Below are 1,153,433 nucleotides of genomic sequence, written 5' to 3'. Positions count from 1 at the left end.
CATCAATTTTTTCTGTATGTAATATCTGTATATGCGCCATTTTGAAATTATTAAAAAAACACATCATAAAATATATCAGTAAATGCATTTTGTTTGTTCAGTCTTTCAAATACGATTTTTTTTTTATTTTATTTGCAAACGTTTTAACCTCTGGCTTCTTTGTTACATCATCAGTGCCATCTGACGCTTAGTTATCTAATAATATTATTACGTGACACCTCCAAGGACTTATTGTGGTAAGGCACTCCAACCCACACAACCCACAATGTCACTTAAATCATCCATGTACACACAACGCTGTTGTATCCTGTTGTATCTTTGACTGTATGATCGTTTTAAGCAAATAATTTTAAATATATTTAGAAGAATTTTAAGGCAGCGTAATGAATGTTAAAATAACACTATGTTTGAATAACATATAATTATTATTCTAAATGATAAAAAAAAAGTACGCTGAAAAATTGGATCTCTGAATCACTTAGTTGGATAAATTCCAAATCTTTCTTACACATTTTTTTTTTAAATATATAGTGCTCACTATATGCTCACTATAAAAATAAATCAGATATTTCAAAAAATATAACAGATCATCTTCGGTGAAGTTAGGCCTAAATCATATCCAATCCCATATATACATATAACCCTCGTATAACGCGGATGTTAGGTTCCACAGAAATGCCGCGTTATATAAATCGCTTTATGTGAGACTCGGATTACATAGAAAATGCACGGTTATATTCCGAAATCGTTTTTTTTTTTAAATTATATAAACAACAATGACATATCAAAAAAAAATTATTTAATTCAGGTAATTCATGTAAGTTAAGAAAAAATATTGACTATGAAACAAATACATAGTATAAAATTATAAAAATACGAATTGTGCGCAAACTTCACTGCTCATAATGCATAAATGTTTTGCGTAAAATAAAATAAAGTGCATATTTTAACATCACTGTCTTCAAAAGTAACATTTCGTAGATGTTCTTTATTTACGAGTGGCCAGACGTCATCATCACTTGAAATCTCTCGAACATCATTTGTATAATTTTCATTGCACACTTGATAATATGGAGCTAAACAAATATCCAACTGTCTCGTGAATTTTCCAGAGCCCTGCACTGAGGGATCATTATCAGTGAAGTAACTTCCTAACGTTCTTGCCAAGTTCAATCCTTCTGCTAATTTCTTTAAACTGAATTCATCACAATCAGAATTTTCGGCAGAACTTTGGTTCGACGTCAGCTATTAAAAGTACCAGTTTCTCCTCATTTAAATCTATTTTCCCATCAGTTAATTCACTAATTTCGTTTTCAACCATATCTCAAAAGCCCTCTTAAGTGGCCATTACTATAAAAAATAAAATTTTTACTTAGAAAGCATTACATATTGTATGTAACTCACAGAAAATAAAGTGCTTAGCTTGAGATTAACACACTTACGATTTTCAATTCGCTTTCCTGGCAGAAAACGAAGACAATTTTCAACAATAAACACTTTATATGGTAAACAATTTTTCAATACGGTAAACTTTGACGCCCATACCTGCTAAAGGGGTATTTCCCCTAATATTAATTCGCTACTTATAACTACATGCGAGATACTGGCAGACGCAAATTTAACGAAGATAAAATTTGATTTTTAAGTCGCGGGGTGAAAAATATATGAAAAGATATAGGGTTACTACAATTTGTAAACCGTGTTTTTATCGAAACCGCGTTAAATAAAGACTATTAGCTATTAAAGACTATTTACACTGTAAACAGCGTAAACAGTAGTTTTTTCCTTCTTTTTTTTCAACTACATCTCGCAGTTTACTGTACTGTATTGTACTAGGTTCATACTTTTTAACTGTATGTTGTTATTCTATCTCGTTTGAATTATCTGTCCCGCCCTAATTATTATCTGTTATATTCAGATCGAAATATTTGATTTCATAAAGTGTTATTGCACTTGTTATCTGCGTGCGTTTCAGTTTTTGTTTTCTAGTACGTCATAAGTGCCATTAAAGACTATTTAGTACTTGTTGCATGTTTTTGATCGTTACATGATATATAAACCTCACGTTACAGCTGTTGTGCAAAGAAGGATTCCCTTTGTGTCGATGTTAAGGTCAACGCAGCTGAAGCCTTCTGTTTCTATTGGTCGTCATGCAAAAAAACACAGAGGACCAGTCTATTCTATGCCGCAAAGAATTTTAAATTAAAACACCTCTAAAACCGTAAAAAAAAAAAGTTAAAAGAAACTGTAAAATACGCATAATTGTCCTCGTGTTATTTCCGTAAAAAACATCGAAGAAATAATTTACATTTTTTTTTTCGAGCACTTGAACAGAGTGTTGAGATTTCTCATTAGTTCAATTGAATGCGTACAATAAAGTCTTCAGCTTGCAAAATTCAAGGATTTGGGAGAAATGGGAGTATCCAGTTGCCTGTCTTAAAATCGGATTTTATTTGTCATCATTATCATCATCAAATTCCTGCATGTACCCTCAAGGGGATGTACAGGATATGATAGTACTACATGAAAAATTTACATCATTACTGACTTCCTATCTACAGTTTTCCTCCAAATCAGTCTGATACTTGTCAAGACTCCAACATTATCAAATCTTATATTTCTGTCTTCTAAGGCACTTTGTACTGTATCAATCCACCTATATCTTGGTCATCCTCTGGGTCATTTTCCTCACAACCTGGCAGAGAACACTCGTTTTGCCAATCTTTCCTCACCTATTCTGTTTAAGTGACCATACCACCTAAGATTAGCTCTGCTAACGCATTCCTGGATGCTGACAATGTCAAGTTCTTTCCTAATATCCTCATTTTTAATATGATATTACCATTGATGCCATCTGTTCACGCCTCTAATCTTTCTCAGGACTCTCATATCTGCGGTCTCTAGTCTTTGGTCAAGTGTTTTACTTCTGACCCAGCTCTCAGATCCATAAGTTAAAACTGGTTTGAACACTGTCTTGTATGCAGCTAATTTAGTGTTCCGACTAATTTCTCTCTTATTCCATAAGAAGTTTTTCAATTCACTTCCTACCATACCAGTTTTGTTGATTCTGTTGTCAATTTCCATATTTAATTTATCATCTTCACTAAAAATCGTGCCTAAGTAGCTGAAATGTTTTACTTGTTCCACAGGTTCCCCGTTCACAACACAGGTGACATTTTCAACAGTCCTACATATTTTCATTGTCTTTTTAATGCTGACCTTCATACCATATCTATTACAACAGTTATTCAATTTAGTCAGGGACTCTTGCAAATTTGTAGCGGATTTATTTAGAAGTATAACATCGTCCGGATAAAGCAAAGAGCTGACATTAATATCTCCAATTTTGATATCATGTTTAACACCACTTTCCTTCACGATGTGATCCATATAGATAATGAATAACAGAGCCAATAATGTACATCCTTGTCTCACACCAGATTAAACATTAAACCAATTTCCTGTACTTCCTTCAATTCTAACTGCCAACTTACAACTCAAATTAAGACTAAGTATTGTTTGATATAATGCCCCATTGACACCACACAGCTTAGCGTATCGAATAACTTCTCTCTTGGCACCTTGTCATATGCCTTTTCCAGATCGACAAAACGTAAGTACTCACATGTATTATATTCATATGCTTGTTATATTCACATGCTTTCTCAACTATTTGTCGTAAAGTGAAGATCTGATCCTGACAGCCTCAATTTGGCCTGAATCCAGCTTGTTCTTCACCAAGCTTTTCTTCCACAATTCTTCTCAACCGTTTCTCAAGTATACTTGCATAGATCTTGCCAGGAACACTCACTGGGGAAATACCTCTGTAATTATCACATTCAGTTTTATTTCCCTTTTTATATATGGGTACTATGAGAGCTCTACTCAAATCATCGGGAATTCGTCCCTCAGTCCAGGACTTCTGAACTATGCAGTGCAGCCACTGTAAGACTTTTATACCATCATACTTCAACATTTCTGGTCAAATATCATCTACTCCAGCTGCCTTTCCACATTTCAAGCTTTTGATTGCTTTTTCTACTTCAAGTATGGATATGTATTCCAGACTGCATGCCTGTTGAGTGTTTTTTACCACTGTGCTCTCACTGCTTGTTTCATTTAGCAATTTTTCGAAGTAATTACTCCATACTTCAAGGATATCTTTTTCTCCTGTTTTCATGTCACCTTTATCATCTCTGACTCCTTTTACAACACTTTTTCCTCCATTCCTAAGCTTCTTCAACAACCTCCAGAATATCTTACCACCGTCTTGATATTTATTTTCTATGTTCTTGCCAAAGTCCACCCATGACTTTTGTTTAGCTAGTTTTACAAAGTGTTCAGCATTCTTGCATTTGTCTCTATATTCTCTAAGAGCACAAGCGGACTTACTTTCCAGGAACTTTTGATATGCTTTCTTCTTTTCCTTCACCGCCTGTTTAACTTCCTTTGTCCACCATGGAGTTCTGATTTTTTTATCCTTGCAGACAACCTCAGCACATGCCTCTCTGGCTGAATCAATCTGGGTTTTCTTCAAGGCTTGCCACTGAATCTCCAAGGTTTGGTTCCTGTTCTCAAACTCTTTCATTTTTTCTTGAATAATCTTTGTGTATTTTAGTCTACAGTTCACATCTGAGAGCCGCTCGACTTTTATTCGCTTTAAAACTTTCTTACATGTTATTCTTTTCAATACGAAATTCAATTTTATCCTGCTCAAGACTAAACAGTGATCGCTTCCAATTTCAAATCCTCTGTACACTCTGGTGTTCTGCACCAGGGAGAAAACATCACTATCAACAATAACATAGTCAATGAGACTTTTCTTATTCTTAGCCTCTTCTCTCCATGTGAATTTGTGCACATTTTTATGTTGGAACATGGTGTTAGTAATAACCAGTCCATGTCCGGAGCAGAAATCCCACAGGTGTTTGCCATTATTATTAGCTTTGTTCTTTTCTCCAAATTTTCCCAAAATATTTTTGTATGTTTGACAATCATTTCCTACTCTGCTATTTAGATCCCCAACAACGACCAACTTTTTTCATTGTTTCAGTTGCTTTTTCTAAAGCATCAAAAAATTCCTCCACTTCTACCTTAGTAGAACCTTCTGTGGGACAATATGCAAAAATAAGTGTCATTGTCTAGTTCCCCATTCTGATATTGCCCACATCACTGTACTTGAGACTGCCTGCCATTCAAGAAGATTAGCCTCGTATTTTGTGTTGAATACTATGGCTACTCCTTCTTTTCCTTGATTGTCATTTTCTGAATATAACATTTTGTATTTATGGTTCAGAAAGATCTCACCAGTTTTTGTCTTTTTTGTTTCAGTCACCCCTATTATGTCGATCTGGTACTTATCTAATTCCTCACCTAGCTCCATCTCTTTGCCATTCAGGCTTCTTATGTTGATAGTACTGATCTTTAACTCTGGTGATGTTGAGTTGGGGTGTGCTTTCAGATTTGTTCAAGAATCGCTGTTCGCCTGGCGAAAACAACGGGGGCCTTGTTTACCCGGGCGACGCCCCAGCCGGCATGAAATTTTGTCATATTGTACCATCATTTTCTATATTGGTTTAAGCCAATAAGAATACAATTTGGTTTGCTAAATCCCAAATTGCCAGCCCATCCTCGTTCGTTCAGTATCCAGGTAGATACCCAACAGTGTTCACCACGAGAAGGTGAGGATTGGACATTAGGTCAGAAGCCCTGGTCGGTTCTCCACATTCCTTTAAAGGCTATGTGGAGGTCTCCTCTCAGTTATACAGCTTTGACCCTTAAGCACCCCTGATTTTATTTGTTTATATAGATATAATTTATTAAACCATAATAGTTTAGCGTTAGCTATATAATATAATAATTTAAAATTACAATATTTATTTAAATTATAACATTTGTTTAAAATAATTATATTCATTCAAATTCCAATTTTATATAAAAGTATAATATTACTTAAATTGTAATATTTATTAAAATTGGTATATTACAATCATGCTACATCAAATCACATTGAATTATGATTAAAATTATAGATTAAGCAAAGAAGAAAGACAGTTGACACTTTCGTGTGTGATATCGCTGATTGAAAATAATTCAGTACAAATCTGTATTTATATATTTTAACAGGACTGTCTTATTCTCGCTTCACTAGTTGTTAAAAGGGATTGCAATATACTTTCCTAAACGTTATGCACAAACTGGCATTTATATCACAAAATAACTTTCTTTCTTTCTTTCCACCCAATTACATCATTCATATTCTTATGTTTTCCATTGCATTGCCTAAGCAATCAGTAACACTTGCTGATCTCCTTATTTTCTGCGTATGTTTCACAAAATCAGAGCTTAAAAGACAGCCAGAAGTCCATTAATCTTTGTCCGCTGCAGAAGAGGGCGGGCAGGCAGGACGTGGAAATGGTTTACTGTGTTTGAAGTGGATTGACCAGCCCTACCTTCATGGGGGATTACAGGCGCACCCATTTACTTCATTAGAAACGGATATTTATAGATCTTCCTTTACGAAGCCATTGCAAATTAGACACAGAACTCCGGTACTGTGACGGTTTATTTATCATTTACCGCTTAAAGCCTGGAATGCATTGTCCATTTGCGGTTGAGATGCAAATAATTTGCAGAGACACAGAAAGCAGAGTACGTAGTTGATATGCTTTTGTTTTTGTTTATTGATCGTTTCCTATAGCGGGAACTATAGCTATCAATAAATTTGAATAGCGAGGAGAGCAGTATTTTAACCAGAAAAGACTTAAAATACAATTCACATAAAGTTTGCCAATAATTGAGCAATCCATATAACTGCTACAAATTAACCGTTTATTTGTTCCAATATAGGAATTAGATTTTATTATCTACTCTTTGCTTTGCTGATTCTTTTTTTTTTTTTTTTTTTTTACTTACGAGTTATAGCAGAAACTTAGCACAAGAAAGAACTTGACCGGCTGTGCATAAATCTATAGAAAGATAATAACAATATGTAAAGTTACTAGGCAAAATAAAAAAAAAAAGTTGATGTCATCTAAGCACGAAACTTATGTACATGTTCAAGTAAGTGTTTACGTTATTTATTAATTATTTTTTTTTTTATTGCGATGCGAATGATCAGCTATAGAAAACGATAAAGCCACATATCAGTAGAGGTTTTAGAAAGAATGTTACGCAAGTATAGTCATGAATAAGGTGATATCAATTTAGAATGTTGGCTATAGCAGTATGGACTCAGTGTTGGATTCATAAGGCAAAATTCAGTAGAAACTGCTTCGCAGAACCAAAATAATTTATGTATAAATTAATGTTTTTTTAGTTTATTTTAATGTGAATCCAACCTACGAAATATAAACCTGTAACACATTTAATATTGTGAGTAAACTAACCATTACATAGATAATCTTGAAACCTTGCTCCAGAAACCAAAAATTGTATTTTTTTCGAACCACTCCATACAATACATGTCGAAAGTCATCACGAGAATTTTGGATTATCGATATTTATTATTTTTGAGGAATAATGTTAACCTGACAAAGTTACGTTATACAAAAAACTTTATCAAGCGGTCGTATTGCAAAATTTTATCTGACGAGATTGTCAGACGTCATAAATGCACTTTTAATTCCTAACCTGACTATACATGATCGAATAACAATAATAATTATCATCATCATCATCATGCATATCAAGGATTTAGGCCTAGCATGGCCTGTTCCGGCCTTAGAAATCATCGTTGAATCGTTTAAGAGGACGTCCTGGTTTTCTTTTTCCTAATGGCTTGTACTTTAAGGATTGTTTTGGTAATCTTTCTGTTTTCATTCCTTGAACATGTTCTATCCATTTATGTTTATATTTTTTAAATTTTTCTATGACTGGTTCTTGGTTTAATTCTTTTATAATTTCTTCGTTTCTTTTGTGATCAAATAGAGTATACTTTGCAGTTTTTCTCGTAAACTTAATTTCTGCTATTATTAATGTTTGTTTGTCTTTTTTCATAATTAATTATTATAATTATTATTATTATAAAGGTTAGTCGATTGGTAGAGTCTCTGCTACTAATGGCTCATGCAAAAAGTTAAGCGGTTAGTAGTTGGAAAGGGATCAATCGTTCGATGCTGTTGGCACACTCTCCCTCGATGAGTCTTTGGATTCCCTGGAGGCGTCACATAATAATAATCAAAAATGCGCAAGTCAGAACGGTTAATAATAATCAACTTTTGGATTGTGTACTCCAGAAATGTACTTTTTTTGACACAATACATGCTCTGATTGAAACAAAAACTGGAATGACTCGATAATTTTTTCTTAAGATTCGAAATATTAAATGTAAGTAAAATTCGTCCAACTAGAGTCCTGGAGGAGACTGTTCTTTTTTTCGTCTGCAGTCCGGAAATCGAGGTCAAAAAACATCTTGCATGATCTGTATAGATAGAAGTTTTAACTTCGATTTCCGATTGCAAACTGAAAAGAATTAGTCTAGATTATGGGAGGTTCCAGCTTTCTGAAATTATAAACAATAAAAATGCATAAATTTAATAGAAGTTTATACTTTTAGACCGTTTCCATAAACAACAAAAATAGGCTTCACACAGAGCGTGCTCATATATAGAAAAAGTCTTTTTTTTTTGAAAAAAAAAAAAAGGTCTCGTCTTTTGCTTCAAATGTTTAAACTTCTCGTCTGCAAAACTCTCATTAAATTTAGATTCTAATGAGCATTCAAGCGCTCAAATAAATCCGGTGCTTTCATTCATCACGATAAAGATTTACTTGCCTTTGTACATTTGTCGAACCCTGCCAATGTGCAATAAAATTTTCAACAGACATTCCATTGTTCAAATCCTTCAGCAATGTTTTTTTTTTTTTAGTCAAATTGTTTCGTTTTCACTCTGAAGTAGTAGTCGCCATTTCTTCAGCCTTGCACTTCAGCTTCGACGAAGCTGCAGTAGATTGCGTTGGTGTACTGTAAATCAAGGTTTCCCAAACTGTGTTCCGCGGAAGGTGAATAAGTGTTCAGCGAGAAGTTCTCCTGGAATTTGTCATTTTAGTTTTCTAAGCATTTTTCATGAATAAATGTTTTATAGTGGAAATATTCCGAGGAGAATAATATTCATGAATATGTCGAAAAGCTCAAACCCAGAACGTCTAATAACATCTGTATAGCAAATGTTAGTGACCAAGCCGTGTATTTTTAAGCGTGGAAGTATTCATGAATTATCGTTAATTTTCACACATCGAAATCTTTCAACAATCGGGAAAGAGAATACCGCTGTTTATGACCAGTCATAAAAATTGCCCGCAAGCGGATTATAACAATGGGCGGCGTATCCTCTGTTGAAATAACATCTGTGGTGCAAGTGTTAGTGACCAATCAGCAAGGAAGTATAAAAAATTTTTTTCCAATAAAATTGAAGATCAAGGTAGTCTGTATCCAGTTCTCAAATCTAGTAATACTGAATACTTTCTTCGCAAGTTCATATTGTAGGGTGAAAGTTTCGAAACCGTAATGCCGTGATTTTATAAAAGTAATAGGCCTGCAGATTTAAATTTTAATATGAATAAGAGACAAGGGACTTTAATTTTGGTATTACGAAATCTCTTATTTGAAGGTGTTTGTGACGCAACAGATAGCGAGTCATTCACCACCAGCCTACAGAGCGATCTCCAGGATGTACAAAAGGAGAGAGAAAACTACCACCACACAGGAGGAAAAAGTCTGCATGCATTCATAAGTACTTATAATAATATTATGAATTTTGGTGATCAGAATGGGATATGTCAATGAAAATCAGCACAAAGTAATGTAATGATGTTTATGATTAATTAATTTAAAAAAATCAGCTAACGCCTTTTATTCCCTTATAGGGAGTAGGCAAGACCTTTATACCCTACCTAGCTTTTGGAGACTGAGTGGGCAGTTCAACCTCCACCGGTAGCCAATCAGAGATAGCTGGCCCATGTCCATCACTAATTACAGCAGCCACCGATGAAGAGGCTGGCAGACAAGTGCTGCCATCTCTTGGTACCTAACCCTAACAAGATATGTTACTGTCTGAAATAATGTGGGTACTACGGTCGATTTTCTTGAGTTTACGGGACGAAAAACCCGAGATTCCGGGAGGAAAAACCCGCTTGCCAGTGCCAGAGATCGACTAACTCGGGAATCGGCCGAAGAAAGGCTTAGAAAAAGTTCCTCCAGTCGGTGACTAGAGGAACCTAAGTCTGACTTCGAGCGACCAAGCGTAGAGGACGCAAGCGCCCCTTCCACTGAGCTACACAGGCCTTAATTAATTATTAATTAATAATTAATGATCAATTATTAATTAATGATAAAAATCAGCTAAATTAACAATTAATTATCACTTAATACATTACAAAATAACCAAGGTGTTCCGTGAAAATTTCAGGATTTGTGAAGTGTTCCGTTGTAGGAAAAGTTTGGAAAACGCTGCTGTAGATGATGGAGACGAGAGTTGTAGAGTAGGTGCCTCCCTCGATGAGTCTTTAGATTCCTTAGAGGTGTCACGAAATAATAATAATAATAATAATATGCACTCAATATATTCATTAATGGTCTTTTTCTCGCACTTGCAAACAGCTCTGCAATGCGATTCTGTGGTTGTTATAGGCAGATATGCAATCGGACTCTTGGAGGATATTTGAATTACTCCAGAAGCTGAAGCGTTGTATACTGAGGTTTTACAAATCCGGATTCAGATTTGTAAAACCTCATTACATAGTATAGGACTTTGGCACAGACTGGCAAAAAAGTGTTCGGATTTGCGGGAAGTCTGAACAGATAAAGGTATGGAAATCGAGGCTTGCTGTATTTCCTTTTGCATGCAACCATTTTGAGAAGCTCATAATTAGCATTTTTTTCCGACCAAAAAATACTAGTTGCTCTATTAGTGAATAAAGGCCTGTGATTCATAGAGGGAGTTGTAATCTCCTATATTATGCATTGCATCGGCAAATGCCACGATGAAAAATATCTTGTGCTACGGCAAAAGCATTTCCAATTGATGTACTGTTGTTTGCTCTGATGTACTGTTGTTTTTATTACTGTCATGTGTATTCATTTAAATGCGTGAGTATCGACAAAATACATGATTTGTTGCTAATGAGTAAGAAATCCTGCTGACCTTTTCATGTAAACAAGTGTCAAGTTGAAAACAAAAGAGCCGCTCTTCCCGACAGCTGCATACTAGAAAATTATACCATCACAATGTTGAAGGAATTCAAGTGAGCGCTGCATTTGTTTTTCACAGTTAGGAAGTTCTGCTCCAAAATTATCAAACGTTATCAACTTCCACCAGTAACTTTGTTGTGTGTAAAACCTGCAGCTGTGGCTTTGACTAAATCAGAGGGTTCGCTTGTTGCATTAAGACACACAAGGGCCTCTGATTTCGCCAGATTTATGATCACGGAATTCGCAGAAACACAAAATCTTCAGCCATGTCATTAAGGCATTCACAACGAAACATTAGACTTTAATATTTCTTGAACATTTCATTCATGTTGCTTTATGATTTTTTTTTTATTTATATTTTTACGTATAACTCAGGGTTGGCTGTATACTCTTATACTCCACATTCCAAGAAAACGACTCTTCTTTACTAGAGATTTTCTTTCTTACAGATTCATAAAAATTCTTGCATTAAACTAAGTAATATTGGGAACGCAATAGCGATACCTCATTCATCCATAAATGTCTAACGCTAAACGACATAACTCGAACAGTGATCTTTTGCTTAACTTCTTCTTCCCTTAGGCTAATATAGTACATAAAGATAGCATAATTAGTACTTCACACCTCCTCTGCTTATAAAGAGGAGATGTGAAGTACGTGGATGTTTGCTGTCTGCTGCTCTCATATTATAATCCAATATCGGCACAGGTTTCTCAATTGAGAATAATAAGTAAACGCTTAATTTTGTTTTTACTGACTAGTTAAAGCAAATAACAACATTGGCAACGTGGTTTTGTTAATTAGTTAGTTCTAAATATTTGTTCATTCAATTTAGCATCGTAATATCACAAATACAGATGAAATGAAAATGAATAGAAGCATGTTATAACTATAAAATGATAAGCTGAAAGTGGAAACGGATGTGACGTCGGCTTGAAACGGATGTAGGCTGTAATAACGTTTTTATGTAATGTTTTTGTCAAGTTATTTGAAACGTTTTGAAACTCAGGGGCTACCCTGAGTGTCGAGTCTTCAAAATTCGAGTCATCGGAATTCAAGGAGAACCAAGTAAGCAAACAGACAAACAAGTAAAGTTTGCACCTGCACGTATTGGAAGCCGAGCTGACCCTCAAAGTAGTGCAAGTCAAGACAACTCATGGTAAAAGTAGAATAAGCTCTGATCACTATTCTTAATATTTACCCTTAATGCACAGCCCATCTCCTAGAGGAGATGCATGATGCTATGTATTAAAGGCAAGGGGCCACTACCCAGACCGGTTTCGACCTTTATTGAGGTCTCATCAGTGGGAGCCAGGCTAGAAATACCAAGATTTTAGTAATACAGAGCTTATAAGTATTTTACCAGAACAAGTTACTATAAGGTGTTTTAACCTTATTAAATAAAAAAAAATCTCTGAATGAGATATAAATGTAGAAAGTATTTTTAGTATAATAAAGGTTTAACCAGGTTTAAAATAGCTTGGTATCTTTAACACACACACACACACACACACACACACACACACACACACACACACACACACACACACACACACACACACACACACACACACACACACACACACACACACACACACACACAGAGAGAGAGAGAGAGAGAACCGGGGCTAGGGTCTTTGGCGCCCTCATGCTATTTCTATCTAAGCGCCCCTGTAAGGATCTGGGCGTGTGTGGTTCTTTTACGATAATAAAAATTTAAATTATTTGAAATTTCTTAAATAAATTTTGACAGAACAGCCACACGTTGGTTCGCTAATGTAACGAACCGGGGGTGTTGACTAGGCAGGATAATCGTTAAAAACCCGAATATTCAAAAAAATTCTTAAAAGTTAAAGCAAATTTTGACAAAACCACTTCACTTTAATCGTTGAATATAATGATACAGGGATTATAGCCTTCTCACTGACCCGAATCCCTAACAAAATTAAAATAAATTTTAATTAAAGTTAAAATTTATTTGAACTAAAGTTTAAAAATTCTTTCATTTTACAAGTTAGTAAATTCTTAGTAACTTGTAAAAAATATTTAATAATTTTTATAAGTGGAACTATCTTTTAGGAAAATAAAAGAAACTCAAGATAAATGAGAAAATAAGAAAAGAATTCAGAAATAATTAGAACATTTAATATAAGTATTCAAAAAAATTACATCTTTACAGAATAACAGAAAATAAATTAAATTACATAAATATACTTGAAATTTTTTAAATTAAAATTTTAGGGTTTTTGATTTAATATTCACAACATTAGAAATAATGTTCTTAACGTCTAATTCCGCACATTTTCAATAGCTATTAACGCCAAACTAACAAGCCTTTTTTGTGACATACTTGCTCTTAAGTAGGCTTTAATCAATTTCAACTTGGAAAAGGAACGTTCACCGCTCGCTACACTAACAGGTAAGGTTAATAGTATTCTTAAAGCAATTGAAAAGTTATGGAAAGATAAATTATTGGACACAATAAAATTAAGAATATCGAAAGGGGTTTTGAATATTTAAATTATCCTTTCGAAAAATATCCCGGAAAGCACATAACTCGTCATATAGTTCTATTGCATTTACGTCTTTATTGTCGCCGTCCTTCAAGAGAATCTCTAAATCGTCACAATCTTTTCGTAAATCTTCGTTATTAATTTGTAGAATCTATACAAGAAATTGAAATTATCATAATATGTTTTTAGTTGTTCAAAACGTTCTATTAACGAACACATTGCAACGTCTAGAAGTGTATAAAACACATTCACTCTAAATTTATCTTCTGGCGATTGTGGCGTTTCGTCATGATGCTCGTAGTCAAATTGTCGTGTCTTCTTTCGTCGTCGAACTTCCGTACCAGTTTTAACTTCTTGTTCTCCATCCGCCTCTTCACTCAGTTCTTTTGCTGTTTTTAGAACTTCTTTAAAATTTGTATCTGATCGATACTCTTGTAAGAATATTTTTAAGTTTTCGATAGATTGTAAAGCAAGTGTAATGTTCATATTTTTGTCTTGAAGCATTTTACTCACAGGTTTCTTCTGTTAAGTAAATCATGCAAAGTTATAAGAGAGCAAATAAATTTGTACATTATGTGCTAAAATCCATTACATCTACATTATGTGCTAAAATCCTATATTTTAGCACATAATGTTTGTGCTTCATGCTGAGTTTCTTTATGAAAATTTTCATTATTTAAAATTTCAAAAAGTAAATCGTAAATTTCTCCAAACTGATATCGTAGAAGGTGGATTGCATTAATTTTACTTTTCCATAGCGTTTTTGATGGCTGTTTAAATGTTAAAATTTTTACGAACTTTAAAAGGATTGCCCAATGTTTGTAAGAGAATGAAAAGCAATTGTATATTTCTTGAATAATTGTAAAGAAACTAATTGTATCTGCATTCACTTTGGCTGCATCGTTAATGATTAAATTTGGAGTATGAGCAGCACATGGCACGAAAGCTCGAGGATTTTTGTTCAAAAGCAAATTTTGGAGCCCATATTTTTTTTCCCTTTCATATTTGCCTCATTGTCATGCCCTTGACCTCGCATGTCTTCAATGGGAATGTTCCATTTTTCCAGTTGTTCCATTATTGTTGCACATAAACCACGTCCTCTGGAATCTGATATATCTACAAAACCTAAAACGTTTTTCTTGATCTTGACAATTCCATTGTCACAGGAAACAAAGCGAATAATAATGGTCATTTGTTCTGTTTTACTTGCATCAGGTGTGCAGTCTAAAATTATGGAATAATATTTAGATTTTCGAATTGATAATAAACTTGTATCCCTGATTGCGTTACTTAAAGTTTCCAATATTTCATTTTGTCTGTCTTTACTCAAATAGTGTACTCTATTATTTCCATGTAGGGCCCTTTTAACATGCGTTTTCCATAACGGGATCAAACTTCGCAAAAACAGTTCCACTAATTTTAAAAAAATTGCCGTTATTCCTTTCATATAATTTATCAGATGATCCGCGAAAAGCTAAAGTTTGGCTACCAAGGAATTTTATAATTTCAATCAAGCGTTCTATAACACTGGCCCAATGTTTCTTTTCCGTTTCATACATGCTTTGAGTCTAGCAATCAATAGTAGTTTTGATTATTAAATTTTTATCAGGTTCCTTCCATTTTAAGAAAATTTTCATGTGAGTTAAACTAGTCTCATATCTATAGAAAGTTGTACTTACATTTCTCCAATCGTTATAACCTGCTACAAGACTACTTGATTCAATAGGTGCAAAAAGTTTGCAACAAAAGCAAAAAAAAGAATTTAAAGTTTTGGAATAAATGAGCCATGTTCTTGGCACGAGCTCCCCGTTTTCCATTTTTCTATTATAATACGTGTCGCCAAATTTACGACCATATGTATCTCTGGGATATATTATATTTTTCTTTTGAACAGGCCCCATTTCAATTAAAACATCTCGTAATTTTTCATCAATTCCCCATTCACCTGGATCTTCTAAATTTACAGAGACTAACAGTGTGTTAGTTTCGTAGTCAACTACAACTAAATCTTCTCCTAACTGTTTTTCACTTAAATCATGCGTCTTGTTATCTTGTTCAATAGTTGCAAAAGTACTTTCACGCAAACTGGATGATGTGCACGGTTCTTCAACTCTGATTTCTGATGTATCGAGTTGGTTACAATCTGCATCAGACTATTTTAATATTTTAACAAATTTATTAAGAGCCCCAGTGTGTTTCTTAATAACTGCTTCTTTGGCAACATGACGCTTACGATTTTGTGCACTGGATAACTTTTTTTTAATTTTTGATTCCATTTCTATTTTATACCCACAAGAAATTATTACCTAACACGACACAGAGACGAAATAATAGTCCGCACTGCGCTGCTGTCAGTAGCTTACTGAGATGCGTACCATATGACTGGCTAACTAGGAACAAATATTTTGTACGAAAATTCGTTTCTGCACATAAAAACCGTTCACTGTTTCACTTTAGATAGACTGCAGTAGACATTTTCTGAGACAGTTCTGCCATTCTGCAGTCAAGTTTTGCCTGCTGTCGCTGCAAAATTGTAAACAGCCGGCTGATCAAAGAGGCGGCAATATACAATTTTTTAAAAAATTTTATTCGGTGTATCCAGCCTAATTTATTTTAATATTGATCATTCTAAGAATTTTTTGTTTTTATAATAAAAATTTTATTTCTTAAAAATGAACTTATGAACCGTTCTCCGGTGGCGGCGTCCCCTTCGTAGCGACGCCCGCATGCTCTGCATGCCCGCTTCTGCGGGCCCTGTATATATATACACAGTATATCTAAGAAAAATGAATTCATTCTGGATATGATATCCAGCGCCATCTGTGAATAAAGTGGCGAACTATCATGAATAATCGTATTCATAAAAATATATATAAATAGCTTACGAACAATGCTCTGTTTAAGAAAACTGGTCTGACTTATGTCAGACTTCAGCTTTTTAACTTCGCTCAAGTAAATGACAGCATGAAAAAAAATTTTTTTCCACTTCTCTTGAGAGAGAGAAATATTCTGTTCAAACTATCTGAAGTTAGCTTTTAAGAAAACAAGCGGGTGACTTCCAAGTTAAAATAAGAAAAAAAAAAGTTTAATTAAAATCTTAATTGTTACCGCATACCACTCTCAAGATGCGGGTACATTTGTACACATAAAGTGAAGTTGAAAAAAATGTGTCTTATCAGACCAAGGCATCGTAAATTTATGACATTTCATTAAATATTTTTTCTTAAATGATGAATACCAGTGAAACATCATTAATGTTTGAGCAGCATTTGCTTTTAACAAGGACGACTGAACTGCTATCTGAACAGCACCAAAAAAAAAAAAAAAACAGTTGTATGCTGTAATGTAAGTCAGCGTTTTTTTTTCTTTCGTTTGTAGGACCAACTAAATAACAGTCCCGAAGTTATCGACCGCACGAGTCACGAATGGTACAGAGATACTGATAAAACACGAAAATACAATTCCAATATTAAGTGAGCAAAAAAGAATGAGACTGTGATAATAAAGAAACTTTAGTCAAAGGTGACAAAACATTTCTTATTAATTAATTAGAAACAACCTAATTAATTAATAAAATTCTACTTTAATTAATAACAGAAGATAATTCTTGTATGTATGGCATCTTGAATAGTTTATTAAGTCAACAATCCTTGAACGTATAAGCACTGTTTAGGCTTAACAACATAGTGACTTTATCTTTCATACAGAAAACCAGAGGGGTAGCTAGTGGGGTACAGAGAGGGCAGTCCACCTTGGGCGACACATTGAACATTTTTGAACTTTCGCAGTTAATTCTAAAATACAGTCTCGAGAACTCAGTTCCAAAATATTGTAATACTACTGCGAATTTTTCTCACAATTGCTGTAAGTGTTGCTAGTTGTAAGAGGGGTTTTTCTAAATTAAAATTGATTAAGATTACCTACATTACTATGAAATAGACTTCGAAAATGTCATCGACGATTTTACTAACAGAAAAGCAAGAAAAATAACATTTTAGAATGTTGAAATTAAAGTCTTGCTTCAAAAATAAACATAGTGTTTTAATTTATTTCCCTATACGTCGTTTTGACTTTTTGTAGTATTTTTGGTGTGTATCAAGAGAGGTGGCAAACTCAGGGACCTCTCCACGCGGCAAAAGCTCTAGCTCCACCACTGCAGAAAGCATAATGCCTATCACTGGCAGGAATGTTTTTTTTTTTTTTTTTGTCTCTACTTGTTTGCCGAGTGGAAATAGGTCGTGAGCTTTTGAATATCACTTTTTGAAAGGAGACAGTAGATGAATTGTATCGTCCCTAAGTGAGACTACTGTCCTATTTATGAGAGTTTATTTTTCTAACTTCGCACTGAGACACAGTGCTACATACTATGGTCTCACGTGTACAGGAGTAGATCAGTTAGAGGCCTAGGCCCACAACAGTATCTTTAGCTGTCCAACTCCAGATCGGTGATTCGAGAACTCGTTCTCTGCTAAGTTATCCGTGCCGCCGGTGTGCCCTGCAAGACAAGCATAGAAAGTATATCCTGAAATGAGCCCGAAAGATTCAAAAACTTAGTAAGCCCATATGACTCTGCTGACACCTCGCACCTTTAAAGGATACACTACAGAGGTAAATTTTGGTACAATATGGTATTCCTTTCTAAGTAGCAGTAGTAAGTATTCATTTTCAGCATAGTAGACAGCTTTCTCATGATATAGAGTAGTGAGTAGGGTAGTACCCAGCATCCACAACTTGTATGTCAATAACGACTAACTCGTCTCCTCTCTTTCCTACAAGATCAGGCTTCCTTAATCAAATGATAGTCCTATACTGAGGTTCTACTGCTGTTATCTAACCTGTGTTCTTAAATTAAAGACCATCTCTTTTGTTCAGCAGTCGTAATCAGTGTCCTTCCAGCCCATACAGAGGTACGTCGATTATCATCCTTAAAACATGAAGTCCTAGAGGCAGCAAGACAATTCGGAAGCGGAGATAGAAATTTTCTGTTATCTGGATAGACGTAATCTAGGCACTAATCACTGGAACAAGGGAATCCCAAGACCTCCATAATTTAGAGTGGCATGGGATAGCACATCACGAGGAAGACGTAACCAGGAACAGAGTGCTGTGTGAACTGCTACATCCATCCGGGATAACAGTGAGAGAGAGAGAGAGACAGAGACCCCTTAGCTAGGACTAACCTATGATAGAGCCTAGGGAGTAGGAAATAATTCAGAATGAAAAGCTTCTGTTGAAATCTAAGCGGAACTTTACGGAAAGAACAGAGGAAAAAAGTCGGCGGGAAAGAGAAACAGCTTGTCGGAGAGAAGAGAAAACCAAGGTACCTCTGTTCCTCCAGAAACGAGAGAGAATGCAGAGATATGCTATGCAGGGAAAACTCAAGCTTCTCAACCTTCCGTTTTCTTATCTCCACCTGAGGGAACGAGAGAAAGCATATTTGACTTTGTCACATTGACGTTTAGGTCTCGAACTTGAAGGAAACCTACTGGTGGTTGAAGAGTTTCTGCAAGCCTTCTCTAGTAGAAACTATGAGTATAAGGTCATCAAATGTCATAGTATTAACAGTGGCTGTGTCCGAAGAGTAGCCAATATCACTTGGAAGAGAGCGAAGAAGCCCACTAAAAGAGAGAGAGGATTTCCTTGGTGTATACCCCTAAGCGTTGGGATGGACGTCAATTTGGAGACAAGGGTGTTAATGAGGGCATGTGCAGAGTAGAGCTCTGATACGTAGGTGAGGAAAGCTTCTGAACATTCTGCATTAGACAGGGCTCGAAGTATAACATGAAGTGAGACACCGTCAGAGATCTTTTGTAGGTCCAGAGACGCCATAAAGAGAGGTCGAATTTGACGTCAGGATTTAGAGAGAAGAGAGGAAAAAATGAAGATATTGTCAGCACAGCTATCCGTAGGGATGAAGGCTGCCTAAAATCATGGATATATGATGAAGACGTTTAGCTAACACTTTATGAAAGAGACTTAAGAGAACAACAGCTACTGTAATTGGACAGTAATGAGAGGTAGCTTCTAACCAATAAAGTCACCTGGTCCCACAGATGATGAAGTAGCTGGAAGTGAAGACTTTTATTTCGTCAACAAAAATTTCTTCTGCATGATGTTCTAATGGATACCAAAGTTACCAAGCTGCGTTGTAAATTCATATACTTGAAACAATCTGTCCACTGTGGCACATTACAGTGTGATGTATGATACTGTGGCAGAAACAGTTGAGCAACTTTGACTGCATCTGTGAATTAAAGCTTGTTTGGGACAAGACATGTTATATGGTATAAATTGGTTCTTTGAAAATAATACGAAAGAAATTTTGTTGGCAAACATGTAATTATAAACTGAAACATAAATAAATAAACAATTAAAACCTTATTATCACTGCTTCTTCATCGCTTCAGAAAAAATCCTCTAATGCCTTTTTGTTTCATGAGAGAGAGAGAGAACAACTGCCACTAACAGTCTGAGTTCTATGATGGTGGTTCTGAGCTGTTTGTTGCTGTTTTTGTAATGTGGGATTAAAACTAGAGAGGCATGGGAACTACTTATTCTCTTTAGAAATCAACTAACGAAACAGGTCGAAGGAAGGCATTAAAAAAAGTTCAAAGTTCCTCTATACGGCAACTACTAGAATCAAAATGGTCTTCCATATTTCTTATCAATGGGGTTTCCACACTGCTACAAAATGAAGATTTCAAATAAAAATAAATATAAAATTCTAGAAATAACTCATAGTTATATAAATTAAGTTCCACTTGTCCCCACATTATAAACAAAACATAATATTTTAATTCCCATTTCAATCTGCAGTTTTCTCTATATCTATCTGTAGTTTTCCTCTCTCTTATCCGTGGTAATAGTTTGTTTCCACGAACTATTTTTTGGAGATGTGAAGTGGTTTCTGCCATATTTCATCCTCAGAGTAGGTCCACCAATTTGTATGGTAATGTATTCTCCCCTTTCATCTCCTATGCGGTTTGGGTGATGGTCTTCTTGGGAATACTAATTATACCAATATCATTTTCAGTTAGGGATTCAGTTTCTGCTCCATTTGAGGGCAGAAAAAATAGTTTTCAATAGGCTGGCCGCCAGATAATGCACGGGACCGAACCCGATGGTAACGCATCTGTTAGAGCTTCCTGATCAGCTGGCGAATAATCCTGCTTACCCTGCCATAGCCTACCGCTTATCCTGGAAGCTCGTACCTGGAGGGAGACCGGGTCAGTGATATGCAGGGGTTCTGTCTGGAGGCCACACTTGAACTGGAGTCTGAGCACTCACTTCATGTGAGTCATGTACACAAGTCCCTCACCTAAGCTGCATGCTCCTCTTTGTTATCGGAATCAACCACTCTACACATGAAAGTCAATGATAAAAATACTAGTTTTAACTACGAATACAAAAAATCTCCCGTAAAAAATAACATAAAATTTTAAATATGAAAAATATAACAAAAAATTGGAACAAATAATAAAAATACGTTCCAACCCACCCAAAATAATACCAATTTTTTCCATAAACAAACACTTCTATGTTCATTTCACCAACATTCGAGGCAGTAATACAAACATTAGTGACATATATTACCATTTACAGATATCAAAACCTGATCTCTTTTTTCCTAACAGAACTTCAATTGGCATTCCACCACCACAATCCACCTCAACTATCCCAGCTACATTCTCCACGATGCATTTCGCAAAAAGGGCGGAATATGTGCTTTTATGAAATTTGATATTCCCTGTCAAAGGCTGTCCAATTTTAAATCCCCAATTTTCGATCTGCTCTGGCTCAAGATTTCCTTAATTCACTTCATTGCAAACGAAAGCTGTAAAGTGATTTCCTTCTCTCCCTTTACAGCCTTCATTTGCTGCCTTTACCGTTTTCTTAACTCTGACAATCCTGCTGTCCTATTTTGACTACCTATCATTAAAATTGGTTTCTTACAAAATAATTACCAAAATTTTGAGAATATCCACATTGGAAACTTTAGTGTCCATAACACAAAATGGATCCCCTACTCCGACTTCACAGATCAAGCTGGTAGGGAAGCTGAATCTTTGCATTAGTCAGATTTCCCCCATCAATGCTGGAGTGTCTCAGGGACACTCTTCCTCCTTTACTTTAATGACCTTCTTTCTTTGACTTCAAATCCTATTTGCAGCTTCGTCAATGACAGTACTCTCTATTCCTCTTCATCATTCGATAAACCCTGCAGTACCCTAATGTGACCTTCTCATCCTAAAATGGGGTTAAGGCGACTTAATAAATTTCAATGCCAAAAAAAACAAAAAAAAAAACAACTCAAGGGTGCCTTATTATCCGCAAGAAAAAGCCTACCTTATCCCCTCTTATTTTGATAATGCTCCTGTTTCCTTTAAAGATTAACTTTTCCTTAGGTTGATTGTCACATCCAGTTTAACCTGACACAAACATATTTCTCACATAGCCTCCTTAAAGGCTAAAAAGCTCGGTGACCTTTTCCGTTCTAAACATTGATACTCTTTTTATTTAAATAGTCTTTATATTTATGTCGAATATTCTTATTTTTGTTTTCAGGTTTATTTCTTTATTTACCAATACACAGTTTTCTCACAGTGTAAAGGATTTGGGCGTTTTGTATTCTGTTTTTCATATTATCGTCTGTTCTTTCTTCAGTGTTTACCACCGGTTCCTGATAAACAAATATGTCTACCTATTCTAGTGGTCCTTCGATAATTTTGGGTGTTAGGTTTTGTTTAGGGTGTTAATCTTCATTATTTTGGCTTTCTTTTAGTTTATTTTTAAGCAACACTCGGAAGCTTCCAGGTTTAAATTATATATCTTCCTTTGGATATGTTGGTACTTTGGACCTAGCAAACAGACATCATGTCATCGGCGAAATCTAGATTGCTTAATTTATATGTTCATTGCATATTAATGCTTAAATCTATTGTTGTGTATCGCCTGTGTAGCTCAGTAGAAGTGGCGCTTGCGTTCTCTGCGTTTGGCCGCTTGAAGTTAGACCTAGGTTCTAGTCTAATCGTTGACTGAAGGAACTTTTTCTAAGCCTATCTTCGACCAGTTCCCGAGTTAGTCGATCTCTGGCACAGGCAAGTGAGTTTTAAATCAAGCCTGTGTAGCTCAGTGGATGTGGCGTTTGCACACCACGGCGCTTGGCCGCACTAAGGAAGACTTGGTTTCGAGTGTAGTCGGCGACTAGAGGAAATTTTTCTAAGCCTTTTTTCGACCGGTTCCCGAGTTAGTCGATCTCTGGCACGGGCAAACGGGTTTTTCCTCCCGGAAACTCGGGTTTTTCATCCCGTAAACTCAAGAAAATCGACCGTAGAACCCACATTATTTCAGACATTAAATACATTGTGTTAGGGTTAGGGACCACGAGATGGCGGCACATTTGAGCCGACTCTCTTCACTGTGGACCGCTTAATTAGTGATAGCCTTGGGCTATCTATCTCTGATTGGTACCAGTGGAGATTGAATTGCCCACTCAGTCTCCAAAAGTTAGATAGGGTTAAATGGCCTAGCCTACTCCCCGTATACGGGAATAAAAAGGGGTTAGCTGATTTTTTTTAGCTGATTGCTAATTTCATTTTTATCTCTGCCACTACCCTTTCGAGGTAGTGACAAATATCCTCTTCTCCTGCAACGAGGATATCTATTTATTCGCTTATTGGTATGTGATCTATTTGGTTTTTGCTCTTTCCATCTTGCGAGATCCGGATTTATCTATGTTCTTATGACTAAAGACTGTACTGCTTATGATTAAGTTGCTAAATAGGTAGATACCGCTGAATAATATTCAATTTTCACCTCCTAATCCTTCTTTTCCCATCGCTATTTCATATCCTCTGTCGTTGCCTATCTTTTCATTTTCATCTTTCAGATGTTAGACTATTGTCTCTTTTGTAAATATTGTCTAACCGTCTCTGTAGTAGGTCATAAAAATCTTCTTTTTCCTGATCAGCTCCGTTTTTTTAGCATAATATTTTACATAACATAGTGACATTTTCATACTTTTATTATTCTTTCTGACACTAGGCTCCATTGGAATCATTCTTTGTATTTAGAACTGCTATGTTTCTTTAATTTTAAAATTCCCAAAATAATATTATCTAAGGCAGTGGTTTCGTGCTTGGTTTCAAAGTTAATCATGTTAATCTGCAACCTTATTTTGACAAAAAGGCTTTCGAAATGGGCTTGTTTATTAATTTAGAATCGAACATTTTATTTACATGAAATTGAAGCACATTCTGGTATACTTTTCACTAAATTATTTTATAAAATGAAATTAATATTTCTCGACTGCAGGGATATAGAAGATATTAAAGCAGGCAATGTGTAGCTCAGTGGATGTGGCGTTTGCATACCACATCGCTTAACCGCACGAAGAGAGACTTCATGGTTTCGAATCTAGTCAGCGACGAGAAGAAATTTTTCTAAGCCTTTTTTCGACCGGTTTCCGAGTTAGTCGATCTCTGACACGGGTAAGCGGGTTTTTATTCTCCCGGAAACTCGGGTTTTTCGTCCCGTAAACTCAAGAAAATCGACCGTAAACCCCACATTATTTCAGACATTAAATACGAGTGTTAGGGTTAGGGACCACAAGATGGCGGCACTTGTTGAGCCGTCTCTCTTTACTGCGTGCTGCTTAATTAGTGATAGCCTTGGGCCAGCTATCTCTGATGGAGATTGAACTGCTCACTCAGTCTCCAAAAGTTAGATAGGGCTAAAAACGGCCTCGTCTACTCCCTATATACGGGAATAAAAAAGCGTTAGCTGATTTTTTGATTTTTTGAATTATGACCAGATGATGAGTATGTTGGGTTCTGCTCCATGTTCGAAGTATATATAGAGTAGGAGTGAAATGGGTGTGTAATCTAATTAAGCAAGAGAATCGTAAGAAAAATACGATGTGTAAGGAATACCGTGTTCATAAGAATGATGTCAATTATGGTAATTATAAGCAGAAAGCCAGAAGGGTCTCAAGTGTTGTACGGAAAGCTAAGTTTTACTATGAAAAGAAATTGTCTCTGCAAGTTAAAGATAACCTAAAAGAATTCTATCGTTATGCTACAAGATAGAGAAAGAATGAATCTAAAAGTATAACTGTACTGAATGCAGATATGCGAGTGACTGATGCAGAAGTTGTTGTTCAATTAATGAGTAGCTATTTTGCTAAACGCTATCAACCTGGTATATGCAACAGTGAACTCACTGCTATCTCGTCAATGTACGTGGAAACGCGTGTGTATGAGAAGAAAGTACTAGAGCTCTTGCACAAACCGAATAACAATTTTATAATAAGAACTGATAGGATATCAGAATGGATGCTAAAACAGTGTTCAGCTGAACTGATTATTCCTTTGACATGAATATATGATTTCAGTCTCAGAACAGGGAAGATTCCACAGGAGTGGAAAGAATGTATGGTAATCCTGTTATAGAAGAGTGGTACAAAGAGACCAGTGTATCCAACTATCGATTAATCAGTATCTCAGGAATGGTGGTAAAGATTTTGGAAAAGTTGGTCAGGGTTCACATTTAGAAATGGGTCCACAGAGAATCTCTACTTTGCAACGATTCAAGATGATGACACTAGGAAGAATTTGATATGCGACATGTAGCTATTTGCAGATGATGCAAAGATAGGTGAGGTAATCAGGAGTACTGCTGGAATGCATTAATTGTAGAATGATTTGAATAGGTGGGGATTGTAGGCACTTGGATGTCAGTTACTATAAAACCATGCACTTTGTCTTGATTAGATATCCAATGTCTTATGATATTGGTGGGATTTTGCTAGAAGAAACTGATGAGGCTAGAGATGTTAAAGTTTTAGTAGACAGGACGTTCAAGGATCATATAGCAAAAATTGTAAATACAACTCAGAGAATAATTGCAATGCTGAAATAACCCTTGACATGGAAGGATAAGGAAGAAGTTTTGCCTCTTTACAAGGCCTTGTAAAGAGGCAAAACTATGCAACAGTGAACTCACTGCTATCTCGTCAATGTACGTGGAAACGCGTGTGTATGAGAAGAAAGTACTAGAGCTCTTGCACAAACCGAATAACAATTTTATAATAAGAACTGATAGGATATCAGAATGGATGCTAAAACAGTGTTCAGCTGAACTGATTATTCCTTTGACATGAATATATGATTTCAGTCTCAGAACAGGGAAGATTCCACAGGAGTGGAAAGAATGTATGGTAATCCTGTTATAGAAGAGTGGTACAAAGAGACCAGTGTATCCAACTATCGATTAATCAGTATCTCAGGAATGGTGGTAAAGATTTTGGAAAAGTTGGTCAGGGTTCACATTTAGAAATGGGTCCACAGAGAATCTCTACTTTGCAACGATTCAAGATGATGACACTAGGAAGAATTTGATATGCGACATGTAGCTATTTGCAGATGATGCAAAGATAGGTGAGGTAATCAGGAGTACTGCTGGAATGCATTACTTGTAGAATGATTTGAATAGGTGGGGATTGTAGGCACTTGGATGTCAGTTACTATAAAACCATGCACTTTGTCTTGATTAGATATCCAATGTCTTATGATATTGGTGGGATTTTGCTAGAAGAAACTGATGAGGCTAGAGATGTTAAAGTTTTAGTAGACAGGACGTTCAAGGATCATATAGCAAAAATTGTAAATACAACTCAGAGAATAATTGCAATGCTGAAATAACCCTTGACATGGAAGGATAAGGAAGAAGTTTTGCCTCTTTACAAGGCCTTGATAAGACCTCACTTGGACTATTAAGCCCAGGTCTGGTCTCCTGGTTTCGGTGATGATTCTGATACAGTAGAGAGTGCATCAAAAATAATATCAAGATTCTGGAATACTGATTATGAAGACTGAAAATTTGTGGACTGCAGACACTAGCAAACAGGAGAAAGAGAGATGATATGATTGAGACTTATGTACTTCTGAAAGGGTTATACAGAATTTCAGTAGATGGAATTTTTCGTTTTACTGAGTGGTGGGGAAAGGATGCGCGGTCATCCTTGGAAGTTGAGAATAAATGCTGTCAAGAAGGGGATGAGGGCTAGATTTTTCTCTCATAGAGTGGTGCATGATTGGAATGGACTGCCATTGTATGTTGCATGTGCAAGTAACGTGAATGAATTCAAGAACAGGCATGACGGCTAATGCAAATAGTATGGACTCGTTCGATGAGTTTCTGACTCCCTCGATGATTCTCTTAATAATAATAATAGTATATCTGAAGTTAGAGAGCCTTAGACATGTGTTTTGTAACATCATTGTGTCATTGCACTGAGTTACAATTAGTTACAACTTAGTTACAATGACAATAATAATGTTACCATACAACAGAGCTATTGCAAAATGCATGCTTATATGTTCGCCTCTAATCATTTCCATTATCTAGTTTTTATTTCTTTAGTATATAATTATTCTTTTGAATTTATGGTATGTCATAAATGAGGGGGGTGTTTTAAGGTGTGTTACACTTTCTGACAGAGGAAGTGTAGAGTTAAAAAAAGTCCGGGGAGAGGAGGAAGACATCGTTATCTTTTATAGATTATCCTGAACCTATAAAAATTTACACTTGTCTATAAATCCAATTCTTCACTAGGTAGTAGTTTGCTGAATAGTTAACGTCTCTGCTCTCCAATGAACAACTTTTGGGTTCGAACCTACCATGAAAGGATAGTTTTTGAAAATCTTTCTGTGGTAGATGGTTCATCGCTTAGCGTATGGCCATCACCAATCTGCTTTATGGGTCAGAATTGGCATTAAAAATTATTTCTTGCAGAGAATTGTTACCATATTATCTAACGCACAGTGCAGCAATAAGTTCTGCAGGAGAGCAGGCTTGTGCATTCTGGTCTACTCTCCTGCAGAACACTGGATTCGTCATTATGATCAAGTACTAATTCTGTAAATGTGAGGCTATGGTATCTTAGGTTATGTGCTGTGTTACATCTCTTCCTAGCTAATCGAAAAATGTATTCTGGCTTATTCCACATAATGCAGTGTGCTCAGAAAATAATAAATTATAACATCAATCGCTTATTTGTCTTCCTACACCAAATGGCTGAAGGTTTATAAATATCCATTGTATATGTAAGCAATCGGGTGTTAAATTATTATTTTTTTTTCATTATTCATCTGTCCATTTAGAGTACATAATTTTCTAAAATAAACATGGAAAGTGTTGAAATGAAATTTTATTTTCTGCAGGGGGCTTTTCAAGATTTTTACAGCGGTAGAGGGATGTTGATGTTATGTGTATTTATGGTAGTGGATATTTTTTTTTGAAAGGGCGGATTGACATGTGCATGTCTTGTAACATTTTATTGAAGTGGGATATTTTGATTTTAATGTGACCTTCGTTGTTGATTAATACGCATTTTTTGATGCATTCAGGAATGTGATTTTAGTCCATGAACATATTATCTTAGTAAACACATGCGAGGCGAATGCAGGTGGTCGGTTCAAATCAAAAATATATAGGTACCATCAAAAAGGTACATTAAGCGATTATTATTATTTGTATATATGATATTGGAAATAATGTTTTATATCACATCTCTATGGTGGTTGCCCCATTAATTTTGTGAAGTAGTATGGTAACGTTATTTTTCTTTCTTTCTTTTCTTTTCTTCCCCCCCCCCCCCTCAATCTCTCAGCCAATTTGATTGAATTTCAACACTGATTTTATAACATTTGGCAGCGGTTTAAATATTAAAAAAAAAAAAGAAATTCTCGCGTTAATACACACACACCTCAGATGCCAATTGCTAGGTATAAAGATGGATGGTGTGGTAGTATTCTCTGAAGTATCGTGATATGATGTACTCATGCTCAGTGAAAATGTCGGTCAAACACAGTCAAATTTTTAAAAGTGATACTTTTGTAGGGGGAATTTATCATCTGCTCATTATCATCATCTTTGTATTTCAGTGCCATGAAGGAAACACACTCTTGCTTTCTCTGTGCATGTCATAACTTTACTTAAATTCATTATGCATTCATGTACTCACATACAGAAAATATATTTACGCCAACAGTCGGTATGTGAAGTTGATCGTTCTGTTCCTTCACCAGTTTATATGAAAAAAATTAGTCCATATTTCCTTGCTACTTATACTGTTTCCTAGTTTCTGGGAATGATCTCTTGCCTTCCTCCATTCATGTCATAAAATTATATATGTTCTTGCCAACTTACATGTTTCTATCAAATCTTCTCCTCTCCCAATCTCGCTGTATCCATGTTCTGTAACTTTCACTACCTTTGTTTTCAGTATTCTGTCATATACAGATAGGTGCTTCTTGTAAATTAATGGATCCAGATCTGTGCACAACAGATGAAATTAAAAATGAATGGTTTCTTGTCTCCAAATTTATAATAATCTATGTGTTATATTATTATTGCAGCAGTTCCCTGTTGTCTTTTTCACTGTTATTGTATCTTTCTTCTCAATAAATTATTATTATTATACAGGTATCTCCATGTAGCCAGAAGGCTCATTGCTGTAGATCCATTATTCACGTAGTACATATCATACCTTTCCTTAAACTCATTCACAAAGATGAAGCATCTACAACCATCTCTGGTATCCCATTCACTATCCTCCAAGCAAAAAAAAACACCCTTGCTAACCATACTCTTACCCAACTTCCACTGATGACCCATTGTTCTCTCCCTTCTTGTCATGCACTGAAAAAAAAAGTCTTCATTGTCAATCCTGTAAAACCTCTTCGATAACTTAAATGCTTCTATCATGTTCCCTCTTTTTTTTCCTATGAGCTAATTTTTTGAGGCCTACAGACTGTCAATCTATTCTCATAGGGAGAATTCCTCAGACATGCCACAATCTTTGTCACTGTCTTGTGGGTTCTCTCCAACACTATTTCATCTTCATGGAATCCAGGGGTCTAGATCTGTGTGCAGTTGTCTTGATGTGGTCTTATTAAAGCCTTATATAGGGGAACAATAACCTCTCTCTATCCTTGCATGTTAGTGTATTTTCTTCAACAACCATGTAATCTAATCTGCTGTTTTGGTTACTTTTGCAGTGTGCCCTCTACACACTTCAACTCCCTGTCAACAATCACACCCAAGTCCCCAACCTCATCAGTTTCCTGCAGTTCAGTTCCATCAGTATAGTACACAGTTTCTGATCTATTCACAAAGTGCACCATGTTACACTTGGCCACATTAAACTGGCAGCCATTTACCTTTGCCCATATTGCTAGTCTAAGTCTTTCTGCAGGATCTCTGGATCACCTTCATTTATCATTGCTTTTCCTGTTGAAACTGAGTGGTCTCTGTGAGACTGTTCACTTTCATTTTAAAAAGTTGTTTATAAAGGTTCATTCTATCATGATGAGATTTGAATCCACTCTTACACCCTCCTGATTGTGCTGTAGAGATGACTCTGTATGAATGTATGTACCATAATCCAGAACAGACATTTCTTTTTATGTTATTAAAATGTCATAATTGAATTCCTAATGAGTACCCTCAAAGGATCAGTGGGATACTATGATAGTGCTACATAATAGTCTACATTATTATTAACCTGCTATCTACAGCTTCCCTCCAGATCTATTTGTCAGTATTCCAGTATTGCCAGATCTTATATTTCAGTATTTTAAGTCATTTGTAATTGCATTGAATCACCTAGGGGACATGATAGAAGCATTTAAGTTATTAAAGAGGTTTTACAGGATTGACAATGAAGTTTTTTTTTTTTTTTTTCAGTACATTATACTAAGTATATTACTGTGTACTCCTTCTACTCTATCTAAGGAAGCAGTCACCTTATTGTAATAAGTAAGTAGATTACTAAAACAATCTCCCATTAGCAAATCCATGCTGTCCATCAAAGATAATACCAAAGGTCTTGTTCTCTATATATTTCTTGGCATTAAACATATAGTTTAATTGACATTTCCTCTCTTTTTAAGTGACCATATCACCTTAGATTAGCTCTACTCACATATTTTTGAATGCTAACAATATTAACCTCCCTTGATCAGTCCCTGATTGATCAAGAGAGACCACATATCCACACTAAAGCATATCTTTTTTTTTAATTCATTCACACTATTTGCACTCAAAACCTTCAAAGGCAGTCCATTTTGATCATGCACCACTCTGAGAGAAAACTTTAGCTCTCATCCCCCTTCTTGACTGCATTCATTTTCAACTTCCATGGGTATCCTCTTCTCACCCTCCATAAAATGAAAAATTTCATTCACTGTTATCTACTGCATGACCCTCTCAGAAGTTTGTAAGGTCTCAATCACATCACCTGCTCTTTCTCTTGTTTATTAGTCTGCAGACCAACAATTCTCAGTCTGTCTTCATAATTGTATTCTGCAATCCCAAATATCATCTTTAACACTCTTCTCTTCATTCTCTCCACCATATCTGCATCAACAAGGAGACCAGACTTCACACAAAAGTCTGAGTAAGGTCATATCAAGGCCTTGTAAAGAAGCAAAATGACTTCTTTGCACTTAAGTGTCAGAGTTTGTTTCAGCATAGCAGTTATCCTCTGAGCTGTATTTATAGTCTTTGCTATATGCCCATAAACTTCAGTTAGGATGTTGACTATCTACTAAAACTCCAAGATCTGTATTCTGACAGTTTCTTCCAGCATAATACCACCTATATAATATGACATTGGATATCTCATTACACTTAAAGGAATAACTTCACTTTTGCTAACATTGAACTGACAACTATTTTCACGTATCTAGAATTCCAGCATATTCAAATCGTTCTGTAAACTATTGCACGTCATCTTTATTTTGATTACCTTACCTATCTTTGCATCATCAGCAAACAGCTGTATGTCACCTGTCAGATCCTTCCTAATGTCCTTGTAAAGACTGAATAACAGTTGACCAAGGACTAATCCCTGTTGTACACCACTGGTCACCTTAAACTTACAGCCTCCTATCCTTCATATACCACTTGTTGATATTCCTTTGATTCATTTTAAAACTTTCTTACACACACACTTCTTTTTGATATGCAATTCAATTTTATCCTGCTCACAGCTAAATAGTGATACCTTACCTAACTTTGCATCATCAACAAACAGCTGTATGTCATTTGTCAAATCCTTCCTGATATCATTGTAAAGACATAGGAAGTTTTCTAGTTTTTCTATCCTTGCAGACAGCCTCGACACATGCATAGGCATTTCTTCAGACTTTGGTACTGGATCCCTAAGGTTGGTGCTTGTTTTCAAACTCCTTATTTCTTGAATAATGTTTTTGTATTTTAGTCTACAGTTCACCTCTGAAAGCTGCTCAACTTTGATTCATTTTAAAACTTTCTTACACACACTTATTTTTGATATGCAATTCAATTTTATCCTGCTCACAGCTAAATAGTGATCACTTTCTATTACAAACCCTCTGTATACTCTTGTGTTCTGAACCAGTGGGAAAACATCTCTATCAACTATAACAGTCAATGAGACTTTTCTTATTTCTTGCATCTTCTCTCCATGTGAATTTATTATTATTATTAATACTGCCCAAGAGGTCCTTTTAGCTTTAAACACACTCAAATTCTCTGCAGATGCCACACTTTCAGGTAAGGCATTCCAATCATTCACAACTCTGCATGAAAAAAAACTCTGCTTCTTACTCCCCCTACTCACACCCTCTTTATACAGTTTCCAGGGATGACCTCTGGTTCTCCCCTGATCTCCCACTGTTTTCTGTAGAACCTCTCCAACATTGATCTTAGTTTGTAGGGCTCTATCATATCTCCCCTCTTTCTCCTGTCCACCAGACTCTGCAAATTGCATCTTCTCAATCGTTCTTTATATTTGACATCAGAGGTTAGAAACTACCCTAGTCAGTTGCCTCTGGACCCTTTACCCTTTCCAACATCTCTTCATCCTTCTGAAAACCAGGTGAACAAATCTGGGCACAATAGTCCATGTTTGGCTTAATCAAAGCCTTATACAATGGAACAAGAATCTCCCTACTTCTACAAGTCAGTGTCCTCTGCATCATTTCCAGAAGCCTTTGTGTTGTCTTTCACAATTTTTTTTGCAATGTCCCCCCTAAATTTCAGATTCTTATCCACTATCACTCCCCACGCTCATTTCCTCCACTTCTGACAATATATCCTCACAAAGCATAAATTCTTCATCCCATCTTTGTTTCCCAAATTTTAAAACATTACATTTTGCAACATTGAACTCACATCCCCCATTCCTGTGCCAATCACTTAATTTATTCAAGTCTTTTTATAAGGCCACAGCATCTTCTCTACTCTTCATATTTCATCCCAACTTTGCATCATCTGCAAACAATTGAATATCTCCATCCAAATATTCACTAATATCATTAATATACAAGTTACACAGTAGAAAGTTTATTTTTCACTTGGTTAGAGTATAATAAATTTAGTTTAATCCTTTATCCAAGTGTGAGCAAACAAAGTTTGCGCCAGAAAGTATCTTCAGGACTGTGGTAAGGTGGTACAACACCAGGCAACTTGTTGCAAAGATGGAGCAAGCTAACATCACTCCTATCTCAGTATCTCCCATAATGCAAAACACATCTCCTTGAGGACATGTATAATGTTATGCATTAAGGGAAGGGCCACTACCCAGACTAGTTTCGACCTTTATTGAGGTCTCTTCAGTGGGAGCCAGGCCCAAGTGGAGATACCAGGCAGAAGCATTAGCAGGTCATCTCTACCTACAGGAGTTGCCAAATGGTGTGCCACCCTTTTTTAATAAATTACTCTGGATTTAGAGAAATATGTTGAAAGTTTATTTTTCACTTGGTTAGAGTATAATAAATTTAGTTTAATCCTTGATCCAAGTGTGAGCAAACAAAGTTTGTGCCTGAAAGTATCTTCAGGACTGGGGTAAGGTGGTACAACACCAGGGCAATCCTTGCAAAGGTGGAGCAAGCTACCAAAACTCCTATCTCAGTATCTCTTATAATGCAAAACACATCTCCTTGCGGATATGTCTAATGTTATGCATTAAGGGAAGGGCCAGAAACCAGACTAGTTTCGACCTTTATTGAGGTCTCTTCAGTGGGAGCCAGGCCCAAGTGGAGATACCAGGCAGAAGCATTAAAAAAGGGTCGCACACCATTTGGCAACTCCTGTAGGTAGAGATGACCTGCTAATGCTTCTGCCTGGTATCTCCACTTGGGCCTGGCTCCCACTGAAGAGACCTCAATAAAGGTCGAAACTAGTCTGGGTAGTGGCCCTTCCCTTAATGCATAACATTAGACATATCCACAAGGAGATGTGTTTTGCATTATGGGAGATACTGAGATAGGAGTGTTGGTAGCTTGCTCCACCTTTGCAAGGATTGCCCTGGTGTTGTACCACCTTACCCCAGTCCTGAAGATACTTTCAGGTGCAAACTTTGTTTGCTCACACTTGGATAAAGGATTAAACTAAATTTATTATAAGTTACACAGTAATGGCCCTAAACCAGACCCCCTCCCGAAGCACACCACTAGTGACTTTCCTTTTCCTGGACATCGCTCCTCCATACAAGACTTGCTGATATCTATCAGATAGCCAGTCTCCAATCCAGTGCACCATCTAATATCCAACCCCATCTGCTCTAATTTGACTATCAACTTATCACGTGGTAATCTATCAAAAGTCTTTGTGAAATTTAAGTATATTACTGTGTATCCTTCTCCTCTGTCCAAGGAAGCAGTCACCTTATCGTAATAAGTAAGTAGATTACTAAAACATGATCTCCCTTTAGAAAATCCATGCTGTCCATCAAAGATAATACCATTGTTGTCAACCCAATTCTGGATCCTAATTCTCATAAGCTTCTCCAACAACTTAACAACACCTGACACACAGATAGGCCTATGGTTTGATGCTTGAGTTCTGTCACCTCCTTTATGAAGTGGCATGATCTTGCCCTCCTTCCACTCCTTAGGAACTTGACTGAGTGCAAGACTCGTATTAAAAAAATGTTAAGGCAGGTGTCAACTCCCTGGCACATTATTATTATTCAGGCCTCCATGGAGTCAAAAGACTCATCCTGGGAGGTCCTTCCTAAGAAACACAAAGTCTATCAAGAGTCATCGAGGGGAGGTCCCCCCCCTAAGAAACACAAAGTCTATCATACCACTCCTTGAACTCATTGACCGTTCTCGCTCTCACCACTCCATCAGGCAATGCATTCCATGGTTCAACCACCCTGCACGCAAAGAAACCACTCCTCACCCTCTTGCTCACAGTTTCCTTTCATAACTTCCTGCGTGATGGCCTCTTGTCATCACTCCTTCCCGCTGTTCAACCAAGCGAAAGAATTCCCCAGTGTCACCCCTGTAACCACCTCTCAATAGTTTAAAAGTCTCAATCATATCACCTCTCCTTCTTCTATCCACCAAACTTTGCAGTCCACATTCCCACAGATCCTGATAACTATCATTGTACAGTCCTGAAACCATCTTTGTTATCCACCTTTGTACCCTTTCCACAGTTAATTTATCCCCTTCAAATCCTGGGGACCAAATCTGAGAACAATAGTCCAAGTGTGGTCTGATCAGGGTCTTATACAACAGAATGATAACTGTTTTATCTCTGCAGGGCAGTGTCCTTCTCATTATTGCAGCAATCCTGTGTTACCTTCACCACCTTTGCAATATGTCCCTAAATTTCAGGTTTCTATCAATCATCAACCCCAGATCTCTTGTCTCCCCCACTTCCTCCAGTATAACTTCTCCCATATGCAGTGTCCCACCCTCAGAATAAATGGTGATATATTATCAAGTCCCACAGCCTTATTAACATGTAGTTTGCTCAACTCCCCTTACACCTCTTGCTCACTTACACAGGCTCTCCTCCCTATCATCAACTACTTTCAATCTCTCCATGAAATCACATTCACAAGATTGAAAGACCTTTATGAACTGTTCATTAAGTATCTCCAACCACATCTTCCGCAACAGCTGTCTTTATACCATTTTTCTCCAATCACTGTCATCCTTACATAATCATTCTTTCTTTTGCTGGCTACATATTGAAAGAATTAAAATATGTACATATTTATGTTGGAACATGGTGTTAGTAATAACTAATCCATGTCAGGGGATTAGTTATTACTAGTTATCTAGTAATTACTAGAAATCCAGATATTACTAGTATCTAGTTATTACTAGAAATCCTGCAGGCACTTATCATTATTATTATTTTTGCTCTTTTTTTCTTAAAATTTTCCCTAAACATTTCTATATGTCTGGTAATCATTTCTTTGTGTGATGTTTAGATCTCCAACAAGAACCAACTTTTCGCTTTTCATTGTGTCATTTGCCTTCTCTAATACCTTGAAAAATTCCTCCATTTCTTCCTTGGTAGTATCTTCCATGGGATTGTATGCACAAATAAGTTTTATTGTCCAGTTCTCCATTCTGATATTTGCCCACATTACTCTAATTGATATTTCCTGCCATTTAAGAAAGTTTTCACATTTAGTATTAAATACAAAAGCTACCTCCTCTTTTCCCCTTGTTATTGCCTGAATATAACAACTTGTATTTGTTGCTTAGAAAGATCTCACCTGTTTTTGTCTTTGTTTTGGTAACACCTGTTATGTAGATCTAGTACTTATTTAGTTCTTCTGTTAGTTTCATTTCTTTTCAATTGTTGCTTATGTTGATTCTGCTCTTCTGATATTGATTTTGGATTTGTTCCAGTGGCTGACTTTTCACTGTTCTCCCTGGTTCCCTGACAAAAACAATGGTGAGTTTTATTTAATCAGGTGATAGGAACTTCTGTCATGTTATAATCATTTTGCCAGCCTGGTCAGTTCTCCACATTCTTTAAAAGGTTCTGTGGAAATCTTGCAGTTATTCAGCTCTGTCCTTTACGCAAAAATAAATAAATAAACTAACAAAAAACCAGTTGCAGTTGAATTAGAAAACTGCTAGAAAGGCATTAGTTCATTGCTGTATGTTGAGTTAATCTGGATGGATATATGACCCTATTTTCCAAGCTGTTATTTTGGTGCAAAATTGGCTATTTAGTTAGGAAATGAGTTGATTTATATATGTTTAAAGTGTATAATTGGAATTTATCTGATTTATAACTTATCAACTCTGATAAGTAATGTAATTTTATAAAACTTATGTTGCGTGGCTTATGTTTTACGTTAATGTAAATTCTGATAGGTATTTGCTGATGAGTGACAGTCCAGGACAAGCAGAAACAGATGCTGTAGAATTTGCTGTTAGAGCTGTTAGCTTTGACAAAGATGGCATGTTGGATGCAGCTGCTTATTATTATAAAGTAAATAAATCTTTTAATGTTTTTAATTTCTCTCTCTCTCATGTATGCTTTTGGCAAGTTGAAGTTGAAATATGTTTCCCACTTGTTTTAATTTATGTTTTGCTAGGTCTTCCTTGATATTTAATGCCACTTTCTTACATAATGCAATTCATTAGATGATGAATAATAATGGTTTAGTCTAAGTAGTGCAACCGTGTCTTAAGTCTGATTTTACATCAACATAATTTCCTGAACAACCTCTTTTAGTTCTGACTGCTCTAACAACTTAAATATAAGTTAAAATAATAATTCCATATAATTCTAGCATTTTGAAAAGTTTTTCTCTTGGACTCTTTTTTTTTTTTTTTTCCTAGATCTACAAAACTTAAAGATCCTTGTTATATTCTTGTCTTATGCTAAAAATATGATTATGACAAGTTGGCTGTTCTCAGGTATGCTTGCATAATTCTTACTTGAAACACTCAGCAGTTAGGTACTTGTGTAATTCTCACTAGAGATGCATGGAATATTCAGTTTTGTTTCGGTATTTAGCTGATTTGATGTTTTCTAGATATTTGACTTTGGCCGAATCAATTTGAAAGATTTGGTATTTAGCTGATTTGGTGTTTTCTAGAAAGATTTGGTATTTAGCTGATTTGGTGTTTTCTAGTTATTTGACTTTGACTGAATCAGTAGAAAGATTTGGTATTCGGCCTTCCAAAGCAGAAAAATTCTGTAACATGCATCATAACAAACCCAGCCAATCAGGAAAAGCCTCCCCTTATCTTGTATTACCATTCAAATAGGATTTCTGCAGCTAATGAGTAAATTTATTCTTTAGTACAATTTTTCAGAAAATTTCTTTCACACTAGCTACTAGCATATTCTTTGAAAGAGTTGTTTACAGAAGTCGGACATATTTATGAAGAAAGCAGAAGTATATTACTACAAAAAATGCTGTAAAATTCATTTTCCTAATCATAATTTATTACAAATTCATTTTGATTATTAAATCCTTAATTATTCTCTGTTTTACAATTTAAAATAAGTTCTATTAATATTTTTGTTATTTGAAGAAACTGCAATATTTTTCAGATTTTTATGCCATATCAGTTTTTAAATGTAATATTCTGTATGAAATTAAATGAGGGTTTTGTGATATCAAAATGGATGATATGGATGCATCTATATTTTATAGCCAAATGTAGAAAGAATGTGAAGTTTGGAAAATTTACCGGTGAGCTTATGAGAACAAGACCCGAATCGGAGGCCTTGGCCTGCACTATTTAAAAGATATGAACTCTGGTCACAACCCATGTATTCAGTTTTTTTTAATTTTTTTTTTATTGTATTGAGTAAGTTTCACTAGCTTGAAACACCAGACTACAAATTGACCAAGCTCACAAAATTTGAAGCGAAGGTTATCTCTCCAAAATCACTGTTAAACTCATTAAACTCTAATTGGTGGCTCGATTAAGTGACAAAAAACTCATTGAACAATGTATATAACCTATATCAGAAAGCTAAATTCATCATAAGTGATCTCTCAATTGGTGCATAATAAAAGATTAAACTACAGAGCTAATAAGCTTATATTTTTATGCAAGATATTACAATAGACAATATTACAGATACATCTATATTTCATACCAAAATATGGAAACAAGCGAAAGTAAGAAATGCAGAAAAATGTTCTGTACTTTTGTAAATTTACTAGAAAGAAAGCTTATGAGAAGATTATGTTCTTGCAAATTCTCATAAATTTTTGAACTTTCTTTCTACACTGGTTTCCAAAAGCTAATGACAAACTACATTTTTACCTGTATATAAAACAAAATTTCATGACTTAAGCCAAATGCGAACATAAATTTATTGCCATCATACTAAGGAATTATATTACACGAAAAATTGTAATACATATTTCACAAAAATTACAGATTTCCTAAGCATATATCTAAGAATTAATGTATAGTGCTTACAGAAAACTATGCGGAGAGACATTTCAGTATGGAATATGCCCCCCCCCCCCGGACTGTGATGCAGCTCTCACATGTCATACCATGCTTTGCGCCAAGTGATTCAGGAGCTTTTGAGTCAGACTGGTCCACCACCACTCCTTCAGAGCCAAGATGAGGCCATATTTGTTTTCTGTAGGATAGTTTCGAGCAGCAATGCAGCTCCAGCTCCCTGTTGTTTCTGAAGACCAAGGATATTAATCAAATTATCTCCACTGCTCATGTGTGATGGGGTGTGGCATTGTCATCCATAAAAATGAATTCTTCACCTGCACCACTACGGAGCAATTGAACATGATGTTGAAGAACTTCGTTGCAGTATCGCTCACCAGTCATAGTCCCTTTTTCCAGCACTTGTAGCTCAGTGTGCCTGTTAAGCATAATGCTTCCCTATAACATAACTCCACTGCCATATCTATGTTTTCAAGAACATTCTTGATGGAAAGCAGACCCACTTTCACATCAGATCAAGTGTAATCTAGAATCAGAGGAAAGACTAAAACAACTCTCATCTGTAAAGAGTACATTAGCCTATTGGTGTCTTGTCCTATTTTTTTTTATAGATACAACACTGCTGAAAACATGCTTTACAATGAGCTGTGGACAAAGGGATGCAGACTACAGACCTTTGGACATATAGGCCTACTTGTCTTGCCACTGTTTGTTGAGATATCTGCATACCTGTGTTGAATGGAGCTGACTTTCAAGATGACCTGCTGTGGTGTGTCACTTATGATTTGCTGTTATTCCAAAAAATCTGTCTTCATGCTCCATGGTAGAGCAGAGGACAACCTCTTAGCAAACATCTGCATCACATTCCATTGGTTTGAAACTCTGCCCAGAGCCTGGATACAATGCTATGTGAAATTCCAAACTCTCTGGCAATATTAGTAATTCTGCAGCCTACTTTAAGCTTTCTGATAATACTTCCCCACATGAAATCATCTAGACGATGTCTTTGAAACATTACAAGACATCCAAGTTTGCAACTTTATTCTTTCAAGAAAAGAGCTTCTTTCAAACATAATTCGCTTAGTGCAGTCTTTTATCCTGTTAAGTGCTCTCATCTATACCCTTCCTCTTATAAAACAGTGATCTTCTCTTGCTGACATCCTGTCCTGCTCATTTTTTCAAAACTTCCAAAATCATGCACAAACCTTTTTAATGTCTTTTTTCATATGCCACGCATATATTGAGAGGTCATTTTCTGCCAAGCCACAGCAATATTTTTAATAGCATGATAAATATTGAATGCTTTTTAGAATTACATGAGTCATTTCCTTAAGTGACAGAAATAGCTTGTGAAAAATTTCTCGGTAGGTAATAAGCCTTAAACAATGCAAGAACTCCGTGATCCATCAGTTGGATCAGTGAGGTAGTGTTTGGAGGGAGAAATAGACCTTGAACTTGGTGAAGATCACCGATATAAGATGGCTGACCTGGAACATTATCGAGAATTAATAAAATTTTAAATTCTACATTTTCTTTCACACACTAGCTTTCCATTTCACTCGTATAACAGTTGATAAATTAAGACATCCGCAAACAATTTTTGAGTCATCCACGACTTCTTATAACTCTGATAATGAATTGGAGGAGTGTGCTTCCTAATGTTTTTGAAGGCTCATGGATTCTAACTGTGCCATATCACAAATGATTTCAGTTTATATCCAGCCACATTACCTCCTAACAGAATCGTAATATGGTCTTCAAGAGCTTTGAAACGAGGCATAGATTTTAGCTTTTTTTGTGGATGAATGTCTGCTTGGACATTTTTTTCCAAAACAAGGAGGTCTCATCCATATTAAATATTTGCTGTGGCAAATAATTTTCCTCCGTAATAATTTTATCCAATTTCTCCACAAACTCCTGGTAACCTTCTCATTGGCACTTGCAGATTTACCATACATTTTCACATTATGTAGTGCAAGCTGCTTGAATCTCATCAACCAACTGAAAAAACCGCTGAATTCATAGTCGTAATCGGGTCCTGCTTTCTCCTTCAACATGTTGAAGAGACTTAGTGCCTTAGAGACTTAGTGGTCATTGTGCTAAGAGATATGCACTTTTGGTTCAGGTCCTCTATCCATGATGCAAGTAGCTTTTCCATATCATCGATAGGACCTTGTGTTGCTTCGTCAATATCGTTGATTTAATGCAGATCCTTTCACAGCCTTTACAATTTTATCCTTATTTATCAAAATGGTCGTTGCTGTAGAATGAGACCATCCAAAGTCATACGTGATCACATTGACTGGCTTACCAGTTTTCTTGTTGCTTTATAATTTGCAACTTCGTTTCAAGATTAATTGCTTTCTCTTTTTCTGTGATTCTTCACTAGGCTTTTGATTGGGCATGTAAGGGTCATGTTGCACAAAATATCACAGTATTTAACAATAAATATACAAATAAACTATTTCTCAAACACAAAATCAATAGAGAAGACTGCTGAGGGAGGTTGCTGGTGAATGTGCTGTTACCACTGTGCATGATGCATTGTTGCTAAATAGAAACCTTTCTACTTTATGCTCACGTGCATCTTGTTTGAAAGTATAGCCAAAAATGTTATTCCCTTATGGGATTACAGACGTAAGTCGAGGGATGACTATATATGTGATTAACACAAGAAAATATATTAGCACACGCACACACAATTTAAAGAAAATTATAATAAAATGTGTGTGTGTGTGTATATATATATATATATATATGCTAATATATTTTCTTGTGTTAATCACCTATGTGTCTGCACGGTTGGCCTAGTGGATATACGCTTCACAACTATATGCCTGGGGAAGGAGTGTCCTGGGTTCGATTCCTGTCGACAACGTGAGGAGCTCAAGGATCTTCCTCAGCCATAGCCAAGTTAGCCTGTCTTGGGTGTGGGCAGCAGGTTTTTTTTTCTCCCAGTTTATCTGGAGTTTTTCTTCCCACAAGTCATAGGATACCTCCAGGAATAAGGAGTAACCGACATATTCTGTAGGATTTCGGTTCCGAATGCCTATGCAGTAAAAAGTGAGGTCTACGTATGAGCGTAAATTAGGAATACTAGGAATAGGAATCGCATATGTGTAGATATTCATCTGTTTCATTTAGTTGAATAGCATATCTTCTTGCATGTGTGAAGATTTGTGTTGTAGACACATCACAAGAATCACAAAATTAGTTTTCTCTTTTAGTTTTTCTCTCATAATGTTGCTATAACAAGTGATGAAATATTAAGGCTATTAAATGTTTTTTACCACCTCCTCCTTTGAAGTTTTTATTAGTAAATAATTGCCTGATGCATATTCCATTAACAATAAATTGAATTGCTGAACAGTGAATAGTTTGCCTTACAGAAAAGCAGTTTTTTTTTTTTTTTAAGAGCATCTGGATGAATACATTGAAAGAATTTGTAATGGGGGTATGCATGTTTTGATTGGAAAAGACCTGAGTTCATCTCTCATCACGATGAGAGAAGAGTTTTTTTATGGATATTTTCAATTGCAGGTGAGATCTTATACAGACGTAGCAGGGTGTTTTTGCCTGGATTTTTTTTTTTGGTCTTGCAAAACAGGCTTGTCACCCAAAGAATCAGACATATAATCATATGTATAATCAGACAAAAATACTGTATAGATGATAGTAGATGGTGCATCATCTACACAGTGTGGATCATGTAGTGTAAGATAGTAAGTATTAAGACATCTGTGAAGATGTCATGTAATAATGATGATAATGTGTGACATGTGATCATATGTATAATCAGACAAAAATACTGTGTAGAGGGTAGTAGATGGTGCATCATTGACAGTGGATCATGTAGTGTAAGGTAGTAAGTACTAAGGCATCTCTGAAGATGCCATGTAATAATGATAATGTGTGATTAATTCAAATCTTACTGTGGACACAGAGGTTTGTGAATGTCTTTAGGTGGGAGATATTTGATTTCTATAACTCTAATTGAGTTACAGAAATTATATATGTTGGAGGGGTGCTTAAGGGTCAAAGCTGTATAACTGAGAGGAGACCTCCACATAACCTTTAAAGGAATGCGGAGAACCGACCAGGGCTTCTGACCTAATGTCCAATCCTCACCTTCTCGTGGTGCACCCTGTTGGGTATCTACTTTGATACTGAACGAACGAGGATGGGCTGGCAATTTGGGATTTAGCCGACCAAATTGTATTCTTATTGGTTAAACCAAAATAAAAAATGATGGTACAACATGACAAAATTTCATGCCGGCTGGGGCGTCGCCCGGTTAAACAAGGCCCCCGTTGTTTTTGCCAGGGAACCAGGGCGAACAGCGAAAAGTCAACTACTGGAACAAATCTGAAAACAAACCCCAACTCAACATCACCAGAGTTAAAGATCGGTACTATCAACGTAAGAAGCCTGAATGGCAAAGAAATGGAGCTAGCTGAGGAATTAGATAAGTACCAGATCGACATAATAGGGGTGACTGAAACAAAAAAGACCAAAACTGGTGAGATCTTTCTGAGCAATAAATACAAAATGTTATATTCAGGCAATGACAATCAAGGAAAAGAAGGAGTAGCCATAGTATTCAACACAAAATACGAGGCTAATCTTCTTGAATGGCAGTCAGTCTCAAGTAGAGTAATGTGGGCAAATATGAGAATGGGGAACTGGACAATGAGACTTATTTGTGCCTATGGTCCCACAGAAGGTTCTACTAAGGTAGAAGTGGAGGAATTTTTTGAGGCTTTAGAAAAAGCAACTGACACAATGAAAAAGGAAAAGTTGGTCCTTGTTGGGGATCTAAATAGTAGAGTAGGAAATGATTGTGAGACATACAAAAATATTTTGGGAAAATTTGGAGAAAAGAGCAAAGCTAATAATAATGGCAAATATCTGTTAGATTTCTGCTCAGGACATGGACTGGTTATTACTAACACCATGTTCCAACATAAAAATGTGCACAAATTCACATGGAGAGAAGAGGCTAGGAATAAGAAAAGTCTCATTGACTATGTTATTGTTGATAGTGATGTTTTCTCCCTGGTGCAGGACACCAGAGTGTACAGAGGATTTGAAATTGGAAGTGATCACTATTTAGTCTTGAGCAGGATAAAATTGAATTTCATATTGAAAAGAATAACATGTAAGAAAGTTTTAAAGCGAATAAAAGTTGAGCAGCTCTCAGATGTGAACTGTAGACTAAAATACAGAAATATTATTGAAAAGAAAATGAAAGAGTTTGAGAACAGGAATCAAACCTTGGAGATTCAGTGGCAAACTCTGAAGGAAACATTGATTGATTCTGCCAGAGAGGCATGTGGTGAGGTTGTGTGCAAGGATAAAAAAATCAGAACTCCCTGGTGGACACAGAAAGTTAAAGAGGCAGTGAAGGAAAAGAAGAAAGCATATCAAAAGTTCCTGGCAAATAAGTCAGCTTTTACTCTTACAGAATACAGAGACAAATGTAAGAAAGCTAAACAGTGTGTAAAACTAGCTAAACAAAAGTCATGGGAGGACTTTGGCAAGAATATAGAAAATAAATATCAAGAAGGTGGCAAAATATTCTGGAGGTTGTTGAAGAAGCTTGGGAATGGAGGAAAGAGTGCTGTAAAAGGAATTAGAGATGATAAAGGTGAAATGAAAACAGGAGAAAAAGATATCCTTGAAGTATGGAGTAATTACTTTGAAAAACTGCTAAATGAAACAAGCAGTGATGACAGCACAGTGATAAAAAAACACTGACCAGGCATGCAGTCAGCAATACATGTCCATACTTGAAGTAGAAAAAGCCATCAAAGACTTGAAATGTGGAAAAGCAGCAGGAGTAGATGATATTCGACCAGAAATGCTGAAGTATGGTGGTATAAGAGTCTTACAGTGGCTGCACTGCATAGTTCAGAAAGCCTGGACAGAGGGACGAATTCCCGATGATTGGAGTAGAGCTCTCATAGTACCCATATATAAAAAGGGAAATAAAACTGAATGTGAGAATTACAGAGGTATTTCCCTACTGAGTGTTCCTGGCAAGATCTATGCAAGTATACTTGAGAAACGGTTGAGAAGAATTGTGGAAGAAAAGCTTGGTGAAGAACAAGCTGGATTCAGGCCAAATAGAGGCTGTCAGGATCAGATCTTCACTTTACGACAAATAGTCGAGAAAGCATGGGAATATAACAAAGATCTGTATTTAAGTTTTGTCGATTTGGAAAAGGCATATGACAAGGTGCCAAGAAAGAAGCTATTCAATGCGCTGCAGTTATATGGTGTCAATGGGGCATTATATCAAGCAATACTTAGTCTTTATTTGAGTTGTGAGTCAGCAGTTAGAATTGAAGGAAGTACAGGAAGATGGTTTAATGTTAAATCTGGTGTGAGACAAGGATGTACATTATCCCCTCTGTTATTCATTATCTATATGGATCACATTATGAAGGAATGTGGTATTAAACCTGATATCAAAATTGGAGATGTTAATGTCAGCTCTTTGCTTTATGCGGATGATGTTATACTTCTAAATAAATCCGCTACAAGTCTGCAAGATTCTCTGACTAAATTGAATAGCTGTTGTAATAGATATGGTATGAAGGTCAGCAATAAAAAGACAAAGACAATGAAAATAGGCAGAATCATTGAAAATGTCAACTGTGTTGTGAATGGAGAACCTGTGGAACAAGTAAAACATTTCAGCTACTTAGGCACAATTTTTACTGAAGATGGTAAACTAAATATAGAAATAGACAACAGAATCAGCAAAGCTGGTATCGTGGGAAGTCAATTGAATAAATTCATATGGAATAAGAAAGAAATTAGTCGGAACACTAAATTAGCTGTATACAAGACTGTGTTCAAACCAATTTTAACTTATGGATCTGAGAGCTGGGTCAGAAGTAAAACACTTGACCAAAGACTAGAGACCGCAGATATTAGAGTCCTGAGAAAGATTAGAGGCGTGAACAGATGGCATCAATGGCAATATCATATTAAAAATGAGGATATTAGGAAAGAACTTGACTTTGTCAGCATCCAGGAATGCGTTAGCAGAGCTAATCTCAGATGGTATGGTCACTTAAATAGAATGGGAGAGGAAAGATTAGCAAAACAAGTGTTCTCTGCCAGGTTGGCAGGAAAACGACCCAGAGGAAGACCAAGATATAGGTGGATTGATACGGTACAAAGTGCCTTAGATGATAGAAATATAAGATCTGATAATGTTGGAGTCTTGACAAGTAACAGACTGATTTGGAGGAAAATTGTAGATAGGAAGTTAGTAATGATGTAATTTTTTCATGTAGTACTGTCATATCCTGTACACCCCTTGAGGGTACATGGCAGGAATTTGATGATGATGATGGAATGAAAGTGCTTTCATTACTTGTTCCATTTAAAATTCCCACCAAATATCAAAGCTTTGCTTTTCAAACAAGTGTGCTAAGGCATTCTAAAAAGGAAAAAAAAAGCAGGATATTTCAGACAGCTTAAATTTAAATAGAAATTCTAGCTTTATTCTCAGCCTGCACTAAAGTCAGCAATAATTGCAAAACACCCATCAACAAATTTAGCTTTGAAAGAGCTAAATGCAGAAACTTATCTCCTGCATACATAAGTGATGGTATGCATATTCATTTTACAGTTTGGCTGTTAATATACCAAATCTTCTTCCACTCCTCTTTCATTTCAGACTGTTCCAGAAATTCTATCTCTATCTCAAACAACCTTTCTGTTAAGTATTTCTCAATAACTATGACCTCCTAGTTATTCAGAAAGGTTATTAGATTAATTCTGTTCCATCCTCTTCAAACTCTCCCCAATACCAAATACCACTGATGTAAAAAAAAAAAAATGAAAAGAAACTAATGTTATTATCAACTTGCTTCAAAAGTAGTGTGTTATTATTATTAAGCTTGAATCAAATTAGGTCTTTATTTAATTTGCTCTTTCTTTTCTGTGTTTTATAGGCAATGCGCTGTAAATGTTTAAACATATTGCTTTATAGACAATATGTTTAAACATTTACATATTCTTAAAGATTAATAATGGTAAGCTTCTTCCTAATACAATGGGTGTCTGCTTACTGTAATTAATTGGTGCAGAAAAAATGTCCTCAGCAAATTTCACAATAAGATGAGCAATTGGGACAAGTTTTTTCCATTATAAAATTATCTAAATGTTGTTTTATGCCACTGTTATAATGGTATAGCATGCATATAATGTGATCTAATAAAGAATGTGTGAAGAAATGCTGTTGAGATTTTTTTTTCCCCAAGAGAATATGCATGTTATACACATCTGTAAATTACAGTTTGATTTTTAAAAAAAGAAAAATAAACAGGGAAAATTGAATAAAACAATTTAAATGTAAAATTTATTTTTTGGGGAAACTGCTCAACAAATAAATTGTAATTGAACGCACAAACACAATGACCCATTACATCTTAAAAAAAAATTAAGTAAAGAATTTTTTCTTTGGCAACATGTTCTAAAATAAAACACAACTCTATCAATGAATCAATTTGTTAATTTGATGAACACTGATTCTCCTACATTGAAACTATTGACATTCCCTGTAAGAGAAAGTCAGTCGTTGATCAAACATGAAATTCTTTTGTTATTTTTATAGTTTGATGAGCAGGAGAGCATTCTGCTTATTTTTGGATGGAGAAAATTAGAAGCTGTCCTATCTGGATGTTGTCCAGTTATTATCGCTGTACAACAACAAACAAACAAACAGTAATGTATTTCATAGTCAATCATAGCTTGTTAAATTGTCATGCTTTATATCACCTGAACATTCACTTCTTTCAACTTGTTCATTAATGAGGTTTCATATTCAAATTCATAAGTTTTTTAGGTTTGCTAATCTTGTTTTCCTTTGAAATAGATTCACTGGCATTACATTTCTTTTTGTGGGAACATCATAACTAGGTAATTTGTGGCATTCCCACAAATTCAAAAAATTATTATTATTCATGGCCTTCAGGAGTCAAGAACTCATTTTGGGAGGCTGTAGATTATTCACACCAGCTGTCATAGTTTCTCTTAAACTCATTCACAGTGATACACTCACTAGTTCAAACAAATCAAGCTGTATGACTCGTTCACTGCTTTGAAAAAGAGAAAAATCTAGCTCTCACCCTTTTCTCAACTATACACAAACTTAACTTCCAAGGATGCCTGCTTATCCTCTCCTTGCTTTCCATGCAAGAATCATCTATTGATAACCTATAATACCTGTTCAGGAATTTATGGATCTCTATCATATTACCCCTCCTTTTCCTGTTTATCAGTGTCTGCAATCCACATGCTCATAGTCTGTCCTTGTAATCTACATTCCATAATCCTCATATCATCTTTATTACTTTATTTACACCTTTTCCACAACTCTTTATCCTAAGTGATTAGGCTTAGGTGCTGGTTTACACACATAATTAAATTTGATGGAAAGAATACAGTCATTGTCGGCCATTGTCGATCCACTGCTGGATGAAGACCTGTCCAAGATTACTCCAAAACTCTCTGTCCATGGCTCTCCTTTTCCATGTCACTCCTGCAAATTTGATGATATCATCAATCCACTATGATTTAGGTCGGCATCGTGGTCGTTTTTCCTCTTGTGGAATCCAATCCAGTACTTCTTTTGTCCATCGCTGATCTTGTCTTCGAGCAATATGCCCAGCCCATTGCCACTTCAGATGTTTCACTCTTCCTCTGATGTCAGACTTTGGTTTGATTTCTTATCCATGTATTCCTTTTGTGATCCAATCTTGTGATACCAAGCATACTTCTTTCCATACTAAATTGTGTTGTTCTTAATTTTTGAATTTCCCTTGCATTCAGTGTCCATGTTTCCAAACTATATGTCAGTATAGGAAGAATACACTGGTTAAAAACTTTTCTCTTCAGGCATAATAGTAGTTGACTTTTGAATATTGAATGCAATTTTCCAAATGCTTTCCACCCCATCATCGAGTGCCTTTTAATTTTATCCATGATATTTTGTTCCATTGATATCTATTGTCCTAAGTATATGTAATGATCTACTTGTTTAATTTCCTCATTATTGATTTTTATTATTTCTGGTTGGACATAGCTATTGAACATAACTTGGGTCTTCTTTAGGTTTATCTTTAGGCCTGCTGTTCTTCTAGCAATTTGGAGCTCATGGATATGAGTCTGTAATTCATGCACAGTTGAAGTAAAGATAAACATGTCATCTGCAAAGCGTAAATGGCTTAAATATCTTCCATTTATCTTCAGACCTTTCCCTTCCCAATCAAGAAGTTTGAATATTTCTTCTAGGCATGCTGTGAATCGTTTTGGAGATATCATGTTACCCTGTCTATTCCCACAATTCCCGCAATTCATTTCAATGGAAACATTTCAATGTTTCCATTGAAATGAATTGCTGCTGTGGCATTGGTGTATGCTGATTTGATGGTTCTGATGTAGGGCTCCTCCACTTGTTGGTTTCATAATGCTTTAAGTAGTCCACAAGTTTTAAGTGAATCAAAGACTTTCTCATAGTCAATGAAACCAAGACATAGTGGTAATTGATATTCATTACACCATTCAATAATCTGCTGTACAACTTGAATATGGTCCATTGTACTAAAACCCCTTCGAAAGCCTGCTTGTTCTTTTGGTTGTGCTATGTCCAGAGTCGTGCAAAGCCTATGAGCTAAGACCTTTGTAAACACTTTGTAGACCACTGATAGGTCGGTAGTTCGTCAAATTGTCTATCTCATCTTTTTTATGTATCAGAAGTAGGGGTAGCCTTCTTCCATGTTGTTTGTACATCATTTTTCTTCAGGCATAAAGTATATAATTTTGCCAAGAGTTTGTAGTTTATTTCTCCATCTGTTTTTAGAAGTTCAGCTATAACTCCATTCTCACCTGCAGCTTTCCCATTTTGGAAGCTTTGGAAGCTCTACATAACTTCTTCTGGTAGAATCTGTGGTACTTCAGCTGTGTCATAGTTGTCTTCTTCTTCATTTAATTCATCATCCTGATATAATATTGAGTATAATTCTTCAATTCTTTTTGCTATAGCATATCTATCTGTGGTGATGGTCCCATCTTGTAGTTTGACTGCAACCATCTGTTTGCTGTTCAGCAATTACTGTTTGGCTTTTTTGAGACTACGGTTGTTTTCAATTGTTTGTTGTATGAATTTACAATTGAAATTTCTTATTTCTTCTGTGATATGTTTTCTGATTGTTTTGCACAATTCCGTGTATTCAATTTTATTCTGTAGGTTAATTGATTGTTTCATTTCTCTTCGTTTCTTCATAAGCTGTTTTGTTTCTTCAGAGATTTTGATTTGTTTCTGTTCTGTGGTACCAGCTATTTCATGTGAGCATTGTAGAAGGTTTTGGATAATGATGTCATTACTTTCTGATAGATCAGCATTGTCATCTATAATAAGATGTTTAATTCTATTGTTTAGTTCGTGTTGGAATATATGTTTTTTAATGCTGAGTTTGTGTACATCTGTTTTGCTTTGATTTTCGAAACATTTTTCTTCTTTCTTTTTGGCGGTTTATTTGGATTTTACTGCATACCATACAGTGGTCACTTCCAACGTTGAAGGTGTTTATAACAGAGCAGTCGTGAATGATGTTTTTCTTATTACTGAGGATAAAGTCAATTTCACTAGTTTTTCCATCTGGACTTTTTCCATGTCCACTTTCTATGAGTTTTTTCTTGAAAAAAGAAAGAAAAAGAAAGAATCATCTATTGATAACCTATAATACCCTTTCAGGAATTTATGGATCTCTGTCATATTACCCCTCCTTCTCCTGTTTATCAGTGTCTGCAGTCCACATACTCGTAGTCTGTCCTTGTAATCTACATTCAGTAATCCTCATATCATCTTTATTACTTTATTTACACCTTTTCAACAGCTCTTTATCCCAAGTGATTAGGCTTAAGTGCTGGTTTACACACATAATTAAATTTGATGGAAAGAATACAGTACAGAGAAATAATTAAACAACAAGTGTAATTGTTCTTTTGAACAGGGAACCTTAGGAGAGCTGATAAGGGAATTACTTCCACTTGTTGTTGTGCATGTAATAACACGTACAACAATAAGTGGAAGCAATTAGACTATTTTAAACCTTAAGTCTTATGAAAGGATAGAATACCCTTTTGAGTGCTGTTGGCTAGCCTTAGCTGTTAGGTGGGAGGCCTAAGAATTGAGTTTTTCAAATCATGTGAAGTTTAACACAACCATGTTTATTTAGATTAGTCTGTTTTTTTTTTAATCTGCTTATTTAAAAAACATCTTTCAAGTTTGTATTTGTATTTTCATAGTAGTTTTTTTTTCCATTTGGTCTTGTGCAAAATATCCAAGGCATTTTCAACTAGATCTGACTGACCATACTTGTGGTACTGGATGTATTTCTTGTATTCACCAAGTCAGATGTCAGCATATCTTCCAGTTTGACCATAACATGATAAGTTGTAAGAATGGAGACCCTTGTAAACCCTCTAAAACAGAAAGGGTACAAAGTAGATCCTTAGGAGAGCTGACAAGGGAAGCCTACTTGGATGAGGCTTGAAAGCAGTACAGAGGAGATTGTTTCTTTAAAGTTCTGGCTAGTATGTTTTATCACAGCAAATATAAATTTCAAAAAGACTTTTTTTTTTGAATCAGCAGCAGTTTAAAAAAACCAGCCTCATCTTAATAAATATGGCTTTGTTTAACTTCCCAAGATTTGGGCAACTTTAATTCTTAGGCCTCCTATCCAGCAGCATATCTCACTCCATTTATTTTTGTATGGGTTTTTGTTTGTGTTATTACAATTTTAACTGTGTTCCTGCACGTGTTTCTGTGATAGAGATGAAACATTAGAATGATTAAACCTGTTGTTTTTTGTTAAATTTAATCACAACTGTAAGTCATCACATAAGCCTAAATACATCATTTACTAATTCTGCATGGAGCTGACATAGCATGCAAATCTAAACAGTAAGTGGAAACTATGTTTATTCAGGGACCTTAACTGGTTAGCCTTCCTAAAAACATGCAGGGACATTGGAATTATACCCACTTGCATGAATATTAAAATAAAATTTTACTTATCTAAAGCTCCTTCCTGAATTTATAGCTAGGCTAGCTTTGCTTTGCTTCAAGAACAGATCACCGCCCCTTATACTAAATTATCTGATATCAACAAAGCCTGAAGTGAAACTGAATTAAAATTGCTCTGTCAAGACTGAGAAGTTTTATTCTCAGCCTTGAACTTTGGAGTATTCTCTCCAGTATTTCAGATAAATCTCCCTACAAAGAATTTTGGAAAAGGAGAAATGTGTTACAAATATAACAACCTTGGTAGATCTTTTTTCTGAGCTGCAGAGTTAGCCTCTTCACAATGTCATTAACCTTTCATCGAAAAGGCTTGATGAAATGGCTATTAGTGTCCTGTTCTTAGTCTTGTTCACTTTGCACTAGTGCTTTGTCAAGTTCTTGCTTTAGAAATCACATGGCATTAGAGTGTGTCATCTGCAACTTGCCTCCAAATATTGGCAAAAGAACTTGAGCTCCCCTCCCCTGGATATACAGATTGCCTAAAATTCATAAACCTAATTACCCTCTCTGTTTCATAGATACGTGCTACTTACTCTTCCCCCTTTAAACTAGCCAAATGGATAGGTAAATCTTTAATTCCATTTACTGGCCATACTTAATCTTTTATAAAAAAAAAAATTGCTAATTTCAAATCGAATTCAAAATTTTGCTGTAAACAATGATATCTTAGTTGGCCATGATGTCACCTCCTTATTTATAGATATCTCCCTTTCAGTTGACTGAAAATTGCTCTCACCAGATATTATTGTCCTATTTAATTTTGTGATCCATTCTGGTTACTTCTCTTGGAAGGACAACTTATATAAACAGAATGCATATCTATGGATTCTTCCCTCCTGGAGCTGGAATGGTTGGCTGAGTGGTTAGTGTACCCTCTCTCCAACCAACAGGTTGTAGGTTTGAGTCCTGGTGTGGGCATGGATGGATGTTTGTGATTGTCTTACCTTGTGCACTGCTATAACCTTTGATATGGCACCGTATGACCTTTGCTGTCCTGGTGCCATTAAAATCATACATCATCATCCCCTCTTCTGGCTAATTTCTGTATGGAGCATTTTTAAAAACATGTTCTTTATACTGCCATATTCAAACCTTCTATTTGACTAAGAAAAATTGATGTGTTCTCTATTTGGTTGTGTGGCTCAGAACATTTAGATTCTTTTCTCCTTCTCCACCTCAGTAGCCAGCACTCCCAGAATCCAGTTCACTGTAGAAAATAACAATGGTATGCCTTTTCTAGATGCTTAAGTCACGTCTTCCAAATGGCACCTTTTCTTTCTCAGTTTACAGAAAATCCACCCACGCAGGTAGGTAAAGACATAAGCTTTCCCATCATCTCCCATCTTAACAATATATTAACAGCCTTGTCAACAGAAAATCCAACCTCTGTTCCAATCAGATTTCTCTCACAGTTGAAGTTGTCTTTGTTTTCCAAACCTTCCTGTCCAATAGATATAGTGCCTAAAAGATTAAAAAAAAAAAAAAATTGTTCCTCCCATCTCTCCATCATAACATACTGATTACAGTAATGCTATTACTGCACCTTATTTTTGAGGTACCTCAGCAAAAATGTCTAGTACTTGAATGAAATATAATCTATGTACTGCTTTCAAATGTCATTTGAGACTGGCATCCCTTGCCTACTGTCATAAGGACCCATGTCTCCTCCTCTGTTCCAACTTTATTGTTCTTGAAACATCATATTATGGTCAAACTATAAGATCTGCTACCATCTGCCTTGGTGAACATATGAAATATAGCTGGTGCCACAACTATGGTTAGTCAGGTCTAGTTGAGAATGCCTTGGATACTTTGCACAGGATCAGGTGGAAAAAAAATATTGTGCTTTATCAAGTAAATAACAGTAAATACAAACTTGAAAGACCTTTTTTAGAATCTATTACTATTTCCGATATCTGGGGCACCTCAGCAGAAATAGCCAGCACTTGAATATAATCTCTGTTCTTTCAAACCTCATTCAAAACTGGCATCCCTTACCTGCTTTCCTAATGTTCCACTTCCTCCCTCTCTGTTCCAGGTGTTTACTAGGTTCATTGTTCTTGAAACTTATATTATGGTCAAACTGGAAGATCTGCTAACATCTGCCTTGCCGAACAAGAAATACAGCCGATGCCATGACTATTAGTCAAGTTTAGTTGAGAATGCCTTGGATACTTTGCACAGGATCAGGTGTAAAAAAAAATATTATGCTTCATCACAGCAAATACAAACTTGAAAAACTTTAAGTTTTTCAAATTTGTCAGAAAGGCTTAAAACGTTGATTATACATGCTTACTAAATAACTTAAAGGAAATTACAACTTACAATAGAATATACATTAAATCAAACTTTAATATATTTCCAATATTTCGGCAATGTTTATTTATTTAAGCCTTGATTTAAGCCTTCCAAATTTGGGGCAGTCTCATGCAACCAAACTTGTTGAGGTTTGGCATGTTTCTTAGGGCTGAGGCTGATTCCATGAATAGTCTTTCATATTTGAACTTGCTACAGTGTATTATTGTAGCTTTCTTCCACTGTATTCTGTGGCATGTATCCAGAGCATGGTCTGCAAGATCAGAGTGGCTGTACTGGTGAAACCCAATGTAGTCCTTGTGTTCTGAAATTCGAATATTTGCTGTCCTGCCTGTTTGGCCAAAGTAGGACAACTTACAGCTGCAAGGAACCTGGTATACACCAGGTAGGTCTAGGGGGAGTGGTTGGTCTTTAGTGGAGCGGATAAGGGATGCCAATTTTCTATATGGTCTGTAACAAGAGGTCAAGTCATGTGTTTTTAAGATTTTAGTAATTTTTTCCAAGGTGCCTCGGATGTAGGGAATGGTGATGGATTTAGAGTAATCTTTGTTGTGAAGGGGAGGGAGGTGGGAGGTTGTGGTTTACTGGTTTCAATATTTTTTGGATTTTTCTTTGGGGGCAGGTAGTCATTGGCTGAGAAAATATTGAGGATGTGATTTAGGTCATTGTCATTTGAACAGATTAGTTTATCCCTGTTGTATAGTGTCTTAACAACTCCATATTGTTGTAAGGGGGGGGATGGTGGGATTGTTGGTGAATGTATCTGCCTGTATGGGTGGGTTTTCTATAAACTGAGAAAACCAAGGTTCCATCAGGCTGACGGGTGACTAGTATAAGTCTAGGTCTGTCTTGTTACAGACCATATAGAAAATTGGCATCCCTTGTCCGCTCCACTAAAGACCAACCACTCTCCCTAGACCTACGTGGTGTATACCAGGTCTCTTGCAGTTGTAAGTTGTCCTACTTTGGCCAAACAGGCAGGACAGCGAATATCAGAATTTCAGAACACAATGACTACATCTGGTTTCACCAGTATAGCCACTCTGATCTTGCAGACCATGCTCTGGATACATGTCACAGAATACAGTGGAAGAAAGCCACAATAATACACCGTAGCAAGTTCAAATATGAAAGACTATTCATGGAATCAGCCTCAGCCCTAAGAAACATGCCAAACCTCAACAAGTTTGGTTGCACGAGACCGCCCCAAATTTGGGAGGTTTGCATCAGGAGACCTTCAGCCCAACGGCCAAGAATACCTACATAGCTCGCTAGGGAGCACAATCAAGACTTTTAGGAAAACCATAGCTACCTCACTTAGTTCTCATTTACTGTGTTTAGTGCCTGCATGCACGTCTTTATTGTAAGTTCCTTTTGAAGATGGCTACGTGACGTTGCCAAAATATTGGAAATATATTAAAGTTTAATATAATGTATATATTTAATGTATTTAAAAAAACAGATTAATCTAAATATGGTTGTGTTAAACTTCCCAAGATTTGGGCAAGTTTGATTCTCACACCTTCCGCTCAACAACTAAGGCTAAACAGCACTCATAAAGGGTGTCCCTCGTAGCATTTTAGCCTTAAAATAGTGTAATTGCTTCACTTATTGTTGTATGTGTTACAACACTTAATATTGTATTCCTGAATGTGTCTCTGTGATGGAACCAAATATAAGAATGATTACACCTGTTGTTTAATTATTTGTCTATGTTGTATATCCATTGAACTTCTTTATCATCATCCAAACCCAGGAGACCAAATCTGTACATAATCCAGCTGTGGTCATATCAGGACCTTGTCAAATGCAAAATGATTTTCTTACCTTATATGTCAAGGTTCGTTTTATAAATGCAATTAAGTTCTAAGTTGTACTTTCAATTTTAACAATATGACGGAAGTTTTTTCACTTGGTTATGCTACCAATTATATATTTGGTTTAATCCTTTATCCAAGTCTTATACCACCTTTACCACGAGTTGCCCTAGTCCTGAAAATACTTCAGGCGGAAACGTTGTTTGCTTACACTTGGATAAAAGGATTAAACAAATATATAACTGTTAACAATATGACCTTTGAACTTAAGTTTCCTATCTGCAATAACTTCAAGATCTCTTAGCCTCATCAATTTTTTCTAACATATTCCCCCAATATAATATGCTGTGAAATCTCATCCAGCAAAGAGCATAGCTTTACACTTACTAACATTGATATGATGGCAATTATCATTTGTCCACTATTCCATCTTATTCAGATCATTCTGAAAGAGCTATATCAGTAACATACCTGATTGTCCTGCCTTTCTTTGCAATTGGCAAATAATTGAACATCTCCTGTCAGGTCTTTCCTAATATCATCAATATATAAATTGAACAACAATGTCCAATGACTGATCCATGGGTCATCCTGAATCTGGTTATCACAAAACACCACTGGTCATCTACTGTATACCACTTTCTGATACCTATCTGCCAGCTACTCACTTATCCAAGTCAATAGTTTATATTCCAATCCCATATTCTCCAGTTTATGCAGCAACCTTTTTTGTGGTATCTTATCCCAGAGTTTAACAATACCATAGTGCATCCATTCCATTTTTCTAACATGGATATAATATTTTAAACTATGAGCAAATTGCTAAATTTGACTTCCCTTTGGTAAGCTTGTGCCATTCTTTGCAAAGTATGACTTATCTGTCAACCTATTTCTATATGTGAGTTCTTACCAACTTCTCTAAAATCTTCACCACCACTCCAGTGATTCTGATAGGTTGGTAGTTAGACATATTGGTTGTTATACCCCTTCTACAGCAGAACTATCATACATACTTTCCATTCCTGTGAGATCTTTCCTGAGCTGACATTCAAGTTATACCAACATATCAAGGACCAAGCCAATTCAGCTGAACAATTTCTTTAGCATATGTGCTATCCTGTTATCTGGTCCTGTTACTCAATTGATAGCAAGTTATGCAACAGCTTTTGAATCTCATCCTCGTGCAGCTTTCTCTTGCTCTCTCTTCATGCAGTGTAGTGGTAGCACCTACACCTGGTTGATGGATCTTAGGGAAGTGGGAATCATCTGCTTCTGACACAAGGGGACAGTCTGCATTCACTAAAGCTATTCTTCTACATTCATTTCTTTTTTTTACTTGCAGCATTACAATAAAATTCTTTTGGGTTCCATTTCTCTTGCAAAGTCTATTTCTTTTCATACTCTGATTTAGTTTTCTGTGCAATACTTGTAACTGTTCTGGCCTGCACTTTATAAATTTCATAACTCCTCTCTCGTTTAGTCTCATAATATTCCTTCTAGATCATCTTTTTCTTCTGAATCTCATGCCGAATATTTTGCTCGTAGTCTATTTAATCTTCAAACTCTAGGGACACATTCAGATACTAACTCATTTAAGCACATTTTCGAAGCTTTCCCATACATTGCTGATATCTTTCTCATCCAGTAACTGATACATTGGACTAAAAATAGTATTCTCCTGTATTTCTCATAATTTCCAGCTTTGTAATTCAGCATGTAACCTGTCTTAATTGGAACATTCATATAGATAGCTACTTCCCAAGAAACATTACTCTTATTGCTTTCCTTTGTTCCTACACTAACTGGATACAAATCATCTGATATCATTAGTAGTATCCCTTCCCCTTAAATTCTGTCCCTTCTGTAATACCTAAACATAATATACCATTTACACCCAATTCTAATTACTACATATTCTGATTGCTAAGTTTCATTTCGGTAATGCCAATAATCTTAGACTAAAACATGTTCACCAAAGCAAAAAAACTCAACCTCTTTGTTTCTGATGCTCTTGGCATTTGTGTATAAATTTAACATTTTATCATGTTACAGTACCCTAATGCTAGGGCAATAACTATCACACATCAGTGGCATGCATACACATAGTGTGCACACTATTGATGCATTCTTTACAAGTATATGTCAAAGCCTAACCAACACCTTCCCTAGGCATCTTGTCTGTCATTCGCTGATTCACTCTCCATGTGACCAAGGTACCTTAAGTACCTTAAATTGCTTGGCGGGAAACTATTTCGATGTCCTGGACATGATGACGTAATATGAGGCCTCCTGAATTTTTAATATTGAAAGAGAAGCAAGAGAAACAAAGGCTGAATGGATGAGAACTAATTAACATTGATTAAAATAAAAGTACAGATATTTGGTACTGAAAATAACAGTACATCATCAATGCGTAGAAACAAGCAAATCAAAGAAACAAGAAACATACAGCACTTGGTGGTTTACCAATTAAAAACTGTTGCCACATGCTAAAACGTAATATTAATAATATTATTAAAAGATACTTTTGGTGGTTAAATAAAAATAAGAATCTCCCACTTTTAGGAGAGAGAGCCAGTTGTTCTAATTTAGATTTGGCCAATGTAAAAGAGCTTTGCTACTCTCTTTGAAAAGGCGTTCATGTTTAAACCTACTTCTATGGAGAAGACAAGCTTCATCCCACTGGATACTGTGTTTAGTGCCAATACTATGTTTTGCTAGACCAGACTTTTGAGGTTTCATGTATTCAATATAATATTGATGTTCATTAATTCTTTTTCCACAGAACAGAGTAGGTTTTTGATAAACACTTGTTGATAAATTACTGGAGGCTGTGTGTGTAAGAAGGATGTTCAAGAATGGTAGACTATCAGCTTTTACTTTTTCTATGGTGAATTGAATGCACGGTGAAGGCTATTGATCTGTTGTAGGAAAGTGGCAAGTTCATTTTCAGAATGAGGCCAAACAGTAAAGACATCAACATAACAAAACCAATGAGCGGGTTGGGGATGAATGGATGAGAACAAGGTATCTTCCAGTTGATTCAAAAGATAGTTTGCCAAAGGTTGGAGATAGAGGGCTACCCATGGCATTGCCTTCAACTTGTCTATAGATCTTGTTTTTCCCAACTGAAATATCCTGATTCTATAACAAATTCAAAAATCTTTACGATATCAGGAAGGTAATCATCGTATAGTAAATTCACAATATCATATAATGGAATGTTGGTAAAGAGGGAAAAAACAATGTCAAAGCTGGCTAAGGAATCCGACTCTTGTATTTTGAATATCCTCGATTTTCTCAAAAATGTGTGGAATTCTTGATGAATGATCTGGATTGTCCAGTATGGGCAATTAATAAACGTGACAAATTTAGCAATTCTTTAGATGGGAGAGTCAATACAATTGACTCTCCAATTCTCTAGATGGGAGAGTCAATACGATGGGATACAATTGACTCTCCAATTCTCTAGATGGGAGAGTCAATACGATGGGTCTTACTGGATAAACTTCTTTATGAATTTTTGGGAGGCCATATAAACGAGGAGTTCTTCCAAAATGAGTGAGTAACTTGTCCAAAGTATTCTGATCCCAACTAATAACTTCATCAAGCAGCTTATTTAATTGTTTATTTGTGTTTTTGTAGGATTATAATTAATTCTGAAAATGAACTTACCACTTTCCTACAACAGATCAATAAATAGCCTTCACCCACAATTCAGTTCACCATGGAAAAAGAACAGGCTGGCAGTTTACCATTTTTTGGACATCCTTAGGTGCATAGCCTCTGGTAATTTATCAACCAGTGTTTATCGAAAACCTACCTTTACTCGTAAATATAATCATCAAAAGTCTGCTCATCATGCCTCTCAAAAAATTGGTGTTATCAAGTTTTTAATATTAATAGAGCACATAATGTGTGCTCCTCTCCCTCAAGTTTACAACAAGAAGTTCTCACTATCAAAACACTGATGGAATTTAATGATTACAACCCTAATCAAATCTAGCAGATAATTGACTCCTATGTTCCAACATCTCAAGATTAGTCAACAAAAAATAGGGTTCAAATTCCTTATATTTCTGGCATCTCTGAACTGATTGGTAGAATTTTGAAGAAGTATAATCTCATTCCCACATATTTTCTTAACAAAATTTCTCATCTGTTGCCGTCTACAAAAGACAAACGGTCACCTTTATCATTAGCTGGTGTTTACCAGGTACCTTGTGAATGTAATCTAATATATTTTGGGCAGACAGGCTGTTCTGTGGAAAAAAAAGAATTAATGAACCTCAATATTATATTGGATACATGAAACCTCAAAAAGTCTGGTCTGGTACAACATAGTATTGGCACTAAACACAGTATCCAGTGGGATGAAGCTGCTCTTCTCCATAGAAGCATTTAAATATGAACATCTTTTCAAAGAAAGTTGCAAAGCCCTTTTACATCGCTGAAATCTGAATCAGAACGATTGCCTCTCTTTCCCAATAGTTTGGGATATTCTTATTTTATGTAACCATCAAAAATATCTTTTAATAATATTATTATTTATTAATATTGATTTCTAGCAAGCGACAACAGTTTTTAATTGGTAAACCACTGACTGTATGTACCTTGTATTACTTTTTCTTTGATTTTGTTTCTACTCACTGATGATGTACTGTTATTTTCAGTATGAAATATCTGTACTTTTATTTCATTATTTATTCTTTAATGTTACTTTATATTTATCTATTGTATCCTTGTTTTTCAGTGTGGATATATTGTATTTAATTTTTTGGTTCTTGCTTTTAAATATTTTTTTTAGTTTCATTTTTATTTTTACAATCAATAATAATCCGTAAAGGCATCTGCACCTCTCTAAACTCTTACATCCATCAAAGAGGTTCTCCAAGGTCTGTTTATTAAAATATGGTCTATTTGGTTTTTGGATTTCTTATGAGGTGACATCCAAGTCTGTTTATAGATGTCTTTATGTTTAAATAAGGTTCCTCCTATGATCACATCATTGAAAGTGCCAAAGTCTTTTAGGATCTCCCCTAAAATTTTTACTTTTAGGGGAGAGGATTTGTACTTTTCATTACAGTTTCCTAAATCTTCTTTTCCCATTATTGGTTCGTATTCCACGTCAGTATCTCCTACTTTTGCATTCATATTGCCTATAATTTAAAGCATATCTTTATTTTTTACTTCATCTACTTCTTTTTGCAGCATATCATACAAGTCTTCTTTCTCTTCTGTTTTTGCATTGTCTGTTGATCCATATATGTTTATTATAGTCACATTTCTGTGTTTAGTTTCAAATCTAGCTTTGATGATTCTTTCAGAAACTGGTTTCCATTCAATTAGTGCTCTTCTAGTATCGGTTGTTAGCATGAAAATAAAATGTATTTGTTTATTATTAGTTGGATTTGTCCATTACCGTTCCATCTTGCCTCGTTTAGACCTAGTATTTCTATTTTGTATCTGTCTATTTCTCTGGTTAGTAGATTAGCTTTTCCACTTTCATACAAAGTCCTAATATTCCAGCATTCAATTTTGGTTAAAAGTTTTGGACTAAAGAGGGGTTTTTCTTGGAGTTTTCTGCCTGTCAGCTTCCCCAGTGGGGGAAGCTTGGTTTTTTGTTGGTTTTCCAACAATGATTGAGGTTTCTGTAGCAATATGTTTTTTCCATATTGTAGTTGCTAGCCACAAGTACAACCCTCCTCCTTTCTCATCTGGGCTTGGGACCGGCGGTGGAGTTAATTGACATTCTAGTCAACATAAAAAGAGAAGCGAGGAAGTTGTTCTTGTTAGGCTCCTCATAGGTGACAATTATCTTACACATTCTTATTTACTGAGGACCACTTGTGTGTGAAAAAAGCAACATGCTTCTTATTATTTGTCATATTCTGGTTGAGTGTCAGCACTTTACACAAGAGAGGAATGAAATTTTTACCTATCTAGCCAACCCATATACACTCGGGCAGATATTTCAGACTCAGACAGATGGCAGGATGTTTTTAACCTTTTACAAAGAATTAATTTGTACAGACACATTTGATTGTAATTTTATTTATATGTATTAATAGATACTACATTGCTTAACTTAATTTTTGTACATACACATTACTTACTCATTTATCCTTGATTATTTATGTACTGCTATAACCTTTGACCTTGTGTACTGCTGTAACCTTTGCTGGGGGTGCAGGGTTGTACCCACAAATCAACCAACCAACCACCCATTCATCCAAAATACTGATGGGTTTAAGAGATCAGTTGGAATCATTAAATATGTAATTCTGGACTTTCATTTTCCTATCATGACCTGATGGTATTAGGGGGATGGTAAAAGACTTGTCTTCATTGATAGCAAGACTTCAGGGAGTAAAATATTGAGTCGCATGGTCTAACAACTCTTGAAGATCTATCTCAGTTTCAGTAACAAGTATCAAATTGTCTTCAAATGACATCACATTTGATATTGTTACTCAATATCAATAACATTATCTTTAATATTGTTACTCAGTAACAATATTAAAGATAAAGACACCAAGAAATTTTAGGCTTGGTTTTAATCTTTATCCCAAGGAAGCAAACATTTGGTTTGCTTCTTTGGGATAAGGATTAAAACCAAGTAAAATAACTTGGTGTCTTTAATGTATATGAGGATGAGCTGAAAAGTTCTTGGCCTAACAATGAAAAAACGAATTTATAATTTCAAAATTATTTTTATTTTTCAACATAATCTTCCTTAAGACTAATACATTTATTCCTATGCCATTATCCCTTCCCTGTAGTGGTTCTCAGTAAGATCTGCAAAATACCCCTCTAGAGCTGCTATTGCCTCTTGATTTGAAGAAAAACGTTGCAGTCAAAAGGAAGAGTTTTAGTTTTGAGAAGAGATAGAAGTCAGAGGGAGCAAAATCTGGGGAATAGGGTGGATGCTCAAACACTTCATAGTGCAGATTCCTTATTTTCCCATTGCCAAAACACCTTTGTAGGCAGGCATATTGTCCTGATGAAAGATGATTTTTTTCTTCTGCAAACTGGGGCTTTTCTCACGAACTTTTTCATCTAGCCTGGTTAAAATATCGGAATAATATTCCCTGGTTATTGTTTTACCCTTTTCAAGATAATTACTAAACAAAATGCCTTTAGCATCCCAAAACACTAATGCCATGACCTTTCCTGCTGATCGAACAGACTTTGTCTTCTTTGGAGCTGAACAACTGGCTTCTGTCCACTCTTTGACTGCTGTTTGGATTCTGGTGTGTAATGGTGAATCCAAGTCTAATCCATAGTAATAAATCAATGCGCAAAATCAGTTTTATTCTTGTTAAAACGCTCCAAGCACTGTTCAGAGATTTTCATGCGATTGCATTTTTGATCTGCTGTGAGCAAGTGTGGCACCCATCTTGTGCAAAGCTTTATCATTTGCAAGTCTTCATGCAAAATATATCCTACACGTTCTTTTGAACAATATAGTATCAGCAATTTCATGCACTTTGACTCGCTGGCCATCCAATACCATATAATGCACTTGATCAATGATTTCTGCTGTTGTTACACTTTTTGGACGTCCTTCACATGGATCATCTTCAGGGCTGGTATGGCTATGTTTAAACTTGGCAGTCCATTTTTTAATTGTTGAAAAGGAAGGAAAAGAGTGCCCATAAACATGAACTTCGAATGAATTTCTTTTGGCATTAAACTTCCTTTTACAAAGAATTTTATAACCACACAATACTCAATTTTATCAATTTCAAGGGATACAAATAACTTCAGACAGCTGTATAAAACAAACTACTTGATAGAATAAGATGTACCAACTTAGAAAAAAAAATCGTACCGATAGTGTTGCCATGTATGGTTGAGGCTGAGAACATTTCAGACTACCCTCGTAATAAACCCAAGGTAAAAAACTTTCTACAATATTAAAGATATTCTTCTATAAATAGAAAATTATGTTAAGTGATAAGGGATCTCCATGTCTAACACAACATATAGAAGCAATATGTGATGTTTTTGTTTTGAATACTAATTGCAATAGATGACTTATTATATAACTCAAAAATATAATCTTTAAAATGAAAAGGACAACCAATCCTTGAAAGCACTTCAAGAATGGAAGACACTGTCTCCCATTCTTGGAGATAGTATAGGAGACGCTGTCAAAAGCTTTCAGTAAATCCAATCAAGCAGTCAAAAGTGGAACTTGTGATCGATGAGCTGTGGAAATTAAGGCAGTTACTATGACGATATTTTTGACACATGCATCAGCAGGAATGAAGGCTCTTTTGCTGAACATCATGAGGAAATATCTTCTTTAATGCATTACTAATATTTTGTGGAATAGTCTAAGAAATATAGGGGTTATAATAATAGGTGTGTATTGAGACAGATGATTAGCATTTGATTTTTTAGCAATGAAAATAATCCCTGACTTTTTAAGCAGTGGAGTAGTATGATTAATAAGCAAGAGAAGTTTTAACATCTCCTTTAGTATCTTGAGAGAAACCAGGACCAGTAGCAGAAAAATTTTCCAAAGGCAGCTAAAAGGAAGTTAATGCTACCTGAAAAGTTTATATTATTACCATTGTAGCATCTTGTACCTGTTAGAGGCTTAATGGATAAAACAACACCTGAGAAAGGATTACAAATAATATTCATTTCTTCCAATAAACATGGAGTATCATGTACCCCCCCCCCCCCCTCCATACCAATGGTATGGATATGTATTAGTGAATGGAGAAGACATAACCAAGAGCTAGACATGTGGAAATAGCAGGTGAGGGGAGATTGGCTAAACCAATTGTCAGGATGATCCTGATGGAATACCTAGAGGACGATCACGAGTACATTGGATGGATAATGTCCAAAAAAGACTTGCATGATATGGACTTACATTTCAGTTCAATTCATGAATTGAACTGAAAGAGCTCAAGATAGAAAAGAGTGGAGAAGATGATAAAGCAAAGAACTTTAGATTTTCAGTAAGGTCAATAACAAGTGTGTGTGCATGTGTGTGTGTACATCTTGCCTAGTTGTCTATTTTGGATGGTCAATTCCTTGAGTTTGAAAAGTTCGTATAAATGTTCCTCACATACTAGATTAGACCTGAGTCGTTATAACTAAATGATGTCATTGCTACCCAAGTGCACTGTGAAATTCCTTTTAAATTGTTTACCTTAAAAAAATACAAAAAACAAAAAAACTTTTGTTGTTTTTCAATATTATTTTAAGCATGACAGGTTCTATAATTACTTTCATCTTAATATGTTGTATAGAAAATTTTTGGTTTTGATATTTATTTAATGGAATATAATGCAGATTAGTGTTGCATCTTATGTTACTTCTATTTATAATGTATTAATGAGTGTAAATTAAAAAAAAAAATTTAAACACAGCATTTAATGTTAATATTACTGCTCTCTCAGATGCTGTTAACATCTAAATATTTGATTTTTATTTAGGCAGCAGCCCTTGCTTTACATGAAGCTCATTTAGCAGGTTCCCAATTATCCAACATTCCAGAGAAAGTGAAAGAGTATTTAAATAGGGTAGAAGACTTATTAAAGCTTCGTAAGTTCTTTGTGTGTATGCATACATGTGTTAAAGAATCTTTTTATCATTATAAGCCTTCTACAATTTTCCAGATTTAAAAATTGGAAAAATTCTACACTGTAAAATATTTTTATATCTCAGAATTGCTCCATTCAAAGACTTTCTCTGTCTCTTAAAACATCAATTTCTTATCAAAATTATGTTGCAGGTGTTGGCCAAGTAATAGTTCTGTGTGATTTTAATGATATTCCACAATTTGTAAATTTTAATGAAATTAATGTTGATGTATCTTGTTTTCTCCTGAAATGTATACAAACCATATATGTTTAATCATATTTAATTTTGACATTCATGCATTTTTGTATTATCAGAAACTATTTCCTAAACTTGGAATTCTTTGGAACCACCGTGAATAATTTCACACTGATTTGTTTTGAATAATACAGTACTTTAGCACAACAACAACAAACAGCTATGGAGTAGTCTGAAAATCTGAATTTGCATAAAGGTTTCATCAAGCCATAAAACTGAAAATGCTTTGTCATATGATTTGGTTTGAAAAATAAGAAATTTTCATGTTTATTTTATTTTATTTTATTTATTCATTTATTTTAATCACAAAGCAATAGATTCTTGCTTCTGGTCTGTTAATATCTCAATAAAGGTCATAGATAAGTTTTCATTTTAAAATCAGCTGAAATATTTAATTTTGCTTTTATTTTGAAGTAAATTTATTAACTGTTTAGTAAACAAATGAAGGCACAACTTGTGGACTGTCTTAACATTTGATAATTCTCCTAGTGAAAACGTTGGCAAATGTATCAAAGGAAAAGAAGAAGTAGTTATTCTTAAGTTGTTTGAGCATGTAAAGAATGGGACCCGCTTCATCGTCATTGTTTATCAGTTTTCATCCACTCTGTAGAAGAAAATCTAGCAGAGTAGATGAATATTGACGAACACATGCAGTTTATCACTGTACTGGCTGTAAAATTGTATTATTATGAATCTTGATAAAAACTGTGAAAGAATTTTAGTGTGTCATTTATACTAATTTATTTTATTTCATCACTTAAATCACATTATGGTGCTTTGGAGACATGGGAAAGGTATAATTAGTGGATTAGAGGTGTACTGATGAATTATTATTATTGAGACATTGGTCAAGTAAAACTGCTAATCCAGAAGGCTGTGGAACCAAAGGTGCCAGAAAACTGGTGGGTGTACTTATACCTTGATACTTTAGTATATCTTGTTGAACATCATCTACTTCAGCTGCTTTTTTCCATATTTCATTTTTAACCTCGCATATTGTTAAATACTTCTGATTGCATTCTGCTTGAATATTTTCTGCCACTGTTCTTTCACAGCTCATTTCGTTTAATTACTTGTAAGAGAATCTGAGATTATTCCCTTACAGTACTCTCTCTCCACCATTTCTCCATCCAATATTTATCTTCTGTATTTTTGCCAAAGACGTCCCACGACTTTTTGTTTGCTACTTTTACACACTTCTTCACTTTTCTATATTTTTCTTGGTATTCTCTGAGAGTACATGCTGACTTATTTGCTAGGGACTTTCAATGCACTTTCTTCTTCTCTTGGACTACCTTCTTAATTTCTTGAGTCCACCATGAAGTTTGAATTTTTCTCTCCTAACAAACAACAGCATACCTCACTGGCTGAATCGTGTTTTTGCTCTAAGATTTCATTCTTGTTTTTAAGCTCTTTTATTTATTTATTTTTCCTGAATAATATTTGTATATTTGAGTCTACAGTTCATAGATGAAAGCTGCTTGACTTTGATTCTTTTTAAAAATTTCTTATATATTTTCCTTTTCAAGATGATATTTAGTTTCATCTACCTCAAAACTAAGTGGTGATCACTTCTTGTTTTAGATACCCTATATACTCTTCTGTCCTGACTCAGCATGAAGAAATGACTATCCACAATAACACTGTCAATGAGACTTTATTTCTTGTTTCCATGTGAATTTGTGCATGCTTTTACTTATTTTTTTTCCCCAAAAACATTTTAATGCATATGTCAATTATTTCTTACCTTGCTGCTCCCATCTACAACAAAAACAGCTTTTTTGTTTCGTTAACTGCCTTCTGTAATAACTTGAAAAATTCCTCTGCCCCTTTCTTATAGAGCCTTTTGTGGGACCATAGACACAAATAAGCTATTGTGCAATTTCTCATTGTGATGTTTGCCCCATTATTTAACACTATCTGCCATTCAAGAAAATTATTTCTGTTTTTCGCATTGATTTCTATGTCTACTCATTCCTTTTTTGATTATCAGCCTTGCCTGAATATATCATCTTGTAGTTAGTATTTAGAAAACATCTTTTTTTTTTTTTTTGACATCTTTGTTTCAGTAACATCAGTTAAGTCAATGTGGTACTTTTCTAATTCTCCAGAAAGTTTCACTTCTTGTACATCGATATTTTTTGTATTTATGGTGCTTGTCTTGAATTTTGCTAATATTGAGTTTATCAGAAGCCAGTAAAAATAAATTCTTCCTCGCATACTTTTAAACAGATGTAGTACTAACTCACAATGCTCTGATAGACTAGGTAGGGTAGCAGTGCTTTTATTTTATACTTGTGATCACTTTTTGTATTCTTCACTCAAACATAATCATTTGAACAAAGAATATAGCATTTTTTCTTATTAGTTCCATATTATTACATCTGAATTTAATACTCTTATATCACAACAATAATCTACACTCGTAATATGGTGATAATTTATGACAATTGACAAATTATGACTTATGACAATTTGCTTATCCGCTACTCTTAAATTATGACCATTGCCCATTTATACGGTACTGCATTTGCTCACAACCAATGTGCAGTTTTCGTGAACTGTGTTTCGGTCTTTCATTGTAAATAATAAACTGCTTATACCTGTTCTTTTTTATTTAATTGTTGTTTACAATGACAAATAAAATTGGTGAGATGCTGTTGCTTATAGTGAAAAGAATAAAACATGTAAACAAGTTACATTATAGACTGAGATTAAAATTATTAAATTTAGTGATGATGGTGTATCAAACACTGAGATAGGCCCAGGCTATACTTACCTCACACTACTGTTGTTACAATTGTTAAAAACAAAGATAAAATATAAGGATCTTTCCACTCAAAGGGCTTTTCTACACTACTGAGTACAGAGGCTGTCTTTATATCATATACATGAACAAATCAGGTTAATTATTGGCCTATCATACTAAGGAAAACAGCCTCTGTACTCACTTGGTGTAGAAAAGCCATTTCAGCAGAAAGATCGGGGTTTGAATAATGTGAGAACTCTTAATGGGTCTTTTCAATCAAATGGTTTGTGTTTGTTAACCAGTCTTATGGAGGTAGATTTTTTTAATAATAGTTGCGCTCATCTGTAATGAGTAAATCAGAAGAGAAGTTTTGGTTTAATCACCAACCTGGTTTTTAATTTCTATAGTTCACTACATCTATCAGTGCATAATGTACTCTCTGGCTTCTCTATTTCTTTTGCAGAGAAAGAATTGACACATGGGTTTCCTTGTAAAATAGATAAGCTATTATAAATATACCTCATTCCTTAGTTGCATTTCAGATCTAGGTCTTTCCTAGGTTTGGTAGCAGCAGTGGTGGCTGGTGAAAATTTTAAGTGTGGGTCTGCATATACAAAAAAAACAAAAACAAAAAAAAAACACTTTTTTTCCTAATCAGTAACGAATTTATTAATAAATAAATTTACATATTAAAAATTGCTTTATTAAAAATATTTCATCCTCACCATGAACAAGCCCCAATAATAAATTTCGTATCAATAGCAGTGACAAGTGCAAATGAATATTGGCATTAGATTGCAGTACATTTGTTTCGTGTAACGATAATTGAAAAAATATAATTCTTTTCATATTTTCAACAGTGACACTCGTCATAATTCAGCCTTGTATCTATAATAAATAAATAATTATATGTTATTTTAACAAAGTAAAATAAGATTTACAAAAAAAAAGTTCACCACGAACAGGCGCCGATAATAAACGTTTTATATCTCACAGAAATAGCAAGCGCAGGCATAAGATACACTGCCCATGCGGCAGTGTATCTAATGATGTAACGTGCAATGACAAACGCAAACGAATACCAGCGTTAGATCGCAGTGCATTTGTTTCGTGTAACGATAATTGAAAAAATATAAATCTTTTCATATTTTCAACAGTGACACTCGTCATAATTCTGCCTTGCATCTATAATAAATAAATAATTATATGTTATTTTAACAAAATAAAATAAGATTTACAAAAAATAGTTCACCACGCACACGCACCAATAATAAATGTTTCATATCTCACAGAAATAACATGCGTATGGACACTAAAAATACACTGCTGTTTGGGCAGTGTCGGAATGACGTAACGTGCAATGACAAGCGCAAACGAATATCAGCGTTAGATCGCAGTGCATTTGTTTCGTAATCTAAAGTGTTAATCGAACAATTCCAATTATTAACTATTCAATCAATGTCAAAACATAAGCTGTAACCTTTAACATGTTGTACTGCATTTATATAATGTTGTTAAGCATTGCTATTATTTATAAACACAAACAAAATTTAAATTTTTCATATTTTCCTTGGGGGTGCTGCAGTGTTGTAGTGCTTATGTACGGGCTGCCACTGGGTAGCAGTAACAACAAATGTACCGTGGTATGCTTATATCATTAATAATATTATTTCAGAGCGATAGTAATGTAATTATTGCATCTTTTGTAAACTTAAATCTGGATATTTTGCAAACAGTATATTTTTATATTAAGTTTTAAAAAATGAATGCACTTTCAGAAAAGAATACTATTCAACAAAAGAACTTGAAAAATGAGCAGCAGCAGCAGTTAGAGAGAGCTGAATTTCTTTTACGGCAAGGGTTAGATGAAGATGAAGCAGGAAACAGTGAAGAAGCTGTGGAATTATATTCTCAAGCAGTAGAACTTTGCATCAATGCTGTAAGTTTATATTTGTCCCTTTTTTTTTTTTTTTTTTTTTTTTAGTAAATTTGCTGGATGTATTCTGTGATTGTGTTGTAAATAATTCAACACCATAGTATCAGAAATTTATCAAAATAGACTATATACTTCAACAAATGCATATTGTCTTAGTTGGAGAAAATGCCAGTTAGATTGCTAGATTGTAGATGACTTTCATTACCTGGTAAAACACCACTGCCTTGTTTATTGAGGAAGGGAGGTAGGAGACTGTCCGCAGCGATTTACCATGTTTGGTCCCAGAACCAGATCCCCCCCCCCCTTTTCATATGGTGTTGGTCATGGTCCTTTGGACAGGGTTTCAGAAATGCACTTGTTTGCTCATCTATAATGAGTAAATCAGAAGAGAAGTTTTGGTTTAAATAGTTTTATGTAGGTAATGCCTCTTCTGTTTAGCGTTTTATCTTGTAGTTTTTTCTATGTTTACCTTACATTATTGAGGAATACTGGTCATTATAAATACTTGTTTAGCAGTTATCATTGCTTTTGTTGTAATGGATATGCCTAGTACTCATGCATATATTGCACATACTGCAAGGCAACTAATTAATCATAACACAGCAACCTAAAATAGGTATGTTGTGGACAATGGTAATTAGTTTATTTCTTTACCTAGTGATGGAATATTCAGAATTTGTGGATATTAAAACTAGAAAGTTGAGAAAGAAATATTTATTTTTTCAAAATATTTCATTATATTGATTCTAACCTAAATGTCAGGCCATTGTGACCTACTAACAACTAAAGTAATGAGTGCGAGTGACAGTTTTGTGGAGCAGCAAAATTGAATATCAACCATAAAAACAGTTTTTTCTTTAATTTTATTTTACATATTTTCTTGAATTCAGGGATTGAATATACCCTACCAATGGTCCTGTCTAAGCGTTTTTCAATTGTTTCTAAGTTGCTGCCTTGTCATATGAGATCACCAGCCTTATCTGACAGTTTTTCCTAGTCAAAATTTAGAAATGCATTAATGTTGTTATGTGTAGACTTAAGGATTTTATTTTATTGAGAATTTATGATAGTGAATGTTTCATCATTTGTTTATAATGGCAGAGAAGAAATTGTTTCCTTTTTTCCATAAAAGTGATCAGAAAAAAAATAGTATTATTAATAAAATAATAATAAATACATCATATTGCATGAATTTTTTTCTTCATAGATTGATATTCACTAATAACATATTTGTAATTACATAAGAACTGGAGTTGTTCGATAAGTCCGTGCAAAAATGAAGGAAACAATTTTTTTGGGACAAACATTTTTTATTTTTTAATATAGTCTCCTTTGAGGTCTATATACTTAGTCCGACGATGCTCACGTTTTTTGATTCCATCCATATAATATGATTTGTCCAACTCTTCAAAATAGGCATTGTTTCGGCAATCACCTCATCGTTGGATGAAAATCTCTTTCCTGCCATCCATTTTTTCATGTTTGGAAATAGTAGTCCAAGGGAGCCAAATCTGGAGAGTAGGGGGATGCAAAAGGACTTCATAGCATAAATCGAACAATTTTGCAGTCACAATTGCAGAAGAGTGAGCAGGTGCATTGTTGTGGTGAAAAAGAATCTTCTTTTTTGCCAATTTGGTCATTTTTCCTTTATTTCATTATTTAAACGATCCAGCAAAGATGCATAATACACTCCGGTAATTGTTTTGCCCTTTTCTAAGAAGTCTATGAAGATTATGCCACGAGCATCCCAGAAGACGGTGGCCATAACCTTTCCTGCTGAATAAATGTTTTTCACTTTCTTTGGTGCAGATTCCCTGCTTGCAAGCCATTGTTTTGACTGTTTCTTGGTCTAGGCTGGTGATGAATCCATGTTTCGTTCACTGTTACGAAACAACGCAAAAATTCCTCTGGATTCCATTGAAACAGCTTTAATCTGTCCTTGCAACAGTTCACACATTGATGCTTTTGATCCAGTGTGAGCAAATGCGACACCCATCTTGTAGATAGTTTTCTCATATGTAAATGTTCATGTAAAATATTACGTACATGGTCATTTGAGATGCCCACAGCCTTAGCAATTTCATACACCTTCACTCTTTATCATCCATCATTATATCATGGAGTTTTTCAATAATTTCTGGAGTAGTGACTTCAACAGGGTGTCCAGAATGTTCAGCGTTACTTGTGCTCATATGGCCACTTTGAAAGTTACTAAACGACTTATAAACCATTCTAATCGAAGGTGCAGACTCACCATAATGTTTATTCAAGCTTAGCTTTGGTTTCCTGAGCCGTTTTGCCTTTCCAAAAGTAATGTTTAATCACTATGAAATTCTTTCTCATCCAATTTTCACAAATCACAGTACTTGATCGATTCAAATGAACGCCAAACACAGAGTAATAGATTTATCTGACTGAAACTTAGTGTGTGATCCTCCAACAGTTGCCAGCAACTAAAAATAACCTCAGTATGTACTAGTGGTACCATCTCTTAGACTTTGCACGGACTTATCGAACAGCCCTCATAATTAACATATTTCCTTCAACACTGGTAGTCGTATCAAAATTAGCCATAGCACTAACAAAAGCTTATAATATTGAGAAATTAATACATAACTATGATATCATAGACTACTGGGGTAGAATTCACCCAGGCTAACACCTGAGTGAGATATTTGCCTTATTTGGCTTACTGGCAAACAAGCACAAAATTTTTCAAACCCTGCTTGGGTATGCTGAACACGCTGTACCCATTCAAGGGTACAGTAGTAAAATGATTGTGCAGACTGGCTGGTTGCTAGATAGATGGCACATGGGACTGAACTCAATGGTAATGTATCAAGAATCTTCCTGATTAGCTATCAAATAGTCCTATTGCAACTTTGGCATGTCATGCATGAAGGGAGTCAGAGTATTGGGTGTGCAAGGGACTCTGTTGAAGCCATGCAGTGGACTGGATATAGAATTCTCTGTCTGGGTGGCTTAACTGTTAGTCCTTTACTTTTGCTGCATACTATTATTATCTGACTCATCCTTAACACTAAACAAACGATGAAAGTCACCACAAAAAGTTTCATTAATACTGCTTACCAAAAAATCTTTCATAAAACTATATATAAAAAAAAACAGCAAAACTATAACTCATAAAATATTAAAAAAATAAAGTCCAAACAAATCATAAAACACACACAAAAAAAAAACATTTCAAAACAAAACAAAAATCTACATGATCTTTGCTGTACTTTACTGTCTTAACACCAACTGGAATGATGTGAATCATAATTTAGAGATAATATCTAAATGTGATCCACTATTCTATATCATAATCTCAATTAGCAGCCTCAACCTTCACTCTCCACCTCAACTTACTAACTACACTCTACTTGAATCTTTGTTACAGATACTTCTGGAGAGTCGAGAACTCATCAAGAGAGGACATGCATGACCCAAGCCACCTGTTGTACCTTCTGTTAAATTCATTCACATACATGCACTACCACTTCAAGCAAATTCTTCCACTTGCTCACTGCTCTGCAAGAGGAAAAAATCTCTGAAATAATGCAAACTTTCATCCACTTGTATCTTATAAACTTCCTTTCAGGTTTATTATAAATCCTTCTCTTGCTTACCAGTGCCTGCAGTTCTCATACTCTCGATCTGTCCTTGTAATCTACATTCCATAATCCTAGCATCATATTTGTAACTCCTCTTTGCACTCTTTATACAGTTTCTTTATCCCTCTCAGAACCCAGGAGACTAAATCTGCACACAGTAGTCTAGGTATAGTCATGCCAAGACCTTGTAAAGAGGCAAAATAACTTCATTGTCCTTACATGTCAGTATTTGTTTCGGGCAGTTATACTTTGAGTTGCATTTGCAGTTTTTGCTGTGTGATGTTTAAACTTCTTATCCACTATAACTCAAGATTTCCAGCCTCATAAGTTTTTCCAAGCATAATCCCACCAATATAATATGTTTGTCAGAAATTTTATCATGGCCAGTACATTACTTTACACTTATTAACATTGAATTGACAGCCATTATCATTTGCTCACATTTCCAACCTATTCAAATCATTCTGTGTGTATATTAGCAGCATCTCTGGTTGCCTTGCCCATCCTTGCATCATTAGCAAACGGTTGAACATCTCATGACAGATCCTTACCTGTCTCATAAATGTATAGATTGGACAACGGTGGTCCATGGACTGATCGCACTGGTCAACTTAAATCTGTCAGATTTGCACACACCCCAATATACCACTTTCTGATACCTGTCTATCAACCACTTGCTCATCCACGTCAGTAATATTCCAATCCCAAATTTTGCTGTTTTTTATGTGACCACATGAAAGGCAGTTTATACAAACAACCTTTCATGTGGTATCCCATCAGATGTCTTTGCAAAGTCCAACAGTGTCATAGTGTATCCATTCTCTTTATCCAACTCGGCCATATTGCTCAGACGTAATCTTCCTTTAGTAAATCCATGCTGTTCCTTCAAAAGTATAGCTTGTGCATCAACCTATTTCTGTGTGCAAATTTTCTTACCTTCTCTGAAATCTTCACACTCACTCCAGAAATACTGATATGTTGATAGTTAGATTCATCAATCTTTGCACCACCACCACCACCACTTCTGTGCAATGAGATTACCATGCATTCTTTCTATTCTTGTGTGATCTTTCCTGAGCTGAGACTTAAATTATACAAATATGTCAAGGTCCTGGTTAGTTCAGCCAAACATTCCTGTAACACATGCTAATATTCCATCTGTCCTTATTGCTGAATTCTTATTTAGGTTATGCAACAGATCTTCAGTCTCCTTCTCATGCACTTCTATTGTTTCATCTAATGTAGCGGTGCACTATGCACCATGTAAATACACCAGATTGATAGTCTTAGTAGAGTGAGCACTCTTTAATAGTCCCCACATCTGCATCATTGTTCTTTTACTTGCAGGATAATGATAAAATTCTCTTAGGTAGTCTTTAGTCTGCACGAGGAGTTTCTTTTTATACTCCCACTTTGCTTTTTGTACAATAGTTATAACTTTACTGGTCTGCACTTTATACATTTCATAACTCCTCTCCTCCTTATTCTCACAATATTCCTTCCATATCTTCTTATGAATCTTCTGCTAAAATAAGGCTGCAATTCATTTCATTCCCACCCTATTTTTCAGACTCTAGTGACAGACCTTCTCGTCTGGCCTACATAGCAAATGCCACAAGAGCAATGAATCTCATAGACATCTATGAAGGTCATATAGTCCAGACGGGAAGGTTTGTAGAGATCTGCATGTCTGAACATGTAAAAGACATTGAAAAAAAGAAGGAAGCACAAATCAGGTTTGACATTCCATACAACCACTATTGGCCGTCAAGTACTCTGGCAACAAACAAAAATGCTATCTATTGATAATAGCTGTTTTACAAGAAAATTTAAAAAAGCTGCACAAATGCTTAGGATCCTTACACAGTGCAATAAAAATTAAGGGTCGATTTTACATCAAGTATGCTCTGCTTTCATCAAAAATCTAACTGCCATGGACCTAGGATATAGCACCTGTGAACCACAGAACATGACAACAACTAGCATTGTTCTAATGCTACAACATGCATGCAATGTTCCAACACGCATGTAGTAACGAATATATTTGCATTCTGGTTTATCAATTTGTTTAACAGTTATGAAGTTATAAAAAAACATCTAATATGCATAATTAATCATCAATAAGCTTTTGTTGTGTAAAACTTTTATATACCATTACCCCTGATGATGTCTTATGACGCATGAAACTTGTTGGGTTTTTTAATTGTTTATTTTTAATAAACTCTTTATATTACAACGTGGTCTCAATATTGAAAACTACCTACAGAAGAATAACAGCTGTTGGACAAAATGAGGTGACATTGAATTTAATGGCTTGTAGAAATCTGGCTTTTATTTTTTCTAGAGAAAAGGAATAAAAACCCAATGAATAATTAGCAGGTGATTGATAGCCTTTATTATTGCATTTCTTATTTTATCTATGAAGCCAATGTTGTAACTGTTGCAGAAAAAAAAATTGATTTGACAAACAAATTCTCGTTTTTTTATTATAAGCTGAGTGGAACATAATTGATGTTTGTTGGAGACCAAGGTTTTGATTATGCATATCTGTTAGTTATGAATGGAATTCTTGCATCCCTGTATCTTTTTTTTTTTATTATTATTAGTTTTCTTGACCATAAAGTAAAGTCTTATATCTCAAGTCTTTGTGCAAAAAAGGTAATTTTTAGATTCTACTTTATATGCAGATCTGTTAATGAAGAATTCCAAACAAAGAAAATATTTTCCAGATAATACATATAATCATGCAATGAGACTGATTATGATTGCAGAGGATATGTTTTCAAAATTTTGTTTGAAATATTAGACTCATTATTTTCCAGTATTAAACCACACACAAGAAGTCAAAAAAAAAATAAACTTTTATTCAACTAGTTTTGTGAAATAACTTTGTTTGACTTCATCAGGAAATAACACAAATTAATTAAAAATCTACAAGCAAAGTAAACAGTTGACATTCCTAGTGAAGAATATTTGAAAACCTTTAAACAATGGAAAGCGTGCATTTGCTGTTATGCTTGCTGCTGATTCGTGGGTTGCTGTATACTGTTTGTAGATAGATACAGGTGTGTTATGATGGATTAAGGAAAGCCAGATTTGATGTAAAATATGATATTCAACTATTTGTTTGAAATAGACATTGTAGATCAGCATTTTCCAAATGGTGGGTCACGACCCGGCACCTGGTCACGAAAGCTAAATGCTGGGCTGCCTAAAAAAACTCTCGAAAACCTAGGTGTTTCGTTTTTGGGTTTTCTTTTTTTCACGAAACTACAAGTAAATAGTGTTTAATCGGGACTAATGCATAAATAATTTAATTAATAGAGACGAAAAATCTGCTCTGTCCGTGTCACCATTTCACAGTCTCTTTGTTCGCGGTAAAGTAGCTCAACTAATGGCGAGGGTGCGCGGCAGCAACTACACCACCGGCTGAATCGTTTGGCGGGCTGGCATTTGTTTTACTAGCCCGCCACGTTAAGCATTGAGAGAGAGCATATTTTTTTTTTGTATTTACTGATTACATGTACCTTGCCTCCAAACCTGAAGTTTCTAGTTAACAAACAACATCTCACTTCTCATTAATAAATTACTTGGCTTTAGTTTAATTTCTTTATATTTTTGTAAGAGTAAATGCTTCTTTATTATAATAATAAATGAAAACTCTATGAACATTCAAATCTGTTTTATTTTACCTATTGGCCATAAAAGTTTAGTGGGTCACAAAGATGAAGTATTAAAATAACTGGGCCACGGAAAAAAAAGTTTGGGAAACCTTGGTGTAGATGAAATGGGAGAACCCATAGCAGCACCTTACTTTGGCATGTGAAGTAAGGAAATTCAAATGTTTACAATATCAGTTATTTCTTAACCCCTGCCTTAAACTCTTATCTTTCTTTTTTTCAGTATGGTAAGATAACATTTTGAAGAACAGTTTCCTCATTTTTCATAAGAATATCTTTTTTTTTTCATTTAACCTTATTTTAATAATTAGATCTTCTCCAGGCAAGATTACAATAGTACATTGCTACCACTAATTTTAGTGATAATATTTTTAGAAGGAGGAAGTTTAGCACTGTATAAAATTTAATGGTATGTTCTCTTGTTTACTCAGAAGTGATCAGACACTACCAAATAAACACTTGCTACATGACTCATGTCGATTTTGAATGTTGTCAGCTGATATTCTATTAATGATGCCCTTTTAACAAGGAAGAAATGTATAGGAATTAAGGGAAAATTCTTCTTTTTTTTTTTTTTTTTTACATATTCTAATCCTTATTCTTGTTGAGAGGCTTATACGCTGGTTAAACATGATAACTAATATTTAAGGAATTGACAGCGTATACTAGAAATATAAATTAAATAAACTTTAATATATACTTTCCGATATTTCGGCAAACGTCACGTTGCCATCTTCTTGGGAACTTACTACAAAGACACGTGCACACAAGTACTAATAACAGCAAATGAGACTGAAGCTAGGAAGCTAACGTTTTCCTAAAGTCCTGATGGTGCCCCTCGTGGGCTATATTGGTAGTTCTTGGCCTTTGGGCTGAAGTTCTTCTGATAAAAGTTTCCCAAATTTGGGGCAGTCTCGTGCATCCAAATTTGTTGAGGTTTGGCATGTTCTAAGGGCCGAGGCTGATTCCATGAATAGTCTTTCATACTTGAACTTGCTGTGGTGTATTACTGTGGCTTTCTTCCATCTTATTCTGTGGCGAGTATCCAGAGCGTGGTCTGCAAGATCAGAGTGGCTGTACTGGTGAAATCGGATGTAATCCTTGTGTTCTGAGATTCTGATATTTGCTGTCCTGCCTGTTTGGCCAAAGTAGGACAATTTACAGCTGCAAGGGACCTGGTATTCACCAGGTAGGTCTAGGGGAAGTGGTTGGTCTTTAGTGGAGCGGATAAGGGATGCCAGTTTTCTATGTGGTCTGTAACAAGTGGTCAAGTCATGTTTTTTATGATTTTATTGATTTTTTCCGAGGCACCTCGGATGTAGGGAATGGTGATGGATTTAGAGTAATCTTTTTTGTGAAGGGGAGGGGGTGGTGGGTTGTGGATAACTGGGTTAAGTATTTTTTGGATTTTTTGGAGGGGGTAGCCATTGGCTGAGAAAGTGTCACGGATGTGATTTAGTTCAGTAGTTAGGGCTTGATCATTTGAACAGATTATTTTTGCCCTGTTGAATAATGTCTTAATAACTCCATATTGTTGTGAGGGGGAGTGATGGGATTGTTGGTGAATGCATCTGCCTGTATGGGTGGGTTTTCTATAAACTCAGAAAACCAAGGTTCCATCAGGTTGGCGGGTGACGTGTGTCTAGGAAGGGGAGGTTATTGTTTTCCTCTTTTTCCAGGGTGAACTTGATTCTAGGGTGTTGGTTGTTTAATTGTGTTAGGAAGGAGAGGAGTGAATCCGGGCCATGTGGCTAAATAGCGAAAACATCATCAACGTAGCGAAGCCATATGGTAGGTTTTTGTGGTGCTGAGTTTAAGGCTTTCTCTTCAAACGTCTCCATGAAGAAGTTGGCCAAGGGTGGGGAAAGTGGTAAACCCATGGCTGTCCCCTCTATCTGTTTGTAGAATTTTTCCTGCCAAACGAAATAGCCTGAGTTCATTGTAAACTGAAATAGGGCTGAGATATCGGGAGGAAATTTAGCTTGGATTAGCTCTAAGGTTTCTTTGAGGGGGACATTCGTGAATACGGAGGAGACATCAAAACTGACCATTATGTCATTATGTTGGAGTGTAAGGTTTTCTACACTGGCTTTGAAGTGGGCTGAGTTTTTTTATGTGTGATGGTGTATTGCCAGTATAATGTGAGAGTGCTTTGGTTAAATGCTTGGCTAGTTTGTAAGTGGGGGAATCAATGCCATCCACTATGGGAAGTAATGGCACATTTTCTTTGTGTATTTTTGGGAGCCCATATATGCGGGGGGGGGTCTAGAGTTATAGGGTTTTAGTCTGTTGTTTATTATTTTAACGGTATAATAGAACACAGAAACTAAGTAAATAATTAATTTATTAACTTGATGCTGATATTTCGCTGGTATTATAACCAGCATCTTCAGAGCACAAAAACACTGTTTGTCACAATACGCGAGACTAAAACAACATGGTGTACTTAAACAAAATTGTAGCAGCAACACAAAGACTAGAGTCCTGATTTTGGCGCCCTCTATCTGAAAAAAAAAAAAAAAAACGCTATCATATATTACTAGAGTCCTAGAAAAGTGCTAGTTTTTTCTTAATATGACTGTCTCCCAGATCTTCGGCAAGTTAATACAGCCATATTTGTTGAGATTTGGAGTGTGTTTTAGGGCTTCTGTCACCTCTAAGAACAATCTCTCTGATTTATATGGGTTTCTGTGTAGTACTTTTGTGTTTTTCCAGTTGATCCTGTGTGCAGGGGTATCCAGAGCATGGTCTGCTAGGCCCGACTTCCCATAATGATATTTCCGGACGTATCGTTTATGTTCGCTGATGCGGATATTCACAGTTCTTCCTGTTTGACCGTAGTAGATGTGATAAAGGAGGAATGCTGTCCTTGGGTGAGCGGATGAGGGTGGCTAATTTGCTACATGGTCTGAATGTAGTGCGTAGTTTATGTTTATTGAGAATTCTTGAGATCTTTTCGGATGTGCCTTTAATGTAAGGGATGGTGACTGTTTTGTTGTAGTTCTCTGTGGTGGATGGTGGGAGGGGTTTCTTAGGAGTGTTTAGTATTTTGTTTATTTTTTGTGGATTGTAGCCGTTGGCCAAGAAGGTGTGGCGTAAGTGAGTCAGTTCAGCAGTAAGAGCCTTGTCATTTGAACAGATTGCTCTCGCTCTAAGGGTTAGCGTTTTTAATATGCCATATTGTTGAGAAGGATGATGGTGTGATTGTTTGTGTAAGTATCTGCCTGTATGTGTGGGTTTTCTGAAAACTGAAAATGATAAGGAACCATCTGGGAGACGTGTGATAAGTGTATCCAGGAAGGGCAGACAGTTGTTGGCTTCCAGTTCCATAGTAAAGTGGATTTTTGGATGTTGGCTATTTAAATGTGCTAAGAATGTTTTCAATGTCTCAGGGCCATGTGGCCAAATAGCAAGCAGATCATCAACATAGCGTAGCCAAAGTGTTGGTTTGAGAGTGGCTGTATTGATTGCTTGTTTTTCCAGGTGTTCTATGTAAAAGTTGGCTGGGGGGGGAGAAAGGGGGGAGCCCATGGCTGTCCCATCAATTTGAGCCAACTTTTACATAGAACACCTGGAAAAACAAGCAATCAATACAGCCACTCTCAAACCAACACTTTGGCTACGCTATGTTGATGATGTGCTTGCTATTTGGCCACATGGCCCTGAGACATTGAAAACATTCTTAGCACATTTAAATAGCCAACATCCAAAAATCCACTTTACTATGGAACTGGAAGCCAACAACTGTCTGCCCTTCCTGGATACACTTATCACACGTCTCCCAGATGGTTCCTTATCATTTTCAGTTTTCAGAAAACCCACACATACAGGCAGATACTTACACAAACAATCACACCATCATCCTTCTCAACAATATGGCATATTAAAAACGCTAACCCTTAGAGCGAGAGCAATCTGTTCAAATGACAAGGCTCTTACTGCTGAACTGACTCACTTACGCCACACCTTCTTGGCCAACGGCTACAACCCACAAAAAATAAACAAAATACTAAACACTCCTAAGAAACCCCTCCCACCATCCACCACAGAGAACTACAACAAAACAGTCACCATCCCGAAAAGATCTCAAGAATTCTCAATAAACATAAACTACGCACTACATTCAGACCATGTAGCAAATTAGCCACCCTCATCTGCTCACCCAAGGACAGCATTCCTCCTTTATCACATCCAGGAGTCTACCAAGTACCCTGCTCATGCAATCAAGCCTACTGCGGTCAAACAGGAAGAACTGTGAATATCCGCATCAGCGAACATAAACGATACGTCCGGAAATATCATTATAGGAAGTCGGGCCTAGCAGACCATGCTCTGGATACCCCTGCACACAGGATCAACTGGAAAAACACAAAAGTACTACACAGAAACCCATACAAATCAGAGAGATTGTTCTTAGAGGTGACAGAAGCCCTAAAACACACTCCAAATCTCAACAAATATGGCTGTATTAACTTGCCGAAGATCTGGGAGACAGTCATATTAAGAAAAAACTAGCACTTTTCTAGGACTCTAGTAATATATGATAGCGTTTTTTTTTTTTTTTTTTTTCAGATAGAGGGCACCAAAATCAGGACTCTAGTCTTTGTGTTGCTGCTACAATTTTGTTTAAGTACACCATGTTGTTTTAGTCTCGCGTATTGTGACAAACAGTGTTTTTGTGCTCTGAAGATGCTGGTTATGATACCAGCGAAATATCAGCATCAAGTTAATAAATTAATTATTTACTTAGTTTCTGTGTTCTATTATACCGTTAAAATAATAAACAACATGTTCGACGAACACATAAGTCTGTCCACACGTTTAGGGTTTTAGTCTGTTGGTAATCTCCACAGGCCAAGAAGTGACCTTCTTAAGGAGCCTATGGAGTTTTCTAATTTGTGAGTTGGTGGGATTGTAATCAATGGGGAGGTAAGTGGAACGATCTAATAATAAAGCCTTGAGCTTACCTGTGTAGTCTTTAAGATTGAGTACCGCAGTGGCATTCCCCTTATCCGCTTTGGTGATCACTATTTCTTTGTTTCTCTTCAATTCTTGGAGTGACTTGTATTCACTAATGGATATGTTGGATTTTGGAGGTTTTGCTTTATTGAAAACACAGGCTACATCCAATCTAATATCGTTGGCGATGTGGTTTGGAAGTTGGCGAATCCCGCATTCAATTTGGATCATTAATTCCTCGGCCGGTAATTTCTTAGGAGCAATGGCGAAGTTGTGACCACGTGACAGAGCGTTGAGTGCTTCAGGCTTCAAGGTAGCTGAAGAAAGGTTAACTACAGTGTTGGTTTATAGTTTAGGTTTGGACGCAGAGTTCTTTATTAATTTATCAAACTTGTTGATATGTCGGCTCCGTATTCGTTCAAATTCTTTTTTAGCTGCCGTATACGAGACGTCATGTAGGACTGACCAAAGCTCGTGATTAAGCGTATGTGAAAGCTCATTTTCTAGCGTTAAAATAGCTCTGTTTATGTCGGCTAGGGAACCGCGTGTAGCGGAAATTTGCTCCCGAAATAATGCCTGGCTAGCCCGGTTGTAAATACGGAGAGCTTTCTGTGAGACAAAGCGGTGTTTAAATTTTACACAGTTCGGGATGACTTGATTATCCCGGCAGCGTTTTAGGAATGCCAGACGGTTAAGTTGTCTGGATAACTTCAGCTTCAGTTTGCCGTAATGGCGGGCCTTGCGTGCAAAGAGATCTCCGTGGATGATCATTATTCTTGTTGAGAGGCTTATACGCTGGTTAAACATGATAACTAATATTTAAGGAATTGACAGCGTATACTAGAAATATAAATTAAATAAACTTTAATATATACTTTCCGATATTTCGGCAAACGTCACGTTGCCATCTTCTTGGGAACTTACTACAAAGACACGTGCACACAAGTACTAATAACAGCAAATGAGACTGAAGCTAAGAAGCTAACGTTTTCCTAAAGTCCTGATGGTGCCCCCTGGCAGGCTATATTGGTAGTTCTTGGCCTTTGGGTTGAAGTTCTTCTGATAAAAGTTTCCCAAATTTGGGACAGTCTCGTGCATCCAAATTTGTTGAGGTTTGGCATGTTCCTAAGGGCCGAGGCTGATTCCATGAATAGTCTTTCATACTTGAACTTGCTGCGGTGTATTACTGTGGCTTTCTTCCATCTTATTCTGTGGCGAGTATCCAGAGCGTGGTCTGCAAGCCCAGAGTGGCTGTACTGGTGAAATCGGATGCAATCCTTGTGTTCTGAGATTCTGATATTTGCTGTCCTACTTTGGCCAAACAGGTAAATTGTCCTACTTTGGCCAAACAGGCAGGACAGCAAATATCAGAATCTCAGAACACAAGGATTACATCCGATTTCACCAGTACTTGCCACAGAATAAGATGGAAGAAAGCCACAGTAATACACCGCAGCAAGTTCAAGTATGAAAGACTATTCATGGAATCAGCCTCGGTCCTTAGGAACATGCCAAACCTCAACAAATTTGGATGCACGAGACTGTCCCAAATTTGGGAAACTTTTATCAGAAGAACTTCAACCCAAAGGCCAAGAACTACCAATATAGCCTGCCAGGGGGCACCATCAGGACTTTAGGAAAATGTTAGCTTCTTAGCTTCAGTCTCATTTGCTGTTATTAGTACTTGTGTGCACGTGTCTTTGTAGTAAGTTCCCAAGAAGATGGCAACATGACGTTTGCCGAAATATCGGAATGTATATATTAAAGTTTATTTAATTTATATTTCTAGTATACGCTATCAATTCCTTAAATATTAGTTATCATTCTAATCCTTACTAATTCATAATAATTTAAATGGAATGCAGAGGATATTTTACTGTGTGGTCTATATGCTACCTTGAACTTTGGAAGTAGCAAATTATAGATTAATATTTTAGATTGAAAGTTTTGGAGAAGTTGGCATGCTTTATGGTTAATGGGAAATCCTGTATTAGTAATCTGCTTACATTTTATAATAAAGAGGCAGTGTTGATTAGTGCATCTGCTAATATGTTATTACTAGGCCTGTTAAAAACCTTTGACAGAATATCAATATGGATAAAATGATGGTTGTTCAACAAATATGGATATGTATTTGAAAAGAAATAAAATGGTATACTGCATGGCTCTGTTCTGGCAATATTTCTATGTTTAATTTACATATTATATTGTGGATGTGCTGGAGGACTATACAATTGTTAGGAAGAGTTTTTAAGTTGAGCCCATACATGGAAGGTTGGTTGATCAACCTATAGTACTGTGTATGGGTAGTGGGTTGGGAAAGGAGGAACTTGTTCACATTTGATTTAAATGACTGTATATTGTATTCCTTGTAACACAATAGGGGGAAGACTGTTCCACAGTTCAGTAGTTGCAGGGATGAGAGTGGAGAAAAAGAAACTTGTTTTGTGGGTTTCAAAGTGCACTGTGAAGGGATGTTGAGCAGCAGCTGCACATGTTCCAACGAGCTTAGTAGGAGAATTATTGATGCTATTTCAGATGAACATTTTCCATTGGAATATTTGTAGAATACACATAGTGCGGAGACTGATCATCAGTGCAAAAGTGGGGGATGTGAGTTGGTAAGAGATGGGTCATTAATGAGTCTGATTGCTCTCCTCTGTATTGAGTTAAGCATTTTGAGGGAACTTTTGGGGGCCCCCACGTCATATGTGAGAGCAATATTCAATAGCTGGGGAAGATTTGTGATTTGTATGAGGTAAACAGCTGTTCAGGGGCGGAGCAACATCTTGAACGAAAGAGAAATCCTAGTTTTTTAGAAGCTGATGACGCAATGGTTGTGATGTGTTTATGCCATGAGAGGCCTGATGTCAGAGCAATTCCAAGAAGAGAAATCTCAAATTGTCTAGAAATTTAGGTATTGTCAAAAATAATACTGGGAGAAAATGGTTCTCTTTTATGAGAAATAAGACATTACTGGGTTTTATTAGCATTGAAATTGACTAGGTTATCTGAACCCCATTGAAGGATGGCTTGGAGATTAGAATTGAGGGCAGTGGTGGTTGATGCTCTGTAGGTTCAGGTGAGTTGTGTAGAGTAAGGTTTATCAAATGAAAGGGAGGAGTGCAATGTGCTGTCATCTGCAAAACTGTGTACTGGGTTGAAGGTCAGCTAAAGTAGGTCATTCATATATAGCAGGAAGAAGGTTAGTGAGAGGACAGAACCTTGTGGAACCCCGACACATTAGTTGAATGGTGAGAGGATAAGGAACCATCCACCACCACCACCACACAGGGCGCATCCAGAAAGAAAGCCTGCAATCCTATTACAGAAGTCTTAAGACAGACTGAATGATGGCAGCTTGCTTAGTAAGACTTTGTGCCAAACTCAGTCAAACGCCTTAGAGATATTCTTCTTCTTCCTAACATGGAATATAGACCATGTGGCCTGTTCCAGTCTCATGCCATCTCTTTCTTGGTCTTACGATTGAGATTCGCCAAACTTTTCCATGGCATTTGTCCAGAAATGGGTGACATACGTGAGCAGATCTTAATTGTCGTTGTTGATCGGCAGTGATGGAATCCATACTGGTGGACATTTACTAGGTGGGTACCTTCAAGGTAGTATAGGAGTTGGAAATTGATTTTTCCGTTACTTTAGACAGGACTGAGGTGAGCGAGATAGGGGCAGTAGTTGGAGTGCAGTGACTTGTTGCCCTTCTTGGGAATGGATTGAATGCAGGAATCCAATTCGCTTAACGTGAATTTGATATGTGTGATAATCAGTTAGTGCGATTGAGTGAAATGATACTATTTCCTGTTTTAAGCGAGTGATCAATCAGTTAACATGAATTTTTTACTTATGCGAAATTTTATTATTATTATTACTGACACCTCCAGGGAGTCCAAAGACTCATTGAGGGAGGGCACTTACTCTACAACTCTCTGTCTCCGTCACTCACTCCACCAACTACAACGAACCGCAACTATCATCATCTACCGCCCACCACCAGCACTCGTATTCATTACTAGTATTTTACACAGACAATCACAAACATCCATGCCCACGCGGGATTCGAACCTGCTGCCTTTTAGCTGAAGAGTGGATGCCTTAACCACTTGGCCAACCAGGCCTGCTATTGGTTTCCTTGGTTTTAATAACTCAGCTGATAGCATTATTGAAGAACTCAGCACAGTTGGAAAAGAACTTGAATTTAATGAATTGGATAATGAAGATGTGAGAAACTTGCTCAATTCTTATTAAGACCACTTAAGTGAAAATGATTTCCTTCAACTAGAAGAACAGTGTGCATATGAAGAATAAGATAAGGAGCACAAACAAGAAGATAATGATATGACTAAGAAGCTAACTGCAAAAGAACTTGAGCTAGTTTCAGTCACACTGAGCATGCTAAGGAAATTTTCTTTGATGCTGATCTTGATATGGAACGAACTTCGAAGTCGGCCAAAATCTTGATAAAGCGATCACCAGCTGTCGCATATTGCATGACAAGATGAAAACATTGAGCACAATTCAAACATCTTTACTTAATTTTTTTTTGTAAAAAAAGTAGCTCAATCAAATGTTTAGACATTAAATAAAAAATTAAGCAGTTGATTTTTATTAACTTTGATGATTTTATCCTTTAATATAGCTTATGCTGTAACTTTTTTTCCAAATTTATGCTAACTGATGGATGAATTATAATTATTCTTTTTGTTTATTGTATTCGCTTAACGCGATTTCACTTAGCTTGCATTAATTGATGGATTAATTAATCGTGTTAAGCGAGATTTTCCTGTACCAAAATTTAATAAAAATCTGTGGAATAGCATGCTAAGAAATGGATGAGTAGTCAGATGGTGTTTGTTTTCAAGAGGTACTATAGTATTGTATTCTAGAGGAGATATTGAAGATGTTCTACATATTCTAGAATGGTTTGCAGAATGTTAAATGTTTTTGATAGGTGTATAATCAACTCTCATTATAGAAAACTCATGGGGATCAAAGGAATAGTTTGCTATATCAAATTTCCTCTAAAAAAGTTGTTACAATGGCCATTTGGCCAGGTGCTTTTGAAAATAAGATTATTTGTTTTATTTTGAAGAGATGTGTAAATGGCAAAATGGTTGATCTTGCTATGCCCAGTAATGCCTAATTCTATTCTTTTGTAGTGATGGAATGAAGTTGTTTTTCATGTTTTTGGTGATATGCCAGCTATGTCAGAAACTAGAATTTATATTAGTAGAAACAATGATTTATATAATTGTAAAATAAAACACTAATACAGTGAACTTTCACAACAGAAAATATCATTCTGCAAACCCTATTACACACAACTGAAGTCTTAGCCAAAACCTCATGGTAGTAATGCTATTTTAAAAGTAATTTGTTCTGGCAGATTTGGTCACTGTGAATTGCTATGGTGAGAGTGATTATTTAGAACTTTCAAGTAAAGCTATATGAATGATCTTTATTTGTATAGAAAAAGCAGACAGCTGATACAAGTCTTCAAGTCAAACTTACAAAATTAGCTGAGCAGGCCTTGGATAGGTAAGTTTTGTTAGGATTTTGATTTTTCTAGTTGCACTGTTTGGAAATTTTTGTTATTCATTCTTATTGTATGAATTCCTGTTTTTTTTTTTTTTACATTAGAAATAATAAATTTATAATTTATTATAATAATAATCTTTAATTTATTATTATAAATTATAAATATCATCCAATTTTCTTTGTCCATCAAGGGTGCTGTAGTTCTGCTCTTGGGTCCAGGCCATTTGCTGAAAACCAAAGCTGTAGTTTTGATTTTAAGCCACTTATAACATAATGAATTTTTTTCTTGAACTACCTTGCCATCTTGTTGGAGAATGAAGGTTTGGATAGTGGTAGCAGATTTTTGAGAGGAATGGGAGATGAAGGCCTTCATTCTGGTTGATTATTTGCTGTTTAATTGGAGCAGGTGTTTTGATGAGGAGAACAGAAACATTGTTACAGAAAGGAGTAAGAAATCATAGATATCATCTCATTTAATGCTAATGGACAAAACTGACTGCCTTTCCCTAAGCCAGTTTAAATTTTATGTCCTTTGGCATTACATGGGATGATATTTGTAATTTCTACTCCTTCTTTCTGTGGTCTGACTACAGTTTCTGTTCTCCTCAACCCAACATCTGATTCAATCAGATGTTGGGTTGAGAAGAAATAATTAATAGCATAGAAATAATTAACTGTTATGAAGGTCCTCATCTCCCATTCCACTCATATTTTTTTCTTAGTGGGCCAAGAAAAATAGTTAAGCATATCCAAATTTAATTTTTAAAGAGTAAAATAAAATGTAGAAAGCTTTCCTTCTTTTTAAATGGCAGTTGAGCTTCCTGATTTTTTTCTAGAACTATTGATTGCAGATTCTGTCTTGATAATACTAGTTGTATCAACAACTAAACATAAGACAGACCTTCACAGCAAATTACCTCACACATTACCATTTACTAGCATAGCATAACAGCTTCCAGTTTCTGATGGTATCCCTTTAAATGCACTCAGAACTTGGGCCAGAATTAATACTCATCCTAAGTCACCTTTTTAATCATTCTTACCTATCTAGCATGTCTATAGCATAAAAGTAAGCCTATATATGACCTACCGGGTGATCAAAGTGAATTGCCACATTATATCCAATTTGCTCATGCATTGATTCTCTCAGAAATCATCAAGAAGGTTATCAGTAATTAACTTATTCACCACCTAGAGGTGAATAATTAGTGACCAGTAGTGTGGATTCTGCCACTCTTGATCCATTGCAGCTCTAATCATAATCCATGTTTGGACACAAGTCATGGAAGAATCTGAAGAAACTTTTAATTACTTTACATTTTCAGGGCATTTTATCTGGTCTTGCAGAAAGGCAGTGTTCACCATACTACCGCATTATGGTCTGTCTTTGATCTTTTGCATCTGGCTCACTAACTTGCTCTGTGGTCATTCCCATGATAGATTACTTCCTCTCCTCAGATTTCACCATGGATGCTAGAGTACCACAGGATACCACAAATACTCATTAATTATTTGTTATGAGAATGAAGATCTCTCACTGACTACAGATCCTGTCTGTGGCTCTTTGTTGATAGCAGTACACTGTTTCTCTTTTTCATTTGACTAATCTTTTGAATGCAGAATCATTTGAGACTAAATTCAAGATCTTCTTTGACCAATGCTTTAATCTCCTTGCTGTTCTTCAGTGGATTAAGAATAACCTTGTCAACTTCAGTGCTATAGAATCAGTCCTTTTTTATTTCTCCCAGGAAAGATCTCATTTTACTCTTCTTACCTTTGATAATACCTAGATCAGATCCAAGCCAGTTTTACTCTTTCGTTTCATCCTTATGAGCCTGTATAATTGGTATCAACAATCTTATCATTTGGAAAGACTTGGGTTCAGATCCTGTCCAGAACTTTTATAAGGATTTTTTTATCTGAAGGTGAGTTAACTGTTCTTATAGGGAGGTGGCATGGTTTTTATTCCCCCAAAATGTGGATTTCTCATCCTGCAAAACAGCTCAGTCAGCGAACATGTGCAATTAACAGACATAATACATTGGCCTCATAGCCTTAGTTATTTTGGCAACTTTGCTATAACAACCTCATGCTGTCATTCTAAAGGCTGCAATATCCAACTTTCCCCATCAACAGATTTTTGCTTTTCCCCTTAATTTCTTATCCTTGCATGGCACTGGCCTACTGTAAATTCTTACAGCATTTTGTATATTTGTGTGTATCTATCTATCTATCTATCTAGATATATATATATATATATATATATATATCTGGGGGCCTATATTCAGGGTGTGCTAGGTGTGTGTGGTGCGGAACCACAGAATAGCAGTTTTACTGATATTATGTTTTTGTATTTATTACTGTTAAAGGTTTCCCCTAATTGTTTGCTGGCTTTGTGTGATTACTAAGATTAAACACTGAGGGCTTATTGCAGAAGGACATTATATCCTACACAATCTGCTGTCTGCACTACACCATCTACCATCCACTATACCACATTTTGCCTGACAACTACATGTTTTCAAGAAACTGTTTCTCAAATAAATTGAGGCAAACTAATTACATAAGATCAATATATGTAATATCATATCACAACCACAGAATAGCAGTTTTACCAATGTATGTTTTTGTATTTATTCCTGTTAAAGATTCCTCTAATTGTTTTGCTAGCTTTGTGTGATCAATAAAATTAAACACAATATACTAATGCTCATGCAGAGCATGAGCATTTCAATGTATAAACATTGTATCACATTCATGTTAATAGTCTAGGTGTGCAGTCACAAATGCAGACACCTTTGAGCCCTTTACTCAGGTATGCAGATTGTGCAGCATGTCAAATTCTTAGCATTCCAGTAGTTTTAAATGACCCAGAAGGCAAGGCAGGGTGTGTGCTAAGACAGTAGCACCCAGAAGTCGTTTAGTAGTAGTTGTGATTAGTTATTGTGTGAAGCAATCGAATTGAACCTTGTCATTTGTCGTGAGTTGTTGCTTTTGTTTTCTGAGTTTCATCTGTTTTGCATGCGTGAAATGAGACATGTTTATGAGACTGATATAGACAAGTTTTGAATATATATTTACAATTTTCAATAAATAATTTATTCACACTTTCTACATTCACACTCTCACAATTTTCATGTACAACCTTGCCGTTTCTTGTCATATCCCTATTTCCTTCATTCTGAAGGTTGACAAAAATATCACACTCACGATCCGAAATACACTTCAATTCCTCATTCTCCCTACATTTTCTACACACATTCAAGCCTTTATTATCATCTAACCGCACTTCGACCGCACTCCGCAAAGCGTACATTTCACACCTAGTACACTGACTCATTTCTTTTATACTACCGTTCTTTGATAAGGATGGTGAACCATCATTATGGCACCTGTGCGAAGGAAAATGGCGGCCAGTAATGATGGTTCGCCATCCTTATCAAAGAACGGTAGTATAAAAGAAATGAGTCAGTGTATTAGCTGTGAAATGTACGCTTTGCGGAGTGCGGTCGGAATGTGGTTAGATGATAATAAAGGATTGAATGTGTGTAGAAAATGTAGGGAGAATGAGGAATTGAAGTGTATTTCGGATCGTGAGTGTGATATTTTTGTCAACCTTCAGAATGAAGGAAATAGGGATATGATAAGAAACGGCAAGGTTGTACATGAAAATTGTGAGAGTGTGAATGTAGAAAGTGTGAATGATAGTATAAATGGTTTCTCAGAGAATAAAAAAGATGAGATAGATGCATTGAGTGAGATCGCGTTGTTGAATAGTGCGATAGAAAGAGCAAAACAGCAGCTAGAGTGCATGAACAAAAGTAGACTGAATGAACCAACCAATAATAAAAGGTATGACAGGAAAAATAGACGTATGAATGTGAACATGAACAAAATGAAGGATAGAGTGCTATATGGAGACTCGTTAGTACGAGGTGTGTTAGTAGAGGATTTGACAAAATCGTACCAACCTGGTGCGACCATAAAGGACGTAACTGAGTCTATTAGAGAGCAAAAGGAAAGGGTGAAAGAAATGATTGTTGTGGCAGGTACGAATGATTTGAAAGGAGATAAAATGGAAATGATAGAAGACCTGAATGAATTGTTTGAGGTAGCAAAAGAAAAGAGTGAGAGAGTTAGAATGATTAGTCTTTTGCCACGGTATGACAGTTAAATGTTTAAAAGGAGGGCCATAATTGCGAATGACTTTATGCGTGGGTTATGTATGACGAGTGGTGTGGAATTTGTGGATGTGTGGAGTGAGTTTGATGGGCGAAAGGATCTATATAAGATGGATGGCTTGCATTTGAATGGTTACGGTGTAAGAAGACTTGAGAAAGTGTTGCTGAATGTAGTGGATGTGCAAATTCAGGGAAACTAGATTTGTTAAGGGGGGGGAGTAGATATACAGTCCTTATGGAGGCATTTGAATGTAAGAATGAATATAATATGCCAGAGCAAATAAGGACAACAAATCTGAGTGGGATAGTTAATATAAGGCATCAAGGTAGGGTTGGGGCTAATGGGGGTCTTAAATTCATGTACACTAATACTAGGAGTATTAGGAACAAGAAGGAAGAGTTTTTGGCCATGGTTGGCACTTCCAGACCACAGGTTATAGGTATTAGTGAAACATGGCTGACTGTAGATGATATAACTAGTGGGATTGAATGTGATGGGTATAGTGTGTTCAGGAATGACAGAGAGAATAAAATGGGAGGAGGAGTATTGTTGATGATAGCTGATGAGCTCCAGCCAAGGAGAATAGAAGTTGAATTCCAGGATAGAGAAAAGAGCACATTTGAGGCCATTTGGTGTGAGATTGTGGCTAGCAGAACTAAATATACAATTGGGTGCTGCTATAGACCAGGTGATGGAAAAGATGGTGGTGACAGTATGCACAAGTAAATAGAAGAAATGGGTGGAAGGAGGGTGATTATTATGGGAGATTTCAACTATGGTCGCATTGATTGCCGTGAGGAGAGGACACACGGAAGGAAGGAACTGGATTTTATGTGGTTATTAAGGGATAACTATCTGCGACAGCATGTAATGGAAAATACTAGGGGTCAGAGAGTGCTTGACCTAGTAATTACATCTGAGGATTTGGCTGTAACAAATATGACCACATTGCCACCAATCGGTGAGAGTGATCATAGGGTCTTAACTTGGGAGGTGGCTAAAGGTGTAGAATTTTCAATTAAGACAGGGTACATGTGGAATTATCAGGCTGGAAAGTATGACAAGCTTAGGAGTTTGATTGGTTCAGTGATATGGCATGTACAACTGCAAGGACTAGAAGTTGATAGTGCATGGGAGGTAGTTAAGAAGTGCTTGCATGAAGCAATGGCTGACTGTATACCTAGAGTCCGAATAATAAATCAAGTAGGGGTTAAATGGATGAATAACACCATTAAGCTTGAGCTGCAAAAAAAGGGACAACTATGGAGGGAATTTAAGGAGAAGGGTGACCGGCAGGCACATGAACGGTATAAAGCGCAGGCCAGAAGGGTGACGAGTGTGGTAAGAAAAGCAAAAAAGGATTACGAAAGAACATTGGCCATGCAGGCTAAAGAGAATCCTAAACAGTTTTTTAGATATGTAGCAAGTAAAAGGAAAAATGTACATGGCAGATTGATTTTAAAGAATGCCGATGGTAGGGAGGTAACTGAATCAGTTGAGATAGTTGAGTTACTGAGTGAGCACTTTGCAAGAGTATATCATCCAGGTGGTGACATTGCAGAAATGAATAAACCAGTAGATTATACGGGAATTGTGGTTAATGAAGTGGAGGTGAGTAGTCTATTGCATAACCTCAATGTCAATACATCTGTGGGATTGGATGGTATACCAGCTCGTGTTGTACGAGAAGCAGCTAAAGAATTGTCAGTACCCTTGACCATTTTGTTTAATTTGAGTCTCGGGTCTGGGTTAGTCCCGAGCGGGTGGAAAGAGGGGAAAATAGTTCCACTGCATAAAGGTGGTTCCAAGACTGCTGTTGTAAATTACCGACCGATTAGCATATCAGGAATCATTGTCAAGGTCTTAGAGAAATTAGTCAAGAAAAGAATACAGGATTGGATAGATGAAAATGGGATATTGTATGGGGGACAACATGGTTTTGTGAAGGGTAGATCATGCCTCAGTAACTTGCTCACGTTTTATAACACAGTGACGGCTGAACTGGATAGGGGTAATGGGTTTACAGTGATACTACTGGACCTTGCCAAGGCCTTTGATAGGATACCACATGGAACCCTAATCAGTAAACTGGAGCAGATGGGTATAGATATAGGGTTGGTGAGATGGATAGGAGGGTGGTTGAAGGATAGATATCAAAGAGTGGTTTATTCAGGAGTGGAGTCTAAAAGACGTCTTGTGACTAGTGGAGTGCCACAGGGCTCTGTTCTTGGACCACTGCTTTTCAATTTGTTCATCAATGATATTGGAAAGGATCTGAGAGGAAGTGTTCACTTGTTTGCTGATGATGCAAAGTTGGGTAGAGCAATTGTGAGTGCACAGGATGTCAAAATTTTACAGGATGATTTGGATAGTTTGGAGGACTGGGCTAGGAAAAATGGATGTCAATTTAATGTGGCAAAGTGTAAGGTTATGCACTTTGGGGTGAAAAGAATAGCAGCAGTATATTGCATTGGTGGAACCATACTCCAGGAGATTGATGAGGCGGGATTTGGGAGTGTTGGTGGATAGGGAGTTGAAGTTTAGGGGGCACATTGCAAAAGTAACTAAAACAGCTCACCAAATCACTTGGCTTCTGAAAAATACTTTAACATGCAGAGACGAACAAGTTGTTGTTCCTCTGTATCGAGCCTTGATAAGACCCCATCTGGACTTCTGTGCCCAGTTATGGGCACCAGGGTTTCTTTGTGATGGGGAGGAAGTGGAGAGGGTCCAGAGACGAGTGATCAAGATGATAGCAGGTCTGTGGAATGAACCTTATGAGAATAGGTTGAAGATTTGTGGGTTGCAGAAATTGGACGATAGACGAAGGAGGGGTGATATGATTGAGACATTCAAATTACTGAAGGGTTTTTATAAGATTGATCCAGAAGATATTTTTGAAAATATGACTGGTGGTGGGAGGACTAGGGGCCATGAATGGAAGTTGGGCAAGAGCGTGGTTGACAAGGGTGTTAGAGCTAGGTTCTTTACTTGGAGAGTGGTAAATGAGTGGAATAAGCTTCCAGATTCTGTTGTGGGTGCTACGACCGTGAATGAGTTCAAGGCAAGGTATGATAGATACTGTGTGAATGTTGAATAGTTGTTCTTGACATGATGTTAGGGCCTCCTTCGATGAGTCTGTCGACTCCTTGGAGTTTCCCGGAACAATAATAATAATAATAATAATAATAATTTACAATCGGAAACAGTGTTGACAATGTACTGAATGCCACATTTTCTGCCAGAACTTTTGCAAATTGTATGATTATAGTTGAAGGAGGTTGGAAATTGTGTATAAGTAAAATGAGTTATTTCAGCCTTTCTTTGGTTCAATCTGGAAAAATAATTTTCTAAGCGATTATTATTTCGATTTTTGTGCATATTATATGGCTGTTTTTTTTAAAAATTATATTCATATTATCCGTGTCTCACTCTAGTATTTGCCAATGATAATCTAATCTCACCATAAAGCATAAACTTTTTGTGCTTCTCACATAAATGGCGCATGCATGAAGCATAACTGTTGTCATTTGATCTTTATGCTTTACATATTTAAATTGATAAACTAAAGTATTCAAAGTTATCCTCGGCCAGCCTGGTTGGCCAGCTGAGTGGTTAGTGTATCTGCTCTTCAGCCAAGAGGTTGCAGATTCAAATCCTACCATGGATGTTTGTGATTGTCCTACTCTCTGTGTGGAAAGGGCATCTGCAACCCTAGTACTCATTCCAGCAGAGGACTTAATGTCCAAAACTTTGTGAGGCACAGGAGTTACTATACAGAATCTGCAGATGTCAAGTGTCAACCTATCAACAACTTTCCTCCAAATCAATCTGTCAAGACTACAACATTATCAAATTTTATATTTCTGTCTTCTAAGGCACTTTTTACTGTATCAATCCACCTACATCTGGGTCTTTTTCCTGCCAACCTGGCAGAGAATACTTGTTTTGTTAATCTTTCCTCTCCCATTATGTTTAAGTGACCATACCCCCTGAGATTAGCTCTGCTAACATATTCATCAATGTTGACAATGTCAAGTTCTTTCCTAATATCCTCATTTTTAATATGATACTGCCATTGATGCCATCTGTTCACGCCCCTAATCTTTCTCAGGAGTCTCATATCTCTGGTCTCTAGTCATTGGTCAAGTGTTTTATTTCTAAATCAGCTCTCAGATCCATAAGTTAAAATTGGTTTGAACACTGTATTGCATACTGCTAATTTATTGTTTTGACTAATTTCTCTCTTATTCCATATAAATTTATTCAGTTGACTTCCTACCATACTGGCTTTGTTGATTCTGTTGTCTATTTCCATTTTTAATTTACCATTCTCACTAAAAATTGTGCCAAGTATCTGAAATGTTTTACTTGTTCTATAGGTTCTCTATTCATGATGCAGTTGATGATTTCGATGTCTCTACCTATTTTCAATTGCTATTTTCTACTTATTTGATTATTGGTGATTTTCATACCAAATTTATCACAACAGTTATTCAATTTAGTCACGGAATTTTGCAGACGTACTGTATTTATTTAAGAGCATGACATCATCTGCATAAAGTAAAGAGCTGAGAATAACATCTCTAATTTTGACATCAGGTTTAATACCACTTTCTTTCATAATGTGATTCATATCTATAATGAATAACATAGGAGAAAATGCACATCCTTGTCTGACACCAGATTTAACATCAAACTATCTTCCTGTACTTCCTTCAATTCTTACTGATAACTTACAGCTCAAATAAAGAACGACATTGCTTGATATAATGCCCCCATTGACACCATATAACTGTAGCATTTCGAATAGCTTTTCTCTTGCCATTATGTCATATGCCTTTTGCAGGTCTGCAAAATTTAAATACAGATGTTTGTTATATTCCCATGATTTCTCAACTATCTGTCGTAAAGTGAAAATCTGATCCTGACAGTCTCTATTTGTCCTGAATCCAACTTGTTCTTCACCAAGCTTCCCTTCCACAATTCTTCTCAATCTTTTCTCAAGTATGCTTGCATAAAATCTTACCAGGAATACCGTTAGATCTTGAATGGGGACTCTTTCAACAAAAGAGTCATTCATTCAAGATTTAACAAGAAACACAATTCTGAGCTAGAAATACTTGTACTATTAGTTAAGGAAGCAAAATATAAAAGAAAACCTGTTACAATTACCTTAGAAAGAAGTAAAGTTGAGGAGAAAATTGTATGTCTAAGTAGAATTATATTGTTGAAGTTATTGATGTCAAAATTAAAGCGAATAAAAGTTGAGCAGCTCTCAGATGTGAACTGTAGACTAAAATACACAAAGGTTATTGAAGAAAAAATGAAAGAGTTTGAGAACAGGAATCAAACTTTGGAGATTCAGTGGCAAACTCTGAAGAAAACATTGATTGATTCTGCCAGAGAGGCATGTGGTGAGGTTGTCTGTAAGGATAAAAAAAATCAGAACTCCCTGGTGGACACAGGAAGTTAAAGAGGCAGTGAAGGAAAAGAAGAAAGCATATCAAAAATTCCTGTCAAATAAGTCAGCTTGTGCTCTTAGAGAATATAGAGACAAATGCAAGAATGCTAAACACAAGTCATGGGAGGACTTTGGCAAGAATATAGAAAATAAATATCAAGAAGGTGGCAAATATTCTGGAAGTTGTTGAAGAAGCTTAATAATGGAGGAAAGAGTGCTGTAAAAGGAATTAGAGATGATAAAGATGACATGAAAACGGGAGAAAAAGATATCCTTGACGTATGGAGTAATTACTTTTAAAAACTGCTACATGAAACAAGCAGTGATGACAGCACAGTGGTAAAAAACACTGACCAGGCATGCAGTCAGGAATACATATCCATACTTGAAGTAGAAAAAGCCATCAAAGGCTTGAAATGTGGAAAGGCAGCAGGAGTAGATGATATTCGACCAGAAATGCTGAAGTATGGTGGTATAAAAGTCTTACAGTGGCTGCACTGCATAGTTCAGAAAGCCTGGACAGAGGGACGAATTCCCGATGATTGGAGTAGAGCTCTCATAGTACCCATATATAAAAAGGGAAATAAAACTGCATGTAAGAATTACAGAGGTATTTCCATACTGAGTCTTCCTGGCAAGATCTATGCAAGTATACTTGAGAAACGGTTGAGAAGAATTGTGGAAGAAAAGCTTGGTGAAGAACAAGCTGGATTCAGGCCAAATAGAGGCTGTCAGGATCAGATCTTCACTTTACGACAAATAGTCGAGAAAGCATGGGAATATAACAAAGATCTGTATTTAAGTTTTGTCGATTTGGAAAAGGCATATGACAAGGTGCCAAGAGAGAAGCTATTCAATATGCTGCAGTTATATGGTGTCAATGGGGCATTATATCAAGCAATACTTAGTCTTTATTTGAGTTGTAAGTCAGCAGAAGGTTCAAAGGTTACTAACTAGCTGCCTACAATGACGTAATACCCGCAACGGAAGCGTTCGTGGAAGGTGAGCTGATCTCGCGTTTGGAGAAATGAACGCTCTTCAAGGAGCAGAAGTGTGATGCAATTGTGTAGGGGCGAATAGGAGAGCATAATGAGAGATCCTCCAATACAAAAAGAGGACGCTACAAAGAAGAATAAAAAGCGAATTCACTCAGGTTTGAACCCCCCCATTTTTTCTCTTCCTGTTTTCTCATGTGGTCAAGCAGAGTACTGACCAACCAGAAGTAATCTCCTTCCCGGTTGCTATCTGAAGGAGTCGGGCATGCTATACATGAGCTGACAGCAGATACCAACTAGAGCCATCTGTAAAAGTTTACCGATGCGAGACAGCGGGAAAAGTTCCCCAAAAGGACGGCCGAGATGCCATATCTATCTGGTAGACGAGCGTTTGTGCGGCAAAGTGCAAGGAATTGCGATTTGCGTCGATCAGCCTAACCTTCACGTGGATGCAACTCGATAAAGCAGAAAGACTGACTACAAAGGACGGAGGAAAGAAGTGCGATATCCTCTCAGGACACTGGTAATGTACAGTTAATTCCTTATTCTTGTAACAATTAGTATTGGGGCAAAGAGAGAAGAACAGATTTCTAATTGAGAAGAAGGAGAACTTTTAAGTGACTTTTGTGCTCAGTAACATGTTAATCATATTGGACTAGTAGTCTGAAAGCCTGAGAGTATGCAACACTTAGTTGAATGTGAATTGATCTTTGTTAGCAAGTTTTACTTAGAATTTTGAACTAGTGTTTTATGATGAATGTGTACTTATTTAACCTAGAGATGTAAATAGAGTATTTAATAATTAGAATGTTCCTAGAATTTTGATATGAACATACCCTTGATGTGTGGAAGGAAGTTTATTGTATGTAATTTGATAATTAATAAACATGTTTTTTCTATGTAAGTCTGAGTTTGTCTGAGCACGAGACTGATTTATTTTACCACTCGCGAAGTTCAAACCTATGAATAAGGGGAAATTAAAGAAAGTTATAGGCCATGACTGCAATGTTGAAGTTTCTATAGGCACTTAATACTTTAACAAGATTAGGTAATACTTGAACTCTAGGAAGGTTTCTTTGTACAAGAATTCCTCTGTACTAGGACTCTGACTGGCGCAGCTATATCAAACAAATTTTGTCAGAGTTCCGAAAGGAGAAGTGGCCCCAGAGAGAGAGAGAGAGAGAGGTTAGAGATTTCAGGCTTAGTAGGCACGACAGGGATTTAGGATAGAGAAATAACAGAAAAGTGATGCCATAACAATGGCACAGCCGACGTAACAATGAACTAGTCGACATAAAGAATCATTCATAGCAGCTGTAACAATAGCGCAGTCGACATAACAATACTCAGTAGGGAAATACCTCCTGTAATTCTTGCATTCAGCTTTATTTCCTTTTTTATATATGGGTACTATTGAAAGTTCTGCTCCAATTATCTGGAATTTGTCCCTCTGTCCAGGCCTTCTGAACTATGCAGTGCAGCTACTGCAAGACTTTTATATCTCCATACTTGAGCATTTCTGGTCGAATATCATCTACTCCCGCTGCCTTTCCACATTTCAGGCTTTTGATTGTTTTTTCTATCAAGTATGGATATACAATCCTGGTTGTATTCTTGTCGAGTGTTTTTTACCACTATGCTGTCACTGCTTGTTTCATTTAGCAATCTTTCGAAGTAATTACTCCATACACCAAGAATATCTTTTTCTCTAGTTTCATGTCACCTTTATCATCCCTAATTCCCTTTACAGGATTCTTTCCTCCATTTTTGAGCATTTTCAACAGCCTCCAGAATATTTTGCCATATTCCTGATATTTATTTTTCATGTTCTTACCAAAGTCTTCCCATGACTTTTGTTTAGTTAGTTTTACACACTATTTAGCTTTCTTACATTTGTCCCTATATTCTCGAAGAGAACAATCTGACTTATTTGCCAGGAACTTTTGATATGGTTTTTTCTTTTCCTTCCCTTCCTCTTTAACTTCCTGTGTTCACCATGGAGTTCTAATTTTTCGAAAAATCTCACCAAATTCTTCTCTGGCTGAATCAATCAATGTTTTTTTTTTCAGGGCTTCCCATTGAATCTCAAAAGTTTGGTTCCTGTTCTCAAACTCTCATTTTTTCTTGAATAATGTTTGTGAATTTTAGTCTGCAGTTCACTTCTGTGAGCTGCTCAACTTTTATTCACTTTAAAACTTTCTTATATGTTCCTTTTTTGAATATGAAATTCAGTTTTATCCTGCTCAAGAGTAAATGGTGATCACTTTCAATTTCAAATCCTCTGTACACTCTAGTGTCCTGAACCAGTGAGAAGACATCACTATCAACAATAACATAGAGACTTTTCTTATTCCTTGCCTCTTCTCTCCATGTGAATTTGTGGACATTTTTATGTTGGAACATTGTGTTAGTAATAACCAGATTATGTTCTGAGCAGAAATTCAACAGGTTTTTGTCAATATTATTAGCTTTTCTCCAAATTTTTCTGAGAAAAGTTTGACAATCGTTTCCTCTTCTTCTATGTAGATCTCCAACAAGGATCAACTTTTCCTTTTTCATTATGTCAGTTGTTTTCTCTAAAGTCCCAAAAAATTCCTCCACTTCTACCTTCGTAGAACCTTCTGTAGGCCCATAGTCTCAAATAAGTCTCATTGTCCAGTTCCTCATTCTCATATTTGCCCGCATCACTCTACTTGATATTGTTTTCTGTTGAAGAAGATTAGTCTCATATTTAGTTGAATACTATAACTACTCTTTCTTTTCCCTGATTGTTATTGCTTGAATATAACAGTTTATATTTATTACTTAGAAAGATCTCACCCGTTTTTGTCTTTTTTTTGTTACAAGCACCCCTATTATGTCAATCTGGTACTTATTATATTCTAGTTCTATTTCTTTGTCATTCAGGCTTCTTACATTGATAGTACTGATCTTGAACTCTGATGATGTTGAGTTGAGATGTGTTTCAGGATTTGTTCCAGCGGATGACTTTTTGCTTTTCGTCCTGGTTTCCTGGCAAAAACAACAGGCCTTGTTTAACCAGGTTTAGCTTTTCCCAGGTGGCATGAAATTCTGTCATCTTGTACCATCCTTTTATGATGTTTATGTTTTAAAATGTTTTTGTAAAACATAAACATTTTACACACACTCTTAATACAGTACCATAAATTTTCACTACATTAATTGTTTGTAAATAAAGATATTATTTTTGATTTTCTTTGTTACTCACCCAGTCTCTTTAGTTAACTTATAATAATAATATCCCAGATCAAAATCTGTGATCTTAGCCACTCATGCAGGTCAACTCTGTGTATAATGATAGCCAGGAAGTAGATACACAAAATATCTCTTGTTTTTCATACTGCACCATTACTGCTAGTATTGCTTTATTTTTTGCAGAATAAATATATTAACAGAGAAGGCGTGCAAGGTTCACCATGAACTGTAGACTTGCATATCGCTGTGTCTGCAAAATTCCACAAGCTATGAGGAAATTAGAGTTACCATGAAGTCATTATTATTTGTGACACCTCCAAGGAGTCCGAAGACTCATCACGGGAAGACACCTGCTGTACAACTTTCCGTCTCCACCACTACCGAACCACTACTACCAATCAACTACGTCAGCACCATCTACTGCCCACAACCACCACAAGTATTTTTTGTCTGAAAATTGCGTGCGTTCTGAAGGGCCGATTTGTCTGTATGCAGGATGAAAAACCCGAATTTCTGGGAGAAAAACCCTGCTACCTCCATATGAGATCGGCTAACTTACCTTCAATTGAAAAAGTCCATATAAAGATTCCTCCCATCATGATGGGAATCGAACTTGGGCCTTTTCCAATGAAAGGGTGCAATGCACCATCGTTCTTCCAATTGTGCTACGGAGGCAATTTTATATTATTAGTTAAATATTTAGCAAAAATCATTTTCTTCACTATGCATTTCTTTTAGTGTGTGATGGTGATTGATGGCAATCTGTGATTTGGACATGGACTTTCATTTGTTTAACTTTAATTTAAATATGTTCAGTTACTATTCTGTAACCCAACTAAACAAAATATTAAGCAGCTCACTCCTATACACCCCTTGAAGGTCCATGGCAGGAATTTGAGGTATCAAATTCTTGTCTAATATATTTGTATAATAATTGTCTAATAATCTTGTCTAATATGAGATATCATATTAGACAAGATTTCCATATTGAGAAAAAAAATTTAGGAGAGAAATGATGCAGGGAGAAAATATTGTGAATAACAGTTTGGAGTATAATGAACTTTTTATTTGGGCTGAATGCAGTGGGAGCTCTGACATTTATAGACTAGCTGTAACTGATGGGTTGCTAAGTTTGTCTTTTACTTGAGAGGTGAAGTCACTTTTGATATCTTTACGATATACTTTTTTAAACTTCTTAGAAAAAATCCAAAGATTCAAGATCAGGACTATAAGATATATGGATAACTGTCTAGATACAGTTGATTCTATTCTGCCTAGTTCTCTATCTGGGAAATGGGCATCCATGGTTCTCGAGTGTCTTGTAGACTTAAACACATCAATTTTTGCAGATGGCTTTAAATATGACTATCTGCACTTAATATATTTATCTTGTAAAACAGATACATTGATCAATGAATACATGCAAATGAAATCAACCTAGACTTGCTCTTCTTCAGATAGCAAAACAAAAGAGACTCTGGCCAATTATGTTTGTAAAGGATTTTTTCATAGAGACAGAACTATGTAACATTTTTTAAATTAGAAAATGCAGTTTGTAGATCAAATTTGCTTGGCTGGATAAATGGATAGCATCTCCATTTTACCATTGGAATGAGGGGGAGTTAATTCTGACTAATGAATGATAGGAAATGGGTTTCATTGCCTAGACCAGTGTTTCTCAAAGTGTGGTATGCATACATTTATGTTTTGATTGGAAAGGTTGTGTTGGAATAAGCAACAGATGGAGCAAAATCTTTCCATGAAAATATCATTATCAAATACCTGATATCTAGTACATCCCCCCCCCCAAGGGGGATGTACTAGATATTATAATATTGCTACATGAAAAAAGTTAAATCATTACTAACATCCAATTGACAATTTTCCTCCAAATTAATCTGCTATCCCTCAAGACTCCAATATTATCAGTTATCTTATATTTCTCTCTTCTAAGTCACTTTTTTACTGTATCAATCCATCCTTATCTTGGTCTTCCTCTGTTTTTTTTCCTGCTAGCCTGGCAAAGAATACCTGTTTTTGCTAATCTTTCTTCTTCTTCCATTCTGTTTATGCTTTGCTAACACACTCCAGAATGATAACAATGACAAGTTCTTTCCTAACATATTCATTTTTAATATGATACTGCCATTCATTGATACCATCTATTCACTATCCTAATCTATCTCAGAACTCTCATATCTGTGGTCTCCAGTCTTTGATCAAAGTGTTCTATTTCTAACCAAGCTCTCAGATCCATAAGTTAAAAATTATTTTGAATGCTCCTACTTATACAGCTAATTTAGTGTTTTGACACTAATTTCTTTCTTATTCCATATAAATTTTTTTTGCTGACTTCCTATCATGCACCATCATTTTGTATTTTGGTACAACATGAAATTGTGGAAGAAAAGCTTGGTGAAGAACAAGCTGGATTCAGGCCAAATAGAGGTTGTCAGGATCAGATCTTTACTTTACGACAAATAGTTGAGAAATCATGGGAATATAACAAAGATCTGTATTTAAGTTTTATAGATCTGAAAAAGGCATATGACAAGGTGCCAAGAGGGAAGCTATTACTTAGAGAAACTGTAGTACACTACAGTTATGTGATGTCAATGGGGCATTATATTAAGCAATACTTAGTCTTTATTTGAGTTGTAAGTCAGTAGTTAGAATTGAAGGAAGTACAGGAAGATGGTTTAATGTTAAATCTGGTGTCAGACAAGGATGTACATTAGTACATTATCCCCTCTGTTATTCATTATCTATATGGATCACATTATGAAGGAAAGTGGTAAAACCTGATATCAAAATTGGAGATGTTAATGTCAGCTCTTTGCTTTATGCAGATGATGTTATACTTCTAAATAAATCCGCTACAAGTCTGCAAGATTCTCTGACTAAATTGAATAGCTGTTGTAATAGATATGGTATGAAGGTCAGCAATAAAAAGACAAAGACAATGAAAATAGGCAGAATCGTTGAAAATGTCAACTGCGTTGTGAACGGAGAACCCATGGAACAAGTAAAACATTTTAGCTACATAGGCATGATTTTTAGTGAATATAGTAAATTAAATATGGAAATAGACAACAGACTCAACAAAGCTGGTATGGTGGGAAGTCAATTGAATAAATTCATATGAAATAAGAGAGAAATTAGTCAGAACACTAAATTAGCTGTATACAAGACAGTGTTCAAACCAGTTTTAACTTATGGATCTGAGAGCTGGGTCAGAAGTATATCACTTGACCAAAGACTAGAGACCGCAGATACGAGAGTCCTGAAAAAGATTAGAGGCGGGAACAGATGGCATCAATGGCAATGTCATATTAAAAATGAGGATATTTGGAAAGAACTTGACATTGTCGGCATGCTGGAATGCGTTAGCAGAGCTAATCTCAGGTGGTATGGTCACTTAAACAGAATGGGCAAGGAAAGATGAGCAAAACACGTGTTCTCTTCCAGGATGGGAGGAAAATGACCCAGAGGAAGGCCAAGATATAGGTGGATTGATACGGTAGTGCCTTAGACAATAGAAATATAAGATCTGATAATGTTGGAGTCTTGACAAGTAACAGACTGATTTGGAGGAAAATTGTAGATAGGAAGTTAGTAATGATATAAATTTTTCATGTAGTACTATCATATCCTGTATACCCCTTGAGGCTACATGGCAGGAATTTGATGATGATGATGACTTCCTATCATACCAGTTTTACTAATTCTGTTGTCTATTTCCATATTCAATTTGCCATCTTCACTAAGTATTGTGCCTAAACAGCTGAAATGTGTTACATGTTCTATAGATTCTCCATTTAGTATATAGTTGTATCCTGAATGTTTTCAATGCTTCTGTCTTGTTTCATTGTCTTTTTCTTTTTATAGTTGATTTTCATACCAGATTTATTACAACAATTATTCAATTTAGCCAAGGGAATCTTGCAGATTTGTACAGGATTTATTTAGAATTTTAACATCACCCATTTTGATATCAGATTTAATACTACTTTCTTTCAAATGTAATCCATATAGATAATGAAGGATTAAACTAAATTTATTATAATGAATAACAGTGGAGATAATCTGCACCCTTGTCACACACCTGATTAAACATCAGACCATTTTCCTGTACCTCTTTCCATTCTACCTGTTGACTTACCGCTCAGATATAGACAATGTATTGTTCTATATAAAGTCCCATTTATATCATGTAATTGTGCCGTGTCATATGCGTTTTTTGAGATCTATGAAACTTAACTACGAGGTGGGTTCCAAAAGTTTCCGGTCTAACATACAAAATTTGCACCAATTTTAAGATGCTGTGCATGACAGATAGCACTATCTATGGGGAGCTTAGTGTACCAACTTCAACTGTTTACCTGCGTCATTCAGTTGGAGGAACTCGTTTGATTGACACGTGGCATGCTAAGTGGCTGTAATGTTAAAAACTGAGAGTTCCACACTTTGATGAAGGTTTTCACCAAAGAGCTTTCTCTAAGTGCTATCAAACAGCAATTGGATAGTGATCATGGGAAAGGTTCTCCTTCATATTCCACTGAAGAAATGGGCTAAACCAGAGGTCAGCATCTCAGTGCCTGCAGGCGCCATGGTGCCCGCAGTGAATTTTTAGTGACCCCTCAGAGAAATTATTGTAAACTGCTTTGGAGGTTGTTATTAACAAAAATTAGCAGCGGTAATTTTTGCACCGTAGATTGCAGTATATCTTAGAGATACATTCATTACTAGTATATGCTAAAATGCAAGAAAACATAAAGAAAAAAGACTGCAAATATAATACATGATTGTACAAATTAAGTGAATATTGAATCCAACATTATTTCACAGCCAAATATAGAAACTGCAAAAGAGTTTTGTGCCGAATATATAGAAATTAAAAGTTTCAGCAGATGCAAGCATAAGTAGTGCCTTATGGGCAACTCGTAGTAAAGGTGGAGCAAGCTCCAGACCTCTTTCCTTAGTATTTTCCATAAATGTAAAGTACATCTTGCAGAGGTCAGCAACCTTTTTTATATGAAGAGCACAATATAAAATTTGAAAATTACGGAGCGCTCATGACACGGGCATTTTTTCTTTCATTTCAGGCTTAGAAATTCTATGATTAGTTGTTTTTAAGAAAAATGAGATTTCAAATTTTAACATTATTTTATTTATCTCACTTTTACAACATATTTTTGTCACATACGAATGAATATAACTATAAAAAATGAATACAAAAAGAATATTCATGTTAACAATTAACCGTCTGTCAGATCAGATGCGAGCTCCTTGCTTTATCAATCATAATTGTAAATGTATTTGTTTATTATGCAATATTAGTGTGGCTATTTCAAAACCATTCATGCCAATTGTAATTTTAAGTTTAATTATTTAAATCAGAAGGATTGGCAATGCACCACCCACGAGCGTCCTGGCGATCGCAGTATTGCGCCCTTCATATTAAAAAGGTTGCACACTGGGCTAAACAGTTTCACCTAGAAAGAGAGAGAACGTCAAAGACGATCCTTGAGATGGTCGGCCCGTGGAAGTGATGACTGAGGAAAATAGCTCTCTTGTTGAGAAGGAACTGCTCAGTGACAGAGTCAGAAGCTCAGAGAAATCTCAACAAGATTGTCGCTTTCTATAACCACCATCTTTCGTATCATTCGCGAGAAGCTTCACATGACAAAAGGTCAGTGCAAGGTGGGTGCCCCAACTTCTCTCTTCAATTCAGGAGCATCGTGTGACCTGTTCCCACAAGTTTTTAGAGATTTGTTAGGGGAATGGGCGAGAAGTGCTGGAATCTCATCTTGTCATCAGGGATGAAACCATGGTCCTTTATTATGATCTTCTTTCTAAAAGGAAATCCATGGAGTGGTGCCAAACTAGGCGAAGCACCACCAAGAAAAGCCAAGGTCACTCAATCCACCCAAGATCATGGCAACAATCTTTTGGGATTGTGGAGTATTCTCTTGATTGACTTCAAGAAAAAAAAATACCACTGTGAATGCAGAATATTATGCTTCATTCCTGCACAAACTGCACAATGCCATAAAGGAGAAGAGACGAGGAATGCTGAGTCATGGCGTTCACCTGCTTCATTACAATGGTCCAGTCAATGGATTATTGACTGGACCATTGTCATTTCAATGGTTTATTGTTGTGAAGTTCTGTGGCTTCCAGGAGATTGAACACCCACCCTACAGCCCAGATCTAGCACCCAGTGACTACTACCTTTGTCAAAACTGAAGAAAGACTTTTGAGAAAGAAAATTTGCAGATGACAATGAGGTGAAAGATGCAGTTTTTGGCCATTTTTTCAGACAAAAGTACAGACTATTTTTTCAAGGGCATAGAAATGTTAATACAAAGATGTGATAAGTGTGTTGAAGTAAAGGGAGATTATGTTGAAAAGTGACCATTGTCATTTCAATGGTTTATTGTTGTGAAGTTCTGTGGCTTCCAGGAGATTGAACACCCACCCTACAGCCCAGATCTAGCACCCAGTGACTACTACCTTTGTCAAAACTGAAGAAAGACTTTTGAGAAAGAAAATTTGCAGATGACAATGAGGTGAAAGATGCAGTTTTTGGCCATTTTTTCAGACAAAAGTACAGACTATTTTTTCAAGGGCATAGAAATGTTAATACAAAGATGTGATAAGTGTGTTGAAGTAAAGGGAGATTATGTTGAAAAGTGACACAGTTGTTTTCTTTCTATCACCTCTTTTTAGAGGTGATAGAAAAAAAACAACAAAGAAAGAAAACAAAAGAAAAGTTAGCCAGGCTGGAAACTTATGGAACCACCCTTGTCCTTGTTATATTCACATGATTTCTCACCTATTTCGCTTAAAGTGAAAATCTGATTCTGACAACCTCTATTTTGTCCTGAATGCATCTTGTTCTTCACCAAGCTTCCCTTCCACAATTTTTCTTAACCATTTCTCAAGTATACATGCATAAATCTTACCAGGAACACTCAGTAAGGAAATACCACTTCTCATTCGCTTTAATTTTCCTTTTTTATAGATGGCTACTATGAGAGTTCTGTTCCATTCATCTGGAATTCAATCCTCTGACCAGGCCTCGTGAATTATGCAGTGCAGCCAATGTAAAATTTTACACCTCCATATTTCAGCATTTCTGGTAGAATAGCATGTCAACCGCCTTTCCACATTTCAGATTTATGATGGCTTTTTCTTCTTGCAAGTATGGATATGTATTCTTGACTGCATTTCTGTCTTTCTAACACCGTACTCATTTAGCAATCTTTCAAAGTAATTGCTGCAGAATCTAGAATATCTTTATTTTCAGTAAAGATGACATTGCATACAGTGTATGCAATGTCATCTTTATCATCTGATTCCTTTTACATTATTCTTTCCTCCATTTCTATGTTTTTCAATAACCTCTAGAATATTTTGCCACCTTTCTGATATTTATTTCTATGTTTCTGGTATATTCTATATACCAAAGTTTTTCCTATCACTTTTTTTAGCTAGTTTTACACAGTGCTTTCTTTCATTTTTCTCTGTATTTGCTAAGAGCACAAGGTGACTCATGCTAGGAATTTTTGATATGCTTTCTTCTTTTCCTTGACTGTTTCTTGTATAACTTCTGGATCCATGATGGGATTCTGATTTATCTACCCTTACTGACAACCTCACCACATGCCTCTCTGGTTGAATCAATCAATGCTTTCTTCAGGATTTGCCAAACTCAGTCTCCAAAGAAATTTCATTATATTATGAAATAAAAAGAAAATATATAAAATGAAATGATTGTGTTTATATAGATTAGATGTTCTTTGATTATAATTTGGTATATGCTTTTCAGGGCAGAAGCATTGAAAAAAAGCCATGAGAGAAGTCCATCACCCAGACCACCTCCAAGTCCAAAATCTTCTCGCTCATCACATTTAGTTATTCCAAATGTTGACATTACGAATTTGAATTTGAATACTCAGGGACCTACAAATAAACCAACAGGTGATAATAATCCTCCTCAGAAGGCAAAACTTCATGTTAGTGGTCATAATTCATATACAAAAGAGGAAATAGAAGTTTTAAGGTATAATGTAAAGTTTTATTTTTGATCAGCTTTGCATCAACTCATACTGTCTAAACTCAAGGATCATTTAATAAAAATTTTACTCTAACAATCTATTTCTTTGGTTTCTATGGAATTGCTATAGTGAAAGTGGACTGTATCTCCTACCCTGTTTTATATTGTCCATTGAAAGATGTGTGTGTTGAGTTGCATCATCTACACAAAATACATTTTTATATATATAGAAATGTATTTTATATAGATGATGTAATTCAAATTTAATTTGCAATAAAATCTTGTTTAAATGGATTTTTAAATATGATACATGTATAACTTATTTCATTTCTCACTGCTGACTGAATTTTTTTCAGTTGAATATTAACAGTTTACTTAGCATTTACTGTAAAATATAATTAATTCCTGGTATAGTGATCTTTCAGTTATCAGATCTTAACCAAACTTTTATTTACGCTGTCTTTGTATAAGTTAGTATGTATAGTGACTCCTGAACAGCAGTATGTAATTCTACATTCAGGTAACCATATCCTCAGTTAATGGGCCTGCAAATTGATCTCTCAGTATAACTGTTAATTGAGAAGTCACTATATTCAGTATTTTTTTCAAGATCTGTCATCAGTATGAATACTTTGTTCTATCTGATTTCCACTGTTGGTTTACACATGTGATATACTGTTAGAAAATATCTTCATTTGAAATACTTTATGGGTAAAATGTGACAGTCATTTTCTTTCTTGGTATAGTTTTACTGTCTGATTTGGAGGCTACAAGTTGAAGGTACAGTACCTAGTTCATATAAATTAAAGATACCGAGAAATTATATACTTGGTTTAATCCTTTATCCAAGTGCAAGCAAATAAAGTTTGCACCTGAAGTATTTTCAGGACTGGAGCAAGTTGTATAAGGAAGCTAAGCATTCACATCACTTGCCTTAGTATCCCATAATGCAAAGCACATCTCCTTGCAGACATGTATAATGCTATGCATTATTGGAAGAGTCACTACCCAGACCAATTTGGACCTTTATTGAGGTCTCTTCAGTGGGAGCCAGACCGAGAGGTGATAGCAAGGTTGAAGTAATGCAGAAGTCATATTTTCATATATGATTTGCAAAAAGTGTCACACCTTATTATTAAATTACTCTGGAGAGAAAGTTGTTTGAAGTTTTTTTTCACTTGCTTATACTATAAATTAAAGATACCAAGAAATTATATACTTGGTTTAATCCTTTATCCAAGTGTAATCTGAAGTATTTTCAGGACTGGGGCAACTCATATAAGGAAGCATTATGCAACTCATATAAGGAAGCAAAATACTTCAGGCACAAACTTTGTTTGCCTTTGCTTGGATAAAGGATTAAACAAGTATATAATTTCATGGTATCTTTAATTTATAGTATAACCAAGTGAAAAAACTTCCAGTACCCAGTTCATGTTTAAGATAATTTTTTTTTTTCATGTAAGTTCAATCTGTGCATTTCTTTTTGTGATTATAACTTGTAGTTCAGAATGTTATCATGGTCCTCTCATTAGTGATATAGAATCAGTTGAGATGGTTTCATGAGAAAACCAGCACTGAGCATACTGAAAAATATGACCACAGCTAGACTTATATGTTCAATAAAATTCACTGATTATTTTACATGTAAAAATCTAGAATTTTGATTTTACATAGCCTAATTTGTGAATGCAGATGACGGTATACATTTGTATCAAGATAGTTGTTTTAGAGATGGGACACACATACACATTAAATTACTCAAAATTACTCATTTTGAGTAGTTTAAACTTCTTTCACAGCGCTTTCTTCCTCATATCGACATTAAATAACTTCTGGATTGATATTGTAGATTCTGGACGGGCTTGTAGATATAATAATAAATTTAGTTTAATCCTTTATCCAAGTGTAAGCAAACAAAGTTTGTGCCTGAAGTATCTTCAGCAACTTGTGGTAAAGGTGGACTAAGCTCTCATCATTTGTCTTATCAATATCTCCCATAATGCAAAGCACATCTCCTTGCAGATATGCATAATGTCCGCAAGGAAACTTCCAACATCTTTCTCTAATCCAAAGTAATTTAATAATAAGGTGAGACACCTTTTGGTAACTCATATAGTAAATATGACTTCTCCATTACTTCCACCTTAGTATCACCACCTCTGGGTCTGGCTCCCACTGAGGAAACCTCAATAAAGATTGAAACAGGTTTGGGTGGTGGCCCTTCCCCTAATGCATAGCATTCTACATGTCTACAAGATGTGCTTTGCATTATGGAAGATACTAAGACAAGTGATGAGAGCTTAATCCACCTTTACTACAAGTCGTCTCAGTCCTGAAGATACTTCAGGCGCAAACTTTGTTTGCTTACACTTAGATAAAGGATTAAACTAAATTTATTATAGTCTAACCAAGTGGGGAAAAAACTTCCAACATGGCATGTAGATTCTACTTACAAATAATAGTTTACACCATTTCTGGTATGCAAGTATCTATTAGATATGATCTGTTATACCTGAGGCATGCCCCTCTCTAGGCACTTGGTGATGGAGGGGGGACCTCCCAATGATGATACCTGCCCTGAGTCTTTTAAGCTATCCTGTTTTCCAACCACCATCACTAGGATCCAGTATCATGAACATCTGGAAAGGGGGGGGGGGGAATCCTGGTAGTCTTGCACTACTTCAGCCTCTCCTTCGGCAAAACCAGTGGTGCTGGATTGCTCAGCCAGGATCAATCGATTGGTGGGCTTGGCTGCAAAGGTCAATGGTCTTACAGTAAGTCTCCTACCCTGTGGGCTGGGGATGGGACCCCAGGCTTGCTGTAGTGTTGGTTTAGCATCTAGGGTACCTGACATTACACTCTTGGCCAGTCATTACTTGCTGGTGAATGGACATCCATGTGTGGCTTCATGTTGGATGGGTGGGCTCTGGCACTAAACAAAAAATCTCTTCAGCATGAACTCGTCATCCTCATACATTTCAGGAGCCCTAAAATTCCAATGAAGTACTGATACCATAGATACATCACTTGATAAAAAAACAAAAGACACCAATGTGACACCACTATAAATGTATTAGTGTTTCTCATCATCCATGCAACAGGTGGAAAGCCAATAGGGAAAATATTACCCTCCCTTCTTTATTCAAAAGGTTTAGGACTTGCAAGATCTTTCCTGAAACAGTCCAGAAACTACATTATGGTGATATCCTTGTGAAATCATCCAGTCAGCAACACTCAGCAAAGTTACTAAAGGCAACATCAGTGAATGCAATATCAATTGCAGTGACACCTCAATAATAAACCAACATTATAGTAGGCCTTGGGCTCAATGTTTTCTCATGAAACTATCTCAACTGATTCTATGTCACTAATGAGAGGACCATGATGACATCCTGAACTACAAGTTATAATCACAAAAAAAAATGCACAGGTTGAACTTAAATGAAAAAAGGATCCAGTACCATGTTTGTTGTGCAGTGCAACCATGCAACAAAAAAATTATGTTAAACATGAACTGGACTACTATATTTTCAACTTGTAGCCTCCAAATCAGACAGTAAAACTCTACCAAGAAAGAAAATTACTGTCACATTTACCCATAAAGTATTTCAAATGAAGATATTTTCTAACAGTATATCACATGTGTAAACCAACAGTGGGAATCAGATGGAACAACGTATTCATACTGATGACGGATCTTGAAAGTACACTGAATATAGTGACCTCTCAATTAACAGTTGTACTGGGAGATTCAATTTGCAGGCCCATTAACTGAGGATATGGTTACCTGAATGTAGAATTACATACTGGTGTTCAGGAGTCACTGGCCATGCTATTTGATTACTGCAATTCTGATAACTGAAAGATCTTAAATAACTTAAAAGATCTTTTCACTGCTCATGTGGAATGTCAAAGAGAACATTTGTATAATGATAACTGTCCTGTTATTTGCACTGTCTTCACAGGAACCATGCTCTTCTATATAGATGCCTGTGTGGAAAATAGACTAGGCTGACTGAAGTATGTTTTCTCATCTTGTAAAATTTAATGCTGAAGCAGTCAGTCAGATATCTATCAATGAAGCATTTCAGTATATAATGTATGATCTGATGAGGAGATATGTTCAGAGTTTAAAGATCAGGAAGTGACAGGTATGAGTCACAACCTGATATCTAAGGATGGTCACCTTGTTCTGACCAGCAAGATCATCCTTACTTTTGATATACCTGAACCTCCAAAATATGTAAAAGGCAGAAATATAGACATACCCAAACTGTTTGTTGTGGCTCTACCACTCATGTTGTAGTAAAGAGCATGATAACAAATCTTGTTTGCAAAGAAAGCTAAATGTGTCAACTCTTAGAGACATCATCCAACTTACTCCCTTGTTCGTCAGAGGTGGAAGGATAAGGATGAAAAAGAAATACAAAAGATTAAGGCAGAAAAATATATCAGGATGCCAAAAAGGAATCTACCACCATACCTATTCTGAAATCTTATTCTGAGTAGGTTGTAGTTAAGAAAATAACAGCCCCTCATATGACCATTCCACTATCTGATAATTTCACCATGCCTGAACTATATGGTCATGAGTGCTTCACTATGGAATACATGAGTCACATGACTATGGTCTCACTTCAGAAACAACTCCAAGAAGAGTTTCTGGATTCTTGGTATAAGTTTTTGCCATCCCAAAACCAGGAAAGGACCCAACACAAGCAAACAGTTATTGACGTATTGTTCTGACCAGCTGTCTTTATAAGATATTGGAGAAAAGGGATAATGCCAGACTTCTCTAGTATTTAGAAATCGGCAGTTTTCTTTCCAATATGCAATGTGGCTTTCATAAACATCATTCAACATTGAACCATTTGGTCTGTTTAGAAACATGTATAAAAGATGCATTCCTGAAACAAGAATATTTGGTTTCATTGTTCTTTGACTTGGAAAAGTTTGACACAGCATGAAAATATGGCATATTAAAAGACCTGTACAGCGTATGTCTCAGGTGGCAATTTTAAAGGTGTGTGTGTGTGTGTGTAACAGAGCAACAAGCGAAACAGTGGCTAAACTTTTCTACTGGTGGGCCAGAGCCATATTCACATTCATTAAGATATATTATCTCATTCAATAAGACAAGAGAATTGTAATACAAAAGAAACATTGCTTAATAAATTATGCAGACTAGTACCATGTTAAGAATAATTAAAAATTAATTTAATTTTTAATAATTCTTAATAATTAAAATGATGACCTTAATAAACATCATAAAATTAATTTAATTTTATGATGTTTTATTAAGGTCATCTGTAGTGTGTGTGCGTACATGCGCGCACACACACAGAGATAAGCTACATTAAGGAGTAACTAAAAAGAGCTTTTACTGTGTTATTTAAATAGTGTGCCAAAGTGATTCTAATTTGATCAACTGTTATTCTACTGGCCTGACCTACAGTTTGTGTGTGTGAGAGAGAGATAGCATCTACATCAAAGCTGTATCCTATCTTTACATGACCAGAGAACAAATTCATATTATTTTTTAATACAGTGATAGTGGTGGCCTAATAAACAATTTAACATACGTGTTTGTTATATTAAGGTTAAGATACTGGAGTACTAAAGTTCTGATTATAATTTATAATGATCTCTTAGAACAAAATTATGTGGAGATCCGGCCAAGAATAATGGTTGATCAAATTAATATCGCTTTGGCATACTGTTTAAACTGTAATGTAGCTTGTCTCTGTATATGTACATATTCTTCAGATGACCTTAATATGAAGGCCAAAACATTGGGAAATTAATCTAATTACTCTTACACGATAGTATTCTCTATAATTTATCAAAATGAATGCTGATCACCATGTAACATTAAAAGAAAGGGTTGTTTAATAAATATAGTAATGTACAATATAACTTTACGAAAGGCGTATGTATTCAGTAGAAGTTGTGTTTGCATCCACAGTGCTAGGCTACCAACAGTGTAATTTCAATTCTAGTTGCCAACAAAAGGAACTTTTTTTCAAAACCTTTCTTCAATTGGTTTCTGAGTTAATCGATCTCTGGCACAGGCAAGCAGGTTTTTTATTCCTAGAAACTTAAGAAAATCAATCATGGAACCTACACTATTTCAGACAATAAGATATTGGGGACCATGAGCTGGTGAGCACTTGTTTACCATCTCTTCACTGGATGCCACTTAAAATTAGTGTTAGGCTTGGGCCAGCTATCTCTAATTGACTACTAGTGGAGAGTGAACTTCCCTGTCTCCAAAAGTTAGATAGGACTAAAGCAGCCTCACCTATTCCCTATAAGGAATAAAAGGCATTAGTTGATTTTTTTTTATATAATTTTAATAATTTACATAAAAAATTTGTAAGAGATACACTTTCTCATTCTTAGACACATTTAATTTCAGGAATTAAAAAAAAAACCTTCTAACCATAAATAAAGGAAATAAATTTCTTTATTCTATAGGAATAATAAGTTTGGCTTTCCTTGAAGTAACTGAAGTTACAAAAGTGTTTTATTAACAATATTTTACAAAATGATTTGTTAATGTAATTCTTTATTCTTTTCATGGAGAAGAAGACAAGTGAATATAATTTTAGCAATAAATTTTATGGCAGAATATTAAAAAAAAACATTACATTATAGTAAATGGATGGGGAGAGGAGAAATATACATTTAATTATCCCAATTTCCAATTTTTTTTTTATTAAGGCTGCTTAATTCCTAATTCACCTAATTTATAAAAAAAAGTGTGCAATGTATTTCAGTGAAAGTCATTAGATATTAAATAACTTTCCTAGCCGAGTCTTCCAGGTCCAAGTGGGAAGTATGCCTTCTCAGCCATATCATAAAGAAGAGGGTGTTCTCCCAAAGCTCTGTCTTAAGTGCGACATTCTTTGCTGTCAAAGTTAATTCAGTCACTGAACAGCTGCCTCCCACTGTAGGCAATGCAGTATATGCTATGTTGATGACTTCACAATTTACTGTCACTCTTGTAGCATGAAGATAATTGGAAGACAACTTAGCAAGCAGTATGTCTTTCTATGGGCACTTTGTAATGAATTCAGGTATTCAGCAGAAAAAAAGTGTCTGTGTACACTTCTGTCAAAAATGCACTCTTCACCAAGATCCTGATTTAAGAATGGGACAAACTATTATTCCAGTAACTAGAGTCCAAGTTCTTAGGATTCATCTTCGACAGAATACATTGATCATCTAAGAGAAAAGTGCAAGAGCACATGGAATCTTCATTGCTTTGTCTTTATCTTACACTTAATACATTCAAAGCTGGATTATGGGATCCCTTAATTTTCCCATTGCCAAAACACCTTTGTGGGCAGGTGCATTGTCCTGATGAAAGATGATTTTTTTTTTTCTGTAGGTCTTTTCTCACAGATTTTTTTGGTCTAGTCTGGTTGAAAGATTGGAATAATATTTCCCAGTTATTGTTTTACCCTTTTCAAGATAATTAATAAACAAAATGCCTTTAGCATCCCAAAACATTGATGCCATGACCTTTCCCTGCTGATGGAACTGACTTTTTTGTATTCTTTGGTGCTGAACAGCCGGCTTTTGTCCACTGTTTTGACTGCTGTTTGGATTCTGGTGTGTAATGTGAATCCACATCTTATCCATGGAAAAAAATCGACACACAAAATCAGTTTTATTCTTGTTAAAACGCTCCAAGCACTGTTCAGATTTTCATGCAAGTGCGTTTTTGATCTGCTGTGAGCAAGTAGATCAAAATTCATCCTGGCACCCATCTTGCGCAAAGCTTTTTCATTTGCAATTCTTCATGCAAAATATATTCTACATGCCCTTTTGAAATGCCTATAATCTTAGCAATTTCACGCACTTTGACTCATCGTCCAATAGCATATCATGCACTTGATCAATGATTTCTGGTGTTGTTACACTTTTTGGATGTCCTTCACATGGATCATCTTCAAGGCTGGTACGGCCACATTTAAACTCGGCAGCCCATTTCTTACTTGTTGAAACCAAAGGAGAAGATGCCTATAAACGCTTATGAACTTCGAATGAATTTCTTTTGGCGTTAAACCTTCCTTTACGTAAAATTTTTATAACTGCACAATATTATCCATTTCAAGGTATACAGACAACACTTTTGCTTCAAACAACTTTATAAAACAAACTACTTGATAGAATGACTTGCAATTTCACATGGATGCTTATGACAGATGTGCCAACTTGGAAAAACAATCTTACCGATAGTGTTGCCATCTATGGTCAAGGCCGAGAACTTTTCAGACCACCCTCATATGTTCATAATATTCTGATTAATCCAGAGTGATTTATAAAAAAGGGCAGAAGGTGTGAGGAAAAGAACCAGGAAGTTATTTAGGAGTATAGTGAAGAGCGGTATGAGGAGTAGATGTTTATATTTGGAGAATTGTGTTTGAATGGAATGCATTACCAAAGTATGTTGATAATGCAGAAAGTGTTAAGGATTTTAAGATTGAGTATAATGCATATTTTATCAGTTGAATGAACTTCTAATGATGAGTCTGTTGACTCCATGGAGGATGTGATGATAATAATAGTAATATGTGCAAGTGTAAATATTAATCAGGGTTTCGTTCTTATATTCAGTCAGTTTAAAAAATTAAATTAGTTAATTTTGAATTACAGTTGCTATTCTTTGAACACTAATAGCACATTCTCCTGTTATATCAACTCTGACCAAGACACAATATGGTAAGCATGTTTTCAGGTAAGCAACTTTTTCTTTTATGTGTATTAACCAATGTAAAATGTCTAGTACACAGGTTCCTTTAAAATGTCTAATTTTCCCTTCTTGTTTCAGGCTAACTTCTAATATAAATGGAAGGGATTATGTGCCATTTATGTCAGTGGATCTTAAAGAAAGGTTTGCTTATCCTATTCCATTCAGTGATAAAGATGGAAAGTTAGCTTTATCACCTAAGCAAAGAAGTGCATTTAGTAAATGGGTCCGTCCTGAAGATATTTCTTCTAATCCAAAGCTGATAGAACTTATTGATTGCTTCAGTATCAAGCAGGTGAGTGGAATTTAATATATACACATCAGAAATTAAGATCATATTATTTTACATACTTATGTTATTAGTATACATATCTGACATTCTCATTTTTATCTGAAGATAAAGAACCTAACATTATTGGACCTTAACAATTTTGATGTGGATGAAAGTAATATGTATTTTCTACACTTTTAAGAATTTATTGAAAGTTGCTTCTTATAATAAATATAGGAATAAAGAATATTTGATTATTGCAAAGCATAAAATTCATTAAGTTGTCTGAAAAAATGTAAGGTAAATAGTAACTAGAATGAGATTGAGACAAAAGCTGCTTAACCACCCTCTATCTTCAAGCTTCCCTGATGATTATTATTCATGATTCTTTACACTCAGCTTCTGTTGTTATTAATGTCATGCATTTGGTTGCTGTACCATCGTCTACTATTGCATAATCTTGTTTATTAAGAATTAAAACAATATTAACTGAAGAAGTGATATTTATATTTATACTTCAGTGATATCAAACCATATACACATAAATCAGCTATTTGTAAATCAAGTAATGATCATAGCTTCTTTAACTCTAAATGTTTGTTATTATTGAATGCTTTTGTGTATGCTGAGATGAGTGGTAGGCTTTAGGGACCAGTCAAAATCAAAACTCCTATGGTTGAGCATTTTAAAAATAATCATACTATAAAATAAAATGCTATAACTGATGGTTTTTTACTTAGTGAAGTTAGTTCTTGACCTTCACTATCGCTTTTGAGAGTATTGAGGTGAGTGCGGTGGGACGAAAGTTCGATGTCTGACTTTTTAACTCCTTTTTAGATACAGGATGGATAAAAGCTTGCTTGCATGTTGCTGGAAAGATGCCAGATGAGTAGGACTGCTTGAACAGTAGTACAGGATGGGTGTTAGTTCTGATACACATGCTGTCAAGCTCTTAGTACAACTGTAGAGATAATTTGGGCTGGGCAAGGGGCTTATTAATATCAGTGATATTAAGTATTCTTCTGACAAGAGAGAGAGACATCAAAAGCATACTCAGTAGCATTGATACTAATAAAGAGACATACTAGATGGTTTGTAGAATCAGATGAATACTTGAACTCTTTTCTAAACAAGAGTTTAAAGTGAAGACTTATACCAAGAGATATACTGAGAGAAAGAGAGCTAGAACATAATGGACGTACATTTTGTTAACAGCCCTGGCAAGGGACTAGAGGGTTTGAATGCATTTTGAGCAGGAGGCAAAGCTTAGTGTATTTTATCTCTTGCTGCATTTTAGTTTTGGCTGCTCTGACACTGTTGTTGGGAAAGCTAAGCTTAGATAAGAATCAGAGTAGAGTGGAGTGGGGAATGAAGACATTCATCCCAGCAAGGAAAATTTCATTTGTCAGATTGGAGCAAGTGCATGAATTAGAATAAAGAAGCAGTAATTGGACAGTGAAGAGCAGACATAAAACTGGATGCGAGCTGAGATTGGCCAACAGAATGATGAGCTGAAGAAAAAAAAAAATAGCACAGAGTTATGGTCAGAGTTGGCAAGTGGAGAACTATTGTCAGCAGTGTATTTGGAAAAGAGCTGGGTAAGAAAAAGTTCATGGGGGGTCAGGAGTATGATGAGAATTATACATGATGGATGATGTGCATTAGCTAATTACTGATAGCAGGCAATTCAGCTTCTCTTCTATTTTGTCTATGGAGTTAGAAAAGGGGGAGCCAGTCAGAATATGGATGTTGGAATTTCTACTGAAGATTATCTCACTGTTTGATTAATCAGACTGACTGCATGTGATCAATTTTGTCAGCCTGGTTGGCCGAGTGGTTAGCATACCCTCTCCAACCAACTGGCTGCAGGTTTGAATCCTGCCATGAACATGGATTTTTGTGATTGTCTTTAGGTGGGAGATGAATTTTATTGCTTGATATGTGAGACCACGGTCCTGCTAGTTGGAGGCTTGAAGTGGCTTGAGAAAGTTCCATGTTTGATCTCTAGAGCAGAGTTTCCAGACAATGTAAAAAAAAAATGAAAAATGCAAGAAAAATATGAAGTTGGTTAAAAAAAAATTCCTAGCCCACCCACGTTACAAAATCCACTATACATTTGCAAATATCTTTTCTTGGATGAGAGCAACATAAGGAAAAAAAAAAAAATGTTAAAGCCATCAGAATCAGGAGTGGAAGTGGAAAGTTTAGGTGAGCTGTATTCGAGGAGAGTGTGTTGAGGTTTGTTGAATAACAAATCAGATTTGGACTGACTGAGTGATCATGCATGTCATCGATGTTGGTTTTGCACCTCCCCCAGATGTTGGTGAAGTCTGTGTGGAATTTTTTTGTTGTTTTATTGTTTTTTTTTGGAGGAGGGGTGCATATATATATATATTTTTTTTTTGTAGGTTTTTTTCAAACTGCAGTGAATAATTTTTTACACTGTCTTTCATGGTAGTGGAATACTGGGAAAATTTATATAATAAGGAGGCTTCTAATGTTATATAGAGTATATAATATTTGGAGGGAAGACTTGTGGATACGACCCTCCCTCTCCCCCCCCCCCTCTCTCTCTCTCTCTCTCTCTCTCTCACACACACACACACACACACACACACACACACACACACACACAGGGATTAGAGCACTTAAACATGCCTCACCAAGCAGACAATTACTCACGCTGTTACTTTAAGAAAACTTTCAAAATCTACAGAGATGATTTGCTCATACAGTTTGCTTGACTTGGAGCTGTACAATATATTGAAATTCATTGATATTGTCAGTTCACTTCACTAATTTTCTTCATAACTCTCACATCCCTGGTTCTTTGAACAGCTGCTTATTTCTAACCCAGCTGTATCTTAGATATGACTAGCCTAATCTTTGGCTGATTCTTTTTATTCCATCTAAATTTATTAACTGACTCCCTTGCATACCAGCATTACTTATTATATTATCTGTTTCTAGATTTTATTTGCCATCTTGTTTATATTTATTTAGATAGACAAAATTTTTAGTAAAAAATGTTTTTTTTAAATAGCTGATTTAATTTGGCTATTCTTGAGATGGGCTAGCAGATTTATTTAAGATGTCATTTGAATACAGAACTAACCACTATTTAATGTTTAACATCAGGTTTAATATGACTTTAATTAATGATAAATAACAATAGTAATAGCTTCCAACCCTGCTTTACATGTGATTTAGCATCATACCATCTTGTAGTTTGTTCAATTCTAACTGCATATTCTGCAGATTGGCAACTTATAAAAATTGTAAATCAGCATTACTACTCTAAGTTTACATTTACAGCAAACATGTAAGATCCTCTTTCAAATACTATGCATACTTTTTTTTTTTTTTATCCTGAACCACTTTATCCATAGTATATTAGACTTAGTGATTGAACCAGGGCTAAGTGTCATATAAATCTAACTAATGTCATGGTAGGGTAATTAATCATATCTCTGCAATATCTGTTAAAGTATGTTTTCTCTGGCTGGTTTGTTTTTTTACATAGTAAAAAACACAAAAGTGTCTTTCCAGGAGAGGAAAATCACCTGCCACCTATCTATGATACCAGATATCTCATTTCAGTTGAAGATTTTATAAAAGCATTGCATCCCTGATGGGATTTAAACCCAGTTCTTTCCAACCAGAGGGTATTCTGAACTATTTTGAAGGTTTTGTTATCAGCAATAGCTTTTGATCATTAAGAAGGCTTTTTCTTTTGTTCCTTCCATGTCAATTTATTTATATTTTTAAGTTGAAACATGATGTTATTGATGAATTCATGATGTGAAGAGAAATCTAGCAGATGTATGCCATTATTATTAGTGTATCTGTATTTATTCATAATATTGTTGCTTCTCTCTCTCTCTCTCTCTCTCCTCTCTTATCCTTGGTGCCTAAGAAAATCATTATTATTTAAAAGGATATCAGGCCATTAGTTATGTCAACATCATACTCTCTAATTCTTCTAATTCCACTTCTCCTCTGATGTATCATGCATTGATGAGAGAGCCTATCTTTATTTCTACTGAAGTTGAGATTATTGCTTGTTAACTTAATTTTCACCATTTGCCCTGATTTCTTGACAAAGACAGTGAGGCAATGTATACATCTTTATATTGGACATTGCCTGCATGACATATGATGATATTGCACCATCATTGTGTGTGTGCGTGTATATATATATATATATATATACACACACACACATACTGCTTGGAAAGAAGTCTGTGGACACAATTCTGTCCACAGACTTCAAAATTCAGTTACAAACAAACAGCCATGGCATCCACCTTAATAAAAATGTAGGACCTCCTTTCGCTGTGATGACTGCAGCAGTCCTACGGGGCATATTTTCCACAAGTATATGATAGCAGTTAATGGGAAGCTTGGACTATTCTTCCTGTAGGCATGTAATGAGGTCCTGGACTGTTGTGGGAAGATGCCCCTTGACCTCACCCGATGCTCCTATTCATCCCACAGATGTTCATTAGGGTTTAGATTAGGGCTCTGTAGAATCCAGTCAAGCGCAGTGATGTTCATGTCCACAAAACCGCACAATTACAGCAGCAGTTATGACAGTGCATTGTTTGAAAGAGACCATGGTCAGTTCTATAGAAACACCACAAAGTAGGAAGCATTGCATTTCCAGAACATTCATATACCTCTCAGCATTCATTGTTTGTGGTTTGTAGCACCACAAACGGGTCAGAGGCCAAACCAGGAAAAACAGGACTATACCATCACATTACCACCCCTGAATTTCATAGTTGGGGTTGCACACGCTGGTAAGAGACATTCACCAGGTTGCCACATAACACATCTTTCCAAGTCCTACTGAACATGCTCTTTGCACCAATGAAAACAACACTGCATGTTGGTTTGGGTAATGTGGGAATAGCATATTGCAGTCCTACCATGGAAACCCATGTTATGAGCCTCAGTTCTGAATGTTTTTGTGAAGATTGAGTTCCATTCATTGCCTGGAACTCTGTATTCTGGCCATTGAATGGTGGTTTTTACATGTTTTTTTTTTTTTTTAACATGTTATCTTTTGTAGCACCTTATGGTTCAGTGAGTGTGGTGAGTCATAGGTAGCACTTGCAGTTGACTCCTTGCACTTTAATTTCAGTATGATATCACTGATTGTTGTCAACAATCAGTGATATCATACTGAGATGTGGTCCAATTTGTCAACAGTTTGCCAAACAGATAACCTGCAATGTGGCATCTTATCACAATGTCTGTTTCAAACTGCATCATTTCCATTCTTGCAGCCATTTCACCTGGACATAGTTGCTCTGACTTGGGAACATCATATTCCTCCAATTTATACTGGCCACAAACATGGGACTTGTTACATGGAACCTTGCCCATGGGTGTGTCTGATTTCTTTCAAGTAGTGTGTGTGTAAAATGTACAGGGTGTCCATAAAATAACGTTCCCTCTTTGGAGGTATCTGTAGCTAAAACCAATAAACGGAATGAGACCAAATTTTATATTGAGACTTTTGAAGGCATGGGGAGATGATTTCCGTGAAAAAAAGATTTAGTACCAAAAGTCGCCGATAGGAGAAATTTTGATGCTGGCAGAGCCGAAACAAGCAGATAATTACATTTAAGGCAGATAAAATGGAATAATAACATTTTGATGGTGTAAGCGACAGCTGCATCACTCATTCCAGTTGAACACCGCAGTAGCAATGTCTGTTACTGTCTCTTCTTGCACTGCTTTCTGTCCTCGGCCAGGTCTAACTCCTAGTGATCTAGTTTCTTCAAACTTCTTAATCATAGCTCTCAGAGCTACAACTGACATAGGATCTGTACTCAGGTTATGAAGCCTTTTAAATTCCCGCAGGGCCGCTACTGCATTGCACTGTTTAAGGTAAAACAACTTAACAAGTAAAGCACACTGAGGCAATGTAGGATGCATATTAAGCACAATTTGTCAGTCATTCGAATAACTGCTTGAACGTTCCCAATCCCTTTTTAAGTGGAATTAGTGGTGCTGCCACGTACACACACAGTAAAATTTGCATAATCCTTTTTACCTGTTTACTGCAAATATTTGACTGCTTTCGGCTCCACCAGTGCCAAAATCTCCCCTATCGGCGACTTTTGGTACTAAATACTTTTTTCGCAGAATTCATCTCCCCATGCCTTCAAAAGTCTCAATATAAAATGTGGTCTCATTCCGTGTATTAGTTTTAGTTACAGATACCTCCAAAGAGGGAAAGTTAATTTATGGCTACCCTGTAGTTTTAGCTAACATAGATAACAGTTTAGTCCTGAATTTACTCTAGAACCCTGTCCTGAATTGCTTTAATTTGTTCAGCATCTCAATTGGATAACTGGTAAGAGTACATGATGGAGAGTCCAGTCAGTTCTCTTCATTTTTTATATGCTGTGTAGATGTCTCCTTCCAGTTACCTGGCTTTGATCTCTTAGTTTTACAAGTAAAATATATGACGTATGATCTTGATCTATGTTCTAATTATGACTAAACATATTTGGTGATAATTGATTATTTGTTTCACGTTTAAAAATAGTTTTGTTAATGCACTTTATTTGAATATGTACTTATTTCACAAAAATAACTATTTTTTTTTTTTTTATATTTTCATAGACAATAGTTTCTGACTGTTCTTTTATTGCTTCATTGGCCATAAGTGCTTTGTATGAAAAAAGATTCAAGACTAAGATTATTACAAGGTATGTATAACTATTGAGATAGATGCGATGATAGTAATCTGGCTTCTTTCATGTGAATCTCACCTGCAAAAGGTTCTAATGAATAGTACATTAATGAGCTGCAGATAGGTAAATTATCTGGAAACTGTGTTCTTGAATTTTTTAAGGCATCTTCGGCCCTCAAATAAGCACTGTAGTAGTAGTAAGGAGTGATCTTTCTCATAGGCACCGAAAAGTATCTACCTTCTAAAGCAATTCAGATGGTACAAAATAGATTATTATTACTAGATTAATATTAATAGATTAGATATTACTCTCTCTTCACTTATTTCTAGCACCTGCGAAAATGATATTATTTAGTAGGATATCAGATTACCAGTTATGTCAACATGGCACTCTCTCTCTTATTTCTACTTCTTATCCCTTGTGCCTTACTTTGATCTACTCCATATGTGTACTAGATGTTTGTAAAAACATTGATACCTACAGTGAGATGGATATGAACCCATTATAAGTTGATTGGAGGATGGGTGAATGAACTCACTCAATGCAATGATTTCATTTCCCTTGTTTCGATGCTTCTAGCATTCATATACAAACACAGAACACAACAGCTAATTTCTGAATCCATAAGTTTCACTAATCCCTTTATTAGATGTGACTTCTCCATGCCTTCCTTGAACCATTTCTTTTTCTCCTTACACATCCCAGAACCTTCTTCAAATTCAGCTGTTCCTTCTACATCCATGGCCATCCCATTCCTTTCTTGTCTACATTCACTTCCTCTTTGAGCATCAGCCTTTCTCCTGCTATATTCCTGTCAACCTTGAGTCTTCTCCCCATTTTCCAGTCTGTTTATCTTGTACTCTTGTTCTCTCATTCTCTACACTCATACCATCCACTTTTCCATTCACCACTTCAATCCTTTCTTCCTTCTTCTGCACTCTTTCACATCACTTCTGACTTGCTCAGATTCATTCTCTGCACTCATTACTTTTCTTTCTAGCATCTCTCCAAATGACTTGCACCAAAACCATTTAAATGCAGTTCATCATTCTTATGCAGTTCAATTTGTCCTTCAACCTCATTCCACACATTAACAAACTGCATTTCTTTCTCTTTGCACAATTCTGCTAACATATTATTCATATTCTTTGCCTTCTGTCTCATGTTATACTATCATATCTTGGCAATACACTTTCTACATTTCCTCTCACACTACTCTCAACAACCTCCTGATATCAAGTCTTACATTCTTCTTGTTCCCAGTCAATCATTTATTCTTACTACCACTACCAACTCTTTTGCTCGCTTACTCCTCACACCTCAATCACTCTATTAATTTTACCTCCTAGAAAACAAACTCTGTGCATCTTCTCGTTTACCACACCCCTTAAAATTAAATCCTCATACAATGCCACTTGTGAGTGTTACCTCTTTTATACCAACATCATTAATTTCCATCTTCTTTATTGTTCCATACATATCAACACTTCTCTTCATTCCACTCCACATCCACTTCATCTCTTACCTCATCTTCACCACCTCAACTTTCAAAATTTTCCATAATTTTTATTATTATTATTTTTTGCTATCATTTACTCTCACTGTTATCATCAGTGATACAAGATTGTTTACCATCAACCCCGCTCGCAATCTTACTGTTAATAGCACTCTGCTTTTCAACATCATTATCACACACTTTATCCTCAATTGCATCCTTTTCTTTACTATCACTTGCACATGTTTTCATAACATTTGTACAAAAAAACAACTGTTTCAGTTGTAAACAAGCCTCTTGGTCCATCAGAATATCTCACTTCCTGCATACCCACACCCACTCCTTCTCTTATTCAGCCTCTCCACATTAACATCTGCAACATCTTCCCACATATACGTTCTACATTCATGGCACTGTACCATTCTTGAAAAATTCATGTTATTCACTTTGTCCTTTGCACTGACCTATGCAACAATCTACTTTTCACTGCCATTTTGTACAAGAGCACTAACAAGAAACAATGAATTTAAAATAATACTGCCTAAGAAATTTAACAAACACTGCATTCCACACCCAAATATCACACATTAACAACACTCAATATAAAAATTATACAATATCAATATTATCACACAATAAATATAAAATTAACTTATCGACTGAGCTCATAAAATATGTTCTACAGATTCTCTTCTAAACAAAGAACTGTTATTATCAGAACTACCTTTATCTCTAATTGTTCTAATGCAAAAACTATCGAGAAAATAAGTATAGCCATTGTCTCAAGAAGAAATGACCAGAATTTGTATTCCATATGTTAAAGGACTTGACTTTCAGAAAAAATAGAAATACTACATTGACAGATTTGACAGTATCTTTCTGTCCAGTTCGCAAACTTAATACCTTTTTATCTCACCTAAGTACAAATATTCTCTTCTTTCTTATCCTGGAGTTTACATAATCTCCTGCTCTTGCAACTTATGTTATTATGGACAAACTGGTCATTCTGCACAAATTCATCTTGAAGAACATCAGGAATTCATTTAACTTAAAGAACCTAACAAATCCAGTTTAGCAAGCTATGCATTATCCACAAAAACACAGGATTCAGTGGAACAAAACCAAAAGTGTTACACAAAAGATATTTTCTTTTGGAAAGACTGTACATTCACAACCTGAACAAAAACAATTGCTATACTGATTAATACTTATCATTCATGTGTTTCTTAATTTTTAATTAATTTTTTGTTTATATTTAAAAATAGGGGTGCTTAAGGGTCAAAGCCTTTAAAGGAATGCAGAGAACCGACCAGGGCTTCTGACCTAATGTCCAATCCTCACCTTCTCGTGGTGCACCCTGTTGGGTATCTACTTTGATACTGAACGAACGAGGATGGGCTGGCAATTTGGGATTTAGCCAAACAAATTGTATTCTTATTGGTTAAACCAAAATAAAAAATGATGGTACAACATGACAAAATTTCATGCCGCTGGGGCGTCGCCTGGTTAATCAAGGCCCCCGTTGTTTTCGCCAGGGAACCAGGGCGAACAGCGAAAAGTCAGCTACTGTAACAAATCTGAAAACAAACCCCAACTCAACATCACCAGAGTTAAAGATCGGTACTGTCAACATAAGAAGCCTGAATGGCAAAGAAATGGAGCTAGCTGAGGAATTAGATAAGTACCAGATCGACATAATAGGGGTGGCTGAAACAAAAAAGACCAAAACTGGTGAGATCTTTCTGAGCAATAAATACAAAATGTTATATTCAGGCAATGACAATCAAGGAAAAGGAGTAGCAGCCATAGTATTCAACACAAAATACGAGGCTAATCTTCTTCAATGGCAGTCAGTCTCAAGTAGAGTAATGTGGGCAAATATGAGAATGGGGAACTGGACAATGAGACTTATTTGTGCCTATGGTCCCACAGAGGTTTCTACTAAGGTAGAAGCGGAGGAATTTTTTGAGGCTTTAGAAAAAGCAACTGACACAATGAAAAAGGAAAAGTTGGTCCTTGTTGGGGATCTAAATAGCAGAGTAGGAAATGATTGTCAGACATACAAAAATATTTTGGGAAAATTTGGAGAAAAGAGCAAAGCTAATAAAAATGGCAAATATCTGTTGGATTTCTGCTCAGGACACGGACTGGTTATTACTAACACCATGTTCACATAAAAATGTGCACAAATTCACATGGAGAGAAGAGGCTAGGAATAAGAAAAGTCTCATTGACTATGTTATTGTTGATAGTGATGTTTACTCCCTGGTGCAGGACACCAGAGTGTACAGAGGATTTGAAATTGGAAGTGATCACTATTTAGTCTTGAGCAGGATAAAATTGAATTTCATATTGAAAAGAATAACATGTAAGAAAGTTTTAAAACGAATAAAAGTTGAGCAGCTCTCAGATGTGAACTGTAGACTAAAATACAGAAAGATTATTGAAAAGAAAATGAAAGAGTTTGAGAACAGGAATCAAACCTTGGAGATTCAGTGGCAAACTCTGAAGAAAACAATGATTGATTCTGCCAGAGAGGCATGTGGTGAGGTTCTGTGCAAGGATAAAAAAAATCAGAACTCCCTGGTGGACACAGGAAGTTAAAGAGGCAGTGAAGGAAAAGAAGAAAGCATATCAAAAGTTCCTGGCAAATAAGTCAGCTTTTACTCTTAGAGAATACAGAGACAAATGTAAGAAAGCTAAACAGTGTGTATAACTAGCTAAACAAAAGTCATGGGAGGACTTTGGCAAGAATATAGAAAATAAATATCAAGAAGGTGGCAAAATATTCTGGAGGTTGTTGAAGAAGCTTACGAATGGATTAAAGAGTGCTGTAAAAGGAATTAGAGATGATAAAGGTGACATGAAAACAGGAGAAAAAGATATCCTTGAAGTATGGAGTAATTACTTTTAAAAACTGCTAAATGAAACAAGCAGTGATGACAGCACAGTGATAAAAAACACTGACCAGGCATGCAGTCAGGAATACATATCCATACTTGAAGTAGAAAAAGCCATCAAAGGCTTGAAATGTGGAAAGGCAGCAGGAGTAAATGATATTCGACCAGAAATGCTGAAGTATGGCGGTATAAAAGCTTACAGTGGCTGCACTGCATAGTTCAGAAAGCCTGGACAGAGGGACGAATTCCCGATGATTGGAGTAGAGCTCTCATAGTACCCATATATAAAAAGGGAAATAAAACTGAATGTGAGAATTACAGAGGTATTTCCCTACTGAGTGTTCCTGGCAAGATCTATGCAAGTATACTTGAGAAACGGTTGAGAAGAATTGTGGAAGATAAGCTTGGTGAAGAACAAGCTGGATTCAGGCCAAATAGAGGCTGTCAGGATAAGATCTTCACTTTACGACAAATAGTCGAGAAAGCATGGGAATATAACAAAGATCTGTATTTAAGTATTGTCGATTTGGAAAAGGCATATGACAAGGTGCCAAGAGAGAAGCTATTCAATATGCTGCAGTTATATGGTGTCAATGGGGCATTATATCAAACAATACTTAGTCTTTATTTTAGTTGTAAGTCAGCAGTTAGAATTGAAGGAAGTACAGGAAGATGGTTTAATGTTAAATCTGGTTGTGAGACAAGGATGTACATTATCCCCTCTGTTATTCATTATCTATATGGATCACATTATGAAGGAATGTGGTATTAAACCTGATATCAAAATTGGAGATGTTAATGTCAGCTCTTTGCTTTATGCGGATGATGTTATACTTCTAAATAAATCCGCTACAAGTCTGCAAGATTCTCTGACTAAATTGAATAGCTGTTGTAATAGATATGGTATGAAGGTCAGCAATAAAAAGACAAAGACAATGAAAATAGGCAGAATCATTGAAAATGTCAACTGTGTTGTGAATGGAGAACCTGTGGAACAAGTAAAACATTTCAGCTACTTAGGCATGATTTTTACTGAAGATGGTAAATTAAATATAGAAATAGACAACAGAATCAGCAAAGATGGATTCAGGTATGGTATGGTATGGTGGGAAGTCAATTGAATAAATTCATATATAATAAGAGAGAAATTAGTCGGAACACTAAATTAGCTGTATACAAGACAGTGTTGAAACCAGTTTTAACTTATGGATCTGAGAGCTGGGTCAGAAGTAAAACACTTGACCAAAGACTAGAGACCGCAGATATGAGAGTCCTGAGAAAGATTAAAGGCGTGAACAGATGGCATCAATGGCAATATCATATTAAAAATGAGGATATTAGGAAAGAACTTGACATTGTCAGCATCCAGGAATGCGTTAGCAGAGCTAATCTCAGGTGGTATGTTCACTTAAATAGAATGGGAGAGGAAAGATTAGCAAAACAAGTGTTCTCTGCCAGGTTTGCAGGAAAATGACCCAGAGGAAGACCAAGATATAGGTGGATTGATACGATACAAAGTGCCTTAGACGATAGAAATATGAGATCTGATAATGTTGGAGTCTTGACAAGTAACAGACTGATTTGGAGGAAAATTGTAGATAGGAAGTTAGTAATGATGTAATTTTTTTCATGTAGTACTGTCATATCCTGTACACTCCTTGAGGGTACATGGCAAGAATTTGATGATGATGATTTAAAAATAGTTTATTAACTAAATCATTTTATTGTAATTTATTTTGGATATCTATTAAACCTGATGGAACTGTTCTCCTTCAGCCAATAGTGCACATAATATCATGCACTTTCAATTCAATTGTTCTCTTTTTTTGTGTTTTCTTATAATCGTAGTGACAATGGCTATGAAACTCAGCCAAAAATTTTACAAATGAAGACATTTAAATTAAACGTGATTCTGGTAATGATATTTTATAACTTACCTTGTTGCAGCCTATGTGACAACTGATAATTAACAATTGTCACCTAGTGGCACAAACCTCAATCAATGTTGCTCCTATAATTATGACATCTCTTGCTATAGCAGCAATCTTTCCTACTCTCATGCTGTACTATTATTTTTACTTTCATTTCCTCAATCAGATGTCTCTTTTATTTTATACACCACTAGAAGAATCACTTTGTCACTCACTTTGATATTCACAAGTAATGCTTCTAAGAAAATTGCAAATGAACAGTTTTTTATGCAAATGAAATTTGCTACAAAATGTTAACCAATAATTGGTTAGAGACTGAGATCACTGCAACAACCATGGTTGCCTTGCAGCTACATGCCTAGCCATTGTATCATGGATGGAGTGGTTTTCATGAGCCTTTCAATTGTAATGTTGGGTGTCGAAAATAATACAATAGGATGGCTGTCATAAACACGATAGTTGTAAGTTTGAGAGCAGTCTGTATTAAAAAAAAAAAAAAAATAAAATACATTACTTGAAATGTTTCTGCATTTGAAGTGGTGCCCTTAATAGCTCCCTAATAATACAGGTAACCCTCGTGTAACGTGGATGTTAGGTTCCATACAAATGCCGCGTTATATAAATCGCTTTATACGAGACTTAGATCACATAGAAAAAGTAGAGTTAGGTTCTGAAATCGTTTTTTTTTTAATTATATAAACAACAATGACATCCAACAAAAACAATATTTTTATTTAATTCAGGTAATTCATGTAAGTTAAGAAAACATAAACTATGACAAATACGTAGTATAAAATTCTAAAAATTACAAATTGTACATAAATTTCATTGCACATAATGCATAAATGTTTTAGACTCGATAAAATAAAGCGCATATTTTGATCATCATCACAGTCTTCAGAAATAACAATTCGTAGATGTTCTTTAAGTGGCCGGAGGTCATCACTGCTTGCAATCTCTTGGACATCATTTGTATAATTCTCATTGCACACTTTGGCTGGTTTAGTCATCAAGAAGTCAGTAATAAGACTTCGCTTTCCACTATGTTGCAATTTTTTATTAAGTTCATAATATGGTGCTAAACAAATATCCAATTGACTCGTGAATTTCCCGAGCCCTCCATTGAGGGATCCTTATCCGTAAAATAACTTCCTAACTTTCTTGCCAAGTCCAATCCTTCTGCTAATTTCTTTAAACTGAATTCTTTAATGGATTCATCACAATTAGAATGTTCGGCAGAACTTTCCCCGCCATTTGGTTCGACGCCAATCTATTAATTGTACCAGTTCCTTCCCTTTTAAATCTATTTCTCCATCAATTAATTCACTAATTTCGTTTTCAACCATATCGCAAAAGCCCTCTCCACCAAAAATGTGTGTGATGTTTATTATACGACGTAGCTCGGCATCCACTGGAGGTACGAAATTTTGTTCCATTACAGCTTCAGGCCATATTTTTTTTCCAGCAGGCATTCGGTGTAGAGGGTTATAATTCCTTAATGGACAGAGAAATAATTTTTACACAATTCAGTATTGAAAACTCTTTCCACGCTTAAGGCAGTGTCATGTTTGGATTAGATTCCATTTTTTCCAAAATTAATTGAAATGTTCGCCGAATATAATATGACTTAAATGTTGATATTATTCCTTGGTCAAGTGGTTGAATGAGTGAAGTAACATTAGGTGGCAAAAAAGTAATTTTAATATTCAGATGGCTTTAATTTGTTGGGTGGCCTGGTGTGTTATCTAAAATTAGTAGAATTTTGAAGTCCATATTCTTTTTCTTTGTGTAACTTTCTACATTGGGTACAAAACACTTGAAAAACCAATTTTCAAACATACTAGCTGTAACCCATGCCTTTTTGTTGGCCCGCCAATAAACAGGTAGGATATACTTGTTGAGCCCTTTCATCGCACGAGGATTTGCAGATCTGTTACTAAACATTGGTTTTGTCATGTAATCACCTGATGCATTACTACAAAACAGTAGAGTAATTCTATCTTTGGAAACTTTGAATCCAGGAGCTGAGCTTTCATTTTTTGAAATATAGGTGTGTTTTGGTATTTTTTTCCAATATAACCCAGATTCATCCGCATTGAACACCTGGTTTGCACTGTAACCACCTTTAATGATTTTTAAAAGTTCTGCTGGGTATTTCCAGGCAGCTTCAGCGTCTGCTGATGCTGATTCTCCCTGGATTTTAAGATTATACAAAGAAAACTGCTTTTAAAGTTTTCAAACCAACCCTTACTGGCAGAAAATCCATGCTGAGAGATTTCTTCTGAAGAATCTTGATCAAGTTCTTTTAAATGTTTATAAACTTTGAGAGCTTTTTGCTTAATAAGGTGTCCATCCAAAGGAATTTTCTTTTGAGTGCAATCTTCTATCCAAATCATTAGAGATTTCTCCATTTTTTCTATTAGAATATCGCGAACACGAGCAAAGCCCTTTGCACTTGCCGTTGACCCAACAATAACACTTTCTCGGATTTTGTGTTCATTTTGTTTGATTGTTCGATTTGTTGATTCATTTAAATTCAGAGTCCTTGCAACAACTCCTGGTTTTTCTCCAATTTTCAACCAATCCAAGATTTTAATTTTTTCTTCGAGAGAAATGAATTTCCTCTTCAATGTTGGTTTTTTCCCTTTCGTTGGTTTTAGTGGCCATTACAATAAAAATAAACTTTAACATTAAAAAAAAAAAGCATTACATATATATGTAATTCACCAGAAAATAAACTGCTCTGCTTGAGAATAACATACTTATGATTTTAAATGCACTTTCCTGGCAGAAAACGAAGACAGTTTTCAACAATAAACACTTTATACAGTAAACCCTAGATGGCGAACCTATGGCACTCGTGCCAGAGGTGGCACGTCATCGATTTGCAGGTGATATCCTTTTATACACTTATAAATTATTCAAGTTTTTTTTTTTAATTGTTATTACAGTACGTAGAAGCTGAATTTTGTTTTACACAAGACAGCAGCTATAAAGACGTTTTGGTGCGGTTAACAAAAGCAACCGACAAATGTTGAGTTGAAATGCTAATTATAAATGACATATCATAGGTTGTCCAACCTCCTGGATATGGGATAGCCATAAAATAAATAAAAAAACAGTGTTGCAAGTAGAAATACTATTTATTTCCAAGATTTTCTTCCACAATTTTTATCCTCTTCTTAAGTATGTTTGCAGAAATCTTATCTGAAGCACTCAGGTGCAATTCCTCTGTAGTTCTCACGTTTAGTTTTATTTCCTTTTTTTGTAGATGAGTATTATGAAAACTACTCCAATCATCTGAATTCATCCTTCTGAGCAGATCTGTTTTTTCACATTTTAAGTATTCAATGGTTTTTTCCTACCTCAAGTACTGATATGTACTTCTAATTGCCTCTTGAATATTTTCTTCCACCACTTTGTGACCTTGTTTCATTTAACAATCTTTCCAAGTAATTACTCTGGACATCTAGAATATCTTCAGTTTGTGTCATTTTTATCATCTCTGATTCCTTTTACAACAATTTCTTCCAGTTCTAAGTTTTTCAGTAGCCTACAGAACTTTTGTGTCATCTTCCTGGTATTTAGAATTTCCAAAAATAAGTGTTTGAAATGAATGAATGGTTGTTTTAATAAATGGCACTGTATTTAGGTGAGGTAGCACAGTAGCTAAATTTGTTTTTGTTCCTTAGAAAAACCTGAAAACAGTTATCTTATATACTGTTTCTGTTTTGTACAGCATTATTTATCCACAGAATCGACAGAGAGAACCAGTGTATAATCCTTGTGGGAAGTATATGGTAAAATTGAACATCAATGGTGTTCCAAGAAAGGTAAGTTGCGAATTGTATAATTTGCTAATAAAAACCATATTTGTTACTCATAGAGTAATTGTTTAAAACAGAAAAAAAAAATAAATCCAGAAGCATGGAAAGATGCATTAATAATAATTATTAATAAAAAAGGTGAAAAGGAGAATATTAAAAATTATTATAATTATCTGACCTCCATAGAGTCAGAGATTCGTCATGGGAGGTACACACTATCACACACAAAGCTCATTAAGACATTCACTGTGTCTTAAACTGATTCAATGTGCCTACATTCACAACACACTCAGGCAATGCATTCTCCATGCAAAGAAACCTTCTCCTCACCCCTCTGCTCACAGTTTCCAGGGGTGGTCTTTTGTTCTACCTCCTCTCCCATTCTACAAAAACTTTCTTCCATGTTAACTGATAACAATTCCTGACTAATTTATATGTCTCTATCATATCTTCCCCCTCCTCCTCCTATTCACAAGGTTTTGCAATTTACATTCTTTCAATCTGTCTTCATCCTCCACATTCCAGAGACTGTGCACCAGCTTTGTGAACTTCTCTTTGCAGACCTTTTCTAACATATCCTCATCACCAGGAAATGCGGTGACCAAATCTGTGCACAATAATCTACCCTTATACAATGAATCATTCCCCCCCTCCCCCTTTATTTCTGCACTTAAGGGTCCTCCAAATTATAGACCCATTAGTTTAATACTAGCAGCATACAAAACATTTACAAAAGTAATAACAGAATAATGCAATAGTTCAAGTATATGCATTCAGAGCAGCACACAAGATTTAGATGTAATTACAGCACCATTGATCATATACATAGTCTTAGGAATTATAGAAAAGAGAAGTGAATATAATTAAATCTCTCTGTTTAACATTTGTGGATTTTGAAAAAGCATTTGACTCCATCAAAACCTCAGCTATCATAGAATTACAATTAAAATGTAATAAAAGAAACATACATAGAAACTTTAAATACATGTATAGTCATGCTCTTCTGTTATTAAATTGCATAAGAAAACTAAAAAATTTCTTAAATAGAGAAATAAGACAGGAAGATACAATTTCTCTCAAACTCTTGACATCTACTCTAGAGGAAGTTTCATGAACTATATAAAAAAGGAGGAATTAAAATTAGCAGAAAGATTCTAACTCATCTGTGTTTTACTGATGATATAGCTCTCTTATTATAAGATGCAGAAGACCTAGAAATAAAATTAAGAGAATTAGCTGAAGTATCCAGTCAGATTGGGTTAAAGATGAATCTAAACAAAACAAAAGTAATGATAAATGACAATTATCATTACTCTAGGTTTGTTTAGAAAGTAATAATAAATGACAATTTAATATAATAAATTTAGTTTAATCCTTTATCCAAGTGTAAGCAAACAAAAGTTTGCACTTGAAAATGTCTTCAGGACTGATGTAAAGTGGTACAACTGCAGGCAACTCGCAGCAAAGGTGGACCAAGTTCTCATCACTCCTTGTCTCAGTATCTCCCATAATGCAAAACACATCTCCTTGCGGACATGTATAATGCTGTGCATGAAGGTAAGGACCACTACCCAGATCAGTTTCAACCTTTATTGAGGTCTCGTCAGTGGGAGGCAGACCCAGAAGTGTCGATACCAAGGCAGAAGCAATAGGAGATGTCATATTTACCTATACGTATATTTACCTAAAATAAACTTCCAACATCTTTCTCTATATCCAGAGTAATTTAATAATAAGGTGGTACACCTGTTGGCAACTCGTATAGGTAAGTATGACCTCTCCTATTGCTTCTGCCTTGGTATCACCACTTCTGGGTCTGCTCTCCCACTGACGAGACCTCAATCAAGGTTGAAACCAGTCTGGGTAGCAGCCCTTATCTTAATGCATAGCATTATACATGCCTGCAAGGAGATGTGCTTTGCATTATGGGAGATACTGAGACAAGGAGTGATGAGAGCTTGGTCCACCTTTGCTGTGAGTTGCCTGCAGTTGTACCACCTTATATCGGTCCTGAAGATATTTTCAGGTGCAAACTTTGTTTGTTTACACTTGGATAAAGGATTAAACTAAATTTATTATAGTCTAACCAAGTGCAAAATAAACTTCCAAATGACAATTTAACATAAAAAAAAATTATACTTGAAGATAGAGAAGTGGAAAGGATGGATTCGTGTATTTATTTGATGCAAATGATAAAAATTAAAGATGGGCAAATAGCAGAAATAAAAAGGATACAGGATGGTAACAGTTTTTCTGTAGTCTTGTGTGGTAGGCATTTTCATAGAATGGGAGAGAAGGTAGAACAAAAGACCAACCCCTGGAAACTGTATAAGAAGGGTGTGAGCAGAGGAGTGCGGAGAAGGTTTCTTTGCACGGAGAGTGGAATGCATTGTCTGAGTGTGTTGTGAATGCAGGATTTCTGGGGATAGTAAAAATACTAAATGCTCTCCAGAGATTTCCCCCAATTGCCTACCACACAAGACTGCAGAAAAACCGTTACCATCCCATACATTCAACACACGCGCATGTGACACACACACATTGGCAACTCTCATCCATTCATCCAAGAACAAAATCTCTTCTTTATCACATCCAAGAGATTTAATGAAGTGCCCTATTCTTGTGACCAGGCTTACTATGGACAAACAGGAAGAACTGTGGACATCGCCTTAGTGAACATAAAAAAAATACATCTGGCACTGTTGTTATGGCAAGTCAGGTCTAGCAGACCATGCATTAGATACCTTCTTTACACAGTACCAATTGGAAGAAAACAAACATGCTACATAGAAGTCATAAGTCAGAGAGAGAGATTATTTTTGGAATCAACAGAAGCTCTAAAACATACTCCAAACCTCAACAAGCATGGAAGTATAAATTTACCAAAAATCTAGGTTACAGTCATTTTAAGATCTAATTAATACTTTATTTTTATCTATTTTTTTTTTTCAACATAAATGATTTCTAAGTAGGACCTTAGTCTTTGTGTTGTCTGTTACAATTATTTAAACTAATCCTATTGTTATTTCTCTTACTATGACAAACTGTTTTTGTGCTCTGAAGATGCTGGATATCATACCAGTGAAATATCAGCAAATAAGTTAATAAATAATAATTATTTTCTTATCATTCTGTGTTGTCATCAATACCATGAAAATAAATTAACATGGACTACAAACACATGAGCCTTTTCACGTGTTTGTATCCTTAAGTATTTGGCTACTGGTTGCCATGGAATGGATGTGCCAAACATATCAACTTCACCTCCTGGGGACTGTTGTCTTCTTGTGAATAGCACTGCAGTGCTCTTGTCTGCATTAACATCAATTTGACATTTTTTGAACCATTGTTCTAGTACTGGCACTGCATCTTGCAGTTTTTTGGTTGCAAGGAGTTGAACCATTATTGCAGTATCATCTGCATGTAGAACTGTTCTGGTGTCAAATGTGTGAGTTTGTTGGGATTCCAGCTACATAGATAGCCAATTGCAGATAACAGGGAGCCCTGGGGATGCCTATAGTGATGCTGCATTCAGATGATCTAATTCTCTGTAGCTTCAGATGGAGTTTGCAATTGCTGAGGTACGATATGGTAAGCTTGTGGAAATTTGACTTGCAGGAGTTTAAAAAGAAGCACATTGTTCCATAAACTTTGGCAATGTTTACGAAGATCATCCCCCTCTATCCTTCCACTGCTTCCACTTGAACTGTATGCTGATATTTTCCATAACTTTGAGAACTAGTTCTGTGGATTGGTTCTCCCAAAATCCAAATTGTTCTTTGAGGTTGAGATTTAATTCTTTAGTTACTTTCTGCAGTCTTATTTGCATTACCCTCTCAGCTATTTTTGCTAAGCAGGAAAACATCTCCTAGGAGCTGTATTATAATACATCTCCTAGGAGCTGTCTTTCACATTATGGGTAAATACTAAAGACAGTGATCAGAGCTTACTCCACCTTTACTACGAGTTGCCATAGCATTGCACTACCAGGTGTTGGCTTACGCTTGGACTTGCCGAACTTTATATAGTTTTCTATATTCGGCACGAAACTCTTAGATTAGATTTCCTGTCTTTGAGTTTCTTATTCGGCTAAGAAATAATGTGGTATTCAATATCCACTTAATTTTAAATACTTAAATACAGATCTTTGTTATATTCCCATGATTTCTCAACTATCTGTCATAAAGTGAAAATCTGATCCTGACAGCCTCTATTTGGCCTGAATCCAGCTTGTTCTTCACTAAGCTTCTCTTCCACAATCCTTCTCAGCTGTTTCTCAAGTATATTTGTGTATATCATACCAAGAACACTCAGTAGAGAAATACCTCTGTAATTCTCACATTCAGTTTTATTTCCCTTTTTATATATGGATACTATGCGTGCTCTACTAAAATCATCTGAAATTCCTGTTCTCAAACTCTTTCATTTTTTCTTGAATAATGTATGTGTATTTTAGTCTACAGTTCACATCTGAGAGCTGCTCAACTTTTATTTGCTTCAAAACTTTCTTACATGTCCTTCTTTTCAATATGAAATTCAATTTTATCCTGCTCAAGACTACATGGTGATCACTTCCAATTTCAAATCCTTTGTACACTCTAGTGTCCTACACCAGGGGGAATACATCACTATCAACAGAAACATAGTCAATGAGACTTTTCTTATTCCTTGCCTCTTCTTTCTATGTGAATTTGTGCACATTTTTAAGTTGGAACATTGTGTTAATAATAACCAGTCCATGTCCTGAGCAGAAATCCAACAGGTATTTGCCATTATTATTAGCTTTGCTCTTTTCTCCAAATTTTCCCAAAATATTTTTGTATGTCTGACAATCATTTCCTACTTTGCTATTTAGATCCCCAACAAGGACCAACTTTTCCTTTTTTATTGTGTCAGTTGCTTTCTCTAAAGCCTCAAAAAATTCCTCCACTTCTACCTTAGTAGAACCTTCTGTGGGACCATAGGCACAAATAAGTCTCATTGTCCAGTTCCCCATTCTCATATTTGCCTACATCACTCTACTTGAGACTGCCTACCATTCAAGAAGATTTGTCTCATATTTAGTGTTAAATATTTACTATGGCTACAATTTCTTTTCCTTGATTGTCATTGCCTGAATATAACATTTTGCATTTATTGCTCAGAAAGATTTCACCAGTTTTTGCCTTTTTTGTTTCAGTCACCCCTATTATGTCGATCTGGTACTTATCCAATTCCTCAGCTATCTCCATTTCTTTGCCATTCAGGCTTCTTATCCATTTCTTTGCCATTCAGGCTTCTTATCCATTTCTTTGTCATTCAGGCTTCTTATGTTGATAGTACCGATCTCTTGTGATGTTGAGTTGGGGTGGGTTTTAGGATTTGTTCCAGTAGCTGACTTTTCACTGTTTGCCCTGGTTCCATGGTGACAAAAATGGGTTTCTTGTTTAACTGGCTGATGTCCTCAGCCGGCATGAAATTCTGTCATGTTGTACCATCTTTTTTTATTTTGGTTTAAGCCAATAAAAATACAATTTGTTTCACTAAATCCCAAATTTCCATCCCATCCTCGTTCGTTCAGTATCCAGGTAGATACCTAACAGGGTGCACCACGAGAAGGTGAGGATTGGACATTAGGTCAGAAGCCCTGATCGGTTCTCTGCATTCCTTTAAAGGCTATGTGGAGGTCTCCCCTCAGTTATATAGCTTTGACCCTTAAGCACCACTCTTTTAATTTCATTATGTTCTATATTGAGCTTGACAAATATGACTGTGCTGACCCATCCCTGGTGTTGTGTCTGTTATTGCAGTATAGAACGTAGTTTCTGAGCTTTGGGTTGTCGACTGGTCGAAGGTGCATTTTGTTTATTACCTCAGTTGTAAATTGTGTAAGGTGTGTTGTAAATTCTTGTCGTTCATGCATTTTGTTTCTTAGATCAGAGATTTGCCATTCTATGCTTTTTACCTATCTCCTGTTGCAGTAAGGATTGTTTTGTGCATATCTCGCAAACTTATTTGTGGAGTCTTGGTTGAGGTTTGCTTTGCTAAACTCAATTAACATTTTGCAAAGATTAGTTGCAGTGACTGCAGATTGGCTGAATTTATTGGGTATTGGGATTTAGTTTTTTTTTCAGGGTTTTAAGGCACCACCTCTCCATATGAGGCATATGTTTGGGTAGATTTTTGTGCTGCTGGGGAGGGGGTATCAGCATTTACTGTGGTGCTCATGCAGTTGTTGATGGAGCTGTTAGGTTTGCTTTTGATTTTTGGGTGGCCAAGTATTGCTTGCACCTCTGTAGTTGGTGGGATGTGGGCCACTGCAGTTGGAGCATTCAGCTGGTTCTGTTTTTTTGAATTTTTGCAGGAAGCCAATACATGGGTTTCTCCACATTTAATGCAGTAGAAATCATCCATGGTCAAATTTTTGACAACAATGACATTGTACAGTTGATGCCTTCCATTGTAATGATTCTGGTTTTATAGCCAAATTGCAAACTGTTTTTTAGGTCATAGATTTTTTGGTACTGTTTGTTGATTTCCATTAGAACAAGAGGCATTGACTGTTTATTTGCTCAGAGCATATTGCTAATTTTAATAGGGTTTAGTCTGCAGTTTTGTAGGTCTCTTGTGATGGATTCTCTTATACAAAATGCAAAAAAAAAACTTCAGTGTGGTACTACATGGTATAAGAGAATCCGTCGCCACAGAGGAATCACAAGAGACCTCCATTGGATGTTTTTATCATCTAAAAGTTTAGTGAGTGTACGGTCGACTACCATCTCTGGCTGTATTCAGACCCTCCGTCATCCATGCTCCTGGCTTTTGCATTTATTTATGTTATGGTTTTTGAGGACTGTGGCCACTTCCAGCCATTGTTCCTTGTCTTGCAGGATAACAGGAGGAGCTCTTTCCTTATGTTAATACATTTCTACTTCCATAAGGGTTGCAGTTTCTTTTGAAATTGGTTTCTTACATCTCTCTCTCTCTCTGACTTTGCAGAACTCGTCTTGTTCCTCTGCTGTTTCTTGGGTTAAATGGGCCAGATTGTGAGTGCAGAGTCTGGAACTGGTTTTTTGTCGATGATTGGAGTGGGTTGGACTCTCAAGCTCAACCTTGGAGTTGATTGGGTCATTTCATTTGCATTAAAACTTCTGAATTGTGCAGATGCCTTCTCGAACTCTAGGCTTTTCCACTGGGAATCTCCCATTAAAAGTTGAGAGAAGAGATAGTTAAACAAGTAAAGAAGAGAGAAATAGAATAAATCTGGTAACTAGCTGCTGATACTTACCTCTGGAGAAGCCTTGAACCCAAAGTCACTAAAGATAGGATGAATAAGTCTTAATGAGTTACCTAAAATAGATAACTTGCTGAGAACACTAATTTAAGTAGTCTAAGATGAGATACAAATGTTGAAGTAATGCAAAAATCATATACTTCCCATGTGCATGTAGCAAAAAGGTGTTGCACCTTATTATTAACATACTTTGGATTAGAGCAAGTTGTTGAAAATGTTTTCACTTGGTTATTTATTAAATTATTTGAATATTGATACATTCACATCTGGATTACTGTGCTCAGGTCTGGTTGCCTGGATTCCTTGGAGATGAGGAAGTAATAAAAAAGATTCAGAAGCGAGTGACCTAGTTACTGAGTGGTGTAAGGAATGGTCCCTACATTGATAGATAGAAAGTTTGTTGGTTACAGAAGTTGATTGATAGGCAGAGAAGATAGGGATATGATAGAAACATTTAAGTTACTAAAATGTTTTTATAAGATTAATGTAGGGAAATTTCAGCAGTTGGATAGTGGTGGACAAAAGGTCAACCCTGGAAGTTAAGTAAGAGTGTGGTTAGTAAGGATATGAGCACTAGATTTTTTGCTTGGAGAGTGGTGAATGAATGGAATGCATTGCCTGACTCAGTTGTGAGTGCCTCATCTGTCAGTGAGTTCAAGAACTTGCTGACAGATGAAGATGACACGTGAACTCACTGGCAGTAACTTCACGTACAAAGTTTGCATGTAAAGTTCCTTTACAACTAAGCTACTTGCATATAGAGACTAAAGACTTACATTAATTGCCTTAGTATTCTTTTGAAGTTGTTAGTTTCTATATGCAAATAGTCTAGTTGTGAAGGAACTTCGCCTGCAAACCTTTGCTTGCTTACACTTGGATAATGGATTAAACAAGAATATAATTCCTTGGCATCTGTAATTTGACTTATATTATTAACTTATAACCAAGTGAAAAAACTTTCAACAACTTTCAACGTCATGACTTTCAAGAAACTGAGGATTGTTGTTGCCCCTCTTATATTATAGATGTATGGAAGGGTGAATATACTTTTGAAGTTTTGTTTATTTGTCAGTACCTTGTATCAACAAAAAATTAAGACTAAAAAAGATCTGCTTAGTCCCTTTGGGAATAAAAGGCATTAGATGATTTAGTTTATTTTTATAATAAAATAAACAATGTTCATATAGTTTAGACATTCAAACCAATTTTAATATATAGCACTAAGAGTTGGGCTAGAAAAGAGAATATTAATTAAAAATTGGAGACCACAGATATGCGAACTCCTGGAAACTGGAGAGAAACAGAAGGATATGATGGTGGCAACGTCATTAGAAACATTAATGTTTCTAATATGAATGTATAAGCAGAGACTGATTTAAGTTATCCTGGGCACTTAAACAGAATGGCCAGTGGATGCATTCAGGTGCACCTTAGAAGACGGACATGTAAAAAGCCTATCTTCTTGGAGACTTGATTTTTGAAGATTGTTGATGGTAGTTACTGTATATGTCGGCATATAGGATGACCGGCGTATAAAATGAGGCCTACATTTTAGGCTGTTTTTAGGTTTTAAGCTTATGTCGATTGTATAAGACGACACCCCCATTTCTTCTTTCTTGTATTAATGCAATGTTAGGTATTCATTTATGTTTCGTAGTCATTTAACTGGGAATACTAAAAAGTCATCTAAAAAAAATAACACAAAGATTGCTGTTATACCAGGTGGTTTAACTTCTATATTGCAACCACTAGACGTCTGCTTGAACAAATAATTTAAATATCACATGCGAGAAGAGTGGAATAATTGGATGTTGACTGGTGAAAAAATAATTTACAAATGGTGGATCTATGCACACTGCATCACTTGATATGTTGTGCAATTTTGTGATCAAAGCATGGAATAAAGTAAAAGTAGAGACTGTAATAAAATCATTTAAAAAGTGTGGTATCTCTAATCTTATGGCTGATACAGCAGATGATCTGTTGTGGGAACTGATGACGATGAAAACGAAATCAATTCACCGGATTCAAACTGGGATCCATATGACGATCATTTAAACAATGAATCTGAAGAACTATTTCCAACAGATGATGAAGAAAATTAACATGAAAATTGAGGTTAATAATTATTTGTTTTTTAAGACTTACATCTATTGTAATATTTTAAATAAATTTATGTAACAAAAAAGTAATCTGATTTGTTTATAAGCACTGCCTATTTTCTTAAGCATCCCTTTTTATACTCGCCCTTACCCATGATTTCGAGGGGTTTTCTGTAGTATTTGAGAGTCGTCTTATACTCCGACATATACGGTATTATGTGGGCATCTCATTGGTGTGAAAAGAATTGTCACAGGAAATCAACACTTAACTATTTTCACACAGTACCTGTTATATCTTCTCCCCTGAATTCATTACTGATGAAGCACGTGAGACCACCTTGGCAGCCTATTTTATTCATTTGACACTCTCAAAGCAAAAAATCTAGTCCTTACATGCTCAGTATATTCTTACACAATTTCCAGGGACAGGGATGACCACCTTATTCTCTCCCTACTTATCATGTTTTGAAAAATTTCTCCTGCATCAAGCTTACAAAACTCCTTGAGTAATTTACAAATTTTTCATTTTCCCTCTTTTACTGCCTGTCAACTAAACTTTACAACCATCATATCTTCACTCTGTCCTCAGAGGGAGCATTGCACACAGTCTGTCACCATCTTGGTCACTCAACTTTGAATTCTCTTTTCAACTCCCTTCAACTTTTTGCATTTCAACTCTCTTCAAGCAAACAGAGCTGTGCACAGTAATCAAGATGCATCCATATCAAAGTTTTAGAGAGAAAGAGAGAAGAGACATTAACCTCCCTTTCTCTACTGTCATGTGTTTTTCAGTATACAAATAATCAGGAGTTATGCAGTTAAAAATGGTTAAGATAAATAAAAATAGTTAAGAATGTGTGTCTGATTTTTTTATGAATAATTGATTATATGAAAATGCTATTTAATTGAAATATATGTAAAAATGGAATATAAAATTTTGAAAGAAAAAAAAAACTGTTTCAGTGTATCTTCTTATTTTGAAATTAAATTTTTATCAGGTGATTGTTGATGATTTCCTACCAGTTGGAACACATGGTGAACTGCTCTGTTCATATTCAAATAATCATAATGAATTTTGGGTTTCAATTTTGGAAAAAGCATACATGAAAGTGATGGGAGGATATGATTTTCCAGGTTCTAATTCAGTAAGTTTTATAAAACTTAATACTGTTATTATAATATATTTTTATTATTTAGTACCTGATATGGGTTATTAACAGATCTGATGTATTGAGAAGCAGATGTGTTTGCAGCGTAATCCATACAACTGGTTTTAATTGTTTGCCACATTATGGTACACTGGTTCATAATCTGATTAGTGTTTTTTTTTTTTTTCAATTTTTTTTTTAATTTCCTTATCAGATCGAACTTATATTGAATTTGAGTAAACTAATGAAACTTGACTGGAATTTAGAGATTGATTGTCGTATAAGAATGAGCATCACTATTCAAGTTTATAAGAGTAACTTCATTTTTACCATGGTAAGTAGAAACTTAAAATTATGTCCATATGCATATAAATCATCCTACCAAAAGTCCAAAGACTTTTGGAAGGATAGTTTATATGGATATCTAATTGGAAGGAAATTGAATGCAACTATGAAATATGTGAATTTTGTGGTCTATTAGGGAAACCAGCAATTTGTTCAGATTATTTCAGTCTGACTAGCATTCTTCATATCAGGAAACACTCATCGGAAATGTTATTATACAACACCTCCAGGGAGTCCAAAGACCCTTCGAGGGAGGGCATCTACTCTACAACTGTCTGTCTGCCAACCACAACAAACTGCTACTACCATCCTCATCTACACAAGCAACGTCTACTCTACCACTATGACCACTAGTATTTTTACAGACAATCACAAACATCCATGTGCACAGCAGGATTCGAACCCGCATCCTTTTGGATGGGGAGAGTGGATACGCTAACCACTCGGCCAACCAGGCCGGACATAGAAACTACTTTATATGAATTCATCATTTACTGTGTAGTTTGTCATTTAGATAGAATGCTTATACATGCTGTGCACAGTAATTAAGCATTCTCAAGTTTATTTGGAAACATACTGAAGAAATAGAGGTTCGTAGGTGATACTGAGCTAAGGTATCAACCAGGGTAGGCCTAAAGTATTAATGGCTGATTGACAGGCGTTGACTCTCTTTGATTAGTCCAGTTACTTCCTCCAAAGAAAGATAACAATTCTGGTTATCTTTCTTTGGAGATGTGAACAACCACAAGTATTCCTGTATGTGTCTACAGCAGCTGAAATATTGCATGCCCTGCCCACAAGCAAGCCTTTGTTAACAACATTGAATGTGCATTGCTAATTGGCATGGGACAGCAGTACATAGAATCTGAACTGTGAAATCATGGAAATTGATCCTTTGGAGCAGTGAGTTATAACATGTTTGGATATAGCTAGTGTTTTTTACCTGAGTATGTTGTTTTGATGATGAAACTTTGAAGGTGGCAGTAAAATGTAGTGGTGTTCCTTATGATACAAATTAGATCCACTGGTTGTGGTGACATGGAATCATCAATTCTAAGTCTTTCTTTGATGTTCTGGACTGTGGTGCTCCCACATTGTGGCAGTCAGTTTTATAGTACTAGTCCTTATTCTTTCCATGATATAATGCTCTATATTGCAAAGGTGTAAATCAAGTTGGCACAAATGATTGTAAACGTGTGGTTTGAAAAGAATAACATCAGATTGATTCTAGTAGCTAACACAGATCTCTGATGAACCTTATAGAACAAACAGCAGAGGGATGAACATGGGATGGTCACAATCAAGATTATTATTATTATGTGACACCTCCAGGGAGTCCAAAAACTCGTTGAGGAAGGTTACATACTCTACATCTCTGTCTCCACCACTCAGTCTACCAACTACAACGAACCGCAACCACCTTCATCTACACTACGCCATCTACCACCACCACTACAATCACACTAGTTTGTGATTGTCTATTTTCATAGACAATCACAAATATCCATGTCCATGGTGGGATTTGAACCTGCAGCCTTTTGTTGGAGAGAGTGGATATGCTAACCACTTGGCTAACCAAGCCAGCAAATTAGTAAAATTAATAAGTGAAACTTGCTAAAAACTTTAGAGGAGGAGCAGAAAATAATATTATCAAACTTTAATCAAAAATTAGTGTAGAAGGGAGGGGGGGAAGCAGAGGATCATAGGTGACGGCAGGATATCATGTTGTTGTGTTATTTAGTTCTCTCATTAAAGCTGATTGGTTTATCTGTGCATTAAGGCTTAAGTACTGCAGGGACATAATGCAATCATGGTTTAATGGAGTATTAGGATTAGAAACTATTTGAATTCTTCCAGTATTTTGTTTTAGTCACTGAGACATCTTCAGGGAATACAAAGTAACACTTGCAACGTGTGTGCGCGCGCACACACAAAGGCAATATAGCATTGAATGAAACATGGATACGAACCCTAAAGTCCTGTCTTGGTAGGGTGCCTCTGTGGGCCTTTGTAGGAGGCCTAGATTGTAAATTGGAATTTCTGAGGATTAATGTTTCCCAAATTTTGGCAAGTTTCTTGCGTCTGTATTTATTTAAATTCTGATGTTTCTGAGTGCAGCTACAGATTCGAAAGCAGTCTTTACTTTTTTTAAATTTCTTGTGATGGAGCATAGTGGTGTTTTTTTTTTTTTTTTTTCCCCTCAGATGAACGTCTGAGTGGTGTCAAATACATGGTCTGCAAGACCAGACTGACTATAGTCGTGTTTGTTTAGTGTTCATCTAAAACGTAACATCATGTTTAGTGTTCATCTAAATCTAAATGGATAGCGCAGTTGATCTACATGTCAGTCCAAAGTATGCTAACTTGCAGGAATAGAACATTTTATGTATTCAGGAACTGAGAGAGGAGGCAGCTGAACTCTTTGGTGGAACAGATAAGGTAGCAAGTTTCCAGCAGGGCTTAAAAACTGTGCAGAGATTTTATTTTTTTTAACGACCTGGCTATTTTTTTATGTTGAGCCCATACACGAGAGGTTGGTTGTTCAACCTAAAGTACGTTAGTACTCTATATGGGTATTGGATTGGGAAAGGAGAAACTTGTTTACATTTGATTTAAAAGCCTGTATATTGTAATCCTTGGGAAATACATCAGAGGGAAGACTGTTCCACAGTACAGCAGTGGCAGGGATGAAGGAAGAGGAAAAGAAACTTCTGTGGTTTTGAGCTGTACTGTGAAAGGATGTTGGGTGGCAGCTGTACATGTTCCAATAGGCTTAGTACTGAATGGGGGCTTTGCTATTTCAGATGAACATTTGCCGTGGAAATATAGAATACACAAATTGCAGAGACCAAATGTCTGTGTGAAAATGGGGATAGTGAGTTGGTATGAGATGGGTCATTTATCAGTCTAATTGCTCTCCTCTGTATTGAGCCAAGCATTTTGAGGGAGCTTTTGGGAGCCCCATTCCATATGTGAGAATAGTATTTGATAGCTGGGTGGATTTGTGATTTGTATAAGGTTAACAGCTGTTTAGAGATGAAGTAACATCCTGAGCGAAAGAGAAATCCAAGGTTTTTGGAAGCTGAGGATGCAATGGTTGTGATGTGTTTATGCCAGGAAATTTGAGTTATCAAAAATAATACTGGGGGAAAATGGTTCTTTTTTGTGAGAAATAAGACAGAACTGGGTTTTACTAGCATTAAAATTTATGAGGTTATGTGAGCCCCATTGGAGGATGGCTTGTAGATTAGAATTGAGGGCGGTGGTGGTGGTTGATGTTCTGTAGGTTGAAGTGAGTTGTGTAGAGTAAGGTTTATCAAATGAAAGGGAGGAGTGCAATGTGCTGTCATCTGCATAACTGTGTATTGAGTTGGAGATCAAATGAAGTAGGTCATTGATATACAGAAGGAAGAGAGTTGGTGAGGGAAAAGAACCCTGGCATTAGTTGGATGTTGAGATAACGAACCGTCTATCATCACGCATAATGTCTGTCCAGACAGAAAGCAGGCAATCTAACTGCAGAAATCCTGAGATAGTCCAAATGATAGCAGTTGGCTTTGTAAGACTTTGTGTCAGACCTGGTCAAAAGCTTTACAGATATCAATTGCAACCACTTGAGATTTGCCAAATTTCCTCATGGCATTTGTCTAGAGATGGATGATATATGAGAGTAGATTTGCTGTTGATCAGCAGCGATGGAATCCGTACTGGTGGTCGCTTAATAGCTGGGTACCTTCAAGGTAGTAGTGTATGAAAATTGATTTCTCCATCACTTTAGATAGGACTGAGGTGAGTGAGATAGGGCAGTAGTTAGATGGTAGTGATTTGCTGCCTTTCTTAGGAATGGGTTGAATATAGGCCAATTTTTAGGCTTTGGGATTAGATACCAGTGTAGTAAGAGAGTATGTATAGGTGGCATAGGATAGGAGTCAGTTCTTCAGGACAATTGGAAGAATGCCATGAAGGCCAGGAGACTTTTTTGTATCTAATTTAAACAATAGATTTATGATCTCTTTTCTGGCAAAAGGATATAGATATATGGAGCATTGTAGTTGGGCAGCTGAAATGATTGTGGGCCATTTATCATTGTCAGTTATGCTTGCATTGGAGGCAAAGTGTGAAGCCAGGAGATTAGCTTTTTCTGTGGATGATGATGCAATAGAGCCATCTGGATATGATAAGGATGGAAATAGTGTTGGGTACTAGACAGGGAGACCCAATATCACCAAGCATTTTCATCGCACATTTAGAAAGAGCAATGGACAAATTGAAGGAAGATGCCAAAGGAATATCTGTACACGGAATGAGAATTAACAATCTGAGATTTGCAGATGACATTGTTATTATTGAAGAAGACGAAAGAGAACTACAAAAAACACTGGAACTGTTAAATGAGGAAGGGAAGAGATTTGGACTTGTTATGAACTTGGAAAAAACAAAGACAATGGTATTTGGTGAGAAGAACATGAAACAAAAGATACAAGTGGATGGAACTGATATAGAAAATGTAGAACAATTCACATATTTGGAAAGTAAACTGACATATGACTTGGACTGTAAAAAAGAAATACAGATCAGGATTGCAAAGAGAAGAACAAATCTGAAGGCCATGGATAACATCTGGAAAAGTAAAATGATCAGTCTGCAAACAAAACTAAGAGTACTGGAAACATGCATCTTCAGCGGTGTACTGTATGGATCTGAAATGTAGGTAATAAATAAAGAATCAAGAAAAAGAATTTTGGCATTTGAAAGAACTTGTTACAGGAAGATTCTAAGAATAGGATGGGTACAGAAAATCACTAATGAAGAGCTCTATCAGAAGATACAACCAAAAGAGAATCTAATGCAGAAGATTATAAAACGGAAGCTGCAATTATTTGGACACATCTGTAGAATGAGTGAGGACTGGAAGATAAAGACATTTATGTTTGGTATTTTGGATGGTTTAAACAGAAGAGGTAGACCATACAGAGAATGGATAGACGATATAAAAGACTGGTGTGGAATGGGTGTACAAAAACTGCGACACTGTGCACTGGACAAAGAAAGGTGGAAGAAGATAGTGAAACAGGCATCAGACATCAACGGGCAGTGAGCCCATGGTTCGTGATGATGATGAAAAGTTAAAACCAATTGCTTTGACAAGATGCCAAAAGGCACTGCTGCCATTTAGGTAGGCTGCAAGTTTCCTGCTTTTTGCCCATTAAAATTCTGTTTTGGAAGCAGTGATAGTTTTCTTGCATGTATTTCGGGCTTCAGTATAAGCATTGAAGGAGGATGGAGTTCTTGATTTGAGCCAGTTGTTGTATGCTTGAATTTTCATTTGTACAGCCTTGGCACATCTTTTGGAGAACCAGTGGTTTAGTTAGGGAATGGGAGTTTAGAGAATTGTGGGGGAATGTATGTTTCCATGCCACTGAGGATTACTTTGATATGTTTGGATTGGAATGCCAGAAACAATAGTCCAACCATGGAAATGAAGCATAGAAGTCATGGAAGCTGTTCCGCTTGGCACTGTTATAATGCCGAACTTCTCTTGCATGGGAGTGGCTGTGTAAACGTTGCTGTATGGGGAAGGAGATGAGCACTAGATTGTAGTCGGAATTACCTAAGGGCTCGCTACATTCACTGTATTTGGAAGGGTCATTGGTAAGGAATAGATGTAGGGTATTTGGGGAGTGGTTCGAGTTATCTGGTATTCTGGTTGGCATGTAAAAAATTTGTGTAAGGTCATTAGTGATGGCAAATGTTTCAGCATCTCTGCCTGCAAGATCTGTACAACTGGAAGAGGAAAGCTAGTTGGTGTGGTTAGGAGAGTGGGACTAGAGAAAATCAGTTTTTAAAGCGAGGAAATAGAGTTCATAGTGGTTGGTGGCATTAGGAGAGACAGCAAATGAATTTGACTGGATGGGGAAGGGATATTTCAACCAAAGAAGGTCAAAATTGGGTAATTCTAGGTTAGCTCTCTGGCAAGGTATTTTAGAGCAGATATATGCGCAGATGCAATCCTTGGTCAAAAGGAGTTAAACAGTGTGTAGTTTGGAAGGTCGAGATGGATAGTACTGGGGGGGGGGGTGATATTTGAGTTCTTACTAAAATGTAGGTTGGGTTTAGTGGACACTATTAAGGTTGGAGTTGAGGTTATGGATTTTAGTGAAGTTGATGTGCAAGGTTCTGTGGGACATATATTTGACTGCAAGGGTCTTTCATATTTCTTATGCAGTGGCTGCGTACTGGTCTCCATGGCGGTTGCTAGTGGTGGTGTCACTTGATTTTTGGACTACTTTAACTTGTTTGTAGTCGATGATCCAACTGTTGTCTTCATTTGGCGTTTTTCTTCAAGTTGTCTTTGAAGATGGTGTCTTTGTTTCCTCTGGACAAATGTTAAGTCAGGTTGAGCATGTATGCATGATGGGGGCAAGTGTTCTTTAATTTGTTATTTATCTCTGAGACATCTTAATCACGTGTCTTCGGAATGGTAACCTGTCCTTCACTCTATACAGAATACTCACTTACACAGGCAGATACATTCACTAATTTTTGTATCCCCCCCCCCCCCCTCAAGAATATAAAATCATTAAAATTCCTCAATAGAGCCTACAGTCTTTAAATTAAAGATGCCAAGAAATTATATTCTTGGTTTAATCCTTTATCCAAGTGCAAACAAAGTTTGTGTGTGGGGTATCTTTACAACTGAATTTTTTAAGGGAGCTGTGAATTCAATTTGGTTAGCATATTCTTAGCTATTTTCAGAAATATTTGTTACGAGGCAAAGCAGTTACACTACTTTAATATCTCGACATGATTTCTTTGAGAAACTTTAAATTTTATGAGTGGTAAAGGTGTTTTACAGAAGTTATGGTAGCTAAAAATTCTTGTGTTTTTTAGGACACTGTAGGAGTAATAACATAACCATCTGTTATGTTAGTTCAGATCCTAGCAATCTCCATCTTCAGTCTAGGATGATTAGGGGAAATGCTTTGTCAATATAGGAATACTTTCTGCAGATTAAAGGGAAAAAAGTAACCAATATTTTTAGTAAATAAGTGTATCCAAAAAAAAGGAGAAAATTGTATTTATTATATATATAATGCATCTGTTAGTCATATAGAGCATTCCTTTGAAATTGCTTGCATATCAAAATGCTGAACAGTTCATAGCTTAAAGACTTAATATTGTGATTAAACTAATTGTAGTTTATCTGAATTAAAGTGCGTTTCCTTTTTTAACAGTCATAAAAGTGATTTAACCCTTATAGGAAAGGGGGGTGGGAAAACCTCTCGAAGGCTGCTCTTCATAGTTAAATACTAGATATATTATTTATGGAGATTTATAAGAAAGTTCACTGAAGACCTGAAATATTTGTTTATCTTCAGCTTATCTGAAAAGTAAATTATTCATATTTGACAAAAATACAGTTTGGCATGTGGATCTTATATTCTTAGCATATTAGTAGCAAGGCTTATACGTTGGTCAGACATAACTGGTGATTAGTTTACGGAATTAACAACGCATATAAAGTATATTAATTAAAGGTAACTTTAATGAATAACTTCTATATTTTGGCAACGTCACATTGCCATCTTCAGGAACATAAAGATATGGTATGTGGCACTAACACAAAGCAAATGAGGAAGAAAGCAAGAAACTAATATTGTTCCTAAAGTCCTAATGGTGCCCTCTGGTGGGCTAATTTGGTAGTCTTGGCAGTTGGGCTGAAGTTCTCATAATGTAAGTCTCCCAAATTTGGGGTAGTTTCATGCACCCAAATTTGTTGAGGTTAGGAACGTTTTTTAGAGCTGCTGAAGATTCTTTGAATAATCTTTCGTATTTAAACTTGCTGCGATGAATTATTTTTCTTCCAACGAATTTTATGGTGGGTATCTAAGGCATGGTCTGCCAGCCCAGAGCAGCTGTACTGGTGGAACCGGATGTAGTCTTGGTGTTCTGAAATCCTGATATTTGTTGTTCTGCCTGTTTGGCCAAAGTAGGACAATTTGCAGCTGCAAGGGACCTGGTATACACCAGGTAGGTCTAGGGGAAGTGGTTGGTCTTTGGTAGAGCAGATAAGGGATGCAAATTTTTTATATGGTCTGTAACAGGAAGTAAGGTCATATTTTTTGAGGATATTGGTTATTTTCTCAGAGGTGCCCTGGATGTAGGGGATGGTGATAGACTTGGTGTAATCTTTATTGTGGAGGGGGTTGTGGTTTACTGGTTTTAGTATTTTTTGGATTTTTTGGGGGTTATAGCCATTGGCTAAGAAAGTGTTGAGGATGTGGTTTAGTTCAGTAGTTAGGGCCTTGTCAACTGAGCAGATTAATTTTGCCCTGTTATATAGTGTTTTTATAACCCCATATTGTTGTGAGGGGGGGGGGGGACTGCTGGTGAATGTATCTGCCAGTATGGGTGGGTTTTCTGTGAACAGAGAAAACCAAAGATCCATCAAGCTGGCAGGTGATTAAAGTGTCTAGGAAGGGGAGGGTGTTGTTTTCCTCTTTTTCTAAGATGAACAGGACTCTGGGGTGTTGGTTGTTTAAGTGTGTTAGGAAGGAGTGGAGTGTATCTGAGCCATGTGGCCAAATAGCAAACACATCATCCACATAACGAAGCCAAATAGTGGGTTTTTGTGGGGCGGAGTTTAAGGCTTTCTCTTCAAATGTCTCCATACTGGTTTTAGTATTTTTTGGATTTTTTTTTTTTTTTTGGATTTTTTTGGGGTTATAGCCATTGGCTAAGAAAGTGTTGAGGATGTGGTTTAGTTCAGTAGTTAGGGCCTTGTCATCTGAGCAGATTAATTTTGCCCTGTTATATAGTGTTTTTATAACCCCATATTGTTGTGAGGGGGAGGTGGTGGGACTGCTGGTGATGGCAATGTGACATTCCTGAAGATGGCAATGCGACGTTGCCGAAATATAGAAGTTATTCATTAAAGTTACCTTTAATTAATATACTTTATATGCGTTGTCAATTCCGTAAACTAATCACCAGTTATCTTAGCATATTAATTATTTAAAAAATGCAGTTATTTTAATGAATGTAGCATTGTGTTTAGTGTTAAGGTCTGTTCTTGTTTAAATAATTTTCAAAAATGTTATGTTTTTTAAAAATCTTATTTTTTGATTTTATTTAATCTAATAGAATATAGATCTGAATGCACTCACAGGATGGATTCCAGAAAGAATAGCTATCAGAATGAAGGATACTGATTTTAATAAGGATGGTCTTTTTAAATTACTACTTGATCATCACCGAAAAGGAGATGTTCTTGCTACTATAGCAACTGGAGAAATAAGCGATTTTGAAGCTGATAGAGCTGGTTTAGTTACTACACATGCATATGCTATGTTGGATATTAGGGAAGTAATGGTAAGTATTAAAAAAAGTTAGTGAGTAGTTAACATTGGTCAGTAATTAATATTTTCCAGTATACCTAATTAGCCTTAGATTACTAATGCTTTTTGGAGGGTGAGAAGTGTTGTGAATTCCAAAAGCGGTCTCAGATTTAAATATTTTTGGAATTTGTGAGCTCTAAACATGGTTGCCTCACACTACTGAAAATCTTAGAAATTCATTATTATGACACCATCAGTCCAACAGTCAATCCTCCTTCCCAGTCAGTTTGTATATTGCCATTTATTCTCAGTCTATTTATATTATATTTGATAAAAAATTATGTTCTTGTTTTAGTCCTTTACCCAAGCAAATATATATAAGCAAATAAAATTTGCATGTGAAAAAATTTCACAACTAGTTCTACTAGTATATAGAGGCTATTGATTTCATATCAACTGCCTTTAGTATTTCATAATTCACAAATATTATGGGAAGGGGTCTCATTCAGTGGGAACTAGACTCAGGAAGATGCTAAGGTTACATCAGTAACACAACAAAATTACATGATAACCACAGCAGTACAGTAACGAGGATATGATGTGCCTGTGGCAAGTGTCTAAGTTGTGCCCCCCCCAACCCAAAATGACAAAAATTTTGAAAAATTTAAATGTAACAAGTTAAATTTTACTAAATGCAATATGTTAAATACTTACTATTAACCCCGTCAAAATAAGTTGCAGTGTGTTGCAGAATTTGTGTGTCAAAAGCAGCGTATTGCTGAAATTTAAAAATACAATATAAAATAGCAGACTTTTATATATATATATATAATATACAGGGTGTTCGGGATAAATTTGACAGTTTCGTAAGGAAAAAGAAAATCTTCTTTGTATCTATTAAATTTAATGAATTGACAAAAAAAACATTACAGGCAGAGTTAATTACAATACTATCAACAAGATTTACTCAAAATAACCACCATTAGCATCGATCACAGCTTCAATTCTGCTTCGGAACCTCGAACAAGCTGATGCTACAGTCTCCCTGGGAAGGGCCGCAAAAACTGTTTTAATTTTATCCATTAACTGGGCTTTTGTATTACTGGAAGTGCGATTGGTGTCTTTTTCAACTGCGCCCCATACAAAAATAATCCATGGGGGTTAAGGTCTGGGGAGTTTGGAGGCCAAACATTTGGACTGGTGAAGTCGTAGAAATTTTCAGACAACCATTTTTGACTTTTCCCAGAGGTGTGGCAAGGGGCCCGAATCCTGCTGCCATACATACGGCCTACCATTGACTACCCTTGTTATCCAGGGCTTGACTACAGTTAGCACTCACGAACAAAGCCCGAATTCCAATGCCAGGGTTCTTCAACACCTGTTCCTGCAGATTTGCGAGGAATTCTGCTGTACGAACGCAATCAGATCGTCTGCTAGGGATCTTTCTTCTTGCTACATCCTCGTAGTCACCATTGCAAGTCTCTAGTTCATGCCTAATTGTTTTTACTGTATTCAGGGAGCATTGGGCAGCAGTCGTAATATCCTTATTTTGATGTCGGGCACGAATCATCATGATACAAGTTATTCTCTTCCATGATTCAGGTGGGTTCCAGCTATCCATCCTTTCTGACATCTTGTATATGAATGAAGAAGGGTCCAAACTTTTAAATGAAGAGAAGTGTGTGTTAATACATGTAACTTACGGAAAAATATAATTAATTATAAATATGTCAAATTTATCCCGAACACCCTGTATATATATATATATACACACACACACACACACACACACACACACACTAGGGGCTCTGATGCCTACGATTCCCCCCCCCCCCCCGAGTTCCGCACTGGTAGGCCGGTTCTCCTTGAATTCTGATGACTCGAAAAGGGTCCCCACCTATGGACCCCCCCCCCCCAGTTCCAGACTGGTATGCCGGTTCTCCTTGAATTTTGAAACCTCGAAAGGGGGGGATAGTCCCCCCGCGAGTTGCGGACTGGTAGGCCGGTTCTCCTTGAATTCTGATGACTCGAATTTTGAAACTCGAAAGGGGATTCTCCCCCAGCGCTATGCCCCCCCCCCCCCCCCCCCCCCCCCCCCCCCCGAGTTGCGAACTGCTGGAAGGCCATTTTGCCTTGAATTCTGATGACTCGACACTCAGGGTAGCCCCTGAGTTTCAAAACGTTTCAAATAACTTGACAAAAAACGTGACACGAAAATGTTACAAAAAAAGCTTATCATTTTATATTATAGAGTAGATATATATTTTTTATTTTGTGCATTTTTTACGTTTTGCTCCCCAAAACCTAGTTGCACCCATGGTGGGGGCCTCTTTCACCACGCCCTCATTATGGCACTGAACCATAGCAATGAATTTTAATGAAAATACAAAGATTTCATACTGAAAATAACAGTATGTCATCAGTGTGTGGAAAACAAGCAAATCAAAGAACAAGAATATAACCTACATACAACAACAATCAGTTTAATCAATTAAAAATGGTTTGCTGCGTGCTAGAAATTAACGTTAACAAATAATAACATAACTATTTTTGATGTTTAGATAAAATGAAAATCTTCCAAAAAAAAAAATTTTTTTTTGAGGTGGAGGGGGGGATCATTCTAATTTAGGTTAGGCTAATGTAAAAGGATTTCCCATCTTTCTTTGGAAGGCTTTTATATTTAAAACTATTTTTATAGAGAAGACACTTCATCGCACAGGCTACTGTATTTGGTGTCAATACTATGTTGTGGCAGACCAGACTTTTGAGGTTTCACATATTCATTGTAGTATTGATGTTCATTAATTCCTTTTCCCACAGAACATCCTGTCTACCAAAGTGTGTCAAATTACAATCACAAGCGATCTGGTAAAAACCAGCTAAAGATAGAGGTGAGTTTGTCTTTTATACATGGTAATAGATGAGAAAGTTTGTCAATAGAAAAATATGTGGGATTAAGGTGATACTTGTTTGTTATTGTACCAATGAGTTCAGAGATACCAGAAATAATTATATATTGGGTTTTATCCTTTATCCAAGTGTAGCAAAGTTTGCACCTGAAGTACTTTCAGGACTGGAACAACTTGTGGTAAAGGTGGTATAGATTCTCATCACTTGCCTTAGTATCTCCCATAATGCAAAGCACATCTTTCGGACGTGTATAATGCAATGCATTGAAGGAAGGGCCACTATCCAGACTGGTTTTGACCTTTATTGAGGTCTCATCAATGGGAGCCAGATCGAGAGGTGGTGATACTAAGATGGAAATAATGGAGAAGTCATATTTACCTATACGAGTTGCAAAAGGGTGTCACACCCTATTATCAAAATTCTCTGGATTAGAGATAAGTTTATGGAAGTTTTTTCACTTGGCTATGCTACTAATTATATATTGGGTTTTATCCTTTATCCAAGTGTCAGCAAACAAAGTGCATTAAGGGAAGGGCCACTACCCAGACCAGTTTTGACCTTTATTGAGGTCTCATCAATAATGATGAGACCTCAATGCATAGCATTATACATGTCCGCAAGGAGATGTGCTTTGCATTATGTGAGATTCTAAGGCAAGTGATGAGAACTTATAACACCTTTACCATGAGTTGCCCAGTCCTGAAAGTACTTCAGGCGCAAACTTTGTTTGCTTATGCTTGTATGAAGGAAAAAACCCAATATATAATTATTAGCATAGCCAACTGAAAAAAACTTCCATATATACCAGAAATATAAGAGATTAGATTCCCTTATATTTAATTTAAATATGAACACCTTTCAAAGAAAGTGCGAAACCCTTTTATATCTGTCTAAGTTGAATCAGAATGATTATCTCTCTCATAAAAGTTTGGGATATTTTCATTTTATGTAAATATCAAAAATAGTTTTAAAATTTAATATTACTTTCTAGAACACGGCAACTATTTTTAACTGGTTAAACCTATAGTTACACATACCTTGTATTCCTGTTCTTTGATTGGCTTGTTTTTCCATACACTGATGATGTACTGTATTTTCAGCATGAAATATTTGTATTTTTATTAAAGTCGAATAGCATTTAGAGGAACACAGGGAAGATAAAAAATTTCAGCAGCAAAATGAAAAACAAAGCACGGAATCAGGTAAGTTAGTCCATAATAACAAAAATCTGGTAAGCAAAGTTGATTGTAAGAAGGATGTTATTTGGTATGGTATAAAATTAAAAAAAAAAAAGTTCACATTTGACGTCCGTAGATGCTGTATGGTCACTGCTGTACCTCACATAGTTTTGGCAATGATGTCTTCTGCTAGAATAACTGGTAGGGTCACAGATTTCCTTTTCACACAAGGTTCGTAGGACAATCACAAACATCCATGCCCATGGCAGGATTTGAACCCGCCGCCTCTTGGCTGGAGAGCTGACATGCTAACCACTCGGCCAACCAGTGGTATGGTATGGTATGGTTTGGTATGGTGACTATGATAAAACATGATAGTCACCATACCATTAATGAGCGGACTATAACGTCAAGTTTTCCAAGTGCAAAAATTAAAAATATGATGCAAGCAATTCAAAAACAGAGAAGAAAAATAAACAAGATTGTAATTGATACAAAATTAATAACGGAAAACTCACGTACAAAGATTATTCTTCATCATCATCAAATTCCTGCTATGTACCCTCAAGGGGTGTACAGGATATGACAGTACTACATGAAAAAATTACATCATTACTAACTTCCTATCTACAATTTTCCTCCAAATCAGTCTGTTACTTGTCAAGACTCCAACATTATCAGATCTCATATTTCTATCGTCTAAGGCACTTTGTACCGTATCAATCCACCTATATCTTGGTCTTCCTCTGGGTCGTTTTCCTGCCAACCTGACAGAGAACACTTGTTTGCTAATCTTTCCTCGCCCACTCTGTTTAAGTGACCATACCGCCTGAGATTAGCTTTGCTAACGCATTCCTGGATGCTGACAATGTCAAATTCTTTCCTAATATCCTCGTTTTTAATATGATATTGCCATTGATGCCATCCGTTCACGCCTCTAATCTTTTTCAGGACTCTCATATCTGCGGTCTTTGGTCAAGTGATATACTTCTCACCCAGATCTCAGATCCATAAGTTAAAACTGGTTTGAACACTGTCTTGTATACAGCTAATTTACTGTTCTGACTAATTTCTTTCTTATTCATTATGAATTTATTCAATTGACTTCCCACCATACCAGCTTTGCTGATTCTGTTGTCTATTTCTATATTTAATTTACCATCTTCAGTAAAAATCATGCCTAAGTAGCTGAAATGTTTTACTTGTTCCACAGGTTCTCCATTCACAACACAGTTGACATTTTCAATGATTCTGCCTATTTTCATTGTCTTTGTCTTTTTATTGCTGACCTTCATACCATATCTATTACAACAGCTATTCAATTTAGTCAGAGAATCTTGCAGACTTGTAGCGGATTTATTTAGAAGTATAACATCATCCGCATAAAGCAAAGAGCTGACATTAACATCTCCAATTTTTATATCAGGTTTAATACCACATTCCTTCATAATGTGATCCATATAGATAATGAATAACAGAGGGGATAATGTACATCCTTGTCTCACAACCAGATTTAACATTAAACCATCTTCCTGTACTTCCTTCAATTCTAACTGCTGACTTACAACTCAAATAAAGACTAAGTATTGCTTGATATAATGCCCCATCGACACCATATAACTGCAGCATATTGAATAGCTTCTCTCTTGGCACCTTGTCATAGGCCTTTTCCAAATCGACAAAACTTAAATACAGATCTTTGTTGTATTCCCATGCTTTCTCGACTATTTATCGTAAAGTGAAGATCTGATCCTGACAGCCTCTATTTGTCGTAAAGTGAAGATCTGATCCTGACAGCCTCTATTTGGCGTGAATCCAGCTCGTTCTTCACCAAGCTTTTCTTCCACAATTCTTCTCAACCGTTTCTCAAGTATACTTGCATAGATCTTGCCAGGAACACTCAGTAGGGAAATACCTCTGTAATTCTCACATTCAGTTTTATTTCCCTTTTTATATATGGGTACTATGAGAGCTCTACTCCAATCATCGGGAATTCGTCCCTCTGTCCAGGCTTTCTGAACTATGCAGTGCAGCCACTGTAAGACTTTTATACCACCATACTTCAGCATTTCTGGTCGAATATCATCTACTCCTGCTGCCTTTCCACATTTCAAGCCTTTGATGGCTTTTTCTACTTCAAGTATGGATATGTATTCCTGACTGCATGCCTGGTCAGTGTTTTTTACCACTGTGCTGTCATCACTGCTTGTTTCATTTAGCAGTTTTTAAAAGTAATTACTCCATACTTCAAGGATATCTTTTTCTCCTGTTTTCATGTCACCTTTATCATCTCTAACTCCTTTTACAGCACTCTTTCCTCCATTCCTAAGCTTCTTCAACAACCTCCAGAATATTTTGCCACCATCTTGATATTTATTTTCTTTATTCTTGCCAAAGTCCTCCCATGACTTTTGTTTAGCTAGTTTTACACACTGTTTAGCTTTCTTACATTTGTCTCTGTATTCTGTAAGGGTAAAAGCTGACTTATTTGCCAGGAACTTTTGATATGCTTTCTTCTTTTCTTTCACTGCCTCTTTAACTTCCTGTGTCCACCAGGGAGTTCTAATTTTTTTTATCCTTGCACACAACCTCACCACATGCCTCTCTGACAGAATCAATCAATGTTTTCTTCAGAGTTTGCCACTGAATCTCCAAGGTTTGATTCCTGTTCTCAAACTCTTTCATTTTCTTTTCAATAATCTTTCTGTATTTTAGTCTACAGTTCACATCTGAGAGCTGCTCAACTTTTATTCGCTTTAAAACTTTCCTACATGTTATTCTTTTCAATATGAAATTCAATTTTATCCTGCTCAAGACTAAATAGTGATCACTTCCAATTTCAAATCCTCTGTCAACTCTGGTGTCCTGCACCAGGGAGTAAACATCACTATCAACAATAACATAGTCAATGAGACTTTTCTTATTCCTAGCCTCTTCTCTCCATTGAATTGTGCAGATTTTTATGTTGGAACATGGTATTAGTAATAACCAATCCATGTCCTGAGCAGAAATCCAACAGATATTTGCCATTATTATTAGCTTTGCTCTTTTCTCCAAATTTTCCCAAAATATTTTTGTATGTCTCACAATCATTTCCTACTCTGCTATTTAGATCCCCAACAAAGACCAACTTTTCCTTTTTCATTGTGTCAGTTGCTTTTTGTAAAGCCTCAAAAAATTCCTCCACTTCTACCTTAGTAGAACTTTCTGTGGGACCATAGACACAAATAAGTCTCATTGTCCAGTTCCCCATTCTCATATTTGCCCACATTACTCTACTTGAGACTGACTGCCATTCAAGAAGATTAGCCTCGTATTTTGTTTTGAATACTATGGCTACTCCTTCTTTTCCTTGATTGTCATTGCTTGAATATAACATTTTGTATTTATTGCTCAGAAAGATCTCACCAGTTTTGGTCTTTTTTGTTTCAGTCACCCCTATTATGTCGATCTGGTACTTATCTAATTCCTCAGCTAGCTCCATTTCTCTGCCATTCAGGCTTCTTACATTGATAGTCTCAATCTTTAACTCTGGTGATGTTGAGTTGGGGTTTGTTTTCAGATTTGTTCCAGTAGCTGACTTTTTGCTGTTCGCCCTGGTTCCCTGGCAAAAACAACGGGGACCTTGTTTAACCGGGCGACGCCCCAGCTGAAATTTTGTCATTTTGTACCATCATTTTTTATTTTGGTTTAACCAATAAGAATACAATTTGTTTGGCTAAATCCCAAATTGCCAGCCCATCCTCGTTCGTTCAGTATCAAAGTAGATACCGAACAGGGTGCACCACGAGAAGGTGAGGATTGGACATTAGATCAGAAGCCCTGGTCGGTTCACCGCATTCCTTTAAAGGCTATGTGGAGGTCTCCTCTCAGTTATACAGCTTTGTCCCTTAAGCACTCCACAAAGATTATTTAATAGTATAATTTTTGCCTGTATGTCACAGGCTTCTTCAGTACATTTTAAGCTCAAATTAAACAATAACTGACAATTCCAAAAAGCGCCACCTAAGTAGCTGGAGTAAGATAACTAAAAAGGTCAATAAATTTCCTAACAAAAAAAAAAAAAATGTATACAATAAAAAGTTAGGAAAGATTAGCTGATTTATAAAACACTATCTCCCATAAAGGGGATAGACATAAGCTGTCGGATCTGTTTAAGTTAGGAGAATGAAGTAAAGTTTCACATGTTTCTTTATAAAGGCATTCCATGAGGAACCGACTTTTGTGAAGGACTGTTGTCTTTCTCCAATGAACTCTATGTCTAGTGAAGATGGCATGTTCTTCAAGGCCAGACTTTTCAGGTTTAAAGTATTCAACATAAGATTGGTGTTCTTCTAGCCGAATAGAGGCAGATCTTCCTGTTTGTCCGAAATAAGATAATCCACAAGAGCACGGAATCTGGTAGACACCTGGATAATTAAGATGTGGAAGCTTGTTCTTAGGAGAAGTGAGAAAGGTGGAGATTTTTCTAAACGGTTGAAAGGCAACAAAAATATTCAGTGGTTTTAAAACTTTTGCTATACGTTCACTAATGCCTTGTACATAAGGGATAGGAATGTGCGTTATTTCTTCTGTATTTGAAGAGGAAGACATATTAAAACTACTCAAAGCTCTTTTAATTAAGCAATTCTTATAACCATTAGATAATATGGTTATATGGGGTTCACTCCAATTGGTGCAATGATCTTAACTCTTTCTTTCAGAATCCAAATAATCACTGACTCAAGACCAAATACAAAATAAACACATTTAATAAAACAAAAACAATATATATATATATATATACACTTCAAACAAATATTACATAACTACAAAATTAATTGGATCCAAGGCCTTTATAAAATAAACTTACACTTAAGACTAGACTAAACACTTTGTTTTCACAATGACAAAATGTTCATAGTCAGTTTCTTTCTCTGTCAAGGCCCTTTTCCAAAGATATATGACTTTATTCTTCATTTTTACAGGATCCCTTCTCATCACTTATGTAGCACACGTTAATTCTTCCGAACTTAATTCTGTCTCTTTTCTTCAGTAGAAATAACATTCAGATCCGGCATCCTTAATACAGATGAAACCTCCTAATCAGAGTTTTCTCAACGATTCCTTTAGAACGTAAATAGCAAATTCTTCTTTTATTCACTAAATGCTTATTGACAGTCTTAGTTTTTTCAATTAAAAAAACTTACAGCTCACGATTCTCTTTTCAGAATCTCTTATAAATCTTTCAATTAGTGTTTCCTCCAATATCCCTGTTTCATGCATATAGCAATAATTTCCTTTATTTATCCACATACTTATTCCACATTAAAATTTAACAGTTCCACGATTCCTTTTTCGGAATATACTATTAATTTTCCTCTGACTGTCACATAAAAAACTTAAGTTCCTCTGAACCTAAATATCTCTCGGCCTGTGTTCTAATTTTTCTCTATTATTAACACTAATATTAACACTCCTAATATCCACCTAATATTAACACTCTCATCCTGACACAAGTCTACAACACACTCATCAAAGATGGTGAATTAGCACCCCTCACAGAAACCAGGAATTATAAACCTAATCCCAATGCCTAAGACAGACATATTGCAGATCAGCAATTGGAGGCCTATCATCTTGCTGAACACTGACTACAAAATATTAGCCAAAATAGACTGAGACTAATAGACTGAGCCCAACACTAAAAACAATAATCCACACAAATCAAACCTGTGCTATACCAGGCAGATACACCTTCCAGATAACTAGTTTAATCAGAGATATCATCCAGTACACCCAGAAAAATAAATAAATGCAACATTGGTTTCCCTTGACCAAAGCAAAGCTTTTGACAGAGTTAACCATGAACTCTTAACAGCAACCCTAACAGCAAATAACTATGGCCCACACTTCCTATGTATGATAAACTGCCTATATAAGAACATAATTAGCAAAATATGCATCAGCGGTAACCTCTCTTAAGACATCAACATAATGCAAGGTGTAAGGCAAGGCTGCCCTGTTTCACCAACTCTAAACATAACATAAATCGAGTTGCTTGCAAAAATGATCAGACAGAACTCAGAAATTAAAGGATTTATAACCCCAACAAAGAAACATGAAATAAAATTGTTTTACATGCTGATAATGTCACTTGCATCATAACCAACAACACTGCCCTTAAGACTCTCTTCCAGACAACAGAATAACAGGATCTCAGATCAACAAATCAAAAACAAAAGTATTAGGAGCTGGTGCAACACAACATCCAGCACCAATCACCATACTAGGAATTCCTTTCAATCACCTAGGCCAACTTGAAAACGAAGAAGAAATAATTAAGAAAATCATCTGTATAAAAGAAACCTGGCAATCTGTACTCCTAACTGCCACTGGAAAAGCACAAATCATCAAACAGTTAATGATCCCCTTGATAAAATACTACACAACTCCATTTGCAAACTATGAATTAAGAGACTGGAAGACATCTACAACTTTTTCTGGAACAATAAAAAGGCAAAGATTAGTAAAGACAAATTTGCCCAAAGAAAGGAACAAGGGGGGAGGGTCTGAACATCCCAAGATTAACAGATATAGTTATACTTGGGATGTTCAGGTAATTAAGATTATGCAAACTGCACACCCATCCCATGAAATGTGCCAGTACTGGCTAGGAGTAAAGTACAAAATGTTCACAGGCCAAACCTACAGTGGTGAAAAGGCAAACATTTTATCAGAATAAACTACAGAACCATATCTAGACAAGCAAGAATCATCACCACAAAGAAGAACAAACAACACCTTCAAGAACTAAAAAAAAAGGACATATTACAGGCAGTTAGTAACATTTCAACAGACACACTCCCCCAAGAAAATGAAAAATGGAAACACTGCTACTTCAAGTACACCTACCCATCCAGAAACAATTTTAACTGGAGGATGTTACACAACATCTTATCAGTAAACACAAAACTCCTGAAATGGAGAATACTTCAAAGTGCAAATTGTGCCTTTTGTACCCTACAAGAAACCCAAGAACACCTGTTCTATGAATGCACAGTGGCAACACAAATATGGGCTAATGTAAGCAGCACCTTCAACATCCCTACACTCAGGAAGGAACAAGCACTATACCTTCAAGACCTACCAGGGAAAGGAAGCTTGAAAAATCAGCTACTCTACCTACTAATTGAAATTAAATATCACATTTGGAAAATCAGGAATATTGTAACATATGAAAAACAAAAGAAAACAATAGAGGATATTAAAAGAAGTTCAAGAGTCTTCATCAAAAACTACCTGAGACTACAGTTAGCAGAACTGGGACCAAATCTTTTCAGGAAAAGATGGAGTTCCCAACCTGCATTATGCTACCTATCTGAAGGCAGCATCATTCTGAAACTCCCATGACCAATTCCAAGAAAAGTGAACAAAATGGCCACAACACCCCAACACAACACTCATTAATTTTTTTTTTTTTTTTCCAAAAAATTCTGACTTTTACAATTGATTATAATTTAATCCTAAACAGATCTTTATGTTAGCCTGTCCCCCATGCTCAGGTTTGATCAACCTTTTAGGTTCTTTATTTACTTAAAGCCTATGGTACTATACTCTTAAATAATGCTACCAGAGCATACGTTAACCAGGCTAACAAGCACACCAATATCTCTATCACTTTCAGAGAAGTGTTCTCTCCAAGCCTCTGACATACACCTAATAACCAATGTTAATGCAGAGGTGGGAATGAAAATAATTATTCATAATTCCCAAATAACCAACACCTGAGCAACTCTCTGGATGCAGAGAAGAAAAGCTAGTTATCATTATCCCTTAACCAAAAAATAATAATTAAATAATTATTAAATAAATATTAAATAATTAAATAAAAAAATAAATCAAAAATAAAAATAAAAACTAAATATATAAAAAAAAAATAAAATAACATAAAATAAAATTATATAACATAGGAAAAAACACTAACAGTACGGAAAAACACCAAACAAATTATAAAAGACAATACTGTCTAGTCCATTGAGTTGCCAGAATCCACTTTTGGGAAACTGTCCCCCAAAACTGGCGAGAGTCTCTTAAAAGTAAATTAAATAGGAAAATCCTATATGATCTATAATTATTCAAACCCCCCCCCCTTCTCCTTCAGGCCAGACCACTCTTCATCTTTGCTGTCTTCTTCTCTCTTAAGGCCATAGCTTCATAAGAGACTGTCAACCCTGCCACAGGAGCAAAAGACCTGTTCCTGTAAGAGTTGATTACAACCTGGAAAATATGCAATGTCAGTACTCAAGAAACAAGATGGCAAGCAACTAAGGTACAAGTGATAGATAGAGTGGTGGAAAGTTCCTGAAACCATTCTACCTATGACTGTAATGAATACAACCTTCTCTGGTTTTGGTGGATGAAAGTCCAATACCACTAACAAGAAGGCACTAATTATGGAATTAGTAAAACAGAGATCTGGTATTCAAACAGTCGTATGTTTACAAGGCCTTGATAAGACCTCACTTGAACTATTGCAGCAGATCTGGTCTCCTGGTTTCCATGGTGATACTAATACAGTGAAGAGAGTGCAAAGGAGATTGTCAAAAATATCAGGATTGCGGAATACAGATGAGGACAGATTGAGAATTTGTTGGCTGCAGACACTGGCAAACAGGAGAAAGAGGGGTGATTGAGATTTAAATACTTCTGAAAGGGTTATACAAAATTTCAGTAGATGGAATTTTTCATTTTATGGAAGATGGGGAAAGGATGTGAGGGCATCCATGGAAGTTAGAATGAATGCTGTCAAGAAGAGGTTATGGCTAGATTTTTCTCTCATAGAGTAGTACGTGATTGGAATGGATTGCTGTCGGATGTTGTCTGTGCAAGTAGCATGAATGAATTCAAGAACAGGTATGACAGCTGGTGCAAATAGTATTGCCTCCCTTGATGAGTTCCCGACTCCCTGGAGGTTTCTCTTAATAATAATATAAGTAGTAAAATGGTGTATCATCATATTATTAAAATACTCTGGATCAGAGATAGTTGTAAAACTGCCTGTAACCAAGTTAAAAAAAAAAAAAAAAAACTATCAGTGATCCAAAGTATTTCAACAGTGTGGTAGTACAACATTTTACTGCTTGTATATGGAAAATGCATACATGAAAATACATGACTTTGGCAATTGATTTAACCTTAGTATCATCCTGTGTCTAGTTCCCGCTGATGAGGCCACTTCTCATTATGTTTGTGCACAATGGGATACTGAGGCAAATGACGAACATCCTGTATATCCAAGTAGACTAGTCACGAGGACTCTTCACAAATAGAGTATTTGTGTGTGTGTGTGAATCGGATAGGCTGTAACTGAGATTGCTATTTAGATGGGTAGGGTCGAGAGCTATTTCTTTGGATTCCAAGATACATCTTTCTAATTCGTCGTAACATTTATGGATGTTTGAAGTTAAGTTCCAGTCTATTTGATGTTGTCCTTCAACGTTGGTATTGACAGAGAATAAAACGTGGCTGGATAGGGCACCAGCACAGGTTCTGTTGTAAGAAATGTCATGTTGGTGTTCTTCAAGGTGGGGAGAGAGAGAGATGGACTTTTCTGACTGAGGCAAGATCAGAGTTTTGGAAAGGTGGAGAAATATGTTTTAACATTAAATTTCTTCAGGATTTTCGCCAGCTTAGAAGAAAGAGAACTTATATACAGTAAGGAGATGTAGGCTGTTGGGTTTGAGTTATCTTCATTACTATGTTGATTATGTACACTAAGACGATTATAGATACTTTTAGGAGAGTAATTGTTATTTAAGAAAGTCCTTTTGAGGTAATTAAGTTCTTGTTGACATTCCTCTTCTTCTGACAACAAAGATCTCGCCCAATGACCTAGTGTGGAAATAATTCCTAATTTTTGAGGGATGGGTGGGTAGTTGTGAGACAAAGAATATAGGTATCCATTGGTGTGTGCTGGCTTTCTAAAGATAGAAATCTTGAGACCATCAGTTGTCCTAATAAGTTTTATATCTAGAAAATCCAAAACACCATTAACTTCTGGTTCGGATGTAAGATTTATGTTTTGATGAAAATTGTTTAATGATCCAGAAAGGTTTGTAAGTTTTCTGGGCCAATTTCCCAAATTAGGAAAATCTCGTCCATGTAATGCAGCCAGATTTTGGGTTTCGGTGTTGCTGAGGAAATAGCTTTTTTCTCAAAATCTTCCAGAAAAACATTGGCTAATACCGGAGACAAGGAACTACCCATTGCCAAACCACTGTTCTGTTTGTTGATCTTGTCTTCAAATAAGAAGTAGCCTGAAACCACACTATGAACAAGTAAAGCAAAAGTCTTTTTAGATAACTTGTTTTTTAAAAGACTAAGGACATCCTGGGTTGGAACATTGATGAATGGTGAGACTATGTCGAAGCTGACCATTCTGTCCAAGATCTATAAACAGAATAGCGGTTCAAATTTAGTTGATTCATCAACTAAATTCCTTACCCAACTGCTGTAATCATTGCTTTTCTTGTCTGACATAACATTCTCAGGATCATTTGTTCCATGCTATCTCTCCCCCCCTCCTCTCTCTTTACCTTGGTTCATGACCAAGCTCTTGTACAGCCACTCATTTATACCTGGTTTCTCTGACTACCTGTATTCATTCTTTCACTGAAAAGCAGTTTCTCCAAGCAGCGGGTACCATTTCGTGTGTTATGTACTTGAAGAATGCGTACTCTTCCTGCAATTGCATAATCTGTTCTGCCATCAAAAACACACAACGTAACAATGTATTGCACACAGTTTTTTTCCTAGATGTTGAATTATTAGTGTTGGCTCTGTCTCATCTCACTCATATATCTTGGAAATAGACTCATAATCTTGACTCATTTGATCTTCTTTTTTCATTTTTTTTTCTTTGCCTCATTCATATCTTTTGCTTGTAATTCAATTCTGCTGCTTGCATATGGTCTCTTTTGTGTTACACATCTTTGGAAGTGAAGATTTGTGATCTGTAATGCTTGTGGAACTCAGTTCTTATTTCTTACAATAATAATAAAATAAATTAGAAGAAAAGGAACCTTTTTTTTCCAGCTCTACTTTTGTAAAAAAATTATTTTTTTCAAAAGTAGGGCTTTTTGAGATTTTTATTTCTTGGCAGTTTGATATAACACTAAATTTGTGTTTTTTTTTTTTTTTTTTTGGCATAAAAATCTTACATCATGTTTTGTATCTTCAGCAATTAAGACATTAGTGTTTTTAAGCTGATGTCATTATTTTACTTCTGAGCAGCTAACTCTTTACAAATCACAAATCCATCCAGCCATTGAATGTTTTCAGATTGGTGATAGTGGTCCTAAGAGTTCTTTAGAAATCTTTGACTTGGTACAAAGAAAACAGTTAGGTTGATTATTATTAACCCATCTCTTGCCATTCAGTTTTCATTTTTGCTCATTTGTAAACCTGAAACTACCCTGATGCAAAATCTACCTTTTAACCCTGTAGAAAGCAGGTTTTGAACACTTCATCTAGTCAATCCATCATGCTTCAGCGCACGTGTGTGTGTGTGTGTGTGTGTGTGAGAGAGAGAGAGAGAGAAAAAGAAATACTGCATTTACCATCTTCATGGCTTCAAGCTGTTATACTGAAGTATGACAATGTGCCTTTTCATTGGAAAGGTGAGGTTGAAATCCATCCTGAACATGAATAGTTATAAGGCCTTTTCAAACGAAGGTGAATTACTGGTTTCACACAGAGGTGGGTGGGAAATAGAGTCTTCCCTACCTCAAAACAAACATAAGGGAAAAACACAAAAAAACATAACAAATGTAATATACCAACTATTCTTAAAAATTGATCTACATTTTAGCTATATTTTTTCTCTTCCTATATTTTTTCTTTTCCTTATCCAATCTAGGGAAAGAAACTGTTTCTTCTAAAAAATCCATGGAGTCATCTAAGGTGGAAAGGAAAATATTCAGAACATGACAATGTGAACTGGACTCCAAAACTTAGAGAAGCTTTGAAATATGATCCGAGAAATGCCCAGATGTTTGATAATGGTATTTTTTTTTTTTATGGTAGTAAATAATGTAGCATTTTATGGTTAAGTTTAGGGTGAACCTTTGCACATTAGCAATTCTATTTACTTCTTTCAAAAAAGTTTTACTAACATATCATAAATTACTAATTCATCATGAAATTTCTTGATATCTACCCTTGAGGTATGCAGAAAGCAATGATAGTAATACATGGTGTTTACGTTGTTACTAGCTTCCTATCAATGATTTTCCTCCAAAATTTAACTATTATTTGTTAGAACTCCAGTATTTCAGAATCTTACATTTATATAGTATAATGTTTTAAATGACGTCTTTGTGCATGTAAGAGTAAACTAAATAGAATTTATTATTCCTATATATTTCACTTAATGTGATGAACTTCATTCAGGAAGAATGCAGAGGACTTGGCTACAAAATTTAAATTATGAACACAAGTAAGAGTCATACAGCATGTGTATATTTTCATGTGTCTCGCTCGCAGCTGTATAAGTAGGGGGAAACACTACTGGAATTCAGGGAAGTACAGATGTATAATTGATTGAAAAAATGATAAGCAATTAACAGCGATCACTTCCCAAAGTTTAGAGATAAGCATACATTCTGTCTGATTATGATTAGGATGGTGGTGTAGGGCTTCACATGATTCAAAAAAGTAGATGATCAAATTTGAACCTACTTTAGTGTAGCATCTTGGTTTGGTTCCAGTGAACTGTGTCTGGTGTCGATGACATGAGAAGCAGGACCTGAACTGTCTGTTTCTAGAAATCTTATATAATTATGATCATGATATTAGAAAGATGGCAACTTCCAGGCTGGTTTGAAGATGGTATACAGATTATATCCGTGAAGAATCCTTGCTATTTGTTCAGATGTTCCTTTAAGATAGGGCAGTGTTTCTCAAACTTCAGATATCCATATACCATATGTAGAGTTTAGTTATATTAAACTAAAGTCTTACTCAAACACGGTAGTTGTCGCCATAATTTTCAAAAATGAACTTGGATCACCGTGCAAGCCTGAAAGAAAACAACCAAATGCTTTTAAAAAGGGCAAGAAAATGCAAAAACTGGAATAAAACTAAAATAAGTTTGTTTTAACATTTTCAAATGTAGAATGTTAATGCATACACTATATGGAAAGAAGTCAACAGCTACCATAGTGTGAGAAACAAACAGCCATGGTGCCTACCTTAATAAGATTCAGGACCTCCTTTCGCTGTGATGACTGCAGCAATGCTATGGAAATTTTGGCCCATTTTTCATGTAGGCATGCAATGTGGTCCTGGACTGTTATAGGACATACATCTCTTGACTTCATCCTATGCTCCAATTCATCCCACAGATGTTCAGTAGTATTGCGATTAGGATTCTATGGAGGCCAGTCAAGTGGGGTGATGTTCACGGATGTGCCTTATGACATGCCGTATTGTCTTGCTGAAAGAGACCATGGTCAGTTCCATAGAAACACCACATAGTAGGATTGCATTGTCCCCAGAATGTTCAGAGAGCTCTTGGAGTTCAGTGTTCATGACCACTTAGGTCCAAGGTCAAACCAGGGAAAACAAGACCATACTATCACCACCACCTCCAAATTTTATAATTGGAGTTATGTGCTCTGTAAGTGACAATCACCAGGCATCTTCCACACCTGTCCATTTGCTTGGTAGAGGGTGTAATGTGATTTGTTGCTCCATAACCAGCTTTTCAAGCTTCCATGTCCCAATGTACATGCTCTTTGCCCCAATGCAGATGACAACAACACATGTTGGTTCAGGTGATGTGGGGCTTGCATGTTGCGGTTCTACCATGGAAACTGTGTTGTATACCTTGGTTCTGAATGTTTTTGTGAAGATGCATGCAACATGTCAGCTGATGAATGACGGTTTTTACAGTGGTTTTTATCCTTCGTAGCACCCAGATTAAAACCACTTTTTATAGCTTATTTTAATTGAAACCAAAAATAATAAGATATTACACAAAAAATTTGAATATTGCTTACTCTTAACATAAAGCATAGAAGAGTTTAATCAGATCCCCCCCCCCTTCTTCCCTACACCTGAAGGCCCATTCACACTATTATTGATTTTTACTTCAATGGTAATAATTAAGACTGCCAAATTTGGTATGCAGTTTATTTTTATTCTTACTTAAACAAATACAAGCTCGTTGAGTTCTTGTACTCAAATATTTATAGTAAGACTCAACAGAATGCTTAATTTGTTTTGACAAAGATAAAAGAAGCTGCATACCAAATTTAGATGTCCCATTTCTTACTCTTTAGGTAAAATCAGCTACAGTTTGGTTGTGCAGGAGGATCTGACTTAGAATGTAAATGAATTTTACATGAACAATAAGAGTTAGATTTTAGGGAAGGACAACGTATACTAGAATATTAATTAAAAAACTTTAATTAATACTGCCTATATTTCGATAATGTTACATTACTATATTCAGGGAACATAAAATTAACGATATGTGCATGCAAGCACTGACACTAAACAAATATGGCTGAAGAAAACAACTGAAGTCAGTCCTAGAGGCCTAAAGGTTCCCCCAGTAGGCTAAATTGGGTTGTCTTGCTGTAGGACCGATGTTCTTAGACTGTATGCTTCCCATTTGGGGCAGTCTCATGCATCCAAATTTGTTGAGGTTTGGGAAGTTTTTTAGAGCTGAGGCTGATTCCTTATGTTCAGATATCCTGATATTAGCTGTCCTGTCTATTTGGCCATAGTAGGACAGTTTGCAACTATAAGGGACCTGGTATACTCCAGGTAGGTCTAGGGCAGGGGTGGCCAACCTTTTATAGTTCATGCGTCAATTTTTTCATTTTTTAGTTAAGATGTGCCATACAAACTTATATCACTTTTCAGTGCTTTTAAAATATGGTAATATAGATATATTTAACAGTTATGCATAAAATGATTTATTATATATATGGTAATATAGACACTTTTAGCAGTTTTAAATAAAAGGATTTCATATAAAGACAAGATAAACATTAATTATTGTACTGACTTTTGAAATTGCTTTGCTTTTGCTAAGCTTGTAATGTTTGGAGTTAAATCGGTTACAGAAAGCATCAAATAGTTTTTCAAATTTGAATCAGTCAGTCGCGCCTGTAGTTCGTTCTTAATCATTTTCATTTATGAAAATGCTTGTTCGCATCTGTATGTAGTTCCAAAATGACAGATATAACTCTGAGCAAATTTTCTCAGTTCTGGAAAATGTTCACAGGGCAACGATCGCCATAAATTAATTATATCAGAAGCATCTGGGAGTGATGGAAGTTCATTAAATTTCATTTTCAATAAAAGAATTGGTTCTGAGAACAGTAAGTTCCATTTGTATGTTACTAGGCATCGTCAAGATTTTTTGTTCAGTAAGTGAAAAGGAATTTATAAATGCAAGTATGCAGTCTCCTTCTTTGGCAAAGTCACTAAAACGAATATTAAAGGACTTGTAATAATCTGAGTTTCTCAGTATATTCTGTAAAGTTGCCATTATTTTCAACAGATTCACTATGTTCTTTGAAATGTGTGAAATTGACTTAAATCCCCATTTTCTAACTGGGAGATGAACAGTTTTAATTTCATTTTGAATGCAACTGATGTCATTTACTAAGCTAGGAAGCAATTTGTTCTTGCCCTGCAGTTTCAAATTTAGATAATTGAAGTGGCTGGTAACATCATCTAAAAACTCTAAATCAAAGAGCCATTTCTCATCACACAACAGAGCTTTTTCCTCATGCAGCTCATCCTTCTCTTCCAGAAAATTACGAACACTTTCTTTCAGCTTCCAAAATCTACTGAGAACTTGTCCTTTAGAAAGCCAGTGCACCTCACAATGAAGGATGAGATCACCATATTCCATATCTAGCAGTTCACAATATTCTCTGAATTCTCTTCTGTTTAACCCTCTTGCTCTAATTTTATTCACACACTTTACAACTGGTATCATAACATCCTTCAAATTTAGAGTTTCTCCACACAGAGATTCTTCATGCATAATACAGTGATACTTTAGTAGAGAACGACTTAAAAACCTTTCAAGTAAAGTTACAGTCCCAAAAACTCTACCTATCATTGACGGTGCTCCATCAGTGCACACATTGATGAGCTTACTAGAATCTCGTTGTTGATTTTCTAGACATGACTTTACTTTGTCAAATATGTCTGCCCCTCTGGTTTTTCCATTAAGTGACTCAAGACCGATAAGATTAAATTCCTCTTATAAAAAACATAAAAACACACACATGCAAATACATCGAATAATTGCAGGTATCAGCAAATTAAGGAAGCGGGCAAGAACTTGACATACGCGTTCGAAATGAAAATAAATATTTTTAAATTTACAGAACTATATTAAGCCTTCATGAAAACAGAAATCTTATCTTAAACTTAAAGAACTGTTAATAAAAACATATAAGTTCGAAAAAACACAGAATTGTTCACTCACATCAAATCAGAAGTTCATCGAACGTTATGACGAGAGTCAGCTGTAAACTGATTGAGTAACTGGTGACGCATGTCAGCATTTGCTGGTGCCTGTTGCTTCAAGATCAAACAAGTATAATAAGTGTGCACTCTAGAATTCAGTGGTAGGTTAATTGTGTGTTTATACACACACACACACACACACACACATATATAAATCATATACAACATTTTTTAAAATTTTTCTCTGGGGTTCAGTGCGCCACTTCTAGTCATGCAATGCGCCACTTTGGCGCATGCGCCATAGGTTGGCCACCCCTGGTCTAGGGGAAGTGGCTGGTCTTTGGTGGAGCAGATAAGACATGCTAATTTTTTATGTGGTTTGTAACAAGTTGTCAGGCTATATTTTTTTAGGATTTTTGCTAGTGTTTCAGAAGTATCCCGGATATAAGGAACAGTGATAGATTTAGAGTAGTCTCTGTTATGGAGATGGGGGGGGGGATTAATTGGTTTTAATATTTTTGGGGGATTGTAGCCATTGGCTATGAATGTGTTTACGAAAATGGTTAAGTTCAGTAGTTAGGGCATTGTTATCTGAACAGATTAATTTTGCCCTGTTATATAGGGTTTTTATAATCCCATATTGTTGGTGTGGGGGGGGGAGGATTGCTGGTGAATGTATCTACCTGTATGTGTAGGTTTTCTGTAAACAGAGAAAGCCAGAGATCCATCAGGCTGGTGTGTAATGGGAGATTGTTATTGTTTTTCAAGGTAAACTGGTTCCTGTTCCTCGGGGTCAAACAGTAGGTTTAATTGGAGCCGAGTTTAAGGCTTTTTCTTCAAAGGTTTGGAGAGTTTTTAGAGCTGAGGCTGATTCCAGGAATAATTGCTGCAGTGTAGTAAAGTGGCTTTCCATAAAGAATGATTTGGACGATCCTTTCTGACATCACTAATGCTTCAGTAGAAATGGAATTCCAAAAATTTCGATGTCTATACATCAAAAATTCAAAAATTTTAAATAGAACTCAGCTTGCAAACCTGAGCTACTGCTCAACACAGTAATAAACCTGCCATCCCTTATCCTGAAGCAATCAGCGCTCCTCTCTCGCTAGGCCACAACTTCACCTTAGCACTGAAAAAATCCCTTCTGAAGAAATAACGATACAGGTAGAACATGGTATTCAACCTTCCCAACCATATTGCAAACAATATCAGACTGGATGTAGCCAGTGTTCTTACAGAAGCTAAACCACCAAAAAGCAACCTATCTAAAGAAGAATTCAAAGCTCTGCAGGAAATAAAAAAAAAAAAAACAGTAAAATATTACTACAGCAGATAAGGGAAATGCCACTGTAGTTCTAAACAAAACTGACTACACAGGCAAGCTTACCTCTTTACTATTAGATCGGGCTACCTACCTCCCTATAGAACAGCGTTTCCCAAACTTTTCCTATGATGGAACACTTCACAAATCCTGAAATTTTCACAGAGCACTTGGTTATTTTGTAATGTATTAATTAATAATTAATTGTTAATTTAGCTGATTTTTATTATTAATTAATAATTGATCATTAATTATTAATTAATAATGAATTAAACATAGATTAAACATAAACATCATTAAATAAATTTGTGCTGATTTTCATTGACATATCCCATTCTAATCACCAAAAATTTATAATATTATTATAAATACTTATGAGTGAGTACTTATAATAATAAGTACTTACGAGTGAATGCAGACTTTTTCTCCTGTGTGGTGGTAGTTTTCCCTCTCCTTTTGTACATCCTGGAGATCGCTTTGTAGGCTGGTGATGGATGACTCACTATCTGTTGCATCACAAACACCTTCAATAAGAGATTTCTTAATACCAAAATTAAACAAAGTCCCTTGTCCCTTTTTCATATTAAAATTTAAATCTGCTGGTCTATTACTTTTAAAAAAGCACGGCACTACGGTTTCGAAACTTTCACCGTACAATACGAACTTGCGAAGAAAGTATTCAGTATTATTAGATTTGAGAACTGGATACAGAATATCTTGATCTTCAATTTCAGTGGAAAAGTATTCTTTATACTTCCTTGCTGATTGGTCACTAACATTTGCAATACAGATGTTATTTCTTTCAGTTTTGAGAACAGAGGATACGCTGCCCATTGTTGTAATCAGCTTGCAGGCAATTTTTATGATTGGTCATAAATAGCGGTATTCTCTTTCCCAACTGTTGAAAGATTTTGATGTGTGAAAATTAACAATAAATCATGAATATTTCCATGTTTAAAAATATGCTGCTTGGTCACTGACATTTGCTACACAGATGTTATTAGGCATTCTGGGTCTGAGCTTTTTGACATATTCACGAATATTATTCTCCTCAGAATATTTCCACTATAAAATATTTATTCATGTAAAATGCTTAAAAACTAAAATGACAAATTCCGAGAGAACTTCTCGCGAAACACTTAGTCACCTTCCGCAGAACATAATTTGGGAAACCCTGCTATAGAATGTGATCCCACCAGCTTCCAAATCAGAATGCTCCATATGGCTTCTTAAAAAGGTTACTTCTTTGCCTGTGGAAGTGACTAACAAACAAATCTTTTAACTCTATACCCCCTCCCCCTCCCGAATATGTGGACTACCAAAAATCCATAAACAGAAGGTGCAATTGTGGATGGCATTGATTCCCCCACATACAAATTGGCCAAACATTTAGCCAAAGTGCTCACACAATGTACTGGCAACACACTTTCACACACAAAAAATTCAGCCCACTTTAAAGCCAGTATAGAAAACCTCTCACTCCAACACGCTGACATAATGATCAGTTTTGATGTCTCCTCCTTATTCACCAATGTCCCACTCAAAGATACCTTGGACCTCATTCAAGGCAAATTTCCTCCCTATATCTGAGTCCTATTTCAGTTCACCATAAACTCAGGATATTTCATTTGGCAAGGAAAATTCCACAAACAGATAGAGGGGGACAGCCATGTGTTCACTCTCTCCATCCCTGCACTCTGGCCATCTTCTTTATGGAGACCTTTGGAAAAAAAAAAAAGCCTTAAACTTGGCTCTACTTAAACCTACTGTTTGGCTATGCCATGTAGATGATGTGTTCGCTATTTGACTGCATGGCTTGGACACACACACACACACTTCACAATGTTCTTAACACATATTAAACAATCAACACCCCAGGATCCTGTTTACCTTGGAAAAGGAAAACAATAACAATTTCTCTTTCCTAGACATTCTGATTACACTGATAGATCCCTGGCTTTCTCTGTTTACGGAAAACCTACACATATAGATAGATACATTCACCAGCAAACACCCCCCCTCCAACAATATGGGATTATAAAAACCCTATATAACAGGACAAAATTATTTTGTTCAGATAACAGTTCTCTAACTACTGAACCTAACCATATTCTTAACCTTTGTAGCCAATGGCTACAACTCCCAAAAAATATTAAAACCAATTAACCTCCCCCCCCCCTTCCATAACAGAGATTACTCTAAATCTATCATCATTCCTTATGTCCAGGGTTTTCTGAAAAGCTAACAAAAATCCTAAAAAAATATGACCTCACAACTTGTTACAAACCATATAAAAAATTGGCATCTCTTATCCAGTCCGCCAAAGACCAGCCACTTCCTCTAGACCAGTGGTCGATATCGACCCCCAGGAGTCTATATAACATTGTTAGGGGGTCGATTCTGGCTCAGGGGTCGATTGGGGGTCGATAGAAAAATATAAGACATCATAGTTTCAGGTAATATTTAATTCGGTTAACTTGGATTACCTCCATCCTGAATGACAACGCAATTAAGAGTGAATCATGGGAACAGTGACATGAATAGGACCATAAGATGGAGCAAGGTCATGAAAATAGTTTCGGAGGCCAATCAAGTAGGCTGAAATGATGTATTTACCAATAAATGGATTTTGGTGGTTCCCTCCTGGCCGGCGCGGCGGGAGCAAGATTGCAACACGTGCGGCGTTGCTTATTTACTTATACTTACACGTATTCGATCCCAGTCTCATTTTTGCACGTTGACATACAAGTGAGCATTAATGTTCTAAAATTCATCAACACACATATTATAATTCAATCGTTATTCATTCATGAACTAAACTTCTCTATGTTGAAGAGTTGAGCGGGGCTGGTAGTAATACCAGTATATTAATATTGCTAGTAATACCAGTGATATTACTAGTGATAGTAATAGTAGTAGTAATAGTTATATAATAATATATACTATATTATACATGCAATAAACACTGTAACTATAAAACAAACAATCTAAAAACTCACATAAGCATCAAGAAACTCTTGAAGGAGTCGATGGTCAAAGAAATTTGGCGATCCCTGCTCTAGACCTATCTGGAGTATACTCAGTACCGTTGACAGGGTGTAGTATAGAGGCAGCCTGACTCACAGCGTGGCTTAATAAGGGCACTTGTTCAGCCATATTGCGGTAAGTACCTTCGCTACGATAACAATTGCTGTTAGTGCAGCAAGTGCGGAAAGAAGTTTTTCCAAGCTTAAACTGATTAAAAATTATTTGTGAACAGCAATGACCCAAGAAAGATTGGTTGGTCTATCAACTATATTGATAGATTTGGACATAACTTATAATTTAAATTTAGAAGAGCTTATAAACAGTTTTATTGTGCGATATTCCTGTAGTGCAAACATTTAATTAATATTATTATGTAATTGTTTTGCATTAATGTTTTTCTTGCAATAAAAACAAAATAGCAATTGAAGATTTTCTTATATTTTTATCGTATAATTCATCAGGGGTGATATTTAATTGTTTGCCTTAGGGTGCGATCTGATCTGGCAACTGCCCTGAGCATACCAGGTCCCTTGTAGTTGCAAACTGTCCTACTATGGCCAAACAGGCAGGACAGCTAATATCAGGATATCTGAACATAAGGACTATATCCATTTCCTCCCATACAGCCGCTCAGGACTTGCTGACTGTGCTTTGGACACCTTCCACAAAATACGCTGGAAGAAAGCCACTTTTCTACACTGCAGCAAGTATAAATATGAGAGATTATTCCTGGAATCAGCCTCAGCTCTAAAACACTCTCCAAACTTCAACATTTTTGGGTGCATGAGACTGCCCCAAATATGGGAAACTTGCATTCCAAGAACATCATGCTTACAGCCCAATTTATCCCACTAGGGAGCACATTTAGGACTCTAGGACCAACTTTAGTTGTTTTCTTCAGCCATATTTGTTTAGTGTTCGTGCCTGCGTGCACATATCATTATTTTTATGTTCCCTGAAGATGGTAATATAACATTGTTACTGAAACATAGGAAGTATTGATTAAAGTTTTTTAATTAATATTCTAGTATAAGTTGTCTTTCATTAAAATCTGACAGTTATGTATTACCAACTATAAGTTTATCTACAAGAATAAGAGTTAAATGCCAAATTTGGTATACAGTTTACTGATTTGTAACAGGAAGTTCTATGCTAGATAAGTTACAAGATATTCTTATCCAGTACAGGCAGCCCTTGGTTTACGCCTCACTTCTGTACCTGAAAAAACGGGGATAAACATAATCGGCATAAAACAAACCCAATTTTAATGGGAGGTATAAAGTTATGTTCCGTGCAGTCAAAAAATATGCCATGAAGTATGTGTAACATTATTATATTTAAAACTTTGATAATACATAAATATATATTTGTTAAAATAAAATTATTCATAACAAAAACAAAACAAAATTATATACAAAAAATATGAAACTTCGAAAAGATATTACATATTTCTATGTTGAAGTTCCTGGTTTCAGATCACCTGCATTTTTTTTGAAAAATGTATCCAGTGTTAACTGCCTAGATTTTTCTTTCTTTAAGGAGTTCAGTGTAAGGTCGAATAGATGCAATTACACTCCTGTTTACGTTCACACTCCTTTCCCAATCGTGGTCCATTTCACAGAACTCATCAGCCAATGTCTCTATGCTTGCAAAGATACGCTGTAAATTGACCGTTTTTATATCTCAAAGAACCGTCTTCGTTTTCTTTCTCCTCCTTTGGATGTTGACTTAATTGTTCGTCTAATTCTTTTAGGTCTTCATTGAAAAATGGTTTATCATGGTTCTCTATGACTTCTGTCACATCTTCAGCTGTAATATCTTCCAATCCCACCTCTCGTGCAAGCTTGGTAACATCTTCAATAACATTCTCGTCTTGCTCTAATTCCTTGAAGTCATGCATAAATGCTGGAAGAAGTTTTTGCCATGCTCCTTTTAAACACTTTGCTGACACTTCGTTCCAAGCTACCTTGATGTTAATGCCCTTCAAAATATCGAATGACCGCCAGTAGTCTTTAATAGTTTGTCCTGAAGTGTCCAAGACTCTTACTATTTCCATAAATGTTATGCAGAGGTAATAGGCTTTGAAGACTGATATAATCCCCTGATCCATCGGTTGCAAAAGCGATGTTGTGTTTGGGGGCATGTAAACAACCTTGACATCTAATGGTGTTCTTACTTCAGCAAGGTTTTGAGGATGTCCAGGGGTATTATCCAAAAGAAAATGATTTGCCTTGGCTGGCAAATCATTTTCTTTACAGAAGTGAAGCACGGTAGGACAAAAATAATTTATGTACCAATCTATAAAAACATCTTGTGTAACCTAAGCTTTCTTGTTCCATTTCAAATAGACTGGCATCATGGCCTTTAGACCTTTGAAAGTGTGTGGTGTCTGTGAATGGTATACCAACATTGGTTTAAATTTCAAGTTCCAGAGACATTTGCACTCAACAAAAGCATAAGTCTATCTTTTGCAGCTTTAAAACCTGGAGTGGAACTTTCTTCACAGGAAATGAAGATGGCAATTTTTTCCAGCAGAGCCCAGTCTCATCAACATTAAAAATGAGATCAGGAGGATAACTTCCTTGTTCTACCCAGTCTTGAAATTCTTGAGGAAAAGCAGCTGCTGCTGCCACATCTGCACTTGTTGCTTCATCACATAATTTGACACCATGGCACTTACTTCGAGACTTAAATCTCATGAACCAACCTTTTCTTCCTAAAAATGCTTTTTCACCTCCATCTGTCTTTTTAAGATCCTCAAAAATTGTTTTTGCTTTCTCAGTTATAACAGCCTGCGTCAGAGGAATGTTTTTCTGATTCAAGTCATCCACCCATAATGATAATAATTTTTCCATTTTTCCAGTTTACCTCTGCTACAACTTACATGTTTTGCATTTAGTATGCCATAGATTGTTGCACAGATTGTTTTATTCTATCTGCATTTTTCATAATTGTAGTAACAGTTGATGGAGGTACGTTCATACTTCTACAGCCATTAGCACGTGTCTGCCCATCTTCCATTCTTCGAATCACCTCCATCTTCTTTTCAAGTGTGATTGATTTCCGCGCCTTCTTAACACCAAGTTCTGCTAACTTTTCTGCACTTCTTTTATCAGACATGGTATGTAATTACGTACTTTATCAATTTAAATATATATATATGTAAAAAAAATTAAATAGAACAATTAGGTAGACTCAACAGTAAAACTAGGTTTGATACATATAATGTCGTAGTAGCTCGGTAAACACTCAAACACTAGAGTGCCTGCTAGCATCTTTTCTCAGTCAGACCACACTACAGTAAGAAAGCACACGCAGGCATCCGGTGTTATTGTGAATCGATGTAAATTGAAGCATCGTAAACCGAGGGCTGCCTGTATTAATTTTTCTTTGCCAACAATGAATTTGCTGGTCTGGTTTTGCTGAGGGTACATGAATTTTACACGGACAATAAGAGTTAGAACACCAGATTTGGTATACAGTTTACTAATTTGTAACAGGAGGCTCTATGCTGGATATGTGTTATCTTTTATACTAATTTGTTACAGGAAGCTCTATGCTGGATAAGTGTTATCTTTTATAAGATAATTCTTATCAAGTATTAATTTGTTTTCCTTGCTGACAATGAGGAATTTTGGTCTGGTTGGCTGAGTGGTTAGCATACCCACTTTCGTTGGAGGTTCATATCCTGCCTTGAGTGTGCATTTATGTGAATGTCTTAGGTAGGAGACAAATTTCCCTGCCCAGTGCAGGGCGAATATCCTGCTAATTGGAGACCTGAAGTGGCTTGACAAAGTTCCATGTTTGGTCTCTAGTGTGTTTTCTGAACTACATAAAGAATTATAAAAAATATTTTTAAGAATTATTAAAAAAAAACCTATCTATCCATGGTACTTATATATCATAAGTTTCCAACCCCTTCATGGATAAAAACCACATAAAAAAACAAAATATAATGTATATATACAGTTAGGTATGAATATAGATGATCCTTATTTTTCCATATGTACAATATGGCCTTTTCTCTCTCTGACCTTCTATTTTTCTCATTTTTATTAATTTGTATAGTATCCTTTCATATTCCTAATGATCTTCCTAATACACATTAAGACCAGACCAAGCATTAGAAAGTGCTTGAATGCTTCAGTTTTCTCCTGAAGTCTAGTTCAGCTAAAAACTGTTAATTGTAACTACTGCTAATATTTGTATTAGAGGCTTTGCTTACTAGTCTCAACTCATGACATGTATATCATAAAGTACACATGCCTAAGAATCTTTTCCTTGGGCATTTGACTCCCTAACAGTATTTAGAAGTTGAATTATATAGTTTGAAATTAAACTCATAAAATAGTAAAGAATATTCTTGTGTCTTAATTAAGAGGGAGATGGTAAATCCCGTTTTATTTTATAGCCGGGTACGAAACTAGGGTCGAAATCCATCGACATACATAGAGTTTCGATGCCGAAAAAACTATCGGCAGAACCAAGTGTAAATGATCACTTGGGTAGTACAACACCAGGGCAACTCCATGCAAAGGTGGAGCAAGCTCCATCACTAACTTTAATATTCTCTCATAATGTAAAACCCAGCTCCTAAGAGATGTATAAATACTGTTTTACATTATGAGAAGAGGTCACTACCCAGACTGGTTTCAACCTTTTTTGAGGTCTCATCAGTGAGTAGGTAGACCTGGAATATTAAGGTTTTAAGTGAACCGAAACTTACATACCTCTACTATCTAATTGCCGAAGTGGTGTAATGAGAGAATATTAAAGTTAGTGACGGAGCTTGCTCCACCTTTGCATGGAGTTGCCCTGGTGTTGTACTACCCAAGTGATCATTTACACTTGGTTCTGCCGATAGTTTTTTCAGCATTGAAACTCTATGGATGTCGATGGATTTCGACCCGAGTTTCGTACCCGGCTATAAAATAAAACGGGATTTACCATCTTCCTCTTAATTAACAAATTTGCTGGTAAAATAGCCTTTTGGCTTATTATCTTTGTAATTCTTGTGTCTTGTTTAACTTTTGTTGCAAACTTTCCTTTCTGCAAATGGTGGTAGAAGTGTTGCCAGTGTTTAAATCTAATTATTTTGTTAAATGATGCTATAGTTCTCAGAATGCGTGTGCACTTCGGAGTAAGCTTAAGTTTGTATTTCAAAAATACTTTTTATCTAGGAACTACTTCTTCACCTCCACATGACATTTCCAGCCACAACAGTGATTTTTTTTTTATTTCCCATGATTTCTTTTGTATTATTTTTTACAATTTCATTTGTTCCATTTCTTGCAATTTTTTTTAGTTCTCTTTCCTGCTTTTTTTCATTTTTTTCATGAGAATAGAGCAGGTGAATCAGTATTTTTTCCTAAATTCATCATACTGAAGTTTCCACCATAACAAATTGTCCCTTTTCGTAGGAATTTGCTATAGCAAATTCCTATGAAAAGGTGCCTGTTGTGTTAAAGAAAAACAAATTATTGAAGAAAAATTTGCCTCTGGACAATATAATCTGTTTTTCTGGCCACATGAAAAACATTTTGTATGCAAGTTTACAGTCTCAGACTGCATTTGTGTGGTAGCCTGTGTTTACAGTGGCAAAAGTCACAAGTCATAAACTCTTAATTTGATATGCCTAAAATTGATAACAACATCTTTATTAAATGATCTTGTATGTTGCATGCTAAATATTTATAAACAAATTGTCACGTTTGTCCATCCACTCAAATGAATTTGCAGTTCTTTTCTGCTTTAGTTTCAATGGTGACGTTTTGAGGGTTCAATGTACTAAAATCACTAATGTAATATAATATTTCTCATATTAATGCAGCCCTTTTTTTTTTCCTATTTAGCTATAACCTGAAAAATTGAGAACTAAATTAATTTGCTTAAATCTGCGTAGCTGAAGGAAAAAAAACATCACTGTTTGCAAGTTCAAGTGACATACACACAGTGCATGCTAAAGGCAACTAATTAATTGGAGTGTTTTAAGTTGGAATGGATTAAAGTACTTTTGAATGTTGACATTGAAAAAATTACTCGATAAATTAAGCGAACAATTATGATTTATCATATAATCTGTATTTATCGTATGTTCAAAAATCATTGACTGGAAATTAAAAATTCTGAAAGCAAATTTTGTGCTTGCAGTTACTAGGCGCATGTTCTCCTTTTTAGACAGTGTGCAACACATGCACAACTTATAGGAACATTGTCTCTAGATATCACTAAATTATATATTTAGTGTAATCCTTTATCCTTTATAACAGCACTTCCCAAACTGTGGACTGCAGCCCCCTTGGGGGCCATAGGTTTTGTTGAGGGGAGCCGTGAAATAATGAAAACAAATTTAAAATGTTTTAAGACTAAAGTAGATTTTTTTTATCTTAAAAGAAACATATTTAATTATTATTTTTTGTTATTTTTTATATTTTAATGGAAAAAAATCACACATTGGTGCAGTTCACAAAATTTGCTTCCTGCGTATTTCAGAGCTTAATGAATATTAGTAAATATATGCTTATTCATATAAGTTTCATTTCAAAGCAGAAATCTAAGAATTGCAGTTTTAAATATTTTACCTGATATTGACTTTTTGTGTAGAAGTATTGAAACATATCCATCACATTAAATTGTTATTAAACTTTTTTATGTTTTTAATTCTTGCTTTATTACTAATCGTTTTATGTTTCATGTGCTTGTACGGCAAATGTACAATAACAATATATCTATCAATATAAAAATATGAGATAATGTGCCATGTCAAATGTGTATGTAAGATGCTAAAAATGTAATATTTGCATTTGATTTTTGCAATATTTGCTGGGTATGTTTTGTATCGAATATAAATACAATAAATATCATAATAATATATGTCTATATTATGATTTTTTTTCGAGGGGGGCCGTGAAATATTTAAATTTTTCCAAAGGGGGCCCTAGCATCCAGAAGTTTGGGAAGCACTGCTTTATAAGATAGTGATATGTGATATCCTTTATAAGGATATCACTAAACTTTGTATTTTCACTGTACGGAAAAAACTATATAGATTCTCTGATGTTGCTTGCTCTAGTTATTACTTGCAACATTTTGAATATATTCTGAGCACTATTTATTGGAGTAAGATCTTTTCTTGTGGTTCTGCTGCATGGATGATGACTTTGTAGTTTGAAACTCATTAACAGTAAAATCATCTGTTTAGCAGAGCCACATCTTTTATATGATGTAACAGGTCTTCTTTCAAAAAAATATTAACATAATATAACAGAGAATTGTCATCGTCATCATCAGTTTCTTAATATTTCTTAATATGTATCCTCAAGGGGTGTACAAGGTACAATGACAGTACTACATGATTAACGTTGAAAGTTTATTTTTCACTTGGTTAGAGTATAATAAATTTAGTTTAATCCTTTATCCAAATGTGAGCAAACAAAGTTTGCGCCTGAAAGTATCTTCAGGACTGGGGTAAGGTGGTACAACACCAGGGCAATAGTTTAATCCTTTATCCAAGTGTGAGCAAAAAGTTGTCCTGGTGTTGTACCACCTTACCCCAGTCCTGAAGATACTTTGAGGCGCAAACTTTGTTTGCTCACACTTGGATAAAGGATTAAACTAAATTTATTATACATGATTAACTTTACATTATTACTAATCTTCTGTCAGCAGAGATTAGTCTATTACTTGATAGCTCCAATATTGTCATACCTAATATTTTGGCACTTCTAGTGCACTTCTGATTGAATCAATCTATCTAGATCTTTATCTTCCTCTGGGTCTTTTTTCCTGTTAAAATAGCCTATTGGCTCTTTATCGTAGTAATAATAATATATAGGTACATCGGGCTGGCAGTTCGTTAGTAGGGGGTATATGTAAGTTTCGGTTCACTAAAACCTTGATATTCCAAGGCTACCTATTCACTGATGAGACCTCAATAAAGGTCGAAACTGGTCTGGGTAGTGACCTCTCCTCATAATGTAAAACAGTAATACATCTCCTAGGAGCTGTGTTTTACATTATGAGAAAATATTAAGGATAGTGATGGAACTTGCTCCACCTTTGACACGAGTTGCCATAGTGTTGTACTCCCAAGTGATGACTTACCCTTGGACTCGCTGATAGTTCTTCGGCATGAAACTCTTAGATTTCAATCGCCCAGTTTCGTATCCGGCTGTAAAATAATGAGGGATTTATTATCCCCTTAACTTAAACACCTGTTTTGCTAACCTTTTCTCTCCCTTTAGGTGATCATACCAACTTAGATTAGCTCTGTTGACACATTCTTGAATGCTAACAATGTCAAGTTCCTTCCTAATAATTTCATTTTTAATATGATTCTGCCATTGAAAACATCAACTTCTCTAATTTTTCCCGGAACACTCATATCTGTGGTTATTATTAAAGTACTCTTGATCAAAAGCTTTATTTCTGTCACAACTCCCAGATCCATAACTTAAAAGTTTGAGCATTGCTTTGTATATCTAGTTTAGTTTTGTACTTAATTTTTGACTAAGTTCTCTCTTATTCCATATCAATCTGTTTAACTTGCTCCCCACCTCACCAGCTTTGTTCATTCTGTTGTCTGTTTGCATATTTAATGTGCCATCCTCACTAAAAACTGTGTCTAAATAGGTGAGATATTTTACTTGTTCTGTAGGTTCTTCATTGAGAATGAAGCTGAATTGTTCTCTGTTCTTGTCTGTTTTTATAGCTTAGTTCTTTTTATTGTTGATTTTCATGCTAAATTTGTTATCTTTTATTCAATTTGTTAGAGAATAATGGGGACCTGCACTGGTTATGTTTAGAAGTACATCATCATCATCTGCATAAAGCAGAGAGCTAAGTTTGATATCTCTGATTCTAAAGAGTTTTGTTTGCACTGAAAATCCAACATTTGTCTCCCTTTCAGATCTGCTCATTTTAAGACACCTGCACAATGTAGATTTGCAAGAACATTCAGCACGCATGCACACACACACAGATACTGATCCATGTGTGTTAAGGCTTCAGTGCTGGGAAGACATCATGTTGGAAGTTTAATGGAGTATTAACAGTACTAAGGAAGGATAAAAAAACTGATTTTAAGCTTCCAATATTTCATCTGTCACTGAGATATCTTAAGGGAGTACAAATAACACTTGTAACATACACAAAGACAAACAATATTTAATGAACCACATGGGTGACTCTAAAAGTCCTATCTAGGTGGTATACCTTCTACAGGCATTTGTTAGGTGGCCTAGGATGTAAACTGGGACCTCTGATAATTATTTTTTCCCAAATTCTGGGAATTTTTATGCATCTGTATTTGTTTAAATTAGGTTGATTTCTGAGTGCTGCTGCAGATTCCAAAAACACTCTTTCCTTTTTAAATTTACTATGGTGGAACATGGTGGTTTTCATCCAGAAGATCCTGTGAGTGGTACCTAATACAGGCATTAAATTAGTTTTTTAATTCTTTCTTAGTGCTATCGGTATTGCATTAAACCTCCAACATGAAGAGATACTGGATGTACACTCCGACCATTATTCTTCAAATGTTAGCTACCATCAAAATGCTGTTCGATTGCTTTATATATTTATTTATATATACAGATGCTTTATATATAAAATATAACAAAAACATCAAACTGAATCCAGTTTTCTCTCCATTAGCTTATAACCCTCAGCTAATAGGAGGATAATAACTATGACCTTTGTTTCCAATCTTCTCAAGAATCATTCATTGGGTTTCCATTCTCTCTGCCCAGAATTTATCAGGCCTATAACTATTTAGTTATAGGCCTCCCCTTTTGTCTTCATCTTTCTCTGTTGAAGGCTTCATAATGCTAGCATTCTTGAGCTATCTCCACTAGTCCATCCTTCAATCTTTCTCTTTGGTCATCCAGTCATTCATCTTGCTTCGTATGGATGCCAATGGGTGATTGTATGTCGCTTTTTATCCATGCAATATGTCCTGTAATCTCCATTTTAATTTTACCTTATATCCAGCCTCTTTGTTTCTTTTCTTAATTCTTTATTCCTTTTTTTGTATTGCAATCTGATATTTAGCAATACTGTCTCCATTCTGTGCTTATTTTCCTTCATTCTATCCAGTATTTGTTTGATTTGGCCATGTCTCTGATCTTTATATATATATATCTTCAAGATACCAAGTAATTTTATATAAACTTAGTTTTTAATCCTATTTCCCAAGTAAGCAAACAGACAAGCATGTCTGTCAAGTTTGCGCCTGTACGTAGTGCAAGACTAAGGCAACTCTTGCAAGTAGTGCAAGACTGAGGCAACTTGTGGTAAAGGTGGAGTAATCTCTGATCACTTTTCTTAGTATTTTTCCCCTAATGCAAAGCACATCCCCCTGTGGAGATGTATGATGCTATGCATTAAAGGTAATGGTCACTACCCATACCGGTTTCGACCTTTGTTGAGGTCTCGTCAGTGGGAGCCAGACCAGAAAATGCCAAGGTTGAAGTAATGCAGAGCTTATGAATTTTACCTAAACAAGTTGCCACAAGGTGCTTTGACCTTATTAAATCAAATCTAAGAATGAGAGATAGATGTAGAAAGTTTTTTAACTTGGGTATGTTATGTATTCAAGATACCAAGTAATTTTATATAAACTTGGAAAAATACTAAGGAAAGTGATCGGAGCTTACTCTACCTTTACCACGAGTTGCCACAGCCTTGTACTACTTGCAAGAGTTGCCTCAGTCTTGCACTACGTACAGGCACAAACTTGACAGACATACTTGTCTGTTTGCTTACTTGGGAAATTGGATTAAAAACCAAGTTTATTTAAAATTACTTGATATCTTGAATACATAATATACCCAAGTTAAAAAAACTTTCTGCATCTATCTCTCATCCTGAGATTTGATTTAATAAGGTCAAAGCACCTTGTGGCAACTTGTTTAGGTAAAATTCATAAGCTCTGCATTACTTCAACGTTAGCATTTTCTGGTCTGGCTCCAACTGATGAGACTTCAATAAAGGTCGAAACCGGTATGGGTAGTGACCATTACCTTTAATGCATAGCATCATACATCTCCATAAAGGGATGTGCTTTGCATCAGGGGAAAAATACTAAGGAAAGTGATCGGAGCTTACTCTACCTTTACCACGAGTTGCCTCGGTTTTGCACCTATGTACAGGTGCAAACTTGACAGACATACTTGTCTGTTTGTTTACTTGGGAAATAGGATTAAAAACCTAGTTTATATAAAATTACTTGGTATCTTGAATACATAATATACCCAAGTTAAAAAACTTTCTATATATATATATTCTGAACATTCATTTTTACTCAGTAGAAAATATTATAAATTATTTTAAATGACTGATACCGAGAGATAAAGAGATAACATGGTTTATTTAAAAAGATTTTACTAGTTTTGTTGAATGGATCAACTTCAGGTATCACAATCAAAGAAATATACAAAAAATAACAGAGACTTAAAAATTGCATTAACAGTACTAGTCCAAAAAAACAGTAGTACATTTTGAGAACAGTAATGCGAGCTTGAGTTCCAAATAAAAACTGACTATGTGCTGTCACGAAAAGAACGTGGCAAGAGAGAACTCTTGCCACGTTCTTTTCCTGGCTCTATTCCTGTTGTAGGAAATATCTCTACGGTGTTCTACCAGACGAAGATGGATGGATTTAGCATCCATCCATTTTGGATGGATTCTAAATCCATCCAAAATGGATGGATTTAGTTTGGACGTAGTAAGGCATTCCACAATCACATAAGATCTTGTAGACTCCTGGTAACTGAGTTGGAAGATGTTTCTCTTTAGGTTTACTAAGTATGGATCGAAGTTTTGAGAGTGTAGTGAAGCAAGTTCTGATACTACCACCAAATATACTACTGCCAAACTGCTAAATCCATCCATCTTCATCTGGAAGAACACCGTAGAGATATTTCCTACAACAGGACTAGAGCCAATGCTCTCTCTATCCACGTTCTTTTCTCCATTAACTCAGATGAAGGCCGCCAACACATTGTGGACTGGACACAAACTTCTAATATCCATGTATGCTATGATGAACTTGAAAGAAAGCTTGTCGAGTCCAGAGAAATTGCATTAGAATCTTCCCATATCAATAACTCCCTAAGTTTTAATCTTTCTGACACACACATTGCCTCTGTTCAATACTGGCACACTTGTAACAGCACATAGTCAGCTTTTATTTGGAGCTCAAGCTCACATTACCGTTTTCAAAATGTACTACTGTTTTTCTGGACCAGTACTATTAATCCAATTTTTAAGTCTCTGTTATTTTTTGTATATTCCTTTGATTGTGATTACCTGAAGAGTTGATCCATTCAGCGAAACTAGTAAACTAGTAGTATCTTTTTAAATGAACCATGTCGTCTCTTTATCTCTCTGTATCAGTCATTTAAAATTATTCACACACACACACACACACACACACACACACACACACACACACACACATTCATCCCTTAATGCGATGAATTAATCCCTCGATGTTACCACATATATCAAAATCGTGTTAATTAAATATAATAATCAATGGTAAAAATTACAATTCATTCATGATCAGTTGCTGTATTAATAATTCCTTCTGTATGGTACTCTTTTAGGAAAGAAAAAATGAATGCAAAGTAAATGTTTAAGAAATGCTTGTACCTACATTAGTTACTGAAATTTTTTATCAAAAAAAGTTATTAAGAGTTGTTTGAACGTTTGTTTTTTTTCCTATCAGCATAAATTCTATGATTACAAGCAAATTGAGTCTCTCTCTAGACCTTGGCAAATAAGCGTTCTTCAATTAACATCTGAATCCATATGCATTACTTGCTGCTTAAGGGATTCTAAACTGCAAAATATTCCACACAGTTCCTTGATGTTATCTCCTTTGGAATCTCATCTTCACATTCCTTTTATTCATTGTCTTCATACATGCGTTGTTGTTCAATTTCAAGAAGATTGTTGTTACCGAAATCTTTTGAATTTGAATCCAATAATTCATTAACATCTTCTACATTAACACCATCAAAACCAAGGTCTTCACCAATTGCAATGATTTCTTCAACCACATTGTTCATAGGATTTCGAAAACTACCTAAGTCATTAGCGCATTCTGCAAAAGATTTTTTCCAAACAGCTCTGATGCAGCTAGAAGACACTTGCTCCCATGAATCCTGAATATTTTCAATTGCATGTTTAATGTTAAAATTTTTCCAAAATTCTTGGAGCCTAATCTCATATTTTCCCATTGTTGTTGTTTCTACTATCTTTGAGAAATGATGTATTTGGTAGAATTTTGGTAAATTTAAAGGCGCGTTAATTAAAACTCTTGCCACATATATAAAGATTGTCACAATTAATTTTGCCACGTTAAGCAAGGGATACCTGTATTAGTGAGATGGTGCATTGGGTGAAAAGTTTGGGTCTATTTTTTGGTTTGTTTTATTTCATTGTACAGGAATTTTTTCAGTTTTCCAAAAGCTGTCCAGCAAAGCTTAGTTGTTGTTTTTTTTATTTCTTCATAAATGCTTCTTTATCCTAAAATAAAAGGTTCTTCTAAGGTATACATATTCTTGTACTTGCTTTGTTTTGTTATTGTCTATTCTCATTTGTTTTTCTGTTTGTTTCCATTGATATTGTCATTCGACAGATATTAAATGAAATTATTTGAGTTTTTTCATAGTTTGTATATACTCTGACTTTATTTGGTATTGTGTTTACAGTAAGCTACCATTTATCCAACCCTTCAATTATCAGAATGGCGAGTTCGGAGAGTTGAAGTACTATTACATGATGCTCTACAGAAAAGTTGGTTGACGTGTAAGGGTCAGTCAATTTGAAGGGTCATTGTTTTAAAGATTTGATAAATGGTAGATTACTGTAATTCATTCATCATTTCTTCTAATTTTTTAGCTGTTTAGGATTGCCTGTTTTTTAACTGAAACAAAGGGTTATTTTTATTAATTATAAAACCTAAGTACAATGGTAAGTTGTATTCTCTAAGCTGATTCAATGCCAGCAGATAGTTGATTGTGCTAAGTCCCTTTCTGAATCCAGCTTGTTCATTAGGCTGTGCTTCATTCAATGGTGATTCTGTTCATTATTATTTTTATAAAAGCATATACTTCAGCAAGCTTATATGTCTTATTACTCTTTTTGAACAAGAGTATTGTGATAGAAGTGTTCCAGCTCTGCTTTCATAATTTCTATTATAATTTCATCTTCTCCTGACATTTTATTATTTTTCATATCTTTCGTTGCTTGTTCTATTTCTGAATTTTGTATATCTGGAATATTTTCTTTTTCTTCCTGTTCTTCTGGTTCCATGTAATAGCATTTTCAGCAGTTCTTGCAGTGTTATACAATTCTGTAAAAGTACTGTCTAGCCCTTTCTACTTTGCCGTTTTTATCCATGATATCTCATCCATTTTTATATATCTTATTATTTCTTCTTATTATTAAGGATTATGCATTTGCTTGTTCTGGCTTCACTGGTATTTCTATCTTGCAGTTAGTCTTCTCCTCTCTTTCTTTTTCTCTTTGGTCTATATTTATCCACTTGTTTTGGTAATCAATATCTTTCCAATCTATATAAGTGCTCTTTCCTAGCTTTTTGTTTTCCAGGAAATGACGATGTATACTAGAATATTAATTATAAAAAATTTTAATACTTTTCTGCATTTTGGCAATGTTACATTGCCATCATCAAGGATCACAAAAAAACAATTATATGTGCACACAGGCATTAACACTGAGCAAATGAGGCTGAATAAAGGCAACAGAAATCGATCCTGAGAATTTGGTTCGAGGTTATATTGTGAGTGGTTGTGTAGGTTGTGTAATTTCATGTGAAATTAGTGATTTTTATCTGTTTTATTGTGTTTTTTTTTTTCCTCAGAAAATTAGTGTGTTATATTGTATTAGTGTAGATTTTCATGTTTTTAGAGTATTTTTATTGTGATATTGTTGCCATGGCACCAACACAACGAACAATGCCAGCAAAGACCACGTTGTCCAGTGATTTCAATTTGCGGGACATTATTCAATACAGTGTGTGTGTGTGTGAAATGTATTCATCGAGAAAATTAAAGAATAGGTGGAAGGAAATTGAAACTAGAGAGAGAGAGTATGTATTAAGTGTTTTAAAAGTGAGTGTCTGTTAGGTGAAAAGAATGTAACAAATACCAATAGTAAGATGGAAAATTATGTTATTAATGTCGAATATGCAACCGTGGAAATAGAGGAGAACGAAATGGATATTAATAATAAAATAATACATGTATTATCCTTCATAGGACAAAGCACAAAATTGAAAATTTGCAGAAGCAGCAAGAGTTAAGCAGGGCTGAAAAAAGAAAGAAGCAGGTGATCCAAAGGAATAATAAAGACCAATCAAACAAACAAGAAAAACAAGTTAAGGAGAAAATTATGTATGGAGACTCAATGATCAGAGGAGTACTTAATGAAAGCATGACAAAATCTTGTTTCCTGGGTGCAGAAATTCACAGTATTAGCCACGCCATCTGAATGCAAAAAGGTAAGTCGAAGGGATTGTCTTGGTTGGTACAAATTATTTGAGTGGTGAGGAGTATTCTATGAGGGAGGATGTAAAGGAGTTGTTAGAATAGACAAAACTGAAGCACAAGAAGGTGAAGATTGTAAGTCTCCTACTACACTATGATGGAGGTGAAGGGGGAGGGCATTGATAGCCAGTGAGTTTATATGTAGATTGTGCAAAAGGAATGAGGTAGAATTTGTGGATCCATGGCCTCTGTTTGACAAAAGAAGAATTTGTACAATGCTGATGGACTGCTTTTAAATGGTTTTGGTAATAGAACTTTGTTCATGGAAGCAAGTGAGTTAGTGTGAAAGCACCCATGAAGTGAGTGCGTGTGAGAATGATCAAGTGAGGAATCTAGTTTCTCAAGCAAAAATATTGAATCGGGTACTCAATTCAGAAAGTAAGGATGGATGGGGGAGAGAACTAAAGTGATGCTGCAGTTTCTATATACTAATGCCGAAAGTATCAGGAATAAGAGAGAGGAGTTTTTGGCATTGGTTAGAGTAACCCTGCACTAACCTGGGGGGGGGCTACTGCTGATGATAGCAGATGAATTGCAACTAAAAAGAATAGGAGACAGGTGAGAGGGTGGCTGTCCATTTGAAGCAGTCTGGTTTGAGATTAAGGCCAGTAAGGCAAATTATACAGTTGGTTGTTGCTGCTGTGGGTAGGGAGTTCCACAGATGATCTGGAAGACATGCATCGCCAAATTACTACAGTGAGTACAGGTCAAGTGATTATTATGGGGGACTTAAACTATGGAGATATGACAGAAAGGAAATAGAATTTATACACCTGCTGAGAGATAAGACAGCATGTGATGGAGGGGACTAGCGATGGGAGGGTATTGGACCTAGTCATAGCATCAGAAGAGTTATCCATAACCAAGGTGACAACATTGCCTCCAATTGGTGAAAGTGACCATGCTGTCTTCACTTGGGAGATTATAAAACATGAGGAATATTCTATCAATTTGTGTTGACATGATTAGAAAGAGGCTTAAATCTATACCATGGAATAAAACACTGCAGGGTAATGATGTTAGTACTGCATGGGATATGCTGTATATGTCAGTGTATAGGATGACCAGCGTATAAGACAAGGCCTAAATTTTAGGCTATTTTTAGGCTTAAGCTTATGATGGTTGTATAAGACGACCTCCCAATTTCTTCTTTCTTGTATTAATGCAACATTAGGTATTGTTGTTATATCTGTTATTTTTATATCTATGCATATCCGTTATTTTTTTGCATAGCATAGATTTAGTATTTAAGTGAATTACCCTAATTAAAAGTGATTAGCCCCAATTTTAATTAATTATTAATTTTGCATTTTTTTTTTCAAATTTTAGGATTATTAAAATTGTTATCATTTAAAATCATGGAACCAGCAACAAAATGAAGAAAGTATGAAGCTCTATTTAAAATAAGGGTATTTGAAATGGCAAAGCAAACTAATAACTGTGCTGCTGTAAGAAAGTTTGACATAACCGAGAAGATGGCAAGAGAATGGAGGAAGAAAGAAGATATTTTAAAAAGATTGCCAAAGAAAAAATGTGCGATGAGAACGGAGATCACCTGATGGCCGCAACTGGAAAATCACATTGCAGAATGGGTATTTGAACAAAGGCAGAATGGTTATCTTGTTACAAATAATATATAATTAGAGCATTATGCACTAAAATGGTCAAGATTGAATCCAGATGAAAGTATAGAATTTCAAGCTACTTCAGGATGGTGTAATTGTTTTATGAGCAGACAAAATCTGATAATATGACAAAAAAACAAAAATTGCTCAAAAACTACCAGCAGATCTTGACCTCAAACTTACCAGTTTCCATAAATTTATTATTCAGTTGAGACAAGAACATAAATTTCTATTGACAAATATTGGAAATATGGATGAAACTCCTATGAAAACTTTGATATGATAAGCAATAAAACAATGGAGTCTAAAGGTAGTGAGAGTGTGCTAGTTCGAAATACAGGTCATGAAAAAACAAGGTTTATGGTTGTGTTGTCATGTTTGTCTGATGGAATCAAGTTAAAACCAATGATTATCTTCAAACGTAAAACTAAACTTAAGGTAAAATTTCCTTCAGGTGTTTTTGTACATTTTCATGAAAAAGGATGGATGGACGAAAATGGAGTGAAATTATGGATAAATAATGTGTGGAACACACGACCAGGTGGTATAATGAAGAAATGCAATTTATTAGTATGGGATATGTTTTGTAGTCATTTAACTGGGAATACTAAAAGTCTTCTGGAAAAAAAATAACACAAAAATTGCTGTTATACCAGGTGGTTTAACTTCTATGTTGCAACCACTAGACGTCTGCTTGAACAAATCATTTAAAGATCACATGTGAGAAGAGTGGAATAATTGGATATTGACAGGTGAAAAATCATTTACAAACAGTGGATCTATGTGCACTGCATCACTTAATATGTTATGCAATTTTGTGATCAAAGCATGGAATAAAGTAAAAGTAGAGACTGTAATAAAATCATTTAAAAAGTGTGGTATCTCTAATCTTATGGCTGATACAGCAGATGATCTGTTGTGGGAACTGATGACGATGAAAACGAAATCAATTCACCGAATTCAAACTGGGATCCATATGACGATCATTTAAACAATAAATCTGAAGAACTATTTCCAACAGATGATGAAGAAAATTAACATTAAAATTGAGGTTAATAATTATTATTTGTTTTTTAAGACTTACATCTATTGTAATATTTTAAATAAATTTATGTAACAAAAAAATTAATCCAATTTGTTTTTAAACCCTGCCTATTTTCTTATATAATGATGTATTGTTACTATCTAAATGTTCATCCAAGAAATGAAGCTTCCCTTTTTATGCTTGACGTATAAGACGATCCGTGATTTCGTGGGATTTTCTGTAGTATTTGAGAGTCGTCTTATATGCTGACATATACAGTACTTAAGGGTCATCTAGAGGAAAGTATTAAATTGTATACCTAAGGTAAGGAAGGTTGATCAGGTAGGAGTTATATGAACGAGTATTATTATTAATCATGAGCTGCAGAAGAAGAAAATGCTGTGGGTGGTATATAAAGAGAAAGGTGACCAGCAAACTCATGAACAGGACAAGGTTCAGGCAAGAAAGGTAACCAGCATGGCAAAGAAGGAAGGCAAAATCAGGTTATGAGAAGATTATAGCCAAGCAGACTAAAGGAAATCCCAAAGAGTTCTTTCATTATGTTGCAAGTAAGAGGAATAATGATTATGGAAGATTAACTTTAATGAGTAACGATGGTCATGAGGAGACAGAAGCAGATAAACTAGTTAAGTGACTGAGTGACAACTTTGCGAGGTATATCATCCTAGTGAGGTTACTGTTTTAACATATGTGACAAACACTAATGTGGGAACAGAGGTGGATGAACTGGAGGCTCATGGGATATTGCAGAATCTCAATGTAAATACAGCTATGGGATATCAGCTAGGATTTTACAAGAATGTACAAGGGAACTGGCAATGCCTTTGACTAAGTTGTTTAATTTAAGTTCTCAGCACTGGTAGAGTGGAAAGGGAGTAAAATAATTTCTTTTCATAAGGGAGATTCTAAGACTGCAGTAGCAAATTATAGATCAATCACTATCTCAGGCATGGTGGTAAAAGGACTAGAAAAATTGGTAAAAATGAGAATTCAAGAATGGATAGATAAAAATATGATACTGTATGAGGGTCACCATGGCTTTGTGAAAGGTCAGTCATGTCTTAGTAATTTACTAACTTTTTATAATAGAGTAACAGCTGAGCTGGATAAAGGAAATGGTTACATGATGATTTTGCTGGATTTTGCAAAGGCATTTCACAGAATACCACATGGAACGCTGTTATGCAAATTAGAACAAATGGGGATGATGCAGATATATTACCCTATATCAGGAATGTCCAAACCTAGGTAATCCGAGGGCTGCATAAAAAAAATTATCCACGGGCTGCATCACATTGTGTATCTAGTAATTTGGTAAGCAGCAACGACACAACGTCAATAGCTGAACAAATGAACAACACTAATCACACATGCCTGCTCCATGTGAGCACGGGAGCATGCGCGTTGGAACAAAACAGTATAAGAACGCTTCTTTGACACGTAATATTCGAAAAACGTGGGTATATAGTGGTATTTTTACATCACTATATACCCACATGTTTTTCGAATATTACCAACATTCATATTATCAATTAGTGATAGAATTAAAATATCTAATATGCATTTGATTCAGATTATTTTATTTTATTTTTTTGCTTGTGAAAACAAAACTTACAGATGGGCCACACAAAATCGCACCACGTGCCGGATGCAGCCCGCTGGCAGTGCTTTGGACAGCCCTGCCCTATATTATAGGAAGTTGAATAAAGGTGTAGTTAGTAGAGGTATGAGGACTAGATTTCTTGCTTGGAGAGTGTGAATGATTGGAATGGGTTGCCAGAGTCAGTTGAGTGCTTTGTCTGTTAATGGGTTCAAGAAAAGGTATGATAGATTGTGTGGATAGATTGGGTCTCCTGTGTTGAGTCTTCATACTCCATAGATGTGCCCATATAATAATAACAGAAATCGGTCCTAGAGTACTAAATAGTACTAAACCTAGAGTACTAAAAGATTTCTACTAGTTGGCTAAATTGGATTGTTCTTGGCCTTTGGGCTGAGGTTCTTAAAATGTATGCTTCCCAGATTTGAGGCAGTCTCATGCACCTAAGTTTGTTGAGGTTTGGAAAGTTTTTTAAAGCTGACAGATTTGATGAATAGGCTTTCATACTTATGTTTGCTGCCGTGTAATAGAGTTGCCTTCTTCTAGTGTATCATGTGGTTGGTATCCAAAGCATGTTCAGCAAGTCCTGAATGGCGATTGGTGGAACCAGATGCAGTCCTTGTGTTTGGATATCCTGATATTGGCTGTCTTGCCTGTTTTGCCGTAGTAGGACAGTTTATAACTTCACGGGACTTGGTATACTTCTGGTGGGTCTAGGGCAGTGATGGCGAACCTTTTTACCCAGGTGTGTCAATCTTTTTTTTTTTTTTTTTTTAAATATTGACGTTGTTGATGTGCCACTTGCATACATGCATTATAAATGTAACTACATAATCATAGATGGTGACTTATACATAACATATTAGGCTATTTATTTAATAGGACATTGATATAAAATCTATGAATTCATATTATACAATTAATTTAATAAACTGAAATTACAAACATTACATTTAATGACTTTTCTGTTGCTGAGTACTGGTAGAAAGTTCTTTCAATGAACAAACCTGCCTTTGCCTTAACTGAGAGCTATCTTACACGATTTATCACAGTTTTTTCATCAGAATACCAATATTTTTCAACATCCAAGGTGTGTCACCTGAAACCCTCAAGTGTGTCAGTGCTGACACGCGTGTCATAGGTTCGCCATCACTGGTCTAGGGGATGTGCCTGGTCTTTGGTGTAGTGAATAAGAGATGTCAATTTCTTATGTGGTCTGTAACTGGTTGTAAGGTCATATTCCCTTAGGATGCCTGTTAATTTTTCAGATGTATGGATCTCTGCTTCGAAGGGGGGGGGGATTGCTATTACATGGTTTTATTATTTTTTGGATTGTTTGAGAGTTGTAGCCATTGGCTAAGAAAGTGTTAAGGATATGCTAAAGTTCAGTAGTTAGGGGTTTATTATCCCAATGGATTAATTTTGCCCTGTTATATAGAGTTTTTATAATCCCATATTGGATTATAACTGGTTGTAAGTTTAATTCAAGTTTAAATATTTTAAATTAAATAAATATAAATAATTTTTAATATTCTAGTATACATTATTTCCTGAAAAATTAAAAGCTATGTATAACCAGGATGAGCAAATGGGGAGAGAGGATCCCATCGGCTGATCCTGTCGTTTATTGTATCTATTGCACCTATAACTTACCTTACATGGGGGAAACTAGATGTACAATTCCTATCCAAAAAAAGAAAAAAAAAGAAGACGAACACAGACGACACATTAAATTTAATAATTTTGGTGAAGCAGGCCTCTCAGATCATGCTCTTAACACCCTACACTGAATTGATTGTAAAAGTACTTGTTCTTTACATCATACAAAACCTGGAAATTTAAAGAAGCCTGTGAAAATTTGATTAACTGACCTAATCTTAACAATAACAGTGGCATAAAAATTCCACCATTATTGTTAAGTGACATCCAAATAAAAATTCGTTTAGATGCCACACATTCAGCACATTTAGTTCTTCAAGTTTTCCAATAAAAGCAATTTTTCAGCTTTTATTGGCCACCATCCATACTGGTTTGTTTTAATTTATATGTATACTTATTTGAGTAATTTTATTGTGTGAATATGTTGCTCTCTAGCTTAATTTACGTTTGTAACCTCATAGATAATAATAACAGGACTCTAGCTTTGATGTAGTAAAGTTTTTTTTTTTCCCTACCAGAAGTCAGGCCAATAGTTTTAACAGTTGGCCAGTAACTTTAGCATACCATGTAGATTGTAGTGCAGCTTGTTTCTTTGTATATTTGCATATACTCCTGATAATGACCTTAATGTGAAGGTTGAAATGTTGGGTGATTATTTCAGTTTATATTAAACTGAAGTTTCACTCTCACATGGTAGTTGTTTCCATAATTTCTAAGATGGAAACATGCTGGATTGTCATAATGTTTTGGCTCTTGAGCATAAGTTTTATATCCACAATTTCCACTCCTTGATCAGCTAGCTGTTTCTGTGCCAGAACTATATGTTTAATAGCTCTGCCAGCATTCAGCATTAAAAATAAAAGAAAAAAACAAATTGAAAATTGGTACTAGATCACTAAAAAATCGGCAAAGGATAGAATGAATCATTCTGAAATATTTATTCTTTCAGTTAGTTAATAATATACTAATATTTTCTTTAGTAATTTTGGATAGTGTATCTCATTTTAAAAAAAAAATTTTTTTTTCAATCTGCAAAACTTTAACATGTGTCTTTGTTACATTCTCATGATTTTTCAAATATTTGTATGAAACTAAAAATCTACTCCTGTGTTGCCCGAATGCAGCTTGTGGTTTCTTTGGTCTCTACAGGTTAAATATGAAAAGAGAACTTTTAGGACTTGCAGTAAAGGATAGTTCTAGAAGCACAATAACAAAACTGAATTTAGAAGATAATTTTCATTCATTTTAAGTAGTAGGTGATTTTCATTTTTGCAAGACTACCACCATCCTTATTGATGTCTGAAGTTGAAAAGTATCACAAGGTTCTCATTACTTACCCTAAGCAAATTCACAGTACTAGTAACATATAGGTTTTAAAACTTTAGTGGGTGGTACTGGCACTCAAAAGATGTTCTGTCATATAGGCTTATGATTTGCATTGTTTTGAACATGGTTTTGAAATGTCTCATATTACAGTGAGCATGATATGATACTGTTTGCTATTGAGAGTTGGAAGTGTGGAAAAATATGGTGTAATTCTTTAACATGAGGTCATATTATTAACAAATAATTATGATTTCAGTGGATGAGTTTCACATCAAAGGTAAACGTAAAATAAATCCTATTCATTGTAGGACATGTTATCTTTTTTCAACTAGCCCTACAATAGCTAGTAGATGGAGAGCTTTAGTTTTTTGTTGTTGATTACTGAACCGTGAACACATTCATTGACAATATTAGGAAAAATTTAACTTCCCCTCAGTCCCAGCAACAAAATTTGCCATCAGCAAGTTAGTTTACTTGGAGAGAAAAATGTATATGTAAATGGCAAATGCCAATGATCCTTCAAAAAAGTGTGAAACAAAATATATATATGACATTAACTGTTTATTTTTATTTTTGTAGGTGTGTTTTGGATAGACTATGAATCTATTCTCCACTTTTTTGATGTTGTATATCTAAATTGGAATCCTGCCTTATTTAAATATACTTATTGTATTCATCAGTAAGTATTAAAGAATTTTTCTTTATTTTCTGAATTTTTCTGAATTCTTTGCATTATGTACACAATGGTCAGTTCATTAGGTAGAGCTAATACTGCATAACACTTCCTCCTTTCATCTTCAGGACACTAACTCCATGTGGTATCCATGTCTGCTGGCCAGACTGGATATTCTGCCATTACCTCAGATAGGACTGCATTTTCCTGTTATAAAAATTCATTTCACCTCATCTGCCTGATGACTATTATCAAAGTTGATTATCTCCAAGATACTGAAATAATTAAAATTAGTAAAATAAAAGTTGCATAATATGTAAATTTTCTTATGAATATTAAATGCATGATGCAATGCAGCTGGTTGGCAGGCCTGCATAAATCACCAATCTCACATCACCAATGTTGCTGCCTAGATTGAAACAACTGGGTTTCATCACATTAGACTGCATTTTTCCACTTTTCAAAGATCCTATGTTTGTTCTTATATCCACTATACCTATAAATTTGCTTCATTTTGCTGGTAGACCTGCTTAGAACTTAGTAAGATCATCCATTGCTGTATCACCCATCTCAGAATGTGTTGTAACTTCCAGTATGCTCCTTTACGGGCCACTATTGTATTGCTATGCTACCATTTGACAATTTATAGCTTGGCTGTTAGATTTAATGATTCTTATAACTTTCTGTTTGGCCTCTTGCATCACAAAGCTATCTTCAGTCATGTAACTATTGTGTCTTGATATTTTTGTGGTTGGCATATTCTCATTAGTCTAAATAGTGTGAACCTTAGAAAGAATGTAATTTCTGTTATATTTGTATGTCTGCCACTGATTATCATACCATGCCAAGTTACTAAAGTTGTGTGCTATTGTCCCGTTATTGTGTGCTTGCTATCCCTCTGTTTGCTTAGCTGTATTTTGTAGCTTAGAATGCACATACAACACAATCTCTGAATGTACCACATGTCCATTATGATAGCATAAATCACCTAATGAACTAGCCACTCGATGTATATTATTTACTGAATGAAATAATCTTAAGTATTTTATTACACAATTAATGTCTTTTGGTTTTTTAGTTATTTTTTAGTTTTTAGTTATTAAAAATTTGGCATAATTTATGATATTTTTTGTTTTGTAAATGAGTGAGAAATAAAGTCACTGTTAATTGTAAAATGGTTACAAAATGTAGTGGGAAAATAAATTTGAAATTACTTTCATTAAAACATAGCTGAATATTTAAATGTTGGTTATTAAACATGATCTTTCTGTAAAAGTGCACCTAATTGAAAATCATTCTGTGCATTTACCATGTGCCATAAGACTTGGACCTCACATACTTCCTAATCAAACCCTTAACCAGTTTCCAGGGATAACTCGAGTTTTCCTCCCACCTGCTATGAGCTAAAATCTCACTTGTGTCTATATTGTAAGATCCCCTGACCTGCTTATATGTTTCTATCATATCTCCCCTCTCTTTCTGTGTCTTTCTATCTATTACTCAAATTCTGAAGACCATATTCTCTCAGCATGTCTTCATATGCATACTTCCTTAAGACATATATCATTTTGGTTACCTTCAACTAGATGTTTTCAGTTGTATCCTCATCTTTTCTCTTACAAGTTGGATATATTTTCTTACAAGTTTGGATATATTTTCAGCATTGCAGTTCTGTCTGATGTGACAACTTAACGACCTTAGCAGTGCAGTCTCTAAACTTCGATTCTTTGTTTGTCATTCTCACATCTCTTTCAATGATCACTTGCAAATTCCTATGAATGTAATACAGTGCCTTCAGTCCAGAATGCTTAACCTTATGTTTACAACATTGAATTTGGCACTTATAAATTTGTCCAGAGAATCATTCTGCTTAAATCAGCCTAAAGAGATTTCTGTCTGCTGTGCTCCTTATCACCCTCTTCATCTCTGCATTATCAGCATACAATCAGTATTATCCTCTAGACCATCAGTTCGTGCTGGGCCATTCAGGGGTACATGAAAAATAATCAGTAATGACAGAAAATCAAGTAAAGCAAACAAAATGCAAAACATTAGTTATGGAACAATAAATATCAGTATTTAAAAACAAGGAATAAAATTTATAGAAATATTTTAAAAGGGGTACACAAGTGGGAAAAAAGTTGGAAACCACTGCTCTAGACCATTCCCATTATCATTCATTTGCAAATTAACAACGATGTCCCAAATGCAAAATTCTTGGGTATACCCCCACTGGTCACTTTCTTTCTCTGTGATTCAGAAGCATCACTTTCTGATGATACCCACCATTCAGCCTTCTTCTATTCATATTACAAGCCTATTTTTCATACCTATACCCCCCCCTTTTAAATTTGTTTAGCAACTTTCCACGTGGAATTCTGTTGTACTGTGGCAAAGTTCAGAAGTATCATGGTATATCCACCTGTCACCTGGTGGTTGATTGCAAGCAGATTGTTAAAGCAAGACACCTTTAACAAAACTGTGCTATCCTCTGTAAAGTCAAAGCACTATCTACCTACTTCTGGATGTGTACCATTACCAGCCTCTCCAATTCCTTAATTACCACACTAGAGATACTGATTGGTTTATAACTAGTTGCTTCAGTCCTAGCTTCACCCTTGTATAATGGAATTATCATGCCTTCCTTTCAGCTATTAAGAATATTGTTTATGTTGAGACCTAGATTGTAGAACCATCAGTTGAATTGCTCATTTTCTTACACATTCCATCTGTACCCATGCTGATATCCCATTCACTCCTACTCCTTTGTTTGAATCAAGCTCTTTGTAATAGCTGCAATACTCCTAACTGATTGGATTCTGTTATTTTGTTGAGTTTCTTCTCGACATCTGGAGAGCTATATTGTAATATCTGCTGAAGGAAATTTACAACTATCAGGAGTGTCTGGAGAAGAAACACTGATATAAAAGTTGTAAATTAACATGATGTTATATTGTTACATTGCTTTCATTTTGTTTTATTGTGGCAACAAGTTATATGACATATAGACAATATATAAAGCTTGATAATGTAAATGATGTATTCCTAGTATACTAAATTTTATAGTTATTTTATGCAAAGTTTAAATCCAGGTATTTTTACATGTTTAGTTACTTTAATGTGACAATTCTTTTCAGTTGTATTCTCTCCTGTAGTATTTATATGAAGGTAATCTTTTAAGAAAGTTATTGTGTTATCAATATTAAGAATAAGGCAATTAGTATAACAAATGAGATGTCAACATTATATGAGGCACTTAGAAGCCCAAGGATAAGTGACAATTTGGAAACAATTGAGATAATTGCAGGAATGGGTAGGTAATGTGATGGACAAATTGCTCGGTTTTCTGGACAAGTATATGTAAGCAGCATGGGTAAGGAAACTATATAATAATTTGCTTATAAGATGCCACTTGGAATTTTCTAGGCTTACTGAACTTTGACTTCAGTTTTCTCAAAACTGAAGTCAAAATTCAAAAACTCAAAACTAGGTTTTTGTCACTTATGCCCTTTCGCTTCTAAACATACCATATAAGATTAGTATGTTTACATACTGTAAAGCACAGTGCATCTTTTTTTTAATATTATTTCCCATACATGAGAGACCATAAAGTCCGTAGCAAATTAATGCCATGTGTGAGCAGCAATCAAAAGAAAAGTAATCTATTGATATTCTTTTAGAAAGACCTAGACATCTTTGCTATAAATTCACACACACACATGCCACAGTAATTAACTTTTTAATAATATGTGAATATTTCATCTTAAGTATCATAAGATATCATCAGTACAGTTATAAACAACAATAGGAATTACTGTGGCATATGTGTGAATTTATAGTTATGAATACTCCACATTTTTCTATATAAGAAAGCTAGACATCTTTGGTTCTTCCACAGAATTGAGGCAGATGGAGTGAAAGATGAATAGGAGTGGTAGGTTCAGTGGGACAGCAGTTCAGCTTTTTAAAAAAAGATGTTGAGCAGTGATTGTTTATGTTAATATAAATTTAGCAGAAATATCCTATTCCACTGAACAGCACCCATGAAAATTTCTGTAGAAGAAATGTAATATGGAAGCTGAACTGCCAAACTGCCCTCTTCTAAACACCATCAACATGTATATTTAGAGGAATCTTAAATGCATCACCAAAAATGTGAGAGCAGGATTCCAGGGTTAGGTGGATTTGTCATTTGTACAGTTATTACCTGTAGAGATTCAAAGTAATGCCTTGAGCAAAAATTATAACTTTTTTTTTTTTTTTTTTTTTGAAACCAAGGATGCTATAGAAATGATATGGTTACACCAGGAAAGGTGACCGTTTAAGAAGCGACATTTGGCCTTGGCTGTTAATGTGAATATTATCATATATGAGGGGGGGGAGGGGGAGAATTAAGGTCTTTGGTTAAGGAAAAAGCAGAATTGTGTTTTAGAAGACATTAATGATGACTAGATTGTTGTCCATCGAATGATAGTATGAAGATCAGTGTTTAGAGCACTTAGAGTAGATGTCATATGAGTAGATTGGAGTGTGCTGTCATCAACAAAACTGTGAATAAGGTTTGAACTCAATGAGAGAAGGCCATTTATGTACATAAAAAGAGGGTGGATCAAATAACAGACCAAAACACTAGTAATCCAAGTACAAAAGCTGAAAAAATAGACAATAAAATGGAGTTAGCTGAGAAGTCCTCAATGCCAAATGCCTTGGAAATGTCAAATGGAACAGCAAAAGTTTCTCTAAACTTTTTTTTGTTAGTTGACAGTTTTTCATTTGTTAAAGTTGACTTTTAATGTGGTTCCCTCATGCGAAAGGTTTTTTTTGTAAACCTATATTACATTTGTACTATGGGTGGGCTAAGTATTGTTTCTGTGTTTTTAAAATTAATTTTATATATTTTCTTTATATTTTATATAGTCTATAAACCCTGCTCTAGAGACCAAACATGAAAATTCTTCAAGCCACTTCAGACCTCATTAAGAGGTGATGTGGTCTCACATTGGGCAATGAAATTCATCTCTTAACTAAAGACCATGATGACCTCCATTATTTTAGACAGGATTGATGTAAGAGTTAAGTTGATAGTTTGATGTTAGACATTTTGCCCTTTTTGAATCAGCTGTATGTAGACATTACCATACTGCGGGGTAGATGCCAGTTGAATATAATGTTGGTAAAGATATAAATATAGGGTTAGTTTACGAGTGCATCTTTTGTGCATAATTGGTGAGATACCATTTGGACTAGGAGCCTTTTTGGACGTGCAACAGCTTTTGCAAGGGACCACAATTTACTCGTCACCTGTCCTTGCAAAAAGGACAGGTGACGAGTTTTCTACCTTTAGACCTTTTACAGTCAGACATAACACTGTTAATGATTGTTTTGTGGGTGTTATAGGTTTCACTGTAGTCTGTGTATGAAAGTAGAGTTTTTGTCTCAAGCCACTTACAATATTCTTTCTTCCCCTCCTCCCAACAGACTGCCCTGGCATATCCCTTGCAAGCCATGGCTTGCATACTAGGTAGGATTTTGAACAGAATGGGGAATGAAGACCCTCACAAGTAATTTTTGTCACAGTCACAACATGTATCAAAATATGGAAAATGGAGACAGTAGTCTTACCATGGAAAGAAGTAAAAGTGTTGGAGATCTTCCCTCTTGACATTGTCCTTGTGTCAAAGGATACAAGGTATGAATGCAGAGTATTCCACTAGAATGATGAGACTTTTATGAGGTTATGATCTGAATTATTAAAAGGAGAGAGGTGCCTCAGTAGTATACGTGGAAGAAAAATTCAGAAAACTTCCAGAGTGTTGGTTGAGTGAGAGGATTACCAGGTATTCTGATTGATAGAGAGACCATTTACTTTAGGTCATCATTGCTATAAGCAGTGATGCCACCAAGGAAAATGACTTACTGATAGGGATTGTGAAAAATTCAACTTCAAGGATAAGATCAAATAGATCAGAATGATTTTCAGGAAAGTGGATGTTTTAGAGACAACAGATAAATGACATATAATGAGACAAAGAAATCTTAGGCCACAGAAGATTATGAAGAAGAAGAGATTCAAGACTACTTTTACCACAATCAGATTGTAGTTTGGAGAGTTAAGGTGAATTTTGGTTGTTAGTAATTTGGGGTTTGACTTAAAAAACAGATAGACATAATTTAGATTAGTAATTATGCCACAAATGTTGAAGTGAATGTGGAAGCAAATTTTTTGTAAGTTTAAGTTTTTTTTTCTGATTTTTTGAAGGAAGTTTGTATTTTATTTTAACCATAGTTGTGTGTTTAGTTTATTGTCATGTTAGTATATAAGAAGTGAAGAAACAATGAATAGGGAACCATGCATTGGGAGGAGATACTTTTAGACATCTTGTCTCTACAGAGTGCATCCAGTCTCCATGCCATAATATGGCTCGATACATTCTCCCTCAACATAGATTATATGCCAGCTGATTGGGAACTGCCTTAAATGTGCTGCCACCAGATTTAGTACACTCTCTTGCAGTCAGCCCAAAAACTTCTTTAGCATTGCATTTTCATAGATGGGGGGGGGGGATCTCCACAGTATATTTGGTATGCCTGCATCATGCTCATGAAGAGTGTTATCCACACTCATGTTAGCAGGTTGAGGACAGAAGCTGGAATTATACATATAATATAGGCTTTGCCAAATTCTTAGGATATACTAAAATATAATGGAGTGATTAGACAAGAAAAAATTTATCTTTAACTCAGTAGAAACCAGTCAGTTTGGTGTAATAATTGTATATTTGCATTGCCAATTTTTAATTTAATGTTTCAAAGAAAGATTTTTGCTCGAATTATTGCTTTAACATAACTTCTGCTGCTTCAGGTCCTGGAAAGCTGGAGCTGGGCCAGTCAAGGATCTCTATAATATTGGAGAGAATCCACAGTATTGTCTTGAAGTAAAAAATCCTGGATCTGCTATCTGGATACTGCTTACCAGGCACATTACCAATAGAGTAAGCTAGTTTGGAAATTTACAGTTATAGAATTTTTCCAAAATGTGTGCTTTTGTTCTAACATCATTTAGGTAAAAGAGCACATATTCTTTAGTTATATACACCTAAACCTCTTTTTACGCGAATTGGGATATCAAAAATAATTTTTTTTACGCGATTTTTATTCGCTTTTACGTGACCAACCTAAAGTCTAAGTTAGGAAAAAATCCATAATTCAAGAAAATTCTGAGAATTTTGTAGAATTACATTCTCATTTCAATTAAGAAAATTCTAAATTCTAGAAAATTCTGAGATTTTTTTTTTTTTTGCATTCTCATTTCAATTAAGAAAATTCTAAATTCTTACGAATTTCATTTATTGGGAATTCCCCGATTTACATAACTGACTGCCCATAAAAAAGCAGTTCTTAGCAGTTTGAATTTGGTGTTTGAGTAGACAACACAGTTATCGCATTTTTTGTATTTGCATTTTTTAAGTGAAATAAAAATAAAAATAAAATTAATAATTTTGCCAAGAAATAATAAATGGTAAGCTATATGTAATTTTCAAACTTTAATTTCATTAACCAAAGATTTTAATCCAGCCCTCACATGATGTTGCCAATAACCAAAAAAAAAAAAGGAAAGCCGTTTCCTTGGATATAAAAATTCAAATTTTAGATTGTCTTCAAACTGGGGAAGGTGCAACGGCTGTGGGTAAGCATTTTGGAGTCCGTGAATCAACTGTCAGATCTATAAAGAAAAATGAAGAGTCTATTAGAAATGCGACACGTTCTGGTACAAAATCGAGTGCAAAATTATCATCATACACAAGAGATGTTGTTCTAGAAAAGGCCGAAAAAGCTTTAGTGATGTGGATAGAAGATAATGTACAAAAAAGAATGCCAGTTGACGGAAATTCCATCAAGTAATCAGCATTGAGATTTTATGAACAGATTAAAAAACTGCAGCCAGATTCTCATCTCAATCTCGATCTTCAAACTTCATCTCAATCGAGGAAAAAATATGAATTTCATGCAAGCAATGGTTGGCTGGCTAAGTTTATTAAAAGACATGCTCTTCATAATATAAAAATTAAAGGTGAAACGGCTTCTACTGATGAAACAGCTGCTAAAGCATTTCCACAAAAACTTGCTAAAATAATTGAAGATGAAGGTTACACTCGTGAACAAGTTTGGAATATGGATGAAACCGGCCTTTTCTGGGAAAAAATGCCAAACAGAACTTACGTATCAAAAATGCAAAAAACTGTTGGTGGGGTTCAAAGCAGCAAAGGATTGCATAACACTCCTATTTTGTTCGAATGCTTTAGGAGATCAGATGTGAAAACCACTGCTCATAAATCGATCATTAAGACCACGGCCAATGAAAGGCGTAGATTTTCAAAAATTGCCAGTTCATGGGATGGCCAACAAAAAAGCTTGGGTGACCATTGATATTTTCACTGAGTGGTTCCACAAACATTTTGTGTCAGAGGTTAGATGCTATTTGAGTGACAAGGGTCTCGAATTTAAAGTGCTTTCGATTCTTGATAATGCACCCGGTCATCCTGCCATAGAACATCCAAATGTGCAATTTTTTTTCCTGCCGCCCAATACCACATCATTGCTACAACCTCTATATCAGGGTATAATTGCGACTTTTAAAACATATTATGTCAGACGAACATTTCAGTACGTTTTGAACATGCTAAATGATGATGAAACACTGTATGGATATGTGGAAAAAATTTTCAATTATGGATTGTATTGATTAGGTTCGATTATCGTTATCTGAATTGAGACCAGAAACTATGAATGCATACTGGAAAGCTATTTGACCCGCATGTGTTAAAGAGAATGCTCCTGTTCCCTTCAGTCATACTGCAGAATTCCCCAATATAATAAGTTTGGCATGTGAAATTGGCAGAGAAGGATTCGATCTTACTTCGGCAGATATCGAAGAATTGTTAATTGATAAACCTCTTGGTGAAGGCGAAATAGTGTTGAGATTGTTTCTGAGACTGAAACAATCTCCTGAAAGCGAAGAAGTTAATGATAATGATCAAGATAATCCTACTTTTACTGCTGATATTATTAAAGGTCTTAAACTGGCCAGTAATTTAGGCAGTTATTTTGCCCGACATAATCCAAATGAAGAACGTTGCTGGGAAGTTTTCACGTGAGCTTAAGTTGTTAATGTCTTTATACAGAGAATTATATCGCGACTTATCTAAAGCATCAACACAGCGATTAATAACTGAGTTCATGCCTAAAACTACTGAAACAACCAGTGGTATGGTACTTTTGTTCAAGACATGACAAGAAGAAGAATTCCACAAGTTGAGGCGGAAGTCGATGACGATAATACCATATCTAGTAGTTCTAGTTATATTACAGTCTCACGAAAACGAAAGCTTTCACGTTTATTGTCAGAACCTGATCATCTTAATGATGCTAAAATGGAATTATTTTCAAGATACCTGCTTGCATTGGGAAATTGTGAAAGTCTGCCAAAGGAAAGTATTTTGAAAGTGATTATGCCACAACTAATATGTATTTTTTCGAGCATGATTATATGACAGTATCCTTTTTTTTCCCTTTTTTTTTCATCACCCTGATCTGTGTCGATTCAAAATTTATCTTTCCCACAAGAAATCATTAAATAATTTTGATTACTTAATGATACATATATATAATTATATATATATTTCCTGATATATACTCAAGATGTGCAGGATATTGCAGTTACATGATTAGTGTATACAAAATAAATTTAGTAGCTTTCTAAAAAAAAAATTTCTTTAAAGTTCAAGTTAATCTGTTAATTATTTGATTTCCAATATTATCATATCTTGTATCTCTTTCACTGCCAGCTTCCACAGTTGGGTACTGACAACACTTTGTTTCATAACTTATTGAAATTCCAAGGATACCTAAGAGAAGGGATCTTGCTTGGAAAATTGCATATGGCTACCTTCCAGCCAATACCATCAAATGGAGGTACTTTAATATTGGAGATCCAATCTTGACATCTGTTACCAAGTGGAAACAGTAGAACATGCATTCTACAGCTGCCCTCTTGTCCTGCATATTTGAAACAGATTATGTAATGTGTTGGACATTCCATTACTTACAATAGAACAGGTTTTTTATAAGCAATGAATTAAAATACCATTTATGGAAGTTAGAAAGAACGTGTATTTGAAAACCAGCAATATGACATAAAAATGCTTTATAATATTGGATTGTGGAAATTTTATTTTTCAGACAATTTTTGTATTTAGAAAAAAGCATTCTAGGAGATATCAAATTGTGGGTGTTGTAGACCACCCACATTATGTAATATTCACCAGGGGAAGATAAAATTCGGTCTAATTTTGCTATGAGAGGTTTTTTAAATGGTTCCATTCTCTTAATTCAGTGTGGTCTTATAGTCAATTGCAGGGATGACTAGAGAGTCATCTTCATGCTTTCATTTCAATTGGTCTTTTGGCCGTTCATCTATATGAGATTGGTGAAAAAGGAAAATTGATAGCCTTTGACTGTATGATGATATAAAAGAGCTGAGGCCTTGGCTTTATTTCTCATACTGTCTATCTGTCTTTTCTTTCACCTAATGCTATCAGGCTTGCTTGCACCCAAATGCTAACTACTCTTGCCCTATGATGAGCACCCCTTTACTTTTTCATCTCAATAAAGGTTGAAACCAGTCTGTGTAGTAGCTTCCCATAATGCATAGCATTATACATGTCCATAAGGATGTGTGTGTGTGTGTGTGCATTATGGGATACTAAGGCAATTAATGTGAAGTCATTAGCCTCAATCTACAAGTAGCCCAGTTGTGAAGTTACCTCAAGCGCAAACTGTGTTTTCTTACACTTGGATAAAGGATGAAACCAAGAATATAATTTCTTGGCTTCTTTAATTTATAATAATGTGAAAGGAACCAGAGTTTCCAGTAGGATGAACCCTACTTGCTCATGCCAAAGATTGCCAAACTCAGAAACTGATTGAAGAAAGGCTTAGAAAATGTTCCTCTGATCTGTGACTATAATCAAACTTCGAATAGTCCTTTCTTCAGGTGCTGAGTGCCGTGGATGCAACTGCCATTTCCTCAAGGATTCCACAGGCAGCATATACTATTATCTATATCCATATTTAATATGGCATCATTTAATTAAATATAAATTGTTATTGTGAGTTCCTGTATATGTATGTTTTTCCTTTGAATAAAAGGAAAAACTTTTACAGAATATTTCTTTATATTAATTTATTTTTTATTTTTTAATTGTAGGATGGTTAACATTTATCTTCGATCTAATAATATTTATTATTGTATGAAAGCAATTTGAGAGGAACTGGACAATGAGACTTATTTGTGCCTATGGTCCCACAGAAGGTTCTACTAAGGTAGAAGTGGAGGAATTATTTGATGCTTTAGAAAAAGCAACTCACACAATGAAAAAGGAAAAGTTGGTCCTTGTAGGGGATCTAAATAGCAGAGTAGGAAATGATTGTGAGACATACAAAAATATTTTGGGAAAATTTGGAGAAAAGAGCAATGCTAATAATAATGGAAAATATCTGTTGGATTTCTGCTCAGGACACGGACTGGCATGTTGAAACATAAAAATGTGCACAAATTCACATGGAGAGAAGAGGCAAGGAAAAAGAAAAGTCTCATTGACTATGTTATTGTTGATAGTGATGTTTTCTCCCTGGTGCAGGATACCAGAGTGTACAGAGGATTTGAAATTGGAAGTGATCACTATTTAGTCTTGAGCAGGATAAAATTGAATTTCATATTGAAAAGAATAACATGTAAGAAAGTTTTAAAACAAATAAAAGTTGAGCAGCTCTCAGATGTGAACTGTAGACTAAAATACACAAAGATTATTGAAGAAAAAATGAAAGAGTTTGAGAACAGGAATCTAACCTTGGAGATTCGGTGGCAAGTCTTGAAGAAAGTCCTGATTGATTCAGCTAGAGAGGCATGTGGTGAAGTTGTCTGCAAGGATAGAAAAATTAGAACTCCATGGTGGACACAGGAAGTTAAACAGGCAGTGAAGGAAAAGAAGAAAGCATATCAAAAGTTCCTGGCAAATAAGTCAGCTTGTGCTCTTAGATAATACAGAGACAAATGCAAGAATGCTAAACACTGTGTAAAACTGGCTAAACAAAAGTCATGGGAGGACTTTGGCAAGAATATAGAAAATAAATATCAAGAAGGTGGCAAAATATTCTGGAGGTTGTTGAAAAAGCTTAGGAATGGAGGAAAGAGTGCTGTAAAAGGAGTTAGAGATGATAAAGGTGACATGAAAATGGAAGAAAAAGATATCCTTGAAGTATGGAGTAATTACTTTGAAAAACTGCTAAATGAAATAAGCAGTGATGACAGCACAGTGGTAAAAAACACTGTCCAGGCATGCAGTCAGGAATACATATCCATACTTGAAGTAGAAAAAGCCATCAAAGGCTTGAAATGTGGAAAGGAAGCAGCAGGAGTAGATGATATTCGACCAGAAATGCTGAAGTATGGTGGTATAAAAGTCGCACAATGGCTGCACTGCATTGTTCAGAAAGCCTGGACAGAGGGACGAATTCTCGATGATTGGAGTAGAGCTGTCATAGTACCCATATATAAAAATAAAACTGAATGTGAGAATTTCAGAGGTATTTCCCTACTAAGTGTTCCTATCAAGATCTGTGCACGACTGAGAAGAATTGTGGAAGAAAAGTTGGGTGAAGAACAAGCTGGATTCCGGCCAAATAGAGGCTGTCAGGATCATATCTTCACTTTACGGCAAATAGTTGAGAAAGCATGGGAATATAACAAAGATCTGTATTTATGTTTTGTCGATATGGAAAAGGCATATGACAAGGTGCCAAGAGAGAAAGAAGCTATTCAATATGCTACATTTATATGGTGTCAATGGGGCATTATATCAAGCTATACTTAGTCTTTATTTGAGTTGTAAGTCAGCAGTTAGAATTGAAGGAAGTACAGGAAGATGGTTTAATGTTAAATCTGGTGTGAGACAAGGATGTACGTTATCCCCTATGTTATTCATTATCTATATGGATCACATTATGAAGGAAAGTAGTATTAAACCTGATATCAAAATTGGAGATGTTAATGTCAGCTCTTTGCTTTATGCGGATGATGTTATACTTCTAAATAAATCTGCTACAAGTCTGCAAGATTCCCTGACTAAATTGAATAACTATTGTAATAGATATGGTATGAAGGTCAGCAATAAAAAGACAAAGACAATGAAAATAGGCAGAATCATTGAAAATGTCAGCTGTGTTGTGAATGGAGAACCTGTAGAACAAGTTAAACATTTCAGCTACTTAGGCATGATTTTTAGTGAGGATGGTAAATTAAATATAGAAATAGACAACAGAATCAGCAAAGCTGGTATGGTGGGAAGTCATTTGAATAAATTCATATGGAATAAGAGAGAAATTAGTCAGAACACTAAATTAGCTGTATACAAGACAGTATTCAAACCAGTTTTAACTTATGGATCTGAGAGCTGGGTCAGAAGTAAAACACTTGACCAAAGACTAGAGACCACAGATATGAGAATCCTGAGAAAGATTAGAGGCGTGAACAGATGGCATCAATATCATATTAAAAACAAGGATATTAGGAAAGAACTTGACATTGTCACCATCCAGGAATGCGTTAGCAGAGCTAATCTCAGGTGGTATGGTCACTTAAATAGAATGGGAGAGGTAAGATTAGCAAAACAAGTGTTCTCTGTCAGGTTGGCAGGAAAACAACCCAGAGGAAGACCAATATATAGGTGGAATGATACGGTACAAAGTGCCTTAGACGATAGAAATAGAAGATCTGATAATGTTGGAGTCTAGTCTTGACAAGTAACAGACTGATTTGGAGGAAAATTGTAGATAGGAAGTTAGTAATGATGTAATTTTTTCATGTGGCCTGTACACCCCCTTGAGGGTACATGGCAGGAATTTGATGATGAAAGCAATTTGTGCATAAGATAATAACTTTCAAGTATGGTTTCAACAATTTTTCATTGCATGTTACATTCTGCCTTATTTCCACATTTAATAGTGTCAAGCAAAATTATTTTCAGTGATTCCCATCTGTTAGTGAGGTAAAGCCTACAACCAAAATAGTTGATCCTTGAGAAAGCAGGGAGGCAAGAGGTATTCTTATATCTTCCTGATTTCTGACTTCCCTCTAATTCATTCTTACAAATAAGAAATCATTCCTGATAAATCAGTAATACTTAATAAGTCATATTTATTGATTAGGTTTGAGAATTACTGATTTATTACTCAAGAAAACAGAGATAAAAGTCTTTCTGCATTTCCAGTTCTTTCTGGTATCATTCTGATATTGAAGATATCCTCTCTTGTTCCGCTGTTTCTCATAAATCCACTTTGGACATCTTTTACTTCATTTGCTGGTTTTGATTTCATTCTTTTCAATATAAATTGTAATAGTTATTTTATTACATGGTTTGTTAGACTTATTGTTCTGTAGTCTTTGCATTCATTGCTGCTGCCTTTTTTTAGGATGTTTATAAAGATAGAATTTCTGAGTTCATTAGGAACATATTCACTTTCAAAAATGTGGTTTAACAATTTCCTTAACTCTTCTGTTCCATTTTATTATGAGATTTCAGCATTTCTGTATATAATCATCCTGGTGCCTTTCCTGTCTTCATTTCCTTTTTAGCTCTTAATGTTACTTCTTTTAGTATTGGGGAACCATCTTCAAGATTGTTGAACTCTGGTATTATTTCTTTTTCCTCATCTTTGAAAAGATCTGAAATATATTCAACCATCTTTTTAACTTCTGCTTCAAATAACATTTTGACTGAAAAGTTGTGTGAATTATTTTCTTGTTCGTTATTTCTTTTAATTTTTGGTGTACTTCTCAAGTTTGTTCTTTACTTCTAGGTCTTCTATTTCATTGCATTTATTATTATGCATGCTTTTCTTATTCTGTTGTTTAAAGATTTATATTCTGGTTTATTTTTTGCATCTCTTTTACTGAACAAATACTTTAATATACTTTCATTTACGTATGTTTTTTTTTTTCTATTATCAGTCTTCTTGGGGATACAATCATAGACAGCATTTTTAAGTCTCCTTAAAACTTTTCCATTATTTTTCTATCTTCATTTATCAGTTTCCATTTCATGTTGTAAATGAAGCTCTCTAATGTGTTCAAAAATCTTTAATTTTTGTTACATACTTATTTTTAACTGAGTCATTCTTTAGATAATTGAAATCCTGATGAGGTTCTTCATTTCTACTCTTGTTGTTTTTTAATCTTAATTTTGAAAGAACTGGAATGCAGTCTGTGTCTGTATCTGGATTCTGTATGTTTTTGTAAGCACAATACTATTTCAAAATCTTTTTCTAATTATTATATAATCAATCTGGTTTCTGTTTAGTAATAACAGAATTTTTAATTACTAAAACTTTTTTTAATGTTTTTATCATTCAGGATGATTTTGCTGAAAATCAAGAATACATCACTGTTTTGGTCTATAAAAATGATGGGAGAAAAGTGTATTTTCCTTGTAAGTATTTTTCTCATAGTAATATATGTATGCGAATCATATGCATTAAGTAATAATTTGAGTTTATATTTTATCTTGTTGTTCTTGAGAACAACCTGAAAAATTGAAAGTAAATTTACATGTTTAATCTAAAATCCAAAACATCAGAGACTGATAAGGAGCAAGAGTGAAGAAAAGGAATGCAGGTTATATTGTTGCATCTAGGAATGTGTGCCAAAGCATGATTTGTCCGAATAAACAAATACCATACATTCAGCAGAAGTACTGAATTAAATTTTACAAGTAATGTTTTGAACAAAAAATATATTTGCTAAAAATTGATTTTATAAAAGACTGAAGAAAGATTTTAAAAATATTCATGATAATACCACCAATGCAACCACTTGAAAATGCAAAAATTAAATTTTACTTAAGTTTAATAAAACAGTCATTTAATTTTACTAGAAACATTTAAAATATTAATGGAACTTTAATTTAAAATTTTAAAATATAGAGAACAATTATAAATTTCATAATCAGACATCTGTTAAAATGCACTGAGACTTGGTATGAGATTGCACATTCCAAAACTCTATAGATACTTTATTCAATGTTGTCTGTATTTTTATTTTGGTTCCAAATATTACTTTTTTATTATTATTATTCATGGCCAAAACTTCATTCCTTTTCATTATTTTAATACATCATAATAAACAAATTTTAAAATTAAATACGTAAATTTCTGTGGTTTAGAGGCTCTGTAGAAAGCTTCCAGTATTGAATCCACATGTTTTCAGATAAATAACAAATTTAATAAAATAAACAAATATAACCCTACAAGTTTCAATATAAGCCATTTTTCTTAGTTTCCATTCATTGCTCTTGTGGCATTTGCTATGCAGGCCAGAGGAGAGGGAGCTTCACATATCTGAACACCTAACAGATGTTAAAAAAAAGGGAAGATAGCATAAATCAGGCTTGTCATCTCATACAACTAACAGGTCATAAAGTACTTTGTCAACAAACAAAATTTATATTGACCATAATTGTTTTACAAGAAAGTTCAAGGAAGCCTCTGAAATGCTGAGGATCCCATTCCAGTATAACAAAAATCAAGACAAATTAATCTTACACTGAGTTTGGTCTGTGTTTATTAAAAATCTAACTACTGACCTAGAGTTTACATGCAATACTGCAGAACGTGACATCAACAACTAGCATTGTTCCAACATGTATAGGGTAATTAATTTTTAATATATTTTTTTTTACTCTGGTTACTTACTTGTACTAATTATGAAGTTCTAATAACATCTAATATGTGTATAATTGTTTCTAGTTTTTAATATAACTTTTGCTAGTACTCCAGATGATGTAAGTCTGATGACTTACAAAACTTGTAAGGTTATATTTGTTTATTTAACTTGTTATTTATCTAAAACATGTAGTCTTAATAGAAGCGTTCTACAAAATTTTAACATTGCATAATATAAACTAAAATAAAAACACAGACAACATCGAATGAAGTACCTATAGCAAACACAAGAAGCTATGGTATGCATTCACACAAGATGAGGGGGAAGCTTACTTTCAGATTCATTGCGTTTGTTACCATTCGTGTAACAGGAATTTTTCAGCTTCAGCCAGCTGAATACTGAATCCCTTCTGATTTAGCTGAAGATAAATATTTGCAAAAAAAAAAAAAAAAAACACCAACTTGGCTGAATATTCAGTGCATTCCAAGTTGTATGGTAGTTTCTTACTTAATCTCAAACTTAATAGCAATAGTTTGTAAAAAAATAAAACCTACAACTGAAATTTGAATAGTAACTTCAGTTTATGAGATCAGATAATAAAGTGGTAATCCTATGGTACATATTCGAAACATCATAAAGGAACAACACAGAAAACAGTTGGATTTCAAAATAGTACAAGGAACATCAAAACAATAAATGTTTTTCCCATTAATAATATTGCAAAAAAAATAACCTATTATAAGCAGCATTGGTACAACATGACAAAATTTCATGCTGGTTTGGGGGTATCGCCCAGTTAAACAAGGCCCCCATTGTTTTTGACAGGGAACCAGGGCAAACAGCGAAAACTCAGCTATTGGAACAAATCAGAAAACACACCCCCAACTAAACATCACCAGAGTTAAAGATCGGTACTATCAACATAAGAAGCCTGAATGGCAAAGAAATGGAGCTAGCTGAGGAATTAGATAAGTACCAGATTGACATAAGAGGGGTGACTGAAACAAAAAAGACAAAAACTGGCGAGATCTTCCTGAGCAATAAATAACAAAATATTATATTCAGACACTGACAATCAAGGAAAAGAAGGAGTAGCCATAGTATTCAACACTAAATACTAGACTAATCTTCTTGAATGGCAGGCAGTCTCAAGTAGAGTGATGTGAGCAAATATCAGAATGGGGACCTCGACAATGAGACTTATTTGTGCCTATGGTCCCACAGAAGGTTCTAATAAGGTAGAAGTGGAGGAATTTTTTGAGGCTTTAGAGAAAGCAACTGACACAATGAAAAAGGAAAAGTTGGTCCTTGTTGGGGATCTAAATAGCAGGGTAGGAAATGATTGTCAGACATACAAAAATATTTTGGGAAAATTTGGAGAAAAGAGCAAAAGCTAATAATAATGGCAAATACTTCTTGTATTTCTGCTCAGGACATGGACTGGTTATTACTAACACCATGATTCAACATAAAAATGTGCACAAATTCACATGGAGAGAAGAGGCAAGAAATATGAAAAGTCTTATTGACTGTTAATTGTTGATAGTGATGTTTTCTCTCTGGTGCAGGACACCACAGTATACAGAGAATTTGAAATAGGAAGTGATCACTATTTAGTCTTGAGCAGGATAAAATTGAATTTCATATTGAAAAGAATAACTTCTAAGAAAGTTTTAAAGCGAATAAAAGTTGAGCAGTTCTCAGATGAGAACTGTAGACTAAAATACACAAAGATTATTGAAGAAAAAAATGAAACAGTTTGAGAACAGGAACGAAACCTTGGAGAATCAGTGGCAAGCCTTGAAGAAAACCCTGATTGATTCAGCCAGAGAGGCACGTGGTGAGGTTGTCTGCAAGGATACTAAAATCAGAACTCCATGGTGGACACAGGAAGTTAAAGAGGCAGTGAAGGAAAAGAAGAAAGCATATCAAAAGTTCCTGGCAAGTAAGTCCACTTGTGCTCTTAGAGAATACAGAGACAAATGTAAGAAAGCTAAACACTGTGTAAAACTGGCTAAACAAAAGTCATGGGATGATTTTGGCAAGAACATAGAAAATAAATATCAAGAGGGTGGCAAAATATTCTGGAGGTTGTTGAAGAAGTTCAAAAATGGAGAAAGAGTGGTGTAAAAGGAATTAGAGATGATAAAGGTGACATGAAAAACGGGAGAAAAAGATATCCTTGAAGTATGGAGTAATTACTTTGAGAAATTGCTAAATGAAACAAGCATTGATAGCAGAGTGGTAAAAAACACTCAACAGGCATACAGTCAGGAATGCATATCATACTTGAAGTAGAAAAAATTATCAATGGCTTGAAATGTGGAAAGGCAGCAGGAGTAGATGATATTTGACCAGAAATGCTGAATTATGGGGGTATAAAAGTCTTATAGTGGCTGCACTGCATAGTTCAGAAGTCCTAGACAGAGGGACGAATTCCCGATGATTGGAGTAGAGCTCTCATAGTACCCATATATAAAAAGGCAAATAAAACTGAATGTGAGAATTACAGAGGTATTTCCCTACTGAGTGTTCCTGGCAAGATCTATGCAAGTATACTTGAAAAACGGTTGAGAAGAATTGTGGAAGAAAAGCTTGGTGAAGAACAAGCTGGATTCACGCCAAATAGAGGCTGTCAGGATCAGATCTTCACTTTACGACAAATAGTCGAGAAAGCATGGGAATACAACAAAGATCTGTATTTAAGTTTTGTCGATCTGGAAAAGGCATATGACAAGGTGCCAAGAGAGAAAGAAGCTATTCAATATGCTACATTTATATGGTGTCAGTGGGGCATTATATCAAGCAGTACTTAGTCTTTATTTGAGTTGTAAGTCAGCAGTTAGAATTGAAGGAAGTACAGGAAGATGGTTGAATGTTAAATCTGGTGTCAGACAAAGATGTACATTATCTATATGGATCACATTATGAAAGAAAGTGGTATTAAACATGATATCAAAATTGGAGATGTTAATGTCAGTTTTTTGCTTTATGCAGATGATGTTATACTTCTAAATAAATCCACTATAAGTCTGCAAGATTCCCTGACTAAATTGAATAACTGTTGTAATAGATATAGTATGAAGGTCAGCAAAAGACAAAGACAATGAAAATAGGCAGAATCGTTGAAAATGTCAACTGCATTGTGGATGGAGAACCTGTGGAACAAGTAAAACATAACATTTCATCTACTCAGGCACGATTATTAGTGAAGATGGTAAATTAAATATGGAAATAGACAATAGAATCAATAAAGCTGGTATTGTAGGAAGTCAATTGAATAAATTCATATGGAATAAGAGAGAAATTAGTCGGAACACTAAATTAACTGTATAGAAGATAGTGTTCAAACCAGTTTTAACTTATGGATCTGAGAGCTGGGTCAGAAGTAAAACACTTGACCCAAGATTAGAGACCGCATATATGGGAGTCCTGAGAAAGATTAGAGGCGTGAACAGATGGCATCAATGGCAATATTATATTAAAAATGAGGATATTAGGAAAGAATTTGACATTGTCAGCATCCAGGAATGCGTTAGCAAAGCTAATCTCAGGTGGTATGGTCACTTAAACAGAGTGGGCGAGGAAAGATTAGCAAACAAGTGTTCTCTGTCAGGTTGGCAGGAAAACAACCCAGAGGAAGACCAAGATATAGATGGATTGGTACGGTACAAAGTGCCTTAGATGATAGAAATATCTGATAAAGATCTGATAAAGTTGGCGTCTTCACAAGTAACAGACTGATTTGGAGGAAAATTGTAGATAGGAAGTTAGTAATGATGTAAATTTTTCATGTAGTACTATCATATCCTGTACACCCCTTGAGGGTACATTGCAGGAATTTGATGATGATGATGATGATAAGGAGCATTTTCAGTCAAATTTCTTGACTATTTTCATTGCTTTTGTTAAAGCTTTAAAAGAGAATTGAATAATGATTAAGAAACAAGGAAGTGCCTCTTACAAATAGAAGTATTAGAAGTATGAAGAAAACCCAGTCTGTATCACCATTACAGTAAAAAAAATTAATTCAGTTAATTAATTTTTAATTAATAAATTAAAAATTAAATGATTACAGTTTTTTGCCAACAGATACCTGTCTGGAAGAATTATAATATACAAGGCCTGATTTGTCCACTTCATAGATTTGTATGCAATCCTGTTGCTCTTCTAAGCTGTCAGTCACATAGGATGCTTAATGGAACAGTGGAAAAAGTTGGTCATCTTTTAGATAGCATTTGCTGATTTGCAAACATAATGGAAGGAGATTGTACAGGTTTATAGTACAGAGTGGCCATAAAATAACTTTCCCTCTTTGGAGGCATCTGTAGCTAAAACCAATAAACAGAATGAGACCAAATTTTATGTTGAGACTTTTGAAGCCATGGGGAGATGATTTCCGCAAAAAAAAAAAAAGTTTAGTGCCTAAAGTCGCCGACAGGGGAAACTTTGGCGCTGGCAGAACCAAAAACAAGTGGATAATTACATTAAAGGCAAATAAAATGGAATAATAACATTTCGACGGTGTAAGCGACAGCCGCATCACTCATTCCGGCTGGATATGTGGCGTGTTACAATGATACAAAGAATAATAATACAGCAATTAAACTAAAACAACAACTTGCGAGAGACACAGAAATTAATGTAGTGATTGAACTCACAGGAAATAATGTTTTATTCATCAGAATCAGGATCCCCTGGACCACATACACGATTTTCAATGGGCTGATGTTTCTTGTGTACAACAAATTTCATCCGGTGTGCGACATGCTCTACAGCTGAGCGTAAGGAGTTGGATTGGATGTTCATAACAGCCCGTTTTATGTTTTCTTTCAAGACATGCAAGTTGGGAATGCCACCAACATACACAACAGATTTCAAATACCCCCACAGTCTAAAGTCACATAGAGTGATGTCTGGGGATCGAGGCGGCCATGTCGTCGGAAAGAACTGACTGATAACCCAGCAGTCATTCGAATAACCGCCTGAATGTTCCCAATCCGTTTTTAAGTGGAATTGGTGGTGGTGCTGTCACGTACCCACAGTAAAATTTGCATAATCCTTTTTACCTGCGTTTACTGGAAATATTTGACTGTTTTTGGCTCCACCAGTGCCAAAATTTCCCCTATCAGCGACTTTTGGTACTAAATGTTTTTTTCGTGGAAATCATCTCCCAATGCCTTCAAAAGTCTCAATATAAAATTTGGTCTCATTCTGTTTACTGGTTTTAGCTACAGATGCCTCCAAAGAGGGAAAGTTATTTTATCGCCACCCTGTACATAGATGTCTGGAAGTTTTTCTGATAAACTATTGATATAAGGAATGGAAACTAAAAGTGGCAATTTGAGTAGAATGAGAGCAGAACCATATTTGATTATATTTAGAATGACATTATAACCATTCTGGAGATCTGTGGATTTAATATTCTGAAATTGCTATTAGAAAAGAACTTCAATGGAGCATATTGTGTATGCATGATGAAGCAAAGTTTTTTTTAATAGTGCCAGACTAGTGAAAGGATGGTGGAAAGTTTTATCAATCTATTTTCCTGTTTTGGTTTTCTTTTGTAGATTGAAAACTACAAGCACTATTTTGCCATTTTGCTGTCTTAGGATAAGCAAATCTCAGAAAGAAATACTCTTATTGCCTTTTCATTCCAGAGTAAATTTGATACTATGATGGGCTGAGTTCTTTCTTCTTTTTTTTTTTTTTTTTTTTTTTTGAAAGAAACTGTAAATGTAAAAACCATGGTATTTTTGTAGTATGGAACTGTTATCCACGTAATGGAACTTTGTGAAGTGTTGCTTTTTTTAGCAATACATCCCGAACACTCCTCTATGTAGTAGTTAGTAAGGGTTGGAAAAATTGGAGGACCCATTGGTGTTCTTTCAGCTTATTAGGAAGTTTTGCTTAACATAAAACATAACTGTTATTATAGCAAAATCAGCTAATTTAATCATGTCAGAAGAAAATCTTTCTGCAATAATTTTGGTGTATTTGTTAGCAGAATAAGGAGAACAGCAAAACTGCTTCCAAGATCAGTGAGTAATAAAATAATACAGAAAATCTTAATTAGAAGAAACACACATATAAACCACAGTGAAAATTATTTAATTGTAAATATTTCATCCTAAGTATCTTAGGTACAGTATTTAAACAAAAATTAGGAATAACATACAGTTAGGGCGCATGATTACAATAGAATCTCAAGAAAACGTGCATAACGTGCTAAAGTAGTACAAAAAAAAAAAAAAAAAAAAAAAAACGTTAATTATTTAACACAGTTTTGTATGATAAGTAAGAACATCGTTGCGGTTTAGGTTTGGTCTGTGTAGTAGGGCTTCAGAACTTTCTTTGTATAAACGTTCATGTTTAAATAAAGATCTATGTAAAAGTTTAGCCTTTTCCCAATGGATCTATTGGGAAAAGGCTAAACTGTATGTTATTCCTAATTTTTGTTTAAATACTGTACTGATGATGTCCTAAGATACTTAGGATGAAATATTTACAGTTAAATAATTTTCACTGTGGTTTATACGTGTGTTTCTTCTAATTATGAACGCACCACAGGTTTCGTTATTTAAAAAAAAAAAAAAAAAACAGAAAATCTTGTCTTTAATTGTTTTCTTTCTCCTCTTTAGCTTTGATTATCCCATGTGCGTTTTTTCTAAATGGCTATAGCTCTAATCTTATTTCTAGATAATAAAGACTACTTTTGGGGTTTCATTTCCATTATCAAAGATTTATCTGGAAAAAAACTGCTCTAGCATCAAACCTATATGTCTTCCACTCTTTTTGAACCTTAGCAACATTTCTATGTTCTTTGAAAGATCAGCTTTATTCTTTGTCCCAATCAGGAATAAAGTGAGTTCTTTGTGATCTTAGATGCTATGGAGAGACAGGTAGCTCTGCATTTGTACATGTAGAAGAGCAGTAGGATTATATATGATTCCATGAGTCAGACAAATCTGGTCTTGTTCATCATTCTACATTTTCCAGACATATATGGTCCATTTTGATTTATCAACCTTACTTAAATAAGAATTATTGCCTCAAACATTTCCAGTTTTGAGAACTAATCTTGCCAAATATCCTTCACTGATGTGACTAGTTTTTTCCTGTGTGTTCTGTGACTGAATTAACAGATAAGCAATTACAGATTAGGCTTTCTTCATGGATTTGTTAGCATCTCATATTTTTAACACATACTGTTTAATTGCTATTTTGATTTCTTTTGAACTCTTACTTTAAAATGGCTAAGAAACTTGACAGAATTTTCTGCTTGTAATAAATTTTTATGTTAAGTGTTTTCCGATTATTAATTATTCCACTCAACATAACATGGAATTTACAAAACTGTTCAACAGGAAAAGAGGAAATTTTTGAATGGATTAAGAATATTCAGAGATCCATAATCCTAATAATCAATGACATTGATGGTCAAATAACAGCAGTTGAGGGTGTTATGATTGAAAGATAGAGATTGTTTAATGACAGAGTGAACTCTTTGTAAGAAAGCATAATATCCATTGGAATTTTTTGGGAGGCTAATACAGGTTGTTGATGTGCAATATGTCGTCTCTCAAAGTCAAGTAATCCCATGGTATAGCCTGTTTCCATAAATAAGGCTCTGGCAAGCATTGGCACTGTAAATGCATATCTTCCCTAGTTGGAGAAAATGCCAGTATAGTTCTAGGTAGTAGATGTCTTTCATAATCAGTGAAATACTACAACCTTTGCTTATTGGTGGCTTGACATGGCTTGCAGCCCATGTTTGTCACTAGAGCAAGGGTTACGGTTTCTGCATCCTTCCTCTTGTCTCTTGCAGTGAGTGATTCTCTCAATGATGTGCCATTTACACTGTAGGGCACCCAGACCCTAACCCATTGGAGGGTGCAGGAGTAAAACAGTTCTACAGGCTGGCTGCTGGTTAGTGCACAGGAGAGAACTAGTTAGTTAGTAATGAATTCAGAGGTTTCCCAATCAACTAGCATCCTGCTGCCACTTAATTTTCCAGTCCGTATCTGGAGAGAGACCGGTTACAGTGGTTGCAGGGAGAACTGTCAAGACCATGTATAGATAGGAGACTGGGTTCCATATGTGTGGGCAGTATGTTTGCAAGTCTATCACCTCTCATTGTATGCTTCTTTTTCCTTTTTATCTCTCCACATTTAATGGACACAACTCAAAGAGACATGACTTTACTGCAAATTACAAAAATTCTCCCACAAAAAGTAGTTCATGGTTCTTTTTGACACAACAGTGGCACTTGTGTATTCATCAGAATTGAATGAATTGACATTCCATGTTGGAGATTGCAAAACTTTGAATTCTTCCATTTGATCTGCAGTGGTTCAAAATTTCTCAACCAAACCAACCTGCCACTTTCATTTACTACATCTCTGTTGCTCTCCAAACTCTAACTACTCTGACCTCTTCAAGTATATCAGCTAAAATTCGATTTTATACAGCCAAAATACCCTCATAATGACCTTCTCCTGATAACCCTTTCTAATCCACCAATGCACTTGATCGCTTCCTGATAATCTCCCCTTCTATATACACTATGGATGTCAGTTCTCTTGGTAACTCAGCTCACAACCTCATATAAGTCTCCTTTTGCTATGGAACAAAGTTTTCAGTCTCTTGTCCTTTGGTACTACAAGGCTGCCAAATAAAATGATCTTCGCAACTTCTTTTCCTCCTTCCCTCTTTTCTCCATCCAGCTACTTCTTGGAACCTACTTAGCTCAGTCAGTATAGACAAAGCCCTTTGGTCGGAAAGACCTGGGTTCGATTCCTGTTTATGAAATGTGAGGAACCCTTTATCAGGTGTGTTTGACTAAAAGTGAGTTAGCCAATCTCGTATGGAGATTAAGTGTTTTTCTCCCTGGAGCTCTGGTTTTTCATCTCTCAAAACAGGTAAAGTGGCCTCTTGAACACACGCAGATCTACAGACATAGAACACTCCTCTTTCCTCCAAAATCATAAGAACAAGAGATGCTTCTAAACAATACCCTCTTATAAGATTTTTTTCAAATCATATTGAACAAAAAAAATGTGCTAAGGGCATCACAGAATATCATGACTCCACAGTAAGCTCAACCAAGTCATCACATAGTAGCCTGCAGTGTCCTCCCCCCCACCCCATCTAGGAAGTGCAACTTCTGGCTATTACTGAGAACCAAATGCCAATACTTGTATCCTGGATACTCTCATATGCTGACTACTACTTCTTCAGTTCTCCTGATCCAAACATCTGCTCAGATTAATAATGGAAATCATTCTCACACAGGAATTAAGACCATCATCCCATCCTAAATCTACCACCATCATCCAAGCCTTGGTTCTCAAAAAAAAAGTGTGCCAATGCAGTAAAAGGGGAAAAAAAAATTGCATACCACAAGTGGCTCAAGACCAAAACTCGAGCTTCTCAGCCTGCCTATGCTGTAGCTCACAACAGCTGTATTAAAAAAATAACTACTCTCACATACAGATGGTACCATAGTCACCTCACTATAAACAAGCCAATTTACTGGTATCATTCTTCTCTTCCAACTCTACCAAGAACCCCATGTCACCTATAGTCCTCTACCAGAAAGAAATCTGAAGAATCCTTAATAACTTGAACACAAACTGGGCATCTAGTCCTGGTGGTATACTACCTATTGTGTTAAAAACTTGTGCTCCAGAACTAACACGTATCTTGTATCAGCTCTTCAATTTATTCTATTCTGTTCAACTGGCATCTACCTTACAGTATGGAAACAGGCCCACATCCAGCTGATCCCAAAGAAGGTGATAAAAGTCAGCCAACAAACTACTGTGAAGAAGGTCAACAACAACAAAACCAATTCCTGCACCAGCTGGAGACCTACCAAGAATGACAATCAATATGGATTCTGGCATTCCTAAACCACAGCTGACCTAGCTCTAACCATTTCTGTAGATATTTTCATGGACATTGCTTTGCTGAATTAGCTAGTATTATTCCTCCTCTTTCCTCCAAAATCATAAGAACAAGAGTTGCTTTTAAACAATACCCTTTTATAAAATTTTTTTCAAATCATATTGAACAAAAAAAAAAAAAAAAAAAAAGTACTAAGGGCATCACAGAATATTATGACTCCACAGTAAGCTCAACCGATAACCAAGTCATCACTCATTTTGGAGGAATAAAAATTGGAATTCAGCAACATTGATATCCCACCTTGTAAGGATTTTCAAAATGCTTATGATAGCATATATAGAAAAAATAACTTTCTGAATGTGGTGAAAGAATTTCTGCCTTACCACAATATTTAACATACTCGGTATGTCATTAATGAAAGCAGAGGCATCATTCTGGCCAGTGGATTGAGATCCAGGCCTTTTAATCACTATAGGACTAACCAGAACCCTGATAAAGTATCTCCTTTATCAGAGTTCCTTTTATCTGATTTTAGAGAAAATAATGAGAATAATAGAGGAAGAATTTAAGACTGGATTAAAATTCTTGGATATTTAGCCTTTATATAGTATACCAAATTACAGTGATATCAAAGACATTATTAGAAAATTAACTGTTTCAACAAAAATAAAAAGGCTAAAAATAAATACCATAATATGGAAAACTGGAATGAATTGTAACCATACTAAGAATAGTTTAATAACTAATAACTTGCTATACAATTATTAGAAGAGCTGAAGTAAATAAATCTATATACATAGTCTTTATTGATTTAGAAAAGGAAAAGCTTGTTCTATCATTCATTTGATAATGTATGATAAAACAAGCTTTTTGAAAGAATAAAAATAATATTGACTGCAGAGGTAAAGACTAAGAAATTGTGCCAACCATTAAATAAAGATAATGCAGCAAATTAAGCAGTAGAAAAGTAAAGAATGGTATAAGACTAGATTGCATGCTATCAGCTTTACTTTTCAATTTTTATATTGAAAATGCAATTAAAGCCCGTAAAAGAAGAAATAAAGAAAAAAATGCTTAATGCAGTGCAGGTACATATGATACAATTTACTGATATATCTGTACTAAGTGAACCAGAGAAAGGGGGAAGACCTTATAGAACCACATAGTAGAAACACCTCTTCTACTTACAAGGACAGAGACATTCAGTTCTATAGTGGTATAGAATTTATTTTTAATAAGAAACTGAAGAACAGTTCCTCAGATAAAGTGACAAAGTTAGTGATTCAGGTATCCTAGAGATATCAGTTACAATTCATCCAGGTATATACACCAACACAACTTATGATGAAGTCGAAACTTTCTACAAAGAAATCTAACACCTGAGTAACAAAGGAAAACCACAGTTTAAAATTCTTATACGAGACTTCAGTGCAAGGATTGGTCATCAACAAGAAGATGAAACATCAGTTGCTAAATTTAGCTATGGTGAAAGAAATGAATATTCCACCCTTCTAGTAGAATTTACAGATTCTGAAAAACTTTGTCATGAACTCCTTCTTTAAGAAAAAAACCAAACAGGAAGTGGACATGGCACTACCCCAATGGAAAGATAAGTGAAATAGATTACATCTTAACTAACAAAAAATATATAATTCAAGACTTCACCATTTTTAACAAATTCAACATGGGCAGCAGTCTACAAAGAAATCTAACACCTGAGTAACAAAGGAAAACCACAGTTTAAAATTCTTATACAAGACTTCAGTGCAAGGATTGGTCATCAACAAGAAGATGAAACATCAGTTGCTAAATTTAGCTATGGTGAAAGAAATGAACATTCCACCCTTCTAGTAGAATTTGGCAAGAGGTGAAATATTCCTAAACACCCAATTAGAAAGATAGAAAATGATAATGAAATCAAGTAAAATCAAAACAACAAATCTTCAGAACAACTGTAAAGCATCTCAACTGGTACTCAAAAAACATTTCTTGCCACTAGAAAAAATCTTAAAGGAAGAAGAAAATACATAACAATTAACAGGACAATAACCAAAATGCTGATGGAAGTGGCCACAAAGATAGGGGCAAACCTAAAAAAAAACTAAAAAACCTAGAAAAAAGCTATTAGAAAAGACCAAAGTGCTCATACAGAAATGAAGAAATATGAAGCTCAACAAAAAAAAAATCTATCATCTGCAGTAGAGTAGTCTGAACTTTGCAAGACTGCATGGAAGTGTATTACAGAAGCCATAAAGTACAACTAGGAGCTTATTCAGAAAACAATTGAGAATAAACACAACCTATACTACACTTGGCATCAACTGAAAAATAGAAGGAAGAATAATTGCCCTTAAAAATGTTGAAGGCAAAGTTGCTAAAAATAGAAGGGACATTTTGAAGATTGTAGCAAAATTCTATGGAAAACTGTATAGTAATGATGACAATAGCACAGTAAAAAAAATCATACCTAAAAAAAAGTACCACCAGTCCTCCAAAAGGAACTTACCAATGCTATTAAGAAAATAACCTGAGGAAAAGCCCCAGGCAAAGATGGTATTGCTGCAGATGTCTTAAAAGCTGTTAGTCCAGGGGTGGAGACACCTACTTGCCCAGCTATTTACTGAATGTCTTGATGAAGGCCAAATTCCCAAGTGGAATAATGCTACAGTGATTTTTTTATATAAAAAAGGGGACAGAGAAAACCAGGAAGAACTATAGACCTATTAGCCTCTCACATGTAATTAAGTGTTCACAGAAGTGCAGTTACTGATTTAATATCCACCCATATAACTAGTGTTTTGAAGGCTTTCCTCTTGGCACCTTGAGATATGCCTTTTTGAGATCTATGAAACTTAAATACAAATCTTGTTATATTCCCAAGATTTCTCACCTATTTGACTTAGTGAAAATCTGATTCTGATAACCTCCATTTGGCCTGAAAGCACGTTCTTCGATGAACAAGCTTCCTTTCCACAATTTTTCTTAGCCATTTCTCAAGTATACATGCATAAATCTCACCTCAGGTTTACAGGGAACACTCAGCAGTGAAATACCACTCTAATTCTCACATTCAGCTTTATTTCACTTTTATAGATGGGTACTATGAGAACTGTATTCCAATGACCTGGAATTCGAACCTTCTGACCAGACCTTGTGAATTATACAGTGCAACCACTGTAAAACTAGAGAATTAGAAAAATTGGAAAAAGATTTAACTAAACTTAGATAATATAAGAAAAAGGATCAGAATAAGAACAGGCAGGAAAGCACTGAACTTGGTAATCATAATATTAATAACAAGGTAATACAGTTAAAATCTAAGAAAAAAGAGCTGCCAGCAGCACAATCTGCATTGTATAGAATTCATTTGCAAATGAGGCATAGGGTACAGCACCCTCTACAGTGAAAATTTGAACTCAAATTTTTTCTACCCACCAAACCCCCTTCCCCCCCTTTGCAATTCACTTTAATGTACCAATTTTTCCGATTTTTATGGATTATTTAAATATTGATAGATTTATTAATTTTACAAAATTAATCTATTTTACAAATATATAAAAAATTTAACAATTATATATATATAATGAGTGTAATATACAGAGGTTAAAAAACATTTTAAAAAATAATGACAGTGGTACTATTTATCATATATATATATCAGATTTATCTCTACATCTTAAGGTTTTCTTGTGGTAGGATTCTGCCTTCATGTACTAGATTCTATCTAGGTTGCAGATCGGGCTTCCAGACTTTTGGAATTATTAATCCATCATTCTTGTTGAGATTAAATTATGAATCAGCATCTCACAAACTTCCCTGAATTTTTTTCTAACCACACCAAAACTTGATTTGAATGAAAATTCAAGAAAGCTTTTGAGATGATCCTAACCTTAATACAGAAGTCAAAATGTCGAGTATTGTTTTCTTAATTATAAGTAAAGTAATTGCTCCAAAGTGTATTTTTGGTTCCATAAATTATATACAATGAATGCCAACCACATTGTAATCCAATCCTGTAAAAAAGAATTTATGTTTGTCTCATTTAGCATTAGGTTCTCCATGCCATGTCCAAAGTATGCAGTATAGTAGGAGCAGGAGAATTGTTTGACTTGCTTCTGCTGCTATTTCTCTCTGAATTGCAGCTGTAATAGCACTAAAATATTACACTTCTTGAAAAAATCAAGTATTTATTTTAGAATTTCCAATCAAAATTTTATGAAAATAAATTAAAAAGATAAATTATTTTGAAAATCATAATTAGTAGTTTGATTTTTTTGTAGATGATCCTGCTCCATACATTGATGGAGTTCGGATAAATAGTCCTCATTATTTATGTAAGCTGATTATACCCCAAAATGGAGCTACTCGCTATACTCTGGTTATATCTCAGTATGAAAAAATGAATACCATCTATTATACACTAAGAGCATATTCCACCTGTCCATTTACTCTGTCAAAGATTGGTAATCCTTATAAATATAAACAAGAGGTAAGTGTTTTTCCTATATTACAAAAAATAATGAAATAAGTTAATATAAACTGATTCTCTTAATCCAAATGAAGTGTAATAAGAAAATCTCCATACTGCTCATAGGTTTTTAAAGCATATGCTATCCCATTCTTATTGGATGATTCTATATTATTTACATGTTATGAGTGAGAGCACTCACAGTTGTGCACTACATTTTTGTTTTTGATAACAGTTGCAAACACACCAGAGGTTTCAAAACCTGTGTCATGTATGGACAGGTCAAGAGAGAAGGAATCTGTTAATGTTCTCTTAGCTGGTATTGTAGTCTTTGGAGGTGGCAGTTCTAGAGAACAGAGTAGATGGAATAAAATAGGAATGAGAGAATCAAGTTCATTTGGCTAGCAGTTGAACTATAAATTGATGCAATGCAGTTGCTGCTCATAACAGTGCAGGCTTAGCAGAAATGGAAGGAATAACAAATGCTAGCTCTGTAGAACAGTGTCCATGTAAATATTAGTCGAAAAGGCATGAAGCAAAAACAGTTTGTGAGACAATTAATTGAAGTGAGTATAAGAGAGGGATCATCAGTTAAACAGACTGCCCTCTTTTAGTTATTGACAAGGATTTTTAGAGATGTTTTAAGAAATTAAAACATCTCTAATTAAGTGCAATCCACCCCCAAATGCGAGAGCTGTATTCAGAGGTTAAGATGTGGGATTCATCTTGAGCTGAAAATGATACCAAATTTTGTTGAAGCAGAAATGAAAGCCTTTCCCAAAATAAATTATTATTTTGGGAAAAGCCAAAGGTAATTGTCAGCCTGAGAAGAGCAATCTGATCATATCTGATGAGCTGGATGTTATCAAAGGAAACTAGCATCTTTTTTGTGAAAAGTAACATCTTGAGTGAAAAAAAAAAGATGCCAAGTTTTTTTGTTTGAAGGCTGAGGAAGCTATAGATATGATATGCTGTGCTTATTCCAGAAAAGGCTAAAGGTAGCCAATCCAAGAAAGGATTTTAGTGTTATCTGGTGAAGTAGGAAATGAACCAAGTTTTGTGAGAAATAAGACAGGACTTACCTTTCATCCTCTGTAACTGGGTAGCTAAATTTCTCTCGATCACTTCATGTCATGGTAGATAGTAGTATCCTTTCTTTTAACTTCACTACCAGTGCAGTAGTGCCACAGAGTTTTGCCCTATTACCTATGTTCTTTCACTTCTACAAAAGTAACCTTCTTTTACTGACCAGTAATCCTATCCATAGTTTTGCTAATGACAAAAAACTCCATTCCTCTTATATTTGACAAACCATGTAGTGGAAAAACATCCTAAGCTTCAAGATCTGTAATCAGCACTTAAACACTGACCCCCCCCCATACTATTCTTCTGTGGTGTGAAGATAACCTTATCACATCAGTGCTAGAAAAATGCTGTCTTGTCTTCTTTCTCTTCAAAATGATCTTAGTTCACCTTCCCTTATCTTCAGTAATACACAAATCACCAGGCAGGGTCAAGTAAATGGGTTGACATTTACCATTAGCCTTACCTGAAAGTAACCTATCACGCTATTAGCTTCTATAGCATTTAAATAAGCTAGGAATCCTTTTTATAAAAGCTCAAGGCATTGCTTTTCACCTATCTTGCTGCCAACTTTGCACAAATCCTAAATCTGCTCAAACCTTAGAATATTTGTATTTTTGGAGTGGTGTACACCAAAAACTTTCTTGGAATTTTTTTATGTTGTCCAGAAAGAATGGGGTAATTCACCTAAGAGGTGATTCCTTTCTCTCTCTCTGCAACCTACTTCAACTATCTAACATATGTATGAGTAGTAGCTGTCCAACATTCGTTTACACAACAACTGCAAACTCATCAAATCTGCATTTCCTCATTTGTTTATGAAGTCTTCCCCAACATCTGCAACCTTTAAATTTTCAAGAAAAATATCAAATTCCTGCTTCCTCAGTCCTTCTTTTCCGTCTACTTTACCTGTGGGACAACCTCCCCCAGAGAATTGAGTGGGGGGGGGGGCTTTCCAGAATACATACATAGTTTTTGTCCAAGCTAAAGATTTCACCTAACACTTTTAATTGTTGGATCTGATTGTTAGTGGGACTATAGCTAATCTCTTGGTAGATGACTGTCCTGCTGCAGAAGAGGGAAAGTGACTTGTGAGAAATAAGTCCCCTGTTATAATCAGCTCACCCTATAACTGTAACAGTTTTTGTCTTTATCTGCTTTAGAAATAGTAATGGGCATTATATCTAAGTGACAGTGGAATGTGAAATTCTCTAGAAGACAAGTTGATTGAGGAAGATCATTAAATAACACAAGTGCTACTTCAACATGCAAGTTGTTGGCATCATCACTTACAGGAGAGGTTGCATTCAGTATTGTGCATAAAATCAAGTTAAGAAATAAGTTTAGGCCCAATGATGTAGTCATGTCCTTTTGTAAGCGCATAGAATCTCAATAGAGGTTAATCAGCATCCTGAGATATAAACAAGTCATTTGTCAGTGGTAGGAGTGGTAGGGCGTCAGGGGGGGAGGTTCCCCCCCCCCCAGTGAATTATAAAAGAAAGTAGCATTCAACTTCCCGGGGCAGAGCTGACTACTACCAGGTGCGTCCCCAGGTGGCGGATCGGGGAACAGCCTTCAGATATGGAGGCTAGCTGCGATATAAGCAGAGCAATCTGGCGAATAAGCAGCCATGGACCAACAGCGACTGAGCTATCAGGGCGTGGGGGAGCAGAAGTGGCAACTCTTTCTCACTTAAAACCTCACAAAGCCCAATGACAACTCGGTGACATGGCGAGTAGTGCCGCCATTAAATAAGCACCTGCTGGGGTCACTGCCCCTGACATTGGGAAGCAGCATTGTCAGTACTGACACAAGGTTGAAGCCAAATAATGACGGAAAAGCTTGTGATCAGAGATTTGCAGATGGCAATATGATTATATTGTGTACGTCTGTAATACTGCGGAGCAGAAAGCAAACGGAGAAACTACTGCTCTACCTTATCTCCAGAACAACCATCATGGCGAGCAAACCCTTACAATTGGCCCCAAGTTCCCGGCATCCCTTAAATGGGACAGGGGTGCGAAGAATCTCCGGGCTCAAAATGGTGTCCACTTTTAAAATTACAACATGGAATGTCAGAACTCTGTATGAAGCTGGTAAATTAAGAAATGCCACAAGAGAAATGAAGAGGCTGGGCATCCAGATTTTGGGAATTTGTGAGACAAGATGGCCAGGATCTGGAAAGTGTCAACAAGATAATACAACAATGTATTACTCTGGGAATGATGAGAACAAACATCGACATGGTGTAGCTGTAATAGTAGATGAAGAAATCAATAAATCAGTACTAAATTGGATTCCATTTTCTGAAAGGATAATGCTGTTACAACTTAAGGGAAACCCCGTTAACATAAATACCATCCAAGCTTATGCACCCACAGCTGACAAAAGTGAAGAAGATGTTGAAGAGTTTTATGAACACCTAAAAGAGATTAAAAACCTAACAAAGAAACATGATATAAGTAGGAAGAGGAGGTGATGGAGAAATTGTTGGCGAACATGGCTTAGGCACCAGAAATGACAGAGGAGATCGCCTAGTCCAGTTCTGTCAGGAAGAAGATCTAACAATAGCAAATACCTGGTTTAAACTTCCACCCAGAAGACTGTACACTTGGAAATCGCCTCAAGATAACCAACATAACATTGTCCAAAATCAAATTGATTATGTACTGATAAATAAAAGATTCCACAGTAGTATAAAGAGTGCAAAGACTTATCCTGGAGCAGATATCTCATCAGACCACAATCCCATAGTTGCAGAAGTACGTCTTAGATTAAAATCAGCTAAAAAATCACAAAAGAAAAAAAAGAAAATTGATGTAGAAAAACTGAAAGACCCGAACATAAATAAAAGTGCCAAGACACAGCTTAACCTGCGATTACAATAGATTAACATAGAAGAAAATAAAAGTGTGGAATCTCTATGGAATAGCTTAAAGAATGCCATCGTAACAACAAGTATTGAAGAAGTAGGTTATGTGAATAATATAAAACAACAGGAATGGATGACAGATGAGATTCTTTCTCTTATTGATACAAGAAGAATGTACAAAAACAAAGACCTAGCCAGGTATACAGAAACACATAACATCATCAAGAAAAAAATAAAAGAAGCCAAGGAAAATTGGATGAAAAATTTATGTACTGAAATTGAACTGCTTCAGAAGAAACATGATAATTTCAATCTGTATAAGAAAATGAACGAAATTTCCGGAAAACTGAGGAAAAAGCAAATAGTGTCTCTAAGAGACGAAAATGGAAAAATAGTTCTAGAAGAGAATAAAGCACAGATTTGGATAAAATATGTAACAGAACTTTTCAATGATACTAGACAGAAGCCTATAAATATAAAAGATAACATTCAAGGACCAGCAATCATGAAATGCGAAATAGAGAATGCTATACGAACAAGTAAAACAGGAAAAGCCAGTGGACCAGATGGTGTGCAAACAGAATTTTTAAAATTAATAGAACCAGATAACATCAAACTTCTTGAAAAACTATTTAATGAAATATATGAAAGTGATGAATTTCCATCAGATTGGCTCAAATCTACATTTATCACTATCCCAAAGAAACCCAAAGCGAATTCCTGTGGTGACTTCCGACTTATTAGTCTAATGAGCCAAACATTAAAAATATTTTTGAAAGTAATTCAGAATCGCATTTATAGAAAAAGTGAAGAAACTCTAAGTGAAACACAATTCGGCTTTCGGAATGGTTTTGGTACTAGAGAGGCCCTTTTCTGTACCCAAATATTGATACAAAAATGCATAGAAAAACAGAAATCTGTCTTTATGTGTTTCATAGATTTTGAAAAAGCATTCGACAAAGTCAGAGACACTAACTTAATAGAAGTCCTTCAACAAATAAGGCTAGATGAACAAGACATAAGACTAATAACAAATCTGTATTGGAATCAGTCAGCTACTGTTCAATTAGACAACATTACCACCAGTGATATTAACATCAAAAGAGGAGTGAGACAAGGATGTGTGCTCTCACAACTCCTGTTCAACATATATGCAGAGGTAATCTTTAAAAAAGCATTGGAAGAATGTCCAGAGGGAATCACAATAAATGGAAAGATTGTTAACAACCTAAGATATGCAGATGACACCGTGCTAATTGCAGATAACATTATGGATCTCCAAAAACTCATTGACAGAGTATACATAGAAAGCCAAAGAATGGGAATAAATATAAACATCAACAAGACAAAATACATGATCATCAGCAAACATCCAGCCTCATCAATGAAACTGACACTCAATGGGAAAAATATTGATCAAGTGTCAAGATATAAATATCTTGGTTGTTGGCTTAATGAACGGTGGGATCCAGAAATAGATATAAAGACAAGGATTGAAGTTGCACGGCAGTCCTTCATGAAAATGAGAACACTATTCTGCAATAAAGACCTAAACATGGAAGTCAGATGCTGAATGCTGAAATGTTACGTGTGGTCTATTCTGCTCTATGGAGTTGAAACGTGGACATTGAAGGTGACAACCATCAAGAAAATCGAAGCCTTTGAGATGTGGCTATACAGAAGAATGCTAAAGATATCATGGACAGAAAAAATTACCAATGAAGAGGTCTTAAAATCCATTGGCAAAGCTAAACATCTTGTACAAATAATCAAGAAACGAAAAACATCATATCTTGGCCACATCATGAGAAACAGCAAATACCAACTTCTACAAACTATTTTGGTAGGAAGAATTGATGGCAAAGGAACTAGAGGAAGAAAAAGAATATCATGGTTTGACAACATCAAGACGTGGACAGGAAAGAGCAGTGCACAACTGCTCAGATTAGCACAAGACCGCAGTTTGTTCGCCAAGATGGTCGCTGACCTTCGATAGAAGATAGCACAATAAGAAGAAGAAGCATTCAACTTGATCAGAATCAGAGATATCAAACTTAGTTCTGTACCTTTATGCATATGATGGTATACTCCTGAACAAATCCAGTATGTTTCCAGGATTGTTTACATAAATTGAATAACTATTGTAACAGATTTGGTATGAACATCAGCATTAAAATGACAGACTGAAAATAGGTAGGAACATGGAAACTTCATTCTCAGTGGGGAACCTATAGAACAAGTAAAATATTTCAGCTGTTTAAGCCCAATTTTTAGTGAAGGTGGTACATTAAATATAGAAATAGATAACAGAATAAACCAAGCTGGTAAGGTCAGAGCCAGTTGAATAAATGTATATGGAATAAGAACAAAATTAGCCAAAACAGTAAATTAGCAATATACAAGACAAGCCAGTTTAAACATGTGTATCTGAGAGTTGGGTTGGAAATAATACTTTGATTAGAGACCAAAGATGTGAGAGTTCTGAGAAAAGGTAGGAGTGTGAACAGATGGCATCAATGGCAGAATCATATTAGAAATGAAGATATTGGGCAGGAACCTGGCATTGTTAGCATTCATGAATGGTTTTTCATGCCAAATGGCAGGAATAAGACCCAAAGGAAGACCAAAATCTAGTGATAAGTTTTAAAAGAGGTAAACCGTGAGTAGACATATCGGTACACAATAAATAACGGAAAAAACTCACGTAGAAAGATTATTTATTAGTATAATTTTCGCCTGTGTGTCACAGGCATCCTCAGTACATTAAGCTCAAAATTAAACACTAACTGACAATTCCAAAAAGCGCCACCTAAGTAGCTGGTGTAAGATAACTAAAAGGTTCAATAACTTTCCTAAAAAAAAAAAAAAATAAATAATATAATAAAAAGTTAGGAAAGATTAGCTGATTTGTAAAGTACTATCTCCCATAAAGGGGACAGACGTAAGCCGTCGGATCTGTTTAAGTTAGGAGAATGAAGTAGAGTTTCACATGTTTCTTTATAAAGGCGTTCCATGAGAAACTGACTTTTGTGAAGAACTCTTGTCTTTCTCCAATGACTATATTTCGGACAAACGGGAAGATCTGCCTCTATTCGGCTAGAAGAACACCAATCTTATATTGAATACTTTAAACCTGAAAAGTCTGGACTTTCTGAACATGCCATCTTCACTAGACACAGAGTTCATTGGAGAAAGACAAGAGTTCTTCACAAAAGTCAGTTTCTCATGGAACGCCTTTATAAAGAAACATGTGAAACTCTACTTCATTCTCCTAACTTAAACAGATCCGACGGCTTACGTCTGTCCCCTTTATGGGGGATAGTACTTTACAAATCAGCTAATCTTTCCTAACTTTTTATTATATTAATTTTTTTTTTTTTTTTTTTAGGAAAGTTATTGACCTTTTTAGTTATCTTACACCAGCTACTTAGGTGGCGCTTTTTGGAATTGTCAGTTAGTGTTTAATTTTGAGCTTAATGTACTGAGGATGCCTGTGACACACAGGCGAAAATTATACTAATAAATAATCTTTCTACGTGAGTTTTTTCCGTTATTTATTGTGTACCAAAATCTAGTGGTTTGATATAATCAGAGGTGTTCAAGGAAAGAAATGTTTACTATTCAGGATACAGTTGAATACATCAACTGTATCCTGAATAGTAAACCTATAGAACAAGTAAAACATTCTGGCTATTTAGGCACACTTTTTAGTGAAGATGGCAAATTAAATATTGGAAATAGACAATAGAATTAGTAAAACTGGTATGGTAGGAAGTCAGCTGAATAAATTTATATGGAATAAGAAAGGAATTGGTCAAAACACTAAATTAGCTGTATACATGACAGTGTTCAAAATAATTTTTAACTTATGGATCTGAGAGTTTGGTTAGAAATAGAACACTCGATGAAAGATTGGAGACCACAGATATGAATTATGGGAAAGATTAGGGGAGCAAACAATTAGCAACCATCATAGTATTATATTAAAAATGCGGATATTAGAAAATTATCCATTGTTAGTATTTAGGAATGTGTTACCAGAGCTAATCTCAGATGGTATGATCACTTAAACAGAATGGGAGAGGAAAAATTATCAAAGCAAGTGTTCTTTGCCAGGTTTGGCAGGGAAAAGACCCAGAGGAAGACCTATATATAGGTGGATTGATACAGTAAAAAAGTGCCTTAGAAGATAGAAATATAAGATCTGATAATGTTGCAGTCTTGACAGGTAAGATTGATTTGGAGGAAAATTGTAGATAAGAAGTTAGTAATGATGTAAATTTTTCATGTAGTTTTATCATATCCTGTACATCCCCCTTGAGGGCACCACATGTCAGGAATTTGATGATGATGATATTCTGTACATGCCCTGAAAGTACACATCAGAATTGATGGTGAAAGTGGTGAAGGATTTAGGGATAATGGTGGGCAATTTCAGAGGACATATTGCAAAAGTGGAGAAAATGGGTCACCTGAATATTAAGAAATGTACTGACAAACAGGGATTAGGAAGTTATCAACCTCTTGATGGACTATTGCATACATATTTGGTCAACTAAGTTGTTTCTTGGTGAGATGTGGTGGAGAGAATTCAGAGGTGAGTGACCAAAATGGTGATGGGGTTGTGCAATGCCTCTGACAATGGATAGACTTCAAGTGTTGCAGATTACAAATGTGGGTTAAAAAAAAAAGAGGAGTGTTACTAAAGGGGTGTTTTTTAGAGCAGATGCTAAAGAACATGATTTCCAGTACATGATTGGATGGAAGTGAACAAGAAATCACTCCTTGAGATCGTGTTAAGCGTGTGGTTTATCTAGGATGTAAGGAAGAGATTATTTTTGTTAGAGAATTGTAAACCATTGGAATAGATTACTCAGACAATTGTGAGCACTTTGTTAGCGAACTACTTTGAGGAGAGAGGTAGTATTCATTGTGTCAATAGTTAACTTGACCTGTTCACGATGAGTCATTAAACTCCAGAGATGTCTGTATAATTATTATTACATGGACATTATCATTATAATAGTAATCAACCTAGAGCAGCAACATTATATGGCTCAAAAATGGCTAGTCAAAGCAGTGTTTATCTGTTGCTTTTGAAATGCATCCACTTAAACTCATGTATTTCAAAATTGGTGTAAATTTTTGTAAACATACATTCAGTTTATTAATCAAAGTATTAGACTGTTGTTAATATCATCAGTAACATGATACTAACAATAGGGCTGGTGACTAACGTGGTATGCACCAGCTGGAAATAGGTAATAGAATGCCTCTGGAGATGGTGTTTACATTTATTTTAGCTATCTGTGATAATGGACACAAGCTGTGGACTCAGTGGTACTGAACATTGGAACCAGGTGGACTGGTGGGAGTATCTTGGAAACTTGTGCCTTGCTGGGATGGCTAATTGCAATATTGTCTCAGGTATATTGAGAATGGTGTGATAAACAAAACACCTACGTCACCTTGAGTTTGTGATCAGCAACAGTCAAATCATTTTGAGAGTTTGATAATGAATTATAGTCTAGTAGATATGCTGCAACTGGTCAGATGATTATGATAAACCAGTAACTTTGGAGAAATGTATGTGAATGAACAGTGTGTTAGAAACTGACAAGAATGAAGTGTAAATGGCCAGCCATTAAGGATACTGTGGCTGCTAACAAACACAGCTACAGCTTAGATGGTAAAGGCACATCAGCATTGGGAGAGTTACATGCAGTTCCTGTTATTTCATGTAGATGAGGAGCAATAACACATATGTAGTGTTATTACTGCTCATCTATGCATTTATTGCTAGAGGCATAGATCCACTACATTTGGTTCATAACAGTGCAGAGCAATGCAGTGGAGTGATGATTGGAAGCATGATTTCCTGGTACTCAAGTCTCTTGATACCAGTAGAGCAATGGCTGAATGATGTAGACTGCCTGAACATTGTTGCTGATTCATTCAGGTACATAGATTCATGTTAACCATTACCTTGCATGTGATGGTCAATCCTTCATGGTAATATGCTATGTCACAGAGCATGTTTTTTTTTTTTCAAGAAATAGTGAAAGAAACATGATAGTAATGTTCCTGAATAGAATGGCTTCTGAGATACAGATCACAGTTACGTTCTATATCTTTGGAATGTCTTCTTCTTCCTCCTATCATGTATTATAGGCTAAGTGACCTGTTCAGGTTTCATGCCATCACTTTCTTGGTTTTCCCATTCTTCTTTTTCCATTTATTTTATATCCATATAGTATTTTTGGCAGTTTGCTATTGTCCATTCAATGTAGATGTTCTAACCATTTTTGCTTATATTTACTTATATAGTGATTAATTGATTTTATGTTCAGCGATCGTGAAATTTTTTCATTTGTTTTATGATCCATTTGGTATATCCAGCTGTTTTTCTGAGGAATTTTATCTCTGCTGTTTGAATCCATTTTTTATTCTTCTTTTTTATTGTCCATGTTTCACTTTGATATAATAAAGTTGGTTTAGTCAGAACATTATATAGTCTGATTCTGGTGTGTTTTTGTAAAAGATGGCCTAAATATATTATTTATTATGCTGATTACTTTAACAAAATTTGATATTTTAATGTTGCATCCCAGGTATTTGAAAACTTGTGCTAATATTTTATTATCTATCACTATTTTACTTCATATTGGGTTTTCTTCTTTGAAAGCTGTTATGTTTGTAATTACTTTTGATATTCTTATATTATATTGTTCTGAAATTTTATTTCATGATTTTACTGATCTCTGTAAATCATCTTCTGATGTAACTAATACAATTTGATCATCTCCAAATAATAGTGTATCTATTTTTATTTGTGGGTTTATTTGTATACCAAATGGATTATGCTGTTTCCAGATTATTAAAAAGCAGAGGTGATAAGGTACATCCTCTTGACTTTTTCTGATATTTCTTCTAATTTGACTGCTATTTTATTGTCTGTGTATATTTCTGGAAGAGACTAAAAACTGGTTTGGTATATTTAGGTTGGTTAATATTTTAAATAACTTTTGCTATTAATTTTATCAAATGCTTTTTCATAATCAATGAAGGCCATGTATTTCTTTTTGAAATTCTCTTTGCTTTTCAGTTAATATTTTTAGAGTGAAAATTGAGTCTATGCAAGATCAGCCATTTTAGAATCAATTCTTCTTTTAGTAGTGTATCCCCTACAACACTGTTTAGTTTCTCTTTTAATATTTCTGCATATACGAGGGTGGTCTGAAAAGCTCTCAGCCTAACAATGAAAAAACGAATTTATAATTTCAAAATTATTTTTATTTTTCAACATAATCTCCCTTAAGACTAATACATTTGCTCCAGCACCATTATCCTGTCCCTGTAGTGGTTCTTAGTAAGATCTGCAAAATACCCCTCTATAGCTGCAATCACCTCTTGATTAAAAGAAAAACGCTGACCAGCAAGGAAGAGTTTTAGTTTTGGGAAGCGATAGAAGACAGAGGGAGCCAAATCTGGGGAATAGGGTGGATGTTTCCACAATTCATAGTGCAGATACCTTAATTTTCCCATTGCCAAAACACCTTTGTGGGCAGGTGCATTGTCCTGATGAAAGATGATTATTTTTCTTCTGCAAACTGGGTCTTTTTTGCATGAATTTTTTGTCTAGTCTGGTAAAATAATGAGAATAATATTCTCCGGTTGTTGTTTTACCCTTTTCAAGGTAATTAATAAACAAAATGCCTTTAGCATCCCAAAACACTGATGCCATGACCTTTCTGGTGCAAAGCTTTTTCATTTGCAATTCTTCATGCAAAATATATCCTACACATTCTTTTGAAATTCCTATAGTCTCAGCAATTTCACACCCTTTGATTCGCCAGTCATCCGATACCATATTATGCACTTGATCAATGATTTCTAGTGTTGTTACACTTTTTGAACATCCTTCACGTGGATCATCTTCAAGGCTGGTATGGCCACACTTAAGCTCGACAGCCGATTTCTTAATTGTCAAAAACAAAGGAGAAGAGTGCTCATAAACTTTTATGAACTTTGAATGAATTTCTTTTGCCTTTAAACCTTCTTTACAAAGAATTTTTTAACTGCAAGATTCTCAATTTTATCCATTTAAAGGGATTTAGTGGCTTCATGTCACACTTATATTGCTTCAGACAGCTATATAAAAGAAACTATTTGATAGAATGACTTGCAATCTCACATGGATGCTTATGACAGATGTACCAACTTAGGGGAAAAAAATCTTGCCGATAGTGTTGTCATTTATGGTTGAAGCGAGAACTTTTCAGACCACCCTCGTATTTTATACCCTGCATTTAGCACTAATTCCCCTATAGTTATTGTAGTCATCTTTATTTCCTTTTTTATAAATTGGGATAACCAGAGCTTTTTTCCAACAATTTAGAGTTTTTCCAGAAATCCAGACCATGTTGAAGAATTTCAGAAGTTCCATGTTTATATTGTCTTGTCTTAATGTTTTCCTATTTTTCATTTTACTTATTGTATTTTTTAGTTCAGAACATTGTAATATTTTCTGTTAGATCATTCCTTGTATAAAATTTTACTTCTTTATTATTATCAGTCCAGAGATTTTGAAAATAAGTTACCCATTTTTCTAAATCTGTTGTTTGTATTTTTTTTTTCGTTTATTTCTTTGTTTATGTATTTTTTTTATTTTGTAAGTTTTTTGGTTGTGGCCTAGTTATATCTTTTTTTTTTTTTTTTGGTTCAGTTACAAAATTATTTCATCTCTCTTTGTTTTTTCCTTACTTCTGTACTGTTGCTTTTGTACATTATTGCTTCTACTGTCTTCAAATTTAGCCATTTCTAGTAACTCTTTTTCTTGTTTTTGTTTTCTTGTTTTCATAATCGTTTCTGTTTTTTTTTCCCAGTTTCAGAGGGTACTCTTTTTCTAGTCCGTTTACTCTTTATACCTAAAGCTTACTGTTGCTGCTTTTGTCAGGATTTGTTTCAGATTTTTTCATTCCTTTTGTGTGTCATTTGATTCACGTATGGTTTCTGTTTTTAAATCGGTGCATTTCTGTTATTGTTGTCTAATATGGGTATCTTGTAATGAAGAAATTTTGTAACTTGATTGATAGTTATTTTCCACTTTATTTATTTTTAGTCATTTTGGTTTAATTTGAATTTTTGCCAGTACCATATAATGATCACAGTTTAATTCAAAGCCTTGATGTGGTCTTACATTTAGGATTAACTTGGCTAATTTAAAATTTGTGATAATGCATATAGTCAATAGCTGACTCACATCCTTTGGCTGACCATGTATATTTATGTATTTCTTTATTTTCGAATACTGAGTTCTCATATTATTATAAATGACAAAATCTTGCAGTTTGTGTCCATTTTGATTACATGTATCTTCACCAAATTTCCCTATATTTATTTTGTATTTCCTGTTCTGGCATTTACTACTAGTAGGGGATTTAAATGCCAGAACAGGAAATTTTTTTTTTTTATCTATGACTTTCTGCTGTTCTTTGTCAGAGGTTTTATTTTCCTTTCTTCTTCTTTCCCATCTTCTGGTGCATATATGAACTGTTTTATTTTTTTTATCTATAACTTTCTGCCATTCTTTGTAAAAGGTTTTGCTGTCTTCTTCTTCCCCCCCCCCCCATCTTCTGGTGCATATGTTTCGATTATTGTTATGTGACCTCTTTTTCGGTCCAATCTCTATTATATATAATAGAGATTGGACTATTATATATATATATATTATAATATACAATATTGTTATACATTGATTTATGTATCAATAACCAAATTTTGTTTGGTTATTTCGCTGGTTATTTCATTTACCTTTACCTGAACATGGTGATTTCCCTGTTAGGGCAGGTTACTAGTGTTTTGCTGGGTATATCCAGTGGTGGGGTTGCTACTGATGTCTCTGGACAGTCAGTTCTAATATTTGCTCTGTTAAGGTTATACTGCCCATACCTGGTCACTAGTGCCTCATTTGTAATTTTAGAACAGAGTGGACCATGAGAAGGTGAGGTTGACCTTTGAATGGGAGAGGCTATATATTGCAATTCGCAACTTCTTCACACCTCAAAGATGAGGTGTGAAGAAATGTGTATAAAATAAGTGGAAAGAAATGTTTGTCAGGGGCTTACACCAAACACATCTGATGGAACTGCAGGAATTCATCATGCCTGCTCAGAGTAGGATACCTGTGAAATGTTGACTAGCTATTAGGCAAATATTTCTAATAAATTGACTATTCAGTATATTAATATATATATATGTTACTGCTAAAGCTCGAAAGCCATTAATGTGCACATTACCTAGCTAATCTGCAGATTAACTGATTTGCTCCGTTAACGTGCGGAATCAAGGGTTTTCCGCATTTTACCTAGGTAATGTGCACATTAACGGCTTATGTATCATTAAAGTTCAAACGTTTGTTTCTCTCATTTCCTTTCCCTACTCCTTCCCCCCTCTCCCTCCACTTTTAGTTTGGTTTCGCCAGTGTCATATGTTTTGCAAATTCATTTCCTTAATTGTAATAATATTTTAAACCGTTTGATTCTTTGTATTATAGTTTTTTAATTGATTGATGATTGATTCTATCAACTAATTTGTTGATTGTTTGATTGTATTAACTTGATTCTTTAGATATTGAAAAATAAATAAATAACATTATGTTAATTTAAGCGTACAGAAACATTGCTGTTGTTCCAGCAAAGATCTTATTTTCACTTTAACGAGTGCCTAGTAGGTAATGTGCAGATTACCTAGGTAATTTGAGAAAAGAAACAATTTTCCGCACGTTAACAGATCACCCTAGTTAATCTGCACAATACCTAGATAATCTGTAGAATAACTGATTTCTGCACTTTAGCGGTAACAACATATACATATTATATCATTGTATATACATATATCTAAATCTGAATTTTCAGCATGGTGAAATGCCAATCCTTGAAACATTAAGGATTTTAAATTAAATGTTTAAATCTGACAAGATTATATTTGATAAATATATTAATTTTAAAAATGAATAATTATATTTCAAATGCATTTATTAAATTAATATGCCTCTACATTGTTGGATATAAGAAAAGAAATTCCTGTATGTAATATAACATTGGTTACTTTATGAAATAAATAAAATTAATTGTAATAACTTGTTAGAAATTATATTTATGTATTTATTTATTTATCGATAGATAAAAAATGGTGAGTGGAATGAAGCCACTGCTGGTGGTTGTGGCAATTATCCCATGACAAACTCCAAAAATCCCATTTACCAGATATCTCTTCAATCATCTTCTGATGACAATTATCTCCTCATTGATTTGAAAGGTCCAAAGTAAGGGTACACATTTTCTTCTTTGAATCTTTAAATGAAGACAAGTATGAAAATGTTTTAAATGTCATGAAGTTTGATGTGTGTGTATACTTTTTTTGTCGGCTGTTTGAAACTAAATTGATGGAAGTGACACAATCCCAGTCTCTCTAATAAACTCATTTATCTTCTTCAGAGAAGATGCTTTTTTATCAGCATACTGTCATCTCTAGAAGTATGCAGCATGGCTTTTCCCCCAGATATAGCCATTTGACCTTGAAATATTATTTACATATGGTAACAAGACTAACTAAAATTTAATTTCAGTGGTTTAAGAAGTAGGCAATATTGCCTAAGCCATTTTAGAAATTAGATTAGATTTGAACCAGATGTTAGAAAGCTTCCATTGCTTATCATCCATTAGTATGCACAGGAATCCATACGTATCCATTTGTTATGCTTGAAGACCCAAAATACTATTATATATTATATATATTAGTATATTATTAGTATTATGTACTAGTAAAACCAAGTACGTTATTTAGAGTAGCATAGTCAGTAGAAATTTCAATTAGATACAGAGGACTAAAGTATTAATGGTTTAGGATAGTCGCTATCAAAAATTTAAGCTCAGATAATCATTCCATCTGAAGTTTATATTGTTCCTTAGTGCTTGAAGATTTGTTCCAACTTTGAGTTGCTATATGGAATATTTATTTATGCTGTGTATCCTGCATCTGATAGAGTTGTATGTTTGGCAGCTCTTGATCTAGAGGATCCTTATGTAATCCATGGCTTAGTTATTCTTATTATTGCAGATCTGCCAGTTTAGTCAAATTTAAGAATCTGGTAATTACCAGATTGTGTCCACTTACAAATTTTATCTGTTGCAAATCGAAATGTGAACAGTTTTTTATACTACATTGAAATTGTTAAAGAGATTTCAGCTTTTTTAAGACAACTTTGACATAGGAGACAAACTAATATTGCTGCCTATGGTGTAGTTTTGGGATACGCTATGCTGTGCTTTTGAAGGATGATATGAATTGTTTATCTTATAAAAGTAAGTTTGTTTTTGAAGTGATGCAGTTAGAATACTCCTGTGTATCGTGGAGCCAAGTTTTTGTGATCTCATTTTTGAGAAGTGCTGTGTAAGAAGTATAATGTATCATCAAATTGATCATGTATATCACATGCACACAGGCATATCCTGGTCACAGGATACGTTTAGGTTCCAGACCACCACCATATAGCAAATCATTTCCTTTTTTTTCACACTTGTGGATGCATGTAATGGTTTAATTAACATTTTTAAGCAGTCGTGTAATTAAATTAAGGGGATAAAAATCCCTTATTATTTTACAGCCAGTATGCGAAACTCTAAGATCGAAAACTACAATCTACAAGTTTCATGCCGAAGAACTATCGGTGAATCCAAGCGTAAGTGACCACTTACGCCGTTTGGCTTTTCATCTTAATCAGTCATATATGTGTTAAGGATGTAAATAAAGCATGCACTTACATGAGATATGTGAATGAAAAATTTAGAATAATTTTTGCAAACACAAAAGTTATTCTGAATAGGTTGGCTTGAGGGAACAAGCCAGCAAGTTTGGTCATCAATTTGGTCATTAATCTACACCATTAAAAGTTTTTCCATTTCGACAGCAAGATTGTTACAGTTATGATTAACTAGTATAGCAAGGTGCTGCACCAAGAACTTTCTATGTTTTCAACATCCATAACAACAATGCTATCAGGTAAAAGTTTAGCCTGCAGCCTATCTCAGTATCTGATAGAACATCATTACTAAATTTAATAATTTGAATCTTAGTATGTAATGTAATAGGTTTATGTATATTCTTCTTGTTTTTACTGGATGCAACAGCATCCTTACTTTGAATTTTATCTGGCATTATTAACAACAGTAAAATAATAATTCTAAACAGTTTATAATTCACAGCAGAACATTGAGGGTGTAGTAAGCAACAACGTTATAAACTAATAGCTCATGAAAACTGTTCATTGGTTGATTCATAGGAACATCACGTTGCTAAAACCATCATATGAATGAATGCGATGTTGTAGAAATAGCAGCACTGGTCATAATTGAAAGCATCATATGAGTGGATTTTTATAAAGTTCAGCATTGTAAAGCAGGTGTTAGTGTGTGTGTGTGTGTGTGTGTGTGTGTGTGTGTGTAAACAGGAGAAAGAGGGGGTGATATGATTGAGACTTAACTGCTGAAAGGGTTATACAGAATTTCAGAAGATTGAATTTTTCATCTTATGGAGGGTGGGGAAAGGATGTGAGGGCATCCTTGGAAGTTGAGAATGAATACTGTCAAGAAGGGTTGAGAACTAGATTTTTCTCTCATAGACTGGTGCATGATTGGAATGGATTGCCATTGGATGTTGTGTGTGTGTGCAAAGTAGCATGAATGAATTCAAGAACAGGTACGACATCTGCTGCAAATAGTATGGCCTCCCTTGATGAGTTACTGATTCCCTGGAGTTTACTGTTATTAATAATATCATTAGCTAAGGTAGACAGACCATTTTAATAAAATAGAAAGATTAAGGGCTACAAATTTCATTACATATTTCTACAAAATTTAAAGTGTTACAAAATGTCCAACATATTTTTATAGTCATTCTTGCTAAGAAATCAAACTAAGTGTTACTATTTCCATTTACAGACAATATCAGGTTGGATTCGACGTAGTTACAGTGAACGTAAACAACTCTGCTGCTCCTGGCTACTTTACTCGGAAGAGTTCAGGAACATTTAGGTAAGAATTCCCCTACTCATTTGCATTTAAATCATCTAACTATGGAAAAAAGAAATATATCAAATAATTATAAACACATACAATCAATTTTTGCTATAGTGAATTTCCTTCAGCACAGAATTGATTATATGGGACTGCTGGTTCTATGTGGAGAATTTTGAAAAGAGTTTTCTAGCTCAAACCTCTTTGAAACCAGCCATTTGGTGGAGATATGTTAATGATATTTTCATTATTTGAAAACATGAACCAGATAAGTTGACTATTTCTTCATTCTCTTAGCTCTTTTAAACACACAATTAATTTTACATTGAAACCAGAAAAGGAGGGCAAACTCCCCCATTCCTGGATTTTCAGTACTTTTGCTGTAATGGTGCTTACTTCATTAAACACTCCATTCACCAAACACTTCATGGTGAACACAGGAAGTTAAAGAGGCAGTGAAGGAAAAGAAGAAAGCATATCAAAAGTTCCTGGCAAATAAGTCAGCTTGTGCTCTTAGAGAATACAGAGACAAATGCAAGAATGCTAAACACTGTGTAAAACTAGCTAAACAAAAGTCATGGGAGGACTTTGGCAAGAATATAGAAAATAAATATCAAGAAGGTGGCAAAATATTCTGGAGGTTGTTGAAGAAGCTTAGGAATGGAGGAAAGAGTGCTGTAAAAGGAGTGAGATGATAAAGGTGACATGAAAATGGAAGAAAAGGATATCCTTGAAGTAAGGAAAAACTGCTAAATGAAAAAAGCAGTGATGACGGCACAGTGGTAAAAAAATACTGAACAGACATGCAGTCAGGAATACATATCATACTTGAAGTAGAAAAAGCCATCAAAGGCCTAAAATATGGAAAGGCAGCAAGAGTGGATGATATTCGACCAGAAATGCTGAAGTATGGGGGGTATAAAAGTCTTACAGTGGCTGCACTGCATAGTTCAGAAAGCCTGGACAGAGGGATGAATTCCCGATGATTGGAGTAGAGCTGTCATAGTGCCCATATATAAAAAGGGAAATAAAACTGAATGTGAGAATTACAGAGATATTTCCCTACTAAGTGTTCCTGGCAAGATCTATGTAAGTATATATACTTAAGAAACGATTGAGAAGAATTGTAGAAGAAAAGCTTGGTGAAGAACAAGCTGGATTCAGGCCAAATAGAGGCTGTCAGGATCAGATCTTCACCTTACGACAAATAGTCGAGAAAGCATGGGAATATAACAAAGATCTGTATTTAAGTTTTGTCGATTTAGAAAAGGCATATGACAAGGTGCCAAGAGAGAAGCTATTCAATACGCTGCAGTTATATGGTGTCAATGGGGCATTATATCAAGCAATACTTAGTCTTTATTTGAGTTGTAAGTCAGCAGTTATAATTGAAGGAAGTACAGGAAGATGGTTTAATGTTAAATCTGGTGTGAGACAAGGATGTACATTATCCCCTCTGTTATTCATTATCTATATGGATCACATTATGAAAGAAAGTGGTATTAAACATGATATCAAAATTGGAGATGTTAATGTCAGCTCTTTGCTTTATGCGGATGATGTCATACTTCTAAATAAATCCGCTACAGGTCTGCAAGATTCTCTGACTAAATTGAATAACTGTTGTAATAGATATGGTATGAAGGTCAGCAATAAAAAGACAAAGACAATGAAAATAGGCAGAATCATTGAAAATGTCAACTGTGTTGTGAATGGAGAACCTGTGGAACAAGTAAAACATTTCAGCTGCTTAGGCACGACTTTTACTGAAGATGGTAAATTGAATATAGAAATAGACAACAGAATCAACAAAGCTGGTATGGTGGGAAGTCAATTGAATAAATTCATATGGAATAAGAGAGAAATTAGTCAGAACACTAAATTAGCTGTATACAAGACAGTATTCAAACCAGTTTTAACTAATGGATCTGAGAGCTGGGTCAGAAGTAAAACACTTGACCAAAGACTGGAGACTGCAGATATGAGAGTCCTGAGAAAGATTAGAGGCATGAACGGATGGCATCAATGGCAATATCATATTAAAAACGAGGATATTAGGAAAGAACTTGACGTTGTCAGCATCCAGTAATGCATTAGCAGAGCGAATCTCAGGTGGTATGGTCACTTAAATAGAATGGGAGAGAAAAGATTAGCAAAACATGTGTTCTCTGCCAGGTTGGCAAGAAAACAACCCAGAGGAAGACCAAGATATAGGTGGATTGATACGGTACAAAGTACCTTAGACGATAGAAATATAAGATCTGATAATGTTGGAGTCTTGACAAGTAACAGACTGATTTGGAGGAAAATTGTAGATAGGAAGTTAGTAATGATGTAATTTTTTCATGTAGTACTATTATATCCTGTACACCCCTTGAGGGTACTTGGCAGGAAATTGATGATGATGATGAGGTTTAAATTCAGATATCTCCAGTGGTATTTGCCATATATCACTTAATTTGAAAAGGGTTAAATATCATCTTTAAGGGGAAGAACTTTATTAGATCTTTTTCAGGTATGGCTAAGTTGATGGGGTAGCAGTTTTTTTTTTTCTTTTTTTTTTTTTCCCCCTTGGAAATTGATTGTTTCTTCTGTTGACTACAGAAAAAATGTGCTATCCCTGGTGAAATTTGGTTTTATGAAGCCACTTCACTTGACAGCAACAGCAGTAGCATCATATGCCCATTTTGGTCGGGCATGCTGTCGTGTGGCTTATGCAACCCATGCTACAAAATTCACGTCAATTTGACTGTATGATTGCATTTTTATTGGTGTATGAATTAAGAGTGTATAGCGCATTGGTGCTTATCTAAATTTGTCCATTGTAATTAATTGTAGGATAACTAGGAATACTTTAATTCATCAATTAATTGTAACCAAATCTGCACAGAGTTGGGGGACAATGTGTTTGTTTTAAGATTTATTGATTGGTATATTTGATTTACTCAAAGGTGCAAATATAATAGTAAATTTGGAAAAGTGGAGGATGATGGTTACTTCCTTATACTACAATCATACAGTCTGCAAAAGGTCTGATAGAAAAGGGGATATTCAGCAGATTGTCAACACTGTTTCCCATTGTAAATATGGGCAAATAATTATAAATTATTTATAGAAAATTACTTGTCTATATCGGTATCCTAAACACATCAATTCATACTTTGCATGCAAAACAGATGAAACTCAGAAAAACCAAAACAGCAACTCATGACAAATGCCAACGTTCATTTGGATTGGTTGACACAATAACCAATCATAGCCACTGATTTCTGGATGCTATTGTCTCAGCACACACCCTGCCTTGCCTTCTGGGTGACTTAAGACCACTGGAACACTAAGAATTTGACCTGTTGCACCATCTGTACATCTGGTCAAAGGGCACAAAGGTGTCTGTAACTGTGCATCTAGGTTATTAACACAAATGTGATGCAATGTTTACACATTAAAAAGTGTCCTCTTCATGAACCATTAGTATATTGTGTTTAATTTTAGGAGTCATATGAAGCCAGAAAACAATTAGGGGAGTCTTTAACAGGAATAAATGCAAAAATATAATGTGTGATATTGCTATTCCGTGGGTGTGCACCACACACCCTGAATATATGCCCCTGAGCAACAGGTCATTGGATATGATATGCAAATTGAAATAATAATGGTTATTTGTGTGATGTATGTTTGTGATTTCTTGAAATTGTAGACAGAATGAGCCTTATTTTGTTTTTGTCATTTCTTGTTCCTTTCTGAGTGTAGTTCCCAATCTCTAATTAATTGAAGATGCTGACCTGGTATCCAAGTGATTAGTGTATTTGGTCTCCAATAAACAAGCTGTGAGTTCAAATCCCACTGCAGACATGGATATTTGTGATTGTCTTTAGGTGGGAGATAAATTTTTTCACCTGTGAGACCTACTGCCCAATTATTGGAGGCCTGAAGTAGCTTGAAAACATTCCATGTTTTGTCTCTAGAGCAGGGATTCCTAACTAGGTAAAAAATGAATAAAAATCCAAAAAATATATAAAATCAATCAAAATAGGAAAAAACATTGCTGACCCATGGTACAGATATATTACAAACAAATAATAAAATAAAATAACTTGGTGTAATGGTTAATTGCTATCTTGAGATTCTCATATTTAAAAAAAAAAAATTGAAAAAAAAATTGAAAAATTAAAATCAACAGAAACGATATCATCAGCTGATGAATTCATTTCTTTCTGGTCACTTTTTTTCTTTCTTTTGTACTGCTTTTTATCACACTTCAGTTATCTTCCTCATCCTTGATCATGCTGTCCAAACTCTTCTCTTGGGTCTGCACTGGTTTATTGATGTGCTCTTGAAACCAGTTCTTTTTATTCCCTTACTTGACTTGGGTTGTCAGTGACACATTTTGTGTATTGACCATTGTACAGTTTTTCCCATTTACCACATTTCAACCTAAATCTCCTTCTTGGATAGACAGTGAAACCATTATGGCATACTCTCTCCCCACCCACAAACCAGATTATTTGGCAACTAAACCCAGTGGTCGTGGGGGTTTGCTTAGGATTAGAAACAGGAATATAGTCATATAATCAGTTTTCAAAGTGGTGAATATTGATACTCAAATACAAAGTTTAGTTCAATGATTTCTAGTATCTCTGTGTGTAGGGGATGGAATTGATGATAATTAATCACCTTTAACTTGTCATCTAAAGAATTTTTTAAAGCGCATTTTCTGATATCAGGATAGAAGGTTATTGATTTAATGAGTTCTTTAAACATAATTTGAATTTGTCTTACTGGAGGGGAAGTGAAATTCAATGTAATCCTAAGTAATATAATACTTGAAAAATATCCTATCCCTCTACTTAAAATTAAGTAATATAAATACAAAGTCATTATACATGTAATAAATAGATTTTTTTTAATCTAACTTCTGGAAGTTTTTTAGTCTGAGATAATAAAACTGCTAGATAAGGAAGAGGTAATGCATGCAATATCAGCATTTGGTGGACTGATAATTGCTTTCAAAGAGTGATATCCAAAAATCCAATGTTTTATGACTAAAGAACATTTGGTTAATAACAAGGAATTTATTAGTCATTAATATATGAAAATTGCAAGTACAGTAAACTCTCAATTTAGCGGACTTCAGATTTAACAGACATAATTTGACAAATAAATATAGATAATGAAATAATTAATAAAAATAAATAAACAAACCTCTGATTTCTATGTAACTTCGATGCCAGCTGGTGATAACGTCAGTGAGAATTACTTTGAACAATGTCTAGATATCGACGAGGATGACCCAGGTTACCAAATTCTCAGCCAGGAAGAGATTGCTGAAGATGTTTTACGGGGCGATCTGGACGTTGACAGCGAGGAAGAAGAAGCAGTTCCAGCTGGTTCGAAACTATCAGTGGTTAGAGAACACATCACCTCGTTTATAGGCACATCTTCAGATCCAGAGGTTGATTGCTTATTGTGAACATTTTCGGCAATTTTGATCGTTAATTATTTAGAAACAGTATAAAAGTGGAAAGCAACTGAAACTTGATGCTTTTTTCATACCCAATCCTCAGTAGAATGATATTTACATAAAAATGTTCTCATTAAAATATATTAATACTGTACCACTGAAAGTGTTTTATTTTCAATACTATTCCTAAGATTCACAATTTAACAGACTTTCAATTTTATGGACAACTCTTAGCCCCTAATAGTCTGTTAATTTTGTTTACTGTACTAGTTTTGCACACCTGCAAAGAACACGCAGTTAATATAGTACACTGGCTTCATAACCATAGTTATGAGGCCAATGTCTATTATTATTATTAGGAGAAATATCTAGGGAGTCGGACTTATTGAGGAAGGTCATATATCACCTGAACCAACTGTCATGCATTTTCTTTAATTCATTCACACTAGCCACTTTCAAAGGCAAGCCATTCCAAACACACACACACACACACACACACACACACACATATATTATTAATTAGTTTAAATGACTGATACCAAGAGATAAAGAGGTGACATTGTTTATTTTAAAAGATACTACTAGTTTCGTTGAATGGATCAACTTCTTCAGGTATCACAATCAGAGAAATATACAAAAAAAAGAACAGAGACTTAAAAATTAGTCTTAAAAATATATACACATGGAGCAGTGTATACACACACACACACACACACACACACACACATTGCTCCATGACAGAAAAATCTATTGCATGGTTCAATTCCTTTGTATAACTGAATGCCAACATTATTATAAAATGTGAGCAAGTTGCTCAAACATGATCTTCCCTTAGTAAACCCATGCTGTTCATTGCAAAGTAACGAGTGCAAAGTGATGGTGAAGATTTTAGAAAAGTTGGTAGGAGCCATCAGCCATTTCTGCATGCTGGCTCCTACCAACTTTTCCCAAAATCTTCACTCCAGAGATACTGGTAGGTCAGTAATTACTTCAATCTTTTCATCACCTTGTGCAATGGGATAGTCATACATTCCACAGTACAGGGAAGATTCCATTGTGGAATCTTCCCTGTACTGAGACTCAAAGTATAAGCTTGGTCAAAGTAATAGCCAGTTCATCTGAACTTTCTTTTAGCACCATGCTGATCCCATCATCCCATATTGCCGAATTCTTATTCAGTTTATGCAGTGGCTCTAGTACCTCTTTTTTCTCGTATACCTCAGGAGATAACAGTGAGTTCAATATGGTATATACCAGGTTGATAGCTTTTAGCAAAATGGGTACTCATTAGTTGAACAACCTCTTCTGCATCTGTCACCTGCATTCAATAGTTATTCTTTCATTTATTTGCAACGTAACAATAGAATTCCTCTGAGTTGTCTTTAGCTTGCAGATCCAGTTTTTTTCAAACTTAGCTTTCCATATAATACTTATAACTCTTCTGGCCTGCTCATATAATTTTCTTAACTGACATCAGTATTCCTTCCACACAATCTGTTGCTTAATAAGATTGCACATCCATTTTGCTTCTATTCTATTTATTCTTTGAACTCTAGGGACACATTCTCAGAATGTGTCCCTAGAGTTCTTGTATAATAAATTAACTTTTTCTTTAAATGCTTCCATTCCATGCATGACTGATATCCTTCTGATTTAGCAACTGATACCACAAGACAGAACCTGTTATGCTCCTCAGGTAATTGTATTGCTTATCTTATTTTCCTACATTGTATGAAAAAAGTGATAAATACTGGATATAGGAGGGGGGGGGTTAAGTATCATATACAGTAATTTACTGTGAATCTTCTCAAGTCCTTTTGAGAAGATTTAAATGAACCTTTAGCTTGAATTGATGAATGGGGTTGTTTTCATGTTAATGATTGCAACATGCTACTCTTTGGAGTGCAGAAGTGTAAGGTTATGCCAGGAAGTAGATGAGATTCAGGATCTGGGAATGATGGTTAAGTGGCATCTGAGATTCAAAGGACTTGTTGAAGAGTTGCAGGGCTGTAGAGCACATTTGCAGTAAGAAATATGACAAGCAGAAATAAAAGAGATGTCATTGTAGAAGGCACTGATTAAACTACACCTGGACAACTAGAGTGCCTAAGTCGATATCAAGAATCTGGAATGTTAGTTTGAGGAAATATCAATTGCCTACATTAGAAATGTTTTAAGTTGATGAAGGGATTTTACAGGACTCATATGGAGGGAATTTACATAGTAGGGGAAGAATGAAAAATCTTTACTGGTAGTTGTTTGAGGGTGTGATGAAGAAGAGAATGAAGAGTCAAATTTTTTTGGATGGAATGGAAAGTGAATAGAATGCATTGCTTGTGTGTGTTGGGAAATTATATGATTAAGAATGAGTTTAATGTTCAGTGTGCATGAAACTTTTGCAGTGAATCTGTAGTGATAAAGAAGATGTCACCATGGAGCTTTGATTATTATTGAGAGAAACCTCCTAGCAGTCATCGAGGGAGACCACATATCACCCACGTCAGCTGTCATACCTTTTTTTAAATTCATTCACACTACCTTCTTCCAGAGGCAATCCATGAGAGGAACTTTATGAGAGAAAAATCTAGAATTCGCACTTTCTTCACTCCATTCATTCTCAACTTCCATGGATGTCCCTTCATCTTCTTCTCACCCTACATAAAATAATAAATTCCATATACTGGTATCCTGTAAGACCCTTTCAGAAGTTTGTAAGTCTCAATCATCACCCTCTTTCTCCTGTTTGCTAGTTTCTACAGCCCGTAAATTATTAATTTGTGTTCCACAATCCTGTTGAAAGTTTTTTCACTTGGTTGTACTATAAATTAAAGATGACAGGAAATTCTTGGTTTCATTCTTTATCCAAGTGTAAGCAAATAAAGTTTGCACGTGAAGTCACTTCATGATTGGACCACTTGTATATAGAGGCTGATGACTTCACATAAATTACCTTAGTACCCAATAATGCAATGCACACATCCTTATAGACATGTAGACATGTATAATGCTATGCATTATGGGAAGGGCCACTACTCAGACTGGTTTCGACCTTTAATGAGGGCTCATCAGTGGGATGGATCCAGAAGTGATACCAAGGGTGAAGTAATGCAGAAGTTGTATTTCCATATACAAGTAGTCAAAAGGTGTCGCACTTTATTACTAAATACTCTGGATTAGAGAGAGATGTTGTGTACTATAAATTAAACATGACAAGAAATTATATTCTTGTGCATTGCATTATGGGATACTAAGGCAATTAATGTGAAGTCATCAGTCTACATACAAGTAGTGCAGTCGTGAAGTGACTTCACTTGCAAACTTCGTTTGTTTACAGTTGGATAAAGGATGAAACCAAGAATATAATTTCTTGGCATCCTTAATCGATAATTCTGATATAATGATATAATCTTTATTACTCTCCTTTGCTCTCTCTCCATTACATCACCATGGCAACCAGGAGATGAGAACCGCATATGTGAAGTGTGCAGGTTTGGTCTGTCGAAATGAGTTCATATCAAAGCCTTGTAAAGTGGCAAAATGGCTTTCTTATTCTTACATGTCGAGGTTCATTTCAGCATTCCAATTTCTTTTCTGAGTTGCAATCCTTGCTATACGGCCTTTGAACTGCAACCTCCTGTCTTCTAAAAACACCGAGATCCTTATGATCAATTTCTTCTAGCTTAATCTTACCAATATAATATGATATTGAATATCTCAATATACACCAAAGTGCTTACCTTTACCTTGTGTATCCTGGATCATCACTAAACAGCTGTATGTCACCTGTCAAATCCTTCCCAATCTCATTAAGGTAAATACTGGTCACTAGTTAGACACATCAGTCTTTGCATCACTCCTGTAGAATCTTATAGCATCTATGCTGATATCCCATGAGCCCCATTACCAGATTCTTATTCAGTTTGTACAACAGCTCTAATACTTCCTTCTCATATAGCTGTTTCTTCAGTGAAGAGATAGTAGTGGGCACCATGTTACATACATCAGGTCGGTAGCTTTTAGCAAAATAATAATATAAATTAAAAATTTAATTATTAAATTTTCATCATAATCATTTTTAAATTTTTGTATATTAAAATTTAATAATAATAATGTTTGTTTAGTGTAGCATAATTTTTTTGCTGTTTGGTTTATTTTATAGGTCAGGATTTACTATTTTGGAGATTTCAAACATACCAGCAGGAACATACAATATTATCCCTTCTACATTTTATCCAGGACAGAAGGGGCCTTTCTTTTTAAGCCTGCAAGCATCCTGTCCTATTAAAGTATCTCGATTGAAGTAAATAATTCTCATAGAATTTAGTGGTTTCTATAGGCATATTTCACACAGAATTTTAATTCATTATTATAATCCAGAACAACTTCTAGTGCTTTATATGTGATGTATTCAGTGATGCTACATGGAACCTTTACTAAGAGTGCACTTTAAAATAACCCACTGAAGTGAGAAGAAATAACTTAGGGGTTTAAAAAATTGTCATTGTACATATTGAATTAAATAAAAAATTGACGTTATTCTCATAAATTCTCATCGAAATCGAGTGTAGGGTTAAGGTTGAATGTTGGAACTGGTTAGTTTCATCTGTATTCTTAAATGTACATAAATATTTGTGCTTTCTGAAATGTTAAGTGCTGGAGCACTAGCCATAAATTAGCATCATTTATTTTTTTAAACAAAACCTGTTAATATGCAGTACTCTCTCATTTATCTGACTCTCAAATAAATGGAAGCTTGATTTAATTTGCCAGTCTCTGAATTGATTAAAGTGTCAAATAACTGCTGGAATACACTATACTCAACTAACCAGACCAAAAAAAAAAAAAAAAATTTGTCACTGTAACCAGTTAAACAAGAGATTACTGTATATGAAATAGAATGAGCATATGATAGTGGTTACTTCAGATTGTGACAAAGTTGTATAGAAATACATATTTCTCTAATGATAATAACCTTGTATATATATATACATAAGCATATTATCACTTATTTAATTTTAGTACTTGTATATGAAATTTGCTATAGTGTGATATAAATTAAATGACATATTGATAATTTGCATGTGGCACAAAACATTTACTTTATTGTTTGTGAAAGCCTTTTGAGAAATATAATCCACCTAGTAAATTACTTTAGTCTGATCCATTACATATACAGGAATATACTGTCTAGTTCTAAAGGAAAATACTGTCTAGTTAAGAAAACAGTAACATTTTTGATATAATATGAATGACACAAAATGCCATAATCATGCTTTTGCTATTAAATAAGTTTACGGTTCACTATCTTTATCTTTTAACTGATCTGTTTGTTACAGTATAAATTTTGCCAATACAAAAATCAAAAAGTTGATTTATGTTGTGATATTACTAAATTGGATAACATTTGATAATTTATGCTGAAAAACATTTCCTTTTGATTTTCTAATGACTTTTTGTGCAAGTTCCATATCTGACAGTTTTTGAAAACTTCATGGTACTGAAGAAAAAATAGTAGCTAATGATAGAAAAAAAAAATTATGATTGCACGTATATTCACTTTTTAACATAATTTCTTTTTTATTTCTTCTTTGAGAAGGATGAGTGTTTTTATATTAACACTTTAAAAAAAAATCTTGAAATCGACATTCTGGCAACCTTACCATACCTTAAATGTATTTTCGTTAAACACTTCTTTTTTTCATTAATCAAGTACTGCACACAATTTCCCCCTACCTCAGATTACCTGTTTGATTTCTGATTTCCTTAAAAAAAAGAAAAAAAATAATAAAAAGTGAATAAATGCCTACCTGCAAAATTTCTCAAACCAGTTGCTAATGCTGGCTTGTAAATGTTATTTATACCTCTAATTGTACTTTTTTGAGACAGTCTATTAAAAGAATTTTTACTGTTAACATGGTTTGGTTTATATTATTTATGGAAGAATTACTCCATTTTTCAGAATAATTAATTATTATTTACAGGTTAGTTACTTAAATCTCTATAATTAAGTTTAGTTTCTGTTAATGTCTTAGCATCTGAGTGATTTTGTTTCTTTCTTGTATTCAAATTCTATCTATGATGGGATGAACTTTGGCTGATCTGTTTCAGGCAAAAATACATATTATAGTTCCATTGCATAAAGGAGGCTCCAAGACTGCTGTTGCAAATTACCCACCAATCAGCATATCAAGAGTCATCAAAATATTGGAGAAGTTAATCAAGAGTAAAATACAGGAATAGATAGATGAAAATGGGATACTGTATAGGGGATATCATGGGCTTTGTGAAAGGTAGATCATGCCTCAGTAACTTGTTCACATTTTATAATACAGTGATGGCTGAATTGGATAAGGGTAGTGGGTTTACAGTTATACTACTGGACTTTGCAAAGGCCTTTGATAGGATACCATATGGAATTCTAATCAGTAAACTGCAGCACATGGGGATGGATTTAGGGTTGGTGAGATGGATAAGAGGGTGGTCGATGGAGAGATATCAGAGAGTAATTTATTCGGGAGTAGAATTCAAAAGCAGGCCTGTGACTGCTGTAGGGTTCTGTTCTTGGACCACTGCTGTTTAATTTGTTCATTAATGATATAGGAAAGGATCTGAGATCTGAAAGGTTCAGTTATTTGCTGATGATGCAAAGTTGGGTAGAGATAGTGAATACATATGATGTCATCCATTGGAAAGATCCAATGTGAACCAAGGTGTGATTGCTGCATTTAAAACCTATTACTTAGGAGAAAGTAGGCTACTAAATGAAATGGAAAAGGAGTCAAGCTTAACTGTAAGGCAGATTGAAAAAATAAATTTGCTGATTGCCTGATTAACATAAAACATTAGTTTGAAGAGATAACATATATTGTGGTTTGAACTGGTTTATGATAGAAGAATCTCCAGTATGAATGATGTGGTAGCCTACACATAATGAAAGGAATAGAGAATCAGGGCTTTGAAAATATGGAGACACAATACACATTCAGGAACCTGAGCTTCACTGAGATAGGCTAACCAGAGAAGGGGTAGTGGATAAATTAGTGATGAGGTCAAGTGAGACTAGAATTATCCTGAAGATGAATGCTGGACATAGACTGGGCTTTAACAAATCTATAAATGAAATTTTCACATTATCAAGAAACGTTTCTGATTGTGTTTTAACTTCTGTCCAGATATGGAGAGAAGCATCAAGTGTAAAAGCAAACTTGATCATTTGCTTGCCTGATAAAGAAATTCACATAAACTTGAAAATAAAAGAAGAAACAAACTTCCATTCATTCCATTTAATTCATCCATGGAATGCTTGAGTGTTTAATCCTAATTTTACATGTTTTATTTGATAGTTCAAATAAATATTACATTTCTGTTTTATTGTGAGCATCAAGTCTTGCTGTTCATGGTTTTCACATTTGCAGCATTTCTTGAATTATTGTATATATTTTATTAAGGGCAATGTGAAATTGATAGATCCATGGCATGCATTGCACTATTTTCTATCTCCAATAAATAAAGTGCAAGTTTTTTTTGTCAGTCCAACACACGAAAGCTTGGAAAGAAACCTATAGCTCATTTGAGTGAATTCTTTGAATGCTTTGAGTGAGGTTAAGATAATCCAGACCCTTCCTATAAACTGGAGCATATATATTATCATACCTTCTATAAGTAGGATGATGATCTCTTTCATTGGATGAAGAAATCTATCTGTCACTTGAAGGCATTTACAAACATCCATGTCACAGTGGGATTCAAATCCAAATTCTCTTGTTTGGAGAGCAGAGATGCTATAAACTTGGCTAACCAGGTAAATTCATGCTTTTTCTAACACCTTTTGTTTTCTCATACTAGAGTCTATTTTTTTGTCAGATGTTATGTAAATTATGCTCATTTATAATTTTACTGAAATCTTTTTTAAAGAGATCAGAACATTGCAAAGAACATGGACAAATTTTGTAAGCAGTATGTTTGGCTTAGTGATTTCTCATAAAATAGAGTAAGGGAAAAAAAAATTCCTTACAGAAAATTTGATTTTCACGATTTTAAAGTAATTTGCAACATGAAGCACAATTTAAAACACTTTTTTCTGAAATGAACCGAATTCACTGCCAGGAAACAAATAAGTGTAAAATTCCTTTTCCTCGTGAGAAATTTGTTGTATTAATTATTGCTCTAAGAAATTAAAGCTTATTTATACAAATAGTAGCTGTTGAATGCAAAGATGTGATGTTGAAAATCAAACATGAGTAGAATTTTAATGGTATAGTTCTTTTTAATGGTACTTGTGACATAGTAAAAGATTATTATTATTATCTGAGACGTCCAGGGAGTCAAGAACTTATCAAGAGAGAGGCTATAAATCATCCAAACCAGCTGTCATACCTTCCCTTAAATTCATTCACACTAGATGCACTCACTGTTCCTAAAAGCAAACCATTCCACTCACTTCACTGTTCTGTGAGAGAAAAACCTAGCTCTTACCCCTTTCTTGAGTGCAAACAAACTTTACTTCCATGGATGTCCCCATTTTCTCTCCCCCACCTTCCATATAATGAAAATTTTCATCAGACTATATCCTATAACACCTATTCAGAAGTTTATAGTAGACTTTTGTCATATTATCTCTCTTTCTCCTGCTAACTAGTCTGTAATCTTTGTAACTCTTCCTTATCCCTTTGGAACCTGAGAGACCAAATCTGCACAATAATCCAGGTGGTCTTATCAAGGCCTTATGAAGAGGCAAAATGAATTCCTTATTCTTGCATGTCAAGGTTTGCTTCAACATTATCCTCAGAGTTGTATTTGAAACTTTTGCTATGGCACCTTTTGAACTTCAAATCCCTTGCCTCATCAGTTTCTTGAGGCATAACCCTGATATAATATGCTATGCCACTGAAAATCTCATCATGCCAAAGTGCATAACTTGATGCTTACTAGTGTTAAACTGACAGCAATTTTAATTTGCCTAAATTTCTAGCCTATTCAAATCATGCCAAAGTGCTGAACATCAGTAGCATCCCTGTCCCTGCCCTATCTTCGCATCAGAGGCAAACCAATGATCTTCTGTTAGACCCCTCCTAATGTCATTAATGGGATAGATTGAACAATAGTGACCTAAGGACTGAACCCTGAGGTACGCCACTAGTCACCTTGAGTCTGGCAGATTCATGTCCACCATATACCAATTTTTGGTGTCTGTCTGTCAATCATCCACCAATCCAAGTCAAGAGTTTATATTCCAATCCCATATTCTCCAGTTTATGCAACAGTCTTTCATGTGGTATCCAACATTATCATAGTGTATCCATTCCTTTTATCCAACTTGGCCATAACATTCTTATAAAATATGAGCAAATTACTGAAACATGAACTCCCTTTTCCTAATGGAATGGCTTTACATATATATATATATATATATATATATTAAAAAAAAAAAAGTTTTTTTTTTTAAAATAAATTTAGGAAATTTAACCTTAGCTACTTAGATGGTGCTTTGTGAATATAACAGTTATTGTTTAATTAGCCTTTGTACTTGTACTGATGATGCCTGTGATAATCAGGCAGAAATTCTACGAATAAAGATTATTTTATGCAAATTAATTCCATTATTATAATAGTAAGTAATCCTTCCAGAGTATAGCTTGTTTGTCAACCCATTTTTTATGCGAGTTTTTTTACCAGCTTCCCTAAAGTTGTACCATGCCAGAGATACTGTTTAGTTAGACATAAGTTTTTGCACCATCCTTGTACAATGGAAAACTATTATACATTCTTTCCATTCCTGTGGTATCATTCCTGAGCTGGGACTCTAGCTATACAAATATGTGAAAGGCTTGGCCATTTCAGCTGAACATTTCTTTAGCAAACGTGCTGGTATTTAACATCTGTCCCTATTGAAAAATTCTTATCCAGGTTATGCAACAGCTCTTCAACCTCATTTTCGTAAACCTCTAACTCTTCATCCAATGTAGCAGTAGCACTGTGCACCATGTTACATACACCTGGTTGATATATCTTAGCAAAGTGAGCACTCATTAATTGAACAATCTCATTAGCTTCAGACACTAGAGTACATCCTTATTCAATAAAGTTATTCTTTCATATCTGTTCTTTCTTTTGCTTGCAGCATAATGATAAAATTCTTTTGGATTGCTCTTAACTTGCATGGCCAATTTCTTTTCCTACTCCAATTTAACTTTCTGCACAATACGTGTTACTTTTCTGGCATGAGCTTTATATATTTCATAACTCCTCTCACTCTTATTCTCGTGATATTCTGTACACATCTTCTTTTTGTGGATCTCTTGCTTAATAAGGTTGCACGTTCATTTCACTCCCAACCTATTTAATCTTTTGACACTAGAGTACCAGGAATATATTCAGATACTGTCTCATTTAAGCACTTTTTTCAAAGATGCCCATGCATTGATATCTTTCCATTCAGTAAATGAATGTAACCATGTGACCAAAGATAGTATTCTCCTAAGTCGATCATAATTTCCAGCTTTGTAGTTTAGCATGTAACTTGTTCTAATGGGAACATCACTATAATAAGATACGCTTCCCAAGAAAGCACAGCATGATCACTATCACTAACTGGTGGTAAAATAGTCATATTCTTTTGATACTATGAACAAATCTAACATTCTTTGACCTTGAGTGCCTTCTTTCATAGGCTGCTTGAGAAAGCTGTCTCACAACTATTCAGTCCTCATTCTTATAAGATTCCTTTTCTACCCAACCAGTGTTTGCTTAATTAAAGTTGCCCACAATGATCACTCATTTATACCCATAAAGTTAAATTGGTGTATTTCTTCGTTTCCTGCAACTGAGTCACCAGGTCTATAGTAACACCCCATCATATATTTCATTTGGTTAGCCTCCACTTCACACCAGATATCCTCAAACTCACCATCACATGGGACATTGTTACTGTCATTGTTTTCTTCTGTTTCTACCCTAACTGGACTTAAGTTGTCTGGTATCATTAGTAGTCCCCCCCCCCCTCTACTCCTATCTCTTCTGTCATTTCTAAAAATAATATACCCATTACACCCAATCCCAGTTACTATATCTGATAGCTAGGTTTCATTAATGTCAATAATCTTAGGTCACATCATATTCAATAAAGCAACAAACTCAATCCCTTTGTTTCTGATGTTCTAGCATTTGCGTATAGTCATAACAAATTACCACCTAGTCTATTCTTATAATTCAATATGCAATCTATTTGGCCTTCTTGTAGAGCTTTCTCTTTTCCCCTCCCGAGACAAAACTAAACAAGGTCCGAACCCAAATTGTATATTTCCATCCCTTGACTAGATGCATAACCATGTTTGAAATACAGTAGAAAAATTAATTCTCCTACAAGATCCTGGTATCTATGTAGCTTAGCAGGGATTCCACACCAAGCCAGCTTAATAAGTTAGATAACACCACTTCATCAAACTTACAGCAGTTTCAAAATACTATGAATCTGTGGTCTATCAAAATTTCTCAAATCTTGTTATTGATTGAAACCAAATAGTTTATTAAGTTGGCATTGCTACTTATAGAATTACAAAATTTTCATCTCCAACATCTCCTTTGTTTTACAAGTCATTCAGGTTCATACGTCAAAAACAACACAGGTTTTCTCTCAAAAATTAAAAATTTAAAGTTTTCTTCATCAGGGAAAAAAAAAAAAAAAAAAAAAAAAAAAAAAAAAAAAACTTTCTTTTGTTTGGTCTTCTAATATTGTAGTATTTTTGATATCACTCTAGAAAACATATTTCCCTAACTAACTATTTATCTCAAGACTTTCTTTACAGATATATTAGAGCTAATTAAATTTTGTTAACTCAGAATATGTTATCTGGAAGAAGAAGAATAAACCCTCTAAAGAAGTTGAACTGCCAGGAGTAAATGTCATTCTCTATTCTTGTCTAATAGTTTTAGGAACACTTAGAAGATAAAGATCTGTTTTTTTTTTTTTTAATTATTATTTAAGCTATCTTTATACAGTAATCACATATCTGTAGTCATTTGGAGATGCAATAAATTAAAATATATTGTTCTTTTAAATATTTATTCAAAAAAAAAAAAAATCAATCTTATTCATCCTGTGATTAAATTTATCTTTGCATAAAGATTTACAAGAAGCTATCCTTTCTTGGTATTTGTCTTCAACCTGTAACTTGGCAGTTCTCTGTTTATTATAAGCCTACATTTTAGACACTGTATATATCAGTACTGTGTACTTCATTCTTCCTGAAATGTACAGTAGTCAGATGACTACTGACATGAGCTGTGCTATCTGTTTTTCTCAAGCATTTTGCCAATAAATCTTAGCCAACAAATAGTGAAGTGTAATGGCTATATTCCTCTCAAGTGGCTCAAAACTTTAATGACCATTTCTCTCTCTCTCTCTCTCTCATGTTAAGGTTAAATATGTAGAATCTCTATTACTAACATGAAAGAAGCTTCCTAACTTGATTCCAAGTCTTGATGAAGATCTCATCTGAATAGCCATTTGAAAGTAAAAAGTTTCATTATTTAAATTTCTGATTTATCACAAGCACGTTCTGCAGTGATAATACCTAATTCCTTTTTTGTTAGCAAATTTAGTAGGTATAAATCAAGTAAAATTTTGATCATTAATCTTTCACATGTTCCTCTATTAATATTCATTTTTTTTTTTTAAATAACTCTGGTACTTATGCATTTATATAAATAGCACTTCTTACCAAATATTTCACCTATGCACTAATATCAATTTCAGAAATTTGTGAATAAATGTTCGTTTGTTTCTTTTTTTTTTTTTGAAAATTCTGCCACTCTTCAAAGTTTTTCATTATAATGTGTGTGTCTGTCCATTAACAATGAATGATGTATCAGTGGGTCTCTTTTATGATCACTATATTGTAACACTAATAGTACCTGTCACTGGCAACTCATACTTTTGTAGCAGGAAACTGCTTCCAAAATTATTGTATTGCATTTATTAAAGTTTTCATTTGAGATATTGCTTGTAAAGTAAGTTTAATTATTTATATATGATTAGACATTTTAAATTCCTATAGAAAATAAATTCAAGATGCTAGCATGGCGTTTAAGCTACACTATAAACTTGCTACCCTTATCTGTTCTACCAAAGATCAGTTCCCTCCTCTCTCAGTGCCTGGAGTATACATAAAGTACCTTGTCCCTGCAAGATGACTTAATTTGGAGAGACTGATTAACAACCATCTGTTTAGAAGAACACAAATCATACATCTACAATCACGACTATGGTCAATCTGGCCTTGCAGACTATGTTTTGTAGAAAAAACCATGCTTTATGATAGTAAATTCAAAAAAGGACTGTTTTATTTATAATCTGCAGCGGCACTCAGAAATCAACCGAATTTAAATACGGTTGCATGAAACTTCCCGAAATTTGGGAAATATTAATTATCAGAGATCCCACTTTACATCTTAGGCCACCTACAAATGCCCATAGAGGGTGCACCACGTACATAGTACTTTAGAGTCACCCACGTGTTTCACTTAGTATTGTGTTATATTTGAGTGTGTTACAAGAATTATTTGTAATCCCTGAAGATGTGTTAGTGACTGAGACGAAATATTGGAAACATTAAAAATAGTTTTAATCCTTTCCTAGTGCTGTAAATATTCCATTAAACCTCCAACATGATGTCCTCACAGCACTTAAGCCTCAACACTGATATTACAAATAAACATCTGAAATGAAATATTTAGCAATGTGGATAAGCATTTGCTGTTATTAACATCAAAAGAGTTGTTGCAGACGTTTACCCTTTCACCTAAAAACATCAAACTGCCTTAAGCCCTTTCACAGTTTCTTTTTCTCTACCCACCATACTTTCAAGTAATGCATTCAACTGTCATACAAAGAACCTGCTTATCATTCCATCTATTCCCATGCAGATTTTTTGGATGGTCTCTTGTTCTATCCTTGCTTCTTCCCCCCCTTCCCTCTATGAAATGTTGATCATTAACAATCCCTTACCAACTTATATCGATTATATATATCCCATGATTTTCAAAAGGCTCTGCAAATTGCATTCCAACAATCTGTTTTAATGCCTCACAATTCAGAGATCTGGTGCCACATTAGTGTATATTCCTTCGAAACGAAGGTAACTAGATGTGCGCACAGTTGTCCACATGCAAGGGAACCATAACCTCTTTGCTTAAGCATGTTATAGTCATCCTCATTGCTACAGTCTGTCTCACAGTTTTAACAATATGATCCCTAAACTTCAAGTCTCTACCCTTGCCTCTATCAGATCTCTTTTCTCTCTTGCTTCTTTTAAAGTTTTCTCATCAATTGTGTATTTTGCACTTAATCTTGCCTGCCAAATTTCAAGATCCTGCAACTTTAAACGGGCAATATTGAGTTTTAAGTTGATAATGCTTCTCTTTCATAAATTCGTTTTTGTAGTTTTTAGTTATCGAAATATTGTTACATTTACTGGTTACAAAAAAAAAGAGGTTTTGAAGACCAAGTTGAAGATAAATTCACTTGCAGATAAAACTACAGATTTTGATAATTTTGAAAGACCAAACTGGTAGCACCTTAAATTGACAGGTGCAGAGAAGATAATGAAACTCAGTGTTAAACAAAGTGAAAATCTGACATCTCTTAAGCATACGAAGCCTAGTTTGCAAAAACACTGTTTTCCATGGCTGATTACGATTATTGGTACACAGAGAATTTTCACTGTGCTCTTAGGTCGTGCGGTTAGCCTAGTGTCTATGCGCTTCGCAACCATATGCCTGGGGAAGGAGTGTCCTAGGTTCGATTCCCGTCGGTGACGTGAGGAGCTGAAGGATCTTCCTGAGCCATAGCCAAGTTAGCCGATCTTAGGCGTGGACAGCAGGGTTTTTCCCCCAGTTTATCTGAGGTTTTTCATCCCTTAAGCTGGCAAACCGTCCCTGTGAACAGACACGGATACAATCAGGAATATTTAAGACAATCCCTCCAGCCATAGGTCTGAATTGTCAGCTATGCGATCCCGAGCCCGGATAAAAATGGTGGGATTGGAGGTGGTGCCGTACCTCCTCGTAAAAGGGTCTCACGGCCGTTGAATCACCATACGAAATGAATGAACTGTGCTCTTCATGCAGTTTCGCTGTACGGTGGTTTGTCACTTGCACTAGCTTCACTAGATTCCTGACCACTCTTCAGTTTAGCTCAAGCAGTTACAGTAATCATAAACTGATATTCGAACAAAACTGCTTGTTTTGTTCCAACGAACAAGCGGCCATCCGATTTACGATATACGTGTAAAGTCACTTTGTATATCTTTATATTTATTTCCGTCCATTTTTTGCTAAACTTAACATTTAAAAAAAAAACTGTAAATCAAAATTAGAAGTCTTTAAAACTTCGAAAAACAATGCTCAGTATGGTATGAGAATTAACTGCAGCTTTGTAAGGTTAATATTAGTTTAGGAGGAGCATTGTTCAGAAGAAATAATTCTCATACCATACTGAGGTTGGTATGAGAATTACATACCAACTTTGTTGGTAGGTTGCCGTGAGAGTTGGGCGGGTGAATACTTTCCTAAAGACATACTAGTTTTTATGACAAAATGTCACTTAGTTTGTAGATGTATAAGAATAGGGATTTTACTAGGTGGAAACAAAAGGGGGAGAGAGTTATCGGGGGAGAAAAAAAAAACACCACTGCTATATGACACTGTGCCCCATCTGTTTAACTGGAAAGGCCTCTTACTCTGTAGATATGTTGCTGACATCAAACCCCATGTTTACATAATCTGACTGCTCTACAGGGACATTAATTTTTCCTTATTTTACAACGAATCTGAAATCCAAATTTTCCATGAAGATTACTTATATAAATAAGAGAGCATGTAATGCCTCTTATTCGCAGAGAGAGTGGTCAGGGCTCCTTTAGTATTATATTTTGGAAACCGATAGTCAGCTGGTCTCCAACCTTACATTTTTATTTTGATCTCCGTTTCTTAGTCATATTTTTTTAGCTTTTTTTTTTTTTGCTGCTTGGGCTTCATCGTTCTAAGCTTCCGTACACATGTGGACTTATCAAATTAATTTCGGATTGTTGCTTGCTATTTGGGCTACTTCAAATAGTCATCTGTTCAAGTTTCAAAAATATGCCTCATTATTGATAAGAAATGTCGAGAGTCAACTTGGTCCTTAGCTGAACATTTTCAGATCCTTAAAAGTGATTCGATAATATTCAACTGAATATGAAATGCAATATTGGATAACATTTAAAAAAATAAGTAAAATTTATATTACCGCACCTTTTATTGTATAATAAAGATACAAAACGTGCAATGGGAATATTGCTGCAGACATCCATGCTTATGTTAAACAAAACAAGCTTCCCACTTACGGATCCTCGGAGCACTGTTTCTATTATCATCTCTCCCCTTCCCAACCGCTGGACGCCTTTGATTATGATAAGTCCCTGTTCTTATTTTTAATGCTTTTGAACGAAGATCTCCAAAAGTGTTTTAGGCTAGTTGCAATAAGAAATTAACAGGGTTAGCATTTTGTGCAAATTCTCATGATGTAATTAACTGTCCTAGGCAGCGGAGTTGCCTTGGTATTGCACAACTTTAAGGATGACAAAATATTTTCAGGATCCCTTATATTCTACTTGTATTAGTGCTTTTAAGATTTCAGGACATGCCAGCTGTTTCGAATCTTACAGAGCAGCAATCCCATGGTTTGGAAATTTTCATTTTACATAAGTGAACTCTTGATGCTAAAATTGTAAGGTTGATGAAAGGGACGTGGAGAAAAAAACACCTTTAACACGTGTTAATTTATACAATCCCCCACGTCCCCCAAAAATTGACTAATTTCTGGTGAAAGCATGTATTATGCTCATGGTTTATTAGATGCTGACATTTTTGGAGGAACTAAATGGGAAAGAGATCAACATGTGTGGGAGTTAATCCAATGTAATTTAAAAGTAGATGTCATCGTGAATTCTAAAGTTGGAAGAAGCAAAAAAAGTAGAGTGATAAGTAAGGGATGAATAATAGGATTTGACAGGAAATGCATATGATGGGGGCAGATATAAGCAAGAAAATAGTAGTTATGAGGAGTGGAAATCACGAGCAAGAAAAGTAACAAGATTGTCAAGGAAGGAGAAAATGGGATATTTAAAAGCTTGGTAAAGCAGGTCAGGCGCATTATTATATGCATATAATTATGTGGCTTGCTGAAGGTAGACGGTGTCAATCGAATATTACATAGTGGAAATGAATAATCTTTTCAGTGTATTTCATGTTAGGTTAGGCGATAGCACACTGAATACTACAGTGGGGAATGACAAGAGAATGGAGCCGAGGAATGTGCTTGCAATATTAAGATAGGTTAGATAATAAGGTTTTGAGATCGGATGGGACTTCGCCACCTCTTGATTTAGTGGTATTCAGTAATTCTTGATAAAGGGAAGGATCCTTAGAAATGGGGAAGGAATATAGTGCCACTACATAAAGAGCAATCTAGAGCAGTGATGTTACACTGTCGACCAGTTCGTTAGGGTTCGTTAATATGTTAGGGAAATTGGTCATGCTAAGAATGGAGTGACGAAAATAGCAATCAATATAGGAGACAGTTTGAACTTGTTAAAGAGCAGCCTCATTTTAGCAATCTAGTTACATATTGTAATAGTGGCAATCTGCAGTGAACAGATTACATGCGTATATACTGTATTTTTATTTTATTATTATTTATTTTTTTGTGAAGCATTTGATACGACGTCAAATCCCAGATGGATATTGATATTTTTTATCAATATCAACCCCGCATACCAGAGGCTGCAAAGCCCATAACACAAGAATGCTGTGTTGGCAAACGACAAAGAATTAGAAAAAAGGAAAAAAAAGCATCCTTATCGAACAAATAAAGAATACATTCCTTGGAGAAAACGTGGGGGAGACTACTGTGAGAACAGAGACAGGTGGAATGGAAGAGAACAAGAGGTAGGTTAGAAGGCTGGATATTGGAAAGATGTCTAGAAGCTCGATCGTATGTAGGCTCGTTTATAGGCTTTAAAAGTTGGGCATCGGTCGTATTTGAGAAGGAGACTGGTGTGAGCCTGTGTGTATGTGAGGGGGGGGGGGGTATTTATCTGGAGCATGCCTTATAAAGAATTGTACAGTAGATCAGTAATAGTTGTTAGATATCAACGAGATAAACGTTTGAGGGTTTGTTTCGAGGCTGGTGGGTCCAAGTATTGCGCCATAGACCGTTCTTGTTTGGAACCACTTTCGTTTAATTAAGATGTCGATAATATATCTATGATGTTTGCAGAGGGAATAGTAACAGAGAATTCTGATGTGGTGTCACTTTAGAAAGATTTAAGTAAGCCAGTTCAAGTTGTTGATTATTTAGGGAACATCGTTTGAGGGATCGAAGGAAAATAGTGGATAAAGGGCTGCAGCTTGAAGAACCCATGGCATCATTCGTAAAAAATCAATATGCTGGCAATTCCATAGAATTGCCAGCATATTGAAAAAAGACTGTAAACATGTCGCTAAGCAAATTATTCTGATTCCTTTATACTAAGAATAAAAGTTATTTTAGGAAGCAATTCACATCATTGCTGCCAATCTAACAATTTTCTGAAAAGTACATCAATTTTATTCATTTTCTTAACAGACAATTGAAATGTTTCCGTACATAAATTAATGAAATGAAAAAAAGTACATGAAAAAATCTGCATAAACAGGATTGTCCCCACATAAATATTATTAATGGAAACCAACTTTCTTAGAGTCACAAAACTCGTGGTTTACGTTCATCTAAAGAGTTGACATTTGCTGCATGCTTCGACAAGACATTCCACTTGGTTATCATGCTCTATATTAAAGAAATGAAATAAACTGCTGTCACCCTCATTCAATACAACTTCCGAGGGGGGGGGGTACCAATATTATGTAGTACCAGGCCAATTAATTCAAAATCAGTTCTGTAAAACGCCTTTTAGCAACTCGCACATCTGTTCCTCACCCATCTACTAAACTTGACATGCACTCTTAGATGCAGGCGATCAGTTCTACGTGCCGTTTAGATATAGTATGAACAACGCCATTAATCAGATATGGAACGTCCCTATCAATAACTCCTCACTATTGCAACCGACTGTGCCTTCCCCTCTTAACTTTAAACTCTGCACAATTAGTCCTAAAATTTCTTTCTTTCAAACACCTTGCAATAGATCTTCTCTACTGAAGTAAGTAGTTTTCTGTGTCTAGATTTCAAATTGCAATATCTTATGCTTAGTAATGTATTATAATGCACTGTTTATGTTACAACTAAAATGAGTGCTGAAACTACTAACTTGGTTTGCTTACTAACACTTTATTCCAAGTGTATACTTCCTTGTATATATCGGGTGATCCAAAAGTAACAAAATTCAATAATTCGAAAACCATAGACAGTAGAACGATGCGGTTTTCGCAGAAAGACATGGGATTTTTTTTAATAACAAAAACTTTTATGACCAGAATAGTTAGATTTGCCACTGACAGGTGGCGCTTCAATTGTGTCAGTAGTTTGTGCAGTGGCGCAGCACAGTTCGCAACGTACTAGGATTACAAATGTTCAATGTGACGACCGTGACATGACACCCTGCACAGCATAGAGGGTTTCAGCTGTAATTCCTGTCACATGATGGCGAATAGCTTCTTTCAACATGGCCAATGACGTCGGCCGACCTCTGTACACCTGTGACTTCAAGTAGCCCCATAAACAAAAGTCACAAGGTGTAAGGTCTGGAGATCTTGGTGGCCATTCGTGCGGGAAAGAGCGACTGAGGACACGGTAATCGCCAAATGTCGATCGCAGCAGCTGCTGGACAGGACCTGTGATGTGCAGAGGTGCTCCATCCTGCATGAATGTTACACTATGGAGCGCTTGCCTCTCTTGCAAGGAGGGAATGATGCTGTCCCTTAAAAGCGCTGCATAACGCTCGTCTGTGACAGAAACAGTTCGAAATGTACCACTGTGGACTTCCTCAAAGAAAAAAGGGGCCTATAATTAATGACGCAGTGAACCCACACCATGCTGTCACTTTTGGCTGATGCAAAGGTGTTTTCCACAATTGCGTGTGGGTTCCCTCTCGCCCAGATGCGGCAGTTGTGCGCATTTACACTTCCATTAAGCGAAAAGTGCGCCTCGTCAGTCCACAGGACATTTGACAGCCAGTCCGCATTGTTTTCCATCTGTTGAAAAGCCTAATTTGCAAATTCATGACGTCTCTCGAAATCATTTGGTTTCAGTTCCTGTATGTATTGGATTTTGTAAGGATACCTCTTGAGGATGATCCTGAGTGATCGCCACACAGTCCCGTACGAAATGCCAGTTCGTCTTGAAATTTCACGTGCACTGCATTCCCCATATGCAGAAGCTGCCGATTGTGTGTCTGTCTCGTGTTCGACCGCGTGCACAACTGCAATAGTTTTTTTGGGTCTCCCGCTTCTTGCACGTGTTTCCAAACTGCTAGTGTCCTCAAACCTATCAGTGAGGAACAAGACATCGGTCCCTTTCCACTTCTAATACCCCGCATCGAACGATAGGTGCGCAAAGCCACACTTGCACAATAATGCAACTTAACTAAAAGTGCTTTATCTCGTAGCGATAACATGCCTCAACTTGGCAGAATGTTTAACTTCAGTAATAAACGTTAAATGCTGAAAGTTTAACTTCAGTATTCACTACATCTGAAATTTACGTACCTCACGGTTTCAATAGTGACAGGTAGCAGCTCCGTGACCGCTACAGCGCCACCTGTCGGTGACAAATGTAACTATTCTGACAATACAATGTTTCGTTATTAAAAAAAATCCCATGTCTTTCTGTGAAAACCGCATCGTGCTGATGTCTACACTTTTCGAATTATTGAATTTTTACTTTTTCTGTGACCTGGATCATCCGGTATATGTGTGTATGTATATATATGTATGTATATACCGGATGATCCATATGTATATATACGTGTGTGTGTGTGTAGAAAGTTTTTTACCTTGGGTATATACTATGTTAAAGATACCAAGCAATTTTATAAGCTAGGTTTTTGCTTACTTGGAAAAAAGGATTAAAAACCTAGCTTATAAAATTGCTTGGTATCTTTAACATATATATATATAGGGAAGCACAAGTAACAAGCATATTCAGCACAAGCAACAAGAATAGTTTATTTCCTCCTTTCCTTTCAAATGAATACAGAATTATGTAAAGTATCTGTAGAGAACGATTGATGACTCGTCGTTTTGGAGAGAGACCTTAAGAGGTGTCCTAAATAAAAGCGAAGTTCACTTCTTGCACCCAAATAGTGTGCGAATTCACTCATTTATTTTGGCGGCTTAACAATGTCCCATAATTCAGAAATGCTTGTGTATATCAGCTTGAGTGAAAAGAAAGAACGTACAGGTATTTTTTTTTGCTTTCTTTTTATATTACTGTATACATTGATGTTGTCTTTTAGTTTGTTAAGAACAACTTCGCGATTTTCCATTTGAGATATCTCAGAGTCGAAAAAGTGAGTGTGAAAAAAAAAGTTAACTACAAATGCATAGTGCAGACAAAATATTATGCATTCGTCCCCTTGGTACTGTTTTACAGACACAGCCTTTTGTGGGTGAGAGTCCAATGCATAGATCTGTGAGTATGTAAGGTGGAGAGTTCAAACGTTGGATTTCTCGATCTATATAATCCAAGAGGTCCTATTGGTTTCAATTTCAGAGAATTGGGGAAGTACGATACGACCTAGAAGTTGATGTCGTGTTCGGCGAATCACTCTCGAACCCCACTAATAATATGGCATGGTGCATTATACTGCTGGAACACACCTCTGCCATCTCCATGAGTCACGATGATTAGATCAAGCATAGGTACTTGATGAATGCCTACTTGGTCCATGCCGGAAATGGTACGCTGAACTGTAGTGTAGGAAGCATTCATCTCCCTGGTTAAATTCCATGAGCAGGAGTCCCATCTTTTTTTTTTTTTTTTTTTTTGTTTATGGGCTAGCACAACCTGTATTCATCATTGGCTGCTTGCTCTTCTTCCATTATCCTTCTGCTCTTTGAATACCTTAACTACAGCACTCCACAGACAGCATACAATTAGTTTCCTGGATATCTCCACTTTTCAACTGGTACCCTACAATCTCGCCTTTTCGAAGTCCGTTAGATCATGTTTCTAACCCATGCCAATCAGCAATTCGAATGAACAGCATCACACACTTCCAGTATCGTGGCAAACTAGCGCGATGGAATGGTCAGTTGTGAAACAATAGCGATGGCCATAGTATTTTGATTGGACTATGCATAAAAGTATAATGTAAAGGTGGAAGCCACTCTGAAAACAATTATAGAAAAATCTTGCGATCTTCAAATGGTTACCATAAATTTCAGAAAACAGGCTGCTCAAGTGACAGTGTTTTCTCCACAGATTAGAAAAATAGTTACTTTCATTGGAGGGAGGATGTGACATGCTTTAGTTAAAATCGACCTGAATTCAATTCTCATTGCTAAAGGGAAGAATATTTCTTTGCACTAAAGATTTTTTTCTTTTTTAATGAAGGTAAGTTATTCGTCTCATGTGGAAAATTTTTTCATTCGACAACAAGCAAACTAGCCTGAGAATATATGGAAAAATTTCTGCCAAGAAATACGATATCTTACATGACTATCTTCATGGGCCTGGAAGAAGCTCGAGTCATTCTAGTCTCATACAGAGATTAGAGTAACTTAGGCAGGGTCGTCTTAATAAGTTTGAGCGCCCTGGGCTAAAAAAATTTCGCGCCTTAATCACATTGGATTGAGCAATAATTAAATAACTTTCATTGCAAAAAAAATTATTTTAAAATATATCGACATTGCACATTTTTATTTAATTCAACAATATTTATAATATAATAAATGTAGTTTATTTTTATTTATAAAAATACACACAATAGAAAAAATCTACTAGGTCCTTAAGCACTCTTGGATCAATGGCGCCCCTGGGCTATAGCCCATTTAGCCGAATGGAGAAGTAGGCCCTGAACCTAGGAACAGTGTGTGTGTGTGGGGGGGAGTCCTAATGCAGGATCTGGAGAATAATTAGCTTTATCTCATTTTTAACTAGAAAAAATATGGGCATTTCTAGAATGCGAGTATATGGAATTTGTTGCTACTTTTCTTATTGGCTTCCTAAAATCTTGATAGATTCTTTCTTTCTTTTGAAGTATGTGTATGGTGTACGGGCAGTCCTCATATATAGCAGAATTCAGTCTCTTAACTGATCAATTGACAAAGGCATAATGAAAGAAAACTGAAAACCTGATCGGAGTAATCGCACATCAAGAATAATCCGAGATTGTATGGATATCATATGGTCATTCAAACCATGAAGTATTCAAAATAACAAACTAGAAAAATATAAAAGAATGAAAATACAAAATGGATTGAAAGACACCTTAATGTAGCATTTTAGCATACTTCAATGCGTTCATTTTTTTTTTTTTATATATTATGTATTATTACGTTGTTCATAACTTATAGCCATCTGTCCAAATTTTTCTTTGTTCCAGTATTTTTGGAAGCGATCAGTTTGACTTTGGAGAATCTTTAATTATTTCCATTTGTATCATTAATGAAGTTATAAATGTAGTGGCTGCCATGAGCCTAAATGATAACAGTGCATATGTTAGCAGGTAACTGAAATTTTTTGAAGTAGACATTGACTAAATGAGTAGTGCATTATCGCGCTCTTACATGAAGGATCTAGTTCCACAAAATTGTCAAAATATATACCCATCCATTCAGCTGTAATGTTGAATAACCTTTGCTACATCCTCGTGATTCTATTAGAACCTTTTCCGTTGTCTATGAAGTGGGTATATTTTTGTATTGATATTTGGAGTTCTGATATGTTTTGGAGAGGGACACACACACACACACACACACACACACATATATATATATATATATATATATATATAAAATAAAGCATGTTAATTGGTGTTTACCGAGGTCCAAAAGTTTCCTGAAACGCACTGTAACCATGGTGATACTGCAATCAATCTTGGTTAATATCGCTGGTATTTACTGCTAACATTTATACCCTGTTTCTCCTTTATGGAGGAATATTTTTGAAGCACTGTAATGAGCACATGCAGTTAAAGAAAGCGCACAATGCGAAGGTTGAAGTCAGCTTCATGAAAAACGTGAAGAGGTAAATAAGAAACTTGCGATTAGTTCCGTATTTATTTATTTATTAAGGGGGTAAGGTTAAGCATTTAGAAGTAAATGCAACTAGAAAGCTTGCAATTAGTTCTATATTTTTTTAACAAGGACATAATGGTAGTCATTTAAAAGTAACTGTAACCAGTAAACATACCATTAGTTCCGTATTCTTTTTCAAGGGAATTTGGTTAGGAATTTAGAAGTTTAATATGCAATTAGGAAATACGCGTTCAAAAATAGCTCAATTGGAAGAACAGCGGAAGAACTTTAATTTATTAACGGGGGAAGGTTAAGCATTTAGAAGTAAATGCAACTAGAAAGCTTGCAATTAGTTCCGTATTTTTTTTATCATTTAGAAGTAACTGTAACTGTAACCAGCATTGGCGCACCCAGGGAGGGGGCCAAGGGGCCCTGCTACCCCCCCCCCCAAAAAAAGAAAAAAAACAGAAAAATTTCCAAAAATCTTTACCTAATTAAAATTCATTTTTTTTAAAATTTATGTTGTGTCTTGTCTTCTATTTCTATGCTACTTATGAATTATCGGTCACATAAGCTATCGGGAATCCTGGTCGCTGTGAACGAAAGGCGAACTAAGTAGTGCTCGGGCACTACTTCGTTTGCCCAAGCCGAGCCAGAGGAGATCACGGGTATCATGTATTGGCGATCACTGCAGATGCTCAGTCATAGCTCGCATGCGATGGGTATTGTGTATTCTGAAATCGTCTACTCAACTCGGCCTCCCCCCCCCCCCAAGATTAAATCCTGAGTGCGCCACTGGTAACCAGTAAACATACCATTAGTTCCGTCTTCTTTTTCAACGTAATCTGGTTAGGAATTTAGAAGTTTAATATGCAATTAGGAAATACGCGTTCAAAAATAGTTCAATTGGAAGAACAACAGAATATTGCGCCCTTCGATTGTAGATAGACCTGGGTTCGATTCTAGTCGTGACTAGTGAAATCCTTATATGGGCTTTTTCAGTTGAAGGTGAGTTAGCTGATCTCATAGGGTGGTAGCGGGATGGAAACGTTTCTCCAGGAAAACTGGAGAAACGTTTCCATCCCGCGTACAGACAAATTGACTTTCAGAACACACGCAATTTTACAGATAAAAAAATACTGTTATTGGTGATGATGGACGATAGATGACGTTGATGGTAGTAGTGTCGTGGTTGGAGAATTAAGTAATAGTGGAGAGGACGAGATGTATTTAGCGAAGTAGAGTAGTATGCCCTCCCACGATGAGCCTTTGGACTTTCTGGAGGTGTCTCGTAATAATAATAAGAATAATAATAAATACGGAATTAAAAGCATGCTCCAAATTTTCCATGAAGCCGAACAGCAAATTTATACCTCTGTCTTCCTTCCATCGGATTTCATAGTCAGTGAACGCCTAAAAGAGTGCGGTTTTTGAAATACGAAAATTGCACCTCTTTATGTTATTTTCTTTAAACTGCTTCTTTATTTACACGTTCTGGTTTTTAACTGATCAAAAAAAAAAAAAAAAGAGAATTTCGTGATTTTACTGTCGATTTTGGAGGAAGCCCTGCTCGTTACTATAAGCCAATCTTGGCTTACAGGCTTAACTGACATTTGCATCATATTGTTTACTTAATTAATCTCATTTGGTACTTTGTCAGTACGTTATACTAATGTACTAAAAGCTGCCTCCTGTATATTTTGGGTGTGTTATTTTTTATGAGAATTTCCATGTCTTTTATGTTCCATAAAATAAAAGAATAAAGACGCCTTAGACTAATCATATATACATAAATTTTATATTGAATAATAAAATAAATTTTCACATGGCATATTCGGGTAATTGGCCCACATTTTTTTAATAAGCTATATAAAACACAATGAATTAATAAAAGACCCGACAAGTTTCGTAAGTAGTTTGACTTACAATGTACTCTGGCAGAAAACAAACATGTCGGTACATAGAAGAAAACTGTTACATAAGGAAATTTAAAGAAGCTGCAAACATGCTTAAAATATCAACACAGTGCAATAAAAATCAAGGATTAATTCTCCACCAAGTTTGGTCAGCTTTAATAAAAAATATACCTCAGTCAGACCTTGGACATTATGAAAGTGAACAACAGAACGTGGCATCATCCAACATTGTTTAAACTCAGCACTGCTTTGAATCTACATTCTGATTTTTAATTTTATGAATAGTCAGACGGCTATAACTGTATAGTATGAACTATTACTAATAATTTCTCTTTTCTTTGTGTTTTAAACTTTAAGTTACCTTTTACCCCTGAAGATGTAAGTCAAACGACTTACGAAACTTGTCGGGTCTTTTATTAATTCATTGTGTTTTATATAGCTTATTAAAACAATGTGGTCCAATTACCGGAATATGCCATGTGAACTTCTAAACTACAGAAACCTCCACTTACTAAGTAAATTTTATTCCTGCTTCTGAATTTCTTCGCTACTTCATATCAGCCGATTCGTATCTGTATGGTGTATTTGCACAGCAAGTGCGTTGTCATTGATTTGTTTTCTGCTGCTTCTAACAGATATAGAATATGAGTAAGTGGCTGCGATTTGACTATAAATAAAACCTTTTTTCTTGTGTATTATTGCTCTTCTAAAACCATCTGCTTTTATAATACTAGCAGAGAACGTTCAGGTTGGAAATCTGCCAGATTTTATGTATATTCCAAAAGAAAAATGGAAACCTTTAAAGGTGTCTCTAGAGCCTATGTAAAAAAAGGTTAAGTGCTGACACTCTCTCTCTCTCTATCCGAGAATTGATGTTTTAAATAAATAAATAAAAATTAGAAAAAAGAATTTTTGTTAGTATTTGTGGGTATAATAATGTCGCCTATCCCCCTTTTTTTTCTGTCATTTATTCTGTTATAGTCTGTTTTGTTTTTTATTTGAAAAGAGAAAAGTGTTTTTTCTTTTATCACAGTAATTTTAAATTTAAAATACAGAAGCTTCATTTACTTTTTAAAAATACGTTGCATTTTATGTGTACTAAAAGACAGATAACAAGCCTTTGCCCAGTGTGTAAGGAAATAATAAATATACTGTATGTAATAAATTGTTGCGTGTGTATTTTGTAGCTTTTCCTTCAACATATTTTCAAGATTTATTATTTTGCATTTTTGTGCCATCTAACAAAAGGTTTTATATGAGCGTTATTTGCCCAAGATTTTCTAAACAATATTCTGAATATGCTACACTAAAACAGGTGTCCCTAAAACATGTACGGCTCAAAGAGTTGAACTGAAGTAAATTATTTCTACATCATGTCGTATGCAATCCATTGTTTTCCCCTTTATTTTTATTCATCTATACACATTATTATATATATACAGGGTGTTCGGGATAAATTTGACAGTTTCGTAAGGAAAAAGAAAATCTTCTTTGTATCTATTAAATTTAATGAATTGACAAAAAAACATTACAGGCAGAGTTAATTACAATACTATCAACAAGATTTACTCAAAATAACCACCATTAGCATCGATCACAGCTTCAATTCTGCTTCGGAACCTCGAACAAGCTGATGCTACAGTCTCCCTGGGAAGGGCCGCAAAAACTGTTTTAATTTTATCCATTAACTGGGCTTTTGTATTACTGGAAGTGCGATTGGTGTCTTTTTCAACTGCGTCCCATACAAAATAATCCATGGGGTTAAGGTCTGGGGAGTTTGGAGGCCAAACATTTGGACTGGTGAAGTCGTAGAAATTTTCAGACAACCATTTTTGACTTTTCCCAGAGGTGTGGCAAGGGGCCGAATCCTGCTGCCATACATACGGCCTACCATTGGCTACCCTTGTTATCCAGGGCTTGACTACAGTTAGCAACTCCACGAACAAAGCCCGAATTCCAATGCCAGGGTTCTTCAACACCTGTTCCTGCAGATTTGCGAGGAATTCTGCTGTACGAACGCAATCAGATCGTCTGCTAGGGATCTTTCTTCTTGCTACATCCTCGTAGTCACCATTGCAAGTCTCTAGTTCATGCCTGATTGTTTTTACTGTATTCAGGGAGCATTGGGCAGCAGTCGTAATATCCTTATTTTGATGGCGGGCACGAATCATCATGATACAAGTTTTCTTCCATGATTCAGGTGGGTTCCAGCTATCCATCCTTTCTGACATCTTGTATATGAATGAAGAAGGGTCCAAACTTTTAAATGAAGAGAAGTGTGTGTTAATACATGTAACTTACGGAAAAATATAATTAATTATAAATATGTCAAATTTATCCCGAACACCCTGTATATATATATACTGTATATATATATATATATATATATATATATATATATATATATATTGCTAAATGATAACAATACTTTATTTTTATTATAGACATCTACATCTATGCGGAGTATTATTTTCGCAATTATGTATTGAATCGGTCTTGGAATGGGTTCTTCACTCAGCAATAAATATAGGAGAAAGCTATTTTGTAGAAGACGAAGACATAAATTGCATTTTATAATCATGCATCTTTTCAAAAAACGAACCACCTTCTAGTTATTTTATCTCCCTGCATGATTCGAACTGCATATGTTTTATGTTGCGAACAAGTTATCTGCTATTTTTAAGGCCATATTTAATATTTTTTGACAAGTTAGAAACTATTCCTTTACTAAATTTTAACATAAATGCAACAATTCAATATTTATTGTATTTATATTCAATACAATTTATATTCAAGATTTTGCGTTTGTAATCTTTTTTGTCTTCTTATGAAATGAAATATACCTTTGAAATGAAACTTATACGAATAAGCATATATTTACTGATATTCATTAAGCGTCGAAATACTCAGGAAGCAAAATTTGTGAACCAACACCAATGTGTGCTTTTTTTCCCATTAAAATATAAAAAATAACAAAAAAATAATAAATAAGAAAAATTAAATACGTTTATTTTAAGATTAAAAAAAAAAAACTACTACTTAGTCTTAAAACATTTTAAATTTGTTTTCATTATTTGACGGCTCCCCTCAACAAAACTTACGGCTCCCAAGGGGGCCGAGGTTCACAGCTTGGGAAGCGCTGTCCTAGACGCATAATTACTTCTATCATGTGGAAAATAAGGAAAGAGGGCGCTGCAGATATTAATCCTTTTAATTGGATGATGTAAAATATCGCTACGCTGCTTAATTTGATTGAAATACACAGAATGGAATGGTGCTTCGTCCATAACAAAATATAGTGTCTTCGCTGATAAAAAAAAAAGAAAGGGGGGGGGTTGTTTGTATGATTATAATAAGTATAAAACATGCACTAGTGTGTAGGATTGGATTCAATTCACTTGCAGAAGGGGGAAAAGCCTACTCCCAAATAGAGATCACTTGTTGCTGTTGTAAATGCAAAATATCATGGATCAGTGAAAAAAACATGTAATATTAATGTCTTTATAATGTATAGCTGTATACGCTAGTAAAAATTAATATCCTTTATTTATTTGCAGCCTTGAAGCAATATCCCCACCCTGCATTTATTTATTTATCCTGTTAATCACAGGGGTATCAAACTATACTGAATATTTTAATATTCAGTTCTTCAATGAAAATATTTCTGCATCATCGTAGAGACTGCGTTTACAGAATAATAAACGAATGGCACTAAAGTTTTTACAATAAAGAACCAGTACAGTTTACGTTATTGTCTCTACCACTTTGCTTAATTGGTTTTGCTTGTAATAATTAAACAAGGACATGACTACATTTTGCTGAAGATATAGCTACATGTTCTAGTATATCTTTCAATAACGATCCAAATCTTTTCAACTATTCATAGGGATCAAATTTCCTCCTCATTTCCCACCACGTTCAAGGACGGTGTGGCGAAAACGATATCCCGCTGTACTCTACTTTTAACGAATAAGACGGCAAAATACCATCGTCGGTCATTTTATTGATCCGGTACGTGTCCTACGTGTTTTTGAAAGCACGCCTTTTGACACACCACTTCACCGATGATTTTAATGATCACGTTGTCTTTTGTGCCGTGGAGCTATACGAGAAAAACGAAATGACGTTTTTTAAGCAAGTTCATCTAATGTGTCGCATCTTTAGTCGATTCAGGATAAATGTGTACAAGGATCAAGGTACTTACTGATCATTTGAATACTTTGATAGCTGCTATTTTTTTTATTTATTGAAGTTAGGTAATATTGGAATCCCAATTCTTATTTTATTTGTATGATCTAAATTCTGCATCTCCTTTCCCCTCGTTCAATTTAGCCAGTTAAAAAAAAAAATTAAAATGAATTAATACAGTTTTTTCTCTTGAAATTTTCCATTTTTTTTTATTAATTTAGCGTTATTATTACATTGCTACCACATTCTTATGCGACTAAAGCGGAGGAGCTTGATTTGTGTAATATAATTCCAAACAATAACATCATCACCAAATTTCGAAATCGCATTTGTATTCAGTAGATTTTTGAATCTCATTAAATTGATTTTATGATTTTGAAAACATCTTAGAACGTTGTGTGTTCCTAATATAAAAAGGTCAAATGTTTCTATGTGAACGCTTCAACTCTACGATCCGACATTATTGTAAATATATCAGTCACAAAGCGTCATACTTTTTTTCAATCTCCTCTATCACATAGCGCGACATCATAAAGAATAATCCCTAACTTAACGGGAGTATTTTCTTCATTGTGAGTCAATAAATTATACTTTACTGTACCAACCATTATACTATAAAACTTTGAATGTCTGTCGTTATGCAAATAAATAAAAAAAAAACTGGTTTTTAGAAAAAAATTATATTGTCATTTCTAAACAATCTCAGAGAGTATTAAAATTTGTATCCACTTCTGTAGATGTATCTCACGTGCTTCATAACTCAGAACTCCTAATTCAATACTGAACATATGACGTGCCTTTACAATGCTTTTTATAGCATTCACCTAGTTCGATATGGGTCGAGGTGAAATAATTTTCCTCAGACACACTAAATAATTCAGGCTAGCTGACGAAGCCATTCGAGCTCATTTTAGGTCGATAAAAGCAAAGTAACGCACAAAACAGAAAAAGTCTTAGCTTAAACACTTCTATGCGTAATAAAATACTTTTAGTTCTCCGTTTTGAATCCTGTAGGCATTGGAAGAACTGGACCTTGCCATTGTGAAAACTTACGAACTTGACACGTTCAATAAAATAAAGAAATCATATAAACGCTGCATGCTTTTTAGTGAACTTAACCTGTTTAACTGGTAACTGCGCTTCATTTGATATAAATATTTCCCCTAAACACAAAACATAATTGGAACAAGTTTCCTTCTGAGCTGTGTATTTTTTCAACATTCCGTTTATTGCGTTTTTTTTTTTTTTTTTTTTTTTTAAATTCGTATCATTAGATCATTCAGGATATAATACAATGACAAAGCGGTTCGTCTGCGCTGAATCTGATCAAGTTCCTCAAAATGCCAAATGAAACGTGGATATGTTAGAAGGCCCACATTATCTTCTTTCATTTTGTGTTTCATTAAGGTTGGATGGCTCATTGGGTCCATTAATGAAAATTTTAAATCTAAGATAACCGAAGATGTAAAATGAATTTCATTTTCAAGGCGTCCGTCCTCTAGTAAAGTTCTTAATACATGAAGTTTTTTTAATAAGAATATCAGACTGTTCTGATTAGTTTGTTAGAAATGATGTCCTTTTTATTGCTTAATTCACTAGAAGTATTCTTTATTGCATTTTCCAGTTTGCGAGAAAGAAGGAACTTGTTAAATAAATTGACCACGTTCCTGATTTTGCTTCATCAAGGTTTCATTCTTATCAGACCTTAAGGACGCAAATTCAATTCATTTTTATTTTTAGCAAAGAGAAATTTAATTAATCCTAGCTGGAAATCGATTGAAGTTTTTATGCGATTAATGATCTCTTGTTGACTTTAAATAAATAATATAGAAGAGACATTTTATCGATTAATGTTCGTTATTGTATTATGTAAATTGAGAATTGGAAATTCGTTATGGTGGGAGGAATTTTTTTTTTTTTTCCCCACAGGAACTTTGGTTTTTACCTTTTGCATAATTCCACTCTTGTGTTTCGTTTGTAACACATGCACTTGACAAACATAACAGACTTGGGTGTGTGACTAATTGCTTTATTAAAAATGATAATGAACTCTTCAGTACCTGATTTCAGGGAAGAAGTAAAGTCACCTTTATGGATTTTAATAAGATCAATATCTCGTTAAATACAGTATATGAGTAAAAAAAGCTCAGGACAAAATCAAGTACCTGCTACCTAAAACACCGTAGAAAATGAATGACTTCGAAAAATTATGTGTTAACTGAACCTCCATGATAGTAATGGGAATGAATAACCAGGTGTAATTTTAAAATGAAGCTATTATTGCTGAATTGAGATTTTAATTTGAGAATATTCGTGTGGATCAATATCCGATGTTATTCTCACAACTGTAATCATTATTGCTGTATTTGTATCTTGTTAGAGGCTATATTTGATAGGCCTTTTAACTATGAATTTAAACTTTCAATTATAAGCCGCGCCCTAATTTGAATAAATTTTCATTAAAAAAAAAAAAAGGTGTAGCCAGTACGTCAAGATATAAGTGGAGGATAATAATTTTTCTCAGCTTTTCTTTCTCGTACTTGAAAGTCAAATGAATAATAATAATAATAATAATAATAATCCACTTCAAGTTTCAAAAGATATCACCTCATAGAGGAACCAGAATAGGAATTATAGGTGCTTAGATCCCATAAGATATGATCATTATAACTATTAACAAGGGAGCAGCTCGTGCATAGGCACTGCGGAACTGCAGCACCCCCAGTTTTTCTCGATATATAAATATATTTATTAATTTATTTATATTTGCTTGTAATATTTACTTTTATCATCACCAATCCTATACAATTCTCTTATTTTGTATAAAAAAACAATAAAACTCCATCTTGTAGCACTTAGAAGGGCGAAGGACGCTAGCAGCACTGTGTTTACCACAGTGTCACATTGTTACGCGCGCAAGTATATGCATGTTATAGTGAGATGCGAGCTATTATCGATGCGGCACTGTCCATCGCGCAGTTCCACTGTTGTTTATGTGCAGTTTGCGCCAGTAGTAGAGTGTTCGTAGTGCTTATTGTGTTTACTCCGTCTCTTTAAAGATTTGGACTTTACAATTGAAGGATTTAATTGTAATGTCATGGATTTTATTTTTAAGTAATTTTGAATTATACTAAACTGTATAATTTTATCGATAATAAACAATATTTTTTTTCATGTTTAATTTTTTTTTTTAATTGTTACCATAATTTTGATATTGTATCCAAACGCGTATACACCTCACAGTGTGTATGTATATTTCGAAAGTTGCAGCATCCCCACGATATCAAGCCACGAGCCGCTACTGACCATTAATAATTATCAACATTATTAATGTTGATAATTATTAAATTCTAATCACGAAAGGAAATTAGAAGTTTATTTTGATTTGATAATCTACAACAGCAAGAAATTGGCTTACTTTTAAAATCTTCCAATAACAGTGTGTTAGTTTCAATCGCATTGCAACTTTCTAACAAAGTTGCAATGCGATTGAAACTAGATTTTAGTGAAGAAGACATTAACGGCATGAAGTATAAGAATTGTTTGACAGGATATGGTATTTTTTATATCATGTTTACTTAAAATTCCATCCATGAAAGGATGATAAAACCTTCGTAAATAAGTGCAATAGTAGACTAAGGAGGAAATAATCTCGAACCCATACTCTAGAGACCAAACATCGAACTTTTTCAAGTCGCTTTCATTCTTCTGAATAAGTAGGGTTATGGTCTCACAGAAGACAATGAAATTCATCGACCATTTCATCCAAAGTCAGATGAAATTCACCTACCACCTAAGGACATTTACAAATATGCATGTCTGCAGTGGGATGCAAACTCCCGATCGGTTGGATGAAGAGTGGAAATGCTGTCCACTCGGCCAACCAAGTCGCCATGGAATAAAACATCCTTATAATATGAAAACAGTTGTAGGATATATCTTAAATCAGTTTATTTATTTATCTTTATGCAACTCTCATATAAAACGTGTGTGGAGGTGATTTCCCACCTGACAATGAAATTTATCTTCCACCTAAAGAGAATCATAAACATCTATGTCCACGGCGGAATTCGAGCCCGTAGTCTGGTGGTTGGTTCAGGGCCGGTTGAGTTTCAAAATGTACAATTAATACATTTTTAGCAGTACTCGATACATGCCCTCGTCCGTGCGTGTAGGTACAGACTGGACAGAATAATATCTTTTTTATTTAATAATAAAAAAAAAAACTTTTTAAGCAATTTTTTAACCTAAGAAAACATGGAAGAATATGCGTGGACCATTCTCGAATGTTGATAATAATATATTTTCAAAAAAAAAAAAAAAAGAAAAAAAAGAAGCAGTTTTGTTTTTACTTTATTGACTTCTCCTGCTTTTGCTTTGTGCGAGAAGCACAAAGCAAAATATTCTTCAAACCACTAACCGCCTTGTGGAACTCCTACTGACTTATTGAAACATTATTAAAAAAAATAAAAATAATAAAAATAAAAATAAAAATAAAAAACGGGAAAGAGGGGAGCTTTTCGCGAGTACTTTTTTTTTCGTAGCCAGTAGAATGTTTCTTTCACACGTGTCGAATTTTTCTTCCACAGCTGCTCATTAATCACTTCTCTTGATATAATCTTCAGTTTGAAGGATTTCGTTTTTTTCTTGTCTTCGATGATTTTCTAGCGATGTTCTCCTTTGTCTCCTCAGACTGATATTTCAGAATTCACTGGCGGGCTAATGGATTGACCACTTCCTATGCTAGATAAATTTAGTGGTTTCAGTTTTCTATTTGACGTGCTATAACTTCCTTCATCAAGAATGTTGTTATAATTATTCAGGATGGTATCGTATCAAAAATAATAACATTCTTGATGGAAGAAGTTGTGGTATTTTCCTTTATCCCTTCTAATTAGATGGCGTCATTTTTAATTGATATCACTGTTAAACTTCGTGGACAAGCTTCAACACCCGACAACTTAAGCTCTGACTTGGATTTATGTGCGAATTATACTAAATAATCTTGATATCTTTGAAGAACTGTGTTATGCTATTTGGAGATTGTTATAGATTTTTCTATCGGATCCCTTTCGAGGTCTTGCACTTAAATCTTTTATTTCTATGTATTAAACGAAGCATCATCATTGTCATGCGTGAGCTATATAACATTATGTTATAGTAGTTATTACAATAGATGTAGTTGTCACATAATTCTTCCCCTACTCCGTTGATCTGTTTTAAAGTCAGGAGGCTGTTCTTCTTCCTCTTTCCCGTATTAATACGGCAAGTTTTAAATGTATCTTCATCGTCGAATTCCTGATATATATATATATATATATAGTATCTGTTGACACTCCAACATTATATAATCATACATTTCTGTCTTCTAAGGCACTTTTGTGTCAATCCACCTGCATCTTGGTCTTCCTCTGGGTCTTTTTCCTGGCAAAGAACAGTTATTTTTTTAAACTTTCCTCTCCTGGAGGAAAGTTCTTTTCCAATATCCTCATTTCTGACATGAGGATATTAGATTAGTTTAGACTAACTTTGCTAACACTGTTGAGTTCTTTTCTAATATCCCCATTTTTAATATGATGCTGCCATTGATTTCATCTGCTCACTCCCCTAATCTTTCTCAAAACTCGTTTTTGTGGTCTTCAGTCTCTAATGAAATGTTTTATTTCTGACCTAGCTCTCAGATTCATAGGTTAAGTTAAAATTGGTTTGAACACTGTCTTGTATACAACTAATTTAGTGTATTAAATGTATATTGTATTTTATATATGTCAAAAAAAAATTAGAAGCAACGCTGCTTGATAATCACATAAATTCAACAACATTACTTATCACCACCTCGCCAAAAGACTGTTTCGATACTGCATATTCTAGAAGTTAATTTGAACCGAAATAAAAGCAATACAACGCAGGTGATGACGAAAGTTCTTCCTTAAGCATCAGTTTAGAAGTCAACATTATGATTAATGTTATAAAGATAATATTTTTGTTGAATATGTTACATTTTCGCATAAGTTGGTACATATCGGCACTACTGTTTAACAATGGTGAGAAAATGTTATATCCACTCCTACAACTTGGCATTGGCACCTCTATGACGTTTTAGCTTCACCAAGATTAACTCGACTCATAACATCAGCTTACTTACATCATATTTACACCTGAAATCTAAAACAATGGGACTTACTTTCAGGGATAATCAGTCACATCACTTAATGCCGGTCATGCATCTCCTTAAACTCATTAGCCGTTGCTCTTTCTTTGGTAATATTTTCCATTCGCTCAATACCCGCAGTGAAAAATTTTCTTCTCCGTCATCTGTACACAGAATTGTTGTTCAACATTCATAAATGATCTATTGTTCTGTCCCTTTCTACTATCAACTGAAATATTTCTCCTGTATCTCTCCTATGATCCCCCCTTTCACCAATTTATATTTCTCTATCATGTCATCCTTCCTTCGTCTAAGACACTGCAACCCACAGTTACTTAATCTCTTGTCACAGTCGTCATTCCACACTCCCAAAATCATCTTGGTTATTCCCCTCAAAACCCTTTCTAATGTTTTCTCGTCGCTCTTAAAGTCAGGAGACCAAATCTGTCTACAGTAGTCCAAATGAGTTCGAATCAATGTCATACAATGGAACAACTACCTCTTTGTCACGATTTACTAATTCCCTTAATCAGCTGTGTCGTCTTCACTACCATTGCTATGTATCCTTAGAACTTCAATCATGTATCCAAAGCAACCCCCAAATCTTTTTTTTTTTCTTATTCTACCTCTTTGGAATAAGAAATGTATTTCCATTAATACCGCACACTGTATTTCATCTCCTTGGCCCAACCTTTCACTTGTCAACATTGGAGAGATATCCTCTCTTCTGCACAAACGGCTGCTTGTCCAGCTCCTCCTGAAATAATCTTTAATTAGAGTTAATTTACATAAATATTCCCAACTTGGCGTCAGCTGCAAACGAACGTCTCATTTTAAACCCAACATATAAATTAAATAGCAGTGGCTCAAATATAGAATCCGGTGGCACACTTCTTGTCACGTTCCCTTTCTGAGACATCGCTTCTCCATACGTAGCAAGCATTTATTACTTAGCCAGTCTCCAATCCATGTCGCCAATCTACCATCAGCCACCATCATGCTTTAGTGAAATAGAAAAAAAAAACAAAAAAAAAAACATGCTAACCTCGCTCTCATTGGGTACTGTCGTTACTTTATTTTAAAATGTAATCAAATTACTAATGAACATTCTTTTAACAAATTCGTCTTGACTATCCAAGAGAAAGAGACTCTCTGCTGAGTCTCTTTCTCTTGAATGATCAACACGGAATGTAGTCTAACGTTGACCAAGCTTCTCCGCGATCTTCACCATTTTGCAGAGTAGAAATGTATTATTTTAATATGACCAATAAAAGAGGAAAAATAAATCCCATAAAACATCCTTTACTTTTTTTTAAAAAACGTTTACAGAGAAAATAGGTAATTGTTTCATTGCTTTGAAAACGAGATCTCCTAAACCTTATTTACAGAAGTTTTACGTACACTGCAAAAAAAATGTATTTCATGCTTCTGTTTTAATGGGAATGAAAGGTAATGCTGCCCCACGTCCTATTTTATTTTACTTTATTTATTTATCTATTTTTCAAAAAAGAGAATCCGTTGAATTACTTAACATCTCTTCGTAAATGTTGTCATCGATCTACGAAATCAAACATCGGTGGGCTATTTAATCCAGAAACAAATTTGTCGCTCCAAGTTAAAATATGGTTATCGCCACCGATCTTTTGTGTGTGTGTGTGTGTGTGTGCGTGTGCGTGTGTGTGTGTGTGTGATGCTTTGCTGTTTTCTACTAGAGCCGGCATTGATTTAGCTAATGGTTTAGCATAAAAACATTACGAGTTACAATACAGCAGATTTCTTCCAATGTAGTTGACAGAGATGCTGATAGAGGTGACAGTAAAATAAATTTGTTTGTTTATATGGCGTTGTAGCGACATTTTGAAGATGATTACGTAAATATATATGTTCATGTAGCCTTTCAAATGTATGCTTAAACACAAATGTCTTCAAACTACAGCCTGCTTATTAGGACGAAAAGAATTTATTTGTCAGTTGAGAATCGGAGCTGCCCATTACTTAATGAGTACTTGAATATTACGAGGATTGTAGTTGGTCTTTCTTTTCATTTCCTCTCTTGATTTTTTCTAAATTGGAGCTAGATGTAACAATGTCGATAATCAACTACTTCAAAATTTAGTTCATTTGGAGTTTTAATTATGTAAGATGCTAAGTGGCGTTCTAAATATTTATTTTATTATTTTTTGGCGATGTAAAAATTCAGCAAAATATTGATATAAAAACCAATTTCTGACAATTCTTAAAAATTTCTTCATAGGGCTAAAACGGCCTTGCCTACTCCCTTTAGGAATGAAAGGAGTTTATTATTCTTATTGTATTTTGCTTCAGGAATGAAATCGCAGATACCCAGAAACAGTACTCTGCTAAGCCTAACTCGTGAAATGAATGGATCAATTTGGAGGATATATTCGTTTAAGAACACACACACACACACACACACACACACACACACACACACACACACACACACACACACACACACACACACACACACACACACACACACACACACACACACACACACACACACACACACACACACACACACACACACACACACACACACACACACACACACACACACACACACACACACACAAATTTTTATTGGTAGTAATTTGCTCATGGAGTTTGTAAGCTAGAATACAACATATGTTGTTCATGCTTACCCCAAGGGGAAAGATCATAAAGCTCATTCGTGTCACTACATATGGCAACAAGTTAATGTCTACATGACATTTTTGAGCAAATATCACTGCTAAGACATTTTATAAAGAATCATTTTAATATGGTTTACAAAATATTTTGATGGAAATGGAACCCCGTCATCTCTATGATAAATGCCATCAATGGATGTATATGTCTAAAAGCTGCAATAGCCACATAATTTCCATACTATAATTTTTTAAGCCACTGACACGAAAAAAAAGTTTGCATGTCTTAGAGCCTTAGCTGGAATCTTGGCAAAAGAGGTGACAGGATTTCTTCCAGAAATTTTAATTTCGCGAACCATACATACCAAGATACTTAGAACACTCGCAAGTTACGCATATAAATTGTTTGTCTCAGAACTGACGTTCTGTTCGGAATTTTCTTTGAAAGTTCTGGATTTCACTTCGATCAACTACAAATACTTGATCGAATTAATCGAGAAGGCAAAACGATAGCAGGTTAATCTAACTAAGGCTGTTGCCTGTCACAATTCAAACAACAAAGAACGGAGTATTTCTGTGTAATAAGGAACATTGATAATGAAATTGAAAATGAAAACAAAATAGTCATCCCAAATTATCCTACTGTATAAATCCGATAACATACCTCATCACTTCTAGATTACTCAACAGACCTGGCTACCTTTACAGATAGGAGAAAACAAACAGAATTTTTCTTGGAAAGAAGATATCACTTTAGAAGTCACTGACTTTTACCAGAATAATCATAATTTGTATCCCTTTAATAGTCATCATCATTTCATGAAATAAACTCTGGAGGAAGAGGAGTTATTAGCGAAGATGTTACGACAGTCCATCACAAATATTTAATTTCATATGTCTAAAAGCTGCAATATCCACATAATTTCCATACTATAATTTTTTTAAGCCACTGACACGAAAAAAAAGTTTGCACATCTTAGAGCCTTAGCTTGAATCTTGGCAAAAGAGGTGACAGGATTTCTTCCAGAAATTTTAATTTCGCGAACGATACATACCAAGATACTTTGGAATCATTTTTTTTTTAAATTTTGTACTAATTTCTTGGATAAACTTCTTTCGTAATAATACAGTAATACTTGTTCACATCTAATGCAATACACAATAAATAAATAAGGTTCTTGGAGATAGGATATAATCTTATCAGCATTTCATTACCGTCGATTCAGTTATACCCATAAGGATATAATGAAGAAATGTGATGTCAGGATTAATAGAAAAAGAAAGAGCTGAAATGATGTCGATCAATTTTCGAGACTTATCAAATTCATTTTTTATCTATCTAGTCAATATTAGAAAAATCTTTATCTTTCTATCGTTTAATTAAAAGGAGATTTTCTAGTAGCTTTTATAGACGATGGAATTCATTTCTAGCGAGAATGCTGAAGGCATGGACTGAATAAATTAATTCAGTGACCTAAAAATAAGCATATCAACCAATACTATGGTTCTTCACCACATTTTTCCTTTTTCACTATGGAGGTTATGCAATTAATCTCTACAAAAAGTGGCGTCCTTTCGTTGTGCAATAGAGAAAAACACTTTCGTGTTGTTAGAAAGATCTAGATTAGAATTACAACCAGTACTAAAGAATATTTTCTAGGTTTATTCATCTAAAACTGATTGGTTTGTTGTAATTTTTATTTTAGTTTCTACTAGAAAACATTCATGTACATAGTTTTCCTGCAGACATCCAAATTTCTAGAAGAAAAACCACGTGCTGCTTTTATCCCAGCAACCCTCCGATTGTTTTGTGATAGAGCGGTTGGTCTCATAGAGATGCAACTATTAGAAAATCTCATTTTTATGAATCGATAGATATATAAAAAGACATTTCTACCATTGACTAGATTGATAAAGATAAATGATGAAGTTGATAAGTCTCAAAAACTGATTGCGTCATCATTTTAACTCTTTTTCCTATTAATTCCAACATCACATATCCTCACAGGAATAGCTGAATAGATGGAAATGAAAGGTTGATAAGATTATTTTAGTCTCAAAAAGTGAAAAAGAAACAAAACCATTTTCGGAGTATAAAAGTTAGTTGTACTCAGAGATGCAGCTAAGTGATTCTTCGTGCACTTAGTTACCTCCGCGTTATTGAGATATTTCAACCATGATTTCTTGTGTCTTTCTGTGTCTTTATCTATAACGCTGGTTTTATAAATTTCATATAATATGACATACTCTCTCTTAGGATAAGTACTACACTTTTCTTTTGCATAGAGGTGATATGACGGGTTTCCAGTTTTTTTCCAGTGTTTTCTTTCTTTTTCATAAATGATGTGTAGTGGAAACAAAGCAAATAAACATCCAGAAAAAATGACGATCTGTCGATCTCAACCTCCAGTGTAAACTTAATATTACGACGTAACTAGTTAAAGTATTCAGTGAAAGTGTAATTGTTCTTGTATTTCTGTTTCTGTCCAAATTATGAAAATGTCACCTGTATGTTTGATCCATGTTTGGTTGCATTGGGTGGGCCATGCGTCTCGAGACAGTTTCTGTTATTTCCATAAGAAATGATCTCGAAGCATACGGTCCACTCAATAGATGGTGGTGGTAATCAGTGCTTGTTAATCGAAAGGATTCACGGAGAGATCAGAAAGCTGAGGTGAAATGTGCGAACCCTTAGCCAGAACTTCACTGTGCATATATATATTTAATTTACTGTGTCAAATTGGAATAGTTCTCATAATAAATAGGTCTCTCTTTCTTTCTCACTCTCTTACCAAGACACGTGAACACGGGTTGCCACAATGTCAAAGGGTTCTAAATTGCATCTTTGATTTATTTTAAGTGAAATTCATGAAGGATTTTTTTAAAATTTTTTATCAGACGAGGTTTGATTTTTCCAAAGTGTTTTGCCAACCAACTTAGATAAGCTTAAATAATAATAATCCAACGCAGCAATATTGCTGCGTTGGATTATTATTATTTTTTCTTAGGCTTTTCTTGACATTATTCATAATGTCTACTTTGGATACATGTTCAGCGCAGTTTGTAAGTTAAAACCTTTAGGTGAGACTCTGCGTTTGTGATAGGATGTAAAAAGAAGCTGATACCCGATTTTTATCAGGTATTTGGTACGTTTGTCCTTTTCTTACGTCAGTTTTACAAATTTCTTAAAGTGGATTTGCACTTTCCTCTAAGTGATTTCATCAGACATCAACCACAATATTTCACGTGCCTGACTGCAATCACTGAGTAAATCGCATACTGAGGTGAAATGTGCGAACCCTTAGCCAGAACTTCACTGTGCATATATATATTTAATTTACTGTGTCAAATTGGAATAGTTCTCATAATAAATAGGTCTCTCTTTCTTTCTCACTCTCTTACCAAGACACGTGAACACGGGTTGCCACAATGTCAAAGGGTTCTAAATTGCATCTTTGATTTATTTTAAGTGAAATTCATGAAGGATTTTTTTAAAATTTTTTATCAGACGAGGTTTGATTTTTCCAAAGTGTTTTGCCAACCAACTTAGATAAGCTTCTTGGCTGGGGTGCATCCATAATGGACCTCAAGGACAACTGGTTTATGAATTTTAGGTTACATAAGTATGTGGTCTCATTGACTAGTTAGAATATACCCTATATATATTTATTTACCCACCCTAGAAGATTTCTGATTACTTTATTAGTTTTTTAATGTACTTTCCCAGCGGGATGTTCTTCCCCGAATTCGTGTGTTTCTTTACCCTAATAATTGGTACAGTTTTGTTAGATATCTTTCTTTGACCATCATCATGAAAATATTGTAATCGACCTTCAGCAATATTGCTGCGTTGGATTATTATTATTTTTTCTTAGGCTTTTCTTGACATTATTCATAATGTCTACTTTGGATACATGTTCAGCGCAGTTTGTAAGTTAAAACCTTTAGGTGAGACTCTGCGTTTGTGATAGGATGTAAAAAGAAGCTGATACCCGATTTTTATCAGGTATTTGGTACGTTTGTCCTTTTCTTACGTCAGTTTTACAAATTTCTTAAAGTGGATTTGCACTTTCCTCTAAGTGATTTCATCAGACATCAACCACAATATTTCACGTGCCTGACTGCAATCACTGAGTAAATCGCATACTCGAAAAGGATTGTGACCTTTATGTTGTCTCAGTTATGCTAAGGAAGTAAAGTTTAATATCTTATTGATTGTTATGGTATAGAAATTATTTTTATTTTGACGAATTTAGGCAATGTTTGTGCCTCTCAACAGGAAACTAGATCTAATCTTTGTATGTGCGTAGGTGGGTGATTGATGCCTAATGTCGCTAATACCGCAATTCTCTACAAAGAACGTTAAGCTAGATTTCTACAAACACCATTCAACATGAAGCTGATAAATACAAAATTTCTGTGAACTTTCCCATGAATCCAGTGTACAACCGACAAGTTAGCATACATTTTAAAGAATAATCCGCTAACACCTTTTATTCCTCAAAAGGAGTAGGCAAGGCCGTTTAGCCTTACAGAACTTTTCAAGACTAATAGGCAGTGAGTCTCCACAATTAGCCAATCAGAGATAGCTGGCTCAAACTATGAATGCTTTTAAACGGCATCTGGTGAATAAAGGAATTAAAACGGTTTTATTGCTTCCACCAATCTTAGATGCTGAAACTCAAATAAATTTCATAAGACACCCGTTTTTCAATGATAAAATTTATAAAATTTATTTAAAAATTCCACTAGCTCTATTTTAGCCTTGTCTAATTTATAGGAAAACTGGTTGTTCACTTATTCACCTTTAGTCATCGATGATAAAGTTGAGTTCAGTGTTATGGATGATTTGTAAGAAAGCAGAGAGAGAGAGAGAGAGAGAGAGAGAGAGAGGAGTAATATAGATGACATGTGCCACCTCTTAACCCTAAACCATAATCCTCGTACTATAATTTTTCTGAAATAGTGTGAGCTCTGCGGTCTATTTTTTCTTGAATCAGTACATTAAAAACCCGGATTTACAGAAAAAAGGATAAAAACCTTTTCACTTTCTTTCCAGAAAAAAGCTTGCTCAAAAGATTCAATGATTCAGGATTCCGAGAATGGCCTAGCAATGTACCACTTTAAGGCAACTGGAATCGAACTCACGATCTTCTTCTGGTGGTCTAGCATTATGAAACAAGCAAATGTTTCCAGAGATCTAGACTAGCAACTTGAAATGCACTCACACTTTGTTCCATTTATGATTTATGAAATTTATTGCCAATGTAACACATAGAACAGAGAGGTACAGGTTGAGAGAAATTCTCAGAGTAAATCGAAGGAAAGATAAATAAGGATTAGCTTTCCATATTACGAAAGAGAAACATTAATGCTATCCAGGAATTGCTATAATTTGCATGCAATGGTTTTAGAAGAAGCTTCAAAGAAGCAGTTGAAGATACAATAAATAAATAAAATAATAAAAAAAAGATTCCACCCACAATACCAGTGTACTATAGGTTTACTACCTTTCATAGGTCAGTCATATCAAAATATATACAGTATATACATATTATGCATGCGAAAACAAAGTAGTACTATTTTCTTTTGATTTTTAATTAAAAAAATGATTTTTTTTTTTCAGTTTTCAGCATAGAAAATATCTAAATACAATCTATTCTTGATTTTATTTCAGTAAGTTTATTAGATGAAATTCTTTAATTAGGTTTACAATAAAAAGAAAATATATTTGTCGTTCTACAATAATTAAACTTATTAAACCAGTCTCAAGAGTAATTTTGAAACACATTTTCAACAGGTATATTTCCGAAAGGAATACGGTTTCAGAAAATAACTCTAACAAATCTCGGAAGGTGGCGCTAATGTACATTCGTTTTGCACTTTATTTAACTTATTGATTTTTCTGTGCTGTGGGTGTAGCGTGCAATGATGAGCTTTTGTCGAACTAGAAATCGCGTGGAGGCGCAGTCGGTGCGGCTAGCGTAACTCGGCTGACGCGGAATTACTTCGAAAGGGGAAAGTGGACTGAAATACATAACGAGAAGAGTCATTCTTGGATGTTGTATCATGGACTGGCTTCATCGATAAGCCATCTCGTTGGTTTGATAAGTTACCGTCTTGGAATGTAGAAAAGCTGATATGTACCATCGTGAGCCGCAGTGGTTGTCACGCGTTTCCAAGTAAGTGGACATTGCGTGGTGATGTTTGGCTTTGTGTGTTGTGACAGCTGTGTTGTGTATTGGAGAAATACAGCTTAAATTCTATTAGGCTTAACAAGTCGTTGGAGTTTTACAAGTGGAGTTGACCAGACGTATACAGAATGTTGATGACCCTCGAATCTGTGAAAAATATTAGGATCGGTATTGTGAACTGAAGAAGAGTGCTTTTTGCAGGAATTGTAGACGACATTAAGCCGGATCATCGTCGGTATAAGTATTGGAACTAGAGTAAACGAGTGCCTTTAAAAAAAAAAAAAAAAAAGAAAAATAAATAAAGAAAAAAGCAAGTATAAGTTTAGTTTTATCTGTGAATAATTTCAGTTTTATTTCTGATTAATAAATGCAATACATTTTAATTTTAGTTAACATATTGCTAGTGCCATTTTTGAAAAAGAATTTCAAAACTATTTTGTATAGGTTCAGAGTATGGAAGCTATGCATCTTATGAACCGTTTAGCAGTTTCCAACTATTTGTAAATAATTTGTTTCTAGTGAATGGAGCATTTCCAGTTCTTTATATGAGCGATCCAGCTTATAGAGATGATGGCTTTCAATCTCTTGAGCAACTTCGTAGTTGGATTGTTGTAAAATTGAAATGTGGGCATATTTTTATTTATTTAGAATTGATTTACAAAAATGATGCGGTATGTAAAAACAAATCATAGTAACCGTTTCCTTAATTTTGTTGGTTGTGTCGACCTTAATCTTTTTGCCTTTGATATGAATAAGAAAGTGTGGATCGTTAAAATTTTGCTGTCGAATGCAATTTGTTTAATGGTTATGTAAAATGTATATAAGCACATCGCATCGTAGTTTACGACAAACTTGTACACCTATGCGATGGATAATCCATCTCAAATTCTCTGGAGTTGAATTTGAAAAACGCATATCTGCTATTACATACGTAAAAATGTATATTCATAATCTGTAAATTACTTGGATATGAAAAGATGGGCAAAACAATTTAGTGGAATTCAAATCTTAGGTATTTCAGTAAGCAACATAATCAATGTCAGATCAACTCTCTAGATACCGATCATCTTGATGCAATATTGATGCTATGAATGATTGCAGTCCCATTTTAAGTTATATGGCAAAAATGATGGTCGTGCCATACATAATTTTTTATTATTCATTTTTATGAATTAGAACCATTTTATTTATATTACTTCAGTAGCCTTAGTTTTATTTTTATTAAGTAAACTGCTAAGCATTTCAAAACATAAAATTGATGTTAACATTATTACATGGTACCTCCGTAGTCTGAGGATTCATCGCGTGGACTACACTATACTGTACAGCACTACGCGATCCACCGTTTTCGCGATTCGTTAGCACAACTACCACCAACTACATAGTATTTTTTTGACTGCTAATTGCTCGTATGTATTCTCTTTTTATATTATAGTCCCAAAAAATATTAGCTGATATTCTTTGGAAATAATGTCTCTTAATGAAGAATTGTGCGTTCTTATTGACATTATTTGACAATTCATGGTGTTACAGTATTAGTGGTGAGGATTCTTATAGCTTACCTGCTCGTTATCATTCATTATGGGTTTATACATATTCCCTATAGTCGTTAATAGTGATTAATGACACATGGTTGCACCCATCATTTTGTGACTCAGATTGATATTTAATCTCAATTAATTTTGATAGCATTTGTTCCTACATTCCTAACATGCATGGTTTCTTACTCTCTTAATAAAGGCATTAATTAAATTTGCCAGCACTCTACCTTTTGCTGTTCCAATATAGTCTATATTATCAAAGAATCCCAGCCAAATGAATCTGCACACCCATTTAACCAGTTTTTCTAGCTTTAATGCAAGGTCTTTTTTCATATTTTTTCATTGCTGTCATAAGCAAAAATACTAAATAGGTTGACACTGAAAACCAGCTATGCTCATCTTCTCATAGGTTAATAATTATCTAATTAATACTGTTTCATTAGTGACAGTATTGTAGTGCCACAGATTACAATGCAGATTCTCTAATTATCGCCAATTGTTTGTTACATGTTATTTATTGACACTGCCCTTTTTTTTTGTCGAGCATAACTGTTACTCTATTGGACACTTCTCTTTTCTCCCTTCAAAAACAGCCACTGAACTTAGTTATTTTGACATTATCAACCAAGATCTTCATCTCTTTTAAAAACTTATGGTTTTTAAATGTATATTATTTTTTTATGCTTACATGAAAACATCCTTCCTCTTCATTAGAAAGTCTTGGTTATATCCTTGATGGATTCTGGATATGGTTACTTTAATTCTATACATTTTTGCAGTCTCTTCATATGTATAATTATCATAATAATGACTTTGTGCTATTAATTACAAAAAACAATAATTGTACATACATTAAAGGTAAGACTACTTTTTTTTTATTGCTTTTCACTTATCTGAATTTTTTTTTTCCATATCCCAACAGCATTCACACATCAATTCCAACTTACCCATAATGATAGGATTAAATCAATTAATGGACTGCAGCATGTTAAAGTTAGGAGAGCAGCTTGCCTCAATTTAATACTTTTGCGAAGCAATGAGGATAACCTATACTTCTGTTATTCATAAATTGCTCGTGATGAAATACTAATGTCTTCACTAACATAAAGGTATCATTATCTTACAAAAATTACAATGCAGTGATGACTTCCAAATTAAGAAACATCTATATAAATTTTAAATTAAATGCAGATATAAAGGATAAACATCAAATTTTAAAGAGAAAATTATCATCATCATGCATAATTTTGATGGAGGATATAATGTACATTCTAGCAGCAGATTTGTACATAGGTATTCCTTTTAGGATATTTTTTTATAATCTAGTAATGAAAAATGCTACAAGATTGTGTTCAAACCAATTTTAACTTATGGATCTGAGAGCTGGGTCAGACGTAAAACACTTGATCAAAGACTAGAGACTGCAGATATGAGAGTCCTGTCCTGAGAAAGATTAGGGGCATGAACAGATGGCAACAATGACAATATCATATTAAAAATGAGGATATTAGGAAAGAACTTGACATTGTCAGCATTCAGGAATACATTAGCAGAGCTAATCTCAGGTGATATGATCACTTAAACAGAATGGGAGAGGAAAAATTAGCAAAACAAGTGTTCTCTGCTGGATTGACAAGAAAAAGATCTAGAGGAAGACCAAGACATAGATGGATTGATATAGTAAAACGTGACTTAGAAGATAGAAATATAAGATCTCATAATGTTGGAGTCTTGACAGATAACAGACTGATTTGGAGGAAAATTGTAGATGAGGAAGTTAGTAATGATGTAAATTTTTCATGCAGTACTATCATACTGTACACCCCTTGTGAAGGTACATGGCAGGAATTTGATGATGATGATGATGAAAAATGCTATTATCCTCAGTTAATTTAAATTATTCTTTAACATTTTCACTGTTTGTACTTTGTGTACTGTTTTTCTTTTTGTAAGCTACCACCTTGTTTTTCTATCTCGTGTAACCTGTAATCTTTTAAGTTAGTAAGAATTTTATTCTTGTAGAATGGCATGATGATTCATGTCAGGGTGTAACTATACATGTACGTAGAAGCATAGATTGTTATTCATTTCAGTACCATTCGTAAAAATAAGAAATGAGTTTTTAACAAAAGAAGCTTTATAATTTTAATGTGGACTGATCCTAATCTGGTAATTAAATTTATACTTATTCATTTATATAATTTATATTATATTTATTCAATAGAAACGAAAGATCTGATTCTGTAGTTAGTGTAAATTAAAATCCATATTCTGTTTGGTTAGGAAAAAAATAACCATTTAGTTAAGTGCAGTTCTAAACAAAGGAAATGTTTGCCTCTTAATATATAGTTATCCAAACAAATTATTATTATTATTATTATTATACAGGTATCTCCATAGAGTCAGAAGACTCATCATGGGAGACCATCACTAACCATTATACACACAATACTATTATACCTCTCCTTAAACTCATTACAGGTTACACACACACACCACGCAACTAATTTTGGCAATCCATTCCATTAATTTACCATTCTCCAAGACAAAAATCTAGTCTGTACATCCTTATTAACCATACTATTACACAACTTCCTGGTGTGATTTCTAGTCTCTTTCTCTCTCTCTCTCCATTCGTCATCTATTGAAAAATTTCCTGAGTCATTTTTGTAGAATTCCTTTAATAACTTACAAGTTACTATCATGTCCCCTCTTTTCCATCTATCAATTAAACTTTACGACCCACACATCTTTAACCTATCTTCATAGGGAGCATTCCACAGGCCTATTTCAAGCTTAGTTGCTCATCTGAAACCTCTCCACTACCTCATGATCCCCAAGAAACCCAGATGAGTAATAACTACCTCCCCATCTTTACTTCTTAGTGTGTTTTCAACATCCAAGTAATATTTTGAGTTGTTTTACCAAATTTTGAAATGTGCCCTCTGAACTTCAACGCTCTGTCCACCTTTATCCCCCAAATTCCAAGCCTCATCATTTTCTTGCAATCCAGTACCATCAATGTGATACACGATATGTACCCCTTTCAACCCAAAGTGCATAATTTTACGTTGTGCAGCATTAAATTGATTTAAATTTATTTTTTATTGGCTTCTAAATTAAATATCTTACAAGATGAGTGAATTTATTAAATCATCCTGTAGGATATCTACATTATCTTTATCAGCTATTGCTCTCTAGTTTTGTTTTTTAATCAGCAAACAACTGAATAGTTCCCACCCCTTTTTCTTAAATCTTTCTCTGTATCATTAATACACAAATTAGAGTGTAGTGGTCCTAGTACAGAATCTTGAGGCACTCCATTAGTCTCCCTCATTCTCCTAGATTCTACTCCCTCATATATTACTGTGGTGTCTGTCTGTCAGTGATCCCCTCCTATCCGCACTAGCAGTTTCATATCCATTTCCATTTGCTCTAACTTTTGTAGTAGTTTTCCATGTAATTCCTTCAAATGTGTTTTGCAGAGTCCAGCAGTATCATGGTGTAGACATTTCCTTTATCTAATTCTTCTGTTACCCTATTACAAAATGTAAGTAAATTACCAAGGCAGAACTTATCTTTTACAAAGCCATGCAGCCAAATGGATGTATAGGAATATTATACATAGAGTATGATATTCCTATACATCCATTTTGTATATTTTTTCATTAGCCAACTTTTCCAGTATTTCAGCCACCACTCCTGAGATACTAACTGGTCTGTAATTGACTATTTCTGTTTTGGAGCCACCTTTATGTGATCAAACTGTCTTCCCCTCTTTCCATTCCCTTTATACTTTGTCAGAGCTCATATTTAGATTGAACGACTTTATCAGAGGCCTGCCAGTTCTGTTGCACGTTTGGGTAGGACATGGGTCAACATGCCATCCAGCATTGGCGCACCCAGGGAGGGGGCCAAGGGGCCCTGGCACTCCCCAAAAGAAAAAGGAAAAAAGACTAGAACATTTTACAAAAATCTTTTCTTAATTAAAATTCTTTTTTTTTTTAAATTTACATTGTGTCATGTCTTCTATTTCTATACCACTTATGAATTAGCGGTCACATAAGGTGGGAATATCCTCTGGCTCTCGAATCATGGTCATTGTGAACGCAAGGCAAACGAAGTAGTGCTCGGGCGATACTTCATTTACCCGAGCCGGGCCAGAGATCACGGGTATCATGTGTTGGCGATCACTGCAAATGCTCAGTCATAGGTCGTATGCAGTGCGTCGTGTGTATTCTCAAATCGTCTACTCAACCCCCCCCCCCCCCCCCCCAAGATTAAATCTTGAGTACTCGGCCCCCTCCAAGATTAAATCCTGAGTGCACCACTGCCATCCAGTTCCACTGCTTTATCCATTTGATATTTTTTAAGTGCTGTACACTGCTTTCAGCATTGTTATTTTTCATGGTGTAGCAGAAGAAAATTACGAACTATCAGTCTCTCATTAATTTTACGCACACACACGGTTTAACTATGCATCCAGTATTTGTTTTTGTTCCAGCTACTCACAGTAGTCAAATTTCGCCTATTTATGTTAAAGGTGATTAAATTCTATGCAATGATTTGAACTAAGTTGGGGTATAACTATATTTTATTGTATAACTTTTTTTTTTGATGATGATGAATTTTAACATTTGACTGCATGGCATTACCATTAAATTCAGAATAAAAATCCATCAATTTATGAATAATTCACAAATGCTTGTAAATGGAAAATTTTTTTTTTTTCAAAGTGTGGGTTATTAGGAGGTGCAGTGAATAAAAAAAAGTTTATTATGAATTATTGTTAAGACTATTTATAAATGCCTGAAAAGTGGCATGGGTTTCAAATTCTAAAGTAATATGCTGGAAAGAATTTCTTCTGAAGAAATTTTAGTATATGGTTAGTCTTAGTTCAAGACAATAAGTAGTCCATAACAAATTTAGTTTAATCCTTTATCCAAGTGTGAGCAAACAAAATTTGTGCCTGAAAGTATCTTCAGGACTGGGGTAAGGTGGTACAATACCACCACCTTACCCCAGTCCTGAAGATACTTTCAGGTGCAAACTTTGTTTGCTCACACTTGGATAAAGGATTAAACTAAATTTATTATACTCTAACCAAGTGAAAAATAAACTTTCAGCATCTTTCTCTAAATCCAGAGTAATTTATTAAAAAAAAAAGGGTGGCACACCATTTGGCAACTCCTATAGGTAGAGATGACCTAACATGTGTTTTGCATTATGGGAGATACTGAGATAGGAGTTTTGGTATCTTGCTCCACCTTTGCAAGGAGTGTCCTAGTGTTGTACCACCTTACCCCAGTCCTGAAGATACTTTCAGGTGCAAACTTTGTTTGCTCACACTTGGATAAAGGATTAAACTAAATTTATTATACTCTAACCAAGTGAAAAATAAACTTTCAACAAATAAGTAGTACAGATTTTTTATTCATACTCACCATGTCACTTCTAGTAGCACTGAGTATGAATCATGAGATACCACACGCACATAATTCAGTTTTGTAAAGATATATATATAGTGCTTAAGTGTTCTTGGCTTTATGGATTTTTTTTCCATGGTTTTATTCTATTACAGTCTATTGTATTTCATTAGTATTTATATTGTTTTTTAATATAAATGCATCATAAGAATAATGTTATTATGTAGGAAGGTTAGGCTCATTTCTTGGTGGTCTGCTTCTTTCTAGTTTATACCATTTGAATGAACAGTGAACATGCACAAGTGGTAATATTAAGGATGGAGGTTTTTGCTCACTAATAATAATAATAATTTCATTTGAAGGGAAAATGTTCTGCTATGAAAGAGTATTTTTTTTTGTAATTTAAACTAATATACTATATTTAATTATTATTAGAGCCATAATGCACAAACATTTTTCAGTTTAAAATGTTATTTGTCACTGTAAATTTAGTTTTGCAAAATATTCTGTAAATGACATCCAAAGATGACTTGATGAGCCTTGATATTCTCAAGAACATGTTGTTACAAATGCTATATTATCACAGTTTGTGCATTTTAAATCCATACAAATATGATAAAACCATATTATATCACTGACACTGAACATGGTGCATAAAATGTTGCTTTCCATAGTATTGTCACATGGATAAAGATCATCAACAAATTTTTATCCATGTTATTAAAAAACATTTTTACATTCATTATTACTAGATGCAATCATAATAAATTATATATGCCAAGAAAATATATTCTTGTTTAATCCTTTACCCAGGTGTAAGCAAACAAAATTTGTTGGTGAAGTATATATAGAGGCTGTTGACTTCACATCATTTGCCTTAGTATTGCTATACATTATGGGAAGAGCCACTAGATTCAATCAGATTGTTAGTTCTGAGTAGTTTTCTTAATAAATTTAATATCTGAAAAAAAAAGTAAATATCAGTTAATTCTAGCTGTTTCATATGGTTAGAATATCATATTATCTCAGCATGCAGTTACATGCTAGGATCGTGAACTGTAGTAAAAATCTATATTGATTATTATTAAAAATCAATATCATTAACAATATCAGTGTACATTTATTAATATTAAATATTTTGACAATTCCAAAGTTTGAGAGAACTGGATCTGATGATAGCATTAGAGTATTTGTCCATGCTAGAGTAATCACTTTACTTGCATGAACACTCATTTTCAAAATTATGGATTTTACAGCCGTGTTATAACTAACTCTTTTTATTATCCCGATATTTTGATCTTTATATCAAGATCATCGTCTGGAGCATACACAGATATACAAGACAAGCTGAGTTATATTACAAACCGTAAGTTAGAGAAACAATGATTTGATCACATGTTATTCTACTGGCATGACCTCTAGTGGGGGGAAAAATGTATAAATTACATCAAGCTAGATTTAATTTAATTTAAGATAACATGAATAAATATTTTTTCTTATAGATAGTTTTCTTTCAGTAACAATGATGTCCTATTTTTAGTATTACAATTATTATTTTTGATTTAGGATCCTGGATTTACTACAGTCCTGTTTATAGCTGTTCTTAGAGAGGAAGGTTCCATGGGTTGAATATATGCCTTCCACATGTATGGGATTTTTAGACCTTCATTATTGTTCAGATTGGGGTGGTTGAAACATCCTGTTTCTCCTTCCTTAGGAGAGACAGGATGCACAATTCCTATCAGACAAAAAGAACATAAACGACACATTAAATATAATAATTATGGTGAAGCAGGCCTTTCTGATCATGCCCTTGAACACCTTACATAGAATGGACTGGAAAAGCACTAGTTGTCTGCATCACACCAAAACATGGTATGAATGCAAATTTAAGGAAGACTGTGAGAACAATACCAGTGTGAACACAACCCCAGTGTGAACAATAATGAAGGTCTAAAAATCCCATACATATGGAAGGCATCTTCCATATGTATGGGATTTTTTGAACTATTTGACCCACGGAACCTTCCTCTCTAAGAACAGCTATAAACAGGACTGTAGTAAATCCAGGATCCTAAATAAAAATAACAATTGTAATACTAAAAATAGGATGTCATTGTTACTGAAAGAAAACTATCTATAAGAAAAAATGTTTATTCATGTTATCTTAAATTAAATTAAATCTAGCTTGATGTAATTTATAAATAATTTTTTCTCCCCACTAGAGGTCATGCCAGTAGAATAACGTGTGATCAAATCATTGTTTCTCTAGCTTATGGTTTGTAATGCAACTCAGCTTGTCTTGTGTATTTGTGTATGCTCCAGATGATGATAATGATGATGATCTTGATATGAAGATTGAAATGTCGGGATAATAAAAAGAGTTAGTCATAACACGGTTGTAAAATCCATAATTTCGAAAATTAATGCTGATCACTGTGTAACACTAAAAGAAAGGTGCATGAACACTCCTCTAATCAGAAGTAATCTTGACCAGGGACATAAGTAAGCATGTTGAATTTTCAGTTAAGAAGAGTCATATTTGGAACTACAGAGCCAATGATATGCCAGACTCAGGAGGCAGCTTGGAGTAGTGTCGTGTCATGAGAAACTAAGAGAAGTATGTTAGCATGATTTAGGAAATGGTCAAGAGGTGTTCGAGAAAGGCATATCAGACTTCAACTGCATACCTAGTTTCATGAGGGTATATTAGGCATAGCTACCATCAACAAGCACGAGCTACGAAAAAGAAAGAAAAAAAAAAAGAGAACATGTTGTACATATAAAGAGAAAATTTATTAGCAAGTTCATGAGCACAGAGAAGAATGGAGACCAGCATAGTAAGGAAGACAAAAATCAAATTACATGAGGAAATTAGCCAAACAAGCCAAAGGAAATCCAAAAGAGTTCTTTCTCTCTATAGTAAGTGAAAGGAAGAATGATTATAGAGGGATAACTTTAATGAATGCAGATAACATGGGAGATGACAGAAGCAGAAGAAATAGTATTACTTAATAATCAGTTTGCAGGAGTATGTTATCTAGGTTAGAATCCCATCTGTATGCAAACATGTCTAGGGCTTTTCATAAAATTCATATCCACCTAAAGACAATTGTAAACATTCATGCTCACATTTGAGTATGCAGCCATCCAGTTTCACAGCCTTATTAACATCTAACCTAGTCAACACTTTTAGTCCATTTAGTATTTGCTTCTTGTTTGGGCTGCTCACCATTATTTTTACCAATATGAAATACTCTTGAAGTGCTTATTAAATTATTCCTCTACAGTGGTCACTTTGACACCATTGCCACCATTCTGTAATTATTCTTTCTGCTGTTTGTTGCATAGCAGAAAAACTGCTTACTAACTAGCTTCTTATAATATTGTGATTTTTTGATATTCTTTCCTTGCCATACTTGTCATTTTAAAAGCTTGTTTCTTATAACTCCACCTCAGGCAGATAAATGTACAACTGTATACTCAGATATACAGCTGTACATTTGCCCGTGTCAGATGTGTTCTTTCAACCTCTTCAACAGGGTTCATCATCCCATGGTATTGATGTAAGTTGACCCTTCCAAAATCACCTACTGTAGTTCCAAGCCATTGCTTTATATCATTCCTTGTCAACAGAGCAGGTTTTTTTCATCCTGGAAACTTGGGTTTTTCATCCCTCATATAGACAAATCAGCCTTCAGGACACATGCAATTTACAGACAAAAAAATACTGGTGGTGGTGGTAGTGGGAAGTAGGTGACATTGGTGTACATGATGGTGACAGAGAGTTGTAGAGCAGGTGTCCTCCCTCAATGAGGCTTTGGGCTCCTTGGAGGTGTCACGGAAAAATAATAAATCTTCTGATATTGCTACTAACCCCAACAGTCTAACGTCTATAGTTGCCTTCATCACATGCTATAGTTTGCCCACCGATTCAAGATCCTTTGACACTTCTGCACATGTCAGAAAAAGGAGAATCCACATTCCGATAATAGGGTAATCAGTCCATATAGTGGGATGAGTTGTTTATTATTACAGGTCAGAAAATTAACTTCTCTTTTATGATTATTGTAGTTAACTATGTTGTATAACAGTTGAAAAATTTTACCTATAAAGCACATGATTTCGCGTGTTGGCAACCAATTCGTACGTTCTTCCTTTCTTTCTCCCCTTCAGCATGAATTGACTATTCTTGGCAAGACGCCAAGCAGAGACCTACAAACGGTGGGTGAACCTACTTAGTGTATTACTCTGCGTAAACTAAAAAAAAATAAAAATATATTTTCTTTGCTTCCATATGGTGTATATATTATTCCAATAATTCACACCTCCACAGTATATTCACAACAACATTGCAACATTTGCCTTTTTCTGGAAAGATCTGGATTCGAGTCCAGTTCATGATAAGCACTTAAGGATTTTTCAATTCAGGGTGAACTAGCTGGTCTCATATAGAAGTAGTAGAACCCTCCTGGAAACTTAGGTTTTTCTTTATAATAAATTTAGTTTAATCCTTTATCCAAGTGTGAAATTTGCACCTGAAAATATCTTCAGGACTGGGGTAAGGTAGTGCAACACCAGGACGACTCCTTGCAAAGGTGGAGCAAGCTACTATCACTTCTATCTCAGTGTCTCCCATAATCTGAGATAGAAGTGATAGTACCTTGCTCCACCTTTGCAAGGAGTCATCCTGGTGTTGCACTACCTTACCCCAGTCCTGAAGATACTTTCAGGCGCAAACTTTGTTTGCTCACACTTGGATAAAGGATTAAACTAAATTTATTATATTCTAACCAAGTGAAAAATAAACTTTCAAAATTAGGTTTTTCTTCTTGCAGAGATGCATAGTTACTTGTGAATGCTTGCTTCTACAGAGAAAAAGAATAATGGGATTAAGTCACAGTCATCATATGATTGCTTCCTACCTTTTGAATTGAAATCGTCCATTTACCTCACCATGATTATATTCTTATCCTTGGTTCAAAGAGAGCAAAAGGGGATAATATTAAAAAAAACATTCAGTTCGAAGGTCATTTTAAAAGAGTGATTCCTTAATTCTCAGAATTAATGGGTCACTCTTTAATCTTGTTTTATTAGTCCGAACAATTTGTCTGAACATTTCACAATCATTTCCCTCTCCACTTCCAGGCCTATAACAATATCACTAATATTAAACAGCCTCATACTACTGGATTATCTTTTTTCTTTGGCTTGCCCATGTTACTAGTGTATGTTTATTAAACCTTTTGCAGATTGGGTTATTATTACTGTTATTGTGTGACACTTCCAAGGAGTCCAAGGACTAATTGTGGGAGGGACACTGTACCACAAACAACTCTGTCTCTCCTACTTAATCCTTCAATTACATAATGACACAACTACCATCATCAACACACAATGTCATCTTTACATTAAAATCATCCCTGGGATCCAGAATGGTGAGTTACTGAATGAAAAAAAAAGACTTTAGAAAATATTTGATTCGCATGTGAAGTTTAATTTGGAACATATGATTTTTCTTTTAATTTTTTAAAATGTAAATCTCATCTGTGATTTACATTGATGACATTCACAGATATAATGAATGTCATCATTGACATTCATTATATCTGTGCCCATGGAATTGAAATTCATCTTCCACCTAAAGACATTCACTCTATCTGTGTCCATGGGCCCTTAGCTTATTCATTGGAGAGCAGACATGCTCTCCACTCGGTCAATACTTAACATTAGATAATAAGACTTTTTTGTGTTTAAATCTATTAAATATTAGTTCAAAAAAAGGAGCTATCATAATTAAAAACAAATGAAGAAATAAATTAAACCTTGTCAAAGTCTTATCTAAGAGGACATTAATTTTACAAATTAGTGTCCTCTTAGATAAGACGTTGACAAAATCTCTCAAATGAATGAAAGGGTAAAGAATAAAATTAAAGCTGAGAACATAAAAAAAGGTAAAAAAAAAAATAGTGAATGAGCAGCAAGCATTTCATGATTAATCTTGCTGTGTTGAGATATTAAAGGGGTTGCTTGTTACTTTATAAGCTAGCTGTATTTCGATGACTGTTAAAAAATATTGTTAGTTAGGTAGCACTTTTGAGTTTTAGCCACCCTTCTGTTTACTTGGTTCATGTTTTTACAGGGTGGTCCGTTAGTCACAAAGGGGTTTAAAATAAGTTGTTTTTCATAACTAATAAAAAAAAAATCTGCAGGTTCTGAATTTCAAAACAAGTTCTGTAACAAAAAAAAAAAAAAAGAGAAAATAATTACTGAAAAATGAAATGAAAAATTTTATTAAATATAAATGAAAAAGTTATTAAATATATACATCCCTTTATGACTTATGGGCCACCCTTTACATATGAGATTTTCTTAGGAGGGGTATACACAACTAAAAAAAATTCTCAGGTGTGTGTGTGTGTGTGTGTGTGTGTGTGTGTGTGTGTTTAAACAGACATTTTAGGTGAGAATAAGAAAAACTGGCAGAAAGCAATCTAAGTGCAAGCCAAATAGGTGTTGTCAGAACAGACTTTTACTTTACTGTGTGTATGATGTTGATCTGTATTTAAGTTTAATAGATTTGAAAAAGCATACAAGTTATCATGAGGTAAGCTGTTTAAAACACTACACTTATATGGTGGAAATTCAACATTACACAAATCAGTGTGTGTATGTATGTTGAAAGTTTTTCCACTTGGTTATACTGTAACTTAAATATGCCAAGAAACTATATTCTTGGTTTAATCCTTTATCCAAGTGTAAGCAAACAAAGTTTGCATGTGAAGTAACTTCACAACTGGGTTACTTGTATACAGAGGCTAATGACTTCACATCACTTGCCTTAGTATCCCATAATGCAAAGCACATATCCTTATGGACATATATAATGCTATGTATTATGGGAAGGGTCACTACCCAGATCAGTTTCAATCTTTATTGAGGTCTCATCATTTGGGAATCAGACCCAGAAGTGATACCAAGGGTGAAGTAATGCAAAGCCTTTTGCAGAAGACTTCTGGGTAGTGCCCAGAAGTCTTCTGCAAAATGCAAAATTCCCCTTCTCATAATGCAAAGCATTATACATGTCCATGAGGATATCTGCTTTGCATTATGGGATACTAAGGCAAGTGATATGAAGTCATTAGCCTCAATAAACAAGTTGCACAGTTGTGAAGTTACTTCACATGCAAACTTTGATTGCTTATAGTGAAGGATAAAGGATTAAACCAATATATCCTATACTTCAGTTATGTCAAAAGTTAAAGTATGTGCAGACAGATGTATTGATTAAATTCAATTGAAAGACAAGGGTGCATGCTATCTCCACTTATTTCATCATCTTTATGTATCGCATTATGATGAAAAGTGGCATTAAACCTGATATTAAAAATTAGATATTAAATGCATCTCTTTCCTTTTTAACTAATTTGAATAACTGCTATAACAATTTTTTTTATGAAAACTAGCACTAAATAAAAAAAAATATGTAAAAAGAATATGGAAAACATTAACAGCCTTTTGAGAACCTAAAACAAGAAGTAAAATATTTCAACTATTTTGGCATAATTTTTAGGGAAGATACTGCTTGAGGATACATATGAGGAATTGAAGATGATCTCACTCATTTAAGTTTGAACCAACTGAAATTTGATGGAAATAGAAGTTGTTCCTGTGAAAAATCACTTGAATAATATTTTTAGTAGTAGACCTACTTGTGGCAATCACATGAACAAATAAATAAATGAATGAATCATATTTTTTGCATTGCTGTTTAATAATATTGATTTGCATTAATGATGGAAAAATATTGTCTAAGTTGCATCCTTTTGCAGATATTGAAATTGTTACTATTATGATTGGTCTTCCATGGTGTTGTGATAACTCATCTTGGGAAGTCAACCTTTAAGTTTCACAAAGGTTCTATTATTATTAAACCACCAGGGAGTCAAGGACTCATCTTTGGAGGTCATACATCACTCACACCAGTTGTCACACCTTCTCTTAAACTCATTCACACATTCCTGTTTGACATCCAGAATAGTTAGTACTTTAAACATATCTATTTCATTCAGTTAATTTCTCAATCCTCCTTTCTCTAGTAATAAATCCTCTCTCATTAGAATTTCACCCCGATAAAGTAATCCTTCAACAGCTCTGCTCTGTCATTTCATCATTCACCTAACTTTCTGCTCCCCAGCAAGATCATTTATCCACTGTTATTTCATGTCTAGGATCGGCTGAGGGAATGTGGACTGCAGAGTTTGGTGGATAGAAGGAGAGGTGATATGATTGAGACTTTTAAACTGTTGAGAGGTGGTTACAGGGATGACACTGAGGAGTTCTTTCATTTTGTTGAACAGTGGGAAGGAGTGATGACAAGGGGCCATCCCTGGGAGTTACGAAAGGAAACTGTGAGCAAGAGGGTGAGGAGTGGTTTCTTTGCATGGAGGGTGGCTGAACCATGGAATTTATTACCTGATAGAGTGGTGAGAGCAAGAACAGTTAGTGAGTTTAAGGAGTAGTATGATAGACTTTGTGTTTCCTAGGAAGGACTTCCTGCAATGAGTCTTTTGACTCCATGAATAATAATAATAATAATAATAATAACTTCCCATGCAGTGAAAAAAATCTCTTTGGGAGTACTATATTCTAAGGAAAACTCCCAAAGAGATTTCCTTAGAATATAGTAGTAATTTCTTTTTATGTTCTACAGTATGGCACAACAGTACTGAATTTCAGTGCCCATTTACTCCATAACATGCATCGTTGTAGTTTACTACTGTTTTTTTTTTTTTTTTGTGCCATACTGTAATTTTTCTTTCCTTATCATGCCATCTTCTTAGCTTGAGCCTTATGCAGCTGTTGTGCATCTTTCTTCCTATATCCCTTTAAGTTAAGGGATATAGGAAGGGATGTATATCCCTTTAAGTTAAGGGATATACATCCCATATCGTTTCTTAGCCGAATAAGAAGCTCAAAGAGTTTCATGCTGAATATAGTAGAAACTTATAAAGTTCGGCGAGTCTAAGTGTAAGCAAATACCTGGATACTGCAGCAACTGACCCTTAAGGTAGTGCAAGCTGAGGCAACTCATGTCTAAGGTGGAGCAAGCTCCGATCACTATTCTTGATATTTATCCATAATGTGAACTTAGCTCCTAGGAGCTGTATTACTGTTCTACATTATGAGAGAAGGTCACTACCCAGACCGGTTTCAACCTTTATTGAGGTCTCATCAGTGAGTAGGTAGACCTAGTTAATATCAAGTTTGTAGCGAACAGAACTTACAACCCTTCTATGAGTATTGCCGAGAGGTGTCCTAATAATTTCTTCCTATACTTTTTTCCCCATATCCTTATCCTCCTTTTTATTTGTTGTTCTTGTTTGACTTTTCTTATGTCCCCTTTCAGGCCAAATCTATTTATCTTTTTCACACAAGATCGACATTTTTCTGATGCTGTTAGTGAATATTTCTTAACTAGTTTTCATGCACTGCTGATTTTCCTATCTCTCTTTTATTCAGATTTTTCTGCCAATATATAGAATATATATAGAGAAGACCAATATATAGAATATCAAATTACATAAAATTCAGATTGTTTACTCAAGTTCCAGGTTTATGTGGATATTTTGTGTATGAATGCTTTAGCATTTTGTTCGTCTTGCAAACTATATCCAAAGCATTGGGTCCAGAAATTGCAGACTTAATTATCATTTCCCTTCTAAGTGATTATTATTAGCATCCAAACTGTCAAAGTGATTTTTAAATAAACAATTCTCATCACCAAAGTATCTTGACTTTAGTTCTCAAAAAGGTGCTGTTGTTAAAAATCCTTCACTTTTCTTAGTGCATTGAAATGTTTTATTATTATTTTTTTTTTTATGCAATTTGTTATTCAGAGTTCATTATGTCAGTCTGAGCATCATTTTTCACATTAAATCAGTTATCCATCTTTCCCCTTTGGTCAGGCAGACTTATTTAGGCTTACTGGGAGAGGGAGGGTATTATGATAATTTTTAATGTTTTCTTTTAATAAAATAATGTATTTTTTTGTATTTATATAACTAAAACTATAAAAATGCTCATTAAATTTTATTATTTTAAGTGTGAACTATAATAAATTATGAAATTCAAAAACCATATGTGGGATACAACAGTTTTCTTTGGCCTATCAATCCATCATCATCACTTCCAATGGAGTCAAGAGAGACCGATTGCAAGAGGTCCATCTTGGGTTCTCAAATCCATTCACTGTTTTCACATTCCCTTTTCTTTGTATGAAAAAACCTCCTTATTTTCAACTCTCTTGCCCAACTAAGAGATGGCCTGTTGTTTTATCCATTTGAATACTCTCTTGTGTCCATTTGGTACCTCTCAATAGTTTACATGTCTGTAATATGCCTGTCATATTGTCTCTCATCTACCATATTTTCTAAATTTCATTCACTCATCCTGTTCTCATATTCCAAAGTCCTGATATTATACTCTTTCTCAAGAGTCTTCGTACCCCACAAATGTATTATACTAGATCTTTATTAATAATTAACAGGATATGGTTGTGGAACACATTCTCATCTCCACTAGTCATTGTTTGTTCTTTTGATCATTCCAGCAATCTGATCAGTTATCACTACCAGTAATGTGTCCTCTGAACTTCAACTCCGCTGAACTTCATCCCTTGCCATTAGATTCAAAGATCCCAAAAGAATAACAGCTTCAAATCTTTGAATTCCAATATAAGACTTTCAATATAGTCACATTAAGCTATTATCCTTCATTTGTCTATTTTAGAATGTTATCAGGACTAATGCTCAGTACTGAGAATTGATATTTATACTTGTCAAGTGACCCTTGCCAACTCCAAAAATATTACAGTGCAGTACATGCATTCTCCTCAACTACACTTAATATAAAATATGACCACATTATTAAAACTTTTAAAAAATAGTATATAAAAAAATAAATAAAAAAATTAGTATGTATTTGATATTTATTTTCGGTATAAATTTCTAATTTCAGATAATTTTTAATTTAATAGTTTAATTTATTTAATGAATCTTTAATTTAAAAATTGAATCTTTAATTATTTAGCAGTTTATTTTATACAAAACAATGCAAAATCATTATGTCCAAATGCTGCCTTAAGGTGTGATGTAATGTTGCAACATATTGTAAATGTGTACCACATCATATATTCTGTATTCTCTTATAAATATGATGTCTGATTATTTGTGAGGACAGCTAATGGGAAAGCACATTGGAAAATATAATTAGGAGTAATTTCAATCCAAAATTTGGATTCATATTTTTTTATAAAATTATGAAAAAAATAACATGCACTTTATTTATTTTCAGTATAAATTTATAATTCAGATAATTTTTTTTTGTGTTTGAGGAATTAGTTTGTAACCTTCACCTCATTTCAGTTTTTTTAAAATTTGTTTATTCTGTACAGATAGTGAATCTTGACAGAATAAGGGGACATATAGGGAAGTAATGGGGATTTCTTGCTTACATTGTTTTTCACTCCTACACATGTAAGATTAAAAACTGAAGATAGACAGGCTCTTTGGAGAAGATATGCAGTTGGTAGCTGATGACATTTTTTTTTTTTTTGTGCCTCATCATAATACTAAAAAATCATGCAATTGAAGAACATTATTGTAAAATACAGGCAGCCCTTGAATTACATAAATTTGGACTTACACAAATTATCATGAACGGGCTAGAAAATGGTGAAATATAAATAATTTACTTACCGTCTACATTATCCACATGCCATCTAATGATAGTTTTCCACAAAAGCAGACAGTACACATGGTGCTTGTGTGTACTTTCCTCATTCTTACTTTCAACACCAACATGCTATATTTGAAGCATTTCCTTTTTCTTTAGAGATGTATAAAGAGAAGAAACAAGCCATTGTTTGGTCATCTCTTGATAATTTCCAACGAAAGAATGAATGGACAAATTAAATGTTGTTTTTTTTAAAATGTTTCTCTGTTCTCATGCTATTTATACTTATTATATTACTTTGCATTAATAATTACATATAGAAATCTAATTTCTGTGTGAATTCTGTGACTTAAACCAACAAAAATAACCTTTAAAACATGTTAATGCATTCTGATGTAAGTAAAATTTGGGGAACATAAATCATACATAAGTTGGGGACTGCCTATTCAGAACAATGATGTCTCATAATTTTATTTTAAATATCTGCTAGCTTATTTAAAAGTAACCTCAGAATATCACAATACTTTAAGAAACTTGCAGTTGCTGTCTTCTAAATATAAGGTACCCATAATTAATTAAAAAAAAAAGCATCAAATGGTGTGTGTGGGGGGGTTTCGAGATTTCCTCAAAACATTAAGAGCAACTTATTGTCAACCATCTAAAATTCACTGTTCTGACTACAGAAATTGTAATGCAAATTGAAACAAAAGCTGGCCTGGTTGGCCGAGTGGTTAGCGTATCTGCTTTCCAGCCAGAAGACTGCGGGTTCGAATTGCGCTGTGGGCATGGATGTTTGTTTGTGAAAATACTAGTGGTGGTGGTGGTCGGCGGTAAATGGCGTTGGTGTAGATGATGAAAGTAGTTGTTGGAAACGGAGAGCTGTGGAGTAGGTGCCCTCCCTCGATGAGTCTTTGGATTCCCTGGAGGTGTCATATAATAATAATAAATATATCCTTGTTTGCCTGTTATGATATTTTAATGCAAAGTAACTGCGTTTGTAGCAGTTAATTAAATGAAAATTACTAAATAGTAAATAACACTGAAAATTAAGTTTGCATCAATTTTTTAATAATAAAAAAGTGAAAGTAAAATACGTGACAGGTACCTTAAAATTTGTATGTTTGAACTCTAAGCGGTTTCTGTTTTTTTTTTAAATTTTGCTGTCTCTTATATACTTTTTAGAAAATGTGACTTTTATGTTGTTTTCCTTTGCATCAACTTATGAAAAATCATTGAATTTCATTCCTTTGAAATAGGTTTTTATAATTATCATTTGTTTTACTGTGTCAGTATGCAGTTTTTTCCCTTGCCCAATAATAAATTCACTAGATGGAAAGAGAGAATTCTTTCTACTGAATTGATGGAACCAGGCAGTGTCAAAATTAATTCAAATGTGGTTTTCATATTTTCAAAAGGAATGTTTTCATTATGAAGTGTTGGAAAACTATCAAAAAGAAAATAAAAACCTAACATTTTGATAATATAAATAAATCTATATATATGACTTGCAAGTTTTTTCTGCAAGGTTTTTTCTCCCTGCAAGTCTGGTTTTTCATCCTATATACAGGCATATCAGCTATGAGACCATGCAAGTTACAGACAAAAAAATAGTGTTGTTGGTGGCGATGGATGGTAGGTAGTGTTGATGGTAATTTTGTATAGTGGGAGAATTAATTAGTAGGGGAGATGTGTAGCTGAGTGGAGTGTCCTCCCATGATGAGTCCTTGGAGGTGTCATGTAATAATAAGTTATCAGAATCAAATAATACTTTTTATTTCAGTAAGAGGTTGTTTTAAGAAAGTTCATGAAAACATTTCGTCTTGGAAACTCGATATTGAAACGTGGGACATATTAGTATCCTGCAAGCAAAATGTGATGGATGTACACCATATCTAAACATGACCTCATCATCCAATAGAACACATTTTCTAACAGATCTCCACAACTGTTGCCTATCTCAAGTCTTATTCACTGTGTGATTCTTTTTGCCATGAAGATGGAACCACCATTGATGTATTTTTTGCATTATAAACTCAGCAACTGAATTTTAATTTTGACCCCCCCCTCCTCCACCTTAGTTCATCATAGTACACCAATCCAACAGTCAAATTATCTTCCTTGCTATCGATACTATCCAACTCCTGCAGGCCAATCATATCTGGTTTTACTGATCAAGACTGAAGGCAAGAAGTCAAACTATTTACTCTCAGAAAATAGTTTCCTAAATTGCTGATTTATCCTTAACAATAATATTTCTCATCACTTCTTAATACATTTGATCTTTTTCTAACCATGTATTCTTAAGTATATATGAGGATGTAGGTAGAACCACATAACTTACCCATTATTCTACATATTCCCCCATGAAGTGTTATACATTTGTTACAATGCTGCTGCATCATTTGCAATCCTCTGAGGAAAAAAAGTCTTTCCCTTGTTGCACAAACTAGTCCTCATCTGCAGATATGACTTCATCATCAGTGGTAAATTTTGTTCCTTTCAAGTGTTTCTTTAAATTTGGAAATAGTCAGATAGGGTCAGGTCTGGTGAATAGTGTGGATGAGACAGACATTGTTGTGTATTGTCTGTTGGGTTTCATGAGCAGTGTGAGTAGGTGCTTTGTCCTGCAAAAGCAACATGTCTCTGCTCAGTTTCCTGCAGCATTTTTCCTTTAGTATCTCCTTAAGCTATTGTATAAACTGCTGCTATGACAGATTTGTCCTTTTAGGTACTTGGTAAGGATTTACACCATCTATCCCAAAAGACAATGGCAAGAACCCTTCCTGCTGATGTTTAGGTTTGGAACTTCTTTTCCTGTAGAGAACCTTTGTGTCTCCACCTCCATTGACTGTTGTTTGGTCTCTGGGTCATAGTGATGAAGCCATGTTTCATCAACAGTCACAATACAAGCCAAATATTTTACACCTGATTTCTCAAAATGACCCAAAATACCTTGAGGTGACAGCACACTTTCTCTCTTTTGGTTGGCATTCAAATATTTGGGGACCACTTCACTGAAAGCTTCTTCATGTCCAGATGTTGGGGATACCCCAACTCATTCCCTGGATATTCCCCGAGTCTTTGCAATGCTCCTGGCTGGTATTCATCTATGATCAAGGATCATGGCATGCACTGCATCGATGTTTTCATATGCTATTGCTGTGATAAGTCTTCCTGACCTGGTGGCATCTGTTGTCTGGATGCCCAGTTTTTAACTTCGCCACCCATCTGGCAACTGTTGGATATGCTAGAGTGCAGTCATCCCCTAAAGTCTTACAGAAAGTTTGATGACAGCCCACACCTCTGTGTCTTCAAATTTCTTCAAAACCTCTGACATGTCTTCTTTTATATCCTAAAAGAAAAAGGACAAATTATTACAATTTGATGAAACATGGGGATTAAAGGGTTTTAAGATATATTCTTTCTTGTGGTTATATCAGTTACTTTAATATCATCTTTATTTAATATGTTCTTGCTGTTTATCAGACCCCCCCATATACTATAGTGGTTAGCTCTCTTATAGTTAACTGCTATTTCCTAATATCTGCTCAAGTGTTTTTCTTTTTTTTTCCAATATGAACAATTGCTCCAATTGAGTTGCCATAATAATTCTTACTGAGGATGAGGGATTTCATTTCCCCTATCTCTCTCTCTCTCTCTCTCTCTTACCTGTTAATAACCCTTAGGCATAGTCTTCATGAGGAGGCCTTTTGTTATCCTAGTGGATAGCTTCTTGTCATTTATGTAATGGAATGCAAGAATGTGAGTGTGGAGATGCTAAATGTATTTAAGGTATGGTACGATGAGCTATGTGTGTGAGATAGTTGGTTCTCCTATAGTGACTTGTTTACTGCCCCGTTGCACTTTCAACTATTGTAAGCTGTATAAAGTGGAATAATGTATTCAAGCATTTTAATGCAACTCTGAACCACTAGCACAGCATAAGTGACTGTGAGAATAGTATCAAGAGTCTGCACACTTTTCATTGCAGGTATCATTAGAAACTTTCACTTGGTCATTAGTTATTAATCTATGTGTATATTTTGTTATTGTCATTATGAATATATAACATCTTAAAATAATGATCAGCAGTGATAGTGCTAAATTAAACTTGTCAAGAAATTATATTTTTGTTTACTCCTTTATCCAAGTATAAACAAAGTTCATATAGGAAGTATCTTCAAAACTTCGCTGTGTGTGTGTGTGTGTGTGTGTGTGTGTGTGTGTGTGTGTGTGTGTGTAAAAGCTGATGACTTGACATCAGTTGTGTTAGTAAACCCATGATGCGCTGCACATTTTCTTTCAAAAGTGCATAATGTTACGAATTAAGGGAGTGTCACTGCTTGGACGAGTTTGACCTTTATTGAGTTGAAAAAGTAAAGGGATATTCATCATAGGCTTAGAGTATTTAGTGTAAGGGTGTAAGAGAACCTGATAGTATTAGGAGAAAGAAAAGACAGACAGACAGTTTGTGAGATAGAGGGAAAAGGCCTCAGCTCTTATATCATGATATAGCCAAAAGCTATCACTTTTCATTTTCACCAGTTTCATGTAGATGAACAACCAAAAGACCAATTGAAACTAAAACACAAAGATGACTGATATCCAGCTGGTTAGCCTTATCTGAGTTCACTGACTTCAATTGCCCTTCTCTGCCTGGGATTGCTTTTCAGTCATCCCTGCAATTGACCATAAGACCACATTGAACTAAGAGGATGGAACCATTTAAAAAAACCGTTCATAGAAAAAATAAGCAGAATTTTAACTCCCTCTGGTGAATATTGCATAATGTGGATGGTCTACACCACCTAGCTGAAAATTTGATTTTTTTCCTAGAATGCTTCTGTCTAAATACAAAAATTGTCTGACTGAACAATAGAATTTTCCACAATCCAATGTTATAAAGCATCTGTATGTCATATTGCTGGTTTTCAAATCCATGTTTCTTCCCAACCTTTCATAAATGGTATTTTAATTCATTACTTACAAAAATCTAAATTCTCTTTCCATTGCTGATAGGTGGTGGGTGCTACAAGAAAAGAACCTGTTCTGTTGTAAGTAATGGAATGCCCAACACATCAATTGGACATATCACATCACGTAATCTGCTCCAAATATGCAGGGCAACAGGCCAGCTGTAGAATGCATGTTCTACTATTTCCAGTAGGTAACAGATGTCACAGATTGGATCTCCAATGTTGAAGTACCTCCATTTGATGGTATTGACTGGAAGGTGACTATATGCAATTCTCCAAGCAAGATCTTCCTCTTAGGGTATACTTGGAACTTCAGAAAGCTATGAAACAAAGTGTTGTCAGTACCCAATTGTGGAAGTTCTTGGCAAAAGAGGTTAAAGATTTCTTTATACCAAATTTTACTTTTTTTAATGGAAAGAATGTTAGTCTCAGAGTGTTGTAGCAGTCTTAAGCATAGAATGTTGTAGTATTCAGGAACGATCTCAGCTTTTGGACCTTTATAATCATTTACTCCAATCAGAGGAAAATGAAAACCAGGTAGTATCAAAGGTTTGCATATTTTGATCTTTATATCATCATTGGGAGCTATACCGGAAGATACCAAGGTTGAATTAATGCAGAAGTCATATTTTTCCTATACAAGTAGAAAAAAGGTGTGTCACCTTATTATTAAAATACTCTGGATCAGAGATAATTGCAGAAAATTCTTTCATTTGATTGGAAAGTAGATTATACTTGGCAAGAAATTATCTTCAACTACCCAACTGACCTTGACTGCAATGATGACATATATACATGTCATTATTGCAGTGAATGCAAAGTGCATATTAAAATTGCAATGCAACTGATATTACTTTGAAATATCCTTTAATATGCAAACTTTGTTTATACTTACTAATGGATTAATCAAGAATAGGATTTCTTGGCAAATGTAATTTGTGATCTTTATACATGTTTCAAATTACCACATGTTTAGGGAAAGTGGTGCACTCTGTTTCTTCAGTATTTATCTGGATTACTGTACAAATAAGAATGAGCTAGCAGTTTGGGATTTAGCAACTATGTTGCATTCTTGTTGGCTTAAAATAAAACAATGATGGTACAACATTATATAATTTCATGATAGCCAGAGCATTGCCCAGTTAATACCCCCCCTCCCCCAACTCTTCTTATTAGGGGAATTAGGCAAAGAATAAAAAGTAAGGCTACTGGAACAAAATTCAACTCAAATCTGCAGAATTCAAGAATAGGCACCATTAGTGTAAGAGGCATCAATGGAAAAAAAAAAAAAAAAAATGTGAAACTGACAGATGAATTAGAGAAGTACCAGGCCAACATAATTGATGTTACCAAAACAAAAACAAGACAAAAAGACATGTGAGATTCTTCTAAATAACAAATGCAAGTTGTTATTTTTGGGTAATAATGATCAGGAAAAAGTCAGAAGTAGTTATAGTATACAGTGCTAAACACAAGAATGATTGTGAATGGCAGCAAGTTTCAAGTAGAGTAATGTGGACAAGCATGAAATTGGACAGTGCAACTTTGTGCCTGTGGTCCTATAGAGGGATTAGAAAGGCACTGACCTAAGGTAAAATTGGCTCTTTGGTAGAGAACTTAAAAGCTTAGAGATCTAAACAGCAGAGTAGGAAATGAATACAAGAGTTATAGGAATGGTTTAGGAAATTTGGAGCAATTAGCAAAACTAGTAATAATGGTTAGTAGCTGCTGGATTTCTGTTCAGGACATGCACTAGTCATTACTAATAATGACTAGTCCATGTCATAAAGATGCACACAACTTCACATGAAGAGAATACACAAGAAATAAGAAGAGTCTGATTGACTGTGTTATTGTAGGTAGCAATACTTTATGCTGGTTAAGGATGAGTATACAGGGGATTTGAAATAGCAAGTGATTACCATTAGTTTTGAGCAGAATAAAATTGAATATCATATTATTATTATTATTATTATTACACCCTCCATGGAGTCAACAGACTTATTGTGGGAGGTTTATTCAACTGACAACATATTTATCATTTAGAATCTTAATCTTTAACACTCCTTGCATTAACAGAATGTGGTAATGGAATGCATTACCACATTCTGGTAATGCATTCCATTCACTGACAATTCTCCATGTAAAAAATCTACTCCTCACACCCATCTTCACCACACTTTTACATAACTTCCAGGAATGATCTCTGGTTCTTCCCCTCTCACCTTCTATTCCTTTTATAATCCACTCTGGATTATTCTGATAAAATCCTCTCACTAACTTAAACATCTCTATCATATCACCTCTTCCTCCTATCCACCAAACTCTGCAATCCACATTTCTTTAACCTCTCTCCATAGCCAGCATTCCAAACTCCTGATATTGTCTTAGTCACTCGTCTCTGGACTCTCTCCAATGTCTCCACATCACATTGAAAACCAGATCTGATGCACAATAGTCTAAGTGTGGTCTGATCAGTGCTTATACAGTGGCACAACCACTTCCTTATCCTTGCATGTTAGCACACTTCTTTTCATAACAGCACTACGATGTGTAGCCTTTGCAACACTAGCAATATGCCCTCTAAACTTCAGTCTACTGTCAACCATTACTCCCAAATCTCTAATCTCATCCACTTCCTGCAGTATGGCACCATTGATATAGTACACAGCCTTATATTTCTGCACTTCAAAATGCAACACCTTGAACTTATTGATATTAAAACTCATCATCATCATCATCAAATTCCTGCCATGTACCCTCAAGGGGTGTACAGGATATGACAGTACTACATGAAAAAATTACATCATTACTAACTTCCTATCTACAATTTTCCTCCAAATCAGTCTATTACTTGTCAAGACTCCAACATTATCAGATCTTATATTTCTATCGTCTAAGGCACTTTGTACCGTATCAATCCACCTATATCTTGGTCTTCCTCTGGGTCGTTTTCCTTCCAACCTGGCAGAGAACACTTGTTTTGCTAATCTTTCCTCTTCCATTCTATTTAAGTGACCATACCATCTGAGATTAGCTCTGCTAACGCATTCCTGGATGCTGACAATGTCAAGTTCTTTCCTAATATCCTCATTTTTAATATGATATTGCCATTGATGCCATCTGTTCACGCCTCTAATCTTTCTCAGGACTCTCATATCTGCGGTCTCTAGTCTTTGGTCAAGTGTTTTACTTCTGACCCAGCTCTCAGATCCATAAGTTAAAAGATATTAAAACTAGATATTGTAAAGAAAGTATTTAAGAAGTCTTAAAGAGAATCAAAGTAAAACAGGGTTCAGAGACAGAGATGAACTGTAGACTCAAGTATATAATATTATTCAAGAAAAAAATGCTTCAAAAAATTAAAGAAAAAAAGTTTGAAAACAAGAGCCATACCTTGGAGACTCATTGGTAGACTCTGAAGGAAACATTAATTCACTCAGCCAGAGAGGCACATGATGAAGTTGTCAGCAAAGGTAAAAGTAAAATTAGAATTCCTTGATGGTCTCAAAGTTTGAGGCAAGCATAAAAAAAAATAAGCATATTGAAAATTCTTAGTAACAAAGTCAGCATATGCTCTGAGAGAATTCAGAGAAAAATGTAAGAAAGCAAAGTAATGTATATAAGTAACTAAACAAAGGTTATGGGATGAGTTAGAAATATCAGGAAGGTGACAAAATGTTCAGGAGTCTGTTGAAAAAGCTTAGAAATGGGAGAAAGAGTACTGTAGAAGGAATCAGAGGTGATATAAAACCTGAGGATGTTTTAAATGTCTGGAATAATTACTTTGAAAGATTGCTAAATGAAAATGAAGCCATAGAACAGTGGTAGAAAATATTCACCAGGAATGCAGTCAGATGTTACACCTCAATATTTGAGGTGGAAAAAGCCATCTACTCCAGAAATGCAGAAAGACAGCTGGAGTAGATGATATTCCACCAAAAATATCCAAATATGGAGGTTTTATAGATGCTGCACATAATTCATATAGCCTGCATAGCCAGTTGAAATCTGGAAAATTAGAGAGGAATTTTCCTACTGAACGTTCTTCCCAGAAAGATGTAAATATTTTTGCGTGGAGACTGAGAAAAAAAAAATGTGGAAGTAAAACTTGAACCAGAACAAGCTGGGTTCAGACTAAATAATGTAAAAGGATCTGCATTTCATCTTTGTAGATTTGGAAAAGGCATATGACAAAGTGCCATGTGTAAAGCTATTCAATATGCTACAATTATATGGTATAAAGGGTACATTATATCAAGCAATACATAGTCTATATTTGAGTTGAGTTGAATTGTATATGGTATAGGAAGATGGTTTCATCTTAATCAGGTGTGAGACAAGGGTATATATACATTGTCTTCACTGTCATTCAGCAAATATAGATGCTGAATATTCATTTCTGCTCTTTACTTTATTATGCAGATGATGTTATATATTCTTAAATAAATCCACTACAAGTTTGCAGCATTCCTTAACTAAATTGAGTAACTACTGTCACAAATTTAGCATGAACATTAACAGTTAAAAGAAAAACTTTAAAAATAGGCAGGAAATATTGTAAACATCATCTGGTTCCTGAATGGAGAACCTGTAGGAAAAATAAAACATTACAACTATTATGGCACAATTTTTCATGGAATAACAAATTAAATGTGGAAATAGTCAATAGAACTAGCAAAGCTGGTATGGTAGGGAGTCAAATTAATAAATTTATATAGAATAAGAAAGAAATTTAGTCAAAAGACTGAAGTAGATGCATACAAATTAGTATTCAAACCAATTTTAACTTATGGACTTGACATTCTGTTTCTACCTCAGGTGATAAAAACAGAATGGGAGAGGAAGTTAGTGGAACAGGTGTTTGATGCCAAGATGGTAGGAAAAAGACCCAAAGAAAGATCTAGGGTGATTGATACAAGTGCAGTAAGAAGTGCTTCAGAAGACCAAAATTTAAGATCTAACAGTATTGAAATTCTGACAGATTAATTAGGTGTGAAAATTGTTGACAGGAAGTTAGTAATGTGAACTTTTCATGTAGTATGATCACAGTACATACCCTTTGAGGATACATATCAGGAATTTGGTGATGATGTCAATGTAGTAAGGGAATGTGTGAATTAACTAGCAGCCTTTGATTTGTTTGTTCAATGAGAGTCATGCAAATAGTGTTTCTGAAAAGTATGGAGGAGGAGGAGAAGAAGATATCTTTTTTCATAAAGGGGAATCCAGTGTTGAAGCATTAATCAATTTGTGTTTCAGAGTAGCTGTGAAAGTTGTAAGAGGTAGTTAGTTAAGAATATAGCCTGTATTGAGACAAATAGGATACAGGGGATTTGTTAGAAAATTTGATAAAATTTTACTATAGAGAACAGCATAGACTTATTAAAGAACTGCCTTGTTTCTGTAATCTAGCTGTATTTTATAAATGAATGTCAACTTCTGGATTTTGTGAAAGCATTTGATAGAATGTTGTATGATAAATTATATTGAAATAGAGGAGTATACTGTCAAGGAGTTGGGAGTGATTGCGTGTGCTGCAGGGTTCTGTTTGACTATTGGTATTTGGTTATTGTTGGTTATTTGCAAATAACTAACATCTTCTAATCATCTTGTTGAAATTAGTGATAGAAAATTCTAGTATGAAATCATTTTAGGAGGATTTGAATAGACCGATTTTATAGACTTGACATAAAATCGGTCTATGGACTTGATATAAAACCGATTTTATGGACTTGACATAAAATCCAGACGTTGACATTCATTTATTTTATAAATGAATGTCAACTTCTGGATTTTGTGAAAGCATTTGATAGAATGTTGTATGATAAATTATATTGAAATAGAGGAGTATACTGTCAAGGAGTTGGGAGTGATTGCGTGTGCTGCAGGGTTCTGTTTGACTATTGGTATTTGTGTTCAAAATTATAGAACAAGGTCTGAGGGAAGATGTTGGTTATTTGCAAATAACTAACATCTTCTAATCATCTTGTTGAAATTAGTGATAGAAAATTCTAGTATGAAATCATTTTAGGAGGATTTGAATAGACCGATTTCTGTTAAGATGAGCAAGGGGTATCAGTTTATTGTCAACAAGTGTGTTTGCCTTTTTACCAAAGGAAATTTAGTGTATTGTACCAAATTGGTAGAAATGAAATTCAGGAAATGGTGGAGTCATGCAATGTAGAGCTTATTGTAGATAAAGGACGAAAGCCTATTAGGGGACACATTTTAACATTTGTGAAAGTCACTTAGAGGATCGCTATCAGTATTGAGTAAGACACTGTCAATGTGAAATAAGATCGTGATTATGGTATTGTGTAAGGTCTTTGTTCTAAAATATAGCTGAAGTTTGACTTTATGATATTTATTATAACAACATATTTTGTTGTTATAATAAATACAATTCATAAAAAGAATGTAAGTATTCCTGCTTACATTCAGAAGAATGATGAACACTTTCAGATGTATTTCATGCTTTTGACAAAGAGTTCTTTAATTCATACCTTCATGTGAGATGCTTATTTTTTGCTCTTCAGTGGTGAGTATTATTGTTGTGCACATTCTTTGAGATGCTTCCATAGAAAGAAATCTAAAGATAGATCAGGAGACCTAAGGGACCCCCCCAAGCCATGTGTAATAAACTTTTCTTCTGAAAAAATTCTGACAGTAATGCCATGGTCATTAATGCAATATGGAAAATGACTGTGTTGCTGAAACTATCATGCCTCTGCAGCAAAGCAACAAACTATAATTACTCTGACAAGAAAATGTAATTAAGTTTTGCTGTCACAATATCTTCAAAGAATATTGAACTAATAATTTTGCACCATGAGGGCATTGAACCAAATGCCGATTTTCATGGAATACAATGGACTGTCATGATTAGCATGCAATTTTCCAAATAATTGGTCATTCTAGCTATTACCATACCTGCTTGGATGAAACTGTTTTATTGAAAAAAAAGTTTTGTGTGACAATCATATGTATGAACAACTTAAATCAGTTACAGTAACTGAGCTTAGTAGCATGAAACTGGCATCAACATGCAAGTTGATGAGGTGAAATCCTGGGAGTTGGGTAAAGGTATGGTTAAGGGGGAGAGTAAGGGATAGACACTTTTATATGGGGATTGATGGATGAGTCAGTGAAATACATTGCTAGAATGTGTTATTATCATTATCGATGGAGTCGAAGACTTATCATGGAAAATCCTTTTATCATAAACACAGCTTATCATACTATGCCTTAAATACATTCAAATTCTCTGCAGATATCACACTCTCAGGTAGTGCATTCCAATCCTGCATAACTCTCTGTGCAAAAAACCTGCTCTGCATTCTGTTGCCCACAGCCTCCTTATACAGCTTCCAGGAATGGCCTCTTGTTCTTTCCCCATCTCACTTATGAAAAACCTGTTTAACGTTAACCCTATAACACCCAACCCCTTACCAACTTGTTCTTCTCGATCATATCACCTCTCTCGTTCCTATCCACTAGACTCTGCAAATTGCATTTTCTCAGCCTTTCTTCATATTTAACATTCCAGAGACCAGAAACTACCCTAGTCAATTGCTTGTGGATCCTTTCCAACATATGCGCAAGGAGATGTGTTTTTCATTATAGGAGATACTGAGATAGGAGTGTTGGTATGTTGCTCCACCTTTGCAACGAGTTGCCCTGGTGTTGTACCACCTTACCCCAGTCCTGAAGATACTTTCAGGCGCAAACTTTGTTTGCTCACACTTGGATAAAGGATTAAACTAAATTTATTATTATCTCTTCATCCTTTTGAAAACCAAGTGATCAAATCTGTGCACAGTAGTTCCAATTGTGGCCTAATCAAAGCCTTATGGAATGCAACCAGAATCTCCTTACTGCTGTAAGTCAGTGTCTGCATCAGTACCAGAATTCATTGTTGTCCTCTAAATTTTAGATCCTTTCACCATCACCCCAAGACCTCTTATTTCATCAACCCACCAAGACTACATTCTACATCCTAATTTTGGTTTTCCAAAATTTAAAACCTTGCAGTCTGCAACACTGAACCGATATCTCCACCCTACTTCCCATTCACTCAGTTTATTCAAGTCTTCTTGTAAGGCCACAGCATCTGCTCTACTCCTCATTGTTTTTCCCAGCTTTACATCTGAATATCCCCATTCAAATCTTTCCAATATATCATTAACAGAGGTTAAAACAGCAGTGGGCCTAAAACAGACCACTGAGGCATATCGCTGGTGACTTTCTTTTCTGGGATATTCCCCCCCCCCCATACACAATTTGCTGATAGCTATTAGATAGCTAGTCTCCAATCCAGTTCATCAGTCTAATAGCCAACCCCATCCACTCTAATTTGACTATCAACTTATCATGTGAAATCTAACTGATAAGCTTAGGCGTTGATGGTTATTCATGACTTATTTTTCACGGTATTAACAACACCACAAACACTTTTATCCACAAGGATGTTTTATTAATGCTAATATTTCGCTGATTTTCAACTCAGCATCATCAGAGCACAACACACATGTAAACGCGACAGTGAGTGAGTGAAACAATGTAATTGCAAAAGACAAAAGATCTAAAGTCCTATTTTTGGCGCCCTCTAACGACAAAAAAAAAAAACAAAACAAAACTTGGGACACTCCTTCACACAGGATTAGATGGAGAAAAACGAATGTGCTATTTAGGAGTCGTTATAGATCTGAAAGATTATTTTTTGAGTCAGCAATGGCTTTGAAGAATTCTCCCAACCTTAACAAATATGGTTGCATTAATTTGCCAAAAATGTGGGAGACGGTTATCCTAAGAAAAACTTCTGGATAACTGCTGCTTTTTTTTTTTTTTTTTTTCCCGTTAGAGGGCGCCAAAAATAGGACTTTAGATCTTTTGTCTTTTGCAATTACATTGTTTCACTCACTCACTGTCGCGTTTACATGTGTGTTGTGCTCTGATGATGCTGAGTTGAAAATCAGCGAAATATTAGCGTTAATAAAACATCCTTGTGGATAAAAGTGTTTGTGGTGTTGTTAATACCGTGAAAAACAAGTCATGGACATGTGATAATCTATCAAAAAAACTTTGCAAAATCTAAGTGTGCCACTGTGTATCCATCTCCCTTGTCCAATGCACCTGTCACCTTATTGTAACAAGTAAGTAGATTACTAAAATGTGACTTCCCTTTAGCAAATTCGTGCTTAAGTTCTCTCACATCCAGTGGTGAGCTATAAGGGGCTCGCGTGAGCCAGTTGTTAAATTTTTCTCAAATTTGCGAGAGCCCCTTGTTCTTGTTTAATAATCTTGTAGAACTAGAAAATGCACAGTGGAATGTATACATACTACTATAATTGCTACTTTAAATTCTTATGGATTTTCTGATAACTATTTAAAAAATCATCTCATTGCATTTTATTCTGATGGAGCTAGTGTAATGTTAGGAAACAAATCAGGTGTTGCAATCAAACTTCTACAAAAATTTCCCAACATCGTGATTTGGCATTATGTAGCTCATCATTAGAATTAGCATTTAGATGATTCGATAAAAAAAACATTAAAGAAATAAATAATTTTTAAATATTTATGGATAAATGATATGCTTTTTATCATTAATCACCAAAAAATCAACGAGAATTAATTGGTATCGAAATTTTAAAGATCAACTGTTTTTTACTAAATAATTTAAGGAAATTACAACGTCAACTAGGATATACATTAAAATAAATTTTAATATACTTCAATATTTCGGCAACCTCACGTTGCCATTTTCAAGAAACTTAAGAACAAGACACCTGCATGCAGGCACAACAAACAGTAAGTGAGGAAGAAGCAGGAAGCTATTATTTCTTCTAAAGTCCTGATGGTGTCCCCTAGCGGAAAATGTTGGTATTCTTGGGTGATTGGGCTGAAGTCTTACTGATGTAGGTTTCCCAAATTTGAGGCAGTTTCATGCAGCCAAATTTATTGAGGTTTGGATTGTTTCTTAGGGCTGAAGCTGATTCCATGAAAAGCCTTTCATATTTGTATTTACCACGGTGTGTTTATCATGGCTTTTTTCCACCATATTCTATGGCAGGTATCCAGCGCATGGTCGGCAAGACCAGAGTGGCTGTACTGTATTGGTGAAACTGGATTTAGTCCTTGTGTTCTGAAATTCTGATATTTGCTGTCCTGCCTGTTTGGCCAAAGTAGGACAGCTTACAGCTGCAAGGGACCTGGTATACACCAGGTAGATCTGGGGGGGGGGGAGGTTGGTCTTTAGTGGAGCGGATAAGGGATGCCAATTTTTTATATGGTCTGTAACAAGAAGTCACGTTATTTTAGGATTTTTGTAATTTTTTCCGAGGTGCCTTGGATATAGGGTATGGTGATGGATTTAGGTAATCCTTGTTGTGAGGGGGGGGTTACTGTTTTCAATAATTTTTGAATTTTTTTTGGGGGAGGTAGCCATTGGCTGAGAAAGTGTTGAGAATGTGGTTTAGTTCTGTGGTTAGGGCATTGTCATTTGAACAGATAAGTTTAGCCCTGTTGTGTAGTGGCTTAATGATTCCATATTGTTGCGAGGAGGGGTGGTGGGATTGTTGGTGAATGTATCTGTATGGGTGGGTTTTCTATAGACTGAGAAAACCAGGGTTCTCTCAGTCTATAGTGTCTAGTGTGACTAGTGTGTCTAAGAAAGGAAGGCAGTTGTTTTTTTCCTCTTCCGGGGTGAATTCGATTCTGAGGTGTTGGTTGTTTAAGTGTGTTAGGAAGGAGAGGAGTGCATCGGAGCCATGTGGCCAAATAGTGAACACATCATCAACGTAGCGAAGCCAAATGGTTGGTTTTTGTGGGGCAGAGTTTAAGGCTTTCTCTTCAAAAGTCTCCATATAAAAGTTGGCCAAGCGTTGGGAGAGTGGAGAACCCATGGCTGCCCCCTCTATTTGTTTGTAGAATTTTCCTTGCCAAACAAAATAGCCTGAGTTCATTGTGAACTGAAATGGCTGTGATATTGGGAGGAAATTTAGCTTGGATTAGCTCTAAGGATTCTTTGAGTGGGACATTTGTGAAAAAAAAACAACTGCCTTTCTTTCTCAGCCAGCCTGATGGAACCTTGGTTTTCTCAGTCTATAGAAAACCCACCCATACAGGCAGATACATTCACCAACAATCCCACCACTCCCTCCTCGCAACAATATGGAGTCATTAAGACACTACACAACAGGGCTAAACTTATCTGTTCAAATGACAATGCCCTAACCAAGAACTAAACCGCATTCTCAACCAATGGCTACCCCACCCAAAAAATCCAAAAAATATTGAAACCAGTAAACCACAATTCCCCCCCCCCCCTGGATTTAGAGTAATCCTCACAACAAGGATTACTCTAAATCCATCACCATACCCTATATCCGAGGCACCTCGGAAAAAATTACAAAAATCCTAAAATAACGACTTCTTGTTACAGACCATATAAAAATTGGCATCCCTTATCCGCTCCACTAAAGACCCCCCCCCCCCCAGACCTACCTGGTGTATACCAGGTCCCTTGCAGCTGTAAGCTGTCCTACTTTTGGCCAAACAGGTAGGACAGCAAATATCAGAATTTCAGAACACAAGGACTAAATCCGGTTTCACCAATACAGTACAGCCACTCTGGTCTTGCCGACCATGCGCTGGATACCTGCCATAGAATATGGTGGAAAAAAGCCATGATAACACACCGTAGTAAATACAAATATGAAAGGCTTTTCATGGAATCGGCTTCAGCCCTAAGAAACAATCCAAACCTCAACAAATTTGGCTGCATGAGACTGCCTCAAATTTGGGAAACCTACATCAGAAGCCCTTCAGCTTAATCGCCCAAGAATACCAACATTGCCTGCTAGGGGCACCATCAGGATTTTAGGAGAAATAATAGCTTCCTGCTTCTTCCTCACTTACTGTTTGTTGTGCCTGCGTGTACGTGTCTTGTTCTTAAGTTTCTTGAAAATGGCAACGTGATGTTGCCGAAATATTGAAGTATATTAAAATTTATTTTAATGTATATCCTAGTTGATGTTGTAATTTCATTAAATTATTATCCTTTAATTTCCCTAAATTGTATTTAGTAAAAAATGCATAACCAATGTCTAAGCCTTTCCACGAGAATAAAGATTGGCCATGTATTTTTGGACCATGATGGGCAGCTTGCAGTTTACTAACGGCTCTTGCTGTGTGTAGAAATTACCCAGCTTTATGCAAGCATTTTGCATCGAATGATAAATATAAGGGCTTTTTAAACCTACTTCTCAATTTGGAATTTTTAAAAGATCTAGCATTAATGATTGATATCCTACAGGAATTATCATATCTGTCAGAAGCTCTACAAAGTCGCAATATAGGTATTATAAGGGCGAAGTTAGCCTTTTTTTTATGCTCGACGATACCAGCCCTTTGTTAAAATTTCCATAGCTCACCACTGCTCACATCCTTTATGAAGTGGTACAATCCTCCCTTCCTTCCACTCCTTTGGAATTTGACCCGGTGTAAGACTCATATTAAACATATATGGCAAGGCAGATGTCAGCTCCCTGGCACATTCCTTCAAAATATCTGGTGATGTATCAAGTCCCACTTTCTTTTTAACATCGTAACATGCATTGCGAGTCACAACATGTGTTGTGATTGCTAGTCATTTGAATGAGTTTAAGGCTCAGTATGACAGGAAGGCAAGCAAGGCAGAGATTTTTTTTAACCCCTCAGTGGATGATTGGAATACATTGCTAAATTGTACTGTGACGATTAGGCATGTTAATGAGTTTAATGCTCAGTATGATATAAATATGTTCCTTTCTTTCTAAGCCTGTTGACTCCATGTAAGGTTTGTATTAATAATAATGAAACAATAAAAAAATAATAACGTTGCATTTTGATAGCATTGAAGTTCATTTGCAAACCATTTTAATTAAATCAATAGTTTTCTCAAGTGCTAATACTCTCTAATATAGTATGCTTTCCTGATGAACAGTTTTGTTTTAAATGGCCTCACCTACTACCTATAAAGGAATAAAAGGCATTAGTGGATTTTTTTAATATAATTAAAAAAATATTCATTTATTATTTTCATTTCATTTCCATGTTGGTAATAATTAAATTATTTATTATTTTTTTGAAATTTGACACCTATTGTCCTTTGTTCTGCTCACATAGGTTGGTGATGACATCCTCCTCCACCTTGTCCTTAGAGATAATTATTACTTTTTGTGCCATCTAGAAGAATGCGATTACCAAATTGCAATAGCGTTATGTTCTAATAAACATTAATCCTAAAATGTTCAAGTGGGATATCCAGAACTTGAATATTAGCACTCATCAAAATTACTAATGAAAAGGTTTTTAACCAAAAGTTATGTTAATAGGTTTATAAACCATTCTGTTTATTATGTTAACAGGTTTATAAACCATCATCAGTAATTTAGTTTCATAAACTTGATTTGCTGATGCTAACTTTTTTTTTTGACATGCAGCACAAATTTATCCTTTGTTCTGCTCACATAGGATAGTGATGGTACCCTTTTTAAGTGAAGCTCTACTCTGATTGGCATACTCTTTTAGGTTAGTCATTTAAAAGAAATAATACTAATAAGTAATGTAATTACCAACTCTCAAAGATGTATCAAATGCTAATGAACACTAATAGGACTAGGTAGTCTGGTTGGAAAGGATAAAAAAAAATGTGTAAAACTTGTAAAAAAATTATATTTAAGATGCTGTTAAGAAAACTGTGCATAGTAACTTACCATTTGAAGCAATTTCACTAATAAACTGTGGCAAATTCTGAAAAATGTTATTTTAATTTTTTGAATAGAATTGTTAGTTTGTATCATGTGACCCTTTCTAGGGTTATTTAAATTTCCTATGCAGTACTTCAAATGATTTTAGTTAAATTGCATATCCTATGAATAATAAATACTATGAATAATGCAGTTTATTTCAACTGTTGGTTAAAAGGTATTATTTATGCAATAAAATTCATTTCTGTGTGGTAATGATTCCATGTTGTTGGATAGAAGTGGTGGTGAGATTGTCGGTGAATGTATGTGTAATGTACCTGCCTGTGTGTGTGCGTGTGCATTACATGCTTCCTTTACCCTGAAAAATTGCAAATCATTGGGAAGGTGTCTGAGTATTTCCACTTATAAGCATATCTTCCTTAGTTGGAGGAAATGCCAACTGAACTACTAGATGGGAAATGTATTTATTTATTCTTATGGCAAAAGCAGCTACTGGTCAATGTCCAGACCAGAAAGCCAATCCAGGGCCTCATCTGTCACCTTGTGGATGTCCTGGAGGTCACCACCATGAAATTGGCACCTTGGGAAGTCATTCACAAGATGAGCAATCATCTGGGCCAAAGGGGAACAGTCACAATAAGGGTGGTCTGATAGTCTCCATTTATGCAGTAAGTAGCCACATCTGCCCTGGTTAGTTCTGATCCTGTTGATAGATGACCAAATCTTTCTAGGAAGGGCAAAACCAGGCTGCAGAGCACAGGGATCTTCAACCAGTTTCCTGGTTGAAGATCCCTGTGCTCTGCAATGAATTCTCTTCAGTTGCCTTACCATCAACACCTGACATGTGATCATGGTAAGGCAACTGAAGAGAATTCGTCCATGGACCGGAAAGGTTTTGTGATTTTAGACGAATACTAGGTGGATTCATGAGTCTGGTGTAGGAGGGAGCGAGTTGCTCATCACTTTATTAAATACTTTGAGGCTTGTCTTCTCTGTATATTTGGTGGAGCAATATTAGATAGGACAGGCAGCCAGGGGAGAGGGATGCCTCTCAGTGTCCCACTAATTGTGCACATGGTAGAGTTTAGCCGGGTGTCTATAATGTTAGTGTGCGTACTTCTTTATTAGACAGGGGTACAGTATTCTGCTGCAGAGAATGCGAGAGCTAGTGCAGATGACCTTAAGACATCAGCACCACAAACCCCCAGGTTGTTCCAGCAAGCTGTGAGATTATATTATTTCTCATTTTAACTTTGTTGGATAGGTTGATGATGTGCCTTTTATAAGTTAGGCTTCTGTCCAGGCGCACTCCAAGGCATTTTGGGTGAGGCTCATGTTCTATCATTTTGTCACAGAAAGAGAGGTTGAGGTGTCGATTCACCTCTTCATTATTCAGGTGGAATGTAGTGGACACAGTTTTTGTTGGATTTGGCTTCAGGTACCACTGCTTGAAGTACACCTCCAGGATGTTCAGGTCTGTGTTCAAGGTTGTTTCCAGGTTGGCAAAGGAGGTAGACCGGTGACCGGTGTAGGATAGCGAGATAACACAGACTGTGGAAGACTGTTGTGGAGGAATCTGGGCCTGCTCTATTTTCTACCAATATGGACCCAGATCTTTCTGTTGGATAGAATGGATTCAAAAAGCTGGAAAGTTGTTGTGCACCTTATAATATTGCTTAGCTTTAGGAGGAGGCCTCTGATTCAGACTGTGTCATAAGCTGATGTTAGATCAATGAAAGTGACTCTGGATTTAAGTTTCTTCTGGAAGCCTGCTTCAATCTGTGTTGCCAGAACCTGGTCACAGCAACTTCTTCCTGGCCTGATGCCAGCTTGCTTAATCAGGAGTGCTCTTTCGATGAGTGATGAAATTCTTTTAAAGAGAATTCGTTCAAAGAGCTTGAAGGTGGAGCAAACAAGGAGATAGGTCATAGATTTTTGACATTATTTGGATCTTTCCCTGGTTTGGGAACAGCAATTATTTTGGCTTCCCACCACAGTTTTGGTGGTAGTTATAATATTTGAGAAAAGGGCAGTCAGCCATGTTTGACCGCATTGGCCAAGATGTTTTAGAAACCCGGGGAAGATACCATCCACTCCTGCAGCCCTGCCATTCATGGTGAGTTTTAAGGCTTCCTGCACCTCTTCAAGAGAAACTAGCTGTACAAGTTCAGGAAGCTTGGAGGCCATCTTCAGCGTTTTTTCTGATGGAAGATTGCACAGTTATTTTCCTGGTTGAGCTGGGGCTTATCTTGGAGGTTTTCAGTAAATGATTAGCCATTTGCTCAGGAGTTATCTCTGGTGGTTTATGTTGTCAGTTCTGTTCCCCCTAATTTTCTCATTAGTGACCAGCTTTTCCGGCTAGATTTGGTGAAGTCAAGTTAATGGATGGTTGAGATCCATCTTTCCTTTCTGTTTTTGTCAAGCATTTCTATGAGCGCTTTAGCAGTAGTTGAGTCTTCAGTTTTTTCATATTTGGCTAAAAGTTCCTTGGTAACCCTACTCCAGCATGGGATGTATTGTTTTCTGTAGCCTCTAGGAATAGTCTTTGGCTGCAGTTTTGATTAACTTAATAAATCGAAGATAGCAATTAAGGATGAGTGGTATTGCTGTATTGATTTGCTCAATTTGCTTTTCAAATATATTCCTATTGGATCTGCAAATGTTCCATTTAGCAATTGGTGTTCCACTGATGATTGGGATTGATGTACCCATCTCTATTAGTGTAGGACAATGCTGGCTGTTAGGTAATCTGTTGAGGATGGTTCTGGTTGTTGGCAGAGGGTGGACTTGAGAGACTATGCACAGATCAGCAGTGTAGGTTCTGTTCCATCTGGCTGAGTGAAGGGTGCCTTCTTGCTTGGCATTGTAGATCAAATGCAGGTTATATGTATCCATCCAGTTTAACTAGATTATCACCATTCTGGTTGTTAGAGGAATAGTCCTACATGGTGTGATGAGAGTTGAAGTCACCCACATAGATATCAAAGTGAGATGGCCGATCCATCTAGTCAGACCAGAATTGCGATTGTGGTTTATAGACGTTGTAGATGGTGGTATTTTGAATTTTAATACCTATGGAATATTCTGCTTCAGGCATGTGTTAGGTTATATCCTTGAGACCAGCCTGGATGTAGGTTGCCGGGCCATGCTTGGGATGGCAGTTATAAGACACAAGAATTAGGTCTGGGAATCTTTAGTCTATTGAGAGCTGTGTCAGGCATGTGGGTTTCCTGGAGAGCCAGGACGTCAATCATTTTGTCTTTGGCTATTTTTCCGATGACTTCGGCTTTGGATTTAGATAGTCCTTCTATGTTTAAGGAACAAATCTTGAGAGAGTTGTTTAGGGGGACTGTAACATATTTTTCGAAGCTTACTCTCCTTCTAAACAAGCAACGCGATCCTTGTTATTCCGGGTGACGATTGAGCCGGCATGGAGTTTTTTTGAGTTGTGTTTTTATCATTGTTGCTTCAAGTGGTCCAGTAGACTTGGTACCTTTGGACGCTTGGTTTGAGACATTAGCTTCATGTTAGCAGCGTTACATCTCTGGGGCTTATTATGTCTGAAGCACCAGATATATGCCTCAAAGGTAGCACTACTGGCGGGAGGGGGGGACATAAGAAGGGTGTCTCAATCCCCATGTTTTGTCTCTAGAGTAGGGTCCTCTGTTTTTGGCTCCCATTTTCTTCGCACATAGTGTGCAGGTGATGGCCTTGCTAAGCATGCTCACCACACTGTTATTAATCAATTAGAAAGAGCCAGCACCTCCCTCCTCCATTTGAGGGCACATTAGTAAAGTGGTTTCTGCAGGTTGTCTGCTAATTAGCACATGGGATTGAACCCAATAGTAATGCATTTGGAAGCTTCTAGATCAGTCTGGCGAATAATCCTGCTGCTGCTGCGTGTACTGCCAGATTGTGTTAGAGGGAGTCCAACCAAGTATAGTAGTGTGAAGGGAGGGATGGAATTCTTGAAGCCACTTATTTCTGGGTGTTCCCTTTGTAAGAGTTATGTGCATAAGTCTCTAACGTCTGCTGCATTATAAGGCCCCTGAACTAGCTCAACCATGAAAGATATGCAAACAAGTGCTAGTGTCACTGCAGATATACAAAAAAAAAAAAACCACAAAAAAGGCAAAGAAAATCATAAAAAATACAAAAAATTGCAAAAATAAAAACATGCCCCCCCCCCCCCAAACAAGCTAAAATTTCATCCAAAAAGCACACTTCCACATCCATTTCACCACCACCATCTGAAGCATCTGTACAAGTATTTTGCTATTCTTAACTGAACACAGTTGGTATCCTCTATGCCTAATCATCCACTTCTTCCATCCAACTGCATTGCATTGATGTCTTCTGTAAAAAGGGAGGAATATGTGCTCTTGTGACATCAGACATTCCTTTCCAAAGGTTAATTTATAGCTTTCATTGCTGCCTTTACTGCTATCCTAATTCAGACAGGTTTGCTGCCCCCTCTTTGACTTTTTACCTCTAAAAGTTCAGTTCAGTCTGTGAGATTATCTTACTAGGCAACTAACATTCTTAACACTGACTTGCTTCCCTTCTCTAACTTCACCAAATTAAACTGTAAGAGAAGCCAAATCATATGCTGTCAGTCATGATCTAACGTAAATAGTTAACGTATCAAACAAAATACCAGAGAGTTGTTGGAAGCTTTTCCACTTGATTATACTATAAATTAAAGAGCCAAGAAATTATATTATATACTTGGTTTAATCCTTTATTCAAGTGTAAGTATTTTCAGGACTGGGGCAACTCTCATATAGAAGCTAATGATTTCACACCACTTGCCTTAGTATCCCCAAATGTAAAGCACGTGTCCTTGCGGTCATGTACAATGCTATACATTATGGGGGAAGGGTCACTACCCAGACCGGTTTCAACTTTTATTGAGATCTCATCAGTTGGGGCCAGATCCAGAAGTGATACTTAGTCCTTATCCTTATAGTCCTTATAAGGACTGGCTTAAAGGGGCGAAGCAAGAATGCTTTTCATCTTCCCCGTTATCTGTAGAGGACAGTGTAGGGATAAGGTGTTATTGAGCAATTAAAGCTCTGATCATTGCAGGAGGGTAACAGCAATAGCCGAGCCTCAGTTAGAACTTCATTAGCTACAGTATTAAGGGAATTGGATTGAATGAATCCATTTGTTCAAGTGATACTAAGGTTAAAATAATGCGGAAGTCATATTTTCATATACGAGTAGCTAAAAGGTGTCACACCTTATTATTAAAATAATCTGGATTTGAGATAGTTGTTGGAAAATTTTCCATTTGATTATACTATAAATTAAAGATGCCAAGAAATTAATATTTTATATTATTCGAAGAGTAAGCAAACAAAGTTTGCGTCTGAAGTAATTTCAGGACTGGCACTCCCTCTTACCTTTTGAAAATGTTCCGATTTTCAGTCAGTATCAGTCCCTCCCCCCCGCATTCTTGGGCTGACTTTCATGTCTCACTTATCCTGTCATAAATTTTAAATCCATAGCCTCAGTTTCCAAAAAGACTTCATATTCTTTTCCAGTTGCAATACTAACTTCTTTCTTACTTAACTCCTAACACTATAAATCCAAAAGCTGACAAACTTTTGAAGGTGTTCTTACCTTTTTTTTGGGGGGGGGGGATTGTCTTCCTAATAGTTGACTCCACTCTTAGGTTCTTCCTCCCGTCACTTTCTCATAGGCGTTGTGTTTTTCATTATCTCCCCCCCCCCTCCCCACAGGTTGCTCCACTGAACTGGCCATTATCTTCGTCCACTCGAATCATGTAAGAACACTAGCTACACTGTCTAATATCTATACACAGGTTAATTCCAAACGTAACGAGCTAACTTTATTCTTTTTTCCCTTCATTTCATTGCCTCTCTTTGGAAGTCTTCCCTATATACTATTTTTCACAGTAAGACTACCCCCCCCCCCAGATTTTCAAGAAACATTTTAATAAAATCTTTCTTAACCACTTACCTTCAAACAGCGCTGTTGTGTTATTCGTCTTGTGACCTCGTGTGGTCATTATTAAAAAAAAAAAAAAAAAAATCGGTTTCCATGAACAGATTGTTTTGATGTCAACATTAAATGGGTGACTGACTCCTGTATAATGATAACCTGTTTAATGATAACTATTTGATTATATTAAAACGTTTCTAGCGTGTCTGAGTGAAGCTGAAAACACGTTAACCGAATGTACTCATGATGTGAACAGATGTGTTTACGACCTGCTCCTCAAATTATTTCATCTAAAGCAGTGTTTCTAAAAGTGTGGTTACGCGTACCCCCGGGGGTTACGTGAAAGGTCTTCAGGGGATCCGTGGCAATTTTCGGCTATGCGTCATTAGCGCATGGAATAAAATTTAATGTATCCGTGAAGTTCGAGATCGTAAAACGTTCCTATTGTATCACTGAATAAGGTACAGAGACATCTGCAGGCTGTGTAATATGTTTCTCAACAAACAAATTTCAATTAGAGACAACTGGGATAAAAACGGCACTAACTAATGAATCGCATGTCCCCTCTCACAGAAAATGTTGTATAGACTTAAGCAAAACCATATGTTGCACCTGCAACATATGGTTTTGTTTGAGTGAATATGTTAAAACTAAGAAATATATATAGTGAATATGTTTCAGATATTATATAAGGAATTCGATTGAAGAGAATTAGTATTTCAACTCAACCGTCGGCTTGCCTTTGTCATTTAGTAGCGCGATCTTTTGTTAATACCGCACCAATCATATGAATGTTTTCATAGCTGATTTATTCCTACTGGTCTACCATTGCTGTCTGTTTCGAGCTCTGCTTTCACTAGCCATATGTTGAAGGACTGTTCGTTAAATACGGTGATTTTTATAGCTTTCAAATTCTGAAGTATGGATCATTGGTTAAAGACTGGATTTTTATAATGCTCAAAAGAGAGGAACATAGCAGATACAAGTAGCTGTAAGCAACAAGAAAACGTTGATATTGTATCTGGATCAAGTGAAATTGATAAGGGTGTATCGTCTGACATCTCTAAAGAACCAACTAGGAAAAAGATGAGAAAACGTCATAAGTACGATATAAATTACTTGAAATGTAGATTTTTATGGACGGGAAATGAAGAGGAACCTATTCCATTATATGTAATTTGCGGTGAAACTTTAAAAAATGAAAGCATGAAACCATCTAATTTAAATCGCCATTTTGAATCGAAACATAATGAATACAAGGACAAACCTGTCGAAATTTTTCAAAATAAACTAAAAAAATTTTTAAAAAATCTCAAAAAGTGATGTCGATCGTGTCAGGAGGTGAAAATATGAAGGCTTTAGAAGCTTCATATCGTGTGTCGCTATTATTATTATTATTCGTGACACCTCCAAGGAGTCCGAAGACTCATCGCGGGAGGACACCTACAACTGTCTCAACCACTACACCGAACCTCTACTACGAATCAACGCCATCTACCACCCACCTCCACCACTACCACAACTAGTATTTTTTGTCTGTAAATTGCGTGTGTTCTGAAGGGCCGATTTGTCTGTATGCGGGTGCGGGATGAAAAACCCGAGTTTCCGGGAGAAAAAAGCCCTGCTACCTCCGTATGAGATCGGATAACTCACCTTCGATTGAAATCGTCCAGATAAAGATTCCTCCCGTCGCGGCGAGAATCGAACTTAGGCCTATTCCAATCGAAGGGCGCAATGTACCTTTGTTCTTCCAATTGCGCTATGGAGGCGCTTAATTAATAGCAAAAAGTGGTGCAGCGGAAACAATTGGTGAAACTTTGGTCAAGCCTGCAGCAAAAAATAATAGCAGAAATTATGATCGGAGATAATGCAAAAAGATCTTTTAATCGGATTTGCCTTTCAAATAGTACTGTTCATCAAAAAATCACTGAAATGGCTGAAAATATAAAACAAACATTGTTATTTATCCGATATACGTAAGAGTCGTTATTATGCGTTGCAGGTAGATGAATCCACCGACATTACAAATTTTGCAAATCTTCTAGTGTTCGTTAGGTACGTAAAAAATTCATGACGACCTTTTATATTGCCAACCCTTGCCAGAACATATAACAGGAGAAGAAATATTCAACAGTATAAATACATTTATGCATCAAAACAAGCTTGATTGGAAAAGTTGTGTTGGAATAAGCACGGACGGAGCGAAATCCATGGTCAGATCTAAAAAAGGGCTTATTTCAAGGATTCAAGCTGTTGCACCAGATGCAAAGTCGACGCACTGCTGCATACACTTTGGCTACACATATGATGTCTACAGACCTAAGGAAAGTTCTGGCTCCCTATCCTCTCACCATCCAACTAATGCTGGGGTCCTTCAGGGCTCAGTTCTCTCACCGACCCTCTTCCTTCTATATATCAATGACCTACTTCAGTTGACCTCTAACCCAATATACAGTTTTGCAGATGACAGCACACAACATTTCTCCCTTTCATTTGCTTTAATCAAACTATATTAAAAAACTAGATGCCTGATGTTTTTTCAATTTACATGGTAGATGAAATTCAAAATGTGATGTGAGAACACCAACCTGCTTACTTGGAAATTTGAAGTGGCTTGAAGAAGTTCCATGTTTGGATTATCTAACCTTTAAGTGCTAATGTATGTTTGTTAGGTTTATAAAAGATTTTTAGTCAATAAAAATGAATAATTACTGATATAAAATTAAATAAAAATAAATAGGAGGGTGATTGATGGAGAGATATCACAGAGTAGTTTATTTAGGAGTAGAGTCCAAAAGAAGGCCTGTGACTAGTGGTGTGCCACGTGGTTCTGTTTTAGGACTGCTACTGTTTGATTTGTACATTAACGATATCGGAGAAGCTGTAAAAATCATAAATTATATTAAAGGCCTTCCTCTAAACGCCAGACTTTTCTCTCAACTTTGCAAAGAAATGGGAAGCAACTATACACAACTTTTTTTTTCCATACCACCGATGTTCGTTGACTTTCTCGTGGAAAAGCCCTTACTCGTTTATTTGAACTTCGGAATGAACTACAAGTTTTTCTTGATGAAAAGTTTGAATTGAAAAAGCATTTACATAATTGACTCAGTCAATTAGCATACCTGGCAGATATATTTACTGTTAAATAGTTTTAATTTATCTTTACAAGGCAAGGAAATTTCTATATTTCATGTCCAAGATAAAGTGAGCGCCACGTTGGCAAAAATGAAGTTATGGCAAAAGCGGGTTGGTAATGGAGAATTTGACGCGTTTTCATCTCTTCATGAATTGCTCGCAAGTTCAAATGAACAAATTGATGATGATGTGAAAATTACTACCATGCAGCATTTATAAAAGCTTACAAATGAATCTAGAAAAGTATTTCCCTGAATTGGACATTAATATTGAGAGGATAAGATGCCCTTTCGATATCAACAAATCTATGCCAAAGGTTCTATCGTCAATAGAAGAACAACAACTTTTAGAAGTAGCTTCTGATAGTTTCCTAAAAAATAAATACAACGAGAATACGTTATCATCATTTTGGCTACAAATACAGAATGAATTTCCTGAATTAACAGATAAAGTTCTAAGGTTCATTTTTCTATTTCCAAGTTAATATCTGTGCGAAGTTGGATTTTCGGCCCTTGTGGATATTAAGACGAAGAAGAGGAATCACATTATAGATCTCGAACCGCATCTGAGATTGAAATTAACGATAGAGTAAAATTTTGCTGAAATTTTATCTCACCAATAGCAATTTCACTCCTCTCATTCATGATAAATTATTTCAAGTAAGTAAAAATTGATAGTATCTTTATAAAGTTTGTTCTATTAAAAAAATCATATTTTTTTGTTTACATCTACATCTAAATTCAAATAAAATAGACATTTACAACGAAATATATTTTATTTATTTATTATTATTATTTTGATAAGGGGGTACTTGGTAATAATGAAAATTTAAGAAGTGGTACGCGGATGTCTGAAGTTGGAGAAACACTGATCTAAAGTTTAGCAGGAGGTGGGTAGAGGGAAAAAGACATTGGTTTTCTTTTTCTTTTCTGTTAATTTTTTTTTTTTTTTTTTTTTGGCATAACTACATCCATCCTACTTTATTGTGTGGTAAATAATAACATAGTGCTTTTAACTAGGCATTCTATCCTTAGTGCTGGAATTTAATTGCCTGAAGCGAACTTACGCACAAAATAAAAAATGCTTGCCAGTTTAGCTGCTGCTTCCTTGCCTTATCCATTGCAGTAGTTGCTTCAGATTATACCGTCATACACAAAGGAAGCAAGATGTACAACAGTGTACAGTATTAGGCAGCAGAACTATGAATAGGGAAAGTGAATGTGGAAAAAAAAAAAAATCGGCCAGTTGAAAAAATTAAAGTGAACCTTGTGGAAATAGCGTTTTCTTCTGTAGCGCTGAACCACAAGTAAGAAAAAAAAAAAAAGACCATTATAAGTTCGATTCTAGATTCCAACTATTAGAACTTCTCCATCTTTTTTTTTTAAGTCAATTCTAGTTAGTAGATCCTTGGTACAAGAAAGTAGGGTCTTTTGTCTTGAAAATTCGGGTTTTAACCCCACAGCTGAAGAAAATAGACAGCAGACTCACTATTTTAGTTACTAATATAGTATTGGGGACCACGAGATGTCGGCCTCAGAAGATTAACCCTGATTTTTTATTTTATTTTATTTTTAAGATAAATGTTCAAAATATTCATATGTTTATACTGAATAATCATCAACCTTGAAACTAAGTAATACCCAGTAACATATGAGGCGTTCTTTCTTTCTTTTTATTCGAATCTTCATAGTTCAGCAAAGAGAGATTTCATTTAACTGCTTTATCAAGAGGAGAATTCATTTTGTGTAACTACGCTGTCATTTAAGAATACTGCATATAAATTACTTGAAATACATTGACGATTAGGTGATAATTTTTAATAAAAGTGAATAAATCGTTATAATTATATGAAAATAGTTAAATAAAAATTGATCTTTAAAGCATTTACAGTCCATGAAAGCACTAGAATTTGGCAAGCTGTTCCAAATTCACCTTAAATGGACATTGTCCTCATTTAAAGTGGTACAAGAGCAAATGCGGTGCATATAATGTTAGGTAATCTAAATGCACGCCTTCATCTGCCAGGTGCTACATTAATCAAATGGTCTTTAATGTTACTCGGTTCAAAATTTTCTTCGCCAGTGCAGGCAGTCGAAACAGCAGGAAGATTAATGTAGACTAGACCAGCCTGCTTCGTATTAAGTAAGCGTAGAGTTTGGCACACTATAAGTTGTTTGGCGATTGGATGCAGTTCCGTGCGCTCTTATGAGACTTCGCGAATTAAGAGTTCTCATGTGTATTAGAAAAAAAGTCTGGTAATTTATTGTTGTCACGGGAAGGTTTGCTTGCTCTTGCACGCAAATTCTCCCGCCTAGTACACGCACCTCTCAAGAAATTTAGTTTCAAATCACATAAGCGATTTGGGCAATGAATTTTGAAAACTGATTCAAAGATGGGGAAAAAAAGGTTAGTTTTCATTAACTTAGCAAATTCTTATCATTAATGCAATATCTCAGTTACTGTTATAAACCAGAACAGTTTAATACGAATGAGTTATAAATGCATATTTCCTTGCGACGAGTAAAATTACTAACCTTATTAATTAATTTATCCAGTCAACCATTTCATTCATCATTTTGCATTGTATCACCGTACTCATGTTTTTATCATCATTAACTGTAATGATGTTGCTATATAATGCACTCACAAGTGTGTGTGTGTGTGTGTGTTGGGGGGGGGTTACAGTATACTATGATATTACTATATGATTAAATTTATGTTATTACTAGTTTCCTATTCACAGTTTTTCTTCAGATTATTTGTTAATAAAGAACTTAATTTATTAACAATAGAAATAACGAATGTTTTGAAGGATAAAAATGACAAGGTAAACCAAGTAATTTGAATGAGAACGCAGATATTTTGACTACGCTCTGTTAGCACAGTCCAAAAAAAAAAAGGTAGATGGGATTTTTTGCTGGTCTAAATGTAGAATTACATTCTCCCCATGTTTATTTTTATTTTACATCCATATTCGTTTACGTTAGTTTCCTGTAAACCACAGGACAAATTTCAAGAGTAATAACCTCTCTCTCTCACTTTTGAAGCGGAGTCTTTTTAGGATAACAGTTTTACTCCATGTAACTGCATATGTAAGGTGTCGAGTACATAGTCTGCTAATTCACTTTGTCCATATTAATTCATAACTATATAGTTTTGTTCTCTTCGTTTTTGTACAGATCTGCCAAACTGACCATAATAAGGAAGTTTGACTGGCAATGTTTCTTGTATACTCCAGGGACCGATGATAGGTGATCTCAAATAAATCATATCATATTTCACTGGGCATCTACAGATGCCGTATGGTCATTACAATGTCGGTGATGCGCCACACCTGGCCCCGCCATGTAGTCCTGTTGTATGATTTTCTGGAGGCTTCAACTCTCTGAAGATTAGTCACTCCACACACACACACTCTCTCTCTCCATCCCATTGACGCTCTACTCCTTCTTTTTCTAGGAACTTTATCTTCTGTTACTGTTCTGAGTAGTCACTCTAATTCCTGCCTTGAGCTTATCCAATGCTTCATGCATCATGTCCTCTGCATATATACTAAAAAGGTGAGAAGTAAACATCCTTGCCTAACTCCTTTTCCAACCTGAAGCCAATCAGTTAATCCAACACCTGTCCTTACTATGGCTTCTTGCTCCCTGTACAAGTTGGCTATCAACCTGATAGCTTCGGAGTCTTAGTCTTACTTTGGCTCTTACTAGCTGATGGTCTGCCACAATCTGCTCCAGGACAAGTATGCACATCAGAGATGCTTGTATTCCACCGCTGGAGAGTCAGGATGTAATCACTCTGGTGCTTTGACCAGCGTGTTAGATATCCAAGTATAGGTCCGTCGTGGGTGTTTCTGGTAGCAGGTATTGGTAATAACTAATCTGTTAGAATGGGAAAATTCCAAAAGTCTTTCACCACGGGTGTTACGTTCACCCAGACCAAACATACCACACTCCCGCATAACTCTCATAGTCTTTCCCACGTTTGCATTTAAGACCCCTAAGATGTAAAGTATGTCTCTCTTTGAGGCAGTCCAAAACAGTCTTCCTCACTATCTTCATCAGGCCTGTCCGTGTGAGGTGCATAAATTACTACGATGATACATTGGTAGGCTGAGCCTTAAATCTAATAGAAAGTATCCTGTCATTAACGGGGTTACAACCATAAGGCCTCTTGCCCGAGCTGTCTTCATTATCACAGCTACCCCATGAAGCTTTGAGTCACCACCTGAGTAAACAACTAGCTTACCATCCTGCCTTTTGGAGTGACCGTCTCTATTCCATCTGGTCTCTGTAATTCTCAGGATGTCAATTTGATACCTATCCATCTCTTTACAGACAATCTCAAGAGGACCTATCTGTAGACCGAACATTCATGTACCTATGTAAAATTACCTTCTAAGATAAATCCTATACTTTCTGTGTTCCTCATTCACAATATCACTGACTTTTGTTGGAGACTAATATTCTTCTTGAACTGCACCCTCTGCCTAAGCCGGGAACGCGGCTCTGATTATGCTGCGCGACAACCGATGTATTATAAGGCACAACCATATTATCATTTTGGAGTGAAGTTACTGCAAGAAGAAAGCGGTAGGGTTGCAGAGGCCCTTTTCACATATGATGAAATGAAATAGCAAAATAGTCAAGATTCACCCCTAACCTTCGAATACTCTAATAGCATTGGGGGGAGGGGGAGCAAGAAGAAAAAAAAAGGGGGGGGACCAGTCTACAGATAATATAACAGATGTATAATACATGAAGTAAGGTATGGTCCAGCATCATGTACCTCAAATAAATAAGCAGTTTAATTTATTTCTTATTTATTTAAATGAGCAGTTTATTCCTCCAAATCAGTCATTTTTTTCCCTTCCATACTTTAATTTTGTCAACTCTTACATTTTGGTCTTGGAGGGCGCACTACTAACTGCATCATTACGTCTAGATCTTGCTTGGTCCAACTTTTTAATGTCTTCATTTCTAATATGATTTTGCCAGTGAATACCATCTGTTCATCCGCTAATTCTTCTCCGAACTCGCATTTCTCGGTCTCTAGTCTTTAATTAGCTGCTTTATTTCCAACCTAATTTTTAGATCTGTAAGTTAAAATTTGTTTGAACTCTGTCTTGTATACCAATAGTTCAGCCTTTTGGCTAATATTTAACTTCTTCCATATAAATTTATTTACCCGACTCCCACTGTACCAGTTTTTGTTTATTCTGTTATCAATTTCCATATTTAATTCGGCGTCTTCTCTAAAAATTGTGAATGAATAGCTAAGATGTTTATTAGGTTCTTCATTGAGAATGCAGTTGATGTTTTCCATATCCCCATTTTGTTAGTTTAGTATTCTTATTTCTCATTTTCCTGCCACATTGAAGTATAATATTATCTGCATAAAGAGCTGAGCTCAATATTTATGATTTTGCTATCAAGTTTGGCGTCATTTCCCTTAATGTGATCCACGAATAAGAATAGAGATAGGATGCACTCTTGTCTTACAGCCGATTTTTTTTTTTTTTTACATGAAACCTTAGATTCTACATCCTATAGCTCCTTCAGTTCTGACTGATTACAGCTTGTATACCAATCCTATACATACTAGATGTAGAGGAACCCGTAGCATAATTACTGTCCTGCGTAGGGTAAATGAAGGTTGAAAAAGAAGAAATTTTTTGACCTTTTTCTTAAGGGTTGAAGGTTGTTGGGAAACACTTCATGAATTCCAGAAGACAGGTAGCTGGAACAAAGGAGAGAGGAGGTTGTGTGAGTTTTGTAGTTTTAAAAAGGATGTTGGGCAGCTACTGCGTTTGTTTGAAGATAGAGGTCCAACAGAATGATCGTTACTAGTTCAGTGAAGTAATGTCAATGGAACTACCTGTAGAAAAGATAGAGCTAAAACAGTGCATCTGTGAGATAAGAGATTGAGGTGAATTAGTGAAGAAGGTATCAGATGAATTGTTCTCTGGACAGCGTTGAGAATTTTAGGTATGTTTTAGGTGGACCATTCCAAACACGTCAGCCATATTCTAAGGATGGGTGGGTTTGAGATTTGTATAGTTATCAGCTGGATGGGTGAAGAGTAGCATGTAGAGCGGAAGGCAGTACCTAGCTTTCAGAGATTGAAGCTATAGATGTGTTTATGCCATGAGAGCTAGAGGCAAATGCCAATTCAAGGAGAGAGATCTGATCCAATCTAACGATTTTTAGTGTTACTGAGAATATAAGTGAGCTGAGATCCTTTGGTAAGAAAAAAAAAAAAGAGGCGGAGGTGTTTTGGTGGCATTGCATAATCAGAGTATCTCCGTCTCATTGATAACTGGATAGGGTTAGTGGTGTTTGAGAGTATAGGAGAAAGAGGAATTTTTTCTAAATTTTTATTTTTAAGACACATCCACCATGCCACGAAGTGAACGACTAAACGGCTATAGTGCAAATTGCTATCCAATTGTAGGGTGTGAGAGGCAGATCGAAGAAGGGCAATTTACTGCGCAGGCCTGGATGCCATACACAATAGTCGTTGGGCGATGTAGGCTAAGAGGTTAGACGTGGATCCATACTTTGGTTAATTAGATGTAACTCTATTTATATGATCTCTCTCTCATACACACACACACACACACACACACACATTCACACTCAAGATTTTGGTTTTGGCTAATTTTCTGCTCTTGTCTTATATTTGGATGTGCTTACACTCAGCTATTATCCAGTTAAGCACTTGAGATAGGAAACTGGCAATATCATCCAGTCGAGGTATCCATTCCGAAAACTCCATCAGATCATTATCGACTTTATTCCTAACATGCCGGAGTAGGGGAACGTGGGATTTTGGAATGTGGCCCACAGATTTCACAGTGCTTAAAACATTCTTGATCCATATTAACCTTTGTTCATTAGCGTTTCTTGTTACGATTTACAATAATGTGTAGCTTCCATTCGTTGATTCTTTCTGCTTCTTACAGTAGAATTACTCTAGGTGAACGAATTTTGAATAAATGAGCCCCCTCCCTCCCTTTAACTTCACCGACTGAATTCAGTTTTAGTCCATATTGAATAGTTTTGAACTCTGATTATTTCATTTGTGAATATGAAGACAACCCAATATAGTTGTCTGTTATGGGCTCGTGCTAAAATTTTTAATTAAGGTATTGTATCAAAGTATACGTGCGTTTTTCTTGGCTGTGTGAATTGGAATTTATTTAGTTATTACATTCAAATACCGCGCGACTAAAAGTTATTTGAAATCGCTGAGCCATATTGTGAAGAATTGTTTATTGTACATCAATGTTTAGATGTCCAGTCACTGTTAGCATGTTTGTGGGGAATCTTTATTTATATGATATGCATTTTTTTTTCGTTCTTTGTTTAAAAATTTCGATGACAGTTGATCGCTTAAAGAGAAATTGTCTAATCTTGAAGTGTTTTGAGCACCATGAAATTATATTACTTTAGAACGGGATGCTTTCTTTTTGTTGTTGCTTTTATTTAGTCTAGAAGAGTATTTCGCTTGCTCAGCATCTTCCACTCGTGAAACGATAAACGAGTTTTATCTGTGCTCTTACATCTGAAAACCAAAAACAGAAACAAGTCTTAGAAGGATAAATATTAGCGAGATACTAGTTGATAAATTTAACATCTTCAGACTCAGTTAGGGAATTGAATTTGTTGCTGTTAGTATCGCGACGCTGGATTTCACGTATTATCGCAGGATAGAAGGAACGAAATGTGAGCTGAAAAGCTTGTGCTTTGCTTCCTTGCAGTTTCTTTTCACAGTAAGCATTTGCACTCTATAAATTCTTGCATTAAATCGACTGCACGCCATCCACTGTTTTTCTGTAGAGAATTAGAGATGGGTGTTTCTGAAGCTGTTTACATTTTCAGCAAGAAAAGAAAATACTTCACTAAATAAATAAATGGCAACATTTAAGTATTTCTTAACTCGTTTTATTAGTTTGGTCTTGGAACAAAGCCACAATTTTTTGAAAAGTGCCTTAAAGCAGTTGGTTGTCGAGCTTCCTGTATAAATAGAATGGCTCAGACGATTTCTTTCATAATACAAGGAGAATTGTACTGTTCTTTTTGAGACAAGACGTTTCGTTTGTGTTAAGGCAAGCTTACTTTTTGTATAAGCTGAACAAACAATTCTAATCGCTTATTAAATAACCTTTGGCAAAACGTTACCAGGGAGATTAAATTCTTAAATTCCCGATGGCATTACATTTTCAAGTTATTAAAAAAAAAACAAAATAAATAAATAAAAGCTTGCTTATCCGGATACTGCTTCTGTAATCTTGTATTTAATGCAAAACTTCTTTTGTTGTGTATTGTAAGTATTTAAATAGCCCTAATCTAAATGTATAGTGTAAATTTGCAGTAGTGATATAGACTGCACATAAGGTGGTCAGAGGCAGTTGATCTCTGGAACGGATACGGAAGGAGGAATTACAGTTTATTTCGCATGAACTGTTTGAACATCTTCGATTTAATATATATATATATATATATATATTATGAGCCTCCGTAGCTCAGTCGGTGTAGACGAAGCCCTTTGGTCGGAAAGACCTCGGTTCGACCCCCGTCCAAGACGTGAGGAACCTTTAACTGGTCTCTTTCAACTAAAGGTGAGTTAGCCGATATTATGAGGAGGTAGGATTTTTTTTTCACCCAGAAACTCAGGTTTTTCGTTCCTTCAGAACAGGCAAACCCGGCCCAGTGAACACATGCATCTACAGACATTGGACACACCGGCTATCTCTCTCTCTCCACCCGCTTTCTAAAATCATCTAATAATGCGTCTCTCTCTCTCTCTCCACCCGCTTTCTAAAATCATCTAATAATGCGTCTCTCTCTCTCTCTAGAGAGAGACACACGCATAAACATATTATCCATTGCTAGGTAATATTTCTGTTACTTAAAACACAATTGAGACATTCGCCTCAGAGTTTCGGTTGCCTTGGCATAATTCGAACATTAACAACAACCGTATTAAAATTTAATTTTTCTAACGTTACTGGTATGTTTGTATTAGTAAATGTTCTATATTCGTTTGAAATATGTTATTCTAAATATGCAATATATATATATATATATATATATATATATATATATATATATATTATGTGATATAGTTATACTTACCGTTTTGTATTCACTTTCTGATCTTATGCAAAAATCCGAGAAAAAATTATGCTTTTTTTTTTTTTTTTAATCAAACTGTATTAGATTGCGGAGAATTTAACGGCATGGTATGCAAGCACAGTTGTGTTTAGAATCAGATCATTTTATACTTGACGAGGGCGTGGGGAAAGATATTCTGAGACATTTCTCTCGACAAGAGAGTAATCAACGAGTTTATTTAAAGGTGAACAAATGAGTTTAAAAAATGTTGCCCTTTGCTTGCTGTTATTTTCAATAGTTAATAACAATTTCTATAATCGGAAAATTACAGATTCCTGGGTGAAAAGTCCGGATTCAGCACTAATTGGGAACTTGTCCAAGATATGCCGTGTTTCCATCATATTTATTACTGATTTTTTAAAAACGTTATTGCAATAACATGTAATATAAAGATTTAAAGTTGTAAAAATATATATTGTAGATATATGCAGTAAAGGCCGTTATAACGAGAAAAACATAAGGAAGATCTTTTGTTTCCTTGAACTTGGTTGTTACCTGGCCAACTAAGCCGGCTTTGCACATTTTTCAGTAGATAATTCTCCAGTGTTCGACACATTAATTCGGTAGCTTATAAGCTGTGAACAAACGAGAAGAGTCAAACTGAAAATAAACATACTGAATGTATTAAACGTAACGGATTGATAAAGGTAAATTATTGCATCTTAAGTTTAGCTAACTTCAGTTGTCAATCGGTATTCCCTTAGTAGTTCACAACAAATAACAACACAACATTGGCAGATATTATTTACACAACTTGGAGAGGGAGAGATGTTTTCTTGTTACGATGATAGCATTCTCGGAAACTTAAAAACTAACGTTATTGCATGGATCATGCGTTAAAAATGCACCTTTTCGTTGTGTGTACCGGTATCACACGATTATGCATTTCTACAATGACATGATAGTTTCTAGACGGTATTATTAATTTTCATTGACATTGATGACAGTCAATAAACTGCCGTAAGTACAATGCAGAATAATAAACGGCGCGTAAATTTCAGCATTTTTAATGAAATCGAGAATCAAGTGAAGCCAGCGGATAGCTTTTCCAGCGATTGAGTATACGAGTATTTCACAGTTGTTAATGGAAGGGGAGAGGGGAGTGTGGTCAGTGAACCTTTCCTATTGTTCCACCTCACTCAGCAAAACCTCATCACAATTTTTTGTTCCTGTTTATATAATCAGAATGAGCAGGTCAGGAAATTAAGAATGCAATTTTTAATTAAATATTAAAAATTGATGTTATTTCACCCTTCCCCATTTTTATTAATAAAAAAAAATTAGCAATTCCCCACCTTTGTATTTTCCTGTAATTTTCTATTTAAATATCCTTGCAGACAAATTTTTGTTTTTCATTAAGCAGGTGCACACACTAAGTAATTTTCTTCTTGAATAAATTTCATCCCTCGGTACCTCTTTTTATCCCTTTTACTATTATTTCCATTACTTCATATCCTGAAGCTTTAGTGTCTGTTTTTCCAGTTCAGCGATAATTATTGTTATCACGTAGTTAGTGATCGTGAAGCATTCAGCTGTAGCTTTGAATGTATACTTTTTTTTTTTTTTTTTTCAAATGGTGTCTTGTCTTGAAGCTTGATAAATGTTTTCAGGGCTCTGTAGTTTGGCAACTGGTGTAGGATAATCATGATAAATGATTGTCGGAAATGGACACTTCATCCTCGCATTCCTTTCAAGTTTTTTGTAGCATGATATTGATTCATTCATTATTCTTTTGTCATAGAAAAAAAAAGTATGTATGTGGACTAGAAGAGCGACTTAGTCTAAGAAATCTGGGAGAATGATGAAGATTGGGAATTTCATGTGATGGAGTTCCTAGAAAGTAAGATAAGGGTGTACCTGCCACATGTAACTTTTGATAAACATTAAAGGAAAGTTGTGGTTGTGACAGAAAATAGTTTCGAGTTCTCAGTTTTTCGGAGGATATACTCGAACAGCTTGCCGCAAAAGATAACAGTGAGCTGTTATCTTCCGCACATGTTAGCTATAAGCTTTTGGATAGAAAAGTTGGAATTTTATCAAATTTTTCAATTAATTCCAACTTTGTTCTATATATCTGCCCATTCTATTGAATGGAAAGACTGTAGACTATGTTTCGGTCCAGAATTTTGCCATTCCCCTGAATTTTGTATGGTTTTTGGTGTGTGTGTGTGTGTGTATATATATATATATATATATATATATATATATATATATATATATATATCACGGGAGGTGTTTGTACGGCGGTGAGTACCTCACCTTCTTTATATATATATTTCTCTCTTAAATTATCCTTTGTCAAATGGGGGGAAAATATATATAATATAATTTTTCCCGGTTGACAAAGGATAATCTGATTGAAAAAAAACTGATTTAAATATATGGAAACATCTTTTGTCGTTTCTAAAATCTTATTCTAAAAAATGAAAAAGAAAAGAAACAAAAAGATCACTTAACATTTTTTTCAAGAAATTTAATTAGTTAAAAAAAAAATTAGAATGAATGTCACTTAAGGAAAGGTCGAATATTTTTAGAAAAAGTTTTCAAAAATAAATAAATAAATAGCCTTAAAAACATACTTCACTATTATGAAGGATTGTATTGAGGAAATGAACCATTAAAAACATTAATAGCGTGCGTATGTGTATATGTATGTATGTATACACACACACACACACACACGCATACATACATGCCTCTTGAAGAAAACATCTAAGGCCAAAAACGTTATCCGCCCGATTATAAACCATACTTAATTCTTTCACCATCCACTGCTGAAGTGATATCGCCTCATTAATGCTTATATCAAAATTTTAATACTATCAATGGACGCTCATGGTATTCCTTGTGTTGTTTTTGTGTTTCAGGATAGCTCAAGAGGTGGGAGGAACGAGATTGATAATTCGAACAACTTTTAACCATGTTAAGCAACACACTGATTAGTCCCTTTCTGTACTCGATTTTTGCATCGTATGCATAAACAAAATCCATACCCAAGTTATATGAATTTTCTGAAACTAAGGTTTCATGTCACTCCTATTGTCAGATAATAGGAAAAAAAAAGTAGCAAAGCTAAGTAGGTAATGGAAGTACACCGTATCTCCAACCAGTGGTTAAGTTAAAAGACTAATATAAAATTTTAATCACTACCGAAAAATTAAATCAAAAGACACCTGTTTGTATATTATTGGAAGGCAAGAAAAACTTAGAACATGTGGTAAGAGAAGAGAGTTGGTAATCATGCCTTGTTCCTTGTTTAATTTCCATTAAACAAGGAAAATGATGAATCAGATGTACTGCAGATTTGGAAAAGGAACATTTTGAAAAAAAAACAAAAACAAATTTAAAGACCGTAAAGGAGCAAAAACTTATAGCGAGAGAGAGAGATATGTACAGGACCAACAGCATTATAGTGCTGTTCTTTTTGTGAGAAAGATAATGAAACAAAAAAAAAAAACGGGGTATTAATCTTTGTTACGATGTTATCTGTAGGATCAGCGAAAGACCTGATTCTTTGCCCTTACTTCAGAATTTTTGATATCTCTTTAATTTAAATGATATTCATGAATAAATGTTAGAAAGGCGCAAGGCGCTACAAATTATTACTATTACGTGACACATCCAAGGGCTCATCGCGAGAGGGCACACTGCTCCGCAACAACTCACCGTCTCGCTCACTTAATCCTCCAAACTACACAGTATTACAACCATCAACACACCTCCAACAACCGCCCACCACTAGAGTATATTGTCTGTAAATTTTGTGTTCTCATTGCCTGTATGCCGGATGAAAAACTCGAGTTTCCGGGAGAACAAAACCCTTCTCAGTATGAGATCGACTAATTTACCTTCAATTGAAAAAGTGTATAAAGATTCCTCTCGTCCCGACGAGAATCGAACTTGGTTCTTTTCCAATCGAGGCACTAATGACGTTATTGAGGTTGTTATTTAGACTCTTTGACTGCAGATTCAAATACAAGATGTACATATGCATCTTGCATTTGGAAAATGCTGATTTAGTAGGTGTGTTTAAAAAAAAAAAAGAAAGAAAGAAAGAAATCTTAAAGTTAGAGGATCCAAGACTAAAACGACTAGGGAACATATATTTTAATGACTTATAAATAATAAATGAGAAAATATAAATGGGACGATAAATAGAATAAAACATCATGACTTTATTTTCTTAATATTTGATAAGAAGATCATTCACCAAACTCTTTCTTTATACATGCTTGCGAAATCTTTCGTCCAGACAAACATATTATTATAAATAGATTATTATGTAATAATATAAATTCATGTTTCCAGTCAACGACGTAGACAGTTCCGCATTATTTAGCGTCGCTACTGTAATATTCAATTTTAAAGAGCAACTCGAAATTCGTTACTCAGTTTCACGAGTTGAAAGAAAGTGTTTGTACATATAGTGCTTTTACGTTTATTTATTTATTATTATTATTTTTATCTTGCTGGCTGTTGCAGAATGGTTGTTACGCGGCTGTTTCATGGCTCGTACTTTCATACGAGTCATTAAACCGACATGAATGCATTAGAAACATGATTCTTTAACACTATGAACTGTTAACTCAGAATGTTTGCTCAGTTCTTAGCATTAAAAGTTCCGTGAATGTAACTACTACTACTACTATAATAATAATAATATTTAATTATGCGTGTGAATTAAATGCCTCTGTGTAAACTTGGTGACTGTCTTCGCGTATTTTATTTATTTGCTTGCTTGCGTTTTTATTATTGACAGTGAGTCCAGTTAGTAACTCACATGTTAACAATATGCGTATTTATTTCAGAACAGTTTAGTATAGTTTGGTGTAGTGCATCGGCGACTGTAATATCATTAATAAACAGAATTAATATTCATAAAATAATTACTGATTCATTTATTATTATTATACCTCCCCCCCGTTGTTTTAAGTGTATTGATTGCATAGAAAAACATCGCACGAACTAGAATTATTGAATTCTTTCTTTATTCTTTTTTCATCCTTAAGCGCACGGTTCCCTGTGTGAATCCTACACTTAACTGGATTCATACGAAGGAAGTAGCTGGTATTTTTTCTTCCATCTACCAGAAACCGGAGCGTTTCTCCTATTGAAATAAATTGGTTTGAGAATGAACTCAGCAGACGCACATTGATCGATTATTTACTACGACGTTGGCTGTTTCTCGCGGACTTGAAACAGTTTTCAATAATTCACCATATCTAAAAGAGCTGCATATAAGTACCGTTGCATATCTGAAACATACCTTCGTAGTAGAAAACTAAAAGTGTTTCTTCAGAACATGGCAGTGTTTTCCAATGACATTTTCTCTTCTTTGTTCATTCCGTTTATCTCTTCCTTCCTGTCCAAGTGCTGAAAGAGTGACTTCGAATTGCTTTCCTTGGCAGAAACTTTTAATGTATAGTTTTTGCTTCATAAACTCTGGTTGCATAAGATTCAGACTATTAATATGAATGGATCATTATTCTGAAATTATGTGAATAACGCCAAATATGAACCATATTTGGTTCATATTTGACATTATTCACATTATTTATTCACATATATATGTACATAAAAATCATGAAATTAATTTTTAGCCGCTATGATATTCTCATGTTTTAGCATGAGAATTTAGCTGTGCTGCATTGCAGAATTTCTGTCTTCCTTTCTGTTTCTGACGCAGTGGAGTGAGGTGCCTGCAAGCAATGTTGGGTTGTATTGCCCCATATACCATTCTCATTCTTGACTGCATTGTGACGCAAGCCACTGAAACGTGCCTGGTCGGCCTCATTTCCTGAAAACGAAGTGTCGCCACTTTGTTATCTATCGCATGAAAGCAGGTGATCGACACTCCTTTTCCTTGTCATAGGAATTGCAGAAGGTAGAGAAGAAGAAAGGTGAACACTCGGCATTTTTGCTTTTCTTTAAAGCAGACCAGTGTACTGCGAAACTGTTATAATCACCATAAAATACAAAAACGTTATGTAAAATAAGTAATTGTTTTATTGATATTTTCGCTAATTATATAATTTATAATAAATGTAATTCGTTATTTTACTGCATTTTCTTCTTGAAAATGCAGGAACAATAGACATTTTTTATACAGATTTGTTATTAATACTTGATATACCAAAAGAATGATTAAAAGTTTCAGTTTCAGTTAAACTGTTATGAGAGCGCACGTGATAAATATGTACAATTTATGTCTTTTTATCGAGGAGTTATTTTATTTTAACACTTCTGAGACCTTTTAAAAATCACACAGGTGAATTAGCTGGTCTCATACGGTGATGGCATGGTTTTCCATCCCGGAAGATCTGGTTTTTACCCACACAAAATAGACCCACCGGTCCAAGAACGTAGGCAGTTTAAGAAACCTGATATACTCGGCTAATTTAGCTGTATACAAGACAGCAAACCAGTTTTAACTTATGGATCTGAGAGCTGGGTCAGAAGTAAAACACTTGACCAAAGACTAGAGACCGCAGATATGAGAGTCCTGAGAAAGATTAGAGGCGTGAACAGATGGCATCAATGGCAATATCATATTAAAAATGAGGATATTAGGAAAGAACTTGACGTTGTCTGCATCCAGGAATGCGTTAGCAGAGCTAATCTCAGGTGGTATGGTCATCTAAACAGAATGGGCGAGGAAAGATTAGCAAAACAAGTGTTCTCTGCCAGGTTGGCAGGAAAACGACCCAGAGGAAGACCAAGATATAGGTGGATTGATACGGTACAAAGTGCCTTAGACGATAGAAATATAAGATCTGATAATGTTGGAGTCTTGACAAGTAACAGACTGATTTGGAGGAAAATTGTAGATAGGAAGTTAGTAATGATATAATTTTTTCATGTAGTACTATCATATCCTGTACACCCCTTGTGGGTACATGGCAGGAATTTGATGATGATATACTCGGCCTCATTGTTGTACAGTATATGGGTATAATCTTAAACAACAGCTTTTCAAACTTTCTGATCACTTTATCGCTCTCGATTGCTTATAATTTAAATATTTCCCAGGGTTTTTAATTTTAGTACTTTATCAAATCATAGTAATAATAATGCTGCTAGAAGAAATATATTCCAATAAATGAAAATGTGTTTTGATAAAACGAATGTCGACATTTTGTTTCTGTATTTTCGAATGTTCGTTATCCACTATTTGCTATCAGATTTCTGCCGAGAACTTATGCTAGGGTGGTAACAGATCTATTATCAAAGATCATGTTCATGCATTATCTTTGTTATTATGTATTTGACTCCTTTTGAAAGAATTACACTGCTGCATATTGAAAATTTAATTTATGAATTATTTATGAAATTGTTATGGCTGCCAAAGCTGTCCTTTTTTTTTGTATGAGCTTCTCACTTTTAGCCCTTGCTTTCAGCCTCTTTCAGTATAATAATAAAAAATAATAATCCGTGGTTCTTACAGGCCCTTAACGCTGTGACCCGCCCTGTATCTGGGCAGTCGTAACCATAATTGTAGGATAAGAGGTAAAATTGTATGCCTATTTGTGTGTGTGTTATCCTCGCGAGTTTTTTGGTTTGTGTTAGGAAAAACTCTCTCACCTCCATGTGCGACCGGCTAACTCATCTTCAATTAAAAAGTCTTCATAAAGTTTCTTCGGCTCTTAAACGGGATTCGAACCTAGGTGTCTCCAACTAGGTGAGAGAGACCTAGATTCGAATCCCGTCTAACCTACGAGTAGGTCTCTCCAACTAAAGAAGGCTTCTTCGAAAGCGACTGAGTTATGGAGACTCTCTCTCTCTCTTTTAGAACAGTACACATTATTTGTAATACAATTAAAATTAACGAAGGTACATGAATTTTGAAAATTATCTCCTCCTTCGTTGTTCTTGGTCCCCATCTTTTCGACCTTGCCTGTAACACTTATTGCTCTAATCTGTGTATTGTGCTCTACGACAAACTTGGAATGGCATAACGTTAATATTTCCTTAAACATTAATTGTCTATACCAAAGGCTGAAAGCTTCTGTATGTCCAGACGTTGGTGGATAATGATCCCAACTTGTTCCTTGGATATCCCGAGTCTTTGCAGTGTTTTTGGCTGGTATTCGTGTATCATCAAGGATCGTGGCATGCACTGCATGGATGTTTTCAGGTTTGATCGCTGTGGAAGGTCTTCCTGGTGTGTGTGTGTGGGGGGGGGGGGGAATCTGTTGTCTGGATGCGCAGTTTTAAACTTGGTCACCCATCTGGCAGTTGTTGGATATGCTGGGACAGTCTCTTAAAGTCGCACAAAGTTTGGTGAATCTCGGTTGCGGACTTTTCTTGCGGCACTCTTCTTTTAAATTGCTTTCTTTTATTGCTTAAGTAGCTTCTCCAATTTGGAGGTTAGCAATCATGTTAGGCCAGAGTGTCCGATCCTCTGTCATTCTTTTGATCTCGATTACCGATTCATTTCTTTATATCATCAACCCAAGAAGTTCTTGGTTTACCAGGAGGTCTTCTTCCTTCTAATCTCTTCTTACATATCCTAAAAGAAAGAAGAAATTACAATTTGATGAAACACGAGGGTTAAAGGGTTTTTAAGATACGTTCTTTCTTTTTTTGTTCAAGGATTTATCAGAACTTTTCAGCCCCATCCTCTTATATAATATTAATCCCATCCACTCAAGGTTCAAACTGACATCAACATTGCTTGAGTGGTTCATGATTAAATAACCAAGTACGGAACTTTTTTCCCAACCACTGAGGGTTCTGATAAGTAGAGTAGCAGTCTTCCAGTGGATGATGAAATATATTTAACGGAATTGATTCACAAACATCCATGCCCACAGTGAGATTCTCACCCACAGTATGTTGATTGGAAACAGGCACGCTGTCTCCTCGGCCAACCAGGACATCATAGATTTTATTCTAGTTAAATAAATGTAGTTTGTCTCTTCTGAAGCATTGCTAATGTTGGTTCGCTTAATTCATAATGTCAGAAATGCTGAAAGAATTACGAGCAAAAATAGCATGCAATCTTTAATACAAACATGACCGAATGGTCTTGCACTGAAAAGGAGCTTGTCATGAATTACCGTTTTATAATTTTATCATTTCGTTTAGTCATTTAACGTTGAGGCCACAGTTTAGTCCTCTTTATCACTTTTTTTTTTTTTTTTTCCAAATTAGCTTTTCTAAATTAAAGTGCATTTTCTTCCGACAATAACCATAAGCACTATAGGTCAAAATGAAATGCTTGGAAATCCCTCTTCTTTTACTGCAAATATCAAAATTCATTAAAAACTATAGATATACTAGTTGTATACCTGAAGTTTATTGACTCCAGGCACTAATAATATATTCTTTTCTTAACATATTTAAGAAATATTAATAGAAATAATATTAAAAACTATGTTAATGTATATTTCTGGCTATTTTCGAACACATTCCAGTGGAAAAGGTCCATAAAATGCACTTTTGAGAGTTGCGTCCCAGCCTTTGAAGAAATAAACATTAAGAACACCTAACAAAAATATTCTAATTAATGTAATAGCTGAGGGGTTTTATCTTATTAGCTGCGTCATCACTTCTACAACCCTCCCATTCTGTGTGTAAGTCATTGGGGTGATGGCGCGTTACATCGGAATGATTAATCGTTCAATTAATTATTTAGTGTGTAAACTACTTTTAGTCACTAATGTAGTTCGATTTTGAATTGTGCAGACACTTATTTTTAACATTTTGATCCAGAAAGTAATTATTACGTAAGTGAATAATATTTTTCAGGGATCGAACATACTTTCTCATCAAGGATTTCATTTTTTTTTATTTTTATTTTTTTATTATAGACGGGCTTGTTGCTTTTGTCGCTCTTAAATAGTTTTGTTCGGCTTCTGAGAACAAAGTTCATTTTTTTTAAAATTTATGGCAGTATGTATGACGAAATTTTTGTTATTGCTAATGTTGCTTTCTAGTTTTGATTCCCCAACTCTTCATCTAAATTTATTTTGCTCGTAAATTTATGCGTTTTAATGTAGGTTTTAGTATGAAGAAAAATTCTCTTCGCATGCAATCTAATCAGTAAAGATATTAGTTTTGCATTTAACAATCAAATTTTCTATTGCAAATATTGGTCAAATTAGAAATAGTATTCAAATTCTGTAAGAGTTTACGGAATAATAATTTTTCTGGAACAAAATTTAATTGTCAAATTCGGGTTAGAACGGTTCTTATATCTAAAATAATTGTCGACTGTATCCTTAATTTATGGGAGTAGATGAATACTTCTAGGAGATAGCGTAGTCGTTAATATTTTGGAAGAATCTGATGTTGTCATTATATTCATCTCCATTAATAACTAAACGGCCAGTTTGGTAACAGGCTAAAACAAACCAAGTGAGGGTGGTTAGAAGTATAGTGTGGACTCAAAGTTGTATTTTCCTTTATTGGACTGAATTTTTTTTTCCCCTTTATAGCAGTGCCACTGACATTCGATATGGTATTTATGCCTTTTATATTACATCCCCCCCCAATAGAATGGATCATCTCTATTACCTTTAAGAAAGGTAATAGAGATGATCCTAAAAACTATAGAGGTATCAGTATACTAAATTCCTGTTACAAAATATATAGCAGAATCTTAAATAACAAACTAATGAAATATTCCGAAAACTTTATTCTAGAGGTACAGAATGGATTTAGAAAAGGACGATCATGTATAGACCCAGCCTTTTGCCTAAAATTAATAATAGAGAAAAGAAGAGAATATAATTTAGAAACACATATTGCATTTATTGACTTTGAAAAAGCATTTGACAAAGTTAAAAGAAACATATTATTTAACATATTAAAAGAAAGACAAATACCAAATAATATCCTAAAAGCTATCACAAGTATATATGAAAATAATCAAATACAAACAAGATTAAATCACGAGCTATCATATACAGGACAGATAAACCAAGGGGCCCGACAGGGATGTCCCCTCTCAGCAACTCTTTTTAATATCTACTTAAATGAAATAATAATAAAATGGTGTAAAAATTTACATCACGGAATTAAACTTTCACCTACAGTTAACTTAAACACTCTCCTCTTTGCAGACGACCAAATAATAATTACAAATTCTGAAGATAACTTACAGAAAGCTATTTTAAATCTAAATGAGATATCCAAAGATTATGGTATGATAATATCAACGGAAAAATCAAAAACTATGGCCTTTAAAGGACAAGATCTTAGAACAGGTGAATTCATTTAACTACCTAGGATGTATGATCACATATGAAAATGAAAAAGATATAAACGTAAAAATTGCAAAATATTTAAATATAACAAGTGTAATTAACTCTATATTTAAACCAAACCTCGTTCAAAAACAAACCAGGCTAAAAGTATACAATACACTAGCCTTACCGGTCTTAATGTATGGAAGCGAAATCTGGACAATAAAACAAAAAGACAAAGATTAACAACAGCAGAAATGAAGTTTATGAGAAAAACTGCAAAGTATACCCTATTTGATCACAAAAGAAACGAAGATATTATGAAAGAATTAAACCAAGAACCAGTAATAGAAAAAAATAAAAAATATAAACATAAATGGATGGAACACTTTCAAAGAATGAGAACAGAAAGATTACCAAAACAAGCCTTAAACTACAAGCCATTAGGAAAAAGAAAACCAGGACGTCCTCTTAAACGATTCAACGATGACTTCTAAGGCCGGAACAGGCCATGCTAGGCCTAAATCCTTGATACGTATGATGATGATATTACATGTCCTTTCGACGTAGAGCCCTAGGATTCATCTTGGGACTCCATTTTACACTGCACTACGCATCTACTGCACAGTATTTTTGCCTCGAATTTTAGTAACTAATTTACTCTCAACTAGAAAGCTCACATGAAGATTATAATGCTTTGCTTTTTGTTAGGTCTGGTGATGAGAATTTTCAGATGTGTGTGATCGTAAAGTGTACTTTTGGATAGACAGGAAAGAGACCATTGGTTGTCATGAATTAAGGTATTTGGAAAGGGTAGCCAAAATTTGGATTTCTAGAATAAGTCTTTCTCTCATTTTTGGCAATGTATTGTGATGATTAAAATATATATTTAATAAATCCAGGAATTGCTTGTGTTACTTAAAAATAATTGAGCTTTTTATCCAAGATGTCATCCTCGAATTCATCCACAAATTGCATAACACTCTCGAAAATGGGAAGGGCCTTTTAGATTTTTGTGACTATAGACCCGGGAATTCAGTATATTATACTCAAGCTTTTGGCTGCCAACTTAGCTTCTGAGTGCATTTTCCACGATGACGCACACCTTCAGAAATGTGGCTCGTCTTCATGGTTGAAAATTGTAACGGTTTGGTAATGTTCTTAAAGTCGAATTTTTCTCGTTTGGCTTAGAGTTATAAATATTTTTTACTCGTTTTGTTCAGTAAGGAATGCACGTTCTTTATTATATTTTTATGCCTACATTCTTAATAGGAATGCCGTAGATATTTTGAAAAACGGAATGTAATTTTTCCGTTTCAATGTTTTTTTTTGTTCGACCGCCAAACACTGCTGTAGAATCAGTGCAGCGAAAAACGAGACCAATAATTTAGTCATTTTAAATTTGAATTTCTCCTGTTGTTTGGCTTAGCCCCATATAAATAAATAATATATAACTTATTTATTCCTTTGGCGCACTAAGGAACGTGGATACCACCGGGTTGTACTTTTGTACACGTACTTCCAAATAGGAGATTCAGTAGAATTAAAAGAACAGTACGCTGATTTTTTCGGTTTCGAATTGAATAATCTCGAAAAAGATAAGAATTAGGTAATTGACGCTTTTTTTTTTTTTTTAAGCCTTCTAATTGAAAACTTATTTCTGTATCTCGAACTGTCTTTGAGTTAAACCAGTTCGTGGGAAATTCATTTTTTAGTCTTTTTTTTTTTCAGTCTAAGTAACTCCAAAAACATCGTTTCGAATTTTTCTCGTTGGTTTTGCATACTAAAATCTGCTATACAAAATTTCAGCCTCTTTAGTCTCGTAAATGGATTAACAATTTTAATGAGAATATTGCCACAGACTGCCGTTATAGGTATCTGTGATTGTATTGCACATCATCCGGAGTTAGATCACTATAGCCTGGCCGTGAATGTTCATATCTCCAAGGCAGGATGAATATCTACCCTATACATATAAAATGATAAGCCTTTTTATGTCACGTTTTTTGAAACGTTTTGAAACTCAGGGGCTACCCTGAGAGTGTCGAGTCTTCAAAATTCGAGTCATCAGAATTCAAGGAGAACCGACCTACCAGTCCGGAACACGGGGGGAGGGTTGGGAGACAGGGGGTGCGTAACCCCCCCCCCCCAAGTACTATATAATTTGTTATGGTGAAAAAGTGAGTCTTATGATTTACATGAAAAGATAAATGACATCACCGTAGGAAGGAGGGTCCCAGATCGGCAATACGTTATTCCAACACAGACATGAGCGTTTCGTACTACTTAAGGGAACCACTGCTTGAAAAAAGGGCAACTCTTTTTATTGACATTGTTTCTCATAAGAGTACAGTTTTCTGATTGATATTAGCATATTTTTTCACAAAGATTTCCGGAAGTTCGTTGAATAAATAAATTCTGTACTTCAGTCGTTGGATTAAAAACAAGAACAAAATATTACATTCTCGTATGTTAAATATAAGAAGAAATAAGCAACAGCTTGATATATGCAATCAAAAAATTTAAAATATCTAGGATGAGGAATCTATAATTATATTACTGTTGCTCTGCTTGGATCAAGAATGCATAAAACTGTGGACTGCATTAGGATACTAATAAATAATATAACTTATGTTCCTGTTTTGGCCTCGGACCTTTGTTTGTGGTGCCACGAATTGAATTCCTACTTTGTAGCGTTTCTACGGAACTTACCATTTCTCTTTCAGCGTGTCATAAGGCGGCTGCTGTAACTGCTGGGGGTGGGGGGGGGGGGGGGTGGGGGGGGGGGGGGGTGGGGGGGGGGGGGGGTGGGGGGGGGGGGGGGTGGGGGGGGGGGGGGGTGGGGGGGGGGGGGGGTGGGGGGGGGGGGGGGTGGGGGGGGGGGGGGGTGGGGGGGGGGGGGGGTGGGGGGGGGGGGGGGTGGGGGGGGGGGGGGGTGGGGGGGGGGGGGGGTGGGGGGGGGGGGGGGTGGGGGGGGGGGGGGGTGGGGGGGGGGGGGGGTGGGGGGGGGGGGGGGTGGGGGGGGGGGGGGGTGGGGGGGGGGGGGGGTGGGGGGGGGGGGGGGTGGGGGGGGGGGGGGGTGGGGGGGGGGGGGGGTGGGGGGGGGGGGGGGTGGGGGGGGGGGGGGGTGGGGGGGGGGGGGGGTGGGGGGGGGGGGGGGTGGGGGGGGGGGGGGGTGGGGGGGGGGGGGGGTGGGGGGGGGGGGGGGTGGGGGGGGGGGGGGGTGGGGGGGGGGGGGGGTGGGGGGGGGGGGGGCAGATCATAAAGAAACCTTAGAATTAGCAGAGATCATTAATTCTTCGATGATAGTTAAGATGGAATACAACCTGGAATGATTTAAAAATGAAAGGAAATCGTAATGGAAATTAACTGTTTGTGAGCGCCATTTTTGGCAGCATTTTCCTAAATATAGTATTGTATTTTTTATCCTTTTGAACTTTTATTGTTGCTCAAGCTTAAATGTTACAGAATTGTTCTCCCTGCATTTTTTGTGACACCTCCACCTAATAAAGGTTGTAAACCTGTTATAGTACATAAATACTCTTGGTTAAGCGGAATGAGGTTTTTAATTTTATTTATATATTTTTTCGTTTATACTGTTCTAAAGACCAAACATGGAACTTTGGCTTTCAGTAAGCACGGTAGTGAACTAATACTGCGTGATGGCATAGACGCCCACCTAAACACATTCACACACATTTGTGTCTATGATGGGATTCGAATTCATAGCCTGTTGATTGGAGAGCTAGCACGCTATCACCGCGGCCAACCAGACTGCATTTTTAATTGCTTGCGATGTCCTTTTTTTACCCCCTTCAGCTGAATTGTTTTTGATCTTTGTAAAGCATTGTATACAAGGGGGTGATATGAAAGTAATTCATTTTTTTTCCCCCGAACGAGGGAGAAAGCTCTTTATATTACTGGATATAAAGTGTCTCTACACCATAGTGGCGCTGCAATTGGCCACTTGAGCGCAGCAGCCAAGTAGATTCACGTACGAAGCAGAGTAGTGATTGAGTTCCATATTGCGGAAGATGCGAATCCAATGGAAATTCATATCCGTCTGAAAAATGTGTATGGAGACCTTTGGTTAGGCACACTTGTAAACATTGGCGAAAGCCATTTTGCGCACAAAGGATGTAATTGCAACATTTAACTGGACTGATCTTTCCATTCATTCCATAGCTCGCATCTGTCGCCATCTGAAGGATGTACTTTGAAGACGTATTTTCACGACGAGAAGACGAAACAAGTAGTTCGTGAAGATCTCGGACGTCGGAATGAAAACTTCAGGATCTGCATACGGCATCTCACTCAGCGATGGTAAAAGTATATAGAGAATGAAAATTTTATTATAAAATGAGCGAATGCTCGCGAAAGATGGAGGATTAATCCATGTAAAATCCCTCTTTAAATAAATTCTTTTCTGACAGAAAGAGGGAAAAGGAGGCATTACTTTCTTTCTATACTGTTATTTTATTTTTTCGGTGAATTTCACGAATTGTGTTTCCGTTTTATTTGCTATACAGTTGAGAGAATTGTAGAAGGCTTAATTATTTAGCGTAATATTTCGTAACTTCCACCATTTATTTTATTTTCCAGGTGATCGTTTTTACTGTGTTTATTTTTCTCTAACATCTCCAGGATACTTTTAACTCCCATCAGTGAGGTATGTTTACGTACCCTTTTTCCCGAGACACTAGCACTTCGTGCGATTGTCTTGAAGAAATGGATACGTAAACAGAGCAAAGGTGTGACACAAAGACAGTGATTAAGCTTTACTCTCCTGCAGTGTTAGGAAACATGTTGCTGTGCTTGGAACTAATGACTGTCGTCTTCCGTGGAACTTGTTTTCGTTTACTTAATGCAGAGTGATCGTTGATATTCAGCTAAGCTTAGTGAGGAATGTGGGCGTCTTGCCCAATTTATTCAGCATCTGCTATATTGACAGATGGATTAAGTTGTTTTCAGTTAAGACGCATCTGGTCTATATTGTGATGGATGGTTTAACGCCCGTGAAATATTTTTTTTCTATTAAGAAATTGTGCATAGTAGAATGGATGGAAGGCGAAGTTAATGAAGAGAAACAAAGGCCTCATTTTTCTTAGACAGTCGCTATAAATTTTAAGAGAATGAAAAATAAATAATTTTCCTTGCTTACACAAATAAGAAAGAAACTTTTTTCTTTTTTTTTTTTTTTTGTATATATATATATTGTCCTTTTTAAATATAAGGTCAAGTAACGAATGTGAATTAACTTTCATGCAATATGTGACAGCTATATTTCTAAGATATGTGCATTTTAGTGAGTTCACCGTCGGCCAACGATCAATATCTGCCGCATACTTTTGGAGTACAGACCAAGAAATATGTTTAGATAGGAAAATAAGTTCACTCTGCCAGCGACACAAAGAAGGATAATTCACTGCATAAAAGTATCAGAATGGACGTAAATGAATGCAAAGAAACTTAAACCGAATTTCGTATTCCCATCATTTCATTTTGGCATTTTCTTCTTGGGTAGTATTGTTCAAAGCTGAAAAAAAAAAAAAGATACAATGCAATACTGGATTTAGCTTTCATAGGACCATCAGGGAACAATACAGTTGTGGTCATTTTCAAACCTGGTAACTTATTATGGATGCAAATTTTTATTAAGAATTTAACACATTTAGAATGTTTCAGCTTCATTTGTCAACAACATCACACACACACACACACACACAATAATTAAAGAACCACTTTATTTCAGGTGAATAACTGGTCCTGCCCTTCCTTTTACTCTTTTATTAGCAATTGCGTTATGCAGTTGGACAACTCAGTAAGGTTTCATTAACTTAATAAGTTCGTAATGTTGCCACATGAACTGGTATTGGACTAAAAGAGGCAACCGGAAATCAGTAAAATCGGCACGTTCATAAACGTCCAAGAATATCTGAGCAGATGATTCGAAATATTTTATTCATCTCTCAGTAGTGCACGTATCATGTTTTTGTTTCACAGTTGGGTTAGAAATTTTTTCTGTCTTTCATGTTAGTTAGCAGAGATGCTAGTCTGTTGTCGGTAGTGAGAGAAAGAGAAGATTTATTGATAAATTTTGTCTCCGTTGAAAACATTTCGGCGGCGGTTTGTGGTAGTGAGTAATTTCTAATTTTGGTACATACATTTTTTTTTGCCCTTTCTGTATGAACAGAGAGTAGTTAATGTTCCTAGACCAGTTGTGCTAAGCGACTAAACTATGTAGTCTGTTTCACGTAAGGTAGTTCTATTAATGCTGGATGTGAACCACATGAGCAGCAGCAATAACATTTGATTCATTATTTGACTGTCCCCGCAGTTAGCCTGGTGGCTATGCGCTTCGCAACCATATGCCTTGGGAAGGAGTGTCCTGGGTTCGATTCCCGTCGGTGACGTGAGGAGCTCAAGGATTTTCCTCAGCCATAGGCAAGTTAGCCGGTCTTGGGCGTGGACAGCAGGGTTTTTTCCCCCAGTTTATCTGGGGTTTTTCAACCCGCAAGCAGGCAAACTGGCCCCGTGAACACACGGATCTATAGCCATAAATACTTAATCGCCCATGAGGGGGCTCAACTCGCCCCAATAGAGGCAGGGGGGGGAAAGGGAGGAAACTTCATATGAATAAATAAAATCATTTGATTTTACTAAACTCTAATAATTTTTCTTCTTTTCCTTCATTGTGTGTTGCACAGATTCTGCGAATGAAAAAAAAAATTTCAGACGAGATAATTTTTTTTTTTTTTTTTTAAATTGTCCACTGTGAAAAGAGTAATTGAAGTTTTACTGTATTTCATGCCCAACTGCGAGAAAACACACTACTAGAAAAGTAAACATTAATGGAATGTTCAATTATAAAAATTTTACTGCTTGGAATTTTATTCTAGTTATAGTATTATTATTATTATTATTATTATAAAAACCTCCATGGAGTCAAAGACTCATCGTGGAAGGTCCACTGTTATACACACAGTTTATCATACTGTGCCTTAAATATATTCACTGTCTCTGCACACACCACACTCTCGGGCAAAGCATTCCAATCACTCACCACTCTCCATGCAAAAAACCTGCTCCTCACTCCCTTGCTCACACCCTCCTTATACAGCTTCCAGGAATGACCTCTTGTTCTCCTGCTATCCTCACCCATTCTGTGCAAAACCTCCCTGACGTTAATCTGGTAATAACCGCTTAACAGCTTATATGTCTCAATCATATTCCCCCTCCTCCTTCTATCCACCAATTTCTGCAGATTGCATTTTGTCAATCTGACTTCATACTCCACATTCCAAAGACCAGAAAACACCTTAGTCAATCGCCTTTGAACTTTTTCCAGCGCAATTTCATCTTTTTGAAAACCAGGTGACCAGATCTGTGCACAGTAATCCATATGTGGCCTGATCAAAGCCTTATACAGAGGAACCATAGCATCCTTACTTCTACAAGTCAGTGTCCTCCGCATCATTCCCATTATCCGCTGTGTTGTCTTCACTATTTTAGTAACATGTTCCCGAAATTTTAGGTCCTTGTCTACAATCACTCCCAGATCTCTCATTTCCTCTACCTCTTCCAAGATATTCGCACCGATTGTGTACTTTACATCCCATCTCTGCTTCCCAAATTTCAAAACCTTACACTTTGAAACATTGAATTGACATCCTCACTTATTTACCCATTCAGACAGTGTATTCAAGTCCTCTTGCAAAGCTACAGCATCCACACTACTCCTGATAGCTCTGCCCAACTTTGCGTCATCTGCAAACAACTGCACATCACCACTCAGACCTCTCCAGATATCATTTACATACAAATTAAACAGCAATGGACCCAAAACAGACCCTTGAGGTACACCACTAGTAACTTTCCTCTTCTGGGATATCGCTCTTCCATAGACAACTCGCTGATACCTATCAGACAACCAATCTCCAATCCAGTGAACCAATCTACTGTTCAACCCCATCCGTTCCAATTTAATTACCAGCTTGTCATGTGGCATTTTATCGAACGCCTTTGCAAAATCTAAATATACCACTGCATATGCAATACCCTTATCCAACGCATTTGTCACTAAAGCACGATCTTCCTTTAGTAAATCCATGCTGGCCGCCAAAGAGTATTTTTCTGTTGTCAACCCAATTCTGAACTTTATTCCTAACTAACTTCTCTAATACCTTGACCACAACCCTAGATACACAGACTGGTCTATAATTCAAAGCCTTACTCTTATCACCTCACTTATGAATTGGAACAATTTTACCCTCTTTCCACTCTTTTGGAACTTGACCCAGTGAGAGACTCATGTTGAAAAGATATACAAAAGCTGTTTGTTAACTCTCTGGCACATTCCCCCAAGACACGTGGTGAAATAGCATCAAGTCCCACAGCCTTATTTACATCAAGTATATTCAATTCCTCATATACCTCCTGTTCACATACTGACAGTTCCTCCTCCTTTCCCACTGCTTTCAAGTTCTGCATGATATGCCACATTCACAAGAATGAAACACCTTTCGAAATTGCTCACTAAATATCTCAACTATATCCTCCGCAGCGGTTATCATTCCTCCGTTTTCACCAACCAATCCCATCCTACCATAATCATTCTTTCTTCTACCGGCAACATATCGAAAAAACTCCTTAGGATTTTTTTTGGCCGCTTTAGCTAACTGCTGCTCATACTGCATTTTTGCTATCCTTATCAATCTAGTCACCTTCCTCGCCTGCTCTTTGCACTTCTCATGTAACTGGTTGTTATAAATACTCATTTTGTGTTTCTTCCATAATACCTTCTTCCAGATTGCATACCTTATCTCTTGATTCATCCATTTTACACCCACTCTATTTACCCTCTTGACCCTTGGAATACACTCTGATATTGCCTCCACCAAATAGTTCTTGAGTATGGCCCAAGCAGCATTGATATCCTTTCCATCCAGTTCCTCTTTCCAATTTATTATCGCAAGCTGTTTCCTGAGCTTTTCGTAATTACCAGTCTTATAATTCCACATATATCCCTTTCTAACAGACGTCCTCGAATGACTGGTCACCCTGCACGTGATCACGTCGTGGTTACTCTCACCAACTGGTGGAAGATTTGACACCTCATTTATAATAACATCATCTGATGAGATGATCAAATCCAATACTCTTGATCCTCGTGTACCCTCCGTTACGTGCTGCCCAAGGTAATTATCTTTCAAAAACTCCAAAAAATCCATTTTCTTTACCCCTAGATGCAGTCTCTTGCTTCCAGTCTATATTATTCTAATTAAAGTCACTCATAATGATAACTCGTTTCTTGCTAGCTAGGCCAATTTGCCTATACATTTCCTTCTCATTACCCTCCATATTACCAGGTCTATAGCAACACCCAACAACTATAGCTACGGTAGACAGCTGAGTGTCTACTAAATAGACTAGCGATATTTGTATTGAGATTCAATTTCAGGGCCGACCTTTCAAGGACATACAGAACCTTGAAGCAAAGCACGAAGTTACTAAAGTATAGTAGAGGCTGTAAAATTGAGGTTTACCGTTAGCTGTGCTTAGAAATATATTGCCTAAAGAATTAATTGAATACCGGAGGAATGAACAACTGTGCATATAAAACCCCAAGTTAAGAATTATTGTGTTCAGTAGTGATCAGTAGTGCTTCATACAAGAACGTCTGATTATATGTATTGTGCCCGTGAATTAATTTAGTTAATGCTTAGAAGATTTATTTTAATGAGTGCTGCTTATTGTTAAAAGTGTTTACGGTTATAAAAAGTGTTTGTGTATAAGTAGATGAAGATAAAGGATTATCGGTAAGATTATTCCAACCTTAATATTTCTGTACAGAGAAGTGTGCGAGTTTCATCCTAGAATTTCCTTATGTTAACAGTAACTATCGCGAAGATTAACTGAAATGAAAATTTAAAAGTATTTGCTTGTAAAGCGATGTTACTGCGATTTTATTGTATTTTGGAACTTAAGGAACTGTGAGAAGACTGTAAAGTAGAGATAGCAGAATTACCATTGTCTGAGTTTGCATGACTGTACTGCCAGGAAGGTTGAAGTGTTTCTAATAACTTAATTAGTGATTTGAAGTTAAGTGTAAAATTTGCGATTTTAAAAATTAAATGTTTGTTTTGTTAATCTAAAGTTGTATTTTGCCTGAATCTCTTTTACTGCACCATTCATAAAATATTCGAACCAAAGCGGGTAAATTAAGTAAGTCGAATATACTCGGCCAGTATATATTTTAAGGAGAAATAGTTGAAGGTTGATTTTTCTTCAATTCTTGAACTAATTCATATATAGAGTGGTGCAGTCTTTAAATATAAATTTTCTCTATATTTGAATTAGAAATCAACTCACAACTTATCAATTAGTTAAGAACATCGTAATTGTAATCATGTCGGATCCAAAGCATAGATTAAGAAGAAGTAGGATCCAACACCATTATTAGATTTTGCTCCATGGTAGCTTCGGCCGCAGTGGAGTTGAAAATGAGACAACGCAATCATTACCTGATTGCTTTGTCTCATTTTCAACTCCACTCGAAAAACAAACCAAATTTGGTGTATAGCAGCAGCTCGATAATATCATGCTGATCTCTGTACAAGATGCAAACGTACCACTTTGTACATCTTACTTATAAAAGGTCCGTAACTTCGAAACCGAATTTTAATGTAATGATTGTTGAAACCACTTAATTATTTGCCGTTAAAATAGCATTTGTATTTCATGAGTGCTCAAAACAAAGATTGTTGAATCTTGGAAAGATAGATACAGCAGCTGTCTTTGTTCTAGTCATTTATCAATTTGTTTTTCTTTGTTTTATATTGCAACTAACGGATGAGCTATATATATAATATCAGTTTTGTTTTCCTGCCAGTTTGCTGTTTTTGCACGGATAAACTTCAAGTTACTGAATGAGCAGAAAGCCTTGCCACGTCTGTGTGAGACCGGCTAACGCATTCAGTTGAGAAAACCTCGGTTTTTCTTTTTCTTCATTTGACTAGCTTAACTGCATTCACATTGTTTGCTCCTCAAACAGTTATTGAAAAACATTATATAAATACTTGTTTGTTTACAATAAACTATGTAGATATATGCATATTTCACGTATGCAATAAACTATGTAGATATATGCATATTTTGAATTTTATATTTGAAAGGAAACCGAACATTACGCGAATTTTGAATCGGCATCTCTTTCTCTCTCTCGCGCGCACGCACACACACATACATACACCCACCCACCATGTAATTTAATGAATGCTAGATGGTGTGCACTGTATGCTTATTTTGCCAATATCGTGTTATCTAACTTAAAAATGTCATTTCTTATCTATCCGGAGAAAGATGTAGCTACGTTTATCATTTACTTATCTCTAGTAACTCAGGGATGCTTATTGTGAAATATGCCAATAGACAAAGTTTAATGGTAGTGCGCATCAAACATGTTTACAAGCATTGATAAGTTTAACAGCTGCATTTGGCGACTCTCTAAATTCATATGACTGGTGCTGTTTGTTTTAGCCTCAAGGTATCAAAAACTATCTTTTGCTGCTGACTTTCAAATTGAATTATAAATAATACATTTAAAACACACGGCGTAAAAGCTGCAATTCGAAACGATTTGTTGAACTAATAGAATCTTTAAATTTTACGTGTTGCTTACCTACAAAGGTTATAGCAAACTTACTTTAAATTGCTTGGTGAATTTTTAATATAAGTGATCTTTAATAAGATCACTTAGATTAAATCTGTTGTAATCTAGTTCTGCGCACTGTTTCAGTTAACTTTTTACACAAATTGATGTTTATGTGTAATGACACTGCCATAAATAGTTATTCATTGTTAATCAGTGCACCGTTGACTCTAATCCAATAAAGTAGCAAGTCGCCGTCTACTGTTATATTACAATAAGGATAAAAATGCAACTCTCATTCAAAGTTGAATGTTATGGATTCACCACTTTTAATTAGCAGAGGCATTCAGCAGGACACAACCTGCCAAATTTGAAAACGTTAAATCCAATAAATAGTTTAAAAACAACAACCAAGGATGTAGTTTTTCTTTTTCCCAATCTCATAGGTTCCAAGGTTTTCCATCCATCAAAACAGATAAACGGGGCAAAGAACACATGCAATCAGCAGACGTAATATGCTTGATTTATAGCCTTTGCTGTTTCAGCCTTAATTAAAAAAAAAAAAAAAAAAAAAACCAAACAATCAAACGTGTATAAGTGAGCCAATTACTAAGGGAGCAGAGCAGAAGTTAATTTCAATTTAGAAACAACGTACTGGATGACATGAACGTTTTAATTATCGTGAATGTAAAATATTTCTCTGAATTCGACTTGTACTATAACATAAATAGTATGTTATAGTACATACTACTATACTACAAAGTCGGTAATAATAAGTCGCTTCTAAATTGCAACTAACTTATTGCTTTTTCAGTAATTAGCTTTTGCTACATATAGGATTTATTTTATAAGGTTTTATTCGTTTGAATTAAACAGCAAGAAATAGTTTAACATGAAAATGGTGGTGGTGGTGTGTGTGAGGGGGGGGGGTTTGAACAATATTTAATTCTACGAAGTTCAATCACTTTTAAATACATGTAACCCTCGTTATCACACGCTAGTTAGGTTCTTATAAAATATATTGTAGTGCAAAACCGTGTTTCATGGGACTAAGAATTATACCAAAAGGGGAATTACGTTACAAAAGCTAATTAATGGGAAACATAATTTGTATTAAAAATAGTAATAACTGATAATTTAAAAATCATTATTTGAATAAATCAGCAGTTGCCTAAGCTTTTTTATTTGCTTTCCAATATATCGTTAACACATTTTTATTTATTCCTTTCATTGCACCAGGATTTGAAGTTTAGTAAATACATACCCGAAAAAATTATGAACGATTATTAAAACCAGAATAACTTTCCAAAAAAAAAAAAAAAAAAAAGTCGCGAACTGCACGCTGTTACAATTTTAAACAACCAAGCACAAGTTTAGTAACACCGGGATTTCCGTTTTTTTTTTTTTTTTTGGTCAATTGCATTTACTAACAGTTCTTAGAAATCTGTTATATTATAATATTTATGCGGTTGGGTTGAAGTTCATATAAAAACCACATAATTTTAATTTAAAAGACAAAACAATACTGAGCTTTTTGTGTTGCATTGTGTAATTAAACTTTCGATAGTTTTTTTGTGGACAATGCAAACTGGACTTTTGGAAAAAAAAGTCCACAGTTTTGCATTGAATTATTAAGTTTGCATTAAACTCCGATTATTAGTTTTTTTGTTGTTGTTTCCTTATAAGCCTCGTGTTTCTTTCGAGATGATTTGTAACTGTCTATAAAAAAATCGTTAATCCTAAAGGACGTTTGTTGAATTTTGTGGATTAATATTTTTTCCATGTATTCTTTCGTATTTTTTCTCAGTGTTCTTATTATATAGAAAATATTTTACCTTGGGTATAATAAATGTTAAAGATACCAAGCTATTTTAAACCTGGTTTTACTCCATTTCCCAAGTAAGCAAACAGACAAACAAGTCAAGTTTGCGCCTGCACGTATTGAAAGTCTAGCTGACCCTCAAAGTAGTGCAAGTCAAGGCGACTCATGGTAAAAGTAGAATAAGCTCTGATCACTATTCTTAATATTTACCCTTAATGCACAGCCCATCTCCTTGAGGAGATACAGTATATGATGCTATGATGCTATTAAAGGCAAGGGGCCACTACCCAGACCTTATAAATAAGGGAAACGGGCTCTAAAAATAAGACGATCTCGAGAGATCGCCCAACTCCGCGTTGTTCCACTCAGTGACAAGCTCACCCCGTCACCGAGAAGAACTTCTCAGCATTGACTTCTCCCAGTGGTAGGCTCACCCCACCACCAAGCAGAGCTATAATCTCAGCGGTGGCCCCACTCAGAGATAGGCAAAAACCTGTTCCCAAGCAGAGCCTCTCAGAACCCAAGTCTCACCCGCACCGGTTTCGACCTTATGAATAAGGTCGAAACGGGCTTTAAAAACGGGCTCTAAAAATAAGACGATCTCGAGAGATCGCCCAACTCCGCGTTGTTCCACTCAATGACAGGCTCACCCCGTCACCGAGAAGAACTTCTCAGCATTGGCTCTACCCAGTGGCAGGCTCACCCCACCACCAATTTTCTCACCATGAGGTATTTCTAGCCTGGCTCCCACTGATGAGACCTAAATAAAGGTCGAAACCGGTCTGGGTAGTGCTGTAGCCAGTGAAGTTTAACTGAGGCTCGGCTATTGCCAATATGAGTTCGCTCTCTAAGGTTTTTGCCTTAAGGGAGCAATGAGTTCGCTCTCTTAAGGTTTTTGCCTTAAGGGAGCAATTTGAGTCTCCGGGGAAAGTGTTTTCCGGTACGGCCTGGTGAGGGGCTTTGTCGGTGAATGCTTTTCTTCGGAATATGAGCGGTTCTGCTCGGTGGTGGTGGGTGGAAGGCCATCACTGAGTGGAGCCAACGCCGAGATGGACGGTCTTTCGCCCACAATTGAGAGACCTAGGGATCGTCCGAATTTTTAGAGACGGCTTTACTTATTCATAAGGTCGAAACCGGTGTGGGTAGTGGCCCCTTGCCTTTAATACATAGCATCATACATCTCAAGGAGATGGGCTGTGCATTAAGGGTAAATATTAAGAATAGTGATCAGAGCTTATTTTGTTTTTACCATGAGTCGCCTTGACTTGCACTACTTTGAGGGTCAGCTAGACTTTCAATACGTGCAGGCGCAAACTTGACTTGTTTGTCTGTTTGCTTACTTGGGAAATGGAGTAAAACCAAGTTTAAAATAGCTTGGTATCTTACACACACACACACACATATATATATATATATATATATATATATATATATATAATGTATAAAGTTTTTTTACCTTGGGTGTACTATACGTTAAAGATACGAAGAAATTTTATAAACTTGGTTTTAATCCTTTATTTCCCAAGTAAGCCAAGTTTGCGTCTGAAGTATTTTCAGGTCTGAGGCAACTCGTGGTAAAGGTGGCATAAACTCTCTGATCACTTGCCTAAGTATCGCATAATACAAAGCACATATCCTTACGGACATGTATAATGCTATGTATTATGGGAAGGGTCACTACCCAGACTGGTTTCGACCTTCCCACTGACGAGACCTCAGTAAAGGTCGAAACCAGTCTGGGTAGTGACCCTTCCCTTAATTCATAGCATTATACATGTTCGTAAGGATATGTGTTTTGTATTATGGGATACTTAGGCAAGCGATCAGAGCTTATGCCACCTTTACCACGAGTTGCCTCAGACCTGAAAATACTTAAGGTGCAAACTTGGCTTACTTGCTTGTTTGCTTACTTGGGAAATAAAGGATTAAAACCAAGTTTTAATTTTCAATTTCTTGGTATCTTTTAACATTTATAAATAAAAGGAAGAACTCCGGGATAATATAACATTTTTTTAAAAATGAACAACACGACTTTCATCCTAATTACACAGGATTTCTTCAGGTGTAAACATACAAACTAGTAGACAAAACAGCAAAGACTAACAATGGTGACAACCATTATGTTGTTATAGAAGAGAGTGATTTTCTAACCGTTATTGAAAATCTGTGATATTTAAGATTTCTGCGATTGTGTTGACATTCTTGAGAGTTCCTTTATAAAAACCACGTAATTCTAAGATAAAAGATAAAAAAATAATATATGATTAATACTTAAAAATATTAACAATCGATTTCAGTTATTTTAATGACGCCAATCGTCAATTGTTATTATTTTGTTAAAATTGACATGTTTATAAGAATATTCATTATCCGCAAGAAGCACTGCAATATATATATATATATATATATATATATAAGCAGGAAAACGAGTTAACCAGTCAAAAAAAAAAAATAAATAAAAATAAATAAAATAATAATAAAAGAACTGCTTTGGAAGTTCTTTATGGGGTAGATTTCGCCGGTGTATTGTCAGTTTTTCTTTATGCTTTCGCCAGAACTTACTATTTTCGCATCTTTTGTAATATCCAATAAATTTGCTTAGGAATGTATTATTAAAATACAGATATCTACTCATGCAGTTATTCCGAAAATGAAATTGTCAGCGCTCGCTCACTGAAGCTAAAGTTCTGGTTGCATAGGCACTTTTCCTTCCCCCTCCCTCCCTTTTTTAAAAGTAACAGTATTAATGTGAACAAAAAAACAAACAAACAAGAGAATGAGAGAGACGTGGCGGGAGACTATTACCTATACATGAATTTAACGACCGCGCCTCTAAGCACGGCTGCATGTATTTCGTAACGAATAGTATCGTGTCTCGACTGTAAGATAGTCTTGTCTGCTTCAGAGGCTGAAATGTGAGTAATGAACTATGGGATAAGCTATCTCGACAATTAGAACGAACTGATGGTGGAATGTTGTTGTCGTGATTTCTTCCGAAAGCATGGTTTTCTTAGTGGAATATAATTGTTCAGCAAATACCTCCTCCATTTCATGTGCCTACTTTCATTTCTGTGTGCGTGTGTGATAACTGACATTATTCTAGTCTTTCAATGCTTTTTACGTGTGTAATTTAAAATTTATTTAAATTTAGAATGAAGTCTACGTGTTTGTTAATTAAGAATTCGGTAAAATAATAATAAAAAAAAACTTTTCAGAAAGCTCAAGTCTCATTGATGAATTGTGCAGGTTCACCAATTGAAAGTTGTCGAATAAATTTTGCACTTGAATAGCTTACTGTGCCTAAGTCTATCATTTAATCAAGATATCCATTGGGGGTGGGGGATACATAAGAATTTTTTTTCGCAAACTTCATGCATTATACGCACTTTTGACACATTATGTAATCTTGCTCCTTTTTTCCTATCAGGACCATTCTACACAAACTATTGATGACATAATACGGTAAGTGAAATCTGAACACTAAATAAAGAAAAAACTAAAAATCGTGTCATAAAACTGATATTATGACACGATGTTTTGCACATGCCACTTACATACTCGCCACCTGTCGCTTTTACTTATCGTTAAGTCGAGAGCGGTGGTCTATCGCAGACATGTTATACGTGCTGATACTCCTCATAATACACACAAATAATAGTAATAAAACGCTATTTTAACCATTTTATTATAATATATATGAATCTGCAATATTTTGTGAGGAATATGTAATTGGTGGGGTGAAAATAAGTGCTTTTCGAACTTTATTATTATATAAACGTTTTCATAAAAACTAGGCTTGTGTTATCCTATAAATTTATCCGGATGTCTTTGCACCTTATTCCTCCCTCCTCCAAATGTATTTGGTAGGGATGCAGACAGCATAACTCGGTGTCGAGCTACAAAATGATTACTTCAATAGCAAGTTGACAAAGATTTTGCTAAAGTAATGAATTTATACAAAATCTTATTTTATGTATTACTGTAATAAATACATGTGATATATAAAGTCAATCGTTAAATTTTCCATAGAGTACAAACAGAATGCACATTCTTCATGATTTTTAAAATCGATCAGGAATTCAATTTTTTGTACTGAATTACCTTAGAAAGTTAAACATTAATCATTCTAAGTGAGGCATCATTTCTTTTTAGATGACTGGATTGGTTATTATTGTGAATGTCTGGGGATGGTACAGTATTTTATTCGAATCTGGGTCGTTAACTTCGTACACAGGTGAAGATGACTTATTGTTTTAGAATAAATGTTTGCTTAAGTTATGCCGTAAGTAAGAGAAAAGGAAATTTTGTCTTAATATATCGCGCTTTGCAGCTTTGAGACTCGATGATCCAGATCATGATCTCGTAACGTGATGTGCTGGAAACGTGAGCATATCTGATGCGCCTTTTCCTAGGCGAGCATGAGAAGCGATTGGAGTCATTAAAAGAACTGAGGTCCATTGTAAATATTTTTTAATTATTAATCATATATTAATGCAACCCATGAATATTTCATAGACAAGTTCTGGGATTCGATGCCAGGTGGTACTCGTGCAACATGCGCTAATTACTTATGTTAATTTGTTATTTGAAAGAAACGTCTTTCATAAAAAAGAAAAAAAAAAGGGGGGGGGCACATACTCACACCGCATAACGTTCACCAGAGGAAGTTTAATAAAAATAATCAGCGTAAGCAAAATATTTTTATGATGTTGTATTAAAAAAAATTACCGCTTGGTATTTGAAGAAATCAGAGAATTAGCCACCAAACAAATTATCTTGTGCAAAATTGAATTGAAGAGAAATGGATAAATTTTTAGGCCTTTACTCAATCTTTTATATTCAAACAAGTAGCCAGAAAATATACTTTGTTTCAGAATACAAAGCTGTTGGAGTGTGTGTGTGTGTGTGTGGAAGATAGGGGGGGGGGACACTGTCTCTATCTCAGCAAATAGCATTATATCATTTTTAAGTTAATCAACAATACTATTTCTGTGCTTCTTGCGTAGAAGACTTCCATTTCGTAAGTAATCGAACCACATATTTTTAACATAGTCATATCAGCATAAATTTTGGCAGTAGTTGCGGCCACAGTGAAATTGTAGTTAGCATGATTTTAACTAGAGGTGCAAGTATATTGTTTTTCTAAATGATTATTTTTTTTTTAAAAAATAATGAATGTATTTTTTTCTCATTTTTAATTAAAAATTTTTTTTTTCTAGGGCGGGCACGCGAACTGTCACCTCCTCGGTGACACTTTTGGATATTTTTTTTCCTAGTCATTATGTTGCTGTCTTTTGTCTGTGCAAAATTTCCTATCTAAAATCCCCAGGAAGTGTTTACTGAAAGTGCGATGAATACATGAGTTATATTTATATTGTGTGGATAGCATCAAGGCCGATTTTATCATTAGGCGAACCTAGGCAATCGACTAGGGGCAATAAGACTTCGGTGTACGTGTGCTTGTGAGTATGGCAAAATATATATAGAGCCAATGTATAGAGGCGCCTAAATTTTCTTTGCCTAGGGGCATCAGATACTCTCGGATCGGCCCTGGATAGCATAATTAACGAGGCGCATAGCATAAGTATCCAAAGCAAGGAGAGTGATTATACAACCATTTTTTCTATTACTTTACCTTCTTTTATTTTTCTTCTGCAATTTCATTCCAAAATTAATAACGGAATCAAACTTCGGAACACAGCATACTTAATTTTTTTTTCATTTTCCTCCTGTTTCCTGATGGGTAATTTTAAAACGACGAGAATTCATGTATTGGTGTAAATCCACTTTCTGCTTACCATTTAGTATCTTCTTCATTACCGCATAGTAACACGAAGAAACCACAAGCAACCTCATTTTTCCGCCCGTGTAGGCCAGTTAGCATACTCACTTCCCAACCAAAAGGCTGCGGGTTCGAACCCGGCGTTTGAACGTAGCTGTTGGTGACTAAATTAGGTGGGAGACGAATTTCATCGCCCGAAGTGGTTTGCAAGAGTTCCATGTTTAGTCTCTAGAGCTCAGGGTTTCTAGATTATGTAAAAATAAAAAGTTATAAAAATAAAATACAATGAAAAGGTGGAGGAGGTATATCTAGCAGAAGGATACAAAGAAAACGTGGGGGGGGTCTTTGTCTCATTGATAGTTTAGACATCGTGGCACCACTCTCATAATACAGCAACGTTTTAGTAATATCTTCACTATTATACCTAAAAATGCTGTTTTCTAAGAATGTCAGCAAAAGTTTCATTAAAGAAGTACAGTATCTGAAAAAAAAAAAAAGCCATGAGAAAATTGATCATAGAAATAACATCAGTGACAATGTTTAAATGACGAACTTTTTGTATAAAAGTAAGTACATGTGTAATTATATCTAATGTACTCAAGAATTTATAGCCCTTCCTCCCCATCTAATATATAACTAAATGTGCTTAGATGTTGTGCATGGGTTTTGTAAGTTGCATGAATTTTGCTGTCTTTTTTCTCTTTATTTACCGAATGTCATAACTTCCGAAATCTTGTTCTGCTTGCAGTTACCTGTAAGACACGAACTTTAAATGTGAGACTAGATTTCCAAATCCACCACTGCAGTGAAAAAGGGTGGATTTAAGAACAGACAATTTTAGAGCTTGTCTAGTGTCTCGCATCTCAAGATGAAATCGTTGAGTTGCGAAAATTTGGGCATTATTTTGAAGGGGAAAAAAAAGGAAAAGTATTATATGTATGTATGTATGCGGGAAGATGCAGTACTGTATATATTATATTATTTGTATGTTTATGAAAAGCTCTCATAAACGTTTTATTCTATACGGGATTCGAACCCAGGTCTTTTCAACCAAAGGGTGAAACCTACCAAAAGTCCACGAGTGAAGCTGATGTATCATACATACTGTATATGTGAACTGCGTGTTTTCTTTTGACCAATTTGTTCATTTTGTACGTTTATATAAAGCCCCCATAAACATTTTATTCTATACGGGATTCAAACCCAGGTCTTTTCAACCAAAGGGTGAAAGGGGAAAATGTTTATTTGCCTGTTAGTTGGTTCGGAGTTGGTTGTATTGCTGATGTTTTGATTTTATTTGTTCATACTCATCGTCAATATTGTCATTCTAAACTTTAATATAGTGATTTTATTAATAATAATAAAATACTTATCGCATTCCATTTAAAATGAAAAGTAGAGATCGCAGTGCATGTTTGTATTAAGTGCTTGAAAAGCAAAAAAAAAAAAGAAAAAAAAAATAGCGAAAAAATTTCATGAGCACGATATTATCAGCTAAAAATTCAAATGAATTTCTTGCATGTACGAAAGCTTATAATAAGGATATATGGAATTAAGGTATGGAGAATATGCCTATCTCGTTTTCCTCCTTTAAATTTCAAGAGACGGGGGAGGGAGGGAAGTGAGACTTTCGAGCCACATGAAGCCACTAATGGCTTTTGCATAATTCCCCCCTTCCCCTTTTTCATTTTATTTCATGCCATAATTCATCGATATATCATATACTACAAAGAAATGTTCTCTTTAAAAACACAAACTCCTGGTGCAACTAGCAGACAACTTTCAAAGCACTGAATTCTGTCCACTCAGCTGTATGAAAATGTAGCGTAGCCCTCACACCTCTTAAACTCCTTACTGCCTGTGAATACTGAACGTAGGAAAGAAAAGAAAATATATCATACTATCAGCAACATAAACATAAGACTTGACTACGAACCTTATATAAGAGTCGAAGGGTGCCGTGCTGTCTTAAAAATGATACGTGATTTCAGCCTTAGAACTTTAAAAAAGAAAAAGAAGTAACAGTAAGCTTCAGTAGTACCTACCTACCCAGTCGTTCATTTGTATTTTATTAAAAAAAAAAAGCTCGTCTTCAGCAAATAATGTTAGACTGATTTCTTGAGCAAACATGCAATGTTAGGTAACGTTCACTTTTTAAGTGATTAATTAGTCAAGTGTTGCTCTCCTTAAGCTTCAACTACCCAATATCTGGGCTGCGGGAATGCTCATATTTTTTACTTGGAAATCCCTGTGTGACTATGGCCGCGAACCATTTGAGAGTTCTTAATTGGCCCCTTTGGAATTGCAGTTACCCATGGCGCAGCAAATTGATTGCTGCTATAAAGATATCAAGAGAAGTGAACAAAATCTCTAGTGATTTCGCTGCTCAAGGGTTTAGCAACACTAGCATCCTAGGTATAATCCCTCAGTTTATATCCTCTAAGTTACAAATTGAGAAAGTTGGTTTCCTCAGCAAATTTGTGTAAGAAAGTTAGTTTGAATGATTAATTCAAACAATATCGCCTGCTAATATTCATTAGCAGCATAAGTGTTGAGTGTAATTAGTATAGCTATTCTGCTTGGTGCTCAGATTTTTCATTTGGTCTTTTCCTCATCTTTTTGGCAGTCAAATTTGCAGAACTATACAAATTAAATCCACTCTATTGTTGGCTGCTTACCTTACCCTGATTCGTGCTGAACGCGGCACATTATTTAAAAAAATGTTGCTCTAATTTGTACACCTATGAAACATTTAATTAATATCTTTAGTTGAAATATTTGACTTCAGTTTACAGTTCATACACGATTTTTTTTTTTTTTTAAATCAGAAACGTGTGATACAAAATTTTTGTTCTTATGCGGTTATCTGTCTGTTAATTGAAACACCCTTGTACTCCTCACATGAAACTTACTACATGGCATTCAGCTGAAAAAAAAAAAAAAACTTATTTTTGACAAATATTGCTCGCGCCATTGAAAAAATCGAACGTCAGCCTTTGTCATTAAGGCTGCATGTCGCGTCATCCATCCTACTGTGGAGTCGATAACTCTGTCTTGGAGTGGGAAGTGTGGGCAAAAGTCGGAAAAGCCTGTTTTTCAGTCAGTAGAACGCATCTCATGTTCTGGTGAGATTATAAATCTATGAGATATCCCTTACTTGTAAGAAAATTAATCTAGTTTGGTTTTCTGCTAATAAGACTCAATACTGTCATATTTCTGTTACTATTATCTGTTAATATTAGCTTTATATTGAGCGGTATGAATCTAATATCCAAGTTTATTCTGCGTTTAGCTAATAGTCATTGCTATCCCGCATGCATATCTTTTGAGGCCATTCATAGTCCCGTTTCGCTGCGAACTTCCATCGATATACGCTCTCACTCATTGAATCGATGTAAATGCAACTCCTTATAAAATGCGACCAAGTGCAATATTGACTTTCATGTATTTACAGTAACGTTAGTACAGCAATGCAGAAACGCACAGTTTGTGTGTTCATGCTTCGCTTATTTCATCGTCATTTTAACCTCATTTTTAAATAAGTACCTTATATATGTATTAAAATATATTATATACCGATTTTTTTAAAATATTTGTAGTAATATACAGAATCGCCCTATCTGTATTTGAGATGTGCATTAATTCACTGATTTTTACATAATGACGAAGCACATCGGTTTTGTCTTTGTTTCAAGTATTTATTATTTTTTATATACAAAAACTCTTGACAGTTTTAAAATGATGTTAGTAGTGGTATTAAGATATCGATGTAAACTGTCTTACGTTACAACACAGTGTTATTGTTTTTGTTGTCTCTCGGCACATCATTGGTTAAGACCTGTTGTGACAGAGCTTAAAACACCTGTTCCAGCACCTGCCCTTCAATCTAGTGAATAATAGTGCAAATCACTTGGTCTCTACTACAGAGGAAAGAGCCGTAGCAAAAATTGTCATGTATTATTCTGAGAAGGAGCACTTTTGAGAAGCTCGTGTAGCAGTAACAGTGTCAAAGATTTGTGAAATTGATGCTTAATTTATTTACAAACGCTGGTAACAACCCAGGTATGTCACACTATTCAAAAAAAATAAATAAATACTCACGTTTCTCATGTCTTGTAATTGAAACACTGAATGAGGAATTGAAACTGAAAAGAAAATTAAAAAGTAATAAATAGAACTGAGATAAATGACGAAGATAATTTATGCATGTATATTTATTCTGTTGAGTGACGTGCTTAGTCAGCTTTCTGAATTGTTATTAGTATGTTCGTTGAGTGTTTGTATAATCTTTTGCTTGCTATTATGTATCGAAAAGGTAAAAAGATATCCTTTCATTGTCCATATACCCTGGGTTTTATTTTGCTGATTATTCTATTCTTGTTTCGAGCATATTTTTCTCGCATTGTAAGTACTCCAGATTGTATCAAACTCAAAAGTATCGTTTTATGATACATGAAGTCCATGAAATTTAACTTGGTTTCTTTCACGTGGTATTGAGAGTAATACATATTCAACAGTCTTCATGATTAATAAAATCAAAAATACAAAAATTATTGAACCTGCGTTTCGTATTTCCTCAACATTTTCTAGGCCTTTTAAACCGAACTCCGATTTTAGTTCTCTCTCTCTCTCAAAAAGAAGTGTATGAAAATACTTGGTTGATGACCACAATTGCAGTTTAATTATGAACAGTAAAATACTATTATGAATAGCTTAAAGTTTGTGGGATTTAATTAATTATTGAATTTAAATATGATTTGATTACGATATATAGGAATTACTGACAGAGATAGTTCCATAAAATAGACTGTGATGAATGAAAATGATAATAAAGTTCGTTCTCCAACTTTTGGGTTGGATTGGAAATGGATGAGGTTTTTTGGAAAAACAGTGGTGGACTTAGAAGTATCAGTTTGGATGAAGAATGCCCTTGGAATGTCATTTGTTATATGCACTACAGAGAATGGAAACAACAAATGGATTATTTGATTGATAAACAGTAGTGTGAAATTATTATTATTATTTGTTTGCACAGAATCATATTTAAGTTTTGAAGGTTTTGCAGTTAATTAAAAAAAAAATAGCTTATATCTATAAATAATTATCTAGAGAAAAAAAAGGCGCAATAAGAGAAACCTATTCAAAAAAAATTAATAAAGATGCGTTCTAAAAAAAATTGACTTTTTTAGAACGCGTCATGTCAAATCCGATCCAATACCTTGGAAATAAGTAGCAATTGTCTCAGTTTCTCGAACCCTGCCATGGCATCTGGCCAAGTGTGGGTGACCTAAGCTAAAAGATTCACTGTGGACAGTAATGGAATTCTCAGAAGCTAGTACTGTAATAGAATTCATATCAGTGATTGTTACTCATCAGGGGAATTCCAGATAGCGTAGACGTTGATTGTCAGGGAATTTCCATTATTTTTGAATTCATTTGAAGAGGTCATTAATAACTCATCATTAAAGATATCTTTATTTAAAAAAAAAAAAGAACACACTAGAGTTATTCTTTTTACAAGCAGGGTAAACAGTTAATTTTCAATGGCAGAATGAATGCCAACGAAATAGTTGGGGGGAGGACCGCGACTTAGTTCGAATTCCCCCCCCCCCCACTCACACACGCGTGCGTCTTCTATAATACGTATAGCATCCCTCAAAATACGACATCTATTATACGACAAGATTCGCATTTCACCAAGAATGCGTCAAAATTTTTCTAGGTCGTTTCTTAAAGGGTGAGATAAAATCTATAGTTGGATTTAAATACACGACGATTATTATTTTTAGGAAATATGGGAAATAGTAGTCCGATTAGCTCTTTCCGTATTAATTGAAAGCAATTTAACTCTTGTTTCTTGCTAGAACCAGACGCGACGTTGTTCGAAAAATGTTAATAAAGATTTTGAAATGGTATTAAATGAAATTTAAACTAGCCAGAACGAATCCATTATATACTTATAAAATATAAATTTACTCAAACCTTCCTAATTTAAAATGAAACTGAAATATTTTAATAGTTTCTGTGAAATATGTGAAGTCTGAATGAATAGCAAATGGGACCTACTAGCAAATAGTGGGCAGAATGAATGTGCGCAAAATGCTGGCCTATGGAAGAAGAAACCGATTCTCGATAAGTTTGTTCTTCTGTCTGCGAAATATACTTAATTTGTCTTCAGGTATTATTGCAGTTACAGAATATTTATGAGTATGAAGAGCTAACCGCTCTTCATACTCGAACTTTCTGTTTCTTACATTCGGTTATTATTTTGTGCATAATTGTATTAAATGAAGATTGAGTTAGTTTTTTTTTTTGTCGATCACTTATAAGGATTTTATGCATATTTTGTTGTGACACTTTATTGCATGTTATATACAACATGCAAAAACATATATATATATATATATATATATATATATAATATGCTTTACATATATTATTTATATCATTTATTTGCTTTATATATATATTATTTGGTTTACAATAAACATGCCATCGGTACATATCTTCGCTTGTCGAATCGCTGTTCGCCGCTATAATTTATCTCCGATTCTAATTCTTCTTTGATAATTTTTGTGCCTATTTTAGGTCAACACAGCATAAGTTTATTATGTGATAGTTTTCCGTTCATACAACGGTATGCTGATAAGTTGTGATAATCACCATGAGGGAATTGCGGTAGAACCATGTAACTTACACATTATATTCTACATATTGCCAACAGAGTATTATACACTAGTTACAACGCGGCTGCATCATTTGCAATCCTCTGAGAAAAAAAGTCTTTCCCTTGTTGCACAAGCCAGTCCTCAGTTGCAGATATAACTTCATCATCTGTAGTAAATTTTGTTCCTTTAATGTATTTCTTTTAATTTGGGAATAGGAAATAGTCAGATGGGGGTTATATCTGGCGAATAGGGTGGTGAGGCAGACATTGAAAGCCCAAGTTGCGTATTGTCTGTTGGGTTTCGTGAGCAGGTGCGTTGTCCTGCAAAAGCAACTTGCTTCTGCTCAGTTTCTCGTGCCGTTTTGCCTTCAGCATCTCCTTCAGAGCTGTTGAATAAACTGCTGCTATAACAGTTTCACCATTTTTAAGTTAGTACTCGGTAAGGATTACACCATCCATATCCGAAAAGGCAATGTAAGAATCTTCCCTGTTGACGTGGGTTCGGAACTTCTTTGGCCGTGGAGAACTTTTGTATCTCTACTCAATTGACTGTTGTTTGGTCTCTGGGTCATAGTGATGAAGCCATCTTTCATAAACAGTCACAATACGAGCAAAAAAAAAAAAAAAAAAAAATGCACCCGATTTCTCAAAATGATCAAAAAAAAAAAAATCACTTGACATGATAGGACATGTTCTCTCTTTTGGTCGGCATTCAAACATTTGGGGACCCACTTGGCTGAGAGCGTCTGCATGTCCAGATGTTGGTGGTTAACGATCCCTTCTCATTCCCAGGATATCCTCAGTCTTCGAAGTGTTTTTGGTTGGTATTCCTCTATCATTAAGGATCATGGCATGCACTGCATCGATGTTTTCAGATGTGATCGCCGTGGAAGGTCTTCCTGATATGACGGCATCTGTTGGACGCCCAGTTTTAAACTTGCCACCTATCTGGAAACTGTTGGATATGCTGGGCCACAGTTCCCTAAAGTCTCACACGAAGTTTCCTAAATCTCAGTTGCGGACTCTTCTTGCAGCACGAAAAACTTGATGACGGCCCTCACCCGTGTCTTCGAATTTCTTAAATCTCTAACATATCTTCTTATATACCCTAAAATAAAAACTACAAATTATTACAATTTGATGAAACATACGGTTAAAGGGTTTAATGACATTTTTTTTAGTGTTTATCAGAACTTTTCAGCCCCCCCCCTCGTATTTAATTCTCTTTCTAAATGTTGGTATTGCAGTGTCCGAGGTTCATTTGTGGGGGATCTGTCTTTTCTTAACAATAGTACGTTTCTGATGTTTTCAGTAATTTCTTTAGCTCCATATTTTAGTATTTCATTATAAATTCTATCATTTCCAGATGACCTTATAGTTGTCAATTTTGAATTGACTGATTCTTTTAAATGATTGTCTATATTTCAGTTTCCTTTGTGTTTTTTGCTTGTATTATTTATATATATATATATATATACAGGGTGTTCGGGATAAATTTGACAGTTTCGTAAGGAAAAAGAAAATCTTCTTTGTATCTATTAAATTTAATGAATTGACAAAAAAACATTACAGGCAGAGTTAATTACAATACTATCAACAAGATTTACTCAAAATAACCACCATTAGCATCGATCACAGCTTCAATTCTGCTTCGGAACCTTGAACAAGCTGATGCTACAGTCTCCCTGGGAAGGGCCGCAAAAACTGTTTTAATTTTATCCATTAACTGGGCTTTTGTATTACTGGAAGTGCGATTGGTGTCTTTTTCAACTGCGCCCCATACAAAATAATCCATGGGGTTAAGGTCTGGGGAGTTTGGAGGCCAAACATTTGGACTGGTGAAGTCGTAGAAATTTTCAGACAACCATTTTTGACTTTTCCCAGAGGTGTGGCAAGGGGCCGAATCCTGCTGCCATACATACGGCCTACCATTGGCTACCCTTGTTATCCAGGGCTTGACTACAGTTAGCAACTCCACGAACAAAGCCCGAATTCCAATGCCAGGGTTCTTCAACACCTGTTCCTGCAGATTTGCGAGGAATTCTGCTGTACGAACGCAATCAGATCGTCTGCTAGGGATCTTTCTTCTTGCTACATCCTCGTAGTCACCATTGCAAGTCTCTAGTTCATGCCTGATTGTTTTTACTGTATTCAGGGAGCATTGGGCAGCAGTCGTAATATCCTTATTTTGATGGCGGGCACGAATCATCATGATACAAGTTATTCTCTTCCATGATTCAGGTGGGTTCCAGCTATCCATCCTTTCTGACATCTTGTATATGAATGAAGAAGGGTCCAAACTTTTAAATGAAGAGAAGTGTGTGTTAATACATGTAACTTACGGAAAAATATAATTAATTATAAATATGTCAAATTTATCCCGAACACCCTGTATATATTTTTTTTTTTTTTTTTTTTCTCTACTATTCATATAATTGGTAAAATAACTTGTTCTTTCTTTGATTTCGGATCATTTGTTTCTGTGCTCTTGTGTGCTCCACAAGTCACATTTAAAGCAAAAATATTTGCTTTAAAGAACTTCAAATATTTTAAAGCAAATATTTTTGTTTTAAGTCTTTTGTTGTCCCTTTATTCCCTTCATATTTAGCTTGGTTATTTTTCTCTTGTAAATATTTATTAAATGTTTTTTCATAGTACTTTTATTTCTTCAGTATGCCGGAAGGGAATTCCATTGTGTTTTGCATTTCCCAGTTTGTTTCTGTTCTAGTGCTTCATTCACTACTTGTTTGTTTCTTTAAATCAATATCTTCCTCATCACTGGTAATATTTTTTTAAATTGAAATTGCTCCTTTAATCCGTATTGTTCAAGAATCCTAATAGAAACTGATCTTTTTGTGATCATGCCACCTTAAATTGATATTTTCTTGCATTTAATTTACTTTGCTTTTTTTTTTTTTTGCTTTATTTATATTTGTGACTCGAAATTCTTTCATCAGTAAGCTGTTTGCGTTCACTACCACTGCCAGAAATGTTAAACCTCGAATATCTAATATTCAATTTGATTTTGTTCTATTTATTCTATAATCTCTGACAGACGTATGTCTTCTGTTATTTCTCCATGTTATTTTGTTTAGATTCTTTTGATAAAAAATGGATGAATTATTCTGAATTCGTTATTTCTACAAAATTGGAGTAGTCTTATTCCGTTTGAGTTTTCAGTCGTTTCTTCGAATCTTTGTTGTTCCTGGTATTATTTCGTAGACTTCAATTTCTCTTTTCTTTTTTTTTTTCTTCCTCCGGATTATAGGCACTGATTTTTTTAAAAATTTTTTTAGAATTATATTTTGAAACTTTTATTTCTTCCCATTCTTTTGTCTTCCCATTCTTTTATTTCATTTTGAAAATTTTCGTATTATTATTCCTACTCTTGCGTTATAAACTCTGTTTCTCTACTCCACTAAAATATATGTGATATTTATATTACATATATTTCTTTAAGTTTCATTTTTGTTTCTGATATACATGCCATTTTTGATACCTTTCTTATCTAATTACTCTCAGTTCTTGTATTCGATTTATGGAACGAACCTTATAACTTCCGTTCACAGGATCTGTTTTTCCCTTTCCAGTATCTTTTCCAGCATTCTTTTCTGGTCAAATCCATCTGGACAGTCCGACTACATTTTTTTTTTTCTTTCTTGCTGTCTGTCTTTTAAAGTATTATGTTTTGTTGTAATTTCTTATGATATTCTGTACAATCCTGATTGCGATGTTACTTAGATGTAGCCTTTATGTTACTATGAGCATGTCAACCTTAGTCACCTATGCTTTACTTTCAGGGAATCTGAAAAAAAAAATCATTCGTTTTCTTTCACGAAAAAAAAAAGAAGGAACCCTTCAGTATTTTCATTTTAAACAAGGATTATTTGATTTTTTTCTCCCCTTCTTTTCAAGCTCAAAAATGTTGAGGAATTATTTTCTTACCCTTGCCAAGTGAGATAATCTTATAAATATATTCAAATGGCATTTGGGAAGAGAGTAACAAAATTGAATGAAGAAATATCCAAATCATATTTGACAATTGACAGAAAAGTGTGCCCGCATAAAAAAGGAAAATATTTTATGCGTGTTCGCTCTTTTGTCGCTTGACACGTCCTTATCGACCTGTTTTTGTGACATGTGGGAATAGAAATGTCCGCCGCATTTTATGCAGCGACTTCTTAGATAATAAAATATGAAACACACACAGTTCTGTTTTCAAACGTGGAAGTTTCAAATTGTAATTTATATTAATATGTTAAATCTCCGTAATCCCATGTAATAGCACCGAACCAGTAATTAGCGAATAGTAATTACTTTAGTATTTTAATAGTAAATACTTTATTTAACAGATTTGCTTATTGATACAAATATGGACCTAATACATAAATGACCAGACTAGCAAAAAAAGATACATTCGATATCTGCTTCGTTTAGATCTGAGGGGCACATCACGAACGATGCCATATAGTTCAGAGAGTGTACGTAAATTAGTTAAAGTAAACTGTTACAGTTTCATGAAGATAAAAAGAACAAATTAATTTGGATTGCCTTATCGGAGTGATAATCTCTCTCTCTCTCTCTCTGTGTGTGTTTCAGTAAGATGGATGCGATAATTCTGCTTTTTTTTACACATACCGGCTACTGAATTTAGGAACCTTTATACAGATATACATAAATGTCACTTAAGCAGCGTTATGCAAAATATTTGGTCACATACATGCGTCACCACGTGTTCTAGGCAACTATTTAAGGATGTTGCTGGTCGGTAATAGCTTTCTCTTCCACTTCACGTGGAAGAGAAAGCTTACTAAGTTACTTAAATAAAAGAGCCAATAGGCTTCACTTCGGCGATGTAACATTATTTAAATGAAGGGGGACCCTAATGTGGGATTTAATATCCCCTTCATTTAAATAAGCTTACTAAGTTACTTCTCTCGTAAACCACTACTTACTTACTAGTTAAACTTGCGTGTCTTCGAACGATTAACTGAATGGATTAGACAGGATTTGCAAAATTAATTAGTTCATTTATAAAAATTAACGCTAATATATACCTCATGTTATAGTAGCGTCACGAGAGCCATATCAGTAAGCAATTAAAGTAAGTTTTTGCATCATATAATTAACATCTGTTAATACATGACCAATTTTCTTAAGCGACATTGAATTAGTTAGACTGATTTTGTTTTATTTCTCGAATATCTTTCGGATAACTACTTTTGGGAAGTGGTTATCCGATTAGTTATGAGGATATTTTGTTTGGCTGCACTCTGAATTGCACCGTCTTGTATGGAAGGGGAATATTGAGTGAGAGCGAGACGTTTGCGTGGCGAACGTAAGGCTACATTCATTTTCACTGTAAGGTATGTCAAGCTCTCCCCTCTGAGATTGTATCAAGTGTTTATTAATTCTTGTGATATCTTCTTCTAACAAAAAAAAAAAAAAACTGTTTTCAAAAAAATTGGGTCTTAACATGAGTATTACTGTGTTCACAGTGTCATCTTTCCACTCTATTGTGATGTGTTTTCTTGCTTGAAAAGCCTTCCCTTCCACTCATTCAACACGTACTTCTTGACTTCTTTTGTGTCTTAAGTTAGCCGAAAGACGTTTTCTTCGTCGTGCCTAGTCTACCATCGACCCGATGCTTTCTGTTTTGTCCAACCTGGAGTTGATACTAACATTCCAGCCTAGTCAGATTCCGCAGGCCGTGCGATCAATAAATATCGATTATTTTCAAGAGGAATACAATTGGGTAAGTTTCAATCGGTCATGGCTTCCTTTCGGATGAGGTACTTGTTAGTGCTTTAGTGAGAAATTGCTTACCCAAAGATACGGAAGGTGGGGCGTATTTCCGTCCTCTTTTCCACTCTCTTGTCATTTCACTTGTAGATCAATTTTGGACGATTCCAAGATTACTTGAACGAGACTGCTGTGGTGGATAGGAAAAAAGTGGAACAATATAGGCTTACAAGATTTTGAAATTCGCATTTCCAGCAAATATTTTACTGAGAATATTAATTATTGGAAAGCAATCGCTTAAATTTGCCGGAAAAATGTCAGTTGAAAGAAAATTTTTAGTGATGTAGAAAGCTCATCTTTTTTTTTTTTTTTTGCAGAGTTTTGAACTTACATAACCGCTTTCGTAAGAACGCTTTCTGTTTTATTAAAATTTATTAAATTAACCTGTCCGGGGTACTGATATACTAGTATCAGTACTCCGGACAGGCTAAGGGTTGGATAATTTTTATAATTGTAAACGATGCTCTAGAGCAGTGGTTTCCAACCTTTTTCCACTTGTGTACCCATTTTAAACTTATTTCTATAAATTGCACCCCTTGTTTTTAAAGTATCTGTTTTAAACTTACATTTATTGTTCCATAACTAACGTTTTGCATTTTACTTACTTGTTTTTCCGCCTTTACTGATTATTTTTCGTGTACCCCCTGGACGGCCCAGCACGTACCACCGGTTGTGAACCGATACTTTAGAGTAAACCATACATGTAGGTTGTTCAAGCCCCTTGCGGCCTACATAATAAGCAGGGTGGCAGTGGTTCGCTCCGAGGCGACAATATTGGTCTACCAAGAAGATATTCCCATTCTCAGGCATTCATTGTCGATTGTGGGATCTGAATTAGAGTTTGTTGGGTGGAGAGTAGTCACGCTGGGCTAACCAGCCTTTTGGTTCTTTATTAAATTTGTTGTGTCATCTCAATTTTGTTGTAATCGGACTAATTTTAGTAGCCAAATTAGGCGTTACGCAATTATGTTACAAATAACAAGCCATCTATGGTGCATAAGTCTCAAAACAGCTCTAGTTTTAATTGCCGTGATAATGAATAGCATTGTTATATAGCGGCACTATTGCGAAACGCAATTTATATATATATATATATATATATATATATATATATAATTGTAATGTTAATAGCATTCTTATCCTTCTCGTGCTTCCAGTATCCCTTTACAGTATATATGCAAAAATAAAGAAAGATTTCTCGATTTAAATTTTTTCAGAAGAATCTTTTTCTTTCTCTCGTTAACTGCATGTTAAGTGACAGGGAAATGGATGATACATGCGAGTCAAAGTAGCAACAGCACCAACTTTCCTCTCTTCCAGTCGCTCTTTCATTTATGGGCAATCGTTACGGAAAATGCATCGTGCCCACTTCACTTTCGAAATGGGTTTCTTTTTAATTTTCCCATCAGACATTTCTGTGATGTATTAGTTCCGCGGATGCTTTCCCCTACACGTTCTTTTGGAATGATCAAATATTAAACTGAGCATAAATGTGTTTTTAAACAGCTTTGAAATTGTAAACATTGCTACTTTATGTCTTCAGTTTTCGCCATCCATTTTAAAAAAGAATGAACAGATTATTTTTAACATCGAATTAATCTACACAGTGCATACTGCTGCCTCTTGAGATAATTTCTTCGACGAATTTTGTTAACACAGTGAAATTCCTTATCAGTTCATGATTTCTGTTAAGTGATGATTTTCAATGTTTAAAGAGCATATCGTTCTGTTATTGCTCGGCAGTAGCATGGCTTCAAATATAATCACGCTTATCTAAAACTTAAAGCAAGTTAAAATTGACTTTATTGGGTCACTGTCGAGTTAGTTGTTTCTGAAATTTGTCAGAAATGTTACAGGTGCACATGACATCTTATATAAAAATTTGCATTTCATAGCAGGATGCATATTTGTTTTTTCTGAGTATATTTTAATAAATTCGAAGAGCTTTTTGTACATATTGTAGAAAGTGAAGTTTAATTAAGCACTTTATATTACAAGAGAAGTAATATCAGTTAAAAACTTCAGAAAACGAATACCATTAAATCAGTTAACATCGCTTCACATTAATACAAACATCATTTGGGAGAGACCATAGGATTAGTCATGATTTTAACCTTCAGAAATCATATCAACAGTAAGTTGATATGATTTCTGCTCGTTTTTATTAACCTTTTTCTTTCTTTCAGTTATGTTTTGCTTTATTGCATATTTGCATTAAAGTTTCAGTTGTGTTTTGCTTTATTGCACGAGAGTGAATTAAACAGTTCGAATGGTTATTATTTAACGAAGCTGATAGTAATAACTTGATAATAGCAAGCAAATCGTGGTCGTTATGAGCGTATTAATTTAGTCTCTGACTTGATCGCAGAAACACCATAGAATAGTTAGTAACAAAAAATTTGAAAACCAGAATTGGATGATGGATGAAAAAAAAAAATTCTAAAGAAAATCCATCAATATAAGAGTGGCTACATCGTCAGTTACCTAGGCTTATCCATTAGCTTTTATATTATTTGACTATCCAGCTATTCTTTTTTATGGACGCACTGTCCTTTTATGGTGCATGAGCATTATTGTATATTCGTATAGAAATGGAAAATTCATGTTTTATCGAAAGAAAGAAAGAAGAAGCAGCATGGATTCTTGGTGGTCCGTACATTTATGGGAATACATTTATCCTGCCTTGATTTGTAATTATAGTGCGGACCGTTGAATAAAGACTATTTCAACGCTGTATTATTCCTTAAATTATGAATGCCTCAACTTTTCAGTTTGGGGGAGGCTAAGGTATTCACTTTATTTCCATTTGTAAGCCTGTGAACTGTTCCTATTACAAGATAAAATCATATCAAGAAAATTACGCAAAATACTTCGAAAGCATTTATAACATTAATGAGAAGTCTGACAAGATAATCCTTTATATTTAAATAATTGGATACATAATCAGTAATAAGAGCACGGCATGATAATCATATATCGGTATCTGTATGTGATAACTCGATTAAATAAACAACTGACTTATAGATGCTTTATGAGAAGTAAATGTATTTTGAAAATAAATATTACGATAATAAATTTTATTCTGATAACATTTATGCTTCCTGAATAAGTTTTTTAGAATATAAATATGCCAAAATGGTTGGTTCTTGGTGCGCTGTTGTTCGTCACCAACAGTGACGAACTACAACGTTAAATCGACATAAAAGGCTCTTCTGATCTACTAGTTGACCACCATCGCCTTAAATTATCATCATCCGATAGGCTTTGTGCCATAACGAAAATCCACGTTTACAGACGGAACATCTGCAATGGGAACGGAGCATTTTCTCTATCATTCTATACTATATATGTGGTCACTTGTTAAAAAAGGAAATAAACTTAATCGATTATATCGAAAAGTCATTGAATTGATATCTTGAAATAAATTGCGTCATCTGTACGCTACTATATAACTCAGTTGTCAATAAATAAATTGGAATTCGATTACTAATAAGCACTGTAAAAACAGAAGGTAAAACAAACGAACATTGAAAAGGTAGACATTCTCACTAACCACTTAAATTGTTTCCGTTCCGTCTAGCCAGTAAATTCTCAGACTGCACGTGTAAACACTCCTTTTTTTTATATTTTTTATTATTATTATTTTTTTTTTATTCCCAGTAAGCAAGGATGATTCCTCATGTAATCGACAGTTTACAGCATGCTCTTTCAACTTAATCTTCATTGTTTATCTTAGCTGAAAAGGATAATCAGTGTTTATCCTTTTCAGGTAGGCACACTGTGATGCGTATTTACATTCTTAAATTCTTATAACGGTTCTTATAAAGGTCCTAGACGGAATTTGAACTCAAGTCTTTCCAACTAGAGGGCATCGGCAATATCGCCTGAGCTATAGAGGCTCTGCTAATCATTGCACATTCTCATACAGGATGATCAGAAAAGCATTCTGGAGTTTCAAACTTGAATACAGAACAAATCATAATTCCCTTTGTTAGAAAATTTATTTAATTGGTTAGGGACTCATCATTATACTTCCAAACAGCTATGCAGTGGGCTGTCTCGGTCCATGTGCCTTGAATCAAGTTTAGTGTGACTGTTGCGGAATTGAGATTTTCTTACACAACCCGTATGAAAAAAAAAAAAAAAAAAAAAAAAAAATCCAATGGCATCAGTTCAGGGACTTTGTGGAGATCAGGTTATTGGTCTACCTCTTCCAATCAATGGATTAGGAAAAATAGTATTCAGTACATAACCAACGTAAAGGTTAGCGTAGAGTGGGATGCTGCCTTGTTGGGAAAAAAAAAAAAAATTGCAGTTTATCTTCCGGTGTCCCCACTCATAATACTCTCTGCAAAAACAAGCAAACAAAGGTCTTAACTGCACGGGCATGGCATGCAGTTGTGTTGTACATACTAACTTGTTTATCACGTGTACTCCAAAACTTTATTTGATTGACCTGGATCACCGAATTCTGCAGTTAATTCGAATGGCGCAAACTTTTTGGAAGCAAAATGAGAAAGATTCTCTTGCAGCCTGTGATGAACGACGTTCTCCTATTAGTTATGAGTTAAATTCAGTTTATGGAACAAGGTTCTCGTAGTTGAGAACTCTAAAATAAACGTACAGATAATGTTAAAATAATAAGACCCACACTATATGCAGCTAATTCGATATAAGTTATACAAACAATACAAACACAAATAGTATTAAAAAGGGAATTTTGATAACATATTGGTAGTTAAATGCTAAGCAACTGGGTTGTGTTGTTGTGGTGGAAAGTTTCTCTTATGGAAGTTCTTGTTCTGATCTTCCTTTCCCCTCCTCTTTAAATCTGACTAGCCGAAGAACAACTACAATTGAGAATATATTTCATTTCCTTAGTTAGCTTTTCAAAAAAATGCACGTTTTTGTCTCCTGTAAAACGAGGACCGGTCCTTGAATCTGCTCATTCGACGGACGTAACAGACCATGGGCATTGGGATAATCACAAATTGCATAAAAACTTGATTTCAGAAATATTTATAAACTAACTCGGACTTCATACAAGAATGATTAATGACAGAAAATCTGCTTACAATTTATGTGTCATTTTCATTTATGTGTGAATTAAGGACGAGGCAACTGAATGTTAAATGCGTGTATTTATCTGCCGGTTGGTCTGTTTTGTGGGAGTGAAAACTGATGACTTGCTGTCTGATTCACTTTCTGTTAAATCTTTTGTGCAGCTTCCTGTAGCAATAGATTGGATACAAATGCTACTCAGACCTTTGTTAATACAGTTTTATGCATCCATTAAACAAGTGGCTGTCTATCAAGTTTGTTAAACTTGGTATTTAAAATAAATTAAAAAAAAAATGGTCATCATTGGCTAATAGAACGGCTGTCAATTTAATGAAATTTTAATTTCCAGTAAATAAAAAAAAAACTATTTTTTAATCACTTGTGGGATATCATTTCAGCTGCATGGTAATTAGAAAGATTATCACTGCACTTTGTTATGCTGTGCAAAATATCTGAATTGAAAGCTGGAATAAACATATTTTTCGACTTAGTCTTGTTGTTGTGTGTGATTTAAAGATTCCAATTTTATCCCTTACTAATCCCGGAAATTTTCTCTTCAAGCTCTTCGAGGTGGCATTTTCTAATGTGGTCCTTATATTAAGATATTCCTTGGATATTGTCAAAGCAGCCAGAGGCTTCCTTTTGTCATGCAAATACTTGAAAGAATAGTTCTTTATACGTTATGCAAGGATTATGGCACACTTCCTGGTTCATGTCTGTAGAAGATTACGTAGAAAATTCCTAGGCTTAGTATTGATGGTATTAACATAGGAATTGAGCATTGTGTATGCTTAAGTTGCTAATTCTCCGCTCAGTAATCATGGCTTTAAGATTTTCTTGCATTTCATTGTTTCATTAACAGTGTAATGGTATTAATAGTATTCAATTGCGAAGAGAGTTAAACGAGAACTTTTTTGGGTACTGAGTCTGCAAAAAGTTTTGGTGCAATTGCTGAAAAACATTTTTTTTTTTTTCATAATCTCAATCCACCTTAGGATAAGTTAAGCTTCTTTAAGTGTTTATAGGAAATTAATGTAGTCGGCTTGCCATTCCTCTGCTGCCTAATGTCCTATGCTCAAGTGTTTGTGTGTATATATATATATTCATTAGGATGGTGGTTTAACTGCTTATGGGAGAAAATCCTTGTCCCCTCTATTAGACAAACTGATTTTTTTTTTTTTTGAGATTTTTTCCTTGTTGCTTTCATTGCAATGTAAGGCGCGCATAGGTTTCATTCCTACAATATGAACTGGATTAGACAGGTTTGATAAGTTATTTTTATTGCATTTACTTTAACGACCCCCCCCCCCCCCGCCTTCAACGCTATTTCAGCGTCTAAACTGGTAGTATGATGTTATCTTAGTCTGTTCATTGCGTAGACTTAAGCTGAAATTGACGACAAATCGATAAATACAATGAAGTATATTTTTGCATATCCGGCATTCTTTCATCAAGGTTTCTTCCTTTAGCAAAATCTTCTTTATCACATATTCTCATATTCTTTATTTTTTATTTTTTTATTAAATTATAGTTACTGCGTTAACTCACGCTGTCATTTATGAAGAAAATTTAATGTTGGTCTATGAAGGATATTTACTTTCTATAGAGACTTTCTTGCTTATTGGGACACTTGCAGAATACCTAAAGATTGAATTAAGTTCTCCTTAATCAACATCAGTTTCTTGAATGGTACGGAAATATATGTGGATCACGTGGTTATTACTCGGTGAAGTAGAATATTTTCTTAAATTATACAAGGGAAAACAATTGGTCAACTAAAAAGAAGGTATTTACCCATACACATATGTTTGGCAACAGGTACGTGCATCTAAGCGTATTACTCGTCCCCCCCCCTTTTTTTTTTTTTAATAGAGATTGTTTTCTAACATCGTTGATTATATACTATTATATATAAAATAATGAAACGACGGATTCCTCTGCAGTGTGTAGGACGCGAGAAACATTCCCCAGTCCTTTCTTTTCAGTAAGTTTTATTTGAAAAGGCTTAGAAAACTGATCGACTTAACTGAATTTGACGTAGGTGGGAGGAATTTTCCTCCCACAAACCAGTGTGTGTGTGTGAACATCGGAAACCGATACGCTACCTCATGTGTTGCCAATGTGAAACCATCAGTTTCATATTGGCAGCACATGACTTGGTCTATTAATCAGTATCATATTATATTATCGCCACCCACGAATGGTTGCATAAGCGTATACTACATAAGTACCGTGGTTGGGCTAAGGATTTCTTTTTTTTTTTGTATTTTTTATTAATTTTGCATTTTTATTTTTTTTACATAATCTAGAAAACCCTACTCTGATCAAACATGGATCTTTTTCAAGCTACTTGTCCCCCCAGTAAGCGGGATGGCGGGTGGTCGGTCGGTCGGTGAAGGAATTTCATCTCCTACTAAAGACAATAGCGAACATCCGTAACAACAGTGGGATTCGAACCCACAGTTTTTTTTTTTTTTTTATATATATATATATCGAATACGCTAACTACTTGGCCAATCCGACGAGCAGCATACATCAAGCATGCAGGTGCAAGTGTTAAATAAGAAAACTTAAGATAACAGTTCTCTCTCTGTGTGTAGTTGGAGAATTAAGTATGTGAGTAGTGAGATGTGTGTGGTGCCCTCCCACGATGAATCCTCGAAAGTGTCGCATAATGATTTTAATATAATTCTATGATAAACTGAATATCGTCAGAAACGCAAGCATGGATAAATAGTTTTTTTTCCCCTTTTTTACATAGACGAGAAAGAGAGAGATAAAAGCGTGGAATTTCTAAACTTGTGAAAGATTTTAGATTACTTTGTGCTCTTTGCAGTAAATTACCTATAACTAAGATTTTAAATATTGTAGAAAGGAAGAAATTATAATGAACACTACAATATGACATCATGCAATTTTTTCAGTCTTCAACAGTTTTGATATCTTAAAGAATTTTGAAACACTTTTTAGAAATTATAATCACTTTTCCAGCTTTATTTTAATTTCCTTAGCGGCAGTTGACAGATGGCGTGATTTTTAAAGTGCATTGACCATCTCGTACTAAAAGTTTCGTGTCGTACATTCGTTGAGAATGTCACAGTACGGATCTCTTGTCAGTGTCTGGACGCCTGCACGTCAGCCTGTACGTGATGTGAGAGCCGCCTTTGTGGTGTTTCCTGGGTAGTTACAAGAGGTGAGGGATGAAATAGCGAACTGGAGGTAGCTGTTTATTACATTAACTTCGACAGTCCTTCTGGATGAATTTGTTGAAGTTTGACGTTGACGGTAGCCGGAGTTGGTTAATCAAATTCTTTCGATAACCCTCTTTGGGATTCGGATGGAATGTAGCAATTTGGGAATAAGCTGGACGTTTTCGTTTATTTATTTTTTTTAATGAAATTAAAATAAATCGGAATTGAATTTTTTTTTTTTTAAATACTCCCTGGAGTATATGTTGATGTTCTTGTTAGGTTATTTAAGTCGTTTTTTCATGGTGCTGTACATAGACTCAAGCATACAGATGCATCTTCATGACATGTTTAGTCCATTTTAACTTAAGCTCTGCAGTCACAAAAGCGTTCTACGGGGCAATCTGAATTTAGCTAATGTGCGAACGAGTGCGCATGCCTGAATACAACAGCACAGACATGAATTCTATTCATATGCGGCAGCTAAGTGAGTCTGTCAAACTAGTAATGGATTTGAATTATTATCGAACGTAGAATTCATGGTGTGGTTAGGATCATTACTTGATCAACAGTCCTAATTGATATGAAACCAGCCTGTTGACGAAAATATTTCCAACAGAACATGCTTACCGATTAAAGAATGCATGTAGTTAAAAGGATGTGATATATTCTGCTAATATACTTTAGTTGCTCAGGAAAAGCTTAAAAACCATTACTGGTCGTTATTAACTTTTTGAATATCTGCAGTTTAACCAAAACAAAAGCGTAAATAACGGATGTTTGTTATAACTAAAGGGATAGTTTTTAATTTGTAGAAAATAATATTAGGGATGTTTTCTGAATTTTTGTGACAAATCTATGGGCAGGCTTTTCTTTTATATTAAAATAACCCAGAATATATCGTTAATAACAAAATACAGTTATACAACCATTTCTTACCCCTCCCCCAAATGCGATGTGTCTTAATCACTCTATTGAGGTATTGCTCTCACCTCAGCGATGTCTAAAGTCATGGAGTAGGTCATTCATCAGTAGTCAACTACTTCGGCATGTGGAGAACTGTCAACTAAGCAGTGACCATCAGTATGGATTTCGCCAATTCAGATCTACAACAAATCTTCCCGCCTACATTATCCATCTCTGAACTCGTGCCATGGAAAGGTTTGGAGAAACCTGTGCTGTTACATTTGACATTTCCAAGGCATTTGATAGGGTTTGGCATCGAGATGCACTTTACCTCTTCAGATTTTTCTGTTAATGCAAGTGTTCCTCGGGGCTCCATTATTCTACCTACCTACCTATTAAACGACCTGCTTTCTCTAAGCTAAAATCCTATTCACAGTTTTGCTGATTATACCACCCTGAACTAATTCTACTCGTATGAGAAATCTCGCAGTCCTCAAACATATCAAGCTTCAAGATCATCTATAATAAGTTCTCTCTCTCTCACACACACACACACACACACACACACCACACACACACGAAAAGACCCTAGTCCTCCTCTTACTTATGATAATGTTCAGTTTAATAATCAAGACCGGATTTCATTTCTCTGACTGACTCGTACTTCTAGCTTTTCCTCACATAATCAGATTACTTCTTTACCATCGTCAGCTACAAAACAAACAAAAAAACATTTGGCATCGTTTTTCGCTGAAGACGTTACTTTTCATATTTCAGGCGGTATACCTAAAACCTCTTAAAATTCTTAATGCTGTACAGAAGAGTACTGTTTCATAGTTGATCAGTTCCCGCATTTATCTCTTCTACAGATATTTCCATAGGCATTGTTGAGAAAAATTACCATCCATAATACCCCCCCCCCCCATTTCTGCTAAATACAACGTCCTTTTGCAGTCGAACTACTGACTCTCTTAACTTGCTACTTGTCATCTTTTTTTCATCTATTTGAGTTCTGTGGAACAGCTGTCCTCCATGAAGCATTTTGCAAGGATTTTCACCTTCAACTCTCCAAGAGGAATATCAATGTGTGTGTGTGTGTGTGCGCGCACGCACCCCCCCACCCCCCCTACACACACACACACTAGGCATTTATTTGCTGTAGACCTTGAAAAGTAGTTTTAAAATAAAGATAAATGTTAAAATTAAAAGAAATGAGATAGTTCACTACTTGCAAAAAAGCTGCATTTTTAGACCGAAATTATTATTTTTCGTATTCGTTTTCTGTTCCATATTGTGGACATAAAGGTTGTCCAAGAAAATTTTGAATGAAATTTTGAACCAATTTAGCAAGCTCGAAGTGCATTTCTTGGAGCGAAGGCATTGTAACATACATGTTATACAGAATGAATTTAATTATATCTGAATAACACTGAAAAAGGTATAGCGGTTTAATAAAACAGACGCTATGTCATATTGCCATTATAAAAGCCAACAGTTATCGATAATTAATTGGAAACACAAAACTCGACATTGGAGTTGGATCACCCGATATCAACCGAATCATTTACTTGATATCTTAGAGATTTTAAAATCTGAATTGTTAAGGATTATTGATCATTTTCATCTCTGATGGGTGGAGAGAGAGAGAGAGAGTGTGTGTATGTGGAAAAGTGCTGATAGTCTTCATTCCTGTTTCACCGAAAAAAAAACGTTCCCACCTGCATTGTTTTAATGAATATCCTTTGTTACTTTCACTGAAGTGGCGTATTATTTTTAATGATATTCCGAACTTTTCTCTTAACGAAATTGGTTACAGAGATACTTTGGGAGTTTTACCCGCATACTCTTTCATCATAAAGGAGAAAAATGGATTATGTATCGTTCTTTTTTCTCCACTGGGGATATTACGTCGGAACATGTCAAATTTTCTCTTGAGCGGAAAATGCATCGCTGAGCTTGAAGAACGGAAGAGATTTCATGTGTCAATTACGAACTCTGTTTCGCAAATGGAATTACCTGCATCTCTTGCATTCAGATAAAGCAGAAGGCAGAGTTGATGGGTAATATCTACCCACTTTATGTGGTTCTGTGTTCAATAGCTTTTGTGCATGCAGCGCTAGTGCGTGTTACGGTTGCAGAATTTGAAATGTTTGATTCCATCAGAGACGAGAGATGGCAAGCATATTCGATATTTATCTAATTAAAGAAACTGAACCTTGATCTTATGACAGTTCTGTTCCTTCAAATATATATTGCTACCGAGTTTAAAACTGATAGTCGAATCTGTGTTTAAGTTAACTTAGTTTTACACAAGCCATTTTAACAAGGCATTGCATCTGACAGTGTTAGATGCAATGGCTTGTTAATAATGTAGTCGCTGTAATGTCACTTGCCTATACTCTCTGACTGGTGCCTATTTCATGGGATGAAAAACCACGAGTTTCCGGAGGGAAACCCTGCTACCTTTCGTATGAGAAAGGATAACTTGCCTTCACATGCAAAGTCATTAAGAATATTGTTTTAGACGAAATTTCCATCTTTCCAACACTGTTGTTAACCGAATGAGTTAGGAAGTTTCTGAGATTAATATATATGTTATCTGACATGGTTAGAACTAAAATTATTAGCAGAGATATGCCATGACAACGTAATGTAAGAAATTTCGGATTAATTACCGAAATAAGCATGCGATAATTTTTTTTTTTTTCAGATGGCGTTTCATAATGTGAAAACTGCTTTCAGCAAATGTATACGCGAGAACCCTTGTATTTGAAGAGCATACTTTTCAAATGCCATCACCAACATCGAGGAAAAGTTCCGTCGGTATCGACAGTGGCTTTTGGTTCAAAAAGACCTGTTGACATCCGAGACCGTTCAAATCCGTCTAGAACTCAAAGCAAGTGAGGGCTTTTCAAGTGAAGCTGAGTTAACCAGTCTCACTAAAGTGGTATTATTATTTCCCTGGAAACTTTGGATTTTCATCTCCTCCATACAGGGAAACCGGCCAAAAGAACACACACAGTACTTCCAAATTATTATTGTCATTGAGCCTCTTGTACTTCTCATCATTTATTTATTGTAATTTTTTGAGTTCTAGTGCATATTGGAAAAGTGAGAGTTTCGTGTTTGAAAAGTTAAGAATGAGTAAATATTTTTTGGGAAAAAGTGACGACCAGTATTTAGTATCGGTTATTAACTTATGAGATTACGTCAATATGCATTAAACTGCAAATGTTTAACTGAATCAGCAGGAAACATAAAAAAAATACATAAATTATCCATTATTAAATCCTGTAAACCATAATAAAAACGAATGGCATATGACAATAATACAGTTCACACTTCACATAAAATTATGCTCCTTTCTTTTCTTCGTAATGGGTGGCATTGTATTCTGTTCCTTAAAATATATATTGTTACCGAGTTTAAAACTGATAAGATAAAACTGATGCACTTTTAAATCCTTTATATGGAAAACAAACAAATAAACTTCATTCGGCAATAATATTAATAATATCGTGCACCATAACACGATATCAATATAATAATATTGATATCTTGTTATGGTGCAATTTAACACGATATCAAATTCGTCCAGTTCGTTACGAAATTTAGATCAGTGAATTAAATCTCTTATTTTCTGGAATATCTGTCTGAAACGACAGTCATTTTTTGCGGCATTGTGAGGAAATATCTTTTGGAAAGGAACAGCCCAGGCGTCCAGTCTGATATTATAAAATTGATGGATCGGGTTGTTCATTCAGCTAGCACAAAAGTAGTCGATAACCATTGTGCCTGTATTATTTATAAGTTGTCCATATTCTAAAGGTAGCTTTATCTTTTGTTATAGAGCCCGAAACCCACCATTTCAATTCTTTCATGACTGAGAGAAAGTAATAGCGCTGACCTGTTGTCTCCTTTTAAGGTCTACTGCCCCACAGAAAATCTTGGTGGTTTTAAATTCTGGAAAAAAAAAAAAAAATGAAAAATAACTAAGAAATGAAGCAGATCGCTAGGTAAAGTCTAAGTAAAGTAGGTTTACCTAGCTTCTTCAGGACAAATATAATTTTTTATATATATATTTAACGTTCTTTTATTCTTTTAAGGTTCTTTGAATGTTACATATTTATGTATACACTGTTCTTGTACATATACGTAGATAAAAACTTTAGTTTTAATTGTAATAAAGGAACGTACTGTAAAGAAACATACAAGACTTGCTACTGGTTTTTGTGGCTATTGTAAACTCACGATTGCTATTTGTAAACATCATTGACTATTAGAATGCATGCTTTCGCAAATAAAGGAAGCAAGTGGCTAAGAAATATTCGTTTTTTGAGAAACTGGAGAGTTCGCGTTTATGCATATTCATATTTGTAAATGTGAGTGCTAATTAATATACTTTGTGAAGGCCATATATATATATATATAGTTTACTCATTTAAGAATTTCAGTACATTTATCTAACTCTGTAATAGTTAAGATGAATACTTAAATGTGAAATTAACTTGAAGCTGCAGAAAGTGAGTTATTTTTTTTTCTCTATCCGTAAGATCGAAGAATCTTTATTTTTTCACCTTTACAATTTTCCCGACATCCTATTAATTATGCGACCATTTTTATTTAATAGATTCTCAGAAGTTTTATAGTTTCGGATGGTTGTGAAATTAATCATGACTTATTTCCAGATTGCCCAATTTCTGCTTTTCAGCGCTATTTGAATGCTCAAAGTGGGTGGATGTGCATTTTTAGATTTCTCGTTTGCATTTTAGAGAAACTAATTTTTTTTTTTTTTCACCAGGATGGCGGCCACCTGCTTTAGGTGTTCTGAGCTCTTTTCCACCATTTTGCACTCTTCTCTTGCAGACTCTAGGTTGAATCTACAAGTCTGATTTTTTGTGTTTCATTTTTTATATGTAGTGGAATATGCATACTCAAAATCACCTTGAATGAAGCATTTCTTGTATGGATAAAAAAAAATAATTAAAAACAGCTGACCTTGAACTCCCCTTTCCGAAAGGGGTGGAAATAACTAAAATTTTGAAATTTTATGTGAGATACTCTTGATAGGTGACTTTAAAGCAAAACTGGTGGTAGTCTGTTATTTTCATCCTTCAGCCTGGGCAGTCTTTTGTAAGAAACCGCAATTTTTTATTACATCTTTGATTATATTTAATACATTACCTATCATGATTTTTTAGGATCTGGAGAGGCGTTTAATGTAACAGTAACAAATACGAGAGTAAAAAATAAATGAATATTTAAAGGAAAAAAAATTAACATTTACATACAGGTACATGAAGCGTCGAACTTCTAATTGGAGGAACTCTAGTGCGTAATAAATGCGTAAAAGAATTTGGGAAATTTTTTTTCCCAAATTCTTTTAATTTCAGTTTCAAAACCATTTTGATAATTAAAATGATGAAATAATATTGACCTAAAATGGGGGGGGGGTATATGGCTGTTGTCTGGTTTATAATATTAGATTTAATAAAGGAAAGAGTAGGACATGAACACGAAATATATAATACACTAAAATTTTCATGCCCAAACTTGTAAGAATTGTGGAGGCTGTGAAATTTGTGACGGTTACAAACAAGTTTGAACATGCATCTCTATGACTCAACTTAATGGTGATGCAGGTTAGAATTCAGCATATTATTTGTTATCCTCACTCCTCAGCTCAGTTTTGCTCAGTCTCATTAGCTGTTTTAGTGTGAACTTGTGTTCGTACTCCAGTTAGCTGTTAGCTAAATGTGATAATGGAGTGCTCTATTTTTGTTTTTAAGTAGTGCACCACAAAGACATGCATGACACTTCATTAACAAAATTCCTTTTCTTGCCACTACTTTGGCATTGAATCAAACGTACCCAAATACGCCTTTGGCAGCGCATTATGAATGATGTAAAAATAAAAATCTGAATCATACAAAACACTTCATGAAATTGTTTTGAACTGAAAAAGAGGATGATATAAGCGGCCGCCGTCCCGTGCAGAAGCTCTGGTCTGTGAAATAATTTGCTATCCACCTACATTTCTTCTGCAGCTTATCCCACTTAAGTAGGGTCGCTGTTTTTAATGAGTTTCCTCCACATCCTCCCGTCTTGGGCTGTAACCACACGCAAGTTCTTCATCCTCCTCCACCAGCTCCCTCGATCTCTTCTTTGGCCACCCGCGCTTCCTCCTCCGCTGCATGACCTTTCTTCTCACATACTCGTCGTCCTTCCTCGTCAAATGACCGGATTATCTCAACCTTGGTTCCTGTATCTTCGCTCCTAAGTTCGTAACTTTCACCATTCCCCTTACATAGTCATTTCGCAGACGATCCTTTCTGGTCACACCACACATCCACCTAAGCATTCTCATCTCTGCTACCTCCATTCTGTTGATGTTATTTTTCCTCAGGACCACAGTTTCCATAGCATACGTCATAGCTGGTCTCACTACTGTCCTGTAGATTTTGTCTTGTAGATTGATCGGCACCTCTTATCGCATAACACTCCAGCTATCTCTCTCCATTTCCTCCATCCAGCTTGTATCTTGCATCCCACTACCTTCTCAGCCTCTCCATCCTCTTTCACTGTTGAACCTAAGTATCTAAAGTACCTAACCTTCCTGATGACATTTCCTTCCAGCTCCATATCTGTCTCTTGGCTGCCATCCACTTTCCAACACACTCTATCTCACTTCTGCTCAGCCTCATACCTCTCTCTCTAACCTTCCTGATGACATTTCCTTCCAGCTCCAGATCTGTCTCTTGGCTGCCATCCACTTCCAACACATACTACTCTGTCTTACTTCTGCTCATCCTCATACCTTTCTCTTCCAGTACTTTCCTCCATCTTTCCAGTTTAGCTGCCACTTCTTCTCTTGATTCTGCACACAGCACGATGTCGTCCATACAACATTGTCCAAGGTGCGTCTTCTCTCACCTCCCCCGTCACCACTTCCAGCACAGTATTAAACGGACTTAATGCTGACCATTGATGCAGGTTTGAACTCTTGTCTTCACATTGCTGTACATCTCCTGCACCAACCTGACATTTTCCCGGTACCTTCTTCTCCCTCAGACACCTCTAGACTTCTTGTCTTGATATTCTATCGTATGCTTTCTCCAGATCAATAAACACCAAATGTAGCTCTCGTTGTTTCTCTCGAAACTTTTCCATCATCTGCCGTAACCCAAAAATAGCATCTGTCGTCGATCGACCGGTTATGAAGCCAAATTGCTCCTTTGCAATCTCTAACTCCTGCCTCAGTCATCCATCAAGAACTTTCTAGGATTTTCATTGTGTGGGACATCAACTTTATTCCTTAATTCTGTAATTCTTAGTCTTGTCCTTTGCCCTTGTCGATAGGGACAAGGGTACTTTCCTTCCATGCCTCCACTGGGATTTTTTCAGGACCCACCGATATTCCATTCTACATCCTCTTCATTTTCTCCTTCACTTCGACCCTACTGATGTTCTGCACCATTTCCTCATATGGCTGCCATCTTCTGTTCTGTTTTCTAAATATTAAGATATTTAATTATTTGCTTACCTGAACTATCCTTCATTTTGCGTATTTCGGTTAAGCAAGGCCAAAGTATCATATGATCGGCTGTTGTGTCCATTTCATTTATGAGATAATTCATTCTGATTTTATACAGACGCCTTTATTACAGCAGATACATTAAACTTTATCTTATACTGTTCCTTTTCAACGAGAAAGTATTTTCTTTTTACCATTAACTGATGCCAAACGATTTATTTGTTGATATTGCAGAGTTTGTTACTTAATCTGAAGTAATTTGTTCTAGGAAAGAAGGATGATATATAATTTGCTCGTGCTCTCTTCTGTAATGCATTTATCCCTGGATAAGTTCCGCTATATTAAACTAATATTCCCTACTCTCTCTCTCTCTCTCTCTCTCCTTTATTTCACCATCGGAAGTGGTACCTACTTATCGATCGTGTTGTTGAGCTCCATGCATTTCCCAACCGTTCGGTTGTAAACGGTTAATTTAATTATATTTAGCTCACGCTATATTTTGGTAATTAAAGGAGTTCGCTTTAAGTACATCTTATTCGGATGCGTTAAGATAAAAGATTCGATTTGCAGTTTGTCTCTTGAGGAATCTAGTTGTCCATTTAAGATGCTATAGATCTTTCTCTCCTGGCGGTAACGGAAGTATCCTGAGCACGAATTGTTGCGGTTTAGATTTCATACCTGCGCTGTTGTTGGCAATTCTGTATTGGATACAATTTGCTGTTCCACATAACCTTCCATTAAATAAAATAATGCTATTTGGAAACAATTCGGAAAACGACATTCTTGACTACAAATGGTTCTTGAGAAAGGCTACCATAATAACTATTTTTTAAAACAAAGATTCTCGTCAGTAAATGTTTGTGTGATATTCTAATAATTTTTTTCCTGCGAATTTTAAGCTTGGAATTAATTATGATGGTGAGTTAGGAAGGCATTTCGAAGCTCGCTCTTCCTTTTAAATCATATTAGTATAATATAATATAATTTTCTCTAGTAATAAAGCGTGAAAAATAAAAAAAGTTTCGAGTCAAGAGAACAAATCTTTGTGTGACATCACATTCATACTTTAAGCTTGCATCCCAGTGAAACTAATTTAATTACTAATAAAAGGTCAATGTAGGCTCTTCGGCAGAGTACCTGCTTTAAGTATTGCAAATAAGGTAAGGAAACTCCGATGCCGAAGGTTATATTCTCGTAAGTTGTGTGGTAAATTTCGAAACTTAATTTCTACATTTAGCTTAAAATATGGATGGATCTATAATATATTCTATTTTAATATATTTAATATAAGCTTTTTTATGACAACGGCATACACACGCATGCAAATAATCATACAGACATAGAAAACGTTAAGCATCTAATGTGAGAATCATAAATAATCATCTTGTTCAGATGAACAACTTCAGTCCAAAAGTATATAAATGCAGTTTTAAACATATGTACATCATTATCTCAGTGTATCACCATAGCACAGTTGGAAGACAACAGTATCCTTTGGACTGGAGGATGTGGGTTAGAATTCTATCCCGGGGACAGGAGGAAAGGGATCTTAAACTGAAAGTACTTTACCTAGGGGCTCTCAGTTGACTCTCCCAGTCTAGTCGTGAGCTGTTCATTTCCTTTTCATGTTTCTTGAGTAAGTATTATTTGAAATGTATAATTGTTCTTTTTTTTTTTGTTGTTGTTGATTAAGCTACTTCATCCTTTATAATTTTGCCATTTACGAATACCTTTCTTGGTCTTAGCTAATTTTACAAATTCGGCGCTCATTTACGCCGTATTTCGCAACATTTCCCTTTTTACTTTATTTTGCTCCACATCTCAGATCCACACACTTTAATAAAGGGCGACTAGTCTACAGAAAATTTTTTTTTTAAATGAATTAATTTTTTTTATCGACGCTTTGATTCTTGTTCACTCAGCTGTATCAAATCCAAGTTTAGTTTTTGTGGAATGCTTTTATTTAAGCTTATTGCTCAGCCAAAGTAACGCTAATTTTTATTTAATTTGGCGATTGGAATAGCGGTCTTGTTGTATCAGTTTAGTTTACCCAGATCTTGTGAGCCCAGTCTTTTTCGTTTATTTTAGAACCATCGATTTAAGTGTCGGGAAAGATATAAATGTGTTTAAAAACGTTCGGTCGCGAGCATGAGAAGTTGTAATGTTACTGCACAGTGTATACACACACACACACACACACACACGTGTGTGTAGAAACAGAAACCTACTTTTTTTTCTTTCGTTTTCTTCAAGGGAAAGACATTCAGTTTAATATTATGAGCCAATAATCTCTCGTTCCTTCTATTTTTTATTATTTCATTTTATTTCTTTACTTATTATTTTCTTTCTTTTATTTTTGAAAATGAGAGAGAGCTTCAATTGTTTCCATTCTTGTTTATTTCCCCCCTTTTTCAAGTGTAGCCGCATACTAGAGAATATTCTCGATTTTTAAATTATGTAAATATGCAGTAGTGTATGTCTTTTATGTAAATATTATTTATTTTGACAGTATTCTTCGTTATTCTAGAAGGATTTAATTATTCCTGGTAGTGTAGTTGATTCAATTTCCGTAGAAATATTAGGTGTTCTTCTTTATGTCTACTTTCATGGTCACTCATTCCCTTTGATCGAGGAGGTAAAAGTGCAGAGGTTCTTATCTGCTGATAACATTAGGTATGCCAGAAACCTTAGCGCAAACTGAGTTTAACTTGTTCTACAATGAACAGAAATAAGGAAATGATAATCGACAATCATAAAAGCGCGTTTCACAATAGCATTCTTGTATAGTGACACTTCATTATCACAACAGGTCAAGACCTCCAGGGAGTCAGTGACTCCCTGGAGGTCTTGAGTATACGTTAACCACTCAGATTTTAATTATTGGACAGTAATTAAAATCAAACCAAACTAGATTATGTATCATTACTTAATATTTTCATTTTTTCATTAGTTTTATGTTTCATTACTCATATTTTTATTTCATGTGCTACGACATAAAAATAACAGAACCAGTGAGTTACTCGAATGTTTTGTGTGTGACGAACGTTTGTCCCATTTGAAAAAGTTCCAAGCATGGAACTTTTTCAAAATTCCATACTTTTCAAAATTCCATTTGAACAAACAAAACATTGAACTTTTTGAAAAATTTCCATGCTTGGAACTTTTTCAAAAAGTTCCATGCTTTGTTTGTTCAAATGGTTTGTTCCAAAGACAATTAGAAACATCCATGCTCTTGGCGGGATTTGAACTTGCAACATGTTGCTAATTCGAATCTGATACAATCGAAGAGTTGATACATACGTTAACCACTCAGCCAAACACCCTGTGTTTGCCTCATCTTTGTTCTTTCTACTTATCTGAAATTTTTTTTCCACTGTAGAAGCTTCTCTTAGTTTTGAAAGTCTTATGGCAGAGTTTTCTATGCTATTTAATTGGATTATATTTTGGAGGGTTTTAAAATGTATGTCCAGAATCTCTGTTTTTTGACTAGAATGGTTTGTTCTCTGAATTTGTCTCTTAGATTTATTACTCTTTGTCGATGTATTGGCTGAATTTTAGTTGTTGACTGGAATCGTTTGGAAAAACGAAGAGTTGATGAGATTTTTCCCTTTCGATTCACTGTGGCGCATTCTCTCTTTATTTATTTTTTTCTGTTGATTTTATGGCTTTCAGAAGTCTCTGATCGAAGTGTTTCCGCCCATTACTTCACTTTTTTTTTTAGTAATAATCATTTGCAATCTGTTAAGAAAAAATCGATTTCATTTTTGATGTCGTTATATGGAAGCTGTTGACTCGTAAGCGTTTCTCCGCTTTTTTGAAGAATGTGTTCGTGGTGAAGAGCAGTTTTACTTCGTTGAATTCTGAGAGAGTTTCTCCTCGCTTATCCCTTTTTTGCATCGAAGTTATTACCACGCATACTTGTTAGCGGGTTTAAGGATTCTTTAGTATACGTGCAAAATTGTCGCATCATTGTTGCTTGCTGAGTCTGCTGGCGCTCTGCGGCGTTGTATGCATTTTCTCTGCTTTCCTTATCACTGTTGCTCATCCAAAGAGGATATATAGATAGATAATACGCGAGATTTTTTGTCATTGTTGGACGTCACGAATAGAGACCTGCCAGCCCATCTTTCCATTGCGCGTTTGGCGTTCACTCGTGTTGTATTTGTTGGAGGAATATATCTAGCTTTATGGTGTATCGTTTGTCCCATAAATCAACTTGATAATTGTTTGCCATAATAGAAATGTTTAGAATAGTCTCTTCTTCCGATACATCACTTGGATAATCATAATAACGCTCGCAGTCAGAAAAATGAAACGTGCTTTTTCAAAGGATCTGGATTCAAATTCCGTCAGAATTGCTACGAACATGGATACTAGCACGTATACAGATTCTGTATTGGAATCCAATTTACTTCAGATATTCTTTCGAATTTAGCGGAAGTGGGCAAAATATGCTATATTTTAGCGTACAAGGGTTGCTCTAGCTATAATTCAAAATAAATCATGCGGAAATAAAATGCGAATACTAGAATAATGCTTAGAAATCATTTTGTATATATATATATATATATATATATATATATATATATATATATATATATATATATATATATATATATTCTTTGTAATTATGTTCATGCCTATTTGGCATTCTTTAAAAATGTATCGAATAGAAATGTATGAAAAAATAAAGAATTGTTCTAAGTGAAATCATCACTGGGCTGTAGCTGCATACTTTTGTATTTCAGTGAAAGTAAGTTATTTTGCCACTCTTTAGATTTAAGTTTTTTATTTTTTCCCTGGCATCCTATTAATTATGGCGCCCATTTTTACTTGACGGTTCCACAGAATTTTCACAATTTCGGAGATTTTTAAAATTAATTCGCATCTTATTTTCAAATTGTCGAATTTCTGATTTCTTTTGCTTCTGTTTTAATGATGTGTTTACTCTCCCACTTGCTATTGTCACATAGCCCATCTGTCATAATTAAAAAAAAAAAGTCTTGATAGGTGGATGTACTAAATACACTAAAAGAATGCAACAAAAATATACGGTTTTATTTTCTGAAGGGCGTCTAGGTTGAAATAACAGAATAGCATTAGCTTTAATTTTTAGCCACCGACTTCTTCCATAAAAAAATCGATTTTTATTTGGTTCCCCCTTGCAGTACTCTTTTGGGCTTCAGATTCAGCGTTTTTTTTTTTTTTTTTTTTTTTACTTAGCATAGTCATCTTACTTAGCCTTAGAATAGTCCAAGAATACCGGTGACCACTTCATTGTGTTTTTAACGAATGTAAGGTGCGTTTTCCTCTTCCTCTTCTTAGGCAATTTATATATATATATATATATATATATATATATATATATATATATATATATGTAGATGATTTATATTTATAGAAACATTTATAGATGATTAAGAAATGCATTCCGACTTCAGTTATATTGTTAAAGTTATTTCCTTTGTTCTACTAAAAATATAATTCTTCAATGAAATTAGTCGTAGTGAAACTTAATATCTTTCTGTTTTGTTTTCTCATCATTCTACCTAATGATCTTTAGTGTGTTTGTTGCGCACTTCGTGTTGCACATAACTTTTCATTTTCAATTTTCATTTGTCATATATATAATTCGTTATTTCAAAGAAAATGAATTCCATATGTGAATTCCAATACTGTTGAATTATTTAAAGAGAGCGTGAATGAATTTACATATTTTGATAGCTTGCTTGCTGAAGAATTCGAGAGTCGGTATCAATTTTATAAATCCGATTGAATAATAATTACAATTTAAATGAATATACTGCCTAATCTAACCTTTCCTATTTAAATAACCTGATCTTCTTATTTTTTTTTTTAAAAAGAACTTACTGAACTAAATTTATTTATGAAAATTTATTCATTTACTGAGGATAGGATCAGCTACTTTTCTTTTCTTTCTTTCCCTGAAGAAGTGAAAAAGCAAAAAATGCGTTCCGAAACTCACGCTCCTTTTGGTTATTGGTATTTTAAAAGGAATATTTTATTTCTAAACTTTTGTCACTGTTGCTAGGAATATTTTATTGATGCTGTTCAAAGATTATTAAAGAAGATCAAAGTATGTAAACTTAAAAGATAAGATTCTAACTATCAAACTTTATCAAGTGGCGAAAGAAATATCAAGGAGAGAGGAAAAATTTCCTGCGTTGTATTAGAATAGGATGTTTCGTTTGTTCACCCTGCAAAAAAATGATGGATTACGTAGATTGCTGAATTTTTTAAATGGAAATTCTGCGACTGAAGTAAAATAGTATTCTGGTGGCGTATACGTTCACCCGTAAATATTGAAACCCCGAACACACACATGCATGCATGTGCATTCAGCGACTAAGTACGAAGCAGCTGCTGATCGATATTTTATAAACTTTCTTACTCTAAAGGGGCTGAAATTCATTTAACACCACAAAAAATATAAATTTCAAAGTGCAGTATTTCTGAATTGTCAAACTGAATTTCATCGAATCAGCTACACGAAATCCAATTCTCTTGTGACGTAATTTACCACAAGTTCTCTTTCTAACAAAATATTATTTAGGTGTTGGTAGGAATTTATTATTATGACTAATTACTGCGATTTCTTTTAAGTTATTCATTTTATGTACTTCTTAGATCTTTCACTGCTTATCACTGGTTTATCTAATATTCTGATATGCTTGTGTTAGCTATATTAGTCCTTTCCCTTAAAACTTGCGCAAGCATTATTTGTGTTTACCTTTCAGCGATTTGTATGGCCAAATTATGTATAGTTATAACATAATTTATTCATCTTCATAATTTAAATAAAGTTTGAATTTATGAACGTATAGAGTGTGGAGTATTTTAGTATGCACACGTCATCAATTTTTTTTTCGGTCATTACAAAAAAAAAAAAACTTGATACTCGCGACTGAAATGTCATGTTAAATCCCATATATTATTTGCTCCTAGTTTCAACTGTTATTTGCGCAGTTGTTTATTCTCGCTGTTCACATCATAGAGTAGTCAGTTTGATAGTAAGATAGTCAATTAAGTGTACCAAAGCCTATTTGGTTCTAATTTATAGACTGCGTATTTGGTTCGTCATTGTACTCTCAGCGACAGCGATTTGTGATGGTTGCGACTTAAATCCCGAATTAGATTAATCGCACACTCTCAAGTAAAAATCTACAGAAAATTCATAATTTTCTTTTTTAAAAACATTTCAGTCATAACTCTTTTGAAATGCTGTTTGCTCCAACTAATACAAGGATTAGGATTCTCAATGATGTTTTGTTTATCCGTTTATGTGCAGTATTATTTGTAGAATACCTTAATCTATATCTGTAAAAATTTCCCATTTTATATTTATTTTATAATTTTTCCTTAAACTTCATAAAATAACACCTCTAAAAGGGATGTTAATTGCTTAATAATGACATACCATTCTCAGGTTGGCTATATGATTGGAACATTGTCTTTTCTGGTGCAGTACTGATATTCTTGATTGTTTTAAATTATTTTTTTAATAACGATTTATTAGTTATTTCATTATAGTTTTGCTCTGATTTCTCTTCTGATATCGAAACTCCTTTTACTTTCCAGAGACCAAGTTTGGTTGTTGACAGGATTTTCTTTACTCTAAAATTCCATTTTTTTTTCTCGGAAAATAGACAAACGGATCTGTGAACTAACATACTCGACTACAAAATAACAGACGCTCCTTCATTTGTATGCCAACTGCTAATCCAAACCAACTCCATATATATATATATATATATATATATATATATATATATATATATGGAGGGAGATATATATATATATATATATATATATATATATATAATCATTAAGCTGTTTTTCTTTCTGTAAAATATAAGGGATATTATGCATTCATTGGGATGATATTTTATAATTATGTAATTATTGATTCATTGTCAGTTTTTAATGATTTAAATAAAGCTATTTATTGTTTTTAATTTGATATCGATTAGCTGTAACTTCTTTATGCACAATCTTGAAGACAGTCTGTTTCAGCCTTTACTAATCTAATTCTTTTTCTCACTGTTTTCTCTTCTGTTAGCAGAGAAACTAACCGCAGATTTAATTTTTTTTTTTTATGAATATTTCTAACCCATGTTATTCTTGGTTTTCTATTAAATCTTGCAATATTTGTCACCACGCGACAATGTGGCAACTGTTTCCTCTCCAGCATTTAAAGTTTCTCAGTGTATCCTTCAATGAAAGATGGCTGTTTTTTGCGTTTTCTTTCTTAAATTTTAAGTACATTCGATCTTAAGTTGGTGCCATTCACGATGGTCTCTCAATATAATTATAAGTAGGTCTCTGTTATTAAGTGTTGCTAACTAAAATCGGATATTTTTTGTGACTCCCATCTGCGAAAGGGTTGTATACCTGTGGTACATTAGTACCGTGTGCAGTACTAATGTATTGGCTATGATTTTTTTTAATTTTAAAATTGTATTTAATTTTTAATATTTCTTTTTATTAATTTTTTACACCATCCAGAAACGCTTTAGACAGTTATGAGACGTTTAATGTCCATTGCCAATCACGCGATATCGCGGGATGCGAGTTCTCACCAAACGGCCGATCACGCATTATCGCGTTGACGTCGCTAACTAAATAAAAAAATAAAAAAAATTTGGCCACCACACGAAATTCCAATTTTCAGCCTGGCAATGAACGATATACGATATCGCGTGATGCGAGCTCTCACCAAACGGCCGATCACGCGTTATCGCGTGGACATCGCTAACTAAATAAAAAAAAATTGGCCACCATACGAAATTCCAATTTTCAGCTTGGCAATGAAAGTGTTAAGTGACATTTTCAGGTCACTTAAAGCTTCCATTAAGTGGGACGGTGAAATTCATTTCTCACTTGAAGACCCATCACTGGCATTGCCGGATTTGAATCCGCAACCTGTTGGTTGGAGAGCAGTGTCGCATTGATCTCACCAGTTTCGAATTGAATTCTGTATGCGAAAAAAGGGCCAATACGCGAATGGAAATAGGATTTTGTGACAGTACTTTTTTATTGCGAACTATTCAGTTATATTTTTGTACACTTGAATTTCACGTGACATTGAGAACTTTTTAGAAATTAATTAATCCCTTAGGAAATGGTTCTGTTTTTTCCATACTGAATGAGATTTAGTTTTGTATATCTTGATTTTCACGTGTTATCGTGATTTTTTTTTCTTTTAAAAGGAAATGGTTTTTACATCAGCAGAAATTATCTCCTAGACTTTTTTTTTAGCAGTTCTGTGATTTTGTGTAGTGTTTCTTCGCTGGACTTTCCCCGCCAGACTCTTTAGTCATTTCTACGATGGCATTGCAGTTCTCTCTCTCTCTTTCTACTCATTCTGTAAAATAAAATTTAAAAAAAAGGCCTTGAAAAATGTCAACGGTTTATTTGAATTTTGTCAGGTTGATGGAATCTTCAAGGTACGTTTCAGACATTTGGCAAGGATATGTCATTTTTAGGATTGTCTTTACATATTGAGAATTATGAGCATTCCCCTCTTCTCTGGCCAAGTTCCTAAAGTTGTTTATTTTTCGTGTAGGAACCATGTGGTCTACTGTTCAAGCTGGGTCCACGAAGGATCAAGGTGGAAGTACAAGTCAGGCCCCCAGTTCTAGATCGAAACACGCCATGTGCGCCACCCAGAATGGCATCATGTACTTGTTAGGAGGAAGGAGTGCCAATCTTCCTCTCAAAGACCTCTGGAGGTTTGATCCAGGTTGGTGTTCAACTGTAATTAATATTATGATAAGAAAATGTTTTTAGTATTAAATTTTTCGCAGCATTCATAAAATACTACTTCAAAAAAGTAATTTTTATGGACATAAAGATTTGGAGCTCTTCCACTTATTGACTTTCTACCGTTCGTTTATTATTGTCACTATTTTCCCCACCTCCTTTTTCTCCCCTTCACCTTTCTTTCTGTGATGTGTCTTTGTCTTCTTTTTGGAAACTCTTCTTCCGCTCTTCTTCATACTCTTTCTTTCTCTTCCCTGTCATTTTATTGCCTTGTCTTTTTAATGTTCTTTTCTAAAGTCCCCCAATTTCTGAAAACGAAGAATGGCATGCTTGGCGTACTTGAATTCATTACCATAATATCGAACAAGGTTCTATGCATGTGCTTATTGATAACGATTTTTAAAGCAGATTCCATTAGCATTTTAATGGGCCTTTTCTCGAAACAGTAATGCAGGCATTAAAATACATTAGCAGAGTAATACAACAATTCCTACGATGCTTGTCCTTTGTGCTTTAAGCCTCTTACACTCCTTTTCAGAGCATGAAAATCGACCTTCTGTCATCATCCCAAAGTAATAAAAATAGATAGAGTGCTTTTCGAAACAAAACTAAGTGAAATCGCGTATTTCGTCGTGAATCAGCCGTCTGATCTTGATTGCCACCATTTGTTGTAACCGTTTGCTTTTGACACTCTTCATCTAAACTAGTGATTATTTGGAACGTGATTTGTAATGCACATAGGATCTCTAAAAAGCACACATTAATAATCATCTTGGTTTAGGTTAAATCCAAATATCGATTCCCTTAAAATTAGTGCATTTTTTAAAAAAAGATAATTTCGGTGTAAGCCGGAATTGATTGGGTTGAAACAAAACCTGGGACAGCTTGCTTTTCTCAAAAATAATTAAGATGTCTGTAAAGTTAATAAAAATATTGGAATGTCTAAAAGATTCAGTCTATCCGAATTTATCTATCTTTTACATTTCATAGTTCTCATGTGATTGTTTTTATTTAAGTATGAATTTTGTGTTATTTTTTGGCGGTGTTTAAAGTTTGAAAACTAATAAGAACGATAAGTGCTCATACAAATGTACAACAGTTTGATTTTTCTCTTTCTATTCGGATTAAACAATATCCAATAAGCGTTGAGTTTCTGACGTTTTGCTCGCCAGTGAAAGAAGCCCCGTTTTTAGGAGGGAATTAAAAAAAAAAAAGAAAAAGAAACAGCTGCCACACCTTTCGTATGAGACCGAAAAAGTCGGGAACCTAGGCATTTTTCAACTGAAAGGGTAGATAGTGTCATCGTCGCGACTGTACCATGAAGACACTCTCCTCCAAATTAATCGTAACTGATTGTCATATATCCGTGTCTTATTTGGTGATATCGCATAACTGCATCTCTTAAACCATTCTATATTAGCTCCAGAAATAAAAATAATACAGACTCGTTTATTATTCGTTAACATTGTACTTTCACAATATGCTTATAAGCATTTACACAATCAGAATTTTAGACGCATTTAATGTAAGTACATTGCTACTCTAACATAACCTTAAATGTCAATGTTGTATTGCCTTTGTGACTGAAATGTTGAAGTGGTATAATGATTGACTAGGGGCTGCGTTATTCAGATTTACAAATTTTCTAATTTGTAGGCTATAATCGTCACTTCTGGAAAGAGGGTAACATTACTGCGAATTATTTGGATATTGTCCATATCGAGAACCGAATATCACATGTTAAGAGTTTCATTAATTAAAAAAATCGTAACATAATTGTATTTGCTAATGAATATTGTTAATTAGGTTGCTACTATTCTGTATCGCTTAGAGCCTATCTGAATATTACTTACTTTCTGTTTACAACAGACTTTGAACTTTGGAAAGCAGTATAAACATTAGAATTTCTCTTACTCACTTTGAAATGAACCAGAATATTAAACAAAACAAAATAATAATAATAATAATAATAATAATTTTTGTTCAACTAGCAACCTAACCTTAATTTATTGTTAGCATTGGGGTTTTTGTTTTTTTCCATTCACAAACACGTTAGGGCAATAAATTCACGAGGCGAATTTATTGCGTGTGTGATTGTTAATTGTATGCGTTTCCGTCACCGTTTTGTCTGGTTTACTAGAGGAAACAGTTGGTGTCTGAGACAAACCCATGAACTTTTGAGATCGAACAACTGAGCTTCTTATGAACCGACCTGGAAAATGTTCTTTTTCTACCTTACCAGGATTTGAACCATGATCTTTTTAGCCAGAAGATACATGTTATATATCTTTCAGCTGTGTATCGGAGGCAACGAATATTCAATGTTTATTTTCAAATTACATTTTTTTTTTTTTTTAGCGTGGAATTTTTTTTTTTTTTGTTGCACTCGTTCTTGTTGCATTACAAAAAAAAAGTCATAATTTGATCGCGTTCCGAATTAATATTTAAACAGTATCATATCAGTTTAAGCGAAAAATGGAACGCCATCTTCTGTATGAACATCTTCAGTTTTGCTGCAGTATTACCTGTCTGATACCGGGCGCTTGCAGCGTAGCTAAGTGAGTTGAGTCACTTTGCTTGCGGTGACAGACATTGCTGCGATGGCTTGCAATTCCCTCGAATTAACTATATTCAGGATCGATTACCGTGATCGATTTGCCGAAAGTAGGTCAGTCGGTCAAGTGCATGACATCAAATTAAAAGTATGTAATGACTGTTTTCATTTCATTTCCCCCCCCCCCCCATCCTGTTGTGAGTATTACACTTAATGGTATTCCGAACCGTAGGTTCGTGTTGCTTTTAAGTTAATGCATACCAATATCTAATAAGGGTGCTCCATTGAATAAAAAGTTTGCTTAGATGTTATGACGTATCGCAATTATTTGAAGAAGCACTCGGAGAGAGAGATGGAGAAAGAGTAAAATTTACTCTTATTTCTACATCGTAATCTCTAGAGCCACCGTACGCAGTCGGTATAGACAAAGCCCTTTGGTCGGAAAGACCAGGGTTCGATTCCCGTTCGTGATGTGAGGAATCTTTATCTGGAATATTTATAGAATATTTCTATTTAAAGGTAAAGAGACAAAAACGGTTATTCTATTAATGAGAGGCCACTTACCTTTGTATCTGTCTGCGAATGCCTGAACATTTTCAATTTGTGCAGCCATTCGGAAGACATGACGCTTGTTCATTTCATCGTTATTCTATAAATTTCTGCGGTGAAATTTGAACCTCTACTTTAAACCTATCCAATTCCAATTTTTATTCTAAGTTATTTTGAATATTATTTTTCCATCGGAATTTAAAACTGATTGCAAAATCGACAGCCGTCAGTTTTGCAATCAGTTAAAAGAAAAAAGAATACAATCATATTGCTCGGTACTTTCAGACATCGTAAAAATCGCTACAAAACAAAAACTGATTTAATTTTATTGGCGTAAGGAGAATTTTTCATTCACTACACTTAAAAACAAATGTAAATCATGGCACTTCTAAATTGCAGTCAACATTTTCTTTCTCAGTACTAGGCTCACTCTTGTTTATATTTTGTTTTAAGACATATTACTCATTTTAGATGAAGGATAAAATAGTACACAACATAAGGGGTCGAAATCGATTGAACGATGCTATCAGTAGTGGTTCCATTGGAATTTTGTTTTCTTCTTCCTGCTTTGTGGTTCTCCATTTGGTCGGATTCTTGCAGAATTCTCAAAGGAGTAGCAGTAAGAATTAACCGTACTATAAAAATATCCAATTTGGTAGAAAAATTGAAAGAGAGTGTGTGTTTCCATAGAACGCTCAGGAAACACTTTCGTATACTACTCCCATCATTTTAGTCCCGTTGGGTTGAAATTATCATGTATCTACTTGTATGTACGCATGCGTTAATTAATGAGACAAACATTCATGCCCATGGTGGGATTTGAACCCGCAGCTTATTGGATCGAGAGTAGATACATCAACCACTCGGCCAACCAGGCTGGCACAACTTGTCTACCTGGATTATATATTAACACTTGGTAAGTTTGGTCGAAAACAGTTGAGCAGTGCGATCCGTAGTGCACCTGTAAAGGAGATGCCCTTAATTTTTCTCCCCTCATTTTAATCCGGTTGTGCTGAATCTTTCTGGAGGCCTTTAAGTCCCCCATCCGTGAAATTCAGCGTCAGGATTTTTATTTTTATTATTTTTTATTATTTTTTTATTTTTATTTTATTAGATAATACAACAATGTATACAACAAGATAATACAACAATGTATTACTCTGGGAATGATGAGAACAAACATCGACATGGTGTAGCTGTAATAGTAGATGAAGAAATCAATAAATCAGTACTAAATTGGATTCCATTTTCTGAAAGGATAATGCTGTTACAACTTAAGGGAAACCCCGTTAACATAAATATCATCCAACCTTATGCACCCACAGCTGACAAAAGTGAAGAAGATGTTGAAGAGTTTTATGAACACCTAAAAGAGATTAAAAACCTAACAAAGAAACATGATATAAACATAGTGATGGGTGACTTCAATGCAAAAGTAGGAAGAGGGGGTGATGGAGAAATTGTTGGCGAACATGGCTTAGGCACCAGAAATGACAGAGGAGATCGCCTAGTCCAGTTCTGTCAGGAAGAAGATCTAACAATAGCAAATACCTGGTTTAAACTTCCACCCAGAAGACTGTACACTTGGAAATCGCCTCAAGATAACCAACATAACATTATCCGAAATCAAATTGATTATATACTGATAAATAAAAGATTCCACAGTAGTATAAAGAGTGCAAAGACTTATCCTGGAACAGATATCTCATCATACCACAATCCCATAGTTGCAGAAGTACGTATTAGATTAAAATCAGCAAAAAAATCACGAAAGAAGAAAAAGAAAATTGATGTAGAAAAACTGAAAGACCCGAACATAAATAAAAGTGTCAGGACACAGCTTAACTTGCGATTACAACAGATTAACATAGAAGAAAATAAAAGTGTGGAATCTCTTTGGATAGCTTAAAGAATGCCATCGTAACAACAAGTATTGAAGAAGTAGGTTATGTGAATAATATAAAACAACAGGAATGGATGACAGATGAGATTCTTTCTCTTATTGATACAAGAAGAATATACAAAAACAAAGACCTAGCCAGGTATACAGAAACACATAACACCATCATCAAGAAAAAAATAAAAGAAGCCAAGGAAAATTGGATGAAAAATTTATGTACTGAAATTGAACTGCTTCAGAAGAAACATGATAATTTCAATCTGTATAAGAAAATCAACGAAATTTCCGGAAAACTGAGGAAAAAGCAAATAGTGTCTCTAAGAGACGAAAATGGAAAAATAGTTCTAGAAGAAGAGAATAAAGTACAGATTTGGATAAAATATGTAACAGAACTTTTCAATGATACTAGACAGAAGCCTATAAATATAAAGGATAACATTCAAGGACCAGCAATCATGAATTGTGAAATAGAGAATTCTATACGAACAAGTAAAACAGGAAAAGCCAGTGGACCAGATGGTGTGCAAACAGAATTTTTAAAATTAATAGAACCAGATAACATCAAACTTCTTGAAAAACTATTTAATGAAATATATGAAAGTGATGAATTTCCATCAGACTGGCTCAAATCTACATTTATCACTATCCCAAAGAAACCCAAAGCGAATTCCTGTGGTGACTTCCGACTTATTAGTCTAATGAGCCAAACATTAAAAATATTTTTGAAAGTAATTCAGAATCGCATTTATAGAAAAAGTGAAGAAACTCTAAGTGAAACACAATTCGGCTTTCGGAATGGTTTTGGTACTAGAGAGGCCCTTTTCTGTACCCAAATATTGATACAAAAATGCATAGAAAAACAGAAATCTGGCTTTATGTGTTTCATAGATTTTGAAAAAGCATTCGACAAAGCCAGACACACTAACTTAATAGAAGTCCTTCAACAAACAAGGCTAGACGAACAAGACATAAGACTAATAACAAATCTGTATTGGAATCAGTCAGCTACCGTTCAATTAGACAACATTACCACCAGTAATATTAACATCAAAAGAGGAGTGAGACAAGGATGTGTGCTCTCACCACTCCTGTTCAACATATACGCAGAGGTAATATTTAAAAAAGCATTGGAAGAATGTCCAGAGGGAATCACAATAAATGGAAAGATTGTTAACAACCTACGTTATGCAGATGACACCGTGCTAATTGCAGATAACGTTATGGATCTCCAAAAACTCATTGACAGAGTATACATAGAAAGCCAAAGAATGGGAATAAATATAAACATCAACAAGACAAAATACATGATCATCAGCAAACATCGAGCCTCATCAATGAAACTGACACTCAATGGGAAAAATATTGATCAAGTGTCAAGATATAAATATCTTGGTTGTTGGCTTAATGAACGGTGGAATCCAGAAATAGATATAAAGGCAAGGATTGAAGTTGCACGGCAGTCCTTCATGAAAATGAGAACACTATTCTGCAATAAAGACCTAAACATGAAAGTCAGATGCCGAATGCTGAAATGTTACGTGTGTTCTATTCTGCTCTATGGAGTTGAAACATGGACATTGAAGGCGACAACCATCAAGAAATTCGAAGCCTTTGAGATGTGGCTATACAGAAGAATGCTAAAGATATCATGGACAGAAAAAATTACCAATGAAGAGGTCTTAAAATCCATTGGCAAATCTAAACATCTTGTACAAATAATCAAGAAACGAAAAACATCATATCTTTGCCACATCATGAGAAACAGCAAATACCAACTTCTACAAACTATTTTGGTAGGAAGAATTGATGGCAAAGGAACTAGAGGAAGAAAAAGAATATCATGGTTTGACAACATCAAGACGTGGACAGGAAAGAGCAGCGCACAACTGCTCAGATTAGCACAAGACCCCAGTTTGTTCGCCAAGATAGTCGCTGACCTTCGATAGAAGATAGCACAATAATAATAAGAATTTTTATTTTTTATTTAGTCGAAATGGGTTTTACTGTGCAGTTGATTGTGTGTCATGTGAGAGGAGGAGACAAAGAAGATTGAGTTTTGGTATTCTATCGCTATTTTCAAACCACTAGAATTCTTTCATTAGTTGGATGTAACGCCCCCAATGTGGTAGGCTGTACATTCTGCTGAATGAAAGTGGCGGTGGTATTTCACTTAAAATCATGCAGTCACCTCAATTCGACTGTTGCTCCTAATGAATATTGAAATCAGCATAGTCATTGACTTAAAACTTTTCCGGTTTTCCATATGTGCTGGCTTTTTTGGTTTTGTATTTATTATACATTATTTTTGTTTTGTCTTTGTTATATTTAATCATTTTTTTACTTTTCGCCGTCAGTTCATTGATCATTTATTGAAGTTCTGCAGTTTCCTAAAAGAACACAAAAAATCATTGGAGTGTTAAAGGTTGTCATTGCAGACATGCATAAAAATGGTCAGCAGATAGATCTTTGATAGGATTAATAGTGGAAAGAAACACTACAGAACCTTAGAGAGGGAGAGAGAACGTTTTGGTAGAATCTGAGTTGTGCTGTTCAACAAATAACAGATACAACTTAGAATGAGATCGATCCATATCTACTCGAACCATGCTCAGCATTCGTTATTTCTCTTCGTAACTCACTTACTTCAACACTGTCAACAGAAATTTGACTGAACTGTTGAAGCTTGGTAAAAGGCTGCATCCCTAAGACCTGAATTCGAATCACGAACACGAACAGGGGTTTTCACGAGCTGCTCACGGAAATCCGAATTTTTTATTTTCGCAGAAGTGTTAAAGATGGGTAAACGTACATGTACACGACAGCGTTAATACATTCGCCTCCACCCGTAGCTCACTCATTGTTCAATTTTGAACAATCTAACCATACCTGCGCGTCAGTAGTTAGCAGATAGATATGTGATAAATCACTCATTACCGCAAAATTTCCAGCCAGTTCTTACTTTGTATCTTGCGTGACTTTTGATGATGGATAAGTCTTTGTTATACTGCTCAATAATTTCGCATTAAATTGCTAAGGGAAAGCAAACAAACCACCATATTAATCGCCAATCGAACAAAAGCGAACGTCCTGCCCATAACATTTGACTGAAGTCATTACGCTGTGCAATAAAAACGGGAAAAAAAACGCCATCGATAGTTGATAATTAGAACTTTGAGACACTTGCTGCTGTAATGCCATCTAGGATGCAAAAAATATAAAGTCCACCAAAGCACGAGCTATACAACCCCAGTAGCTCGTGCTTTTGCCATGTAAGTTATTGAGGCAAGCTAAGGCATTTATAAAGATTTTTCTTCTTGAAGATTCCCTTAGCCGGTCTCTTTATGCTTGCGGAAGGAATGCCCTTTCCTGGAAATTAGAAATTTTACTTTCATACAGAAGACACAGCACAATGTCCTTGGTGGGAATATGCATCTAATATTAATCACCTGCTTTTCCTCGTACTCTCATTTACTTTTGTATGGGCCTAAATAACAACCATTATAACGTTGCGCACCTGTCTTGCGAGTCCTAATTGTTAGAGCAGTCATTGAAAGCTGCAGTGCGTGACCTAATATAGGCCATTTTGAATAATGGATGTTCTACGTATTGTTGAGTGGTCCTTTGGTGGTGGCAGGAAATTAAATTCGCGTAATGTTTTTAGTAGTGATATGCTATATCACACCCTCGTAAACTGTTCAAAAGATTTGTCTCGATGCGAACAGGTGTACAACATTGAACCATTCTGCTACTCTCTTCTTCAATTGCGAGGAATTTATAAAATTTTACTTGTATGTGATATACAAGGTGATAGTCATGGAACATTCATTAGAAAAGGCTCCCTTCTTTGTGGAGCTGAAAACAGAAGGCATTTATGTAGTTGCTTCACAAAGACGGGCCCTTACTACGGCATGTTCCATGAATTATGGGCCACCCTGTTTGCCTTTAAGAAAAAATGTAGCATAGGTATTAAAGAATGAAAAAATTTTCATGTATTTATAAAAAATGTTTAACGTGTTAATTTAAAACTAGAACAAAAAAAATTTTCCTGTTTAACATACTTGTTTATAATTGGTCGTTTCATTGATTGAGCTTAAATGGCTGCAGAATTGCCTTTCGTTTGATGTCTGCTACACGTTGTGTGCTTGGACACTGAGGTAGAACTGGCTAAACAAGATCTCTTTTGTATGGATAACTAATAAGATATCCATCTTTAGAAACTGATTTTATATATTAGTTGTGTATGTCTCTTGTAGGGAAGGAGCCATTTTGAAAGTTAGAAACTTTTAGAGAACTAGTCGCACAGTTCGAAAACTATTTTTAGTTCAAGTATATCGAGAGAAACATATCACACTAATTCTCTAAAAGTTTTAAAATATTACTTCCTCAGCATCTCAAATTTACATTTTTTGTTTTATATAAGGCGTCACTCTGCCACTGAATAAATTTCACTTCATACAAATCACAAATCTTTTCAATCATTAAATGTTGTTATAACATTTGGGATGGTGCTCAAATGTTAAAACAATAAATGTTGCTCTTAATTGTTCTCTTCAGTACAGAAGAGCAATTCAGGTAATCAGTGAGCTCTCTCTCTTACACATTCACTCCAAGCAGTACAAACGAACGTCTTTTCCACATACGTGCACACTGCTTGCGTTTTCCTCCACTGTCCTCTAAATCTGTTAAAATACAGCGGCTATTCAACGATCCTTCACAGGTTAATGGCAAACGCAGAAGAAATTTTTCTCACTCGTCATTCTTTCTGCTGCGGTCTTTTCGAACAGTCTTCCCCTCTTATGCATTTCGTAAAGAGAACTATGCACATATCTTCAAATTAAGTGGGAAAAAAAGTTTTATTCTTGCTCCTCAAACTTTCAGTCTTTTCATGGCACTAATGTAACTATGCGTTTGAACAACTTCTGTAATGGGATTACCATAAAAATATAAGCAATACCAAGCACATTAATACTGTATATATTTTTAATCAAAGTAATCCCATTTATAATTCAGTCATGCGGACACATTCATTTGAAAATTAAACACATACACGATTATTGTATTGACCTATTGATAAGCGTTTATGTGAAAATAAAGATCATGCATCTAAGCGGATTAATGCAAGCGGTAATGCAATTTAACAGTTTACTGGCATTGCGTTTAATTAGAAATTGCACCCAACAAATTAAAAACTTTTTTTTTTTCATTCTTGTTTCCCTATAGAGTGTCGTAAGTAATAAGCTGCTTCCGCAATTGGTGTAGAAGTAATTAGGCGACTCCTTTTAAAAATGGTGTTCACCGGGTCTTATCTTGTGTTAACAGTTTAATATTCATGCAATAATAATATTAACCTTCATTGTGAATTTATCCATGTATAGAAATAATTTTTTATTTCAGGCTAACTGTAGAAGAATTAATATTTTAATAAAAGAATTATGAACTCTTCTGCAGAATTCATAATTCTTTTATTAAAATATTAATGAACTTTTGTTGTATATGTTCAAAAGAATCAGACTTAGCATCATTGCACGTTCATCCTTCCATGTAATTTTCCAAAGTATTCTTGTTTATGGACGCAGAAGTAGGAATATATGGTAATTCTTTCATGCGGAGCAGGCATGTACAACATATCTCGTGGGATTTTCGAAATAATATTAACTCCTTTACTTAAAAATGTATCTGTAGTTAAGAAGAAAATGAAATTATCAGTGCTTAAATATAATAAATATTCATTACTTAAATTAAGGGGATATTAAATCCCACATAGTTTTAAAACCGAATAAGAAACTCAAAGATTGGAATCCGAGAGTTTCTTGCCGAATATAGTAAACTATAAAGTATCCTTAATTTAAGTAATGTTTTCATTGCCGAAATGAAGCTTATTAGCTCTTTATACTTAAATAAATATTCATAAAATTGAGACATCAATTTCTACCTTAAAAGTAAATCACTGTTTAAAGTGTTTTGTTCTGTTGTTCATCTTTAGTTATAATGATCTGGGTTTGAATCCTGTCTGGAACCTGAGAAACTTTTTAAGGGCATTTCAAATGACTAAGATAGTGATTCTCATACTGAGGTGGTACGGGTTTTTCATACCTCAAGACAGGCAGAACGATTGGAGAATACATGCAGTTAGCTTTCATAATACATTGTCCTCCCAGTGCCCTAGTTCCTTCGACTTTTATTCCAGAGGAAACCCAAATTCTTGTCTTCATGAAGTGCAGTTCATTCTCGAACTTAAATTAATGCAGAAAAGAATTTCATTAAAAGTAAAAAGTTCGTACTTGGTTGAGGTCGGATTTTTGAATGAATAACTGAACAGCAAATATCATTATCTTCGAATCCTAGAAACTAGTTAATTTTTTCCCCCCTTTCCGAATGCTGGTGGAGCAAGCTTCACGATATTTGTAACTGGTGCTAAACCTAAAGATTAAAAATCTAAAAGTTAAAGAGAATATGCATAAAGAATGAAAATAACAAATAATTGATTTAACATATTTCACAGAATATGTCTTGTGAGAGGACAATGAATCCTAAAAAAAAGAAATAATAATAATAATTAAACATCTCTCTCTTTTTCTCTCTCTCTTTGATAAAGTTAATTTTAAATTAAGCGAACAGAAGACTCATTTAATAAATTACACCGAATAAATAGCAGTAATATTTAATATTTTTAAAAAGCTAATACAAATGATGTATTCGAAATTTTATAAGTACCTCATGTAAAATAGTTACGGAAAATTGAAAAACTGCTATCTCCGCTATAGTGGAAGTTGTACATGCTTGTTCTAGATAAACCTTTATTGACCGACTGCTTCATTTAAATATTCTTCATGAAAATAGTAAACACTTGCAGTATTTTAGCTACCAGTTTTGAACAATATTTAAACTTTAATATTGCTACCAAGTATTTTTCGAATCCGGCATCGGTATTAAGTTTATTTCTTCCTTTTCTCCTAGTTCAGAGCCAGTGGGAAGAGATGCGTTGCCGTGGAAACCGTCCACCCTGTCTCCAGGAGCACACGATGGTCGCCTGGAAGGTAATGAAGCTTTCTATCTCTGACACGATAGGCTGTTAGTTAAGATGTCATGCGAGGTATCTGGCGCAGTTTGTGGCGGTAAATGATAGCGATGAGCTACATGTGTCAGCTACGAGCACGTGCAGTAATGAAAAACCAGTTATTTTGTGGGAAAGTTAAAAACAAACCGCTCGAAAAAGCACAGAATAGATATTCATTTTTTTTTTTTTTTTTTGCTTTGAACAGAAGACGTTTTACTTCCGCTTATGACTTTTATTGCTGTTTTTTTTTTTTTACATGAAAAAAAAAAAAAAACTCAGCTGGTAAGAGACTAATTTTATTGTTAAACTGTTAATGAGCAATTGAAAATTTAGTTTAGGAACCAGTTACATCAGGTAAAGTTTTAGCCTCTTTAATCGTTAACCCTGGCACAAGTTATCTCTTTCAGTGATTATATATGTTTTCAGTAGAATATAAGGTAACAATACTTTTATTAATCATCTTTTGATCATCAAACAATAGTGGCCTCTAGTGTATTGTTTTCGATCTGAAATTCCAAAGGGATATTTTTTCAGGCTTCAAAAATCGTGCTAAGCATTAATACTTCACATATATGAAAAAAAAAATCTAGGTTTTACTACTATTATACTGAAGAAATCATTTCTATAATACTTTGTTGCATGTTTTTATTGCAAGAAGAAAGGTATTTGCCATAAATAGAGCCTTAATACATGCATAGTACCCTATGCATGTATTAAGGCATGTTATTAAGGTTGTGATGGGAACACAGCGTCATCTTTTATCTACACCTATGTGTATTCACTAAAATGTTTCATGGGAATCCATCAACTGATTTACAAAATGAAACGTTAGGCTCTAGCAGAATTCCCATTAATTTACATAAATATAATATTTGCTGACCTCCGTAGCTCAGTCGGTATAGACGAAGCCCTTTGGTCGGAAAGACCTGGGTTCGATTCCCGTCAGTAACTTGAGGAATCTTTATTTGGTCTCTTTCACTGAAAGGTGAGTTAGCCGGTATCACCCGGAAACTCGGGTTTTTCGTCACCCAGAACAGGCAAACTGGCCCCGTGAACACACGCATCTACAGATATAGGGCTAACCATCTTATCCTCGAGTTACGGTTGCGAAGTCCAAGAATACTTGGAAAGGTTGTGGGCGCTTAAGTGCCTGTTAGGACCACTGATAGGATGGGATGCGATAGGATAGTACTTACTGAAATTTATACCAAAAATTACCACCCACTGTTATATCAAGATGTCTCAACAAGGCTTCCAAGAAATAACAGTAAATAACAGAAGCTTATGTGCTTCTAACTTAATAAAATCACATGTCATGAAAATTTCATACTATTATATGCACGATTTTTTTTTTTATAGAACACAAGTAATTACATAGTGTTTAAATACTATTTGATACTTCTTTTGCATGTTAAGAGCGTGTATGCTACGATGATGTTTCATAATATCCCTGATTATATATAATTACCCGCGGTTGCGCACATTCACATTTGGTATTTGATGAAAGAGAAATTACACTACGTTTGTTATATCTCTAGAGAACGAGTCGCTTCGATACAAGTTTCCCTCAACCTCGTTTGCGTGGAAAGATGAACTTATTAAAGTTGAAATAAATTATTTAACATTCGGATATTATTACTATATGAATGGGGAAGAAATAACATGAGTGAGTTCACCAAAGCGGATTAATAGTTAGTGGCCGTTGAAGCTGATGAGTGTCATTAGGGAAAACAAATTGTCACGAATAAAATGCCTACATGAATAGAGGTTTACGTAATACCATTGCTTATATTTAGCTTACTTAGTCCTCTTTTTCTTTCTTTCCTTTTTGGTAGAAGATGACCGATTGTTTCAGGATTATATTTCTATCTTTCGTAAGACTTGAATAGCGCGCGAATTGTTAGAGACACAGGTGCATTCTTTAGTTTTAAATCTTCATGTGCGCCTGTGGGATTCTATTGAGAGATTTGCAAAGTACCATCATATGCAACTTGAACATTATGTCGATTGTAGTATTACGAAAGGTATTTGATGAAATACCTTTCGTAATACTAATATTTTAATATTTGATGAAATCTGATTATATTCGGTCTTATTATGAGAACTACTTTGGAGCTTATAAATTCTTGCAAGTGTCCGTGTTGTTGAAGGGCCAACTGTGTGTGTGTGTGTGTGTGTGTGTGTATATATATACACACGTGTATATATGTGTGTATATATATGTATATATATTGAATCAAATTGTCAACCTACAAACTCTTAAAAGATTTCTCAGTATAATTCCTCCGAATAATCAAAGGAGTCAGAACTAAAGAAGTAAAACAGATATCATAAATTTCTAGAAATTTTTTTTCTAAAATTTCGGTTACAGCAAGTCAACATCTCATATTATGCAAACATATTTCAGAAAACCACAACAGCAATTTCTTTTATGTTTAGGAAAAGTCTGGATTGAACACTGGTGAGTTTTACATCCTTGACCGCAGTTCTCTGATACATCCATTCTCTGGCCTTAGGCTCGATTTAATGAAGACTGGCTACCAACTCTCTTCAAAAAGTTAGGGCTAGTTCCGGTTACTCCTTTGAGAAATAAAAGACGTTGGAGCAGGACTGCAACACTTGGTACTCAGGAAATAAAGGGTGTTGAGCAGAACTGCAATTCTTTGCGCGAACTGTATAAAGAAAAAAAAAGTCATTATTCAACCAGATCTTTAGACGGGATTACCCTTTCGGAAGGACACCAGCACGAACAACGAGTGTCACCGTTTCCTCCTCCTCCTAACGGGCAAACATATGCTGCACTGGTGGCCCCACCCCATCGTCCGGATCCAGTTGTACTGATCGATACTCAACTTAACCTATCTTAAAGAACTAACCTGGCTCGTGGCTGCCAGCTCAGAAGAGAGGCTCTATACAGCCTATAATGTTACTGTGACGAACCCCTTCTGGATGGACACGTCAGATTTCAACTACGCAAGACGTTGCGTAGGAACAGTGGCCGTATCCTCCAGCTCCTAACGATCAAAATTCGACTACAGCAAAGTGTTGCTCAGTTAGAACCCAGCACGTTCATCACATTTTTGGACTTCTCAACGAATGAGAATGATCATCTTCATACAAAAAAAAAGTGACTACAAAAACAGTATAAGAAAAACCTATACAACGTTGACTTTCCTTATTAACTGATACTTAAAATTATCATCAAACTGTAAGTAAAAGCTACACAAATAAATCACATGCTATTATTAAGAATAATTTATAAAATATGATTTCTGTTGTGCACATAATTATGACTCTATTCATTTCACTGCATGCAAGTTACCACTATAACCCTGATCCTTCCACTGTTTTTGTTATCTTGGTGTGACATAGCAACGATATCTCCGGAAAAATCAAGAGTTATATTTCTGATCCACAAACTGTGATGACTGCGGTGTTCACTTTCTAATTACAACAAACGATACAGTGAAATAAAATTGGAAATTGAATTTTAGTTTTGATTTTCAACAATGAAAATCATCCTTTAAATGAGACATATTCCATTGTTCAGAGAATCTCTCTGTTATCTACAAAAATAAATCAAGGGCTGATTTTAAGATGAATATGGCTTTTTTTGTTTGTTTTTGTGAAAATCTGCAAGTAAAGAGAAAATGAAAGGTGCAAGAAGGCGGCTTAAAATATTTTTATTTCACATCGTTCACATGGAATCATTACAATAACTAATCAATAAAAATGATTTGTATTTCAATAGTCATTTGATTTCAAATACCTACTACACTCTATTTACGTCTTTAAGACCTAAGTCTATTTAAGACTTGTGGAACTTTTATAGAGCCATTCCGACTGAAAGCAAGTAAAATAACCTCAGCAGAGCTTTTTACTAGCAGAAGTTTTTCACCGTTAATGCACTTGACTTCATGGCTTAGTTGATTCAGCCATAATTATGACCACACGCGACCAAAGCAATGAAAAAAAAAAAAAAAAACAGAAGAATGTTAATACAGTAATCCCTCGATTAATGCGCCCCCGATTAGTTCGTCATTTTTTTTACGATACCCAAATTCGATTAGTAACCCTCTAAAATTCGATTAGTGTGCCTATATACATCTTAAAAATAAATGTTACAGATTTTAAAAAAATTTCTATCTATTGCATTTTTATGGCTAACTATTTTAAAAAAATCACTCACCAGAATGAAATAATTTAGTTACCGATTTAAAACATTTCACAGTTATTTTTAATGGCATACCATACTACTTCCATGTATACTATGTTCAAAATTTGTCGTCTGCTAGAGTACGCCCACAGATTCGAGACCCTTCGACACTTCTGCACATGTCACAAAAAGGAGAATCCATTCCGATATTAGGGTGATCAATCTGTCTTCTGAGATGAATTGTTTATTATTACACGTCGAAAAATTAACTTCTCTTTTATGATCATTGTAGTTTTTAAAGTGGTAACTATTTTGCTTGTATAATAGTTGGGAAATTTTATCTATAAAGCACGTGATTTCGCGTGTTGGCGACCGATTTGTGCGCCCTTCAGTGAAAACGTCCAGGAGTTAATTAAATCTCATTCTGAAGAACTGAGTGATTCCGACCTGCTAAATTTAGATGCACAGCGGAAAGATGCCGAAGAATATGAAGAAAATTTAACCACTGATAGTCAGCCAAAAGAGATTTCACAGAAACAATTTGAAAATATTTTTCGTACAATGGAAGTTTTTAAGCAGCAATGCTTCGAGGCTGACCCTGATGAAGAGAGAGAAGCAGTAAAATTTGCAGAAGAGTAGAAGAAAACAACAAACAAAATGCCTGCCAAACTACGTTAGCTCAATTCTTTGTTAAGAAGTAGAATAATAAAATTTATATTCTGAATATATTTTATTGTCTTTCAGCTTCATGGTTTTCCTTTTAACTAGGCACTGAGACATACCTTAATTCTTTTATAAAAAAAAATATACTTTTTTTTTATAAAAAGTATATTTTATATACTTTTTCCCATAGGTTATTATATCCGATTAGTGCGTTTTCTATTAATGGGCCTGTTTTAAAGAACGCATTGGGCGCACTAATCATCGAGGGATTGCTTGTATTAAGTTTTTGAGGAGTCAAAAGTTATACGTGGTTTTCGAACAAAGCGGGGGTGGGGGGTCGGCATCCCTAACCCCGCGTTGTTCAAGGGTCAGCTGTATATGGAATTCACAGAGGAAAGACATATAAGCAGCTTTCATATTCGATGCAAGGTTCCGACAAGTTATGCTCGCTGTACTGTGGGCGCATGATGAGCAAATGCAGAAAAAGTAAAACAGCTTGAACCGTCAAAAATACGCATATTATTATTATTTATGGTGCGTCATTTGGTCGGAAGTGTCATTAATTATCATCATATACATCATCATCTTCATGCGTATCAAGGATTTAGGCCTAGCATGGCCTGTTCCGGCCTTAGAAGTCATCGTTAAATCGTTTAAGAGGACCTGGTTTTCTTTTTCCTAATGGCTTGTACTTTAAGGCTTGTTTTGGTAATCTTTCTGTTTTCATTCTTTGAACGTGTTCCATCCATTTATGTTTATATTTTTTAATTTTTTCTATTACTGGTTCTTGATTTAATTCTTTCATCATAAATGAGAATCATATCATATACGATATCCTTTTTTAATGTTTAGGTTAACGTTTTGAAATGTTTACTTTCATTTTCAGCCAACTACTTACATTGCAGTGCGCGATATAAGCTGTTATATTGTACTGACTCGTTGTTTTGTAATAGACAACAACTGGTTAATACAGTATGACAGTTATTAATACAATATAAATCGTCGGTAATCACGTTAGATATTAAACACAAGCCGCGCGCGCCTTTATGGTCAAAATGCGTCATCTGATTCAAATATTTCAGTTGTGCATTTTGAGCAATTGCAAAATACGCAATTTTGCATTTTAAATAGAAAATTGATACACGTCAGTAACATTGTAAACATAATAATACTTTTTTTTCAGTAATGTCATGCAGGTCCTTATGAATTAGCATAATCTAAATCTGCGTACTTCGTAGATTATATAACTATGTAAACACATAAAAGTGTAATGTAATATAAATTATAAGAAAACCGTTATTTGAAAACATTTACAAAATTAGAATAATTTTTAAAGTGGTTCAAAATATTCCAAATTTTTCCGATTGGTTTTGAGGAGAGCATAGAAATAATACACTCAGTATCTGCGAGACTCACTCGTGTGAGGAATCTTTCGCCCGTGGATTTGAGTTAATAATTTGCTAAGCGTTTGTCGAACGAGTGACATACCGGAAGCTAAGAAGTTTCGTATGGTATCTCTACACAAAGAAGGCGCCAAACTCAACAGTTTATGCCTAAAGAATTCAAATGTTCTCAAGCAAGCGTGAGTAGAGTATTGAGACAGTATTCTAATAACCGGAGTTTTCAAAATAATCACTGCAATAGTGGTCGAAAGGTAATAACCACATCAAGAGATGACAGGAGATTGAAGAACATCGTGAAGAAAAACCGCTTCCGAAGTTTAAGGTATTTTTACAGGAGATGGAAAGAACTAGATGCGAATGTCTAAATCTACGACGTTGAGACGACTTCAGAAATTGGGTTTTAAATAACGTGCCTAAGACGAAGCAGCTTATGACTTTCGAAGCAAACGGCAACTAGAGTGCGATTGTGTAAGCAAATACTGTTGTGGGGGTCAAGAGGACTGGAAAAAAGTACTTTTTAGCGATGAAAGTATGTTGTGTGTCTCGTGGTATACGTGTTTGGCGTCTTAAGCAAGAATGCATGAAACATTCGGTGAAATTTGCAACCTCTGTTATGGTATTGGGCTTGTATGACCGCAGAGGGGCCAGGTAGACTGTGTATTGTGTACGAAAGAAATTCTTGAGCATTTTATGTTACCGGCATCGGAAGATTTATGTGATGGTGGTTTCCTTTTTCAACAAGATTCAGCTTCTTGTCACACTTCCAAGACCACTACTAGAAAACTCAAAGAAAGGAAATCAATGTAATTCCTTGGTCGAAAAACTCACCAGATTTAAACCACACATTGAGAATTTGTGGGGAATTATGAAGAAACGTCTTCAAGAAGTTGCCCCAAGAGACAGAAATGAACTTGCTTCTAGTCTGCAGACAATATGAGCATGTTTTAATAATAATAATAAAAAAAGACTGTGAACCGTTAGTAAATAATATGCCCAACCGTTTACGAACTGTCTTAAAAGCTAAGGGCGGCGGGGGGGGGGGGGGGATGCAACAAAATACTAATTATGATTTTGTTTCTCTGTGACTGTAATTTTTGTGCATTTATTTTCGCATTATTCTAATATTTTAAACCACGTTAAAAATTATTCTAATTTTGTGAATGTTTTAAAATAGTTTTCTTATAATTGATATTACATTTTTATGTGTTTACATGGTTATATAATCTACAAAGTACGTAGATTTAGATGATGCTAATTCAGATTTGGTAATTATTTTCTGTGTAATAAATTAGAATGGCAAATCATTCAGCACATTTTCTTTGATTATTCTAATTTTTTGATTCGGAAGTGTAGTCTTCAAACTTAGAAAAATATCCTTTATAGGTTTAGTATTCAAATTTTCATGCTTCTCAGAGATGTACACGAGTTAAAAAACAAAATAAAAATAAAAAATTGTATCAATTAGGTTTGATGAATTAGGCATGCTTATTGCTTGTAATGTCTCTCTGAGCAGTCGCAAAGTTTAGAAACCAATTCGAATATTTTATGACAGCCTGTTTTTTTTTATTACATGATCTGTTAGCAGTGGTGGATTAAGCCGGATGGGGGCATCTGTCGGAAAAATTTACGGAGTCGCCAAAAAAGGTGTTGATATATGTATTGCTACAAAGAGAACTAGGGCTTCACTATAACAAAAAATTAAACACACATATATGTGATTTAATAGTTTTATTTCAAAACATTGCAATGAATTTTTCTTTATAACATCAGGAATAAAATTTATAAAAAAAAATTAAAATTACAACAAAATGATGAAATATTTTGAGAGAAAAAAAAAGAAAGGCATATTTAAATAAACTTTTTTAAGGATTTTTCTCTAGCAAATTCATCAATTATTTTCGAAGTATCGGTGTTATTTAATACTTCTTGTTCCATATACGATAAAGCTCGGGCGTCCCTGGAAGCCGACAGGTCCGATGCTCACTTGATCTCTTCTTTCACTGCGCGTTATTCCCGCTTTCTATGTCGCTAGCCTGTCGCTGGGGGGGGGGAGATATATTTTGGCTGTAGTGGCGTATGTTCACGGGACCGGTTTGCCTGCTTGCGGGATGAAAAACGCCTGATAAACTGGCGGAAATAACCCTACTGTCCGCGCCCAAGACCGGCTAACTTGGCTAAAGCTGAGGAAGATCCTCAAATTCCTCACGTCTTCGACGGGAATCAAACCTGGGACACTCCTTTCCCAGTCATATGGTTGCGAAGCGCAAAGCCACTAGGCTAACCACGCGGCCACTCGCTTGAACAGTATCTATTTCAGTGTCATGAGACATCAACCCCCTCACACACACGCACATACACACACACGATAGATCTTTAAGACCCAACAGTATCACATTCTCCGAAGTGTTCGGATTCTTCAGAGGCATTAATTAATTGCACAGCTGTTAAATGAAAATACTTGAGGCATTTTTGCTAATCCTTTTTGCTAATTATTTTGTTTATTGAAAATTCTACAGTATGCTACATTTGATACTAATGACACGCAGTTTGGTTAAATGAACGAGTCTAGAAGCAGCCTCCTTAGCTCAGTCAGTATCGACGATGCCGATTGTTTAGAAAGATCTGCAGATTTAATTCCGGACACTAGGACGCGATGACGGTGCTTTCAAATACAAAGCACCGTCATCAGTGCTTTGTATTTGAAAGTGAGTTATCCAGTCTCATGTCGAGGCGGAAGGATTTTGCATCCGCATAACTAGCCAGCCGACCAGAAAAACACATGCGGTTAACAGACATAATATACTAGCCTTATAACGCTAGTTGCTTCGACCGGAGTTTTCCAAACACCAAGACAACTCATCCAGAAATTGAATAACACTTATATAAGGACAAACCCATTGAAGATGAATTGACCTGTCTTATATACAGGCGTCAGTATTTTTAATTCTGCAAACCCACTAGAGATTCTACATAAATGTATTTCCACTAAACGCGTTATTGAAATGGCATTCACGATTCCACCTTCTGTAATGTTAATGTTTTAGATATGCGCTGTGTCATTGTACAGTTCTGTTCATTCAGTGTTCCTAATCATATTTTGGATTAAAAGCAACTGAAGAAAAGGAGCCTGCTGGGTCGTAGACCAAAAGGAAGAAATAAATGAAATTGAACTGGAAGAGAAATGAATGTGTGTGTGGGGGGGGGATCCAAAAATATCCATGCATTGTGAACACCTTCGTGTCAAGTTATTTTGTTACATTTCTTGTACTAGCAGAGAGCTAATAGTATTTAAATTCCTAAATTGTGTATTATATTACAGAGCGACCTAACCTCACCTAAATATAAATATTTCTTTCGCAGGAAAATAGAAATAAGCCATTATCTTGTTAAATGTATTACAAGGGAAAAACTGAGTGAAACATCATTGTCACAATAGAATACTTCAGTGAGATACCCAGTATGTTTGCCTGTATGTGCGTGTGTGGGAGTACATTTATACTTATGATCTTTGTAGGATTACATGTTGGAATTGTTTTTTAAATTAATGACCTGAATGGTTCCTCATTTATTATTGATTACGTCTGTGACAAATAGTGATGCGATGCTAGTTGCACATCAGTCAGCTGCTAAATCTATCATTTTTACCTGATTTATTGCGATAGGAAGTTCTTAGATACTTCTGACAACAATGAGTGAAGCAAAACTATGTTTTATTTGTGCAGTTTAGTGCTGTATGCTCTCTTTCTTGGATAACTGCTAAGGAAGCATTTACTCTCGTCTGGTAGCAGGAGAATCTTAGAATCTGGTTGATTTAATGTCCCACTTTTTTTTTTTTTGGAAGGAAATCTTTAGAAAAAAACACAACTACGATTCAGATTTTATTATTTCCATCAGAATGTGTTTCTTCTTTTTCTCATTTCTTTTGTATTAAAAGTAAAACTAAAAATTAGAAGGAAAACAAAAGCTGTTGTCACAGAGAATGAATAGAAACGAGAATGTGATAGAGTGAATGACCAAGAAAAAATGTGCTGAAAGAAGCAGACAATTAACGAAATTAAAGAAAAAATATATGCAATAGACAAAGATACCTGGAGAAGGAAAAAAATTCTTTTAAAACGCAGGTTACCAGATAGGAGACGAAATCGGAGTTATTGACAGACACCTTCTCTTTCTCAAAGGCATCCTTTACAAAGTTCAGTTTACAATGCGAGTAAGAGTCACAACGGTCTGCTTGACTTCACAGAGCCCAAATTTATCTCCTTTCTTGAACAATCGCGTATCTTTGGCTGGTGTGACATATTTTCGCACGCCAGATACTGACGCGATCAATGGCGATACAACAGTATTGACCTTGATAGTACTCTGTCTGACGGATGGCACAGCGGCCTTGGAAGTAATTCAGTTGCCTGCATCCAGCAAGATATGTGGTTTGTCTCTAAGAAACTTCTCTTGGATCATCATAAGCTACACACCTGCTCTAATCTCGCACTTATTAATCGTACATCAAGAGATGATTAGTGAAGTTCTCTTGATGTATGCTGCAGTTATGATTTTTGATGATTTTATACTTAATTTCATATATTCTAAATAGTAGTATCACATATGTTGATAATTTGTTAATATATTTTGCAAAGTATACACTGTTTTCTATAGCTTAATAGACTGAAGGAAGATATGAATTTAGGATGGTTATTTTCCCCCAAAAAAAGTAATAAAATTTTTCATTAGATTATAAGTTAAAATAAGTAAAAATAGATAATATACGAGGATGGCCTGAACAGTTCTCGGCCTAACAATGAAAAAAACGAATTTATAATTTCAAAGTTATTTTTATTTTTCAACATAATCTCCCTTAAGACTAATACATTTATTCCAGCGATGCTCCAGTGCCATAATCCCATTCTTATAGTGGTTCTCAGTAAGATCTGCAAAATATCCCTCTACAGCTGCAATCACCTCTTGATTCGAAGAAAAAAAGCTGACCAGCGAGTAAGAGTTTTAGTTTTGGGAAGAGATAGAAGTTAGAGGGAACCAAATCTGAGGAATAGGGTGGATGTTCCAACAATTCATAGTGCATACCCCCTAATTTTCCCATTGCCAAAAAACCTTTGTGGGTAGGTGCATTTTCCTGGTGAAAGATGATTTTTTTTCTTCTGCAAACCGGGTCTTTTCTCACGAATTTTTTCGTCTAGTCTGGTAAAAAGATCGGAATAATATTCCCCGGTTATTGTTTTACCCTTTTCAAGATAATTAATAAACAATTATCTTGAAAAGATAATTGTTTATTAATTTTTATAAACATAGTGCATATCCCCTAATTTTCCCATTGCCAAAAAACCTTTGTGGGTAGGTGCATTTTCCTGGTGAAAGATGATTTTTTTCTTCTGCAAACCGGGTCTTTTCTCACGAATTTTTTCGTCTAGTCTGGTAAAAAGATCGGAATAATATTCCCCGGTTATTGTTTTACCCTTTTCAAGATAATTAATAAACAAAAGGCGATTAGCATCCCAAAACACTGATGCCATACCTTTCCTGCTGATGGAACCGACTTTGTCTTCTTTGGCGCTGAACAACCGGCTTCTGTCCACTGTTTTGACTGCTGTTTGGATTCTGGTGTGTAATAGTGAATCTAAGTCTCATCCATAGTAATAAATCGACGCACAAAATTAGTTTTATTCTTGTTAAAACGCTCCAAGCACTGTTCAGAGATTTTCATTTGAGTGCGTTTTTGATCTGCCTATGAGCAAGCGCGTCACCCATCTTGCGCAGAGCTTTTTCATTGCAATTCTTCATGCAAAATATATCCCACACGTTCTTTTGAAATGCCTATAGTCTCAGAAATTTCACGCACTTTGACTCGCCGGTCATAAAATACCATATCGTGCACTTGATCAATGGTTTCTGGTGTTGTTATACTTTTTGGGCATCCTTCACCTGGATCATCTTCAAGGCTGGTACAGCCATGTTTAAACTTTTATCCATTTCTTAATTGTCGAAAACGAACGAGAAGAATGCCCATAAACTTTTATGAACTTCGAATGAATTTCTTTTGGCGTTAAACCTTCTTTTACAGAGGATTTTATAAATTCTCTGTAAAAGAGAATTTATAAAAGAGATTCCGCACGATACTCAATTTTACCCATTTCAAGGGATTCAGACAGCTTTATAAAACAAACTAATTGATAGAATGACTTGCAGTTTCACATGGATGCTTATGACAAATGTACCAACTTAGAAAAAAAAAACCTTGCCGATAGTGTTGCCATCTATGGTCGAGGCCGAGAACTTTTCAGACCACTCGTACTTTCTGCAGCTAAGCTGCAGTATAGAACATTAAGTACAAATTCATGTTTGTCTATTTCCCATGGGAATCAAGGCCACCCTGTTAATCAAAAATTCCGAATATGTGCAACTTGATTTTTAGTTTCGTCAGAAATGTTCAATGAAATTAAGAATAATTCGGAATAAAGATAAAAATCTGATAATCACTATTATTAGCGTTCGCCTAAGAAATCATTTTTTTCTTCGAGTTTGCCTCTCTACATCCCATAAAAAAATCCCAGAAGACTTTAGCCGCTTTTTTTATTTTATTTTTTTATTATTATTCGTGCTTCTTGAGGATTTTACTTACCTCACCACTGTTTAAATGTAATGGGTTCTCTTCATCTGGAATATACGCCGCTGTAGTTTGTGTCGAACGAATATAGTTCATATTATATTTTTTAGTCGATTGGATGACAAAAATAGAGCCTAAAGGCTTCTTTGTCTTGGTAATTAAACTTTCTAGAGACAAGATTTTTTTTAATTTAATATATTTTTGTATTAATTTCTCAACAAATAAGCGAACCAACGTTTGTAAAAGCAGTCATTAGAATGTTGTGTTATACGGAGCCGGGTCTGCTTCACCACGGAGTACTTGATGTTGCATTACCTAAGACTGATCCAGAAGGACAGCATTTTTATTTATTTATTTATTTTTCAATATTAGTGCTTGTTTAATTAAAGAATAATAATGTAGTTCAAAATGTAATAGCTAATGCCTTGAATTATAGCAACTTAAAAACTGAGTTGAAAATACGGAATGCTTCTTCTCAATTTCTTTTACTTACTGGATCCAGTAGGACTACTCACAGCCGTGTTACTTGGCCTTTTAAATCTTATTTTGAAAGCATAATGCGGTTAGTACGATCTCCGTTTTGTGTGCGTCAATGCATGTTGCTGGAGAATACAGTGTACACATGCACTGTTACAGACGTTATACTATTTTTTTTTTTTTAATTAAAACGTTTTTGTTAAATTTTTTTTTTCTAATTTAGTTACATTTCAAGTTTCCAAAATAAGCGGTGTAAACAAGTTTCTGTATAGTTCCCCCTCCCCCCACCTTGCTCTTTCTGTGACTTATTTTAAGAATGTACAGATTATTTCGCAATATAGTTAAACAATAATTCTTCACAATTCAGCTCACAAGCAGATAGAAGGAGAATGATGATACACTTAAGTATTTTTGTATGCGACTTTGGGAACCATACAAAAAATAGTAAGCGTATCGAAGGGATCCTTTAACAAAGGCATTAAGTAAAATTTATTTGAATTGAAATAAGATACTGTTGTAGGAGAATTCCGGATAATAAAAGCGGGATAAACTTTGGGAACCATACAAAAAATAGTAAGCGTATCGAAGGGATCCTTTAACAAAGGCATTAAGTAAAATTTATTTGAATTGAAATAAGATACTGTTGTAGGAGAATTCCGGATAATAAAAGCGGGATAAACAAGAGTCTGTTGTTTTGGTATATAAGTTGAAAATATATTTTCTTTACAGTTTGACATCAGCTAGAAAAAGTTCACCCACCACTGACTGTACTAGAACTTCTAACCAATATTCTTACGGTGCGTTTCTGTATTGAATACCCTGTTTGTTGAATGAAGGCCAGGGCTGACATTTTGGAACAGGCGAAATTGTATTCGTCATAACATTTCGTTAACTTGAATACCAAATTCAATATGATAGTACAATGTGATGAAAATCCATGTTTTTGTCGAGGATCTAGGATGAATATGAGCAAGACACTCGCTTGCATACGCTTAACGGAAGAAAGTCAGAAGGCAATATAAGTGAAAGCAGTACCTATCACCCACTTTTTGCCTGTGCAATCCTAGCACAACATCAATCCCAAATTCGCCCTATGGATGGTGCATTAAAACTTCTCTCGAAATGTTTGACGCCATCCTAAAAATGAGTACTCGGGTTAATTGACTCCTTTCTTATAGACTATAACTTCAATCACATTCCCATAAATATTATGGGAATGTGATCTTGTGTTCCTATAGCTAGTATTTTCTTCTTGGGCACTGTTTCACCAGCTGTTATCACCCCCACCCCCCACTTCCCCCCTAAGTCCGCAAACATGCAAGCAACTGCTGGTTTGTTCCTGTGTTTATAGGCAACGATCGTTCACTGTCCAGCTTCAAGTCTGCCCAGCCAACTTGTAGTCCTTATTCATTGCAGCTTCCTTACTTTCTTTGGAACAGGCTTCTTCAAACTGTCCCCAAGCACTAAGACCACAAGTTCAAGATATATGTGAACAGGTTCCATCGGTCTTCTTAACCACTTGTCCAAACACAATACCAATTGTGCCATAGGTTTTATATCCTCAATCGCGAAATTGATATTAAAAAAATCATTTTTTGTACATGCGAAGTGTCATATTTTATTAAATTCTTCCCGGTTTCTGCTTAGTTATTGCAGTATATTATTTCGACACGTTTTGTTCCTTTCCCTATATCTTACTGCAAATGGTCCGCATGAAACAACAATTTGAATGTTCAGTTTCCGTAAGGATTTCGAATGTTACAGATTAATAAAATCGTTTCGGCCAGAATTCTGACTGAAAATTTTTATGGATGATCAAAATGAATCTAATAGGTGCGTAACACATTTTGTGAGATGCACGTGAACAAGTTATACAATGATATATCATTTGTTAAAGCATCCCTTCGATACGTTTACTATTTTTTGTATGGTTCCCAAAAATATATATAAGACGTCCTTACTAATTATAATGAAGAGCCAAAGGCTTCAATTCGGCGACATGAACTTATTTAAGTTAAGGGATATTATATCCCATATTGTTTCTTAGCACGGCTAAGAAACAATATGGGATATAATATCCCTTAACTTAAATAAGAAGTCCTTGTTTTTCATTAAATTAATTTTTCTAAGTTATAATCTAAAGAGTGCTTTGAATAGAGTTAATTGTAGGGACGGGTTTCAAACCGAGAATCAAACGCGATATCGAATGACAAAATTTGAAGAAAACTCTTAGCAGCTTCGATAGAAAGCATTTGCTATGTTGTCTAGAAAAAACAAAACAACAAAACTCCCTAGTGGAATCACGAAGTTGGAGTAGAATTTAAAAAAAAAAAAAAGCTTTTAGAAAGTTTTGGTAAACAAATTAGCGTATGCCTTTAGAGAATAGAATATTTAAAAAAAATATAATGAAGTTATGCTATTTTAGAACAAAAAAAGGGGGGGGGAAGGAAAAAAGGAGGCTGTTGATGGAAAAAATGTTGAAATTGAGTGATCCGTAGGGAATTCAGAGTAATAACACGTGAATAAATGAAAAAAAACGGAAATCTGATCAGCCGGAATTAAACACATCGCTTAATTTTGAAGATTTCTTTCATAATACAAGATATGCTCGTTTGCCGAGACATTTTTCATACAATTTGAGTTGATTGTCAATGCGTATGGATATGCAGTTTGAAGGAGTATTCATGGATAGAAAATATTTGTTATTGCATATAAATGATACTAGATAAATTCTTTAAAAAACAATAGTTAAAAATATGCCATATGTAGCTTTAACAGAATTTAAACATAATAGTAATCTAATTTAAAATAATTTTTACATATAATTTTTAATGACAAACCGATCCCCCAGTTTTTCATGCTGAGATTTTTATTTATTAATTTTTCCATAAATGAAACAAATAAAAATCACAGCATGAACAACTGGGATCGGTTTGTCAAGCGGATTGCGAAGTATAACGGTATTTTCCTTCCTTCCTTTTCGTTTACAATTCTGCCCTACATTTTGGCCCTGTTTGAAAATTGTTAGTAAGTATCAAACAATAATAAGAAGTAGCTATAATCCATTTCTCTTCTTCGAAATAGTTGAACAATTTGATCTGTATCTGTTTCTGAGTTGGAAGATGCCCCCTCACTCGCAGATTCACCTTTCATGCTTCTTTTAGATGATGAGTCAGCTAACATCTTTCATTGGGTAAGGTTTTATAATTGTGCTCCTAAACTAGTCTACGTCTACAAATATTGCTGCAATACACTGGTGGTGGCTCTTCTTGCAAGAAAAAAAAAAAAAAACACGTTTGGTAGAAATTAACGCTTTTTTAATTTTTGTACCAAGAAGATTAAGTCTCTAGAGCAAGCAGGTACTTAGCGTTGCGTACCAATCCTTCGGTAGACTGAAATTTCTCACCAGATTCTTATTACTTTACGGCAGTGTTTCTCCAAGTGCGGTATGCGTACCCCCAGGGTTACGCAAAAGGTCTTCAGGGGGCACGTGGCAATTTTCGACTATGCATCATTAACGCATGGAATCATTAAGAAAAAAAAAGAATTATTTTAAACGTATATATTTTTCAATAAATTATATATTATGTATGAATTCTCCTACTCAAATTGCGAGTTACTATCGCCACGACCTTCACGTCCTGGCAATAGTAACTCGCTCCCTACGGTAAACAACACGCTCCTCCCCAACAGCATCACTATACTGAAGATGCAAGAAAAGCAAGTAGTTTTATTGTATCACTGAATAAGGTACAGAGACATTTGCAGTCTGTGTAATATATTTCTCAACAAATAGTGCAATTAGAGACAACTGGGATAAAAACGGCACTAACTAATGAATCACATTTCCCCTCCAACAGAAACTGCTGTATAGACTCAAGCAAAACCATATGTTGCACTGGCAACATATGGTTTTGCTTGACACCCCCTTCCCCGCCGTGAATGTGTTAAAACTAAGAAATATATAGTGAATGTGTTTCAGAATTATGGAATTCGGTTGAAGAGAATTAGCATTTCAACTCAACTGTTGGCTTGCCTTTGGTTCGCACGATCTTTTGTTAACATCGCACCAATCGTATACGCTTCATAGCTGCTCTATTTCTACTGGCCTACCATTGCTGTCTGTTTCGCACTCAGCTTTTACTTCTCATTAGTCATTTGTGAAAGATAGTTCATTACGTATCTCAAGTCTTGTAAATTACTGCTAATTTTTGCTTGAAATAATGGGAAAGAAGATGAAGCTATTTGGGTAGATGACTTTGACGATGCACACAAGGAAACTGTTCTCGATGCCAAAAGTAGCGATAGCGAATAGGAGCTTCTTGGTAAGTCACACCATTTTTAGTTTTTTTCTGAAAACTTTAGTTTCTGAAAATCCCCGCATGAAAATCACCACGATCGATTTTTTAGCTTTAATTTTGGGGAAAAAGTGCGAGTTATATTCGAAGTGCAGTAATTACGGTAATTTTTTTAGCTTTCAAATTCTTAAGTATGGATCAAAATTATTAAGTATGGATTTATAAAACGCACAAAAGAGAGCAATATAGCAAATACAAGTATCTATAAGCAACAAGAAAAACGTTGATATTGTATCTGGATCAAATGAAATTGATAAGGGCGTGTCGTCTGACATCTCTAGAGAACCAACTAGGAAGAAGATGAAAAATCTTCGTAAGTATGACATGAATTACTTGAAATGTGGATTTTCATGGACGGGAAATGTAGAGGAACCTATTCCAAATTTTGTTCTATTAAAAATAAATCATATTTTTTGTTTACATCAACATATAGATTCAAATAAAATAGACATTTACATTGAAATATACTTTATTTATTTATTATTTTGATAAGGAGGTACTTGGTAATAATGAAAATTTAAGAATGGGTACCCGGATATCTGAAGTTTGAGAAACACTGCTTTACGGTATGCGAACTGTTGTTGTTCAGTGACTGGTAAGAGTTGCTTTCCACCTTTATATTGAAATCACATTCAGAATCAGATGAAATAGTTGCAATATTAATCTCGTTTGGTGGTGAAGTTTGATTCGATTGAAATTTGACCGAAGGCTATGAGGCCAGTTAATTGCTTTGTTATCCAGTTAATCAAAATGTTCATGTCGCAACATCCTTGCGGCTGCAGTAGATAGATTAGACCACTGGGTTAAAGGCTTTATGACGAATGTGAAAATTGAATAAGACGGCGAGTTGGTTGTAGTGTAGTGCCTTCCCGCGATAAGTCCTTGCTAGTGTCACGTAATAATAATAGGAAGGTCTTTTGTTAGCTTGAGTCAACTGCTCAACGCGCGTGCGTCAGATTTAATGTTCATAACTTACACTCCCCTTTCCCCAACCCAACTACTACTAATATAGCGAAATGAGTCTGGACTATTTACACAAGCTCTTGTTGACACAGTGCGCAACTGAAAATTAAATGTAAACAAAAGCATGGGCTCGAGCAGAAAGTTATTCTCCGACAGTGTCCTGGCTATGTTTCGGTCATTTTTTTTTGCTCACTTCACTTGTTTTTATTTCTCGTAAAATCTAGAACGATCTGTTACAAATCTGCTAGATATTTCCATAATACATGGTTCACAACTTTGTTAGAAAAAAAAAAATACGACACGAAAGGTTGTAAACCCTTAGTATACATTAGTATCGTCAAGTGGGCTAAGGATTTTTTCCTGTTTTTTTTAAATTAATTTATATGCATATACTGTATTTTTACATAATCCTGAAACCCTGCTCTGGGTACCAAATATGGAACTTTTTCAAGCCACTTCAGGCCTCCATTAAGCAAGGAGGTGGTCTCACCACGGACGATGAAATTCATTTCCCACTTAAAGATGTCACAAACATCCGGTCTACGCGGGATTCGAGCCCTCAGCCTGTTGGTTGGAGAGTAGATCCGCTAGCCACTTGGCAAACCAGACCAGCAAAGCTAATTAATAAAATGTTATTATTAGGTGATTTATTTGATTTTATGAGAGTTGACGATATTTTCTGAGGGATCTTTAGGTGATAAGATATAGAAGTGAATTATTAAATGATTGCTAAATCCTTTTTGTCTTCATAAACTATGTAAAGACGTCATTATAAATCGTTTATTATATATATATATATATATAATCTTCTTATTCCTTCCCTCCTCTTTTACCTTGCGGTGTCGAAGATTTCTTATTCACTTAAATGCTGCTGTATCGAGGATAAGGTGGTTAGCCCTGTGCCTCCCGGTGTGTCCTGTCTGTAGATGTGTATTCACGGGCTGCTTTGCTTGTTCTGGGGGACAAAAAACCGAGTTTCTGGGTGAAAAAACTCCCTACCTCTGTATGAGACGGCAGAGTCACCTTTAGTCGAAAGAGACCAGATAAAGGTTCCTCACGTCACTGACGGGAATCGAACCCAGGTCTTTCCCACCAAAGGGCTTCGTCTATACTGACTTTGTGAAGATTTAACTTAACTTAACTTTTGTTATTTATTCTTGGTGGATTGCTAATTAGTAGTTCAGGTAGCCACTTGTTTACAAGTTGAAATTTAAAACTTGATAGAATGCAGAATTATTAAACTGAATTATTAAATGATGGCTAAACGTTTACTTTTCTAAAGATAATCTGATTAAGTTCATTGTGCAGAACTGTGCCAGGAGGTAGGGTTCTCTACTCTTTGTTTCATACAGTTCAGAGATAATGTTGCTTTAGCAATTTATATATACAAAGAAAATTGACAACGATATCGCTTTAAAAATAATTATCAGCACATTTATTTAATATTTGTATTCTTTTGTGTACGATATTTTTTATTATGTATGTCGATTGTCTACCACTACGAACCGGATCATTGCAATAGCGTGCTTTCTTAAGGGATCAAATTAAAAATGAAACTTTAACATGACATTTGTATCAGCATTATTGAAAATATCTCATTGTCTTGTTTTCTTTCAGAATACGCTGTATGTATTTGGAGGAGAAATTGGGTTCGCTTCCACAGGGGAGACTCCACTGTGGATCCTAGATCTAGGTTTGTACTGAATATTTTAAATATGATTCTACGTTGAAATATTATTAACTCGAATTGTTAATACGCTGATAACTTCCGATAATTAAGTCATCTTATTTAATGATGATCATTGGAATATAAAATACTTATTATTTGTAATTGTTGCTTGATTCTGGTATTGCTAAAGTAGAGTACTGTTCTCTATCAGTAGTGAATTTGGGTTAAGGTGCAGCGACTTGAGAAGTCAGTGAATTATAAATAAGGTTATCCTCATATTTTTGTAACCATTTTCCAACGGTGTGTGTGCTGTGTGCCTTGTAGTATAGCATATTATCTTCCTGTAATTAACTGCTATCAGATGGATAAACTGTAACCATGAAGGAATGCACCCGATCCTTACTGATGTTCAAATAAGTTATAGCATTCATATGTCGCTCTACCAATATCGGGGAACATGTGCCATGATGACACTTCCAACATAACCACACTATCAACTTGGATTGTTGTTACCTGGCACGATAAAGTCCTTATAAAGAACCTTTATAACGGCTTTTCAACTAAAAGTGGGTTAACCCGTCTCACGTAGATATGGAAAGTTCCCCTTCCGGAAACTCGGATTTTTCATATTGGCATGAAAGGAAAATCCAGCATGCAAACTAGTCTCATAGCCGGAACTCCTTCGACCGTAATAAATGAAAACAATTACAGTCAACCACTGCATGTAATTGTTAACATGCTCTTTCATTTCAGACACTAATCGCTGCAGTAGCCCAAGGTAAAGTAAACCGATGACTACGGAGAACTTCAATTGGCTTTTCTTTCTTTCTTTTCTGTCAAACATAAATCTTGAATACATTTTTTAACCATCAAATTCCGAATAGTGGATTACTATTTAGATTGAATCTTATATTTTCGTAATCGATTCTAGTTACTGTTCCTCATACTAACTTTTTTGCACATCTTCGAATAATTTAGGACCTGATAGTTACGGTACCACGATGAGCATCCTGAGCCATGTTATTACCATAGTCAAACGTGCATACTTCTTAACGAAGTTAAACAGAATAAAAAGCGTGCTTAATTAAACTGCATATTCGTCTAAATCTTAAAAAAAAAAAAAAAAAACACATTTTTCATTTGCTCTGAACAGTCAGTTTCTTTATTTACTTTTATGAACTGTTTGGTTTTTGTGACTAAAGTCATCATAAAATCGAGTAGTATAGTAAAGCATTCTTCATAATTTTATATAGGTTCTGCAATCAAAACTTTAACATTTCTGTATGCATATAATTATATTGCTCATACTTATATGTTTACAGAACATGTTTACTTTTCTTTCTTGGAAACAAATTTATGCGCCTTTCCAAAACCGAACAGATGTTAAATTTCACAAAACATAATTCGAATTACTTTTTTTTATTTTAATTTTTTTTTTTTTTATCCTCTGCTTTTATCTCAGAGTTCTAATTTTTGAGTGATTTTTTCTTGTCTCGATCTTTTCCCGTAACTCAGTGAAGTTCTTTTCACCGGATTATTTGTTCCTTAATGGCTATAAGAACTGTCTTCAAACTGTCGTTTTAACAAATTGTTACTAATGGATCTCACTGAAAGTATCAACACTTTTATTCAAGTATTGAGAAAAGAAACAAATCATAGTCTCGTAGCTGAGACGGCCAAACAAACAGTGTTTTTAACTCATTTAACTTCTGACTTCCATTGATTGTAAGCGTCATCGCAAAATCTGTTTCCATTACTTGCCTGTAAACGACGTTTGTTACTATATATATCTACGAAAGACTTTTTTTTTAAACTTATTTATTTCAATGTTAAAATTGCGGTTATTTTCGATTACTTTTCAGCCGTTTAGTATTATGTTAAAGAACCGTAAATTAGTTACTAGCATATTTTATTAATTTTGACTCAGTTACGATTGTTCTAATGGCTACTTTTCGGATCTGAATCGAGCAGTGCATGAGACTATCTTCGACTTATCTTTATCTTCTAATGTAGTATTGATTACCTCCTTGGAAGGCCTTTAAAACTCTAATTACTAAATTATTATCTTGTGTGATTCTCTTTAATTTGCTTGATTGCTTTTGAATTTCTGGCAACTTACGTTTCCATTCTGGTATTTGATAGGAGATTTCAATAAAAGGGTGAACCAAGGATAAAATCGTGTGCATTTCAGTTTATTTCCCCCACTCTTTTCATCTACTTTGGAATCCGCACGCAGTTCAGCGGTTTTCTGGATATAATTTTCAGATATGTATGCTGTCAATCGTACATTTTCTGCTTATGCTTTGTTAGCTCACATTTAGTGTCAAGACTTCATAAGTGCGAAATTTGAAACTTTAAAATGCCATCAGTTTTAAAAGCGTACAGATGATTGCCTAGTGTAATTATGTCCACTTTGATAGATAAATGTTGAGTTCCTGCTTACTACATAAGATGTGCACATTTCTTAGAAAAACACTTAAAAGCCATTTCCAAACTAAACTAATCGTTTCCACGTTTCTTTTTTTTTTTTAGAGCATTGCTGCCGATTAAAGACACCAACTGTATTCGAGCCAGGTAACGTTGAGGAATTAATGTCATTGGCACAGTTTTTCCTGCACATCTTCGTCACACGTTGTTATTGCAACCCTGACGTACCTGTCTTCGTCGAATGCACGTTAATTTTTTTTTTAATGCTTGACACGAGCACAGCTTCTCTCTATCATCCAACTTTATATGTATAAAAGTTAAGCCTTCACTTAACACGTGTGTTTCCTGGTTTTAATCTCTTGTGTGACGTCTGGTTCTTTATTTAGAAATTGTCAATAGGAATGAGGCGTCTTTTAAAATATTTAATTTATTGTGTAAGGAAACGTTTGTGACAGTCATAATGTTTGTGTTTGCACTTACTTGGGTTTCTTTTTATCAAGATAAAGATTACTTGTCATTAGGAAATGCTGTCTTTTATACAAAATGGGGAAACTTGCAACTACCTGCTGTTTTCTGGAGACTGAATTGCCTAGCATTTTAAACTGTGACAGTTATTAAAGAACAATCCCTAAAGCTCAGTTTTTACCTTCTTACTCCTTTAACTATGTCCACTGGAATAAATACCATTTGGTATAAATATTTCACAAATAAAATATTCGCTTCATGAGCACTCAGTTGCTTCTTCGTTGAATTTCAGATAACGATTCAAAATTACAATAATCCCTCTCTATGGCTTCATGAATTTAGCGAAATTGAGTATTTAGAATTGTTATCAAAATTTGTCGAAAATGAGGCGACACAAAATTCTGCCCTCAGTTCAGTTGTGATGATGTGTTATCACTATGCAAGACTGCTCTTATGAAGCTACTTTTTTTTTTAAGATTATCAACCATCATTTCCTTACTTGTTATTGTTAGGTGCTGAATCACACGCAGTATTTATTCCGCCTGTAGCATGCTATTCCCAGCTCTTTTTGGACTGATTTTACTGAAATTTGGTATTTGAAATTCTTACACAAATTTGTCTTGCTATTCCAAATTTTCTTTCAGATTGGACCATTTGCGGGAGCACAATGTATTCAAAATTGTATACAGAAGTTTTCTTGAGAAAATTATATTCTTGTTTTTTATCCTTTACCCAAGCATGAGCAGTTTTCATGTAAAATATCTTCGACTACTTCTTATATGTAGAGGAAGTTGACTTCACATCAAATTGCCTCAGTATCCCATAATGCGCAGTATGCCTTTTTTCGAATATAATATTACTCTGCATTATGAGAAGGGTCACTACCCAGACCAGTAGTTGAAGTAATATAATATACACGTTCGAAATGAGGCCTGCTGTGCATTATGGGATAGTGAGACAGTTTGTTGCGAAGTCAACAACCTATATAAAAGTATCCCGCTACTTGTTGCACTCACGCTTGAGTAAAGGATTTTAAAAACAAGAGTACAATTTGTTGTCAAGTGTAATTTACTTTCGTCCAAGCGAGAAAACTTCCTGCAATACTTTATTCAGACTGAGTGGAATTTAATAATATATAGGATTTAGGATAGCCACAAGATGATGCCCATATGATTCAAGTTTGGTTTTAATTTGAGATTTTATTGACAAAATATGTCAAAAGAAATCGAACTGATTTTAATAACCCCCTCACTGATTTGATGCATTTCGGTTTTTGGTTTTTATCTTGCGTTTTCTAGTGAAAAATGGAGCTACGTATCTGCATTATATACACAGAATGGTGGCACTTTAATATATTAATATATAATCAATTTAATATAAAGGCGTATAACTTTTAACGTACTCATCGGAATTTTGCATAGTAACACTGGTCGATAGATTTAATAAATTTGCCGGAGACATACTGATAATTTCCCCCAAAACAACAGGAAATATTGACAATGAAAAATTTAGTTCTGAAGTTTCATTTGTCAATATTTAAAAACTCAGTCTATTTTATCTAAACAGTTCTATGAGAGTTTACTTTCGCCATTCTATTTTGTCGGCTGGCTAATCTTCATTGCAGTAATTTCCATTGATAAACTATTGATAATTCAAGACTTTCCAATGATTTTTTTTCTTTTCATTGTAATTTAATTTTTATTTAAAATAACATTATACTTTTACCCCCGGTTTATTGGCAGAACGATTTGAAATAATTCAATACGTGCAATAATTTTCGTTGTTAATCGTCATACTTTTAAGAGTAGTCAGTGACTAATTTTTTTTTTTCATTATAATCCCATTTTTATTAGCAACAATTCGACATGATAATAATTCTCTCGCTTTGATGCAGTTTTGGTATTTAGGATCAATATTTAAAGTAGTTGAGTCGTTTTAATTGTACAATTTAATCTTCATATTAGATTTTTAAAAAATATGTACAGTTTATATACCAACAAGAATGCGATTACGAAAAACATTAATGTGTGTTTGTCAATGATCATTTCCTTATTGTTGATAATCAGGAAATGATGTAATTCATTTATGAATTTAGGAATTCCTACTTCATTTGTGTACTGAACACTTCAGATTTTGTACATTACCGTCGCATATAATTTCGTAATGATTTTTGCATAATATAGGTACTAAACGTGGCTTTTATTAACTAAATTGCAGTTGTCTGACAAATTTTAGTAAAGATCCCAAATTAATATTATCGATCTGCTCAACTCCGATTGACAATGAATCGAAACGAATATAATCGGTTCACAAGACATTACTGAGAAGCACACATAAAATTATAAATTAGCTAAACGAATGATGTAAACTATGTAAAATGTTAATTCTTTTGTCCAGAATTGTTTGAAATTCCGAAAATATGGAAGAAAAATCTTGTTCAGAATGGCAGAGATAACACTTTCCATGACCATTTTAGATTCAAACCCAAGCCGCATAAGTTACCGGTGAGAATCACGTAGTAACAATATGACCCTAGCGTGTGCACAATTGATTTTCTGCTTGTCAGCTGGTTAGTATTGGTTCTCATTATAAAGGTTATACACCTCATGGAAATCGCTCTCCGAGCTGTTTTTGCCTTCATACTGGAATCACGTCACGTGTGGGATAGCTCTTAAATCTTTTGCATGTCGCCTGGAAAACTATAGTTTTCGTTTATAGACTACAGTTTCTGTGGAAACGTTGAAAAATAGTTAAGGAACCGCTACAACAACACAATCAAATTGCACGCAAAGCATTCACGTGTCGAGAGCTCTTCTCTCTCTTACTAGGTGTCCTGACGTTGCACGATATCCCATCATTCACCACGAACAGCTTTATCGATGCAGCTTTCAGTTGCACTGTAGAAGCGAATATTGTATTATGATTCGCTCTATGTCCTTTTGTATCGAAGGCTTTCAGCTATCGCTATCAGATTGTCGTCCGCTTCATTCGGTTATAAGAACGTTGCCACTTTTGTGAATGTAATGGAACGCCGAGGTGTGGAAGAAACGAGCTGTTGCGTTCATTAGACCATATCAATGCGTTCCGGGATGTAGCTGACCCTCTTCCGCTTGATCTCAGTTTGCATAGTTTAAAGAGGAGGATGTGATGCGTTCGCGTGGTTAGCATTTACATAACACTTCGATTAATCTGATGCATCTATTCATGAATGGAATAGATGCATTTTGTTTCTCAATGATGCATGGAGAAATTAAATTCGAAGAAGAGGACACTTTGGAAACAAGGATATTGCAAAAGAAGTATCCCGAATACTCATTTAAAGCATTGAGATTATTATCATTAAAAACTAAAATATTTTTATTTATTATCCATTCTTTTATTAATGGATAACTTTAAATCACATGGTTTTAAAGAAGATAACAGTGATTAATGCATCAGTACTCGTATGTACAGATTTTGTTCATTCCCTCTTTCTATGTAACAGTGCTTTGTTCTTAATGGCACTGTGATGGATGGAATCCCCGTTCTATTACTAACTTTTCAAAGCCAGTCTTTGATGGCCACAGTTAGGTTTATAACTCGCATCACTTTTATATCTTACTAATGGGAAAAACGCTCCTCGTCTCTGGTTCATGTAAGTAGACGGAGTAATGGTTGTCACTTAACATTCCTCCATCTTTAGAGTACCACTGGAGAGAATATTCGAGTCTTGTTCTTCGATAACTGCGCAGCCCATAAAGAGAAGAAAACTGCGAGGCTTTGCAAGATTGCATTGCGATGTATTTGAATATGCGGACTTTATCAGGCTGTGTCTGTTGGTTGCTATAGTAACCAGAGGATTGTGGAATTATGTGGTCAAAAATAGGCCTTAGAAGTGGTGTCTGAGAGGATGGACTGGATGAAGCGACGTTTAGTTGGATCGATACGAATACTGGTGAACGATTTGAAATTTTTATTTATGTTATGCCTCTCTACATACAGTAGAAATGAAAATAGACGTCTTTTTATACAAGGTTTTTTTTCCCTCATGCTTTAAAAATTCATTGTTTGTAAAGGCGTGATATTCAAAATAATTAAAATTCGGCATTCGAAAAGGTTGAAATTCGTTTTCTTCCTAAAATGTTCTCGAATTCGGTAGTTAAATACATTCTTATAATATTATAAAATTTATAATTTTATATAATTATAAAATTCAAAATGTGTTACATTTAAAATAATTGTGACTATTAAAGTTCAGATATGAAATTTAGTAGTTTCACCTCATAATTAGAGTGTGCGAGAAGATATTCATCTAGTCATCGAATTCTGTGGACGAGCAAGGAAGCTTTTTTCCAGAAAAATTTCATCCAATATTTTTAGGTAACTGCTGGCTATAAGTTCTAAGCTTTAATTCAAAGAAAAAATTAAATAATAGTAACTGGATTCATTACTTTTCTTACCTAACGGACATTGGTCACCATTACTGAGGTGTGTGTGTTCGTAGCAACTAAAGTGAGATGCTAAATAAAGAACATACACGATCGTTTTGACAAATTTCCGTTCATTCTGATAATTAACTCTTAGCGTCTAGATAGATAAATCCGGCATCCCATCTTGCAAAATTGTACAATGAAGAGTAAATTATTCAATAAGATAATCAGCAGTGTTAATATTCTTCTCCTGTAGGTGTCCTTGCTTTTGTCGATGCTAATTATCGGTCATGAATAATGACTTCAGTTTGACCTGCGGACAACGAAGGATCGCTGTAGCTGCTTAGAACAGAACGTGCTTAAAATTACCACTTTGCTTACGACCGGCATAAGCGGCTGTCTGATGATGATGCTGGTTTATGAAGATGTTGTAAGTCTGAGCATCAGATAGCATTCACTGAAGGCAAAGAAGAGTGAATGCACTAATTTATGAAAAGAACGGTGATGTAATGTTCCTCTGTGCTATTGACTTATCCGAAGAATTGCCCTACTGCAATTCTCGAAAAGACTTAATCTCTGAATGAGAAGTTTCAAGATAAATATAAATCGCACCCACTCTTATCTTGCATTTGGAACAACGTTTACGATCATTTGCTCTCCAGCATTCTCTCAGCAATCTTCTTATGTAGGTTCCATTAAGTGTACTGCAGCGCTAAATTAACAATGTATAGTTTCTAAAGCAAGGCACGAACATATAAATTGACGAACACACTATACTAATAAAGTTTACTCTTTGCTGTACATCGTTCTTGAAGAGATCTCTATCTCATGGCTAAAGTGGAATCATTTAGAATCACCACTGATCTTCTTCACTATAGCAGTGTGTCTGTTTTCACAGAGTTGACCGTTTTTCTTCATTAGTAAAGCAATACGAGGTCTACTAATTTATCACTGTTGTTTGTTTCCAATTAAGTGTTCACATGACTGTATGTATAATTTAACATGCCACGTTTTCCACTCTACCCATACTGCTGGTTGTTCAGTTATTTATTTGGTTATATACACACACTCTCGCACGAATCTAATTTTCGGTGCATTATTTATTTAAGCCGGATAGGAATTTGTACTGTTAATGTACTCCAAGGAATTGTCAGGATGCCCTTGCAGCAACTGAACTCCCCATGGATTATTTAATAAGGTAGACTTTTGTCGATCCAAGACATTTTTTATTAATCTAAATTATAGTAACGAAAGGTTTGCACAATACCGTCGTTCCGAGTGAATTTAAATTCACCGTAGTTGAATATTTGTAGACTCATAGGTTGGGAACCGAAACAAGTATGAGATTACTATATTATTGTTTGCGTTCTTTTGCCCTGTTTAGAGGGAAGACAAAACAGCCTGATATTGGCTCACGATATGTCACTGGAGACCTTTCTTTTTATTAAGTTTTTCAGATCTTGATTTCTTTCGTTACATCAATCTTCAAAGTAACTGTTCTCAAACTAGTGTTGCCGACCTGAGCAAGGTTTTTGTAGCTCAAGATTTTCTCGTTTTGTGTGTGGGCGATAAGAAAAATGAAAGAAAAGCAGAAAACAAAACAAAAAAAAAAGTACAGTGGTTAAAGTAACGAGCTCCGTGAGTATCAAGACTATCAGTCATCATTAACTTTCAAGAAATATTCGCCGCACCAATATTCACCACGCCATTTACACGAAGATTACGCGGTCTTTAATCCCCATTAAAATGCCGAAAAGTAATGTGGAAAGATTTTTACTGTGCTTTTAAATCTAAGTTTTTCCGATAAACTGCAATAATTTAGAGTTATCACAAAATTTAAATGCTAATTGAATCTTGTGTCATTTGCTTAACTTGGCAATTAAATTAAATTTGATTGCTCCATTAATTTTATGTTGGGGTGGAATACATACGGCTATTAAAATCGAGGGACAGGTTATCGGATAAACCTCAAGAGATATTATGTGGTTAGCATCAGTAAGAAGGAATTCATTAAACAGGTGTTTCAAATAGATAACTAATTGTGACTGGTAGATTGTATTTCGAGGTACTCGATTCAGTAATCATAATCAAGTGTTCGATTACAATTTGTTTGATTTTATGAAATGGGGAATTTTACTACAGAAATCAGTATTTTTCAGTGCGTGTAGAGATGATTTATAGTTGTTTGAATATTTGCTGTCTTGTGTGAACCCATATATTTCTGTAATTAGATTCCAGTTAGGGTTACTGTCTCAGTAGAAATGAATTCTTAATATCCCACAATTCACGATCGGTTTTTTCTGTGCTGTTCTTGATGGCTGCTTGGCGTGTAAAAGAGCCTTTGACAAATGCGGCATTATATTTACCTGTCTGTTCAGACACAACACATCCTCACCCCCCCGCCTTTCTATCTTGCAGGCACATTCACTTGGCGGAAACATCACGTCCGTGGTCTAAGTGCCCAGCAGCCAACAGGTCGCCGAGGTCACACTGCAGTCGTTTACAACGGAGCTATGCACGTATACGGAGGATACCAAGATTTAAGAGGATCTTCATCGGAGTTGTGGAGTTTCGATTTTGGTAAGTAGAGCTTTTTTTTTTTTTTTTTTTTTTTCATATTGAATTAAAGCACCATTGGGAAAAAGTATTCGCGTATGAAATTACTAGAATATCAGATAAGCCTTCCTATGAAGTGAATTGTGAAAGTAATAATTATTTTGTGGAATTTTATGCATGGTATTTTCAGATTGCTTTCAAGACTTGAGAGAGACGTGGTGGTAACGATATAACGTTTTCTGTAACGTAGTGCACCCCTCCCCTAGAATTCCTTTACGTTTCATATATAATGGGAAGGAAGGATAGGGGGGTGGCTGAGTTGGCTGTTGCATTCGATACGAAAGACGGCATGAGTAATCAAAGCAAACCGTCTCTCAGTAACCTTATTATCAGTACTGCTTTGGGAAATGTTGTTCCCAACGCTCAGCGTTATTGAAGTCGCGTGATGGCGATCAGTCTTCTATTTTGTCGCTTCGGGTGATGTTTTAGAATTAGATTTGGACCCTCTAATTGGAACAGACGGCTGGCAAACGCCATTTAATTAGTTGTGAAAAACGGATGATCTCTCCCTTCCTCTCGCTCTCGTCCCTCCTGAAATGCAGACGGCAAGAAGCGACACGGTTAATTACAGGTGGGGAAAAGGGACATCATTATTGTCCCCCCCCCGTTGTCTCTCTAAAGTAGAGTTATTCTTTGTGCCAGTGACGAGAGCGCATGAACAACTGGCATCTTACACACGCACCACCCAGATACCAGATATATTTCCACACTAATTAGTATATTTACTCAGACATGGAAATTTTTCTCTTCGTAAAATAATTAAGTTAAGAGCTTAAGCTGAATCACTGTTGAAAAATCACGTTTGTATGCGTTTTTTAATGAAAATTTTAATCTCGTTACCTTCCGACAGCTTAATGATATCTCTGCTTCACTCCGTACATAACAAAAAAAAAAAAAAACCCTCTCCTTTATATACAACCGTGTAATGATGTTAAGTCTTCGGAAGGTACTGTAAATTCTGTTTGAGCGCTGTAGCAGGCATTGTTGACGCTATTTAAAAAAGAACAACTTTTAGATAGTTCCTCCCGGTGTTTTTTATTTTTAAATGAAATGCTAGCGTTATTCTTACAGCATTATTAGTTATTTTGAATTTCGTGATTGTGCTGGTTCTTTATTAATTGAAACTTTACAGCTCCTCCCAGGCAGTCTCAACGGTTAAGAATTCATCTGAGATAACACGCGATTTTAAAATATAAAAGCATCCGCAGTATATTGCAAACAATTTCCTCTTTTGTTCTATAAAAGCGATAAATAGCATTATATTTAGATTGACATGTTTATTTTAAAACCTGAATTATTATTGCAGTTTTGTTTAGTGTTAGATGATTTATTTCTACTGTTACAATGATGTCGTTTTTGAGGGTGATGAAGAGAGAGAATAAATAAGATTATCTAAAATAGCATTCGTTTGGCCGATGAGGCATTGTCAATGAAATTAATGAACTGTGAGAAAGGTTTACAGACGCTGTTGACAGTTGGGCTGCATAAAAAGCGAAAGTCAAGAAGTGAGTTTACAATTAACTAGATGAAGAATTCGAGAAGTACAATTAAGATAATAAAAGCGGCTTGATCAAGGCCAGCACAAGAAGCGGTAAAGTGGGTATTTGCCACTGGTGTCAGATGAAATTTTTTCAGTTATGCACAGGTGCTGATTTTCAAAAAAAATAATTAGCATAAGCTACGATTCACGAACATGTATTTAAAAGGCATCTGTTTTACAAAAATTTAATTTAAAAAAACGCGCTTGTTTACAAACATTTTTAATTGAAAAGAGTGCCAGTTTAAAAAAAAATAATAATTTAAAAGCTCAAATTTATAAATTAGGTGCTGATTTACGAAAATATAATTTTGTTCTATAAAAGTATTTCTATAATTTATAAATTACTCTTACATTGGTAAAAGGCTTGACATTGTCCCTTTCGTCGTGGCCTGTCTTGGATGCGTTACTAGAATAAAAAAAATAGCAATCACGATTGCTATAATTAATTTATAAAAGGTAAAAATTTGAAAGTAAAAAGGAATGAGCAGTCATAAGATATAACGTAATGGGAATAAGAAATGTGAGTCCCATATTTAGTTAAGCAGAAAACAAAGTAATAGGAGAAAATGGAAGCCAACTACTAATAAGAAGCAAAGAAAAAAAAAAGTTATTCTCTCATTCCCACCAAACATATTTTGTCGGAAATTTTACGGCATCATTTTGTTGCATTACTCACTGAAAAAGAAATTCGCGTTTTTCCTTTCTTGCCAATTTCTTTGTCTAGTGTGATTTTTCCTCCTCATCAATGAAATAATCTCCCCCCCCTGCTTATGCGGTGCGTGTATATATATGTTTCTGTATTATGGAAAAGGATGTGATTATTTTTGTTAGGCCATGCAAATTAAGAATGTTCCCAGTCTCCAAATAGTTATTGGATCGATAGAACTGCCAGTGTTGTATATTGTTAACGATATTTTCACAGACGTATCTTGGGTGCCCAGACAGAGACCTGTAATTACCACATAAAATATTCTGTTACCGCGAGCATTCCAGGGTACATGACCTGCGGGCACATGCCATGAATCACGAGATGTAATTAAATGTCTTTGCCCAGTGTGTTTGTCATTAATAAGTTACTAAGTCTTGTTTATTCCGAGAAATGCCTGGAGTACAAGGTATAAACCTCCGGGGAAATAATACCTCCTATCACGTGTAGTCAGGGTTCAGTGTACTATTGCAAATAAGGATATTAAATGTCATGTACTATCTACTTACCAAAATATTTTCCTTAACTCTGAGATTTATTAGATTTAGAACTCATGTAACTAGCTTTGACTGCTTTCATTCGGAGTTGTGATTGCTATTTTACAGCGCACGCTTCCACCTCCCCAGAAGCAAACTGTCCCGAGAATATAGGCATCAGTAGATAATATCAATTAATTGCATATTAATACAAGCCTCATAGCTTATATATTAATACTTACATATTTGAGTTTCTCTGTGAATTCGGTTTAACTTTTCCGATCAGTCGATAGGCACGTGGACTTGCTGCTTCAGAGGCTTGGCGCTCGAACTCTGTCGGTGACGGAAACCTTTTTTTTTTTTTTTTTTTTCGGAAGAGTTTTTCGGTATTGAAATGATCGATATCAGGAGCTAGATAGAGCTGATCCATCGGGAAACGTCATTTCATTCCTTATGACACAGAGAGGTATTCTGATTTGCGATGTGGCACCTGAGAGAAAGGAAACTGCATCGTTTAATTGCTATGTAGAGACCGCTCTTTCCTTATTATTAAACTTTGCGACCATGATATCACTTGTAGTACAGTATAGAAACACAACAATTAAGGAAATTATCTCCCATCAAACATTTTGCAAGATATATAGCTTTCACTGTCTAGAATGTGCAGGATAGATTCCCATCTGCAACAGTCTGTGTGGGATCTACTACAAAATAATTGTGAAATCAACAGGTACGAATAGAAAATACTTTCCCAGAAATGCGTCATGTAGATATTTTTTTTATCACGAAATATTCATTTCATTCAAAAAAAATCATAGTAGAATCCACTTATGTATCAACTCACAAGAACGCTATGAATGTTAATCCTCACTAACTTCTCACTCCAATATCTGACATGATTTTAGACCAGTAGTTTTACACCGGCTGGGTTTCTTTTCGCAGAGAACATGTGGTATTGGGCATCATCCTGCGAAAAGAAACCCAGCCGGTGTAAAACTGGTGGTCTAAAATCATGTCAGATATTGGAGTGAGAGGTTAGTGAGGATTAACATTCATAGCGGTCTTGTGAGTTGATACATAAGTGGATTCTATTCTACTATGCTTGTTTTTGAATGAAATGAATTAGCAGAACACGCCAAATTCAATGCATTTTACTTATTTAAAAACTAATTAGGTAAATATAATTAATTTCTGAATTTGGAAAAGCTCCTCTTAATTGGGATCAACAATAGAAAGTTTGAAAAAGATAAGTATGGAATAAGAAGATATAGTTATGGTCAAGAATATTATGTTCAGTGTCGGAGTTATGAGGCTGACTATATTTGGTAATTCGGAATAATTTTCACTGATCACGAAGTAGAAGTGACTTATTTCCATTGTTGTTTATTGTATGATTAATAGTGTTCCAATTGTTATTGACGACTAGAACGATAAACTGCTATTTACGAATAACATGTGATTTTGGATACTTTGGGAAGAAGAATAATTACAGAATAAATTGGAAGATTAGCACGGAACTGTGAATTATATATCAATAGTACGAAGAATAAGAGCATGGGTTAAATCAGAGAGAAAATAGCGTTTCTGGATTTGGTGGTGAAGTCCTGAATGAGGTTTGATAATTCAATATTTGGGAAGCTTGCTTTCCAGTGATTGGGGGGGGGGGGGGTTCATTGACTTATTCCTATGGTTGTATGGGACAGCGAACTCTTGCTGAAGTTATTAAAACTTATTATTTTAACTATTTTCTCTAATGCAGCAGAGGCATGAACACCATCAAATAGTTTAAAGTAGAATACAGACAATGAAAATGAATGGTCTTAGGAAAGTGCTAGCAAATAAATAAGGACGCCAAGGATATATTGGGATTACTGAAGTGTTTAAGAAATGCTTATAAATGGTTTGGACATGTAAAACGAATTAACTTAAAAAGAATACCTAGAGGATGATTCAAGGTGTGGAGAGACCAGTTCTCCATCTCTTCCCAGCGTGAGAGCTTTGATTCGCCTTTTACTTGATAGATATATGTTAGAACAGGTGGTGAATATTATAGTTATATAATGTAATTTCCATACCAGATGATGTTCATCACCTGGTATAACACCTTTCTTATTTGAAAGCTTGAAAAAGGCCACGTTTAGTGATTTTAAAGTGATTGCAAAAGTACCAGACATGTTTTTTTTTTCTAGTTGTTGTGACTGCCCTAGATATATCAGTGGTTCTTCGTGACAAAAGGAAGAATGGGAGGTCAGAAATTCTGAATATAGGGTCGGGTAATGTACGTACGTGGCTCAAAAAATATTCTTTCTTTTTTTTTTTTTTTTTTTAATCACGTGTCTCCTTTCACTTAGAATCGATTTGGTTCTCCTCCTTTCTTTCCCCTTTCATATTACTTTTATGCGTTTATGTAATATAATTTTATATCTTTTAGTTTCTGAGAGAAATCCCTACATCATTTAAATCTGTAAACTTGCACATAATGTAAATGACATTTCGTGTATTTTGACAATTCAAGTAGGTGTCCTTATAGCCTTTGTTTTCATTATTTAAAAATCATGAAATAGTTGGGATAAATTATAAAATCACTCCATATAAATTGCATATTAGCGTAATTTTTTTTACATTAGATGTTTGCCGTAGAGATTGTTGTGGCTGCATAAATATTCATGCTAATAACAATATCAGGAAAATCATATCACGTATAAATCAAACATATATATAAATCAATTTAATATCGTTTAAATCTATAAAATACTGGACGTTTTACTTGAATTATGAAATAATTGTGGAAAGGGAATAAAATAAGAAAAAAAAACGGCTGTGTATTCAAAATAATACAATAGAATTTCTGAATAATGGGATGGATCCCATTATTCAGAAATAATGGAATCCACCGCCTTTGCAGTAACGGAATATTACTTGGTCAGCACACGTAACAATAAGCTATAACACAGATCTGTGCAATTTCTGCCTATCGGATTGAAATTCTAGAGAGTACAGTCCTGTAGCAGAGAAAACAGAACAGTTTGAATATCTATTTTGTAGTTATGCAAACTGATTCTAATCGTGGGATTAGAATCAGTCTCAATTTTTCTAACAGTCGCAGGAAGTTAATAAATAATCTGATCGTCAGCGTGGCTTCTATGAGGCAAAAGAATCAGAGTTCTTTTGATTCTTTTGCCTTAAATGTCATTTAAGGCAAAACTGATTAATGGCAGTGAATGCCCTAGGCACAGTCCAGTAATAGTGACCCCGAAGTGGTGGGAGGGCAATTTGCATCAACATTGGTAAGACAAACATACCGAACTATAGAGTCTCTGTCTGACACCTTCATCTGATACTCAAAGCACAGCCCGGCAGCGGTGTACTCGAGGGGAAGGACAGCTTCAGATTGTCGTGTAGAGCAACGTTCATCAACATTTGCAGTAGAGATATCAAGAGAATTTACAGGCAAAATGAGATCAGTAGTGAGACTTGCGACACACCTCAACTTAAAAATGATATTCCGACCTTGGAGTGGACAAAGTGGTAGTGGTAAATGTGGAGTTTTGCTCAACTTTAATCTTGTCAGAGTCAGATACCACAAGTAGCTTCTGATGACAGAGATTCATTTTGATTTGGAAGATCATGTTTTGTAACTTGTGTGAAAAAAATTTTCCAATCTTGGCCAGTGAATCAAAAGCCTTTTTTGGTTGTTATTTTTTTGCCAGTTTTCTCTTTTTTGTACAACTTAATTTCATCTTGGGGTCTGATATTAAAAAAGCAAAAAGTTTAAAAAAAGCCACGAAAGAATATGATCATATATATTTTTTTAAAATGAGAAAAACATTGAAACTCATGCAGAAAAACGTGGGTAAGACAAACATACTGAACTCTTCTGTGTCTGTGTCTGACTCCTTCAAACTTTGTTTGAAGTTACTAAGTGTTTCCCCCTCCTTGAAACTCGGGTTTTCATCTCACATACAGGCAAATCGTCCATGAGAATACACGCAATTTACAGACAAAAATACTGTTGGTGGTACCAATAGGCAGCCGATGGTGTATTGTGTGTTAATGGTAGTAGTAATTGAAGGGTTAAGTAGGGGAAGATGGTGAGTTGTGTATAGTGGAGTGGTGTTCTCTCACGATGAGTCCTTGGAGGTGTCGCGTAATAGTAATAAGTACTCATAATTATAGAAAAATATATACAAGGAAAAAATATATACAACTAATCTCTTAATTTCAGAAACGTCCGCACCGCACCAGCAGCACTGTGTAAATGTGCAAGAACGTGTCAGCAGAAGGCTGATACGTTCGGTTCACTTCTATCCCTCTCCCTCAACCCGTGTACTCTGCGCTAAAATGGTATTAGATCACTGCATTGCTACTTTTGCGTAGTTGTCAGTACTTTTACACATACTTCTGTAGGTATAAAGCCCACTAAAATAAAGTTGTCCGCGGTACATTTGATTATTAGTCTATGCCAGTATATTAATAATAGAAAAAACATTTTTTATTATTATTAATGATACAAAAGTGGTGTACGATACAAATATGATAATTTATTTTATTTTATTTTTTAATTATTAATTAAAAAATAAAACTTGTTCACATCTCTCAGCACAGTATGGGAAATGCTGTTCTAGACCATCGATTATGCTTTGAAATAGTACTGCTCCTGGAAAAGCACTTTTCTGTGACTCAGCTGTCACCTACAGTTACCTTGTAGCTTCCACTAAGTTACCGTACTTTTTAACGCAGGCCAAGGAATTACAGTGCAGCCAACGTAAACTGTTCATAACCTAAAACCTGTTCGCTTTCTCTCCACTTGTTCTTTAGCTTGGATGAAGATGCGTAACAATCTCAGGTCTGCGTGGGAATGTTGCATTGCAACCCTGATTTTCTCCCATCACAACCAACAAAGCACTGCTCAGTGATTTTTTTAAAATAACACTTCTACACACGAAATACTGCGAAGCCTATATATAGCAAGGCAATGCTCTGTGTGTGTGTGTGCAGGGGTGGTCAAGAGAAAAGTAAAGTAATCTGTTGATATTCTTTTTGTGAAGAGCTGGAGGTTGTAGTCTTTTGAAGAATATTTCATGGGAAGGCTATTCCATTGAACCGCGTCCGGAGAATGAAAGATGAATGGAAGTTTGCAATTCAACTGTAAAAGGATGGACACTTGTGGCTCGTGTTACTGTTGATTTAGAAAAAATGGGGAACGTGATGGATGACAGGTATGCTGGATAAACGCCCATGAAACTATCTGTAGAAGAGACAGAACAGCCCAGCATCAATATATTGCTGCTGAGCTATATGCTTCTAGCGTATAGCTCAACATCTCTTCTAGTTTGGTTAGAGAATGGGAGCCAGTTGAAGTTAGTCACCCAGGAAGACTACTTCACAGAAAATCTAACTTCACGAATAAGAGTTCCAAGAAGTTAGAATGATTTTTGAGAATTGAGGAGGGGAGGGGGGGGGAAGCAGCAGATAAACGATACATAATGCAAAGAAATCTTAGCCACAAAGTCAAAAAGAGGAGATTAAAGATCGGACACCCTCTGTCGAGTAGTATCGGAGCGCAGAAAAGCAGAGGCACCATTCTTGTGGCGGAAAGAATCATAACAAAGTAGTTTAGATATTTAACATGGACTGTAGTCGTTCTAGAAATAATTTGATCAAAAAACAGGACATCGGGTTAAGATGTCTGTTGGTGATAGTAATAAGCATTTACTTTAGTGTTTATGCCAGAATGTTGAAGTGAATGTGGAACAGATACTTTTTGTAAGGTTTTGGAGTAGTGTTTTTATTATTATTATTATATTATTTCTTAGGGGGAGGTGATTGTTTTATTTCTAACCGCAGTGACACTATCTGTTCGAATTTGAATTTCTCAGAATATCTCATATTAGGGTTTAAAAGGTGAAAAGAAGAACGGGAGAACATGCAGTAGAATGAGAGCGACTCTTGGGCATGTTGCTCATATAACACTGTTAAACCTAACACGTAATAGAAAGGTAAATTCTCTGTGTCATTTTGTTCTCCAAATGGAGTAAGCGGAACTCCGTTAGCTTTAAATAACGTTTCAAAATCGTCGTGAAGCGGTCTCTACCTGCAGTTGAGCCCACATAGCTGTCTCTGATTATTAAGGTACCGTGGATATTAATAATCCGCGGTACTTACAAACCTTCCCGACTTATTTTCGTAACTAGAATTTTGGGATAAAGATATATTCTGCCTAACTGTATCTTTTTCTGTGTAAATTGCTTGTATTATTTTGGCAGTTTATCTGGTTGCTGGATGAAAAACCCTTTCATATTTGTACCAAACCAGCTAACTCACTTTCAGTTCAAAAGTTCCAATGCACTTTCTTCCTCATCTTGGACGGGATTGGAATCCAGGTCTTTCCATCCAAAGGCGTTTGTTGAAACCACCTGAGCTGCAGAGACTACTCACTTACATATATATTATTTGATGATCATTGTTCTAGTAAAATACCTTTTCGTTGACCAAAACTTAGTTTGTCATGGATTTTCAAAGTTATGGACTTAATTTGGCTTGGACTTTCCCATTCGTTCTGGATTAGGAAAGTTTAAATGTTGGATATATAAATATTAATCAGAGCAATATTAGTTCTTAGCGTTTACAAAAAATGTAGTATCTCACCAAGTAAAATTTGGATTATGTATTTAATGAAGTCAAATTTGGTTAGAATTACAGCGTATACAACACAAGCCATCATATTAATTGCGCATGTTCTCTTGTTGGTGTATCGTTCGAGAATTAAAACCCAGCCCTTCTTTACGAAACCAGCTAATTCACTTTAAAATATATTGTTCTCACTCCTCTGATGAATTCGTTTCGGTAAAAAAAAAAAAAAAAAAAAAAAAAAAAAAAAAAAAGTAAGTCTTTGCAAGCAGAAGACTAAATAAATTCTAAATTCTTTTCCATAAAAGCGAAACGGATTTTCCCAGAACAGATAAATCTGCTTAATAGCAACTTACCGCCGTAACAGTGGCGCTATCGTGACACCAGGCATCACTACGACAATTCTAAGCTAGTCAGAATTTATTATTCTTTTTTCTAGTGTACAGAATCCAAACATGACAATTTAAAAAAAAAAAGTCTAAGTCTGCGAAAGAAGACTTCCTTGTGTTCATTCTAAATTAACTTTCAGAAATTATGATTATTTACATACATTAAATATGCAGTATTTTCTTCTTTTTTATAAAGCGTCATTTTGAGAGAATGCATCACTATAAAAACACCAAAAGCATTAATTGAAAATAAACAAACATGCTTCTTTGAGGTCCTTAATACCTAGCTCATTGTGGAAGTTGAGAAGAGTTATCTCCTCTGCTTTCTCATTGTAAAATTAACAATGGGGACAATTAACGGGTTGATTTTTATTTATTTTTTGACAGTTTTGCTCAGAAATGATGCCGGGGGTTATAATCAGGGATAGACTACATTAAGAAAGTTGAGAAACAAATCCAAGTCTCTAATTAGAAATGTACTGCTGTTCTGCTTGCTGTTATTATGAGGACTCGTTTTGGCTTGGGAGGAAAAAGTTCATTTTTAATCTCTGTAGCACGTTTTCGAATCATCTGATCCCCCCCCCCCACTCACGACACAAATAGGTTTACTTTTCAAATTCCCTCGGGATTAGTATTAAAAAAACTATGTTAATAGAATTGGCTTTTTAAAACCACAAAGAATCGCTTCTGAAGATTATGCTGCGATGAAATTGCGCTGCTTTATTTATTTATTATTATTTCTGAAGACTGTGTCCACAGTCTTCACCATGACACAGTATATCTACTGGTATTCATCTCCAAAGCAGAATAGAATTCCAAACTTCTTTTTTTTTTTTTTTTTTTTGTTCAACATTAACCCCAACTCACTGAAGACTGTAAAATTATAGACATAAATAATCATCAAACACTGTTGAAGACCAAACATGGAACTTTTCAACCGACGTTTTAGCCTCTGATAGCTGGGTAGTAGTAGTCTCACACTTGGCAACGAAAATCATCTACCATTTAAGTAACAAGTTGGTTGAAGAGCGGTGACACTATCCACGGGCTTGCTGGCATGCTTTCAGTTCATTTCTGTTTTTTTCGTTGTGCAGTATGATTGCTTTATTGCGACATCATACTTATCATTCAAATAGTGACTGATTAATGATGCTTGTGATATATTAACATACTAAATAATTAGCAGTTGCCACATTATATTAATTAAACTTGATGTGTTTGTTGTATATATATTTCGAATTTATTAAATTTTATTTAATAAATAAAAGAATATTTATTAATGTAATAATATTTATTAAATTTTATTTAATAAATACGAAATCGGTGAAATATATTGAATATATGAGAACTACGAGATGCAGAAATAAAAAGAGCGTTGCTGCTTAAATCGAGATTACATTTTGGAAGTAATACTACATAGGAAGAAAAGAAAGAAACAGAACACATGTATAAACGATTACTGTTTTCACCCTCCCATTATAAAAGTGCATTCACGTGAGTGCCCCTTTGTAATTAGTTCATCTCTTAATTCCAACTTCTGAAGTATCACTTTTTATATCTGCATTAAGATCGAGTACCTTCAGTTCCATTCCATTTCTTATATTTTATGCATCTTTGATTTTTTCACGGAAATTAAGCAACATGAATATATAAGATATTTTTCTTTTATACACGATCTCACTTTTTGGTATATGTTGCAGTACATTCGAAATTGATGCCATTATCATCAACAGATGAATATTGTTTCGGCGTATTCTCTTCTTCGTCGTCTGTATGTTAAAAATACTACTTATAACTTTTATACAGTTTCTGTTCGGTGGAAGTGGAAATTCAGAGGTAGTTCTCCACTCTCTCTGTGTGTGTGTATATATATATATCATAACTAATGAGGATAGATGCCTGTGCTGCTGAGAGAATAGTTATCTAAAAAAAAAATCGGAAATCTTTTTTTGTTTGTGCTTCGTCTCTACACACTTATTGCAGATATGTAACTACGAACAAGTCTACAGCTTCAGCATGCTTTCATACTCTGAAAAATCTTTTTAAGCTATATCTCTTTAAACCTAGTACCACATATATAGACCCAATTGTGAAGTATTTTGATTTCGATACGCTTCATGTAGCAAATGTCAATAAAGGTCTCCCAGTAAATAAACTTTATTGACATTTGCTGGATCGTAACTGTTGGAAATATTTATTGCTCTAAAATGGGCACTAAAGTAATATTTTTTTCCATTATTTAATAGCAACTGTAGTGTTTTGAAGTGACTGTAATTCAGTAAGCACAAATAACCATAAAAATCTTTCGACTAGTTGGAAGGAAATTCTTAAGAATAACACTGTCAGAGAGAGAAATGGGAGCAATTTCTCGTATGTCTTAAAAAATCAGGAATAGTTTGCGAACGCTTGGAAATCCTGGAGGTTCAGTTATCGTTTTTGCTACATTCTCCAACAGTTTTTCATATTTTCTGTGAGGGACGATAACAATTTCCAAACATAATGATAAAATCACAGGAAGAAGCTCCCTGTAGTTCCATGTCTCTAGCGTCTCATTATTTTTACAACTTCGTGGGGTGCCTTCCTAATTTTTAGTACTCTCTTGACACCCATGTGTCCTGGCTTTGTGAAAAGAGATTGTTACTTATAAAATGGATAATGGAGAATATATATTTCGATGTGTATCCACGTTTTCCATAGGGAGTGGGGAGAAACCTTTTTTTCAAACGAATTATTCGCACTAACAAATACAAAAATTACTTCGATATTAAAAGAGGAAATCTTTGCAGATGATGCATTGTGTTCATAACTAGTTATTGCTTATATGCAAAACTATGAATTTCACTACCGTTGATATGTAACCCTACTAGCAATAGATTGTTATATCTGGTTTGATGGTTAGGCATATTTCAGGTTATATATTTTGGTGTCATTTTTGAATACAACTAAAGTCGCGATAAGCTGTAACTGATAAGAGGGGTGTATTTTCCCCTTCCCTTCTTGGTAGGAATTGATTCTTGCCGCAAGCTGTTTCTGCCTTCAAGGTTTGAAGAGAGAGAGAGAGAGAGTGAGTGGGTGAGTATAGTCGATCGACGTTCTTCGCATCTCCCTTTATCCCACTTTCATTTACATGGGTTTAGGTGCCCTTATATAATGATACTGTATATATGCGCATATATAAACATTATGTGAGATGGAACATTTTAGTTAATAATATGTCCCAAAACGATGCTCCCCCCCCCCCACACACAATATATTTGTTTGCAGTAGGACAGACATTTTTTTAGCATTTGCGAAGTAAATTCAGTATGAAGTCCATAAGTCATACAACTGGAAATAGTTCTCTTTGATTCCACGATTAAAATATTGCGTTGGTTTTCTGAGATTGATTTCCGAAGCTAGTTATCGATAGTGAGTCATATGTGTACTAATGGTGGGGGGGGATTATAAAGGCTTCCACTATTATTATTCTGCAGTTTAGACGAAAGGCAGTACTGAAATTCTCCAAGGGCAGAAGGGAAAAAAAAGTTAAATTCCAGGTAAAACATTTAAATATGAATTGAGTGTTGACTATGTCTGGGCCAAAAACATTGATTTTTCTAGCGGAAACTTCGTCTAGAATAATAAGAGACGAGAGAACATAACAACGGATGAACAGCCTATCGAATGTTTGGTTTTTTACTACCGGATATGACAGCCTACCAAGACGCTATCGAGTTCAAATAAACCATGGAAAAGAACTGGTGTAATATTATAAACTTTGATGATTTTCATTTATAGAAATAAAGGAGATCACATTATAATGTACTTGTTTTTAGATACCACCGAACATAATGTGGCCGGTATTATAATGAAGTGACAGGGTTGCCTTCCCTTCTAGAAGCTTAGTTTTTCCTTCTTCAAAAACATTCAAAGAACAAATGATGTACGGATGAAACATAAGGAAATATTTCTTTATGAAAATAAATAAAATGACATTATCAATATGATATTGAATAAAATGAAAGCGTCTCCTTTAAATCTTTATATGGACTTTTCATCTGAAGGTGAGTCATCCGATCTTATATGGAGGTGGGAGAGTTTTTCTCCCACAAACGGTCAAACCAGTCGCGTGAACACGCACAAATATATAATCAGATGAGTGGATATGCTGAACATGTGGCTAAACTTTAACTGGTCCTGGACCTGGTCCCAACAAGGATTGTGTAATGACATAAAAAGTAAATAAAATAAATAAATAAATAAAACAGAAATTCCAGGTGAGGATAATACAAGGTATTGACTCAAGACCAGCATTCGCCCCTGCTACACCAGTGTAGCAGGGGCAAATGCTGGTCTTGAAATTCACGCTTGCTCTTGTTATCATTCAGGGAGTGAGAGGTGTGATTGAAGTCTGATTAGCGGAATAATGAATTACTGACCATTTAATTGTATTTGTATGATTAAATGTACTATATATTTAGAAATTTATGTACATTTAATCATACAAATACAACATTTATTTTACAAATGATATTCTTTCTTTTTCAATTTAGCTACTTGAATACAAATTCTACCCTACGGTTCTTCTTTATGGACTGGTCAATAACATCGTCATAAAAAGTTGGTTGTAACTTAATTTTCCCAAGCAACACGCACACTTGTAAAGGCTGGCTGAAGCTCACTGGCTAGAGCTACTTTCACTGCGAATGGCCTGTGTTTAAGACGACGTGAAGGGAGCGGAAATAGCTATGCGCACGCATGAAATCACAGTGCTGCAGCGAGGACCTGGAAGCTCCGACAACCGAGCAAGCCAAGGTAGCTTTGACTAGACGAGCAAGCATCGGCTTTCGATACACAACGCAAAGCTCAATTATTGCTGCGCAAGCTTCTGTCTACAAAAATAAAAGCCTGAATGCTTATAAATGCATGCATTTATTAACAAATAAATAGTACTTCTTTCTCAATTAATGAGCTTGCGCAGCAAACATAGCAAGCATGGAGAATTCGCCACTGCAGTGTAGTCATGTTTCTTGGTTGATATTTGGATTATATGCAGTTCTTTACATAGTGACTTACTTATTATAACTTGATTTCTGGTGGGCGCTTTGAACTGCGGTTGATTTTCATATCAGGCTACCAAGATTTCTATGTCATCCTTATGTAGGGTGCCTTTAATTTTAAAATAATAATTAAAAAAAAATGACCCATCATCTGGGAGTCGAGATTTCCTCAAAAAAAAAAAAAGAAAAAAAGTTAATCTTTTCAAGGACCAAAATTCACAATTTTGACTATAAAAATCGTTCAGGTTCAAATTGGAACAGAATTCGATTTTAAAAAGTTGTCCATTTCCACCTTTACGACATTTTAGTGTAAAAAAGTTGTGCGTTTGTAGAAGCTGATTAAGTAGTAATAAGTAATTAAGGATTAAATTTGTAACTATTAAAAAATAATAATTAAAATTAATATTTTTTTAGTGATAAGGTGAAATTTCTAGTAAAAATGCAATAACAATTACCTCAAAATGTATCCGCTTGTCTCACCTGATGTCCTAGCAGTTTCAATTTTTTGGAATTTTGCGATAGTAGCCGATGTTTTTCTCCCTCATGTACCTTCTTAATATTGAAAAAAAAAAATTTTTTTTCTTTATATATGTTACCGCTAAGGTGCAGAAATCAGTTATTCTGCAGATTATCTAGGTATTGTGCAGATTAACTACGGTGATCCGTTAATGTGCGGAAAATTGTTTCATTTCTCAAATTACCTACTAGGCACTCGTTAAAGTGAAAATAAAATCTTTGCTGGAACAACAGCAACGTTTCTGTATGTTTAAATTAAGATAATGTTATTTATTTATTTTTTGATATCTAAAGAATCAAGTTAATACAATCAAACAATCAACAAATTAGTTGATAGAATCAATCATCAATCAATTAATATAATACAAGGAATCAAACGGTTTAAAATATTATTACAATTAAGAAAAAAACATATGATAAAATTATGTTTACTTATTAAAAAACCAAACTAAAAGTGGAGGGAGAGGGGGGAAGGAGTAGGGAAAGGAAATGAGAGAAACAAACTTTTGAACTTTAACGATACGGAAGCCGTTAATGTGCACATTACCTAGGTAAAATGCGGAAAACTCTTGATTCCGCACGTTAACGGAGCAAATCAGTTAATCTGCAGATTAGCTAGGTAATGTGCACATTAACAGTTTTAGCACTTTAGCGGTAACATATACACAAACTCGTGAAAATCATTGATTTTATTGTGTCCTTATGCAGTCGATTTTGTCTCCTTTCTCCTTTAATGCATTGACTAAAGAGAAAACTTTCTACTGAAACAATGGACACAGCCAGTCGGTGTGAAAATAAATCCTAGAAGCAATAGTTTTCATATTCTCTAAATGAATGCTTTTATTTTGAAAATGAAAAATTTCTTGCCATCTAACACTAACAGAAATCTGACGAGCTGGCGAAACTGCCAAATTTTCTTTCGGTATAACTTTTCAGGTAGTAGGATTTATTAAATAATCCTATATGACTTGTGTAAAGTGTGGACACTAAATTTATCGTTGTCAAGTTAGTCATGACGTTTTCCCTCCCTATATTTCTATTTAGTGTTTCTAAGGACAAAGAATTAAATCATTCAGAAGGATGAGCCTATTCTTATATTCCATTACTGTATCATAGGATTCATCTACAAAAAAACATAAATTGCGAATATGTCAGAAAATCATTAATCAAATTATGCAATAACACTTCAACACTGGCAGGTAAATATACAATACTTCCTTTTATTTCATTTTGCTTTTATGAAAATATTTCAATCTTAGCTGTAAATTTAAACGGATGATGCGTCTTGTACGTTTGTTCTCTGAATGGAATATGAAAAGAGTTTACGCCGGTTGTTTAAGAAATGTTTTAATATAAGCGAAAGCAGATTAATAAAAAAGCTAATACAGTGGACATTTATCGATGCAAGAAAATATTATTTAAGTCCTTTAGAAAACAATCTATTACTTTTTCCTCTTGACTGATTGGCTCTTACACTTAAAGAAAAAAGCCAAACATTTTGATAATAGCAATAAATCCACACATGACTTCAGAATATAATAATACTTTATATTTCTGCATCAGATGTTTTGTTTTATTGAATGCTACATGAAAACATTTCGTATTTTAAATCGGATACCGAAATACGGGACATATTGGCATTCAGAAAGTATATTCAGGGATGTCGTGACAATATGATGGGTGCCCTATCCTGAGCGCTGTTTGTACACTTGGGATATTAGCTTCCTGAGTGTTACTTGACTAGGCCGGGGAGGTCCCTTACATTTCTGCAGGTTCGTAGCTTATTCTGATTGATTTTGGATAATGCCTTCCTTGACTAACAGATAGGCTATTGATATGGCATCCTGGGATAAAACCTTTTTCCTTTTTTCCGAGTTTGTAAATTATCCGCGTGATATCCGCACTCTGCTTCTTTGCTTTATACAGCAGTATAAGCTGCTGTGACAATTCGCCAATAAAAGAAATAGTTTAGTTTAATTTATTGTAGTATAAACACTAATAGAATATTAAACTTGATTACTGTATTTACTGTTTGAGTCGGTGACGGCAAATTTTACATTTCTCGTTGTTTGTAATACCTCTGATTGTGAACTATCTCTCATTAGAACAGCCGTCTTCTGAAAAAAAGAAGACTTTTTATTATTGATTTCCCCCTATCCTATAGAAGTGATAGTAAACATTATGAACTCTCCTTTTCAACATGCTAATTACTTTCTTCTTTTGAACACTGACAGGTTTGGTATTCGGCATCCGTATTAAATTTAATTTCTCTCTTCCTCTTCCCCTGCTGTTGGAGAAGTTGATGTACACTTCACATGAATTCTAATTAAAAAACAAGTTAAATATGAGTTCTGCATTGTTGGCTTGGTACTCTTTATGGCTAGCTGACACGAACTGCTGTTATTATAGCATCATGTCTGGCTAGTTTGTTTCTGCTTTTATTTTCATTCTATCCTGTTCTTTTCTTTATTATTATTATTACTATTATTATTACAGTGACCTTTGAACTTATGTCTGCATCAAATATAATGTGAAAATGTTTATGTGATTGTAATTAAAGTAGGGGAGATGTTTATTTTGCAGCAGTTTTTAAATTATGTGATTCTTAACGACAGTGTAGTCGTATATTTTGACCTTGGGAGTTAAATAAGTTAATAGAGATTTTCTTGAATGTTATCAAAGTGCTAGAAGAGCTAAGAAATAAATCGGAGCTTAGTTGCTAAGTAAATAGTAGTTTTGTAGCGGCCCCTGATATCTCTTATGTTGATTATTATTATTTCTTTATTGCGATTACAATTTTACTGTAAAATTGAGCTTCAATTGAAAGCATGTATTTTTGTAAGCTGGTGAGTTTCATTCAGCAGCAGCGTCAAAGAGCATGCGCAAACAACAGCAGATTACATTCATTAGTGAGTTCATTCGTTGTCTTGGCAAATCGTGTACGGAGTGCATCCTTAGATCGTCGCTGTAGACGTAAGCTTATTTTCACATACGAATGCACGCTCTCATTACTTTGCACGTACATGTAACCGGTTCACTATCCCTTGGCATTCTCGGTTTGCCTTTAATCTGGTGGGTGCACGTGATTGCCGATAAGACGACTATCGAAAAAGCAGTAAGGTCATATTGATTGCTCATTAAGACAGCGTTGCTACTGTTGGATTCTTGGCGGCATTACCGTAGGGAACAGCGCCTGTTTTCTAATGAAATGTTCTGCCATCTCTTTGTTTTCCTCAAAACCATGCTGGGGGATTAAATGCGCGCTCGGAGTCCTGTGTTCTTAGAGACGCCAGCAGGGAGAGTTATTTGTAGATTGTACTCCCAGGATTTTGATCGTAATTTTCCCTTCTACTAGCAACACATAATTAAGGGTGCTTAAAACTTAATTGGAAATTAGCTAGAAATGAGATCTGTAGAATTGAGGCATAAAACTTGTTTCGTGCCAACTTATCCTTTATTACAGGGAATTAACTGGAAAATATTATAACTCGGCAAAGTTCACTTTACAACAGGCAAAAAAATTTCCTGCCCATTCAAGCACATATATCTTCGCAGTCATCATTTCTTATTTCCTACGCGGCCTCTGTTACACGTGTAGCTGTCATTACACGAATACTGTCGATCCCGAGAGACGTAGGAGCACTTTTAGAACACATCAGTGATGTCGTCAGTGCAAACTTTCCAGCTGCGTTCTTGTTGTAGATGGGCTTCGACGATGTTTTTCCCCTAAATCCAAATGTGTTGTTTCTCGAGTCTGCTAATCTCCTCCCTGGAGTGTTACTTCGATCTCAGTGAGGAATTCTTCTTGGGAATTCCTGAAGATTTTTTCCTTCCAGTGTATTCTGTTCGAAGATCGAAATCTTAACTTACATGCAAACATATCTCATGTCTTTTTTTTTTTTATCAGAGAAAAAAAAAATCTTCATGTTTTATCTCCCATCCCCGCTAGGAGCGCTGCTTGAAGCGCTGGTGTTTCTGTTATGCTCGAATACTGGAGTAGTCAGCAATTGCGGCTGATTAACCTTCCCATTATCGTGTGCGTACATGTTCCGTTTAGTAGGGGATGCGTGGAATGTAACCTATAACCAGCTTAGCAAAAGCATAAAGCCTTGTTTATTGAATTAAACTACAGAACTACTTGAAATAAAGTAACTTTCGACGTCTATGTGTATTCTCGTTTTGAATTATATACTTTCATCAAGTTGTATTCACATATACAGGTATCGCTGAAGAGGTGTGCTGTGTGGTATTCATCAGACAAATTAGACCCAGCCCTTGAAATACTATTATCTCCTGTTCCACTGGTTCGAGCAGCGCTACTATTATTACACATTCCAGTTATAACTGCATTATGCGCATACAACAGTTCTTTAAAGGTTAAATGACGTCACTAAATAAGGACAGCTTCATTTTCCTTTCTACGGGCATAATAACAACGCCTCTAAACAACTTTCAGTTCTATATAACCTTAGTAGACTAATAGATTATGAAGGAGTTTATTTGGTCTGTCACATTTTTTTTTTTTTTTTAAAGACAAGAGTTTTAGAAACTGGTTCATAAAATTGAAATAATTTAAAAAAAGAACTGGCTTCGAGTTAGTTCTTTCAAAATTCCTTGTGTTTATATTAATCACGATTACGAATGTCATCAATTTTGACATTATTTTAAATTTAAATTAAAGAATTACAGTTAATTAAATAATTAATTGATAAAACAGTGGTTCTCAACATTTTTTTGAACCCAGAAACCCTATCGACCTTTTTCAAAATTTTATGGTATCTCTTCTCTTTCTCTTATTAATATAAGTTCAAAGAACAAAAATAAATAGTTTTATCTAAAAACTATTTATCAAAATTTTATAAATTAAAAATATTCATATATTAATAAGCAATTAAATTTTAGATAAAAAAACAAACGCTTTATTATATATTTTTAACCAAAATGTATTTTTGATAATAATTGTTATAAAGCGGTGCTTCCTGCTTCATTAGTTTTCTAATTTATCGAATTGTTAACAAAAAAAACTCTTAATTCTTTTTCAACGTTTCACTCTTCTTGCTTTTAATATATGTTAGTGCTGAAAATCCCCACTTACAGATGTAAATAGTAGAAAATTGTAGCATTATTATTATTATAGTAGTCTTTCCAGTGTTCGGAAATTCTATTGCAGCATCCACCCCAAAACAGTTAATTGATTTTCAAATAGTTCCAGTTGTATTTATTTGTAAATTTCGATCATTTCATTAATCAATAAACTCTTCTTCATCATGCAGATTGAAATTATCATTATGAATCAATATCTTTTACATTATATTATTTTAAAAACGTTTCAGGTATATATGTGTTTGATATTGAGTTCGTATAATTACTTGGAAAGATTTCCTTTTCTATTCTCCCATTCATAATTTTAAGCACGAGATGTTTTATTTGATCTTTAGTTAAGCATGCTAACAAACCCCTTCGTCTGGTGTGCTGCTAACTTTTATGTTCGTATACTTCGTTGCTGCAAATTGCTATGTAACATTACTCTCCTTGCAGCATACCTCAACTGCCCCAAAAGTTTCTTTTTTGGGCAGTTGAGGTATGCTGCAAGGAGAGTAATGTTACATAGCAATTAAAATCACTCTTATTTTCTACTCTTACATAATTTCCGTTCGCTCTGCATTACTTATTGTAATTCAACTGATTTTGTCATATTTAATTCCTAGTTAGACTTAACAGACACTGGTAGTTAACCATTGGTTGTTGACTTATTATGCTGACCTGCTCAGCATTTATTAAAACAAATATTTGTTTAGCATACAACAGCCGCCTCTGTTCTTCCATTCAAGTAGGTCATGGCTTCGAATTCTACTACAGGCCTTTAAATGGGATATGAATTTCATCGGCTGGCGTGAGACTACCATCCCTCTTATTGGAGGCCTAAAATGACTTAAAAAATTCTGTGTTTGATCTCTAGAGCAGGGTTTCCGGATTATGTAAAAATATAAGTAAATATAAATACAAAAAACTTAGCCCATCCACGCTACTAATGCAAGAGTAGGTAGGAGTTGAATAAAAATTGCATGTTTTTCCCCCCTCCCATTCAGAGATATGTTAATCGCGGTACATTTTATTTGATCTGGCATCATTTATCTTTGCAAAATACCATTTTAAGGAGATGATTTGATGAATGACATCCGTTTGTCCGAATGGGAAGGTTGTTAATAGAACGCTTTTCGAATCTCCCCCGCTGCTCCTATCCCAAGAGGTAAAACCACCGTCGACAGAATTGGTACTTTCCCTAAAGTGCCACCGCTACTTTTGTCGAGAAGCGTGCGCCAAGCAGCCATTACATTGCCCTGCTTCAAATGAATGACGTTCATCACGTGGATTAATGGGTAGCCCCAGCTGGGAGAGTTACGACCAGGGAGATTGGATATATATCGGTTCCCAAACTGCTGTCGGCTTCCTTGGTTGAACTACGCCTTTGAAGACCGAGTGTTGGACATTAACTCATACAGATCGAAGGAGGCATAAAAATGGCTTCAAATTACACGAAATCCTGTTTATTAGATGCTTGAAAAGTTTTTTGCGATGGTGGCTGCCATGTTTAATTTTTAAAGTAGGGTTCCGGATTATACAGACCTACAAATCAAAACTTGTCGAATAGTTTAAATAACTTGCAATGCCTATGCTGATAGAAATGATACCCGTTTCGATTCCCCCCCCCCCCGTTTTTTTTTTTTTTTTTTTTTGCAAACCGGGAAAATAATACTACAGGTATTTCTCATATTTAGTTGTTTTCACCGTATTACCAAATAAGAATTATTTCTATAGAACTACGAATGATATGAAATGAAAACAGAAGAAAATAAAAGAACTTTTATATAAAAGTTGAATCTATAACTTTTTTTTAAATAGAAAATCATGTTCTTTTGTCTTTAAATGAACTTTTTTTTTTTTTTTCCGGGGATAGGGAGAGAATGGATGTATCGCCATGCTTGGTTTCTATTTGCTCTTGATATATAATTTATATACTTTGAACAACTGTTCTGATGACGTATTTCATTCTTATCTTCGCTCTGTGCATCAGTATTCTTGGAAATAATCTAAAAGAGAACTCAAGAAATAAGCCTCGAAGTTCATATTACAATATAATTTTTCAAATGTCTTAAGCGTATTTTTCAGCTGTGCTTCTGAAATCAGGATCTCTGATTTTCTCACGAAATGATGTTATTATATTTTTGTAACCAACCAGCGTTTCTCTTTCATTGTGGACGTTTGCATCTTCAAATTGTTCCGCTGCATGTTCATTTTATCTCTGACCAGAAAAATACTTATTCGATATTTTATTCTATTCTACCCCCACCAGTCGTATGACTGAGGGAATAGAATAGAATATCGAATAAGCGTTTTTCTGATCAAATATAAAATAGTAGGGTCCGCGCGGTTAGTCTAGTGGCTATGCGCTTCGCAACCATATATGCCTGGGGGAAGGAGTGTCCTAGGTTCGATTCCCGTTGACGACGTGAGGAGTTTAAGGATCTTCCTCAGCCATAGCCAAGTTAGCTGGTCTTGAGCTTGGACAGCAGGGTTTTTCCCCTCAGTTTATCTGGGGTTTTTCATCCCGCAAGCAGGCAAACCTGCCCTGTGAACACAGGGATATAGTCAGGAATAATTAAGATAATCCCTCCAGTCTGAATTGTCAACTATGCCGGTCCCGAGCCCGGATAAAAATGGGGGGGGGGGGGATTGAGGTGGTGCCGTACCTCCCAGTACAAGGGGCTCACGGTCGTTGAATCACCACAGCAAATGAATGAATGAATGACCATACTAGGGAAATGACTATGAGCAAGGTAGTTTCCCGTTGCCTTCCTTGTCTTCGATATTAGTATTTGAAAATTTGTTGCAGAGATAAAATTAAACGTTCGTAATTCTTGTCTGATGTTTTAACAACCTGCTTCATTAAAACTAATTTTATATGAAGCGGCGGTGAACTTAATTTGGATTCACGAAGCTTCCGCAGGAAAAAAAAATGAATCTGGAGTGATTTCGTTCGTCGACCACTCTATTTTTTTTTTAATTTATTAATATTTTTTTTTACTTAGTGTTATGCTGTACCGTTCATAACAAAAATATGACATTTTCATCTTATAGATTGCTTCCTCAGAAGCGAAGAGAAGTTTCAGATATTCACAGTTTAGCTATTTATTTTTATATTTCGCTTTATTGAGAAGTTAAGATTTTTAAAAGTTTATTTTAAAGTTAACAGAATTAGCAACTGAGCGGAAGTGAAAATAGCCCTTTTTATAGCTTCTTTTAGGTAAGTTAGCGAACAGCCTTCATTGGCTTGCATACTGCGCTTAAACTAATTACTTCCAGAAATATTGCTGCACGAGACAGTGAACCTCCCTGCAAAAAAAGTTTGTATAGATCCATTTTTATGACCAAGAAAACGAACTCTCTGGAGCAAGTAGCCTTAGCTTTGAGTATCGATCGTTAAGTCTGCGCAGAATCCTGTGGTAAACTAAATTTTATCTCTAGATCACATAAGATTGTAGTCCAGTTTCAGGCTAGTACGAATCACTTTATTGCTTATATTGGGATAACATTCCGAATCGGACGATATAATTGTACCAGACAAAATAGCGATCTTCTTCATGAGTCTAGATTCGCAAACACACTCATCAGAATAGCAAAAGGAAGAGACTTATCATCATTCCATTTCCTTATTTTTCAGCACATGCGTGACGCGCTTTATGCGACGCCATAGTTTATCTTGATATCAAAGTTTTATCCGTGCAAAATGAGCATTTTTTGACAAATTGATGTTTTGCTGCGTCTTTTTTGATGCTACAAAACTACCGCAGATAGACCAAAAGGTGTTTGAACCACTCACACTCTTAATTGTGCCAACTCTAAAGAAAACACACGAATTTAAAATCAAAGACGATTTGCTGACACACCGAACAGTACTCACACTGACACCTCTTAGCTGTATTCCATCTACTTTTATTCACAACACGTATCGTTTTTACTTCTCATGTCTACACTGCTCCTTTATTCCTAACATGCTAACACAAAATATAAATAAATAAAATAAATTATTTTTTTTACGGATTTTATTTGAATATATAATAGGATGAATGGTCAGAATCTGTGTGGAAGAGAGAGAATATTATGTAACTGTGTTAATGACGGGAATGGGCATTATCATGGAAATAATTACGAGAGAGAACGATTTCGATTTTATGTTTGTCCTTTTCGGAACCATCAAACGTGTACAGAGATGTCTGCATATTATTAAGGCATTGGAGCAGAACAGAGATCTGTAATAAATTTAGTTTAATCCTTTATCCAAGTGTGAGCAAACAAAGTTTGCGCCTGAAAATATCTTCAAGACTGAATATGGTGTTGTACTACCTTACTGGGGTAAGGTAGTACAACACCGGTAACTCGTAGCAAAGGTGGACCAAGATAACATCACTCCTATCCCAGCATCTCCTTGCGGATATGTATAATGTTATGCATTAAGGCGTTGGCCACTACCCAGACTAGTTTCGACCTTTATTGAGGTCTCTTCAGTGGGAGCCAGGCCCAGTGGTGGAGATACCAGGCAGAAGCACTAGCGAGGTCATCTTTACCTATAGGAGTTGCCAGTATCTCCCAAAAGGAGTTGGCACACCTTTTGGGAGATACTAGGATAGGAGTGATGTTGGCTTGGTCCACCTTTGCTACGAGTTGCCCGGTGTTATTTTCACCTACCTTACACCAGTAAGGTAGTACAACACCGTATTCAGTCCTGAAGATATTTTCAGGCGCAAACTTTTGTTTGCTCACACTTGGATAAAGGATTAAACTAAATTTATTTCAGAGGTCTGTAAGTTGTCCAACTATGTCACGCAGACTACAGACACGAGTATACAAAAGAAGAGGCTTATGTTTGTACACGAATGCTAGGAGTATCAGAAAGGTGCAGAGTTTGTTGCCTTGGTCAATATGTTGGGACCTCAGATTGTAGGCATTAGCGAGACCTGGCTATCAGAATCAAACACACTAACTGGTATCGAATGTAAAGGATACAGTATGTTTAGGAAGGATAGACAGGACAGGAAAGGAGGGGGGGGGGGCATGCTGCTAATGATATCGGATGACTTGAATCCAGTTAGTGTTTGAGACCTATGATTGTAATACTAGTAATAGTTTTTGAAGTGGCAATGAGTTTGAAGCCTTCTAGTGTGAGGTGGAATCTAACAAGATCAAATACGTAGTTTAGTGTTGTTACAGACCTGGTGGATCGGTGGCTAGTGAAGAAAAATGAATCATCAAATAATGACGAATCATAATAGGAGACTTCAATTATCCAAACATTGATTTGATAGTCAGCAAAATCTCACGTGAAGAATGAAATTGAGTTTATTAAGCCGTTGCAAGACAACTTCCTCAAGTGACAGAAGGAACTCGAGGTCAAAGAGTGTTCGATTTGATTATAGTGTCAAAGGGTGTTTCAGTTACGAGTTTACAAAGTTTATGAATGTCCCATTCAGAAAAGGTTGCATGCTGAACTACAAAATAGGAAATTATGACCAACTGAGGAGTATACCGAGTACAGCGCAGTGGTATCAGTTGCTGGTTGGGAAGAATATCGACAATGCATGCGAAGCAATTAAAAATACTTAAATGATGTAATATCAGAATGTGTCCAGAGAATTATAAATAGGGTAGGAGTCAAATGGACGTGTAATCTTATCAAGCAATAGATTCGTAAGACAAGGATGATTCGGAGGGAATATCGTGTGCATAAGGATGATGTTCGTTATGAAAAGTATAAGCAGCAGGCCAAAAGAGTCACCAGGTATTCGGAAAGCTAAGTATGAAAAGAAACTGGCTGTGCAAGTTAGACAACCTAAAATTATTTTATCGTTATGCTGCAAGTAAAAGAAAATACCGTGTACTATATATATAGCTTACGGTATTTTTGTGAAAATCTTTACATGATCGGGAAAAAAATTTGGTATAATTTGGGCGTATCGTCTAGCCCTTTTTTTTACCGATATTCCAATGGGATTGTCATGAAGAATGTCATGCTTCTATTATTATTATTATTATTATTACTGATATTTGAATTGTTGGGAAAATATGCCAATTAAGTGCCTATATATTGCCTTGTTATTTTTTTACAAGTAAAAACATCGGTGAAAAATAGCAAAATAAATTAACAGCTCTGTAGTGCTTTTAATTAAAAACAGCGTATTTAATTAGTCAAAGTTTTTGCCGTGATAATGGAATAGAACCTCCAAAGATGCAGATTTAAATTAAATGCAAAATGAGGTTACTATAAAATACTACCATAAAATGACTTTTTATGGTAGTATTACTAAATGAGAGAAGGGAAAAGCTGATTCATTATTTCATTGTTAAACAAGGCGAATCTCTTTCATGTTTGGAATAAAGTGTGTGTGTATGGGGGGGGGGGTATCATTATTTTTTATTTTTTGGTAACCCCGTTCGATATTCGTTAAAAACTGAGTGTTTGAGTTTGGCGGTTTCAGAGCTGTTAATTTTGCTCTAATTAGAAAGTAATTATAGAAATACTCGTATGTCTGCATGCCCTTTATTATGTATTGGATAATGTTAATCAGCTGACAACAGCATTGCTGTAAATAGTATAGTATTTTTACCAGCCGACCGAATTATCTTTATGTGGTAATACACCATCTGGTACTGCATATGAAAACGAAGCCATCCAGCAAAATTGCCTCTAATAGGAACACAATTCACGTTCATCAGGATGGTAACATTATCCAGAACTTTTGTTGCAATGTTCTTTCCCAGGAGGTCACGATGCCATAAATCCAGCGGTCTTTACTCATGGGACTTTTAGTTGCCCATGCAATTTACTATAAGCCTATTCGCCTCAGTATGGAGGGCGCCGTCGTCGCTATGTCTACATTGCGAAATGGTGTTGTGTGTGATTAACTCCCTAGTGAGAACATTTGGAAATGAGATGACGATTTATTAGAATGCTTCTGTTCAATAGCCTTTCTCCTTGTTTCCATTTCTCCACTGTCATTACATTCACAATGATATTATTCATATGATACAGTAACATATATCAACATAAAGCTGGATCTTTATGATGTCATTTGAAGTTTTTTTTTTCCCTTTTGCATTTTATTTTATTCAAGAAGGAAGGAGATGCAAATTGATATTGCTGAACAACAAAAGCAAATGGTGACATAAATGTTAGTTGCAAACTTAAGTATCTTGAGGTAATTTTAGTCAAAAATAATTTTTGACGAAATTATCCAGACCGAAACATCGGGTCTTATAAATTAGAGATGAATAGTTTCTTTCAGTTGATGGTCAAGTTGATTGGTCAAGCTTATTAACTCTCCAGTAATAATGAAAAACACGGTGCATATCATTATACACTGTTGATGCCATTTTTAATTAAGCAATGAAAGCAAGCAATGCCTTCATTTAACTCGTACTCTGTCTCCAAAATATAACTGCTTTGTTGTACACATTAATTGTTATTAACTGCTGGTTTTTCTTCATGGTAATTTATACTTCTTCTTTGCCTTGTATATTCTCTTTAGAAACATACCGATCCCCCCCCCCCCTCATCTCACTGTTGATTTTATTTATAATTTTTTTTTTTTGATCGATCGACATTTCAGTTTATCTTTATTTTTAACTCTTCACTCATTCTTTTTTTCTTTCTCCGACGCACACGTTCTGATCGATGGGTTTTCGATGTCAAGCTTCGAAAAGTTGACCATTATCATCCCATCATGGAGTTAGGAGATTGAAAAAAAAAAAACACCTTTCAGCAGTTTACTTTTTAAACACTTGTTTAAATTCTGCATTTATTTATGAAGACATAATATGCTGCCAACTATTAATAAGATTAATTGTGGACTCTGGTTTGGTTTTATGGCTGTTGTTTCTTGGCAGCAGTGAAACGAAGCTCTTGAATATTTGAATGACGTGGTAGCGTAAGCGTGTCGTAACCGGCAATTCGATCTTTTATTTTGTTTATTCTTGTTTTAGCAACGGTTGCCATTCAGGCTACTATATGCCTATAAATATTTACAATGGATATATTACAGTGGTGAGCTATGGGAATTTTAACAAAGGGCTCGCATTGTCGAGCAAAAAAAAAAAAAAAGAGAGAAGGATAAAATAGCGCATGTGCTTATTTTATTTTCAAACTTGGGCGCATTCGTTATAGAGGAGTTGAAACAATAATTCCAAATAATCTATACACTGCCGAATAGACTAATTTTTGTTAGGTTACCGTATGAGTTTGTCGCTTAATATGTTTCCAAAAAAAAAAAAAAATTTTTTTTTTTGGAAACATATAAATAAAGTAAACAAGAACAAGGGGCTCGCAAATTTGAGAGAAATTTAATAAATGGCACGCGCGAGCCCCTTATAGCTCACCACTGGATATATACTCACTGATGATCTCATGTCTCGCTTACTATATCTTTAATACTGTCGGTTTCTTTGTAATATACTGTATTTTTCCTTCTTTGTGTGCAGCAAAATTGCAGAGAAGTTCAAAATGGCGACCTTGAAACATTGGTAATCACTAGCTGATATAAATTAAACAAAAACATTTAAGTATTCATCCGAGTTATTTAGCGATATATCAGGTGCTAGAAACATTCATTTGATTATTGATTTATATTTCTTTCTATTCTCTCCATTTCTGAGATGGCGATTGTTTTCTTAAGGAGTGAAATTTTAGGTAGGGTTATGCGTTGACATTGTGTGAAACACTCGTCTATTCTGAACTGTTTAATTATTAAAGCACGATATGTTGTACGTTAACCGCTAGATACTTTTCAGCTTGTAGACCTGCTTTATCTCCTCTTCCACACGATATTTCTGCACAGCTTTTTTTTTATCTATCGATCCATTTATTCCCCACCTCTTTCTCTGATAGACAGCTGTTGGCCCCCTTTTAATAGCATGGTAACCAATTACCCAGTATGCCTTTCTGTGGGCATAACAACATAAGGCGAATATATCTGCTATTTTAACTAACATACAAAAGGCAACTGTGGGCGTTTTCAACATGAAAAAGCATGTATCATCTCGGAGGTGGCGCCACCTCACGACCAACAAGAACACTATTAAATGTTTTATTCAATTATTTTTCTCTCTCTCCCTCTCTTGTTGGGAATAGTAAAACTCAGGGTGTAAAATGTATCCTAACATGTCTCCACTTTTTTTTTTTTTTTTTTTGAAACCGCAGAAATAATGGTTATGGGCAAGCTATAAATTTTTCACGTGAGAACAATTTCTAGCTTGCCTGTCACTGGGTGCCAAAGAGGCACATTTGACAGGTATAATAGCGAAGTGGATTATTACTAGTAAGAGCGAAAATCAAATAGTGTTTCGCAGAAATGTGGCATGACACGTAATATTTAAGTTATAATTTGTTTTTATTCTGTGAAATAAACAAAATGTAAACTGAAGTCCCAAAATATGACATCTGAGTTGTAAACATTGAAAGGTAGGAAAATACCAGTAAGTAACCACACTGGTGGTAGATATTTTCAAGATCTATGCATGCCACGGTACAGAGTGATAGAAAGAAGTAACAAAACAAATATGCTTTTACTGTTATGAGAACAAAGCACAGTATTTTAGTATTAAAATTTTCTTCTGCTATTCATTTGAAATGGCAGAAGAAATTGCCGAGGAAAAAAGGTAAATAATATTTATACTTTTGAACCAAAAATATTTAATAGCGGATGTACGTCACTAGCTCGCTAGCGAAGTTTAATACGGCTGAAAATGTTGCCACAAGGTATTCATTTGTACCACGTATTAGATAACTGTCCGATGCTATTATTTATCGGTGATTACATCAAAGCGCCAGTGATTCCTTGTGTCAAGTCGTTTGAAGAATTCAGTAACAAAAAACCGGATCGACCTTCAAAACGATCATGATGTATAATAATAGCTTTTTTTATTTATATTTTTTTAAGCGTTAAGAATCTGCAAGTGACATTTTCCACAAGTACATTACTAATAGAGGAAAATGTTCCCACCACAACACGCCATCAACTTATTTCGGAATTGTTTACGAGTACATGCTACTTTTTTTTTTATTGGAGTTGAGGAAGGAGAAAAAAAAACACACAATGACTTTATAGTTAGAACGAGCAGTTGGGTCGCTTCTCTCACCACTAGTAGCAAATTCGTGTTCGTGGGTCTACACGATGATGTTGAAACGCATAGCGTCGAGACCTGCAAGTACGAAAAACATAGTATACTTATGTTGTGTTATGATCCATCGAGTCATTTCCGAGTTCTGGCGACCCCACGAACATACACTCTCCATTCCGATCTGTCCCTGACCAATTCTTTCAGAACCTCCAAGCGTACTCCAGTTGCTTCTTTAATTCCATCCACCCATCTAATTCTTGGTCTTCCTCTTCTCCTGCTTCCATCAACTTTAGCAAGCAGCATCATCTTCTCCAGACTGTCATTTGCTCGCATAAGATGTCAATGTTTGCTTGATCATAGCTTCAAGGGAGTAATTTGGCTTTATTCTGTCTATCACTGATTTATTGGTTCGCTTTGCAGTCCATGGTATTCTTAGTAAGCTTCTCCAAACCCATAATTCAAATGCATCTATCTTCCTTCTTTCACTCTTTCTCAGGGTTCAACTTTCACATTCATACAGCACCACAGGGATACCATTGCTTTCACGATTCTGATTTTTGTTGTGAGGCTAATATCTTTATCTTTAAAGATCTTGCTTAAATTTGTCGTTGCTTTTTTTCCCGAGTAATAATCTTCTAACTTCTTCAGTACAATACCCATCTTTATCAATTCGGGATCCTAGGAACACAAAATTGTTAACTGCTTCCATTTTCTCCCCATCTACTTCAAAATCATTAAGTTCACATGTCACCATAACTTTTGTCTTTTTTTGAGGTTAAGTTTAAGACCATATTTAGCATTTTCTTCTTTAACTTTCGTTATAAGGTCCTTCAAATCTTCTTTGCATTCTGCTAGCAAGGTGGTATCATCTGCATACCTCAAATTATTAATTTTTTTCCACCAATTTTAATTCCAACTGAAGACTCCTCCAGCCCTGCCATTCTTAATATGTATGCGCTGTACAAGTTAAACAGGTATAGAGATATAATACATCCTTGTCGCATCCCTTTACCTATTATGAAATACTCAGTTTCTCCAAGATCTGTTCGGACAGTAGCTTCCTTTTCATAATAAAGATTCCTCAGAAGTATAATGAAATGCTCTGGGACTCCCATTGTTCTTAACACATTCCACAGTTTCACATAATCTACAGAGTCAAAAGCATTGTTATAGTCAAGGAAACAAAGGTAGACATTTTTGTGATATTCCTGTGCTCTTTCTATTATCCATCTCACATTGATTTGATCTCTCGTTCCTCTGCCTTTTCGAAACCCTGCCTGTTCATCTGGCATTTCTCTCTCTTCATGAATGGTTCCAGTCTTTTCTGAATGATCTTAAGTAAGACTTGACTTGCATGAGAAATCAATGCTATAGTTCTGTAATTTTTGCACTCTCTTGCATCGCCTTTCAATAAGGGTATATAAACTGATTTTTTCCATTCCCTAGGCCATGTAGTTGTGATCCAAATTCGCTGACATAGAGCTGTTAAATTTTTAACTGCCTCTTCTCCCACAGCTTTGAGCAGCTCAATGGGTCTTCCATCTCCTCCTGGTGCTTTCTTACTGGATAGCTGTTGCAGTGTCCACCTCACTTCACTCTCCAGTGGTACTGGCTCCTGTGTATAATCCTGCTCTTCAAATTTCTCAGTAAATTTGGAGTCCTTTCTGCAAAGGGCTTCTGTATACTCCTTCCATCTTTCTTTGATGTCTGCAGCTTCTGTAAGATATCCTTTGTGTTTACTTTTCAATATTGTCACCTTGGCACTAAACTTCCCTGTTAGTTCTCTGATCTTTTTGAAAAGATCTCTTGTTTTTCCTTTCTTGTTTTGGTCTTCTATTTGTTGGCATTCCTGGTTAAAGTATTTTTCCTTGTTTCTTTTGGCTTGTCGTTGAAACTCTGCATTCAAATGCCGCACTTCCTGCAAATTTCCTGTGGCCTTCATTTTCCTCCTTTCCTGAGCAGTTTTAATGGCATCTTCTGACAGCCATTTGGACTTCTTACTAATTGTTGGAATATTCTTCTTTGCTTCTTTTTTTAATTATATCTTTAATCTCTCCCCATAGTTCATCTGGTTCTCTTTCACACAAATTGAGTGTGTTGAATCTGTTCTGTATGCTTAATATTGTATTCAGCTGGTATGTTTCCAAGATCATATTTGATAGACATTTGTGTTGTTTTCAGTTTCCGTAGTTTCACATGTATTGTAGCCACTAATAACTCATGGTCTGTTCCACAGTCTGCACCTGGAAAAGTCTTGACAGACTGAATTGCACTTCTCCATCTTCTTTGTCCAAGTGTATAGTCAATTTGATTTCTGTGTTGTTCATCAGGTGATACCCATGTGTACAATCTTCTTTTGTGCTGTTAGCAACAAACAAAGAATTCTCTGCACAAAACTCAATTAGTTTCTTCCCTGCAGTGTTAAATACCTAAACCAAAACGACCTGTTATTCCTTGTTCCTCAGTCTCTCTCACTTTTGCATTCCAATCTCCAATCTCGCTTTGGTGCTGCATCTATCAGCACTTGTAACTTGCCATAAAATTCTTCAGTGCCTTCTTCTGATGTCTCTGTAGTAGGTGCATAAACCTGAATGATGGTCATATTCATTGGATGTCCACTCACGCTGAGAGAAATGATTCTGTCACTCACTGGATTATACCCAATACATACCTAGCTATCTTTGTCCTGAGTAAGAAAGATACTCAATTTTTTTCGACTTCTCATGTCCTGAGTAATACACCATATAGTCCCCTGACCACTGGCGGCCCGTGAAGTTTTGAGGGTGCTCCCTATACAAAGTAATTAAAAAAAATTCTTTTTTTCCTAATCAGTAACCAATTTATTAATAAATAAATCTACAGATTTATTTATTAATAAATTGGTTAGTAATTATGGAAAAAAAATGGTTTTTTTTTTTTAAATTTTGTATAAGCAGCACCTCCACTTAAAACCTCACGGGCTGCCACTGCCCCTGACTGAAAATGGCCCATTCCTGTCCATCTAAGTTCACTTATTCCCAATATATCCAGCTTCTTCTTGCGCTCCATTTCCATCTTTATTATTTCCAGCTTACCTTGGTTCATACTTCTAACATTCCAAGTTCCAATCCTGTGGTTTTTTGTGAAACAGGGAGCCTCCCTTTTCCAACCAGCAACATCCGTGACCAAGCTTCCTTCCGGATTTGACCTGGACACATCATAAAAGCTAGTTCTACTTGTGGAAGCCCTCTGTTCTTCCCCAGTTGCATGTTGGATGCCTTCAGGCCCGAGGGTCTTACCATCCAACACCATATCGTACTTTCTCATTTTTGGCATGTTCATGGAATGTTCTTGGCAAGGTACAGAGATGCTTTGCCATTGCTTTCCTCTGGAATATTTTTCGACTTTCCAGTCTAGATGCTCACTGTTATGTGAAAACGGGTTAGTCTATAATACAGTATTGAAAACTTAATTTAATTAAGCAACCGGAATTGTTAACTCGGATCTTTTAAACCAAGGGACATTTTAATTCTCCTACTGACATATATATATCAGTAGGTAAATACTCAGATTGGAGGCAGAAAAAAAATAGCAACCAACTATTGGGGAAATCCTAATGATAGAAAAAAAGCGCCAAGTATTATTTTTTTTTTCCACGCCAGAAACAGATGCTTGTTATTTTGTTAAGAGGTCCAACTGAGACATCACTCTCTGAACGGAGCACTGCACAAGCAAAAGATGGAATCTGAATGAATAGCCATGAAGTTTGCACTGTAGTAAAAAAAAAAAAAAAAAACCGTAGTTTCTACTTAAATGCTAATCACATTATTATCATCATTCTTTGAAGAAGACCGAGATCATAAAAATTTATTATTGGTGATGATTTCAAAAATCACTAAAAAAAAAAAAAAAAAAAAAAAAAACGTAAACCAGATCCAGCATTCATAAGAGTAAACTCGTGTTAATTTCCACGGAAATAGTTATTACAGAAATCTTCTATGGGGAAATATCTTTATATACAACCTTGTGATAGAGAACGTGTAATTAATAGACAAATTATACACGTCTCTTGGTCATAGTTACTTCTGAATAATTGTAACCATTCCCAAACACCGTTTGAAAAGAGGCTGTGCAAAACATGGTGGCACGTGGAAGAGCATTGATCGTACCTTACAGTCATGAGCATCGTAAAATGTGCTGCCGGCGTAGCTTTGATATACGGTTTACGATGTATTGTGAACTTCACACAGCAAATATAATGGAACTGGTTAAAATAAGTAGCACTTGCAGTGGTTAGGTTGCTGGTTTACCGTATTGGTATTCTATATACAAAACACAGAAACTTTCCGCCGGCGGCGGGGAGCCGGGGTATCAAATAAAAAGAAGAAAAGTTCCTTTTGATATAACTTTTACAGATGACGTGCTGTTTCCCAATTGGTTAGCCAGTTTTACTATGGAGGCGGGCAGTTTTTTTCTTCATCCCCCAAAAAACAGGCAAATGAGCCAGAAGAACACACAGTTAGTAGACAATATAATGGTCTCCTAGTCTAGTTACTTCTGCCGTAATTCCAAACGGTCTGCATTTGAACCTAACTTACTCCATTTGTATTCTTTTAAATTAAGGGGTGGGAAATAAGAATTGCTATCTTTTAGCCGCGCCAAGAGTTAGTCTATAATACAGTATTCAAAACTTAATTTAATTAAGCAACCGGAATTGTTAACTCGGATCTTTTAAACCAGAGGACATTTTCATTCTCCCAAGTTCGCAGCGGCACGGAGAATTCATTGAAATGTGTAATGTCAGATCTCATTAGATGAGAAGTTTTTATTAGAGCGCCGAGGACTACAGGGGCCGCCGGGAAATTATTGTTGCTGTTAATTTGCCACTAGACTGTGAAAACGGTTGGCTTTCTTTGTTCTCTACCATTAGATATACTACCGCTGTTACGCTGCAAATCTGTATAACAAGTGTGAAGCAGCTTCGAATGGAACGAAGGGAGGGGAGAAAAAACGTTCGCTTCTTTTTAAGGAAATGAAAATACTTTACTCTTTCATTATCATCTAAATAGGCTAACGTTTTTTTTTTTTTTTTTAGACTCATAGTATCTCGCTTAAATGTGAATTTCTTTTTTTTTTCATTATTGCAAAGTATTAATTGGGTAACAGGTAACTATCATCTTTTTAAGAACGGTAGAACAAGGTATTCTGTTTTTTATTGCTTGCTTTCTTTCGCTATCATTTTGAGCTGTCATCTCCTTCATGCAAACTTTCAGTAGGTAACTACTGAAAGCTATAAAATCCTTAAAATTGACTAATAATGATAACCGAAGCGAATAAAGGTGATGTTAATAACGACTATTAACAAGTGTGATTATGGGAACAAAGTACTAAATATTATAAATAGCCACCGACCGAATCCCTAATCTCGTGAAACAGATCAGGCATTCCATGAAATGAAAAACCAATTAAAAATGGGTGAGGGAGAATGTGCCGCATACAACGCGTTCTCTTTGCATTTTCCGTTAAATTAATATCCAGAAATCTGGAATAACCAGTACGTCCTATCATCGCATATAAAAACACTATCACGTAACCTTTATTTAAATAATAATATTCCAATTTATTAAAATATTGTAATAAATTGACTGCTTGGCCAACTTAAGGTTCATGATAAAAAAAAAAAAAATACAGACGAACTATTTAGACATAAAAAATCTAACCTCATCATTCGATGGCATCTTAACCTCCTTCTTTGTTGCTTCCCTATATACTAACGTCGAAGTCCCTAAAACATTTGACATCGTCCACTCCTTACTCTTAAATGATCAGATTTTAAGTTCTCGCACTAAATTAACTTCCACTGGTAATCTTTCTTTCAATTAAAGGCGAATTAATCTTTCTCATACGGAGATGGAGGGTTTTTTGCCACTCCGAGGAAAACCAGCGCATATCTACAGGTGATAAATAAATTATTTATTTATTTATTTATTTATCATAAATAATGAACTTGAACGCATATCTACAGGTGATAAATAAATTATCACCAGTTAGAATACATCGATGTCTGGTGCCATCTATACAGGGATCACTATTTTATAGACTCGCTCAACATAATTTCTCTTTCTAAGGACGACTGCCTGCTTGAGTCTTCCATCAGACCGTCAAGATATTCTACCACTCTCCAGTACGTTATCTTTTTTTCTTTTTTTTTGCGCGGGGGGGGACTATGTCTACCATCTGCTTAGAAAATATAACCTCTGTACAGGGAATCACTTATCGTTTATCATAAATCACTTTATAATTTTATTCTATCCTAATCAACTTTTAATACACTGTTCAATATCGTTCAGTGAATTCTGGCTATTCGCACAGGACTATCAAAAGAATGTCTACCTTTGTTTCCTTGACCATAGCAAGGCTTTTGAAACTGTGGAATGTGTTAAGAATAATGGAAGTCCCAGAGCATTTCATTATTCTTCTAAGGAATCTTTATTATGAAAGAGAAGCTACTGTCCGAACAGATCTTGGAGAAACTGAGTATTTCACAATAGGTAAAGGGGTGTGACAAGAATGTATTTTATCTCCATACCTGTTTAACTTGTACAGCGAATACATATTAAGAATGGCAGGGCTGGAGGAGTCTTCAGTTGTAATTAAAATTGGTGGAAAAATTATTAATAATTTGAGGTATGCAGATGATACCACCTTGCTAGCAGAATGCAAAGAAGAATTGAAGGAACTTATTATGAAAGTTAAAGAAGAAAGTGCTACATATGGTCTTAAACTTAACCTCAAAAAAAGACAAAAGTTATGGTGACATGTGAACTTAATGATTTTGAAGTAGATGGGGAGAAAATGGAAGCAGTTAACAATTTTGTGTTCCTAGGATCCCGAATTGATAAAGATGGGTATTGTACCGAAGAAGTTAGAAGCAGATTATTACTCGGGAAAAAAAGCAACGACAAATTTAAGCTAGATCTTTAAAGATATTAGCCTCGCAACAAAAATCGGAATCGTGAAAGCAGTGGTATTCCCTGTGGTACTTTTGGATGTGAAAGTTGGACCCTGAGAAAGAGTGAAAAAAGGAAGATAGATGCATTTGAATTATGAGTTTGGAGATGCTTGCTAAGAATATCATGGACTGTAAAGCAAACCAATAAATCAATGATAGACAGAACAAAGCCAGATTGCTCCCCCGAAGCTATGATCATCAAGCAAAAATTGTCATACTTTGGACTTATTATGCGAGCAAATGACAGTCTGGAGAAGATGATGATGATGCTTGCTAAAGTTGATGGAAGCAGGAGAAGAGGAAGACCAAGAATTAGATGGATGGATGGAGTTAAAGAAGCAACTGGAATGTGCTTGGAAATTCTGAAAGATATGACCAGGGACAGATCTGAATGGAGAGCGTACGTTCATAGAATCACCAGTAGTCGAAAACGACTCGATGAAACATAACAATAAGCTGTGGAACTTGTATGACCTTATATGTTTCTTTTTTTTTTTTTTTTTTCATCTTCTTGTAATGGAACACAAAATGGAATGGAATTTTAATACTTTGCGATATTTTTATGAATATGAAAATTATAAAATACGAGTATAAAACAGTATAGTTTATTAATATGTTTTGAATAAATTTGAAATGAAGACATCATATATCACGATGTTATACTTCTAAAACATTCGCTATAAGTTTGCAAGATTCCCTGACTAAATTGAATAACTTTTGTAATAGATATGGTATGAAGGTCAGCATTAAAAAGACAAAGACAATGAAAATAGGCAGAATCACTGAAAATGTCAACTGCGGTGTGAGCTGAGAACCTGTGGAATAAGTAAAACATTTCAGCTACTTAGGCACAATTTTTAGTGAAGATGGTAAATTAAATATGGAAATACAAAACAGAATCAACAAAGCTGGTATGGTAGGAAGTCAGTTGAATAAATTCATATGGAATAAGAGAGAAATTAGTCGGAACACTGAATTAGCTGTATACAAGACAGTGTTCAAACCAGTTTTAACTTATGGATCTGAGAGCTGGGTCAGAAGTAAAACACTTGACCAAAGACTAGAGACCGCAGATATGAGAGTCCTGAGAAAGATATAGGCGTGAACAGATTGCATCAATGGCAATATCATATTAAAAACGAGGATATTAGGAAAGAACTTTACATTGTCAACATCCAGGAATGCGTTAGCAGAGCTAATCTCAGGTGGTATGGTCACTTAAATAGAATGGGAGAGGAAACATTAGCAAAACAAATCTTCTCGGCCAGGTTGGCAGAAAAACGACCCAGAGGAAGACCAAGATATAGGTGGATTGATACGTACAAAGTGCCTTAGATGATAGAAATATAAGATCTGGTAATGTTGGAGTCTTGACAAGTAATAGACTGATTTGGAGGAAAATTGTAGATAGGAAGTTAGTAATGATGTAAATTTTTCATGTAGTACTATCATATTACTATCATATCCTGCACACCTCTTGAGGGTACATGACAGGAATTTGATGATGATGACATCAGAAAAGAACTAGACATTCATAACATAAATGAAAAGATGAAGGAATATAGAGAGAAAATGTAATAGAATGAAAAAATATCTGCTACCAAAAGAGGTGAATAGATATTTAATAGATATATAGCCAGACCAGCGATAGTGGTTTTTATATTGCGCATAATTTATAGTCTCTGTGGCCTGATTACGTATTCCTTGGATCGAAAAAAAGTAAATAAAAATGTTCTCCCCCTCCTGATAACGTATTCTGTGTTAACGCCAGTATATATATATATATATATATATATATATATATATATATATATATATATATTGGGATAAGGATTTTTTCCCTATTTTTTTATCAATTATACATTAATTTATTTTTTACATAGTCTGGAAACCCTGTTCTAGAGATCAAACATGGAACTTTTTCAAGCCATTTCATGCCTCCAATAAACGAGGAGGCGGTCTCGCACCAAGTAATGAAATTCATCTCCAACCTAAAGGGCAATCACAAACATCCATACTCATCGCAGAATTCGAACCTATAACCTGCTGGTCGGAGAGCGAGTACGCTAACCACTCAGTCAACCATGCCGGCAAACTTACTCTCTTCTTTCTGAATGAGAGATTTCATATCCTGAGTTTCGATGTCTTCTTTATAGAAGATTTAATTAATATCTGTCATTACGCGTCTAATAGCACTCTCTGCTAGCTCTTGAAACGTCTGACAAAGAATGGAAATCATACTCAGTGTCCCAATGTAAACTTTTATAATTCTAGACGCTGTAGTAGATCCCTTGTTCTATCCTGTATAAAAAATAATGAACTGTAGGTTAGACTTCATTCTCTAATCTACTCAGTCTTAGAGGCACATTAGGCATTTATGCTATGAGATGAAGAAAATGAACTAGTTTTCATGGCATATGGTTCCTTTTTTGAGTTTAGTTACTAATAAGCTGTATTGGAACGAGAAGTCTTATGTATATCGTATTCCACTCTACTGCACTGCGATAACGTAGCATCACTTTATCGTCAGCAAATGTTGATAGTTCTTTATGTCTGATGAATTAGCTCATATGTTTCTCTGGACCTGTTACCGTAATCTTTTGGTGTGGCCAATAACAGCAGCAAAGAATACATAAAATAAATAAATTTTTTAAAAAATCTCAGATCGCAAGGGGAAAAAATCGTTCGTTTAATTTAAAATAGTATATATGTCTGGTGTTAGAGGCGAAAATTTAGTTAGATGTTCTGAAAGGCTGTATTTATACCCTACGTATCAATCAGCGTACTGAAATCGATGCACGTAAGAACTCGCACTGGACTCCAAAGAAAATAAATTACTTCCTTATATTTTTCTGATTAATATTTACACCCAAGGAGTTGTAAGACAGTTCAGACACCCGAGAGAAAATGACGTTTTGCTCGAAACGAGAGATTAATATGCATCTGACAAAATACGACATGGAACATTTATTCTACGCATTTTCTTTCGTTCTTTTTTTCCCCCCTTTTTCAGTAATGAAAAATACATTCAGTTTTTCCAATACAACGTAGCACATTGATTTTCGTTTGTAGAACAGTACGGCGAATTAAACAAGTGTCGACATTGTAAAGAAAATCAGTTCTGCCATTTACAGCAACACACTGTGTGCAAGATAACATTTGTTTTATTTTATTTATTTTTTTCAAAAAAGTACATTCTAAGTACTATTTGCATATTAAAATACTTCCTGGAGTGGATTGAAAAACTTCCATATTGGTTTCTAGAGATATCTGTATCTAACCTAGGCCCACCCACGGCATCAAATGCACCACAGGTTTACAGCACCTTTCGTGCGTAGGATTGGCATAAAAACTTAAAGTATGTGTATTTTATATGTAATACTATTTTGGCGACCAGCTTTCATTCATTCAGAGAACGAGAAACTGTTTTAAAATATAACAGTTTTTGTAGAATAACCACAAATGTTTCAATTAACTAAGGAAACAAAAGTCAAAACATTACATTGCATTCAGTAGCTTATCAGCTATACCCTAAACATTCTAGTGATGCCTTCCCATCTCGAAGTTCCCAGTTAGTGATCACTTGCCCCAGCACGATCTAGAAATACCTCATCAACGTTCGTTGCCTGGATGAACACGCTTAGTGACGTAGCGTTAAACCATCCCAGCTGTCAAAGATCGATTATCGTTACCTTCATGTCTGTGATAAGGGATTGGATTTACCAAGCGGAACGGATGTCTTGCATTCTCGAGACTCCCTTTGGGAGTCACGTCATTTTGACTGTTGTGAATCCTCATCGACTCTCATACGGATTTGCTGCGATGACTTATTAGTGTCCAGAGTAAGCCCGGACGAATAATTTATCATAAGCCAAACACTATTCATCTTTCAATGGATGTGCAAAAGGTGAATGGCGTGCTTTGAGTTTCCGACGCATGCGCATTAGAATTTAATAGCACTGTGGCAAACGTCATCTGGTATAGGCTTCTTTTCAGCACATGATCAAACAGGTTGACTTGGTAGTGGTGAAGGAGAAGGAATTTCGGGAGAAAAAAAAAATCATATTGAATGGAATTTTCTAGCAAATATAAGCGTGCCTCCAGGATGATAAGAAGGGAGATGGGGTGGACGTGGAGAAGCACTGCGAACTCTTATTGTTGCCTAAGTATGCATCATTTGCGGCGTTTTTTATTTTTTATTTTATTTATTTCGTGCTTCGAATACCAGTGGCAGGAGTAACGCCTGTATAGCTTAAATTGCTCCGCACGTGCCTTAATCTGCCAAATTCTCCGCGGGGAGCGTGCTCGTGAACAGGAATGAAATTAACATTATCGAATTATGTTCATGGTTAATGATATTAGAAAAATTATTAGTTCTTCATTTCACTGCATTCCATTCCATTGGACTGTGAAAATATGCCCTTTAAAGAGGCATTTCTCGTGACGCGTGAGACTACATCAAGGGAATCATTAGTGCCTCGTGCAGATGGCGTTCGTTATCGATGTCTAAGTCGTTAACAGTAAATGCTTGGGGCCTCATAAGTCTGACGTAGTGAGATTCGTTGCAAATCACTCACACACACACTTGCGTGTAAGAGGAAAATAATCACTTACTAGCGAAGGCTTGTTATTAAACGTATTTAACTGAGCCCCTTAATTAAGGAGTTCAGTTAAATGTCTGATTGTATACTTCTGCTAAAAATAAGCATCATATGGTGAAGCACTTATCTGATTTCCCAAAATTGCACGTGTAATATATTTTTGCTGACTGAATTTTTCTTGTCCATGTTGATTTTATTCATATAATAAAAGAAAAGCATTCATTCCATTTCGTTTAATAAAGAATTACTACAAAGTAAGCAAAGCAGATTGAAGCTACAAATGTAAGCAAGCAAGCAAACAAACAAAAAGAATGGGAAAAAGTAAAATGCTTTCTTTTGTTTCATTTTCTACTGCTGCCATCTATTGGAGAATAGTGCCACATTATATATTATGGGGTGTTTATCTTGAAATTTTGTTACCCTCATGGTTTGATTTGCATTTTATTGCCATTTCCGTGCTATCTGTTTCGGATTAATTTTTATACGAAATATAGTGTGTGAGTCTTAGTGAATAAGAGGTGTCATATGCCTATATATATATATATATATATATATATATATATATATATTTTTTTTTTTTTTTTTTTTTATGAAACCCGTTCAATTTGAATTTCAGGCAAAAATTTTGATTGAGATAAATGCATGAAAAATGATTTGATTATATGTTTAAAACAGTGGAATGAAATTGTATAAAATGTGTTCATGTTCCTATCGAAAACATGAGCTGCACTTTGTGTGTGTGTGTGTGTGTGTGTGTGTTATTGAACGGTGAATAGCATTCGTTATACTAGATTTATGGACTCAACTACCGTTTAAGATTTTTAAAAAAATTAAATTTTACGTTTCGACCTTTGCATTAAGGTCGTCTTCACACATACAGTAAATTGAAGCACCTTGCCATTGTACGCTACATAATGTTTAAAACTAATTAGCCTTCCTACCCTGACCTCTTATGGTAAAAAAATTGAAATAAAATGAAAATGATAATAATTAATTACATCAGCCGATCTGAAAATTCCTAATTCTTATCAATTATCAAACCCTTAACAGGACTAACTACAAGTGTTATTTACATTTTTAAAATAGGAATTTTCTGATAGGCTGCTGTAATTAATTAATATCGTTTTTTATTTATTACTATTTATTTTATTTTTTAATTTTTGCCACAAGAGATCAGGCTAAGCAGGCTAATTAGTTTTAGACATAATATAGCTTACAATTGTAAGGGACTAGTTGCTTTAGCCCGCGCGCGTGTGTGTGTGTGCATTCCCGAAGATGACCCTAATGTAAAAGTCGAAACGTGGAATTTTAATTTTTTTTTTCCTTCTTTATCTCAAAGGATAAGTTGAGTCCACAAATCTGATATAATAATAAGCTGCACTTGTGGAAGATATTGATAAATTTATTACCTCATTATTTCAGTCTTCCACCATTGACATTAGACATTAGCTAATCTGTGATTCCAGTTGTATGAACTCTACGAATTATCCAGTTTCTGTCGATATATGCTGAAGTAAATGATTCATGCAACGGGGAATAAAAAATGTTTTCCTATATGGTTTGAAGGAGAGAACTGGAGCACCCCGAAGGAAACCAAATTTAGGATGTATGAAATTAGAATTAGTGAAGTTAAATTCTTATATTTCTGTTTTCAAGCAAGTAACTGCTTTGAAGTTGGGAAAGTCACCAGTTCACAAATCTTAAATACAGTTCTTTCCAAATACTGCTGCGATTGTATTCGAATATTTTATTTACTTATCTCTAATGAGGGAGCAAAAAAGATAATTTATCTAAACTAAAACAAATAAAAATCTTTTAAGAACCGAGAGTTCTCAAATCTTGAAATTATACAAACATATTTGAAGAATAAGATATATGAAGAAACACTCCACTTATTGTAGGTGTATCACATAAATTTACACATTAAAATGTTCGTTTAATTAATTTGAACTGGATACGTATAAAGAGTTATTTTCATGTCATGTAATTTTTCGTGATTTGTGTTAAGTTTAATAAAATGAAAAAAATCAAATGTTTATAAATTAAATGAGGTCCATGAACCTTGCGAGCGTCATTCCCTTGTCCGTTTTCTTTTTTATTTGTGCAAAAGAAGTAAATTGAAAACCAGCAGCAAACATAAATGGGGAATATATTAATGACGCTATTGTTAGTAGAACAAAAATCTTACAGTGAACGTCTATGATTTGTCGTGTCATCTAACCAACTCTCCCTACAAAAAAGTCTGTCTTTCGAGACAACTACACAGTGTTGTCAGCATCCCCTGACTGGACTGATTGATCGATTTCACCACTCCATCACGTGAAATCATAATTATGAGACTTGCGTCAGAGGGAGGAAAAGGGAAGTTGGATGACTCGGGTAGCAATTTCTACTATCGGTTTAATATCTGCGCCGCTTCCACTGATAACGGCTACAAACATTAATGGCGTACTCACACTGATGACAAGAACCGCTCTCCCAGGATGAGCAGGGGAACAAACCAGGAAAATGGCTTTGTATTGTTGTGTAAATTTTGGTTCCGCATCCCCTCTTTTCAACCAAGTGTTAATACCACTACGGCATAATGAAATGTCGGAACAAGAACTGAAACGGATTAGCAAATAGCAGTGCAGAACCTAATTGGAAGATCCGTTGAACGCCCGACAAAGATCAATGCGAAGAAGTAACCAGTACTCCTGAGACAGTCCGCTAATTAAAAAGTTGAAAGGTTCACAGAAGTTACAATTCTGGCTGTTATAAATGAAGGTAAAGACATTTGTCTCAAGTAATGCATTTCATAATACATGTAATTCTTCCGAGACATGAAATGGAATTACTGTGTACTAAATATAAGCCGAAAAGTCACAGTGCGCCTGTCGTCATTTATCGAATTTTGAAACGTGGCCCATGAGGGTATTGTTGGATTTTGTAACTTGCGAATCGGGTTACATAACATTATGGCGAAGTTTCAGCAAAAGACATACACTAAAGAATTCTGTTTCCGTTAAAATCGGGTTGGGGAAAGTGAATACTATTCATTTTGATTGGTGCCTTTCTGGCAAGGCATGCAAACATTACTTTAAAACACTGGGCGTAGAGAGGGAAAGAAATAGAAAAGAAAAGTTACCAGAGAAAAGTCACGCCAACTTACGAAGGCACTTCAAGTTCTTACAATAAAGGTGCTTTTTCTATCCAGATCTCTCGGGCTATGAAGAGCGGACTGAAAGCAATGTGTTCTTCACATATAAGCGATTATGTGAATGTACAAATGCCTCACTCATAGGTGCCATTTTGTACGATTTTTTTTATTTTGTTTGGTTTTTTTGGTTACATTCATGTTATGCTGTCCCGATTACATATTTAACATAAGCTTTCTCGATTTGAATGACTTAAGTATCATCACTCCTTTCCACTACGATCATGTTGGTGTGGCGTTTAGGTTGGCATTATTTTATAGCACACGATGAGGGAAAAATCAACTGTTAGTCAGTCAGCTATTTAATTCAGGATTGAACTAGTTAATAGTTCCTGCCTCGAAGGCTTAACTGCATACCACAACTGACTGTCTGTGAAATCACTTCCAAAATCTCTTCCTTCTTCGCCTTTCTCTCAATGAGCACAGTCTTCTACATGTTGGCGCAGACTATATATGTGGTTATAAGAATGATATAACGATGCTGTAAAGATGTGACTTGTTATCTGGGAAGAAAGAAGAGGATCTTCTTTAAATCAAATATATTCAGATCGTAGATAAAAGGTAGAATCCGATATGCTAAATGCATGATATTTTCATATGATAAATATGAAAATGTCACGCGTTTAGTATAGCGGTTTCTGATAATGGAAATGACGTCGATTTAAGCAATTCCAGACTTGTGGATAAGTCAGTGAAATGTAGACGTAGGTTTCTGTGGTTTAGCATTTCAAAAGAAAGATTTCGGTATTGTGACCACATGTTTATCAAGATAAATAAGATTAAGATAAAAAGTGGTATACGGGGGGGGGATCTGAGTCTGCAAGGTTTAAGGTAACAAGCGGTGTACCACTTGTTACCTTAAACCTTGTACAACAGTGCTTGGTCGACATGGATCAGTGCTTGGTCCACTGTTATTCAATTTGTACATTAATGATATTGGGAAGGATTTGACAAGCGACATACAGTTATTTGCTGATGATGCAAAGATGGGTAGGGTAATCAGGAATGCTGGTGATATGCAGTCTTTGCAGAATGATTTGAATAGGCTGGAATTGTGGGCATGGGAAAATGGGTGTCAGTTCAATGTCAGTAAAAGTAAAGTCATTCACTTCGGCATGATTAGATATCCAATGCCGTATTGGTGGGATTAGGCTAGAAGAAACTGATGAGGCTAGGGATCTTGGAGTGTTAGTAGATAGGAAGTTGAAGTTTATGAGCCATGTAGCAAAGATTGCAAAATTCAATTCAAAAGATAATTGTAATGCTGAAACGAACGTTCACATGTAAAGATAAGGATGTTATTTTTGCCTCTTTACAAGGCCTTGATAAGACCTAACTTGGACTATTGTGCGCAGGTCTGGTCTCCTGGTTTCCGTTGTGATTCTGATATATTGGAAAGAGTACAAAGGAGAGTGTTAAAAATGATATCAGGATTGTGGAATACTGAGTATGAAGACATTGAGAATTTGTAGACTGCAGACACTAGCAAACAGGAGGAAAGAGGGGGTAATATGATTGAGACTTACAAACTTCTGAAAGGGTCGTACAGGATTTCAGTTGATGGAATTTTTCAATTTATGGAGGGTGGGGAAAGGACGAGAGGGCATCCTTGGAGACTGAGAAAATGAAGGCCGCCAAGAAGGGTGTGAGAGCTAGATTTTTCTCTCAGAGGGTGGTGCGTGATTGGAATGGATTGCCATTGGATGTTGTGAGTGCATGCAGTGTGAATGAATTCAAGAATAAGTATGATAGCTGGTGTGTGTAGTATGTGGCCTCCCTCGATGAGTCTCCGACTCCCTGGAAGTCTCTCTTAATAATAATAATAATAATAATAAATAAAGATAAGATAAATAAACCCGACAAGTTTCGTATGTCGTTTTTCACAAAAGCAAGATTTTAAGAACTCAATTACGCTTCCATACATCAAGAATGTTACAGACAAATTGGCCAAATTACTACACAAGCATAACATTAAAGTAGCTTTTCTACCGCTAGAAAAAATATCAAGATTTCTACATCCCCCAAAACCTCCACATCACCCTTTAAATAAATTAAAAAAAAACAAAACAAAAAAAAAACTGGTTTTTATAAAATTTATTGTTCCTGTGGCATCTGTTACGTAGACCAGACGGGAAGATCAGGGGAAATTCGTATGAACGAACATGCGTACAAAACAGGAGAGAACACAAATCAGGCCTAGCATCCCACACAACTTTCACCAGCCATAATGTACTTTGGCATAAAACGAACATGTCTTATATTGAAAAAAACTGCTTCACAAGAAAATTCAAGGAAGCTGCGAACATGCTTAGAATCCCAACGCAATGCAACAAAAACAAGGGCCTAATTCTACACCAAGTTTGGTCAGCATTTATAAAAAATATACCCAAGTCAGACCTTGGATAGAATGAACGTGACAACATCCAACATTGTTCAAACACAGCATGCATTAACGTAATGTGGATTTTTTAATTTGATGAACAGTTAGATTGCCATAGCAGCATCTAATGGATTATTTTGAGTAATTTCTCATTTCTTGTGTTTAAACTTTTAGTTACCTGTAATCCCTGAAGATGTAAGTCAAACGACATACGAAACTTGTCGGGTTTGTTTATCTTTATCTTAATAAACATGTGGTCACAATACCGAAATCTTGCTTTTTAAATCAGTGAAATGCATGGAATTGTAGAGTCGCGAATATTGTCGACCGTTTCCTTCATCAAACATTTTGTGTACTTCTCTTGAAGATGTGTGAGACACGGATAAAAGTGAACTCTTTTACCGAATATATAGAAAGATGTCACTACGTCGAAGGAACAAAAGAATCCAATCTAAAAAACGTAAATTCCCACGAGAAAAGAGACTTCACCTTTCCACTTCCGATAAAGCGAACGCATAGAAACGACCTTTGATATTTGAACGACTTTTCTTTTCTCACAAGAAAATTGACGTTTAGAGATCCTAGCTACACAGGGTGTGCCTTTACTAGCCAACGAAACGCGGGAGAGAATAGTTGGAATTTTACAGGTCCGTGATACCAAATTACTTTTTGGCCCGACTAAACTTTCATCTGTAATGGGAAAAAAAAAATAAAATAAAATAAAGTGCAAGGAGAAAACGCCGTCGCAGTTCACTATGTATAGTGCACAGCTGTCAGTTGACTTCTATTCATCTCGAAAACATTACTTCCTTGGCAGGAAAAGAGGTTTCTGGGAGTGAAGCTATTCACACCTGTAGTTGTGTTTCGAGGAAATTTCTTACCATAAAATATCTGCGCACACAATGCCGCTTTCTTCTCTAGAAATAGAAAAAGTTTTCCATTTGCAAACCGAAAGACCGCGAGCAATATGTTTTTTCAGATAACAAAAACTGAACGATACACGTTGCTCAACTCCGACTTCTTCTGGCTTCGCATGTGCCATCAAAGTCTTCTTTTCAACAAATTTTAAATAACATGCCCTAAGGACGATGAGAATTCAGATTTAAGTCCAACAAATCTCTAAGATGTACACATTTTACCCAACATAAAACTACTGACGGAATGCCCTGTTGTATTTTCTTGTGAGTCACACCGTTTTTGAATTGGAAGGAAAGACAGCTTGTGTTACTTGTTGAAAACGATCCTACTTCAGAAGTGTAAATCGTCTCCTTAATGTCTTGCTCCGCTGAGTTCACATACGAAGAATAAGTAGCCTAGAGAGACGCATAGTTTATCCGTCCGGAAGGAGCAGACGCCAGTGGCATGTTGACACTTACATGTGCTGCTGCTAAAAGCGAACATCGATACCACCACGTCCACTTTAATCTTTTGCTTTTCGTATCCGTTTCGTACTGGGGTGACGCCAGCTGGATTGGTGACAACAGACTGGTTGCAAGTGAAATCCTTCGCAGAGAACCGGATTCACCAACAGTCTTATTTCCATGGCAGTCTATCACTAGTGATAAGTTTGTACTCGCTAAAACACCCTTAATTTATTCGTTAATGTTTTAATGCACTTCCATAAGTGCGGTGAAAAATTGTTTTTTTCTTCCTTGCAGATAGTTAACATTGAGCTAGCTTTAAAAGTCGCATTAACAGCTGATTATCAGTTGAGGAGAAGCTGTGTGTTTTATATATGGAGTATGATATAAACGTCTCATTGTCCTTTCCACTCAGATAATAACTTAGTGATTAGCCTACATTTTTTGTTGATGTACCTGGAAGGAAGGAAGGAAAGAAAGAAAAGGTTATCAGTTATGTGAATATAGTCATGTTGCCTTCGTTTATACCAAGATATATACACCGAAAAGTTTTACTTGAGTACGTGTCTATTAAAATTCTAGAAAGCTTTCTATAATTGTCTGAACAGCTCTGTTCGCTCTTTTTTCAAAGATGATTTGTCTTGAAACTTCTCTGCTAATCGGAGAAGTTCTCCATTAATTAATTTCAAGAAATTTTCCCGAAATTTCTCTACTTCTCCCCTTTTCATTTATACTTTCCCTTTATAGTATCAGTAATCTCTGTTGACTGGAACTGCATTCACAGTTTTCTTAATTATAAAAACTTCTCCCTGCCCCTCCACATTTCACCAACCCACTACACACACACACACACACACTAGGATTCTACAAGGAGTTCCCCCAGAGCATACATTTTCAACTTGTATTAAATGTAGTTTCTGGGGAGAGAAAAAAAATTCCGGGAATGGGAAAAATATTACTATTTAGTTAGTTGACATATTTCTAGAACACCTATGTTACTTTGTGATGTGTAATATTATGTATATATGGTTTCTTGATTCAAATATTTTTCACGTGACAATTCGTGGTCATAATTCTTTTCCACTGATTTTTAATGCAAATTTTCATAGGGGTTTAGTGAAAAAGAAATGTAGAAAAAAAAAAAAAACTGCTCTAACAGACCTTTCGGAAACTCGAGTTTTGACTTTCCACAAAACGTAGAAACCGTCCTGGAAACAAACCAACAATCACATTATAGTGATGCGTCGTGGGCTTGCTTAGTTTACTTGGTCTTTCGTTACAAAAATTAATTCACCTTAAGCAACCCAGCTTGGCTCTCTTTTGAAGGGAGATGACCTTATTCACACTGACCCATCTTGTATTGTCGGTACGCCGAAGAAGTCTACTTTTTTCTCCCTAATGCTGGATAATAATCGAGTCCTGTAAGAAGAAATTTTTCTGCTTTAAAGCACATTAACCTCCAACCTTTCTTGGCTGAAGCATAGTTCGAAAAATATTTCCGTGGTAGCTAAATTCATGAACCTTGTTTGGCGTGAAACACCATGGCGCTTAAATCTTGAAGAACTTCAGTTCTGTTAAGAATATTTAGATTAAACAGTGATTTTCTCTGTCTCTCTCTCTCTCTCTCTCTCTCTCTCTCTTTTACTGATCTTCACTCTTTTCGCTCCGCTTTCCATCGCGCAGCAGTTATTTCTACTGCTCCTGTTTGGAATGGCGGCCAAAGCAACTAAGGCTATAAGGTCAGTATATTATGTCTGTAAATTGCTTGTGATATTCTGTTTTGGCATATTTTTGTAACATACATACATACAGGATCAACATTATTCACCTGAACTGGCAGAATGCCAGTTTCTTCCAGAGTAGTTAAAGCATTGTCTGCAAACGTCTGGCTCACAAGTTGAATCACGCTGCTTTCTTTCATTGAACACATATACATTATCTCGTTCCTTTTTAATAATATTTCTTCACCATGGTTTCCTAAAATTTACAACCTAAGGATATTCAGATCCAATCAAAAGCGAGAATAATAAATGATTGTGTATTGACCTTTTAAAATTTTCAAATGTTCGAAGAAATTAAGGAAGTTACAAATTTTGATTATATTTCGAAGTTACAAACTATTTATGTTGCTGGATAAATTCTTATCCTACGGAGTATATAGGGGAATAGTTAAAATCAAACTGTAATAATAATAAAAAAATATTATTTGGTTTGTCGATCGTAACACGGTAATTATTATCAGCTTGTGTTTTGCCTTTAATATAAAATCGACGTTCTTCCATCACTCAATTATAGCATTCACGTAATTCCAAATCCTTATATTTGCTGATGTACATTTGCGTCTTTAAAAATGTAAAATCTTCGTTATAGGCCTGCCCTCTGCAGGAACACGGTTCCACTCGCCTCCCGAATGTTGTGTAAATCACTAGCGATGCGGATTACAAGTACTTATGGAATCGAAGAGTGGATTCTCTGCGGCAAAGTCCCTTAATATTCGCACGTACACACACCTAGATTTATTGGCGTTTCTGTTTGCCTTGAAGTTTCTTTCAATAGTGTGCTGAGCTTCGAGACCTTAGAGTATGCACGCACGCACTTGAAAACTTGCATTAAAAAAAAAAAAAAAAAAAAAAAAAAAAAAAAAAAAAAAAAAAACGAGGTCTCCTCCAAGTATCCACGTTTCCGGCAATGTCTGCAAAGCTGTTTGCGTTTTTGATCGTTCTGCTTACTCAGATCAAGCAGTTCTTGCCATTTTTTCTCCCCTTCCTTATTTAAGAATGCTGACAAAGCGTTCCGCCGCGTGTCGCATGAATGGGAAATGCTTTCCAGTTGCGTGATTGTGAACATTTCATAGTGGTCATAAAGTACTGCAAGTTGCGGATAGAAGAATGGGAGATCATGAAATAAGCACACGGATGCAGAGAAGAAATGGTTTTGGATGCTCATAGCGGATCTGAGGGAGAGACGGGTGGAATTTTCTGGAGGGATTTTTCCAGCATGGATGTGCTTAGAAATGAAGGAAACAATATGTGAATATAGTGATAAGTCACTGACTATTTAATTAGTAAAATAAATATAATGGTGGCATTATTCGTTTTTTTTTTTTCACTGTTATATAAAATCCTTTCTTATTAATTGTTTTTTTTTTCTTCCGGTTGGTTTGACTGTCTGCAGGATAAAAACCCGAAGGACATTATCGATACCGAATGGGACTATGAAAGCTGTTTGTGCTGCATGCCTTGTAACATATTCAAGGATATTATGAACATTATCCACTTGAACTTAACTTTTTTTTTTTTTTTTGAGCTGCTCTAAAGCAGTGCTTTTCTTTGTCAGAGCATTGTGGCCTTTTGCTTTGCTGATATTGATGGCTTCAGTATGCTCAGATTCAAACTTGTCGGGTAAAAGTTCTCAAATTAGATTATTTTGCCACTCGTTCTAACCAGTTGAGAGCGGGAAAAAAGGAAAAAGAATTCTTAAATTTCGTTAAGAATTCTTAACGAAAATGTAAATGATTCATACATCATTGTTCTCTTAAGAATAAGCGATTTAATTTGATGTGCAGAACAAATATAATTATTATGACAAAAAAAAAAAAAAAAAAAAAAACCGAGAATGCAAGTCTAAAGAAAAAATCTAAAAAAAAAAGTTCGGAGATTTAATGGTTATTAGATTGTTCCCATATGCTTGGTTTTCTCTTTATTTAGTGTAGCTTTTTTATCTGTTCATCACTAATAATAATAATAATCGTTGTCTTAACTATTTAACGTTTTGCGTTTTTAAATTTGACAGGGTGATTAGACTTTTCTTTTATGGTTGAATTTTTGACACTATTTACTTTAAAAGTTTTTCTTCCAGTTGTAAAAACAGAAATCACGTATATATATATACTTTGTAATTTTATGCGTGTGTCAATTTTTAAGCGCCTCTTATTTCATTGTGTCGGTTAAAAGTCATTCCTCTGTATTCTGAGCAAAAGTCGTGTTGCAAGAAGGAATTCAGTTTCACGGTATTGATTTTTGTCAAATAATTGAGTTTCGCTCCGTGCGATCTTTTTTTTTTTTTACAGGATTTCTAATTTGGACGAGCAAAGTAGATAGATGGGTACAAATTTAAATTACCTGACCACGAGAATGCGCATTCAGTAATATAATGCAAAACATTTGATCTTGTATTCTTTTCAGATTGAAGCGTAATTAGCAGCTGAATTATCTTTCCGAAATATAGTGAATCTGCTCTTAGCAAGCAGATCTATTGCAACCAGTGGCAAGTTATAAGTTATGCAACTAACAAAACAGTTCAACTTTTACTTAAGTTATTTACCTTTAGCACAGCACACAAAAATTGTGAGACCAAATGATTTATGCTCTGTCAACGAAATTGGAGACCTTTCAAGTATTCTCTTAAGGGACGATTACATTTCTTTCTAAAACACCGAATTCAAGTGTTCCCTGAATAGTCATGGATGCATACTGTATACATATTTGAGTGAAAAAAGAAAAAAAAAGTGAATCCTCATAAATTCTCTTGACTAAAAAAGTTATTCGCATAACTCATAATTATATACAAATCTTTTTCGAAGAATATAAAGCGAAATTATCTCGTTACTAGTTTCAAGGTAATAACGGCAATTCCAATTCTTATTCCTAATGATTATAATGATTGGCTGTCTTTTATTGATTTATCTTTTTATGTTGATTCATTTCTAAATAGTTATATGAAATCAATGGGATTTCAAATAAGCCAATTTTTACAAATGCTTCAGTTTCTGACAAGAGACATGTCTAAAAAGTTCTGCACAAAATGTCTTAAATATCGCAGACTAAAACAAATAATGGTTGAGTAGTCTGCTATCAGAGAACTAGACATTTCTCACTCTGCAATTCATTAGGAATTTGGAGATTCCTAATTCATTTGGAAAGATCGTTTACAGGGAGACCCAGAATGGCATTAGAAGCAGATAGTCGAAGAATTTTTGGCAAGGAGAGGTCCTCCTTGCCCAAAATTTGCTGCTTAGATTCCAATAGTATTGGTCAGAACTAGATATTACCATCCCAAGGCATAGTGAAGCTAATTCATTGAGACCTGGTGCATAAACAAAGATGTTATTTTATTTTTTATTTTTTCCAACACAGGAGCATAACAATCTAACATTTCCATGCTGACAGAATGTGCATTGAACAGATTTATTTTAACCAACTCCGTACACGAGGGTTCATCATGAATACCACAACAGTGCCATTTGTGGACAACTGATCATGCAGAAAGATGAAATCTGTTAATGTCATCAGAGAAAACGGCATGGGGAAGGCTGTTCCAAAGAGGTTAGACGGAATGAAAGAGGATGAGAAGTTGGTTTCATGACTTTGGAGCTGAAGTGTGTAGCAATTTGACCAGCAGCTTCGTATTCTTACAGGTTTTAGAGAAATGTGGATGAATGGTGGCAGATATGTTGGTGGAGCAACGTCCATGCAAATACTTATATACATAAAAAAAAAAAAAAGATATAATGCAGAAGCTGAGAGTTTGTGAGAAAGCGATTGGAGGGTGTGAGAGAGAGACCGTCTTTTAAGCGGATTATCCTCCTAGATAGCATCGAGCTTCTTAGGGAAGTTTTTAATGCACCACTTGAAATGCGAGAACGTTATTCTAAGATCAGAATGGATTTAGGATTTATCAAGTGGTGAAAAAAGTTGTGGAGAAAAGTAGTGTTTGGAACAAAAGAAGAAACTTTTTTTTTTTTTGTAGACTTTGGAGGCTATGAATGTGATGTTTGTACCAAAAGGGGATGCATGTAAGAATCAGCCCAAGAAGAAAAAACGAATTTTGATTGGAAATCAAAATATTATTAAAAGTAAGGGTATGTGAGGGAGGCATTGGAATATACGAGATTATTTACACTTCACTGGAGAATGAGAGGGAATTTGTCTTAAACACTGATATTCATTCATCAAATTGCAAGGTATTTCGAATGTACTGTGGTTAGAATTGTGGTTAGAGACAATCATTAATGTTGGCGAAAGCACAGAGCCTTGCAGTATCTTGGCATTAATAGAGAAATCTGAAACCCGCCATCGCGACACACGCAGTTAACAAGAAGAGAAAAAAAATTGGTGACCCGCTTGCAAAGGGCAGATGGATCGCCATAAGATAGCTTGGTAAGAAGTTCTTGTATGCTGGATTTTATTCGACGCCTTGGAATTAGCGAGAACGATGAGCTTCTCCAATTTTTTTTTCCATGGCTTATGTTCATAGGTAGGTAGTTTGCTAGGCAGTCTGCTGTAGAGAAAGAGAGAATAGGAAAATCCATATTGGTGATCACTAATGAATTGATGGGTCTCCATGTCATCAAGAAGTCGGCATCAGACATTACCCGGAACAGGTATTTGGATAGAGAGAGAGAGAGCAGAGACTGTAATCAAATCATGAATAAAGGCTTAGAATTGAGCTGAGATTGAGTAAAAGTTGATCTGTAAACATGGAGAAGATTATAGTTGGAATTGCAAGAGGAGAGTTACATCAGTAGTATATTTGGAGGTAGAGCTAGGTAAGAAAACAAACTGAAGTATTGGAAGAATAATTAGGATTATTCTTTATTTTTTGTTGGTAAGTGAAACAATGTGTTCGATCATTACTTGACAGCAAATAATTCGATTTCTCTTCCAGCTTGTATAAAGTTAGTGAGGAGAACCACTTTGAATTATGAATATCGGAATCTCCAAGAAAAATGTCACTGTTTGAATGATTAGAACACAGCATTTATAAAACAATCGATGTGGTGAAAGCAGCAGAGTGACGCAAGGAAATCATCAGCAAGAGTAGATTATTGAGAGAGTATTCGAGGTTTAATAATCTCCGAAAGAAATGTCTGATGTCACAGATCATCGCTGCCAGTTGCAGCGTTTCTGAAAGTCCCTTTCAATACTTTTAATATTTAAAGTACTGAAAGGGTATTTTCTATGTTGTGTGTGTGTGTGTTTAACGAATTACAGATTGACTCGTCAAATCAGACAGTGTTATACTTGCATCAATGAATGTTTGTGTATTTGTTTACACTCCATGTTCGCCAACTGGTGATGCTATCCTGATTTATTGGATGACGATAAGCTATAAGTTTTCATTTACGCTTCACTCTTGCACTTTTTTTTGACACCTTTCACACCAATATAGATTAGACCAACTGTATGCAAAATACAATAGGTATTAAAGGATAAGATGCAGCAGTATTAGACATATCAATAGAAACTACAACGGTTCATATTTCAGAATCAATAATAATAATAATATCAACATTCAAATTGGTATCTCGTTTTTTTCTCTCTTTTTCCTTCATTCATTGACAAATCTTAGGATACTAACGGCCGACCATTCTTCTTGGTAAACACTGAGATCAGAGGGTTCAGACATCCCCTGAATTTATCTTCAGGTACTTGCACAGCATGTGCTGTTTCCTCAAATTGTGCAAAACACAGTCCTAACGGGCCTGCGAAAGATTGCTTCTGTAAAACAGCGAGAGAGAATGTCATGTTTGTCTGAAGAATGCCTGTTAGAGTATATGGACCTAACAGTGGAATTTGATGGGAGATGGAAGTGCAGTGGTTTGAAGGCTTCACTAAATTCGAACGTTGGTTGTAACATCTGGAACTTCGCGTTTTACATAGACTGTAGCAGTTCGATTTAATTGTTCCTTACACCCAAGAGAATCAATCCCATCGATTGTAGATGGCCGTTTTGGGGGATAATATTGTCGCATTACCTTGACTAGCTTAAAGTAAGTCTTGGTTCATTTTTTAAAAATATCTGCAAGATGAATCGAATCTCGGAATCAGACCAATGTCATTTCAAATGCGTAACTAATCGCCGAGTTAGCCGAAATTGGATAGAGGATCACCATAAAAGAATCGCAGTTGTATTTAAGGACTGCAATGGGCTAATATGGTATTAATTTTCTGAATGATCGTATACTCATATTATACGAGATAATACTATACAACGTATTTTACAAACTGCAGATTAAACTATACTTTTACAATACCTTTTATAGAATTATCTGCTGCTATATTAACAGGGAAAAAATGCAAGATGGATAATTTGTGTATAAATAATCTAGTTTATAGTAATAATAAAAGAGCAGAATAAAATTCCATAGTAAGAGTAAAAACTAAATTTGCTTTGCATTAGGTATTTATTAGACGTTCATTCCTGTTTGCTTGTGTAAGATCGGATGGGATATTTCACTTGTTTGAATTTTGTTTACGCCAAGTAGCCGGTGGTGAGGTCTCGTTTGCATTAGTCCATTATGATGCGTGCCGTTTCCGCACTGAGCGAGGAAATGAATTTCCGCTATTTTCGAGGCTAGTGCAGAAATTGATGGGATTACAACGTGTTCCTTCTTTACTAGCTTAGGCCGAAGAAAGAAGAGTTGTAAATTCTCCGCAGTGGCAGTTCCACGCTGCCGTTTTCCTTATTGTTCGTGCCATCTTAGGATGAAGATAGCATCTTGTATTGAATGCTGTGCTTAGTATCAGAGATACTTCCCAGTGTCTGAAATCGATAACTGGCATTCTTATTCGAGTTAAAAAAAAAAAAAAAAAAAAAAAAATTCCCCCATCTGTTCACAGAATCAGTCTTTAATGTTATAGTGCATGACTAATTGCAAAAAAAAAAACAGTGCATTTCTCCGTAAGATTTGAAGGAGCTTGATTTTGAACCGACGTCTGCTTCATTCTGATCATAATTTTTGAATATCAATAAAATAACTAAAAGACATTTTGAGAGCCTCCATAGCTCAGTCAGTGTAGACGAAGCCCTTTGGTCATAAAGACCTGGGTTCGATTCCGACCAGTGACGTGGGAACCTTTATCTGGTCTCTTTCGACGAAAGATGAGTTAGCCGTCTCATACGGAGGTAGGGTCGCTCCCCCCCTTCCACCCCAGAACAGGCAAACTGGTCTCGTGAACATACATGGATTACAGTCATGAATAGGTTCCAGTCACATGCCAGTCCCGAGTCCGAGTAAAATTGGGAGGGGGGAAAGCAATGGTGAACTATCCTGTAAAAATGTCACCAGGAACACTCTGTGGGTAATGCCTACAAGGGTCACCCTGGATCGGAAACACTGAAGGGGAGAAACCAAAAAACTAGAAGAAACTTTAGCAGCGGGAGGGGAAGAAAACATTTATACTACATCAGGACTATTACACACGCGTTATACTTGTAAACCCTGTTTTCCCTCTTCATTTAAGATAGCAATGGCTACAAATCATTGTTACAGTCGCTCAGCTGCTTAATTATAGCCATTTTATTTCTGGTATTCCATAATACGTCATCTAGTTATCTTTACATTGCTCCGTATTACCACGCGTGTGGTCGCAAGAATTTCCATTTGTGATTGGGGGGGGGGGAATAATTATTATTACTTATTTATTTCATTTTATGTATTTTATTTATTTTTGAAGACTGCTTCCAAACCTATCGAAGGATAGGAAGTGCGCAGTCGCTAATAGAGTGCACATAGAACGGATAGTTGGCCAGTACAAGCATTCGGAATAATAACATCGGAAGCAGAATGTCAGTGCTCTATCAGCATTTCTGCGACGTTTTCGTAGGAATGATGATGATCGAGAAGAATCGTGCAATTTCAGATAATAAACTACCTCCATTGACGCTGCTGACAATTCAGGTGTTCATCTGCATCCTTGGTTAGAGAAACTTGCTCGTATGAAATTGATTTTATTCGTTCATCGTCCTCTTGGCTGAAAGCCTGCGTTCCGTATCAATTTACGTAACAATAAATGTCAACAAGCAACGGATAATTAGAACGAGGTTCAGAGTACACTTTGTCATGTAATTAAATGCAATTCGTGCCTGTTCGAGAATGGCGGTTAATGACTGGTGTAGCATTGTTCGCGAGTACAAGGCACGACCATCTGTTACCGACACGACACAACACTTTTTTTTTTTTTTTTTTCTTATTACAAAGAAGGATGAGCTCGCTATGAAAATAATTGCTAGAATATCGTAAGCAATGCTAGTTAGTGGTTATAAACTTGCAATGTAGCCGCATTGTAAGTTTGGTTACATTTTTCTGCACGGCCTTTCTTTACACCAATAAAAGTAATGAGGGTTAGGTTCATGTCTACTGAGAATGATACGAAACAAAATTACATCTCTTTTCTGGTGTAAGCAAGACGATTGCACCAAAATCACACCCGTAGCTTTTTCCATTACTCGTAATAGGAGTCCAATTAGATAATTGCACCTCCCTCCAGACCACCTAATCACATTTATCTGCAATCTAGTCACGCCCCGGAGTTGTTCTTCACCTTTTTCGATCCTCCCCTGCTTTCCGCCATCCTCTAATCAGTACGGACAGAATTAGAGGCTGTGGTTATTATGCTTGGATGGTTTATTTCTTGGAGATGTACGAGCGATAAAATCAGTGTTGCTTTCCTTGCACTGCTTCGGATATAACGCTTGTTAAAGTGTGACGTCCTGGATTAAAGTAATCAAGGAATATACACTCATGTGCAGACCCTTTTAACACTCTTTGCCCTTGTACACAACACAGCTAGTTATGTTGGGTAAATATTACTCATGTTTATGAATTTGGGTAAAATATCCGTATTTTAATTTAGACTACAAACTATTTTCATGTTAGCGAAATCTTAAAACCCAACTGTAAAAGGCAAAATAGGATTCTCAAAAGGATCTTGTCTTTCAAGTGGGTATACATGTGCGTATCGGAATGCGATAACTAACTCATAGCAAGGTGGAGCAAGCTCTTACCTGTCAAAAATTTTGCACTACTTTTTTTTTTTAAATTAGCTTTTAATCCAACATTTAGGCATACGATACAAGTATTTTCTACTATTTAATTTTACTATTTAATATTTAATTCTACTATTTAATATAAAGAGAAACTGATTTTTCATTGCAGATTACACTTCAAAGTAGTTTTTACCTGAAAATCAGCTTTCACCTTGGTGATTATTATCTTATCTTTCCTTGGTTTCTTTGCACAGAGCGAGATTTTAAATAGCGATTTGCAGGAAGCTTTGCAAATAGGAGACAGAAACGCTTTTACGAAAATTATTTCGTGTCTTGAGTTTTTTTTTTTTTTTTTTTTTTTTTTCCTCCTGCAAAATAGACACATACCATCCGAAGATCTTGGACGTAAGGGACCTTTGACCGAAATATGTAATAGAAAATGAAATGGAATGGGATACTGTTGTTTGTTATGAACATTCCATTATGTTGCCCAGACTTGTTTATACCGCTCCATGACATTGCATGCACCTCGTGTTAATTATATGAATAAAATACATATTCATTGCAAGAAATTTCAAAATCATCATATATACAGAGGTAACCATGTTTTTTACGAACTACATTGTTTTTATATCCAGACAAGTAGGCCTGATTACTTATTCCCACAGAACAGAGTTTTCACTGAACTTTGGATTTCCCTCTCTCTCTCTCTCCCTCCACGCATCCACACACACAACACGCTTCCTAGTAGAACAAAATATTCTCCAGAAGGTCATATTTTGTTAATATTCAGATATTGTGCCTTTTACTCCTCTTTCTTGTTTGTTAGCATCATATTCGGAGACGGATGGGAAAACCCCCTCAGTATTAATCACTTCAACTGCGCCAGCAGCTGATCATAGCTAATTTATTGTCGCTGTTAGGTGTGAGACATAGAAATCGATTTTTCAATGCAGGAATGAATGCCAGCGGTTTAAAAAAAAAAAAAAAAAGCGCCAAGTTTTATAAATATATTCCAGTACTTCCTACATGAAAAAAATAATACGCTGTTTTTTTATAATAATATAATAAAACAGCAACAGACAATTGAATCATTTAAAGATGTTTCTTAAGGAAATTGAGTAGCAGAGCCTACTCGTTTTGATATTTAAAGCTAGCATCAGGTATAACTTTGTAAAGGAGGTGTTTTATAGTGTCACAAAAACGCTGGGTTATTTTTGCTATATTTATGTTAAGTAACTGATTTTATTGTAGTGCAAAAATAAGATAATTTTTTCTTGAATTTTCTAAGACTGATGCACTATTGAATAAATTTATTTATTTTTAATTTTTTCTACGTGAAAATTCATCTGAAAATAACAACAGAAAAAAATCTTATCTTTCTCTCTCTAGCTAAAGAACGATGGCAGCTGAATCTTCTTTCTAATCAAGTGGAACAACCTGCACCACGTCACAATCATTCTTGTGTAGTACACGACGGTTGCATGTGGGTCTACGGTGGACTCACCGACCTTCAGTCTCGAAGCGATTTCTGGAAATGGGATTTCGGTAAGTTGCTGACAGATGGGGACCATCTTGCAGTTCAAAATACGTCATTAGTTCATAAGTAGCTGATATGAAGTATTTTTGGAAGTTAAATCTTTCTCCGAATATAATTGACTTTTAATGCTATTTATTTAGTTAGTTTTAGAGAGATTATTTATGTTTTTGTTTAGTCAGCCAACAGTGGAGTCGTGTCAAGAGTCAGCGAGGACCCGGAGAACTGCATGCGCATTCTGCTGTCAAGGCAATGGCATATATGTACATATTTGGTGGAGAGAGATCTGGAATCCTGCTTAATGAGCTCTGGAGGTATCACTTCGGTAAGTGATTACATGTTGACCAATTTTTAATTCCACATGTCGGATCATTAAAAAAAAAAATGTGCAAACCTCAAGGTTAGGGAGAAGCATTATTGCTCTTTTTGAAGGTCAGTATTTTTAACACTGCCTCGACTTCACACTGCTCAGAAATGCACTCAATGTGCCATCCATGTTTCTCAAATTCTCTTGCTTGTGCTTGATGCATAACCTCGTATCAGAGGTTATATATGATATTATCTAATCTCTCGTCTTCGATGAAATTCATAAAATATGCTATAAAGATATTCTATAAATAGTATGTGCCTCTAGTAGTCTGCCGTGCATTTTGATGCCTTAAATATCACCTCATAAATCGACAGGAAGTGTGGATATGGGAAAAATTCACATGTTGTAACTGGTTTTATTCTTGTCAGTGATAAAGGTACCATTGCAGAAGTGTATAAATCGGTTAGAAGACGGGATTACTACTTCAAAGGAATTGTTGATTCAGAAAAAAAAATCTGTCACTGGAAATGCACCACAGAAATTAAAAAAAAAGGAATCTTAAGGTTGAATTTGCCATTCAACCTTATTTCGAATCTATCCTATGGATTCAAAACCTATAGGATAATTAATACAGGAATGACATAAGAAATAATCAGGAAACTGTTCTAGAGCTCAAACGCACTTTTTCAAGTTACTTCGGGTCACAGCGAACGATGAAAATCATCTGCCATCTCGAGATATTCACAAATCCATGCAACAGTGAGATTTGAATGCACAGCCTTTTAGTTGCAGATACTGTCTGCAAGGTCGCTTAATTGACTAATGCTGTTGTTTTGAGCCTAAATCAATCATCATTCACTGGGCGATGTGAGTTTCAGCAATCACTATTCAATCTGTAAATTACCAAAATGAAATCAGAGGCTGCATTCCTGATTTAGTCCACATCATCTTACAATTCCTTTCCCTACCCCTTTTCCCCAAGATGGTAATTCATATAGATCTCGCCTAATCTGCTTTCATTTTTTAAATCGTGAATCTTAATTGTGAAACACCATCATACGTTAGTACCGTGTGTGGATTAATAGTTAGATAACCCGGAAATTCTATTCTGCATAACAAACATGGAACATTTTCAAGCCAAGCTTCCAATAACTAGAATTATGGTCTCAAGCCTGGAGAGAAAATTCATCATATACCATCTAAAAACATTTACAAACATCCATGTCCGGCAGTGGGATTCGGATCCTCGACCTATTGCTTAAAGAGCGGAGGCGTGATCATGAAAACAATCCTGTTTAGCTTTCAGACGCCAGAATAATGTATGCGCTATTTGAATGGCGTTCAACTCGCATCCGAAAGATATTCAAGTTATTCAGACGTGTGGATGTTTCACATGATACCATGCTATTTCTGATTTTCCTATCAAGCAATATAGCAGTCCACATTTATTGCAGACCATTACTAATCATGAATATTTCTTGTTCAGTATTTTATTATGATGAAAAGTCAGATAATAGTTCGATATTTTTATGATATATTTTTTGATATTTGATATATTTTAATGTCGGTTCGGCAAACACGAAATTCTGCACAATCTACAACTGCGCTGTTTGCCCGAGTGGTTAAAGAGAAACATGGAACTTCATCACAGTTTTTCCCATGAACAATGGTCTCCAGCCGTTGTCCTGAGTTAAATAATAAAGAAGACTGTTGCAAATCAGCGTATATCGAATGGAAGAGAACGATAAGTTCCAACCCCAAATGCGTACCTATGGTTATTAGCAATTGCTCTTATTTCTACATGCTAGAAAAAATGGTGGCCATTTCGGCTGAACAGCGAGTATGAAAATTCCTCTAGAAAATTCACAAGACAAAAACAAAAGGAGTATGAGAAAGAAGTCGAAGTGAATCTGAGAGAAGTTTTAGAATACTGTAGTTACATCTAAGCTAACGCATTGGATGGACTTTGGATTTATGCAGTGTTAGTTGGCACGGGTGAATACTCTAGTGTCTTGGGGGAAGGGGGTCGGTTTTTTGGAAGCTATGGATGAATGTGTTTGTGCAGTCAGGCCATGTAGAAAAGCTGAGAAATTTGAGCCCAAGAATAGAAAATCATCTGATCTTCGTAGGGATCTGATTATTACCAACGATAAGGGGAAGTGAAGAAGCGAGATCTTTCTTACGATAAAGAAGACAGGCTTGTGTTTTGGTAGCATTGAAGTTGACCTTCAAAGTAGGATGTTCCTACCCTACTGGAGAAAGGCAAAGACATTAGAGTTTAAAGTATTTGTTATGGAGGATCTTGCTAAGTTTGCGAAATGAAGAAGGGGATAAAGGAGCAAATTAATATTTAAATACAGTATATATATATAACATGGATATTAACTTGGATTTATTTGATTGGTTAATATTACAGCCGAAGCGACTTATGGATATAAGGACAGTGTATTCTCTCTCTCTCTCTCTCCGGAAATGTCGAGTGGCACACAAGTTCCGCCAGACGTTTCCATTGCCTGTGTCTAAAAGTGGGTACTGTTGTCTAGGGGATCAGCTGTGGGATGGAAGTGGCAGAATTCATATTGTTGATCTTAATTGGCAGGTGATTGGCTGAATATAGAATGGAAGCAGGCTATCTGGTAGATTGCAGACGATTTGAAAGGTTCTAATGACAATATAGTATAGATATTAATTCAAGAGCAAAGTCGGACGAGAATAGTATCTGAATCAGAAGTCCTAGTATGCAAATATTATGCAATTAAGCGTAATATTAAAGGAGAAATGCTGCGAGCTGTTCTAATATTATAATATAGTTAGTAGGTTGCCTCCCTCATTCATAAAAAAATTAAAAAAAAAAAAAAATTAAACCAAAAGTTTAGTCTTTGGACAATTTTTTTATTATGTGACTCCCACCCACGAAATGTAAAAACCAATAGTACATTGGTTGGCTAAGAATTTAGTTCTTAGTTTTCTTAGAATTTAGTTTTTTTTTTTTTTTTATCAATTTTGTACATAGTTTTGTATTTTCTGGAAACCTTGCTCTAGAAACTAAACATGGAATTTTTTTCCCAACCACTTCAAGCCTCCATTAGACAGGTTAGTGATTTCACATCGCAAACATCCATGCTCACGGTGGGATTCGAGCCCGAAACCCCTTGGGTGCAGAGCTGATACCCTAACCGCTCGACCTACTCGTCGAGCAATTTTGACGTGAAAACAACAAATTTTATTATGATGCTATAATGTCATATGGGTGTGAAGGCGGTGCAGGTGGCATTCTGCTGATACTTTGTCAAGCAGAGGGCAGTTTTTTCTATAGTTGGTCCTTTCACAGATTTATTCAAATCAGATTTCACAGCCTGATTTGAATTTGTTGACACTTTTGTAATAGTTTTTGCAAACTGCAATATAGATTGAATATGAAGCTGGTGTTTTTGTTTCAGTCCACTTGAGATATGTCGAATTTTTTCCAGCCCAATTGTTGGCGAAGCATAATGGTCGGCGGTTTGGGGGACTGGAGATGTAAAATCAGTAAAATCACTTATTCTAGAAATGTCTTCTATGATAAGGATTCAGAAACATGCGCTGTTTGGGCATGAATTTCCTCAAAAAGATCTAATTGGCGCTCCATCTTCTGTGAACAACAAGGATGGAATATCACCATCGCAAAGGAGCGGTATCCGGATCCACTGGAGACGTGTGGAAAGGATGGTCATCACTTTATCCCTCACTTTTGCATAAATGCTGGTTCGCTCAAGATGGTGCGTCACCTCACACATCAGTTATGGCTAGAGAATGATTGTCAGAACACTTCGGGTGGGGAATGGGCTTCCGACAGTCCTGATCTAATCAATTTCAGGGGCTCTGTGCACGAATGTGGTGCAAAACTTTACCATAAGACTAAAAAATGTATAGGGGGGTGCATCGTAAACATGTGTAATAGCTCCGGAAGCAGAAAGTATTGTCGTATAATTTTTAAAAGCCGTAGGAAACATTTCAAATGATAAATTATATCTGTCACCATAAAGCTAAAAGAAGTGGAAATATTGCCACACATGACAAAAACGGCAGACAGCTATCAGTAAACTCGATGAAAGAATGGAGAAACTACTTTCAAGAATTACTGAATGTTGATAATCCCAAACATTCAAGTCAGTTAGCAGACCTGCATCTAACCACCACTCTACCAATAAATTGTGAAAACTTCACTGAAAAGGAACTAAAAATAGCAATAGATCAAACCAAAGCAGGAAAGTTCCCAGGGATGATTGACGGAATTAGAGCATAAGCTTTCAAAAATGCTGGGTATAATACATATTCCAATCTCCCTGCCATAATGAATCAAGCTTTAAACACTGGAATAATACCTCAACAATGGAAACAAGGCCTTATTGCCCAAAATAGGCAGTCTTAATAGAATGGATAACTACAGAGGTATTACTTTGCTATTAACCACAGTTAAAATCTACAATAGGATGATACTCAATAGAATAGAACCTTACTTAACACCACTTTTAAGAAAAAACCAAGCTGGATTTCTAAAAAAACGATGTACAATAGAACAGATACATTACATCAGAAGAATCATAGAAGGTTCACGTGATAAAAATTTACCACCTTTATAGACTTCAAAAAAGCCTTTGACTCCATTAATAGAGAAACAATGCTTAAAATACTCAGCTTCTACCCTCAAAACTCATACAAGCAATCTCAGCGCTTTATAAAGATTACAATGCTACAGTAATCTTTAAAACAGAAACATGAATCATTTCCAGTGACAACAGGAGACCTGTAAGGTGATGTACTAGCACCTTATTTGTTTTTAATATGCTTAGACTACATCTTCCCGACCATCAACACAGAAGATCTTGGTTTTAACATTAAAACATCCACCCACACCATGCAAATAACTGATATTTGCTTTGCTGATGTTGTTATACTTATTGATACAGAACCAACAAATGCACAAAAACATCTCAGTCTACTAGATGCACAGGCTAAACTTATTGGTCTGCAGATCAACATTCAAAAGTCCAAAGTATTCTCAATAGGTTGTGAAAACTTCATACTTCATATCAACAATAAACCCTTAGAAAGGGTAAAGGACTTTCAATATCTTGGATCATACATCAGCAATACAGAAAATGATATCAGAAAATGTAAACAGCTGGCTCTAGTCTTCCATAACAAACTCCGCCCCATCTGGAAATCATCATTAGTATCATTAAAGACAAAATTAAGACTATACCATGCATCCAGGAGATCCATCTTCTTGTATGGTTCTCAAACCTGGAGAATAAGCAGCAAAAAAAACTACAGATCTAATTAACTCCTTTGGAACTACATGTCTCAGACTGATCCTTGGATACACCTGGATGGACCGTGTCACAAACTCTGCTGTGCTAAATCTGGCGAAGCAAGAACCACTTGTCAGTATAGTAAAAAAAAAAACTACAACTCAGATGGCTTGGTATTCAACTCATCAACTCAGACATCCTGAAGTCTTGTCCTTTTTGGAATCCCTCATCCTGTACAAACCAGAAGATGGCAAACGCAGTAGAGGAAGACTATGCAAACAACTTTGGCAATACATATGTGAAACCATCAGTAGGCTGAACTGCAAAACTCCATCTGACATCTACCAGTTAGCTCAAGATAGACAGACTTGGAAGACCATAATTTGCAATATTTAATTTTTAATATAAATCTCTTTTCCCTATATATATATATATATATATATATATATATATTCAAATTTCATTGAATGTGAATTTAAAAAAAAGTCCTACTTTGGGGGGGGGGATAATTGTGTTAGGACCATTGCAACAAAAATATCTTAATTTCTTCCAAGCTGGATCAGTGGAACTATTGTGGTATTTAGCATATTGAATTCACCAGGGAAGTTGACCTCACTGTTTGAATAACTCGAAAAAAAAAAGGTTTTGTGTGGATTTTTTTTGACGGGGGGGGGGACGTTTGTTATTGTATTTTGCGAGAGTTTTTTTTTTTTTTTTCCCCTGATCGGCAGTGTTATTATATTTATAGTGTATTTTCTGGTTAATGATGCGAAAAACGTCATTGAAAGACCAGGATATAAATCGAACACGGGATACACATTATTACAGTCAATGTATACATATTCTCGCAAGAACATGTATAAATTTATAATTGAAATACGCATTGATTTCTGGGTGTCATACGACAACAGTTATAGCTTTTAATTGAGTTCTTTTATAAATGATTTGATTTAAAAAAAAAAAGAAGTCCAATGTATGTTATTTTCTTTTCAAAATGTTTGGTAAACGATTTATGTTTAATTTTTTTATCTTCCATCGTGTCTCTCCCCCCCCCCATCTCTTAACAATGAAATAAAATAAATACGTGCTTGTTTTCCAGAAATAGCACGAGCGTGTAAGCTGCAATCTAAACTCGCAACAAAAATATATCGAGATGTATCTAAGTTTAACACATTTTCCCAAGCGAGTTGCTTGCGATTAAATTCCCAGTAAAAGATATCTGTATATATACCAAGTTGTATAGAATTGTTTGCAGTTCTTGTATTCCACAGGGAAGCTTTCAAGGAACGTGCACTGCCTCCGTACTCCCCAAGAAGAATATCTGTTTCTTATGAGGCGGTAAGACATTTTGTTGAGATTTCCCACATGACTGTTCAAAGATGCTATTGATCATTCTCCGTCCGTTTCTTGCTGAGCATGGAAACTGGTCTTTTGACATCCATATTAGCTTTTGTATTATCGTTACAATAGAGGCGTGGCCATACCAGACTAGTTATTCTAACTATATCCGCTTGTTACGTAACTTTAGCAGCCTGGAGCAGTGGCTGTTTTCATTGGTAAGAAATAATTAATGCATGCATTTGGTGGTTGCTATGGTCACGTGACTTACTAAGCCGTGTTGGTGCTTGGTTAAAATTCCAACAATGTATTTTCCTTTTAAGCCAAACTTCCATGATTAAGTCAACAAATAATCAAAATCGGCAAGCTCAAATGAATTTTCGTTATGATAAACGATGCGTATTATGTTGACATTGAAAAGCAAGTATAAATAAAGTCTCCCTTAAACATTTAGTTCTGTTTTTTCAACTTTGAATGCCAGATTTTAAAGTCAGCGTCGTGTATTTGGAGCATGGTGTTGTGTATCAGGATTTGGTTTTCAGCTAAAGCAACATGTGATAAACAAAGTAGCCGATGATACACTACACTACCTCTAGAAAATTTCACAAATATATTAGGAAATGGAATTGTAAAACCATCTTTATAGATCTGATTACAGGCTGTATGTTTTTTCCTGATATTGCAGTCATGAGAGGAAATTATGTGAAATTTTGATGTTTGCCGACGCTTCTGTTAGTGGATGATTTGATGGAAACTGAGAATATTCAAAAATTTACACAAAAATTCCTTGTATATCCTCATCGGAAATATAGTTGAAGATATAAGAAATTTCTTCGTAACTTCATATTTCATTGAAAGTAATGGAAAAAGGTTGCCGATGGAAAATACATCATACATAAAACGCGAGGGATTAAATAAAAGAAATACTCCATTAGTGAATAAATTAAAAATTAACGAACGATTAGACTTAGCCATCATTTGATGAATACGTCTTATTGCTAGCCAGAGACTTGCACATGTTATGATTTAGTCGACTTGATTTAATGACTGGCACTTACATTGCAAAGATCTGATTTTATAATTACGAGAACAAACGAAAAGTCATTGCCAGCATATGTTTGCCATATTGTAGCGTTATTAACATCCAGAACAGATAATTGAAAGATTATTAATATCATGTTCATAATTTTTTTCGACAAATGGCGACACTGCATTGACTGTTACAGCATTACAAGCGTGATGTCCTTCTTGTTCATTTTTATACCACAATTACAATAAATATTGTACGATTTTTGTAGTCCTATAATATCAATCCAGGGTGGCGTTTATCTGCTGTTGCCCTGTGTAAGGAGGATGTTTTATCTTCCTCTGCAAATGGACCATTTCTTCTACAAGTAGTACTTGTACTTGCCAGCGTCTGGTAATTCTGATTTGCAGTTTGAAGTTTTCGCTCGAGCAAATATTTCTCCATCGGTGATATCGATCCGTCCATGTTTGAACTGCTAACACCATCGATTTATTGTGACAAACATATAGTGATAAAGATCTTGTGACGTTTCTCTCGTGTGTAGCTATGCTGGAAAATCGTATTAAAAACATTAAGTATTTAAAAAAAAAGATAAAGAAGGTCATAAATGAGTGGTTTCTTTTTGTTTTACTTCGTAAGCTGCAGGTCACCTTGCCAATATTTCTTGGTCTGCTCCCATCTTTCCCTCTGATTAGAGATTGATAACAAAATCAGAATATAGACGGCACATAATTACCTTTTTGTTGAATTTTCATCAGATTTTTTTCCCATTTTGTTTATTGTATATTAAAGATAAAATTTTATTCCTTAATTTCATAATTTAATTGCTTTAAATATTTTCTTAATTTAAATTGCATTTAATGGTGAATGAAGAATTGAGTAATACAACAGTTTACTGATAATGTCTCATTGTGGTCAGGTGCATTCCAAGAAATAGGAGGGGGATCTACTTAGTTGGAAAAATCGTAGTATTTATTAGTTAATGGATAAGCGATAACAAATTATGAAAGCATAATTACACGAAGTGTTTGCATACTGTGAGATTGCGTATTGAAAGTTAATGTGAAATATATATTTTCCGAAATTAGGTTCATATTCCATTGAAATTCGATGGAAGTTTTTTGAACTTTATCTGGCCGGTCTGGTTGGACGAGTGGTTAGCGTACCCGTCGTGAGCATGGATGTTTGTAATTATCCTCGGGTGGAAGATGAATTTCGTCTCCCGCTTATTTCGAGGCTTGAAATTGCTGAAAACTTCCATGTTTTGTCTCTAGAGCAGAGTTTCCGGACCATGTAAAAATAAAATTAAAAAATCGCAATGTATATATCATTAAAATAGAGGTTTTTCTCGGTTTGATGAAATATTAAAAAAATTTATTTAATGACTAAAAAACCGAGATTTTGAGTAAAATAAATTTATTAATATACACGACTAGTTTCGTCTGAGGACATAAAATTAGCTTCATCAGGTGTAAGGTAAAAAGGACAAAGAATATCAGAGAAAATAAACGAATACCGGATTTCTACACAGCAGAACGTATAAAACAACAGAGGTTAATGTGAGAAAGAACTTTGGCTGTAGCAACATGGCTATGCGTGCGTGTAAGATCTTGTGATCTCCAGTGTTGAATGGCAAAGCTGTGCGAGTCTGGCAGACTATAGCTCAGGTTGTTATTGATATGGACGGGATTAAGAACGATTTCCTTATATTCTAGAATCCGTCTCTCTAATTCGTCATGAGATCTGTGAACGTTGTTAGTTAAATCCCAGTGTATTTGATGTTGTATGCCTTCTTCATTAGAGTTTGCCGAAAATAATACATGGCGTGACAAGGCGCTGGCTCGAGTTCTGTTGTAGGAAATGTCTCTTTTATGCTTTCTTGACGGAGTTCGATGGATTTTTCCGTTTGACCGTAGTATTCGCAGAGGACCCTGTAGACACCAGGATATTGGAGACTATTATGTCTATCCTTTGGACGGCTTAAGATTAAGCGGCGTTTTTGTAAAGTAGTGAAAAAGGTCTTGATATTGTATTTCCTTAAAATTTTTGCCAAAACTAGGGATAGAGAGCTAATATAAGATAAAGAAATGCAGCCTTTGGGATTAGTTGTATCTTCATTTTGTTGTTGATGGTGACGTTTAAACAGCGTTCTATTTATAGTACTCCTAGAGTAGCCGTTGTTTTTGAAAGTATTTTGAAGGCTTTTGAGTTCATTTTGACGTTCTTGTTCGTCTGACAACAAAGATCTTGCTCGGTGACCAAGAGTTGAGATGATGCTGAACTTCTGTGGTGGATAATGATGTGAGTCAGCGTGAATGTACCTATCGGTATGCTTTGGCTTCCTAAAAATGGAGAATTTGATATGTTCAGCTGACTTGGTTAGTTGAATATCCAAGAAGAAAGAGACCCGTCCACTTCTAGCTCATATGTGAATTTAATATTTGGATTAATGTCGTTCAAATGATTTTGAAATATTTTGAGGTTATCTAGGCCATGTGGCCAAGTCAAGAATACATCATCTATGTAACGGAGCCATATCTTCGGTTTTAACGGGGAGGAAGAAATTGTTTTTTCTTCGAAGTTTTCAAGATAGATGTTTGCAAGGACTGGAGATAATGGACTTCCCATTGCTAAACCGGAGCTCTGTTTATAAATAGAGTTTTCGAATTGAAAATATCCTTATTTGACACAGTGCAATAGCAGTGGTGCAAAGATCTTTTTTGAAACATTGTCCTTTGAAAGAGCAAGAACCTCTTCAGTAGGGACATACGTAAAAAAAAAAAAAAAAGGGACACAAAGTCAAAGCTTGCCATGATATCCGACTTGGAAATTTTGAAGTCTTTAATCTTGGAAACAGAGTCTGGTGAGTTTTTGATGAAGGAAGATTTTCCCTTGAAACATTTCAGAGAGAAAGCGAGGTATTTTGATAAGTTGTAGGTTAGGTTAGAATAGAAAAGCATTCAATATGATTGCAAACTTTAGAATTGATAGTAGCAATTAAGTCTTAAAAATATTAGATGCAAACGAGATTGATGCATGGCTGTAACAAAGGAATGTAGAATGAGTCCTGTTCACGTGTTGCATATATTATCTGTTGTTAAAGGCTTTTGTCCGTAATATTTTTTTGTATTCAGTATTTTTCTTACTAATACCCCGAAGATGCTATCGGTCCTACATATCGAAACGGGCAGTTTCATAAATCACGACGGTAAAATTTCCCATAATTGTTTGCACTATGTTGTGAACTCATTTTATCATGCTTTTTATATCGTTCAGGATTTAGGAGTTGTCTAGTAGTAGTTGTTTAATTACAGTTTCGATTTAGTATTTTTTTTATTTCACTTCCAAGTTTCTATTTAGTGAAACTTAAGATTTTAATTTTTCCAGATCACTTTTGTTAATTACCATCCTTCCCTTCTTTTTTAGCCACTGAATCATGGGAAAAGATCATCGCCGAAGGAGTGCTTCCAAACCCAAGGGCCCGCCATGTTGCGATCTCCAATCCTAATCTGCAGTGTTTCGACAACACCATGCAGGCGTGGGGCGAACACCACGGCGAACTTCCAGAAACAGGTAGCAATGCCTGCAAGGTCAACGAGAAGACTTCATCGTCCGGAAACCCACCTAAGTCAGTTTCTATGTTTTTCGGTCAGGGTACTGAGCCAGAGAATGGGCGAAAACATTTCAAATTCAAAGTGCACCCGATGTCCAGACTTTGTAGCAAAAGTACAAGTTCCGATGAGGAGGATGACGAAGAATATTCCGTTAGTTATAACCATAATGCTGCCCAAGTGAATCTCAGGTAATCTTCAGATATCTGTTACTTTGCTCCTACAAAGCTAGAGTAATTTTGGTGCAGATAATTAGAACAGATAGTCAGTGAGATTACCTCAATGATATCGAATGAAACTTCACCTGTGGATTGGACGTTAATGTTCAGAATTTTACTAAGACCAAGTGACCGTTAACTCGTATGGTCTGAAATATATATTAACCGGAGGTCATAAAGGTAGTCGTTAAAGATGCTTTTCCACATGCAAAACATTCTAAAAAGCATATCGTATGAAACGTTGCTAATTTAAAAGCGAAATATTCACCATTGGATGAGTTCGTGTATGTTTTGCAAAATGTGCATTAGACTGGTCCTTTAATATGAAAGCTGCTTCGCCACCATGCAGAGAAACTCATCCCAAGATCTAGACTCAGTTTCATACCGTACTCTTACTCCCACTGGCTTCTGTTTTGTATGAAACGCTAAGCTTGGCGTTTCTGTAGCCAAAACGGGTAGTCAGATTAGGAACTGACTATTTTCATACAAAATACTCTAACTTTGATTATATTTGTTATGGAATTTCAGTTTTTATTTACAAACCTGGAAAACAATTGAAAAGGTGCAGTTTGAATATTTTGTTTGTTTTAATACAAACAACTAAAAAATAAAATTAGCCCAAATCAGAAGCACACAGTTTCTTTCTTTCTTTCTTTTTTTTTTCCTTTCCTGGTGGGCTAACATTGGTATGAAATTGGAATCGTCCACATTACATGTATTCGTGTATGTAATTTGCACGGTTCTCATTTCATAAAATACGGCTTAGGTGCGTTTAACTGTATTTTATTCCCCACCAGGTCCCTCAGAGAGAAGATCTCCAGCAGTCGTTTAGTTCGAAGCATTTCGAGCGGCAGCTATTCCATCCTTCATAACCAGTCTGCAGATCCCCGCCATGACGAGCTGGAGCGACTAGTGGAGGAGAGCACTCCGCAACAGCAGCGGGCACGCATGCAGAAATCGCACAGCTCGGACGCCGTCCTTGAATCCGACAGTGAATCGGCTACTCCACAACACAAGTCACGACCTCATTCCGAAGTACTTCCTGGTCAGGTGAGTGGTGACGCCCCATCGTGGGACGATTATTCGAATGGACAATCGTCGTCGTTGTCGGGAAGCAGAGCCACTACAAAAGAGCCTGCGGAGAAGGTTGCTAACGGGGAAGCCTGCTGCTGTTACCATGGTAATAATACGTCCTCGCGTCTTGTCTCTCATCCGGGCCACTCTCAGTGTGATAGTTGTCGCCATGGCAACCAAACTTCCGCCCGTGCCAGTCGACTCGGTTATGACGGACCATTGTCCACGGTGAGGGATGTGGAAGAGGAAAACAGCGAAGGAGCGGACGATGGTGTGACGGCTGATTCCGCTGATCAGAGGCCTCCTTCGAGCGACATCCTCGTCGATTTAAACTCCACCGACCCGAGTTTGGAGAGAACGCGATCCGCCCGTTTCACGTCCAGTGCAACCCTCTCCGACTTGGCTTCCCAGACTTGTACCCCTAGTGTAGAAAGCCGAGGCTTGCCCCACTCAGTTTCCCACAGTTCGGGCTACCATTCGTTCACAGACGAAGAAGGTGGTTCCGAGTGCTGTCACCGGGAGTTTGCCAGCGGTTTAAATTCTTCGAATTCAAGAAAAGCATCTCTACGTAATCGTGATTTGGAACTCAAGACGTTCACCCCAACACATCAAGCTCGTCCTACTGATCCAGAAATTTCCAATGCTCCAACAAAAGAGCGAGCTCGATCCTGGGATAGAGCTTCTCAAAGAAGGCAAATTAAAAGCTATCCTAGTACTGGCGTGACCTCTGTCATTACGAGTGACGACTCATTTCTGAGGTGTCGGGACAATCGCCTCAAAGGAGAAACTCAGTCGCCCAGTCGATTGTGGTCTCGTAGCCCATCAAAGACGAAAATCGAACAACATAACTGGCAGCTCTGTTTGTATGTGTTTGGTGGGAGGGAACAGACAGCTCCCGGAGTGTATAGGCAACCAATATCTGTGTGGAAATTATACATATGATAGTTTCTTGACAGGTAAAGCATTCCGAAATCCACAACTTTTTTGTGTGCTATTCCTTCAAGAAGAAACGAGCCAACACCACTGCCCTCTGGTGCCGAAATGTTGCCTGATGAACTCCCAAAATTTAATGGCTCGCTGCAAACTCTACTGAGGAAAAAGTCAAACGTCTCGAGCTGTTGTGTGTTGTTGTTTTTTTTTCTACATGTTTGCTGTTGTTAGACCGACCTTTTAGTGGTCATTTTAAAGAGAAATTTGGTGATATATTTTCTCTTTTTCTCTGTCTATATATATATAGACACACCCACCAGCTTAATATTGATTTTAGTCGAAAATTCTAGTGACTGTGATCATGTTGTACAGTATTTGTAGGTGGAGAAAGGCCTCGCCAACGTCAACGTCCATCAGAGCTATCTCCGTATTTTTGTGTCATAGAACTGCATCTTTTCTCTGCAGAAATATGTTTTCACGTGGAGAAAAGAGAGAACATCCGTCTCTCTGCTTCTGATTTTATAAAATAACATTACTGCCACGTTAGATTCGCAGCAACAGATACTTGAGACAAACATAACAATCTAGATTAGTGCTAATGTAGTTTTTTTAACATTTGGATTCTTTATTATTATTATTATTATTGTTATTATTATTATCTTTTATAAGCGATAAACATCAGATCCCCGTAGTGTTTTTTTCTAGTGGACGTATAAGTCATATCTAGGTTTACGTATTCACTATAAACCAGCATTCTTCATCATTGTTCAAGATATTAAAATTATGGAACAAATTTAGTATTCATTTTTCGCAAATGTTAATTCGATTCAAAACTTCAATTTGTGCTCTCTCTAAGCAATTATTTAGTATATTTTAGCACTCGGCTGATATTTTAGCATCTTTTAAGAAACTGCACCGAGGCCTAATTAACAATTATATTCAATGTGCTTTTAATCTGTGCTGTGTTGATAGTTTATCTCTGTTTACTCAGTAAATTTGGATTATGCTTAAATTACCGTCATTGTCCAATAGATGGCAGCACGTATAGGACTGGTGAATGATATAAATTTTTGCTCTAATATATTCATTATACTTCTATTTTCATTATTTTAGGTTAGAAATTAAAATCTATTTAATATATATGTATAGTTGTGTATTTATATATATATTTATGTATATATATACGAATAGTTATAATTATATTTCGCTTTTGGCCAAAATATTTATCGTATTTTGTGTATATTTTGAAATGTTAAGGCGCTTTGTTAAGTGAGCAATTCTACTTACGTGTATATTACTCTTGGTTGGAATTGGAATGTGTTCGTTTGTTGGTTATGAAAGAAAAAACCTACATTGAAAATGCTTTCGTCGTTATGGTTTAAATTGTTGTGAATAGTGCAGTTTTGTTCCTTTCACTGTTTCCTACAGTTGATGGAAATTTTAATTATTCATTACTTAACTATTCACTTATAAATTATTGCAGTACTAATCGGTTGTTCGCGATAAAGAACCTCAAACCTTGCACGATATTCCAACTCAAATCATTTCAATATTTATATTTAAGTAAATTAAGTTAGAATTTTGAACAATTATGATTCTTTTCTAGAATTTTTCTGTCTTTCTAGTTTCAAATATCAGATTAGGGATTAATAATCTTTCTTTTTATTATTGTAATGACGATGCCTGATATGATAAACTTATTTTATGAACCTTCTAGTCTAAGTAAATTTTATTTCATTGTTGTTTTTATTTGCATCTTAGGCCAAGGGGTGTGCTTTACTTAATTGTATGCTGGCTGTACTAGAATAAAACGAGAGGAGAGGGATGCGAATGGGCTTACGTATGCCTTTCCAGAATAGATTTTTATAATGAATAGAAATTTATTAATATAAATTGAATAAATTTAAAAACAAATTTGCCTACCATGAACCGAATGGTACATACTTTTTTAGTACGAAAGAACAGTGGCGGCCTCTGCCGGCAAGTAAATTTGATTCAAAACGTTATTGCTGGTACAAGTAGATGGAGATGTGATGTTGGCATGAAAAAAGAAAAATATTTTTTTATATTTCTTTTTTTTTTTCATAAGAATAAGAAAAATATTTATTTTTGTTCTACTTTATGCGATACCTGTGGTTGTCAACCCCATATCATGCTTCATGAAAGGTATTGCTTGTACTAAAGGTAGGCTTTAACTAGCACGACAAACTAATGACAGGACAGATTCACTGCAAGCGAGCAACTTTCGCAGGTGGGCTTCTCTTTTTTTTTTAATTTCATGATCTAACGTTCACTTTTGTTCGTAACACTGCATTTCTAATTGCTATAGATATATTCGATTTTAAACAAAATGCATAGCTGGAATTTTGTAAGAAGCTAGTAATCTTTAAACGTGGTAGGATGGTAGTCATGTTGACACGAATGTTTTTTTTTTCGCATTTGAAAAAATTGAATTTTGAATTTTGCCAATAACGGTAGACTCTCTTAAGCCTAATCTGCAGTACACCCCTGCCTTTGACTTTAAATCAGTTTTTAGATTGTGCATGTAATTTTACTTCGTTATTTTTCCAGTAGATGTAATGTAGTTGAGAACCTTAGTTAACGGATTTGTACCTGAATACGCGCATATAAAGATACTCGTTTCTAATATGAAACCAATAGTTTCCTGTGCAAGAAATCGTATTATCCCCATTTTACCTGTACCTCATGACATTTTCTGTTTTTAAGAGTGTCCATTAAGTAGTTGGAGAGAGAAATGTGGATGTAAAAAAATTACAAATTTTTCTTATCGATCATCAACAGGGAAAAAAATATATTATTGATCCCCAGTAGTAGGGAGAGAGAAAAAATATTGTCTCTTCGCAGAATTCGGTGTAACAAATGTTTCATATTCATATCAGGATTAACATTTTTAAAAATTTCCGTGTCATCCAAAAATTACTTCATGCAAGTGGCGCTAAGAATTTTTTTTTTTACAGAAAAATTATCAATATTGGTCAAGAACCCTCATTAATGTATTTCCCACTTTTTGGAACAAGCTCAACGTGATATTAAATATTGATTGGCATTAATTTTATTCACAGAGTTTGCTGGTATTGGAAGAAATCCTTCATAAGTTCTCCTAAATAAATTGAAATATCGAAATATTTCAGCATTTATCTGTTGCCGAAGTTCCAGACGTCTTTATTTTTTTTATTTCAGTTCAAAGTTTTTTTTTTTTTTTTTTAATTCTTGCTGCCAAATGCCAATTAAATTAGAAACTAATCCCCTGCTTTCTGCTAGTACTTGTATCAAATAGCAAAATATAGAATATTGTAGGTTGCTTTATTACCACTGCTTTTGGCTCATAATGCCTTTTAATTGATCTTTGGGGGGGGGGGGGTATTTTGCGACAGTAGCCCCGATTGTCCTTTATTGTGGCATTTAGAAGATAAAATACAAAACATAACCTGCGAAAAATAGCAAATAAGTCTGGAATTTTACTCTTACAGGTAGCGATTCCAAGCCGGCTTTGATTGAATTAACCCCGTTCGTGACTTGCGGATCGTAGTTTGATCCTGAGTTTTTCTTACGTTAACTTTTTTTTTTTTTTGTGGGGGGGGGGGGTATGCCACGAGGTTCGACAGTAAACAGTGTTGTCATTTAGCCTAAATATAAAAACTTTTCGCATTATATACGAAATGCAGTCCTTGAGTTCTAAAATATTTTATTTGATTCCAGGAAATTGGATATGTCATCGTAGCCCACATCGCACTTTACTGTAGTAAGGTGTGTGGTTACATCTAAGCGTGAGTTTCGAAGATGTTGCTGCATTTCCTGCTTAATAATGAAGAAAAGAAATTTCAAGAGTTAAATAAATGGCAAAAGAATTTCAAATATGGTAACTTCAGTAACAGATATCGGTTACCATTGTCGAATGGATAGACTCAGTGCTGATTGACATAACAACATAACATCATTGCTTGAAAGTTTTGAAAGTTACTGCATATTTGAAATAAGGAAAAAAAGCATTAAATTAAATAGTCTCCTGAAACTTAAATAAAGTTGATAATTTTTTTTTAATCGTATAAATGTATTAGGAGCGATGAAAAAAATCTCGCGAAACATGGTCAGTTTTCTTTGTTGATGTCGAATCCAAGTCTCAGTTTCGAATTCTCTCAAGAAGGCCTTTTCGATTGAAGCTAAGTTGGCCAGTTTCAATTAGTTTGGTCGGAAATGGCAAAAAAAAAAAAAAAAAAAAAAACATAATATGGTAGTGGATTTCTCATTTCTCTTAGACAAAATGTCCATTAATTTTGTTGTTAATTCTTAATAACCCAGCCGACCAAGCCCTTATCAGCAACGGACAATCAATCATCAGTAGCGCATTCTATTATCTTTTCACAAGTTCTTTGTGATCAAGAGACAGAGAAGAAAAATCCTCGGATTATGTAAGGTTTTTCACTGTATCCACCTTATGCAAAGAATGAAAATGATAAATAGTTTAATTCTGTTTGAATTATGTGTACGCTACTCCAAAACAATTGGACTAGTGTATTCATCATCAACCTGTAAGGCAGGTTGAGGACACTATGAACAATAACTTTCCAGTCCGATCTATTGGCACCAAAGTTATTTAAACTTCTGTAAGAGTTCAGACCACTTATTCTCTTGATGTTTCTATCCATTTTCTTCTAGGTATTCCCGATGGTTTCTTTTCTTAGGTTGTTTCGTTTTGGAGAATTTGAGAAAACCTGTTAGCAAGCATTCTGTACACATGTCCATATCACTCTTAACTGTTTTTCTCCGATTCTTGTTGTTATCGAAATATTGTAGTGTAATTCTCTTATCTCCTGATTGATTTTCGTTTAAGTCCATTATGTTTTATTTATTTTTCGCAAACATTTGTTTTCAACGTCTTTCAACTTTTGTTCTTCCTTCTATTTGATAACCCAAGTCTCTGCACCATAAAGAACTGTGAGAGCACCAATGAACTGTATACTTGGATTAAAGTTCTTTGAAGAGATGCGTGTTTTTCCATATATTCGTAATTTTGGTAAAAGTAGACTATCCTAGATTTATTGCGTGTTTAATCATTTCTGAGTTTTTAACAGTTATTACCATAATTTAGCCTGTGTGTGTGTGATCAATGTGCCTAAGTAATTGAATCTGTTAACCTGTTTCACTTTATTATTATTATTGCACGAGCACATCCATGGAGTTTTAAGACTCATCGTGGGAGTCTTCTATCCAGGCTATCACCGCAATATCCATCGTACCTCCCCTTGAAACCGTTAACAAACAGAACACTTACAACTGACTGAGGAAACCCAATCCATTCATTCACCACTCTCTAAGCGAAAAATCAATCCTCCAGGGATGATCTCTTGTTCTGCTCCCCTTTATCCAAGTGCTGAAACATTTCCCCTTCATCAATCCTATACAATCCTTTGAGTAACTTGACTGTTTCAATGGTATCCCTCTTTTTCGCCTGTCAATCAACTTTTGCAGTCACAAACACTCATAGGGAGCATTCCATAGACCACTCATTATCTTGGTCACTTTTCTCTGGATCTTCTCCACCACTTACTCATCCCCAAGAAACTCAGGTGGCCGGACCTAAGCATAGTAATCCAGATGTTGTCGTTTATTTCCTTCTACTTCTAAATTAAGCTCTTCTCCATTTATGCTTCTTTCCATTGTTTTGATTTGACTAAAATTTAGCGTAGTGCGTAGGCTTTACTGTTTTCATGTAGGTTTTCAGGCATGTACTTTTAAGATTTATTTATCTTTAAATACTATCATCTGCATATTTTATATGATACAAATTTTGTCTATTCACCGTGGTCCCCCTTCTTTCAGGCCCATGTTAAACCAATATGGTGAAATCGGACATCCCTTTATAACACCTCTCTCCACTGATATTTCAGAAGTTTCAACTGCTCCAAATTTTATTGTTGTCATAGTATTTCTTATAGTTCTGGACGATGATGATGTTGAGTATTTTTTCCTCTTTTATTTTTTGTTCTAAAATTTCAAGCTTATTTCTGCTTATTGAATCAAACGCTTGCTTAAAATCTACAAAACAATAGTAAAGATTTCTGTTTTTAACCTACATTAATTCAGCTAATTGTAAAACAGTATAGATTGCATCCATTGTAGATCTTCCTCTCCTAATTTGCTCTTCTAAATGTTGCTCATAAGTTGCTTTAATTCTGTTTTCTATACTTCTGATAAATAATTTATATGCGTGACTTAATACGGTTATTGGTTATAATTTGTACATTCCTCTATACTGCCTTTTAATACATTATATTCTTCCCATGCTTTGTTGTTTCTCCTTCATAATCCAAAACTCTATCAGTATTTCATCTCCACCGGAGCTTTATCTGTTTTCATCTGAATGATCGCAGCGTCCGTTTCCATCTGTAATATTTTTGGAATCACTTTTACGAAATTACAAAATTATGAAAAAATGTTTTTCATAATTTTTCGTGTTCACTTTTGCAAAAATTTGTGTGAAGTAGTCCATCGAGATTTTCAGAATTTCTTTAACTTCATCAGTCAGATTGCCTCTTTTATCTTTCATTTTTAGTGGGTATAGGTTTGTGTCTTTTTGAAAGTTCTTTTATTATATTGAAAGTTTCTTTTATTGTTTTTTTTATACTAATTCAATGTTCTTACTCAAAATAGTTGCATTTTTTGCATTGAAGTCTCTCATTACTATCGACGCCTCTTTTCTGTTAATATTACCAATTTCTGTTTGCAGATTTGAGAGAAATTCCTCATATTCATCATCACCATGAGAGTGATCTGGTTCATGTGTATTACCTTAATGTATGTATTTTTTTCTTTTGCCTTTAATCATAGCGAGATTGGTCTTGTAAAACTGGGGTAATTTCTATTATTGAAATTAAAAGATGATTTTTTACTGTGATTGCTGTTCCTTCTCTGTGTACTCCATCTTTTCTTCCTGAGTAAAATTTGCATTTTGAACGTTAACATATTAATTGTCTGTCCAATGTGTCTTTGACATGCCTGATATACTCCACTTGTCAATTCTTCTTCAACAGTTTAAGTTTTCCATTACTTTCCATTAATGTTCTAACATCGATTTTTGTAATATGAGTGATGTTCTTTGCTGACCACTTCATGTCTCCCTTAAGTAGTCTCTTGAGAGACACCTGGAACTGGCCGGAATTATCATCACTTTACGCATCCTTTGACTGTTTTCTTCTGTTCATAGCAGTTTTAGACAAACTACTGCAGCCGACTTGCCACTTCTCTGCTGCAGAGTCCATTAAGGATAAGACCAGAACCTTGAGAGAGAAGGCAGAATCCCACTGCAAGAAAAATAAAAGATCATCCATAGCCGCCCTCGAGTACTCTAATAGCTATTGCAGGGGGAAGAGTAGAGACAGGGTTTACAGGCAACATATTAGAAGTATATGGAGGCAGTATTGATAATGGACAGCATCAGTTCTTTTCAATGCGATGTTACTTTCTTCCCAGAATTTGTTTTTTTTTATTTATAGTAAAATATACATTTGAAAGAAAGACGACAAAAAAGACAATTTACATGTTGTAAGAATATATTACGGAGAACAAAGATTTTTTTTCCAGACATACAATAGAAAAGGCAAATGATTACCGAATCACAGAGAGGATCGGTCTTTTTTTGGTAAAAGAGGAACATTTTCTTTCTTTCAGTTCTTTCTTTGTGGTAGTGATATTCTAAGTAGAGCTTTCTTTGTGGTTTCCGATGTAGATTCCACACGAGGCTTTATTCCTAATCTGTGGTTGAGGGGGTGTTGGGTATCTCGTAGTGACGGCCTTGACGCAGATGAAAAGAAAGTTGCTTATTCTGTGCAACTTTCTTTTCATCTGCGTCTAGTATCTACTCAGTACAGATGTATTGAGTAGATACTAGACGCAGATGCGTGTAGTTGTAGTGTTCCGGACATAGTTGATAATCATTCTGTTTGCATGGCAGGTCAGATGTGCATGTTCCATTTACTCACTGCGTTGTAGAAGAGACACAGATCTGATTCTCTTAGTTGGAATTTGTTGAGCTTAGTAGAAGTTGGCATGATGTGCCATAGCCTCCACCGTATGTCTGTCCCCCACCTTATATATATATATATAACTGTAGCTTAAAAAAAACTGTAAAATGTAGGAGACGTTGAATATTCATACGCTGTTAGATATAACTGCTTATATTCTACGGTGGGCGGAATGATCTTTTTGGACTTTCTTTTGTGTGTGTGTCAACCTTAGTGTTTTTCAGGAAAGTGAGCCGCGAAGTTGAGGTTTAGTACAATTGTTATCCGGAAAAGTATGTTAAATTCTCATTAGATATGAACGGAATACCCTACTCATATATTTGATAATCAGGAACCTGTTTATTTGGAAAAAAAAAAAAAAATTGCTTAAAATCGATGTCAGCGCTACTTTCGTCCAAATATTATGTTTTTGTTAACAAAACGTTATCTTCACTATTGGTAGATGGCGGTAGTTCATTTACTCACTAACATAAAAATCGACTTGACTCATTACACATCGGTCCCTTCCTTCCTTCTTTCTAGCTTGACTGTATTTTCTTTTACTCTTTAACAACTGCGTTTAGCTTTTTTATTTTAAGCTTGCAGCCCAAGACTAAACTACTTAACGTGAATCTAACATTAGTCCCTTTACATTCACCACGACTATCTTTTCGCATGGCTCATTTCCCAGATTTTTCCTACGACGGAACACTTCACAAATCCTGAAATTTTCACGTAACACCTTGGTTATTTTGTAATGTATTAATATAAAGAGTATTAGTACACTTACGTATACGGTGTGACATATTGACAAATATAAAATTACATTTAAATCAGTTATCAATCACTGGAATGAAATCTTGTTGCATATTGTAGTTTCCTCAGGCCAACATCATTAAATTAATTTGTTCTGATTTTCATTGACATATCCCATTCTGATCACCAAACATTTATCATATTATAAGTACTTACCAGTGAATGCAGACTTTTTCTCCTATGTACTGGTAGTTTCCCCCCTCCTTTTGTACATCCTGGAGATCTCTTTGTAGGCTGGAGGTGGATGAATCACTATCTGTTGCGTCACAAACACCTTAAATAATAGATTTCTTAACAGCAAAATTAAACAAAGTCCCTTGTCTCTTATTCATATTAAAATTTAAATCTGTAGGCCTATTAGTTTTAAAAAAATCACGACGCTACGGTTTCGAAACAACCACTTTCATCCGACAATATGAAATTGCGAAGAAAGTATTCAGTATTACTAGATTTGAGAACCGGATATAGACCACCTTGATCTCCAATTTCGGTGGAAAATTTTTCTTTATACTTCCTTGCTGATTGGTCATTAACATTTGCAACACAGATGATATTTCGTTCAGTTTTGAGAACAGAGGATACGCTGTCCATTGTTGTAATCGGCTTGCAGGCAATTTTTACGATCGGTCATAAACAGCGGTATTTCCTTTCCCGAATTACTTCCATGTTTATACGGCTTTGTCACTGATATCATGGAACACAAACCTGCTTTAGAGCAGTGCTTCCCAAACTTCTGGATGTCAGTCCCCCCCCCCCTGGAAAAATTAAAATATTTCTTGGCGCCCCTCGAAAAAAAATCGTAATATAGACATATATTATTATAATATTTATTGTATTTATATTCAATACAAAACATACACAGCGAATATTGCAAAAATCAAATGCAAATATTACATTTTTAGCATTTTACATACACATTTGACATGACACGTTATCTCATATTTTTATATTGATAGATTTATTGTACATTTGCCGTACAAGCACATGAAACGTAAAACGATTAGTAATAAAGAAAGAATTAAAAACATAAAAGAAGTTTAATAACAATTTAATGTGATGGATGGGTTTCAATACTGCTACACAAAAAGTCAATATCAGGTGAAATATTTGACACTGCAATTCTCAGATTTCTGCTTTGAAATGAAACTTATATGAGTAAACATATATTTACTAATATTTATTAAGCACCGAAATACGCAGCAAGTCTTGTCTTCAGTATTCTGTAATACACACACAAACGTGAAGAACACTGCTTAGAAGAAAGACACAACTTTCCTCTTGAAATAAAAATGTCTCCAGTTTCATCTCTTGTCAAGAACAAACGCAGGGTTATATAAACAAACAGTAGACAAAACTAGTACTGGAATATGCTCCTTCCAAAAAATAATATTCGAGGCCCTCTTCTAGATTTTATATCTTCTACTGGGTGTACACCATTTCAAAGAAATGAATACTTTCAGGTAAATCCGTCTTCGAATATATCTTATAAGTTCCAGTGGTGAGCCATAAGGGGCTCGCGCGAGCCCCTTGTTCATCTTGTTTAATAATCTTGTAGAACTAGAAAATACCACCGTGGAATGTATACATGCTACTATTATTGCTACTTTAAATTCATATGGATTTTCTGAACTATATAAAAGATCATTTCATTGCATTTTGTTATGATTGAGCTAGTGTAATGTTAGGAAACAAATCAGGTGTTGCAATCAAACTTCTACAAAAATTTCCCAACGTTGTGATTTGGCATTGCGCTCATCGTTTACACTTAGCATTAGACGATTCGATAAAAAAAAACATTAAAGAAATAAATCATTTTGAAATATTTATGGATAAATTATATGCTTTTTATCATCAATCACCAAAAAATCACGGTGATTGGACCACGATGGGCAGTTTACGAACGCTCTTGCTTTGTGGAGAAATTACACAGCTTTATGCAAGCATTTTGCATCGAACGATAAATATAAGGCCTTTTTAAACCGACTTCTTAATTTGGAATTTTTAAAAGATCTAGCATTAATGATTGATATCCTACAGCAATTATCATATCTGTCAGAAACTACAAAGTCGCAATGTAAGTATTATAAGGGCTAAGTTAGGCCTTTTTTTTTTTTTTTTTTTTCGCTCGTCGATGCGAGCCCTTTGTTAAAATTTCCATAGCTCATCACTGTTTAACCCTTGTTCCTTTCAGCATGGCACCACCTGTAGCGTAACCCACGTTACCATGGTTCTTCACTGTCCATACTTTTCTCAATCTGCACATGCGTGCACCAGCTTCAAACTGTCGCAGTTGGTTGAACGTTGCAGTAGTTAGCATCATTTACAACATAAACCAAAGTTAGAAACCATTTTAATAACAATAACATTTTTCAGATGCTTTTTTAACATTAATTCTTCATTCTCTATGTGGAGACGAAGGTAAATGAATTTGATTATAACGCTAAATTAAATTTCACCACAGAGTATTAAAAGAAACTATTACATTACGATAAAAGGACCCCGGGGGCGGAATATACGTTTAATTATCCCAATTTCTTTCCAGTTTTTTCTTATGACTGCTTAAAACAAGTTACCTAATCTAAAATAAATAAAATAGAGTGTATCTGAATGGAAGTAATCAGATACTTCACATTATAATATCAGTTTTCATTCTCTATGTGGAGAGTGAACAAACAATTTCCGCATGACATTGTTACACGCGGGAACATCTTTAATTTTCTGCTCTCTGCTTTCTTCATTTCATCTTCCTGCAATGGATTGTTCTGTTAGTGAAGGCCTCACAAATAAACTCACCATGAAGTTTCTCCACAAACGTAGAGAAACATACAAACTTGCATGAGAGGAGGAGGTGAAACTCACAACCAAACAACACCTCAAATTAAAATATGACTTGATATATTTATGTATGTAGTAGTTTCCAACCTCAAAAATTCCATAAATAATAATCTTTCTGTATATTCTGTTCTGCGATATCATTAGTGATATAGCATATTTCCGATATTTACGTTGTCCCATTTTCATGCATAACTATTATTTATTTCACGACACCTATTGAATATCCTGTGAATTTTTAAAAAATTGGTTCACGGGCATAACGGGAATAAATTATTTTATATATATATTTTTTTCAAAATTATGTGATAAATTTAAACTCTGCGAAGCCAATGACTGAACATACGTCTTGACATCTCCAGAGTGCAGGTTGCAAACGCATTGTCCTATCTTTTAAAAGAATAGAATGAAGAGAATTATAAAACCGTATTAAAATTAACTGTCATCATTCCATATTAACAACAATATAAAATATTCGCATTTTATGTATTATTATGTTTTTTTTTTAAGTGAACCCATTCCATTGCGAGTGGTTTTGCTGCTTTTACGACGAAGACGGACCTTAAGTTACCGAGATTTGAGAAGTATTAACCGGAAAACTTGGCCTCTCACAGAAAAGTCAATAGTGATAGTATTTACTACTCATATATGCCCATAATAACACTAAGCAAGTTTTCTTCGTTGTTATTGTTACTCTTAAAATGAATAGCATATTCGCGGTTAGCATAAAATTCACAGTAATAATATAAAAAGAAAAGGAAGAAGTAATCTCGCTATTGCCTCAGCAAAAATTAAAAACTGAAATCATTCTGAATATGGAATGCAGTTTTTTTCGAGGGTGATGGACGAATTTGAATGAAGTTCTGAGCCCTTGTGACCTTGGTTGGGTGTTAATTCTAAAACAGTAGCTGAGCTTGATAAACACGATGATTAGAGAGCGGGGAGGGGTACACGTGGTAGTAATAATACAGTACTTTTCACGGCGAATGAGATATCATTAAGAACAAATGTGCAACACAGCAATTCAAGATTATTGCTGATGTTAAGGTTTTTGGTTTATCAGATTATTGGCATACAAACAAACGCTGGTTATTTGTTATCAGGTATTTAAAATAGTCTTGAAAAATACTGCGCAATTGAAAATAATCAGGCTGCTTTTAACATCTTTAGCAGGGAATCAGTACCAACATATCCACATCGACACTGTCATAACTTCAAGGTAGTTTCATGACCGGGTAGAATTCAGTTTCGATAGAATGTTTGTTTATTGTAGGGCCTTTGATAACAGATAACATGAGAAATGACCACAGATATCAATTTCCGCATGATGTTTGTGACATTTACAGATACGATCACGTGCTTGAACTGTCACACGGTCTGAATTTCGCGTGATTTTGGTAATAGGACGATAGTAGTACATTGCTTGCAGTTCTTTTCTTGGAGGTCATCACTCGCGAAAAAAATATATCTCGTATTTTATTTTTAGTAACAACTACGTAAAATGTTTCATTACAATAATGAAACTTAACATACATTACTGTTAACTATTTTACATTGGTTGTTTTAAAAAATAAATAATAGCCTAATTTTTAATCTTGTATAAATGTATTTCCATAAATTTGTGGTAGTGATTAAGTATTAATTACTTTTTAATTTTGTCATTCGACTTTTGACCCTCTGAAAAGAAAGTTATCTGTGGTGAGGTGAAGAACTATCGCCGTCATTTCTAAATTCTATTACTGTTAAAAAAATTAAATAAGTACTCTATGCAGACTTACAAGTAAATTTGGAAATAATTAATTTTGCTCACGAGGTTTTTATTATTTAAATGTAATAGTTTCTGTTATCACCTATTGCAGCGGTGTTCAACCTGTTTTACTACGCGAGAGAGCTACTTTTCTATAAAAAGTTATTCGGCGATCTACTCTCTTATATGGATCACGTTCCCCCAACCTGATATCTGATTACGCACAAATAAATATAACTAAAAATACACAACTAAAAACTTTATTTGTGTATTTAAAAATTTATTTCTCACTCTTAATTATTTTAATATAACAAATATTTTAATACAACAACAACGAATATATTGGAATAAAATATTTATATCTCTATTTTGCAAAACCAAAGTTGGAAAAAACAACAGATTGATTACAAACTCACAAGTTACAGGAAATGCTGGTTGAATAAAAAAAAAAAAAAAGTTAATGTGAAATTTGGCATTGTTTGGACCTCGCAATATTTTCATAGTCAAGTTAATATGAAGAGGTAGCTAATCGCAGACAATCATCCAAATGATCATTTGTAATTTGGTTTCTTAATTGATTTTTTATGACGGTCATATTTGAAAAAGCAGATTCTGACAAGTATGTCGATCCGAAACACGACAGAATTTTTCGCGCAATATCAGTTAATATTGGGAATTTTTCATATGCATACAAATGACTTCATTGTTTATTGATTTTAAATGTAAACTATTCTGAATGTTTATTATCTCAAGTTCTACTTCAGCTTGGTTTATATCAAACAGCCAACTAATTCTATTTGAAATTTCTGTGATGTTCAAGTTTTCTTGAAATGCATTATTGATAAAAGATACAGTCATTTCAGTTTTATTAAAATCTTTAAATCTTGAATTTATTTCTTCCTCAACTAATTCTATTTCACGAATAAATTCTTTTAAATCATAGCGAAGCATTTCTTGATTTTCTTCAAAAATTTTTAATAAATATGGGAGATGTCTAAATTCGCGGTCATTTATATTTTTCTTTAATAAAAGTAAGTATTGTTGGAAAGTTTTTATTGAACTTAACATATCAATTAAATTTTTATCTCTACCTTGTAACTCTAAATTTAAATTGCTTAATTTCCTACAGAAATCTACTACAAATGGTTAGTGTAACAACCGTCTTTGATCACTCAATTGTGGATAAATATCTCCTTTTTCATCAAAAAAAAATTTATATCGTTAATTACTACAATAAATCTTTCTAAAAATTGACTTCTGCTGAGCCAGCGAACATTATTGTACAACAGAAGTTCCCTATCATCATCTGCCTGTAATTTAAATAACCACCGTTGCAGGGCTTTTCCTCGAACAGAATTTACGATTTTAAATGTAATATCCAAAACATCTTTTGTGTTTAATCTTTCACTACACAGTACTTGTTGGTGAATAATACAATGGTACGTTAAAAAATCTGAATATTTGTCATCGTTTTTACATAATGAAATGAAGCCTGATTTATTACCTATCATTGCAGGAGCACCATCAGTAGTAATAGACACAAGTTTAAAAAGCGGAAGTTTGTGTTGTTTCAAAAATTAATCAAATGCCGAAAAAATGTCTGCTTCCCTAGTTCTTCCCAATAATGATATAATTTCCAAAAGTTCTTTCCTTGAATAATCTTGAAATACCATGCGAATAAATACCATTACATGAGCAATATCAGTGAAGTCGTTTGATTCATCAAATTGTAATGAAAACGCAACACACTGGTGAACGTCTGACATTAACCTGGCCTGGAAACTTTTCTCCGGCAATTGGAACTCTTCCTTTCGGCAATTTGAAGCCTTCTCTGTGACCTAGAAGTAGTCCCTCTCTAGCGACGTCTGGAACCGAGAAGTGCCTATCTGTAAGCGGGAAACTCCTCTCTCAAGCAAGGTGGATCCGGGCAGTCTCTTTGACGGCGACTCTGGACCGGGTGGCCTCCTTTCTGACAGCAATTCTTGAACTAGGGTCCCTTCTGCTTGCTTCAGTCCCTTTTTATTAGGCCTCCTCTGAAACCTCTCATGAAGTTTGGCAGCCCCAAAGAATCGGTATGAGTCTTTCATCTTAAGTTTCAAGTTCGGCACGCCTTTTTTTTCTCCTCTGCTTTCTTTTGATTGTAAGTTGCCGGCCATCGGAAAGTTGTTTGAACACTTTCTGACAGACTTCGGAGATGTTTGCACTTAGAGCCTGCAAGCCTTTCTCATACATACAAGTTTCAATAACAATCTTTCTAATGCCATGTACAGCTTCGGCGACAAAAACGTTGCTTTTGTTTTTAACACTCTAACATATTCTTATTAAAGCAGTATATACGGTTAGCGTCAAAAGAGTTATTTACAAAAACATCTAATACAAACTATACCGAGACAAACAAAGTTTATTTTTTTTTACAATATTCACATGGGACTTAACCTAAGTAAAAAATCGATGTAAATGTGCTTTGGAATATTTAAGCTACAATCGAGTTTTTACACTTTGCTTATAATCGTATTTATTCACTAGGCTAGCTGCTGTTTGACTTCCACTGATCCAAATTAATTCATTTACTCGGACTTAAAAGAAAATTACTGATTTGACAATTTTAACGAAAAATAAATAAACAATAGCAATACACTTAAAGAGAATTAAAAATAATACAAAATAACGATAAATAAAATGTTATGTTTTCAGTTTTAATTAAATTTCTAAGTAAGGAGGAATACACAAGAGATCGACAAAAATCGACTTTTAACGTTTCATTCAAACGTTCAGTGACAAAACGTTTGAATGATTAGACTTTCGCTACTTTTGTTCTTTCCATTAATTCATGTTGTACTTTGGAACGGCGAAGTATATCGTCAGCAAATACGCTTTCCAGTTTCTTCCCCCCCCCTTTTTTTTTTCCCTTTCCTACTGTGAGCGCAGAGAAAATAATTCAGAACTGTTCAAGTTACTTCAGCCACTGACCACTTCAGAGCAATATTAAGGAAGATTCTGTTAGGTAAAAGTGAAGTGATAGACTATTTCCGACTATGCTTAGTATTAAAGTTATAGTGTTGAGTAAAAGCGAAAATGAATCTTTAATAAATCTTGGTTTCCTATGTATTAAAAGAAACTGCCACTCACCGACTCATTCTCGTTCCCAGTCATTAAATATATAGTTCTGAATTTATATATATATATATATATATATATATATATATATATATATATATATATGTGTGTGTGTGTAATAAATTTTTTACCTTGGGGGATATTGTATATTAGGATAACCAAGTTATTTTATAAACTTGGTTATTTTAACTCCTAATCCCAAGTATGCAAACAATTAAGGTTGCGCCTGAAACAAAGTTCAAGTCTAAAGATGGTACAACACCAGGGCAACTCATTGTAAAGGTGGGTAAAGTTCTGATCACTATTCTTAGTATTTTCCCATAATGTAAAGCACATCTCACTAGAAGATGTATACTGCAATGCATTATGGGTGGGGTCACCACCCAGACCGGTTTCAACCTTTTTTGAGGTCTCCTCAGTGAGTAGCTAGACCCTAAATACCAAAGTTATATTAATACGGAGCCTTATCAACTTTGCCTATAGAAGTTGCAACAAGGTGTTTTTATTTTTAATAAAAATCTCTGGAGGAGATATAGATGTAATAATAAATAATAATAAAAACACTTTGTTGCAATTTCTATAGGTAAAGTTGATAAGGCTCCGTATTACTATAACCTTGGTATTAAGGTCTAGCTACTCACTGAGGAGACCTCAAAAAAGGTTGAAACCGGTCTGGGTAGTGACCCCACCCATAATGCATTGCAGTATACATCTTCTAGTGAGATGTGCTTTACATTATGGGAAAATACTAAGAATAGTGATCAGAACTTTACCCACCTTTACAATGAGTTGCCCTGGTGTTGTACCATCTTTAGACTTGAACTTTGTTTCAGGCGCAACCTTAATTGTTTGCATACTTGGGATTAGGAGTTAAAATAACCAAGTTTATAAAATAACTTGGTTATCCTAATATATATGTGTATATATATATATATATATATATATATATATATATATATATAGAAAGTTTTTTACCTTGAATATAATATATGTTAAAGATACCAAGCTATTTTAAACCTGGTTTTACTCCATTTCCCAAGTAAGCAAACAGACAAGTAAGTCAAGTTTGCGCCTGCAGTAGTGCAAGTCTTAGGCAACTCGTGGTAAAGGTGGAATAAGCTCTGATCACTATTCTTAATATTTACCCTTAATGCAGAGCACATCTCCTTGGGGAGATGTAAGATGCTATGCATTAAAGGCAAGGGGCTACTACCACCCAAGGTAAAAAACTTTCTACATCTATCTCTCATCCTGAGATTTTTATTTAATAAGGTCAAACACCTTATGGTAATTTGTTTTGGTAAAATACTTATAAGTTCTGTATTACTTAACCTTGGTATTTCTAAGCCTGGCTCCCACTGATGAGAACTCAATAAAGGTCGAAACCGATCTAGGTAGTGGCCTCCCTTGCCTTTAATGCATAGCATCTTACATCTCCTCAAGGAGATGTGCTTTGCATTAAGGGTAAATATTAAGAATAGTGATCAGAGCTTATTCCACCTTTACCACGAGTTGCCTAAGACTTGCACTACTTTGTGGGTTACCCAGACTTGAACTACTTGCAGGCGCAAACTTGACTTATTTGTCTGTTTGCTTACTTGGGAAATGGAGTAAAACCAGGTTTAAAATAGCTTGGTATATATATATATATATATATATATATATATATATATATATGTAGAAAGTTTTTTACCTTGGGTATACTATACGTTGAAGATACCAAGCAATTTTATAAACTTCGTTCTAATTCTTTTTCCCAAGTAAGCAGAAGTCAAGTTTGCGTCTGAAGTATTTAAAGGTCTGAGTAGGGGCGGCTCGTGCATAGGCACCGCGGAACTGCAGTACCTCCAATTTTTCTAGATATATAAATATGTTTATATATCGAGAGATTAATTTATTTATATTTGCTTGTAATATTTAATTTTATCATCAACAATCCTGTACAATTCTCTTATTTTGTATAAAAAATAATAAAAATCCATCTTGTAGCACTTAGGAAGGCGAAGGACGCTAGCAGCACTGTGTTTACCACAGTGTCATATTGCTAACCGCTCAAGCATATGCACGTCATAGTGAGATGCCAGCTATTAGCGTAATGTGGCACTGTCCGTCGCGCAGTTCCACTGTTGTTTATATGCAGTTTGCGCCAGTAGTAGAGTGTTCGTAGTGCTTATCGTGTTTATTCCGTCTCTTTAAAGATTGGACATTACAATTAAAGGATTTAATTGTAAAGCCCAAAAATTGTAAATCCATTCCTTTAATTACAATTAAAGGACTTTATTTTTTAAGTAATTTTGAATTATACTAAACTGTAATGTTATCGATAATAAACAATATTTTTTTTTCAAATTTTTACCATAATTTTGATATTTTATGCAAACACGTATACATTATACTTACAGTGTGTATGTATATTTCGAAAGTTGCATACCCCCCCCCCCACGATTTCAAGCCACGAGCTGCCACTGGATGTGAGGCAACATGTATGATGCTATGCATTAAGGAGATGTGTTTCGCATTAGGGGAGAACTAAGGAAAGTGATCAGAACTTACTCCACCTTTACCACGAGTTGCCTCAGACCTGAAAATACTTCAGGCGCAAACTTGATTTCCTGCTTGTTTGCTTACTTGGGAAAAAGGATTAAAACCAAGTTTATAAAATTGCTTGGTATCTTCAACATATATATATATATATATATATACATACATACATACATACATATAAAACTTCCTTCTGTTACTTGAATAGTCAAATATGCAGTAGATTGGAAGCCAACTTATAGAATGCATTTTTATGCTTTCTAGCGATTTTTTTTTTTTCCAGCACGCCCTATTTTCTCAGCTGATTTCTTCCCATCTAAGTCACTCGCTTTCATTTTAAGAAATAAACATAACAAAGAGTGTAAAATAAATAAAACAGTTTTACTTTCGCCATGACATTAAGTACGTTGTATTAAGATTTTTTTTTTTTGACTTTATACAAATCCAGTAAATTTGTTTACTACATAAAGCCATTAATGGCTGTCTATTTCAGTCTATAAAATAATACAAATAGTTTATAAATCCACGAAATACTGTTAGTATTCTAACAAAAGGACCAGATCATTTTCGCAAACCCTATTCAAAAGGACCTAAAGTCTTACTCAACCCTCCTATTACCTTCCGCTAGGTACTACTGGGGCACTTCATTCTTTATCAGTATTTTATTAATGATATGTAAAACAAGAATTACACAGATATCATAACGTAGAAACATATCGCTGACATGAGTTACTTGAATTCTAAAGTTCATTGAAATTTGTGAAAGTGATGTCAACAATCTGGATCCCTTGTATTTCCATTCCGTTGGACTCTCATAAATTTATGTTCCTCTAATTCTTTTTCCTTATTTTGAACCTGTCGATCAGTATAATGTTAGAATTTTTTAAACTGCTGCAGTCAGAAAGGTTTACCGCAAATCAGGAATTAGTTTATATTGAGACCGTATAATACGCTTGCAAATTAATTCTTTTAAAAAGAGGGGTAAACAGTTACAATGCTTGCTGTGTGTACCACTAACATAATATTTTGTGCCTGGAAAAAATTGTGATATTATACTTAAAAAGTCTTGATTATTTTCCCAGAAATATTTGCGATTAGTGAATAACGAAGATAAGATATCTTTACAGCTTAATAATAAAATTACTCCCCCGTCCCTTTCACTTTTAGCGTCATAAATGAACAATAGGTCACGAGAAGCGATAACGGCTTTTGGCCTTTTACGTCCATCCTACGAAGTAATCTGTAGTTAACTTTGACACGAATGATTGGTCAACCGCAATTGCAGTTAACCAGTCATTCACTGTTGAAATTTTCGACTTCCATCACTTCTCGATTATTGTACACATCAGTACTGGAGTCTGGTCGAATATCGCTGCCATTTTAATCACCTAGTTGAACAGATGGGAAAATTAGAAAACACCGGAAAACAACGTTCATACACCTGCTATCTTTATCACACACAACTCTTCGTTCTCCTTCCACCCTCCTCCTTCAAGTGGTCTTAATTGCTTCACAGGTCATTGCCCAGGTGTGTTCCACAAGACTGCGAATAGTATAGCTAGTGAATAGGAGTGACGTCAAACAAAAATACAAAAATTCTTGCACTAGTTACGATCAATTGCATCTATTTCTTATAAAGTTCATTGATTATTTTCAATAAACGTTTCTGTTATCTAAGCATGAGTAGCATATGTATTAAATTAGGCATAATATAACAGAATGGATCATCTTGCACAGGAAATTATTTTTTTCTAGGCAAATATGATTTTAATTCCTTTAAGAAATGAATATTCTTCATCTCCAACACCTGTTAATCAGTAATCCTTATTGATGGATAACAAGGTGATATCCAACATTTCAACACGTTAGATAAGCAGAAAACAGTACTGCTTGAAATTAAATTCGATGTATACGATTCCATAAGTTTAAAGAACATTTAATTGGAAATAATAGAACTTATTTGTTGGTTAATATTATAGCATTTTTATTGTTATTATTTTAGATATGATTAAGTGAACAATACAGGCATCCCTCTCTTAAATAACTATGTTGATAACAGGGACGAATCCTCCATGCTTCCTGCGCAAGCGCATTACTTGAGAAAGAAGTAATATTTATTTGTTAATAAATGCATGCATTTATAAGCATTCCATTTAGGTTTTTATTTTTATAGACAGAAGACGTCTTAAGCTTGCGCGGCAATAATTGGGCTTTGCGTTGTGTATCGAAAGCCGATGCTTGCTCGTCTAGTCAAAGCTACCTTGGCTTGCTCGGTTGTCGTAGCTTCCAGGTCCTCGCTGCAGCACTGTGATTTCATGTGTGCGCATAGCCATTTCTGCTCCCTTCACGTCGTCTTAAACACAGGCCATTCGCAGTGAAAGTAGCTCTAGCCAGTGAGCGTCAGCCAGCCTTTACAAGTGTACGTGTTGCTTGGGAAAATTAAGTTACAACCAACTTTTTATGAGGATATTATTGACCAGTTCATAAAGAAGAACCGTAGGGTAGAATTTGTATTCAAGTAGCTAAATTGAAAAAGAAAGAATATCATTTGTAAAATAAATGTTGCATTTGTATGATTAAATGTACATAGATTTCTAAATATATAGTTTTAAATGGTCAGTAATTCATTATTCCGCTAATCAGACTTTAATCACACCTCTCACTCCCTGAATGATAACGAGAACAAGCGTGAATTTCAAGACCAGCACCCCCCCCCCCCGGTTGATAAGTAAATTGTATTTAACAAACCACTCGTCACTACATCTATAATACAAGTTCAGGTACATTTCTGCGCGCAGAATTGTAACGTCACTGACCAACAGGCTGTGGGCTCGAATCCCACTGTGGCATGGGTGCTTGTGAGTGTATTTAGAATGGAATGATTTCATCTCAAAGTAAGAGATCGCCCCTCCTAATGGAGGTCTGACTTGGATTTAAAAAACTGCCATGCCATGTCTGGTCTTAGAACAGCGTTTTCAGATTATCACCGTAGCACACCAATGGATTAACTTATCTCTAAACGATAGATTATTTCAGTTTGACGAAAACTCAGAAAACGTTGAAGGATATTGTAAATGAAATATAAATGTGAAATTTTGAATTATTTCATAACTTGGGATTTCACATGTCGGAGAGATTCCTAATACGAATATTTCACAACCTCAGAAGTTCATTCAGCGAGGGATGCCTGTGAAATTCTTAAAATGTGTGTGTAGATAAAATTTTGTACATTAAGATTCTGTTAAATTTGTATACTTTTTTTTTTTATTTCAGTGAATTTTTTATGTATTGTTACAATTATTGTTTAAATTATCAGTCACATGTGTTTTTGAACATATGAAGGTATGCCAAATTAACGATGAAAATACAGAATATGAGTGAATTGAACCAGATGACTCATGTTAAGTGTTTGTGTGGGAATTTCTGTCGCCGCAGAAAACTTCTACTAATATGAACGTACGCCAGTTGGTAGAATTATTTAAAAAAAAAAGGAAAATAACGAATGGAAATAATTTAAACACACGTTCGTTAGATTTTATTGAAATATGATAAAATGTCAAATATACTTCAAACAAGAAGACAAAGTCCATTGAAAGTTAATCGAAATCGTACTTGTAATCTTATTTCCATCAATATTGCCGCTTACTGTTTATACGAAAGATACACGGTTGCTCATTTTGTAAATAAAATATCCTTTTAAGATACGATGATGCAGCTTTGACTGATTTAGTTAGTTATAAATGATCGTGAAAACTTGTTGACATCTGTTACTGCGACTGTTTAATTTTAATCGATTACAAGTATAAAAATAAACGAAGGCAATATCGGAATAAAAGAAATACCGGATTTAGTGTGATTGAAGATTAATTTTCGCTCTCCTGGAATATTTTATTTAATTCTTGGATTACGCAGTTACCAATACTCTTCGCAAATCACGCTTTCCTAATATGTGGAACTGTCATATATATATTTATTTGTATGCATGAACGTATGAAGGTGAAAAACAATCAACCATCCATGCCCTAGGCAGGATTCGAACCCGCGCCCTTGTGGCTGGAGAGCGGATATGCTATTCAGCCAACCAGGCCGGCTCTTTCTGTGTATGTCGTTGAAAAATCCTGTGGCTCACCAGCCAGGCAAATATGTCGCTAGTCAGGACCTGGTCAATTTAAAATATTTTGTTAATGCTCTGGCTAATTTTAACTCTGTTTATCAATGAAACGTGAACAAATAAACTCATACATTTTATCAGCGACACGTGATCATTTTCATACAGGATTTCAGTTCTACCACTCATAGTTCGTCTTGAATTACCTCTACGAAAGTAGTCATACAGGTTCTTCTGTGTCATTATAAACAAAGGTTGAGGGTAAAAACATTCGAAATCAACGTAACTCGCAATAAAATAAAAATCCTTAGGTTTCCACACATATTTAACTACTGGGTTTCTGAATTCTGATTGGCACCGAATCTTTGGTGGACGGACAGAGTCAGGATTTTGGAGTCAACATGAAAAAATCTGTACTTTTAATATCCACTATTAATGGTTGGAACATTTTGCATATTCCATCATTGGTACAGAGATGAGTCAGTTACCGTTATTACGTTACCATATAATTACAAATAAAATAAAATAAAATAAAACGCGTTACCGTGTCGAATAGCTGGTTTATGCCTGAGCGCTCTATAAATATGATGCTTGCCTTTCCTATCCTCTTATTCGTATTCTATCACAGTCTTTCCTAATAAACAAAACAGTTCTTTAATGACACGAAAGTGAAGTAAAAATAATTTAAAAAAAACATTTACAACTTAAAAATGTCAGAGAATTAGCATTATGTAAATTAAAAGAAAATGTTTTCTTTCTTATTGAGTTCACCTACGCCATAAGTGCCCAAGTAAGATGTAAATCTTACTTGTGTATTTGCGTAATTTGAGCATGCGCGGTAAATAGTTACTATTGTGGAGGAGAGTCGTGCTAGCGTGCAGTCGTTTCACATTTATCTATTGCAGCATTTGCTGTTCATATTTAAAATGAGGGAAAACCGTACGATGACAACTAACACGTGTCAGGCTCATTGAAAAATAAAATAATTCAAAGTGTTTTGAATGTGAAATACTTCCTTTTTTGAAAGAATTTCGCAATACTTCCCTATTACTGTTTCTTATTTATTAAAAGGGCATCGTTGCGAAAGATAACGAATACTAATTCTTTAAAATAGTTGCGAAACCTAGCAGAAACACACTGCCACATTTCAGAAGGTTGAAAGGTACACTAGGTTCCTCATAGATAGTACAGTTGTGAAAACAAGCTATAAATTCTGTAGACTGTTTAAACGTTGTTGTGTACAGAAATTAACACACAAGGGTGTAACCTACTTTCTTGTAAATTATGAATGGAACTTTCACCTTGATTAGGCTGCAGTGAGCCATCTACTGTATTTCAATTAATGAAGAAAAAAAATTGATGGGTTGATTGTACTTAAATGGTATTATTTGCATGGTCAGAGTTTGCTATCCTTAATTTGCGATCGTTGTCCAGAAGAAGTGGTCAGTCACACCTACTATCTGACAAACTTTGCCTTTTTAAGCTCGATAATAGATTGACTCATGTAATACTACCACTAGCAGCAAATAAGGAATTCTTGTTTGAAATTTAGTGTCGATTGGTATAACTCAATTATCACTACGTAACGACAGTGTACCGGAATATAAGCTATTATTTTTTATAAAGCAATGTTATTCGGTATTTAACGAACTTTAACAGGAAATGCATCTAGCACAAACTTGCACAGTCATTATATCGAGCAAACATAATTGAAGAGTCGATGTTTTTTTTTTTTTTTTTTTCAAGCTGATTGGTTTCCGCATCTAGCACTTGCGCAGCTAGATAAAATGCCAATCTTACTCCCTTCTTGCAAGTCCCAGTGCAATATTACTTTCGCGAACGTTTCTGAATGTCTCTCTTTAAGGAATGCTAAACATCCACATCCTGAATGCCGTTCATACTCATAATGCTAGTCATGCCCCAGTAGCGTATACAGCCAAATGGAATTTTTCATTCACAGTCTGGATGGAAAAATAGTTTTAAGTCTCTGGCCTTGATGTGCGTCCCCACCACTCCATTGGCGTAAACTTTATGGGAAATTTCAGTCTCAGGCGCTAAATAATTCACCACGAACAAAAACTTGTAGTTTGGTCTACTGTGTGGAAGACACACTGATAATGTGAGCAGAAGCCTTTTAGATTTTGTAGGCTACCTGAGCAGCACCGCCAGCCAGCCGCTACTCATGTACTTTATAATAGCACTTGAATAGGGAGATTTCCCTCACATTTTCATATCTCCTTGCGTTCGTTATTACCCTAACGGAACGCTGAGAATGTGCCAGCATTCTTTTTGATTACGATATCCAGATAGGGCGTCAAAACACTAAAATAAAATATTTCAGTACTACGTAGAATTAGAATAAGAACTTTAAGATAATTAAGGATACGTTTTTCTAGGAACAGTAGACCGGAAATTTTATGCTGCGCTCCAAGATCCTCTCATGATATTGTGTACGATATAGCATTGGGAGCGATTACTTGGTCATATGAGCGACAGTAACATTTCAGGGTTCTTAAAAAGTTGTAAGATTAAAATTGCATTTAAACCTGTTAACCAAATAAGAACAACACTGCAATACCCAAAACACCCACGCCATTTGGTAGAAACAGATTGTTGTATATGAAATAACAAATGTCGCATTCCATATGATGGCCATGCAGAAGTGGCGTTAGAGATTAGAAAAAAGGACGAATATATAGGGAATGTTACAAAAGGAAAGATTAAACCTGATTCACTATATATATATATATATATATATATATCGTGTTTCATCAGTGACTGAACTGAAATATTCGCAGTGTATCATTTGATTTCACATGGAACTTTAATTCACAAGAGAAGTATAACACAGAAGGTGAAAGTATGTTTCTAAGGACGACCCATGACATGGCACCTCTAGATTTAATTATGGGCGTGAAGGATGTCCTCGAATGAGTAAGACGTAAATGGAAACTTCCTGCTGTGACATTCAACACTGCTTCATAAATCAGCTGTCACTAGGCGGAACGTGACTTGTCAGAAACTACAAATCCGAAGCCACTGGATTTACTGCATATCTGATATTGTGTTGAGCCTGTGACACACGTCGAATAATAAAATTTCTTCCATTCCGAAGCCGTTGAAGTAATATAACACAAGTGATCATGCTAAATTTATATCTTACTGTTGGAGGGAGGTGTAGAGTAAAAGTCACGTGCGCATTGGATAACTCACTTCACAAAGAAATCGCAACCTTCTTAGAAAATTAAGAAGTTATATATATATATATATATATATATATATATATCGAAAACATCTTGAGTAACTCGAAATCTTAAAAATAATTAGGTTATTCAAAAACTGAATACAAACGGAATCTAGTTATTTATGATTGCAAATATAGTATTTTATTATTTCTAATTACTGAAGTTCAAATTATAACAACTGACCCTATAGAAGTGGTGCTGATGTATTAATGTTATTTAATAATAAATATTTGGAAATCGTAGACTGCGTGTAACTGCACCACTCATCGTATCATAACACGGATGCACATGCGGGTCTTGTTTCGCTGAAATACCTCAGAGATTCGTGTGCGACCATCATGTTCCTCATGATACGTTACAGCTAATCGAGACCTGTTTTCGAACACGCATCAATATACAACGGTGCATAGCTTTGTTCGATGGAATGCTTGCCTTGTCTTTAGAGACGAACTATCTAACGTAACATTGCCACGAACTTTGTTAATGTTCGTTATTCTGTTGCCTTTGGTGCATCATAGAAGCCTTCGAAGGAATACTTATAGCAATGGGTGTGTGAGCTCAATTACCTCAAGTCATGGTTAAGTGGTTTGCAATGCTCTCTCGAGTGTGCGCATAAGAAATTTCTTGTGAGCAGAATAAGTGCTGCAAGGCTATAAATACACAAGCTGCAGGCTTTTAAATTAGTAGAAATTATGATTTTTTACAAACAATGCATAACTATTTTTTCACTAGCTGGATTTTACCGTTCACAGTATGTGAACAGTAAAATGCGGATGAAGCCTGTATTTCTAATATCAGAAACATCGATTACACATACACATCTCTAATAAATTAATTTAAAAAAAAACCCTCTATGGTTTTCATCAGAGCATTCGCACAGAGGAAGCGCTAGTTATTTATAATACATTAAAATTGGCAGAATGAAAAAATAAACAGGAACCGTATATTTGAAATCTGGGCTTCCGAATTATGTAAAAACATCAATAAAATGTTTTTTAAAAAGGAAATGTATGCATAGCCCACCCACTGTACTAATTTACTATAGGTTTACAACCTTTCATGGGTGTGAGTCACATTAAAACTTACAGGTAGGGCTACAACATTTTGTTTATTTATTGGCATCTTTATTCGAATTACTTCGTTATGTGTCACTTAAATGTCCGGTTTATTTCACCACAAATTCACCAATCATTCTATAAAGTTAGGTTTATTTGTCCGTAACAAGCCAGCGAGCTTAACAAGTTAAATGTATGATAATTCTCTTCGGATTTTCCAGATAATCTGCTTTATTTTTATTTAATTAAAATCGAGCAAAATTTGCGTTAAATCAATATCTGATTCCTGAAACGGCTCGCTTAATACCCGGTGTTGATTTATTTTGATAATGATCGTGTTTTAGCCCAAGTTCCTCTAAATCACAGAATGATTGATTGAATGCAGCACATGACGCGTGTGCTGCATTCAATCCTTTCTATTGTGACGCGCGTACTAGTTTTCTTCCTGAGAAGTAGTTGGTCAACTATTGAATTTACGACTTAGTCATTGTTACGGTTTTCCTAATTAGTGTTGCGATCCATCATGTCAAAAGTCTTAGTTAAGTTCCACTAGGACGAGTGCGATATATTTGTTTAGAATGTATTTCTTTTTGTATTTTGTCAGCGAATTTATGTATAAGTCAGCTGTACGTTTCTTTCTCTTTCCTGTAAATCAAAATAATGTCTGAAAACATATTATTTTGAGACGTAATATTTTACTTTTTTTTAAAAAAAAGGTGCTGGTGTCATTATTGTTGATGATTCTTACAAATTAAACACAAATGTAGATTTAATGTTTAATTAAAACTAAAATTGATAATAATATATCCGTAACAAATCATGACAGCTTACTTTTTCATTCCACGAAACATAGTGTGATCTGATTGACAGTGGATGTTTTCACTGCTCTCTCCGATAACAGGCTGTGAATTTCTATCTCAGATAGCTTGAAAAAGTTCCATGTTTGTCTCCGGAGCAGGAGAATCGGATTATCCAATATTTTTAGCTTACTTAATATACGATAGGCAACAGTGCGTGAGTTATAGTCATATGTATTTATCTGATCCCTTAATTTTGTATTTACATATGCAGAATTACCACCTAAATCCATTATGTTTCACCTTTTAGGTGAAAGATGAATTCATCGGCCGGTATGTGACCGCATTCCCGCTTATTGGAGGCCTGAAGTGGCTCGACAAAAGTTCCATGTTTGGTCTGCAGAGCAGAGTTTCCGGACTATGTAAAAAATAAATTTAAAAATAAAAAATAAAAAAGACATAAAAAGGAATAAAAATAGAAAAAATCCTCAGTGCCTACCCACGGTACAAAATATATTATAGATTTACAAATAATCTTTCGTGGGTGGGAGTAACATAAAAAAAATCACATATTTACATTCATGCAATATTTATTTATTTATTTTTGTTAATAATGTAGTATTAACTAAAAGAATCCATGTATAAGTCCTTTTTCGTCGTATTTAACTGAAATTATTATTATACAACTGATTAGTTTATATATATATATATATATATATTTTTTTTTTTTTTTTTTTTTCTGTGCGCGTACATCCCATCCGCGAAAGATTATAAACATGTAGTTATATTATTAGTAGTGATAAGGGTTAAATAATTCGAAAATACTGATCTAGATACCAAACAGAAACTTTAAAGCCACTTCAGGCCTCCGGTGGAGTTGTGGTCTCACACCATGACATTTTGATTTTGAATAGCTAGTTCTGCGTAAACTTGACATTCCTTGCAGTAAAATACCTTCTGAAGTCACGCATTCAAATGATCATTCATGTCTTACATCAAAGCATCATTTTCATTGTAAGGGTAGTGGTTCTTTTAGATTTTGTAACTTAATAACGAAATTCACGTACACTTTTTTTTCGTTGTGGTTCACTTGTTGTTTTGGTAATCCAATTTGCACACAAATTTTTTTTTTACTGGAGATGAACTCGCCCACAGCATTACTTCACAGCAAATGTTACATGCAATCTCATCGTTTCATAAATAAATGTCCCCATTCTTTGCTGTTTCGAAAATTTAATTTGTTTTAGTGATCTTATAAAACCGGTCTTTTTGAATACCAAACAGGGTTTACCCTGTGAAACTTTGTTTAATTTACTTCTGTTTTTTGACACATTAAGTGGGTTTTAAATGAGGATATCTATTAAAAATAATAATAAAATAACAGTGCAATATATATATATTCTCTTAAATATAAATTATTACAACTTACGCTATTTATTAGTTACTGATGCAATATCTACTGCAGTATACGGTAAAAAGTAACGTTTATAGCAAGATTTTAGCAAAATACTGGAACACTGCTAAAAGAGAAGTTAATTTCAGACGCTCACTTAGAGGGATATATATTGCTCATAAAATGTATTATAGCAATCAATAATTAGAAAGGCTGTTTTTTTTTAATTTAAAATTTAGCTTCCTGTATTTGCAGCACATAAATCAGAATTACAGTACAGTTAAAATTTAAGTTTTGAATGGATGATGAACAGTATAATGTATATTTTATCTTCCTTTGTTTTGAGATTTGTGTGATTTGCAGGGAAGTTGTAATCCTAAGAACAAGTGATTTGGAGCTTTTGACTCACATCAGAAACGAAATACATACATGCATGCAAAGCATGTATTACTTTCAATGAACTTTGACTTCAGATCCAGTTAACATATTCTAGTTTTAAGAATCACTATAAGAATTATTGGACTCAGTTTTGTATTTTAATTGGTTCCTAGGAACTGCATCATAGTGGAAGTGTAGGTAAGTTGTCCTCGAGTCATTATTTCGTTATAATTCATTGCTTGTGCAATTTCATTGACATCCAGTAGGCCAAGTTTACAATGGTTAGATGTAGAGAGTTTATTATTTATGTGTGTATATATATTTTTTTCTCTTGACGATTGTTATGATATGTCTTCCTTAGTCACGTGTCTGAAATATACGACGCGCTTTATTGCCTGTGTGTATTGCAACTGCTGTGAATCGATTTTTATACCCGATTTGGCGCATGTGCCGATCTGTATTGTAATAAATTCAGAAGACCTTGTGTGACTCTATACAGTTTACATGGAGTGTCCAATTTTGTAAGCGCAAGCTTCCCCATAGTTGGGAACTCAGTGTGGATATTTGGCCTTTCCGACACTGTAATAAAGTGGGTTAATCTAGAAAGAGTTTTGTGTTTTTATTTAATATTCAGTTTACTTTTTTTTTTTTTGCAGCACACAAACAGATCTATACAGTGTAAACAATAAAGTTTTTTTTCTTTTCACAATAGGCATAACATGCTTTCTTTATTCTACCATGTCTCTTATTAAACGTTATATAATAAACGAAAAGAAGAATTCACTTTGGAGAACCGCCAGATTGGTTCACTTGCTTATCTCTACTTCTAAAATAACACGTAAGTATATTTCACAAATTTTAATTCGTTTTCTACTATTGGACCTGAAAAAAGTTAGAGAAAAACCATCGTCTATTTGCAATTCTCAACTTTAATATTATTCACCCTACTTAACATGCCTCCAATTTCAGTGCGATGATGTATGTTCGTTTAGAAGTTACGATTTGGATAATATCGCAAACTGATATTATTTATCACATACATTTAAAATACAAATGCACATTATTTGGTCTCATAACGCAGTACCGTCAAAATATATCTAAAATATTCTCCAGACTGGCCAAAAACTGTGGTTAGAATTGTCTGTTTGTAATTTGTGCATCTTTGTCTTCTCTCTCGAAGAATAAACTGAACTAGAAAAGAATCATCAAATACTTAGGAAAAAATGCAGAAATTGTCATCATAAAATTAATTCTTGGTGGTACTATTAAAAATTGTAATACGTTAATTAAGTGAAATCAGCATTTCAAATGATGTGCAAATAAAGTATTACAGTTCGGCTACTGATAATGGGGAACGTGCCTTGCATTAACAATGAATAAGTAGTTTATATCTGATCATTAAAAAAAAAATGTTTGCCATTCCGTGCTGTAGGTAGAAGAAATGCGTGTGTATATACACAAGTTCGCTCATGAATTTTCATGGAAGTTAGACGATCTTCTCGTGAGTGTAATAACCACATTAAATTTGCCTGATAGTAGCGGTCATCGTCCATTCTGTTTGCAAACAGTTCAGTTCTTTTCTTTCAGCAAATGTGAGCCTAAACGGGTCTGCCAATCGTTTGGATTAAAAGCAGGACTTAGATACAAAACATCTTTTTGGGAGACCTATTTTAATAATTTATTAAATTTATAGTAATTATTTAATTAAAATGAATTTTGAATTAAACTATAAATTACCGTTAATATTAAATAAATTGATTTTATTAATAATTATTGCTTTAAGATGAAAAATGAAATATCCTTATAAACAGATTAAAAAAATTGCTATGCCCACGCATGTTATTACTTATGAGATATGACAATTAGTTTAAATCCTCTTCATCAATACACGACTCTATGATTTATAGATAAATTTGGAGATTCAGGATTTCTAAATAGTCTATTTAGAAATTGTGTATTATCTCCAAAATTATGCTTTAATCCATATACTGCTATTTAACAAAATTATTTTATAAATCTAATATTATTAAATGTAGCTATATTTTTAATAACTTTTAAATTAACTTTGATGCAAAAAATCTCCAGTATTCCCAATTTTGGGATTCCCCAAATTCTGGAGCCAGATCCATCCGTTACCCTTCCATCACTTTTGTTGGACTAATTAAGAGTTTTGTTAACGGTAAATATGGCATTTGAGAGACGAGAACTTTTCCCCCCCTAATTTTAATGCCATTCCTTAAAATCCTTCTAGTATATAAAATAGGCCTTGAACATAATGATGCTCATAGAGTTGGAGGTTATATGCAACACATTAGTTGTATTTTTCACCCCCCCCCCTCCCCTCTCAGAAAACGTACTGAGTAATCAACATTTCAAATCATGTGAAACGAGCATTATATTCCTGAAATAAGAACTTGTCTCGTAAGCAGTGGTGTAGCTAGAGCTTTTGCCGCCCCTCTCAATATACACCAAAAATACTACAAAAAGTTAAACCACGTATAGGGAAATAAATTAAAACACTATGTTTATTTTTGAAGTAAAACCTTAATTTCAACTATCTAAAATGTTATTTTTCTTGCTTTTCTGTTAGTAAAATCGTCGATGACATTTTCGAAGTCTATTTCATAGTAATGTAGGTAATTCATAATCAATTTTAATTTAGAAAAAATCCTCTTGCAACTAGCAACACTTACAGCAATTGTGAGGAAAATTCGCAGTAGTATTACAATATTTGGAAATCAGTTCTCGAGACTGTATTTTAGAATTAACTGCAAAAGTTCAAAAAATATTCCAAGTGTCGTCCCCTCCCTAGCTACGCCTCTGCTCGTAAGCGTTAACTAATTTCGATAAACCTGCATTGTTTGCTTTCAGAAGACAGGCACCGAAAATAGTACGATTAAAAAAAAAAAAGAATCGGTACTAGTTGACTGATGAGAAAATAAAAAGATTTTTTTATTTTCATTGACTAAAAGACATTGGCTACTTTTAATCATGTAAGAATAGATCTATTTAAAAAAAAAAACCAGTTGCGTTAAAAAGTCTCATTGATCTACTTGACACTAAATCTTGATTCTCTTCAGTTTTATTGATTTCGAATATATTTACTTCGTGTTGTATATGATCAGCATGTTCACTGTAAATTTAAAATAGTCATTACTTAACTGTAGGGTCACTCAGTTTGACTTTTTTTGTTTTATTACTACAGTAAAAGTAGTAATAAAAATATAAATATCAAATATAATCAATTACGTTTTTACAGGCATATATGCAACAGTAATTTATAAATAATGGTTAAAATCTATGAATATTTTTCGATTTTAACGAGGACGCTGTTGCACTTTTTTTTTTTTTTTGGTTGCATAACTTTTCAGTAACTTCTAAATTAACTTAAAATCAAAATATTTATAATTGATATTTCTAGTTGGGATTACCAAACCTCTGCCAGTGTGATGTACTCTTTTAGCGCGAATTGAAATGTGGATTGTTGCCAGATAAGTAAAATTGAACATGAAATAACGTACTCTATCACACCAGTTACATTTAATAAATTGCAATATATTGATTTTCAACTTTATATTGAATGTATTCGCTGCATTTGTTCATCCCGTACTACCTAGTTAATATTCGATAATTATTATTCCTCGGGAATTGACCTTTTTTTTTTATCTTCAAGAGATTAATTTGTGTAATGACTTTTTATGCTTAGTATAAACCTGCCCAAGTTAGAGGGAAGAAAGCATTTGATTGAAATGTGGGTCCCACTTATTGCAGACATTGTAATCGTTTCATAGTTTTATTCTTAACTACATTCAATAGGAATTCACTCAGTTATTAAACTCTCTCGTAAATATTTTTCCTTTGTTACTCGATGATAGATTATCAGTAAGATAAATTTGCTGATTATTTTCATTAAAATAATCGCTCAGTGTTCATATTCCAAATAGAGATATGAAATACGGTTAACTACTGTAGTTGCTGTTTGATTCTTGGCTTATTTTTACTGAGCATTGTGAAATCTTGATGTAAGTGACTTCTATTTTAGTTGAAAAAGCGACAACCTTCTATCCTGATTAGCATCTGACCCATAAGAGTCGATGCTAATCAGAATCCCTGTCCCTGTTTAAATTTTGTTACCAGTTTTTCTCCCTGAAAAAAAAAAAAAAACTCATGACATAAGAGCAATAAAGTATATTTAGTTTTCTCTTATATATGCGAAGCCCTGGGCCGGTTTAAGTCCCATAGAGGCCCTAAGCTCTTAAAAGATTTTGGTGCTCCATATATATGTAATTCAAAATATAAACAATAATAAACCATAAAATAAATTTTTATTTTTCAAAATGAAACAAAACTTATAGTAAGATGGAAAATAATGTTTATTTTTGTATACTTCAACTTTATTTAGATTTGAAAAGTTTTCTCCTACTTTTTTTTAATTGCAAAGTCTTTGATCAGATCCTCAAAATTAATCTTACGTAACACATCTGCTTCTATACTTAGTAGAGATAAGGCATTCAACCTGCCTTGTTGCATAGTTGTTCTGCTGGGATTTTTAATATACTTCAACTGAGAAAATTAACGCTCAGCTGAGCAATTTGTGACCATTAATGTTAAAAATATATGAAAGGCAATGTCTACATTTGGAAAGGTACACTCAATATTGTCTTCTACAATTATTTTATAAAGTTCAGCATGACTGAATCTTGTTTTTACATTTTTTTGTTGTACTGAACTTATGGCGCACATATGAGTGAAACTGCTGAAGCTCAGCTGAGAAATTAGTGTTCAAGTCCTCTGGGTAAGCATCAATCAGCTTTTGACAACACAGAATACCTTTCAATTTCAGTAGATGAAGTCACTGAAGTAGCATTATGTGGCACATCACTTAGAACAGAAAATCTCTCTGATATTTCTTTGTATATCTCTCCTCTTCTTCTCATCTCAGTTTCAAGTTTGTCAACAATTGTGTAAAAGGTGGTGATACGAAATTTATCTCTAGCATTCAGATATACTTCTGGAGCATCTCCGTCATTGGGTACCTTCTTTCTGATACGTTTGCGAGTTTGAGCTGCCTTGTAATCAACATCTGGTAGTACTTCCTTTGTAGCTGCTTCATATCTTTCAAATTCATTTCTTGAAGTGCACAATTGGTCAGCTAATGATCCATACAGATCTGCACATGTTTTTAAGTTGACATCCTCATTCTGGAGAACTTGGCTTACTCTATGAAAATTTTGCGAAAGCTCATCCCAAAAATTCAACATAAAAACGAATTCTAGCTCTTGCATCTTATTTGCAATATTATCTAACAATACAGTCTAACGCTTCTAAAATTCGAAGGAAAGATTTCAAAATTGCTGCAGTTGTCATAGCATGTGCCTCCCATGTGGTATCAGAGAGGGATTTTAAGACATTTTCATTTCCAATGCAACCTTTAAGAATTGTCCACCGGCTGGTTGAAGCTGAAAAAAAGGTATAGAGCAACCGCACTGTAGAGAAGAAATTAACCGCCTCTTGACAGCAGTCAACAGCACTTTGGCCTACCGAATTTAGTGAATGAGCTGCACAGGGCACATATATAGCAAACTTGTTTATTTCTAAAATTTTTTGCAGCATCCCCTTATAACACCCAGGCATGTTAGCAGCGTTGTCATAAGACTGAACTCTACATTTTGAAAAGTTTAGCTGACAAACTTTACATAAATACTGCAACACCTGATTTGCCATTTCCTCACTGGTATGGCTTTTCATTTCCAGAAAGGTTAAAAAGCGTTCAATAGGCTGTCCATCTTTTAAGTACCTAAGTACAACACTTAACTGGTCGATATGTGACAGATCTGGTGTTGAATCAACTGACAAACTAAAATAACCAGAAGATTTTACTTCAACTGTTGAATGAGTTCCTTACAGGTGGCTTTGGACAGATAAGAAGGATTTCCTTTGCCACAATTTCCATATTTCGCAATGTGACCTGCTAAAAATGGATCAAACTGACTTATGAGCTCAAGCAGCCCTAAAAAGTTCCCATTTTGCAATGATCCAAATCTTTCTTCTGTTCCTCGAAAAGCCAAGCCGCGTTCAGCTAACATACGAATAACAGCTATGACGCGCCTCAGGACATGTTCCCAGTAATCACACTCTTCCTGAATTTGTTTTTCCAACTGTTGTCCCAACTCTACACCCTTGTCTGCGAGTTAAGTATGTTAGCATAGAGCCTCGGTGAGTAGTGCTTTTTTCATGTACAATTACAATAGTATTTCGCCAATCACTGAACCTTTCTCTTGTAACAAAATGTGAGAAATTTTTAGGAGCAAACAGTTTACAAACAAAACAATAAACTGATCCCGTTGATGGTGAATACAATAACCACTCTCTCTCTCTCTTGTATTCCTCACCATTGGCTTTTGTCCCAACAAAAAGTTTCGTTTTTTGTTCGTGATTTGTTTTATATTTGCTTCTGGGACCTTTTATAAGACATAATTTATTAAAACAAGACCTAAAACAGACAGGAAAATAAAAAATAAAATGGTTACATTAATTATGAAAAATTACCTCATTTGACGCAATTATCGCCCACGATGCCAGAAAGCTTCGTGAGCGATAATACGGTGTAAACGAACTGTCATGCACGTGGTTAGAGCTTTATTAGGCCTTCTATACGTCATTATTTATTGACACAAAGCAGGTAACAGTAAGAAAAGATAAAAACAATGAAAAACTAATTAAAAGTTAATTTAAATTAAATTCATCATCTAACTAAAGCAGAAATTCTGTGATGCCCCCCCTTTCCATGATGCCCTAAGCACGTGCTTAATGGTTAATCCAGCCCTGGTGAAGCCGTTATTCACAAAATATGATTATAGCTTGCATTTTGGTTTTGCTTCAGTTAATGAACAAAATCAGTTTTGTTCATTATTAAACGAGTTAGTTGTTTATCGGTCATTATGGAATCAGCCAGTATTCTTTCCGTTTATTTTCCAGGGAAAATGTTGACAAGGTCTTGCGTGTTTAGTTGCCTTTGACCAGAAATAAAATGCAGTCCTGGAATGAAGAGGTGAAAATGATATTGTGTTCATAGCAACATTTACGTTTGTCCACTTAGTGTACACGAGAGATCATGTATTCGACCTTAAGTCATCGTCGACTTTAAATCAAGTTGCAGTATTGGAAAACATTGTCTTTACATGTGTATTTTCCGACCACAGATGCGAGAACCTTGGCTGGCACAGTGCCAAGGAGAGTCAATGTTGAAAGGAATAAGGCAATGTACGAATTCGTCACCAACACGCGAAATCATGTACGTTATACGTAAAATTTTTCAACTGTTGTTCAAGCAAAATAGTTAGTTACCTTTAAAAACTAGAATTTTCATAAAAGAAAAACTAATTTTCCGACGTATAATAATAAACACTCATCATTGATTATCAATCAATGGTTATCGGAATGGATTCGCCTTCTGCCATGCGCAGAAATGTCGAGAGGTTGCGCGTCTGTGGTCGGACAGTACCTTGTTAATAGATCTAATTACATTTGATATACTAATACTTCACCGGTTGTTAATAAACATACAGAAAAACATCTGGTGGATATCAATTTAGTTCCTGGATTATTATTAAAATAGTGCATTCTGTATGAAGTACATTCAGCAGTCCTTTTATTAGCAACTCATTTGTACGTTTTTGTTTTTTAAATCATGGGAAATATAAACACATCATTTTAATAATTAATCCTTCTAATGTAGTTAAGCAAACAAAAAAATATATTTTTATATATTGTATGATATAATTATACACATACAACACTGCTGGTCAGAATGATAGAGTTGAATACTTCGAAACCCGTAAAAGGCACTTTGCAACTTTTCCTGCTTAAAAAAAAAAAAAAAAAAAAAAAAACGCCGAAATATCCGAAGAAAATATTTTAATGAAAAAAAGAAAAGAAAGGTTCATCCTCGCTCTTGATGCAGGAATTTTAAAAAATGCGATCGTCAGCCTAAGTTAATTCTACATTTTTGGATTTCATTTGCCTATCATACGGAGTTAGCAGGGTTTTCCCTCCCGAAAACTCGAGTTTGTCATCAGCAAAACAAGCCAGCCGGCTAGAAGGCACACAGTTAATAGTCAGTAATAAGCTGGTCTCATCGCAGTTGCTTCAGTCTAAAACAACCCCAGCCGAGTATCTGCCTAATCATACAAATGGTTTCGTTATATTGCGGAAATTCTACGATGGATAAGACGCTATTCAATGTTTAAATATCTGATTCCCCCCCCTTTTTTTTTTTTTTAATCGATAGTTTCGATATCTCACTTTTGGATCAGTTTTTATGGCAAAGTTTTTGTACCGCCTTATTGCCCTTCAATAAGTCACTTTCAATATGTAATGTTATTCCTAGGTTATTATTTCAGTTTTATCATCGAATTTCCTTCCTGTTACCGGAGTGTTCCGCACCAGCACGTATCTGCGTAATTTCCAGTTTCTAGGTATTGTTCTCGAATACTCGGTTATCTTTTATTTTTATTTTTTATTTTTCGTAAACACGCAGTGTTTTTAAAATAAGCCCAGTTCTAGATGGTATGACATTCCAAGTTATATTGGGATAGGAAATCATAGTTTCAAAACGAATTGTTTTTTTTTTTTTTTAATTTGATACACATAACGCGTATGTGGTTTTCATACATTCTGCTGACGTCATGTTAATGGGTTACGCCTCCGCTCATGAGTTTGGAGTTTTGCTGTTTTACCTTACTTGAGAAATCATTCCCGGAAGAACATTTAAACCTGCCGTAAAATTTTATCTTAAGTTTTTTTTTTTTTTTTAAAGATAAATTTTGGGGGCTTTTGTTATTTCTTTCTTGTAATTGAAGAAAGAATTGGATCAATATCAAAACAAACTGGTTTCTAAACATTGGTGCAGTAGATAAAAATTCTATCCGCTAAAGACTGATTTGGTCTTGGAGGGAACTGGTTGGCAGAGTGGATTGCGCATGCGTTCTCCGACCACTATGTCGTTGGTTCTAATCTCACACCCAGTATCATTTGGTGTAGGTTCTGCAGTTTCTCATGTATGGGTATGATATAAAGATGAAAAGGTGGAAGGTGAATTTCATTGCTCGATACGAAATTACCATCTTGCTTATTGGAGGACTGAAGTGGTTTGAACAATGCTATCTAGTCTATAGAGCAAATATGGAACAGGCTTATCTAACTTTTAGCCAATCCATAGTCCTAATGTATGGTAGGCTTAAAACTTTTCCTGAGTGGGAATCATATATATAAAATAGAACTCCCTTTTTAATCCTGTTTATATTGCAATTGCAATTGCAATTTAACATTGCGTGAATATACTACCACTGACACTTTACACGCACTGTCATGGTCGTCCACTGTTGTTTATCCCAAATGTTTTTTTGTAGCATTTTATATTTTTGACCGTTTTTCCAAAGTTGTAGCAAAACTTGGCGTTTCTCGCGTTGCTTCTTCAACATCCACTTCACAATGCCACGAATGAAAAAATATATTTATTGTTGCTCTACGGGTCTTTCTTATTCAACAAATCATAGTGATTGTAAGCGATTGATTTCTGTGTGAATCATTAGAAAGTTTACTTGCAGTTCTTTCCCCCTGGTCTACTTTTGCTCATCGCCTTGCTTTTCAGTTTTGAATTCTTGTAATCTGGCCATTCGAATGAAAGATTTTTCTCCTGAATATGTATAAGTTGGCGTTCTCTTCCACACATAATATGAAAGGTCTGTCTGTTATTTTGATCATATATACTCTGTTTGACTTGCACATGTCATTTTCTCTCTCTCTCTCTCTCTCTCTCTCTCTCTCTCTGAAGTCCACTGAGTACCCAAATTTTTGTATTAAAAAAAAAAAAAACTTCTCCGTTGCGCATGTCGTAAACAACATGTCCACTTGGGCGGAATTCATTTGGTATGGCGGAAGAGCATACGGGTATGGTTATAGAAATATTCAATACATCATTAAATTCAAGCCATAAAGTGACTAAATATTGTTGAATACGTTTTTCGATTTCTGTACCAACCGCGATACCAGGCGTTGCTGATATTCTAATCCGGATTTTTTAAATTCTGTATTGGTTTGCAGTTGTTTATTCCTAGACTTTAAAAATGAGTTAAATGTTTCCATACGTTTCTGATATCATATCAATCTAGTCTTGACCAAATTGCGTCTCGAAGTTATTTCTGTCGAAATGAGAAGTATCTTGGGCTTTCCCTCGGTCAATGGAGATTCTTTTGAGAAACCCCCCCCCCCGCTTCTTTTTTTTTTTCAATAGTGATCAACAAGCTGGTACTGCCTAGCAGCTTTTACTATAAATACAACTAAAAAAAAAATGCTCTTTTATTTATTTTATTTTTTTTTTGTAAGTTTACAGTCTATTTCAAACTCTTATTTGATATTGTAACTAAACGCCCTAAAGCAGTCTTTAGGCCGCTAGTTTATGCTTAACAAAATTAAGTACATCGTTAAGTGATCGTAATATTTGGCGTCGTATATCTTCTTAAAAGCTGTTATAAGTCCCTGAATCTAATCGAACACTATCAGTTCTTTAACAAACGAAAAAAGTTGAAATTCTGTCATCGATTTTTGATTTATTTTCATTTAATTTCTGGGTCATTTGTTTTAATACTTACTTTCATGAACACATTTTATTGTTTATCCATTTTACAATTTCGAGAGATCTTAGTTCTATTTCTTGATAAATGTTAACTTTGACCTATTATTTCGTTTATTAAAGCATTCCGACGATGTGAATATGTGAATTTAGTACCTGGATGACTCGAGTCCGAACCGTTGAAGGAACATGATAACAAAACAAAACAAAAAACTGGGAAATGAGAAGCCCTAATCCGGCGACAAAGAAAAAAAAAGATTTCATTATTAGGCCATTTTAAAATTAACTCGTCAAAAAACCTAAGCAGTGACTTAGGGAATTCCACTCTAATACAAGGTAAACAATACGAAGTGCGTTGACCTCGTAAATCATCTATAATAAGTTTGAATCTGCAATTCATGATTTCAACGCCATTTCTCCCTTGCACCTATTTTTTTTTTATTATTATTATTTAAAAAAAATTGCAAAACAGAAAATTCTTCAAATAGATAATTTCTTGATTCCCTATAAAAACACGTTTTTTTTTTTTTTTTTACCTACGACTTCCGACATGTCATAAATCTAGCGAAAGGAAACGGAAACAACACCTTTATCACTGGAGAAAATGATGTCAGTGTTCCTCAATCTCTCTAATGACTTTTCTTATCTAAACCGGAAAAAAAAAATGTGTAAATGTATATGAATCAGTATGAACCCGAAAAATATAGTTTAAAAAAAAAAAAATTAATTTTTTTTTTTTAATGTATATGAATCAGTATGAACCCGAAAAATATAGTTTAAAAAAAAAAATTAAATTTTTTTTTTTTTAAACTATATTTTTCGGGTTCATACTGATTCATATACATTTACACATTTTTTTTTTTCCGGTTTAGATAAGAAAAGTCATTAGAGAGATTGAGCAACACTGACATAATTTTCTATGCAATGCTATTTATGAATTCATAAAAGTATGAAATCTATATTTAATATTATTTAATTATATATGCAGTAATATTGCGTGTTTGGTATTGGTTAACAAGTTGGTCATCTCTCGACTCCAGTTACAAGAAATGATATTCTAATAATGTAGAGTTGGGTACTGATTGTTATTATTCTACCCCCCCCACACACACACACCTTTAGTTTGGCGGGGGGGGGGTTAATTCCAGTAAACAAGAATGTGTGCAGTCTTGTTTACTGGAATTATGGCCGAAGCAACCAAGGTTAGGACACCAATATACGTTTTGCTAATTGTGTGTGGTTCGTCGTTCATTCAACTGAAGACGAGTTAACAGGTCTCGTATTGACTCACTTTCGGAGGTATTTCCTTGATTATAGTTTCTCGTAATCAAGACAGGAGGCGAATCTCGGTCCGTCCAACCGAATGATAAATATCGCGTTTACTTCACGGTTGCTATAAGAGACGTTTGTCTACATGCATTATTGCAGTCTAATAATCGCTAACCTTTTCTTGTATAGTGAATACAGTAACACTTAATAAAAATACTAGATATGGGTAATGAAATATATCAGGAATCTGATCTATATGAAATCTCTATCAAATGACAATAAATCCCAGCCAAATTTACAACACGTTTACTCTCAAATCAGTGGTCTGACCACGATATATATTAGGAGAATTCATTTTTACTCGGTAGGAATATTATAAAATAAGTTTAATGACTATTACTCGGTAATAGTCATTAAACTTATTATATATATATATATATATATATATATATAAATAATGTTATTTCAGCTTAATTGTCGCAGAAACATAACCAGAATTCCTTGCTTGTTGCAGACTAATCCCCGCAGTTAAGTGGTATTATCTGATCTTCGAAAGGAAATTTGATACATTAAAATATTTCGATGTTTAACAGCTGGAAATTCCCATAAAGGATAATATGCCTTCGATGAGATTTTTGGACTGATCAAAGATCTTCTCTGACCATAAATAAACATAAATTCCTTTAAGTGTTCAGAATACGTGGAAGATTTCAACAGTTAATGATATTTACCCAGACGATAAATCCAAGTGGCTGTAAGCGGAAGTCCTTTTCCTTTATAGCTTTGTAAATACGGGTGTTTCATAAAGACCTGACGAATTAGTCAGCCCATGGTGATACTGTAAATAATGCAATAATATCTTTGAGTAGTAATAATAAAGGCTTATAACCTATAGTGTAGTATAGGCAGGGGGTGCAGTCCTAAAAGAAATAGTGTCAGGACTGTAGCTTGGAAATAAAAATCCAGAGCACGAAGTGCGGCATTATTATTATTATTATTTTATTCACATAATTGATACACAGTCAAAACAAGATATCATATAAATAAAAATTGACTGGTGATTCAGAACAATTCAGATTCTACCCAAAAATCTAAGAATAGTCCGTCAGGTAGCGTTAAAATATGGACTGTTCCAAGTAATGCTGTTTTTTGTAGGTCATATGGGGTCACTTATGAGCGTTAAGCTTGAGATGGAAGGAAGTGTGGCTACGCCCCGCAAGTAGGTTGTGATGATGAGGAGAAAGAGACATTCTGGAGAGAACTTGACCAAGTAGTAATGGGAATCCCTGATGGTGAGAGAGTGATCGTCGGAGCAGATCTGAACGGGCATGTAGGAAGGCGACGAAGTGGTGAAGAAAGGGTACATGGAGGTTGGAGTAGTGGTGAAAGAAATGAAGAAGGTAAAAAAATCATAGAATATGCTGTGGCCGTCGATCTGGCTATAGCTAACACGTTCAAGAGGAGAGTTGGGCATCTGATAACCTATAAGAGCGAGGATAGAATGAGTCAGATTGACTATATTATGTGCCGTAGGAAACATCTGAAGGAGGTGAAAAACTGTAAAGTGATTAATGGAGAAAGTGTAGCAACACAGCACAGGTTGGTTGTGGTAGACTGTGATATAAAGGGGGAAAAGAAGAATAGACGGAAGTGGTGGGTACAGAGGAGAATAAAGTGGTGGAAATTGGAAGAGGAAGGACCAAGGAATAAGTTTACAGAAGAGGTATTGAAAGAAATGAAGTTACCAGAGGATGTGGAAGAATGGTGGGACGTTAATAGTCGGAATATTAGAAAAATTGGAGAAGAGGTGCTTGGTATAACATCAGGAAAGGGACCACCTGAGGATAAGGAGGCATGGTGGTGGAATGAGGAGGTGCAGTTGGAGATCAAGGAAAAGAAAGAGGCAAAGAAAAAATAGGACATGACTGGAACTAGAGCCGACAAGGAGGCATATAGATTAGCAAAGAAAATGCAAAGAGAGCTGTGGCAAGGGCAAGCTGTGGCTGATGTCACATACATTAAAAATATGGGAAAGAGTAATTGAAGCAAGGTTATGGCAAGAAACGAAAATTGGTGAGGAGCAGTTTGGATTTATGCCAGGAAGAGGGACAACGGATGCAATATTTGCGCTAAGGCGATTGGTGGCGAAATATAGAGAGATGCAAGTGGATCTGCACATGGTGTTTATAGATCTGGAAAAGGCATACGACAGAGTGGCCAGGCAGGAGGTATGAAGGTGTGTGAGGAAGAAGGGGGTGTCGGAGAAGTACGTGAGGTTGGTGAAGGAGATGGATGAGGCAACAGAAACTCAGGTCAGGTCTAGTGTCGGCATGACAGAAGGATTCCCTATTGTCGTAGGGCTACACCAAGGGTCAACTATGAGCCTCTACCTCTTTGACCTGGTCATGGATGTACTAGTGGAGGATGTCAAGAAGGAGGCACCATGGAGCATGCTGTTTGCCAATGACATTGTTCTATGCGAATCATCCTGAGAGAAGCTTGAAAATATCCTGGAAGAGTGGAGAAAGGCATTGGAGGAGAGCGGCATGAGAATTAACCGGGTGAAGACTGAATATATGTCAACGGGGAGTGACGAGGATATCGTCATACGACTCCAGGGTGAAAGGCTAATTTCAGGGAAGAAATTCAAGTACCTTGTGTCGGTTGTCGAGAGGAATGGTGTCCTGGATGAGGAAATACAGCACCGAATAACATGCGGTTGGATGAATTGGAGGAAGATGAGCGGGGTCCTGTGTGACAAGAGAGTGAGTTGTAAGAGGAAAGGAAAGCTCTATAAGATGGTGGTGAGGCCGGCGATGCTCCATGGTGCGGAGACGTGGCCTATAACCAAGGCACAGGAGAGGAAGATGGAGGTAGCGGAGATGCGGATGTTGAGATGGATGAGTGGTGTGACAAAGGACAGGATAAGGAATGACTACATCAGAGGGACGGTTAAGGTGGGACCAATTGGCAAGAAGATACAAGAAAGTAGGCTGAGGTGGTTTAGACATGTTGAGAGGAAGGGTGAGGAGTATGTTGGTAAACGAGTGGAGTATATGGAGTTAGAGAGAAGGAGGAAAAGAGGCAGGCCCAAGCTCAGGTGGAGGGATAAGATGACAGAGGATCTTAGGGAGAAAGGATGGAGTCCGAAGGATGCTCTGGACCGGAGAACTTGGAAGAGGAAGGTTAAAGATTGGTGCGCCGACCCCGTTTAACATGGGATAAGGCAGAATGAAAGAAGAAGATGGAGTCACTTCATTGATTTTTAATTGCTGTAAATAGTTGGACAGCTTCTTTGAAGTTGCACCAAGTGCACAGTTAACTATTGGGATGACTTTGGTGTGTTTAAGCCACAGTCGGCCAACTTCGATTGCCAGATCTCGATATTTAGTATTTTTTTCCAGTTCTTTGTTGTTAATGTTATCACTGGGTACTGCAATATGGATAATCCAAACCTGTCGATGTTCGATAATTGTGATGTCAGGTCTATTGTGTTCCAAATGCCGATCAGTTTGTATTCTAAAGTCCCAGAGAATTTTTGCTGTTTCGTTTTCCAATACAGTCTCTATTTTATGCTGCCACTAGTTATCAGAAATAAGAAAGCCATATTTTTTGCATACATGCCAATGAACTATTTTGGCCAGTTGATCATGGCGGTATTTATAGTCTGCTTGAGCTCTTTTACTGCAGGCACTGATTAGATGTTCTACAGTCTCATCTATCTGCATTTGTTATTATTGATGTTGAAAAGTTTTGCTTTCATTGCATTAGTTTGTAATGCCTGTTCTTGAGCTGCTAGAATGTTTCTTTTTTAATGTATCCGTGTTGAAGCCATTGCCATGTCTTGTTCACGTCAATTTTGTCCTCAGTATCTCGAAGAAATTGGCCATGCAAGGGGGTTTATTTTTCCAGCGCACATATCGGATATTTTGTTGTTCCTTTTTGTAATCGGATTTGTTTCCTGTTGCTTTTAGAAGGCTCTCTTGTGTAATCGCTTGAAGCATTGGCTCAGAGCTATTGTCGATGTAATTTCTTAAACCAATTTCTTCTTCTTCCACAGTCTGTCTCACTTTCAGCAGATCCCGTCCACCTATTCTCCTCGGTAGATACAACCGGTCAACATCACTTCGTGGATGTAATGCATGATGCATGGTCATTAGCTTTCTAGTTTTGCGGTCTAGTTTGTCCAGGTCTTCTGTTGTCCAATTTATTATGCCGGCTGTGTATCGGATCACTAATATAGCTCAAGAATTCATTGCTCTAATTGTGTTTAATCCATTTAGTTTTGTTTTCAGAATATTTCTAACTCTTTTAATGTATTTTAATGCTGCCCGTTGTTTAACTTTCGAGTGGAGAATATCATTGGCTTCTAATATTCCTAGGTGTTTATAGTGTTCGTCAGTTGAAATTGCTTTTATATATTTCTCTTGATCAAAATTAAACTTACTAGTGTCATTGATTTTTCCTCGTTTAATAGATAAAATTGCGCATTTATCTAAACCAAATTCCATTTTGATGTCCAGACTGAAAATACGAACTGTGTTCAATAAAGAATCTATTTGCTGGGCCGATTTTCCATATGGCTTCAAGTCACCCATATACAACAGATGGGAAATTTTAATATTACATTTAGGAATTTTATATCCAATTTTTGTTTTCTTCAGAATCATAGACAAACGTATCAAAGAAATGTTGAAGAGCAATAGTGACAAGGAATCACCTTGGAAAATTCCACGTTTAATGCTGATATCTCCAAATCGTTCATTATTCACTATTAAAGTTGTTTTCCATGATTTCATAGCAGTAGCCAGAAACGAACATATGTTTTTGCTAATTCCAAATATTTTTAGTGATTTTAGGATCCAGGAGTGTGGGAGGAACCGAATGCGTTCTTGTAGTCTATCCATGCTATGTTTAAATTAGTTTTTCGTATTTTTGAGTTTCTGAGAATCATTTTATTAATAAGGATCTGGTCTTTTGTTCCTCTAGATTTTTGAAAATTGCCTTTTTGTTCAATCTGATTATCTGATAAGTAGTGGTATATGGAATTTGCTATGATTTCAGTGAACAGCTTAAGCATAGTTGGTAGGCATGTTATTGGACGATAGTTACTTGGGTCTGCACCCTTATCTTTCATGAAGAGAAAAATGCGCCCATATATCATCCAGTCTTCCACTGAGCCTGACTGCAACAAACAATTAAATTGTTCTGCCATTCGATCATGTAGACTGGTTATAGATGTTTTAACCAAAATCCATGTAGTTCGTCTTTGCCAGGTGCACTCCAGTTTTTTAATTTTCTAGCTTGAGTACTGACCATTTTTTAGTGATAATGACATTTTGCAATTGTTTTTGTTTCATTTCTGATTCTATTTCCTTAATCCATGAAGCATCTTTATTGTATTCAATAGGATTATCCCAGATCGACTTCCAAAATTTGAGTTTCTTCTTTTTCTAGTGAATGATTGTTTGCATTTGTATTTCTCTGGAGAGACTGAAAGAACTGACGTTGGTTCTGTCGAAATTGTATATTTTGTACATATTGGTTTATTCTTCCTTCATATCTTTTAATTTTCTGTGCAGTCGCTGTAATTCTTTGTTTTAGCTCTTCAGCAATTGTTTTGTTGGCCAAATTATATGTGTTAATCAGTTTTTTTTTTATGTTATTATTTTAACCGTCCTTTAAAACTCTTTAAGTTGCTTAGATCAGCTCGAAGCCTGTTCGTTCTAACCAGATTTTCCATGGTGCAGATTGTTTCATCCTTGACTTTTTCTCTTTCGGTTTGCAACCAAGCTTCACTGCAATGATATAGGCTGTGCTGTATAGGAGCTGATTTGTTTCCTTTATACTGTTGGTTCCGATGGTTTCAATTACAGCATTTGCGTCTAAGAGGAGCTGTTTTAGCTTAGATTGTTGTAAAGCTTTTAATGGTGGTAGTCTTATACGGTCATTTATGGAGTTCATATGTTCCAATATCCCTGACTTCATTTTACACTGCCCTTCCGTCAAAACATTCTGAGGTATGGCGTCAGCTTGATGTTTACTGAGTTGAATTCCAAAGTTTGATATAGCTACCTCCTGATGATTTTCTGTTACTGGAGTTGTTGGTTTATTACGTAACTCTTGCAGCTCAAGTTCAGTAAATATTTTGTTACGGAAAATGAAATTCTTTTGGTTCATAAGTCTTTGTTCTGTTATTGCAGATTCTGGGAATTTTTGTTTCCAAATTAAATGCATACGCTTTCTGAAACCTCGTTTTTCTGGTGTTGATCTGTAAAAACATTTCATAATTTCTCTGTTTTCTTATACAGTCCATTTTTTACGTTTGGTTTCTTCCAGTCGCTTTTCATCTTCCTGCCCTGATTGCCTAGCAAGGAGAGCTGGGTCCTGTAGCCCACTTGTCGCCTGATGCCCAGGATCTCCCAACATCTGACGCAGTCCTTGATGACACGGGCGTCGACTGATCCGGTATGGATCTCTTCTTCCTTTTCACCATTAAGATGGGGGGATGGAACACTGGCTCCTCAGTTGAGACCTGTCTGACAAGGGTGGCACTGCTGGCAGCTATGCAACCGCCAGAATAGCTCTCAACATCACTGAAGCACGCAAGCCCCATCGCCACGACAAGGCCGTGTTCCTTCGGGGAGATTATTATTATTATTATTATTATTATTATTGCGATGGCCATATGGCAGAGAGATTGTCTTGTTTTCTGAAACGAAAATGACGAGCGGCAAGCTGCTATTTTTTTGACAGAAAGCTAGAAATGTAAGTCTCATTATTATAATTCTTATAATTTATTATAATGAATTTAAGAATTTTCATAGCTGTAAAAAAAGTACCAGGGCATCGCCCTGGCCCAACTACACCCCTGAGTATAGGATAGCGGCTTTTCTTGACAGGATTCACATTAATAGAAAGAATGTCATAACTCTCAAGTTATTTTCGAAGTAGTAACAAATTAAACGTCATAAAATGTCAAGCTGTTCACTTAAACAGCAAATCTTCCAGCTGTTCTACGAGGTAAGCAAAATAGGATGCGATCTCATTCCACTGGATTTGTAAAGTAGAACTTAGCGGGGATTTGAATACATACAGGTTGGGTAATTGAAAAAAAAAAAAAAAAAAAACTGGAATGCGTCTGATAGTTTACTTTTCCTTAAGCTCTTTAAAACTGAGATCAGGAAATCAAACTGATTCCTATAGCCTATCCATCGCAGTCCAAATAACCCTGTCCAGATGTTTTGTTTTTGACGTTCATATACTTTTATTAATACTCCCATCGTTATTAAATAGAATTGTAAAATAGCGGCTGTTAAAATAAGTTCAGCATTCGGAAACGTCATTATAACGAATGCTTGTAATGTTTAATGAATTAAACAGCTGGAAAGATATCATTTGTACAAGGATGCTAAGCAGCAAATACAGTAATTCAATTTAATTTAATGCTTATCTTCTTGAGAGTTTACAATCGTTTTCCTAAAGACAGAGATTTTTGTGTTTCATAATAGCTGAAATGCATTCTGTTGTATATATTCGATCAGACATGAAATATAATACATTTCTTTCAACAAAAGCGAAAAATAACTCGTCGGATCATGCACAATACTAATCTCTCCCATTGAATTTTTTTTTTTTTATTATTATCCGATGCATTTATATTCTTCGATAAAGAAGGGGGATATCATTTCCAAGAATGACTATTGAGCATTAATTCGGTAGCGCAGGATGAATAAACAAAGAGCAATCCGGCAGGGTTTTTCCCTTCCGGAAACTCAAGTTTTTCATCACGCATTCAGGCAAATTAGATCTAGTACACACGCAATTTACAGGCAAAAATATTATTAGTGGCGGTAGATGGCACTGCGTGTAATTTATGGAATGTGATGACTGTGTATAGATTGGGGGTTTAAGTAGTACGTTATTTAAGGGATAACTGTGCGGTATTCATTATTCTACTAAAGTTACACGTAAAAAGTTGAAAAGAATAATAAGGTAGTATTATGTGTGTCATCGTCACTGTAATATATACAGTATATATATACATGGGTGGTCTGAAAAGTTCTCGGCCTCGACCATAGATAGCAACACTATCATCAAGATTTTTTTTCTAAGTTGGTACATCTGTCATAAGCATCCATGTGAAATTGCAAGTCATTCCATCAAGTAGTTTGTTTTATACAGCTGTCTGAAGCAAAAGTGTTGTCTGTATCCCTTGAAATGGATAAAATTGAGTATCGTGTGGTTATAAAATTCTTTGCAAAAGAAGGTTTAACGCCAAAAGAAATTCATTCTAAGTTCATAAAAGTTTATGAGCACTCTTCTCCTTCGTTTTCGACAATTAAGAAATGGGCTGCCCAGTTTAAACGTGGTCTAATCATCTTCAAGGCCGTACCAGCCTTAAAGATGATTCACGTGAAGGAGGTCCAAAACGTGGAACAACACACCAGAAATCATTGATCAAGTGCACGATATGGTATTGAATGACGGGCGAGTCAAAGTGCGTGAAATTGCCGAGACTATGGGCATTTCAAAAGAACGTGTGGGATATATTTTGAAGGAAGAATTGCAAATGAAAAATCTTTTCACAAGATGGGTGCCGCGCTTGCTCACAGCAGATCAAAAACGCACTGGCATGAAAATCTCTGAACAGTGCTTGGAGCATTTTAACAAGAATAAAACTGATTTTCGATTTATTACTATGCATGAGACTTGATTCATCATTACACACCAGAATCCAAACAGCAGTCAAAACAGTGGACAGAAGCCGGTTGTTCAGTACCAATGAAGACAAAGTCGGTTCCATCAGCAAGAAAAGTCATGACATCGGTGTTTTGGGATGCAAAAGGCATTTTGCATCCCTTTTATTTTCTCCGGTTCAATAACCGGGGAAAATAAAAGATCGGAGAATATTCCGATCTTTTAACCAGACTAGACGAAAAAATTCGTGAGAAAAAACCGGCTTACAGAAAAAAAAATATCATCTTTCATCAGGACAATGCACCTGCCCACAAAGGTGTTTTGGCAATGCGAAAATTAAGGGATCTGGACTATGAATTGTTGAAACATCCACCCTATTCCGCAGATTTGGCTCCCTCTGACTTCTAACTCTTCCCAAACCTAAAAATCTTCCTCGCTGGTCAGCGTTTTTCTTTGAATCAAGAGGTGATTTCAGCTGTAGAGGGGTATTTTGCAGATCTTAATGAGAAGCACTACAGGGACTGGATAATGGCACTGGATCATCGCTGGAATAAATGTATTAGTCTTAAGGAGATGTTGAAAAATTAAAATAATTTTGAAATTATAAATTCGTTTTTCATTGTTAGGCCGAGAACTTTACATACCACACACATATATAGTTTAATTTGTCTTAATTTTTTTCCGACTATGTCTATGTGTAACAATTAGAATAAAGAGGTTTAAATAGGGTTGACGGGTTGCATAATCCTCCAAGGCCTTATCGGGGAATGCCCTTCCCCGATAAGGCCTTGGAGGTGTCATGTAACAAGTCTTACAGCTGGCGATTAACGACTTAAACGTTATATTCGCCGCTGCTAGGGACAATTCTGAAGTACTCGTTAATGAAATAATAGAACAGTGGCCTCTATAAAACAAGTATTAATGTATTGAACATTGTACTATACTTTCTAGTACATTGACCACATACCTCCTAAAACTTTCATGGCTAGGAGCCGAGATCCTTCATAAGTGTTTTCATCTAAGGCGAGTTAGATGGTCTTATACTCTGCTGCAGAGTTTTCTCATCCTGCAAAACAGGAAAACCCGACCAAAAGAACGCTCATTTACCTCTTCTCCATCCCACAGCCTCAAATTTCCTTAGCTGTAATTCCAAACATCTGCAGCCAATTAAAACTCTCATAACAGCAGTCTTCTGCATTATCGGGTGTTTACAATTGTTGTGTTCTATATTACGATTGTAATTATTTCTGTGATAAAATCAATTTATTCAATCAGAACCTACTGTTTTTCTTATTGTTTATTTAAAGAATTAAAGAGAAAAATGTGAGTGTCCCTAGCTCAGTCGATATCGACGATGCCATTTGGATGGAAAGAAAAGCTCATCAGAGCTTTCCAAAAGAAAACAAGTTAGCCAAAATCTCATGCTCTGGTAGACGGTTTTTCTTCTCATAAAACATGCAAATCCTTCAGAGGGATACATGCAGTTTACAGACATAGCAAGGGTTAATCCTATCAAAAGCAGTAATCAGGTTTTTAAGATGCCAGATTACTTGGCCTTGGCAGCTCATTAAGCCTCACGAAAAGTAAGATGGGTGAAGCTGATATGCACTTATATCTTTTCTTCTTCTTCTTCTTCACTTCATGAGTTCGCTCATTGGAGCAAGAGTGAGGAAGGGAGTTCTTGAATGCTTTCTCTCTCTCCTAGACGTCTTAGATAAATACCTGCATTTAGGTCACCTGTTGCTGATAAATTACACTTCTCGATGTTCTTGCAACTCAGCTGTATATTTTCATGCTGCTTTATCTGTTTGCTAGAGGGAAACTCCGTATGGCACCCGCTTACCCTGATGAATATGTAGATTTTCGACCAGTAAAATCAAATTATAAGAAAGAATGTATTGGGTTTATTTGACCGTATTAATATAGTTAAATGAAACAACTTGTTTCGCTGTGTATACTTGTGGCTTCTTCTGGGTTAGGATTAGGATGAACAAAAAATTACAATAAAAAGCTAACATGAACCATAACATTATTAAAAATACAGAAACATGTAAGAAACGTTACAATAAGTTAAAAACAACGCATGGAGCTTGGAAACTGGCATAGGTCAGACGAAAGAAATCGTATGCAGATGAGCAACACTGTATTTTCTTTCGTCTATCAACTCCTCCCGCCATAAACTAAAATTCACTTTGGAACGTGTAAAGGAAGCTTCTCTTAGCGTACACTGCATGTCGCTACGTATAAGGGGGACCGGAAAGTAATCAATTATTTTTAATAGGTCATTTTTAGCCGATTGTTTTTTCCTTAAATAACACATAAATTGTTAAATCTGATTTTTATTTAAATATTAGCATTACTTTTCCATTTAAAAAATCTGTTTTTTTTTTAATTTTAGATTATTTTTTTAATATGGCGGACTTTAAAGTTGAAGAGCACCATTTAAGTCATTTTATGCTGTTTTTGTTTCACCAAGGAAAGAATGCTACCGAGGCTACCAAAATCATTTGCTCAACTTATGGAGACGTATTGAAGGTTAACAAATGTCAGCGATGATTTAGGAGATTTGCAGAAAAAATTTTGATCTCTCTGATCGTCCTCGATCTGGAAGACCTCTTACTCTAGATGACGATGCTGTTAAGACTCTCGTTGAATCAGATCCAAAACAAACCATACAAGAATTAGCAGAGAAACTTAATTCATCATGGTCAACTGTCCAAGAGCACTTACATAAGAGTGGCGAGGTTCTTAAACAGGGTATATGGGTACCGCATGAACTGTCAGAAAACAATAAAGCACAGAGACGGGTGATTTGGAATTCATTGTTGATCAGACAACAAAATGACCCTTTTTTGGAACGAGTCTTAACTGTTGACGAAAAACGGGTGCTGTATAAGAATAATAAACGCAAAAAAAACAGTGGCTTTCTCCAAATCAAACTCCAATTCCAACACCTAAAGATGGACTTCATCCACAAAAGGTTCTGTTGTGCGTTTGGTAGGATATTCATGGAATTATTCATTACGAACTCATGGAACAAGGTAAGACTATCACAGCAGCCATCTACTGTGAACAGTTAGAGCGACTACATCAAGCATTGTTAATCAAACGTCCTTGTCAATCGAAAAGGGGTAATTTTGCAGCAAGATAATGCAAAACCACATTCTGCAAGAATGACTCAAGAAAAAATTAGGCAGTTAGGATGGGAACTTCTACCACATCCTTCATATTCGCCGGATATTGCCCCTAATGACCATTACTTATTCAGGCCCTTAGAACACAGCATAAGAAATAAAACCTTCCGTTCGCAAGATGATGTCCAAAGGAGTTTGATATCATTTTTTGCCTCAAAAGAAAAAACTTTTTTCAAAAAAGGAATTCTAAACTTAGTAGATCGTTGGAATAAGGTTATAATTAACGATGGCGATTATAGAATTGAATAATGTTAATTTGTTCTTTAATAAAATTTATATTAAAAATGTAGTTCCAAAAATTGATTACTTTCTGGTCCCCCTTATACATTCATCTTTTTTGCACCATGCATCACAAAAACTACATAATATGCATGTGCTCAAGAAAAGAGCGATCTCTATTACAAGAGATGAAGGCACAGTCTGCAGGAAGAATTACATTCTTTACTCCTGCTCAAAATACCGATATTCTGTACAGAACTTCTGTTTCCATCCCTTATTCCATCTCTCTCTTGGTAGACTTTCTCTCAAGATTGCCTGTCTCCTCATATCTCATGGTATAAGAGTGGCTTTCAAGTCCATTTTGACTATACGAGATTTATTATTCACCTAAATACCACAACCCTATCAACAAACACCCTCGGGTTTATAATATTCCATGATCTTGTGGCCTTTCTTACATAGGGTAGACATCTAGAAGTTTGGAAATCAGACAAAGAGCATATTGGAGACGTCAATAACAACAGAGAAGACAGCTCGGTCTTAGGTTTTCATTTCTCCCACACACACATAACATTGAATGGGATGAGAGCTCCATGCCTGGCATGACAACTTCAATGCCCGCAACATAAAAGAATATATTATGGTCATGCGCTCACAATAGAAACCAAGGAATGATCCTGTGATATTTGAAATCATTTTTAGATATTTTCGCATGTCAGACTTTAACTTTACGTGACATCGTTTTCTGCGAAATGTTCATTTCTCGCGACATCACTTTCTGTGTTCTCACAGGATTACTGTGAAGGATTACTTCACAGTCCTCACAAGCTGTTGCATCCTAACGCAGTGTGATCGACCTGTTCTTTGGCGGTCAGATACGTCTTCTGTATCGTTATAACAGTTAATAGTCCGATATACAAACACCCAGGACCGGCGCATAGTATTTTTCTTGTGTGTGCGATTAATGTTCGGCGCCTTTCCAAAAAAAAATTTTTTTGAATAAAGTCGAGAAGAATGAGTTATCAGTAGTAAGCCGACTTTTAGGGCCGGACCACATGCATCCGATCCTATTAAAATTAGGATAGGCGCGTACACGGAATTCAGCAATTAATCATGTTGATTTATGATACATCAAAAAATAAAGAACTATTTTAGGTATATTTTCGTAAATTTTAATCAAAAATTAGTAATATAATCGGGTCCAGGATACAATTTCATTTATTTGTTCGTTTCCGGGAAGATCTGAAGGGCCCCGAACGGACGACGACGTACATTCATAATTATATGTACCATTCGTTGTTCGTTTAAACTCTTATCTCATATTTTTTGACATCTTTTAGGCGCCTTTTCTTCTGCTGCGCCTGCGTATATTGCACACTTCGCACACGCCACCAGCCGACTCTGCAAACACCCTACTGATCATGAGTGTTTCTAGCGTGTTGATAATAACAGATGGCTGCATTCCAACCTGAAGTGCTATTACTGCTACACGGTTCTCATAATCTCATTGCCTTTTAACCCCTATAGCTGGACAATTCTCTCTCTCTCTACTGATAAACACGCGAATGTTGACTGCGCACAGCGCATTAATGGTACTGGGCTCGCACAATTCTATGGATAGCGCGGGGGTTTGCGGAAGTTGTACGGAAGAAGTTATGGCAAGACTAGGTGTATATGTGTGTGTGTGTGTGTGTGTGTGAGTGAGTGCATGCATGCATGCATGTATGTATAATATATCACTTTGCTTTGCAGCCTTATTTGTTTACCTCTTAAGAATACCGGTAGTAACACTGAATCATCTACATAATTTTAAAGAATCATGTTGTGTACTTAATAAGTTTAACTGACTTGAATTATCAAGGAAGATAAGGAACTTTAGAATAACTATTGATCCTCTTACTTAAGCTATGATGCGCAGTCTTGGCACCATAAAATAAGTTTAACACTGGTGAGGGGGGAGGGGTGGCGATTAATTGAAGTAGTAGGCAGTATGCTTCATTGATCAAATGTCACAACCGGAAATACCTCCTGAAGGGGGAGACATTTCCGGTGCATTTAGATTCTAAATGTTCTTATGGTGGGAGCAACATTGTATAGTTGCTCACACCATCAGAGATGCTTTTGCTTTAAAGCTTAGTCACCGCCACATGTTCTTTTCGATAATATTCCAAATCCACATTCATATGACTGTGATCTTCGAACCCTGATGGTTTAAAGTTCACCAGCTGCCTACACTCATTGCTTCTATCACCGGAGTAAGGCGAAGAGTGTATTCGCGGTGAATGAGTTTAAGCAAGCGGTCTACGAGATCAACTGGGACTTTCGTAATGAGTCCTAGGACTCCATTGAGGTTTTCTAATAATAATAATAAACAATTTCGAATGAGGACGCATTAAATTAGTTCACAGATTAAAAATAAAGAACTTTGCAACATTGTTAGTAACGGTTTTAGTAGTGATGCGGTAGTCAAGTTATTTGGTTGCCTCGACCAACACCATTTCACTGCCCATAGTAATTACAGTTTCTCACAACTAAAATAATAATACAAATATGTCAACGGGATGCTCATTTACTTGAAACATCAGTTTTTGCAGAACTACGAATCGTATTTTAACAGTAGTGGGACTACGGCTGTTAAGATCCTTTTGGAATGTATCAGTTTTCATCACGTCGCTTGAAAAATTTCATTGTAATCCTCCAAATATGCGATCCTCCTCTTTTCATAGACAGAGAGATGTACAGTGATACTTCATTCACATCAACAGTGCTTATTAAATTACTGATAACAGTGCATAGCGTATGAATCTCCATTCCTGCGCTTTCCTCTCATCATGTTAGAATGCGAGAAGCCACTGGTCAACCTCTCACCTTCCCATCAATCTCTGTTCTTGAGAATAGCCTTCCCACCAGAATGTTTTTTCCAAACGAATACAGCTCCCAGCTTGTCAGGAAATGTTAATAGATTCCTTAACTCCTTGGCCACACATGTGGCGTTGTGTTTTAGGTCACGTGACCTCTGGTGGGCGTGGACAATGCTATGAAGTAAGGAAAGCTTTATTTAAATCAGGTGATAATCTGCATTTTCTCCCAGAAATTCGGATTTTCCATCTTGAGAAACAGCCAGAAGAAAATCCGTGCTTCTCTCTCTCTCTCTCTCTCTCACACACACACACACACACACACACACACACACACACACACACACACACACACACACACACACACACACACACACACACACACACACACACACACACAGCGCACTGGCTTCATAGCTGTAGTAGTTTCGGCTGTAATTTCAAACAGACACAAACGCCAATTAATTCTGTGATCGTGTCATAGCTATGAATTGATAATAAAAAGTACTGGTTTAAACTTTACACACTAAGTATTTTAGACATTTTTTAAAAATTTCAAACCGAAAACAAAACGCAACGATTATGCTCTTAATGAAGTTGTGATTCTTGTCGTAGAGGATTGTTTCTTGGATCTTCGAACTAGCGAATCTTTTCTAGTTTTCTATTCTCTGATGCGTGATCTTCTAGGTTATATTATTTGTTTTCATGGACATGAATGCTGAGAATCTTTTCATATAAATAGGAAACGGAATCCATTTTAGTAGCCATGTTCCAAAATTCGAAAAAAAAAAAAAATTGGGCTATTTTAATTCTGTCCAAAAAAAAATCCTAATTGCTATGTGATTCAGATTTTTTTTTCAGTTACTGACTTTTTATTTTTAAGAAATATAATTTCAAAGTTGGGTGGCGCGAACGGTTAGATAGACAAGGCCAAATTACCCTTATCTCGTTAAACGTAAGGAATCTTTATAAGAACTTTTCAACTGAAGGTGTTAGTCGATCTCATGCGGTAGTGGTTTATTTTTTATTTTTGAAAAACATACGCAATAGGTGTCATACAATGTCTGGATTAGGTTAAAATTTCTAAGATATTCAAGCTGTTGGTTCCCACCATCGTTTTTGGGTTTAGAAGTTATATTCTAAACGCCTCCCCCCCTTTGTGTCATTAAATATGAGATTTATATAGTCCATTAAGGTTTAATGTTTACTTTTTTCGCACAGCAAGCATTAAGGCAGTCAAAACTTGAGTGATATTTATGAAGATATTCCTTCCCCCTATTGTAAGTCCATCCAAAATACAATCATTCAGTTAGCATTAATATATTTTAGCTCTGAAAAATGGCCGAGTCATTTTAAGTGAATGTAAAATAACTGACATGAAAAACTGAATCTAAATGCCTGTGTAATTATGACCTTTTGTAACATTTCTGGTTCTGTAATGCTACAACGCCAAAAGAAAACCATTATAGGTTTCGTTCTTGTTATGGACTAGAGGAACTTTGTTCCCAAACTACGCGATCTTTGGCACTTCGGGTCCTTTACCTACAAAACTTTTGTTTTAAACTTAATGGAAAACAATGCAGCATCTATTGTTCTGAGTTGCGGAATTTACCCTCGAAGTCACGCTATTTCAAACAATAACAGCGAGGTTTAGGAATATAAGATGGCGGCAGTATTCAAAATGATCGGTAGCCATTAGGTCAATTATCGGTGATGACCAAGTGTAAGACTGGCGACTGCTTATTAACTTCCCAAAGTTAGTTGTAGCTGCTAAGAGTACTCATACGAAACTTGTGAGTAAAAATGTTACTCACAAATGTTAGTCAAAGTTGTAATCCCTTTGAGAAAATTGATTTTAAAATTGAATTTGCAGTTATGAAACAAAAAAAGCTGATTGACTAGAAGAAAAAATGTAGCCCTGTGGAAATGTCGTTTGCATCCATAGCGCCAGTTCACACAGAGAAAGACATTCTAAGTTTGATTCTAGTCGCCGAATACAGGAACATGTTCTTCAATGGTTTCCGTATCGGTCGATCTCTGCCATGGGCAAGCGAGTGTTTCTCCAGGAAACGGATATTTTTCATCCCGTAAACTCAAGAAAATCGGAACCCATAGCATTTCACAAAATACTACATTGCACGAGGGTTAGGGATCACAAGATGGCAACATTTGTCTGCCTCTCTCCACCAGAGGCTATTTAAAATTAGTGATAATCTTTGGCCAGCTATCTCTGATTGGCTGAAGTGGCCTTGGTTGGTTATTCTCTATAGGAATAAAAGTCATTAGCGGATGCTTTATTATTCTGCTACAGCATTTGAGAATTTTTAAAAACCCATGCCATTCCTTCTCATTTTAGAACAGGCATTTGCATCCAAGTAACAGCTAGTTTGTTTACAGAGGGAAACCATATCACCTAGCATACTGGCTAACACACTTTCAACTGCGAGGTAAACGTTTATTGCATCCTTAACGTCATATCTTTCCATCCCAAGGGTTTAGTCTTTAACAGATGCTGTTCATATATCTTTAAGAACGATTTAAAGTTGAAATTTGGAACAGCATAACTGCCCAATACCCAGAGTATAAGAAACTAACAGAAACTACGAATGTTCGAGAAAACATGCTCTGCGCTTCCTAAAGTCAGTGAGGTTCCTCTGCATCCAACTTGCACATTTTCTTTTTCTCAGCTCATAAGATAAATAAAATGCGGTTTTGAACTCAAGGACAATATATGACAGTGAATTATGACCACGTTTCGAAGGAAAAGATGATTTGCACTTTGTGTTAATCAGTCCATCTTCATATCGGCACAGCTGAACGGGAAGTATACAATACCAATGTGAGGATGGGCTGATGAAGCAAAAATTAATGTATCAAGGAGTCATTAGTAACATAAGTAGTTTTTTGATTGCCTCATCTTATGACGCCATATTTGTCTGCGTCCCTGTAACATTAACTTCTGCGATTTATCTTCGCATTCAATCTTTGTCTATTATGCAATCCTTGAAGACTTCTGAGTCATTATGATTTATCTTCGCATTCAGTATATGTCTATTATGCAATCCTTGAAGACTTCTGAGTCATTATGCAACGTTTAGCATTTTACCAGATGAAAATAAATATAATTTCCAACAAGTGCAAACGTTTGTTTCACAGAGTGTATGGTTGTTTGCTTTTTAGTTTTCTTTCTCAGTTGTTCTTAATTGTCCATTTATGGTGATTAATGTTCAGTTGTAAAATAATTTTGAAATCTTTTTCCAATAATCATTAAATGGAGTATAAATCCAAAAATTATTTTAAAGTGACACCCTTTATACAAAATTAATATAGAGAACACTATAGTTATCTTGTTCAATGGATTGAAGATCGAAATCTACTGGACAAGAACTGAATACCAAAATTACCATATGCGTATAAACGGAAAGCGAAGAGTTAGAAGACCAACTAAATTCTCATTCAGTTAGAAAAAGAAAGCGATCGAATGAGATCGGAACAAGCCACTTCTCCTAAATCCTTGATAAGAAGCAAAGAAGGTTTACTCAAACGATTTTGGATTAAAGATGATCAGCCTATAAAAAAGACTTTTATGAAGCTTATTATTTTTTACTTGGTTACAAAGTAAATTATTATTAACAAATTATATTCTTGTTTATATCCAAGCTTGATCGTGTGATGTAACATCACGATAAAGTATTTGCATATGGAGGGAGATGACTACTTCAAATCAGATCGCCAAGAATCTCATAATGCATTGTTCTGCATTATGGGATTCTTGGCGATCTGTGTATATTGCTCTGCATTATAGGCAGAGCAATATACACCCAGACTGATTTCTATCTTTATTGAAGCTTCATCAGTAGGAGTTAGACCTGTGGAGATAATAAAACATAAATCAATGGTCGAAGTATTTCTTTACAAGCAGGAAAATGGTATATTACTAAAACTCTCTAGAAAGTGTATAGAAAGTAAGAAAAATAGCTACACCAAACCGATTTCGACCTCTTTCTTTTTCGTCAATATGAGCATGACTTACCTGCGGATATATTAAAAGCTAAATTAATCGTAGAAGTATTTCCTTATACAAACAGGAAAATGTGACCCCATATTGTTAAATTTTTGCAGATGAGAGAGCTGTTTTTTCGCTGCTAGGCTTTTGTCAGATTTGTTCTCAAGTTTGGTACAGGCGTGAATTTTTCCTGATCCAGGATACTCGTTTTCTTACTGTGCAGCTGGAAAAATGTATTGTACGAGCATAACTCAAAAATCACGAGATGGCAGTAGTTTTCTTTTCAATTCCATTTCAATTTAGACAATTCCATTGCAACATCTATTTGCAATGGAATTGTCTTGGAAATCAGCAGCAACCATGAGCTCAGATGCCGCTGATGGCTAAGGATGGAGCCCGATTGTTACAATTTCCAAAATGTTGGCTACATCTGCTTGTTCCCTTTCGAGGGGAAAAGGTATTTGAGTATTTATTTATTTTTAAATCACTAGGCTCAAAATGCTGGACTCCTACAATAATGTTTTACGCAAATTTGGGTTCGCTGTATTATCAGTTCTTGAAGGAACTGTTTCAAAGGGAAGCATGGAGGAGTAGTTCTTATTCTAATAAGATAATACATTGGGCGGGTTTTTTTTATCACAATAATTAATAAATTAATCAGAAATTTGCAGAGTTAACTTTGCATATCACAGCGTTAATAGATAACATAAGGCATTTTTCGGATAGAAAAACAGCTCAGTAACAGATTGAACTAAACATATCAATACTTACTGTTTGTCTTGTCTGGTCCTTCACCGGACTAATATCAGAAGCATGTGGAATAACTTGAGTACTTAACTAATCTTCTGATGCGAGGGTGTTCTTGAGTGGTAATTAAACTTCTGGTCAGCAATCAGCATCCATTCTCTGTCTTCTCTGCAATCTTTCATCCAGTATCTACCTTTGAACATAGAAGCAAGCCTATAATCAGTCCATTCCAACAAAATTAAATAAGTTAGCTATCTAAATATCGTCGCATTGCCCTTGCTTCAATCTCTCAAAAAAGTTAATTGGGAATATAATTCACTCGCAGTGAACTTTCTCACCATGTGGTGACCCGCCAACCACGACAAGGGCATAATATAGATCATGCCCGTCTTTATTCAAAGCAGATTCTCAACATAAAGCAGATAATGCTGAAAATACAGCGGATTTTCAACCGTTATTATCTGCCGTTGAAAAGTATGAAGAAGCTCACACACACACAGTCACCTCAGCATTTCCAGGGCAGTTGATTCTGTCTTTGTCATATATTTCCTTTACTTCCTCACTACATGTCATGATGAATGACATCCTGTCTTCAGAGTTTTACATTAGTATCCAAGGCACTGTACTGTTGCCCACTCCCTTGCTGCGTGTAGAAAAATCCTTCAATGATCTCATCTTCTATTTACGGTTTTGAGAATAACTCCATTCCTCACCATACTGATCTTACCATTCCCAAGTGACACTTTGTCAACGTCAATTCTAGAACAAAAGCTGCTTAATTTCTCATAATAATAACTTACTTCCTCTACAGATACATTTAGTAAGATCAAGAACATCGAAGAAGATTAGGTTTCTCTTGTTTAAGGAGTGTGTCCTTAGTGCACTGGCAAACACGTATGGCATTTGTCTTTAGTTTGAAATTCTTTGATAGTCTTCAGCTAAAGTTAAGCTAGCCAGTCTTATACGTATGTGGAAGAGTATACCGAAAACGGGCAAACTGTCTAGAAGAATAAATGCAATGAACAGATAATTAGTTGCTTTGGCACTAAATATAACCAATTATGTTATTTTCTTGGCCGAATTTAGTGTCTGCTCTTTTCTGGCGCAAAATCTGCACACCTATCCATAGCCTCTAAATGACTTTATACCTGCCACTTAACAACGGTTAGCAATATACAAATCACAAATCCGCCCAACTGAATCTATTTGCAATGGTTAAACTGTTGAGCCAAACAAGAATGAGTACTGATCAGGTATTTGAGCCGAATTATTATTATTATTATTATTAGCAGTGCTTGTGTAGGCCTGGGGATATAATACGTTTGCATCCATAGCACTAGATCACCCAGAGAAAGACATTTATATGTTCTATTCTAGTCGCTGACTAGAGGACTTTTTGTAATCCTGGCTGTTTCCCCACTGGCAGAGTTAGTTCCCAGAGGGCTAACTCTGCCAGTGGCAGAGTTAGCCCTCTACCACTGGCGAGTGGTTTCTTCCTTCTGGAAACTGTAGTTTTTAATCCCAAATCTTAAAAAAAAAAAAAAAAACGATTGTAGAACCCACACTATTGCAGACATTAGCATGAGAGTTTATAACCACAATATGATAGTAGTTGTCTGACAATATTCTCCCTCTCTCCTGAAAAGCCTTTACTAATAAATTGCTTGAAGGATGAAGAATGATTGCTTACATGTCTTCCAAACGTTAGGGCTAAAGTAGCTATACGTTCTTCATTTGGGGAATAGAGAGCATTACAAGATTTATTGTTGTAGCGGAACCTCTGCAACAATAATAATAATCTCTCCTTAATCTCATTCACTGATAAAGTATCCATGACCTCCTCTAGTAATCTAATCATCATGCCCTTGTTGACCATATTCTTACACAACTTCCAGCACATTTTTTCAGCATTTACTCTAGAAAACCCGTTTACTAGCGCATGTATTTCTGCAGTATCATATCTGCTTATCAGAACTGTGTGACCTGTTTTCCTTCAGCTGTTCTCATGGGGGAACTCTACAGATCCATCATCCATTTTGATTATTTGCTTTTAGATGTTATCCAGGATATCCACATTATCGAGAAACCCAGCCGAAAACAAATCCGTGCACTATAGCCGTATCAGTGCTTCATGATGAGGAAGATAACCTACGTATATCTATTGTCGATGCCTTCTTCAACACCCAATTCATCCATTGAGCTACTTTTCCGCATTTGCAATGAATTACAACTTCCTCTCCACCGTCCTCCCAAGACTCTTCTTGCAGTTCCTTTCTTTCAGTATACAGGTTATAAATTTTTCATCCAAAATGCATAACCTTATAACTGATACCTACCCATACTGTCAATCTACATCATTAGTAATATTCGCTCTCCCAAGTTGCGTATCAAAAGGAAGCAATTAGATACGAGTATTTTGAAATGAATTCAAGTCCTATAACATTGATAGAGGATTCGGCCAGCCTGGCTGGTCGAATGGTTAGCGTGTCCGCTCTCCAGTCAAGAGGCTGCGGGTTCGAATCCCGCCGTGGATTGTCTGTGGAAATACCAGTGGTGGTGGTGGTCGGCGGTAGATGGCGTTGGTGTAGTTGCGGTCAGTTGGTGAATTGTGAGTGGTGGAAGCAGAGTTGCAGAGTGGATGCCCTCCCTCGATGAGCCCTTGGACTCCCTGGAGGTGACAAATAATAATAATAATAATAATAATAATAATAATATATAAATTAAATAACAGTGGACCAAGTTCAGAGCCCTGTGGTCCATATCTCCTGGTCGCTTCTCCTATATTACAGCGATTATGTCATATGACATTCTATAAAAGTCAGGCTGATCTAAAGTAGTCTGTCTTTTCCCTTTGGGGCGTAAAAGGCGTTAGAGGATTTATTATGAAAAGTATGTGCATGTAGCTCCGCGAAAACGGCGTTTGCATATATAGCACTAGGCCACAAAAAAAAAAAAAAAAAAAAAAAACAGCATTTTAAGTTCAGTTATTCCAGTCGCCCACTAGAGGATGTTTTCCTAATCTTTTATTCGTCTTGTTGCCAATTTGATTTCTGTCAAGAGCAAGCAGGTTTTTTTCTTTGAAACTCAGGTTTTAACCCAATACTGTACTTCAAAAAATTATTATTTATTTTATTTATTTCCACCAAATCCTTTAACGCCTTTTATTCGTCAAAGGAGTGGTCCTAGTTCCTTTGACCGTTACTATCTTTTTGACGTGAGCTGGGCAGCGAGCGCTATCTTTCAAACTTTCATTGATAATTGGCAAGGTATTAGTGAATCAAAGCTCTTCGAGAGAGAGAGAGAGAGAGCGCACAGTAGTGATCCTAAACCCAAACACGGATATTATTGCTTTGTATAAACCTGAGTTCTGTATTCGATTTTTTGAAGTGTTGGGTTAAAACCCGAGTTTCAAAGGGAAAAAAAAAAAAAAACTACTTGCTCTTGACAAAAATCGAACTTGGGAATCAGACGAAGAAAGGGTTAAGAAAACATCCTCTAGTGCAGTGCTTCCCAAACTTATGGATGTTAAGGTCCCCTTTGGAAAAATTAAAATATTTCACGGCCCCCATCGAAGAAAAAAAATCGTAATATAGACATATATTATTATAATATTTATTGTATTTATATTCAAGATTTTGCGTTTGTAATCTTTTTTGTGTTTCTTATCAATACCTATGAAATGAAACGTATATGAATCAACATACATTTACTAATATTCATTAAGCGCCGAAATATGCAGGAAGCAAAATTCGTGAACCAACAAAAATGTGTGAATTTTTTTTACATTAAAATATAAAATATAACAAAAACGAAATAATAAATAATAAAAATTAAATAAGTTTCTTTTAAGATAAAAAAATCTACTTAGTCATAAAACATTTTAAATTTATGTATATTATTTCTGGGAAAACTCCCATGTTACTCCTCTTTATAAACTATTATAATTACAGCTATTTTGCCTGCTTCAGTTTAGGAGTACCCCTGTTTAAATGTCATTGGCTATTTACTCATGGATTCTTAGGGCATTATGAGTGTAGATGTACTAAAAAGTATATGTAGCCTAAGGAATAGAAAATTGCACATACCTTTTTCTGGGTGTTGTGGCTTTTCCTCAGTCTGTGATGTCGAAAACTGCAGAGAGTGTGTGGGGGGGGGGTAGGCAGTTTGGTAGAATAAGTTAGAAAAACCCGGGTTTTTTTCGTAATATATAGAAACATATACTTTTATATAGGGTGGGGAAAAAGTGAAGGAAGGGGAAAGGTGGTTGACGGGGTGTGGACCGTTTCGACTATTCGTGGTCGTCATCTGAACACATTGGGAAAGTGGAAGCTATGTCAGGTCGGGTGAGTGCTTCTGCTTTAGAGGTGTTTGTGTTGTCTCTTATTGGTCGGGGTTGTGACCTCAATTTTATGTTGTGAAGCTTCCAAACCTCAGAGATTATGTAGGGCCTGTGTACGTTGATAGAGTTCGCGTCACACTTTATAGCTATTGTTTCCGATATTCTGAGCATTGTTTCATTGTCTTGTCTGTCTATTATGATGGCCTTGTCTATCTGCGGGGTGTGTTTTTGTTCAAGGGCGTGAACAGCTATTTCCGTTTTTCCTGTGTTTTGTATACGATTTTTCTTTTTGATGTTGCGGTTTTTTAGTGTTTAAATGTTCTGGAATAGGGATGTTACAGTCACGGAAGTGTTCTTGTAGTCTTGCCCATAAAGACCTGATGGTGGAACCTGTGTAGGTGATGTCACAGTCTTTTTGGCAGGGAAATTTATAGACTACATTGTGCTGTTCAAATATTTCTTTTTGTGTGTGAGGTTTGGTGGATTTTAGGAGGTTTGTCAGTTTTTGGCTTGTGGTGAATACCAGTTTGTAGTCAGTATGTTTGAAGATGTATTTATAGGCTTTGTATGTGTTTTGGGTGTATGGTAGTTTGATAATTTTTTGTGTAGGGAAGTTCGTTTTGGTACTTGGGTTGTTTTGGCGGTTTTTTGCCGTCTTGTTTGCGTAGTTAATCAGTTGTGTAGGATAGTTGCGATTTAAGAAGATCTGTGTTAGTTTTTTTATTTCAGCGTTTAGACTATTTTGATTGGTTGAAAATTTGTAAGCATTTATGAATTGTGATAAGATGACGGATTTTTTAACAGAATACGGATGGTATGAGTGAAAATGGAGGTAGTTTCCGATGTGTGAGGGTTTGTGGTATATTTTCGTGGCTATTTTGTTGTGTGTTCTGCTTAATGTCAAGTTTAAGAAGTTGATGGATTTGTTCTGTTCGGTTTCTGTGGTGAATTTTAATCTGTTGCTGTAGCTGTTTAGGGATGTTTTTAAGGTGGTGATGTGTGTGGGATTACCAATGCACAGAATATCGTCTACGTATCTGCCATAAAAGGTGATGCCGGGGGGAAGGGAAGGGTGGAGTAGAAGTGATTCTATATGTGCCAGGAATAATTCCGCTAGTTGTCCACTGATGTTTTGGCCCATGGGGAGTCCGAAGATTTGTATGTACATGTTGTTGTTGAACTTGAAGAAGTTTGCCGAGATTACTAGTTTTATTAAGTTAATAATGTCAATGGGCGTTAGTTTAGTACGAGAGTGTAGGGTGTGGTCTTCTGTGAGTAGTGTGTGTACGATGTCTAAAGTTCTGGGGACGTCCACGTTAGTGTATAAAGAGGCCGCATCCAAAGAAGTGAGGATGTCTTCTTGGGATAGGGTTAGGTTTTTTATTTTTTTGAAAAGGTCGTCCGTGTTTTTTATCATGAAGTTAGACGTTGTGGTTAAAGGTTTGAGGAGTTTCGCTACGAATTTTGATAAAGGGGCTGTGGTGGTATTTTTGTAGGAGACTATTGGTCTCATCGGGTACCCGTCTTTGTGGGTTTTTATTTGTCCGAACATACAAGGGGTGCGTGTGGTGCGGGGGATTGTGTTTTTCAGTGTGCTTTTGTCAATTTTATTTTCATTTTTTAGATAGATAAATAGCCAATGACATTTAAACAGGGGTACTCCTAAACTGAAGCAGGCAAAATAGCTGTAATTATAATAACATTTTAAATTTGTTTTCATTATTTCACGCCCCCCCCCCTCAACAAAACGTACGGCCCCCGAGGTGGCCGCGGCCCACAGTTTGGGAAGCGCTGCCATAGTGGGCGATTAGAATAATTGAACTTAAAACGCTGTTTCTTTGGTGACCTAGTGCTGTGGATGCAGATGCCATTTTCGCGGAGCTACATGCACACACTTTTTTTTTTTTTTCAAATTAAATCCTCTAACGCCTTCTATACCCCAAAGGGAAAAGGCAGACTACTTTTGCTCTGACTGACTTTTGATAACTTGGATACCCAGTCTTCATCTTTCAAGCATTTACTGATATTGAGTCAACCCAAACTATCAGTAAATGAAACTTTTCAGGAGAGTTTATTTATTTTAATTCAAACAAAAAAGAATAACGCACGAGCGATATTTTATGTCGTGTGATAAAATTACGTTGAAAGCGCATTGCTTTACTTGAAGAAATAATTATTTTTCCATACCTTTTCATTCGTTACAGGGATTATGCAAGTTCCTCCATCCATTAATTTTTGAAACTCAGTTGTCATTCTCTGCCTTCATCATCGCTAAAAAGTTTGAAGCACTTTCTATCCAGCATCCATAAACGAAAGCAACCTGATGATATGGCAGACAAACGCTATTATCTCGTGTTGCTATCCGAGTCAGTATTATTGTTTAAAAAGAGTATGATATTTGCGTCGAGTTTTATGGGTTAAAAGTTTACCTATCTTGCCACAGAAAATTTTTTGATTACCTGCGTAAAAAAGCATGAAAAACTTTTCTAATTAAATAAACAGCTTATGTATTTTTTTCTAACGATCTACTCATGGAAGTTGCCAGTATACAAACACCCTTATACATTTCTTCATAGCGTGATAGAAATTTCCACAACTGTTAGCAGACTTATAAATTGGATTGTAATTGAACTAGAGAAACTTTTTCTAAACTTTTTTCCAGGCTGCTCCACAGGTAGCTGATAGTAGGAGTATGTAAGCAAGACTTATCTTCCTAGAAGAAACTCGTGTTAACTTGTACACTTAGAATAATCGATCGTGGAACATGAAATACAATCGAATAATATAATTCTCAGAATTACAAACATAATGGCAGACTTTACATTTTTGTTGCAACATGCTAGGTAAAGGGTGCCTGCCACAATGAAGGACACGACCCACTGCCTACTCATTTCAAAAACTGAAGACTAAATACATACCATATACCTTATTTGAGAAATTAAAAAAAAAATTAGAAAATTTATTTTTTATATTTGAAACTTTCATTCATCACCTACTAGGAAAACGCTGATATTTCTGTCGATTGTTTTGTTTGTGAAAAACATACAAATGTTCGATGATATTCAAATATGGCAATCTCACACATGAAATCTGAAACTCTATGACACATTAGCACTCCAGTGGAGTAAATGTCAGTAAACCACGAACTCCACTTGACAAAACGTGGAACTTTTGTCAGTCTGTCTGCAAACCTAAAATCTTTCAAATAAAAAGCATCTACCACCACCGTTCACAGGCATCCATACCACAGCGGAGACACCAACCGCTGTCTCACCAATCTGGTTAAGGTTACATGGAAGACTACTAAGAAAGCAGGAATAACTACTAAACTACGACAATCAAATAGTTGTTATTATCCTGTCAAACTTTAATGCGTTGGTAGCAACTCATTATATAAAAATATTACATATGATTCATTGTAGTGAATGTTCCCTGAAAAGGACAAAACATTTAGTGTTTTAATAGGCAGACTGCTGTTGAACTATTCACACGTGCTAACTCTGTACACATTAGGTAAATACGTTTTTTTTTTAAATTTAAAATCGAAGCAGGAAATGTTCTAAACCTATCGTGCAATGATGTTACGAGTGTGCTAAAAAGAGTTAAATTATCCAGAAGCTTGTTTTAGAGATCAAAGCATCGAACCTTTTCGAGCTATTTCAGGCCTCCAATAAGCACTGTAATAGTAGCGGTTTCACGCTGGACGATGAAACTCATCGAGTACTAAAAAATAATTACAAATATCAGGGATTCTACCCAACCAAATATTGACTGACCAGAGTGCTATATACTCAGTGCTCTCCTAAACTAATCTGCAGAAATCTGTTTTAAGCTCGACAAATTTAGCTTTTTTATTTTTATTATTATTATTTAAAATCGTGATGCCCTCATGAAATTCCTTTTCCATTAAGTGCTAAGTCGAATAATAATAGGAAGAAAATGTTGCATAGTGTTAGCTTTGGGAAAAAAGAAGAAGAACAGGAGGCTTTGGCCAGAAATTCCATGTTCCTCCCTTACATATACCTGTGAGAGTGGGACCTCCGACGATGAGACTCTCGATTCCGTGGAGGTCTGTTGATAATAATAATAATTCCTCCAGTGTTCATCATGAACGAATTTCTGATGCATATTTCAGTGAAATCTTTAAAATAATAATAATAATGAGCACGCTCTATAGAAACACTTATCTGATCTTGTGCGACAAATAAAAGAAACATTTTCGTTCCATCTCCACATGAGACCAGCCAAGGGTACAATGCATCCTTGATGGAATTTTGAACCAAGATTTTTCCAAACCGAAAGGTAAATATTGCAATTTTGCTAGAACTGTTTCTGATGTCGAAGTGATAGACTCTTCCGTTGAGATGGTTGTTAAAATTTCTGTTGTAGTTATTCTCATTTGTAGCAAAACTTGATTCGCATAATCTGTTCTTTGATCTGTCAATTTTTGATGGGATGGAAATTTACGAAAACACACAATCACATCTTGCAATGATCTACTTCCCAATGTCGCAAGTTATTAGTTAGAGATAAAGTGTGAATGACTAAGCAGCTTCACCTTTATCTACTTCTGGCAGAGGATATATGTAATAACTGTAGCAATGTCATCTTGTGGTCAGCCAGAGGTGGGAAAAATATCACACTTCATCCTCTTCAATTTATTTTATATATTAGCCTTCTTTTGGTCTCTTACAAGTAACTTGCCATTTATAAACCTAATTTCAGTGATGATAGGATGGTTAATCACGTCTATGTTTCTTATCGTGCATGTGTTCTCTGGTAGCTTATTATTATTATTGCACGGGCACCTCCATGGATTCCTAAGACACAACATCGGAGGCTCTACCTATGAACACAATATCTGTCGTACCTCACCTTGAAATCATTAACAGACAAAGCTCTCACAACTGACTCAGTCAACCCACTCCATTCATTCACCACTCTCCAAGTGAAAAAAAAGTCCTCATGCCCTTACTTACTATACTCTTACCAAACTTCTAGGGATGATCTCTTGTTCTGTTCCCTCTAGCCAAGTGCTGAAACATTTTCCCCTGCATCAATCCTATAATTTATTCTAACGTGTCCCTGTTTTGACTATCAATCACCAGACCTGAGTACACTAATCTAAATGTGGTCGTATCAAGGCTTTATAAAGAGAATAATAACTCCCTTATTTCTGCTTGTTAGTGTGTTCTTCAATAACCAAGTAATCCTGTTAGATATCCTGGCTATTTTAGCAGTATGCGCTCTTAACTTCAAATTTCCTATCTAGTAATACTACCCCCAAATCCTTGGCTTCATCAGTACAGTCCACTCAATTTTATACAGAGCTTGTAATATTTGTATCCCAAAATGTATGACTTCATACTTTCCCACATTAAATTGGCATCCATTACTTATTTTTAACGTTATTAACAACACCAAATGATTTTATCAAAAGATGTTTTATTAACTGCTTATATTTCGCTGAATTTCAAAAACCAGCATCATCAGAGCACAACACAGCTTGTATATGCCACAGTGAGTAAATAAAACAATACAGTTGTAATGGACAAAAGATCTGAAGTCCTATTTTGGCGCCCTCTAATGTTGTAAAAAACATTACAGCTATGTGGGAGTTGCTCTTAAGATAAGTCTCCCAAATTTTTGGCAAAATAATGCAACTATATTTGTTCAGGTTGGGGGAATTCTTCAAAGCCATGGTTGACTCAAAAAATAATCTTTCAGATCTGTACCGACTTCTAAATAGCACATTCGTTTTCTTCAATCTAATCCTGCGTGAAGGAGTATCCAAAGCATGGTCAAGCAAGTGCTGACCTGCCATAGTAGTAGTAGTAGTAGCGAATGTATTTTTTATGTTCTTCCAGGCGGATGTTAACTGATCTTCCTGTTTGCCCAGAGTGGGTCAGAACACTAGTTAAAAATCATATCCTTAAAAATTCAGACATAATGGTTAGTTTTAATGTCACTCCTTTATTTACCAATGTACCACTTATAGACTTATAGAAATTTAGACTTGATTTGATCAAGTCTAAATTTCTCCCTGATATCTTTGAATTATTCAAATTTACTATGTATGCAGGTTATTTTACATGGGGAGGAAAAATCTACAAACAGATTAATGGTACTACTATGAGTTCCCCCCCCCCTTTAGCAAACTTTTACATGGAACACTTTGAAAACAAAATACTTACTACAGCTACATACAAGCCACTAGTGTGGTTATGCTATGTAGATGATGTGTTTGCCATTTGGCCACATGAACAAGACACTTTGGATGCGTTTGTCACCTACCTAAACAACTGTTTATCATTTCCTGACACAGTCACCCTCCTTTCAGATGCATCATTATATTTTTTCATTTACAGAAAGCCAACACACACACACACACACACACACACACACACACACACACACACACACACACACACACACACACACACACACACACACACACACACACACACACACACACACACACACACACACACACACACACACACACACACACACACACACACACACACACACACACACACACACACACACACACACACACACACACACAGGTTAAATTGACATCCATTTGTTTTTGCCTATGCTGTCAGCCTGTTTATATCATCCTGAAAGCTCTATACATCACCTTATATGAGAATAACTATTATCCTACTCAGATGTGCATCTTCAGTAAACAACTGAACATCTACATTCATATTATTTCCAATATCATTTTTGTAGAAATTAAATAGCAGTGGTCCAAGCACAGAGCCCTGCAGCACACCACTAGTCACCTGCCTTCCCCTGGATTCTGCTCCTCCATATACGAAATTTGGTATCTGTCCACAATCGCCTTGTTATTCATATAGCGGCAGTTTCCTATCCATCTCAATGGATAGGAGATAGCGTAATAGAGTTGGATTGAGTATCCTGACAAACATCTTTGTAAAATCCAGCAGTATCATCTTCTAGCCGTTCCATTTATCCAACTCAGTTGTCACTATATTGTAAAAAGTTAATTACTAGTTCATAACCAACCCTTCGCTAAGCTATGCTACCATATCATAGAGTATCATATTATTATTATTCACCCATTTCTGAATTTATTTTTTGACCAACTATTCAAGTACTTTACCACCACTCCTGAGATACTAATTTGCTACCACTGACTTAGATTCTTCATGAAAAGAAATTATTTTGCCCTTCTTCCACTCTCTTGGGACTTTCCCAAAGATGAGACTTAAATTACACGGCCTAGTCAAATGCAACACCAATTCCCCTGCAAATTCTTGCAAAAGCGAGCCAATATCTCATCCAATCCCACAGGTGTATTTGTATTCAGACTCTGCAATATACTAAGTACCTCCAATTCTTTAACCTCTGTTTTGACGTCAGCCTCTTGTCACCTCTGCCATGACAATATCCTCACTTGGAGGATATACCATTTCAATAACAAAACAAAGCTTTTCAATAAAATTAAGTATTTCTGACATGAGTAATAATTCTTGAAGCACACAGATTTATGATGAGTACAAAGATTCCACAAAGGCAAAATATTGGAGAACAGTACAACTTCGTTCAGAGAGATCTTGTTTTAGCAACTCATTTGCATTTTACAATAACCTGATAAATGCACTAGTTAGAGGGGGTTTATATGAGGTAAGACATATAGATGACATATAAACATAATACTGAGAATAGGATTGAGAATAGACTGGTGATTTTGGTAACTGTTTCATTCACCTAACTAGTAGATATCGATAAATGGTATATATTATAATAGATAAACCACATATTCTTGTTTTAATCCTTTATCCATAAGCATAAACAAAGATTGTATACGAAATATTTGACAACTAGGCTACTTGTGTGCTGATGAAACCTCTATTAATAAATGTTGAAACCCGTGTGATATTTAAGTAACTTAAATGTCACTATCATATTCTCCCCTTATCCCCAACATGTCAACCAGTTTTTGAAATTTTGTAACCTACAAATATTAATCTATTCTCATAAAGGATATTCCACATTTATGCCACCTTCCTTGGTCACTCGCCTCTTATACCTCTCTACATAACCAAAAAAACTACGTGATCTTATCAATACACAATAGTCAAGATGAGACTGAATCAAAACATTATAAAGAGGGATAATAACCTCTTCTCTGCTTGTTAACGTGGTTAAGGTTTTGGAGAAATTGGTAAAAATTAGAATCCAGGACTGGGTGGACGACAATATGATACTTTATGAGGGGCAGCATGGTTTTGTGAAGAGTAGGTCTTGCCACGGTAACTTGATTACTTTCTATAATAAAGTAACAGTGGAGCTGGATAAAGAAAATCCCTACTCACTGATATCTGGACTTTGCAAAGACATTTGACAGGATTCCACACGAACTTTTGCATAAATTAGAACAAATGGGTATGGATCCGATGCTGGTGATTTGGATTAGAGGGTGGCTGGTGAATAGATATCAAAGGGTGATTTATAGAGGAGCTGAGTGCAGGAGAAGGCAGGTGACTAGTGGTGTACCTCAGGGCTCAGTGCTTGGTCCTCTATTGTTTAATTTGTACATCAATGATATTGGGGATACTTTGTAAGGAAATATCGACTTGTTTGCTGATGATGCGAAATTAGGAAGAGCGATAGTCAATTCAGATGATGTAGATATCTTGCAGGATGACCTAAATAGGCTGAATGTATGGACCAAGATAAATGGCTGTCAATTTAACGTAGCTAAGTGTAAAGTGATGCAGTTCGGGAGGGCAAGATCACATGCTGTTTACTATATTGATGGAACTGAACTGCGATACGTTGATGAGGCAAGGGACTTGGGAGTTATTATGGACAGAGAACTTAAGTTTAAAGGGCATATTGCAAAGATTGCCAAAAGATCACATAAAATTACATGGTTGTTGAAGAACACACTAACAAGCAGGGATAAGGAAGTTATTGTTTCACTTTATACGGCATTAATAAGACCACATTTGGACTATTGCGCACAGATCTGGTCATCTGGATTTCTTGGTGGAGAGGATTCATAGGCGAGGTACAAAGATTGTTGCAGGTCTGTGGGATGCTCCCTACGAGGATAGATTGAAGATCTGTGGGCTCCAAAAACTAACTGATAGACGTAGGAGAGGAGATATGACAGGGCAATATAAATTATTAAAGGGATTTTATAGGATTGATACTGATGTTTTCAAGAACAGTGCAGGAAGGAAGAGAACATTTGGGGCCATCCCTGGAAATTATGTAAGAGTGTGGTTAACAAGGGTGTTAGGACTAGATTTTTTTTGCTTGGACGGTTGTAAATGGGTGGAATTCGTTGCCAGAGGTGGTTGTGAATGAATTTAAGGAGCAGTATGACAGGTATTGTGTTGTGTTCAATATAGGGTCTCCTGCGACGAGTCTTTTGACTCCATGGAGACACCGTTATAATAGTAATAACAACAACAACAACAACAACAACAATAATAATAATGATTTGTTCTTTAATAACTAAGTAAAGATGTGTGCTGTTTTGACCACCCTTGCGATAAGATTTCTCTATTTCAATCCACAGTCTACTAGAACTCCCAAATCCCTAACTTCATTAATTTCCTGTAGTTCTATTCCATCATTGCAGTACACAGCTGGTAATTTCATCATCCCAAAGTGCATGACCTTACACTTTGCCACATTAAACTGACAGCCATTCTTCCTTCCCATAGTATCAGTCAATTGAAATCGACTTGCACGATTAGCTATTGCCCTATCCAGTTTTATATCATCAGTGCACAACTGAATATTTCCCCTCAGACCATTTCCAATGTCATTACATTACAAGTTAAATATCAGCGAACCAGTTGCAGAGTCCTATGGCATGTTACACGCCATCTCCTCGACTCTGCTTTTCCATAAAATACTCTCGAATATTTTTCCATTAGCCATCCTCTTTATGCACTGGATAAGGGGAATGTACCCATTCCCCTTATCCAGCTCGGCTATTACTTTATTATAAAATGTGTGCAAATTACTGAGGCATAACCTATCTTTCACAAACCACACTTTTCCCCTCATATACAATATCTATTCCTATCGATTCAATTCTTAATTGTGATTGTGTCTTAATTAATTTCTCCAATACCTTAACTACCATCTCCGAGTCTGATCAGCCAATAACTGACTCCCTCAGTGCGGGAACCTCCTCTATTCAACATAATTTTACTCTTTTTCCACTTCCTTGGGACGACCTTTTCCCTAGCAAAGGCTCAAATTCGATAATCTGGTCAGAGGCACTGCCAGTTCCCTGACACATTCTCGTAATATACAAGGTAATATACAATCTTATCTGATAGCTGTATTCAGATCAAAATTCTGTAACATCCTTCACACCTCTGCTTCATCTACCTCTTTTCACATTAGCACTTGTCACATCTATTAATGGAAATATCTCCAGCCAGATGATGAACTTTAGAAAAATGATCACTCATTAACTCAACAACTATATCTACTTGGATCACCTTCATACATCAGCCCTCATCAACATTATTCTACCATAATCATTCTTCTTTTACTTGCCACCTACTGAAACAATATCTTGGGATACCTGTGGCTCACTCTGCGAATTTCCTCTCATACTCTGATTGGTGTCCCTTACCACATTGACCATCCCTTCTGGCCTGTACTTATTATTATTATTATTATTATTATTATTATTATTATTATTATTATTATTATTTGGTGTAGGCATACGAACGGTTGCATGGTTGTATCGCTGGTCCAATTTTTATACTTTAATGTGGTTCATACTCCTGTTGTTAATTTAAAAGTGTCACAAAGTAACTCTTCTTGTCACGCTGAAGACAGTGATATATAATTCATCGAAATCGGCCAAGTGAAACCCAAATTTTGAGTGTGCTGAAAATTGAGCAGAGTTCACCGTGGTCACTAACGAGCATAGAACAAAGGACGCCGCCATCTTTACAATTGTCCAAGGGAAGAAAGGTGAGCCATGAAGTGCAACAAGTGCCTGAAGGAATTATCATCCGACGGAAGTCATATAACCTGCAGGAAATTCCTTAGGAATCTTCATTTTACATGTTCCGGATTCTCAGAAATAACATGGCAACGCAAATCCAATGCCAAGCAGTGCCGGATTTACGTATAACTAAAAAAAAGCTACAGATTAGGGCCTCGCAATCTGCCGGTGCCTCAAATAAAAAAACAAAAAGACCAGCTGATGTAATTTAAAACAGTAGGGGACCTCTGGGTTTTGTATAGCTTATGGCCTCAGCAAGTCTAAATCCGGCCCTGGCCAAGCGAGAGGAATGGAAATGCCTATAATGCAGAGAGAACAAAGAAACGCTGCCACCCACGATGCAACTGATTACGCCGGAGGCAGAATCGGACGATGACGATAAACTGAACAGACAAAAAAATACCAGTGAGTCTTATAATTTGAGTTCCATAAATTTATTACTAGTTAAAGGTTTAGAAAATATAAAAGCCAGCTTGGTAGATCTTGTCCAAGAACTATTTGATAAACAGAATAAACAAATAACAAAAAAATAGCGAATATGAAGCGTTTGTTAAATTTAACAATTAAAAAGTCGAAGAAGTCTTACAAACGGTAAAAGACATTAAAATCAGCATTAACGCACTAACTGACAGGCAGCACAAATTGATAATAGACACATCGGAACTCCGTCAAGAATTTAATTCCCTGAAACTACAATACGAAGTTTTAAACCAACAACAACATAAAGAAGACCTTGTCATAAACGGTCTTCCAGAAACTGAATCCATAGAAAATCTCAGAGACGTAATTTTAAAGTTAGGCCATGCAATTGACATCCCCCTACAGCATAATGATATTCAGACCATAAATCGGATTTCCAGGAAGAACAAAAAACAAGGCTTGCCATGACCTGCACCAGTAATAATCCGCCTGACAAGCAAGGCTACAAGAGACAATCTCATAAAAGCCAGCAGACTGAAAAAGCCAGTAGTCAAGGATTTAAATGCATCGCAAGACAATACGCCAATCTTTCTATCTGAGTATTTAACACCTTTCAATCAGAATCTTTTGAACCAAGCAAGAAAAGAAAAAACAGAAAAAAAGTATCAATTTTTATGGATCAAAGACGACAAGATATTCTTGAGAAAGTCACAGACTTCAAAGTCTATACAAATAAAAAGCCCGGAAGATATAGATTGGTTTCCAGAGTGAAACAAAAGACTCCAACTTAGTTCAATAAGAAGATCTCAACACAACAAAAATGAGTGTGAACTATCAGATAGATGTAACTACACCAGAATACATCAGTAATTGTACTTTCGAATCTCTTGATGCATGGAAACAACACACGGTACAAGCGAGAGGTCTCTCAATCTTGCATATTGACATCAGAAGCATCCGAAAACATTGGTTATTGTTACAGGCCTTATCTGAGGAATTACACTGATATTATTGATATATAGATTCTAACAGAAGTATCCATAACTAATGACGAAGCGACTGCTTTCCAAATTCCAGGCTTCCAACAACATAAATCATGCTGCCAAACAAAAAGAGGGGATGGAATATTAATATTTACCAAACAAAAATTAATAGCAAAAGAAACGGCCTATCTGTTTGAGCATGCTGAAACCCTTTACCTCGAAATCACTAATACCACCAATACCCAGCATCCCATAATACTAAATGCTATTTACAGGCCACCAAACCTGAACATGAAAAAATTCGTGCACGAACTCAATTGCTGGCTTTCACGCCAAGAAATATACTCAACTGAATACCTAATGATAATTGGCGACATAAACATAAATATTGCAAACGAAAACCAGAACAACACTGTACAATACCTAGACACACTATTCATGTATAATCTAATACCAACAATAACATCATGTACTAGAGAAGAAATATTCGGAAATACTATCACTGCCTCCTGTCTAGATCATATAAACTTCCGAGCACCACCAAACATTCACATTGCATCAGTCACAAAGTGCAAAGTAGCAGACAATTACTTTATCGCTCTGAACCTGCACACCAAGACAATATCAATGTAATGTCCCACAGAAGAAAAGCGACAGAAAACAATAATAGACGAAGAAATAGTCAACCACGAAATAAGAAAAACAGACTGGGAACACCTGGCATCAGATTCAGCAGATATCTTATACAACAACATTAAATTCACACTGGAGGAAATATATAAGAAAGCTACAACGAAAGTCAGAATTCGTTCAAAAACAACACAGAATCCTTGGATAACACAAAACTTAATCCTAGAAATATACAGAAAGGACGCTTTATGGAAAGAATTAAAGCGATATCCAAATAACACAGCTTTAAAAACAATATAAGATAACAAGGAATCACCTTACAACACAAATCAGAAATGCAAAAAGAAGCTACTACAGAGACAAACTAACCTCTGCACAAAACAACATGAAACAAACCTGGCATCTGATCAATGAGATGTTAGATTGTGTTCACAACACTACCGCCTCCGAAACCATAAAACACAGCTTCATGAAAGACGCAAAACCCATCCAACAACTAGCAAATGACTTTAACCAATACTCCAATACTTTGCAGACTTCATCCAAGAAGTGCACTGAAATATTCCCCCAATCACAAAAAAAAGTGACCCTCCACTTGGACCACAATCAAAACAGACATTATGGTTCCCAACCATAAAAGAAGCAGAACTTCTCTCTGCAATACATCAAATCAAACCAAACAAAGGCCCAGGAATTGATGGTATAAGACCTAAAGATATAAAGCAACATGCAACTAGTTTAAGTCCTATCCTACTAAAATTAATAAATAAAATATTTAAAACAGGACAGATACCAAGTATGCTAAAGACTGCCATAATCACACCCTTATATAAACATGGAAAAAGAAATTTAATCAGCAATTACAGACCCATAGCAACATTACCAATTCAATCAAATTATGAAGCGGATCATACTGAGAAACTCACAGCATACACAGAGACCTTTCATATTATCCCCAAAACACAATATGGTTTTCAGAAAAATAAGGGAACAACATCTCTCTTGGAAGACTTTACAGACGTAATTAATACCGCCTTAGACAAAAACAAAATTGCCATGGTAGTCTTTATTAATTTAACTAAAACATTCGATACACTCACACATCAAACCTTGTTAGAAAAGCTGAGGCATGTTGGAATAGACGGGCCTCCTTACAGGTGGTTTACAAACTACCTTCAAAATAGAAAATAGAAAGCATATCACACGTATCGGGTCAAACCGAAGAAGAGAGCTACCATTAACCTGTGGAGCACCACAAGGAGCTGTATACTCTTTCCAACTCTATTCAACATTTACACGCACGATATTAATCAGCTACCACTGAAAGGTAAGATATTCCAATATGCAGACGATACAGCAATAATATCCATCCATAATAACGCAAGCATAGCCCAAACAAATATGCAACATGACATAAATCTGATCATAGACTGGCTCACGAAAAACTCCATACACCTAAACTCAGAAAAGACAAAATTAATAATATTCAGAAATCCACTGACTCGACCAGTTGGTAACAAATATATAACTATCCAACATCCACTTTCCAACATAAAAAACACACAGAACAGCAAAAACACTACAATCACTCAGGTTGAAACAATACGATACCTTGGAATTTACTTTGAAGCAGATATGGACTGGAATAGCCACATAAATCATCTACACAACAAACTCCGAACAATAAGTAGAAAACTCTACAGGTTAAAAGACATAGTTCCCATACCCCTAAAAACCCTAATATACAAAGCACTATGCCAAAATATACTAAGATATGCTATAACAATGTATGCTTTCTGTGCACCCTACAACTTAAATAGATTAATGTCGCTACAGTACAAAATGATAAAACTGATCTTTTGGGAACAAAGAGAAAATAACGACCTTATATACATTACAATATCAGAACACAAAATACTGACGGCAAAATATTTATGTCACTATGCAGCTTTGCTAAAACATTATTTCGATGCCAACTACAGGACAGTCAGAAATACATACCGTATAACAAGACCTCAGACAACTAATTATATCATATATAAATACAATAATCACTACGGAAAGGCCACGCGAAACTTCTACATCCCAGACATGATAAACAAATTACCTTTTGAATCAAAAGGTAATTTGATTATCATGTCTGGGATGTAGAAGTAGCCTGAAAAGAGCTCTAAAGACATACTATGAACAAGAAACACGCACCCAAAATACCATACAAACTTAATGAAACACGGTATATTCGTTCAGGCTTCCAGTTCAGCGATGTATCAATACATTCTAAGGTATCGTATGTGTGTGTGTGTGTGCGCGCGTGCGTGCGTGCGTGCGTGTATGTGTGTGTGTGCGCGCGCGCAAATTTCTCAGTCATAGATTTCGTAGCTTCCCAACACAGCAAAAAAAAAAAAAAACAATAAATAATAACCAACTGGTGTCATCCTCAGATAAGCTTACATATAAGCTTCGAGGATGAAAGCAGAGAAATTAGTTCTCATCCAAGATGAATCATATGTAACCAAATGCATATAATGTACGTATCACATGTAAACCAATGTATGTAATGTATGTATTATATATAAATAAATGTATGTAATGTAAGTACAATATGTAAACAAATGTAAGTAATGTATCACATGTAATCAAATGTATGTAATGTATGTAATAACTGTAACAAAAGTATGCAATATAGAGTAATCATATCTATTGATATTGTATATATAGAGTGTAAAATTGCAAAGAAACATCTGTAATAATCATTATTATGAATATTATAATAATATACGTTGTAAACAGTTATTATTATTATTATTATTATTATTTAAAAAAAACTTTATGTACGAGAAAGTATTTGTTATGCATAATTGTGTTCATATAATGTATATAATTTATCTGAGTAATAATAAAATGTTAAAAAAATTATTATTATTATTATTAACAGGCCTCCATTGAGTCAAGAGACTCATTGTGGGAGGTCCCACTCTCTCTACACTCACCGCACTCTCATGCAGTGCATTTCTCCTAATCCTCTTGCTCATTGAATAGTCTTTGTGAATATTTCTTCTTATCTTATATGGGTAAGGATTCTAGGTTTTACCAACCAGAAACCATCCAGAAGTGGGCTCTGTTCTTAGTATAATAATCATTATATTGACATATCTTACTTTGTGTGTGTGTGTGTGTGTGCGCGTTAAGGATCGTTCTTATCAGGGCCGTCGCCAGATTAGATCGCTCCCTGAAGCAAACAATTAAATATTGTCCCTGATGGATTATAAGACAAAAAATATAAGAAAATCTCCAATTGCTATTTTGTTTTTATTAGAAGAGAAAGATTAATGCAAAACGATTACATAATAATATTAATTAAATGTTTGCTCTACTGGGATATCGCACAATAAAACTGTTTATAATCAATGCCCGCCTTTATCGATATAGTTGCTAGACCAACCAGTCTTTCTTTGGTCATTGCTGTTCGCAAATAAGTTTTAATCAGTTTAATCTTGGAAATACTTCTTTCCGCACTTGCTACACTAACAGGAATTGTCAGCGTAGCGACGGCGCCTACCGCAATATGGCTGAACGAGCGCCCTTATTAAGCCGCGCCGTGAGGCAGGCTGCCTCTATTCTACACTCTACGAGGGTACTGGTTTTTATAGTGCAGAATGAGGCGCTTGTACATAGGATTACAAAACCGACGATGTTCTTTATTTTACTTTATCTTGCACAAAGATAAACTAATTATTGATATGGAATGATCAACTCTCTTTGAAAATATTGAGCTTTTCAGGGATGTATATGACGTTAGTGCAGTTTACTTCTTTAAGATCATCATCGCTACATGCTTTTATTAAAAATAAACTATTGTTTCTCTTCTTCCTAATAGAAGTTGTCAATAAATGGATAACCTTTAAAATATTGTATTATTTACATAATTCGATAGAAAAGTAATATTTGCTCTTGTAGCTACTTCTTTAATGGAAATAATTTATTACAATTTATATATATAAAGAATGTTGTTTCGATAATTTTGCAAATACAATATTTTCATGTCAGGAAGTTAAGGTTTGATTCATAAAATGATAGCACTTTCCAAGAATTTGATCATATGTTAAAATCATTTATTGCAGGTAGCGCTGTGTCAGTACACATGTTTAATACTCATCAGAACTTTCAACTCTAGTGATGGGAAGTTTAATCGGGCGTATAGCTCTTGTGCTGTGGAATGCATTTATAGCGAAGTGCTGGTATATGTATATATATTTTGTAATTTTTTGAACTGTATCTTATTTCCAAGAAGCAAGTAGTAAGTCTTGATGGATTTTTAACTTTTTTTTCGTCGTTTACTTTTTTTTTTTTTTTCTAAAAGTGAAACTGCAAATATTTGAACTTGAAAATCGCGCAATTAGAAAATTGAGATACTTGGAAGCACACAATTATTATTTTTGATTATCGTTAGTCCTTGATAATCAGAATTTTTAATTTCATATTTACTATTTCGTTTTCAGACGTGTTAACGTCAATTTCATCATTTTAAAGCAGTTTTTTAGTGTTTAGTGTATTTGTCATTCTTCTTCTCTCTCTTTCTGTCAGTGAAACGATTAGAAGTGTGTTATTACTTTTATACAGTAAAAGCAATAACTCGCCCGATTAGAAGTAAGAGTTTCTAATCTTGTTTTATGGGAAAATAAAGTGCAGTTTTTTTTGTTTTTTTTTTGTATTGAATGCTATGTAAAACTAGCTTTGTTTGTTATGTTTCAACGTCAATCAACGGCCTGCTGTCAAAATTCTTAGTGATACAAAATTGCGATTTGGTGTAATTTCGTCTGCAATGACTAAGGCTATGAGGATAGTATGGTTATGAATCTCTTATATTCTTCACTGTATGTTTTACAGGATATAAAAATTAGAGTTTGAGAGACACACTGCTGGCTCCTTTGTGTGAGACTAGGTAACTCTTTTTCGTTTGGGAGTAAAGGAAGTTGGGAAAAACTTCATGAGATGTCAAGCATCCTTGAGAAGATTTGAACTCGGATCTTCCTGTGCTAAGAGAAAGCAGGAGTTGCGCTGACTTTGACTGCTCTAAGAGAACTGAAATGTTGCCAGCAAGACGAAAAGTTTATGAAACTGGCAGTGAACTCCCATTTTCTTTTTGGAGCAAGAAATGTTCCATGTCATCTACTAGTAAGAGTCATGACTGTAAATCCCAGGATATGTATTGCTGTTTAGAAAGGGGAGAACCAATTGTAATAATGTACAGATTTCTATTATCATGATTGGTTAGTGCGTTATATTTTGTTACTATTAATATGCTAATAATAATACACACATCATCAGCCTTCCACTTAGACTTGCATCCATCTAAATAGCAACAATATGAACTTCATGATTTACTCAGCTTGTTATTTTATACCTTTTATGGCACAGGTGATATGGTTAGTATTACCTGTGTTAATAATGTATTCAGGGTCACTTGTTTGTGAGGGTAGAATTCAGTGACCCCCCCCCCCAATGGCCTCAAGTCTTTACCACATTGATATCCATGTGGATGAAATATCACTCTTCATGCACTTATCTGGAGTGGATTATTACTAATGCATTGTCTGTAAAATAGGTAAACTGGTAGAACATTATTTACAGACATAATGCATTAGTTTCACAGTTTTAGCTGTGATTCTGAAACTACTGCAACCTTCCTCCACTCCAGTTAGTCTCATATTATGATTATTTTTATGAATTTGTATTTTAGAGCCTCTGTAACCCAGTCAGTATGGCATACCCATTAGCTGGAAACACCTGTATTCATGTGATGAAAAGAAATTACTTTTCCTTTGAAATAAGTCACTGATATTCATAGTCACGGATCAGAATATGATACTCCATAGAGGCCAGCATGGTTTTGTTAAAGGTAGATCCTGCCTTAGCAATCTATTAACTTTTCATAATAGAATGACATCTGAGTTGGACAAAGGAACTGGCTACACAGTGGTACTTCTGGATTTTGCTAAGGCTTTTGACAGGATACCCCATAGAACACTGTTACGCAAATTGGGGCAGATGGGAATGGATACTAATTTGGTAGTATGGATAGGAGAATGGCTCAGGGAGAGATACCATAAGGTGGTGTATGGAGGAGCCGAGTCCAAAATGAGGCAGGTGACCAGTGGTGTGCCCCAGGGCTCTGTGCTTGGGCCATTGTTGTTTAATTTGTATATAAATGATATAGGAAATGGCTTAAAGGGAGATATTCAGTTGTTTGCTGATGATGCAAAGTTGGGTAGCGCAATAAAAAATCAAGCTGATGTTGAAAATTTGCAGGATGATTTAAATAAGCTGGTAAAATGGGCAAAAGATAATGGATGTCAGTTCAATGTGGAAAAGTGTAAAGTCATGCATTTTGGGATTAAAAGATTAAAAGATTACCAGCTGTTTACTACATTGATGGAAAGGTACTCCAAGAGATTGATGAGGCTAGGGATTTATGGGGTGTTGGTAGATAGGGAGATGAAATTCAGAGGACACATTGCTAAGGTGTCCAAGATTGCACATAGGATTACTTGGTTGTTGAGGAACACACTGACATCCAGAGATAAAGAGGTTATTATTCCCCTTTATAAAGCGTTGATACTTCCACATTTGGCTTACTGTGCTCAGGTCTGGTCACCTGGATTCCTTGGAGATGAGGAGGCTGTGGAAAGGGTTCAGAGAAGAGTGACCAAGTTGGTGAGTGATGTAAAAAATGCTCCCTACATTGATAGATTGAGAGCTTGTGGATTGCAGAGATTGATTGATAGGCGAAGAAGAGGGGATATGATAGAAACATTTAAATTACTGAAAGGTTTTTATAGGATTGATGCAGGGGAAATGTTTCAGCTGTGTGATAGTGATGGAAGAACAAGAGGTCATCCCTGGAAATTAAAGAAGAGTGTGGTTAACAAAGGTGTCAGAACAAGGTTTTTTGCCTGGAGGGTGTTGAATGAGTGGAATTCATTGCCTGACTTAGTTGTGAGCTCTTCGTCTGTAAATGAATTCAAGAAGAGATATGACAGATATTGTTTTGCTAGTTTGGGTCTCCCGCGATGAGTCTACTGACTCCATGGAGATACCCGTAATAATAACAATATTGTGTAGGGAAAGAAATTATGCAAATATAACATTCAGACAGGAGAGAGTATAATAGATGCTTGCAACACATACCATCCACATCCTATGGATTCACAGAAGGTTTGAACCCCATGTTGACAAACCTGCAACTTTACCCTCACCACTATCCTGGTTGTGGTGATGACAAAATTATTTAAATCTGTGAACTAAATGCTATTTGCATAGCTGGACAAAAAAATATTTGAAGCACTTTTTAAAACAGTGTGGGAAACATGTATTTACTTGTTCATCTCTAATGATTGCCATCTTTGCTTCACAAATGTATGTATTATATTATATTTTGTATGTCCAAACTGCATTCAGGTTTAGCTTGTTATAACAGATTAACATGTTATAAATGACTTGAAGTTGCCAGGAAAAACTTGAGTTTTTTTCTGGTAAAATGGTCTCAAGGTTTATCTTGTGGCCACATAACTCTTTTATTAAGTTAATGATAACAGTGATAGTCAGGTGGAATTTATATGCATATTACACAGAAACAATACTAAAATTCCTAAAGTTTTGTATAAACTGTAACTAATAAGTTATTTAACTTTAAAATACTATCCTGAATTCATCTGAGAAACGTATATATTTTTGAGTTTCGTAGAACCAGATGTAAAATTGTGACTGCTGTAATACTTTGCTATTAAATTGCAACTATAAAAAAAATAAAAAAAAAAACATCATATGGGTAATCAAATGCTATTATGTTGTATTTAAGTTTCTAAATTTTCCTTTCATATGTAAATGAATTTTACAAAGGTGTAATCTGTTGGCCTCAGGGAAGTGTCTTGGAGGCAGCACTTGAGAACCACTGCTCTAGAAACATTGGTGTTTTTTTTTTTTTCCCTTTCTTGTGCTGCCTGTTACTTCCGCTTGTGATTTCAAGTAAACTTTAGAAGTGGTTTATTGTAGAATGCCTTCTAATGCTTGTCTCTTCATGACATTGGTAAAAGAGTGCATAACAAAAAATCAGTACAGAAAATGTACAGTGCCACATGAGCCAAAAATATAAGACGATTCAGGAAGCTAATTCTAAAAATCCAAAAGACGCTTGCCTCTTAGGAAAACTTGGTGTGGAAATCTTGGCATTTCTCCACCAAGAATTCAAGGTGTTTGCATAATTTTAGGAATAATAATAATAGTCAGGGATACTAAAAGATTCTTGAGGCTCTCGACCTGACTTGATTGGTTTGTGACTATAAGTTTAGGATAAAATAGTCCTAAATTTATAGCCTCCCTTGATGAGTCCTTGACTCTCTGGAGGTCTGAGATAATAATGTATGCAGACTCCTTGAGTTACAGGCATTGAACTGCACTGATATGATATGAGAACATTCGAAGTGCATTGTGATGCAAAATCATCATATCACAGAATAATGAAATGTTGCATCATCAGCTTGATTCAGAATGTCATACTTTACTGGCCTGCATAGTTCCACACCCAATCCATCAGTACATCTTTGGTGATGAAGTGGAATATTGGGTTAAGCCAACCATTATGTCTAACATTGCTACATGGATTAGTAGTCATGTTGAATGAAGAATGTCCAAAAATATCTGAATCATATATCATAAACTGCAAAGAATATCTATATGCATAAAAAATGAGATCATGGTTAGTAATTGTTTTAATTAAAATTTTCAAGTGGAAACATCAAGAAAAAGAGTTTCAGCACTAAACTATCTCCTTGTTTACTAGAAACTGTGTAAAATAAGGAAATTGTAAATTTTTTCTAATGTGGTCAAGATGCATTGTATAAACTGTTTCATTTGGTTTAATTTCTATGAAAAAATAAAACAAAACAAAGTACAAATAATATATTAATATTTTAAATGACTCCTGTAAAACTTATGGCATGAAAATGAATCATCATAAAACAAAAATAATGAAGATAGTTACAGAAGGAGAAAATATTTCTATAAATCTCGAAAATCATCTGCTGGAACAAGTTAATAATATGTTTATCTTGGCAGTCTTATATCTAGTAACCTCAACAATATGGAAACATTAAAACACAGGCTAAACCTAGGTTGGACCAACATGAATAAACTAAACAAAATATAGAAAAATAAAAAAAATCCCAATGAGTCTAAAATTAAAATTATATAAAACAATTAATATCCCAACGGCTACTTATTCCTCAGAAGCTTGGAGATTAACTCAACAACCAATCAAGAAACTTCAAGCATTTGAAATGCATTTGAAAAATTAATAACACTCACTGGATGGAACACAAGCTAATGATCAAGTCAGAACAGATTTAAACTTCCCAGATAATATAATAGACACAATCATTAAGCATCAACTGAGATGGTTTGGTCATATTCAGAGAATTGCCCCTCATAGACTCCCATATTTAGCTCTGAATGGATATATAGGAAGAAAAAGACCTAGAGGCAGACCAAGAAGTACTTGGATAAAGTTGCTGAAAGAACATTCCCATCTACCCAGCTATAGAGTCATGAGTGAGATGGCTAAAGATCGCGATAAGTGGAGAACCTTTCTTCTTAGTGGACTCAACCCATTATCAAGTGGATGAGATGATTGGTTTAATTTTTTTTAAATCAGTTATATTTGTAGCTGGATTTTTAATAATTTGAGCACTTTGGACCCAGCTATGGACTTGTCAGACATGTAGACTTCACTTTGATATTTCATTGTTTTTTTCCCCCTAGGTCAAACAACATTGGCACATGAAGCAAAAGTGTTGGTGTGAGGAGCTTCTTAGGATTATGTACTAATTGTGTATGTTTCCATATCATTGCGTGCACACACACACACACACACATATATATATATATACACACACACACACACACAGAGTACGTGTTTGGCAGGGGATGGTATGCAATACGTATATACTGACACCTTTTTTATTAATGGTGACATAACATGCAGATACTAAATATGCAGATACATAACATGCAGATGTAAATGTGTATAAAAAATACACATTTACATAGTATTCCAAAGAAAGAGTACCAGCACCTATTGTTTTACAAAATAAGCAGCGTGTGTGTGTATTGCCAGCCTGGTTCGCTGAGTGGTTACCTGCATCCCAAACAACAGGTTGTGTGGGTGTTTTATGTTTGGTCTGTAGAGCAAGGTTTACAGATTATGTATGAAATAAATCAAAAATACACACACTATTATTATTATTAAGATGTCATAGATAATAAATGACAGCCCAACAAAAGTTAACCTCATAAAAGTTAGCAGGATTAAAAAACCAGTAGCCAAGAATGTGCTTAAGGGTCAAAGCTGTATAACTGAGAGGAGACCTCCACATAGCCTTTAAAGGAATGCGGAGAACAGACCAGGGGGTCTGACCTAATGTAAAATCCTCACCTTCTCGTGGTGCACCCTGTTGGGTATCTACTTGGATACTGAACGGACGAGGATGGGCTGGCAATTTGGGATTTAGCCGACCAAATTGTATTCTTATTGGTTAAACCAAAATATAGAATGATGGTACAACATGACAAAATTTCACGCCGGCTGGGGCGTTGCCTGGTTAAACAAGGCCCCGTTGTTTTCGCCAGGGAACCAGGGCGAACGGCGAAAAGTCAGCTACTGGAACAAATCTGAAAATAAACCCCAACTCAACATCACCAGAGTTAAAGATCGGTACTATCAATGTAAGAAGACTGAATGGCAAAGAAATGGAGCTAGCTGAGGAATTAGATAAGTACCAGATCGACATAATAGGGGGTGACTGAAACAAAAAAGACCAAAACTGGTGAGATCTTTCTGAGCAATAAATACAAAATGTTATATTCAGGCAATGACAATCAAGGAAAAGGAGTAGCCATAGTATTCAACACAAAATACGAGGCTAATCTTCTTGAATGGCAGTCAGTCTCAAGTAGAGTAATGTGGGCAAATATGAGAATTGGGAACTGGACAATGAGACTTATTTGTGCCTATGGTCCCACAGAAGGTTCTACTAAGGTAGAAGTGGAGGAATTTTTTGAGGCTATAGAAAAATTAACTGACACAATGAAAAATGAAAAGTTGGTCCTTATTGGGGATCTAAATAGCAGAGTAGAAAATGATTGTGAGACATACAAAAATATTTTGGGAAAATTTGGAGAAAAGAGCAAAGCTAATAATAATGGCAAATATCTGTTGGATTTCTGATCAGGACGTGGACTGGTTATTACTAACACCATGTTTCAACATAAAAATGTGCACAAATTCACATGGAGAGAAGAGGCTAGGAATAAGAAAAGTCTCATTGACTATGTTATTGTTGATAGTGATGTTTTCTCCCTGGTGCAGGACACCAGAGTGTACAGAGGATTTAAAATTGAAAGTGATCACTATTTAGTCTTGAGCAGGATAAAATTGAATTTCATATTGAAAAGAATAACATGTAAGAAAGTTTTAAAGCGAATAAAAGTTGAGCAGCTCTCAGATGTGAGCTGTAGACGAAAATACACAAAGATTATTGAAGAAAAAATGGAAGAGTTTGAGAACAGGAATCAAACCTTGGGGATTCAGTGGCAAACTCTGAAGAAAACATTGATTGATTCTGCCAGAGAGGCATGTGGTGAGGTTGTCTGTAAGGATAAAAAAATCAGAACTCCCTGGTGGACACAGGAAGTTAAAGAGGCAGTGAAGGAAAAGAAGAAAGCATACCAAAAGTTACTGTCAAATAAGTTAGCTTGTGCTCTTAGAGAATATAGAGACAAATGCAAGAATGCTAAACACTGTGTAAAACTAGCTAAACAAAAGTCATGGGAGGACTTTGGCAAGAATATAGAAAATAAATATCAAGAAGGTGGCAAAATATTCTGGAGGTTGTTGAAGAAGCTTAAGAATGGAGGAAAGAGTGCTGTAAAAGGAATTAGAGATGATAAAGGTGACATGAAAACGGGAGAAAAAGATATCCTTGAAGTATGGAGTAATTGCTTTGAAAAACTGCTAAATGAAACAATCAGTGATGACAGCACAGTGGTAAAAAACACTGACCAGGCATGCAGTCAGGAATACATATCCATACTTGAAGTAGAAAAAGTAATCAAATTCTTGAAACGTGGAAAGGCAGCAGGAGTAGATGATATTCGACCTGAAATGCTGAAGTATGGTGGTATAAGAGTCTTACAGTGTCTGCACTGCATAGTTCAGAAAACCTGGACAGAGGGACGAATTCCCGATGATTGGAGTAGAGATCTCGTAGTACCCATATATAAAAAGGGAAATAAAACTGCATGTGAGAATTACAGAGGTATTTCCCTACTGAGTGTTTCTGGCAAGATCTATGCAAGTATACTTGAGAAACGGTTGAGAAGAATTGTGGAAGAAAAGCTTGGTGAAGATCAAGCTGGATTCAGGCCAAATAGAGGCTGTCAGGATCAGATCTTCACTTTACGACAAATAGTCGAGAAAGCATGGGAATATAACAAAGATCTGTATTTAAGTTTTGTCGATCTGGAAAAGGCATATGACAAAGTGCCAAGAGAGAAGCTATTCAATACGCTGCAGTTATATGGTGTCAATGGGGCATTATATCAAGCAATACTTAGTCTTTATTTGAGTTGAAAGTCAGCAGTTAGAATTGAAGGAAGTACAGGAAGATGGTTTAATGTTAAATCTGGTGTGAGAGAAGGATGTACATTATCCCCTCTGTTATTCATTATCTATATGGATCACATTATGAAGGAGCGTGGTATTGAACATGATATCAAAATTGGAGATGTTAATGTCAGCTCTTTGCTTTATGCGGATGATGTTATACTTCTAAATAAATCCGCTACAAGTCTGCAAGATTCTCTGACTAAATTGAATAGCTGTTGTAATAGATATGGTATGAAGGTCAGCAATAAAAAGACAAAGACAATGAAAATAGGCAGAATCATTGAAAATGTCAAGTGTGTTGTGAATGGAGAACCTGTGGAAGAAGTAAAACATTTCAGCTATTTAGGCACGATTTTTACTGAAGACGGTAAATTAAATATAGAAATAGACAACAGAATCAGCAAAGCTGGTATGGTGGGAAGTCAATTGAATAAATTCATATGGAATAAGAGAGAAATTAGTCGGAATACTAAATTAGCTGTATACAAGACAGTGTTCAAACCAGTTTTAACTTATGGATCTGAGAGCTGGGTCAGAAGTAAAACACTTGACCAAAGACTAGAGACCACAGATATGAGAGTCCTGAGAAAGATTAGAGGCATGAACAGATGGCATCAATGGCAATATCATATTAAAAACGAGGATATTAGGAAAGAACTTGACATTGTCAGCATCCAGGAATGCGTTAGCAGAGCTAGTCTCAGGTGGTATGGTCACTTAAACAGAATGGGCGAGGAAAGATTAGCAAAACAAGTGTTCTCTGCCAGGTTGGCAGCAAAACGACCCAGAGGAAGACCAAGATATAGGTGGATTGATACGGTACAAAGTGCTTTAGACGATAGAAATATAAGCTCTGATAATGTTGGAGTCTTGACAAGTAACAGACTGATTTGGAGGAAAATTGTAGATAGGAAATTAATAATGATGTAATTTTTTTCATGTAGTACTATCATATCCTGTACACCCCTTGAGGGTACATGGCAGGAGTTTGATGATGAAGAATCTGAATAGAACCCTGAATAGAATCTGAATAACAGTACCACAATATACTTGTACGAATACTTAATTAATGCTATATTTTCAGAAACTATTCTACCATACAAGGAAAGTAAAAACAAAAATTACCAGTTTATATGAATAAAAGACAGCAAAATATTCCATAAAAAGACACAAGATGCAAAGCCAATCCAAATAAAATCCATAGAAGACCTCAACAGGCTGCCACATTAAACATTGACGAGTCGTAAAGAAGGGAACAACATATCAACCTACATGAATGCAGACCACCAAGCAGATGTAGTCACCCCGGAACATGAAAACTGCCACATTCTGAAATCGATAACAGAATGGAAACAAACTACCCCCCCCAAAAAAGGACTATCCATTCTCCACATCAACATCAGGAGCATTCAAAAGCACTGGCTGACCCTGCAAGCTTATCTGAAGGAAGATATAGACAACATAGACATTTCAATACTGACAGAGGTATCTATAACAAATGAAGAGGCAACCATCTACCAAATACCAAACTTTCAACAACACAAACACTACAGACAAACTAAACGAGGCAGTGGTATAATAATATTTACCAAACATAAATTAGAAGTAATAAAAATAAACTATAAATTAGAATTTGCAGAGAACATATGCATAGAAGTGAAAATCAAATGAGAGAACTCCTTGATATTAAACACAATATACAGACCACCCAATTTAAGCACTATAAAATTTCTTGATGAATTAAACAGATGACTTTCAGCCATGGAAAAAGGTGCCTCAGAATACTTGATAAGACAAGAATATAAACATAAGGAACATAAATAACATAGAACAATACCTAGACCTCTTATCAGTATATAACATAACCCCATCCATACAATCGTATACATGAGAAGAGATAGTTGAAAATACAATCACCTCATCTTGTATTGACCACATAAATATACGGGCCCCCTCCAAACAGCTACACAGCAGCCATCATAACGTGGAAACTGGCAGACCATTATATCACTGCATTACAGTTACACACTGAACTAGAACCCTTAAAACTCACTGAGACTACACAACAGTATAATAGCATCCTAAATGAAATAATAGTAAACGATGAAATCAGAAAAACAGACTGGATGTAGATAGCATCTTTAGACTCTGTTGATGCTGTATATAATAATCTTAAATTTACATTTAATAAAATATATAACAAAGCATTAACAAAAATAAAAACACGCTCCCAAACTAGACAGAATCTATGGATAAAACAACATGTTATTAGACATACAAAGAAAACATGCCCTATTGAAATAACTTAAGAAGTCACTTAACAATACAGTTCTACAAGCTGAATATAAAAGAAAGCGGAATCTCTTAACAAAGAATGGCAAAAAGAAACTATTATAGAAACAAATTAACAACAGCTGAGAACAACATAAAGGAACCTGGCACCTGATCAATGAAATGCTCGACAATACACACAGAGCCATTGCCTGAGAAACAATAAAACACAGCTTTGCTTGTGAGCCCAAATCCCTCAAACATTTGGCAAACAACTTTAATCAGCACTTCGTGAACTCTGTCCAAAAACTACAGGAAACAATTTCTCCTCACACATTCTTCACTAGGTCCACAAGCAATCCAGTCAATGTACTTTCCCACAGTAACAAAATGAACTATCACTAGCAATACAACAAATTAACCCTAACAAAGGACCAGGGATGGATGGAATCAAACCAAAAGACATCAAAAAACACTCAAACAACTATGTCCAGTTATAAAACTGTTAAAACTATTAAAACTGTTAAATAAAATCTTCAAATCGCGGCACATACCAGAAACACTAAAGAGCATTAATCACTCCCATACACAAACATGGAAAAAGAAACATAAGTAATTACAGACCCATTGCCACATTGTCTGTAATCAACCAAATCATGGAGCGCATTGTGTATTGCAAACTCTCCGCATACATTGAAAAATTCCAAATCATCCCCAAAACACAATATAGCTTTCAAAAAAATAAAGGAACAGCAACACTCCTGGAAGATTTCACAGACCTAATAAACGCTGCACTGGATAAAAATGGAATAGTATTAGTCGTCTTCATTGACCTAACAAAAGCGTTTGACACCACCCAAGACCTTGTTGAACAAACTAACACGTCGGAATCAGAGGTCGTCTACTCCAGTGATTTAAAGCATACATGAAAAACAGATAGCACATTCCACGTATATGATCAGCGTACAGCAAAGAGGTACCGGTAACCTGTGGAGTACCACAAGGAGCTGTTCTATCTCCCATTCTGTTTAACATATACACTCACGACATAAGCCATCTTTCTTTAAAAAGTAAAATCTTTCAATACGCAGACCACACGCTGCACTGGATAATATATATATATATATATATATATATATATATATATATTAAGCCCTGGAAAAACAAAGCTATTGATATTCAAAAACCCCCATATCTCGCCCATAGAAACTAAATGTCTTGCCATCTGACTTCCATCCTCCTATATGCGAAGCATTGATCCTAAACCACAACCATCACACAGGTGGAAACAAATGCTATCTTTGATTTCACTTTGATGCTGACCAAAGTTGGAATAGCCATATAAACTACCTATGCAACAAACTCAGGATAATAGCAAGCAAACTATATCGATTAAAAGACATTGCTCTGACATACCCAAAAATACTAATCTATAAATCATTATGTGAAAACATTTTAAGATATGCAATTACATCCTACGAATTCTGCACAGACTACAAACTCAACAGATTACAATGGTTGCAAAATAAAATGGTAAAACTGATATTCTGGGAAAAAAAGAGAACAAACCCCCACATATACAGGCAGCAAGGACAGAACACAAAATATTTAAAGTGAAACACTTATGCCACTATACAGTCATACTAAAACATTACTTCAGTCTAACCTACAGAGTAATCAGAACAACATATCAGATAACAAGACCACAGTCAACAAACTATATAACATATAAGTACAATAATCATGGCAAAGCCACCCAAAACTTCTACAGACCTGACATGATAAACAAACTGCTGTTCGATGACAGAAATCTAGGGACCTACAGTGAGCTAAAACAAGTGCTATATAAATATTATAGCAAGAATGAAAATTAGAGAAATTACTCTCTCTCACACACCTACCTATAACATACCCCCCTCTCAAACACCACTAAAAGGACATAAACACACCATATCCAAATCCAACCATTTTAAAAAAAAGTTAAACCGTGCTCAAGCAGTAGTAGTAGTCCATGGGTACGTGTACTCACCTCTACACGTTAACTGGAAAAAAGCATTTGTATATGTATACATATAAGTTTCCAAGCACATACATATAAACAGTAAAATGAACACCTGGCTTGCAATGGATATAGAAACAAAACCACGAAACCACCACCATCTGTTATCTTCCTCAGATAAGCTCTGCAAAGCTTTGAGGAATAATATAATAAATTTAGTTTAATCCTTTATCCAAGTGTGAGCAAACAAAGTTTGCGCCTGAAAGTATCTTCAGGACTGGGGTAAGGTGGTACAACACTAGGGCAACTCGTTGCAAAGGTGAAGCAAGCTACCAACACTCCTGTCTCAGTATCTCCTATAATGCAAAACACATCTCCTTGCGGATATGTCTAATGTTATGCATTAAAGGAAGGGCCACTACCCAGACTAGTTTCAACCTTTATTGAGGTCTCTTCAGTGGGAGCCAGGCCCAAGTGCAGATACCAGGCAGAAGTTAGCAGGTCATCTCTACCTATAGGAGTTGCCAAATGGTGTGCCACCCTTTTTTAATAAATTACTCTGGATTTAGAGAAAGATGTTGAAAGTTTATTTTTCACTTGGTTAGAGTATAATAAATTTAGTTTAATCCTTTATCCAAGTGTGAGCAAACAAAGTTTGTGCCTGAAAGTATCTTCAGGACTGGGGTAAGGTGGTACAACACCAGGGAAACTCGTTGCAAAGGTGGAGCAAGATACCAACACTCCTGTCTCAGTATTTCCTATAATGCAAAACACATCTCCTTGTGGATAAACTTTCAGTAAACTTTCAAAGCTTTGAGGAAGAAAGCAGAAATGCCACCTAAAGAAACAAGTAAATATTATTGATTTAATAAAAAGTGAATCATTGTAAATAGGTATGTGAAATTCATTGTTAATATCATTATTTATGCAATTTAAATAAGATATTTGCCGAGCATCTTGTACTGAATATTTGTAGTAAACAAAAATGTAATAATAGTACTTTAGTTGTATACGTGTAAATAATCTGTATTTGTGAAGAGGATAGTAAACTTTGTCAAAAAAAAAAAAAAAAAAAAACCTAAAGGGAGGTCAGCCTCATACCACATGCTATCATACATGTTCTTGAATTCATTCATGCTGTTTGCATGCACAACATCCAGTGGCAATCCATTCCAATCATGCACCGCTCTGAGAGAAAAATCTAGATCTCACCCCCTTTCTTGATGGTATTCATTCTCACTTTCCAAGGGTGCCTTCCCATCCTTTTCCCACCCTCCATAAAATGAAAAACTGTCAACTAAAATCCTATATGACTCTTTCAGAAGTTTGTAAATCTCAATCATATAACCCCTCTTTCTCCCGTTTTCTAGTGGCTGCAGTTTACAAATTCTCAATCTGTCTTCATAATCAGTATTCCACAATCATTTTTAACACGCTCCTTTGGACTCTCTCCACTATATCAGAATCATGACAGAAACTAGGAGACCAGACCTGGCACAATAGTCAGTGAGATCTTATCAAGACCTTGTAAATATGCAAAATGAAATCTTTATCTCTAGATGTCAAAGTTAGTTTCAGCATTGCAGTTATTTTTTGAATTGTATTTGCAGTCTTTGCTACATGGCCATGAACTTCAACTTCCTATCTATTAAAGATCCCTAGCTTCATCAGTTCTTCTAGCATAATATCACCAATATAACATGACATTGCATATCTAATCATGCCGAAGTGCATGACTCTATATTTACTGACATCTATTTTCCTATGCCCACAAATCCAGTCTATTTAAATCATTCTGCAAGTATGCATATCACTGCATTCCTGGTTACCTATGTATTTTTGCATCATCAGCATATAGCTATGTGTCACCTACTAAATCCTTCCCAATGTCATTAAGGTACAGATTGAATAACAGTGAACCAAGAACTGATCCTTGTGTTACACCACTGGTTACCTTAAATCTTGCAGACTCATCTCCAATATACCACTTTTTGGTATGTCAGTCAGCCATCTTCTTATCCATGCCAACAGTTTATAATCTGATCCCATATTCTCCAGTTTATGCAACAGTCTTCCATGCTGTATTCTGTTAAAAGCCTTAGCAAAATTCAAAAGTATCATGGTGCATCAATTCCCCTTGTCTAGCTCGATGGTATCATTATTATAGAATGTGATGAAGTTGCTAAAACATGATCTTCCATTAGTAAATCCATGCTCTTCATCACAAAGTAGAGATTCTCTGTCAACCCATTTTTGAATGCGAGTCCTAACCAACTTTTCCAGAAATATTCACCACCATTCTTGAGATATTGATTGGTTAATAGTTGGATTCACCGGTCTTTGCACCACCCTTCTGCAATGGGATTACCATACGTTATTTCCACTCCTGCAGAATCTTTCCTGTTCTGCGATTCATTATATAGCTTGGTCAAAGGAATAGCCAGTTCAACACATCACTCTTTTAGCATCTGTACTGATATCCTATCCCCTATTGCTGAATTCTTAATCAGTTTGTGAAATAGCTTTAATACCTCCTCACACCTGAGTCTCTTCATCTAGTGATGAGGATACACCGGGGGGGGGGGTAGCAAAAATGGGCGCTTGTTAGTTCAGTAACCTTCTGCATCTGTCATCCTGCTTTGTAGTTTAGAATGTTGCCCTTTCTGAATGGAACATTCATAAACTTAGCCACTTCCCAAGTGAGTATTACATGATCAGTGATACTCACTTAGATCAGCTAAGATCTAACCTTGCATCAGTTATAGGAATATTGGTATCTTCTTCCATTGTGCACAGAAGGCTTTGCTAAGGCAGTCTGTTAGACGACTGGTAGTTTGCTCTACAGGAGAGGATGTTTGAAATGGATGTGGTCTGGGATGCTCTAGGTACTAGGTAGATGGTTGCTGCTCTTATCCCCCCCCCCATCCCTCCCCACATAAAAAAAAAATACCTTGTGGGACTTTCAGGAGCAATGGTTATTACCAACTCAGCTTCTGGACATCATTATAAATGGTATTAAACATTGTGAGTAGTGTAGTGATGTGAGGGGTGACCGCATTCTTTGAGGTGCTTTGAAATCTCATTTTGACCTCTTGTTTTTGACTATTATCTTCATGTTACCCATCTGTTATTGAATTAAACTTTATTTACAATTTTTGTGGGTGTTTTTTTCACATCTCATATATTCACTAAATTACATAACAATTCATCATATATATTGTTTTTGAGGTATCAAGATTTGTCTCTTTGTTCCTTAATTTATGGAAACCAGTCTATGTGTATAATTAGAAATGACTTTATGGTAAGTTATGCTTATAATAAAGTAAAATATTCAGTTATACTGTAATGTTGCACTGCAGTATACAGTTCTCAAATGTTGTTTGAGCATGGATATAGTCACTTCAAACTTCAGGGATATTGGTTTGATATGAGGATACAGTAAAGAAAAATCTGGATAGTATTGTCATTGCTTCATAGTACCCGAAACAATATTGTCTGGTATCTAGTTTCATTCTACTATACCGTTCTTTGATTAACTAAAAATCTGTGTGTTTCTGACCAATCTTTATCTTTTAGATGCTACTGTCAACATAGAGCATAAAGAATAGACTGCTCTTTTTGTTCTGGGCATTTCAGTTGAGAAAGAAATCATTAGTATTCATATCTTAATGAAATATGAATGGACTTATGGCATTTGGAAGTAACATTCTATTGGCTCTGAAATTTTTGGATCACTATAGGAATATGTGAAATTAGCAGTCTTTGCAGATACACTAATTCAAAGCTAAGCATTTGAAAGCAGAAAATTTACAGGCTAGTGATGGTTAGCTGTGGAGATCCTGTAATTGTTTAAATGAGAGAGACAGCACTTTTGAGATGTGGCTAACGAAAGATGAGTATGATCTTGTTCTCCATATATTGATTCCAGAAGAAATTGCCAGTGAGGTTCTTGTTAGGGATAAAGAAGATGACAGTAATGAGGAAGTATCATAAAAGAAACCAAAACTGTCAGATGTAATATGAGTGAATTGATAAGTTGATAAATTATGTTGTGTTTAATCACAAAGAAGTGCAATCCTACTGTGTGCATTTATTGATGTTGAGAGAAATTATCATAATGAGGTAGGGACATCCTATCCCTGTTTCATAATGATAATTTTTCTAATCAGTGTGGTATGTAGATAATACTGGATTCCTTAGGTACTTAATTTGGAAGTACCTGGTAATTGTGACAATCAGACTCCCAATATCTTCGTAAGAGGGTCTGCAGTATTTGATCTCAGGAAATGAAAAAAAAAAGTTCTAAATTTTTGAAACTATGAATAGTCCTTAAAATATTGTTTTATCGATTATTACAGAAACTTTTAACCAATATTTTAACTTTGTAGGTTGGATTTTCAAATTTGCCCATAAGCTAGCTCCAGTTTATGCACTTGATGGTATAGATAATTCATCTTTCATTCACAAAGTTATTTTTACACTGTTCATGGCAGCATGCTTTGAGTTTTTGAAAGTGTTTCATTTTGTTCTAAATTAAATTAAAGATGCCAAGAAATTATATTCTTGTTTAATCCTTTATCCAAGTATAAACAAAGTTTGTAATGTGAGTATCTTCACCACTAGGCTACTTATATAAGTAGGAGCTATGATTTCTTATTAGTATTATGGGATACTAATCCCATAATGCCAAGCACACATCCTTTCAGGTTTGTATAATGCTGTGCATTATGGGAAGGACAGGACCACTGCCCAGGCCAGTTTTAACTTTGAAATCTCATTAGTGAGAGCCAGACCCCAGAAGAGATACCAAGGTTGAAGTAATGCAAAAGTCATGTTTCCCATATATAAGTAGTGAAAAGGTGTAACACATCATTAAAGACTAGATTAGAGCAAGTTGCTTACACTTGGATAAAGGATTAAACAAGAATGAAATTTCTTGGTTTCTTTATATTAATTTTCAGTTCTTCTTTTTATTACACACAGGCAGTGATGATAACAGTTTTCAGCAAAGTACAATAGTATAGCAACAAGTTTAATATATTTAAAACAGTAGCATTATCATTATACTTTGTATAGAGAAGAAAGAAAGAAAAAGAAATTGGGAGTGTGGTAAGTTGGGTTATTGTGGAAACTGTGTAAATTTGTTAAATGTACTGTTGTGCTATCATATTTTCTTCTATAATTGCTTGAAAAGTTTGAATCACGAGATTTGAATATTCACAGTGATCAGATAAAGCTTTTTTTATTTTGGTCACCAGTTATTCAAAGCCATGTCTGGATAATTTGGTGGTCAATCTGGTTGATATTTCTTGCTGATCATAGCTGGTATCTGAATGTCCTCATATCTCAATGTTTCTCTAAAGTAGACCATTCTGTTTAATCTGCTATAGTTAAACAAACTAAATTTCTCATATAAATAATTTTTGAAGCAGTTGTTTAAAACACTTGAGTTGGTCAGAGGAAATGTGGATTTTTGATTTTTGTTAACCTTTCTTGATTTGTTTTTTTATTATCATTATGTGACACCTCCAGGGAGAGTGTGCCAACAGCATCAAACGATTGACTCCCTTCCATCTACTAACCACGCTCAACTTGCTTAGCTTTTTTGCAAACCATTAGTAGCAGAGGCTCTACCAATCGACCAACCTTTGCTGGCAAGCAAAACAACTGATTTCAAATAATTTTGCTGCCAACATCATTTGAAATCCCAGTGAATATCAACAAAACAATAGAAATGATTTTACCAACTGTTTCTGTAGGCATCCTGCTAATGCAGGCATTAATTATAATGAAGCAGCTGATAAATTAGCAAAAGAGGCCAGAGAATTCAACCAAGAAACTCGCATGATAACTCTTGCTGATGCTAACACACTAGCAAAAGCTAAACTAATTCCACTGAAATCAGTGATACAACATCAAATTCCTGAAATCAGTGCTGACATAAAGACATCCACCATGATAGCAAGACTACAAACAGGACATTATAGAGGAATGAAGATCAATACAGATGATATGAGAACATATAGAAACTGCAACAACTGTTCCTAATACTGAACTGACACCCACTCACATTTTTACCTGTCCAACAATTACAGCAGCCTTGCAAGCAATAGACCCTAATCCTGAACATCAGCTCTATACAAACAAAATCATCACCATAGCCAAAGCAGTTCAAGGAGTACATGGAAACATCTAAGACTCTTCAAAGGACAAGACGACAACAACCAACTGTTTTGCTAACTTAGTTGGTGAAAGTCTTGTTTCTTACCGAAGCTGCAGATATGAATTGTTAAGGCATATATGTTTCTAAAAGTTTGTTCTGGAAAAGTTCATATATAGGTCTTTGAGCTTGTCTTTACAAGAAAAAAATTAAAATATAAGCAGTGAAACAATCTGACAGTTGTTAAAAGTAACTATCAGGTTTCTGACGACAAAATCAAAACAGTTTGCAATGTGGTAAGAGTTGCAATCCTCCAAATGTAGTGAAATGATTTGGAGGATGGCATTCCACCTCATACCAATACTGAATTTGTCATTCATCTAAGACCATACCACAGACCACGTATTTAATTTCTCTGTATTTATTTACAGTAATTCCTGAGTTATCCAACCACAGTTGGATAACTGATCAATTTGCTGGTCACATAATTGAAGCGTTGGATAACTGAAGGTATAATTACATGGTGCTGTACCATAAGTCATTTGATATGCTAAACCAGTTAAAGGTTGGTTATTGAAAGTTTATTCATTTGAAGGTTAGATAATTGAGATCACTGTATATTGTACACAACTATTTTTGGTGCATGCAAGTAAAAACATAGATAAGCGTGCAGGATTCTTACCAGATGCATATAAATCAAAATTAGTTTCATTACTTTGGTCACTCTTCAAAAAAATCGTACTAGTATTGAAGTGTCTCACACATGTATATATGTATACATGTGTGAGATGCTGTTTTATTTGAGTTATATGTTCTTATGAAAATTTATATGCCTTTTCATCGGGTGCAGAAATAATAAGGAAGTGTAATTTTTCTATTTATTAATAGCAAAAATCCTCCAAATTACACTTTATTATTTTGGAAATCCTTAATAAAATATATATAAAATTTCTGTAAAAATTAAAAATACAGGTAATGCTTTTAAAATTTCTGTGCTTAGTTTGGTCAGAGCTTGTTGCTGTAGTAATTATTACTCATGATGAGATGAAAAATGCAATCTGATTTTTGAGTCTATATATAATCTTTAATTTTAGAATTTAATAATTAGATTTTTCTTAATTATCATGTGCCTAGCATTTTTGATATCCAGGTATACAGTAGCTAATTTTTTTTTGTAGCTTAATTAATGTGATATGCTGGGATATTAATCTGATTAGCATGTAACAAATATCAAAATTTATCCTAATTAGTATGTATTTGCAGAGAAGCAAATATGGAATCTGATGGTGAAGGTGACAAAGTGTCCAGAAATGTAAGGAAAGGTAAATGGTTTCTGTTTTCTGATGATTTTACACTGCTTTATTTTTTAAAATTTTTTTTTGAAATATGCAAGAAGGCAAAAAATCCTTTTTTGCCTTCTTGCATATTTTCTAAAGAACTTAAAATTCTTACTGTCAGTAGGTATGTTTAAAAAAAAAATTATTATGCATACACATAAAAAATATTTATGGAAAGACATAAATTTTAGACTGAAAGGTATACTCTAAATGTGCACTTAATGTAGAAAACTGACAAAGTATTGCAGATTTACACTTTGGAATTTATGCAGTGTGGTTTCATATATGCATTTGTTTTTGTAGTTTAGAAACACATGACAGATGTTTCTAAATATAATTCATTTTGATATTGTTAAAATAACTTGTAACTTTGGTTTATGTTGAAAGTTTATTTTTCACTTGGTTAGACTATAATAAATTTAGTTTAATCCTTTATCCAAGTGTGAGCAAACAAAGTTTGCACCTGAAAGTATCTTCAGGACTGGGGTAAGGTGGTACAACACCGGGCAACTCATTGCAAAGGTGGAGCAAGATAACATCACTCCTATCTCAGTATCTCCTATAATGCAAAACACATCTCCTTGCGGATATGTATAAGGTTATGCATTAAGGGTAGGGCCACTACCCAGACTAGTTTCGACCCTTATTGAGGTCTCTTCAGTGAGAGCCAGGCCCAAGTGGAGATACCAGGCAGAAGCATTAACAAGGTCATCTCTACCTATAGGAGTTGCCAAACGGTGTGCCACCTTTTTATTAAATTACTCTGGATTTCGAGAAAGATGTTGAAAGTTTATTTTTCACTTGGTTAAACTATAATAAATTTAGTTTAATCCTTTATCCAAGTGTGAGCAAACAAAGTTTGCTCCTGAAAGTATCTTCATTGATACTGAGATAGGAGTGATGTTAGCTTGCTCCATCTTGCAACGAGTTGCCTGGTGTTGTGTACCACCTTACACTAGTCCTGAAGATACTTTCAGGCTCAAACTTTATTTGCTCACACTTGGATAAAGGATTAAACTAAATTTATTATAGCCTAATCAAGTGAAAAATAAACTTTCAACATCTTTCTCTAAATTCAGAGTAATTTAATAAAAAGGTGGCACACTGTTTGGCAACTCCTATAGGTAGAGATGACCTTGCTAATGCTTCTGCCTAGTATCGCCACTCGGGCCCCTGGCTCCCACTGAAGTGACCTCAATAAAGGTCGAAACTAGTCTGGGTAGTGGCCCTTCCCTTAATGCATAACATTATACATATCTGCAAGGGGATGTGTTTTGCATTATGGGAGATACTGAGATAGGAGTGATGTTAGTTTGCTCCACCTTTGCAACGAGTTGCCCTGTGCTGTACCACCTTACCCCGGTCCTGAAGATATTTTCAGGTGAAAACTTTGTTTGCTCACACTTGGATAAAGGATTAAATTAAATTTATTATTTTGGTTTATGTTGTAATGTATTGCTAATTTCAGCAAAGCTACATAATAGCAGTGGATACAATCACATGAATTTGGCAGTATACGTAGTTCAAGCACTATGCTGAACTTTCAGATAACTGAGTTTGAAGCTGGCGTGTGCATGCACAGGGAAAGGACTCGTGGTGATGTAATAAAGCTATGAGCAGCCTTTTGACAGAAGAAAGTGTTATATGAATGTATTTGAGATGTGTGGAATTAGCTGGAAGTATTCATTTCTTTCTTAATAGTATATGACCACCAAAACATAATCTAGAAGAATGCCTTTAAGATAGTTGTGAGGAGTAACAGAAGCTCAAGTTTTGGAGAAAGCAAGTTCCAACATGAGATGTCTACTGTTTTTAGATATATGATCCTGAATTTGTTCCTGTCAATGAATGGAATGAAAACAGAACATTTCATCTCAAGTGGAAAGTTCTTTGTGTATTCTAAACAACATTCCTTGCGATAGTTTATGTAATAGGATAACAAAGGCAAGAAGAAAACTGTTCAATTAAGGATAAGAACTGAATGCAAGTAATGAAGATTGTGTATAGAGAAATATAGGACAAACAGTTTACTCTTATGTATATTATCTTCATGTTTAACTTTCTGGAGTGAGGTAAATATTCCTGAAAATAATTTGTACTGAAGTTAGAGGTGGGATGTGTTCCTTATTTTGTATTGAGTGTTAATTTTGAGCCATTGTGGAACGATTCCTTGACAGAAGTGATTCATGTTAATATACAATAGTTATTTTAATCCTAGAGAGGATTACTAAAGGAATGTTTCCTTTGTATATTGTTTACTGATGTTAGTAAAATACTATAGTTGTTTTAATCCTAGAGAGGATTAGTAAAGGAATTTGTTTCCTTTTTGTTTCTTGTTTGTATTTTTATTTCTGAATTTAAATTTAAAAATGGGTAAGTACTGCTTACAATTTTCTTACTGTAAATAATTGTTTGTATAATTATTAAGGGGATACAAATCCCTTGTTGTTCAATTGCTAGTAAGCAAAACTCTAAGATCGAGAACTACGAATCTATGAGTCTCATATATACCAAAAAATTATCGGCGAATCCAAGTGTAAATGACCACTTAGTAGTACAACACCAAGGAAACTCGAAGCAAAGGTGGAGCAAGCTCCATCACTATCCTTGATATTTTCTCATAATGTAAAAACACATCCCCTAGGTGATGTAATACTGTAATTAGATTATGAAGAGAGATCACTACCCAGACCAGTTTCAATCTTTTTTGAGGTCTCATCAGTGAGTAGGTAGACCTGGAAGATAACAAGGTTTAAGTGAAAATAACTTACTGGCAATTGAACAACAAGGGATTTGTATCCCCTTAATTATTATTAAGGATGCCAGAAAAATAGCCATTTGGCTTTCAATTTACGTTATAATATACAAACACACCTTTATGGCATTTGTATAGTAAAGGTATGTAAGTTCTTTTCACTTAAACCTTGTTATCTTCCAGGTCTACCTACTCACTGATGAGACCTCAAAAAAGGTTGAAACCGTTCTGGGTAGTGACCTCTCTTCATATTGTAATTACAGTATTACATCCCCTAAGGGATGTGTTTTTACATTATGAGAAAATATCAAGGATAGTGAGGGAGTTTGCTCCACCTTTTGCTTCGAGTTGCCTTGGTGTTGCACTACCAAGTGGTCATTTACACTTGGATTCGCCGATAGTTTTTCGGTATATATGAAACTCATAGATTCGTAGTTCTCGATCTTAGAGTTTTGCTTACTGGCAATTGAACAACAAGGGATTTGTATCCCCTTAATTATTATTAAGGATGCCAGAAAAATAGCGGTTTTGGCTTTCAATTTATGTTTGTATAATTATTTAAATAAACATTGTTTCTTTTATATTACAGATTCACTCATCTTATTTTAGGGAAAGATAAGTAATGATATAAGTTTTTGTAGTTTGGAGGAAACTAATATTGTTTTCAGTGTAAATGAACATATTGGGAAGAAACCAGAGATACTTAAATGATACTCATGATATGATCCTAATCTATATAACTGGAAAGAACCTATTTGTGGTTTTAAAATAGGTGCAGGTAAACATATGAAACATAAACAAAATGGTTTATTGATTATCTTTTGAGGATAGATAAATGATTGCAGTTGATGCTTAACATGCCCTAAAAAAGTTCACCCTTTTGTATGCATGTGAAAGAGATTGTATAAACTCTTGTTATGAATGAAGACAGCAGTACCTGCACTGAATATGATAATATAAACTCTTAATATATCTCTTGGCATGAATGTAGACAACAGCAGGTGCACAATACACGTATTTCTCCACTGAACATAATAGCAGAGACATTCCATTGTGTCTGGTATACTAATTATGGAAGTTGTGTTCTCCTTTGATCTACTTGCAACTGTTTAGATTGTATACAGTGGAGTACTGATTTCTTACCTGTATGAGGGTGGTCTGAAAAGTTCTCAGCCTAACAATGAAAAAAAAAAAACGAATTATATAATTTCAAAATTATTTTTATTTTTCAGCATAATCTCTCTTAAGACTAATACATTTATTCCAGTGATGCTCCAGCGCCATTATCTTGTCCCTATAGTGGTTCTCAGTAAGATCTGCAAAATACCCCTCTTCACCTGCAATCACCTCTTGATTCGAAGAAAAACACTGGCCAGCAAGGAAGAGTTTTCAGCTTTGGGAAGAGATAGAAATCAGAGGGAGCCAAATCTGGGGAATAGGGTGGATGTTCCAACAATTCATAGTGCATATCCCTTAATTTTTCCATTGCCAAAAACACCTTTGTGGTAGGTGCATTGTCCTGATCAAAGATGATTTTTTTCTTCTGCAAACTGGGTCTTTTCTCACGAATTTTTTCATCTAGTCTCGTTAACAGATCGGAGTAATATTCCCCGGTTATTGTTTTACCCTTTTCAAGATAATTAATAAACAAAATGCCTTCAGCATCCCAAAACACAGATGCCATGACCTTTCCTGTTGATGGAACCGACTTTGTCTTCTTTGGCACCGAACAACCGGCATAGTTCATAAGCTTTTATGAACTTTGAATGAATTTCTTTTGGTGTTAAACCTTCTTTTACAAAGAATTTTATAACTGCACGATACTCGATTTTTATCCATTTCAAGGGATACAGACAACACTTGCTTCAGACAGCCATATAAACCAAACTACTTGATAGAATGAATTGCAATTTCACATGGATGCTTATAACAGATGTACCAACTTAGAAAAAAAAAATCTTGCCGATAGTGTTGCCATCTATGGTGAAGGCCGAAAACTTTTCAGACCACCCTCGTATATAGACTTTTTAAGGTTTGATTTCTGGTGGTGTGCTACTGTTTTTTTTTTTTTTTTTTCCCTTACCACATTGCCTCAAATCAGGCCTATTTGAATGTAGTAATTATATAAGCTGCATGCCACAGCTTGTACTTCAGCATATAAAGCTTTTACTAGTAATGTATGATTTTATAAACTCAAGTTTTTTACAGCCTGTTTCTTTTCTGTGTACAAGAGAAACAGAGGTTCTTTTCAAAAAAAAACTTATGATATGATTTTATTTAATACGACACTCGTAGAATATTGGAGTACACTTCCTGTTCTTTGATGTTCTCCAATTACTGTATCAAATGCAGGCATTAATTTTGATGTTTGCTTGTGTGGGATTATTAGCCAAATTGGAACCAAGAAAAATGAGACTGCAGCTGCTGGTGTTGCTTACTTTCACCATTTACTGTTGGTTATTCCTCTTATACAGATACAGGTGATTAATAAAAGCAAAGTTAACTGATCAGTAGTAGTAGTAGTAGTAGTTATCCTGGCTGAAAGCGCTAACAAATAATTTTGCATGAGTTAAGCCTAAAATTAAGCATTTGCAGTATCCCATTTTTGTAGAAATAAGAGAGGAAGTTATTCTGCCTAGGCTTTTCCTGGATCAGTCATCTTGCACATTTGTAATTACTGAGGGAAGATGACCTGCCTGTATGGGAACTGTGACACTTCTGGTGTAGTGTCAACACTTCACATGAAAGGAATGCAATTTTTATTAATCTGGCTTAATTAGTAAATGTCCTTGTATGGATAATTCCATAGGCCAGATGTTATCTTGGCTACCTGCTACTGAATCTTTTTGATCCAGGAGTATGTGGAATAAGGCTTTCATAAGAAAAACTTCCTTATTTCTACAAGTGTTCTCTTCAACATTACAGTTAACTAATGTGATGACTAAACCATGTAGTCTTAAACTTACTCTGTTCATTGACCACCCGCAACAAATTCCCATTTAATACTTGTGGATATTAATAATAAAGTAATAGTAAATATAGTAAACAGTTATATAAGGCCTTGCTTTAGCAAGACCTACTTAAGTCTAAAACATGCTTTATATTTAAAAAATCATTTGCCTAGAGCTCTTCAAATCAGCCTGCATAGATTATATATATGGGTGACATCCTTTATCTTCCACTGCAAGTTTGCATCACCAGCAAATAAATAGATATTGCTCCCTAGATATTCTCAGTATCATTAATATAAAAATTGAACAATATATCAAGTATAGAACCCTGTGGTACGTTATTCATTATCCACTATCTCCTAGGTTTAACACCTCCATACATCATGTTCTGATATGTGTCAGTCAGCCACTCTCCAACCATGTCAGAAAACTATTTTGTATGCCCATTATTTTTGAGTTTGTATAACAACCTCCTGCATGAAATGCTGTCAAATGCTTTGGCAAAATCCAGAAATATTATGATATATTGATTCCACTTATTCAGATCCATATTTAAAGAATGACCTATTTTTAACATAATGTTATCTATCCCACATCTAGTGATCTCCACCCTTGTATAATGGAATCATCGTCTCCCTCATTTCTGCTTTCCTTCCACTCATTTGGGTTTGTGTTGAGAGACAAGGTGAACAACTAGGTCAGTAGGCATTGATAATTCTCTTACATGTCCTTCACAGCACCTGTGCTGATATTCTCTTGCAATACCTTTTTTTAATATATCTAATTTATCCCCCCATCCTTTCTTCCATTTTTTCCTTACTGTCCAGAGAGCTGATTGATCCATGAAGAATGAATTCCTTACCAAAGATTTAACTCTACTATTTCTAGCACACCTGACACTTTCCTACTGTCTGCATTTTCACTAAGGCTATTTTTCCACTGTCAATCTTCCTGTTAACTTGCACAGTGAAAAAAATTGTCTTGGATTTTCCCTTGTCCTGTTTGGTTTACTTCTCATAATCTGATTTTTACCTTCTTCACAATGACTCTCACTCTCCTAGCCTGCTCTTTATAATTCTCTGAGCCTGGGCATCACCCCTTTTCTGACATTGGACCACAGCATTTTCTTGTTATGCAGCACTTTCTTTAAAGTTTTATTCATCCATTTTACTTACATGCACTACTCCTAACTGGAGATGCAGTCAGTTTTCTTCAGATGCTGCCTCCTGTGTCTTCCATTTCTCATGCTGAGGCACTGCTTCAAACTGTATTATCAGTTTATTATAATCATCTACCTTATAGTTTTCATGTATAGAATCCCAACTTACAAACATAATGTGTTAAGTTGAATGTTTGCAAGTTGAATTTATTTTTTATCATATGTTAGTAAATTTGTTAGTGTTTTTTAAATAAATTACATTAATATAAATAGAGTAAAAATGCATTATTTGAAAATAACCTATTATAGAAAAGTTTATTACAGAGGGTTTCTGAAAAGTAAGATTACACTTTTTTTTTTCTCTTGAGGATGCTTAATAATAGGAAGTTGAAATTATACACCAAGAAATAAGTGAACATGTACTACTTCTCCACAAAGTCTCCAAATTTATTGATGCACTTGTCCCAACAATAGATTAGTTTATCAATACCAGTAGTGAAGAAGTCTGTGCCCACATCCAGAAACCAACATTGCATCACCTGATGAACTTCCTCATCTGTAGTGAAACACCTTTTGGAAAGGTGTGTAAAATGTTCTTAAGTGCAGGTTCTGTGTTCATTAAATGAATTGTGAGCTACTTTGCTAGTCCATACAATGTCCATAAATAGGAATTGTATTTCTTGAAAGTTCTTAAGTAGAGGTTCATACGTATACCTTTTTTTTTTTTAATCTCACTGGCAAGATTCGGTATTCCTGCAGTGTGATTTCTTCTATTATATGTTGTTTACGGTAGTTATTCTTTGTCTTGTGTGTTTTCTTCTCCCTGTGGTCTGTTTCCCTGTAAGTTTTTTTCCCTTCCATTTTCATCCAGTTTTTTCATCTATAGCAACACCAACAATGTATTTTGTCATTAACTTGTCTTGCACCAAACTGCCTTGAACTCACTGCAGTGATTTCAATGGGAGTGGATTTGTTGTGGTAGTATTGGGATGATTCCATTAGTAGTATGAGTCACACCACTACTACCATTGGAGATTTGTACTCTGGTTGGATTTAATTCCTCTGTTGTAAGATCTGACAACATGGGATCCTAACAAGTAATAGAATATTTGGAGGAAAATTATCCATAGTAAGTTATTAATGTAAACTTTTTGTATAGTACTATCATAGTACCTATATCCCCTTTGGGTTACATATCAGGAATTTGATGCTTATATTAAGACTGATAGTTATGTTTGATTATTTAACACAGCAAAATTATGAAAATTATGATTATTCTTATTGGCCAAGAATGTGTTTGCCCATTATGATATGTAATATTACTGAAAAGCTATTTCAATTGTGAATATTGGTCTCTCTTGTATAGTTGTGACGTTTTTTTTTTGCAATTTAGCTTTAATTGGATACTTCTTTATAGAAAATTATGTAATGAAGTAATGAAGAATTATGTGAAATGAATTGTGTAGTGATTTCAAGCAGACTTCAGTTGCTTCATAATTTATTATTTTTTCAGCTGAAAAAAGCTTAGAAACTATCCCAGAAATTACATCTACAAACTCTCCAAGTGAAAATACATCTCTCAAACATGACAGTTCTACTTATTTTCAAGAACGGATTGCTATTCCTGACACAGGTGATGTATGTAAATTTTAAATACTGATTATATAACTAAATTGAAATTCAGTAACAGTAAAGGGAAGAACAGCTATCAAAGTTAATTTCTAATGTAACTTTATTTTATGTTTGCCAATAATCGATCTTTTTTGTCATGTGGATTTTACTTTTCAAGTGCACATGCACACGCATTTCATATAGGTTAGGTTTGTGCAAATAGAAAGATAAAAATAGAAAAAGTGAAATACACATACAGACGGGTTATGGATGACCCGACTTACGGCTTTCCGTACTTATGAACGGGCTCCCAAGGCTCTCCATAAGGATAATTAAAAATTAAATTAATAATTCGGGAAATAGTTTCTTTCGCATATGTAAACAAACCCACATTTTGCTGCATTATTAAAGCAGCTCTTCCCATTATTTGACAGTCAAATTTAAGGACCTTCAAACTTACCATGTTTGAAGATTGGTTCTTGAACTGTTTTTTTATTCCTGCTGTGGAACATTATTGTTCAGAAAAGAAAATTCCATTTAAAATTCTGCTTGTGCTAAACAATGCTCCTTGATATCCAACATCTTTAGATGACCTTCACCATAATGTAATGGCAGAAATGATCGGGGAGTCATTTCTGCATTTAAGGCTTATTACTTATGGTGTACATTCCTGCAAGTATTTAGGGCTACGTAAGATGATATGATGACCTTGAGAGAGTTCTTCCAGAACTCTCAAGGTCATCATATCATCTTATATATTGCTGGTTCTTGGGAGGAAGTGAAGCAATCAACAATTAAAGGGATATGGATCATACTGTGCCCTCAATTCTTTGATGATTTTCGTGGCTTCACAGAAGACATTACCGAAGCCAGAAAAGCTGTTGGGAATAGTGACAATGCATTGCAATTGGACATCAATGAAAATGATGTCATTGACTTACTAGAGTCCCATTCACAAGAATTAACCTATGAAGACCTTATGGAGATTGAGAATCAGCTGATAGAAACACAAGAACAGAGTATCAGCAGATCCAGACCCAAGAAAGTTTGACAAAAAAAAACTAGCTGAAGCCTTTCGTCTCACTGAAGCAGGATTTGCTAAGTTTGAGGAGCAAGAACCTAACACTGGGCTTTACAAAGGTTTACCGTGCAGTTAGTGAGAACATTAGCTGCTACAAGACCACTTATGACGGGGGGGGGGGAGAAAAAGGCTGCAAACAACCCTAGATAGTTTTTTAAAAGAGACTGACTTTAGTAGAGCTCCTTTCCTCCAGAAACAGAATCGTATCCTGATTCTCTAGCACCATCTCCATCATCAGCTTCTGATTAATGTTAGCCTACTTTTTTGCCTCAAAAATGCCCCCTTCCAATGAGATAGACGTTGGTGCAATCTTTAATATTCTTTTTTGAAATTTCTCCTATCTAAACATTTTGTATGAGTTTGTTTTTATGTTCTGTTTGTTTGGATTAAAAGAAAGCGCACAATAGTTTAACTTATTATTACAATACAGGGATATTATTATTACCGCATATGTTTGGTTCATCAGGGATTAGAGATACGTTCTCAGGAAAGTATCTTGTTCATAACCTGGGGACTGCCTGTGTGTGTGTGTGTATCCCTCCAGCCTGAACACACTTCCTGATGATATTATTCCTAGTTTTAGATTTTTGCAGGCATTTTTCAGGTATTTATTGAAGGTTAAAGAGTGACCTAATGTGACTACAAGATACTTTGGGTTGGGGTTGTGCTTCAGTCTCCTCTCTGAATGAAACCTTCAGCTGTTTATTAGCTTGATGATTGTTCAAGTGAAATGTGCACACAATAGTTGAGTGAAACTGAGCACAGTCTCGGCCTCTTTTCAGGTGTTTAGTATGAGTTGCCAAAGCCAGTTCATCTGCATACATGAACTTTCAAGAGGAGGTTCGTGGCATTTCACTAATGTATAAATTAAAGAGGAGCGCAGCTAGCACAGAGCCCTATGTTAATCCATTTTTTAGTACTTTAAAGGGGCTATTTTTACCATTCAATTGTACCTTGAATTTGCACTTTGATGTCATGAGCTTTAGAATCTTAATCATCTTTGGGTCTTGTATTACAGTTGCAAATTTCAGTATGAGTCCATTCACTCAAACTGTGTCATATGCAGTGGACAGATCTATGAATGCTACTGGGGTTTTAAGGCTTTTTGGAAACCTTCTTCTATATGTGTGTAGTAAGGGCAGATACTTTATTATTATTATTACTATTATTACGGGCAACTCCAGGGAGTCATTAGACTCATCGAGGGAGGCCCCAAATCATATTCATCACAACTATTTGACATTCATACAGTATCTATCATACCTCGCCTTCTTAAACTCATTCACTGTCACAGCATCCACCACAGACTCAGGGAGCGCATTCCACTCATTCACTACTCTAAAAGTAAAGAACCCAGCTCTAACACCTTTACTAACCACACTTTTGCCCAGTTTCCATGGATGTTCCCTAGTCCTCCCACAACCAGCCCTGTTCTCAAAAATATCTTCTGAATTAATTTTATAGAAACCCTTCAGTAATTTGAATGTCTCAATCATATCTCCCCTCCTCCGCCTATCAACCAATTTTTGCAACCCACAAATCCTCAACCTGTTCTCATACGGTTCATTCCACAGACCTGCTATCATCTTGGTCACTCGCCTCTGGATCCTCTCCACCTCCACCCCATCAAGAAGAAACCTAGGTGACCAAATCTGAGCACAGTAGTCTAGATGGGGTCTTATCAAGGCTCGATACAGAGGAACAATAACCTGCTTGTCTCTGCTTGTCAACGTATTCTTCAGCAACCAAGTGATTTGATGAGCTGTTTTGGTCACTTTTGCAATGTGTCCCCTAAATTTCAATTGTTTATCTACCAACACTCCTAAATCTCGTGCCTCATCAATTTCCTGGAGCACGGTTCCACCAATGCAGTAAACTGCCGCTAATCTTTTCACCCCAAAATGCATAACCTTACATTTTGCCACATTAAACTGACATCCATTCTCCTTAGCCCAGACCTCCAATCTATCCAAATCATCCTGCAAAATTTTGACGTCATCTGCATTCACTATTGCCCTACCCAACTTCGCATCATCCGCAAACAAATGAACTGTTCCTCTCAGATCATTTCCTGTATCATTTATGAACAAATTAAACAGCAGTGGTCCAAGAACAGATCCTTGTGGCACACCACTAGTCACAGGCCGTCTTGTGGACTCTACTCCCGAGTAAACCACTCTCTGATATCTCTCCGTCAACCACCCGCCTATCCATCTCACCAACCCTATGTCCATTCCCATATGCCGCAATTTACTGATTAGAATTCCATGTGGAATCCTGTCAAAGGCCTTGGCAAGGTCCAGTAGAATCACCGTAAACCCATTACCCTTATCCAGTTCAGCCGTCACTGTGTTATAATACGTGAGCAAGTTACTGAGGCATTACCTACCCTTCACAAAACCATGCTGTCCCCGATACAGTATCCCATTTTCTTCTATCCAATCTTGTATTTTCCTCTTGACTATTTTCTCTAAGACCTTGACAATGATTCCTGATATGCTAATCGGTCGGTAATTCACAACAGCAGTCCTGGAACCACCTTTATGCAGTGGAACTATTTTCCCCTCTTTCCACCCGCTCGGGACTAATCCAGACCCAAGACTCAAATTAAACAGAATGGTCAAGGGTACTGACAATTCTTTAGCTGCTTCTCGTACAACACGAGCTGGTATACCATCCAATCCCACAGATGTATTGACATTGAGGTTATGCAATAGACTACTCACCTCCACTTCATTAACCTCAATTCCCGTATAATCTACTGGTTTATTCGTTTCTGTAATGTCACCACCTGGATGATATACTTTTGCAAAGTGCTCACTCAGTAACTCAACTATCTCAACTGATTCAGTTACCTCCCTACCATCGGCATTCTTTAAAATCAATCTGCCATGTACATTTTTCCTTTTACTTGCTACATATCTAAAAAACTGTTTAGGATTCTCTTTAGCCTGCATGGCCAATGTTCTTTCGTAATCCTTTTTTGCTTTTCTTACCACACTCGTCACCCTTCTGGCCTGCGCTTTATACCGTTCATGTGTCTGCCGGTCACCCTTCTCCTTAAATTCCCTCCATAGTTGTTTCTTTTTTTGCAACTCAAGCTTAATGGTGTTATTCATCCATTTAACCCCTACTTGATTTATTATTCGGACTCTAGGTATACAGTCAGCCATTGCTTCATGCAAGCACTTCTTAACTACCTCCCATGCACTATCAACTTCTAGTCCTTGCAGTTGTACATGCCATGGCACTGAACCAATCAAACTCCTAAGCTTGTCATACTTTCCAGCCCGATAATTCCACATGTACCCTGTCTTAATTGAAAATTCTACACCTTTAGCCACCTCCCAAGTTAAGACTCTATGATCACTCTCACCGATTGGTGGCAATGTGGTCATATTTGTTACAGCCAAATCCTCAGATGTAATTACTAGGTCCAGCACTCTCTGACCCCTAGTATTTTCCATTACTTGCTGTCGCAGATAGTTATCCATTAATAACTGCATAAAATCCAGTTCCTTCCTCCCGTGTGTCCTCTCCTCACTCCAATCAATGCGACCATAGTTGAAATCTCCCATAATAATCACCCTCCTTCCACCCATTTCTTCTATTTGCTTGTGCATACTGTCACCACCATCTTTTCCATCACCTGGTCTACAGCAGCACCCAATTGTATATTTAGTTCTGCTAGCCACAATCTCACCAAATGGCCTCAAATGTGCTCTTTTCTCTATCCTGCAATTCAACTTCTATTCTCCTTGGCTGGAGTTCATCAGCTATCATCAACAATACTCCTCCCCCCATTTTATTCTCTCTGTCATTCCTGAACACACTATACCCATCACATTCAATCCCACTAGTTATATCATCTACAGTCAGCCATGTTTCACTAATACCTATAACCTGTGGTCTGGAAGTGCCAACCATGGCCAAAAACTCTTCCTTCTTGTTCCTAATACTCCTAGTATTAGTGTACATGAATTTAAGACCCCCATTAGCCCCAACCCTACCTTGATGCCTTATATTAACTATCCCACTCAGATTTGTTGTCCTTATTTGCTCTGGCATATTATATTCATTCTTACATTCAACTGCCTCCATAAGGACTGTATCTCTACTCCCCCCCCCCAACAAATCTAGTTTCCCTGAATTTGCACATCCACTACATTCAGCAACACTTTCTCAAGTCTTCTTACACCGTAACCATTCAAATGCAAGCCATCCATCTTATATAGATCCTTTCGCCCATCAAACTCACTCCACACATCCACAAATTCCACACCACTCGTCATACATAACCCATGCATAAAGTCATTTGCAATTATAGCCCTCCTTTTAAACATTTCACTGTCATACCGTGGCAAAAGACTAATCATTCGAACTCTCTCACTCTTTTCTTTTGCTACCTCAAACAATTCATTCAGGTCTTCTATCATTTCCATTTTATCTCCTTTCAAATCATTCGTACCTGCCACAACAATCATTTCTTTCACCCTTTCCTTTTGCTCTCTAATAGACGCAGTTACGTCCTTTATGGTCGCACCAGGTTGGTACGATTTTGTCAAATCCTCTACTAACACACCTCGTACTAACGAGTCTCCATACAGCACTCTATCCTTCATTTTGTTCATGTTCACATTCATACGTCTATTTTTCCTGTCATACCTTTTATTATTGGTTGGTTCATTCAGTCTACTTTTGTTCATGCACTCTAGCTGCTGTTTTGCTCTTTCTATCGCACTATTCAACAACGCAATCTATCTCATCTTTTTTGTTCTCTGAGAAACCATTTATGCTATCATTCACACTTTCTACATTCACACTCTCACAATTTTCGTGTATAACCTTGCCGTTTCTTGTCATATCCCTATTTCCTTCATTCTGTAGGTTGACAAAAATATCACACTCATGATCCGAAATACACTTCAATTCCGCATTCTCCCTACATTTTCTACACACATTCAATCCTTTATTATCATCTGACCGCACTCCGCAAAGCGTACATTTCACAGCTAGTACACTGACTCATTTCTTTTATGCTACCGTTCTTTGATAACGATGGCGAACCTTCATTACTGGCCGCCATTTTCCTTCGCACAGGTGCCATACTTATCTGTAACGTGTTTTGTCAAATTATAAGTTATAACACACCAAAAATAGACACACTAAAATACGCAAGGCAAACAAAACAAAACTACACAATATTAAGTAATTTGTATCGATAACTGAAAATGATACTTATCTTATCTGGAGCTTGCACGAACACTACACATTACGAATTCATCTAGTGGCGACTTCCCGACATAGATTATGTTATAAAACACTTTAGTACACTAACCACGCTAATAAAGCTCCAATAATATACCAAAATTAAACACTTAAGTCCTTTAAATTGAATCCAAAACACCAATAAATCAACAAAAACACAAATCTCTCAGGAGCTCTCCGATAGCACGTCAATTCACCAGCTAGCCTCGACACCAAATCCCACCAAATACTTGGTTGCAACAGCTGCGAGTCTCTCTGAATCTGGCTTGTTCATTTGGTACTATGGCATTAATCAATGGTAAATGCAGTTACAGAGTAATCATTCAAAGAGTTTATAGGGAATACTTAGTAAAGATGTTGGTCAATAATGTGCTGCATCAGGAGGCTCTTTTCCAGGTTTTAGGATGTCTATAATTTTGCTCCTCAGGAATTCCTTTGGAATGTTCCCACTTTCTAGAATTTTACAGAATAACTGCAAAAGCCACTTGTAAGCATTACTTCCAAGATGTTTAATGAACTTGGGTATATATACCATCCAGGCCTGTTGCTTTGTTATTTTTCAGTAATTTAAATGCTTGAATCAGTTTGCTTTCAGTGAATGGCATTGAGAGGTGTTTATTTTGTTTGACACGTCTATAAACATGGATATATTTGGTCCTAATTTCTTTAGAATAGGATACACTAATTTTTACATTGTCAGATGTTTGCTGGATTCTAGTCTGTCTTTAGGAGTGATCTGCATGACTTTCTGCTTAGAAACTAATGCAGTTCCGAGTTTTTGGTGCAAGGCCCAAGTCTTACGGCTAGAGTGGGAAGTCTAAATTTTCAGTTGTGGTTTTCCGTAAGGTGAATTCAGTTTCCCTTATTGTTCGGTCAGTTTTGGAACCTATTTGAAAAGCTCTATCTCGTTTCTTCCTGTTACACTTTCCTTTCATTTTGCACATATCAGCCAGGAGGTCAAAAAAAAAATGACAGGTTCAGCTCCCAATTGTCTTGAAAGTTTAGCTGCCAAATATTTTGCCCAGGTTGCACTACAAGGAGGTATTTCATTGCGCATATCACTATGATATGATAGGATTGTCTATTAAGAATCCAGTGCTTTTTTTTGTGTAGTGAACCATTGAAGCCATGCATCATTGATGTTTGTAAGCTCAACACTTATGTTTCTGATTTGTTTAATTTTAATTTAATTGATTTTACAGTCATGACAGGAGTTGGGTAAAATGAGGGAGGAGGACTGGAAGCTAGACATTGGAGCGGTAGGTAGAGTGGGCATTGTCCCCTGGAACAAAATTCATTAAAAACAGGCCTGTAATTCAATGCAGATGGTCATAAATGCTGTGACCCCTTTCATTTTAGTCTATTTCAAGAATTGGGTATTTCAAGAACTGCCCAAGCAATTAGGAATGGTTGCATAGTTAACAAAATTTGTATGATATATCTATGTAGTACACTCATTATAGAAGTGAGTAGTTGTAAGGGAATATGTGTAAATTATAATCATTATAGCTTTTGGCTCGTTACAGCTGTGATCTCATTATTTCCATGCTCATACAACAAAGTTGGACTGTATTAATCTTTAAACTTTTTATTTCTGATTTCTCTGTTCGAGGTTATTTAGTTTTTCTGAGCTTGTTCATTTTTTTGCTAAAAGAACAGTATCATCTACATAATGTACCATATATGTTGGCGTATAGCACTACCGGCAAATAAGACGAGACCTAAATTTTAGGCTATTTTTAGGTTTTAAGCTTATGCCGGTTGTATAAGAAGACCCCCCCCCCCCAATTTCTTCTTTCTTGTTTTAATGCAACGTTAGGTATTGTTGTTATGTCCGTTATTTTTATATCTATGAATATCCGTTATTTTTTTGCATAGCATAGATTTAGTGTTTACGTGAATTACCCTAATTCAAAGTGATTAGCTTAATTTTAATTAATTATTAAAATTGTTATTTAAAATCATTGAACCAGCAACAAAACGAAGAAAGTATGAAGCTCGATTAAAAATAAGGATAATTTTAAATGGCAAAGCAAACTAATAACTGTGCTGCTGCTGCAAGAAAGTTTGACATAACCGAGAAGATGGTAATATAATGGAGGAAGAAAAAAATATGCCAAAGAAAAAATGTGCGATGAGAACGGGGGTCACCCGATGGTCACAACTGGAAAATCGCACTGTAGAATGGATATTCGAACAAAGGCAGAATGGTTATCCTGTTACAAGAAATATGATTAGAGCATATGCACTAAAATGGTCAACATTGAAACTGGATGAAAGTATGCAATTTCAAGCTACTTCAGGATGGTGTAATTGTTTTATGAACAGACAAAATCTGGTAATATGACAAAAAACGAAAATTGCAACAAAACTACCAGCAGATCTTGACCACAAACTTACTAGTTTCCATAAATTTATTATTCAGTGAGACAAGAACATAGATTTCTATTGTCAAATATTGGAAATATGGATGAAACTCCTATGAGCTTTGATATGATAAGCAATAAAACAGTGGAGTCTAAAGATAGTAAAAGTGTGCTAGTTCGAAGTATAGGTCATGAAAAAACAAGGTTTATGGTTGTGTTGTCATGTTTGGCTGATGGAACCAAGTTAAAACCAATGATCATCTTCAAACGTAAAACTATACCAAAGATAAAATTTCCTTCGGGTGTTTTTGTACATTTTCATGAAAAAGGATGGATGGACAAAAATGGTGTGAAGTTATGGATAAATAGTGTGTGGAACATGCGACCAGGCGGTATAATGAAGAAATGTAGTTTATTAGTATGGGATATGTTTCGTAGTCATTTAACCAAGAATACTAAAAGTCTTCTAGAAAAAAAAACACAAATTGCTGTTATACCAGGTGATTTAACTTCTATATTGCAACCACTAGACGTCTGCTTGAACAAACCATTTAAAGATTATATGCGAGAAGAGTGGAATAATTGGATGTTGACTGGTGAAAAATCATTTACAAATGGTGGATCTATGCATGCTGCATCACTTGATATGTTGTGCAATTTTGTGATCAAAGCATGGAATAAAGTAAAATTAGAGACTAATAAAAATCTTAACAATATTTAAATAATATTTAAAGAGCTACTCACTGATGAAGCCTCAAAAAAGGCTGAAACCGGTCTGGGTAGTGACCTCCCTCCATAATGTAATAACAGCATACATTTCCTAGGAAATGTGTTTTTACATTATGGAAAATACCTAAGAATAGCGATCTGAACTTCCTCCACCTTTGCACCTAGTTGCCCGGTATTGTACTACGTACTAGGATCACTTGCATTGGCTAACGCTAGTGTCGCCGATACTTTATAGTTTACTATATTTGGCAAGAAACTCTCTGATTCCGATCTTTGAGTTTCTTATTCGGTTTTAAAACTATGCGGGATTTAATATCCCCTTAATTTAACTAATAAAAATCATTTAAAAAGTGTGGCATCTCTAATTTTATGGATGGTACAGAAGATGATCTGTTGTGGTACGCTGATGACATTGAAAACGAAATGAATTCACTGAATTCGAACTGGGATCCATATGACGATCGTTTAAACAACGAATCTGGTGATTCGTTGAAGAATCTGAAGAACTATTTTCAACAGATGATGAAGAAAATTAACATGAAAATTGAGGTTAATAATTATTTGTGTTTGAAGACTTACATCTATGGTAATATTTTAAATAAATTTATGTAACAAAAAATTAATCTGATTTGTTTATAAACATTGCCTATTTTCTTATATAACGATGTATCGTAACTACCTAAACATTCATCCAAGAAATTAAGCTTCCCTTTTTATACTTGCTGTATAAGACGACCCATGATTTCGAGGGGTTTTCTGTAGTATTTGAGTCATCTTATACACTGACATATACGGTAATTGAGATTTTTACCATTAATATTTATTCATAGTTTCCCGTGAGACATGGTAAGACTTGTAATGCAGTAGAAAACAATTTGGATGATATAAGATCTCCTTACCTCACTTCTCTCATAAATACAAAATTCCTTTCCCTGATGTTCTATTTTATACTGGCCGTTGAGTTTTGATGTATAGTTTTTAATAATCTAATATACTTTACTGGGATTGCTTATTGTTTTAAGCTGTTTATTATTTCTTACTAATACAGAAAATTGAAGACTTTTTGAAAATCTACAAATACTAAATATTAATGCTATTACTTTCTGAATAAGAATTTGTTTAACTCAGTCAAGATCCTGATTATTACAATTATTACAATCCTCCTTCCCATTAGATTCATCTGTTTTTTTAAACATGAGCTCTTTTTATCCAGATTGTCACTAGTATTGTCTATTTTCATATTCAGTAATGGAAACACACCCACACATCTTACCAAAACATCTTCTGAATTTGCCAATTCTCTAGATGATTCAATCCTCTATTTCTCTTACTTACAAGCAATTTTATGCAGTCAAACAGTTCACATTGAAGTGATATTCCACTAACTAATCCAGTACTTGAATTACCCTCAGCGACCCCCCTCCCCTCCACACATTGGCTACTGCTGCAATATTTACTTCTTTACTTTGGATATTTCTGAGCAAGACTTACCAATCAACCTTATATTATCTTTGTCACTTTGTTCCCACTTCATGTTTGGTTTGGTTTATTTAGATTTACAGCAGAAGCAACTCAGGCTATGAAGCTAGTGTATTATGTATGTTAATTGGGTGTTCTAATGGCAGTTTGCAAGATGAAAAACTGAAGTTTCTGGGAGGAAAAACCCTGCCATCTCCTTATGACACCTGTTGATTCACCTTCAGTTGATAAATCCTTGATAAAAGTTCTTTGTGTTGTAAACAGGATTGAAATCCTGGTATTTCCAACCAACAGGCATTGTCGAAACCAACTGAGGTGCCTTGCTTCATATAGTCAACATAAACATAACTCTGCATATGATAATTGTCATATGCAGTTAAACCTTCCTGCCCAAATTCTAATTCTTCAGCATTACTTGCCTCCATTTTACCCTTAGGTTTCCCATCCATAATTAAGTAAATAAACCTTTAAGCACTTTAATTCTAATATACTGCTTAAGAACTGTTTTCTAGTCAAACTTACTATGTTGATTCTTCTTTGTGTATAATTTTGCAAAGTAACTATTTTTCATTGCAGTATAATAACACAATACAAAAGCAATGAAAATCAGTTCAGAGAGGCTTTTTCTTTCTTGCTTTCACACAAACACATCATTCATTATTTAAATCTAAATTTTATATAAATTTAAAAACTTAAACATTTAAAGTGCCTTTTTCATAAAAATGCCTTTCACGTATTGATTAGTGAGTGAATTGAGAGAAAAAACAAGGAGTTGAGCTGTTGCCTTGAGAAGGGAAAAATATAGCCTTGAGTTAAATATTAGCAGTTCTTGATTTATATATAGACTTTTGGCATCCTCTGAAAATTCTTCAATAATTATAATTAAATGAACATTTATAATATTGAAGTTTCTTTTTTTGCAGTATATATAAGTAGATAATGTAAATGCATACAATAAGTAATGCAGATTGATACATTTCAGTACTTTACTCACAAATATACAGTAGTATATTTAGTACATAATGGAGGGCTGAAGTTATATTGATCCTATTGGGTAGGGTTTGTCATTATATTTAGGGTTAGTATCTCTGTCTGCCTAGTATCTTTTTCTCAAACTGGAAATGTATAGAGTGTGAAATTTTTGGTAGTTAGGAACTGCATTTGTGCTATCCACTTGTCAGGCTTGAGTGGATAGCATTTCCACTTTGTAACAACATGCTATGGGTTTAAATTCCACTGTTCGGATGGTTTGAATGTCTCTGGGCAATGAGTGATTTTTCATCTCTCAGCCTCTTTGCAACTTTGTGTATTTAAAGGTCTGAAGTAGCTTGAAAAAATGTTTCGTGTTTGATCTTTTAGAGCAAGGTTCTCATCAAAATGGGCATGCTTACACCATTAGCCTGCTTGCAGTACCTCTTGTGCTATACAGCTTACAACTTGACTTTCATGGGTTGGATTATTTATGAAAACAGAAGTTGAAAACTGCCTACAAATTTTAACTAGTTATCATACTACTTGGAAAGAAGTTCTAAGAAAGAATTCATTCTAATCACGTACTACTCTGAGAGAAAAATCTAGATCTCATCCCCCTTTTTGGCAGCATTCATTCTAAGCTTTCAAGGATATCCTCCTTTCCCTTCCCTACCCTCCATAAAATGAAAAATTCCATCAACTGAACTCCTGTATGACCCTTTCAGAAGATGATATGTCTCAATCACATCATCCCTCTTTCTCCTGTTTGCTAGTGTTTGCAATGTACAAATTCTCGGTCTTTCTTCATAATCATTATTCCACAGTTCTGATGCCATTTTAACATTCTCCTTTGCACTCTCTCTCTCTCTACTGTATCATAATCACAATGGAGACCAGATCTGCACACAATAGTTCAAGTGGGATCTTATCAAGGCCCTGTAAAGAGGCAAAATAACATCCTTATCTTTACATACGAAAATTTGTTTGAGTATTGCAATTATTTTTTGAGCAAAAGGCCATTTGCAATGGCCTTTTGCTACATGGTTCCTGAACTTCAACTTCCTATCTATTAACACTCAAAGATCCCTAGCCTGATCAGTTTCTTCTAGTATAATCCCACAAATATAATACGACATTAGATATCTAATCACGCCAAAGTGCATGACTTTACATTACATTTACTGACATCTGGATTAGAAATAAAGCATTTGATCAAAAACCAGGCACAGATATCAGGCTTCTGAGAAAAATTAGGAAGTGAACCGATGGCATCAGTGACACAGTCATATTAAAAACAAGGATATTAGAAAAGAATTTGGCATTATCAACATTCAAGAATGTGTCAGCAGAGCCAAACCAAGGTGGTATGGCCACTTAAATAGATTGAGAAAGGAAATGTTAGCAAAATAGGTGTTTGATGGCAAGAAAGAGGCCCAGAGGAAGACCAATGGCTGGGTGGATTGATTCAATTAGAAGTGCCTTAGAAGCACAAAATGTTCGATATGACAATATTGGAGTGCCACAAGTAATAGACTGATTTTGAGGAAAATTATAAATGCAATCATATAGTGCTGTCATGGTAACCTGAACATCCCTTGAGGGTATATATCAGGATATTGATGATGAACTGACATCCATTTTCCAATGCCAACAATTCCAATGTATTCAAATCATTCTGCAAGTACTGCATATCAGTTGCATTCCTGATTACTCTGCCTATCTTTGCATCATCAGCAAATAGCTGTATGTCACCTGTCAAATCCTTTCCAGTATCAGTGTACAGATTGAATAACAGTAGACCAAGGACTGATCCTTGTGGTACACCACCGGTTACCTTAAATCTTGTAGACTCGCATCCCCTCCCATATACCTCTTTTTGATATTTGTCTGTCAGCCATCCTTTTATACATGCTAATATTTAATAATCCAATCCCATATTCTTCAATTTCTGTAAGTCTTCCATGCTATATTCTGTCAAAACCCTGACCAAAATACAAAAGTGTCATGGTGTATGCATTCTCCTTGTCTAGCTCAATGGTAACATTATTATAGAATGTGAGCAAGTTGCTAAAATATGACCTTCCCTTAAGCATATGTTGTTCATTGCAAAGCAGATTCCCTATCAACCCATTTCTGAATACGAGCCCTTACCAACCTTTCCAAAATCTTCACCATCACTCCTGAGATAGTGATTGTTTGACAGTTGAATGCATCTGTATATGATGGGATGCATTTTTTCATCGGTAATCAATCCACTAGGTCTTTAACAGCACTGCTCTATGCATTTGATCTTGTTAAATTCCACCTCACACCAGATGGCTTCAAACTCGCTGCCACATGAAAAACTTACTAGTATCATATTACAATCGTAGGTCTCAACACTAACTGGATTCAAATCATCTGATATCATTCCAGCACGCTTCCTCCTATCCTGTCTATTTTTCCTAAAAAGTACTGTATCCTTTACACTCAATACCAGTCAGTATACCTGATTCTGGTAGACAGGTCTCACTAATGTTTACAATACAAGCTCCCAACATATTAACCAAAGCAGCAAACTCTATCCCTTTGTCTCCTCACATTCTATCCCTGATGCTCCTCACATTCATATACAAATGTAATAGGCTACCTGCATATTTTGTATACTCTTGTCTGTAGTCTGTGTGACATAGTTGGACAATTTGCAGGTCTGTTATGCTCTGATGTCTTATGTGTGCAGACATCTTTGTGCTGTTAAATTCTTGCTTTCCTTTCTTTAATTGTTTTATGTGATAGTTATTTTTACTTTTAATTGTTATTATTATTGAATATCCCTATTATTTGACATAAATTCTCACGCTTGCTTTCATTCTTTTTGTTCTATGACCACTACTTAAATTGCTCGCGTGTGCAAAACTTGGTAGACAAAGAAATTGCCCCCGGATAGAGCCAATTTTCTTTGATACAAATCTGGAATTAGCTCAGTGTCAGAATTTGAAAAAATTTGTTTGTTAAAGCTGCGCCATCCAAATTCTTAGACAAGAGAATCTTCCTTGTCAGGGAGTTAACACTCAGAATGACACACTGTTCGATAATCAAGCAATTAAAATTCCCAATTACATAAACCTTGTATGTTTTTACTCTTACTGCAGTTGTAGCCATCCCCAAATTATAACTCTCACTGGTTCTATTTTTATGAGTGGTGCATTGAGTTCACAGATCAGGCAATTTGTTTGGTAAGAAAAAGAAAGGTTTATTCATTACTCTAATACGATATACAAATATCAAGATCACTTAACAATGCTGAATCTCTCTCTCTTACAAAATCGAAATTGATTAATCAGACATAACCTTAATACTCCTAATCTTAAACATTGTAAGACAATATCTACAATTAGTTAAATTTTTAACATCATCCTATTCAACTAACGTTCTTGTACAAGCATATATCTCATTCTAGATTCAAGAACTTTCAGGCTATAACATACTTTAGCAATTCAATACCACACTGTACATGAATTCTTACTCAGAGCTAAAACAATCTACTAGTTGATTAGATACTAAAGTCCTGTTTCATTTTTATAAGTCCAATCACTGAGCATATGCGCACAATATGAGGTATTGCACACTGTTTCTTGCATACAAAGGAATTGAAAAGTTTCTACATTACCGAGCATCAGGATCTCTCTTGCTTTTTCTCTCTAGCTTTCAAAAAAATTCATATGGCTTGTTACCCTCTCTTACAGTCAGCTGTCTTCAAGTAGGAAAAACTAGTGATTACGATCACAAATCACCTTTTCCGATGTGGCAAAGTGCTGGGTTCGGTCCATGTGGTTCCGCATTTTGCGCTGGCTTTTCCGTTGTCCCAATGATTATGCCCGCACAGGATCGCTGTCTGGCCGCATAGCTGCCACTGGACATCGTTCCTTTCGACTGCTCTCATGCACCTTCTCCTGGAATGACTGGAACAGGAATCCCGAACAAAAGAAAAGCCTTGAGTTGGCATCGCCAAGCTTTATATATCCTTGATGAGCTGTTCTTCCTACTATGTCACTCTTTTCCGGCTAGCACCCAAAATTCTTGCACTTGGTACCGTTCTCTCCTTGTTACATTCTCCATGTGCGCAACTTGGACCTCTTGTACGTGACTACCTGGGGTCATTTCTTTAAGCCGATTATCTCGTATACTTAGATCTAACTTTCTCATGTTAACATAACTTTTACTACTTTTCAACTCATCGGTTTTACAAGAACACTTAGCATCATATTACATAGGAGAGTTTACAATTAAATGACTATTTCGTTATTTCTTATCAACCATTTCACTTATACCTATACACAAGCAATTTCTCTGGGAATTTTTGTACCTGTTAAATCTGAATGAAGTATTTTACAATATAATAAACCTTTCATTCAAGATTAAACAGTGCATGTTTGATGTGTCCAAACCAGATGAACACAGAATCGTTCTCTCTCTTCATAATCATTTCCATAGTAACCATTCCCATCATTAACACAGTTACCTAACATAGTTGCTCTTATGCAGATTCTCATGATTCCTCCCATTAGAACTTAGTTTCAGCCAGAAATCACAGGTTGCTAAGTTGGGTGAATAAGCAGGATGACCTAATTCGGTAATCGATTTTTTTGGCCAGGAACTCTCTCGCGATGAGCTCACTGTAGCTTGACACATTATCGTGATGGATGATCCACTTGTCAGGCCACAATTCAGGTCCTTTTCTCCGAACAGAATCTTGTTATCTTTTCATCACCTCTAAATTGCATTGTTGGTTGACTGTTTGTCCCTGTTCAATGAATTCATAGCGGATTATCTCCCTTGTGATCAAAGAAACACACCAGCATGGTCTTGAACTGCGAACGTGATGTGTGGTTTTTTCGGACATGGCGAACTCAGGGTTTTCCAATGCATGCTCATGTGTTTTCTTTTGGGATCATACTGGAAGCACCAGGTTTCATCGTCTGTATTTACTCTCAGAAACATGTGCTTCCAGTACAATCCTGAGGCACAAACTTTGCAGAAATCTTTCACATACCCAATTCTTCAATTAAAATTACTCTGAATGTTTCTAGATTTATTTGCAATTCATCAGTCATTAATTGCACACTTAATCGTCTGTTAGACTGTACCAAATCTTGTATTCTGTTCACATTTGCATCCAACATTTTTATTTTTGGCTGCTCACTTCTGGGGGTCATCGTTCACATCTTCTCGCCCACCTTTGAATCTCTTATGCCACTCAATGATACTTGACTTTTTGGGGGCATCCACACCATATGCCCTTTCAACAGATCCAACATTTCAGTAGCAGTTTCGCCGATTTTCACACAAGATTTGATGTTAACAGGCTGCTCCAAATTTCGATCACACATTTTTATGCCAAAGTTTACATGCAGATCTCTATTGTTTTTGCAATAGCTAAATGGCTATTGCAAAAAAAAATATAATAGTAGAAAATGGCTCTGTTGGCTTGAGGTTTATGCATGCATTACTTAAAAGATGTACAAACACGATTACTCACGTGACTTCAACCAAATCACCACATGGGTGATGCTACACAGCCGTTCCGGGTATTAAATTGTCACATTCTCTATCAACCATGTCTCACTAACATCAATGATTTGGGGGGGAAAACTAATTTTATTAAAAGCTACAAACTGTTTCTGTATTCCCAACACTCCTTTAATTGATCTATAAACATATCTTGCTCCTGGTCTTCCTTTTCTTCTCCAAATTCTTTGCCCTGTCATTCCACAAGAGCCTTAACTATAAATTAAAGATGCCAAGAAATTTTATTCTCGGTTTAATCCTTTATCCAAGTATTTGCATGTGAAGTAATGTCACGACTAGGCAACTCCTATATACTATTAATTTATAGTATGACTAAGTGGAAAAACTTTTAACAAGACTTGACTAACCACTCCCATTGAGTCCATTCCTAACACTTTATTTCTTATGCTGCCATTGTTTATCTCACCTATCCTAATAACTTATTCTCATTGTCCCACATTTAGTTTTTCCTTCCTTTCTGACCAAGCATCTTTTTCTCAACCAAAATCTACATGTCTTCACACCACCACCACTCTCATTTAGGTTATCATCTACCAAATGCCTCTCTCCTTCTTTCTTTTTCACCTTCAGATTTATCCCATTCATTCAATCCTAGCTATTATGTTGTTCATAATCGTCGTCCTCCTCATCTTCTGTCTTCCCTCTCAACACTTGCTCCAAACATCTTTTACCATAGTCACTTAATTACTATACTATTTTTTAGCCTACTGCTGCCATCTTCAACTTTAACTTTTCTTTCATTTTCAATGACTGATCTTCTCTAAATGCTCTGTGTTGCTCTGCACCCGCCTTAATCCATTTCTCAATCTCATCAGTTTATTTCTAATATATTTACTCATTTTCAAATCTTTTTATACCAACTTCAGTTTTACTCATTTGTCTCTACCATTCCACTTTCTTTTCTTAGTTAGTACTGTATCATTTGCGTCATCGTATTATGTTACCCCTCTTTTGCTCTGCTGTCACGTAACATCATTCACATTATTTTGGGTGACTTCTTTCACAAGATCACTTTCATACTTATGAGAAGACAATGAAGATAGCAAAGGTGCAACTGTGGTGAATGAGCAGTTTCTATCTTAATTTACATGCTGGTGTGTGTGTGTATATATATATGTGTGTGTGTGTGTATGTGTGTTGTTCCACTTAAAAATATTTACAACTAATATTGATGTGCACATTTGCATGCATGAAGATACCTAGCTATTACAAAAACTTACACACACAAACATCAAATTCCACCTGGTAATTAAAACTCTTGAACTTAAGTGTCCTCTTCAGCTTCTATTAAATGTTTTATATGCAAACTAGATGCAGTTTGCACATCAGTAATTCCAAATTAAGTTATATAATTGTTGCAGTTTTCATTAGAACAGACTTTATGAATGTTATTTAAATCCAGTTATGCAATTCTTTTTTGATGTTTTTACAAACATTTTACCTTAACAAAATGTTATATACTAATTAGTAATTCAAATTTATTTTCAGTATAAATTCAGTTTTAGAAAATTATGGGCTTTTACTGGACCTGGATTCTTGATGAGTATAGCTTATTTGGATCCTGGAAATATTGAATCTGATCTTCAGTCTGGTACAGTTGCAGGCTACAAGCTATTATGGGTGCTGATGTGGGCTACAATATTAGGTTTAGTTATGCAGAGGCTTTCAGCAAGACTGGGAGTTGTTACTGGTTTCCATCTAGCAGAGCTGTGTCAACGAAGGTTTGCCAGAGTACCACGGTATCTATTATGGATAATGGTAGAAATTGCTATTATTGGATCAGATATGCAAGAAGTTATAGGAACTGCAATTGCCTTTTATCTTCTGTCTGATAAAAGGTAAGGATGCAAAATATAGTGTTTTTTTATTGCTAAATGATCAGATCTAAAATGAATGTAGTAAAAATTAAGAAATGTGTATTATAGGAATTCAGCGTGTTTTGACAAGGTGAAAATGATAAATTTGTATGCCATCATTTTATTTGGTCCAGTGTTCAAATTTATAAGAACATAATTTTCTGCTACTTTATATTTTAGTAACTTTCGCTTTTGTGAGTCCTTAAGAGAAGCATATCTGAACTTTTAATTAATCTATCATTAACTCATTAAGGTTTACTTGGCATGTTGGTAGCATTTTTCACACTGCTAATTCCATAAACAAATGAATCACTTATAAACTGAACGTTTTGCTTCAATTATTTAGCATTTTGTTCTTGTTTACAAGGATGTCTTCAGGAATGTGTTACACAATATCGTAAGAAAAAGAACACCACATATCAGTATGAATGTGCTGTGGAGACTGTAGCCCAATGATGTCACCTAGTCATCCTTTGTATCTGGATACAGGAAAATCGTTGAAAATTTTTTTTAAGGTTCAGACAACTCTGTTGGTTAAGAATTTCTGCTGAATGTTTGAAAACATGCTCAAACAACTTTATTTACATAAAAATTATATTATATAAAAATATCTAATATAAATTTGTTACATATATAATTTATAGGTAATATACAGGTAACTCATGTTATACATGGGGATGGCATTCTCGAGAGTCATGGTGTATATCAAAATGTGTAAAACAGGAGACTTATAACATAGGATAATAAAGTTGCATTCTTAAGCGAGCAAGATCCTTCAAAATTAATTTAATCAACAATGCACTACTTTTCCATACATATTAAGGCATAAGTAAATAAAATATTCACTACATATAAAACAAATATTAAAGTAGTTCTTTATTTTTAAGATTAACGCATCGTAATCACATCTTCTTTTGCTGGCAACCTGAAGTTGAAGGCTCATAGGAGGTTGAAGGCTGCTTTTCTCAAGAATGGATTTTTGAACTCAATTTAGAACTCCTCAAGTAGGTCATGTTTTTCAAAGAAACCCATGGCACGGTCTATCAGCTTAAAAGCTTCAGACATGACCTTTGTGAGTTTTCTCAGGCTCAGCCTTCACAGTACTGCACTCCTTACTGATGTGCTTTTCCATAGCCAAATGATCTTCATTGCTAAAGGCATAGAAGTTATTTATGGATAAAGACAGTGCTGCATAGACCGGTAAGGCAACAGGGTCACAAAATGGCCACTGAATACTGCAGAGGGAGGTAAGAAACAAGCCGCATGCATGGAAGTTTCCACAATCTGGAATAGGAAACAGTGATAGTCCTTATGTACTGAAATGTAACTGCATATATGTGAAAATGCATATAATGAGAGTTACCTGTATACGTATCTCATCTTTCTCTTTTGTATTAGGCTGCATGGCCTGTCATGGCCAGATAACTTCTTTAATACCTAAGTACTGCTTATGATAGGGCAGTTAATTCCATCTGCTATATCTCTAAATTGTGCATTCTTCTTCTGTTTTGTAGAATGAAAAACCAGAATTTCTGGATGGAAAAACTTCTCATCTCCATATCAGACTATCTAACTCAACTTCAGTTAAAGTCTTAATAATGATTTTTCACATCCTAGGCAGAATTTGTACTTAGGTCTTTCCAGCCAAAGAGCATCATCAATATTGACTAAGCTACAGAGAGTCTTTTCTGTCTGTGCATGCACATGTATTAAATATTATCTTAAATAGACATTGCATGAGGCCAAAGTTAAATAATGGGATAAAATGTGCATAGTATTAAAGGAATATGGAGAACTGACTGGAGCCTCTGATCACTATGTTCTGTTGTGTGGTAGTGCCACATTAGTAAATATCTCCTTGGATGTTGATTGCATAACAATGAACTGGCAGTTTGAGTCTTAGCCAGCCTGATTGTATTGGTTGGCTTAAACCATGTGTATTATAATGGTACAACATAATTCCATATCATGTTTGCTTTGTTATACAAAGTCCTGTCTGGGAACAATTTAGTGTAGGAATCATAAATGGAAAAGGGTACTTTACAGAGGAATTACGGAAATAGTATGTCGAAATAAATGACATTACACTGGATGTGAAATAAGGAGATGAGATCAAAATAGCTGAAGTAAAAGCTATATAATGAGATTTATGGAAGTACATACACTATAGTGGTAGACTTGAAATTCTAATTAGCTCAAAATAGATATTTGGCTTTGAGTATCTTGATGTCATTGCAAAAGGCATTTGAGAACATTGTGAAATTCAAATACAATTGGTTGTGGTGTTGTACTTTAAAATTTTAAATTATCTTTAAAATGCAAGTCCACGTATACTTGGCAGTTTAAACATTTAAAAGTGCTATAAAAATGATTGCAGTTAGAAATTAGTTTCTCACACTTCAGGAATAGGAAGTCAATCATTTTAGTTGAAATTTGTTTACTGTAAATAAGGCTTTGGAACTTCCGTTGAATAAGTTCATATTTGATGTTTTGATGTAGTAACTTGAAATTATCTCAAAGAATTGTATGGCAACTGTCAACCTATCCTTGGTCCTATATTTTTGCATTTTTATAAGTTAAATGCTACTATCTACCTGGCACATTAAGTCCAACTTTTAGTTCAGCATTCAAATGTCTTTTTAGGTAGTGTTATTTTCTTCAAAATAAGTATGTTGGCTACATACCTATTTAATATCTAATGCCATCTTTGTAGAAATTAAAGATGGAAGCACAAATGCACTCAAAACTTAAATTTACTTTCATATAAGTTTGAGTTTCCATGTTTAATTTCTACAAGGTAGAAATTAAAGGAAGTGCTGTTTCATTATTTTTATATATAATCTTGCCTGCTTTTGTGATCTTCATAATCCTAATTTATTTCAATATGTTATTGCTAATTTTTTCTGTAAAAGGAATTACGGATGTGAAGCATCAAGGTATTGATGCTTCACATCTTGAAGTACCTATCTTCATTTTTGCCCATGTTTCAGTAATTAACTGTTTGTGCATTGGATCAGTGAGGACTTTACTGGGTTATACAATGCATTTCAGCTAGAATATCTGAATTATTATTGTATAATTTCTGAACAAAGCTTGTCATGTTTAAATTATAAAATGGATATCTTATAGTGAGGTGCATTTGCAGTGAACATTAGGTATGCCATTCAGTAAGTGCTTACTTTATGGCAGTTTGCCCTTACAGCTCACTGACTGGAAATGACTTGCTAATTCTTTCAGTATAGCCTCTGAAAATGTATTGTGAACTGATACAAAAAGCATCCATCATGCCAAATCATCAAAGATATTTGAAGGAGTAAAGCTAATAACAATAGTAAATACATTCTGTTGTGGATGTTGACTAGTTGTTAATAACACTATGTTCTGGTATAAAGATGTGCACACACATTTACATGGAGAGAAGATACAAGAAATAAGAAAAAGCTTCATTGATTATGTTATTTTCATGCTAAGTCAGGATATGATTCAAGAAGTTAAAAAAGCAAGTCCTGGAAAGAAAAATAGCAAGTAAGTTGGCTGATTCCCTAAGAAAAACAGAAAAATGTAACAGTGCTAAACTATGTGTAAAAGTGGCATGAAAGTCATGGGAAGACTTAGGAAAGAATATGGAAAATGTCAGGAAGGCATCGTGAAATAAGTTTTGGTTTTTTTCCTCAAGTTATTGCAATTTTTCTCTTAGTTCCTTAATTTATAGAAACCTGTGTACACAAGAATTAGGAAACTGATATTCTAGGGAGTCACCTCAGCAAATTTATATGGAATAAGAGGAAAGTTATTCATACCACTCATTCTGAATTCTAATCAGAGAGCTGAGTTAGAAATTAAATACTTGATCATAGATGTGAGAGTTCTGAGAAAAATTAAAAGAGTGAAGAGGTAGCAGAATGAGGATATTTATATTAGAACTTGATAGTGTTTGCATTCAGGAATGTGTTAGAAGAGCTAATCTCTGGTGGTACAGTCACTTAAACAGAATGGGAGAGGGAAAGTTAGGAAAACAAGTGTTTTGCTAACCTTCCCTCTCCCATTCTGTTTCTTGCCATCTTTGCCATAATGACAAGAAAAAGACCCAGGTGTAGTCAGATTGAAGCAATTAGAATTGCTGTAAAAGACCAAATACGAGATCTGATGGTTTGATATCCATAGCATATTAATTTCAAAGGAAATTGTTGATGGGAAGTTTGTGATAATGGAACTTTCATATCAATTGTCATCGTGTTCCGTACACCCATCACCAATGCAAAGTGGAATCTCTGCTGTAAAACATCGAAATGGCTGATAAGAGAAATTGCAGCAATAGTAAAACAACCAGTTACACCTAATTGGTTGGCTTTTCTAATATTCTTACCAGACCTAACAGAGTGCCAAATGACTTATCCAGTTTTTCATTAAAGAAAATATCAAGTTGCACTCACTCACCTCTCCTCTCCCAAATGTGGATTTACTTATGCATACTCATTGCTTTTAAGATTCTTCTGCATTCAGAGTACAGAATTTCATTGTTGTGCAAGAAGAAATCTTTATTCACAGCTTTTGTAGTTGTCTTTGGGATTTGTAACAAGCAGTATTAATTTATTAGCAAAATTAGGAAATTTCTGATAGATTTTCTTGTTGATTGAAGAATGTTACAGGATTTCTTGATTCTTTTTCTAGAATCAGAATGATCCATTTTTTATTTTCCGTGAGTGGCCAACAGTATTAATGGATTGCACTTGATCGAAAAATATTAGCAGTTTACAAGTTGTGTAGAAAAGAAATGTTATAAAAAAAAAAAAGAATGTTTTTGACAAAATATTTTCAAAAATTTTTTTAATAAAAAAAGGACAAATTTTAAGGATCAATGCAGTATCCTATTCTCTGGGAGTGGATAAGAAATGGTTTTGAACTCTGACTAGCTTATCGTCTAATATAACTGATTTTGATATGAACTATTTCTGCTAAATTAACTATAAATAGATGACTATGATAGACAAGATTGTTTAAGTGGTTTAATGTTATATTATAATCTGATACTATTTTTGTCCATTTACTTAACTCATTAAGAGATTGTACCAGCAAGAACTTTGAACTAATATTTCAAGTTGAAAGATTTCATTGGTGCATCACAGCACTTACTTTCGTCTGTTTTTCTTTAATTTATTCATCAACAGTGTATTGAAATTGTCTGATTAGAGGAGGTACTAGATTGTAATATCATAATCAGTGAGTAAAATAATTTTTATCTTACTTCTCTCACAATTATTGTGATCATTCATGTATATAGTTAATTATTGTAGAGACTGTAAATGTTTATGTATACGTGGAATTTTTAATGAGTTAAGAAATAAGGAAGAATTGCTTATTACTGCCAGTAGATGAATGACAGTAACTTACATAATGAATTGTATTTAATTAATTAATGGAGTTATTATTAAAAGAATTTGGAATACCTCATTGGATAATAAAAATAATCAAAATTTACACCACTGACAATTGAGGCATGTTATTGGATAATAGAATTTGATCGGAAGCTTTTGCTATTAATACAGGATTGACCTTTTGCCTATCCTATTTAACTTGTCTGTAGAAAATAGTATTTGGGAAACTGTAAAAGATAAAGAACAGCAATATTAGGATATGCAAATGATATATGCCTAGTTGGAGAAATTGAAGATGTTAGAAAAATATTGAGAACTCCAAACTTATGTTGAAAAGCTTGCATTACAAATCAACAAGGACAACACTGAATATTTAAAATATGTAGAAACAACAATGGGAAAATATCCAGTTTGCCATTGATAACCTGAAATTTAAAAATGTCACATTCTTCAGATGTCATGGAACATTGATTCAAGATAATAAAATTAGTACAGAAAATACATGCTAGAGTACCTGTCTTTAATAGAACTTATCATCTGTTACATCATTTATTTTCTAAAATGTTGTCAAGCAGAGTTGGAATAGAAATATGCAAGACAATATCATTAGACTTATTATTTTATATGGAGCAAAAATCTGAAGCATAACACACCAAGGTGCAGTTTTAATGATCTTTAAAAATGAAATCCATACAAAAATCTTTGGATCTGCAAGAGAACACAAGAGGTGAATGGAGAAGAACACATAATCAAGAACCATATGGCCTCTATAGATTGCCACTTCTATCTCTAACGAAATCAGAGCTTGCAGAATGAGATGACTTGGTCATATGGAAAGAATGGGTGAGGAGTGAGTGCTAAACAAATGTTCAAGATGAAGCCTGATGGAGAAAGACCTGGAGGAAGACCGAAACAGCATTGAGAGGATAGCATCCAAGAAGACTTAGCTGAGATGGAAATTCTGTACTGGACTGGAAGAACTCAAGACAAAAGGGTAGAAGAAATTAGAATAAATTTTTTCCACATAATTGGTGGAAGAAATTCTTTAGTTTTCTGAACCTTAAAGGAGTTACAAGCGATGCTTAGTTAGTTGATACTTCAAGCATGAAGTGCATTTTGGTAAAATAATGAACAAAATGGCTATTCAGTTTATAATTATTCAGGAATGTTTGCTTTGAGTATAAATTGGGCACAAATGCTATCCAAGCACCAAAAAAAAAAAAAAAATGTGCTGTGCACGTAATTTGAAGAAAATGTAGGGATTGAATGCCTAGATAAAAATCATTCAAAAAAGTATGTCAGTTGATGAGTTTATAGTTTGTCACAAAATAGTTGGTATTCTCCCTTACAGGCTTTTACTCTCTGGTTAGATGTCAGTAGTTACCCCTATATTCATCTGACCAGAGAGTAGAAGTGCAGTGGATCTCCGTGATTGAGTGAGAAGACTTGGGTTTGAATCCTAACTAGTATACAAAAAAAACATTTTAACTTCATTGGAAGTTAAATGAGCTAGTTAAATGATATGAAACTAGCTTACTTAACTTCATCCGAAGTTAAGTAAGCTAGTTTCATATGGAGGTGATAGTTTTCCTTCAAGAAACTTTGCTTTTCACTTAAAAAAAAAAAAAAAAAAAAGGCAAACTAGCCAGAATACATGAAATGAAGAGGCAATGCATTGGATTCATAGCCTAAGTTGATTTGGCCATAATTCAAAACAATCCAGCACAAGTTGGATCATTACACAGTGCTTCATAAGTGCATGGTGGTTAACTATGAAGGCATTGTATTCATAAAGTTTCACATAGGGTAAGTAATGTGGACCAAGCTTAGCTTGCCGAGTGCTATCCTTTCTTATTCTACAAGATCTCTCACTATCTGATTATTCTCTTTTTTATTTTGCTGGATAATCACATGTGCAACTGAACATCTTTTATTTTAAAACCAAAAGACTCTGGAAATAGTTTCGTGATTTTTTTTTTTTTTCACTTAAAATTAGGAGTTTTATGGAAGTATTTATAAATTTGTATCTCATTAGGAAAAGGTAGTTAGTTCCAGACACACTTAATTTGTTGAATAAAGTGTTTCTGTTTATTTTTTATGGATGTGCAGTTTTTTGTTGGCTGAATTGCAGTACACCTAAACCTCTTTTTACGTAATAGATACGTTCCTAAAAATTATGCGTAAAAAGAACTACTGACTCCATAGAAAGAGTGAAGATTGGTTCCAAACCTGAAATATAAGCAAAATAATGAAAAAAACAAACATTAAATTTGTTAGGATCATAAGATTTTTATTTACATTTCATGGAGAACACACATACATATAATGAATTTTAATAACTTAAAAAAAAATATTCATTTCAGTTGTTTGTTAAGGATTCTATAAAAAAAATTATGTTATTCGCTATCAGTTTCTGACAATAAACGCGAAAGCTTTCGTTTTTGTGAGACTAATATCACTAGAACTACTAGATATGGTATTATCGTCATCGACTTCCACCTCAACTTGTGGAATTCTTCTTGTCATGTCTTGAACAAAAGTACCACTGGTTGTTTCAGTAGTTTTAGGCATGAACTCAGTTATTAATCGCTGTGTTGATGCTTTAGATAAGTCGCGATATAATTCTCTCTATGAAGGCATTAACAACTTAAGCTCACGTGAAAACTTCCCAGCACATTCTTCATTTGGATCATGTCGGGCAAAATAATTGCCTAAATTACTGGCCAGTTTAAGACTTAATTATATCAGCAGTAAAAGTAGGATTTACTCTTGATCATTATCATTAACTTCTTTGCTTTCAGGAGTCTCAGAAACAATCTCCACTATTTCGTCTTCACTAAGAGATTTAAAAATTCTTCGATATCTGCTGGCGTAAGATCATCGAATCCTTCTCCACCAATTTCACATGCCAAACTTATTATATTGGGGAATTCTGCAGTATGATTGAAGGGAACAGGAGCATTCTCTTTAACACATGCAGGCCAAATAACTTTCCAGCATGCATTCATAGTTTCTGGTCTCAATTCATATAACAATAATCGAACAATCCATAATTGAAAATTTTTTCCACACATCCATAACTGACAGTGTTTCATCATCATTTAGCTTGTTCAAAACTTACTGAAATGTTTGTCTGACATGTTTTAAAAGTCACAATTATACCCTGATCTAGAGGTTGTAGCAATGATGTGGTATTGGGCAGCAGAAAAAAAAAAAAAAATTGCACATTTGGGTGTTCTATGGCAGGATGACTGGGTGCATTATCAAGAATCAAAAGCACTTTAAATTGGAGAGCCTTGTCATTCAGATAGCGTCTACCTTCTGGCACAAAATGTTAGTGGACCCACTCAGTGAAAATATCAATGGTCACCCAAGCTTTTTTGTTGCCCATCCAATGAACTGGCAATTTTTGAAAATCTACGCCTTTCATTGGCTGTGGTCTTAATGATCGATTTATGAACAGTGGTTTTAACATCCGATCTCCTAAAGCGTTTGAACAAAATAGGAGTGGTATGCGATCCTATGCTGCTTTGAATCCACCAACAGTTTTTTTTGCATTTTTGATATGCAAGTTCTGTTTGGCATTTTTTTCCAGAAAAGGCCGGTTTCATCCATATTCCAAACTTGTTCACGAGTGTAACCTCCATCTTCAATTATTTTAGCAAGTTTTTGTGGAAATGCTTTAGCAGCTGTTTCATCAGCAGAAGCCGTTTCACCTTTAATTTTTATATTATGAAGAGCATGTCTTTTAATAAACTTAGCCAGCCAACCATTGCTTGCATGAAATTGATATTTTTTTCCTCAATTGAGATGAAGTATCTGGTTGCAGTTTTTTAATCTGTTCATAAAATCTCAATGCTGATTGCTTGATGGAATTTCCATCAACTGGGATTCTTTTTTTGTACATTATCTTCTATCCACATCACTAAAGCTTTTTCGGCCTTTTCTAGAACAACATCTCTTGTGTATGATAATTTCGCACTCGATTTTGTACCAGAACATACTGCTTTTCTAATATAATTTTTCTTTATAGATCTGACAGTTGATTCACGGACTCCAAAATGCTTATCCACAGCCATCACACCTTCCCCATTTTGAAGACGATCTAAAATCCAAATTTTTATATCCAAGGAAACGGCTTTCCTTTTTTTTTTGTTATCGGCAACATCATGTGAGGGCTGGATTAAAATCTTCGGTTAATGAAATGAAAGTTTGAGAATTACATATAGCTTACCATTTATTATTTCTTGGCAAAATTATTAATTTTATAATGCGATTTTTATTTTGATTTCACTTAAAAAATATGGTAACTGTGTTGTCTACTCAAACACCAAATTCAAACTGCTAAGAACTGCTTTTTTATGCGCAGTCAGTTATTAATTCAGGGAATTCCCAATAAATTTCATTTATTGGGAATTCCCTGAATTTAGAATTTTCTTAATTGAAACGAGAATGCAATTCTACAAAATTCTCAGAATTTTCTTGAATTATGGATTCTTTCCTTAGACTTTATGTTGGTCGTGTAAAAGTGAATAAAAATTGTGTAAAAAAAAATTATTTTTGATATCACAATTCGCATAACTCCGAATTTGCGTTAAAAAAATAAGTAAATTAAAAAAAAAAAAGGTGTACTTTGAATAAAATGAATGTAGCAGGATACTGGAGAAAGGTAAACTCCTAAGAAAATTATCTTTATTCAGCTTATGTTCCATTTCTTTTTCTTTTTAGACTAAAGGAAAGGAGTCTAAAATGAAAAATGAACTTTAGTTTTATTCTTTTCTAGGTTAAATCTTTAAATCTAGACAGATGATTATTGAAGTTGATTGCAGTTATTAATAATTATACTTAATTACAGAATTCCTTTATATGGAGGAGTGCTTATTACAGTAGCTGATACCTTCACATTCTTGCTCTTGGACAAATATGGTCTTAGGAAATTGGAAGCCTTTTTTGGTTTTCTTATTACTGTTATGGCTGTAACATTTGGTTATGAGGTAATCAAATATTTACATAAACATTACTATTTTACGCATTGATAGTTTCCTTAGTTGTATGTTTTTTGTAATCATCTTATTGAATGTATATTTTTATACTTCATTGTTATACAATTTTCGTAAATATATCATAGTAGTGTTATAAAGAGCTTTTCTACATTACCAAAGTTGCATATAGCATAAATTCTCAGGTCTTTTTACTACACTGAATAACCTATATAGCAGATTTAGTATGAATATCAGCAATAAAAAAAAAAAAAAAGATAACATGGAAGACATTAATTGCATTCTCAATGGAGAGTTACAAAAGAAGTAAACTATAAATGACAAAGTAAATATGGAAATAATTGAATATGCAAAGCTGGTATGGTGGAGAGCTTGCTGAATAAATTTATAAATATGAGAGAAAATAGTCATTACACTAGAATAAGACAATGGCCAAACATTTTTGACTGATGTCAAATATCTTTATCTTTTCTCATTGTTAGATTTAATAGATTGAATACAGCACAGAGGCACAATAAAATACAAGTTTATTAGATCCTATATTTCATCTGTTGCAGAGATATCATCAGGGATGCAATCTCAAAATGTAAAGGCACATACAAAAAAAAACAGTAAGTATAAAAAAAAAATTACACCGAAAGCCTGAAGTTCTATGAGGGGCACCCTCTATGAGTGCTGTTGGCTAGCTTTAGCTGTTGGGCTGGAGGCCTAAGAATTAGGTTCCCTCTGATCTTAGAAAGTTTAACACAACTATATTTATTAAGATTTGAGTGGTTTAACAAATTTGCTGTCGATTCTAAGAAAAGTCTCAAGTTTATATTTCTTGCAAGGAAACATAGTATTTTTCCATTTGATTCTGTGCAAGGTATCCAAAGCATCATCAACTATATCTGACTGACCATCAGGGCGGATATTCCAGGTGTGTGGTGCACATCCATGGGATATCAATATCACTGATATTATATTTTTGTATTTATTCCCATTAAAGACTTCCCTAATTGTTTCCTGGCTTCGCATGATTTCTAAAATTAAACACAATATACTATAGCTTCACAAAGAGGACACTTTTTGACATGTAAACATTGCATCACATTTGTGTTAATAGCCTAGGTATGCATTCAAAATACATACGCCTTTGAGCCCTTTGATAGGGCGTAAAGATGGCACAGTGGGTCAAATTCTTATGTTCCAGTGATTTTAAACCACTATATAGACAGAGTGAGAGCTAAGATAATAGCACCTAGAAATCAGTCGCTGTTGATTGGTTATTGTGTCAACCAATCCAACTGGACGTTGTCATGAGTTGCTGTTTTGTTTTCTGAGTTTCATCTGTTTTGCATATGTGAAGTGTGAACTGACGTGGTAGGTAATATAGACAAGTTTTTAATGCAGAATTTTCGATAAAATTATCACTTTTTTACCTATATTTGCAATGGGAAACAATGTTGACAATCTAATGAATATCCCATTTTCTGCCAGAACTTTTGCAGATTGTATGACTAGTTGAAGAAGGTAAGCCTTGTCCTCTTCCAATGCAGTAGAATGGATTACTGGATGTCAAGACTTTTTTTGTTGGCTTTGTTTATTATTCTTCAGAGAGAAAAGCATTTGTAATAAGCATGGATATTCCAATCTTAATCATTTAACACATTAGTGCAAAAACATGAGCACTCCCAATCTCATGTTCAGTCATTTTAAAATCTTAAGGTGTTTGGAAAACAAAGAATTGACACTTTCATTGACAAAGAAATTAAAGTTGCCCATCATAATGTGTGATGTGTAATTTCTGAACATGTAAAGAAAAATAGGCATTTTTAAAAAGATTAATTGATGCTTTATGATGTTTGACTAAGCTAGAGCTTCCTTTGAGAGGTTATGATGAGAGAAGATTTCAGCTAATCGAGGAAATTATACAGAATTTTTAAATGTGTGAGTATGACCTCTTTTAGACAGTCATTTAAAGGATTCGATATTTCAAAGAACTTCTTCCACAGTTCAAAATTATATCATTAGTGTGATATAATTTTGAACTGATGTGGTTAAAGATGTTATATGGCATGTTAGTTGCACATCTTTTGCTAGAATTTTATTTCTAAAATTAGTATTTGTTAAGTGTCTGGATGATGTTGAATATCTCAAATGCAGTTCAAACTGATTTCAAGTTAAATAATATATTCATTTTTCTTTTCATAAATTAAGCACTTTCTGTATCCAAGGGCTGTATTATAAACAGCCTGTTACACATATTTTCTGGAACTGAAAATTTGAAAGTGGATCTTAAGACAAATGTCTTCAGTTAGCTGCTATAATAAATCTGTTTTTTCATAATGAGAGTGTATTTTCTTGATCACAGAACTAATGTAAATAATTATTTGGGAACATTGATCAAATGTAAAGGGATAAGTATTTTAATACTAACTAGTTTCTTAACTATACTAACTAGTTTCACCAAACTTAAGATGTTGGCATCATTGGGTACAAGCACTGAGGTTAAAACATCACAAAATAGATCTTAACTGTAAATTCTAAAAATTATAGTTACAAACTAAAATAGCATTGAACGTGAGTAATACATGTATCGCGTGTACATGATTTACTAATTGTTGCTAAGGAACGTTCTGTAGTTAGCATTAAAGTTCATTTCTTGTATGTTCAGAGATCTAATTAGGGTTTTCCATATCTCTGGAAGTATTAAACCTTAGTTCCTGTTAAGGTTATCTGTAGTGCATGCAACTGTAGCTGCTTCTTTAAACATTCAAGAGTGGTAGTCTTCTTCTATGTAAGGGGTACAACTTTTGTCCCACTCAATGATATGGTTTGTTGTTAAGAAATGTGATGACAGGCCTGATATGTCTTGTCTGTTATTTTTAACATAACCAATGTGTTCCTTCTGCCTAATCTCGAGGCTTCTCGAAATCTGGCCGATGTAACTTGAACCACACTAGCATGGGATATTATAGACTCCAGCATACTTATAGAAAGGATGGATGTCTTTTGGAGATCGTAGTAGTTTACGAATTGTTTCTACAGGTTTGAATGTCATTCTTATTTTGTGTAGTTTGCTCACATACGGAATGGCAATTGTTGTAATATATTGAGCGTCTTCTTGTTCTCTTTGTGGTGGCTCAGAGAAAAGGATTTTTTTGACGAATCTTCGTGGGTAGCATTCAAGGCGAGGTTGTTAGATATCAATGTTAATTTATCTTGGAGGTCCTTTTCATCTGTTGTAATGCGGACAGGTCTTTTCTTTAGTATGTGTACTATGCTGAGTTTGTGAGAAATGTGGTGTGAAGATCTGAAATGTAGATAACGTCTTGTATTTGTAGGCTTCCTGTAGATCGATAGGTTCAAAAGGGCATTAACTTGCTTCTTAATTAAGATGTCAAAGAACGGTAGTTGTTTGTCTTTTTCAAGTTCTAGAGTAAATGTAATAGAATGGTGAAAGGAGTTGATTTTATTGAGAAAATCAATTAGGTCATCTTTCTTGTGGTTCCATACAATGAAGATATCATCTACATATCTCCACCAAATTATTGGTTTAGGATTTATTTGAGATAGAATTTTATTTTCGAGATCCTCTATAAATAGGTCAGCACAAGAAGGTGAAAGGGGGCTACCCATTGCCAGGGCAGTCAGTTGTTGGTAAATAGTTTTCTTCCAAGAAAAATAGTTTGTATTTGGGCAATGATTGTACAGTGAGGTTGTATCTTGTGAGAATAAAGTGCCTAAGATGTCGATAACCTCCACCACAGGAACGTTTGTAAAAAGAGAAGTGACATCTAAGGTTGCAAGTAGATCATTTTCAGATATAGTAATGTTTTTTAATTTATCCACAAAATGTTGTGAATTTTGGATATAACTCTCTGAGTTATGGATATGTTGTTGTAAGAGTTTAGAGAGATGCTTAGACAATAAGTAAGTAGGCGAGTTAATGCCATCTATAATGGGGCATAAAGGAATACCATCTTTGTGAACTTTTGGAACCCCATAAAGTCTTGGAGTTAGAGGGTGCATGAATTTTAATTAGATCTGTTGGCCAGTTGATCATATTGCATAGTAATTCGTTTGTGTCATTGTGGTTTTTTAATGTAGAATCTTTCGTTAAGATATGATAAACAGACATGTCCAACAGTAGATTGTTCACTTTATCCTCATAGTCCTTGGTGTTTAATATCACAGAACTGTTACCCTTGTCTGCCTTAAGTATTATGATATCTTTCTTTCTCTTCAAATTATGAATGGTTCTTCTATATAGAGTTTTGGTATGGGGTTCTAGAAGAGGAGAGTATTATGCAACTTTTTAATCTGAGGCCATTTGCTATGTGTGGTGGTAATAACGAGAATGCTTTGTCCAAACTGCGGATGAAATCTACTTTTGGTATCTGTTTAGGTGTTATAGCATAGCTGAAACCTTTTTTGAGGATAGCGATTTCAGGTTTGGTTAAAACGTGATCTGATAAATTAAGAATAACTTGGTTATCTGGCAGAGAAGGTTTGTATAAAGATGGTTATATTTCTTGATTTGGATCTGTTTGCTTTTATTGAAAGCTTTAGTGTAGCTGGTGTTGATCATTCTGTCTAAGAGTCGCCAAACTTCTTGGTCTAGAGAGCTCGAGATATCCATGAAGAAATCGTAACATTGTGAGTCTATTTGACTTAACAAAAATCTTGTGTGTTGTATCCTTTCACAAAGGAACGAGAGAGATGTCTTGAATATTTTTAGCCGTCTCAAATTGAATTGACGTTTAAAATACAGGAATTTAGGAATTATATAGTTATCTCGACATCTTTTTAAGAATGTGAGATGATTTAGTAACCTTGCTTTTTTGCGTTTTAAGAGTTGAAAATGGCATACCTTTATTTTTGTATCACCACTGATTCTATTCATAATGAGCATGTATTTTCTTGATCACAGAACTAATGTAAATAACTATTTCAGAACATTCAAGTGTAAACGGATAATTATTTTAATACCAACTAGTTTCACAAAAGTTAAGCTGTTGGCGTCGTTGGGTACAAGCACGGAGGTTAAAACATATCACAAAATAGATCTTAACTGTAAATTCTAAAAATTATAGTTAAAAAAGTAAAATAGCATTGAACGTGTGAATGGGGTGCTTAAGGGTCAAATCTGTATAACAGACTAGGGCTTTTGACCTAATGTCCAATCTTCACCTTCTCATGATGCACCCTGTTGGGTATCTACCTGGATACTGAACGAACGAGGATGGGCTAGCAATTTGGGATTTAGCCGACCAAATTGTATTCTTATTGGCTTAAACCAATATGCAAAATAATGGTACAACATGACAAAATTTCATGCTGGCTGGGGCATTGCCCGGTTAAACAAGGCCCCCGTTGTTTTTGCCAGGGAACCAGGGCGAGCAGTAGAAAGTCAGCTACTGGAACAAATCTGAAAGCACACCCCAACTCAATATCACCAGAGTTAAAGATCGGTACTATCAACATAAGAAGCCTGAATGGCAGAGAAATGGAGCTAGCTGAGGAATTAGATAAGTACCAGATCGACATAATAGGGGTGACTGAAACAAAAAAGACAAAAACTGGTGATATCTTTCTAAGCAATAAATACAAAACGTTATATTCAGGCAATGACAAGGAAAAGGAGTAGCCATAGTATTCAACACAAAATATGAGGCTAATCTTCTTGATTGGTACGCAGTCTCAAGTACAGTAGTGTGGGCAAATATCAGAATGGGGAATTGGACAATGAGACTTATTTGTACCTATGGTCCTACAGAAGGTTCTACTAAGGTAGAAGTTGTTGCTCTAAAGTCAGTTGCTTTAGAGAAAGCAACTGACACAATGAAAAAGGAAAAGTTGTTCCTTGTTGGGGGATCTAAATAGCAGAGTAGGAAATGATTGTCATACATACAAAAATATTTTGGGAAAATTTGGAGAAAAGAGCAAAGCTAATAATAATGGCAAATACTTGTTGGATTTCTGCTCAGAACATGGACTAGTTATTACTAACACCATGTTCCAACATAAAAATGTGCACAAATTCACATGGAGAGAAGAGGCAAGGAATAAGAAAAGTCTCATTGACTATGTTATTGTTGATAGTGATGATTTCTTCCTGGTGCAGGATACCAGAGTGTAGAGAGGATTTGAAATTGGAAGTGATCACTATTTAGTCTTGAGCAGGATAAAATTGAATTTCATATTGAAAAGAATAACATGTAAGAAAGTTTTAAAGCAAATAAAAGTTGAGCAGCTCTCAGATGTGAACCGTAGACTAAAATACACAAAGATTATTGAAGAAAAAATGAAAGAGTTTGAGAACAGGAACCAAACCTAGGAGATTCAGTGGCAAACCTTGAAGAAAACCCTGATTGATTCAGCTAGAGAGGCATGTGGTGAGGTTGTGTGCAAGAATAGAAAAATCAGAACTCCATGGCGGACACAGGAAGAAGTTAAAGAGGCAGTGAAGGAAAAGAAGAAAGCATATCAAAAGTACCTGGAAAATAAGTCAGCTTGTGCTCTTGGAGAATACAGAGACAAATGTAAGAAAGCTAAATACTTTGTAAAACTGGCTAAACAAAAGTCATGGAAGGACTTTGAAAAGAACATAGAAAATAAATATCAAGAAGTTGGTAAGATATTCTGGAAGTTGTTGAAGAAGTTTAGAAATGGAGGAAAAAGTGCTGTAAAAGGAGTTAGAGATGATAAATGTGATATAAAACGGGAGAAAAAGATATTCTTAAAGTATGGAGTAATTACTTCTAAAAATTGTTGAATGAAACAAGCAGTGACAACACACTGGTAGAAAACACTCAACAGGCATGCAGTCCGGAATACATACCATATTTGAAGCAGAAAAACCCATCAAAGTCTTGAAATGTGGAAAGGCAGCAGGAGTAGGTGATATTCGACCAGAGATGAAGTATGGTGGCATAAAAGTCTTGCAGTGGCTGCACTGCATAGTTCAGAAGGCCTGGACAGAGGGACGAATTCCTGATGATTTTGAGTAGAGCTCTCATAGTACCCATATATAAAAAGGGAAATAAAACTGAATGTGAGAATTACAGAGATATTTCCTTACTGAGCGTTCCTGGCAAGATTTATGCCAGTATACTTGAGAAGAATTGTGGAAGAAAAGCTTGGTGAAGAACAAGCTGGATTTAGGCCAAATAGAGGCTGTCAGGATCAGATCTTCACTTTGTGACAATTAGTTGAGAAAGCATGGGAATATAACAAAGATCTGTATTTAAGTTTTGTCGATTTGGAAAAGGCATGACAAGGTGCCAAGAGAGAAGCTATTCATTATGCTACAGTTATGGTGTCAATGGGGCATTATATCAAGCAGTACTTAGTCTTTATTTGAGTTGCAAGTCAGCAGTTAGAATTGAAGGAAGTACAGGAAGATGGTTTAATGTTAAATCTGGTGTGAGACAAGGATGTACATTATCACCTCTGTTATTATCTATATGGATCACATTATGAAGGAAAGTGGTATTAAACATGATATCAGAATTGGAGATGTTAATGTCAGCTCTTTGCTTTATGCGGACGATGTTATAATTCTAAATAAATCTGCTACAAGCGTGCATGATTCCCTGACCAAATTGAATAACTGTTGTAATAGATATGTCATGAAGGTCAGCAATAAAAAGACAAAGACGATGAAAATAGGTAGAATCGTTGAAAATGTCAACTGTGTTGTGAACTGAGAACCTGTGGAACAAGTAAAAGATTTCGGCTACTTAGGCACAATTTTTAGTGAAGATGGTAAATTAAATACGGAAATACAAAACAGAATCAACAAAGCTGGTATGGTAGGAAGTCAAGTGAATAAATTCATATGAAATAAGAGAGAAATTAGTCAGAACAGTAAATTAGCTGTATACAAGACAGTGTTCAAACCAGTTTTAACTTATCGATCTGAGAGCTGGGTCAGAAGTAAAACACTTGACCAACGACTAGAGACCGCAGATATGAGAGTCCTGAGAAAGATTAGAGGTGTGAACAGATGGCATCAATGGCAATATCATATTAAAAACGAGGATATTAGGAAAGAACTTGACATTGTCAGCATCCAGGAATGCATTAGCAGAGCTAATCTTAGGTGGTATGGTCATTTAAACAGAATGAATGAGGAAAGATTAGCAAAACAAGTGTTCTCTGCCAAGTTGGCAGAAAAACGACCCAGAGTAAGACCAAGATGTAGGTGGATTGATATGGTACAAAGTGCCTTTGACGATAGAAATACAACATCTGATAATGTTGGAGTCTTGACAAGTACCAGGCTGATTTGGAGGAAAATTGTAGATAGGAACTTAGTAATGATGTAGGTTTTCATGTAGTACTATCATATCCTGTACACCCCTTGAGGGTACATATCAGAAATTTGATGATGATGATTTACTGTTTCTTCGTTATCATCAAAATATTTGCTTGAAATGTTTATCCAAAAACTCCCAGATCTTCAACCTGAATAAATTTGAGACAGCTTTTAAATACATTATTCCTTCATCTATTCAGTTTTTTCGTTCAAAATTGGAATAGCCTCTCTGTATGCATTATCTGAATACCATTTTCTCTCTTAATTTTCTTTAACAAGCCTTTTGGTACTGTAGTGTCACTCCCCTTTTCCATTGCCTATTTCCTCCCATTGCATTGCAACTACAGAGTAGTTGTTAATAGGTGTAGTCAGTGTTGCCCCACTGAATTAAACACCCATCTTACTGAATGTGATACTGTAGAATTTTTATTTGTAACATGGCTGCTTTTCCCAATTTCTCAGTCTTTTTAGAAAATTCTGTTAAAAAGTATATAATTTTTATTACTGATTCAGTTTCAGCAACATAAAAGGAACATCTTTAATTGAACTAAAAACAGATTTAAATTATGTGGGATACAAAATCTGGCACATCTCTCCTTACTCCCCCTCCCCCTCCCCTTTTTTTTTTTTTTAATTTTAGCCTAGTATGTTACCTTCTTCATCTGTTCCAATGCTTACCAACCAATTACAAGTTTAAACTTTTGTCTTTAGCCCACTCAGGAGTGTATCAAATTCCTTGCCAGTTTTGATTATCGTATTTTGGCCAAACAGTAGATCAGCAGACATGCGTCATGATGAACATTTAGATTACATTAAGTTCCATGAGCCAATGCAATCGGAACTTGAGGAGCATGCTATCACCACCAGACAACATGTTCTTTGACCTAAATTTAAGGTTCTTCATAAAAGTAATTTCCTGTAATATCTATACAAAGAGTTGTGAGATCTTGCTGCATCAACCTAATCTAAAAAGAAAATGATGGACTTAAATTGTCTCTCTTATGAGAAATAATTCTTCATGAATTCCAGAATTAAATTTAATTGTTATTTTTTATATTTAATCATATTTTTTATTTGTTATTAAATCTTGTTAGTTATTTTTACTAGAACCTTAATATAGTTAGACGATGATGCTCTACATCATGTGCATGCACTTCCAAGTATCATTGTTGAATGTATTGGTTTCTGTTCTTGTTGTTTAATTTAGAAGTCATACTGAAGATGCCCTTAATACTAGAGCAAAAATTTTATATATATTAATAAAAAATATATACGTAAGTAATCAGTTTTTATGTTATTATCATGTCTTGTATTCTTATACGTCAAGTTATGTATTATTATTAAGGAAAGTGGTATTAAACTTGAGTGTTTCCTTTATGCAGATGATTTTTATAATCCTACATAAGCTTACTACAAGTCTTCATAACTTTAAATTGAACGTAATAAGTTTGATATAAAAATCAACAATAAAATGACAAAATCCTTGGAAGAAGAAAAACTCAAAAAAATGCCTTGTCAAAGATGCTCTTGCTGCATTCATTTGGTAGGGAAGCAGATTTTTAGCATCTTTTTAATTTATTTTTTTTAAATAAAATTTTTATTATATTTCATATTTTTACAAACTGCAGAAACATCCAAAATTTGTTTTATCTTTATGTGGAAATTATTTGTGAACAGTGGCTCTTCAAATTTGAAGAATTTGAAGTCAAGGATCATTTGCAGTGGCTCAAAGAAATGACTGACTGGATGGAATCGAATAAAATTTAGCATTTAGTACTTAAACTAAAATTATGTTCACTTAACTTTATTTCACTCAAATAAATTTTATTGTCAAAATGGTAGTAATAATAGTATAACAAATAGTAATAATTCGGCTGGATGGAATTTAATGAAATTTGGCTATCCAGGATTTTGATTGGATCATGTATTGACAAAATTGTGTATATAATATATAAGCCAAAAAATGGATTGCACTTAGTAAACTGCACTCTAAACTTTTAACACCCTCTTTGAATGCTATAAAGTTGCCATTTTCATTTTTCATTCTAGTCAGTTGGACATGGGTTGGAATTTCACTAAGCATAGATGTTTGAGTAATGTCTTTAGGTGATGAATCACGTGATTTAGTATGAAGCTACCACCTTGTTTGTTAGGAAATTGAAGTGTGTTGAAAAATGTTCTGTCCTTTAACTCTTCAGAGAAATATTTCTGGATTATTGATAACCTTTAGCTCATTCATGACAGATTAATATATTGGTGGAATTCACATTAAAAAAAAAAGTGTCATAAACATTTGTACTTGAGAAAATGCATATGGATAATTGAAAATTCAACCATAAACAGTTTCAAACTCTACCATATCTGAATAATTATAAGAACCTTTTGGAATTTGTATTCAGTGATATGCATCATCACTATGGTGGAGTGATTTTAACTATAATGGACTGTTTTTATTGGCAAATTGATTCAGAATGAGGAGTTTGCTTTACTGCATTAAATTTAATTTAGCATTTATCAAAATTTATCATGTTATTTCAGTTCTGGTTTCAGCAAGATGATTTTAATGACAAAATTGGGTACAACAAAATTTACGGTACAATTGTGCACTAACAAATTATGTTGCTATATGAAAATATGGATATGCACCATTTGTTTAATTGTCTGTGAACAAATTTGCGGATTTGTCTGTGAGACTCAAACTCACAGCCTGCTGCGAGTTTGAGTCTCACTCAGAAATGGTTGTTTGCTAATGTCTTTAAGTAGTAAATGATTGCATCACTATTTGTTAGACCATTGGTAGCTTGAAAAGTACTATATTTGGGTTGTGAATTATAGAACCGTTAGCCCACTTACAATATCAGCATTCTGTAGATTTACCATCTTTTTTTGGATGGGTAAGCCAAATATTTGGCCTACTTATGGTGTTGATGTCTTTGAGTTTGTGTCCTTGTGTTATGGGATTAAAAAAAATGAAAAAAAACCTAGTTGCCAGTCAATTTCAGGTACAGTTAAATACTTATTATAACCATTTGATTCCCAACCTGTGGGCTGTGGATTTTAAATCCCAGTGTCACTACAAGTGAATCTCTTTAGGTGATAGATGGTTTTTGTTTTGTTACTAGATGTGAGACTACTGCGCTTCTCTATAGCAGAATTCTCAGATTGTCTAACCCAGTGATTCCCAAACTTATTTGACTTACTTCCCCCTTTCCCTCCAAAAATTATTCAACGCCCCCCCCCTTACCTGAAACTGCTTTCTAAGACCTGACTAGTTCTACCTGATACATATAAAAGAAAATCGTATGAAAATCGGATCAGCAGTTCTCGAGTTTTAAACAAACAAACAGATAAATACAGAAACAAATTTACGTTTTATTATGCATCTAATAGAGATTTTTGAAGTTTGGAAATAAGATGCCTTGGAGCTGAAATTTTAAAGCTATTTATTGACATCAACACAAGATACATAAATTGCACATATGTAAAAATCTCACATAAAATAGTAAATAACGATCAGTAATATTAAAAACAATCCTAATGAGAAGGATGAGACTGGTGTGCTCGCCAATTTATTGATATTTGGCTCTATATTTGTCAGAAGCATTCTTAAATCACTGCAATCAGCTATTTGCAGTCGGTTTCTTTTTTTTAGTTAAAAGATTTGTGACTGCACTGAACCCACATTCCACTAAATATGATGATGGAAATGAGATTAAAAACTTTTTTTACTACACCCCCACAATCCAAGATATAGTATGGGCATCTGTTTTTGCAACTAGAACTGTTGGTACCTGTTTTTGAATTTTAATTTCAATTCTTCATTTGTTGTTACTTCTATCAGTTCTTTTTGTAATTGTAAAGATTCTTGTGTTTTTATACTTAAACAGGTCCAAAACCAAATTGAGTATATTCATTTAAAGAATATCTTTAAATCACTGGTTGAAATCACAATGGAGCCTCCAACTCCTGACAATAGCTGAGCACATCTTCATCACATTTTTCAACTGTTGATAGATTTGGAAACTGGCTGAATTCTCCTCATCCTAAGTTTTGTTTGTACAGGACTGTTTTGACACAAATGCAGAAATGACAGCTTTTGCTTTTATTAAATTCAGCTCATCCCCTTGGAGCTGTAGATTCGTTTCATTAAATTTGTTAAACAAGTGGTCAAATAAGCTATGTCACTTTTGAAATTAATCACTTTGGCTCATAAAGAATCATCTGTTTTCTAAAAACTGTAGCACTGAGTCAGAGTTTATAAAATCGATTCAAACAGGCACCCTTTGATAGCCAATGAACATTTGTATGGAGCAGCAAGCAGCTGAATCCATCATTTTCAATACAAAGTTGTCCAAACAATCTGTCATTCAATGAATGACTTGATTTTGTTGACTGCTGTAATTACATAATGTAATTACAGCAGTCAACAAATGACCTGTGTAGGTGATCACTCAGGTATTCGGCAACTATATGTTGATGATGAATCACACAGTGAACATTGAATATATTTGGCACTGCCATTTCAATATTGCAAATTAAAATGTACAATAAAAGTGCAATAGCACTATCATCACTGGAACAACATCAGTAGCAACTGACAAGAAATTATTCAGACGGATTTCTTTAAAAAAACTCTTCCAATGCATGAAATATCGATTTTCCTTTAGTGTCTGAAAATTTTTAGCAAATAATAATTCTTGGCAAATTTTTTCTTCTTTTATGTATCATTATGCTAAAAGTAAGGCTTCATTTCCTGGTGAAGTAAACTCAAGTTGTATAGAGAGTTGGGTTGTTTTTAAATACTCACATGATAAGTCTTCAACACCTCCTGGGTCATCTCATCAATTTTTGTTGCACTGTATTATTGTTCAAAGGAATTTTCTTGATAATATTAGAGGCTGGCTTGTGCAGTACGGTGCATATGACCTTGCTAACAGCTGGTAGGATTAGTCCTTGCCAACAGTATGCAGTTTCCCGATTTAGCAGTCAGTTAGGAGATATTGTAAGAGGCACTCGACCCCCATCATCATCTAGTTTGGATGCTGCTGAAAACATGCCTGCCGATGTTGGTTGTTTAAAAAATTTTTCTTTAAGTGCTTGAAAATGTGATAAATCCTTATCTTTTTTTATCAGCATGAACTTTTGCAAAATGTTTTTCTAGTCTTTTGAAGGCTTCATAGATTCATTTGAAAAACATTTTTTTGGAATATCAGGCAAATTGGTAATGTTTTGTTTGTAGGTAACTGAATAAAGCCATATTTCAAATATTCTATATTATATTGTCTACATTTCTTCTTGGGTTCAGCCATGATGTTATCTGTAAAAAAAAATACGAACATAATTAAGTCATCATCATCAAATTCCTGCCATGTACCTACAAGGGGTGTACAGGATATGATAGTACTACACGAAAAAATTATATCATTACTAACTTCCTATCTACAATTTTCCTCCAAATCAGTCTGTTACTTGTCAAGACTCCAACATTATCAGATCTTATATTTCTATTATCTAAGGCACTTTGTACCGTATCAATCCACCTATATCTTGGTCTTCCTCTGGGTCGTTTTCCTGCCAACCTGGCAGAGAACGCTTGTTTTGCTAATCTTTCCTCGCCCATTCTGTTTAGGTGACCATACCACCTGAGATTAGCTCTGCTAATGCGTTCCTGGATGCTGACAATGTCAAGTTCTTTCCTAATATCCTCGTTTTTAATATGATATTGCCATTGATGCCATCTGTTCACGTCTCTAATCTTTCTCAGGACTCATAACTGCGGTCTCTAGTCTTTGGTCAAGTGTTTTACTTCTGACCCAGCTCCCAGATCCATAAGTTAAAACTGGTTTGAACACTGTCTTGTATACAGCTAATTAAGTGTTCCGACTAATTTCTCTCTTATTCCATATGAATTTATTCAATTGACTTCCCACCATACCAGCTTTGTTGATTCTGTTGTCTATTTCTATATTTAAGTGCTGAATGGATATCAAAAGAAAAAAAAATCACCAGATCAGATGGAGAGAGAGATTATCTATGAATGTTTGGCATGAGATGGTAGAAATTGGCTAAAACTTGAAAGGAACTGGAAAGTTAGGGAGATGACCTATATCCAGCAGTGGACAGAAAGAGACCAAAAAAAAAACAAAAATTATAATATTAAATATAAAAAAGTCATTTTTAATTAAAAAAATTTCATTTTATTATGATTGTTATTTTGATCATGATTTTGATTTTTTATGATCATTTTATTATGATTTCCTGGAAGTCCAAATAATATCAATAATTAAAGTTTGAATAGCCAGAAATTCATTGATTTTTATGCCATTCTTAGTTAACATATTTAAGAGAGGGAAAAAACTGCTCATCTTTTTTTTTGTTTGTTCTCTTGTCATAGTATGTTACAGTTGCTCCAAAGCAGACTCAAGTAGTAAAAGGATTATTTTTACCATATTGTGAAAACTGCAGTAGCAAGGAGCTTCTACAAGCTGTGGGAATAATTGGAGCAGTTATTATGCCACACAACTTGTATCTCCACTCAGCTCTTGTAAAAGTAAGTTCACTTATTTTGCTATCATTGAGTTTTTGAAATCAGTGCATAATCAAATATTTTGGAAAATTTTTTTTATCATTTTTTAAAATTAAAAATTTCTTTTTTAAGTTAAATTCTGAAGCATTTATATTTCTAAATAATACCAAAAGTATTAATGTAACTTTTCATGTTTTGCACACTTGTATTTCTTACTGCCTCTTTGCATGATCTTTGCAACTTCTTATAAGCTGGAAGTTGTGATTTTTCAGTCTCATATTGACCAATATTTATAATAAGGGATGTTTATCAATCTATTCACAGAAGATTGAACAACCATTCTGAATTTTTTTGGTAATTTGTTAGTGTTTGTTTCAATGGTGTTTACTGTATACTGATAGTTGAGTTTATTCCCTTTGAAAGTATTTGTTTAGTCCAAAAGAGTGAATTCAGGTGAGGATCTGTGTGTGTGTGTGTGTGTGTGTGTCATAAATTTTGAATTAAACAAAACTAAATGGTGAACAACAGTACATTTTAAATTTGAATTAAAATGAACTTTTTAAGTGATTTCTGACAAAAGTTAGGAATAATTTAATGAGATAAATGAAAAGTATGGGGTGAAATTGCGGCCCACAATGCGATATTGTGCAGCCTGCCTGTGGATTTCGATTTTCACGAGTGAAAAAATAAAATAACAATTTGAATCAAATACATATTAGATATTTTAATTCTATCACTAATCAGTAGTCTCAATGTTGGTAATTTCATTTGGTGTTTTTTCATCACCATACCCATGCGTTTTTCATATATTAGATGTGTCAAAGAAGCTTTCCAACGTGCATGCTCTGGGCGCTCACGAGGAATGTGAGCACGCGATTAGTGTGCAACTAGTGTTATTCACTTGTTCAGCTATCGAGGTTGTGTCGCTGCTGCTCACCAAGTTACTAGATACGCATTGTGATGTGGCCCTCAGATAAATATATTTTTTTAATGCAGCCCTGTGATTACCTAAGGTTTGGACAGCCCTGATTTAGAAAATCAGAATTATTAATACTTTCAATAAATTATATTTACTCTTAGTGTTGCTTATACTGTGAAGCAGTGTTATGAATAACCAACAACATCTAAGCCTATCTGTGTATGTTGAGTGTTAGTTTCCTATCATTGTCACTTGAGTAAGGCTACTTTAGGTTTCAGTAGTCCAAATTTGTTCTCCTCAGAACTATGTAAGAACTGAAATATATTAATTAAAATAAGGAAAACAACAGCTGAATAGTAATTTATAAACAAATTGTAATATTTAATGGCCAAAATTGTGGAAACCTTTTGGAAAAAGTGTATTTCTGAGGTTTGATGGCTCATAACACCACTTAAAATTATATATATCAATGGAAAGATAATTTAATCAACAATGTAATGCAATAATTTTATGGAGGATATTTTTATTAGAACAGCAGTTATAAAGAAGAAAAGTGAAACACAGAAAAAATGTGATATACAAAAATTCTCACAATGTGAGTTAATATTTAGTTGGGTAACCTTTAGCATTAATTATGGCCTTACAACCCCTTCCCATGGAGTGAACAAAGTTTTTTTAGTTCTGCAGCTGTTATAATGTGAAATCAAGATTGAATTATTGCTTCTATTAATTGGGTTTTATTGGTGGGTTGCTTCTGGCTAACAAGTTTCTTTAGTCGGCTCCATAGATTTTCGATTGGGTTAAGGTCTGGGCTATCCCCAGGCCATTCCAGCAGTGGAATATGATTATCTTGAAACCATTTTTTGCACACAGCAATATGTCATGGAGCTGAATCCTGTTGAAATATAAATGCTTCATTATTTTGGAAAAGATCACGTGCTGAAGGCTTCAGTTTGGGCTCAAGTATTTAATTTATGTAGTTTTAGGCATTTATATTAATTAATCATGCAAATTTTGCCCACACCTTTTGATGTCATACAACCCCAGATCATAACTAAGTGGGTGTTTCATGGTAGGTGTAATGCAATCAGGATGCAAATCTTCTCCGATTCTTCTCCTTACGTATTTTATGCCATCACTGCCAAACAGGGAGATTTTAGTCTCATCACTTCAAATAACACTGTCCCATTGTTCCGCTGTCCAGTTAACATGGGTTTTAGCCCAATATAATCTTTTCAACCTTTGTTTGAGAGATAAAAATGGCTTTTTTTTTGTGGAATTCTAGCATTTAGTCCAAATTCCTGCAGTCTGCACCAAACAGTCCTTGCACTCAACTTCGCATTGTATTGCACCATTTCATCTTGTATACACCCAGATGATTTTCTTCTGTCATGTAGGCACAGTCTCTCAATTCTTGTATCATCACTTGCTGTTGTGCACCTTTTCCTGCCTTTACCAGTCTGATTTTGTAGTGACTGAGTCTCCTTATACCTCTTCAAAAATTTAGAGATGTCACCTTTGGTTAAGTTTCTACCAATTTTTCTTCTGATTTCTTCATAACTGTAGCCTTGTTCACTTAATAATACTATTTTACATCGCTTTCTGGGTGACCAGTCAACTCTTTGCGCCATTTCTTTAATTTTATTATGTTTTACAAGCTCACTAAATGAAAGAACACAGCCAACCAACTTGATAGCAATCACGTAACACACTGACAAATGTCCTCCTCTCAGCTCCAATACATGACATCAATAGCTGAATCCTACTGTGACCTTATTGGCTCATTTCCAAAACAAGATGACACCTGATTGGCTCTCTAAACACTCATGCTCATTGGCCACATTCAAATGAAGAAAAGCTACTTTATATCAACCTAAGCAAATTGTGCTTCTTTATTCTGGTTATTTGGCTATAAATTTTCATAGAATACAGATAATTGAACAAACTTTGTCGCATTACATTCTTGATTAAATTATCTTTCCATTGATATATAATTTTATGGTATTACACCAAAAAAAAGTGGTGTTATGATCAATCAAACCTCAAAAATACACTTTTTCCAAAAGGTTTCCACAATTTTGGCCACTAGTGTATAATAGCTGCCAGAAAGACCAACCAAGAAATTGCTTAAGATCATTAACAGATAGGACTGCTAGATGTACTGCCAGATAGGATATAGATACTGTTTAATTTAAAGCTCAAGGGACTGAAAATTATTGGTTCAATCTCTCTCTCACACATGCACTCATGCACTACCAGTTTGATACCTTTTTATAAAAGTTTTATGATAATGATAAACAAGTAGTTTTGTTTTGTTATTTCATTGCAGTCCCGGCAAATCAATCGAGCCAATAAAAATGATGTAAAGGAAGCAAATAAATACTTTTTTATAGAGTCAGCAATTGCTCTTTTTATCTCTCTCATCATTAATATTTTTGTAGTTGCTGTATTTGCAAAAGGCCTACACAACGAAACCTATGATAATGTGGTGAGTTGATAATTTTGTTATCTTCTTTATTAGCATTATTCTTTGAATTAAAAAAAAAAAAAAATTCAGATCTCTAGTTGTAAGCTTTCATCAGTAATGTTATTAGTTGAAAAATATATATTTACAATTACACTAATTTTGTAATAGTGTGAATGCAATATGAAATAGCAACATGATGTGTGTTGTATTTAATATAATATTAGCATATGCTGCTTCTTTCTACTGTTTAATGTCATATTCATTATACTTTGTCATTTTCAATTATTATTCACATTTATAATGATGTAATTATTTTTTAAAATTCTAGTACAGTCTCTGTGTGAATTCTTCCAATAGTCATGCTGATGTCTTTAATGTTGTAAGTTGGAAATTAGTATATATTTATTTTAGTTTTTTCAACATTTAGATTTTTATTAATGAGAACATTCAGTTTGTTAGTCTAATGGAATTTTGAAAAAGTACATCTAAAATGTCTAAATTCATATTAGATTGTTGAAATCTGAAATTTAAAAAAATGGCTGAATCCATAAGAGAAAACATTTGACATAAAACAATAAAATTAAAGCATATTTCATGTGCATCCTTTGATTATATAAGAAACTTAATCAAAAGGTATCAGACTTTGTTTTTTTGTTAAACCACACTACAGTGGCAGCTTGTACATAAGCACTGTGACACTGCAGCACCCCCCAAGGAAAAAACAAAAAAATTAAATTTTGTTTGTTTTTATAAATAATGACAATGCTTACAACATTATTTAAATACAATACATGTTAAAGGTTACAGCTTATGTTTCAACGTTGATCGAATATATAATAATTGGAATTGTTCGATTAATGCTTTAGATTATGAAACAAATGCACTACGATCTAACGCAGTGTCGGAATTATCACATTCAGTCAGTTCAGCTAGACTTGCCGATATTCGTTTGCACTTGCCACTGCACGTAACAAGTGAATCCAACACTGCTCAATGAGCAGTGTCGCTACAGATAAATTATATGCTTGCGCACATTATTTCTATGAGATATGAAACTTTTATTATTGGTGTGTGTTCGTGGTAAGGGTGAAATATTTCTGATAAATCTTATTTTATTCTGTTAAAATAATATACGATTATTTATTTATTATAAATACAAGGCTGAATTATGACAAGTGTCACTGTTGAAAATATGAAAAGAATTATATTTTCTCAATTATCATTACATGAATCAAATGCACTGCGATCTAACGCAGTGTCGGAATGTCGAAACTGACACTGCTCAACAAGCAGTGTGGCTACAGATATATTGGATATATTGAATGCTTGTGTGCGTTATTTCTGTATATGAAACTTTTATTATTGGTATGCGTTTGTAGTGAGGGTGAAATATTTTTAATAAAGTATTTATTATAAATAAATATTTATAATAAATACTTGTATTTATTATAAATACAAGGCTGAATTATGACGAGTGTCACTGTTGAAAATATGAAAAGAATTATATTTTCTCAATTATCATTACATGAATCAAATGCACTGCGATCTAACGCAGTGTCGGAATGTCGAAACTGACACTGCTCAACAAGCAGTGTGGCTACAGATATATTGGATATATTGAATGCTTGTGTGCATTATTTCTGTATATGAAACTTTTATTATTGGTATGCGTTTGTAGTGAGGGTGAAATATTTTTAATAAAGCAATTTTTGTAATATGTAAATTTACTTATTAATAAATTGGTTACTGATTAGGAAAAAATGAATTTTTTTTTTTATTTTGTATCTGCAGCACCCCCACTTAAAATTTTCACCAGCCGCCATGGTTCGCTATCTGCAGTTTCAGTTATCCACAGTCAACCCTAGTCTGAAAATATTAAAATTCCAGAAATAAACAATTTATAATTACACAGGCAAAGTAAATACTAGATCCAACATTATTTCAATGTCGAATGTTTATAGAAATTATGAAAGTTTCCTAAGTTGACCTGAGAGCTTACGAGAATTATAATCTCCATAATTTTAGAGAGAACAGAAGTGAGAGAAATTGGACGATAGTTCGTTGGTTGACTTTTATCACCTTTCTTTAGGATGGACTAGTTGTGGTTATGTTTCGAGGTTGTTGGATAAATGCCAGTTGAATAGGATAGATTGAAGAGGCAATACAGGATAGGTGTTAGTTGTTGGACACAATTTTTTAACACAGTAGGTGGAATACCAATAGTACCAGATGCTTTGTTTGTGTTCGCATCATTAGGAATTCGTCAAATTTATTTTTCTTGGAAAACTATGGAGAGACATGAAGGGAGGCATAAAGCTAATTTAGTGTTTTTGACTGATTTCTTTAATATTCCTTATAAATATTCAGCTGACTTCCTACCATACCAGTTTTACTAATTCTGTTATCTATTTCCATATCTAATTTACCAAAATATTGGCCTTAAATAGCTGAAATGTTTTACTTGTTCTGTATCCATTTAGGATACAGTTACAGCCAATTCTCTTTTTACACAGCTTTTTTTTTTTTTACACGATTTCAAAATAACACTGTTAAGAAAACTAAAGCAATTCTATTTTTACATGGTATATTTTGATTTAACATGGTTCAAATGACACTTATTTTTAAAATTTCTGTTTGAATTCAGTTCTGTTAAAAAGAGTTTCCATTATAATTATCATTTCCTAGAACAGTACATATGCACTTGGATTTTTGGCACCCCACCCCCTCGATGTTTTAAATATCAGGCATTACTCAACGCTACAGAATGTAGACAATTGTGGCAACAACAAAAAATTTAATTTTTGTAATTACAATTTCCCGTTATATGTTCCATTATATTCACTTGCCATTGGTTCCTGGAAGTAGAAGGGTGCTATGCTGACTCCTCAGAGTTAAGTTGGTCTGTTACGTGAGGCCTGCCTGTATAAAGCTGCTTGGAAGAAGTTAAGCTGTCTGCTAAACAGCCATTTCTTATTTACATTTCAAAACGTTTGCACGTCTTGTGTTTTGTTTGTGCAATAGTTATGCAGGTATATATTAAATTTTGAAGTTTTGTACACATAATATCAAATTAGCAAAATTAATTATTGATTATTTTCATATATTTTTGTAACATCACCCCATTAATCATGATGTCAGATGATTCAGTTAGACAGACAGAAGAAGAAAAGAAAAGCTATTTCTTTAAAATCTAAGATCCAAATTTTAGATCATTTAGCAGCTGGAGAAGGTTCAACATCCTTAGGGAAATATTTTGGACTGAATGAAGCTACCGTGAGAATGATTAAGAAAAATGAAGAGGCTATTAGAAAATCTGTTCTGTATGGAACAAAATTAGGTGCAAAGTCGTCATCGTATAAGAAAGACATTATAAAAGTGAAGATGGAAAAGACCCTAGGGATGTGGATAGAAGATTGCTCACAAAAAAAGAATACATTTAGACAGAAATGTCATCAAACAGAAAGCATTATGGTTGTACAAACAGATTCAGGAAAAGGAGCCAACACCATCAAACAACAATTGTGATTTTTCTGGTTTACCAAATTTCTCAAAAGATACATGCTTCATAATGTAAAAATAAAAGAATCTGCAGATGAGATGGCAGCTAGTGAATTTCTTTCAAAATTCTAAAATTATTGAAAATATAAGAAACTCAGAGAGTTTCATTGAATTATTTGGCATGAAACTCTTTGAGTTCCGTATTCGGCTATGAAACAATATGGGATGTAATATCCCTAAACTTAAATAACTTCACGTCGCCGAATTGAAGCCTTTGGCTCTTCATATAATTAGTAATTCATTAGGACACCTTCTTGGCAATTCTTATAATAGGGTATGTAAGTTCTGTTCGCTACAAACATGGTATTATCTAGGTCTACCTACTCACCGATGAGACCTCAATAAAGGTTTGCTGTTTTAAGGATACTTGTGACATAAGATTGAATGATATATTCACGTAAACACAAGAAAGATATTTATTTAACCAAATATTTCGGTCTTGAAATAGCAGACCATCTTCAGTGGTATTACAAGAACAGTTTAAAAAAAATTAAATACAAGCTAGAATACTAACAATAGATCATTAAAAATAGAACATTCCGCGTGATGTTATATCACTAAGTATGAAACGGAATATTTTGAAGTAGAGACATGGTTGGGGAAAAAAAAAAAATTAATGAGTAATCTTGATTAGACTTTCCCAGATTTTTGATATAGATATACAGTCATTACGATTCAGGTTGGGACGATGGAGCAAGGCCTCCACGCTTTCCTTGAACAAACATTCGAACCTATAACGGGATCTATGTAAAAGGCGAGTCCTGGACCAAAAGATGCTGTGGTCAGTTTCAATCCAGTGTTGAGCCAATCCAGACTTTTCAGGTTTGTTGTGAAGAACAGAGGATTTGATGTTCTTCGATTCTTTTTTCAAGAGAACGTCCAGTCTGTCCAAAATAAGAGAGATCAGTTGCAAGGAATTTGATAAACTCCAGGAAGAGATAAAGCTGAGCGTTTGTCTTTAGGAGAAGGAAAATGAGAAGACAGTTTGTTAATAGGTGTATACGTAGTTGTTAAATCATATTTCTTTAAAATTCTTGCGATGGGTTCTGAAATACCGGAGATATAAGGAATAGGCACTCTACGTATTGAAACTTTGTTGTTTTGTGAAGGATTATAAGAATTGAGAAGATGTTGAGTACTTTTTTCAGAAAAGTCATTGAGTTTCATGTGTTGTTGGATAGTAGAAAGTTCTTTCTGTAGATAATCAAAAGTAGAACAATTAGTTTTGGCTCTTCTGATGAGGCATTTTATAATTCCTGTTTTTTGACATGGATGATGGACTGATTCTTTAAGAATATAACGACCTGTGAACATTGGTTTCCTGTATACTGTAGTTGTAAGAATATTTGAAGGTGACCAGATGAGGAGAACGTCTAAAAAAGATAACTGGTTGTTTTCTTCTATTTCCATGGTAAACTTTAGAAGATGATGCAAGGAATTAATACTGTATAAAAAAGAAGGTAAAGAGTTTTTGCTGTGAGGCCAAATAGTAAAGATGTCATCTATATATCTTACCCAAAACGATGGTTGAGGGAAAATAGATGAGAAGAGGACATTTTTCTAAATGTTCTAAATAAAAGTTGGCTAAAGCTGGAGAAAGAGGACTTCCCATGGCCGTTCCTTCTACTTGGCTGTAAAATTTATTTTGACATACGAAATATCCAGAATGTATTACGAAATCGAATAGTTTTATAATGTCTTGAGGAAAGATGTCAGCAAGTAATTTTAAAGTTTCCTTGAGAGGTACATAGGTATATAAAAATTCTATATCAAAGCTAACCATAAGATCTTCAAAATATTCCGTTTCATACTTAGTGATATAACATCACGCGGCGTGTTCTATTTTTAATGATCTATTGTTAGTATTCTAGCTTGTTTTTTTTTAACTGTTCTTGTAATACCACTGAAGATGGTCTGCTATTTCCAGACTGAAATATTTGGTTAAATATCTTTCTTGTGTTTACGTGAATATATCACTCAATAAAGGTTGAAACCGGTCTGGGTAGTGACTTCTCTCATAATGTAGAACAGTAACCCAGCTCCTAGGAGCTGGGTTCCACATTATGGGTAAATACCAAGAAGAGTGATCGGAGCTTGCTCCACCCTTACTATGAGTTGCCCCATGTTGCACTACCAGGTGGACTATCCAGGTATTTGCTTACGCTTGGACTCGCCGAACTTTATATAGTTTGTGTATTCGGCATGAAACTCTTTTCGTTTCTTATTCAGCTACGAAACAATATGGGATGTAATATCCCTAAACTTATAAGCATTTCATTGGGTAGTCAGTGATATGGTTGCATTTGTGTATGCTTGCCCAGTTCAACAACAATGGTGTTGGGGGTTATCTTGCTAAGGTAGAGTCGCAAGTAATCATCAACATCCAGCTTATTTCTATATTTATTTTTTAAAGCAGTTTAAGATGAAAAACCAGTTTCACATAAACAAGTTGCTGTGGAAGGTAGCAAATGTTTGACTTCAATTTTTGACTAAGTCGGATATTTCTTCTCCATTCCAATCCAAAAACTAATCAACGGCTTTTTTGGAATGAATGCTTTTTAAACTATTGTTGCAAGATATCTCAATCAACTCTTCTTTATTGGATAATGGAAGCTTACAATTTTCCCAAATCAAATGTGACAGGATCTCGAATCCATTCTTGCCTTTCATCAGGAGATGGTAAATAATGCCTTTTTAAGAGTGCTTAAGTGAATGATTACTGGTTGTCTGATGTCTTCAAACTCTGTTTTCTTCTCACCATAACACATCAACATTGTCTCCTTGCAATGATAAGTTCCAGATATTCATTTTTCAAAAAATGAGTTAAATATGCTAACTGTAGAAGCCATTCTAAGTCTTGTAGTCTCAAAGAAAGTTGAAACTTGTGGTCCATGAAAAAAAAAAAAAGTGTACTTCATTGTGGAGTTCAAATAAACAGTAAAGAACATTTCCTTGTGACAACCAGTGTACGTCTGTGTAAAGCAGCAATCTCTTATGCAGGCTACCCATTTCTTCACAGATAAGTGAAAAAAGTCGAAACTTCAACGATCAGGTTTTGATGAAATTAACAATTTGTACACTCTCATCCAGAACTCTTTTTTAAATCATCAGGGAGAAATTTAGCTATCAGTGCTTCACAGTGAAAGCAACGAGTGAACTTGCACTCTGGTGCAACTTGTTTTATATGACTTGCTAGTCCTGTGATATAACCACTCATTGCTCTTGTTCTGTCAGCACATACAGAAATACAATTTTTTCATTCAAGGTTGTTTTCGGCAAAATATGAAACAATCGTATTAAAAATATCCTCACCCATAGTAGAAGTTTCGAGAGGCTTACAAAATAAAATATCTTCAAATATTGCATTCCTGGAATTTTCCACACACAGAAACAAGTAATTAAGCTAGTCTAGCCAACCACAGGCTAAATTGAATAGCTTGAATGAGTTGGTCCTTAATATTACAGGCCATATCTTTAATTTTCCTAGAAACTTGTTGTTTAACAAAGGAATGTTTCTGAATGAGTGACTTGCCTATTGTGCGAGTTTTTTTTTGGGTTTGGCAGTTTGGAGGCTTACTTTGTAAGATGCTTTAAGTGAAATTTCATTTTCTTCTACACCAGAAAAATGCTTAATTGTGGTTTTTCTACTACTCAAGTCTTTCAAAAGAGGTTCAAAATAGCTTTAGGGCTTATTTTTTAAATGGTCATGTTTTGTTTCAAAGTGTTCTGTAAAAGAGATGGTTTCATAGAATTTTGTGACAAGACTTCAGAGCAAACAACACACTGGATTTGGTTCTAAATTTCCTGTCCACATAAAGTCAAATTGTAATTATGACTTATGATATTTACGTTTTTTAATTTTTTTATCACTTGATTGTTTAACATTTAATGTTCTTTTAGTTACTGCTGAATTCACCTCTTTACTCACATGGGATGATGACGTAATTGTAGATGTAGAAGCAATTAGCTCTGGCTCCACATACTTTTCTTCTTAATTATTCATTTATCCATGTTCCAAGAAATTTTAGAAACATGTTCATTTAACTTCACTGTAAACTGAAGACTAAAAATAACTAAGTATAGCAAGTGAAATAAATCGCAACAAATATATAGAGCAGTAAGAAGGCACATTCACTCACTTTTGATTGGGCGATCAGCTGTTCGAGTAGGTTCAGCTCTCAGGTAGGGAAGGGGAGGGAGGATTGACAAACGTGTATAGATATGAACTACAGTGCTGCGCTTTGTCACTCAGTTCTCAGAAATTAATCAGTATCAGTGTTGCCAACTGAGTGACTTTGTTACTAGATCTAGCAACTTTTGAGTTCTCATGGTGTACCCCCAAAAATTTTACTGTGTACCCCTTGGGAGTATGTGTACACCACTTTGAGAACCTCCTAATCTGGAATATCGTTATCTTCAGTTTTCATGTCATCTTTATCATCTTGGATTCCTTTTACAGCATTTTTTCTCCTCTATTTCTAAGCTTTGTTTTTAAATAGCCTCCAGAATATTTTGCCACAATTCTTATATTTATTTTCTATATTCTTGCCAAAGTCTTCTCAGGACTTTTGTTTAGCTAGTTTTACACAGTGCTTTGCTTTCTTACATCTTTTCCTATATTCTCTAAGAGCACAAGCTGACTATTTCAGTCTATGGTTTGCTTCTGAAAGCTGTGATCAACCTTAATTCATTTTAAAACTCATACACTCTCTTTTCAAAATAAAATTCAATTTTATCCTGCTCAAAACTAAATAGTGATCACTTCCTATTTCAAATCCTCTGTATACTCTTGTGTCCTGAACCAGTAGAAAAACATTACTGTCAACCATAAAGTAGTCAGTAAGACTTCTTATTCCTTGCATCTTCTTTCCATGTGAATTTGTGCACATTTTTATGCTGGAACATGGTTCTACTAATAACTAATCCATTTCCTGAACAGAAATACAGTGGACATTTACCATTATTACTTTATTCTTTTCTCCAAATTTTCCAAAACATCTCTATGTATGATCATTTCTTTCTCTGCTGTTAAGATCTTCAACAAGCACCAAATTTTCCTTCTTCATTGAGCTAGCTGCTTTCTCTAATACCTCAAAAAATTCCTCCATTTCTTCCTTGGTAGAACTTTCTGTTGGGCCAAAGGCACAAATAAGTCTCATTGTCTAGTTCTCCATTCTGATATTTGCCCACATCACTCCTCTTGATAGTGCCTGCCATTCAAGAAGATCATCTTCATATTTAGTGTTGAATACTATAGCTACTCCTTCTTTTCCCTAATTATTGCCTGAATGTAACATTTTTGTATTTGTTGCTAAGAAAGATCTCACCTGTTTTTGTCTTTGTTTCAGTCATGCCTGTTATATTGATCTGGTACTTATCCAGTTTTTCTGCTAGTTCCATTTCTTTTCCATTGATGTTTCTTATGTTGATAGTACCAATCTTGAACTCTGATATTGATTTGGGACTTGTTCTGAAATTTGTTCCAATAGCTGACTTTTTGCTGTTTGCCTTCGTTTCTTGATGAAAACAGTGGGGGGAGGGGGCTTGTTTAACCGGGTGATGTCCCAGCCAGCATGAAATTCTGTCATGTTGTACCTACATTTACAATATCCAGATAGATACCTAACAGGGTGAACCACGAGAAGGTGAGGATTGGACATTAGGTCAGAAGCCCCAGTCGGTTTTCCACATTCCTTAAAGGTCTACATGGAGGTCTCTTCCCAGTTATACAGCTTTGACTCTTAAGCACTTGTTTTAAGTCTTCTAGTGTTAATGACATTTTGTATTTTTAGAGTACAAATGCAGATTTTTCAATTCATCTTAGACAAGTTTCTTCTTAAACTGTATTATATCCATCCATTCCCCACCCTGTAAAAAAAAAAAAAAAAAACTACAGAGATCACAAAACAAATAATGAATGGTATTCTAGTTTTTTTTAATTTCTATTTTATTTTTTAACAATTTTGTGGTATACACAATTTTATCAGACATATCAAAACACTTATATTCAGATGAGTACATAATTTTTTGTACATTAGTGATAGTTTATTGTCGTTTGTGAAATAATTACTTTTGAAATGTTGCAGACTAATGGCACAGGCATTGTTGAAGCAGATATATATAAAGGTGTAAGTACTTTTCTGTTCATGTATGTATATACGGAATGTTTTTTTTTCCAGAATATCTTTCTGGGTGATAATTTTTAAATTTTTATTGGTTGACTGTATAATAAATTAATGTGATGAAATTTGTACCACAAATATTCATTTTTGTTTCGCTTGTGTAATAAAAAGAATTTATTTTCTCAAGAAATTCCATTCTTGTTTAATCCTTTATCCAGGTGTAAGCAAATAAAGTTTGTGTATGAGGTATCTTCATGACTAGGCTACTTCTATATAGAAGCTGATTACTTCACTTCAGTTGCCTGAGTATTCCATAATGCAAAACACATTTCCTTTGTATGCTTGCACCTGGATAAAGGATTAAACAAGTATATAATTTCTTGGCAAGTATAAAATAATTTCTTTATTATAAATAGTTGTGCAAATATTATTATTAGTATTATTACCTAACACCTCCAAGGAATCCAAAGACTCATCGATGGAGGGCACCTACTCTACTCTGTCTCTACTACTCAACAACTGCAGCTACCTTCATCATCTACATCAACGCCATCTACTGCAGACCACCAGCAGTATTTTCACTAACATCCATGCCCACAGCGGGATTCCAACCCACAGCCTTTTGACTAAAAGTGGATACGCTAACCACTCAGCCAACCAGGCCGGCTGTACTTTATCTTTACTTTTTTTGATGTTACGTTGGTTATGCATGAGATTCAGCTTCCAAATGAAGATCTTCAGATTTCCATAAGATCTGACTTTGCTTGTATGCCATTCTTGGATATTTGTATTTGTACCAGAATTCCCTAGCAAAACATATACAAAACTGCCACCCTGGTTCGTTGAGTAATTAGTGTACCTACTCTCCAACCAACAAGTTGCAGGTTCAGATCCCACCATGGGCATGGATGTTTGTGATTGTCTTTTGGTGGGAGATAAGCTTCATTGCCCGGTGCGAGACTACTGCCCTGCTTATTGGAGGCCTGAAGTGGCTTGGATAAGTTCCATGTTTGGTTTCTAGAGTTTTCAGACTATTTAAAAAAAATGCAAAAAAAAATATAATGGGGGGAAAAAATCCTTATCCCACCCATAGTACAGATGTACTATAGGTTTATTAATAACCTTTCAAGTAATGACTGCATGCACTTTCAGCAATGTTATTTTGAGGAATTGAAAGAGAAATAATCAGGTTCAATTACAAATATAATTGAAGTGTGCAAAGATTGTTGAATTGACATTTAATTAGGTTTTATGAGATAATACCCCCTGATTTTATTTTACAAAAAAAGAAATTAAAAGATTTTGCATATACCTTGCAAATGAAAAAAAGTTTAAAACTTTAAGAAATAGATAGTGAATGTTGTTATAGCATAAATAGTGAACTTTCAAATGTGAAGACCTGTGTGGCCATTCCTGGTGGTCTTACACCTTGTCTACATCCCTTGGATGTATAGATCAACAAACCATTCAAGGACTATGTATGAAAATTCTACACGTAATAGTGGATGGTAGCCACTGGCTGCCATCCACTACTGACTGACTCTGGCAGGGAAGATTAAGAGACTATCATTAGAACTGTTGTGCAACTGGATTTTGAGAGCTTGGGACATGATTTCACCAGAAATAATTGCCAAGAGTTTTTTAAAAACCAACATCTCTAATGCCCTTGATGGGAACTAAGATGATGTTATTTGGGTAGATTGACAATGCACATGAGGAACAACATTGTCAACCTATTTAAATTTATGATCAATGCATGCTATTTTACTTGCCATAATAAGTTTAAGCAAATAGAAGGAACAACAATGGGCAGTCCTATCTCACTAACCTTAGCCTGATTATTTCACAGAGCATCTAGGGAAAAAACTCCTTGACACTATATAAGTTTGAGTACCTGGGATCCATTATTAATGTGAAGAATTGTTATTCAGAAGATGTCAAAAAAAGGTTAGGAATGGCTAAAACAAGTCAGAGACCTGTCTAAAATCTGGAAGGATGGATCTATCTCCATGGGAACAAAGTTGAGGATTTTAGATGCAGTTATTTTTCCAACAGTGACTTATGGATGCGAGACTTGGAACCTAAAGAAGTCAGATAAGAAATGTATATCTGCTTTTGAGATGTGGTGTTACAGAAGGCTGTTGAGGATATCATATACTGAAAAGCGTACAAATGAATGGGTGTTAGAAAAGATTAGTAGAACTTTAAGGCTCCTTATGGATATTGACAGAAGAAAGTTAAAATATTTTGGACACATAGAAAGGATGGAAGGAGGACTTCTCAGAACAGTAATAGAAGGTAAAGTTCCTGGAAAAAGAGGCAGGGGTAGACCATCAATGAGATGGATGGATGCCGTGTGTGGAGTGACTGATCTTCAGAGAGTTGAGGCTGCCAGAAAAGCAAACAACAGGACTACATGGCGAGGCCTGGTGTGGAACATCATCGAGCATCGGAGTGACCATACGGCATCTGTAGATGCCCAGTGAACATAGAGAGAGACACTATATACCCTCAGTCTCATATATAGTTACGTTTTGTTCATGATATATTTGCAATCTGGTCACACATTGAGTCAGAATTACTTCAATTTCTAGAGGAAAAAAATTCCTTATATTCCCATATTAAGTTGACTATTAAACATGAATCCAATAACCAACTATCCTCTTTTGGATACCATAATAATTTATAATCCTACAGGTCATGTTGAATTTTAAATTTATTGGAATCCAATCTTTACTTGACATATACATTCACTCATCCTCCCATTATCATTCACAAAAAATGGGTATTATCAATAGTCTTGTACACAGAGCTCACATGATCGCTCTTCTGATCCACTTTTGTTAGATAAACGGAATAAAAATTAAAAGCAATCTGATATGTAATAGATACCACAAAAGTACTATTGAAAAATTTGATAATTATCATCCTTCTACCAGACTACAATCCAATGTGAAAAGAATTTCAATACCCTACTTTAAAAGAACCTTGGAACAAATAGCAAGACTCCTTTGTAAATTCAATCTATATGCTTCCTTCAAACTAGCTCAGAAACTATTTTCCTTCTCCCCATCAACGAAGGATACATTACCACCTCTTTCTGTATGTTTCAGATGTCTATCAAGTGCCCTGCTAATGTCATCTTTCCTATTTTGGACAGACTGACTGTTCTGCCTTGATTAGAATTGAAGAACATAAAGACTGTTTTGCATTTTTGATATCTGACAAATCTTGCCTTGCTTCTCATGCTATTGACACTAGGGACATAGTTCTTTGGAACAAGGCCTCACTCAAAAAGTTCAAATTCAATTGCCTCTTCCTTGAAATGTGAAACATTAAGAAATTGTCTGAAACTGAACCGATCAGTCTGTATCCCAATATTTAAGTTTTGGGAAGTGATCACTATTAATTGTTCATAAGTTTTTTTAATTAATAATTATTTTATTTATTTTTTAATCTATGCAACTTACTACAATAGTTCCTCTGAACTCTAATAGTGTAATATTATATGCATCAGCTGCGATTGAGATACGAGCTAATATATGCATGATTTATGATTCATTATTTTGATTAATATTTTGATTCTAGTTAACAGTATCTCCCCCCCCCCCAATGATGATGTCCATGTAACGTGAAAAATATTGGAAATTTTGAATAAATTCTATATAATTTTTGTTACATGTGCAAAATGTGTAACTTATTTTAATATCCAGTAACTTGGGATTTCAATTATTATAATATCCCTATTTAATATTTTCTATTTAATATTACTTTGAACTGACATATTATGCTGATCAATGCATTTAAATCACAAATGAGATTTATATATGTTTAAAATTTATACAAATACTATATACCAAGACCTTTCAACTAGAAGTAAGGTTAGCTGGTCGTATATGGAGGCAGAAGGTTTTTTTCCCTCCCAGAAACTCCAGTTTTTCATCAGACAACCAGCAAACTGGCTAGTAGAGCACTCAATTTGAAAACTGAGGAATACTTATAGACATAAGGTTAACCCTTGAATTACAGTTATGAAATCTGAGGATACTTGAAAGGTTATAGGTACTTTAAGTGCCTGTTAGAACTACTGATGATAAGGAATACACACACACATATATACGGTATATAACATTAAAATTTCATATTAGATGACAAGATGAATGAAATCTTTGCATTATAAGGCTGGCTACCTAAGGGCCAGGTCAAAAACCGGTCCAATTATGCATTTGTGTTGCCTAGGGTATAAAAATTGTTTAGCAACTCATTTAGGATAGAGAATGCTTAAAATCTAATACTTAAGATTAGTATGACAGTAAATCCTTGAAAGTTTATTTTTCACTTGGTTAGACTATAATAAATTTAGTTTAATCCTTTATCCAAGTGTGAGCAAACAAAGTTTGCGCCTGAAAATATCTTCAGGACTGGGGTAAGGTAGTACAACACTGGGAAACTCGTTGCAAAGGTGGGCCAAGTTAACATCACTCCTATCTCAGTATCTCCCATACCTTACCCCAGTCCTGAAGATATTTTCAGGTGCAAACTTTGTTTGCTCACACTTGGATAAAGGATTAAACTAAATTTATTATAGTCTAACCAAGTGAAAAATAAACTTTCAACATCTTTCTCTAAATCCAGAGTAATTTAATAAAAAGGTGGCACACCTTTTGGCAACTCCTATAGGTAAAGATGACCTCTCCATTGCTTCTGCCTGGTATCTCCACTTTTGGGCTTGGCTCCCACTGAAGAGACCTCAATAAAGGTTGAAACTTGTCTGGGTAGTGGCCCTTCCCTTAATGCATAACATTATACATATCTGCAAGGAGATGTGTTTTGCATTATGGGAGATACTGAGATAGGAGTGATGTTAGCTAGGTCCACCTTTGCTATGAGTTGCCTGGTGTTGTACTACCTTACCCCAGTCCTGAAGATATTTTCAGGCACAAGCTTTGTTTGCTCACACTTGGATAAAGAGACCGTAAATCCTGTTTGCTATTGCTTTTTGTTTGTTTGTTTGTGGTTTAACCAGTACTGTGAATATACCTTCAGTAAGTTCTAAATTTCCCACTTATCATCCTTGTCAGTTCAATATCAAGGTAGATACCCAGTAATGGAGCTTGTCACATAAAAGTGAATATTTGCATTTAACTTCAGTAAGTTCCAAATTGCCCACCTATCATCCTTTTCAGTTCAATATCAAGGTAGATACCCAGTAATGGAGCTTGTCACATAAAAGTGAATATTTGCATTAGTCAGTAGTCCTGCTTTTTCCCCCCCTCAGTATTCCTTATATGGTATGTGGAACTTTCCTTTCAGATGACTAGCTATGTTAGTGACTTCACCCTGTCATTTCTGATTTTATCATCAAATATATCATTTCTGATTCTTTTGAGTGCTTCAGAAATAGTCGAAAAAGTTTTGTGAAAGGAATTGAAAATTATAAATTTTAATAATGGCAAACCGTGAGCAGACATATAAATACAAAATCAATAACGGAAAAACTCATGTTAAAAGATTATTTAATAGTATAATTTTCGCCTATGTGTCACAGGCATCTTCAGTACATTTTAAGCTCAAATTAAACAATAACTGACAATTCCAAAAAGTGCCACCTAAGTAGCTAGTGTAAGATAAACTAGAATGGTCAATAAATTTCCTAACAAAAAAAAAAAAATATATATATATATACACACACACACACACACACACACACACACACACAATAAAAAGTTAGGAAAGATTAGCTGAATTATAAAGTACTATCTCCCATAAAGGGGACAGACGTAAACCAGCTAATCTGGTTTACGTCTGTCTAAAAATCTTTCTCCAGTTAGGCGAGTGAAGTAAAGTTTCACACATTTCTTTATAAAGCCGTTCCATGAGGAACCGAATTTTGTGAAGGACTCTTGTCTTTTTCCAGTGAACTCTGTCTAGTGATGATGGCATGTTCTGCAAGTCCAGACTATTCAGGTTCAAGGTATTGAATATAAGACTGGTGTTATTCTAGCCGAATAGAGGCAGATATTCCTGTTTGTCCGAAATAAGATAATCCACAAGAGCAAGGAATCTGGACACCTGGAGAAAGATTTCTCTGAATGGTCGAAAGGCAACAAAAATATTCAGTGGTTTTAAAACTTTTGCTATACGTTCACTAATACTTTGTACATAAGGGATAGGAATGTGCATTATTTCTTCTGTATTTGAAGAGGAAGACATATTAAAACTATTCAAAGCTTTTTTGATGAAGGAATTCTTATATCCATTAGATAGAAAGGAAAAAGTAATATATTGCAGTTCTTTTTGTAGATCGTCTGAAGAACAAAAGGAGTGGGCACGATGAACCAGTGTTTTAATTTTACAAAATATTTGATTTTGTAATACATTCCGGTTATTTTTCCATTAAAAATAAGTTGTATCAACAAATTGAAGGAACAGCAATGGTCAGTCCTCTTTCTCCTGCTAGGGGTGCTTAAGGGTCAAAGCTGTATAACTGAGAGGAGACCTCCACATAGCCTTTAAAGGAATGCAGATAACCGACCAGGGCTTCTGACCTAATGTTCAATCCTCACCTTCTCGTGGTGCACCCTGTTGGGTATCTACTTGGATACTGAACGAACGAGGATGGGCTGGCAATTTGAGATTTAGCCGACCAAATTGTATTCTTATTGGTTAAACCAAAATAAAAAATGATGGTACGACATGACAAAATTTCATGCCGGCTGGGGCTTCGCCTGGTTAAACAAGGCCCCCGTTGTTTTCGCCAGGGAACCAGGGTGAACAGCGAAAAGTCAGCTACTGGAACAAATCTGAAAACAAACCCCAACTCAACATCACCAGAGTTAAAGATTGGTACTATCAACATTAGAAGCCTGAATGGCAAAGAAATGGAGCTAGCTGAGGAATTAGATAAGTACCAGATCGACATAATAGGGGTGACTGAAACAAAAAAGACAAAAACTTGAGATCTTTTTGAGCAATAAATACAAAATGCTATTTTCAGGCAATGACAATCAAGGAAAAGGAGGAGTAGCCATAGTATTCAACACAAAATACGAGGCTAATCTTCTTGAATGGCAGTCAGTCTCAAGTAGAGTAATGTGGGCAAATATGAGAATGGGGAACTGGACAATGAGACTTATTTGTGCCTATGGTCCCACAGAAGGTTCTACTAAGGTAGAAGTGGTAGGAATTTTTTGAGGCTTTAGAAAAAGCAACTGACACAATGAAAAAGGAAAAGTTGGTCCTTGTTGGGGATCTAAATAGCAGAGTAGGAAATGATTGTGAGACATACAAAAATATTTTGGGAAAATTTGGAGAAAAGAGCAAAGCTAATAATAATGGCAAACACCTGTTGGATTTCTGCTCAGGACATGGACTGGTTATTACTAACACCATGTTCCAACATAAAAATGTGCACAAATTCACATGGAGAGAAGAGGCAAGGAATAAGAAAAGTCTCATTGACTATGTTATTGTTGATAGTGATGTTTTCTCCCTGGTGCAGGACACCAGAGTGTACAGAGGATTTGAAATTGGAAGTGATCACTATTTAGTCTTGAGCAGGATAAAATTGAATTTCATATTGAAAAGAATAACATGTAAGAAAGTTTTAAAGCAAATAAAAGTTGAGCAGCTTTCAGATGTGAACTGTAGACTAAAATACACAAAGATTATTGAAGAAAAAATGAAAGAGTTTGAGAACAGGAATCAAACTTTGGAGATTCAGTGGCAAACTCTGAAGAAAACATTGATTGATTCTGCCAGAGAGGCATGTGGTGAAGTTTTCTGCAAGGATAAAAAATCAGAACTCCCTGGTGGACACAGGAAGTTAAAGAGGCAGCGAAGGAAAAGAAGAAAGCATATCAAAAGTTCCTGGCAAATAAGTCAATTTGTGCTCTTAGAGAATACAGAGACAAATGCAAGAATGCTAAACACTGTGTAAAACTAGATAAACAAAAGTCATGGGAGGACTTTGGCAAGAATATAGAAAATAAATATCAAGAAGGTGGCAAAATATTCTGGAGGTTGTTGGAAAAGCTTAGGAATGGAGGAAAGAGTGCTGTAAAAGGAGTTAGAGATGATAAAGGTGACATGAAAACAGGAGAAAAAGATATCCTTGAAGTATGGAGTAATTACTTTGAAAAACTGCTAAATGAAACAAGCAGTATTGATAACACAGTGGTAAAAAACACTGACTAGCCATGCAGTCAGGAATACATATCCATACTTGAAGTAGAAAAAGCCATCAAAGGCTTGAAATGTGGAAAGGCAGCAGGAGTAGATGATATTCGACCAGAAATGCTGAAGTATGGTGGTATACGAATCTTACAGTGGCTGCACTGCATTGTTCAGAAATTCTGGACAGAGGGACAAATTCCCGATGATTGGAGTAGAGCTCTCATAGTACCCGTATATAAAAAGGGAAATTAAACTGAATGTGAGAATTGCAGAGGTATTTCCCTACTGAGTGTTCCTGGCAAGATCTATGCAATTATACTGGAGAAATAGTTGAGAAGAATTGTGGAAGAAAAGCTTGGTGAAGAACAAGCTGGATTCAGGCCAAATAGAGGCTGTCAGGATCAGATCTTCACTTTACGACAAATAGTCGAGAAAGCATGGGAATATAACAGAGATCTGTATTTAAGTTTTGTCGATTTGGAAAAGGCATATGACAAGGTGCCAAGAGAGAAGCTATTCAATACGTTACAGTTATGTGGTTTGAATGGGGCATTATATCAATCAGTACGTAGTCTTTATTTGAGTGGTAAGTCAGCAGTTAGAATTGAAGGAAGTACAGGAAGATGGTTTAATGTTAAATCTGGTGTGAGACAAGGATGTACATTATCCCCTCTGTTATTCATTATCTATATGGATCACATTATGAAGGAAAGTGGTATTAAACATGATATCAAAATTGGAGATGTTAATGTCAGCTCTTTGCTTTATGCAGATGATGTTATACTTCTAAATAAATCTGCTACAAGTCTGCAAGATTCTCTGACTAAATTGAATAGCTGTTGTAATAGACATGGTATGAAGGTCAGCAATAAAAAGAGAAAGACAATGAAAATAGGCAGAATCATTGAAAATGTCAACTGTGTTGTGAATGGAGAACCTGTGGAACAAGTGAAACATTTCAGCTACTTAGGCACGACTTTTGGTAAATTAAAGATGCTAAATGAAATATAGAAATAGACAACAGAATCAGCAAAGCTGGCATGGTAGGAAGTCAATTGAATAAATTCATATAGAATAAGAGAGAAATTAGTTGGAACACTAAATTAGCTGTATACAAGACAGTGTTCAAACCAGTTTTAACTTATGGATCTGAGAGCTGGGTCAGAAGTAAAACACTTGACCAAAGACTAGAGACCACAGTTATGAGAGCCCTGAGAAAGATTATAGGCGTGAACAGATGGCATCAATGGCAATATCATTTTAAAATCGAGACTATTAGGAAAGAACTTGACATTGTCAACATCCAGTAATGCGTTAGCAGAGGTAATCTCAGGTGGTATGGTCACTTAAACAGAATGGGCGAAGAAAGATTAGCAAGACAAGTGTTCTCTGCTAGGTTGGCAGCTAAACGACCCAGAGGAAGACCAAGATATAGGTGGATTGATATGGTACCAAGTGCCTTAGACGATAGAAATTTAAGATCTGATAATGTTGGAGTCTTGACAAGTAACAGACTGATTTGGAGGAAAATTGTAGATAGGAAGTTAGAAATGATTTAATTTTTTTCATGTAGTACTATCATATCCTGTACACCCCTTGAGGGTACATGCAGGAATTTGATGATGATGATGATCTTTGACAACATTTCTCCTAGACCTACTCATTGGTTCAGATATGTCGATGATATTTTTGCTATATGGAATGGCTCTTCTGATGAACTTCAATAGTTTCTCACTAAGTTAAATGCACTTCATCCAAGGATCCAGTTTACCCTAGAAGTAGAATCAAATAAGCAGTTGGCCTTTTTAGATCTTCTAATTCTTCGCCAACCAGATGGTAACCTACATTTATCAGTCTACAGAAAGAAGACTCATACAGATCATTATATCAATGCTGAATCTCATCACTATCCCACTCAAAAGTCAGGAACTATTAAAACACTGGTTCATCGTGCCCACTTCTTTTGTTCTTCAGACGATCTATTACAGAAAGAACTGCAATATATTACTTCTTCTTTTCTATCTAATGGATATAAGAATTCCTTAATCAAAAGAGCTTTGAGTAGTTTTAATGTCTTCCTCTTCAAATACAGAAGAAATAACACGTACATAAGGGATAGGAACAAGGCATTAGTGAACATATAGCAAAAGTTTTAAAACCGCTGAATATGTTTGTTGCCTTTTGACCATTCAGAAAAATCTCCACCTTTCTCACTTCTCCCAAGGACAAGCTTCCACATCTTAATTATCCAGGTGTTTACTAGATTCCTTGCTATTGTGGATTATCTTATTTCGGACAAACAGGAAGATCTGCCTCTATTCGGCTAGAAGAACACCAGTCTTATATTCAATACCTTGAACCTGAACAGTTGGACTTGCAGAACATGGCATCATCACTAGACATAGAGTTCATTGGAAAAAGACGAGTCCTTCACAAATGTCGGCTCCTCATGGAACGCTTTATAAAGAAATGTGCGAAACTTTACTTCACTAGCCTAACTTAAACAGATCTGATGGTTTATGTCTATCCCCTTTATGGGAGATAGAGCAGTCATACCCTGACTTACACGAATTCAGAGTTACGCGGTTTCTTATATGTGCGTATTCCCATCCTGCTTCATGCCTCACCACTAGTCATATCTTTCAGGTGCCGGCCGCATTCGCCAGTGTTGCACATGCTGTGAACAAGCACTGATGTATTTCGTGCGGTCTCCATTCATTCACAATTTTTATAGTTTACAAACCTTGTGATTGTTTAATGTTATGTTCTTAAAAATTTTATCACATAAAAAATGTCATCCAAAAGAAGCAAGTCCGATTCTTCTACAGCTAGCAAGAAAAGAAAAACATTGACTTTGGAAACAAAACTCAACATTATTAAGGATTGTGAAGGTGGAATGAAAATTTGTGAGCTAACAAAGAAGTTTGATCTGCAGGAATCCACAGTAAGAACAATCATAAAAGAAAGGTTTATAGATTTTGGAGGACATAGATTCTAATGAGGAATGAATTGTAGCCGCAAGGCAAGGAATAAAAAAAAATCATTAGCTTGCTATGAAGAAATTTTGTGTGACAAGAAAAAGACATTATGCCGTCAGACGAATCTATTAGATTTTATGAAACCATCGACATCGAAATGACTTTCTTTTTTTTATGTACGAAAAACTACAATCATCATCATCATAATCATCAAATTCCTGCCATGTACCCTCAAGGGGTGTACAGGATATGACAGTACTACATGAAAAATTACATCATTACTAACTTCCTATCTACAATTTTCCTCCAAATCAGTCTGTTACTTGTCAAAACTCCAATATTATCAGATCTTATATTTCTATCGTCTAAGGCACTTTGTACCGTATCAATCCGCCTATATCTTGGTCTTCCTCTGGGTCGTTTTCCTGCCAACCTGGCAGAGAACACTTGTTTTGCTAATCTTTCCTCTCCCATTCTATTTAAGTGACCATACCATCTGAGATTAGCTCTGCTGACGCATTCCTGGATGCTGACAATGTCAAGTTCTTTCCTAATATCCTCATTTTTAATATGATATTGCCATTGATGCCATCTGTTCACGCCTCTAATCTTTCTCAGGACTCTCATATCTGCGGTCTCTAGTCTTTGGTCAAGTGTTTTACTTCTGACCCAACTCTCAGATCCATAAGTTAAAATTGGTTTGAACACTGTCTTGTATACAGCTAATTTAGTGTTCCGACTAATTTCTTTCTTATTCCATATGAATTTATTCAATTGACTTCCTGCCATACCAGCTTTGCTGATTCTGTTGTCTATTTCTATATTTAGTTTACCATCTTCAGTAAAAACTGTGCCTAAGTAGCTGAAATGTTTTACTTGTTCCACAGGTTCTCCATTCACAACACAGTTGACATTTTCAATGATTCTGCCTATTTTCATTGTCTTTGTCTTTTTATTGCTGACCTTCATACCATATCTATTACAACAGCTATTCAATTTAGTCAGAGAATCTTGCAGACTTGTAGCGGATTTATTTAGAAGTATAACATCATCTGCATAAAGCAAAGAGCTGACATTAACATCTCCAATTTTGATATCAGGTTTAATACCAAATTCCTTCATAATGTGATCCATATAGATAATGAATAACAGAGGGGATAATGTACATCCTTGTCTCACACCAGATTTAACATTAAACCATCTTCCTGTACTTCCTTCAATTCTAACTGCTGACTCAACTCAAATAAAGACTAAGTATTGCTTGATATAATGCCCCATTGACACCATATAACTGCAGCGTATTGAATAGCTTCTCTCTTGGCACCTTGTCATATGCCTTTTCCAAATCGACAAAACTTAAATACAGATCTCTGTTATATTCCCATGCTTTCTCGACTATTTGCCATAAAGTGAATATCTGATCCTGACAGCCTCTATTTGGCCTGAATCCAGCTTGTTCTTCACCAAGCTTTTCTTCCACAATTCTTCTCAACCGTTTCTCAAGTATACTTGCATAGATCTTGCCAGGAACACTCAGTAGGGAAATACCTCTGTAATTCTCACATTCAGATTTATTTCCCTTTTTATATATGGGTACTATGAGAGCTCTACTCCAATCATTGGGAATTCGTCCCTCTGTCCAGGCTTTCTGAACTATGCAGTGCAGCCACTGTAAGACTCTTATACCACCATACTTCAGCATTTCTGGTTGAATATCATCTACTCCTGCTGCCTTTCCACATTTCAAGCCTTTGATGGCTTTTTCTACTTCAAGTATGGATATGTATTCCTGACTGCATGCCTGGTCAGTGTTTTTTATCACTGTGCTGTCATCACTGCTTGTTTCATTTAGCAGTTTTTCAAAGTAATTACTCCATACTTCAAGGATATCTTTTTCTCCTGTTTTCATTTCACCTTTATCATCTCTAATTCCTTTTACAGCACTCTTTCCTCCATTCCTAAGCTTCTTCAACAACCTCCAGAATATTTTGCCACCTTCTTGATATTTATTTTCTATATTCTTGCCAAAGTCCTCCCATGACTTTTGTTTATCTAGTTTTACACAGTGTTTAGCTTTCTTACATTTGTCTCTGTATTCTGTAAGAGTAAAAGCTGACTTATTTGCCAGGAACTTTTGATATGCTTTCTTCTTTTCCTTCACTGCCTCTTTAACTTCCTGTGTCCACCAGGGAGTTCTGATTTTTCTATCCTTGCACACAACCTCACCACATGCCTCTCTGGCAGAATCAATCAATGTTTTCTTCAGAGTTTGCCACTGAATCTCCAAGGTTTGATTCCTGTTCTCAAACTCTTTCATTTTCTTTTCAATAATATTTCTGTATTTTAGTCTACAGTTCACATCTGAGAGCTGCTCAACTTTTATTCGCTTTAAAACTTTCTTACATGTTATTCTTTTCAATATGAAATTCAATTTTATCCTGCTCAAGACTAAATAGTGATCACTTCCAATTTCAAATCCTCTGTACACTCTGGTGTCCTGCACCAGGGAGAAAACATCACTATCAACAATAACATAGTCAATGAGACTTTTCTTATTCCTAGCCTCTTCTCTCCATGTGAATTTGTGCACATTTTTATGTTGGAACATGGTGTTAGTAATAACCAGTCCATGTCCTGAGCAGAAATCCAACAGATATTTGCCTTTATTATTAGCTTTGCTCTTTTCTCCAAATTTTCCCAAAATATTTTTGTATGTCTCACAATCATTTCCTACCCTGCTATTTAGATCCCCAACAAGGACCAACTTTTCCTTTTTCATTGTGTCAGTTGCTTTTTCTAAAGCCTCAAAAAATTCCTCCACTTCTACCTTAGTAGAACCTTCTGTGGGACCATAGGCACAAATAAGTCTCATTGTCCAGTTCCCCATTCTCATATTTGCCCACATTACTCTACTTGAGACTGACTGCCATTCAAGAAGATTAGCCTCGTATTTTGTGTTGAATACTATGGCTACTCCTTCTTTTCCTTGATTGTCATTGCCTGAATATAACATTTTGTATTTATTGCTCAGAAAGATCTCACCAGTTTTGGCGATCTGGTACTTATCTAATTCCTCAGCTAGCTCCATTTCTTTGCCATTCAGGCTTCTTACGTTGATAGTACCGATCTTTAACTCTGGTGATGTTGAGTTGGGGTTTGTTTTCAGATTTGTTCCAGTAGCTGACTTTTCGCTGTTCGCCCTTGTTCCCTGGCGAAAACAACGGGGGCCTTGTTTAACCGGGCGACGCCCCAGCCGGCATGAAATTTTGTCATGTTGTACCATCATTTTTTATTTTGAAAAACTACAATTATGATTATATTTCTTAAAAAATATAGGTGTTTTTTTTTTTTTTTAAACCTTTGGTCCCAATTGTATGTTTGTATATATAAATTACATGCAAGATTATACCCTGAGTTATGCCAATTCGACTCGCATGCTTTTTGTTGGTCCCACTTACCGCATAACTTCGGGGTTTTACTGTACTTTATAATTCAGCTAATCTTTCCTTACTTTTTATTGTATATGTATTTTTTTTTTTTTTTTTTTTTTGTTAGGAAATTTATTGACCTTTTTAGTTATTTTACACTAGCTACTTAGGTGGCGCTTTTTGGAATTGTCAGTTATTGTTTAATTTGAGCTTAAAATGTACTGAAAATTTTAAGGCAAAAATTATACTATTAAATAATCTTTTTACGTGAGTTTTTCTGTTATAATTTTCAATAAATATGAAATTAATAAAGTTGAAATGGAGATATTAAAACAAGATATATTCTGGAGTAACTTCTTTGAAAGACAGTTAAATGAAATAAGCAATAAAAAAAAAACAATGGTAGGAAATATTAAAGAGGAATGCAGTCAGGAGTGTATATCAATTCTCAATAGAAAAAGCCATCTGAAACCTGAAATTTGGAGAGTTAGCTGGAATAACTGATTTTCATCCAGAAATGATCGAATATGGAGATATAAAGAAGTTCTGCAGTGGTTACCTGAAAAATTCAGATTAAATTAAAGATTAAAGAAAAGCACACATGTAGTACTTATATAAAAATGTAAATAAAACTGTGTGTAGTATAGAATTTCCCTATTGAGTATTCTTGATAAGGTTTATCAAACATACTTTGAAAATAGTCTCAGAAAAAGAAAACAAAACTTGAACAAATGAGGTTCAGACCAGATGTTGGGGGGGGGGGTAGGATCAGATCTTTACTTTGAGAAATAGTCAAATCATGGGAATATAATAAGGATCTTTATTTAAGTTTTATAGATCTGTAAAAGCATGTAATAGTATAAATAGGAGCAATATAGATCAATACATCGTTTCTACTTAAGTTGGTATTGAGAATTGCAGGAATATGGTATGATGTAAACCTACTTGATGCAAGTGATGTTATACACCTACATAAATCAGTAAAAGTTTTGATAAATTGAGTAACTAATACATTTGTAGGAAAAGCATAGCAAAGAAACTGATCACTTATGGCAAGCATATAGAGCAGGCATAAAGTATTTCAGATATTTAGTTTTCTTAATGAAGATGGTCAATTAAATATGAAAATAAATAATAAGCAAAATTGGTATAATGGTGAGATAGTTGATTAAATTTATATTGAATAAGAGAATAATTTAATAAGAAACTAATGCCAGCCAGGTTGGCTGAGTGGTTAGTGTATCAGCTCTGCAATCATCATGCCATGAATATGGATGTATGCGATTGTCTTTAGGTTGTAGATGAATTTCACTGCCACATGTGAAGCCACTACTCTGTTTATTGAAGCCTGAAATGGCTAGAAATTTCCATGTTTGGTCTCTAGAGCAGAGTGTCCAGATCACTGAAGAGATAAATAAAATAAAATAAAAAAAAAAAACATTCATTAGCCTACCTGCAGTATTAATGTACTATAAGTTTACAACCTTTGAGTAGGAGTCATGTTAAAAAATTAGCCACAGCACTAAACTAGGCATACAAGACCATTTAAACCAGTTTGAACTTGTGGATATCAAAAGTTAGAAAACTCTTGGTCAAAGATTATGTATGAGAGTTCTGAGGAATATTAGAGTGAACAGATGGTATCATTGGCAAAATAATATTAAAATTAAGTTATTAGAATTTAGTAATCTTTAGAGGAACTCTTACATCAGTCCAATTTAAACCTATGGGAGACCAGTTTTCCAGAGATGGGGAAGTAAGTAATGTAAAAGCTACTCTTGTGTATGATTATTATTAGATAGTATATTGTAACTGCGAGCATTTCAACTTGTTTATCTTATTCTGATGGTTACTATATCTTGTGATGTTGAGAAAATGAGTGAAATATTAGTTTAATGTTATTAGCCTTTTTCTAACTGCTTCAAGTCCTCAATAAGCAGGATAGTGTTAATAATCATGCTAACTGTTCCAGTTATATCTCTCCAAGACATTGTGGTAGTATCTCTTTAAAGAGACTGTTTTTCACACTGTTGCACAAATTTTATTTTACAATTTTTATACATTAAATATTCACTATAGCAAACACCATTATAGTAAACACATTTGCTGTTAAGACAAACTGCTGAGAAATTCTGTTTTATTATACAGTTGAATCTCATTATAGCAGACACTTATATAACAAATTACTGAAAGGTCCCAACCAAAGCCCCTCAAGTATAATGCTATGACTAAAAGAAATTCATTATAACAAACTTCACTATAATAAAGTATTCCTGTGGTCTCTAACAGTTTTCTAGTGAGAGTTGAATACTGTAGTAGACAATGTGCTATAGCAAATTTAATTTCTTTTAGAAGTATCTTCGGCTGGAAATTTTAGGTAGAATGTTATGAGGATGTTAGCTATAGTTAGTTGACTTTTACAGTTTTGGTATGTCCATACAACAAAAATACTTTCTGTATTTGAATTTGCAGTTGAAAATTTAGTTAGTAACATCTCAATTACCATTTGAGATAGAAAAAGTTAAATAATCTGTTATGCCTTAGTCATAATAACAAGATAACTGTAAAATAAAAATAACAAGCTAATGCCTTTTTATTCCCTTATAGGGAATAGGCTAGGCCTTTTTAACCTTATCTAGCTTTTTGAGACTGGGCCGTTCAGTCTCCACTGCTAGCCAATCAGAGATGCTGGCCCGTGACTATCACTAATTAATTATAAGCCGTCACTAATGAAAAGACTGGCAAGCAAATACTGCCATCTCTCGGTACCTAACACTAATAAGATATGTTACTGTCTGAATATGTTACTGTATGATCGATTTTCTTGAGTTTACGGGATGAAAATTCTGAGTTCTGAGAGATGCCAAAGATCAACTAACTCAGGAACCAGTCAAAGATAGGTTAAGAAAAAGTTCCTTCAGTCAGCGACTAGGCTTGAACTGAAGTCTATCTTTGGGCAGCCTAGCACAGAAGTGCCACTTCCACTGAGCTACACAGGCCTGCTAATAAGATAACTGGATATCCTAATTCAGGTTTGGTTTTCAGTCATATTTTCTTATTTTTTTAAAAAAAGAAAAGTTTTTAGTAAATATTTAATTGTGATGATAAGCTGAGGAAGATGCCAAAAGTCTAATATTTCAGATTCATAAGAAAAAACTGCAAGTTTAAGTCAAATAACCAGCTTGGAATAATGTTGATTTATGTATTATAGTCATCATAATAACTGTAAATGTGATACTTATTCATTCGGTGGGTACCTTAACTAGATCATGGGGAAGAGATTTTGATAAGAAAAAAATTAATTCAAAAAATGACTGATAAGGGAAATAGTGCATTGTGAGCACAAAAAAGTGAGTGAATTTTGTATACCATGTGAGCTATAAGGTAGTATAAATGTGATGGCACAAGACAAACTCTACAGTCATTTAACTTAGCAGTGGATCTCACTTTGCCTGAATGTGCCTTGTGAAGTGTTTCTATAGGAATGAGGGAATGTTGCAGCAGCACTTTGCAAGTACAGATGCCTAAAAACTTTGCCAAAAGGCCCAATAACACTAGATACATTACAACACATAGTTTGTCAAATTCAAGAGACAATCAATTTAACAGTCCAACCAGGAAGAGGGCATATATCTGAAATTCTGCAGATGACTTTAGAGTGTAGCAACTGCTCTTGTTGAATGGTCAAACGAGAATGTTGTAGGTTCATGCAGTGCATGTGGTGTAGCAAAACAGATTTTGCCATACACAATGGTATGGGGAACTTTGCATAAATCATTGCAGTGCTACCTGTATAAACTCAGCCAGCCAAGAGTTGCAAACGGAAGATACCAGTCCCTGAGAAATGTTTGCATTAACATTTCTGACATGCAAAAGATTGGCTTTTGAACATCTTATGGAGTGAAAACTGCTGCATCTGGACTACAAAGAATCACCTTGCATTTCATCAAGTTCCATTGTTGGATAAATTTATGGCCTAGTTTATCAGGGCATTTTTCTTCAAAGAAAAACATCAAACTGGACCTGAGACCTTGTATGATTATGGCTGTGTGTTATCAGAACATGCCAAACAGTTTCATTATCCTGTAACTGCAGCAAGGCATGCACAACCGCATCTAACAACTCATTCTGCTCATTTATGACTGTCCAAGCGAAAAGAAAAAAAAAAAAAGTCTGTACACTGCTAGCCACACATACATCTTCAACAAGGGAGACCACTTGTTCTCTCCTGTTTAGTCATGTATTAAAATGTTTCTTTAGCATCTACTCTCTCAAATATCTTTAATAACATCTTTTTGCTGATGGGTAGAAAAAAGAATAGAAACATTAGCTATACTTTGCAACCTTTACAAACAGTTATCCTATCCATATAAGGAATGCTCCACAGACCAGCCATGTTAGTGACCCTTCCCATAATGCATAACAGTATCCACATCTGAAAGGGAGTGTTCTTTGAATTATGGGATACTGAGGCTGCTGATGTGAAGTTAACTTCTGGATATAATTAACATAGTTGTGAAGACACTTCACGTGTGCAAACTTTGTTTTCTTACACTTGACTAAAGCTTATCATTCATTCATTCGTATGTTCACTGGACATCCACAGATGCCATATGCTTATTCCGATGCTCGGTGAAGTACCACACACTAGGCCTCACCATGTAGTCCTGTTGTATGTTTTTCTGGAGGCTTCAACTCTGAAGATCAGTCACTCCACACACACACACACACCATCCATCCATCCATTTTATTGATGGTCTATATCTTCGTCTTTTTCCAGGAACTTTACCTTCTAGTACTGTTCTGAGACGTTCTCCTTCCCTCCTTTCAATGTGTCCAAAATATTTCAACGCTCTTCTTTCAATATCCTTGGGAAGCCTTAAAGTTCTACTGATCTTTTCTAACACTGAGATGTGTCTTCTGTAACACATCTCAAAAGCAGCTATTCTTTTCTTATCTGACTTCTTTAGGTTTCACTTATGTCTCACATCACTTAAGTCGCTGTTGGAAAAACAACTGCATCCAAAATCCTCAACTTTGTTCCCATGGAGATAGATCCATCCCTCTGAATTTTAGACAAGTCTTTGACTGTTGTTATTTTAGCCATTCCTAATCTTCTTCTGAACAGCAATTTTTCACATTAATAATGGAGCCCAGGTACTCTAACTTGCTGACTTTCTCAATTCATTCTCTATTAAGGTATACTTGGTTCTCAAGAACTTCCCTCTTTGTATTTCCTTTGAGAATCATAATCTTTGTCTTGCTAGGATTGAGTTGAAGTCCTCTGTTATTACTGATCTTGTTAACTTTATCAAGAATTTGTCCTAGTTCTTCCGTATGATTACAGAGGAGTACAGTATCATCAGCATACCTCAGATTACTGATCAATCTACCACCTATCCTAATTCCTGTCTTGAGTTTATCCAATGCTTCACACATGATGTCCTCCACATATTTACTAAACAAGTGAGGAGAAAGTAAGCATCCTTGTCTAACTCCTTTTCCCACCTGAAGCCAATCCAACACCTGTTCTTACCATGGCTTCTTGCTCCTTGTACAAGTTGGCTGTCAACCTGATTGCATGTTGAGGAAAACCCATTCTTTTCATTACTTCCCACTTTCACACACTGAACACAGTCAAAAGCTTTAGAGTAGTCTAAGAAACACATTACCAGAGGGAGTGTGAATTCTTTATACTTTTCTATGATATGTTTAAGGCAAAAGATCTGATCTCTGGTGCCCTTGCCTTTCCTAAAACTTGCTTGTTCTTTGGGCATCTATGCCTCAACTTTGGCCTCAATCCTGTTTAGCATGATCTTCAATAAAATTTTGCTCCCTGTACAAGTTGGCTATCAACTTGATTGCATGAGATATTAAACTAATAGTTCTATAGGTCTTGCAAGCCTTCATATCTCTCTTCTTATGTAGTGGTATGAAAACTGACTTCTTCCAGTCTCTAGGCCATGATTTTGTCTCCTATAAAGGATTAAACAAGAATATAATTTCTTGACAAGTATAATTTACTCTGTAAGGGGAAAACTTTCTAAAACTTATGGAAAGTCCCAACTCTAAAGTATGATGCTCGTCATCATCATCAAATTCCTGACATGTACCCTCAAGGGGGGATATGATAGTACTACATGAAAAATTTACATCATTACTAACTTCCTATCTACAATTTTCCTCCAAATCAGTCTGTTACTTGTCAAGACTCCAACATCATCAGATCTTATATTTCTATCGTCTAAAGGCACTTTATACTGTATCAATCCACCTGTATCTTGGTCTTCCTCTGGGTCGTTTTCCTGCCAACCTGGCAGAGAACACTTGTTTTGCTAATCTTTCCTCACCCATTTTGTTTAAGTGATCATACCACCTGAGATTAGCTTTGCTAACGCATTCCTGGATGCTGACAATGTCAAGTTCTTTCCTAATATCCTAGTTTTTAATATGATATTGCCATTGGTGCCATCTGTCCACGCCTCTAATCTTTCTCAGGACTCTCATATCTGTGGTCTCTAGTTGTTGGTCAAGTGTTTTACTTCTGACCCAGCTCTCAGATCCATAGGTTAAAACTGGTTTGAACACTGTCTTGTATACAGTTAATTTAGTGTTCCAACTAATTTCTCTCTTATTCCATATGAATTTATTCAATTGACTTCCTACCATGCCAGCTTTGCTGATTCTGTTGTCTATTTCTATATTTAATTTACCATCTTCACTAAAAATCGTGCCTAAGTAGGTGAAATGTTTTACTTGTTTCACAGGTTCTCCGTTCAAAATGCAACAGTTGACATTTTCAACGATTCTACCTATTTTCATTGTCTTTGTCTTTTTATTGCTGACCTTCATACCATATCTATTATAACAGTTATTCAATTTAGTCGGGGAATCTTGCACACTTGTAGCCGATTTATTTAGAATTATAACATCGTCCACATAAAGCCAAGAGCTGACATTAACATCTCCAATTCTGATATCAAGTTTAATACCACTTTCCTTCATAATGTGATCCATATAGATAATGAATAACAGAGGAGGTAATGTACATCCTTGTCTCACACCAGATTTAACATTAAACCATCTTCCTGTACATCCTTCAATTCTAACTGCCGACTTACAACTCAAATAAAGACTAAGTATTGTTTGATATAATGTCCCATTGACACCATATAACCATAGTGTATTGAATAGCTTCTCTCTTGGCACTTGTCGTATGCCTTTTCCAGATCGACAAAACTTAAATACAGATCTTTGTTGTATTCCCATGCTTTCTCAACTATTTGTTGTAAAGTGAAGAACTGATCTCGACAACCTCTATTTGGTCTGAATCCAGCTTTTTCTTCACCAAGTTTATCTTCCACAATCCTTCTCAACCGTTTCTCCAGTATACTTGCATATATCTTACCTGGAACACTCAGTAGAGAAATGCGTCTGTAATTCTCACATTCAGTTTTATTTCCCTTTTTATATATGGATACTATTAGAGCTCTACTCCAATCAGGAATTCGCCCCTCTGTCCAGGCCTTCTGAATTATGCAGTGCAGCCACTGTAACACTTTTATACCACCATACTTCAGCATTTCTGGTCGAATATCATCTACTCCTGCTGCCTTTCCACATTTCAAGCCTTTGATGGCTTTTTTTACTTCAAGTATGGATATGTATTCCTGACTGTATGCCTGTTGAGTGGTTTTTACCACTGTGCTATCACTGCTTGTTTCATTTAGCAATTTTTCGAAGTAATTCATCATGGGTGTCGAGGCTAGCTGGTGAACGGACGTGCTATCGGAGAGCTCCTGAGAGATTTGAGTTTTTTGTTGATTTATTGGTGTTTTGGATTCAATTTAATGGACTTAAGTGTTTAATTTTGGTATATTATTGGAGCTTTATTAGCGTGGTTAGTGTACTAAAGTGTTTTATAACATAATCTATGTCGGGAAGTCGCCGCTAGATGAATTCGTAATGTGTAGTGTTCGTGCAAGCTCCAGATAAGATAAGTATCATTTTCAGTTATCGATACAAATTACTTAATATTGTGTAGTTTTGTTTTGTTTGCCTTGCGTATTTTAGTGCGTCTATTTTTGGTGTGTTATAACGTATAATTTGACAAAACACGTTACAGATGAGTATGGCACCTGTGCGAAGGAAAATGGCGGCCAGTAATGAAGGTTCGCCATCGTTATCAAAGAACGGTAGCATAAAAGAAATGAGTCAGTGTACTAGCTGTGAAATGTACGCTTTGCGGAGTGCGGTCAGATGATAATAAAGGATTGAATGTGTGTAGAAAATGTAGGGAGAATGCGGAATTGAAGTGTATTTCGGATCGTGAGTGTGATATTTTTGTCAACCTTCAGAATGAAGGAAATAGGGATATGACAAGAAACGGCAAGGTTGTACATGAAAATTGTGAGAGTGTGAATGATAGTATAAATGGTTTCTCAGAGAACAAAAAAGATGAGATAGATGCATTGAGTGAGATCGCGTTGTTGAATAGTGCGATAGAAAGAGCAAAACAGCAGCTAGAGTGCATGAACAAAAGTAGACTGAATGAACCAACCAATAATAAAAGGTATGACAGGAAAAATAGACGTATGAATGTGAACATGAACAAAATGAAGGATAGAGTGCTGTATGGAGACTCGTTAGTACGAGGTGTGTTAGTAGAGGATTTGACAAAATCGTACCAACCTGGTGCGACCATAAAGGACGTAACTGCATCTATTAGAGAGCAAAAGGAAAAGGTGAAAGAAATGATTGTTGTGGCAGGTACGAATGATTTGAAAGGAGATAAAATGGAAATGATAGAAGACCTGAATGAATTGTTTGAGGTAGCAAAAGAAAAGAGTGAGAGAGTTAGAATGATTAGTCTTGCCACGGTATGACAGTGAAATGTTTAAAAGGAGGGCTATAATTGCAAATGACTTTATGCGTGGGTTATGTATGACGAGTGGTGTGGAATTTGTGGATGTGTGGAGTGAGTTTGATGGGCAAAAGGATCTATATAAGATGGATGGCTTGCATTTGAATGGTTACGGTGTAAGAAGACTTGAGAAAGTGTTGCTGAATGTAGTGGATGTGCAAATTCAGGGAAACTAGATTTGTTAGGGGGGGGGGGGGGGGGAGTAGAGATACAGTCCTTATGGAGGCAGTTGAATGTAAGAATGAATATAATATGCCAGAGCAAATAAGGACAATAAATCTGAGTGGGATAGTTAATATAAGGCATCAAGGTAGGGTTGGGGCTAATGGGGGTCTTAAATTCATGTACACTAATACTAGGAGTATTAGGAACAAGAAGGAAGAGTTTTTGGCCATGGTTGGCACTTCCAGACCACAGGTTATAGGTATTAGTGAAACATGGCTGACTGTAGATGATATAACTAGTGGGATTGAATGTGATGGGTATAGTGTGTTCAGGAATGACAGAGAGAATAAAATGGGGGGAGGAGTATTGTTGATGATAGCTGATGAGCTCCAGGAAAGGAGAATAGAAGTTGAATTGCAGGATAGAGAAAAGAGCACATTTGAGGCCATTTGGTGTGAGATTGTGGCTAGCAGAACTAAATATACAATTGGGTGCTGCTATAGACCAGGTGATGGAAAAGGTGGTGGTGACAGTATGCACAAGCAAATAGAAGAAATGGGTGGAAGGAGGGTGATTATTATGGGAGATTTCAACTATGGTCGCATTGATTGGAGTGAGGAGAGGACACACGGGAGGAAGGAACTGGATTTTATGCGGTTATTAAGGGATAACTATCTGCGACAGCATGTAATGGAAAATACTAGGGGTCAGAGAGTGCTTGACCTAGTAATTACATCTGAGGATTTGGCTGTAACAAATATGACCACATTTCCACCAATCGGTGAGAGTGATCATAGAGTCTTAACTTGGGAGGTGGCTAAAGGTGTAGAATTTTCAATTAAGACAGGGTACATGTGGAATTATCGGGCTGGAAAGTATGACAAGCTTAGGAGTTTGATTGGTTCAGTGCCATGGCATGTACAACTGCAAGGACTAGAAGTTGATAGTGCATGGGAGGTAGTTAAGAAGTGCTTGCATGAAGCAATGGCTGACTGTATACCTAGAGTCCGAATAATAAATCAAGTAGGGGTTAAATGGATGAATAACACCATTAAGCTTGAGTTGCAAAAAAAGAAACAACTATGGAGGGAATTTAAGGAGAAGGAGGGTGACCGGCAGGCACATGAACGGTATAAAGCGCAGGCCAGAAGGGTGACGAGTGTGGTAAGAAAAGCAAAAAAGGATTACGAAAGAACATTGGCCATGCAGGCTAAAGAGAATCCTAAACAGTTTTTTAGATATGTAGCAAGTAAAAGGAAAAATGTACATGGCAGATTGATCTTAAAGAATGCCGATGGTAGGGAGGTAACTGAATCAGTTGAGATAGTTGAGTTACTGAGTGAGCACTTTGCAAAAGTATATCATCCAGGTGGTGACATTGCAGAAACGAATAAACCAGTAGATTATACGGGAATTGTGGTTAATGAAGTGGAGGTGAGTAGTCTATTGCATAACCTCAATGTCAATACATCTGTGGGATTGGATGGTATACCAGCTCGTGTTGTACGAGAAGCAGCTAAAGAATTGTCAGTACCCTTGACCATTTTGTTTAATTTTAGTCTCGGGTCTGGGTTAGTCCCGAGCGGGTGGAAAGAGGGGAAAATAGTTCCACTGCATAAAGGTGGTTCCAGGACTGCTGTTGTGAATTACCGACCGATTAGCATATCAGGAATCATTGTCAAGGTCTTAGAGAAAATAGTCAAGAGGAAAATACAAGATTGGATAGAAGAAAACGGGATACTGTATCGGGGACAGCATGGTTTTGTGAAGGGTAGGTCATGCCTCAGTAACTTGCTCACGTATTATAACACAGTGACGGCTGAACTGGATAAGGGTAATGGGTTTATGGTGATTCTACTGGACCTTGCCAAGGCCTTTGACAGGATTCCACATGGAATTCTAATCAGTAAATTGCAGCATATGGGAATGGACATAGGGTTGGTGAGATGGATAGGAGGGTGGTTGACGGAGAGATATCAGAGAGTGGGTTACTCGGGAGTAGAGTCCACAAGACGGCCTGTGACTAGTTGTGTGCCACATGGATCTGTTCTTGGACCACTGCTGTTTAATTTGTTCATAAATGATATAGGAAATGATCTGAGAGGAACAGTTCATTTGTTTGCGGATGATGCGAAGTTGGGTAGGGCAATAGTGAATGCAGATGACGTCAAAATTTTGCAGGATGATTTGGATAGATTGGAGGTCTGGGCTAGGGAGAATGGATGTCAGTTTAATGTGGCAAAATGTAAGGTTATGCATTTTGGGGTGAAAAGATTGGCGGCAGTTTACTGCATTGGTGGAACCGTGCTCCAGGAAATTGATGAGGCACGAGATTTAGGAGTGTTGGTGGATAAGGAATTGAAATTTAGGGGACACATTGCAATAGTGACCAAAACAGCTCATCAAATCACTTGGTTGCTGAAGAATACGTTGACAAGCAGAGACAATCAGGTTATTGTTCCTCTGTATCGAGCCTTGATAAGATCCCATCTAGACTACTGTGCTCAGATTTGGTCACCTAGGTTTCTTCTTGATGGGGAGGAGGTGGAGAGGATCCAGAGGCGAGTGACCAAGATGATAGCAGGTCTGTGGAATGAACCGTATGAGAACAGGTTGAGGATTTGTGGGTTGCAAAAATTGGTTGATAGGCAGAGGAGGGGAGCTATGATTGAGACATTCAAATTACTGAAGGGTTTCTATAAAATTAATTCAGAAGATATTTTTGAGAACAGGGCAGGTTGTGGGAGGACTAGGGGACATCCATGGAAACTGGGCAAAAGTGTGGTTAGTAAAGGTGTTAGAGCTGGGTTCTTTACTTTTAGAGTAGTGAATGAATGTGCTCCCTGAGTCTGTGGTGGATGCTGTGACAGTGAATGAGTTTAAGGCGAGGTATGATAGATACTGTATGAATGTCAAATAGTTGTGATGAATATGATTTGGGGCCTCCCTCGATGAGTCTAATGACTCCCTGGAGTTGCCTGTAGTAATAGTAATAATAATTACTCTATACTTCAAGGATATCTTTTTCTCCCGTTTTCATGTCATGTTTATCATCTCTTAACTCCTTTTACAACACTCTTTCCTTCATTTCTAAGCTTCTTCAACAACTTCCAGAATATCTTACCACCTTCTTGATATTATTTTCTATGTTCTTTCCAAAGTTCTCCCATGACTTTTGTTTTAGCTAGTTTCACAGTGTTTAGCTTACGTACATTTGTCTCTGTATTCTCTAAGAATACCATAAAAAGAAGGAAAACTGCATATTTTGGTCACCTACTTCGTAATTAAAAAAAATATAAAATACTTCAACTGATTATAAAAGGGAAGATAAATGGAAGAAGAGGACAAGGATGACGAAGAAAATCTTGGCTGGCAGATATCAGACAGTGGGCTGGTATGAACTCTGAGAGACTGCTCAGAATAGCTGAGAATCGCTCAAAATTTGCCAAGGTGGTCGCCGACCTCCGATAGGAGATGGCACTCAAAGAAGAAGAAGATTCTCTAAGAGCACAAGCTGATTTATTTGCCAGGAACTTTTGATATGCTTTCTTCTTTTCCTTCACTGCCTCTTTAACTTCCTGTGTCCACGATGGAGTTCTGATTTTTCTATCCTTGCAGACAACCTCGCCACATGCCTCTCTAGCTGAATCAGTCAGGGTTTTTTTCAAGGTTTGCCACTGCATCTCCAAGGTTTGGTTCCTGTTCTCAAACTCTTTCATTTTTTCTTCAATAATCTTTGTGTATTTTAGTCTACAGTTCACATCTGAGAGCTGCTCAACTTTTATTTGCTTTAAAACTTTCTTACATGTTATTCTTTTCAATATGAAATTCAATTTTATCCTGCTCAAGACCAAATAGTGATCACTTCCAATTTCAAATCCTCTGTACACTCTGGTGTCCTGCACCAGGGAGAAAACATCACTATCAACAATAACATAGTCAATGAGATTTTTCTTATTCCTTGCCTCTTCTCTCCATGTGAATTTGTGCACATTTTTATGTTGGAACATGGTGTTAGTAATAACCAGTCCATGTCCTGAGCAGAAAACCAACAGGTATTTGCCATTATTATTAGCTTTGCTCTTTTCTCCAAATTTTCCCAAAATATTTTTGTATGTCTGACAATCACTTCCTACTCTGCTATTTAGATCCCCAACAAGGACCAACTTTTCTTTTTTCATTGTGTCAGTAGCTTTCTCTAGAGCAGGAGTTCCCAACCCTATGCCCGTGAGCACCATGGCACCCCTCGACCAATTTGTGTGTGCCCACCGCTGTTCAACCATGTGCAGTATAGTTTGAAATAATCACGTAACAATTCATGGCATGCTATATGATGCATACGTTAATGACACATGACGAGTATTAAACGCATACGATGTAAGGTAGATGCGCATTCGAAGTTGTTCATTCGAGTTTAAGAACTGGAATATCATCATATTCTCCTAATTATGAAGCAATGGCCAATGAAATGCAATGCCAAAGATCACACTAACTTACATATATATATTTAAAGTTTTATATAATGTAAACTTTTAAGTAATAAAACATTTGATTATAATGTAAACTTTGTATGTATTCATTTACCAAATGAATTCAAAAAATTTGCTTGAAAAAATAGATGGTGCTCGTTGCCCTATCGGTATTTTAGAATGTGCTCTAGGAAACAAAAAGGTTGGGAACCCCTGCTCTAGAGCATCAAAAAATTTCTCTTCTACCTTAGTAGAGCCTTCTGTGGGATCATAGGCACAAATAAGTCTCATTGTCCAGTTCCCCATTCTGATATTTGCCCACATCACTCTACTTGAGACCGCCTCTCTTTCAAGAAGATTAGCCTCGTATTTAGTGTTGAATACTATGGCTACCCCCTTCTTTTACTTGATTGTCATTGCCTGAAAATAACATTTTGTAATTATTGCTCAGAAAGATCTCACCAGTTTTTGTCTTTTTTTTATTTCAGTCACCCCCTATTATGTCGATTTGGTACTTATCTAATTCCTCAGCTAGCTCCATTTGTTTGCCATTCAGGCTTCTAATGTTGATAGTACCAATCTTTAACTCTGATGATGTTGAGTTGGGGAGTGCTTTCATATTTGTTCCAGTAGCTTACTTTTCGCTGTTCACCCTGGTTCCCTGGCGAAAACAACAGGGGCCTTGTTTAACCAGGCGAAGCCCCAGCCAGCATGAAATTTTGTCGTGTTGTACCATCATTTTGTATATTTGTTTGAGCCAATAAGAATACAATTTGGTCGGCTAAATCCCAAATTGCCAGCCCATCCTCGTTTGTTCAGTATCCAGGGAGATACCCAACAGGGTGCACCACGAGAAGGTGAGGATTGGACATTAGGTCAGAAGCCCTAGTCTGTTCTCCGCATTCCTTTAGAGGCTATGTGGAGGTCTCCTCTCAGTTATACAGCTTTGACCCTTAAACACCCCAAGTATGATGCTAGGTTAAAAAAAAAAAAAATTTCCATAGCAAACTGTTTGTGTGGTCCCAATAAGTGTGCTGTAGTGAGTTGACTATGGATGGTAAAAAAAAATTTTAGATAAAAGAAGATATACAGTTAATTATTGCATTATACATGAAAACATTGCACGTAAAACAGTTGTAAATAAAATGACATTTAGGCACCATATTATACTAGTTACTGATTAGAGTATTTGAATTTTTTAATTACTTGATGCTAATTATTGATGCTAAATATATATATATTGCTATTGGTCCTGTAGGGGGTATTCTTAGGATGCCAGTTTGGGTTGGCTGCTATGTATATTTGGGCAGTTGGTATCCTTGCTGCTGGTCAGAGTTCAACAATGACAGGAACATATGCTGGACAGTTTGTCATGGAGGTATGCTAATGTTGATTTTATTTTTAGTTTTTCATTGTGTATGTATATCTTAAAGGAAATCTTCATGGATTCTAAAGACATTGTGAGAGACTCTTACCATATACATAGTATCTGTTGTACCTCTCCTTGAACACATCCATAGGCAAAGCACTTCCAGCACAGACAACAATCCATTTCATTCATTCATCACCCTTCAAGCAAATAAAAATCTAGTCCTAACATTCTTGCTAACCACACTGTCACTTAGTTTCCAGCGAGTACCCTCCCTTGTTCTGTTCCTTCTAAATAAGTGCAAAATTTTCTATGCATCAATTCTATAAAACTCTTAGTAACTTGAAACATTTCAATCACATCCCATGTTATTATATTTGTCAGTCAACTTTGTTAACTTACAAACTCTCAATCTATTCTCATAGTCACATATTCCATCCTCAAAGAACTCAGGTGATCAGATCACATTATACACAGTAATCTTGATGTGGCTCTATCAAAGCTTTATAAAGAGAATTGATAACTTCCTTATCTCTATATGTAGTGTGTTAGTCAATAATCAAGTAGTCCTGTGCGTTACTTTGGCTACTTTTACAGTATTCCCTCTGAACCTCAACTCCCCACAGCTTCATCACTTTCCTGGACAAGATAATCCTATATTACTACTACTTCATTTCCATTAGTGTAGTACAAAGCTTGTAATATTTTCATCTTGAAATGAATACTTTTTCACTTTTCCACATTAAACTGTTCTTCATTATTTTTTGCTCATATTTTCAGTCAATTAATTATTCTGAAGGCTCTGTATATTACCTTGATTAACTGTTAGACTACACAGTTTTGCATCATCAGCAAACAACTGAATATTTCAAGTCATTGCTAATATCATTGATGTAGAAATTAAATAGCAGTGGTGTAAACATGAACTCTGCAGTACACCACAAGTCATGTACCTTCTGGATTCTTCTCCTCCATATATAGTAATCATTGGTATCTGTCCATCAGCCACCCTCATATTCATATCGTTAGCTTAATATCTGTCCTCATTTGCTCCACATTGTTTAATGGAGTTCCATGCAGTATCTTGCTAAAGTCATTTGCAAAATCCAGCAGTATCATGTAGCCATTGGATGAAGCCATTTGCTTTATCCAACTCAACTGTCAGGGTGCTTAAGAGTCAAAGCTGTATAATTGGAAGGTGACCTCCATGTAGCCATTTAAGGGAATGCAGAGAACTGACTGGGGCTTCTGGCATAATGTCAGAAGTCCCAGTCAGTTTGGGATTTAGCTGACCAAATTCTATTTTTATTGTTTTAAAATACAATGTAAAATGATGGTACAACATGACAGAATTTCATGCCAGCTAGGGCATTGCTTAGTGAAACAAGGCCACTGTTGCTTTTGTCAGAGAACCAGGGCAAACAGTGCAATGTCAGCTACTGGAACAAATTCCAGAACGCATTCCAGCCGAACATCAGCAGAGCTCAAGATTGGATAAGATTTATGCAAGTATACTTGAGACAAATAGTTTAGAAGTCTTTGGAATATAACAAGGATTTGTATTGAAGTTTTGTGGATCTGAAAAAGCATGTGACAAAGTACCAAGCTGTTCAAAGTGCTGCAGTTGTATGGCATAAATGGTACATTATATAGGGCTGTATATACTCTACATTTGAGTTGTAAGTCAGCAGTTAGAATTGAAGGAGGTACAGAAAGATGGTTTGATATTAAATCAGGTGTTGAGACAAGGGTGAATATTGTCTTCACTATTTTTCATTATCTATATGGATATCATTATAAAGGAAAGTGATGTTAAATCTGATATCAAACTTGATGTTAATCTTAGCACTTTACTGTATGCAGATGATGAATAAATCCAGTGCAAGTCTGTAAGATTATGTGACTAAATTGAATAACTGTTGTAATCAATTTGGTATGAAAATCAGTAATAAAAAGACAGACAATGAAAATTGATAATCATTAAAAACATCAGCTGCATCTGGAATGATGAATCTATAGAACAAGTAAAACATTTCAGCTATTTAGGCTCAATTTTTAGTGAAAGCGCCAATTAAAAATGGAAATAGACAACAGAATTAATAAAGCTGGTATGGTAGGAAGGCAGCTGAATAAATTTATATGGTACACAGTCTTGCATACAGAAAGAAATTAGTCAGAACACTAAATTAGCTGTATACAAGACTGTGTTCAAACCAATTTTAACTTGTGGATCTGAGAGCGTGTTAGAAATAAAACATTTGATCAAAGGCTGGAGACCTCTGATATGAGAGTTCTGAGAAAGATTAGTGGAGTGAAAGATGGCATCAATGGCAGTATCATATTAAAAATGAGGATATTAGGAAAGAGATTAATATTGTTGGCATTCAGGAATGTGTTAGTAGAGCTGATCTCAGGTTGTTTGGTCACTTGAATAGAAGAGAAAATATAAGTCGAACAAGTGCTCTTTGCCAGGTTAGCATGGAAAAGACCAGAGAAAGAATCAAGATGTAGGTAGATTGATACAGTAAAAAGTTACTTAGAAGACAGAAATATATGATCTGATAGTGTCAGAGCCTTGACTGATAATAGATTACTTTGGAGGAAAATTTTTTATTGGAAGTTAGAAATACTGTAACTCTATCATATAGTGCTATCATAATATCCTGTACATAACCTGAGGATACATATTAGGAATTTGAAGATGGACTCAACTCAAGAAGTGAGTAAATTAGTAAGGCAATCCCTATCCTTCACAAAGCTATGCTCTTCCCATAGAGTATCATATTCTTATCGACCCATTCCTGAATTTTATTGTTGACCAACTTCTCCGATATCCAATATCACTCATTTTGAAACGCTTATTATCTACAATTTACTGCTTCTGTCTTGCACCACCTTTATGCACAGGTGTTACTTTACCCTCCTTATTCCATTGAACCTGAACAGAGTTGATGCATAAATTAAGTAGCCTAGGCAGAGGCATTGCAGTTCTTTTGCACAAACTCTCTTGGGGATTTGTCATTCAACCACACTCATCTATATCACCAACTTCCTATTCATTCATATGGGTAAAAAGGCTTGTGTTGGCAGCTCATGTTTAGTTTATTTAATGGTTTTTAATTCACAATACAATAATAATAATAAAATAATTAATAATAAATTACTAAATAATTTACTTAATTGCCAATATTTCCGATACTGGTATTATATCCAGAATCTTCAGAGCACAAAATTTTGTAGTATGCAAGCAGCAACTATGACTTTACAGTGGGACCAGATTAAAATTGTAACAGACAACATGAGGAACTGAAAAACTAATTATCTTTTGTAGGTAAAAATAAAGTTAGCAAGTCTTAATTTAATCTTGAAGATAAAATATTAAAGAATTCTTAGAAATTTCAGTCTTGTTGAAATTAAATCTCATATTAGAGAGAGAGAGAGAGAGAATGTCCATTCTCATTATCATCTGTAGAAAGTGAAATAAAACTGAAGAGGTTTCTCTTTATAAGAGATACACCTATAATATATTATAATATACAGATCTGGGTGCCAGGGTTTCTTGACGATGAAGAAGAGGTGATGAAGATGGCATTCAAGCCAATTTTAACTTATGGATATGAGAGCTGCGTTAGAAATAAAACACTTGATCAAAGATGAGGCTGAGACAGTTCTGAGAAAGATTAGGGGAGTGAACAGATGGCAGTATCATATTAAAAATGAGAACATTAAGAAAGAACTTGACATTGTTAGCATTCAGGAATGTGTTAGTAGAGCTGATCTTAGGTAGTCACTTGAACAGAATGGGAGAGGAAAGATTACCAAAAGTTTTTTGTGGATTGATGCAGCGAGATGTGCCATAGAAGACATAAGATCTAATAACATTAGTATCTTGATAACAGGTTAATTTGGAGGAAAATTGTTGATGGAAAGTTAATACATAAAGAAAATTAGTTCATTGCTATTTTATCCTTATCTCCCCCTCCCCTCCCTTTAGGGTACAGTCAGCAATTTGATGATGATGATCTAGTTTTATATAATGATTGTTTGGATATAACTGGTCTGTTTATCACATTTTGAAAGATCCTCTTGATGAATTAAACAAAATTTCCCAGTCAGGTTGTAAATCTGAATATAGTATCTTAATATTGCAAGTGTTCTAAGGATATTTTTCTATTATTGTATATAATTTTGTATAATATATATTATATATAATTGCATATAATTTTTTGTATTTTTTTTTTATGTAATCTGAAAACTGCTCTACAGATTAAACCTGTTACTTCACACCATTATGGTTCTAAAAAATGGAATGGTGATTGTCTTTCACTGTGTGATTGAGTTCATCTCTCACTTAAAAACAGTCACAAACATCCATCCCCATGAGAGGATTTGAACCTGCAGACCTAGTGATTGGAAAGTGGGTGACTACCAGTTATCTAACTAGGCTGACAAATATGGTACTGATATGTTGATATCTTTGCAATTTGCAGTGGTTCTTTGAGCTAATTTTTGTTTCCAAGAAATGCAGTTCATACCAGAATATAGTCATGGAGGGGGAGAAAAAAAAAGGAACACAGCCTTTTAGAGCTTTGATTCTTGATTTTTGAGAGTTGATTCTTTGTCAACCAGATGGAAATCTTCATTCTCCATTTTGGAAGAAGACACAAATAGGATGCTACATCTATGCAGTCTTTCTATTATCTTATCAGAAAAAGGAGACTTTTAAAACCTTAATTCATCGTGCTCATACTCTGTTGTGCAGATGCTTTACTACATCAAAAGTTATAAGTGAACATTCTTAAAAAATGGTTTCAATGCAACTTTTATCTAAGCATGCACTAGTTACAGGACTCCTGCTTCTGGTGAAGAAAAAATTCCTTGCATTCTTATTCCGTATATCAATGGAGTATCAGAATATACTATTAAAATTTTCAGCTCTCAACATTCATGTAGCATATTGACCTGTCTAAATTTCATAACTTACTGGACTTGTATTATCAGGAGTACTAGCAAAAGTACTCCTGATAATACAAGAGACTAGAAACAAATATTTACACATAGATGTTATCAAAACTTCACAGTTGGTATATACAAATAACAAGAATAAAAATGTTACTCTATAAACATTAGAACAATGCTGGTTGTTGCTGTCATGTTCTGTAGCATACCACATGTCATATCCTAGGATCTGCAGCATTTCAGAGGCTTCCTTTCTTGTAAAACAATTATAATCAATATATGGCTTTTTTTTTTTTTTCCAAACTACTTGATAGCCTGTGTTCGTTGTATGGAATGTCAAATCTTTATGCTGTCTTTTTAAATGTCTTTTACATGTTCATCATACAAATCTCTCCTGACCTACTGTCTGGCATACCATTATATTTTTCATAAAGAGGTTGTCTAGGACATAGACTATTCAAGCACTATATGGAAAACACTTTCTTCATATTTCATGATAAATATTTGGAACAAAAAAGAAATTGCCATAGGTTCCTATCACCAGCCCTAGCCAAACTTATGAAAAATTTCAAAATGAATGCCATTGAAAACTGTCACAAGAAACCAAAAACTTTGTTGATATTTTCATTATTTGGTCAAGAACAATGGATGACTTAATTCAATTTAAATGTTATCTGAACAGCTTGCATCCTAACATAAAATTCATTCTCGAACTGGAAGATTGCAAAAAATTACCAATCCTTGCCATCCTTCTTGAAGCAAATGAAGAAAAAATATTCATCTCTTCAGTATACAGAAAACCTGCAACTGGAAGATTTTTACATGCTGATTCACACCATCATGCATTACAAAAGCCAAGCATGATTAAAATATCTCGAGATAGAGCATACAACATTTCTAGTACATCAAAAAATGGAATAAAGAACTGTGTTACCTGCTCACTCACAATGGATATGAGCCCAAGACAATCACAAATATTCTTAATACACCTCCAGCAGCTCCTTCACTTAAACCTTTTAAGAATGCAATCATGCTATCTTGCATCAAGAATGTTAGAGTAGCAACATTGCTTTGTGATTACAACATTAAAGTGCTTTTTTGCCTTTGCATATAAAATCTCCAGGTTCTTATCTCCATGTCATTCCATGAAACAAGGCATTTGAGATTCATTGCTCTTGTAACATTTGTTTTTGACATCTTTTACATGCTGAACACGTGAAAGATGTCAAAAAAAGATGTCAGCATAAAGATTTGGCATCCCATACAACAAACATAAGTAATCAATTAGTAGGCAAGAAACAAAAAATACCATATACTGATCATAATTGTTTTACTAAAAAGTTCAAGAAAGCCTCTGAAATGCTATGGATCCCCACCAATGTATATAACAAAAATCAACGCTTAATCCTACACCAAGTTGGTCTGCTGTCTTTCATTAAAAATCTAACAACCCAGACCTAGGATACAGTGTGCAATATGAGCTATGCTACAGAATGTGACAGCAACAATTAGCATTGTTTTAATGTGTATAGAGTAATTAAACATTTTTTATTCTGGTTGTTTCTATGTACCAACTGTAAGTTCTGATAACATCTATATATAGCTAATTGTTGCCAGCATCCCTTTTTATCAACTTTTGCTAGTATCCCTGACAATGTAAGTCCATGGACTTATGAAACTTGTAGGATTATATTTGTTCATTTTTATTAAATTCATGTCTCTGAAAACATGGTCTCAGTATTGGAAATTTTCTATTACATTATTGAATTTTTTCATTTCTTTCAGTTTCAAAATTTTGCTAAATGTTCATGTAAGTTATTCATAATAATTTAGTGTAATTATTTTCTTACAAATTATCTTGAAACTTAACTGAACTTGTGAAGATATTCAGTAGGTTTCTTGTAAACAGCTATGCTACCCCCCCTCTCCTTTCCTTGTTTATAAGATAATGAAAATTGAGTCAATTTTGAACCACTTGTATAAAAAATGTATAGACACATCTACTTTTACAGTAATAAAAATATAAACTTATTGATTCAAATATATTTCATCAGGGATTTCTTGATTTGAAGTGGACCAGATGGAAAAGGGTTTTATTTACCCGAACCATAGCAGTTTTTCCTACACTTTTTATAGCAATCTATAAAGACATAACAGATCTAAGTGGAATGAATGACATGCTTAATGCCTTAATGAGTCTCCAGCTCCCTTTTGCACTTTTGCCAACTCTTGCTTTTACATCATCCAGCAGTGTAATGGGCGATTTCCAAAATGGAAGGCAAGTATGGGACTTTATTGTGGGTTTCATTTTTTTTTGTTTTCTTCTCAGAACTCATTTTTATCTATTTATAATTCATTTAGCATTATCCATGTATATGTTTTATTATTAAGACATCAAAATTTAATATCCTTCAGAAATTAAGTTTGAGTGATTTTTGATATTTCATATTTAGTTTTTCATTAATGAAATGATGAAATTATCTAAAATTGAATTTTTATCTTGCAGATACACAGGAACAGTTTAAGTTACTAGTCCTCTTTTCACCAATTAACTTATTCCATATTTTCTGTTTTATTCATTTGAAGTCACTGATCTCTATTGTTTTTGCATTTTACCATATTTGTCCCATCACTTCCATAAGTGTAGATGTTAGGAGCCTCCAGTGATATAGCATATACCGTATATATACATTTCATGACTAAGTTTTTGTTACATTTTCTTTCTTTGTCTGCTTTTGAAAAAGTAACATTTGATATACACCCATGCTTTTATTTATTTATTTTTTTGTTGTTGTTTCATTCTATTTTTTTATTTTATTTTTTTTTTAATAGGAGATGACTGGTTTAGGAGTGACTCAAGTTGCACACTTATGAATTTTGAAAATCTTTGACTTCCTCAAAGTTACACGATGAATACATCAACTGCTAAAACTATTCGAAAATTACAGATTCAATCTCAAAGATCAAAGATGTGACTTGAGTGGAGATATTATGTTTCTTCTGATACATGCTATGTATCAGAAGAAACATAATACACTTCTTGGCATTAATTGCTTCGTCTGCAATTCCAGCCAGCAGCAACAATAACATGGAGGTGCTGGCTGGAATTGCAGATGAAGTAATTAATGCCAAGAAGTGTATTATGTTTCTTCTGATACATAGCATGTGTTGACTGATTTGTCCATTTTACAGAATGAAAAACTAGATTGAGTAATCAATGATTAATGAATGAAAGTATATGGGTGGAAAAAAAAAGGTGATCTTTGTGGTGAATTCAAAAAAGAAGTTGGTGATATCCTGGAAAATGTATGAAAAACAAGTAATATTCAAAAGTAAATAAACAAAACAATTTAAATATGATAAGAATATAAGAAATATTGACAGTTGTGATATTATTTGGAGACTGTTAAAAACCTTGGAAATTGGTAGAAGAATACTGAAAGCAATTATATAAAAACTAAAGATAAAGATATTCTGGATCATCAGTTTCCTGTTATATATCCTCCAGGGGTTCAAGCTACTATTACAGCATTACATGATTAAGTTTACATTATCATTAATATCCTATCAACAATTTTCCATCAAATTATTCTATTACTTGTTAGCACTCCAGTTTTGTCATCCAGAGGAAGACCAAGCTCTGGATCTTTTTCTGCATCAAGCATCTGTTTTGTTAACCGTTCTTCCATTCTCCATACCTTGGTTTCATCCTGCTTACACATCTTGAATACAAACTATCAGGTTCCTTCCTTTCAAGGCTTCATTATTATGATTCTGTGATTGATACTATCTGTTCAGATAGTATCAATCTTTTCTCAGAACTCTCATATCTCTTATTTCTAATTTTTGATCAAGTGCTTTATAACTCTCACATCTAACTTAAAACTAGTTTTAACACAATTTTCTACACTGCTAGTGTTTTGGCTAATTTCTCTCTCTTATTCCATATAAATGTATTCAATTGGCTTCCCACCATATCAGCTTTGCTTATTCTCTTGTTTATTTCCAAATTTAATTGACGATCTTCACCAAAAAATGGCTAAAATAATTTACTTGTTCTGGAATTTCTCCATTGAGAATACAGCTGAAGTTTCTGTGTTTCTGCCTATTTTTATAGTTTTAGTTTTTTTCCATGCTGATTCTCTTACAAAATTGTTACAGCTGCAATTCAATTTAATTAGAGAATCCTGGAGACTTGCACTTAGATGTGTTTTGGAGTGCAGCATCATCTATATCAGTGTTTCCCAAACTATGTTCTGCAGAACACTGGTGTTCTGCGGAAAGTGAATAAGTGTTCTGTGAAAAATTATCAAAATTAATATGAGCCTGGAATGATTTTAAATGCTGCGACAAGTTCAAACATGTTTGAAAATCAGGTGCTCCTCACTTTGCTTGTGGATTGTGCTATTAAGGGCAGTGTGTGCTGGCTGTGACAGGTGACAACAACCAGCGGTTGTTGACACCTCTGATCATGAGGGAAGTATCTATTCTAGGAAACATGCGGTCACAAGTAAGTTTAGTGCAGTGCACTGTGGCCCGGCATGCCTGTAGTGTGCAGGTATGCTGCATTTTTGTGATGCGATACAGCCTGCTGCAGCGAATAGTGTGCGCTTAGCTTTATATTGAATATGAGACTGGTGATACTCGACTGTAACCAGAGTGTTCCATTAAAATTTCAAGATTTGTGAAGTGTTCCATCATAGGAACAGTTTGAGAAACACTGATCTCTATAAAGCAGAGAGCTAAGTTTAATATCTGATTGTAATGTCAGGTTTAATGCCATTTTCTTTCATAATATGATCCATTTAGATGAATAAGAGTGAAGATAATGTGTATCCATGCCTTATCCCTGATGTTACATCAATCCTAACTGCTGAGTTCCAATTTAAATATAGATGGTGCATTGTACTGTAATGTTCCATTTCTCCCATATAATGGTAATGTTTCTAAAAGGGCACCTTGCCTATGTCTTTTTCAGATCTACAATGTCATATTTCCATGATTTCTCAATTATTTGTTGTAAAGTGAAAATCTGATTTTGACCTCTATTTGGCCTGAACCCAGCTTGTTTTTCAAGTTTCTCTTCCCACAATTTTTCTCAGCCTCTTTTTGTATGCTTGCATAAATCCTACCTGGAAGAACACTTAGCGAGAAATTCCTCTGCACTTCTTGCATTCAGTTTTATCCCTTTTTTATAGCTGAGGACTACAAGAACTACTTCAATCATCTGGAATTTGACCTGATCAGACCCTCTGAATTATGCAGTGTAGCCACTGCAAAAACTATACCTCCATATTGAGCATTTCTGATCGAATATCATCTATTTCAGCTGCCTTCTCACATTTCAAGTTTTTGATGGCTTTTACTTCAAGTATTGGTATGTTTGCATTCCTCTTGAAAATTTTCTAACACTACTCTGTTCATTGCTTGTTTCATTTAACATTCTTTCAAAGTAATTATTCCAGACATCTAGGATATCCTGATTTTCAATTTTCATGTAACTTCTTATCTCTGATTCCTTTTAAAGTTCTCTTTCCTCTCTTTCTCAGTTGTTTCAATAACCTCCAGGACATTTTGTCACCTTCCTGATATTTATTTTTTTTATATTTTTACCACAGTCTTCCCATGACTTTTGTTTAGCTACTTTTATACATAGCTTAGCTCTTTTACATTTTTCTGCATTTGTTTAGGGCATTTGCTGACTTATTTGCTAGGAACTTTTGGTATGCTTCTTTAACATATTGTGTCCACCCTGGTGTTCTTATTTGTCTATTCTTGCACACAACTTTACCACCTACTTTCCTAGCTGAATCAGTGTGTTCTTCAAGTTTGGCACTGATACTCCACGGTTTGATTCTCATTTTCCAACCGCTTAAATTTTGCTTCAATGATGTTTTGTGTAGTTGAGTCTATGGTTTACTTGTAAAAGCTGCTTAACTTTCTTGCAAACTTTACTTAAAACTTTCTTACATACTGTTCTTTTCAATATATCTGTTTTTAACCTACTTACACTAAGTAATTGTTGCTTCCAATTTCAAATCTTCTGTACTCTCTTGTATCCTGAACTAGTATGAAGATATCGCTATCCACATTGACAGTCAATGAGGTTTTCTTATTTCTTGTGTCTTCTCTTGATGTGAACTTGTGCACATCTTTATGTTGAAACACAGTGTTAGTAATGACGTGTCTGTATTCTGAGCAGAAATACAGCAGATACTTATAATTATATATGCCACAGGGACCACATTTTCTTTGTCAGCTGCCTGCTCTGACTTCAAAAATTCCTCCACTTTTTCTTTAGGGGAAAGTTTTGTTGGACTGTAGCCACAAATAAGTTTCTTTGTCGATTTCCCCATTTTGAAGTTTGCCCACATAAACATCTTGACTGGAAGGCAATTTCTAGTAGTTACATGTTTAGTGTTGAATGCTATCACTAATCCTTTCTTTCCTTGATCATTATTACCTGAATATAACATCATATAATTATTATTTAGTAAGAGCTTACTTAGTTTTGGATGACTGGAGTGATTCTTTTTAAGAGATTTGCAAGAATGACAGCACAGTTACAGAAATTTTTTTTTCACTTGGTTATAATTTAAATTAAACTTTTCCAAGAAATTATATTCTTGTTTAATCCTTTATCCAAGTGTAAGCAAATAAAGATTCTGATGATGTATCTTCACAACTAGACTACTTATATATGGAGGCTAACTTAATTGCCTTAGTATCTCATAATGCATAGTATTATGGGAAGGGCCACTACCCACCCACACTGGTTTGATCTTTATTGAGGTCAGTGGGAGTCAGACCCAGAAGAGATACTAAGGTTGATGTAATGTAAGTCATAAATTTCCTAGCAAGTTTAATCAAGTGAAGGAACTTTCTACAACTATCTTTAATCCAAAGTATTTTAATAATAAGGTGATGCAGCTTTCACTAGTTGTATGTTGGAAATATATGGCTTAAACATTATTTCAACCTTGATATCTCTTCTGGGTCTGGCTCCCACTGATGAGACCTTGATAAAGGTCAAGCCAGTCTGGATAGTTGCCTTTGCATAATGCATAGCATTATACACATCCTGTTGAATGTGTGCTTTACATTATGGGATACTGAGGCAATTAATGTGAAGTCATTATATACTAGTAATCTCATTGTGAAGGTATGGTTAGGAATAAAACAATAGATCAGACCAGAGACTACGGACAAGTAGGAGGGCTTATGTGTTATGACAGTTCATGTTAGTTTTTTATTATAATGGTTTAATTCACAACACAAGGCATTAATAAATAAATAAAATATTTATTAATTGCTGATATTATGCTGTTTTTATATCAATCTTCAAAGCACAACCAGTTGTCACAGCATGCAAAAGCAAGAGTTAATAGTTGGAACAGTTTAAAATTGTAACAAACAACATAAAGAACTAGTTCTAAATGGCACAGTCTGTTGTATACAGAGAGAGGTTGACAACATTAATTTTATCTTAAAATGACTATCTCCCAGATTTTTGGTAAATGGCTACAGCCATACTTAATTGAGATTTGAGGACTGGTTAAAGCTCTTGCTGATTCCAAAAATAGTCTCTGACTTATAATGATGTTTTTGTAGCACTTTTGTTTTCTTCAATCTGATCCTGTGTGAAAGGGTGTCAAAGGTATGGTCTGTTAGTCCTAGCTTGCCATTATAATGGCGCTGAATGTATTTATGCTGTCTGAGGCAAATATCAAGAGATCTTCCTGTCTGTCCATGGTATAAGCCAGGTCACAAGTACTGGCAGTTAATTAGGATAGATCTGGAAGAAAAAAAATAAAATGAATATCACAAGAATTTGCTTTGTTTATTTGGGACAGTGTTGTTTAATTGAGCCAACCAGTAACCACTACTACATTGAATGTTAGAAAAATTATGTAAACTTGCTTCAAAAGTTTAGTGCTAGTGGCACCTGCAGTGCTGATGCCACCATTTTATTATTTTATCATATGGTGTACTGTAGTGTGTTAACACACTACACTGTTTGGATTAATGAATGCAATGGATCACATAACAGTGTTATGCTGCTTGAATATGTCAGGAACTGATAAACAAAAGCTATTAGTTATAGATTAAGGGACAGGTCTTAATGCTTTAAATAGATTAGAATGGAGAATTCACCAGTACAGTATCATGCAAATAAAAATGAATGGATATTATATGAATTTTTTTTTAAGAATTGTCATGAGTTCATCATCATCAAATTCCTGACATGTACCCTCAATGGGTGAGTTGGGACATCAAATTACAGTGGAAATCTAGAAAAAAATTGACTTATTTGTGACAGTTGCTAAGGAGGTCAGCACAAAAATTAATCTCTTGAAGGCAGTACAGTTTATGGCTGATAGTTGGTGAGGAATAAGTAACAGGCAGGACCATTCGAAACTGTTTTGCTCACTATGGTTTTCTGCATTCAGTCATGGATATGCCAGATGGCTGATTGTGATAATGACGTCCCATTACACATGAACCACATCAAAAACTATGAAGTGTTTACATCCTTTAATAATAATTTTCAATACTTTAATGAAGATGAAGATTTTGAGGAGGAAATGGTGGAGAAAATTGCAGCATAACATCAGAGAATGTTAGAGGTTTGGGTACAAGAAAGTATAAGGTTTGACACTCCCAAGCTTGAACAAATGTCTATCCAGGACATATACTGGATTAAGACTATTTCATACAGGATGGCAATATTATATCTGCAATAAATGCCTGTGTGTGTAAATGAAATAATTTTTATGGAAAATATTTTACCCTAAAGACAGTTGTTTAAAAGTTGGTATTTTTTTTTTAAAGTAATAAATGAAAAACTTGTCTAAATTTATTTGGTGTAATGTACATAACATCTTTTAAACTCCTGAAGTGCTGCTTCATTTAATTAGTAGCTGCTTAATTGGGCCAAATTATGCTATTCCCAATGATCCAGTTAACTGGAATCAATTACTTGGCTTAATGAAAACTCAGTGGTTGCATTGTGCATATGGCAAGAATATCAAAGAATGAAAACAAAAAGTGCATAAAAATCACTGTCAAAAAGTGAAGTCATTCTGGATTAGCAATCAGTCATGTTTTCAGATTTGCAAGATAGTGCAATTTTTTTGGTTGATGATTAAATTCATGTGTGCAGTGGTCTGTATTTGTTTCTTTTGACTTATTGTTATAACTTGACAAATTGGAACATAAGACGTTTAAAGTCTTTCACTTGGTTATGCTATAAATTAAAGATGCCAAGAACTTATAATCTTGGTTTAATCCTTTATCCAAATACTTCACGACTACTGCACATAGAGGCAAATGATTTCATGTCAGTTGCCTTAGTGTCCCATAATGCAACCCCCCCCCCCCCCTTTTGGATGTATAATGCTATACATTATGGGAAGGACCACGACCCAGACTGGTTTTGACCTTTATTGAGGTATCATCAGTGGGAGCCAGACCCAGAAGAGATATCCAGGTTGAAGTATTGCAGAAGTCATATATTACCCATATACTAGTCAGAAGGTGTCACACCTTATCAAAATATTCTGGATGAGAGATAGAGGTATATGGATAATTTTTTTATCAATCTCTTGTTAAAGGTGACCATGTCACTCTACATCATCATCTACTATACTGTGTTTAAATTTTGTCTAAAGAAACATTAGATTGCTCAGCTAGTTTATGTCAAAAGTGAAATCCTTTCCATTCCATCTTATATGGAAGGAGATTCAACTGTTGGCCCTGTGAAGTTCCGAATAGTTTGGAAAATGAAAAGCAGTCAGACTAACCCATTAAACAGCAATTAATCCTGCGAAGATCGCGGTCAAAAAAATTGCAGCTTAGGTCGCGCGTATCTGAGAGATACATTCGTTACTAGTATGTGCTAAAATGATGAAACTTAAAAAAAAAAAACACTGCAAGTATAATACATGGTTTATTTATTTTCAGTTACAATCTGGAAATTATTGAACAAAAAAAAAAAACTAAACCAATACTATACTGACATCAGAGTTCACAGTATCTCTCTCAGATACAGTTTACTATCAAATATCACTTTCACAGTCGACTATCATTCTCATCATCGGACTTCAGTAAAAAAAATCCCTGAATCTCTTCAACATCTGATGGATTATTCAATCGATATATTTTTCCACCATTTTCAACAGTAAATAAAAAAAAAAACACAACTAAACCAATACTATACTGACATTGGAGGTTGTGGTATCTCTCAGATACAATTTACTATGAAATATCACACAGCTTTACATAACACGTGTTAAACCAAAACTGACGGCATAAACAGTGTGGAATATCACTTGTAATATATGCATGCGCAGATACTCATGACTTCCAAGCTATACACTGGATATGTGTAAGAATATTTATATTAAACAATTTGTTTATATCTGTCATATCAGCCATGACCTTTGCAGGGTTAAAAAAATGCCGAGTCTTCATTTATATGATGTTGTTTGTTATAATTTATTACTGTTTATTAGTTATATTGTATTTATATTCTGCTTGTATAATAGCTTCTTTTTCTTCTCCAGGATCACAAAAATTATTGTAGGTCTTCTTTCAGCAGTGGTAATTGCTATCAACTTATACTTTGTGAATGACTTTGCTAAACAAAATTTACCGGATACTGCCCTTTCTGTTCTAGGAATAGTGGTCTTCATTATATTTTATATACTCTTTCTATTATATTTGGTAAGTGACTTATTGTGTATTATTTATTTACAGTTTATATTATTACTAGCCTATCAACAATTTCTCCAAAGTAATCTAATTGCCAGGACTTTAATATTCTCATATCTTATTTCTGTTTTCTAAGGCACTTCTGACCTCATTTAATCACCTATAGCTTGATATTCCTCTTTGTTTTTCCTGCCATCTTATACGTTATGTTTTGCTAACCTTTCTTCTTCCCTTCTGTTTAAGTTTAAATCTAATTTCTCTTTAGATTAGCTCTGCTCACATGTTTTTGAATGCTAATGTCATGTTCCTTCTTAATATATATTGATTTTGAATGTAATACTGCTTTGGTTCCATTTGCTCACTATTTTTTTTTTTTTCCAAAACTGTCATATTTCTTGTCTTTAATTTTTGATCACCATCTTTACTTCTAACCCAACTCTCAAATACATAAGTTAAAATGGTTTGAATACTGTCCTATATACTGATATATATATATATATATATATATATATATATATATATATATATATATATATATATATATATATCCCCCCCCCTCCCCGGCTAATTTCTCTTATTCCATTCCATATGAATTTGTTCATCTGGCTCCCCCTATATCAGCTTGCTCCTTCTGTTTATTTTCATATTTCATTTGTCATTTTCATTAAAAATTGTGCCTAATTAGATGAAGTATTTTATTCATTTTATAGGTTCTTCATTGAGAATATAAGTGATGTTTTTCATCTTCGTGCTTATGTTTTTTTAAAATTTTTATTGCTAATCTTTATACCAAATTTGTTATACCGGATTTACTCGAATATAACCCGCACCCCTGATTTTACTTTGCAAAAAATTAAAGTTTCACATATACTTTGCACATGCAAAAAAAAAAAAAAAGTTTAAGCACGTTCAAGTCAGGGCGATAGTAACTCGCTCCATGTGGTAAACAACATGCCCACCCCAACAGCCACTATGCTGCAGACACAAGGAAAAACAAGTAGTTTTATTGTATATCACTGAATAAAGTACGCCGATAGTTGCAGTCTGTGTAATATATTTCTCAACAAATAATGCAATTAGAGACAACTGGGATAAAAGTGGCACTTACTAATGAATCACATGTCCCCTCCTGCAGAAACTGTGTTGTGTAAAGCAAATGTTGTATGTTGCACCGCAAACACAGTATCTAACTAAAAACTATTGTCCAATTTTTCAATTACATGAAATAAATGTTTCTTTGATTGCATTTGAAATTTTCGATGTCATTAAGACAATCACAAAAGCTAACTTAAAATAAAATTCTACCGGGAATTGAAACATGGCACATAATGTGTGCATGAGTCCATCTGTCAGCTCGATGCGGAAGCCACACACAAACAAGAAGCAATAAAATTGTTGAACATAAACACAAAATTTTAACCCTTCAAAGGATTAAAATTTTGTGCGAGTTGGGCCTGCTCGTGCGACGCAGAAGTGGTACCCAAACAGTAATGAGAAGTTCCGTCGGAATGATAAACGGGGAAAAACACCACCCCATCATCAATGTGTTAAAACTAAGAAATATATAGTGAATGTTGTTATGGCAGTTTCGAATATTATGGAATTTGGTTGAAGAGAATTAGCATTTTAACTGAACAATTGTCGACTTACCTTTGTCGTTGGGTCGCATGATCTTTTGTTAATTAATAGCACCAATCATATGCATGTCTTCTCTAGTGGCCTACCATTGCTGTCTGTTTCGCACCTTGCTTTCACTTCTCATTAGTCATTCATGAAGGACTGTTCATTGCATATCTCAAGTCTTGTAAATTATGGGTAATTTTTGCTTGAAATAATGGGAAAGAAGATGACTATTTGGGTAGATGACTTTGAAATTGCACACAAGGAAACTGCTCTCTAGGCCAGAAGTAGCAATAGAGAATAGGAGATTTCTTGAAAATCCGAAAAATCCCCACATATATATATCTCGCATCATGATTTTTTAGCTTTAATTTTTTTTGGGGGAAAGCGAGTTATATTTGATTTAAAAATGTTAGTCCATCAAGATTTCAGATTTTTTTTTTTTAACTTCATTAGTCAGATTGCTTCTTCTATCTTTCATTTTTAGTGGGATAGGTTTGTGCGTTTTTGAAAGTCCTTTTATTATATCAAAAGTTTCTTTTATTGCTCCTTTACATGATTTCAATGTCCCTACTCCTTTCATATCCTCAGAATAGTTGCCTACTTTTGCATTGAAGTCTCTCATACTCATAAATACGGTAGCACTTATTCAATCTAGTTTTAAAAAAAAATCCTTAAAACTTGATTTATTTAGGAGTGTAACATCTTCATAAAATAAAGAGCTGAGTTGAATCTTTCCAATTTTGGTATTGGGTTTAATTTCCAGCATGGAGAATCTGATGATTTTTATTCAGAAACCACCCGATTTTGTTTTAATAAGTTAAATGATTTACCTATTAAGAATTCTATATGTTGGGAAAAGATTCAGATGTGATAAACGTTAATACAATGTTGTAAAATTTTTAATTTGTTGTTATAATTCATCTCAATGAAAATTTTAAAAAAAAATTCTTCATTTGGTCATTTTACAGGATTTAAGTTATGTTATCATTGAACTTCAGTAATGTTTTGAATTGGTAACAGAGATACCATGCAAAAGTTAACAGATCTTAAGCTTAAGAACTGCATTTATTTTTTGGTGTGCAAATATCAATAAATTGTCTTACTGTAAAAGACTGAAATATTATAATAAACTTGTTTTCCTTACTGCTGAGTTTTACTTTACATGGTATTTTACTTTACATGGCTGAACCTGTTGAAGGATTCTTTAAACAGGCATTTGAATTGAGTTCATGTATGCACAGATATCCAGGAAACAGTGCAGCTTTTGGCAATAGTTTGGTAGTTCTTTGTTATGGAGATTGGAATGGAATATTTATTTCAAGAAAGAAAGGAGAAGATATTCACTTGAAAAATGGAATATAAACAAAGAGATTTATCTCTGTTTCTTTTAAATGGCGACCAACCACCAGAAGATATAAATCCGGAATTCTTTTTTTTAAGTATAGTGTGTAATATGATTTGGAAAGTTATCTCCATTAATAATTGGGCCACTGTTTGTCCATACTAAATTGTTTTAGAATGTATTTTGAATTGAGGATAGAATAATATAAACTGCCTTGAGGGAGAAATTTATACAGTCTTCTGTATAGTGTTTCTGGATGTGATATTTGCAATATTTAAGATTCTCTATAGTACAATAAACAAAGAAGAAATATTGTTGTGGAGACAGAATTTAGAAACATTTCAAGTGGAAGATTTTTTTTTTTTAAAATATTGATTTTTGATTAAAAATTTTGATCCCCTATACAAGAAGTCAAGAGACCTATAAGCACATCAACACCATGTGTGGGACATAGATGAGGACTAAGATGATTTTTTTTTTTTTTTAAATATTGATTTTTGATTAAAAATTTTGATCCCCTATACAAGAAGTCAAGAGACCTATAAGCACATCAACACCATGTGTGGGACATAGATGAGGACTAAGATGATTTTTTTTTTTTTTTTTTATAAAAGAGCTGCAAGTTGTAATTTGTAATTGTTTGGGAATACTTCATAAGGAAGGCTGTTCCAGATGACAGAAGTAAACAGAATAAAAGAGGAAGAGGATAAGCAGGTCTGGTACATTCACCTAGTAAAGGAATGCTGGGTAGCTGCTTAACTAATAAATGGTAACAAAATTATGTTTATGACATGTTTTGAACAACTTGTATTTGTTTATGTGGTCATAAACAAACGACCACATAATTGATTCTACAGTCCTCGGCTTGAGCCTTTATTAATTTATTGTTAATTACATGAGTTCACAGTACATATTAAATCAGTCAACATGACTACTAATTGTATCAAGATATTAATTCTTTGTTACTTTTAGTTGATTAAATGTTAAAATTTAATAAATGCTACACCATTTCCTTCCTTCTTTTTTTAACACCATGAGACATTATATTACTTTACTTAATGTATAACGCTTAAACTACCAGCAATGTGATTGACAGAGAGAAAGGGAAATTCTTCCTTTGTGGTAAGTGTGCATTTTATCCTTAAACAGTCTCTGGAACATCCTTATACAGAGTGCAGCTGGTATCATTACTTTTCATCATAAGAAACTTCTTAGACAGTTCTTCATAGCTTAACTGTTACAAAATTTTGAATCATGAATGTATTTATGGCTAGAGTATGAATAAAGCTTCATGCTAAAGTTTTATACTCCTTTTTACTTTTCCCATTCACTTAACATGTTTCAGTTACGTTATTACTCTTCGCTGTAGCTTCACTCCTGAGTTACTCTTCTTACCAGGAATTACATGTGACTTACAGCATTTCTAGACTTCTGTCATTCTAACCTGTTGTCTAGTTTCATGTTTCAGGTCTAATGTAGAAAATGTTCTTTAATTACTATTTGTAGAAAGTTAGTTTTTTTATCCTATCATCAATTTTTCCACTTGTAAAAATAGGCTACGAGTGGTATCAGATTTCTATTATTGATATCTAAACACATAAGTAAGATTCTAGATAAGTGTATTTTGCTATGTTAATTCTCTCATATTCTTAAAAATCAGTCTTAAATTCCTCACTAATTAAACAAATTGATTCTATTCTTCCATAAACAAAAACAGTTTAATGATACTAATGTACACTAATGTAACCCTTTACTACATATGGATTAAGTGATTTGTACAAGATGACCACTGGTTTGATATTACCACTAGTGTATAAGGCTGTCAAGGAATCCAGGAACAGATCCTTCTCAACCCCCCCTTTTTTTTTTTTAGCTAAGATCCAGTGCACATTCTCTTACAAAAGCAGCCAGTTTTATCTGCATTAAATACTTGTTCTATTATCTGTAATAAATTCTCCTAATTTATCTGGAAAATTCTGCATCTACAAAATCTACTGATACTTGCCTGTAAGTTTCATGTTGTTGAAGTTTTTAAAAATTTTCACACCCACTTTACAAGCTTAAAAAAAAAAACTGGGCTATTACTACTTTCATGAGATTTGCTTGAAAGTGTTTATGGTTTTTTTTGCATTTTCACTCTAATGGGAAATAATTGAGAAATTACTGTTATATGTATTCTTTACCAAGTGTGTGTAATGTTGTGATTAATGTCTTAATTCTTTTTCACAGACTGCTTGCCTTATGGTATCTATGGGACTGGAAAGACTAGCATCACTTCCTGTAAGTTTATATCTAATAAAACGTTTTATATACCTATTAATAAACTGCATATCTGATAGTATGTTTCATTTTAAAATTTTTGAAAGTAAATCCATGTATTTATTGATTTTGAGTTAAGCAAATAAAAGCCAATTATTCCTTAGGCTTAAGTTTTTAATTCTAATGATATATAATAAATATATAAAGTGTTGATATGACCAACACTTTATAAAGTATTGTATGGATTACTGTGCTCAGGTTTGGTCACCTGGGTTTCTTGGTGATGAAGAAGTGGTGGAGAGGATCTAGAGGCAAGTGGCCAAGATGCTGAGTAGTCTGTGGAATGTTCCCCATGAGGATAGATTGAGGGTTTATGGATTACAACTGTGGATTAAAACCCATATCTGCTAGTAAAATTTGTGGAATGGTTTGAGCAAACAGCTTTAGAAGTAGCACCCAAATAAATCTTTTGATGTTTTGAATTTTTACATTAATGATGTTTCAGTCATTTGGGAAAACAGCACTGAAGAATTTGCTCATTTATGAACCACTTCAGCAACTATTGTAGATAGTTACTTGAACTACATTCTGCATGATCCTTTGTTACAGTGTGTGTGTGTGTGTGTCATACATTTTTTTTTATTCATCCATCCGTCAGATCTGACATCCCATATCAGAGAATGCTAAATCTAGAATCCCTTCTTTTTCATATTCTCTGGTTTGGAAAATCAGAGCATTTGGAAAACTCCCGCTACAACCTCCACCTTCTGGCAGGTGGAGAGAATACACCTTGTGTTGCCATAATTTCTGACATGCATATTGGCAGATGTGCAACACGTTGTGACAGGTTCTTCAATCGGAACCAAATCTGTCGAATGTGTTTGTTTAGGATATATTAGTCAACAGTAATTAAGGAGATTATTATATTTGGTTGATGTATTTGAATAATTACAGGGTGTAAATATTTGAATCAACAAATTGAGCCATTCTCAAATGACAAATATAAGAGAGTAAGAACAGGCATGAATAGAAATGTTTTCATTACTGACAAATGAATAATTAATAATTTACATTGGCTGTGTGTGCGCGTGTGTGTCCTATAAGTTGCTGGGGTGGAGCAAATAACATGATCTATAAACTGAATAACATCTATAATAGGTATAAACAAAAAAAAAAGTTTAAAAAAAATATCAGGAGAGGGAGATATTTTTTTGTGAAATATAACTAACTGATAATAAACAGCGGCCATATACATTAGTAGGTCAACAAATAACTATAGGGAGGGGCTAATTCAGTGAACTAATAATGTTCATCAGGCGATTCATCTAGATGTGGCACTCATCCTGTACAATTTGTTTTGAATATTTATTTCCATGTTTTAGTTTATATTTCACTTTGTTTTCTAAGAATTTTATTTACTGATGATCCATATACACTTTGTGCATAGGAATATATGCATAAATAATTTCCAAGCATTAGAATTATTCATCCTTTTGCAAATTCTATGTTCATTACATAATTTTTTTTTTTTCTTTTTGTCAGTGACTCTTCTCTCTTATCAATAATTGTTATCTTGCATATGATAGTGTTTTGTCAGAGATCAACAGACTCAGTTCAATTTATAATATGCAAATGATTCATTATTATAACTGGAATTTTTAAATCTGTTCTTTTGATCTTTCTGAAGAATGGAAGGAAGCTATTCTTATAGCATAGCAGGTAGGAAAAAATCCCCAATAGACACTATACTGCAGAAGTAAGAAAAACAATTAGTTTTATTGTATCACTAAATATGGTACAGAGACATTTATGGTCTACATACTATATTTAGTAACAATTAGTGTAATTAGAAATAACTGGAAGGACCCTTCATAATGCTACATGGTACACAAGAGAGAGTTTTTTATTGTAGTACCAAATGCAGTACATAACTAAATACCTTTCTTCTAGCATCCTGTTTCAAATTTCCACTTGCAGAAAATACATGGTAACAACTCTTTATAATACAGTCATTAGGTATAGAAAGAAAATGATTTGTGTAAAGAAAATTTTCTAAAGCAAATAAAGATATTATTATTATTCAGGCCTTCATGGAGTTGAGACTCATCATGGGAGGACCTTCCTTGGAAACAGTCTATCATACCACTCTTTGAACTCATTGACCGTTCTTGCTCTCACCACTCCATCAGGCAATGTATTCCACAGTTCAGCCACCCTCCATGCAAAGAAACCACTCCTCACCCTCTTGCTCACAGCTTCCTTTCGTAACTTCCAGGGATGGCCCCTTGTTATCGCTCCTTCCCATTGTTCTGCCAAGTGAAAGAACTCCCCAGTGTCAATCCTGTAAATGCCTCTCAACAGTTTAAAAGTCTCAATCATATCACCTCTCCTATCCACTAAACTCTGCAGTCCACATTCCCTCAGCCGATCCTCATAACTAATGTGTACAGTCCTGAAGCCATCTTTGTTATCCACCTCTGTACCCTTCCATAGTTAATTTATCCCCTTTCAAATCCTGGGGACCAAATTTGAGAACAATAGTCTAAGTGTGGTCAGATCAGAGTCTTATACAACTGAATGATAACTCTTTTATCTCTGCAGGTCACCGTCCTTCTCAGTATTGCAGCAATCATCTGGGTTACCTTCACCACCTTTGCAATATGCTCCCTGAATTTCAGTTTTCTACCAACCATCACATTTTGCTGCATTAAAATGTTACCCCCATTCATTTGCCCATCTGTCCAGTTTATTCAAATCCTCTTGAAGGGCTGCCACATCTGCACTATTACTAATAACCCTGTCCAGCTTCACATCATCTGCAAACAACTAAATATCCCTATGCAATCCATTGGCAATGTCATTGATATAAAGGTTAAACAATACTGGTCCCAGTACCGAGCCCTGTAGAACTCCACTTGTAACCTTCTGCATCCTTGATATTGCTGCACTATACACAACTCTCTGATACCTATCAGACAGCCAGTCCTGAATCCAGTTAAGAAACCAGACATCTAAACCCCTGTGCTGTAACTTAAGTATCAGCTTATCATTTGGTACCCTATCGATTGCTTTGCAAAATCCAGAAAAATGGCAGTATATGCCTTTCCCTCATCAACAGCTCTTGTCACTTTATTATAAAAGGCAATCATATTGCTGAAGCAAGAGCATCCCTTAACAAATTCATCTTGATTCTCACAGATAACATTACATTACCCTCATCTGCACAATACTGTATATGGTCCCTCACTTAATTTGTCCAAGACCTTAACAACTCCTGATGACACACAAACTGGCCTATAATTAGACACTTCCAATCAGCTACTGCCCTTATGCATTGGCACTACCTTACCTTCCTTCCATTCCCTGGGTACCTTCCCTGTAGTCAGACTTTCATTGAACTAACAGCTCCACGTCAATGGAGCTGTTAGTTCTTTAGCACATTCTCTCAAAACCCGTGGTGAAATACCATCCAGTCCAGTAGCTTTACTGGTATCCAGAATACTATTTGGAACACACTCTCCTCTTGCACCTCTAAACCCTGAAACTGCCCTATCTCTCTAACATTAAAACCTCTTCCAGGATGAAATACTCCAATAAAGAGTTCATTGAACAACTCCACTATGTCCTCTGCATCAGTCGCTCTATTTCCATTTTTATCCAACAATGTCATTCCACAATCATTTCTTCTCCTACTGGCCACATAGCAAAAAAATTCCTTAGGATTTTCTTTGGATCTTAGTGCCAATCTTTTCTCATATTCCATTTTGCCTTCCTCACCATTCTGGTCACTCTCCTGGCCTGTGTCTTATATTCTTTGTGTATCTGTCCTCCACCCCTCTCCTTATCTCTTCCATAATCTCTTTTCAACTGCAGTTCCTGTTTGATATCATTTGTCATCCACTTTACATCAAATTGTGTCCACTTCATCATCTGTGGAATACAGCTTGCTATTGCTGCTAACAAATATTCCTTCACACTTTCCCAAGCACTAATGATATCTCGCCCTTCCAATTTCTCCCTCCATGGAACTGTTCCAAGTTGATATCTAAGACTATTATAATCACCTGCCTTATAATTCCACATACATTCCCTTTTCTTTGATACTCCTGCATGTCTATTCATTTTCCAAGTCAAAACCACACTGGGGGGGGGGGGAGAGAAATGTCATCTCAATTGTTATCAGCTCTTCTGATGCTATGACCAAATCCAAAACTCGAAGCTCTTGTTCCCTCTATTACATGTTGCCTAAGACATTTCCCATCAAGAATTCTAGAAATTCCATTCCCTTATTACTACATGCATTTTCCCCTTCCCAGCTTATACTGCTGTAGTTGAAATCTCCCATAACAATCATTTTTCTTGCACTTGCCAAGCCCAACTGTCTAAAAATCCTGTCTTGCCCACCTCTACCTCACGCCATATGCTTTCAAAACCATTAGTGTCACTGCCTTCCAAAACCTCGACTGTTACATGACGTAAGTCATCACTTATCATAAGCAGCTCTACAACCTCGTTTTCCCTTCTTATCCTGCCAAAAAATGCTGTACCCTGCTACTTCTATTCCTATTATTATGTCATCTTCCATCAACCACGTCTCGGAGATACCAATAATCTTTGGCCATGCTGATGCTATCAATATATATTGATTGCATATATCAATATATATGCTGAAATCAGTTCAGTTTGCATCTGATATCACCAAGACAGTTCACAGATGCTAACTTTACAAAATAAAATTCTACTAAAAAAGTTGTAACAAATATATTATTATTCTCTCCATAGAGTCGACAGACTCATCGTGGGAAGTTCATTCAACTGACAACATATTTATCATATAGGATTTTAAAGTCCTTAACACTCCTTGCATTAACAACACATTCTGGTAATGCATTCCATTCACTGACAATTCTCCATGTAAAAAATCTACTCGTCACACCCTTCTTCACCACACTTTTACATAACTTCCAGGAATGACCTCTGGTTCTTTCCCTCTCACCTTCTATTATTTTTATAATCCCCCTCTGGATTAATCTGATAAAATCCTCTAACTAACTTAAACATCTCTATCATATAACTTCTCTTCCTCTTATCCACTAAACTCTGCAATCCACATCTCTTCAAAGTTTTGATGTTGTCTTAGTCACTTGCCTCTGGACCCTCTGCAATGTCTCCACATCACATTGAAAACCAGGTGACCAGAACCAGATCTGAGCACTGTAGTTTAAGTGTGGTCTGACTAGTGCCTTATACAGTGCACAACTATTTCCTTATCCTTGCATGTTAGAGTACTGCTTATCACAGCACTACGATGTGCAACCTTTGCAACCCCAATATGCCCTCTAAACTTCAGTCTACTGTCAACCATCACTCCCAAATCTCTAATCGCATCCACTACCTGCAGTATGGCACCATTGATATAGTGCACAGCATTATATTTCTGCACTCCAAAATGCAACACCTTGCACTTATTGATATTAAAACTACAACCCCCACTCATTTGTCCAAGTAAAAAGTCTATTCAAATCTTCCTGAAGCAGTGCTACTTATAATTCTTCCCAACTTTGCATCATCAGCAAATAACTGAAGATCCTCAGTCAGACCACATGATATATCGTTTACAAACAAGTTAAACAGCAGGTCCCCATGAACAGAACTCTGGGTCATGCCACTGGTTACCCTTCTTTCTTGAGACACTGCTCCATCATACACAACCTGCTAGTATCATTCAGAGAGCCAATCTCTGATCTATCTAACCAATATACTGTCTATTGCCATCTTCTGCAGCTTGTACACCAACTTATCATGTGGTAATCTATCAAATGCTTTTGCAAAGTCTAAAAATATCACTGTATATGATTCTCCCTTATCTAACACACTTGTCACTTTATTATAAAATGCAAGTAAATTACTGAAGCAGGACCTATCCTTTACAAATCCATGCTGATCTTCATAAAGAATGCCATGTCCATCAACCCAATTCTGTATTCCATTCGTTACCAATCTCCAACACCTTGACCACAATGGCAGTTATATAGACTGGCCTATAGTTGGAGACTTCTGTCTTAGAACCATGCTTGTGGAGTGGTACTATTTTGCCCTCTTTCCATTCATTAGGAACCCTACCCACTACAAGACTTTCATTAAATAACCAGGTCAAGGGCATCACCTTGTGCTGCTGCGACCACATCTTCAATCTCATATCCATCTTCCTCCTGAGATAGCATATAAACTGTGTGAAAATACATCTGTCCCGCATGAACTTGACATACATACACTGAAGCAAATTCCTGCAAACACTGTCTGTTGAAATCAGTTCAATTTGCATCTTGAATTGTCTAATATCACTAAGACAGTTCGGTGGACATTGCTCAACATCAACAAGTTAAAATGTTCTTACTGCATTTTGTAGCATTAATTTATGGCTACTGACTTCTTTGATTATTCATAGCTAAAGTTGTTTTCTGTAGTACAAACAGTGAGGTCATTTTCCATGAGGATTTCAACATCTCTTGTCCAAATTAGCTTCCCTTCCATTCTCCAATTCCACTGATTCAAACTAGAAAGAATGATGATTTTGCTTTTAATGGTGATCTAACACAAATGGTCTATCTGCTGATCAGAATATTGGATAATCCTCACCATCTTCCTAACACCCTGAACTTTTCTTAACCAGCTGTCCTTCCCAATATGCTTCAGACGTTCACTCTTCTTTTGGTAACTCAGGTCATAATCTTATCTAAGTTTCATTTGCTATGGAACAGTCATCCTTCACTCAGCTGGTATGTTCTTTGACGCTATAATGGGATGACCTCTGATTTCTTCATCTCCTATCCATGGTTTATTTCTGTTTGTTCTCTTGATCTCAAGGCTTCATTCCTTCCATTCATCCAGAATCCCTACTGCTATGTAGGCCTTAGTTCTTCAAAAAGTATCCTAATCCAGTCCAAGAAAATATGGATCATCACAAGTGGCTTTAGACAAATTTCACCTTTGAAGTTAGTTTACACCGTACTTCACATTATTTTCAAAACAAACCCATTAAGGTTTAAATTTAAATTGATGCTATCCAGAAAAGCGCAATGTTTTATATATGATTCTCTCCATTTCTCCACAGATTCAACTTTGCTCACAAAAATATCTGTGAAAAATTGCAGGCATTTATTTTTCTGTCCTGTGCCTTTTTCTGTTCATGTTTCCATGTGCATGTTCTACTGAAACAGTTTTAATGTGGGGGGAACCCATCCAAAAGAGGTTATTACTCATCCATAGTATTAGTGCTTATGCATCCATCTATTCATTGGACATCAACAGATATGTGCCACATCAGTTTCCAGGTGGTCCTGCTGTATGTACTTTTCTGGAGGCTTCAGCTCTCTGAAGAATCAGTTACTCATTCGCAGTATTAGTGCCTATCCATCCATCTATTCATTGGACAGCAACAGATGCTGTATTGTCACTCAAATGCTTGATGTGCCACATCTGTTTCCACATGGTTTATTTGTATGCTTTTTTTGGAGACTTCAGCTCTCTGAAGATCATTCACTCCAGACACACCATCCATTCAATCATCTCATTGGTCTACCCTTAACTCTTTTTCCTTTCTTTACCTTCTATTACTGTTTTGAGAAGTCTTTCTATCCTTTCACTGTGTCCAAAGTACTTTATCTTTCCTCTGTCAATATCCTTAAGGTGCCTTAAAAGTTCTGCTGATCCTTTCTAGTACCTATCTGTTTGTCCGCTTTTCAGTATATATGATATTCTCAACAGCCTTCTGTAACACCACGTCTCAAAAGCAGCTATCCTTTTTCTGTCAGACTTCTTTAGGTTCCAAGTCTCGCATTCATAAGTCTCTGTTGGAAAAACAGCTGCAGCCACAATCCTCAACTTTGTTCCTGTTGAGATAGATCCATACATTTAGATTTGAGAGAAGTCTCTGATTGCTGTTTTAGGCCATTCCTGTTCTTCTGACGTATTCTGAACAGCAATTCTTTGCATTAATAATGGTTCTCAGGTACTCAAACTTACTGATTTGTTCAATTCATTCTACATAAAGGTACACTCGTTTCTCAGGAGCTTCCCTGTCTGTGTTTCCTTTGAGAATTATAATCTTTGTCTTGCTGGGATTGAGCTTGAAGTCCTCTGTTCTTACTGATCTCATTAACTTTATCAAGAATTTGTTCTAGTTCGTCCTTGTATTACTTATTCATTATTAAAGGAGCTCTGCATCATCAGCATATCTCAGATTAGTGATCAATCTAACACATATCTTAATTCCTGTCTTAAGCATCTATTGCTAAATGTATGCTATCCTCAGTCTAGATACTAAACATGTGAGGAGAAAGTAGGCATTCCTGCCTAACTCCCTTTCTAACCTGAAGCCAATCAGTTAATCCAACACACGTTCTTACTATAGCTTCTTGCTCACTGTACAAGTTAGCTATCAGCCTGATTGTGTGTTGAGGAAAACCGATTTTCATTACTTCCCACAGTTTCACATGTTGGACACAGTCAAAGGTTTTAGAATAGTCTATGGAACACATTACCATAGGAGTCAAAATTCTTTATACTTTTCTATGATCTGTTTAAGCAAAGGATCTGATCTCTAGTACCTTTACCTTTCTTAAAAGCTGCTTGTTCCGCAGGCATCTATGCCTCAACTTTAGCCTCAGTCCTATTTAAAATGATCCTTAATAAAATCTTGCTTGCATGAGAGATTAAACTAATAGTTCTATAGTTTGTGCAATACTTCATATCTCACTTATGTAGAAGTATGAAAACTGACTTCTTCTAGTCTCTAGGCCAGGATCTTGTCTCCATATCCTTGTAATCAATCTGTGAAACATTCTTATCCTTTGTGACTTTAATTGACTCTGCTGGAATTCCATCTGCACCCAGAGCATTATTGCCATTCAGCTGTTTAACTGCTCTCTCAACCTCGTGCCTTGGTGGAGGAGGTTCAATTCCACATTGAAATTTTCCTGGTGAGAAGGCTCTGCCAAATCTTCCTTATCCTCTCTACTGTACAGTTCCTCATGGTATTCTTTCCGTTTGCTTTTTTTTTTATTTTTATTTCCAGTACTTCTGTTAGTACTGCTCCATTCTGGTCTTGATGACATTCAATTTGGGCTTAAATTTGTGCTTTAGGTCACAAACTTCAAAATATCCTTTTATATATATATATATATATATATATATATATAAATGAGATATATATATGAGAAAATTGCTATGAGAGAGGATTTGAAGGAATTACTAGAGGTAGCAAAAGAAAAGAGTGAGAGAGTTAGGATAGTGAGTCTGTTACCATGGTATGACAGAAGAGTTGAGAAGGAGGGTCATAATTGCAAATGACTTTGTGCAGGTTATGCAGAAGAAGTGGTGTGGAGTGAGTTTGATGGGCAAAAGGATTTATATAAGATGGATGGTTTGCATTTGAATGGATTTGGTGTGTGGAGACTTGAAAAATTGTTGTTGAATGAAGTGGATGTGTAGAATCAGGGAAACTAGATTTATTAAGGGGGTGGGGAGTAGGGAGGCAGTTGAGTGTATGAATGTGTATAATATGCACGAGCAAGTACAAAGGACAACAAATCAGAATGGGATAGTCAGTATAAGGCATCAAAATAGGGGTGGGACTAACGGCTTCTGCAATTCATGTATACTAATGCCAGGAGTATTAGGAACAAGAAGGAAGAATTTTTGGCCTTGGTTGGCTCTTCCAGGCCACAGGTTATTGGCATTAGTGAAACATAGCTGACAGAAGATGATATAGCTAGTGGGATTGAATGTGAGGGGTATAATGTGTTTAGGAGTGACAGGGAGAATAAAATGGGGGGGGAGGAGTGTTATTGATGATAGCTGATGAACTGCAGCCAAGGAGAATAGAAGTAACTCCAGGATAGAGAAAAGAGCACAGTTGAGGCTATTTGGTGTGAGATTGAGGCTAGCAGAACAAAATATAATTTGGTGCTGCTATAGACCAGGTGATGGAATAGATGGTGGAGACAGTATGCATAAGCAAATAGAAGCAATGAGTGGAAGGAGGTTAATTATTATGGGGTATTTCAACTATGGTAACATTGATTGAAAGGAGGAAAGGACACATGGGAGGAAGGAATTGGATTTTATGCAGTGATTAAGGGATAACTATCTGTGACAACATGTAATGGAAAATACTAGGGGTCAGAGAGTTCTTGACCTAGTAATTGCATCTGAGAATTTGGCTGTAACGAATATGACCACGTTGCCACCAATTGGTGAGAGTGATCGTAGAGTCTTGACTTGGGAGGTGGCTAAATGTGTGTAATTTTCAATTAACACAGGGTACAGGTGGAATTACCAGGCTGGTAAGTATGACAAGCTTAGGAGTTTGCTTGGTTCAGTGCCATGGCATGTAAAATTGCAAGGGCTGGATGTTGATAGTGCATGGGAGGTGGTTAAGGAGTGTTTGCAGGAGGCAATGGCTGACTGTATACCTCGAGTCCGAGGTATACAGTCAGTATTGGTATCGGAGTCAGTAATTCAAGTAGGGGTTAAATGGATGAATAACACCATTAAGCTTGATCCATTACAAAAAAAAATAACCAACTGTGGAGAGAATTTAAGGAGAAAGGTGACCTGCAGACACATGAACGGTATAAAGCGCAGGCCAGAAGGATAACGAGTGTGGTAATAAAAAAAAAAAAAAAGCAAAAGCGGATTATGAAAGAAAATTAGCCGTGCAAGCTAACGAGAATCCCAAACATTTTTTTTGTTATGTTGCAAGTAAAAGAAAAAATGTACACGGCAGAATGATTTTAAAGAATGCCGATGGTAGGGAGGTAACCGAATCAGTTGATATAGTGGAATTACTGAGCGAGACTTTGTAAGAGTATATCATCCAGGTGGTGACATTGCAGGAATAAAGGAACCTATAGCTTATACAGGAATTGTGGTGAATGAAGTGGAGGTGAATAGTCAATTACAAAACCTCAATGTCAACACATCTGTGGGATTGGATGGTATACCAGCTTGTGTCATACGTGAAGTGGCTAAAGAATTGTCAGTGCCCTTGACCATTTTGTTTAATTTGAGTCTCGGGTCTGTTTTAGTCCCGAGGGGGTGGAAAGAGGGGGATAATAGTTTCACTGTATAAAGGCGGGCCCAAGATTGCTGTTGTAAATTACCGACCGATCAGCATATCAGGAATCGTTATCAAGGTCTTGGAGAAATGGTTAAGAGGAAAATACAAGATTGGATAGATGAAAATGGGATACTGTATCGGGGTACAGCATGGTTTTGTGAAGGGTAGGTCATGCCTCAGTAACTTGCTCACATTTTATAACACAGTGACGGCTGAACTGTATAAGGGTAATAGGTTTATAGTGATTCTACTGGACCTTGCTAAGGCCTTTGACAGGATAGCACATGGAATTCTAATCAGTAAACTGCAGCATATGGGGATGGATATAGGATTGGTGAGATGGATAGGAGGGTGGTTGATGGAGAGATATCAGAGAATGATTTATTCAGGAGTAGAGTCCAAAAGACGGCCTGTGACTAGTGGTGTGCCACAGGGTTCTGTTCTTGGACCACTACTGTTTAATTTGTTCATTAACGATATAGGAAAGAATCTGAGAGGAGCTGTTCATTTGTTTGCTGATGATGCAAAGTTGGGTAGAGCAATAGTGAATGCACAGGATGTCAAAATTTTGCAGGATGATTTGGATAATTTGGAGGACTGGGCTAAGGAGAATGGATGTCAATTTAATGTGGCAAAATGTAAGGTTATGCATTTTGGGGTGAAAAGATTAGCAGCTGTATACCACATTGGTGGAAAAGTGCTCCAGGAGATTGATGAGGCCAGGGATTTGGGAGTGTTGGTGGATAGGGAGTTAAAGTTTGGGGGCACATTGCAAAAGTGGCTAAATCAGCTCATCAAATCACTTGGTTGCTGAAAAATATTTTGACGAGCAGAGACAAACAGGTTATTGTTCCTCTGTATCGAGCTTTGATAAGACTGCATCTAGACTACTGTGCCCAGATATGGGCACCAGGGTTTCTTATGGATGGGGAGGAGGTGAAGAGGATTCAGAGACAAGTGACCAATACGATAGCAGGTCTATGGAGTGAACCTTATGAGAACAGGTTGAAGATTTTTTGGGTTGCAGAAATTGGTTGATAGGCAGAAAAGGGGGGGGGTATGATTGAGACATTCAAATTACTGAAGGGTTTTTACAAGATTAATTCAGAAGATATTTTTGAGAATAGGACTGGTTGTGGGAGGACTAGGGGCCATCCATGGAAGCTGGACAAGAGTGTGGTTAGCAAGGTTGTTCGAAGTAGGTTTTTTTACTTCGAGAGTGGTGAATGAGTGGAATAAGCTGCCAGAGTATATTGTGGGTGCCATGACTGTAAATGAGTTCAAGGCAAAGTATGATAGATATTGTGTGAATGTTGAATAGTTGTTCTTGACGTGATATTAGGGCCTCCCTCGATGAGTCTAAGGAACTCCTTGAAGTTGCCCGTAATAATAATTGTGCCTCCTCATGTGGAATTCTATCTCTTCACATTTATTAGTATAAAAATTTTTCTTGTCCTGTCTGATGGCTCTTCTGTCTTCACTATATATTAGTACCTATAGTGCACTAATACCATGGAGACAACCATCCACATCACCATCAGCCTTTCATCATTCATCCACTTTTCCTTAAACCTGTAATGACACAAGTGGCTGCTGGTCAGCATCCATGCCCAGTTCAACTGCTACTGAATCCACTTCATGTCTTACTCCTTTTGTTCCTTTTACTTCTGTTTTTGGGAGCAGTCTACTTCACGTTGTTTCTCAAAGACTTCAGTCTGCAGCTATTCAAGGAGCACGTTGAAAAGTTATTTTTGTCTCTCCTTAAGCCACTTCTCACACAAGACTGTGCTTATAAGTACATCAGTGTTGCTGTTTCTTGTGTATGGTATCGATGTGTGTGTGTATATATATATATGTAATTATATGCTTCAACTCGGTTGTTGTGATACATTTTTAAAAATAGATTTAATGACTTAAAAACCGAGATTACTTTTAAAGATTTAATAAGATTAATACAACTAGTTTCGGCTTATAATAGCCTTCATCAGGTATTCTTAAAGGAAGAGAATAGTAATAAATATTGAAGTATCTAAAAACTTGAAAATACAGGTAAAAAATCGCCACTCATAATTGATACATAAAAAACGTATTTTTTCAAGTTGTTCTAACAGGCGTGCCATTGTTTATTGCAAGTATGCGTGCAGACTCACGTGAACGCCAATATTGAATAACTGCAGCATGGCTATCTGGGATGTTATAACTCAAATTGTTGTTTAAGTGGACAGGATTCAGAAGGATTTCCCTTGATTCTATAATTTTTCTCTCAAACTCATCATCAGAGCGAAAAATATTTTCTGATCTATCCCAGCAAACGGAGTGGCTTTGTTGATCATCATTAGGATTATTTGAAAAAAGAACATGACTGGATAACGCAGTTGCATGAGATCTTCTGTAAGAGATGTCTCTTTTATGCTCTTCTATACGTTGCTCAACAGATTTGTTAGTTTGTCCGAAATAAGGGATATTGCAATCGCACCATAATTTATATACACCTGGAAATTTTAGGTTGTGATGAGGAGGCTTTGGATGGCTGATAACTTGGAACTATATTTACCTTAGGACACAGAGCACGCTCTCTCTTGAATGAACAAGATGAACTACAAAAAGAAATAAATCAACTCTCTCTTATCTTTAAACAAAATGGTTACTCTGAAAAAACAATTAAGAAATTTCTTCTGGATCCTCCTAGACAGTGCACCACAGAAACTAGTAATTTTAAAGGCAGCATCTCCATCCCATATATTAGCACAGTCTCTAACAAATTAGCAAAAGTCCTTAAAAATATAACATCAAGACGTTCTTCACCACCCTTCCAAAAATTCGTTCTCTAATCAGCCATCCAAAGCCTGCTCATCACAACCTAAAATTTCCAGGTGTATATAAATTATGGTGCAATTGCAATATCCCTTATTTCGGACAAACTAACAAATCTGTTGAGCAACGTATAGAAGAGCATAAAAGAGACATCTCTTACAGAAGATCTCATGCAACTGCATTATCCAGTCATGTTCTTTTTTCAAATAATCCTAATGATGATCAACAAAGCCACTCTGTTTGCTGGGATAGATCAGAAAATATTTTTCGCTCTGATGATGAGTTTGAGAGAAAAATTATAGAATCAAGGGAAATCCTTCTGAATCCTGTCCACTTAAACAACAATTTGAGTTATAACATCCCAGATAGCCATGCTGCAGTTATTCAATATTGGCGTTCACGTGAGTCTGCACGCATACTTGCAATAAACAATGGCATGCCTGTTAGAACAACTTGAAAAAATACAACGTTTTTTATGTATCAATTATGTGTGGCGATTTTTTACCTGTATTTTCAAGTTTTTAGATACTTCAATGTTTATTACTATTCTCTTCCTTTAAGAATACCTGATGAAGGCTATTATAAGCCGAAACTAGTTGTATTAATCTTATTAAATCTTTATAAGTGATCTCAGTTTTTAAGTCATTAAATCTATTTTTAAAAAAAAAAAAATATATATATATATATAGTAAGTCCTCGACTTATATGATTCATAGATAAGCATTTGCAGTTCTTGACCAGCAATGGTCACAAATCAAGCACCTTTTTGAACATAATAGATGGCTAAGTAACCTGATACATAAGATGGCCTAGTAACCAGATACACAGCTGATAGTGTTTTCACCATTTTTACTTTGAGTACAAGTTGTCCTGTTAGTGAGCATATGTAGTACTTATTGTAAACAAAATATAAACCTTAAATATGTCCTGAGAAATGTAAAAGTGATATGAATTTATGTACTCACAAGTGGTAAGAAGAGGTGCATTACAACAGACAAAAGTAGAAATTATTAAATGACATGAAAAAGGTAATAAGTTCATAAACATTTCATGTACTTGAATGAATGAATAGACTGTTAGAGAGATGATAAAGATTGTTTGGATTATGCAGCAGATGAAAAGTTCACTTCCAATGCATTCCATGGTCATTTAAAAAAAAAAAGCACGTTAATAGAAATAAAAAAAAAATATTGGTGATAGATTGCTACCATTAAGTCTTGTGCTTATATAAGAAAAAGCCTTGTGTCATTTTTGATGAAAATTAAAGCATAAACGTGGTGAGATGTCATTGATTTCATTATAAGCTCAGGTGGTTTCAAAGATTTTAGAGGCACATTAAACTACATACTAGAGTGACTGATGAGGTGGATGATGCATACACTATAACAGCTAAGGAGTTCTTCCCTAAGACTTGGGGAATAAAATTATTTCTGCATTAAAAAAAAGGATTACCAGATTGATAAAATGCCAGATTGATCTTACATATAATAATGAAAAAACTATGCCAGCATTTAAAATATCAAAGGACAGCTTTATGCTTCTTTTTGGTGAAAATGCTGCAAAATAAAACTTGCTAGTTTATCATAATGAAACCCAAGGGTCTTCAGAAATATTTCATAGGCATTGCTACTTGTTGTATGGAAATCGGATGAAAAGTTCGGGGACTTTTCAGGACAAGTTTCCCCATCATTTATTTAATCATGAGATTGAAAAATATTACAAGAAAATAACCTACAATTTAAAATGTTACTGCTGATGGATAATGCATCTGATTATCCAGCAATTATGTGTGAATATCATGAAAACATAATTGTAATATTTGCCTGAAAATACAGCTTCCCCTCCTTCAATCCATGGATCAAAGTCTCACAGACTCAAAAAAAACATTACCTATGACAACATTGAAACAGGTAGTAATGGCCACTGAAGGACAGAATGCTAAATTGTTAAAGCAATTCTGAAGAACATAAAGATGTAATTAGACCTCATGGAAATGACCAGAACATCAGAATTAAACTTAGAAAAATGACTTCATTGAATTCTTGCAAACTTATACAAAGGCATTGTGCAACGATAGAATTTGATAGAGCTTGAAGGCAAAAGAAAAAAATGAGGTTTCAGATGGAGAAGAAGTTGAACTACCAAAAACTAAGAGTAATCAGATTGCAGAATGCTTTAAAATGATTAAGCTTAAAGGCCTAGGATCTAGACACTGAATGGTTGGCACACGTGTTTGGAACAGTACATGCTATTTCATTGCATGACATGCAATAGTATGTACTGTTCCAAACGCTTCTGCCAACTGTTTGAGTCTTTATACGTTGGACAAGTACTTCAAGGTGACATCAACACATCTGCAGAGTAGAATATGTTACAATATGTTACAAATGATTAACATGTATATATGTATTCATAATGAACATATAGTATTGTATATATTAGATTTCTTACACTTGCATGTGTTTTTATTTTTATTTACTCAATAGGATACTGAATAAAGTTTTGTTTACTAAATTTTCTTTTACATAAGCAGAACTTGTTTTGTTTAATAATTCTTTGAAACAAACATATACATTGTGTTTAAGCACTGTTCAATTTATGCCAATCTTCAACTTACATAAAACCTTCAGACTTTGTAAATCAAACTGCAATAAAGGAAAAAAAATCATAATTTTATTTCTGTATTGAATAATATCATTCTTCATTATACTCGAAAATTCATAAATATCAGACTATATAATGCTATTCACCACAAGATAAAAACCAACAAATTTGCCAACAAATATGGAATGCTGTTTTCTGAATGATCAAACCAGCATTGAGTCAGTCAGGTGCAGTAAGAATTCTAAAACACAAAAGGAATTTAAAACATAATTCTATTAAAGAGTAAGTTTTTACAACTAAAAGATGGGTAATGGCAAGAGCATGTGCTGCTTAACAAGCAGACATAAGATTTATGGAAGCACTTGCTGTGTCCTTTGTAAGCAAAGAATCAAGAATATTGCTGTAATACTTAGTGATATCAGTTTAAGGTAGTATTTAGACTCATATCTAAAAGTTCCTAAATTATAGCTATTATAGATCTCAAGACTAAGCAAGCTGTTTAGGAACAGTACAACAAGAAACATGCAGCATCGTTAACAAAATGATATTTGTTTGGACTTCTAGTATAGATTTATATATTTCTCTTAAAAAAAAAATGGTTGAGGTAATATTCATTTATTTTTATATTAAATATGTAGTTGGTGGTGAATGTGGAAATTATTAATACTGTAAGTTAAATGTGGCATTATGACCAAAAAGGATCTAACAGTTATATAGATTGTGCACTTTGAAGATGGCATGCTCTTATTAATATTTTTCATATGTCTGATACATGTATTTCTTCAGGAAATATTGTTAAGTTGAATTGCTATAATCTGTTAGGGGTAAGACACATACATTATCTACCAGTAATTGTCCTGACACTTGAGCAATTTACAGTTGATACCAGCAGGCGAACCCTAATATCAGGTATGTCCACCTTTGGCTTTGATCACCTCCTGCACCCTTTGAGAGAGGCTTTCCACAAATGTGTGGCAGACATCAGATGGAATTTGTCTCCATTCCTTCATCAAAAGCAGCACTGAGTTCAGCAACAAATCAAGGCCGTGCTGCTCTGGGCCTCAATCACTGCTCCAATTCATCCCACAGTTGTTCGATAGAATTGAGGTAAGGACTCTGTGCAGACCAGGCGAGTCATTTAACACCCATCTCTTCATATCCATAACTGCTGCAGCTTTGTGGATGGGACATTATCGTCTTCATAGTAACACGCGTCTGTTCCATATCAGGTGCTGCCTGCACTGTGTAGGCAGCACCTGATTATCCAGAATATCAGGAACTGAGCTGACTTCATGGAACAACAGACAACGATCATTGGTCCCACTCCAAACCAGTTGAATGCCCCCCCCACACACACACTATTACTTCCCCACCACCAAACTGTACTTTGAGTACAACGCATTGTGGTAACAAGCGTTCATAAGGCTGCCTCTAAACCCACACCCTACAATCAGACTGGAAACAGGTGAACCTTAATTCATTGCTCCAGAGTACCATTTTCCACTGGTCATTTGTCCAGTTCACATGCTCTTTGCACCAGGCCAGATGAGCTGCCTTGTTTGTTGTGATGTTCAGCTTGTGTGCTGCTGCTCTTCTGCAGAAACAGTAAATGGAGTTCCTTTCATACAGTATTAGTGCTCACGACGGTGTTACCGGTGCTCTGGAACTCATCATGGATGGTATATTATAATAACTTATAACTTTTAGACATTAAGCACAAGACTTTATTATATTATAAAGTCTTGTGCTTATAAGCACATCACTGTTGCTATTTCTTGTGTATGGTATTGATGTATACAGTAAGTCCTCAACTTACATGATTCATAGATAAGCAGTTGCAGTGCTTGACTTGTGACCAGAATATGTCTTATCTTGTGCTTATAAGCACATGGGTTTTTGTGTGCTATCCATTTTAACATCCTCCTTCTCCTGTCAGTCATTTTTGGCAGCCACCCTGGGTGTTTTCCTGCACTAGTGATGCCAGAATATCTCCATTTGTTGAACACATTGCCAACCATTCATTTTGGATGCTACAGTTGAGTGGCAGTAGCATGTATGGATGTGTCGCCAATGTGACAGCTCACAATGACATCTCTCTGTCGCCGAGTTCATGTCGTGTTGCCATATCACCTGTATTCAACTGCTATGATAAAATACTGCTTCCTGATACTATCTGTACACCAGTTTTTGTTATTAATAAACCTAGAATGTTCCATAACTTCAAATAACAGAGGTGTCTGGACAATTATTGGTAGATAGTGCATTACATCAACTCATAGCAAATATTGTTAAAACAAACCCCTATTTATAACCACTATTACAAAATTAAGCAGGATAAAAATGGATATCACATTGAAAAGAACAGTATGTAAGAAAGTTTTAAGAAGAAGTCAAATAGCTTTTACAAGTAAATTGTATACTTGACTATACAAACCTTATTAAAAAAAAAAATTAAACAAATTGAAAACAAGAATCAAACCTTGGAATCTCATTGGCAAACTCTGAAAAAGACATTGATTTATTCAGCTAGGGAGGTATGTGATGAAGTTGTCTGCAAGGATAGAAACATAAGAATACCATGGTAGACACAAGAAGTTAAAGAAGCAGTCCTGGAAAAAGAAGAAAGCATACCAAAATTCCTAGCAAATAAGTGCAGATGCCCTTAAAGAACACAGAGAAAAATGTAAAGAGAGCTAAGCTGTGTGTAAAAGTCATGAAGAGACTTTGGTAAGAATATAGAAAATAAATATCATGAAGGTGGCAAAATATTCTGGAGGCTATTGAAAAAGCTGAGAAATGGAGGAAAGAGTACTGTAAATGAATCAAAGATGATAAAGGTGACATAAACTGAAAATTGGGCTGTCCTAGATGTCTGGAATAATTACTTTGAAAGAATGTTAAATGAAACAAGCAGTGACAGAACCATACTAGAAAAGTTTCAAGAGGAATGCAAAGAGGAGTACATATTAACACTTGAGGTAGAAAAAGCCATCAAAACTTGAAATGTGTGAAAGGTAGCTGGAATAAATGATATTTGACCAGAAATGCTTAAGTATGAAGGTATAAAAGTTTTGCAGTGGCTGCACTGCATAATTCAGAGGGCCTAGTCAGAAGTGAAATTCGCAGTGATTGGAGTAGAGCTCTCATAGTATCCATCTATAAAAAAGGGAATGAAACCAAATGTGAAAATTTCTGTACTGGGTGTTCCAGGTAAGTAAGATTTATGCAAGCATACTTGAGAAGAGGTTGAAAAAGATTGTGGAAGAGAAACTTGGAGAAGAACAAGCTGGGGTTAGGCCAAATAGAGGTTGTCAAGATCAGATTTCACTTTAAGACAAATAGTTAAGAAATCATAGAAATATGAAAAGGATCTGTACTTAAGTTTTGTAGATCTGGAAAAGGCATGTGACAGTTTTAAAAAGCTTTTCTCTGGGCAGGTGCCCAGAGAAATGTTTTGTTAAAACACTACAATTATATGGGCTGAATGGAATATTATACAGAGCAATACACAGTCTATATTTAAATTGTCAGTCAGTAGTTAGAATTAAAGGAAATACAGGAAGATGGCTTGATGTAAAAATCAGGGATAAGACAAGGATGCACATTATCTCCACTCTTATTCATCATCTATATGATCACAATATGAAAGAAAGTGACAGCAAGCTTTATTGCTGTCACTTTCTTTCATAATGTGATCTTTATTCTTAATTATCTCCAATTCTAAGCAATTTTCTTTATTGCTTAGAATTGGAGATGTCAAACTTAGCTCTTTGCTTTATGTAGATGAAGTACTCCTAAACACATGCTAGTGCAAGTCTTCAGGATTCACAAACTAAATTGAATAACAGCTATAACAAATTTGGCATGAAAATCAGCAGTAAAAAGACCAAAACTTTGAAAATAGGTAGGCACATAGAAAACTTCAGATGCATTCTGAATGGAGGCCTATGGAATAAGTAAAATATTTTAGCTCTTTAGGCATTTTTTTGTGAAGATGGCAGATTAAATTTGGAAATAGACAATAGAATAAGCAAAGCTATATTGCAGGTAGCCAGCTAAATAAATTTATATGGAATAATAGAGAAATTAGCCAAAACACTAAATAGGTATATAGAATGTTTTTTAACCAGTTTTAAGTTATGGATCTGAGAGTTGTGTTAGAAATAAAGCACTTGATCAAAGACCAGAGGCCACAGAAATGAGAGTTCTGAGAAAAATTACAGTTCAGAACTGATGACATCAATGGCAGAATTATATTAAAAATGAAGATATTAAAAAGGAACTTGACATTATTAGCATTCAAGATCTGTTGGTAGAGCATCTAAGGTGATATGGCCACTTAAATAGAATGGGTGTAGAAAGGTTAGCAAAACAAGTGTTTGATGCCAAGATTGCGGGAAAGAGACCCAGAGGAAGACCAAGGTCTAGGTTGATTGATTCGACTTTTCATCTGTCGACCTAGACCTTGGTCTAGGTCGACAGATAAAAAGTGCCTTAGAAGCACGAAATGCTAGATATGACGATATTGGAGTGCTGACAAGTAATAAATTGATTTTGAGGAAAATTGTTAATAGGAGCTTAATAATAATGTAAACTTAATCATGCAGTGCTGCCATAGTAACCTGAACACACATTGGGGGGGTACATATCAGGAAATTGATAATGCTGATGACTAGAGTGCTATGGAATAATACTGTTTTAAAGAAAATTCATTGTAACAAACTATCCACTGTTACAAATTATTCCTGTATTCCTTAACTAGTCTGTCATAATGACAGTAACTATACATATATGCATGCATCCAGTGGATTAAGTTATATTTTAGTGATACTGTTCACTTGTTTCATTAATGAGACTATATTTTAAATGCCAATAATTCAAATTTAATAGGTTAATAGCAGTCAGATTTTGCATAGTAGTAGTTGCTCAGGATAAATCACACTGATGCTTGATGGTACATTGACCTCAGTCTGTATAACTATAAAGGAAACGACTCAAGACTGTTTAAAAAGTATATTTAATGTAAACAAAATCCCTCTCTCATTTCCTGGTGTATATATAGCTTCCTGTTCCTGCAAGTTGGCCTACTATAGTCATGACTTCGGTCAATTGGCTTTGCAGTCATGCTTTGGATATGGCTCATAGAATCAATTGAAAAAAGACAACTGTGCTCCATTGCAGTCAATTTTAAAGAGAAAGCCTGCTTTTAAAATCTGTAGCTGCTGTCAGAAATCAGCCTAATTTGAATAAATGTGGTTGCATAATACTTTCCAAAATATGTGAAACACACTTCACAATCCCAGTTTACATCCTAGGCTGCCCACAGGGGATACTTCACCTAATTAGGACTACTCTTTTTGTCCATGTGTGTGTTACTAGTCTCGCACTGTACGCTGATGATGTTTTTGTGACATGAAATATTGGAAGAATTAAATATTACTTTTAATCCTTTGTCAGTGCTCTTTCACTCTATTAAGCTTCTAACATAAGTTTCTCCTAACACTTAAGTCTTAACACAGTGATTATCATCACTGACTGAGAAACACTGCCTACTGATTGGATGCCTGAAGTGACTTGATAAAAGTGCAAGTTTATCAAGCCACTCTATAGCTGTAGTTCTGGATTGTATAAAAAAAAGATTAAGAAAAAGTACTGGATTCAGATTACTAGCATGGCTGTCTTTTAGACGGTTATTTTGTCATAAATTCTTACAAATATATATTATTACCCCAACCAATTCTCACAAAGAATTATCTGACAATTGGAAAGCAAATTGCTGATCAGATAATTGAATGGTTGGATAACTGAGGTACAGTTGCATAATGTTGTATCAGGAATTCGGTAACACACTAATCCAGTCATGGGTTGATTAAATGAAGGTTATATAAAGCTCGGATAATTGCAAGAGCACTTATTTAATTACAATGAAATAAGCATTTCAGTTTTTCATCTAATTTAATATTTTTAACTTTTTCCCATAGATCTTCGCAAGTGGCATTCAGAGAAGTTTCAATTCGACAGTTTCATTCATCTGTTGAATTAAAATAAACTTGCATTCATTCATTGCTGTTTCCTTGTCTTCATTCTAACTTCTACTCAACTCTTCCACTCTGAATTTGAATTTTCTTCTTTATAAGTCCTTTAGCTTTTAGCATATAACAGAAGAAATCATTTGTACAAAATATGTTCATTTGGGATGTTCCTTTTCAACTTCATAGAAGGGCATGAAGGTAGTTCCTCAATATTCCTCTTATGTTATTCCCAAAATGAGCTGTACCTTTATAGAAATTCTATAACCTGGTTGCTGAAAGTTATAAGTTATGCTATATATTGAAGAAATAGTATCCTGTTTGCAGTTATTGAGAGGATCTATTCTGATGACATTATTAAGGATGATAGCATTATTTTTCTTTTGGTATTATTGGTTAGTTTCTTTTCTTAGATCATATAAAACAGGGAAAAAAAGCATTCGGATTCACAATCATTTCTTGATCTCTCTTTAGCATTGTTTTAGTGTCATTGCACTTGCTCATTACGTAAACTTAAGGCATAACATGGATCCATCAGTTTACTGTAACTGCACATAATTGCGAAGTGTAAAATAAAAAATAAGTTATAAGAGAAAACTATTATGATTTCAACCATTTTGCATACATCCTTCTTAAAGTGAACTAGTTTATTTAATATAGCATTATAATTATTTGTTCGTACACTTGCTAAGTTCAGTGACTAGTATGTATAATGCATATACATAGTCATTGATATTGACTGAAGCAGGTAAACTGTTACATACTTATATGAATACAATTAAAGATTCAGAATAAGATTTGTAGTTTAATATATAGTATTTGCAGTACTCTGTAAACCATACAGCATGGAAATTACATATATCTGAAATTTTTTTGAAATTTAGATGGTGTCATGCTTTACTTTCATCTTTTAATCTATCAATTCTTATATACCCTCAAACGGTGTATAGAGTACTATGATAGTGATAACAAACTTTTCATGTAGGACTCTCTTCTTGTTGTCAGTTTGCCTTCAAATTAGTTTCATCTGTCAGGACTCTAATATTTTGGTCTTTCAAGGCACATCTAAGTCATCAGTGCACCCAGATCTTGTTCTTTTTCCTACCATTCTGCCACCAAACACCTGCTTTGCTAATCTTGCCTTTCTCATTCTGTTTAAGTGATCATACCACCTGAAATTAGTTCTGCTCATTCCTGAATGCTAACAATGCCAAGTTCCTAAAATCTTCATTTTGAACATAATTCTACTTATTGATACAATCTGTTCAATCTTCTAATTTTTCTGAGAACTATCATATGAGGTCTCCAGTCATTTATTAACTGTTACTTCTGACAAAGCAAAACAGTTGATCAATCAACCGATTTACTGATTTACTTATGACTCCTCTTTACCCTGAGTGAGATGTAGACTGAGGAGATCAAGGATCTCCTCGGTCTACATTTCACAGTTCCAGTATCATCTTTAACACTCTCCTCTTCATTGTATCTGCATCACTACAGAAACTAGAACAGATCTTCACACAGTATTCGAAGTGAGGTCATAATAAGGCATTGTAAAATGAAAAATGACTTCCTTATCCTTATGTCAATGGTTCTGTTCTTTCATTGCTTTCTCAGTAGTTTGGTTGGTAAAAACTACTGCTTGGTTTACCACAAAGACTGTGGTTCAGATTGTGCTTTAGGTAGACATGGATATTCATGAAACTTATAGACAAAGAGCTTGTATAGCTAGCTGCTTGATGGGTATGGACTTTTTTTTATGTAAGAATATCATAAAATGCACCATGTTTATGGTTGTATGCAATTATGCCTTTATGTGTTATGTCAGTTTACTCTATTTCTGTTTAAAATCTTCTGGGTTTTATTTTGCTGTTTCTTCAGGAGAGGATGAGAGAAAAATCTTAAAACTAATTTTTCCTATTTCTTGTGTAGGTCATTGGCAAATATTTAGAAGAGCCATATGTTTTAGACCATCCGCATTCCAGTTCAAGCCTCATGTATACATCAGATCCCTCTATACCAATGGAAAATCAAGGAAAGGGTTAGTATACATATGATAGTATTTTGCACAATGTTACATTCCATCTATGCAGCAAACTTTAAATTCAATTAATCAGATTTGTGAAAGGAGGAGGACCTAAAATTGTACTATGTTTAGGATTAATACGGAATAATTTTTTGGGTTGCAGGTAGAATTATGCAAGCATGTATAATTGAAAAGTGCTTCACGTATATAAGAGCAGTTTCCTTCAGAAACATATTTATCAGAAACTTTCATTTTGTGTTTTGAGAATGAAACTTATTTTTATTATATAATAAAAATATTTCTAAGATATAATGCTAATGAGATTAAATATAAACAATTTGTAACAAATATTCTGCTTTTATGATGAGACTATAATAATCAAAAAAAATTTAATTTAAGGATTGTAGAAATGAACAAATAGCATATTGTACATATTTTGAATTATCGGCATCCCTTGCTACACATTAAGGATATATTCATGAAAAATGTGATAGACAGCAAAGCAGTTTTTCTCTCGCACACAAAAAAGCTTTGTAATAAAGCAGGTATAATGGCATCCCATTATTATTATTGCATGACCACCTCTATGGAGTCCTAAGACTCATTGTGGGGACCCAAACCATCAACACAATATCTATTGTACCTTTTCTTGAAACCATTAACAGAGATGGCACTCACAACTGACTCTGGCAACCTATTACATTCATTCACCACTCTCAAGGGAAAAAATCTACTCTTCACACCTTGCTAACCACACTTCCTTAACTTATAGGGATGACCTCTTATCCTTTCTCCTCCAGCCAGGTGCTGATCAGTTCCTTTATATTAATCCTATAAAAAGTAACTTTTTCTATCATATTCCCCTTTTTCACCTATTAATAAACTTTTGCAACCCATCTAGCCTTACAGGAAGCATTCCACAGACCACTCACCATCTTGATCACTTGTCTCTGAATCCTCTCCACCACTTCCTCGCCCCCAAGAAACCCAGGTGACAACACCTGAGTGCAGTAATTCAGATGTGGTCATATCAAGACTTTATAAAAAGAAATGATAACTCCCTTATCTCTGCTTGTTAGTGTGTTCTTCTATAACCAAACAATCCTGTGAGCTACCTTTAGCAATATAACCTCTAAACTTCAAATCTCTATATATTACCACCTTCTTGGCTTCATCAATTTCTGGAGTACAGTTTTCCCAATGTGGTACACAGTTTATCTTTTTATCCCAAAATGCATAACTTTACACTTTTCCACATTAAATTGGTATCCATTATGCTTTGCCCACACTGTCAGCTTACTTAAATCATCCTGCAAGCTCTCTACTTCACCTTATTAACTATTACCTGACCCAACTTTGCATTATCAAACAGCTGGGTATCTCCCTTCAACTAATTTCCTATATCACTTATGCACAAATTAAACAGCAGTCGTCCAAGCAGACACTCCTGTAGTCCATCACTAGTTGCCTGCCTTCTCCTGGATTCTGCTTTGCCATATACTACTTTTTGGTATCCGTCCATCATTCACCCTTTTATTCATATTACCAGCTTCATATCCATTCCTGTTTGTTGTAATTTACAAAGAAGTTCCATGTGATATCCTGTCAAATGTCTTTGCAAAATCCTACAGTATTGTCCTGTAGCCATTCCCTTATCCATCTCAGCTGTCACTCTGTAATAAAAATTTAGTAGATTACTAAGCCATGCTGCTTAATAGTAGATTATTAAGTTCACAGTGTATCATATTATTGTCTACTCATTCCTGAATTTCCTTTCTGACCAACGTTTTCAAGTACTTTTACCACCACTCCTGATTGGTCTATAATTTGCTACTATGGACTTAGATCTTCTATATGCAATAGAGGATCTAAGTTTGTGATAATTATTTTACCCTCCTTCCATCTCTTGGAATTGTTCCAGAGCCTAAGAATTAAATTAAACAGCCTATTCAAAGGCATCCCCATTTCCTCTGCACATTCTCTTAAAACGAGCTGATATCCCATTCAGTCTCACAGCTATATTTGCATTCAGATTCTGAGCATCCTAAGTACCTCCAATTCATCAATCACTGCCCTCACATCGGTCCATGTCACCTCTGCCATAATGATATCTTCACTTGGATGGTAAACCCTCGCAAAGTGGTTACATGGTAGCTCAAGAATTTTGTCTGCCTATCACCTCTCTATAGTCTGTACTCATTAAAGTTATTCTTCCATAGTCATTTTTCTTCCTACTTATCAATATATGAATCACATTAAGAACTATGAAGAGTTTGCAATTATAGACAAGATAGTCTTCAATACTGTAATGAACATGTAGATTTTGAGAAGAAAATTGCAGCAAAAACTTCAGAATGTTAGAAGAACAAGAAAGTGAGGATGACACTCCCAAACTTGAATGAATGCTTGCCCACGGTGCTAGAAAAATTTAATTAATAATATTATTATTATTTATTATGGATTACAATTCTGTTTCATGCAGGAAGACTGTGCTGATTTTGTTTTGATTGCAGTCAATCAAAAATAAACCAACAGTTTGGCTAAGCAATGATCTTTCTATCTGACTTTATGGGCCTAGACACATTAACACATTTTTAGTACATTTCACCTGCCAGCATACAGCAAATGACCATTCTGATTGAATAACTGAAGTCTTGACTGAAGTTTAGTTGCATGGTGCTATTCCAAAAGTTTGTTGATATGCTAAACCATTCATGGACCAATTAATTAATAAAGTTTGGTTATTTAAAGGTTAGATAATTGAGTAACTACTGTGTTCCCATTTCACCAAACAAACAAAAAAAGGGTAATTTTTGTAACATTAACTACTTACAAGTAGTGGATTCCCATGTGAGGGCTTTAACTTATCTTCAAATTGCACCATTGTCAAGTTTGTTTGTTTTTTTTTTTTTAAGAATACATCCAGTTGGTTCTAACAACTAAAGCATTCCATGTGAATATCTTACACTTCACATTCCTTATAATTCAGCTTCAGTTTGAAATGAGGTTTTCATAAGACAGTTTCAAAGGATTTCATATTGAATCTACCAACCTTCAAGCTCCTTGGCCATCACAAATCATTTTTGAGAAAATCATTCATTTACTCCTTTTTATGATTGTAATCAGTGGTGATATCCGATGGTTTTCATTGAACCTCTTTGCTCATTTTATTTTGCTAATATCAACCATTTCTTCATGTCCACACTGAATGTTTTTGGATGAATTCCACAAACTTCTTGATAGAGAAGACGGAAGACTAGTCATTGAACTGTTGCTGCATATAGACATAAATTTAATTTGCATGTTGTGTAAAACATGCAAGAAGGAGCAAATTAGCTCTTTTAGATACATTCTTAAATGTAGGACAAATATATAAATGATGATTTTGACTAGAAAATTTAGTCACTAAATGAATTTCAGTGCATGTGTGAGATCATGCTACCATTTTGCTCATTGGAAGCTTGAAGTGGTTTTCTGTTAATTGTTTGGCCTTTAGAACAAGGTTTCTAAATTATCTAATAATCTACCCATGTACTAACCAAACTATCATCATCATCATCAAATTCCTGCCATGTACCCTCAAGGGGTGTACAGGATATGACAGTACTACATGAAAAAATTACATCATTACTAACTTCCTATCTACAATTTTCCTCCAAATCAGTCTGTTACTTGTCAAGACTCCAACATTATCAGATCTTATATTTCTATCGTCTAAGGCACTTTGTACCGTATCAATCCACCTATATCTTGGTCTTCCTCTGGGTCGTTTTCCTGCCAACCTGGCAGAGAACACTTGTTTTGCTAATCTTTCCTCTCCCATTCTATTTAAGTGACCATACCATCTGAGATTAGCTCTGCTAATGCATTCCTGGATGCTGACAATGTCAAGTTCTTTCCTAATATCCTCATTTTTAATATGATATTGCCATTGATGCCATCTGTTCACGCCTCTAATCTTTCTCAGAACTCTCATATCTGCGGTCTCTAGTCTTTGGTCAAGTGTTTTACTTCTGACCCAGCTCTCAGATCCATAAGTTAAAATTGGTTTGAACACAGTCTTGTATACAGCTAATTTAGTGTTCCGACTAATTTCTTTCTTATTCCATATGAATTTATTCAATTGACTTCCCACGATACCAGCTTTGCTGATTCTGTTGTCTATTTCTATATTTAGTTTACCATCTTCAGTAAAAATTGTGCCTAAGTAGCTGAAATGTTTTAATTGTTCCACAGGTTCTCCATTCACAACACAGTTGACATTTTCAATGATTCTGCCTATTTTCATTGTCTTTGTCTTTTTATTGCTGACCTTCATACCATATCTATTACAACAGCTATTCAATTTAGTCAGAGAATCTTGCAGACTTGTAGCGGATTTATTTAGAAGTATGACATCATCCGCATAAAGCAAAGAGCTGACATTAACATCTCCAATTTTGATATCAGGTTTAATACCACATCCCTTCATAATGTGATCCATATAGATAATGAATAACAGAGGGAATAATGTACATCCTTGTCTCACACCAGATTTAACATTAAACCATCTTCCTGTACTTCCTTCAATTCTAACTGCTGACTTGCAACTCAAATAAAGACTAAGTACTGCTTGATATAATGCCCCATTGACACCATAACTGTAGCATAATGAATAGCTTCTCTCTTGGCACCTTGTCATGCCTTTTCCAAATCGACAAAACTTAAATACAGATCTTTGTTATATTCCCATGCTTTCTCAACTAATTGTCACAAAGTGAAGATCTGATCCTGACAGCCTCTATTTGGCCTGAATCCAGCTTGTTCTTCACCAAGCTTTTCTTCCACAATTCTTCTCAACCGTTTCTCAAGTATACTTGCATAAATCTTACCAGGAACACTCAGTAGGAAAATACCTCTGTAATTCTCACATTCAGTTTTATTTCCCTTTTTATATATGGGTACTATGAGAGCTCTACTCCAATCATTGGGAATTCGTCCCTCTGTCCAGGCTTTCTGAACTATGCAGTGCAGCCACTGTAAGACTCTTATACCACCATACTTCAGCATTTCTGGTCGAATATCATCTACTCCTGCTGCCTTTCCACATTTCAAGCCTTTGATGGCTTTTTCTACTTCAAGTATGGATATGTATTCCTGACTGCATGCCTGGTCAGTGTTTTTTATCACTGAGCTGTCATCACTGCTTGTTTCATTTAGCAGTTTTTCAAAGTAATTACTCCATACTTCAAGGATATCTTTTTCTCCTGTTTTCATTTCACCTTTATCATCTCTAATTCCTTTTACAGCACTCTTTCCTCCATTCCTAAGCTTCTTCAACAACCTCCAGAATATTTTGCCACCTTCTTGATATTTATTTTCTATATTCTTGCCAAAGTCCTGCCATAACTTTTGTTTAGCTAGTTTTACACACTGTTTAGCTTTCTTACATTTGTCTCTGTATTCTGTAAGAGTAAAAGCTGACTTATTTGCCAGGAACTTTTGATATGCTTTCTTCTTTTCCTTCACTGCCTCTTTAACTTCCTGTGTCCACCAGGGAGTTCTGATTTTTTTATCCTTGCACACAACCTCACCACATGCCTCTCTGGCAGAATCAATCAATGTTTCCTTCAGAGTTTGCCACTGAATCTCCAGGTTTGATTCCTGTTCTCAAACTCTTTCATTTTCTTTTCAATAATCTTTGTGTATTTTAGTCTACAGTTCACATCTGAGAGCTGCTCAACTTTTATTCGCTTTAAAACTTTCTTACATGTTATTCTTTTCAATATGAAATTCAATTTTATCCTGCTCAAGACTAAATAGTGATCACTTCCAATTTCAAATCCTCTGTACACTCTGGTGTCCTGCACCAGGGAGAAAACATCACTATCAACAATAACATAGTCAATGAGACTTTTCTTATTCCTAGCCTCTTCTCTCCATGTGAATTTGTGCACATTTTTATGTTGGAACAAGGTGTTAGTAATAACCAGTCCATGTCCTGAGCAGAAATCCAACAGATATTTGCCATTATTATTAGCTTTGCTCTTTTCTTCAAATTTTCCCAAAATATTTTTGCATGTCTCACAATCATTTCCCACTCTACTATTTAGATCCCCAACAAGGACCAACTTTTCCTTTTTCATTGTGTCAGTTGCTTTTTCTAAAGCCTCAAAAAATTCCTCCACTTCTACCTTAGTAGAACCTTCTGTGGGACCATAGGCACAAATAAGTTTCATTGTCCAGTTCCCCATTCTCATATTTGCCCACATTACTCTACTTGAGACTGACTGCCATTCAAGAAGATTAGCCTCGTATTTTGTGTTGAATACTATGGCTACTCCTTCTTTTCCTTGATTGTCATTGCCTGAATGTAACATTTTGTAATTATTGCTCAGAAAGATGGTCTTTTTTGTTTCAGTCACCCCTATTATGTCGATCTGGTACTTATCTAATTCCTCAGCTAGCTCCATTTCTTTGCCATTCAGGCTTCTTACGTTGCTAGTACCGATCTTTAACTCTGGTGATGTTGAGTTGGGGTTTGTTTTCAGATTTGTTCCAGTGGCTGACTTTTCGCTGTTCGCCCTGGTTCCCTGGCGAAAACAACGGGGGCCTTGTTTAACCGGGCGACGCCCCAGCCAGCATGAAATTTTATCATGTTGTACCATCATTTTTTATTTTGGTTTAACCAATAAGAATACAATTTGGTTGGCTAAATCCCAAATTGCCAGCCCATCCTCGTTCGTTCAGTATCAAAGTAGATACCCAACAGGGTGCACCACGAGAAGGTGAGGATTGGGCATTAGGTCAGAAGCCCTGGTCGGTTCTCCGCATTCCTGTAAAGGCTATGTGGAGGTCTCCTCTCAGTTATACAGCTTTGACCCTTAAGCACCCCCTAACCAAACTAAACATGTATATTTATACACTTTCATGGGTGAAATTCTTGGTGGGGGGGGGGATCAACTTTATTATGAAGTAATTTTTTTTATTAAAATTATTTTTGTTAAAGTAAAATTAAATATTAATGCATTTGCTGTTCTTTTCTGTTTAATGTTTTTATTTCATAATCAAGTTTCATATAGAAACATGATTATAGGCAAATGTTGGGCTATGCAATCCCTGTTTATTACTATTACTGCTGTAGTTAGAAAGCTAAAGCATAAATCAGGGGGAAAACTGTATTATAAATCTATTAAAAGATAATGAATGGACAGTAAACTTTACATCTGTTTATATATAAAGGTGTTTGTTACACACATTTAAGAATAATCAATTATTGGAGAGATTATAGGACAGCATCAATATCAGGAATGCTGCTGTGTTGTCTATACACACTGTTTTAATATATGCTTTAATAACTGTAATATCACATTATAAATATTCTATAAATGCAGGGTGAAGCAAAAGTCATCATCACCTGTTTTGTTTTGCATATAATTTTTGAAAATATAACATGCTATAAATAGTATTAAATTCTTTGATTTATGGAAATTTAATTCCATTATGTGTGAAAAATGTTGGCCTCCACAGCATTCACAAATTCTTGCTATTTTTTGATATTCATTTCCTATGACTCCTCTAAACGTTTAGCCGTAGCATTGTTTATTTCCTATATATTATTATTTTTACTAGTAGATCTCCATGAAGTTGATGACTCGTTGCAGGAGATCCTCCATCACACACACAGCTCATTGTACCATGATTTCAATGCATTCGCCATCTCCACAATTTAAGGCAGTGCATTCCAACCACTCATACCCTTCTTATACTGCTTCCAAGGATGACTTCTTGTTCTTCCCCTGTCTCCATCCATTCTATGAAAATCTGCTCACATTTATCCAGTAATAACATCTTACAACTTATCTCTCTCAATCATGCCCCCCCCCCATCCCTCTGCCAACTAGAGTCTGCAATTTGCATTCCCAAGACGAGACACCATTTTAACTATCTGACCTAATATCTCTGCATCCTTTTGAAAACCTGCAGACCAAATCTTTGCATAGTAATCAATATGTGGTGTGATCAAAGCCTTATACAAACGAATCATAACATCCTTACTTCTACATGTCGGTGTTCTCTGCATCATCCCCATAATGTGCTGCTATCCTCACAATTTTCCAAAATGTCCCTAAAATTTCAGGTCCTTATCCACTAACATCCCCAGATCTTTCATCTCCTTCACCTCCTCCAAGATAATCCTACCTATTTTATACTCTCTATCTCATTTGTGCTTTCCAAACTTTAAAATTTTACTTTGCTATGGTGAACTGATAGCTAGCCCCCATTCATCTGCCTTCAGAAAGTATTCAAGTCCCCTTGCAAGGCTACAACACTCCTTGTACTCCTCATAGTTCTTCCCAACTTTTCATCATCTACAAATGACTGTGTATCACCATTCAAACCCTTTCAAATATCATTTACGTACAAATTAAACAGCAGTGGACCCAAAACATCCCTGGGACACACCTCTGAACCTATGAGACAGTCAGTTTCCAATCCAATGCACTAATCTATTATCTAACCCCATCTGTTCCAGTTTAATTACTAGCTTGTCATGCAGCAAGCTATTATAGGCTTCAGCAAAATCTAAATATACCACTGTGTATGTTTCCCCTTTATCCAATGCTCCTGTCACCTTGTTATAGTAAGTAGATTGCTAAAACACTACCTTCCTTAGCAAACCCATCAAAGAGAATGTGGTCCCCAATCCAATTCTGAATCCTGGTTCTCACTAGCCTCTCCAACATCTTTACCGTAACTCCAGACAAACAGTTGGTCTGTAATTTGAAGCCTTATTCTTATCATCCCCTTTATGAAGCAGAATAATTTTGGAATATGGTCAAATCTGAGTCATATTAAAAAGGTAAGTTAAAGCTATTAACTCCCTTTAACATTCCCTCAAGACATGCAGTGATATATACCATCAAGTCCTATGATTTTATTGACATCAAGTTTATTAATTTCCTCATATACGTCTTGCTCACTTCCCACTATGTAAGTTCTGCACAATGTTACTTTAATGAGGATGAAATATCTTTATGAACAGAGTGGTTACCATTCTCTCCAACCAGTATCATCCTTCCATAACATTCTTTCTTCTACTGGCCATGTATCGAGAAAACTCCCTAGGATTCCTTTTGTTCTCATTAGCTAACTGCTGCTCATGCTGCACTTTGCTACCCTTACCATGCAAGTTACCTCTCTCTTGCTCTTTGTACTTCTTGTGCAACCAACTATTACCATCAATCATAAATTAAAGATGCCAAGAAATTATATTCTTGGTTTAATTCTTTATCCAAGAGTTCCCCTCACGTAGTCATTTCTCAGATGATCCTTTCTGGTCACACTGCACATTCACCTAAGCATTCTCATCTCTACTACTTCCATCCTGCTGATGTTATTTTTCCTCACGGCCACAGTTTCTATAGCATATGTCATAGCTGGCCTCACTACTGTCCTATAGATTTTGCCTTTCAGATTGATGGGCACCCTCTTATCGCATAACACTCCAGCCATCTCCCTCCAGTTCCTCCAACCTGCTTGTATCCTGCATCTCACTTCTTTCTCAGCTCCTCCATCTTCTTCTTCCACTGTTGAACCTAAGTATCTAAAGTCCCTCACCTTCCTGATGACATTTCCTTCCAGCTCCAGACCTGTCTCCTGGCCACCGCCCACTGTGCAACACATATACTCTATCTTACTTCTGCTCAATCTCATACCCCTCTCTTCCAGTACTTTTCTCCATCTTTCCAGTTTAGTTCCTGTTTCTTCTCTTGAATCTGCACCCAGCAAGATGTCATCTGCATACAACATTGCCCAAGGTGCATCTTCTCTCACCTCCCCCATCACAATATCAAACAGAAACGGACTTAATGCTGACCCTTGATGCAAGCCAACTGTTACTTTAAAACTTTCTGTCTGTCCCAGACAGGTCCAAACACTTGTCTTCACATTTCTGTACATCTCCCGCACCAACTTGACATATTTCTCTGGAACCTTCTTCTCTCTCAGACACCTCCAGACTTCTTGCCTTGGCACTCTATCGTATGCTTTCTCCAGATCAATAAATGCCAGATGTAGCTCCCTTTGTTTCTCTCGAAACTTTTCCATTATCTGCCGTAACCCAAAGATAGCATCTGTTGTTGATCTACCAGGCATGAAGCCAAATTGTTCCTTTGCAATCTCCACCTCCTTCCTCAATCTTCCATCAAGAACCCTTTCTAGGATTTTCATTGTGTGGGACATCAACTTTATTCCTCTGTAATTTTTACAGTCTTGTGCATCCCCTTTACCCTTGTAGATGGGGACAAGAATACTCTCCCTCCATTCCTCGGGTATATTTTCCTGTTGGCAAACTTTCATGAACAGGTCCCACAGCAGGTCAATTCCCTCTTTCCCCCTCTTCCATGCCTCCACTGGAATCCTGTCAGGGCCCACCGATTTTCCATTCCTCATCCTCTTCGTGGCCTCCGTCACTTCCACTCTATTGATGTTTTGGACCATCCCCCTCAGAAGGCTGCCCATCTTGTCTGTGAGTCCTTGCATTTTCCTCATTCAAAAGTCCCTCAAAGTATATTCTCCATCTGTTTCTTATGTCCACATCCCTCCATAATACTCTTCCTTCAGCGTCTTTGATCTGCCTCACATGTAAGATGTCCTTTGCTGCTTTATTTCTACATTTCGCTAGTTTGGTAAATTTTTCTCTGTCCTTCCTTTGTTTCTAATTGATCATACAGATCTTGATATGCCATGGCCTTCACCTGTGCCACAATTCTCTTGGCTTCAAAATCAGTATGATAAAAAGTACCAGGGAAGAAACTGAAAACTAAAATATTTAATATAAACACATGCACTGAATACATGACTACATATTAAGGTATATTCCTTTTATCATTCTAAAACGTGTATTTTTGTATTGTATTGCTCCGTCTCCTCATGCCTGAAGACTCATGACCCTCGCCACAGTGTCTCTCCATTTCTTTGTCTTTTGTTGCAGCAGTGGGCAACTCCAAAGTAAGTCTGGTGTTTTTTTTAATCTGGTCCAACCATCTTGGTCTTGGGAATCCACTTTTTCTTTGTCCTTTCACTTTGCCCTAGATAAGTTTTTCCAGATTGTCATTTTCATGTCTTGAAATGTGACCAAAGTATTTGAGTTGTTTCATTTACAATATCACATAACCACTTTTTGATTTTTAGTTGACTTATTATACTTTCATTAGACCTTTCATCCATCCAGGAGACTCAGCATCCTTCTTCAGCACCACATCTTGAAGCTGTTTATCTTGTCTTTATCTTTTTCTCTGAATGGCCAAGATTCAACACCATAAATGAAAATCAAAAACACCAAGCTATTGACCATTCTTAATTTAGTGGTAATAGAAATGTTTTGCCTTTCCATATTTTCTGCAGTTGCATCATTGCTGACCTTGCCAAGGTAATTCTTCTAATTTCTGGTTGATATCTACTGTTGGTGCTTATTTTGAGCTCCAAGGTAAATGAATTCCTCCACCTTCGAGAAGGTGGATGAATGTTGTGTCAATGTTGTGGGCAAAATTGTCATTTTCATCTGCGGCCATGTATTTTGTTTTATCACAATTAGTTCTAACCCCCCCCAACCAGCCACAATGTCTATAGACGTTCAGCTAAATCTGGATACGAAGCTCTAACAGCCATTGAATAACATGGATAAGAAGTGCAATTTGGTGTCACTATTTCATCCACATCGGCCGGTAGGGAGGTTAAACCATGTTTCAGGCTTTCTCGTTCAACTCTTTTAATGAGGGACTCCAGTTCTCCTTTAATAAGAATGGTGCAATCAGCATACCTAAGGTTATTTATCACAATTAAGTCCTAATTATTTTCATTCTTTGCCACAAACTGAGAAACCAGTATCATATCAATTAAGTGCCTTTCTCATAATTTATTCTCTGTAAAGATTGTGTAAATGAGGGGAGAGTATGCATCCGTCTTACCCCTTTCCCGACATTGAACCACTGAGATGTTTTTCCCATCCATCTTGTCCACAGCCTGATTCCTCTCAGAGTTGTTTTAAAAGGTGTGTCAAATATTCTGGATGCCCATTTTACTTAATATTTTCCCTAGGTCCAACCACCTCGCACAGTCAAATGCTTTGGCTTAATCAATGAATGACATATACAAGGGAATAGTAAATTCCTGAGCCTTTTTCCACCAAGTGCCTTGGATTAAAATTTGATCTCTGATTCCACATTTTCTAAAACCTGCCTGCTCTGTAGGAAGTTGTTGCACAATATATTGTTTGTCTTTCTTTCTTTAATAATATAGAAAAAAATTTTGCTTACATATGAGATCAAGGCTATAGTTCTATAAATATTGCATTTGTTGACATTTCCTTTTTTGTGTATTGGTATAAAAATGGATTTTACCCAATCATCAGGCCAATCTCCTGTCTCCCAGATTGTATCACAAATTTTTCTGATGATTTAGATTCCTGTGGATCCTAGACATGCGAGACGTTCACTTGGTATTTGGTCGTGAGACTGAATTATCTTTGTATAGATTTGGACAATAGTCTTCACATCTATTAAGGATGTCCATTGGATCAGCAAGAATAAGATTGTTAACATCAACTATACTTTTAAATACTTTGGTTTAAATTTTTTATTCAATAATCTTATTTTGATAAATAGGTCTTTTGGTTTGATTTTCATTTGAATGAATTTGAATTTCTCTGCATATGTTTGTTGATAAAGTTTTTATCTTTAATGCAACGTTTTTTGATAAGCTTGGGCAACTCGCTATAGCTCTGCCTATCATCTTCTGTTTGAAAGTCCTTTTGACTTTATTTCTCCTTTCTCAGCTTGTTTCAGAGTTTCATTTGGTATTCGAAGTGTGCTGATTCTAGATTTTTTGGGCAATGTTATCTGTAGTTTCTAGTAATATTATTTTGGTTTTATCCCAAAGTTTTCATTTTATCTGGGGTCGTTTTATCATTGTACTTCCCTAGTTCCATTTTAATGCTATATGTCTCAGTAATTCCTGTGAAATCTAATCTGAGTGGATATGTCATGTCAGTGGCATAGCTGGGGGGGGGGGGTGCGGTTTGTCCTGAGTGGCACTTTTCACTTGAGACACAATTTTATTTTTCGACGATTCTTCCATTTATGTTAACTTAGTAATTTTATTACTTAATTAATAATTAGTTTTCAACAACTATACTTACAACAAACATAAACATAGTGTTTTAATTTCTTTCCTTATGTTGTTTTGACTTTTTGTAATATTTTTGGTGTGTATTGAGAGGGGCGGCAAACTCAGGGACCACTCCGGGTGGCAAAAGCTCTGGCTACGCCACTGTGTCATGTTATTTGTTTTCAGACATATTCTCATATCAGCAATGAAGAGTTGATCAGAGCCACAATCAGCTCCAAGAAATGCTTTAACATTTTTCAATATAGACCTCCATCTTTTGCTAATAAGGATATAATCAATTTGGTTCCTTGCTCTGTCTCCAGGCAATCTCTATTTGGATAGTCTCAGTTTATGTTGCTTAAAGAAGGTGTTAGTGACCATAAGTTCTCTTTCTGTAGAAAATTCAATCTTTTGGGTGCTCAGTCCATGAGATCCTAGGACTGTCTTGTTGAGGTCTTCCATCCTTTTTCCAGCTTTTGCATTGTGAAATCACCTTTAATGATCAAAATGTCTCTTTTCAGTATTGCATCTATGGCTAAATTCAGATCCCTGTAGAAGAGGTCAATTGCTTCTTCGTCTGCATCACTTTTAGTGGTGTAACCTTGTAAAAGTGTGATTAGTATTGAATTAAGTCAATCCTTAAAGGAAATTATCCTATCATTGACAGGATTGTAGCCCAACACTGATTTAAACATACGTTTTTTTGACAATTATTGCTACTCTGTTTCTGCTTATAAAATGTCCAGCAGAATGAAGGGCATTCATAGCTGTGATGTTAAAGTGTTCCTCATTTTTCCAATGTGTTTCTGCAATTCCTAGCATATCGATGTTTACTCTTTTCATTTCATTTTGCACTATATCCAGTTTGCCTGTATGTAATAATCCTTGTATATTCCAAGTACCGATACGTGTAATTTTCCTTAATTGGTGCTTTTTGGTCATAGTTAGATTGTGGCTGAGAAAGGTATCAGTTTTTTGAACGTCATAGGTTCTCAGTAGGTGTCCAGATTAGATTGGGAGCGCACTTTCCTTACTCTGTGGCCAGAGGAACTACCTTGGCTTGCCTGGCTGATAGCTGCCCCACTTTTATCGTCATTATTCATTTTGGCTATGGTTTGTTGTGGAAGGATAGTAGAGTAGTTTCCCTTGCCTACTCTACCACAGAGCTATTACCACTAATGCTGATTCAGCCTCATGCCAGTACTGGAATGTGCTGTTGTCCACTTCCTGGTATCTCGCTTAGTCTGGCTCCTACCCAAATGAGACCTGAGTGGCTCTGCTGGTATAGCTCTCTGGGTTGTCAGAGCACACAAGCCCACTTCACCATGTCAAGGTTGAGATACCTTCGAGGGGGAAACATATGTATATTCATAGCAAAATTATCAATAGTAAATTATTTGGTGTATTGTCAATAGAAATTATTTTAAAATATTTTCTGAATATAAAGATGAACTCAATACAGCAGACTTACTTTTATAAAATGATTATTTCCCAAAAAACTTAAGTGAGCTGTTACATCATCAAATCATCATATTCCTGACATGTACCCTCAAGGGGTTTACACAATATGATAGTACTACATGAAAAATTTACATCATTACTAACTTCTTATCTACAATTTTCCTTCAAATCAGTCTGTTACTTGTCAAGACTCCAACATTATCAGATCCTATATTTCTATCATCTAAGGAACTTTGTACCGTATCAATCCACCTATATCTTGGTCTTCCTCTTGGTCGTTTTCCTGCCAACCTGGCAGAGAACACTTGTTTTGCTAATCTTTCCTCGCCCATTCTGTTTAAGTGAGCATACCACCTGAGATTAGCTCTGCTAACGCATTCCTGGATGCTGACAGTGTCAAGTTCTTTCCTAATACCCTGTTTTTAATATGATATTGCCATTGATGCCATCTGTTCAATGGCAATATCATATTTAAAAAAAAAAAAAAAAAGTGAGCTGTTATAACTTTAATATTTCTCATACAAATTGTCATAAATTGAGGTTATGTTCCTGGCAAAGTCTGAGCTATATACCACACCAATGCTACCAGACTTAAATACAATATTTAAATAATGAAATGATAAAGAAAAGCATTCATTAAATTATGCAAAAATGAAAATGTTACAGGATTTACTGTTTTAGAGCTTAAAATAAAAATTTGTTAGTTTTCTTCTGAAGACTAAGGAGTCTTTTCTTGACGAATTTTCCTATATCATAACAAAACATTCCTGACTGGTTAATACCTTTAAGCTTAATTCAAAATTTGGATCATCCCCAATTTTTTTAGACTAGAATCACTTTTTTTTTCAAAAGTACTGTGTTTGTAATGTAAATGTAGAGTGGATAAGGAGTTCAACTGCAGGCTAGTGAAAATAGCACATATGAGACCATCTGGTGTGAGATAGTGGCTAGCAGAACAAAATATACAGTTGGTTGATTCTGTAGACTAGGGCAGTGTTTCCCAAACTTCTGGATGTCAGCCCCCCCCCCCCTCCTTTGGAAAAATTAAAATATTTCACGGCCCCCTCAAAAAAAATTGTAATATAAAGACATATATTATTATAATATTTATTGTATTTATATTCAATGCAAAACATACACAGCGAATATTGCAAAAATCAAATGCAAATATTACATTTTTAGCATCTTACATACACATTTGACATGGCACATTATCTCATATTTTTATATAGATAAATATATCGTTATTGTACATTTGCAGTACAAGCACACATGAAATGTAAAACGATTAGTAATAAAGAAAGAATTAAAAACATACGAGAAGTTTAATAACAATTTAATGTGATGGATGCAGTTTCAATACTGCACCAATATCAGGTGAAATATTTGAAACTGCAATTCTTAAATTTCTGCTTTGAAATGAAACTTATATGAATAAGCATATATTTACTAGTATTCATTATGCACCAAAATACACAGGAAGCAAAATTTGTTTACCTGCACCAATGTGTGATTTTTTTCCATTAAAATATAAAAAATAACAAAAAAGAAATAATAAAAATTAAATGTTTCTTTTAAGATCAAAAAAATCTTGTTTAGATCAAATTTAAAGTCTTAAAAGATTTTAAATTTGTTTTCATTATTCCCCCCCCCCCCACAAGGAGGCCGCGGCCCACAGTTTGGGAGGTACTGGACTAGGGGATGTAAAGGATAATGAGGATATTATTATTATTATTATTATTATTACGTGACGCCTCCAGGGAGTCCAAAGACTCATCGAGAGAGGACACCTACTCTACATTTATCTCCACCACTGAGTCCACCAAACCACAACTAACTGCAACTATGCCATCTACTGCCCACCACCACTAGTATTTCCACTGACAATCACAAACATCCATGCCCATGGCAGGATTCGAACCCACAGCCTTTTGGCTGGAGAGTGGATATGCTAACCAGGCCAGTATGCTTTGATAAATAAGCTAAATGAGTGGAGGGCAGGTAATTATTATTACGGGGGGGGGGGACTTCAACTATGTGAACATAGATTGGAAGGAAGGAAGGAGATGGAATTTATGCAGTAATTAAGAAATAATTTCTTGAGGCAGCATGAGATGGAATGAGAATACTAGTAATTGCATCAGTGAATTCGTCTGTAACCACTATTTACCACATTGGCACCATTTGGTGAGTGATCATGTGGTCTTGACCTGGGGAGTGGCTAAATGTGTGGAATTTTCAGTTAAGAGGGGGAGGGGAGCTGGTAAGTAAGACAAGCTAGTAACAAGTAAGTGTGCCATGGCATGTGTAACTGCAAGAGCTGGATGTTGATAATGCATAGGAAGTGATAAAGGAGTGTTTGAAAGAAGTAATAGCACACTTCATACCTAGAGTTAGGAAATTAAATCAAGTTGGTGTTAAATTCCATCATCTACAAAAAAAAGGGAGGATGAATTCAAGGAGAAAGGTAACCAGCTGGTACATGAGCAGTACAAATCACAAGTCTGAAGAATAACCAGTATGGAAAGAAAGGCAAAAGTAGAGTATAAAAGGAAATTAGCAGTGTAGGCCAAAGATAATCTCAAAGTTCTTTCAGTATGTTGCAAGTAAAAAGAAGAATGTTTATGACAATGATTTTAATGAATGCAAATGGTAGAGATGTAACTGAATCAGGTGAAATAGTAGAATTACTAAGTTAACACTTTGCAAGAGTATATCATCTAGGTGGAGATATTAGAGTACCAAGAGAGACCAAAGGCCTATGTGGAAACTGAGGTAAATTAACTGGAAGTGCAAAGCATATTACAGAACCTTGATGAACGAAGAGCAAAATACAGCAATGGGATTAGATGGTATACCAGCTAGAGTTTTATGAGAAGATGCTAGGGAATTGGCAGTGCCTTTGAGTATGTTGTTTAATTTAAGTCTTGGCTCTGGGCTAGTTTTGAGAGGGTGGAAAAAGCGTAAAATAGTTCCACTACATAAAGGAGGCTCCAAGATTGTAGCAAATTACTGACCAATCAGCATAAATATCAGTAGTTATTGTCAAGGTACTGGAGATGTTGGTCTAGAGCAAAATACAGGAATCAATAGAAATTAGATATTATATGGAAGGGGGGAGCAATGTGGTTTTGTGAAGGGTAGGTCATGCCTAAGTAACTTGCTCACATTTTATAATACAGTGACAGCTGAGTTGGATAAAGGTAATGGATTTACAGTGATACTACTGGACTTTGCAGAGGCTTTTGACAGGATACCTCATAGAACTCTGAGTGGCAGCACATGGGGATGGACATAAAGTTGATGTGGAAAAGAGGGTGGTTGATGGAGAAATATCAGAGTAGTTTATTCAGGAGTAGAGTCCAGTAAAAGGCCTGCGACTAGTGGTATGCCACATAGCTCTGTTCTTGGATCACTACTATTTAATTTGTACATTAACAATATAGGAAAGGATCTGAGAGGAACTACACAATTGTTTGCCAATGATGGTATACCATACTATTGGGTATGGCAGTAGTTAACAAAGGTGTTAACATTTTGCAGGATGATTTGGATAGACTGGCAGTCTGGGCAAAGGAAAATGGATGTCAATTTAATGTGGCAGAGCATAAGGATATGCATTTTGGGCTGAAAGATCACCAGCTGTGTATATATTGATGGAACTCTACTCCAGGAAATTGATGAAGTCAGAGATTAGGGGTTGTTAATGGACAGGTAATCAAAGTTTAGAGAGCATATTGAAGAAGTGGCTAAAGCAGCTAATTGGATTGCTTGGTTACTAAAGAATACTCTAACAAGCAGAGACAAGAAGGTTACTATACCTCTTTATAGACTCCATCTAGACTACTGTGTGCACATCTGGTCACCTGAGTTTTTTGGGGATGAGGAGGAGGTGGAGAGGATCTAAAGGCACCCAAATTTATCCAAGATGGTAGTAGGTTCATTCCATAGACCTTGTCAACCAATATCTGTTGGTTACAGATATTGGTTGACAGATGGTAAAGGGAGATATGATTGAGACATGCATATTACTGAAAAGTTTTTACAAGATTAATACATTGGAAATTTTTCAGAACAGGTTTGGTGGTGGGAGAACTAGGGGCCATCCTTGAAAACTGAGCAAGAGTGTCATTAGCAGGGGTGTCAGGACTAGATTGTTTGCTTGGAGAGTAGTAAATGAGTGGAATAGGTTGCCAGAGAATGTTATGGATGCCATGACTGTGAATGAGTTCAAAGCAAAGTATCATTGATGCTGTGCAAATGTTGGATAGTGCATGACATGATGTTAGGGCTCTGTTGGAGTCTTGGCATAGCCCATAATAATATTAGCAGAACCTTCTGTAGGACCCATAGAGACACAAATAAGTCCTTTGTCCAGTTTGCCATCCTGATAATGTGTCCACATTATTCATTTTAGATTTATGAAGTAAAAATTTCATTGTTCTCTTCTAATGCTTTCCACTTATTTAAGGATTTTGTATTCGTAAATTCCATTTCTTCATTCCAGACACTTTTTTTGAAAACACTAATGTGTATTATACTGTACATAATTTTAAATTGATTGCCAGTAAGAAATGAATTACAACAGATTGTTTCAGCTATAAGCTAATTCTCCTTATTAGAAATAGTTCATACTACTGCAGTTAACATAACAGGTTTTTCTGTTATCATGCTGTAGTCTATAAAATTCTTAAGTAGTTCAACATAAGGAAACTTCCATGCTGCAGGTATATTGTCTGTTTAAGTTATTTAAAGTTAGTTAAGTTATTATTTCAGTTTATTTGGTTATAAAAAAAAATCATTAATATCGTCATTATGTATGGCTTAGTTGCCAAAGTAAGCCTTTCAAGTTCTGTATTTTGGTATTGCATGTATATACCTACTGAGAGTTCTTTTTATGAAGAATAAAACTGACATGGGACTGCTATGGTATTGAATAGGGTTTTTGACCTCTTGGCATTCTGCCTGGTCTCTGAGAACCAAACAGTTCAAAAAGATGTATAATGGGCCCTTTCATTTCTGCATCTTTTAAGTAGTGCAAGCCAGGACAACTGCTATGCTAATGATTATATTCCGTTATATTGAGCATATGCTGAAGGTTATAATCAGCAAATGGGCTCATCAGTATCAACCATGTATTTGGCTTAAGCCACTCATCACTTTGAGCTAAACAGAAGATATTAAGTTATTAAATCAAAGAAGTTGCATATTTTCCCTATGCAAGTAGTAAAATGGTATATCACCATATTACTAAAATAGTCAATATCAGAGATAGTTAGAGAAAGTTCTCACTTTGATACAAAATATTATACAGGGGGTGTGCTGAAAAGCTATGATAATCACCATGAAGGAATTGATATGTCTTCTTATATATCCTAAAAGAAAAAGAAATTACTACAATTTGATGAAACATGGAAGATTAAAGGGTTTTAAGATATGCTCTTTTTGTGGCTATATCAGTTGCTTTAATATATCATTTTTGTTCTAGGTGTTTATCAGAACTTTTCAGTTCCCTCATACTTGACAAGAAATTTGCCCAAGCATAAGCAAATAATTTACACATAGTTTCCTTCATGACTAGTGCACCTGTATATAGAGGCTGTTGACCTCATATCAGTTACCTCATTTGAAGTCAAGAACATCTATAAAACTACAGTAGTCATGAAGATACTGTTACTGCATACTTTATTTGCTTATGCTTAGATAAAGTGATCAAACAAGAATATAATTCTTGTCAAGTATAATAAACCACTAGAAAAACAACGTAATAGTCAGGGTATACTTGACTTATCTTGTCTCAACATAATGCTGAACAATAATGTGGGTTGGTGTTTTTTTATGCTAGAATTATTAAAATATTAAGGAAATAATACCCTTTGGAATGGATATTCATATTGTTAAGGCTCTTGGACTTCCAATGTGACTTTAATACAACTTTCCTTTTGCTAATTTTCATTCTGTCCACTGTAAATTCAGTTGTATCTGCATGATATTTTTGTTAACCTAGCCATGCAAATGAAAATGGGTTTCATCACTAAACCATGTGATTTGCAAGATTTTCTTCTAAAAACTTCAGAAGACATCAGAGATCAACATTAGCAGTTGACTACATTTGTTTCATATCCTGAACATATCCCATATGTTAATGATTTTGTTTAGGCCATTTGTTGATAAAGCTATCTTAGATTTTCCAGGCTCCACATCAGTTTACTTGGAGCTTTTCCTTTATGTTCAAACTTTATTCAGAATTCATGTTGAACTTTAATCATCATAAACAAGAGAAAACTATTTTATCTTGTTTAGTTGATTTCATGAAGTTACCATGAAGACTGCACATTATTTCATAATCTGAGAGTTTACAAAAATGACGCATCATGACATTGATGTGTGTCATATTTTGAGAAATTTATACAATTAAACATGTTTTATTAATACCTTATATATATATATATATATATATATATATGCACACACACATACAAGCACACAGAGTGGAGAACTACCTCTGAATTTCCACTTCCACCGAACAGAAACTATATATATAGAGAGAGTGTAGTATTATGAGTGATTGGCATGCTTGCACACACACGCATATATGTCCAAATCACTTATAATATTTGGCTCCACATTTCCTTTTCATCCCTTCCAGCAGAAACTTATTTGAAATAATCAGAAATTTTTGATTGAATATGTTGTTGCATGCTGCATTAGTTCCTGTTTATTTGTAGAACGAAGCTTGTCCCAGAATTAATGCATTCTACATAATACTATGTAGAAATTAATATACTTATATAGAAACATGATACAGAATATTATGTTTCTACATAATCTTAACTAGAATATCTATCCAGAATAAGTTAACACACTTCTCATTTTCACATGTAATGGGAAAGCTAGCTCTTCAGTTTCTGATTACAAAAGTTGGCTTCCCTTTCCTCCTTTTTTTTTTTTTGCAAGTTTGTTGTATCACCCATCTATACAGTTGTTTTGTAGCATCCTTGTAGATGTTTTTGAATATTCCACACAGTTTCCTCCTGTGAATTTTTCTCACCCATAAAAACAGCTTTTATGATGACCTTGCTGCTGATTATTTTGAAAGCTATTAATCCACTGACATCCGGAAATTTAACACTTTAGATGATAAAGTTGGAAAGTTTGGAACAAGTTTTTGGTTCTTTTCCAATAAATTTTTCTTGAAAAGGGAAAAAGAAAAAAATTGTGGCAGAATTTTTAGTTCTTCTCATATTTTCAAAAACTTTACGTAAAAAAAAAAAGAAAAAAAAAGAAAAAAAAAAGATTCTTATAAGAATACCTTTTTTGTTTTAACCATTCAGACTAACCATATATTTAGGCTTATTTACTGCTTGAAGCTCATTTTATGGTTGGATTTGAATGAAAAAAAAAAAAAAAAATTTGAATCAGCAGCAGATCTAAATATGGTTGTGAGAAACAAATTTTTAGATCTCTTGCACAATCACAAAGTCTGCCTACTATTGTTCATAGAGATTTCCACTTCTAGGTCTTGATGTTTTTCACTCTAATTATTTTTGATGTTGAAAGTTTATTTTTCACTTAGTTAGACTATAATAAATTTAGTTTAATCCTTTATCCAAGTATGAGCAAACAAAGTTTGTGCCTGAAAGTATCTTCAGGACTGGGGCAAGGCAGTACAACACCGGACAACTCATTGCAAAGGTGGAGCAAGCTAACATATCTCCTATTTCAGTATCTCCCATACTTCTGGGCCTGGCTCCCACTGAAGAGACCTCAATAAAGGTCGAAACTAGTCTGGGTAGTGGCCCTCCCCTTAATGCATAACATTATACATATCCGCCAGGAGATGTGTTGTGCATTATGGGAGATACTGAGATAGGAGTGATGTTAGCTTGCTCTAATTACTTTTGTTTTTCTGTTTTTATATATTATATCTCTAGTGATGTCTATTAAATAACTGTTTTAATTCATTGTGCTTTCTTCCTTCCATTGAAAAAAAAAAAAAAAGATTATCTGACATTCATGTATGGTCAACATTACTGTCATGAATACCTTTTAGAATATCACTGATTTCTGTGAGATCTTTAGAGGTTTGTTTGAGAGTTGATTGTAATAGTAGCTTTATCATCAGATGGGGGAGGGGGGAACCAACTCATAATCTATTTATTTTAGTGCCCAGATGAACAAGCAGAGCATGCTACCTGATAGGCATTACAGCTCTTTATGTAATGAATTTGCTTGTTGAATTTTTCTATAATTGTTTTAATGAATAATGTTACAGATTATTTTGAAAAATGGAGGGAAAAAAGTACTCAATTTTGTTTAAATAAGTGCAGCAGTGGTTTCATATAGCTTACTCATAAAATTAAAACAAATATACTAACTTTTTATTATATAAGCATTATCAAACTATTGTTTGAGCATTTGTTTCATTTGTATAAATTAATTGTTTTAAACTGTCATAGATAACTGAATATGTAAATCACAGGATGTGAAGCATATAATGATGTGGTATGGAAACCTAAACTACTCTAATTACATAATCACATGAAAAAATGAAGTACCATGTCAGTTTAATTATAAAATTATTTCTTCTTAATCTTCAATTTTAAAAGAAGTTTGAGTTTTTATAATGGAATGTGTTATTCCTGATAATGTTAAAATGAAAAGTATTGCTGGATAATGAAAATTTAAGCTTTTGTTTTGTTTGTATATTTTGTTAATTCTTTCCATTTGATGCATCTTTTAAGTCTCATGTAATAGGCCTGAATTTTAAGATCTTGGCACTTAAAAATTAATGAGCTGTGATAATAAAAAAAAGTAAATTATTATTCTTTTTTGTATTATAGAAAATAAATTATTTAAAACAATGCTTTCTTAATTTTGAATTTATTTCTATTAATTACTCTTTGCATTCTTATCATCAATCAATACTTTTTTATAAAAAAAAATCAGCTAATGCCTTTTATTCCCTTATAGGGAGTAGGTGAGGCCATTAGCCCTATTTAACTTTTTGGAGACTGAGTGGACAGTTCAATCTCAACTGGTAGCCACTCAGAGATAGCTGGCCCAAGGCTATCACTAATTTAAGTGACCTGCAGTGAAGAGATGGCTCAACAAGTGCTGCCATCTCATTGTTCCCAACCCTAACACAATATTTTTAATGTCTGAAATGGTGTGGGTTCTATGGTAGATTTTCTTGAGTTTATGGGATGAAAAACTGAAGTTTCCAGGAGGGAAAAAACCCACTTGCCCATGCCAGAGATCAACTAACTCAGGAACCAGTCAAAAAGACTTAGGAAAAAAGTTCCTCTAGTCAGCGACTAGAATCGAACTAACGATTCTCTCTCTCTCTTCAGGTGGTTTAGTGCTGAGGAGTACAAACACCACTTCCACTGAGCTACACAGGTTCCTATATAATCATTTATTATTATGCATAATCATTAATTTCCTGATATGTATTGTCTAGGGAGTAGTCAGGCTGTTATGACATCACTACATGATTAACTTTACATTATTAATCTCCTATCAACAATTTTTCTCCAAATTATTTGTCATCACTGCAATATTGTTATATTTACATTTTGCATTTCTAAGACACCTCTGACTAAATCAACCCACTTGGATCTTCCTCTTGATCTTTTCTTACCATCTTGGCATCAAACACCTGTTTTGCTGATCTTTTTTTTTTTCTTCGATTCTATTTAAGTGGCCATATCACATTAGATTAGGCTCTGCTCACACATTCTTGAATGCTGCCAATGTCAAGTTTCTTTCTAATATTCACTTTTTATATTTAATATTTTCCTTTTTTAATACGATTCTACCATTAATGCCACCTGTTCACTCCTTTAATTTTTCAGAGCCCTATAGTCCTCAATCAAGTGCTTTGTTTCTAACCCAAATCTCCAATCAATAACTTAAAACTAGTTTGAACACTGCCTTATATAGTTCAGTGTTTTGGCTAATTTCTCTCTTATTCCAAATAAATTTATTCAAATGCCTCCTCACCATACTAGCTTTATTTATTCTGCTATCTATTTCCTGCTTTTATTTGCCATCTTCACTAAAAATTGTACCTAAATAGTTGAAACACTACTTCTTCTATAGACTCTCTATTCAGAATTTAGCTGAAGTTTTCTATGATCCTACCTATTTTCATAGTTTCTTTTTATTAATGATGTTTATGCCAAATTTGTGATAACTTATTCAGTTTAGAGAATCCTGAAGACTTGCACTGGATATGTTTGGAGTACATAATCTCTGCCTAAAGCAAAGAGTTAAGTTTGGTATCTCCAATTTTAATATCAGGTTTAATGCCACTTGCTTTCATAATGTGATCCACGCATCCTTTTCTTACACATGATTTAACATCAAACCATCTTCCTGTATTTCTTTTTTAACTGCTGATTTACAATTTAAACATAGACTATGTATTGCTCTGTTATAATGTTCCATTTACCCAATATAACTGCAATATTTTGAAAAGCTTTTCTCTGTGCACCTTGCCATATGCCTATTCCAGATTTACAAAACTTAAGTACAGATACTTACCATACTCCCATGATTTCTCAGCTATGTGGGTAGTCTGAAAAGTTCTCAGCCTAACAATAAAAAAACGAATTTATAATTTTGAAATTATTTTTATTTTTCAACATAATCTCCCTTAAGACTAATACATTTATTCCAGCGATGTTCCAGCCTCATTATCCCGTTCCTGTAGTGGTTCTCAGTAAGACCTGCAAAATACCCCTTTACAGCTGCAATCACCTCTTAATTGGAAGAAAAACGCTGACCAGCAAGGAAGAGTTTTAGTTTTGGGAAGAGATAGAAGTCAGAGGGAGCCAAATCTGAGGAACAGGATGGATATTCCAACAATTCATAGTGCAGATCCCTTAATTTTCCCATTTCCAAAACACTTTTGTGGGCAGGCGTATTGTCCTGATGAAAGATGTTTTTTTTTCTTCTGCAAACTAGGTCTTTTCTCATGAATTTTTTTCCCTAGTCTGGTTAAAAGATCGGAATAATATTCCCTGATTATTGTTTTACCTTTTTCAAGATAATTAATAAACAAAAATGCCTTTAGCATCCCATTCATGGAACTGACTTTGTCTTCTTTGGCACTGAACAAGCGGCTTTTGACTGCTGTTTAGATTCTGGTGTATAATGGTGAATCTAAGTCTCACCCATAGTAATAAATCAATGCACAAAATCAGTTTTATTCCTGTTAAATGCTCCAAGCACTGTTCAGAGATTTTCATGCAAGTGTGTTTTTGATCTATTTTTGATATGCAATTCTTCATGCGAAATTTATCCTACACATTCTTTTGAAATGCCTATAGTCTCAGCAATTTCACACACTTTGACTCGCCAGTCATTTAATACCATATCGTGCACTTGATTCACATGGATCATCTTCAAGGCTGGTACAGCTGCATTAAAACTCTGCAGCCCATTTCTTAATTGTCGAAAACGAAGGAGAAGAGGGCCCATGAAGTTTTATGAACTTTGAATGAATTTCTTTTGGCATTACAAAGAATTTTATAACCGCACGATACTTGATTTTATCCATTTCAAGGGATATAGACAACACTTTTGCTTCAGACAGCTCTATAAAGCAAACTGCTTAATAGAAGAACTTGCAATTTCACATGGATGCTTATAGCAGATGTACCAACTTAGAAAAAAAAAAAAAAAATCTTGCTGATAGTGTTGCCATCTATGGTCAAGGCCAAGAACTTTTCAGACCACCCCCATATTTGTCATAAAGTAAAAATCTTATCTTGACAACCTCTATTTGGCCTGAATTCAATTTGTTGTTCTCCCAGTATCTCTCCCTCAGTTTTGATAAGCCTATTTTCAAGTATGCTTGCATAAATCTTATCTGGAACTTAGTAGAGAAATTCCTATACTAAGGAAAAATTCACTTTCAGTTTCATTTCATTTTTTATAGATTGGTACTTCAAGAGCTCTTCTCCAATCATCTGGAGAAGAGCTTTTGAAGTACCTCCTGACCAGGCCCTCTGAATTAAGCAATGTAGCCACCACAAAATTTTTATACCTCCATGTTTGAGCATTTCTGATCGAATATCATCCTCCAGCTGCCTCTTTGATTTCAAGTTTTTGATGACTTTTTTGACCTCATGTATTGATGTGTACTCTTATTTGCATTTCTTTTAATTTTCTACTACAGTTCTGTCACTGCTTGTTTCATTTAATAGTGTTTCAAGGTATTTACTCCTGACATCTAAGATATCTTTATCTTCAGTTTTCATGTTGCCTTTTTCATCTCTAATTCCTTTTACAGTAGTCTTTCCCCAATTTTCAAGCTTTTATGATAACTTTCAGAACATTTTTGCCACCTTCCTGATATTTACTTTCTATATTTTTACTGAAGTCTTCCCATGATTTTTGTTTAAGTACTTTCACACATAGCTTAGCTCTATTACATTTTTCTTAGTATTCTTTTAGGGCATCTGCTGACTTATTTACTAGGAACTTTTGGTATGCTTCCTTCTTTTACAGGAGTGCTTTAACATCTTGTGTCCACCATGGTGTGATTATTTTTCTATGCTTGCAGACAACTTCAACACTTGTCCCTATCTTAATGTTTCCTTCAGAGTTTGCCACTGAATGTTTACATTTTACCTGTAAAAGTTGCTCAACTTTAATTCTTTTTAAAACTTTTTTTTTTTAAATATTCTTGTCAATTGGAGAAAATTATAGAGGAAAGATACTAAAATATGGAGTATTTAAAGAAAGCATATTAAATAACCATATCTTTTAACCAATATGCTATTTTAAAACTATAAAATTTTAAAAAATGACAGCTTATTTGAGTAAAACTTTCAATATCAGAGCTGCCTAGATATTATTGCACTTATGACCTCAGATGATCTGCGAAACCTTAATCGAATGTACTAATAGAAGATGAATACAAAGGCTTCTGGGCAGAGTCTGTCATATTTTCTTAATTTATACTATGTAAAAAATTGAAAAAATGAAGAGCATATAAAATTAATATAAAAAAAAAAACATGGCAAGCATGTGCGATTGATGTTCTATGTGAAACATCTCTGTAGAATTATAATTTTTGTGAGATAAAGTTCATCTAACAGTTATTCTTCCACAGTCATTTCTCCTCCTAGATAGTCATTCTACAGTCATTTCTCCACATTGCAGAGCTAATTGCTTTTCATATTCAAGTTATGCTTTTTTTTTTTTTTTTTTACCATACTAGTCACTTTCCTGGCCTGAGTCTTATGCTTTTCGTGCATCTGTACTCCATTCCTCTTCGTATACTTCTTCCATAACCTCTTCATCTGCAGTTCCTGTTTGATATTATTTGTCATCCACTTTACTCAAAAAAGTGCAGTAGTGTATTTAGGTTTTACCTTTGCAAAATCTAACCACACCACCCATCTATAGATTATGACAAGTTGGTAATTAAATTGAATGAGGCTTGATAATAAATTAGTTGTTAGATAGGGGATTGGCTATCTAATAAGCATCATCAAGTTGTGTACAGGGGTAAAGTATCTAAAAACAAGATATTCACCATTGGTGTGTGTGTATGTGTTCCTCTGGGAATCTGTTTTGTGGTTATTACTGTTTAACTTGTATGTTAATGATATTAGGGGAAGTTTAAACAGGAGCACTAATTATTTGCAGATGTAAAGTTGAGGCGCTATGTAATAACATAACTATCCTTCATAATATGAGAGACTGCTTCAGAATTAAGTGAAATTACAAAGAAGACAGCAGCAACTGGTGTGCACCATTCCAGGTGCATTATTCTTGAATGATTCTTTAATTTACCAAATATTTGATTCATAAAATTACACAGTACAGGTAACTCTCATTATACACAATTTTGTTATCTATGATTTCGCATATACGTAGTTTTGTTAATATCAGTGGCAGCTCGTGGCTTGAAATCGAAGGGGTGCTGCAACTTTCGAAATATACATACACACTATAAGTACAGTATACGTGTTTGGATAAAATATAACATGAAAAAATATTGTTTATAATCGATAAAATTATACAGTTTGGTATAATTCAAAATTACTTAAAAATATAATCCATTATCATAGCTCTAATAATGTTCTAAAATAAAAACTATAACAAATGTTATGTCTTTAATTGTAATGTCCAAATATTTAAAGAGACAGAGCAAAACATAAGCACTATGAACACTATACTCCTGGCACAAACTGCATATAAACAACATTGGAACTGCACGATGGACAGTGCCGCATTACGCTAATAGCTCGCATCTTACTATGCCATGCATATGCTTGCACACATAGCAAATATACACACTGTAAGTACAGTGTATACGTGTTTGGATAAAATATCAAAATTATTGGAACATTTAATAGGAGGGCATCCTTTGCCCTTCTAAGTGCTTCAAGATGGATTTTTATTATTTTTTGTACAAAATAAGAGAATTGTATAGGATCGTTGATGATAAAATTAAATATTACAAGCAAATATAAATAAATTAATAAATACATTTATATATTGAGAAAAATTGGAGGCGCTGTAGTTCTACAGTGCCTATGCATGAGCTGCCCTGGTTAATATAGTACGTAAGAACTACTACTGTTTCCTCTACAAGGTGTGGAAGCTTCTGTGCATTACCTTGTTTCCCACTTCATTCGTTGTGTTCAGTGGCTCGGTGTCCATTTTGTGTCCCTACTACTTTATTGGTCAGTGTGATATTTATATGTGTAATTAACTTCTGCACCTTTTATGCCAGATGTCTGGTAAGAGAACAACAAATTAAACTAAGAGTGAAAAGAAGAATGTGAATAAAGATCAACTGAAGAAAAAGCCTATGAAATCCTATTCTTCAGAGGGTGAAGTTGAAAGTTATGAATCAGTTTGATAGAAGTGAATGTAACATCGACATTCAAAGGGTCATGGGTCTGAGTGATTCTACAGTGATAATGACTAATACAATTTGCAAGCGTCCATGAATCTCGTGATCAGAGTAGCAATCTCATGCCATGCAGCTGAAAATATGGGAAGGATGCTGGCTATTTGGATTGATAGAACATGTTTTTGTCTGGGGCAGTCATATGAGAGAAGGTGAAGTATTTGTATTAAGATCTGAAGAAAGATGAAAAGCAACTAATACATTTTGCTGAAAATTGTAGATGGTTCAGCTATGCATTTTACAATCTCAACTTGACGTCTGCAGCTGCACATCACATTGCCACTGGTCATGAATTTCTCTTCAGAGAATATAGCAGGAGGTTAAAATCAGAAGTTGAAAACTGCAAGTCAGTTTTCAATTAAAGATTCTTTGAAAAGTAGTCTTCAACTTCAGCATGTTAGCTAAAGAAGAGGTGATTAAAAGATGGTTATGATATATGAATTATGAAAATAAAAAACTATAATAGTTTTCTTTTATATGGACTGAATATTTTATTTACTATTATGCCATAATATGTATGAAGGAGAGGTGCATTTTAGATTGAATTAAATTAAGATTACAAGCTCATTATGATCCTTCTGTTTTACATATTTTCGATATATGCTGCGATTCTCGAGACTGCAACCCCCGCATATAACGAGAGTTACCCGTATATATTACACACACACACACACACACACACAGACAGAATATTAGATTCATAAAAATGGATACATCACTGTGTGACTCATCTTCTGGCAAGCACAGTATTTGGGAAGTGTGTGAAAAGATCATATTTTGCAGAAGTAGTCAGTGTATTTCATAGCACAATACACTGTGCTATGAAATATAATTAATTCAACCATAATTTCTTGTTGTATATATGCTTCAGTAAAATGTCCAAACAAAGGAAGAAAGTTGTGCTGCTCTCTATATAACAAAAGCTTCCGTTAATTGAAAAAGTCTGAAAAAGAAAAGCAAAATATTTTCCACAATGGTTCATACTGTATGACATGAATAAAAAAAAGCTGGAGGAATTTGCAAGGGACTGATAGTGGTTCCTCCTAATTCCCTTCCACTCATCAAAAATTTGAGTTGGAGAAACTCTTAAGTTCTTATTTTGTACTTGTGAGGAAACATCTCAGACATTCTCAAAAATAAGCAAAAATGAATTCTCTAATGCAGTGGTCGCCAAAGTGGTCAATATCGACCCTTGGGGGGGGGGGGGGGGTCGATAGAAAAATATAAGACATCACTGTACAAGTAATATTTAATGCGGTTAACTTGGATTACCTCCATCCTGAATGACAACTCAATTAAGAGTGAATCGTGGGAACAGTGACATAAATAGGACCTGTAAGATGGAGCAAGGTCATGAAAATAGTTACGGAGGGCCAATCAAGTAGGCCAAAATGACGTATTTACCAATAAAGGGATGTCGGTGGTTTTATATAAATATATTTTATATATTATTTATCCCTCCTATCAAATATGTGATGTTAAGAAGAACGTCAAAAACAAAAACGTATCCCTTTGACGTTAAGCCAATATAATAATATATACTATATTATGCATACAATAAACATAATATAAGTAACTATAAAATAAACAATCTAAAAACTCGCATAAGCGTCTTTTTTGCTTGTCCTATTATAATTATGTAATAGTAAAATAGAGGGGGGTCGATAAAAAAAAAAAAAAAAAAAAAAAAAAAAAAAAAAACATTCTCCTTCTCCAAAGATCTTCTTCCCACGGGAGAGTGGGATATACCAAATCCAGTGCACCTGTAACTTACCTTACATTGAAGAAACTGGACACACAATTCCAATCTGTTAAGGAAAGGGGGGAAAGAACACAACACACAAAATTTTGGTAAATCAGGCTTCTTGAAGCATGTTCTTATCAGAATTAAACCTTTCCAGCCAATCTGGTATGAACATAAATTTAATTGATTAAAATGAAATTTTGATCAATCATCTTAATCTAAACAATAATGGTGTCCTAAAAACCAAGAATATGGATGGTGTATTCAGCCTACGTAACTTCTGTTTCAGACTGTCCAGCAAACCCTTGCAGAAAATATTACAAACAATGTCAGCTCTTATTTCATGCATTGGCCACCATCAATACTGTTTTTGTACAAATTTATTTGTGAGTAATATTTAGCATAATTTTCATAAATTTATCTGTTTCTGGGCAAACAGATAATGAGACTCTAGCTTTGATGTAGCCCTCCCCCCCGCCAAGGTCAGGCCAGTAGTGTTAATGGTTGACCAAATTAGTGACTGTAGCGTGTACTATTTCTATTATTACATAGCTTGACTCTTTGTATATGTGTGTACCCCCCCCCCCCAGATGACCTTGATGTGAAGGTCAAAACATCAAATGATTATTTTAGTTTGTTAAACTGAAGTTATTACATAGTAGTTGTTTCTATAATTTATTAAAATGAACGCTGATCACCATGTACCTATGGGGAGGGGAATGCATATTTATAGCACCTAAAATTTTAGCTACTTGATGCCCAAACATACTGGCTCTGCTTATGATGAGCATATTATTATGATTGTAGTAGTGAGGAAACTCAGCATATTCAATGTGCATAAGTAATTTCATTTGGACACATGTCAGGAACACCTAAGTAGATTGTCATAATGCCTATTCTACTCCATGGGTGATTTAACACTTTTGATTGGATTCAAATCATCATGTTTTACTCTGAGTTGTGACTACTTTATAGGACCATAAACTGTGTATGCTATTTTTGAGCTCACTAGCTCAAGGAAGATCTAGAGGTATATTTTGAAAATTGGAATAACATGTCTGTTTCATTGCTGTGAATTTGAACTACAATAAAATTAAGTTGAATTCCAGTATCGCAAATGCTTTTGGATTTCTAAGTAGTCGATAATTATTATTGCCCAATGTAAACCACCACCTTGCTTATTTGGGGAGGGGGGAGATGAGGACTGTAGTACTAGGAAAACCATTTTTTACAGAACCAAAAACTCCATTTTAGTTCTGTAAAAAAAAAAATGGATTCCAGTTAGTATTCACAATGCTAATGTGTTATGTACTTCTAATCTTTTGTGGGTGAGATCATCGTAAAAAAAAAAAAAAATGCTTAGTCTAGTTGTCTTTAAAAGTTTGTGTTGTTAAAAAAATTTTTCATAGAAAATATTAATTACTCAAGTACTACCAGTGGTAACTCTTAGAATGTGATTGAAATCGAATCATGAAGAGTATAAAAGAGTTGCCTGCATAAGTCGCATTTGGTTTAAATATTAAGTTGAACAACAAAAAAAAAAAAATTATTATACAGAACTGCTTTAGAAATATACTTGATGACTGACTTGTGCATTGCTTTGTGCTCTTCATTTTTCATAGGCTGCTGGCCATGTTGCCGCAGGAAATACTCAGCTCCGATAAGAAACTCCACATACCCACAGGTAGGCTCCTGATGAAGTCTAGAACTGCAGCACGACTTCTTAATCTGAAGAAAGAGTTCCTTAATGTTTTGTGATATAGATCTGAAATAGCTTTTTAACTGAAGTTGGCTGAAGTGATATGTGGAATTCAATTATTAGCTGGTTTGCTTACATTCTTAATATCTAAATTTTGTGTCCTGATATATAAAGTTACTTATGAATTTAATATCAGAGTATTTATTATACTCCTCTTAGTTATGATTGGTGTAGTTAAGAATACTCATTGCACTAGTTGTACTGATAATCATTTAAAAATCCTTGATAAATAATTTGCTACTCTTAAGGACATACAAAAATAGACATACCATTTTTGTATGTCCTGCAGTCACAATGTTTCATTATTGTAATGAAAATTTTGAAAGCATTGTTTTAAAATGTTTGAAGTATTAATCATTTTACAAATGTAATAAAAAGGATTATATATGACTAAGATTTTATTTTTAATTAACCAAAATCTTCATCTAAGAATTGACCATTCTGTTAAATTAAGCACTAGTTATTATGCATTGATGTAATAAGCCATAATTTGGTCCCAAAAAAATGAACCAGTTTTTGAAACATCTTCGTAGGTTTTTGGTATTAAGCAAAATGTAAGCACCTGTTGAGTTTGTTCTGTAGGTAGTTCTTTCCTAGATTCCACATAGGTGGATTTTCTTGAAATTTATATTTAAAATCCTTATTGAACTTGTAAGGGGCATAATGTTATTAACACCTTATATATCCAACTGAAATGAAAACTGACATGGGCATTGTCAGTTTTCATTTCGGTTGAACCATGTGTAGAAACAAAATGTGTCAAAATTATGTCTTGAAAAATTATATAAAAATATGTCTACAAGGTTCAATTCTGGTTTCATTTGGACTATTTTAATGTCAGAATTAAGCAAATCGAAATTTCGATTTAATATATGCAATCATACATATACCAAATTTGTACTAATGATGCACTCCCCTCCCCCCTCTCAAGAATGCAATTATGAAATGTACATTTTTTATGTTGTACTAGCTTTTTTTTAATAACTCAAATGGAGTATTTTCAATTTAAAGTATCAAATTTTATTTCCTAATGATTTCAGTCAAAGCTATGCAATTGTTTATGCTGATATTTATACAGTACCAGAATCAGAACTTAAATTAAAAAGGGGGAAAAAAAAACCCGTTTTTACTTAGTTTTAAATTTACAATAGCTAAAGCTCTCAAAAATCTGAAAGTCTTGGCAATCTAAAATATTCTTGTTAACGCTGTGTAAATACATACAATAATAAACATTCATTCCCACTGATACTTAATTTATTATTACCACTAACATATAAAACAAATAGGCTAAATAATTACTGTTCTGATGAAACACTCAAATATGCAAATATTTTGTAATTTACACAAGGTAAAACTGAAAACTGCACAACTATAAATGTGAATATGGCTTACTATTTTTTTTTTATCAAACAAAATTCTAATTCAGATGGTAAGCATAAATTTCATCATGCTTTGTAATACTCTGTCATAAACTATGTGAACCATGGGAAGGTTTGTTTTAGTGGATAGTATGCTATATTGAATTTCTCTAATTTTGATATAGCATTGTATCTGCAGGGCTTTAATCAGGACTGTTCAGTTTTTAGTGAGAGCAAGTTTATTTAGCAGTGTTTTACTACTTACAGTGGGAATTGACTGTACCATTGCTCACTTTGTGAAAGACTGAAGTGCCTCGAAAAAGTTCCAGAAGGTTCCTACATTATCTTTTAATCAACCTTTGTGCACACAAAGAAAAGTTTGAAGAAACCCTTGACATTTGATGAGTGGCATAGAGGTCTGTCTACAAAGCTATTGTTGTATAGTCTGCCTTCTGTTCTTTGCAGTTCAGTTGCCAGTTTCCTCTGTCATAGTAGATGGTCAGTTTGCCTCTCTTCGGTCTTTTTCCATTAACAGCAGGAGTAATCCAAGACTCTGTAGTTATCTCCATAGTCCACCCATGTACATTAATGACCTTCTATCACTAATCAGATCTTATCCATGGTTTTGGTAATGACATCATTCCTCTTTTTCCTTTGATAAGCCTTGTAGTGCTCCAATGATCTGAGCTTCAAGACCTTTCATAACCAATATATTAGACACTGATCTCCTTGCTATTCTCCAGTAGGAGTTGAACAATCTGGTGAATTACAGTACTACCAAAATGCAGTCCTGTTATTTTTCATATGAAAGATCTTGCTTCTTCCTCTTATCTTTGACAATTTCCAGTCAGGATTAAATTTCTTTGCCATTAATAGGAACATGTATGTGTTTAATACAAAAATAAGTAAACAATAAAAATTTTATAATTTATTATGAAGATCCTTTATACCACATTAACACGTTGATTGCAATTAGCCTATCGAGTAAACTTGCCACCTGTGCCACAGGGTTGTTAGAATTTTCTCTTCAAAAATGTATAATTGTTGATATGTTTGTCACTGTAACTATGAAATTTTTTTAGCAAAACAAATTTCAGAACTCGTGTGATTATCTAGTCCCTTCCAGGTAGAGAGCATGTCACTTCTTAACCCATAGTCACATGCTCAATGCAAGTACATGACTAGTATACTAATATTCAGTTCAAAAAATATAATTGATAACCTGTAGTTGGCAGTCAACATGTTCAGGGCATCTTCAGTATGAAGTGAATTGGAATAAAAGTGCAAGCAAGCAAACATTATAGAAAATTAAGCATTGCTAAAGTGAAATTGAACATGAATATAATCAACAGATCTTGATTATATTAACATTCTAATAATGTTATGTAAAGAAAATATAAGCAGGATAGGGATACTATCTCCCACAGTGGGAATAAGTGTAACCCATCAGATCTGTTTAATGAGAAATACAGCCATTAATCTGCTTTGTCTAATGGTTTCAATAATTCCTACATGAACAAAACCATAAACAACTATAAGAATCTTTTAGCAGTATATCCATTCTTTATTAGTTATTATTATTTCTCACTGTTAGTCATAATGGAACGTGTTGCAAAGATACTTAGGCCTCTTGATCTTCAGGTGACATCCTGGCCTGTCTGTAAGATTTCTTCAGATACCTCATGTGCTTGTAACTCCCATTTTGTTCAGCCTGTGTCATAAACATGAAAATTACATCAAGTAATTTAGCTGCCCTGGTTGGCTGAGTGGATAGCATACCAGCTATCCAACTGTTTATTTCCATTGCTGGTTTGAGACCACCACCTTGTTTATGGGGAAAAACTGAAGTGGCTTAAAAATGTACCATATTTTATCTCTCAAGCAGGGTTTCTGGATTTCCTAACCTTTCGCCCATTCACAGCATTGATGTACTACGTGCACTGATGTATAAGTTTTATGGCCCTCCATGGGAATAAAGGACATGCTATCTTCTCTAAGCATGGGTTTATTGGAAAAAGACTAATGTATAAAGTAGTTTTCCTGAATTAAAGCATAGCAGCAAGAAATACATCCTTATCTCAACAAACCTGATGGAGGTTTATTCCCATTATGAGAGAGATAGTGTACGTTAATACTCCTCTCAATAAATGAATTTTTTTAATCACATCATTAGGACTTTAGTACAACAGATCATACCGCTCTATTCAGATTCACAATTTCATGTTATCATTGTTTAATTTTACATTACATTTGATTCTGTTTGTATTTCAGTCCAATTACTTCTGAAGATCCCTTCATACACAGGCAAAAATTTTGTAACTTCCTCTTAATGGGAAAAAAATTCGTATTCTTTTTTTAAAACCATATTTCTTAAAAATCACATTCACAGACTCCTCACCCTCAAAATATTTGTTCTCTTCTGTTCAAGACACTACTTACCTGTTTCATTCCTAACACTGTATAAATTCCAAAATACCCTTCTCGTATTTGAAGTGGCACATCGAAAGTATTCTTAAAAATGCTTGAGCTGTCTGCCTAATGATGACTCTTCTCTTACAGACTCATTCCAACTCATGTTTTCATATGTTCTGCTTCTCTACATGCTTTTTACAGATATTTTTTGGAGAAAGGTGCTGCCTCACCAAACTGGCTACCATCACGTTCCTCTGCTTTAAGCATCTGAAAATATTGAACAGCTGTTGGTCAATATTCATATGCAGTTCATCATCTGATTTTTCAGTCCAATCTCTCCAACTTTCTTTAATTCCAACTGTGTTCTTTGAAACAGCTTTTCTTGTACTGTTTTTATACAGGACTGCAGTCCAACAGTTCAAGAAGCACATTAATAAGTTTCTTCTGTATATAAAAACAAATCTATCCTTACTCAACCGCTAAGTTTGTTAATACAGATTAGCATAAACTTAGCAGTTTAACCAAGTTTATAAACATTTGAAAATTATAAAAACATTTGGCATGTTTTAGCTTTGACTATAATATTGAGTGTTATATTTCAAAACTAAAATTAAGACCACTCTTTGACTCCATGGGGTCTTGTGGTGGTAATAATAATTATAATCATTTAAAAGCTGCATTTTTATTTGACTAGTTGATTTTTATAGAGTTTTTGAAATCCTGCTGTAAAATGTGAAAATAAAAACTTGACTCTCATTTAATTGTCACATTACCTATTTGTAGTACAAAATTTTTTAGGATTCTGCAACCTTCAAGTGCTAGTGATGCTGAATGAACAGCTGCTAAATACCACAATTTAGATTAGTAGAGTATTTTTTTTTTTTTTTTTTAAATTCTGAAGATATATATATATGACTCCTATCCACAAAAGATTTTTTTCCTAAACCTGTAATACATTCATACCTTGGGTATATATTGGAGGGGAGGGGGGTAAGGAATTTCTTTATTAATTTTATATATTTTTACACAGTCCAGAATCTCTTCTCTAAAGACCAAACAGGCAACTTTTTAAGCCATTTTAGTGTTTCATTCCAATAAGTGAAATATTGGTCTCAAACTGAGCAGTGAAATTCATCTTCCACCTAAAGACTGTCACAAACATTCATGCCCACAGCAGGATTATTGGAACTTGCAATCTGTTGGAGAGTGGGTATAGCCATCCTAACTAGCAGATATGTTGAAATTAATTATTTCAGTTAAAAATTTACAATCGGCACAATATTTTTTCTGTTTGAAAGATATTTTATTTGTAAATTCTAGAAATGCTATCATGTGAATTTCAAACTTGAGTAATGAAAAAGAGCATGAAACTTTTTGCCATTTCTAAATTTGATTTTAGAAAAACATTTTCTCTAAAAAAAAAAAAAAATGCTATCAATTTTGTGTTCCTAAGCAGTTATAGCGTTTTAGGAAATAATTTTCATGTTTATTAGATACTGTTAGTGCTTATTTTGTAAAACAATACATGCTGTTGGTACTCTTTGTATATTTATACTAGGTAAATGTGTGAAAATTACACATGCTTTGACATCTGTATGTCAAAACATCACTATTATTGTAAAGGTGCCAGTGCACAGTACCACTGCATACCATCCCAAAAAAAGAGCTCTGGTTACTGTTATTGTTTAAACATGAAGCTAAAATATTTCTGTATTTTCAGACCTTTCCCACTGAGCAAATACACATCACTAGAAAAGCCATATAGCTTATTCTAAGTTCTGTGCTTATCAATTTTTAGTATTTTCACTATTAAGAAGCATTTAATAAAGCAAAAGTATATTTCTTTTATGAAACAAAATTGAAAGAATGCAGATATAAAAATTCTGGTTTAATGGAACATCAGCAAGTTAGAGTACTTGACTTCAAGGATTTTTATTTTATGTATTCTTTTGTTTTATTTTATTTGTATTTTTGGCAGCTAGTATGGGAGGGGGGGAAGAAGAAGATATCAAGTCAGAGTTCATAAATATGCACTCTACTTATTCTATATATAATGTGTATGATATGTACATTTTTAATATGTATAAAATGTAAATCTAATAGGGATGTGTGTTAATTCTAATCTGTCTTTACAATAAATGCCAAAGCGTGTTTTTTTTTTTTTTTCACCCTTGCATTTTATTCATATCACATAAATTGTACCTTGAAATTTTATTTTTTTGATAGTTTATACAAACCATGTAAAGGTAAACAAATGTTCTTAATAAACATTTTTAAAATGCTGCTAAATATTTTTTTTGTGAGACCACTATGATTACCAAATTAAAGACATTTTTCTAAGTAATAAAAAAAAAAATTAAAGATGTTGGTTAGCTTAAAATGGCTCTTGTGTAACTTTTTGTGAGAATCATGCAGCTGATCAGATTAGTAGTATTATACAGGTATTCTCCATGGAGTTAGAAGATTCATCATGGAAGATCCATTATTCACACAATACCTATCATACCCCTCCTTAACCTTTAATTAGTCGCATGGGTCCACTTTTATGTAATGGGACTAATTTGTCTTCTTTCTACTCCCTTGGCACCTTCCCAGTACTGAGGTTTAAATTAAACAGCTTGATTAGAGGAGCTGCTAATTACCCTGCACATTCTCATAATTTTTCAATATTTTAAGCACCTCCATTTTTCAATCTCTTTTCTTCTATTAGTCAATGTCACATCTGGCATTGCAATGTTACTACCTCGATGGTACACCCTTGCAAAATGATCACTCAGTAACTCGACTATATTTTATTTGGTTCTGTTATCTCCCCACCATTACTCTTTTTAAAATCATCCTTCCATAGTCATTCCTCTTTTTTCTTGCCACATAGCAAAAGAACTAGAATTCTTATGATCTCATCAGCTAGCTTTGGCCTTCCTTACCATATAAGTTGCCTTTCTTGCCTGTGCCTTATACTGCTCATAGGCATGCTGATCATCTTTTTTCTTTATATAACCTTTATACCACCTCTCCACAACTTTTTCTTTGTGTGCAATGCTTGCTTAATGAAGATACAGACAGAAAATATATGGTGATGAACATACCATTGATGTTTTTATGGTAATTTTCAACATGTCTGGTTGCTAGCTTTGTAAATATTCTATCATAGATGGACGAAAAAAAAAAACAGAGTTGGAGCATGAAATGTATTATTAGTTATCTTGTGTGTGATATAAAGGCAAATAGGACATTACATTATGTTGACAAAAGTATTTGGATACCTTATGTGCCATGCACATTTAATAACTTACCACATGCAAATATTCAGGGAGTGTCTGCGTAATTCTGGTAATCAAAGGTGGTATGTGCTGCATGTTTTGGCTGTACTTAATGTCAGGATGCCATGTTCAGCTGAACTGACAGACTTCCAACATGGGATAGTAGTTGGGTTTTACATCATTTAGTTTTCTGTTCATGACATTACTACCTGTCTCACTATGCCAAAATACACTGTTGTTTGTCATTTGTATATGAAAAAGGAAAATGCCCTGGGAGGCTACTGACACTCTGATCAAGATCTAGCTCTGTCTTGGAATGTTTGAGCATCCCTCATATCATCAGTGATGGACACCAAAGTCAATCTGGAAAATGCTGCAGGGACATTTGTCAGCACTAGAACTGTCCCCAGCAGCTCTGCCATGGTAACTTAAGTTATCAAGGCAGGGCTGCTTTTGGATGAATCAGAATGCTGAATTCGCTCCAGATCACATGTGCAAGGAATGGAAGAATATTCCTTTTGCGATGTATCAGAAATTGGTTGAACGCATGCTCTTGAAGGGTGGTTGCTGTCATTCAGATCACTCAGTACCAGAAATGTAATTAAAATGCATTGTTTTGACCACAGCCAGGTGTCCAAATACTTTCAACATATTGTATGTTGTTGATAGCTGCTATAGACCAACAGGGTTTCCGAGGAAGATGTGGATGCCATGTATCAGCAAATTAGCAAAATGAGCGCAAGTCAAGTAATTATAGGAATATAGATTGGGAAGAGGAAAGGGCACATGGCAAGATGGAAATGGAATTTATAAGTTACTAAAGGATGATCACCTGAAACATCCAACAATCTTAAACCCTTGGGAACTGAGGGTTTAATATTGTTGGATCTGGTAACAGCATCAAAAGATTGATGCATAACTAGAATCAACTCAGCCTCTGAATGGGGAAAGTGACTATGCAGTCTTTCTTCTGGGAGGTGATTATGACAAACTTAGGAGGCAGCTTGGATAAGTGCTATGGCATAAGAAGCTACAAAGAAAGAATCAGTTGTGCATGGGAAATTGTCAGAGATTTGAGAGAGAGAGGTAGTGTCTACATACCCAAGATCAGGAGTTAAATAGATGAGTAGCAGTATAAAGCAGGGACTACAAAAAAAAAAAAAAAAAAGACTGTAGTGGGAATAAAAAGAAAAAGGTAATCAGCATGCTTGTGAGCAATACAAAGCACAGATAAGAAGGATAACTAGCATGGTAAAGGAAGACTAAATCAGATCGAGAGAAACTATGCAAGACGAGATAAATCATGTTTCACAACTAGGCTACGTACATATACAGCAGCATAAGTGATCGCCTTAAATTAAGTAATATAAGAATGAAAAGAATGTCTTATCAAGTGGAATATAAATATTAATATATTTATTAATATAATATAGGTCTTATTAAAATCCCACCTAGGATGTGAAGAACCTTCATAAAGGCTGTTCTATTGAAGTTTGAGTTAGCCAATCTCATATGGGGGGGGGGGGGGTTTCACCCTGAGGAAAGCTGAGGCTTTCATCCCATAAGAAAGACATACTTCTAATTTTTTAGGAAATGACAATGTAAACTAAATTATTAATTATAAAAGCTTTAATACCTATCTATATTTTGCAATGTTGCATTTTCATTTCAGGGATCACAAAACAATTATATGTGAATGCAGGCACTCACATTAAGCAAATGAGGTTGTAGAAAGCAACTGAAGTTGGTCCTAGAGTCCTAAAAGGTGCCACCTATCGGACTAAATTGGGTTGTTTTGGCCGTTGGGCTGACAATCTTAGAAAGTATGCTTTCCAAATTTGTTGAGGTTTTGGGGAAGTTTTTCAGAGCTGAGGCTGATTCAAGGAATTATCTTTTGTACTTGCTGTGGAACAGTTTGCATCTTCAAAGGACCTGGTATACTCCAAATAGGTCTAGGGGGATTTGGCTAGTCTTTGGTGGAGTGGATAAGAGATGCCAATTTCTTATGTGGTTTTTGTAACTAGTTGTGAGATCATATTTTCTTAGGATTTTTGTTAGTTTTTCAGATGTACCCTAGATATAATGGTATGCTGATGGATTTAGAGTAATCTGCTATGAAGGAGGAGGTAACTGGTTTTAATATTTATGTTTGGATTTTTTCGGGATTGTAGCCATTGGCTACAACCCCAAAGGATATGGTTCAGTTCAGTAGTTAGAGCATTCTGAGCTGATTAATTTTGCCCTATTATATTATATAGGATTTTTATAATCCAAATTGTTGGGGGAGGGGGGGTAACTGCTGGTGAATGTATCTACTTGTGTGTAGGCTTCCTGTAAACAGAGAGCCAGAGATCCATCAGGCTGGCATGTAATCAGTGTCTAGGAAAGGAACACTTGTTTCCCTTTTCCAAGGTAAATTGGATCCTGGGGTGTTGATTGTTTAAGTTTGTTGGGAAATTGTGGAGTCTATCCAGCCCATGTGGCCAAATGGCAAACACATCGTCCACATAGCATAGCCAAACAGTGGATTTATGTGGGGAAAAGTTTAAGACTTTTTCTTCGAAGGTCTTTTTCATAAAGAAGTTGGCTAGGAGTGGAGAACCCATAGCTATCTCCTCTGTTTGTTGAATTCTCCTTGCCAAATGAAATAGTCTGAGTTCATGGCAAACTGAAATAGGGTTGAGATATCAGGAGGAAAATGGCTTGGATGAAGTCTAAGGTATCTTTGAGTGGGACATTGGCGAATAAGAAGACATCAAAACTGACCATTATGTCTGTGTTGGAGTGAGAGGTTTTCTATACTGGCTTTAAAGTGGGCTGAGATTTTTTGTGTGAAAGTTGGTTGCCAGTACATTGTGTGATCACTTTGGCTAATTTGCATGGGGGGGGGAAATCAATGACATCAACAATGGGATGCAATGGTACAATTTGCTTATGGATTTTGGGTAGTCCATATATCGGGGGGGTCTAGGGTTAAAAGTTTTAGTCTGTTAGTCACTTCCACAGACCAAGAGCCTATGGAGTGTTCTGATTTGGGTGCTGGTGGGATCATATTCTATAGGAAGGTAGAACTTTCTCAAAGTAAAGAGGCAAGCTTAGCTGTGCAATCTGATTGGTTTATTGGTTGAATAAAATTAGGTAGTTATTACTTTTTATAATTGATAATTTTAGTTTACATTGTTGTTTCTTAAAAATTAGAAGTATGTCTAACCAAGTTTATCTACAAGAATTAAGAAAGACATAATAGACTCTGCAGATACAATAACTATATCAGAATATTAAATAGATTTCTTTGAAACCAAGTTATTGGTCATGACAGGCATTTGATCCTAATACATTTACACATTATAAACAGTTATATCTAATTCTTGTTTCCAAACTACATTTAAATAAATTTCATTTTAAAAATTGTTGATTCTAAAATTCTGAATACATGCAATAGGAAGATGATTTCTGGCTGGAGCCTTTTCTTTGGAAGTGTATAGAAACCAATTTTGACAGCTTTGGTGTCACTGCTTATTATAGTATGTCATTCCATATTTAAATGAAGACAGTTTTATTTTTTGTATTTTATAAAATACAAATTTCATAAAATCAGAAATTTTTGTAGAAACTTTATTTTTTTTTAGTAATTATAAATATACATAGATGCATCAAATACCAATGGTAACTGCAGTATTCAATGACTTCAGAAATATACACAGATTCATTCTCTTTCTTACCAAAAAAATAATATGCTGCTGTTAAACTGCTTCTGTTTACTTGTAAAATTTATTTGTACTCAAATCAGTACAGAATACTTCTAATTTCAGAAATAATTAGTTTATATCTAAACTATACCCTTGAGCACTAAATATATGCATAACGAGATGAATTAAATTGTATGAATTTTAGTTGTTTGTTAGATTCAATAACATAAATTCTCTAATCTAGAGGCTTTTCGTTAATTTAATTATCTTAATCACACAAAACTAATTTAATATAGATTTTAAAATGAAAAGGACTATTACTATAGGAATGCATACATGCTTGATTTAAAGTTCAGAATTGATATCTTTACACACTAATAATCATCAGGAACAGTGACATTTAACATCTTACACAAATATGTAAACATATGGGGAAGCAGTCATAAGATTTTGTTTCATATTTAGATAAAAAGAGACTAGCATTTTTTTTTACAGCTGCTAATAACAGATAAATGCAATGATGACTAAGTTTCAGACATAATCATTGTCTGAAACAAAGACAACTTTATAATATGGTTATCAGAAAACTTGCTTTGTTCAAAGAGGATATATCTGAATAGGTCTTTATCAAAAAAAAAAAAAAAAACGATTGTGGTCACCCTATAAGTTATGTGGAATATAATATGAAAGGGAGGGGAGGATAGAGAATCTATATTAACTGAGATAACAAAACGGGGAGAAAAAAAAATTATAACCAGATAAAATGTATAGTCTAAAAATGAGATTAGAATTTGGTAAACAATTAGATGTCCTACTTTGACATGAATGAAAATTTCTCAAGTTGTACATGCTATTTTCTGGTAATGTTAAATTGAAAAACCTGATAGGTCAATGTTAGTTGATATTTTAATCTTTTTTTTTTTCCAAAATTAAAAAATCTCTATAGTACTATTTTTCAATTTGTGATATCAGTAAAAAAAAATTAAAAATTGAAAAATTATGAGAATTACCAGAACCATATTTTGTGAAATTATGTTAACAGCAGGACTGCATGTCTGAGTAATAAGAGTATGTATCATCATCCATTCCATAATTTTGAATGGAAGTATTTTTTTTTTTTAAATATAGAAACTTGCACTTATTTTCGGATTGAAATTGATACTTAAAAATGCCACACATTTTTTTCTTCTTCTAGATAAGAAGATTAATAAATCCAAAAAAAAGTTCTGATTTTTTTTTTTTTTTTTTTACCAATAGTTCTCTCTATTGTCATAACCACAAAAGCAGGAGATGAAGCAGTATCACATAGGAAGTATGGATGAGACTGTGCCTACAAATATATCTAAAGTTATGTTTACAGTATGCAAAATAATAATAGTAATAATTTGTGAAATATTTGAAACAGAAACATAACTTTAGCTGATTAAACATACAAATATCAAAGATTTTCTAAATCATTTGAAATTGGTAAGTGATGAAGGCAATATAGAAATTTTTCTACATAAGGCTTAGCTATATGTGGTCCTAATTTTACTTTACTATTTCATGTTTATTATACTTCCTGATTCAGATATCTCCATGTGTTTATGTCTGCCATCTGCTTAAGCACTTGAGGTTGTTTAAAATTGGTATCTTTCCTTGGAAATCAAGATAATCCACTGGAACCAAGGAATATCACTGAATTCAGTTTTTTTTTAGCATAAATATTGATCATAATGTTACAGATTTTAAGTAAGGAGGTTTAGCTTTTATATAGTAGGAATAGAACATAGTTTAAAAAAAAATTAATTTTAAATTTAAAATATAAAAACAAATACCACAGATGAATGGTATATTGATAAGAAGCAGCTTAGAAGAGAGATCTGAACTTCGAACGACAATCTGCAATTAACCAATCCTTGACACTCTTGGAACAGTCCTGCGCAACAGTACGGTTAATTGTATCCTCTTATGATGGGGGGGGGGGGGGGGCAGACCAGAAAACTGGTGCAAAACTTGGAATTAATAATCAGCTAATCATTAATCTGAAAATTTTTCAATTACAAAATTTGATATAAGCGTTATTTCTGACATAAGAATCAATATTTATAACATTACTATCAGTTGCTAGTTGTTTTGAGAATTCAGGCCAATAATATCTTAAGCCATATCTTAAATTTCTATGAAATATATAAGGGTGTGCTGAAAAGTTGTGATAATTACCATGGAGGAATTGACATGTCTTCTTTTAGGATATATATATATATATATATATATATATCCTAAAAGAAAAAGAACAAATTATTACAATTTGATGAAACATGGGGTTAAAGGGTTTTAAGATATGTTCTTTGTGGTTATATCAGTTCCTTTTATATAATTTTTGTTCTAGATGATTTATCAGAACTTTCAGCCACCCCTGCAATTTGCATTCTCTTAATCTGTTCTCATATTCCAGAGATCAGAAACTGACTCAGTCAATCATCTCCGAACCCTCTCCAACAACTGTTCATTCTTTTGAAAACCAGGCAAATAAATCTTTGCACAGTATTCCATATGCAGCCTGATCAACGCCTTGTACATTGGAATCATAACTTCCTTCTTTTTTACATATTAGTGTTCTCCACATCATTCCCATTATCTGCTGTTGTCCTCCCAATTTTAACAAAATGTTCACGAAATTTCAAGGCCCTATCTACCATCACTCCCAGATCTTTCATCTTCTCCACCTCCTCTTAGATATCCTCACCAATCCTGTATTCTGCATCCCATCTTTGCTTCCAAAATCTTAAAACCTTACACTATGCTGCATTAAACTGGCATCTCTCCACACACACACACTTGCCTATTCAGACAATTTATTCAAGACCTCTTGCAAGGATTCAACATCTACTTCTCATAATTCTCTCCAACTTTGTGTCATTTTCAAACAATACTATATCACCATTTAAGTCCTTTCCAATGTCATTTACATACCAATTATAAATAACAATGCTCCCAAAACAGATTCCTAGGACAATCCACTTGTGGCTTTCTTCTTCTGGGATATCACTCTCACACACAGCCATGCTGATACCTATCAGACAGCCAATCTCCAAGCCAGTGCACTAATCTATTATCCAGTCCCATCTGTTTCAGTTTAACTATTAGCTAGTTATGTGGCAATCTATCAAAAGCCTTTGCAAAATCTAAATATACTACTATATGTGCTGTTGAATGTATTGGTCACCTTGTTATAATAAGCAAATTGCTAAAACACAATCTTCCTTTAGAAAACCCGTGCTGTCCATTAAAGTGAATTCTGCTATCAATGTAGTTCTGCCTTGTCATCACTGGCTTCTCCAACACCTTGCCAACTCAGACAAACAGATTGGCCTATAATTCGAAGCCCTTCATGAAGTGGAACTATTTTGTCCTCTTTCCACTCCTTTGTAACTTGGGCCAATCTAAGACTCACGTTAAAAGGTAAGTTAAAGCTGTTTAACTCCTTGGATATTCCCTCAAGACTAAAGGTTTTAACCCATGAACACACAACTCTATATACATAAAGGAATTTCAATTTAATGCATATGCTCTTTCTTATTCAAATTCGTTATTGTTTGCACTGATGATGTCTTACAATATGTAAGACAAAATATCTGCATAATAAATTTCATTTTTACTGTGGTACACATGTGATTTTATAGTTATGAACACTTTACAGGTCTTGTTATGCAAGAAAAATTGTAATTTTATGTCCCAACTCAAAAGCAAATTCTTAAAAAACTTAGATCATCTATGCATGTTTGTTGATGTCATACTTAAATGGTATACTCGCTGTTCTAATTCCTTGAGTGTTTAAGTCTGGCTATTTTTCCAATAACATGGCTTTCGTTTATCAGTTCCACACATCTGAATTGCATAACTGTTACAAATCCATTGCTTTCTTTGATCCAAGTATTGCATGTTTATAACACAATGAACTATCTGGCTGTTTCATCAGCAGTAAATTTTTGAAGTAAAACTATGTAATTTATCTAACACTCCATGTGGTAGAAGTTACTGGCCCAATTAAACAGCAATGTGTCTTAAATAAACAAAGCAAATTATATATATGGAAAAGCTTAGGTGTAATTGATTATTCATAAAAATGCTTCACTGTATAAACAACACCAAGAGATGAAAAAAATATGTTTATTGAACTTACTGATATTTCATTCCTAATCTGAACAAATATGCTGCATTAATTTACCAAATCTGGGAAACTATCATTTTGAGACCTGATAGTCTGACTTCTCTAATTTATTGTTATCTGGCCCACAGAGTGCTATGTGAGGACAGGTTTTCAGTTACAATTGTTGTCCACAGTCACTTAGTGCTGTGTGCCTGTCGCAGTTATAATTGTGCTCTGACAATGCTGGGTAGAAAACCATTAAAATGTTAGTCAGTTTAAAAAGAAATTTTTTTCTCTCTCTTAGTGTTGTTTAGACCATGAAGCATTATTATGAAGAAACAAATTCTTTTCATATTGTAATTTTTTTGTTCTAGACTTTTTCCAGTAAAATGGCTACCCTATATGGAATTCATATTTTACTGTTATGGTAGAAGTTATGTGGAATGGCCTTTGACAGTGGGCTACAGAGGTGGTGAATTTATAACTAAGAAAGAATTGTTGTGGATAGAGAACAGGTTAATTAAAATTTATGTATAATAATTATATTTCATTTAAGCAGTGTTGAACATCATGGTATTATGTATTTCTGTATAATTATGTATGTAAAAAAATAAAACTGAATTAAAAAAAACTAAAAAGATGTGACAGAATGATGGAAAAATAACCGACATAGAAAATCCCTAGAATTAGAACAAGGGCAGATGAATGGTCACCCATGGCATACTGCTAAGATCAGATCACATCTGGATTACTGTGAACAGGATTGGTCATTAGGGAAAAATTTAATATATTTATTTGCATGTTTTCATCAGCTTGATTTATTTGTTTTGTGTGAAAATCTTGCCTTTTCCTAATTTGCATGGTATGGTATTAAGACTCACAAAAACAGAAGGAAGATTTTTCACAGAGTACAGGAGGAGGATGGGATGGGCATTTCTAAAAGCTGAAGAAATATGAAAGTAAATGAATGGTAATAAAAATTAGATTCTTTGATTGGAGAGTTGCAGGTAAGTGTTGCCAAAATAGGACCTCTCAGTGATAATTTAGAAATATGTAAAAATACATTTCATGCAAAATTTTGATGATAATTAACATAATCCAGTTTACCTTTATAATATTTACTTATCATGCCTTGTTCTATATTTTCTTGACCTTAATGATATATATCATATCTACTTATCTAAATATTCTTTTTATATATTATTGATTAAAGTAAATAAGATAACAATAAAAATGTGACACAAATGTTAGAAGTATTATGTATAGTAAAGTTTAGGTGTTATTGATTCATAACAATATTTTATGGTATAGATGGATATTAACTGATCTACCAGTCTGTTTAAAGTAGGCCAAACTGCAGGCACAATAAAATTAAATTAAATCTATTAAAAACTTTCTGTACTTTAAAACATTAAAAAATTTAACTTGACGATCCTGGCATCATGGTCAGTTTTGATATTATTTCACTATTCATTAATGAAATAATATCAAAACTGACCATGATGTCAGGATCATCAAGTTTAAATTCATTAAAGTACAGAGATCTTTAATCTCATTAAGCCACATTTCTCTCCTGACATAATTGAATTATTCAGATTCACTGTATAGAAAGGAAAACTATATGAACAGCTGGATGGGAATGCCATTGGTCTCTCCCCTTTCCCCTCCAAAGCTAACTTCTGTATAGCACATTTGGAAAACCAAGTACTCAATGTATCCGCACTTAAACTAGTAGTTTGGCCTCATGGTCCAGATACATTTTTGGTGCATCTTAACAGCCAACACCCTGAAATAAACTTCATCATAGAAAAGGAAATTAACAATTGTCCACCATTTTTAGATAAACTAGTGACACGACTTCCTAATGGCTCATTATAATTCTCCATGTACAGAAAACTAACTTATACAGGAAGGTATTTACATAATCACACCACCACACCCTTCCTAACATTAGAGCATCACAAAAACGCTTACTCACTGAGCCAAGGCTATCTGTTCAAATGACACAGCCTTTTAAATTTAGTGCAGAAATTTTTACATCACCTTTTTAGCCAATGGCTATAACCCATATAAGTAAAATATTGCATGCACCCCCTCCCCATCCTTCCAACACAGCAAAAACCCATCCCATATGTTGGGTGTTGGAAGGATAAGGGGTGCAAATTTCTCTGCAAACATGATCCCCATACCACTGTTAAATTGTGAATGAATACAATTCACTAAGGAATGTTTCATTCATAATTTGACAAGTTAAAAACCCTTGAAAAGGATATGCTTGTTGTATTTTAGTATAAGTTGTATATATCCTGACAAATATTGGATACCGTAATTAGTGTAAAACTTGTAAATATTCCCTGTGTATGTTAGACAATGATTTTGTTATATACATATTTTCTGTTAGAATTGATATAAAAGAATTACTGTGTAAATTGCATATAACCAACTGAGATTATAAGGTCAAAGTACACGGGCAAGACACCAGATTAGTAAGTTGCCTCGAGGCGGTCACGTGCGCATACGACACGTGGCGACCTAAGTTTTTGGGGAAGACGCTACAAAGAGGCAAGACCCATGAGTGCAAAGGAATAACGTGTCAGGTGAAAATTTAGGATTACAAGGAGTCCCGGTAGGGGTTGATATAAAAGGGCTGGAACCCCTCCCCCACGAGACTTTTTGTATGGCAGAAGTCGGAGGTGTCGAGTCGTGATTGGGGGGGGGGGGAATCGCAGATTCCAAGCCTACGATGAACGAATAGAGGATGTTGAAACAATGGGCAACTCCCGGAAAAGATAGTGGCCAGGTAGCATACCTTATGGATGCATAATCGCCTTGTGCTAAGAATATTCTAGGCATAGATGATCGGTATGCAGACTCCGTGAGGACCAACCTAAGCTGACAGGAATTTTAGCCTTAACATAGAGGGAAGAAAATGTTCGGAAGGAAAGGAATCCAAGAATCGAAAGGACAAGCATGAGGAATCCTTGAGTTCGGTATAGTAAACCTTTAATCAAGTAATGTGTGAGAGGAAGGTAATTGTAACTTAAGAATCATAGACCTTCATAAAGTTTTGAGACTCTATCTAAAATTAAGACAGAACTGTGATATTTTAATTGTAGTCGGTGAGCAATATGTGTCATGTATTATAATTGTACTTGTGTTGATTGCTAGCTATGTTTAAGAGCTGTAGAGATGTCTAATCCAGACAGCTTGATTAATTCCTAAAAGTCATTATTGGTTTTATAATCTAAGAATGCGAGCTTTGAATCTTTGAACATAATGCTTTTGTAGTATTAATTACTGTGTGATGTATATTTATTAATTTTACTTTGTAATCTAGTAGTACAGTGATAATTGAAAGCTCTTTATTCTGTATGATGATCATTATGTTAAATAAGCCTTTTGCTCTTGTTAATTTGGTTGCCTGTGTCTAAGAATCAGATGCACCACTCATAAATTATTCGGATCTAAGTGGGAGATAATTGTTAATTAAGACTATGACTACAAACATGGTTGATTATAGAAGGTATTGATAATTGATAACTTAGTATAGAAATAGATTAGATTAATCACGAGCATATCTGAAGGTTCACTTCTTGACAGAAGTTTTTCCAATTTAAGGGTTCTGGGTGGCACAGCGGAACAAATAAATTTTCCTAGAACCTTAAGAGAAGTTAACTTCAGAAGCTTTGTTACCAAGGGGGTTGGCTTAACCTTGAGACAATCCCTTTGTAAATCAGACTCGTGCACGTGATAATCTAAGGGAATGAAGTATATAATAGTAAGACAAAGACAGACACATTATAGGTGCTGCTGAGATAGGACAAATTATTCAAGAGAGTGTTAAGTAAAGGAGTTAAACCATATTAAGTTACTATTACCTACGATAAACAACGACACACAACACCACTTTCATTCAGCTAGCAATCTTCATACACTTTCCTAAAGATCAACTGCATCCTCTTGAACATCCTGGAGTATATAAAGTTCCTTGTACCTGCAGTTTGGCCTAGTTTGGACAGACTGGTAGATCAGTTAACATCTGCCTTGAGGAACATAAAAATTACATCCACAATCACCTGTATGCAAGTCAGGATTAGCAGACCATGCTTTGGCCATAGAGGGTATAATGTAAGGACAGTAGTTCTGTCGCTGGTTACAATTTAAATTGTTTTCCTCGATTACATAGTATAGTGCTGTATTAATATCACAGTGATAAATTGTGCTCTGATGATGCTGGTTAGAAAACCAGTGAAATATTAGCGAGTTTAATAAATATTTTTCCCCTCTCTTGGTGTTTATACTGTAAAACATTATTATGAATTAGAAGTATTTTTTAATACTTATCTCTAATATCAGATATATTAATTGCAGCTTCAAATTGAAAAATCATTTTGAAATTTACTTTTAACTTATCATACCTTGATATGTATATCATACTGTGCCATGTTTTGCATTTTCTTGATCTTCCATATCATAGTCTTTATTTTCTTCACCTTCAACATGTCCAGTATTTTCTGGATGTTTGGTGCCAGGTTCTGTGTTTTTTCCGTCTTCTGCACTAGGTGCATCAGCCATATGATTCTTACTTGTCGTCATAAACTAATGGGTAGAAGTACAAGCTTACTGAGACATGAGCTTCTTAGGACTTGCTATTTTTATTTTGAAATTTTTAAATAGTTAAACATTTTATTCAAGTAATAAACTTATGTAAATCAAGTAGATATTAGATCCAGCATTATTTCAAAGCCGAATGTAGAAACTATGAAAGTTTTGTGAGGTAAGTTGACCGGGGAGCTTAAGGGAATACCCCCCCCCCCCCTCGGCATTCACAAGTTGCCTTAGTATGGACCACTTAGAAGACATAGGTGCCACCCAAGTGTCTATATGTTCACCTTTTATTAGTCCATTTTGATAAGGTTTCGCTGACTGACAGCTGTTTTGAATTGGTTGGTTCTCCTCAGAGATCAGGTAGAAACCTTAAGGGAGCAAAAACTCATGTTCAATACTAAGGAACTTGAAATGTCAGAGAAATGTATTTTTCGTAAGTGAACTCTCGGTTGGTGAATAAAAATAATTTCTAAAATAAAGAGCCAAAAGGCTTCAGTTTGGCGATGCAAAATTATATAAGTCAAGTAGATATCCACTTGACTTATTTTGCATTGCCGAACTGAAGCCTTTTGGCTTTTTATTTTAGTAATAAATTCTAAACTGTTTCTTATTTCATATATTCAGAATAAAATATTCACCATTTGATGCATATGCAAGTTTTACAATATTTCTGATGACAAGTGAGAAGATTCCATTAATGTCTAGTCATAATAAATAGACTTACACCATTTAAAACCTCTTTTAACATAAAACTTTATTTCATACTATGTTTTATTTGTTTATAAAATCCTATATGGTTAACAAATTGTTCCTGACCACTTAACAATTTAACATCTTCAGCAGCAGAAGCTCTACTGAAAGCAAGATTAATAATTGTTCCTAGCTGGATATACATTGAGAAAATGCAAATTGATTCCCAATATGTTGCAAATTTGACACGTTATTAACTGTTATGACAAAAATAATTTAAAATGTCCTGACATTGTTTGCATCTCTTTTAAAGTATGCTGTTAGTTATAGTTTATAGAGACGTTTCAGATATAGGAACCAGCAAACCAAAATGTTTTATGAACAGTAAAACTGTTGAACTTCTAATATTTTAGGAAATGACAATGTAAACTAAATTATTAATTATAAAAACTTTAATAACTACCTTTATTTTGCAATATTACATTGCCATCTTCAGGGCTCACAAAACAATATGTGCACGCAGGCACTCGCACCAAGCAAGTGAAGCTGAAGAAAGGCAACTGAAGTCTGTCCTAAAAGGTGTCCTTCTAGCTGGCTAAATTGGGTTGTCTTGGCTGTTGGGCTGACAATCTTGGAATGTATGCTTCCCAAATTTGGGGTAGTCTCATGCACCCAAATTTGTTGAGGTTTGGAAAGTTTTTCAGAGCTGAGGGTGATTCAAGGAATAATCTTTCGTATACTTGCTGCGGTGTAATAAAGTGGCTTTCTTCCAGCATATTCTTTGGTGGGTGTCAACGCATAGTCAGCAAGTCCTGAGTGACTGTATTGGTGGAACCAGATGTAGTCCTTGTTTGGATATCCTGATATTGGCTGTCCTGCCTGTTTGGCCATAGTAGGACAGTTTGCAACTGCAAGGGACCTGGTATATTCTAGGTAGGTCTAGGAGAAGTGGCTGGTCTTTGGTGGAGCAGAAAAGAGATACTAATTTCTTATGTGGTTTGTAACTAGTTGTGAAGTCATATTTTCTTAGGATTTTTGTTCGTTTTTCAGATGTATCCTGGATATATGGAATGGTGATAGATTTAGAGTAATCTCTACTATGAAGGGATGGGGGGGGGGGGTTAACTGACTTAATATTTTTTGGATTTAAAGAGTTTTCAAGGAAAAAAAGTGTCAGAGGAGGGAGAGAGAGAGAGTGAGTGAGGAATGTAGGTGAGCAAGGAAGAAACAGTGGTGTGCAAGATAGAATGTCAGAAGAGTGTCTGCCTGGAGGAATAATAGTGTGCTATGGCAATTAAGCAAGGTGAACGAGTGTCTGAGGTGATTGTGATAGTAGGCACGAATGACTTGAGAGCAGTGTAAATCAGGCAGTGAGAAATCTGAGGTTCATGCTGGAAGGTGTATGGAAGAAGAAGACAGAGAGAGAGAGAGGAAATATAGTGAGTGTGTTGTCCAGGTATGATAATTCAAGCTATGAAGAAGAGTTTAAATAATGAATAGTGTGATAGCCAGAATATGTCACTAGAGAAGCTTGGATTATATGGATGCATGGAGGGCATTTGAAGACAGAAAGGAACTGAATGCCAGAGGGGCTTGCATTTGAATGAGGAAGGATGTAGCATCTGGAGAGAATGTTGTTCTCTGAACAAGTCAGTGTGTCAATGCAGGAAACTAGAATAATCATGGTGGATTGTAGCAGGGGAAGAGGACTCTTGTGGGAATAGCCACTTGGGAGAAGAGGGAATATAATGCTGAATCCAGTGGGGTATGGAGGGGATAATGATAGACACAGAAATGGTGACAGTGCTTTGATGATTCTTTATACAAATGCAAGGAGTATCCAGAATAAAGGAGATGAATTGGTAGTTTTGATAGCATCAGCCTGTCCAAAGATTTAGGATCACTGAACATGGTTGATGGAAGATGACATACTGACAGGAATGGAAGAAGAAGCAGGATATATCATTTTTCTGGAGGACAGGAAGAGCAAATGCAGTGGTGGAATACTGCTTATGATAAGGAATTGTACCCTCTCAGAGTGGACGATGTGAATAGCAGTGGCACCAATGGTTTTGAGAACATAGGATGTGAGGTGCAGGCAGACAGGATATTTTGTGGAGTGTTGCCTATAAACCAGGGAGCATAGAGGGTGAGGAGCAAGAAATGTTTAGACAGTTGAGCTTGGTGAGTGCAAAAAAGAATGATTGATATGGGAGATTTGAACCACATTTAAATTAGTATAAATTGGGAAGAAGATATTGCATGAAGTAGTAAGGGAATGGAATTTTTGGAATTCTTGAGATCCAAATGCTTAAGCAAAATGTAATAGAAGAAACATGAAGTTCAAGAATTTTGGATTTGGTCATAGCAACAGAAGATCTGATTATAACTGAAATGGCATCTCCATCCCCTGGTTGGAGAGTGACCATGTCGTTTTGACTTGGAAGATGAATAGATATGCAGGAGTATCAAAGAGAAAGGAATGCGTGTGGAATTATAAGACAGGTGATTATAATAATCTTAGAAATCAGCCTGGGGCAGTTACAAGGATGAAGGAATTGGAAGGGTGAGATCTCATCAGTGCTTGGGAACTGGTGAAGGAATATTTATTTAGCAGCGATGGCAAGTTGCATACTGCAAGTGAAAAAGAGATTATGGAAGAGATATAAGGAGAGCAGATGCATAAAGAATATAAGGCTCCAGCCAGGAGAGTGACTAGGTATAATAAGGAAGGCAAAACTGGAATATGAGAAGAGATTGTTCCTGAGAGCCAAAGAAAATCCTCTGGAATTATGTTATCACACCTACTTTTTTAGTAGGTGGAGAAAGGATTGTTTGATAAAAAATGGGAGTAGAATAACTGATGCAAAGGACATATCAGAGTTGTTCAATGAATATTTTATTGGACTATTTCATCCTAGAGAAGTAGGTTTTAATACTAGAGGGATATGGCACATTTGAGGTTTAGAAGTGCAAGAAGAGAGTGCATTTCAAATACCAAGTATTCTGGATGTCGATAAAGCAATGGGACTGGATGGGATTTTGCCAGGTTTTGAGAGAATGTGCTAAAGAACTGACAGCTCCGTTGACCTGGCTTTTTCAATGGGAAAGGTGCCCAAGGAGTGGAAGGAGGATAAGAAAGCACCATTGTATAAGGGTTGTAGTAGAATGGAAGTGTCAAACCTATAGACCATTTTGTATTTCATCAGTAATTGTTAAAAGTTTTGAGAAATTAAGGAGGAATCATTTACAGCATTGGGCATATGAGGCTGTGAGAGTCGGAATGAATTTAAGGGTCACTCTTGTTTTAGTAATCTGATTGCCTTTTATAATATAGTAAAAAGAGCAGTTGATGAGGAAATGGCATATTCTGCCTTTTTTTTTTTTGGATTTTACAGAGGCATTTGATTGGGTGCCACTTGATACCTGATATTTAAGTTGCAGCACATGGGTTTAGATGAAGTTTAGTGAATTGGATTGGGGATTGGCTGTCTGATAGCTATCAGAAAGTTGTGTATGAGAAGGTTACAAGTGAGGTCCTATAGGGCTCAGTATGAGATCTGTATTGTTCAACGTTTATATTGATGACATTGTCAATGAACTGCATGGGATATTCAGTTGTATGCAGATGATGTGAAGCTAGGAAGGGTTATTAGCAATAATGCAAAAGTGGTAGCCCTTCAAGAGGATTTGAATAAAATGGATGGATGAGCAAATGAATTGGGATTTTAGTTTAATTCAGAAAAATGTCAAGTCTTGAAGTTTGGGATATACTGAGTGTCTGTACTCTGTTGAAGGAAATGTAGTAGAGGAAGTGGGGAAGCAAGAGATCTGGGGTGATGATTGATAGAAAATTGAAATTCAGGGGACATATTGCTAAGGTGGTGAAGATAACTCGGAGGATTGCTACATTTCTGAGGACACTTCCCAGCAGAGCAGAACAATGCTGGATATGTAAAGAGTTCTATTTTCAACAATTCAGCTTTATATTGTCTTTATATTTAAAGGTGTAACACCTTTACCACCATATTTGTAGCATGAAGTGTTCTATGTTAGAGTGCGGAGTATAGGGTGCAAAAATTAAGGATGTAAGTGAGAGTATTAGCGCGCAGAAGCAGAGGGTGAAAGAAATAAGTCATAGCAGGAACAAATGATTTGAAAGGAGATAAATTTGATATGAGAGAGGACGTGAAGGAATTATTAGAGGTAGCGAAAGAAAAGAGTGACAGAGTTAGGATAGTGAGTCTGTTGCTGCAGTATGACAGAGAAGAGTTTAGAAGGAGGACCATAATCGCAAATGACTTTATGCGCAGGTTATACAGACGGTGTGGTGGAGTTTGTGGATGTGTGTAGTGAGTTTGATGGGTGAAAGGATTTATACAAGATGGATGGCTTACATTTGAATGGATTTGGTGTGCGAAGACTGGAAAAAGTGTTGCTGAATGAAGTGAGAGTGGATGTGCAAAATCAGGGACTAGAACTATTAAGGAGGGGAGGAAGTGGATATGCAGACATCAGTGAGGCAGTTGAGTGTAAGAATGTATATAATGTGCTCGAGCCAGTACGAAGGACAAGAAATCAGAATGGGATTGTTAGTATAACGCATCAAGATAGAGGTGGAACAAATGGACCTCTGCATTTCATGTATACTAATACCAGGAGTATTAGGAACAAGAAGGAAGAATTTTTGGCACTGGTTGGCTCTTCCTGCCCACAGGTTATTGGCATTAGTGAAACATGGCTGACAGGAGATGATATAGTTAGTGGGATAGAAGGTGTAGGGTATAGTGTGTTGAAGGGACAGAGAGAATAAAATGGGGGAGGAGTGTTATTGATGATAGCTGATGAACTGCAACCAAGGAGAATAGAAGTTGAACTACAGGATAGAGAAAAGAGCACATTTGAGGCTATTTGGTGTGAGATTGTGGCTAGCAGAACAAAATATATAATTGGGTACTGCTATAGCCCAGGTGATGGAATAGATAGTGGAGATAGTATGCATAAGCAAATAGAAGCAATGAGTGGAACGAGGGTAATTATTATGGGGGATTTCAACTATGGTAACATTGATTGGAAGGAGGAGAGGACACGTGAGGAAGGAACTGAATTTTATTCAGTTACTAAGGGATAACTATCTGAGACAGCATGTAATGGAAAATACTAGGGTTTCGAGAGTGCTTGACCTAGTAATAGCATCTGGGAATTTGACCGTAATGAATATGACCATGTTCTCACCTATTGGTGAGAGTGATTGTTTGGTCTTGACCTGGGAGGTGGCTAAATGTATGAAATTTTCAATTAAGACAGGGTACATGTGGAATTACTGTGCTGGCAAGTATGACAAGCTTAGGTGGTTGCTTGGTTTAGTGCCGTGGCATGTAAAACTGCAATTGCTGGATGTTGATAGGGCATGGGAAGTGGTCAAGGAGCATTTGCAGGAGGTTATGGCTGACTATACCTAGAGTCCAAATAGTAAATCAAGTTGGGGTTAAATGGATTAAACTTGAGTTGTAAAAAAAGAAACAAGTGTGGAAGGAATTTAAGGAGAAAGGTGACCTGCAGGCACATGAACGGTATAAAGCAATGAATCATTTTCTACACTCTCTACCAAGCATATGGATGGGTGTGACAGATGCCCAGTGAACATCTCTTACCAGTGTGTGTAACCCCACCATGAAATGCAGAGGTGGTTTTTTGATAGTTGGGGTTATGTACTCTGTTTTTCCTGGTTTACACTTGAACCTCTGTTTGTGTTAACACAAATATTGGACTCCAAGATGTATCCGAACATTCTGGGCAATGCAGTGCTTTCTACTTTGTAGCGTTTCTACAGAATTGACCATTGTCTCTTTCAGCAAGACAATGCAGCCATGTTAAGGCTGCTGCTATAACTGCATACTTTGTGAACGTGGATGTCACGATACTTGACTGGCTTCCACAGAGCCCTTATCTCAACCCTACTAAACGTCTGTGGATATAGTGGAGCATCTGGTGAGGTCAATTGACTTCCACCCCACAAGAGTCTAGGAACTCGTTACATGACACGGGGAAGAATAGTCCAAACTTCCCATTGATCGCTTGTATGCTTGTGGAAAGTATGCCCATAGGATTGCTGCAGTCATTGCAGCAAAGGAGGTCCTACATCTCATTAAGGTGGGTGTCATAGCTGTTTGTTCCTTACACTATGGTGTCTGTTGACTTCTTTCCAAGCAGTGTGTATACAAAGATGAGTTATATTACATTTCAAACGGTATGCCAAAGTGACAATGATTTGATAAACCAGTTATTCTACTGGCTTGACCACTACTGAGAGGGAGAGGAAAAAAACTTCAAAGCTATATCCTATTGATAACATCATCAGAAAACAAGCTCATTAATATAGCAATATTGGTGGCCTCATCAATAATTTAACACAAATTTAACATGTTGGCCGAGTGGGTAGCATATCTGCTCTCCAGCCAAAAGGCTGCAGGTTCGAATTTTGCCATGGGCATGGATGTTTGTGATTGTCTGTGAAAATACTAGTGGTGGTGATGGTTGGTGTAGTTGCGGTTTGTTGTAGTTCGTGGATTTGAGTGGTGGAGATGGAGAGTTGTAGAGTAGGTGCACTCCCTCGATGAGTCTTTGGACTCACTGGAGGTGTCACATAACAGTAATAATAATTACACCTCCAGTGAGTCCAAAGACTCATCGAGGGAGTGCACCTACTCTACAACTCTGTCTCCACCACTCAATCCACCAACTACAACAAACCGCAACTACACCAACCACCACCATTAGTATTTTCACAGACAATCACAAACATCCATGCCCACAGCAGGATTCAAACCCATAACCTTTTGGCTGGAGAGCAGATATGCTAACTACTTGGCCAACCAGGCCATAATAATAAGCTAAGATCCTGGATTACGGCAGTCCTAATTATAATTTATGATGAACTCTTAAAATAAAAGGTTATATAGGTAGAATATTTGCTATCAATATTCTTGTGATTTTTAGACCATTATTATGGAGTAGAATGGTTGATAAGAATTTCACAGGCCTCTTTAAATTTGCACTTATACCACATTTTGGTAATGTAATGAACAAGTGCCTTTCTCATTAATTCTGTGTATAATATTCAGTGCATGAACAGAATGGCCAAATTTACCATAGGTATTAAACTGGATTGTTTATGTTCCTTTTTAGCTGATAGGGATTGTGCATCCTGTTTCACCTATATAAGGCAAATTACAGATGCAATGAATATAGTATGTGGTGGGGCCAATGGATCCTTGGAGGAGTTGAATAAGTTCTTTAATTTTTCAGGACGTTTAAAGGTAGCATTAAGGTTGTATTTCTGTAGTATTCTGTTTATTTTATCCAATATCCCTTTAATGTATGGAATGGCTACAGTTTATTTTTATTAGCTACAGTCTTGTGAAGATTTTTATTGATAGTATTTTTAATGTAACCATTTTTTAGGAAGGTATTGCTGATAACTTTTAATTCATGTTTAAGTGCTTGTCATTGGAACAAATCTTTAAGCTCTCTTTTTTAGTATATTAATGACACCTAGTTTTGGTGTAGGTGGGGATAAGTGTTTTATATTATTGGTCAGTATGTGTATGCTTACAGTAAACAGTGAAGGAAAGACTGCCGGAAGGAAGACCTGTGTCAAGTGTATCTAGAAATGGAAGTGTGTTCTGGCTTTCAATTTCACTTGTGAATTGTATGTTTGTGTTGTTTGCTTAGGTGGCTGAGGAAAAAGTGTCTGTCTTGTGGCCATGGGACCAAAAAACGTCAACACATCTAAGCCAGACTTTGGATTTAGGTAAAATGTATTTTGCCAAACAAAATAACCAGAACATAAATGGGCAGCGAGTGCTGTGATATTTGGTGGGAATTTTTCCTGTAAAAGAAGAACTGTGTCATTGATTGGAACATAGTAGAGACATTGAAACTGACTAATAAATTACTTTTATCAAGTGCGATCTTAATTTTTTTTAAAAGGTGGTGTGTTTTTTATACAGACTTAACACAGAGGCCTCACAACTTTTCTTATTTGGACTGTAATTCATTCAAGCCAAACCACTTAAAAGCTACAATATGCCAAGAGAGTGGGTTTCCTCTGTGTGAATGTGTTTTTGAGGCTCTCACCTCTCTCCATCCCTATTCTTTATTTAAATCTTTGCCCCACTAATCATGCAAGTCAACATAAAGAAATTGTAGTTATTCCATAGATCAGAAAAAATTCACACAAAAGCAACTAAAGTTCAACCAAAAACATCAATAATAGATGCAAAAAAAAAAAAAGCTTCCCCACTCACTTCACAACATTATAAAGTATTAATAACCAACATAAAGTGATGTGTGCTTTTTACAACTTGTAAACTGACCTGTTATTTCTAATAGACTGTGCATCTCAACTATCTGAACTACACTTTACACAATTCCTTCCATCACAGGGGGTGTACGTATGGAATCTCCAGATCTCATATTTCAAGTCAGAAAATGCCAAACCTAGAATCTTTTTTAATCTGCTCTGATTCAAAATTTCCTTACTACATTTTTGTAACATTGTTGGTGTTTTCTTTGTTTTCTACATTCTTCCTGCTAACCATCCCAATCATTTTGATTATTCATCTCCAAAGCTGAATTTTCTGCAGTCCCAATCTCCGAACAGAAAGGTTATCGACCTTGGAGACTTCAGTATCCACAGTCCATATTGGCTTTCCTTCTCCAGTTTCACTGATTAAGCTGAATGATATGCTTAGCTGTTTGCTTTTAGTTAACAATAATCCAATACAAATTGATCTTCCCATCATAGTAGATACTTATCACAATCCTTCCAATATCATTACTTTGTCTTAACCTAGTTCTTTGAAATATACTGTCAATGTCAGCTGCTGTCTTGGTACGACAGATTGCAACCTCTGTCTATTTATTATGGGATCTCCTTCAACAAACCAGTATGTCTCAATGACACCCAAACATTGGTGTCAAATGCAAATGACCTCTTTGACCTGTATTCTCATTACTCTCTGGTCAAAGAGGGGATTGCTGTTTTCTCCTGATCCAAACATCTGTTTGACTGAATAACAGGAATAGTTCTAACAGAAATGAAGGCCCTTCCATCCTTTTCACTTGAAATCACCAACCATCATCAAATTCTTCTCCAACAAATGTGCCAAGGTAGTTCAATAAAATAAAGTAAATAAATAAAAAATCAACAATATCATAGGTGTCTTGAAAAAAAAAAACTTGCATTGTGACATGAGCTGCAGTGCAAGCTGAGTGGGGGGGGGGGGGGGCATCAATTTCTGCATATGGCCTTCATATGCTTGTCTCCTGCTGAAATGGCAGTTGAGCCTTCTCTTCATTCATCTTAGCCAGTGGGGGTGCAACATCTGTCCTTGCATGCTTCAACTTTTCTCTCTCATGTAGACAATGGCATCATTCAATCACAGAGCTAACCATTTGGTATTATTCTTCTCTAACTTCTGCATAGGTGATCACAGAAAATTCCTAAAAAAATCAAGAATGTGTCACTCCATGCATCCTGGTTTACAGCCTTATATATGAACAAGTTTGGTGGTACAGTAGTTATCCTTTAACTAAGCCCAAAATCTGTGCTGGAGTGCCAAAGAATAAACATCCTTTCCTATATCATTTTTACAATCTTCCATATTCATCTATCATCTACTCTGCAGCACATCCAAAAAAAGAGGGGTAAATGTCATTCTGTTGTCTTCACTACAGTCCAGTGCAAATTTATAGACAAAATCAACAGCCAACTTCTTTACCTACTGGAGACCTACCAGCTATTTAGTGACCAGCAATGTGATTTCTGGATACCCTTGATGCACAGCAGATGTAGTCATCACGGATTGTATAAAGGTTTAGAGAAGGCTACATGGTTGTGCTTGATATTTCCAGGACAAGTAAGGTCTAGCAGACAGGCTTGCTTACCAAACTATGATCTTATAGTATGCCTTCCATCCTTTGTTTCCATTTCTGGTCAAAGAAGATGGCTTCTTCTAGACTTCCCCACCAATGCTGGAATATAAGCTCTCTCCCCTTATTATATATATAAATAACCTTCTCTTACTAACCATAAATCCATAGCTTTGTTGAGGATAGTACATTCCACTTTTCTTCTTCTGTGTGTCACAAATATGTGGCCATTCCAAGCTACAATATCCTCGTATATGCTGCACACTTTGATTTCCTTGTTTCCTTAACATGCTATGGGATGAAGACAACCTAATGAATGTCAATGCTAACAAAACATTCTTTGTGCCTCGTTTCTAGCAAGAAAAATCTTCATTTTAATTACCTTTGATATTATGTCAACCCTGGTAATCCATAATATGTATAATAATACGGATAAGCGAAGGAGAAGTTACGTGGTGCTGTACAAGAAGTCAATTGAGATACACTAGTGGCCAAAACTGTGGAAACCTTTTGGAAAAAGTGTATTTTTGAGGTTTGATGGCTCATAACACCACTTTTTTTTTTGGTGTAATACCATAAAATTATATATCAATGGAAAGATAATTTAATGAAGAATGTAATGCAACAAAGTTTGTTCAATCATCTGTATTCTATGAAAAGTTATAGCCAAATAATTGTACCAGAAAAAAGAAGCACAACTTGCTTAGGTTGATATGAGGTAGCTTTCCTTCATTTGAATGTAGCCAATAAGCATGAGTGTTTAGAGAGCCAATCAGGTGTCATCTTGTTTTGGAAATGAGCCAATAAGGTCACAATAGGATTCAGCTATTGATGTCATGTATTGGAGCTGAGAGGAGGACATTTGTCAGTGTGTCATGTGATTGCTATCAAGTTGGTTTTTTTTTTTTTTTTTTTTTTTTTGCGTTCTTTCATTTAATGAGCTTGTAAAACGTAATAAAATTAAAGAAATGGTGCAAAGAGTTGACTGGTCACCCAGAAAGCGATGTAAAATAGAACTATTAAGTGAATAAGGCTACAGTTATGAAAAAATTAGAAGAAAAATTGGTGGAAACTTAACCAAAGGTGGCATTTCTAAATTTTTGAAGAGGTATAAGGAGACTCATTCACAACAAAACCAGACTGGTAAAGGCAGGAAAAGGTCCACAACAGCAAGTGATGATAGAAGAATTGAGAGACTGTGCCTATGTGACAGAAGAAAATCATCTGGGTGTATACAAGATGAAATGGCGCAATACAATGTGAAGTTAAGTGCAAGGACTGTTCGGCGCTGACTGCAGGAATTTGGTCTAAATGCTAGAATTCCATGAAAAAAGCCATTTTTATCTTGCAAACAAAGGTTGAAAAGATTAAACTGGGCTAAAATCCATGTTAACTGGACAGTGCTATCTGGAGTGATGAGACCAAAATCTCCCTGTTTGTGGTAGTGATGGCATAAAATACGTAAGGAGAAGAATTGGAGAAGATTTGTATCCTGATTGCATTTCACCTACCGTGAAACACCCACTTAGTGTCATGATCTGGTGTTGTATCGCATCAAAAGGTGTGGGCAGAATTTGTATGATTAATGGGAATATAAATGCCCAAAAATACATAAATGAAATACTTGAGCCCAAACTGAAGTCTTCTTCATGTGATCCTTTCCAAGATAATGAAGCATTTATATTTCAACAGTATTCAGCTCCATGTCACATTGCTGCTGTGTGCAAAAAGTGGTTTCAAGATAATCATATTCTACTGCTGGAATGGCCTGGGAATAGCCCAGACCTTAACCCAATCGAAAATCTATGGAGCCGACTAAAGAAACTTGTTAGTCAGAAGCAACCCACCAATAAATCCCAATTAATAGAAGCAATAATTCAATCTTGGTTTCACATTATAACAGCTGCAGAACTAAAAAAAACTTGGTTCACTCCATGGGAAGGGGTTGTAAGGCCATAATTAATGCTAAAGGTTACCCAACTAAATATTAACTCACATTGTGAGAATTTTTGTATATCACATTTTTTCTGTGTTTCACTTTTCTTCTTTATAACTGCTGTTCTAATAAAAAAATCCTTCATAAAAGTTGTTGCATTACATTCTTGGTTAAATTATCTTTCCATTGATATATAATTTTATGGTATTATTCCAAAAAAAAGTGGGTTATGAGCCATCAAACCTCAGAAATACACTTTTTCCAAAAGGTTTCCACAATTTTGGCCACTAGTGTACAAGGGATGGTTAATTGAAGGACTGTTGTTTTGAAGATCAGATAAATAGTAAATCCTGGCACAAACATATTACATTCATACCTTCCTCATTCTCCAAAAAAAAAAAAAAAAACCTGATATGTCCTTCTCCATGAAAGACACTACTTCTCAATTGTACAACTGCTAACAGTACCCTCCCCCACCAACACACAAACACATACCACACCTTGGAATACTGGTCTCATATTTTGAGTGGTACATCTAAACCTCTAAATGCTTTATACTATACAGAAGTTTTAATGAATTTTCTCTCAGATTCTTCAATCACTTTTTCAGACATTTCTGTTTTTGCTTTATGATGGCTCTTCTATAGTTACTTTTATGGACTATGCTCTGGTGAACTAACTTATTCCACTTTCCTTTAAACTTGAAAGAAATATTTGTATGGTTAACATGTACATTTACTGTACAGTTCTAGATGTATACTGAATCGTTTTCTCTTGTTCCATCTGTTTTTTGGAACAGCTATCCTCATTCTGTTTTCTTCAAAACTACAACCTCTAGCTAGAAATCAGTGCTGTTGATTGGTTATTGTGTCAACCAATCCAACTGAACATTGTCATTTGTCATAAGTTGCTGTTTTTGTTTTCTGAGTTGCATCTGTTTTACGTGCTTGAAGTGTGAATTGACATGGTAGGCAAATTTCTATATATAATATAGAAAAGTTTTTAATAAATAATTTTCCATACATTTATAACCTTTTGCCCACTTTTACAATGGGAAACAATGTTGACGATCTAATGAATGTCCTGTTTTTTGCCAGAACTTTTGCAGATTGCATGACTAGTCGAAGGAGCCTTGTCCTCCTCTTCCAAATTTACTGAGCAAGCACAAAGATGCAAAAACTGAGTACATGAGACACTTCTCTATTTCATAATACAATGCAGTAAGAATAGATTACTGGATGTTGAAGTGCAGTGAAGACTTTTATTTTCGTTGTTGATCTTGTTTATTATTCTTCAGAGAGAAAAAAAGTGTTTGGAATAAGCATGGATATTCCAACCTTAATCATTTAACAGCAGTAGTGCAAAAACATGAGTGCTCCCAATCATATGTTCACTCAATTTTAAATATTAAGATATTTGGAAGACACTCTCATTGGCAAACAAAGAAAAATTGAAGTTACCCATCATAATGAACAGGTAAAAAAAATATATATATGTATACATTTTTAAAAAGAGTATTGATGCCGTATGCTATTTGGCTAAGCAAGAGCTTCCTTTGAGAGGTCATGATAAGTTTGAAGGTTCAGCTAATTGAGGAAATTATATAGAATTTTTAAATGTGCTCAGTGAGCATGATCCTCTTTTAGACAGTCATTTAAAATTATTTGACTGTATTTCAAGGAACTTCTTCCATAATTCAAACTGTTATTTCTAAAATTCTACTTCCAGTAGAATTTTATTTCTAAAATTAACATTTAAGTGTCTGGATGATATTCAATACAAATCCAATTCAAACTGATTTCAAGTTTTATATATATATATATATATATATATATATATATATTCATTTTGCGTTTCATAAGATTTTTCATTTCAGAGCCTGTGCAGCTCACTGGAAGTGGTATTTACATTCCTCAGTGCTAAACCACCTGAAGAAAGATCGATTGTGAGATCGATTCTAGCCACCGACTAGAGGAATTTTTCCCAAGCATTGCCAGCTTAGTTGGCTGAGTGGTTAGTGTATCTGCTCTCCAGCCAAAAGGCTGCAGGTTTGAATCCCATGGGAATGGAGGTTTGTCTGTGAAAATACTGGTGGTGGGTAGTGGGCAGTAGATGCCGTTGGTGTAGATGATGAAGGTAGTTGCAGTTGGTGGAGTGGTGCAGACCGAGAGCTGTAGAGTTACCCTCCCTCGATGAGTCTTTGGACTCCCTGTAGGTGTTATGTAATAATAATAATAAATTGAGCACTTTCTGTATACAGTGACTGTATTAGAAACAGCTGCTATGCATATTTTTTGGAACTGAAAATTTGTTGATCTACAACAAAATATTATTATTAATAAGACAGAAGAGCTGCTGATACCAAATCAAAAAGAATAATAAAAATAAAACTAATGAATGTTGGATTCCCAAATGTGGTTAATTCTGATGATAATCAGATATTATGTATTCTATTGCGTAAAATGTACACTGAGTCTCAGTAAACAAAAGAAAATTCTTAGAAAATGCATCAAAATATACATAAACCATAGAAATATACATAACATATACAACAAATTTTACGAGATGATTTGCTGCTTCATCAAACCACATGTATTCTTGCCAGGCCTAAATGAATCGCCTGATCAATATTATTAGTTCATTGGATTAGCCTCTCTCTATAGTTTTTAACTGAACTTCTAAATGTGTATAGTGGCTGTTTATTATTGATATTCACTCTACCCAGAAACTTATAGGACACATATCACAAATATATTAATTCGTTTGCCATTAAAGTATTTCTACTCACACTTATTCTTTCCATCACATTTCCCATTCTCTCATGGCTTATAAATGATGGTTTGCATATTTACACCTTTGAGTAAATCAAATATACCAATCAAATAGAGCATTCTCCCTTATGGTTTTCTAATATATCTTAAACAAACACATTGTCCCCCACTGTACACAGATTTAGTTACAATTAATTGATAATTTAAAGAATTATTCAAAGTTGTCCTACATTTAATTGCATTTGACCAATTAATATCAGCACTAATGTGCTGTGCACTCGTAAAACTTGCATACATCAGTAAAAATGCAATCATATAGTCAAATTAATGTGAAATTTGCAGTGCGGGTAGCATAAGCCACATGATAGCACACCCAACCGAAATGGGCACACGATGCCACTCATATTGATATATACAGTAGTCCCCCCCCCGTTATTCATGGGGGGGGGATATGTTTCCAAGACACCCTGCAGATATCTAAAACCACAGTCAGCACCAGAACCTATATATATATATATATATATATATATATATATATATATATATATATACACACACTATGTTTTTTTTTCTATACATAGCATAACTATGATAATTTAATTTATAAATTGGGTTTAGTAAGAGATTAACAACAGTAACTAATAATAAAATAGAACAATTATAGCAACATACTGTGATAAAACATATCTGAATGTGAATGGAATCTTAGCAACCTCAATATATGATTTTTTTTATGACTTATTTATTTTATGAAGTTGAGAATGTTTACCTTTTCACTTAAAAGGAAGCATTTTATGGCTTCTCTTTGGCACATATCTCAATTGCCAGCATTGCTATTCTTGCACTTTGCAGCTATTAAGTAAAATAAGGGTTACTTGAACATGAGCACTGCGATACTGTGACAGTTGATCTGATAACCGAGAACTACTCAGAATGGCATGCAATTCAAAACCTATGAATTGTTTATTTCTGGAATTTTTCATTTAATATTTTTGGATGGCTACTAAGTGACTAACTGGTGGGTAGCATATATGGTACAGTGTGGATATGGTGGACAAAGGGATTAATACATCCCAGGTGCAACGGCATGAGATTTCATCACATTACTCAGAATGGGGCGCAATTTTTGTTTATTTCTGGAATTTTCCATTTAATATTTTCGGACTAGGGTTGACCATGGATAAGGGGGGGGGCACTATGGCATGTGTGTGTAAAGTTGAGAATGTGAAAGTCGTCATGCTATCTCCACTCAGAATTATTGGAAAGTGATTAACCAGATCCCCCCCCCCCCATGAAATTACTTAAGAGTTTCCCTCATCAAGCCTGTAAGCAATCAGAGGTAACTGTTGGAAACTTTTTGCTTTGAATTGCAGTTGCTAAAATACAGACAGACAACTTTTCCCTTGATCAGTTTTAAATGTGAATCTCGCTCATTAATGTTTGTGAATCTGATGTAGTATATTAGTATGCAAAAGTGAAGGCTAGATAATCTAGAAACTCTGCTAGACCAAACATACTTTTCAAGCCACTTCAGACATTAAAAAAAAAACAGTACTGGCCTCACACTGGGTGATAAAAAAAAAAATTGTTTGCTAAAGAAACAAACATCCATTCCACAATGCAGTTTAAACCCACAAACCATTTGTTGGGAAGGAGACATACTATCCACTTGGCAAACAAGGCCTGCTAGTCCTTGTTGGAGAGTATTAATGCTTCTTCATTTGCATTACATATTTATCACCACACACATTACTAGTAGTTTCATTACTACTAGGTGATCCACAGAAACTGAACTTATTCATGACATTCTGTTTTTCATACTACTATTATTTCCACTGGATTCATGCTGCCATTGTATCTTTCTTTTTTCTTATTGAGCAAAGAGGAAATTCTTTTTTGAATTTTAATTATGCTCAGGATGTCCAGTCAGAAAGACTACCCAAATCATTAATTTATCTTCATTTACTATCTCAGTATTTTGATTCATGCATTTCTTTAGCTTTTCCTATGTCTTATGACTTTCTGTTAGGTGTGTGAACAATGGTAAACTGGTCTTGACAGAAATTCCTGCTCTGTCCTGGAACAATGTCAGCTCCTGAATCACTTTTGTGAACTGTCTTCTTTCAAGTACAACAGTGATAATGGAAGAAAACTCATGATTTGCCTATTAGAATAGAATTTGCTTTGATTTATGGTACATTTTTGCAAGTCTAACAACCACAATAATTCACTGCTGCTTGTGCCACTTTTTTCAAATACTATAAAAAGAGTTATTATTATATGGGTATCTCTATGGAGTCAGAACACTCATCATGGTTAAACCCATTATTCACACAATACCTATCATACTCATTCACTAACAGAGCATTTGCAACCACCTATGGCAATGCATTCCACCTGTTCACCCACTATCCAAGTAAAAAATCTAGTCCAAACACCCTTATTAACCATACTCTTACATATTTTCCATGAGTCATCCCTTGTTCTCTTCCTTCTTGCAGTGTACTTTAAAAAAAAAACTTCTTTAATGAATGTCAATCCTATAAAATCGCTTTAATGGCTTATATCTTGTCCCTCTTTTCTGCCTGTCAGCTAGTTTTTGAAGCCCACAGACTTCGATCTGTTCTGTTAGGAAGTATTGTACAGACCTGCCACATTTGGCCTCTGGATCCTCTCCACCACTTCATCCCCAATAAATCCAGGTAACCAGATCTGCATGTAGTAGACCAGATATGGCCTTATTCAAGCCTTACAAAGGGTTACAATTACATCCCTATCTCTACTTGCTAGTGTGTTCTTCAAATACAGCAATCCCTTGATTAATGCACCCCCGATTAATGCATTTTTGATTAGTGTGTCATTTTTTTCTTTACCCAAATTCGATTAGTGTGCACATATATCTTAAAAATAAATGTTACAGATTTTAAAAATTTTCTGTCTATACATTTTTTATGGCTAACTATTTTAAAAAATTACTCGCCAGGATGAAATAATTTAGTTACAGATTTAAAACATTTTACCAAGTTATTTTTTAATGATATACTACACTATTTCCATGTACACTATGTTCCAAATTTACTGCCGAAATTTGTTTTCTGCTAATTACATAACATTTTGGTGATCATATCTTGTGCCTTCTTTATAATTGTTTTCTTTACTTCTTTTTTTTTTTATTTTAAAGTATTTTCCAAACCTTTCATCATGAATAAAAGAATTAGCAAGCAAAAAAGTGTAAGTTTTTGAAAATTATTCAAAAAGTAATCTCATTGGAAGAAAACTTGAAATAATAAAAAAAAAATGAACAAAGTGAGTCCAGAGCAAAGATATGACAAGAACACAAAAATGGGTGAATCAACTACAACAGCAATTTTAAGTAAAGCTGCTGAATACCAAGCAAAAGGTAAGGCTGCTTCAAGTTCATCATGCATGCATTTGAAATCAAAGTACATATAATGATTGAATTAGAGAGACTTCTTTCTACATGAATCGAAGATTGTAACCAAAAATGGATCATACTAAGCACTGATCTCATTAAATCAAAAGCATTAAGTCTCTTTGCAACCTTGAAAAAAAGGGCTATCAATGATGGAAAAGAAGAATTCCACTCTAGTGTTGGGTGGTTTGAGCATTTCAAAAAGAGAAATAGCCTACATAATGTTCTAATCACAGGCTAATCTGCAACTGCAGATAAGGAGGTGGCTGCAAATCATCCAGAGAAGAAAAAGAGGCTATTGTGTCCAACAAATATTTAATGTCAATGAAACCAACCTTTTTTTTTTTTGAAGCGAATGCCTTCCAAGACTTTTCTGGTCAAATCAGATAAATCTCAGCCTAGTTCTAAAGTTGCAAAATCAAAGGAAATTACTTCTAGCAATATGTGAGCCATTTGGAAGCACATTCTTCCACATTGTGCAAATGATTTTAGAGGCTTTTCAAATGAATCTAAGTTAAATCTCATTCTGAGAGATTGAGTGATTCCGACCTGCTAAATTTAGATACACAGCAGGAAGATCCTGAAGAATATGAAGAAAATTTAATCAACGATAAGCCCAAAGAGATTTCACAGAAACAAATTGAAAATATTTCTCGTGCAACCCAAGTATTTAAGCAGCAATACTTGGAGGCTGACCCTGGTGAAGAGAGAAGCAGTAAAATTTACAGAAGAGTAGAAGAGGCAATGGGGCCATATCGTCAGTTATATGAAAAAAAAAAAAAAAAAGAAACGGAATGCCTGCCAAACTACGTTAGCTCAATACTTTAAGAAGTAGAATAATAAATTTATATTCTGAATATTATTATTATTATTTAATACCTCCAGGAAGTCCAAGGACTAATCAAGGGAAGGCACTTGCTCTACAACTCCGTCTCCATCATTCAATCACCAACTGACTGCAACTACACCAACGCCATCTACCACTATTCGTATTTTCACAGACAATCACAAACATCCATGCCCATGGTGAGATTCGAACCCACAGCCTTTTGGCTGGAAAGTGAATACGCTATCCACTCAGCCAACCAGGCCGACAATATGTTTTATTGTATTTCAGCTGCAAGGTTTTCCTTTAACTAGGCCCTCAGACATACCCTAATTCTTTTATAAAAAACAAGTCTGTTTTAAAGAATGCATTAATTGAGGGATTGCTGTACCACATAATCTGATGTGCTGTTTTGGCTACCTTTGCAATATACCTGCTAAACTTCAACTCCCTATCCACAATTCCCCCCCCCCCCCCCACACACATGCACACCCAAGTCTGTGGCCTAATCACGTTCCTGCAATTCATTTTCATCAATATGGTACACAACTTGTGTACCATATTGTCATTTGTCATCAGTAAAACAACTGAATGTTTCCCATCAAATTATTTTGTATATCATTGATGTGCAAATTAAATAACAAAAGACCAAGTACTGAGCCTCTGTGGTATACATTTAATCACCTGCCTCTTGGATTCAGCTCCTCCCTAAATTACTCTTTGATATTAGGATAGAATTTGATATTAGGAGAGAATGAAGAAAAAAATGTGAATGAGAAAATAATAGTTGATAGTGTGTAGAAGGCGTGAGTGACTGTGAAAGTTTAGATGGTTTTGTTTGGGAGAGTGAATTTCGATTTAGAGTGACTGACTTGCAGAGGGTGAAAGAGGAGGTGGAATGTCTTGGGAGAAGTATGATAAGTATGAAAGATGAGAGTAGAAGAATGGAAGAGATAAATGCAAGGCAAATCGGAGTAGGGGAGATAGAGAGTTTTTGGAATAATAGGAGAGGAGAGAAATTTGTGAATGATAAAAGAAGAGAGAATGGAATTGGAAATGGAGAGAATGGAAACAGGAGAAAGAGGTATGGAAGTGCTAGAAGAGGAGAGAATGGAAACAGTAGGAGAGACGGATTGAGAGAGAGGTATGGGAATGCTAGAAGAGGAGAGAATGGAAACAGTAGGAGAGATGGAATGAGAGAGAGGCATGGAAGTGCTAGAGGAGGAGAGAATGGAAACAGTAGGGGAGACAGAATGAGAGAGAGGTATGGCAGTGCTAGAAGAGGAGACAGTGGAATGAGAGAGAGGTATGGGAGTGCTAGAAGAGAAGAAAATGGAAACAATAGGAGAGAGGGAATGGTAAGAGGTATAATGTATGGGGACTCGATGATCCGTGGTGTTCAAGGTAGGATGCGTGAGGAGTGTTTGCCAGGAGGAACGATAGAAAGGGTGGCTTTGGCAGTTAAGAGAGGTGAAAGGGTGGATGAGATGATTGTGATGGCGTGAATAAATGACTTGAGTGGTGGTGTAAATAGGGCAGCGAGAGATATGAGATTCTTGCTTGAGGTTATACGAAAGAAGACACAGAGAGGAAAGATAGTGTGTGTGTGTGTGTGTTGCCTAGGTATGATAATGACGAACTGAGCAGAAAAGTGGTAATATTGAATGACATAATAGCTAGAATGTGCGACAAGAGAGGACTGGAATATGTGGATGCTTGGAGTGCACTTGAGGACAGAGAGGAATTGTATGCAAGAGACCACTTACATTTGAACGAGAAAGGACGTAGGCATCTGGAGAGATTGATGTTCTGAAAAAGTCAGTGTGTCCCAGGGAGGATGATAGCAGGGGTGGCCTCTTGGGAGAAGGGGACGATGACATCAGGTAACACTGAGCTGAGTGGAGTCTAGAGGAGATAATGCTGGGTATAGAAACAATGGCATTTATATGCTATATACTAATGCCAGAAGTATCCGGAATAAGGGAGAGGAATTGGTGGCGCAGATAGAATCAGCCTGGCCAAAAATTATTGGGATCACTGAGACGTGGTTGACAGAAGAAGATATAATAACAGGAATAGAAGTCGCTGGGTACAGCATTTTTTGGCAGGATAGGAAGGGAAAGCGTGGTGGTGGTAGAGTACTGCTTATGATAAGTGACGACCTATGTCCTCTAAGAGTGGAGACTTTAGAAGGCAGTGACACTAATGATTTTGAAAGCATGTGGTGTGAGGTAGAGGTTGGCAAGACAGGATATTTAGTGGGGTGTTGCTACAGACTCAGCAGTACAGGGGGTGGGGACCAGGAAATGTTTAGACAGTTGAGTTTGGCAAGTGCAAGAAGAATGATTGTTATGGGAGATTTTAACTACAGTATTATAAACTGGGGAGAGGAAGATGCATGTAGCAATAAGGGAATGGAATTTCTAGAATTCTTGAGGGACAAATGTCTGGCAACATGTAATAGAGGGAACAAGAGGTTCAAGAGTTTTGGATTTGGTTATAGCATCAGAAGAGTTGATAACTGAAATGACATCTCTCCCACCAGTTGGAGAGAGTGACCATATGGTTTTGATTTGGAAAATGAATAGACATGCAGGAGTATCAAAGAGACAGGAATGTATGTGGAATTATAAGGCAGGTGATTATAATAGTCTTAGATGTCAACGTGGGGAAGTTTCATGGAGGGAGGAACGGGAAGTCCGGGATATCATTAGATATCATTAGTGCATGGGAAATTATGAAAGAATATTTGTTAGCAGCAATGGTAAGTTGTATACTATGAGTGAACAAGAGGACACAATTTGGAGTAAAGTGGATGACAAACAATATTAAACAGGAATTACATGCAAAAAGAGGCTGTGGAAGAGATATAAGGAGACAGGAGAAAAGAAGATGCATGAAGAGTTTAAGACACAGGCCAGAAGAGTGACTAGTATGGTAAGGAAGACGAAACTGGAATATGAGAGGAGATTAGCCCCAAGATCCAAAGAAAATCCTAGGCAATTTTTTAGATATGTGGCCAGTAGGAGGAGAAATGACTGTGGAAGAATGATATTGTGGGATAAAAATGGGAATAGAGTGACTGATGCAGAGGACATAGTAGAATTGTTCAATGAACACTTTATTGGAGTATTTCATCCTGGAGGAATCAGAGGAGTCCTAGAGGGATAGGGCAGGTTCAAAGTTTAGAGGTACAGGAGGAGAGTGTGTTTCAAATACTGAGTACTCTGGATGTCAGTAAAGCTGTGGGACTGGATGGTATTTCACCACAAGTTTTGAGAGAATGTGCCAGGGAACTGATAGTGCCTTTGACCTGGCTTTTCAATGAAAGTCTGGCTGCTGGAAAGGTGCCCATGGAATGGAATGGAAGGAAGGTAAGACAGTACCATCGCATAAGGGTGGTAGCAGACTGGAAGTGTCTAATTATAGACCAGTTTGTGTGTCATCAGTAGTTAGTAAGATCTTGGAGAAAGTAGCGAAAGACCGTATAGAGCATTCGGCAGATGAGGGTAATGTTATCTGTAAGAGTCAACATGGATTTGTGAATGCATGTTGAAGGCACTCTTGTTTTAGCAATATGCTAGCCTTTTATGATAAAGTTACAAGAGCATTAGATGAGGGAAAGGCATATATATACTGCCATTTTCTTAGACTTAGCAAAGGCATTCGACAGGGTGCCACATGATAAGCTGATATTTAAGTTTCAGCACATGGGTCTGGATGTCAGATTGTTCAACTGGATTCAGGATTGGCTGTCCAATAGGTATCAGAGAATTGTGTATGGTGGGGCAGTTTCAAGGAAGCAGAGGGTTACAAGTGGGGTCCCACAGGGCTCAGTACTGGGACCTATATTGTTTAACCTTTATATCAATGACATTGTCAGTGGATTGCATGGGGATATTCAGTTGTTTGCAGATGATGCGAAGCTGGGAAGCATTATTAGTAATAGTGCAGATGTGGCAGCCCTGCAAGAGGATTTGAATAAGCTAGATAGATGGGAAAATGAATGGGGATGTCGGTTTAATGCGGAAAAATGTAAGGTCTTGAGGTTTGGGAAACATCGATGGGATACTGCATACTCTATGGGAGGAGTTATACTGGAGGAGATAGAGGAGACAAGAGATCTGGGGTTGATGATTGATAGAAACCCTGAAATTTAGGGGACATATTGCAAAGGTAACACAGAGGATTGCTGCAATAATGAGAAGGACACTGACCTGCAGAGATAAAACAGTTATCATTCCGTTGTATAAGACCCTGATCAGACCACACTTGGACTAGACTACTGTTCTCAGATTTGCTCCCCAGGATTTGAAAGGGATAAATTAACTGTGGAAAGGGTACAAAGGCAGATAACAAAGATGGTTTTAGGACTGTACAATGATAGTTATGAGGATCGGCTGAGGGAATGTGGACTGCAGAGTTTGGTGGATAGAAGAAGGAGAGATGATATGATTAAGACTTTTAAACTGTTGAGAGCTGGTTACAGGGTTGACACTGGGGAGTTCTTTCGCTTGGTTGAACAGCAGGAAGGAGTGATGACAAGAGGCCATCCCTGGAAGTTACGAAAGGAAACTGTGAGAAAGAGGGTGAGGAGTGGTTTCTTTGCATGGAGGGTGGTTGAACCATGGAATGCATTGCCTAAGGGAGTGGTTAGAACGGTCAATGAGTTCAAGGAGTGGTATGATAGACTTTGTGTTTCTTAGGAAGGACCTCCCACGATGAGTCTTTTGACTCCATGGAGGCCTGAATAATAATAATAATATCTGTCCATCAGCCGTCCTCTAATCCAAATCACCAAATTCATATCCATCCCAGTTTGATTCAATTTATGCAATAAAGATCTGTGCATAACCTGTCAAATGCTTTTGCAAAGTCTAGCAGTATCACCGAGTAGTCATTTCCATTATCCATTGCCACTTTATTATGAAAAGTAAGCAAATGACTAAGGCAAGATGTACCTTTCACAAAACCATATGGTCACTTATAAAGTATCATTCTATCCATCCAGTCCTGAATTGTCTTTTATCAATTTCTCCAATACTGCCACTTAACCACCACTCTTAAGATACTGATTGTCCTACACCTTGCTACTTCTATCTTGGAGCCACTTTTATGCAGTGAAGCTATTTTGCCTCTTTCATTCCATTAGCACTTTCCCAATAACTGAGCTTAAATTAAACAGCTTGGTCAGTGGAGATGATAATTCCCTCGCACATTCATGTAATACACAGGCTTATATACTGTACCATCTAATCTCATTGCCCTGTTCACATTGAGTTCTGCAATAGTCTAAGCACCTGCAGCTCTTCAAATTCTATTCTCCTGTCGGTCAGTGTCACATTCAGCATTGCAATAGCACTATCTTGATCTAGATGGTACACCCTTGCAGAATGATCACTCAGTAACTCAATTATTTGGTGTGCTTTTGTGATCTCGCCACCATCAGCACTTTTTAAAATCATCCTTCCATAGTCTTTCCTCTTTTTACTTGCCACATGGTGTGAAAGAACACTTTTGGCCTAATTGACTATTTTTCTCTCAAAATTATCTTTGGCCTTCCTTACTACACAGATTACCCTTTTGCCTGTGCCTTATACTGCTCATGGGCAGGCTGATCACTGTTTTCTTTATACCCTCCCCCACACAATTTTTTTTCTTTTTCTGCAACTCATGCTTAATGATGCTATTCATCCATCTAACTCCTACATGATTTATCCTTCTCACTCTGGATATACAGTATCATACTGCTTTTTTAACATCCCCACCCCCTTGCCCACCTCCCACACCTCACTAACATTTCTCTCTTCCACATTTTTATGCCATACATTGCTGAAAGCTCACATATAACTCTTCTTAACAGAAAACTATATTCTTGGCTAACTAGATAGAATAAAGCTCCGGAGGTCAGTGACTGAGCAGATAATGCCATCAACTGGTGGATGCTTCATTCCACATTATCCCACAGTATTCAATGGAATTCAAATTAGGAGATTTAGTAGGCCAAGGTGACCCACATTTTGAGCATTGGAACATGAGACCATGTCTTGCTGGAAGAGCTTGTATCCATTGGCCAATATCACCACCACCATCATCTAGGCAATAACTGGTCTAAAACAATCCTCAAGTAAGAATGATTCTTATTATATGGACACCTCCATGGAATCTGACGACTCAATGCAGGAGATCGTATCTATCCACACAAGCTATCATACCTCTCCTTAAACCCATTAACAGATATCCATTCCACTCATTCCCAACTCTCCAAGTTCTAACCAAGTTCTAGTTCTAACCAAACCTTTATTCAACTTCCAGGTATGACCCCTTGTTCTGGTCCCTCTAACCAAGTGCTGAAATATTTCTCCTGCATCAATCCTATAAAACCCTTTAAGCAACCTTAAATGTTTCTATCATATCCCCCTTTTTTTTTTCTCCTATCAACCAACTTCTGCAATCCATATACCCTCAATCTATCTTCATAGAGAACATTCCACAGGGCCACTCATCATCTTAGTCGCTCGCCTCTGAATCTTCTCCACTGCTTCCTCATCCCTAAAAAAAAAACCCTGGGGACCAGATGTGGTTGTATCAAGGCCTTATAAAGAGGAATAACAACTTCCACATCTCTATATGTTAATGTGTTCTTCAATAGACAAGTAATCTTATGGGCTACCTTAGCAATATGCCCTCTAAACTTTAACTCTTTTCATGTGGTATTCTGTCAGATGCCTTTGCAAAATCCAGTAGAATCATTGTGTAGTCATTTCCTTAACTCAACTGTCACTCTATAAGCCATGATATCCTGTCCCAACTTATGCCTGTATCAAGCCTTCCTCTTTGCATATTTATCCAGTACCACATGGAATTTGGTAAATAGGCAGACAGAGGATGTATCCCTAATTAGAACAAATGGAGATGGATATGACACTGATTAAGTGGATAACAAAGCAGCTTCTGGCCATATATGAAAACGTAGTATATGGTGGAGCAGAATCCAGGTGATTAGTGGTGTACTGCATGATATAGGAAATAATCTGAAAGGAAATATTTAGTTGTTTGCTGATGATTCAAATTTAGGTAGAGTAAAAGTTAATCAAGATGATGTGGAGAGCTTGCAGGATGATGTAAAAAAGCTGTCAATATGGACAAAAGATAACAGGTGTCAGTTTAATGTGGAGAAATGTAAATTTATGCATTTTGGGATAAATCAGTTACAAGCTGTGTACCACATTGATGGAACTGTACTCCATGAAATGGAAGGTGCTATGGATTTAGGGATTGTAGTAGACAGAGTTAAAAATATAGAGCATACTGCTAAGGTAGCTCATAAGATTACATGGCTATTGTAATCTTATGAGCACAATAGCCATGTGATTTTCATTATATCACACAAGTTGATATAAGGAGTTTTTCTTGGGGATGAGGAAGTGGTGGAGAAGATCCAGATGCGAGCAACCAAGGTAGTGGGTGGTTTGTGGAATTTTCTCTCTGAGGATAGATTGAGGTGTGTGGATTGCAGAAGTTGATTGATCGGCAAAAAAAAAGAGAGAATTATGATAGAAATATTTAAGTTACTTAAATGTTTTGATTGATGCAGGGGATACGTTTCAGCACTTGGTAGAGGATTGTTGAATGGAATGGGTTGCCAGTGTCAGTTGTGAGCACTTTTTCTGTTAATGGGTTCAAGGAGAGGATATGATAGATTGTTGTGAATAGTTAGAGTTTCCCACGATGAGTCTTTGAACTCCATGGAGGTGTCTGTATAATAATAATGCTTAATGTGCCTTAATAATTCCACAAGTGTTGCTACTATCAGTCCACTAAAACCCAGGTGACCACATGTGCACATAGTATTGTTCAAATGAGATCATATCAATGCTTATGAGACTTTCTTTAACACTTTTGCAATATCCTCCTGATTTTCAACTTCCTGTCCACTATCATCTAATCCATTTCAAAAGACCCATCAGTAAAACATACATCTGTAATCTCTTCATTTCAAAATGTAAAACCTTACATTTGACATTAAACTAGGCATGTTTTCCCGTTTTTCTCATACTATAAATCTGTTGAAATTTTCCTGAAGAGCCCACCATTCGAAAGTTATCCCTTACCATCCTGCCTGATTGTGCATAATCAGCAAACAACAAAATCTCTTCTCAAAACTATCATTAATATCATCAATCCATCTTTTCTTACTCGTTTACTTGGAGGTTTTACTCCTACATATGACTTCTGATGTCTGTTGGTCAGTCACCAGCTTATGTTCATCCTTTATTTACTCTAATTTATGCAGCTATCTTTCATACAGCTTGTCAAATGTCTATGAAATCCAGCATGTTTTGTATAGGTATCATGATTAAATAATTTAAAATTCAAGTTATTTTTTGGTTTGGATCACTGGCACGTTTCACACAATATATGCTGGTAACTAAATAAAGAATTGAGATCTGGCAACCTTTAAGGATAATTTATGATATAAGGTTTTAATTTGAGTTCCTCATATCAATAAAACAAAGATTATATGTTTATTTAAATTTAACATCTGCTGCAAACATCACTTAAACATTGACAAAAAAAAGGTATTAATAATACCTTTTTTTTTCCATAATAATACCTCAATAATAAAAGAGAGGACAAATCGGGGTTAGCCTTTCATTTTGCTAGGACTAATCACATTATAGAATGGGATAATAGCTCAATGCTCTACTTAGAGGAGGACTTCCACTCCCGAATTATAAAAGAAGCCACAACGGTTCTCTGCTCAGAACAAAACCTTAATAGAAACCAAGGACTAATTCTGCCCGAGATCTGGAAGACTTATTATATCTTAAAACATGCCAGAACTGAATTTTGCCACCAACTACAAATTGTTCCTACACAACAACTAGCAGATCATACATGCACTATGTGTGTGATGTACGCATTCTTCTGCTTTTATAAAAAATACAATTGTATTCAGTTTATTTTATGGTTTTAGTGTTAACAGTTTTTAGCATTTAAGTGTTCTATTTTTATACTTTTACCCTGATGAAGCCAGCAGCCACAGTTGGTGAAACTAGTTGGCATAACTTTGTTTTAAAATAAATTTGACCAAAAAAAAACCCAAATAATAGTCATTTATTCTCTCCTATAGTTCGTGTGGTCAAAAATAACAGTATTACCATCATGAAAAAGGTATTAAGTTCTAATCATACACTTTCATAATAATTAAACAAATAGAAAACATAATGTTAAGAAAACTTCAGGAAAAAAAAAAAAAAAAAATCAGCTAACGCCTTTTTATTCCCGTATATGGGGAGTAGGCAAGGCCATTTAGCCCTATCTAACTTTTGGAGACTGAATGGGCAGTTCAATCTCCACTGGTACCAATCAGAGATAGATGGCCCAAGGCTATCACTAATTAAGTGGTTCACAGTGAAGAGAGATGGCTCAAATGTGCCGCCATCTTGTGGTCCCTAACCCTAACGCAATATATTTAATGTCTGAAATAATGTGGGTTCTACGGTAGATTTTCTTGAGTTTACGGGATGAAAAACCCGAGTTTCTGGGAGGAAAAACCCGCTTGCCCATGCCAGAGATCGACTAATTCGGGAACCGGTCGAAAAAAGGCTTAGAAAAATTTCCTCTAGTCACCGACTAGACTCGAAACCAAAACTTATTACATGTTAAACATGTTTAGGTGTAATGAATTGGCTCAGTTCATTTTATGTTATGCAGTACACATAAAATTGATTTGCTTCAATTTCTTTTCAAAAATTAGCACTTGTCAAATGATTCTCCTTGAAGATATATTTATTATTTTATTTATTTCATTTTTTTTGTGGGGGAGCCTGGTTTTATGCCCTTCATTCATTGATTTGGGAAATATATAAGTAAGAAATTCCCCTCATACTTTTTTTTAATGTTCACAACAGTTCTATAAACTCCATTAGCCTCCTAGATTACTGATTTTCAGAATTATAGCTATATTCACTACAGAACTCAGTACCATTTATTTTAATATCTGGGTCACAAGATACCAGTGCCATGTCTGTGCACGAAATACAGGTTATCTTTTTTTTCTGTATATCTTTTTATAACTCAGTTATATACTATTCAAATGACCACAGTATGAATTTTCTTTTCACTGCAGATCACTGGAGGAAGATTTACAATGCATCCAGTTTCATAAGTTAGCACATACATGAAAAATTCTGAATTTTTTGTAACTACAGATTGTCTACTGAATGCATTTTGAACAAGTAACATTTGTTTTCAGGAAAATTCATTAACTTAAATTCATTCATCAGGTTGCTTTTTTGATACTAAAAAGCATCTAATTAATTTGGCACATCTGGGTTATCTTATTTTTAATGAAAAGTATAAAAATACTTTTCATTAAAATGCACCACAAAAACAAAAAAAGGATTTCCACTTTTCTTTTTTTCCTTTGCTTAACCAACTTCCAAACACACACACAAACCTATTTCTCAATTCTTTACACACTCACATGTAATTCTGTGTTATTTCACAAACATTGGAAAAACTAGTTAATAAGAAATAATGTTTCTTGTTGCTTTTAATCATATATGGATACTTTATCATGTATATCCTTTTGTAGGGGAAACATGTTTTTTTTTTTTTTTTAATGGTAATTCTGAAGTATATTTTAATTTTTCAGTTAAAAAAAAAAAAAAAATTGGTTTGATAATTTAATAGGATAGAACAATTTTTTTGAATTTAAGAAATATTTATAATTAAATACAAATTGGGTGAATTAAACACAGTCACAAGAGATATCAATAATGTTAATGAGTTCATACACATTAATAAATATTATTCAATAGGTGACAGCGATGAGGTTCCCAACCCAATCTTTTATATTATGGGATTGTTTTCTCCACTATGGAAAAATAGGCCTATCAGACCACGCACTCCAAACATACAACAGAATTGACTGGAAAGACACTAAGTCCCTACACTGCACCAAAACATAGTTTAAAAGAAAATTCAAAGAAGATTTTTCCACCAGAGGTCAGGCTAGGATAAATGATTAACAAACATTTAGATTCATTTTTCTTTTGTATAGTGTGCAGCGGCATGTAGCTTGTATATTGTATATATGTATGTTCTGATGATGACCTCAATACAGAGGTTGAAATGTTGATTGATACTTAATGTTAAGTAAAGTAATTATTCTAACACGTGTGTTGTGTCTCCATAAATTCTTCACTATGATATTTATACACAATTATGAGCTAAAACATTGACCATCCAACTTGTTTCAGTCTTGGCAAAGTAGTGGTGAATGACTCAAATGGATTGTGAGAGGCAGTTGTGAATGCTCTGACAATGAATTAGTAGGTGTCATGTGAACAATGGTTAATGCAGGAATTTTTGTGATATCCTCGGAGTACATGGTAAAACCTGTATAATAATAACTGCACTTTGAAACTAGCAAAAACTATCTCCTCTCATCTTGAGACACTGTTGGGTACATTGAGCAACCAAATACAGAATATCATTGTTTCTTATGTTGCTGAAGGAAGGAAGGGAGGGAGGGGGGAAACATCCTTGCAAAGGCATTAGGCTGAATGTTTCTCTGAAGGCATTCAATGCAACTGAATTGAAATTAAGGAGGGTAGTCATTTCTTTATATCACTGCAGATCACATAAAACTGTTTATAACTAAATTTGGAATATAGTTTACGTTGTTCAAGGTTCCTCTGGAAAAGTTGGTGCATAACTGAAAAAAAAAAGCAGAGGATAGGTGTAAAGGAGGGAGGAGAAACTAAAATGTTGCACATGCTACTGTAGGTCATATCATTCATAGCTTTATTTTTTATTAGTTGTAGATAAAACAATCTCATAAAAATCATTTCGCATATAAATATATATATATTATAGCTTCTATTCACTCGGCTTGTAGACATTTTAAAATTAATATACTGACTAAAAACTCCGAGAAAGGTATAATAAAAACTTGAATAAAACACGACTGGTTTCGTCGGAACACCGACTTCTCATATAAACAAATTGGAAATAGCAAATAGCAGCAGTCAAATTTGAACTGGTGTCCGCATGGCAGGTCTAGCGTGAGGCATAAGTGAGTGACCACTGACTTGAGAGCGCCAGAACTGAATCACTGCACTGAGAGAGTCTGGCAGGTTGTAACTTAAATTATTGTTCATGTGTGATGGATCCAAACTATTCCTTTTGATTCTAGGATAAATCTCTCAAGTTCGTCATTGCATTTATGGATAGTGGTCGTGAGATTCCAGTGTGATGTTGCCGCTCTTCTAGATTGGAGCTAGGGGAGAAAAGAACATGACTGGAGAGGGCGCTTGCACGGGTTCTCTTATAAGAGATATCACGTTTATGTTCTTCAAGGTGTAGTGAGACAGACTTATCAGTTTGTCCATAATAAGGTTTACCGCAGCTGCAGATGATTTTGTAAACTCCTGGAAACTGTAGTTGGTTGCGTTTTTGTTTGGGTTGACTCAGGAAAGAACGAAGTTTTGGTAGGGTGGTGAAGTAAGTTTTGATGTTAAATTTCTTCATACTTTTTTGCCAGTTTTGGTGATGGAGAGCTTATAAACGACAATTGAATATGAGTAATAGGATTGGAGTTATCTTCTTGCTGAGGTTGAAGACGTTGGGTAAATGTTAGTTATGCTTTGAGATGAATAGCCATCGTTCAAGAATGTGCTTTTGAGGTGGTCAAGTTCTATTTGAAGATCTTTTTCTGAAATAAAAGATCTCGCTCGATGGGCTAGAGTGGAAATAATACCAAGTATCTGCGGAGGGAAATAATGAGAGGAGGCGTGTAAGTAGTTTTACGAAAAATTGAAAATTTGAGACAATCGGGCAACCTAGTGATCTTTAAATCCAAAAAGGCGAGAACGCTGTTCATCTCTAGTTCTGATGTGAATTTGATATTCTGGTGGCGATTATTCAAATGATCTAGGAAGGTTTGTAACTCCTCTAGACCATATTCCCAGATGAGGATGATATCATTCATGTATCATAGCCACAGTTTTGGTTTTAATGTTGCGCTTGAAATAGCTCTTTCTTCAAAGTCTTCTAAAAATATATTGGCTAACACTGGAGATAATGGGCTGCCCATAGCTAAGCCACTGGTTTGTTTATATATTTTTCCTTCAAATGAGAAATAGCCGGAGTTTATGCAATGCATTAATCGGGTAAAAATTTTCTTGGAAACTTCGTTTTTCAGTAGATTGAGGACTTTCTGTTGGCACATTTGTGAAGAGAGAGACAATGTCAAAACTAACCATTCTGTCAGAGTCCTTGAGTTTTAAATTTTTTATCTTAGATGTGAAATCTTCAGAGTTTTTGATAAATGAGGAGGAATTACCAATGAGATCTTTTAAGGAAGAAGCATGGTATTTGGACAGGTTGTGAGTGAGTCAATGCCTTCAACAATCAGTCTTGAAGGAGTGTCTGTCTTGTGAATCTTAGTGGATGAAGAGAGCCGAGAGATAGCCTGGTATGTCTAGGAAGTTCTGGAGTAGATTTGAGAAGGTTGTTAGTATGGTTATGAAGTTCTCTCATAGGGTCACTTTGTAAGAGAGAGCAAGTATCAGATAATAATAAATCGTTGATGTTGGAGTGGTAATCAGATCTGTCGAGAACTACAGTTGTGCATTACCTTTATCCACTGGTAGAATAATGATTTTGTTGTTGTTGCGAAGATGGTGGATAGCTTTTCTTTCGCCACAAGATAAATTATCTGCAGGTTGATGTCTGTTGTTTATTGCAAAAATACCTTCCATTCTGAGTAGGTTTGCTATTTGTTTTGGTAGATGTGAGGCAGCCTTTTCTACTTTGGTTAGAAAGAGTTCCTTAGGAATGGAGGTGGGGGACAGGACAAAGTTGAGATCTTTAGACTATGCTAATTTCAGCTTTTTTCAGCTAATTTCAGGAGAAAGGATATATGAGGATTTGTTTATGACAACATTTTTTAGGCCTTGTAAACCAATAGGGGATTGATGAGTTTGTTCCTGTTTGAGGCGACTAAATTTCCTGATGAGAGTTAATTTATTGGTGTCTTGGAATCTAGAAGCATGGTGTGAGAGTGATGTTTTTAACCTCATTCCAAGAACTGTTGTCTAAAGAAGAACTCAGGCTATTTTCTAAAGCATCTTTTTTTTAGAGAAAGCTGAAGCTAGAATATATTTAGTGTCTGCAATTCTTTCATTTAACAGATGCAGGTTTTGCTTTGCAGCAAATATTTTGTGCAAATAGATTCCTTAAAATCTAAGAACTTTGGGATGATAGAGTGGGACTTGCATCTCTTTAAAATGACTAACCTGTTTGTGAAAAGTCCAATCTTCTAGAATCTTTTGATATTCCTTAATGCGTAGTAGAGTTAATCTCGTCAAAACTACTGAAAAACAAAGTTTCCAAGAAAATTTTTACCCGATTAATGCATTGCACACACTCCGGCTATTTCTCATTTGAAGGAAAAATATATAAACAAACCAGTGGCTTAGCTATGGGCAGCCCGTTATCTCCAGTGTTAGCCAATATATTTTTAGAAGACTTTGAAGAAAGAGCTATTTCAAGCGCAACATTAAAACCAAAACTGTGTCTATGATACATGAATGATATCATCCTCATCTGGGAATATGGTCTAGAGGAGTTACAAACCTTCCTAGATCATTTGAATAATCGCCACCAGAATATCAAATTCACATCAGAACTCGAGATGAACAGCGTTTTCGCCTTTTTGGATTTAAAGATCACTAGGTTGCCTGATTGTCTCAAATTTTAGATTTTTCGTAAAACTACTCGCACAGATGGACACTTACATGCCTTCTCTCGTTATTTCCCTCCGCAGATACTTGGTATTATTTCCACTCTAGCCCATCGAGCGAGATCTTTTATTTCAGAAAAAGATCTTCAAATAGAACTTGACCACCTCAAAAGCACATTCTTGAACGATGGCTATTCATCTCAAAGCATAACTAACATTTACCCAACGTCTTCAACCTCAGCAAGAAGATAACTCCAATCCTATTACTCATATTCAATTGTCGTTTATAAGCTCTCCATCACCAAAACTGGCAAAAAAGTATGAAGAAATTTAACATCAAAACTTACTTCACCACCCTACCAAAACTTCGTTCTTTCCTGAGTCAACCCAAACAAAAACGCAACCAACTACAGTTTCCAGGAGTTTACAAAATCATCTGCAGCTGCGGTAAACCTTATTATGGACAAACTGATAAGTCTGTCTCACTACACCTTGAAGAACATAAACATGATATCTCTCATAAGAGAACCCATGCAAGCGCCCTCTCCAGTCATGTTCTTTTCTCTCCTAGCTCCAATCTAGAAGAGCGGCAACATCAGATAGACTGGAATCTCACGACCACTATCCATAAATGCAATGACGAACTTGAGAGACTTAACCTAGAATCAAAAGAAATAGTTTGGACCCATCACACATGAACAATAATTTAAGTTGCAACCTGCCAGACTCTCTCAGCACAGCGATTCAGTTCTGGCGCTCTCAAGTCAGTGGTCACTCACTTATGCCTCATGCTAGACTTGCCATGTGGATACCAGTTAAAATTTGATTGTTGCTATTTCCAATTTGTTTACATAAGAAGTCCAAAGTCCATGTTTTTTGACTTGTTATTTTTCCAGTTTTTTTTGTTTTTAATTATTTACATACCTGAAGAAGTTGGCATTCCAACGAAACTAGTTGTGTTTTATTAAAATTTTTATCATACTTTTCTTGTTTTTAGTCAGTATATTAATTTTAAAATAAATAAATATATATATATATATATATATATATATATATATATACACGCACACAGCAGTCCCTCGGTTACCCATCCACAGTTCGAGAGCAGTTTGCCAATTGCATAATTAAAGGTTTGGATGACATCATGTACGTTTACATGGTGCTGCACCAGAAGTTAGTTGAGACATTAGCCCATTCAAAGGTTTGGTTTTTGAAGGTTCATTCTTTTGAAGATTGAATAATTGAGAGAAATGGGAAGGCGCTGCAATTTAAAAGTAACTGGCTATCTTTGTTTAATTGTTGAAAATGCAAATTCCTCTCTAAAATTCAAGCAATACCATAATAGCAGTATCTGGAGAACTGTCAACTAATCACTGACCATATGGATTACACCCATCAAGAACCACAGCAGATCTATTCAACTACATCACACACACCTCTCATCATGCGTGTCATGGAAAGGTTTGGAAAAATCTGTGCTGTTGTAATTGACATTGCCATCTCGTGGTCTGCCTTTCTTCCTTTAACTAGATTGTCAGTTTTCTCTTGGGCAATGACTATGTGATAGTCGAGGGTATTCAATCTTCAGATGTTTCATCTAATTCAGGTGAAATAACATCTCTGTTATTTCACCTGAATTAGATGAATATAGCCCATTACAATCACACTTCTTTTACTTGCTCAACCAATTTTCCATATTATTTCATACACATGGCTCTCTATATCCCAAGGCCTATAACATCTTATCAGATGTCCTACCTTACCTCATAGTTCCAAAGCCATTGCACACACTGTCACCTTTTATCTTCACCTCAAGCAGCCATAATTCCACTCCTATCATTAACAATAGTCCTTTTACCTTTTTCTATCCTTTTCAAAGATTTATATCCCTCCATTTTTGTTCCTGTTTGTATATCATTAACAGTTTTGCATACATCAGTAATTTGTAAGAAAAAGGAGTCAGTAAGTTTGTATTTTTTAATGTGGATATCATCCATAAAGATCTTAAACCTATCACATAGTACTGTGAGTGGGCTAAGAGTTAGAAAATAATTTAATGGGGAGTATTCAGTTGTTTGTTAATGCAAAACTGGGGAGTCATATAAATCATGTTTATAGACATGTTTACAACAAATACATCTTCAATCTCTCCTCAAGGGAAGTATTTCACAGACCTGGGTCTGTGAAATACAGAGATAAGTGACCATCTTGGTCGCTTATCTCTGTATTCTCTACACCACCTCCTCATCCCTAAGAAACCCAGGTGACCAAATCTGCATGCAGTAATTAAAATGCTGCCATATCACAGCCTTATAAAGAGGGATAATGACCTCCCCTCTCTATGTATATATATAAAACATGATGTAGAAATCCTGCAGGATAATTCAAACATATCAGCAGTGTGGACAAAAGGATAATGGTTGTTAGTTTAATGTGTAAAGTTATGAACTTTGGAATGAAAATTACAACTCTATTCACTGTATATTGATGAGGCTGGGATTTGGAAGTGATATATATATATATATATATATATATAGAGAGAGAGAGAGAGAGAGGGAGGGAGAGAGAGAAAATTCAAGTTCAGAGGGCATATTGCAAATTGGCAAAATAGCTGAAAAGATGATCAGGTTGTTGAAGTACACATTAAAAAGTAGAGAGAGAGGGAGGGGAGAGGTCATTATCCCTCTTTATAAGGCTATGATATGGCAGCATTTTAACTACTGCATGCAGATTTGGTCACCTGGGTTTCTTGGGGATTATAAGGTGGTATAGAGAATACAGAGATAAGTGACCAAGATGATCACCCAGGTCTGTGAAATACTTCCCTTGAGGAGAGAGAGAGAGAGAGATTGAAGATGTATGGGTTGTAAAGCTTAGTTGATGAGCAGAAAATAGGGGGACATGATAGAAACTTTTAAGTTTCTAGAGAAGGTTATATAATATTGATATTAAAGAAATTTTTCAATGCTACAAGGCAATAGAACTAGATTTTTTGCTTGGAGAGTGATGACTGGAACTTATTACCAAAGGTGACAGTGAAAGTTTAAGGAGAGTTATGATAGGTATTTTGTAAATAATGATTAGTGTGGGCCTTCTTCCTGGATTGAGTCTCCTAACTCCATGGAGATACATGTAATATCTGATCCAGATATCCAATTATGAATATCACTGCTCAGCAGGAACCACCACCACCCTACTCAAGGTGGTGGTGGTTCCTAAAATGGCCTGAAGTAGGGTGGGGTTCCTGCTGAGCGGTGAAATTATCTGCCACCTACAGAAATTTAGAAGCATCCATGCTGAAATGGGATCTAAATCCATGGTTTGTATCTAGAGAGCAAGGACTCTGTCCTCAGGTAACTAACAAATTGAACAGTAAGTAATCTATGGACAAAACAGTATTGATACAGATATTTTGAAAATATTTTATTCATGGATTTTTATATCGAAATGATGTATAAGTACTGAAGTGTTTTTAGATGAAATGTGTTCCTGTTTATAGAAAAAAGAAAAGAAAAAGTGCTTTCAATACAAGATACCAATAATCAAATTCCTGATATGCACCCTCAATGGAGATACAGGCTACTCTGATATTAAAAGTTCACATTATTGCTAACTTCCTATCAACAGTTTTACTCCAAATTAGTCCATCTATTAAGACTAATATTGTTAACTATATTTCAGTCTTCTGAGGCACTTCTAACTACATCAGTCCACCTAAATCTTTTTCTTTTTGAGGTCTTTTTCCTATCATCCTGACATCAAATACTTGTTCTGCTAACTTTTCTTTCTCCCATTCTGTTTAATAACCATACTACCAGAGATTGGTTCTGCTTTCACATTCTTGAATGATAACAATGTCAGTCCCTAATAGCTTCATTTTTAATATGATTCACATTGAAGCCACATGTTCACTTCTCTAATTTTTCACAATCTCTCACATAAGTTAAAAATGGAATGCCAGGTGGTGTATCATAGTACAACTGTGTTTTGAGAACTCCGAAAGCTGAGTTTTTTAGTTTTAAAAATTATGTTAGAATTAACTATTATGTAATTAATTAGTTTACATTAAAAGTTTTGCATGATGAGTTACACAGCATAGCATAGCATAGCACATGCCACTGATGCAAAGCAGAACAATGGCATCCAAGGCATCATTTTTAAAGAATTTAGTCAAAAGGACTTTGTGCAGTGCAATGTCTGAAAAATGTATACATTACCGAAAGCAGCTGGAATTTGGTTTGAAAGAAATGGAACTGAGAATACAATTGAAAATGTGTGATGTAATGCCAGATATGATTGAGAGCGACATTAAATGTGACACAATTGTGAGAGAGAGAAAAAGTGTTGAACGAAATAGTATGACTGATGTAAAGAATGAAGAGTTGGCTGCAATGAGGGATATAGTTTGGTTGTGCAGAGTGATACACTGCAAAGCTGGCGCGAATGCAGAAATGTCTGGCAGGTGAGTCAGCTGATAACAGAAAGAAAGAAGTGCAAGATAAGAGAAATGAAGGGGCCTGGATGCAAAAATTAATGATGTTAGTGAGGCTATTAGAGCACAAAAGGATAGAGTGAAAGAAATTATTGTAGTGGCTAGAATGAATGATTTAAAAGGAGACAAATATGGCATGGGAGAGGACATGAAAAAATTACTGGAAGTAGCAAAAGAAAAGAATGAGAGAGTTAAGACAGTGTCTTGCTGCAGTATGACAGAGTAGAGCTGAGAAGGAGGGCCATAATAGTGAATGACTCGATGCAGGAGGAGCAGTGTGAAGTTTGTTGATCTGTGGAGTGTTTGACAGGCAAAAGGACTTATACAAGCAGGATGGTTTGCATCTGAATGGATTTGGTGTTCAAAGACTGGAAAAAGTGTTAAATGAAGTGAAAGTGGATGTGCAGAATCAGGTAAACTAGAGCTTTGAGGCTGTTTAGTGGATATGCAGACATCAGTGAGGTAGTTGAGTGTAGAATGTGTATAATATGCCTAGGTTAGTACCACTGGTAACAAACCAGAATGGGATAGTTAGTATAAAGCGTCAAGATAGCGGTGGGCCTAAGGGGCTTTTGCACTTTATGTACACTAATGCTGGGAGCATTTGGAACAAGCAGGAGGAATTTTTGGCATTGGTTGATTGATTCATCCTGGTCCAAGGTTATTGGCATTAGTGAGAACATGGCTAACAGAATATGATATAGTTAGTGGGATAGAATGTGAAGGATATAGTGTGTTCAGGGAGAATAGAGAGAAAAGAATGGGGGGGGGTGTTATTGATGATAGCTGATAAACAAAAAGAGAGTGGAAATTCAACTGCAGGCCAGTGAAAACAGCACATCTGGTATGAAATTGAGGCCAGCAGAACAAAATATACAGTTGGATGCTGCAATAGACCAGGGGATGAAAAAGATGAAGATAGTATGCATCAGCAAATAGACTCAATATGCAGAGGACAGGTAATTATTATGGGAACATAGATTGGAAGGAGGAGAGGACACATGGAAGGAAATAAATGGAATTCATGCAGTTACTAAGGGATAATTACCTGAGACAGTGTGTGATGGAATACATTAGGGATTTGAGAATGCTTGATCTGGTAATTGCATCTTGAGCATTTGTCTATAACGAATATGACCACGTTGCCACCAATTGTTGAGAGTGATTATATGGGAGGTGGCTAAATGGGTGGAATTTTCAGTTTATTTTATTTAGTGTATGATGAACAGGTCTCAGAATATTACATACATATTACATAAAACAACATAAAAACAATTGCAGAAATCATATTAAAAGGGGTACAATAAGTTGAAATTATTACAAATTAAGAATGAGAGCTTAATCCTTAAATCCCTGATCCACTTGAGGGATCCTGGAATCAGTTTAAAACATCTTTAGTGCTGAGAATGAGTAGATAGGGCACTCAAGCACAATGTGATTGATGGTCTGAATCCTGCTTCCGCATTCACAGTTTGGGGTATCTGACCAGTTCTTTATGCAAGAGATGTTTACATCTCCCATGTCCGGTCCTGTTCTGATTTAAAGTGGTTCATACATGTCTAGGGAGATCAAGCCATCCAGATGGGATGGCTTTGATCCCCATGACTCACACAGATCAAGTTCTAATGGTTCATTTGTATTGCACTCCTCCAAGGCAGGGTGCTTGGATTTCTGTCTTTGTGAGGTATGGAAGGAAATGTCTTGGTGGATAGGCAAGGAACTGTTTCCAATTATTTTTGTCCATAACTTGCTTAAGGCAAAGTCCTACGAAGTTAGGGAGGGACTATATTACTGAGAGTTGGGAGCCAGTATAGTTCACCCATCAATTAGAGATCCTTAGACACTTCTGCGCATATCAGAAAAAGGAGAATCCATTCCGATAATAGGGTAATCAGTCCGTATTGTGGGATGAGTTGTTTATTATTACAGGTCGGAAAATTAACTTCTCTTTTATGATTATTGTAGTTAACTATGTTGCTTGTATAACAGTTGGAAAATTTTACCTATAAAGCACGTGATTTCGCGTGTTGGCTACCAATTCGTACATCTTTTATTTCTTTCTCCCCTTCAGCATGAATCGACTATTCTTGGCAAGACATCAGCAGAGACCTACAAACGGTGGGCGAACTATAGCCAGGAGTAGGCCTTAGAGCACCAGAGATTATCCTCATAGTAGATTCGGCTGGTCGACTAAAGAAGCAAGTGCACTGTTCAGCCACACAGGAGCACAATACTCTGCTGTAGAATAAACCAAAGACAGTGTGGTAGTGTGTTGGCATCAGCACCCCAAGAAGTACTAACAAGTTTATGCATTATATTATTACACGTTTTTAATTTTTCAGCGATATTTTCTAGATGATATTAAATGTCAAACTTCTGTCTAGGGTAACTCCTAGGTATTATTTCACCTGGTTATTACTGAAGTAAACTTTTGGGATATAGTTATCCTGGATATTACTTAAATGAAAGGATGTAACTTCAGTTTAGTTCAGATTGGATTGCAATCACTATCGTCTAAAGTTTTATCAAATACAGTCAGATCTTCAGTTAAGATGTTTTCAGCTTTTTGGAATGTAGAATGTGGTAGTGTGTTGGCATCAGCACCCTAAGAAGTACTAACAAGTTTATGCATTATATTATTACACGTTTTTAATTTTTCAGCGATATTTTCTAGATGATATTAAATGTCAAACTTCTGTCTAGGGTAACTCCTAGGTATTATTTCACCTGGTTATTACTGAAGTAAACTTTTGGGATATAGTTATCCTGGATATTACTTAAATGAAAGGATGCGACTTCAGTTTTGTTCAGATTGGATTGCAATCACTATCGTCTAAAGTTTTATCAAATACAGTCAGATCTTCACTTAAGATGTTTTCAGCTTTTTGGAATGTAGAATGTTGAGTTTCAATGGCAATATCATCAGCATACATAAATCTCCATGATGTTGTCACTGGGATATCACTACTATATAAGTTAAAAAGCAACTGGGTGAGAACTGACCCTTGAGGTAGGCCATTTTTAATCTTAAAGAATTTACCTTTGGATTCATTGAGAGATACTTGTATCCATCTGTCTGCTAGTATTTGATTAAGTAGGTTGGCTAGTTTTGGTGATGGGATAGTTTTCTAAGAATTTTAAAATGAGACTCTCTCTCTCTCTACATCGTGTCATAGGCAGCAGAGAGGTCCATGAATACCACTGTTGTTTTCAATTGTTTTTCAAAGCTGTTCTCTATGAAGGTTGTCGATCACAACAGCTTCTGTCAGGTTTGAAGCCAGCCTGTTCCTGACGGTTTCTATTATGTATACTTAGAGAAATTCTGTTGTATATCTACATTGAATTTTAAGTTAAGACAGGATATATCTGGAATTACAGGGCTGGTAAGTATGACAAGCTTAGGAGATTAACGAATGCAGGCTGAAGAGAATCCTAAACAGTTTTTTCGATATACTGCAAGTAAAAGAAAGAATGCATATGGTAAAATGATTTAGATGAATGCTGATGGTAAGGAGGTAACAGAATCAGTCATCAGAATGCTAGAATTACTAAGCGAACAAGTGAAGTGATAATACAGGAACGAGAGAGAGAGAGAGCCAAAGGCTTATATGGGAAATGAGGTAAATGAAATGGAGCTGTACAGCATATTACGAACCTTAATGTGAATACAGCTGTGGGATTGGATAGTATAGCTTGAGTTTTATGTGAAGTGGCGAGGGAATTGTCAGTGCCCATGACCATATTGTTTAATCTAAGTCTCAGCTCTGGATTAGTCCCAAGGGGAAAATAGAGGAGAGGGGAAAATAGTTCCATTGCATGAAGGAGGTTCCAAGACTGATATAGAAAATTACCGACCAGTCAGCATATCAGGGGTTGTTGTCAAAATATTGGAGAAGTGGGTGAAGAACGAAATACAGGAATGGATAGATGGAAATAGGATACTGTATGGGGGAGGGCAGTGTGGTTTTGTGAAGAGTAGGTCATGCCTAAGTAACTTGCCTCACGTTTTATAATATAGTGACAGCTGAGTTGGATAAAGAAAATGGGTTTGCAGTGATACTGCTGGACTTTGCAAAGGCCCTTTGACAGGATACCACATGGAATTCTAATCATAAACTGCAGCATATAAGGATGGATATAGGGTTGCTTAGATGGATAGCAGGGTGGTTGATGGAGAGATATCAGAGAATAGTTTATTCAGGAGCGGAGTTCAAAAGAAGACCTGTGACTAGTGGTGTGCTGCAGGGTTCTGTTCTTGAACTGCTACTGTTTAATTTGTTCATTAACGATACAGGAAAGGATCTCAGGGTAACTGTTCAGTTGTTAGCTGATGATGCAAAGAGCAATAGTTAATACAGATGATGTCAACATTTTTTATCTGTTTAATGTGTCAAACTGTAAGCTTATGCATTTTGGAGTAAAAAGATTACCAGCTTTTTTATACCACATTGATGGACTCGAAGCCAGAGACTTGGGAGTGTTAGTGGATAGAGTTAAAGTTTAGGAGGCACATAGCAAAAGTGTCTAAAGCAGCTCATCAAATCACTTGTTTACAGAAGAATACTTTTGACGAGCAGAGACAAGATTCAATAATCCCCCCCCCCCCTTTAACAGCCTAACAGCAGAAGTATGGAGAATGAAGACATCCTAACATCCAAACAAGGTATGTGCAAAATTTCTTCCTCTATTAGTCTGCATATATTTACCTTTAAAATACACTTATAATACCCTAAGAATTCTTGAGTAAATAGCCAATGTATTTAAAATAAGTGACACTCCTAAACAAAAACAGGCAAAAATAGCCATAAAAATAATAGTCATACCTTGTTATTACAATACTCTGGATTAGAGCTAGTTGTTGAAAGTTTTTTTTTTCACTTGGTTGTACATTAAATTATGACAATTGCCGCATGCCGATGCTTTTATAGGCATCGTACCTCCCTTTGTCAAACTTAGTCAAAGTAAATGGCATAATAAACAGTATATTTAAGTCATCCCTGGTACAAAAACACACTAGAATCAGACTATATAATGTCTTGTCAAAACCAACTCTACTATATGGAAGCGAAACATGGACCATGAAAAGGAAAGATGAAAAACGAATTCAAACAGCAGAAATGAAGTTCCTCAGAAAAACAGCTGGATATACCAAGTGGGACCACAAAACAAATGAAGAAATCTTACAATCCCTAAAAATCAAACCAATTAATTACTACATAAGACAGTATAAACAAAAATGGCTAGAACATTTAAATCGAATGGACAACAGCAGACTACCAAAAATATTATACAGATACAAAATAAGTGGAAAAAGAAGAATCGGAAGACCAAGAAAGAGATGGCATGAGGCCGGAACAGGCCACATGGCCTATATTCCATGTTAGGAAGAAGAAGAAGTTGTACATTAAATGCAAGACGCTAAGAAATTATATTCTTAGTTAATCCTTTATCCAAGCGTAAGCAAACAAAGCTTGCACATGAAATATATTCATGATCAGGCTACTTGTATATAGAATGATGAGACTTCAAAAAAAGGTGAAAACTGGTGTGGGTAGTTAATATTCATAATGCATAGTATTGTACATACCCAAAAGGATGTGTGCTTTGCATTATGCAAAGCAATTAATATGAAGTCACTAGCCTCTATATACAAGAAACCTCGTTGTGATTATATTTCACATGCAAACTTTACTCATGCTAAGCAAGAATATAATTTCTTGGCAGTTTTAATTTAATTTACAACCAAAGTGAAAAAATTTTCAACATTTCAGGTTTAGGATGGCTTTTCTGTATTCTTTATTGGCGTACTCTTAAATATTTTCTACAACTGTTCTGTCACTGCTTATTAATTGAAATCTTTCAAAGTAATTACTCCAGATTATCTTCAATTTTTATATCATTTTTTCATTCTGAGTCCTTTTATAGTACTCTTTCTTCCATTTATAAGCATTTTCAACACAGCTTCCAAGACATTTTGTCATCTTTGTGATATTTATGTTCTACATTCCATTCTCTCCAGTCCTTCCATTACTCTTTTTGCACACAGCTTAAGTTTCTTGCATTTATCTCTGTATTGTCTTAGAGCACCTTCCAGCTTAATGGCTATAATAAATTTAGTTTAATCCTTTATCCAAGTGTGTGCAAACAAGAGTTTGCACCTGAAAGTATTTTCAGGACTGGGGTAAAGTGGTACAACACCGGGCAACTCCTTGCAAAGGTGGAGCAAGATACCAACACTCCTATCTCAGTATTTCCCATAATGCAAAACACATCTCCTTGCAGATATGTATAATATTATGCATTAAGGGAAGGGACTAGTTTCGACCTTTATTGAGGTCTCTTCAGTGGGAGCCAGGCCCAAGTGGAGATACCAGGCAGAAGCATTAGCAAGGTCATCTCCTCCTATCCCTTAATGCATAAAATTATACATATCTGCAAGGAGATGTGTTTTGCATTATGGGAGATACTGAGATAGGAGTGTTGGTAGCTTGCTCCACCTTTGCAAGGAGTTGCCTGGTGTTGTACCACTTTACTCCAGTCCAGAAGATACTTTCAGGGCAAACTTTGTTTGCACACACTTGGATAAAGGATTAAACTAAATTTATTATAGTCTGACCAAGTGAAAAATAAACTTTCAACAGCTTAATGGCTAGGAACTTTCAATGTTTTCTTACCCCCCCCCCAAGTAACTGCCTCTTTAAATTCTTGAGGTCCCATAAAGTTTGGATTTTCTATCCTTACAGTCTCACCACATGTCTTCGTGGTTGAATCAATATTCTTCAGTGTCTGGCTAATGACTTTTTAAGGTTTATTTTTGTTTTCATGAATAATATTTATAAATTTGAGACTACAGTTTGCAAATTATAGACCAAACCTTGGTAGGTGGTAAAAGAATTCAGGAATAGATATATTCTTATCTATCTGTTTCTTGGTAATTACTCACTTTTTATAATTGATGATTGAGTTGGATAAAGAAAATGGCTGCATAATGATACTGATAGATTTTGTAAAGGCATTTGACAGAATACCACATGGTTTTAGCAAACTGGAGTAGCTGATGGACTAATGAAGAATATATGGTATCTGAATCCAGGAGAAAGCAGTGACTAGCAGTGTGAAATAATAGTTTATATATACAAATGTAAGAAATTATTTGAAGGATTATATTAATTGGATGCAAAATCGGGTAGTGTAATAGTTAATTAAGATAACAAATGTCAGGTTAATGTGGGAAAGTGTAAAGTTATCTTTTGGGATGAAAATATTACAAGTTGTGTACTGTGCTCCAGGAAATTGATGAATCTAGGAATCTGGGGTTGTTGGTGGATAGGGAGTTGAAGTTCAGACGACATATGACCAAGGTAGCTCATAGGATTATTGGTTACTGAGGAATATACAAGTTAAGATAAGGGAAGTTATAATGATAATGTCCTTATCATTTTCAAAGCCTCTTTATAAGGCTTTGATATGGCCACATCTGGATTATTTGTGCACAGATCTGCTCACTTGGGTTTCTTGGAGATGAGAAAATGATAGAACACTCCCTATGATGAGAGTTTGTGAGTTCAGAAAAGAGGTGATATGATATGATGGAAATTATTAAAACAGTTTCATGGGTTTGATACAGAGGAAATTTTTCAGCACTTGGCTGTAGTGGGCAGAACAAGGAGGTAATTTTTGGAAACTTGGTTTATTTAGATTTTTCTCTTGGAGAGTGAGGAATGAGTGGAATGGATTGCTAGCCTGTTGTGAATACATTCAAGAAAAAGATATAGGAGATATGTGGATCACCCACAATGAATCTTTGGACTCTGTAAAGTCTAAAGACTGTCTATCCAATAATAATAATATTATTTATTTTAAAGCAGATCTTTTTGTAGATCACAAAGGATTCAATATAATAAACACAAAATACATGAAAATATACATTTAATCAAACACAATTACATATTATTTTTGTCACTAACATCAGGATACATGAATAATTTATTATGGAATACTATTTTGCCCTTAGTTCCTTTTAAAATATCTACCAAACTGCTAAAAAAAACACTTAAAATTTCTGTGTGATTTTTTTTCAATCACAATTACAACTGTTTAAATAACTAAAGTTGCTTCTATGAAAAGTGAAATCGCATTCAAAGACATCATAGAAGTGAAAAAAAATATTCAGTTAGATCAGGGGTCGCAAATTGGCGGCCCATGGGCCATATCCAGACTGTGAAGGCTTTGTAACCAACCTGCGACCTTAATGATTTCTTTTCTAAAAATCAATGCTTCTAACATTATGCAGGGATTAAAACAGAAAAAAATTCAATCTTCTAAATGTTTTATGACAGCTTTAAACAAAAGTAAAACTTATTACTACAATTCTTTGTACCATGTTTCTATCATCGAATGGAAGTCGTGCAGCCATTTTAAGCCATATGATACAATGTCAATAAGTTACAGGTTACTGTAACTTATTGACATTGTAAAGGTTAAAAATATAAGTTATTGAGGTAACTTTTTATTAACACACTATCATATTACAATGGTAATATGATAGTGTGTTAATAAAAAGTTACCTCAATAACTTATTTTTTTTGCCCATAACAATGTCTGAATTTATCTCAGATATAAAATTTATTGTGCAAAAATGTTGTCAATCTTTGGAAGCATCTATGTATGTGAGCAATTATTTTCAATTATGAAACTTAATAAGTCGAAGTTCCGCTCACGGATAAAAAATTCTAGATTAAATGCAATACCTCATATTGCAACATGAAACGAAAATGCAGATATTGACATGTTAGTACAGAGGGAAAGATGTCAGGTTTTAGGATCAAAATCAAATTTAAAAAAGGACTCATAGATAAAAATCTTTATTTTCTAAGTCAAAAATACGTATTTAAATAATTTTCTTAAAGTATGAATAAAATGTAATTGAACTTATATTTTCTAAACTTGTTATATTTTTAAAATTTAAATAGTGGTATAACTGTTTACGTAAGTCATAAAGGCTCGGCAACAAAAGGGCTTTTGTTAGAGCCTTTATGTTTTGGTTCACAGAATACATCTAACTGGCTGGCCCTTTGCTGCATTTGAGTTTGAGACCCCTGACTTAGATAAACACAATTATGCTACTTGTAGATCACAGGAAAGTCAACATTTAAAATAAACACTGTAAATGTATAAAAATACATGTATAATCAGAATGCTCCAACAATAACATTAAGATAATCAAATCATTATATCGTTATCTTGAAGTTGCTGATTATCTTATTATGGAATGATAAAAAAAATTCATAATCATTAATATAAGTGATTAACTCACTTGTTATTCACTTGCTTTATATAAAAACATTGAAATTGCAATTTAAAAACAAATATCACAGTGATATTAAAAAAAGTGTGTAGATAATGGCTAACTCCTAAAAACCAAAGAATGGTGTATAATTTCCTTTGTATCAGCAGGACTAATGCTATCAAAATTTAACTCAATTTCTTGCTAGTCCATTATAAAGGTGCTTGTGTAGCAAGAATTTTAGTAACTGGTTTAAATGCTAAAAAAAGTTTTCATTATGTATGTCTTTATATTAATTCCTAATTATTATAGCTTTATAAAAATTGCATAAACTGTCAAAAGTTATCTTATTTTTCAAACAACATAATTAATTACATCACAAAATTCACTAACACAGATACAAAAAAAAAAAAAATTCACAACCCATAGTAACATCACAGGACCAGTTTTTTTTTTTTTAATACATTCATATGGACATCAACACTAACAAGTTTACTCAAACACAATAAACGTTCTGCAGGCACAATTTGTTAATTAAACAAACCACAGTATTAGTAAATGGCCTACTGTGTAGGCAATAGCTGATAGACAATAGTTCGAGATCTTACATTATATTTGCACAGCAAAACTGATAAGGATACAACCAAGAAGATTACAAGACTTGCCAATATGATTATGACAGCAGCAGCTGAAATGAAAATACAGTAACAATTTAATATAGTGATTAGCTATAATATATTAAATGACTTGCTAGAGAATCAATATTTACTATTAATTCCATGGGAGAGATTATTCTAGTTATAGCATAACCTGTGGTACTGCTGAAGATGCACTAGAAGAATGAACAAAGGAAGAAGAATTTGTTTTCTGAATGCAGTTGAACTGTAAATGAGGAGTGACTAGCACTGCTGCATATATTTTAACAGATTTAGTGGAGAAATTATCAGTTTCAAACAATGACTATAAACAGCTAAGAAAAAGTGTTTTTAATAGTATATAGTTTGGCTTTCATATCATATAATTGTGCTTAATTTTTTTCATGTTGGATACAAGTGTCCTTCAATAGTGTTCATTGTTGAAATATTGTTAGTTTAATTTGTTCCTACTGCTTCTGCTTTCTGAAAATGGGATTCATAAAGAAGTGCATCTATGGCATGGAATACTTCAGCACATGAAGATTGAGTTTCACCTTGGATTTTTCCTGGTGGATGCATTATGAAAATTTCTTCATGTATGCACTGAAACATGAAAGATTTGTTGACTGTTAGAGCAAACAGAAGGAAAGTATACCCATTAATGTGTGTGAAAGTGTATTGCTAGGTTAGTGTGTTTTGAAATGAGAGCTAGAGTTGGGGCCATAATAGAAGAGCTTAGGCAAGAGTTGGTGAAAATGAAAGGTGAAATAAAACATCTGGAAGATGAGATGAAACACCTAAAGAAGAGACTGGCTGATGTGAATGAGGAGGAGGAAGTTAGTATTAGTATAGGATAATCATATATCATTGTATGGAGACTTGATCATTAGAGGTGTGATGATTAATAAAGTGTACAAAATATGCTTTCCTGGTGAAACAAATAACTGATGCTCTGCAGAGGGGGGAAGAACAGGCATCAGAATTAGTGGTAACTGTGGGCACAAATTACTTAGATGGGGGGGGATGTTGATAGAGATCGAGGAAGTTGTTGTGAAAGATAAAAGATAATAGTGTTGTTGGAAAAGACAATAGAAGGAGAGCAGAGATGATGAATAGCAAGATGAATAAGTTGCCTAAGGCGAAGGGGTTTCAGTTTGTAAATCTATGGAGTGAATTTGAAGGGAAGTTGAAATGTTTTAAAGTTGGACTTTGTTTGAATGGGTTTGGTGTTGGGCATTTAGAAAGTATTGTTTGCTGAGAATGCACAGAATCAAGAAGTTAATGTAGCTAGTAATCAAAGGGCACTTGTGAAGCAGGATAGCACAGAAGGTTGTATACAGGAAGGAGATGGATATGAGGTTGAAGATGTGGTTGTGGCAGAACAAGATGATGGAATGCATAAAACTGAGGATGAGATGGATATAAATAGCAATCAGAGTCAGGATCAGGGAAATGGGAGTGGTCAAGATATAAGAGAGAGTGTGGTATAGTAGCTAGACTAGAGAATGTAGAATGACCTCAAAAACACAGGGATTGTTATGTCTATATACAAATCTAAGGAGTATTCAAAATAAGAGAGTAGAGTTTGTTGTGTTGATTGAGTCAGTATGCCCAAAGATAACTGGTATAAGTGAAACTTGGTTGTCTGGGGATGATGTGATTTCGGGAATAGAAATGGAAGGATAGGAACGTGAAAAGAGGAGGGGAAGTACTGTTAATGATTGCAGAGGAATTGTGTCCACAAAATGCAGAAGTTGATAGTACATGTGCAGATATTGAATCTGTGTGGTGTGAAGTTGAAATTAACAGGTTAGTATATCTGACAGGATGCTGTTATAGGCCAGGGAATGTAGAAAACATTCCCTGGCCTATACTGATTGTGAAATATTTAGGCAAATTGGTTAGGTATGTAAAAAAAAAAAAAAAAAAAAAAAAAAAAAAAAAAAAAGGGGGGGGTCCTCATGAAAGACTTTAATTACATGAATATAGAATGGAAGGAGGAGATGGTATATAGGAATAAGGGAGTGAATTTGTTGAACTTCTCAGGGATAAATATCTTAAGTAGGCATGTGATTGAAGACTGGCTTTGGGGTTTGGTGATAACTTTGCAAGATGTAATTGTGTATGAACTATTAACACTGTTGCCAGTTGGTGAGAGTGATCATGAGGTAATTGTTTGGGAAGTGATGAAACAAGAAAAGGTATTGCCAAAAAGGGCTCATTACCTTATTTCATAATAAGGCAATGAGCATGTTAGATAAGGAAAAATCATATACAGTGATATGCGCTTGATAGATTATATTATTATGTGACACCTCCAGGGAGTCCATAGACTCAGAGAGAGAGTGTGTGCCAACAGCATTGAACGATTAATCCCTTCCAACTACTAACTGTGCTCAGACTTGCTTAACTTTTTGAGTGAGCCATTAGTAGCAGAGGATCTACCAATCGACCAACCTTTTCTGGCAAATTATCAAATAATAAGTTGGTGTGCAAGTTGCAGAGGATGGGAATAGATAGTATATTGGTTAGATGGATTGGTGATTGGCATCTCTGAAAGATGCTAGCAAGTTGTGTATCATTGAAAAGTGTCTCAAAAGAGGAAGATAACCAGTGGCATGCCCCAATATTCTGTTTTTGGACCTCTGTTTAAGTTCAGTTTATTTATTTATTTAGCATATGGGGGGAAATACAAGAAATGAATGAGTAAAACTATATGCAGACTGACAGTTCAGTTAACCAGTCGATGGAAGTGTCTGGGAGTATATGCAAATTCGTGAGGCCTCCAGGAAAGAAGTGTATGGGGCAGTCATCAGTGATATAATGCATAGTCGGCACAGCACCACACATGCAAAAGTGTGACTGTGAAATTCCCCATGATGTAATAAGTGGTAACAGTGGCCTTGTCCGGTCCTAAATCTGTTTAGCCAACTCTAGAGGTGTCAAGGTAAATAATCTTGGCAGTTTGGTAGTCGAGGCTGTAATCAGGTACTTGTTTGTAGTTCATTCCGGTATTTTCCACTATTTCTGGGGACCATCATCTGGAAAGAACAATTTCACAAGCCATATGGTGGATCTGGAGGCAAGGCTGTGTGCTGGAGGTGAAGAAATATTATTATTATTATTCGTGACACCTCCAACGAGTCCAAAGACTTGATAAACAGGAAGATACATATTATTTCTGATTTTCTTTGATGGTAGCTTCTGAAGCAGGGAGAAGTGATGTGGTAAAGAAAAGGTAACCATGGGAGAGGAAGAGATCGTAAGGTACCAGAGATGGTTCTCATTGTTGTTAAGCTATGTGTCTATGAGAGTCATGTGACATTGGCTGTAAACTTGTGAATGGTACTCTGCAACAGGGAAGACTAGAGTCGGAGAATTACAACCCAACGTTGTGTCTGTCAGCTTGTTTTTAATGTTCCTGGCAGATATCTTTAATTTATTTTCCAAATGTTTTTGTTAAGTTAGACCACAGTCAAGTGTCACACCAAGATAACAAGGGTTACTTTTGTGGATTATTTTTAGAAGTTTATTTTTAGTTTTCTATGAGCCTTGTGGAAATCAGAAACAACAGTAATTTTGCAATGAGCTCAGATCTTTGTTCAGTGTTTCCTCAAGGCCTTGGGTGGCAATAGCTATGTCATCAGCATCGTTAAAGTTTTGACTAGCTGTTGGAAAGGTGTCACTTGTGTACAGGTCGAATAAAGCTGGTTCGAGGCCAGATCCTTGTGGCAATCCATCCTATAAGATAAATGTTCTGCTTTTTTGTGAATTCAGATGAATCTTTTTTTTCCTATTGGAAAGCATTTCCAGTAATTTTAGTATTTTTTGGCAGTTGATTATTTTAGCTGCTTTAAATAGGAAACCTTTCTTCCATACACTGTCATAAGCTGATGTTAGGTCTATGAAGGAAGTACCTGTTTTTAAACCATTCTGGTATCCACTGTGTTCACTGGGTAAGATAGCTTCTGTTTTTGGAGAAATTGTAGAGAGGATGATCCTTTCAAAAAGTTTGTAAATAGTGTACAATAATGCTATGGGATGGGGGCAGTAGTTATTAGGATCATCCGTTGACTTAGGTTTTGGCTAAGCTATTATATTTGATTCATGCCAAAGTTTTGGGAAGCATTTATCATTGTGGAGAATAAATTAGATAGCCAGGATTTTGCTCTTGGACTAAGGTGAGTAAGAAAGTCTGGAAGAATGCCGTCAATGCTAGGAACTTTACCTGTTTTAATTAGTACTGCATCAATTTCATCTATAGTTACTGGATTGGAGTTTGCTGTAGTTGTAGGATGTGAAATTCATTGTTTATAAAGACAATGGATTTCTTTTTTGGTCTGTGGGGAATCTTGGGTTAGCTTTTTTTTGGTGCTAACATTTTTGCAATACTGTTGGGGCTTACTTTTCCATTAGCTCTGTCTGGAGTGCCTTCCAGTCAACGGAGCAGTGATCGAGCCTTGTGACTTGATCTGGTAAGTTGAGGTTGTTCATTTCTTCTTGCCAGCGAGCACCTTCTACCATCATCCAAGGAGAAGGCAGAAGCAGTGTCTGGATGGTTTTGTTGTTTATCTCTCAAAAGAATACTACTTTCAGTTGACCACTACAACAATCTATACACTACTTTCATAGTATGTAGTTTTCTACATATTATGAAAACTACTACTACGTCGAATTTTCTGTATTATCTCGGGATGTGTTTCTTGACAGATACTATGAAAAGTTTAGTGAATCTTTCATACTTATCAACTGTAGGTGGAATTATGTTATTGTTTTCAGTAAATTTTGGCCCAGTTTGCTTTCCTAAGATTCCACTGATGTATTGGGAAGCTATTTATTCTGGAGATTATAAGTCCTACACTAATTAGGCAGGGTCTGTGCTTGCTCTACTTAATAGTTGGAGATGAGAGGGGAGGTTCCTTCCATATTAGTGGTGGTAAAACAGAGGTCAGGGATTGTCCCTGAACTCCATCTTTTAGATTTAAAGGTTCTAAGCACTGTCATAGAGGAGATGGAGGTTGTTTGCTAACATCCAGTCTGTCAATTGCAGGCCTGGGTTATCATCATTATTGTGTCCCCCATGTGAGTTGAAATCGCATTTGATGCCAGAATAGACTGGCTAAGGAAGTACAGAGTAGGCCTATATAGATTGAAAAGTTGTCCAGCTGGATACCAACAGAGTCACTTTGTGCATGGCTCAGAGATTTGGAGATTCTTTCCAAATTTTCTTTTGCATAGATCGGCAGGCCATGCATGTCTTTTATCAGTGAGAAGAATGTAGCCAGGAATAGTAATATTTCCTTGTGGGATGTAGTAGTTTCTTGTACAGCAATAATGTCTACTTTATGCCTGGTAATAATATTAATTAATACCTCTGATTTTGATCTAGCAAATCCCTTGATATTGAACTGGAGGATATTTGGGCAATTTCCAATGTGCTTGTTTGGTTGTGTTCATTCATCTTTAAGGTGATTGAAATGATTTGGAGACTGTAGTGGACTTTTCAAACGTAGCCCTCTGCCTAAGCTATGGATACAAATCTTGTTAAACTAAGTGACATTCGAGCCTGTATATCTACTCATTTCTTGTAATGTTTAGGATACCATAGTTAGCATTTGAACCCTGAAGGTCAGTCAGAAGTTGTTACTTCCTAGTCAGAGGCCAGTGCAAGCTACCATCAATCCCCCAAAACAGATGCTTGTATGGTTGCTGCAGTTTTTGGAGTTGTTTTCTGATGGTGCAAAGTTGGAAAGAATTATAAGTAGCACTGAGATGTTAATTCCCTTCAAGAAGATTTGAATAGCCTTTTGACTTGGACAAAAGAGTGGGTTGTAGTTTTAATATTCATAAGTGCAAGATGTTTCATTTTGGAGTGCAGAAATATAAGGCTGTGATGTTAATTCTATATTGATGGTGCTATACTGCAGAAAGCAGATGATATTTGCAATTTAGGAGTAATGATCGACAGACTGAAGTTTGGGGGGGGGCATATTGTACATGTTGCAAAGACTGCAAATTGTAGTGCTACTATGATAAGAAGTACTCATTTCTTTAATATACTATAATATTAAAGATATTATACTATTATACATATTATACTATAATGTTACTGTATAGTGAAGTTACTGTATAATGAACTGGAAACATTAGTTATGTTACTGTATAATGAACTGGAAACATTGGAGAAGGGCCAGTGACAAAACAATACCAGGCTCTGACTATGGAGTGAGGTTGAAGAAATGTGGATTGCAGAGTTTGGCAGACTGGAGGAAAAGAGGTGATATGATAGATGTTTAAGTTAGTGATGGGATTTTATCAGATTAATCCAGAGGAGATTATGAAAAAAATTGAAGGTGAGAGGGAAAAAACAAGTGGCTATCCCTGGAAAGTTATGTAAGAGTGTGGTGAAGAGGAGTGTGAGAAATGTTTTTTTTACATGGATAAATGTCAGTGAATAGAACACAATACTGAAATACGTTGTTAATGCAGGGAGTGTTAAGGATTTTAAGATTCAATAGGATAAATATGTTGTCAGTTTAATGAACCTCCCATGATGAGTCTGCTAACTCTGTGGAGGGTGCAATAATAGTAATATTTGTAGAAAATGCATGCAACAGCAACCAAGCATCTATGTAAAAGAGGAGTGAAGTTAGATCATTAATCAACCTAATTGCTCAGATTTTCAGGAAGCTCTTATGGTCACTATCCCAAATGTTAGAACAGTATTCAGTGGTCAGATGAATTTTGATTTATAGAGAGTTAACAGGTGGAACAAAATGTAAAATTATGGTTTTTTTTATGGTAAGAAAGCAATACCTCTGATATCTTTAAGAAATATTTGAGGTAAGAGAAATCTCATTATCTAGAGATTTGAATACTTAAAAATTAAGATAGAATTTTATTTTCAGGAAAAACATGACAGGATAGTTTCACTAGTAGTAAAGTTTGCAAGGCTATCAGAATTTATAATCATACAAATTAAATTTTCTATGATGCAATGTGCAATGATTTTATAGTGTGATGTACTATAATTGGCAAACCTGTGGAATCAATCTGCAGTTAACTGAAGAAGATAATTTTGATGTGCATGGAAGAATGTGGCGCCATGACACTGCAGCGTAAGTTGGCAACCTAGTTGTGAAACAGTATACAGGTTATGAGAATTTGCTTAATAGGTCTTTATGCTTAACACAAATGGGTTATGGATATTAAGAAACCACTTGTGCTTCTTGAATGATATCAGCAAGAGGATCCCTGTTCACCAATTCTGAATATAGCCTATCAATAGGGAATATAAGAATATTCCATCCAGTTCCTATGAATATAGGAATTGGATGGAAAAGCATGTGTCATGAGAAAACAGGCAATGCCTCTCACCAACCTATTCAAGTCTTAGCACCGAAAGAGTCCCAAGGGCAAGGAAAGATGGTGTTATTACATAAAAAGGAGTAGTAATAATGGTTAAGTTACTAGAAAAACTGATCAAAGACAGAAATGGACAGAAAGAAATGTGTACTCTATGGAGGACAGTACTATTTAGAAAGTGCATAAATAAAGTGACATTGCTGCAGAGAGTCCTGTCATGGACAGACATTCAAAAATTAAAATCCAAGTAATCACTTATGACAAAGCACTTTGTAATTTGGCCTCTGCACATTAAATTTGTATGTTAATTATATCAGGAAGATTTGAAGGGAAATATCCAGTTGGTTGCTAATTATGCTAAACTGGGGTGATTTTATCCTACAGAATCAATAATAATTATTGATTCTGTAGGATAATTTACTTTGACTGAAAAGACGAATTTATAAAATTCACACAAATTTGCAAATGTTGAAAAAAAAAAACATTACTAATTAAAAGAAGTAAAGCATTACTCTTAGTAATTTTATCTACACTTTATTTGAAAGAAATTTAGAAAAACTGTTTTCCTCATAATATTTCCACCTTTTCTGAATTTAAAAGATATCATTTTCTTTATGTTATATTTCTCCACTCAGCTGCCAACTCCCAGAACATATTTTGTTCTAAACCACAACTTTATTTTAGAAGTTTATTTTTCACTTGGTTAGACTATAATGAATTTAGTTTAATCCTTTATCCAAGTGTATGCAAACAAAGTTTGTGCCTGAAGATACTTCAGGACTGAGGCAGCTCGTAGCAAAAAAGATCTCATCACTCCTCGTCTTAGTATCTCCCTTAATGCAAAGCACATCTCTTTGCGGACATGTATAATGCATTAAGGGAAGGGCCACTACCCAGACCAGTTTCGACCATTATTGAGGTCTCGTCAGTGGAAGCCAGAAGTGGTTCCCACTGATGAGGGGGAACCACTTATAGCGAGTGGTTCCCAGAAGTTCCGAAGTGGTGATACTAAGGCAAAAGCAATGGAGAGGTCATATTTACCTATATGAGTTGCCAAAAGGTTGCTTTGCATTAAGGGAGATACTAAGACAAGGAGTGATGAGAGCTTCATTATAGTCTAACCAAGTGAAAAATAAGCTTCTAACATCTTTCTCTAAATCCAGAGTAATTTAATAATGAGGTGGTACACCTTTTGGCAACTCATATAGGTAAATATGAGCTCTCCATTGCTTCTGCCTTAGTATCACCACTTCAGGTCTGGTTCCCACTGACGAGACCTCAATAAAGGTCGAAACCGGTCTGGGTAGTGGGCCCTTCCCTAAGACAAGGAGTGATGAGACTTGGTCCACCTTTGCTACGAGTTGCCTCAGTTCTGAAGTATCTTCAGGTGCAAACTTTGTTTGCATACACTTGGATAAAGGATTAAACACAACTTTATTATATACATATAAAATTTCCTATTTGGAATTCCAGGACAAAGTTTGTGCAAGTGCACTTGTATAAACAAGGCTAGCTCTTTGTTGATGGTGTGGAAAGTTTTTCTTTTCAAGGTAGATAGAAATAAAACTAGATTTCAGGTGAGACTTTTTCACAAGTGTGATACTGACCTTAAACTATATATATCAAGGGCATATAGTCAGGTTGTGCAGTGCACACCCACAGAATAGCAATATCACCAATGTTATATTTTTACATTTACTCTTGTTAAAGACTCCTCTAATTGATTCCAAAAAAAATTAAACACAATGTATACTAATATTTCATGAAGAGGACACTTTGACACGTAAACATTGCATCTCATTCACGTTAGGTGTGCAGTCACAAATACAGGCACCTTTGAGCACACACTGATAGCGCAGTGGGTCAAATTTTTAATGTCCCAGTGGTTTTGAACCACCCAGAAATCAGTGGCTGTGATTGGTTATTTTGTCAAATAATCTGATTGTCATTTGTCATGAGTTGTCATTTTTGATTTCTGAGTGTCATCTGTTTTGCATACATGATGTATGAACTGATGTGTTTAGCACACTGATATAGTTTATAAATTTTTTTGCCCATATGTACAGTGTTAACGAATTGTGAATGCCCTATTTTTTGCCAGAGCTTTCGTAGATTGAATGACTGTAGTCGAAGGAGGTACTCTTCTAAATTTACACCTTTGAGTAATTCAAATATACCAACCAAATATAGCATTCTCATTCGTTGTTTTCTAATATATCTTAAAACAAATACATCGTCCTCCACTTTATGAAAACTTGGTTACAATTAAAGTATTCAAAGTTCTTTTTTTCAGCCATTTTGTGTCCACTGCTGAACAAAGGCCTCCTCCAGTTCTTTCCACCTTTCTCTGTTTTTGGCAATGGTTGACTAATTTTTCCCAATAAAATTTGACAGTTCATCACTCCACCTTCTTTTAGGATGTCCTCGGCTTCGTTTCCCTTCTTTTGGAATCCAATTCATTAGTATGGTGGTCCATCACTCATCCTCTCTTCTGGATAGATTTCTGGCCCATTTCCATTTTAGTCGCTTATGGTGAATGATGTCAGGGATGTGAGTCTGGCTTCTTATCCAGTTATCCACTTCTTATCTTTTAATGTGATGCCTAGCATCAACCTCTCTGTTTTTCTTTGAGTTTTTGTTAGTGACCAAGTTTCACAACCATATGTGATGAGATGACCCTAAGTATGTATATGAAGAGGCTCTTTCCAAGAAATTGTTTTCTATTATTATGTTTTTTGGTGTTACAAAATGATTAAACATGATTTTAGTTTTTTCTCGGTTTATTTTTAGACCAACATTTCTGCTTTCATGGTATAAGTATATAATATCATTATATTAAGGTATTCTGGAGTATTTGCAAAAATTATGATATCATCTGCATATCTTAGGTGTGTGAAGTTTCTGCTATTAATTTTTATACTAAGGTTTGTCCAGTTTATATTATTAAATATTTCTTGAAGGACTGCTGTAAAGGATTTTGGGTGATAGAGAGTCTCCTTGTTGGACATCTTTTTCAATTGATATTTTGTTGCTGTGCAGTATATTTCCTGGAGGAGGTCCATATATTATCCAGTAACTCCCTGATTCTAGAGTGCTTCGATTATTGCATTAGTTTTGATGGAATCAAATGCTTTTTTCATAATCAATAAAAGCTAAACAGAGAGGCAATTGGTTCTTGTGCTTTTTCTATTATTTGTTTTACTGCATGAATACAATCAGTTGTGTTAAAGCCTTTACAGAATCCTGCTTGTTCTACTGGTTGATTTGAGTCTAGAAGAGGGGTTAACCTATTTGTTATTACTTCTGTAAGAATTTTGTACAGATTGGAGAGAATACTAATTAGTCTATAGTTCTTTAATTCTTCTTTGTTCCCTTTTTTAAATAATATCAGAGTAGCATTTTTCCAGTTTTCTGGTATCTTCCCCTTTTCTAGGCATAGATTTAGTAAGTTTGTGACAATTAATTCTTATGCAGTTGTTTCGCTTCTTATCTTTTAATGTGATTTAGGTCTTCACCAGGACATTTTCCCATTTGTTTTAATGCTTGTTTTATTTCAGCTGAAGTGAATGGGGGGAAATGGATTCTATATGCGATGGAGAAGAGTTATTTATATTTGATTTATCTATTGAAGGATCACTATAGATTTCTTCTAGCCTGCTTAGGATTTGTTCTTGTTTCCTTATTATAGTTCAATTTTTGTCTTTTATTGCAGTTATTTGACTTTTGCAAGCTGATAAATGTTTTCTTATTGTTTTCCTCATTTTTTAGTGTTCATTTCTTATCTTTTTCCTTATTGTTTTGCATAGTTCTGTATATTCTATTTTAGAAATTAAGTTTTTGTCTTGTTTCATATTTTATCTCTTTTTTTAGTAGTTGTAAGGTTTCCTATGAAAGTTTATAGTCTTTTTTTTTGTTGTTTGTTGCTGAGATTATTACTTCTGTTAGGTTTCTGCTTATTTTATTTGTCTTCTTAAAATATATTTATTAAGTTTAGTTTTTGATTGAGTTTCATTCGTCTGCTTGTTTTCGATAGGTTTTAAGTCAAAACTTCTTGATTTTTTGTTGTTTAGCTATTTTGTTCTTTCCAATTTGGGATTTATTTTAATTTTGGCTCTCACTAGTCGGTGGTCACTTTCTGTTTTTACTTGATTTAGTACTGAGGTATCTTGAACTATTTCTTTATTATTACACAGTACATAATCTATTTAATTTTTTATTTCTCCATGTCCATTTTCTTTTGAGGGCTTTCTTAAAAAATGTATTCATAATGTAAAGCTTATTACTGATAAAGAATTTGGTAAGAATCATTCCTGAGTTGTTGCTTGTACCATATACGTATGGTCCTATTGTGTCTATTTGGTGAATGGAATGATCGACTTTGGCGATAAAATCGCCCATTACTATTACTACAGTTTTGATTACTATTTCTTTTTTTTTGTCTAGAGTGTGCTGCAGTGAGTTATAAAATGCTTCTATCTCTTCATCAGTGTGGTATGAGGTGGGAGCATATATCTGGATGATCCTGATTTTAAGTGTAATTTCTATTATTCTTTCATCTGTATAATTAAATTCTTCTATAAGGTGTGCAGTTGTTTTCTTAATTAGAAATCCAACTCCGTATTGTCCTTTAGTTTTCCCATAATAGTATAAGTAGTCTCCATTTTTTAGTATTATTAATTTTCATCTTGCCTGCAAACCTCACTTAAACCTATGATGTCCCGTTTTAGTTCTTGCTGTAAGATGGTAAGGTCTTCCTCTTCTTTAAGTGTTTGACAATTAAATGTTCCTGTATAGAGGAAAAGAGGATTGTATTGATTACTGTTATATTTATGAATTCTTTGGGCTATACCAGTATTGCTTATTATCTGAAAAAGCTGCCCCACTGCATCATGCTCTGGTCTCCATAAATAGTTTTGATCACGGTAGTCATATAGCTGGGGAAATTTAGTCACCTCCGGTGTTTGCCCATTCTAGCCATGGGTTTTACTGACTTTCTTCTTCTTGGCATTGTAGTGACGGGGAATTCAAAGTTATCCTACAATTAATTGCATTGAACCAATTAAGATGAGCACTGATGCGCTATGCACTCTTAAAACTTTCATATATTGATAAAAATGCAATCATACGGTCAAATTGACATGAATTTTGTATTGTAGGTTGTATAAGCTACATGACAGCACACCAACTGAAATGGGCACACAACACCTCTGACAGATATACACACACAAAGGGGGGGGGCACCCCAAATTAACAAATTTTTTTTTAAAGTTTATAATATAATACCATATTCTAGTTTCCTTCAAACAACTCTCCATGTCAGTCAAGGCACTTGTCCCAAGGTTTTTTTCCACTACTGTAATACTGTTTATGGCCTCCAGTTCCAGTAAATTGTTCTTTCACTTCATACACATCAACAAATCACTATCCCATAAATGGTTTTATTTATCTATAAGAATAAAAAAATCGCATGGGGTGAGATTGGGTAAGTAGGGAGGCTGGGGGAACAACCGCCTCCATGTTTCCATTGGCTTGATGCTTGTTTTGTTTCTGGATCATAACCCTAGCACCAAGACTCATCCCTAGTCACAGCTTTTGAAAGAAAGTTCTGGTCATTAAGAACTTGCTCCCTTAAATCGTGGCAAACATTCGCACAATTTTTTTTTCTCTTTTTTTTTTTTCTTTCTTCAATCCTCTGTGAGCAAACAAGGCACAAATTTAGCAGACACACATTTCATTTGCAAAACTTCTGTTAAAATTCCCTAGCACGAACTCCATGGCAAATTCGTCTCTTCAGAAACTTGCTCGATGGTCTTTTGATGATCTCCAATTACTGCCTAGAAAACCTTTTCAATCTTTTCATCATTTCTGCTAGTTGAAGGTTAGCCAGATCATGGTTGGTCTTCAACTGACATGTCTCTATTTTTGAAAAAACAGGAAACCACTTGTAGACCTGCATTTTACCTACAGCATCGTCCTTGAAGTCTTGCTGAAGTATAGCAATAATTTCAGCTGCAGTTTTATCCAAAAGAATACAAAATTTCATGCACAAACTCTGTTCCTTGTGGTCAGCCATCACAAAATCACCAAACTTGTTTGTAAGTACTAACAAAAAAAGTAGCCAGAACAACAAACCACTTCACAGGATGACACTACTTGGTAGAGTGGCGCAGAAAACTGCACACTCATGATGCCTAGTGGCATCAACTGTAATTAGAAAATGTGTGGGTGCCAAGTTCCAATTCCAGTTATTTTTGGGCTCCCCTCATATTATGAAACATTACTTAAAATTAGAAATAAAGCATATTATACATTTAGTTGAGTGTTCGCATATATAATAAAACTAAAACTTTTTATTAAAAAAAATCAACTATGGCTTAAATTTAAAAAATGTAAAATAATCTGATATTGCTAAATAGCAGATAACCTACATAACATTTGGCTGATATGCAAAGATTATAGGATAGAAACATATGAGTTACTAAATGGATTTTATAGGGGTGAGGCAAAAGAAAAAGAATTATTCTGAAATTTTATATCAGTGTGGTTAACAATGATATAAGGACTAGATTTCTTATTTTTTGAGTAGTGAAGAATGGAATGGGTTGCCAGAAGCGCTCAGGAGTACTTCATTGGTGAATGAGTTTATGGAGAGGTATGAGGAATGGACACTGTATGAATAATGATAATGTGTACTATAATGACATATCTTTGGCCTTCCTGATGCCCATTTAATAATAATACTCTCACTTCCCTAATTAATGTTTTAACTGTAGCAGAGGAGGTGCTGCCTCCATGTGAGAATACATCACCAAAATCGTTTTCTGCAGGTCAGTCACTAGATAGTACATCGGATGGAACTTATAACATTTTAGGAGGCTTCCTGATCAGCTGACAAATATAGCAACTTGTGGACATGACTCCCTAAACTAAAGTCGTGTCCACAAGGCCTTTATCCCTATGGCATGCTCCTACACTCCAATAACATAAAAACAACATCAAAAAATAGTGTTGCTGCATTACAAAAAGAAACTCTCACAAAACAAAATATATATATATATATATATCCCAAAAAAATCTCACTATAAAAAAAAAACTTCCCCATAGACTTTACCAACATCGATGATGTATACCACAACATATATACATCCAAAAATGTTATTCATCACTGAACCTAAACATGCAACATCTACAACTAGAGCTCATCCAAAATTTCCACAACACATCATGCATGATGTGTTGTGGAAATTTTGTTGTAGATACCTTCTACAAGAAAGAGGAGATGGGGAGGAACATGCACTTTTGTCAGATTTCATATAAGTTATCGGACCTGAAATCTTGTTCATATGTCCAACCTTGGCTCAAGATTTCCTTGTCTTAATTCTGATGACTGTACTGACTAAGCTCTTCCTTGGTTTATTATTACTGACAGCAAACAGGCTAGACTGTTTGCTGTCAGTAATAATTAATGCAAACTGTTAGCCTATTTATAAAAATGCACATAATTCTCCCAACACTATTTGTTGGGAGGATGATGATGATGATACACTGTTGACAGATCATCTTTCTCTGAGCTCAGCCTTGTATAACTTTTAGGATTTATATGCCTCTTTTCCATGGTTTAATTATTGATTTAGCTCTCTTGAACCAAACACCACTTGCTCTGACCTAATAACTGAAATTATTCTTGCTGGGATGACTGCCTTTATTTCCCATTCCACTGAAAATTCCCAACCTTTATCCTTGGTTTTTCAAGAAATATAGGATGTATTTGTTAGCATAAGTTAAAACTCCAAGAACTCACCTAGCTTACACTGCATTCCCCAACAACTGCCAAAAATAATCAATCTGATGTGACAGTGATCAAAGCAGACTTTATAGGGGTCAAATGCAAGCTTGCCTTCTGGATGCTGGCTAAGATGTTAGACAAAACTTCTTGTTCTTATTATGTTCCGAATCTCCCATCGTGATAGATTAATGGCAACATCTCCTAAAGATGAAACACATCATTTGGCATGTTTTCTTCTCCTCCAACATTTGTTTAAATCATCATGATCATCATCAAATTCCTGCCATGTACCCTCAAGGGGTGTACAGGATATGACAGTACTACATGAAAAAATTACATCATTACTAACTTCCTATCTACAATTTTCCTCCAAATCAGTCTGTTACTTGTCAAGACTCCAACATTATCGGATCTTATATTTCTATCGTCTAAGGCACTTTGCACCGTATCAATCCACCTATATCTTGGTCTTCCTCTGGGTCGTTTTCCTGCCAACCTGGCAGAGAACACTTATTTTGCTAATCTTTCCTCTCCCATTCTATTTAAGTGACCATACCACCTGAGATTAGCTCTACTAACACATTCCTGGATGCTGACAATGTCAAGTTCTTTCCTAATATCCTCATTTTTAATATGATATTGCCATTGATGCCATCTGTTCACGCCTCTAATCTTTCTCAGGACTCTCATATCTGCGGTCTCTAGTCTTTGGTCAAGTGTTTTACTTCTGACCCAGCTCTCAGATCCATAAGTTAAAACTGGTTTGAACACTGTCTTGTATACAGCTAATTTAGTGTTCCGACTAATTTCTTTTTTATTCCATTTGAATTTATTCAATTGACTTCCCACCATACCAGCTTTGCTGATTCCGTTGTCTATTTCTATATTTAATTTACCATCTTCAGTGAAAATCGTGCCTAAGTAGCTGAAATGTTTTACTTGTTCCACAAGTTCTCCATTCACAACACAGTTGACATTTTCAATGATTCTGCCTATTTTCATTGTCTTTGTCTTTTTATTGCTGACCTTCATACTATATCTATTACAACAGCTATTCAATTTAGTCAGAGAATCTTGCAGACTTGTAGCGGATTGATTTAGAAGTATAACATCATCCGCATAAAGCAAAGAGCTGATATTAACATCTCCAATTTTGATATCAGGTTTAATACCACATTCCTTCATAATGTGATCCATATAGATAATGAATAACAGAGGGGATAATGTACATCCTTGTCTCACACCAGATTTAACATTAAACCATCTTCCTGTACTTCCTTCAATTCTAACTGCTGACTTACAACTCAAATAAAGACTAAGTATTGCTTGATATAATGCCCCATTGACACCATATAACTGCAGCGTATTGAATAGCTTCTCTCTTGGCACCTTGTCATATGCCTTTTCCAAATCGACAAAACTTAAATACAGATCTTTGTTATATTCCCATGCTTTCTCGACTATTTGTTGTAAAGTGAAGATCTGATCCTGACAGCCTCTATTTGGCCTGAATCCAGCTTGTTCTTCACCAAGTTTTCTTCCACAATTCTTCTCAACCGTTTCTCAAGTATACTTGCATAGATCTTGCCAGGAACACTCAGTAGGGAAATACCTCTGTAATTCTCACATTCAGTTTTATTTCCCTTTTTATATATGGGTACTATGAGAGCTCTACTCCAATCATCAGGAATTCGTCCCTCTGTCCAGGCTTTCTGAACTATGCAGTGCAACCACTGTAAGACTCTTATACCACCATGCTTCAGCATTTCTGGTCGAATATCATCTACTCCTGCTGCCTTTCCACATTTCAAGAGCCTTTGATGGCTTTTTCTACTTCAAGTATGGATATGTAATCCTGACTGCATGCCTGGTCAGTGTTTTTTATCACTGTGCTGTCATCACTGCTTGTTTCATTTAGCAGTTTTTCAAAGTAATTACTCCATACTTCAAGGATATCTTTTTCTCCTGTTTTCATGTCACCTTTATCATCTCTAATTCCTTTTACAGCACTCTTTCCTCCATTCCTAAGCTTCTTCAACAACCTCCAGAATATTTTGCCACCTTCTTGATATTTATTTTCTATATTCTTGCCAAAGTCCTCCCATGACTTTTGTTTAGCTAGTTTTACACACTGTTTAGCTTTCTTACATTTGTCTCTGTATTCTCTAAGAGTAAAAGCTGACTTATTTGCCAGGAACTTTTGATATGCTTTCTTCTTTTCCTTCACTGCCTCTTTAACTTCCTGTGTCCACCAGGGAGTTCTGATTTTTTTATCCTTGCACACAACCTCACCACATGCCTCTCTGGCAGAATCAATCAATGTTTTCTTCAGAGTTTGCCACTGAATTTCCAAGGTTTGATTCCTGTTCTCAAACTCTTTCATTTTTTCTTCAATAATCTTTGTGTATTTTAGTCTACAGTTCACATCTGAGAGCTGCTCAACTTTTATTCGCTTTAAAACTTTCTCACATGTTTTTCTTTTCAATATGAAATTCAATTTTATCCTGCTCAAGACTAAATAGTGATCACTTCCAATTTCAAATCCTCTGTACACTCTGGTGTCTTGCACCAGGGAGAAAACATCACTATCAACAATAACATAGTCAATGAGACTTTTCTTATTCCTAGCCTCTTCTCTCCATGTGAATTTGTGCACATTTTTATGTTGGAACATGGTGTTAGTAATAACAAGTCCATGTCCTGAGCAGAAATCCAACAGATATTTGCCATTATTATTAGCTTTGCTCTTTCCTCCAAATTTTCCCAAAATATTTTTGTATGTCTCACAATCATTTCCTACTCTGCTATTTAGATCCCCAACAAGGACCAACTTTTCATTTTTCATTGTGTCAGTTAATTTTTCTATAGCCTCAAAAAATTCCTCCACTTCTACCTTAGTAGAACCTTCTGTGGGACCATAGGCACAAATAAGTCTCATTGTCCAGTTCCCAATTCTCATATTTGTCCACATTACTCTACTTGAGACTGACTGCCATTCAAGAAGATTAGCCTCGTATTTTGTGTTGAATACTATGGCTACTCCTTTTCATTGATTGTCATTGCCTGAATATAACATTTTGTATTTATTGCTCAGAAAGATCTCACCAGTTTTGGTCTTTTTTGTTTCAGTCACCCCCTATTATGTCGATCTGGTACTTATCTAATTCCTCAGCTAGCTCCATTTCTTTGCCATTCAGGCTTCTTACGTTGATAGTACTGATCTTTAACTCTGGTGATGTTGAGTTGGGGTTTATTTTCAGATTTGTTCCAGTAGCTGACTTTTCGCTGTTCGCCCTGGTTCCCTGGCGAAAACAACGGGGACCTTGTTTAACCGGGCGACGCCCCAGCCGGCATGAAATTTTGTCATGTTGTACCATCATTTTCTATTTTGGTTTAACCAATAAGAATACAATTTGGTCGGCTAAATCCCAAATTGCCAGCTCATCCTCGTTCGTTCAGTATCAAAGTAGATACCCAACAGGGTGCACCACGAGAAGGTGAGGATTGGACATTAGGTCAGAAGCCCTGGTCGGTTCTCCGCATTCCTTTAAAGGCTATGTGGAGGTCTCCTCTCAGTTATACAGCTTTGACCCTTAAGCACCCCCATTTGTTTAAATGATTAAAGAAAATCTTTCATACTATTCCACAACCTACCCTCAGTATGCCTCCTCAGAAATTTTGTCAGAACATCAAGAAAATGTTCAATGCCCTTGATACAAATAAGTGCTCTGATATCCTGCCAAGGTTATTAAACCTGGAATCCTTTATATGATCTACTTTGACACAAGATTGCACAAGAGCTTACACCCATCCCACTCATCTGGCTTCTACACTACAGCACATAAAAGCAACCTCCTAAAAAGATAGGTAAGTCAGCCATCAAACAATCACTCCATTGCCCTCCTCTCAATACTCTTGGGGGGGGGATAATAAGTTCAGCATGCCTCCTTAAGTGGATGATACAATAGGGAATGCTTGAGTGGCTCCTCCTAGAAACATGGTGATGACACTGTTATAGTTAGGAATCCCCGTAAAGTGCCCTTATATTTCTTGCACAGAATTGTAGAGATTTGATGGGATGAATGAACAATATACTCTACCAGTGATATGAAAGATTCCCAAATAGAGCTAGCATGGGATCGTAATATTTAGAAATAGGATATTTTAAGTTAATTGTAAGGTAGAATAAGCTAGGTTAAGATGGGATCAGTGATAATTTAATTTGCTTGGTCAAGTCCATTATCAGATAAAGGTAAGCATTTGACTGGCTGACTTCTCTGCTGCTAGCAAGGTAACCTGAATGCCATTAGGTTCTTAATGTGGGATAATAATGACTGAATTCTTTTTGAAAGTTTATTTTTCACTTGGTTAGAGTATAATAAATTTAGTTTAATCCTTTATCCAAGTGTGAGCAAACAAAGTTTGCGCCTGAAAGTATCTTCAGGACTGGGGTAAGGTGGTACAACACCAGGGCACTCCTTGCAAAGGTGGAGCAAGCTACCAACCCTCCTATCTTAGTATCTCCCATAATGCAAAACACATCTCCTCTCGTTTCGACCTTTATTGAGGTCTCTTCAGTGGGAGTCTGGGTAGTGGCCCTTCCCTTAATACATCACATTATACAGATCTGCAAGGAGATGTGTTTTGCATTATGGGAGATACTGAGATAGGAGGGTTGGTAGCTTGCTCCACCTTTGCAAGGAGTGCCCTGGTGTTGTACCACCTTACCCCAGTCCTGAAGATACTTTCAGGCGCAAACTTTGTTTGCTCACACTTGGATAAAGGATTAAACTAAATTTATTATAATGACTGAATTCCTCAAAGCTAGAATCGCATCTGGCCACTGTATCACATGTTGAAAGGCAGAGTTGCTGTCATACTGTTACAGAGCAAACACCTGGTAATGAGGCCACTAGACTGTAAGAATTAAGGCAGCTGTTGAGACTATGTGGTGGCAGCTGCTTCCTACACTGCACCATACTGCAATCTACTGGGATTCAAATTATAGGCCAATTTGTGTGTCTGGAGTTTTGTTAGGGTATTAGAGAGGTTGGTAAGGACTAGGATTCAGAATTGGGTTGATAATAGCAATATTCTCTGATGGTCAGCATGGCTTTTAAGGTAAGGTCATGTTTTTTTTAGCAATCTACTTATGTACAACAAGGTGATAAGTTCATTGGATATGGGAGATGTACATATGCAGAAACTTGAATGGATTCAAGGTATGGTTTGATGATCTATTTTGGATGAAAGTGTAGACCTATGTTGAGTCATTTGACTCCATTGAGGTCTGATGTTATTAATAATAAAAGTGATGGAGAAAGTCATCAACAACTAGTTTCATCACAAAGTTAGAAATCCATTGCTTAATCAATGATCATCAATATGACCTGTCAAGTGGATTGCCAGCTTCTTCTCTGATCATTCACTGCATGCATGGTCTCTTCTCATCTGATTTTTCCCATCAATGTGTGGATAGTCCAAGGCCTTGTGCTTTCACCTACACTCTTTCTCCTATACAAGTGACCTCTTGCTGAGGTCAAATTCTATTCATAGCTATGCTGATGACAGTACACTCCAATCCTCATAATATTATTGCTAAAAATAGAGGCATAAGCAGACTTGTTCTGAATGGTGTTTCTGACTTAGCACTACCATACTAAAGATGGCCAAGAAATGTGGACAAAGATTTTGCTTAAAAAGAGAAAAATAATTATTACGAGTTTGATTTTTAGCATATTGCTGGCTGTAGGTTAAAAAAAAAAAAGTATGATTTCTTGAAATGAAGGATGAAAAAAAAACAAGCTTTAGGGAAAGTATACTTCAATTGATAAAAGAAAACAAAATTATCTCTTTCCCCCTCAAAAAAATGGATTAAAATATCACTTTTGCAGATATATGAACTCATCTCTAATGCCTTTTCATTCCCTATATAGAGTATGTGGCATTAAAGTGATAAGGGTGATAGATAGCATGCTTTCTTGAAGTTCACAGAACAAAACATGAGATATAATGGCTGGAGAAAAAGTAAGAGGAGGAGACGTGAGGAGGGGGGGAGCAAAAGAGAGAATAAGGATTGAATTTTTGTATAGTGATTACTTGAGAAGAGTGATGAAATCATGTTTCCCTGGGGCCAAAATTAAGGATGCAGAGAGAGAGGGAAAGTGAAAGGGATTATTCTTTTGGCTGGTATGAATGACCTAGCAGATGAGAACAGTGAGAAATTAAAAATTGTTAGTCCACTTCCACAGTATGATAGAGGTAAGCTAAGACAAAGAACTATAATTGCAAATGAGTAGAGTAAGTTTGATGGATGGATGGAAGAACTTGTACAAGGTGGATTGTTTACATTTAAATGGAAAGGGAGTTCAGTGACTGTTTGGAAGTACAGAATCAAAAGATGTTTGGCCATTGATTACAATCAGATTGCTGATGCTTAGCAAAAAAAAAAAAAAAAATGCATCTGGAGATAATGACTAATTAAGTTTATTAAGCCAATATTTTGTTTTGGTCATCAAGGCATTAGCAGGAAGGCAAACTGAGTATGAAAGACAGGATCCTACAGTCCTAAGTGCAGCATTTATGGGTGCTGTGATCTCAAAATAAAGATCATCCAATTTTTTTTGTAAAGTGAGACATATGAATTTATTTAGATTTAGTGAATGTTGTAATGCTGTGGCAGATTCTAAACATAATCTCTCTCCCTTTCTGATTTATATTTGCTTCTGTTATAAAAGGGAGGTTTTGTTCCATTGGATCTAGTGATTCATGTCCATGGGCCTGATCCTATTTGGCATGAACCCAGTTTGTTCTTCCACAGTTTTTCTTAGCACTTCTCATACTTGTATAAATCTTACCTCATTGAAGAAGCCAATTAGACATAATAGCAAAATCAGAAGAAACATTTTTATTAATAAAGGACTTGGGATTAAATTAAAAAGGAGACTATTATTACATGGCTGTAAGACTTGAACTTTAATGAAAAAGTTCTAAACATGTTTCAAGAAGAGAGAAATGAAGAGGACTTCATTTCTTTGAGGCATGGAGAAGACTGTAGAAAGAAAAAAGCCAAATGGCAGATCAAGAATTTCCCATATATGCAACTTAACAATAATAACTGGAGTTATGAGCTATGAAGAAATAAAATGGAAGGCACTGGACAGGATGTAATGGCCTACTATTACCACACCAATCTTCATATCGATGAGAAGATGAAATCTTACTTGGAATACTCAGCAGAGAAATTTCACTTTTTTCCCTTTTTATAGATAGGGACTATGAGAGATCTACTCCAATCTAAAATTTGACTTCTTGACCAGACATTCTGAATTATGGTGTAAAACTTTTATACCTCTACATACATCAAAAACCTGAAATTTGAAGGTTTTTGATGGCTTTTTCTACTTTATGCACTGATATTATTATTATCTAAGACCTCCAGGGCTACAAGGACTCATCGAGGGAGGCTGTAAATTACCCAACCCAGCTATCATACCTACCCCTGATTTCATTCACACTAGATACGCTCACTGCCCGTAAGGGCAAATTATTCCACTCACTGCTCTCCGGGACAAAAACCTAGCTCTTAACCCTTTCTTGACTGAGAACAACCTTAACTTCCATGGATGCTCCCGTGTTCTCTCCCCACCTTCCATATAACGAAAAATTTCATCAGTTGAAATGCTATAACACCCATTCAAAAGTTTATAGACCTCTATTATATCACCCCCTCTTTCTCCTGTTAACCAGAGTCTGTAATCCACATACTCACAATCCGGATATAATCTTTGTAACTCTTCTTTGCATCCTTTCCACAGCTTCTTTATCCCCTTGGAACCCGGGAGACCAAATCTGTGCACAGTAATCCAAGTGTGGTCTTATCAAAGCCTTATAAAGAGGTAAAATTACTTCTTTATCCTTACATGTCAAGGTTCGCTTCAACATACCAATTATCCTCTGAGTTGTATTTGCAACTTTTGCTGTGTGACCTTTGAACTTTAAATTCTTATCCATCAATACACCAAGATCCCTGCTAATATAATATGCCACTGGAACTCTAATCACGCCAAAGTGCATAACTTTACACTTACTAACATTAAACTGACAGCCATTTTCGTTAGCCCAGATTTCCAGTCTATTCAAATCATTTTGTAATTTCCGAATATCAGTAGCATCCCTGATTGTCCTACCTATCTTTGCATCATCAGCAAACAATTGCAAATCTGACCCTGCTTGATGTCATTAATGTATAGATTGAACAATAATGGCCCAAGGACTGAACCCTTAGGTACACCACTGGTTACCTTAAATCTGTCAGATTTACATCCACTGTATACCACTTTTTGATATCTGTCTGTCAACCATCCCCTGATCAAGTCAATAGATTATGTTTTAGTCCCATATTCTCCAGTTTACACAACAGCCTATCATGTGGTATCCTATCAAATGCCTTAGAAAAATCCAACATTATCATAGTGTATCCATTCCCTTTATCCAATTCGGCCGTAATATCGTTATAAAATATGAGCAAATTGCTAAAACATGACCTTCCTTTAGTAAACCCATGCTGTTCCTCGCACAGTATAGAATGCTTGTCTACCCATTTCTGTATGCGAGTTATTACCAAAAAAAAAAAAAAATCAGCTAACGCCTTTTTTATTCCCGTATACGGGAGTAGGCGAGGCCATTTAGCCCTATCTAACTTTTGGAGACTGAGTGGGCAGTTCAATCTCCACTGGTACCCAATCAGAGATAGATGGCCCAAGGCTATCACTAATTAAGCGGTATGCAGTGAAGTGAGATGGCTCAAATGTGCCGCCATCTCGTGGTCCCTAACCCTAACACAATATATTTACTGTCTGAAATAATGTGGGTTCTACGGTCGATTTTCTTGAGTTTACAGGACGAAAAACCCGAGTTTCCGGGAGGAAAAACCTGCTTGCCCGTGCCAGAGATCGACTAACTCGGGAACCGGTCGAAAAAAGGCTTAGAAAAATTTCCTCTAGTCGCCGACTAGACTCGAAACCAAGTCTTCCTTCATGCGGCCAAGCGCCGTGGTGTGTAAACGCCACATCCACATTCTCTAAAATCTTTACTACCACACCAGAGATACTAATAGGTCGGTAGTTAGACACATCAGTTTTTGCTCCACCCTTCTGTAATGGAACTATATTACATTCCTGTGGTATCATTCCTGAGCTAAGACTCAAGTTATACAAATGTGTGAAAGGACTAGCCAATTCAGCTGAACATTCTTTTGACAAATTATCCAGGTTATGCAAGAGCTCTTAACCTCATTTTCATGAACCCGTAACTCTTCATCTAACGTAGCAGTAGCACCATGCTACATACACAGGGTTGATATATCTTAGCAAAGTGAGCACTCATTAACTGAACAATCTCCTTAGCTTCTGACACTTGTGTACCATCTGCATTCAATAAAGTTATTCTTCCACATTCGTGCTTTCTTTTGCTTGAGCCATAATGATAAAATTCTTTTGGATTGCCTTTAGCTTGCATGGCCAATTTCTTTTCATACTCTGTTTTAGCTTTTCTCACAATACTCGTTACTTTTCTGGCCTGAGCTTTATATATTTCATAACTCCTCTCACGCTTATCCTCACGATATTCTTTCCACATCAAAAATAGCCATATTCTTAACAGAGATCCCTTCTGATGCTATGAGCAAATCCAACACTCTGACCTCGAGTTCCTTCTTTCACATGTTGCTTGAGAAAGTTATCTCGCAACAATTTAATAAATTCCTGTTCTTTCTGATCATGAGATTTCTCTTCTACCCAATCAGTGTTTGGAAAATTAAAGTCACCCATAATGATCATTCCCTTGGTACCCATAAGGCTAAATTGGCGATGCATTTCTTCGTCCCCTACAACTGAGCTGCCAGGTCTGTAGCAACACCCCACCATATATTTCATTCTGTTAACCTCCACTTCACACCAAATACTCAAACTCATTGCTTTCTTGTATTTCTACCCTAACTGGACTTAAGTCATCTGATATCATTAGTAGCACTCCTCCTCCTCTCCTATCTCTTCTGTCATTCCTAAAAATAGCATATCTGTTACACTCGACCCCACTTACCATATCTGATTCTGATAGCCAGGTTTCACTAATGCCAACAATCTTATGCCACATCGTATTCAATAAAGCAACAAACTCAACTCCTTTGTTTCTAATGCTTCTAGCATTTGTGTATAGACATAATGAATTATGACCTAGCCTATTCTTATAATTAAATATGAAATGTACTTGGTCTTGTTCTAGAATTTCTCTTTTTCCTCCCCAGACATACTTAAAAGGTCCAAACCCAAAGCAATATTTTTCCACTCCTTTGCCACATACATAACCATGTCCAAAGGCATTCATATCTTTATCTCATTTGTATACCATAGTTGAACTTTCACACACATTTTCCTCATTCCTCCCTTGATGATCTAGTTTCCCTGACTCTCTGCATTAAGTCTTATATCAAGAAGTAATTTATCCAGACTTCTGATGCCAAATGAATTCAAGTGCAGGCCATCATTCTTATACAAATCTTTTCTGCCATCAAACACACCCCACACATCTAAAAACTCGCATCCATATCTTCTACGTAGCCTGCACTTGAAATCATTTGCTATCATCACCCTCCTTCTTAATTCAGTACTATCAGATCTAGGTAGTAATCCTACAATTTTTACTCTTTCACATTTCTTTCTCGCTTCTTCAAACAGACCTTTCATATTTTCTCTCCTACTATGTTTGTCACCACTTAAATTATTTGTACCTACCAGCACTACCATTTCTTTTACATTTCGTTTGTCATATTTTTAATTTTCGCTCCCAGGAAACTAGAAGTGGTAACTCCCTTGGCAAGTGCAAATTTTAAAATTGAGTCACCATACCATATTACCTCTTTTTTCTTAGATATTAACACACTTACCTTGTTGTTATCAATATTTTGATTACCAACTTCAGTATTTTCCTATTCTGTCGAAGTTTAAACAAACGTTTTTCCATGTTTTCCAATTCCCTGGTGGATTTCCTAATAATTTCTTTTAACCAAGCTATTTCTAATGTCAGCGTATCCTCAGATAAATTATTATCATCACTGCAGCAGTGTTTTTGTTCAGGACAAACGCTCTCCTAAGTAGCAACTTTAGCTTTAGTCACGCCTTGTTACGATGAGTTTTTGGTGCCATTTTCAAGAATAGTAAAATCTAATAATTTCTCTTAAATTATGTTATAAAACACTTTAGTACAATAACTATACTAATAAAACTACAATAATATACTAAAAATACATAATGTAAATCTAAGAAAATACTTAATAAATCAACAAAAATTACAAATCTCTCAGGAGCTCTCTGACAGTGTCTTTTCACCTGCTGGCTTGACACCCTCCTCATTGCATTCCTACTGTTTTCTGCCACTTCTGGTTTCATTTAGCAACCACTGAAGATATTTTCCTCCATTTCTAAGCTTCTTAAATAGCCTCCAGAACTTTTTTGCCAACTTTAATACGGTTTTACTTATGTAATTTTTTTATTAGCAGAGAATTTCATCTTAGTGTCAACAGCATCTTCGCTATGACTTTCAAATTAAAAACTAGAACAGAAACCAAAAGATTCAACAATGAAAACATGTGAACTACATGTACATGATATAGTGCGACATGGTCCTAATAAAATAAATTTACCAAGAATTCATTAATTTAAAAAAAAAAATTTCTGGAATTTGTGGAAAAGGGATAACTTAAGTCCATCACTTCTGTTTAGATTTGGATGATGTAGCAAGCTTTCACAACTTTCCATGATAATTATAATAAATTTAGTTTAATCCTTTATCCAAGTGTAAGCAAACAAAGTTTGCACCTGAAGTATCTTCAGGACTGAGGCAACTTGTAGCAAAGGTTGACCAAGCTCTCATCACTCCTTGTCTCAGTATCTCCCATAACTCTCTCCCATAATTGCTGTAAATTTTTTATAGTCTAACCAAGTGGGAAAAAACTTTCAACATCTTTCTCTAAATCCAGAGTAATTTAATAATAAGATAAGACGCCTTTTGGCAACTCATATAGGTAAATATAACTTCTTCATTGCTTCCACCTTAGTATCACCCTCTGGGTCTGGTTCCCACTGACGAGACCTCAATAAAGGTCGAAACCGGTCTGGGTAGTGGCCCTTCCCTTAATGCATTAGCATTATACATGTCTGCAAGGAGATGTGCTTTGCATTATGGGAGATACTAAGACAGGTAGTGATGAGAGCTTGGTCCACCTTTACCACAAGTTGCCTCAGTCCTTAAGATACTTCAGGTGCAAACTTTGTTTGCTTATACTTGGATAAAGGATTAAACTAAATTTATTATAGTCTAACCAAGTGGAAAATAAACTTCCAACGTCTTTCTCTAATTCCATGATAATTACTTTCATGGAGAGTCTTCTTCTTCCAAAAAATTTGATGCTTGATAGTTGTGGGAGGACTAGGGGACATCCATGGAAACTGGGCAAAAGTGTGGTTAGTAAAGGTGTTAGAGCTGGGTTCTTTACTTTTAGAGTAGTGAATGAGTGGAATGCGCTCCCTGAGTCTGTAGGGGATGCTGTGACAGTGAATGAGTTTAAGGCGAGGTATGATAGATACTGTATGAATGTCAGATAGTTGTGATGAATATGATTTGGGGCCTCCCTCGATGAGTCTAATGACTCCCTGGAGTTGCCCGTAATAATAGTAATAATAGTAATATTTTGCAAGTCCTGTAGTCTAGGTGTTAATCAAAATCTCTAACTACTTGTACTTGTAGAAGAACTCCCACCACACTGTACTCTACTGAGACCCATCTTCTGGGGGGGGGGGGGAATTGGCTCCCAGGGAGTAGTAGTATAAGTTCTAAGATTTAATAATTTAAGCTTAATCAGGATAGGAAAGAGATCTGATGTGCTTGGTCAAATTATCACTGTGCAGTAGACGTAACTAGTAACTTGCAGTTACTAGTTACGTCTACTGCAGGATTGTAATTGAATGCCTTTAGATCCAAATAGGACAGTTGTACAAGGCTACCAACCAACGGATTATGACTGAATGTCTCTAAGAATCCCATCTACTGCATCAATACTGCTCATGCCTTGCACACTGAAAGGCAATGCTAGCTGAAGTTGCATTTGTACTGTTAGTACAATGAGGCCAGCTAGCATGCAAGCATTAAGGTCCCAAGTCATCTGCAGACAACCTAGGTACTAGTCTCAATCATGCTTAGAAGAGCAGCTGCCATACTGCGATCTATTGTGTGATATCAAACTCAACCCAGTTTTTCCCATTGTATACATTCTGTGCAAACATATTTCCCCATCTCTTACCTACCACATTTTTAACTGACAGGAGTGTACATCATCAATAGGCTACATAATTGAAAGAAAGAAATGGTATAATAATACTCACAGTATATCAGAAAAGTATTTCAAACTCAAAAACTTCAAACCACAAATAACTCAGGCTAAATGTATTCTAAATTATAATAAAATCCCTAATGATTAATATCAAAACTTTTTTTATACCTCAGTATCTTATTCTTCACACTTATGAGGGTTGTTCGATAAGTCCGTGCAAAAATGAAGAAAGCATTTTTTTCTGGTGGGGGGGGGGAACAAAAATTTTTTATTTTTCAACATAGTCTCCTTTGAGGTCTATACACTTAGTCCAATGATGCTCGAGTTTTTTGATCCCATCCATATAGTATGATTTGTCCAACTCTTCAAAATAGGCAGTTGTTTTGACAATGACCACTTTGATGAAAATCTCTTTCCTGACAGCCATTGTTCAGAAACAGGTAGTAGGAGTCTCAGGGAGCCAAATCTGGAGAGTAGGGGGGGGGAGATGCAAAAGGACTTTGTAGCGTAAATCTAACAATTTTGCAGTCAGAATTGCAGAAGAGTGAGTGGGTGCGTTGTCGTAGTGAAAAAGAATCTTCTTTTTCACCAAGTGTGGTTGTTTTTTTCTTTATTTCATTATTTAAATGATCCAGCAAAGAAGCATAATACACTCCGGTAATTGCTTTGCCCTTTTCCAAGAAGTTTTTTTAAGATTATGCCACGAGCATCCCATAAGACAGTGGCCATAACCTTTCCTGCTGAAGGAACAATTTTTCACTTTCTTTGGTGCAGATTCCCTGCTTGCAACCCATTGTTTTGACTGTTCTTGGTCTCAGGCTGGTAGTGATGAATCCTTATTTCATCCACTGTTATGACACAATGCAAAAATTCCTCTGGATTCAGTTGAAACAGCTTCAAGCTGTCCTTGCAACAGTTCACACATTGACACTTTTGATCCAGTGAAATGGGTTTTGGGGTTATACAATATTAGCATGGATAAAAGGATGGCTGACTGACAGATATCAAAAAGTGGTATGGGGGTGGGGGGGGGGGATTCTGAGTCTGCAAGGTTTAAGGTAACAAGTGGTGTACCACAAGGATCAGTGCTTGGTCTACTGTTTATTCAGTCTGTACATTAATGATATTAGGAAGGATTTGAGAAGTGACATACAGTTATTTGCTGATGATGCAAAGATGGGTAGAGCATCAGGAATGCTGCTGATATGCAGTCTTTGCAGAATGATTTGAATAGGCTGGAATTGTGGGCATGAGAAAATGGGTGTCTGTTTAATGTCAGCAAATGTAAAGTCATTCACTTCATCATGATTAGATGTCATATTATATTGGTCGGATTAGGATAGAAGAAACTGATGAGGCTAGGAATCATGGAGTGTTAATAGATAGGAAGTTGAAGTTTAGGGGCAATGTGGCAAACATTGCAAATACAACTCAAAAGATAATTGCAATGCCGAAACAAACATTCACATGTAATGATAAGGATGTTATTTTGCCTCTTTTGCCTTGATAAGACCTCACTTGGACTATTGTGCACAGGTCTGGTCTCCTGGTTTCCATTGTGATTCTGATATATTGGAAAGAGTACAAAGAAGGTTAAAAATGATATCAGGATTGTGGAATACTGATTTTGAAGACAGATTGAGAATTTGTAGACTGCAGATACTAGCAAACAGGGTGATATGATTGAGACTTACAAACTTCTGAAAGGATCATACAGGATTTCAACTGATGGAAATTTTTCAATTTATGGAGGGTGGGGAAAGGACGAGAGGGCATCCTTGGAAGCTGAAAATGAAGGCTGCCGAGATGGGTGTGAGGGCTAGATTTTCTCTCAGAGGGTGGTGTTGGATTGGAATGGTGTTGTGTCCTGAATAAGCTATGAAATGTTTATTATAAAATATTCAGGTCACAACCTTAAATACAACTAAGGCAGAGAATATGGAATGTTGGCAATAGGACAAGTGTAAGCTGTTTACAAGTACAAAACACTTAAAATTTAGGAATTTCATGAATTTGTATAATAATCTTTTATATTTTATATATAATCTGTATTAAGTATGAACCAGATATAGAGATCCATTTGAAAAAGCCAGTCTCTAGTACTAAATTAACAAGGCCTATGAGTCAGAGTTCAAGGGTCACCTTTGCCGTCCTGCATTGAGGGAGAGAAGTATTGGAAAAGGAAACTTAAGCATCTTCCAAGAAAGGAAGGCAGACACACGTGCGAAAAAAAATAGAGGGGATCTAAGGTGATCGACGTTAGCACACGTTACCACGTTGCCGTGAATCGCGAAGTTCAAGATTTGCTGAGAGGAAAGAGTTAAACAAAAAGGCCTTTCAAGCACGATTCCAGATCTTTTTTTCCTGGATTCCTGGTTCCTGATCTCTCGGATAGTGGTCGAGCTCATCGTCGGGGAAGTTTCCTGGCCAGTAGCAGAAGGCATTTAGTTCGTCTGTCGTAGCATTCGTATTGGGCCAAGCTATGTCCGTGCTCTAGGATAGCTGTGCGTTGTCGTGCGATGGAGGAACTAAATTGATGCCGTCCATTCAAGGCAACGTTACCGTGCCCCCCCCCCCCACCACCCCAGTTTTCCCACGGAGATTCTACTCGCACAGATTTTTCGGAAGATATCCTCTAAAGCGACTGTAGTGAAGGCCTTGATGACCACACAAGGCAGGAACAAGTCTTAAGAATTCACAGACAGACATGGTAATGTAGACTTTTGAAATACTAATTCCAGTTATAGAAGAGTGTGAATTCCTTGTGAGGACATTTGTATTGGACTGAACTTAAAGGACTGTAAGAGTAGCCTACAACTAGGCATAGGTCCGAACCAGTGTTAAGATTTGTAAGACTTTGCCCATGAGGTCGAGAAGATATCTGATTACGTTAAACTTATTGTGTAAACTGATATCAGAATGGCATGATGATGACCTATGAATTTTATACTTTATGATTGTATTAGTGTTCTGTGTGATTAGTACAAATTAATTAGAGCCTTTGAACTAAATTGAGTGCTACCATACTAACCTGCTTGAATTGTATTATTATGTATCACCTTAAAGCTCATTAAATTGTTTCATTCATGTACTTGCCTGATCTGCTTATGTTATATGAATTCAAAACTACCGCTCATAAAATCATCAACGAACTAAGCAGGATAAACCCATGAGTATAAATATATTAAGCGAGCCACGACTGTGAGAAAGAAATAAGCAAGTGGAGGAATAAGATTAATCTTCATCAAATTATCATTGTCTCTCTGAAGGGGTCACCCTGAGCAAGAATCCTTTCTATCCTAGGTATTAGCTGGTGCAGTAAAAGAAATAAATGTGTTAATACTTATAGGGTGAACTCCGTCAGATTGTTGTGTGATAAATTGACGTTAAGAGCATAGAGAGGCCAATAAGACTACAGAGATCCTAAGAAATATATTAATTTGATAAGAGACAAAAGAGTTACATACATGTGTGAGAGAGAAAGGAAAAATAAGTAAAGATTAGTGGTGAGCTTACTACAAGAACGAGAATAGGATAAAAGAAAGATATAAAACAATAGAAGTTAATCTAAACGATTAGAGTATAAACGTATTATAACAAATAAGTAGAGAGATAAATAATAAAAGAGAAGCATAATAACAAATGGCACAGCCTGCAGGATGTGATTCGATCGAGAAAGAAAAAAAAAAAAAACTAACAAATAGATCAATCACAGTGAGTTGGTTTTTGAATTCATATCAGGCAGGAATTAAAATATTAATTAGAATATTTAATAACAATTTAGTGTGAGCCAAAGTTCCAACATGAACAATGAGGAATTTTTTAGATCTATAAATCCTGCTCAGGTATTTCCACAATATTCTTGGGAAGACACTGATGATGTGGTATCCTACTTCGAATATATTGAAGAATTAGAAAGCTTATCCGTTGGAGTGATTTCCAATTACTCGTAATTTTACGTAGTAAATTGGTGGGTAAGGCTGAAGCTTACCTATCCTCCTCCCCCATGATGAGAAAAACCACAGAGTACCTAGAATTCAAGCAACTAATAACATCTAGGTACTCTCCAAGGGAAAAGGGTCCCGAGGTTTTAAGAAAGTTGTACTGCTGCATACAAGAGAATGGTGAAGGAGTGATGAAGTTTCTAAACAGAATATTGTCCATAACTAAAGAAATGAGAATATCCTCCCCAGAAGAGGAATCCCATCTGGTTGGCCTTCCAACAGTTTAGGGTCGGTTTAAGAAATGAATTAAGGAAGGTAATATTTAAGAAAGAAGCACAAGAGTTGGATGGATGTTTGGCTCTAGCCATAAAACGAGAGGGGATCGTAGAGGAAATGACTCGTTCCTCACTCCTAAGGATGAAAATTAAAGAAAAACAGTTAATAGGCCCTGAAGAAAAATTTTTCCCATAAGGGAATTCTGGCTTAATGGCTTCCAGTATGTGTGAAACGAGAATAGAGAAAACTGCAAGTAAACTAACAATGAAGAATAAAAATAAGACAAAGGGAGAACATAAAATGCAATCAGTCTCAATAGTGAAGGTGGGAAAAGAACGACCTCTGTCCCTGGTAGAATTCTCAGTTGGAGGAATTCCCTGTAAATTTCTCCTCGACACCGAAGCTAATATATCCGTAATTCCAACTCGACACCGGAGCTAATATATCCGTAATTCCAACTCAGTTAGTCAAGGAATTCCAAACCGATAGTTATAATAACCTTACTGAGTTGTCCGAGCCTATCAAGATCATGTATTGCAAAAGTTGAGCTTTGTTCAACATTAAAGGTCAATACTAAAATCTCTATACCTTGTTTCCCTTTTGAATCCACACATGAATTGGTTGTACTTCCTGACGTGGCAGACACCAAGAGTCAAGTGATACTGGGTCTCGACTTTCTTGAGGAGAATCAATTCGTGTGTGACTTCTCAAATAGGACACTATCATTGTGTGGGAAGAAGTACAAGCCTGAGAGCCCAACAAGGCCAATTAGTGAGAGGGAAATGACCATGGAAATTGAAGCTAACGATAATAGTGGGAATACTGATTTGTGGAGAAGAAAGCTGACCTCAGAAGCTTGTAGACACTCAAACTCAGAGCATGACAGGATTCTCATAGAGAAGTTTTTTTGAGTCAGTCTTCCGTGATTATCCTAAGGTGTTCACAGAAGACGTCAGTTCCCTGTCGTGCACAAAGAAAATCCAACATGCTGTCGAGGTCACCTCTGACACACCTGTATACGTAAGGCAGTACCAGACACCCCTCAAGCACATGGACAATCTCAAGAAGCTACTGCTAGAATATGAAAGGGCTGGAATTATAGAGAGGTCAAGTTCCCGATGGAACAGCCCTTTCATACTAGTAGAGAAACCCAATGGTGGGCTGAGATTCGTCCTGGATTTGAGGGAGGTGAACAAGGTAACAAAACCCATTGACTTCCCTGTCTGCAGAATTGAGGATTTGTTGATAGGATTGGAAGGAGCTGAATATTTCTCAAAATTAGACTTAAACTCAGGCTACTTCCAAATCCCTCTGAGGGAGGAGGACAGGAAGTACTTTGCTTTCACCACCAGATGGCAGAAATACCAAATGTGCCGCCTACCTCAGGGTGCTAGGAACTCGGCCATGAGCTTCCAATCTTTGATGAACTCTGTTCTGTTAGAGATGTTGGGAGAGGGAGTAATATGCTTCCAGGATGATCTCCTGGTTTATTCATCCAGTGTTGAAGAGCACTGTAGATTGTTGGCTGAGGTAATGAAGAGACTGAACGAAACTCGACTTTCTTTGAAGTATTCGAAATGCAGGTTCTTCCTCAAAGAAGTGGAATATCTTGATATGGTAAGTAAGAATGGGATAAAACCTACTGTAATAATATATCTGCCATCTTAAAGGCCAAAATTCCCACCACCATAAGACAGGTCAGAAGATATCTTGGCATGGTAAATTTTTACTGAAGGTTTATCCTAGAATGTTCGAAGTTAATGGAGCCCATAGTTCTGCTGACAAAAAAGGGAAAGAGAGCAACAGCAAGCGCATCATCTTCTAAACCTTGCTCTAACGCAATCTCCAGCATTGATGTATCCAAAACTGGGACAGACGTTCTATCTTTCAGCAGACACCTCCTTTGATACGATAAGCCCATCGCTTTCATCAGCAGAAAGCTCTCCATTTCTGAGTTAAACTACTCAGTAATAGAAAAGGAGGCGCTGGCAATAGTCTATGCCTTGCGGATGTTCAAATACATGCTCCTAGGCCAACAATGCATCCTGCGATCCGATCACAAACCTCTCTCATTCATTTCTTCAATGAAAGACAAGAACCAGAGGATCATCCGGTGGGCATTGGAGATGCAGGAGTTTAACTTAAAGGTGGAATATATTCCTGGATCAAAAAACGTGGTTGCGAATGATCTATCCAGATCATTGGGCTCGGATCATAAAGATAGTGAGAGTTCAGGGAATAATGCCTTTCCTTTCGTGCTAAGAGTAAATGTATTAAACAAGAACAGTCACTCCCCTTGAGCACCAGATTTGGGAGAAGCACCACAGAAGTGGTGCTTCTCCCAAATCTGGTAGTACGAGAACAGAAGAAGGATCTAAATTGGGGAAAGGTGTATGAGAAAATTTTAAAGAGAGATAAGTCCTTTGACACAGAGTCATTTGATCACACCCATTGACTAGGATGGTCTCCTGCTTTCCAAACACAATGTTACAGGAAAATGGAAGGATAGAATTGTGGTTCCAGCGACAATGATCCCATGGGTGCTCCACACCTTTCATGATGCTGATCTGGCAGGTCATCAAGGGGTGTTCAGAACATGGAACAGAATTCGTGATAGATATCTTTGGAAGGGAATGAGGAGGGATGTTTAGACATATGTGGCCTCTTGCCATTTGTGCCAGAAGAAATCCAGTGTGTTGGGAAAAGCCCCCTTACAGTCGATCCCAATCCCCAGGCGCCCCTTTCAAGCCATAGCTATGGACACCGTGGGCCCTCTTCCGGTTACCAAGAAAGGAAACAGGTATATACTGGTGTTCATAGATATGTTCTCACGATATCCAGAGGCCGTGGCGATTAAGGATCAATCTGCTCGGAATGTGGCACAAAAATTCTTTAAAATCATCATTTCTAGATACAGGACACCTGAAACTCTCCTCTCCAATCGAGGTTCCAACTTTACTGCTGAGGTAATGCTTCAGCTATGCAAACTGCTGAAAATAAAGAAGCTGTTCACCACCCCTTACCATCCCCAAAGTAATGGGATGTGTGAACGAATGAACAGAACATTGAAGCTCACCCTCTCGAATAGGGATACTTTTCTGGCACACACCTTGTTTGCATGCAGAACAGCTTTGCACACAACAATAAAGGAGGCCCCTGCTGTGGTCCTTTATGGGTTTGAACCAAACTTTCCTAGTGACTTCAGAGATTCCCAAATGGATTCAGGTTTCCCGGACATCGACGATTATTTGAACAACTTAATTGGTGAGAATAAGATGGCTTATGAAATGGTGGTTAGCTCTAGTGAGGAATGTTCCCAACGGGCTAGAAACTATGCAAACAAGTTAAGAAAGTTCAAGGACTTGAATCCAGGGGACCTTGTCCTACTAGAACAAGGATCCATAAATAAGAAGGGAGGAAAATTTGGGAGAAGTGCTGCTGGCCCTTATGAGATCCTGGAAAAGTTATCCCCTGTGACAATAAAGATCATGGAAAGATCCAAAGGAGCAAAAACCCTGATAGTTCATTCAGACCGAATAAAACTTTACAGGACCAGGCCTGATAGGCTGGTGTGTCAAGGTGACTCACTAGAGAGTGTCTACAGAAAAGGAGGTAGAATTATGCATCAAAACAGGGAGAGGAATAACACTAAGCCCATCAAGGGAAGAAACATTATTGATGCTAACCTCAAGGATGAAGAGGATCACACTACTACTATCTGGTCAGATAGATATAATCACCACAGAGAGAATGAAAGGAAGGCTGGCCTGAACAACCAAACATCGCCGATGTCTGGGGGAGAAAAACACTACAATGAAAATGGAACAGATGAATCCACTCAATCCAGATATAATCTAAGGCCAAGACCCATCAATAGGAGCAAACCTTCAGGTGAAATACTGTGCACATGTCAAGAAGAACACACAGAGACAAATCCTCCAGTAAATCAGGTTTTCTGTGAAAAGGGAAATTCCCAGGATATCTCTATCGACTCAGGGATGCTAAAAGTGGATAAAATACAATTTAAAAACTCAAAAGTCAGTCTAAATGAAAGGGGACACCAAGTAAACCTAGCTTCCTTCACGACAAGAAACTGGACAGGATCCGATGCCTCCAGTTCACAAGACAATATTTTGGAAGGAATGAAACATCTAAAATAGTGGGCAGAAACATATCCACTGACAGAAGGGTTACCCCAGCATATAAGAGGAAAAGAAGAATGGGGTCTAGGGTAGTAAGCAGTGAAAATGAGAAGCGATCTTCAATAAGTTCCTTGATCAAAAGAAAAAAAAGAAGGGAGAGGAAAACACATCATCAGGAAGGGGAAAATAGAAGACAAGAAGTACGGGGTTGTAAAAGAAAATTTTAGAGTAAAATTTCTCTAAGAAAGGAGGGGACCTATGTTGTGTCCTGAATAAGCTATGAAATGTTTATTATAAAATATTCAGGTCACAACCTTAAATACAACTAAGGCAGAGAATATGGAACGTTGGCAATAGGATAAGTGTAAGCTGTTTACAAGTACAAAACACTTAAAATTTAGGAATTTCATGAATTTGTATAATAAGCTTTTATATTTTATATATAATCTGTATTAAGTATGAACCAGATATAGAGATCCATGTAAGCTGGCAAATCCATTTGAAAAAGCCAGCCTCTAGTACTAAATTAGCAAGGCCTATGAGTCAGAGTTCAAGGGTCACCTTTGCCGTCCTGCACTGAGGGAGAGAAGTATTGGAAAAGGAAACCTAAGCATCTTCCAAGAAAGGAAGGCAGACACACGTGTGAAAAAAAATAGAGGGGAGCTAAGGTGATCGACGTTAGCACACGTGACCACGTTGCCGTGAATCGCGAAGTTCAAGATTTGCCGAGAGGAAAGAGTTAAACAAAAAGGCCTTGCAAGCACGATTCCAGATCTTTTTTTCCTGGATTCCTGGTTCCTGAGCTCGTCGTCGGGGAAGTTTCCTGACCAGTCGCGGAAGGCATTTAGTTCGTCTGTCGTAGCGTTCGTATTGGGCCAAGCTATGTCCGTGTTCTAGGATAGCTGTGCGTTGTCGTGCGACGGAGGAACTAAATTGATGCCGTCCATTCAAGGCGACGTTACCGTGCCACCCCCCAGTTTTCCCCACGGAGATTCTACTCGCACAGATTTTTCGGAAGATATCCTCTAAAGCGACTTTATTGAAGGCCTTGATGACCAGACAAGGCAGGAACAAGTCTTAAGAATTCACGGACAGACATGGTAATGTAGACTTTTGAAATACTAATTCCAGTTATAGAAGAGTGTGAATTCCTTGTGAGGACATTTGTATTGGACTGAACTTAAGGGACTGTAAGAGTAGCCTACAACTAGGCATAGATCTGAACCAGTGTTAAGATTTGTTTGCCCACGAGGTCGAGTAGATATCTGATTATGTTAAACTTAATGTGTAAATTGATGGCCACGTGTATCAGAATGGCATGATGATGACCTATGAATTTTATACTTTATGATTGAATTAGTGTTATTTGCAATTTAGTATGTGTGATTAGTACAAAATAATTAGAGCCTTTGAACTAAATTGAGTGCTACCATATTAACCTGCTTGAATTGTATTATTATGTATCACATTAAATTGTTTCATTCATGTACTTGCCTGATCTACTTATGTTATATGAATTCAAAACTACTGCTCATAAAATCATCAATGAACTAAGCAGGATAAACCCATGAGTATAAATATATTAAGCGAGCCACGACTGTGAGAAAGAAATAAGCAAGCGGAGGAATAAGATTAATCTTGATCAAATTATCATTGTCTCTCTGAAGGGGTCACCCTGAACAAGAATCCTTTCTATCCTAGGAATTAGCTGGTGCAGCAAAAGAAATAAATGTGTTAATACTTATAGGGTGAACTCCATCAGATTGTTGTGTGATAAATTGACATTTAGAGCATAGAGAGGCCAATAAGACTGCAGAGATCCTAAGAAATATATTAAATTGATAAGAGACAAAAGAGTTGCATACATGTGTGAGAGAGAAAGTAAAGATTAGTGGTGAGCTTACTACAAGAACGAGGATAGGATATAAGGAAGCATAATAACAAATGGCGCAGCCAGTAGGATAAAAGAAAGATATAAAACAATAGAAGTTAATCTAAACAATTAGAGTATAAATGTATTATAACAAATAAGTAGAGATATAAATAATAAAAGAGAAGCATAATAACAATGGATTGCCATTGGATGTTGTGAGTGCAAGCAGTGTGAATGAATTCAAGAATAAGTATGATAGCTGGTGTGTGTGTAGTATGTGGCCTCCCTCGATGAGTCTCTGACTCCATGGAGGTCTCTCTTAATAATAATAATAAATGTTCATGTAAATATTATGTTCGCAGTCATTTGAGATGCCACAGCCTTAGCAATTTCATGCACCTTCACTCTTCTATCATCCATCACCATATCATGCATTTTTTCAATAATTTCTGGAGTAGTGACCTCAACAGGGTATCCAGAACGTTCAGCATCACTTGTGCTCATATGGCCACTTCGAAAGTTACTAAACCACTTATAAACCATTCTAATTGAAGGTGCAGACTCACCATAATGTTTATCAAACTTAGGTTTTGTTTTATGAGCCATTTTGCTGTCAAAAGTAATGTTTATTCACTACATGAAATTCTTTCTCATCCATTTTTCACAAATCAAGGTACTTGATTGACTCAAATGAATTCCAAACACAGAGTAATAGATCTATCTGAGTGAAACTTAGTGCAATCCTCGATACATACTGGTGGCACCATCTCCTAGACTTTGCACAGACTTATTGAACAGCCCTCATAGAGGATGAAGAGATTTCTTTTTCCTCATAGAGGAAAAAAATATGGAACAAAAGATTACATTTCTGATCAACAGGAAATAAACCACATCATCATAACCTCAAGTACCCAGTTATTTTTAATACTGTGTGTTGCATAATTATTTAGCATATACTAAATGTCTGAGACATCAGATTGTAAATTTTGATAAATGAAAATGTTACTAATATAAATCCCACTTCCAAAGGAAAAAAGTCTTACCTGCTGGTGGAAATTTTTTTTCAGGTCTTGAACATTCCCAAGCCCAATCATCTGGAATAAGATGCTGAGTTAGATAAATAAATTTATCAAGGGGACAGTATTCCTCACACAAAGGAAGAATGAGCAAATGTGGCGTTTGAAATGGCTGTTGCTCAGGATTACTGGCATTCAAATACAAAAGACGTATAGAATGTGGTATATTCTTTACATTTTCATGTAGTTCCAGAATAATAGTAGCACAATAAGGAGGTTGTAAATAATTAAACACACCCAGTGCATTTAATAAGGCTGCTAATACAGAATCATGCTAGAAAAAAAAATGTTTCTGACTGAAATATGAACATACAGAAATGAATTAATTTTTTCAATTATGAAGAAAAAATAATATAGCCAGCATAATAATAAAATAGAATAAAATAAAATAGCCAGTATAAGTTGGAGGAATATGATGCTCCCAAGTCAGTGCAACTATGTCCAGGTGATATGGCAGAGTTTGAAAGAGGCCATGTTGCAGCCCTATCCAGTGGTGCACCCAGAGTGGGGGCTGGGCACCCCTCCCCCCAAAGAAAAGGAAAAAACACTAGAAAATTTTCCAAAAATCTTTTCCTAATTAAAATTCAATTTTTTTTATTTATGTTGTGTCGTGTCTTCTATTTCTATACTATTTATGAATTAGCGATCACCGCAAATGCTCAGTCATAGGTCGTATGCGATGCGTAGTGTGTATTTGCAAATCGTCTACTCAACTCTCCCCCCCCCAAGGTTAAATCCTGAGCGCTTGGCCCCCTCCAAGATTAAATCCCGAATGTGCCACTGGCCCTATCTCTTAGTTGTTGACAAAATTGGGCCATCCCAGGTCAACAGTCAGTGATACCATACTGAGAGGGAAGCACAGGGAGTCACAACTGCATTGTGCTACCCCACAGAATATGACTGTAGGGTGCTTCGAAAGATAATATGCACATGCCATTTGTCGGCTAACACTTTGAAAGAAGAGTTCCACTCATCAACTAGAACACAAATCTGCACAAAAACATTCAGAATTGAGGCTTACAACATGGGTTTACATGACAGGACTGCAAGCCCCAACATGCAGTGTTGTCCTCAGTGGCTCAAAGAGCATGTACACTGGGATGCAAAAGCTTGGAAAGCTGTGTTATGGTGCGACAAATCATGCTACCCCCCCCCCCTACCAAGCAGATGTACGAGGGTTGTTTTGAAAAGTTTGATAAAAAAGTAAGTTAAACGATTTTTTTAAAAAAGTAGGATTTGTCAAATTGTGCAAAATAGTCATTGATAGCCTTGATGACATCCTCGTTCAAAGAAATTTTTTCCCCACTGAGCCAAAATTTTAGGTTTGGGAACAAAAAGTTACACAGGGCCAAGTCTGGAGAATACGGCAGATGTGGAACCAATATGAACCTCAATTTTGCCATTGTGGTGGCCGATGTGTGGGGGTACATTGTCTTGATGAAAGAGCACCTTTTATTTTCTGTGCCAATCTTGGCTGTTTTTTCTTCAGTTCTTCAATGGTCCAACAAGGATACATAATAGACTCCTGTTATTGTCTTACCCTTTTTCCAAATAGTCTATCATGATAATTCCTTGGCAATCCCAAAAAACCATAACCTTCCCAGCTGACAAAATAGTCTTCACTTTTTTCAGTGCTCTTTCATTGGGCATTGTCCACTGTGTTTGACTGCTGTTTAGACTCAGGTGTATAGTGGTGGATCCAAGTTTCATCTACAGTCATGAATCGAAGCAAAAAATCCTGCAAATTGCAATTAAATATCGCCAAACATGCGCTTGAATGTCTTTTCGCATGCTTTTTGATCGACAGTCAACAATCACAGCATTCATTGTGCACACAGATTTTTCATATGCAATTTTTCGCATAGGATATTATACACTCAGTTGAGATGCCTACAATCTCAGCAATCTCATGCACTTTCACTCGGCAGTCTTCCATAACGATAACATGGATTTTGTCAATCATTTCCTTCGTAGTGACCTCAGTCGGGTGTCCAGAGCATGCTTCATCTTCAATGGACTTACGACCATGTTTAAACTCATTTATCCAAAAATAAATGGACTTTAATGCTGGTGCAGAGTCCCCATGAACTGCATCTAACTTGGCTTTTTGATCTACACGGCCATCCACTCTTCAAATAAAAGCGTTTTATCACTGCATGAAACTCGTTTTTCTCCATTTTTATGAAAAATGCGAACACTGTCATTTTAAATGTTTGCCAAATGAGAACTATGTATTGCATGTGGCTAAAATTTTGCCAAGGGTCATCATGAAAAAGACGATACGTGCCAACACTGGTATGAACGAACGAATTGTGCTGCAAGGAATTATACCCAAGGTAAAATACTTTCTACATTTATATCTCCTCCTGAGATTTTTATTTAATAAGGTTAAAACACCTTATGGTAACTTGTTCTGGTAAAATACTTATAAGCTCTGTATTACTAAAATCTTGGTATTTTTAGCCTGGCTCCCACTGATGAGACCTCAATAAAGGTCGAAACCGGTCTGGGTAGTGGCCCCTTGCCTTTAATACAAAGCATCATACATCTCCTCCAGGAGATGTGCTTTGCATTATGGGTAAATATTAAGATTAGTGATCAGAGCTTAATCTCCTTTTACCATGAGTAGCCTTGGTCCTGCACTACCTGCGGGGTCAGCTAGACTTGCAACACTTGCAGGCGCAAACTTGACTTGTCTGTTTGCTTACTTGGGAAATGGAGTAAAACCAGGTTTAAAATAGCTTGGTATCTTTAACACAAATATATATATATATATATGTGTGTGTGTGTATATATATTCGAGGCGGTATCAAGAAGTTTTGAGACTAGTTTTGTAACACGCCAACAGATGACAGCAAAAGGCTGCACGCATAGTCACAGGGAGCACCGATCTACATAAGTCAGTGTGCCAAAAGACATCGTCCTGTGTACATCGGGAGCTGTGCAACTAGTGCTATTCTGACCATGTGCATTACCACATCTGCGATTTCATCATGGACAGCAAGTTAGAAGAAAGAGCAAATGTGAAATTCTGCGTGAAAGTGGGCAAATCTGCCACAGAGACGTTTGACATGATTCGGCAAGTTTATGACGATGCTGCAATGAGTCGTTCAAGGTGTTTTGAGTGGCATGCTTGCTTCAAGAGTGGAAGAATATCACTGGAAGACGATGAGAGATCAGGAAGACCTTCAATGAGCTCATCCCGTGAAAATGTTGAAACCATTCAGCAACTTATGCATGAGGATCATCGGAGGATACTCCACAACATTGCTGCCATTGTCGGTGTGCCATAATAGAACAGCCCAAGCAATTCTCACGTGTGATTTGAACATGCACTGTGTTGCTGCTAAGTTTGTCCCCGGGCTGCTGACCCAGGAGCAGAAAGAACACTGCGTTGAAGTCTGCCAAGAACTCTGTCAGCGTGCCATGGATGACCCGTCGTTCATGTCGAGGATCATTACTGATGATGAAACTTGGGTGTACGGGTACGACCCTGAGACGAAGCAACAGTCTTCACAGTGGAAGAGTCCACGAGGCAGGTCCGCAGCTGAACCAAGTGCATGCTCATCATCTTTTTCGACATTTGCAATATTGTGCATCGAGAATTCGTCCCCAGGAGCCAGACTGTCAATAGAGAATTCTACTGCCAGGTTTTAAGGCATCTGAGGGAGGACATTTGGCCAAAGCGACTAGATCTGTGGCACACAAAAAACTGGATGCTCCACGATGACAATGCATCCTGTCATCGAGCTCTCCTCACACATGAGTTTCTCACCGGAAACAACATGATCTCACTTCCGCACCCACCCTACTCGCCAGATTTGGCTCCTGCAGACTTTGCCCTCTTCCCGAAGATGAAGATCCAGCTCAAAGGTTGTCGTTTTGACACCATTGCGGAGATCCAGCGCAAATCGCAGAAGGTGCTTGACATGCAAGTTTATTTGCAAAATCATTAAACTTAGCACACTGCTACATCATGGAGGTGAAAGGCAAATCATGGCATAGGTCTCTGTGAATTACAAAATAGACAGTGTGGATTTCTCAAGGTGCTTGAAGACTTCCAGGACACATTCCAGAAGTGGCAGGAATGCTGGAAGCATTGTATTGCTATGCAATGGGACTATTTTGAAGGTGATAGTGTGTAAACGTATATAAATAAAGTAATTTCTCATAAACAGAGTTAGTCCCGAAGCTTTTAGTACCACCTCGTATATAATTTTTTTTTTCATCTTAAGTGCCACAGACATGTGAACTAACTGCAGGATCATGTATGAGTTAATTGAGATATCTATAAATGCAGGTATCTCAATTATTATTACATATTTTTTCATAACAAACTGATTCTTTCCCTAAGTGCACTTGAGTTTCAGTGGAAAGCATATATCATAGTGACATTCTCATCTCAATGCTGAATGTAACACATGCTGCAAATCATCCCTGTTCTAGAAATGTAATAGTACAAGATGATTTGTCTACGTCGACAACCTCTAAACTGTGTGCATGCAATAAATTGGATTACTTATACACTCTTTTTTTTTAGAGTAGGAACAAGGAAAAAAAATTCTCTCTCTCTGAAGAAATTTAATAGAAGATATGATAGTTTATTGTGAATATTATATTTCTACATTTAGATACAAGATTTAAGGCAGCATCAAGTGATGAAGTCCATAACATTCCTTTATAAAATAAAATAAAAAGTGAGACCATTGGAAAATCATGATAAAAAGAAAAATAGGAGTAAAATATAGTAGTGTTTTGATGATATTAACACGGACTCTTACTGCTGTTTTGCCATCAAGTCAAAAGCAGAATTAACTGGAGAAAAATATCAGGTGGAATTTCACTGGAAGGTTTATGTAAAGAAAGCTCATATAAGTTTTTTTTTTTGACTAATTAATTATAAATAAGTGTGTGTTTTATGTGAAAGAGTTGTGCTAGAAGTTGTGCACTTGCAGTATTTGTAGTGTGTGAGCTTGTTTAAGTTTATTCACAAAAGCATTAAACTTAGCACACTAATACATCATGGAGGTGAAAGGCAAATCATGGCGTAGGTCTCCGTGCATTACAAAACAGACAGTGTGGATTTCTCAAAAATGATGTTGTGCCACGAATATAATATGTATATGTGTGAAGATGTCATGGATATTTATGTAGCAAGACTGAATAATAGAAAATGAGATGGGTATGTAGGAAATACAATATTCTGATGAACCATGAGAAAGAGATTGAAGTGGGTGGTGCTTATGAATGATGAAGTGGAGAACAAGTGTGCAAGACAAACAGAGAAATGGGTAGACAGTGGAACACAGTGTGAGAAAGGTAGATACTCCAAAAGGATGTGAATGTGTATAGATAAAAAGGAAAGGGGATAACTTGGAATGTAGGGGAAAACAGTTTAATCTGATGATTAAACTGTTTTCTGGGATGAGTAGTATGTAACATCTAGTAAGTGATATCAATGAAACTTGTTATAGATCCAGGAATGAGCTGTTGTGTTTGTATAAGAATGCTAGAAGCATCAGAAACAAAGGAAATGAAATCACTGCAATGATTGCGTTTGTTCCCTAAAAAATTGTTGGAATAAGTAAGACGTGATTGGATGGGGATGACATCCTGCCAGGTATAGAGAAGGAAGAGTATAATGTATTTGTAAAGACAGAAAGGGTAAAAAGGGAGGTGGAGTGCTAATGATGTTAGAAAAAGAGTTATGTCCTTGGGTGAAAAGGGGTGACAAGTGGAAAAAGTTTAAAGACCACTGATTTAGAGAGACTGCTGCATGCAGAGAATGAATCTGAGCAAAGTAAGAAGTGATGTGAAAGAGCAGGAGAGTAAGGAAAGAGATTGAATGTGGTAATAGAGAGTGGTAATAATGTGAGATAGAGGTAAATAGAATGAAACACTTTATTGGATGTTGCTATAAACCTGATAATGTGAAGGATAGTGACCAGGAAATGTATAAGCAAATGGGAAAAGGGTGATTTTAATTATGCAATATAGATTGCAATGACCAGATAGCAGCTGGAAGTAAAGAAAATGAGCTTTTGAGGGGCAACTACACAAGGATTTGAGGGTCTTGAATTTGATGATCTAATCACCCTCCAGTTGGTAAGAGGGACTGATTGTCTGGGTGGTTGTCAGCAATAAAAGGATATATGTGGAACTACAAAGTTGGCGATTATGAGAAACACAGGAGACAGCTTGGAATGAGGAATTGGGTGGAAAGGAGATCATACTACTTGGGTGATATTCAAGAACTATACAGTAGAAGCATTGTCTAAATGTATTCCAAAGGTCAGAGGATTAAATAAGGTAGATGTGAAATGGATGAATAAAGAGATTAAACATGCAATACAGAGAAAAAAAGCAGAGTCAACATAAGAGTAGTGGTAATAATCAGTTCCTTGAGGAAGACTTGGTTGGTAAGGATAGCAAAAGTTCAGTATGAGTAGCTGTTAAAAAAAAATGCAGGGAGTTCTTTCAATATGTAGCCAGCAAAAATAAGAACAATGGTAGGATGGCATATATTAGAAAAATAGTCTAAGGACAACTGCTGCAGAGGATATAGTTTAAATATTTAATCAGCAGTTCATAAAGGTCTTTCATCTTTGTGAATGTGACATGGATGATGAGGGGTAGACTGACTAAATGAGCAAGACGTATATGAGCAAACATGATGTCAATAAAGCTGTAGGACTTTGATATATCATCACATACTGTATTTTGAAGGAATATGTCATGGAGTTGACATCTGCCTTGACATATAAGGTGTGTTCAAAAGAGAAACAACTTTTGCTATAAAGACTTCATCGCTCATTTTAAGCACACTGTCCCCTTCAAAGTAGTCCCCTATACTGGCGATAGACCATTTCTAACGTTTCTTCCATTGTTGGAATGCTTCCTGGAACGCACTTTCTGTAATGGCAAGCAGTTCTCTTATTACATTTTCCTAAATCTCCTCTATAGTTTTGGAAACAATATCTTTTCAAAGTGGTTTTAAGTTTGGGAAACAGGAAAAAGTCTGCTGGGGCCAAGTCCAGAGAATAGGGTGGATGGGGCACAACGGATGTCTGATGTTTTGCCATATAACTGCGATGCATGAGCTGGCGCATTGTGGTGGTGGTGCAACATCCAAGTCTGGTTTTCCCACAATTCAGGCCTCTTCTTGTAGACAGCATTTCTCAAACATGTTAAAACTTCCTTGAACATCTATGTTTACCATATGACCACATGGTACAAATTCATAATGAATAATGCCTTTCCAATCAAAAAACACAACCAACATCACCTTGATCTTTGACCGACTCGTCCGTGCGTTTTTTGGTCATGGAGATACTTTTCCCTACCCACTGCAACAATTACATCTTGGTTTCAACGTCAAAGCCATAAACCCACATCTCATTTGTTATGTTGTTCTTAAGAAAGCTGTTTGAATTGGCAAGCAGTTCCTGACTGATTTCAACACTGTGCTTTTTCTGATCATTAGTCAACAAGCATGGCATGAATTTTGTACTGATGCAGCACATCTGAAGTTTTTCAGTCAAAATTGGAGGCAAGATCCTAGCTGATGCCCACTTTGTCAGCAACTTCTTGGACAGTTAAACAACGATTTCCATGAATCACAGCATGAACTCTCTTGACATGGTCATCGTCTGTTGATGTGGAAGGTCATCCAGGTCTGGGATCTTCACTGACCAATGTTCTGCCCTTTTTAAATACTAAAACCACTCATAGCACTTCATTTGGTTCATATAGTCCTCCCCTGTATGCTTGGTTAAGCAATTGAAATGTCTCTGTAAAATTTTTTACCAATTTTGTGCAATATTTTATGCGCACACACACACACATTCTTCAAGCTCTTTCATTGTCAGTAATCCAATGAACAGCTTGTGCACGTGCTCACTTCAACGAATGTAACTTGCCGACTAATGCTCATAGCAGAACAGGGCAAATAGCAGTTTGTTGTTGAAACTTGCCACTAGGTGCACTCAGTAGCTGCAGCGTGTGCTCTGTGCCAGTTGGCATGCTATTTAAAAAGTTCAGTGAACACGCCTAATATTTCTTCAATACGAGTCTTATCTTGGGTCAAGTTCCAAAGGAGTGGAAAGATTGTAGCACTTCATAAAGGAGGAGGAGACAGAATTCGAGCATCAAATTATAGACCAATCTGTGTGTGTCAGATATTGTGGTTAAAGTGTTGGAAAGAATCAGGATCTAGAATTAGGTTGACAACAATGGATAGCATGGATCTGCTCAAGGGAGGTCATGTTTTAGTAATCTATTTACTTATTACGATGAGTTGACAGCAGCATTGGATGTGGGAGATGGATACACAGTAGTATACTTAGACATTGCCAAGGCTTTTGATAGATTACTATATGAAACTACAGCATATAGGGTTGGATATTAGACTAGTGCATTGGATTGGCTGGCTGCTACATATCAATAAGTTAGGTATGAGGGAGCAATATTCCAGAAGAGTAAAGTCATTAGTGGTGTGCCTCAGGGTAAGTGCTATTTAACCTGTATGTTAATGATATTGGGGAAGATTTGAATGGCTATATACAGCTGTTTGCAGATGATGCAAAGTTTGGATGAACTATGAGGAATAGAGATGTTGTGGTCTTGTAAGAAGACTTGAATAGGCACAAGAAGTGGGGATGCCAGTTCAATGTTGCAAACTGTAAGGTTTTAAAATTTGGAAAACAAATATGGGATGCAGAATTTACTCATGGTGGGGATATATTATTGGAGGTGGAGGAAATAAGAGATCTTAGGATGATGGTGGATGGATAAGGATCTGAAATTTAGAGAACATATTGCCAAAATTGTGAGGACAACACAATAAATTCTGAGCAGGGCAGTCGCCCGATTAGATCATGCCCTGAGGCAAACAATTAAATATCACCCCTGATGGTTTATAAAACAAAAATATAAGGAAATCTCCAATTGCTATTTTGTTTTTATTACAAGAGAAAAACATTAATGCAAAATTATATATAACAAATAATTGCTACACTAACAGGAATTGTTAGCATAGCGACTGGCCTACTGCAATATGGCTGAACGAGTGCTCTTATTAAGCCGTGCCATGAGGCAGGCTGCATCTATGCTACACCCTGTCGACAGTACTGATTCTGAGTTTGATGTGGAGGACACTGACTTGTAAAAGTAAGGAGACTGTGGTTCCATTATATGAGGCTCTGATTAGACCACATTATAGACTACTGTGCACAGATTTGGTCAACTGGTTTACAAAAGGATGCAGAGATGTTGGAAATACACAGTTGTGACGTGATACACATGATGATGCTGTTAAAAGTAAATGTTGCCAGATGGATAAACTGTGAGCGCATGAAAAAATGCACTTAGTTTACAATGTTTAAATAGGCATTCTAATATCCATTTCAATCAGAAGACTTAATGTGTGTATCAAGAAACAATACCTACACTATCACTTCCGTGATGTTCATTCATGCTGCTCTTGATACCTTGGCTGTATCTTCAGCACAGAAACAAACTGGGATTCTTTGGAATATGTGACCTTTTTACAATCTTTAGGTGTTGGTGTTCTTTGCTCCATTATGACTAATAAAGGTTAAATGTATTATATATGTTTTGATATGCTCCTTTGTAGACCACTCTTCTATCACACTATTTTTTATTATCAGCTGGACTCATTGTGGGAGGCACAAACTATCCACACAATACCTATCATGCTTCACTTTGAATGCATATTCACCAACAGTCTTTGATAACCCATTCCACTTTTACCTAATTTCCAGGGATGACCCTTGTTCAGCCCTCTTTCTTCTCATAGCCAAGGTCTGAAAATTTCCTCTATATTAATCCTAAAAAAAAAAAAACATTTTTTTTAGGATTGGTTGATATGCAGAAAAGAGGAAAAAAATCTCTTTTCTGCATATCAACCAACCTCTACCACCGACAAACCATCCATCTTAGTCAATTGTCTCCAGATCCTCTCAATCACTTCCTCATCCCAGAAACGCAGGTGAGCAAACCTGTGCATAGTAATCTAAATATGGTCATATCCAAGCCTCAAAGAAATAAGGACAGAGATATGGAAATGATAATTTCCTTATCTCTGCTTGTCAGTATGTTCTTCAACAACCAAGTAATCCTATGAGCTACCTACACTACCTTAGCAGTATAACCTTGAATCCCTAGTTCCATTAATGTAGCATACAGTTTGCAATCTTTTCATCCTAAAATGCATCACCTTTCACATTAAAATGGCATTGTTATCTTTTTGCCCATACTGTCAGACTTCAAGCTCTGCATTTCTCTGATTAATTTCTCTATACTACCTGATTTGAATCATCAGCAAACAACTGAATATTTCCTTTTAAATGATTTTTTATATCATTCATGTACAAATTAAATGGCAGTAATCAACAGTACACCATTAGTCACCTGTCTTCTCCCCATATTCTACTCTGGTATCTATCCATCAGCCAACCTTGTTCCATATCACCTACTTCATATTTGTTCCAATATATGTGACAGAGTTCTATGTGATATTACATGTAGTCATTCCCATTATGTGACTCAACTATTGCCATTATAAAAAGTGAGTGATTACTAAGGCATGACTTTCCTACCACCCTTCCTAAAAGCCATGCTATCTTCCATAGAATATTATTCTAATCCACCCATTACAGAATTTTATCTTTGACCAACTTCTCTAATACCTTTATCACTACTCCAGAGATACTGATTGGTCTATAATTTTCTTTAGCTTTCTTAAAGTCTCCTTTATGCAAGAAAACTATTTGGTCCTCCTTCCACTCCCTTGGAACTTTACCAGAGCTAAGGCATAAGATAACAGCCTAGTTAGAGGCAATGCCAATTCCTTTGCACATTCTTGTAAAATGAGCTGATATTTTATCTGATCCCATGATTGTACTTGCACTGAAATTCTGAATTTATTCTATGTACTTTCAATTCATTGGCCTCTATTCCCAGATTTCTTCACTCAGTAACAACTATTTCATCTGTTTCTGTCACCTTCCTACCATCAGCACATGTTAAAGTTATTCTTCAATAACTATTCTTCCTTTTACTTGCCATATTGGCCTGCCTGCATAACTAAATTATTCTCATCTGATTTTGCCTTACACGCCATGCTCTTTGCCTTTCTTCTTTATATATATATATATATAATTTACAAAGAGTAAACTTGCATGTATGTTACAAAATCATATGATGAAAGTAACTGTATCATAACGCAATGCTACAGTTAGCTGCTGCCTATGTTAGACTCCATGCAGTACTTTTTCAGCATGGAGCAAGTAGGTGATGTCATCTCATTTTGTGAAACCTTGGCCAGCAAGTATAGCAATTTTCTTTTGTCACTGTGGGTAACAAAAACATAAGAAAACCATAAAATAACTTCAAAACGTAAACATTTTGAAGTTATGAACAAAAAATATAACATTTTAGGATGCTATGGCAAAAACCTGGCACTGAAAAGCAAAAATATGATAAGGCTCAGTTAAATGCCTCTAAACCAATAAAGATTCAAAAAGAGAACTAATTATATTGCATTTTATGACTAAAGATGCTAAAGGACTTTGCCCCAGTGGCATAAGACTTCCTTTGTAATCATTCTATAAATTGTTATAATAACTCAAATTATTATAGACTACTCAAGAGTGGTGGTAAAAATACCAGAAAGGTTGGTCAAAAAGAAAATTCAGCAATAAGTGGATAAGAATTATGTTATTCTATAAAGGGCAGCAGGGCTTTGTGAAGGGTCAGTCATGCCTTAATAATCTACTAACTTTTTATAATAGAATGACAACTGAGTTGGATAAAGGGAATGGTTACACAATAATATTGCTGGATTTTATGAAAGCATTTCACAGGATATCACATGGAACTCTGTTATGCAAACTGTAACAATTGGGATGGACAGGAAACTGGTGATATGGATAAAAGGGTGGCTGATGGACAGATACCAAAAAGTAGTAGATGAAGGAACAGAATATAGGAGAAGGTAAATTGAGATAATATGTTAAGAATCAGTGAACAGAGATCGACAGGAATGGGTCACTTTGATACCGATCATTTCATGATATATTACTCTGTACATGAAACCTTAAAAAAAAAAATAATAATAATAATAAAATGGAGTAGCATTCATAGTTAGAAGAGAATACAGCATATATATTTTGGGTTACAACCCAATAATTCTAATCATAATACAAGCATATCCAGTGAATGTTACACTCATACAGGTATATGCACCCACTACAGATTCAAGTGAAGATGAGGTAGAAGAATTTTACAGCAACTTGCAACAAGTAGTATACAGTATGGATAAATCAGATTTTCTCATGCAAAAGTGCATGAAAAAGAAGACCAAGGCATCACTGGACAATTTGGTTTAGGACAGAGGAATGAAGCAGGAGAAAGGATGTTGGAGTTTTGTGTTGACAATAGTTGCTTTATTGCAAATGCTTGCTTTCAACAACATAAAATGAGATTGTTACAAGGACTTCACCTAATGAAGAATACAGGAATCAGATAGATTATATTGCTGCCAGCAGAAGGTGGGACCTGGTGCAAGTCATAAATTATTGATAACTGAAATTAAGGACTAAGAAGAAACAAAACGACAGTATCAGAATTTATTTAAATCCTATAAATAAAGTATTAAAGAAATTAAAAAGTTTAGAGGACACAGGAAGAGAATTAGAAGAGCTATGGGAAGAAATGAAATGTACAATCATAAAAGCAGCAAAGAAGACTAAATAAAGCAACTAGAAAGAAAGATTATAAATGGTTGTCGGAAGAAGCTGTTCAAATAGCAGAGGAAAGAATAAAAATGAAATCTCAGAGAAACAAAAAAAGAGTTAGACAACTGAGTGCAGATTTCCAAAGACAGGCTAGGAAAGATAAGGAAAAACATCTAAACAAAAGATGCAAGAAAATTGAAAAAAGCAATATTACTGGTAAAACAAGAGATCAGTTTAGAAAATATATGATTGCAGGCATAGACCTCTGTGGCTAATTGGTTCAAAAGATATATTTTTGTGATTACAACACATTTTTTATTATTCAGTTATACAAAATACTGAAATCATAGTTCCCGACAAGTTTCGTAAATCGTAGGATTTACATCTTCAGGGAATAAATAGTATAACTTAAAGTTTAAACAAGAGAATTAATAAATACAAATCATAACCATCTGGCTATTCATAAACTCAAATAAGAGAATGCAGATATAAAACGTTATTGATGTTGAACAATACTGGATGATGTCACGTGTTCTTGTTCTCGTTCATACAGTCCGAGCTCAGATTGAGGTATATTTTTTATTAGAGTTGACCACACTTGATGGAGAATTAAACCTTGATTTTTATTGCATTGGGTTGGGTTTTTTAACATATTAGCAGCTTCTTTAAATTTTCTTATATAACTGTTGTTTTCTATGTATGACATCGTCGTTTTTTGCCAGAGTACATCGTGTCCAGTGGTATGGAAAGCAAGACCCGTTTTTTGTTCTCTTTTGTATTGTACATCTTTTTTAGTGTTCAGCCATGTGTATTTCTCCAGATCTTCCTGTCTATCCTACGTAGCAACTCCCGCAAGAGCAATGGATTTTGTAGACTCCTGGTTTTTTAAGAGGATGATGAGGTGGTTTTGGTGGAAACCACCTCATCATCAAAAAAAAGGAAGGTTTTTATTTTCTTCTTGTTCTAAAGTGAATTTTATGATGTTGTGCAAATTGTTGAGATAATCTTTGAAATTGATAAGCTAAGCTCATTTGTTGTTCCATTGAATATGATGAAAATATCGTCACATAGCGTAGCCATATTTTTGGTTTTTTATGGTAATTCTTAAGAGCATTGTTTTCAAATTTTTCCTTAAATAGGTTTGCTAATACCGGTGATAATGATGAACCCATGGCCATTCCTTCTTTATGTTCCCAGATTCTGTCTTGATAGGTGAAAAAAATTCCTTTTCTGGATATTCTATTACAAGTTAATGAAGAAAGTAAACTCTCCTTCTCGGTATATAGGAAGCTGACAAACACTGGAAGATTTCTAAATGCAACCTCACACCACCATCCTTCACAAAAAATAAGCTTAATTAAAACTCTTTGAGATAGAGCATACAATATCTCCAGCACACAAGAAAGATGTAATGAAGAACTAAAATACTTAACACAAATCCTTCAACAGAATGGATATGAAACAAAAACCATCAAGAGAATCCTTAAAATGCCTCCAACTAACAACACAATAAAACAGGATTACAAAAACGCAATCTTGCTTCCTTATATCAAAAATGTTACAGATAAGCTAGCCAAATTAATGAGCAAACACAACATAAAAGTAGTCTTCCTTCCTATCGAAAAAATCTCAAGATTCCTACATCCACCAAAACCACCTCATCATCCTCTTAAAAAACCAGGAGTCTACAAAATCCATTGCTTTTGCGGGATTTGCTACGTAGAACAGACAGGAAGATTTGGAGAAATATGCATGGCTGAACACCAAAAAGATGTACAATACAAAAGAGAACAAAAAACGGGTCTTGCTTTCCATACCACTTCCACTGGATACGATGTACTCTGGTAAAAAACGACGATGTCATACATAGAAAACAACAGTTATATAAGAAAATTTAAAGAAGCTGCTAATATGCTAAAAAACCCAACCCAATGCGATAAAAATCAAGGTTTAATTCTCCATCAAGTGTGGTCAGCTCTAATAAAAAATCTACCTCAATCTGAGCTCGGACTGTATGAACGAGGACAAGAACACGTGACATCGTCCAGTATTGTTCAACTTCAATAACGTTTTATATCTGCATTCTGTTATTTGAGTTTATGAATAGCCAGACGGTTATGATTTGTATTTATTAATTCTCTTGTTTAAACTTTACGTTATACTATTTACCCCTGAAGATGTAAATCCTATGATTTATGAAACTTGTCGGGAACTATTATTTCAGTATTTTGTATAACTGAATAATAAAAAATGTGCTGTAATCACCGAAATATATCTTTTGAAAATATATGTTACAGGAAAGTTTATTCCTAGACTAGAAGATGGAAAGAGAAGCAGTGGGGAAAAAAAAAAGGATGGAAAGAGTATGTAGAGGATTTGTACAAGAAAGATAATAATATATCTTTCTCCTTTTATATTATTATCTTTAATATAAAAGGAGAATTTGAAAGGAGAGAATGCTGAGGAACCCATGATAATGAAATGTGAAGTGATCTCAGCAATAGAACAGCTCCTGAAGCAGATGGTGTGGCAGTGGAATTATCAAGAGCAGCTGGGAATGAAGTAGTGAATATATCAACTGAAATTTGTGAACAGGCTTGAAAGAAAATATATACTCACCTGGGGATTGGAAAACATCAGTATTCATCCCAATTCCAAAAAAATCAAATCCCAGAGATTGTGAGGATTATAGAACCATTGCATTAATTTTCACATGCAAGTAAAGTTATGCTGAAAGTGATCCAATAAAGGTTGAAGCCATATGTGAATAGAGAAATGCAACAAGAACAGGCAGGCTCTAGGAGAGGTAGAGAAACTAAAACCCAAATAGCAAACATGAGATGGATTATGGAAAGAACGAGAATTTCAGAAAGAAGTAGCCATCTATTTTCTTGATTATATGAAAGCTTTTGATTGTGTGGATCACAACAGACCATGGATTGTAATGAGATCAATGGAAATACCTGAACATCTGATTCTCTTGATAAGAGCTGTATGACAACCAAGAAGCTTCAGTAAAAATAGTCTTTGGAGAAACAGACAGTGTTCGAGTGGAAAAAGGTGTGTGGCAGGGTTGAATACTGTCACCCTACCTTTCTAATATTTATACTGAATATATATTATGATAAAAGCTGATTAAGACAAGTTACAGCTATAATTAAGATAGGCAGCAGAAAAATAAATAATTAAGCTATGCAGATGATACAACCCTCATAGCAAAAATTAAGTAAGATATGGAGCAGTTATTCTATTGGTTAAGACAGAAAGTAATAAAGCCGGGGTTAATTTAAACATCAGCAAAACAAAAGTAATGGAATCTGGCAATTTAAATGAATTTATAATAGATGGAGATAAAATAGAAATCTTTAAACATTATAATTTACTGGGGTCCGGAATTAGAAATGATGGTAAATGTGAAGATAAAATTAAAAGAAGGATAGTCATGAAAAAAAAAAAAAAAAAGTGATATTAAACCTGAACAAAAACTATGAAAGATAGAGGTGTAAGGCGATGAAAGTTATAACTGTCAAAGCAATGGTATTTCCAGTAGTGATGTATGGATGTGAAAGCTGGATTATTAAGAAGAAAGACAGAAAGCAAACTGATTCATTTGAATTTTGAGTGTGGAGGAGACTATTAAGAATCCCATGGACTGCAAGAATGACCAATAAGAAGGGTTTTAGAGAATAAAGACAGAATGCTACTTAGAGGCAATAATCGCTAAACAGAATTTGATGTACTTTGGACATATTTTGCGAGCTGATGAATCATTGGAAAAGGGGAAAATTTGAGGGAATGAGGAAGACCACAGAAGACTTGGATGGACAGCATAAAAGAGCATATCAACTTGAACTTACAATTACTGAAAGGTGAAGAATGGGATGGAGAGCCTTTGTTCACAGGATTACCAAGAGTCGAAAACAACTAGAGGGCATATAAAAATACTATAAATTAAAGAGTACAAGCAATTATATTCTTGGTTTCATCCTTGGATAAAGGATGAAACCAAGAATCTAATTTCTTGGCATATATTTTAGGAGATATTTAATTGTTTGCTGATGATGCAAAGTTGGGTAGAGTAATAATTAATCAGGTGATGTAGCAAGCTTGCAGGATGATTTAAATAGGTTGACAGCATGGGTAAAACATAATGGATGTCAATTTAATAGTGATAGTGGAAAGTTATGCACTTTTGGATACAGAGATTACAAACTGTGTATCACATTGAGGGATTTAGTGAGAGTTGAAGTTTAAAGGGTATATTGCTAAAGTAGCAGAGTAGCTTACAGGATTATCTGGTTATTGCAGAGATAAATAAGGGAGTTATCATTCCTCTTCATAAAGCCTTGATATAACCACATCTAGATTACTGTGCTCAGGTCTGGTCACCTGGGTTTCTTGGAGATAAGGAATGGTGGAAAGGATTCAGAGGTGAGTGACCAAGATGGTGAGTGGTCTGTGGAATGCTTCCTGTGAGGATAGATTAAGGGGTTTGTGGGTTACAAAAGTTGATTAATAGGTGAAAAAGGGAATATGATAGAAACATTTAAGTTACCTAAAGAATTTTGTAGGAGTGATGGAAGGGAAATGTTTTGTCACTTGGCTAGGGGGGGGGGGAGAATAAGATGTCATCCCTGGAAAAGGTAAGAGTGTGGTTAGCAAGGGTGTGAGGACTAAATTTTTCACTTGGAGAGTGATGAATGAATGGAATGGGCTGCCTGAGTCAGTTGTGAGTCCTTTAGCTGTTAATGGATTCAAGGAGAGGTATGACAGGTATTGTGTTGATAGTATGGGTCTCCCACAATGAGTCTTGGAACTTCATGGAGGTGTCTGTGCAATAATAATAACAACATAAAATAAAAGACAGAACAAGAACATAAGACAGAAGCTACATAAAATATCTAGTTTTGACAATGGTGGCCTACCCTATGAACTTCCCTTCATTGTTGGGAAACCATATCTTATCATCACGAATATATTCATTTGTGATAGATTAGTTTTCCAGAGAAGATTACATAATTTGTAATCACGTCTCATTTTATTCATCACAAATCACATTAAAAAAATAAAGTTATTAGTTTCTTTTCTTTATGGTGTCTTTGTCAAGACACTACAATGATTCTGCTAATTTAGAGAAAGCATAGCTACTTTAGTTAAGAAAAGATTTTCTAGTGTTATCACTCAAACCATAAGTCACCTACATTACATGGTAATGTAGGTGATTATTTCCAGTAATTATCTCTGAGCAGGCAAATAAATTTCATTACCTTCCCTCCCTGTCATTTTTTCTTCTTCCAATCTGTATTCTGCTTTTAGAACCGTTAATTCATGTTAGCCAAATCTTTCATTTATAATACAATTTTGCTTTTCTGGCTTCTATCACTGGCTGGTGTTTTTCACTATTACATATCCCCTTTTTAAAGTTTTTTTTTTGCATGTTTTACATTTAATTCTTGATTTCTTTCTCATATTCTGTTTTACCTTTTGAATTATTTATATTCAATCTAGCCATAAGTTCGAATTTAGTCTTTCTAAATGGCACTAATGATAAAGTCCTTATGCAACTTTAAAGTTTATACTGTAATGGTGTAGAAAAGCTGAATTCTTACAGTTTTACTGCAGTTCAAATTTTTAATCTTCGACATAATCACCATCTCTTGTGATACATCATGCAAACTAGTGTTCCAACTCAGTGAAGATATTCCTCAATTTCTACTCAGTGATTTCATCACTTGCTTCTGTGATCTTCACTGACAATATCAGAGTGTAGTTTGATAAGTTTACAAGAGTTTCGACATGATCCCATAAAATATATTATTGTTATTATGATTCAGGCCTCTATGGAGTCACAAAACTCATTGTGGGAGGTGCATCCTAGAAAACACAGTATCATGCCACTCCTTGAACTCATTGACCGTTCATGCTTTTTCACCACTCTATCAGGCAATGCATTCCATGGTGCAACCAACCTCCATGCAAAGAAACCACTCCTCACCTTCTTTCTCACAACTTCCTTTTTTAACATCAAAGGATGGCCCCTTGTCCTCACACCTTCTCCCTGTTCCATCAAGCAAAATTACTCCTCAGTGTCAACCCTGTAACTACCTCTCAACAGTTAAAAAGTCTCAATCATATCACCTCTCCTTCTATCCACCACACTCTGTGGTCCACATTCCCTCAGCCTGCCTTCATAACTAACACTGTATAGTCCTGATACCATCTTTGTTATCCTCCTCTGCACCATTCCACAGTTAATTTATTCTCTTCAAATTCTGGGGATGACATTTGAGAACAATAGTCCAAGTGTTGTCTGATCACAGCTTTATACAACGGAATGACAACTCTTTTATCTCTGCAAGTCAGCATCTTTCTCAGTATTCCCCTGGGTTACCTTCACCACTTTTGTAATATGTTCCCTGAATTTCAGGTTTCTATCAATCATCACTTAGATCCCTTGCCTCCCTCTACCTCCTCTAGTACAGTTCCTCTGACAGAGTATGCAGCCTTCCATAGATATATCCCAAACTTCAAGACTTTACATTTTGCTGCATTAAACTGACACCCCATTCATTTGCTCATCTGTCCAGTTATCAAATCAAATCCAGTTATCAGTTGTCAAATCCTCTTGCAGGGCAACAACTGCATATCCCCTGCAATCAACTGACAATGTCATTGATATAAAGGTTAAACAATACAGGTCCCTGTACGGACCCACTTGTATACACAACTCTCTATATAACTCTTCTTCACAACTCTTCTATATAACTACTTATCAGATAACATCCATCAAACTGGATAAATGTCTTGTATCTATTAAAAGATTACCAATTTGATTCAAGGTGTTATCATCTGGAGACTTCCAGGTCATTTTATGAATACCTTTATAATTAAACATTGTACTACCAATAACCATCTTTCTTGAAGAGGCAAAATTGATCAATTTAGTTTCATTATGTAAACTACATTTCCCAATGGCTGGCCTATGTGTATCCTCTTTGTCTATCTTAGCATTTAAATCACCTACAATAATTTTTATATCCCTCTTTGGACATTCCCAATAGATCTTATCTAAATCATCATAGAACAAATCTTTTTCAACATCATTCTTTTCTTCAGTTGGATCATGTATACAGATAAAACTGTAGTTAAAAAAAAATCCTTTGATTCATAACCTACATATTCGAGATGAGTTTGCTTTAAAGTCCATGGTAAGACGTTTTATCCTCTTGTTATCCTAATAAAGCCTGTTCTAAACATGATCTTTCTTTTGGCAGCTATAAAAAATAATGATTTTTCTTTTAATCCCCTCTCCTGTCCATATCATTTCTTGTATAGCAGTAACAAGTATTTTATATTTATCTAATTGGTCCAGAAGCATTTTTAAAGCTCCAAATCGATAAAGATAAAGTACATTCCATGATTCAATTCTCAAATCCTTAAGACATTTACCATTTTGTTGCCATTTAGTCCATTCAGCAGTTATTTCTTTAGATTTCATGACTAGTTATTTTTTCCAGGGTGGGGTCATCAGTCCCATGCTCACCCCCCCCCCCCAACATGGAGGACCAGGCCTCTGTATTTTTGCCCCTCAGGCAGTGGGTATTCATTTCAGTCGCCTCACACAACATGCATGGGCTACAGTGGGACTATTCTTATTCCCTAGCCACCACACAGGGTTCTAAATCCATGTGCTGCAACTTAAATATCAGCTTGTGATGTGGTACCCTGTCAAATGCCTTTGAAAAATCAAAAAGGCAGAATGTCTTTTCCTCATCAACTGCTCTTCATACTTGAGTAATATAATTGCCTTATATAATAAAGCAAGAGCACCCCTTAACAAATCCATATGGTTCCCTCACAAATTTCTCCAAGATATAAACAACTACTGATGAAACACAAACTGGTCTATAATTTGACACTTCCAGTCTGCTACCATCTTTATGCAATGTCACCATCTTCCACTCCTTGGGTACCTTTCCCTTAGTCAGCCTTTCATTGAAAAGCCAGGTAAACAGAGCTGTCAGTTCTGTGGTAAAATTCCATCCAGAGTACTCAGTATTTGAAACACACTCTCCTCATGCACTTCTAAACCTCGAAACTGCCCCTATCCCTCTAATATTTTTCAAGAGGAAAATACAAGATTGGATAGATGAAAATGGGATACTGTATATGGGACAGCATGGTTTTGTGAAGGGTAGTTCATGCCTCAGTAACTTGCTCACGTATTATAACAGAGTGACAGCTGAACTGGATAAGGGTAATGGGTTTACAGTGATTCTACTGGACCTTGCTAAGGCCCTTGACAGAATACCACATGGAATTCTAATCAGTAAATTGCAGCATATGGGGATGGATATAGGGTTGGTGAGATGAATAGGAGGGTGGTTGACAGAGAGATATCAGAGAGTGGTTTATTCAGGAGTAGAGTCCACAAGATGGCCTGTGACTAGTGGTGTGCCACAAGGATCTGTTCTTGGACCACTGATGTTTAATTTGTTCATTAATGATATAGGAAAGGATCTGAGAGGAACAGTTCATTTGTTTGCGGATGATGCAAAGTTGGGCAGGGCAATAGTGAATGCAGATGATGTCAAAATTTTGCAAGATTGATTTGGATAGATTGGAGGTCTGGGCTAAGGAGAATGGATGTCAATTTAATGTGGTAAAATATAAGGTTATACATTTTTGGGTGAAAAGATTAGCAGCAGTTTACTACACTGGTGGAACTGTACTCCAGGAAACTGATGAGGCACGAGATTTAGGAGTGTTGGATAAGGAGTTGAAATTTAGGGGGGCACATTGCAAAAGTGGCCAAATCAGCTCATCAAATCACTTGGTTGCTGAAAAATACGTTGACAAGCAGGTTATTGTTCCTCTGTATCGAGCCTTGATAAGACCCCATCTTGACTACTGTGCCCAGATTTGGTCACCTAGGTTTCTTCTTGATGGGAAGGAGGTTGAGAGGATCCAGAGGTGAGTGACCAAGATGATAGCAGGTCTGTGGAATGAACCTTATGAGAACAGGTTGAGGATTTGTGGGTTGCAAAAATTGGTTGATAGGCGGAGGAGGGGAGATATGATTGAGACATTCAAATTACTGAAGGGTTTCTATAAAATTAATTCTGAAGATATTTTTGAGAACAGGGCTGGTTGTGGGAGGACTAGGGGACATCCATGGAAACTGGGCAAAAGTGTGGTTAGTAAAGGTGTTAGAGCTGGGTTCTTTACTTTTAGAGTGGTGAATGAGTGGAATGGGCTGCCAGGGTCTGTGGTGGATGCTGTGACAGTGAATGAGTTTAAGGCGAGGTATGATAGATACTGTATGAATGTCGAATAGTTGTGATGAATATGATTTGGGGCCTCCCTCGATGAGTCTAATGACTCCCTGGAGTTGCCTGTAATAATAATATTATTAATAGTATTACAACCTATTTCTCCAGGATGAAATACCCCAACAAAGTGTTAATTGAACAACTCCACTATATCCTCTGCATCAGTCACTCTATTCACATTTTTATCCAACAATGTCATTCTGCCATAGTTATTTCTCCTCATACTGGCCACATAGCTAAAAAATTCCTTAGGCTTTTCTTTGGATCTCTTCTCATATTCCAGTTTCACCTTTCTTACCATACTAGTCACTCTCTTGGCCTGAGTCTTATATTCTTCATGCATCTGCTCTCCTTATATCTATTCCATAACATTTTTTTTATCTACAGTTCCTGTTTGATATTATTTGTCAACTACTTTACACAAAATTGTGTCCTCTTCTTCACTCCTGGAATACAGCTTACTATTACTGCTAACAAACATTCCTTCACAATTTCCCAAGCACTAATGATATCTCTCTCTCCTTTCCAATTCCTCCCTCCATGGAACTGCCCAAACTTGATATCTAAGACTATTATAATCAACTGCCTTATAATTCCTATTTTATTCCCTTTTTTTTTTAATACTCCTGCATGTCAATTCATTTCCAAGTCAAAACCACATGGTCACTCTCTCTCTCCAACTAGGGACAGAGATGCCATCTCAGTTATAATCAGCTCTTTCGATGCTATGACCAAATCCAAAACTCTTGAACCTTGTATTCCTTCTACTACATGTTGCCTATGACATTTATCCCTCAAGAATTCTAGAAATTCCATTCCCTTATTACTACATGCAGTTTCTTCTTCCCAATTTATGCTGCTGTAGTTACAATCTCCCATAACCATCATTCTTCTTGCACTTGCTAAGTTCAACTGCCTAAACATCTCCTGCTCCCTGGTTTATAGCAACACCCCACCAAATATCCTGTCTTGACCACCTCTACCTCACACCACATGCTTTCAAAACCATTAGTGTTATTGCCCTCCAGAGCTTCCACTCTAAGAAGACATAAGTCATCACTTATCATAAGCAGTACTCCACCACCGCATTTTCCCTTCCTATCCTGTCGAAAAATGCTGTACCCTGCTTTTTTTTATTCCTGTTAGTATATTATCTTCTGTCAAACACGTTTCAACGATCCCAATAATCTTTGGACTGGCTAATGCTATCAGCACCACCAATTTGTCTCCTTTATTCTGGTTACTCCTGGCATTAGTATAAAGAATAAAAATGTCACTGTTTTTATGCCTATCATTATCCCCTCCATATTTCACTGGATTCAGTCTGACAAGACACCATTCAAATACCATTGCATATCTGATTCACAGAAATAGTGTGTGTCATCTTGTTGATGCTAATTCCTATATTTGCATACTTTGAAATAACCTAAAAATTTCTTAGCTAACATAAAAATCAACTGACAATTTCTTTGTATGTCATTCATTGCACATCATGAAAACAGCATGTCAGCTGGTCTAGATCATGAATGATGAAGCTGGGGAGAAGTAAATAAATCATCTTTATACATATAATCTTGCAATAAGATTGTATGGATACAAAATAATTAGATGGAGTTTAAACAGTTTATTAAAAATATGTATTATATTAAATATAGTTGATAACTTACTGTAGAATAAGTAAAGGCTACAATTTCAGTGTCTCCATTAATTTTGTCCTCCATGTTCTTTATCAGTAAACCAAGTAGAGGCCCTGAAATTTTTTTTTTAATCAGAATCGATAAAATATTATATTAAGATATCTGAGAAATAATCCTAGAGATTTCAGATGAATATTAACAAATTTATTGCTGCAGTTAAAAATACTTTTTTTTTAGTTAAAAAAAATATAAGTTTAAGCTAAAGACCTGTGCAAGAAGGGAGCACTGAGCTCGTTAGAAACAAATGGCACCAAAGTCATACTGATATCTGCATACAGTCATAAGTCATTTTAACAACTTGCCAGTGAAAATGTTAGTATTTTCTCTTCAAATATATATTCCTGGTATCCTCTCATAAGTATCTATCCATTTACTCAATGGACATCAGATGCTGTATATGACATCAGATCCTTTCCTTGGTTATGTTTGACACAGTCCTAGCCAAGTGGTCCTGTCATGTGCTTTTCTAGAGGCTTCAACTCTCTGAAAATCAGTCACTCCAGACACACCATCTTATTGAAAGTCTACCCCCTTTCTCTTTTTCTAGGAACTTGACATTTTATTACTGTTTTGAGAAATCCTCCTTTCATCCTTTCAATGTGCTCAAGGTATTTCAGCTTTCTTCTCTCAATACCTTTAAGAAGCCTTAAAGTTCTGCTTTTCTAGCACCGATCCATCTGATTGCCTTTCAGCATATGATTATATGAACCCAGTTACAGGATCATGTCTCTAGAACAACATGATCCTGTAAATTAAAGATGCCAAGAAATTATATTCTTGGTTTAATCCTTTATCCAAGTGTAAGCGAACAAAGTTTGCACATGAAGTAATTTCATGACTGGGCTACTTGAAGAATATAGAGGCAAATGACTTCACATCACTTGCCTTAGTATCCCAAATCCTTATGGATGTACAATGCAATGCTTAGGGAATAGTGCCCCTTCTGGGTAGTGATACCAAGGTTGAAGTAATGCAAAAGTCATTTATGGGATACTAAGGCAAATGATGTGAGGTCATTAGCCTCTATATACAAGTAGCCCAGTCTTGAAGTTACTTCAAGCACAAACTTAGTTTGCTTACATTTGGATAAAGGATTAAACCAAGAATATAATTTCTTAGCATCTTTAATTTATAGTATAACAAAGTGAAAAGCTTTCAACATCTATATCTAATCCAGATATTTTAGTAATAAGGCATGACACCTTTTGGCTACTTGTATATGAAAATATGACTTCTGTATTACATCAACCTTGGTATAATGCACTACTGACATCCTGGATATAGCTATCCTGTAGGGTATCAAACTTCAATACAGCATTATATCCATGGATGAACTATCATCTGATCACAACCCAATTCTACTACAGCTGGGAAAACAAGAATACCTGTCCCCTCTTTCTCACTCCTACATAACATGGGAAAGACTGTCAACAGCACTGAAGGATTATATTGGACCTGCTCCTCACATACACACAAAAGAAGAAGTAGAAACTGCAGTTAAAAATCTCACACAACAAATTAATTCTGTTATAAAGGTAGCTTCCTCCTACAAATCTGCCTGCAAGCCAGATCGTTTGCCTGATGACATCATGAACTTGATCAGAGACAAAAACAGAGCTAGGAAAAGATTCTGTAACACGTGTGTGCACCACAAGATAAAACAAATCTAAACAGATTACATGGAGCAGTAAGAGATGCACTCAAAGCTCATAGAACCCAAGTATGGGATGAAAAGCTATCCTCCATTTCACCTACTGATCACTCCATCTGGGGACTACTGAATAATATCAAAAACAAAGACAGATCCATTCCCCCAATATTCTCTGACCAGGGCCTTGCTCACACAGATGTAGAGAAATCAGAAGTTATGGCATACAATTTAGAGGAGCAATGCAGGCCTTCGTATGGAAACCTTGACTTTGACCACATGTATAAGATTCACAGCAAGGTCAGACACTCACTCAAACTTCCTATCACCAGCACTGACCATATTGCACCAACATCACCTGCTGAGATATATGACATTATTAAAAAATTAAAGAACAAAAAAACTCCTGGGCCCGATGGCATTACTAATCGGGTGATCAAACTTCTGCCCCGAAAAGCAGTAGTGCACCTGACCAGTATAATAAATGCAATTTTAAGATTTCACTATTTTCCATCCACCTGGAAACTGGCTGATGTAATTCCTATACATAAGCCAGGCAAAGACCCACACCTACTGCAAAATTATCATCCAATCAGGGTAAGGTTGCAAAGAAGGTCATCCTCTCACGACTCCAAACCTCAGTAAATGACCTAAACATCCTCCCTAAAGAACAGTTTGGTTTTAGGCAACACCATAGTACTACCCAGCAAATCCACAGAATTGTCGAATACATCACCACCAGCTACAACTAACGTCAGTGCACAGGAGCTGTTTTCCTAGACTTATCCAAAGCATTTGACAAATCTGGCATTTTGGACTCCTGCACAAACTTATCTCAGCCGGTACCTCACTAAAAATGGTTCATTTAATCCATTCATATCTTCAGAATAGATCAATGCAAGTAAAAATCAATGGTTCTACATCCTCCCAGCACCACATCTTTGCTGGAGTGCCGCCGTGATCTCTACTGGCTCCATTGCTGTTCTATATATATACATGTCAGACATCCCGCACAATCCGATGACTTCCGTTTTGGCCCTGTATGCGGACGATACGGCAATACTAACCAGATCTCTCAGAACCCATTTCATTACCAGAACGCTTCAAGAAAACATTCTAAAGCTGGAGGGTTGGTTCTCCAAGTGGAGAGATTGGAAGTCAACCCCCAGAAAAGCTCAGCCGTTCTTTTCTCAAAAAGGCCAATGTCTCCTGTAGGAGATGTGTTACTATTCAATACTAAAATTCCCTGGCAGACAGAAACAAATTACCTGGGTGTAATTCTCGACAAAAAGTTATCCTTCAATCAGCACAACAAGTCTGTGCGCACAAAGGCATCTAAAGCCATAGCTCAGCTCTATCTGCTAATTAATAGAAATAGCAAGCTCAGCAACAGAATCAAATTGCAACTATACCAGATAACGATTCGTCCTATAATCACCTATGCCTCTCCAGCCTGGAGCCACATCTCTAATACTAACGTTATCTTTGTATCTTGATATGCAGAACAAGTGCTTGAGAATGATTCTGAATACTCCGTGGTATGTTAGTAAAAATCAACTTCATAGAGATGCAAATATTCCCTATATTTTCTCTTTTCTACAATCCTTTAGCTTCCAAGTTTTTCCTAAAGACGTCCACACACCCCAACGATTTGGTTCAGCAAGCTGCAGCATACGAGACAACGGACATATTCAAATATAGAAGACCAAAAGCTATATTAGCATCCCATAGCGATGCATAATCTCCATGCCCATTCAGGGCGAGCAAACTGCTCATAAATTTTACCCTCACTGTAACCACAACAGATAGCAGCAGGGAATATGAAAAGCATCTTGCTTCACCCCTAAAGACATAAATGTCAATTATCAATTGTGTTGGTATAACTTCTAGGTCTGACTCCCAATGTTGTTTTGGCTTTTTGTTGTTTTTGGCCACATCAGCACAAAAGCACCCAAGGATGCTTTTGTGCTGATGTGGTTGCTTTCCCTGAGATATGAGTGGCTCTGCTTAGTGGTGGAGTGAGCCAGCCACTAAGCAAAACCAGCACTGGGGGGGGGGGGGGGGGTTCTTCTCAATGGCAGGGGGAGCCTGTCACTGAGTGGAAGTACTACTGAGTTAAATGATCCTTCGGGTCACTTACTGTTGAGTAAATCTGAGGGATCGCACGAGTTTTTGGAGAGGTATTCCTTTACTTAAACATACCTTAATAAAGGTTGAAAACCAGTCTGGGTAGGAGGGCTCTTTCCAATTTTCCTTATCCTCTTTGCTGTACAGTTCGTCATAATACTCTTTCCATCTGTTTTTACTGCTCCATTCCTTTGATTACATTCAATTTGGGCTTAAACTTGGTAGGTAGCATATTTCATAGTTAACACATCAATAAATAATTCTTTTATATATGCCATCTACATCTTGCCACAAATAGTTATCAGATATATAGGCTCCTGAAAAAAATTTAGTTTACACTTTTAAAAGATAACATATTTACGTTAAACGTTAGTGCCTCTATATAAAAGCAGCCTAGTCATGAAGACACTTCACATGAAAACTTTGTTACGCTTAGATAAAGGAATAAACAGGAATAAAATTTCTTGTCAAGTTTAATTTCATTTTGAATCAAATGGAAAAAACATTACACAACAATCTCTGATCCAGAGTATTTTAATGAGGTGATACACCTATTTATTACTTGTACATGGGAAATATATGATTTCTGCATTACTGCTACCATGGTGTTCTGGGTCTATGACATTTCTGATCTGCTCTATCTCAGGTGACTCATTCAGATAAGGCTTCTCTAGAAGTAAAAGCTAATTATTAGATTTATTCTATTTCTCTTTTCTTATCTCTTCTCTTAAACTTAGAATTTAGGATTACTTTAGATGAGTGATTCCCTCCCCCAATGGGAAAGCCTAGAGATCGAGCAAGCATTTACACAATTCAGAAGTTTTTACAACTTCTTGCAAATGAAATGGTCTGATCAACTCCAGGTTGAGCTTGAGAAGCCAACAGTCACTCCAGTCATCAACAACAGACCAGAGTCACAGACTCTACTCACAATCTGGCTGATTATTTAACCTAGGAAACAGCTGAGGAACAAGATGGGTTCTGCAGTCAGAAGGAAAAAAAAAGGATGCAAGGAAATATCAAAGAAAACTGCATTCCCCATGGAAGCAGAAACAAACTAAACAATTTTAAAATAAATTTTAAATTTATTTTTAATTTTAAAATAAATTAAAAAAAAAAAAGAAGCCAGGAACACAGGTGAGGAGGTCCGAATACAGCCATAAATGGTAGCCGACTACTGTACACTCGCTACACTTTTAGACGATAAAAATGCTAAATACCACATTTGCTTTAAAAAACTTCAAGGTGCTGAGCGGTATTACAGAATCTATCATCACCAAGTCATAAGAGACCTCCAAAATTGCAAACTAAACCCTATTAAAGTTGGGCAGATAAACAGCCAATGCCTCAGCCATTTGTCAAGCTCAATATAGAACACAATGAAATTGTAAATGCTGCCACTACCAACATAAAAAATCACGCCAGTGAAGGTCCAAACTGCAAATGTGAGTCTCTTGAAAATATACTCTGCATATAACTCTCCAAGCAAACAAATGATTAATGGAAGCAGAGTTGACTGAAATTCTGGATACAAACAAAGCAGTGTTAATAGCAGAGTTCTAAACACTAAGAAAACACAGCCTGGAACAGAAGAAACTGCAAATTGAAAGGTAAAATCTCAATGACTGCTGCTGCTAAGAACACAATGACCATAGGACATCGACCCAAAATACTACAATGTTGCAGGACTTCCTGATGTCCTTGGCATAGCTATACTACAAAATATTGTGCATCAATACCAAATCAGAGTAATGGATGACTTCAGCTCTGACCACTCACTTTTATTCCTTGGCCTACAAAATGAAAATATTCCAGATTTAGTCCCAACCTTCAAATTATCAAAACTAATGACCACTTGACACAAATCTATTGGCACAGTTCCAGCCATTGACTCAAAAGAAATAAATCAACAACTTAATATTGAACTTAGAAAACTCCAACTGACCTTCCAAATGAGACTAAATACCTGATCCATGAAAAGAACAGAGCTAGGCAGCAATACTACACAGAACATTGTGCACTAGAACACCAAGAAGAACTCAATAGTGCTACAAAGAAAGTTCAATATGTGCTTAAAAACTATTGAAATCAACAGTGAGAGCAGTTCAGTATAGTCTGAACTATACCCATGTAGATCTAGACTTCATCAGTAAAGTACACATCTGGGTACCACCCTATGCTAAAATGCACAGAGTACATAAACCTCATCCAATGACATCACCTGCTGAGGTATGTGAAATCATCACCAAACCCAGATAGAATTTCTCACAAAATCATCAATGTGCCTGCCACATAAAGCCATAATGCACATTGCTATTATTACAACATTAAGATATTTCAGCTTCCCTGCAGGATGGAAAGTAGTGGATGTAATCTTAGTCCTAAAACCAGGAAAAGCGGCACATTTTCCCAAAATTATTACCCAATCAGCTGCTTTCCTGTCTAGGAAAAACAACTGAATCCTTAGCATTCAACAACATATGGTACAAAGAGCTTATTTTCAAACTCCTACAGGCTAAGGATTACACAATAATATAATTTCTTGGCAAGTTCAGTGTAGTAATATAGACATGCAATCTCTGAAAACATGTTAGTACCACTTTACTGTTGTTTGCTGAAAGTTTTTTCACTTGGTTATACTATAAGTTAAAGATGCCAAGAAATTATATTCCTGGTTTCATCCTTTATCCAAGTGTAAGCAAAGCTTGCGTGTGAAATAATTTAACAAGTAGGCTACTTGTATATGGAGGCTAATGACTTCACATCACTTGCCTTAGTATCCCATAATGCAAAACATATATCCTTCCAGATATGTATAATGCTATGTATTATTAGAAGGATTACTATCTAGACCGGTTTAGACCTTTATTGAGGTCTCATCAGTGGGAGAGTAAGACTCAGAAAAAGATACCAAGGTGGAAGTAATGCAGGAGTCATATTTCCCAAGCCTCTATTTAGCCTTTATATACAAGTAGCTCAGTCGTGAAGTTACTTCACACACAAACTTTGTTTGCTTACATTTGGATAAAGGATAAAACCAAGAATATAATTTCTTGGCATTTTTAACTTCCACTGTTGTTTATAAGTGTGTTGTGTTACTCATCTCATTTATTCTTATCAAAGGTATTTAATTTGTTTTTTCTATTCTTACTGCTTAACTTTTCCCTAATTTCATAATTAGCTTAATTATATCAAATGTGCATGCAGTTCTTATCTTGTTCTAGTTTTATTTAAAGATTTTTTTTTTAAATATTTTATATTTTATTTGTATGTTACTATTTTTAGTTTATGATTTTATCTGTTACTGCTTTTGATGTTAAGCTTTATGTTGAAACTTTTCATAGGATGACTGATTCTATCCATGTTGTATTTTCAAATCCATTTCAGATATCCAATAAGCAAGGTGGCTATCTCAGACTGTCATGAAAATCTAAGGTTATAAAATGAAGTGCCACTAATGATCACTACCACTTACCCAAAATGTTTCTGTAGAATGCTCTCTCCTATCCCTTAACAATTTACAGTCAAATTTTAAAGTTTATCATTTTCAATAAATCTGTACTGCTGAAATAGAGAGAGAGAGAGAGAGAAGAATATGCAATCTTGTATACTGCAACATGTGACAACAGATTGATCCTTTGATTGGTTTCACATTTGACATCGTTAAAACTAGGTGGAAAAATTTGCTGGTCTAAGAACACTGGCTATTCCTTCTGAACCCTGAACATAAAGAATAGTGATTCTAATAATGTCTTCATCTGAATGAGATGAAGACATTTTTGATAAGGTTATTTTTTTTTTGAAAACATCCAGTCCTTACAGGAATGAACACACACACAAAAAAAAGTTCTGTGTAGGCTACTTGTTCTGGAAGATTCCTTATCACCAGTATTAGCAATCCTATTTATGGAAAAATTTGAAAACAATGCTCTAAAGAATTACCATAAAAAACCAAAAATATGGATACGCTACATAGATGATATTTTCATCATATGGAATGGAACAACAGATGAACTTATCAATTTTAAAGATTATCTCAACAATTTGCACAACACCATAAAATTCACTTTAGAACAAGAAGAAAATAGAAAACTTCCTTTTCTAGATATTCTATTAGAAGTTAATGAAGAAAATAAACTCTCCTTCTCAGTATATAGGAAGCCAACCAACACAGGAAGATTTCTAAATGCAGCCTCACACACCATCCTTCACAAAAAATATGCTTAATTAAAATTCTTCAAGACAGAGCATACAATATCTCCAGCACACAAAAAAGATGTAATGAAGAACTAAAATACTTAACACAAATCCTCCAACATAATGGGTATGAAACAAAAACCGTCAAGAGAATCCTTAAAATGCCTCCAACTAACAACACAATAAAACAGGATTACAAAAACGCAATCTTGCTTCCTTATATCAAAAATGTTACAGATAAGCTAGCCAAATTAATGAACAAACACAATGTAAAAGTAACCTTCCTTTCTATGGAAAAAATCTCAAGATTCCTACATCTACCAAAACCATCTCATCATCCTCTTAAAAAACCAGGAGTTACAAAATCCATTGCTCTTGCAGGATTTGCTACGTAGGACAGACAGGAAGATCTGGAGAAATACACATGGCTGAACACCAAAAAGATGTACAACACAAAAGAGAACAAAAAACAGGTCTTGCTTTCCATACCACTTCCACTGGACACGATATACTCTGACAAAAAACGACGATGTCATACCTAGAAAACAACAGTTATATAAGAAAATTTAAAGAAGCTGCTAATATGCTAAAAAACCCAACCCAATGCAATAAAAATCAAGGTTTAATTTTTCTATTAAATCTTGATTTAATAGAAAAGCTCTAATAAATAAGAAAATTTAAAGAAGCTGCTAATATGCTAAAAAACCCAACCCAATGCAATAAAAATCAAGGTTTAATTTTCTATTAAACCTTGATTTAATAGAAAAGCTCTAATAAAAAATCTACCTCAATCTGAGCTCGGACTGTATGAACGAGAACAAGAACACATGACATCATCCAGTATTGTTCAACGTCAATAACGTTTTATATCTGCATTCTGTTATTTGAGTTTATGAATAGCCAGACAGTTATAATTTGTATTTATTAATTTCTCTTGTTTAAACTTTAAGTTATACTATTTACCCCTGAAGATGTAAATCCTACGATTTACGAAACTTGTCGGGAACTATTATTTCAGTATACTGTATAACTGAATAATAAAAAATGTGGTGTAATCACCGAAATATGTCTTTTGAACTAATTAGCCATAGAAGTCTATGCCTCCAAAGTTCTGTGTATTTTAATGGTGCTGATCATTATGGTTTGGATCATTACGTAATGTAAGGGCTAATTGATGTAATGGCCAGAATAGATTTTTATTTTCAGTATACCATGAAATGCAAGCTGCTATCAGGTTGTCTTTTAATAAAATATAAGGAAAAGGCTATAGCACTTTCCATTTCCTACTGGAAATAGATCCAGATTGTAACTGTAGCTTGGAACAACATTAACTGTTAACTAAGCCAAAAGGGCCAAAAAAGAGTATGTTGTTGATGTACCAGTAGCACTAAACTGATAGGCAAGAGAAATCTCATTAATTCTTGAGTGATTGAAATATCTATTAAATTAAAGCATTCACATATATTTATGTAAGGCAGAAAAGAGAGAGAGGCCAACACAAGTCTGCAAAAATAATAAGTAACGAAAATTATGAAAATATTTATCTTTCACACATCATTTTCAACACTGCAGATATAAGTATTTTAGCAGGTAGTTCTGCTAATCATACATCATTTCTCCTTCAAGTACGTAAAAATGCATGAAGTCAATACAATATTTTTGTGCTAAGGACCACTACCATCAACTTTTCAAAGACATACACCATAATCCCTTCTTTCTTCTGAGGTACTTGCCTGCAGGAAATTTATATAATACAGGTTTTGCAACCTCTCTTGTGGAATTAATATAAAACTAAATAAATAAAAATGATATTATTATTTCATTCAACTGACAACATATTTATCATATAGAAACTTATAAGTTTCTATATGATAAATATGCCAAATGATAAACAGCCAAATCCTTAACACTCTTTGCATTAACAACACATTCTGTTAATGTGTTCCGTTCACTGACAATTCTCTGTGTAAAAACTCTATTCCTCACACCCCCTCTTCACCACACTTTTACATAACTTCCAGGGATGACCTCTGGTTCTTCCCCTCTCACCTTCTATGCTTTTTATAATCCCCTCTCCCCTCAGATTAATCTGATAAAATCATTCTCAATGATTTTATCAGATTACCTCTTTTATATCACCTCTTTCATATCATATCACCTCGTTTCCTCCTATCCACCAAACTCTGTAATCCACATCTCTTCACCTCTCTCCATAGCCAGCATTCCAGAGTTGCTTGCCTCTGGACCCTCTCCAATGTCTACACATCACACAGAAAATCAGGTGACCAAATATGAGCACAATAGTCTAAGTGTGATCTGACCAGTGCTTTATACAGTGGCACAACCACTTCCTTATCCTTGTATGTTAGAGTACTTATCAAAACAGCATTATGATGTGCAGCCTTTACAAAACTAGTAACATACCTTCTAAACTTAAGTCTACTGTCAACCATCACTTCTAAATCTCTAATCTCATCCACTTTCTGCTGTACTGCACCATCGATATAACACACAGCTTTATATTTCTGCACTACAAAATGCAACACTTTGCACTTATTGATATTAAAACTACAACCCCCACTCTTTTGTCCAAGTAAAAAGTCTATTCAAATCTTCCTGAAGGGAATTAACATCAACAGCGCTACTTATAATTCTTCCCAACTTTGCATTATTAGCAAACAACTGAAGATTAACAGTCAGTCCACATGATATATATATCATTACAAACAACTTAAACAACAGGGGGCCCAAGAAAACTTGGGGCATGCTACCGGTTACCCTCTTTTTTTTGAGAAACTGCTTCATCATACACAACTTGCTGGTATCGTTCAGAGAGAATCTCTGATCCATCTAACCAATATATCATTCCCATCCTCTGCGGCTTGTACATCATCTTATCATGTGGTAATCTACCAAATACTTTTGCAAAGTCCAAGAATATCACTGTATATAATTTCCCTTATCTAACAAACGTTACTGTATCATAAAATGCAAGTAAATTGCTAAAACAGGATCTACCCTTTACAAATCCATGCTGACCATCATAGAGAATGCAATGTCCATCAACCCGATCTTGTATTCTATTCCTTACCAATCTCTTCTACAAATTATTATAGTTGGAGACCTTTCCTACAACCATGCTTATGGAGTGGTACTGTTTTGCCTTCTTTCCGCTCTTTAGGAATCCTGTCCGCTATAAGACTCATTAAATAACCAGGTCAAAAGCATAGCCAACTATGGTGCACATTCCTTAAGAATAGGTGGTGGTATGTCATCCATTCCCACAACCTTATTAACATCTAACCCAACAAACATCTGATACACCTCTGATTGTTTCACTTCCAATTCTCCTAATACTTCATCATCACGAACCACGGGCTCACTGCCCGTTGATGTCTGATGACTATCTTCTTCCACCTTTCTTTGTCCAGTGCACAGTGTCGCAGTTTTTGTACACCCATTCCACACCAGTCTTTTATTTCTAGTATCCATTCTCTGTATTGTCTACCTCTTCTGTTTAAACCATCCAAAATACCAAACATAAATGTCTTTATCTTCCGGTCCTCACTCATTCTACAGATGTGTCCAAATAATTGCAGCTTCCGTTTTATAATCTTCTGCATTAGATTCTGTTTTGGTTGTATCTTCTGATAGAGCTCTTCATTGGTGATTTTCTGTACCCATCCTATTCTTAGAATCTTCCTGTAACGAGTTCTTTCAAATGCCAAAATTCTTTTTCTTGATTCCTTATTTATTACCCACATTTCAAATCCATACAGAACACCGCTGAAGATGCATGTTTCCAATACTCTTAGTTTTGTTTGCAGACTGATCATTTTACTTGTCCAGATGTTATCCATGGCCTTCAGATTTGTTCTTCCCTTTGAAATCCTGATCTTTAGTTCTTTTTTACAGTCCAAGTCATATGTTTACTTCCCAAATATGTGAATTGTTCTACATTTTCTATATCAGTTCCATCCACTTATATCTTTTGTTTCATGTTCTTCTCACCAAATACCATTGTTTTTGTTTTTTCAAAGTTCATAACAAGTCCAAATCTCTTCCCGTCCTCATTTAACAGTTTCAGTGTTTTTTGTAGTTCTCTTTCGTCTTCTTCAATAATAACAATGTCATCTGCAAATCTCAGATTGGCATCTTCTTTCATTTTATCCATTGCTCTTTCTAAATGTGCGATGAAAATGCTTGGTGATATTGGGTCTCCCTGTCAGTACCTCTGCTTGTTTTAAACCATTTCCCTAAATCATCATTCTAACTGCTGCAACTGCAGTCTGATAAACTTCTTTTAATATAGCTATTAGTTTTTTATCAATTCCATAGGATTCCAGAACTGCTAATGTCACTTTCTGGTCAATACTGTCAAATGCTTTCTGAAAATCAACAAACCAAGTATATATGTTTTTGTTTTTTCTCCTAGTTTTCTCTGCTATTAACCTCATTGTCAAAATCTGTTAAATTGTAGTTCTATCCTTCCTAAATCCTGCTTGCTCGTCTGCAAGGTATGCTTCCAATTGTGTTCTCAATATTTCTGTCAATATGATCATCATCACTTTACCAAGGTGACTTATCAAGGCAATTGTTCTATAATTTTTACATTCTAGCTTATTTCCTTTCTTGTATAATGTTACTAATATTGATTTCACCCACTCCTCTGGCATTTTCCCTTCTTTCCATACTATATTACATAGCTGGTGCATTTCTGTAACCATACTTTCACCACCATATTTAATCATTTCTCCAGTAATGTTATCGTTACCAGGACTCTTGTTGTGTTTTAGCTGTCCTATTGCTTTTTCTACCTCTCCTCTTGAAATGTCCATATCATGCTCATTAACTGGTGGTGATATCTGCTTCAATTCTTCAGTCAGTTTCCCAACGCTATCTGAATCTAGTTTTTCTTCATATAATTCACTACAGTATCTTGTCCACCACTGTATCATTTTTTCTTTATTCATCAATACTTTGCCTTTTTCATCTTTAATTGTGGTCTGTTTTGGTTGCCACTTTCTATTAATGGTTCTGATCATTTTGTATACCTCCCTTGTTTTATGCTCTCCATAGTACTGTATGGCATCCATTCCCACAACCTTATTAACATCTAACCCAACAAACATCTGATACAAACATCTGAATTGGAAGTAAAACTGCTGATTGTTTCACTTCCAATTCTCCTAATACTTCCCTCTCTTTTATAGGCATATATCAGCATATATCATACTTGTGTAAACGATGCATGGCATCATTTACACAAGTATGATATATGCTGATAAAGTGCTCGCTCAATAATTCCACTACATCCTTTGCAGCTGTTATTCTGCTGACCTTGAATATCCATCAGTGTTAACCTGCCATAATTATTCTTTTTCTTGCTTGCCATATAGCTTGAGTTAACCTCAGCTTGACTGGCCAATCTCTTCTCATGCCTTTTTTTCTTTACCATGCATGTCACCTTTCTAGCCTGCACTTTATATTCTTCATGGATTCAATCACCACCAACTGTCCTGCACCTCCTCCATAACAGTTTCTTTTCCAGCACAGCTTGATTGATTTCACTGTTCATCCATTTCACTCCTAGTCTATTTACTCCCTTAATCTTTGGTATGCAGTTATACGTTGCTTTTTTTTCAGATATTATCTTGTGAGTTTCCATGCCTTGTCAGCATCTTTTTCACTCAGCTCATCTACCCATCGTACTGATGCTAACTGACTACAGAGCTTCCTATAATCACCTGCTTCACACTTCCACATATATCCATTTTTGGCAATAATCTTTTCTTATTTCATCACTTCCTAAACAAGAACATCATGATCACGCTCATCAACCAGCAGTTGTGTCAACACCGCATTAACAACTACATCTTGTGAAGTTATCACCAAATCCAAAACATTAAAGCCTCTAATTGCTTCAGTCGCATTGACGTATCTCTCAGAAATGACACAAACTCAGTCTCCATACACTATCTCCTCCTTCCATTCTATATTCCTGTAATTATATACAGGAATATCCTTTTATATATGCCCAATTAATTTGCTTAAACATTTCTCCATTTTCCTGGCTTATAACAGCCTATCAGATATACGAGGGTTATTCAAAAAGTCCATGCAAAAATGAAGAAAACATAATTTTTTTGGAACAACCATTTTTTATTTTTCAACATAGTCTACTTGAGGTCTATACACTTAGTCCAACAATGCTTGAGTTTTTTGATCTTGTCCATATAGTATGATTTGCCCAAGTCTTCAAAATAGTCAGTTGTTTTGGCAATTACATCATCGTTTGATGAAATCTCTTTCCAGCCAGCCATTTTTTCATGTTTGGAAACAGACAGTAGTCCGAGGGAGCCAAATCTATAAAGTGTGTGTATGGGGGGGGGGTGAATTCGTAGCATAAATTGAACAATTTTGCGTTCAGGATTTCAGAAGAGTGAGCGGGTGCATTGTCATGGTGAAAAAGAAGATTTTTTTTCATCAAGTGTGGTTGTTTTTTTTTTCTTTATTTCATTATTTAAGCAATCCAGCAAAGACGCATAATACACTCTGATAATTGTTTTGCCTTTTCCAAGAAGTCTATGAAGATTATGCCACGAGCATCCCAGAAGACAGTGGGCATAAGCTTTCCTGTTGAAGGAATGGTTTTCGCTTTCTTTGGTGCAGATTCCACGTTTGCAGCCCATTATTTTGACTGTTCCTTGGTCTCAGGATGGTAGTGATGAATCCATGTTTTGTCCACTGTTACGAAACAATGCAAAAATTCCTCTGCATTCCATTGAAACAGCTTCAAGCTGTCCTTGCAACAGTTCATAAGTTGACGATTTTTGATCCAGTGTGCGTGGCACCCATCTTGGGGATAGTTTTCTCATATGTAAATTTTCATGTAAAATATTATGTGCACTGTCATTTGAGATGCCCACAGCTTTAGCAATTTCACACACCTTCACTCTTCTATCATCCATCACCATATCATGGATTTTTTCAATAATTTCTGGAGTAGACCTCAACAGAGTGTCCAGAACGTTCAGCATCACTTGTGCTCATATGGCCACTTTAAAAGTTACTAAACTAGTTATAAACCATTCTAATCGAAGGTGCAGACTTGCCATAATGTTTATCAAGCTTAGGTTTGGTTTCCTTGGCAGGCAAAATGACAGCCATTTTGCCTGTCAAAAAGTAATGTTTAATCACTACACAAAATTCTTTCTCATTCATTTTTCACAAATCACGATACTTGATCGACTCAAATGAACACCAAACACAGAGTAATAGACGTAACTGACTGAAATTTAGTGTGTGATCCTCCAACAGTTGCCAGCAACTAAAAATAACCTCGATATGTACTGGTGGTGCCATCTCTTAGACTTTGCATGGGCTTATCAAACAACCCTCGTACTAACCTGTTTATTTCAACTTCACACCACACAGATTCAAAATCTGTGCATGCACTATCAACTTCTACACTTTGCAGACACAATTCCTTTGCAATCATTAACAGCAATCCTCCTCCTCTTTTCACATTTCTATCCTTCTGGAAAATTATATATATATATCCTTCCATTTCTATTCTTGACATCACATCCTCCTCAGACAACCAAGTTTCACTTATTCCAATTATCTTTGAGTAGTGACTCAATGAATGCAGCAAACTCAGCTCTCTTGTTTCAAATATCCTTACATTTGTGTACAAACAACAACCCTTGTGTGTTTGAGGCCATTCTACCAGCACCAACATTCCCTCTTCTGGATACTATCCCACACCTTTCTCTTCGGTCTGACCACTCGTGTTTCCCTGATCGTGACTGATTTCCATTCCTACCTGTCTCATCTTCACCTTTATGCATTTCATCATTTGTGCTGCTGCAACCACATCTTCAACCTCATATCCATCTTTCCACAATCTGTTTAGTTGTGCTATCTTGCTTCATAAGTAGACTGATCATTTACTACATTAACTTTTTGACTCTGCACCTTCTCAGAAAACAATAGCCTTTCTAAATGCCCAATGCCATATCCATTCAAATGTAATCCATCTGCTTTAAACCATTTCAACTTCTCTTTGATTTCACTCCACAGATTTACAAATTGAATTCCCCTTGCCTCACACAACTCAGCCAATCTTACTATTCATTATCTCTACTTTCCCTTTCAATTCACTGTTGTCATATCTGGGAGGAATGCCTACGACTTTCCGAACAACACTATTCTTCTTTACCTGCTGCAATAGCTTTCATGCCTCTATCAACAATTTTTTTCTCCCCAACCACTAATTTTGACACCCGGTTTTTGCTTTTCTGCAACATAGCAGTTATTTGCTTCATTGTTCCACCAGGAAAGCCTATTTTGCACAATTTATTAGTCATCATACCTCTAATGATCAAGTTCCCATAGAATGATACATGACTATCCTTTGACTTTTTCTCCATAATACTAACTTCCTCCTTCTCATTATCATTAGCCAATCTCTACTTTAGATGTTTAATATCCTCTTCCAGATGTTTCAGTTTGCTTTTCATTTTCACTAACTCCTGCCTAAGCTCTTCTACTACAGTCCTGATGCTTGCTTCCATGTCTAATTGCTCTAATCTATTGCACAGTAAATAGTTGTTAACTATGAATAGTATTTATGATTTCTTATATATTTTATTCATTAAAAAGTTCATCAGTGATCAGATTAAATCTATTTATTTATTTGGAATTGTTTTCTTGATTTTTATTTTTTTTTAACTGAATTCTTCAAAGAATATAAATCTAAAGGACCCGTAAGATATCCATGCTATATTTGATGACCTACCACTAAAGTACATGGTAGACTGCTAATGATTGGTTTTTGATTTCTTCAGAATCCATAGTAAGGGTATCCCAAAATTGCTTTTCATGTTGTTTGCACTCCAAGTTGAAATATTCCAACTTTATGATCCATAAGGAAACATGATACAATTATTCAAATTAAGTGGATATTGAATCCAACATTATTTCAAAGCCAAATAGAGAAACTCCAAGAGTTTAGTTTCAGAGAAATAATGTTGGATTCAATATCCACTTAATTTGAATAATTTTGCAGGTGCCGAAGTGAAACCTTTTGGCTCTCTTTTTCAGTAATTCTTGGTACCGTTTATTCATCTATGATCTGTGATGTGATACCTTTTTTAGCAACTCGTATGATAAAGTATAAGTTCTGCATCACTTCAACCTGGGTATTCTTGGTCTGGCTCTCACTGATGAGACCTCAAAAAAGGTCGAAACCGGTCTGAGTAGTGACCTCCCCCCATAATATATAACATCATACATGTCCACTAGGAGATGTGTTTTACATTATGGGAAAATACTAAGGATAGTGATCGGATCTTACTCCACCTTTACTACGAGTTGCCCCTGTCATGAAAGGTTTGCTTACACTTATATCCGCCGAAACTTTTATAGTCTCCATATTCGGTATGAAACTCTTGTAGTTTCTCTATTCGGCTTTGAAATAACGTTGGATTCAATATCCACTTAATTCGAATAATTTTGCATTGCCGAAGTGAAGCCTTTTGGCTCTCTTTTTCAGCATGATACAATTTAAGGGATAAGCTGAGGGATTCTGTTTTCCACATAAAAAAACCTTTCCAAGAGGTTATATTTTGTGTATGTGTGTGTGTTCTTTATTGAATATTCATAATGAAAGAACTTAGGAATCCATTTTAAGAGATTCTAATTGATCACTATCATTAGCAAAATCAATTTTTAGAGGACCAAAATTGCATTGCAAGTTGAAATATTCCAACTTGAGGACCCATAAGGAAACACCATACAATTCATGGAATAAGCTGAGGGATTCTGTCCTCTATATAAAAAAAAATGTCAAGAGCACTTCTAAGATCAAAAATTTAAATTCATGCTCCCAGCAGTGTAATTTTGTTGACAAGTGCCTTCCTACAGAATGCATATATATAGGCTTAGGCCTTAGTGTTATTCATAATAGTGATTCATAGTATAAACAATACCAGAAGAATAAATTAAAGAAATTAAATTTAAAAAAGGCTAAGAAATTATATTCTTGGTTTCAACCAAGAATATAATTTTTCTTTCTTTCTCTAATCCAGAGTATACCTTTTGACTACTTGTATATGGAAATATGATTTTTGCATTACTCAACCTTGGTATCACTTCTAGGCCTGGGTAGTGGCCCTTCCTATAATGCATTGCATTATATTTGTCTGTAAGGATATATGCTTTGCATTATGGAGTACTAAGACAATTGATGTGAAATCATTAAGTAGTTCAGTTATAAAGTTACTTCACATGCAAACTTTGTTTGCTTACACTTGGATAAGAGATGAAACCAATAATATAATTTCTTGGCATCTTTAATTTATAGCATAATCAAGTGAAAAAATCTTTCAACACCAAAAGAAAATAAATAACTTACTGAGCTAATATTTCACTAGATTTCTAACCAGCATCTTCAAAGCACAAATTACAATTATGGTAAAACACACAGCACTCAATCAGGTTGTAGAAACACTGAAAGGAACCATGTTCTATCATGGGGTCATAAAACATAATCAGCTATGTTTTTATCACAAATAAAAACATAGCTGATTATGTTTCATAACTGATGGTAATTCCAAAAATAGTCTCTCAGACATATAGCAATGTCTACCAGTCCCAACTTGCTATACAGATGATCACAAATGTAGCTTCATTACTCAAGGTGGATGGTAACAGACCAGACCATCCAAAGTAGGCCAAGCTGCAAGCACAAGCTTACAGCTTAGCACAACAAAGAACAGTAATGTTTTTGTTGCTTTAATCAATAGAAATGTATTTTGTATTCTAAATGAACTTTAACTGGCTAACCAAGTAGCAGGATCCACTTTTGATGACAAATTAGTTTATCTGGATTAAAATGAACAATGACTTACTAATTTTTTGATTGAAGGTATCAAGATTCCTATGCACGATTCAATTTAATAACATGGCTATCAAAATCGGCTTCACACATGCAATGCAAATTTCTAGATTAATTCACTTACCAGCTCGCAGCTTTTGAATCAAGGATGACTTGAAGTTCATATAGAAAGCATAATTAGATAATTCTTGTAATTCATTCCAAATAGCATTTGTCCATCCAGGTACTAATAAAGCTTTACTTCTCTGTAAAAGATAAAATGTAAACTCTTATTTAATCACAGAATTCTCAAATAACCATATCAATCTATATTAAACAACCATTATTTCAAATTATCTTCTCCATACATTTACTGTTTTACATACAGTAGTGAATGCAGTTATTAGCAGTATTTATGCTGGTTTTTCTTATTATGGCTGTCTCTGAGCTGTTTTGAGAAAAATTAATATCTCTATCATAAAATATTTTCTGTATCCTTCAGAATGTTAATAATAAAAATAAAGAAAAAAAGATACAGAATAAGAAACAAACTTAATGCATTCAACATAGCAGAGAAACTCGAAATGATACTGAACTAGAAAAACATAGTTGGGAAAAATTGATAAACTAGAAGCCTGTAAGTGAGAAAATAATAATGGGTTGCCTTTATTCTTTGATTACTTACTTACTTTGCAGGTAGCAAGTCATTTATAATGGCTTCCACCTAAGACGAGCAATTCCAATCACACACTGCTATGAAAGAAAAATGTGGTGGTCAACTTCGTCAAGAGAGGGCACATTGTGTGTTGTGTTGTTATTACCAGTGCTGAAAGGTGTCATGTTTTAGTTAATAATATTAGATTAATTCATTGCAGTTTTTGTTTCATATAGGAGTGACCAAGTTATTTAGTTTGTAAGTAAACATATTTGGTTGTTGGTTAAGTACGATATTGTCAGTATGGCACCAATGTGTGGTAGAACAATGGCAGCAAAGATGTCACCTTGGGTGACTTGAATTTCTGTGATTTTGTGCAGTGTGTGTGAGATGTATTCATCGTGGAATTTAAAAGATTTATGGAAGGAGTGTGGAAAAAAAAAAAGTGAACAAGTGTGTATTAAGTGTTTCACCTAGCAAGTGCCAGTTAGGTGGCAAGAATGAAGTGAATGTTAGTAGATATATAGTTTCAATGGTAAAATGGAAAATGTTATGTTGGAATTGATACTGAATGTGTGGTGGTTGAAATACAGGAGAATGAAATAGACCTAAATAAGGAAATAACATGCTTGCATGTTATCCTTCACAGGACAAAGTGCAAAATCAAAAACTTGCAGAAATGGCAAGAGATAGCAGAGCTAAGAAGAGAAATAAGCAGGTGGTCTGAGGTAAAAATCAAGATAAACTCAATAAATGAGAAAAACAAGGAGAAAATTATGTACAAAGAATCTATGGTCAAAGGAGTACTTAAAGTATGACAAAATCATGTTTCCCTGGTGCAAAAATTAATCGTATTAATCATGCCAGATGGCAAAAAGAAGAGCAAAAAAGATGAAGATTGTAAGCTCCTGTGAAGCTAATGGTGTACTATTACTATTATTATTATGTGACACCTTCAAGAAGTCCAAAGACTCATCAAGGGAGGGTACTCTACAACTCTGTCTTCACCATTTAATCCACCAAATACAGCAAACCCTCTACCATCATCTACATCAATGCCATCTACTGTCCACCACCACCACCAGTATTTTTTTTTTGTCTGTAAATTGCGTGTTCTCAAGGCCGATTTGTACGTATGCAAGATGAAAATCCCAAGTTCCCGGGAGAAAAACCCTGCGGCTTCTTTTATGAGATCGGCTAACTCACCTTCAATGAAAAAAACCATATAAGGATTCCTCTTGTCATGATGAGAATTGAACTTAAGCCCTCTCCAATCGAAGGGCGCAATGTACCATCGTTCTTCCAACTGCGCTAAGTAGGTGCTAAGATAAAGGTGAATTGAGGGGGGGGGGGAACGTTGATAGCAAACAATCAGTATGCAGGTTGTGCAGAAGGAATGATGCAGAGTTTGTGAACTTATGGCATGAGTTTGACGGAAAGAAGGCTTTTTATATAATGCTGGCAAACTGCATCTAAATGGTTTTGGTGTTAGGTTTCTAGAGAGAGAAAGCTTTGTCACCAAGCATGCTGAAACACAAATTCAGGAAAACTTTAGCAATTAAGGTGGGGGTGCAGGTGAAGGTGCCCATTAGGTGAGTATGAGAATCACAAACAAGTGCAGAATTTCAATCAAAATTATGGAATAGGTTAGTGAATTCAGGAAATAAAGGTAGTTGGGGATGGGCCTAAAGGGATGCTATAGTTTCTATATACTAATGTCAGAAGAATCAGAAACAAGAGGGAGGAGTTTTTGGCATTGGTTAGTGCAACCTTGCCAAAAGTTGGCAAGGTATCACCAAAAGGCATTAGTGAGACTTGGCTAACTGAAGATGATGTAGTTACAGGAATAGAATGCGAAGGGTTTAGTATTATTATTTTCCTAAGACTCATCTAGTAGATCCCTTTGTCATAAACACAGCTCATCATACCTTGTCTCAAACATATTCCAATTCTTGCAGACTTTACACACTCAGGCTCGATCATATCTCTCAAAGAGAGATGATATGATTGAGACTTTTAAACTGTTAAGAGGAAGTTACAGGATGGGGAGTTTTTTTTTTGTTTGCTAGAGAAGGGGAGAAAGAACAAGGACAATGTTATGTCCAAGGGGATCATCCCTAGAAGTGACAAAAAGAAGTTGTGAACAAGTGGGGTAAGAAGTGGTTTCTTTACATGGATCAATCATGGTTGAACCATGAAATGCATTGCCTGATAGTACTGGGAGCATGAACGATCAATGGGTTAAAGAAATGGTATGATAGACTGTGTTTTGTGACTACATGGAGGCCTGAATAATAATAATAATAATAATAATATAGATTCTTCATTGAGAATGCAGGTGAAGCTTTCTACGTTCCTGCCTGTTTCATAGTTATTGTCTTTTTATCACTGATTTTCATGCCAAATTGGTTACAACTGTTATACAATTTAGTTAGAGAACCCTGAAGACTTGCACTGGATATGTTTACATCCTAGCTTTGTGTAAGTGAGGAGTTTTTGAATACCATAGAATACCATACTATAATAAATTTAGTTTAATCCTTTATCCAAGTGTAAGCAAACAAAGTCTGCACCAGACGTATCATCAGGACTGAGGCAAGTCGTGGTAAAGGTGGACCAAGCTCTCATCACTCCTTGTCTTAGTATCTCCCATAATGCAAAGTACATCTCCTTGCGGACATGTATAAGGTTATGCATTAAGGGAAGAGCCACTACCCAGATTAGTTTCAACCTTTATTGAGGTCTCGTCAGTGGGAGCCAGACCTAGAGGGTAGTGATACCAAGATGGAAATAATGGAGATGTCTTCTTTACCTCACGAGTTGCCAAAAGGTGTCTCTCCTTATTATTAAATTACTCTGGATTTAGAGAAAGATGTTGGAAGTTTTGAAGACATTGGGGATGAAAACTTAACACCAATAGCATTCAAGAATGTGTGAGCAGGGTAAGGGTCACGGGTGGGAAAAGATTACCAAAACAGGTTTGGTGCAAGATGGTAGGGAAAAAACCCAAGATAAAGGTGGACTGATTCTGCCAGAAGTTCCTTAGAAGCATGAAATGCTAGAGATGCTATAGCCAAGTGGGGGGGGGGGACTTCCAACATCTTTTTTCTCTAAATAAATTTAGTTTAATCCTTTATCCAAGTGTAAGCAAACAAAGTTTGCCCCTGAAGTATCTTCAGGACTGAGGCAACTCATAAAAGTGGACCAAGCTCTCATCACTCCTGTCTCAGTATCTCCCATAATGCAAAACACATCTCCTTGCAGATATGTATAATGCTATGCATTAAGGGAAGGGCCACTACCCAGACTAGTTTGACCTTTATTGAGGTCTTGTCAGTGGGAGCTATGCCCAGAAGTGGTGATACTAAGGCAGAAGCAATGGAGAGGTCATTTTTACCTATATGAGTGCCAAAAGATGTACCACCTTATTATTAAATTACTCTGGATTCAGAGAAAGATGGTGAAAGTTTATTTTTCACTTGGTTAGACTATAATAAATTGAGTTGCCTCAGTCCTGAAGACACTTTAGGGACAAACTTTGTTTGCTTACACTTAGATAAAGGATTAAATTAAATTTATTATAGTCTAACCAAGTGAAAAATAAACTTTCACCATCTTTCTCTGAATCCAGAGTAATTCAATAATAAGGTGGTACACCTTTTGGCAACTCATATAGGTAAAAATGACCTCTCCATTGCTTCTGCCTTAGTATCACTACTTCTGGGCCTGGCTCCCACTGACGAGACCTCAATAAAGGTTGAAACTAATCTGGGTAGTGGCTCTTCCCTTAATGCATAACCTTATACATGTCCGCAAGGAGATGTACTTTGCATTATGGGAGATACTAAGACAAGGAGTGATGAGAGCTTGGTCCACCTTTACCACGACTTGCCTCAGTCCTGATGATACTTCTGGTGCAGACTTTGTTTGCTTACACTTGGATAAAGGATTAAACTAAATTTATTATAGTCTAACCAAGTGGAAAAAAAACTTCTGACATCTTTCTCTAAATCCAGAGTAATTTAATAACGTGAGACACCTTTTGGCAACTCGTATAGGTAAATATGACTTCTCCATTGCTTCCACCTTAGTATCACCACTTCTGGGTCTGGCTCCCACTGACAAGACCTCGATAAAGGTCGAAACCAGTCTGGGTAGTGGCCCTTCCCTTAATGCATAGCATTATACATGTCTGCAAGGAGATGTGCTTTGCATGATGGAAGATACTAAGACAAGGAGTGATGAGAGCTTGGTCCACCTTTGCTATGAGTTGCCTCAGTCCTGAAGATACTTTAGGCGCAGACTTCATTTGCTTACACTTGGATAAAGGATTAAAATAATTTATTATAGTCAGTCTAACCAAGTGAAAAAAAAAAACTTCCAAAAATACCATACTGTTGTCCTGGATACTGATGTAATTGTTTATATAGATATTTTCCTGTTTCGTTGAATTTCTATAAATGGAAAAAGATGAACTATCTGAAAGCCAGGTGATAGATTCTATTTCTACTGTGAAGTGAATTTTGGGATATTGGCTGTTTAGGTAGGCAACAGAAGAATTCAAAGTATATTTGTCCATGGGGGACTAAATGGCAAATATGTCACTACAAAGATAATCACATTAAGCGCTTGTATTTAGCTGTGGTAAGTATTTTATAAGCGTTTCATGTAAAAGTTAGGTAAAGTGGGGGTGGGTAAGGGGATTGCATTGTGGTACTATTAGTCTTTTTGTAGATTTTTCCTTGCCATGTAAAGTAACCTTACATGCATATTAAATTTGAATAATTTGAAGATATCAGGTGGAAATTAGACTTTATTAATCAAGAGTGTCTATTAGGGGTACAATAGTAAATAAAGATGCAACATCGAAACCAACCATTATGTCTGTAGTTTTAAGAATGTAATTTTTAACTAGTGATTTGAAATGGACAAAATTTTTTAAAGAAGTAGAGGAGTTGCCATTAAGCTAACTGTTGAGCAAGTTTATAAGTAGGATTGTGTAATTTAGGTACCCGATAATTAACTTGGTCCACTATGAACAGACAGGAAGATCTGTTAACATCTGCCTAGAACAAAGTAAAACTACATTTGCTATCAATTATTATAGCCAGTCTAGACTGGCAGATCATGCTTTGGACACTCCTTCACAGGATTAGATGGAAATAAACTCAGTGTGCTTTACAGAAGTCATTACAGGTCAGACATATTATTTTTAGAGTCAGCCATGCTATGAAGCATTCTGCTAACCTGAACAAGTATGGTTGCATTAATTTGCCAAAAACCTGGGAGACTGTTATCTTAAGATCAATTTCTACATAGCTATAATACTTTCTTTTTGAAACATTAGAGGGTGCCAAATTAGGACTTTAAATTTTTGTCCATTACAATTTGAATTGTTTCACTTACTTGTCACATGTTAAATGAGATAATATTGTAATGTGCTCTGAAGATGCTGGTTTGAAATCCAGTGAAATATAAGCCAGTTAATAAACATCTTTTTATAATTTAGTTGGTTTTGTATTGTAATACCATTAAAATAAATTATGAGCATCTTCATGTGCACTGCCTCCAATTCTATCTGCTGATTTACAACTTAACAACAAATATAGACTATGTACAATGTTCGATTTACTCCATATAACTGTAGTGTTTTGAAAAGCTTTTTTCAAAACACCTGGAAGACTTAGGTAGGAAATTCCTCTGTAATTCTCACATTCAGCTTTATTTCTTTTTCTATACATGGGAACCATGTGAAGGACAAATTCCAATCATTTGGTATTCAACCTCCTACCTAGGTTCTCTGAATTATGCAATGTAGCCACTGCAAAATTTTATATCTCCATATATATAAGCATTTCTGGTCGAATATCATCTATCTCATTTGCCTTACTACAGTTTAAGTTTTTAATGACTTTTACTACCTCAAGTATTGATATGTTACACCTGTTTGCATTTCTCATGAAAATATTTCTACTACTTCTGTCACTGTTTGTTTCATTTAACAGTCTTTCAAATTACTCCAGAGATCTAGGATATCCTTATTTTCTCACTTTTATCATCTTTGATTGCATCTACAGTACTCTTTTCTCCATTTTTTATGCTTTTCAATAACCTTCAGAATATTTTGACACCTTCCTGGTATTAATCTGAGAAGGTCAGAGGGAAAGAACCAGAGGTCATTCCTGGGTCCACAAAGTGTAGAAGTTGTAGTGCATTCATAGATTTTGAATTTGCGTGGTGTGAAATTGAAATAAACAGGTTAGTATATCTGATAGGATAATGTTATAGGCCAGGGAATGCAGAGAATACTCATTATGAAATGTTTAGGCAAATTAGTTGGGCATGTAAAAAGAAGGGATCCTGATGGGAGACTTTTATTATATTATTATTATTATTATTATTCAGGCCTCCAAGGAGTCAAAAGACTCATCTTTTATTAAAGGAATACAGAATGGAAGGAGGAGATAGTGTATGGGAACAAGGAGAGCAAGTTTGTGGAATTTCTGAGAGATAATATCTTAAGTAGCATGTGATTGAAGCAACTAGAGGCTTTAATGTTTTGGATTTCATGATAATTTACAAGATGTAGTTGTTAAGGAAGTGTTGACACTGTCAACAGTTGGTGAAAGTGATCACGAGGTACTTGTTTGGGAAGTGATGAAACAAGAAAAGGTTGCCAAAACTGGATACACGTGGAAGTATAAAGCAAGTGATTATAGGAAGCTTTCTAGCCAGTTAGCATCAGTACATTGGTTAGATGGGCTGAGCAGAAAAGATTTTAACAATGCATGGAAACTCACAAGGCAGTATCTGACAAAAGCAATGTATGACTACATACCAAGGGTTAAGCAAGTAAATTAGCATAACAGACAGCATTTCTTCAGAGACAGGAGAATATTGACCAAAGAGATAAGTAGTAGTGTGATAGAGGATGAGGATAACCATTGAAATATAAATGAAAAACTAAAAAGTGGGGAGTGTAGACAGTTTGAATCATTGTGAAGTTTTTGGAGATGATCTTGGTTTGGAGGATGAATGGCAAGCAAAGAGTGGGTAGTGTTGTGTCCCAATTTACGATTTCTACTCTAATCTTACGAATTCCTTTTCTCTATATTCTTCTAACTTCTATGCCCGGGATTTTACCAAAACTTATACCAATATCTAAGTTATTGCTCCCCGTAGTACCCCTAATATTTGTATTTATACTGTGCCTTTTGGGATATTTAGTTTAGGATATTACATAGATAAACAAGGAGAAAGAACTCAAATATATCTGAAAGTGTAACTATTGCAGTCGTGACACTTAACTCGATTCTCAACTTAAATTTTCCGCGTGACTAAGTACAATATTTTCAAGTGGTTATCAACTGCACCATTTATGTTGTCATTAAATAGGGAGAAAGTCAATCTCGAATATATCTCTTAGTATTTAAATATTATTGCAGTCGAGACTCTTAATCTCTTTCCTCAACAATAAATTTTCCCGCGTGAATAGGTAAGATGATTTTAAGCGGTGAATTGGATTAGCAACATCAAACAACTCTTTTATCACTGAACAAAAGGTTTATCAAGTTTCTAAACATGGTACAATTCAAATACTAAACTAAAATACTTATAGACTAACATTAAATTATTACAAGCAATATGGCTATTTGTGATTATGCCGCCATACACATTAATTCATAAATTCACCTGATGTGAACAAATTAGATCAATTCACACTATCTGATTATTCATACTGAAGTAGTTTAACAAATCATTCACTGCTAACACATACTTGTGACATTTCAATTATTTCATAGATTACATTAGGCATTCCATTCTTAGGATACGTAATTACTTAATTCACACTATTCCGTTTTACCGTTATTTGCACTAACACACAAATATGTCATTTAAATATCTTGTGCAATATAATAGACATGCAAAAATACCTTAGGACTCTTAATCATTCACAGATCTTTAACACTAGTCAATCTACACATAACACATTCTATCATATACTAAAGTCCTAGTATAACTTCAACAGTTCTGTATTGGAATCACGATACTTTTCACAGACAAATTTCTAGCTAACATAGGTTATGATTTACAGTACCTTTCTTGAGCTTTTCGTATGGGCCTTTATCCTTTTCCTAACGAACCTCTGGTATAACTTCTCGTAACTCTGGAATACTTTAACACACATATATTTGCTCTACTATTAGCAACGAGGACATTGATCTCTTTACAGCTTTCTGCTTTGCGCAGTTATCACTAGCGTCGAAATGAAGAGGATCCCTCCTTCTCTAGGACTCTACGGCAATTTTTTCTTTGCTTCCTACTCGGGAAAACGGGAATCGAAATCCCACTCACTTTCGTTTCCGTGTTGTGACGAGGAGATATCACCCCTGTCGCCACTCAGGAAAACCCCGTGAACTCCACTGGAACCGAAACCAAACTCCAAGGCCAAAAGCGACTATCCAAAAAAGAGTCCTTTCCAGGGGGCTACCAACCCTTTTATAGCTGCTCCCCTAATGGCACCATTTCTTACTTCCTTTCTCCTCCTCCTACTTGTTTTTTAATCATCGACCAATTAGGGTGGCGTTTTCCCGCCAAACGTCATTTGATCGGCAAGCCCGTTCTCAATGTTTCAATCCGGGTATCGGCCCTAAGCGATAGCTTTGCTTTTTCTTGTGCTAGCCAGACTTAATCCCCTTTCAAACTTTTTCTATGAATTCTACTTAATAACTCAATCTCTCACATAACGTATTTTATGACTCACCCATTTCTACTTATTTACTTAACTCTCTCATTTTTAATCGTATTACAATATTAATCTATACTTTCCTTTGTTAGCTACTTATTTAGTTAGAATTCCTTATTTTAAGTCATATTACAATATTAATACATTCCTTCCTTTATCAGCTACTTTAACAACAACCCTTACGTTTTATACATTTTACTGGATGCAAGAAATTTTCCATTAAATAATTCATTTTTTTATGCAGGGGTTTTAATTTATGATATTTATTCTTCATGTTACACCATGATAGCTGAGAATACTATATTCCTAAGATATCAGGTGTAACAGTAGTATGTGGGGAGGGAGAGGGGAGGGAGAGAGATAAATGTGCTGAAAGAGGCAGTGGAATGTCTCAGGAGTGATTTGAGAAGTGTGAAAGATGAGATCAAGTGAATGAAAGCAATGAATGCAAAGCGAATCATAGGAGTGTGAGACTTATAGGAATGATAGAAACAGTAGAAGAGAGAGGGAATGAGAAGAATGCGAGGGAGTGCTGAAACCAGGGATAAAGAGAGATGCCAGGATGGCAGGTAAGTAGGGGAACAAACGGATTAAGTGTTAGAAGAGAGAGAGAGAGAGAGAGTGAGGGAGGGATGCAGGTGAGCAATCAAGGAACAGAGTGGTAAGAAGCATGATGTATGGAGACTCAATGATTCGTGATGTGCAAGTATGCCTGGGGAGTGTTTGCGAAGAACAATAGAATGTGTAGATATGGCAATTAAGCATGCTGAAAGGGTCGATGAGATTATTATGATGGTGGGCACAAATGACTTGAGAGGCAGGTGTGAATCAGGTGGTGAGAAATCCGAAATTCATGTTTGAGGTTATACAGAAGAAAACTCAGAGAGGGAAGGTAGTGTGTTGCTCAGGCATGATAATGATGAGCTGAGTAGAAGAGCATTAATACTGAATAGTATGATAGCCAGAATGTGTCAAAAGAGAAGTTTGGAATATGGGGATGCTTGGAGGGCATTGGAGGACAGAAAGAAACTATATGCAAGAGACCACTTGCATTTGAATAAGGAAGAATGTGGGCATCTGGAGAGATTGCTGTTCTCTGAACAAGTTGGTGTGTCAATGCAGTGAAACTAGAACTATCAGGGTGGATGGTAGCAGGGGTGGTCTCTTGCGGGAATAGGTGCTTAGGAGAAGGGGGAAATACATCAGGTAATGCTAAGTCCAGTGGAGTCTATGCTAGGTATAGAAACAGTAAAATTTTTATTCTTTATACTAATGGCAGGAATATCCAAAATAAAGATGATGAATTGGTGGCGCAGATAGAATCAGCCTGTCCAAAGATTATTGGGATCTCTGAGACATGGTGGATGGAGGAGGATATAATAACAGGAATAGAAGCAGCAGGGTACAGCATTTTTCAGCAGGACAGGAAAGGAACACATGGTAGTGGAGTACTGGATAAGTGATGACATGTCCTTTCAGAGTGGTGGCTCTGGAGGGCAATGACACTAATGGTTCTGAAATATATGGTGTGAGGTTGGGGTGAGCAAGACAGGATATTTAGTGGGGTGTTGCTACAAGCCAAGGAGCACAGAGGTTGAAGAGCAAAAGATCTTTAGGCAGTTGAGCTTGGCAAATGCACAAAGAATGATTTTTTATGGGAGATTTTAACTATGGCAGTATAAATTGGGAAGAGGAAACTGCATGTAGTAATAAGGGAATGGAATTTCCAGAATTCTTGACAAATAAATGTCTTAGGCAATATGTAGTAGAAGGAACATGAGGTTCAAGAGTTTTAGATTTGGTCACAACATCAGAAAAGCTGATTATTTGAGTGGCATCTATGCTCCCAGTTGGAGAGAGTGATCATGTAGTTTTAACTGAGATATCATTAGTGTTTGGGAAATGGTGAAGGAATATTTGTTATCTATGCTCCCAGTTGGAGAGAGTGATCATGTAGTTTTAACTGAGATATCATTAGTGTTTGGGAAATGGTGAAGGAATATTTGTTAGCTGCAATAGTAAACTGTATTTCACGAGTGAAGAGGAGGACACAATTTGGTAAAGCGGATGCAATATCAAACAGGAACTGCAGGTAAAAAAAGAGGTTATGTAAGAGATATAAGGAGAGAGGTGGAGAACAGATACATGAAGAATATAAGACTCAGGCAAGGAGAGTGAGTCAGGATTGGCTATCTGATAGGTATCAGAGAGTTATATATGGTGGGGCAATATCAAGGAGGCAGAAGGTTACAAGTGGGGTCCCACAGGGCTTAGTACTGGAACCTGTATTGTTTAACTTTTCTATCAATGGCATTGTCAGTGGATTGCTGGGGGATATTCAGATGACTGAAGCTAGGAAGAGGTATTAGTAATAGTGCAGATCTGGCAGCCCTGCAAGAGGATTTGAATAAACTGGACAGATGGGCAAATGAATGGGGACTTTCAGTGTATCCCAAATTTCAAGTCTTGAAATTTGGGATACATTGATGGGAGGCTGCATACTCTGTTGGAGGAGCTGTACTGGAGGAAGAAGGGGAGGCAAGGGATCTTGGAGTGATGATTGATAGAAATCTGAAATTCAGGGACCATATTGCAAATGTGGTGAAGGTAACTCAGAGGATTGCTGCAATAATGAGAAGTATGCTGACCTGCAGAAATAAAAGAGTTGTCATTCCATAAAGTCCTGATTAAGCAACACTTGGACTATCGTTCTCAAATTTGGTCCCCAGGATTTGAAGGGGATAAATTAACTGTGGAAAGAGTACAGAGGTGGATAACAAAGATGTATCAGGACTGTACAGTGTTAGTTATGAGGACATGCTGAGGGAATATGGAATGCAGAATTTGGTAAATAGAAGGAGAGGTCATATGATTGAGACTTTTAAACTGTTGAGAGGTAATTACAGGGTTGACACTGGGGAGTTATTTCGCTTCATGGAATAGGGGGGAGGAGCAAGGACAATGGGCCATTCCTGGAAGTTGTGAGCAAGAGGGTGAGGAAAGGTTTTTTTGCATGGAGGGTGGTTGAACCGTGGAATGCATTGCCTGATAGAGTGGTGGGAGCAAGAACAGTCAGTGAGTTAAAGGACTGGTATGGCAGACTGTGTTTTCTAGGAAAGGCCTCCCATGATGAGTCTTTTGACTCCATGGTGACCCGAATCATCATCATCATAATAATAAAAATAGAGTAGGAATGAAATGGATGAACAGTGAAATCAAGCAAGCTGTGCTGGAAAAGAAAATGTTATGTACAAGACAGTTGGTGGTATCAGATCCATGAAGAGTATAAAGTGCAGACTAGAAAGGTGACAAGGATGGTAAAGAAAGAAAAGGTGTAGTATGAGAGGAGATTGGCTGGGCAGGCCAAGGTTAGCTGAAGGAAATTTTTCCAGTATATGGCAAGAAAGAGGAATAATAATTATGGCAAACTGACAGTGGTGGACAGTCATGGCAGCAAAATAACAGCAGATTAAAAGGATATAGTTTAATCATTCAACAAGCACTTTAGCAGCATATATCATACTGGCAATATGCCCTCTAAACTTGAGTCTATTGTCAACCATCACTCCCCAAAATAATGGTGTAAATGATGCCATACAATATATAGAAGAGAGGCAAGTATTAGGAGAATCAGAGGTGTATCAGATGTTAATAAGGCTGTGGGAATGAATGACATATCATGATGTATTCTTAATGAATGTACACCATAGCTGGCTATGCCATTGACCTGGTTATTCAACGAAAGTTTTGCAGTGGTTATGGTTCCTAACAAGTGGAAAGAAGGCAAAATAGTACAACTCCACAAGCATGGTTCTAAGACAGAAGTGTCCAACGAAAGGCCAGTCCATATAACTGCAGTTGTGGTCAAATTGTTGGAGAGATTTGTAAGAAATAGAATACAGGATTTGGTTGATGGAGATGGCATTCTCTATGATGGTCAGCATGGATTTATAAAGGGTAGATCCTGTTTCAGCAATTTACTTGCATTTTATGATAAGGGAACAAGTTTGTTAGATAAGGGAGAAATTTATACAGTGATATTTTGGATTTTGCAAAAGCATTGGATAGATTAACCCATGATAAGTTGGTGTACAAGCTGCAGAGGATGGGAATAGATAGATTGATGGATCAGAGATTGGCTCTCTGAATGACACCAGCAAGTTATGTATGATGGAGCAGTGTCAAAACAGGAGGGTAACCAGTAGCATGCTCCAAGTTTTCTGTTCTTGGGCCCCCCCCTGTTGTTTAAGTTGTTTATAAATGATATATCATGTAGACTGACTGGGAATCTTCAGTAGTTTGCTGATGATGCAAAGGTGGGAAGAATTATAAGTAGCACTGCTGATGTCAATTCCTTTCATGAAGATTTGAATAGACTTTTTACTTGGACAAAGGAGTGTGGTTGTAGTTTTAATATCAATAAGTGCAAGATGTTGCATCTTGGAGTGCAGAAATATAAGGCTGCATACTATACTGATGGTGCCATACTGCAGGAAGTGGATGAGATTATGGATTTGGGAGTGATGGTTGACAGTAGACTGAAGTTTAGGGGGCATATTGCTAGTGTTGCAAAGGCTGCACATTGTAGTGCTTCTATGATAAGAAGTCTCTAACATGTAGGGATAAGGAAGTGTTTGTGCCACTGTATAAAGCCCTGGTCAGATCACACTTGGACTATTATGCTCAGATCTGGTCTGGTAGCCTCATTTTCAATGTGATGTGGAAACATTGGAGAGGGTCTAGATGCAAGTGACTAAGACAATATCAGGAATTGGGAATGCTGGATATGTAGAGAGAGAGAGAGGTTGAAGAAATGTAGATTTCAAAGTTTGGTGGATAGGAGGAAAAGAGGTGATATGATAGAGACATTTATGTCAGTGAGAGGATTTTATCAGATTAATCCAGAGGGGATTATAAAAAGAGTAGGTGAGAGGTCATCCAGAGAAGAACTAGAGGTCATTCCTGGACGTTATGTAAAAGTGTGTTGAAGATGGATGTGAGGAGTAGATATTTTACATGGAGAATTGTCAGTGAATGGAATGCATTACCAGAATGTGTTGTTGAGGATTTTAAGATTTTATATGATTAATATGTTGTCAGTTGAACGTACCTCCCACGATGAGTCTGCCAACTCCATGGAGGGTGTGATAATAATAATAATTTTCTATATACTTATTGAAGAACACTAACAAGCAGTGATAAGGAAGTTATTGTTCCACTTTATAAGGCATTAATAAGACCACATTTGGACTATTATGCACAGATCTGGTCACCTGGATTTCTTGGTAATGAAGAAATGGTGGAGAAGATTCAGAGACGAGTTACAAAGATTGTTGCAGGTCTGTGGGATGTTCCCTATCCGGATAGATTGAAGATCTGTGGGCTCCAAAAACTAGCTGATAGACGTAGGAGAGGAGATATGATAGAAGCATATAAATTATTAAAGGGATTTTACAGGATTGATACTGATGACATTTTTAAGACCAGTGCAGGAAGGAAGAGAACGAGGAGCCATCCCTGGAGATTATTTAAGAGTGTGGTTAACAAGGGTGTTAGGACTAGATTTTTTACTTGGAGGGTTGTAAAGGGGTGGAATGCGTTGCCAGAGGTGGTTGTGAATACTTCGTCTGTGAATGAATTTAAGGAGAAGTATGATAGGTATTGTATAAATAATGGTTAGTGTGTCGTGTCAATGTGGGGTCTCCCGCAATGAGTCTTTTGACTCCATGGAGACACCGTTATAATAATAATAATAAAGTTTTCCCATAACTTGTTTAGTTACTTTTACAGAGCTTATTACATTTTTCTCTGTTCTTTTAGGGCATTTGAGAGAATAGAAAACTAAGAACACTATGGTGGACAAAAAGAAGTTAAAGAGGCAGTTTTGGAAAAGAAAACATGCCAAAAGTTCCTAGCAAATAAGTTGCAGACAATTTCACCACATATCTCTCAACGTTGAATTAATCAATGTTTTCTTTAGAGTTTGTCAGTGAAACCTCAAGGTTTGGTTCTTGTTTTCAAACCTTATAATGCTAAATAAATACAGAAGGCATATAAAAGTTGTTTATTTGTAGAATTTTCAGCAATGTTTCATTGGCATACATTTTCAATGGAAGATAACTATGAAAATAGAGAACAACAGTTATTATTATTATTATGGGTATCTCCATGGAGTCAGTAGACTCATTGCAGGAGACCCAAACTATCAAAACACTATCTATCATATCTCTTCTTGAACTCATTTGCAAAGGAAGAACTCACAACTGAGTCAGGCAATGCATTCCACTCATTAACCACCCCTCCAGGCAAAAAATCTAGTTCTCACACCCTTTTGTTCTCCATGGAGTCAGTAGACTCATTGCAGGAGACCCAAACTATCAAAACACTATCTATCATATCTCTTCTTGAACTCATTTGCAAAGGAAGAACTTACAACTGAGTCAGGCAATGCATTCCACTCATTAACCACCCCTCCAGGCAAAAAATCTAGTTCTCACACCCTTTTGTTCTTCCATCACTATCACACAGCTGAAATATTTCCTCTGCATCAATCTTATAAAAACCTTTTAGTAATTAAAATGTTTAAATTGAAAGTGTGTGATATTATGTGCTAAGAAGTCTGAAATTTTCTTGAAATTTATTGACTTTTTTCTGAAAGAAAGTTTCCTGTTAACTGCAGAGAGAAGATCAGATGGATCTTGACAGTTTTTAAGGATTATAATTACAACTCAGAGATCTAGTAAGTTTTGATGTAGTTTCTCGCTTTACAAACATAACATCCTTCTAACTGATACAATTGAATTACTTCATAATGATTTTCCTCCTGATATTGTAAATTTATTTGACTTTGTCATTAATTCAGTATACTTCAGTTGTCAGCATGAATCATACAAGCATATAGAAGGAACAGTTATGGGGTCTCCCATTTCTCCTACTCTAGCTAATTACTTTATGGAACATTTTGAACAACATATTCTCAAAGTATATTCTAAACCATCCATTTGGTACAGATATGGTGATGATGACTTTTGCGGTATGGAACTCCTTATTGTCCAGTCTTCATGAATTTCTTGAGAAAATTAATTCAGTAAACCCAAGAATCAAATTTACCTTAGAAGTAGAAGATAACAAGTCTTCCTTTTCTGGATGTTCTCATTCTACATCAACCAATGGCAGTCTACAGAAAACAACTCATACTGCCAAGTATGTAGATTCTAATTCACATCATCACCCTTGTCAGAAATATGGTGTAGTCAAATCTCTAGTTGACAGAGCTCATAAAATATGTTCAAGTGATTCTCTTCTAAACAAGGAGCTCTCTACTATTAGATCTACTTTTATTTCTAATTGCTATAATACAAAAATCTATAAATAAAATAATCAATAATTATGGCCTTCATCTTAACCCTCCTCAAGAAAAAGTTCCCAGAATTTGTCTTCCACATGTTCAAGGATTTTCAGAAAAAAACTTGACCCACAAGTCTCTTTCCATCCAGTCCATAAACTAAATACCTTCCTTATCTCTCCAAAATACAAATATCCTCCTCTTTCTTATCCTCGAGTTTACAGAATCCCTTGTTCCTTTAGGTTATGTTATAGAATAACCTAATAGCAGTCTGTCGTTCTGCACAAATTTGTCTTGAAGAATATTAAGAATATATTTTACTTAAAGAGCCCAATAAATTTAGCAAACCATGTCTTATCTACAAAACACAAAATTCAGTAGTACAAAATTCTTATCTACAAAACACAAAAGTTCTACACAAAAGCTGTGAAGCACACACATTCACAATCCTAACCTTAACAAAAATAACTGCTTTGAACTTTCTCAATTTTGGGAAGTTATACTAACAAATACTTGCATTCACATATTTCATAAATTGTCATTAATTAATTATTTAAAATATTTTACTTTTATTTTAATATCTATTAATGCAGATGGAGTTATTCTCCTGCTCATAATATCATGCCCTTTCAATTTATTTATGGTTATCTTCCTGAGCATATTGAAAATGGCTATGAAACAGCTGAAAATTCAACAAATAAATTTTATGTGACTTTCATAATTTAGTGTTATCTTCTACTAAATTTTCAAATCAATTTGTTTTAGAACTATTCGATTTATTATTTAATAACGTTTGTACTGATAAGTCTATCTGTAAAACCTGCTCAAGTTTTAATTCTTTTTAAAACTTTCTTACACACTGTTCTTTTCAATGTGATATGCATTTTTATCCTACTTAGATCTACTTTTATGGTTACATAGAATTTCGGATCCTTTGTCCACTCTTGTATCCTGAATCAGTATGAAGATATCACTATCAACAATGACATAGACAATGAGGCTCCACAGCAAGTTTAAATATGAAAGATCATTCACAGAATCAGCCTCAGCTCTAAAAAACTTTCCAAACATCAACAAATTTGGGTGCATAAGACAGCCTCAAATTTGGGAAGCTTGCATCACAAAAACATCAGCCCAACAGCCAAGGCAACCCAATATAGCTAATCACTGAACTAAACCACGTCCTCGATACTTTCTTAGCCAATGGCTAACCCCCCCCCCCCCCCTTCATAACAAAGATTACACTAAATCCATCCCTATATCAGGGGCACCTCGGAAAAAATAACCAAAATCTTAAAAGAAATATGACCTAACTTCTTGTTACAAACCATATAAAAAATTGGCATCCCTTATCTGCTCTGCCAAAGACCAACCACTTCCCCTAGACCTACCTGGGGTATACCAGGTCCCTTGCAGCTGTAAACTGTCCTACTTTGGCCAAAGGCAGGACAGCAAAAGTCAGGATATCGGAACATAAAGACTACAACCGGTTTCACCAGTACAGCCACTCTGGGCTTGCAGACCATGCTCTGGAAGAAAGCCACGTTAATACACTGCAGCAAGTTTAAATATGAAAGATTGCTCATAGAATCAACCTTAGCTCTAAAAAACTTTCCAAACCTCAACAAATTTGGGTGCATGAGACTGCCCCAAATTTGGGAAGCTTGCATCACGAGAACATCAGCCCAAGAGCCAAGACAACCCAATACAGCCCACTAGGGGACACCATTAGGACTCTACAAACAACAGTAGTTTCTCTCTTCTTCCTCATTTACTTTTTGTAGCACCTGCATGCACATGTCATAGTTGTATGTTCCCATTGAAGATGGCAATGTGACATTGCTGAAATATAGGAAGTATTTATGAAAGTTTCTTTTAATTAATATTCCAGTATATGTTGTAAATTCCTTAAATAATATAACAGTCATGTGTTACCAACGTATAAGCCTTTCTACAAGAAGAAAAATAATCGAGTCTTATAATGTTGTTTATTTTTTAACGGTATATATTAGAACACAGAAAAATAAGTAAATAATTAATTTATTAACTTATTGCTGATATTTCGCTGGTGTTATAATCAGCATCTTCAGAGCACAAAAACACAGTTTGTCACAATACGCGAGACTATAACAACATGGTGTAATCAACGGACTAGTTAAACAAAATTGTAGCAGCAACACAAAGACTAGAGTCCTGATTTTGGCGCCCTCTATATGAAAAATAAATAAAATAAATAAATAAATAAAATTTTAAAAAAAATAATTGCAGCTATCACATGAGACTAGAGTTCTAAACAGAGAAAAAAATCGGTACTAGTTTTTTCTTAAGATGACTGTCTCCCAGATTTTAGGCAAATTTATACAGCCATATTTGTTGAGATTTGGTGTGTGTTTCAGGGCTTCTGTTGACTCTAAGAACAATCTCTCCGAATTGTAAGAGCTTCTGTGCAGTACTTTTGTGTTCTTCCAGTTGATCCTGTGTGCAGGGGTATCCAGAGCATGGTCTGCTAGGCCCGACTTGACATAGTGATAATGCCGGATGTATCTTTTGTGTTTGCTGACACAGGTTAGCCTTCTTAAAGAGGTGCCGAGACACCAATTTAATACCGAACTGCGTTAAAATCAAAAACAAGTTCCACTCGTCCAAAGCCCAATGCATTTATAAACGAGCGAGTGTAGTGCCATTACGTGAACAGATTAACACTACTCGTCTGGAATTAGTAAAATCAAATTCAACCCCCTAGATAACATCACCGACGCAACAGCTAAAAAAGAATTCAACATAGTCAAAAACCGGCACCAAAATAAGTTTGAAAATCTCCAACAATGCAACACTATACAACAACCACAATTACAACAATACCTAGTCGTCATGAATTTATTGGCGCTCACCTTAAGCAAAGAAGCCACTAGTGCTTTAAGTTGAGGGCACAATTTTGCCGTGACTCTCAAACAAGTTCCAAAAGCTGAAATAATGACATCCATCGAACGGGGAATATACAACCTGCTTCCAACAATAGCCAACAACATACGTTTAGATGTGGCCAACATCCTAATCAAGTCTAAGCCTCCCAAAAATAATATCCCGCATAAGGAAATCATTGCTGTAAAAGAGCTACAGAATAATAGCCAGATTATCATAACAAAAGCAGACAAAGGGAATGCAACCGTGGTGATGAACAGAACAGAATATGAAAACAAAATGCACACACTGTTACAAGATCAGTCAACATACAAAATTATAGATTGCAATCCCACCAACACACAAAAGAATAAGGCACGTAAATTATTAAAGTCACTTCCTGGCCCAAAGACACAATAAACAAACTCAAGCCATTCCATGTTAAAACACCTAGGATCTATGGAGCACCAAAAATTCACAAACAAGGTACACCCTTATGCCCGATTGTGGGCAGTATAAATAGTCTCACATACAAACTGGCTAGACATTTAGCTAAGCTACTTCACTCTCACAAACAATTCTCCCTCCTTTGTCAAAACAGCCTACCTAAAAAGCATCTTACAACACAATACCCTAAAATGCTCAGACTTAATAGTAAGCTTTGATATCACCTCACTATTTACAAATGTACCACTAATAGAAACCCTCAATCTACTGAAGTCACACTAGCCCCCTGATATATTTGAACTATTCAAATTCACAATACATGCAGGATATTTCACATGGAAAGGGAAAATATACAAACAAATAGATGGGACAGCCATGGGCTCCCCCCCCCCCCACCCAGCCAACTTTTACATAGAACACCTGGAAAAACTAGCAATCAAAACAGCCACTCTCAAACCAACACTTTGGCTACACTATGTTGACAATGTGCTTGCTATTTGGCCACATGGCCCAGAGACATTGGAAACATTCTTAGCACATTTAAATAGCCAACATCCAAAAATCTACTTTACAATGGAACTGGAAGCTAATAACTGTCTGCCCTTCCTGGATACACTTATGACATGTCTTCCATATGGTTCCTTATCATTTTCAGTTTTTAGAAAACCCACACATACATTGAGATATTTACACAAACAATCACACCATCACCCTTCTCAACAATATGGCATTTTAAAAACGCTAACCCACAGAACGAGACCAATCTGTTCCAATGACAATGCTCTTGCTGCTGAACTGGCTCACTTACGCCACACCTTCTTGGCCAATGGCTATAATCCCCATAAGATAAACAAAATACTAAACGCTCCTAAGAAACCCCTCCCACTATCCATTACAGAGAACTACAACAAAACAGTCACCATCCCATACATTAAAGGCACATCCAAAAAGATTTCAAGAATTCTTAATAAACATGAACTACGCACCACATTCAGACCGTGTGGCAAATTAGCAACCCTTATCCACTCACCCAAGGACAACATTCCCCCTTTATCACATCCAGGAGTCTACGAAGTACCCTGCTCATGTAATCAAGCCTACTACGGTCAAACAGGAAGAACTGTGAACATTTGCATCAGCGAACACAAAAAGATACATCTGGCATTATCACTTTGGCAAGTCGGGCCTAGCAGACCATGCTCTGGATACCCCTGCACACAGGATCAACTGGAAGAACACAAAAGTACTACACAGAAGCTCTTACAAGTCAGAGAGATTGTTCTTAGAGGCAACAGAAGCCCTGAAACACACTCCAAATCTCAACAAATATAGCTGTATAAATTTGTCTAAAATCTGGGAGACAGTCATCTTAAGAAAAAACTAGTACCGGTTTTTTTCTCTGTTTAGGACTCTAGTCTCATGTGATAGCTGCAATTATTTATTTTTTATTTTCATACAGAGGGTGCCAAAATCAGGACTCTAGTCTTTGTGTTGCTGCTACAATTTTGTTTAACTAGTCCGTTGATTACAACATGTTGTTATAGTCTCGCGTATTGTGACAAACTGTGTTTTTGTGCTCCGAAGATGCTGGTTATAACACCAGTGAAATATCAGCAATAAGTTAATAAATTAATTATTTACTTAATTTTCTGTTTCTAATATATACCGCTAAAAAAAATAAACAACATGTATGACGAACACATGAGTCTGTCCACACGTTCAAGTCTTATGATATATAAGACAAAATACCTGAAAAATAAATAATTTTATACTATGGTATAATTGTGAATAGTAATTTATCATCTAGTACTGTCTCAAACACTAAAAAAAAATTCAGAAATGTTACAACATATGCACTTTTTTCTGAGCACTACTGTCACATTATATCACATGCTTAAAATTAATGGAATGGAAGAATGACAAGAAAGAGTTACCTCAATTTTCAAAGTATCATATATTGACTCTGCAACAGTCCAATTCGATATTACAAGTTTGGTCTTTCGTTCCAGTATCTTAAACAGATTCTACAAGAAGAAAACAAAAATATTTCAATACCTTTTAAAAGAATGAATACACACACACACACACACACACATATATATGTATACTGTATTTTATTCAGGTACTTTCAAGTATATGTGAGTGATATTTATTCAAATATTTTGGGGCAGAATTTGCAAAGCAAATGTATTTAGTAATCAAATCATATACTAATACTACCATATATTATTAACAGGATCAGTTTATTTAGAATTTGGTCACATGGCATCGTATATCTGTATCTACTGGATATTACACATTGAATTCTAAGACCTTCTAAGAGGAAATACAAATAGTACAATAATTTAGGAAAGGAACAAAAATTTCTAGACAGAATCAAAACAAAAAGTGCACGTGGCATTAGAAAAAATATGATATTACATTTAATACTCTGCTGAACTGGCTACTGTCCTTCCTCCAGTTTTTTCCCAAAACTAAGAATAACTTACTGAACTAACTTCTCTTTCTACTTTTTTATTTTATCTACCGCTGTTCTTTGGAAATGCTTTCCTCACTCTGTCTCTTCCCTAACCTTCAACATTTCAAATAATATGTCAAATTTTTCCAGTAAACACTATCATTATATTGCTGGCCTGGTTGGCTGAGTGGTTAGCGTATCTGCTCTCCAGTCAAAAGGCTGAAGGTTCGAATCCCACCATGGGCATGGATGTTTGTGATTGTTGTGATTGTCTGTGAACATACTGGTGGTGGTGGTGGTGGTGGTCGGCAGTAGATGGCGTTGGTGTAGATGATGAAGGTAGTTTCAGTTGGTGAATTGAGTGGTGTAGAGTAGGTGCTCTCCCTCGATGAGTCTTTCGACTTCCTGGAGGTGTTAAGTAATAATAATAATAATTATTATTATTAACACCAGACCTCCATGGAGCCAAAAGATTCATCAGGGGAAGCAAACAATGTCGCACACAAAGTCCATCAAACCGTGGCTTTAAACTCATTCAACATATCTGCATTCAATACTATGTCAGGCAAAGCATTCTACTGACCAACCATTCTCCATTAAGTACTTACTCCTTATGTCCCTCCTTATACAACTTCCAGGAATGTCCCATCGTTTTATCCCCTTCCTCCATTCTATGAAAAATTTCTTCCACATTAACCTAGTAACAACCCTTTACCAACTTAAATATCTCAATCATATCCCTCTCCCTCTTCCTCCTGCTCACAAGGCACTGCAAACTGCATTCCCTCAATCTTTTCTCATATCCCACATCTCAAAAGGCCAGTTAAGACCTTAGTTTTCTCCAGTCCCTTTTCAACATATCCTCATCACCATGAAAACCAGGGGACCAAATCTGTTCACAATAATCCATATGAGGGCTGATCAAGGCTTCATATGGACAGTGCCAGATTAAACTTTGTGGAGACCCCTAGGCAGTCGAAATTTAGAGGCCCCTCCTTGCAAATTATCTCCTAATGCATTTTTAATTTTACCAACCAGCAATTTTAATAAACCAAGTTTATTACACAAAACAAACATTAACAATTATCAATGTTATTAAACAAATAAACGTATTATTTTATTAATTGATGTCTATGGTTTATGTACTTTAAGTTGTTATGGGTACATTACATAAATTCAGTATTTTCTTTATAGAGTCTTTAATGTAAAGTTTTCGTTTCTTTGAGGTGATTCATTTTTTTCTTTCTTTGGAAACAATTTAAGAAAGCTTGATTGTAATTTTCTTTCAAGATCAAATCAATATTATTTTGATTCGTTGTCAAGGGGTTCACTTTGATGATTCACTTTGCATCACTGAACTAACAGTTCAGTGATGCAAAGTGTAAGGTTCTGAAATTTGATAGGCAACAACGGGATGCAAAGTATATGCTTGGCAGGGGAAGTTTGGAGATAAGAGACCTTGGAGTGGTGGTAGACAGGGATCTGAAGTTCAGAGGTAATCCATATGCAGTGCCAGATTATCAAATAGGCAGAGTAGGCACTGGCATATGGGAATCTGCCACTGCATATGGATTACCTCTTAACTTCAGATCCCTGTCTACCACCACTCCAAGGTCTCTTATCTCCAAACTTCCCCTGCCAAGTGTATACTTTGCATCCCGTTGTTGCCTAGCAAATTTCAGAACCTTACACTTTGCATCACTGAACTAACAGTTCCATACTGTTGCCCAACACTCATACAATCTATTCAAGTCCTCCTATAAGGCCATAACATCTGCTGGAAGTAGACAGCATACCCATTCTTTAACCAAGGTTATGGGTTTGAATCCCACCTTGGGCATGGATGTTTGTAAAAGCCTGTTCTAGATGAGCATGATAGCTCTTTGAGTTTATAGGACTTGTATTGATTGTAAAAATAAAAAAAAATAAAAACATTCTTTCTTCTTGCCCACACACAGCGTTGATGTGCTATTCATCTCATGACATTCCATTTGTGTATTAGATATAAAAAACTTAAAACTGTTCGCTATTCAAGAAGTTTATGTTTAGTGATGAATGCTACTGATACTCCTTTGCTCTGATCACTACTGCCTGAATATAAAATCTTATGGTATTTTCTCTAATTCCTCTACCAGCTTCATCTCTTTTCCAATGATGTGTCTATACTGATGGTACCTAACTTTTATAATTCTGGAGAGTTTGAGGCTGTTCCACTATCTGACTTTTTCATTCTCCATCCTAGTTCTCTGCCAAAAACAGCACTAGTCTTGTTTAACAGGGTGATGCTTCAGCTAGGATGTTGTACTATTATATTTGTGTGTGTGTGATCATAACAAAACAAGATTGTATTTTGTCAAAACAAAATACAACTTTTAAATAAATCACAAATTGGTAGTCTATCCTCTTTTGTTCAGCTTCCAAGTAGATATCCAGTAACAGGAATGAGCATGAGAAGCTCTGGTCTGTTCTCCATATCCTGTACAACCAATATAAGAATGCTCCAATTATCTAGATTTCACTTTGAAGTGATGAAATTTATCTGCAACTCACCCATGGTACGGTGTCACACAGTGGTACTGTGTAGGGATTATATAAAAAAATTAATAAAAATATTAAAAACAAAACATATCTCAGTCCATTGTACGAATGCACAATGCACTAACTTGAAAATCTGCTGTTTTTTATGTGACCCTTGCATGGGTCACATAAAAAACAGCAGGTTTTCAAGTTAAAAAAAAAAAAAAGAATAGCTGCCATCACAGAAGTTATTTCTATTAAACTTGAACATTTCACACTTCCAATAGTGAACAAATTAATCCGAACAAGCCAAATTTTCGTCACGTTTTTTAGTTTTTATTTCAGTTCACAATAATTTTGGTTTTGGTTTTAGTTCACTATTTTGGTTGAATGCTGCATGTTTTTACTTTCTCTACGATGTTTACTAATTGTGTTGTGCATTTTTAATAGTTTAAACAAGTTGACATTTGTAGGGGTTTATTCATTTTGTGTAGCTATAAAATGGATACATCTTCAAGAAAGCATTCAAAAATAAGACATCCATGACTCAAACACAAAGTGACAATGAGTGTGGTATAGATTTGGGTACTGTTAATGAGATTTTAAAGAGGTACACAGGTACCTTTTCTCCTGACAGAAAAGGAAAATGTGAGTGAAAAAGAAAACTACACTAACTCAAGATTGTCTGCTGTAGACTTAAATAGAGACGACTTGGCAGCTAACAGGATTAATGTTTGTGGCATGACAGTCCATCGAAGATTGTTGGAAACAGGGAGAACTGCCTGTAGACCAAAAAAAAAGAAACAACTGTTGATGAAGCCTATGCAGAAAAAGAGGCTCCAGTGGGAAAAGTCTACAAAGATTGGACTGTTGAGAAGTGGGAGGTCATATTCTTAGATAAGAGCCATTTCTTTGTCCAAGGAGATCGAGTACCTTACATTTGCAAATCACCAGCTGAGGAGACTTCTCTCCTGCACATCTTCAAACAAGCTCCTAAACACTCGGCTAAAAAGATTGCCTTCGGTTGTTTTATATATAACGGTCCAGGATCACTTGTGCCTATTGACGACGTGATGAAAAGTGACTGATAAATAAAAATATTGGACAAAAAAAAATGGTCCCACAGATCCAGAAAGACAAAGAACTCACCCTCCAACAAGATCTTGCTTCATGTGACACTTCAAAAAAAGTAAAAGAGTTTCTCAAAAATCACAACATCCAATTGTTTCAGTAGCCAAGTAATTCTTCTGACATTAACTTAACAGAAAATCTGTGGGACATAGTGAAAAAGATACTTGAAAAATTAAATTGATACAAAGGATGACTTAATACAATCCATTATAAAAGTAGGGTTTCAAGATGCATAAATAAGAAAAATATGTTCTATGTAGATATAGTCCATGCCTAAGTGAATTAATGAACTTTGTAGGAACAGAGGAGCACATAAATTGTTAAGTAAAGTTGGAGTTTATTTTTGTACTTATTTTCTTTAAAATGTGAGTGTTCAGATTAATTTGTTCACTACTGTATATTTTAAAGATATTTTGAAATTCTTAAAAGTAAAGATAATGAATATCCTTCATTATTTGATGGATATTATCCACATTAATTATAAATATAGAATCTCTCTTAACTGGCAACAACGGGACTTCGCAGATTCCAGAAACAAGACTTTGCTGGATAATTGAACATATATTTCGAGAACTTACCTGTTCATGTTTTGTGATGCCATGTGTAGAAATTGCAGCGAAGTTCGGTGTTAGTGTTTTTTGATCTGCCGGCCACAATAATTAAATAACATCAAAAATCATGTTTTTTTTTTAAATTTAAAACACATACACATTATTTTATATTTCAAAATCAAATTTAAACAGCATTTAAAAATACAGTGCGTATTATCACATGATAGTTGTTGTGAATTTCTTAGTGTGACGACATAACATAACTTCAAATGTCTGCCTGCATACAAAATTGTCGCTGGAGCTTTAAAAATTCACTGAGTATACAATGAGATTTCATAACATCATGTGCTGCCATAGATGAACTTGGCAAATCTTGTCAGAATGCAAGCCCATTGCATATTTTTCTTATCTCATAGGCTTAAATTTTGGGTTTAAATTTAGACCTTTGAAAGTGCCGTTGTTTTGGTATTGCCGGTTAATTGGGTGCTGGTTACGAGAGATTTTACTGTATTTGGGAACACTTGCATTTTTTCCTTTTATTAGTGTTCTTGATTAAATGTCTCACTTCAAAAGTTTCAAAAGGAAACTTTTTTGTCTCTTTATTTTCCTTAATTTCATGCTTTTATTCACTAATTATTATATCCTGTTTCAAGGAAAATATTATACTTTTTTTCAGATATGCATTACTTTACTTATTCTACAGTGAATTACGCCAGAGGCTTGAAAGTGATTTTTTTTTTCAATTAAATTTTTGATGATGTCCACAGTACAATATTAGATTTAAATGGAATAGTTTCTCAGGCTCTGTGATCTGCTTCCCCAGGATTTGATTTACATATAAAACACTTGAAGGATTTACAAATTTTTAACACAAAAGAATACAACATAAAAGTTGGCTCATTTCTCTAAATGAAGTATTCACATTTCTATGAACACAGAAGCCACCTAATCTGTCATCATTAAAGAAACTAGATGTTTACAAGATATGCAAAGATATACCCAAAAATAACCAGAATCTAAACTTAGTGTGCATGCTTTTTCTAGTTACAGATGATGCCAGTAGGTATCATGAGTGTGCAGTTCTTTGCACCAGTCTGGCAAGTAGTGTCATCCTGTGTGAACTAGTTTGTTGTTCTGGATTTTTTCTTAGTGCTTACAGGCAATTTTTTTATATAGTGAAACCACTATATAAATTTTTTTATATAGTGAGTATTCATAACTATAAATTCAGATGCATGCCACAGTAATTAATTTTTTTAATAATATGTAAATATTTCGTCTTAAGTATCAAAAGACATAAAATCTTTGGTATCCAGAGCACACCAATTTTGTTCATCGGAAGAATCTTTAAAACAAGAATTGGAAATTATTAAAGATACAGCCTTACTAAATGAATATAAACCAATAACTCAAATAATTATTAGCCACTTTCCTACACAACAACCCAGACATGAAGAAGCCCATATACCATACATCAGAGGCATCTCTGAACGTTTGTCAAAAATTATGAAAAAATACAAACTTGCTGCTACCTATAAACCAATCAATCAAATTCACAATTTGATGCCTTCTCCAAAAGAAACTCTCATCATTGATGCTACCTGGCATATACGAAGTGCAATGTTCTTGTCTTACTATGGACAAATGGGAAGATCTGTAAATAAATGCATTGCTGAACATCAAGACCACAATCATCTTATCAAACTTCACAAATCTGGTCTCGCACAACATGGAATTGAAAATGCCAACCACAGGATCCAATGGAAAACATCAAGCTACAACATAGATCCATATATAAACATGAGTGTTTGTATAAAGAAAGTGCTCAAGCTCTATGTCACAGACCCAATCTTAACCATAATAACTGTCTCACTATCCCAAAAGTCTGGGAAATTGCTATTCTTACCTGTATAAAATTAATTTATCAGTTATATTTTAATTTAATTTAATTACAGCCCAACAGTTTTTAATCCTTAAACACACTACTGTATACATAGAGAGATTCCAATGTAAGCATGCACACTAATGTGGTTTTTTTTAAATGTAATTCCTGTTGTTTAATAACTTACTGATGATGTCTTATGATACTTAAGACGAAACATTTACATATTATTAAAAAGTTAATTGAATTTATAGTTATGCTTACAAGAAAGTATGGAAATTTTGCGATGGCTGACCACAAGGAACAGAGTGTGTGCATGAAATTTTGTTTTCTTTTGGATAAAACTGCAGTTGAAACTATTGTTATGCTTTTGGTAAGCCTTTAAGGATGACATGTTAGGTAAAATTCAGGTCTAAGAGTGGTTTTCCTGTTTCAAAAATGGGGAATGTTAGTTGAAGACCAACCACGATTTGGTCAACCTTCGACAAGTAGAAATGATGAAAACATCAAAAAGGTTTGCCAGGCAATCAGTAAAGATCATTTAAAGACCATTGAGCAAGTTTCTGAAGAGACAAGTTTGTCATAGAGTTTATGCCAGGGAATTTTAACAGAAGATTTACAAATGAAACATATGTCCACTAAATTTGTGCCTCATTTGCTCACAGAGGATCACAAAAAAAATCGTTTGAATGTTTGCCACAATTTGAGGGAGTGATTTCTTAACCAGAACCATGACAATGCTCCAGCCCACACAGCCTTGTTGATATACAACATGCTGGTTGTTCCCCACCCTCCCTATTCACCCAATCTCTCTCTCCATGTGGTGACTCCCCCCCCCCCACGGATAAAGAAAACCATGAAGGGACAGCAATTCATTGATGTGAACGAAATGAAAGAAAAGTCGCAAGAGGTCATAAAATTTGTTTATAGCCTCTTGAACTTTGTGAACCTTACTGAACTTTGTTCAGTATTCCAGTTGAACAAAGTTCCAGAACTGTTTCTAGCAGTGGGAAAAAACATTGAAGCAAGTGCATTGGAAAGTATGGAAAGTATTTTAAGGAGATTTTCTAGTCTCCTTCATATAGTATTATAAACTTTAATAAATTTAAAAAATAATAATTCTTTTTTATCTCAAATAATAATTTGAGGGTACCCAAAATAAGTTATTTTGGGTACCCTCAAACATACAGTGCTTGCAGAAATGGGTTAACTTATTACAAATATACAGACAAAACAAAGCAGATAAATGTGATTTGACCTTTCACATATTTCACATATCATTATTTGGCATCAAACCAAAATTCCTTACATCTCATATAAACAGTCAAATCAGGAAATTTAAAAATCACTAGAAATTATTCTGTCACCAAATAGTTCAATAAGAAGCAAGATTTAATAGTGAAGTTCATGTAGCATACTACATGAGCTTGACTACTACATTTAACTTAAGGGATAGGAAATGATAGTTTAGTGCATTGTATACTTAATATCTTGTCAGTGTACTTCATGTAAACCTAATTATGAAATACACACCAAAGAGTATGCAAAACTTCTCAGTTACAATAAATTATTACAGCACTGTGGATATAACCAAGAAGTAAAACCACCTTTTCCCTTAGGCTTTCCTCCTCTTCTCATCATCTTAAATGAAACATTATCCTCTCAAAATAGTATTATCTTGCATTTGCTGGTTAGCAGTTGCCATTTCACAATGTCATCAATAAAGTTCTCATCATATATGTTACATCAATATGATATAACATATATGATGGGGAAACGGAACAAGCTAGCCAAGCATAATGTAACAGAATAAAAAATGTAGTTGCATCACTGATACAAATACAGGGTGTTTCAAAAAGAATGTCCCGATTTGAAAATTGTATATCTCTGCAACCATGAACCACAAATGAATGCGACTTGTACCATGTGAACAGCCTTGGCCCAGAGTTTGATATGAAGACCGCTAGATGCCACTAATAGCGTGCAAATAGCCACTATGCTTAGTTAATGAGAAGATGGCGTCCAGTCAACAGAAGGCGTTTTCATTATTAAATATAATTATTTGAAATCGGGTCATTCTTTTTGAAACACCCTGTATTTTTTGAAACCCAGTCACTTTAAAAGCTTCCTTCAATTTAAAATCCTTTTTTTTGTTTCATTTGAGAGCATATGGATTGCATGTAATTCAATCAATAATGTAGTAATTACTGAATTACAATTATGCAGTAATTGTACTTTCTCAGCAATTTCACATACTTTCAAAAGTATGTGAAATTGCTGAGACTATAGGCATTTCAAAAGAACGTGTAGGATATATTTTGCATGAAGAATTGTAAATGAAAAAGCTTTGCACCAGATGGGTGCCACCAGATGCTTGCTCACAGCAGATAAAAAAATGCACTTGCATGAAAATCACTGAACACTGCTTGAAGCATTTTAACAAGAATAAAACTGATTTTGTTCATCGAAGAGACTTGGATTCACCATTACACACCAGGATCCAAACAGTGGACAGAAGCCAGTTGCTGTGCCAAAGAAGACAAAGTCGGTTCCATCAGCAGGAAAAGTCATGGTGTCAGTGTTTTGGGATGATAAAGGCATTTTGTTTATTAATTATCTTGAAAAGGGTAAAACAACAACCGGGGAATACTATTCCTACCTTTTAACCAGACTAGACAAAAAAATTCATGAGAAAAGACCCAGTTTGCAGAAGAAAAAAATCATCTTTCATCAGGACAATGCACCTGCCCACCAAAGTGTTTTGGAAATGGGAAAATTAAGGGATCTGCACTATGAATTGTTGGAACATCCACTCTATTCCCCAGATTTAGCTCCCTTTGACTTCTATTCTCTGCTTGCAGCTGTAGAGGGGTATTTTGCAAATCTTACTGAGAACCACTACAGGGATGGGATAATGGCGCTGGAATAAATGTATTAGTCTTAAGGGATATTATGTTGAAAAATAAAAATATTTTTTAAATTATAAATTCATTTTTCATTGTTAGGCCAAGAACTTTTCAGACCACCCTCATATGCCATGAACTCTTGTGTTTCTAATGCAATCATCAGAACACAAGAACATTAGATGAGGGAAAGGTATATACTGCAATTTTCTTAGACTTAGCGAAGGCATTTGACAGGGCGCCACATGATAAGCTGATATTTAAGTTGCAGCACATGGGTCTGGATGTCAGATTGGTCAACTGGATTCAGGATTGGCTGTCTGATAGGTATCAGAGAGTTGTGTATAGTGGAGCAGTTTCAAGGAGGCAGAGCATTACAAGTGGGGTCCTACAGGGACCAGTACTGGGACCTATATTGTTTAACCTTTATATCAATGACATTGCCAGTGAATTGCAAGGCGATATTCAGTTATTTGCGGATAATGCAAAGCTGGGAAGGATTATTAGTAATAGTGCAGATGTGGTAGCCCTGCAAGAGGATTTGAATAAGCTAGATAGATGGGCAAATGAATGGGGATGTCGGTTTAATGCGGCAAAATGTAAGGTCTTGAGGTTTGGGAAACATTGATGGGATGCTGCATACTCTATGGGAGGAGTTATACTGGAGGAAGTAGGGGAGACAAGAGATCTGGGGTTGATGATTGATAGAAACCTGAAATTTAGGGGACATCTTGCAGAGGTGGTGAAGGTAACACAGAGGATTGCTGCAATTATGAGAAGGACACTGACTGCAGAGATAAAAGGGTTATCATTCCGTTGTATAAGTCTCTGATCAGACCACACTTAGACTATTGTTCTCAGATTTGGTCCCCAGGATTTGAAGGTGATAAATTAACTGTGGAAAGGATACAAAGATGGATGACAAAGATGGTTTCAGGACTGTACAGGGATAGTTTTGAGGATCGGCTGAGAGAATGTGGACTGCAGAGTTTGGTGGATAGAAGAAAGAGATATGATATGATTGAGACTTTTAAACTGTTGAGAGCTGGTTACAGGGTTGACACTGGGGAGTTCTTTCGCTTGGTTGAACAGCAGGAAGGAGTGATGACAAGAGGCCATCCCTGGAAGTTACGAAAGGAAACTGTGAGAAAGAGGGTGAGGGTGAGGAGTGGTTTCTTTGCGTGAAGGGTGGTTGAACTGTGGAATGCATTGCCTGATGAAGTGGTGAGAGTGAGAACGGTCAATGAGTTTAAGGAGTGGTATGATAGACTTTGTGTTTCTTAAGGGGGGGAGCTTCCCTCGATGAATCTTGACAGACTTTATGTTCTTAGGAAGGCCCTCCCACGATGAGTCTTTTGACTCCATGGAGGCCTGAATAATAATAATAATAAAATTATTTTGTCCTACTCTACAAGCTAGTGCAAGATGATTCATCTGAGCCTGATCTTAATGTGTTAAAACACTGAAACATAAACTTCAATGATGGTAAAATAAAAAATAATCATTTGTTCTCCAACAATATCCAAGTGTCTAGGCACCTTCTTAACATCCAAAAAATTAGGTATTCTCTTTTTTTTGCTACTGGTTACTCTACCTCTGAATAGAATAATCCATTACAACTTGTTCTGGTATATGGGATTATTTTTGAACATTCCCTAAAATACAGGAGGATCTAAATATAAAGGAATCAGAGAGTGATAATGAGATCTGAAATTTATTATTATTATTATTATGAAGCCTCATTCAAGCAAGGCCATAAAGCCCATTTGATTGCTGATACCTATTTACCTATCATATTTCTCTTTGAAATATGATAGGTATATAAGTGAGTTATCTTCAATGAAGATGTACAGACAATTTCTAATGGTAACCCATTCCTCATCCACTCATCACATGCTTCCTGACCACACACACAAATTCTTAGTCAGCTTTCATGGATGCTCCAAGTTCCATTACCACTTGCCATATGCCATTCACTGCATCTATACTGTTATGCTCCCCTTACTGTGTTTTTTCTATCATATCTTCTCTCATTTGTCTATCCCCTCAAACTCTGACGACTACCTTCTATCAGTATACTTTACTTCTGAATTAGTGTATGATCACATGAAATCTTGGTATAATTGAATTAAAATGCTTCTTAACTGCATGAAAAGTAACTCTAGCTTTTGTATATATTTTTCTGAGTAAGAAATTAGAAAGACAATCTTTATATTATTACTTATGCTTGTAAAAAGGTATATTTCATTGCCACAATGGCATATATCAACCTCCTTTAAATGTTCTAGGCTAATTTTTACCGATGGTTATCAGTTTACTTTGGGGTTTTCAAGAATTTCATTATGATTATAAAAGAAGTTCCAGGGTAGTCAAGGAATCATTGTAAGAGACCTACACAGCTGACACATCTCCATACCTTTCCATAAATTTCTTCACAGATAATGTCACCATTTAAACCAACGATCCATGTTATTCACTCACTGCTAACCAAAAGAAAAATATAGCATTCACATCCTACTTTTCAGAGAATGAATCATCTTTCTCCACTGTGTTTTAGGAGATTTTTATACAAACAGTTACATGTTATAATTGTAATATTGCTTATAATGCATAGAAAATTGTTTTAAAACTTTCTTGTTTAATAAATATATATGCAAAATTCTACTTTCGTTGAATTTGATACAAAAGTAATTTGTGCAGAATTCAATGAAATTAACTATGTGACTTAGTTATTTATCTAAATTTTCAACTCTTTATCATGCAAACAAATGTTTTTCAGAGTGGTTATCTAAAAACATACCTCATGTTCTGAATTAAATTTACTTCCCTCCAGGGATATCATTATTCTCTCAAATTCATTGTTTGCTTCAGGACAATATGAAACAGGATTCAGATACTTGAAAAGAAATAAAAAAATTCAATGCATGATTTGTAAACATGCAACAAATTTCTCTCTTTTTCTCTCTCACATACACACCTGCTTCAAACAGTTTATGCAAATACTGGGACTAGGCAGTGGTGTGTTGGGACCGGCTCGTGCAAGCCGGTTGTTAAAATTTTTCAAATTTAGTGAGCATTGTTAATATTTTTAAGTCGGGCGAGTGTGGTTATTAAAATTCTTTATGAAAGGAGATGATGAATGAGATAGTATATACTTTTTCTCGTAAATATTTTGAAATTGTATAATAAACACTTTACGAATGGGAATTTGGAAACGATTTTATTTATTAAACAATGTCTGTATTCATTAAAACACTAACACATTATCATTATCAAAACTCCTGTACTAGGTATTTGACTAAACAATAATGCCTTATTTTTCGGTGAATTTCCAAGAATTTGCAACATTAAGTTCTTGGATATGCAACATTGTTGAACTATCGATAAATATAAGAATTCCTCGCCGGCTACAGTCTCGTCATTTCATTGACCACTCACAGTGTATAATTGTGCCAGTCATAAACGAATGATAATATTAGTGTTACATTTTTTTTATTTTGTTCAGGATTTCATTTGATAATAGGTAAGGTGTAGGTAATATAGTCAAATTTTCTTTATATGTTTTTATTTTGGTTTTTTTTTTTTGTTGTTTATAATTAAAATAATTTTAATCAGGGTTAGAGTTTGGTGGTGGAAAAAGCGGAGGATAGCCGTTAGTTGAAAAAATGAAATAGAAATAAGCAACAATAAATATTCTTCTCTTTTTTAATAAGTGTATGTAAGAACAACATAATGCCTTTCCATTAGAAAAATGTTAAGAATTTTTTTTTTCCAGCCCTTGTTATTCAAAATGTCGAAGAGGCAAAGCGATTTACGAAACTTTATAAACATTAAAAGGACAAAATTTGAAGAAGCAGAAATAAAGACATCTGAAGATACAACAGAACTTTGTGAAGAATCAAATTCTTCACAAGGTTCTATTGCAGAAGATTCGATCTGTGATTATAATGAAAATTCCTTATTAGGAGAAAAAAAATCTAATCTTTCTCTTCCGGATTGTTGGTGTGAAAAACTAAAATTTTTTTAGAACAGTATAAATGGCGTGATATAAAGGAAGGAAAATTAGGATGCAAAAATTGTTTCAAAATTGGAAATTTAGGAGTATCTGAGGAGAAACATATGCATGTATCAAAAGAATGGCGTATGTATTTGATTGTCTCAAATTGAAATAACAGATGTTCTAGACAGGCTTCTTTGAGAAAAAAAATTCGAGAACATAATTTGTCTAAATCACAGTCTTGTACAGGATTTATTAAGGAAATCAGCCAATAACGCTATACCAAATTTAATAGAAAAAATAAATTCTAAACAGATTGAAATTACTGCGAAAATATTTAACACTGTGTATAGTTTAATAAAACGAAATAGACCCTTAGCTGATATTGAAGGGGCACTAGAATTGCAATCAAAAAACGGTGTTGACATACGCGATATAGTGCTACAAATATTGCAGAGCATATTGCAAATGAAATTAGAATAAAAATATTTAAAAATGTGATCAACAAGAATTCTAAAATTTGCATTATAATTGACGAAGCGTCCCACAATTTCGAAAAGAAGTACTTTAATAATATATTTACAATGTAGTGTACCATCCATCTCCAATCCAGTTATGTTGTTTGTCGCATTGAAAGAACTGATATCTACAACTGCAGAAAATATTTTAATGTCCACATTGAATCAATTTGGTTTTGTTTATGAATATTTACAAGCAAATTTAATAGCTTTTTGTTCTGACGGTGCCAGTACAATGTTAGGGAGGAAGTCTGGAGTGGCTACCAAATTAATGGAAAAATTTCCAAAAATAATTGTTTGGCATTGTTTAAATCACAAGCTTCAGCTAGCACTTGATGATTCAATTACTGATATAAAACAAACAAATCGTTTTAAAATATTTTTAGATAAAATTTATTCACTTTATCACCAATCAAATAAAAATCAAATAGAACTTGCAGCTATAGCAAAAAAACTCGATATAGAGATTATTAAAATTGGCGAATTCTCGGGTCGTGATGGACCGCATGTAGTTTGCGATCTGCTAAAGCAGTATGGAGAGCATATCCTGCTTTGTATCAGCATTTTGCTCAATCTACAGTTTATACCGGTATGGAAAAAAGATTAACAAATATAAATTTTTTTAAAGATCTGGCTCTAATGATAGATATTCTCGAAGAATTTTCTTTACTTTCAATCAGCCTTCAATCCCAAAAAACAAATTTAACCAAAGCTCAAATGTTAATAAAGCGTACAATACGTGCTTTTGAACTTCTTAAAAACAAGCACGAAAAGCATGAGCAACAAATTAATGAGTTAATGGGATAAAGATATCCCATTTTATAATGACACAAAAATAATGTCACTTCCCAAAGAAAAATTGCTTGACAAAATTGTTTATTTTATGAATTTGTGACTTTTACCCAACGAAGCTAATAAAGATATCTTCGAACTTTTTTCGATTTACTAGATGAATTCACATGGCCCTATGAAAAATTAACTTCACCTTGGATGGAAGGTGAAAGAAAATTAGATCAATTAACTGAAGTTTTGAAATACCAGATAAATAAAAATAATTTTCAAGATTTTGTGGGTGACAACATAAAGGGAAAAACTGAAGCAGTTCCTACAACAATTATAACAGCTAGAAAAATAATTAACACTATAACAGTCAGTAGCACAGAAGTTGAAAGAGGTTTTAGTTTAATGAACTTGATATGTTCAAAACTTAGAAAGAGTTTAAAGGTTGAACATATTTCTGATTTCATGATGATTAATTTACTGGGCAAAGAATTAAAAGAATGGGATGCTACACTTTTCGTAAATTTGTGGATAAATAAAACTCATAGATTGGCCACAGGTTCGAGGGTACGACAGAAAAAGAAGAAAAATTTTAGTGAAAATCAAATTTCTGTTTGGAAATTATTATAAAAATTTTGGAAAATATTTTTCAATAAAAATAAATATTGAATTATTGTTTAGTTTTGTTATTATCACAATTTGTTTCATAAAAGGATTTGAAAGCATTCACTATCTATCCTGCCACAGACCGATGCAAAATATAACATCATCCGCATAAAGCAATAAGCTGACATTAACATCTCCAATTTTGATATCAGATTCCTCCTACCGGCCAAGGTGGATGAAATAGCAAGACCACCCCCAGAATTTTTGTTACTTCAAATTTTCTTCACTGTACTAGGATATTTGATCATTTTTTTTTGTTGTTTTTTTTTGCTGCACAATTTATTTCTTGTGTCTCTTTCCAAAAATAGAAGTTTCACATCTGCCAAAATAAATAATCAATCCTGAAATGACTACAGATCAGCCTTTGCAATGAATATATTTTAGTAATAGTAAATTTCCTTCACTTCACTGACAATATCGATTATTTTTCACGAATTTTCAAATGTTTGTTTACGTTTAAAATATTTTGTCAAAATTTATATTTTAAAATAACATTTAGTGAAATAAACATGACATTTTGCTTTCTTTCTTTGCAAAATATCTTTATATGGATCGTAACATTTCAATTTTAAGAACGATTTTTTTTTTTGTGAACAACAAATGAATATAAACTGCATTACTCGGTTTCCGATTGTGTCTTTTTTAGTATCAAAGATTTATATACAATGGTATTTTATCAGAGACACTTCGCCATTCTTCTTTTGCTTAAAATTGCAAGTTTTTTTTTTTTTTTTTGTAGGATGCACATTACCATAATATCCAGTGCTTAACCACTGTAGATATGTTGAAAATATAATAGGAAGAATATCCTTTATAGAATGATTCAAAATTTATGCTCATTTTTAATATCTTTTACTGCAACTCTCCCCCTCTCTCCTCTCCTGGAACTCAGTTACATAACTACTTTAAATTTCTACTGGTTTGAAAGCTTTCAGTTTACCATTTTGACAAAAGAAATAAAGCAATAATATTGTTGTATATTCGAAGCTTCAAATTCTGTACTCTTTCTTTGCATATGAAATCAGCTGTTCAGCGGTCTTCTGAAATTATTCAAAGATTTGGAAATACTATGCTATATTTTCAATATATAAAACTGTATACCACACAAAATGCTGCTGGTTGCTATTTCTGAAATACATCTTAGAAATGCTGGACAATAATCCTCTTAGCTGGAAGAAAAGCCAAAAGTCTTAGATTACTCTTTTGAGAAACACAGGAGAGAAAGATTCCCAGAAATCGCACTAGCCTCAAGCAAGAATGTCTTGTTTCATTTTCAGACATCCTAACACAGAAAAATTGACAATTCTTTTTTTTTTGAGGCTGATGCAGTATTTATGCCAAAAATGATTTCTTTGTTTATAGTGATCAGTTTGACTTTCATTATGAAAAATTCTAAATTATTTGATACAAAAATCTTGATAAAAAGGATTTGAATTTTTTAAGAGAAAAGGCACATATCTGTTACATAATTATTTATTTTTTGAGTTGAGGGGGGGTTAGAATAGGTCTACCCCCATCACATAAAGCGAGTCGGTTGTTAAAAATTTACCAACACACCACTGGGACTAGGGTGTATTCTCTGCTACTAAGAGATCAGCGCATGCACTAAAATTATGGCTTATCTCTGCCAATTTAAAGTATTTCATCAACTTACTGAATTTTTGTTAAATCATAAATGCTGCAGATATTGGCATAAAAGCTATGGGCTTATATCCCACTCTGGCTATGATGTTTGGCAGGTTAGTTCCATTCCCCTACTGTTTATCAGTTTTATGGGACCTGATTTTTTCGAAAGTAAGAGAGATTCCACCTTTCATTTAAAATCAACTTTTCTGCTCTTATTTACCAGTGTGTTGTCAATTACAGTCATCCCTCAGCTTACATTGGGGTTCCATTCCATCAGGTAGGATGTAAGTCGATACATTAAATCAACAGAGTTATAAGGGTTAGGGACTTAACAGTAATAAGTATACTGTCATTTTAATTTTTAAACCTTATTATAAAACTGTACTGTGCATTACTACCACTATAAAACAGGAGAAAAATCACCAAATCTTCCTCCACAATCACATCTTCATTACCTTCCCTATGTGAAGGACCAGGCTGCGGCACTTTGTGTGGTACTTTTGTTTTTTTTGATGAAATTATCCTATGTTTTGGTTATTCCTCTTCTTCTTTTCATCATAAATTTGTTTATAGTGAGCAAATACATCGTGTACTTTCCTTTATACTAATAACTAGCATTCAACATTGGGCCATGTCTTCAACCATTTTGAGAACATCGCTAACTGCAGAGAACATTTCTGCAAGGTCCTTCACTGTGAACTGTTTAACAACCTCTCGTTGTTTCTCTTTTTCCTCTTCTTTTCTCATTCTTCCTCTTTTGCAACATGTTGTTTCTCTAGTTTGACCAATTCTTCGGGGCACTTTCTATGAGGTGAACTATGTCGTCATCATTCACTTCGAGATTCAGATTGTTTACTAGGCCCACTATCTCTTCACTCAATTTACAAAGGCTTTCATTTTTTTCAAAACTTTCAAAATTATGCACAAACCTTTTTAATATCTTTTTCTATATGCCACTCATACATTGACATATCACTTCGTCCCAAACTACAGCAATATTTTTAATAGCATGATAAATATTGAATGCTTTCCAGAATTGCATGAGCTTCTGGTCGTTTCCTTCAATAGCAGAAATGGCTTGTGAAAAGTTCTCCTTAGATAATAAGCCTTAAACACTGCAATAACTCCTTGATTCATCGGCTGGATCAATGGAGTAGTGTTTGGAGGGAGAAACATGACCTTGATCTGGGGGTTAAGATCATCGACGTAAGGTGGATGACCTCGAACGTTATCTAGAATTAATAAAATTTTAAATTCTGTATTTTCTTTCACACAATAGCTCTCCATTTCGCTCACATAACAGTTGATTAATGCATCCGCAAACAATTTTTGAGTCATCCACGGCTTGATATATTTTCGCTAATGAACTGGAAGAATATGCTTCCTAATATTTTTGAAGGCTTGTGGATTCTCACTGTGCCATATCACAAATGGTTTCAGTTTATATCCAGCCATATTATACCCTAACAGAATCATAACACAGTCTTTAAGAACTTTGAAACCAGGCATAGATTTTAGCTTTTTGTGGATGAATGTCCGCTCGGGCATTTTTTCCTAAACAAGGTCTCATCCATATTAAATATTTGCTGTGGCAAATAATTTTCTCCTGTATAATTTTATCCAATTTCTCCACAAATTTCTTGGCAGCCTTCTTGTCATAACTTGCAGATTCATCATACATTTTCACATTATCCAGTGCAAAATGCTGCTTGAATCTCATGAACCAACTGGAAGAAGAGTTGAATTTGTAGTCATAATTGGGTCCTGCTTTCTCCTTCAACATGTTGAAGAGACTTAGTGCCTTTGTGGTTATGGTCATAGTGCTAAGGGGGGGGGGGGTATGCACGTTTGGTCCAGGTCCTCTATGCATGATGGAAGTAGCTTTTCCAATCACCGATAGGATCTTGGTTTTTTTTAATTGGGTGTGTAGGGGGCATGTTGCACAAAATATTACAAAATATTAAACGATAAATACACAAATAATCTATTTTTCAAACACAAAATCAACAGAGGAACTGCTGAAGCCACATGCTGACTGCCGAGGGAGATTGCCACTGAATGCGCTATTGCCACTGCATTGTTGCATGATGCATTTTGCTAAATAAAAATATTTTTATTTTATGCTTGCTTGTGTCCTGTTCGAAAGTATAGTTGAAAATGTTATTTATTCCATTATGGGATCACGGACATATCTTCAAATGAACGCAAGTCGAGGGATGGCTGTACTAACCTTTAACCTTCTGCTGTATGTGTTACTCATATACAATATAACCCCCCCCCCCATAAAATATCAAACTGAAAGTGGAATGATATTTAAAATTTGTGTTCTGGTTACTTTATTACCGAACTATAATACAATTTTTTACAGTCAGCTCTCACAACAGCTAATTCAAATGAACCCAAAGGAATAGTTTGTTATAACAGATGTGCTAAAGGATATTTCCTTTATTATGATTATCCCAAACTCCCATGGAGTCAAAGGCTCATCATATGATGCCTTAAATATATTCAAATTCTCCGCAGACACCACACTCTCAAGCAATGCATTCCAATCATTCACAAATTTCCATGCAAAAAACCTGCTTCTTACTACCTTACCTTGCTCATACTGTTCTTATACAGCTTCCAAGGGAGGACCTCTTGTTCTCCCCATCTCTTACTATTTTATGACAAACCTTTTCAACATTACTCCCATAAAAATTCTCTTATTAACTTGTAGTACATCTCTATCATATCATCCCTCTTCTCCTATCCACTAGACTCTGTAACTTGCACCTTCTCAACCTTTCTTCATATTCAACATTCCATAGACCAGAAATTACCTTAGTCAATTGTCTCTGGACCCATTCCAATATATCTTCATTCTTATGAAAACCAGATGACCAAATCAGTGCATAGTAGCCCGTATATGGCCTAATCAAGGCCTTATACAGTGAAACAACCAGCATCTCCTTAGTTCTGCAGGCCAGCGTCCTCTACATCAGCATTTCTCAACCTTTCTAAGCCCAGGGACCAGTAAAATGCCTAAAAACAATCCTACAGACCACTAAAGGTATATAATTTTTTTAAATATATGTGGGGATTTCCAACATATACATATTATATTTACATATTTACATACAGTATTTGCATATTACATTTACATATACATAAACATTTACAAATACATATGGAAACATAATTAAGTTTCCAATGTTTTAATGTAAACGATTAAAAGTGTATCTTCACTGAACAAAGTTTTAATTTTTATTAAACAAATAAAAGGTTATCAGTTTCCGATTTGCTGTGGGCAAATGAATAGGCAGTCCCGCTGATACCCCCCATTCATCTGCCCACAGCAACTTTTATATTTTATATGTGATCCTCATTCATCTACCCACACTCATTAAACTCACCCCACAACATTTTTAGCACCACTGGTACCATGGGCAAATGAATGGGGAATGTCAGCAATGTCCCGCTGATACCTTTGTTCATCTGCCCACAATGTTTATCTTTAATCCCCATTCATCTACCCATAGCAATTTTTATATTTTATACGTTATCCCCATTCATCTGCCCATTCTCATGAAGCTAGCCCCACAACAACTTTTATCTTCATGCACTCTCTGATTAGACTTGCCACATATAAACCGTTCCATTTGCTAAGTGCTTTCTGAGACGAGGAAAAAATGTTGTTCTTCTCTTACTCCATTCATCATAATACTGAATAGGAACTTCACATCCATGGATTCCATCATGGATGACATCCCTTGTACTATCCAAACCATCCCCTGCATATACCCAAAATTTTCACTCAGAACATCCCAAAGCCATTAATGCCCACGCCCCTTCTACACACACACACACTTCCAGCAAATATGAATCACCTTATTTCCCTGTGGAGTTCCATGATCAACAAAAAAAAATTAAGACATTCTGTTATGTGAGATCCTTCCCGATATCTATAAACAGTTCAACCCACGATGTCAATAGCAAAGTGCCCTACACGTGGTCAGGTGCATTTTCCCACCAGTGACCATGTGTCGTATATAGAGTATGCATTTGATTTGTACTAATCGTGTTATTAACTTGGTTTTAATTATATCCGTCCTGTTTCATTCAGAGGCACAACAGTAGTCATCTTAAATCTGGCAGTTTCATCAATCGTGTGATGGTTTTATTTATATCCATCCTGTGTGCTGCTTGTATTCATTACGTTGTGACGTGTGTTTCTGTACAATCCATGACCGTACGTATGTTGTTGTCTGCATGCGACAGATTCGGTGTGCTCGGCCGCATATTTTTGCAAGTGATCGTACGAGATACGGAACTTTGCTAAACGGGACCTGGACAGCTATCTTCCTAGCCAGCAGAGCTGAGCCTCACCGTGACATCGCTTTGTGTAACTGTCATTTCATCCCTGATTTTGGAAATGGATTAATTCCAAAACCAGTAATGAGAATAATCGGAAACTGTACTCCAAATAAATAATATATAATTATGTTACTACTTACTTTTAATGAGACTGTTCAGCTTCTCGGCCTTTGCAGAGTTGCTGGATATCTGGTTCAATATTGGTCAACTTCAGTCAAAGATCGGCACACACACACTAAGACGATTTCTGCATTTTGTTTTTATTTGAAGGAGTGATGAAAATCTTTTCTCACAAAGATAGGTTGCAGAAGACTGCATGACGATTTTCCGTGCTTCTTCAGATAATTCGGGAAATTCACTTCTCACTGAAGGCAAGATCCAGAATCGAGCCAAATCAAGATCACAGAATTGCATTTCAAGCCCATCGTCACTTGAAAGCTCAATTTTTTCGATAACGAAAGGTGGTTCTTGTGACTATAAGCCTGAAATGAATCTCAAACCCACAGAAATTTCTTATACAAGTTATTTGGAAAATATGTTTCAAAATTCTGTTTCAGAGTTTTGAGGTGGTCACAAACCCTTTCCAGAAACTCAGAATCAACAAAAAAGATCATTCTCTACTAAAAAGGATTCCAATGTTGGAAAAGATGCAAATTATCTGTCTTTTACATAACTGATGCACAACACCAGTTGTTTTTTTCCTTGAATGTTTATTTTGTCATAGGCATCAAGAACAGTTAAAGAATTACCCTGAAGGGAGAGATTTAGTTCATTTAATTTCGAAAAAAAATGTCTGAAAGATAGGATAGTGTTGATAACCATGCTTTGTCAACAAGGAGTAATGCAAAATTAGAATTATGTTCATTTACAAACAATAAAACTTCATGTCTTAATTGAAATAAGCTTGTTTATTTTGTACTTCACTCTGGAAATCCAGCGAATTTCAGAATGACACAAAAGTTGTATTCTTGTATAAAAAAGTTGTATATTCACTGACCATTTCTTCACAGAATACTGAAAATATCTTGTTATTTAGCAGTTGAGCCTGAATAAAATTAACTAGCTTTACAACATTGTGTAGCACAGTTTTAAATTCTGGTGGCATTCCTTTGGAGGCCAACCTTTCCCTATGTATGAAACAATATATCCAATTCATATCTGGAGCCACTTCCTTGACCATAGAAACAACCCCCAACTATGCCCACCTGTAAGGGCTGTGAGCTCCATCCGAACAAAAGCCCATGCATTTTTCTCACTGGATCCCTTTGTGTATTATGTAATTATTGAGTGTGAAATATTTCTTCTCCAGTTATTCAGGATGACAAAGTTCTACAAAACAGAATATCATCATGAATGTTGTTCTCATGTGCATATCTCACGTAACATATTAACTGTGCATCATCTGTAAATCAGTAGTCTCGTCTATTTGTAATAATAAGGGCTCTTCTTAGCTCTTTTGATTAACTGAGATTCTACGTCACCTGCCATATCATTAATTTGTGACCTACAATGTCATTCAAAGAGGAGTCAAATCAACATCTTTTAGTAACTTGTTGCCAAACATAGTTTTTACCACATCTTTTATTGCTGGAAGTAATAAATTTTCCCTGATAGAATGAGGTTTCCCTGTTTTCACTATGTGCAAACTTAAGAGATAGATGCTTCCAGTGTCTTGCTATTAATCGAACCCATGGCCGAAATTACATCTTTCCTGTGATTTAATGTCGCTAAGAGTCACTGAAATTTGCTTATTTTTTACATCATAATGTTTTGTTTCTAAATGTCAGGGTTTCACAGGTTTCATGCATTCGTTTGACAACACTTCATAACACAAAACACATTGAGGTTTCTGTTTACTTTCATCTCCACGCCAAGTAAACCCGAATTCCCAAATATGAACTGTAATATTTCCTGTTGAATTTTTTCTTCGAACTGTTTGTTTCCTCTACTTTAATAGTATCAGATTTACTCACCGTTACAACACGTGTATTACAATTAGGATTAGCATCACCTGTTTCATTTGCTCTTCTTTTCCAAGTCCTAGTTCTAAGCCACTTTTCCATTATTAAAAAACGTTTTCGAAAAATATATAAATACTGGGGTTAACTCATGACACACTTTGTCCAAGTATCATTTAGCACTTCTGAAGGTATACCGAGCCTTGGTTGAAGGAGGAAAACCTTCAGTAATAAAAATCAATAAACAACAAGCAATTAGTTGAAATGTGGATAACACATGTTCACTTCAAATCTGACAAAACAGCAAGGAAAGGTGGAAGCAATAAAACTATGCTGTTGTTCAGCATAGTTTTAAAACAGACCCTCGAGGCACACTACCAATGACTTTCTTCTGGGATACTACTACCCCATACACAACTTGCTGATAGCTATCAGATAGCCAATCTCCATTTCAATGTACTAATCTAATATCCAACACATCCACTCAAGTTTGACTATCAACTTATAGGTTGTGATAACTTTGGAGATTAGCATTATTACTATAGGACAGTTTAGGTGGTCAGTTATACTTAGTTGACTGTATTATGTTATATTTTAATGGCAATGCATTTCAATTCCACAATATTCCCATACAGTGAGGGATTGCTAATATACAAAGATTGATTTTGGAAGTATATGAAAAAGTACTTACACAAAGTGAATTCTTTATGTCAACTTAATGAGTCATGATCCTAGAAAATGCTTTTCTACCAGTAGTGTTTTTTTTTATTTTTTTAATGTCAATCATGCATATGGAAGACAGCCTATAGCATACTAGTACAGTGTGGGGTTTTAACAGCCCAATGGAAAGTGCAGTAATGATGAATGTAGTCTGGTAGGCAATATCCATAGAAAAGGACAGAGTGTATGTGAGATAGTGGTTGAAGTTAGTGAAAGAAGGTTTGTCTAATCAATTAAATCATCCTCCAACAGCATCAAAAATGTTTAAGATTTTTGAAGCACCATCCCAAATATCTAAAGAGTTTTCTAAAGTTGGATAGATTTGAGAATCTGTACAGAGTTGAAAATTTATTTATCACTAGGTTAGACTATAATAGATTTAGTTTAATCCTTTATCCCAGTGAGAGCAAACAAAGTTTGCGCCTGAAAATATCTTCAGGACTAAATATAGTGTTGTACTATCTTATCCAGTAAGTAGTGCAACACCAAGGCAACTCGTGGCAAAGGCGGAGCAAGCTACCAGGCACTTCTAACCCAGTATCTCCCATAATGCAAAACACATTTCCTATGTGGATATGTATACTGTTATGCATTAAAGGGATTGGCCATCTACCCAGACTAGTTTCAACCTTTATTGAGGTCTCTTCAGTGGGAGCCAGGCCCAGAGCTGGAGATACCAGGCAGAAGCAGTAGCAAGTCATCTGTGCCTATGGGAGTTGCCAAAAGGTTTATCACCTTTTTTAAAAATTACTCTGGATTTAGAGAAAGATGTTGAAAATTTATTTATCACTAGGTTAGACTATAATAGATTTAGTTTAATCCTTTATCCCAGTGAGAGCAAACAAAGTTTGCGCCTGAAAATATCTTCAGGACTAAATATAGTGTTGTACTATCTTATCCAGTAAGTAGTGCAACACCATAGGCACAGATGACTTGCTACTGCTTCTGCCTGGTATCTCCAGCTCTGGGCCTGGCTCCCACTGAAGAGACCTCAATAAAGGTTGAAACTAATCTGGGTAGATGGCCAATCCCTTTAATGCATAACAGTATACATATCCACATAGGAAATGTGTTTTGCATTATGGGAGATACTGGGTTAGAAGTGCCTGGTAGCTTGCTCCACCTTTGCCACGAGTTGCCTTGGTGTTGCACTACTTACTGGATAAGATAGTACAACACTATATTTAGTCCTGAAGATATTTTCAGGCGCAAACTTTGTTTGCTCTCACTGGGATAAAGGATTAAACTAAATCTATTATAGTCTAACCTAGTGATAAATAAATTTTCAACATCTTTCTCTAAATCCAGAGTAATTTTTAAAAAAGGTGATAAACCTTTTGGCAACTCCCATAGGCACAGATGACTTGCTACTGCTTCTGCCTGGTATCTCCAGCTCTGGGCCTGGCTCCCACTGAAGAGACCTCAATAAAGGTTGAAACTAGTCTGGGTAGATGGCCAATCCCTTTAATGCATAACAGTATACATATACATATCCACATAGGAAATGTGTTTTGCATTATGGGAGATACTGGGTTAGAAGTGCCTGGTAGCTTGCTCCGCCTTTGCCACGAGTTGCCTTGGTGTTGCACTACTTACTGGATAAGATAGTACAACACTATATTTAGTCCTGAAGATATTTTCAGGCGCAAACTTTGTTTGCTCTCACTGGGATAAAGGATTAAACTAAATCTATTATACTGTACAGAGTTAGTAACTGAATGAATGAAAATAGTGTCTTGAATTAACATATTATTGCAAAATTAGTCATGAAGTCCTGAACTGATTGGGCTTCATTTGCAATGCAGAATATAAGTAAGAGACTTTTCAATCACTCATAACTTATTATGATACTAGGCGGAACTAGAAGCTTAATGTTTACAGGCTTCTAGTTCATAGACTATTCAAGAGAATCACGAATTCAGCAGGTAAACACAGTTTAAAATGTTTAAATCACTTGAAGCATTGTTAAAAGTTAACTTTTAACCATACTTAAAGTAGTTTCATCATGTTTAAGAGATGCCGATTTTTTTAGAAGTGAGGAAGTTACTGATGTGATATGCTTATGTCAGGAAAGGCTACAGGGTAAAGGTCAATCTAAGAGTTGAAATCTGATCCCATCAGGTGATTTATGTATTACTGAAAGTAAGGATTCATAATATCATCCCATCTTTCATATGCCAGAGTGAAGCATTTTGGCTCTATATTTTATTATGTGAGTTAAGATCCTTTATGCAAGAAATGAGGAAAGACGGCATTTTAATAGACTGAAAGTGACTAGGTTATTCTAATCCCACTGAAGAATGAAGTGGAAATTGGTGTTTAAGGGGCTGATTGTAATAGATTTTGCAGTTTAAAATGGTTGTGCACGGTAAGGCTTGTCAAATGAGTAGAGAAGAATGGAGTGTATGATCAGCAAAACTATGAATAGGATTACTGATCAGTGAGAGGTCATTTAAGTGACCATAGGTCATATTGGTGAAAGAGGGTATGCAATATCCCTGAGGAATTCCTGGATTGACAAACAAGTTCAAAGAGAGGGAGCCATCCACTATTGCACAAGCTTAGAAAGCTAGCTACCCAAGTATAGAGACTGGAAGACTATTCATGGTTCTCCTCAATGGTCTATGATGTCTTGAATCCAGAAGCCTAATATGTCCATAAACTCCACACAGCATTCCTTATTATAAGTGACAGAGTGCAGTGTGCTCAATTCTTACATTTTACATTGTAAATGAACTCCATTCAGCTCAATACACTGTGGTGGATTTTGGAATAATATGTCAATTTGAGAACATAAACTTACAGATACAGCCTTTAGCCCAGTTTTACATGCACTTTTTAGTGTATCCTTAAAGGCATGTTGCATTCTGAATTGAGGGTAGTGAATGCCCTAATGTTGAATGAATTCATGTAACTACTTCACAATAAATTCATTCAACAGCCACATTGTTTATCAAGGATTTTGATCTAAATCCTTGATAATTGTCTAAAATTGTTTCACTGCACAAAGGTATGATAAGGCTGTGGCAACAAATTACAGACTAATCTGTAAATATGTAAATCTGTAAATCAGTCAGTAAAAGCAGAATTCTTTATAATTTTCAACATGAGTTTGTTAAAGGGAAGTCATGTTTTACAAATCTGCTAATGTACTATAACAAGGTAATGAATGCGCACTGGTCAGGGAAGATGCATATACAGTGGCATAATTAGATTTTGCCAAAGCTTTCTGAGATATGGGATTGGATAACAGACTAATTAGTGGATAGGTATTAGCAAGATGTATATGAGGGTGCAGTATCCCAAAAGAGGAAAGTCACTGGTATGCTTCAAGGGGTACATTTGGGAGCATGAGACCATTATTGTTCAACTTGTATATTAATGATATCGGGATGGGTTTGGAGATATGTAATTGTGTGTGCAGATGATGCAAAACTGGAGAGAATATAATGATGGGATACATGATGGGGAAAATTTGAAGGAGGTAGAGAAGATGAGAGACCAGGGAGTGGTGGTAAACGAGTATCTGAAATTCAGGAGTCACATTACACAAGTTGTGAAGTTGTCACATCAGATTATGGTAACGATGCAGAAGATTTTGATGTGCAGAAATAAAAAGGTTATGGTTCCATTGTATAAGGTCTTGATCAGGCCTGAGATGAATTATTACACAAATTTAGTTGCCTGGTTTTAATGGTGATGAGGATAGGTTATGAGGACATTTTCCCATTTTGATTCTTCATTTATATTACTTTGTACCTCATTACTTTTTTTTAATTCATATTAAAGATACTCTCAATATCTCAGCAAAAGTGTAATGCAATTCAATTTCTAAAGTTCAGCATTCCACTGTCTTAATTTTTATTTAAATGCTTATTTGTTTTAATTAAAAAAATCTTCCAGGTAATAGTTGGCTAGGAAAAAGGTGATAGGATTCTTCCATTTGTTTGTACAGTTCTGATATTATTTTCTTGCCATTTTGTAACCTTTTAATTACTTAGAATTAGCATTGCTTTTTGCAAGTAAGTTTCAAAGAATCTAAGCAAACAATCTCACAAAATAAACAAGAAATGGTTATGTTAAAGATACCAAGAAATTTTATCATCATCATGTAGCTTCCTCAGTGAGAGGGTGCAGCACCATGTCCCTTCCAGTTCTCTCTGTTGGTGGCTTTCCTTTTTGTTTCTGCATAGCCACGTGATCCTGTCCATGATCTTATATCATCAAACCATGTCCTTCATTTTTTGCCTCTTGATCCTTTTCCCATAATTTTTCCTTCTAAAACTGTTAGTATCCTCTGTCCTGCTGAACCTCTCAGTACATGTCCTGCCAATTTCATCTTTCTCTGGATCATTTCCTGTAATAAAGATCTCTGTGTTCTCATTCTCTGTAGGACATGGGATTTTCAAAGCTCTCCTATAGCACCACATTTCAAAGGCCATTATCTGTTGTCTTATTCTCTTCTTGAATATCCAGGTCTCACTTCCATATGTGAAAATTGGCCACACTAATGTTCTTATTATTCTTTTCTTTGTCTCAATACTCACAGAACTTCTGAGCAGATCTTTATTTTTCCAGAATGCATCTTTAGCTATGGCTGTTCTTATTTTTATTTCTTCTTACTTTCCATCTGCAGTAAAGTAGGTGCCTAAATATTTGTATTCTGTTGTATGTTCAATTTTCATACTGTTTATGAATATTTCTGGCTCGGATCTGCTTTCTTTTGAGATTTTCATAAATTTGGTCTTTTTTGCATTTATATCTAATCCAAATTCTTTACCTTCTTCAATTAGTAGCTGCATTAATTTGATTAATTTGTTTCTGTTTTCTGCTATTAGAATGGTATCATCAGCATATCTAAGATTATTGTTGTATTTTATACCATTGATACTAATTCCTATTTTGTGTTTTTCAATCTTTTTCATCACTGTCTCACTATAAATATTAAATAGATTTGGTGAAAGGATACAACCTTGTCTAACTCCTCTTTTTATTTTCACTACAGAAGTCTTATTGTTAAACAACTGCATTTTCTGTTTGGTGTAAATCATTTTTATAATCTTAAGTACATGATCTTCTGTCTAATTTATCTAATATATTGAACATTTTATTATGTTTTAAGAAATTTTATACTTGGTTTTAATCCTTTCCCCAAGTAAGCAAAACAAAGTTTTGCATGTGAAATATATTCACATCTGAGCTACTTGTATATAGAGGCTGATGACTTCATATCACTTGCCTTAGTATGTATCCCATAATGTAAAGCACACCCTCTAAACGATCTGGATAGTAGCCCCTTCCCATTATGCATTGCATTATACATGCCTGAAAGGGGGTGTGCTTTGCATTATGGGACTAAGGCAAGTGATATGAAGTCATCAGTCTCTATATACAAGTAGCTCAGACATGAATATATTTCATGCACAAAACTTTGTTTTGCTTACTTGGGAGAAGGATTAAAACCAAGTATAAAATTTGTTCTCATTCCCACAAGACATCACTTTGTTGTTTAGTCACTGTTTAACTTCTAACTATTTTGTATGGAAGAAAACCATTTACAAACAATTAACTGGATTGGCCATGGGTAGTCCCCTCTCACCCTCTTGTGCTGACTATTTATGGAAGATCTTGAAACTAAAATCTTATCTCAGATTAACCCAAAATCTACAGCATGGTTTAGATATGTAGATGACATCTTTATCATGTGAAACCACAAAAAGGAAGAGCTATTGGAATACCTAAACAAAATCAATTCGTTCCACCATACTATCAAATTCACACTAAAACTTGAAAAGGACAAACAACTACCATTCCTGGACATCATAATAAAGAAACAAGAAAATAACAGCATCAATTTATCTCTTTATAGAAAACCTACAAATAGTGGATGTTATCTACACTTCAGCTCATCACACCACATCTCCCAAAAACTTAGCATTATTCATATGCTAAAGAAAAGAGCTATACAATTTACTACGGACCAAAATGATCTACAAGAAGAATTGAATACAATATCCAACGACATATCCTTAAATGGCTACCCTAGAAGACTCATATACAAGATTCTCTTCTCTGACATACCACAAAGACAACGTGATGTCACCCAATATATCACCACTATAACTATTCCATACGTTGGTAGCATTTCCAAAAAATTGGCTCTCCTCCTAAAAACCACACAATATTAGAGTGACCTTCAAGCCAATTGAAACTATTCAGAAATTTCTAAGATCACCGAAAGACTTCCATCCTTTCTACAAGTATGCTGGAGTTTACAACAGTCCTTGTTCCTGTGGTCTTAGTTACATTGGTCAGACGTCTAGAAGCTTCGAAATGAGACAAAGGGAACACATCGGTTATGTAAGGAATAACAGACAAGATATATCTTCTCTACAACCAACTACATTATTGAATGGAATAAAAGTTATATGCCTTATATAAAAGAAAACTACCGTTCCAGAATCTTCAAAGAAGCAGCTACAGTCACCCATTCCACAAAAAACCTCAACAGGAAAATCAAGGTTTAATCCTACCTGATATATGGAAGACCTTAATCAGATCACTAAACACACATGATATGAACTTCAGCACCAACTACAAAATGTTTCTCAACAAGTAAATCACGTATCTGCGACACGTGTATTGTTTCATGCTCAGTACTATTTTGTTAATGAATTAGAATTGTCAGTTAACATCTAGCTTGTAATTTACTTTGCCTACCTTATTTGTACCCTGAAGATGCTGATAGCAATAGCCGGCAAAACTAGTTGGTTATTAAATAGTTTATTACCACTTGACCAATACTTCTAAATAAGAGTTAGTTATTCATTAATCTGTGGTCAAGAATTATAACAATTTCAAGTATATAAAATTTCTTGGTATCTTTAACATATATTACACCCAAGGTAAAAAACTTTCAAGAAATGGTTATGTTAAGTAAAGTATTATCATTATTCTTATTATCCTAAGCCCACATGGAGTCATACACTCATCTAAGAGGTCCCTTTTGTCACACACACACAGCTCATCATACCTTCTTCCCTATCATGCATTTCTGGGTTTATTTTTATTGGGTTTAAAGATCTGCGCAGTGTATGGATCTTTAAACCCAATGTTAACAAGTTTCTTCTTTCTTCCAATTTTCTGCTCATCCACAGTACTAATGTATCATGGGTTGAACTGAAGGAATGTGGTGTTCAAATTTTGATAAATATTAGGAAAAGAGATATGATAGGAGTATTAATGTTGGTAAGATGATCTTATAAGGTAGATACAAGAGAAATTTTGCAGCTCATGCAAATATGCGTGTGTGGGAGAGAAAGTCTCATCTGTGAAAGCCAAATAAGGGTGTGGTCAGGAAGTGCGTAAAGTCCAGGTTATTCTCATGTCATGTAATAAGTGAATGGAATAAGCCAACAGTAGACATCTGAGTGCTCTTCATAAGATGATGAGAAAATATCACAAAGTAATAAGTGTGGTGAACAAATAAAAGAGCATTTTTTTTTGTATGGAAAAAAGGTAGGTGAGCAGAATACACTGCTAAGATTATGAATGAGATTAAACTGTGAATGAGTTTAGAACAATATAACAGATATGCTACCAATGTAAATATAATAGACAAGAAATTGTATTTTTGTTTTAATCTTTTACCCAAAAAAAATGAACTTTGCACAAACAGTATCTTTGCAACTCAACTACTTATATATTGAGGTTGTTGACTTCATATCAATATGAAGCCTCAGTAACCTATAACGCACAACATCTTTGATATGTTATTGCTATGCATTATGGGAAGGATCACAATCCATAACCTTAACTGAGGTCTCACTCAGTGGGAGTTCTTTATCCAGAAAGAACCTGAAGTGAAATGACTGCAGAAATTATACATTTTCTGGATAAAGTAGTATAATTGTGAATGGTCATATTGCTGCACTACTCCAGATCAGAGGAGTCATGAGAAGTTCTTCCACTTGGTTACAAAGTAAATTACAGTATACATAAAATTTTATTCTTGTTTTAATCCTCCACTGAAACATAAACGAATAAAGTCTGCAGGTGAAGTATCTTTTGATTCACTTTGATTCACTTCACTATTAATTTCACCGCAGTATCTTCCTGCATTTAGCTTCTAGCAGATGAGATCTCAATAAAGGTTGAAACCAGTCTGGGTGGTCAACTTCCTCATAATGCATAGCAATATACATGTCTGAAAGGATGAGTGCTGTGCATTATAGGATAGTGAAGTAAATTAAAGTCGACTTCTGTATACTCTTTTACACTTGGTAAAAGAATCAAAGAATTTATTGTCTGTTATAATTTCCTATGTAAGTTGAAAAACTTCCTGTCACTGATTATATCAGTAACAGGAATTATAAAAACTTAAATTATATAACTATAGTATATAATCAATTGTTTTATATTAAAAAGAAAAATATCCTACAAAAGAAAGAGATCTTTTATATATAAAATTTAACCTTATCATCTGATTCAGGAATGGCATGAACTGCAATTGGCTGCCAATTCAATTCAGGGCTCCAGATCCACTGCCCAACTGGAGGATACATCCCAGCTAAGTTAACTTGTGCACTTTCTATACATCTATCAACATCAGAACTACGTGCATAGACCTTTAAAGAGATTATTATAACCTTTTACAGATATTTCTGGGAAAAGTTTATATCTTTTTAAAAAATGATAAATAAGGTTCTTTATTTAAATTAAGGGATATTACATCCCATTAGCTCTTCATACATTCATATATTTAGTGATGATAAATGAGGTTTATGAAAAAATGTTAAAACTGCACATTTTCTTTAGGACTAAAGTACTATTTGAGCCTTCTTCAATAATAAACTTTATCAAATACTTAAATTTTCACCTATTTCTTATAACCAGAATATTACTTTTTCAATGGAAAGCCAGATGATGAACATGCTTATGCATATAAAATTGGTTGGCCATTTGTAAATGGGGCTTGATGCTTTGAAATATGTCATTTTATCAAAGAGCCAGAAAACCCTTGGTCATATTTCCATAAATTACATTTTTATTTTGTATAACTTACTGGAACAACATTTCCCATAACACACAGTTACTTGTATAGTGCACCTGTCACTATCTACATTCAAATATTTTTTTTTTATTGAATATATACACATCTTGGAGCTCCCACTAGCTATCAAGCATGTCCCCTAAGTGGCAGATGGGGGGGGGGGGCTGACTACATTTGCTGGATATCAGAGCATCTCTGAATATATTGAATAAAGAACCGTGGAACAGTGGTTCTGGGACTGGTGATCCCATATAAAAATATTGCTATTCACTGACCTGCAGTGGGCCAATGTGGTGAATTATGGCCCAATCTTCCAAGATGAATCAAACAGAAATAAAATGGCCCTCATTCCCCAGAGGCCAGATTGTTGCTGCCTTTAACTGCCTGCTGCTGTCAGCAGTTAAAGGTAGGCATGAAGGCAGAAGGTGCTAAGAATTCCTGGATAACCAGATCACAGTGCCATTGGAAACTAGACCTTGGAATTAAATTGTAGGACCCCGAGGAGTGAGGATGGCTAGAGTTAAAGCAACTAAAATGAGACATTCTCAGATTGTGTGACGTTAGATGTAATAGTGAAGAAATTCTTCAATTAAAAAATGGAGACATACCGTATTAAGGCAAAGAGAACGAAAGAATCAGTTGAGTTGAATTCATGATCAACAAAAAATTGAAGAACGACATTTAGAATTTAACAGTACATCTGATCGAATAGCATGTATTGTTGTCCAAATCTCAAAAAGATACACTCTTAAGATCATCCAAGTCTTGCACCAAAAATAAGCCATACTGATGAAGAAATTGAAGATTTCTATCACGATGTATCCCAACTTTACAATACAGGAAAATTCAGAATTGTAATGGGAGACTTTAATGCTAGAATGGTATACAACAATCAAATGAAAGCTCGATGGGAAACTTTGGATATGGCATGAGAGATAATAGAGGAGCAAGGCTAATAGAATTTGCAGAAAAAAAAAAAAAAAAACAGAACCATTATAATTATTACCTGACACCTCCAGGGAATCCAAAGATTCATCGAGGGAGGGCACCTATTCTTCAACTCTCTGTCTCCACCAATGAACCATAATTACACCAACACCATATATTGCCAATCACCACCACTAGTATTTTTACAGACAATCACAAACATCCATGCCCATGGCAGAATTCGAACGCGCAGCCTTTTGGCTGGAGACCAGATATGCTAACCACTTGGCCATCCAGGCCAAGACTACATCATAGCCAGGACCATACAACATGAATTCTTTTTTTTCACACACAGGAAGTAGATATGGAAAAATCCAAATGGAAAAACTAGTGAAATCGACTTTATCCTCAGCAAAATGAAAAACATCTTTTAGGAGTGTTCTGTTATAAACACCTTCAACATTGGAAGTGACTATTGTATGGTATGCAGTAAGATTCAGATAAACTACCAGGAAAAGAAAGGAAAAATGTTTCAAAGATCAAAACTATACACAAACTCAACATTAAAAAAGATATATTCCAACATGAACTAAACAATAGATTTAAAAATCTTATTATAGATGACAATGCTGATCCATGAGAAAGTAATGACATTATTACCCAAAACCTCTTATAATGCTCACATGAAATAACTGTTACCACAGAACAGAAACAAGACACAATTTCTGAAGAAACAAACCCCACCAACTGGTGAGAGCGACCATGAAGTGATTAATTAGGTGGTTGCCAGCATTGTGAGGACCTCTGTGAGAAAAGGGTATACGTGAAATTACAAGGGGGGGGGGGGGATTATAAAGAGCTCGGGATACAGCTTGTGGGTGTAGCATGGAAGAGGAGTTAGCTGGAAAAGAGATCAATGCAGCTTGGGGGATTTTCAAGAACTATCTAGCAGAAACAGTGTTAAAATGTATTCCAAATTCAGAAGATTAAATAAGGTAGGTGTGAAATGGATGAATAAAGAGATTAAGCATGCGATACAGAGGAAAAAGGGCATTGTGGAAGCAGCATAAGAGAAGTGGTAATAACCAACTCCATGAGGATTACAAAGACCAGGCAAAGCAGATGACTTGGTTGATAAGGGTAACAAAAGTGAGGTATGGGCAGCAGTTAGCTAATGAAGCCAAAAAGAATCCTAGGGAATTCTTTCAATATGAAGCCAGCAAAAAAAAAAAAAATTATGGAAGGATGACATTGATCGGAGAAAATGGTATAAAGACAGCTGTTGTGGAATGTGTGGTGGAGATACTTAATGAGCAGTTCATAAAGGTCTTTCAATCTTACGAATGTGACTTCATGGAGAGATTGAGAGCAGTTGATGATGGGGGAGAGAGAGAGAGAGAGAGAGAGAAAGAAAGAGAGACTGACTGTAAGTGAGCAAGAAGTGTATCGGGAAGTTGAGCAAACTAGATGTTAATAAGGCTGTGAGACTTGATAATATATCACTACATATTCTAAAGGAATGTTCCAGGGAGTTGACAACTGCCTTGACATATTTTTTTAATATGAGTCTTGCACTGGGTCAAGTTCCTAAGGAGTGGAAGGAAGGCAAGATTGTGCCGCTTCATAAGGGACATAATAGAACTCAAGCATCAAATTATATGCCTATCTGTATATTGCTGGAGAAGCCTATGAGAACTAGGACCCAGAATTGGGTTGACAACAATGGTGTTATCTTTGATGGACAGCATGTATTTGCTAAAGGGAGGTGATGTTTTAGTAATCTACTTACAGGGTGTTCGGGATAAATTTGACAGTTTCGTAAGGAAAAAGAAAATCTTCTTTGTATCTATTAAATTTAATGAATTGACAAAAAAACATTACAGGCAGAGTTAATTACAATACTATCAACAAGATTTACTCAAAATAACCACCATTAGCATCGATCACAGCTTCAGTTCTGCTTCGGAACCTCGAACAAGCTGATGCTACAGTCTCCCTGGGAAGGGCCGCAAAAACTGTTTTAATTTTATCCATTAACTGGGCTTTTGTATTACTGGAAGTGCGATTGGTGTCTTTTTCAACTGCGCCCCATACAAAATAATCCATGGGGTTAAGGTCTGGGGAGTTTGGAGGCCAAACATTTGGACTGGTGAAGTCGTAGAAATTTTCAGACAACCATTTTTGACTTTTCCCAGAGGTGTGGCAAGGGGCCGAATCCTGCTGCCATACATACGGCCTACCATTGGCTACCCTTGTTATCCAGGGCTTGACTACAGTTAGCAACTCCACGAACAAAGCCCGAATTCCAATGCCAGGGTTCTTCAACACCTGTTCCTGCAGATTTGCGAGGAATTCTGCTGTACGAACGCAATCAGATCGTCTGCTAGGGATCTTTCTTCTTGCTACATCCTCGTAGTCACCATTGCAAGTCTCTAGTTCATGCCTGATTGTTTTTACTGTATTCAGGGAGCATTGGGCAGCAGTCGTAATATCCTTATTTTGATGGCGGGCACGAATCATCATGATACAAGTTATTCTCTTCCATGATTCAGGTGGGTTCCAGCTATCCATCCTTTCTGACATCTTGTATATGAATGAAGAAAGGTCCAAACTTTTAAATGAAGAGAAGTGTGTGTTAATACATGTAACTTACGGAAAAATATAATTAATTATAAATATGTCAAATTTATCCCGAACACCCTGTACTTATTACAATAAGGTGACTGCATCCTTGGACAGAGGAGAGGGATACACAGAAATATACTTAGATCTCGCAAAGGCCTTTGATAGATTACTGCATGATAAGTTGATAGTCAAACTAGAGCGGATGGGGTTGGATATTATGTTAGTGCATTAGATCGGAGACAGACTATCTGATAGGTATCAGCAAGCTGTGTATGGGGGAGCAATATCTTGGAAAAGGAAGGTCACTAGTGGTGTGTCTCAGGGGATCTGTTTTAGGGACATTACTGTTTAACTTGTATATTAATGATATTGGCAAAGATTTGGATGGAGATATTCAGATGATTGCAGATGATACAAAATTGGGAGGACGAACTATGAAGAGTAGAAAAGATGCCATGCCCTTACAAGAAGACTTGAATAAATTGAGTGATTGGGTATAGGAATGGGGATGCAAGTTCAATGTTGCAAAATGTAAGGTTTTAAATTTGGGAAACAAAGATGGGAATGCAGAATTTATGCTTGGTGGGGATATATTGTTGGAGGTGAAGGAAATAGATCTTAGGGTGATAGTGGATAAGGATCTAAAATTTAGGGGACAAGTCACCAAAATTGTGAAGACAACACAAAGACTTCTGGGAATGATGCGGAAGATGCTGACTTGTAGAAGTAGGGAACATTCTTGTTCCATTGTATAAGGTTTGATTACGCCATACATGGACTACTGTGCCCAGATTTGGTCACCTGGTTTTCAAAAGGACGAAGAGATGTTAGAAAGGCGACTGACTAAGATAGTTTCTGACCTCTGGAATGTCGAATATGAGGAAAAATTGAGAAGATGCAATTTACAGAGTCTAGTGGATAGGAGGAAGAGGGAAGATATGATAGAGACCTACAAGTTAGTAAGGGGTTGTTATAGGTTCAAAGTTGGAGAGGTTGTACAGAAAACTGTGAGAGATCAGGGGAGAACCAGAGGTCATCCCTGGAAACTGTATAAAGAGGGTGTGAGCAAGGAAGTGAGAAGCAAGTTTTTTGCATGCAGAGTTGTGAATGATTGGAATGCCATGGTATGATAAGCTGTGTGTATGATAAAAGGACCTCCTAGATTAGTCTTTGACTCCATGGGGTCTTGGGTGGTGATGATAATAATAAGAAGAAGAAACAGCTTATGAAGAAATGAAACAATCAAATAACCTACAGAATAAAATTGAATACAGTGAATTGTGCAAAACAATCTGAAAATATATCACAGAAGAAATAAGAAAATTCAATTGCAAATTCATACAACAACCATTGAAAACAACCATAGCCTCAAAAAACCAAGCAGCAATTGATGAAAAGCAATGAACAGATGGTTGCAGTCAAACAACATGATAGGACATATGCTACAGCAAAAAGATGGGACATCTTTTTGCTGTAGCATATCTAACCAGAGATAGATATGCTACAGCAAAAAGAATTACAGAATTTTACTGAGTATTATATCAGGATAATGAATTAAATGAAGAAGGCAACTATGAAATAACTGAAGTGTCACAGATTCTACCAGAAGTTATGTGGAGCATCCAAAGCTTGCAAAATGGAAAAGCTGCGGGTGAGGATGGAGTTATAGCTGAACTTCTAAAAGCAGGGTGGGGAAACGATCTACAAAATCCTAAGAAAACTATTTACTTTATCTGAAGAAAAATGATGTACTAAGAACATGGAAGAAGGGCCACCCTAAATCTGATACATAAAAAAGGTGAAGTAGAGGACTTGATGAAATAGCTACCCATCAATCTACTATTGGTGTAATAATTAATAATTATTAGTAATAATTAGTGTAATAATATTTAGTTTAATCCTTTATCCAAGTGTAAGCAAACAAAGTTTGCACCTGAAGTATCTTCAGGACTGAGGCAACTTGTGGTAAAGAGGGACCAAGCTCTCATCACTCCTTGTTTTAGTATCTCCATAATGCAAAGTACATCTCCTTGTGGACATCTATAATGCTATGCATTAAAGGAAGGACTACTCAGACCAGTTTTGACCTTCATTGAGGTCTCGGCAGTGGAAGCCAGACCCAGAGGTGGTGATACTAAGTCATATTTACCTATACGACTTGCCAAAAGGTGTCTCACCTTATTATTAAATTACTCTGGATTTAGAGAAAGATACTGGAAGTTCCCCCCCCCCCTTGGTTAGACTATAATAAATTTACTTTAATCCAAGTGTAAGCAAACAGGACTGAGGAAACTCGTGGTAAAGGTGGACCAAGTGCTCATCACTCCGCAAGACACCTTTTGGCAACTCGTATAGGTAAATATGACTTCTCCATTGCTTCCACTTCAGTATCACCACCTCTGGATCTGGCACCCACTGACGAAATCTCAATAAAGGTTGAAACCGGTCTGGGTAGCAGCCCTCCCCTTAATGCATAGCATTATACATGTCTGCAAGATGTGCTTTGCATTATGGGAGATACTAAGACAAAAGGTGATGAGAGCTTGGTCCACCTTTATGAGTTGCTTCAGTCCTGAAGATACTTCAGGCCAAACTTTGTTTGCTTACACTTGGATAAAGGATTAAACTAAATTTATTATAGTCTAACCAAGTGGAAAAAAACTCCCAACATCTTGCTCTAAATCCAGAGTAATTTAATAATAAGGTGAGACACCTTTTGGCAACTCGTATAGGTCTGGCTTCCACTGACGAGGTTTTGTAAAACTCTAGACCTAGCACAACCAAAGAACAGGCAAGCTTTTGAAGTAGATTTAGTACAATGGACCATATTCAAGTTGTACAACAGATTATCAAATGGTGTAATGAATATCAGTTACCATTATGTCTTGGTTTTATTGATTATGAGCAAGCATTTGATTCAGTAAAAACTTGTGCAATACTTAAAGCATTACGAACCATCAAGTGGAGGAGCCATACATCAGGACCATCAAATCAGCATTCACCAATGCAACAGCAGCAACAATTAATTTCAATGGAAAAATCTCTATTGTGGAAATACAGAGAGGTATAAGACAGGATGACACAATATATCCAAAATTGTTCACAGCCTGCCTAGAAGAAATATTCAAACTTCTTGATTGGGAAGAAAGGGGGGGGGGGGTCTGAAGATAAATGGAAGATATTTAAGCCATTGATTTACACTTTGCAGATAGGATAGTTATCTTTACTTCAACTGCACATGAACTCTAAATTGCTAGCAAAACAGCTGGCCTAAAGATAAATCTGTTCTGGCTGAACATAATTATGTTCATTAGGTTGGAGGTTTAATGGATTTTTTACAACACTCAAAAAGAATTAAATTAGAATTTAATACTTCCTATATTTCATCCTAGTCACTAGGACATCTACGGGGATTACAAAAACAATTAATGTATCATGCACACAAAAACTTACAATACTAAGCCCAACCATGTGGGTGACACTAAAGTCCTATCTAGGTGGAGCGCCCTCTAAGGGCGGTAATAGGTGGCCTGGAATGTAAGGTGGGACCTCTGGTGATGAGTGTTTCCCAAATCTTTGGAAGCTTAATGCAACCGTATTTGTTAAGATTTGGTTGGTTTCTGAGAGCTGCTGCTGCTTCTAAGAAAAGTCTCTTTCTTGAATTTGCTGTGGTGGAGCATGGTGGTTTTCTTCCATGATACTCTGTGGGTGGTGTCCAAAACATGGTCAGCCAAGCCTGAATGGCCATAGTTGTGTTTAACGATGTACGACTTGTGTTCCTCCAGGCGGATGGATGCTGATCTGCCTGTCTGTCCAAAGTACGCAAGCTTACAGGAACAGGGTACTTTGTAAACTCCAGGCAGAGAGAGAGGAGGCAGCTGATCTTTCGTAGAACGGATAAGGATAGCAAGTTTGCGGTAGGGCTTATATGCTGTGTGTAGGTTATACTTTTTTAGTATCTTGGCTATTTTTTCCAAAGTACCTCGGATGTAGGGTATGGTGATGGCATTTTTAAAATCTTGTTGATGAGAGGGACGGGGAATGGGGGAGGAATTGATTATTTTTTTTGATACTGTGTTCGCTGTAGCCATTGGAGAGCATCCTCTCCAATGGCTACAGCGAACACAGTATCAAAAAAAAAAATAATAATAATCAATTCCTCCCCCATTCCCCGTCCCTCTCGTCAACAAGATTTTAAAAATGCCATCACCATACCCTACATCCGAGGCACTTCGGAAAAAATAGCCAAGATACTAAAAAAGTATAACCTACACACAGCATATAAGCCCTACCGCAAACTTGCTACCCTTATCCGTTCTACGAAAGATCAGCTCCCTCCTCTCTCTCTCTGCCTGGAGTTTACAAAGTACCCTGTTCCTGTAAGCTTGCGTACTTTGGACAGACAGGCAGATCAGCATCCATCCGCATGGAGGAACACAAGTCGTACATCGTTAAACACAACTATGGCCATTCAGGCTTGGCTGACCATGTTTTGGACACCACCCACAGAGTATCATGGAAGAAAACCACCATGCTCCACCACAGCAAATTCAAGAAAGAGAGACTTTTCTTAGAAGCAGCTCTCAGAAACCAACCAAATCTTAACAAATACGGTTGCATTAAGCTTCCGAAGATTTGGGAAACACTCATCACCAGAGGTCCCACCTTACATTCCAGGCCACCTATTATCGCCCTTAGAGGGCGCTCCACCTAGATAGGACTTTAGTGTCACCCACGTGGTTGGGCTTAGTATTGTAAGTTTTTGTGTGCATGTTACATTAATTGTTTTTGTAATCCCCGTAGATGTCCTAGTGACTAGGACGAAATATAGGAAGTATTAAATTCTAATTTAATTCTTTTTGAGTGTTGTAAAAAATCCATTAAACCTCCAACATAATGTCCTCGCAGCACTTAAGCCTCTACACAAGAATAATTATGTTCAATAGCTATGTCCATCCAAAAATAATAAAAATCAATAACGATGAAATTAAATAAGTAGATCATTATACGAGGGTTGATTGAAAAGTTTGAAAAATTTGCAATAGACTGTGACACAGTTTGTTCATTCATAGGAGTGTCTGTATGTATCATCTTTTTCGTGATCCTGGAAAAATTTTAGCCACGTGTGATGCGTAGTTCTCGTTTGGCAAACATTTAAAATGACAGTGTTCGCATTTTTCATAAAAATGGAGAAAAACAAGTTTTGCACAGTGATAAAATGCTTTTATTTGAAGAAGTGGATGGCCGTGCAGATCAAAGCCAAGTTAGATGCAGTTCGTGTGGAATTCCACTGTTTCCCCCTTAGTATCACCACCTCTGGATCTGGTTCCCACTGACGAAACCTCAATAAAGGTCGAAACTGGTCTAGGCAGCGGCCCTTCCCTTAATGCATAGCATTATACATGTCCGCAAGATGTGCTTTACATTATGGGAGACACTAAGACGAGAGGTGATGAGAGCTTGGTCCATCTTTACGAGTATCTTCAGTTCTGAAGATACTTCAGGCCAAACTTTGTTTGCTTACACATTAAAGACTATTTATTTTTGGATAAATGAGTTTAAACATGATCATAAGTCCATTGAAGATGAAGCATGCTCCGGATGCCTGACTGAGGTCACTATGAAGGAAATGATTGACAAAATCCATGGTATTGTTATGGAAGACCGCTGAGTGAAAGTGCATGAGATTGCTGAGTTGTAGGCATCTCAACTGAATGGGTGTATAATACTATCCTGCACAAAAAATTGCACATGAAAAAGCTGTGTGTGCAATGGGTGCTGCGATTGTTGACTGTCAATCAAAAATGCATCAGAAAAGACATTTCAACACAGTATTTGGTGATGTTTAATTGCAATTCACATGATTTTTGCACCGATTCGTGACTATAGATGAAACTTGGATCCACCGCTACACACCTGAGTCCAAGCAGCAGTTAAACACAGTGAAAGAGCATCGAAAAAAGTGAAGACCGTTTTGTCAGCTGGGAAGGTGATGGCCACTGTTTTTTGGGATTCCCAAGGAATTATCATGATAGACTATTTGGAAAAGGGTAAGACAATAACAGGAGTCTATTATGCATCATTGCTGGACTCTTTAAAAGAAGAACTAAAGAAAAAAGTGTTCTTTCATCAAGACAATGCACCATCCTACACATCGGCCATCACAATGGCAAAATTGCATGAACTGAGGTTCCAAATGGTTCACATCCACTGTATTCTCCGGACTTGGCCCCCATGTTACTACTTCTTGTTCCAAAACTTAAAAATTTGGCTTGGTGGGGAAAAAACTTTCTTCAAATGAGGATGTCATCAAGGCTGTCAATGACTATTTTGCACAATTTGACAAATCCTATTTTTTAGATGGGATGAAAAAATTGGAAACTCGCTGGACCAAATGTGTAGGCCTCGATAGAGACTATGTTGAAAAATGCATTTAACTATTTTTTTTACCAAACTTTTCAAACAACCCTTGTATATATTCAAGACAACAGATATCATGGGTGCAATTCTAGCTCACCTCCTCGTGGTGCACCCTGGGTCATGCTAAAAAGCTAGAGCAACTGACCATACTTACATATGGAAACTCAAAACTTTCATAACGATTCTTCTTCGAACCAGCTGATAAGGAATATTGGACATAATATCCGTATCTTCTAGTTAAATGTTGAGGGTATTAGCGCATCAAAATATCAATGTCTTTCTAAACTTCTAAAAGGAAAAAATGTTGATCTACTTCTCATTCAAGAATCACATATCGAAACTGAAGATCAAGTTAAATCTAGAGCAATAATCCCTGGCTATGACATTCTCAGGATTACTTACAGTTGTAGCTACGGCAACATCATAACATATGTCCGAAATGGTATTGAGAATGCTGTGCTGATATCTTCTTCGACTGATGACGAAATCCATAAGATCACTGTTAAAATAGCGGACATTATGATTGTGAATGTATATAAACCACCTGCAACTGTTTGGCCAAATGATGTTCTACAGACATACTCCCACCCAACGGTGAGGTGGGAGTACGTCTGTAGAACATCATTCTGGGGACTTCAACAGTCATCATACTTCTTGGAAATATGATCAGAATGATCAAAATGGGGAAACATTCGCTGAATGGGCAGATCAACACCGTCTTCACTTGGTTTTTGATGACAAGGAAAAAGGCACATTTAAATCAAGAGTCTGGAATAAGGAATATAACCCAGATTTGACATTTGTCTCCACTGATAATGAAAAATCAGCTTCTACAGACTTTCAGACATATTTTTGAGGTTTTTCCAAATAGCAAGCACTGTCCCATCTTCATGGAATTGGAGCCCAAATTCCAGTGATAACATCATTTCCTAGACCAAGATGGAATTTCCAAAAAGCCGACTGGGAAAACTTCACTGTGGATCTAGATGCATGCCTTAGAAGAATTGGCCCAACTTATAAAAACTATACATGGTTCACTGGAGTAGTTATAGCGGTGGCAAAAATACACATTTCTCGAGGCTACTGAAAAGAATATGTGCCTGGATGGACCAATGAAAGCGAATCCCTGTATTGGGAATTCCTTGAAAGTAAGGATCCTGAGATAGGAGAAGAACTGCTCCATAGTCTCAACGCTGCTCTTAGGGAAAAGTGGATTCAAATAACTGAAAACATAGATTTCAAACACTCTAGTAGAAAATCCTGGTTGCTACTTAAAAAGCTTGGTTTAATCCCCTCTGTACCAAAGAAATCTCCTCTTGTTGATCCAAATCAGATAGCTGCTCATATTGTTTCGCTTTCTAGAGCTCCGATAGATAAAGAACATACTAAAGAGGTAAAACGCAAACTAAAGGCTATGAAGTCTGTAACTCAAAAGAATCAACAATTCTCTTTGCCTTTTTCCCATGAAGAAATATCCTCGGCACTTCAAAATATCAAAATGAGGAAGGCTCCTGGATTTGACAATGTTCATAATGAATTCCTGATGCACTGTGGACCTTATTCAAAATCGCGGCTGGCTAAGTTCTTTAACGATATACTTGAAAGTGGCTGCATTCCTAAAGAATTTAAAAGGACAAAAATCATTGCTGTGTTAAAACCAGGTAAGCCAGCAGACAGAACTGAAAGCTATCGCCCCATAGCCCTTTTAAGTGCAACCTACAAATTGTTGGAGAGACTAACATTGAACAGGATCAGTGATAAAATTTTGGAACGTGTTCCAATAAAACAAGCAGGATTCAGAAGAGATCGCAGCTGCACAGATCATGTTCTCAGCTTAACAACCTACATTGAAGCAGGATTTCAAAGATGTCTGAAGACTACTGCAGGCTTTATTGACTTAACAACGGCTTACGATACTGTTTGGAGGAAGGGAATCACATATAAATTTCTTAAGGTCATCCCATGTAAAATACTGGGTCATCTCCTAAACAACTACTGTGTGATCGATATTTCAGGGTAGTCACCGGAGGAAGCATCAGTAAACAGAGAGTGCTTAAGAACGAATTACCTCAGGGCTCAGTGCTCGCACCACTTCTTTTTAGCCTTTACATTGCAGATATTCCTGAAACAGCCAGCAGGAAGTTTGCTTATGCAGATGATCTAGCGTTGCCAATCAGCAACAAATCTATCAAAAGAACTGAAGAAATATTGACAAATGATCTGTCAGCTTTATGGCAGTTCTATAAAAAATGGAGATTAACACCAAATTCTGGTAAAACTGAATGTTCTTGCTTTCACCTGAACAATAGACTTGTAAATCAAAAACCAGAGATGTATGTTGATGGAACATTAATTTCGTTTAATCCGACACCTAAATATCTGGGAATAACTCTGGATAGAACTCTGACATATAAACAGCATATGATTAATATCACTGCTAAATTTCGCACCAGAAATAACATAGTTCAGAAGTTGTGTGGTACTATATGGGGCTCAAGTGCCACAACTCTGCGGTGCACTGCAATGGGTCTGGTTTACAGCGCAATAGAGTATGGTGCTCCTGTCTGGCTCAATAGTTACCATGTCAATAAACTAGATACTCTACTCTGCATTTAATAACAGGTTGCATTAGGAGTACACCCTTACAATGGCTCCCCACTTTGAGCCATATTGCTCCTCCGTAACTGCGACGACAGGAAGCCTTGCTTCATAAATATAAAAGAATTTTAAATAACCAAAATCTCCTAATAGATGAATTTATTCCAGAATGCTTTATCTAATAGACTAAAATCCAGAAGACCTGCCATAAAAACCGCCCGTAATCTTTTTAGCCAGAATGACAGTATGGTGAGTAGGTGGGATGTACTGTGGTCCCAAGCAGTATCACCTGAAGTTTGCAATCACATAAACATCTTCCAAAAACCATCTGGATTTGACCTGCCCAGAAATATATGAATGATGGCTAACAGGATTCGTACAGGCCATGGTGTATGTGGAGACTTACTTTCAAAGTGGGGTAAGATACCAAATCCCCACTGTCCCTGTGGAGCCGAGACCCAAACTATTTACCATATAGTACAGGAATGCAAGCTCACAGCATATCCAGGTGACTTTAAGGACATCTTTAACCTATCCCCAGAGGTAATCAACTGGATCAAAAACCTAAATGTTAAAATATGACTAATCTTCTGTCTGATGCTTGTCATAAATTTCATATTTGTATTTGCCTGAATGTAGACTTTTTTTTTAATCATATATGTGTATCTTATCTATACTCATGTGTATTATATCTTATTGTCTTTTAGCCATGCGTACAAGCCATATGATAAATAAATAAATAACAGATATCATTAGAACAAAATATCATGAATGAAATTAAAAGACACATGATGCATGGATAGAAAGCATTTGGAAAATTACAGTTAATATTCAAAAACCAACTGCCATTATGCCTGAAGAGAAAAGTTTTTAACCAAGTCTTTTGTAGCAGCATCATATGGAAAGATGGGAAGTGCTGTACAAAATCATACATGTAAGAGTTGACAAGAGCAGATGAGATGAGAGAGCTCATTGTTCCATTGATCTGTAAAGTTTTTTCAGTACGTCTATTCTGTAAATTCAGTAAATAAATTAATGATGTCTATAGGCAAACTGTTTTTAATAATTCTTGAGTGTTAGACAAGAGAATATCTGTAATAATTGAGACTGCATCCATCCAGATTAATTAAAATGCTAAATGGAGATAACCACATCTTCAGAGTTTTTGATGTAGAAAGGAGAATTATCATCATACAGGCATCTCCATGGAGTCAGAATACTCATCATAGGAGACCCACTAACTGTTATTCATATAATACCTATGCTCCATATTTCTCCTTAAACTCATTCAGTATTGAAGCAGTCACAACTACCTCTAGATCCATTAGTCATTTACCACTCTTCAAGCAGAAAATCTAGTCTACACACGCCTACTAACCATAATCTTATACAACTACCAGAAATTACCCCTAGTTCTCTCTCTACTCATCATATATTGAAATTTTCTTTTGTGTCAATCTTATAGAACCCCTTTAGTAACTTAGTTTTTCTATCATGTCCTTTCTTTTTCTGCCTGTACTAAAGTTTACTTTAATTGTCAAGTAAAGCAACCCACACACTTTCATTCTATCTCTGTAAGTCTGTAAGGAGGCATTCCAGAGACGTGTCACCAGACTGCTCACTTGTCTCTGAAGCACCTCCATCCCTGAGCATACATACTGATCACCTTCTTTCCTTTACGTTCCCTCCACAGTTTTTTTTTTTTTTTTTTTGCAGCTCCTGCTTAACAACTAACCAATCTTTCAAAAAGACTGCATGGTCACTTTTGCTGGTCAGAAGTAGAGTGGCTACCTATGGACAGATCTCATTCTATTACCAGATCAAGCACTCCCAAATTCCAGGTGCCCCACCATCATATGCTGTTTCAGATAATTATCCATTAGCACTGTATAAATTTCATTTCCATCTCACCATGTGCCCTTTCCTCCCTCTAATTTAATCTGCAGATGCACAGCATCCACATCTTTCTATGCACTCCCTGGTCCACAGCAGCAACCAACAGCATATTTTGTCCTGTTAGCCTCCATCTTGCAGCTAGCCTCAAATAAACAGGATCCTTCACCTAAAATCTTCCTTAACTTCTATTCTTGTTGTCTGAAATTCAACAATCATTAGTAATACCTCACTTCTTTTCCTATTTTCCTCTATCCTCCCTGAAAGTACAACATTCCATTCAACTAGCAATGAAGGTGAAAGAATTGAAGATAGATGTTTGACCCACTTATAAAGTCTTCCAAAATTGGCTTAATGGTCTGCATGGAACATTTGTGTGAGTCAGATGGAGAAACTGTTGCTAAAAGAGAAGGTAGTGAATGGAATACTTAAGGAAACAAGAGATGTTATTGAAGAGCAGGAGAGTAGGGTAGGAGAATTTGCAAATGAAAAGGTGAGTGGCATGAATGAACAGAATGACAGAGAGGAACACAAGACTCATAGGGAAATGGGTGAGGTCAGAGTGGATTGGATGATACTATGTGAGAAATATGAGCTGAGCAGAAGAGCGGTGATATTAAATGGCATAATAGCGAGAATGTGTGACAAGAGAGGACTGGTATATGTGGATGCTTGGAGTGCGTTTGAGGAAAGAGAGGAATTGTATGCGAGAGACCATTTACATTTGAATGAAGAAGGACTTAGGCATCTGGAGAGATTGCTGTTCTGAACGAGTCAGTGTGTCCCAGGGAGGATGATAGCAGGAGTGGCCTCTTGTGGGAATGGATACTTGGGAGAAGGGAGACAATGTCAGGTAACACTGAGCCCAGTGGAGTCTAGAAAGGATAATGCTGGGTATAGAAACAATGGTATTTATATGCTTTATACTAATGCCAGGAGTATCCGGAATAAGGGAGAGGAATTGGTGGCGCAGATAGCATCAGCCTGGCCAAAAATTATTGCGATCACTGAGACGTGGTTGACAGAAGGGGATATAACAACAGGAATAGAAGTCGCTGGGTATAGCATTTTTCGTCATGATAGGAGGGGAAAGCGTGGTGGTGGGGTACTGCTTATGATAAGTGATGACCTATGTCCTCTAAGAGTGGAGAATTTGGAAGGAAGTGAGACAAATGATTTTGAGAGCATATGGTGTGAGGTAGAGGTAGGCAAGACAGGATATTTAGTGGGGTGTTGCTACAGACCCAGGAGCACAGAGAATGGGGACCAGGAGATGTTTAGACAGCTAAGTTTGGCAAGTGCAAGAAGAATGATTGTTATGGGAGATTTTAACTTCAGTAGTATAAATTGGAGAGAGGAAGATGCATGTAGCAATAGGGGAATGGAATTTCTAGAATTCTTGAGGGACAAATGTCTTAGGCAATATGTAACATAGGGAACAAGAGGTTCAAAAGTTTTGGATTTGGTTATAGCATCAGAAGAGTTGATAATAACTGAGTTGATGTTTCTCCCACCAGTTGGAGAGAGTGACCATATGGTGTTGACTTGGAAAATGAATAGACATGCAGGAGTATCAAAGAGACGGGAACTTACGTGGAATTATAAGGCGGGTGATTATAGTGGTCTTAGACGTCAACTTCGGGAAGTTTCATGGAGGCAGGAATTGGAAGGCCAGGATATCACTGGTGCGTGGGAGGTTGTGAAAGAATATTTGTTATCAGCAATGGTAGGTTGTATACCACGAGTGAGGAGGGGGGCGCGGTTTGGAGTGAAGTGGATGACGGACAATATTAAACAGGAATTGCATGCGAAAAAGAGGCTATGGAAGAGATATAAGGAGACAGGTGAAGAGATGCATGAGGAATATAAGATACAGGCCAGAAGAGTGACTGGTGTGGTGGGGAAGGCAGGACTGGAGTATGAGAGGGGATTGGCCCTAAGATCCAAAGAAAATCCTAGGGAATTTTTTAGCTATGTGGCCAGTAGGAGGAGAAATGACTGTGGAGGAGTGATATTGTGGGATGGAAATGGGGGTGGAGTGACTGATGCAGAGGACATAGTGGAATTGTTCAATGAACACTTTATTGGAGTATTTCATCCTAGAGGAGTCAGTTTTAATGCTAGAGGGATAGGACTGGTTCGAGGTCTGGAGGTACAGGAGTAGAGTGTGTTTCAAATACTGAGTACTCTGGATGTCAGTAAAGCTGTGGGACTGGATGGTATTTCACCACGAGTTTTGAGAGAATGTGCTAGGGAATTGACAGTGCCATTAACGTGGCTTTTCAATGAGGGTCTGGCTTTGGCAAAGGTGCCCAGAGAATGGATGGAAGGTAGGGTAGTGCCATTGCATAAGGGTGGTAACAGACTGGAAGTGTCTAATTATAGGCCAGTCTGTGTGTCATCAGTATTTGTTAAGATCTTGGAGAAAGTAGTGAGGGACCGTATACAGCATTGGGCAGATGAGGGTAATGTTATCTGTGAAAATCAACATGGATTTTTGAAAGGACGCTCTTGTTTTAGCAATATGCTAGCCTTTTATAATAAAGTTTCAAAAACATGAGATGAGGGAAAGGCATATACTGCAATTTTCTTAGACTTGGCGAAGGCATTTGACAGGGTGCCACATGATAAGCTGATATTTAAGTTGCAGCACATGGGTCTGGATGTCGGATTGGTCAACTGGATTCAGGATTGGCTATCTGACAGGTATCAGAGAGTTGTGTATGATGGAGCAGTTTCCAGGAGGCAGAGGGTTACAAGTGGGGTTCCACAGGGCTCAATACTAGGACCTATATTGTTTAACCTTTATATCAATGACATTGTCCGTGGATTGCAAGGGGATATTCGGTTGTTTGCAGATGATGCAAAGCTGGGAAGGGTTATTAGTAATAGTGCAGATGTGGTAGCCCTGCAAGAGGATTTAAATAAGCTAGATAGATGGGCAAATGAATGGGGGTGTCAGTTTAATGCAGCAAAATGTAAGGTCTTGAGGTTTGGGAAACATCGATGGGATGCTGCATACTCTATGGGAGGAGTTATACTGGAGGAAGTAGAAGAGACAGGAGATCTGGGTTTGATGATTGATAGAAACCTGAAATTTAGGGGACATATTGCAAAGGTAGTGAAGGTAACGCAGAGGATTGCTGCAATAATGAGAAGGACACTGACCTGCACAGATAAAATGGTTATCATTCTATTGTATAAGACTCTGATCTGACCACATTTAGACTATTGTTCTCAGATTTGGTCCCCAGGATTTGAAGGGGATAAATTAACTGTGGAAAGGATACAAAGACGGATGACAAAGATGGTTTCAGGACTGTACAAGGATAGTTATGAGGATCGGCTGAGAGAATGTGGACTGCAGAGTTTGGTGGATAGAAGAAGGAGAGGTGATATGATTGAGACTTTTAAACTGTTGAGAGGTGGTTACAGGGTTGACACTGGGGAGTTCTTTTGCTTGGTTGAACAGCAGGAAGGAGTGATGACAAGAGGCCATCCCTGGAAGTTACGAAAGGAAACTGTGAGCAAGAGGGTAAGGAGTGGTTTCTTTGTGTGGAGGGTGGTTGAGCCGTGGAATGCATTGCCTGATGGAGTGGTGGGAGCGAGAACGGTCAGTGAGTTTAAAGAGTGGTATGATAGACTTTGTGTTTCTCGGGGGGGGGACCTCCCCTCGATGAGTCTTGACAGACTTTATGTCTTAGGAAGGACCTCCCTCGATGAGTCTTTTGACTCCTTGGAGGCCTGAATAATAATAATAATAATAAAATGCAGATAATGGTTTTAGTAGTGGATGTGTGAGTATGCAAGAAAGAATTAAGATAGTCAAATTATGAGGAGAGGAGTATAATATCAGTGATGATAGAGAAGAATGTCCAGATAGGAGTATGGAGGAGTCACAACCGAGAAGTGGAGTCATGGGACTTGTTATAGAACCAGAAATGAACTAATGTGTATGTTTATGAATGCCAGAAGTGCTGAAAATAAGGGGAATAAAATTGTAGTATTGATAAAATTCATTCACCCCAAAAGTGTTGAAATAAGTGAGGCAAGGTTAGATGAGGATGGCATTCTGACAGGAATAGAGATGGAGAGATGTGTAGCTTTTTTGTGAAGATAAATAGGGCAGAAAGGCAGGAGTACTGGCTTTCTGCCCTGTTGATGAGAGCAGAGGAGTTGTTCCCATCTAGGTTAAGATGAAAGTAGCAAATAGCGACAGTAGTTTGGAGCAGTATAATATGAATATACAGGTGGACACAATGAATGTTTGGTAGGATACTGATATAATTCTGGTAATGCAGAATATGCATTACCAGAATGAAAGGAATTGAAGAAAGCCATGAGAAGGAATTGTACAGGCAAATTGCTCTGGCTAATAAGAAGAGAATGATCATTTAAGCAATTTCAATTATGATAATACACACTGGAATGAAGAGACAGTGTCTGGAACCAAAGAGAATGAATTTTTGAGTTTTTGAAGGACAATTATCTTAGGCAATATGTAACAAAGGGTACATGAGGATTGAGAGTCTTGGATTTGATTATGTCATCAGAGAATATCATTGTAAATGAAGTGTCAAATATTCACAGGTGGTGGTCAGCCACATCAGGACTTGTGAAAAATTGCCAGTCTGGTCAGCAATAGTCAGCGAATAGATAGCATACCCACTCTCCAACCAACAAGTCATAGGTTTGAATCCTGCTGAGGGCATGGATGTTTGTGAATGTCTTTAGGGTGGAAGATTAATTTCATCACTTGGTCTAAGACCACTGTCTCACTTAATGCCTGAAATGGCTTGAAAAAGTTTCACATTTGGTCTCTAGAGCAGGGTTTCCAAATTGTGTCAAAAAATAAATAGAAAATATAAAAAAATACATAAATTGATAATAATGGGAAAAAAAATCTTTATCCCGCCCACAGTACAAATGTACTATAGGTTTGCAATTAACTTAACCTTTCAAGTATGGAAATCACATAAAAAAAGTATAACTATAAGACAGATGATTATGACAAACTTGGAAAGCAGCTTGCAGCTATATCATGAAATGAATTTGATGGGCAGAAAATCAATGCTGCTTGGTCACCTTCTCTGGAATTATCTAGCAGAGGCAATGAATGAATATATTACAAAGGTATCATGTTCCAACAAGGCTTCAAGACTAAATAAGTGACAGCAGTAACTTATTTAGTCTTGAAAATGAATGACTGAAGAGATGAAACATGCAATCTGGAAGAAAAAAGCATTTGTGGAGGGAATACAAGATGAGTGGCAGTGATCCATTACATGAGGAATACAAAGAGCAAGTAAACAGGGTGACTCACTTGAAAAAGGTAGAAAAGAAAAGTGTAATTAATGAACAGCAGCTAACAAATGAAGCCAAAAGAAATCATAATGAGTTTTTTTTTTAATACGTGGCAAGCAGAAGGAAGAATGATTATGGGAGGGATGTTGTTCGGTGATCATGGTAGAATGATCGCCACTAAGGAGGTTGTGTGAAGAGTGGTGAGATTGGAATGAATGACTGAAAGTGTGATGAGTTCAGAGACAGTGAATGCATTTAACTCAAGGTACGATGAACTGTGTGTGAGGGAGTGGAACTCTTGTGACCCCTTTGACTTCATATTGGCCTGATGGTGATTCTCCACCCTTTTATCAGACCATATCTGGATTTATGTGCTCAGACCTAGTCCCAGAATTTAAAGAGGATGAAATAACCTTGGGGGGGGGGGGGGACAGAGGCATATAACAAAAATGATATCAGAACAGTTCAGGGCATGCACACTGCAGAGTTAGGTGGTTAGAGAAAAAAAAAAAAAAAGGGAGGGGATAATGGTTGAGATATTTAAGCTGTTGATGGGTTATTATCAGATTAACATGGGGGGGGGGGATTTTTCATATGGTAGATCAAGGGGAAGGAACAAATACAACAGAATTTCCTGGAAGTTGCAAAAGGAAGTAGTGAGTAAAAGGGTAAGTAGTATGTTTTTTTTGTGTAGAGAGTGAGAGGAACATGGAATGCACTGCCTGAGGGAGAAGTGAAAGTGAAAACATTGAATGAGTAGTTGGATAACATTGGATGAAAAGTATAGTAGACTTTGTATCGACTAGTGCTGACCTCTAATGAAAAATAATAAGAACAATATCAGTTACCAGTCAATAATGGAAACGTGGTAGACATAATACTATTTTTTAAATAATAGTTTCACACATGTAAATGAAACTAGAATTTATTAAACACTCCTATATATTTCACTCAATGTAACATGAGCATTAATCCAGTGATTAAATTCTAAATGAATAAGCTCCTGGGCCCTTAAAAAGTAAGCATCATAAATGTGAGGCTATTCCTAGATTGTCACAACATTTTTTAAATTTTATTTATTTATTCTGGTGGAGTTAAAGCCATCAGGCCTTCTCTTCCACACCACCAAAAACAAATGCATATACAAAATTTTAATATCATACTTATAACATATTAAAAGATAATTCAATTTAAGATAACATTAGGTTATATGAGTGATGAAAAAACAGTAGCCCTATTCAGCTTGTTACGTAAATGCAGAAAAGAAAAAATGGAAATGCAACAATGATAACTAATAATTAAGGAATTGACAGCGTACACTAGAAATATAAATTAAATAAACTTTAATATATACTTTCCGATATTTCGGCAGCGTCACGGTGCCATCTTCTTGGGAACTTAATAGAAAGACAAGTGCACGCAAATACTACATAACAGCAAATGAGAAACGAAGTGAGGAAGCTACCGTTTTCTTAAAGTCCTGATGGTTCCCCCCTGGCGGGCTATATTGGTAGTTCTTGGCCTTTGGGCTGAAGTTCTTCTGATAAATGTTTCCCAAATTTGTGGCAGTCTCATGCATCCAAATTTGTTGAGGTTTGGCATGTTCCTAAGGGCTGAGGCTGATTCCATGAATAGTCTTTCATATTTGAACTTGCTGCGGTGTATTACTGTGGTTTTCTTCCACCTTATTCTGTGGCGAGTATCCAGAGCGTGGTCTGAAAGCCCAGAGTGGCTGTACTGGTGAAATCGGATGTAATCCTTGTGTTCTGAGATTCTGATATTTGCTGTCCTGCCTGTTTGGCCAAAGTAGGACAATTTACAGCTGCAAGGGACCTGGTATTCACCAGGTAGGGCTAGAGGAAGTGGTTGGTCTTTAGTGGAGCGGATAAGGGATGCCAATTTTATATATGGTTTGTAACAAGTGGCCAAGTCATGTTTTTTTAGGATTTTGTTGATTTTTTCCAAGGTGCCTCGGATGTAGGGAATGGTGATGGATTTAGAGTAATCTTTTTTGTGAAGGGGGGGGAGGTGGGTTGTGGATAACTGATTTAAGTATTTTTTGGATTCTTTTGGGGGGGGGGGGTAGCCATAGGCTGAGAAAGTGTCAAGGATGTGATTTAGTTCAGTGGTTAGGGCTTGATCATTTGAACAGATCTGTTCAAATTGACTTTGAACAGATTTGACTACAACATTTAAAATATGAACACAACAAGTCATACTTCCATGTATCTCAGTCGCATCTATGTGAGTAGGAATAAAACACTACTTAAGTTCAGGGAAATGGGTATAGTTCTGTCACTTTTTGTTTCTTTCAGTAATCTTTCAAAATAATTACTTCAGACATTTAGAACATTTTCAGTTTTCATACCACCTTTATTATCACCTTTTACAGTACTCTTTCCTCCAGCACATTTTTCCCCTTCCTGATATTTGTCTTCTGTATTCTTACTAAAGTCCTCCCATGACTTTTAGCTGCTTTTACACAGCTTGCTTTCTTAAATTTTTATTGAAATAAAAAGAATACTGAAAAGATTTTTTTCACTTGCGATTATACACTGACGTGATATTGAATTAGGGATAGGAGACCCTATGCAAATTCTGTACTTCAACTCCTGCATTTATGCACATGCATGGCCAAATCTGTGGTTATACTTAGCTGTCAGTGTTGGCTTTCCAAGCATTCATCGTGAGATGCATAATGGGAAAGGCACAGGATTTAGATGCATTTGACAGAAGGCAGATTGTAAGTGCCTGACAGATGGGTCACTTGATCTCCAAAATTGTCAATGAACTTGGATTTTCTTGTACAACAGTTTCAAGAGTGTTCCAGGAAAATTAAAATTCTAGCAAAAAAAAACAAGCTCCAAGACAGACTACAAAGAGCAACCAGCCTGGAATGATCTTGGGCTTTGCCATCTGACTTGCATCATACATGCTGATAAGGGACTAGACATTATCTCAAATCACCTCCCATCTGAACGAGGGTTCCATCCAGAAAGTCAATGCAAGGACAGTGCAACATTCACTTCACTGGCTCGGCTTCAGGAGCTGTAAATCTACAAGATTTACAGTTTTGTAAATAATACTGAAAAGATTGTTGTGCCACTTCTAATGGCACAACACTGGACTGAATGTCTTGCCTGGGCTAAAGATCATCAAAACTGGATGATTGAAAATGGGTGATGTGTAGCCTGGTATGATGAATCAAGATTTGAACTTCACAGTGCTGATAGGAGATTGAGGATATCAGTGGCAACCCCATGAAACCATGCATCCTGCATGTTGGGAAGGAAGTACAAGTTGTTGTTGTTGGTGGTGGTGGTGGCTAAGTGATGGCCTGGGGTGTCTACAGTTGAACGTCTTTGGGACCTTTGGTATGTATACCAAAAACTCTCAATGCATCCTGCTATGTGGACTCGTGGCTAACCAGTCACACTCGTTTCTATCCATAATGCATCTCAATGGAGACTATCAGTAAGACAACTGCTTGGTTCCAGGAGCATTCTAATTCTATCATCATCATCAAATTCCTGATATATATATATCTTACCTCAAGGGGTGTACAGGATATGATAGTACTACATGAAAAATTTACATCATTACTAACTTCCTATCTACAATGTTCCTCCAAATCAGTTTGTTACTTGTCAAGACTCCAACATTATCAGATCTTATATTTCTTTCTATCTTCTAAGGCACTTTTTACGTATCAATTCACCTATATCTTGCCCTTCCTCTGGGTCTTTTTCTTGCAAATCTGGCAGAGAACAATTGTTTTGCTAATCTTTCCTCTCCTATTCTGTTTAATTCACCATACCACCTGAGATTAGCTCTGCTAACGCTTTCCTGGATGCTGACAATGTCAAGTGCTTTCCTCATATCCTCATTTTTAATATGATATTGCCATTGATGCCATCTGTTCATGCCCCTAATCTTTCTCAGGACTCTCATATCTGTGGTCTCTAGTCTTTGGTCAAGTGTTTTACTTCTGACTCAGCTCTCAGATCCATAAGTTAAAATAGGTTTGAATACTGTCTTGTATACAGCTAATTTAGTGTTTTGGCTAATTTCTCTCTCTTCCATATAAATTTATTAAGTTGACTGCCTACCATACTAGCTTTGTTGATTCTGTTGTCTATTTCCATATTTAATTTAACATCTTCACTAAAAATCATGCTTAAGTAGTTGAAATGTTTCACTTGTTCTATAGGTTCTCCATTCACAATGCACTTGATATTTTCAATGCTTCTGCTTATTTTCATTGTCTTTGTCTCGTTATTGCTGACTTTCATACCAAATCTATTACAAGAGTTATTCAATTTAGTCAGGGAATCTTGCAGACTTGTAGCAGATTTATTTAGAAGTATAACATCATCCGCACAAAGCAAAGAGCTGAGATTAACATCTCCAATTCTGATATTCAGTTTAATGCCACTTTCCTTTATAATGTGATCCATATAGATAACGAATAACAGATGGGATAATGTACATCCTTGTCTGACACCAGATTTAACATTAAACCATCTTCCTGCACTTTCTTCAATTCTAACTGCTGACTCACAACTCAAATCAAGACTAAGTATTGCTAGATATAATGCCCCATTGGTATATAATTGTAGTGTTTTAAATAGCTTCTCTCTTGGCACCTTGTCATATGTCTTTCCAGATCTTTGTTATATTCCCATGATTTATCAACTATTTACCATAAAGTGAAAATCTGATCCTGACAGCCTCTATTTGGCCTGAATCCAGCTTATTCTTCACCAAACTTTTCTTCTACAATCCTTCTCAACCATTTCTCAAGTATACTTGCATATATCTTACCAGCAACACTCAGCAGAGAAATACCTCTGTAATTCTCATTCAGTTTTATTTCACTTTTAATATATGGGTACTATGAGAGCTCTACTCCAATCATCTGGAATTCATCCCTCTGTCCAGGCCTTCTGAACTATGCAGTGTAACCACTGTAAGACTTATACACCTCCATACTTGAGCATTTCTGTTCGAATATCATCTGCTCCTGCTGTCTTTCCATATTTCAGGCTTTTGATGGCTTTTTCTACTTCAAGTATGGATATGTATTCCCGACTGCATGTCTGGTCAGTGTTTTTTACCACCGTGCTGTCATCACCGCTTGTTTCATTTAGCAATTTTTCAAAGTAATTACTCCATACTTCAAGGATATTGTTTTCTCCAGTTTAAATGTCACCTTTATCATCCCTAATTCCTTTTACACCACTCTTACCTCCATTTCAGAGCTTCTTCAACAACCTCCAGAATATCTTGCCACTTCTTGATAATTATTTTCTGTGTTACCAAAGTCTTCCCATGACTTTTGTTTAGTTAGTTTTACACAGTGTTTAGTTTTCTTACATTTTTCTCAGTATTCTCTAAGAGCACAAGCTGACTTATTTGCCAGGAACTTCTGATATGCTTTCTTCTTTTCTTTCACTGCCTCTTTAACTTCCTGTGTCCACCATGGAGTTCTGATTTTTCTATCCACAGACAACCTCACCACATGGCTGAATCAATTAGTATTGTCTTCAGTGCCTACCACTGAATCTCCAAGGTTTGGTTCCTGTTCTCAAACTCTTTCATTTTTTCTTGAATAATGTTTGTGTATTTTAGCAGTTCACATCTGAGAGCTGCTCAGCTTTAATTTGCTTTAAAACTTTCTTACATGTTCTTCTTTTCAATATGCAATTCAGTTTTATCCTGCTCAAGACCAAATGGTGATCACTTCCAATTTCAAATCCTCTGTACACTATGGTGTGCTGCACAAGGTAGAACACATCATTCAGAAGGACGAAGAGATGTTGGAAAGGATCCAGAGGCGACTGACTAAGGTAGTTTCTAACCTCTGGAATGTTAAGTATGAGGGAACATTGAGAAGATGCAACTTGCAGAGTCTGGTGTACAGGAGGAAGAAGAGAGATATGATAGAGCCCTATCATATCTCCCCAAGTTAGTAATGGGTTGTTATAGGATCAATGCTGGAGAGGTTCTACAGAAAAGTGAGAGATCAGGGGAGAACCAGAGGTCATCCCTGAAAACTGTATAAATAGGGTGTGAGTAGGGGAGTGAGAAACAGGTTTTTTTCATGCAGAGTTGTGAATGATTGGAATGCCTTGCCTGAGGGTGTGGTGTCTGCAGAAAATTTGAGTGTATTTAAAGCACGGTATGATGAGCTGTGTGAATGATAAAAGGACCTCCTAGATGAGTCTTTGACTCCATGGGGTCTTGGGTAATAATAATAATAATCACTATCAACAATAACATAGTCAATGAGACTTTTCTTATTCCTTGCCTCTTCTCTCTATGTGAATTTCTGTACATTTTTATGTTGGAAGATTGTGTTAATAATAACCAGTCCATATCCTGAGCAAAAATCCAACAGGTATTTTCATTATAATTAGATTTGCTCTTTTCTTGAAATTTTTCCAAAATATTTTTGTATGTCTGACAATCATTTCCTACTCTGCTATTTAGATACCCAACAAGGACCAAATTTTCCTTTTTCATTGTGTCAATTGCTTCCTCTAAAGTCTCAAAAAATTCCTCCACTTCTACTTGAGTAGAACCTTCTGTGGGACCATAGGCACAAATAAGTCTCATTGTCCAGTTTCCCATTCTGATATTTGCCCACATCACTCTACTTGAGACTGCCTTCCATTCATGAAGATTAGCCTCATATTTCGTGTTGAATACTATGGTTGCTACTCCTTTTCCTTGATTGGCATTGCCTGAATATAACATTTTGTATTTATTGCTCAGAAAGATCTCACCAGTGTTTGTCTTTTTTGTTTCAGTCACCCCTATCATGTCGATCTGGTACTTATCAAATGCCTCAGCTAGCTCCATTTGTTTGCTATTCAGGCTTCTTATGTTGATAGTGCCGATCTTGAACTCTGGTGATGCTGAGTTGTGGTAGGTTTTAGGATTTGTTCCAATAGCTGACTTTTCGCTGTTTGCCCTGGTTCCCTGGCAAAAACAATGGGGACCTTGTTTAACCAGGTGATGCCTCAGCCAGCATGAAATTTTGTCTTGTACCATCATTTTATGTTTTGGTTTAAGCCAATAAGAATACAGTTTGATTGGCTAAATCCCAAATTACCAGACCATCCTTGTTCGTTCAGTATCCAGGTAGATACCTAACAGGGTGCACCTTCTTGTGGTGCATTAGGCCATTAGGTCAGAAGCCCTGGTCGTTCTCTGCATTCCTTTAAAGGCTATATGGAGGTCTCCTCTCAGTTATATAGCTTTGACCCTTAAGCACCCCTATTCTGATTGAGCATTCTATTGACTTGAAATAATAAAGGCACCACTTAGAAGTTGCGATTTAAATGCCATTGAAAAGATTTGGGATACCATCAAATAGAGTGTTTGGGCCCATGTCCCATCGCCACTGAACTTGAGCGAATTGTGGACAGCTCTGGAGGATGCATAGGTCACCATACCTGTGAAACATTTTTGCAAGCTTGTGAAGTTCTTGCTTCGGTGTGTGTGTGGGGGGGGGGCTATTATCAGGGCAAGAAGGGATCCAACATGTTACTAGGTAGCTATTCCTAATTCAATGGCACTTCAGTATAATAATAATTATTAAGAATACTATTTTTTAAATAATAGTTTTACCCATGTAAAGGAAACTAGAATTTATTACAGGTTCCTGTATGTTTTGTTCAATATAACATGAGCATCATTCAGGGAGAAAGCAGAAGAATTGGCTACAACATTTAAAATATGAACACAAGAATGAGTCATATAATATGAGCATACTTCCAGGTCTCTCAGTCGCAGCTGAGCCACCAGAAAGTAGGAGGATGAAACACTATTAAAGTTATTAAAGTTCCAGGGAAAAAAGCATAATTAAAAAAAAAAATTTTCATGACACCGCCAAGGAGTCTAAAGACTCATCGAGGGAGGGCACCTACTCTACTACTCTCTGTCTCCAGTCTGCTTGATTAAGATTGAGTCAGTGGCATAGGGCTTCAATTCAAGAAATAGACAATCAAATTTAAACCTATTGTAGTGCAGTATCTTTGTTTGTTTCCACTGAGCTCTGTGTATGTTGTTGATAGCTTGAGAAGTAAGGCCTGAACTTTCTAATCAAAGAAAACTATAAGTGGCATCTAATGAACAGATGACTGACAAGTGTTGCCATCTTGTGATCCCTAACATGATGTGTTATTGTCTGTAATAGTGTACATGTCCTACAGTTGATTTTCATGAGTTTATGAGACAAAAAAAACTTAACTTCCAGGAGTAAAAACCTACTTGCCCATGTCAGATATTGACTAACTCGGAACCAGTTGTAAAAAGGCTCAGAAAAAGTTCTAGTCAAAAACTAAAATTGAACCTAGACCTTTCTTTGGACAGCCTAGTACTGAGGAAACAAATGCCACTTCCACTGAGCTACACACACAGGCCTTATTTACTTATTATATTCATTATTTTTTTTAATATAATGGGTCTGTTTTTACATTATTGCATGTAAGATAACTTTTGAGAACTGATTTTACTGATTTATTTTTCTTAGTAAATCTAAGAGAGATAAAGTGCTTAAACTATTATACTTCATATAATGTCACAAAATTAGTTGAAGAATCATAAGTGTGATTCTACAGCCAAACTGTATGAAAAATGGAATCAATTAGAATGATGGACTGCAATTTGTACATGTCCCATTAATCTTGATGTTCTTATCAGGAATGATTCTATTTCCTAAGACTTTTATAAAGAAATCATCTGAATCTTTGCATATCATAATTAATATTATATAAATAGATGACTAAGGAACAAAAATGTTTCCAATAAAATAAAATTATATTTCATTCAGTTACTTAAAAACTTACCAAACGGGGATTATTAGTGAGAAAATCTGAATAGCGGACTCTCAAGTATGAACCTACGACATAGTGTTGCTGTCTACCAATCTAAAAAAAAAAAAATCATATATATATATGCGTTCAGGAACATTGACCTGATTGTTTTGACACATTTTTATAAAGAGATTTAATGACTAAAACCGAGAATAATTGTAAGGCTTTAATGATATAAAATACTACTAGTTTCGGCTTTTGACAGCCTTCTTCCAGTGTCTTCTAAAAATAAGAAACAGCAATAAAAACACTGAAGTTTAAAACTGAGAAGCACAGGAAAAATTACAGTACATAATTGACATGAAAAAACATTGTATTTACATTTAAGTTGTTCTTTCAAACGTGACATTGTTTGTTGAGTGCGTGCTTACAGACTGTCGTGAACGCCAATACTGAACAACAGCAGAGTGGCTATCAGGGATGTTGTAGCTCAAATTGTTATTTAAATGTTCACAATTAAGGATGATTTCTCTGGACTCCACAATTTTTCTTTCAAACTCATCATGGCAACGAAAGATGTTTTCGGATCTATCCCAGCAGACTGAATGATGACCCTGGTGTTAATCATCAGGATCGTTCGAGAAAAGAACATGACTAGACAAGGCACTGGCATATGTTCTTTTGTAAGAGATGTCTCTCTTGTGTTCCTCCATACATAATTCAATAGATTTATTTGTTTGACCAAAATAAGGGATATTACAATCCCACCATATCTTATATATGCCAAATATCTGAGATTATGATGATGAGGCTTTGGATGGCTTACTAGCAAGCGAATTTTTGGAAGGTCCTGATGTTGTACTTCCTAAGAACTTTAGCTAATTTTTTGGAAACTGAATTGATGTATGGGATGAAGATGTTACCCTTGAAGTTGGTTATTTCTTCAGTGCGGTGGCTAGGAGGATTTAGAAGAAATTTTTTAATGGTTTTATCAGAATATCCATTTTGTCTAAAGACATGTGAGAGGTAATTAATTTCTTTTTGAAGTTCATCTGGGTCATTCATGCTAAACTTCTATATATTGAATCCATATTCATTAATAATGCAAAACCTCCAACAGATAACATTTCTTCAGCTGAACGACAGGCTATAAAAAGCCTAAAAAACAACAGAGATGTAATAATATTACTGGCTGATAAAGGCAATGCTACAGTAGTCCTTCCTCGATTCAGAAGAATAGTAAGATGCTTCAATTACCTGAAAATAATACTTATTTAAATACTACACGAAGATCCAACACGGGAACTACAAAACTGCACAAACAATTTATTGAAGACAACAACTGAACTATCTAGCAACATTCAGCTTTCTCTACGCTCTCTTCATCCACTTATCCCACGTATTTATGGAGTTCCAAAAATCCACAAGGAAAATATCCCTCTTCGTCCAATCGTGGACGGTATTGATTCTCCGACTTACAAGCTTTCTAAACAACTTCTAAATACCTCAAGTGTTTTTCTAATAAGTCTTCATCCTTCGTCAACAATACCATGGACTTTATATCACAGATTAAAGATATAACTATCAACGAGAATGACATAATAGCAAGTTTTGACATAGTTTCCTTATTTACAAATGTCCCTACAGAAGAAGTGCTAATATTACTAAACAACAAATTATCCAAAAAATGTTTGCTTTACTGACCCACTGCATTAAGTCTGGTTACTTCCGATATCAAGACACCATCTACAAACAGAACCAACATCTAGTGATGGGCAACCCTTTATCTCCTATTCTTGCGAACATTTACTTGGAGAATTTTGAAACAAAAGCTATATCATCCTTCTCGTTTAAACCAAAACTTTGGAAACTCTATGTAGATGACATTTTTATTATTTGGAGTCACGGCCACAACTCTCTCATGGATTTTCTTAATCATCTCAATAATCAGCATCCTAATATAAAATTCACAGTTGAACTTGAATATGACAATTCCCTACCATTCCTGGATATAAAACTTTCACGCTGCTCTGGAAAATTTAGAATCTCAATGTATAGAAAACCTACGTAAACTAATTCTTCACAAATTAAGATATCTTCACAGTCAGTCCCATCATTTTTCTCCACAAAAACTTGGAACTATTTCTACCTTGGGTCTAGAGCACGCTCTCTTCTGAATGATCCAGATGAACTTCAAAAATAAATTAATTACCTCTCACGTCTTTAGACAAAATAGATATTCTGATAAAACCATTAAAAAATTTCTTCTAAATCCTCCTAGCCACCGCACTGAAGAAATAACCAACTTTAAGGGTAACATCTCTATCCCATATATCAGTTCAGTTTCCAAAAAATTAGCTAAAGTTCTTAAGAAGTACACCATCAGGACCTAATTCACTACACTTCCAAAAATCCGCTTGCTAGTAAGCCATCCAAAGCCTCATCATCATAATCTGAAATATCTTGGTGTATATAAGATATGGTGTGACTGTAATATCCCTTATTTCGGTTAAACAAATAAATCTATTGAATTACATATGGAGGAACACATGAGAGACATCTCTTACAAAAGAACACATGCCAGTGCCTTGTCTAGTCATGTTCTTTTCTCGAACAATCCTATGATGAACACTAGGTTGATGAGTTTGAAAGAAAAATTGTGGAGTCCAGAGAAATCATCCTTAATCGTGACCATTTAAATAACAATTTGAGCTAAACCATCCTTGATAGCCACTCTGCTGTTGTTCAGTACTGACATTCACAGGGGCATGCCAGCCATATGTGCAACGCACACAGGCGCCAGGATAGTAAAGGCACCAAAGATTTGGTATGATATTTTAAATAAAGTGAATTTTGTCAGCAAAATACTTCAGTCTACATCTATGAATCTCCAACTTGCTTTAGATGCATTGAATGATCTAAATCAATCTTTAAATGATTATAGGTCTGATGAAACTTTCAAAGAAATTGTAGAAAGCTCAAAATTAATTGCAGCAAAATTTGATGCAGTTTCTGTATTTTGTAGTAGTAGACCACTAAGGCGACATAAAAAAACACAATTTGATTACGAACATAAAAATATAGTGGATCCTGAAATTTCATTTAAAGTAATTTTTTTTCTCTCCATAATAGATCAAACATTACAAACTTTGTAGGAAAGATTTACTTTATTAAAAGAATGTATAAATTCATTTCAGTTTTTGTATTTGTTAAGTACTTCACAAAATAAAGAATATTTATTATCTTGTAAAAAGTTACGATAAAAATTAACACATGAGAATCATTCACACATTGACACTGACGATTTATGCAAAGAAATTTTACACTGTCAACCATTTATTTCTAATTTTAAAAACAATATATATGAGATAATTCAGTATATTTATTCAAACTTTACAATTGCTCTTCGGATTTTTTTGTCATTACTGGTATCTGTAGCATCTGCGGAGCGTTCCTTTTCTAAACTTAAAATTTTTAAAAACTACTTGCGCGCCGCAATGGTACAAGACAGACTTTCAAATCTTGCCATTATATCAATAGAGTCAGATATTTTGGATCAACTTGATATACATGATATTATTCGAGAATTTTCATTAATGAAAACTAGGAAAGCTCAATTCACTAAGTGATGTTTCTTTCTTTAAATATTTATTTAACTATTTCTTTACCCAATAATGTTTAATATGTTCCTATTTTATATACTTGTAAGTTACTATTATTTATTTACTTTATTTTTTTCCAAATTATTTTTGTTGTTTTTGTACCTTTCTTGTATGTTTATATTTTTTATAATTTTTTTTGTAATTTCTGCTTTTTGTTCAATAAATTAATATATTTCGTATTTCATTTTTACTCACTGATACGTTTTTATAAAACGATTTTTTATTGGGGGAAGGGGTATAGGGTGCCAACTAAAATTTTGCACACAGGCGACGGACACTACTGGTGCGCCCATGGATGTTCACGAGAGTCTGTAAGCATGCGCTCAACAAATAATGCCATGTTTGAAAGAACAACTTAAATGTAAATACAACGTTTTTTCATGTTAATTATTTACTGCAATTTTTCCTGTACTTCTCAGTTTTAAACTTCAGTGTTTTTATTGCTGTTTCCTATTTTTAGAAGATACCTGAAGAAGGCTGTCAAAAGCCGAAACTAGTAGTATTTTATATCATTAAAGCCTTACGATTATTCTCGGTTTTAGTCATTAAATCTCTTTATAAATAAATAAATATATATATATAAATAACATGACCTGCATTCCAAAAAAAAATTGAAATTTTTAGATCAGAAATTATCAGTGACAATTCTGGAGGAAGCAAGTGAAAAAGAGATTTATCAAATAATTAGCAAAATGGCAAGAAGATCTCATTTTGAAATAAACTACTTATCATCATCAAATTCCTGACATTTACCCTCAAGGGGGGGGGGGAGTATTACTATTTAAATCTTTACCTTAAACACAACAACAACAACAAAAAAATTATAATCATTAAGGATTATGATTACAGACGGACCCTAAGATATGTAAATTGAAGATACGTAAATCTGTACTTATAAGAAATTAACACAGCTCCACATTATTCATCATCCTAGTTCCCGCATGCCTCTTGCTGTGAACGCACCTATATAGTGTTGTGCTTATTCTCATGCGTTTGGTATTTTTTCTAAATATTATTCACAATGGCCAGTGGTAAACATGCCCTTGAATCAAAACTTGAACCATCTTGCAAATGTACTTCAATCGAATTAAAGATAATAAAGAAATATGAAGGTGGACGAAGCTTATCAGGTATAGCATGTGAACTTGGTCTTGCAGTATTGGCAATAGATACCATAGTAAAAAATGGCGTGCATATAAAAGAACACATTAAAGTAACAGCCAGCATGAAAACAACCACAATAACAAAAAAAAACGTGAAGCAGCACTAATGGAGCTGGAAAATGTGTTTCCAATATGAATGGAAGACTAAATCCAGAAATGTGTTCCTTCGAGCCTTATGACAATACAGATTAAGACAAGACGTTTTGAGGACCTTATGGGAAAATATCATGAAGGAACACAATTGTTTGCTGCAGGCAATGGTTTGTTGCACGTTTTAAAAGTTGTGCTGGCTTTCAAATTGTCAAATTGTAAAATACAATTGGTGTGTTCAGTGTTTAAAAATTTTCCAAATGGATATTGTGCAAAATGTGTGTATCTTTTATGCATTTAAGTATTTAATACAGGATGCTTATAATTTTTTTTTTACTATTTAATATTTCTGCATTGCATGACATGTTTATTTTTTTGCATATGTGTTTGACATGACCAAGTCCGTTATGAATGGTTGGGAGAAGAGTGGGAAAATCTGACTTATGTAATTTCAACTTGTGTAAAGAGTTGCAGAACAATCTACTTACATATGTTGACGAGTACATGTACTTTTTTATTTTGAATGTATACTATGGAACTATAGTACACATGCTCAATTTAGTTTACTTTGGTCAACCTGATCAAAGTAAACTGAATTGTCAACTATAATTGTCTTGATGAACATAAAAAATATTACTACTACTATGACAACAAGTCTAGATGTGATAAACCATGTATTAGATGCTCCCTACTAAGAATAGAGTGAAAGAAAGCAACTGTTCATCATCATCAAATTCCTGCCAAGTACCTTCAAGGGGCGTACAGGATATGATAGTACTACATGAATTTCCTATCTACAATTTTTCTCCAAATCAGTCTGTTACCTTCCAAGACTCCAACATTATCAGATCTTATATTTGTATCATCTAAGGCACTTTTCACCATATTAATCCACTTATATCTTGGTCTTTATCTGGGTCTTTTTTCCTGCCAATCTGGCAGAGAACACTTGTTTTGCTAATCTTTCCTCTCATTGTGCAATATCCAGGAAAAGGAAAGTCACTAGTGGAGTGCCTCAGGGGTCTGTTTTAGGGCCATTACTATTTAACTTGTATATTAATGATATTGGCGAAGATTTGGATGGAGATATTCAGTTGTTTGCAGATGATGCAAAGTTGGGACGAACCATAAAGAGTAGTGAAGATGTTGTGGCCTTGCAAGAAGACTTGAATAAATTGAGTGATTGGGCAAGCAAATGGAGATATGAGTTCAATGTTGCAAAATGTAAGGTTTTAAAATTTGGAAAACAAAGATGGGATGCAGAATTTATGCTTGGTGAGAATATATTGTTGGAAGTAGAGGAAATAAGAGATCTGGGGGTGATAGTGGATAAGGATCTAAAATTTAGGGGACACATTGCCAAAATTGTGAAGACAACACAAAGACTCTGGGAATGATGCGGAGGACACTGACGTGTAGAAGTAGGGAGATTCTTATCCCATTGTATAAGGCTTTGATTAGGCCACACATGGAAATAATCTATTGTGCCCAGATTTGGTCACCTGGTTTTCAGAAGGATGAAGAGATGTTGGAAAGGGTCCAAAGGCGACTGACTAAGGTAGTTTCTGACCTCTGGAATGTCGAGTATGAGGAAAGATTGAAAAGATGTAATTTGCAGAGTCTAGTGGAGAGAAGGAAGATATGATAGAGACCTACAAGTTGGTAAGGGGTTGTTATAAGATCAATGGTGGAGAAGTTCTACAGAGAATAGTGGGAGATCAGGGGAGAACCAGAGGTCATCCCTGGAAACTGTATAAAAGGGTGTGAGTAGGGAAGTGAGAGGCAGATTTTTTTCGTGCAGAGTTGTGAGTGATTGGAATCCCTTGCCTGAGAGTGTGGTGTCTGCAAGGAGTTTGAATGTGTTTAAGACACGGTATGATGAGATGTGTGTGAGATAATAGGACCTCCTAGATGAGTCTTTGACTCCATGAGGTCTTGTTTAATAATAACAATAATATTCTGTTTAATTCACCATACCACCTGAGATTAGCTCTGCTAATGCATTCCTGGATGCTGACAATGTTAAGTTCTTTCCTAATATCCTCGTTTTTAATGTGGTATTGCCATTGATGCCATCAGTTCATGCCCCTAATCTTCTCAGGACTCTCATATCTGCAGTCTCCAGTCTTTGGTCAAGCGTTTTACCTCTGACCCAGCTCTTATATCCATAAGTTAAATTTGGTTTGAACACTGTCTTGTATACAGCTAATTTAGTGTTTTGGCTAATTTCTCTCTTATTCCATATAAATTTATTCAGTTGACTTCCTACCATACCAGCTTTGTTGATTTTGTTGTCTATTTCCATATTTAATTTGCCATCTTCACTAAAAATCGTTCCTAAGTAGCTGAAATGTTTTACTTTATCTATAGGTTCTCCATTCACAATGCAGTTGATATTTTCAGTCCTTATTATTTTCATTTGTCCTTTGTTGCTGACCTTCATACCATATCTATTACAACAGTTATTCAATATAGTAAGGGAATCTTGCAGACTTGTAGCAGATTTATTTAGAAGTATAACATCATCTGCATAAAGCAAAGAGCTGAGATTAACATCCCCAATTCTGATATTCAGTTTAATGCCACTTTCCTTTATAATGTGATCCATATAGATGATGAATAACAGAGAGGATAATGTATATCCTTCTCTGACACCAGATTTAACATTAAACCATCTTCCTGTACATCAATTCTAACCACTGACTTACAACTCAAACAAAGACTAAGCATTGCTAGGTATAATGTCCCTTCGACACCATATAACTGTAGTTTTGAATAGCTTCTCTCTTGGCATCTTGTCATATTCCCATGTTTTCTAACTATCTGTCGCAAAATGAAAATCAGATCCTGACAGCCTCTTTTTGGCTGAATCCAGCTTATTCTTCAACAAGCTTTTCGTCTACAATCCTTCTCAACCATTTCTCAAGTATACTTGCATAAATCTTACCAGGATAATTCTCACATTCAGTTTTATTTCCCTTTTTATATGTAGGTACAATGAGACCTTTACTCCAATCATCTGGAATTCGTCCCTCTGTCCAGGACTTCTGAACTATGCAGTGGAGCCACTGTATTATTATTATTATTATTATTATTATTCAGGCCTCCAAGGAATCAAAAGACTCATCGAGGGAGGTCCTTCCTAAGACATAAAGTCTGTCAAGACTCATCGAGGGGAGTCCCCCCCCCCCCTTGAGAAACACAAAGTCTATCATACCACTCTTTAAACTCACTGACCGTTCTCGCTCCCACCACTCCATCAGGCAATGCATTCCACGGCTCAACCACCCTCCATACAAAGAAACCACTCCTTACCCTCTTGCTCACAGTTTCCTTTCGTAACTTCCAGGGATGGCCTTTTGTCATCACTCCTTTCCGCTGTTCAACCAAGCGAAAGAACTCCCCAGTGTCAACCCTGTAACCACCTCTCAACAGTTTAAAAGTCTCAATCATATCACTACTCTTTCTTCTATCCACCAAACTCTGCAGTCCACATTCTCTCAGCCAATCCTCATAACTATCCTTATACAGTCCTGAAACCATCTTTGTCATCCGTCTTTGTATCCCTTCCACAGTTAATTTATCCCCTTCAAATCCTGGGGTCCAAATCTGAGAACAATAGTCCAAGTGTGGTCTGATCAGAGACTTATACAACGGAATGATAACCCTCATATCTCTGCAGGTCAGTGTCCTTCTCATAATAGCAGCAATCCTCTGTGTTACCTTCACCACCTTTGCAATATGTCCCCTAAACTTCAGGTTTCTATCAATCATCAACCCCAGATCTCTTGTCTCCCCTACTTCCTCCAGTATAACTCCTCCCATAGAGTATGCAGCATCCCATCGATGTTTCCCAAACCTCAAGACCTTACATTTTGCTGCATTAAACTGACACCCCCATTCATTTGCCCATCTATCTAGCTTATTTAAATCCTCTTGCAGGGCTACCACATCTGCACTATTACCAATAATCCTTCCCAGCTTCGCATCATCCGCAAACAACTGAATATCCCCTTGCAATTCACTGGCAATGTCATTGATATAAAGGTTAAACAATATAGGTCCCAGTACTGAGCCCTGTAGGGCCCCACTTGTAATGCTCTGCCTCCTTGAAACTGCTCCACCATACACAACTCTCTGATACCTATCAGATAGCCAATCCTGAATCCAGTTGATCAATCTGACATCCAGACCCATGTGCTGCAACTTAAATATCAGCTTATTATGTGGCACCCTGTCAAATGCCTTTGCCAAGTCTAAGAAAATTGCAGTATATGCCTTTCCCTCATCTAATGTTCTTGTAACTTTATTATAAAAGGCTAGCCTATTGCTAAAACAAGAGCATCCTTTCACAAATCCATGTTGATTCTCACAGATAACATTACCCTCATCTGCCCAATGCTGTATACGGTCCCTCACTACTTTCTCCAAGATCTTAACAACTACTGATGACACACAGACTGGCCTATAATTAGACACTTCCAGTCTGTTACCACCCTTATGCAATGGCATTATCTTACCTTCCTTCCATTCCCTGGGCACCTTTGCCAAAGCCAGACTTTCATTGAAAAGCCACGATAAAGGCACTGTCAATTCCCTAGCACATTCTCTCAAAACTCGTGGTGAAATACCATCCAGTCCCACAGCTTTACTGACATCCAGAGTACTCAGTATCTGAAACACACTCTCCTCCTGTACCTCCAGACCTCGAACCAGTCCTATCCCTTAGCATTAAAACTGACTCCTCTAGGATGAAATACTCCAATAAAGTGTTGATTGAAGAATTCCACTATGTCCTCTGCATCAGTCACTCTATTCCCATTTTTATCCCACAATATCATTCTTCCACAGTCATTTCTCCTCCTACTGGCCACATAGCTAAAAAATTTCCTAGGATTTTCTTTGGATCTTAGGGCCAATCTCTTCTCATATTCCAGTTTCGCTTTCCTTACCACACTAGTCACTCTTCTGGCCTGTGTCTTATATTCCTCATGCATCTCTTCACCTGTCTCCTTATATCTCTTCCATAGCCTCTTTTTCGCATGCAATTCCTGTTTAATAATGTTTCTCATCCACTTTACTCCAAATTGCGTCCTCTTCTTCATTCGTGGTATACAACTTACCATTGCTGATAACAAATATTCTTTCACAATTTCCCACGCACTAGTGATATCCCGGCCTTCCAATTCCTCCCTCCATGAAACTTCCTTATGTTGACGTCTAAGACTATTATAATCACCTGCCTTATAATTCCACATAAGTTCCCGTCTCTTTGATACTCCTGCATGTCTATTCATTTTCCAAATCAACACCATATGGTCACTCTTTCCAAATGGTGGGAGAGACGTCAACTCAGTTATTATCAAATCTTCTGATGCTATAACCAAATCCAAAACTCTTGAACCTCTTGTTCCCTCTGTTACATGTTGCCTAAGGCATTTGTCCCTCAAGAATTCTAGAAATTCCATTCCCCTATTGCTACATGCATCTTCCTCTTTCCAATTTATACTAGTGAAGTTAAAATCTCCCATAACAATCATTCTTCTTGCTCTTGCCAAACTTAGCTGTCTAAACATCTCTTGGTCCCCATGCTCTGTGCTCCTGGGTCTGTAGCAACACCCCACTAAATATCCTGTCTTGCCTACCTCTACCTCACACCATACGCTCTCAAAATCATTTGTCTCACTTCCTTCCAAATTCTCCATTCTTAGAGGACATAGGTCATCACTTATCATAAGCAGTACCCCACCACCACGCTTTCCCCTCCTATCCTGACGAAAAATGCTATATCCAGCGACTTCTATTCCTGTTGTTATATCCCCTTCTGTCAACCACGTCTCAGTGATCGCAATAATTTTTGGCCAGGCTGATGCTATCTGCGCCACCAATTCCTCTCCCTTATTCCGGATACTCCTGGCATTAGTATAAAGCATATAAATGCCATTGTTTCTATACCCAGCATTATCCCTTCTAGACTCCACTGGGCTCAGTGTTACCCGACATTGTCTCCCTTCTCCCAAGTATCCATTCCCACAAGAGGCCACTCCTGCTATCATCCTCCCTGGGACACACTGACTCGTTCAGAACAGCAATCTCTCCAGATGCCTACGTCCTTCCTCATTCAAATATAAACGGTCTCTCGCACACAATTCCTCTCTTTCCTCAAACGCACTCCAAGCATCCACATATACCAGTCCTCTCTTGTCACACATTCTCGCTATTATGCCATTCAATATCACCGCTCTTCTGCTCAGCTCATCATTATCATACCTAGGCAACACGCACACTATTTTTCCTCTCTCTGTCTTCTTCCGTACAGTCTCAAGCAAAAATCTCATATCTCTCGCTGCCCGACTTACATTACCACTCAAGTCATTCGTTCCTACCATCACAATCATCTCATCCACCCTTTCACCTCTCTTAATTGCCATAGCCACCCTTTCTATTGTTCCTCCTGGCAAACACTCCTCACACATCCTATCTTGAACACCACAGATCATTGAGTCACCATACATTATACCTCTTACCATTCCCTCGCTCCTATTGTTTCCATTCTCTCCCTCTTCTTTCATTCCCATACCTCTCTCTTCTACTGTTTCCATTCTCTCCTCTTCTAGCACTCCCATAGATCTCTCTCATTCCCTCTCTCCTACTGTTTCCATTTTCTCCACTTCTAGCACTTCCATATCCCTCTCTCATTCTGTCTCTCCTACTACTGTTTCCATCCTCTCGTCTTCTAGCATTCCCATACCTCTCTCTCATTCCATCTCTCCTACCATTTCCATTCTCTCCTCTTCTAGCACCTCCATCTCTCTCTCTCTCTCATTCCGTCTCTCCTACTGTTTCCATCCTCTCGTCTGCTAGCATTCCCATACCTCTCTCTCATTCCCTCTCTTCTACTGTTTCCATTCTCTCCTCTTCTAGCACCCCCATACCTCTCACTCATACTCCCTAAATTCTCTCTCTCTCCTACTCTGATTCACTTTGCATTTATCTCTTCCATTCTCCTAATCTTATCTTTCATACTTCTGCTCTCATTCACAAGACATTCCACCTCCTCTTTCAACTCATCTATCTCCCTCTGCAGGTCAGTCACTCTTAATCTAAATTCACTCTCCCAAACAAAACCATCTCCTAAATTTTCACAGTCACCCACACCTTCCACACTATCAACTATTATTTTCTCATTCTCTCCTATCACACTACTTGTCTTCCTACATTCATTCCCCGTTCCTGGAGCAACAAAGTCGGATATCGATATATCTAATATACTTATTTCCTCCAACTGCCTGCATTTTGCACACATACGCTCTCCACTCTCTTTAACAAGCCACATATGTAATTCCCGAGACGCATACATGCTGCAAGTACTGCATGCCACAAAGTCCCTTATGATATTGCTAATAATTGAGTTCTTAAATAGCAGAGGACTTGGCGTTACGCCACTTGCGACTGCTGCTGAATCCACCATCATTCCTTACTGCCGAGTAGCGTAATCTTTAATAATTATTCAATTAATAAATAAGAGGAAAAAAAAGTACAAACATCAGAACATTTAAGTACTAAATATAATTAAATAAAATGAAATATAACTAAATACAGTAACTTAGCTTCGTTTTGTCTTCCACCGTTACGCATTCGATTCCGACGGTACCAAAATATATTATATCGCGACAGCAACTAACTTCCAAAAAACAACCACTGAAGTACACTTGTATTCAGAGAAACAATTTAGCACTCAAAAACGTAGAGAAACGGGGAAAAAAGCGGACTATTCACCGATTAAAAATCACTTTCCCTGTAAAAAAACTGTAAAACTTTTATATCTCCATACTTGAGCATTTCTGGTCAAATATCATCTACTCCTGCTGCCTTTCCACATTTCAGGCCTATGATGGCTTTTTCTACTTCAAGTATAGACATGTATTCCTTACTACTTTCCTTGTCAGTGTTTTTTTACCAGTGTACTGTCATCACTACTTGTTTCATTTAGCAATTTTTCGAAGTAATTACTCCATACTTCAAGGATATCTTTTTCTCCTATTTTCATGTCACCTTTATCATCTCTAATTCCTTTTTACAGTGCTCTTTCCTCCATTTCAGAGCTTCTTCAACAACCTCCAGAATATCTTGATATTTATTTTCTGTTCTTAGCTTTCTTACATTTGTCGCTGTATTCTCTAAGAGCACAAGCTGACTTATTTGCCAGGAACTTTTGATATGCTTTCTTCTTTTCCTTCACTGCCTCTTTAACTTCCTGTGTCCAACATGGAGTTCTGATTTTTCTATCCTTGCAGACAATCTCACCACATGCCTCTTTGGCTGAATCAATCAGTATTTTCTTCAGGACTTGCCACTGAATCTCCAAGGTTTGGTTCCTGTTCTCAAACACTTTCATTTTTTCTTGAATAATGTTTGTGTATTTTAGTCTACAATTCGTACCTGAGAGCTGCTCAACTTTTATTTGCTTTAAAACTTTCTTACATGTTCTTCTTTTCAATATAAAATTCAATTTTATTCTGCTCAAGACTAAATGGCAACTGTTCATTCAGAAATAAATCTAGAGGATTTAAAACAGAAGGGAAAAAAGTCTGGAGGATTTGGGTTTTTAATTAATAAAATGTTTAAAGGAATGCAAGATGTCAAAAATAGACTATACTGATAACATCTAGATTTGCTTTCACACTTAAATTTGGGTTATCCATTGTGAGACCAGCTGAAGGCTCTTAAAATAAAAGTAGAGGAATCCATCAATTAGTGTGATTTTGATTAACATAGTTTCATTTAGGATATCTTATAATTTGATACTAATTTCAGATATATATAGAGCCAAATTCAGTTTAATGAGATTTTGTTTAGAATATAGTATCATGTGTAAACTAAAATTTTGAAATGACATACACACAAAGCAAAGAATATAAAATCAGTGTATGTCTCACTGTGTCTGTATGAACATGTCTGCCTTTTGTTTCCCACTAATAGCGCATATACAGTACTATATTTTGTGCAACTGTGAAGTAGATTAAAATGAACTATAGAAGGAGTTCACTTTAAAAAGAATGCAATGAAATGTTTCCAACTTTTGAAATTTTAGGGCAGCAAATTATGGGTGGTTATCCTATCATCAAACAAAACAAAACAAAACATGCATTACTTAAATTAAGGGGATATTAAATCCCACATAGTTTTAAAACCGAATAAGAAACTCAAAGATTGGAATCAGAGAGTTTCTTGCAGAATATAGTAAACTATAAAGTATCAGCGATACTAGCATTAGCCAATACAAGTGATCCTAGTACGTAGTACAATACCGGGCAACTCGTTGCAAAGGTGGGGGAAGTTCAGATCGCTATTCTTAGGTATTTTCCATAATGTAAAAACACATTTCCTAGGAAATGTATGCTGTTATTACATTATGGAGGGAGGTCACTACCCAGACCGGTTTCAGCCTTTTTTGAGGCTTCATCAGTGAGTAGCTAGACCTAATACCAAAGTGTATAGCGAAAAGAACTTATGTACTCTGCGAACGAGTTTTCCAAACAGGTGCAACCATTAAGTTACTTAAGTATAAAGTGGCAGAGTTTCGCCCCCCCCCCCTGAAATGAAGCTTATTAGCTCTTTATACTTAAGCAAAACATGCATGTTTATCAAAACCTGTATGAGAAGAATAAGACAATTATTAACACGGTTCAAATTTCACTACTAAAATAATATTCCCCCCCCCAAAAAAAATGCATGTGTGTGTAATTTTTCACACTGTTTTTTATGCCTATGCTTTTGTTTCAAATAAACTTTTGACTAATGAAAACAACATCGTCATCTTCTTCTTCTGCAGTATATTATAATGAAAAATAATTTTAAAAATTCATTTTTAAAAATTTGGTATCCATCTCACCTTTTGTTTTGTGTTAATATCAATGATCTGTCAGGGTCAAGCAATTTGGCTTCCTAGAAACCTGCTTACTGCCATGACAGAGTTAATCCTACAATGTTGTCTTCTATGTCTGTAAATTGTGCGTTGTTCTGGCTGGTTTTCCTGTTTTGTGAGATGAAAAAAATCCAAGTTTCCAGGAGGGGGGGGAAACTCTGCCACCTCCATATAAGATCTGCTAACTCACCTTCAACAGAAAAGCACTGATAAAGAATTTTTGTTTCCTAAATGGGATTAAAACCCAGGTCTTTCTAAACAAAGGGCATCACTGATACCAACTGAGCTATGAAGGCTCAAATATTTGGTAGATATACTGAAAATCTTAGAACCAATTCCCTTATTTTGTACTTAATACTGTTTTTGATTAGTATGGCACTTTCCAGGAACATTAACAACACTAATCAAGGGATTGCTGCACCCACCATATTTGGTCTTTTAGAGTAGGACTCCTAATGTTCCATAGGCTTATAGCCTTTTTACAGTGGATGGTAGCTACATGTTACACACAAAAAAAAAACATATCAATGAGATGTCTGAATTGATTATTTGTGATATTTTATAAGTTGTAAAATTCCAAATATTATATAACAATTTGCAATAAGTACTGAAAATGATCATTCAATATACTGTTTCTCATTTTGCATTTGTTCACTTTGATACAAGATGTTCACTTGGAAATGGATGATGATGCCAATGCCACAGAAATTTGAACTAAAACATAAGTAACAAATTCTGTGAAAAGCAAACACATAAGCCTTTCTACCTGATTGAAAAATAACAAACAATTGGGCTGCTAGTTAATATGAGTTCCTCCTCCCAGTGAAACCCATTCACAAAAGCTGCGCAGCTACGGTCTAATAACGCTATATTAGACTACATCCAGTTTCACCAGTACAGCCACTCCGGTCTTGCAGACCATGTGCTGGATACCCACCATAGAATACGGTGGAAGAAAGCCACGATAATACACCATAGTAAATTCAAATACAAAATGCTATTCATGGAATCAGCCTCAGCCCTAAGAAACAATCCAAATCTCAACAAATCTGGTTGCATGAGACTGCCCCAAATTTGGGAAACCTACATCAGAAGACCTACAGCCCGATTGCCCAAGAATACCAACATTGCCCGCTAGGGGGCACCATCAGGACTTTTAGGAGAAAGAATAGCTTCCTGCTTCGTCCTCATTTACTGTTTGTTGTGCTTGCGTGTACGTGTCTTGTTTTTAAGTTGCAGTGAAAATGGCAATGTGACATTGCCTAAATATTGGAAGTGTATTAAAATTTATTTTAATGTATATCGTAGTATATGTTGTAATTTCCTTAAGCTATTTAGTAAAAATGCATAACCAATGTCTAAGCCTTTCCACTGACTATCATCACCCCTAAATTTCAGTTTCATCTATTTCCTGGAGTACAATGCCATCAATGTGATAAACATTTTCTCATCTTTTTATCCCCAAATGCATAACTTTACATTTCTCCACATTTAAATTTAAATTTCTCCACATCACTTTGATTAACTATTACTCTACCTAATTTTGCATCATCAGCAAATAACTGAATACTTTATTCCAGGTTATTTCCTATATCATTTATGTACAAATTAAGCAGAAATGGTCCCAGCACGAAACCTCATGGCACACCACTAGTCTCCTGTTTTCACCTTGATTCTGCCCCTCCATATACCGCTCATTGATATCTGTCCACCAGTCACCCTCTTATCCACTTAATCAGTGTCATATCCATCCCCATTTGTTCTAATTTGTGTAAGAGTTCCATATTGTATTCTGTCAAATGCCTTTGCAAAATCCAGCAGAATCATTGTGTAGGTATTTCCTTTGTTGTTTTAAGGATACTTGCGACATAAGACTGAATGATATAATGTTTTTATATCAGCGATAAAGCTAACCAGCGATAAAGCTAATGCTCTTCGCCTAGAAGTCGCTTCTTCTCTACTTAAGGCTAAACTTCCTCCTTCTAACATATCTCCTTCTGAAATGAAATCTTTACAGTCCTTGAGAAAAAATAATCACCTCATTATCACTAAAGCTGACAAGGGAAAAGCAACAGTAGTTATGGACTCAGTAAATTACAGAAGAAAACTTTCTCTTTTGCTTCGAGATCGCTCCACATATCAAGAAATTGATTATAATCCAACCAACAGACAACTAAAGAAATTAAATTCTCTCCTTGATGAAGTCATCAGTTTGGATAAAGACACAATTGAAAGACTTAAAACTCATTTTGCAAGACCTCCTAGATTTTATGGCCTTCCAAAAATCCATAAGATTGACTATCCTCTTCGTCCAATAGTAGATTGCATTGATTCTCCTACTTACCGTATAGCCAAATATCTAGCTAAATTACTGAAATCTTACATTGGCAACTCGAGTTCTTTTTTAAAAAACTCCTCAGATTTCTTAGAAAAATTAAAAGATGTCTCATTACAACCTACAGATCTTATGGTTAGTTTTGATATAGAATCTTTATACACCAATGTACCTCTTAAGGAAACTTTAAAACTACTTGCTGACATCTTTCCTCAAGATATTATAAAACTATTCGATTTCGTTATACATTCTGGTTATTTCATATGTCAAAACAAATTTTATAGCCAAGTAGAAGGAACAGCCATGGGAAGTCCTCTTTCTCCAGCTTTAGCCAACTTTTATTTGGAACATTTAGAAAAAGTCCTCTTCACATCTAGTTTCCCTCTACCATCTTTTTGGGTAAGATATATAGATGACATATTTGCTATTTGGCCTCACAGTAAAAACACTTTATCTTCCTTTTTAAACAGTATTAATTCCTTACATCATCGCATAAAGTTTACTATGGAATTAGAAGAAAACAACCAGTTATCTTTTTTAGACGTTCTCCTCATCCGATCATCTTCAAATATTCTTACAACTACAGTATACAGGAAACCAACATTCACAGGTCGTTATATTCTGAAAGAATCAGCCCATCATCCATGTCATAAAACAGGAATTATAAAATGTCTCATCAAAAGAGCCAAAACTAATTGTTCTACTTTTGATTATCTACAGAAAGAACTTTCTACTATCCAGCAACACATGAAACTCAATGGCTTTTCTGAAAAAAGTATTCAACGTCTTCTTACATCTTATAATCCTCCACAAAACAACAAAGATTCAATACGTCGAGTACCTATTCCTTATATCTCCGGTATTTCAGAACCTATCGCAAGAATTTTAAAGAAATATGATTTAACAGCTACGTATTCTCCTATTAACAAATTGTCTTCTCAATTTCCTTCTCCTAAAGACAAACGCTCAACTTTATCTCTTCCTGGAGTTTATCAAATTCCTTGCAACTGTGATCTCTCTTACTTTGGACAGACTGGACGTTCTCTTGAAAAAAGAATCCAAGAACATCAATCATCCATTCTTCACAATAAACCTGAAAAGTCTGGTTTGGCTCAACACGGGATTGAAACTGACCACAGCATCCTTTGGTCCAAAACGCGCCTCTTACATAGATCCCGTTATAGGTTCGAACGTTTGTTCAAGGAAAGCGTGGAGGCCTTGCTCCATCATCCCAACCTGAATCGTAATGACTGCATATCTATATCAAAAATCTGGGAAAGCCTAATCAAGATTACTCATTAATTTTTTTTTTTTTTTTTTTTTTTTTTTTTTTTAATAGCAAATTCAATCATGTTTCTACTTCAAAATATTTCGTTTCATACTTAGTGATATAACATCACGCGGCATGTTCTAATTTCAACGATCTATTGTTAGTATTCTAGCTTGTATATTTTTTAAACTGTTCTTGTAATACCACCGACGATGGTCTGCTATTTCCAGACCGAAATATTTGGTTAAATAAATATCTTTCTTGTGATTACGTGATTATATCATTCAGGTATTTCCTTTATCCAACTGCTTTTACTGTATTATAAAAAAAGATAGTAAATTACTGAGGCATGACTGATCCTTCACAAAGCCATGTTGCCCCTCATACAATATCATATTTTTATCCACCTATTCTTGAATTCTATAATAAATTTAGTTTAATCCTTTATCCAAGTGTAAGCAAACAAAGTTTACGCTTGAAGTATCTTCAGGACTGAGGCAATTCGTGGTAAAGATGGACCATGCTATCATCACTTTTTGTCTTAGTCTCTCCCATAATGCAAAGCACATCTCCTTGCAGACATATATAATGTATTAAGGGAAGGGCAACTACCCAGACCAGTTTCGACCTTTATTGAGGTTTCGTCAGTGGGAGTGAGACCCAGAAGTGGTGATACTAAGGCAGAAGCAATGGAGAAATCATATTTACCTATACGAGTTGCCAAAAGGTGTACCACCTTATTTTTAAGGTGGTACACCTTTTGGCAACTCGTATAGGTATTATTAATTATTAAATTATCAATATTATTAAATTGCTCTGGATTTAGGGAAAGCTGTTGGAAGTTTTTTCCCACTTGGTTAGACTATAATAAATTTAGTTTAATCCTTTATCCAAGTGTAAGCAAACAAAGTTTGTGCCTGAAGTATCTTCAGGACTGATGCAACTTGTGGTAAAGGTGGACCAAGCTCTCATCACTCCTTGTCTCAGTATCTCCCATAATGCAAAGCTCACCTCCTTTGTCTGCACATGTCTGCATGGAGATGTGCTTTGCATTATGGGAGATACTGAGACAAGGAGTGATGAGAGCTTAGTCCACCTTTACCATGAGTTGCCTCAGTCCTGAAGATACTTCAGGTGCAAACCTTGTTTGCTTACACTTGGATAAAGGATTAAACTAAATTTATTATAGTCTAACCAAGTGGGGGAAAACTTCCAACATCTTTCTCTAAATGCAGAGTAATTTAATAATAAGGTGGTACACCTTTTGGCAACTCGTATAGGTAAATATGACTTCTCCATTGCTTCCACCTTAGTATCTCTGCCTCTGGGTCTGGCTCCCACTGACAAGACCTCAATAAAGGTCGAAACCGGTCTCGGTAGTGGCCCTTCCCTTAATGCATAGTATTATACATGTCCGCAAGGAGATGTGCTTTGCATTATGGGAGATACTGACACAAGGAGTAATGAGAGCTTGGCCCACCTTTACCATGAGTTGCCCCAGTCCTGAAGATACTTCAGGTGCAAACTTTGTTTGCTACACTTGAATAAAGGATAAAACTAAGTTTATTATGGTCTAACACAAGTGGGAAAAAACTTCCAACATTCTTGAATTCTCTTTTTGACCAATTTTTCAGTACTTTTATTGCCACACATGAGATACTGATTGGCCTATAATTTGCTACTGCAGTTTTAGAACCTCTCTTATTTTGCTCTCTTTCAACTCCCTTGGAACTCTACCAGAGCTGAGACTTAAACAGCCTAGTCAGAAGCACTGTCAGTTCCCTTGCACATTCTTGCAGAACTTGAGCTGATATTCCATGTAATCCCACAACTGCATTTACATTGAGATTCTGCAATATCCTAAGAACCTCCAATTCATCCACCTCTATTCTCACATTATTGTCTGTCACATATGTTAAAGTAGTAGCCTCACTAGGATGATATACCCTTGCAAAGTGGTCATTCAGTAACTCAACTATTTTATCTGCTTCTGTCACATTGTGATCATCATCACTCATTAAAATAACTCTTCCACAGTCATTCTTCCTCTTATTTGCCACATCATGAAAGAACTAATTGGGATTTCTTTGGACTGCTCAGTTAGATTCTTCTCGTAATCCGATTTTGCTTTTCTTGCCATGGTGGCCACCTTGCCTGAGCGTTGTACTGTTCATGAGTTTGCTGGTCACCTTTCTCTTTATATGCTCTCTACAGTATTTTCTTTTTCTGTAGCTCATGCTTAACGATATTACTCATCTAACAAACTCCTACCTAATTAACCCTTCTTACCTTAGATATAGAATTTAATACTGCTACCTCTACATAACCCTTAATTATCTCCCATGCACTACTAACATCTTTATCCAGTGTTTTATGCCATGACACAGATTTAAGCTTCTTCCTAAGCTTGTCATAATGACCTGACTCATAGTTCCATATATTTCCCCATCTTGACAGAATATTCCTCTAGGATATGAAGAACCTTATAAAGGTTCTTCATATCCTAGATGAATTTCAAACCCAGGTCTTTCCGACCAAAAACACATTTGTCAAAGCAAATTGTCTGCAATACTCTCTCCTCTAATGTCTATAATCATTGATAGCCAATTATTACAGTAAAGCAGTGTTTCTCAAAGTGTGGTACGTTAGGAGGTATTTTCGCTATTCGGCTATGCATAATTAAAGGAGTCATTATATTTTTCAACAAACAGTACAATTAGAGACAACCAGGATAAAATGGCACTAACTAGTGAATCACATCCCCCTCGCCAACAAAAACTGCTGTATAGACCAAGCAAAACCATATGTTGCCAGTGGAACATATGGTTTTGCTTGACATCACCCCCATCATTAACGTGTTAAAACTAAGAAATATATAGTGAAATGTGTTTCAGATATTATGGAATTCGGTTGAAGGGAATTAGCATTTCAACTCAACTGTTGAAATGCTAATTTGTCTTTGGTTCACGCGATCTTTTGTTAATACCGCACCAATCATATGCAGTTCTTCGCTGCTCTACGTATCTCAAGTCTTGTAAATTACTGGTAATTTTTGCTTGAAATAATGGAAAAGAAGATGGCGCTATTTGGGTAGATGACTTTGATGATGCACACAAAGAAACTGTTCTCGATGCCAAAAGTAGTGATAGTGAGTAGGAGCTTCTTGGTAAGTCGCACCATTTTCAGTTTTTTTCTGAAAACTTTAGTTTCCAAAAATTCCCGCACGTATCTTGCAACACGATTTTTCAGCTTTAATTTTGGGAAAAAAGTTAGAGTTGTCTTCGAGTAAATACAGTATTTTTTTTTAGCTTTCAATTCTTATATGGCTCATTGGTTAAAGATTGGATTTATAAAATCCCCAAAAGAGAGCAATATAGCAAATACAAGTAGCTGTAAGCAACAAGAAAACATTGATATTGCATCTGGATCAAATGAAATTGATGAGTGTGTTGTCTGACATCTCTAGAGAACCAAAATTTAAAAATAAATCATATTTTTTGTTTATATGAACATATAAATTCAAATAAAATAGATATTTAATTTTAATTAATATTTTAAATTAATTTATTAATTTTTATTAATTTGTTTATTTTTAATTAATTAATTTGTTTATTTTTAATTAATTAATTTGTTTATTTTTAATTAATTAGGGGGCGCTTGGTAATAATGAAAATTTAAGAAGGGGTACGCAGATATCTGAAGTTTGAAAAACACTGCTGTAAAGGATGAAGTCAAACTATCATCCACGAATCTTCAAAAAGTTATTTAGAGCTAAATGAGGTTTGCCTACTCCCTTTAACTACCCAACTAGCCATGGCATGTATACATGTCAAGGTTACCATAAATAAGAAGTGCATATTAAAATTGTAATACAGTGATATTACACTGAAATATATGATGGATAAGATGTTTATGAGGAGTGACGTATTTTATCCATATTGACGGTGAAGTGATTAAGAATAAAACACATTAAAGAATTGATTTTATTTATAAAAATAAATTGTATGACACCTTTTATTCAACAAAAAGGGAAAAGACACAGCACTCCCTAACTAACTTTTTAGAAATCAGAAAAAGCCATCACCACCCACTGAGCTCATGACTATTATTATTATTATTGTACAGGCACTGCCATGGAGTCAGAAGACTCATTACAGGACAACCAAACTATCCACACAATATATATCATACCTCTCCTTGAAACCCATTAACAGACAAAGCACTCACAACAAACTCTGGCAAGCTGTTCCATTCATTCATACCTCTCCAAGTGAAAAATCTGGTTCTCATGCCCCTACTACTACACTTTTACTTAACTTCCAGGAATGACCTCTTGTTTTGCTCCCTCCCTCCATCCAAAGGCTGAAACATTTTCCACCTGCATCAATCCTATAAAACCCTATAAGTAATTTAAATGTTTCTATCATATCCTCCCCCCTTTTTTTGCTTATCAGCCAACTTCTGCAATCCACACACCCTCAATCTATCTATTGAGGGTGTGTGAATTGTGTCTGTGTCTTTTCTCTTTTTGTTGAATAAAAGGTGTCATACAATCTTGCCTTTGGATCCTCCCCACCACTTCAGATGATCTCCTGGGTTTCTAGGAGAAACCCAGGAGATCAGACCTGAGCATAGTAATCCAGAAGCAGACATAAACATACAAGTAATCTTATGAGCTGCCTTAGCAACAGTAAACTTCAGCTCTGTCTACAATCATGACTAAATCACTAGTTTCATCTATTTTCTGGAGTACAGTTCTATATGTGGTACACAGCATATAATTTATTTAACCTAAAATGCATAACTTTACATTTTCCCACAGACCGTTATCTTTTGCCCATGACAGCTTTTTACATCATCCTGCAAACTCCACATCAACTTGCTTCACTATTACTCTACGTAATTTTGCATCATCAGCAAACAACTGTTAATTATATATTTGGTTTTATCCTTTATCCAAGTGTAAGCAAACAAAGTTTGCGCCTGAAGTACTTTCAAGACTGGAGCAACTCGTGGTAAAGGTGGTATCAGTTCTCATCACTTGCCTTAATATCTCATAATGCAAAACACATCTCCTTGCAGACATGTATAATGCTATGCATTAAGGGAAGGGTCACTACCCAGACTGGTTTCGACCTATATTGAGGTCTTATCAGTGGAAGCCAGACCCAGAGGTGGTACTAAGGTGGAAGTAATGGAGAAGTCATCCTTTCTTTTAGGGTTACACGGTGATCAGCATTCATTTTAAAAATTTTATGGAATTCACAACCATGTTAAAACACTTTTTTTTATTATCCTGATGTTTTGATCTTCACATCAAGATCATCATCTGGAGCATACATAAATATACAGGACAAGCTGAGTTACATCATTAACTGTAAGCTAGAGAAACACTGATTTGATCACATGTTATTCTACTGGTGTGACCTCTGGTGAAAAAATAAAAAATAAAAATAAAAATAAAAATAAATTAAAAAAATAAAAAATAAAATTAAAAAAAATAAAATAAATTTTTACATCAAGCTAAATTCTATTTTACAATGACAGGAATAAACATTCTTTTAGATGGTTTTCTTTCAGAAACAATTGGTGTCCTATTTTTAGTATTACAATTCTTATTTTTGTTTTACAATACTGGATTTTCTACAGTCCTGTTTATAGTTGTTCTTGGTGAGGAAGGTCGAATATATACCTTCCATATGTTTGGGATATTTAGACCATCATTGTTGTTCAGATTGGGGTGGTTGATAATAATCTCGCAGGCTTCCTTGAATTTCCATTGATACCATGTTCTAGTGTGATGTAGACAGCTGGTGATTTTCCATTATTATCAACCACCCCAATCTGAACAACAATGATGGTCTAAAAATCCCAAACATATGGAAGGTATATATTCGACCTTCCTCACCGAGAACAAATATAAACAAGACTGTAGAAAATCCAGTATTGTAAAACAAAAATAAGAATTGTAATACTAAAAATAGGACACCAATTGTTTCTGAAAGAAAACCATCTAAAAGAATGTTTATTCCTGTCATTGTAAACTAGAATTTCGCTTGATGTAAAAATTTATTTAATTTTATTTATTTTTATTTTTTTTATTTATTTTTATTTATTTTTTTTTTTACCAGAGGTCACGCCAGTAGAATAACATATGATCAAATCATTGTTTCTCTAGCTTACAGTTAATGATGTAACTCAGCTTGTCCTGTATATTTATGTACGCTCCAGATGATGATCATGATATGAAGATCGAAACGTGGATAATAAAAAAAGTTATTTTAACACGATTGTAAATTCCATAAAATTTTTTAAATGATTGGAGAAGTCATATTTACCTATACAAGTGGCCAAAGGGTGTCACACCCTATTATTAAAATTCTCTGGATTAGAGATAAGTTTATGGAAGTTTTTTCACTTGGCTATGCTACTAATTATATATTTGGTTTTATCCTTTATCCAAGTGTAAGCAAACAAAGTTTCCACCTGAAGTACAAAATTTGTTTGCTTACATCAATGTGTAAGCAAACAAATTTTGTACTTCAGGTGGAAACTTTGTTTACTTACACTTGGATAAAGGATAAAACCAAATATATAATTAGTAGCATAGCCAAGTGAAAAAACTTCCATAAACTTATCTCTAATCCAGAGAATTTTAATAATAGGGTGTGACACCATTTGGCAACTCATATGGGTAAATACGACTTCTCCATTACTTCCACCTTAGTATTACCACCTCTGGGTCTGGCCTCCACTGATGAGACCTCAATAAAAGTCCACCTATTCTTGAATTTGCTTTTTCACCCAATTGTTCCAGTACATTTACCAACTTTCCTGAGATACTGATTGGGCTATAGTTTGCTACTGCAGTCTTAGATGTAGACCCTCCCCTCCCTTATGCAAGGGAATTATTTTGCCCTCTTTCCACTTCTTTGGAACTCTATAAGATGAAATTTAAATGCCTAGTCAGAGACATTGTGAATTCCCTTGCACATTCCTGCAAAACAGAAGGTGATATACCATCTAATCCCACAACTGCATTTACATTGAGATTCTGCAATATCCTAAGAATCTCCAGTCTATCCACCTCTGGTCTCACCCACATAAGTCACAGAATTAACATCGCTTGGATGATGTATTCTTGCAAAGTGGTCATTGAGTAACTTAACTATATTATCTGCTTCTGTTATCTCATGACCACCAGCACTCATTAAGGTTATTCTAACAGTCATTCTTCCTCTTACTTACCACAATGAAAGAGCTCTTTGATATTTCCTTTAGCTTGCTTGGCTATATTCTTCTTGTAATCCAATTTGCCTTCCTCACCATGCTGGTCACATTTCTTTTCTTACTTTTGTAATGTTCATGAGTTTTCTAGTAACTTTTCTCCTTAATATACCCTGCACAGTATTTTCTTCTTCTGCAGCTCATGCTTAATCACATTACTCATCCATCTAACTCCCTTGCACATCCTACCTTATTAACCCTCCTTACCTTAGATATAGAATTTAATATTGCTTCCTCTAGATGCCCTTTAACAATATCTTCCATGCACTATCAACATCCTTCCCTTGAAGGGGGTTTATGGCATGGCACAACTTCAAGTGTCCATCTAAACTTGTCATAATGACTTGTTTAAACATATATGAAAGACATATACCTCTTTCTTGACAGAATATTCTTCATATTTTACAATCTCACAAGTTAAGACAGCATGGTCATTTTTCCCAATCAGAGGCAATGTGGTTATGGATATCTCTTCAGATCCCTATGACCAGGGCCAATACTCTTGCACCCTGAGTCCCCTCCATCACATGCTGCCTCGAGTAATTATCTCTCAAGAGGTGTATAAATTCCCTTTCTTTCCTTCAATGTGATCTTTCTTCTTTCCAATCTATATCTCCATAGTTGAAGTCTCACATAATAATCACTTGACCTGCACTTGTACTGATTTGCTGATGCATGGTTTCCAGATAATCCCTGGAAGCCCCTCTCACCTATTGTAGCAATGAACTGTACATTTTGTCTTACTGGCCTTGATCATACACACCAGACTGTTTCAAATGAACAGCCAGTCTTCTGCCTAAATCCTATTCTTTTTGGCTGCAGTTTATCTACTATTATTAGTTTCCCTCCCCATCCTATTTTCTATATCTTCCCTTAAAATTCTAAAACCTTCACATTCTATCCCTGTAACTACATCATCTACTGTTAACTAAGTCTCACTAATGCCTATAACTTTTGGAAAGGCTGCACTAACCAAAACTTCTCCATCTTGTCCCGACTCTTCTGACATTAGTATATAAAAACTGCAGCATCCCTTAAGGCTCCCCAACCACCTTTACTTGCTGAATTCAATACCCTATTCCATATTTTTGCTTGATATTCTGCACTTGTTAGTCATTCTCACACTTATTCACCTAATGTATGTTTTCATTTGCATCCATTCTAATTGCTCAGATTAAAAAAAAACGTTTCCTGAATTTATGTTTCAACATGCTTGGTGAAAAAAGCTCTCTCTAGACATCTAACTACAAACTCTACATCATTCCTTCTGTACAACCTGCATACTGATTTGTTTGCTATCAACACTCTCCTCCTCAATTCACCTATATCATAGCATGGCAGGGTTTACAATATTCACCTTCTCACTCTTCATTTTTGCTTTGTCCAACAACTTCCTTCACTTCCTCCTTCATAGAATACTTATCACCTCTCAGATCATTAGTGTCAACCAAGACAATTGGTTCTCTCGCCTTAACTTTTTTGTATCCAGATGGCATGACTAATATGATTAATTTTTACACCAGGGAAACATGATTTTGTTATATTTTTGTTAAGTATTTCTCTAATCATAGATTCTTTGTACATAATTTTCATCATCATCATCATCAAATTCCTGCCATGTACCCTCAAGGGGTGTACAGGATATGACAGTACTACATGAAAAAATTACATCATTACTAACATCCTATCTACAATTTTCCTCCAAATCAGTCTGTTACTTGTCAAGACTCCAACATTATCAGATCTTATATTTCTATCGTCTAAGGCACTTTGTACCGTATCAATCCACCTATATCTTGGTCTTCCTCTGGGTCGTTTTCCTGCCAACCTGGCAAAGAACACTTGTTTTGCTAATCTTTCCTCTCCCATTCTATTTAAGTGACCATATCACCTGAGATTAGCTCTGCTAACGCATTCCTGGATGCTGCCAATGTCAAGTTCTTTCCTAATATCCTCATTTTTAATATGATATTGCCATTGATGCCATCTGTTCACGCCTCTAATCTTTTTCAGGACTCTCATATCTGCAGTCTCTAGTCTTTGGTCAAGTGTTTTACTTCTGACCCAGCTCTCAGATCCATAAGTTAAAACTGGTTTGAACACTATCTTGTATACAGCTAATTTAGTGTTCCGACTAATTTCTCTCTTATTCCATATGAATTTATTCAATTGACTTCCCAACATACCAGCTTTGCTGATTCTGTTGTCTATTTCTATATTTAATTTACCATCTTCAGTAAAAATCATGCCTAAGTAGCTGAAATGTTTTACTTGTTCCACAGGTTCTCCATTCACAACACAGTTGACATTTTCAATGATTCTGCCTATTTTCATTGTCTTTGTCTTTTTATTGCTGACCTTCATACCATATCTATTACAACAGTTATTCAATTTAGTCAGAGAATCTTGCAGACTTGTAGTGGATTTATTTAGAAGTAAAACATCATCCGCATAAAGCAAAGAGCTGACATTAACATCTCCAATTTTGATATCAGGTTTAATACCACTTTCCTTCATAATGTGATCCATATAGATAATGAATAACAGAGGGGATAATGTACATCCTTGTCTCACACCAGATTTAACATTAAACCATCTTCCTGTACTTCCTTCAATTCTAACTGCTGACTTACAAATCAAATAAAGACTAAGTATTGCTTGATATAATGCCCCATTGACACCATATAACTGCAGCGTATTGAATAGCTTCTCTCTTGGCACCTTGTCATATGCCTTTTCCAAATCGACAAAACTTAAATACAGATCTTTGTTATATTCCCATGATTTCTCGACTATTTGTTGTAAAGTGAAGATCTGATCCTGACAGCCTCTATTTGGCCTGAATCCAGCTTGTTCTTCACCAAGCTTTTCTTCCACAATTCTTCTCAACCGTTTCTCAAGTATACTTGCATAGATCTTGCCAGGAACACTCAGTAGGGAAATACCTCTGTAATTCTCACATTCAGTTTTATTTCCCTTTTTATATATGGGTACTATGAGAGCTCTACTCCAATCATCGGGAATTCGTCCCTCTGTCCAGGCTTTCTGAACTATGCATTGCAGCCACTGTAAGACTTTTATACCACCATACTTCAGCATTTCTGGTCGTATATCATCTACTCCTGCTGCCTTTTCACATTTCAAGCCTTTGATGGCTTTTTCTACTTCAAGTATGGATATGTATTCCTGACTGCATGCCTGGTCAGTGTTTTTTTATCACTGTGCTGTCATCACTGCTTGTTTCATTTAGCAGTTTTTCAAAGTAATTACTCCATACTTCAAGGATATCTATTTCTCCCCTTTTCATGTCACCTTTATCATCTCTAACTCCTTTTACAGCACTCTTTCCTCCATTCCTAAGCTTCTTCAACAACCTCCAGAATATTTTGCCACCTTCTTGATATTTATTTTCTATATTCTTGCCAAAGTCCTCCCATGACTTTTGTTTAGCTAGTTTTACACACTGTTTAGCTTTCTTACATTTGTCTCTGTGTTCTGTAAGAGTAAAAGCTGACTTATTTGCCAGGAACTTTTGATATGCTTTCTTCTTTTCCTTCAATTCTCTTTAACTTCCTGTGTCCACCAGGGAGTTCTGATTTTTTTATCCTTGCACACAACCTCACCACATGCCTCTCTGGCAGAATTAATCAATATTTTCTTCAGAGTTTGCCAATGAATCTCCAAGGTTTGATTCCTGTTCTCAAACTCTTTCATTTTCTTTTCAATAATCTTTCTGTATATAATAATCTGTATTTTAGTCTGCAGTTCACATCTGAGAGCTGCTCAACTTTTATTCGCTTTAAAACTTTCTTACATGTTATTCTTTTCAATATGAAATTCAATTTTATCCTTCTCAAGACTAAATAGTGATCACTTCCAATTTCAAATCCTCTGTACACTCTGGTGTCCTGCACCAGGGAGAAAACATCACTATCAACAATAACATAGTCAATGAGACTTTTCTTATTCCTAGCCTCTTCTCTCCATGTGAATTTGTGCACATTTTTATGTTGGAACATGGTGTTAGTAATAACCAGTCCATGTCCTGAGCAGAAATCCAACAGATATTTGCCATTATTATTAGCTTTGTTCTTTTCTTCAAATTTTCCCAAAATATTTTTGTATGTCTCACCATCATTTCCTACTCTGCTATTTAGATCCCCAACAAGGACCAACTTTTCCTTTTTTATTGTGTCAGTTGCTTTTTCTAAAGCGTAAAAAAATTCCTCCACTTCTACCTTAGTAGAACCTTTTTATTCTGTGGGACCATAGGCACAAATAAGTCTCGTTGTCCAGTTCCCCATTCTCATATTTCCCCACATCACTCTGCTTGAGACTGACTGCCATTCAAGAAGATTAGCTTCGTATTTTGTGTTGAATACTATGGCCACTCCTTGTTTTCCTTGATTGTCATTGCCTGAATATAACATTTTGTATTTATTGCTCAGAAAGATCTCACCAGTTTTGGTCTTTTTTGTTTCGGTCACCCCTATTATGTCGATCTGGTACTTATCTAATTCCTCAGCTAGCTCTATTTCTTTGCCATTCAGGCTTCTTACGTTGATAGTACCGATCTTTAACTCTGGTGATGTTGAGTTGGGGTTTGTTTTCAGATTTGTTCCAGTAGCTGACTTTTCGCTGTTTGCCCTGGTTCCCTGGCGAAAACAACGGGGGCATTGTTTAACCGGGCGACGCCCCAGCCGGCATGAAATTTTGTCATGTTGTACCATCATTTTTTATTTCGGTTTAACCAATAAGAATACAATTTGGTCGGCTAAATCCCAAATTGCCAGCCCATCCTCGTTCGTTCAGTATCAAAGTAGATACCCAACAGAGTGCACCACGAGAAGGTGAGGATTGGACATTAGGTTAGAAGCCCTGGTCAGTTCTCCGCATTCCTTTAAAGGCTATGTGGAGGTCTCCTCTCAGTTATACAGCTTTGACCCTTAAGCACACCTACATAATTTTCTCCTTACCTTAATTTTCTCATTTGATCTCAATTCTTACCTTGGACCACCTGCTTCTTTCTCTTCTCAGTCCTATTAATCTTTTGCTCAGCCACCATAAAATGTAAGTACACTATTTCTGTCTCCTGTATTTCATCGTTGCATGTTCAATATTAATTACGAAATCAACATTTTCCATTCTACTGTTGAGACTGTCCAATCTATTAATATTTGCTTCATTCTTGTCACCTAATTGGCACTCACTATTGATGCTTTTAGAGACACAGTATGGCAGCCACCATCTCATAATCTTTACCCTAACAGACTAATATTAAGAACTCATTGTTCTTAATAATGCATAACAGTTTAAACAACACCATGAGTAAAAAATACATTTACTAAACTCACTAACATTTTGCTGATTTTCTACCCAGCATCATCAAAGCACAATGAGAACTGTGACAGGTATACAGCACTAAACGTAGTAATTGTAGAAACACTTCTAAGCTCTCAGATATGGAGAAAAACATCTATATAATATATAAATCATAACAGAATTGAGAGGCTATTCTTAGAATCAGCATCAGCTCTGAAGCACTCGCCAAACCTCAATAAGTATGGCTGCATTAATTTATCAAAGATCTTGGAAGACATCATTTTTAGATCTAAAAGCCAGACTTATCTAAATTAACTTTGTAGTTATCTGACTCATAAAGAGTATCATTTAAGGAAATTAGGTGTCATTTACAATTTAAAGTATTTCTACAATTACTTAGCTTAGTGCTGTGTACCTGTCACAGTTATGATTGCGCTCAAATGATGCTGAGTAGAAAAACCATTGAAATATTAGCGAGTTTAATAAATTATTTATTTTTACTCGTGTTGTTGTTGTTTACACTGTTAAGCATTATTATGAATAATGAACGACATCTAAGCTTTTCTTTACATACTCATATCATTGTCTGTAATGGTAAGTTAAATGATTGAACTTGCCGTTCAACAGCTGAACAGCCTAGAAAAACTTCCTGTAGTAGAATCAAAAATCAAACTTATAATGATCTGATTTTTTATTCTGTTTTCCGATGAGAGGAAGCAGTGTTGCCACAAAACTACATAGGCACGCCAAATAAATATTAACATTTCTCAATTAACTAATTTCGTAAAACTACTACAAAAAATACTCTGTTGCTATTTTTTTTTCTCTAGTTTAGTGTTCTATGCCTGGCTTTGCTGCATCTGGACTATCTGCCTGCCTGCCTCATTCTAGTTATAGTACTGTGGAGATAAATATCTTGAGACAAAGCAGCAAAAATATAATTCTGAAATATCATCAGAATTATTTGTGAAATTTGTAAAATGACTTAGTACTAAATAAATAACTATATTAAAAAAATAATAATAAGCTAAAGGGATTGCTAATGCATTAATTTTTTTCTTCTGAGAGTTTCATTTATTTTTTATTTTAAAATATCCTGATTGCCATTGCAAGAGGGTGGTAGCAGACCAAAAGTGTCAAACTATAGACCAGTTTACTTCATTAGCAGTTTTTAAGATCTTAGAGAAATTAGTGAAGGATCATATACAGCATTTGGTATATAAGGATAATGTTATCTGTGAGAGTCAGTAGGGATATGTTAAGGGACATTCTTGTTTTAGTAATATGATTGCCTTTTATAATAATGACAAGAGCAGTTAATGAGGGAAAGGCATATTCTGCCAATTTTGGATTTTGCAAAAGGCATTTAACAGGGTGCCACATGATAAGCTGATATTTAAGTTGCAGCACATGGGTTTAGATGTCAGGTTAGTGAACTGGATTCAGATTAATAGGTATCAGAGAGTTGTGTATTGGGGTAGGGGAGACAATATCAAGGAAGCAGTAGGTTACAAGTGACATCCCAACAGGGCTCAGTACTAGGACCTATATTGTTTAACCTTTATATCAATGACATTGTCAATGGATTGCAGGGAGATATTCAGTTGTTTGCTGATGATGTGAAGCTGGAAAGGGTTATTAATAATAGTTCAGGTATGGTAGCCCTGCAAGAGGATTTGTTCTGTTCTTGGACCACTACTGTTTAATTTGTTCATTAACGATATAGGAAAGGATCTGAGAGGAACTGTGCATCTGTTTGCGGATGATGCAAAGTTGGGTAGAACAATAGTGGATGCTCAGGATGTCAAAATTTTGCAGGATAATTTGGATAGTTTGGAGGACTGGGCTAAGGAGAATGGATGTCAATTTAATGTAGAAAAATGTAAGGTTATGCATTTTGGGGTGAAAAGATTAGCAGCAGTATATCACATTGGTGGAATTGTACTCCAGGAGATTGACGAGGCCAGGGATTTGGGAGTGTTGGTGGATAGGGAGTTGAAGTTTAGGGGACACATCGCAAAAGTGGCAAAAACAGCTCATCAAATCACTTGGTTGCTGAAAAACATTTTAACGAGCAGAGACAAACAGGTTATTGTTCCTCTGTATCGAGCCTTGATAAGACCCCATTTAGACTACTGTGCCCAGATATGGGTGCCAGGGTTTCTTCTTGATGGGGAGGAGGTGGAGAGGATTCAGAGGTGAGTGACCAAGATAATAGTGGGACTATGGAATGAACCTTATGAGAACAGGTTGAAGATTTGTGGGCTGCAGAAATTGGTTGATAGGCGGAAAAGAGGTGATATGATTGAGACATTCAAATTACTGAAGGGTTTCTATAAGATTAATTCAGAAGATATTTTTGAGAATAAGACTGGTAGTAGTGGAAGGACTAGGGGCCATGGAAGCTTGGTAAGAGTGTGGTAAGCAAGGGTGTTAGAGCTAGGTTTTTTGCTTGAAGAGTGGTGAATGAGTGGAATGAGCTACTAGAGTCTGTTGTGGGTGCCATGGCTGTAAATGAGTTCAAGGTGAAGTATGATAGATACTGTGTGAATGTTGAATAGTTGTTCTCGACATGATGTTGGGCCTCCCTCAATGAGTTTAAAGACTCCTTGAAGTTGCCCATAACAATAATAATAATAAATGTCAGGTCTTGAAGTTTGGGATACATCAATGGGAGGCTGCATACTCTGCTGGAAGAAGTGGGGAGGGAAGGGATCTAAGGGTGATGATTAATAGAAACCTGAAATTCAGGGAACATATTGCAAGTGTGGTGAAGGTAACCCAGAGGATTGCTGCAATACTGAGAAGGATGTTGACTTCCAGAGATAAAGAGTTGTCATTCTATTAAATAAATAGTCTGATAAGACCACACTTAGACTGTGATGCTCAAATTTGGTGCCCAGGATTTGAAAGAAATAAATTAACTGTGAAAGATGAGTGATTTCTTCGCATGGAGGGTGGTTGCACTGTGGAATGCATTGTCTGATAGAGTGCTGAGAGCACAAATGGTCAATGAGTTTAAGGGATGATATGATAGACTGTTTTCTAGGATGGGCCTCCCACGATGTGTGTCCGGACAATTCATCACAGAGACAATTCATCATGTGGAAAATTAATTACAAAAAAATTTTTTGCAAGAAAATTTGAAATCCTATTTAATGCCATTCCCATATATGAAAAAAAAAAAATTTTTTTGTATTATTTATTTTATGAAATATTTTATGTATTATTTATTATTTTGATTATACTTAGTGTTGTGAAATTTTTTATTCTGTATAAAGTTATTAATATTCTTTTTTACTACAGGCTCTGTAGATGGTACATTAATTATTACAAAACTGGGATAGGATGGTTAGGGAGAAAGAGCACCATATTTAATTTCTGCAGAACCTGTAGTATCAAAGTAAGAAAGAATATTTATACTTTTTTAAGATGAAACAGAACTCACTGATCGATAAAATATTACTTTCACTGTATAAGAATAAAAATATTATGAAAATCTCATTAAAAAATACATAGATCTTCTTCTTCTTAATCTTCCCTCTTTTACCTTTACAGTGTCAAGGGTTTCTATTCCTTATAGCTGCAACCGTTATACAAAGTTATAGGTGGTTATGCCACCCAGTGTATCCTATGTCTGTAGATGCATTATGTTCTCAAGACCAGTTTGCCTGTTTGCAGGAGGAAAAACCCCAGATAAACTGGGAAAAAAAAGCTTTGCAAGTCCACGCCCAAGACTGGCTATGTCTGAGAAAGATCCTAAGCTACTCACATCAGCAACGGGAATCGAACCAGGACACTCTTTTCTGAAGCATATGGTTGCTAACCGCGAGGACTAATACATAGATATATAATAAAATTATATTTTGTGAAATTTATCTTGGCAAATAACATTTTCAGTGATTTTTTTCCACTATCAATAATTCAGTCGATTGATTTTTCTGTGATGAATTTTCCACACGATGAATTTCACTGAGATGAATTGTCCGTGAACTCCCACAACGAGGCTTGTGACTCTGTAGAGGCCTGAATCATCATCATTATAATAATAATTTATTATGGAAAAACTTTTATTGGGTATTATATTGATCAAGTGTATATAATAAATAACTAAGTTATACCAACAGTTGCCTGCTGTACACAAAACCTTAACAGGAACCAAGGACTAATCTTGCCCGTGATCTGGAAGACCCTTATCAGATCCTTCAACTCGCCAGAATTGAATTATAGTGGCAACTATAGAACGTTCCTAAATAACAACAAGTGAGATCATCCACGCTCTATGAATGTATTGTACGCGCTCTGTTCTTTGTTTAATATAATTGGAATTGGTTGATTTTAGTTTGTAACAGTTTTTTACTTTTTAGTGCCTTACATCAGTTATTACCCTGAAGATGCCAACAGACTTAGTTGGTGAAACTTAGTTATTTATTATATTCACTTGATCAATATAATCCCAATAAAAGTTTTTCCAGAGCTTTTTGGTCAAGAAAATTAAATGTTTTTTACCAGAAATAATTTATTATTATTTTTTGAAGATCTACATATACTATGTGTCATTTCTGAGTAAGGATAGTCACATTGGTCATTAGGCTATTGATACAATGACTTTACTAAACAGCTTCTCATCTTCTAGCATCCTACACCAAAGCTCCTCTACAACATATACAAGATTAAGTTCTCACCTTCTGTGAACATGTTAGCCTCAAGTGGATTGCCAAGGTCAAGTAACCTGGGCTGCATAGAAATCTTATTAATGATACAATAAGGCAGTCAATCCTATCTATAGTACATTGTCTATTATGTCTCAATTTTGTCTATTCACCAGCTGACCTATGTCTTTTGCAGGATGAAAAAACAGTTTCTGGAAAGTAAATCCTTGACACATTGTATCAGATTGCTTCACCATCAACTGAATAGTTCTTATGGAGATTTTACATTAAAGAGATTAAAACTCACATCATTCAAACCAAAGGGCATTGTCATTTATAGCTAGGCAATTGAAGACTAAAACGCAGACTGGTTATAAAAAATTCTTTCTAGTAAACAACAGGAGTGAAAAAAAATTCAATTTTTTTTTTGTTTGTTTGGAACTTTAACATAGCATCAACCATTAAATTAAATGTTCAATTAATTTTTGTGAAGGTGAACAATCCAAATCACCGATCACAAATTTATGACATTTCACTTAGCAGAGAAATATCATGAAGTTCTGAAATGAATAAGAAATTTCTTGTCCCAGTTATGTTTCCCCTCCTCAACTATTTCCTTTGTTTGTTTTTTTTCAGAATTACACTGACCTCAAATATGGTAGTAACTACTGGACTGATTTCATAATGTTTGTGAAATTACTGTTTTATTCATTATCAGAATGGACAAATGAAGTTATAATGTATGGGGGGGGGGGCATAAAAATTATTATTTTTTCAATAGAAACAATTTTACTCAATCAGCTTAGCATACGAAGCTAATACATGGAACAGATAACTAAACAACTGTGAAAAGAATTATGAAACATGCACAAAAGAATAGTTTATATTATAGTTTTCAGTTAATCGATAGGGTATATTAATCCTAAGTGTGTTGTGCATTACATGTAAATTCACTGGTCAACAGGTATTTTGTAACAAGGATCGAAACAGGTGCATTCTATGTATTTTAGGAGCAGAATTTATAAAAAGAACTCCCCACAACAGAATATAATGTTTCTCTGTTACAAGTGTGCCAAAATACAAACTTGTCGAGTATTATTAAATGTGAAACAATCAGAAAAAAGAACAGTATATTATTATTATTCAATGACACCTCCAGGGAATACATACTCTCGAGGGAGGGCATTTGCTCTACAACTCTCTGTCTCCACCACTCAATCTGCCAACTACAATGAACCGCAACTACACCAATGCCATCTACTGCCCACTGCCACCACCACAGGTATTTTCACAGACATCCATGCCCATGGCGGGATTCGAACCTACAGCCTTTTGGCTGGAGAGTAGATACAATACCCACTCGGCCAATCGGGCCAGTATAATAATACAAAATGAATATAATCAGTGACATTTCAACTGGTATATTCTAGTGTATTTATAAGTAAGAAAATGAAAACTTGCCAAAAATATATGTACATGTGCACTTCTTTCCTGTTATAAGCACCTTCTGTGTTTCACTCTCTATGAAGAAATCAACAATAACTGTCCATCATACAATTCTATTTTCCCTGGTATTGTTGCCTCATTGCCATGATTCTGATGAGGCAAGATCTTACTTAATTTTATATTAATTTATAGCTGTAGAACAATGATTAGGTATTAATATTACAATGTCAAGTCATGTGACTCCCATTTTTTGGTACATTTCAGTTGTCAGTTAACTGTCTTATACATTAATAAGTTATAAATTAAAGATGTCAAGAAATTATACTCTTTTATCCTTTATCCAAGGATAAGCAAACAAAGTTTGTGTGCGAAGTAATTTTGTGACTGGGCAACTCGTATATATAGGCTAATGACTTTACATCACTTGCCTTAGTATCCCATATCCTTACATGTATAATGCTATGCATTATGGAAAGAGTCACTACCCAGACTGATATCTTCTGCATCTGGCTCAATTAAGGTTGAAAACCAGTCTGGGTAGTGCTCCTTCCCATAATGCATAGCAGCATTATACATGTCTGTAAGGATATGTGCTTTGCATTATGGGATACTAAGGCAAGTGATGTGAAGTCATTAGCCTCTATATATACGAGTTGCTCAGTAATGAAATTACTTCACACACAAATCTGTTTGCTTACACTTGGATAAATGATTACACTAAGAATGTAATTTCTTGTAATCTTTAATTCATAGTATAGTGTATCCAAGTGAAAAAACTTTCAACAGTAACTAGTTGTCATCCGAAGGATGACATCTAATTACCGTTTGAAGATTTTATTTGCCAACAAGTATATATTAAAACATAATAATGCAAACTTTGATTATCATCAGAGCACGATCAGCAGGTTTATATTTTTATCCTTGATATTATTAGCCATATTAGTGCTTGATATATCATTACAAATTTATCAGTTGGCAAAAATATATCACTTTAGTTGAGTTTATAGCATATCTGCTTCTCAGCCATTGGACTGGGAGTTTCAATCCATTGTTTATGGACAGGGCTCGACAATGTTCATTCACTTGCAGATAGCGAGTAATTTTTGCTGGTTGGTGAATAGCAGGCTGAAAATAACAATGTTTTTTATTGAATGTTTTTTCACTTGGTTATACTATAAATCAAAGATGCCAAGAAATTATATTCTTTATATGAAAATATTTTTTTATTTATGCTGACCTGGTTAGCATGTCTGCTCTCCAGCCAAGAGGCTGGGGGGGGGGGGGGGGGGGTTCGAATCTCGCCGTGGGCATGGATGTTTGTGATTGTCCTACAAACTTTGTGTGGAAAGGGAATCTGTGACACTACCACTTATTCTAGCAGAAGCATCATTGCCAGAACCATGTGAGGTATGGCAGTGACCATATGGTGTCTACGGATGTCAAATGTGAATTTTTTTTTTATACGGAAATATGACTTCTGCATTACTTCAACCTTAGTTTTACTTCTTGGTCTGGCTCCCACTGATGAGACCTCAATAAAGGTCAAAACTGGTCTGGGTAGTGACCCTTCTCATAATATATAGCATTATACATGTCAATCCATAAGGATATGTGCTTTGCATTTTGAGATACCAAGGCAAGTGATGTGAAGTCATTAGCCTCTATACAGAAGTAATCCAGTCATGAAGTGACTTCACATGCAAACTAAAATTTTATTGCTTACACTTGGATAAAAGATGAAACCAAAATTTCTTAGCATCTTTAATTTATATAGAATATTTTTTTTATTTAATAAAAAAAACTTTCTAAACAAAATATTTTAATAAAGATGCAGCAGCACCACTAATCATTTTATGGAATACCTATTGCCATATTCCAGAGTTTGATTTGTAGTTAGAAAAAATTTTTAAACTTATTGGAACATATCAGTGAAAGAAATGGGGGGGGGGGGGTCTTAGGAAATATTTTTTTTTACATAATTTGTTGAGCCCTACTATGGATTTTTGCAAGTCTTTAGGTGATGGATGGATGGATGAATTTCATTACCAGTGTGACACTGCTATCTTACTTATCAGTGGCTTGAAATTATGCACCAGAGTTTCATGTTTTAGAGAAGGGTTTTAGATTACTAACATTTAGTCCACTAATTTGGTATTGATGTGCTATAGGTTTACAGTTTTTTATGAGTGAGATTCAGAAATATTCATTATGGATAGCTAACTACAAACTTGGAAACCTCACATGGTGATGAGATCACAGAGTTAGGTAACATCACTGTACTGTGTTTTCAGAACTTAAGTGAGTGAGTGAGTTTCTGTGTCAGATAGATTTATTATTAAGAGTGTAGGTTTATATTTGAAATTAAAATAATAAACGAAGTTTTTTTTTTTTTTAGTCTCGTAAAGCTTTGTAGTAGTAGTGGTGATTTTTGACCAATTGCTTTTAGTGTTTCTATGCCACGTTCCACATTTGATTTGTAGTTATAAAATTTTTTAAAACTTCACCAAGAAGCCATGGTATGAAATTTTTGGATGCCAAATTTGCCCATTGGAAGAAAAATATGTTCCCTCTGTATTTCACAAATGAGACATACCATCTATCTACTTTCTCAAGTGCAGCCATATGCTATCATTCTGATAATTTTTCATGTTGCTCCACTAAAATGCAAACCAATGCAATATAGCAAATTTGCTTATATTCTTAAGGGGCACCTCTTTTATAGAAACACTGGTTATTTCTGTGATTAAAAACATAGATGATATATATATTCAGTCATCTACAGGGTGATCATAATTAAAGAGGAGGTGTTCTGAACCCTGTAGCAAAAAAATGTACTGGATGAAATGCAACCAAACTTGGTGTAAGTACACTCTAGAACATGGAGTTTTTATTTACAGAAGATAAAAATAGTACAATTTTCGGGACATTTGGTACTATAAGCATGTGGTTTGGGATTAATTAAAACAGTAATGGCTACAAGGGATACAACAAATCAATTTTCATGTTCATATAACTAAGAGATGTGGTTCAACATGTACTTCTTTCAGATGTCCTAAGAACTGAATTCATTGAATGATATTTTCTATATTCTGTAAAGTGTTTTTGCAACATTCGCTGTACCGGAAATTCAATGTAAGGTGGTGCTCCATCTTGAATGAATATGGTAGAGTCAAAGCATCTTCACTGCTGCAATTGTGAAACAACAAAGTTGCATGGCATCTCTACTAATCCTGTCGGACGAAGCTCTTCGAAAAAGTATGAACCGAAAATAAACAGTGCAGTGAAACCACACTACATCGTGACTTTCAGTGAGTATAAAGGAGTCTGATGGAACACATGGAGGGTATTCGCACCCAAATGTGGCGATTGTGTGAATTAACACCACCATTCGGATAAAAATGTGGCTTATCACTGTGCAAAATCTTCCACAGCAATGCATTATCCACCTCCATTCAAGCTAAGAACGTCAGGGCAAACTGGAATTGAGTGTCCACATTACCACAAAGCAAAACTTGAGTATGGGAGATCTTGTAGGGTAAAAACCTCAGCATATGTTGCAGAAATTTCCACACAGTTGAGTATCGCATGTCCAATTGCCTCAATATTGCCCGAACACTATTGGACCCTTGTGTGTTATTCATTTAGCAGTGAGGCCAGTTGTATAAAGTTGCAACAACTGGCCTCACTGCTAAAGATTCGCTATTTTCAAATCATGAAATCATTTCTTCTGAGATTTGTAATTGCCATTGAATCTTTTCTCCTATTCTTCGAATGCCAGAATTCTCGAAGCACAGCATTAGCATTACCATGTTGTTGATAGCAAAGCTTAATTAGCAAAGCACATTCTGGTAAGGTGAGATCCATAGCTATTCAGTCTTATCAAAATAAAGTGAATCCATTTCAGTTTTTTTTATATTCACCAACTGGTCAGTAGAAACAGTGAGATTATGCAAATAACATGTGATTATGGCACCAATTGTCCCCTGGTGGCAGATTTTGTACTTTTTTTTCTGTAGATCAAAATTTCATCCAGAGTGTATTTACACCAAGTTTGGTTGAATTTCATTAATACATTTTTCACTATAGGGGCTCTGAACGCCTCCTCTTTAATTATGGTCACCCTGTATAAAAAAAAAGGGGTTAACATGAAAGATGTTTTTAGACATACCTTAGAGAAGATCATGTTCTCGACTTGTTGATTTTAAAATTTTTCGGTCAAAATTTTCATAAAACAACATTGGTAGATATAAACTCATAACCTGAACTCTTAAAAGGATAATAACAACTTACAAGACGAATTGAAACTCACAATAATAATAATTTACAAGGAATTTAAAACCTTAAGTAAATTCAAAGAAGGATGGAAATTTTTTACCATAAGGGAATAAAATAAAGATAAAAATATATGGAAAGTTTTTTTTTAAAAAAAAAAAACGGTTCAATGCATACAGTGTGACATAATGAACTTCCATGAAGAATGAACGAACAAAAAATATAAAAATTAATGGAAATTTATTACCATAAGGGAATAAAATAAAGATAAAAATATATGGAAAGTTTTTTTTTAAAAAAAAAAAATGGTTGAATGCATACAGTGTGACATAATGAACTTCCATGAAGAATGAACGAACAAAAAATATAAAAATTACTTAAGTATTAATGACATAGGAGATGATTTTTTAATTGTGAGTGAGCAGGAGGGTAGTTGATAATATAACCTTGATATCAATAAGATGATAGGATTTAATGACATATAACCATGCATCTTAAGGGAATGTTCCAGGGAATTGGCATGCATGTTTAATAAGAGTCTTACAACAGATAAGGCTTAAGGCTATGGCTACAAATTATAGGCCAATCTGTATATCTGGAGTTGTAGTGAAGGTATGAGAGAGGAGAGAGAGAGAGATTGGTGAGAACTAGTATACAGAAATGGGTTGATAACAGCAGTATTCTCTGTGGTTGTCAGCATAGGTTTGTTAAAGGTGGGGGGGGGGGAGGGATTGTGTTTTACTAACTTAGTTATGTACTATAACAAGGTGGCAAACGTTGGACAAGGGAGATTCATATACAGTAGTATACTTGGATTTTACAAAAGATTTTGATAGATTGCCACATGACAAGCTTTGGATAACTCTTCTTAGTTGGATCAGTGACTTACTATCAGATAGGAAGAAAGTTGTATATGGAGGTGCAGTATCCCAAAAGAGGAAAGTCATTAGTAGTGTGCTGAAGGAGCCAGTTTGGGACTATTGCTGTTCAAATTTGTATGTTAATGATACTGGGATGGGTTTAACTGGATGATATGCACCTGTTTCCATGCTAAATTGGAGAAAGCAATGCAGAATCAAGCAGAAGTTATAACCTTGAATAGATTGCATGACTGGACAAGTAAGTAGAACTGCTAATTTAAAGTTGCAAAGTGTAAGAATTTGAAATTTGTTAAGCAATATAAGCATATACCATTTCTATATAAGTATACAGGTGCCACCATAATGCAGTTGGAAGAATAGCAGAACATTGCACTTCAATTGGAAAAGAACTGGGTTCGATTCTCATCATGACAAGGGGAATCCTTATATGGGTTTTTTCAGTTGAAGCTGAGTTAGCCGATCTCATATGGTGGTAGCAAAGCCCCCCCCCCCCCAAGAAACTCTGGTTTTTCATCCCGCATACAGACAAACCAACCTTCAGAATATACACCATTTACAGACAAAAATACTGTTGTTGGTGATAGATGGTGTTGATGGTAGTAGTGTCAAAGTTGGAGAATTACATAGGGAGGGATGAAATGTATTTAGCGAAGTAGTGTAGTGTGCCCTCCCACAGTGAGTCCTTGGACTCCCTGGAAGTGTCATGTAATAACAATAATAACAACAATAATACTGTGGGAAAACTTTAAAGAAGGCAGAGGAGATGAAAGATCTGAGAGTGGTAGTGGACAAGTACCTGAAATTCAGGGGCCACATTGTACAATTTGTGAAGACATCGCATCAGATAATGGCAATTATGTATAGGACCCTGACATGCAGAAATAAAGCAGTTATGATGTCATTGTGTAAGGCCTTGATAAGGCTCATATAGATTATTATGCATAGATTTGGTCACTGGTTTTTCATAGTGAGAAAGAATAGTAGGTGGGGATGGGGAGGAGTTATGATGATTAAGACATAAGCTAGTCAGGGGTTGTTATCAGGTTGACATGGAAGAGATTTTTCACAGAATAGGAGAGGGGAGGGGAGGCAGAACAAGAGGCCATTCCTGGAGACTGGATAAGGAGAGTGTGTGCAAAGGAACAAGGTAAAGGTGTTTTACATGGAGAGTGGTTGGTGAGTGGAATGCAATGCCTAAATGTGTTGTGAATGTGAATACATTGAATCAGTGTAAGGCATGGTTGGATTAGCTTTATATGTGATAGTGCGCACCTCCGACAATGAGTCTCTGACTGCACATGGAGGTCAGATGTTAATAATAATAATAAATGACAAATTCTGAAAGCAGAAAGTTTGTATGTGCAGTTACTAGGCATACACACTCTTTTTTTTTTTTTAGCAGTGTGCATTCTCTGGCCTTATAACATCCTGGGCACTTTTTTTTTCTGTTATTTTGCTGATTGGAGATGTACAAAGTAGCAGAAGATTAGGTGTGATGATCATATTTATTCAAGTTAAGAGAGCTGAAAATTACCTCACAAGCTTCTTTAAACTTTCTACTGTAACAGATCTTGGTTTGGTGTAATAGCTGGGTTTCTTGCCACTCAATTCTGTGGTCAATAGTATCAATGGCATGGTCAGAAAGACATGATTTTCCAGAATTTGGAGCATTTGGAGGAGAAATTCCAATGTAGAGACTGTAACACATACAATAGCTTATGTAAACTTCTGGGTAGGATAACTGTGGAAGAAGATCTTACAAAAAACTGAAGAAATTCCTTAGTGTTGAAAGGGTAATGGAATTGAAAGTCACTTTTATTGTGCTTTTATAATATCTTCCCTAGTTTTTTTTTTTTCTCCCCCTGAAATTCCTTTGTTGTATGGAATGGTTACAGTCAGTAACCATTCCTTTTTGGATAAGTTGTTATGCAAGATTTTGTTGTTGATGAAAGTTGTTTTGATGACATTTGATAATGATGATGATAATAACCTTATAATGCAGCATTATTATTACTGATATATTTTGCATGATAGTTTAATATTTATGGCTGATGCACTCAAATAGTGATTTGATGAGACATTTGATAAGTAATTAGCACTGTTGAATACATTAATGAGGTTTAAATGGAGATGGATGCACAATATATGATCCTCTCACGTAGGATCATCTAGCCTCTCCTCCCCAATCCAACTCACCTCCATGTGGTGAACCCTTGACCCTGAGCAACCAAGTGGAAGCTTGGTCAGGTACAAACAAGAAAAAGAAGGTTGAAGGCCCTAAGGAGGAAGTCCCACCACCAAACTAGGCTGTGGATGGCTGTAACCAACCCAGCTGAATCTTTTCTTCTCCAGATTTTCAGGAAAGAAGTAACTAGACTGTCACTTTAGAAAAAGACTGACAGGTCAATAGATATTATTATTATTATTATTATTATTATTAAACAAGACCTCATGGAGTCAAAGACTCATCTAGGAGGTCCTTTTATCTCACACACATCTCATCATACCGTGTCTTAAACACATTTAAACTTCTTGCAGACACCACACTCTCAGGCAAGGCATTCCAATCACTCACAACTCTGCACGAAAAAAATCTGCCTCTCACTCCCCTACTCACACCCTCTTTATACAGTTTCCAGGGATGACCTCTGGTTCTTCCCTGATCTCCCACTATTCTCTGTAGAACTTCTCCACCATTGATCCTATAACAACCCCTTACCAACTTGTAGGTCTCTATCATATCTCCCCTCTTCCTTCTCTCTACTAGACTCTGCAAATTACATCTTGGAAGAAAGAGCAAAAAGGAAGAAAGAGCAAAAGAAGCAATGATTTTTATTCACAAATCAGTCAAACCAAAAATCACACGTTACAAATACTGGAGCAAATGATTGTAGAACTAGAATTACAAATAAGTCATGGCTTCCTGACTATTATTGGTGTCTATGCCCCCCCCAGAGAAAGGAAGACAGTGCTTTTATTCAGATTTATGAAAAATAAAAGATAAAATAAACTCAAATGATTACCTATTAATTACCTATTAATGAGAGATTTCAGTGTTAGAGGAGGGAACGTTCCACTTGGTACAAATATAGGAACAAATGGTGAAACTACATGCAATAGAAACAGATATGTACTTAGGATTTTTCCACATATAATAATTTAAAAATTACTACTCCTTCCCCCCCCCCCAAACATAAAGATTGCCATAAATTCACTTGGGAACAAGAAATCTAAAAAGTATAAGAGACTATATAGAATAGCTAACAGGAAAACAGCAAATATGATACTAAACTGGCAGGTATTTAAAAGTGCAGAAATAGAATCTGATCATTATCTATTACAAGGAAAATTAAGAATATCCCACGATGGTTTAAAATTAACCAAATCAATGCAAAGAGAAGTCATAGGAATCTTTTAGAGTTCAACTCTTGGATAATAAAAGTATTAACTACCTTTATTTGCAAAAAAATAAATAACAAACTAGAGCAAATAAAAGAAATGATGATACAGAGATATAATGGAATAATTTAAAAAACATTAATTAATGCAGCAACACAATTCTTTGGGACAAAAAGTAAATGGAAAAGGAGAAGGGAACAAGAATCTGGGATGAAAATACTGAAGCAATAATCAAAGGCAAGAAAGATGCACATAAACAATGGATAAACACAAAATTACTAGAAGCAGAAATTAATTATAAATACAAAAGAACAACAGCAAAGAAAAGCATGCCAGAAAAATAACAGAGAAACATAGGATCACATCATAGCAAAATTAGAAAGAGATCTTACAGTGAAGAGACCAAATTCATACAAAATTCTAAGAAATATGAATAAGGAGGTAAAAGAAAGGAAAACTTCACACAATCAAAGAGAAAACCTGGCTGGACTTCTTCCAAAAATATGACAAGATAGTAATGAAACTAAAACTGATATAATGCTCAATTCTAACTATGCAATGGAAGAAATAACATTACAATAAATCTAACAAGCAATACAACAAAGTAAATCAGAAAAATCTCCTGAAGAATATGGAATAAATATAGAACTTATTAAATATGCAGAAATCCTGTTCGTCAAATGACTTAAAATTATTTACCAATATCTGTAGCAAGGAAGTGCAACTGTGTGCAAAAGTTCAGAGGAATAAGTCTCCTAAATACTGGTTATAAATTATATGCACGAAAATTAACTTCAAAACTTAAATCATATGTAGAAGATAAATTTTGTAAGGAACAAAATGGTTTCCAAAAAAAGGACAATCACATATTCATGTAGACAGTATGGACAAAGGAGAATAGATGTCAAGTTTAATGTGGCAAAGTGTAAGGTTATGCATTTTAGGGTGAAAAGATTACCAGCTTTATAAAACAATTGATGGAACTATACTCCAGGAAATTGACAAATACTGTGCAAAAATCCAGAGATTTGGGAGTTCAAGTTTAGAGGGCACATAGCAAAAGTGATAAAGCAGCTCATCACATTACTTGTTTACTGAAGAATACTTTGATGATCAGAGACAAGCAGATTATTATTCCTCTTTACTAAGTCTCGATAAGACTCCATCTTAACTACTGCATTAAGATCTCTTTCTAATTTTGCTATGATGTGATCCTATGTTTCTCTGTTATTTTTCTGGCATGCTTTTCTTTGCTGTTGTTCTTTTGTATTTATAATTAAATTCTGCTTCTAGTGATTTTGTGTTTATCCATTGTTTATATGAGTCTTTCTTGCCTTTTCTTGCATGTGAATCTGATCACCTGGGTTTCTTGGCAATGAGGAACCGATCAAAAAAAGGCTTAGAAAAAGTTCCTCTAGTCAGCGACTAGAATTGAACTCACGATGCTCTTTCTTCTGGCAGTTTAGTGCTGAGGAGTGAAAACACCACTACCACTGAGCTACACAGGCACTTGGTCATCCCTGACCAAGTGCCTGTGTAGCTCAGTGGAGGACCAAGGAAAGATAGAATGAGACCAGAACAGACCACTAAGCCCTAAATCCCTGAAGGGATGAAATTGATAATAAATATGTTAATATTTTTTAATTCATATACACCAAAGGAGAGAGAAAAAAATAAAAATATTCAGAGGAAATACAAGGAAAATGTTATGAATGTGAAGAAGAGCAAGCCACCTATTCAAAGCTGAGAATTTAGGAAGTTTATTTATCTGTATTAGTTGATACTGCAGTATATGGCATAAATGTTATCATTTAGGGTTGGATTTTTTCCGAGTACACTGGGTTTCTACTCAAAACTTGAAGACAACCTAGAATGCATTTTAAAGCAACTAAGCGTTAATGCTATTGCCACTCCTGAGGGACACAGATTTCCAGTTCCATTGTCCCTTGTATATTAGGCTTAATGGCCTGTTAATGGAAAGTGACTTGGCTTCTCTGAAACCTAATTAATGCACTAACAGAGAGATTAATCCTATCTGCATAGTGTATTATAGCTGTCAATTTGTGTGTGTGTGTGTGTTCATTTGTTCTTCTGGTCAGATTGCCTGATTAGGAGGATGGAAAAACCCAAGTATCCTGAAGTAAAATCCTGAAAACCTATACAAGACTGGACTGGTTAACTCATGTTCAGCTGAAAAGCCCTGATAAAAGGTTCTTTGTGTCATAGATGGGATTCAAAACAAGGTTTTTTCAGCCAAAGGGCAGGGCATGCAAAACTGACTGAGCTATGGAGGCTCAGGTCCTTCAATAGTAAGATGAAATAAAACATTATTATTATTAAACAAGACCTCATGGAGTCAAAGACTCATCTGGGAATACTGTGCAAAAATCCAGAGATTTGGGAGTTCAAGTTTAGAGGGCACATAGCAAAAGTGATAAAGCAGCTCATCACATGAAAAGAAAAAGAAACATGAAAGAAGAAGACAGGAGATAATTTGTTAAATACAAGGGCCCAAATTCTGACAAAACAGCAGTCCTGTGTCAGATTAGAAATCTGATATTGCATGAACATTTCTGTGAATTGTCCTACTTCTTGTCTATTATACAGATAATGCAGATTACCTACATGTTCATAAAGTGAAAACTTAAGAGAGGGTCATATTAAAATAGGGTATATAAAATAACTCATAATGTATTTTTTTTATAATGGTAGAAAGACAGGCATTTGTTATGAAAATTTCATGCACAAAAAGCTAGAAACTTACAGCACTTTTACAAAATAGATGAGGGAATCTTGCTCTATACACCAAACAAGACAACTTATGAAGATGCTTTCAATAGACAGATCAGTGATTTTTATAAACATTCATCCACAGGAGGATTCAAATTCACAGCCTGTTGATTGCAAAACACTGACAAAATCCATTTGGCCACCCAGGCTGGCAACATATCATGCAATACACTCAACATCAACAGGATATGGATACCTGCAAAGGAATTTGACAGAAAGCCGCATTGGACTCTATTACATAAATTGGAATAAACAGAGATGGATATGAAGGTGGTGATATGGATAAGAAGGTGAGTCATGAACAAACATTAGATAGTAGTTTATGGAAGAGTTTTTCCAGGAGAGAGCAATGACTATTGCTGTGCCGCAGGGGTCTGTACTTGGGTTGCTCATATTTAGTTTCTACATTAATGATATAGCAAGTATTCAGTTGTTTTCTGATGATGCAAAACTAGTGTGTCAGTTATGTAGTGGTGTACAGCAGATCTTGCAGAATAACTTAAATAGCTCAACTGTGTGAGCAAAGGAGAATAGTTACCAATTTAATGTAACAATGTGTAAGGTTAAGAAATTTTGGGATGAAAAAATTATCAGTTGTGTACGACATTGATGGAACTGAAATGCAAGAAATTCATGAAGCTAGGGATTTGAGGTATGATAGTAGATTGGGTGTTGAAATTCAGCGGGTATACTGCAAAAAATGCTTAAAAGGTACCTGTGGTATAACTATAAAACAAAATTCCACAATAATCACAGTAATAAACTTTAATGGAAATATGAATATTTCTTGCTGAAAATAATAGTATGTAATCAGTATGTAAACACAACCAGCAAATCAAAGGAGAATGGGACCCTTTGGCAACTCGTATAGGTAAATATGACTTCTCCATTGCTTCCACCTTAGTATCATCACCTCTGGGTCTAGCTCCCACTGACAAGACCTCAATAAAGGTCGAAACTGGTCTGGGTAGTGGCCCTTCCCTTAATGCATAGCATTATACATGTCTACAAGGAGATGTGCTTTGCATTATGGGAGATACTAAGACAAGGAATGAAGACAGCTTAGTCCACCTTTACCACAAGTTGCCTTTGTCCACAAACTTTGTTTGCTTACACTTTGATAAAGGATTAAACTAAATTTATTATAGTCTAACAAAGTGGAAAAAAACTTTCAACACCTTTCTCTAAATCCAGAGTAATTTAATAATAAGGTGAGACACCTTTTGGCAACTCGTATAGGTAAATATGACTTCTCTATTGCTTTCACCTTAGTACCACCACCACCTCTGGGTCTGACTCCCATTGATGAGACCTCAATAAAGGTTGAAACTGGTCTAGTAGTGGCCCTTCCCTTAATACATAGCCTTATACATGTCCACAAGGAGATGTGCTTTGCATTATGGGATATGCTAAGAGAAGGAGTGATGAGAGCTTGGTCCACCTTTACCACGAATTGCCTCAGTCTTGAAGATACTTCAGGCGCAAACTTTGTTTGCTTACACTTGGATAAAGGATGGATATATATATATATATATATTATATATATATTATATACACAACACTCTGTGCCAATTAAAAATGGCTGCTGTATGTTAGAAATTAATATTAATAAATAATAATATTGAACTATTTTTGATGTTTACATAAAATAAGAACTCCCAAACTTTTGAGGGAGAGAGAGAGAAAATCATGATGATTCAGGTTAGGCCAATATAAAAGGGCTTCACAACTTTCTTTGAAAAGCAGTTCTTATTTAAAATTGCTTCTATGGAGTAGATGAGCTTCATCCCACAAGATAATGTATTTAGTGTCAATACTATGCTGTGCTAGACTATCCTGTGAGATGAAGTTCATCTTCTCCATAGAAGCAGTTTTAAATATGAATGCCTTTTCAAAGAAAGCTGCAAAGCCCTTTTACTTTGGCCTAACCTGAATCATAATGATTGGCGCTCTCTCTCTCTCTCTCTCTCTCTCTCTCTCCCCCCCTCCCCCAAAAAAAAGTTTGGGAGAGTCTCGTTTTATGTAAACATTAAAAATAGTTTTAATATTATTTATTAATTACAAAGATAATAAGCCAAAAGGCTATTTTACCGGCGAATTTGTTAATTAAGAGGGAGATGTTAAATCCCGTTTTATTTTATAGCCAGGTACGAAACTGGGGTCGAAATCCATCGCCATCCATAGTTTCAATGCCGAAAAAACTATCGGCGGAACCAAGTGTAATTGATCACTTGGATAGTACAACACCAGGGCAACTCCATACAAAGGTGGAGCAAGATCCCTCACTAAGTTTAATATTCTTTCATAATGTAAAACCCAGACTGGTTTCAACCTTTTTTTTTGAGGTCTCATCAGTGAGTAGGTAGACCTGGAATATCAAGGCTTTAAGTAAACAGAAACTTACATACCTCTACTATCGAATTGCCAAAGTGGTGTATTATATATTGTCAAATATTGTTAACTACAAAGATAATAAGCCAAAAGGCTATTTTACCAGCGAATTTGTTAATTAAGAGGGAGATGTTAAATCCCGTTTTATTTTATAGCTGGGTACAAAACTAGGGTCGAAATCCATCGCCATCCATACAGTTTCAATGCCGACAAAAACTATCGGCAGAACCAAGTGTAAATGATCACTTGGATAGTACAACACCAGGGCAACTCCATGCAAGGGTGGAGCAAGCTCCCTCACTAACTTTAACATTCTTTCATAATGTAAAACCCAGCTCCTAAGAGATGCATATATATTGTCGATGTATATGTATATAGTGTAGATGTGTATATATATATATATTGTCACCACACTCCACCTTTGCATGGAGTTGCCCTGGTGTTGTACTATCCAAGTGATCATTTACACTTGGTTCCGCCGATAGTTTTTTTCAGCATTGAAACTGTATGGATGGCGATGGATTTCGACCCTAGTTTCGTACCCGGCTATAAAATAAAACGGGATTTAACATCTCCCTCTTAATTATTTATTAATATATATACCTGAAACCTCAAAACAAGCTCTGGTCTGGCACAGCATAGTATTGACACTAAACACAGTATCCTCTGAGATGAAGTTCATCTTCACCATAGAAACAGTTTTATATATGAATGCCTTTTCAAAGAAAGCTGTGAAGCCCATTTAGAATGACCTAACCTGAAATATATTATTATTAACCAAGACCCCATGGAGTCAAAGACTCATCTAGGAGATCCTTTTATCACACACACACACAGCTCATTATACCGTGCTTTAAACACACTCAAATTCTCTGCAGACACCACACTCTCAGGCAGGGAATTCCAATCATTCACAACTCTGCATGAAAAAACCTGCTTCTCACTTCCCCTACTCACACCCTCTTTATACAGTTTCCAGGGGATGACTTCTGGTTCTCCCCTGATCTCCCACTATTTTCTGTAGAACCTCTCCAGCATTGATCTTATAACAACCCCTTACTAATGTGTAGATCTCTATCAAATCTCCCCTCTTCTTCCTGCCTACCAGACTCTGCTGGTGGACAGGAGGTTGCAAGTTGCATCTTCTCAATCTTTCCTCATACCCGACATTCCAGAGGTTAGAAACTACCTTAGTCAGTCGCCTCTGGACCCCCTTCAACCAAATCTTGGCACAATAGTCCATGTGTGGCCTAATCAAAGCCTTAGACAATGGAACAAGAATCTCCTTTCTACAAATCAGCATCCTCTGCATCATTCCCAGAAGCCTTTGTGTTGTCTTGACAATTTTGGCTATGTGTCCCCTAAATTTCAGATCCTTATCCACTATCACCCCCCAGATCTCTTATTTCCTCCACTTCCGACAATATATCCTCACCAAGCATAAATTCTGCATCCCATTTTTGTTTTTCAAATGTGAAAACTTTACATTAGTCTAGGTCTACCTACTCGCTGATGAGACCTCAATAAAGGTCGAAACCGGTCTGGGTAGTGACCTTCCCTATAATGAATAACATCATACATCTCCTAGGAGATGTGTTTTTACATTATGGGAAATACTGGATAGTGATTAGAACTTTACCTACCTTTGCTACGAGTTGCCCTTGTATTGAACCATGTGTTTAGCTTATGCTAGGATTCACCGAAACTTTTATAGTTTGCTATATTCGGCATGAAATTTCACAAAACTCTTAGATTTCTATCTTTGAGTTTCTTATTCGGCTTTGAAATAATGTGGAATTTAATATCCCCTTAATTTAAATAATTTTACATCACCGAAGCCTTTTGGCTCTTTATTTCAGTTAAAACCTTACATTTTGCAACATTGAACTCACATCCCCATTCCCGTGCCCAATCACTCAATTTATTCAAGTCTTCTTGTAAGGCCACAACATCTCTACTCTTCATGGCTTGTCCCAACTTTGCATCATCTGCAAACAACTGAATATCTCCATCCAAATCTTCACATATCATTAATATACAAGTTAAACAGCAATGGCCCTAAAACAGACCCCTGAGGCACACCACTAGTAACTTTCCTGGATATCGCTTCCTCCATACACAACTCGTTGATACCTATCAGATAGCCAGTCTCCAATCCAATGCACCAATCTAATATCCAATATATCTAATCCCCTCTCTATCTCCAAAAAGTCGGGAAGATTATCATTTTATGCAAACATCAAAAATAGTTTTAATATTATTTACTAATATCAATTTCTAGCATGGAACAACTGTTTTTAATTGTTGGAAGTTTTTTCCACTTGGTTATACTATAAATTAAAGATACCAAGAAATTATATACTTGGTTTATTCCAAGTTTAAGCAAACAAGTTTGTGCCTAAAGTATTTTCAGGACTGGGACAACTACAAGTATCCCTTGATTAATGCAATTACAGTAGTATCTCGCTAATCCGAACCTCTTTAGTCCTAACCCTCCAGTAATCCGAACTGTGGTTTGAAAGGAAAAAAAAAGTTTTTATTACGTATTATTATTTTGTGTACAATTCTTTTTATTTAATAATCATTATTTTAACTATTATTATTTATTTTATTATTATTACAGTACAGTATTTTTTTTCATACTGTCGATTGTACGGTCATACTGTAGGTCTATTTTTTCATGACGCTCGACAGCGGTGTATTTTGTACTTTGAAGTGGCCTTCTAGAATTTCTGAAGATAACTATGGTGATACACAAAAAGCGGAAATTCAAAACGTGCATAATTTGGTTAGAATTATAAATCCAAACGTTGAAATTTCACAAACAGATGTTACGGAATGGATCAGAGGTAGAACCGAAAGTGAATTCGAAATCAAATCAGATGATGAAATTGTAAATATGACGCTACAGAATGAATTAGCAGACGATGATGACGATAAAGAATTCGAAGAAAAAAAAGTAAAACATGAAGCAGTTGACATTTTTAATATGTTTATAGTAAGCAGAATGATACACCATTCCACAAAATTTTATTGCTAATGCAGCTCGAGAAGAAGCATTCGAAAAAAAGTTTAGCTTCCAAGAAGCAAAAGAAAATCAGTAACTTTTTTTACAAAGAAATTAAAAAAAAATATTTTTTTTGTGTTATTTTGTGAAACATTTTTTTTGTGTGTTGTTTACAAGAAAGTGATATTTTTTACGCAAATTAAGTTATGTACTGAACTATGCAATTTTATTAAATCAGAATCCTCAACAATCCAGATACTTACAAACTAAATTTTTTATTAAAATAAACTTGTGTACTGTATTATTTTTTAAGTTTCATATTACAGGACAGTAGCATTTTTTCTATCAGTTAATTCATTTATTTACAGAATTAAATTGATGTATCATTAGAATCCGATTATTTTTGTCTTAAACGCTAGTTATTGTTGCCTCTTAGGGGAAAATTCACTAATCCGAACTTTTCGCTAATCCGAACGAGCTCGGTTTTTATTAGTTCGGATTAGTGAGATACCACTGTAATTAATCCCTCGATATTACTGCATATATCAAAATCATGTTAATCAAATATAATAATCAAATAATCAATAGTAAAATTATAATTCGTCCATGATTGATTACTGTATTAATGATTAATTTTATATGGTACCCTTTTAGGAAAGATAAAAAATGAATGCAAAGTAAATGTTTAATAAATGCTTGAACCTACATTAGTTATTGCAATTTTTTTATCAAAAAAAATTACCAAGGGTCGTTTGAACAGTTTTAGTTTTTTTCTTATCAGAATGAATTCTACAATAACAAGCAGAATAACTCTCCAGCACGGCTGTGGGAGGAATGACATCATGCTGATGCCTCGAGGCTTTCATGTTTTTGTGTGGTAAATTTAAAGGCGCATTAATTAAAAGTCTTGCCACGTGTATATCAAGGGGCTGTCACAATGAATTTTGCTGCATTAATCAAATCCCGCTTTAAGCAAGGGATACCTGTAATATATAGAAGCTGATGACTTCACTAACTTGCCTTAGTATCCCATGATGCAAAGCACATATCCTTACCAGTATGTACAATGCTATGTATTATGGGAAGGGTCACTACCCAGACTGGTTTTGACCTTTATTCAGGTCTCATCAGGTCTGGTTCCCACTGATGAGACCTGAATAAAGGTCAAAACTGGTCTGGGTAGTAGCCTTTCCCATGATGCATAGCACTATGGGAAAGGTTTCAAATGATGAAATTTTTCGTTAAATGAAGGCAGGGAGAGAACATGGGGGGCATCCATGGAAGTTAAGGTTGTTCTCAGTCAAGAAAGGGTTAAGAGCTAGGTTTCTCTACCAGAGAGCAGTGAGTGAGTGGAATAATTTGCCCCTATGGGTAGTATGTGCATCTAGTGTAAATGAATTTAAGGGAAGGTATGATAGCTGGGCTGAGTAATTTACAGCCTCTCGATGATTCCTTGACTCCCTGGAAGTCTCAGATAATAATAATAATAATTATACATAGACCTGATGAGACCTGAATAGTGATCCTTCCATAATGCATAGCATTATACAAACCCATAAGGATATGTGCTTTGCATTATGGGATACTAAGGCAAATGATGTGAAGTCATCAGCTTCCATATATACGAGTTGCCCCAGTCCTGAAAATATGTCAGGTGCAAACTTGTTTGCCTACACGTGGATAATGGATTAAACCAAGTATATAATTTCATGGTATCTTTAATTCATGTTTTTAATTGTAAACCAATTGTTGCATGTGCCTTGTATTGCTTGTTCTTTGATTTGCTTATTGTTTCTATGCACTAATGATGTACTATTATTTTAAGTACGAAATATTCGTACTTTCATTCAAGTTTATTACTGTGGTTATCGTGTAATTTTTTTTGTTTTGTTTTATACTGGAAGAAAGTGACAAACAGTTCATATGATTACCTGGTTATTAAAGAATAGAATGATAAGTAGATAAGGAAGTTATTATACCTCTTTATGTGAGTGTGATATGCCACATCTAGATTACACAGCTAGTAATAACCTGAGTTTCATGAAGATGAGAAACAGGTGGAGATGATCCAATGGCAAGTTACTAAGATGGTGAAATATCTATGAAATGATCCTTGAGTATAGATAAAAAAAAAAATTGAGAGTTTGAAAAACTGGTAGATAGGCTGAAAGTGGGAGAGGGAAGATTATGAGAAAGATATGTAACTTATAATGCTGTGATACTCACAACAGCAACTTATTTGTAATTTTTAAAAGACTGATGTAGAAATATTTTCAGTATGGGATTGGGAGGGGGGGGTACAAGGTACAATCTCAAAAAATAGAGTAAGAATGTGATTAGGAAGGTAGGCAAGGCCTAGACTTTTTGGTCAGAAAGTGGTGAATGAATTTCCAGAGTCATTTGTTACTGCCTTGTCAGAAAATGAGTTCAAAGAGAAGTATGGCAGATATTGTGTGAATGATGGATACTAGTTAGTGAAATGTTTAGTGGGCCCTCTTGCAATGGGTCTTTGGACTCAGTGGAAATGTCTGCATAATAATAATAATATTTCCAACTACTTTACTATACTACAAATAGGCTCATTTAAATAATTTACAAACAATATACTAAATATTTACTATAGTCAACTGTCCTAGTCCCTCTAGCCAAGTATGATTCAAATTTGGATCAGTTGGAAACAGCCTAATAGGATTACGATCACCATGGCGATAAATCTGTAAAATAAAAGCAATAATTTGATTTTAAAGAGCATAAAAATATATAATTTCATAATAAAAAAATTATGGTTGAATAATAAGTATAGTCTTCCTCACCTGTATATAATACATTATAAGTTTTAATGGAATAAATGTTATTTGTTATTATATGCTATCCAATCGTTTTTGACTCTTGGTGATCTTGTGAACACAGGCTCTCCATCCCACTCAGCCTCTTGTCCTTTCTTTCAGCAATTGTAAGTTCAAGTTAGTAAGTTCTTTTATGTTGGAAGTTTTTTTCACTTGGTTAGACTATAATAAATTTATTTTAATCCTTTATCCAAGTGTAAGCAAACAAAGTTTGTGCTTGAAGTATCTTTGAAGTTCTTTTATGTTGTCCAGAGAAGATTGGGGAAAATTGAGGGAATGAAAAGAAGAGGAAGACTACAAAAGAGTTCGACTTCCTCTTCTTTTCATTCCCTCAATCTTCCCCAACATAACTGCCTGTTTCAATGATTCATCAACTCACATAATATGACCAGAGTACATCAACTTCTGTTTAGCGATCATCACTTCCAAGGAGCATTCTGTTTTTATACTCTCTAAAACTTTCTTACTGGTCATTCTTACAGTCCATGAGATTCTTAAGTCTCCTCCACACCCATAATTCAAATGAATCAATTTGCTTTCTCTTCTTAATAATCCAGCTTTCACATCCATGTGTCACTATTGGAAATACCATTGCTTTGACAATTCTAACTTTCATGGCCTTAAACACCTCATCTTTCATAATTTTTGTCAGGTTTAGCATAGCTTTTTTTTTCATGACTATCTTTCTTTTACTTTCATCTTCACATTTACCATAATTTCTGATTCTGAACCTCAGTAAATCATAACTTTCAGTGATTTCTATTTTATCTCTCTCTATTATAAATTTGTTTAAATTGCCAGAAGCCATCACTTTTGTTTTGCTGATAATTAAATTAAGCCTGGTATTGTTACTTTCCCTCTTAACAAATAGCATTAACCACTACAGATCTTCCTTGGTTTCTGATATGAGGATTGTATCATCTGCATATCTCAAATTATTTATTTTTCTGCCATCATCATCATCATCATCATCAAATTCCTGACATGTACCCTTAAGGAGTACACAGGACATTATGATAGTATTACATGAAAAACTTACGTCATTACTAACTTCCTATTTTTCTGCCATCGATCTTAATTTCAGCTGAATCTTTGTCTAAGTTAGTTATTCTCATAATATATTCATTATAAATATTAAAAATAGAAGGTGACAGTATACAACCCTGCTGCACCCCTTTTTTCAATTGAACACTGTCAGTTTCTCCAAAGACTGTTTTTACTGAAGCTTCTTGGTTGTCATACAGCTCTCTTATCAAGAGAATCAGATGTTCAGGTATTCTTATTGATCTCATTACAATCCATAGTCTGCTTTGATCCATGCAATCAAAAGATTTCTTATAATCACCTTCTCTTGTTCTTTCTTGTTCAAATTTTCTTGTTTGCTATTTGGTCTCTAGTTCCGCTATCTCTCCTAAAGCTCACCTGTTCTTGTGGCATTCTCTATTCATACATGGCTCCAACCTGTGTTGTATCACTTTCGGCATAACTTTACTTGCATGTGAAATTAAAGTAATGATTCTATAATTCTCACAATCTCTGGGATTTTTTTAAATTTTTTTAATTTTATTTATTTTTTTTAACTGGGATGAATACCGACGTTTTTCCAATCTCTAGACCAGTATATTTTCTTCCTAACCTGTTGACAAATTTTAGTCAACATATTCACTACTTCATATTCCAACTGCTATCAATAATTCCACTGACACTCCATCAGCTCCAGGAGCTTTTCCTTTTGGCAGCTGTTCCATTGCTGATATCATTTTATTTTTCATTATCATTGGTTCCTCAGCAAATTCTCTCCTTTCAAATTCTCCTTCAATATTATTATCTTTCTTGTACAAATCCTCTACATACTCCTTTCATCTTTTTTTCACTACTTTTTCTTCCATCAGACATTTACCTGAATTACTTTTTAGAACTTGTAATCTAGGGATAAACTTCCCTGTAACATCATTTATTTTTCTAAACAGATCTCTGGTTCTATCCATAATGTTGCTTTCTTCAATTTCCTTGCACCTTTTGTTTCAGTGTTTTTTCCTTATCTTTCTATCATATCTCTGGAAATCTGCACTCAGTTGTCTAACCCTTTCCTTGTTTCTGAAGATTCATTTTTCTTCTTTTCTCTACTATTTGAATAGCTTCTTCTGGCAATCATTTACAATCTTTCTTTCTTGTTGCTTTATATTTTACACTTCTTTCCATCCTTTTTTTCACTGCTTCTTCTTCCATCAGCCATTTTCCTGAATTACTTTTTGCTGCTTCTATGACTGTACATTTTGTTTCTTTTGATAGTTCTAATTCTCTTCCTGTCTTCTCCAAACTTTTTAATTTCTTTCCGACTTCTGTTTTAAATGCTTCATTTATATGATTTAAAAGCAAATCTGATACTGTCCTTTTATTTCTTCTTAGCCCTTAATGTAAATTTAACTTCATCTATCAATAATTCATGATCTGTCAAACAGTCTGCACCAGGTAGTGTTTTTGCAGCTTGGATAATACTTCACACTGGCAACAATATAATCTATCTGAGTTCTATATTCACCATTATGTGAAGTTCATGTATATAATATTCTTTTGTGGAATAAAAGAAACGGAATAAATACAGCACACATAAATAATTAAACACAATGTTTAATCAATTCTATATTTCGTTTGTCACTGAGACATGGTCAGAAACATAATATTAAAATTGCAGCAAGCACATACAAAATTGCACAAAACAATAAGTGGAAAAAATTAGACTGAAAACTTCTAAAAGCTCTATTGGGGGGGGGGGGGGGCACCCTCTACGGATGCTGTTGGTAGCCTTAGATGTGTTTTTAAATCTGCTGCCGATTCTATAAAAATCTTTCAAATTTGTATTTGTTGTGGTGAGGCATAGAAATTTTCTTTTGTTTGATTCTGTGCAAGGTATTCCAAGGCATGGTCAGCTAGACTTGACTGACCATACTCAGACAGCAGATTTTTTTTTTTTTTTTATGTTCTTCTAGGCAGATGTTAGCAGATCTCCCAGTTGACAATAATATGATAAGTTGCAGGAACAAGTAACTTTATAAACACCTGGAACAGAGAGAGAGAAGAGAGAGGATCCTTCGGAGAGTAGATGAGGGAAGCCAGCTTTTTGGGAGAGATGTGAAAGGAAAGGTCATTAAATTCATGGAAAGGTCATTAGCTCAGTAAATGAAAATGTGTAAAATGACTGTGACCTATGCAGAGCCTAGCAATAAGAACTTCCTCTCTTCTCTTTATATGTTGACTAGAATGCTAATGCTTAATTTCAGGCTTAATGTCATATATGTTTGTCAATGCTTACTGCCAGTGAGCAATTAACACTGATCTTATAAACTGTCTGCATATGGTACTGTCAAGTACCATACACAGAAAGTAGGATGGAGTTCAAACAGTACATGAAGAAAGTATGAGCTAATCTAGCAGCAGCAGCAACTGCAGTCTCATTTCCCTTAATTCCAATGTGGCTGGGAATCCAGCACAACTGAACATCAAAATTAAGGGGTTTCACATTTTGCACAACAGCCGTAATACCTCATATAGCACTGGATGTGGAATTATACATAGAAGATGAGATAACCTGTAAAAGAGCTCAGTGAGTATAAATTACAAACTTTTGTTAGAAGTTTTCTTTTATATGCACAAGTAGCACATATGTATATAAAAAAATATTTTATTTTATTTTTCTTTTATTGCAGCAGCACAGCCAACATGGGTATCAATTCTTGAACCATCAGTACAGATGGGCAAGAAATCACAGTGGACTGCTCTATGTGCATTAAGCAATTGCAGGTAGACTGATGATTGAGTATGAGACTTCTGTAGCTGACAAAGTGCAAGGCTGCAGGATGGAGTGCAAACTCCATCCTGCAGCCTCGTGTCATGTTTGGTTTAGGCAATGTTTAACATGCATACCAAAAGGATGTATGGCAGTCTGAAGTGTGTGTGATATTGAGCTCCCACTACAGAGAAAAGAGACTAGTCCATGTAGGATGATCTGGGAGAGACTATCTTTAGAGCATAATTAAGAGATAACTGGGTCCATCTAAGTTTCTAGTCAGTTCATTTGCTTCAACATAAAGACTGAGTGATGTGTGAAAGGCATCAGTAGCTATCCGCATACCTTGATGATGATGATAAATGGGATACAACCATCACAAGTTATTGTCTTACAGAACCATAGACTTGAGACCTATAATCCAGCTTTGAACATATAAGTGCATTATAAAGATGAAGCAACGAAGATCAATCAACACTCTACTCAGTAGAGGATAGAGTGCCAAGGAGGTTCAACACTCTCTTGCACTTTTCTCTTCGTTGACGAATGTGTGCAAGGAATGTAAGCTTTCTGTCAAAGATTAGTCCCAAGAATCTGGCTTCTGTAGCTACTGAAATAACAGTTTGTCCCATTCTTAATTCAGGATCTGTGGGGGGGGGGGGATATAGTTTTGACAGAAGTGTACATACACAGATGCTTTTTTTTCTGTTGAAACCTGAACCCATTTTTAAAAGCCCATTTCAATTGCTTGCTGAAGTTATCTTTCAATTACTCTCATGTTACGAGAGTGACAGTAAACTGTGAATTCATCAACAGATAGAGCATTGTCTACGGTGGGAGGAAGCTGTTCAGTAACTGAGTTAATTTTGATAGCAGAAAATTGCACTTAAGACAGAGCATTGGGAAACACCCTATTCTTGATGATATAGCTGGGATAGTGTACTTCTGACTCTGACTTAGAAAGTTTGCCTTGACAGAAAGTTTTTAATAAATACAAGAAGGTGTCCTCTTAGAGACCCAGGTTATAGAGGTCTTTTAATATGCCAAATTTCCAGATTGTGGCATGAGCTTTTTCCATCAAAGAAAACTGAAACAAGATGTTCTTGATCTTGATCTAAGTCAGCTGGTCATAGCAATTGGTTGATAATTATTTGCTTGTGTTGGATCTTTTCCTGGTTTTGGGATAACAATGACAACTGACTTATGCCAAGAATCTGGAAACTCTTCCTCTGCAAATATTTTATTGTAAATTAAGAGAAGGCAATCCATAGAAGAAGATGGTATATTTTGATCATTTCATAATGGATGCCATCTGGCCCTACTGCACTAGGGTGAGACAGTAGAAGAGCTCTTTTTAGTTCCTCCTTAACAAATGGCTGATTATATTGCTCAAGCCCATTGGTAGAAAAATTTAGCCTTTGTTTCTCTTGCTGCTCTGCCAGTATTAAAAATTCAGAAGGATATGAAGCTGGTGCTGAGATTCTGGCAAAATTTTATCCCAAAGTGTCTGTAATAGCTTTGGGATAATAAATAACACTTCCGTTATGGTCTAAGATAGACAAATGGTGGTTTTATATCTATCTTTCATTTTCAATATTTTGTCCCATACAATTTTTGCACTCTGTTATATACATTACTACTTCATTGATAGGTGTTTGACTGATGGTATCAGCATTGAATTTTGCAAGATGAGAAAAAAGTGTTCCAGTCAGCCGTCCATTTTCCATATGAGCATCCATGTAGGTGAACATGGTTTCTGTGAAGACATTGTGCAATGAATAAAGTAATTGCTTCCACATATGTTCTCTTCAATGTCCCATGTGAGCAGTGGAAGAATGGAAGAGGAGCAGATTGTAAATTATCATTTGCATAATATAAGCGGGTAAGCATATGAAAGAAAATATTGAGTTTATTATTCAAAAGGGAGAGGTCATTGTTGTCAAGGATTCTTTCAAATGATTCGACCTTGTCTATTTGTGTTGGTGCTTCCCCACAGGGTATTGTGACCATTAAAGTCACTCATCAGAAGTATGGGTTCAGGAAGTTCAAGATTGATTTCATTTACCTCAGCACTCAGTGGTAAATAAATTGAACATACTGTAATAAGAAATCCCACAGACAGGCAAATCATTACTGCTTCCAGAGCAGTATAAAGTTTGCACGTGAAGTCACTTCACAACTGGGCAACTCGTATATAGAGGCTAATGACCTCATATCACTTGCCTTAGTATCCCATAATGCAATGCACATATCCTTACATACATGTATAATGCTATGCATTATGGGAAGGGCCACTATCCAGACTAGTTTCGAACCTTTATTGAGGTCTCATTAGTGGGCACCAGACCCAGAAGTGATACCAAGGGTGAAGTAATACAGAAGTTGTATTTCCATATAAAGTAGCCAAAAGGTGTCACACCTTATTACTAAAATATTCTGAATTAGAGATAGATGTTGAAAGTTTTCCACTTGGTTATACTATAAATTAAAGATGCTAAGAAATTATCTTCTTGGGGTTCATCCTTCATCCAAGTGTAAGCAAACAAAGTTTGCTTGTGAAGTCACTTCACGACAGGTCGACTTGTATATAAAGGCTAATGACTTCACATCAATTGCTCAGTATCCCATAATGCAATGCACATATCCTTATGGACACCTATAATGCTATGCATTATGGGAAGGGCCACTACCCATATTGTGAAATGACTTTGCATGCAAACTTTGGGTAGTTTGCATGCAAATAAAGGATGAAACCAAGAATATAATTTCTTAGCATCTTTAATTTATAGTATAACCAAGTTCAAAGCCTGTGTAGCTCAGTGGATGTGGCGTTTGCCAACCACGGCGCTTGGCCGCAAGAAGGAAGACTTGGTTTCGAGTCTAGTCGGCGACTAGAGGAAATTTTTCTAAGCCTTTTTTCGACCGGTTCCCGAGTTAGTCGATCTCTGGCACGGGCAAGCAGGTTTTTCCTCCCGGAAACTCGGGTTTTTCGTCCTGTAAACTCAAGAAAATCGACTGTAGAACCCACATTATTTCAGACATTAAATATATTGTGTTAGGGTTAGGGACCACGAGATGGCGGCACATTTGAGCCGTCTCTCTTCACTGAGTACTGCTTAATTAGTGATAGCCTTGGGCCATCTATCTCTGATTGGTACCAGTGGAGATTGAACTGCCCACTCAGTCTCCAAATTAGATAGGGCTAAATGGCCTCGCCTACTCCCCGTATACGGGAATAAAAAGGCGTTAGCTGATTTTTTTTTTTTTTTTTTTTTTTTTTATAACCAAGTTCAAACTCTTTCAACATTCATCTCTAATCCAGAGTATTCCAGTGTTAGATCTTGAATGATGGCTCTATCAAGAATAGAACTGCTGCATTCAAGATTTAACAAGAAGAACAATATCAAGCAAAAGCACACTTGTACTCTTGGCAAAACAGACATAATATGTGAAGATGCAGATATTAACTTTGCTAAAAAAAAAGGAATTAAAATATAAAAGAAGAGGTTGAATCTTAAATTAAAATGAAATCGAAGGAGGAAATAAATATTAAATTGTACTATGTTTAAGGTTATTGTCTAAAATGGATGGAATCTTAATTTTTCAAAAAACATCAATGTTAAACTATGCCATGTATAAAGTCGTGTATCATCGTGCGAACGAAAGTTCAAAGGTTGCAGTTTGACCACCAAAGATGATGTAATGAGCGATGAGTAGGCATTCGTGGAAGGCGCAAGAAATTTGCATTCCCCGAAAAAAGCAATGCGTGTACAGCAAGGAGGTGATGTCACTCGGTGACAGCAAATGGGAAAACGTCGTAGACAAGTTTGGATTGCGGAAAGAGGGCACTATAATGGGTGTTTAAAATGGATTCACATCGTTGAGAGGAAGCCTTCTTGCTTCCTTTTATATTTTTCTCCTGGTTTCTGTGGTGTTCCCCAGTCGTGTGTACCCTCCATGTGGGTCTCCTGCTCGAAGTTCCCGAGCGGATCAGCTTGCCTGATACCCGACAAGACGTGTGAAGATGGCAAAGCTGCAGCGTGTTTCCCTTTGCAGAGCAACGCGAATCGAAGAAAATAAAGCACGAAATGATGGCAGTGTTCGAGTTTTATACCATCAGTGTGGATCTAACTGATGAGAAAGCAGCAAAGGATTCCTTTGAAGGTAAATTGTGTTAGAAACGGTGACGTGAAAAGTTCGTAAGCCCAGAAGAAACAAGTGGCTAATTCAGGACGAGCACGTGACTCCCACGTGGTGGCAATCCATCGTACAGAGGGGCAATCTATAACAAAGAACAGACGGAAGGATCGAGAAATCATCTAACAAGGTGGTAATGTACAAATCTTCTTTTTTGTGTGTGTTATCTATTGGTGACGAAGGTGTAAATTGGACGGAGTTTAGAAAAGAAGAGAGAGAGATTTTTGAGACAGTTTCCTGTGTTATGTTAATCGAATTGGACTTGTAGTCTACGTTCATAAGTTGTTTAGACCAAGTTTAATGTGTATAGGTCATTAGTAGCAGTAATCTAGTTTAATACCGACATCCATGTTTGTGATATAGATGAACATAAGATTCTCACGAGTGTGTTTGAATAACCTGTCTGTTTGATTATTATCACCCTGCTTTACTTGTATTTTACTATTAACCTCAATTTGCTTGATTATATGTGTTGTTTAAATTGTAATGTTCTTAGATAAATAATAAATATGTTTTCCCATGTATACCTGAGTTTGTCTGAGTAAGAGATTGAATTTCACCACTCACGAAAATATATCGAACCTATGTCTAGATGAAAAAGGGGAATTTAAAATTGTCAAGGCCATGACTGTATACTGAGAACTCAATCTACCTAACTACTTAATCTATATAAGGTATTACTTGAATTCTTGGAAAGTTTCTTCGGATAAGAATTCCTATCCTAGAGTTCTGACTGGCGCAGCATAAACAAATAAATTTCATCAGAGCTCGAAGAAAGAAACAGCCCCAGAAAGTCAGTTTAGAAGCCAGATCTCAGTAGGCACAAGTAGAACAATAGAGGTAAAATATTTAAGAAAACGATGAAGTAACATCAGTAATAAGATGCTTTTGGCTACTTGTATATGGAAATATAACTTCTGCATTACTTCAACCTTCATATCACTTCTGTGTCTTTCTCCCATTGATGAGACCTCAATAAAGGTCAAAACTGGTCTCGGTAGTGGCCCCTTCCCATAATGCTGCATAGCATTATACATGTCTGTAATGATATGTGTGTTGCATTATGGAATACTAAGGCAATTGATGTGAAGTCATTAGCCTTTATATACAAGCAGCCTAGAAGTGATCTCACAAGCAAACTTTGTTAGCTTATACTTGGATAAAGGATGAAACTTCTTGGCATCTTTAATTTATACAGATGGAGTACATTTAAAAATTTGTAATACTTGGCAAATTTTAAACGTTTATCTAGTATACAAATAAACATAGTTATTTAATGAATTTAATTTTTCTTGTATACATACAGTTAAGATAATTGTTATATAAAACTTTTTTAAATTGTTCTTATATAGCAAATGTAAAAAAAAAAAAAATAATTAATTAATTTGTAAATGTTTATTAAAAATTATCCTATGAATTTTACTATTCTGTTATATACTTGTACAATAAATTTATGTTTAATAAATTGCATTCATATACTTAGTTCGCTATTCTTCTTCCAAAAAACTTTATCACACTATGAAGTAAAAATATCAGTAAATAATTTTTTTCCCCCTGTTCATATTCTTTTAAATTCAATTTTCCCTGCTTGCAGAGAATGAGTAGCAGCACTTACTAATTTATAACAAAATTAGTAAGTGCTGCAAGAGGATTTGAATAAGCTAGATAGATGGGCAAATGAATAGGGGTGTCAGTTTAATGCAGCAAAATGTAAGGTCTTGAGGTTTGGGAAACATTGATGGGATGCTGCATACTCTATGGGAGGAGTTATACTGGAGGAAGTAGGGGAGACAAGAGATCTGGGGTTGATGATTGATAGAAACCTGAAATTTAGGGGATATATTGCAAAGGTGGTGAAGGTAACACAGAGGATTGCTGCAATTATGAGAAGAACACTGACCTGCAAATATAAAAGGGTTATCATTCCGTTGTATAAGTCTCTGATCAGACCACACTTAGACTATTGTTCTCAGATTTCGTCCCCAAGATTTGAAGGGGATAAATTAACTGTGGAAAGGATACAAAGATGGTTTCAGGACTGTACAAGGATAGTTATGACGATCAACTGAGGGAATGTGGACGGCAGAGTTTGGTGGATAGAAGAAGGAGAGGTGATATGATTGAGACTTTTAAGCTGTTGAGAGCTGGTTACAGGGTTGACACTGGGGAGTTCTTTCCCTTGGTTGAACAGCGGGAAGGAGTGATGACAAGAGGCCATCCCTGGAAGTTATGAAAGGAAACTGTGAGCAAGAGGGTGAGGAGTGGTTTCTTTGCGTGGAGAATGGTTGAACCGTGGAATACATTGCCTGATGGAGTGGTGAGAGCGAGAACGGTCAACGAGTTTAAGGAGTGGTATGATAGACTTTGTGTTTCTTAAGGGGGGACCTCCCCTCGATGAATCTTGACAGACTTTATGTTCTTAGGAAGGACCACCCACGATGAGTCTTTTGACTCCATGGAGGCCTGAATAATAATAATAATAATAATAAAAACACTAGATATACTTATATCTATCATATGCAAGAAGTTGCAATAGAGAGTAGTGCATGATTGGAATGGATTGCCATTGGATGTTGTGAGTGCAATCAGTGTGAATAAATTCAAGAATAAGTATGATAGCTGATGTGTGTAGTATGAGGCCTCCTTCGAGAAGTCTCCGACTCCCTGGAGGTCTTTCTTAATAATAATATCAGCATCGCTGGCATGTGAACAAATGATTAAGAAGAAAGAAGGAACTTTTTAGTGCTTCTTGAACAGGCCTATAGTTGTAGAGTTAGTGAAAACAATGTCAGGAAAGTTGTTGCAAAGGATAGAGGTACACAGAAAGAAAGAGGAGAATGAAAACTTGGTTTGAAGCAGGATAGTGAATGAATGGCAACAGGGTTTTTTGTTTGTTTGTTTGTTTGTCTGTTAATTTTTTTTACAGGATTAAGGAAAGTGGAGGAATGATGGTAGCTAATTCTGCAAAACAATACTAATCATCGAAACCCCTGTAGAAAAAAGAATAAAAAGAAACAGAATGTGTTCTATGGGAAAATGCTTGAAGTAAGTCAATGCAAGAGAATTCATCTATTAACCAGATCTGCTTCTAGAGAGCACAAGCATTTTCAGGGGTTTTGAAAAGACTAATTTTCCATTTTTGGTTTAAGGCTGGGAAGATCTGAGATTTATGTAGGGTTAGTAACTCAATCTAAAAGTGAAAAATAGTCTTCAAATGAAGACTATTTCCAAGTGTTTTGTACAGCAAAATCTTACGAAATAATTGGATGGGAATATATCTGTAACAGGAAAAGGGTGTACATCAGTCCAGGAAAAGAAGTATTTTTTGTGTAGATACTGAGTATTATTAATAGAAAGGGGAAGTGAAGTGAAAGAGAAAGAAAGCAGTATTTTCTTATGAGAAATAGGAGTACTGTTTCAGCAGCCATGGTCATGAAAGTTATTGAAACTTGGAATGTTTCAGCATAAGGTTCATAAAATGGAGAAAAGGAATGGAGTGTTTTGTCATAAGCAAAACTATCAAGTTTTTGTGGTTACAGGGGTTCCATGTACAAGATATGGAACACGGACAAAAGCAAAAGTCCTGAGGTACTTCAGCATTACAGCAAAAGGCTGATTAGAGGACGCCATCTACCATGACAGAGCAAAAAAATAGTGGAATAAATTGAAGATGCCAAGAAATTATATTCTTGGTTTAATCCTTCATCCAAGTGTAAGCATACAAAGTTTGCATGTGAAGTAACTTCACAACTGGGGTCAACTTGTATATAGAGGCTAATGACTTCACATCACTTGCCTTAGTATTCCATAATGCAAAGCACATATCCTTATGGATATGTATAATACTATGCATCATGAGAAGGGTCACTACCCAGACTGGTTTCGATCTTTATTGAGGTTTCAAGAGTTGCCCAGTTGTGAAGTTACTTCATTCAAAAACTTTGTTTGCGTACACCTGGATAAAAGATTAAACCAATAATATAATTTCTTCGCATCTTTAATTTATAATGTAACCAAGTGGAAAAACTTTCAACATCTATCTCTAATCCAGGAATATTTTAATAATAAGTAATGACACCTTTTGGCTACTTGTATATGGAAATATAACTTCTGCATTACTTCAAACTTGGTATCACAAGAATAAGATGGTGTCAGTTAGCGTTTATGTATATTTATTATTAGTCTCGCGTTTTGATTAGTGTGATATTTTTGGGATTTCCAAATGATATTTAGAGGTAAGCTTTCTTCATTTCAGTTCAGCTGTATAACTGAGAGGAGACCTCCACATAGCCTTTAAAGGAATGTGGAGAACCGACCAGGCCTTCTGAGCTAATGTCCAATCTTCACCTTCTCGTGGTGCATCCTGTTGGGTATCTACTTGGATACTGAACGAACGAGGATGGGCTGGCAATTTGGGATTTAGCCGACCAAATTGTATTCTTATTGGTTAAACCAAAATAAAAAATGATGGTACAACATGACAAAATTTCATGTCGGCTGGATTAAACAAGGCCCCCGTTGTTTTCGCCAGGGAACCAGGGCAAACAACAAAACGTCAGCTATTGAAACAAATCCTAAAACCTACCCCAACTCAGCATCACCAGAGTTCAAGATTGGTACTATCAACATAAGAAGCCTGAATGGCAAACAAATGGAGCTAGCTGAGGAATTTGATAAGTACCAGATCGACATGATAGGGGTGACTGAAACAAAAAAGACAAAAACTGGTAAGATCTTTCTGAGCAATAAATACAAAATGTTATATTCAGGCAATAACCAAGGAAAAGAAGAGCCATAGTATTCAACACAAAATACGAGGCTAATCTTCTTGAATGCCAGTCAGTCTCAAGTAGAGATATGTGGGCAAATATGAGAATGGGGAACTGGACAATGAGACTTATTTGTGCCTATGGTCCCACAGAAGGTTCTACTAAAGTAGAAGTGGAGGAATTTTTTGAGGCTTTAGAAAAAGCAACTGACACAATGAAAAAGGAAAAGTTGATCCTTGTTGGGGATCTAAATAGCAGAGTAGGAAATGATTGTGAGACATACAAAAATATTTTGGGAAAATTTGGAGAAAAGAGCAGAGCTAATAATAATGGCAAATATCTGTTGGATTTCTGCTCAGGACATGGATTGGTTATTACTAACACCATGTTCTAACATAAAAATGTGCACAAATTCACATGGAGAGAAGAGGCTAGGAATAAGAAAAGTCTCATTGACTATGTTATTGTTGATAGTGATGTTTTCTCTCTGGTGCAGGACACCAGAGTGTACAGAGGATTTGAAATTGGAAGTGATCACTATTTAGTCTTGAGAAGGATAAAATTGAATTTCATATTGAAAAGAATAACATGTAAGAAAGTTTTAAAGCGAATAAAAGTTGAGCAGCTCTCAGATGTGAACTGTAGACTAAAATACACAAAGATTATTGAAGAAAAAAATGAAAGAGTTTGAGAACAGGAATCAAACCTTGGAGATTCAGTGGTAAACTCTGAAGAAAACATTGACTGATTCTGCCAGAGAGGCATGTGGTAAGGTTGTCTGCAAGGATAAAAAAATCAGAACTCCCTGGTGGACACAGGAAGTTAAAGAGGCAGTGAAGGAAAAGAAGAAAGCATATCAAAAGTTCCTGTCGAATAAGTCAGCTTGTGCTCTTAGAGAATATAGAGACAAATGCAATAATGCTAAACACTGTGTAAAACTAGCTAAACAAAAGTCATGGGAGGACTTTGGCAAGAATATAGAAAATAAATATGAAGAAGGTGGCAAAATATTCTGGAGGTTAAGTTTTAAAAGATGTATACCGTGAGTAGACATATCGATAAAAAATAAAAGGTGGAGATTTTTCTAAATGGTCGAAAGGCCGTTTAGAAATTTTTCTCACTTCTCCTAAGGACAAGCTTCCACATCTTAATCATCTAGGTGTCTACCAGATTCCATGCTCTTGTGGATTACCTTATTTCGGACAAACGGGAAGATATGCCTCTATTCGGCTAGAAGAACACCAATCTTATATTGAATACTTTAAACCTGAAAAGTCTCGACTTTCTGAACATGCCATGTTCACTAGACACAGAGTTCATTGGAGAAAGACAAGAGTTCTTCACAAAAGTCAGTTTCGCATGGAACGCCTTTATAAAGAAACATGTGAAACTCTACTTCATTCTCCTAACTTAAACAGATCCGACGGATTACGTCTATCCCCTTTATGGGAGATAGTACTTTACAAATCAGTTAATCTTTCCTAACTTTTTATTGTATTAATTTTTTTTTTTTTTTTTTTTTTTTTTTTTTTTAGGAAAGTTATTGACCTTTTTAGTTATCTTACACCAGTTACTTAGGTGGGGCTTTTTGGAATTGTCAGTTAGTGTTTAATTTTGAGCTTAATGTACAGAAGATGCCTGTGACACACAGGCGAAAATTATATTATTAAATAATCTTTCTATGTGAGTTTTTTTCCGTTATTGATTTTGTTTCGATTCTGGAGGTTGTTGAAGAAGCTTAGGAATGGAGGAAAGAGTGCTGTAAAAGGAGTTAGAGATGATAAAGGTGACATGAAAACAGGAGAAAACGATATCTTTGAAGTATGGAGTAATTACTTTGAGAAACTGCTAAATGAAACAAGCAGTGATGACAGCACAGTGGTAAAAAACACTGACCAGGCATGCAGTCAGGAATACATATCCATACTTGAAGTAGAAAAAGCCATCAAAGGCTTGAAATGTGGAAAGGCAGCAGGAGTAGATGATATTCGACCAGAAATGCTGAAGTATGGTGGTATAAAAGTCTTACAGTGGCTGCAATGCATAGTTCAGAAAGCCTGGACAGAGGGACAAATTCCCAATGATTGGAGTAGAGCTCTCATAGTACCCATATATAAAAAGGGAAATAAAACTGAATGTGAGAATTACAGAGGTATTTCCCTACCGAGTGTTCCTGGTAAGATTTATGCAAGTATACTTGAGAAACGGTTGAGAAGAATTGTGGAAGAAAAGCTTGGTGAAGAACAAGCTGGATTCAGGCCAAATAGAGGCTGTCAGGATCAGATCTTCACTTTACGACACATAGTTGAAAAATCATGGAAATATAACAAAGATCTGTATTTAAGTTTTGTCGATTTGGAAAAGGCATATGACAAGGTGCCAAGAGAGAAGCTATTCAATATGCTGCAGTTATATGGTGTCAATGGGGCATTATATCAAGCAATACTTAGTCTTTATTTGATTTGTAAGTCAGCAGTTAGAATTGAAGGAAGTACAGGAAGATGGTTTAATGTTAAATCTGGTGTGAGACAAGGATGTACATTATCCCCTCTGTTATTCATTATCTATATGGATCACATTATGAAGGAAAGTGGTATTAAACATGATATGAAAATTGGAGATGTTAATGTCAGTTCAGATGATGTTATACTTCTAAATAAATCCACTACAAGTCTGCAAGATTCTCTGACTAAATTGAATAGCTGTTGTAATAGATATGGTATGAAGGTCAGCAATAAAAAGACAAAGACAATGAAAATAGGCAGAATCATTGAAAATGTCAACTGTGTTGTGAATGGAGAACCTGTGGAACAAGTGAAACATTTCAGCTACTTAGGCACGATTTTTAATGAAGATGGTAAATTAAATATAGAAATAGACAACAGAATCAGCAAAGCTGGTATGGTGGGAAGTCAAATGAATAAATTCATATGGAATAAGAGAGAAATTAGTCAGAACACTAAATTAGCTGTATACAAGACAGTGTTCAGACCAGTTTTAACTTATGGATCTGAGAGCTGGGTCAGGAGTAAAACACTTGACCAAAGACCAAACCACAGATATGAGAGTTCTGAGAAAGATTATGAACAGATGGCATCAATGGCAATATCATATTAAAAACGAGGATATTAGGAAAGAACTTGACATTTTCAGCATCCAGGAATGCATTAGCAGAGCTAATCTCAGGTGGTATGGTCACTTAAACAGAATGGGTGAGGAAAGATTAGCAAAACAAATGTTCTCTGCCAGGTTGGCAGCAAAACGACCCAGAGGAAGACCAAGATATAGGTAGATTGATACGGTACAAAGTGCTTTAGACGATAGAAATATAAGATCTGATAATGTTGGAGTCTTGACAAGTAACAGACTGATTTGGAGGAAAATTGTAGATAGGAAGTTAGTAATAATGTAGTTTTTTTCATGTAGCACTATCATATCCTGTACACCCCTTGAGGGTACATGGCAGGAATTGATGATGATGCTTTCTTCATTTTATGACTATTTTCATGATTATATATTGTTTACTGGTAGACTCTTGCATAAGGCTATGGGATTTGTCAGTAAACCCTCCAAGATAGACAGGAATATTTGAAGACATTGGAATATTCCTTGATTACAAACGGTGTGCAAGAATGGAGAACGTAAAAGACATTAAGGATGCCATTCAAAATTTTAACAAAGATTATATCACTTGACATTCTTAAATTCATCCTAAAGAAATTTGAAATGGAATATCCTGGTTGTCTGAATCTTTTCACTCAAATTAATGACATGGAAGAAGATGATGTGGACACGGAAGGGGACTTTACACCTGTTCCACCTACAAAGCCTCCCAGATTGCTCACAGCAGGAACAATCTAATAAAAGTCGCAGAACATCTGTAGATGAAATGGAAGAGGATGCAACAACACACGACACTCAAGTCACCCAAGATAGAAAAGAAAAGGTCCCTCCAGTTATCCTTCAAGATAAAAAAAAAATGGATCACAGTCTCAAGGTCTCTAAGGGAACAAAATATCAATTTCTCCTGGGCAAGAAATACTGATGAGGGTGTAAAGATTCATCCTACAACTGTTATAGATATCGCATGATGACGAAAATGCTGGACAACTCCAAATTGCCCTTCCACACCTTCACGCTAGCGAGAAAAATCTAAAAGTGTTTCTAAGAGGAGTTGCTGAGGGCATCTCAACTGATGAGATCACAGCTGACCTCATCAGTCAAGGATTGACCCCAATGAAAGTCAGCAGGATGCTAAGGTTAAATAAAAGGCCAATGCCGCTGGTGTTGGTTGAAATCAGTAACACACAAAAAAGAATTTATGAAGTAACTAACATTTGTAAGCTCAAAATTACAACTGAACCTCTAAGGAAGAAGACATCGGCAGGGCAGTGTCAGAGATGCCAAAGGTCTGGGCACGCCTAACTAAAAGCTGTGCAGAGCTGCCTACATATGCCCGAAATGTGGTGGATCACCAAACCAACTCCTGCACCAAGCCCAGATCCACACCTGCCTGCTGTGCCAACTGTAGAGGACCACATCCCGCTAATTATAAGGTATGCCTTTTCCATCCAAAAAACTGTGGATCAACAAGAACAAACCACGCTCCTCCAAGCAATGACACCATAAACAACCAAGCAGGTTGTCCTCCAGATCATAACACCTCACATTCAGCAGCACAGGAAAACACTCGACCTTCATCCATGTCCAAATCATATGCGGAGGTGGTACGAACTCAGACTCCTTAATCCAAGAGCAAACAAGCTCCAAACTCACATCAACTCTAACCTCTTCACTTGCAACAATGCTGCATAAATTCAGCAAAGCAAGCATCTCACCATCGTCCAGAAAGAGATTTTATCTAGAAACCCAATCTATATTAAGCTCTCTGTAATGTTTAAAAAATTCAAACCGAATTCCCTCATGATTACAGCATGGAATGCCAATGGCTTAACAAATAAAATTCTTGAGCTGCAAGACTTGGCAAAGAGATACAATCCAGACATAATATTGATCAGTGAATCCCACCTCAGACCATCAAACAACCCAAGACTAAAAGGTTATATTCTATATAGGACAGACAGACTTAACTCTAATGGTGGCAGCACAGCTATTTTTATTAAAAATTATTTGAGCCACAATGCATTGACCAGCCCTCAAACTGTAAACCTTGAAGTGACAGGTGTAGAGGTGCACACAAATAACACAGGCAAACACAAAATCTACACATACAATCCTCCCGGCATTCCTTTATTGACAGCAGACTTAGACTGCATCCTCAGCTCCACGGATTCCATAATTATAGCAGGAGACCTCAACTCCAAACATACGGCTTGGTTCGGTTCTCCAAACTCCAAAGGCCGTACCTTATTCAACTACACCTCACTCAACTCATCAATAGTAGCTGGACCCACTACAGCCCATCAGGAAGTTCTGATGTAGTAGACATAGTTATCCTAAGGAACATCAGATATCAATACCAGCTGGAGGCATTAGAAGAGCTTAACTCAGATCATAATCCCATCCTGCTCAAGCTAGGACTTCAGGAGCAGCTATCTCCCCCATCATTCTTTCTTAGCATGGGACAAGCTCTCTCCCATTGATGTGGACTGGGAGAACCCAGTCCACATCAACCAACCTCCTGTCATTCACAAAAAAGAAGACATAGACCTGGCTGTAAGCAATTTAACTAGGCAAATCAGCAAAGCAATAGCATCAGTCACTCAAACCACTGTTTTCCATGCATCCAACTGGATCCCAGAAGAGATAATGGATCTGATTATCTGACACTAGAGCCCCGCAGGACAAAACAACCTGAACAGACAGGTTCGAGAAGCCCTCCAGATACACAGGAATTCCAAATGTTAATCCAAACTCACGGAAATCAACTCAGAAGATAACTCCATGTGGAAATTTATAAAAATCTCTTCGTACCAAAAGACAACCCCTTCCTCCTATGAAGACCAAACTTGGAATTGCACACTCAGATGAAGAAAAAGTAGAAGCCCTAACTGACAATCTGGAAAATCAATGCAGCCCATCTTATGAAAACTTAAATATTAATCTCATTTACAAAGTTCATCGTAAAGTTAGAAAAGCATTAACACAGCCTCATGATGATTCAAAAATCATCACCCCCACATCTCCAACAAAAATCTGAAGAACAAAAATGCTCCCGGCCCCAACGGCATTACCAATAGAATAATAAAGCTACTCCCAAGGAAAGTCATAATTCATCTAGTTAATATTACCAATTCCATTTTAAGATTCCAGTACTTTCCCACAGATTGGAAAATTGCTGACATTATACCTCTGAAAAAGCCTGGTAATAACCCACAACTTCCCCAAAGCTACAGGCCCATCAGTCTTCTTTCCTGCCTCGGCAATGTAACAGAAAAGGTCATCCTATCAAGACTATAATCAGCAGTGGACAAACAGAAAATAATTCCAAATGAGCAATTTGGGTTTCGCAAAGCTCACAACACAGCAACAAATTCACCGACTAACAGAACATATCACCCATGGTTTTAATTGGCATCTTCACACTGCTGCTGTATTTTTGGATGTTGCCAATGCCTTTGAGAAGGTCTGGCATCAAGGCCTTATTTCAAACTAATTGAAAACAATATCCCAATTAAACTAGTGAACTCATATACTCATACATTAGTTAAAGATACGTGCAAGTAAAAAATTGTGAAAAGAATTCAATGTTGCAAAATGTAAGGTTTTAAAATTTGGAAAACAAAGATGGGATGCAGAATTTATGCTTGGTGAGAATATATTGTTGGAAGTAGAGGAAATAAGAGATCTGGGGGTGATAGTGGATAAGGATCTAAAATTTACGGGACACATCGCCAAAACTGTGAAGACAACACAAAGACTTCTAGGAATGATGCGGAGGACACTGATGTGTAGAAGTAGGGAGATTCTTGTTCCGTTGTATAAGGCTTTGATTAGGCCACACATGGACTATTGTGCCCAGATTTAGTCACCGGGTTTTCAGAAGGATGAAGAGATGTTGGAAAAGGTCCAAAGGAGACTGACTAAGGTAGTTTCTGACCTCTGGAATGTCGAGTATGAGGAAAGATTGAGAAGATGTAATTTGCAGAGTCTGGTGGACAGGAGGAAGATAGAGAGGGGGGGGGATATGATAGAGACCTACAAGTTGGTAAGGGGTTGTTATAGGATCAATGCTGAAGAAGTTTTACAGAGAATAGTGGGAGAACCAGAGGTCATCCCTGGAAAGTGTATAAAGAGGGTGTGAGTAGAGGGGTGAGAGGCAGGTTTTTTTCATGCAGAGTTGTGAATGATTGGAATGCCTTGCCTGAGAATGTAGTGTCTGCAAAGAGTTTGAATGTGTTTAAAACAGGGTATGATGAGCTGTGTGTGTGTGTGATAAAAGGACCTCCCAGATGAGTCTTTGACTCCATGAGGTTTTGGGTGGTAATAATAATAATAATAATAATAAAGGTATTGGGACCAGGAGAGAACCTTGAGGTACTCCAGCCAGGATTTTGCGCCTTGATGACACAATTCCATTGAGAAAAATCCACGGAATTGTGTCATCAATGAGCAAAATCCTGGCTGGAGTACCTCAAGGTTCTCTCCTGGCCCCAATACTTTTCATAACTTACGTAACAGACGTCCCTTTTAATTCAAGAACAACCATTATGGCCCTTTATCCTGACGACACCGCTATTCTAGCAAGGTTGCTCAGCCGTTGCCTAGCAATCACTAGACTCCAAGGAAGTATCAATGCACTAGAAAACTGGCTCACCAACTGGAGGATTCAGGTGGACCCCCCCCCCTCAAAAGCTCAGCTATGCTGTTCTCCAGAAGAAAGGTCTGCATTAAAGAAGACATCTTGCTCTCTGGTCGAAAGATTCCATGGCAATCTGAGACCAAATACCTTGGGGTATTATTGGACAAGAAACCCCTTTTTAGCAACCACATCAATCTCATTGGCTCCAAGACTTCCAAAGTCATTGTGCAGCTCTACCTAATGATCAACCGCAAGAGCAAATTAAACTTACAAAATAAATTACTACTTTACCATATGGTCATACGTCCAGTTATTACCTATGCCTCACCAGCATGGAGTCACACTTCATGATCAAATATTTCAAAACTACAGAATCCAAAATAAATGCCTGGATGATACTGGACGCCCCCGTGGTTTATCAGAAATTCACAGATTCATCGAGAAACCGGCATTCCATACATTTTTCTCCCTTCTCCGCGATCTCGCAGAAAAATTCTTTGTGAAGTCCAGTTTACATTCAAACCGCTGATCGAACAAGCTGTCAATTACAATGGAACAGATTACCACAAATATAAAAGACCAAAGGCTATTCTACTCCCAACTGATCATACCTAATACAACTGTCCCCAGAGGGTGAGCTTAATTGCTCACAAAACTCCCTTTCTCAAATAACTCCCATTATTTGAGAAAGGGAGTTTTGTGAAAAGCACTTGTGCTTCACCCATCCTGACAGTAGCATAATGGTAAAAAAAATTTGGTATCACTTCTAGGTCTGTCTCCCACTGATGAGCAATAACAGTCAAAACCTGTTTGGGTAGTGACCCTTCCCATAATTCATAATGCTATGCATTATACATGTGCTTTGCATTATGTGATACTAAAGCAAGTAATGTGAGGTCATTAGCCTCTATATATGAGTTGTCCAGTTGTGAAGTTACTTTATGTGCAAACTTTGCTTGCTTACACTTGGATAAAAGATTAAATCAAGAATATAATTTCTTGGCATCTTTAATTTATAGTATAACCCAGTGGAAAAACTTTCGACAATAGTGGATAAAAACAAGTGATATATATATAAACAGGTGATGCAAACTGCAAAAGGGACTTATGCAAAAGAGTAGTAGGCATGCCAAAAGATGGTAATTTTTAATCAGATCTCTATGCCACATGCAGTCAAATGATCTGGAAATATCATGAGCAACCACATCAATTTCTCCAAACTTTTCCATTTTTTGAGAGACATACAATCCATACTGATTGTCACTAATTAGTTAGTGGATAAAGAATTTAATAACCTAAATTATTTACCTAATACTAGTTAGTAGTGGGGAAAAATTGGCTATCAATGACCTCTCCATTATTTTTTTCAAGAATAATGAGGTGAAGGTAATGGCTAATTTGATGACTGATTTTTATTTTGATGGTACAACAATAGCTGGTCTAGTAATAGTATCTGAGAATCTGTATATAAATAAGGTAACTGTTATGCATTCAAATGATGAGAGAGTGATCATGCAGTTCTGAAGTGATAATGCACGTGAAAGTTTTATAACTTTCACATGAGTTGTCATTTGGACTTATAAGTCCCTTAAGAAGAGACTTATGTGGAACTACAAAGCAGGTGATGATAATACTGGGAAGGCAGCTTGAAGCAGGTCTTGGCATGAGAAACTGCACAGTAAAGGAATCAGAAGTGTATGAGAATTGATCAAAGGGTGTCTGAAAAAGAAAGCTATCTGAGTGCACCCCTCAGGATCAGAAGAATAAATTGCATGAGTTAAACCATGGAATAGCACTAACCAGCCTTTCCATGGTATTGGAAAGGCTAGTCGGGAATCACATCCAGAGGTGGATAGCAATATGATCTCTACAAATGCAGCAAGTTTTTGTTAATTGTTTTAATTGTCTGCTCATATTCTATAATAGTGACAGCAGAGATGGATAAGAAAAATGAATATAGAATGATAGCTGTAGATTTTTCCAAAGATTCTGAGGACTGCAAATACAAGTTTGTTATACACACTCCAAGGGATATGTATGGAAATTAGTCTTGTGACATGGATAACAAGACTCATTTCTACCTTCAGTAAGTTAAATGATCATGAGACTGTGTATCACTACACACACACAAAAGCAAATAAACCAGAGATGCGTGAGAGTTGGTAATCAGTATGGTCAAATAGTGAGGTGGGAGCCATGTTTTAGATACTTGATTAATTGTAAGATTGTGCCATTCTCTCCAAAACATTTAAATAAACTGACAAACACTTGACGGTCAGTACTTATCCTTTCAACATTATATTTGAAATTTTATATATATATTATAAAAATATATACTGCAGTTCTTTTCCCATTTTGCCATGGAAATGTCTTTATGTGCCTGCTGTACAAAAATACATTTCAGTAGGTTGAGAATAAGGAAGACAGTGTGGAGAAGCACCTTTTTAAAAATTCTTGAATTCATGGTGAATTCAAGAATAGATTTCCAGTTAGGAACCACAATCATATTCTGAAACAGAAACTCTGCAGGCAGACTTAGACTATAAGGAAATGTGAATTAGTGACAGTTTAATATTTCTAAATGAGGTTATACATTTTGGACTGAGGACAATGCAAGCAGTGTATTAGATTAATGGGGATTTGTTGCAAATAGTTAATGAAGCTAGATATTTCAAATAAAAAAGAAAGAAAGAAAGAAAGTTATTTATTCTCCCACTTTACACGTACAAATATGATCACCTGGGTTCCATGAAGATAGCTAAAAAGATTTAGGTAACCAAGATAACTGGCCTATGGAAATGTGAAGGTGGAAGTGAATAAGATGTGAAGGTGGAAGGAATATGATCTTCAAAGTCTGAGGAATATACAAAGGAGAGGAGTTATGATAGAAGCATATAAGTCTGTAAGAGGATCATATGATATGATGCTCTTACAATGATCTTCCTTAGATGAAGCATAGTATTCAGCAGCCCAGTAAGCCCTATACTCAACCCTTTATCAATAGGCCATATTTTACCAGAAGTGAGCATTTATATGCTGTCCCTAAGTGAAAAATTGCGAAGCAGTTGGCATAACATACAAAGTCTTAATATTTTTCTTTGGAAAATTAAGTCAAATGAAAATTAGGATAAGCTTCTCAACATAGGATGGTGAAACAGTAGCTGATTTTATGTACCACTAAAATAAGATTGTTTAATTAATAGTAGCAATGCAAATGCAATTTTAAAAAAAAAAAAGAACAATTCGCATACAATTCGTATTCCAAAATGAGTAACAAATAGCTTTGATATTTATTATGCACATCACCTAAACAGTACGAACATACACAAAAATATACTCACGATTTGTAATAACCTAAGGGTTCCCTGTTGGTAACTAACATGAATATTCGACAACAGAAGTGTTATTAGAACAATCATGACCAATTATTAATGCACCATTTCTATACATAAATCATCTCTCCATAAAACAAGAAATAAATAAACTAATACAACCACACCGGCTACTAACAAGTCCCATCTTTGAAACATATGTTACACGTATCCATGTTTAAATAATATGTTACTAAGCACGCGGCCCATGTTGTCAACAGCGACACCTTTCAGCTGTTACCCCATTATGTTATCTTATATCACATTTCAACATCAGATAAGGCGTTTTGTCACACTCCTCCACAGATAAACGACTTGTACTTACAGCCGGTAGGTGATAAATCAGCGATTGTTTTCATTCACCGCTATTTATTTCGGCAGGCTTTATAAATAAATCCTCTAACGCCTTTTGTTCCCAAAGGAAAAAGGGACGAACTCTTTTAGCCGTTTTGAAGACAGAAATGGCAGCAACATCAACCTTTGGCACCATCACTGATAGTGAGCTCAAGCCAGCTTTTTTGTTGTTGTTTTGTTTCTAACATACCGCAGGACACTAAATGTATGGTGGGAGAGGGTTAAAAAATGGATAGCAGGCGTGTAGAATTTGTTCAGCTAAAAGTATCATACAGAATATTAAAATATTTAATTATTTCGCAGCCTGACTTGGAGTGGAAAGAAAAGCTTGGAATAAAGTCCTTCTCAAATGGTATCAATGAATCAAAGATTTAAGAGGACATATTACAGCATACAAGTGACGCATTTGGTAGTCCTAAACCATGCTATATGAAAGAAAGGCAGTATGCCGGTGGACATGCATTTAAATAGCCTTCTTAAATCATGAAGGTAATGTGATAGTAATGTAACATTTTTTGTGTGTGTAGTGCCCCCGTAGCACAATTGGAAGGCCAGAGGAACATTGGGTCCTTCGATTGGAGAAAGCCTAAGTTCAATTCTCATAGTGACAAGAGGAATCCTTATATGTTTTTTTCATTAAAGGTGAGTTAGCCGATTTCATACGGAGGTAGCAGGGTTTTTCTCCTGGAAATTCGTGTTTTTAAATCCTAGCTACAGACAAATCGGCATTCAGAACACACGCAATTTAGAGATAAAAATACTGTTGTTAGTGATGATGAGCGGCAGTGGCGGCCTGTACAAAAGCACTGCGACACTGCAGTACCCCAAGGAAAAATTAAATTTTGTTTGTGTTTATAAATAATAACAATGTTACAACGTTATATAAATGCAATACAACATGTTAAAGGTTACAGCTTATATTTCGACATTGATTGAATAGTTAATAATTGGAATTGTTCTATTAACGCTTTAAATTACGAAACAAATGAACTGCGATCTAATTCCGATATTCGTTTGACCTTGTCATTGCACTTTACGGCAATCCCACACTGCTCAAACTGCAGTGTATCTTTAGTATGCATACACACCTTATTGCTGTGAGATGTGAAACGTTCATTATTGGTCCGTGTGCGTGGTGAACTATTTTTTTAAAATCTTATTTTATTTTGTTAAAATAACATATAATTATTTATTTATTATAAATACAAGGCTGAATTATGACGATTATCACTGTTGAAAATATGAAAAGAATTATATTTTTTCAATTATCGTTACACGAAACAAATACACTGCGATCTAACGCCGATATTCGTTTGGGCTTGTCATTGCTATTGATACGAAACTTTTATTATTGTGTTTGTTCGTGGTGAGGATGAAATATTTTTAATAAAGCAATTTTTAATATGTAAATTTATTTATTAATAAATTCGTTACTGATTAGAAAAAAAAAGTTTTTTTTTTCTATATGCAGCACCCCCCCCCCACTTAAAATTTTCACCGGCTGCCACTGATGGGCAGTAGTAGTGTCGCAGTATGAGAATTAGAGTTGTGAGTGGAGAGGGCGAGATGTATTTAGCGAGGCAGAGTAGAGTAGAGTGTCCTCCTGCGATGAGCCCTTGGACTCTCTAGAGGTGTCACGTAATAATAATAATAATAATAACAGGTATATATTATGTCTGAAGTGGTGTAAGTTCGACGGTCGATTTTTTTTTTTTTTTTAGCTAGAGGGTTAAAATCCTGATTTTAGGAAAGAAAAACCTTACTTGCCTGTGCCAAATATAGAATAATTCGTGAAGTGGCCAAAGAAGGGCCTCAAAAAAAAAAAAAAAAGTTCTCGACGCCTTCAATGGTCTTTATTTTGGGGCAGTCTAGTACTATGGAAGCAAACGTGATATTCACATACCTAAAAAAATAAATGTTTAAAAAATTAAATTTTAGTTCTATTAGAGTAACATAAAATTACCCTAATTCGAGATATTTAATCTATTTAAATAAAGCGTTAATTTCACTTGTAGAAGCAAAAGCATAATTCAATTCATTATCGTCAACTTTAGAAAGAAAGAGCTCACCTCGCCTAAAAATGAAGAACGGGAATTATACTGTAGAAAGAGAGCAGGGGATGAGTTTAGTGGCGCTTAATCGTTCTGTATTTGCAGTAGAAGCAGCATAATTATTAAGGCAAGTACAAAATATCAGTTAATCGTAAGGCCCTTATAAAAGATCCTTCGTGTCTTAAATGGGATTCAAACAGACCTTTCTGGATAGAGGGCAGTTAGTATTGTACTAGTGAGAATCGCTAAGAGAAGATGAAATTAGTGTAGCATAAAATATGAGAATATGAACATCCAGGAAGAGAGGGGAAGCATTTAGAAAGCATGTGACAAAAAAAAAAAAAAAGTATTGCATAAATAGCATACTAATAAATTTTGCAATTTCTCTCGCATCGTTATTCCACGAAAGAAGCACACCTACAAACACAAAGAATGGAATGACAGAGAGTACATAAACTTCCTTGTACTCTGTATATCAAAAATTAGGTTTCTTTACGTTTATTTATTTTATTTTATTTTAACAGTTCATATATAAATAAATTAAGACACCTTCTTGATGATAATACGGTTATTTTTGACCACAAGAACTATAGAAGAGAATGAATGACTACTATTTGTTTTTTTTTGGTCAAATTTATTTAAAAATTAAGTTATACCAACTAGTTTCGCCATCTTTGGCTGTTGGCTTCATCAGGGTAAAAGATGTATAAAAAAATAAGAACACTTAAACGCTAAAAAACTGTTAACACTAAAACCATAAAACGAATCGAATACAATTGCATTTTATAAAAGCAGAGAACGCGTACATCACACGCATACCGCGTGTATGATCTACTAGTTGTTATGTAGGAACGTTCTGTAGTTGGCAGCAAAATTTTGTTCTGGCATGTTGAAAGATCTAATGAGGGTCTTCCAGATCTCGGGCAGAATCAGTCCTTGGTTTCTATTAAGATTTTGTTCTGAACGGAGAACTGTTGTGGCTTCTTTCATAATTCAGGAGCGGAAGTCCTCTTCTAAATAGGGTATTGAGCTTTTATCCCATTCTATAACAAGGTTAGTCCCAGCAAAATGAAAGGCTTACCCCCTTCTATCACACCTTCCCTTCCTGAGTTCAGTGTTAAGAATCTTAGTAAATTAATTCGTTTTGAAAATTTTATTGACTTTCACTATTCCAGATGTACTGACGAAATTAGATGGTGAGCCACACTCATCATGAAATTAGATCTGTTGTGTCATCATATTTGTTTTTGGTTTAAGCCAATACTAAATACAGTTTGGTCGGCACAAACCTAAACTACTAGTCCATTGTAATTAGTTCAATATAAATCCTGGTAGGATCTAATAAACAAGCGCAGCTTAAATGATTGCCGTATATTTTAATAATATACCATATCAGTTGTCTCTGTTCATGCCATAGATAAAAGGTTATGTCACCCAAAATTAACAGTAAATATCATAACCAGTAGATGAAAATTTGACGGTATCATCTCAGCTGAAAAACGCACGAGATAAACAAGCAAGAAAGATAATGAGAATTTCCCAAAGGTGCTCGGAAGCGTGATACGGAAATCTAGCTAGTATGAGCCAAGAGTTCATAAAGTCTGTAAAGGTTTGGTCGATAGTGATGTAATACTTAATATGCTACATAGTATTAGTTTGTGCAAAAGAGAAGCACTAATAAAATTGACTATGGCCATCAATACTGCAGAAGTGCTGATCTAAAAAACCCCCATCAAGCATGCTGATTTGTTAGAGTCGTGATATGAAGCAGCCAGTCACGCTGCACCCTTTCTGACTAGTGTGTGTGTGTGTGTGTGTGTGTGTGTGTGTGTGTGTGTGTGTGTGTGTGTGTGTGTGTGTGTGTGTGTGTGTGTGTGTGTGTGTGTGTGTGTGTGTGTGTGTGTGTGTGTGTGTGTGTGTGTGTGTGTGTGTGTGTGTGTGTGTGTGTGTGTGTGTGTGTGTGTGTGTGTGTGTGTGTGTGTGTGTGTGTGTGTGTGGATTCACTCACTAGCTCTCTGCTCACTCGCTCGATGTTTAGCATAGAGGACATTTTAAGCCGAGTGTATTATCCAATGTATGAAGCTTGGCTCAGAGATGTAACGATATGGAGCTGTTTTCTTCTGCTACGAACTCAGACGTCTGTCACAAAAACATTAAAGCTAGGAATTATAGTTTTGAATCATATATTCCTATACCAATAAAATATCGTCAATAAAGTCTGCTGGTTAAAATACCATTGAAAAATTGTATTTACTAATGTATAAAATCCATCAATTCATTTCTCATCCCTCCAAGACTGGTTAAGTCCCCTGATTTTAATTTAATGTGTCTTTAAATTAAATTGTGTCTAAGTTTAATTTAACATTAAATTAAAATTAGATTGCATAATTTTTTATTACAGACTCTGTAATAAAACTGTGTGGTTCAAGGAAGCTTGCCTGCTCTGAGGAACAAAATTACCCCGAGTTTCTGGGAGGAAAACCCCTCTGCATACCGTATGAGACTAGCTACCCCATCATTCGATTGAAAAGGCCTCATAATGATTCCTCTCGTTGTAGACGAAATTCGAACCGGTGCCTTTTCAACCAAAGGGTTCGTCTATACCAGTGGTGGCGAACCTTTTTATGTGCGCGTGCCAAAAATTTACGAATCGATTTGCTGACGTGCCGGGCAGTTTTTAATAGGGGAAAAATTAATAGAAAACTAATCTAACTTAATTAATTTATTTATTTATAAATTTATAATATATTATTTATAAATTTATAATATATTATTTATAAATTTATAATATATTTATTTATTTATAATATTTTATAAATAATATTTTATTTTATTTATAATATTTATTTATAGTAGCTCAGTGGATGTGACTTTGTTTCGAATCTAGCTTCGACTAGAGGAAATTTTTCTAAGCCTTTTTTCGACCGGTTCCCGAGCTAGTCGATCTCTGGCACGGGCAAGCGGGTTTTTCGTCCCGTAAACCCAAGAAAATCGACCGTAGGACCCACATTATTTCAGACATTATATAATTGTGGCAGGGTCAGGGACAACGAGGTGGCGGCACTTGTTGAGCGGTCTCTCTTCACTGCGTGCTGCTTAATTAGTGATAGCTTTGGGCCAGCTATCTCTGATTGGCTGCCAGTAGAGATTGAACTACCCACTCAGTCTCCAAAAGTTAAAAGGCTAAAAGGCCTCGCCTACTCCCTATATACAGGAATAAAAAGGTGTTGGCTGAATTTTTTATATATATAAATTTATAATGTTATTCAGTGTAAAATTGATTATTGTATTATTAAATTGATTTTCATTATGTTGGTTTGAAAATACTCGAAAATAACTCACCCTCATATAACTGACACTCCTGATTTTTACTTTACGAAATAAGACATTAAAAAGTGTTGCATATGCCTCGCACACAAAAAATGTTTAAACATGTTTACATCGAGGCAATAGTAACTCACTCCCTGCGGTTAACAACATGCCCTCCCCAACAGCCATTATAGTGCAGATGCAAGAAAAACAAGTAGTTTTGTTGTATCCCTGATTAAGGTACGGAGGCTTTTGCAGTCTGTGTACAGGGCCAGCCATCTCGGGGGAGGGGTGCAGTGGGTGCAATGCACCCGGGCCCCACGATCGAGTGGGCACAATCGGTACACATTTGCAGAAATGTATTATATTTCGAATGTGTTTTTTTTATTGTTTTCCTGTGCCAAAATCATTTGCAGGTAAGAGGTTTTACAATACGTTTATTTCGAATCCTTTAATTTTTACCTTTGAAAAATATTTTAGGGTCCCGAAAGGTTTCTTGCACCCGGGCCCCTTTATAGAGAAGACCGGCCCTGTCTGTGTAATATATTTCTCAACAAATAGTGCAATTAGAGACAGCTGGAATAAAAACGGCATAAACACATGTCCCCCTCTCACAGAAACTACACTGTACAGACTCAAGCAAAACCATATGTTGCACCGGAAACACAGTATCTAACTAAAACTCTTGTCCAATTTTTCAATTACATGAAATAAGTTTGTTTTATTGCATTTGAAATTCTCGATGTCATCATGACAGATCACAAAGGCTAATTTCAAATAAAATTCTACCACGAATTGAAATATGCCATATAATGCATGTATGAGTTCCTGTGCCAGCTCAAATACAAACAAGCAGCAATAAAATTCAACCAAAGGTTGAAACTTTGTGTGAGTTGAGCCCACTGATAATGAGAAGTTCCGTCAGAACGATAAGCGACACCTCGTCGTGAATGTGTTAAAACTAAGAAATATATAGTGAATGTTGTTACGACAGCTTCACATGTTGTGGAATTCGATTGAAAAGAATTAGCATTTCAACTCAACAATTGTAGGTTGCCTTTGTATTTGAGTCGTACGACTTTTGTTAATACTGCACCAATCATATGCACATCTTCATAGCCACTCTCTCTGGGGTAAAACAGAATTTAATTTGTATGTAGTTTAACAATTAAAAAAAGGTTGAATAATTTATAAACATATAAAAGGATATCACTTGTAAATCGTTGACGTGCCAGCAAAATACTCGGACGTGCCACCTCTGGCACACATGCCATAGGTTCGCCATCTATGGTCTATACCAGGGGTGTTCAACCCGTCGATCGCGGAGCGATTTTTGGTCGATCTCTTGTGTATTCCTCCTTACTTACAAATTTAATTAAAACTGAAAACATAGTATTTTATTTATCATTATTTTGTATTACTTTAATTCGCTTTAAGTGTATCGCTATTGTTTATTTCTTTTTCATTAAAATTGTCAAATCAGTAATTTTCTTATAAGTCCGGGTAAATGAATTAATTTGGATCAGTGGAAGTCAAACAGCGAGCCGAGTGAATACGATTATAAGCAAAGTGTAAAAACTCGATTGTAGCTTAAATATTAAATATTCCAAAGCACATTACTTCGATTTTTTACTTAGGTTAAGTTCCATGTGAATATTGTAAAAAAAATAAACTTTGTTTGTCTCGGTATGGTTTGTATTAGATGTTTTTGTAAATAACTCTTTTGAAGCTAACCATATATACTGCTTTAATAAGAATATGTTAGAGTGTTAAAAACAAAGAGAATGTGTTTGTCGCCGAAGCTGTACATGGCGGCATTAGAAAGATTGTTATTGAAACTTGTATGTATGAGAAAGGCTTGCAGGCTCTAAGTGCAAACATCTCCGAAGTCAGTCAGAAAGTGTTCAAATAACTTTCCGATGGCTGGCAACTCACAATCAAAAGAAAGTGGAGGAGAACAAAAGGCGTGTCGAACTTGAAACTTAAGATGAAAGACTCATACCGATTCTTTGGAGGTTGCCAAACTGCATGAGAGGTCTCAGAGGAAGCCTAATAAAAAGGGACCGAAGCAAGCAGAAAGGATCCCGATTCCAGAATTGCTGTCAGAGAGGAGGCCGCCTGGTCCAGAGTCGCCATCAGAGAGACAGAGAGGCTGCCCGATTCACATTGCTTGAGAGAGGAGTTTCCCCCTTCCAGAAAGGAGCTTCTCGATTCGAGACGTCGCTAGAGAGAGACTACTTCTAGGCCGCAGACAAGGTTTCAAATTGCCGAAAGGAAGAGTTCCAATTTCCGGAGAAAAGTTTCCAGGCCAGAGAGGGATCCAGTTAACAATTGGGGGCATTTCTAGCTGTTGAAACGGCAGAAAAAGAAGGCAGTCGTCCAGGCATTTTCGGCGAGTCCAAAAGCAGAGGAGAAATGGCAAGGCAAATTTCTCGAAGCAACTTCGCTCGTAAGTTTTTCTTTTCGCCGAGGGAGAGTAATCTTTTGCCGGAGCTGAATGAGCCCACAGCCCACTACTTACTCGATAAGATGCAGCGAGCCAAAATTTCCTGAAGGAGATCTGAGACTGAAGAATTGCCATAGAACTTTTAGTGAAAGACTTTTGACTGAATGTGAGATACAGAGCCTTTGTAAGTTGAAAACTTTTATATAATTCCTGTTATAGTTGATACAAGAAAGACTTTTAAGATATATGTCCATAAGTGAATCAATTGGCATGATGTAGGTTGATATCAAATGTGTAAAGATAACTTAACGCAAATTTAGGTAACCTCTTTACGAGTAAGCTTAGAGATTAATATGTAAAAATTTGTAAACTGAGAGTAGGTAACCTTATGTGTTAAAGAACGTATTTAATGTTTAAGAGAGAAGGTTCTAATTTTTGCTAAAGAGTTTTTATAGATGGATATAGAAAGCAATCTCCCTAACGTTAAAATTGTGTATACAGTATCTCGCTAATCCGAACTAATAAAAACCGTGCTCATTCGGATTAGCGAATTCCCACCCCCAAGAGACAATAATAATATTGTTGTCTCTTGGGGTTGGGAATTTTTCTATCAGTTACTTCATTTATTTACAGAATTAAATTACAGAATTTAATTCTGTAAATAAATGAAGTAACTGATAGAAAAAAGCTACTGTACTGTAATGTAAAACTTAAAAAATAATACAGTACACAAGTTTATTTTAGTAAAAAAATTAGTTTGTGTGTACTTCTATTATTGAGGATTCTGATTTAATAAAATTGCATAGTTCAGTACGTAACTTAATTTGCGTAAAAAATATAACTTTCTTGTACACAACACAAAAAAGTTTCACAAAATGTAAAACGTTTTTTGTGTGTATGTTTTATTTTGACACACACACACACACACACACACACACACACACACACACACACATAAATCTCGAATGCTTCTTCTCGGAGCTGCATTAGCAATAAAATGTTGTGGAATGGCGTGTCATTCTACTTAGCCCATTCTATACACATATTAAAACTGTCAACTGCCTCTTCACGCTTTACTTTTTGTTTTTTTTGAGTTCTTTATCGTCATCATATTCTTCTTCTAATTCATTCTGTAGCGTCATATTTTATAATTTCAGCATCTGATTTGATTTCGAATTCACTTTCGGTTCTACCTGTAATCCATTTCGTAACATCTCTGTTTGTGAAATTTCAACATCTGGATTTATATTTTTAACCAAATTATGCACGTTTTGAATTTCCTCTTTTTGTGTATCACCGTAGTTATACCGTAATTATATATTGTAATAATAATAAAATAAATAATCAAAAAAAAATAATAGTTAAAATAATTAGTATTAAATAAAAATAATAGTAGACAAAATAATAATGCGTAATAAATAAAACTTTTTTTTTCTTTCAAACCGCAGCTCGGATTACTGGAGGGTTCGGACTAAAGAGGTTCGGATTAGCGAGATACCACTGTATTTCATAGTAATGTAAATAATTGTCATTTGACTTTCTTGTTAAAGAGTGCTGCCTGTTTGTTTATTTACAACTGCACTTTTTCTAAAATAAATCGGACTTGTTGAGCTGGAATCTAAGTGAGTTGGACAAAGCGTAAAATTAAGAAAAAGAATTGACCACGACTGTTTGAGAAAGTTTTAATGTAGGAATTTGTGTTAGTGAAAGAGAAAGAGAAATCTACCAGCCGTATATTTGAGTTCTTTTTGCTAATCAAAGATATTAGTGGCGCAGTCTCATTGTAAATAAATTTTCTAATATCTTAGGCATTTCCTCAGGGGCTCACTTTAGTGAGTACGGGTGGGACAAACCCGAGGTACCTGTTGCTGGACCATGCCTTACTTCATGAGTTGGCCAAAGCGTAAAATTAAGAAAAAGAATTGACCACGACTGTTTGAGAAAGTTTTAATGTAGGAATTTGTGTTAGTGAAAGAGAAAGAGAAATCTACCAGCCGTATATTTGAGTTCTTTTTGCTAATCAAAGATATTAGTGGCGCAGTCTCATTGTAAATAAATTTTCTAATATCTTAGGCATTTCCTCAGGGGCTCACTTTAGTGAGTACGGGTGGGACAAACCCGAGGTACCTGTTGCTGGACCATGCCTTACTTCATGAGTTGGCCAAAGCGTAAAATTAAGAAAAAGAATTGACCACGACTGTTTGAGAAAGTTTTAATGTAGGAATTTGTGTTAGTGAAAGAGAAAGAGAAATCTACCAGCCGTATATTTGAGTTCTTTTTGCTAATCAAAGATATTAGTGGCGCAGTCTCATTGTAAATAAATTTTCTAATATCTTAGGCATTTCCTCAGGGGCTCACTTTAGTGAGTACGGGTGGGACAAACCCGAGGTACCTGTTGCTGGACCATGCCTTACTTCATGTAATATACATCTGTTATATTATCTGTAGACTGGTCCCCTCCTCTTCCTCCCTTGCTTCTTTCTTTCCTCTCTACTTGCTCCTTCCCCCGAATGCTATTAGAGTATTCGAGGGGAATCTTTCCTATTTTGCTGTGTCATTTCGTCTAGTGCTAACAGGGCATTATCAAACACTGCAACATGATCAGGCCATCAAAAAATGTTCATACTGTATCGTCAGTCGGGCGGGTTACCAAGGGACGCGTACGGGTTATAGGCAGAGGGACCCGTTCGAAAAATATGTTACAGTCTCCCTTAGACCCACTCCTCAGCACTCTGCTAGAGGAAACTCCATCAATGGGCCCGCTAACTGTTTGGGAAGGTGTTTAGGGGCAGCGTAAAGAAATGGTTCTGCAAAAGGACGGAAATGGCTAAGACAACGGCACCAGACTATGGCTTTAGGCAACTGGAACATCTTCTCTCTGACAGGGAAGGAGTTGGAACTGGTTGAGGAAGCCAAGCGCTACCGGCTAGACTTAGTCGGGCTTTCTTCGACCAAGAGGAGAGGCTCTGGAACTGTCGACCTGGATAAGGGGTGGAAGCTCTACTACTCTGGTGTGAGCCTGACAATGTCTGCAGAGGCGGGTGTGGGGATACTCACAAGTCCCCCAGCTGTCAGACTGTGTTGCTGAGTGGATCCCATTTGGGGGAACGGGTATGTGTGTTAAGGATTCAGATGAAAAACCATGATTTGGCTGTGGTGCAAACCTATGCACCTAATCTGGAGTCAGAATACTCTGCTTTCCTAGAGGAAGTGGATGCTGCTTTTGACAGGGTGGCAGACATGGAGGGGTGTGGTTGGGAGGAACGGCGCCCCTGACCTTAACGCGAATGGGTTGAAATTATTGGACTGCTGCTGTACTAACAGATTGTCCATAATGAATACCTTCTTCCAGCACCGAGAAGTCCATAAGTATACTTGGTACAGGGATACACTAGAACAAAGGTCTCTGATTGACTTCTTTATAGTCTCAGCAGACCTATATTCCTCAGTGTTGGACGTTCGTGTGAGAAGAGGGGCAGAACTGTCAACTGACCACCACCTTGTTGTGTGCACTCTACGGCTTGAGAAACCAGATGCTACCATCAATGCTGGTAGGCCTAAGCAGCTATACCACGTGAAATGGGAGCCATTGGAAAATGAGGCTGTGAGGAAGAATTTTGCAGATGACATTTCCTCCAGGTTCAAAGAGATTCCCAAGCATACTGCAGATGTTGAGGAGGAGTGGAAGCTGTTTAGAACAGCTGTCACTGCCTCTGCACTCTCATGGTGTGGCAGAAAGCGGCTTGGCGTGGCAACGGGCAGTGAGAAAAGGACACCTTGGTGGAACCAAGAAGTCCAAAAAAAAAACTGTCCGGGCAAAACAGGAGTCCTACCTAACATGGCTTAGAGTCAGGTCACCTGAGATGCGTTTGTGGTATGCTGAGGCAGTAAAGACAGCAAAGTAGAAGGCTTGGGAATCCTTTCGAGAAAGATTAGACTCATCTTATGCAAATGCAAACAAAGTATTCTGGCAGACCATCCACTGCCTTCGAGGGAGGAAATCGTGCACAGCAAGGGCAATCAAGGCCTCTGATGGTATACTTTTAACAACCGAGAAGGATATCCTCCACAGATGGAGGGAATACTTTGAGAGCCTTCTTAACCCGGGTGGCCCAACAGTTGTGGACATACAAGAGGTGCCTGCCTAGTCTCACAGCAGAAGAGGTCCATTTAGCAATAAAATCGCTAAAATCGGGCAAGGGCGCTGGCGATGATGAAATTCGGCCCGAAATGGTAAAAGCCTTAAATCGAGACGGTGTTCTCTGGCTGACTCGAGTGTGTCAGGCTGCTTGGATATCTGGGCGAGCACCAAAGCAATGGTAGACAGGCATAATAATACCAGTCTTTAAGAAGGGAGACCAGAAGGATTGCAGTAACTATCGTGGCATCTCTCTTCTCAGCCTGCCTGGGAAAGTGTATGCTAAGTGCTTGGAAAGACGGTGCAGGAGCATAGTTGAGTCAAAGTTCCAGGAAGAACAATGTGGCTTTCGTCCTGATAGAAGCACAACTGACCAAATCTTCACTTTAAGGCAAGTCTTTGAGAAATCTTGGGAATATACCAAGAATGTCTACATATGTTTTGTGGACTTGGAGAAGGCATATGACCGGGTTCTTCGGGATAAGCTTTGGCAAGTAGTACAGGAGTATGGAGTGGATGGCCAACTATTAGCTGCCATCAAGTCCCTGTATGAATGCCCAGAGTTTTGTGTCAGGGTAAACAGCACAAAGTCTGAACTTTTCACAGACTCCGTTGGCTTCCACCAAGGGTGTGTTCTGTCACCCCTTCTTTTCATAATATTTATGGACTGGATTGATAGTCACATCCGAGGCAGTGAGTGTGTCAGAATTGGAAGATGTAGCATTGGACGTCTGCTTTTTGCAGATGGCCTAGTTCTGCTTAGCTCTTCCACAGATGACCTCCAGCGGACCCTGGATAGGTTTGTAGCTGTTTGTGCAGAAGCCGGAATGAAAATCAGTGTGACCAAAACTGAAACATTTGTGGTCTCAAAACAACCATCCCAGTGCACTCTAAA

At 35.5% G+C, this 1,153,433-nt stretch overlaps 4 protein-coding genes across 10 annotated transcripts; 3 read left to right on the top strand and 1 right to left on the bottom strand.

Annotated features, from left to right (window-relative positions):
- Positions 1 to 27,972: 27,972 nt before the first annotated feature.
- Positions 27,973 to 265,533, top strand: LOC150105502 (calpain-7-like). The gene is made up of 19 exons (XM_090394849.1): positions 27,973 to 28,210; positions 36,882 to 36,999; positions 65,642 to 65,750; positions 70,572 to 70,732; positions 88,468 to 88,535; positions 110,227 to 110,460; positions 119,297 to 119,510; positions 126,126 to 126,211; positions 136,262 to 136,355; positions 146,723 to 146,869; positions 156,362 to 156,589; positions 172,543 to 172,687; positions 204,883 to 204,982; positions 211,839 to 211,968; positions 220,446 to 220,521; positions 235,943 to 236,151; positions 251,269 to 251,411; positions 254,086 to 254,178; positions 263,781 to 265,533. Exons 2-19 carry the CDS (start codon positions 36,892 to 36,894, stop codon positions 263,923 to 263,925), a joined length of 2,490 nt encoding a protein of 829 aa, XP_090250975.1. The 5' UTR covers positions 27,973 to 28,210; positions 36,882 to 36,891; the 3' UTR covers positions 263,926 to 265,533.
- A 164,316-nt stretch (positions 265,534 to 429,849) lies between these two features.
- On the top strand, positions 429,850 to 547,440 carry LOC150105501 (uncharacterized). The gene is made up of 8 exons (XM_090393975.1): positions 429,850 to 430,021; positions 442,002 to 442,081; positions 462,355 to 462,430; positions 472,126 to 472,287; positions 533,482 to 533,637; positions 533,805 to 533,951; positions 545,022 to 545,397; positions 546,222 to 547,440. The coding sequence occupies exons 1-8, from the start codon at positions 429,850 to 429,852 to the stop codon at positions 547,438 to 547,440; spliced, it is 2,388 nt and encodes a 795-aa protein (XP_090250101.1).
- Positions 547,441 to 630,679: 83,239 nt separating this feature from the next.
- Positions 630,680 to 875,225, top strand: LOC150105500 (natural resistance-associated macrophage protein 2-like). 6 transcript variants are annotated; one of them, XM_090394214.1, is made up of 16 exons: positions 630,680 to 630,734; positions 650,911 to 650,969; positions 659,363 to 659,487; positions 678,412 to 678,761; positions 689,010 to 689,148; positions 703,854 to 704,009; positions 707,234 to 707,392; positions 707,700 to 707,750; positions 717,016 to 717,057; positions 746,448 to 746,567; positions 753,572 to 753,795; positions 762,083 to 762,242; positions 767,425 to 767,475; positions 791,956 to 792,064; positions 852,441 to 852,571; positions 874,984 to 875,225. In XM_090394214.1, the coding sequence occupies exons 2-16, from the start codon at positions 650,921 to 650,923 to the stop codon at positions 875,131 to 875,133; spliced, it is 2,016 nt and encodes a 671-aa protein (XP_090250340.1). In that variant the 5' UTR covers positions 630,680 to 630,734; positions 650,911 to 650,920; the 3' UTR covers positions 875,134 to 875,225. The 6 variants fall into 6 exon arrangements, 5 of the variants coding, with proteins under 5 accessions (XP_090250340.1, XP_090250338.1, XP_090250341.1 ...); XR_016548450.1 differs by lacking the exon at positions 852,441 to 852,571 and adding an exon at positions 839,074 to 839,266 and having other exon boundaries at positions 630,687 to 630,793; positions 874,984 to 875,064; XM_090394212.1 differs by having other exon boundaries at positions 630,687 to 630,793.
- LOC150105499 (prostatic acid phosphatase-like) lies at positions 758,837 to 1,140,745 on the bottom strand. 2 transcript variants are annotated; one of them, XM_090394218.1, is made up of 12 exons: positions 1,140,211 to 1,140,745; positions 1,116,127 to 1,116,222; positions 1,059,647 to 1,059,727; positions 1,030,447 to 1,030,599; positions 1,010,152 to 1,010,247; positions 997,844 to 997,933; positions 975,961 to 976,081; positions 956,932 to 957,014; positions 933,142 to 933,448; positions 893,299 to 893,378; positions 844,373 to 844,553; positions 758,837 to 759,312 (listed from the first exon to the last, which is right to left on the bottom strand). In XM_090394218.1, the coding sequence occupies exons 1-11, from the start codon at positions 1,140,286 to 1,140,288 to the stop codon at positions 844,386 to 844,388; spliced, it is 1,353 nt and encodes a 450-aa protein (XP_090250344.1). In that variant the 5' UTR covers positions 1,140,289 to 1,140,745; the 3' UTR covers positions 758,837 to 759,312; positions 844,373 to 844,385. The 2 variants fall into 2 exon arrangements, with proteins under 2 accessions (XP_090250344.1, XP_090250345.1); XM_090394219.1 differs by lacking the exon at positions 758,837 to 759,312 and adding an exon at positions 837,369 to 837,480.
- Positions 1,140,746 to 1,153,433: the final 12,688 nt, after the last annotated feature.

The sequence above is a fragment of the Typopeltis vanoorti genome, chromosome 6 (assembly GCF_054136105.1).
Source record: "Typopeltis vanoorti isolate ZY-2024b chromosome 6, IOZ_Tvanoo_1.0, whole genome shotgun sequence".
Taxonomy (NCBI): Eukaryota; Metazoa; Arthropoda; class Arachnida; order Uropygi; family Thelyphonidae; genus Typopeltis; species Typopeltis vanoorti.
The sequence above is the reverse complement of the archived record's forward strand: the minus strand, read 5'-3'. Positions and strand labels throughout refer to the sequence as shown.

Coding starts and splice junctions, on each gene's coding strand:
- LOC150105499 (XM_090394218.1), bottom strand. CDS start 1,140,288: ATGATTGTTCTAATAACACTTCTGTTGTCGAATATTCATGTTAGTTAC. Junction 1,030,600..1,059,646: donor TCACTAATAATCCCCGTTTG/GTAAGTTTTTAA, acceptor ATCTCTTTAAAG/GTCTATGCACGTAGTTCTGA. Junction 997,934..1,010,151: donor AATTTAATTCAGAACATGAG/GTATGTTTTTAG, acceptor TTCTTCTTGTAG/AATCTGTTTAAGATACTGGA.
- LOC150105501 (XM_090393975.1), top strand. CDS start 429,850: ATGTGGTCTACTGTTCAAGCTGGGTCCACGAAGGATCAAGGTGGAAGT. Junction 442,082..462,354: donor ACACGATGGTCGCCTGGAAG/GTAATGAAGCTT, acceptor GTTTTCTTTCAG/AATACGCTGTATGTATTTGG. Junction 462,431..472,125: donor ACTGTGGATCCTAGATCTAG/GTTTGTACTGAA, acceptor TCTATCTTGCAG/GCACATTCACTTGGCGGAAA.
- LOC150105500 (XM_090394214.1), top strand. CDS start 650,921: ATGGAATCTGATGGTGAAGGTGACAAAGTGTCCAGAAATGTAAGGAAA. Junction 704,010..707,233: donor TCCACTCAGCTCTTGTAAAA/GTAAGTTCACTT, acceptor ATTTCATTGCAG/TCCCGGCAAATCAATCGAGC. Junction 753,796..762,082: donor GGCGATTTCCAAAATGGAAG/GCAAGTATGGGA, acceptor TTTCTTCTCCAG/GATCACAAAAATTATTGTAG.
- LOC150105502 (XM_090394849.1), top strand. CDS start 36,892: ATGAGTGACAGTCCAGGACAAGCAGAAACAGATGCTGTAGAATTTGCT. Junction 110,461..119,296: donor GAGGAAATAGAAGTTTTAAG/GTATAATGTAAA, acceptor TTCTTGTTTCAG/GCTAACTTCTAATATAAATG. Junction 156,590..172,542: donor TGGATATTAGGGAAGTAATG/GTAAGTATTAAA, acceptor TATCCAATCTAG/GGAAAGAAACTGTTTCTTCT.